Source organism: Ranitomeya imitator, chromosome 2, assembly GCF_032444005.1.
Source record: "Ranitomeya imitator isolate aRanImi1 chromosome 2, aRanImi1.pri, whole genome shotgun sequence".
NCBI lineage: Eukaryota > Metazoa > Chordata > Amphibia > Anura > Dendrobatidae > Ranitomeya > Ranitomeya imitator.
Window position 1 is genome coordinate 840044438 of NC_091283.1, and position 1153433 is coordinate 841197870.

General features: G+C 44.6%; 4 protein-coding genes and 1 pseudogene across 7 annotated transcripts; 3 read left to right on the plus strand and 2 right to left on the minus strand.

Moving 5' to 3' along the window:
* Nucleotides 1–15617: 15617 nt before the first annotated feature.
* SORCS1 (sortilin related VPS10 domain containing receptor 1) lies at nucleotides 15618–826293 on the minus strand. 4 transcript variants are annotated; one of them, XM_069754247.1, is made up of 27 exons: nucleotides 825333–826293; nucleotides 568958–569025; nucleotides 438581–438680; nucleotides 332418–332576; nucleotides 331723–331796; nucleotides 308955–309019; nucleotides 289934–290052; nucleotides 274256–274345; nucleotides 236895–237074; nucleotides 229535–229681; nucleotides 215140–215242; nucleotides 201386–201462; nucleotides 200441–200532; nucleotides 195320–195427; nucleotides 193866–193983; nucleotides 183982–184112; nucleotides 148855–148968; nucleotides 145982–146153; nucleotides 117031–117217; nucleotides 79348–79481; nucleotides 76582–76705; nucleotides 70437–70549; nucleotides 65972–66103; nucleotides 44305–44404; nucleotides 36579–36684; nucleotides 36333–36496; nucleotides 15618–19045 (listed from the first exon to the last, which is right to left on the minus strand). In XM_069754247.1, the coding sequence occupies exons 1-27, from the start codon at nucleotides 826167–826169 to the stop codon at nucleotides 18795–18797; spliced, it is 4065 nt and encodes a 1354-aa protein (XP_069610348.1). In that variant the 5' UTR covers nucleotides 826170–826293; the 3' UTR covers nucleotides 15618–18794. The 4 variants fall into 4 exon arrangements, with proteins under 4 accessions (XP_069610348.1, XP_069610349.1, XP_069610351.1 ...); XM_069754248.1 differs by having other exon boundaries at nucleotides 15618–19049; XM_069754250.1 differs by lacking the exon at nucleotides 36333–36496 and having other exon boundaries at nucleotides 15618–19049.
* Nucleotides 826294–829101: 2808 nt separating this feature from the next.
* Nucleotides 829102–829554, plus strand: LOC138666876 (octapeptide-repeat protein T2-like). Its single transcript, XM_069755055.1, has one exon. It carries the CDS (start codon nucleotides 829102–829104, stop codon nucleotides 829552–829554), a length of 453 nt encoding a protein of 150 aa, XP_069611156.1.
* Nucleotides 829555–831835: 2281 nt separating this feature from the next.
* On the plus strand, nucleotides 831836–832297 carry LOC138666877 (octapeptide-repeat protein T2-like). The gene has a single exon (XM_069755056.1). It carries the CDS (start codon nucleotides 831836–831838, stop codon nucleotides 832295–832297), a length of 462 nt encoding a protein of 153 aa, XP_069611157.1.
* A 1047-nt stretch (nucleotides 832298–833344) lies between these two features.
* Nucleotides 833345–833803, plus strand: LOC138666878 (octapeptide-repeat protein T2-like). The gene has a single exon (XM_069755057.1). It carries the CDS (start codon nucleotides 833345–833347, stop codon nucleotides 833801–833803), a length of 459 nt encoding a protein of 152 aa, XP_069611158.1.
* A 101979-nt stretch (nucleotides 833804–935782) lies between these two features.
* On the minus strand, nucleotides 935783–935877 carry LOC138668302 (U6 spliceosomal RNA; annotated as a pseudogene).
* Nucleotides 935878–1153433: the final 217556 nt, after the last annotated feature.

Consider the following 1153433-nt stretch of genomic DNA (forward strand, 5'->3'; position numbering starts at 1 on the left):
ATTATACTACATGTATGAATATAGACTGTGCATTATACTACATGGATGACTGTGGGCTGTGAATTATACTTTATGGAGGACCATGGGTTGAGCTTTATACTTCAACTATGGGGCCCCATGACTTCTATGTAAGCCCCTGCGGGACAGGATGATGGTCATATAAACCAAGATGGAGGGCATATACATTTGTATGAAAAAGTTTGGGCACCCCTATTAATCTTAAGCTTAATGTTTTATAAAAATTGTTCTTTTGCAACAGCTATTTCAGTTTCATATAACTAATAACTGTTGGACACAGTAATGTTTCTGCCTTGAAATGAGGTTTATTGTACTAACAGAAAATGTGCAATCTGCATTCAAACAAAATTTGACAGGTGCATAAGTATGGGCACCCCACCAGAAAAGTGACAGTTCCAGGTCAGTTAAGGTTGATGGTCGCAGAGCATGGACAACCCCCTTCAAATGATCCCACAGATGTTCAATGATATTCAGGTCTGGAGACTGGGATGGCCATTCCAGAACAGTGTAATTGTTCCTCTGCATGAATGCCTGAGTAGATTTGGAGCCGTGTTTTGGATCATTGTCTTGCTGAAAGATCCATCCCCTGCGTAACTTCAACTTTGTCACTGATTCATGAACATTATTGTCAAGAATCTGCTGATACTGAGAGGAATCCATGCGCTTCTCAACTTTAACAAGATTCCCAGTGCCGGCATTGGCCACACAGCCCCAAAGCATGATGGAACCTCCACCAAATTTTACTGTGGGTAGCAAGTGTTTTTCTTGGAATGCTGTGTTTTTTGGCCGCCATGCATAACGCCTTTTTGTATGACCAAGCAACTCAATCTTGGTTTCATCAGTCCACAGGACCTTCTTCCAAAAAGAAATTGGCTTCTCCAAATGTGCTTTTGCATACCTCAGCCGACTCTGTTTGTGGCGTGCTTGCAGAAACGGCTTCTTTCGCATCACTCTCCCACACAGCTTCTCCTTGTGCAAAGTGCGTTGTATAGTTGACAGATGCACAGTGACACCATCTGCAGCAAGTTGATGCTGCCGCTCTCTGGAGGTGGTCTGAGGATTGTCCTTGACTGATCTCACCATTCTTCTTCTCTGCCTCTCTGATGTTTTTCTTGGCCTGCCACTTCTGGCCTTAACAAGAACTGTACCTGTGTTCTTCCATTGCCTTACTATGTTCCTCACAGTGGAAATTGACAGGTTAAATCTCTGAGACAGCTTTTTGTATCCTTCCCCTGAACAACTATGTTGAATAATCTTTGTTTTCAGATCATTAGACAGTTGTTTTGAGGAGCCCATGATGCCACTCTTCAGAGGAGATTCAAACAGGAGAACAACCTGCAAGTGGCCACTTTAAGTAGCTTTTCTCATGATTGCATATACCTGGCTATGAAGTTCAAAGCTCAATGAGGTTAGAAAACCAAAAAAAAGTGCTTTAGTAAGTCAGTAAAAAGTAGGTAGGAGTATTTAAAACAAGAAAATGATAAGGGTGCCCATACTTATGCACCTGTCAAATTTTGTTTGAATGCAGATTGCACATTTTCTGTTAGTACAATAAACCTAATTTCAAGGCAGAAACATTACTGTGTCCAACAGTTATTAGATATATGAAACTGAAATAGCTGTTGCAAAAAAACCAACAATTTTTATAAAACATTAAGCTTAAGATTAATAGGGGTGCCCAAACTTTTTCATATAACTGTATACGTATAAATACTGTATATATATATATGGCACAGGTTCAGCATAACAATCAGCGTTACAAATCACTGGAAATGTTATTGTGCAATGTTCATATAAAAAGAATAAGAGAACTAAAGTAGAGAATCAGATTCTCTGCCGCTCGTGCTGCCATAAGACCACCTTCTCAGGGTATAGGGGTATAAGGCTCTGGCATATAGCAAACGTGGTGGAGGATCTTTTAAGCAAGAAGCCAATATGTACTTATTAATTCTGAAAGACAAAGAAAGTTTGTGCAGTGGCCATAACAATAGCTGTAGCCACATGCCGTCCATTAAAGAGTCGGGAACTGTGCACACATTATGTAACCAATAGAATCAATGTATTTATTCACAGTATCCAATAGGGACGAGGTCTGATAAGATCTAAGAGTGTAAATGTATAAAGGGGAAGGAGTCCTTTGGTCTCTGAGCATTTCTTGAAGTGTAGGAAAAGTGTTCGTGCTCCCGGACTTAGTGAGCGTTATCTTCCTAAGCATCCTGTCTGGTGAGTGATATTCCAGAAAAGAGCAAAAAGAAAACAAAACTCTGAGTGCTGCGTCGCGTCCATAGGTGGCCGAGCACAGATCTCTGGGAGCGTCAGTCTGCGGGTTTGTGGGTCATGAATCTGGACAGGAGATTTAAGCAGAGCAGCCAATAATTTATCTTGTGTCGTTTGTTATTTGCTTGATAGAGTCTCACATCTTTAACGGCTGTCACTGCCGCTAATTGGACTTGGCAATAATTAATCAAGCCGTCGGATTAATTACTTTTAGTGGCAGTCAATTATTTTTTGTATCATAATATACTAAATGCATGGCAGGATGGAAGGAAGGAAGGAAGGGAGGGAGGGACAGCCAGGAGCTACCAGCATTAAGACTAGAGACGAGACTGCACATTTAAGCCAAGGTCATGTTTTAGATGACTTTGCTTGTGCCTGTAGCCTCCTCCCAACCCGTCCTGATTTAGTGTTCCCCTTTGGATTTCCCGATGTTTGTCTCAGCTTTGATTTTGACCTGATTTCGTCTCTTGCTTCTGATACTTCGGCTTCTTACTGGTATTGACCCCCTGGCTCCCCTCTGACTCTGTATTTTGTGTTCTCCCTTTGTATTGCGTTACTCTCTAGGTTTTGACCTGGCTTGTTTGACTTCTCTGCTGCCACCTGGTGGTAGCCTCGCTGCAGCGCTGCAGGCCTGTTCTGGCAGACTTCCTTTCCTCCCTCCACCCTATTGCCATCTAGTGGAGCTTGCACCACCCAGTATAACCGCAGCATGACAATAGAATGGTGAAACATTAGAAACAGCAAGACAATCACAATCACAGATCGTGGCAGTAAGTGTTTCATATCCTTACAGCACTCCCGCAGGAGAAATTTAGTATTGCAACGTTAACATGGAAGTCAACGGTTTGTAGTGTCCTCCAGGGAGGGAGCCACTCGCTGCTCTGTTAAGTAGAGAGGATTTCCTGAAAGATATTTAAGCTATGTTTTTCTAAGCCTCACATCCCCTTTAAGATGAGAACGGCACAGGTAGTAAGACTGTTCTAACCCAAGCCTTAAACTCACATTACAAACCTCTGCTTTTTAAGCTGCTCCTTTTTTCCGAGATACTCTACAATGTAATTAACTTGGGCTTAATTAAATAATTGATTTCAAAAGCATTTCCAACATCAATTATGTGATTAAAACCAGGTTAATTCGCTAGAATAGATTTGTGATAAAAGGCGAAATAATAGGAAAGTTACATGTACCTGGAGCTGAAGTCTGCGCAGATAGGGAGCGTTACCGGAATCTCATGGTCGTACACACATCGACCTCTTCGCACTGCGGCCAGGTTTCATTTTTAGATTTTTTTTCCCTCTTCTTTATTTAGCAGCCATAACTTGTGAATTTTTCCGTTGACAAAGTCATCAGAGCTTATTTTTGTGTGGGATGAGTTGACGTTCTGCAGGACACCATTCATTTTACTATAAAGTATTGAAAATGGGGGGAAAAAATAATTCTTCTCCTGCTTTTTCAGTTTTCTTTTAGCAGCAAGGAGTGTACCTGGCAACATGAGTGGCAATACCAATAATCAATTTTTACTTATTATTAGTTTTGAAACTTTTCAGAACTTTGGAAGAAAAATTTGATTTATGTTGCCATTTCTGAGATGGAACTTTTCTTTAATTACTATTATTTTTATTATTACTATTATTATCATTAATATTATTAATCAAGCTCTGTAAAGGCTTCTTCTTTGTGGGGCAAATGCATACTGTAGTTTTTATTCTCAACACTTTGGGGTATACTGTATTTTTTTGTCATTATCGCTTCTTATTACATCTTTATTGAATTTATTAAGGTGTGTTGATTAAAGACAGTTACATCAAACCTTTGTTCCTCAAAGGATAGTTCAGGGTTTTTTTTTGTCTCTATGGGGAAATGGGGTTGAATTAAGATTTGAAATTCGATATACAGGAGCTTCTCAGAAAATTAGAATATCATAAAAAAGTGAATTGAATTAAGTTCTTTAATACAAAAAGTGAAAGTCATATATTCTATAGAGTCATTACACACAGTGATCTATTTCACGTGTTTATTTCTGTTAATGTTGATGATTATGGCTTACAGCCAATGAAAACACAAAAGTCATTAGCAAACGTAGGTTCCTCGGTTATACCCATGTGAATCCCTATGTTATACCCATGTGGGTTCCTAGGTCATAACCATGTGAGTCCCTATGTTATACCCATGTGTGTCTCTAGGTTATACCCATGTTAATCTATGTTATACCCATGGAATTCCCCTAGGTTATGCCCATGTGAGTCCCTACATTATACCCATGTGAGTCCTTACATTATACCCATGTGAGTCCCTACATTATACCCATGGGAGTCCCCCCATTATACCCATGGGAGTCCCCACATTATACCCATGGGAGTCCCCACATTATACCCATGTGAGTCCCTACATTACACCCATGTGAGTCCCTACATTACACCCATGTGAGTCCCCACATTATACCCATGTGTGTCTCTAGGTTATACCCATGTTAATCCCTATGTTATACCCATGGAATTCCCCTAGGTTATGCCCATGTGAGTCCCTACATTATACCCATGTGAGTCCCTACATTATAGCCATGGGAGTCCCTACATTATACCCCTATGAGTCCCTACATTATACCCATGTGAGTCCCTACATTACACCCATGTGAGTCCCCACATTATACCCATGAGTCCCTACATTATACCCATGTGAGTCCCTACATTACATCCATGTGAGTCCCCACATTATACCCATGGGAGTCAATACATTATACCCATGTGAGTCCCTTACATTATACCCATGAGTCCCCACATTATACCCATGCGAGTCCTTACATTATACCCACGTGAGTCCCTACATTACACCCACGCGAGTCCCTACATTATACCCACGTGAGTCCCTACATTATACTCACGTGAGTCCCTACATTATACCCACGTGAGTCCCTACATTATATCCACGTGAGTCCTTATATTATACCCACGTGAGTCCCTACATTATACCCATGTTAGTCCCTACATTATACTCACGTGAGTCCCTACATTATACCCATGTGAGTCCCTACATTACACCCACGCGAGTCCCTACATTACGCCCACGCGAGTCCCTACATTACACCCACGCGAGTCCCTACATTACACCCACGCGAGTCCCTACATTATACCCACGCGAGTCCCTACATTATACTCACGCGAGTCCCTACATTATACCCACGTGAGTCCCTACATTATACCCACGCGACTCCCTACATTATACCCACGTGAGTCCCTACATTATACCCATGTTAGTCCCTACATTATACTCACGTGAGTCCCTACATTATACCCATGTGAGTCCCTACATTACACCCATGCGAGTCCCTACATTACACCCACGCGAGTCCCTACATTATACTCATGTTAGTCCCTACATTATACTCACGTGAGTCCCTACATTATACCCATGTGAGTCCCTACATTACACCCATGTGAGTCCCTACATTACACCCATGCGAGTCCCTACATTACACCCACGTGAGTCCCTACATTACACCCATGCGAGTCCCTACATTATACCCACGCGAGTCCCTACATTATACCCACGTGAGTCCCTACATTATACCCACGTGAGTCCCTACATTATATCCACGTGAGTCCTTACATTATACCCACGTGAGTCCCTACATTATACCCATGTTAGTCCCTACATTATACTCACATGAGTCCCTACATTATACCCATGTGAGTCCCTACATTATACCCATGTGAGTCCCTACATTATACCCACGTGAGTCGCTACATTATACCCACGTGAGTCCCTACATTATACATTATATATGGAAGCTCTGGGAAGCAGATTTACCCTCCACACCTTTAGTCAGGTGTGGAGATTTTGTAAACTCTGTGTGGATTGTTTGTAGTTTTTATACTGACCGCACAGTATCCTTTCCTGTCCTATTTATCAAGCTAGACTGGCCTCCTATGCTAAAATCTGATTTCATCTCTGCGTATGTTATTTTCCCCTCCTCTCACCGTCAATATTTGTGGGGGGCTATCTTTCCTTTGGGGATTTCCTCTGAGGGAAGATAGGTTTCCTGTTTCCATCTTTAGGGGAAGTTAGATCTTAGGCTGTGCCGAGGGGTCTAGGGAGCGTCAGGTACCCCCCACGGCTATTTCTAGTTGCGCTGCTAGGTTCAGGGTCTGCGGTCAGTACAGATACCACCTCCTTCAGAGCTTGTCTCATGTTGTTCCTAAACCACCAGATCATAACAGTACAAGTGGCCAAAAATGAATTAAATGTATCTCAAAAGAAGGAAAAGAAAGTTCTGAACCATTTTTTTTCTGTGCTCTGGTTTGCCTCTTATTTCCTCTTGATATCTGGGTTGTGCAGGATATATGCTCTGGCATGGATGCTCAGGGCTTGTTTTCTCGTGTGGATCAACTGGCTGCAAGAGTACAGAGTATCCAGGACTATGTTGTCCAGACTCCGGCTTTAGAGCCCAGAATTCCTACTCCGGATTTGTTCTTTGGGGACAGATCCAAGTTTTTGAACTTTAAAAATAACTGCAAATTGTTTTTTGCTTTGAAACCCCGTTCTTCAGGTGATCCCATTCAGCAGGTGAAAATCATCATATCCGTGCTGCGTGGTGATCCGCAAGACTGGGCTTTTTCTCTTGAAACAGGGAATCCAGCATTATTGAATGTAGACGCATTTTTTCAAGCACTCGGATTATTATATGACGAACCTAACTCTGTAGAGCATGCTGAGAAAACACTGTTGGCCCTGTGTCAAGGTCAGGAAGCAGCAGAGTTATACTGCCAGAAATTTAGAAAATGGTCTGTGCTCACTAAATGGAATGAAGAGGCTCTGGCTGCTATTTTCAGAAAAGGTCTTTCTGAAACCCTTAAAGATGTTATGGTGGGCTTTCCTACGCCTGCCGGTTTGAGCGGATCTATGTCTCTAGCCATTCAGATTGATCGACGTCTGCGCGAGCGCAAAGCTGTGCACCATATGGCAGTATCCTCTGAGCATAGTCCTGAACCTATGCAATGTGATAGGATTTTGACTAGAATAGAACGGCAGGAATTCAGACGTCAGAATAGGCTGTGTTTTTACTGTGGTGATTCTGCTCATGTTATCTCTGATTGCCCTAAGCGTACTAAGAGAGTTGCTAGGTCTGTTACCATTAGTACTATACAGCCTAAATTTCTCTTATCTGTGACCCTGATTTGCTCATTGTCGTCCTTTTCTGTCATGGCATTTGTTGGTTCAGGCGCTGCCCTGAACTTAATGCACTTAGAATTCGCCAAGCGCTGTGGTTTTTCCTTGCAGCCTTTGCAGAGCCCTATTCCTTTGAGGGGCATTGATGCTACACCCTTGGCCATGGATAAACCTCAGTACTGGACACAGATGACTATGTACATGGCTCCTGCACATCAGGAAGATTGCCGTTTTCTGGTGTTGCATAACCTGCATGATGTTGTTGTGCTGGGATTTCCATGGTTACAGGAACATAATCCGGTGCTGGATTGGAAAACTATGTCTGTGACTAGAAGACACAAAAGAGAATAGTAAAACCAAAAACAGTCAGTTTGAAAAAATGTTGCAGTAATCCGCAAGTGCTAGTAAAAGATGTAAAAAACAGGGTATTTGGTTGATACGTTTTTTGCAAAAAATGTATACTAAGCTGCACGGTATACCCTTATCAGAGCAGTCCTAACTAATGTATGCAATCCCTATCTGATGTATTTAAAAACCTGATCATCTGTATATAACCTGTGTGAACAGGGTTCAGAGAGGAAAAATCCATGTGTGCATACAGGGTAGAACAGCTTTTGTGCAGATAGCCCAAGAGGAGTGGTGGAACTCCCCAGTCTTGTAGACACAAGAGAACAATTATGGAAACAGGAACACATGGGCTACTTGCACAGTCTATATTCATCCATAATTGTTCTCTTGTGTCTACAAGACTGGGGAGTTCCACCACTCCTCTTGGGCTATCTGCACAAAAGCTGTTCTACCCTGTATGCACACATGGATTTTTCCTCTCTGAACCCTGTTCACACAGGTTATATACAGATGATCAGGTTTTTAAATACATCAGATAGGGATTGCATACATTAGTTAGGACTGCTCTGATAAGGGTATACCGTGAAGATTGGTAGAGCAGCTTAGTATACATTTTTTGCAAAAAACGTATCAACCAAATACCCTGTTTTTTACATCTTTTACTAGCACTTGCGGATTACTGCAACATTTTTTCAAACTGAGTGTTTTTGGTTTTACTATTCTCTTTTGTGTCTTCAGGTTTCTTGGTGGTGTGTGAACATGATCATACAGACTTGTTCACTGTGCAAGTAGCCCATGTGTTCCTGTTTCCTATGTCTGTGACTAGTTGGGGTTGTCAAGGGGTACATAGTGACGTTCCTTTGATGTCAATTTCCTCTTCCCCCTCTTCTGAGGTCCCTGAGTTTTTGTCGGATTTCCAGGATGTATTTGATGAGCCCAAGTCCAGTTCCCTTCCTCCACATAGGGACTGTGATTGTGCTATTAACTTGATTCCTGGTTGTAAGTTCCCTAAGGGCCGACTTTTCAATCTGTCAGTGCCAGAGCATGCCGCCATGCGGAGTTATGTTAAGGAGTCTTTGGAGAAGGGGCATATTCGTCCCTCTTCGTCACCATTGGGAGCGGGTTTCTTTTTTGTTGCTAAGAAGGATGGCTCCTTGAGACCCTGTATTGATTATCGTCTTCTTAATAAGATCACGGTCAAATTCCAATACCCCTTGCCTTTGCTTACTGATTTGTTTGCTCAGATTAAGGGGGCTAGTTGGTTTACTAAGATTGACCTCCGAGGGGCATATAATCTTGTTCGTATTAAACAGGGTGACGAATGGAAAACTGCATTCATTTAATACGCCTGAAGGCCATTTTGAATACCTTGTGATGCCATTTGGGCTCTCTAATGCTCCATCTGTGTTCCAGTCTTTCATGCATGATATTTTCCGCAATTATCTTGATAAATTCATGGTCGTATATTTGGATGATATTTTTTCCAATGATTGGGAGTCTCATGTGAAGCAGGTCAGGATGGTGTTCCAGATCCTTCGTGATAATGCTTTATTTGTGAAGGGGTCTAAGTGCCTATTCGGAGTTCAGAAGGTCTCTTTTTTGGGTTTTGTTTTTTCTCCCTCGTCTATAGAAATGGATCCTGTTAAGGTTCAAGCTATTCATGACTGGATCCAACCCACATCTGTGAAGGGTCTTCAAAAATTTTTGGGCTTTGCTAATTTCTATCGCCGTTTCATTGCCAACTTTTCCAGTGTGGTTAAGCCCCTTACTGATTTGACGAAGAAGGGCGCTGATGTGACGAATTGGTCCTCTGAGGCTGTTGAGGCCTTTCAAGAGCTTAAACGCCGATTTACTTCTGCCCCTGTGTTGCGTCAACTGGATGTTTCTCTTCCTTTTCAGGTTGAGGTCGACGCTTCTGAGATTGGGGCAGGGGCCGTCTTGTCTCAGACGGAGTCTGATGGTTCTTTGATGAAACCGTGTGCTTTTTTTTCCAGAAAGTTTTCGCCTGCGGAACGCAATTATGATGTCGGCAATCGGGAGTTGTTGGCTATGAAGTGGGCGTTTGAGGAGTGGCGACACTGGCTTGAGGGAGCTAAACACCGTGTTGTGGTCCTGACCGATCATAAGAATCTGATTTACCTCGAGTCGGCCAAGCGGCTGAATCCTAGACAGGCTCGATGGTCCCTGTTTTTCTCCCATTTTGATTTTGTGGTCTCGTATCTTCCGGGATCTAAGAATGTTAAGGCTGATGCCCTCTCCAGGAGTTTTTCGCCTGATTCTCCTGGAGTCCTTGAGCCGGTTGGCATTCTTAAGGAGGGGGTGATTCTTTCTGCTATCTCCCCTGATTTGCGCCGGGTGCTTCAGGAATTTCAGGCTGATAGACCTTACCGCTGTCCTGTGGGGAAGCTGTTTGTTCCTGATAGATGGACAAGTAAGGTAATTTCTGAGGTTCATTGTTCAGTGTTGGCTGGTCATCCTGGGATTTTTGGTACCAGAGATTTGGTTGCTAGGTCCTTTTGGTGGCCTTCCTTGTCTCGCGATGTGCGTGCTTTTGTGCAGTCCTGTGGGACTTGCGCCCGGGCCAAGCCTTGCTGTTCCCGCGCTAGTGGGTTGCTTTTGCCTTTGCCGGTCCCTGAGAGGCCCTGGATGCATATTTCCATGGATATTATTTCGGATCTTCCTGTTTCCCAGAAGATGTCTGTTATCTGGGTTGTTTGTGACCGCTTCTCTAAAATGGTCCATTTGGTACCTTTGCCTAAGTTGCCTTCCTCCTCAGATCTGGTTCCATTGTTTTTTCAGCATGTGGTTCCTTTGCATGGCATTCCGGAGAATATTGTGTCTGACAGAGGTTCCCAGTTTGTTTCGAGGTTTTGGCGGTCCTTTTGTGCTAGGATGGGTATTAATTTGTCTTTTTCTTCAGCGTTTCATCCTCAGACTAATGGCCAAACTGAGCGAACTAATCAGACCTTGGAGACCTATTTGAGATGCTTTGTGTCTGCTGATCAGGATGATTGGGTGTCTTTCTTGCCGTTGGCCGAGTTTGCCCTTAATAATCGGGCTAGTTCGGCTACTTTGGTTTCACCTTTCTTTTGTAATTTTGGTTTTCATCCTCGTTTTTCTTCTGGGCAGGTTGAGCCTTCTGATTGTCCTGGTGTGGATTCTGTGGTGGACAGGCTGCAGCAGATTTGGACTCATGTGGTGGACAATTTGACGTTGTCTCAGGAAAGGGCTCAACGTTTTGCTAACCGCCGTCGGCGTGTTGGTCCCCGGCTTCGTGTGGGGGATTTGGTTTGGTTGTCTTCTCGTCATGTTCCTATGAAGGTTTCTTCTCCTAAGTTTAAGCCTCGGTTTATTGGTCCTTATAAAATTTCTGAAATTATTAATCCGGTCTCTTTTCGTTTGGCTCTTCCAGCCTCTTTTGCCATTCATAATGTTTTCCATAGATCTTTGTTGCGGAGATATGTGGTGCCCGTTGTTCCCTCGGTTGATCCTCCTGCCCCGGTGTTGGTTGAGGGAGAGTTGGAATATGAGGTTGAGAAGATTTTGGATTCTCGTTTTTTGAGGCGGAGGCTCCAGTATCTTGTCAAGTGGAAGGGTTATGGCCAGGAGGATAATTCTTGGGTTGTTGCCTCCGATGTCCATGCTACCGATTTGGTTCATGCTTTTCACTTGGCTCGTCCTGATCGGCCTGGGGGCTCTGGTGAGGGTTCGGTGACCCCTCCTCAAGGGGGGGGGGTACTGTTGTGAATTCCGTTCTTGGGCTCCCTCCGGTGGTTGTAAATGGCACTTTTGTGAATTCTGCCCTTGGGCTCCCTCTGGTGGTTTTGAGTGGAACTGCCGCTTCTTGGGTTTAGCTTAAGCAGCTGCTTTCACTAATCGTCTCTCCTGCCTCTGCTATTTAACCTGGCTCTAGTCTTCAGCCTATGCCTCTTGTCAATGTTCTCTGGCTGGATTCACATCTCTGCTTGGATTCTCCTGGTTTCCTGACAAGTTCTGCAAAGATAAGTTCTGGCTTTGCTCATTTCAGTCCACATGTTGTGGACTTATTGTTCTGTGCATTCTATTTTAGTCCAGCTTGTCAGTATGGATTACTTCTGTTAGCTGGAAGCTCTGGGAAGCAGTTTTACCCTCCACACCTTTAGTCAGGTGTGGAGATTTTGTAAACTTTGTGTGGATTGTTTTGTAGTTTTTATACTGACCGCACAGTATCCTTTCCTGTCCTATCTATCAAGCTAGACTGGCCTCTTATGCTAAAATCTGATTTCATCTCTGCGTATGTTATTTTCCCCTCCTCTCACCGTCAATATTTGTGGGGGGCTATCTTTCCTTTGGGGATTTTCTCTGAGGCAAGATAGGTTTCCTGTTTCCATCTTTAGGGGAAGTTAGATCTTAGGCTGTGCCGAGGGGTCTAGGGAGCGTCAGGTACCCCCCACGGCTATTTCTAGTTGCGCTGCTAGGTTCAGGGTCTGCGGTCAGTACAGATACCACCTCCTTCAGAGCTTGTCTCATGTTGTTCCTAAACCACCAGATCATTACACAGGGGCCGGTTGTCACGTTTGATGAGGAAATACATTGTATTATTTTACCCCAAATAAAAGCTGGATACCCTGCCTTCTGATTCCATCACACTTCTAATTTCAGGTAAGGAAGGTCTAGAAATTGTCCTCTTCTCCATTTCTTTCCCATTCCTTGTAAAATCCTGAAAGGAATCTAGCACTACAAGCTGCATGATATTGCAACAGGCTGTCCAGGAAATATACCTTTAAAAAGTGGCAAGAATTCCAGGCAAGTGGGGAGGAATCTGCTGGGCTGCTCTCTTCGGCATCTTATTGTTTGGCTTGGTCTCTTTTTCAGCTCTCTTTTTATTTTCATATAAAGATGTCCTGTAAGTCATCCTGTAAGTCAAACTGGGAGGAGAGAAATGTAAGGAAACCATCCTGGGAATTCCTCTGTATTCACAACTACACTGCTCAGCACTGCACTGTAATATCATCCATGCAGCTGTTGCTTTCCAGTAAGTGTTTTTTTCTCACCCCAAGGCTGTATTCACAGCTACACTGCTCAGTACTGCAGTATACTAGCCTCTATGCTGCTACTTTCTAGTAAATGTTTTATCTCACCCCTAGCTGGATTCACAGCTACATTGCTTAGGATTGCTGAAAAACGGCCTCCATGACGTTGCTTCTTCTGCAAAAAGGTGAGCTGGTAAAACATGCATTTCCTGGAGTGATCACTATTTGCAAAGAAAGCTCAGGGAATCCAGATCTGTCAATCACAAGTGAGGTAGGCGGGCTAATGCAAAGCCAATAAGCGGAACAGTGCACGGAGCCTCTTGGCCATGCCCAGAGTGCACTTAGCATAATAATTAGCATATTTGCGTTTCTGCAGTATGGAGTTAGAGCAATAAAGCTATTTTTTTAGGGTTAATTTTCCCATACAAGACTAAGTGCTTAGTTTATACTGTCAGTTCAGGCTAACACCGTCCCTTTACAAATTCCAATCACTTTTATACAAAATAAAGGAAAAAAAATACATTAAGAAAACCTGATAAACTCCATGTAACACATTTTCTGCTCCTTGAGCTTTTCATAGAACGACGAGTATAAACCACTCGGCGCCAATTACATCGTTATTACATATATTCCAACCATTATCGCTTCATAATTGAAGCTGCTGCAATAAACGCTGTAAATGGAACTCATTGTAATTAATCCAAAGATCCCATCTCCAGAAATGTCTCAAAATCATAATGTACCAGAAAAAAAAACAATAGGAAGGAAGATGAAAGGGAGAAAACATTTCTTCCGCTGAGGTCTCCACATCTCTCATCTTGGAGGATGTTCACACTAGAATGCAGAGCTCAGATACTTATTGTAGATTGCTATCCCAGCAGACGCTGGTCCACCTGTCATCCTTGTGTCTATCCCCCATGGATTCTGGGCAGAATCCACAATGAAATGGCTTCAGTGAGCAACATCTCTTGTTGATATATGTTTCTAATCTGCGATGGAAAAATCTGTGGCCATGTAAGAGTATACGGCAGAGGAAGATACAACGGTGATATATAGATATGCACAGAACAATAAGGAGAAGTTACTTTCTGGTTCCAATGAGTCCGCAGTTAGAGAGAAGTTCTGGTAAGAGAAGGATGTCGGTCACATTACTCGGGTGTGTTGGTAATAGGAAGATTGCTGAGATACCGAGCCCTGAAAGTAAATTCACTGGAAAAAGAAGTGGTAGAGACATGGCAAGAAGATCATGGAGACTGAGCGGTGAGACTGCTGTAGTCAGTACGGCAGAAATGTGAGCTGTGGGGCTGAAGAGGTAACGTGTGAACTGGTCCTGGAAGCATAGGAAGAACACTACTGTCATGATCCAGTCCAGGTTTTGAGCCCTGTCTGCCCTTTCCCGGTCTGATCATGGCAAGAGTTAACTTTGCCTGGCCTCGTTTTGGGTTTAGGTATGCTATGTCTTCCTGCTTCGTCCTGCAGATGATGTCAGTTATATTTTGTGCCTGCGGCATGAGTATCTGACTCTGGTAGTACCCTGATTTGTCCTGCTGTGTTTTCCGACTTCTCACCGTGACTGTTCCTTCCTCCTTGCCCGTCCCATCTTAGTGTTTCCCCTTGTTTTTGGATTTTCCGGCGTTTGACTCGGCCTTGACATTGACCTGACTTTGCCTCTTGCTTCTGGTGCTGTTGCTTTGAACTGCTTTTGACCCTCTGGCTCTCCTCTGACTCTGTGTTTGTTTTTTCCCTTTGTACCGCATGACGGTTTAGTCTAGGTTTTGACTCGGCTTGTTTGACTATTCTGCTGCCACCTGGTGGTAGCCTCACTGCAGGTCTGCTCTTGCAGACGTGCTGTCCTCCCTCCACTCTATTGCCATCTAGTGGAGCTTGCAGCTACCTGCATAGCTGCAGAGTGACAACAACTACGTTGAGCAGTTCAAGGCACGGGTACTACTGCAGAACTGGGCTAAAGAGAGGCATAAATAAGATAATATGGAAATGAAAAGTTCAAGTTATTTGTGTTGTGTATCTGCAACAAAATCTACAATGTGGGAATTCGCCCTAAATCTACAACTGCACCATGGTTGTTGTAATGCAGCAATTTTACTGCAGCTCATGGGAGATCACACATCACCTTATAGCCCCAGATGAGAAACATTTAACAGGAGAGAAAACTAATTTTTATATAATGAAATTATTTTCTATCCCGATGCTCCTTTTACATGTTGTCCTGCTGCGTGAGAGACTCTGGAGCGAGCCACCGGCCGCTTATCTCCACGACTGACACCCAAACTGCACAATTAGGATCTTCTGTTACAAATGTAGAGATGAAGGGATGAAGGTGAGAAAATGGCATCAGTGCGATCGCTGCCGGTACAAGAGGCAGTCGGAGGATGGGAAATCAAGTAACAGATTAGGAAGATCAATTATTTCAGCATTCCGGAGAAGATCCTGGGGGCGATTCTGTGAATAAACACAATAACATTTATTAGGACGCTCCATGTGGACACAATATTGTATCACTTAAAGGGGCGTGTGGTCTCCCTCACTTCAAATTTGATGGAAACCAGACTGATCGATGGTGATCATAATGATCGCGCTGATCACATCTCCCACGCAATATGAGCGAGAAGCATAAATATTCAAAGCCATGTAGAAATCGGCAGAATTTTGAGTTCAGCTCTGGATGTGAATGGATTGTACATAATATGATGCTATTTTCCATCAGTAATTAATTTATTCATTTTACAAACTAGAATATTTGATATAATTCTGGACCAACAAATGAGCGGAATCGTATAATAAAGGTTTTGTAGACTTTATTTATAAAGGATTATATACAAGTTTCGTCCGTCCTCTAAACAAAGATCACCAGATAAGTTGGACATTATGTAACGATTCTTCCCTGTGAAAGGATAAAGAACAATCCAAGGTTCATGGTTCAAAGACGAACTATCATTTCATATAAAAGGATGTCCGAGAATAATTTATATAGGATACATAGGAATTATAGTGTGACCGGATGGACGGCTCTGAAGTATTCTTCACTGTCATCAAGAGGTTGTAGTCGCCGACTCTCCACTGATATAACAATAGATGACAAGAACTTCCTGCACCAAATAAAATAAAAAATAAAATAAAAAAATAAAAAGTACTTCTAGTTTTGTGCATAACTTTTGGGTGATGCAATGTTTAGGAGCGATGTCGATTGATTGGAAAGAACTGAAGTAAAATACAATACATATCGTTAAAAAGAATGATAGTTCTCCTTTAATCGCCCTTATTTACATAATCGTCTAGTTAAATTACAGCAAAGTTTATTCAATGGTAAGTTTTAAAAAAAATATTCAAAGAGCATTTACCCCAAAAATTAAAAAAAAGAAAGAAAAAAAGTCACATGTAAATGTAAATCCCTGATGTCGTCCTCTTCGGTCAGCTGGAAAAATTGGGTAACGGCTGCAAACATGGCTGCCACTACAGCGCTCCTGGGATTTATCACTCGCTGATTCCAGACTCCTAGCGGAGGATCTGCCCAATGTAGAGATTCACTGGAAAACACAATTCTGCCGCAGTGATACAGTGTAGCGGACTGTCGAGAAAATGGTGAACCGGACGGCACAATTTGATCTATAGCACCTCTCTTCCAATTACTTTGGTTAGGTACTAAGCGGGTGCCAGGACTTATTGCTTTCCCGCCTGTCCGATGATTCATTTTCTGGATTTTATTAGATAAAACTTTTTTGCCAATTGTTAAGAGTTTGGCATCCGGAAGTAGGCGATTCTCTAGCTGCAGAGCACCGCATCGGAAATGTTTTTCTACAATAAACCAGGACATTTGAGGACACATCCATCATTGCTCAATCTCCACCCTCCGTGCTTATTCTCCACCCTCATTGCTGAATCTCCACCCTCATTGCTCAATCTCCACCCGCCATACTGATTCTCCAGCCTCCGTGCTGATTCTCCACCCTCCGTGCTGATTCTCCACCCTCCGTGCTGATTCTCCACCCTCTCTGCTCAATCTCCACCCTCTGTGCTGATGCTCCACCCTCACTGCACAGGCTCCACCCTCACTGTTGATTCTCCACCCTCCATGCTGATTCTCCACCCTCATTGCACAATCTCCACCCTCTGTGCTGATGCTCCACCCTCACTGCACAGGCTCCACCCTCACTGTTGATTCTCCACCCTCCATGCTGATTCTCCACCCTCATTGCACAATATCCACCCTCTGTGCAGATTCTCCACCCTCACTGCACAGGCTCCACCCTCCATGCCGATTCTCCACCCTCCATGCTGATTCTCCACCCTCACTGCTGATTCTCCACTCTGATTCTCCACCCTCACTGCACCGGGTCCACCTTCCATGCTGATTCTCCTCCCTCCATGCTGATTCTCCTCCCTCCATGCTGATTTTCCATCCTCACTGCTGATTCTCCACTCTGATTCTCCACCCTCACTGCACCGGGTCCACCCTTCATGCTGATTCTCCTCCCTCCATGCTGATTCTCCTCCCTCCATGCTGATTCTCCTCCCTCCATGCTGATTCTCCACCCTCCATGCTGATTTTCCACCCTCCGTGCTGATTCTCCTCCCTCCATGCTGATTCTCCACTCTGATTCTCCACCCTCACTGCACCGGGTCCACCCTCCATGCTGATTCTCCTCCCTCCATGCTGATTCTCCTCCCTCCATGCTGATTCTCCTCCCTCCATGCTGATTCTCCACCCTCCATGCTGATTTTCCACCCTCCGTGCTGATTCTCCTCCCTCCATGCTGATTCTCCACCCTCCATGCTGATTTTCCCTCCTCACTGCTGATTCTCCACTCTGATTCTCCACCCTCACTGCACCGGGTCCACCCTCCATGCTGATTCTCCTCCCTCCATGCTGATTCTCCACCCTCCGTGCTGATTCTCCTCCCTCCATGCTGATTCTCCACCCTCCATGCTGATTTTCCGTCCTCACTGCTGATTCTCCACTCTGATTCTCCACCCTCACTGCACCGGGTCCACCCTCCATGCTGATTCTCCTCCCTCCATGCTGATTCTCCACCCTCCGTGCTGATTCTCCACCCTCTGCGCTGATTCTCCACCCTCATTGCACAATCTGAGCCCTCAAGATTTATTTTCTGCCCTCCATGCTTATGCGTTTTCCCTCCATGTCAGGAGGTCTCCCTTTTTTTACATTATCTTCACGGATTTTCCTGACTAATTCCCAGAGATAAATTCAACTAGACCGAAAACAGGAGAAAGTTGTTGGTACAGTTGCTATGAGTTCAGTCTGCGGTACAGTGGATGTAGTCCACCGGGTAGTCCGATAAGCCACGGCTGAGAGACTGTGATGTAGCAGAGCTGGGTATGTGGTGCACAGGTACAACCCTGCAGGGCAGAGCATAGCCGGTGTACAAATCTGTTACAGATGTAGCAACCACTAACTTGATGGCTTCCACGATACATTAATACCAAGGCGCGGCTTGTGTGGCATGGCCCTCTTCATTCACTTTAATGTCCCACAACATTGTAACTGATACTAATGCCCGCGTGGCAGGGATTTCATTATTGTGCCCTATCTCCCTACTGTCTGGAAATGGCAGATGAGAAGCCCCTGCAGGAGTTGCAATGATGGCAAAATAGTCGTCCCCCAGCTTTTGCAGAATGTCTCATTACAAAAGAAGACAACTTAAAGGAATTGTCCAAAACATGGAACAGCGCCGCTCTGCATCATAGGTCATGTCTGGTATTGCAACTCATCCAATTCAAGTAACAAGTGATGAGCTGCAATGCCAGACACAACCCTGACAGTCCTGGACAGCCCCTTTAAGGATTTGCATTTACCTTTTAGTTATTATTTTAGGGGGGGGGGGAAATGCTCTTTTAACCCGTTCACTGCTTAAAGACAGGTGATATTTTTGCAAGTCCTCTCGATCAGCGAAAGGGTTAAAGCATGCAAATATCTGGTGTACGTCAGTTCATTGATCATGTACAAACACGAGTGAGTTTAAAAGAGGGTAGATGTGTCCCACAGTTCGTAGCCTTTACACGAGGTGACGACTCGTCCTCTTCATCGGCGATAAAGCTAAAAACCTCAGATTTATTCAGAATTTGGGAGCAGTCCGATCCCAGGTGGGCTTCTGTCCTTCCTTCTTTCTCGCCCTCCTTTCTTCCTTCACACGTTAACATAAGTCGGGTTTTCGTTTGTGCTTTGATTTTCAGCAGCCATTGAAATACTTCCTGGGAGGAATGGAAAGAAAATGTTACACATCTCATTTTTTTTTATTTTTGCAAAACGTTGCAAGAAAACAATGAACTTGGATTTCATATATCTGGAACGTTATTACTGCCGACACTGGAAACAGACATGAGGACCACAAGGAGGTGACACCAAAGACCACACGGAGAGAACAAGTTGTAGGACGGGGAGAGGCTTCCATCTAACACATCATTACTTATCTCGCTGCAACAATTTGTCAGGTCAGACGTTTGGTTAGTGGCTATGGAGACCTTTATGTAGCGGTAATGTCATCGTGTTCTCATTTTCTTGGGTCAAGGAGGAACTTTGGCAGGAAGATAAGTTTCCTTCCAGGTTGCCATCAAGGTCAGGAAAATGGATACTTATACTTACCAAGAAGTTTGCTCCAGTTTGTCTGTCTTTTTGGAAATGGAGCTGAAGTTGTGGCTCATACGTGCCACCATTTTAATGAAAGCGAGGCTGTGTCACCCACTTCTTGGAGGAGTCTTGAAGGCTCAAGTTAAACTCCTCATCAAAACATATACCGGAACATAGATCCAAACCCAAAAACCCTCTCAGCAATGATCACTGCCTGCTCAAAGCAAGAGACCGGGACCATGAACCCGAGATACAAATTAGCCTAGGAGAGGTGCCTACTTTATCTCTCAATGTCTGAGCCTTTGTTGAGTTTTGCAACATGGCTAGAGATAGCGGTTAAGCCCGAAATTCATATACATGTGACATGAGCTGCTTTGGGGTCTTTGCCCTTCATCAGAGTCGAGTTTAGCTGACTGATTGCAATGCCTGTGATGCAACATGGTAAAGTACTGGTTCTACTTAACCCTAATCCTGGTTCTTCATATTGGTTCTCCTTAACCCTAACCCTGGTTCTTCATATTGGTTCTCTTTAACCCTAATCCTGGTTCTCCATATTGGTTCTCCTTAAGCATAACCCTGGTTCTCCATACTGGTTCTCCTTAACCCTAACCCTGGTTCTCCATATTCGTTCTCCTTAACCCTACTTCTCCATACTGGTTCTACCTAAACCTTACCCTGGTTCTCCATACTGGTTCTCCTTAACCCTAACCCTGGTTCTCCATATTGGTTCTCCTTAACCCTAACCCTGGTTCTCCATATTGGTTCTCCTTAACTCTAACCCTGGTTCTCCATACTGGTTCTCCTTAACCCTAACCCTGGTTCTCCATACTGGTTCTACTTAAACCTTACCCTAACCCTGGTTCTTTATACTGGTTCTCCTTAACCCTAACCCTGGTTCTCCATATTCGTTCTCCTTAACCCTAACCCTAGTTCTCCATACTGGTTCTACTTAAATCTTACTGTAACCCTGGTTCTTTATACTAGTTTTCCTTAACCTTAACCCTGGTTCTCCATATTGGTTCTGCTTAACCCTAACCCTGGTTCTCCATATTCGTTCTCCTTAACCCTAACCCTAGTTCTCCATACTGGTTCTACTTAAATCTTACCCTAACCCTGGTTCTTTATACTGGTTCTCCTTAACCCTAACCCTGGTTCTCCATATTGGTTGTTCTTAACCCTAACCCTGGATCTCCATACTGGTTATTATTATTATTATTATTATTTATTATTATAGCGCCATTTATTCCATGGCGCTTTACATGTGAGGAGGGGTATACATAATAAAACAAGTACAATAATCTTGAAAAATACAAGTCACAACTGGTACAGGAGGATGGGTGAGGATACAGTAGGTGAGGGTAGAGCTGCCCGTGGTTCTCCTTAACCCTAACCCTGGTTCTCCATATTCATTCTCCTTAACCCTAACCCTAGTTCTCCATACTGGTTCTACTTAAACCTTACCCTAAGTCTGGTTATTTATACTGGTTCTCCTTAACCCTAACCCTGGTTCTCCATATTGGTTCTCCTTAACCCTAACCTTGGATCTCCATACTGGTTCTCCTTAACCCTAACCCTGGTTCTCCATATTCGTTCTCCTTAACCCTAACCCTAGTTCTCCATACTGGTTCTACTTAAACCTTACCCTAACTCTGGTTCTTTATACTGGTTCTCCTTAACCTTAACCCTGGTTCTCCATATTGGTTCTTCTTAACCCTAACCCTGGTTCTCCATACTGGTCCTCCTTAACCCTAACTCTAACCCTAAGGAGTTCCCTGAGCATATGACATTGTTGACCTATCCTATGGATATTCATTAACTACTTTAAGAACAACTAGAACTTGCCCCATGTTACCTCAGATCAGTCGGGATTCGACTAATGACGCCCCCACCGATCAGCTGCTTGCAGCTCTAGGGGCAGCCAGATGTAAATACTCAAGGAAGCCGCACTTCGTAGCTCTTTTCATTGTGCAGTGCTCGATACTGCAGAAATGAGAATACCCATCACGGCCACCTTAGGGCTTGTTCACATGTTGCATTTTTTCCACGTGTTTTTTTTTACCATGAAAAGTGAATGAGATTTCTCAAGTGTCATGCGCATGCTGCTTATTTTTTCCTTGCAGACTGGAAGAATTTTAAATATCTGCAGCATGTCAACTCTTTGTTTCTGCAAAGTTCTTAAAACAATCAAATAAAAGAGAAAAAAATAAAAACATTAAAAACTCATGAAAAATCCCTCATACAATAGCTTATGTAGCATTTTTCATGCCAAGCAACATACTTTGGTGAAAAAAAAGTCTGCTACGGATCTTAAAGAAACCCTCCTCCTCCTCCTATCAATTTTATTCTCTTAATATATTGCATTCTTCATATTATACAGCACTGTGTACTAAGTTACAATTCCTCATTTTGCCTTTCTACCCAGATAATTCTTCTCTTTTCCATTAGGTCTATGACATCACGTGATTAAAAACTGACTAGCTGAATTCTTCTAAGCTCTATGTAGAAACAGGAGGTCAATTATCCCTGCATGAGTCATGAATCGCTGCAAATGTTCCTGGCAGGGAGAGGAGGGAGCAGATGGGTCAGGAGGTGAAGCGAGGAATGATAAATGCAGGGACACAAAACTTCCTGTTTCTACATAAAGCAGAGGAAAGAGAAGAATTAGCTGGGAAGAAAGGCAAAATGAGCAATTGTAATTGCACAGTGCTAAATAAAATTATGATTGCAATATATTAAGAGGATAAAACTTTGATAGGAGGAAGACGAAGATGAGGAGGAGGACGAGTGCTTCTTTAATGTTTGCACATACCCACAGGAATCTCATTCACTTAGCTGGCACTAGGAGATCCTTGAGGCTTTGTGACAAATCTATGCAAAAAATGTGACAAAAAGGTAACGTGTGGACACAGTCTGAGTCTTCCTGTGAATTCTGTGGCTGGCTGCGTCCAAAAATATCTGATCCATCACATAATAATAATAACCCATACAATTAAAAACCACCAGATTTTCATTGAGCATCAAGTTTAGTATTGCGATAATCATACCGACTTGAGGAATCACGTTATCAGCGCATTGTTATTGTACAATGAAAACTCGCACAAAACAAAACTCAAGACTACGACACATTTGCAGAATTTTTCACACCATTTCACTGCACTTGGATTTTTTTTCTATTTTCCAAGACGTTATACAGAAAAGTAAATGGAGTTATTCTGAACAACTCTTATCACAAAAGTCTAAGCCTCTGTATGATGCAAAAATAAAAAAAACTATTACTCTTGGAAAAAGAGGAAATAATAAAAATGCAAAAAGACCCGGTCATGAAGGGGTTTATATCCTAGCAGATAATGCACCACCAATCCATTGATTAATGTTAGATCAGATCTACTTGTTACTCATCTGTCCCGGCTCCAGTGCCGGGCCTTGCTCTCTTCTAGTCTGGTATTAATCTGGTAACCCAACAAGCATCTCTAACATCATCATCATCCAAAGTCTTTTACGGATGCCTCACATATCCATAAATGCCTGAGTATTCACAATAATAGAACACTTTTCTACCACATTATTTTGCAGGATTTAACCTCAGCTCCCTCCAGACTTTGCTCCATCCCGATGTCTAATTGTCCTTCCTACAACTTTCTTCTTTTTTCCAGCATTCTACATTCTGCCCAGTGAATCCTGTGGCAAGATTGACCTGATTGCATATAAGTCTCTGCTTATTCTGTGGTTAACCATGTCCATGCTGGAAGTACTTGATTGCATATACAAGTTTATAATAATCCAGTTGTTAACCATTTCCAAGCTGTAAATTCTTCATTGTGTATAACCCTGTGGTTGACCATCTCCCTACTGCAAGTTCCTGATTGCCTATATACTTCTCTAACAACCCAGTGGTTAACCATTCTTGTACTGAAAGTTCCTGATTGATTTTAAATGTCTATATTAATCCAGTGGTTAACCATTCTTGTACTGCAAGATCCTGATTGTCTATATACTTCTCTAACAACTCAGTGGTTAACCATTCTTGTACTGCAAGTTCCTGATTGCCTATATACTTCTCTAACAACCCAGTGGTTAACCATTTTTGTACTGAAAGTTCCTGATTGATTTTAAATGTCTATAATAACCCAGTGGTTAACCATTCTTGTACTGAAAGTAACTGATTGATTTTAAATGTCTATAATAACCCAGTGGTTAACTATTTGACTACTGCAAGTTCTTGATTCCCTTTATATGTCTCTAATAACTCAGTGGTCTCCCTGACGCAAGTCAATGGTTACATATATATGATTCTAGGAAACCTGTGGTTAACTGTTTCCCTGCTACAAGTTCCTGTATGTAACTTCCCTCCAGCTGCATGTACTGCTTCCTGCGTTGCTTGCCATCCTGAATACCCTGCTATCCTGGTCCTTACTGATTCATGTGAAGTCTGTTTCCAGTGCATCACCGAGTCTGGAACTACTATATTACACGGAGTGGAGGCCTCTTCCATATTATCTGGGGTGGAGACCTCTCATATGATGAAAGCTTGGATAAGTTGGGCTAGTTTAGTTTAGAAATAAGGCGTCTCAGAGGAGATCTGTGGTCAGTACAGAGAACGGAACACGAGTTATTCCTTCCAAGGACCATACTGAGGACCAGGGAACACTCATTACGAGTGGAAGAAAGGTGATTCCGGCAGCCATACAGGAAAGGGTTCTTTACAGTTAGAGCCATCAGACTGTGGAATGGCGACCACAGGAGGAAGTAATGGCCGACACTAGAACGGCCTTTGTACAAGTGCTGGATGATTTCCTCATTACACATAACATTATGGGTTATAGGTAGACTAGTGATAAAAAGTACAATTGGTGGAGAAAGGTTGAACGTGATGGACCGGGGGCTTTTTTAACCTATGTAACTATGTAGCCTTCAAACAAGTAGTTACAATGCTAAGGACTTGGTCTTCAGACGTGGCGGTGGTATGGTTCTTCTTCTTCCTTGTTATCGAGGAGGTGGAGGATTTCAGTGCAGTAATTATCGTCTTTCCGATCTTGTGCGGCGCGAGGTTTTCCGCCGTTACACTACAGCGAGGTACGGACTGTTCTGTTAATCGCACGAGTACTTGGCATGGCTGCCGTTCCCCTCCGCGCTCCTTCTCTTGGTTTATGGCCAACTCTTTCCCCGTGTGAGGTAATTGCCTTCTTCTCACCACTCCATACTAATTATCCAAGAAGTGGAGCAGGATCTGCGCTACTTGAGTTTTTGATGCATAATTCTGGGCAGATATTTTACATTTTGGGTGTTTGAATGAGCATAAAACCAGGAGATTATCGCAGCGGGGGGGTTTGGCTCACCGTTAGGTAGTTGTAATACTCAAAAATTCTCTTTCTTTATAACATACACTGTGCTATTGGCTGTTAAAGGGAATTTCTCATTAGTTTTTTGCCACCTGAACTGGGAACAGCATCATGTACAGGCCGATATCCTGATTCCAGCGATGTGTCACTTACTCGGCTGCTTGCTGTAGTTTTCATAAAATCACTGTTTTTCAGCAGGAGATCATCATAAGAGGATTAGTAAACCTGCTTCTAGGTAATCCAGCTCCGCCCCACCACTGATTGGCTGCTTTTTGCCTATGCACAGTGTACGCAGAAAGTTGCCAATCAGCTGTATGGGTGGGGTTATACACAGCTCAGCAATCAGAGGCTACATCTGCAGCAGAGAAAACAGTGATTGTATCACAACTACGGCAAACAGCCCAGTAAGTGACACATCGCCAGAATCAGGGTCTCTGCACCTATATTATGGTGCTCTCAAATTTGTGGGGAGCAAAAGCCTGCTGACAGATTCCCTTTAGGGTAACTTCACACTGGGTGTTTTTGCTGCTTTTTTTCTGCAGAAAAACCTGATTTCTTGGCAGGAAAGAAGCTGCGGCAAAAACGCAGGTTTAGGTGAGCTTTTGGTGCGGATCTGCAAAAAGCTGAAAGAAGTGATATGCTCTATGTCCAAAAAAAGCAGCAAAGCACAAAATCCTGATGAAGCAAAAAAACAATGAGTGTGCATGAGATTTCTGAAATCTCATAGGCTTTTCTGGTGCTGAAGAAAGGAGCTGAAAATTAGCATAAAAAAAAAAAACAGCAAAAAAGCCCAGTGTGAACATAGCCTTAAATATTTTCTTGAACTGTGATATCAAGAGTACATTAGGTAGATGGATAATCATGAGAGCGATAAATAGATAATAGATAAAGCAAAGATAATAAACAGATAGATAATAGATAGATTATAGATAAATAGATAATAGATATACAGATAATATATAATAGATAGATAACAGATAGATAGTAGATAGATAATAGTTAGATAATAGAGAGACAGATAATAGATAGAGAGATGGATAATAGATAATAGATAGATAATGGAGAGACAGATAGATAATAAATAATATACAGACAATAGATAGATAAACAGATATGTGATAAAATACAGACATCTAGAAAAAATTTTATTGTAAGATCCGTCACACTATGAAACTCCAATGTCATCACTTTGATGCTTGAGGTTTTATAATAATAACTCCCTATCTATTATTTAAGTGACGGCTGCTGCCAATCACTCCTCTTAGTTCTGACATGTCTATGGACAGCACATGGCGGCTAAGGACGGAGGACCTACACCGGTAAGGAGCACAGGACTGGCAGCGCTGGATCGGGAGTGGATTGGAGTGATATCTTCCTACATTCCCTACTTCCATTTGGCCCATGACCATCATCTTTCAAGCTCACAGAAAAATGCAAGATGTAATGTTCTTTGGTTTTGTCACTAAAAAACAATCTCCATTTTGAATCTTTATGTTTGAATTGACGTTAACACAGAGTGTGCTTGTTACAGGAGTAGAAGATCCATCCACTGCTTCTGTCCTTGGTAAAAATTCAAAACCTACAAAAATGAGTCGGTGCCCAGTAGCGAGCATGGGATGCGCACAGTCTTCCCATCAGACGCCTTCGTCTTCTATCAGAGGTCGATGGCTTCTGGCCATTGTCAGGTCACGCACTCTTCCTGCGATGAGCCGCCTCTCCTGCCTTCCTTTTGTAGTCTATTTTACTTGCCTTCCTATTAAAGAGTCCTTTAATCTCAGCCTCATAAAATTCAGAAGGAATGAGTCTCACATTTGCATTTGGCTGCTTCAGCTGCTGTCCGTGGTGCTGATCCTCTAATTTCTTGCTGAAAAGGCTTAAAAAGGGTTTAAAATGTGCCACGCAGAGAACATTGTAACTTTGAAACGGTGAGAATATTACATTTTATATCAATCCAAGGCGTTAACATTGTCAAAAATGTGGACATCATAAAGGACAAATAGCAGCAGCCAGACTGAGATCAGCGTAATATTCAGCAAAAAAAGATCAAGATCTAAGAAGCCGTACAGTATCTACAACTGTATATGGCCTGTATCACACGATTCAGAGAAGCAACACACACTGCATTACTTATATTATACTGAACACGAGTCTTCTTCTATATATGAGTTACATTTCATACTATACTCCAGAGCTGCACTCACTATTCTGCTGGTACACAAAGTACATACATTACATTACTGATCCTGAGTTACATCCTGTATTATACTCCAGAGCTGCACTCACTATTCTGCTGGTGCAGTCACTGTGTACATACATTACATTACTGATCCTGAGTTACATCCTGTATTATACCCCAGAGCTGCACTCACTATTCTGCTGGTGCAGTCACTGTGTACATACATTACATTACTGATCCTGAGTTACATCCTGTATTATACCCCAGAGCTGCACTCACTATTCTGCTGGTGCAGTCACTGTGTACATACATTACATTACTGATCCTGAGTTACATCCTGTATTATACCCCAGAGCTGCACTCACTATTCTGCTGGTGCAGTCACTGTGTACATACATTACATTACTGATCCTGAGTTACCTCCTGTATTATACTCCAGATCTGCACTCACTATTCTGCTGGTGCAGTCACTATGTACATACATTACATTACTGATCCTGAGTTACCTCTTGTATTATACTCCAGAGCTGCACTCACTATTCTGCTGCTGCAGTCACTGTGTACATACATTACATTACTGATCCTGAGTTACATCCTGTATTATACCCCAGAGCTGCACTCACTGTTCTGCTGGTGCATTCACTGCATACATACATTACATTACTGATCCTGAGTTACACCCTGTATTATGCTCCAGAACTGCACTCACTATTCTGCTGATGCAGTCACTGTGTACATACTTTACATTACTGATCCTGAGTTACACCCTGTATTATGCTCCAGAGCTGCACTCACTATTCTGCTGGTGCATTCACTGCATAAATACATTACATTACTGATCCTGAGTTACACCCTGTATTATGCTCCAGAGCTGCACTCACTATTCTGCTGGTGCATTCACTGCATAAATACATTACATTACTGATCCTGAGTTACACCCTGTATTATGCTCCAGAGCTGCACTCACTATTCTGCTGATGCAGTCACTGTGTACATACTTTACATTACTGATCCTGAGTTACACCCTGTATTATGCTCCAGAGCTGCACTCACTATTCTGCTGGTGCATTCACTGCATACATACATTACATTACTGATCCTGACTTACACCCTGTATTATGCTCCGGAGCTGCACTCACTATTCTGCTGGTGGAGTCACTGCGTACATACATTACATTACTGATCCTGAGTTACATCCTGTATTATACCCCAGAGCTGCACTCACTATTCTGCTGGTGCAGTCACCGTGTACATACATTACATTACTGATCCTGAGTTACATCCTGTATTATACCCCGGAGCTGCACTCACTATTCTGCTGGTGCAGTCATTGTGTACATACATTACTGATCCTGAGTTACATCCTGTATTATACCCCAGAGCTGCACTCACTATTCTGCTGGTGCAGTCACTGTGTACATACATTACATTACTGATCCTGAGTTACATCATGTATTATACCCCAGAGCTGCGCTCACTATTCTGCTGCTGCAGTCACTGTGTACATACATTACATTACTGATCCTGAGCTACATCCTGTATTATACTCCAGAGCTGCACTCACTATCCTGCTGGTGCAGTCACTGTGTACATACCTTACTGATCCTGAGCTACATCCTGTATTATACTCCAGAGCTGCACTCACTATTCTGCTGGTGCAGTCACTGTGTACATACATTACATTACTGATCCTGAGTTACATCCTGTATTATACCCCAGAGCTGCACTCACTATTCTGCTGGTGCAGTCACTGTGTACATACATTACATTACTGATCCTGAGTTACATCCTGTATTATACTCCAGAGCTGCACTCACTATTCTGCTGGTGCAGTCACTATGTACATACATTACATTACTGATCCTGAGTTACATCCTGTATTATACTCCAGAGCTGCACTCACTATTCTGCTGGTGCAGTCACTGTGTACATAAATTACATTACTGATCCTGAGTTACATCCTGTATTATACTCCAGAGCTGCACTCACTATTCTGCTGGTGCAGTCACTGTGTACATACATTACATTACTGATCCTGAGTTACATCCTGTATTATACTCCAGAGCTGCACTCACTATTCTGCTGATGCAGTCACTGTGTACATACTTTACATTACTGATCCTGAGTTACACCCTGTATTATGCTCCAGAGCTGCACTCACTATTCTGCTGGTGCATTCACTGCATAAATACATTACATTACTGATCCTGAGTTACACCCTGTATTATGCTCCAGAGCTGCACTCACTATTCTGCTGGTGCATTCACTGCATAAATACATTACATTACTGATCCTGAGTTACACCCTGTATTATGCTCCAGAGCTGCACTCACTATTCTGCTGATGCAGTCACTGTGTACATACTTTACATTACTGATCCTGAGTTACACCCTGTATTATGCTCCAGAGCTGCACTCACTATTCTGCTGGTGCATTCACTGCATACATACATTACATTACTGATCCTGACTTACACCCTGTATTATGCTCCGGAGCTGCACTCACTATTCTGCTGGTGGAGTCACTGCGTACATACATTACATTACTGATCCTGAGTTACATCCTGTATTATACCCCAGAGCTGCACTCACTATTCTGCTGGTGCAGTCACCGTGTACATACATTACATTACTGATCCTGAGTTACATCCTGTATTATACCCCGGAGCTGCACTCACTATTCTGCTGGTGCAGTCATTGTGTACATACATTACTGATCCTGAGTTACATCCTGTATTATACCCCAGAGCTGCACTCACTATTCTGCTGGTGCAGTCACTGTGTACATACATTACATTACTGATCCTGAGTTACATCATGTATTATACCCCAGAGCTGCGCTCACTATTCTGCTGCTGCAGTCACTGTGTACATACATTACATTACTGATCCTGAGCTACATCCTGTATTATACTCCAGAGCTGCACTCACTATCCTGCTGGTGCAGTCACTGTGTACATACCTTACTGATCCTGAGCTACATCCTGTATTATACTCCAGAGCTGCACTCACTATTCTGCTGGTGCAGTCACTGTGTACATACATTACATTACTGATCCTGAGTTACATCCTGTATTATACCCCAGAGCTGCACTCACTATTCTGCTGGTGCAGTCACTGTGTACATACATTACATTACTGATCCTGAGTTACATCCTGTATTATACTCCAGAGCTGCACTCACTATTCTGCTGGTGCAGTCACTATGTACATACATTACATTACTGATCCTGAGTTACATCCTGTATTATACTCCAGAGCTGCACTCACTATTCTGCTGGTGCAGTCACTGTGTACATAAATTACATTACTGATCCTGAGTTACATCCTGTATTATACTCCAGAGCTGCACTCACTATTCTGCTGGTGCAGTCACTGTGTACATACATTACATTACTGATCCTGAGTTACATCCTGTATTATACTCCAGAGCTGCACTCACTATTCTGCTGGTGCAGTCACTGTGTACATAAATTACATTACTGATCCTGAGTTACATCCTGTATTATACTCCAGAGCTGCACTCACTATTCTGCTGGTGCAGTCACTGTGTACATACATTACATTACTGATCCTGAGTTACATCCTGTATTATACTCCAGAGCTGCACTCACTATTCTGCTGGTGCAGTCACTGTGTACATACATTACATTACTGATCCTGAGTTACATCCTGTATTATACCCCAGAGCTGCACTCACTATTCTGCTGGTGCAGTCACTGTGTACATACATTACATTACTGATCCTGAGTTACATCCTGTATTTTACTCCAGAGCTGCACTCACTATTCTGCTGGTGCAGTCACTGTGTACATACATTACATTACTGATCCTGAGTTACATCCTGTATTATACACCAGAGCTGCACTCACTATTCTGCTGGTGGAGTCAGAACAAACCTCAGGTAGTATTATGGACACTTAATTTTACAGCAGTGAATTATGTTGCATAGTTATTAACCCCTTTACCCCAAGGGTGGTTTGCACGTTATGGACTGGGCCAATTTTTACAATTCTGACCACTGTCCCTTTATGAGGTTATAACTCTAGAACGCTTCAACGGATCCCAGTGATTCTGACATTGTTTTCTCGAGACATATTGTACTTCATGATAGTGGTAAAAGTTCTTTGATATTACCTGCGTTTATTTGTGAAAAAAACGGAAATTTGGGGAAATTTTGAAAATTTTTGCAATTTTCCAACTTTGAATTTTTATGCAATTAAATCACAGAGATATGTCACACAAAATACTTAATAAGTAACATTTCCCACATGTCTACTTTACATCAGCACAATTTTGGAACCAAAAATTTTTTTTGTTAGGGAGTTATAAGGGTTAAAAGTTAACCAGCAATTTCTCATTTTTACAACATCATTTTTTTTTAGGGACCACATCTCATTTGAAGTCATTTTGAGGGGTCTATATGACAGAAAATACCCAAGTGTGACACCATTCTAAAAACTGCACCCCTCAAGGTGCTCAAAACCACATTCAAGAAGTTTATTAACCCTTCAGGTGTTTCACAGGAATTTTTGGAATGTTTAAATAAAAATGAACATTTAACTTTTTTTCACAAAAAATTTACTTCAGCTCCAATTTGTTTTATTTTACCAAGGGTAACAGGAGAAAATGGACCCCAAACGTTGTTGTATAATAGTACGCCGATACCCGACATGTGGGGGTAAACCACTGTTTGGGCGCATGACGGAGCTCGGAAGCGAAGGAGCGCCATTTGACTTTTCTATGCAAAATTGACTGGAATTGAGGTGGGACGCCATGTTGCGTTTGGAGAGCCACTGATGTGCCTAAACATTGAAACCCCCCACAAGTGACAACATTTTGGAAAGTAGACCCCCTAAGGAACTTATCTAGAGGTGTAGTGAGCACTTTGACCCACCACGTGCTTCACAGAAGTTTATAATGCAGAACCATAAAAATAAAAAATCATTTTTTTTTCACAAAAATTATCTTTTCGCCCCCAATTTTTTATTTTCCCAAGGGTAAGAGAAGAAATTGGACCCCAAAAGTTGTTGTACAATTTGTCCTGAGTACGCTGATACCCCATATGTGGGGGTAAACGACTGTTTGGGCACATGGGAGAGCTCGGAAGGGAAGGAGCGCCGTTTGACTTTACAATGCAAAATTGACAGGAATTGAGATGGGACGCCATGTTGCGTTTGGAGAGCCACTGATGTGCCTAAACATTGAAACCCCCCACAAGTGACACCATTTTGGAAAGTAGACCCCCTAAGGAACTTATCTAGATGTGTGGTGAGCACTTTGACCCACCAAGGGCTTCACAGAAGTTTATAATGCAGAGCCGTAAAAATAAAACAAAAATTTTTTCCCACAAAAATTATTTTTTAGCCCCCAGTTTTGTATTTTCCCAAGGGTAACAGGAGAAATTGGACCCCAAAAGTTGTTGTCCAATTTGTCCTGAGTGCGCTGATACCCCATATGTGGGGGGAACCACCGTTTGGGCACATGGAAGGGCTCGGAAGGGAAGGAGCGCCATTTGGAATGCAGACTTAGATGGAATGGTCTGCAGGCGTCACATTGCATTTGCAGAGCCTCTAATGTACCTAAACAGTAGAAACCCCCACAAGTGACACCATTTTGTAAAGTAGACCCCCTAAGGAACTCATCTAGATATGATGTGAGAGCTTTGAACCCCCAAGTGTTTCACTACAGTTTATAACGCAGAGCCGCGCAAATAAAACAATTTTTTTTTCCACAAAAATTATTTTTTAGCCCCCAGTTTTGTATTTTTCCAAGGGTAACAGGAGAAATTGGAACCTAAATATTGTTGCCCAATTTGTCCTGAGTACGCTGATACCTGATATGTGGGGGGGAACCACCGTTTGAGTGCATGGCAGAGCTCGGAAGGGAAGGAGCATCATTTGGAATGCAGACTTAGATGGATTGATCTGCAGGCATCACGTTGCATTTGCAGAGCCCCTAATGTACCTAAACAGTAGAAACCCCCCACAAGTGACCCCATATTGGAAACTAGACCCCCCAAGGAACTTATCTAGATGTGTTGTGAGAACTTTGAACCCCCAAGTGTTTCACTACAGTTTATATCGCAGAGCCGTGAAAATAAAAAATCCTTTTTTTTCCCACAAAAATTATTTTTTAGCCCCCAGTTTTGTATTTTCCCAAGGGTAACAGGAGAAATTGGACCCCAAAAGTTGTTGTCCAATTTGTCCTGAGTACACTGATACCCCATATGTTGGGGTAAACCCCTGTTTGGGCACACGGGAGAGCTCGGCAGGGAAGGAGCACTGTTTTACTTTTTCAACGCAGAATTTGCTGGAATTGAGATCGGACGCCATGTCGCGTTTGGAGAGCCCCTGATGTGCCTAAACAGTGGAAACCCCCCAATTATACCTGAAACCCTAATCTAAACACACCCCTAACCCTAATCCCAATGGTAACCCTAACCACACCTCTAACCCAGACACACCCCTAACCCTAATCCCAACCCTAATCCCAACCGTAAATGTAATCCAAACCCTAACCCTAACTTTAGCCCCAACCCTAACTGTAGCCTTAACCCTAGCCCCAACCCTATCCCTAACCCTAACCCTAGCCCCAACCCTAACCCTACCCCTAACCATAACCCTAGCCCTAACCCTAGCCCCAACCCTAGCCCCAACCCTAGCCCTAGCCCTAACCCTAGCCCTAACCCTAGCCCTAACCCTAACCCTAATGGGAGAATGGAAATAAATACATTTTTTACATTTTTTTATTTTTCCCTAACTAAGGGGGTGATGAAAGGGGGGTTTGATTTACTTTTATAGCGGGTTTTTTAGCGGATTTTTATGATTGGCAGCCGTCACACACTAAAAGACGCTTTTTGAGAGCTATAATTTTTCCATATTTTGGTCCACAGAGTCATGTGAGGTCTTGTTTTTTGCTTTTTATTCCAATTTTTGTGAGGCGGAATGACCAAAAACCAGCTATTCATGAATTTCTTTTGGTGGAGGCGTTTATACCGTTCCGCCTTTGGTAAAATTGATAAAGCAGTTTTATTCTTCGGGTCAGTACGATTACAGCAACACCTCATTTATATCATTTTTTATGTTTTGGCGCTTTTATACGATAAAAAATATTTTATAGAAAAAATAATTATTTTGCATCGCTTTATTCTCAGGACTATAACTTTTTTATTTTTTTGCTGATGATGCTGTATGGTGGCTCGTTTTTTGCGGGACAAGATGACGTTTTCAGCGGAACCATGGTTATTTATATCTGTCTTTTTGATCGCGCGTTATTCCACTTTTTGTTTGGTGGTATGATAATAAAGCGTTTTTTGCCTCGTTTTTTTTTTTCTTACGGTGTTTACTGAAGGGGTTAACTAGTGATATAGTTTTATAGGTGGGGTCGTTACAGACGCGGCGATACTAAATATGTGTACTTTTATTGTTTGTTTTTTTTTTAATTTAGATAAAGAAATGAATTTATGGGAATAATATATATTTTTTTTTTCATTATTTAGGAATTTTTTTTTTTTTTTTTACACATTTGGAAAAAATTTTTTTTACTTTTTTACTTTGTCCCAGGGGGGGACATCACAGATCGGTGATCTGACAGTTTGCACAGCACTCTGTCAGATCACCGATCTGACTTGCAGCACTGCAGGCTTCACAGTGCCTGCTCTGAGCAGGCTCTGTGAAACCACCTCCCTCCCTGCAGGACCCGGATGCCGCGGCCATCTTGGATCCGGGCCTGGTGCAGGGAGGGAGGTGAGCAGACCCTCACAGCATCGCGATCACATTGCGTTGCTGCATGGGTCTCAGGGAAGCCCGTAGGGAGCTCCCTCCCTGCGCGACGCTTCCCTGTACCGCCGGCACACCGCGATCATGTTAATGATCCGTGACCGCTCCTGGCACATAGTGCCGGATGTCAGCTGCGATAGGCAGCTGACACCCGGCCGTGATCGGCCACGCTCCCCCGTGAGCGCGGCCGATCGCGCTGGACGTACTGTTCCGTCCTTGGGAAGTAGGGCCCACCCCACATGGACGGAATAGTACGTCCATTGGCAGAAAGGGGTTAAATACCTAACCCAATTGTTTACAATGTAACTCCATCTCTTGTCTTATAAGATGTATGTGCCCTTTCAGACTTGTTTGTATTTTTAGCTCTTTTACTCTTTGCTATTAATAATGTAAATTTATCTAGCACTGAAGTATGAGGATCTGGAGAATCGGAGAAGAAGAATCCATTTTTGCAATGTGTTTGTCTTTACCAATTTCTTGCCTGTTATCCGATACTTTTGCTTGGACTTTTTTTTTGTTACTTTGTATATTTCTATCCCCTGATGATATAATGCAGGAGATGGTGTTATAGGAGACGTGTGATTTATGAGGTTACATCAGGGCCGGACTGGCCATCTGGCAATTATGACAAATGCCAGAAGGGCCTGTCTGGTCATGGGCTGCCTTGTCTGCTACGTTACTAACAGAATCGGTGTTCTCAAGACTCTCATACTATTCAGAGTTGTGATGGAGAGCAAAGTCGCTGACTCTGTCACTTACCCCAGCAGCCGCGGGTGTCATTAGAAATATTGGTCTTGTAGTAAATCTTCCTTTCCTCCATCCAGGGTAATATTAGTAGTGATATATCCCATCTGGTTCATGGGGACGGGGACAACATGGACCTGTGTGATTTCAAATGCCAGGACTGAATTTCAGCCCCAGTCCGTACCTGGGTTTCATGGATACATTCATGTATCTATAAGATCTAATGTGATCCCACGTGATCCAGTCTGATCCCCATCCTCGTCATGTGGGGTCTTCTCTCCTGGCGTCCTGCGCAGCAGGCACAGTTTTGACCTATATGAACAGAGCCTTATACATATTGTGATTTATTATCTGTTTTTCCTCCTGATCATTTTATTATTAACGTTCCCCTTATTCTGCTCTGAAATTGCTTTCTAGCTCAAAATCCAATCTTCGTCTTGCACAGAAAGTACAAAAGGCAAAACCAGGTATTTTAGCTCCAAGTATTGAAAGGGAATGTGGAATGAACCTTTATTAAGGCCTTTCATGTAGCCGGCGCCGGCACCTCCCGCTGCTGATTCTGTTTAATGTGATTCATTAATTAATTCAGGATCAGTAGTGACTGCTGGAATTATGGCCATCAGCCCCGGTTAGGAGTTCATCTCCTTCTTCAGGTGCACCCAGCAGTGGAGGTGCTGGGAGGATCAATCACCCGCACTTCTCAGGGTTAGTTACGGAAGACAGGGATACGACAGAAGGAATAAGTAATAAAGATGACACAATGTATCAGAGCGGAAGGAAGGGTTATACAGAGTGTTCGGTCATTCAGACAGGCAAGACTGGTCACTTGGGTTCCCGTACAGCCAGTGAGGACTAGCTACTTATTTACCTATGGGCTGTGTTTCCAACTTGCCCTCTAACAGCTGCTCAGGGCCCATCGGCTGAGAGTGAGGGTCATTAGGTGACAAGCTCTCGTTTTGACTGCCTGGACTGACCATCTCTCGCTCTTTCTCATTCTGCATCTGTGCATATACATTAATTCCAGGAATTTTCCTAAAAACATTAACAGAGACGTCATTGCTTTGGGCGGCCCATTGTTGTAAACACCGCTGACGAGGAACAGGACTGGGGTTACCTTTTAAATTTATAGATGACGAAGACAGCAAGTCCGACGAAGACCACCGACAAGAGCATCAGCATGGCGGAGCCGCTGTGACTCGGAGTCAGGTCCACCAAGGGAGCTGGAAAGATCAAAGGAGCGGAGATTATGAATCTAGTGAGTGGAACACAGAACTGAGACACATCGCAAACTGTCCACAAAGTGTTGAGGTTCTCGAAACCATCAGATCACAAAAGTTCAGGTCCTAGACATTCAGTCATCAAGTGTCCCTAAGTAAGTCATTATTTGAGGAGAGGACACCAGGGGGGACACCTTCTGCTGAAAATAACAGCTGGGCTTAACTAGGAGAACCTTGGAAACATGACCATTTGGAGACTTCATGAAAGACAACTGATCTGGATTATTATTTTTGGTTTCCTCCAGGTCATTGGATTCTCTGATGACGCTTTATCATTTCGTTTAAGATGTCTTCAATGACTCTATGGAAGTTACTTTTCCAGGGATCTATACATGCACATTACAGATTTATAGAAAGCAATGTTACAGAATCCATAGAGGTCGGTGGGTCCATATGGTATCTCCATAATAAGAGATGTACTGTCTTTTGGAGTTTCAAATTACGCCGTTAGTATAAAACACTAAAGAACTCACCTAGATGTAAAAAAAAAAAGAAGCGAAAATGTAAAAGGTTATTATCACTACATGGTGAATAAGTGATAACTAGCTGGTCGATGGGGGTCCAACCACCAGAAGGGTCCCTTATACTAATCTCAAGTAGGAGGCTTGGAAATTACCATGAGAATGAAGCTGTGGCCAAGCATCCATCTGCACTCCATCCATTGTCCATGTGATTGCCGGAGATAGTGAAGTGCAGTATTCGGCCACCTCAGGGAGTCCCTTCGGCAATAAATGGAGCAATGGTGGGCACACTGAGCACTTCAGAGCCCCGCCCTCAAGATCAGTTACGCTCCCAGCAATTATCTAGTTATCATTTATCCTTTGGACAGAAATAACTCAGATATAACGGAGTTCTCTGAGAATTTACATTGATGGCTTATATTTTGGATGTACCACCAATAATTGTCGAAAGTGCAACTGTTGACCACTACATCGGTTGAGGAATCTCTCCATTATTACTATTCAACTAATGTGGAGAGAACTGCACCACTGGGGACCACCACTGTCCAGAAAACACTTAGATGGGGACAACATTTTTAAACAGGACTGTGGTTCCTGCCTTGTCAGGACTAGCGATTAGATTGGTGACATACCATGGATGCGATTATTCCAAGCGTCACCCATATAGGAGGCCAACGGTATAGACAAGCCAGGTCAGACATCTTACAATCGAACATTGATAGTCTATCCTAGCTCAGGAGAACTCCTTTAGATGTGGAAAATTGGCACAAGTCATCAGTTTTTGATCATTAATGATCTATCCTCCAGAACCTACTATGATCAGTGCTCAGTAAGGGACTGTCCATGGTCCTGCTGCCTCAGTAGTGGTGTCGGAGGAAAGTGCCCCATTAATAACACATAATGGTGCATGAAGTCAAAGGGATTGTCTCACCTTCTTTTCTTCAGGGCTCCACCACTCATGGCCAAAGGCTTCCTGCTCTGCAGGGGATTGTGCATTCCTTATGATTGACAGCTCTGACCAGTTGTGTCGCTGGTCCAGACTGCTAATGGAGGCAGCATTGCAGGTGCATAATGGGAGAAGAACATAGCCCCTGGCTCCCTGGAGCTGGTCACTTCTGCTCCACAGCGACTCTGCAGGTTTTAAATCAGAGCTTTCTAGCCGAACAAGCTCTCAGCTAGGTAACTGGCTACTCTGAGACGCCAGGGTGGCTGGTAACCTAGTCAACGAGATGTACACTATGGAATTAAAAATCTTTCCATTCTCGAGAACATACAAGATGTTTAATAAGAAATTGCTAAATTGATAGTTTTTCCCAGAACTTTGCAATTTTAACCTCACAAGAACTCGAGACAAGCCCGTTAAAAAGTCTGAGAACCCAATTAAAAGTGGAAAATTGACCAGATCTCTGAAAACCAGTCACACGAATGTTTTGTCCTCGGTGGAAACTATTGTTGGAAGTGAGAATGATGAAGAGGAGTTCATTAATTAAACTTCAGAAACATTTACCTGCCGACTAATAGATCCCACAGTAGCCCGAGGAAAACTCAATTGGCATGTAGAGCACATGTGCAAGCAGGGCGAGCGGAACATCTGCTCAGCAGCTAATGGGATGCAAAAACACGAATTGCTATTCCCTAGGATCTTATTAAGAAGGGAGCTTGTAGCACAGAAGCAGCTACACACGGAGGACCTTCTTATCAGCATCCGTCCTTCTTCAGAGACGACGTCCCTGGGCAATACTCCTCTTATTTGTAGACTCCACCACATCTGTTATACCATCAAGGAGCCCTCATCTGATCAAAGGCAGCACAGTCGTAGTAAATAACGCCGAGGCGTTGACATATCTGACATGGATCAGGATAATATTCGCTTACAGATGAGGAATCAGAAGTTCCCCGCTCGCTCCGGTTACGAGGAGAAGTGGACGGAGGTTTGGCTGGTGTCGGATCCATGGATGGTCCTGCTTTCCAACATGTCCACATTCTTAGGTGGGAATCAATGGCTGAGGCCCGATATGTAGGTATCCGTAACGGTATCTCAGGGAGATAGCACTGTAGTGAGGGAGGTGCACTGTATGGTGGCATCTCTAGCTTCCACTTTGGGGGAACCATGGATGGCACCCTAGTGGCCCAATGAGAAGACCTGCGGCAGGCACTCTCTCTGCTGGGCAACTAATACTGCCGGCAGATATCTGACGAGGACAGTGAGAATCTGAGGCAGAGATACAGTATTACGTATTCATACTGACATAGGCACTCTAAGTGGTGACGCCCCCTACTGGTAAGTCAGACTAAAAGTGCCCATACACTTTAGATAGTCGTTAAAAGGGTATTCCCTTCTCCAAGATCCTATCCCAATATGTAGTAGGTGTTGATAACAATATTGGAAAATACCTCAAATTAGAAATGTGGTATAGTTCTTCTGATAAGCTATGCTGCTTACCACATGTGCAGGGCATTGCAGTAGCTTAGGTATCCATAGTTATGACCACTCATATAGTGACAGTTATCTGATAGTGGTCATAACCATGGATACCTAAGCTACTGCAATGCCCTGCACATGGGGTAAGCGACATAGCTTATCAGAAGTACTATACTACATTTTTAATTGGAGGTATTTTTTTCTAATTTTCATCCGCGTGCGATCCGTATTCATACAACTACTTTAGACATTGTTTATGATCACATGCAGTTTCCTGGGTTTATAATAGAAATTCATCCGTAAAAAAATCGAATGCCACTTGAACAGCCCTACTGAATAAGACGGAGCAGTGCGTTGTCCGTGTGCTACGTGATCAAAAATCAGATAACACACGGACGATTTAAAAGCTCGTCTGCATGAGCCCTAAGGCGACGTTCACACATCCGTCTGAGTGTTAAATTCCAAGAAAAACCAGACCAATTTTGCATTTTTTTTCAGCTGCGGTTTTTGTCTCTTTTTCATATATCATGTTAAAAATAAAACTATTTTGTTTTGGAAACTTCTTGATACTTAGCTTTGATAAAGTCATGTGCGGATTATGTGAGCTTTCATTTTTTTTATTTTTTTTTTTATTATTATTTTTTCTGCTGTGGAAAACCATTTTTATCTGTGGAATTTCCTCATCACGTTCAATTCTCTGGGTAAAATCTGCAATAAAAGATATTTACTGCAAAAGAAATTGACATGTTGCAGATTTCAAAATCTTACCACACTTCAGTTTCAGTAAAGTTAAAAAAAACAGCACATTAGGCTGAGATTTCTATAAGTCCCAAACATCAAATGCTCACCTGAGGAACCGAGCCTAAAATGTAAGGGGCCGCTAGAAGATGATTGTCAGGGGAGGTAAGGACCTGGCATGTCTACTATATGTCTACTATCAGACTGCTGATGCTTTTGTCGTCTCTCGTACAGAACACAATAATTATTGTGACTGACAAAGACATGAACAGTCTATAATTTTAAGGGTCGGTTAATTTTAATATTGAGAGACAGAATATCAAAAATAAAATCCAGAAAATCGCATTGTATAAATTATATAAATTTATTAGCATTTAGCAGGGAGAAATAAGTATTTGATCCCCTACCAACCATTAAGAGTTCTGGCTCCTACAGACCAGTTAGACGCTCCTAATCAACTCGTTACCTACATTATAGACAGCTGTCTTACATAGTCACCTTTATAAAAGACTCCTGTCCACAGACTCAATCAGTCAGACTCTAACCTCTACAACATGGGCAAGACCAAAGAGCTTTCTAAGGATGTCAGGGACAAGATCATAGACCTGCAGAAAGGCTGCAAAACCATAAGTTAGACGCTGGGTGAGAAGGAGACAACTGTTGGTGCAATAGTAAGAAAACATAAGAAATACAAAATGACTGTCAATCGACATCGATCTGGGGCACCCTGCAAAATCTCTCCTCATGGGGTATCCGTGATCATGAGGAAGGTGAGAGATCAGCCTAAAACTACACGGGGGGGAAATTGTTAATGATCTCAAGGCAGCTGGGACCACAGTCACCAAGAAAACCATTGGTAACACATTATGCCGTAAAGGTCTAAAATCCTGCAGTTCCCGCAAGGTCCCCTGCTCAAGAAGGCGCATGTGCAGCCTGTCTGAAGTTTGCCAATCAACACCTGGATGATTCTGTGAGTGATTGGGAGAAGGTGCTGTGGTCAGATGAGACAAAAAATGAGGTTTTTGGCATTAACTCAACTCGCCGTGTTTGGAGGAAGATAAATGCTGCCTATGACCTAAGGAACACCATCCCCACTGTCAAGCATGGAGGTGGACACATTATGTTTTGGGGGTGTTTCTCCGCTAAAGGCACAGGACTACTTCACCGCATCAATGGGAGAATCAATGGAGCCATGTACCGTAAAATCCTGAGTGACAACCTCCTTCCCTCCAACAGAACATTAAAAATGGGTCGTGGCTGAGTCTTCCAGCAAGACAATGACCTAAAACATACACCCAAGGCAACAAAGGAGTGGCTCAAAAAGAAGAACATTAAGGTCATGGAGTGGCCTAGTGTAACGCCGCTGGGTTTATACCTTGTTTCTTCGGCGTTACTTTTGCATGTCTCTGCTTTAACCCTTGCTCCTCTCCCCCTAATGTGCAGGGATACTGTAGTCTGTTACCTGTATGGACGCTGCTCAGTTCCCTGCCACCGCTGCGTAGCTGTACATGTGCTCTGATGTCTTTGCCCTGCTGCATGGCCACTCGCATGTGCGTTCCCTGGCTGCCGCTGTGGGAGCTAGCCACGGCTTGCGAGGTCCTCTGCAGCTGGTGCATGACTTTCCACATGTGTCCAGGCTAGCAGCCGCTGCCAGGTGCCCTAGGCCACAGTTCCTGTGCAGACTGTGCTGTAATAGTTTCTGTTTGTGCTTAGGGTGCGCGCGGCCACATCTACCCTGCTTTTATCAGGGTTTGAGTGTGCACCTGTGTTGCTTCGTCAGCCTATTGCTGAGGGGCAGCTTCTATATAAACTCCCCCCTTCCTGCTGGGCGTGGCCAGAGCATTGCATTGTGTTTCTGTGTCTTGCTGAGTGAGTTAGGTATCCAGCTCCCGTTCTGTCTGCAGTCTGTTCTGGGAGAGCTGATACCTGTCTACCGCCTGCTCTGGGGGCAGAATACCCAGATTCATTTGTATCTTGTTTTTTCTGCCAGTTCTGGGGGCAGAGAACCCAGATCCACCTATCCTGGAGGCTGCATACCCAGTATCTGACCCCATCTGAACTGTGTTCTTTGTGTTATGTTCCTGAAGCCCTTTTGTGTCTGACACCCCGAGCTGTGGAAGGAGCAGTGGGTGACACTCTGGAAATTGGGAAGTGGATGGCACTCTGGGAGGGGGCAGTGCATGACATTCTAAGAAGGAGCATTGGATGGCACAATGTGAGGGGGCAGTGGGTGGCACAATGTGAGGGGGCAGTGGGTGGCACAATGTGAGGGGGCAGTGGATGGCACAATGTGAGGGGGCAGTGGGTGGCACAATGTGAGGGGGCAGTGGATGGCACAATGTGAGGGGGCAGTGGATGGCACAATGTGAGGGGGGTAGTGGATGGCACAATGAGAGGGGGGCAGTGGATGGCACTTTGGGAGGGGGCAGTGGATGGCACAATGTGAGGGGGGCAGTGGATGGCACAATGTGAGGGGGCAGTGGGTGGCACAATGTGAGGGGGCAGTGGGTGGCACAATGTGAGGGGGCAGTGGATGGCACAATGTGAGGGGGCAGTGGATGGCACAATGTGAGGGGGGCAGTGGATGGCACAATGTGAGGGGGCAGTGGATGGCACAATGTGAGGGGAGCAGTGGATGGCACAATGTGAGGGGGGTAGTGGATGGCACAATGTGAGGGGGCAGTGGATGGCACAATGTGAGGGGGCAGTGGGTGGCACAATGTGAGGGGGCAGTGGATGGCACAATGTGAGGGGGCAGTGGGTGGCACAATGTGAGGGGGCAGTGGATGTCACAATGTGAGGGGGCAGTGGATGGCACAATGTGAGGGGGGCAGTGGATGGCACAATGTGAGGGGGCAGTGGATGGCACAATGTGAGGGGGCAGTGGGTGGCACAATGTGAGGGGGCAGTGGGTGGCACAATGTGAGGGGGCAGTGGGTGGCACAATGTGAGGGGGCAGTGCATGACATTCTAAGAAGGAGCATTGGATGGCACAATGTGAGGGGGCAGTGGGTGGCACAATGTGAGGGGGCAGTGGGTGGCACAATGTGAGGGGGCAGTGGATGGCACAATGTGAGGGGGCAGTGGATGGCACAATGTGAGGGGGGCAGTGGATGGCACAATGTGAGGGGGCAGTGGATGGCACAATGTGAGGGGAGCAGTGGATGGCACAATGTGAGGGGGGTAGTGGATGGCACAATGTGAGGGGGCAGTGGATGGCACAATGTGAGGGGGGTAGTGGATGGCACAATGAGAGGGGGGCAGTGGATGGCACTTTGGGAGGGGGCAGTGGATGGCACAATGTGAAGGGGTTCCCGCAGCATGGCGGACGGCATTGTGTATTGCCATTAAACACACATGAAAGCAGAGATCTAAGCACCGAGGCTTCGCTGCAGACCGAGGATTTCCATGGGGAGACGCACGCTGCTTTCAATGTTAGGAAAACATTTCTCATGGTCCTACTTGTCCTTGGCCAGAATATCTTCAGACATGTAGACAAATTATATGTACAATGGAAACCCCTGTGATTGAGGCCGGCACAGATAGTGCTGCCTCCCTGTCTCTTCCTCTAAATGATGCGAGTACAGAAATCGTTATTAACGTGCCTCCCTAAAAATAATATCGGCACAGATAGTAATATAAAACATGGAGGCGATAGTGTCCGGGAGTCCTGGACACGTTAGGAGAGCTGGCAAGTTATGTTACCAGTTATATTCACCTATGTACATGATCATACCACAACATGAGAGCCAGAAATAAATGAATAAATAAATATAATATAAATATTAATAAAAGTGATCTATCACTATGCAGTCGGCCATAATAGCTCATTACACAATATGGAGATACGTAAATGATAAGATAATATAATTACATTTTATTCCTCACGTAATAATAATAATCTTTATGATTAAAAGCTTCTTCTCGACACTTTCCTGTTACCTGCTGTTAGATGAGCGGCATGAACCATAACGCGGACTCCAGGCTTCAGCTCGAAATGAACCATCTCTTGATTGAGCTTGCTGATGAAAACATCACAGATCTATGAAAATATTATAATAAGATCCGATGAGACCGGAAGGTAAAACTCCTTTTTCTTCCAGGAAATTGAATATGCAATTTTTAGTTTAAAAAAACTATTGACCTTTAGAAACATTGTCCAACTTTTTTTTTTTCCTTTACTGCATAGTCCAATATTATTTTCCCTATACATACTATTTGTCATATTATATCTGTCCTAAAAGCAGGGGATTCTATAAATAATGAGGATAAAATAAAACGATATGTAGAAATAAATTAATGATAACCTCCTGCCTCCACTAGGGGGAGCTTGGGAGCCTACAGCATACAGTATCCTGTATAACCAGTATCTAGCAAGCTTCTGAGCTCCCTCTAGTGGTGGCAGCAGGTTAGACAGAATTGTATCAATTACCTTTTTCTTCTATGCAGGAGCTTTGGCGCTTTGTATCAGAGAAACAGAGACCGAACACTAAACAGAATTTTGGACTCTTTTAAGCTACTAATTTTATTTTTCAATACACTTGAGGTTTATTGGCAAATCGAGTCAGGACTCAGGACCAATCAAGTGGGGAAGATTATCAACTGTAATAATTTTATTATGTGATGAAAATGAGAAAAAATACAAAATATGTTTCAAAATGGAAAAAATAAGAGACTTAGGAGCCTTACCTGTGTATATATAGTTTATAGTATTACTATCCTGCCTATATAGGACTCCAGCAGTACAACAGAAGTCACATATGCCTAAGTGACAGTGAAATGACTCTGCTCAACCTGTCACAGTCTATACAGTAAAGCTTACAAGTGAGCAGAAGAGCGTAATCCACTGGAGAAGCCGACCTCGATAAAACCTTTGACCTCCTGAATAAACAGATTAAAGGAAATACAATGGGAACCTTGACCTGCGCGTTCCTGCAGGTTGCGGGGTTTGCAGAACATCTGTCTAACATGAAGCAGAGTTGTTCTATGCCATCCGAGGATTACGATGTTCTGCAAATGGCATGAAATGTTAAATGTGATTATGCAAACTCACAAGCATGATTTTATTTATCTTGTGTGAGACAAATCCATCCATCTGCTTGAACAGATCCATGGGGAATTGGAGGAAGAACGACGGCGGTTTCAGCTTCTCATTTTCTTTTACATATTTTTTCGAAAATTCAGTAAAATAAATTGCGGAGAAAAGTGCAAATCCAAGTAACTAGGAAAGTATGTAAAATATGAAAAAAAGCTAAGAAAAGATAGAGACTTTGCTAATATCCCTTTCCTGCACATCACAAAGGCTCTGTGCCCCCTGTATTCAGTGTCGCGGTAACGTTTCCACATTGTAGCAGCTAAAGGATAAAGCCAAGACACGTAACATGATGGCTGCCAACCCCTAGAAATGGAGACGGCGTAAATTCATCAGGGGGATTACGTACTTACTGTGAGACACAGCATATGGGCATTGTGGAGGGGGTATACGGGCATTGTGGAGGGGGTATACGGGCATTGTGGAGGGGGTATACGGGCATTGTGGAGGGGAGTATATGGGCATTGTGGAGGGGTATATGGGCATTGTGGAGGAGGTTATACGGGCATTGTGGAGGGGGTATACGGGCATTGTGGAGGGGGGTATACGGGCATTGTGGAGGGGGTATACGGGCATTGTGGAGGGGGTATACGGGCATTGTGGAGGAGGGTATACGGGCATTGTGGAGGGGGTATATGGGCATTGTGAAGGGGTATACGGGCATTGTGGAGGGGGTATATGGGCATTGTGGAGGGGGTATACGGGCATTGTGGAGGGGGGTATATGGCATTGTGGAGGGGGGTATATGGGCATTGTGGAGGGGGTATACGGGCATTGTGGAGGGGGTATACGGGCATTGTGGAGGGGGTATACGGGCACTGTACAGGGGGTATACGGGCATTGTGGAGGGGGTATACAAGCATTGTGGATGGGGTATACGGGCATTGTGGAGGGGGTATACAGGCATTGTGGAGGGGGTATATGGGCATTGTGGAGGGGGTATACGGGCATTGTGGAGGGGGTATACGGGCATTGTGGAGGGGGTATACGGGCATTGTGGAGGGGGTATACGAGCATTGTGGAAGGGGTGTATGGGCATTGTGGAGGGGGTATATGGGCATTCTGGAGGGGGTATACGGGCATTGTGGAGGGGATATACGGGCATTGTGGAGGGGGTATACGGGCATTGTGGAGTGGGGTATACGGGCATTGTGGAGGGGGTGTATGGGCATTGTGGAGGAGGGTATATGGCATTGTGGAGGGGGTATACGGGCATTGTGGAGGGGGTATATGGCATTGTGGAGGGGGGTATACGGGCATTGTGGAGGGGGTATATGGCATTGTGGAGGGGGTATACGGGCATTGTGGAGGGGGTATACGGGCATTGTGGAGGAGGGTATACGGGCATTGTGGAGGGGGTATACGGGCATTGTGGAGGATGGTATACGGGCATTGTGGAGGGGGTATACGGGCATTGTGGAGGGGGTATACGGGCATTGTGGAGGAGGATATACGGGCATTGTGGAGGGGGTATATGGGCATTGTGAAGGGGTATACGGGCATTGTGGAGGGGGTATACGGGCATTGTGGAGGGGGTATACGGGCATTGTGGAGGGGGGTATATGGCATTGTGGAGGGGGGTATATGGGCATTGTGGAGGAGGTATACGGGCATTGTGGAGGGGGGTATATGGCATTGTGGAGGGGGGTATATGGGCATTGTGGAGGGGGTATACGGGCATTGTGGAGGGGGTATACGGGCATTGTGGAGGGGGTATACGGGCACTGTACAGGGGGTATACGGGCATTGTGGAGGGGGTATACAAGCATTGTGGATGGGGTATACGGGCATTGTGGAGGGGGTATACAGGCATTGTGGAGGGGGTATATGGGCATTGTGGAGGGGGTATACGGGCATTGTGGAGGGGGTATACGGGCATTGTGGAGGGGGTATACGGGCATTGTGGAAGGGGTGTATGGGCATTGTGGAGGGGGTATATGGGCATTCTGGAGGGGGTATATGGGCATTGTGGAGGGGATATACGGGCATTGTGGAGGGGGTATACGGGCATTGTGGAGGGGGTATACGGGCATTGTGGAGGGGGGTATATGGCATTGTGGAGGGGGGTATATGGGCATTGTGGAGGAGGTATACGGGCATTGTGGAGGAGGTATACGGGCATTGTGGAGGGGGTATATGGGCATTGTGGAGGGGGGTATATGGCATTGTGGAGGGGGGTATATGGGCATTGTGGAGGGGGGTATATGGCATTGTGGAGGGGGGTATATGGGCATTGTGGAGGGGGGTATATGGCATTGTGGAGGAGGTATACGGGCATTGTGGAGGGGGGTATATGGCATTGTGGAGGGGGGTATATGGGCATTGTGGAGGGGGTATATGGGCATTGTACAGGGGGTATACGGGAATTGTACAGGGGGTATACAGGCATTGTGGAGGGGGTATATGGGCATTGTGGAGGGGGGTATACGGGCATTGTGGAGCGGGGTATATGGGCATTGTGGATGGGGTATATGGGCATTGTGGAGGGGGTATATGGGCATTCTGGAGGGGGTATACAGGCATTGTGGAGCGGGTATACGGGCATTGTGGAGTGGGGTATACGGGCATTGTGGAGGGGGTGTATGGGCATTGTGGAGGAGGGTATACAGGCATTGTGGAGGGGGTATATGGGCATTGTGGAGGGGGGTATACGGGCATTGTGGAGCGGGGTATATGGGCATTGTGGAGGAGGGTATACGGGCATTGTGGAGGGGTATACGGGCATTGTGGAGGGGGGTATACGGGCATTGCGGAGGGGATATATGGGCATTCTGGAGGGGTATATGGGCATTCTGGAGGGGGTATATGGGCATTGTGGAGGGGGGTATACGGGCATTGTGGAGGGGGGTATACGGGCATTGTGTAGGGGTTATACGGGCATTGTGGGGGTATATGGGTATTGTGGAGGGGGTATACGGGTATTGTGGAGAAGGGTATTGTGCAGGGGGGGTGATGGTGTGATATGCTATGTGGGTATCATCTATGTGTATATTTCTATTTTACTTGTTTTCATGGTGTTCTCTTGTAGAAGGAGTTATTTGCTAATTGATGAATGGCTGTTGCTGCCATCTGATATCAGCCCCCACAGCACTGTATTGTTTGCTAATATGCCAATGACATGTTGACCTAGCTTGTAGAAACAATGAGCCCCTGAGACCTTCCCCCTCCTGACCTGTGAATGAGGAGGGGGACTTGTAAATATCAGGGAGGTGACACACAGATCAGATCCTGTGTGGAATTATGATGTGTTCACAGCATCTCAGAGAGAAAGAAGAGTATATGGACTATGCTATCCTCTGTCTGCTGGATTGTTGGACTTTTATCTTGTTACTGAACTGCATTCATGTTCTGGACTATCTTATCCTTTGTGTGGTGGATCGTATATGGACCTTTTGTATTTTTGCCTAAATAAAGGTCTTCGAATTGTTTACTATACTCTAGCTGTGTTGATTGTGTGATACCGGAGAAGGACCCAGTGACAGGGGGTATATGGGCATTGTGGAGGGGTATACGGGCATTGTGGGAGTATACTGGTGTTGTGGAGGGGGTATACGGGCATTGTGGAGGGGGGTATATGGGTATTGTGGAGGGGGGTATACGGCATTGTGGAGGGGTATGTGGGCACTGTAGAGGGGGGGTCTCACATTATGAACCGACCCCTATGAGCCCCATTGATGAGCAGCGGCTCCATCCTCATGTTGACCCCATGTTCCATCCAATGATACATTTGTTCTGTTGATATAATCAGAGGCCGACTGAGTGTTCCCCCGTCGGTTCTTTACCAGAGATCTCATGAATCGCTTTGCCTTTTACATTGGAGGGGTTCTCTGCCAGGTGGACCCCTAGGAATATTGTGGTTAGCAGCAATGAGGATGGGAGTGGGGAGCCAGCATTGAGTTTTTCTGATACCTCATTATTTAAGAGAACTAAACCAATTAAAAGGTTATCAACTTGGGACAAAAAAATTGTCTTCAAAACTGCAGAATGACTGCAGTCCCTCTTCCCCACAGGGGGCAGTATTACAGGACTGCTGGGGAGGACACTTGTGCTTAGACTGGTGGTATGTCCGTGTAACGACTTAACGAGCTTAAAAAATGACATACGATTTTGAAAACTAGAAATGCAAATTCCCCTAAAGCAAAGTGTATTACCCAGCAGGGGACACCATGAGAAGGGTACTGTGGAGGTAAGGAGACAATGACATGTGCTCCATCCTGGGGCATGACGGGACAGACAAAATAACAGAATTTACTCTGGTGTCAGGTCTTGCCTTCCAGTGAGAAGATTCTGTCATTTGTCTGTCCGTCTATTCCTTGGGGGCAAATTGCATTTCCAGTCTATGTAACTACTAGTGATGAGCAACTTTACTCGTTGCTCGGGTTTTCCCAAGCATGCTCGGGTGGTCTCCGAGTCTTTTGCCGTGCTCGGAGATTTCGCTTTTGTCCACGCAGCTGCCAGCCAGCCTGAATACATGTGGGGGTTGCCTGGTCGTTAGGGAATCCCCACATGTATTCAGGCTATCTAGCAGCCTAAATCATGCAGCTGCATCAACAAAAACTAAATCTCTGAGCACTCACAAATACTCGGAGACCACCCGAGCATGCTTAGGAAAACCCGAGCAACGAGTATACTTGCTCATGACTAGTCACTACAACTCCATTCTGTGGCACTGCATCTCCAGTCTATCTCACAACATCTCCAGTCTATAGTACTACATCTCCAGTCTATGGCACTACATCTCCAGTCTATGGCAGTACATCTCCAGTCTATCTCACAACATCTCCAGTCTATAGTACTACATCTCCAGTCTATAATACTACATCTCCAGTCTATGGCACTACATCTCCAGTCTATGGTACTACATCTCCAGTCTATGGCACTACATCTCCAGTCTATGGCACTACATCTCCAGTCTATGGCACCACATCTCCAGTCTATGGCACTACATCTCCAGTCTATAGCACTACATCTCCAGTCTATAGCACTGCATCTCCAGTCTACGGTACTGCAATCTCCAGTCTATAGCACTGCATCTCCAGTCTATATCACTACATCTCCAGTCTATAGCACTACATCTCCAGTCTATAGCACTGCATCTCCAGTCTACGGTACTGCAATCTCCAGTCTATAGCACTGCATCTCCAGTCTATAGCACTGCATCTCCAGTCTATATCACTACATCTCCAGTCTATAGCACTGCATCTCCAGTCTATATCACTACATCTCCAGTCTATAGCACTACATCTCCAGTCTATGGCACTACATCTCCAGTCTATGGCACTACATCTCCAGTCTATGGCACTACATCTCCAGTCTATAGCACTACATCTCCAGTCTATAGCACTGCATCTCCAGTCTACGGTACTGCAATCTCCAGTCTATAGCACTGCATCTCCAGTCTATATCACTACATCTCCAGTCTATAGCACTACATCTCCAGTCTATGGCACTACATCTCCAGTCTATGGCACTACATCTCCAGTCTATGGCAGTACATCTCCAGTCTATGGCACTACATCTCCAGTCTATGGCACTACATCTCCAGTCTATAGCACTGCATCTCCAGTCTATAGCACTGCATCTCCAGTCTATATCACTACATCTCCAGTCTATAGCACTACATCTCCAGTCTATGGCACCACATCTCCAGTCTATGGCACCACATCTCCAGTCTATGGCACCACATCTCCAGTCTATGGCACTACATCTCCTCCAGTCTATGGCACTACATCTCCTCCAGTCTATGGCACTACATCTCCAGTCTATAGTACTACATCTCCAGTCTATGGCACTACATCTCCAGTCTATAGCACTACATCTCCAGTCTATGGCACTACATCTCCAGTCTATGGCACTACATCTCCAGTCTATAGCACTACATCTCCAGTCTATAGCACTACATCTCCAGTCTATGGCACTACATCTCCAGTCTATGGCACTACATCTCCAGTCTACAGCACTACATCTCCAGTCTATGGCACTACATCTCCAGTCTACCAGTCTATAGCACTACATCTCCAGTCTATAGCACTACATCTCCAGTCTATGGCACTACATCTCCAGTCTATGGCACTACATCTCCAGTCTACCAGTCTATAGCACTACATCTCCAGTCTATAGCACTACATCTCCAGTCTATAGCACTACATCTCCAGTCTATGGCACTACATCTCCAGTCTATGGCACTACATCTCCAGTCTACCAGTCTATAGCACTACATCTCCAGTCTATAGCACTACATCTCCAGTCTATGGCACTACATCTCCAGTCTATGGCACTACATCTCCAGTCTACCAGTCTATAGCACTACATCTCCAGTCTATAGCACTACATCTCCAGTCTATAGCACTACATCTCCAGTCTATAGCACTACATCTCCAGTCTATGGCACTACATCTCCAGTCTACCAGTCTATAGCACTACATCTCCAGTCTATAGCACTACATCTCCAGTCTATGGCACTACATCTCCAGTCTATGGCACTACATCTCCAGTCTACCAGTCTATAGCACTACATCTCCAGTCTATAGCACTACATCTCCAGTCTATAGCACTACATCTCCAGTCTATGGCACTACATCTCCAGTCTATGGCACTACATCTCCAGTCTACCAGTCTATAGCACTACATCTCCAGTCTATAGCACTACATCTCCAGTCTATGGCACTACATCTCCAGTCTATGGCACTACATCTCCAGTCTACCAGTCTATAGCACTACATCTCCAGTCTATAGCACTACATCTCCAGTCTATAGCACTACATCTCCAGTCTATAGCACTACATCTCCAGTCTATAGCACTACATCTCCAGTCTATAGCACTACATCTCCAGTCTATAGCACTACATCTCCAGTCTATAGCACTACATCTTCAGTCTATAGCACTACATCTTCAGTCCACATTGCTCTGGCTACCAGCACGTCAGCCGCATTGCCAGTTCTTGTCCGACCTCAATAGCCTCTGGCTGTGTTTCCTCATGTCCAGATGGAAGGCGCTTATATTTCCTATCCTCTTGGGGGTTATTGAGGTCATCTAGAGATGTGTCCATGCGTCCAAGGTGAAAGAGCGATGAGTGATGTCTAGATAATGTACGAGAACTATTTTTTTTGTAAGGGGCAGAAAGAGGTGTGGGTTGAGATCCAGGATGGGGTGTATTTTTTTGACTGTATTGATAAAAAAAAATACATTGAAAGAGCTTTTGTTTTCTGAAGATAAAAAGTTTTTATTTCCTGACATGTCTCGTAATCCTAATTTTCTTTTTGGTTTTCCACCCAGTGAACATTTTATAGGAACCATTAAGCAGAAAAAAAAACTTGAACTTTGGATCTTCTCTAACAGTTGAAGTCCTATAGAAATAATTAGCGCTCGGGACTATTTTTGGTTCCACCGCTAACTCTTCTTCATCTTCAGAATTAAATGTGTTGTCAGGAGAAGGAATAATCCTGTAATGGGGCTCATTTTTCATGAGTCATTTTTCACCAAGGACAAGAAATGAATAGAAACATCTAATTAGCCAGAAAGATTAATATTCCTGTGATTAGTGATAGACACTTAAGAGTTTGATTTAGGTCAGTGGTTGCAGCGGAGTCAACTTACGGAAGCCAACTCAGCATTTAAACCTTCGGTGATTTTTGCAGAACGGGCCCAGAGAGACCCTAATCCACGGTCCCGCACCTGACTCACTAGTGCATTTGGATTTTCTTATTAAGCAGGATCTAGGTCGAAGATATTAAAAGCAGCATAACAAATTAGATAATGTTTTATTGCAGAGGTGGAACGTGTCCAATTTCGGGAGTAATTATTTCAGAGCTCGGAGAAACCATCCAAGATTTGTCCTTCATCGCAAAAACCTATTTCGAGGGGAAAAGAGTTTCTTGCGCTGCATTTTTCACATATAGAAAAGGTAAATTTGCTGCTTTACAGAGTGATTAGTACGGGTTGTAGCTATTGGGGAAAGTCGCACCCGAATCCTATAGGCCAAGGAAGCTCAAAGGTCCCCAATCCATAGAAGACATACCTCCTAATCTGCTATGGATGGTTTCCCATGGGGTTAAAGGCTCGTATGTCTGCTGTATTATGTAGCATCAGAGCAACGGACAGACCCCTGATAATGGCACTTGGAGAATATGGATTCATATTAGAGCACATAACAACATTCCCGAAAAGTCACCAAATCCTTGGGAAAATCAGTCATTAAAGGGAACCTGTCATGTGAAAAATGGTATCTGATCTGCAGGCAGGATGTTATAGGGCAGGAGGAGACGAATGTTACGCCAAGCCATGGCCCACATGGATTTGTGGACCCACTGTCCCTCAGGGCCAGACCTGCCCAGGAAGGGACATAACTAAGCAGCTACCTTGGTGTTCACTGGAGCCTCTAGTGGTGAGGCCAGGCTTGTGCAGCAGGTAGCCGCCAGGTACAACTCATGGGCAGAGCCCGATACTGCAGCTGCTGTCCTCAGGGGTCACGTACACTGACACTGATCAGGGCTAGTTCAGACACGCCGGTCTAAGATACTGGATCAGTGTTAAGCCACTCATGATCCAGGAAATAGTGTTCATGCACTGGCCGCACTGGGACCAAGGGATTTTGGGAACAGCACCTGGCGCACTAGGACCAGGGGACAATGTTTAGGCACTGACCACTCCAGGGTCCAGGCACTAGTCGTTCCGGGACCAGGTGACGAGGACCAGGCACTGGACGCTCAGGGACCATGGGACGAGGTTAAGGCAATGGCTGCTCCAGAACCGGAGCACAAGGTTCAGGAACTGACCACTCATGGACCAGGGGACAGAGTCCAAGCAGTGGCCACTCTGGGACGAGGGGATGAGGTTCAGGCATGGCTGCTCCGGGACCAGAGGACGAGGTTCAGGCACTGGCCGCTCAGGGACCAGGGGACAGAGTCCAAGCAGTGGCCACTCTGGGACTAGGGGATGAGGTTCAGGCATGGCCGCTCCGGGACCAGAGGACGAGGTTCAGACATTGGTCGCTCTGGGAGCAGGGGATGAAGTTCAGGCACTGGTTGTTCCAGGAGCAAAGGACAAGGTTCAGGCACTGGTCACTCTGAGACCAGGGGATGAGGTTCAGGCACTAGCTGCTCTGGGACCAGGGGACGAAGTTCAGGTCCTGGCTTCTCCAGGACCAGGGGACATGGTTGAGGCACTGGCCACACCAGGACTAAGATATGGGTTTCAGGCACTGGCCACTCCGGGACCAGGGACAATGATACAGGACTGACCACATCAGGACCAGGGGACTACAGATACAGGACTGGCCACACTAGGACGATCAGATTGATCAACACTTTCTGGGAAAATTTTCAGTAAAACTTGCATTTTATTCATTGAATTCCCTGTTGCTTGTAGGTATACGAGTCCAGTGATTGACAGTTTTCTCTTTATGACGGCATGCACAGGTAGCTGTCAGTCACTAGAAGGACCGCCCACTGGACTCATACATACAAACACCAGGGATTTCAGGGAATAAATAACAACTTATGCTGAATATTTCCACTAAACTCGTACATCACTCTGCTCAGCGTCTCTTCTATATCGTGATGTCCACAAATCAGACTGCATGTGCAATGACACAGGAAGGTCTCTTCTGCCCTGGAATGAATGGACCGGCAGTCCGGCTACATGAGAGCAGCTATAGGGGGCACAGAGTTTGCAGTCATCTGATCTGGAGCCTAAAGGTCCCTTAGGATTAGGAGCAACACATTACCACTTTGCTCCAAAACATGGAATGTGATCACATGAGAATTTTGGTCAGGCAGAAGGTTTTTTTTTTAGGAATCCATTGTAAGAAAAACTCAGAGTGCAAATAAATGTGAGGGGTCTCAGATAGAGCAGGAGCACTTGTACTTCTACAATATTATATTATTAGTGCACAGATCTGTTATATGACAGCATCCACAAATTCTGCAGCACTAAAGAGATGACTGAGTGGAGCCGATGCCCAGACAACACATTTGAGTATTTTCTGTCTCTGTTTCCTCCCTCGCTATCTGTTCTCTCTTTATGACAACTGAGACTTGGGGATCACATAAGGAAAAGACTTCTCTCGGAATATAATATTCAAGCTGGAGCCAGGAGGGACCGTCCTCCTCGCGAATGTCTGGAGTTCAGAATTGCATTTTACCAAAGCGATAAGATGCTGGAAAATAATCACTGCCGCGTTGATGTCTGAGCCGATCGTCCTGGGAATTCAGACAATTCATTCTGGAGGAACCGAGGTGCGGAGGCAGTGTGATCGTATGGGGGCTACTCCTGCAGAATGCACTGGGCGATAAGATGCTAATTTCTAGATTATACTGAGAGTTGAAAGGGTTGTGCAGTTTGTGTTAGGTATAGCTGTATGGTTGCATTGAAATGAATAGGACATGTAGCAAAGCCTGATAGGCTAGGGTTAAATCGTAGCGCTGCAGGTCTTGGTTAGATGCACCTGACTAGCTTTGACTAAGAACCAGGGCCTGTGTTCACTAGAGGTTTGTCGGTCTGCTGGATGTTGAGCAGAGTCGAGTGTGCTGCTGGTGAGTGACCAGCCAAAATGTGAGCTATAGCTAGGAGAGAGACGTGCCAGAGTCTCTCTGAATGGAGACTGCATGGGTCAGCTAGGAAAGCTGAGCAGTCTGTGTGTTGGAGCTGCAGAGAACTGTGGGGAAGCTGCAGCCTGTTCAGTGTGAATTGTGCCTGGAGTTGAACACTTTTGATTGGACTGGCAATGGAACTCAGGCTGTAGGTGATACCGAGATATGGTGGGATTATAACTCTTATTTGAATAAAGTTTGATCGAAGAGAAAGTACTGTAATCTGTTCGGGTGAGCCTGCACTGACATACATGCGCCTGCTTAATGAACCGTTTATTTGCTATTATACTTTTGTGCCCAGAAGAGGTTGCTTTCGGTTTGGAGTTTTATGAAGGTAATAAAACTGCACCTGTTTGGACCTATCCACATTGCATTTCTGAACACTAAATAATGCCTACTTGAAAGCATGAATCCCTACAGATGATACTCAGCTCTATAGGCGGCGCGCAGGGAACCAGAGCAAAGGAGGCGGCAGAGCTCAAGCTTCAGAAGCAACTGCAGTGGCCTGTGTAGAATAACTACTGCCAAGTCCCGAGAGGCCCAAAATGTCCTTATAAAAATGTTTAATTATGGCACTACCTCAGTTAAAATTCATTGATAACATTCTTTCATTCTGCATCAGAATATATTGGAGGGTCATAGAAGGATAGCGGAGTCTGGAGGAGGAAAAAGGGGTCTGGAGGAGGCGTGTGGAGGAGGAGATAGGGGTCTGGAGGAGGGGTGTGGAGGAGGACAGAGAGGTCTAGAGAAGGTGAGAGCAGCCTGGAGGAGGACAGAGGGGTCTAGAGAAGGATACAGGGATCAGGGATCAAGAGAAGGACAAAGGAATCTGGAGAAGGAGAAAGGGGTCTGGAGCAGGCATGTTGAGGAGGGGGAAAGGGGTCTGGAGGAGGGGTGTTAAGGAGGACAGAAGGGTCTGGAGGAGGACAGAGGGGTTTAGAGAAGGACAGAGGGGTCTGGAGGCAACAGAAGAGTCTGGAAAATGACAGAGGAGTCTGGAGGAGGACAGACAAGTTTAAAATAAGACAGATGGGTCTAGGGAAAGACAGAGGGATCTAGAGAAGGACAGAGGGGTATGGAGGCAACAGAGGATTCTGGAAGATGACAGAGGAGTCTGGGGGAGGACAGATGAGTCTGGAAGAGAACAGAGTGGTCTGGAAGAGGACAGAGGAGTCTGGAAGAGGACAGAAGGGTCTAGAAGAGGACAGAAGGGTCTAGAAGAGGACAGAGGGGTCTAGAAAAGGACAGAAGGGTCTAGGGAAGGAAGGAACAGTCTGGAGGAGGACAAACTGTTCTGGAAGACAGAAGGGTTTAGAGGAAATAGAAGTCTCGAAGAATACAGATGGGCCAGAAGGAGGACAGAGGGGTTTAGAGGAGGACAGAGGAGTCTGGAAGAGGACAGAGGGGTCTAGTGAAGGACAGATGGATATGTAGGAGGATTGAGGGGTCTAGAGAAGGACTGGAGGAGATCAGAGGAGTCTGGAGGAGGAGTTTGGAGGAGAACAGAGCCGTCTGGAGAGGACAGAGCCGTCTAGTGAAGAATATAGGAGTCTGAAAAGGGATAGAGGAATGTGGAGGATGATTGAAGAGTCTGGAGGAGACAGAGGGGTCTGGAAGAAGAGAGAGGTGTCTAGAGAGGACAGAACTGGCTAGAGAGTACAGAGAAGTCCCGAGGGGAATAGAGGAGGTAAGCGCCCAATATCTAGTGTCTGGAGGGTTGACATTTTTCTTTAAAATCAGCAGGTTTAGCTGACATTTATGCAATGTGTGTTGGCACCTTAAGAATTATAAATTACTGTTGCCAGTTCCGTAAAAAACATTTCCGTGATAAGATCCGGTGTCCATAATGCCCGAGAAGAAGGACTTTATGCCAGTGAACACCTGTGCTTCATTTCCAGGAATTCGCCTCTTTGTTGTGCACCGATGGCCATTCATATCTGTGGAGTTAGCACCGTTCCCCCGGCACATCCATCAGAGAACATGGCACCTCAGTCCTAGTCATCACGAAAATGCAAGCTAGGTTTTGATCTTCCAGTGAAAGGTCTTATCAATTATTTCTCAAGACCTAATTTAAAATACAGTCGAGGCTGAGATCTTAGTTAAGGAGGATGGCGTTCGCTGCAGGTAAGGAGGATGACAGCAGCAAGTCAGCAACTAAGGGATCATAAAACCTTCTGTTACACGAAGAACAAGAGACATCAGGAACTAAGGTGACCGACCCAAGTCATCACAGCTCCACATAAGGGACGCGTAATCATGAAGCTTTAACAACAAGACCTTATGGAAGGCGACACTGATGGTGTCAGATGGAATATCTCAATTTGGAATATTATATTGACATGTCAGCTGTTTTTTTTTTCAAAGGAATGAAGGTTAGACTTCTAATTTACATTCTTGAGGTTATACACATCAAAAAAGGGACATCAAATAATGTCTCCGAGGAAGCAGTCACTAACGAGAGCAACATATCCGGAGAAGAGCAGCACAAGATGAACAACTTTGCAGAAAAATAATGAAATAGAATTCAGATTTTCTATGGGATATCATACTACAAAATGCCGGGCATTGATTGCAAACAAGTTATGTTATTTTGCTCACCCAATAAAGAAATTTTCCTATCAAATTCTGTCAAGACCATGGTGCAAAATGAGTACACCCCAATGGAAGTCTTAGGAGCAAAACTGAAACTTAGACTACAAAATTCTAACAAGTATTCAGCCACTGGTAAGTCTAATTAATCATTACACCAGTGTTCAGTAGATGGGTGACTAAAAAAGGGTGATACTTAGCAAAGAAAACCCATTCACTTTTCATGTTGTCAGCAATGGCACCACATGGAAGAGAAATGTCACAAAACCTCAGAAAGATAATAATTTCTTTACACCAGAAAGGTGAAGGCCACAAGAAGATCAGCAAAGCTTTTCTCATCAATCTGGAGCAAAAGTGATACAAAAATGTAACAAAGATTGAGCTGCAGTATATCATAGAGTTGTCCAGTAACCATGGAAGTAACCTCCTAAGCAGGAGCGTCTACTGATGAGAAGGGGGGAGAAAATCCACATGTAAGGCTGGTTTCACACTTGCGTTTCAAAACGCATGCGTTTAAAAAAAAAACGCATGGTGAAAAAACGCATGTAAACGCGTACAAACGCTGCGTTTTTTTGACGCATGCGTTTTTGCATGTGGTGAAAAAAACGCGGCGTTTTGACGCGTTTACATGCGTTTTTTCATGCGTTTGCGTTTTTTAAACGCATGCTGAGAAATGTGTGACAGCTGCCAATCATCAAAATAAAGTAAAAAACCCACTATAAACAGAAATAGTTAGGGGTAGGGTTAGGGGTAGGGATCATAACCCTAAAGGGATCCTAACCCTAACCTTAAGCCTAAAGGGATCCTAACCCCAACCCTAAAGGGAATAGGGTTAGGGGTAGGGTTAGGATCCCTTTAGGGTTAGGGTTAGGGTTAGGATCCTTAAGGGTTAGGGTTAGGGGTAGGGTTAGGATCCCTTTAGGGTTAAGGTTAGGGGTAGGGTTGGGGGTAGGGATAGGGTTAGGGATAGGGTTAAGATCCCTTTAGGGTTAGGGATAGGGTTAGGGTTAGGATACGTTTAGGGTTAGGGTTAGGATCCCTTTATCACCTTTATGGTGGGGGGTGGCATATCAGTGTGTTTTCTGTTTTTTTTAAAATAAAAACGCATGCGTTTTTAACGCAAACAAACGCATGTGCTTAAAAACGCATGCGTTTACATAGACATCAATAGGTTTTTTTGCCGCGAAAAAACGCATGCTTTTTTTGCGGCAAAAAAAAGCCGCAAAAATTACTACAAGTTGCATTTCTGCAAATGAACGCATGCAGAAAAAAAACGCATGCGTTTATAAACGTGACCAAACGCGTATACAAAAAAAGCATGCGTTTTTAATGTTAAAGATAGGGAAAAAAACGCTGCAGATGAAAACGCAAGTGTGAAACCAGCCTAAGTATCCTGTAGTTATCTACAAAGGTACAAAGGTGACCCGGAGACACAATCCAGTGCGCACTGCAGAGGAACGGCAGCATGGGGGTCATCCACATAGGAAGCTGCTCCTAATGCTCATGGATAAAAAAGACGCCTATAATGTGTCAGGGCCCAAGCTGAAAATAAGAAGATACTGGGACCCTGTATTCTGGAGGGATGGTGTCAAAAAGGTGAGGACTACAAAGAAAACTGCCTGGTGCCTCCAGTGAGACCTGGTGGTAGCAGTCTCCTTATGTGGTGGCTCATGAACTGCTGGTGTCGGGGCCGACATGTCATTGACGGGATCATGAAGTCACATATGTGCTGCTCTATAGTGACAGAAGGAGCCGCCATCACTCCGGTCCTCGGTAGACAGCACTTTTCCAACATGACAATAATACAAAACTCACATCTATTGCATCTCCGAAGAACAGGTGACAATGACTCAGTGGGCAAGTGTCTCCTGACCTGACAACCACACACCTATGGGGAGCTCTGGAGAGACAAGTTGTCACCACTCTCCGTCCAGCATCCAAGACCTAAAAGACTCTTCTTAAATAATGATAAATGGTAGATGTTGTAACATGTCGCCAACTTGTTAATTCCACTTCTAGAATAGAATCTTGGTGCCGTCGTTACAAATCATGGAGGTCATACAAAATACTAGATGTATGACTTTTTGGTGAGGGGTGCACTCTTTTTGCCATAAACAATTTCAGGAAAACTGAAGAAAAGTAATAAAAGTTATATTACTGCCCTCACTGCCATGTTAGGGGTTGAATAAATGTTCGATAAAACCCAGTCTGGCCAAAATTGTGGAAATTGTTCTTCCAGTGGTTGCACAGAGGACTGCAGCTTCTGGAGGGTTTTTCTAGTCCTTAGAGCAGTGTGATCGTCCTGAACATTTTCAGACAAAGCCACAGGATATTCATGAGTCTATGATATATTTAGGTCCCATATGTAGGACATTGTGTGCCCATCGCAGCGTAAGCGCACTCACCAATTTTAAGAGCTCTCATACCAATGAATGGAGAGAACCGCGCATGCGGAGTCACCACTGTGTCCAGGAGGCACCTGATAAGGCTCTTGAGATACGGACCTACTATTCTACATTTATGGCACAGCCTATGGACCGTGACATACCATGAAGCTTATGGCACAACATGCAAATTCTCCATCAGGGACCTCAACTACTGTATTATTATTGGTCTTCTCAAATATGCCGGGAGACCTCTTATTCCCGAGAAAGGCTCCAAAATCTGCCCCGACAATAGTCCTGCCTGTGGATGAGGGTGAGGGAGCTGAAACATTAACTGCTCTGCCCTTCTCCTGCAGGTACAGATGTGACCTCTATCACCTACACAGATGGCGCTACTCAATAATCGTGCACCTGTGCCAGCACTTTCAGCCATGACCGTATATCGCCTACACAGATGGCGCTACTCAATAATCGTGCACCGGTGATGGCACTATCAGCCATGACTGTATATTGCCTACACAGATGGCGCTACTCAATAATCGTGCACCGGTGCCAGCACTTTCAGCCATGACTGTATATTGCCTACACAGATGGCGCTACTTGATAATCGTGCACCAGTGCCAGCACTTTCAGCCATGACTGTATATTGCCTACACAGATGGCACTACTCGATAATCGTGCACCGGTGATGGCACTATCAGCTATGACTGTATATTGCCTACACAGATGGCGCTACTCAATAATCGTGCACCTGTGCCAGCACTTTCAGCCATGACTGTATATTGCCTGCACAGATGGCACTACTCGATAATCGTGCACCGGTGATGGCACTATCAGCTATGACTGTATATTGCCTACACAGATGGCGCTACTCGATAATCGTGCACCTGTGCCAGCACTTTCAGCCATGACTGTATATTGCCTACACAGATGGCGCTACTCAATAATCGTGCACCACTGCCAGCACTATCAGCCATGACTGTATATTGCCTACACAGATGGCACTACTCAATAATCGTGCACCTGTGCCAGCACTTTTAGCCATGACTGTATATTGCCTACACAGATGGCGCTACTTGATAATCGTGCACCACTGCCAGCACTTTCAGCCATGACTGTATATTGCCTACACAGATGGCGCTACTTGATAATCGTGCACCGGTGATGGCACTATCAGCCATGACTGTATATTGCCTGCACAGATGGCGCTACTCAATAATCGTGCACCGGTGCCAGCACTTTCAGCCATGACTGTATATTGCCTACACAGATGGCGCTACTTGATAATCGTGCACCAGTGCCAGCACTTTCAGCCATGACTGTATATTGCCTACACAGATGGCACTACTCGATAATCGTGCACCGGTGATGGCACTATCAGCCATGACTGTATATTGCCTGCACAGATGGCGCTACTCAATAATCGTGCACCGGTGCCAGCACTTCCAGCCATGACTGTATATTGCCTACACAGGTGGCGCTACTCAATAATCGTGCACCGGTGCCAGCACTTTCGGCCATGACGGTATATTGACTACACAGTAGGTGCTACTCGATAATCATGGACCGGTGCCAGCACTTTTAGCCATGCCTGTATATTGCCTAGATGGCGCTACTCGATAATCGTGCATCGGTGGCAGCACTTTCGGCCATGACGGTATATTGACTACACAGTAGGTGCTACTCGATAATCGTGCACTGGTGCCGGTACTTTCAGCCATGACTGTATATTGCCCACACAGATGGTGCTACTCGATAATCATGGACCGGTGCTGACACTTTCAGCCATGACTTTATATCGCCTACACAGATGGCGCTACTCGATAATCGTGCACCGGTGACGGCACTTTCAGCCATGACTGTATATTGCCTACACAGATGGTGCTACTCGATAATCGTGCACTGGTGCCGGGACTTTCAGCCATGATTGTATATTGCCCACACAGATGGCGCTACTCGATAATCGTGCATTGGTGCCGGTACTTTCGGCCATGACGGTATATTGCCCACACAGATGGCGCTACTCGATAATCGTGCATTGGTGCCGGTACTTTCGGCCATGACGGTATATTGCCCACACAGATGGCGCTACTCGATAATCGTGCATTGGTGCCGGTACTTTCAGCCATGACGGTATATTGCCCACACAGATGGCGCTACTCGATAATCGTGCACCGGTGCCGATACTTTCAGCCATGACGGTATATTGCCCACACAGATGGCGCTACTCGATAATCGTGCATTGGTGTCGGTACTTTCGGCCATGACGGTATATTGCCCACACAGATGGCGCTACTCGATAATCGTGCATTGGTGCCGGTACTTTCGGCCATGACGGTATATTGCCCACACAGATGGCATTACCTGATAATCGTGCATTGGTGCCGGCACTTGTGGCCAGGGCTGTATATTTCCCACACAGATGGCGTTACTCGATAATCGTGCACCGGTGATGGCACTATCAGCCATGACTGTATATTGCCTACACAGATGGCACTACTCAATAATCGTGCACCTGTGCCAGCACTTTCAGCCATGACTGTATATTGCCTACACAGATGGCGCTACTTGATAATCGTGCACCACTGCCAGCACTTTCAGCCATGACTGTATATTGCCTACACAGATGGCGCTACTTGATAATCGTGCACCGGTGATGGCACTATCAGCCATGACTGTATATTGCCTACACAGATGGCACTACTCGATAATCGTGCACCGGTGAAGGCACTATCAGCCATGACTGTATATTGCCTGCACAGATGGCGCTACTCGATAATCGTGCACCTGTGCCAGCACTTTCAGCCATGACTGTATATTGCCTACACAGATGGCGCTACTTGATAATCGTGCACCAGTGCCAGCACTTTCAGCCATGACTGTATATTGCCTACACAGATGGCACTACTCGATAATCGTGCACCGGTGATGGCACTATCAGCCATGACTGTATATTGCCTGCACAGATGGCGCTACTCAATAATCGTGCACCGGTGCCAGCACTTTCAGCCATGACGGTATATTGCCCACACAGATGGCGCTACTCGATAATCGTGCACCGGTGCCGATACTTTCAGCCATGACGGTATATTGCCCACACAGATGGCGCTACTCGATAATCGTGCATTGGTGCCGGTACTTTCGGCCATGACGGTATATTGCCCACACAGATGGCGCTACTCGATAATCGTGCACCGGTGCCAATACTTTCAGCCATGACGGTATATTGCCCACACAGATGGCGCTACTCGATAATCGTGCATTGGTGCCGGTACTTTCGGCCATGACGGTATATTGCCCACACAGATGGCGCTACTCGATAATCGTGCATTGGTGCCGGTACTTTCGGCCATGATGGTATATTGCCCACACAGATGGCATTACCTGATAATCGTGCATTGGTGCCGGCACTTGTGGCCAGGGCTGTATATTTCCCACACAGATGGCGTTACTCGATAATCGTGCACCGGTGATGGCACTATCAGCCATGACTGTATATTGCCTACACAGATGGCACTACTCAATAATCGTGCACCTGTGCCAGCACTTTCAGCCATGACTGTATATTGCCTACACAGATGGCGCTACTTGATAATCGTGCACCACTGCCAGCACTTTCAGCCATGACTGTATATTGCCTACACAGATGGCGCTACTTGATAATCGTGCACCGGTGATGGCACTATCAGCCATGACTGTATATTGCCTACACAGATGGCACTACTCGATAATCGTGCACCGGTGAAGGCACTATCAGCCATGACTGTATATTGCCTGCACAGATGGCGCTACTCGATAATCGTGCACCTGTGCCAGCACTTTCAGCCATGACTGTATATTGCCTACACAGATGGCGCTACTTGATAATCGTGCACCAGTGCCAGCACTTTCAGCCATGACTGTATATTGCCTACACAGATGGCACTACTCGATAATCGTGCACCGGTGATGGCACTATCAGCCATGACTGTATATTGCCTGCACAGATGGCGCTACTCAATAATCGTGCACCGGTGCCAGCACTTTCAGCCATGACGGTATATTGCCCACACAGATGGCGCTACTCGATAATCGTGCACCGGTGCCGATACTTTCAGCCATGACGGTATATTGCCCACACAGATGGCGCTACTCGATAATCGTGCATTGGTGCCGGTACTTTCGGCCATGACGGTATATTGCCCACACAGATGGCGCTACTCGATAATCGTGCACCGGTGCCAATACTTTCAGCCATGACGGTATATTGCCCACACAGATGGCGCTACTCGATAATCGTGCATTGGTGCCGGTACTTTCGGCCATGACGGTATATTGCCCACACAGATGGCGCTACTCGATAATCGTGCATTGGTGCCGGTACTTTCGGCCATGATGGTATATTGCCCACACAGATGGCATTACCTGATAATCGTGCATTGGTGCCGGCACTTGTGGCCAGGGCTGTATATTTCCCACACAGATGGCGTTACTCGATAATCGTGCACCGGTGCCAGCACTTTCGGCCATGACTGTATTTTGCCTACACAAATGGCGCTACTCAATAATCGTGCATTGGTGCCAGCACTTTTGGCCAGGACTGTATATCGCCTACACAGAGAGCGCTACTCCGTCATCGTGCACCGGTGCCTGCAGTTCTTGGAGAGTGGGCGTTCATCATGAAAAGTAAATGCAAAGGCACAAACATAGTAGAGAGCGGGGTGACAAATACAAATCAATGTTCCTTGGGCAGATTCCAGGGCAATCAATACCTTTCTCCAGGTGAATGGACGCCCTAGACTCTCCACCACGATGACGTGACTATGAGCCAATAAATGATCCGTAGGATGAAACCAGTGAAGACAAGAAACAGTTCTGCAACAAGGTCAGCTCTGCTGCATCCTTCTACTGCGCTGTCTGTTCTCGGGGGTAATCTAAAGCTTCTCAGCCTAATTCTCCAGGACATGTCTATTACCTGGGATAGATCTTCTGTTTTCTTCTTATTCTCCTCGGTGCCATCCTGATAGGGGAGAATGAAGAGCTCGGCGGATGTTGGGAGTCCGGGGAGAACCGCCACTAAGATCTGTCTGCTGCTCACGCCCGTGGCCTGTGTGGACACATAACAGGTTTAGCCTCAAATAATCCAGACATGGAAAAATAACTGGGGAAAACACTTATGACAGCTTGTGGATGGTGCAGAGGTGCACCGCACTATTCCATGAAGACCCCCTCCCATACACCTGCATGCCCGGGTTGTTGGCTGGACATGGCACCTGATCTTTGCTGGACTTCATCTTAAATGTTAGCTTGGGGTCCTGGAGCACTGACTCATGCATTGTAACTTGGGTTCTCCACTTAGGTCATCAATGTCCAATAATGGGGGTCTGACCACTGTGACCCCCAATGGACTGCACTTGCAAAACATTGTCACTTTGCCTCCAGATGGCTCCACATGATCCCAGTAGTTGGACCCCCACCATGCAGGCATTTACCTAGCCATTTTTTTTATTAGGAAAGCTGATAGACTTGAGAATTAAGCCCCAAAAAACAAGAAGCTGATTCTTAATTTATCTTTCTAACAGTTGCAGTTCTGCTTTTCTGATACAGAAGCATTCCTTCCACACAGGCAGAAATTTACATGATAAAATTCTGACTGCCTTCAACTACCACTAGGGGGAGCTCTGATGGATGGGAGACGTCTACCGTAAGCTCTTGAGCTCCCCCTAGTGGTGGCTACAAGCAGCCAGGACTTTATCATTAATCTCTATTTCTAAAATGAGGATTTGGGACCTTGTATGAGATAAAAATAAAATTCTAAAGAATCTGAAAATGTAAAAAGAAATTATTTTGGACATGTTCAAATGAAGTAATTCATTAATTAAAAATAAAAAGTTATTTATATTTATTAATAAATTAATTAATTGTTAATTATAGAACATGGGGGGGGAGGGCTATGGGGGTGGGGTAACGATGTTGAAGTCCAGGAGGACTGTAAAGTGAAACTACTTTATGAAACTTTTAGGACTTGCCAGTTTTCATCTACATCTATAGCAAGAAATAAAATCCAAAATAGGTTTGGAATTTTTGTGTTTCTTTTTTACTTTATTTTACTGTTTGATAGACTTCTTTACTTATAGATGAGGATTATATACAGAAGCTTCTTGAATATAATGTATCTGCTGCAGTAAAAAAAATACAGTACATATACAAAAAATAAATACATACTGTACATATACAAAAAAATAAATACATACTGTATATATACAAAAAATAAATACATACTGTATATATACAAAAAATACATACTGTATATATACAAAAAATAAATACATATTGTATATATACAAAAAATAAATACATACTGTATATATACAAAAAATAAATACATACTGTATATATACAAAAAAATAAATACATACTGTATATATACAAAAAATAAATACATACTGTATATATACAAAAAATACATACTGTATATATACAAAAAATAAATACATATTGTATATATACAAAAAATAAATACATACTGTATATATACAAAAAATACATACTGTATATATACAAAAAATAAATACTGTATATATACAAAAAATAAATACATACTGTATATATACAAAAAATAAATACGTACTGTATATATACAAAAAATAAATACGTACTGTATATATACAAAAAATACATACTGTACATATAGTATAAATACATACTATATATACAAAAAATAAATACATACTATATATATATATACAAAAAATAAATACATACTGTATATATACAAAAAATAAATACATAGTGACATTTTTTTTTCTGAAAGGTCTTCGATATGTGACAGAGTAGTGATTTGGGGGCTGAGCGTTTCCTGCTTTTTCTGCTGTCCAGTCTGACCTGGAGGATAACAGAGAGCACTAGAGAGCACGGTACAGCACATTTCTCCAGGTGGAGGCAGTGAAGAATCAGCAGCCTCCTGACTGTGCGCCATGTGCTGTCCTTCACTGGTATAATTACAGCCAGGATCCAGGTTCAGACACAGCTGGCAGCGCCGCGCTGCGCCGCGCCGTGCGGAGAGCCTGGCCCCCGAGGAGCCTCGCTGGGGCAGGAGCCGGGCGCTCGCTGCAGAGCTTGCCTGGCACTGCTTGATTTATTGCCATTGCTAGCTCGGCTGAGCACCCGGCCGCCTCCGGGCATCGCTGCAGAACAGGCTCCGTAGCTCCCGGCTCTGCGGCTGGTGACTCCATGGCTCTTTAGTAATTGCAAGAAAATTGAAGAAAAACTCAGCACTGAGAAAGCGACATTCTGCTCCAGAAACTAATCCCATAAGTGTTTAATAATGTAGAAAAGAACAACAAAAACATTGTAAAAAGTGCAAATCAGCGGGTGACAGATGGACGGTGGCAGGAAGGGACGGCGGAGTCACTGGGACGCTGGAAGGGACCGAACATCGGAACGTCCCCCGTGACCGGAGGTTTGTTGTCAATCCAAACAGCAAACTGGTCAGAAAAAAAAAGAAAAATATGTAAAGAGAAGCGAAACCCAAACCGTCCGGAACCAAGAGACATGTAATGTGCGGCTGTAACCGGCGGACAGCAAAAGAGGGGCGACCTGATCCCTGGAGGAGCCGTAAGGCTGTGTCACCAGGGGCCACCGAGGGCCACGTGTCATCATCTATCCTTATTTCCATCTATCCATCCATCATCTACCTCGTCTTTCTATCTATCTAATATCTATCTATTTATCTATCTATCTATCTATCTATTTATTTATCTATTATCTATCTATCTATATATTATATATTTATTATATGTTTATATATTATCTATTATCTATCATCTATATATTATCTATTATCTATCTATTATCTATATATTTATTATATGTTTATATATTATCTATTATCTATCATCTATGTATTATCTATCTATTATCTATATATCTATTATCTATCTATTATCTATTATTTATCTATCATCTGTTTATATATTATCTATTATCTATCTACTATCTATTATCTATCTATATAGTATCTATCTATTTATTTATTATCTGCTTATATATTATCTATCATCTATCTATTATCTATCTACTATCTATTATCTATATAGTATCTATCTATTTATTTATTATCTGCTTATATATTATCTATCATCTATCTATTATCTATCTATCTATCATCTATCTATCTATCATTTATCTATCTATCTATTATCTATCTATCTATCTATTATCTATCTATCTATATATTATCTATTATCTATCTATCTATCTATTATCAATGATCTATCTATCTATCTATCTATCATCTATTATCTATATGTTATCTATCTATCTATCTGTCTATCTATTATCTATCTATCTATCTATATATTATCTATTATCTATCTATCATCTATTATCTATATATTATCTATCTATATATTATCTATCTATATATTATCTATCTATATGTTATCTATTATCTATATATTATCTATTATCTATCTATCATCTATTATCTATCTATTATCTATCTATTATCTATCTATATATTATCTATTATCTATCTATCATCTATTATCTATCTATTATCTATCTATCTATCTGTCTATATATTATCTATCTATATGTTATCTATTATCTATCTCATGCAGCAGATTTTTCTGAAAATTGCTTCTGTTCCTGTTTTAGATAAATGGAATAGATATAGAATTATCCATAACAAATTCTGCAGCGAATCTGCAATGTGTGAACTCATCCTAAGAAAACCCAAAATTATTCAACATATCATCCAACACATGTATTTTTTATTTAGTTTCCTAGTTGTTCAGTAATTTCCTTTTAATTATCTTTGATCAGTAATATTTTCCATTTTATCACGCTCCGGTCTCTCAGACTCTGGATCGCTGGATGCCGGATTAGGTTCACATTGCATTCAAAATGGACTACGTTATACCGCAGCATAACGCGGTGTAAGGTAGTCCGTTAACGCCGCCATTGAATGCAATGGCAAACGCATCGCTAGCGCACGCCTACAATGGGCGTGCGCTAGCGATGTGCCGTCATTTGAGTGACGGACCCAAGATGCGGGCTGCAGCGTTTCCGGGTCCGTCACTGCTAGCGCAGATGGAGCTAGCAGATGCTCTATCTGCGCTAGCGCGATGTAGCGCAGGCACTTGCGCTATCAGCAGCCCGTTAGCGTATGTGCTGAACGGGCTGCTGCTAACGCAATGTGAACCTATAGGCACTGATCTGCATTCATGTATAGACACATCGCCTTTCTTACCGTTTTGTTTGCAATGTTTGTACCGCCAGGTGGGACACTTTCATGATCCGCATCGCCATCTGGAGGCCTGAGGTCTGCTCCAGCTCCCCAGACCGGACCCCTGCCTGCTCTGCCTGTACGGGGGGCGCTGTACCTACAGGGCATAAACCCAGGGGGTGACGGAGCAAATGACGGTGGCACTTACATACATGAGCGCTCTCTTAATCACACGGCTGATGTCTCGCCTCCACTCCGGAATGTCGGGGTTAAAATCATCAAGGTTCGGTGAAAACGACAATCGCAGAGACTGAAACTGCTCTGTAATCAGTGAATGGTAAGGGTTAATAGTGCTGACGAGAGGAAGCATGGGAAAATGTGCGAAATATTCTGGACTGTGGGTGAATAAATGCTCTGAAACAACAGAAAGAGATAACACAAGAAATACAGCGACCACAATCTGCTCCGACCTCATCCCCTCTCATAAAGGGGGAAAAACGAAGGAGGAAGGGAAGTAAGGAAGGGATGAAGGGACAAAGGAAGGAATGGAGGAAGGGAAGAAGGAAAGGGAAGGAAGCAGGTAGGTAGTCAAGGCAGGAACAAAGGAAGGAAAAGAAGGGAGGTAGGGAGGAAGGAAGGGAAAGGAAAAGAAAGGGAAGGGAATGAAGAAAGAAAGAAAGAAAGAAAGAAAGAAAGAAAGAAAGAAAGAAAGAAAGAAAGAAAGAAAGAAAGAAAGAAAGAAAGAAAGAAAGAAAGAAAGAAAGGAAATGAAGGATAGAAGAGAAAGGAAAGGAAGGAAAGAAGGAAAAGGAAAGGAAAGAAAAAAGGAAGGAATAGAAGGAAAAAGGGAAGGTAAGGAAAGCACACAAGCAAAGAAAGAAGTGAAGGGAAGGAAAGGAAACAAAGAAGAAAGGAAAGGTAGGAAGGCAGGGAGAGGGGGAGGAAGGAATGGAAAGGAAGAAAAAAGGAAAGAAGGGAGGGGAAAAGGACAGGGAAGGTAAGGAAAGGAAATAAGGAAGGAAAAAGTAGGAATGGAAGGAATGGAGAGAGGAAGGAAGGAAGGAAGGAAGGAAGGAAGGAAGGAAGGAAGGGAGGAAAGAAGGAAGGAAGGAAGGAAAGGAAACAAGGAAGGAATGAAGGGAAAAGGAAATAGAAATATGCAAGGAAAGAAGGAAAGAAGTTAGGGAAGGAGGAAAGAAGGGAGGGAGGAATGAAGGATGGATGGAAGGGAGGGAGGAATAGAAAAGAAAGGAAATAAAGGGAAACGAAGATGAAAGGAATGAAGGAAAATAAAGAAAAAAATAAAAGGAAAGGAGGGAGGGAAAAAGTAGGGACGGTAAGGAAAGCATGAAAGCAAAGAGGGAACGAAGGTAGGGAGGAAGAAAGGTACTAAAAAAGGAAATAAGGAAGGAAAGGAAGTAAGGAAAGGAGAGGACGAAAGGAATGAAAAGGAAAAGAAAGGAAAGGAAGGAATGGAAAGAAAAAAGGAAGGAAGGAAAGGGATAGGAAGGAAGAAAAAAATGGAAGGAATGGAGGTAAAGGGAAAGGGAAGTTAATGAAAGCATGAAAGTAAAGGATGAAGGACAAATACAAACAAATCAGCAATATACAGCATCTATGTACTTTGGCATCCTTCTCTGGTTTTATCTTGTCAGCTCTTGCACTGATTTCGGATCACTGCTAGAATTATATCAAGAATTTTATATGTATGAAAGAAATAAAGAAGGAAGGAAGGAAGGAAAAGGAAACGAAAGGGAAGGGAAAAGGAAAGGAGAGAAAAAAGGAAAGGAAGGACAGGGAAGAAAAATAGAAAGAAAGAAAAAAATAAAAGCATGAAAGCAAAGAAGGAAGGAAGGAACAATACAAACAAATCAGCAATATACAGCATGTATGCACGTTGACATCCTTTGGTTTTGTCTCATCAGCTCTTATACTGCTTTCAGATCACTGCTAGAATTATATCAAGAACTTTATATGAAATAAAGGAGGAAGGAAAGAGACAATTCTGCACTGATCCGACAGCTTCCCGTGCAGCTACAGTCATTTTGCGGATCCACAGATCGCCGAGGCTTTGGGCTTTGGATTCATCTCGACATAATGTGAACCCAACTTTAAAAAAGTGAATTATTTTCTGGCTGTAAATGGAGATTTGACATGAAACAAGAAATTTCATCCCCAACTCTCCCGCTCTGTGGTATTATTCTTTGCAGGTGGATAATTACCCAATTAGTCAGGCAAATAAGGTAAATTGTAGATGCAGTCAGTCACATTTAATGGAAAGTTGGTTTATAAAATTAGCATCTTCCGGGAATGTGCACGGAGGTTACTACAATTATTATTATTAAGGAGGTAATGTTGGGTAATGTTGGGTTTAAGTGAACAGACAAACAAAGAGGAGCAGATGGAGCGCTGTGGTTGTTTTGGAAGCAGGTGGCGGATACTGGTACAGTTAATGGAAGGTAGTGGTTAATTTCAGGATATATGCTGTAATTACCCTTTAAAAAACTTGTTACATTTCATAATAGCGTTATGAAAAATAAGTGCGACTGGAGAAGGAAAAAAGAAGAAAAGTTACAACATGAGTAAATGTCCATCTTTTGCCATCATATCACTTTTAGTTCAGAAATGTTGTAGCATTTCTGTATCTCTTATCAGTCACAGCTTTGTTTTCTGATACAGAGCACCAAATCCCCTTCACTGATAAAGAACTAAATGATAAAATACTGTCTATCTGCTTCTACCACTAGGGGGAGCTCAGGTGCAAACTGCATACATTGCTATTACTGAGTGCAGTTTATAAACAGTAAGTTGTGAGCTCCCTCTAGTGGCGGCTGCAGGCAGACATAATTGTGTGTCAATCTGCTGGTGCAGGAAATTTGGAACGTTGTACAAAAAATAGTTTTATAACAACCAAAACTGCACTAAAATAGTGTTCAAGACTGGACAATGCTTAAATCTTTATTTTCTTTACATATTTTTTAATCTGTGAAGTAAAAAAAAAAAGAAAATATAGACTGGAAAGATGAAGACATATGCATGAGGAGAAGAAAATGAAGGTGACGTTGAAGGGAAGAGAAAGAAGAGTGGGTAGTGGAGAAAAAAAGAATACAGAAAACAGATAATAGGAAATCAAAGAAGGAAGGAGATGGGAAAATAAATTAATAAGGAAGAAAAAAGGTAGAAGGAGAAAAGGAAGAAGGAAAAGATGAATTGATAGATGGAGAAGCAAGGTAAAACTATTGGGAAGCAGAGGAAAAGGAGAAGTGAAAGACAAAAAATGAGAATAAGGAAAGGAGAAAGTGGGAGAAGATAAAGAAGAGAGAACAAAACAAAAAAAGTTTAAAGTAAAGAAGAAGATGTAAAAGACGCAAAAAGAAGTTGAAAAAGGAATGAGATAATGAAGAAGCACAAGTTGAGAAAAATGAGAAGAGAAAGAGGAAAGGAATAAAGGGTAAGAAGAAAAAAAGATAAGGAATGGGGACAAGAGGAAGTCAAGGAAAAGAAGCAAAAGAAGAGGAATGGGAGAAGGAAGAAGAATGAGCAAAAGAAAGGAAATAGAAGTGAAAAGGGAAATGAGAAATGAAGAATGAAAAAATAGAAACAGAAAAAAAGGATAAGAAAACAGAAGAGGAAAAAGAAGTGGAGGAAGAAGAAGAAATGAGAAAAGAAGGAGAAAAGGAAGATGTAAACTACGAAGATAAAGTAGAGGAGTAAGAAGTAAGAGATAAAAGAGAAGAGAAAGAGGATGTAGCATAAGAAGAAAATAAATAAGAAGATGAAGAGATAGAAGGTAAAGAAGTGAAAGAAGAGAAATAAGGAGAAAATAAGGAATAATATGAATGATTAATATAACAGGAAGAGGAGTAAGAAGAAGAAGAAAAAATGAGAGAAAGGAGAAGAAGTGAAAACAGAAGAGGATGTAGAGGCAAAGGAGGAAAATGGAGAAAAGGAAGAGAAAAAATGGAGAAGAAGGAGAAAGTAGGAGTAGAAAAAGTTATGGGCGAATGAAGGATGAGAAAACGAAAAAGGAAGAGGAGAAAATAAGAGGCAGAAGATGAATACTGATTCTAAAGTAATGATCACAGCCGAGGATCACTGATTATTACAGGGACTTGTGCAGACCGGAGTCCTGGGATGGGACAGGCCGAGGAGACGAAATGTCAAATTATGTACTAAATGGTAAAACACTGGAAGAAATGAGACGTGAGTGTGTGGACGACAAACTCCACTGTGGTGCCCAGTGCCAGGCAGCTGCTGCCGAGGCAAATACAATAATGGGTGCATTAAAGGAGGAAGACGCTCATGACAAGAGCACAGTGTTGTCTCTGCAGAGGTCACTCGTGCGGCCACATGTAGATCCTGGGTTTGGTGCTTGGCTCCAGTGAAGGACAGAGCAGAACTAAAGCGGGTGAAGAAGAGCGACCAAGGAGACTAAGGGAAGGAATGACTGCAGGAGACCTGATATTAAAGGGAACCTGTCACCCCCAAAATCGAAGATGAGCTAAGCCCACCGGCATCAGGGGGCTTATCTACAGCATTCTGTACGAGCAGTGATACTATGGATTCTTTACTGTAAAAGCAGTGAGACTATGGATTCTTTACTGTACGAGCAGTGAGACTATGGATTCTTTACTGTACGAGCAGTGAGACTATAGATTCTTTACTGTACAAGCAGTGAGACTATAAATTCTTTACTGTAAGAGCAGTGAGACTATGGATGCTTTACTGTACGAGCAGTGAGACTATGGATTATTTACTGTACAAGCAGTGAGACTATAAATTCTTTACTGTAAGAGCAGTGAGACTATGGATGCTTTACTGTATGAGCAGTGAGACTATGGATTATTTACTGTAAAAGCAGTGAGACTATGGATTCTTCACAGTGCAAGCAGTGAGAGTATGGATTCTTTACTGTGTGAGCAGTGAGAATATGGATTCTTTACTGCACGAGCAGTGAGACTATGGATTCTTTACTGTACGAGCAGTAAGACTATGGATTCTTTACTGTATGAGCAGTGAGACTATGGATTCTTTACTGTACGAGCAGTGAGACTATGGATTCTTTACTGTAAGAGCAGTGAAAATATGGATTATTTACTGTACGAGCAGTGAGACTATGGATTCTTTACTGTACGAGCAGTGAGACTATGGATTTTTTACTGTACGAGCAGTGAGACTATGGATTCTTTACTGCACAAGCAGTGAGACTATAGATTCTTTACTGCACGAGCAGTGAGACTATAGATTCTTTACTGTACGAGCAGTGAGACTATGGATTATTTACTGTACGAGCAGTGAGACTATGGATTCTTTACTGTACGAGCAGTGAGACTATGGATTCTTTACTGTGTGAGCAGTGAGACTATGGATTCTTTACTATACGAGCAGTGAGACTATGGATTATTTACTTTAAAAGCAGTTAGACTATGGATTCTTTACTGTGTGAGCAGTGAGACAATGGATTCTTTACTGTACTAACAGTGAGACTATGGATTCTTTACTGTGCGAGCAGTGAGACTATGGATTCTTTAATGTCTGAGCAGTGAGACTATGGAATCTTTACTTTATTAGCATTAAGAGTATTAATTCTTTACTGTGCGAGCAGTGTGATTATGGAATCTTTACTGTCTGAGCAGTCAGACTATGAATTATTTACTGTGTGAGCAGTGAGACTATGGATTCTTTACTATACGAGCAGTGAGACTATGGATTATTTACTTTAAAAGCAGTTAGACTATGGATTCTTTACTGTGTGAGCAGTGAGACTATGGATTCTTTACTGTGTGAGCAGTGAGACAATGGATTCTTTACTGTACTAACAGTGAGACTATGGATTCTTTACTGTACGAGCAGTGAGACTATGGATTCTTTACTGTAAGAGCAGTGAAAATATGTATTATTTACTGTACGAGCAGTGAGACTATGGATTCTTTACTGTACGAGCAGTGACTATGGATTCTTTACTGTACGAGCAGTGAGACTATGGATTCTTTACTGTCTGAGCAGTGAGACAATGGAATCTCTACTTTATTAGCATTAAGACTATCCATTCTGTGTACGAGAATTCCATAATCTCACTGCTTGCACAGTAAAGAATCCATAGTCTCACTGCTTGCAAAAATGACATATTGACATTGCAGGTTGTGGGATGCTGATCCAGGGAATTTTGTTGTTTGTGTAGTCGGGAAGGAATTTCCCCACTAATATGGGGCAACTAGCATCTGCCCCATGGGGTTTTAGTTTACCCCTGAAGCCAGATGTTAGGTTATAGGTTGAACGCCATCGATATGTATGTTAACACTGGAAGCTTTGCTCATCTCTTGTCCATGGGGCGAGCCGACAGCAGCACTTACCGTACACCGCTATGGTCTTCGTGTCCTGCAGGATGCTGCTCCCTGCAGACACCTGCACCGTGATACTGTTCATTCCTTCCACGGCAAAGGTGAAGGAGATGCTCCTGTCCAGAGTGATGAGCGGCTGCGGGAGGGAAGAAGAGGAGAAGCTGAGCTACCGGCAGCGGACGTGTCAGAAGTGAGGAGGACATTGTCCTGCAGCGGCTCGGAGGATCGCCTGCAGCGGCTCGGAGGATCGCCTGCAGCGGCTCGGAGGATCGCCTGCAGCGGCTCGGAGGATCGCCTGCAGCGGCTCGGAGGATCGCCTGCAGCGGCTCGGAGGATCGCCTGCAGGGACGTCTGCTCTTATCTTCCATAAAAACATTGGACTGAGGGGAAGAAGTGATGTTGCAGACTTGTCTTTTTGGCAGAGTCCGTCCTGGGCCTGTTTGTTGGAGGGAGGATTTGCCGCTCGTCATGGCAGAGATAACGAGCAGCCGGATCCATCTCCAGAAAATAAAGGATCGCAATCTGGGACCTCACAGAAATGAAAAATGTGGAAATATTTAGAGATATTTTTTGCAATTTTACTTTTTAATCCTAATCAGTTTTAGTTTGAGCATTTGCCTCCCCGGGGTTCAGAGCGGAGCAATGAGGGCAAGAGGATGAAAGCAGAGAGTAGAGGACGGCAAAAAGCCAAAGCTCTCTGACGAAAACTGTATGAAAAACTGATGAAAAATGGAGAAAATAAATATTAGTAAATGTCAGTTTTACTCCTCTCCTGATCAGAGGTGATTGAGGTCCTGATGCCCAGAACAAAATGTCTCTGGGGAAGATTTATTATCCTGGTCCCAATTATAGACAGAATAAAGCTGGATGAGACGCGCGGTGGTGCGGCCCGTGATACATTCACTGCAGCGCCACAGACGGGCGGACGCCTCTCCTTCCATCACCTCCCGATGTCTGACGTCACAGCACCGTGCTGCGCCAAATAACAGCGGCCATGTACAATCTGCACAGGTGCATCATTTACCACTGGTCTCAGCCGCTGACCTTTATAAAAACATTTTACGAAACTTTCTAATAGGACACAAAAAAGTGTCGAAAATATGCAATAAATCTGATAAAAAACACATAAATAATATAAATACAGATAATACAGATAAATGGTTAACAGATAATAGATATATTATAGATAATAGATAGATAATAGATATATTATAGATAATAGATAGATAATAGATAGATAATAGATAATAGATATATTATAGGTAATATATAGATGATAGATAACAGATAGATAATAGAAAGATAGATAGATAGATAATAGATAGATAATAAATAGATAGATAGATAGATAGATAGATAATAGATAGATAGATGATAGATAATAGATAGATAGATGATAGATAGATAGATAATAGATAGATAGATGATAGATAGATAGATAGATAGATAGATAGATAGATAGATAGATAGATAGATAGATAGATAATAGATAGATGATAGATAGATGATAGATAGATAATAGATAGATAGATAATAGATAGATAATAGATAATAGATAGATAATAGATAGATAGATGATAGATAGATAATAGATAGATAATAGATAGATAGATAGATGATAGATAATAGATAGATAATAGATAGATAGATAATAGATAATAGATAGATGATAGATAGATAATAAATAGATAATATAGATAATAGATAACAGATAGATAGATAATAGATAGATGATAGATAGATAATAGATAATAGATAGATAATAGATAACAGATAGATAGTAGACAGATAGATAGATAATAGATGATGGATAATAAATAGATAGATAGATAGATAGATAGATAGATAGATAATAGATAGATGATAGATAGATAAATAGATAGATAATATGTAGATAGTAGACAGATAGATAGATAGATAATAGATGATGGATAATAAATAGATAGATAATAGATAGATAATAGATAGATAATAGATAGATAATAGATAGATAATAGATAGATAATAGATAGATAGATGATAGATAGATAATAGATAATAGATAGATGATAGATAGATAATAGAAAGATAATATAGATAATAGATAACAGATAGATAGATAATAGATGATGGATAATAAATAGATAGATAGATAGATAATAGATAGATAATAGATAGATAATAGATAGATAAATAGATAGATAATATGTAGATAGTAGACAGATAGATAGATAGATAGATAATAGATAGATAATAGATAGATAGATAATAGATAGATAGATAGATAGATAGATAGATAGATAATAGATAGATAATAGATAGATAATAGATAGATAATAGATAGATAGATAATAGATAGATAGATAAATAGATAGATAGATAGATAGATAGATAGATAATAGATAGATAATAGATAGATAGATAATAGATAGATAGATAATAGATAGATAGATAGATAGATAATAGATAGATAATAGATAGATAATAGATAGATAGATAATAGATAGATAGATAGATAGTCAATAGATAGATAGATAGATAGATAGATAATAGATAGATAATAGATAGATAGATAATAGATAGATAGATAGATAGATAGATAGATAATAGATAGATGATAGATAGATAATAGATAGATAATAGATAGATAGATAATAGATAGATAGATAATAGACTAATGTGAGAATTGCGGTTATTGGATGGGGCTAACGATGACATTAGCCGTTAGATCATTAGTCTTATCTTTTATCGGTTTGATACTTTTATTGTAATTCTATGACACCAGACCGCTGCCGTCACCTCGCTGTTATTTCCCAGCCACCAGACGTAGCTGAGGGTCCCCACGTTATTTGGCCACAGAACCACCGAAGCGTTCACCTCCTTGTTCTTTGTGGTGACAAAAGGTAACATCAGGTGTATGTGCTCCAGGGGAGCTGTGGAGAAAAGAAAGATATCGCATTCATCAAAGTGATCTGGACATGATTAAAAGGAAAGAGATCTCAGCTGAGGAGGAGAAGAGGGAAAGCAACGAATCTGCAGAAATAGGGAATGTGCAACACCACAAAATAACCCAGGGTGAAGCAATGCTGCCCTCTGCTGACAGTCTGGGACACTGCAGCCGCCAATCAGTGTGACTGTGTGTAGTGGGGCTGATGTGGTCATTTAATCCAATGTATAAAGTGATCCTGGTGAACCGAACATCCCGTGTGACCATCCATCAGTGCTTTATACACATCTGTGCTGATAACATGGAGTGACAGCACAATATATCAGAGCTAGGCTGAGAATGAAGGGGTTAATGGTAGAAAAGCAGGGGTAGAGCTGATCATAGGGGGTGGCATGAGGACAGGGTTACCCCTACTAGGGTTAAGGCCAGAATCAGGTTTAGGGCTTGTTACAAGTTTTATTGTTCAGGACAAAGACTGTGGATTTTTTAGTTGATGGATGGTTCATATTTTTGGGCACAATTATGTGGAAGGTGGAGAGGTTGGACTAGGATTATGGTTATGTCGGGGTCTAAGATTCGGATCATATGTCAGGATGAAGGTTAGGATTGGGGTCACGGTACAGAACCACTGGATACAATGTGACAATTAGTGACACGTTGTCTCTTTACGTCAATACATTGTAACAACATGAAAACATGCGAGGGCAGCACCACGAGGATACGGGCACTCCCTGGGGGCACTAAGGACACCTGGGACCACCTAAAGGCTCAGTGTAGGGACCCTGAATCGGCTGCTGTGCCTCTGACACTGGCGGATAGACATTTAATATAGTTCTAATATGAAGAGCATGAGACTGTGCCCAGATGAGAGGCGACATATAGCACCCAAAAAATAATGCCACATAGTGCACACATCATCCACTGAAAAAGTGCTGTCAATATAGTTAATACCATCAGTGACAAGGAAAAACATGGGTCCAAACATTTACTTATGTATAGTGTTCAAATGAATGGTGCCACACAATGCCCAAAAGACTAGTCCTATACAGAGTCCATATGAATGATGCCACACATCCAGTCCATATGAATGATGCCACACATCCAGTCCACATGAATGATGCCACACACCCAGTCCATATGAATGATGCCACACATCCAGTCCACATGAATGATGCCACACACCCAGTCCATATGAATGATGCCACACATCCAGTCCACATGAATGATGCCACACATCCAGTCCATATGAATGATGCCACACATCCAGTCCATATGAATGATGCCACACATCCAGTCCACATGAATGATGCCACACACCCAGTCCATATGAATGATGCCACACATCCAGTCCACATGAATGATGCCACACATCCAGTCCATATGAATGATGCCACACATCCAGTCCATATGAATGATGACACACATCCGGGCCATATGAATGATGCCACACATCCAGTCCATATGAATGATGCCACACATTCGGTCCATATGAATGATGCCACACATCCAGTCCATATGAATGATGCCACACATCCAGTCCACATGAATGATGCCACACATACGGTCCATATGAATGATGCCACACATACAGTCCATATGAATGATGCCACACACCCAGTCCACATGAATGATGCCACACATCCAGTCCACATGAATGATGCCACACACCCAGTCCATATGAATGATGCCACACATCCAGTCCACATGAATGATGCCACACATACGGTCCATATGAATGATGCCACACATCCAGTCCATATGAATGATGCCATACATCCGGTCCATATGAATGATGCCACACATCCGGTCCATATGAATGATGCCACACATCCAGTCCATATGAATGATGCCACACATACGGTCCATATGAATGATGCCACACATCCAGTCCATATGAATGATGCCACACATCCAGTCTATATGAATGATGCCATACATCCGGTCCATATGAATGATGCCACACATCCAGTCCACATGAATGATGCCACACATACGGTCCATATGAATGATGCCACACATACAGTCCATATGAATGATGCCACACATTCGGTCCATATGAATGATGCCACACATACGGTCCATATGAATGATGCCACACATCCAGTCCATATGAATGATGCCACACATCCGGTCCATATGAATGATGCCATACATCCGGTCCATATGAATGATGCCACACATCCAGTCCACATGAATGATGCCACACATACGGTCCATATGAATGATGCCACACATACAGTCCATATGAATGATGCCACACATTCGGTCCATATGAATGATGCCACACATCTAGTCCAAATGAATGATGCCACACATCCAGTCCACATGAATGATGCCACACATCCAGTCCATATGAATGATGCCACACATCCGGTCCATATAAATGATGCCACACATCCAGTCCATATGAATGATGCCACTTATCCAGTCCACATGAATGATGCCACACATACGGTCCATATGAATGTTGCCACACATACAGTCCATATGAATGATGCCACACATCCGGTCCATATAAATGATGCCACACATCCGGTCCATATAAATGATGCCACACATCCAGTCCATATGAATGATGCCACACATCCGGTCCATATGAATGATGCCACACATCCATCCATACGAATGATGCCACACATCCAGGCCACATGAATGATGCCACACATACGGTCCATATGAATGATGCCACACATCCATCCATACGAATGATGCCACACATCCATCCATATGAATGACACACATACGGTCCATATGAATGATGCCACACATCCGGTCCATATGAATGATGCCACACATCCGGTCCACATGAATGATGCCACACATCCAGTCTATATGAATGATGCCACACATCCAGTCCATATGAATGATGCCACACATCCAGGTCATATGAATGATGCTACACATCCAGTCCATATGAATGATGCCACACATCCGGTCCATATGAATGATGCCACACATCCAGTCCATATGAAAGATGCCACACATCCAGGCCATATGAATGATGCCACACATCCAGTCCATATGAATGATGCCACACATCCGGTCCATATGAATGATGACACACATCCAGGTCATATGAATAATGCCACACATCCAGTCCATATGAATGATGCCACACATCCGGTCCATATGAATGATGCCACACATCCAGTCCATATGAAAGATGCCACACATCCAGGCCATATGAATGATGCCACACATCCAGTCCATATGAATGATGCCACACATCCGGTCCATATGAATGATGCCACACATCCAGTCCATATGAAAGATGCCACACATCCAGGCCATATGAATGATGCCACACATCCAGGTCATATGAATGATGCCACACATCCGGTCCATATGAATGATGACACACATCCAGGTCATATGAATGATGACACACATCCAGTCCATATGAATGATGCCACACATCCGGTCCATATGAATGATGCCACACATCCAGTCCATATGAATGATGCCACACATCCAGTCCACATGAATGATGCCACACATACGGTCCATATGAATGATGCCACACATACAGTCCATATGAATGATGCCACACATCCGGTCCATATGAATGATGCCATACATCCGGTCCATATGAATGATGCCACACATCCAGTCCACATGAATGATGCCACACATCCAGTCCATATGAATGATGCCACACATCCAGTCCATATGAATGATGCCACACATCCGGTCCATATGAATGATGCCACACATCCAGTCCATATGAATGATGCCACACATCCGGTCCATATGAATGATGCCACACATCCAGTCCACATGAATGATGCCACACATCCAGTCCACATGAATGATGCCACACAACCGGTCCATATGAATGATGCCACACATCCATCCATATAAATGATGCCACACATCCAGTCCATATGAATGATGCCACACATCCGGTCCATATGAATGATGCCACACATCCGGTCCATATGAATGATGCCACACATCCAGTCCATATGAATGATGCCACACATCCAGTCCACATGAATGATGCCACACATACGGTCCATATGAATGATGCCACACTTACAGTCCATATGAATGATGCCACACATCCGTTCCATATGAATGATGCCACACATCCAGTCCATATGAATGATGCCACACACCCGGTCCATATGAATGATGCCACACATCCAGGCCATATGAATGATGCCGCACATCCAGTCCATATGAATGATGCCACACACCCGGTCCATATGAATGATGCCACACATCCGGTCCATATGAATGATGCCACACATCCGTCCATATGAATGATGCCACACATCCAGGCCACATGAATGATACCACACATCCATCCATATGAATGATGCCACATATCCAGTCCATATGAATGATACCACACATCCGGTCCATATGAATGATGCCACACACCCGGTCCATATGAATGATGCCACACATCCGTCCATATGAATGATGCCACACATCCAGGCCATATGAATGATGCCGCACATCCAGTCCATATGAATGATGCCACACACCCGGTCCATATGAATGATGCCACACATCCGGTCCATATGAATGATGCCACACATCCGTCCATATGAATGATGCCACACATCCAGGCCACATGAATGATACCACACATCCATCCATATGAATGATGCCACACATCCAGGCCATATGAATGATGCCACACATCCGGTCCATATGAATGATGCCACACATCCGGTCCACATGAATGATGCCACACACCCAGTCCATATGAATGATGCCACACATCCGGTTCATATGAATGATGCCACACATCCGGTCAATATGAATGATGCCACACATCCAGTCCATATGAATGATGCCACACATCCGGTCCATATGAATGATGACACACATCCAGGTCATATGAATGATGCCACACATCCAGTCCATATGAATGATGCCACACATCCGGTCCATATGAAAGATGCCACACATCCGGTCCACATGAATGATGCCACACACCCAGTCCATATGAATGATGCCACACATCCGTCCATATGAATGATGCCAGGTTTCTGCTAATAACCAAGAAAAATTATCTTTCACAATTGGTGCAGAATCCAACCAGAGGGGCAGCACTTTTAGACCTAATACTATCTAATAGACCTGACAGAATAACAAATCTGCAGGTGGTTGGGCATTTAGGAAATAGCGACCACAATATTGTTCAGTTTCACCTGTCTTTCACTAGGGGGACTTGTCAGGGAGTCACAAAAACACTGAACTTTAGGAAGGCAAAGTTTGAACAGCTTAGAGATGCCCTTAATCTGGTAGACTGGGACAATATCCTCAGAAATGAGAATACAGATAATAAATGGGAAATGTTTAAGAACATCCTAAATAGGCAGTGTAAGCGGTTTATACCTTGTGGGAATAAAAGGACTAGAAATAGGAAAAACCCAATGTGGCTAAACAAAGAAGTAAGACAGGCAATTAACAGTAAAAAGAAAGCATTTGCACTATTAAAGCAGGATGGCACCATTGAAGCTCTAAAAAACTATAGGGAGAAAAATACTTTATCTAAAAAACGAATTAAAGCTGCCAAAAAGGAAACAGAGAAGCACATTGCTAAGGAGAGTAAAACTAATCCCAAACTGTTCTTCAACTATATCAATAGTAAAAGAATAAAAACTGAAAATGTAGGCCCCTTAAAAAATAGTGAGGAAAGAATGGTTGTAGATGACGAGGAAAAAGCTAACATATTAAACACCTTCTTCTCCACGGTATTCACGGTGGAAAATGAAATGCTAGGTGAAATCCCAAGAAACAATGAAAACCCTATATTAAGGGTCACCAATCTAACCCAAGAAGAGGTGCGAAACCGGCTAAATAAGATTAAAATAGATAAATCTCCGGGTCCGGATGGCATACACCCACGAGTACTAAGAGAACTAAGTAATGTAATAGATAAACCATTATTTCTTATTTTTAGTGACTCTATAGCAACAGGGTCTGTTCCGCAGGACTGGCGCATAGCAAATGTGGTGCCAATATTCAAAAAGGGCTCTAAAAGTGAACCTGGAAATTATAGGCCAGTAAGTCTAACCTCTATTGTTGGTAAAATATTTGAAGGGTTTCTGAGGGATGTTATTCTGGATTATCTCAATGAGAATAACTGTGTAACTCCATATCAGCATGGGTTTATGAGAAATCGCTCCTGTCAAACCAATCTAATCAGTTTTTATGAAGAGGTAAGCTATAGGCTGGACCACGGTGAGTCATTGGACGTGGTATATCTCGATTTTTCCAAAGCGTTTGATACCGTGCCGCACAAGAGGTTGGTACACAAAATGAGAATGCTTGGTCTGGGGGAAAATGTGTGTAAATGGGTTAGTAACTGGCTTAGTGATAGAAAGCAGAGGGTGGTTATAAATGGTATAGTCTCTAACTGGGTCGCTGTGACCAGTGGGGTACCGCAGGGGTCAGTATTGGGACCTGTTCTCTTCAACATATTCATTAATGATCTGGTAGAAGGTTTACACAGTAAAATATCGATATTTGCAGATGATACAAAACTATGTAAAGCAGTTAATACAAGAGAAGATAGTATTCTGCTACAGATGGATCTGGATAAGTTGGAAACTTGGGCTGAAAGGTGGCAGATGAGGTTTAACAATGATAAATGTAAGGTTATACACATGGGAAGAGGGAATCAATATCACCATTACACACTGAACGGGAAACCACTGGGTAAATCTGACAGGGAGAAGGACTTGGGGATCCTAGTTAATGATAAACTTACCTGGAGCAGCCAGTGCCAGGCAGCAGCTGCCAAGGCAAACAGGATCATGGGGTGCATTAAAAGAGGTCTGGATACACATGATGAGAGCATTATACTGCCTCTGTACAAATCCCTAGTTAGACCGCACATGGAGTACTGTGTCCAGTTTTGGGCACCGGTGCTCAGGAAGGATATAATGGAACTAGAGAGAGTACAAAGGAGGGCAACAAAATTAATAAAGGGGATGGGAGAACTACAATACCCAGATAGATTAGCGAAATTAGGATTATTTAGTCTAGAAAAAAGACGACTGAGGGGCGATCTAATAACCATTTATAAGTATATAAGGGGACAATACAAATATCTAGCTGAGGATCTGTTTATACCAAGGAAGGTGACGGGCACAAGGGGGCATTCTTTGCGTCTGGAGGAGAGAAGGTTTTTCCACCAACATAGAAGAGGATTCTTTACTGTTAGGGCAGTGAGAATCTGGAATTGCTTGCCTGAGGAGGTGGTGATGGCGAACTCAGTCGAGGGGTTCAAGAGAGGCCTGGATGTCTTCCTGGAGCAGAACAATATTGTATCATACAATTATTAGGTTCTGTAGAAGGACGTAGATCTGGGGATTTATTATGATGGAATATAGGCTGAACTGGATGGACAAATGTCTTTTTTCGGCCTTACTAACTATGTTACTATGTTACTATGTTACTATGCCAAACATCCAGTCCATATGAATGATGCCACACATCCGGTCCATATGAATGATGCCACACATCCGGTCCATATGAATGATGCCACACATCCAGTCCATATGAATGATGCCACACATCCAGTCCATATGAATGATGCCACATATCCAGGCCATATGAATGTTGCCACACATCCGGTCCATATGAATGATGCCACACATCCGGTCCATATGAATGATGCCACACATCCGGTCCATATGAATGATGCCACACATCCCGGGCATATGAATGATGCCACACATCCAATCCATATGAATGATGCCACACATCCGGTCCACATAAATGATGCCACACATCCAGTCCATATGAATGATGCCACACATCCAGTCCATATGAATGATGCCACAAGTCCAGTCTATATGAATGATGCCACACATCCAGTCCATATGAATGATGCCACACATCCAGTCCATATGAATGATGCCACACATCCAGTCCATATGAATGATGCCACACATCCATCCATATGAATGATGCCACACATCCAGTCCAGATGAATGATGCCACACATCCAGGCCATATGAATGATGCCACACATCCATCCATATGAATGATGCCACACATCCAGTCCATATGAATGGTGCCACACATCCAGTCCATATGAATGATGTCACACATCCATCCATATGAATGATGCCACACATCCAGTCCATATGAATGGTGCCACACATCCAGTCTATATGAATGATGCCACACATCCGGTCCATATGAATGATGCCACACATCCGGTCCATATGAATGATGCCACACATCCAGTCCATATGAATGAAGCCACACATCCAGGGCATATGAATGATGCCACACATCCAGTCCATATGAATGATGCCACACATCCAGTCTATATGAATGATGCCACACATCCAGTCCATATGAATGATGCCACATATCCAGTCCATATGAATGATGCCACACATCCAGGGCATGTGAATGATGCCAAACATCCAGGGCATATGAATGATGCCACACATCCGGTCCATATGAATGATGCCACACATCCAGTCCATATGAATGATGCCACACATCCAGTCCATATGAATGATGCCACACATCCAGTCCATATGAATGATGCCACACATCCAGTCCATTTGAATGATGCCACACATCCGGTCCATATGAATGATGCCACACATCCGGTCCATATGAATGATGCCACACATCCGGTCCACATGAATAATGCCACACATCCAGTCCATATGAATGATGCCACACATCCAGGGCATATGAATGATGCCACACATCCAGTCCATATGAATGATGCCACACATCCATCCATATGAATGATGCCACACATCCAGTCCATATGAATGATGCCACACATCCAGTCCACATGAATGATGCCACACATCCAAGGCATATGAATGATGCCACACATCCAGGCCATATGAATGATGCCACACATCCGGTCCACATGAATAATGCCACACATCCAGTCCATATGAATGATGCCACACATCCAGGGCATATGAATGATGCCACACATCCAGTCCATATGAATGATGCCACACATCCATCCATATGAATGATGCCACACATCCAGTCCATATGAATGATGCCACACATCCAGTCCACATGAATGATGCCACACATCCAGTCCATATGAATGATGCCACACTTCCATCCATATGAATGATGCCACACATCCAGTCCATACGAATGATGCCACACATCCAGTCCATATGAATGATGTCACACATCCAGTCCATATGAATGATGCCACACATCCAGTCCATACGAATGATGCCACACATCCAGTCCATATGAATGATGCCACACATCCATCCATATGTATGATGCCACACATCCGGTCCACATGAATAATGCCACACATCCAGTCCATATGAATGATGCCACACATCCAAGGCATATGAATGATGCCACACATCCGGTCCACATGAATAATGCCACACATCCAGTCCATATGAATGATGCCACACATCCATCCATATGAATGATGCCACACATCCATCCATATGAATGATGCCACACATCCAGTCCATACGAATGATGCCACACATCCAGTCCATATGAATGATGTCACACATCCAGTCCATATGAATGATGCCACACATCCAGTCCATAAGAATGATGCCACACATCCAGTCCATATGAATGATGCCACACATCCATCCATATGTATGATGCCACACATCCAGTCCATATGAATGGTGCCACACATCCAGTCCATATGAATGATGCCACACATCCAGTCCATATGAATGATGCCACACATCCAGTCCATACGAATGATGCCACACATCCAGTCCATATGAATGATGCCACACATCCATCCATATGTATGATGCCACACATCCAGTCCATATGAATGGTGCCACACATCCAGTCCATATGAATGATGCCACACATCCAGTCCATATGAATGATGCCACACATCCAGTCCATATGTATGATGCCACACATCCAGTCCATATGAATGGTGCCACACATCCGGTCCATATGAATGATGCCACACATCCATCCATATGAATGATGCCACACATCCAGTCCATATGAATGATGCCACACATCCAGTCCATATGTATGATGCCACACATCCGGTCCATATGAATGATGCCACACATCCAGTCCATATGAATGATGCCACACATCCAGTCCATATGTATGATGCCACACATCCAGTCCATATGTATGATGCCACACATCCAGTCCATATGAATGATGCCACACATTTATCCATATGAATGATGCCACACATCCATCCATATGAATGGTGCCACACATCCAGTCCATATGAATGATGCCACACATCCGTCCATATGAATGATGCCACACATCCTGTCCATATGAATGATGCCACACATCCAGTCCATATGAATGGTGCCACACATCCTGTCCATATGAATGATGCCACACATCCAGTCCATATGTATGATGCCACACATCCAGTCCATATGAATGATGCCACACATCCAGTCCATATGAATGATGCCACACATCCAGTCCATATGTATGATGCCACACATCCAGTCCATATGTATGATGCCACACATCCAGTCCATATGAATGATGCCACACATTTATCCATATGAATGATGCCACACATCCATCCATATGAATGGTGCCACACATCCAGTCCATATGAATGATGCCACACATCCGTCCATATGAATGATGCCACACATCCAGTCCATATGAATGATGCCACACATCCATCCATATGAATGATGCCACACATCCAGTCCATATGAATGGTGCCACACATCCAGTCCATATGAATGATGCCACACATCCAGTCCATATGAATGATGCCACACATCCAGTCCATATGAATGATGCCACACATCCAGGGCATATGAATGATGCCACACATCCAGTCTATATGAATGATGCCACACATCCAGTCCATATGAATGATGCCACACATCCGGTCCATATGAATGATGCCACACATCCAGGGCATGTGAATGATGCCAAACATCCGGTCCATATGAATGATGCCACACATCCAGGGCATATGAATGATGCCACACATCCAGTCCATATGAATGATGCCACACATCCAGTCCTTATGAATGATGCCACATATCCAGTCCATATGAATGATGCCACACATCCATGGCATGTGAATGATGCCACACATCCAGGGCATATGAATGATGCCACACATCCAGTCCATTTGAATGATGCCAAACATCCAGGGCATATGAATGATGCCACACATCCAGGGCATATGAATGATGCCACACATCCGGTCCACATGAATGATGCCACACATCCAGGGCATATGAATGATGCCACACATCCGGTCCATATGAATGATGCCACACATCCAGTCCATATGGATGATGCCACACATCCAGTCCATATGAATGATGCCACACATCCAGTCCATATGAATGATGCCACACATCCAGTCCATTTAAATGATGCCACACATCCGGTCCATATGAATGATGCCACACATCCGGTCCATATGAATGATGCCACACATCCGGTCCACATGAATAATGCCACACATCCAGTCCATATGAATGATGCCACACATCCAGGGCATATGAATGATGCCACACATCCAGTCCATTTGAATGATGCCAAACATCCAGGGCATATGAATGATGCCACACATCCAGGGCATATGAATGATACCACACATCCAGTCCACATGAATGATGCCACACATCCAGGGCATATGAATGATGCCACACATCCGGTCCATATGAATGATGCCACACATCCAGTCCATATGGATGATGCCACACATCCAGTCCATATGAATGATGCCACACATCCAGTCCATATGAATGATGCCACACATCCAGTCCATTTAAATGATGCCACACATCCGGTCCATATGAATGATGCCACACATCCGGTCCATATGAATGATGCCACACATCCGGTCCACATGAATAATGCCACACATCCAGTCCATATGAATGATGCCACACATCCAGGGCATATGAATGATGCCACACATCCAGTCTATATGAATGAAACCACACATCCAGGCCACATGAATAATGCCACACATCCAGTCCATATGAATGATGCCACACATCCAGTCTATATGAATGATGCCACACATCCGGTCCACATGAATGATGCCACACATCCGGTCCATATGAATGATGCCACACATCCGGTCCATATGAATGATGCCACACATCCAGTCCATATGAATGATGCCACACAACCGGTCCACATGAATGATGCCACACATCCGGTCCATATGAATGATGCCACACATCCAGGGCATATGAATGATGCCACACATCCAGGGCATATGAATGATGCCACACATCCGGTCCATATGAATGATGCCACACATCCAGTCCATATGAATGATGCCACACATCCAGGCCATATGAATGATGCCACACATCCAGTCCACATGAATGATGCCACACATCCAGGGCATATGAATGATCCCACACATCCAGGGCATATGAATGATGCCACACATCCGGTCCATAAAAATGATGACACACATCCAGTCCATATGAATGATGCCACACATCCAGTCCATATGAATGATGCCACACATCCAGTCCATATGAATGATGCCACACATCCGGTCCATATCAATTATGCCACACATCCGGTCCATATGAATGATGCACACATCCGGTCCACATGAATAATGCCACACATCCAATCCATATGAATGATGCCACACATCCAGGGCATATGAATGATGCCACACATCCAGTCTATATGAATGATACCACACATCCGGTCCACATGAATGATGCCACACATCCAGTCCATATGAATGATGCCACACATCCGGTCCACATGAATGATGCCACACATCCGGTCCATATGAATGATGCCACACATCCGGTCCACATGAATGATGCCACACATCCAGTCCATATGAATGATGCTACACATCCGGTCCACATGAATGATGCCACACATCCGGTCCATATGAATGATGCCACACATCCGGTCCACATGAATAATGCCACACATACAGTCCATATGAATGATGCCACACATCCAGTCCATATGAATGATGCCACACATCCAGGGCATATGAATGATGCCACACATCCAGTCCATATGAATGATGCCACACATCCGGTCCATATCAATTATGCCACACATCCGGTCCACATGAATAATGCCACACATCCAGTCCATATGAATGATGCCACACATCCAGGGCATATGAATGATGCCACACATCCAGTCTATATGAATGATACCACACATCCAGTCCATATGAATGATGCCACACATCCGGTCCACATGAATGATGCCACACATCCGGTCCATATGAATGATACCACACATCCAGGGCATATGAATGATGCCACACATCCAGTCTATATGAATGATGCCACACATCCAGTCCATATGAATGATGCCACACATCCAGGGCATATGAATGATGCCACACATCCAGTCTATATGAATGATGCCTCACATCCAGTCCATATGAATGATGCCACACATCCAGTCTATATGAATGATGCCACACATCCAGTCTATATGAATGATGCCACACATCCAGTCTACATGAATGATACCACACATCCAGGGCATATGAATGATGCCACACATCCAGGCCACATGAATAATGCCACACATCCGGTCCACATGAATGATGCCACACATCCAGTCTATATGAATGATGCCACACATCCAGTCTACATGAATGATGCCACACATCCAGGCCACATGAATAATGCCACACATCCGGTCCACATGAATGATGCCACACATCCAGTCCATATGAATGATGCCACACATCCAGTCCATATGAATGATGCCACACATCCGGTCCACATGAATAATGCCACACATCCGGTCCACATGAATGATGCCACACATCCAGTCCATATGAATGATGCCACACATCCGGTCCATATGAATGGTGCCACACATCCAGGCCATAAGAATGATGCCACACATCCAGGCCATATGAATGATGCCACACATCCAGGCCATATGAATGATGCCACACATCCAGGCCATATGAATGATGCCACACATCCATTCCATATGAATGATGCCACACATCCAGGCCATAAGAATGATGCCACACATCCGGTCCATATGAATGATGCCACACATCCTGTCCATATGAATGATGCCACACATCCAGGCCATATGAATGATGCCACACATCCAGGCCATATGAATGATGCCACACATCCAGTCCATATGAATGATGCCACACATCCAGTCCATATGAATGATGCCACACATCCAGTCCATAAGAATGATGCCACACATCCAGGCCATATGAATGATGCCACACATCCAGTCCATATGAATGATGACACACATCCGGTCCATATGAATGATGCCACACATCCGGTCCACATGAATGATGCCACACATCCAGGGCATATGAATGATGCCACACATCCGGTCCATATGAATGATGCCACACATCCAGTCCATATGAATGATGCCACAGATCCAGGCCATATGAATGATACCACACATCCAGTCCACATGAATGATGCCACACATCCAGGGCATATGAATGATGCCACACATCCGGTCCATATGAATGATGCCACACATCCAGTCTATATGAATGATGCCACACATCCAGTCCATATGAATGATGCCACACATCCGGTCCACATGAATGATGCCACACATCCAGTCTATATGAATGATGCCACACATCCAGTCCATATGAATGACGTCACACATCCGTCTATATGAATGATGCCACACATCCGGTCCATATGAATGATGCCACACATCCAGTCCATATGAATGATGCCACACATCCAGTCTATATGAATGATGCCACACATCCAGTCCATATGAATGACGTCACACATCCGTCTATATGAATGATGCCACACATCCAGGCCATATGAATGATGCCACACATCCAGTCTATATGAATGATGACACATATCCAGTCCACATGAATGATGCCACACATCCAGTCCATATGAATGATGCCCCAGATCGAGTCCATATGAATGATGCCACACATCCAGTCCATATGAATGATGCCACACATCCAGTCCATATGAATGATGCCACACATCCAGTCCATATGAGTGATGCCACACATCCAGTCCATATGAATGATGCCACACATCCATCCATATGAATGATGCCACACATCCAGTCCACATGAATGATGCCACACATCCAGTCCATATGAATGACGTCACACATCCGTCTATATGAATGATGCCACACATCCAGGCCATATGAATGATGCCACACATCCAGTCTATATGAATGATGACACATATCCAGTCCACATGAATGATGCCACACATCCGGTCCATATGAATGATGCCCCAGATCGAGTCCATACGAATGATGCCACACATCCAGTCCATATGAATGATGCCACACATCCAGTCCATATGAATGATGCCACACATCCAGTCCATATGAGTGATGCCACACATCCAGTCCATATGAATGATGCCACACATCCATCCATATGAATGATGCCACACATCCAGTCCATATGAATGATGCCACACATCCATCCATATGAATGATGCCACACATCCAGTCCATATGAATGACGTCACACATCCGTCTATATGAATGATGCCACACATCCAGGCCATATGAATGATGCCACACATCCAGTCTATATGAATGATGACACATATCCAGTCCAAATGAATGATGCCACACATCCGGTCCATATGAATCATGCCACACATCCAGGTCATATGAATGATGCCACACATCCATCCATATGAATGATGCCACAGATCCAGTCTATATGAATGATGCCACACATCCAGTCCATATGAATGATGCCACACATCCATCTATATGAATGATGCCACACATCCGTCTATATGAATGATGCCACACATCCAGGCCATATGAATGATGCCACACATCCGTCTATATGAATGATGCCACACATCCATCCATATGAATGATGCCACACATTCAGTCCATAAGAATGATGCCACACATCCAGTCTATATGAATGATGCCACACATCCAGTCCATATGAATGATGCCACACATCCAGTCCATATGAATGATGCCACACATCCGGTCCATATGAATGATGCCACACATCCAGGCCACATGAATGATGCCACAAATCCAGTCCATATGAATGATGCCACACATCCAGTCCACATGAATGATGCCACACATCCGGTCCATATGAATGATGCCACACATCCAGTCCATATGAATGATGCCACACATCCAGTCCACATGAATGATGCCACACATCCGGTCCATATGAATGATGCCACACATCCAGTCCACATGAATGATGCCACACACCCAGTCCACATGAATGATGCCACAAATCCGGTCCATATGAATGATGCCACACATCCAGGCCACATGAATGATGCCACACATCCAGTCCATATGAATGATGCCACACTTCCAGTCCACATGAATGATGCCACACATCCATCCATATGAATGATGCCACACATCCAGTCCATATGAATGATGCCACACATCCAGTCCACATGAATGATGCCACACATACTGTCTATATGAATGATGCCACACATCCAATCCATATGAATGATGCCACACATCCAGTCCATATGAATGATGCCACACATCCAGTCCATATGAATGATGCCACACATCCAATCCATATGAATGATGCCACACATCCAGTCCATATGAATGATGCCACACATGCAGTCCACATGAATGATGCCACACATCCGGTCCATATCAATGATGCCACACATCCAGTCCACATGAATGATGCCGCACATCTGGTCCTTATGAATGATGCCACACATCCAGTCCATATGAATGATGCCACACATCCAGTCCATATGAATGATGCCACACATCCATCCATATGAATGATGCCACACTTCCAGTCCCCATGAATGATGCCACACATCCATCCATATGAATGATGCCACACATCCGGTCCATATCAATGATGCCACACATCCAGTCCACATGAATGATGCCGCACATCTGGTCCTTATGAATGATGCCACACATCCAGTCCACATGAATGATGCCACACATCCAGTCCACATGAATGATGCCGCACATCTGGTGCTTATGAATGATGCCACACATCCAGTCCATATGAATGATGCCACACATCCAGTCCACATGAATGATGCCGCACATCTGGTCCTTATGAATGATGCCACACATCCAGTCCATATGAATGATGCCACACATCCATCCATATGAATGATGCCACACTTCCAGTCCACATGAATGATGCCACACATCCATCCATATGAATGATGCCACACTTCCAGTCCACATGAATGATGCCACACATCCAGTCCACATGAATGATGCCACACATCCGGTCCATATGAATGATGCCACACATCCAGTCCATATGAATGATGCCACACATCCAGTCCACATGAATGATGCCACACATCCTTTCCATATGAATGATGCCACACATCCAGACCATATGAATGATGCCACACATCCAGTCCATATGAATGATGCCACACATCCATCCATATGAATGATGCCACACTTCCAGTCCACATGAATGATGCCACACATCCAGGCCATATGAATGATGCCACACATCCAGTCCACATGAATCATGCCACACATCCATCCATATGAATGATGCCACACACCCAGTCCATATGAATGATGCCACACATCCAGGCCATATGAATGATGCCACACATCCAGGCCATTTGAATGATGCCACACATCCGGTCCATATGTATGATGCCACACACCCAGTCCATATGAGTGATGCCACACATCCAATCTATATGAATGATGCCACACATCCAGTCTATATGAATGATGCCACACATCCAATCTATATGAATTATGCCACACATCCAGTCTATATGAATGATGCCACACATCCAGTCCATATGAATGATGCCACACATCCAGTCCATATGAATGATGCCACACATCCAGGCCATATGAATGATGCCATACATCCGGTCCATATGAATGATGCCACACATCCATCCATATGAATGATGCCACACATCCAGTCCATATGAATGATGCCACACTTCCAGTCCACATGAATGATGCCACACATCCAGTCCATATGAATGATGCCACACATCCGTCCATATGAATGATGTCACACATCCGGTCCATGTGAATGATGCCACACATCCAGGCCATATGAATGATGCCACAGATCAGGTCTATATGAATGATGCCACACATAATGTCCATATGAATGATGCCACACATCCAGGCCATATGATGGATGCCACACATCCAGTCCATATGAATGATGCCACACATCCGGTCCATATGAATGATGCCACAGATCAGGTCTATATGAATGATGCCACATCCAGTCCACATGAATGATGCCACACATCCAGGCCATATGAATGATGCCACACATCCAGGCCATATGAATGATGCCACACATCCAGTCCATATGAATGATGCCACACATCCAGGCCATATGAATGATGCCACACATCCAGTCCACATGAATCATGCCACACATCCATCCATATGAATGATGCCACACATCCAGTCCATATGAATGATGCCACACATCCGGTCCATATGTATGATGCCACACATCCAGGCCATATGAATGATGCCACACATCCAGTCCACATGAATCATGCCACACATCCAGTCCATTTGAATGATGCCACACATCCAGTCCATATGAATGATGCCACACATCCGGTCCATATGAATGATGCCACACATCCAGTCCATATGAAAGATGCCACACATTCAGGCCATATGAATGATGCCACACATCCGGTCCATATGAATGATGCCACACATCCGGTCCATATGTATGATGCCACACACCCAGTCCATATGAGTGATGCCACACATCGAGTCCATATGAATGATGCCACACATCCAATCTATATGATGCCACACATCCGGTCTATATGAATGATGCCACACATCCAGGCCATATGAATGATGCCATACATCCAGGGCATATGAATGATGCCACACATCCGGTCCATATGAATGATGCCACACATCCGGTCCATATGAATGAAGCCACACATCCGGTCCATATGTATGATGCCACACACCCAGTCCATATGAATGATGCCACACATCCAGTCCATATGAATGATGCCACACTTCCAGTCCTTATGAATGATGCCACACATCCAGTCCATATGAATGATGCCACACATCCAGTCCTTATGAATGATGCCACACATCCAGTCCATATGAATGATGCCACACATCCAGTCTATATGAATGATGCCACACATCCAGTCCATATGAATGATGCCACACATCCAGTCCATATGAATGATGCCACACATCCAGTCCATATGAATGATGCCACACATCCAGTCTATATGAATGATGCCACACATAATGTCCATATGAATGATGCCACACATCCGTCTATATGAATGATGCCACACATCCAGGCCATATGATGGATGCCACACATCCAGTCCATATGAATGATGCCACACATCCGGTCCATATGAATGATGCCACAGATCAGGTCTATATGAATGATGCCACATCCAGTCCACATGAATGATGCCACACATCCAGTCTATATGAATGATGCCACACATCCAGTCCATATGAATGATGCCACACATCCAGTCCATATGAATGATGCCACACATCCAGTCCATATGAATGATGCCACACATCCAGTCTATATGAATGATGCCACACATAATGTCCATATGAATGATGCCACACATCCGTCTATATGAATGATGCCACACATCCAGGCCATATGATGGATGCCACACATCCAGTCCATATGAATGATGCCACACATCCGGTCCATATGAATGATGCCACAGATCAGGTCTATATGAATGATGCCACATCCAGTCCACATGAATGATGCCACACATCCAGGCCATATGAATGATGCCACACATCCAGGCCATATGAATGATGCCACACATCCAGTCCATATGAATGATGCCACACATCCAGGCCATATGAATGATGCCACACATCCAGTCCACATGAATCATGCCACACATCCATCCATATGAATGATGCCACACATCCAGTCCATATGAATGATGCCACACATCCGGTCCATATGTATGATGCCACACATCCAGGCCATATGAATGATGCCACACATCCAGTCCACATGAATCATGCCACACATCCAGTCCATTTGAATGATGCCACACATCCAGTCCATATGAATGATGCCACACATCCGGTCCATATGAATGATGCCACACATCCAGTCCATATGAAAGATGCCACACATTCAGGCCATATGAATGATGCCACACATCCGGTCCATATGAATGATGCCACACATCCGGTCCATATGTATGATGCCACACACCCAGTCCATATGAGTGATGCCACACATCGAGTCCATATGAATGATGCCACACATCCAATCTATATGATGCCACACATCCGGTCTATATGAATGATGCCACACATCCAGGCCATATGAATGATGCCATACATCCAGGGCATATGAATGATGCCACACATCCGGTCCATATGAATGATGCCACACATCCGGTCCATATGAATGAAGCCACACATCCGGTCCATATGTATGATGCCACACACCCAGTCCATATGAATGATGCCACACATCCAGTCCATATGAATGATGCCACACTTCCAGTCCTTATGAATGATGCCACACATCCAGTCCATATGAATGATGCCACACATCCAGTCCTTATGAATGATGCCACACATCCAGTCCATATGAATGATGCCACACATCCAGTCCATATGAATGATGCCACACATCCAGTCTATATGAATGATGCCACACATCCAGTCCATATGAATGATGCCACACATCCAGTCCATATGAATGATGCCACACATCCAGTCCATATGAATGATGCCACACATCCAGTCCATATGAATGATGCCACACATCCGATCCATATGAATGATGCCACACATCCAGTCCATATGAATGATGCCACACATCCAGTCCATATGAATGATGCCACACATCCAGTCCATATGAATGATGCCACACATCCAGTCTATATGAATGATGCCACACATCCAGTCCATATGAATGATGCCACACATCCAGTCCATATGAATGATGCCACACATCCGGTCCATATGAATGATGCCACACATCCAGTCCATATGAATGATGCCACACATCCAGTCTATATGAATGATGCCACACATCCAGTCCATATGAATGATGCCACACATCCAGTCCATATGAATGATGCCACACATCCAGTCCATATGAATGATGCCACACATCCAGTCCATATGAATGATGCCACACATCCAGTCCATATGAATGATGCCACACATCCAGTCCATATGAATGATGCCACACATCCAGTCTATATGAATGATGCCACACATCCAGTCCATATGAATGATGCCACACATCCAGTCTATATGAATGATGCCACACATCCAGTCCATATGAATGATGCCACACATCCAGTCCATATGAATGATGCCACACATCCAGTCCATATGAATGATGCCACACATCCAGTCCATATGAATGATGCCACACATCCAGTCTATATGAATGATGCCACACATCCAGTCCATATGAATGATGCCACACATCCAGTCCATATGAATGATGCCACACATCCAGTCTATATGAATGATGCCACACATCCAGTCCATATGAATGATGCCACACATCCAGTCCATATGAATGATGCCACACATCCAGTCCATATGAATGATGCCACACATCCAGTCCATATGAATGATGCCACACATCCAGTCCATATGAATGATGCCACACATCCAGTCTATATGAATGATGCCACACATCCAGTCCATATGAATGATGCCACACATCCAGTCCATATGAATGATGCCACACATCCAGTCGATATGAATGATGCCACACATCTAGTCCATATGAAAGATGCCACACATCCAGTCCACATGAATCATGCCACACATCCAGTCCATTTGAATGATGCCACACATCCAGTCCATATGAATGATGCCAAACATCCGTCCATATGAATGATGCCACACATCCAGTCCATATGAATGATGCCACACATCCAGTCCATATGAATGATGCCACACATACAGTCCATATGAATGATGCCACACATCCAGTCCATATGAATGATGCCACACATCCAGTCCATATGAATGATGCCACACATCCAGTCCATATGAATGATGCCACACATCCAGTCCATATGAATGATGCCACACATACAGCAAATAACGTTGCCCATTTAGCAAAAAAAACATGTGTGAAAATATTGGACACATATACAGTTACTATATTGAGGTGCAGCTGAAGAACTTGTGAGTAAAATGTTTGACTTTTTGAAAAAGTTGCAATTGATGAATCAGCGCACTGCGGCAAACTGAACAAACCCCACACAAATAGATTGAAGAAAATAACTAAATAAAAGAAATGTAAAACCACAAAATCTCCAAAAATTCAGGCACAAAAGCAATAATGTATTGGGCTCATAGTCTCTGGTCAGGTCACCTCAATGTCTGGTGTCAGTAGGTGCCACCACCAGGACCTGCAGCTGTAAACTCCCATAGAAGTGAACGGAGAGAGTTTCCATGGTCAGAAACCTCTCTGTTATCAGCGGTGCCACACAGGACCCCCCGACTGTACCATGGTGGGATCCGCATCTATCAGACATTGATGCCGTAGGATGAGGATGCTACAATATTCTGCCAATCTAATATGTGGGGCTGTGCCATCAGATGGGCATTAGGGGACGCTACTCACCTGGGCCGGGGATGGCCGATATTGGGGATTTACTGTCTTTATGGCACAGTTCATACTCGCAAAAATGGACATCACAGAGGATCAGTCGGCACTTCGGACCCTCCAATATGTCAGACGGGGCATCTGCTAACAATGACTTACTGCACCTGCCGGAGAGTGACTGGCAGCCATTGCTATCATCAGGGAGAATGAATGGAGATTTGTGACGCTGTCAGTAAATTTACTTAATGCCGCTGTCAGATCTGTGATTGCTAATCAAAAGCTGAACCAGCGAAAAAGAAAAAGTCACCGCAGTGAACATTTATAAAACTCAGAAAAGCATGGTGCATCAGGGTATTAAAGGATGAACGGCAGAGACCCCGCAGTGAGCAGCAGAGACCCCTACAGTGCTCCGATTAACACAGCCAAGCACACAAAGCGCTCAGTGCAAGAACATGAGCACGAGATGAATTATTCATTCAACAGTAGGTGGCGCTGCCTCGCTCCGAATAAAAGCCTCAGTGCGGAATATGGTGAGATCTGAGGGAGAGGCACAACTTATACCATAACAACACCGGAGGTGCCCGGGTTATACCAGCTGTACATATATAATTATATACAGGAGATGCCCAGGTTATACCAGCTGTACACATATAATTATATACAGGGGATGGCCAGGTTATACCAGCTGTACATATATAATTATATACAGGAGATGCCCAGGTTATAGCAGCTGTACATATACAATTATATACAGGAGATGCCCAGGTTATACCAGCTGTACATATATAATTATATACAGAAGATGCCCAGGTGATATCAGCTGTACATATATAATTATATACAGGAGATGCCCAGGTTATACCAGCTGTACATATATAATTATATACAGGAGATGCCCAGGTTATACCAGCTGTACACATATAATTATATACAGGGGATGGCCAGGTTATACCAGCTGTACATATATAATTATATACAGGAGATGCCCAGGTTATAGCAGCTGTACATATACAATTATATACAGGAGATGCCCAGGTTATACCAGCTGTACATATATAATTATATACAGGAGATACCCGGGTTATACCAGCTGCACATATATAATTATATACAGGAGATGCCCAGGTTATACCAGCTGTACATATATAATTATATACAGGAGATGCCCAGGTTATACCGGCTGTACATATATAATTATATACAGGAGATGCCCAGGTGATATCAGCTGTACATATATCATTATATACAGGAAATGCCCAGGTTATACCAGCTGTACATATATAATTATATACAGGAGATGCCCAGGTGATATCAGCTGTACATATATCATTATATACAGGAAATGCCCAGGTTATACCAGCTGTACATATATAATTATATACAGGAGATGCCCAGGTTATACCAGCTGTATATATATATAATTATATACAGGAGATGCCCAGGTTATACCAGCTGTACATATATAATTATATACAGGAGATGCCCAGGTTATAGCAGCTGTACATATACAATTATATACAGGAGATACCCAGGTTATACCAGCTGTACATATATAATTATATACAGGAGATACCCAGGTTATACCAGCTGTACATATACAATTATATACAGGAGATGCCCAGGTTATACCAGCTGTACATATATAATTATATACAGGAAATGCCCAGGTTATACCAGCTGTACATATATAATTATATACAGGAGATGCCAAGGTTATACCAGCTGTACATATATCATTATATACAGGAAATGCCCAGGTTATACCGGCTGTACATATATAATTATATACAGGAGATGCCCAGGTTATACCAGCTGTACATATATAATTATATACAGGAGATGCCAAGGTTATACCAGCTGTACATATATAATTATATACAGGAAATGCCCAGGTTATACCAGCTGTACATATATAATTATATACAGGAGATGCCCAGGTTATACCAGCTGTACATATATAATTATATACAGGAAATGCCCAGGTTACACCAGCTGTACATATAGAATTATATACAGGAGATGCCAAAGTTATACCAGCTGTACATATATAATTATATACAGGAGATGCCCAGGTTATACCAGCTGTACATATACAATTATATACAGGATATGCCAAGGTTATACCAGCTGTACATATATAATTATATACAGGAGATGCCCAGGTTATACCAGCTGTACATATACAATTATATACAGGAGATGCCCAGGTTATACCAGCTGTACATATATAATTATATACAGGAAATGCCCAGGTTATACCAGCTGTACATATATAATTATATACAGGAAATGCCCAGGTTATACCAGCTGTACATATATAATTATATACAGGAGATACCCAGGTTATACCAGCTGTACATATATAATTATATACAGGAGATGCCCAGGTTATACCAGCTGTACATATACAATTATATACAGGAGATGCCCAGGTTATACCAGCTGTACATATATAATTATATACAGGAGATACCCAGGTTATACCAGCTGTACATATATAATTATATACAGGAGATGCCCAGGTTATACCAGCTGTACATATATAATTATATACAGGAGATGCCCAGGTTATACCGGCTGTACATATATAATTATATACAGGAGATACCCAGGTTACATCAGCTGTACATATATAATTATATACAGGAGATACCCAGGTTATACCAGCTGTACATATATAATTATATACAGGAGATGCCCAGGTTATACCAGCTGTACATATATAATTATATACAGGAGATGCCCAGGTTATACCGGCTGTACATATATAATTATATACAGGAGATACCCAGGTTACACCAGCTGTACATATATAATTATATACAGGAGATACCCAGGTTATACCAGCTGTACATATATAATTATATACAGGAGATGCCCAGGTTATACCAGCTGTACATATATAATTATATACAGGAGATACCCAGGTTATACCAGCTGTACATAAATAATTATATACAGGAGATGCTCAGGTTATACCGGCTGTACATATATAATTATATACAGGAGATGCCTAGGTTATACCAGCTGTACATATACAATTATATACAGAAGATGCCCAGGTTATACCAGCTGTACATATATAATTATATACAGGAGATGCCCAGGTTATACCAGCTGTACATATACAATTATATACAGGAGATGCCCAGGTTATACCAGCTGTACATATATAATTATATACAGGAGATGCCCAGGTTATACCGGCTGTACATATATAATTATATACAGGAGATACACAGGTTATACCGGCTGTACGTATATAATTATATACAGGAGATGCCCAGGTTATACCGGCTGTACATATATAATTATATACAGGAGATGCCCAGGTTATACCAGCTGTACATATATAATTATATACAGGAGATTCCCAGGTTATACCAGCTGTACATATATAATTATATACAGGAGATGCCCAGGTTATACCAGCTGTACATATACAATTATATACAGGAGATGCCCAGGTTATACCAGCTGTACATATATAATTATATACAGGAGATGCCCAGGTTATACCAGCTGTACATATATAATTATACACAGGAGATACCCAGGTTATACCGGCTGTACATATATAATTATATACAGGAGATGCCCAGGTTATACCGGCTGTACATATATAATTATATACAGGAGGTGCCCGGATTATACCAGCTGTACATATATAATTATATACAGGAGATGAACAGGTTATACCAGCTGTACATATATAATTATATACATTAGATGCCCAGGTTATACCAGCTGTACATATCTAATTATATACAGGAGATGCCCGGGTTATACCAGCTGTACATATATAATTATATACAGGAGATACCCAGGTTATACCGGCTGTACGTATATAATTATATACAGGAGATGCCCAGGTTATACCGGCTGTACATATATAATTATATACAGGAGATGCCCAGGTTATACCAGCTGTACATATATAATTATATACAGGAGATTCCCAGGTTATACCAGCTGTACATATATAATTATATACAGGAGATGCCCAGGTTATACCAGCTGTACATATACAATTATATACAGGAGATGCCCAGGTTATACCAGCTGTACATATATAATTATATACAGGAGATGCCCAGGTTATACCAGCTGTACATATATAATTATACACATGAGATACCCAGGTTATACCGGCTGTACGTATATAATTATATACAGGAGATGCCCAGGTTATACCGGCTGTACATATATAATTATATACAAGAGGTGCCCGGATTATACCAGCTGTACATATATAATTATATACAGGAGATGAACAGGTTATACCAGCTGTACATATATAATAATATACATTAGATGCCCAGGTTATACCAGCTGTACATATCTAATTATATACAGGAGATGCCCGGGTTATACCAGCTGTACATATATAATTATATACAGGAGATACCCAGGTTATACCGGCTGTACGTATATAATTATATACAGGAGATGCCCAGGTTATACCGGCTGTACATATATAATTATATACAGGAGATGCCCAGGTTATACCAGCTGTACACATATAATTATATACAGGAGATGCCCGGGTTATACCGGCTGTACATATATAATTATATACAGGAGATGCCCAGGTTATACCAGCTGTACATATATAATTATATACAGGAGATACCCAGGTTATACCGGCTGCACGTATATAATTATATACAGGAGATGCCCAGGTTATACCGGCTGTACATATATAATTATATACAGGAGATGCCCAGGTTATACCAGCTGTACGTATATAATTATATACAGGAGATACCCAGGTTATACCAGCTGTACATATCTAATTATATACAGGAGATGCCCGGGTTATACCAGCTGTACATATATAATTATATACAGGAGATACCCAGGTTATACCGGCTGTACGTATATAACTATATATACAGGAGATGCCCAGGTTATACCGGCTGTACATATATAATTATATACAGGAGATGCCCAGGTTATACCAGCTGTACACATATAATTATATACAGGAGATGCCCGGGTTATACCGGCTGTACATATATAATTATATACAGGAGATGCCCAGGTTATACCAGCTGTACATATATAATTATATACAGGAGATACCCAGGTTATACCGGCTGTACGTATATAATTATATACAGGAGATGCCCAGGTTATACCGGCTGTACATATATAATTATATTCAGGAGATGCCCAGGTTATACCAGCTGTACACATATAATTATATACAGGAGATGTCCGGGTTATACCGGCTGTACATATACAATTATATACAGGAGATGCCCAGGTTATACCAGCTGTACATATATAATTATATACAGGAGATGCCCAGGTTATACCAGCTGTACATATATAATTATACACAGGAGATACCCAGGTTATACCGGCTGTACGTATATAATTATATACAGGAGATGCCCAGGTTATACCGGCTGTACATATATAATTATATACAGGAGGTGCCCGGATTATACCAGCTGTACATATATAATTATATACAGGAGATGAACAGGTTATACCAGCTGTACATATATAATTATATACATTAGATGCCCAGGTTATACCAGCTGTACATATCTAATTATATACAGGAGATGCCCGGGTTATACCAGCTGTACATATATAATTATATACAGGAGATACTCAGGTTATACCGGCTGTACGTATATAATTATATACAGGAGATGCCCAGGTTATACCGGCTGTACATATATAATTATATACAGGAGATGCCCAGGTTATACCAGCTGTACATATATAATTATATACAGGAGATGTCCAGGTTATACCAGCTGTACATATATAATTATATACAGGAGATGCCCAGGTTATACCAGCTGTACATATACAATTATATACAGGAGATGCCCAGGTTATACCAGCTGTACATATATAATTATATACAGGAGATGCCCAGGTTATACCAGCTGTACATATATAATTATACACAGGAGATACCCAGGTTATACCGGCTGTACGTATATAATTATATACAGGAGATGCCCAGGTTATACCGGCTGTACATATATAATTATATACAGGAGGTGCCCGGATTATACCAGCTGTACATATATAATTATATACAGGAGATGAACAGGTTATACCAGCTGTACATATATAATTATATACATTAGATGCCCAGGTTATACCAGCTGTACATATCTAATTATATACAGGAGATGCCCGGGTTATACCAGCTGTACATATATAATTATATACAGGAGATACCCAGGTTATACCGGCTGTACGTATATAATGATATACAGGAGATGCCCAGGTTATACCGGCTGTACATATATAATTATATACAGGAGATGTCCAGGTTATACCAGCTGTACACATATAATTATATACAGGAGATGCCCGGGTTATACCGGCTGTACATATATAATTATATACAGGAGATGCCCAGGTTATACCAGCTGTACATATATAATTATATACAGGAGATGCCCAGGTTATACCGGCTGTACATATACAGTGGGGCAAAAAAGTATTTAGTCAGTCAGCAATAGTGCAAGTTCCACCACTTAAAAAGATGAGAGGCGTCTGTAATTTACATCATAGGTAGACCTCAACTATGGGAGACAAACTGAGAAAAAAAAATCCAGAAAATCACATTGTGTTATTTTAACATTTTATTTGCATATTATGGTGGAAAATAAGTATTTGGTCAGAAACAAAATTTCATCTCAATACTTTGTAATATATCCTTTGTTGGCAATGACAGAGGTCAAACGTTTTCTGTAAGTCTTCACAAGGTTGCTACACACTGTTGTTGGTATGTTGGCCCATTCCTCCATGCAGATCTCCTCTAGAGCAGTGATGTTTTTGGCTTTTCGCTTGGCAACACGGACTTTCAACTCCCTCCAAAGGTTTTCTATAGGGTTGAGATCTGGAGACTGGCTAGGCCACTCCAGGACCTTGAAATGCTTCTTACGAAGCCACTCCTTCGTTGCCCTGGCGGTGTGCTTTGGATCATTGTCATGTTGAAAGACCCAGCCACGTTTCATCTTCAATGCCCTTGCTGATGGAAGGAGGTTTGCACTCAAAATCTCACGATACATGGCCCCATTCATTCTTTCATGTACCCGGATCAGTCGTCCTGGCCCCTTTGCAGAGAAACAGCCCCAAAGCATGATGTTTCCACCACCATGCTTTACAGTGGGTATGGTGTTTGATGGATGCAACTCAGTATTCTTTTTCCTCCAAACACGACAAGTTGTGTTTCTACCAAACAGTTCCAGTTTGGTTTCATCAGACCATAGGACATTCTCCCAAAACTCCTCTGGATCATCCAAATGCTCTCTAGCAAACTTCAGACGGGCCCGGACATGTACTGGCTTAAGCAGTGGGACACGTCTGGCACTGCAGGATCTGAGTCCATGGTGGCGTAGTGTGTTACTTATGGTAGGCCTTGTTACATTGGTCCCAGCTCTCTGCAGTTCATTCACTAGGTCCCCCCGCGTGGTTCTGGGATTTTTGCTCACCGTTCTTGTGATCATTCTGACCCCACGGGGTGGGATTTTGTGTGGAGCCGCAGATCGAGGGAGATTATCAGTGGTCTTGTATGTCTTCCATTTTCTAATTATTGCTCCCACTGTTGATTTCTTCACTCCAAGCTGGTTGGCTATTGCAGATTCAGTCTTCCCAGCCTGGTGCAGGGCTACAATTTTGTTTCTGGTGTCCTTTGACAGCTCTTTGGTCTTCACCATAGTGGAGTTTGGAGTCAGACTGTTTGAGGGTGTGCACAGGTGTCTTTTTATACTGATAACAAGTTTAAACAGGTGCCATTACTACAGGTAATGAGTGGAGGAAAGAGGAGACTCTTAAAGAAGAAGTTACAGGTCTGTGAGAGCCAGAAATCTTGATTGTTTGTTTCTGACCAAATACTTATTTTCCACCATAATATGCAAAAAAAATGATAAAAAAACAGACAATGTGATTTTCTGGATTTTTTTTTCTCAGTTTGTCTCCCATAGTTGAGGTCTACCTATGATGTAAATTACAGACGCCTCTCATCTTTTTAAGTGGTGGAACTTGCACTATTGCTGACTGACTAAATACTTTTTTGCCCCACTGTATAATTATATACAGGAGATGCCCAGGTTATACCAGCTGTACGTATATAATTATATACAGGAGATGCCCAGGTTATACCAGCTGTACATATCTAATTATATACAGGAGATACCCAGGTTATACCGGCTGCACATATATAATTATATACAGGAGATACCCGGGTTATACCGGCTGTACATATATAATTATATACAGGAGATGCCCAGGTTATACCAGCTGTACATATATAATTATATACAGGAGATACCCAGGTTATACCGGCTGCACGTATATAATTATATACAGGAGATGCCCAGGTTATACCGGCTGTACATATATAATTATATACAGGAGATGCCCAGGTTATACCAGCTGTACGTATATAATTATATACAGGAGATGCCCAGGTTATACCAGCTGTACATATCTAATTATATACAGGAGATGCCCGGGTTATACCAGCTGTACATATATAATTATATACAGGAGATGCCCGGGTTATACCGGCTGTACGTATATAATTATATACAGGAGATGCCCAGGTTATACCAGCTGTACATATATAATTATATACAGGAGATACCCAGGTTATACCGGCTGTACGTATATAATTATATACAGGAGATGCCCAGGTTATACCGGCTGTACATATATAATTATATTCAGGAGATGCCCAGGTTATACCAGCTGCACACATATAATTATATACAGGAGATGTCCGGGTTATACCGGCTGTACATATACAATTATATACAGGAGATGCCCAGGTTATACCAGCTGTACATATATAATTATATACAGGAGATGCCCAGGTTATACCAGCTGTACATATATAATTATACACAGGAGATACCCAGGTTATACCGGCTGTACGTATATAATTATATACAGGAGATGCCCAGGTTATACCGGCTGTACATATATAATTATATACAGGAGGTGCCCGGATTATACCAGCTGTACATATATAATTATATACAGGAGATGAACAGGTTATACCAGCTGTACATATATAATTATATACATTAGATGCCCAGGTTATACCAGCTGTACATATCTAATTATACACAGGAGATGCCCGGGTTATACCAGCTGTACATATATAATTATATACAGGAGATACCCAGGTTATACCGGCTGTACGTATATAATTATATACAGGAGATGCCCAGGTTATACCGGCTGTACATATATAATTATATACAGGAGATGCCCAGGTTATACCAGCTGTACATATATAATTATATACAGGAGATTCCCAGGTTATACCAGCTGTACATATATAATTATATACAGGAGATGCCCAGGTTATACCAGCTGTACATATACAATTATATACAGGAGATGCCCAGGTTATACCAGCTGTACATATATAATTATATACAGGAGATGCCCAGGTTATACCAGCTGTACATATATAATTATACACAGGAGATACCCAGGTTATACCGGCTGTACGTATATAATTATATACAGGAGATGCCCAGGTTATACCGGCTGTACATATATAATTATATACAGGAGGTGCCCGGATTATACCAGCTGTACATATATAATTATATACAGGAGATGAACGGGTTATACCAGCTGTACATATATAATTATATACATTAGATGCCCAGGTTATACCAGCTGTACATATCTAATTATATACAGGAGATGCCCGGGTTATACCAGCTGTACATATATAATTATATACAGGAGATACCCAGGTTATACCGGCTGTACGTATATAATTATATACAGGAGATGCCCAGGTTATACCGGCTGTACATATATAATTATATACAGGAGATGCCCAGGTTATACCAGCTGTACACATATAATTATATACAGGAGATGCCCGGGTTATACCGGCTGTACATATATAATTATATACAGAAGATGCCCAGGTTATACCAGCTGTACATATATAATTATATACAGGAGATACCCAGGTTATACCGGCTGCACTTATATAATTATATACAGGAGATGCCCAGTTTATACCGGCTGTACATATATAATTATATACAGGAGATGCCCAGGTTATACCAGCTGTACGTATATAATTATATACAGGAGATGCCCAGGTTATACCAGCTGTACATATCTAATTATATACAGGAGATGCCCGGGTTATACCAGCTGTACATACGGTATATAATTACATACTGGAGATGCCCGGGTTATACCAGCTGTACATATATAATTATATACAGGAGATGCCCAGGTTATACCTGCTGTACATATATAATTATATCCAGGAGATGCCCGGGTTATACCAGCTGTACATATATAATTATATACAGGAGATGCCCAGGTTATACCAGCTGTACATATATAATTATATACAGGAGATGCCCGGGTTATACCAGCTGTACATATATGATTATATACAGGAGATGCCCAGGTTATACTAGCTGTAAATATATATAATATAATTAATATAATATAATTTAATATAATTATATATTAATATAATTATACCAGCTGTACATATATAATTATATACAGGAGATGCCCAGGTTATACCAGCTGTACATATATAATTATATACAGGAGATGCCCAGGTTATGCCAGCTGTACATATATAATTACATACAGGAGATGCCCAGGTTATACCAGCTGTACATATATTATTATATACAGGAGATGCCCTGGTTATATCAGCTGTACACATATAATTATATACAGGAGATGCCCAGGTTCTGGAGCAGAACAATATTGTATCATACAATTATTAGGTTCTGTAGAAGGACGTAGATCTGGGGATTTATTATGATGGAATATAGGCTGAACTGGATGGACAAATGTCTTTTTTCGGCCTTACTAACTATGTTACTATGTTACTAGGTTATACCAGCTGTACATAAATAATTATATACAGGAGATGCCCAGGTTATACCAGCTGTACATATATTATTATATTCAGGAGATGCCCTGGTTATATCAGCTGTACATATATAATTATATACAGGAGATGCCCAGGTTATACCAGCTGCGCATATATTATTATATACAGGAGATGCCCAGGTTATACAGGCTGTACATATATAATTATATACAGGAGATGCCCAGGTTATACCAGCTGTACATACGGTATATAATTACATACTGGAGATGCCCGGGTTATACCAGCTGTACATATATAATTATATACAGGAGATGCCCAGGTTATACCAGCTGTACATATCTAATTATATACAGGAGATGCCCGGGTTATACCAGCTGTACATATATAATTATATACAGGAGATACCCAGGTTATACCGGCTGTACGTATATAATTATATACAGGAGATGCCCAGGTTATACCGGCTGTACATATATAATTATATACAGGAGATGCCCAGGTTATACCAGCTGTACACATATAATTATATACAGGAGATGCCCGGGTTATACCGGCTGTACATATATAATTATATACAGGAGATGCCCAGGTTATACCAGCTGTACATATATAATTATATACAGGAGATACCCAGGTTATACCGGCTGTACGTATATAATTATATACAGGAGATGCCCAGGTTATACCGGCTGTACATATATAATTATATTCAGGAGATGCCCAGGTTATACCAGCTGTACACATATAATTATATACAGGAGATGTCCGGGTTATACCGGCTGTACATATATAATTATATACCGGAGATGCCCAGGCTATACCAGCTGTACATATATAATTATAAACAGGAGATGCCCAGGTTATACCAGCTGTACATATATAATTATATACAGGAGATGCCCAGGTTATACCAGCTGTACATATATAATTATATACAGGAGATGCCCAGGTTATGCCAGCTGTACATATATAATTATATACAGGAGATGCCCAGGTTATACCAGCTGTACATATATTATTATATACAGGAGATGCCCTGGTTATATCAGCTGTACACATATAATTATATACAGGAGATGCCCAGGTTATACCAGCTGTACATAAATAATTATATACAGGAGATGCCCAGGTTATACCAGCTGTACATATATTATTATATACAGGAGATGCCCTGGTTATATCAGCTGTACATATATAATTATATACAGGAGATGCCCAGGTTATACCAGCTGCGCATATATTATTATATACAGGAGATGCCCAGGTTATACAGGCTGTACATATATAATTATATACAGGAGATGCCCAGGTTATACCAGCTGTACATACGGTATATAATTACATACTGGAGATGCCCGGGTTATACCAGCTGTACATATATAATTATATACAGGAGATGCCCAGGTTATACCGGCTGTACATATATAATTATATCCAGGAGATGCCCGGGTTATACCAGCTGTACATATATAATTATATACAGGAGATGCCCAGGTTATACCAGCTGTACATATATAATTATATACAGGAGATGCCCGGGTTATACCAGCTGTACATATATGATTATATACAGGAGATGCCCAGGTTATACTAGCTGTAAATATATAATTATATCCAGGAGATGCCCGGGTTATACCAGCTGTACATATATAATTATATACATGAGACGCCCAGGTTATACCGGCTGTACATAGATAATTATATACAGGAGATGCCCAGGTTATACCAGCTGTACATATATAATTATATACAGGAGATGTCCAGGTTATACCAGCTGTACATATATAATTATATACAGGAGATGCCCAGGTTATACCAGCTGTACATATATAATTATATACAGGAGATACCCAGGTTAAACCGGCTGTACATATATAATTATATACAGGAGATGCCCGGGTTATACCAGCTGTACATATATAATTATATACAGGAGATGCCCAGGTTATACCAGCTGTACATTTATAATTATATACATGAGACGCCCAGGTTATACCAGCTGTACATATATAATTATATACAGGAGATGCCCAGGTTATACCAGCTGTACATATATAATTATATACAGGAGATGCCCAGGTTATACCGGCTATACATATATAATTATATACAGGAGATGTCCAGGTTATACCAGCTGTACATATATAATTATATACAGGAGATGTCCAGGTTATACCAGCTGTACATATATAATTATATACAGGAGATGCCCAGGTTATACCGGCTGTACATATATAATTATATACAGGAGATGTCCAGGTTATACCAGCTGTACATATATAATTATATACAGGAGATGCCCGGGTTATACCAGCTGTACATATATAATTATATACAGGAGATGCCCAGGTTATACCAGCTGTACATATATAATTATATACATGAGACGCCCAGGTTATACCAGCTGTACATATATAATTATATACAGGAGATGCCCAGGTTATACCAGCTGTACATATATAATTATATACAGGAGATGCCCAGGTTATACCGGCTATACATATATAATTATATACAGGAGATGTCCAGGTTATACCAGCTGTACATATATAATTATATACAGGAGATGCCCAGGTTATACCAGCTGTACATATATAATTATATACAGGAGATGCCCAGGTTATACCGGCTATACATATATAATTATATACAGGAGATGTCCAGGTTATACCAGCTGTACATATATAATTATATACAGGAGATGTCCAGGTTATACCAGCTGTACATATATAATTATATACAGGAGATGCCCAGGTTATACCAGCTGTACATATATAATTATATACAGGAGATGCCCAGGTTATACCAGCTGTACATATATAATTATATACAGAAGATGCCCAGGTTATACCAGCTGAACATATATAATTATATACAGGAGATACCCAGGTTATACCAGCTGTACATATATAATTATATACAGGAGATGCCCAGGTTATACCAGCTGTACATATATAATTATATACAGGAGATGCCCAGGTTATACCAGCTGTACATTTATAATTATATACAGGAGATGCCCAGGTTATACCAGCTGTACATATATAATTATATACAGGATATACCCAGGTTATACTGGCTGTACATATATAATTATATACAGGAGATGCCCAGGTTATACCGGCTGTACATATATAATTATATACAGGAGATACCCAGGTTATAGCAGCTGTACATATATAATTATATACAGGAGATACCCAGGTTATACCGGCTGTACATACATAATTATATACAGGAGATACCCAGGTTATACCAGCTGTAGTAGACCAGCCTAGGTTATTCCAGCATGCTCTATTTCACTACATACCTCCAGATCGTTACCTTACAGCAGGGGTGAGGATCCTCAGGTCCATGGGCTGTGTACGTCCCTTACTGGCCTTTTTCCAGGGACCGTGGTACTTGAGCCGGTGGCTGTATTTTGGTGGCCGCCGGCCCATTAGTCTCCTCTTGCTCTATGACTATTGTGCTCGGAGACTCGTGTAATGAAACCTTTTGGTCCTGACACCAGGTCCAGTGTCAGGACTTTGTGGGTGGAATTATGGTGCCGTCTGTACGGCGTCTGCAGGACGGGAGAAATATCCAAATGGCCTTTGGGAGGACATCGCTTCCCCCCCCCTGTCTTACAGTGTATCCACGCGTCATATCATCACTATGTAATATTCCAAACACTCGTGTCCTGTAATATGAAAGCACTCCTCACCCCCTATAACTTGTACCCTTGTCCTCGTTAGTGTAATGATCTCTTCTCTTAACTTTTTGGACCACTTCTGGAAAACCTAAGACTGAGTCCACGTCCCCTGAGGCTTAGGCTGAGATTCCTGACTATCCACTATCACATGGACAGCAGGTCATAACAGCCAGAGGGGCTTCACTAGGCGCTAAGACCCTGGTGATGAAGAATCCTGAGACAGCTGGATTCAGACAAGTGGCATTTTGTGCTCAGGTCACCACTGCTTGTATTCGCCATGTTCGGCTTCGTATACGGTTCTTGTTTGATTGGTTTGTTGCAAACAGCAGAACATTTCTACATTTTGCAAACAACAGCGAATTTAGAATGGAGTCAGTACTTCTGATTGCTCCCGTCCATCACTGAGCACTTACCTGTTATATGCAGATAAAGCACAGAACTCTCCGAGCCCAGGTGGTTGTCTACTTGCACCAGGACTCTGAAGATGCCCACGCTCTGATAGATATGCTTCACCCCGTCTTCTGTGGCACTGAGGTTGGCATAGGAAGCCGCTATGCCATCACCAAAGTCTACCTGGATGTTAGTTCTCTGGATGTCTCCCTAAAAACAGAGAAAGGATTAAGAAAGAAGACAAGAGGCGACGGTGGTCTTCTCAAAGAGAATGCAATCCGCAATTTTTGTGCACATGTTGCGTTTTTTTTCCACGAAAAAAACGCATGCGGATTTCCTGCAGAAAAAGTCTGGTTTTCTTCAGGAAATTTCTGCAAAGAATCCGGACGTGTGCACATAGCCTTAATGTTGATCTCTTACACATGTTTTTCAGCAAGAATTATTTTTTTCCTCTTGGGAGCATCAACTTATAGGCGCTGGCACTTGATGAGATTTGCTGCTATTTTTTGGTATTCCCATCCACTATATTAACTGTGGACCTTTTGCTTTACACCGGTGTAATTCAACCATCCACTTTGTCCTTTAATGTGATTTCTGCAATTTTTTTTGTGTTAAAAATATATTTTGTGAACAAACTTTTGACATTTTTTTATCTGGGAAAATGTTTACTCTTTTTTCTTCTTTGCGTATTTACTTTCGAAAATTGTTGGATTAAATTTTCACGCACCATGTGACTTCGCCTACAGTGAGCAGAGCACCTCATTTACATGTGGACAAAAGAAAGTTTTTATGGTAAATCTCTATTTCTGGCCACTTTCCATTACTCCTACCCTTCTTCTTTATTTCTGGCACCCCCCTATGACTCCCACCCCTCTTCTTTATTTCTGGCCACTTAACTGTGACACCCATCCCTCTTGTTTCCAGCCACGCACCTATGACTCCCATCCCTCTTCTTTGTTTCCGTCCATCCCCTATGACTCCCATCCCTCTTCTTTATTTCCGTCCATCCCCTATGACTCCCACCCCTCTTCTTTATTTCCGTCCATCCCCTATGACTCCCACCCCTCTTCTTTATTTCTGTCCATCCCCTATGACTCCCACCCCTCTTCTTTATTTCCGTCCATCCCCTATGACTCCCATCCCTCTTCTTTAATTCCGTCCATCCCCTATGACTCCCACCCCTCTTCTTTATTTCTGTCCATCCCCTATGACTCCCATCCCTCTTCTTTATTTCCGTCCATCCCCTATGACTCCCATCCCTCTTCTTTAATTCTGTCCATCCCCTATGACTCCCATCCCTCTTCTTTATTTCTGTCCATCCCCTATGACTCCCATCCCTCTTCTTTATTTCTGTCCATCCCCTATGATTCCCATGCCTCTTCTTTATTTCCGCCCATCCCCTATCACTCCCACCCCTCTTCTTTATTTCCGTCCATCCCCTATGACTCCCATCCCTCTTCTTTGTTTCCGTCCATCCCCTATGACTCCCATCCCTCTTCTTTATTTCCGTCCATCCCCTATGACTCCCACCCCTCTTCTTTATTTCCGTCCATCCCCTATGACTCCCACCCCTCTTCTTTATTTCTGTCCATCCCCTATGACTCCCATCCCTGTTCTTTATTTCGGTCCATCCCCTATGACTCCCATCCCTCTTCTTTGTTTCCGTCCATCCCCTATGACTCCCATCCCTCTTCTTTATTTCCGTCCATCCCCTATGACTCCCACCCCTCTTCTTTATTTCCGTCCATCCCCTATGACTCCCACCCCTCTTCTTTATTTCTGTCCATCCCCTATGACTCCCACGCCTCTTCTTTATTTCCGCCCATCCCCTATGACCCCACCCCTCTTCTTTATTTCCGTCCATCCCCTATGACTCCCACCCCTCTTCTTTATTTCCGTCCATCCCCTATGACTCCCACCCCTCTTCTTTATTTCTGTCCATCCCCTATGACTCCCATCCCTCTTCTTTATTTCCGTCCATCCCCTATGACTCCCATCCCTCTTCTTTAATTCCGTCCATCCCCTATGACTCCCATCCCTCTTCTTTGTTTCCGTCCATCCCCTATGACTCCCATCCCTCTTCTTTATTTCTGTCCATCCCCTATGACTCCCATGCCTCTTCTTTATTTCCGCCCATCCCCTATGACTCCCACCCCTCTTCTTTATTTCCGTCCATCCCCTATGACTCCCACCCCTCTTCTTTATTTCTGTCCATCCCCTATGACTCCCACCCCTCTTCTTTATTTCCGTCCATCCCCTATGACTCCCACCCCTCTTCTTTGTTTCCGTCCATCCCCTATGACTCCCACCCCTCTTCTTTATTTCTGTCCATCCCCTATGACTCCCATCCCTCTTCTTTATTTCCGTCCATCCCCTATGACTCCCATCCCTCTTCTTTGTTTCCGTCCATCCCCTATGACTCCCACCCCTCTTCTTTATTTCCGTCCATCCCCTATGACTCCCACCCCTCTTCTTTATTTCCGTCCATCCCCTATGACTCCCACCCCTCTTCTTTATTTACATCCATCCCCTATGACTCCCATCCCTCTTCTTTATTTCCGTCCATCCCCTATGACTCCCATCCCTCTTCTTTAATTCCGTCCATCCCCTATGACTCCCATCCCTCTTCTTTGTTTCCGTCCATCCCCTATGACTCCCATCCCTCTTCTTTATTTCTGTCCATCCCCTATGACTCCCACGCCTCTTCTTTATTTCCGCCCATCCCCTATGACTCCCACCCCTCTTCTTTATTTCCGTCCATCCCCTATGACTCCCACCCCTCTTCTTTATTTCCGTCCATCCCCTATGACTCCCACCCCTCTTCTTTATTTCCGTCCATCCCCTATGACTCCCACCCCTCTTCTTTGTTTCCGTCCATCCCCTATGACTCCCACCCCTCTTCTTTATTTCTGTCCATCCCCTATGACTCCCATCCCTCTTCTTTATTTCCGTCCATCCCCTATGACTCCCATCCCTCTTCTTTATTTCCGTCCATCCCCTATGACTCCCATCCCTCTTCTTTGTTTCCGTCCATCCCCTATGACTCCCATCCCTCTTCTTTATTTCTGTCCATCCCCTATGACTCCCATCCCTCTTCTTTATTTCCGTCCATCCCTTATGACTCCCACCCCTCTTCTTTATTTCCGTCCATCCCCTATGACTCCCACCCCTCTTCTTTATTTCTGTCCATCCCCTATGACTCCCACCCCTCTTCTTTATTTCCGTCCATCCCCTATGACTCCCATCCCTCTTCTTTATTTCCGTCCATCCCCTATGACTCCCACCCCTCTTCTTTATTTCCGTCCATCCCCTATAACTTCCACCCCTCTTCTTTATTTCCGTCCATCCCCTTATGACTCTCACCCTTCTTCTTTATTTCCGTCCATCCTCTTATGACTCCCACCCCTCTTCTTTATTTCCGTCCATCCCCTTATGACTCCCACCCCTCTTCTTTATTTCCGTCCATCCCCTATAACTCCCACCCCTCTTCTTTATTTCCGTCCATCCCCTTATGACTCTCACCCCTCTTCTTTATTTCCATCCATCCCCTATAACTCCCACCCCTCTTCTTTATTTCCGCCCAGCCCCTTATGACTCACACCCCTCTCATTTATTTCCGTCCATCCCCTATGACTCCCTCCCCTCTTCTTTATTTCCGTCCATCCCCTTATGACTCCCACCCCTCTTCTTTATTTCCGTCCATCCCCTTATGACTCCCACCCCTCTTCTTTATTTCCGTCCATCCCCTTATGACTCCCACCCCTCTTCTTTATTTCCGTCCATCCACTTATGACTCCCACCCCTCTTATTTATTTCTGGCCACCCCCCATGACTTCCACCCCTCTTCTTTATTTCTGGACACTCCCATGATTCCCACCACCCTTCTTTATTTCCAGCCACCCGCCTATGACTCCCACCCCTCTTCTTTATTTCTGGCCACTTAACTGTGACTCCCATGCCTCTTGTTTCCAGCCACCCACCTATGACTCCCATCCCTCTTCTTTGTTTCCGTCCATCCCCTATGACTCCCACCCCTCTTCTTTATTTCCGTCCATCCCCTATGACTCCCACCCCTCTTCTTTATTTCCGTCCATCCCCTTATGACTCCCACCCCTCTTCTTTATTTCCGTCCATCTCCTTATGACTCCCACCCCTCTTCTTTATTTCCGTCCATCTCCTTATGACTCCCACCCCTCTTCTTTATTTCCGTCCATCCTTTATGACTCCCACCCCTCTTCTTTATTTCCGTCCATCCCCCTATGACTCCCACCCCTCTTCTTTATTTCCGTCCATCTCCTTATGACTCCCACCCCTCTTCTTTATTTCCGTCCATCCCCTTATGACTCCCACCCCTCTTCTTTATTTCCGTCCATCCCCTTATGACTCCCACCCCTCTTCTTTATTTCCGTCCATCCACTTATGACTCCCACCCCTCTTATTTATTTCTGGCCACCCCCCATGACTTCCACCCCTCTTCTTTATTTCTGGACACTCCCATGATTCCCACCACCCTTCTTTATTTCCAGCCACCCGCCTATGACTCCCACCCCTCTTCTTTATTTCTGGCCACTTAACTGTGACTCCCATGCCTCTTGTTTCCAGCCACCCACCTATGACTCCCATCCCTCTTCTTTGTTTCCGTCCATCCCCTATGACTCCCACCCCTCTTCTTTATTTCCGTCCATCCCCTATGACTCCCACCCCTCTTCTTTATTTCCGTCCATCCCCTTATGACTCCCACCCCTCTTCTTTATTTCCGTCCATCTCCTTATGACTCCCACCCCTCTTCTTTATTTCCGTCCATCTCCTTATGACTCCCACCCCTCTTCTTTATTTCCGTCCATCCTTTATGACTCCCACCCCTCTTCTTTATTTCCGTCCATCCCCCTATGACTCCCACCCCTCTTCTTTATTTCCGTCCATCTCCTTATGACTCCCACCCCTCTTCTTTATTTCCGTCCATCCCTTATGACTCCCACCCCTCTTCTTTATTTCCGTCCATCCCCCTATGACTCCCACCCCTCTTATTTATTTCTGGCCACCCCCCCCCCATGACTTCCATCCCTTTTCTTTATTTCCGGACACTCCCCATGACTCAAAAATTCACAGAAAAAAAATGGATATAAATACTGGAGTGAAACTAAATAAACAATTCACAGAAATAACCCAAAAATATCTAAAATACCTTTATTACATCAATATTAAAAACTAGTGAGCACAAAACCATCACCAAGAGTATACATAATGTATATTAGAAAAAAACCCAGGGAGGCGCCTATCTCTCGTCAGCTCCCTACCTAACAGCGGAGGTTGGCACCCTAAACCTGTGCAATGGCGCCCCCACTCACCCCCCATGACTCCCACCCCTCTTCTTTATTTCAGTTCACTCCCTATTAATCCCACCGCTCTTCTTTATTTCCGCTCACCCCCCATGACTTCCATCCCTCTTCTTTATTTCCGTTCACTCCCTATGACTCCCACCCCACTTCTTTATTTCCGCTCACCCCAATGACTCCCACCCCTCTTCTTTATTTCCGCTCACCCCCCATGACTCCCACCCCTCTTCTTTATTTCCGGCCACCCCCCTATGACTCCCATTCCTCTTTTTTATTTCCGGCCATCCCCCATGACACCTACCCCTCTACTTTTTTTCTGGCCACCCCCCTATGACTCCTATCCATCTTTTTTAATTTCCGGCCATCCCCCATGACACCTACCCCTCTACTTTTTTTCTGGCTACCCCCCTATGACTCCTATCCATCTTTTTTTATTTCCGGCCACTCTCCTATGACTCCAACCCCCTTTTTTTTTTCCGGCCACCCTCCATGACTCCCACCCATCTTTTTTATTTCCAGCCACTGCTTTATGACTCCCACCCCTCTTCATTATTTCCGTGTACCCAGGATACAGTTTTGCACAGACACGTTGTCACGCCTGGACCCAGCTTTGTTAATGTTGCAGCAATGCAGAGAGACATTTTATATGTTTGCAGCAGAAATAATAAAGGATTTCTGTGCATGAATGTCAATGTGAAATAAGAAGTTCCCGCTTTTATTATTGGTTATGCACACGAGTTGCCAAGAATAAAACTGACTATTCTTCCCCCTGCGCCGCTCATATTAATTGGAGAGCAGATATGGGAAAAAAGAAATCTTTATTGATCATAAAAATTATGGATTTCTTCTCCGGGAACATCATTGATTATTGCAGCACCTGAAATATCTGTGAAAAAGCCAAATCATATTTTCGGAACTAACCTTTATGTTTCTTTAGTCTTAAAAGAGCCGAATCTTAAAATCCTGAAAGGTCAGAAAACGTTCATAGCGGGGAGTAAAATCCATGTAATATTCCATGAACCGGGGAGTAAAATCCATGTAATATTCCATGAACCGGGGAGTAAAATCTATGTAATATTCCATGAACCGGGGAGTAAAATCCGTGTAATATTCCATGAACCGGGGAGTAAAATCTATGTAATATTCCATGAACTGGGGAGTAAAATCTATGTAATATTCCATGAACCGGGGAGTAAAATCCATGTAATATTCCATGAACCGGGGAGTAAAATCCATGTAATATTCCATGAACCGGGGAGTAAAATCCGTGTAATATTCCATGAACTGGGGAGTAAAATCTATGTAATATTCCAAGAACCGGACACGAGACCATGAGATACTGCAATAGTGTTCCCTGAAAATCCCCGCAGCACACAGAAATCCCAGCTACACACCGACAATCCCCGCTACACACTGACAATAACCTGCTACACACAGGCAATCTTCTTTATTTCTGGCTACCCCCCATGACTCCCACCCCTCTTCTTTATTTCTGGTCACCCCCCTATGACTCCCACCCCTCTTCTTTATTTCTGGTCACCCCCCTATGACTCCCACCCCTATTCTTTATTTCTGGTCACCCCCCTATGACTCCCACCCCTCTTCTTTATTTCTGGTCACCCCCCTATGACTCCCACCCCTATTCTTTATTTTTGGACACCCCGGTATGACTCCCACCACTCTTTTTTATTTCCAGCCACTCCCCTATGAGTCCCACCCCTTTTCTTTATTTCCGGCCACCCCCCCTATGATTCCCACCCCATTTCTTTATTTTTGGCCACCCCTGTATGACTCCCACCAGTCTTCTTTATTTCCAGTCACCCTGTATGACTCCCACCCCTCTACTTTATTTCCGGCCATCCCTCTTTGACTCCCACACCTCTTCTTTATTTCCCGCCACCCCCATGACTCCCACCGCTCTTATTTATTTCCGGCCACCCCCTATAACTCCCACCCCTCTATGACTCCCACCCATCTTCTTTATTTCTGGCCTCCCCCTATGACTTCCACCCGAGCTGCAAACTGACAATCCCCAGTACACACAAACAATCTCCGCTACATCGACAATCCCCACTACACACAGACAATCCCTGCTACACAGCGACAATGCCCGCTACACACCGACATCCCCGCTACACACCGACATCCCCGCTACACACCGACAATCCCCGCTACACAGCGACAATGCCCGCTACACACCGATATCCCCGCTACTACACACCGACAATCCCCGCTACACAATGACAATCTCCACTACTTACCGACAATCCTTGCTACACACCGACCATCCCCGCTACACAGAGACACACAACAATCCCCTTACACAACAACAATCCCTGTTACACACCGATAATCCCTGCAATACACCGACAAACCCCACTACACACTGACAATCCACGCTACACACTGACAATCCTTGCTACACACTGACATTCTCGGCTGCATACAGAAAATCTCCACTACACATCGACCATCCCTGCTACACACTGACAATCCCCATTGCACACAAACAATTCCCGCTACATACAATCCCCGCTACGTACAGACAATCTCCGCTACACATCGACAATCCCCGCTACATTCAGACAATCCCCGCTACACACCAACAATCCCTGCTTCACACCAACAATCCCCGCTACACACCGACAATCCCTGCTTCACACCAACAATCCCCGCTACACACCGACAACCTCCAGTACACACCGACAATCCCTGCTACACATCGACAATCCCTGCTTCACACCAACAATCCCCGCTACATTCAGACAATCCCCGCTACACACCAACAATCCCTGCTTCACACCAACAATCCCCGCTACACACCGACAACCTCCAGTACACACCGACAATCCCTGCTACACATCGACAATCCCTGCTTCACACCAACAAGTCCCGCTACATTCAGACAATCCCCGCTACACACCGACAATCCCCGCTACACACCGACAATCCCTGCTTCACACCAACAATCCCCGCTACACACCGACAATCCCTGCTACACACCGACAATCCCTGCTTCACACCAACAATCCCCGCTACATTCAGACAATCCCCGCTACACACCGACAATCCCTGCTACACACCGACAATCCCTGCTTCACACCAACAATCCCCGCTACATTCAGACAATCCCCGCTACACACCGACAATCCCCGCTACACACCGACAATCCCTGCTTCACACCAACAATCCCCGCTACACACCGACAACCTCCAGTACACACCGACAATCCCTGCTACGTATCGACAATCCCTGCTTCACACCAACAATCCCCGCTACATTCAGACAATCCCCGCTACACACCAACAATCCCCGCTACACACCGACAATCCCCGCTACACATCGACAATCCCTGCTTCACACCAACAATCCCCGCTACACATCGACAATCCCTGCTTCACACCAACAATCCCAGCTACATACAGACAATCCCCGCTACACACCAACAATCCCCGCTACACACCGACAACCTCCAGTACACACTGACAATCCCTGCTACACCAACAATCCCAGTTACAGACCGACAATTCCAGTTACAGACTGACAATCCCCGCTACACACCGACAACCTACCGGTACACATCGACAACCTACCGGTACACATCGACAATCCCTGCTACACACACACAATCCCTGCTACACACAGGCAATCTTCTTTATTTCTGGCTACCCCCCTATGACTCCCACCTTTCTTCTTTATTTCCGTCCATCCCCCCATGACTCGCACCGCTCTTATTTATTTCTGGCCACCCCCTATGACTTCCACCCCCCTATGACTCCCACCCATCTTCTTTATTTCCGGTCACCCCCCTATGACTCCCACGACTCTTCTTTCTTTCCAGCCACCACCCTATGACTCCCACCACTCTTATTTACTTCCAGCCACTCCCCTATGATTCCCACCCCTCTTCTTTATTTCCGGCCATCCCCAATGACTCCCACCCCTCTTATTTATTTACAACCACACCCTATGACTCCCACCCCTCTTTGACTCCCACCTTTCTTCTTTATTTCCGTCCATCCCCCCATGACTCGCACCGCTCTTATTTATTTCTGGCCACCCCCTATGACTTCCACCCCCCTATGACTCCCACCCATCTTTTTTATTTCTGGCCTCCCCCCTATGACTTCCACCTGAGCCGCAAACAGAAAATCCCCACTACACACAGACAATGCCCGCTACACACGTCAATCTCAGCTACACACTGACTATCTCCGCTACACAGAGACAGTCCCCCTTACACAACAACAATCCCCGTTACACACCGAAAATCCCTGCAATACACCGACAAACCCCGCTACACACTGACAATCCCCATTGCACACAAACAATTCCTGCTGCATACAGACAATCGCCACTACACACCGACAGTAATGGGAGACACTCATCACAATATAACGCTGTCCGAGTGTCAGCATCATTATCCTGTACCCTGAGTGTCAGCGTCATTATCCTGTACCCCGAGTGTCACTGTCATTATCCTGTACCCCGAGTGTCAGTGTCATTATCCTGTACCCCGAGTGTCAGTGTCATTATCCTGTACCCCCAGTGTCAGCGTCATTATCCTGTACCCCGAGTGTCACTGTCATTATCCTGTACCCCGAGTGTCAGTGTCATTATCCTGTACCCCGAGTGTCAGTGTCATTATCCTGTACCCCGAGTGTCAGCATCATTATCCTGTACCCCGAGTGTCAGTGTCATTATCCTGTACCCCGAGTGTCAGTGTCATTATCCTGTACCACCAGTGTCAGTGTCATTATCCTGTACCTCCAGTGTCAGTGTCATTATCCTGTACCTCCAGTGTCAGTGTCATTATCCTGTACCCCCAGTGTCAGTGTCATTATCCTGTACCCCCAGTGTCAGCGTCATTATCCTGTACCCCAGTGTCAGCATCATTATCCTGTACCCCAGTGTCAGCATCATTATCCTGTACCCCGAGTGTCAGTGTCATTATCCTGTACCCCCAGTGTCAGCATCATTATCCTGTACCCCGAGTGTCAGTGTCATTATCCTGTATCCCGAGTGTCAGTGTCATTATCCTGTACCCCGAGTGTCAGTGTCATTATCCTGTACCTCCAGTGTCAGCATCATTATCCTGTACCCCGAGTGTCAGCATCATTATCCTGTACCCCCAGTGTCAGCATCATTATCCTGTACCCCAGTGTCAGCATCATTATCCTGTACCCCGAGTGTCAGTGTCATTATCCTGTACCCCGAGTGTCAGCATCATTATCCTGTACCCCGAGTGTCAGCATCATTATCCTGTACCCTCAGTGTCAGCATCATTATCCTGTACCCCCAGTGTCAGCATCATTATCCTGTACCCCCAGTGTCAGCATCATTATCCTGTACCCCAGTGTCAGTGTCATTATCCTGTACCCCGAGTGTCAGTGTCATTATCCTGTACCCCCAGTGTCAGCATCATTATCCTGTACCCCCAGTGTCAGCATCATTATCCTGTACCCCCAGTGTCAGCATCATTATCCTGTACCCCCAGTGTCAGCGTCATTATCCTGTACCCCCAGTGTCAGCATCATTATCCTGTACCCCGAGTGTCAGTGTCATTATTCTGTACCCCGAGTGTCAGCGTCATTATCCTGTACCCCCAGTGTCAGCGTCATTATCCTGTACCCCCAGTGTCAGTGTCATTATCCTGTACCCCCAGTGTCAGCATCATTATCCTGTACCCCGAGTGTCAGTGTCATTATCCTGTACCCCGAGTGTCAGTGTCATTATCCTGTACCCCAGTGTCAGTGTCATTATCCTGTACCCAGAGTGTCATTATCCTGTACCCCCAGTGTCAGTGTCATTATCCTGTACCCCCAGTGTCAGTGTCATTATCCTGTTCCCCAGTGTCAGCATCATTATCCTGTACCCCAGTGTCAGCATCATTATCCTGTACCCCGAGTGTCAGCGTCATTATCCTGTACCCCGAGTGTCAGCGTCATTATCCTGTACCCCCAGTGTCAGTGTCATTATCCTGTACCCCAGTGTCAGTGTCATTATCCTGTACCCCCAGTGTCAGTGTCATTATCCTGTACCCCGAGTGTCAGCGTCATTATCCTGTACCCCCAGTGTCAGTGTCATTATCCTGTACCCCAGTGTCAGCATCATTATCCTGTACCCCAGTGTCAGCATCATTATCCTGTACCCCGAGTGTCAGCGTCATTATCCTGTACCCCGAGTGTCAGTGTCATTATCCTGTACCCCAGTGTCAGCATCATTATCCTGTACCCCGAGTGTCAGTGTCATTATCCTGTACCCCGAGTGTCAGTGTCATTATCCTGTACCCCGAGTGTCAGTGTCATTATCCTGTACCCCGAGTGTCAGTGTCATTATCCTGTACCCCGAGTGTCAGTGTCATTATCCTGTACCCCGAGTGTCAGTGTCATTATCCTGTACCCCGAGTGTCAGCGTCATTATCCTGTACCCCGAGTGTCAGTGTCATTATCCTGTACCCCAGTGTCAGCATCATTATCCTGTACCCCGAGTGTCAGTGTCATTATCCTGTACCCCGAGTGTCAGTGTCATTATCCTGTACCCCAGTGTCAGTGTCATTATCCTGTACCCCGAGTGTCAGTGTCATTATCCTGTACCCCAGTGTCAGTGTCATTATCCTGTACCCCGAGTGTCAGTGTCATTATCCTGTACCCCGAGTGTCAGTGTCATTATCCTGTACCCCGAGTGTCAGTGTCATTATCCTGTACCCCGAGTGTCAGCGTCATTATCCTGTACCCCCAGTGTCAGTGTCATTATCCTGTACCCCAGTGTCAGCATCATTATCCTGTACCCCGAGTGTCAGTGTCATTATCCTGTACCCCGAGTGTCAGTGTCATTATCCTGTACCCCGAGTGTCAGCGTCATTATCCTGTACCCCCAGTGTCAGTGTCATTATCCTGTACCCCAGTGTCAGCATCATTATCCTGTACCCCGAGTGTCAGTGTCATTATCCTGTACCCCCAGTGTCAGTGTCATTATCCTGTACCCCGAGTGTCAGTGTCATTATCCTGTACCCCGAGTGTCAGTGTCATTATCCTGTACCCCGAGTGTCAGTGTCATTATCCTGTACCCCGAGTGTCAGCGTCATTATCCTGTACCCCCAGTGTCAGTGTCATTATCCTGTACCCCAGTGTCAGTGTCATTATCCTGTACCCCGAGTGTCAGTGTCATTATCCTGTACCCCCAGTGTCAGCATCATTATCCTGTACCCCAGTGTCAGCATCATTATCCTGTACCCCGAGTGTCAGTGTCATTATCCTGTACCCCCAGTGTCAGTGTCATTATCCTGTACCCCGAGTGTCAGCGTCATTATCCTATACCCCAGTGTCAGTGTCATTATCCTGTACCCCAGTGTCAGTGTCATTATCCTGTACCCCAGTGTCAGTGTCATTATCCTGTACCCCGAGTGTCAGCGTCATTATCCTGTACCCCCAGTGTCAGTGTCATTATCCTGTACCCCGAGTGTCAGCATCATTATCCTGTACCCCGAGTGTCAGCATCATTATCCTGTACCCCGAGTGTCAGCGTCATTATCCTGTACCCCAGTGTCAGTGTCATTATCCTGTACCCCGAGTGTCAGTGTCATTATCCTGTACCCCAGTGTCAGTGTCATTATCCTGTACCCCAGTGTCAGTGTCATTATCCTGTACCCCAGTGTCAGTGTCATTATCCTGTACCCCGAGTGTCAGCGTCATTATCCTGTACCCCCAGTGTCAGTGTCATTATCCTGTACCCCGAGTGTCAGCATCATTATCCTGTACCCCGAGTGTCAGCATCATTATCCTGTACCCCTAGTATCGGTGTCATTATCCTGTACCCCCAGTGTCAGCATCATTATCCTGTACCCCAGTGTCAGCATCATTATCCTGTACCCCAGTGTCAGTGTCATTATCCTGTACCCCAGTGTCAGTGTCATTATCCTGTACCCCGAGTGTCAGCGTCATTATCCTGTACCCCAGTGTCAGTGTCATTATCCTGTACCCCAGTGTCAGTGTCATTATCCTGTACCCCGAGTGTCAGCGTCATTATCCTGTACCCCGAGTGTCAGCATCATTATCCTGTACCCCGAGTGTCAGCATCATTATCCTGTACCCCAGTGTCAGCATCATTATCCTGTACCCCAGTGTCAGCATCATTATCCTGTACCCCAGTGTCAGCATCATTATCCTGTACCCCGAGAGTCAGTGTCATTATTCTGTACCCCGAGTGTCAGTGTCATTATCCTGTACCCCGAGTGTCAGTGTCATTATCCTGTACCCCGAGAGTCAGTGTCATTATCCTGTACCCCCAGTGTCAGTATCATCATCCTGTACCCCGAGTGTCAGCATCATTATCCTGTACCCCAGTGTCAGCATCATTATCCTGTACCCCAGTGTCAGCATCATTATCCTGTACCCCGAGTGTCAGTGTCATTATCCTGTACCCCGAGTGTCAGTGTCATTATCCTGTACCCCGAGTGTCAGTGTCATTATCCTGTACCCCAAGTGTCAGTGTCATTATCCTGTACCCCCAGTGTCAGCGTCATTATCCTGTACCCCCAGTGTCAGTGTCATTATCCTGTACCCTGAGTGTCATTATCCTGTACCCCCAGTGTCTGTGTCATTATCCTGTACCCCGAGTGTCAGTGTCATTATCCTGTACCCCCAGTGTCAGCGTCATTATCCTGTACCCCCAGTGTCAGCGTCATTATCCTGTACCCCCAGTGTCAGCGTCATTATCCTGTACCCCCAGTGTCAGCGTCATTATCCTGTACCCCCAGTGTCAGCGTCATTATCCTGTACCCCCAGTGTCAGTGCCATTATCCTGTACCCCGAGTGTCTGTGTCATTATCCTGTACCCCGAGTGTCAGCGTCATTATCCTGTACCCCGAGTGTCAGTGCCATTATCCTGTACCCCGAGTGTCTGTGTCATTATCCTGTACCCCGAGTGTCAGTGTCATTATCCTGTACCCCAAGTGTCAGCGTCATTATCCTGTACCCCGAGTGTCAGTGTCATTATCCTGTACCCCGAGTGTCAGTGTCATTATCCTGTACCCCGAGTGTCAGTGTCATTATTCTGTACCCCGAGTGTCAGTGTCATTATCCTGTACCCCCAGTGTCAGTGTCATTATCCTGTACCCCGAGTGTCAGTGTCATTATCCTGTACCCCGAGTGTCAGTGTCATTATCCTGTACCCCGAGTGTCAGTGTCATTATCCTGTACCCCGAGTGTCAGTGTCATTATCCTGTACCCCGAGTGTCAGTGTCAGTATCCTGTACCCCGAGTGTCAGTGTCATTATCCTGTACCCCGAGTGTCAGCGACATTATCCTGTATCCCGAGTGTCAGTGTCAGTGTCATTATCCTGTACCCCGAGTGTCAGTGCCATTATCCTGTACCCCGAGTGTCAGTGTCATTATCCTGTACCCCAGTGTCAGTGTCATCACCCTGTACCCCGAGTGTCAGTGTCATTATCCTATACCCCGAGTGTCAGTGTCATTATCCTGTACCCCAGTGTCAGTGTCATCACCCTGTACCCCGAGTGTCAGTGTCGTCACCCTGTACCCCGAGTGTCAGTGTCATTATCCTATACCCCGAGTGTCAGTGTCATTATCCTGTACCCCGAGTGTCAGCGTCATTATCCTGTACCCCGAGTGTCAGTGTCATTATCCTGTACCCCGAGTGTCAGCGTCATTATCCTGTACCACGAGTGTCAGCGTCATTATCCTGTACCCCCAGTGTCAGTGTCATTATCCTGTACCCCGAGTGTCAGTGTCATTATCCTGTACCCCGAGTGTCAGTGTCATTATCCTGTACCCCGAGTGTCAGCGTCATTATCCTGTACCCCGAGTGTCAGTGTCATTATCCTGTACCCCGAGTGTCAGCATCATCATCCTGTACCCCGAGTGTCAGTGTCATTATCCTGTACCCCCAGTGTCAGTGTCATTATCCTGTACCCCCAGTGTCAGTGTCATTATCCTGTACCCCGAGTGTCAGTGTCATTATCCTGTACCCCGAGTGTCAGTGTCATTATCCTGTACCCCGAGTGTCATTATCCTGTACCCCGAGTGTCAGTGTCATTATCCTGTACCCCGAGTGTCAGTGTCATTATCCTGTACCCCGAGTGTCAGTGTCATTATCCTGTACCCCGAGTGTCAGTGTCATTATCCTGTACCGTCAGTGTCATTATCCTGTACCCCCAGGGTCAGTGTCATTATCCTGTACCCCGAGTGTCAGTGTCATTATCCTGTACCCCGAGTGTCAGTGTCATTATCCTGTACCGTCAGTGTCATTATCCTGTACCCCCAGGGTCAGTGCCATTATCCTGTACCCCGAGTGTCAGTGTCATTATCCTGTACCCCGAGTGTCAGTGTCATTATCCTGTACCGTCAGTGTCATTATCCTGTACCCCCAGGGTCAGTGCCATTATCCTGTACCCCGAGTGTCAGTGTCATTATCCTGTACCCCGAGTGTCAGTGTCATTATCCTGTACCGTCAGTGTCATTATCCTGTACCCCCAGGGTCAGTGCCATTATCCTGTACCCCGAGTGTCAGTGTAATTATCCTGTACCCCGAGTGTCAGTGTCATTATCCTGTACCGTCAGTGTCATTATCCTGTACCCCCAGGGTCAGTGCCATTATCCTGTACCCCGAGTGTCAGTGTCATTATCCTGTACCCCGAGTGTCAGTGTCATTATCCTGTACCGTCAGTGTCATTATCCTGTACCCCGAGTGTCAGTGTCATTATCCTGTACCCCGAGTGTCAGTGTCATTATCCTGTACCCCCAGTGTCAGCGTCATTATCCTGTACCCCGAGTGTCAGTGTCATTATCCTTTACCCCGAGTGTCAGTGTCATTATCCCGTACCCCCAGTGTCAGTGTCATTATCCTGTACCCCCAGTGTCAGTGTCATTATCCTGTACCCCGAGTGTCAGTGTCATTATCCTGTACCCCCAGTGTCAGTGTCATTATCCTGTACCCCGAGTGTCAGCTGTTATGATGAAAGGTAATTCAGTACCACAATGGACATAGAGGTCAGCGCACATACAGTGACCTGACAATAACCCAAAAATAAAGAACGAGCTCTGAGACGTGGGAACTCTGTTGACCGCAATCCCTAATCCTCTCCAACCACACTAGAGGCAGCCGTGGATTGCGCCTAACGCTCCTTATGCAACTCGGCACAGCCTGAGAAACTAGCTAACCTGAAGATAGAAAAATAGCCTACCTTGCCTCAGAGAAATACCCCAAAGGAAAAGGCAGCCCCCCACATATAATGACTGGGAGTTAAGATGAAAAGACAAACGTAGAGATGAAATAGATTTAGCAAAGTGAGGCCCGACTTTCTGAACAGAGCGAGGATAGGAAAGATAACTTTGCGGTCAACACAAAACCCTACAAAAACCACGCAAAGGGGCAAAAAGACCCTCCGTACCGAACTAACGGCACGGAGGTACACCCTCTGCGTCCCAGAGCTTCCAGCAAGCAGGTAGAAACAAATATACAAGCTGGACAGAAAAAAACAGCAAACAAAATAGCAAAGTGGAACTTAGCTACGCAGAGCAGCAGGCCACAGGAACGATCCAGGAGGAAACAGGTCCAATACTAGAACATTGACTGGAGGCCAGGATCAAAGCACTAGGTGGAGTTAAATAGAGCAGCACCTAACGACTTCCCCACATCACCTGAGGAAGGAAACTCAGAAGCCGCAGTACCACTTTCCTCCACCAACGGAAGCTCACAGAGAGAATCAGCCGAAGTACCACTTGTGACCACAGGAGGGAGCTCTGCCACAGAATTCACAACAGTACCCCCCCCTTGAGGAGGGGTCACCGAACCCTCACCAGAGCTCCCATGACGACCAGGATGAGCCATATGAAAGGCACGAACAAGATCGGGAGCATGGACATCAGAGGCAAAGACCCAGGAATTATCTTCCTGAGCATAACCCTTCCACTTAACCAGATACTGGAGTTTCCGCCTTGAAACACGAGAATCCAAAATCTTCTCCACAATATACTCCAACTCCCCCTCCACCAAAACCGGGGCAGGAGGATCAACAGATGGAACCATAGGTGCCACGTATCTCCGCAACAATGACCTATGGAATACGTTATGTATGGAAAAAGAATCTGGAAGGGTCAGACGAAAAGACACAGGATTAAGAACCTCAGAAATCGTATACGGACGAATAAAACGAGGTTTAAACTTAGGAGAGGAAACCTTCATAGGAATATGACGAGAAGATAACCAAACCAAGTCCCCAACCCGAAGTCGGGGACCCACACAGCGTCTGCGATTAGCGAAACGTTGAGCCTTCTCCTGGGACAAAGTCAAATTGTCCACTACATGAGTCCAAATCTGCTGCAACCTGTCCACCACAGTATCCAGACCAGGACAGTCCGAAGACTCAACCTGTCCTGAAGAGAAACGAGGATGGAACCCAGAATTGCAGAAAAACGGCGAAACCAAGGTAGCCGAGCTGGCCCGATTATTAAGGGCGAACTCAGCCAAAGGCAAAAAGGACACCCAGTCATCCTGATCAGCAGAAACAAAGCATCTCAGATATGTTTCCAAGGTCTGATTGGTTCGTTCGGTCTGGCCATTAGTCTGAAGATGGAAAGCCGAGGAAAAAGACAAGTCAATGCCCATCCTACCACAAAAGGCTCGCCAAAACCTCGAAACAAACTGGGAACCTCTGTCAGAAACGATATTCTCTGGAATGCCATGTAAACGAACCACATGCTGGAAAAACAATGGCACCAAATCAGAGGAAGAAGGCAATTTAGACAAGGGTACCAAATGGACCATCTTAGAGAAGCGATCACAGACCACCCAAATGACTGACATCTTTTGAGAGACGGGAAGATCTGAAATAAAATCCATAGAGATATGTGTCCAAGGCCTCTTCGGGACCGGCAAGGGCAAAAGGAACCCACTGGCACGAGAACAGCAGGGCTTAGCCCGAGCACAAATCCCACAGGACTGCACAAAAGTACGCACATCCCGCGACGGAGATGGCCACCAAAAGGATCTAGCCACTAACTCTCTGGTACCAAAGATTCCAGGATGACCAGCCAACACCGAACAATGAACCTCAGAGATAACTCTACTCGTCCATTTATCAGGGACAAACAGTTTCTCCGCTGGGCAACGATCAGGTTTATTAGCCTGAAATTTCTGCAGCACCCGCCGCAAATCAGGGGAGATGGCAGACACAATTACTCCCTCTTTGAGGATACCCGCCGGCTCAGATACACCCGGAGAATCGGGCACAAAACTCCTAGACAGAGCATCCGCCTTCACATTTTTAGAACCCGGACGGTATGAAATCACAAAGTCAAAACGGGCAAAAAACAACGACCAACGAGCTTGTCTAGGATTCAACCGCTTAGCAGACTCGAGATAAGTCAAGTTCTTATGATCAGTCAAGACCACCACGCGATGCTTAGCTCCTTCAAGCCAATGACGCCACTCCTTGAATGCCCACTTCATGGCCAGAAACTCTAGATTGCCCACATCATAATTTCGCTCAGCAGGCGAAAACTTCCTGGAAAAGAAGACGCATGGTTTCATCACCGAGCAATCAGAACTTCTCTGCGACAAAACAGCCCCTGCTCCAATCTCAGAAGCATCAACCTCGACCTGGAACGGAAGCGAAACATCTGGTTGATACAACACAGGGGCAGAAGAAAAACGACGCTTCAACTCTTGAAAAGCTTCCACAGCAGCAGAAGACCAATTGACCACATCAGCACCTTTCTTGGTCAAATCGGTCAATGGTTTAGCAATACTAGAAAAATTGCAGATGAAGCGACGATAAAAATTAGCAAAGCCCAGGAACTTTTGCAGACTTTTCAGAGATGTCGGCTGAGTCCAATTATGGATGGCTTGGACCTTAACAGGGTCCATCTCGATAGTAGAAGGGGAAAAGATGAACCCCAAAAATGAAACCTTCTGAACACCAAAGAGACACTTTGATCCCTTCACAAACAAAGAATTAGCACGCAGGACCTGGAACACCATTCTGACCTGCTTCACATGAGACTCCCAATAATCCGAGAAGATCAAAATGTCATCCAAGTACACAATCAGGAATTTATCCAGGTACTCTCGGAAGATGTCATGCATAAAGGACTGAAACACTGATGGAGCATTGGCAAGTCCGAATGGCATTACTAGATACTCAAAATGGCCCTCGGGCGTATTAAATGCAGTTTTCCACTCATCGCCTCGCTTAATACGCACAAGATTATACGCACCACGAAGATCTATCTTGGTGAACCAACTAGCCCCCTTAATCCGAGCAAACAAATCAGATAACAATGGAAAGGGGTACTGAAATTTAACCGTGATCTTATTTAGAAGGCGGTAATCTATACAAGGTCTCAGTGAACCATCCTTCTTGGCTACAAAAAAGAACCCTGCTCCTAATGGCGACGATGACGGGCGAATATGCCCCTTCTCCAAAGACTCCTTCACGTAACTCCGCATAGCGGCGTGCTCAGGCACGGATAAATTAAACAGTCGACCTTTTGGGAATTTACTACCAGGAATCAAATCGATAGCACAATCACAATCCCTATGCAGAGGTAGGGTATCGGACTTGGGCTCATCAAATACATCCCGGTAATCAGACAAGAACTCAGGAACCTCAGAAGGGGTGGATGACGAAATAGTCAGAAATGGGACATCACCATGTACCCCTGACAACCCCAGCTGGATACCGACATGGAATTCCAATCCAATACTGGATTATGGGTTTGTAGCCATGGCAACCCCAACACGACCACATCATGCAGATTATGCAACACCAGAAAGCGAATAACCTCCTGATGTGCAGGAGCCATGCACATGGTCAGCTGGGTCCAGTACTGAGGCTTATTCTTGGCCAAAGGCGTAGCATCAATTCCTCTCAATGGAATAGGACACTGCAAGGGCTCCAAGAAAAACCCACAACGCCTAGCATACTCCAAGTCCATCAAATTCAGAGCAGCGCCTGAGTCCACAAATGCCATGACAGAATACGATGACAAAGAGCAGATCAAGGTAACGGACAGAAGAAATTTTGACTGTACCGTACCAATGGTGGCAGACCTAGCGAACCGCTTAGTGCGCTTAGGACAATCGGAGATAGCATGAGTGGAATCACCACAGTAGAAACACAGCCCATACAGACGTCTGTGTTCTTGCCGTTCAACTCTGGTCAAAGTCCTATCGCACTGCATAGGCTCAGGTTTAAGCTCAGGTAATACCGCCAAATGGTGCACAGATTTACGCTCGCGCAAGCGTCGACCGATCTGAATGGTCAAAGACATAGACTCATTCAGACCAGCAGGCATAGGAAATCCCACCATGACATCCTTAAGGGCTTCAGAGAGACCTCTTCTGAAAATAGCTGCGAGCGCACCTTCATTCCACTGAGTGAGTACGGACCACTTTCTAAATTTCTGAAAATATACCTCTATTTCATCCTGACCCTGACACAGAGCCAGCAAATTCTTCTCTGCCTGATCCACAGAACTAGGCTCATCGTACAGCAATCCGAGCGCCAGGAAAAACGCATCGATATTACTTAATGCAGGATCTCCTGATGCAAGAGAAAATGCCCAGTCCTGAGGGTCGCCACGTAAAAAAGAAATAACGATCCTAACTTGTTGAACTGGGTCACCAGAGGAGCGAGGTTTCAAAGCCAGAAATAGTTTACAATTATTTTTGAAACTCAGAAATTTAGTTCTATCTCCAAAAAACAAATCAGGAATAGGAATTCTCGGTTCTAACATAGAATTCTGAACCACAAAGTCTTGAATACTTTGTACTCTTGCCGTGAGCTGATCCACACATGAAGACAGACCTTTAATGTCCATTACTACACCTGTGTCCTGAACCACCTATGTCTAGGGGAAAAAAAAGGAAAAACACAGTGCAGAGAAAAAAAAATGGTCTCAGAACTTCTTTTTTCCCTCTATTGAGAATCATTAGTACTTTGGGCCTCCAGTACTGTAATGAAAGGTAATTCAGTACCACAATGGACATAGAGGTCAGCGCACATACAGTGACCTGACAATAACCCAAAAATAAAGAACGAGCTCTGAGACGTGGGAACTCTGCTGACCGCAATCCCTAATCCTCTCCAACCACACTAGAGGCAGCCGTGGATTGCGCCTAACGCTCCCTATGCAACTCGGCACAGCCTGAGAAACTAGCTAGCCTGAAGATAGAAAATAAGCCTACCTTGCCTCAGAGAAATACCCCAAAGGAAAAGGCAGCCCCCACATATAATGACTGTGAGTTAAGATGAAAAGACAAACGTAGAGATGAAATAGATTTAGCAAAGTGAGGCCCGACTTTCTGAACAGAGCGAGGATAGGAAAGATAACTTTGCGGTCAACACAAAACCCTACAAAAACCACGCAAAGGGGCAAAAAGACCCTCCGTACCGAACTAACGGCACGGAGGTACACCCTCTGCGTCCCAGAGCTTCCAGCAAGCAGGTAGAAACAAATATACAAGCTGGACAGAAAAAAACAGCAAACAAAATAGCAAAGTGGAACTTAGCTATGCAGAGCAGCAGGCCACAGGAACGATCCAGGAGGAAACAGGTCCAATACTAGAACATTGACTGGAGGCCAGGATCAAAGCACTAGGTGGAGTTAAATAGAGCAGCACCTAACGACTTCCCCACATCACCTGAGGAAGGAAACTCAGAAGCCGCAGTACCACTTTCCTCCACCAACGGAAGCTCACAGAGAGAATCAGCCGAAGTACCACTTGTGACCACAGGAGGGAGCTCTGCCACAGAATTCACAACAGTCAGCGTCATTATCCTGTACCCCGAGTGTCAGCGTCATTATCCTGTATCCCGAGTGTCAGTGTCAGTATCCTGTACCCCGAGTGTCAGTGTCATTATCCTGCACCCCGAGTGTCAGTGTCATTATCCTGCACCCCGAGTGTCAGTGTCGTTATCCTGTACCCCGAGTGTCAGTGTCGTTATCCTGCACCCCGAGTGTCAGTGTCGTTATCCTGTACCCCGAGTGTCAGTGTCGTTATCCTGCACCCCGAGTGTCAGTGTCATTATCCTGTACCCCGAGTGTCAGTGTCATTATCCTGTACCCCTAATGTCAGTGTCATTATCCTGTACCCCGAGTGTCAGTGTCATTATCCTGTACCCCGAGTGTCAGTGTCATTATCCTGTACCCCGAGTGTCAGTGTCATTATCCTGTACCCCTAATGTCAGTGTCATTATCCTGTACCCCGAGTGTCAGTGTCATTATCCTGTACCCCAGTTTCAGTGTCATCACCCTGTACCCCGAGTGTCAGTGTCATTATCCTGTACCCCGAGTGTCAGTGTCATTATCCTGTACCCCAGTGTCAGTGTCATCACCCTGTACCCCGAGTGTCAGTGTCATTATCCTGTACCCCAGTGTCAGTGTCATCACCCTGTACCCCGAGTGTCAGTGTCATTATCATGTACCCCGAATGTCAGTGTCATTATCCTGTACCCCGAGTGTCAGTGTCATTATCCTGTACCCCGAGAGTCAGTGTCAATATCCTGTACCCCGAGTGTCAGTGTCATTATCCTGTACCCCAGTGTCAGTGTCATTATCCTGTACCCCGAGTGTCGGTGTCATCACCCTGTACCCCGAGTGTCAGTGTCATTATCCTGTACCCCAAGTGTCAGTGTCATTATCCTGTACCCCCAGTGTCAGTGTCATTATCCTATACCCCCAGTGTCAGTGTCATTATCCTGTACCCCGAGTGTCAGTGTCATTATCCTGCACCCTGAGTGTCAGTGTCATTACCCTGTACCCCCAGTGTCAGTGTCATTATCCTGTACCCCGAGTGTCAGTGTCATTATCCTGTACTCCGAGTGTCAGTGTCATTATCCTGTACCCCGAGTGTCAGTGTCATTATCCTGTACCCCCAGTGTCAGTGTCATTATCCTGTACCCCTAGTATCGGTGTCATTATCCTGTACCCCCAGTGTCAGTGTCATTATCCTGTACCCCTAGTATCGGTGTCATTATCCTGTACCCCCAGTGTCAGTGTCATTATCCTGTACCCCGAGTGTCAGTGCCATTATCCTGTACCCCGAGTGTCAGTGTCATTATCCTGTACCCCGAGTGTCAGTGTCATTATCCTGTACTCCGAGTGTCAGTGTCATTATCCTGTACCCCGAGTGTCGGTGTCATTATCCTGTACCCCTAGTATCGGTGTCATTATCCTGTACCCCCAGTGTCAGTGTCATTATCCTGTACCCCTAGTATCAGTGTCATTATCCTGTACCCCCAGTGTCAGTGTCATTATCCTGTACCCCGAGTGTCAGTGCCATTATCCTGTACCCCGAGTGTCAGTGTCATTATCCTGTACCCCGAGTGTCAGTGTCATTATCCTGTACTCCGAGTGTCAGTGTCATTATCCTGTACCCCGAGTGTCAGTGTCATTATCCTGTACCCCGAGTGTCACTGTCATTATCCTGTACCCCGAGTGTCAGTGTCATTATCCTGTACCCCGAGTGTCTGTGTCATTATCCTGTACCCCGAGTGTCAGTGTCATTATCCTGTACCCCGAGTGTCACTGTCATTATCCTGTACCCCCAGTGTCAGTGTCATTATCCTGTACCCCGAGTGTCTGTGTCATTATCCTGTACCCCGAGTGTCAGTGTCATTATCCTGTACTCCGAGTGTCAGTGTCATTATCCTGTACCCCGAGTGTCAGTGTCATTATCCTGTACCCCGAGTGTCAGTGTCATTATCCTGTACCCCGAGTGTCTGTGTCATTATCCTGTACCCCCAGTGTCAGTGTCATTATCCTGTACCCCGAGTGTCAGTGTCATTATCCTGTACCCCGAGTGTCAGTGTCATTATCCTGTACCCCGAGTGTCAGCGTCATTATCCTGTACCCCGAGTGTCAGCGTCATTATCCTGTACCCCGAGTGTCGGTGTCATTATCCTGTACCCCGAGTGTGTGTCATTATCCTGTACCCCCAGTGTCAGTGTCATTATCCTGTACCCCGAGTGTCAGTGTCATTATCCTGTACCCCGAGTGTCAGTGTCATTATCCTGTACCCCGAGTGTCAGTGTCATTATCCTGTACCCCGAGTGTCAGTGTCATTATCCTGTACCCCCAGTGTCAGTGTCATTATCCTGTACCCCCAGTGTGTGTCATTATCCTGTACCCCGAGTGTCAGCGTCATTATCCTGTACCCCGAGTGTCAGTGTCATTATCCTGTACCCCCAGTGTCGGTGTCATTATCCTGTACCCCGAGTGTGTGTCATTATCCTGTACCCCCAGTGTGTGTCATTATCCTGTACCCCGAGTGTCAGTGTCATTATCCTGTACCCCGAGTGTGTGTCATTATCCTGTACCCCGAGTGTCAGCGTCATTATCCTGTACCCCCAGTGTCGGTGTCATTATCCTGTACCCCGAGTGTGTGTCATTATCCTGTACCCCGAGTGTCAGTGTCATTATCCTGTACCCCGAGTGTCAGTGTCATTATCCTGTACCCCCAGTGTCAGTGTCATTATCCTGTACCCCCAGTGTGTGTCATTATCCTGTACCCCGAGTGTCAGCGTCATTATCCTGTACCCCGAGTGTCAGTGTCATTATCCTGTACCCCCAGTGTCGGTGTCATTATCCTGTACCCCGAGTGTGTGTCATTATCCTGTACCCCCAGTGTGTGTCATTATCCTGTACCCCGAGTGTCAGTGTCATTATCCTGTACCCCGAGTGTGTGTCATTATCCTGTACCCCGAGTGTCAGCGTCATTATCCTGTACCCCCAGTGTCGGTGTCATTATCCTGTACCCCGAGTGTGTGTCATTATCCTGTACCCCGAGTGTCAGCGTCATTATCCTGTACCCCGAGTGTCAGCGTCATTATCCTGTACCCCGAGTGTCGGTGTCATTATCCTGTACCCCCAGTGTCAGTGTCATTATCCTGTACCCCGAGTGTCAGTGTCATTATCCTGTACCCCGAGTGTCAGTGTCATTATCCTGTACCCCGAGTGTCAGTGTCATTATCCTGTACCCCGAGTGTCAGTGTCATTATCCTGTACCCCGAGTGTCAGTGTCATTATCCTGTACCCCCAGTGTCAGTGTCATTATCCTGTACCCCCAGTGTGTGTCATTATCCTGTACCCCGAGTGTCAGCGTCATTATCCTGTACCCCGAGTGTCAGTGTCATTATCCTGTACCCCCAGTGTCGGTGTCATTATCCTGTACCCCGAGTGTGTGTCATTATCCTGTACCCCCAGTGTGTGTCATTATCCTGTACCCCGAGTGTCAGTGTCATTATCCTGTACCCCGAGTGTGTGTCATTATCCTGTACCCCGAGTGTCAGCGTCATTATCCTGTACCCCCAGTGTCGGTGTCATTATCCTGTACCCCGAGTGTGTGTCATTATCCTGTACCCCGAGTGTCAGCGTCATTATCCTGTACCCCGAGTGTCAGTGTCATTATCCTGTACCCCGAGTGTCAGTGTCATTATCCTGTACCCCGAGTGTCAGTGTCATTATCCTGTACCCCCAGTGTCAGTGTCATTATCCTGTACCCCCAGTGTCAGTGTCATTATCCTGTACCCCGAGTGTCAGTGTCATTATCCTGTACCCCGAGTGTCAGTGTCATTATCCTGTACCCCGAGTGTCAGTGTCATTATCCTGTACCCCGAGTGTCAGTGTCATTATCCTGTACCCCGAGTGTCAGCGTCATTATCCTGTACCCCGAGTGTCAGTGTCATTATCCTGTACCCCGAGTGTCAGTGTCATTATCCTGTACCCCCAGTGTGTGTCATTATCCTGTACCCCGAGTGTCAGCGTCATTATCCTGTACCCCGAGTGTCAGTGTCATTATCCTGTACCCCGAGTGTCAGTGTCATTATCCTGTACCCCGAGTGTCAGTGTCATTATCCTGTACCCCCAGTGTCGGTGTCATTATCCTGTACCCCGAGTGTGTGTCATTATCCTGTACCCCCAGTGTGTGTCATTATCCTGTACCCCGAGTGTCAGTGTCATTATCCTGTACCCCGAGTGTGTGTCATTATCCTGTACCCCGAGTGTCAGCGTCATTATCCTGTACCCCCAGTGTCGGTGTCATTATCCTGTACCCCGAGTGTGTGTCATTATCCTGTACCCCGAGTGTCAGCGTCATTATCCTGTACCCCGAGTGTCAGTGTCATTATCCTGTACCCCGAGTGTCAGTGTCATTATCCTGTACCCCGAGTGTCAGTGTCATTATCCTGTACCCCCAGTGTCAGTGTCATTATCCTGTACCCCCAGTGTCAGTGTCATTATCCTGTACCCCGAGTGTCAGTGTCATTATCCTGTACCCCGAGTGTCAGTGTCATTATCCTGTACCCCGAGTGTCAGTGTCATTATCCTGTACCCCGAGTGTCAGTGTCATTATCCTGTACCCCGAGTGTCAGCGTCATTATCCTGTACCCCGAGTGTCAGTGTCATTATCCTGTACCCCGAGTGTCAGTGTCATTATCCTGTACCCCCAGTGTGTGTCATTATCCTGTACCCCGAGTGTCAGCGTCATTATCCTGTACCCCGAGTGTCAGTGTCATTATCCTGTACCCCGAGTGTCAGTGTCATTATCCTGTACCCCCAGTGTCAGTGTCATTATCCTGTACCCCCAGTGTCAGTGTCATTATCCTGTACCCCCAGTGTCAGTGTCTTTATCCTGTACCCCGAGTGTCAGTGTCATTATCCTGTACCCCGAGTGTCAGTGTCATTATCCTGTACCCCGAGTGTCAGTGTCATTATCCTGTACCCCGAGTGTCAGCGTCATTATCCTGTATCCCGAGTGTCAGTGTCATTATCCTGTACTCCGAGTGTCAGTGTCATTATCCTGTACCCCGAGTGTCAGTGTCATTATCCTGTACCCCGAGTGTCAGTGTCATTATCCTGTACCCCGAGTGTTAGCGTCATTATCCTGTATCCCGAGTGTCAGTGTCATTATCCTGTACCCCGAGTGTCAGTGTCATTATCCTGTATCCCGAGTGTCAGTGTCATTATCCTGTACCCCGAGTGTCAGTGTCATTATCCTGTACCCCGAGTGTCAGTGTCATTTTCCTGTACCCCGAGTGTCAGTGTCATTATCCTGTACCCCCAGTGTCAGTGTCATTATCCTGTACCCCAGTGTCAGTGTCATTATCCTGTACCCCGAGTGTCAGTGTCATTATCCTGTACCCCGAGTGTCAGTGTCATTTTCCTGTACCCCGAGTGTCAGTGTCATTATCCTGTACCCCGAGTGTTAGCGTCATTATCCTGTATCCCGAGTGTCAGTGTCATTATCCTGTACCCCGAGTGTCAGTGTCATTATCCTGTATCCCGAGTGTCAGTGTCATTATCCTGTACCCCGAGTATCAGTGTCATTACTCTGTACCCCGAGTGTCAGTATCATTATCCTGTACCCCGAGTATCAGTGTCATTACTCTGTACCCCAAGTATCAGTGTCATCATCCATTACCCCAAGTGTCACTGTTTAAAGGGAATATGTCAGCAGATTTTTAATATATAGTTTAACAGAAGCATGATGTAGGGGCGGAGACACTGATTCCAGCAATGTGTAACTTACTGGGCTGCTTGCTGTAGTTTTGATTCCAGTTTTATTTTCAGCTCTCTGAATGCTGAGCTGTGTATAACCCTGTCCATACCCCTGATTGGCAGCTTTCATTGTACACTGTGTATAGGCAGAAAGCTGCAGTTGTTGTGGGAGGGACTGGAGAATTATACAAAGCAGTTCACTATGAGGCACGTGATACCTAGTCCTGGAGTGATAATCTCCTGCTGATAAAACACTGATTTTATTGAAGCTGCAACAAATAACCCAGTAAGCAAAACCATGCTGGGATCAGAGTCTCAGCTCCCACATCATGGTGGCATTATAGAAAAAACCTGCTGGCAGATGCCCTCTAATATCAGGAATATTCAGCCATTCTGACATGGATTTTTACAGTAAGTACATCTGCCCCGTCAGGTCTAAGAGATCTTTCTGATAATGTATACAGCAACCGAATCTGCAGCTGGCCTGCATATTTCCACCTTATGTGTCTTAATTTTCTCTTTTGGACTCTGCGGACTCAGCGCTCCTTACACAAATATTAATCTGTTTCTGTATTCCCATTAATCTTCATTCCCTCCGCCAGATAATTGGATATCTCAGACTACTATTTCTCGGTACAGTAATTGGTCATTGATTAGTGAGTCTGGCGGCATAAATAACAGCTGTGAGGACCATGAAGCCCCCTCTCGGCACAGCACGGACCGCCACGCTCAGCGCCTTATTTCACTTGTCTCATGCAATTCTGGATCCATCCATTTTTATATTGCCGATGACCACGATGATAAACTGCTGTAAATGAACTCTCCGTCATCGGCCGGTAATGGTTAATAATTGCAGGGACCCTGGCATTATTAAACTGTAATCAGTAGAACGCTGCGAAAAATGCAAAGCATCCTGGGAAATCAGCTGCAGAATAAAATCTCTACCTCCATGAATCCCAATTAAAGGGGCACTACGCTCAAACCTTGCCCCATAGACTCGTCTAATATTAAAACGGATGTGTATGAGGCGCAGTACCAGAGACAGCCACACGGACATGAGTGGCGCTGTTGTGGTGGAGACATGCAGTATACTCAGCAGTGTACATGTGAATCCATACCTCCTCCAACTGCAGTACAAATGTGACATTGTGTCCTTGTTCTGCAGTCAGCTTCCCGTCCATCGTAGTGACTCGGAGACCGTGCGGAGCTTTCCCCGGACACTGCTGAGGTTTGGCCGTGTACTGTTCTCTTACACCGTCCGTGCAGTTGTTGGACACAACCTTTCTATAACTGAGATATTATATGTATAAATTCCATGCAGAACGACACAAGAGGAAAACATACCGTACGGAACGATACGTGAAGAAACTCACAATACATTTCCATCTATTGGGCAGAGAAGAAGACTCTCTACAATGTCCCAAACATGTAGAAATCTTTTATTTATAGAGGAGATTTTTCTGGAGAAATTCTGGAGAAATTAAGACACATTGCAATCTGACTACAGAATCCGACTACTCAGAGTTTGTTTGTAGTCTGTTACCATGGATACAGAATCAGCAGCTACTGCAAAGTTGTTACATTTACTATTTTGGACACATTGGGCTTAGTACACAGACCTCAGTAATGTTTATTTTTACTCTAGGACGCTAATGTGCACCCTAAATAGCTGCATGACGTGTAGAATAGGGGCTGCGTGTCTGCACAATGTAATGATTCTATACCGTGCACATCTAAACACAGCCGGAGATACAATAGCTGACCAATGAGATTGCAGAGGGTGTACTCGCGCCCATCCGATAAGGACGATACGTCATAAATACCTAAAGGTCTCCATATACATTAGACAAAGTCTGGCCGTACCTGCTAATATCAGAGGGGTCGGCCGACAGTCTAATGTGTATGAAGACCCCTTGGTTTGGATTTTCATTCCTGCCATTTTGTTCTTTAGGAGATAAGCTGCTGTCAGAGCCCACTATTCCCTTAGATGAACGTTCTACCGAGCCCAAAGTTCATATGTGTGGTGATGTTGGAAGAAATAGCTGACGACCGATTGATTGCTTGTCCATCAGCATTGTATCCTATATGTACAGTTGTGCTCAAAAGTTTACATACCCCGGCAGAATTTTTGCTCTCTTGGCCTTTTTTTCAGAGAATATAATAACACCAAAACTTTTCCTCCACTCATGGTCAGTGGTTGGGTGAAGCCATTTATTGTCAGACTACTGTGTTTTCTCTTTTTAAATCATAATGACAACTCAAAACATCCAAATGACCCTGGTCAAAAGTTCACATTCCCTGGTGATTTTGGCCTGGTAACATGCACAGAAGTTGACACACATGGGTTTCAATGGCTACTAAAGGTAACATCCTCACCTGTGACCTGTCTGCTTGTAATCAGTGTGTGTGCATAAAAGCTGAGTGAGTTTCTGGGACCCAGACAGACTCGTGCATCTTTCATCCAGCCACTGACGTTTCTGGATTGTGAGTCATGGGGAAAGCAAAAGAATTGTCAACGGATCTACAGGAAAAGGTAGTTGAACTGTATAAAACAGGAAAGGAATACAAAAATATTTCCGAGGAATTGATAATGCCAGTCAGCAGCGATCAAACTGTGATTAACAAATGGAAAATCAGGGGCTCTGTAAAAAGAAAATCACTGTCAGGTAGAACAACAAAAATGTCCTCCACAACGGCCAGGAAAATTGTTCGGGATGCGAAGGAAAACCCACAAATAACATCAACTGAAACACAGGACTCTCTGAAAACTAGAGGTGTGGCTGTTTTAAGATGCACAATAAGGAGGCACTTGAAGAAAAATGGGCTGCATGGTCGAATCACCAGAAGAAAGCCATTACTGCGCAATTGCTACAAAGTATCTCACCTACAAATGACCAAAACAGCACAGAGACAAGCCTCAAAACTTCTGGTACAAGGTAATTTGGAGTGATGAGACCAAAATTGAACTTTTTGGCCACAACCATAAATGTTACATTTGGAGAGAGGTCAGCAAGGTCTATGACGAAAGAAACACCATTCCTACTGTAAAGCACAGAGGTAGATCGCTGATATTTTGGGGATGTGTGAGCTACAAAGGCACAGGAAACTTGGTCAAAGTTGAAGGAAAGATGAATGCAGCACGTTATCAGCAAATACTGGAGGCAAATTTTCCATCATCAGTGCGGAAGTTGCGCATGGGACGTACTTGGAGGTTCCAACATGACAATGATCCAAAACACAAGGCCAAGTCGACTTGTCATTTGCTACAGCAGAACAAAGTGAAGGTTCTGGAGTGGCCATCTCAGTCTCCTGACCTCAATATCATTGAGCCACTCTGGGGAGATCTCAAGCGCGCAGTTCATGCTAGACAGCCCAGGAATTTACAGGAACTGGAGGCTTTTTGCCAAAAAGAGTGGGCAGGTTTACCATCTGAGAAAATAAAGAACCTCATCCACAACTACCACAAAAGACTTCAAGCTGTCATAGATGTTAGAGGGGGCAATACACGGTATTAAGAAGTGAGGTATGTGAACTTTTGATCAGGGTCATTTGGATGATTTTGGTTGTCATTATGATTTAAGAAGAGAAAACACAGTAGTTTAGCAATAAATGGCTTCACCCAACCACTAATCATGAGTGGAGAAAAAGGTTTGGTGTTATCATTTATTTTCTCTGAAAAAAGGCCAAGAAAGCAAAAATTCTGCCGGGTATGTAAACTTTTGAGCACAACTGTACTTGGCCAAAATGGCATTTAATAACTTATAAATATCAATAAAACAGAAACCACCAGAGTTATCAGTGATTACAGAGCTCCTGGGTAGGTTTACATGAATATAAAACATTAATGATAACAATCACCAGAGTCTGAAGGGTTAAGGTATTTCTGCTAAATTAATTATCCATAAACTTTAAAAAAAAGAAAAAAAAAGGAAACAATACCCCACACATTGAATATATCTGGGATCAGGTGTATGTGGAGCGTGTCACCTACCCGGTGCTGTTCAGGTAACTTTGCCCCAGGCTGCAATCTTTGGACAAGGATGAAGGGTTGTACCAAAACGCAGGCAGGCACTGACCGTTGCTGTGTCGCTCGTAGCCATAATCACTAAGGGGAGAGCGGAGATCATTAGGGCAAAATGATGATTAATAATAAGCCAATTTTAACTTTTATTGATTTTATAATATTAATCATTTTCTTTCATTTTTATGATATTCGTACTGCACATTCCCAGGGTGATCTCTTTAATTGATAAGTCTGGATTGATGTGCATCAATTTAATCCGTTTTCTAGTTTCATGTCAATGAAGCTTAATCTCTGTATAAATGAAAAAGTTCTGCAACTTTCCAATGGTAACTGTTCTGTTTGATGAATCCTGTCATAAATCACACTCTGTGAGTATCTCCAGGCTCTTTATTCACATCATGTCTCAACCTCCATTACATGAATTCCGAGTACAACAACATCCAACAAGTTCCAAACAAAGAATATAGAACACACATAAAAGTAGTGAGACCCCTAGAGGCCACATGAACATATAACATATTGCTACATCCTTTCTCTTTTAACTAGAGGAACAATAAAAGATACTAAACTAATGTATACTATGACAAAGTTAGAAATTAACCTAGTAGGTCCAGTTAGATATAATCTTTGAGGTGCGCCGGCTTTTTGCTAATTCTGCCAGCTCTGGTAATATAAGATGTGTCACTTTCTACATCTGGTACATCTGGTAGTTCTTCTGATATTGTCTGTCTCTGGCCAGAGTCCTCACCCTGATGGTCAGCTGTCACTGTTGGTGCCTGACTTGTACTTGCTGCCTCGTTGTCTTGGGTGTCTGGATAATGTTCAAAAGGCCATGAATCATCTCTTTCTTGTGTTTTCCTCAAATATCTTCGATTCCTCCTTAGTCTTCTTCCGTCGTCTGTTAGAATTTCGTAAGACCGAGGTCCCAGATTCTGGACAACCTTTGCCTTTTGCCAGTGTTTGTCAAATGTGGTGCTTGGCTGCAGCCGAATGTTGTCATTTCTCTGGAGCTCCGGCAGATCCTTTGCAGATTTATTGTAATAGAAAGCTTGCCTAGCTTGATTCTTCTGTAATTTAGCTTCGATGTTTCCCAGCAGCTTTGGCTCTAACAGATGACTCGCAGTTGGTACTAGTGTCTTTGTACGCCTACTCATGAGCCTCTGTGCCGGACTGCTGTCTAGGCCTTGGGTGGGTGTGTTTCTATGATCCAGTATAGACAGATATACATCAGCACCCGCCTGGTTTGCTTTCTGCATGAGTCTTTTGGCCGTTTTTACTGCTGACTCTGCTTTCCCATTACTCTGAGGATATCTTGGAGAAGACGTCTGGTGTTCAAATTCCCATTTCTTACTGAAAGTTTTGAATTCTTCCGACGTAAACTGCCGCATTGTCAGAGAAAACGATATCTGGAATGCCATACCTGGCAAAATGGGCCTTGAGTTTTTTAATCACTGTTCTCGCCCTCGTGTCCTGCACCAAATCAACCTCCCAGAAGTTAGAGAAATAGTCCACTGTAATCAGGTATTCTTTGTCATTCCATGTGAACAAGTCTGTTCCTATTTTTGACCAAGGCCTATGTGGAATTTCATGAGGTTGCAATGTCTCCTTTGGTTGCTTATCATTGCAGGATGCACATATTTCACATTGTGCTATGTAATTTTTTATGTGGTCATTCATTCCTGGCCAATAAACTGATTCTCGTGCACGACGTAGGCATCCTTCCATGCCTAAGTGAGAAGAGTGCACTGTCTTCAATATGCCTCTTCTGAGAACTTCAGGTATAACAGCCCTGTCTCCTTTAAAGATGATTCCTTGCTGCACTGACAATTCATCTCTTATGTGGAAGAATGGTGAGACTTCCCTCGGAGCATGCTGCTTGTATTTTGGCCAGCCCTGCAGGATGACAGTCTTTAAACTCTGGAGACTTTTATCCTTCTCTGTACAAGTCTGGATTTGCTTGACCTTTTCTTGTGACACTGCAAGGTAGTTACACATATTGATGGTTTCAATGTCTTCCTCCTCATCATTTGTGATAAGCTCTGCTTAGCGTATCTGCAATCAGTAAGTCTCTTCCTGGACAGTACCCAATGTCAACATCATATTTCTGAAGTCGCAACAGCATGAATGGAAAAACAAAGTGTAAGATATTAGTATTCTGGCAGTAATCTGGCTCTGCTCTCTGCTGAGAAGTGGACACCATTGTATCCAGTGTAGACAATGCTCTGTGAGCTCAGACATTGTAACAATCAAGAGACTCGTGCAGGAGCAGCTGCTGTGTTCACTGTGGTGTGCAACATTTCAGGCACCTTTAATCCCATAAAGTGGGATGTGTGTGTATGTGTGCATGTGTGTGTGTTCTGTATGTATGTGCGTGTGTGCATGTGTGTGTGTGTATGTGTGTGTATGAATGTGTGTCTGCATGTGTGTATGTATGTGTGCATGTGTGTGTTCTGTATGTATGCGCGTGTGTGCATGTGTGTGTGTCTGTATGTGTGTGAATGAATGTGTGTCTGCATGTGTGTATGTATGTGTGCATGTGTGTGTGTTCTGTATGTATGCGTGTGTGTGCATGTGTGTGTGTGTCTGTATGTCTGTATGTGTGTGTATGGATGTGTGTCTGCATGTGTGTGTGTTCTGTATGTATGCGTGTGTGTGCATGTGTGTGTGTCTGTATGTCTGTCTGTATGTGTCTATGGATGTGTGTCTGCAAGTGTGTGTGTATATGTGCGTGTGTTCTGTATGTATGTGTGTGTGTGCATGTGTGTGTGTCTGTATGTCTGTATGTGTGTGTATCGATGTGTCTGCATGTGTGTGTATGTGTGTGTGTATTTGTGTGTGTATGTATGTGTGCGTATTTGTGTGTACATGCATGTATGTACGGTATATTTGTGTGTGTATGTATGTGTGTGTATGTGTTCTGTATGTATGCGTGTGTGTGCATGTGTGTGTGCGTCTGTATGTGTGTATGGATGTGTGTCTGCAAGTGTGTGTGTATGTGTGTGTATCTGTGTGTGTTCTGTATGTATGCGTGTGTGTGCATGTGTGTGTCTGTATGTCTGTATGTGTGTGTATGGATGTGTCTGCATGTGTGTGTGTATGTGTGTGTGCATGTGTATTTGTGTGTGTATGTATGTGTGCGTATTTGTGTGTACACGCATGTATGTACGGTATATGTGTGTGTATGTATGTGTGTGTATGTGTGCATGTGTGTGTTCTGTATGTATGCGTGTGTGTGCATGTGTGTGTGCATGTGTATTTGTGTGTGTATGTATGTGTGTGTATTTGTGTGCATGTGCATGTATGTACGGTATATGTGTGTGTATGTATGTGTGTGTATGTGTGCATGTGTGTGTGTTCTGTATTGTATGCGTGTGTGTGCATGTGTGTGTGTGTGTATTTGTGTGCATATGCATGTATGTACGGTATATGTGTGTTTCCTCAGGAGCCGACCACTTGCTCCTCCAATATCGTCCACATGTATAGAGAGAAGGACTAGCACTCCAGTACAGGATGGTTAGTAGGACTTTATTGAGCCTTAGTAATATTCTAAATGCAAATATAAACGCTGCAAACAAAAATGATGTCATAAACCATAGTTCGGAGTTAGTCAACGTTTCGTATGAATGACCCTTCATCAGGCTCTCACATGGGGTAACTGGATCAAACAAGAGGTAAGAACCAGGTGCCCCCATTAGAAAACCGTATGATATAGAGAGTTTCTGCATTTTTTATTCACTGACAGTAAAAGATGGTGGAAACAGCTGAGTAACTAAATATTGTAGAACTATATACTCGTACCTTTATGCAGGATGTAAGTATAGTGGGTGCAGGGCTTGCTGTCGCACCCTGGAACCTAATGGGGGCTTTAAAGATCTCATTGGTCCATATGGAAACCCCAATACTTTTAAGACCTATGATTACTGGGGGCGCTGGGTGAGACATGACATTAGGGCCCATGAGCTTCAGGTTACACACTGACTTGATACAAAATATTAACCTAATGCTTTGGGACCCAACTTCCCCGGATAACTCCATGACTGTTCCAAAGCCCATTTTGCTTGCACTCCATTACCCCCGACCTGTGAGCTACACTCCGCTCATCCGGCTATTATTCTTCCCCAACTATTATCTACTAATAATGGCTTTCTTTCTCCATTTCCCATCTCCTTTACTTCCGATCCCTGTTTTGAATTCTGTAGTCAAGCTCCCTCCTGTGGTCATGAGTGGTACTTCGGCTGGTTCTGTCTATGAGCTTCCTCTGGTGGATGTGAGTGCTACTGCGGCTTCTGAGTTTCCTTCCTCAGGTGATGAGGTTAAGTCGTTAGATGCTGCTCTATTTAACTCCACCTAGTTCTTTGTTCCTGGCCTCCAGTCAATGTTCCAGTATTGGTCTTGCTTTCTCCTGGATCGTTCTTGTGGCCTGTCTGCCCTGCATAAGCTAAGTTTTGCTTGTGTTACTTTTGTTTGCTATATTTTCTGTCCAGCTTGCTTTATTGGTTTTTCTTGCTTGCTGGAAGCTCTGAGACGCAGAGGGAGCACCTCCGTACCGTTAGTCGGTGCGGAGGGTCTTTTTGCCCCACTGCGTGGTTGTTTGTAGGTTTTTGTGTTGACCGCAAAGCTATCTTTCCTATCCTCGGTCTGTTCAGTAAGTCGGGCCTCACTTTGCTAAAATCTATTTCATCTCTGTGTTTGTATTTTCATCTTAACTCACAGTCATTATATGTGGGGGGCTGCCTTTTCCTTTGAGGAATTTCTCTGAGGCAAGGTAGGCTTATTTTTCTATCTTCAGGGCTAGTTAGTTTCTCAGGCTGTGCCGAGTTGCATAGGGAGCGTTAGGCGCAATCCACGGCTACCTCTAGTGTGGTATGATAGGATTAGGGATTGCGGTAAGCAGAGTTCCCACGTCTCAGAGCTCGTCCTATGTTAGTAACTATCAGGTCACTTTGTGTGCTCTTAACCACTAGGTCCATTGTGGTTCTGAATCACCTGTTCATAGCAGTACTGGAGGCCCAAAATACTAATGCTTCTCAATAGAGGGAAAAGAGAAGTTCTGAGACCATTTTTTTTTCTTTGCACTGTGTTTTGTCTTTTTTTCCCCATTTACATCAGGGTGGTTCAGAACACAGGTGTAGACATGGACATTCAAGGTCTGTCCTCTTTGATGGATAATCTCGCTATAAGTGTTCAGAACATTCAAGATTTAGTGGTTCAGAATCCTATGTTAGAACCTAAAATTCCTATTCCTGAGTTATTTTCTGGAAATAGAGCTAAGTTTCTGAATTTCAAAAATAATTGTAAACTATTTCTGGCTTTGAAACCCCGTTCCTCTGGTGACCCAGTTCAACAAGTAAAGATCATTATTTCTTTATTACGTGGCGACCCTCAAGACTGGGCATTTTCCCTTGCGCCAGGAGATCCTGCATTATGTGATATTGATGCGTTTTTTCTGGTGCTCGGGTTGCTTTATGATGAACCTAATTCAGTGGATCAGGCAGAGAAAATCTTGCTGGCTCTGTGTCAGGGTGAGGATGAGGTAGAGATATATTGTCAGCAATTTAGGAAGTGGTCTGTGCTCACTCAATGGAATGAATGTGCTCTGGCAGTAATTTTCAGAAAGGGTGTCTCTGAAGCCCTTAAGGATGTCATGGTGGGATTTCCTATGCCTGCTGGTCTGAATGAGTCTATGTCTTTGGCCATTCAGATCGATCGACGCTTACGTGAGCGTAAAACTGTGAACCATTTGGCGGTATTATCTGAGCATAAACCTGAGCCTATGCAATGCAATAGGACTTTGACCAGAGCCGAACGGCAAGAACACAGACGACGGAATGGGCTGTGTTTTTACTGTGGTGATTCCACTCATGCTATCTCCGATTGTCCTAAGCGCACTAAGCGTTTTGCTAGGTCTGCCACCATTGGTACGGTACAGTCGAAATTTCTTTTGTCCGTTACTTTGATCTGCTCTTTGTCATCCTATTCTGTCATGGCATTTGTGGATTCAGGCGCTGCCCTGAATTTGATGGACTTGGAGTATGCTAGGCGTTGTGGGTTTTTCTTGGAGCCCTTGCAGTATCCTATTCCATTGAGAGGAATTGATGCTACGCCTTTGGCCAAGAATAAGCCTCAGTACTGGACCCAGCTGACCATGTGCATGGCTCCTGCGCATCAGGAGGATATTCGCTTTTTGGTGTTGCATAATCTGCATGATGTGGTCGTGTTGGGGTTGCCATGGCTACAGGTCCATAATCCAGTATTGGATTGGAAATCCATGTCTGTGTCCAGCTGGGGTTGTCAGGGGGTACATGGTGATGTCCCATTTCTGACTATTTCGTCATCCACCCCTTCTGAGGTTCCAGAGTTCTTGTCGGATTACCGGGATGTATTTGATGAGCCCAAGTCCAGTGCCCTACCTCCTCATAGGGATTGTGATTGTGCTATCAATTTGATTCCTGGTAGTAAGTTTCCTAAAGGTCGACTGATTAATTTGTCTGTGCCTGAGCACGCCGCTATGCGGAGTTACGTAAAGGAATCCTTGGAGAAGGGTCATATTCGCCCGTCGTCGTCGCCATTGGGAGCAGGGTTCTTTTTTGTGGCCAAGAAGGATGGTTCGCTGAGACCTTGTATTGATTACCGCCTTCTAAATAAAATCACGGTCAAATTTCAGTACCCCTTGCCGCTGCTGTCTGATTTGTTTGCTCGGATTAAGGGGGCTAGTTGGTTCACCAAGATAGATCTTCGTGGTGCGTATAATCTTGTGCGCATTAAACAGGGCGATGAATGGAAAACAGCATTTAATACGCCCGAGGGCCATTTTGAGTACCTGGTTATGCCATTCGGGCTTTCTAATGCTCCATCAGTGTTTCAGTCCTTTATGCATGACATCTTCCGAGAGTACCTGGATAAATTCCTGATTGTATACTTGGATGATATTTTGGTCTTCTCGGATGATTGGGAGTCTCACGTGAAGCAGGTCAGAATGGTGTTCCAGGTCCTGCGTGCGAATTCTTTGTTTGTGAAGGGGTCAAAGTGTCTCTTTGGTGTTCAGAAGGTTTCATTTTTGGGTTTCATTTTTTCCCCTTCTACTATCGAGATGGACCCTGTTAAAGTTTAGGCCATTTATGATTGGACTCAGCCGACATCTCTGAAGAGTCTGCAAAAGTTCCTGGGCTTTGCTAATTTTTATCGTCGCTTCATCAATAATTTTTCTAGTATTGCTAAACTGTTGACTGATTTAACCAAGAAGGGTGCTGATGTGGTCAATTGGTCTTCTGCTGCTGTGGAAGCTTTTCAGGAGTTGAAGCGTCGTTTTTCTTCTGCCCCTGTGTTGTCTCAACCAGATGTTTCGCTCCCGTTCCAGGTCGAGGTTGATGCTTCTGAGATTGGAGCAGGGGCTGTTTTGTCGCAAAGAAGTTCTGATTGCTCGGTGATGAAACCATGCGCCTTCTTTTCCAGGAAGTTTTCGCCTGCTGAGCGTAATTATGATGTTGGCAATCGAGAGTTGCTGGCCATGAAGTGGGCATTCGAGGAGTGGCGTCATTGGCTTGAAGGAGCTAAGCATCGCGTGGTGGTCTTGACTGATCACAAGAACTTGACTTATCTCGAGTCTGCCAAACGGTTGAATCCTAGACAGGCTCGTTGGTCGCTGTTTTTCTCCCGTTTTGACTTTGTGGTTTCGTACCTTCCGGGCTCTAAAAATGTGAAGGCGGATGCCCTGTCTAGGAGTTTTGTGCCCGACTCTCCGGGTTTGCCTGAGCCGGCGGGTATTCTCAAAGAGGGGGTAATTTTGTCTGCCATCTCCCCTGATTTGCGGCGGGTGCTGCAAAAATTTCAGGCTAATAGACCTGACCGTTGCCCAGCGGAGAAACTGTTTGTCCCTGATAGGTGGACGAATAAAGTTATCTCTGAGGTTCATTGTTCGGTGTTGGCTGGTCATCCTGGAATCTTTGGTACCAGAGATTTGGTGGCTAGATCCTTTTGGTGGCCGTCTCTGTCGCGGGATGTGCGTTCGTTTGTGCAGTCCTGTGGGATTTGTGCTCGGGCTAAGCCCTGCTGTTCTCGTGCCAGTGGGTTGCTTTTGCCCTTGCCAGTCCCAAAGAGGCCCTGGACACATATCTCTATGGATTTTATTTCGGATCTCCCCGTCTCTCAAAAAATGTCGGTCATTTGGGTTGTTTGTGATCGCTTCTCGAAGATGGTCCATTTGGTACCCTTGTCTAAATTGCCTTCCTCCTCTGATTTGGTACCATTGTTCTTCCAGCATGTGGTTCGTTTACATGGCATTCCGGAGAACATCGTTTCTGACAGAGGTTCCCAGTTTGTTTCGAGGTTTTGGCGAGCCTTTTGTGCTAGGATGGGCATTGATTTGTCTTTTTCCTCGGCTTTCCATCCTCAGACAAATGGCCAGACTGAACGAACCAATCAGACCTTGGAAACATATCTGAGATGTTTTGTTTCTGCCGATCAGGATGATTGGGTGTCTTTTTTGCCATTGGCTGAGTTCGCCCTTAATAATCGGGCCAGCTCGGCTACTTTGGTTTCGCCGTTTTTCTGCAATTCTGGTTTCCATCCTCGTTTCTCTTCAGGGCAGGTTGAGTCTTCTGACTGTCCTGGTGTGGGTACTGTGGTGGATAGGTTGCAGCAGATTTGGACTCATGTGGTGGACAATTTGACATTGTCTCAGGAGAAGGCTCAACGTTTCGCTAACCACAGGCGCTGTGTGGGTCCCCGACTTTGTGTTGGGGATCTGGTTTGGTTATCTTCTCGTTATATTCCTATGAAAGTTTCCTCTCCTAAGTTTAAGCCTCGTTTCATTGGTCCGTATAGGATTTCTGAGGTTCTTAATCCTGTGTCTTTTCGTTTGACCCTTCCAGCTTCTTTTTCCATCCATAACGTATTTCATAGGTCATTGTTGCGGAGATACGTGGCACCTGTGGTTCCATCCGTTGATCCTCCTGCCCCGGTTTTGGTTGAGGGGGAGTTGGAGTATATAGTGGAGAAGATTTTGGATTCTCGTATTTCGAGACGGAAACTTCAGTACCTGGTTAAGTGGAAGGGTTATGGTCAGGAAGATAATTCCTGGGTCTTTGCCTCTGATGTTCATGCTGCCGATCTTGTTCGTGCCTTTCATTTGGCTCATCCTGGTCGGCCTGGGGGCTCTGGTGAGGGTTCGGTGACCCCTCCCCAAGGGGGGGTACTGTTGTGAATTCTGTGGTCAAGCTCCCTCCTGTGGTCATGAGTGGTACTTCGGCTGGTTCTGTCTATGAGCTTCCGCTGGTGGATGTGAGTGGGGCTGCAGCTTCTGAGTTTCCTTCCTCAGGTGATGAGGTTAAGTCGTTAGATGCTGCTCTATTTAACTCCACCTAGTTCTTTGTTCCTTGCCTCCAGTCAATGTTCCAGTATTGGTCTTGCTTTCTCCTGGATCGTTCTTGTGGCCTGTCTGCCCTGCATAAGTTTTGCTTGTGTTACTTTTGTTTGCTATATTTTCTGTCCAGCTTGCTATATTGGTTTTTCTTGCTTGCTGGAAGCTCTGAGACGCAGAGGGAGCACCTCCGTACCGTTAGTCAGTGCGGAGGGTCTTTTTGCCCCTCTGCGTGGTTGTTTGTAGGTTTTTGTGTTGACCGCAAAGCTATCTTTCCTATCCTCGGTCTGTTCAGTAAGTCGGGCCTCACTTTGCTAAAATCTATTTCATCTCTGTGTTTGTATTTTCATCTTAACTCACAGTCATTATATGTGGGGGGCTGCCTTTTCCTTTGGGGAATTTCTCTGAGGCAAGGTAGGCTTATTTTTCTATCTTCAGTGCTAGTTAGTTTCTCAGGCTGTGCCGAGTTGCATAGGGAGCGTTAGGCGCAATCCACGGCTACCTCTAGTGTGGTATGATAGGATTAGGGATTGCGGTCAGCAGAGTTCCCACGTCTCAGAGCTCGTCCTATGTTAGTAACTATCAGGTCACTTTGTGTGCTCTTAACCACTAGGTCCATTGTGGTTCTGAATCACCTGTTCATAACAGATCCCTATCCTCCTAAACATTGTTCAGGGAATCACCTACCAAATTATGATCCAATCTAATCAAACCCATGGGGAAATGAAGGCCTGAGTTCATTGTGCAATCCCCTTTCTTCTTTCCCAGTAGATCACTGGGACCCGACCAGTAGAGTATTTTCAATTATATTCTCTCAGTAATGGGGAACTAGTACATGGAAAAACAGAGAAGACTGAAGTTGGAGCCATTCTGTTAATGTCAGTAAATTGGAAATGCTGGAGAGGAACCGGCTCATCTGTAGGAAGAGACAAAGACCTAGCTTTGAGAACATAAGGACACGCCATTATTCGGGTCCTCCTCAAAACACTGTTGCCTTCTAGTCAGTCCTGTGATCCCTGTGGCTCAATGAGTCGCATTACACTACAGCCAGATCTGTACTGGAGGCTTCCGAATATCTAAATGTGGGATCAAGTTAAACATGTAGAGGTTTCCTCCTATCAGGATCACCCCGGGTTGGGTGTTAGTGCTGACCTCCACTGTCTCCTCCAATCATGATCACCCCGGGTTGGGAGTTAGCGCTGACCTCCACTGTCTCCTCCAATCAAGACCGCCCCGAGTTGGGTGTTAGCGCTGACCTCCACTGTCTCCTCCAATCAGGATCACCCCGGGTTGGGTGTTACCACTGACCTCCACTGTCTCCTCCAATCAGGATCACCCCGGGTTGGGTGTTAGCGCTGCCATCCGCTGTCTCCTCCAATCAAGACCACCTCGAGTTGGGTGTTAGCACTGCCTTCCGCTGTCTCCTCCAATCAAGACCACCTCGAGTTGGGTGTTAGCGCGGCCTTCCGCTGTCTCCTCCAATCAAGACCACCTCGAGTTGGGTGTTAGCGCTGCCCTCCGGTGTCTCCTCCAATCAAGACCGCCACGAGTTGGGTGTTAGCGCTGCCTTCCGCTGTCTCCTCCAATCAAGACCGCCCCAAGTTGGGTGTTAGCGCTGCCTTCCGCTGTCTCCTCCAATCTAGACCGCCTCAAGTTGGGTGTTAGCACTTACCTCCACTGTCTCTGCTGTCTCCTCCAATCAGGACCGCCCCGAGTTGGGTGTTAGCACTGACCTCCGCTGTCTCTGCTGTCTCCTCCAATCAGGATCACCCCGGGTTGGGTGTTAGCGCTGACCTCCGCTGCCTCCTCCAATCACGATCACCACGGGATGGGTTTTAAATTGACCTCTGCTGTCTCCTCCAATCAGGATCACCACAGGTTGGGTTTTAGAGCTGACCTCCGCTGTTTCCTCCAATCATGATCACCCCGGGTTGGGTGTTAGAGCTGACCTCCGCTGCCTCCTCCAATCACGATCACCACGGGATGGGTTTTAAGTTGACCTCCGCTGTCTCCTCCAATCAGGATCACCACAGGTTGGGTTTTAGAGCTTACCTCCACTGGCTCCTCCAATCACGATCACCCTGGGTTGGGTGTTAGAGCTGACCTCCGCTGTCTCCTCCAATCATGATCACCCCGGGTTGGGTGTTAGAGCTGACCTCCGCTGCCTCCTCCAATCACGATCACCACGGGATGGGTTTTAAGTTGACCTCCGCTGTCTCCTCCAATCAGGATCACCACAGGTTGGGTTTTAGAGCTGACCTCCGCTGTCTCCTCCAATCATGATCACCACAGGTTGGGTTTTAGAGCTGACCTCCGCTGCCTCCTCCAATCACGATCACCACGGGATGGGTTTTAGAGCTGACCTCCACTGGCTCCTCCAATCATGATCACCCCAGGTTGGGTGTTGGAGCTGACCTCCGTTGTCTCCTCCAATCATGATCACCACAGGTTGGGTGTTAGAGCTGACCTCCGTTGTCTCCTCCAATCATGATCACCACAGGTTGGGTGTTAGAGCTGACCTCCGTTGTCTCCTCCATTCATGATCACCACAGGTTGGGTGTTAGAGCTGACCTCCGTTGTCTCCTCCAATCATGATCACCACAGGTTGGGTTTTAGAGCTGACCTCCGCTGTCTCCTCCAATCACGATCAACCCGGGTTGGATGTTAGAGCTGCCCTCCGCTTATGGATCCCAGCGTCGGAGTTTTATATATAACTTATATATAAACTTTAAGATTCAATCTTCTGACCAAACTTGCACAAAAGTTTTTCTAGTGTGCCTTGAAGTTGTGAGGCCGAGTGAATCCGAGCGTTCAGCTCCGCAGTCGGATAATAGCATTTATCGACAAATTACTAAGGCAGGAATCTCGCGCTCAGTAACACGGTGCCCGGGGGGCTTAATAATCTCATTGTAAAAGCGCTTTTTACTAGGAAGCGTCTGCGGACCGCTGGAGGGATCCTAACATAATATTTTATTTCTTAAATTACATTCAGCACCAGAGAGCGGCGCATTCAGGATGACTCTAATTCAGCATTGATTAGATCGACTGCAGATGATGGAGAAACAATGGAACGGAAGCGACTTATGCTAAACGTCGCCTCTTCATATTTCACTTTGCCAGACTCATCTTCAAAGGAAATGTGTCACCGAAAATGAATTATTGCTCAAATATGAATTTTGTGTTAAATTCATTTTTAGAAAATTTTACCAACATTTTATGCTCCAATCAGAAAATTTATATAAAAAAATAAATTTGGAAATCTTGCATTCTCACATTGGACACTGGGGCTTATTCTAAACTCAAACTTCATGGTGTTTCAGGAAATCCACAGATATATTAGTATCAAAAGACTCAATCCCAGCCTGGCTGGAGATCGAATCATCTTTGAACCTGGATAGAGCCCCTAGAGAATTGATCCTAAACCAGCTTATGAACATAAGAAATTCCAGTAATAAATCCCACCCAATTTTTATTGCAATAAGTAATGCATGGTCCAAATTTGCTAGGTCCAAAAGAAGAACTGAAAGATTCGAGTCTCTGAAAAATCTGGCCATCTCTTATATATTTGAGTTGCATAACAAAATGGTCAATCCCAAATGGTCCGACTACAAAATCACAAAACTTTCCCATATATTTGACGGAGAAAATTTTGTTCCTTTTAATTCTCTCAAAAACACTTACAATGTCCCCTCGGCTATGTTTTGCGAGTACATGATCATCAAGGATCACTGTCAGAAATTCGTATCAAAAAAGCCCAGTTTCTCTGAAGCGGCTATAAATCTGATTTGTAACCCCGACCACAATATTTTCTGGAGCTACATATATATCTATAGCTGGTTCAACCATGACTCAGACTTCGCGAAATCTCCTTCCATGCTGAAATGGGAGCAAGACCTCCAGACAATAATTGACCCAGATGAATGGGAAAGTGCTTTGGTCCACTCATACTCAGCTTCCATCTCCATGTCATTACAAGAGTCCTATTTCAAACTAGTCACGCGCTGGTACCTCACCCCAGCAAGACTGTCCATGATAGGGGGTCACACCTCTCCAGATTGCTGGAGAGCGTGCGGAAACAGGGGCAATCTGCTCCATATCTTCTGGAGCTGTCCCAAAATTAAATCTCTTTGGTCTAAAATCTCTGGTTTGATTGGAGTACTTCTGAATAAAATTTTCATCCTGACCCCTCAGATGGCATTGCTCTCTGTAGGATTAAGTGACACACACTTTCCTCTCAAAGCGTTGGTCATTCATATCCTTTTGGTCACCAAAAATGCCATTGCATACAATTGGAAAAAGCCTAAACCTCCATCATTCCAAGAGATCAAAGATCGTATTGACCTCCATAGAGCATACGAGCAAAAATTCGCCCTAAATAATGACAGCCTCAAAAAAATGCTCAAAAAAATGGGCTCGTTGGGAAGAAGTTTTCCCGTAGCAATTTTCAGTTGAAATTAGCACAAAGTGAACCGGACTTTGGTTTAACGTGTCTGTAATTCAAGACTGTTCAGTGAGTCCACCCCTCTTTCATGAGCGAATGTATTATAATTATAATTATTCACCTTCCAAACGCTGTTTTATCATTTGACAAATATCAAATTGTCGCTTACTTCAAGTGTCTTCTCTGCCCTTTTTCTTCCCATGTTCTCCCCCCCCTCCTTCCAGCCTCCCTCCACCCCCCTTTCCCTCTCCCCGCATCCCCGCTTTTCCCCTTTCCATTCCTGCCCAGTTAATTGTTAAAATCCAATAAAGATTATTTGGGAAAAAAAAAAAAGACTCAATCAGACCCCATGTAATGTACTAAAGAATCTAAGAACATATGTAAAGGTACAAGAGGAGGAGGAGGTGAGCTGTGACATCACCTATTGTGAATGGTGGATCCTGTGTTATCTACTGTATATAGAGGTGTTATCAGTCATTGTACAGGAGGAGAAGGTGAGCTGTGACATCACCTATTGTGAATGGTGAATCCTGTGTTATCTACTGTATATAGAGGAGTTATCAGTCATTGTACAGGAGAAGGTGAGCTGTGACATCACCTATTGTGAATGGTGAATCCTGTGTTATCTACTGTATATAGAAGTGTTATCAGTCATTGTACAGGAGGAGGAAGTGAGCTGTGACATCACCTATTGTGAATGGTGGATCCTGTGTTATCTACTGTATATAGAGGTGTTATCAGTCATTGTACAGGAGGAGGAGGTGAGCTGTGACATCACCTATTGTGAATGGTGGATTCTGTGTTATCTACTGTATATAGAGGTGTTATCAGTCATTGTACAGGAGGAGGAGGAGGTGAGCTGTGACATCACCTATTGTGAATGGTGGATCCCGTATCATCAGCTGTATATAGAGGTGTTATCAGTCATAGTATAATAGGGGGAGGAGGTGAGCTGTGACATTACCTATTGTGAGTGGTGGATCCTGTGTTATCTACTGTATATAGAAGTGTTATCAGTCATTGTACAGGAGGAGGAGGTGAGCTGTGACATCACCTAATGTGAATGATGGATCCTGTGTTATCTACTGTATATAGAGGTGTTATCAGTCATTGTACAGGAGGAGGAGGAGGTGAGCTGTGACATCACCTATTGTGAATGGTGGATCCTATGTTATGTGCTGTATATAGAGGTGTTATCAGTCATTGTACAGGAGGAGGAGGTGAGCTGTGCCATCCCCTATTGTGAATGGTGGATCCTGTGTTATCTACTGTATATAGAGGTGTTATCAGTCATTGTACAGGAGAAGGAGATGAGCTGTGACATCACCTATTGTGAATGGTGGATCCTGTGTTATCTGCTGTATATAGAGGTGTTATCAGTCATTGTACAGGAGGAGGAGGAGGTGGTGAGCTGTGACATCACCTATTGTGAATGGTGGATCCCGTATTATCAGCTGTATATGGAGGTGTTATCAGTCATAGTATAATAGGGGGAGGAGGTGAGCTGTGACATTACCTATTGTGAGTGGTGGATCCTGTGTTATCTACTGTATATAGAAGTGTTATCAGTCATTGTACAGGAGGAGGAAGTGAGCTGTGACATCACCTATTGTGAATGGTGGATCCTGTGTTATCAACTGTATATAGAGGTGTTATCAGTCATTGTACAGGAGGAGGAGGAGGTGAGCTGTGACATCACCTATTGTGAGTGGTGGATCCTGTGTTATCTACTGTATATAGAGGTGTTATCAGTCATTGTACAGGAGGAGGTGAGCTGTGACATCACCTATTGTGAATGGTGGATCCTGTGTTATCTACTGTATATAGAGGTGTTATCAGTCATTGTACAGGAGGAGGAGGAGGTGAGCTGTGACATCACCTATTGTGAATGGTGGATCCTGTGTTATCTACTGTATATAGGGGTGTTATCAGTCATAGTATAATAGGGGAAGGAGGTGAGCTGTGACATTACCTATTGTGAGTGGTGGATCCTGTGTTATCTACTGTATATAGAGGTGTTATCAGTCATTGTACAGGAGGAGGTGAGCTGTGACATCACCTATTGTGAATGGTGGATCCTGTGTTATCTACTGTAGATAGAGGTGTTATCAGTCATTGTACAGGAGGAGGAGGAGGTGAGCTGTGACATCACCTATTGTGAATGGTGGATCCTGTGCTATCTACTGTATATAGAGGTGTTATCAGTCATTGTACAGGAGAAGGAGATGAGCTGTGACATCACCTATTGTGAATGGTGGATCCCGTATTATCAGCTGTATATAGAGGTGTTATCAGTCATAGTATAATAGGGGGAGGAGGTGAGCTGTGACATTACCTATTGTGAGTGGTGGATCCTGTGTTATCTACTGTATATAGAAGTGTTATCAGTCATTGTACAGGAGGAGGAAGTGAGCTGTGACATCACCTATTGTGAATGGTGGATCCTGTGTTATCAACTGTATATAGAGGTGTTATCAGTCATTGTACAGGAAGAGGAGGAGGTGAGCTGTGACATCACCTATTGTGAGTGGTGGATCCTGTGTTATCTACTGTATATAGAGGTGTTATCAGTCATTGTACAGGAGGAGGTGAGCTGTGACATCACCTATTGTGAATGGTGGATCCTGTGTTATCTACTGTATATAGAGGTGTTATCAGTCATTGTACAGGAGGAGGAGGAGGTGAGCTGTGACATCACCTATTGTGAATGGTGGATCCTGTGTTATCTACTGTATATAGGGGTGTTATCAGTCATAGTATAATAGGGGGAGGAGGTGAGCTGTGACATTACCTATTGTGAGTGGTGGATCCTGTGTTATCTACTGTATATAGAGGTGTTATCAGTCATTGTACAGGAGGAGGTGAGCTGTGACATCACCTATTGTGAATGGTGGATCCTGTGTTATCTACTGTAGATAGAGGTGTTATCAGTCATTGTACAGGAGGAGGAGGAGGTGAGCTGTGACATCACCTATTGTGAATGGTGGATCCTGTGCTATCTACTGTATATAGAGGTGTTATCAGTCATTGTACAGGAGAAGGAGATGAGCTGTGACATCACCTATTGTGAATGGTGGATCCCGTATTATCAGCTGTATATAGAGGTGTTATCAGTCATAGTATAATAGGGGGAGGAGGTGAGCTGTGACACTACCTATTGTGAGTGGTGGATCCTGTGTTATCTACTGTATATAGAAGTGTAATCAGTCATTGTACAGGAGGAGGAAGTGAGCTGTGACATCACCTATTGTGAATGGTGGATCCTGTGTTATCTACTGTATATAGAGGTGTTATCAGTCATTGTACAGGAGGAGGTGAGCTGTGATATCACCTATTGTGAATGGAAGATCCTGTGTTATCTACTGTATATAGAGGTGCTATCAGTCATTGTACAGGAGGAGGTGAGCTGTGACATCCCTTATTGTGAATGGTGGATCCTGTGTTACCTACTGTATATAGAGGTGTTATCAGTCATTGTACAGGAGAAGGAGGAGAGCTGTGACGTCTCCTATTGTGAATGGTGGATCCTGTGTTATCTACTGTATATAGAGGTGTTATCAGTCATTGTACAGGAGGGGGAGGAGGTGAGCTGTGATATCACCTATTGTGAATGGTGGATTTTTTGTTATCTACTGTATATAGAGGTGTCATCAGTCATTGTACAGTAGGAGGAGGTGAGCTGTGACATCACCTATTGTGAATTTTGGGTCCTGTGTTATCTACTGTATATAGAGGTGTTATCAGTCATTGTACAGGAGGGGGAGGAGGCGAGCTGTGACATCACCTATTGTGAATGGTGGATTATTTGTTATCTACTGTATATAGAGGTGTTATCAGTCATTGTACAGTAGGAGGTGGTGAGCTTTGACATCACCTATTGTGAATGCTGGATCCTGTGTTACCTACTGTATATAGAGGTATTTTCAGTCATTGTACAGGAGGAGGTGAGCTGTGACATCCCCTATTGTGAATGGTGGATCCTGTGTTATCTTCTGTATATAGAGGTGTTATCAGTCATTGTACAGGAGGAGGTGGTGAGCTGTGACATCACCTATTGTGAATTGTGGATCCTGTGTTACCTACTGTATATAGAGGTGTTATCAGTCATTGTACAGGAGGAGGAGGTGAGCTGTGATATCACCTATTATGAATGGTGGATCCTGTTATCTACTGTATATAGAGGTGTTATCAATCATTGTACAGGAGGAGGAGGTGAGCTGTGACATCTCCTATTGTGAATGGTGGATCCTGTTATCTACCATACATAGAGGTGTTATCAGTCATTGTACAGGAGGAGCAGCATCAAGAGGAGCATCGTGTGACATCAAGAGGAGCATCGTGTGACATCAAGAGGAGCATCGTGTGACATCAAGAGGAGCATCTTGTGACATCAAGAGGAGCATCGTGTCACATCAAGAGGAGCATCGTGTGACATCAAGAGGAGCATCGTGTGACATCAAGAGGAGCATCGTGTGACATCAAGAGGAGCATCGTGTGACATCAAGAGGAGCATCGTGTGACATCAAGAGGAACATCATGTGACATCAAGAGGAGCATCGTGTGACATCAAGAGGAGGATCATGTGACATCAAGAGAAGCATCAAGAGGAGCATCATGTGACATCAAGAGAAGCATCAAGAGGAGCATCGTGTGACATCAGGATGAGCATAGTGTGACATCAAGAGGAGCATCATGTGACATCAAGAGAAGCATCGTGTGACATCAAGAGGAGCATCGTGTGACATCAAGAGGAGCATCATGTAACATCAAGAGAAGCATTGTGTGACATCAGGATGAGCATCGTGTGACATCACGAGCAGCATCGTGTGTGTTATGACCTGGTGGTCAGGACAATAATGGACCTGGTGGTTAAGAGCACACGGAATGACCTGATAGTTACTGATAATAAAGGACGAGCTCTGGGACGTGGGAACTCTGCTGACCGCAATCCCTAATCCTATCAAACACACTAGAAATAGCCGTGGATTGCGCCTAACGCTCCCTATGCAACTCGGCACAGCCTAAGGAACTAGCTAGCCCTGAAGATAGAAAAATAAAGCCTACCTTGCCTCAGAGAAATTCCCCAAAGGAAAAGGCAGCCCCCCACATATAATGACTGTGAGTAAAGATGAAAATACAAACACAGAGATGAAATAGATTTAGCAAAGTGAGGCCCGACTTACTGAACAGACCGAGGATAGGAAAGGTTACTTTGCGGTCAGCACAAAAACCTACAAAAAGACCACGCAGAGGGCGCAAAAAGACCCTCCGCACCGACTCACGGTGCGGAGCCGCTCCCTCTGCGTCCCAGAGCTTCCAGCAAGCAAGACAACAATAAAAATAGCAAGCTGGACAGAAAAATAGCAAACCAAAGAAATACAAGCAGGAACTTAGCTTCTGCTGGGAAGACAGGTCACAAGAACGATCCAGGAGTGAACTAGACCAATACTGGAACATTGACAGGTGGCATGGAGCAAATATCTAAGTGGAGTTAAATAGAGCAGCCAGCTAACGAATTAACCTCATCACCTGTGAAACTCAGAAACACCCACCAGAGGAAGTCCATGGACAGAACCAGCCGAAGTACCATTCATGACCACAGGAGGGAGCCCGACAACAGAATTCACAACACGTGTGACATCAAAAGGGAACATCGTATGACATCAAGAGGAGCATCGTGTGACATCAAGAGGAGCATCATGTGACATCAAGAAAAGCTGTTTTGCCGCGACCAATCAGCGTCTTGGATTTCCATGACAGACAGAGGCCGCAACCAATGAATATCCGTGACAGAAGGACAGACAGACAGAAAGACGGAAGTGACCCTTAGACAATGTTATAGTAGATAGCAAAGTTATACTTTACCCTGCAGAGCATATAGCATTATATTATTGACCATTAAGCAGTTCTTTATTATTACTGTTTTTATTGTGTCAATATCGGTGTTTTTGTACATTAAACATATTGCAGTTTATTAGCTCTTTTAATTGCATTTATATTGGCCGCTTGTATACTTATTATATTGCCTTACTCCTTGCTAGTTCTCATTATTGCACCTTATATTTTCATACATTATTGCACTTTATTCAATTTTTGCACATTTCGTGCATATTTATCTACGTCTTTATATAAATTGCTACATATACTCATATTTTTCAAGGTTTATATCCCTTTACATTTTGCTGGTGTTTCCAAGTCTGGAATCTATATAATGTATATAATGTTATATATATATAGGTATTTGTATGTCTGGATGTCAGCATTGGGAATGTTTTAGGATTGTATCTGATTTTCTGGACGTTTCATCCTAATAAACATATCTTTTTACATGTACACATCGCTTAGGTCTTGCTTTTCTTTCTTTTTTTCTCTTTGGTCAGATGTCTTTACTGATGTGGCACCCTCATTATATATTACACACAACCTGGCTGTGGTAGTGGAGCACCCCTGTGGGCAGTGGGTACTCAGTATCGAGTCCTTCGGTTCTCAAGGGGATGTCACGGTGGCTGACCCGGTCCGTGGCCCTGGGGGGGTCCGGTGAAAAAGGGGAAAGGTCTTTAAAGGGATATGTTTGTGACGCCACCTGTGGTATTCGGTCAGGGTGACCGACGCTGCTTAGGTATCCGCTGGGGTGATGTTATGGCAGCTAGTTGGTATACCTTCCCACAGGTGAAGTGTGTCCCCAGGGCTTCCGAGAGTATAGATGGTGGATGGTGAGAGGGGCAGTGAAGAACGAGGACACAAGGTTGCAGTCTCTTTACCTTTACTGAAGACTTCAGCATCCACAGTCCAGAGCACCAGATCACAGGGCAGGCAGAGTCCGGCCGGTATGGAGGCAAATCCAGATTTACACATGAGCCCGTGCCTTCAGGATTTACACATGAGCCCGTGCCTTCAGGATTTACACATGAGCCCGTGCCTTCAGGATTTACACATGAGCCCGTGCCTTCAGGATTTACACATGTGCCCGTGCCTTCAGGATTTACACATGTGCCCGTGCCTTCAGGATTTACACATGAGCCCGTGCCTTCAGGATTTACACATGAGCCCGTGCCTTCAGGATTTACACATGAGCCCGTGCCTTCAGGATTTACACATGTGCCCGTGCCTTCAGGATTTACACATGAGCCCGTGCCTTCAGGATTTACACATGAGCCCGTGCCTTCAGGATTTACACATGAGCCCGTGCCTTCAGGATTTACACATGAGCCCGTGCCTTCAGGATTTACACATGAGCCCGTGCCTTCAGGATTTACACATGAGCCCGTGCCTTCAGGATTTACACATGTGCCCGTGCCTTCAGGATTTACACATGTGCCCGTGCCTTCAGGATTTACACATGTGCCCGTGCCTTCAGGATTTACACATGTTCCGGTGCCTTCAGGATTTACACATGAGCCCGTGCCTTCAGGATTTACACATGTGCCCGTGCCTTCAGGATTTACACATGAGCCCGTGCCTTCAGGATTTACACATGTGCCCGTGCCTTCAGGATTTACATATGTGCCCATGCCTTCAGGATTTACACATGAGCCCGTGCCTTCAGGATTTACACATGAGCTTGTGCCTTCAGGATTTACACATGTGCCCGTGCCTTCAGGATTTACATATGTGCCCGTGCCTTCAGGATTTACACAAGATCCCGTGCCTTCAGGATTTACACATGTGCCTGTGCCTTCAGGATTTACACATGTGCCTGTGGCTTCAGGATTTACACATGTGCCCGTGCCTTCAGGATTTACACATGTGCCCGTGCCTTCAGGATTTACACATGTGCCCGTGTGTTGTGAATTCTGTGGTCAAGCTCCCTCCTGTGGTGATGAGTGGTACTTCGGCTGGTTCTGTCCATGAGCTTCCTTTGGTGGATGTGAGTGGGGCTGCGGCTTCTGAGTTTCCTTCCTTAGGTGACAAGGTTAAGTCGTTAGGTGCTGCTCTATTTAACTCCACCTAGTTCTTTGTTCCTGGCCTCCAGTCAATGTTCCAGTATTGGTCTTGCTCTCTCCTGGATCGTTCTTGTGGCCTATCTGCCCTGCATAAGCTAAGTTCTGCTTGTGTTACTTTTGTTTGCTATTTTTTCTGTCCAGCTTGCTATATTGGTTTGTCTTGCTTGCTGGAAGCTCTGGGACTCAGAGGGAGCACCTCCGTACCGTTAGTCGGTGCGGAGGGTCTTTTTGCGCCTTCTGCGTGGTTGTTTGTAGGTTTTTGTGCTAACCGCAAAGCTATCTTTACTATCCTCAGTCTGTTCAGTAAGTCGGGCCTCACTTTGCTAAAATCTATTTCATCTCTGTGTTTGTATTTTCATCTTTACTCACAGTCATTATATGTGGGGGGCTGCCTTTTCCTTTGGAGAATTTCTCTGAGGCAAGGTAGGCTTATTTTTCTATCTTCAGGGCTAGCTAGTTTCTCAGGCTGTGCCCGAGGCGCCTAGGTCTGGTCAGGAGCGCTCCACGGCTACCTCTAGTGTGGTGTGATAGGATTAGGGATTGCGGTCAGCAGAGTTCTCATGTCTCAGAGCTCGTCCTATGTTATTAGTAACTATCAGGTCACTTTGTGTGCTCTTAACCACCAGGTCCATTGTGGTTCTGAATCACCAGTTCATAACAGTACTGGAGGCCCAAAGTACTAATGCTTCTCAATAGAGGGAAAAGAGAAGTTCTGAGACCATTTTTTTTTCTCTACACTGTGTTTTGTCTTTCTTTTCCCCTAGACATTTGGGTGGTTCAGGACACAGGTGTAGTGATGGACATTAAAGGTCTGTCTTCTTGTGTGGATCATCCCACTGCAAGAGTACAAAATATTCAAGACTTTGTGGTTCAGAATTCTATGTTAGAAGCTAGAATTCCTATTCCTGATTTGTTTTCTGGAGATAGAGCTAAGTTTCTGAGTTTTAAAAATAATTGTAAACTATTTCTGGCTTTGAAACCCCGCTCCTCTGGTGACCCAGTTCAACAAGTTAAGATCATTATTTCTTTATTACGTGGCGACCCTCAAGACTGGGCATTTTCCCTTGCGCCAGGAGATCCTGCATTATGTAATATTGATGCGTTTTTTCTGGCGCTCGGATTGCTTTATGATGAACCTAATTCAGTGGATCAGGCAGAGAAAAATTTGCTGGCTCTGTGTCAGGGTCAGGATGAGGTAGAGATATATTGTCAGAAGTTTAGGAAGTGGTCTGTGCTCACTCAATGGAATGAATGTGCGCTGGCAGCAATTTTCAGAAAGTGTCTCTCTGAAGCCTTAAGGATGTCATGGTGGGATTTCCTATGCCTGCTGGTCTGAATGAGTCTATGTCTTTGGCCATTCAGATCGATTGACGCTTACGTGAGCGTAAAACTGTGCACCATTTGGCGGTATTATCTGAACATAAACCTGAGCCTATGCAATGTGATAGGACTTTGACCAGAGCTGAACGGCAAGAACACAGACGTCGGAATGGGCTGTGTTTTTACTGTGGTGATTCCACTCATGCTATTTCCGATTGTCCTAAGCGCACTAAGCGGTTCGCTAGGTCTGCCACCATTGGTACGGTACAGTCGAAATTTCTTTTGTCCGTTACTTTGATCTGCTCTTTGTCGTCCTATTCTGTCATGGCATTTGTGGATTCAGGCGCTGCCCTGAATTTGATGGACTTGGAGTTTGCTAGGCGCTGTGGGCTTTTCTTGGAGCCCTTGCAGTATCCTATTCCACTGAGAGGAATTGATGCTACGCCTTTGGCCAAGAATAAGCCTCAGTACTGGACCCAACTGACCATGTGCATGGCTCCTGTGCACCAGGAGGATATTCGCTTTTTGGTGTTGCATAATCTGCATGATGTGGTCGTGTTGGGGTTGCCATGGCTACAAGTCCATAACCCAGTATTGGATTGGAAATCTATGTCTGTGTCCAGCTGGGGTTGTCAGGGGGTGCATGGTGATGTTCCATTTCTGTCTGTTTCGTCATCCACCCCTTCTGAGGTCCCAGAGTTCTTGTCGGATTACCGGGATGTATTTGATGAGCCCAAGTCCAGTGCCCTACCTCCGCATAGGGATTGCGATTGTGCTATAGATTTGATTCCTGGTAGTAAGTTTCCTAAAGGTCGACTGTTTAATTTGTCTGTGCCTGAGCACGCCGCTATGCGGAGTTACGTAAAGGAATCCTTGGAGAAGGGTCATATTCGCCTGTCGTCGTCACCATTGGGAGCAGGGTTCTTTTTTGTGGCCAAGAAGGATGGTTCGCTGAGACCTTGTATTGATTACCGCCTTCTAAATAAAATCACGGTCAAATTTCAGTACCCCTTGCCGCTGCTGTCTGATTTGTTTGCTCGGATTAAGGGGGCTAGTTGGTTCACCAAGATAGATCTTCGTGGTGCGTATAATCTTGTGCGTATTAAACAGGGCGATGAATGGAAAACAGCATTTAATACGCCCGAGGGCCATTTTGAGTACCTGGTTATGCCATTTGGGCTTTCCAATGCTCCATCAGTATTTCAGTCCTTTATGCATGACATCTTCCGAGAGTACCTGGATAAATTCCTGATTGTATACTTGGATGATATTTTGGTCTTCTCGGATGATTGGGAGTCTCACGTGAAGCAGGTTAGAATGGTGTTCCAGATCCTGCGTGCTAATTCTTTGTTTGTGAAGGGGTCAAAGTGTCTCTTTGGTGTTCAGAAGGTTTTATTTTTGGGTTTCATTTTTTCCCCTACTACTATCTAGATGGACCCTGTTAAAGTTCAGGCCATTTATGAGTGGACTCAGCCAACATCTCTGAAGAGTCTGCAAAAGTTCCTGGGCTTTGCTAATTTTTATCGTCCCTTCATCAATAATTTTTCTAGTATTGCTAAACCGGTGACTGATTTAACCAAGAAGGGTGCTGATGTGGTCAATTGGTCTTCTGCTGCTGTGGAAGCTTTTCAGGAGTTGAAGCGTCGTTTTTCTTCTGCCCCTGTGTTGTGCCAGCCAGATGTTTCGCTCCCGTTCCTGGTCGAGGTTGATGCTTCTGAGATTGGAGCAGGGGCTGTTTTGACGCAAAGAAGTTCTGATGGCTCGGTGATGAAACCATGTGCCTTCTTTTCCAGGAAGTTTTTGCCTGCTGAGCGTAATTATGATGTTGGCAATCGAGAGTTGTTGGCCATGAAGTGGGCATTCGAGGAGTGGCGTCATTGGCTTGAAGGAGCTAAGCATCGCGTGGTGGTCTTGACTGATCACAAGAACTTGACTTATCTCGAGTCTGCCAAACGGTTGAATCCTAGACAGGCTCGTTGGTCGCTGTTTTTCTCCCGTTTTGACTTTGTGGTTTCGTACCTTCCGGGCTCTAAGAATGTGAAGGCGGATGCCCTTTCTAGGAGTTTTGTGCCCGACTCTCCGGGTTTGCCTGAGCCGGCGGGTATTCTCAAAGAGGGGGTAATTTTGTCTGCCATCTCCCCTGATTTGCGGCGGGTGCTGCAAAAATTTCAGGCTAATAGACCTGACCGTTGCCCAGTGGAGAAACTGTTTGTCCCTGATAAATGGACGAGTAGAGTTATCTCTGAGGTTCATTGTTCGGTGTTGGCTGGTCATCCTGGAATCTTTGGTACCAGAGATTTGGTGGCTAGATCCTTTTGGTGGCCATCTCTGTCGCGGGATGTGCGTTCGTTTGTGCAGTCCTGTGGGATTTGTGCTCGGGCTAAGCCCTGCTGTTCTCGTGCCAGTGGGTTGCTTTTGCCCTTGCCGGTCCCGAAGAGGCCCTGGACACATATCTCTATGGATTTTATTTCGGATCTCCCCGTCTCTCAAAAGATGTTGGTCATTTGGGTGGTTTGTGATCGCATCTCTAAGATGGTCCATTTGGTACCCTTGTCTAAATTGCCTTCCTCCTCTGATTTGGTGCCATTGTTTTTCCAACATGTGGTTCGTTTACATGGCATTCCGTGAACATCGTTTCTGACAGAGGTTCCCAGTTTGTTTCGAGGTTTTGGCGAGCCTTTTGTGCTAGGATGGGCATTGATTTGTCTTTTTCCTCGGCTTTCCATCCTCAGACAAATGGCCAAACTGAACGAACCAATCAGACCTTGGAAACATATCTGAGATGTTTTGTTTCTGCTGATCAGGATGATTGGGTGTCCTTTTTGCCTTTGGCTGAGTTCGCCCTTAATAATCGGGCCAGCTCGGCTACTTTGGTTTCGCCGTTTTTCTGCAATTCTGGTTTCCATCCTCGTTTCTCTTCAGGGCAGGTTGAGTCTTCGGACTGTCCTGGTGTGGATACTGTGGTGGATAGGTTGCAGCAGATTTGGACTCATGTAGTGGATAATTTGACATTGTCCCAGGAGAAGGCTCAACGTTTCGCTAATCGCAGGCGCTGTGTGGGTCCCCGACTTCGTGTTGGGGATTTGGTTTGGTTGTCGTCTCGTTATATTCCTATGAAAGTTTCCTCTCCTAAGTTTAAGCCTCGTTTCATTGGTCCGTATAGGATTTCTGAGGTTCTTAATCCTGTGTCTTTTCGTTTGACCCTTCCAGCTTCTTTTTCCATCCATAATGTATTCCATAGGTCATTGTTGCGGAGATACGTGGCACCTGTGGTTCCATCCGTTGATCCTCCTGCCCCGGTTTTGGTTGAGGGGGAGTTGGAGTATATAGTGGAGAAGATTTTGGATTCTCGTATTTCGAGACGGAAACTCCAGTACCTGGTTAAGTGGAAGGGTTATGGTCAGGAAGATAATTCCTGGGTCTTTGCGTCTGATGTTCATGCTGCCGATCTGGTTCGTGCCTTTCATTTGGCTCATCCTGGTCGGCCTGGGGGCTCTGGTGAGGGTTCGGTGACCCCTCCTCAAGGGGGGGGGTACTGTTGTGAATTCTTTGGTCAAGCTCCCTCCTGTGGTCATGAGTGGTACTTCGCCTGGTTCTGTCCATGAGCTTCCTTTGGTGGATGTGAGTGGGGCTGCGGCTTCTGATTTTCCTTCCTCAGGTGACGAGGTTAAGTCGTTAGGTGCTGCTCTATTTAACTCCACCTAGTTCTTTGTTCCTGGCCTCCAGTCAATGTTCCAGTATTGGTCTTGCTCTCTCCTGGATCGTTCTTGTGGCCTATCTGCCCTGCATAAGCTAAGTTCTGCTTGTGTTACTTTTGTTTGCTATTTTTTCTGTCCAGCTTGCTATATTGGTTTGTCTTGCTTGCTGGAAGCTCTGGGACGCAGAGGGAGCACCTCCGTACCATTAGTCGGTGCGGAGGGTCTTTTTGCGCCCTCTGCGTGGTTGTTTGTAGGTTTTTGTGCTGACCGCAAAGCTATCTTTACTATCCTCGGTCTGTTCAGTAAGTCGGGCCTCACTTTGCTAAAATCTATTTCATCTCTGTGTTTGTATTTTCATCTTTACTCACAGTCATTATATGTGGGGGGCTGCCTTTTCCTTTGGGGAATTTCTCTGAGGCAAGGTAGGCTTATTTTTCTATCTTCAGGGCTAGCTAGTTTCTCAGGCTGTGCCCGAGGCGCCTAGGTCTGGTCAGGAGCGCTCCATGGCTACCTCTAGTGTGGTGTGATAGGATTAGGGATTGCGGTCAGCAGAGTTCCCACGTCTCAGAGCTCGTCCTATGTTATTAGTAACTATCAGGTCACTTTGTGTGCTCTTAACCACCAGGTCCATTGTGGTTCTGAATCACCAGTTCATAACACCCGTGCCTTCAGGATTTACACATGTGCCCGCGCCTTCAGGATTTACACATGAGCCCGTTCCTTCAGGATTTACACATGTGCCTGTGCCTTCAGGATTTACACATGTGCCTGTGCCTTCAGGATTTACACATGTGCCGGTGCCTTCAGGATTTACACATGAGCCCGTGCCTTCAGGATTTACACATGTGCCCATTCCTTCAGGATTTACACATGTGCCTGTGGCTTCAGGATTTACACATGTGCCGGTGCCTTCAGGATTTACACATGAGCCCGTGCCTTCTGGATTTACACATGTGCCCGTTCCTTCAGGATTTACACATGTGCCTGTGGCTTCAGGATTTACACATGTGCCCGTGCCTTCAGGATTTACACATGTGCCCGTGCCTTCAGGATTTACACATGTGCCCGTGCCTTCAGAATTTACACATGTGCCCGTGCCTTCAGGATTTACACATGTGCCCGTGCCTTCAGGATTTACACATGTGCCCGTGCCTTCAGGATTTACACATGTGCCGGTGCCTTCAGGATTTACACATGTGCCTGTGCCTTCAGGATTTACACATGTGCCTGTGCCTTCAGGATTTACACATGTGCCCATTCCTTCAGGATTTACACATGTGCCTGTGGCTTCAGGATTTACACATGTGCCAGTGCCTTCAGGATTTACACATGAGCCCGTGCCTTCTGGATTTACACATGTGCCCGTTCCTTCAGGATTTACACATGTGCCTGTGGCTTCAGGATTTACACATGTGCCCGTGCCTTCAGGATTTACACATGTGCCCGTGCCTTCAGGATTTACACATGTGCCCGTGCCTTCAGAATTTACACATGTGCCCGTGCCTTCAGGATTTACACATGTGCCCGTGCCTTCAGGATTTACACATGTGCCCGTGCCTTCAGGATTTACACATGTGCCGGTGCCTTCAGGATTTACACATGTGCCTGTGCCTTCAGGATTTACACATGTGCCGGTGCCTTCAGGATTTACACATGAGCCCGTGCCTTCAGGATTTACACATGTGCCCGTTCCTTCAGGATTTACACATGTGCCCATGTCTTCAGGTGTAGAGTTTGACTCCATCAATCAGTTTTTGGTATTGGTGAGCCTCTTCCCTGAGCAGACTGCATTCTGAAGAGTTAAGACTATACAATACATACCCCCCATACATCTGAGCGGCGCCCTCCATGCTTCCAGTCCAGTTCCTCTTCTTTAAGGATGACATCTCCTGACGCACGGGCGAGATGCTCCGCGCTGAAACAAGTCTCTTCTTTCTTGTAACGAATGCCCTGAACGTCCATCACTTTATTGCTGCATCTGGTACTTGGTCTGGATGAGATCTCCGCTCTACGGCTTGATTTAGGGGGATTTATCAGAGCAGATAGAAATAGGAGATGGCCAGACATGGCGTCATTGTGGGATTTATAGACACTTTTGGAGCTCGTGTTCTTGGTTTACTCTTCCTGCAGAGATTTATACCGCAGCGTTATATGTGGAGCATAGTCAGAGACTGGCCCGACGGATGGGACCGAGACTCTGGGGCCATTCATCTCCAGAATCGAACAGTCTGTATCCCGACATATATCACACACAAATCCTCTGTCTCCAGCTTCTCCACTTGGATGATGGATTCTTCTTAATCGTGCGTATCCTGTAGCACCACCAATAGGTAAATGAAGGTACAGCAGTTGGTTTATTCTCAATGAAGGATTACGGACTTCGGTAGTCAGTGACTGGGACAGATTTTCCTCCCATCCAAGAGTTTGAAAAGGGGCAAAATTAGACGAGGCTCCAATGGTCTCCACCGCCCCACTTTGTTTGGCATGGCACCACTATGTTGGCAGTGCACTATATTGCATTATTATGTCTGTCACTGAATACATCGTACTTTCAAGTATTTTCAGTTTATCACTAATAAATAGACACTAATGACGGTATTATGTATAGGCTTTGTATATCAGTAGTATTTGAGCACTGTATGAGACCTTTACTTAGTCACAGTATCAAACTTTTTTATATAACCATTATATGGAAGTATTATGAGGGCACTGCATAGCGGCATTATATAGTCATTGTGAAGAAACCAGATTGTATCTTAATTACCCAGAAAGCTACCTTTTTGCAAACCAATAAGAACTGACTTTTCATTTGTATATTGGCTTGTGCATTTAAGTGTTTATGTCTGGTGGTTCAAGAAGACAGACTTGCAAACTGATATCATTTAACATACAGTGTAAGTCTGTAATAGTGACTTGTACATAGTGTGTGTTTATCTTTGTTTATTGATGTGTGCTGATATGCTAATTGTGCATTGAACTCCAGAACTAGCTTGGTGACTTCTAAAGCAGAGAAGGAAAGACTGTGCAAATAGATTGAATGGTCAAGTAGTACTATGTAATCTCATCACATCACCATTGTTTGCTATATATAAATGTTGAACTAAAGGACACTGGGTAATTCTAAAAATAGCTTACATGCCTTGGGTATAAAAAGAATGAGAGATCACATCATGGGGGAGACTGAAGTACACAGAGCTACCAGCCAGACATTCTGCAAACCACCCAACAGACAAGAGAAAGGACTGCAGCCAATTCATCATGGCACCATCACGAGGGACACTTATCTATGATTCTATAGGAAAAAACCTAGGGGTTTTCGGCTCTGGTTGGAAGGACACTGATCTGATCCAGTGACCATCTCTGAAACATGGATATGTTTGGAGAAAGCCAGGTTTGGGACCCGCTGGTCGCCTGGTTCCATGGAGATGGTCAGATAAGCCAGGGGGTGACTCTCTTGTCAACTGGCTTTGGACCTTGTATGGACTCTATAGACAGTTCTTGGTCATCGCCCTATGCTTGTCGTTACCTCTTCTCTGTGCGTTCATCCACAGATGGAGTATCGACCCTGGGAGCTCTGACATCTTGTCAACTAGCTTTGGACCTTGTATGGACTCTATGGACAGTTCTTGGTCATCGCCCTATGCTTGTCGTTACCTCTTCTCTGTGCGTTCATCCACAGATGGAGTATCGACCCTGGGAGCTCTGACATCGTGTCAACTAGCTTTGGACCTTGTATGGACTCTATGGACAGTTCTTGGTCATCTCCCTATGCTTGTCGTTACCTCTTCTCTGTGCGTTCATCCACAGATGGAGTATCGACCCTGGGAGCTCTGACATCGTGTCAACTAGCTTTGGACCTTGTATGGACTCTATGGACAGTTCTTGGTCATCTCCCTATGCTTGTCGTTACCTCTTCTCTGTGCGTTCATCCACAGATGGAGTAGCGACCCTGGGAGCTCTGACATCGTGTCAACTAGCTTTGGACCTTGTATGGACTCTATGGACAGTTCTTGGTCATCTCCCTATGCTTGTCGCTGCCCCTTCTCTGTGCGTTCATCCACAGGTGGAGTAGCGACCCTGGGAGCTCTGACATCATGTCATACTGGAAATACGTGGCAGTGATATTTTATATGCGCCCATGTAATCAAGAAATTGCAGCCATGTTGGGATTGTTCTGTATGCTATTGTGTGCTGTGGTTCAATAAAGTATTGCCACACTGTTTTACCTTAACCCTGTGTTGTCTGTGTAGTGTATTGCCCACTGGGAGATAGAGCGGGTGTTCAGTGGTATGAGCCGTGGTCCATGCAGTCTTGCTAAAGACAGCCGGGCCAGCAGACAAGAGCACTCACTGACCCAGTTTCTCCGTTACAGTCATTATAAGAAGTAGCATGTGTGAACTGTACAGTATGACTTTGGGCATTACTTAGCTGTAGAATGTGGACAACACATGGTAATCGTATGTAGAAATTGTATAGTAACAGTATTATATGTGAGCACTTTGTGGTGCTACCATATAGTCACTGTATAGCAGTATTATGTCTATAATGTATGGTACTATTATTGTATATTAGTAGTAACATAGTAACATAGTAACATAGTTAGTAAGGCCGAAAAAAGACATTTGTCCATCCAGTTCAGCCTATATTCCATCATAATAAATACCCAGATCTACGTCCTTCTACAGAACCTAATAATTGTATGATACAATATTGTTCTGCTCCAGGAAGACATCCAGGCCTCTCTTGAACCCCTCGACTGAGTTCGCCATCACCACCTCCTCAGGCAAGCAATTCCAGATTCTCACTGCCCTAACAGTAAAGAATCCTCTTCTATGTTGGTGGAAAAACCTTCTCTCCTCCAGACGCAAAGAATGCCCCCTTGTGCCCGTCACCTTCCTTGGTATAAACAGATCCTCAGCGAGATATTTGTATTGTCCCCTTATATACTTATACATGGTTATTAGATCGCCCCTCAGTCGTCTTTTTTCTAGACTAAATAATCCTAATTTCGCTAATCTATCTGGGTATTGTAGTTCTCCCATCCCCTTTATTAATTTTGTTGCCCTCCTTTGTACTCTCTCTAGTTCCATTATATCCTTCCTGAGCACCGGTGCCCAAAACTGGACACAGTACTCCATGTGCGGTCTAACTAGGGATTTGTACAGAGGCAGTATAATGCTCTCATCATGTGTATCCAGACCTCTTTTAATGCACCCCATGATCCTGTTTGCCTTGGCAGCTGCTGCCTGGCACTGGCTGCTCCAGGTAAGTTTATCATTAACTAGGATCCCCAAGTCCTTCTCCCTGTCAGATTTACCCAGTGGTTTCCCGTTCAGTGTGTAATGGTGACATTGATTCCTTCTTCCCATGTGTATAACCTTACATTTATCATTGTTAAACCTCATCTGCCACCTTTCAGCCCAAGTTTCCAACTTATCCAGATCCATCTGTAGCAGAATACTATCTTCTCTTGTATTAACTGCTTTACATAGTTTTGTATCATCTGCAAATATCGATATTTTACTGTGTAAACCTTCTACCAGATCATTAATGAATATGTTGAAGAGAACAGGTCCCAATACTGACCCCTGCGGTACCCCACTGGTCACAGCGACCCAGTTAGAGACTATACCATTTATAACCACCCTCTGCTTTCTATCACTAAGCCAGTTACTAACCCATTTACACACATTTTCCCCCAGACCAAGCATTCTCATTTTGTGTACCAACCTCTTGTGCGGCACGGTATCAAACGCTTTGGAAAAATCGAGATATACCACGTCCAATGACTCACCGTGGTCCAGCCTATAGCTTACCTCTTCATAAAAACTGATTAGATTGGTTTGACAGGAGCGATTTCTCATAAACCCATGCTGATATGGAGTTAAACAGTTATTCTCATTGAGATAATCCAGAATAACATCCCTCAGAAACCCTTCAAATATTTTACCAACAATAGAGGTTAGACTTACTGGCCTATAATTTCCAGGTTCACTTTTAGAGCCCTTTTTGAATATTGGCACCACATTTGCTATGCGCCAATCCTGCGGAACAGACCCTGTCGCTATAGAGTCCCTAAAAATAAGAAATAATGGTTTATCTATTACATTACTTAGTTCTCTTAGTACTCGTGGGTGTATGCCATCCGGACCCGGAGATTTATCTATTTTAATCTTATTTAGCCGATTTCGCACCTCTTCTTGGGTTAGATTGGTGACCCTTAATATAGGGTTTTCATTGTTTCTTGGGATTTCACCTAGCATTTCATTTTCCACCGTGAATACCGTGGAGAAGAAGGTGTTTAATATGTTAGCTTTTTCCTCGTCATCTACAACCATTCTTTCCTCACTATTTTTTAAGGGGCCTACATTTTCAGTTTTTATTCTTTTACTATTGATATAGTTGAAGAACAGTTTGGGATTAGTTTTACTCTCCTTAGCAATGTGCTTCTCTGTTTCCTTTTTGGCAGCTTTAATTAGTTTTTTGGATAAAGTATTTTTCTCCCTATAGTTTTTTAGAGCTTCAATGGTGCCATCCTGCTTTAGTAGTGCAAATGCTTTCTTTTTACTGTTAATTGCCTGTCTTACTTCTTTGTTTAGCCACATTGGGTTTTTCCTATTTCTAGTCCTTTTATTCCCACAAGGTATAAACTGCTTACACTGCCTATTTAGGATGTTCTTAAACATTTCCCATTTATTATCTGTATTCTCATTTCTGAGGATATTGTCCCAGTCTACCAGATTAAGGGCATCTCTAAGCTGTTCAAACTTTGCCTTCCTAAAGTTCAATGTTTTTGTGACTCCCTGACAAGTCCCCCTAGTGAAAGACAGGTGAAACTGCACAATATTGTGGTCGCTATTTCCTAGATGCCCGACCACCTGCAGATTTGTTATTCTGTCAGGTCTATTAGATAGTATTAGGTCTAAAAGTGCTGCTCCTCTGGTTGGATTCTGCACCAATTGTGAAAGATAATTTTTCTTGGTTATTAGCAGAAACCTGTTGCCTTTATGGGTTTCACAGGTTTCTGTTTCCCAGTTAATATCCGGGTAGTTAAAGTCCCCCATAACCAGGACCTCATTATGGGTTGCAGCTTCATCTATCTGCTTTAGAAGTAGACTTTCCATGCTTTCTGTTATATTTGGGGGTTTGTAACAGACCCCAATGAGAATTTTGTTACCATTTTTCCCTCCATGAATTTCAACCCATATGGACTCGACATCCTCATTCCCTTCGCTAATATCCTCCCTTAAAGTGGACTTTAGACAAGACTTTACATAGAGACAAACCCCTCCTCCTCTCCGATTTTTACGATCCTTTCTAAACAGACTGTAACCCTGTAAGTTAACTGCCCAGTCATAGCTTTCATCTAACCATGTCTCGGTTATTCCCACTATGTCAAAGTTACCTGTAGATATTTCTGCTTCTAGTTCTTCCATCTTGTTTGTCAGGCTTCTGGCGTTTGCGAGCATGCAGTTTAGAGGATTTTGTTTTGTTCCAATCTCCTCGCTGTGGATTGTTTTAGAAATGTTCTTACCTCCCTTCTGAGTATGTTTTCCTGGGTCGTCTTTGTTCGAGTCTAATGTTTTTCTTCCCGTCCCCTCTTCTTCTAGTTTAACGCCCTCCTGATGAGTGTAGCGAGTCTTCTGGCGAATGTGTGTTTCCCAGGTTTGTTGAGGTGTAGTCCATCTCTGGCGAGGAGTCCATCATACCAGTAATTCACACCGTGGTCCAGGAATCCAAATCCTTGTTGTCTGCACCATCGTCTTAGCCAGTAGGTGGGCGCATTATGAGACTTTTGTGTAGTCACTATATAGAACCTTTATATGTAACCACTATATGGAAGTATTATGTGGTCACATTATGGTACTAGTGTGTATGCATTGTATATATAACATTATGGGAGCACCATATGGCACTACTAAAAAAGCACTGTATAGAAGTAGGCAGTATATGGTACTAGTATGTAGGCATTGCATAAAAATATTAGGGGAGCAGTATAATACTTTGTATAACGGTAGTATGTTGGCACTATATTGTAATAGTTTGTATATATTGTACTATAGGAGCACTATACTTCTATGTAGACACGCTATAGCAGTAGTATCCAGACAATAAATGGCGCAGCGTAGCAGCATCATTTAGATACAGTATAACACTATTATTTATGGTGGATTCTACACTTTCATCAGTAAATGATGAGTTTTTAGAAGTAAATGTGAGAAATAATATTTTCTGTTGGCTCAGTGGTTGACGTTTTTGTCCTGCGGTGCTGCGGTTGTGTGTCTCGTCTTCCCCCGGTGTTGTCTACTCTCCCCATCTTCTGTGTCTACTCACCATTCGAAGTCAGCCTCAGTGCAGACACAGGGCTCGGATGACATGGCCCCGGCGTATCTCCCCTGCATGCATTTCCTTTCTGATCTTCGTTTCATGTAGGTTCTCTTAGCTCCCATGATACAGGCCTCGCCCTGGAGGAGGAAAAATAATGTCAGATTGGAAAAGCGCCACCTCATGATTTCACACATGCTGTATCGTTCCGCCATGTTGCTAAGTTAGGATGACCACATCTTAACTCTATAAATAATAGATATAATCACTAAAGCCATTATCAGGCCAACATGATAAATGCTGGCCTGTATTTGTACTTAAAGGGGTTGTAAAATATTGGAACAACATGGCTGCTTTCTTCCAAAAACAGCGCCACAGTTGTCCACAGGTTGTGAGTGGTATTGCAATTTATGCTCAGACTTAAGCTGCAATACCAGACACAACCTGTGGATAGAAGTGGCGCTAGTGTTATTATAGAAGAAAAACACAATTCAGAGATTAAATGAAGCTGGTTTATGTACAATGACAATATTACTAAACTCGTCAGAGGGCTGAAAGAAAGAATTTAATGCACTTTATAGATGTTATTAAAGCATGAAACTAGAGGGCGCTATTGCTTCCCTAAAATGGCCTGTGGAAGAGCACGAGAATATCCTCCAAGACCCTTCATCACCTCTTGTAGCCGTACAGTGGAGCAATGATGGGGGTCACATTATAAATGTACTATCCAGACACCTAGGACTAGTCCTATTTCTCAAGAGTCTGGTAGGAGGGGCTTACTTCTTTTTGGCCAGGTATGAACATTTCTTTATTGTGACTTGACCAGTTTAGTTGGTTGCCTTGAGCAGAGTTGTAGATCAGTTTTCTTTTACCCAGGGGAAAGGTTTAGTTTTGGGCAAACTCCCCCGGGAGACCCCACAACTACACCCCCAACCATAAGAGCTTAGCAGCATACTGTGCAGTCTGGGAATGCAGCCGTGAGCGTCTTCTGATGGACAGATGATGTCCTTGTTTTTAAGTTCCCCCATTCATTAGACGAGTTAATCAGATGGAGTGTGATTGATTGCAGCAATGGGGGCTGCGTTGTGCATACACTGACAGTAAATCACGCGGGCAGCCACTGATCAGGACGCCATCGTTCACCGATTTTACCAGCCGTGCAATAATGGACTTCAGCTTGGCGCAATAATTCTTGCAGGATCTGAATTGCCACCCGCCTCAAATTTCCTCCTCGTCCTTCCCAGCAGGAATTTGTCTTTGAAATTACCGTGATCTTTGTGCAGGACTGATTTACGCCCCATAATCTCCTCCCCGAAAAGCCGCAATATCCGCAGACTCCTCTCACTTGTTTGGACTTTTAAAAACTGTAAATAACTTTCAACTTTTTTTTTTTTTTTTTTTTAATAGTTGAGGTTAACGAGACAGGCGATCCGGTGCACCGCCGAGGCCCCGGTGAGTTAGACACAATTTTACATGTAAAAGTTTCCCATTAAAAAATCTTCAAAATGTGACATGAATCCACTTTGTTATTTATAAGACGCGGCTCCAATCCATCAATGCCAGCCGGTACAATATTCGCTCTGACGCTAGCCTCTGGCAGCTGACAACTCGAAATCAAACGCTGACAAGTCCTGCTCCTCTTCAGCGTGTTCATGTCAGCAATTGCTAGAGCGAACACGAGGCAAAAATAGGACGCGAGGGAGAAGAGAAATCATCATCTCCCGGCTTCCATGAAGAGATACAAAATACAATAATCAGAGCGAATGTTGGGAGCCTAAAATCCGCCGCCATCAACAGCATCGACGAGGCCACAACAAACTTTTAAAACTTTTTCCACTGACCGTAAAGATAGAACGTCACTAAGCGTAATCAAAGGGAACCCAACTGGTTTACATGTCGACGACGGGGATACAGTCTAGTATCTGTATAACTCAGCTATGAAAGTGCTTAAAATTAGTCTTATTTTTTTTTTTGTTTTTGCAATTTTTTTCCTCTTGTTAAAGCTTTTATAGAGCCATAAAGGATGATCATTTGGGCGCTCGTTGTACTGGTTACAATCATGGGACATAAAATGAAATGAAGGTAAAAAAAAAAACCAGTGCATGCTGGATTTTATCGTATGCGGGAAGTTGAGAATTGGTGCAGGGCAATAATAATGATGGGTTTAACATTTGGGAAGATAAAAGTGAATGACGGCTGTCCCAAGAAAGCTCAAAACGGTGCGTAAAAGTGCCGGAATGGCTTTGTTCATGTAATTTATGCAACTACTTGAGGGTAGTCTTGTTGTTTTTGTTATTTCTTTATCACAATAATCCAAAATAACTTTTGTTGTCAAAAGTGCAATGACATCGATGAAGTCCAGATGAACTACATTAAAGTCAATTGGATACATTGAGGTTCAATGGTGTCCTTTAGAAGGTGGATTTGGCATCAATACCATGATGCAACTTATGTTCTTGTGTATTAATATAAACGAAAATGCCCCATGTGTAAGGCTGGTTTCACATTTGCGTTTAAAAAAGCAGCGTTTTAAACGCAATCTCATTTGGTGAAAAAACGCATTTAAACGCGTTTAAACACTGCATTTTTAGACGCATGCGTTTTTGCATGTTTTAATACAAACGCGGCGTTTTGACGCGTTTACATGCGTTTTTTCCTGCATTTGCGTTTTTGAAATGCATGATGAGAAGTGTGTGGCAGCTGCCAATCATCAAAATCAACAAGAAAACCCACTATAAACAGAAATAGCAAGGGTTAGGGTTAGGATCCCTAGTAACCCTAGGGATCCTAGCCCTAAACCTAACCCTATCCCTAACCCTAACCCTAAGGGATCCTAACCCTAACCCTAGGGATCCTAACCCTAACCCTATCCCTAACCCTAAGGGATCGTAACCCTAACCCTAACGGATCCTAACCCTAACGGATCCTAACCCTAACCCTAACGGACCCTAACCCTATCCCTAACCCTAAGGGATCCTAACCCTAACCCTAACGGATCTTAACCCTAACCCTAAGGGATCCTAACCCTAACCCTATCCCTAACCCTAAGGGATCCTAACCCTAACCCTAACGGATCCTAACCCTAACCCTAAGGGATCCTACCCCTAACCCTAGGGTTAGGGGTAGGATCCCTTAGGGTTAGGGTTAGGATCCCTTATGGTTAGGGTTAGGGTTTTTTGTGGCAAAAAACGTATTGCTGTCTATGTAAATGCATGCGTTTTAGTAGAAAAACACAAGAATACACACTGATAAGCCAACCCCCAACCCTAACCCTAACCATAAGGGATCCTAACCCTAACGGATCCTAACCCTAACCCTAAGGGATCCTAACCCTGAGCTGCTGTGTGAAATGCTAAGCCATGTGAAGAATGTTGTTATTAGCACAGTTTTGAAGAGCCACTTGAAGTTTACTGTGTTTTGTTGGTTTTTTATACGATATTTTTGGAAATATCTGAGTTAGCAGAGTTTCATACAATTAGGTTCCCATTTCATTTTTAACGACATGAACATGATCTGCCCGTTTGCGAACCACTAACTCAATAGCATCGGATAAACATTAGAATCCATTGTACTCAACATGAACACTACGGTAAATAAAAGTAAACATGACCTTGGTAATTACTGGGGATGAGCGAACCCGTGAATTATTATTATTATTATACATTTTTATAGCGCCATTTATTCCATGGCGCTTTACATGTGAATACGGGGCAAATATAGACAAATACATTAAACATGAGCAAAAAACAAGGCACACGGGTACATAAGGAGGGAGGACCCTGCCTGCGAGGGCTCACAGTCTGCAGGGGATGGGTGAGGATACACTAGGAGAGGGTAGGGCAGGTTGTGCGGCGGTTCAGTAGGTTGAGGATCACTGCAGGCTGTAAGCTTGTCGGAAGAGGTGAGTCTTCGGGTTCTTTTTGAAGGTTTCTATGGTAGGCGAGAGTCTGATGTCATGGGGTAGAGATTTCCAGAGTATGGGGGAAGCACGGGAGAAGTCTTGGATGCGGTTTTGGGAGGAAAGGACGAGAGGGGAGTAGAGAAGGAGATCTTGTGAGGACCGGAGGTCGCGTGTAGGTAGGTACCGGGAGACCATGTCACAGATGTATGGAGGAGATAGGTTGTGGATGGCTTTGTATGCAATTGTGAGGGTTTTGAACTGGAGTCTCTGGGCGATAGGAAGCCAGTGAACGGCTTGGCATAGGGGAGAGGCTGGGGAATAACGGGGAGACAGGTAGATTAGTCGGTCAGCAGAGTGTAGGATGGATTGGAGTGGTGCCAGAGTGCTAGAGGGGAATCCAGAGAGTAGGAGGTTGCAGTAGTCAAGGCGGGAAATGATAAGGGCATGCACTAGTGTTTTTGTGGTATCGCAGTCAAGGACTGCATGGATCCGGGAGATATTTTTGAGTTTGAGACGGCAGGAGAAGGCAAGGACTTGGATATGTGGCTTGAAAGAGAGGGCAGAGTCGAGGATCACCCCGAGGCACCGGGCGTGTGGGACTGGGGAAAGTGAGCAGCCATTGACATTGATGGAGGGGTAGAGTGAGATGGGGGAAAGCTGATGAATTCTGTTTTGTCCATGTTCAGTTTTAGAAAGCGAGCAGAAAAGAAGGCTGAAATAGCGGACAGTGTGGGATTTTGGTGAGTAAGGAGGTGAGGTCAGGTCCGGATAGGTAGATCTGGGTGTCATTGGCGTAGAGATGATATTGTAAACCGTGGGATTCTATGAGCTGTCCCAGGCCGAAGGTGTAGATGGAGAAGAGTAGGGGTCCTAGAACAGAGCCTTGAGGAACACCGACAGACAGGGGTCGAGGTGAGGAGGTGGTGTGTGAGTGGGAGACACTGAATGTTCGGTCTGTCAGATATGACGAGGTCCAGGATAGGGCCAAGTCTGTGATGCCAAGAGATGAGCCATTGATCAGCATGAGTGATGGATACAGGGCATAAAGAGTTACCACACGGAGCTGCTGTGTTAAATGCTGAGTCTTGGGCAGTGAAATATTAGTATTAGAATATCTGTCAAGTACCAATTGAAGTTTACAAAGACCTAGATAGCAATCTAGCAAGTAAAGAGGTGAGCAACACTTGCCAATTGGTGTGCCACCCCAGATAATTATTTGGGGCTACATAGGAGCCTGTAACCAGCTCTTTTCTGCATAACTTTTATTAACTTCTTTTTAAGACAGAATCATCATTTTTTTATTATTACTAATTATTAATTATATTTTACTTATTTAAAAAATTTTTTAAACACTGGAATCAATCATCTTTTTCTCCACTTTTGCCCTTCACCGTGCAAAAATGAATAATTTGGAGGCTTTAGTCGATGAGTTAATATAATTTTGGAGATACAGAATATGTTTGTTTGCTTCCTACTTTTACATAATATTAATTCATTTATTGGGCGACACTACAAGAGCTATAACTTTTTTTTATGTTCCCGTCGATCTTGCTATATGAGGGTTTGATTTTTACAGGATGCATCATATTTTTTTTATGGAATTATTTTTTGATTACATATAGATTATTGTGTAAATTTTATTTTATATCTGGGGAAAACAATGCAATTCAGAAGTTTTTTGCATTTTTATGTCATTGGTGATTTGGCTTTATTTTATTGGTCTTTTTTACTGTTACAAATGCAGCAGTTCTGTATCTGAGCATTATTCTATGACTTACAAAATAAAAACACTTTTTTGTGGGGGGGTTTTCACAAATTTATTCATAAGGGGCTGATATGCCATGGATTTTTCTAATAATACATGTAATACGCGTTATCTATTTTAATACAGTAGTGACATCGTGGAGACCGCAGCGTGAGCTGATGGACTGTGGATTTGATATCCGCAACATGTCAATTTACGTCATGGATTTCCATTGCCAATTTTTACCCTTTACAATATAAAAAGCACAAGCTGCAATGAATCCACAGAATTTAGTGAAGTAACTCCTCAGCAGACAAGTATCGTGCGCATATTCTCGAATTGTTTTTTTTTTTTTGTTCGTTTTTTAATGTTATCAAATTCTAAGTTTTATCAAACTTTATTTCTTAATTTCACATTGTAACTATGTGATTGTTTCCATAATGGTTTGGTATACTAAGAAAATAAGTAAAAAATAACCTTATAAGAACAAGTGCTTCTCACAAAATTAGAATGTGGTCAAAAAGTGAATTTATTTCAGTTCTTCAATACAAAAAGTGAATCTCCTATATTCTATAGAGACATTACACACAGAGTGATCTATTTCACGTGTTTATTTCTGTTATTGTTGATGATTATGGCTTACAGCCAATGAAAACCCAAAAGTCATTATCTCAGTAAATTAGAATACTTTATAACACCAGCTTGAGAAATGATTTTAACATCCGAAATGTTGTCCTACTGAAATGTATGTTCAGTAAATGCCCTCAATACTTGGTCGGAGCTCATTTTGCATCAATTACTGCATCAATGCAGCGTGGCATGGAGGCGATCAGCCTGTGGCCCTGCTGAGGGGTTATGGAAGCCCAGGTTGCTTTGATAGCAGCCTTCAGCTCATCTGCATTGTTGGGTCTGGTGTCTCATCTTCCTCTTGACAATATTCCATAGATTCTCTATGGGGTTAAGGTCAGGTGACTTTGCTGCCAATCAAGCCCAGTGATACTGTTGTTTTTACACCAGGTATTAGTACTTTTGGCAGTGTGGACAGGGGCCAAGTCCTGCTGGAGAATGACATTTCCATCTTCAAAAAGCTTGTCAGCAGAGGGAAGCATGAAGTGTTGTAAATTTTCCTGGTAGACGGCTGCGCTGACTTTGGTCTTGATAAAACCCAGTGGACTTACATCAGCAGATGACATGGCTCCCAAACCATCCCTGATTGTGGAGACTTCACACTAGACCTCCAGCAGCTTGGATTGTGGCCTCCACTCTTCCTCCAGACTCTGGGACTTTGATTTCCAAATGAAATGCTGAATTTACTTTCCTCTGAACACAACACCATGGACCCCTGACAACAGTCCAGTTCTTGTTCTCCTTGGCCCAGGTAAGACGCTTCTGGCGTTGTCTATTGGTCATGAGTGGTTGACACAAGGAATGTGACACTTGTAGCCCGTGTCCTGGACACGTCTGTGTGTGGTGAAGCAATGACTCCAGCAGCAGTCCGCTCCTTGAAAATCTCCCATACATTTTTGAATGGCCTTTTCTTAAGAATCCTTTCCAGGCTGCGGTTATCCCGGTTGCTTGTGCACCTTTTTCTTCCACACTTTTTCCTTCCACTCAACTTTCCATTAATATTCTTGGATGCAGCACTGTGTGAACAGCCGGCTTATTTACCAATGACCTTTTGTGGCTTCCCCTCCTTGTGGAGTGTGTCAGTGACTGACTTCTGGACATCTGTCAGGTCAGCAGTCTTCTCCATGATTGTGGAGCTACTGAAACAGACTAAGGGACCTTTATAAACACTTAGGAGCCTTTACAGGTGTTTTTTGTTAATTATTCTAATTTACTGAGATAATGCCTTTTGGGCTTTCATTGGCTGTAAGCCATAATCATCAACATTAACAGAAATAAAGATTTGCATTAGATCATACCAAAGTTCACCATCCAACCTGACGGAACTGGAGAAGATCTGCAAGGAAGAATGGCCGAGGATCCCCAAATCCAGGGGTGAAAAATTTGTTGCATCAATCCCATGAAGACTCATGGCTGTACTAGCTCAAAAGCTGCTTCTACTCAATACTGAAGAAAGGGTCTGAAGACTTATGACCATGTGATATTTCAGTTTTTCTTTTCTAATAAATTTGCAAAAATGTTTACATTTCTATTTTTTTTCCGTCAAGATGGGGGCAGAGTGAATGTTAATGAGAAAAAAAATGAACCTTTTTGAATTTATCAAATGGTTGCAATGAAACAAAGAGTGAAAAATGTGAAGGGGTCTGAATACTTTCCATACCCACTGTATATACATATGTATATTGTTTTGCATTATTTTTTGCATGGGCATCCATATGTAATGGATGGAAGTCAAATGGCAACCATCCGAGGTATCTGGAGAGAGTGACCATAAACTTTCCAGCTGCAAAATGCATGGCCTACTGTATATTAACATGTTGGCCGGGGTCATCATCCTGGAAAATCCCTTTAGGAGAACTGTTCTCCTAAGGATTCCTCCATAAACATACATGCTCATCTCAGTCGAGCATGCATGTCTTCTCATTGGCTGTGAATGGCGTTTTTTTATTTCTTTGTCATCCCACAGACCCATTACAAGGAATATCCCCATACCATGTGAATTGGGGAATAAACTGTCGGGATCAGAGTTTTCTCTGATCCTCACTTCACGGGGTGGCTGTCAATCACAGCTCACGATCACATTCCAGCAGGGATCACTTCTCCATTACCAGTTCCGTACATTAGCTGGTTTACTTTCCGCAGCCACAGTCCTATGGGATCTTTTGCTAACCCCCGTAACTACACCTGAAGGCCCTAATCGGAGTGGTTTAATCTTCTGCCTCCTCCGGGAGTCCTCCTGTAGGGTTAGTATTTCTCATCATGACACTATTGCTTTATTCTCCTGGATTCCTTCTCTTCGGCGACGCTTCTACCTCCCCGGAGGATCGGTAGAGACTCCGGCACCATTAATGCAGGTAGTTAGTGGTCGAGGAGAGAGAATGGGAGATTATTAGACTATTACACTATTAGAATGCTGAAGATTCAACTCATGGAGGCAGCGAGAGATGAAACTGTTTTAAGACACTAAAATCACAATTATTGTGCTTTCCAGACTATAAATCACAGTTTCGGGGAAAAAATATCATCAAAATTAATAATTTACAGTCACATTGTCTGTTCTTCCTTCCCGGCACTGATCTGAATGATCACTGAAGGGCAGGAGAGGAAGCTGAAGATGAAGGGCACTTTGCGTAGAGATTCCCAGCATGCTGGAACCTGGGACATTAAGAAGCCCCCTAGGTATAAACAATGCATTTACTCTGGACCACAAATAATAACTTCTTAACACACCCAATCTTAAAAAAAAATTCCTTAAAATATCCAAAATCATTATCAATAAGCCTCTTTAACACGTACCCACAAGGGAAGATTATAGACGCCTTCCAAACTTGACCCTAGACCACCAGATATAATCCTCTACCGTTATGTTAGATCATTCAGAAATAAACATTGACTTTCATCTCCTCGACAGGACCACCATGTATTAACTTTATCTTCAACCAAGGACCACTAGAGAAAACTTATATATCCACTCTTCCACCAAAGACCACCATGAAGCTAAACTCTACCACAAATGGTACCAAAGAGGCCGATAGTTAGGACACTTGTCTCAATAGAAAAAAAAACACTGGGGGAATAAGATGGTTGATAGCTCTTGATCCCATTCCCAAACCCCTAGGAATGCCGCAGCTAATCAAGGCAGTAATGTCATATGGCAGCCGTCAGATGAATGGTCCCCGTGTAATACAAAGTTGTCTCGAGGCCCCCCATAACTGAAGTCGTTTCTGCATTTAGCTCAAAAATAGGGGTCCTGAACCTTTTTTTTTTCGCTGTTGATTCTTCTTTGTATATATCTTCTTACTTGTTTAATAGAACAAGTTTTACATCACTATCTTATGTTTTATTACTCACCTTATTGTCTATAACTATTATCCCCTTCCCATAAATTGTTAAACAAATCCCCCCAATAAAAAGAATATTGTTGAAAAATAGGGGTCCTGGGCAGAGAATTCTCCAGGACCATGAACTGGGGTTGTCCTTATCAGGCAACACCTTTAACTCCTCCAAGTTTAGACGGAGGATCGTTTGGCCCCAACTCAGGCACCAGGGCCCGGTGTGACCGCCACCTCCGCACCGCCTATGGCTACACCCATATATCAGGTCCATAAGGATTGTCCATACCTGACTGTGGAGTTGCCAGGGAAGATAATCTTCAGGGTTACAACGTCTGTCGAATATTGACTTGTAGTCCACTTTTACAAGCTGCCACTCCGACCGGTGACCAAAATGCCCAAAGACTCTGCGGAAATTGGAAAATAAAAGTATCCAATATACAATGTAAAGCTGGAGAAATATTGACAGAGGAGACAATGTGTTCTTTCTCATCGTGATACATTCACTAATCCTACTAAAATAGGATGATGGGTGATGTAAGGAACGAGTGACAGGAACAGAAATACTGGAGCTAAAAAGAGGAAAGAGCGAAAACGCATCAAAAAGTGTAAAGCACATAAAACATATCTCAGCTTAAAGGGAAACTCTCACTAGGACAAACCTATAGATATTGACATGATCAAATCTTCCTAAAGGGCGGCTACATTTGCACTTCTATTTTATAAACCATTGGTTGTGGCTTTTTTGTTCTTATTTGAAAATTACCTACAAACTCAATTCCCAAAATGTTGGGCCGTTGTGTAAAGAAAGGAAGAACGCAACGATCGGGAAATCTTTTACATTTTACTCACACAGAACAAAGGACAAAGGTTGAACCTTGGACATTTTTCCATTTCATTTAAAAATATAAAAAATTTTTTAGAAAGAGAGATCATGAGCATCCAGTATTGACTGTCGGCTTTTTTCCCATCGTGCACATGGATTTCTCCAGAATCGCTGAATCGTTTGATGATATTATGTCTTGTAGATGGTGGAATATTCATAATCTTTGCAATTTTATGTTGATGAACATTTTTCTGAAAATGTTGCACAATTTTTTTTTTAGACATGCCCCCTTTTTATGTGGAAATATAGAATCATTAATAAAAATCGGGCCCCTTTTTTTGATCCAGGTTACAACCACCGTAACAGTCAGAAAATTATATATTCTTTTAATGTTTATAAACAATTTTTATTTTTCATTTTATTTATACTTGTTTCCACGTAAAAATCAATAGATAATGTAGTTTTCATACTGGCCACTAGAGGACACACACTAGACTGTTTCCTGCTATCTCTAGGCCACTTGCTAACTTTGCTGTGTATCTTGTGGCAGAATGCGCAGAGTTACTTCACTATCGTTAGATGCTAATGACTGGTCTGGTGAAATGCTGGAGATTTATATAAGTCCAGATAACTACACTTAGAATACATCCACACATCAGGCTCTGTACGCTGCTCTCTTCTCATTTCCAGGTGTTTGGAGGGCACTGTGTTCCGGTTATTACTAGAGACTACAATAGTTTATGGACACTTTACTGCCCATTAAATCACTGCAGCTGCCGTGGAACTCACAGTCTGTGCAGATAATACAGAAAGGATCTATGTGCGCTCAACATGGAGATTAAAAAAAAAAAAAAAAAAAGCAGTGATAATATGAAAATAAAATTTAAAAAAAAATCTACTTGAAATTCTAAACATACGTCATAATTAATGTCTCTTCTCCCGGTTCTCCCAGAACTCCATCCACAAACAGAGGATTGGATGTGAAGGTATATTTACTCCAGGATCTACCTTCATCAAAACTTAGCCTGAAAGAGGAAAAAAAAGAAGCAAAATCATTAATCTAATACATCGGTTTAAGGTTTCAAAGGAAACATGGCGTTCCGTCATCAAAATAGATATTTCTGGATAAGCGCTAAACACGAAAGTGGTAAAAAAAAAACTTGGTGATATCCAATGTTTTTTGCATTTTGAAAAGTAGTGTTCAACTTCCAGGACAGAGTATAAGTAATACGAAGGAAGTAATATATCACAATGTAACATAATAACCAGATAATAACCAGATATAAAGTATGTACAGTGACATGTAAACGTTTGGGCACCCCTGGTCAAAATTACTGTTTTAATGAACAGTTAAGGAAGTTACAAATTAAACAATTTATTTGCATTGAAGGAAATTATATATACACTGCTCAAAAAAATAAAGGGAACACTAAAATCCCACATCCTAGATCTCTCTGAATGAAATATTCCAGTTGCAAATTTTTATTCATTGCATAGTGGAATGGGTTCAGAACAATAAAACATAACAAATGAATATCCCATGGAGCTCTGGATTTGGAATGATACTCAAAATCAAAGTGGAAAATCAAATTACAGGCTGATCCAACTTCAGTGCCTCATGACAAGGAAAAGATGCTCAGCAGTGTGTGTGGCCTCCACGTGCCTGTATGACCTCCCTACTGTACAACGCCTGGGCATGCTCCTGATGAGGCGGCAGATGGTCTCCTAAGGGATTGTCTCCCAGACATGCACTAAAGCTTCCGCCAACTCCTGGACAGTCTGTGGTGTAACATGACATTGGTGGATGGGGCGAGACATGATGTCCCAGATGTGTTCAATCGGATTCAGGTCTGGAGAACGGGCGGCCAGTCCATAGCTTCAATGCCTTCATCTTGGAGGAACTGCTGACACGCTCCAGCCACATGAGGTCTGGCATTGTCCTGCATTAGGAGGAACCCAGGGCCAACCGCACCAGCATATGGTCTCACAAGGGGTCTGAGGATCTCATCTCGGTACCTAATGGTAGTCATGCTAACTCTGGCGAGCACATGGAGGGCTGTGCGGCCCTCCAAAGAAATGCCACCCCACACCATTACTGACCCACTGCCAAACCGGTCATGCTGAAGGATGTTGCAGGACCTAAATTAGTCTGCTAGGGTTATGGCTTATTCATGGACCTACACACTAGGTAGGTGGTTTTAATGATATGGCTAACTAACATGTTGCACTACGGTGTGTCCTTAAGTGGAAAGCACTTGCGGCCCACGGATGTTGTGGAGGTAAAACACTCAGACACCTGTTTTTTACCTTAAAACTCATATCTACCTGCATGTTGCTTAATAAACAGAGCAGCTACTGGGTACTCAGGATGTAGATGTCCCTCCGTACACTATCTGACAACTCAAGACTATCCGGTAGTTAATCGGGATCAATGGACCAGGACACCAAAGTGATCTGGCGACTTTATGGATGACAATCCCATCCTTGCGGTTTCTACTGATTCCTCAGCTCCACATGGAGAAGTTGCAGATGGTATAACTGTTCAAATCTTGGACTGGGAAGCATCCACCTGTCCCACTGCCCCAAGTGACCTTCTATATTCTCCCTCTTCCCATCTCTCCAGTTGTGTTTCTTCCTCCTTCCAACTTTCCAGCAGTGGCTCCTCCACCAGTTCTCTAGCCATGTCAGCTCAGTAGGCTTGGTAACTGTGAAAGCCAACCAGCCACGAGACCTTCAGTATCTTCAAGTATTCATCCGCACTTTCTTGTCTGTTCTCTGGCTCCTCAGCAATCCATGAAAATCTAGAATCTCTGGAGCAGCTCTGCTTTCTTGCACCATTTTTTTCAGCATTTTTCTACAATCCCTCGATCTTTTTGCTCTTCCAATCCACATCTTGAACAAAGTTTCACCACAATCATGACCAAGTGTCACTTTCTTCCCCCAATGTGCTTCCTTCTGTCCTCCTCTGCCTGCTCTATGACAAGTCTTCCCTACCTTCAAGCATCCTCTGCTTCCTCTACAATATTTGCACTTTTTGGGACTCTCCCCTTGGAGGGCCGGATGCGGATCCTGGTCCTCAGGTCAGGCCGACCATCTGGTTGTAACTGACGGTTGTTTCTTGGAGCTGCTATTGGACACCCAGGACAGAATTGAGCCTCCATCTACTATCTACAGACTTTGTACTACCTGGTGGAAATACCAATGTAGGAGAATGGACCTGCCGAAGCGCTGGCATGTGGCACTCATTGGGAAGCCCCCTAGTCCACCCCAAACTCATGTTTTACAGGAGGACAAATACATTGTATATCTCATCTGTTGCTAACCATGCCAGACCGGTATGTACACAACAGTCGCGAATATTGCTTTTTTACAATGACTACATCAACCCAGTAGAGAAATGAGTGCACCCTCCCCTTAATCTCACCATGACTCTGTCCTCTTTTAGTAAGTGAGTCACATACTTTGTAAAGAAGTTTCTCGTTCATCACTGTTAAAGATGCTTCTTCCTACAAAAAGTTAGGAGCCTCCGAGAGAAATGATTGATGAAAGGCACGGAAGGATTTTATTGGAGAAGTTGACTGTTGACCTACTCTAAAAGTGACGGCTTCTTGAGTTTTGTGCCAACACGTTCAGAAAATTCTCCTGGTGTCAAACATGAAAAAAAAGCAAAAACTACATCAAGCGGCAAGTCCTTGCCTTATTATGTGCATATAATGGATGAGGTATTTGATTAGATTACGTGGTGCGTACAAGAACCCTGGAGGCTTCTCTCGTCTCCCTACGAGATCTGTATTGCTTTTCTTTTATGCCAGAAATAAAAAAAAACTAACAAGGTTTCTTTCCAAACATAAGGTAGTCGAGGAACTCGGCACAAAGAGGAGCGGGCGGAAGAAGATGAGAGCTCCTACCAGAACTTTTCTGCATGGTTTGATTGACAATTTTGTGTTGAATGCTTAACCGAAAAGAAAGGAAACGGATGATGGAGTCTTACGCCTCCTAACTAATTAAAAGTTTAACTTGCACCTGCCACTTGCAGACAATGGACCTGCTGCACCACGTTCTGCAGTGCGGACTTCTCCATTTCTACAGGTCACATCTGCCGACAAGAATTCAATAGCACATGGCATATCTATGGGCGTCTGAGTCATGTGCCGGCAAAAGTCCCAACAAGTCACTCTGCCTTGGTCACAGTATTTAGAAACAGGACGACGCAAGAAAAATTAATCTTTGCCCTGGGCGAAGGAAAGACTAAGTATAACTTTGATTATAAAGGCTTCGGTTGCTTTCCTCTTCCAGTTCCAATGTTGGGTCGTGGCCCCATCTGTTGGCCCTGTCCAATAGTCAATAAGATGCCGAGTTTTCTGCCGCTCCAGCTTCTACAAAGCCTCCTGTGCTCTGCCATAGCCCTCCTGGATCAGGCAGCGGCTCCACTCTTATTAGTCCCATGTGTGAGGCACTGACCGGTGTTACAGGTAGCGGTCGCTGTATGTTCTCTCCAGGATGCGCACGGAGGCGTATTGAGGCCTTGGCGGTGCATTGTCACAAGTAGGGGTCGCTGTGTGTTCCCCCCCAGGATGTGCACAGAGGCGTATGGACACCATGAGAGTGCATTGCAGGCACAGGCGTAGCTGTGATTGCAATGCAGACTAAAAATAAGTGTCAGTCTTGGGCATGTTAGTGTCCAAGGCAGGGTTGGGAAAACCTGCTCAGGGGTTTTTGTATTTTGAAACAGACTGCAGGATGGTAGTCGTGCAGTCCGTTTCATGCCAGGCCTGGGATTTCCATATGACTGAAGGCCACAGATCCCAGTTAAAATCCTTGCAGTATAGGGCTTGGATGTGTCAGGGTCAGAGTCAGTATCAGTCTGGTGTATGATAGGGGGCAGAGCAGTTGGCTCTGCAGAGTTCCTGTGTGAAGCAACACAGGCAAGAGGAGCCAAGCAGCCAGGGAAGCTGAGACATCGGGCACCACATCATGCACAGCGGATTAGCTGGCCACGGTAAGGGTACCGTCACACAGTGCAATTTTGATCGCTACGACGGCACGATTTGTGACGTTCGAGCGATATAGTTACGATATCGCAGTGTCTGACACGCTCCTGCGATCAGGGACCCCGCTGAGAATCGTACGTCGTAGCAGATCGTTTGAAACTTTCTTTTGTCGTCTAGTGTCCCGCTGTGGCGGCATGATCGCATGGTGTAACATATATCGTATACGATGTGCGCATAGTAACCAACGGCTTCTACATCGCACATACGTCATGAAATTATCGCTCCAGCGTCGTAGATTGCAAAGTGTGACAGCAGTCTACGACGCTGGAGCGATATTGTTACGACGCTGGAGCGTCACGGATCGTACCGTCGTAGCGATGAAAATTGCACTGTGTGACGGTACCCTAACTGGTAAGAGGAGGACTGGCATGTTTAGTGACTGTAAATCTATCAGTACAATACTAAACAATCCTGATCTGTAGGTAACAAATTTAGATGTGAATGCAGTAAAAGTTTAAGAATAAATGTTGAGTACAAACAGTGAATCTTAAAGCAGAGATTAATGCAGTTCTGGAAACGATAAGATATTGTGCAAAGTATCCAGGTTGGATGAAGGAAAGTCAGGCAAAGTATTTGGAAAGGAGCAGAATTTAAAATTTTAAAATGGTGGTTTATTTACTTATGTAGAACAGAAGAGATGAATCTCATTATGACATGCACTCAAAACTTCCACCAGTTCAGTATTGTATATGACGATCCTGCAAATGGAACTTCTGCAAACTTTTATGAAAATGAGTATATTGCATTGTGGTAACTCGATAACCCTCTAAACGGAATATTGCTCAGCAAAACTCTGAGGGGTATTGCAAATAGTGCTATCGGAGACGCAGCTTTGGAAGTGATCGGAGCCGCAATGTAACTGAATATCAATGCAAGATACATAACTTGCAGTATTTGTAAAATAGGTCATGTTGTATGCAGATCGGTGTCTGGCAGCGGAGTTACTCATCATTATTTTGACATTAGATTTCCCACATTTCTCCTTACCAGAGATGGCGGATGGGGAGAGAGGTGTGCTTCATGGCCACCAGAACTCCTCCTTGATCCAGGTACAAGACACTGTGCTCCTCTTCAAAGATCTAAATGATACAATAAGTTTCAAAACGAGTAAACAGAGGAGATACATTGTAGCAGACAGCGTCGATATCAAACAGTTCATGTTCTCTGCACAGTTCAAAGAGGCGCAGCGCGAGGCTTCACCGCTCATGTGATCTGCAGACGCTCAGAAGACTATCAGGTGGAATCTGGGAGAAGCCGCAGGCAAAAAAGTGGAAAAATAAGAAAAGCATTTATGACAAATCAGTGCACAATCCTCTGCTGAGGACCCTAAGTAATTGAGATGAAAAATGGAAGAGTATTTATCTATCTATCAATTATCTATCATCTATCTATCTATCATCTATCTATCTATCTATCTATCTATCTATCTATCTATCTATCTATCTATCTATCTATCTATCTATCATCTATTATCTATCTATTATCTATCTATCAATTATCTACCCATCTATCATTCATCTATCTATCTATCTATCTATCTATCTATCTATCTATCTATCTATCTATCTATCTATCTATCTATCTATCTATCTATCTATCTATCTCCACCTTTCCTAGAATTTATTTGTGATTTCCCCACTAACAGTTTCGGATTGTCACATCTTTGTCCTCATTGTGTTGGGATTCTATATCTTTGGTTATCTTATATTATGCACAGATGCCCCGCAGTGCCGAACCCCTTCCCTGGAATTCCCCGACTGCACATCAGCTATGTCTTCATTAGGTTTAGTTTTCCGCCAGCCCTGCATTATTCTGCGGCTTCCGTCTGGAGATGGTGACAGCCATCACTTGCCCTACGGAGTTCTTGTCATTCACCGGGTCAGCACAGGAGAACTGTTAGTTACAGACAACATATGTCACAATTATATTTACCTGTCTCCACGTATTGCCGGCATCCGAGGAAATAAACATGCTGACATCACTCTCGGTTAACTCTGATCCAATGTTCCCTGGAGAGACAAGACATGAAGATTTTAGGAGATGGGGCGGTGTGTGACAAAGTGAGGCCCACAACATCAGACACAACTATATTATCCCATGGTAAATCTGAATATGTGGATAGAAAATATATAGATTATAGGATAACTCTAAAAACAGTGCAAATAGATACTGAGCCTGTCAGAAATAAAACACAGATTATTTGTATAACTATTAATACCCACCCACCACATATAAATTCAGCATACAGATCGAATCCCTGTACAGGGAGCTCCCCCTAGTGGTGGCTGCAGACAGGATCTTATCATGTATCTCTGTATACAGGGAGCTCCCCCTAGTGGTGGCTGCAGACAGGATCTTATCATGCATCTCTGTATACAGGGAGCTCCCCCTAGTGGTGGCTGCAGACAGGATCTTATCATGTACCTCTGTATACAGGGAGCTCCCCCTAGTGGTGACTGCAGACAGAATCTTATCATGTATCTCTGTATACAGGGAGCTCCCCCTAGTGGTGGCTGCAGACAGGATCTTATCATGTACCTCTGTATACAGGGAGCTCCCCCTAGTGGTGGCTGCAGACAGGATCTTATCATGTATCTCTGTATACAGGGAGCTCCCCCTAGTGGTGGCTGCAGACAGAATCTTATCATGTGTCTCTGTATACAGGGAGCTCCCCCTAGTGGTGGCTGCAGACAGGATCTTATCATGTACCTCTGTATACAGGGAGCTCCCCCTAGTGGTGTCTGCAGACAGAATCTTATCATGTATCTCTGTATACAGGGAGCTCCCCCTAGTGGTGGCTGCAGACAGGATCTTATCATGTATCTCTGTATACAGGGAGCTCCCCCTAGTGGTGAATGCAGACAGGATCTTATCATGTATCTCTGTATACAGGGAGCTCCCCCTAGTCGTGGCTGCAGACAGGATCTTATCATGTATCTCTGTATACAGGGAGCTCCCCCTAGTGGTGGCTGCAGACAGGATCTTATCATGTATCTCTGTATACAGGGACCTCCCCCTAGTGGTGACTGCAGACAGAATCTTATCATGTATCTCTGTATACAGGGAGCTCCCCTTAGTGGTGACTGCAGACAGAATCTTATCATGTCTCTCTGTATACAGGGAGCTCCCCCTAGTGGTGTCTGCAGACAGAATCTTATCATGTATCTCTGTATACAGGGAGCTCCCCCTAGTGGTGACTGCAGACAGGATCTTATCATGTATCTCTGTATACAGGGAGCTCCCCCTAGTGGTGGCTGCAGACAGGATATTATCATGTATCTCTGTATACAGAGAGCTCCCCCTAGTGGTGGCTGCAGAAAGGATCTTATCATGTATCTCTGTATACAGGGAGCTCCCCCTAGTGGTGGCTGCAGACAGGATCTTATCATGTATCTCTGTACACAGGAAGCTCCCCCTAGTGGTGACTGCAGACAGGATCTTATCATGTATCTCTGTATACAGAGAGCTCCCCCTAGTGGTGGCTGCAGAAAGGATCTTATCATGTATCTCTGTATACAGGGAGCTCCCCCTAGTGGTGGCTGCAGACAGGATATTATCATGTATCTCTGTATACAGGGAGCTCCCCCTAGTGGTGACTGCAGACAGGATCTTATCATGTATCTCTGTATACAGAGAGCTCCCCCTAGTGGTGGCTGCAGAAAGGATCTTATCATGTATCTCTGTATACAGGGAGCTCCCCCTAGTGGTGGCTGCAGAAAGGATCTTATCATGTATCTCTGTATACAGGGAGCTCCCCCTAGTGGTGGCTGCAGAAAGGATCTTATCATGTATCTCTGTATACAGGGAGCTCCCCCAAGTGGTGACTGCAGACAGGATCTTATCATGTATCTCTGTATACAGAGAGCTCCCCCTAGTGGTGGCTGCAGAAAGGATCTTATCATGTATCTCTGTATACAGGGAGCTCCCCCTAGTGGTGGCTGCAGACAGGATCTTATCATGTATCTCTGTACAGGGAGCTTCCCCTAGTGGTGGCTGCAGACAGGATCTTATCATGTATCTCTGTATACAGGGAGCTCCCCCTAGTGGTGGCTGCAGACAGGATCTTATCATGTATCTCTGTATACAGGGAGCTCCCCCTAGTGGTGACTGCAGACAGGATCTTATCATGTATCTCTGTATACAGGGAGCTCCCCCTAGTGGAGGCTGCAGACAGGATCTTATCATGTATCTCTGTATACAGGGAGCTCCCCCTAGTGGTGGCTGCAGACAGGATCTTATCATGTATCTCTGTATACAGGAAGATCCCCCTAGTGGTGACTGCAGACAGGATCTTATCATGTATCTCTGTATACAGGGAGCTCCCCCTAGTGGTGACTGCAGACAGGATATTATCATGTATCTCTGTATACAGGGAGCTCCCCCTAGTGGAGGCTGCAGACAGGATCTTATCATGTATCTCTGTATACAGGGAGCTCCCCCTAGTGGTGGCTGCAGACAGGATCTTATCATGTATCTCTGTATACAGGGAGCTCCCCCTAGTGGTGACTGCAGACAGGATCTTATCATGTATCTCTGTATACAGGGAGCTCCCCCTAGTGGTGACTGCAGACAGGATCTTACCATGTATCTCTGTATACAGGGAGCTCCCCCTAGTGGTGGCTGCAGACAGGATCTTATCATGTATCTCTGAATACAGGGAGCTCCCCCTAGTGGTGGCTGCAGACAGAATCTTATCATGTATCTCTGTATACAGGGAGCTCCCTCTAGTGGTGGCTGCAGACAGGATCTTATCATGTATCTCTGTATACAGGGAGATCCCCTTAGTGGTGGCTGCAGACAGAATCTTATCATGTATCTCTGTATACAGGGAGCTCCCTCTAGTGGTGGCTGCAGACAGGATCTTATCATGTATCTCTGTATACAGGGAGCTCCCCCTAGTGGTTACTGCAGACAGGATCTTATCATGTATCTCTGTCTACAGGAAGCTCCCCCTAGTGGTGGCTGCAGACAGGATATTATCATGCATCTCTGTCTACAGGGAGCTCCCCCTAGTGGTGGCTGCAGAAAGGATCTTATCATGTATCTCTGTATACAGGGAGCTCCCTCTAGTGGTGGCTGCAGACAGGATCTTATCATGTATCTCTGTATACAGGGAGCTCCCCCTAGTGGTTACTGCAGACAGGATCTTATCATGTATCTCTTTCTACAGGAAGCTCCCCCTAGTGGTGGCTGCAGAGAGGATATTATCATGTATCTCTGTATACAGGGAGCTCCCCCTAGTGGTGGCTGCAGACAGGATATTATCATGTATCTCTGTATACAGGGAGCTCCCCCTAGTGGTGACTGCAGACAGGATCTTATCATGTATCTCTGTATACAGAGAGCTCCCCCTAGTGGTTACTGCAGACAGGATCTTATCATGTATCTCTGTCTACAGGAAGCTCCCCCTAGTGGTGGCTGCAGACAGGATATTATCATGTATCTCTGAATACAGGGAGCTCCCCCTAGTGGTGGCTGCAGACAGAATCTTATCATGTATCTCTGTATACAGGGAGCTCCCTCTAGTGGTGGCTGCAGACAGGATCTTATCATGTATCTCTGTATACAGGGAGATCCCCTTAGTGGTGGCTGCAGACAGAATCTTATCATGTATCTCTGTATACAGGGAGCTCCCTCTAGTGGTGGCTGCAGACAGGATCTTATCATGTATCTCTGTATACAGGGAGCTCCCCCTAGTGGTTACTGCAGACAGGATCTTATCATGTATCTCTGTCTACAGGAAGCTCCCCCTAGTGGTGGCTGCAGACAGGATATTATCATGCATCTCTGTCTACAGGGAGCTCCCCCTAGTGGTGGCTGCAGAAAGGATCTTATCATGTATCTCTGTATACAGGGAGCTCCCTCTAGTGGTGGCTGCAGACAGGATCTTATCATGTATCTCTGTATACAGGGAGCTCCCCCTAGTGGTTACTGCAGACAGGATCTTATCATGTATCTCTTTCTACAGGAAGCTCCCCCTAGTGGTGGCTGCAGAGAGGATATTATCATGTATCTCTGTATACAGGGAGCTCCCCCTAGTGGTGGATGCAGACAGGATATTATCATGTATCTCTGTATACAGGGAGCTCCCCCTAGTGGTGACTGCAGACAGGATCTTATCATGTATCTCTGTATACAGAGAGCTCCCCCTAGTGGTTACTGCAGACAGGATCTTATCATGTATCTCTGTCTACAGGAAGCTCCCCCTAGTGGTGGCTGCAGACAGGATATTATCATGTATCTCTGTATACAAGGAGCTCCCCCTAGTGGTGGCTGCAGACAGGATATTATCATGTATCTCTGTATACAGGGAGCTCCCCCTAGTGGCGACTGCAGACAGGATCTTATCATGTATCTCTGTATACAGGGAGCTCCCCCTAGTGGTGACTGCAGACAGGATCTTATCATGTATCTCTGTAGACAGGGAGCTCCCCCTAGTGGTGGCTGCAGAAAGGATCTTATCATGTATCTCTGTATACAGGGAGCTCCCCCTAGTGGTGACTGCAGACAGGATCTTATCATGTATCTCTGTAGACAGGGAGCTCCCCCTAGTGGTGGCTGCAGAAAGGATCTTATCATGTATCTCTGTATACAGGGAGCTCCCCCTAGTGGTGGCTGCAGAAAGGATCTTATCATGTATCTCTGTATACAGGGAGCTCCCCCTAGTGGTGGCTGCAGACAGGATCTTATCATGTATCTCTGTATACAGGGAGCTCCCCTTAGTGGTGGCTGCAGACAGGATCTTATCATGTATCTCTGTATACAGGGAGCTCCCCCTAGTGGTGACTGCAGACAGGATCTTATCATGTATCTCTGTATACAGAGAGCTCCCCCTAGTGGTGGCTGCAGAAAGGATCTTATCATGTATCTCTGTATACAGGGAACTCCCCCTAGTGGTGGCTGCAGACAGGATCTTATCATGTATCTCTGTATACAGGGAGCTTCCCTTAGTGGTGGCTGCAGACAGGATATTATCATGTATCTCTGTATACAGGGAGCTGCCCCTAGTGGTGACTGCAGACAGGATCTTATCATGTATCTCTGTATACAGGGAGCTCCCCCTAGTGGTGACTGCAGACAGGATCTTATCATGTATCTCTGTATACAGGGAGCTCCCCCTAGTGGAGGCTGCAGACAGGATCTTATCATGTATCTCTGTATACAGGGAGCTCCCCCTAGTGGTGGCTGCAGACAGGATCTTATCATGTATCTCTGTATACAGGGAGCTCCCCCTAGAGGTGGCTGCAGACAGGATCTTATCATGTATCTCTGTATACAGGGAGCTCCCCCTAGTGGTGACTGCAGACAGGATCTTACCAAGTATCTCTGTATACAGGGAGCTCCCCCTAGTGGTGGCTGCAGACAGGATCTTATCATGCATCTCTGTTTAGAGGGAGCTTCCCCTAGTGGTGGCTGCAGACAGGATCTTATCATGTATCTCTATATACAGGGAGCTCCCCCTAGTGGTGGCTGCAGACAGGATCTTATCATGTATCTCTGTATACAGGGAGCTCCCCCTAGTGGTGACTGCAGACAGAATCTTATCATGTATCACTGCATACAGGGAGCTCCCCCTAGTGGTGACTGCAGACAGGATCTTATCATGTATCTCTGTATACAGGGAGCTCCCCCTAGTGGTGGCTGCAGACAGGATCTTATCATGTATCTCTGTATACAGGGAGCTCCCTCCAGTGGTGGCTGCAGACAGGATCTTATCATGTATCTCTGTATACAGGGAGCTCCCCCTAGTGGTGACTGCAGACAGGATCTTATCATGTATCTCTGTATACAGGGAGCTCCCCCTAGTGGTGGCTGCAGACAGGATCTTATCATGCATCTCTGTATACAGGGAGCTCCCCCTAGTGGTGGCTGCAGACAGAATCTTATCATGTATCTCTATATACAGGGAGCTCCCCCTAGTGGTGGCTGCAGACAGGATCTTATCATGTATCTCTGTATACAGGGAGCTCCCCCTAGTGGAGGCTGCAGACAGGATCTTATCATGTATCTCTGTATACAGGGAGCTCCCCCTAGTGGTGGCTGCAGACAGGATCTTATCATGTATCTCTGTATACAGGGAGCGCCCCCTAGTGGTGGCAGTAGACAGGATCTTATCATGTATCTCTGTATACAGGGAGCTCCCCCTAGTGGTGGCTGCAGACAGAATCTTATCATGTATCTATGTCTACAGGGAGCTCCCCCTAGTGGTGGCCGCAGACAGGATCTTATCATGTATCTCTGTATACAGGGAGCTCCCCCTAGTGGTGACTGCAGACAGAATCTTATCATGTATCTCTGTATACAGGGAGCTCCCCCTAGTGGTGGCTGCAGACAGAATCTTATCATGTATCTATGTCTACAGGGAGCTCCCCCTAGTGGAGACTGCAGACAGAATCTTATCATGTATCTCTGAATACAGGGAGCTCCCCCTAGTGGTGGCTGCAGACAGAATCTTATCATGTCTCTCTGTATACAGGGAGCTGCCCCTAGTGGTGGCTGCAGACAGAATCTTATCATGTATCTCTGTATACAGGGTGCTCCCCCTAGTGGTGGCTGCAGACATGATCTTATCATATATCTCTGTATACAGGGAGCTCCCCCTAGTGGTGGCTGCAGACATGATCTTATCATATATCTCTGTATACAGGGAGCTCCCCCTAGTGGTGACTGCAGACTGGATCTTATGTCTCTCTGTATACAGGGAGCTCCCCCTAGTGGTGACTACAGACAGAATCTTATCATGTATCTCTGTATACAGGGAGCTCCCCCTAGTGGTGGCTGCAGTCAGGATCTTATCATGTATCTCTGTATACATTGAGCTCCCCCTAGTGGTGGCTGCAGACAGGATCTTATCATGTATCTCTGTATACAGGGAGCTCCCCCTAGTGGTGGCTGCAGACAGGATCTTATCATGTATCTCTGTATACAGGGAGCTCCCCCTAGTGGTGGCTGCAGACAGAATCTTATCATGTATCTCTGTATACAGGGAGCTCCCCCTAGTGGTGGCTGCAGTCAGGATCTTATCATGTATCTCTGTATACATTGAGCTCCCCCTAGTGGTGGCTGCAGACAGGATCTTATCATGTATCTCTGTATACAGGGAGCTCCCCCTAGTGGTGGCTGCAGACAGGATCTTATCATGTATCTCTGTATACAGGGAGCTCCCCCTAGTGGTGGCTGCAGACAGAATCTTATCATCTATCTCTGTATACAGGGAGCTCCCCCTAGTGGTGGCTGCAGACAGGATCTTATCATGTATCTCTGTATACAGGGATCTCCCCTAGTGGTGGCTGCAGACAGGATCTTATCATGTATCTCTGTATACAGGGAGCTCCCCCTAGTGGTGGCTGCAGACAGAATCTTATCATGTATCTCTGTATACAGGGAGCTCCCCCTAGTGGTGGCTGCAGGCAGGATCTTATCATGTATCTGTGTATACAGGGAGCTCCCCCTAGTGGTGAATGCAGACAGAATCTTATCATGTATCTCTGTATACAGGGAGCTCCCCCTAGTGGTGAATGCAGACAGAATCTTATCATGTATCTCTGTATACAGGGAGCTCCCCCTAGTGGTGGCTGCAGACAGGATCTTATCATGTATCTCTGTATACAGGGAGCTCCCCCTAGTGGTGGCTGCAGACAGGATCTTATCATGTATCTCTGTATACAGGGAGCTCCGCCTAGTGGTGACTACAGACAGAATCTTATCATGTATCTCTGTATACAGGGAGCTCCCCCTAGTGGTGGCTGCAGTCAGGATCTTATCATGTATCTCTGTATACATTGAGCTCCCCCTAGTGGTGGCTGCAGACAGGATCTTATCATGTATCTCTGTATACAGGGAGCTCCCCCTAGTGGTGGCTGCAGACAGGATCTTATCATGTATCTCTGTATACAGGGAGCTCCCCCTAGTGGTGGCTGCATACAGGATCTTATCATGTATCTCTGTATACAGGGAGCTCCCCCTAGTGGTGACTGCAGACAGAGTCTTATCATGTATCTCTGTATACAGGGAGCTCCCCCTAGTGGTGACTGCAGACAGGATCTTATCATGTATCTCTGTGTACAGGGAGCTTCCCCTAGTGGTGACTGCAGACATGATCTTATGTATCTCTGTATACAGGAAGCTCCCCCTAGTGGTGGCTGCAGACAGGATCTTATCATGTATCTCTGTATACAGGGAGCTCCCCCTAGTGGTGGCTGCATACAGGATCTTATCATGTATCTCTGTATACAGGGAGCTCCCCCTAGTGGTGGCTGCATACAGGATCTTATCATGTATCTCTGTATACAGGGATCTCCTCTTAGTGGTGGCTGCAGACAGGATCTTATCATGTATCTCTGTATACAGGGAGCTCCCCCTAGTGGTGGCTGCAGGCAGAATGTTATCATGTATCTCTGTATGCAGGGAACTCCCCCTAGTGGTGGTTGCAGACAGGATCGTATCATGTATCTCTGTATACAGGGAGCTCCCCCTAGTGGTGGCTGCAGACAGATTCTTATCAGGCATCTCTATATACAGGGAGCTCCCCCTAGTGGTGACTGCAGACAGGATCTTATCATGTATCTCTGTATACAGGGAGCTCCCCCTAGTGGTGACTGCAGACAGGATCTTATCATGTATCTCTATATACAGGTAGCTCCCCCTAGTGGTGACTGCAGACAGGATCTTATCAGGCATCTCTATATACAGGTAGCTCCCCCTAGTGGTGACTGCAGACAGGATCTTATCATGTATCTCTGTATACAGGGAGCTCCCCCTAGTGGTGACTGCAGACAGGATCTTATCATGTATCTCTATATACAGGTAGCTCCCCCTAGTGGTGGTTGCAGACAGGATCGTATCATGTATCTCTGTATACAGGGAGCTCCCCCTAGTGGTGGCTGCAGACAGAATCTTATCAGGCATCTCTATATACAGGTAGCTCCCCCTAGTGGTGACTGCAGGCAGGATCTTATCATGTATCTCTGTATACAGGGAGCTCCCCTAGTGGTGGCTGTAGGCAGAATCTTATCATGTATCTCTGTATACAGGGAGCTCCCCCTAGTGCTGACTGAAGACAGGATCTTATCATGTATCTCTGTATACAGGGAGCTCCCCCTAGTGGTGACTGCAGGCAGAATCTTATCATGCATCTCTGTATACAGGGAGCTCCCCCTAGTGGTGACTGCAGGCAGAATCTTATCATGTATCTCTCTATACAGGGAGCTCCCCCTAGTGGTGGCTGCAGGCAGAATCTTATCATGTATCTCTGTATACAGGGAGCTCCCCCTAGTGGTGGCTGCAGACAGGATCTTATCATGTATCTCTGTATACAGGGAGCTCCCCCTAGTGGTGGCTGCAGACAGGATCTTATCATGTATCTCTGTATACAGGGAGCTCCCCCTAGTGGTGGCTACAGACAGGATCTTATCATGTATCTCTGTATACAGGGAGCTCCCCCTAGTGGTGACTGCAGACAGGATCTTATCATGTATCTTTATACAGGGAGCTCCCCCTAGTGGTGACTGCAGACAGAATCTTATCATGTATCTCTGTATACATGGAGCTCCCCCTAGTGGTGACTGCAGACAGGATCTTATCATGTATCTCTGTATACAGGGAGCTCCCCCTAGTGGTGGCTGCAGACAGGATCTTATCATGTATCTCTGTATACAGGGAGCTCCCCCTAGTGGTGGCTGCAGACAGGATCTTATCATGTATCTCTGTATACAGGGAGCTCCCCCTAGTGGTGGCTGCAGACAGGATCTTATCATGTATCTCTGTATACAGGGAGCTCCCCCTAGTGGTGGCTGCAGGCAGAATCTTATCATGTATCTCTGTATACAGGGAGCTCCCCCTAGTGGTGGCTGCAGACAGGATCTTATCATGTATCTCTGTATACAGGGAGCTCCCCCTAGTGGTGGCTGCAGACAGGATCTTATCATGTATCTCTGTATACAGGGAGCTCCCCCTAGTGGTGGCTACAGACAGGATCTTATCATGTATCTCTGTATACAGGGAGCTCCCCCTAGTGGTGACTGCAGACAGGATCTTATCATGTATCTTTATACAGGGAGCTCCCCCTAGTGGTGACTGCAGACAGAATCTTATCATGTATCTCTGTATACATGGAGCTCCCCCTAGTGGTGACTGCAGACAGGATCTTATCATGTATCTCTGTATACAGGGAGCTCCCCCTAGTGCTGACTGAAGACAGGATCTTATCATGTATCTCTGTATACAGGGAGCTCCCCCTAGTGGTGACTGCAGGCAGAATCTTATCATGTATCTCTGTATACAGGGAGCTCCCCCTAGTGGTGACTGCAGGCAGAATCTTATCATGTATCTCTCTATACAGGGAGCTCCCCCTAGTGGTGGCTGCAGGCAGAATCTTATCATGTATCTCTGTATACAGGGAGCTCCCCCTAGTGGTGGCTGCAGACAGGATCTTATCATGTATCTCTGTATACAGGGAGCTCCCCCTAGTGGTGGCTGCAGACAGGATCTTATCATGTATCTCTGTATACAGGGAGCTCCCCCTAGTGGTGGCTGCAGACAGGATCTTATCATGTATCTCTGTATACAGGGAGCTCCCCCTAGTGGTGGCTGCAGACAGGATCTTATCATGTATCTCTGTATACAGGGAGCTCCCCCTAGTGGTGGCTGCAGGCAGAATCTTATCATGTATCTCTGTATACAGGGAGCTCCCCCTAGTGGTGGCTGCAGACAGGATCTTATCATGTATCTCTGTATACAGGGAGCTCCCCCTAGTGGTGGCTGCAGACAGGATCTTATCATGTATCTCTGTATACAGGGAGCTCCCCCTAGTGGTGACTGCAGACAGGATCTTATCATGTATCTCTGTATACAGGGAGCTCCCCCTAGTGCTGACTGAAGACAGGATCTTATCATGTATCTCTGTATACAGGGAGCTCCCCCTAGTGGTGACTGCAGGCAGAATCTTATCATGTATCTCTGTATACAGGGAGCTCCCCCTAGTGGTGACTGCAGGCAGAATCTTATCATGTATCTCTCTATACAGGGAGCTCCCCCTAGTGGTGGCTGCAGGCAGAATCTTATCATGTATCTCTGTATACAGGGAGCTCCCCCTAGTGGTGGCTGCAGACAGGATCTTATCATGTATCTCTGTATACAGGGAGCTCCCCCTAGTGGTGGCTGCAGACAGGATCTTATCATGTATCTCTGTATACAGGGAGCTCCCCCTAGTGGTGGCTACAGACAGGATCTTATCATGTATCTCTGTATACAGGGAGCTCCCCCTAGTGGTGACTGCAGACAGGATCTTATCATGTATCTTTATACAGGGAGCTCCCCCTAGTGGTGACTGCAGACAGAATCTTATCATGTATCTCTGTAAACATGGAGCTCCCCCTAGTGGTGACTGCAGACAGGATCTTATCATGTATCTCTGTATACAGGGAGCTCCCCCTAGTGGTGGCTGCAGACAGGATCTTATCATGTATCTCTGTATACAGGGAGCTCCCCCTAGTGGTGGCTGTAGACAGGATCTTATCATGTATCTCTGTATACAGGGAGCTCCCCCTAGTGGTGGCTGCAGACAGGATCTTATCATGTATCTCTGTATACAGGGAGCTCCCCCTAGTGGTGGCTGCAGGCAGAATCTTATCATGTATCTCTGTATACAGGGAGCTCCCCCTAGTGGTGGCTGCAGACAGGATCTTATCATGTATCTCTGTATACAGGGAGCTCCCCCTAGTGGTGGCTGCAGACAGGATCTTATCATGTATCTCTGTATACAGGGAGCTCCCCCTAGTGGTGGCTACAGACAGGATCTTATCATGTATCTCTGTATACAGGGAGCTCCCCCTAGTGGTGACTGCAGACAGGATCTTATCATGTATCTTTATACAGGGAGCTCCCCCTAGTGGTGACTGCAGACAGAATCTTATCATGTATCTCTGTATACATGGAGCTCCCCCTAGTGGTGACTGCAGACAGGATCTTATCATGTATCTCTGTATACAGGGAGCTCCCCCTAGTGGTGGCTGCAGACAGGATCTTATCATGTATCTCTGTATACAGGGAGCTCCCCCTAGTGGTGGCTGCAGACAGGATCTTATCATGTATCTCTGTATACAGGGAGCTCCCCCTAGTGGTGGCTGCAGACAGAATCTTATCATGTATCTCTGTATACAGGGAGCTCCTCCTAGTGGTGGCTGCAGACAGGATCTTATCATGTATCTCTGTATACATGGAGCTCCCCCTAGTGGTGGCTGCAGACAGGATCTTATCATGTATCTCTGTATACAAGGAGCTCCCCCTAGTGGTGGCTGCAGACAGGATCTTATCATGTATCTCTCTATACAGGGAGCTCCCCCTAGTGGTGGCTGCAGACAGGATCTTATCATGTATCTCTGTATACAGGGAGCTCCCCCTAGTGGTGGCTGCAGACAGGATCTTATCATGTATCTCTGTATACAGGGAGCTCCCCCTAGTGGTGGCTGCAGACAGGATCTTATCATGTATCTCTGTATACAGGAAGCTCCCCCTAGTGGTGGCTGCAGACAGGATCTTATCATGTATCTCTCTATACAGGGAGCTCCCCCTAGTGGTGGCTGTAGATAGTTGTTTATTTTGTGCTTCTATTTCTGTGTGAAAGGATGTAGGCATCATCAACGCTATCAGCACCCAGAATGATATTATAATGCACAAAATATGTCAAGTGGTTTCCACCTAATATCTGCAGTCCTCTAAGGGTAATTTATTTTTTATTTATTTTATTTAATTTACTCTTTTATATGGCGCCATTAATTCCACAGAGCTTTACAGACATTATTGTAATCATAATTAACCTACTAGCACCCAAGACAAAGATTTATAATGGATATGAATTATATGTGTGTACAGTATATTTCTCACCTGTCTTGCTACACTGTTAACCCATTACGTGCCACTGATGCTATTTCCCTCACCCTTTTTTGGCCAGGTCAGGTGAAGAAATGGAACCTCAATATTCTCAATATTCAGGAAGTTTCTCATCCTTGCAGATTGCTACATTCTAAGCGAGCTCTGCTTAATCACTAACCTCTGCAATGCATCCACCAAATTGTGCTCCTAAAAATCCTGCTCGGCTCTGCTGTTCCATGCTGCCTGTCTACACACTCTGTTCTGCTGTATTTAGGTGCCTGTCTCATAACTCGGCTCTGCTGTTCCATGCTGCCTGTCCACACACTCTGTTCTGCTGTATTTAGGTGCCTGTCTCATAACTCGTCTCTGCTGTTCCATGCTGCCTGTCCACACACTCTGTTCTGCTGTATTTAGGTGCCTGTCTCATAACTCGGCTCTGCTGTTCCATGCTGCCTGTCCACACACTCTGTTCTGCTGTATTTAGGTGCCTGTCTCATAACTCGTCTCTGCTGTTCCATGCTGCCTGTCCACACACTCTGTTCTGCTGTATTTAGGTGCCTGTCTCATAACTCGGCTCTGCTGTTCCATGCTGCCTGTCCACACACTCTGTTCTGCTGTATTTAGGTGCCTGTCTCTTAACTCGGCTCTGCTGTTCCAAGACTTAGCGCCTCCTCCTCACCGGCTGAATTACAATTTATCGGGATAAGAGGTTCATTTGTGCGTGGAGTGAAATGATTGAAACAAGGCAGCAGGTTTATGAACTGCGCCCAATGCAAACTCAGCTCTGCTGCAGTTTCTTCCTATGTGACAAGTACCTGAAGCCACGATGATGCCTGGCGCGGTATCTCGGCTGGCGATGTTGCCCGTGGTGTAGGGATTCTCGGACACCTTCAGGTGTAGATGTAAAGAACAATATGGCTGAAAAGAAGCAAAACGCAGAATATCAGACATGAAAATGAGCAATCCTGGACAAGGGTCATGCATAGATGTGGCCACTAGGTGGCGCTCCTATAGTTGACATATACTGCCATCTAGGAACAATGATATCAGCCGCACAGATTTCCATTTTTAATCACATGATACATAAGACTTGTCTTGTATCACATGTAAGAATACTCATAACTCCCAACATTTACAAGCTCTCTGATATCACCGATGAGTGGAATCATATCGTTTTATGCAGAAATCATTGAGACTTAGAACTATGTGGTAAGAACACAAACACAAGTGATGCCATAATGACAAAGTATCACTGCGCAGAAAAAAACCCGCCATAGCGGTAACTTGTGCCGCACAGATCCTATCACTGCCTCCTCGGCACAGCACCATCTAGTGGCCTGAAATATTAATGTCTTGTAATGACAGATTAATCACTTCTATTACTGTGCACTGTGTTGCGGCATTATTTTATACTTACTTTGTGATACTAAGAAAAAGACATTATTAGGTGGGCTAGGTTTATAGTGATGGAAAGGGGGTCTGCCTATGGCACCAGTGTTTGCTTATGCAGAAGAGAGGAGCGATCCATAGATTGTGTGCGGGATGGCAGGTTAGCTCCAGTATGACAAATAAGAGAGTGCTGCCTAACATCCAGCTGCCTGCATTGTATATAGACAGTGGGGGTCTACAGAAGGGATACGAGGGGGCGCTGTGCCACGGGTCAGCTGCAGGGACATGGAATGGGAGGGGACGCTGTGCCACGGGTCAGCTGCAAAAACATGTAATGAGAGGGGAGCTGTGCCACGGATCAGCAGCAGGGATATGTAATGGGAGGGGGTGCTGTGCCACGGGTCAGCTGCAAAGACATGTAATGGGAGGAGGCGCTGTGCCACGGGTCAGCTGCAGGGACATGTAATGGGAGAGGGCGCTGTGCCACGGGTCAGCTGCAGGGACATGTAATGGGAGGGGGCGCTGTGCCACGGGTCAGCTGCAGGGACATGTAATGGGAGAGGGCGCTGTGCCACGGGTCAGCTGCAGGGACATGTAATGGGAGGGGGCGCTGTGCCACGGGTCAGCTGCAGGGACATGTAATGGGAGGGGGCGCTGTCCCACGGGTCAGCTGCAGGGACATGTAATGGGAGGGGGCCCTGTGCCACGGGTCAGCTGCAGGGACATGTAATGGGAGGGGACGCTGTGCCACGGGTCAGCTGCAGGGACATGTAATGGGAGGGGGCGCTGTGCCACAGGTCAGCTGCAGGGACATGTAATGGGAGGGGGCGCTATGCCACGGGTCAGCTGCAGGGACATGTAATGGGAGGGGGCGCTGTGCCACGGGTCAGCTGCAGGGACATGTAATGGGAGGGGGCGCTGTGCCACGGGTCAGCTGCAGGGACATGTAATGGGAGGGGGCGCTGTGCCACGGGTCAGCTGCAGGGACATGTAATGGGAGGGGGCACTGTGCCACAGGTCAGCTGCAGGGACATGTAATGGGAGGGGGCGCTGTGCCACGGGTCAGCTGCAGGGACATGTAATGGGAGGGGGCGCTGTGCCACGGGTCAGCTGCAGGGACATGTAATGGGAGGGGGCGCTGTGCCACGGGTCAGCTGCAGGGACATGTAATGGGAGGGGGCGCTGTGCCACGGGTCAGCTGCAGGGACATGTAATGGGAGGAGGCGCTGTGCCACGGGTCAGCTGCAGGGACATGTAATGGGAGAGGGCGCTGTGCCACGGGTCAGCTGCAGGGACATGTAATGGGAGGGGGCGCTGTGCCACGGGTCAGCTGCAGGGACATGTAATGGGAGAGGGCGCTGTGCCACGGGTCAGCTGCAGGGACATGTAATGGGAGGGGGCGCTGTGCCACAGGTCAGCTGCAGGGACATTTAATGGGAGGGGGCGCTGTGCCACGGGTCAGCTGCAGGGACATGTAATGGGAGGGGGCGCTGTGCCACGGGTCAGCTGCAGGGACATGTAATGGGAGAGGGCGCTGTGCCACGGGTCAGCTGCAGGGACATGTAATGGGAGGGGGCGCTGTGCCACGGGTCAGCTGCAGGGACATGTAATGGGAGGGGGCGCTGTGCCACGGGTCAGCTGCAGGGACATGTAATGAGAGGGCGCGCTGTGCCACGGGTCAGCTGCAGGGACATGTAATGGGAGGGAGCGCTGTGCCACGGGTCAGCTGCAGGAACATGTAATGGGAGGGGGCGCTGTGCCACGGGTCAGCTGCAGGGACATGTAATGGGAGGGGGCGCTGTGCCACGGGTCAGCTGTAGGGACATGAAATGAGAGGGGGCGCTGTGCCACAGGTCAGCTGCAGGAAAATGTAATGGGAGGGGGCGCTGTGCCACGGGTCAGCTGCAGGACATGTAATGGGAGGAGGCGCTGTGCCACGGGTCAGCTGCAGGGACATGTAATGGGAGAGGGAGCTGTGCCACGGGTCAGCTGCAGGGACATGTAATGGGAGAGGGCGCTGTGCCACGGGTCAGCTGCAGGGACATGTAATGGGAGAGGGCGCTGTGCCACGGGTCAGCTGCAGGGACATGTAATGGGAGGGGGCGCTGTGCCACGGGTCAGCTGCAGGGACATGTAATGGGAGGGGGTGCTGTGCCACGGGTCAGCTGCAGGGACATGAAATGAGAGGGGGCGCTGTGCCACAGGTCAGCTGCAGGAAAATGTAATGGGAGAGGGAGCTGTGCCACGGGTCAGCTGCAGGGACATGTAATGGGAGAGGGCGCTGTGCCACGGGTCAGCTGCAGGGACATGTAATGGGAGAGGGCGCTGTGCCACGGGTCAGCTGCAGGGACATGTAATGGGAGGGGGCGCTGTGCCACGGGTCAGCTGCAAGGACATGTAATGGGAGGAGGCGCTGTGCCACGGGTCAGCTGCAAGGACATGTAATGGGAGGAGGCGCTGTGCCACGGGTCAGCTGCAGGGACATGTAATGGGAGAGGGCGCTGTGCCACGGGTCAGCTGCAGGGACATGTAATGGGAGAGGGTGCTGTGCCACGGGTCAGCTGCAGGGACATGTAATGGGAGGGGGCACTGTGCCACGGGTCAGCTGCAGGGACATGTAATGGGAGAGGGCGCTGTGCCACGGGTCAGCTGCAGGGACATGTAATGGGAGGGGGCGCTGTGCCACGGGTCAGCTGCAGGGACATGTAATGGGAGAGGGCGCTGTGCCACGGGTCAGCTGCAGGGACATGTAATGGGAGGGGGCGCTGTGCCACGGGTCAGCTGCAGGGACATGTAATGGGAGGGGGCGCTGTGCCACGGGTCAGCTGCAGGGACATGTAATGGGAGGGGGCGCTGTGCCACGGGTCAGCTGCAGGGACATGTAATGGGAGGTGGCGCTGTGCCACGGGTCAGCTGCAGGGACATGTAATGGGAGGGGGCGCTGTGCCACGGGTCAGCTGCAGGGACATGTAATGAGAGGGTGCGCTGTGCCACGGGTCAGCTGCAGGGACATGTAATGGGAGGGAGCGCTGTGCCACGGGTCAGCTGCAGGAACATGTAATGGGAGGGGGCGCTGTGCCACGGGTCAGCTGCAGGGACATGTAATGGGAGGGGGCGCTGTGCCACGGGTCAGCTGCAGGGACATGAAATTAGAGGGGGCGCTGTGCCACAGGTCAGCTGCAGGAAAATGTAATGGGAGGGGGCGCTGTGCCCGGGTCAGCTGCAGGGACATGTAATGGGAGGAGGCGCTGTGCCACGGGTCAGCTGCAGGGACATGTAATGGGAGAGGGAGCTGTGCCACGGGTCAACTGCAGGGACATGTAATGGGAGGGGGCGCTGTGCCACGGGTCAGCTGCAGGGACATGTAATGGGAGAGGGCGCTGTGCCACGGGTCAGCTGCAGGGACATGTAATGGGAGGGGGCGCTGTGCCACGGGTCAGCTGCAGGGACATGTAATGGGAGGAGGCGCTGTGCCACGGGTCAGCTGCAGGGACATGTAATGGGAGAGGGCGCTGTGCCACGGGTCAGCTGCAGGGACATGTAATGGGAGAGGGCGCTGTGCCACGGGTCAGCTGCAGGGACATGTAATGGGAGGGGGCGCTGTGCCACGGGTCAGCTGCAGGGACATGTAATGGGAGAGGGCGCTGTGCCACGGGTCAGCTGCAGGGACATGTAATGGGAGGGGGCGCTGTGCCACGGGTCAGCTGCAGGGACATGTAATGGGAGAGGGCGCTGTGCCACGGGTCAGCTGCAGGGACATGTAATGGGAGGGGGCGCTGTGCCACGGGTCAGCTGCAGGGACATGTAATGGGAGGGGGCACTGTGCCACGGGTCAGCTGCAGGGACATGTAATGGGAGGGGGCGCTGTGCCACGGGTCAGCTGCAGGGACATGTAATGGGAGGGGGCGCTGTGCCACGGGTCAGCTGCAGGGACATGTAATGGGAGGGGGCGCTGTGCCACGGGTCAGCTGCAGGGACATGTAATGGGAGGGGGCGCTGTGCCACGGGTCAGCTGCAGGGACATGTAATGGGAGGGGGCGCTGTGCCACGGGTCAGCTGCAGGGACATGTAATGGGAGGGGGCGCTGTGCCACGGGTCAGCTGCAGGGACATGTAATGGGAGGGGGCGCTGTGCCACGGGTCAGCTGCAGGGACATGTAATGGGAGGGGGCGCTGTGCCACGGGTCAGCTGCAGGGACACGTAATGGGAGGGGGCGCTGTGCTACAGGTCAGCTGCAGGCACATGTAATGGGAGGGGGTGCTGTGCTACGGGTCAGCTGCAGGGACATGTAATGGGAGGGGGCGCTGTGCCACAGGTCAGCTGCAGGGACATGTAATGGGAGGGGGCACTGTGCCACGGGTCAGGTGCAGGGACATGTAATGGGAGGGGGCGCTGTGCCACAGGTTAGCTGCAGGGACATGTAATGGGAGAGGGCGCTGTGCCACGTGTCAGCTGCAGGGACATGTAATGGGAAAGGGCGCTGTGCCACGGGTCAGCTGCAGGGACATGTAATGGGAGGGGGCGCTGTGCCACGGGTCAGCTGCAGATACATGTAATGGGAGGAGGCGCTGTGCCACGGGTCAGCTGCAGGGACATGTAATGGGAGAGGGCACTGTGCCACGGGTCAGCTGCAGGGACATGTAATGGGAGGGGGCGCTGTGCCACGGGTCAGCTGCAGGGACATGTAATGGGAGAGGGCGCTGTGCCACGGGTCAGCTGCAGGGACATGTAATGGGAGGGGGCGCTGTGCCACGGGTCAGCTGCAGGGACATGTAATGGGAGGGGGCGCTGTGCCACGGGTCAGCTGCAGGGACATGTAATGGGAGGGGGCGCTGTGCCACGGGTCAGCTGCAGGGACATGTAATGGGAGGGGGCGCTGTGCCACGGGTCAGCTGCAGGGACATGTAATGGGAGGGGGCGCTGTGCCACGGGTCAGCTGCAGGGACATGTAATGGGAGGGGGCGCTGTGCCACGGGTCAGCTGCAGGGACATGTAATGGGAGGGGGCGCTGTGCCACGGGTCAGCTGCAGGGACATGTAATGGGAGGGGGCGCTGTGCCACGGGTCAGCTGCAGGGACATGTAATGGGAGGGGGCGCTGTGCCACGGGTCAGCTGCAGGGACATGTAATGGGAGGGGGCGCTGTGCCACGGGTCAGCTGCAGGGACATGTAATGGGAGGGGGCGCTGTGCCACGGGTCAGCTGCAGGGACATGAAATGGGAGGGGGCGCTGTGCCACGGGTCAGCTGCAGCGACATGTAATTGGAGGGGGTGCTGTGCCACGGGTCAACTGCAGGGACATGTAATGGGAGGGGGCACTGTGCCATGGGTCAGCTGCAGGGACATGTAATTGGAGGGGGTGCTGTGCCACGGGTCAGCTGCAGGGACATGAAATGGGAGGGGGCGCTGTGCCACGGGTCAGCTGCAGGGACATGTAATGGGAGGGGGCGCTGTGCCACGGGTCAGCTGCAGGGACATGTAATTGGAGGGGGTGCTGTGCCACGGGTCAGCTGCATGGACATGTAATGGGAGGGGGTGCTGTGCCACGGGTCAGCTGCAGGGACATGTAATGGCAAGAGGCGCTGTGCCACGGGTCAGCTGCAGGGACATGTAATGAGAGGGGGCGCTGTGCCACGGGTCAGCTGCAGGGACATGTAATGGGAGGGGGTGCTGTGCCACGGGTCAGCTGCAGGGACATGTAATGAGAGGGGGCGCTGTGCCACGGGTCAGCTGCAGGGACATGTAATGGGAGGGGGCGCTGTGCAACGGGTCAGCTGCAGGGACATGTAATGGGAGGGGGCGCTGTGCCACGGGTCAGCTGCAGGGACATATAATGGGAGTGGGCGCTGTGACATGGGTCAGCTGCAGGGACATGTAATTGGAGGGGGTGCTGTGCCACGGGTCAGCTGCAGGGACATGTAATGGGAGGGGGCGCTGTGCCACGGGTCAGCTGCAGGGACATGTAATGGGAGGGGGTACTGTGCCATGGGTCAGCTGCAGGGACATGTAATGGGAGGGGGCGCTGTGCCACGGGTCAGCTGCAGGGACATGTAATGGGAGGGGGCGCTGTGCCACGGGTCAGCTGCAGGGACATGTAATGGGAGGGGGTACTGTGCCATGGGTCAGCTGCAGGGACATGTAATGGGAGGGCGCGCTGTGCCACGGGTCAGCTGCAGGGACATGTAATGGGAGGGGGTGCTGTGCCACGGGTCAGCTGCAGGGATATGTAATGGGAGGGGGTGCTGTGCCACGGGTCAACTGCAGGGACATGTAATGGGAGGGGGCGCTGTGCCACGGGTCAGCTGCAGAGACATGTAATGGGAGGGGGCGCTGTGCCACGGGTCAGCTGCAGGGACATGTAATGGGAGGAGGCGCTGTGCCACGGGTCAGCTGCAGGGACATGTAATGGGAGGGGGCGCTGTGCCACGGGTCAGCTGCAGGGACATGTAATGGGAGGGGGCGCTGTGCCCGTGCATCGTCTGTGCTTATTGTCGCAGTATTTTGCTCTATATTCCAGTTTTGCATTTCCAGACTCGGCCTTTGCTTTTGCTGTTCCTATATAATGAGACAATTTCTAAATTATCTACAGTGATTTTTTTTTCGATGTTTTTTCTCGGCTTTGTGTATATTTACTATTAAGCAGAAAGTCGTTTTTGAAGCCGTTTCTGCTTTTTGTTATTATTTTCCCAGTGGGACGTTACCTTTATAACTTGGATTTCATTTTCATCATTAAACTAAAAATAGTAAAACAGTATTACCAGCACAGCCATCATAACGGCTTATTAAAGCGCCGGCATCATCTGCAGCTCCCCTGCGCCATCTGGTGGCCATGTGTGAAACAACATAATTCATAGAAAAAAAGGAAAATTCATCACATCATACGGAAATTATCTAAAACATGTTATTTTTTATTGGAAATCCATTAAAACATGAAAGGACACATGGAACGCATGGGAAAAAAAGATGCTTTTATGGGGAAAGTGCCCTTACTCGTTTTGAAATTCTTTGAGAAGAGAGGAGGTGACCTGTGACATCACCTATTGTGAATGGTTGATCCTGTGTTATCTAGTGTATATAGAGGTGCCATCAGTCATTGTACAGGAGGAGGAGGTGAGCTGTGATATCACCTATTGTGAATGATGGATCCTGTGTTATCTGCTGTATATAGAGGTGTTATCATTGTACAGGAGGAGGTGAGCTGTGACATCACCTATTGTGAATGGTGGATCCTGTGTTATCTACTGTATATAGAGGTGCTATCAGTCATTGTACAGGAGGAGGAGGAGGTGAGCTGTGACATCACCTATTGTGAATGGTGGATCCTGTGTTATCTACTGTATATAGAGGTGCTATCAGTCATTTTACAGGAGGAGGAGGTGAGCTGTGACATCACCTATTGTGAATGGTGGATTCTGTGTTATCTATTGTATACAGAGATGCTATCAGTCATTGTACAGGAGGAGGAGGAGAGCTGTGACATCACCTATTGTGAATGCTGGATCCTGTGTTATCTACTGTATATAGAGGTGCTATCAGTCATTGTACAGGAGGAGGAGGAGGTGAGCTGTGACATAACCTATTGTGAATGGTGGATTCTGTGTTATCTACTGTATATAGAGGTGCTATCAGTCATTGTACAGGAGGAGGAGGAGGTGAGCTGTGACATCACCTATTGTGAATGGTGGATCCTGTGTTATCTACTGTATATAGAGGTGCTATCAGTCATTTTACAGGAGGAGGAGGAGAGCTGTGACATCACCTATTGTGAATGGTGGATCCTGTGTTATCTACTGTATATAGAGGTGCTATCAGTCATTGTACAGGAGGAGGAGGAGGTGAGCTGTGACATCACCTATTGTGAATGGTGGATCCTGTGTTATCTACTGTATATAGAGGTGCTATCAGTCATTTTACAGGAGGAGGAGGTGAGCTGTGACATCACCTATTGTGAATGGTGGATTCTGTGTTATCTATTGTATACAGAGATGCTATCAGTCATTGTACAGGAGGAGGAGGAGAGCTGTGACATCACCTATTGTGAATGCTGGATCCTGTGTTATCTACTGTATATAGAGGTGCTATCAGTCATTGTACAGGAGGAGGAGGAGGTGAGCTGTGACATAACCTATTGTGAATGGTGGATTCTGTGTTATCTACTGTATATAGAGGTGCTATCAGTCATTGTACAGGAGGAGGAGGAGGTGAGCTGTGACATCACCTATTGTGAATGGTGGATCCTGTGTTATCTACTGTATATAGAGGTGCTATCAGTCATTTTACAGGAGGAGGAGGAGAGCTGTGACATCACCTATTGTGAATGGTGGATCCTGTGTTATCTACTGTATATAGAGGTGCTATCAGTCATTGTACAGGAGGAGGAGGAGGTGAGCTGTGACATCACCTATTGTGAATGGTGGATCCTGTGTTATCTACTGTATATAGAGGTGCTATCAGTCATTTTACAGGAGGAGGAGGTGAGCTGTGACATCACCTATTGTGAATGGTGGATTCTGTGTTATCTATTGTATACAGAGATGCTATCAGTCATTGTACAGGAGGAGGAGGAGAGCTGTGACATCACCTATTGTGAATGCTGGATCCTGTGTTATCTACTGTATATAGAGGTGCTATCAGTCATTGTACAGGAGGAGGAGGAGGTGAGCTGTGACATAACCTATTGTGAATGGTGGATTCTGTGTTATCTACTGTATATAGAAGTGCTATCAGTCATTGTACAGGAGGAGGAGGAGAGCTGTGACATCACCTATTGTGAATGGTGGATCCTGTGTTATCTACTGTATATAGAGGTGATATCAGTCATTGTACAGGAGGAGGAGGAGAGCTGTGACATCACCTATTGTGAATGGTGGATCCTGTGTTATCTACTGTATATAGAGGAGTTATCAGTCATTGTACAGGAGGAGGAGGTGAGCTGTGACATCACCTATTGTGAATGGTGGATTCTGTGTTATCTACTGTATACAGAGGTGCTATCAGTCATTGTACAGGAGGAGGAGGAGAGCTGTGACATCACCTATTGTGAATGGTGGATCCTGTGTTATCTACTGTATATAGAGGTGCTATCAGTCATTGTACAGGAGAAGGAGGTGAGCTGTGACATAACCTATTGTGAATGGTGGATTCTGTGTTATCTACTGTATATAGAAGTGCTATCAGTCATTGTACAGGAGGAGGAGGAGAGCTGTGACATCACCTATTGTGAATGGTGGATCCTGTGTTATCTACTGTATATAGAGGTGCTATCAGTCATTGTACAGGAGGAGGAGGCGAGCTGTGACATCACCTATTGTGAATGGTGGATTCTGTGTTATCTACTGTATATAGAAGTGCTATCAGTCATTGTACAGGAGGAGGAGGAGAGCTGTGACATCACCTATTGTGAATGGTGGATTCTGTGTTATCTACTGTATACAGAGGTGCTATCAGTCATTGTACAGGAGGAGGAGGAGAGCTGTGACATCACCTATTGTGAATGGTGGATCCTGTGTTATCTACTGTATATAGAGGTGCTATCAGTCATTGTACAGGAGGAGGAGGCGAGCTGTGACATCACCTATTGTGAATGGTGGATTCTGTGTTATCTACTGTATATAGAAGTGCTATCAGTCATTGTGCAGGAGGAGGAGGAGGTGAGCTGTGACATAACCTATTGTGAATGGTGGATTCTGTGTTATCTACTGTATATAGAAGTGCTATCAGTCATTGTACAGGAGGAGGAGGAGAGCTGTGACATCACCTATTGTGAATGGTGGATCCTGTGTTATCTACTGTATATAGAGGTGATATCAGTCATTGTACAGGAGGAGGAGGAGAGCTGTGACATCACCTATTGTGAATGGTGGATCCTGTGTTATCTACTGTATATAGAGGAGTTATCAGTCATTGTACAGGAGGAGGAGGTGAGCTGTGACATCACCTATTGTGAATGGTGGATTCTGTGTTATCTACTGTATACAGAGGTGCTATCAGTCATTGTACAGGAGCAGGAGGAGAGCTGTGACATCACCTATTGTGAATGGTGGATCCTGTGTTATCTACTGTATATAGAGGTGCTATCAGTCATTGTACAGGAGAAGGAGGTGAGCTGTGACATAACCTATTGTGAATGGTGGATTCTGTGTTATCTACTGTATATAGAAGTGCTATCAGTCATTGTACAGGAGGAGGAGGAGAGCTGTGACATCACCTATTGTGAATGGTGGATCCTGTGTTATCTACTGTATATAGAGGTGCTATCAGTCATTGTACAGGAGGAGGAGGCGAGCTGTGACATCACCTATTGTGAATGGTGGATTCTGTGTTATCTACTGTATATAGAAGTGCTATCAGTCATTGTACAGGAGGAGGAGGAGAGCTGTGACATCACCTATTGTGAATGGTGGATTCTGTGTTATCTACTGTATACAGAGGTGCTATCAGTCATTGTACAGGAGGAGGAGGAGAGCTGTGACATCACCTATTGTGAATGGTGGACCCTGTGTTATCTACTGTATATAGAGGAGTTATCAGTCATTGTACAGGAGGAGGAGGTGAGCTGTGACATCACCTATTGTGAATGGTGGATTCTGTGTTATCTACTGTATATAGAGGAGTTATCAGTCATTGTACAGGAGGAGGAGGTGAGCTGTGACATCACCTATTGTGAATGGTGGATCCTGTGTTATCTACTGTATATAGAGGTGTTATCAGTCATTGTACAGGAGGAGGAGGTGAGCTGTGACATCACCTATTGTGAATGGTGGATTCTGTGTTATCTACTGTATATAGAGGAGTTATCAGTCATTGTACAGGAGGAGGAGGTGAGCTGTGACATCACCTATTGTGAATGGTGGATCCTGTGTTATCTACTGTATATAGAGGAGTTATCAGTCATTGTACAGGAGGAGGAGGTGAGCTGTGACATCACCTATTGTGAATGGTGGATCCTGTGTTATCTACTGTATATAGAGGTGTTATCAGTCATTGTACAGGAGGAGGAGGAGAGCTGTGACATCACCTATTGTGAATGGTGGACCCTGTGTTATCTACTGTATATAGAGGAGTTATCAGTCATTGTACAGGAGGAGGAGGTGAGCTGTGACATCACCTATTGTGAATGGTGGATTCTGTGTTATCTACTGTATATAGAGGAGTTATCAGTCATTGTACAGGAGGAGGAGGTGAGCTGTGACATCACCTATTGTGAATGGTGGATCCTGTGTTATCTACTGTATATAGAGGAGTTATCAGTCATTGTACAGGAGGAGGAGGTGAGCTGTGACATCACCTATTGTGAATGGTGGATTCTGTGTTATCTACTGTATATAGAGGAGTTATCAGTCATTGTACAGGAGGAGGAGGTGAGCTGTGACATCACCTATTGTGAATGGTGGATCCTGTGTTATCTACTGTATATAGAGGTGTTATCAGTCATTGTACAGGAGGAGGAGGTGAGCTGTGACATCACCTATTGTGAATGGTGGATCCTGTGTTATCTACTGTATATAGAGGTGTTATCAGTCATTGTACAGGAGGAGGAGGTGAGCTGTGACATCCCTTATTGTGAATTGTGGGTCCTGTGCGACCTGGTGGAGGCAGACAGAATTGTGTGATTTATTTTATGCCTATGCAGGAGATATGGATTTGTGCATCAGATAAACAGAGTTCAGATCATTATAATGAAATAATAATAAGACATTTCTTAGCGCAGAATTTTGGACCTAAAAAGTCACAGTGATAAAAAATGGAGATGAATTGTAAAGATAATCCCTAGAATTACCATCCAGACCTGTAACAGCACAACACTCCACCTCTCAGTTTGATAAGTTATTTGTAAAGATACTGGTAATTTGTGCAGAATACATCATTTGTAAATGCCTCATTAGTCTGCAGACAGACAGATAATTAGCAAACGACAGCAGAAGTTTTACAGAAGGAGTCATTTTGGTTTTTGGAGACATTTATAGCGCGGGGGAAAGGGGCAAATGTCTGCCAGCGTGTACGGATCTCTGCCATTACATCACCCGCAATCATACGCTGATGCCAATCTCCTCATTAGTGGCTTGTCATGAATAAACATCATGGCACAGTACAGTGGCGCTATATGGAGGTATTATATCATTATGACATGTTATGTCATCCATTGGCATATGGTGTATTATAAGGCAACTATGTAGGCTTCTTATAGTGGTCTCACGTGGCCACTTTATGTGCTATTATATCAGTGCTATAATGTACAACTATGTCAGCATCTTATAGCAGTTCTATAAGGATAAGTTGTGACTGGTATTGTAGAATTATGTTTACTTCTAGATCCTGCAACCGCATGACGTCACAGGGTACAGAAAGCACAAGAGACGCCCAGGATGCCGGCCGAGGAGGCAGAACACAGAAGAAGAGAAGGATTTATGTGAATACTATATGGTGGTGTTTATAAGACCTCTTACAGTACAGACCAAAAGTTTGGACACACCTTCTCATTTACAGATTCTCCTGTATTTTCATGACTATGAAAATTGTACATTCACACTGAAGGCATCAAAACTATGAATTAACACATGTGGAATTATAGACTTAACAAAAAAGTGTGAAACAACTGAAAATATGTCTTATATTCTAGGTTCTTCAAAGTAGCCATCTTTTGCTTTGATGACTGCTTTGCACACTCTTGGCATTCTCTTGATGAGCTTCAAGAGGTAGTCACCGGGAATGGTTTTCACTTCACAGGTGTGCCCTGTCAGGTCTAATAAGTGGGATTTCATGCCTTATAAATGGGTTTTGTTAAGTCTACAATTCCACATGTGTTAATTCATAGTTTTGATGCCTTCAGTGTGAATGTACAATTTTCATAGTCATGAAAATACAGAAAAATCTTTAAATGAGAAGGTGTGTCCAAACTTTTGGTCTGTACTGTATATGGGCACCAAATGGCGGCATTATGTAGGTACTCTATTGTACTGTTATGTAAGCATCTAATAACGGTCGTATATGGGCACTATATGGTGGTATTAGGAAGCCATCTAATGTGGGCAGTACATGGTGGTATTACGTAGGCAATGTGCTGGCATAATTATGTAAGCATCAAAAAGCAGTCTTATAGGAGCACTCGATGGCGGCATTATGTAGGCAATGTATTGTACTATTAGGTAAGCGTCTAATAGCAGTGTTATATGGGCACTATATGTTGGTATTAGGTATGTATCTAAGGTCAGCAATGCATGGCGGCATTATGTATGCACTGTATTCTATTTTGTAAGTGTCCAATAGCAGTATTATGTGGGCACTATATGGTGGTGTTATGTAGGCACTGTATTGTACTATTAGGTTAGTGTCTAATGCAAGTGTTATATGGGCACTATATTGTGCTATTATGTAGGCACTGTATTGTACTATTATATAAGAGTCTAATAGCAGTCATATATGGGCATTATATGGTGGCATTATGTAGGCACTGTATTGTACTATTAGGTAAGTGTCTATTAGTAGTGTTATATGGGCACTATATGGTGGTATTATGTAGGCACTGTATTGTACTATTATATAAGTATCTAATAGCAGTCGTATATGGGCACTATGTGGTGGTATTACATAAGTGTTGTATTTTACAGTTATGTAAGCATCTTATGTAGTCACCATTATTTACAGTAGATGTAAATTGACATAAATAAATTGTAGATTGACATCTGAAAGCAGTGCCATCTGGGCACCATATAACGGTATTACTTAAGCTCTATAATTTGAGATTTATTTTATTTCAATTTGTGTTTCATGCACAATTAGGCAAATGATTATGTTTGCTTCTGCCGTGATCCTGTAACACTCACCAGCAGGCAGTTGACGGGGTTTCCTCGCAGATCAGCGTCCGGTGCCTGCAGCAGGTGCCAGTCTCTCCCTTTATTGTACGTGATGAAAGTCTTTACCTGGCTGTCAGTCTTCTTGTTTGCCAGGAACATCCCCTTTATCCCTGCTACCTAGGAAAAATTGACGCAGCTGAAAAACAGATCAATCTGAGACAGGCTTTTAAGCTCGTCAGGCCGGTGGGGAGGCTGCTCTGGAGCTGGAAGAATTGGTCGGATGTCAATATAGCAGCAGAGTGTGGAAGCGATGAATGCCAGAGGACGAGAAGGAAGGTTCATGCTGCCTACAGACACGCAGACTGCTCACCGTGTAATGTACGATTTTATCAGGATAACATTCATCTATTTGTTTTTTGTTTTTTTTTGCAATATTTGTAAACATTTTATCAAAATCCGACACATGATAAATACTGCACGACAGTGCACAAGGGCTGAACTACTGATACAAATCCACACAACACAGTGTACTGCCATACAGGCTCTGCAGGGTGCCGTCTGTGCGGAGACCTCATCCATGCAGGTACTGCTGTTTTCTGCACAGAGACCTCATCCATGCAGGTACTGCTGTTTTCTGCACAGATACCTCATCCATGCAGGTACTGCTGTTTTCTGCACAGAGACCTCATCCATGCAGGTACTGCTATTTTCTGCACAGAGACCTCATCCATGCAGGTACTGCTGTTTTCTGCACAGAGACCTCATCCATGCAGGTACTGCTGTTTTCTGCACAGATACCTCATCCATGCAGGTACTGCTGTTTTCTGCACAGAGACCTCATCCATGCAGGTACTGCTGTTTTCTGCACAGAGACCTCATCCATGCAGGTACTGCTATTTTCTGCACAGAGACCTCATCCATGCAGGTACTGCTGTTTTCTGCACAGAGACCTCATCCATGCAGGTACTGCTGTTTTCTGCACAGATACCTCATCCATACAGGTACTGCTGTTTTCTGCACAGAGACCTCATCCATGCAGGTACTGCTGTTTTCTGCACAGAGACCTCATCCATGCAGGTACTGCTGTTTTCTGCACAGAGACCTCATCCATGCAGGTACTGCTGTTTTCTGCACAGAGACCTCATCCATACAGGTACTGCTGTTTTCTGCACAGAGACCTCATCCATGCAGATACTGCTGTTTTCTGCACAGAGACCTCATCCATGCAGGTACTGCTGTTTTCTGCACAGATACCTCATCCATGCAGGTACTGCTGTTTTCTGCACAGAGACCTCATCCATGCAGGTACTGCTGTTTTCTGCACAGAGACCTCATCCATGCAGATACTGCTGTTTTCTGCACAGAGACCTCATCCATGCAGGTACTGCTGTTTTCTGCACAGAGACCTCATCCATGCAGATACTGCTGTTTTCTGCACAGAGACCTCATCCATGCAGGTACTGCTGTTTTCTGCACAGATACCTCATCCATGCAGGTACTGCTGTTTTCTGCACAGAGACCTCATCCATGCAGGTACTGCTGTTTTCTGCACAGAGACCTCATCCATGCAGATACTGCTGTTTTCTGCACAGAGACCTCATCCATGCAGGTACTGCTGTTTTCTGCACAGAGACCTCATCCATGCAGGTACTGCTGTTTTCTGCACAGATACCTCATCCATGCAGGTACTGCTGTTTTCTGCACAGATACCTCATCCATGCAGGTACTGCTGTTTTCTGCACAGATACCTCATCCATGCAGGTACTGCTGTTTTCTGCACAGAGACCTCATCCATGCAGGTACTGCTGTTTTCTGCACAGATACCTCATCCATACAGGTACTGCTGTTTTCTGCACAGAGACCTCATCCATGCAGGTACTGCTGTTTTCTGCACAGAGACCTCATCCATGCAGGTACTGCTGTTTTCTGCACAGATACCTCATCCATACAGGTACTGCTGTTTTCTGCACAGATACCTCATCCATGCAGGTACTGCGGTTTTCTGCACAGATACCTCATCCATGCAGGTACTGCTGTTTTCTGCACAGAGACCTCATCCATGCAGATACTGCTGTTTTCTGCACAGAGACCTCATCCATGCAGGTACTGCTGTTTTCTGCACAGATACCTCATCCATGCAGGTACTGCTGTTTTCTGCACAGATACCTCATCCATGCAGGTACTGCTGTTTTCTGCACAGATACCTCATCCATGCAGGTACTGCTGTTTTCTGCACAGATACCTCATCCATGCAGGTACTGCTGTTTTCTGCACAGAGACCTCATCCATGCAGGTACTGCTGTTTTCTGCACAGATACCTCATCCATACAGGTACTGCTGTTTTCTGCACAGAGACCTCATCCATGCAGGTACTGCTGTTTTCTGCACAGAGACCTCATCCATGCAGGTACTGCTGTTTTCTGCACAGATACCTCATCCATGCAGGTACTGCTGTTTTCTGCACAGAGACCTCATCCATGCAGGTACTGCTGTTTTCTGCACAAAGACCTCATCCATGCAGGTGCTGCTGTTTTCTGCACAGAGACCTCATCCATACAGGTACTGCTGTTTTCTGCACAGAGACCTCATCCATGCAGGTACTGCTGTTTTCTGCACAGAGACCTCATCCATGCAGGTACTGCTGTTTTCTGCACAAAGACCTCATACATGCAGGTGCTGCTGTTTTCTGCACAGAGACCTCATCCATGCAGGTACTGCTGTTTTCTGCACAGAGACCTCATCCATGCAGGTACTGCTGTTTTCTGCACAAAGACCTCATCCATGCAGGTGCTGCTGTTTTCTGCACAGAGACCTCATCCATACAGGTACTGCTGTTTTCTGCACAGAGACCTCATCCATGCAGGTACTGCTGTTTTCTGCACAGATACCTCATCCATGCAGGTACTGCTGTTTTCTACACAGAGACCTCATCCATGCAGATACTGCTGTTTTCTGCACAGAGACCTCATCCATGCAGATACTGCTGTTTTCTACACAGAGACCTCATCCATGCAGGTACTGCTGTTTTCTGCACAGAGACCTCATCCATGCAGGTACTGCTGTTTTACAACCCCTTATATCCAGAGTACAACGGAGCATGACACACTGCTCAAAACATCGCTGTTATACGGCCATGTGCATGAGCGCTGAAGCCACTAAACATGTACGATGCCAGACTAGGCACAAACAGGGACCCAGACTAACAGGATCATTAGGATCAGATAGGCACCTACTGTGCATAAAAAGGTCTATCCCCTTGGGGAAGCTACAAAATTAAGAAGCGAAACGTACGTTGGGGGCTCTGTTTGATCCCTTTCGGTGCCATCTACCCCATCTAGTATTTACTGGTAAGCGCTGTGTGACATATATTTATTTGAGATCACTTGGTCTTATTACTTTTGCACTTTATGAATTATAAATAAAGATTATTATTATTATTATTATTAATAAACACTTCCCACTATACTTGCACTGTATGATGGGGTGACTGGCACCGGTGATCTTACACATCATCCTTTCTTATTATCACGTTGTGTTTTATATTAAATTTTTACTGTGATATGTTAATAATAAAATACTCTTTTTAACCAGAATAATCCTATCCTCTCCGGTTTTTTTTTTTTCATAAAAAGTTCCTTAATAGCATTACTAATTACCACAGAATTGGCTGTCGTGTGCACATGAGGAATAACATTATTTGCAGCCATTATATAACTTGTATCCTGCATTTTCAACACTTCCTCCTCTGCAGGCTCAATAATTGATTTTCAGTTGCCTCTAAGCTAGTGGATACAATTTAGCAACATTGATGTCTCCCATACACAGCACACAAAGACTCAAAAGGATTCCTACTCTCCTTTCTCTACAAAACACATGAAGCAGCAGCAGCATGGAGGGCATTATGTAGTGGTAATGAGAAGTGTTTCTGTGAATCCACCTTTGGAGTTATATAAACACTTACTAGAAAGAAGCAGCAGCATGTAGCACATTATACAGCAGTAGGGAGAAATGTAGCTGTGAAGCCAGCTCTGGGGTGAGATGAACACTCACTAGAAAGCAGCATCGTGGAGAACAGTATATATCATTACTGAACAGTACAGCTGTGAATCCAGCTCTGAGGTGAGATAAAATCCCTACTAGAAAAAAAACATCAGCATGGAGGACATTATACAGCAGTTACTAGAAATGTATCCAAATATGGGGTTAGATGAGCACTAATGAGAAAGCAGCATAGAGAACATTATATATCAGTACTGGATAATACAGCTGTGAGTCCAACACAGAAAACACTTACAAAAAAGCTGCAGCACTTGTGACAAAGTCGTGCAGGTGAAACGCACGTTGAAGCTTCCGATACACTCCCTTGTGTGCTCCTGTGCTGCCAAACATCATGTCTCAAGGGAATTTCCTTTTATAATAATGCGGCATTACTGGGATCTGTGTATTACTTGGTGGGTTGAGGTGGTGCGATGATCTGATCTTTGAGGACCTGCACCAGTCTATAATGTATGACCCCCCTGTCTATCGGTTATTATACTAAGTGTGCATACTCTGTATATATTTATACTATATTTATACTGAGCCCTATTGATCTGCAGACACAATGTCCTATTATCTACTGTTTATATACTCATAGTAATAAACTTCAGTTATTTATTTCAAGCAGTAGATTTCATCATTATATTTACACATACGGGTTATTAGGATTTCCCCCTAGAATTTTCAGTAGAGCCTTGTATCTTTCAGGAACATCTGGACTTTTCCATTCTTTCCCCCTTTTTTCTCGTACTTCTCTTCCTAGTCCATGTTATTACCCTTTGGTATATTATCATCATGTTTATATTAATAAAACACTTTCATTCTTTCTAAACACTCCTTACTCTTTCTGGGTTTCCCTTTTTCTGTCCGATTGGTTACATATTTTTATCTATTAGTATCTCACTATCTATTGATTGCATCGGATCAGAACTCCCCTTTTTGGTTATATATTTGTGTTAGAATGCTTGTGTTTCTCTTTCTTTCTCGCTTTGCTCCTTCCCCTCTTTTCTTTTTTTTGCCTCATGTGAATGTAAGTTTGGAGATCGTATCCTTCAAATAACAGCAGAAAAATAAGGTCAGACATCCATCTCCTGGGAACTTTGTCCCAGTCAAAAGTTCTGAAAAATCTGTTCCTGCAGTGATTTTCCTTCTTCTTATTGGAACGTGCACATCGTAGATTCAGACTGAAAGCAGCAAAACCGTAAAGGAACGCGTGAGGAAAGAATGAGTTCAGAAATACATATGTAACAAGCCAGAATGTGTGTTCTACATTAGATTCCTCACGTTTCTCCTCATTTACTCTGATGATGCCTTTACACCTCCTGGGCTGATCTCTGACGTCTCATCAGGTCGTCACCTGGAATGGCTTACAACAAACATATAGGAGATTCCAGAGGTGCAGAGCACTTGTTGGCTGCTTTGCCTTCACTTTGCGTCCTACTAATGCCAAACCATCACAACTGGGTTGAGGTTGGTGATAGTGGAGGCCATGTCATCTGACACAGCCTCTGTCCCTTTTCTTCCAGGTCACAATGTCCATACATAGTTTGCATGAGTTTTGGATCATTGCCCTTCTGCAAAATAAATGATGGTCCCGTTACGTACAGACCAGATGGGATGGTGATCGCTATATAACGCTGTGGTAGTCATGCTCGAAAAGTGCCTTAAATTTGGAAAAATCACTTTCACCAGTAGAGTCCCACCACCAGCACGCCTTCCCTTCACGCTTCACGGTGGGCATCACACATGTAGAAACAATCTTCTCACCTTTTAAGGAGATGGCAGTTGGTACAAGAAAAGTTTAACTCCTCAAACTACAGTACAGATTCCACTGACTTTTGAGTCTAGTCCTTGTGTTGGTTGGCCCAAACATGGCTCTTCTTATTTACAGTTCTCAGTAGTGGCTTCTTTGTAGCAATTCTACTCTAAAAGCATCTACTCCCAGTGTGCTCTTGACAGTTGATGTTGAGTTGTGTCTACTACTTGATGTCTGATCATCATTTATGGGGATGTAATCTGAGGAGCTGTTAATTTGCTTTTCCACAGCTGGCAACTTTGATGAACTTATCCTCTGCAGCAGAGGTAATTCTTCGTCTTTCTTTCCTTAAGCAGTACTCGTGAGAGCTAGTTTAACCATAGTGTTTGATTTTTTTTCATGACAGCACTTGAGGATGCGTTCAAGCCTCTAGCAATTTTATCGGATCGATTGACCTACATGTCTTTAAGTAATGATGGACCATGGTTTTGACTTACTTAGTTGAGTGGTTCTTGCCATATTCTGGGTTAGAACAATTGTGGAATAGGGTTCGGTACTGTATGGAGCTATGTACCAACACTAACTTTGCAAATCACACCTGGTGGCTGCAAACAATTTTCTGAAGGCAAATTATTCGATAAACGACCACTTGAGGTATAACTGCTCTGTAGAAGATAATTTCAGTTGAAAAATGATGGAGGAGGTGAGATAATGCCAAGGGGGGTGGTCAGCTGTCATCAGGGTAGGAAGAGGGTTAGCCTAAAATGTAACACATATTCTGGTTTGTTTCACAGGTGTATCTTTCAGTCTTCTTTTAACAGGTGTTGCTTCCTTCTTTCGTGGTTTTGCTACCTTCAGCCTGAATCTACCTATACTGTGAGGCAGTGAGGGAAATTTATATTGGAGGGATGGTTTCTGTCCCCCAGGACGCGCATAGAAGTGTATTGAGGCCTCTGGAGTACATTGCAGTCACAGGCATAGCTATGATTGCAGTCCAAAATAAAAGTAAGTTTGGACTTGGTCAAGCTATTTGACCAAGGCAGATTTCAGAAAACCCTGCATGGGCTTTTGTTTTTGGAGTGAACTACAGGATAGTAGTGAGGCGGATCACTTCGTCCAGCTGCATCTTACCAGTGGATCATGACCACAGATTCCATTAAAAAGCTGCAGCAAAGGGTTGGGTGTGTCATTGTTTTGTTTGCGAGCTGCAGAGGAGGTGACTCTGGGACATACAGCTTGTGTGAAGCTAACACAGAGCCAAGGGAAGCAAAATACCTGGCGCTCCCTTAGCGTTACACGGTGCTGCAGTCGCCCACGGTAACAGGTTTCGGAGACAGACTGCTTTGACGCCCCGGCTGCGATCAGGAGGATACCGTTTGCCTTTAATTTGTGAGTTTTGGAAAATAAACACATTTGCGTTGAACTTTACTGGGTCACTGCCTCATTATTGCACGGTGTGAACACCTTCACACTACAATACATATTCTAACAGTGAACAGGGGTGTCCTCTTATTTTAAGGTCTCCATCTCTACCTGTGGAATTTTCCAATCAATTCCAAAACAAGGGAGACTTATCTATGAGCCACGGTGACATACCTCATAGAGGTCGATCATGACATTTCCCTCCGGACCCTTGATGCTCTTCACATTTTCCAGAGCGAGCGTGAAGAAAATCCCCCGAGTGTCGGAGATGTAGAGGTTATACGTCTCGTTTTGGTTCCATTCTTGAATAGCAACAAACACTTGGTTTTCATCAGTGCTGATCACGTGCATGTCCTGTGGAGAGAGGCTGGCGGTATTAATATAAGCTGCGTATTATAAGCTGGGATCGTTCTCAGTAATGAACAATTGGAGTGAAGTTTATTAAACTGTTGATTAAAGAAATACTCCGGAAACATCTGATACATTGTATCTTCCCCAATGGCAAAACAATGGGAGAATGGAGGGGTGAAATTACAGTATGTCTGTGGAGTCTGGTATTTGATGTGTGATGCAGCATTGAGACTTATGATCCCTTCACATTCTCATCAGTGACAGAACATTCATGGGGCCAAGACAATAACAGAGAGCACAATCAGCAAAAGAGTAACCTTTCCAAGGGGAGGCTGAATCAGCGAGGTGTATTCATCAATTTCCCACCCACCAGAAGGAGGGAAACAACTATGACAGTAACAGATTGTAAAGATAAAAAAAGACACCAAGAATGTTACATAAGATCCAGGAATGAATCTACGCAGCCATGTAATAACGTAACACAAAGAAGGGGATGGAACATACTACTTTATTCTTCACACTATATAAAAGAATATAACTACTATAATACTGCTCCTATATACAAGAATATTACTACTATAATACTGCCCCTATGTACAAGAATATAACTACTATAATACTGCCCCTATGTACAAGAATATAACTACTATAATACTGCCCCTATGTACAAGAATATAACTACTATAATACTGTTCCTATGTACAACAATATAACTACTATAATATTGCTCCTATGTACAAGAATATAACTACTATAATACTGCTCCCTATGTACAAGAATATAACTACTATAATACTGCTCCTATGTACAAAAATATAACTACTATAATACTGCCCCTATGTACAAGAATATAACTACTATAATACTGCCCCTATGTACAAAAATATAACTACTATAATACTGCCCCTATGTACAAGAATATAACTACTATAATACTGCCCCTATGTACAAGAATATAACTACTATAATACTGCTCCTATGTACAAAAATATAACTACTATAATACTGCCCCTATGTACAAGAATATAACTACTATAATACTGCCCCTATGTACAAAAATATAACTACTATAATACTGCCCCTATGTACAAGAATATAACTACTATAATACTGCCCCTATGTACAAGAATATAACTACTATAATACTGCTCCTATGTACAAGAATATAACTACTATAATACTGCTCCTATATACAAGAATATTACTACTATAATACTGCTCCTATGTACAAGAATATAACTACTATAATACTGCCCCTATGTACAAGAATATAACTACTATAATACTGTTCCTATGTACAACAATATAACTACTATAATACTGCCCCTATGTACAAGAATATAACTACTATAATACTGTTCCTATGTACAAAAATATAACTACTATAATACTGCCCCTATGTACAAGAATATAACTACTATAATACTGCCCCTATGTACAAAAATATAACTACTATAATACTGCCCCTATGTACAAGAATATAACTACTATAATACTGCCCCTATGTACAAGAATATAACTACTATAATACTGCCCCTATGTACAAGAATATAACTACTATAATACTGCTCCTATGTACAAGAATATAACTACTATAATACTGCTCCTATATACAAGAATATTACTACTATAATACTGCTCCTATGTACAAGAATATAACTACTATAATACTGCCCCTATGTACAAGAATATAACTACTATAATACTGTCCCCATGTACAAGAATATAACTACTATAATACTGTTCCTATGTACAGGAATATAACTACTATAATATTGCTCCTATGTACAAGAATATAACTACTATAATACTGTCCCCATGTACAAGAATATAACTACTATAATACTGCCCCTATGTACAAGAATATAACTACTATAATACTGCTCCTATGTACAAGAGTATAACTACTATAATACTGCCCCCTATGTACAAGAATATAACTACTATAATACTGCCCCCTATGTACAAGAATATAACTACTATAATACTGTCCCCATGTACAAGAATATAACTACTATAATACTGTTCCTATGTACAAGAATATAACTACTATAATACTGCTCCTATGTACAAGAATATAACTACTATAATACTGTCCCCATGTACAAGAATATAACTGGTCAACAGCATTTTTGGTGCCAAAGATATTTCATCGAATTTAGGGTAACTTTGCGGTGCTGATTCTGAATATGTCATCAGTTTTGCCAGATTGGCTCAAGTTTTTGAGATTTTTCGTAAAATGTGTAAAAAAAAGACGTAATTTGCTACACGCGCATTAACTTTATTGATATTGTCATGAATACAATAAATTTAACAAAGTAAATGTTGATTTTAGTTTATTTTAACTAGTTTTAGAAAGTAATCTTCAAAAATGAACAAGACATGAAAGATAGGAGACATTTAATCGCTGGAAAAGCGCTTTTTATATGATTTTCTTCTATGTGAGCTATTTGGGCAGTCACGCTGTAGATTCCAGCAGTAATCAGCCATCATATGTCTGTCCCATCTGCCTTGGTACCTTTCCTCCATCACCATAATATCCTGATGAAATCTCTCCCCTTGTTCTTCGCTAAAATCTCCAAGGTTTTCTGGAAATCTGTCCAAGTGACTGTGAAGATAATGCAATTTAATGCTCAGGTGTACACCCAGATTTCTAAATCTCAATAGCATGTTTTGTACCAGTTCTTCATAATTGTCTGCCTTTTGATTTCCCAAGAAGTTCTTCACTACCAACACAAAACTACACCATGCAGCAGCTTCAATGTCATTCATTTCCTTAGGAAAATTTGAATCTTTAATGAGTTTCCGAATTTGAGGACCATCAAAGATTCCTGCCTTCAGTTTTTCGCTACTAAGACCAGGGAAAGATCTGCAGATGTACATGAAGCAATTACCATCTTTGTCTAATGCCTTGACGAACTGCTTCATTAATCCTAACTTTATGTGAAGTGGTGGTAGAATGATTTTTTCCCTGTCCACCAAAGGTTCGTTCACTATGTTTGATGCTCCTACTGTCAAGGTGTCCCTTGAAGGCCAATTCAGTTTCTCCCAGTGCTGATGTTTTGCTCTACTATCCCACATGCAGATGAAGCAAGGATACTTTGTGTATCCACTTTGCTGTCCAAGTAAAAAGTTGACCATTTTTAAATCAACACATATCAGCCACGAATGTTCATGGTAGCACAGTTTCTCCAAGACCATTTTGACATTTTTGTATTGTTCTGCAAGTTTAGTTGAGTGAGCTACTGGAAGAGATGCACACTGATTGCCATTGTTCAACAAAACACATTTCAAACTCCTTTTAGAACTATCTATGAAAAGCCTCCAGTCTTCAGGACGATATACTTGTAAACCCATTTGCAGCATCAGGCCAGGAATATCCTTACAATATACAAGTAGGTCATCTTCACAGAAAAATTGAAGAAGTGCTTCTTCTCTGGTCCGGTAAGATGTAATTTTAGTTCCAGGCGTCAGACAATTTTTTTCACTTAGCCTTGAAGCTAAAAGTTCGGATGCACTTTTTGAGAGGTTGAGGTCTCTTATTAGATCGTTGAGCTCTCCTTGGGTAAATTGCGTAGGTGTTCTGAAACTTCCTTCATATTCTAGTTCACTTCCAGAACTGATGTTTAGCTCCATACCCTGCATTTCATCATCATCAGGTGGGGGAAGGTCAGGTAACATGGTAAACACAGGTACAGGCACATCTTCACAATGAGGGACAGGCCTTCTTGCAGATTCCATGTTAGGATACTCCCATTTTCGTTTCTTATGCTTATTGAATCCTTGCACTTGCACTGCACAGAAATAACAGTCATCATGATGATTTTTTTGCTCTCTCCACACTATTGGAACACCAAATTTGAAGCTTTTTCTTTGTCCTTTGCTCCATTTTCGTAATAATTCGATACATGCTTTGCACACTATATGTGGTGCCCAAAACTTGTCTTGGTCCCCAAGCATAACCCCAAAATAGGCAAAATACACTTTTTTTTACGAAGTCTGTTATGTTTCTTCTATGTTTTGGCAGTGTGTATTCACCACAAATGTAACAGAATGAGTCTGGATCGTTAAGACAACTTCTTCTTGATGAGTTCATGCTTTTCACTGGAAAACAGACAACAACATAAAGTTAGTGCAAAAATCAAGCTATGAACAAACTTTTAGAACACTAATTAACACAAAACTATATTGAGAACTGCTCAGTTCAAGTACTAATCCAAAGAAATTAATGAGATGATGCGTCGCATTTACCAACAAGTGCTATAAATAAGATACCAAAAATCTCAAAAACTTGAGCCAATCTGGCAAAACTGATAGCATATTCAGAATCAGCACCCCAAAAATACCCCAAATTCATTAAAATATTTTGGACACCAGAAAAAAAAATTTTTTTTGTTGACCTAATACATCTCCTATGTACAAGAATATAACTACTATAATACTGCCCCTATGTACAAGAATATAACTACTATAATACTGCTCCTATGTACAAGAATATAGCTACTATAATACTGCCCCCTATGTACAAGAATATTACTACTATAATACTGCCCCTATGTACAAGAATATAACTACTATAATACTGCCCCTATGTACAAGAATATAACTACTATAATACTGCCCCTATTGTTGTGAATTCTGTTGTCAAGCTCCCTCCTGTGGTCGTGAATGGTACTTCGGCGAGTTCCGTCTATGGGCTCCCTCTGGTGGCTATGAGTGAAGCTGCGGCTTCTGAGGTTCCTTACACAGGTGACATGGTTTATCCTTTAGTTGGCTCTGCTATTTAACTCCTCTCAGATCGTTACTCCAGGCCTGCTGGCAATGTTTTTGCATTTGTTCAGTTCGCTCCTGGATCTCTCTGGTGACCTGCCTTCTCCTGCAGAAGCTAAGTTCCTGATAGTCATTATTTGTTCACAGTTTTCTTGTCCAGCTGGTTATCATGATTTTGTCTTGCTAGGTGGAAGCTCTGGGATGCAGTGTGGCCCCTTCCGCACCGTGAGTCGGTGCGGAGGTCTTTTTGCACACTCTGCGTGGTCTTTTGTAGGTTTTTGTGCTGATCGCAAAGTTACCTTTCCTATCCTCTGTCTATTTGGTTAGTCTGGCCTCCCTTTGCTGAAACCTGTTTCATTTCTACGTTTGTGACTTTCATCTTTACTCACAGTCAACATACAGTTAGGGCCAGAAATATTTGGACAGTGGCACAAGTTTTGTTATTTTAGCTGTTTACAAAAACATGTTCAGAAATACAATTATATATATAATATGGGCTGAAAGTGCACACTCCCAGCTGCAATATGATAGTTTCCACATCCAAATCGGAGAAAGGGTTTAGGAATCATAGCTCTGTAATGCATAGCGTCCTCTTTTTCAAGGGACCAAAAGTAATTGGACAATGGACTCTAAGGGCTGCAATTAACTCTGAAGGCGTCTCCCTCGTTAACCTGTAATCAATGAAGTAGTTAAAAGGTCAGGGGTGGATTCCAGGTGTGTGGTTTTGCATTTGGAAGCTGTTGCTGTGAGCAGACAACATGCGGTCAAAGGAACTCTCAATTGAGGTGAAGCAGAACATCCTGAGGCTGAAAAAAAAGAAAAAATCCATCAGAGAGATAGCAGACATGCTTGGAGTAGCAAAATCAACAGTTGGGTACATTCTGAGAAAAAAGGAATTGACTGGTGAGCTAGGGAACTCAAAAAGGCCTGGGCGTCCACGGATGACAACAGTGGTGGATGATCGCCGCATACTTAATTTGGTGAAGAAGAACCCGTTCACAACATCAACTGAAGTCCAGAACACTCTCAGTGAAGTAGGTGTATCTGTCTCTAAGTCAACAGTAAAGAGAAGACTCCATGACAGTAAATACAAAGGGTTCACATCTAGATGCAAACCATTCATCAATACCAAAAATAGACAGAAAAACACCTCAAGAAGCCAGCTCAGTTCTGGAAAAGTATTCTATGGACAGATGAGACAAAGATCAACCTGTACCAGAATGATGGGAAGAAGAAAGGGAACGGCACATGATCCAAGGCACACCACATCCTCTGTAAAACATGGTGGAGGCAATGTGATGGCATGGGCATGCATGGCTTTCAATGGCACTGGGTCACTTGTGTTTATTGATGACATAAGAGCAGACAAGAGTAGCCGGATGAATTCTGAAGTGTACCGGGATATACTTTCAGCCCAGATTCAGCCAAATGCTGCAAAGTTGATTGGATGGCGCTTCATAGTACAGATGGACAATGACCCCAAGCATACAGCCAAAGCTACCCAGGAGTTCATGAGTGCCAAAAAGTGGAACATTCTGCAATGGCCAAGTCAATCTCCAGATCTAAACCCAATTGAGCATGCATTTCACTTGCTCAAATCCAGACTTAAGACGGAAAGACCCACAAACAAGCAAGACCTGAAGGCTGCGGCTGTAAAGACCTGGCAAAGCATTAAGAAGGAGGAAACCCAGCGTTTGGTGATGTCCATGGGTTCCAGACTTAAGGCAGTGATTGCCTCCAAAGGATTTGCAACAAAATATTGAAAATAAAAATATTTTGTTTGGGTTATGTTTATTTGTCCAATTACTTTTGACCTCCTAAAATGTGGAGTGTTTGTAAAGAAATGTGTACAATTCCTACATTTTCTATCAGATATTTTTGTTCAACCCTTCAAATTAAACGTTACAATCTGCACTTGAATTCTGTTGTAGAGGTTTCATTTCAAATCCAATGTGGTGGCATGCAGAGCCCAACTCGCGAAAATTGTGTCACTGTCCAAATATTTCTGGCCCTAACTGTATGTGAGGGGCTTCCTTTACCTTTGGGGAATTTCTCTGAGGCAAGGTAGGCTTTATTTTCCTTCTCTAGGGCTAGATAGCCCTTAGGCTGTGACGAGGCGCCTAGGTCTGGTCAGGAGCGCTCCACGGCTATTTCTAGTGTGTGTGATAGGATTAGGGCTTGCGGTCAGCAGAGCTCCCATATCCCAGAGTTCATCCTGTATGTGGTTTAACTATCAGGTCATTCCGGGTGCTCCTAACCACCAGGTCATAACACCCTACAGTCATGGCCAAAAGTATTAACACCCCTGCAATTCTGTCAGATAATACTCAGTTTCTTCCTGAAAATTATTGCAATCACAAATTCTTTGGTATTATTATCTTCATTTAATTTGTCTTAAATGAAAAAACACAAAAGAGAATGAAGCAAAAAGCAAAACATTGATCATTTCACACAAAACTCCAAAAATGGGCCAGACAAAAGTATTGGCACCCTCAGCCTAATACTTGGTTGCACAACCTTTAGCCAAAATAACTGCGACCAACCGCTTCCGGTAACCATCAATGAGTTTCTTACAATGCTCTGCTGGAATTTTAGACCATTCTTCTTTGGCAAACTGCTCCAGGTCCCTGATATTTGAAGGCTGCCTTCTCCAAACTGCCATTTTTAGATCTCTCCACAGTTGTTCCATGGGATTCAGGTCTGGACTCATTGCTGGCCAACTTAGAAGTCTCCAGTGCTTTCTCTCAAACCATTTTCTAGTGCTTTTTGAAGTGTGTTTTGGGTCATTGTCCTGCTGGTAGACCCATGACCTCTGAGGGAGACCCAGCTTTCTCACACTGGGCCCTACATTATGCTGCAAAATTTGTTGGTAGTCTTCAGACTTCATAATGCCATGCACACGGTCAAGCAGTCCAGTGCCAGAGGCAGCAAAGCAACCCCAAAACATGAGGGAACCTCCCCCATGTTTGACTGTAGGGACCGTGTTCTTTTCTTTGAATGCCTCTTTTTTTCTCCTGTAAACTCTATGTTGATGCCTTTGCCCAAAAAGCTCTACTTTTGTCTCATCTGACCAGAGAACATTCTTCCAAAACGTTTTAGGCTTTTTCAGGTAAGTTTTGGTAATTTAGCCTGGCTTTTTTATGTCTCGGGGTAAGAAGTGGGGACTTCCCGGGTCTCCTACCATACAGTCCCTTTTCATTCAGACGCCGACGGATAGTACGGGTTGACACTGTTGTACCCTCGGACTGCAGGGCAGCTTGAACTTGTTTGGATGTTAGTCGAGGTTCTTTATCCAACATCCGCACAATCTTGCGTTGAAATCTCTTGTCAATTCTTCTTTTCCGTCCACATCTAGGGAGGTTAGCCACAGTGCCATGGGCTTTACACTTCTTGATGACACTGCGCACGGTAGACACAGGAACATTCAGGTCTTTGGAGATGGACTTGTAGCCTTGAGATTGCTCATGCTTCCTCACAATTTGGTTTCTCAAGTCCTCAGACAGTTCTTTGGTCTTCTTTCTTTTCTCCATGCTCAATGTGGTACACACAAGGACACAGGACAGAGGTTGAGTCAACTTTAATCCATGTCAACTGGCTGCAAGTGTGATTTAGTTATTGCCAACACCTGTTAGGTGCCACAGGTAAGTTACAGGTGCTGTTAATTACACAAATTAGAGAAGCATCACATGATTTTTCGAATGGTGCCAATACTTTTGTCAACCCCCTTTTTATGTTTGGTGTGGAATTATATCCAATTTGGCTTTAAGACAATTCTTTTTGTGTTTTTTCATTTAAGACAAATTAAATAAAGATAATAATACCAAAGAATTTGTGTTTGCAATAATTTTCAGGAAGAACCTGAGTATTATCTGACAGAATTGCAGGGGTGTTAATACTTTTGGCCATGACTGTATATACAAGAATACAACTACTATAATACTGCCCCTATGTACAAGACTATAACTACTATAATACTGCCCCTATGTACAAGAATATAACTCCTATAATACTGCCTCCTATGTACAAGAATATAACTACTATAATACTGCTCCTATGTACAAGAATATAACTACTATAATACTGCTCCTATGTACAAGAATATAACTACTATAATACTGCCTCTATGTACAAGAATATAACTACTATAATACTGCTCCCTATGTACAAGAATATAACTACTATAATACTGCTCCTATGAACAGGAATATAACTACTATAATACTGCTCCTATGTACAAGAATATAACTACTATAATACTGCCCCTATGTACAAGAATATAACTACTATAATACTGCTCCTATATACAAGAATATAACTACTATAATACTGCCCCTATGTGCAGGAATATAACTACTATAATACTGCCTCTATGTACAAGAATATAACTACTATAATACTGCCCCTATGTACAAGAATATAACTACTATAATACTGCTCCTATGTACAAGAATATAACTACTATAACACTGCTCCTATGTACAAGAATATAACTACTATAATACTGCTCCCTATGTACAAGAATATAACTACTATAATACTGCCCCTATGTACAAGAATATAACTACTATAATACTGCTACTATGTACAAGAATATAACTACTATAATACTGCTCCTATGTACAAGAATATAACTACTATAACACTGCTCCTATGTACAAGAATATAACTACTATAATACTGCTACTATGTACAAGAATATAACTACTATAATACTGCTCCTATGTACAAGAATATAACTACTATAATACTGCCTCTATGTACAAGAATATAACTACTATAATACTGCTCCTATGTACAAGAATATAACTACTATAATACTGTCCCTATGTACAAGAATATAACTACTATAATACTGCCCCTATGTACTAGAATATAACTACTATAATACTGCCCTATGTACAAGAATATAACTACTATAATACTGCCCCCTATGTACAAGAATATAACTACTATAATACTGCCCCTATGTACTAGAATATAACTACTATAATACTGCTCCTATGTACAAGAATATAACTACTATAATACTGCTCCTATGTACAAGAATATAACTACTATAATACTGCCTCTATGTACAAGAATATAACTACTATAATACTGCTCCTATGTACAAGAATATAACTACTATAATACTGTCCCTATGTACAAGAATATAACTACTATAATACTGCCCCTATGTACTAGAATATAACTACTATAATACTGCCCTATGTACAAGAATATAACTACTATAATACTGCCCCCTATGTACAAGAATATAACTACTATAATACTGCCCCTATGTACAAGAATATAACTACTATAATACTGCCCTATGTACAAGAATATAACTACTATAATACTGCCCCCTATGTACAAGAATATAACTACTATAATACTGCCCCTATGTACAAGAATATAACTACTATAATACTGCCCCTATGTACTAGAATATAACTACTATAATACTGCCCCTATGTACAAGAATATAACTACTATATTACTGCCCCTATGTACTAGAATATAACTACTATAATACTGTCCCTATGTACAAGAATATAACTACTATAATACTGCCCCTATGTACTAGAATATAACTACTATAATACTGCCCCTATGTACAAGAATATAACTACTATATTACTGCCCCTATGTACTAGAATATAACTACTATAATACTGCCCCTATGTACAAGAATATAACTACTATATTACTGCCCCTATGTACTAGAATATAACTACTATAATACTGTCCCTATGTACAAGAATATAACTACTATAATACTGCCCCTATGTACTAGAATATAACTACTATAATACTGCCCCTATGTACTAGAATATAACTACTATAATACTGCCCCTATGTACTAGAATATAACTACTATATTACTGCCCCTATGTACTAGAATATAACTACTATAATACTGTCCCTATGTACAAGAATATAACTACTATAATACTGCCCCTATGTACTAGAATATAACTACCATAATACTGCCCCTATGTACTAGAATATAACTACTATAATACTGCCCCTATGTACTAGAATATAACTACTATAATACTGCCCCTATGTACTAGAATATAACTACTATAATACTGCCCCTATGTACTAGAATATAACTACTATAATACTGCTCCTATGTACAAGAATATAACTACTATAATACTGCCCCTATGTACTAGAATATAACTACCATAATACTGCCCCTATGTACTAGAATATAACTACTATAATACTGCCCCTATGTACTAGAATATAACTACTATAATACTGCCCCTATGTACTAGAATATAACTACTATACCATTTTTACATTCTGATCTACATTTGTGACACACTCAGCCTTCGCTAGGTCAATCTTTTTATAGTGTAATTAAGACTGATAACTTGTGATTTCCTCGGTAAAGTTACTTTGGAGAAGTCACAACTCTTGTGGGTGACTGGCAGTCCTATAGCAGATAAATAGGACACCCCGGTTACTGAGGGGGTAGTGTGTGGACGGCTTCTTTTATATCACTTATATGCCCTAAATGCTGATATTGATCCATCCGTCAAGTTCAGTTTTGTTGTATTTGCCATCCATCTCCTATTATGGAAGCGCCTTACAGTATATAGTGAGCAAAGTGCGGATTTCTTGTGTTCTGACCATTTCTATGCCGAACCCTATTTCTTTATAACCAGTGATCATAGCTCTGACTTGGCAGCAGGTTAACGGTTCGCGGATGTGTGAAGTCTAAATGAGCCGCCAGTCATTTTAATCGGTTGGGAAATTAATGAGCTGGTGGGTGAGACCTAAGTTTCTTGATGAAATGTTTGGTAAGAAGGAATTCAGAGGCGCTGACCCCCATAATCATAGTCCGGGTCAGAGGGCAATGGAGGGAAGCTTTCTATTCCTCGCCTTGATGAAAGCGCGAACGGTAATTTGAAGTCGCCACGGTCCATGTTATCTTCGTTTTAATCCATAGGAAAAGGTCTCACATTTATCAAAGTCTCAACTTCAAAAACTAAATCAGCTTTTGTCTCGGCGTGTTATTTACTATGAGGATGACTTGAAAGGGGAAAAGGCGAAGCAGAAGGCTTGTAAAATATTTCTGGAATTAGTTTTTGGTGTAATTTGAAAAAAGTTAATCACTTTTATAAAACTGGAAATAATTGCAAAAATGTTAAAATAATAATCAATGGTTTATAGGGAAATCCATAAAGCCGAGCAAGGTCACAAATAAGACCCTGTGTGGATGATGGTGCATTAGCGAACACCCATGAAACCCAAGGCTAAAAATCTTAGGGGAAAGAACCGGATGGTTCACGGGTGGACAAAGTTCTATACATAGGTATTTCTTACTGTTTTCTGGTGAATCCCAAGTAGTTTTATGAAATGCCCCAATCAGTTCTTTGCATGTGCCCCATGCGTCCTACTCTGGGTTACGCTGGTGGATTCGATTGTAGAATAGACGAGCAGTCTTGATGTTCACTCGATACTTACCGTCCCAGTTAGAATTTCTTCTGTGGCCACCAATAACATTTTCACGGATATTAACCAAAAATGATCCAAAAATGTACGCAAATATTAAGACCAATTGGATTAGTGCAGGACAGAGAATACTCCCTGACTTACGATTGTGGACACGAGGCGACCTTTACAGATTGGCGAAGCCAATAAATAAGACATTGGAACCCCAATGCATTTTACCAATGCATTATAAGTAGGCCAATTTATATGGTGATTGATTGGGAAATTTCACAGGAAGGTGTAACACTTTAGAGGGAGGAGGAATGAACAAAAATGTGGCATACCGTATATTGAGAAAAAAATGCCATGTTTTTATGAAACGTCAGATGCAACGAAGCTTAAACTTGGAGGATAATGGGTTATGGGGAAAAAAAAAATTACCCATTGACTTTGCATTGGGTTTCGTGTTTCGGTCGATCCCCGACTTTTCGCCATAATCGGCCGATTTCACTCGACTCGACTTTTGAGATAGTCGGGTTTCGCGAAACCCAACTCGACCCTAAAAAAGTAAAAGTCGCTCAACCCTAGTCCACATTGGTTCCACTCATGTTGGCTAAGAAAGGAGAAACCCAGACTAGAGCGCCATGTAGTGACCCAAACTAGCAAACTGAAGAGTAGAGGAACCTCATGCAGTTTGGTGAATCTTAAATTGCAGGGTAAGAGTTTGGCAAAGACCCCAAGAACTTACGGACCCAACCTGCCTTGTTTCAATTGCTCAGGGTCATGCATTTCTGATGCACATTAAGCCTCTTGATACCACATGGCCATCTTTAAAATGCTACAGCCAACTAAGTATTGGTGCTGACTCCAGTCTCCCCGTCTTCTAATGGTTTGCAAACATCATCAAGCTGGTTCTAAAAACAGGACCTCAATGTCCTACCAGATTCTGAGCAATGTGAAATACCAAAATGTCAACTGGCAATATCAAAAATATCATAAGGTATTTGTGGATGGGTCCTATACGGTCTGAAGATAAGCTTATACCGATGTACCCATTACAAAGATACATTGTATCCATTCATATTGGATCTACTATAAATGCATGAAATCGCCTGCCACAATTTTTGGAAAGTGCCGACGGTGCCAGAGGAGAAGACCCTCGGGGGTCAATGAGTTGGAGTAGGGGCAGTGAATCACAAGGTAGGTGTTTGCTACTGAGGGTTTTAATTAAAGTAAAAAAAGGGGAAGAAACACCTTTAAATTATCCTATAATACCCCTGAGCTCAGATAACCGCCATGTATCCAGTAACGTGCGGCTGATCGGTGGCTCCTTATGAAGAGCAATTGCGAGGCAAAAAACCAAACTGTTGCACTATGATAATAAAGACAAGAATGAGACGAACAAAGAATATTAAGGGTATGTGCACACGATGCGGATTTTGCCGCGGATTTTCCCGCCGCGGATTTGGAAAATCCGCAGTGCAAAACCGCTGCGGTTTTCACTGCGGATTTGTGTGCAGTTTCTTCTGCGGATTCCTCTGCGGGTTTTCAACTGCACTTTCCTATTGGTGCAAGTTGCAATCCGCTGCGGAATCCGCAGAAAGTGACATGCTCCTTCTTTTTTTCCGCAGGGAATCCGCGCGGATTTTTCTGCACCATGTGCACTGCGGATTTTGTTTTCCATAGGGTTACATTGTACTGTACACCGCATGGAAAACTGCTGCGGATCCGCAGCAAAATTCGCATCGTGTGCACAAAGCCTAAAAGGCAGCAACATGTTTCCAAATTGATCTGATTTGTATGGGGAGCGGCACAGGGAAAGAGCCTAATCGAACTGTACCCAAGTGCCGAATGTTTCATCCAGTAAATATCCAGGATCGGTGGGGGTTATTAATGGCATCTAATTACGGGTCCTAACACAATGAAGACTTTTGGGGTTCACACAGTGGCTTTGATGATTAGTTTATGAATTAAACATTTCTTTTTAAACTGAAGCTTGTAAAACAAAACAAGCACAAACCACATCACCTTCTGGGCGACCGGATTCATTATTTAGCAGCTTTAAAGCAAATCTTTCAGCAGTTTCTTTTCCCCGTTAAGTCAGAATATTAAGTGAGCAATTATGTTTCATTTCCATTTAATTTGCATTTAAGATTACAAAGAGACTCGAGGTTCAGCGGTTTTTATTGCCAAGCATGGAAAATAAAGCAAAAGATCAGGTATTAAAATTATTTGTAGCCAGTGCTGGTGCGTATTTATAGGGGCCGCAGAGAGAGCGTCCCCCTATATAGCAAAACATCTGTGGATTCCAAGAAGTCCCTACATTTAAGGAGTTTGTCCAGATTTAAACAAAAGGCAACAGAAGAGAACTTTACATAATATAAATTAAAGGTAAAAAATAAATTAACAACCCTCCCAGTACATACCCCTGCAGTCCCAGCACTAATGCTCCTGTAGTTCTCACCAGTTCTGAATACTTTCTTGTAGCAAAGTCGTTACTGCATTCACTTGACCGCTGCAGCCAATCACTAGCCTCATTGGTCAAATTCTGGACATGCTAGCACCACCACTGAGGTCACTGCATGCATTATATGTATATATGATCAATACAGGGAAAAAAACAGACCATTGGAGACCTCCGGAGTAATATTGATGGGGATTGAACGGGAAAATATTGGTTATTTTTTTAAAAAACTTTAACTTTTCTGAAGTTAGTCCAATCTTTCTAATAATTCAGTTATCTGAAACCTCAATTCTTGGTGATTACAAAGGAGCTGTCAGCAGCGGATCTTGATGCACTCGTGGCGCTCATACTCCAGACTGAATAAATCAAGATATTTTGTAAATATTATAATTTTTTCATCAATTGCTTACCATTACCATATCTATTCATCCAGTGATTACCAATATTCCATGACCTTCTTTCTTGGTGTTCCATTTACAATGTTGTGGAGTATATTAAGAAGGCAATTAACACAGATTTTTGAATGCTAGCATTAAAGAACTTAAAATAATATTCAGTAGTGAACATACAGGTGCTTCCCACAAAATTAGAATATCATCCAAAAGTGAATTTATTTCAGTTCTTCAATACAAAAAGTGAATCTCGTATATTCTATAGAGACATTACACACAGAGTGATCTACAGTATTTCATGTGTTTATTTGTGTTAATGTTGATGATTATGGCTTACAGCCAATGAAAACCCAAAAGCCATTATCTCAGTAAATTAGAATACTTTATAACACCAGCTTGAAAAATGATTTTAAAATCCGTAATGTTGGCCTCCTGAAATGTCTGTTCAGTAAATGCACTCAGTACTTGGTCGGGTCCTTCTGCATCAATTACTGCATCAATGCGGCGTGGCATGGAGGCGATCAGCCTGTGGCACTGCTGAGGGGTTATGGAAGCCCAGGTTGCTTTGATAGCGGCCTTCAGCTCGTCTGCATTGTTGGGTCTGGTGTCTCTCATCTTCCTCTTGACAATACTCCATAGATTTTCTATGGGGTTAAGGTCAGGGGAGTTTGCTGCCAATCACGCACAGTGATTCTTGGTAGACGTCTGCACTGACTTTGGTCTTGATAAAACACAGTGGACCTACACCAGCAGATGACATGGCTCCCCAAACCATCACTGATGGTGGAGACTTCACACTAGACCTCCAGCAGCTCGGATTGTGGCCTCCACTCTTCCTCCAGACTCTGGGACCTGGATTTCCAAATGAAATGCAAAATTTACTTTCATCTGAAAACACCTTGGACCCCTGACAACAGTCCGGTTCTTCTTCTCCTTGGCCCAGTTAAGACGCTTCTGGCATTGTCTATTGGTGATGAGTGGCCGGACACAAGGAATGTGACACTTGTAGCCCATGTCCTGGAGACGTCTGTGTGTGGTGGCTCTGGAAGCAATGACTCCAGCAGCAGTCCGCTCCTTGTGAATCTCCCCCACATTACTGAATGGCCTTTTCTTAACAATCCTTTCAAGGCTGCGGTTATCCCGGTTGCTTGTGCACCTTTTTCTTCCACACTTTTTCCTTCCACTCCACTTTCCATTAATATTCTTGGATACAGCACTCTGTGAACAGCCGGCTTTTTTACCAATGACCTTTTGTGGCTTATCCTCCTCGTGGAGTGTGTCAATGACGCCTTCTGGACATCTGTCAGGTCAGCAGTCTTCCCCATGATTGTGGAGCTACTGAAACAGACTAAGGGACCTTTAATAAACACTTAGGAGCCTTTGCAGGTGTTTTATGTTAATTTTCTGAGATAATGACTTTTGGGTCTTCATCGGCTGCAAGCCATAATCATCAACATTAAAAGAAATAAACACATGAAATAGATCACTGTGTGTAATGACTCTATAGAATATATGAGGTTCACTTTTTGTATTCAAGAACTGAAATAAATTCACTTTTTGATGAATATTCTAATTTTGTGAGAAGCATCTTACTTCAAAACTAGGGCACCTTAAAGTGCCTCTAATACACAACGTTTACTGCCAGTCCAGTTGTCCTTTCATCTCTGACCATGTTCTGTGGGTCTTGGGAGTGGAAAAGATATTGTAGCGTTTCACCCACTACGTGTCTTGGGGGACACTCGCTTGGCAGCAGAATAATCATAGACAGGCACGTTTTTTTCAGATAAACAGTCCATGTGGTTTATTATATTCTCAGCATAAACCACTGTAGGCCATGTTACATATCACAGACCTCACATAGTCCTTTAGTTCATCATATATGGCTTTACAAATCCTTCAGTGGTCACACTGGTATCTCTCCAGTCACCGGGTGACTGCACAGTTCAGCAACTGTCCTATGTTAGCGCACACAGTTCTTTTCCCTATACCAGGGGTTACCTCTTAGGAGCTCCTACTCCACAGGTTGACTCCACGTCAGTCCAAGGTCCACAACATGGACCGTCCAGGTCGATGGTCTCACAGTGCTTGCAGGACGACTCCACTCCCAGGAGCCTCCAACACTGACCGTCCAGGTCGACGGTCTCACAGTGCTTCCAGGACGACTCCACTACCAGGAGCCTCCAACACTGACCGTCCAGGTCGACGGTCTCTCAGTGCTTCCAGGACGACTCCACTCACAGGAGCCTCCAACACTGACCATCCAGGTCGACGGTCTCTCAGTGCTTCCAGGACGACTCCACTCCCAGGAGCCTCCAACACTGACTGTCCAGGTCGACGGTCTCACAGTGCTTCCAGGACGACACCACTCCCAGGAGCCTCCAACACTGACCGTCCAGGTCGACGGTCTCTCAGAGCTTCCAGGACGACTCCACTCCCAGGAGCCTCCAACACTGACCGTCCAGGTCGACGGTCTCACAGTGCTTCCAGGACGACTCCACTCCCAGGAGCCTCCAACACTGACCGTCCAGGTCGACGGTCTCTCAGAGCTTCCAGGACGACTCCACTCCCAGGAGCCTCCAACACTGACCGTCCAGGTCGACGGTCTCACAGTGCTTCCAGGACGACTCCACTACCAGGAGCCTCCAACACTGACCGTCCAGGTCGACGGTCTCACAGTGCTTCCAGGACGACTCCACTCACAGGAGCCTCCAACACTGACCGTCCAGGTCGACGGTCTCTCAGTGCTTCCAGGACGACTCCACTCCCAGGAGCCTCCAACACTGACCGTCCAGGTCGACGGTCTCACAGTGCTTCCAGGACGACTCCACTCACAGGAGCCTCCAACACTGACCGTCCAGGTCGACGGTCTCTCAGTGCTTCCAGGACGACTCCACTCCCAGGAGCCTCCAACACTGACTGTCCAGGTCGACGGTCTCACAGTGCTTCCAGGACGACTCCACTCCCAGGAGCCTCCAACACTGACCGTCCAGGTCGACGGTCTCTCAGAGCTTCCAGGACGACTCCACTCCCAGGAGCCTCCAACACTGACCGTCCAGGTCGACGGTCTCACAGTGCTTCCAGGACGACTCCACTACCAGGAGCCTCCAACACTGACCGTCCAGGTCGACGGTCTCACAGTGCTTCCAGGACGACTCCACTCACAGGAGCCTCCAACACTGACCGTCCAGGTCGACGGTCTCTCAGTGCTTCCAGGACGACTCCACTCCCAGGAGCCTCCAACACTGACTGTCCAGGTCGATGGTCTCACAGTGCTTCCAGGACGACTCCACTCCCAGGAGCCTCCAACACTGACCGTCCAGGTCGACGGTCTCTCAGAGCTTCCAGGACGACTCCACTCCCAGGAGCCTCCAACACTGACCGTCCAGGTCGACGGTCTCACAGTGCTTCCAGGACGACTCCACTCCCAGGAGCCTCCAACACTGACCGTCCAGGTCGACGGTCTCACAGTGCTTCCAGGACGACTCCACTCCCAGGAGCCTCCAACACTGACCGTCCAGGTCGACGGTCTCACAGTGCTTCCAGGACGACTCCACTACCAGGAGCCTCCAACACTGACCGTCCAGGTCGACGGTCTCACAGTGCTTCCAGGACGACTCCACTCACAGGAGCCTCCAACACTGACCGTCCAGGTCGACGGTCTCTCAGTGCTTCCAGAACGACTCCACTCCCAGGAGCCTCCAACACTGACTGTCCAGGTCGACGGTCTCACAGTGCTTCCAGGACGACTCCACTCCCAGGAGCCTCCAACACTGACCGTCCAGGTCGACGGTCTCACAGTGCTTCCAGGACGACTCCACTCACAGGAGCCTCCAACACTGACCGTCCAGGTCGACGGTCTCTCAGTGCTTCCAGGACGACTCCACTCCCAGGAGCCTCCAACACTGACTGTCCAGGTCGACGGTCTCACAGTGCTTCCAGGACGACTCCACTCCCAGGAGCCTCCAACACTGACCGTCCAGGTCGACGGTCTCACAGTGCTTCCAGGACGACTCCACTCCCAGGAGCCTCCAACACTGACCGTCCAGGTCGACGGTCTCTCAGAGCTTCCAGGACGACTCCACTCCCAGGAGCCTCCAACACTGACCGTCCAGGTCAACGGTCTCACAGTGCTTCCAGGACGACTCCACTACCAGGAGCCTCCAACACTGACCGTCCAGGTCGACGGTCTCACAGTGCTTCCAGGACGACTCCACTCACAGGAGCCTCCAACACTGACCGTCCAGGTCGACGGTCTCTCAGTGCTTCCAGGACGACTCCACTCCCAGGAGCCTCCAACACTGACTGTCCAGGTCGATGGTCTCACAGTGCTTCCAGGACGACTCCACTACCAGGAGCCTCCAACACTGACCGTCCAGGTCGACGGTCTCTCAGAGCTTCCAGGACGACTCCACTCCCAGGAGCCTCCAACACTGACCGTCCAGGTCGACGGTCTCACAGTGCTTCCAGGACGACTCCACTCCCAGGAGCCTCCAACACTGACCATCCAGGTCGACGGTCTCACAGTGCTTCCAGGACGACTCCACTCCCAGGAGCCTCCAACACTGACCGTCCAGGTCGACGGTCTCTCAGTGCTTCCAGGACGACTCCACTCCCAGGAGCCTCCAACACTGACCGTCCAGGTCGACGGTCTCTCAGTGCTTCCAGGACGACTCCACTCCCAGGAGCCTCCAACACTGACCGTGCAGGACCTACAGCACACAGGCTAATCAGTGCCAAATCCCAATCATGTGCTATTCAGAAAATCCCAGGATTTTCCAACACGGGCTTCCAGGTCCTTGCACTTGGACCATTCAGATCCAAACACAGGAACCATGTGACCCACACCCTGGTCACATTACACACCTGTAACCACTCCCCTGGGTGGGAGTGTGGGTGTGTGTGGCTAGTCTGGTCCTCCCATCTCTCATGACTAGCCCTGCCAATCTCCCATTAGAACTTACACATTAACATGTGGGACTACAGGTCCCAGACCACAACATAACTTAAGACTGACAGTGCAGAGTATCCTCTTCTGCGACACACATACTGGCCATCTACAATTCTGCCGGACTTTGTCTCATCACAACCATGCCTCCAAGTGCATCTTGAAGCGCACACGCAGCGCCCCCTGGCTGTAACATTGGTCACTGCACCACAATATGTTCTGAACTTTTGAAATAATCTTAAAAACCTATTCAAATTTGCTAAACAGAGGGGCACAACTTGTCTACCCGAGATGCTAATTTCTAAAAAAATGTCCATGTTTCCAGCAGCAAATCCAGGGCCAAAGTTGTGAAGTGTTCTCGATTCAAAAGTTAATGCTGTGACTTTTCAAAAGTTAGATTTTTTTTACATTTGGTTGCTATCTTTACGAGCAGGTTTTATCTAGGTTCTGGATTTGGTATACCCCTCTCCTTCCTATAGGGACAGCAGTACTACAATTGCAAATTTAGGGCATTGATACAGCCCATGCATTGGGGTCTTCAAGATTCCATAGTTCATGCAAGTTCGGCTGAAACATTGTATCGATATTTGATTTATAAGCAAACACTAATGAGTTCTTTAATTTTAGCCTTGTTTTCCCTGTGACCTATTTCTTTTCGCGTCCTCCGCTTCTTCCGCAATCAATGTTTGTCTCTTGTGTTACAATTTATTTCTGACTGTAAGGCGAGCGCCGGCGTGACTTCAGTGGAGACAGATTAAAGAGAATTGTCGGTAGATGCTGCGACTTCATTTACAGCCGATCCTCTCCTCCTCTAATAGGATGAAACAGCTTTAGACAACTTTCTTCCGACACCGAATTCTTTTGTCTTATTAAATTCTTTCAAGAAAAATATCTGAAGAGCATCAAAAGATTTATCAGAAGAGTGAAAAAAAAGAAAACAAGAATCTTACAAATTCCACCACATACATAGAAATCCTGCCTTTCATATATTACATATTCCTTAAAGGGAAACGAACAGTATTTAATCAGAGAATCTGTATAATGTCTCCAAAAAGAAAGTTTACGAAATTCAAAGCAGGATTAACAAAGTGACAGATATGAATGTAATTCCATCACCCCTCCCCCATGTGAGTCCTAACAGCTTATCTCTCACAGTCCTATATGGCGCTGAGCACCAACTTTTGGATGTTTTAATTTAAGGTTGTTTGTCTTGTGACAATTAAAGAAATAAAGAAATAATTAAAAAATTATTCAATATTAATTTCCGTCTTATAATTACAAAGACTTTGCACTTTTATTATTATATAAACAGGTGGATGTGGTATAAAAGTAATGACTTGTAGAACTAATGGACAGTATTATATTAGTTATATTCTTGTACATAAGGAGCAGTATTATAGTAGTTATATTCTTGTACATAGCGGCAGTATTATAGTAGTTATATTCTTGTATATAGGAGCAGTATTATAGTAGTTATATTCTTGTACATAGGGACAGTATTATAGTAGTTATATTCTTGTACATAGGAGCAGTATTATAGTAGTTATATTCTTGTACATAGGGCAGTATTATAGTAGTTATATTCTTGTACATAGGGCAGTATTATAGTAGTTATATTCTTGTACATAGGGACAGTATTATAGTAGTTATATTCTTGTATATAGGAGCAGTATTATAGTAGTTATATTCTTGTACATAGGGCAGTATTATAGTAGTTATATTCTTGTACATAGGGACAGTATTATAGTAGTCATATTCTTGTACATAGGGGCAGTGTTATAGTAGTTATATTCTTGTACATAGGGGCAGTGTTATAGTAGTTATATTCTTGTACATAGGAGCAGTATTATAGTAGTTATATTCTTGTACATAGGAGCAGTATTATAGTAGTTATATTCTTGTACATAGGAGCAGTATTATAGTAGTTATATTCTTGTACATAGGAGCAGTATTATAGTAGTTATATTCTTGTACATAGAGGCAGTATTATAGTAGTTATATTCTTGTACATAGAGGCAGTATTATAGTAGTTATATTCTTGTACATAGAGGCAGTATTATAGTAGTTATATTCTTGTACATAGGAGCAGTATTATAGTAGTTATATTCTTGTACATAGGAGCAGTATTATAGTAGTTATATTCTTGTACATAGAGGCAGTATTATAGTAGTTATATTCTTGTACATAGGGCAGTATTATAGTAGTTATATTCTTGTACATAGAGGCAGTATTATAGTAGTTATATTCTTGTACATAGGAGCAGTATTATAGTAGTTATATTCTTGTACATAGGAGCAGTATTATAGTAGTTATATTCTTGTACATAGGAGCAGTATTATAGTAGTTATATTCTTGTACATAGGGGCAGTATTATAGTAGTTATATTCTTGTACATAGGAGCAGTATTATAGTAGTTATATTCTTGTACATAGTGGCAGTATTATAGTAGTTATATTCTTGTACATAGGAGCAGTATTATAGTAGTTATATTCTTGTATATAGGAGCAGTATTATAGTAGTTATATTCTTGTACATAGGGACAGTATTATAGTAGTTATATTCTTGTACATAGGGGCAGTATTATAGTAGTTATATTCTTGTACATAGTGGCAGTATTATAGTAGTTATATTCTTGTACATAGGGGGCAGTATTATAATAGTTATATTCTTGTACATAGGAGCAGTATTATAGTAGTTATATTCTTGTACATAGGAGCAGTATTATAGTAGTTATATTCTTGTACATAGGGGGCAGTATTATAGTAGTTATATTCTTGTACATAGGGGCAGTATTATAGTAGTTATATTCTTGTGCATAGGGGCAGTATTATAGTAGTTATATTCCTGTGCATAGGAGCAGTATTATAGTAGTCATATTCTTGTACATAGCAGGCAGTATTATAGTAGTCATATTCTTGTACATAGGGGCAGTATTATAGTAGTTATATTCTTGTGCATAGGGGCAGTATTATAGTAGTTATATTCCTGTACATAGGAGCAGTATTATAGTAGTCATATTCTTGTACATAGGGGGCAGTATTATAGTAGTCATATTCTTGTACATAGGGGCAGTATTATAGTAGTTATATTCTTGTGCATAGGGGTAGTATTATAGTAGTTATATTCCTGTACATAGGAGCAGTATTATAGTAGTCATATTCTTGTACATAGGGGGCAGTATTATAGTAGTTATATTCTTGTACATAGGAGCAGTATTATAGTAGTTATATTCTTGTACATAGGAGCAGTATTATAGTCGTTATATTCTTGTACATAGGAGCAGTATTATAGTCGTTATATTCTTGTACATAGGAGCAGTATTATAGTAGTTATATTCTTGTACATAGGAGCAGTATTATAGTCGTTATATTCTTGTACATAGGAGCAGTATTATAGTAGTTAGATTCTTGTACATAGGGGCAGTATTATAGTAGTCATATTCTTGTACATAGGGGCAGTATTATACAGTAGTAGTCATATTCTTTTTCTTGCAGTCGCTCTTCCTTTCTGCTCTTCTCTTCGCTGCCCATTCATTCAGATACAGGACTGAAGTATCTCAGCTGTTCACAGTCGGTTCTCTGCATTCAGCTCCTGGTATCTCAGCTTCCTGCAGACGTCTCCTTATCCACTGAAGGATGTAAATGAAATAGTTGCGGGTCTTCTCCTTAAAGGTGGAAATGTTATTATTACCTGTTAGATTTGCATGGAGTTGATTATAAATGATTACTGGCGGTTTCTATTAATGCGCAGTCACATTGCGGAGGGCGGCACATCACTCAGCGGGAACGGGGATAATAATGTAACCTTATGGTAATCTGTTTATAGATTAAGGAGACATCAATCACGAGCCATTTCCTGTACGAGCAGAACTCATTTTCTTGACAACGCATGTAAATGTCAGCAACGCAATTAAATTTGTTTTTGGCTGCGCTCTCTCACATCTCCCATGTATCAAGCCCAGCTGAAAACCGCGAGAACGACGCATCCGGCCGCTCATTATGAGACCTGGTTTATTTTAAGAGATGAAAAAAAGACTTTTTTTTTTCTCGTTATTTTGGAGCAATTAACTTCTCTTGCTGCCGCGTTTCACTGCTGGCAGAGTCTGAGCGCTGTACAATGGGGGAAATGCAGCGAATAACCCCCTCATTGCACGCAGCACCTGACAATGGGAACTCCTACATCCAGGGTTATTGTTTACTGCATTTATTATTGTTCGTTCACTTTAAGCAGTGCAGAGTGTTTAAGTAGACGAGTTTGTTAACCATTTTGGATATTGTAAACCGATTACTATATAAGGCCGGTTTCACACGTCAGTGGCTCCGGTAGGTGTAGTGACAGATTTCTCACGTACCGGAGACACTGACACACGTAGACTCATTCAAATGTATGGGTCTATGCACACCTCTCCGTGTTTTCACAGATCGTGTGTCCGTGTTGACACGGAGACATGTCCGCTTTTTTCCGGCAGCACGGTCCGCTAAGGGACCCGCACACGTGCACACGGAGAACAGTGTGCACTGTCCTCCGTGTGCATGCAGGAGAAACAGCGCTAGAGTTAAGCACTGTCCCCTGCGTGTGGTGCTGAAGCCGACATTCATCTCTTCTGTCCTGCTCGGCTGAAAGCAGCGCTTGCAGGAGAGAAGGGATGAAAAATCAAGTTTTTTTTTGCTAAAAATAAAGTTTGGGGTCAAACCTCCTCCGTATGGGAGGTGGAGCCGCATATTCATCACTGTAATGAGCGGTACCACACGACCACTCACACAGGACAAGCTGCCGGCGCTGAGAGGAGGCATCGGTGGTAGGCGGGAGATGACCCCAAACTTTATTTTTAACAAAAAAAAACTTGATTTTTCATCCCTTCTCTGCTGCAAGCGCTGCTTTCAGCCGAGCAGGACAGAAAAGATGAATGCCGGCTTCAGCACCACACGCAGGGGACAGCGCTGTCTCTCCTGCACGGTCCGTGTGGTCCTCAGGCGGCACACGGGCGGCACACAGCTGCCGCACGTGTGCCACACTGATGTGCCACGTGAGCACACGGACACGCGGACACGGATAACTCCGGTACCGATTTCTCTGGTACCGGAATTATCTGGATGTGTGAGACTGGCCTAAAAGCTACCTGCAAAGGTCTCCAGTAACACAGATTGTTTAAGGAGAGTAGTTTTCTGACCAAAAAGGTCAGGGTTCCCAGCAGCACAGAGTATTTAAGACGACATGCCCTTTAATCTTGGGGATGGGATGGAAGTAATCCTTCTTTCATGTGATGATAATACAGGAGTAAGCAGAGAACTCTCGTGACACCTACCGGAAGTAGCCGTCCTAACGGTACGTCCCCACGATGAGTTTTTGGTGAGTTTTTTACACTGCGTATTTTTGAAAAAAATGCAAGAAAATCAACAACATCAAAAGCTCATGGTGGGAACATAGCCGAAAAGTCACTTTCTATCCATTAATGAGCCTTGTCACATGACTTTATATAAAAACCAAACCAGAAGCTTAAATAGCAGAAATATGTCCCAGGGTTTTGTTCCTCCTCAGCACAAAGCATGAGATCTGATATGGATGCAAGAAGGGCCTCTGATTGGAGTGTAAGGGCTAACGTTGCTCCTTGTGGGGACTGACATTCCTGATTTGCCAGTGTAAGGAGACTTATAGGCCATGCAATGCATCTCTGGGAAATTAAACATTAAAACTAACTCTTTAGAAAGAAATAAAACTTGAACTCTAGTGCCATCTATTGGAAGCAGTAATATGCATATTTTATTTCCCAGGAGAGCATTGCATGTCCTATACGTCTCCTTACACTGGCATATCACTCTCCACAAGGATAAATGCGACTCCTTGGACCCCAGTCAGAGGTCTTTCGTGCAGCCAAATAAGATATCATGCTTTGCACTGAAGAGGAGCATCACCCCAAAACATGCGTCTACAAATTAAGATTCTGGTCCGGCTTTAATCTTAAGTTTTGACACAGCTTTTTTATTAAGTTTGTCAGAAAGCATTTTCTATTCTGCTTTAAGTCTACAAATAATCTTCACTGTTAAACTCTTTGACAATTAAATTAGATTATTCTTAAATATTCATGGCACTATTTATAGTAGTAAGAACTTAATTTTTCTAATAGAAATCCAAACTTTCTGCATAGACATAAACAGTAAAACTATACAATTCTGGTTACCTGCTGCCACCACTAGGGGGCGCTCCAGAGCTTACTGCATACTGAGTACTGCAGACAGCTCCCTCTAGTGGTGGCTACTTGCAGACAGGATTACATTACTGTATTCCATTCTAAACCTGGTCATAAACCAGAGATTTTCTGTTGAGAATTCCTTTAGTTGACCTAGAAAGACTCGGTATTAGCTGCACACTTTTCATTATTTTATATATCCTATGATATTTTAGTTCATCCTTAATGTTGTAGTTTTTAGCCTTGTCGATCCCATTTATGACGGCGCTCACATACCCCCATGCTTACTTTATATGTACATCTCCTGTTCCCCGAACCCGCAAGATGAAATACAATTAAAGTAAATATATCAATATATTTTGTATCGGTAAATGTTGGCGCCAATCCCAGAACATTAGCGAGATTATACAAACACTCGGAGAGAGATGTAGTGAAATTCAGGTGCTCGGATTCTACAAGGAGCAGAAATGAGCAAATAATTGTGTTGTCTATAAATTCACAAGTATCAAGCTGTGATTCTCAAAAGAAATGGGAGAAGAAGATGGTGTTACTTCCCGGACGATTACTAGGAAAAAGGAGATGACCGGCTATGGGAATCTGCACAAGTGCAAGGTCTCAAGACAAATTCATTACTGAATTCTGAGCGGTCCAAAAACGGAAAACACATAAAAATAATAATATTAATAATGGTTCAAAGTTGCATTTCTATATTTATATATATACAGTACAGACCAAAAGTTTGGACATACCTTCTCATTTAAAGATTTTTCTGTATTTCCCTGACTATGAAAATTGTACATTCACACTGAAGGCATCAAACTATGAATTATCACATGTGGAATTATATACTTAACAAAAAAGTGTGAAACAACTAAAATTATGTCTTATATTCTAGGTTCTTCAAAGTAGCCACCTTTTGCTTTGATGACTGCTTTGCACACTCTTGGCATTCTCTTGATGAGCTTCAAGAGGTAGTCACCGGGAATGGTCTTCCAACAATCTTGAAGGAGTTCCCAGAGATGCTTAGCTCTTGTTGGCCCTTTTGCCTTCACTCTGCGGTCCAGCTCACCCCAAACCATCTCGATTGGGTTCAGGTCTGGTGACTGGAGGCCAGGTCATCTGGTGTAGCCCCCCATCACTCTCCTTCTTGGTCAAATAGCCCTTACACAGCCTGGAGGTGTTTGGGGTCATTGTCCTGTTGAAAAATAAATGATGGTCCAACTAAACGCAAACCGGATGGAATAGCATGCCGCTTCAAGATGCTGTGGTAGCCATGCTGGTTCAGTATGCCTTCAATTTTGAATAAATCCCCAACAGTGTCACCAGCAAAGCCCCCCCACACCTCCTCCTCCATGCTTCACGGTGGGAACCAGGCATGTAGAGTCCATCCGTTCACCTTTTCTGCATCGCACAAAGACACGGTGGTTGGAACCGAAGATCTCAAATTTGGACTCATCAGACCAAAGCACAGATTTCCACTGGTCTAATGTCCATTCCTTGTGGTCTTTAGCCCAAACAAGTCTCTTCTGCTTGTTGCCTGTCCTTAACAGTGGTTTCCTAGCAGCTATTTTACCATGAAGGCCTGCTGCACAAAGTCTCCTCTTAACAGTTGTTGTAGAGATGTGTCTGCTGCTAGAACTCTGTGTGGCATTGACCTGGTCTCTAATCTGAGCTGCTGTTAACCTGCGATTTCTGAGGCTGGTGACTCGGATAAACTTATCCTCAGAAGCAGAGGTGACTCTTGGTCTTCCTTTCCTGGGGCTGTCCTCATGTGAGCCAGTTTCTTTGTAGCGCTTGATGGTTTTTGCCACTGCACTTAGGGACACTTTCAAAGTTTGCCCAATTTTTCAGACTGGCTGACCTTCATTTCTTAAAGTAATGATGGCCACTCATTTTTCTTTACTTAGCTGCTTTTTTCTTGCCATAATACAAATTCTAACAGTCTATTCAGTAGGACCATCAGCTGTGTATTCACCAGACTTCTGCACAACACAACTGATGCTCCCAACCCCATTTATGAGGCAAGAAATCTCACTTATTAAACCTGACAGGGCACACCTGTGAAGTGAAAACCATTCCCGGTGACTACCTCTTGAAGCTCATCAAGAGAATGCCAAGAGTGTGCAAAGCAGTCATCAAAGCAAAAGGTGGCTACTTTGAAGAACCTAGAATATAAGACATAATTTCAGTTGTATCACACTTTTTTGTTAAGTATATAATTCCACATGTGTTAATTCTTAGTTTTGATGCCTTCAGTGTGAATGTACAATTTTCATAGTCATGAAAATACAGAAAAATCTTTAAATGAGAAGGTGTGTCCAAACTTTTGGTCTGTACTGTATATACAGTGGCATGTAGGAGTTTGGGCACCTCTAGACAAAACCACTTCTATTGTGAACAGTTAAGCAAGTTAAAGATGAAATGATCTCTAAAAGGGTTAAAGTTAAAATGACACATTTCCTTTGTATTTTAGGCAAACATATATATCCTCATTTTTTACATTTTAAAATTACAAAAAGAAAAATGGGGTGATGCAAAAGTATGGGCACCCTTGGAGATTTGTGTGCTCAGATAACATGACCAAAGTTTCAAACCTTAATTAGCCTGTTAGGGTTCTGGCTTTTTCACCGTCATCATTAGGAAAGGCCAGGTGATGCAAATTTTCCAACTTTCTAAAAACCAAGCCTCCTCTGTTGTGAATTCTGTGGCTGAGTTCACTTCTGTGGTCACAAGTGGTATTGCAGTCTCTGGGCTTCCTCCCTCAGGTGTTTTGGTGAGCTCGTTGGCTGCCTTGCTATTTAGCTCCACCTGAGTCTGTCTTCCTTGCTCCTTGTCAATGTTCCAGTGTTGGATCTGAGCTACTGCATCTTTCCTTGGGCCTGCTGCTCTGCTAGATAAGTGCTTCTAGTTTGTTTTCTGTTTTTTCTGTCCAGCTTGTTATTATCTTTTGCTGGAAGCTCTGAGAAGCAAAGGAGTGCACCGCCGTGCTGTTAGTTCGGCACGGTGGGTCTTTTTGCCCCTTTGCGTGGTTTTCGTTTTAGGGTTTTTGTAGACTGCATAGTTCTCTTTGCTATCCTCGCTCTGTCTAGAATATCGGGCCTCACTTTGCTGAATCTATTTCATTCCTACGTTTGTCTTTTCGTCTTGCTAACAGTCATTATATGTGGGGGGCTGCCTATTCCTTTGGGGTATTTCTCTGAGGTAAGTCAGGCTTGTATTTCTATCTTCAGGCTAGTCAGCTCCTCAGGCAGTGCCGAGTTGCATAGGTAGTGATAGGCGCAATCCACTGCTGCTTATAGTTGTGTGAGGATAGATCAGGTACTGCAGTCTACAGAGATTCCACGTCTCAGAGCTCGTCCTATTGTTTTTGGTTATTGCCAGATCTCTGTATGTGCGCTGATTACTGCACGCTGTGTTGCCTGATTGCCAGCCAGAACAGTACAAGGAGCCAAACCAATGATTCCCAATAGAGGGAAAAAAAGAAATCCTGACAGCATTTTTTTTTCTTAGCTCTGTCTTCAGTCTTTTTTTTCCCCTAGACATTAGAGTGCTTCAGGACACAGCTGTGGACATGGATATTCAGGCTCTGTGCTCCTCAATGGATAATCTCGTTGTAAATGTACAAAAGATTCAAGATACTATTGATCAGAAATCGATGCTAGAACCAAGAATTCCGATTCCTGATTTGTTTTTTGGTGACAGAACTAAGTTCCTGAGCTTCAGAAATAATTGTAAGCTATTTTTGGCCTTGAAACCTCATTCTTCTGGTAATCCTATTCAACAGGTTTTGATTATTATTTCTTTTTTGCGCGGCGACCCACAGGACTGGGCGTTTTCTCTTGCACCAGGAGATTCTGCATTGAGTAATGTTGATGCATTTTTCCAGGCGCTGGGATTGCTTTACGATGAGCCTAATTCAGTGGATCAGGCTGAGAAAAATCTGCTGGCTTTATGCCAGGGTCAGGATGATGTAGAAGTATATTGTCAGAAATTTAGGAAGTGGTCAGTACTCACTCTGTGGAATGAATCTGCACTAGCGGCTTTGTTCAGAAAGGGTCTCTCTGAAGCTCTTAAGGATGTAATGGTGGGATTTCCTATGCCTGCTGGTTTGAATGAGTCTATGTCCTTGGCCATTCAGATCGGTCGTCGCTTGCGCGAGCGTAAATCTGTGCACCATCTGGCGGTATTGTCTGAGAGTAAACCTGAGCCTATGCAGTGCGACAGGACTATGACTAAAGTAGAACGGCAAGAACACAGACGTCTGAACAGACTGTGTTTCTATTGTGGTGATTCTACTCATGCTATTTCTAATTGTCCTAAACGCACTAGGCGGTTCGATAGCTCTGCCGTTATTGGTACTGTACAGTCCAAATTCCTTTTGTCCATTACCTTAATGTGCTCTTTGTCATCGTATTCTGTCATGGCGTTTGTGGATTCAGGCGCTGCCCTGAATCTGATGGATTTGGATTATGCTAAACGTTGTGGATTTTTCTTGGAGCCTTTGCGGTGTCCTATTCCGTTGAGAGGAATTGATGCTACACCTATGGCAAAGAATAAGCCTCAGTACTGGGCCCAGCTGACCATGTGCATTGCTCCTGCACATCAGGAAGTTATTCGCTTTCTGGTACTGCATAATTTGCATGATGTGGTCGTGTTGGGGTTGCCATGGCTACAAACCCATAATCCAGTATTGGATTGGAACTCTATGTCGGTAACCAGCTGGGGTTGTCAGGGAGTACATGGTGATGTTCCATTTTTGTCTATTTCGTCATCCATTCCTTCTGACATCCCAGAGTTCTTGTCGGACTTTCAGGATGTATTTGAAGAGTCCAAGTCTGATGCCCTACCTCCGCATAGGAATTGTGATTGTGCTATCGATTTGATTCCTGGTAGTAAATTCCCTAAGGGTCGTTTATTTAATTTGTCCGTACCTGAACACACCGCTATGCGCAGTTATGTGAATGAGTCCCTGGAGAAGGGACATATTCGCCCATCGTCGTCACCATTGGGAGCAGGGTTCTTTTTTGTAGCCAAGAAGGATGGTTCGCTAAGACCGTGTATTGATTACCGCCTTCTTAATAAGATCACTGTTAAGTTTCAGTATCCCTTGCCATTGATTTCTGACTTGTTTGCTCGGATTAAGGGGGCTAGTTGGTTTACTAAGATTGATCTTCGTGGTGCGTATAATCTGGTGAGAATCAGGCAGGGAGATGAATGGAAAACGGCATTCAATACGCCCGAGGGTCATTTTGAGTATCTGGTGATGCCGTTCGGACTTGCCAATGCTCCATCTGTTTTTCAGTCTTTTATGCATGACATTTTCCGTGAGTATCTGGATAAATTCTTGATTGTTTACTTGGATGACATTTTGATCTTCTCAGATGATTGGGAGTCTCATGTGAAGCAAGTCAGAATGGTTTTCCAGGTACTGCGTGCTAATTCCTTGTTCGTGAAGGGATCAAAGTGTCTCTTCGGTGTGCAGAAAGTTTCATTTTTGGGGTTCATCTTTTCCCCTTCTACTATCGAGATGGATCCGGTTAAGGTTCAGGCCATCCAGGATTGGACTCAGCCGACATCTCTAAAAAGTCTGCAGAAATTCCTGGGCTTTGCTAATTTTTATCGTCGCTTCATCTGTAATTTTTCTAGCATTGCCAGACCATTGACCGATTTGACCAAGAAGGGTGCTGATTTGGTTAATTGGTCTTCTGCTGCCGTGGAAGCTTTTCAGGAGTTGAAGCGTCGTTTTTGCTGTGCCCCTGTGTTGTGTCAACCTGATGTTTCTCTTCCGTTCCAGATCGAGGTTGATGCTTCTGAGATTGGTGCAGGGGCGGTTTTGTCACAGAGAGGTTCTGGTTGCTCATTGTTCAAACCATGTGCTTTCTTTTCCAGGAAATTTTCTGCTGCTGAGCGTAATTATGATGTGGGCAACCGAGAGTTGCTGGCCATGAAGTGGGCATTCGAGGAGTGGCGTCATTGGCTTGAGGGTGCTAAGCATCGCGTGGTGGTTTTGACTGATCATAAGAACCTTACTTATCTTGAGTCTGCCAAGCGCTTGAATCCTAGACAGGCCCGTTGGTCGTTATTTTTTGCTCGTTTTGATTTTGTGATTTCATACCTTCCGGGCTCTAAAAATGTGAAGGCGGATGCTCTGTCTAGGAGTTTTGTGCCCGACTCTCCGGGGTTATCTGAGCCGGCGAGTATCCTCAAGGAAGGAGTCATTGTGTCTGCCATCTCCCCTGATTTGCGGAGAGTGTTGCAGAAATTTCAGGCTAATAAACCTGATCGTTGTCCGGCCGAGAAACTGTTCGTCCCTGATAGGTGGACTAGTAAAGTTATCTCTGAACTTCATTGTTCGGTGCTGGCCGGTCATCCAGGAATCTTTGGTACCAGGGAGTTGGTTGCTAGATCCTTCTGGTGGCCATCTCTGTCGCGGGATGTGCGTGCTTTTGTGCAGTCCTGTGGAATTTGTGCTAGGGCTAAGCCCTGCTGTTCACGTGCCAGTGGGTTGCTTTTGCCCTTGCCGGTCCCGAAGAGGCCTTGGACACATATTTCGATGGATTTCATTTCTGACCTTCCCGTTTCTCAAAAAATGTCGGTCATTTGGGTGGTCTGTGATCGCTTTTCTAAAATGGTCCATCTGGTGCCCTTGGTTAAATTGCCTTCCTCCTCTGATTTGGTGCCTTTGTTCTTCCAGCATGTGGTTCGTTTACATGGCATTCCTGAGAATATTGTTTCTGACAGAGGTTCCCAGTTTGTCTCGAGGTTCTGGCGAGCCTTTTGTGGTAGGATGGGTATTGACCTGTCTTTCTCCTCGGCCTTCCATCCTCAGACTAATGGCCAGACCGAACGAACCAATCAGACCTTGGAAACATATCTGAGATGTTTTGTTTCCGCTGACCAGGATGATTGGGTGTCATTTTTGCCGTTGGCTGAGTTCGCCCTTAATAATCGGGCCAGCTCGGCTACCTTGGTCTCTCCATTTTTCTGCAATTCTGGGTTCCATCCTCGTTTCTCTTCAGGACAGGTTGAGTCTTCGGACTGTCCTGGTGTGGATTCTGTGGTGGACAGGTTGCAGCAGATCTGGTGTGGGACCCCGACTTCGTGTTGGGGATCTGGTTTGGTTATCTTCTCGTCATATTCCTATGAAGGTTTCCTCTCCTAAATTTAAACCTCGTTTTATTGGTCCGTATAGGATTTCTGAGATTCTCAATCCGGTGTCTTTTCGTCTGATCCTCCCAGACTCCTTTTCCATACATAATGTATTCCATAGGTCGTTGTTGAGGAGATACGTGGCACCTATGGTTCCATCTGTGGAGCCTCCTGCCCCTGTTTTGGTGGAGGGGGAATTGGAGTATATTGTGGAGAAGATTTTGGATTCTCGTGTCTCTAGACGGAAACTCCAGTATCTGGTCAAATGGAAGGGTTATGCTCAGGAAGATAATTCCTGGGTTTTTGCCTCTGATGTCCATGCCCCAGATCTTGTTCGTGCCTTTCATGTGGCTCATCCTGGTCGGCCTGGGGGTTCTGGTGAGGGTTCGGTGACCCCTCCTCAAGGGGGGGGTACTGTTGTGAATTCTGTGGCTGAATTCACTTCTGTGGTCACAAGTGGTATTGCAGTCTCTGGGCTTCCTCCCTCAGGTGTTTTGGTGAGCTCGTTGGCTGCCTTGCTATTTAGCTCCACCTGAGTCTGTCTTCCTTGCTCCTTGTCAATGTTCCAGTGTTGGATCTGAGCTACTGCATCTTTCCTTGGGCCTGCTGCTCTGCTAGATAAGTGCTTCTAGTTTGTTTTCTGTTTTTTCTGTCCAGCTTGCTATTAACTTTTGCTGGAAGCTCTGAGAAGCAAAGGAGTGCACCGCCGTGCTGTTAGTTCGGCACGGTGGGTCTTTTTGCCCCTTTGCGTGGTTTTCGTTTTAGGGTTTTTGTAGACTGCATAGTTCTCTTTGCTATCCTCGCTCTGTCTAGAATATCGGGCCTCACTTTGCTGAATCTATTTCATTCCTACGTTTGTCTTTTCATCTTGCTAACAGTCATTATATGTGGGGGGCTGCCTATTCCTTTGGGGTATTTCTCTGAGGTAAGTCAGGCTTGTATTTCTATCTTCAGGCTAGTCAGCTCCTCAGGCAGTGTCGAGTTGCATAGGTAGTGATAGGCGCAATCCACTGCTGCTTATAGTTGTGTGAGGATAGATCAGGTACTGCAGTCTACAGAGATTCCACGTCTCAGAGCTCGTCCTATTGTTTTTGGTTATTGCCAGATCTCTGTATGTGCGCTGATTACTGCACGCTGTGTTGCCTGATTGCCAGCCAGAACACTCCTCTATCCTTGTGCCAAAAAATAGCAACCATGGGTTCTTCTAAGCAGCTGCCTAGCACCCTGAAGATTAAAATGGTGGAGGCCCACAAAGCAGGAGAAGAAGAGAGCAAAGCATTTTCAAGTTTCCCTTTTATCAGTTCGAAATGTAATTAAGAACTGGCGGTTACCAGGAACAGTAGAGGTCAAGACAAAGTGTGGAAGACCAAGCAAAATTTCAGTGAGAGCTGCTCGTAGGATTGCTAGAGAGGCAAATCAGAACCTCCACTTGATTTCAAAAGATCTTCAGAAAGATCTAGCAGACTCTGTAGTTGTGGTACATTATTCTACTATTCAGAGACACCTGCACAAATATGGCCTTCACAGAAGAGTCATCAGAAGAAAACCTCTCCTGCGTCTTCACCATAAAATTCAGCATCAGAGCTATCCAAAATAACATGTAAGCAAGTTTGATGCAATTTGGAAACAAGTCCTGTGGACCAATGAGGTTAAAATAGAACTCTTTGACTATAATGATCAAGGTATGTGTGGAGATAAAAGGGCACAGAATTTCAGGATAATAACATCTCGACAACCATTAAGTTGGGTATGGATCAATCATGCTTTGGGGTTGTTTTTAAGCCAATGGCATGTGGAAAATTTTACGGGTAGAAGGAAGAATGGATTCAATGAAATTTCAACAAATTCTTGATGCAAACATATCACCATCTGTAAAACGTTGAAGGTGAAAAGAGGAAGAGGATGGCCTCTACAAATGGATAATGATCCTAAACACACATCACAATCCACAATAGACGACCTCAAAAGGCGCAAGCTGAAGATTTTACAATGACCCTCACAGTCCTCTGACCTGAACATCATTGGAAATCTGCAGATATACCTCAAAATAGCAGAGGAAGCAAGACGCCCCAGAAATCTCACAGAACTGGAGGAATTCTCCAAGGAAGAATGGATGAAAATCCTTCAAACAAGAATTGAAAGACTCTTGTCTGGCTACTGATACTTGCTAAAAGGGAAAAGGGGGTACTAACAATGCAGGGTGTCCAAACTTTGTACTGGTCCATTTTCCTTTCTGCAATTTAAGAAATAAAAAATATGACAATAAAATATATAGATATATATATATATATATATATTTATTATTTTTATTTTTTTTGCCAAAAATACAAAGGAAATGTGTCATCTGTAACTTTAGCCCTTTTACAGGTAATTTCATCTTCAACTTGCTTAACTTTTCACAATAAGTTATTCTGACCAGGGGTGCACAAACTTTTACATGCCACTGTATTATTGTATAATATAACTTACTGTATGATTCTGAGCCTCTTGGGTATATAATTATATATATTAATATTATATGTGTTGCAACATTGTTTCTGAATTCTCCTGATTAAGAACTACCAAAGAAAAGACTGAGAAACAAAGAAAAAGAAGTAGAGGAGGAGAACTTTACAGATGAAGAGGTCATTCAGATACTGTTGTAATCATGGCAATAAGTTTATGGGCACTACCTGAGACCTTTATCTGTGGCCAATGACTTACATGCATGTTATGTGACCGTTCGGAAAGTACGAATATCCATTGTTATAGAGAGGCGCCTCCACCAGTGATAGCTAATCAGGGGTGGTCGCCCTGCTGGCTCCACCTCCGAGGACCTATTTATTGGGAAAATCTTAACTATGGACAATGTTGGTGCAAAATAAACAAATAACGTAAGTAGCCATTACTGAAATAATTGTAGGACATGTACTTTGTGTAGCGCCTACTGGCAGCTTCATCTCTGCAAATGTTTTATATCTGTATGAAATATAATAGTGCGTATGTTGTTCTGGAATTTGGGGTTGCTTCATTTTTGGCATCTGTGTCTAATATGGTGGGGCCAGTCCACATGACAACCCACATGATAGCTAGATGTCCCCTATGTGTAAGCAATGAAAATGTATCCTTCTAGTATGTCCATTCATTGCAATGGAGGACGCAACCCGGCAGAAAACAGCAGAATATGCAAAATATAAGATGTGAAGATAACACGGTGAGTTGGGAATTTCCTACCTACAAACGTCTTGTAGAATAATCGCACGCCTCGATCCCTGGAGGAAAAGGCTTTAGAAAAATAGATGAATCTGAAAATATTTTACTATGATGTTTAGTGATAAATGATGCAGACACAGATGCAGGTTCTGCTTCTGATAAATGACAGAACAAGGAGGTCACACGGAGCGGCGAGCCGCGACCCGGCAGGTGCGAGGCGGTGGAAATGAGATTATTACATGTGATTCATCCCCGCAGGTGCTGTGGGTAAAATCATATAACCTTATTATAGATGAAGATGAAAAACTCGCCTATACATAAGTAATGTCATGCCTCCATCACGTGGTACAGTAAGAACAATTGTAAGGGGCCCCCTAGAATAAATCACAGTGTGAGGGCCCTCCTTGTACTACGTCATACCATGACCACCACCTCTGGAAAGAAGAATTAAATAAACAATGCTCAGGCTTTCAATCAATATCTATTAATAAAGAGTGGTGGCTTCAACAATAACAGATAATCAGGGGTGGTCCATCTGCTGGCTCCGCCCCCGAGGAGCTAGTCAGTATAGAACTCTTTAAAATGGAAAGACTTTGCACCAAATAAACAATTAATTTAAGCAGTCATTATTGAAATGATAGAAGGAAACTGTACCTTGGGTAATGCGTATTTTGGCAGCTTCATTTGTGCAAATGGTTCTCGTCTGTAAGATACATAATAATGTGGACGTCCTCCGGAAGTGAGCTGCAAATTAGAGCGAGACACAGTGTAAGAATGAGGCTTTACATAGACAAATGTCCTGCTTGATTGATGCAGTATGTAAGAGTAGCAGTTTAGTGACAAACTCGGCTCTGCTACATCTGTATCACTAAGAAACAGTCACATCAGTAAATGTCATCGACCCGAATTGGAGGTCACAGAAGACGGCAGATAATCTTGGGCTTCATGTACCTTGGAGAAGTAGTTCATGGCGATCTCAGTCTCCAATAAACCAGGTCACCGGCTCTGCTAGACCGGCAGGTTTGAGGATTACTCAGAATTACCGTAGATTAGCAGCCAGTAAGAGGTGAGCGACATAGAACCATTAGATTAGACAGCAATATATTCCCACAATCTCTAAATCGGGAGATTACGGGATTATCTCTATCCGGTAATTATTTAAAAGATGCTTGAACTCCCAGCGGGAAGACGTAGCAATATCAACCTACGAAACTGGGCCGTGTATTTTAAGGATCTTTTCCTGTAAATCATCACCGGAGACTTGAGAATTACAACAACAGTGATATTTAGGAACAGAAGTTTGTGTGAACGGCATCAGGTTCCAGAATTAGGCACTTTTACACGCTTGTTTTTTGTGTCTGCATGGGTCCGTTTTTTCAGGACCGCGAATACAGACAAGCGCACACCCATTATATTCGATGGTGGGGCCCACATGTCAGGTTTTTAACATGCACCATGGACAAAATGTGTGCTGCACACGTGCACACTAATGACATATGGATGACAACCGTGTGTCATCAGCGAGACACGCAGCGGCGTCTGAGAAGAAGCGGTACAGTTCACGCTCTTCACTGTTCACCGCCCAAGAAATAAGCCCGTTAAGTCTGGCAATTAGCCTCCACTCTTCCCACTTGCCCAGGTGCGATGGCAAGTGCGGTAATAGGGTGCGTTGGCAAGTGCGTTAATGGGGTTGGGGTTAATGTCAGCCGACATCAAGCCCAGAGGTTAGTAATGGAGAGGTGTCTATAAGACTTCCCCGTTACTAACCCCATAGTCATATTGTAAAAAATACTCATCCAGAATAAAGTCCTTTAATTGAAATAAACACACTCTAACCCTCAATTTCACATTTATTACTGTAAAAATGAAATAATAAAAAAACCATATTCCTCACCTGTCCAACAACAATCCATTTGTCCCACACAGAACTCCATCCCTGCTGCATTTGGTTTACATGGCTGACCAGTGGCATGATGGGACCATTCAGCCATGAACCCAGTAGACACTGAGATGAGTTTGGGACGCAGCTTCAATAATGAGCGATAACGTCATAGAGGTTACCGCCGGTCACTGCCAGCTGTTCCCACGCTCAGTTCAGTGTGAGACGGCTGATGAACTGCGGTGACCTTCATGACGTCACTACTAGCACTTTGAGAAAATTCTCATTGAGGTCACCACAGTTCATCAGGCCGCTCACAATGAGCTGTCTGTGGGAACCGCAGCTTCAGTGACCTGCGGTAACATCAATGATGTCACCCAGGTCACTATAGCTGCGCTCAGACGCTCCGTGTCTCCTGCATGTCAGGCTGAATCATGTCACCATTCAGCAAAGTATCCAGATGAAGCAGAGGTGGATTACGGCATGGGACAGATGGATTACCGTCGGACATGTGAGGAATATGGTGTTTTTTTTATTTTTAATTTATACTGTAATAAATGGGAAAAAGAGGGTAGGAGTATTTATTTATTTCAAATAAAGAATTTTATTCTTGCTGCGTATCTACTTTAAAACCTACTATGGAGTTAGTAACGGGGGCATCTTATAGATGCCTCTCCATTAATAACTACTGGGCTTGATGTCAGCTGACACTGCAAAGCTGACATCAACCGCAACTCTATTACCACACTTACTATTGCCACAGGACAAGTGGGGAAAGAGGAGGCCAAGCACCAAAATTGGCATATCTTATGAATGTGGCGCTATTTTTGTGGTGGCTAAGAGCTGATGTTTTTAGTCTGGGAGGGGGCCAATAACCCTAGCCCCTTTCCAGGCTATTAATACCAGTCGGCAGCTGTCTGTTTAGTCTTTGCTGGTTTTTAATTATCCTGGGGACCCTACGTCATTTTTTTTTGTGTCTCTCCTATAATAACCAGTAAAGGCTAAACAAACAGCTATGAGCTGATATTGAGACCCTGGGAAGATTTATGGCTATTGGCCCTTTTCCCAAAATATTAACAAGAGCCCCCGGCTGTCTGCTTTCCCTCTGCTGTTTCAAAAAATTATGTGTGAGCCTACAATTTTTTTTTTTAGTAGTATTTATTTTATACATGATGTACACAGCAGGTGTTGAATACGACTCCTATCATTGTCACCTTGTCCAGGCGACAATCATGAGAGCTGCCTTCAGCATCCGGCACCTGGGAGCAGCTAACTGTATTGCTTTTCCAAGATGCCGGCATATGTCTCGCAGGACACGGACACAAAAGGCAAATGGATACACGGATGTCACATACGTACCGTACATATGAATGACACGGACCGCAGATCTCACCAGTACTGGTTTTTACAGAGCAGGAATCACCAGGACGTATGAAGGGGCCTAAAGCTGCATACAGAAGTAGCAGAGCCGAGTTTGTTTTTGATATGTTTCCTTTGGCGATGTAATGGAATTATCCACAGCACCCATTACAATATGTTCTATATCGCCTCCTATAAACACTACGGCTGATTCATCATTGTCTCTTCCCCTGTTTTTTGTGTTTTTTTTAACTTTTTTTTTGCACCAAATTTATTATTATTTTACTTGCGCCTTTTTTGAAGTCTAACTTATAACTGTTCGCCTGTTTTCTTATTTTTATTTACTCCTCGTGGGCAGAGTCAAGCAATTCCAGATATTTTTGCCTGATTCAATAATGACTTTTTTAAAAGTTGCAAAACTTGGCGCAACTTCACTGCAGTTCCTTCTGGTGTTTTTTTAGTACGTTTTGGTGCAATGTTTGTGACTTTTGGAGTCAAAAATTGCAAAAACAGTTTAAAGACAGAAAGAAAGACCATTTTTTGACTTTGTGCTAATTTCCTGAAAATGTGTCTGCAAAAATGGCAACTAATAGCACAGAAGAAAAAGTAAAGTGATTTCAGAAAACGCCAGTGATGAATCGGTGCTGTAGCACAGATCATTTCATAGCGCCTGGGGCAAGCGCTACATCTGCAGTGCCCCACAATCAGCACCTATTGCTACTGGGGGCAGAGGTGGTGGTCACTAAGAGCCAACTCATATGGCGGGGCCACCCTGAAGCGACTGCCACCCTTAAATATATTGACATATTATATATCGTGATATCATCCAACCTTGCAGAAGAGCCGAAGCCTTGGCTTCCCTGCTATAACACTGCTTGCTCAGTACGCCACAGGACAGTTTAGGCAAATGGCCTACAGAAGGATAGGGTAACACACAAGACAACAACACTCCGGCACAAGTATCGCAATGATATCACCGAGCCATGCTGCCTGCGCTGGGATGCTGGCGGTGCATGGTCACTGCGTCTGTGAACAGTGATGTTTTGAAAGAGTCTGTGTACAAAAGAGTGCTGCCGAATGGGGCTGTGTATAGAGGAGAAATTAACTACCGGATGGGGCTGCATATGAAGGGGGTGAAGGAGTGGTGGAGTGCAGAATGTGGCAGTGTATAGGGGAACAAAATACTGTAGGAAGAAGTTGTATACAGAGGAAAGGAATTATAAATGAAAGAAGTTATGTGATGCATAATGAGGCTGTATATAAAGTAGAGCAGAGATGAAGGAAGGAGCTGTATATAGAGGGGTTGATGATGCACTGCAGGATGGGGCTGCATGTATAAGGATTAATATATTGCACAATGAGGATATATAAACATGATAGAAGGGAACTATTCCTGGATGGAACTGTTTATAGAGGCAAGAAGTAATGTACTGTAGGATGGGGCTGTACATAGAGGAGAGGAGTGATGTACTGTAGGATGGGGCTGTATATAGAGGAGAGAAGTGATGTACTGTATGATGGGGCTGTATATAGAGGAGAGAAGTGATGCACTGTATGATGGGGCTATACATAGAGGAGAGGAGTGATGCACTGTATGATGGGCTGTACATAGAGGAGAGGAGTGATGCACTGTATGATGGGGCTATACATAGAGGAGAGGAGTGATGCACTGTATGATGGGCTGTACATAGAGGAGAGGAGTGATGCACTGTATGATGGGGCTGTATATAGAGGAGAGGAGTAATGCACTGTATGATGGGGCTATACATAGAGGAGAGAAGTGATGCACTGTATGATGGGCTGTACATAGAGTAGAGGAGTGATGCACTGTATGATGGGGCTATACATAGAGGAGAGGAGTGATGCACTGTATGATGGGGCTATACATAGAGGAGAGGAGTGATGCACTGTATGATGGGGCTATACATAGAGTAGAGGAGTGATGCACTGTATGATGGGGCTATACATAGAGGAGAGGAGTGATGTACTGTATGATGGGCTGTACATAGAGGAGAGGAGTGATGCACTGTATGATGGGCTGTACAAAGAATAGAGGAGTAATGTTCTGTACGATGGGGCTGTATATAGAGAAGAGTAATATACTGTATGATGGGGCTATACATAGAGGAGAGGAGTGATGTACTGTATGATGGGGCTATACATAGAGGAGAGAAGTGATGCACTGTATGATGGGCTGTACATAGAGGAGAGGAGTGATGTACTGTATGATGGGGCTGTACATAGAGGAGAGGAGTGATGCACTGTATGATGGGCTGTACATAGAGTAGAGGAGTGATGCACTGTATGATGGGGCTATACATAGAGGAGAGAAGTGATGCACTGTATGATGGGCTGTACATAGAGTAGCGGAGTGATGCACTGTATGATGGGGCTATACATAGAGGAGAGAAGTGATGCACTGTATGATGGGCTGTACATAGAGTAGAGGAGTGATGCACTGTATGATGGGGCTATACATAGAGGAGAGGAGTGATGCACTGTATGATGGGGCTATACATAGAGGAGAGAAGTGATGTACTGTATGATGGGGCTGTACATAGAGTAGCGGAGTGATGCACTGTATGATGGGGCTATACATAGAGGAGAGAAGTGATGTACTGTATGATGGGGCTATACATAGAGGAGAGAAGTGATGTACTGTATGATGGGGCTATACATAGAGGAGAGAAGTGATGCACTGTATGATGGGCTGTACATAGAGTAGAGGAGTGATGCACTGTATGATGGGGCTGTATATAGAGGAGAGAAGTGATGTACTGTATGATGGGGCTATACATAGAGGAGAGGAGTGATGCACTGTATGATGGGGCTGTATATAGAGGAGAGACGTGATGCACTGTAAGATGGGCTGTACAAAGAGTAGATGAGTAATGTTCTGTAGGATGGGGCTGTATATAGAAAAGAGTAATGTACTGTATGATGGGGCTATATATAGAGGAGAGATGTGATGTACTGTATGATGGGGCTATACATAGAGGAGAGGAGTGATGTACTGTATGATGGGCTGTACATAGAGTAGAGGAGTGATGTACTGTATGATGGGCTGTACATAGAGGAGAGAAGTGATGTACTGTATGATGGGCTGTACATAGAGGAGAGAAGTGATGTACTGTATGATGGGCTGTACATAGAGGAGAGAAGTGATGTACTGTATGATGGGCTGTTCATAGAGTAGAGGAGTGATGCACTGTATGATGGGGCTGTATATAGAGGAGAGAAGTGATGCACTGTATGATGGGCTGTACATAGAGTAGAAGAGAGATGTACTGTAGGATGGGGTTGTATATAGAGGAGAGACATGATGTACTGTAGGATGGGGCTGTACATAGAGTAGAGGAGTAATGTTCTGTAGGATGGGGCTGTATATAGAGAAGAGTAATGTACTGTATGATGGGGCTGTATATAGAGGAGAGACGTTATGTACTGTATGATGGGGCTGTATATACAGGAGAGAAGTGATGTACTGTAGAATGGCGCGGTATATAGAGAGGAGTGATATAGTGTAAGATGGGTATGTATATAGAGGAGAGAAGTGATGTACTGTATGATGGGCTGTACATAGAGGAGAGAAGTGATGCACTGTATGATGGGGCTGTACATAGAGTAGAGGAGTGATGTACTGTAGGATGGGGCTGTATTGAGGAGAAAAGTGATGTACTCTACGATAGGGCTGTATATAGAGGAGAGGAGTGATGTACTGAAGGATGGGACTGTATTTAGGAGAGGAGTGGTTTACTGTAGGATGGGGCTGTATATAGAGAGGAAAGAGTACTGTAAGATGGGGCTGTATATACAGAAGGTTATTTACTATAGGAGAAAGGAGTGATGTACTGAAGGGTGGGGCAGTATATAGAGGAGACTAGTGATGTACTATAGGATGGGGATGTATATATAGCAGAGAAGTGATGTACTGCAAGATGGGAAAGTATATAGATGAAAGGAGTGATGTACGGTAGGATGGGGCAGTATAAGGAGGGGCTGTGAGGAGTTATATATTGCAGAATGGGACTATATATAGAAGAAAGGAGAACTTATAAAACTGAACATACAGTAGAGGAGCAATGTACTGCAGGTAGGGTGAGGTAAATAATGGGGAAATAAGTATTTGACAGCAGGTGTGTAGGTATAGAGGGTGTTTAGGGGGCAGGAACCTGGGTCCACAGACCCCCTGCTGCATTCACAAGTATTATGAATGCACACGGTTGATGGGGTCCACTTGCAGAAGAGTTGGGAGATCTCTGGCTCCCCCGCTCGTCCATGAAGGATGTGATGTTAGGAGAAGAGCACAGTCACTTGCAGCTAGTTAGTGAATATTGATGGCTAATGGTTCAATCTTCAGGACTTTCCACAAGCCAGAAGAAAAATAGTGTTCCTTCATATAAAGCTGTAGGAAGTGCAAGATTCGTCTTGTTGAAAAGCTGTAAGCCTAGCAGAGCTGTGCGCACTGGACGGATCGTGCGCCTCTGTATTAATGTGCTCATACATATGTATGCTGCTTATTTTCTGTAGTAAAGCAGTTAGCGGTTCACGAGAGACGACTTGTTTAAGGGCATTTGTACTTCGCTTAGTCCTGACACCTGTCTCCACGCTTGCTGCATGTCTTTATTAATATGTTGTCTTGCTGAAAACGTTGAGTCCTTTATATCTATTTATTGCGCTGCACATATTATGTGAAAATGAAAAAGACGTTCCATTAACTGGGTTAGTTAGAAATATTTAACTGTTTGGCTTCTGCAGCTTATATGTATTACAAGATTGCAAGCTGCTCAATGCTGTTCAGTGTCAACCGCAAAAATCTCCTGAACATAATCTAAGCTCAATCCTGATCATAACAGATCAAATAATCTAATACCCCAGGTTCCTGGTTGGTACAGTGGCATTGCTTTCCTCATGGGGAGGTGATGACATGCTTGGAAGCAAGGAAGGATCCCTTTATCAGGTGTTCATACACATACAACATGTTCTCACTCCAGGCCAGAAGGGGGAGCTCTGATCCAGTTTGTGGGTGGCTCCCCTATATACTGTATATTCTGGCTGGAGGGAAAGTAGTCGATGAGTGAGAGAGGAGTCTGTCAGAAGGACAGAGCAGAGTGGAGGCAGACGGAAAGGAAAGTAAGGAGGAGTGGGGCTGTGCAGCCACGTGAGGTGCTGCAGCTCCTGCAAAGGGAAAGAGTGGAAGAAGTTGTATGGAACAAGTTGTTGGTGGCTCACCTATATATATTCTGGCTGGAGGGAAAGTAGTCGATGAGTGAGAGAGGAGTCTGTCAGAGGGACAGAACAGAGTGGAGTCAGACGGAAAGTAAAGTAAGGAGGAGTGGGGCTGTGCAGCCACGTGAGGTGCTGCAGCTCCTGCAAAGGGAAAGAGTGGAAGAAGTTGTATGGAACAAGTTGTTGGTGGCTCACCTATATATATTCTGGCTGGAGGGAAAGTAGTCGATGAGTGAGAGAGGAGTCTGTCAGAGGGACAGAACAGAGTGGAGGTAGACAGATAGGAAAGCAAGGAGGAGTGGGGCTGTGCAGCCACGTGAGGTGCTGCAGCTCCTGCAAAGGGAAAGAGTGGAAGAAGTTGTATGGAACAAGTTGTTGGTGGCTCACCTATATATATTCTGGCTGGAGGGAAAGTAGTCGATGAGTGAGAGAGGAGTCTGTCAGAGGGACAGAACAGAGTGGAGTCAGACGGAAAGTAAAGTAAGGAGGAGTGGGGCTGTGCAGCCACGTGAGGTGCTGCAGCTCCTGCAAAGGGAAAGAGTGGAAGAAGTTGTATGGAACAAGTTGTTGGTGGCTCACCTATATATATTCTGGCTGGAGGGAAAGTAGTCGATGAGTGAGAGAGGAGTCTGTCAGAGGGACAGAACAGAGTGGAGGTAGACGGATAGGAAAGTAAGGAGGAGTGGGGCTGTGCAGCCACGTGAGGTGCTGCAGCTCCTACAAAGGGAAAGAGTGGAAGAAGTTGTATGGAACAAGTTGTTAGTGGCTCCCCTATATATATTTTGGCTGGAGGGAAAGTAGTCGATGAGTGAGAGAGAAGTCTGTCAGAGGGACAGAGCACAGTGGAGGCAGACAAAAAGGAAAGTAAGGAGGAGTGGGGATGTGCATCCATTTGAGGTGCTGCAGCTCCTGCAAAGGGAAAGAATGGAACAAGTTGTAGAGAGCGTGAAGGAGGAAAAGAAGCAAAGGAGAATAATGAGCCGGAGAGGAGATGTGACTGGGCTTCCTCCATGCTGAAGCACAGATACCGGTAGCTGGAAGACCGAGGTTGTGGGAATAACTTCATGCTCCACAGCAGAAACCGGCAGACAGCTGGACTTTACGTCACCTGTCCACCATAAACACCACAGTAATGCATAGAGCCCGGGTCGTGATTGAGATCCTGTAAAAAGGCTTGAGTTACCTGTCATGCAGGTTAGTATCCTACCTAAAGGGGGACAGAGAGAAAGTGAGGACCTTGTGAGAGGTTTAAGGCAGCAAGGGACTACAACACAGTGCAGAGAGGAAGGCTTCCAACCCCACCTAGCTAGAGGGATTTCTGAATCTTTTGTGTTCTGGGAAGAGGTTAAGAAAAAATAATGAATCCTAGTCACCTGTCCTAGGCTCACCCCTCACCTGTCCTGCAGCTTCCTGTCCGATCCTCTAGTCTTCACATCTTCCAGCTTTTATGGGATGCAGCGAACACCGATGCATGTGCCGAGCTCAATGTGACCACGTGAGGTCCAGTCAGAGCCAAAAGATCCAAATACAGAGGAGGACAAAAGATCTGAAAACTGGAGGCTGGAGGATCCTACCTCAAGACCAGAGCAGATAAGGACAGGTGAGTATCATCCTTCACTATCTAATAACCCCTCCACAGTCCCCTAATTATTATGCTTTAGGGTATGGAGAGACATTGAAGCCTCTTTTGGGGGGCACTCTGAACTTGCAATGAATTGATTCATGACGAGTCAAACTTTATAGATGATTCGGATGAATTGAATTCAAAACAATTTTTTTCTCATCTCTAGTTGTAATTAACTTAGGAAGACAAATGGTTAAATATTAATTATAAAAACAATTAGAGAAATGAAAGAATATGCAAAGAAATGTTGACATCTAAGAATGCAGGAAACGTGGAGACAGATGTCAGGACCGAGATTAGCACCAATTCCCTGAAACAAGTCATCTCTAGTGAACCGCTAACTGCTGCTGTACAGGAAACAAGCCGCATACAGATGTATCAGCCATTAGCGCGGAGAAGCTCGCTCTGGCCAGTGGACGCAGGAAATACAGCTCACAAAAGTAATGCAACACAGAAGATGGGGTGAAGAGGAGCGCAGCCTGCAATGGGGATGACCACGTAGATTACTGTAAGAGTTCAGCAATAGGAGGAGCAGATGCTGCAGTGAATTCAGGGACATGGTGCTGATTTCTGGGTTGGTGGTCCCAGTGAGTAGCGAGGGGGAAACACATGGAAAGTCGTCTCCGGTGCCAAACTCTATGGATGTCGTCTAGTGATGAGCGAACGTGCTCTTATCCGATCATGCTCGAGTGTTATCCGAGTATCTGGGCGCGCTCGTATATTATGTTTGAGTCCCTGCGGCTGCATGATTTGCGGCTGTTAGACACAACACGTGGGGATTCCCTAACAAACAGGCATTTCCCCGCATGTGTTCAGGCTGTCTAATAGCCGAGAGACATGCAGCCACGGGAACTTGAATATAATATACGAGCACGTCGAAGAAAACACCCAATCATGATCGGATAAGACGTTATCCCGTTCGCCCATCACTAGTTTGTCTTCCCGTCTCGTAAACTAGATGTGTAAAGAAGCCAGTAGCTGTATAAGGAAGAAGGCCGGGCTGCGGGTGCCGACAGAGCACCAGGTCCCGACAGAGCACCAGGTCCGGAACTGCCTGGGCCGCGCCCATTGTAGCAGGGGGGAAAGAAATTGAAGATGGAGGGGACACATGACCTGCGGAGAGGGGGCATGGTAAGAGTAGCAAGGACCAGGAGCTATGCGCGGGAAGACAGAGGGAGATCCCGCCGGGGAGAATTTAGAGGGCAGACCTGTGGCATGCTGCGGGGAGAATTAGTCCGCGAGGCAGTGAGAGGACACGAGTGCAGAGAAGACCGAGCATGGAATTGTTGTGTGAAACTCCCGTTTGCAGAGCACGTTGAGCAGGAGGTTGTTGTGCGAGACTCCCGATTGCAGAGCACGTTGAGTGAAAGATTGCTGTGCGAGGCTCCCGATTGCAGAGCACGCTGAGCGGGAGGTTGTTGTGTGAGACTTCTGATTGCAGAGCATGTTGAGCGGGAGGTTGTTGTGCGAGACTCCTGATTGCAGAGCACGCTGAGCTGGAGGTTGTTGTGCGAGACTCCCGATTGCAAAGCACGTTGAGTGGAAGATTGTTGTGCGAGGCTCCCGATTGCAGAGCACGCTGAGCGGGAGGTTGTTGTGCGAGACTTTTGATTGCAGAGCACGTTAAGCGGGAGGTTGTTGTGCGAGACTCCCAAATGCAGAGCACGCTGATCTGGAGGTTGTTGTGTGAGACTCCCGATTGCAGAGCACGTTGAGCGGGAGGTTATTGTGCGAGACTCCCGATTGCAAAGCACGTTGAGCGGGAGGTTGTTGTGCGAGACTCCCGATTGCAGAGCACGTTGAGCGGGAGGTTGTTGTGCGAGACTCCCGATTGCACAGCACACTGAGCGGGAGGTTGCTGTGCGAGACTCCCGATTGCAGAGCACATTGAGCGGGAGGTTGTTGTGCGAGACTCCCGATTGCACAGCACGCTGAGCGGGAGGTTGCTGTGCGAGACTCCCGATTGCAGAGCACGTTGAGTGGAAGATTGTTGTGCGAGGCTCCCGATTGCAGAGCACGTTGAGCGGGAGGTTGTTGTGCGAGGCTCCCGATTGCAGAGCACGTTGAGCGGGAGGTTATTGTGCGAGACTCCCGATTGCAGAGCACGTTGAGTGGAAGATTGTTGTGCGAGACTCCCGATTGCAGAGCACGTTGAGTGAAAGATTGTTGTGCGAGGCTCCCGATTGCAGAGCACGCTGAGTGGGAGTTTGTTGTGCGAGACTCCCGATTGCAGAGCACGTTGAGCGGGAGGTTGTTGTGCGAGACTCCCAATTGCAGAGCACGCTGAGCGGGAGGTTGTTGTGCGAGACTTCTGATTGCAGAGCACGTTGAGCGGGAGGTTGTTGTGTGAGACTCCCGATTGCAGAGCACGCTGAGCGGGAGGTTGTTGTGCGGGACTCCCGATTGCAGAGCACATTGAGCGGGAGGTTGTTGTGCGAGACTCCCGATTGCAGAGCACGTTGAGTGGGAGGTTGTTGTGCGAGACTCCCGATCGCAGATCACATTGAGCGGGAGGTTGTTGTGCGAGACTCCCGATTGCAGAGCATGTTGAGCGGGAGTTTGATGTGCGAGACTCCCGATTGCAGAGCACGCTGAGCAGGAGGTTGTTGTGCGAGACTCCCGATTGCAGAGCACGCTGAGCGGGAGGTTGTTGTGCGAGACTCCCGATTGCAGAGCACGCTGAGCGGGAGGTTGTTGTGCGAAACTCCCGATTGCAGAGCACGTTGAGTGGAAGATTGTTGTGCGAGGCTCCCGATTGCAGAGCACGCTGAGCGGGATTTTGTTGTGCGAGACTCCCGATTGCAGAGGACGTTGAGCGGGAGGTTGTTGTGCGAGAATCCCGATTGCAGAGTACGCTGAGCGGGAGGTTGTTGTGCGAGACTCCAGACTGCAGAGCACGTTGAGTGGAAGATTGTTGTGCGAGGTTCCTGACCACAGAGTGCACTGAACAGGTGATTGTTGTGAGAAGCTCCTGGTGGCAGAGAAGTGTGATGGGCTAGGGGCTCAACGGGCCGGACCGGTGACCACCCGTTGCGGCCAAAAGAGGAAAGACTAATCTTTTAGGTGGGAAAGCCTAAAGATTTCAGTACCAGCTTTGACACCTGAACACATGACAAGCGTCAGATTCACGATAAGTGGAACAGAAATACTCAAACTGTCGCCTTAAGTTACTCAGTTCTTCTGTGATTCTAGCCTAAATCTGATTTACCCCACTGTTGCTCCCTTTGAGGAGATTCCTTCCTGTAATCATTAAATCAAACCTGTGTTAGCCCTTGCTCTGTGTATCTGTCTCGCTGCATCCCATTTCCTGCATTACAGCTGCTTCGTCATCTTGGTTTGCCGTCAACAGTTCGGATGCAAAAAGCAGAAGTGGAGATGAGTTTGTCATCAGTTGTTGTGTTCTGCATAGTGATTGCCAGGTTTGGCCGAGAAGGCAGAGCCCTCAGTATAATGTAAAGATCTTTGTCATTGATGCAGAGCAAAGCAGCCGATAACAAAATCCCCTCGACTGTTGTGCTCTGCATAGGCAACAACCAAGATGACAGAGGCTGAAGAGCTACTAGGGTTAGGGTTAGGGTGAACTTTAATAGCCAGGGTAATAAAAATACACAGATGTAATAGAAATATACAAATGTAACCATGTTTAGCTCATTTTTTATAAAATATTAATGAATCAGGCAGGGTGCAAACTGGCGTGCGCCTCACCACAAATCTTACTCCAATCGGTAATGCCACCACTCATCCTGGTTTTGAAGAGCTGGGGTCGCCACGCCTCATCACACCCCGTTTCATCAAGGCTCTGTACACTTTGACAGAGTTGGGCAAAAATGGCATGAAAACGGCAAAAGTTGCAACATTTGTGCATAGTTTTGATGAATAGGAGCCATTGATTATAAATGTTGTCATTAATAGATAACACAAAGTGACCTAATATTGATGCCTTCAAGCTATTTAAAGCCTCGTACATCTGTTCACTGAGACTTTAGGAAAGAAACACCATGAAAACTCAGGAATGAATGGTTTCTGATGGATCCAATCATTCCGCAGCCAAAACATTCTCCAGCGTGAAGCAAACAATTAAGCTCAGGGGATACAATTAGTAGAGAAGAGATAAGCATATTGCTCATTTACTGCAAGAAAACCTAATTACTTGGTGTAGGCGATATTGAGAAACCAAGTCATGGATCAAGCCTGAGAACCCTTCAGTGAATTATCACACTGCCGAGGATCCAGGTCGGTGCATGATCAGGCGGCATTCAGCCAGATAGGCCATACGCCAATCATGTGTCTACAGACGGCAAGACAAAGGGACGGAGCCCACTGCGGCTGCTTGGGAAAGACTTGGGAAGAGCAGCCAGAAAGCTGCAAGTGGCCTGTAGTGGATACATAAGCAATGGAGGCAATCTGCAGGAATTAGATACAAATGGGTAATGAATTGTAAAATAAAATAGTGCAAAACAATAGGAAGTAATCTCCGAGCTGAAAGATCAATATGGCTCAACAGGGCACATCCGGATCAGGTGCCTAAGAAAATGATATTGCTGGATTAATGGATTAATGCTAATAGAATTCCCCGGAATTCAGATTTGTTACAAATTCTTGTGAAATTCTAAACAAATTTAGTTTGTTTACAATCGATTCGCTTGATACATTCCTGAGCTAAGAAGTAAAGCTGATACTACAGAGTTGTGTTTCCCTCCCATAAGACAATGGAGGAGGAGTTTCAGGATTTTAGACAATGTTGTCCTTTGTGTTACCAATGTGGCCCCAAGACTGTAAAATGCTACAGAGTGAACCCATATTATGTGACTGTTTCACCACAATATCGTCTTCATCACTCATTACTTCCCTTGTGCACCACAGATCTGTATGTCTTAGTCTCACACATCCAGATAATTCCGGTACCGGAAAAATCGGTACCGGAATTATCCGTGTTCGTGAGTCCGTTTGCTCCCATGGTACATCAGTGTGGCACACGCACGGCACACGTGTGCCGCCCGTGTGCCGACTGGGTACCACACGGAGCGTGCAGGAGACTGCGCTAGAGATAAGCGCTGTCTCCTGCATCTGGTGCTGAAGCGGCCATTCATATCTTCTCTCCAGCAGCGTTCGCTGGAAAGAAGATATGAAAAACCCTTTTTTTTTTTGTCCCCGTGTTTAAAATAAAGATCCCTGTCGCCACCCCCTCCCACCCCCTGTGCGCCCCCCCGCTGTTAATAAAATACTCACTTGGCTCCCTCGCAGCGTCCTCTCCTGGCCGCACCTTGCACAGGGGGTGGGAGGGGTTTGGGGACAGGGATCTTTATTTTAAACACGAGGACAAAAAAAAAAAGGATATTTCATATCTTCTTTCCAGCGAATGCTGCTGGAGAGAAGATATGAATGGCCGCTTCAGCACCACGTGGGGGGGACAGCGCTTACAGTAGCGTTGTCTCCTGCACGGCACACGGACAGCACCTCGGTCAGCCACAGGCATTGTTCACTTTCACACCTTGGTTTGCCAATGTTTACTTTTTTACACATCACCATTGTAATTAAACTGTACTAATCCAAACTGCCATCTCCGGTGACCCAGATAAGAAAGTTAACCTGCAAAAATCACAAAAATAAATGGGTGTCATGTGACTCACTAAACTATGAGTAAGTATTGTAACGAGTGCCCGTGATTTTAAGTATTTTGGCCAAAAAAAAAAAAAAATTGACAGATTTGTGTGTCATGGCTATGGTTGGGTCATGCTGCAGTTGGACAAGGATTCGAGAAATCTTTAAAAGTCCAAGCTTACCATTGCGTAGTGCTGGGATGACCATGCCATCTACGTAAAGCCTCCATGACTACATTCTGCGGTAAAACCGCCGTATTGTGCGGCACCGGACTAATTGTGCGGTGCATCGATGGCTGGAGCAGTTTTTGGAAGCTGGGATTTATTTTAGCTTTGTCTTATCGGGGCTCTGTTCTGTTCATCTGGATTGACCATTGGGGTCTCCTGTAATCTACAGATCCACCTTCTCTCCCGATGCAGGATGAGGTTCCTCAGCCCATTTCTCGAGTCTTATACCGAACCTCTGCCGATACTGAGGAGCTTCTGAATATTTCCACAAGCCCAACACAAACTATAAATCACTCGTAAGAAAATATGACTTTTTGCTCAAATAATAAGGCGAGTTTTCAATATTTTGAGAGATCTTTTGTAGCTTATATGAAGAAGGAGACATCCTGTAGGGAAGGCTGGTATTGACTTACCTGGACAAAGACATATTCATCTTGGACGATGAGGGAGTTGGTGTCAATGTATCCTGCGAAGGGTTTCATCCTCACCGTCTCCGAGCAATTGTTCATCTTACAGACGATGTACTGAGCATCTGAAATCCAGAACAAGAGTCAATCGAACACCACATTTCTTTGCCGTCATTACGTTTTGTTGCAATCAAAGCATTTTACTGCTGCTGAAAATGAGTTAAATTGTCAAACACATCACCGTGATAGACGAATTCAGAGTACAGAAGCGCGTTCCGCACGTAAGAGTCTATACCGTCGCCCCCCCAGAATATACATCCTGCCTCGTACAGTCAATCCTGGCACAAGGTATCATTCAGACGCTATTATTATCCCTGCTGGAAGAATTATCAATACCGCTCGCTGAGTGTCATCGAGTTCTGAAAGAATTTAGAACTAGATAAAAAATAAAGTTGTGAAATTGTTACAAGATTTACAGAAAAAACAAGAATAAAAAAATAAAATAAATGAAAAGTATCTGTGCCGTAGAAACACCCTAGAGACCCATAGAGGTCTCCATGATGAAAGATGGACAACCTGCCAGTTTGTGGAAGACCACCTAATGTGTCTCTCACCTGAAGGCAGATGTCAGGGGAAAGAAGGAAGAGTTGGGTACGTTGGATTTCACATGTCGATTATCTTTTTATTTTTTTTAAGGGAGGTGTCTTCGACCGATATATTTCCTTTTCCAGCCATTGTTCTTGTGAATGGGGGCTAAGGAGGAATAATTTGCAGCTAAGGCTACTTTCACACTAGCGTTAACTGCAATCCGTCACAATGCGTCGTTTTGCAGAAAAAAACGCATCCTGCAAAAGTGCTTGCAGGATGCATTTTTTCCCCATAGACTTGTATTGACGACGCATTGCGACGGATTGCCACACTTGCGTTGTGCTTTGGCGGACCGTCGGGAGCAAAAAACGCTACATGTAACGTTTGTTGCCTCTGACGGACCGCCCCCACCTCCCCGCACCTCACAATGGGGCAGCGGATGCGCCGGAGAAATGCATCCGCTGCCTCAGTTGTGCAGTGCGTTAAACGCTAGCGTCGGAATCTCTGCCCGACGCATTGCGACGGGGAGATTCCGACGCTAGTGTGAAAGAAGCCTAAGCGAGCATTAGGCAGACAGCTACTTTATATAAGGTCTAGGACTCCTCCGTTACAATTTACTCCAGAAATTCTTTTGACTGCTGGTTCTTCATTAACATAGTAACATAGTTAGTAAGGCCGAAAAAAGACATTTGTCCATCCAGTTCAGCCTATATTCCATCATAATAAATCCCCAGATCTACGTCCTTCTACAGAACCTAATAATTGTATGATACAATATTGTTCTGCTCCAGGAAGACATCCAGGCCTCTCTTGAACCCCTCGACTGAGTTCGCCATCACCACCTCCTCAGGCAAGCAATTCCAGATTCTCACTGCCCTAACAGTAAAGAATCCTCTTCTATGTTGGTGGAAAAACCTTCTCTCCTCCAGACGCAAAGAATGCCCCCTTGTGCCCGTCACCTTCCTTGGTATAAACAGATCCTCAGCGAGATATTTGTATTGTCCCCTTATATACTTATACATGGTTATTAGATCGCCCCTCAGTCGTCTTTTTTCTAGACTAAATAATCCTAATTTCGCTAATCTATCTGGGTATTGTAGTTCTCCCATCCCCTTTATTAATTTTGTTGCCCTCCTTTGTACTCTCTCTAGTTCCATTATATCCTTCCTGAGCACCGGTGCCCAAAACTGGACACAGTACTCCATGTGCGGTCTAACTAGGGATTTGTACAGAGGCAGTATAATGCTCTCATCATGTGTATCCAGACCTCTTTTAATGCACCCCATGATCCTGTTTGCCTTGGCAGCTGCTGCCTGGCACTGGCTGCTCCAGGTAAGTTTATCATTAACTAGGATCCCCAAGTCCTTCTCCCTGTCAGATTTACCCAGTGGTTTCCCGTTCAGTGTGTAATGGTGATATTGATTCCCTCTTCCCATGTGTATAACCTTACATTTATCATTGATAAACCTCATCTGCCACCTTTCAGCCCAAGTTTCCAACTTATCCAGATCCATCTGTAGCAGGATACTATCTTCTCTTGTATTAACTGCTTTACATAGTTTTGTATCATCTGCAAATATCGATATTTTACTGTGTAAACCTTTTACCAGATCATTAATGAATATGTTGAAGAGAACAGGTCCCAATACCGACCCCTGCGGTACCCCACTGGTCACAGCGACCCAGTTAGAGACTATACCATTTATAACCACCCTCTGCTTTCTATCACTAAGCCAGTTACTAACCCATTTACACACATGTTCCCCCAGACCAAGCATTCTCATTTTGTGTACCAACCTCTTGTGCGGCACGGTATCAAACGCTTTGGAAAAATCGAGATATACCACGTCCAATGACTCACCGTGGTCCAGCCTATAGCTTACCTCTTCATAAAAACTGATTAGATTGGTTTGACAGGAGCGATTTCTCATAAACCCATGCTGATATGGAGTTAAACAGTTATTCTCATTGAGATAATCCAGAATAACATCCCTCAGAAACCCTTCAAATATTTTACCAACAATAGAGGTTAGACTTACTGGCCTATAATTTCCAGGTTCACTTTTAGAGCCCTTTTTGAATATTGGCACCACATTTGCTATGCGCCAGTCCTGCGGAACAGACCCTGTCGCTATAGAGTCATTGTATCATGGGATGACTGGTTTCATACTAGTCAGACCTCTGTGTTATTACTATATCTTCTGGCATCTCCACATTCCCACTTTCTGGCTATTTCTCTAACTTTGCACGTCCACACAGTCTCTATTAGTTCCCTTCATGACCCCAATACTCTCAGAACTACTGTACACCCTACATTCTGCTGTTACCGTGTCTTCATTACATAGAAACAGCAAACTACAACCCTTATTGCAGGACTAAAACAACTATCTTTTATAAAAAAAACTTATTTTACTTATATTATTAGAGAGTTAGAGTTAATAATGAGGAGTAATAGTAGGTCACCACTTCTGGATCCTCATCTACTGGTCAAACTGAGCATGTCTCATTCTGGAGAACCAAGCACATCACCCAGACTCCTCATTCCAGTGCTAGATTCACAGTTACGCTTCTCAGTATCGATGCATAATTTCTTTCATGTTGCTTTCTAGTAAGTGTTTTATCTCATTGTAGATCTTGATTCCCAGTTTTGCTGCTCAACTCTGATGTATACATTCCTACAAGTTGCTTTCTAGTAAATGTTTTACCTCAGTAGAGTACCAGAATCACAGTTACACTTCTCAGTACTACTGTATAATTTCCTTAATGTTGCTTTCTAGTAAGAATTTTATATTTTTGGAGTACTAGATTCACAGTTACACTGCTCAGTACTACTGTATAATTTACTTCAAGTTGCTTCCTAGTAAGTATTTTATCTCACTGAAGTACTAGATTCACAGTTACACTGCTCAGCAATGATGTATAATTTCCTCCATGTTACTTTCTAGTAAGAGCTTTATCTTATTAGAATACTGGATTCACAGTTACACTTCTCAGTACTGCTGTATAATTTCCTTCATGTTGCTTTCTAGTAAGTGTTTAACTCATTAGATTACTAGGTTCACAGTTACACTTCCCAGCACTGATGTATCATTTCCTTCTTGTTGCTTTCTAGTACTTTTTTTTAATCTCATTAGAGTACTAGATTCACAGCTATAGTGCTCAGTACTGATGTATAATTTAGTCAATGTTGCTTCCTAGTAAGTATTTTATCTCACTGAAGTACTAGATTCACAGTTACACTGCTCAGCAATGATGTTTAATTTCCTCCATCTTACTTTCTAGTAAGTGCTTTATCTCATTAGAATACTGGATTCACAGTTACACTGCTCAGTACTGCTGTATAATTTCCTTCATGTTGCTTTCTAGTAAGTGTTTTAACTCATTAGATTACTAGGTTCACAGTTACACTGCCCAGCACTGATGTATAATTTCCTTCTTGTTGCTTTCTAGTATGTTTTTTTTTTATCTCATTAGATTACTAGATTCACAGCTATAGTGCTCAGTACTGATGTATAATTTAGTCCATGTTGCTTTCTAGTAAGTATTTTATCTCATTGGAGCACTGGATTCACAGTTACACTGCTCAGTACTGCTGTATAATACCCCCATACTGCTAATGTTCTGAACATGAGCTACATAGAAATATGAGAGCAGGAATCCCTCAAGTCTGTGTATGCTGGGGGACAGTATCTCAGGCTAAGCTGAAAATTAGAGACAGGGCCTGCAGGGAGGGAGGGAGTGGTGAAAAACACAGGATACAAGTTGCACTTCAAGATATCAAGCAGAGGACTCAAGGAATGAATCAAACGGTAAAACAGCTACTACAAGAATTCCCCGCACACTCCCTTCCATCAACAGAACAATGGGCATTCTCTGCACAAAGGAGCCATCATTGCAGGCGAATTGGCGCTCAGTTGTCCTGCAGTTCAGGTGCCAAACGCTCCTTAAAGAACTAAATCTGGGATCAGCTCCGGAGACAGATGGAGAGATTCAAGCCACGACCTCCCAGCTAGGGATGCAGACAAGACAAATGTTCTAGCATCTGCTGCAGACAGACCCGCTAACACCTCGGTGTCCGCAGACAGCTTGCTTCGTCTCCGGCAGAAAACACAAGGCTCGATTCCTCGCAGCTCCACAACCAAATCACTAGACACAAATGTTACTAGAAATTCTGCACTTTATAGTCGCGGTAATGGAGAGATAAGACCACGAACCCAAAGCCAACTGGAAGAGGAAATCTAGGGTCTAATCTGACTTTGGAATCCACGATAATCCCAAACCTGGGGAAAGTAACTTCATTATTTGTATCAAAGATTCGATTGATGGAGGAAAAGATGACCCAAAATGATGCGGACTTCCCTCGGTTCAGGCGACACAATGTTTTCGCTCTTGGGTTCAACTCTGCGCAGAGTGAATGGAAAAGGTTTTGTGGCAGGTGATCGTCATCATTGATTACCCTTCATGTCTGTTAGTTTGTGAATATAGTGGGTCCAAAATGTGTAAAAGATCAGTAGGTAAAAGAAGCGGATGCATTGTGGGCGAGCTCGGAACGGCTTGATGCCAAAGTTGCAACAGTTGCAGATTTTAGAAACTTCCCAATGGAGATCTCTCGACAGCTGGGGATGAGGCGAGCTCTACTGACACTGCCCAATCCGGATTCTTCTGATCACACATATCGGACAGTCTGGTTGTTAGCTACAAAAACTTATCTGCAATATGTTTGCAGACAAACTAAAAGTGAAAAAAAAGGAAAGTTGAAGAAATTCCACGGGGTGGTAGATCAGAAATAGGGTTAGATCATCAGGTTAGTTCGATGTAAGCCACTACACAGTGATAGGAGAAATGCATGGTGTGGTGTGACACAGAAGAATTTCCAGCACCTATAGTGCTGGTAGAATTACGATAAAGAGGAACTACCCACCCTGGATGGCACATTACAGAGAATGAGTATCTGGACAGTTCAGATTGGCAGGTGAACATAAATGCAGTTTCAACTTGTTATGGAGGACGGCGAGGTCATGCTTTTCTGCAAGGTTTTGAAAGGACACCTATTACATAATTTACATTTGTCCCTTGTAAATTAGGCTATAAGGTGCATTCAAAAAGAAGTTTCTGTGTTTTAAGGTGTTGCACAGAGGCGATTTCAAAATTGCAACTTAATAATCTCCATTAGAGTAAAGAGCACTGAGCTGCAATACCACACTAAACCTGCAGACAGGGGTGGCGCTATATTTTGGATAAAATAGATCTGTTTTTCTAATCCTGTAAAACCCCTTTAAATCTGATGTCATCGGCTCCTTATCCTGTGGACTGATGTCATCTTAGATGAATAGCAGGCTGATGAACCTTTCTCGTTGCCATCAGTAATGATGGAAGTTGACATCAGTGTACATTGCATGAGCAAGAACTCGGAATATACAATAATAACCTTAGCTTCAAAAATGTCATCAGCATGAAAATGTCACGACAAATTAAGACCTTTCTACAATTCCAGTCATCTATTACTTCGGCTGCTAAACTCAGATTAAACATTGTGAAGACCTAACTATTTTTCATGAGATTTGCTCATTCTATTTGCTATAAGTAATGACCTTAGATAACGAGTCGTATGATTATAAAAAAAAAAGGCAAAAAGATCATTGAGGTTTAGGGGTATGTTGGGGCAGACAACAGCTGCAGGCTTATGCGGGGGACGGCAGATGGCACGGTGTTAACAGCAGTCGTTTCCCTACACTGTACTGTTTGACCGCTCTGCTAGTTTGGTTCGTCGATTCTTTCCTGTAGTTCAACGGTGCAATTAAGACCATCGATAACAGGGCAAACCTGTGAGAAATAACGCTAAAATGATGACTGTCAAAAAATGCTTCTCTGATCAATCAGAAGATGAACAGTGTCCGATAATAATTTGTAAAGTTAAGGCGAAAATGTATCTGAAGTTCCACAGCTGAGGACACGTTACTTTCGGAGGTTGTTTGGCGATTCCTAATTTGTCTTCCTTAAAGTCCCAACAAAGCTAAAAGCAAAATAAATGTAGTTACTGTAATTGAATTTCCAGATTTTGCTAAAAATAACCTCCAAATTGGTCCATTTGGCTGAGTAGTAGGTGGGAATTATGAGTTTTGTTTGGCTTCTCCTATCCTCTCCCAGCATTTTCTTCTGGTGGGACCTATGGATTTCATGAACAAAAGTTCATGCACCCATGAAAAGCAATTCAAGATGGATCATAATTGGCTCCGTGATTGTACTCAGAGTGGTAATAAATGGTTGCCCATACTATTGGAAGGGTGTTACAAGTGGGGTATCACAAGGCTCTGTGCTGGCTCCAGTGTTGTTCAACATTTTTATAAATGATCTAGATAAGGGAACTGAAGGTAAACTAATAAAATTTGCAGACGATGCAAAGATAGAAGGGATAAATAACACTAATGAAGACAGAGAAAGAATTCATAAGGATCTAATGAGCAGCGACTAATAGAATGGTATTTAACAGGGAAAAATGCAAGATTCTACATCTGGTCAAGAAAAGTGAAAATTATCTCTACAGAATGGGAGGAATAGAACTAAGCAACAGCACATGTGAAAGAGACTTGGGTATACTAATAGATCACAGATGCACATGAGTCAACAGTGTGATGCAGCAGCAAAAAAGGCAAACACAGTTCTAGGATGTATTAAGAGAAGCATAAAGTCTAGATCACGTGAAGTCATTATCCCTCTGTACTTCTCCTTGGTCAGGCCTCATCGGGAATACTGTGTCTAGTTCTGGGCACATTCTAAAAAAGACATTGAAAAACTGGAGCAAGTTCAGAGAAGAGCTACCAGGATGGTGAGTGGACTGCAAAGTATGTCCTACGAGGAACGGTTAAAGGATCTGGGAATGTTTAGCTTGCAAAAAAGAAGACTAAGATTAGACTTAATAGCTGTCTACAAATATCTGAAGGGCTGTCACAGTGTAGAGGGATCATCATTATTCTCATTTGCACATGCAAACACGAGAAGTAATGGGATGAAACTAAAAGGGAGAAGATACAGATTAGATATTAGAAAAGACTTTTTGACAGTGAGGGCGATCAATGAGTGGAACAGGCTGCCACGAGAGGTGGAGAGTTCTCCTTCAATGGAAGTCTTCACACAGAGGCTGGACAGACATCGGTTTGAAATGGTTCAGTGAATCCTGCATTGAGCAGGTTGGACATGATGAACCTTGAGGTCTCTTCCAACTCTAACATTCTAGGATTCTTTGGAGACTGCAAAATCTCCAAATGACTAAGTCCGCTGGTGAACACAAACAGAAAAGGTGCCCTGTACAAGAACAGTATATGGGCCCTTTGTAGTCCAACAGCTCATCATAATAATCAATCCCATCCTGCTTTGGATGTAGCAGTGGCCCCCTTTATTCCTGGGCCCCTATGTGGCTGCACCGGTTGCACCAATGAATTGGTCTCCATTCCTGACCATGACATTTATTAATCTGGTGAACGAACTAAAATCAAAAATTGGCAAACTTCCGTAGACCCATAAAGTGTCCAGCTCCGGGTTGTAAAAGAAGTAACTTAATTTATGAACGACTTTTCCAAATTGTGAAATAAGAGCCAGTTTCAGCCCCCGGAGATCAATAATGTTCATTGTGGCTATGGATAGTGAAGAACGGTGGAAACTAATTGAGACAATTGATTTGAAAAAACAAATATCCAAACTTTTAATAACTTTTTTTCAATTAATTCCGTATTACACCTTTCTATTGACTTTAGTTTATTTAAAGTGCATTTTTTTTGCTATTTCGAGCTTCACTCAGCACAGCATCATCACCAGCTCCGCGCCATCTGTTTCCGAGACTTACATTGTCTGTCTGAAACAAAAAAAGTGACCGAGAAAAGGGAAAAAAAATTATTTAATAGAAAAAAGTGACAAAACTTTCCCCAGTAACTTTCCTCGTGATGTGACATTTGCAAACATGCTAAGATCTTCATCCAGGTAATTGACGTGGAAATGACAGCGATCATGTATATTAACCAAATCAGTCAATTTCCAGGGGAGATGAAACAAAACGACTTGTGTCATGGAGGAACCTGCGAGTGAGCGAGACAAGATACGACAATTCAGTGTGGCAGTGGCTGGCATCTCGACACTGCTGCCTATGAGCGCTAATTGTCTGTAGGTGTCTGCTGATTCCTTACCCCGGCTGCCCCTCCATCCTTGCCTCATTTGCAGCCATCGGCAAAGAAGGAACGGTAGACAGCAGAATCATAATCATTTTATGAGATGCTGAGGCACCCGAGATACATTCACTTATCCCTTTGCTTCATTTATTACAGTTGAGCCTCATTAGTGTCAGTTTCGGTGTTCCATAACTGAAGGCATTTCCACAGTTAAATCCAATTAGATGTGGCTCACGTGGGTCAGGAGGTGAGAGCAGGAACTTTCCAACTTTCTTCCATCATCTCCAACTAGGTATCATAATTCCCATATTCCATAGATTTTAGGACCATTGAGGTACCGGATTATTATATTTTTGCTCAACGTTACATCCAAGTCATATCTTGGTATTTCGACAGGTCAAGGTTTGCCATGAAGTGTTATCAATCAAGACAGAAGGTAACAAGAAGATGCCCCTGTTCGGCATTGATGATAACATGTCAGAGTTGGCACATCAGTGATCGTTGCTACATTAGCCCGATCCTGGTAGAAGATGCCCTGGATCCACCACTGAGTTACCATGACCCTTCTGTTGTGCAGCCACCAAGGGAATCAAGCGATGAATTGTAAGATTGGTTCTTCAGTGGGAGTACGGTCATTTTGTTGCATAGGGGTTTCTGAGTCATAAAGTGCTGAACTATTGTCCTCATATACAGTACAAATATAGTAGACACCAACTTGTCTCCTGCGTCTTGTCTGCATGGAACTGTAATTAGTAAAAATCACTGGACGGATTTATCGATGATTGTGTTTGAGTTGAATTTCCTGAAATTTGCGGTTTCAAGTGAATTCAAACATTTTGGCATTTGATTCACAAATCTTCGCCAACACTATTTCCCATACTGTTGAAGCATCAGACCATGGGGAAATGTAATTTAGCATTGCTGCACGGCGTCACCACAATGCTCTGAAGCTCTTACATCAAGTAAGGTGACATTATCACACCTGGTACAGTGGTGGTCAATACCGGGGCCATCACAGATCAGCGTTCTCAGTGGATCATAGTTTGTACAGCAGAGTCATTTTCCATCTACAGAGTTACTGGGCAAGTCTATATCTCCTCTAGAGTGTAAGCTCTTATGGTCAGAGGGTTCCTCTCTCTCCTGTAGAGTGTAAGCTCTTATGGTCAGAGGGTTCCTCTCTCTCCTGTAGAGTGTAAGCTATTATGGTCAGTGGGGTCCTCTCTCTCCTGTAGAGTGTAAGCTCTTATGGTCAGAGGGTTCCTCTCTCTCCTGTAGAGTGTAAGCTATTATGGTCAGTGGGGTCCTCTCTCTCCTGTAGAGTGTAAGCTCTTATGGTCAGTGAGGTCCTCTCTCTCCTGTAGAGTGTAAGCTCTTATGGTCAGTGGGGTCCTCTCTCTCCTGTAGAGTGTAAGCTCTAATGGTCAGTGAGGTCCTCTCTCTCCTGTAGAGTGTAAGCTCTTATGGTCAGTGGGGTCCTCTTTCTCCTGTAGAGTGTAAGCTCTTATGGTCAGTGAGGTCCTCTCTCTCCTGCAGAGTGTAAGGTCTTATGGTCAGCGGAGTACTCTCTCTCCTGTAGAGTGTAAGCTCTTATGGTCAGTGGGGTCCTCTCTCTCCTGTAGAGTGTAAGCTCTTATGGTCAGTGGGGTCCTCTCTCTCCTGTAGAGTGTAAGCTCTTATGGTCAGTGGGGTCCTCTCTCTCCTGTAGAGTGTAAGCTCTTATGGTCAGTGGGGTCCTCTCTCTCCTGTAGAGTGTAAGCTCTTATGGTCAGTGGGGTCCTCTCTCTCCTGTAGAGTGTAAGCTCTTATGGTCAGCGGGGTCCTCTCTCTCCAGTAGAGTGTAAGCTCTTATGGTCAGTGGGGTCCTCTCTCTCCTGTAGAGTGTAAGCTCTTATGGTCAGTGGGGTCCTCTCTCTCCTGTAGAGTGTAAGCTCTTATGGTCAGTGGGGTCCTCTCTCTCCTGTAGAGTGTAAGCTCTTATGGTCAGTGGGGTCCTCTCTCTCTCCTGTAGAGTGTAAGCTCTTATGGTCAGTGAGGTCCTCTCTCTCCTGTAGAGTGTAAGTTCTTATGGTCAGTGAGGTCCTCTCTCTCCTGTAGAGTGTAAGCTCTTATGGTCAGTGAGGTCCTCTCTCTCTTGTAGAGTGTAAGCTCTTATGGTCAGTGAGGTCCTCTCTCTCCTGTAGAGTGTAAGCTCTTATGGTCAGTGGGGTCCTCTCTCTCCTGTAGAGTGTAAGCTCTTATGGTCAGTGGGGTCCTCTTTCTCCTGTAGAGTGTAAGCTCTTATGGTCAGTGGGGTCTTCTCTCTCCTGTAGAGTGTAAGCTCTTATGGTCAGCGGGGTCCTCTCTCTCCTGTAGAGTGTAAGCTCTTATAGTCAGTGGGGTCCTCTCTCTCCTGTAGAGTGTAAGCTCTTATGGTCAGTGGGGTCCTCTCTCTCCTGTAGAGTGTAAGCTCTTATGGTCAGTGGAGTCCTCTCTCTCCTGTAGAGTGTAAGCTCTTATGGTCGGTGGGGTCCTCTCTCTCCTGTAGAGTGTAAGCTCTTATGGTCAGTGGGGTCCTCTCTCTCTCGTAGAGTGTAAGCTCTTATGGTCAGAGGGGTCCTCTCTCTCTCCTGTAGAGTGTAAGCTCTTATGGTCAGCGGGGTCCTCTCTCTCCTGTAGAGTGTAAGCTCTTATGGTCAGCGGGGTCCTCTCTCTCCTGTAGAGTGTAAGCTCTTATGGTCAGTGGGGTCCTCTCTCTCTTGTAGAGTGTAAGCTCTTATGGTCAGAGGGGTCCTCTCTCTCTCCTGTAGAGTGTAAGCTCTTATGGTCAGTGGGGTCCTCTCTCTCTCTTGTAGAGTGTAAGCTCTTATGGTCAGAGGGGTCCTCTCTCTCTCCTGTAGAGTGTAAGCTCTTATGGTCAGCGGGGTCCTCTCTCTCCTGTAGAGTGTAAGCTCTTATGGTCAGCGAGGTCCTCTCTCTCCTGTAGAGTGTAAGCTCTTATGGTCAGTGGGGTCCTCTCTCTCCTGTAGAGTGTAAGCTCTTATGGTCAGTGGGGTCCTCTCTCTCCTGTAGAGTGTAAGCTCTTATGGTCGGTGGGATCCTCTCTCTCCTGTAGAGTGTAAGCTCTTATGGTCAGTGGGGTCCTCTCTCTCTCGTAGAGTGTAAGCTCTTATGGTCAGAGGGGTCCTCTCTCTCTCCTGTAGAGTGTAAGCTCTTATGGTCAGCGGGGTCCTCTCTCTCCTGTAGAGTGTAAGCTCTTATGGTCAGCGGGGTCCTCTCTCTCCTGTAGAGTGTAAGCTCTTATGGTCAGTGGGGTCCTCTCTCTCTTGTAGAGTGTAAGCTCTTATGGTCAGAGGGGTCCTCTCTCTCTCCTGTAGAGTGTAAGCTCTTATGGTCAGTGGGGTCCTCTCTCTCCTGTAGAGTGTAAGCTCTTATGGTCAGTGGGGTCCTCTCTCTCTCCTGTAGAGTGTAAGCTCTTATGGTCAGAGGGGTCCTCTCTCTCTCCTGTAGAGTGTAAGCTCTTATGGTCAGTGAGGTCCTCTCTCTCTTGTAGAGTGTAAGCTCTTATGGTCAGCGGGGTTCTCGCTCTCCTGCAGAGTGTAAGCTCTTATGGTCAGTGGGGTCCTCTCTCTTCTGTAGAGTGTAAGCTCTTATTATCAGTGGGGTCCTCTCTCTCCTGTAGAGTGTAAGCTCTTATGGTCAGTGGGGTCCTCTCTCTCCTGTAGAGTGTAAGCTCTTATGGTCAGTGGGGTCCTCTCTCTCCTGTAGAGTGTAAGCTCTTATGGTCAGTGGGGTCCTCTCTCTCTCTCCTGTAGAGTGTAAGCTCTTATGGTCAGTGGGGTCCTCTCTCTCTCCTGTAGAGTGTAAGCTCTTATGGTCGGTGGGATCCTCTCTCTCCTGTAGAGTGTAAGCTCTTATGGTCAGTGGGGTCCTCTCTCTCCTGTAGAGTGTAAGCTCTTATGGTCAGAGGGGTCCTCTCTCTCTCCTGTAGAGTGTAAGCTCTTATGGTCAGCGGGGTCCTCTCTCTCCTGTAGAGTGTAAGCTCTTATGGTCAGTGGGGTCCTCTCTCTCCTGTAGAGTGTAAGCTCTTATGGTCAGTGGGGTCCTCTCTCTCTTGTAGAGTGTAAGCTCTTATGGTCAGTGGGGTCCTCTCTCTCTCCTGTAGAGTGTAAGCTCTTATGGTCAGCGGGGTCCTCTCTCTCTTGTAGAGTGTAAGCTCTTATGGTCAGTGGGGTCCGCTCTCTCCTGTAGAGTGTAAGTTCTTATGGTCAGTGGGGTCCTCTCTCTCTCCTGTAGAGTGTAAGCTCTTATGGTCAGTGGGGCCCTCTCTCTCTTGTAGAGTGTAAGCTCTTATGGTCAGTGGGGTCCTCTCTCTCTCCTGTAGAGTGTAAGCTCTTATGGTCAGTGGGGTCCTCTCTCTCTTGTAGAGTGTAAGCTCTTATGGTCAGTGGGGTCCTCTCTCTCTCCTGTAGAGTGTAAGCTCTTATGGTCAGCGGGGTCCTCTCTCTCTTGTAGAGTGTAAGCTCTTATGGTCAGCGGGGTCCTCTCTCTCCTGTACAGTGTAAGCTCTTGTGGTCAGCGGGGTCCTCTCTCTCCTGTACAGTGTAAGCTCTTATGATTAGCGGCGTCCTCTTCCTCTCTCCTCTCCACATGTGTACTATACGAGCAATTCGAGACAGCACATTCGAGATTCAAAAGATCCGCTCATCTCCAATGATAAAGCTTTACGTTACAAAGAACAAGTGACCGTTTGGGAACCTTGTCCGACCTTTCTGCACCCAGGACTTCAGATGAAGTAGATGAAACTTCTTGTGGTTTTCTTTTACATCTTCTCTGCAAAAATTAAATTTACCGGTGATCAGCTGGTGGACGACATTAATGACCACACATTTTTCCAGTAATGGCCACTTATGGGTCACTAAGAGCTAGACTTTATGACATCTCCTCGTTTTGTAAGGCATTATTTCTTCAATAAGACATATTTGTAAAGTTTGCACTAATGGGAGAACATCTTGACTTTTCCCTCTTGATTCTAAAGCATCACCCTCCAAATACGCTGTGACTTGTTGATGTCCTTCTGATTTAGAAGGATTGATCTAAATTCTCTATGGTTGGAAGCTCGTTTCATCCTCCTTCTTCCTCCTCTTCACTGGTGGTGATTCCTCTGCACAAAATTTATTCTTTGACTTATTAATTTAAAGGATTTGGTAAATTCCTCCTTCCTGATTCGTTCCAGATACTTTACACCTGAGGATGTTCTTCTTCTTTTCTATTTTATTTGATACAATCCTAGACATATTGTCGGGAGACACACCTCATTGGAAGAAGGAAGGGGATGAGGAAGACCGCCAAGAAAATTAATGTAGACGATCAATGGAACCATGAAGACGAAATTCAAGGTGGAAAATATTCCGTGAACTAATGTGCCATAATGTAACAATCTGCTAGATTTCCATATTGGAGGATGACATTTTACTTTCATCCTGAGCCTCCTGTGTCAGAAAGAGGATTTTATAGCTGTATAACCCCGTGATTTTTGGGCTAGGGTTACATAGTGATACCTGGTCATATGTAAATCACTTTAAAAGAGTTTAAAGGGAATCTATCACCTAATCTAAGAGAAACAGAGACCCTGATTCCAGCTATGTATCACTTACTGGGGTGCTTGCTGTAGTTTTATCAGCAGGAGATTATTACTAGATACTGTTCCAAACTGTTCTTCAACTATATCAATAGTAAAAGAATAAAAACTGAAAATGTAGGCCCCTTAAAAAATAGTGCACAAAGAATGGTTGTAGATGACGAGGAAAAAGCTAACATATTAAACACCTTCTTCTCCACGGTATTCACGGTGGAAAATGAAATGCTAGGTGAAATCCCAAGAAACAATGAAAACCCTATATTACAGGTCACCAATCTAACCCAAGAAGAGGTGCGAAACCGGCTAAATAAGATTAAAATAGATAAATCTCCGGGTCCGGATGGCATACACCCACGAGTTCTAAGAGAACTAAGTAATGTAATAGATAAACCATTATTTCTTATTTTTAGGGACTCTATAGCGACAGGGTCTGTTCCGCAGGATTGGCGCATAGCAAATGTGGTGCCAATATTCAAAAAGGGCTCTAAAAGTGAACCTGGAAATTATAGGCCAGTAAGTCTAACCTCTATTGTTGGTAAAATATTTGAAGGGTTTCTGAGGGATGTTATTCTGGATTATCTCAATGAGAATAACTGTTTAACTCCATATCAGCATGGGTTTATGAGAAATCGCTCCTGTCAAACCAATCTAATCAGTTTTTATGAAGAAGTAAGCTATAGGCTGGACCACGGTGAGTCATTGGACGTGGTATATCTCGATTTTTCCAAAGCGTTTGATACCGTGCCGCACAAGAGGTTGGTACACAAAATGAGAATGCTTGGTCTGGGGGAAAATGTGTGTAAATGGGTTAGTAACTGGCTTAGTGATAGAAAGCAGAGGGTGGTTATAAATGGTATAGTCTCTAACTGGGTCGCTGTGACCAGTGGGGACCGCAGGGGTCAGTATTGGGACCTGTTCTCTTCAACATATTCATTAATGATCTGGTAGAAGGTTTACACAGTAAAATATCGATATTTGCAGATGATACAAAACTATGTAAAGCAGTTAATACAAGAGAAGATAGTATTCTGCTACAGATGGATCTGGATAAGTTGGAAACTTGGGCTGAAAGGTGGCAGATGAGGTTTAACAATGATAAATGTAAGGTTATACACATGGGAAGAGGGAATCAATATCACCATTACACACTGAACGGGAAACCACTGGGTAAATCTGACAGGGAGAAGGACTTGGGGATCCTAGTTAATGATAAACTTACCTGGAGCAGCCAGTGCCAGGCAGCAGCTGCCAAGGCAAACAGGATCATGGGGTGCATTAAAAGAGGTCTGGATTCACATGATGAGAGCATTATACTGCCTCTGTACAAATCCCTAGTTAGACCGCACATGGAGTACTGTGTCCAGTTTTGGGCACCGGTGCTCAGGAAGGATATAATGGAACTAGAGAGAGTACAAAGGAGGGCAACAAAATTAATAAAGGGGATGGGAGAACTACAATACCCAGATAGATTAGCGAAATTAGGATTATTTAGTCTAGAAAAAAGACGACTGAGGGGCGATCTAATAACCATGTATAAGTATATAAGGGGACAATACAAATATCTCGCTGAGGATCTGTTTATACCAAGGAAGGTGACGGGCACAAGGGGGCATTCTTTGCGTCTGGAGGAGAGAAGGTTTTTCCACCAACATAGAAGAGGATTCTTTACTGTTAGGGCAGTGAGAATCTGGAATTGCTTGCCTGAGGAGGTGGTGATGGCGAACTCAGTCGAGGGGTTCAAGAGAGGCCTGGATGTCTTCCTGCAGCAGAACAATATTGTATCATACAATTAGGTTCTGTAGAAGGACGTAGATCTGGGAATTTATTATGATGGAATATAGGCTGAACTGGATGGACAAATGTCTTTTTTCGGCCTTACTAACTATGTTACTATGTTACTATGTTAGATGACTGGTAAACCTGCTGCCAGGTAGTCCAACCACGCCCCGTTGGAAACAGGGTCTCTGCTTCTATATCAGATGGGGTAGCAAATACCTGCTGAAAGATTCCCTTTAATCTGTTTGACAACTTTAAAACATTTGCAAAAGTATGAGTTGATGAGATTTTTATGGAATGGTTGAAAGGATGCACATGACCTAGATTTTTATAAGTAAACATTGAGTAACCTGAATTGCAAATTGGAACAACAGTGATTTCACAATCCTAAGCCTTTTAAGGTCGGCTCAGGCAGTTACATGCCACCTGACATGAATGTGTCACCTCCTCCTGGGAGATCTGGGGTTAGGAGGTCATTATATTTTGTCAATCGCAGATCTTCCATTTAATCTCTGTGTTTTGTTCCTCATATTAAATGGACTTAATTTCCTTTGGCGACTATTTCTATGCCGGTTGTAGAAATGCAGCTCCATCTCACAGCTGCTCCTAATCTGCTCATTTTCTCCCTTCTATAAAACCTGGCCAGACCTTCTCATCCCTACCTGGGAAAGTTTACTTCCTGGCTTGCTGAAGTTGGAGAACTCAGTAGCTGCTGGACATTGATGCATGCTGTCTTCATTATCCTATTCCCATTTGGTTAGTAACTGCCTATCCTTCCCTATATTCCTCTATACCCTAGGTGAGAGTTTTTTGTATGTAAGTTGCTTTTTCTTATCCCCATTTTTTTTTTTGCGTGTTTATATACTAACATATCTGTCCCAAGTCTCCTGGGGGAGGACAGCTTAGGGCATATCAGGAGTATAGTAAGGTCAGAGACTCGGGCTTCTCTACCATCAAGAGTACCCCCGGGACAGGGATAGTTAAGGTCCTAGTTTCTAGGGACAGTTTGAGGTCCCACAGCGTGACACCATCACAGTATTCAGGTAGTAAGTATACATTTCTACCATGTACCTGCACTCATATGAGGGTTAGTAGTACGATGGATAGTAGTATGATAGTAGTATGAGGGACAGTAGTATGATAGTAGTTTGATGGTTAGTTGTGCGAAGGTTAGTTGGATTGGCAGATTGAGTCTTAGTAGAGCAAGAGTTACTAGTATGAGGGTTAGCAGTATGAGAGATAGTCGTATGAGGGTTAGTATTATAAAAGACAGTAGTATGATGGATAATAGTATGAGATATCATTGTCACAAGTGTGTCAGGTCCCTCTGGAAGAGCTGGAATGAGTTGTCATGTCGGGTAATGAATCGCAGATCTACTTTAGGTATGTCTGATTTGTGTCCCATATTAAATGGATTTAGTGTCCTCTGGTGCTGAAGACGTTAATGACCCTTTCTATGCTGGTCAGAAACATGCAGCTCCATTTCAGCTGCTTCTGATCTGGTCATTACTTCTTCCTATAAAAACTGTTCAAACCACTTGTCCCTGCAGGTGAAAGATTTGTCTTCCTGTGCAGTGTGCTAAAGCTAAGCAGTTGGAGTAGAGTTGTTGTAGTAGTGTTCTGTGGTTTGCTGTAGTATTTGTGTGTTTATCTGCTGGTCCCTGTTCCCATTTAATTTATTTTGCCCTGTCCCTATCCCTATCCTCCTCCCAATTGTTGGCTAGTGGTTTTGTATGATAGAGGTTTTCTGTTATCCCTGTTTTGTCTTTTTTACCTTATAATTCTGTCCCATGCCTCATGGGGTGCGGGGAGGGGACAGATCAGGGTTTAACAGGAGCATTGTAAAGTCGGAGACTCGAGCCTCTCTACCTTCAAGAGTACCCACGGGATAGGGATAGTTAGGGTCCTAGTTCCAAGGACAGTGGAGGCCCCACTTCCTTACCAAAGACCATCACAGCATGACAATAGTAGTATTACAGAGTAGTAGGAGGGTTAGTAGTAGGAGGGCTAGTAGTAGGAGGGTTAGTAGTAGGAGGGTTAGTAGTAGGAGGGTTAGTAGTATGAGAGTTAGTAGTAGGATAGTTAGTAGTATGAGAGTTAGTAGGAGGGTTAGTAGTATGAGAGTTAGTGGTAGGAGGGTTAGTGGTATAAGAGTTAGTAGTAGGAGGATTTATAGTAGGAGGGTTAGTAGTATGAGAGTTAGTAGTAGGAGGGTTTATAGTAGGAGGGTTAGTAGTAGGAGGGTTAGTAGTATGAGGGCTAGTAGGAGGGTTAGAAGTAGGAGGGCTAGTAGTAAGAGGGCTAGTAGGAGGATTAGTAGTATGAGGGCTAGTAGGAGGGTTAGTAGTATGAGGGCTAGTAGTAAGAGGGTTAATAGTAAGAGGGCTAGTAGTAAGAGGGCTAGTAGTAAGAGGGCTAGTAGGAGGGTTAGTAGTATGAGGGCTAGTAGTAAGAGGGCTAGTAGGAGGGTTAGTAGTAGGAGGGTTAGTAGTATGAGGGCTAGTAGGAGGGTTAGTAGTAGGAGGGCTAGTACTAGGAGGGTTAGCAGTAGGAGGGTTAGTAGTAAGAGGGCTAGTAGTAAGAGGGCTAGTAGGAGGGTTAGTAGTAGGAGGGCTAGTAGTAGGAGGGTTAGTAGTAGGAGGGCTAGTAGTAGGAGGGTTAGTAGTAAGAGGGTTAGTAGTAAGAGGGCTAGTAGTAAGAGGGCTAGTAGTATGAGGGCTAGTAGGAGGGTTAGTAGTATGAGGGCTAGTAGTAAGAGGGCTAGTAGTAGGAGGGTTAGTAGTATGAGGGCTAGTAGTATAAGGGGTAATATGGTTAGTGGGTTATGCAGAATACCGAAAAGCCATATGCCGCACATGTAATAGTGTTTAATACCGTTGACACTTACGTCCTTCTGGAGTCTTAGTCTCTAGGTGGACAAGGTCAGCGTCTCTGTTAGACACCGTCACAGTCCTAAAGGCACAAAAGAAAAACAAAGAAAAGTCACAGATTAAAAAACAACAATCACAGCCCCATGCCCATACATGCTGTATACGACTTTCTCCCATGGTGGCCTTCTATAGCAAGAGGCGTTGTATCTTCCGTTACTGAGCACAGACGGCTCCTCTCTCCCCGCACCCATATAACCCTTCAGACTTGTATTACTTGTCATTTATCCGCAATTACATTGTTTTATTGTATCACAATTCTCTGATATTGCCTGATAATATGAGTGTCAATCTTCTAACCTCTTCGGCGCAGTTCACACATTCCACCGCTTCCGCTCTTCTCTCTGCAGCTAATTCCGCACTTTGATGAGTTTTTCTTTCCCCCCCAGTACTGGGCACACAATTTACATCTTGATTCTTACATCTTATGACCCAATTCTCCCCTCCCCCACGTCTGTAAATCTGCACTTAGTCTGTGAGTTGCAAGTTCTTTAAAAATGCAGTTGTGGCAGTTCTGCGCGGTGCGGCGGAGCATCGAGCTCTGTTCTTTCTCAGGCTCGGTCCCCACTGAGGTTGAAGATACACAATAAATAATAAGGAACTCGTCAGACTCACATGCCCATTGTTGATCACAAAAGACAAGATTACGGATGTATTTCAGGATCCGAATAGAACGACTTCTCTTGGCAGCGGGAAGATCCCTGGAGTGCCTCACCAGCCGGCATTTTCATCTGACTAGTGGAAACCATTCGAACGACTGGAGCCAAATCTAAACCCGCAGCTTGTATTATATACAGCATCTCTGTTCATTCATTATACAGCCCTCCGCAGGCTCGCTAAATCTCATTAACCCCCGCGCACCCACACTCTATTAAAAGGCTCGTCCGGATCTTAAAGAAGTTTTACGGAACTTTTTTTTTTTTTTTTTTTTGCACAAAGCACCTTTTATTTCACTTTTATACAACTTTTTAAGTAAACTTTCACATCCGGCGATTGGTGACCTCATTTATTCATTTCCTAACACCATAGATCACATTCTATGCATCCGATATATGATCTTTCATTGTTTCTTACATAACCAGAAACACTTGGGCTACTTGCACAATAAACAAGTCTGTAGGAACCTGTTCACACACCACCAAGAAACTTGAAGACACAAAAGAGCACAGAGAGGTCAAAAATACTCTGTTGTAAGAAAAAAAAATTACAGTAATAAGCAAGTGCTAGTCAAAAGATGGAAAAAACAGGGTATTTAGTTGATACGTTTTTTTGCAAAAGCTGCTCCACCAATCGTCAAGGTATACCCATATAGAGCAGTCCTAACTAATGTATATACCATAATCCCTATCTGATGTATTTAAAAACCTGATCATCTGTATAGTACCTGTATAAGCAGGGTTCAGGGTCCCTCTCTGAACCCTGCTTATACAGGTACTATACAGATGATCAGGTTTTTAAATACATCAGATAGGGATTATATACATTAGGTAGGACTGCTCTATATGGGTATACCTTGACGATTGGTGGAGCAGCTTAGTATACATTTTTTTTTGCAAAAAAAAGTATCAACTAAATACCCTGTTTTTTCCATCTTTTGACTAGCACTTGCTTATTACTGTGATTTTTTTTACAACAGAGTATTTTTGACCTCACTGTGCTCCATTGTTTCTTACATGTCAGTACTGACGTAAGGGTCTTATAGCGCATGCGCTGTATGAACTGACCGTGTGTGCAGCCATAGATATGCCATATACAGACCCAATAATGTCACAAATGCACATGTACAGGGTCGAGAATGTGTAGAGAGAAGGTAATCACCTGAATTTTAGTAGTACGGGGCGAGCAATGCTGGCGCTCAAGGGTGGAATGAGCAATGGTAGAGTGGTCCAAGGTCACAAGAGCCGTGTGAGCTGCGATACTGCAGGTCTGACAATAATGAGCGGCACATGTGCTGGAGATGATAAAAGCAGCACTGAAGGGATTGGCGTAAATTGGGATAAATTGGCTCTCAGGATCACCTTCTTCGGGTTAGTTGATTCGCGCACTAAGAACTCAGTGAGTTATCATTCGAAACCAGTTTATTCTTCCCACAAACAAATTCACCAATTTCACATCATGGTGCAAAATACGTCGTGAAAGAACTTAGCTCTCCAAGTAAAAAAACAATGCCGTCCAAAAATGTGCAAAGCCATTTTCACGTTTCAGTCCAACACTCGGACCTTCACCAGAATGGTTGCAGATTGCTACAGGATAGGTAAGTATGATGGAGGCGCTTGGCCGCTGATGGCGTGGCTCTCGAGCCATGGTCGTCACATGCCCCATGGCGTCTCCTTCATATTTACCTATCTCTCAGCAATCTGCAACCAATCTGATGAAGGTCTGAGTGTTGGACCGAAATGTGAATATTGCTTTGCACATTTTTCGATTGCGCGCATAAACTCTTGTCCTTTTACCGGCATACCTTGCAGTGCAGAGTTCTTTGACATTGCTATATTATGCTTCAGATGTAGCAGAGCAAAGACCGTCGTGGGACAAATGCATTATCTTCTCTGCGGAAAGGTGAGGAATATTGTTGTTTATTATTTTAATTCTGTTACAGGAGACTATGGCTTCACTGGAATGGACGATGACATGAATATGGTTACATTTAGATGCGTTAAAGGAGTCTGTGTCTTTCTTTCAATTAAAGTACATTATTCGGGGTATGTGTTTTTTTGCCATATAACTATAGGATTAGTAATGGATTGGTGTGTTACAGACGTCTCTCCAGTACTAAGCCTCGGCCTTGAGGTCACAAAGGTGACGTTTTGCGGCCCCTACTGCTACCGGAAACACTGACGGCTGAAAGAGCCCTTAGTGAACACGATCATTTACCAAACATTGGCCGACTTTTAGGGAAAAAGCTTGGGAATCCAGACACGAATCATAATGTGCAACATTTGTGCCGAATTTGACATTGGTGAACGTTTTTCGAACCCATTCGCTTATCTCTAAACATGAGTCCCATCTACTTTTTCGTCGTGTCCTGCAATGGTGCCACACTAATTACATCTACTTTTCATGATGTCCTGTATGGGTGCCACATGCGTCCCATATACTTTAACATGGTGTCCTGTATGGGTGCCACATGCGTCCCATATACTTTTACATGGTGTCCTGTATGGGTGCCACATGCGTCCCATATACTTTTACATGGTGTCCTGTATGGGTGCCACATGAGCCCCATCTACTTTTACATGGTCTCCTGTATGGGTGCCACATGAGTCTCATCTACTTTTACATGGTGTCCGGTATGGGTGCCACATGAGCCCCATCTACTTTTACATGGTGTCCTGTATGGGTGCCACATGAGCCCCATCTACTTTTACATGGTCTCCTGTATGGGTGCCACATGAGTCTCATCTACTTTTACATGGTGTCCGGTATGGGTGCCACATGAGCCCCATCTACTTTTACATGGTGTCCTGTATGGGTGCCACATGAGCCCCATCTACTTTTACATGGTGTCCTGTATGGGTGCCACATGTGTCCCATATACTTTTACATGGTGTTCTGTATGGGTGCCACATGCGTCCCATATACTTTTACATGATGTCCTGTATGGGTGCCACATGAGCCCCATCTACTTTTACATGGTGTCCTGTATGGGTGCCACATGAGTCCCATCTACTTTACATGGTGTCCTGTATGGGTGCCACATGCGTCCCATATACTTTTACATGGTGTCCTGTATGGGTGCCACATGAGCCCCATCTACTTTTACATGGTGTCCTGTATGGGTGCCACATGAGCCCCATCTACTTTTACATGGTGTCCGGTATGGGTGCCACATGAGCCCCATCTACTTTTACATGGTGTCCTGTATGGGTGCCACATGTGTCCCATATACTTTTACATGGTGTCCTGTATGGGTGCCACATGCATCCCATATACTTTTACATGGTGTCCTGTATGGGTGCCACATGCGTCCCATATACTTTTACATGGTGTCCTGTATGGGTGCCACATGCGTCCCATATACTTTTACATGGTGTCGTGTATGGGTGCCACATGCGTCCCATATACTTTTACATGGTGTCCTGTATGGGTGCCACATGAGCCCCATATACTTTTTCATGGTGTCCTGTATGGGTGCCACATGCATCCCATATACTTTTACATGGTGTCCTGTATGGGTGCCACATGTGTCCCATATACTTTTACATGGTGTCCTGTATGGGTGCCACATGAGCCCCATATACTTTTTCATGGTGTCCTGTATGGGTGCCACATGCATCCCATATACTTTTACATGGTGTCCTGTATGGGTGCCACATGCATCCCATATACTTTTACATGGTGTCCTGTATGGGTGCCACATGCGTCCCATATACTTTTACATGGTGTCCTGTATGGGTGCCACATGTGTCCCATATACTTTTACATGGTGTCCTGTATGGGTGCCACATGCGTCCCATCTACTTTTTCATGGTGTCCTGTATGGGTGCCACATGCGTCCCATATACTTTTACATGGTGTCCTGTATGGGTGCCACATGCGTCCCATCTACTTTTTCATGGTGTCCTGTATGGGTGCCACATGCGTCCCATATACTTTTACATGGTGTCCTGTATGGGTGCCACATGCGTCCCATCTACTTTTTCATGGTGTCCTGTATGGGTGCCACATGCGTCCCATATACTTTTACATGGTGTCCTGTATGGGTGCCACATGCGTCCCATCTACTTTTTCATGGTGTCCTGTATGGGTGCCACATGCGTCCCATATACTTTTACATGGTGTCCTGTATGGGTGCCACATGCGTCCCATCTACTTTTTCATGGTGTCCTGTATGGGTGCCACATGCGTCCCATATACTTTTACATGGTGTCCTGTATGGGTGCCACATGAGCCCCATCTACTTTTTCATGGTGTCCTGTATGGGTGCCACATGCGTCCCATATACTTTTACATGGTGTCCTGTATGGGTGCCACATGCGTCCCATATACTTTTACATGGTGTCCTGTATGGGTGCCACATGTGTCCCATATACTTTTACATGGTGTCCTGTATGGGTGCCACATGCATCCCATATACTTTTACATGGTGTCCTGTATGGGTGCCACATGCATCCCATATACTTTTACATGGTGTCCTGTATGGGTGCCACATGCGTCCCATATACTTTTGCATGGTGTCCTGTATGGGTGCCACATGAGCCCCATCTACTTTTACATGGTGTCCTGTATGGGTGCCACATGCGTCCCATATACTTTTACATGGTGTCCTGTATGGGTGCCACATGTGTCCCATCTACTTTTACATGGTGTCCTGTATGGGTGCCACATGCATCCCATATACTTTTACATGGTGTCCTGTATGGGTGCCACATGCGTCCCATATACTTTTGCATGGTGTCCTGTATGGGTGCCACATGCGTCCCATATACTTTTACATGGTGTCCTGTATGGGTGCCACATGCGTCCCATCTACTTTTACATGGTGTCCTGTATGGGTGCCACATGCGTCCCATATACTTTTACATGGTGTCCTGTATGGGTGCCACATGCATCCCATATACTTTTGCATGGTGTCCTGTATGGGTGCCACATGAGCCCCATCTACTTTTACATGGTGTCCTGTATGGGTGCCACATGCGTCCCATATACTTTTACATGGTGTCCTGTATGGGTGCCACATGCATCCCATATACTTTTGCATGGTGTCCTGTATGGGTGCCACATGCATCCCATATACTTTTACATGGTGTCCTGTATGGGTGCCACATGTGTCCCATATACTTTTGCATGGTGTCCTGTATGGGTGCCACATGCATCCCATATACTTTTACATGGTGTCCTGTATGGGTGCCACATGCGTCCCATATACTTTTATATGGTGTCCTGTATGGGTGCCACATGCGTCCCATCTACTTTTACATGGTTTCCTGCATGGGTGCCACATGAGACCCGTCTATTTTTCCGTGGTATTGCGTGGTATGGGTGCCACAAGAGGTCAATGTGCTTTTCTATGGTGTATACACGGATATAGAAACCTACTACTGTAACATTGCGTTGCTGTTCTTTTTGCTTATCGGGAGCCGTAGTACGGTCGTGTGGATGAGGATCTAGTAACGGGGTGCCAATACTATTGCAACATGCACTTTACCAATCACTTGAAATAAACAAAAAAGTTATAATGAACATAAAAGCGAAATAAAAACACAATCATCTTCACTGCGTTCCCCATCTCTTTCCATGTGGGCACATCTGTCTGCATTGCACGTCCATAAATCAGATTACGGTGTGATTAATATTACAGCCCGGAGGAGATGTCGCACAACAAGCAGAGGAGCAGAGACAGAAATCCGAGCCGGGAGCTCCCGGAACAAGCGGGTCCAGATCTGCACCAGACGAAGGCCTCGTCTCCTGGGTATTGGGAGAGTGTGAGGCGCGAGTTGTGTGTGTGACGCTATTTGGCGAGTGCAGACAGAGCCGCAGATGCTTCTCTCCTCCGTACACTAATCCAGCTGGCTCTGGCACTGCACAGCTGGGCAGCGCCAACTCCTATCCCCAGGAGACATGGGCTGGTGCTGATTCATCTGGATGCTGAAAGCCGTTCACTTTATTCTTACAAAATGCTAAAAGGTCAGTCGGAAAATTGCAGAAAATTAACATTTCTACTTGAGATGCAGCTAATTCGTCTGAAATTTGGGGGAAGAAAGGACAAAATTGGTCGACGTTCAGTTCATAGCTAAAGTCAGTAGACGACAGTGGGGTCAATCTACCCTACATTGGGCTTGAGAGTCTTTCTACAGATCACTAACGGCCACCTAATCCCCGTGGCCCTGACATCTGCCAGTGGCAACCCTACTTTATACTGAGGAGCCCCAATCTGATGGTATATAGATGGGGGGCTCATGGTTTGACCGAAAGACCAAGTTCTCTTTCCAATGGTTGGACATCGACTTACAGGGGTCAGTCAGCAGGCGGCACGGCACCTTTCAATTATTTGGCAGTGGTCACACCATTCCCTAACTATTGCCTGCGCCTTCTCTTCCAAGTTACAATGTATCACCGCCTGCGCCTTCTCTTCCAAGTTACAATGTATCACCGCCTGCGCCTTCTCTTCCAAGTTACAATGTATCACCGCCTGCGCCTTCTCTTCCAAGTTACAATGTATCACCGCCTGCGCCTTCTCTTGCAAGTTACAATGTATCACCGCCTGCGCCTTCTCTTCCAAGTTACAATGTATCACCGCCTGCGCCTTCTCTTGCAAGTTACAATGTATCACCGCCTGCGCCTTCTCTTCCAAGTTACAATGTATCACCGCTTTGCCTGATAATTTGCAACAATTGCTGGAGACACCAGATCATCCGATCCCCTCAACCGCTTGTGCCATGAGTGTCACCGAGACTCGGGGAGGTCAAAGTCTCCCTTCACGACTGCAACATTTTTGCGCAAGTTACAAAATATCATTGTTTACTTTTGAAATACAATTAAAAAATTACAGACTGATTTAACAAAAAAAAGTTTCTGCACCCGTGTCCATAAGATTACACTTCCTGGCGCAGCAGTCTGTCAGTGTCACCATGGAGTTTTAGCATTGTTTTACTTAATTAAGAGAACAAAAATGTAGCTAATGTCCCTATGATAACACTTCCCGCTACAGTGCCGTATACATTATATCATCGGATTTCTGGGTCTGAAATACTTCCAATTAAAATATAGCATTTGTCTCAATCACAGAGAAAAAAATGTGGTCGAATTAATTGCAATCAGATACAATGTCTCTAAAAAAGAGCTAAACTGCCTGAGATCAGGAAGTGTTGTCATGGGGATATTTGTACAAACTTCCTTTTCTAACTTCTATAAGGAAGGAAGATATTTTGCTGCTTCATAGATATTCGAGGGATCGATGAGGCTTTGTGGATGATATGATAAGGATGTTTTATAGATCTTGGGTTTGTTACTCATTGCTTTATTTTACATTATGTGGGACTACAAGTCTCAGAATGTTTTTCCTATGTCTGTGGGCTGACAGAAACTGTCACCATTAATATTAAAGTAGAAGAGTTGAGTAGAGTAGAGTATAAGAGTTGAGCAAATCCTTGGCAGCAGTCCCATCCCCCATTTCAGCACCGTGGACAGCGCTGTCAAGAACCACAAAGGTGGCCAGAAATCCCATCATGTTATTCATTTCTTGGACTTTCTTATGAATGACATTAAGTGGCGCAGGAATCCTCCACGACAGTGAAGACGTTGCAGGACCCAGGCCGGGTAATTGCAGCAGACACACTACCTAACATGTGTCATTAATAAGACATTCGCTATTATCTCCGCTGCAGATTCTGCACTTCGCTTAGAACAAGTGTCTCCCACAGAGAAAATCACGAGCAGAGAAGCAGATTTGTGTTTGATTGCGGCACTAAGTACGGGAATATTCAAATAGAACAACAGGGGGAGGAGGGCGCCACAATACAATGCAAAAAATTACAAAAATCGCTTTCAAATAGAAAGTCGTTTCATTGCTGGAAAAATAATTTACTTGACTGAAGAGAAAGAATTCTTTGGGTTTGAGCCGCAAGAGGTTTTGTGGATGAAAAGATCAGAAACTGCGTGTTTGTAAATTATTTATAATGGAAAAATCAGGAAATGTTACAGATGTGGTAGTACAGTGGTGGAGAATACAGCGGAGGTTGTTACTGAGATAGATGGCTGTACAGTGGAGGTTGTTACAGCGGAGGTTAATACAGAGGAGGTTGTTATAGTGGAGGTTGCTACAGCAGAGGTTGTTACATCAGAGGTTACTACAGCGGAGGTTGATACAGAGGAGGTTGTTATAGCGAAGGTTGTTACATCAGAGGTTGTTATATCAGAGGTTACTACAGCGGAGTTGATACAGAGGAGGTTGTTATAGCGGAGGTTGTTACAGCGAGGTTAATACAGAGGAGGTTGTTACAGCGGAGGTTGATACAGAGGAGGTTGTTATAGCAGAGGTTGTTACAGCGAGGTTAATACAGAGGAGGTTGTTATAGTGGAGGTTGTTACAGCAGAGGTTGTTACATCAGAGGTTAATACAGAGGAGGTTAATACAGAGGAGGTTGTTATAGTGGAGGTTGCTACAGCAAAGGTTGTTTCATCAGAGGTTACTACAGCGGAGGTTGATACAGAGGAGGTTGTTATAGCAGAGGTTGTTACAGCGAGGTTAATACAGAGGAGGTTGTTATAGTGGAGGTTGTTACAGCGGAGGTTGTTACAGTGGAGGTTAATACAGAGGAGGTTATTATAGTGGAGGTTGTTACAGCAGGGGTTGTTACATCAGAGGTTACTACAGTGAGGTTAATACAGAGGAGGTTGTTATAGTGGAGGTTGTTACAGCGGAGGTTAATACAGAGGAGGTTGTTACATCAGAGGTTACTACAGCGGAGGTTGATACAGAGGAGGTTGTTATAGCAGAGGTTGTTACAGCGAGGTTAATACAGAGGAGGTTGTTATAGTGGAGGTTGTTACAGCAGAGGTTGTTACATCAGAGGTTACTACAGCGGAGTTGATACAGAGGAAGTTGTTATAGCGGAGGTTGTGACAGCAGAGGTTGTTACAGCGGAGGTTAATGCAGAGGAGGTTGTTATAGTGGAGGTTGTTACAGCAGAGATTGTTACATCAGAGGTTACTACAGTAGAGGTTGTTACAGGGGAGTTTGTTACAGCGTAGGTTACTACAGAGAAGTTTGTTACTGAGACGTTTGTATTGTGGAAGTTGTTACAGAAGTGGCTATTATAGCAGAGGTCATTATAGTGCAAGTTGCTACAGCTGAGATTGTTACTGAGATGGCTGTACAGTGAAGGTTATTATTGCAGAGGTTGTTACAGCAAAGGCTGTTACAGCCGAGGTTGTTACAGTGAAGGTTACTGCAGTGGAGGTTATTATAGAGAAGGTTGTTACAGCAGGGTTGGTACATTGGAGGTTATTACAACAAAGGTTGTTACAGTGAAGGTTGTTACATTGCAAGTTGTTACAATGAAGGTTAGTACAGCAGAGGTTGCTACAGAGGAGGTTGTTACAGCAGGAGTTGGTACATTGGAGGTGGTTACAACAGAAGTCGTTACAGCAGAGGTTGTTACATCGCAGGTTGTTACAGCAGAGGTTGTTACAGCAGAAGTTACTACAGAGGAGGTTGTTACTGAAATGGTTTTACAATGAATGTTATTATAGCAGAGGTCATTATAGCGGAGGTTGTTACAGCTGAGATTGCTACTGAGATGGTTGTACTGTGAAAGTTATTATTGCAGAGGTTTTTACAGCAGAGTTTGTTACAGTGGAGTTTGTTATGGTAGAGGATAATTAACAAAATCCTTTTATTCCACTCTGCAGTCACCATTGTTTTGTGTGTCCTCTTTCGTGTGGGACTGCTGCACTTATCATTTCCTGGTCAGTCCTATAATCATGTTTTGAAGTATAGTGCAGTCTTAGCAGGGCAGTGCCTGGGAGTCTTCTGCAGTCTCAGCAGGGCAGTACCTGGGAATCTTCGTGCAGTCTCAGTGGGGCAGTGCCTGGGAATCTTCTTGCAGTCTCAGCAGGGCAGTGCCTGGGAATCTTCGTGCAGTCTCAGCAGGGCAGTGCCTAGGAATCTTCGTGCAGTCAGTCTCAGCGAGGCAATGCCTGGGAATCTTTGTGCAGTCTCAGCAGGGCAGTGCCTGGGAATCTTCATGCAGTCTCAGCAGGGCAGTACCTGGGAATCTTCGTGCAGTCAGTCTCAGCGGGGCAATGCCTGGGAATCTTCGTGCAGTCTCAGCGGGGCAGTGCCTGGGAATCTTCGTGCAGTCTCAGCAGGGCAGTGCCTGGGAATCTTCTTGCAGTCTCAGCAGGGCAGTGCCTGGGAATCTTCGTGCAGTCTCAGCAGGGCAGGGCCTGGGAATCTTCATGCAGTCTCAGTAGGGCAGTGCCTGGGAATCTTCGTGCAGTCTCAGCAGGGCAGTGCCTGGGAATCTTCTTGCAGTCTCAGCAGGGCAGTGCCTGGGAATCTTCTTGCAGTCTCAGCAGGGCAGTGCCTGGGAATCTTCGTGCAGTCTCAGCAGGGCAGTGCCTGGGAATCTTCTTGCAGTCTCAGCAGGGCAGTGCCTGGGAATCTTCTTGCAGTCTCAGCAGGGCAGTGCCTGGGAATCTTCGTGCAGTCTCAGCTGGGCAATGCCTGGGAATCTTTGTGCAGTCTGAGCAGGGCAGTGCCTGGGAATCTTCTTGCAGTCACAGCAGGGCAGTGCCTGGGAGTCTTCGTGCAGTCTCAGCGGGGCAATGCCTGGGAATCTTTGTGCAGTCTCAGCAGGGCAGTGCCTGGGAATCTTCATGCAGTCTCAGCAGGGCAGTGCCTGGGAATCTTCGTGCAGTCTCAGCGGGGCAATGCCTGGGAATCTTTGTGCCGTCTCAGCAGGGCAGTGCCTAGGAATCTTTGTGCAGTCTCAGCGGGGCAGTGCCTGGGAGACATTATGCAGTCTCAGTGGGGCAGTGCCTGGGAGTCTTTGTGCAGTCTCAGCAGGGCAGTGCCTGGGAGACGTCATGCAGTTTCAGCGGGGCAGTGCCTGGGAGTCTTTGTGCAGTCTCAACAGGGCAGTGCTTGGAAGTCTTTGTGCAGTCTCAGCGGGGCAGTGCCTGGAAGTCTTCGTGCAGTATCAGCGCGGCAGTGCTTGGGAGTCTTCCTGCAGTCTCAACGGGGCAGTGCCTGGGAGTCTTCGTGCAGTATCAGTGGGGCAGTGCCTGTGAGTCTTCGTGCAGTCTCAGTGGGGCAGTGCCTGGGAGTCTTCCTGCAGTCTCAGCGGGGCAGTGCCTGGGAGTCTTCGTGCAGTCTCAGTGGGGCAGTGCATGGAAGTCTTCGTGCAGTATCAGTGGGGCAGTGCCTGGGAGTCTTCCTGCAGTCTCAGTGGGGCAGTGCCCGGGAGACTTCGTGCATTCTCAGCGGGGCAGTGCCTGGGAATCTCCGTGCAGTCTCAGTGGGGCAGTGCCTGGGAGTCTTCGTGCAGTATCAGTGGGGCAGTGCCTGGAAGTCTTCCTGCAGTCTCAGCGGGGCAGTGCCTGGGAGACTTTGTGCATTCTCAGCGGGGCAGTGCATGGAAGTCTTCGTGCAGTCTCAGATGAGCAGTGCCTGGGAGTCTTCGTGCAGTCTCAGTGGGGCAGTGCCTGGGAATCTCCGTGCAGTCTCAGTGGGGCAGTGCCTGGGAATCTCCGTGCAGTCTCAGTGGGGCAGTGCCTGGGAGTCTTCGTGCAGTCTCAGCGGGGCAGTGCCTGGGAGACTTCGTGCATTCTCAGCGGGGCAGTGCATGGAAGTCTTCGTGCAGTCTCAGATGAGCAGTGCCTGGAAGTCTTCGTGCAGTATCAGCGGGGCAGTGCATGGAAGTCTTTGTGCAATCTTAGCGGGGCAGTGCCTGGGAGTCTTCCTGCAGTCTCAGTGGGGCAGTGCCTGGGAGTCTTCGTGCAGTCTCAGTGGGGCAGTGCCTGGGAGTCTTCGTGCAGTCTCAGCGGGGCAGTGCCTGGGAGTCTTCATGCAGTCTCAGCGGGGCAGTGCCTGGGAGACTTCGTGCATTCTCAGCGGGGCAGTGCATGGAAGTCTTTGTGCAATCTTAGCGGGGCAGTGCCTGGGAATCTTCCTGCAGTCTCAGTTGGGCAGTGGCTGGTGAATGTGGTACAGTGGAGACATCTTAGCATTTTGGTGACTCATGGAGGTGGCTTAGTGTAGCACTTTTAGTAATGCAGGGGGATAGATTTCAGTAGTGCGGAGCCTCGTGTATCAGGGCCTATTGTTGGCTAGTACAGTGCATTAGCCTTACTAAGGCAGTGCCTGGTGGTTGCAGAATCTTAGTAGGGCAGTACCTCGTGGTCTTGGCACATTTGCTCCAGCATTTAGGGTTGGTGTTTCATTTATTTTACCTTCACACTATAGTATGGATATCAGAAAAAACAATGGTCTACCAGTTTCCGAACAAACAGCGCCACTCCTGTTCCTGTGGCTGCACCTGGTATTGCAGCTCTGGCCCATTCCTGTAAAGAGCAGATGAGTTTTTCTTATCTCATATAACCCTTTTAAAGTTTATTTTCTACTTTCTACATAATACGGAAATCAACCTGCAGAGAGAAACCAAAACTGCAGAAGCCGCCATCATTTAGGCAGTGCCTGACACTATCTACAGAGGTAATATCCCATAAAAATAAGCGGAATGAGAACATGTTTTGCTAGGTACCTACAGCGGGATGACTGGATGAGCAGAAATACTTTAGCAAACATTATCTTGTCAAAATACAGCCATTACGTCTCTCCACTCCGCACATGATAATGGCTTTGTAATTCAATTATAGCTGCTATTTGTATTGAGGGATTTATCTTCTGCAAATATCTGCATTGGTGCGAATCTGCGACCATAAATCTTCAGCGCCGAACGAGATTATTCCGCTGAACGTTCCAGTTAGTAGCCGCACTCTTCTGTCATAATGTATAAGGAGCGGCTCGGGGTAATCGAACCATCCTACAAATGAAGGGAACTGACAGAATGGCTACGAGGCCCGAGCTCCGGGGAGCTTGCAAGTTTTAAGAGAAAAACATTTTCCGCATTTGGAAAGTTTTAGAAGAGCCATTATAGGGTTGTTTCAGCAGATGAATGGCCCTACGGCGTCCCAGCACAATATTCTTAGTTGTGAGGTGTATAAGTTCATATAAGCCATAGCAGAGCGGAGGATGTGGCGGCATTATCGGGCACGATAAGAAGATGCTGAGCTGAGATGCTTAGGCAAGATCATTTGAAATCAAAGACTAATGTGATTCTATCACAACAGATCCAGAGATTCGAAACAAGCCATAAAACCTGTACTAATAATGCTGCACCAGAAGCTGAGAGGCGCTGAGGATGTGGCGTCCACCGGACACTTGGAAAAGTGCTGTGCGCACCCAGCAGGTATCATATATAGGACCACCAAGGTACCTGAGAGGCGCTGAGGATGCGGCGTCCATCAGATGATCGGCCAGGTATTGTGTGCACCCAGCAGGTATCATACATAAGACCATCAAGGTACCTGAGAGGCGCTGAGGATGCGGCGTCCATCGGATGCTCGGCCAGGTATTGTGCGCACCCAGCAGGTATCATATATAAGACCATAAAGGTACCTGAGAGGCGCTGAGGATGCGGCGTCCATCGGATGCTTGGCCAAGTATTGTGCGCACCCAGCAGGTATCATATATAAGACCACCAAGGTAACTAAGAGGCACTGAGGATGCGGCGTCCATCGGATGCTCGGCCAGGTATTGTGCGCACCCAGCAGGTATCATATATAAGACCACCAAGGTACCTGAGAGACGCTGAGGATGTGGCGTCCATCGGATGCTCGGCCAGGTATTGTGCACACCCAGCAGGTATCATACATAAGACCATCAAGGTACCTGAGAGGCGCTGAGGATGCGGCGTCCATCGGATGCTCGGCCAGGTATTGTGCGCACCCAGCAGGTATCATATATAAGACCACCAAGGTAACTAAGAGGCACTGAGGATGCGGCGTCCATCGGATGCTCGGCCAGGTATTGTGCACCCAGCAGGTATCATATATAAGACCACCAAGGTACCGGAGAGGCGCTGAGGATGTGGCGTCCATCGGATGCTCGGCCAGGTATTGTGCGCACCCAGCAGGTATCATATATAAGACCATCAAGGTACCTGAGAGGCGCTGAGGATGCGGCGTCCATCGGATGCTTGGCCAAGTATTGTGCGCACCCAGCAGGTATCATATATAAGACCATCAAGGTACCTGAGAGACGCTGAGGATGTGGCGTCCATCGGATGCTCGGTCAGGTATTGTGCATACCCAGCAGGTATCATATATAAGACCACCAAGGTACCTGAGAGGCGCTGAGGATGTGGCGTCCATCGGATGCTCGGCCAGGTATTGTGCACCCAGCAGGTATCATATATAAGACCATCAAGGTACCTGAGAGGCGCTGAGGATGCGGCGTCCATCGGATGCTTGGCCAAGTATTGTGCGCACCCAGCAGGTATCATATATAAGACCATCAAGGTACCTGAGAGGCGCTGAGGATGTGGCGTCCATCGGATGCTCGGTCAGGTATTGTGCATACCCAGCAGGTATCATATATAAGACCACCAAGGTACCTGAGAGGCGCTGAGGATGTGGCGTCCATCGGATGCTCGGCCAGGTATTGTGCACCCAGCAGGTATCATATATAAGACCATCAAGGTACCTGAGAGGCGCTGAGGATGCGGCGTCCATCGGATGCTCGGCCAGGTATTGTGCACCCAGCAGGTATCATATATAAGACCACCAAGGTACCTGAGAGACGCTGAGGATGCGTCGTCCATCGGATGCTTGGCCAGGTATTGTGCGCACCCAGCAGGTATCATATATAAGACCACCAAGGTACCTGAGAGGCGCTGAGGATGCGTCGTCCATCGGATGCTCAGCCAGGTATTGTGCGCACCCAACAGGTATCATATATAAGACCACCAAGGTACCTGAGAGGCGCTGAGGATGCGGCGTCCATCGGATGCTTGGCCAAGTATTGTGCGCACCCAGCAGGTATCATATATAGGACCACCAAGGTACCTGAGAGGCGCTGAGGATGTGGCGTCCATCGGATGCTCGGCCAGGTATTGTGCACACCCAGCAGGTATCATATATAAGACCACCAAGGTAACTAAGAGGCACTGAGGATGCGGCGTCCATCGGATGCTCGGCCAGGTATTGTGCACACCCAGCAGGTATCATACATAAGACCACCAAGGTACCTGAGAGGCGCTGAGGATGCGTCGTCCATCGGATGCTCGGCCAAGTATTGTGCGCACCCAGCAGGTATCATATATAAGACCACCAAGGTACCTGAGAGGCGCTGAGGATGCGGCGTCCATCGGATGCTCGGCCAGGTATTGTGTGCACCCAGCAGGTATCATATATAAAACCACCAAGGTACCTGAGAGGCGCTGAGGATGCGGCGTCCATCGGATGCTCGGCCAGGTATTGTGCGCACCCAGCAGGTATCATATATAAGACCACCAAGGTACCTGAGAGGCGCTGAGGATGCGGCGTCCATCGGATGCTCGGCCAGGTATTATGCGCACCCAGCAGGTATCATATATAAAACCACCAAGGTACCTGAGAGGCGCTGAGGATGCGGCGTCCATCGGATGCTCGGCCAGGTATTGTGCGCACCCAGCAGGTATCATATATAAGACCACCAAGGTACCTGAGAGGCGCTGAGGATGCGGCGTCCATCGGATGCTCGGCCAGGTATTGTGCACCCAGCAGGTATCATACATAAGACCATAAAGGTACCTGAGAGGCGCTGAGGATGCGGCGTCTATCGGATGCTCGGCCAGGTATTGTCCGCACCCAGCAGGTATCATACATAAGACCATAAAGGTACCTGAGAGGCGCTGAGGATGCGTCGTCTATCGGATGCTCGGCCAGGTATTGTGCACCCAGCAGGTATCATATATAAGACCACCAAGGTACCTGAGAGGCGCTGAGGATGTGGCGTCCATCGGATGCTCGGCCAGGTATTGTGCACCCAGCAGGTATCATATATAAGACCATCAAGGTACCTGAGAGGCGCTGAGGATGCGGCGTCCATCGGATGCTCGGCCAGGTATTGTGCGCACCCAGCAGGTATCATATATAAGACCACCAAGGTACCTGAGAGGCGCTGAGGATGCGGCGTCCATCGGATGCTCGGCCAGGTATTATGCGCACCCAGCAGGTATCATATATAAAACCACCAAGGTACCTGAGAGGCGCTGAGGATGCGGCGTCCATCGGATGCTCGGCCAGGTATTGTGCGCACCCAGCAGGTATCATATATAAGACCACCAAGGTACCTGAGAGGCGCTGAGGATGCGGCGTCCATCGGATGCTCGGCCAGGTATTGTGCACCCAGCAGGTATCATATATAAGACCATAAAGGTACCTGAGAGGCGCTGAGGATGCGGCGTCTATCGGATGCTCGGCCAGGTATTGTCCGCACCCAGCAGGTATCATACATAAGACCATAAAGGTACCTGAGAGGCGCTGAGGATGCGTCGTCTATCGGATGCTCGGCCAGGTATTGTGCGCACCCAGCAGGTATCGTATATAAGACCACCAAGGTACCTAAGAGGCGCTGAGGATGCGTCGTCTATCGGATGCTCGGCCAGGTATTGTGCACCCAGCAGGTATCATACATAAGACCACCAAGGCATATGAGAGGCGCTGAGGATGCGACGTTTATCGGATGCTCGGCCAGGTATTGTGCGCACCCAGCTTGTATCATATATAAGACCACCAAGGTACCTGAGAGGCGCTGAGGATGCGGCGTCCATCGGATGCTCGGCCAGGTATTGTGCGCACCCAGCAGGTATCATATATAAGACCACCAAGGTACCTGAGAGGCGCTGAGGATGCGGCGTCCATCGGATGCTCGGCCAGGTATTGTGCACACCCAGCAGGTATCATACATAAGACCACCAAGGTACCTGAGAGGCGCTGAGGATGCGTCGTCCATCGGATGCTCGGCCAGGTATTGTGCACCCAGCAGGTATCATATATAAGACCACCAAGGTACCTGAGAGGCGCTGAGGATGCGTCGTCCATCGGATGCTCGGCCAGGTATTGTGCACACCCAGCAGGTATCATATATAAGACCACAAAGGTACCTGAGAGGCGCTGAGGATGCGGCGTCCATCGGATGCTCGGCCAGGTATTGTCCGCACCCAGCAGGTATCATATATAAGACCACAAAGGTACCTGAGAGGCGCTGAGGATGCGTCGTCCATCGGATGCTCGGCCAGGTATTGTCCGCACCCAGCAGGTATCATATATAAGACCACAAAGGTACCTGAGAGGCGCTGAGGATGCGGCGTCCATCGGATGCTCGGCCAGGTATTGTCCGCACCCAGCAGGTATCATATATAAGACCACAAAGGTACCTGAGAGGCGCTGAGGATGCGTCGTCCATCGGATGCTCGGCCAGGTATTGTGCACCCAGCAGGTATCATATATAAAACCACCAAGGTACCTGAGAGGCGCTGAGGATGCGGCGTCCATCAGATGCTCGGCCAGGTATTGTGCACACCCAGCAGGTATCATATATAAGACCACAAAGGTACCTGAGAGGCGCTGAGGATGCGTTGTCCATCGGATGCTCGGCCAGGTATTGTGCGCACCCAGCAGGTATCATATATAAGACCACCAAGGTACCTGAGAGGCGCTGAGGAGGCGGCGTCCATCGGATGCCCGGCCAGGTATTGTGCACACCCAGCAGGTATCATACATAAGACCACCAAGGTACCTGAGAGGCGCTGAGGATGTGGCGTCCATCGGATGCTCGGCCAGGTATTGTGCGCACCCAGCAGGTATCATACATAAGACCACCAAGGTACCTGAGAGGCGCTGAGGATGCGGCGTCCATCGGATACTCGGCCAGGTATTGTGCGCACCCAGCAGGTATCATATATAAGACCACCAAGGTACCTGAGAGGCGCTGAGGATGCGGCGTCCATCGGATGCTCGGCCAGGTATTGTGCGCACCCAGCAGGTATCATACATAAGACCACCAAGGTACCTGAGATGCGCTGAGGATGCGGCGTCCATCGGATGCTCGGCCAGGTATTGTGCGCACCCAGCAGGTATCATACATAAGACCACCAAGGTACCTGAGATGCGCTGAGGATGTGGCGTCCATCGGATGCTCGGCCAGGTATTGTGCACACCCAGCAGGTATCATATATAAGACCTGCACAATATCCAAGAAGCGCTGATGTTATAGCACCAGTCAGAAGCTTGGTCATGTACTATGCACCCCCAGCAGGTTTTGCACACATTTCCTTTTCGTATTAAGAACATTGGTGTCCAATACTGGCCAGGTAGCTGAATGATGTCCATCAGACACTTGTCAGAACGTTTTATGCCCAATGATTTCCAGGTAGCTGAGAGACCCTGCTGTGGCACGCATCGGGTGCATGATGGGGCAGCGTGCATGCCCAGAAGGTAGTGTGAGCAGTGCCTATTGGGTAGTTGGGAGATGCTGGTGATGTGGCCCATCAGATGTTTGACCAGGTGGTGTGCACACCCAGCACGTTTCATGCACAATAGTTGCTGGACAGCTGAAAGGTGCTGGCGATGGGGCACCTGATGGACACTTGGGTCAGGTATCATTCATTTAACTTATGGGAGGGTGAAGTAGGAACTCATCAGTTGCTTGGGAGGGCAGCATGCATGTTCACCACGTATCATGCACAATACCTGCCAGCTATGAGGTAGCAAAGAGGTGCTGGAGATGTGCTGCTACTTGGATGGTTGTCCAGGTATCTCACACCTCTCCTCATTAGGACAGGGCACATATGTGACACCTACTCATCATGCCCAATACCCGACAAAGCGTCAGTCAGCTGCATCTCTCAGCTCTCGGGGTAGCAATGGAAGGTGTTGGACATCCCCTTTTCGAGACATGGGTGGTCTTGACTCCTACATCCAGGTGCTGTGGGCTGTCTTTGTTGGTAAGATTTCTTCTGAGCAGCTCTTTACCATTATCTTCCATAAAGCTGCTTTCTGGGGTGTGGTCATCTGTAGGCTCTGGCCGTTTCCTACGTTAGTTCTCCTCGGCAGTCAATCACGATGAAAGAACCATCTGATAATTAACAACAGTCCCAAATTTGGCAGGAGGGTCATGTTTTTTGCCATCAATCCCGGCAATGTCCTGATCCAAGAATGTTCATGTCTGGTCTTGTTTGTTTCTGGGGAGGGATTGAAGGGAAACAGTTGACCGTTCTGATTTTACAGACAGTGATGTTGGTAAGTGACCCGCTCTATCCCTCTCCGTATCCAGCTACGTGCTGTAACGAACCTTCACATATTTATCAAGACGTTGTGAGCAACAGAGGAGGTTGTTGACTTATTGTAAATCCTGAACAAAACTTTGTCAGAATCCAGAAGCAAGGTCTTCTCGCCTGATACTCGTAGTCCGACCTCCTGATTTTGATCCCTTGCTCGTCTTCCGATTTCAGCTCTGTCTTATGTTATGATCTCTCAGACGCTGACCGTTCTACCAGTGATCGTTTGGTTCTTTGCTCCTTACTCTTCCATTACCACAGACTATTCTAGCAGTGTTCCCACCACAATCAGTGACTACTCTGTGGACCACGACTTGGGAATCCGACCCGTGAAGTCTTGACGCTTTTCCTGAGTTAAAGGTGGAAACTCATTTCTGCACTTCAACTTCCCGTCTTGCAGGACTCTTAAATTCTGTCCCACCCAGTAGATCTGGAGCCAAAAAAACTTGTTGGTGCGAGGCCATGTAACCACCGAGATATGTCACCGGACATAATGTCATCAGAGTGCGCCTGATATTGTGCCAACCCAATGGGGTCTGAAAGTAGAGGAGCTGCAACCGTGGGCAGGAGATGGATGCTGGAAAGGGCAGGAGCGAGCAAGGCCAAGTCCGACCACGGCTGAATATGTCCACCGCAGACCTGCAGGACTGGGAGACAGATTTACCACAGACAATATTATACCGGCCAACATGACGGCTACAGCACCCATCGGTGACAGGATAGCCCTCCGGTTATTACAGGAGAAGGCCAGCGCTATGAAGATAACACAACACATCGAGGAGCACTATGCTATTAACGTGGAGCGGCCGCCATCATGACGGCTCATTTTACATTGCGGAAATTTTCTGCTACATTTCCTACAAAACGTATCACAATTTGCTCAGGATTCCAGGTGCGGAATTCTCTCAGTCAATTATGTCTGTTTTTGGGGAAGGTTTGGCTAAAAAAAAAAATCTGAAACATGGCTGCTAAACAAAAAACTTAGAAAACTCTTCTTAGTCATTTGTATTGTACATCCGCTTTGCTGATCACATGTTCAGACTTTTGAACATTTTTTTGCTGCTACAGGTTCTAAAAATGCCCGGTGTAAAAAAAAAACGAGAAAAAAAAAAAAAAAAAAAAAAAACATGCAGGTTCTAAAAAATGCCTGGTGGAAAAAAAAAACAAAAAAAAAACATGCAGGTTCTAAAAAATGACTGAATCAAAAAAAAAAAAAAAAATGCAGGTTACCCTGCGGAAGTTTCTTCTGATAGAATCCACTCCAAACTATTTATTGACTAAAAAAATGCTGCACAAAAAACAACAATTTAGGAACAAAAAAAAAAACTCTTCAAAATTCTTCACAGACACTTCAAGAAACAAAATACTCCCCAAAGAAAAAAAACACATTTCCTGAAGCTGTTTCCATTTAATAACTCATCGTTTTTGACAGCCTCAAAGTACTCAGTGTGAACATAACCTTTGAAAAACTTTAAAAAAACTAAAAAAACTTCCAGAAAATGTCTGTAAAAAATGCTCTACAAATTTACTGGAAAAACATTGAAAAAAAAAAAGTGCTCAGGAATTAGCCAAAAACACTAAAAAAAATGCTTCCAAGGATTAAAGCATTTTCTGCTTGAAGAAAAGACATTTTCGACCATCAGAAAATGGATGCAGTGTGAATACAGCCTAACAGTCCTCTGAGCTACAACTTCAGCTCTGCTACGTCCGCACCTCGCTACATCTTATGTCTGCTGCATCCAATATCTGTGACCTCTATACCCGATCGATCCCGGGTCACGGATTACACAGATGAAACGTTTCCTGGCCTCCCGGGAGTCGCAGCGATCCCTCACATTGATATTCTCACGCCGTTCCAATTACCGTAAATTGATACTATTTTTTTATTTTATTTTTTCCGACAGATCATTTACATTTCTTCATGGAGAGAATACGCCTTTCTCTTCTCCATATAATTACAATCTCGCCATCGAGCGCAGGGGCGAAACCTTAGTTCAATTTTCTAAAACTTCCCCCCCATATAATAACAATAAAACGTTACATTTGTATCCTTTTCTGGCTACAATGTATACACATAGAACGTCAGTAATAAGCACGTTCCCATTCGGCGGCACCATGCTCACTCTCACTGGCGGCGTACATTAATTAGGGGCTGCCCACGCCGCTCGTCACTGGGGGGCCACGCGTTCTAGTAAACACTGATATGAATAGTCTGCGTTTCTGGCTTTTATATTGGATTAATAATCTAAAAGCCTTTTCCAAACACTAAATGGATTCCCTGTAGTCACATAATGAGACGTAACCCTGCAGATCCGCAGCTCAAGACTAGAAAACCATATGTTATGCAGGAGGAGTCTGGGGAAATTTACCCCAAATTTATTACTACCTTAGATTGGAAAATTGTCTGTGGGGCCCAGTGCAATTATTACCTGATGAATTGGGTAATTAGAACTTTACAGGGAATGTCCACCTTATAGCATCATTTCTTTTTTTTTTTTACGTTATATAATCAAATGCAGATATTTTAATGGTACAGAGCTCCAAATCTTCTGCATGAAAGTAAATGATAAAATTCATGCAGCCGCCACTAGAGGGAGCTCACTGCATACAGATTTATCATTGAGTTCGATGTGTAGGTTGTATGCAGAAAGCTACTGAGCTCCCCCTAGTGGCGGCTGTAGGAAGACATTATTTCTTCTTTTTCTTTATGTCTTTTTAGTAGATTTTGTAGCTAAAATTGGCCCCAGAAAAAAAAAATAAAGTGTTGAAAATGTTAACATGTAATTTAAAGTGACATTATCAGCAATGACTACCATTTACATCTATGAGTGTATCTGGAATACAGAGACCAGGAGACCCAACCAAAGCAAAGCTAAAATTCCATATATCAAGATCTTACCAATAAAATCGATTTGGCGCCACCGATTCACTTAGAAGCAGCCAACGTCTTCCAAACTCTGATGAGCTGTACAACTGGGGGGAGAAAAAGAGGAAAAAAAGTCATAATTAGCCAATTATGGCCGACAAGTCTCACCGCAGCAGAGGACGTCTCTGCTCAACACTGAGAAGGGGTTCAGGACAGTCCTCCTAGACTGGAAAATCCCAAAATGATGATCAGCAGATGATCACCTGGTGTCCCGCAGAGAAAACGCTCAGAGATCACATGTGATCGCTAGTGGATCCCTGCCAATAAGTGTTCCACAGCGCCACCACAGGGGAAATGAAGCATTACACGATATCTTACCTCCATTCACATCCTCACATTTGACACAGCAGCCGCTGGTAAACTTGTCCTCACTTGTATGGACAGACGATCGCTGCACATCTGTGGATCTGTGCGCTGAAATACTCTGTGCTGCTGTGTTCCCTGCCACTTGTACATTGTAACTATAACTCTGACTCATTCCTGTCCTGAATTACTCTGTGACTCCGGGGTCCTTACTCCTTCAGCTACTTAACCGGATCTCCCACAAAATCGAAGCGCTGATTTCCTGAAATACTCTGTGCTTCGGCAAACTTTGACCCTTTCAACGCATAACTCTCAATGGGACATCATTGAAGGTTTCTTTTGCTTTCAGTCTTGGACTCCATTACCTTCTGGTCTTGGCTGTAGGCTAGGATCCAGTCCTCCTGCTTGGGATGAAACAGCAGGCTCTGGATGTAGAAGTTGAGTCTGTATTTCTGATAGGTGGCCCCTTCATCCGAGCTGATCATTAGGCTGCTCTCAATCTCTGGGTCAGTCAGGAGCATGATCTGCAGAAAGGAAGAAGAAGAAGATGGCGTATACAACATTGTGAGTGTTTTTCAATGGTCTGATACACAATAATTTAATGTATACAGCTCCAATGCAGCTTTATGTGTTTTCCTGGCAACAGACTACGCCAAACCCTACGTAGTCCAATACCGCAGACATGCGTCCTTCAGTCTGTCGCTGGCGTTCAGAAAGTTATTGTGTAGACACATAGGTCTGCATAGGAGCTGTATACACAAAACGGAAGGAGATTTCCTAATATTTTCCATGTTTAGTTTGATTGTAAATTTTTCCACTTCTATAGTTATTTTTTTCGAGCCAGTACCCTCATTGTAAAGCGCTGATACAATGTTTCTATCCCTTCTCCAAAGACCTAGCGACACAATAACTAATTTATAGCGACTGTTCCCAACATTAAAATTCTAATCAGAGCCGAGCGAGAATTACGGGATAATCTGGCGCTGCATTATTTATGGCATTGTGCTCCGCGGTTTGCCTTTTTGTATTGTGTAAAGAATAGAAAAAGTAATAAAAGAGAATTAGCCTCCAAGTCCAATTCAGATTGCGCATATTAATGAAATCTCACCCATTTCTGCTCCGTCGGGGTATGCACGACTTAATTTGGCGATAATGTGCGCCGTCGCTTTAAATTTTTTTGTGGTCATCGTCATTTTAACGACCGGGTGAGTTCATTGCTGCTAACGACAATGTAACCTGTCCCAAGACGCTCGCTAGAAAAGTGTGCAGCAAATAAAGCCTGGAGGGAAAGTGAGAAGTCAATAGCGGATATGTTAATGGCTGCACGCAGCAGTCGCCCAGGACTAATCAGGCAATTAATTATCGTATACAGGGGGCAAAGCAACCAGAAAAGACGCGAATGGAACCATTCACAGCCAAATCGGGCTTGGAGAACTAAAAGTCCCAGCGTGTTCCTAGAAAAGCTGGGTGACACACAAGGATGACTAATGCAATGAAAGAGTGCTATGCCGGGGGCCCCGGACCCCCATCACTGACCCAAGATGGGGAAACGTGCTATGGGTGTCGCTGTCTTTACATCTGTAATGTCGGGGGGGCGGCCATTGTACCCGTGTGTTCAAGCAGAAGAGTTTAGGTTGTGCTCATATAAACAAGTGCATCACTGGTTAATGCCTATTGACAGTGGCATCTAAGGGGTTACACGGAGAGAGGTGGCACGTCTAATAGTAAATCGCCCCCCTCCACTTCCTACAACCAGGGCGGTGGTAGCGGGAGGGCAGACGGGGCAATTGCCCAGAGTCTCCGCTCCCCCTCTGGGCTCCGGTGTCCACAGCATTACATTGATGATGCATCTAGTCCACAATGGTGAGAAAGTCAAGTGACCATGATGTCACCACAGGTCTTGTACGCTGTGGGGCTTCAGAACCTTTGGTGGCATCATGATCATGTGTCCGAGATGTCACCAAAAGCCCCGTACCGTGTGGGAGTTTAGAAGAACTAAAGAAAAGGTGAGTATTCTATTGTGTGTGTACTGTGAGGCTGTGGCCTCTGATACAGCTAGGGGGCGCTGTTTGTTCTCCCCAGAATGTGCGTGCAGACGGATGAAGTCAATAGGTGTGCATGAGAGTCACGGATCTCCGGTCCGGGTTTTCCAGGTGGCTGAAGGCCAAAGGTTTGTGTGTGTTTAAAAGCCCTGCAGTAAGGGGTATGGGTGTGTCAGGCCGTGTCAGGTGTCTGGCCAGGTGTGCGAGGGGCACGTCAGTGTCAGTCTGGTGTGTGCTGGTCTGCAGAGTGCATGGAGGCCAGCAGAGCCAGCACCCAGGGCAGCTGAATAGCCCGGCACCCGCAGCGTACACAGAGATGCAAGTTGTCCATGGTACTGGTCTCGGATGTGGACAGTCCTGTGCCCAGAGGTGGATATCCTGTGCCCGTAGGAGTCGGATGTGGATAGTCCTGTGCTCGGAGGTGGATGTCCTGTACCCGAAAGAGGACTAGCATGTGTAACGATTGCAAACAGGTGGATATGGTGCCCGGCTGCTATCCGGAGGATATCCTGAACTGTGTACGACTGTGTGAGTAATGAGTCTGTAAGAGACTGTGATACAGTGATGCAGGACACCCACGAGAACTAGTCAGAGGAGGGCTGGCGTGAGTAGTGTCTGCAACGTATGAGGCTGTGTGTACGGAGACGTATAGAGACTGTGAGATGGCGTGCGGTCGCCCAGGGAAACTGGACAAGGGAAGTCTGGCCTGTTTAGGGACCGCAAATCTGAAGCCATGTGATATGTATTACATTGAACTGGTGTAAACTGATCACTGAGGTTGTATGCATTTATGTGAAGTGGACTTTGATGCTGTGAAGAAACACATTAGAAGAGACTTTTTGTGTTTGAATTTGTGGGTCACTGCTTCTTCACTGCATACGATGCTACTGCAGCTTTACAGTACGTATGTGTATATGTATATATAAAGTATGTGCTCTGTGTACAGATGCGTCTGTATGTATGTGCTGTGTGTATAGATGCGTCTTTATGTATGTGCTTATTCTATGCATGCACCTGTATGTATGTGCTCTGTATACACGTATCTGTATGTATGTGCTCTGTGTATGCATGCATCTATGAATGTGCTCTGTGTATCTGTGTATGCATATCTGTATGTATGTGCTCTGTATACACGTATCTGTATGTATGTGCTCTGTGTATGCATGCATCTATGAATGTGCTCTGTGTATCTGTGTATGCATATCTGTATGTATGTGCTCAGTGTTTGCATGCATCTGCTCTGTGTATACATCTATGTGTGTATACATGTGTGTGTCCTATATGCCAAGAGTGTGCAAAGCAGCTATCAAAGTAAAAGGTGGCTACTTTGAAGAACCTAGAATATAAGACATATTTTCAGATGTTTCACACTTTTTTGTTAAGTATATAATCCCACATGTGTTAATTCATAGTTTTGATGCCTTCAGTGTGAATGTACAATTTTCATAGTCATGAAAATACAGAAAAATCTTTAAATGAGAAGGTGTGTCCAAGCGTTTGGTCTGTACTTTATATGTGTCACATACGGCGTGTGTGTAAAATCCACATTTATAAATGTTGTCAGTGAGAACAAGAGTTCAGACGACTTCAGTATTGTCGATCCCGCTCATTTAACCGTCTGAACTCCGTGAACGTAGATGCAACTGAAATGTTTCTGTGTGACGGTGCAATGAGTGAGCATTTAAGCCCCACGTTAAACTTCTGTCCAGGGCTCCACTTTGTTTAAACCCGGCCCTGCGTGCAACTCAACTGCAGGAGAGTCAAGGCGCTGTGATAGTAGCCAACCTAGCGCCTAACAATGCCCCTATGGCTGCCATGTTGGTCTTAAAGGAAAAAAATAGCGGCCCTTTTATTCATCCATCTCCCAAAAACTGCAATTAAAAGGGAACAAAAAATTGATCTCAAATTAGTGAAAATAAAGTTCTGACTCTCGGCATATGGAGACAGAGGTATACATTTATTTATTCATTTTTCTTAAAGAATTGATTTTATTGAAAAAAAAATAAGGAAACTGAAATTTCTTTTTTCCGTGATCGGACCGACCAGTAACAGAAACGCGTCACTTATCCTGTAGGGTCAACGCTGTAAAACAGCAAAACCTAAAGAACACTCTCTAAATAAAAAAAGTTAATGAAAGTTTTTCTCTAAGTGATACATACCCAAAAATGGCGCCTTCAAAAAACACAACCTTTCCCCCCAAATAGGGCGAATAAATATAAGCATCGGTGATGCCACGTCCTGTCCCTCATGAGACTACAGAAGTCGCCACCATTTCATCTTTAATATCAAGAAGAGATCAGACACGAACATGCTGAGACTTGTAGTCGCCGCAGCTGCTCACAGCACTGTGTCTCATGGCTGCTCGGCTTGGTGCGGCCTCCATAGAGGTCAATGTTATTTGATCTTCCACATCAAAGAGCGAAAAACCAAGGACAGGAGGACGTGCGGACGTCTACAGAGACACTGATGACAGCGGCAGAGGAATAGTGAGCGGGAGGGAGGAAGGAGAACGCCAATGTCTGCGTCTGCGACCACGTATCTATCGCTCAGAGCTTTACACGTTGTGGGTATAAAGTCCTCTCTGCTTTATAAATCCACTTGTAATGACGATCCTTGATAATAACCGAAACACAAAGTGTCCCCCTACTGAGACCCCAGCGATTAGCTCTCATCTGTAGAGAAATTTGGCGGTGTCTCATTTCCAAACAGCACTCCTACAGGGGAAGTTAGGTATAACACTGTGGTGCCCATGAGGAATGAGTAAATCGAACCTTAACAAAATTTTGCAATTTGATTTGCTCATTTGCTCAAGCAAAAAAGAGGACGATTTTGCTTAAATCTTTTTTTTAGGGCGAAAATCGGTTTTACAAATCAAAATAAAAAATATTTGAAGGCCCATCCTTCACCCACACCTGGACCTCCGCTGGCTCGTTTCCTTTCCCAATCTCTTCTCTTCCATTTTTACCCTTCAGCACCTCCAGCATTTACTAAGCCTCAAGTGGTGCCATGACGTTGCATGGGAGAACGAGCCATGACATTGCGTGAGACCTAATGAGCACAGTGCGCTCTGAAGAGTGAAAAAGACTGAAAACAGAAGGGAGATCAGAAAGAATCCAGTGGAGAAGGACTGGGGGGAGCTGTATGGACAAGTAGATCAGCAGAAAGTTGTTTTTTTTTTTACTTAATTTTTTTTTATCGCTTTATTTATTATGCTCTTGGCTCTGGAGAGACCTCTCAGGGTGTGTAATAAATGTTTTTTTTACCAGCAATTCCACTGACGTAGAATAAAATCAAAGTAAATTGAATTTCTTGGCTGCATTCGAGCAAATCCAACCAATAGAGTTTCAGCAGATCCTCTCCTCTCTAGTGCTCATACATATGAATGGGTCATCCGTGCAGTACAGGACAAGTGCTCCCGATTCAGGACAAGCTCTCTTGATACAATACAAGTGCTCACGATACAGGGAAAGTCCCCCCGATACAGGGCAAGTCCTCCCGATACAGGGCAAGTCCTCCCGATACAGGACAAGTCCTCTCGATACAGGACAAGTCCTCTCGATACAGGACAAGTCCTCTCGATACAGGACAAGTCCTCCCGATACAGGACAAGTGCTCCCGATACAGGACAAGTCCTCCCGATATAGGGCAAGTCCTCCCGATACAGGACAAGTCCTCCCGATACAGGGCAAGTCCTCTCGATACAGGACAAGTCCTCTCGATACAGGACAAGTCCTCTCGATACAGGACAAGTCCTCCCGATACAGGACAAGTGCTCCCGATACAGGACAAGTCCTCCCGATACAGGGCAAGTCCTCCCGATACAGGGCAAGTCCTCCCGATACAGGGCAAGTCCTCTCGATACAGGACAAGTCCTCTCGATACAGGACAAGTCCTCTCGATACAGGACAAGTCCTCCCGATACAGGGCAAGTCCTCTCGATACAGGGCAAGTCCTCTCGATACAGGACAAGTCCTCTCGATACAGGACAAGTCCTCCCGATACAGGACAAGTCCTCTCGATACAGGACAAGTCCTCTCGATACAGGACAAGTCCTCCCGATACAGGACAAGTGCTCCCGATACAGGACAAGTGCTCCTGATACAGGACAAGTCCTCTCGATACAGGACAAGTCCTCTCGATACAGGACAAGTCCTCCCGATACAGGACAAGTCCTCCCGATACAGGACAAGTGCTCCTGATACAGGACTAGTACTCCCGATACAAGACAAGCGTTCCCGATACAAGACAAGTGCTCTCGATACAGGACAAGTGCTCCTGATACAGGTCAAGTCATCCCGATATAGGACAAGTTCCCCTGATACAGGACACATCTTCCCAATAAAGGACAAGTCCTCCCGGTACAGGACAAGTCTTTGTAACCACTCTCTGCTCTGGATAAGAAAGCAAGATCCTGAACAGATGACCCAACTCAATAAACTCAGAATTAACTCCGGTGAAATATACCTAATCCAGATCTTTCACTTCCTCTATTTCACAGGCGTCAAGCAAAAACCTCTATAAATGTATACACAGGGATGGGCCAAAGGTTGTTATTTCCCTAAATGATCCTCGCTGGGTACGCTATTCCGCTGCTTCTCAATGCACCACCATGAAGCACATCTGAGTCCCGGCCATAAACCAGAAGAAAGCGACTCGTCTGAGTGCATTAAAACCGCCGTTCATTATGTGCTGGGCATCCCATGCCTCGCAGGTTACATTGTCTGTATACACACAGGGCTTCATTAAAACTTTCAAGAGCTTTTTAGCAGGGTGATAAAAATACCTTTTAGCCGGAGTACTGTAGCATGACAAGCGTGGCGGCCAGGACTGCTGAGAAGAGCTGCCAACGCTCAACCGATGAGCACCACAATAAACAAGAAATTGGAAGTCAAGATGATGTACAGTGCGGAGTCCGGGAATGAACACAGCTGTAAACCCGTTGTTACATCGTCACGCTTCATTCTACACGAGGAAGTCAGCTCTGACAAGGCAGCCAGCGGTCCTCGGAGGCGGAAAATGATCAATGGAATGACGAAGAACTGTTATGAATATCTCATCCCATAATACCAGATTTTCTAACTACAAATATGCATCCAAAGCTGGGTAGCTTATTTCGTTTTGACCGCCAAATCAATAATCTTGGACTGCCTAGCTTCATAGCGGTACATGTGGCCACTAGAATTGTCGATAATTTGCATGCAGTGCCACGCCCCCGAGGAGCTGCTCTATACAGAATTTGAAAGAGCCATCAACTAGTGTGTGGAAAGACCCTTACAGGCAGGAGCAGAGAAGAGCATCACATCTGCCTCCTGCACTTATATTTTATCTTATAGGGCAAACTGGTCAGTGGATCAATCATAGGATGGGTTTGAAGGCCAATCTAAGGTCCAAACGTCTCATCTAACTTCCAGTGTGCAGCACTTTACCATAAAACCTTGTGCCATATTCAGACTGATTAGTGCTCTGACCCAGCTATCTATGGACTATAGTCTCCTTACTTAACCCCTGGATGACCATTCTGATTTCATCTTGGACTACTATATATGGTAAAAGGGGCAATTTTGATTTGGACCTGTTGGAACCACATCACATATAACGGCTGACTTGAGAGCATTCACCTAAAACCAGTTTTGGCAGATTGACTCATCTCTAGATCTGTTTCTTTCCTAGTTTGTTACTCTCAATTTCTGACCCTGGAAAGTCTTTTTTTTTTCCCGCAGCTCTCTCCACCAGTCAGCGCCTATTCTGGAAACCTCTGGAGTGAAGTCCAGATCCCCGTAGAGGAAAGACTTTGCTAAGCAGACTGCTCTGTGCAATTGCCGACTGCAGAAGGCTGATTTTATCAGTCTAGCCCTGTTTTTGGTGGTCTCTGGGTGGGTCAATTATATGGTATGTAATGACTCCCCCCATATTCGGGGGGCGCTACACCTGCATCTATTATGAAGCAACTATGGCTGCTTTGTTTACAGACATCATCACTGTCCCCATTGGGCTCACAATCTATATTTCTTATCAGTATGTCTTTAGGTGCTATCACATTGCATTCCTGCACCCCGTTTAGTATATCGTATGCGCCGATGGGTGTATAATTTTCGAATGTGTACGTCTACTGAAGTCGGACACTCAGACATAGTAGCTTGGGTCCGAGTGTCCTCCTCCAGAATGCACGTTTGCTCTTCCGGCACTATTGTAGTCTATGGGCAGTCGGTTCATAGGTCCGAATCCCATTTTGCAGATGGTTCAGACATAAGCCCTGACGAGACCACCGTACGGGTGCCAGAACGGAAGCACCCACTGAAACACAGGGAGAAAATACAAACTCCTTGCAGACTATGTCCTTAGTGGGATTTTAGCCCAGTACCCCAGCGCTGCAAGGCTACATGCTAACCATGGAGCCACCATGCTACCCACTGAACTGCCGTGCTAACCATTGAGACAAAGTTCTAACCACTGAGCTACAGTGAGTCAACATGCAAACCAGTGAGCCACCATGATAACCAGTGAGCCACCATGATAACTAGTGAGCCATCATGCTAACCATTCAGCCACCAGGCTAACCATTGACTCAGTGAGCCACCATGCTAACCAGTGATCCATTGTGCTAACCAGTCAGCCTCCAGGCTAACCAGTGACTCAGTGAGCCACCATGCTAACCAGTGATCCATTGTGCTAACCAGTCAGCCTCCAGGCTAACCAGTGACTCAGTGAGTCACCATGCTAACCAGTGAGCCACCATAATAACCAGTGATTAACCGTGCTAACCAGTCATCCACCAGGTTAACCAGTGATCCATCGCGCTAACCAGTCATCCACCAGGCTAACCAGTGAGTCAGTGAGCCACCATGCTAACCAGTGAGCCACCATAATAACCAGTGATCCATTGTGCTAACCAGTCAGCCTCCAGGCTAACCAGTGACTCAGTGAGCCACCATGCTAACCAGTGATCCATTGTGCTAACCAGTCAGCCACCAGGCTAACCAGTGACTGTGAGCCACCGTGCTAACCAGTAAGTCACCATGCTAACCATTTAGCCACCAGGTTAACCAGTGACTGAGTGAGCCACCGTGCTAACCACTGAGCCACCATGCTTATGATCCAATTGGCCTTTGCACACATATAGATTATTTGATGTAACTTGTCTACACCCTTGCTGTGTGTAAAGTGGGGCTCTGTGTCAGTGGCCTTCATGCTGAGACAGGTTGACCCCCAGGGCGGACCACCCTCCCCTACGTTGACCCTTTATAAACCGACACATATTACTGCACATTCTGTGGCAGCTCGGAGCCAGGACTGTAATACACCAGCTCTTGACTATAAATGTTATGCAGGGAGCATTTCTATCCTTCCAGGGCCGTCCATGTCGTGTACACACTGCGGCTATCCTGGCATGCACGCTATGTGCCATTGATTAATCGCTTTTCGTAGCAAGTCAATAAATTCGACACAGACCCCTGAAACCCAACTGCAGGCGGCAATTCATCATCCGCTTCAGGAAGAGGAAGGAACTTTATTTGTTTTGCCTCTTTTTGATAAACGAGCACAGAACTCAATTTATGTATCCAGTGCGCCCGTCCTACCACATGGGGCCGCCTGGCTGCCATATTAGAGACTTGTGCCTAACAGCAGCGCCCGCACCTCCACCTCACTCACACCGGGCACTAGATTAATGCAATGTAATTGTAATCACAACAATATGGCAATGACAGGGACCATTCAGTATAACACCGACATGTCCTAGCAGGGATTATACGGTCATTGCTTCTACTGATAAGACAACTCTTTTTTATGGAGCTGTGTTTCCACCAATATATATTTACCAATCACAGCCTGTTGCTATAATCTTCCAGCTGTACAGCCTTCCTATGGGGCCCCATAGCGTCTGCGTAGTGGCATGTCACTGACTGGGGGTCCCTGAGGGTGTGGGAGCCCTAGGCAGCTGCCTAGTCTGCTTGCCCCTAACACCGGCCCTAACACAACCTGCTCCTATCATCTCTCCAGCAGTGATTCCTTTCTGGGACTACAAAAGGAATACTGATCCATTTCTTCTGGTTATCACCCCCTTACCATTCAAACCCTGTGACTATCCTCTCCCCACTGAACAGACTTACAGGGGTATTTAGGAAAATGTCTTTGAGTTATCACGTTTTTAATAAGCTCAGCCTGTTGTCATCATTTTTCTCACTTTACAGTCTTCCACAGGGTGAATTACATGAGCTTTTTTTCATGTTATAATTCCTCTTACAAATATCAGCCTTTTACTGTAATACAGCTGTGCTCAAAAGTTTACATACCCCGGCAGAATTTTTGCTTTCTTGACCATTTTTCAAAGAATATCAATAACACCAAAACTTTTCCTCCACTCATGGTCAGTGGTTGGGTGAAGCCATTTATTTTCAGACTACTGTGTTTTCTCATTTTAAATCATAATGACAACCGAAAACATCCAAATGACCCTGATCAAAAGTTTACATACCCTGGTGATTTTGGCCTGATAACATGCACAGAAGTTGACACAAATGGGTTTGAATGGCTACTAAAGGTAACATCCTCACCTGTGACCTGTTTGCTTGTAATCAGTGTGTGTGCATAAAAGCTGAATGAGTTTCTAGGATCCAGACAGACTCTTGCATCTTTCATCCAGCCACTGACGTTTCTGGATTGTGAGTCATGGGGAAAGCAAAAGAATTGTCCACAGATCTACGGGAAAAGGTAGTTGAACTGCATAAAACAGGAAAGGGATACAAAAAGATATCCAAGGAATTGATGTTGCCAGTCAGCAGCGTTCACACTGTGATTAACAAATGGAAAATCAGGGGCTCTGTAAAAACAAAACGAAGGTCAGGTAGACCAAAAATAAATGTCATCCACAAGTGCCAGGAAAATTGTTCGAGATGCAAAGAAAAACCCACAAATAACATCAGCTGAAATACAGGACTCTAGCGGTGTGGCTGTTTCAAGATGCACAATAAGAAGGCACTTTTCACAAGAACATGACCGCGTATCGCCAAAACTGGGTCTTCTCCGTACCCCATCTTCCTAACTCCCCCCGTACCCAGTACACCATTCTCCCCTCCTCCTGTTAAACATTAAATTAACACACAACACGTAAATTTCTTTGGATAATTTGGCCACAGCGGCCATTTTATTAAAACAAACAATAACATGAATAACAACATATATACCATATGTAAAAAACCTTGAGGGGAGGGTTCTTGGGGGTAATAAATCTGGCTCAAAAATAGGCATAAAGCCACCACCAAAACTTGAAAAACCAAACACTTCTTTACCCTCAGCCGTAACCACCAGCTCAAGGGCACCATGTAACCCATTTCGGGCAAACCAAACCCCAAAGCTCCCGAGGTAAACTCCCCGTCCAGAGCCCGTAAACAAAAGCCAGATCAACCCCGTAAAACGTCATCACCACCTCCAAGAACCCCACCCCCCGCCACACACGAACAGCCCTGACCACCTCAGGCTCTTGAGTGCCCCACCACCAAAGCTCTTTCAACTCCTTCCTGTAGCCCAAGCGCCCATAAGTCCATACCAACATCATTAAGGTGCACTCCATCATCCCTCCAATAATTGCCAACCCCAGCCTCCAGCTCCAAATGTCTCACGGCAATACCCCCGTTCCGAGACACAAAACCCGCCACCGCCCTATTCAGTTTTACCCGGGCTCTATTAATCCCTTTATGGGAACGTGCATCCCGCCACTTACGCCGTGGCACAATGTCCGACCAAACCGTCAGAACACCAGGGAAAGATACCCACAACCTTAGAAAATCAAAACGTATGTCTCTAATCAATTCCCTCACTGGCCTCATACCCAAATCATTTCCTCCAAGGTGAACCACCAAAATGTCCGGGGGGCGATCAAGTCTGGCGGCATTGGAAACTTCCGCCAACATCCTCCGCCATAACATACCCCGAAAGCCCAACCATCTAATAACAACCGAATCCCGTGCAAAGCCTAATTGCCTACCATTTGGCCTGGCATCCGCCCGAAGCGCACCTCAGTGAACAAATGAATGTCCGATAATCCAGGCCAGGAGGGAGGATCGACCTGAAAAAATATAACAATGATTAACACCATAACATATCTCGAAACCATCACCCCCAGACTTAATGCCTAACATAAGACAGATAACGATTCGAGCTCCATCTGCATATTCTCTTAATCACATCCGCGCCCAAGCCCAGATCATCAGCCTCGGACGCAGCACCAATTCGAAACGAGTGCGACCCGAAATTCCTCGGGTCAACACCCAGCGATCCCAAACCCTTCTTCAATAGAGCCGTAAATTGGAAGCGTGACAAGAATTCCCCGTTCTGGTGTCGTAACAAAGGGCCTGCCCTCAGCGGCCACAGACGCCAATAAGACTCCAAACAGTGCTGCGGGCACATCCCGCTACCTCCAACTCTTCCCAGCACCACCCGCCTACCCTTACCGAGCTGATCAGTCTTAGAACGCCTGATCCAAAAAACAATGCCCCCTGCCCAAAAGTCAACATCTTCCGCTAACAGACCACCCGCCTTATCTTCATTCGGGGAAACCAGCTCCCCCAAGCGCAAAGCCCCAAAGAACGCTAGAGAAAAAGCTAACCGAAACAATAAAACCTCCAACTGAGAACTACAAATACCGCCCAAAGCCTCCCCGAGCCGTTCCAGCATCCCAAAAGAAATCGGCCTGCGTTTATCAAAAGACACATTGCCTTTCCTGAAACCCTTCAACGCCTGTCTTATCAAAAAATCTTTTGTCACGTCAGCTGAACCTTGCAAACGAAAACCAAAGGCCAGACCCGCAATAACTTTATTTAACCTCGGCACAGACCATCCCCATTCAGCCGCCTTACCCATCAATGCCAGCAAAGCCATAGTCCTATCGCCGTCAGGCTCAACTGGGCCGCCAACCAACCTTCCCACATCTCCCATGCCGCTTCATAATCCGACCACGTCCGGCTCGACAATGAGGCCTGTATCAAACGACCTCCCCGTCCGCAACAATCTGCCACAGATGCGAAGGACATCCCGCTCCTGTAGGTTCCGAATCTGGCGCCAGTTCCCGGAATCGATCCCACTGCAAACGAGATAAAGCATCGGCTATAGTGTTTTAGACACCTGGAACGTGCACCGCCGAAATCCACGAATTCAATTCCAAACACCTCAACACCAATTCCCTAACCAACCTGATTATGGGGGGAGAAGAAGAAGATAAACTGTTGATAACTGACACGACACTCAAGTTATCGCAATGAAAGCGTACCCGGCGATCCTTAAAAATGTCGCCCCAAATAAACGCTGCCACCACAATTGGGAACAACTCCAACAATGCCAAATTTTTGGTAAGCCCGTTTTGCCGCCACTCTTCCGGCCACACTCCGACACTCCATTTGCCTCCGCAGTAGGCCCCATAACCGGCTCCCCCTGCTGCGTCCGTATAAATTTCACATTCGAAGGCGTTCAAATCCTCCTGCTGAATCAATGCCCTGCCATTATAATTCTCCAAGAAACGCTGCCAAACCAATAGATCATCCCTGTGCTCCCTGCTCAGGCGTATGAAATGATGAGCTGCACGGACACCCGCCGTAGCCCTGGACAACCTTCGGCAGAAAATCCGGCCCATGGGCATGATACTGCACGCAAAATTCAGGCGACCTAGCAACGACTGCAACTCCTGCAAAGTCACTTTCCTCAACTTTCCGATTCTGGACACCTCCTGCTTCAGCAACAACAATTTGTCATCGGGCAACCTGCACTCCATCTTACTAGAATCAATAAGAATCCCGAGAAAACTTAAAACCGTACATGGGCCCTTTGTTTTCTCCTGCGCCAAAGGGACCCCGAAATGCCCGGCCACCCATTCCATGGTGGCCAATAAATTGCCGCACACCGCAGAGTCCGGGGGACCCACAAACAAAAAAATCATCCAAGTAATGAATGACCGAAGGAACATCAGAAACGTCTCTAACAACCCATTCCAGAAAAGTACTGAAAGTTTCAAACAACGAGCAAGAAATCGAACAGCCCATCAGCAAACACCTATCCAAATAAAAATCTCCATTCCAAAAGCAACCTAGCAACGGAATGCTCTCCGGATGCATCGGCAGAAGCCGAAAGGCAGACTCGATGTCTGTCTTTGCCATCAAGGCCCCGGCTCCGTACATACGAACCCATTCCACTGCCGCATCGAACGACGTGTACACAACCGAGCATAATTCCTCCGCAATGCCATCGTTAACAGAACAACCTTTTGGGTACGACAGATGCTGAATTAAACGAAACTTATTCGGCTCCTTCTTGGGCACCACCCCCAACGGAGAAACGATCACACCTTCCATAGGCAGCGAACCAAACGGGCCCGCCATTCTCCCCAACTCCACCTCTTTTGCTAACTTACTCGAAACAACATCCGCATGCAAACTTGCTGACCTCAGATTTTTTGTAGAAAAGGGGACCGCATGATTCGGGTGAGGAATCCTAAAACCTTCAGCAAAACCATCCCTAATAATCACCGCCTTCGACCGGTCCGGGTATCTACTTAGATAAGGGGCCATCTTTTGAAGCCTCACCAGCGTCAACCCCATGACCGCTACCCACCCCCGGCTTTCCCCTTGCTTTTCTGAAACATTTTGAAGCCCCGTGTGAGGCTCCGCTACAATGGGAGCATACGTGCTTGAACCTACAGGTATTGCCATACTTGCATTGGCCGTTATTGAACTGCCAGCACATGCCCGTTCTTTCTTTTGCCCCCTGTGACCCTTGTCCTCCTCCAGCCCCTTGTCCTGACTGCTGACTACTACCCCCCCCCGCCCCCTTGAAAGGACAGCCCGTACCGCACAGGGGCCATCACCTTCAGCCACAATCCAATATCCTTTTGATCCCATTTTATCTCGGGCCTCACCGCCTTCCGCTGCCTAAATTGTTCATCGTACCGCAGCCAAGCCTGGCCCCCATACGTACGATGTGCCTCCCCAATAGAATCAAAATCACAGAAAAGACCCGAGCAATTCTCCGGGAATTTTTCTCCTATCACACTGGCCAAGATAGCAAAAGCCTGCTGCCAATTTACAAACGTTTGCGGAATCAGGCGCCAACGCCTTTTTTCTTCCTCCTCCTTTTTGCTATCATCTTTCTTCCCTTTGTCTAAATTAAATTTTTCCAAAGGGAGGAGGGAGAAAATCTCCACAAATTCGTCCTTCCAAATCTTCTCCTTCACCTCCTTCTTTAGATGGGCACCGAGGGGACCCTCAAAGCACACATAAACTTCCCCTTTTGCCCGATCGTCCAACTTTACCTCATCCTTCTTACCCGTCTCTGTTTGAACCGACACTGACACCCCAGCTGCCTGAGCCGACGCAGCCGCCCCAGACCCCACTAAAACACCAGGGACCCCTCCCCTGGCTGTGTTACCAGAATCTACCAACCAAGCCCCAGCGGGTGACCCTCCCACACTGCTTGCTGCCCTCGCATCCAAACTCCTCAAAATGTGCGACATACCCGCCAAGAACTCTCTAACGCCAGGAAAACCTGAACCGGCCTCCCCTACCCCCTCCACTAACCCCGCCGAACCCGGCACCGAAATAGGAATAGACATATACTCACGAGGCTGCGCAGGTGCTGTGTCCCCACCAGCCGTGTCTCCGGAATCCCGCTGCTCGCCATCGTCTGGATGCTCGCTCCCAGATCCGGGGTCGTCACTGCCGCTGAGGTGCCCCAGGCCCGCGCCCCTGGCCTCCACGTCACCAGGGGGGACCGAGACTGGCAAAACACTCCTGTCGCTGGACCTACTGGCGGATCTTGACCTGACGGCTGTTTGTAGTCCCCTTCGGCCTCCTGGCATACTGGACCGACCGGCACCCGCCCCACGACCACCGCGTCCCGGGCCCAGCTGAACCGCCGATGCCAGCCTGCCCGTCGCCCTGCGCTGCCGTCCGGTGCCTCTGCCAGGCCCACCTGGGGGAGGTGAGCCCACTGCTGCAACCGCTGCTCTGGAACACCCCATCACCGCTGGCGTCGCTGGACTCCTGGCTCCTCCTGTCGCTGCTGCTGCCGCTGCCCGCGCTGTGGTCCGGCTGCTCCTGGCGCCGCTAGAGGGCGCCGACCTTCCCCTGGTTCCTGGACTAGGCCGCACTTCCGGTGCGGCCATCACCGCTGGCGTCTCTGGACTCCTGGCTCCTCCTGTCGCTGCTGCCGCCGCTGTCCGCACTGTGGTCCGGCTGCTCCTGGCGCCGCTAGAGGGCGCCGCACTTCCACTCGACCCCGGACTAGGCCGCACTTCCGGTGCGGCCCTGGCTTCCGTTGCGGCCCTGGCCTCGGGCCGCGCCTGACTGTTCCCCGCTCCAGTCCGCCGACTCGCGCCGGCAGAGCCGCCGGGTGGATTCTTACCGGAGGGGGGAGCGGGCGGGATGGTCGCGCCGCGTCCCGCAGCCCCCGCAGGGTCCCCGGAGGGGCTCCGCGGCCTGCGCCTGCCGTGCGGTGCAATTTCGGGGGACAACCTTTCTGGGGGCCGTGTCCTCCTGGTCCTACTGCCCCGGCTCCCGCAGTCGCCCAGCAGCCTGGTGAGCTGCTCCTCCAGCCATCCATCGCTCCTGGACCTGGATTCCCTGCGCAGCTGCTCCACAAGGCTGTCTATGGAGGCCATGGTGAGTAGCTGTACAAGTCTTCTCTCCTCTTGATTCACCGCACAAGTGATCCTTCCCGCACTTATTCCAGCCCCCGCCTCCTTCTTCCACAGAAAACACCCCCTACTCAAAATTCCCACCAATCCCCTTACGATCCCTGTTTTTATTCAAACAAACTCCAAACCCCCTTCTCGGCCACGCAGTCATGTGGGGGCTTCCATCAAGCTGCGCCCATTACAGCCCCCCCTCTTTTGGTGAGAGGTCAACAAAGCTTATGATGAAAGGAACACCATTTCTACTGTAAAGCAAAGAGGTGGATCGTTCATGCTTTGGGGATGTGTGAGCTACAAAAGAACAGGAAACTTGGTCAAGGTTGAAGGAAAGATGAATGCAGCACGTTATCAGCAAATACTGGAGGCAAATTTGCATTCATCAGCCGGAAGCTGCGCATGGGATGTACTTGGACGATCCAACATGACAACAATCCAAAACACAAGGCCAAGTCAACCTGTCATTGGCTACAGCAGAACAAAGTGAAGGTTCTGGAGTGGCCATCTCAGTCTCCTGACCTCAATATCATTGAGCCACTCTGGGGAGATCTCAAGCGCGCAGTTCATGCTAGACAGCGCAGGAATTTACAGGAACTGGAGGCTTTTTGCGAAGACGAGTGGGCAGCTTTATCATATGAGAAAATAAAGAACCTCATCCACAACTACCAAGACTTCAAGCTGTCATTGACTTTAGAGGGGGCAACACCCGGTATTAAGAAATGGGGTATGTGAACTTTTGCTCAGGGTCATTTGGATGATTTTGGTTGTCATTATGATTTAAAAAGATAAAACACAGTAGTTTAGCAATAAATGGCTTCACCCAACCGCTAACCAAGAGTGGAGAAAAAGGTTTGGTGTTATCACTTATCACTCATATTCTCTGAAAAATGGCCAAGAAGAACAAAAATTCCTCCAGGGTATGTAAACTGTATCTTACTATATAGAGCCCTTCACTGACCCCAGTAGTGGATTCAGGAGCTTTTCTTCATGTTATCATCCCACTCACTAATGACAGTCCTTTACTGTTACTTCTATTCCTGTAGAGCCTGCCAGTAACTCTAGGGATAGATTCAGGAACTTTACTTTATACTATCACCCTCCTTTCCAATGACTCCGTGTTAATGTCAGCCTCCAGTGACTCCAGGGGAGAAGACAAGAACTTTTCTTCATGTTATCATCCTTTTTACTTTTGGTTATTGGCTTTCCCAGTGAATTGCCTTCTAATGACCCCACGATGGACACTAAAGATACTTTTCACCATGTTATCATCCCACTTACTAATGATAGTCCTTTACTCTTACTTATGTTCCTATAGATCCTTCCAGTATCTCCAGGGATCTATACAGGAACTTTACTTTATGCTATCACCCTCTTTTCCAATAACTGCATGTTAGTGTCATCTCTACCATTCCTGTACAGCCTCCTGTGACTCCATTAAGTAGTGTGAGGGGAAAGAATTGGTATAATCTTTGGCGATGAACCATATTTTAAAGAGGTGTTATATATTACAGCTTCTGCAGGAAAAATACTGAGAGACAGAAGTCAGAAATCGGCATCTCTCCTGTAGCTGCTGCTCTCTGCGGCCTCTATAGCCCTGATGGATGTGATCGCTCTATGTTGGTTGCTGAAGAAAGCAACTAAACAAGGACAATAGGGAATTGCTATTTATGCAAATCATTCATATACAAGTGAAGTTACAAACGCAGCAGAGATAAAACTCCTTTTTGTAAATCTTTCCCGCTCCACATAGTATCGTCTTCGCATTCATTTTTCACTGCAGCGTTCTCGCTGGAGAAGGTTCTCTATGGGATGACAAGAGCTTCGGCCCCGCAGTTCTTTCTCTATTTGTCGCCGTCCCTCCTAAACCAGTGATAACTCACTCTGCCACCGCACACGTCAGTCTGAGCAATGTCTCAGGGCATAGAAAACAGTGAGCAGCCGACTACCCAGAATCTACCGTACATGCGGCTGATTCTTTATTGTTACACTGTTACAAGAAAACTGATAAAATAACAAGAGGGTGATGGAAAAGATGTCACAACGTCTAAAGAAAAAGTATAGATAAATCTTCAGATAATGTAGTAGAAGTCACCTGCAGTCCTATGTAACACCACAGATAACAATCTGAGTACTAGTGATGAGCGAGTATACTCGTTGCTTGGGTTTTCCAGAGCATGCTCGGGTGACCTCCGAGTATTTGACTGCTCGGAGATGTAGTTTTCAATGATTTATAGCTACTAGTCTGCTTGATTACATGTGGGGATTCCCTAGCAACCTGGCAACCCCCACATGTATTCAGCCTGGCTAGTAGCTGTAAATCATTGAAAACTACATCTCCGAGCAGTCATAAATACTCGGAGGTCACCCGAGCGTGCTCAGGTAAACCCGAGCAACGAGTACACTCGCTCATCACTAATGAGTACAGATAATTGTTACGCATAGTGTAGGAAACACTAAGTGCAACATGAAGGGATGAGGGGAAGGGAACCCCTAGGGAAGGGGTAAGCGGAGACCCCTAGGCAGATCGAAAGTCACCCTGTCTGCCCTAAACGTCCCTATATAGGTTCTGCACCTATCGCCGATCAGGAACCAAATCCCTGCCTTACCCTGGCGATAATCCCTACTTAGGGAATGACGGGGTGAGCACTAGCCGATCCCCACTATCAATGCAACACCAAAGAGGAAGATAGCCGACTGCTATAGCTCCAAACGTCAACAGGGGGAAATGGAAATAGTACCGGCAACTCCCAGCAGCAGGAGTAAAACATCCCAGGTCCAAGTGTGTCAGTTAGAGCCAAAGAAAGGTTGCCACTGGGTCATAGAGTCAGAAGGGTTAAGAAGGTGTCTGCAAAGCCAAACGCAGAGACATTCTGCAGCCAGATGCAGTGCGACTGTCTGCAGCTTCTGACATAACCGTGAAAATAATGTAGTAAAAGTCACCTGCAGTCCTATGTAACACCACAGATAACACAGTGATAACAATCTGAGTACAGGCAATGCAGTAGATGCCACCCGCAGTCCTATGTAACCCACAGCTCATAGAATCCTAGAATGTTAGAGTTGTAAGGGACCTCCAGGGTCTTCGCGTCCAACCCCCAGCTCAATGTAGGAGTCACTAAACCATCTCAGACAGATGTATGAAAGGAGAAACAAGAACGTTCAGGTATAGCAAGGTAAAAATATATCTTTTATTGATAGTTCAAAGATATCCAGAGCTCTGACCAGAATGCTTTGGAGATCAAGAGAGAAAGAAGTCAAAGGATTAAAGCACAGTCTAGAATATGTGTCAGGATCTTTATACCATGTGTCTTACCACATGACCATAAAAGGTCCTTACTGCTGTATTCTCACATTCCCCTTGAGAAAGCGGTGCATTAGACAGGCGAAACGTGCGTCGGGGTCATCCACACCGGGTCGGCGGTCCTTCAATCTCTGCCCATGGTAAGTTTTTGTCCCTCCTTTGGCTCCACTTTGGACTAAATTACCCAACATTTGTCCTGTGAGGGCCGAGCTTACCATTCTTATATACAATTGCACTGGCACTTTATACTATATACCTTTCTATGCAGTTGCAATTGCTGGTTCCCTGGTTTCTGTTTCTTCCCCGCATATGTTTTATTGTAAACAATTTTGGTGGTGATTTGTGGTACATACGTTTTACTTTGAACTATCAATGAAAGAGATATTTTAACTTGCTATACCTGAAATCTCTTGTTTCTCCTTTCATATATGTATTTTGGAGTGGGTATCTTTTCTGCCTTCTTTGGATGGGCTACTTATAGCCCTATTAGATGACAATAATATGTCACTGAGGTTTTTGTGTCTATCATCTCAGACAGATGTCTGTCCAGCCTCTGTGTGAAGACTTCCATTGAAGGAGAACTCACCACCTCTCGTGGCCGCCTGTTCCACTCATTGATCACCCTCACTGTCAAAAAGTTTTTTCTACTATCTAATCTGTATCTTCTCCCTTTCAGTTTCATCCCATTGCTACTCGTGTTCCATGTGTAAATGAGAATAATGATGATCCCTCTACACTGTGACAGCCCCTCAGATATTTGTAGACGGCTATTAAGTCTCCTCTTAGCCTTCTTTTTTGCAGCTAAACATTCCCAGATCCTTTAACCGTTCCTCGAAAGACATACTTTGCAGTCCACTCACCATCCTCATCACGCTTTTCCAGTTTTTCAATGTCTTTTTTAATATGTAGTTCCCAGAACTGGACCCAGTATTCCAGATGAGGCCTGACCAAGGAGGAGTAGAGGTTATAATTACTCCACGTGATCAAGACTCTATGCTTCTCTTAATACATCCTAGAATGGTGTTTGCCTTCTTTGCTGCTGCATCACACGGTTGACTCATGTGCAGTCTGTGATCTATTAGTATAACCAAGTCTTTAGACATTATTACTGGAAGTGTCCAAGGATGGATGACATTATAGCAGGAAGGGGCCCAGGATCGGGAAAATTGTTATAGGATGGGGGGGCATTATTACAGGAAGGGGCTCAGTACAGGGACAATTATTCAGGAAGGTGTCATGAGGGGGACATTATTACTGTACGGGGCCAATGCAAATGTTTTTATAGGCTCCAAAAAGCTACAAGGGCTCTAACATCTGACCAACATGCAGGCAGGGGCTCAGTTAAAAATGTTGCACCATGGCCCATCAATGTCTAGTTACACAACTGGTAGATGTCGCCTGCAGTCCTATGTACGACAGTGATAACGCTGAGTACAGATAATGTAGTAGATATCAACTGCAGTCCTATGTAATGTTACATATAACACAGATGAAGGACCTGGGTTTTGTTTGCCTTTCACCTCCTTGCAAAACACATTGATAGGGAATTTACATTGTGAGCCCCAACTGGGACAGCGATGACTAGAGTTGAGCGACCTTGACCTTTTTAGAGTCGAGCCGGGTTTTGCGAAACCCGACTATGTCCAAAGTCGGGTCGAGTGAAATCGGCCGATTATGACGTAAAGTCGGGATCGACCGAAACACGAAACCCAATGCAAGTCAATGGGGCAGCATAGTCGGCAGTGAGTGGGGGCCAGGAAAACACCTAGAGTGGCCATTTTAATGTCAAAACCATCCATTCTTCTTAATGAAGCTTGTCAAGCGTAATTTACCTTATAATAATTGGAAGGCATTTGAAATTGGGGGTCATTTGGCTAAAGTTGTGGGGGGTAGGGCTGGTTCAAGTAATTAGTGGGCCCAGGAAATCTGGACCACGTCACGGCAGTGGAGCAGGGAGAGGTAAGTATTTCAACTTTGCAAGTGCTGTGAACCTGAGCAAGCAGGGGGGGCCCACTCGTTGGCATTGGCACTGGCACAGGGCCCCTCAAAGTACAGCGGTGTGTTTGCACGGCGGGGGCGCCTCCCACCGGCAGCAACACTTTTGCGTACTATGAGAGGCCCTGTGCCAGTGACGTCGCCAACTAGTATTCCTCCCCCCACCTGATGAAGGAACCTGCACTTTCATCTGCACCTTCCTCTTTGTCCCCGTGTAAGGTGGTATGGTATGCGGGAAGAGCAACCTGACTTTCAGCAGGGTCACAATGTTGTTGTGTAGCGTGCACGGGGAATGTTGCGTTATGGGTCAATGTACCAGCAGACTCATCTATCACTGGCTGGGCAATGGGCACGATGAAGTGGAAACACAGATATAGGCCCAAAGAAGAAAGTGGGCTAAATGCAGTTCAAAATTGGTAACACAGGAATAACCAGGGGGCATTGCAGTGGAGGACAACTGGAATGAGAGGCTGACACAGAGAGTAGGGCCAAATCAGTAAGTAGTCGAAATGCAGTTCAAAATTGGCAACCGTAGTAAACAGGCGGCACAGCTTTGTTCAGTGGAGGAGAACAGCAAGGAGTGGCAGACACCGATAGTAGGCCCCAAACCAACTAGTACGCCAAATGCAGTTGTTCCATTTAACCACAATTTAATGAGAGCCTGAAGATAGAAGCTCAGGAAAGGCAACCTGGGGAACACCTTGGAGTGTAACACACCATCTCTCTCCACCCCATACCCATTTTGTATGGCCTAATGCAGTGTACTTTTCTACAACTACTAAACGAGAGTCGGAAGACCGAAGCAATGGCAAGGAAACCTGGGGAACACCTTAGAGTGTAACACACCCTCTCTCTACACCCCATACCCAATTTGAAGGCCTAATGCAGTGTAGTTTCCAAGAACTACTAAACGAGAGCCGGAAGATCGAAGCTCAGGAAAGGCAACCTGGGGAACACCTTGGAGTGTAACACACCCTCTCGCTACACCCCATACCCAATTTGAAGGCCTAATGCAGCGTAGTTTCCAACAACTACTAAACGAGAGCCGGAAGATCGAAGCTCAGGAAAGGCAACCTGGGGAACACCTTGGAGTGGAACACACCATCTCTCTACACCCCATACCCAATTTGAAGGCCTAATGCAGAGTAGTTTCCAAGAACTACTAAACGAGAGCCGGAATATCGCAGCTCAGGAAAGGCAACCTGGGGAACACCTTGGAGTGTAACACACCCTCTCTCTACACCCCATACCCAATTTGAAGGCCTAATGCAGTGTAGTTTCCAAGAACTACTAAACGAGAGCCGGAAGATCGAAGCTCAGGAAAGGCAACCTGGGGAACACCTTGGAGTGTAACACAACGTCTCTCTACACGACGGAAGGGCTGATTCTTAGGAAGGAAGGCTGTTGGAAATAAGCATTGCGCGTCCGAGGGTGATTATATTCTTATTAGGTATATACTCACCCTCGGACGCGCCCTGCTTCTTTATTTGGAATGAATGTTTATTTGCAATGTGGTGTTGACTTTCTCTATTATTTTGGTAATTAATGATTTTATTATTTTCATTATTTTGCATCTTCTCGGCAATAATATAAAGAAGACGCGACAGGACAACACTCGGTGGATGCCATATGTGTGTTTTCAATTTAAAAAAACTTTCAGTTAACTACTTGCAGGAGAAAGTAATTGTAGCTGGTGGCCATTTTTAGTACTGTACCAGATTAGAGTTGTGTGTTTGTTTTTAATGTTAAAATGTCTGCATTTGATATCTCACCAGTATTTTCTTTTTTATAAGCAAAATACTTATTTTTATATTTTCTGATGTTGGTTCCAGGGGTACACGGCCAGCAGTGCCCTGGTCAGTGTAGTAGTAGTTGAAAGAATGGACCGCAGACAGGCATCGAAGGCCTAAAATAATAACACATGGCTGTAGGCAATTTTAAATTGGTTCCAGGGGTACACGGACAGCAGTGGTGTGGTCAGTGGAGGCCTAGTGGAAGGAGTGACCGCAGACAGGCATCGAAGGCCTAAAATAATAACACATGGCTGTAGGCAATTTTAAATTGGTTCCAGGGGTACACGGGCAGCAGTGACCTGGTCAGTGTAGTAGTAGTTGAAAGAATGGACCGCAGACAGGCATCGAAGGCCTAAAATAAAAAAATTGGGCTGGCTGTAGGCAATTTTAAATTGGTTCCAGGGGTACACGGGCAGCAGTGGTGTGGTCAGTGGAGGCCTAGTGGAAGGAGTGACCGCAGACAGGCATCGAAGGCCTAAAATAATAACACATGGCTGTAGGCAATTTTAAATTGGTTCCAGGGGTACACGGGCAGCAGTGACCTGGTCAGTGTAGTAGTAGTTGAAAAAATGGACCGCAGACAGGCATCGAATGCCTAAAATAATAACACATGGCTGTAGGCAATTTTAAATTGGTTACAGGGGTACACGGACAGCAGTGACCTGGTCAGTGTAGTAGTAGTTGAAAGAATGGACCGCAGACAGGCATCGAAGGCCTAAAATAAAAAAATTGGGCTGGCTGTAGGCAATTTTAAATTGGTTCCAGGGGTACACGGACAGCAGTGGTGTGGTCAGTGGAGGCCTAGTGGAAGGAGTGACCGCAGACAGGCATCGAAGGCCTAAAATAATAACACATGGCTGTAGGCAATTTTAAATTGGTTCCAGGGGTACACGGACAGCAGTGGTGTGGTCAGTGGAGGCCTAGTGGAAGGAGTGACCGCAGACAGGCATCGAAGGCCTAAAATAATAACACATGGCTGTAGGCAATTTTAAATTGGTTCCAGGGGTACACGGACAGCAGTGACCTGGTCAGTGTAGTAGTAGTTGAAAGAATGGACCGCAGACAGGCATCGAAGGCCTAAAATAAAAAAATTGGGCTGGCTGTAGGCAATTTTAAATTGGTTCCAGGGGTACACGGGCAGCAGTGGTGTGGTCAGTGGAGGCCTAGTGGAAGGAGTGACCGCAGACAGGCATCGAAGGCCTAAAATAATAACACATGGCTGTAGGCAATTTTAAATTGGTTCCAGGGGTACACGGACAGCAGTGGTGTGGTCAGTGGAGGCCTAGTGGAAGGAGTGACCGCAGACAGGCATCGAAGGCCTAAAATAATAACACATGGCTGTAGGCAATTTTAAATTGGTTCCAGGGGTACACGGACAGCAGTGACCTGGTCAGTGTAGTAGTAGTTGAAAGAATGGACCGCAGACAGGCATCGAAGGCCTAAAATAAAAAAATTGGGCTGGCTGTAGGCAATTTTAAATTGGTTCCAGGGGTACACGGACAGCAGTGGTGTGGTCAGTGGAGGCCTAGTGGAAGGAGTGACCGCAGACAGGCATCGAAGGCCTAAAATAATAACACATGGCTGTAGGCAATTTTAAATTGGTTCCAGGGGTACACGGACAGCAGTGGTGTGGTCAGTGGAGGCCTAGTGGAAGGAGTGACCGCAGACAGGCATCGAAGGCCTAAAATAATAACACATGGCTGTAGGCAATTTTAAATTGGTTCCAGGGGTACACGGACAGCAGTGGTGTGGTCAGTGGAGGCCTAGTGGAAGGAGTGACCGCAGACAGGCATCGAAGGCCTAAAATAATAACACATGGCTGTAGGCAATTTTAAATTGGTTCCAGGGGTACACGGGCAGCAGTGACCTGGTCAGTGTAGTAGTAGTTGAAAAAATGGACCGCAGACAGGCATCGAATGCCTAAAATAATAACACATGGCTGTAGGCAATTTTAAATTGGTTCCAGGGGTACACGGGCAGCAGTGACCTGGTCAGTGTAGTAGTAGTTGAAAGAATGGACCGCAGACAGGCATCGAAGGCCTAAAATAAAAAAATTGGGCTGGCTGTAGGCAATTTTAAATTGGTTCCAGGGGTACACGGACAGCAGTGGTGTGGTCAGTGGAGGCCTAGTGGAAGGAGTGACCGCAGACAGGCATCGAAGGCCTAAAATAATAACACATGGCTGTAGGCAATTTTAAATTGGTTCCAGGGGTACACGGACAGCAGTGGTGTGGTCAGTGGAGGCCTAGTGGAAGGAGTGACCGCAGACAGGCATCGAAGGCCTAAAATAATAACACATGGCTGTAGGCAATTTTAAATTGGTTCCAGGGGTACACGGACAGCAGTGGTGTGGTCAGTGGAGGCCTAGTGGAAGGAGTGACCGCAGACAGGCATCGAAGGCCTAAAATAATAACACATGGCTGTAGGCAATTTTAAATTGGTTCCAGGGGTACACGGGCAGCAGTGACCTGGTCAGTGTAGTAGTAGTTGAAAGAATGGACCGCAGACAGGCATCGAAGGCCTAAAATAAAAAAATTGGGCTGGCTGTAGGCAATTTTAAATTGGTTCCAGGGGTACACGGGCAGCAGTGGTGTGGTCAGTGGAGGCCTAGTGGAAGGAGTGACCGCAGACAGGCATCGAAGGCCTAAAATAATAACACATGGCTGTAGGCAATTTTAAATTGGTTCCAGGGGTACACGGGCAGCAGTGACCTGGTCAGTGTAGTAGTAGTTGAAAAAATGGACCGCAGACAGGCATCGAATGCCTAAAATAATAACACATGGCTGTAGGCAATTTTAAATTGGTTACAGGGGTACACGGACAGCAGTGACCTGGTCAGTGTAGTAGTAGTTGAAAGAATGGACCGCAGACAGGCATCGAAGGCCTAAAATAAAAAAATTGGGCTGGCTGTAGGCAATTTTAAATTGGTTCCAGGGGTACACGGACAGCAGTGGTGTGGTCAGTGGAGGCCTAGTGGAAGGAGTGACCGCAGACAGGCATCGAAGGCCTAAAATAATAACACATGGCTGTAGGCAATTTTAAATTGGTTCCAGGGGTACACGGACAGCAGTGACCTGGTCAGTGTAGTAGTAGTTGAAAGAATGGACCGCAGACAGGCATCGAAGGCCTAAAATAAAAAAATTGGGCTGGCTGTAGGCAATTTTAAATTGGTTCCAGGGGTACACGGGCAGCAGTGACCTGGTCAGTGTAGTAGTAGTTGAAAGAATGGACCGCAGACAGGCTTAGAAGGCCTAACATAACAAACTTGGGCTGGCTGTAGGCACTTTTAAATTGGTTCCAGGGGTACACGGGCAGCAGTGGTCTGGTCAGTGGAAGTCTAGTGGAAGGAGTGACCGCAGACAGGCTTCCAAGGCCTAACATAACAAACTTGGGCTGGCTGTAGGCACTTTTAAATTGGTTCCAGGGGTACACGGGCAGCAGTGGTCTGGTCAGTGGAAGTCTAGTGGAAGGAGTGACCGCAGACAGGCTTCCAAGGCCTAACATAACAAACTTGGGCTGGCTGTAGGCACTTTTAAATTGGTTCCAGGGGTACACGGGCAGCAGTGGTCTGGTCAGTGGAAGTCTAGTGGAAGGAGTGACCGCAGACAGGCTTCCAAGGCCTAACATAACAAACTTGGGCTGGCTGTAGGCACTTTTAAATTGGTTCCAGGGGTACACGGGCAGCAGTGGTCTGGTCAGTGGAAGTCTAGTGGAAGGAGTGACCGCAGACAGGCTTCCAAGGCCTAACATAACAAACTTGGGCTGGCTGTAGGCACTTTTAAATTGGTTCCAGGGGTACACGGGCAGCAGTGGTCTGGTCAGTGGAAGTCTAGTGGAAGGAGTGACCGCAGACAGGCTTCGAAGGCCTAACATAACAAAATTGGGCTGGCTGTAGGCACTTTAAATTGGTTCCAGGGGTACATGGGCAGCAGTGTATGGTCAGTGGAAGTCTAGTGGAAGGAGTGACGGCAGACAGTCTTCGAAGGCCTAACATAACAAAATTGGGCTGACTGTAGGCACTTTTAAATTGGTTCCAGGGTAACACGGCCAGCAGTGGCCTGGTCAGTGTAGTAGTTGTAGAAAGAAGGGACCGCAGACAGGCTTCGAAGGCCTAACATAACAAAAATGTCAAAACAATGGTATTGTCAGTGCCAGGCATTGAAGGATGTCAGCGGCTAGACTACACATTGGTGAAGCTGTGAGAGATAATTTTGCTAGTGGTAGAGCACTGTTTGAGCTGGGGGGGGGAACTGTCTTGTGGCCGGCGGTACAGGCACAGGGCCCCTCATATTACAACGGTGTGTCTGACGTTGGGTGCGCACCACCACCGCCAGAGACACTTTATTGTACTATGAGGGACCCAGTGGCAGTGCCGTCGACCAAAAGCGGCCACACCCACCTCTTCAGACAAACAGCACTCTCAAGGGTCCAAGCGCAAAGTGGCGATAGCACGGCCCCGTGTGGGGAGTTTGGCCATTTCGTGAGGTGGAAACATGTCGTATGCTGGACAATCAGGTGAAGAAAATTACGAGATTGGAAAAGTCATTCAGAATAGTCCACAGGCAAGACCTTTTCATAGGAAAGCTAGGTGTCAGCCGGGCAGGGTGGGGCAAAAGATTTTGAAATCCAGTTGTGGTTCATTTTAATGAAGGTTAGATCATCTACATTTTGGGTAGCCAGACGAGTCCTTTTTTCTGTTAGTATTGAACCTGCAGCACTGAATACTCTTTCTGATAGGACACTAGCTGCCGGGCAAGCAAGCTCCTGCAATGCATATTCTGCCAATTCTGGCCAGGTGTCTAATTTGGATGCCCAGTAATCAAATGGGAATGACGGTTGAGGGAGAACGTCGATAAGGGATGAAAAATAGTTTGTAACCATACTGGACAAATGTTGTCTCCTGTCACTTTGAATTGATGCTGCAGTACCTGTCCTGTCTGCGGTCATAGAAAAATCACTCCACAACCTGGTCAGAAAACCCCTCTGTCCAACGCCACTTCTGATTTCTGCCCCTCTAACACCTCTGGTCTGCTGGCCCCTGGAGCTCGTGTGAGAACGATCACGGGCGCTGTGTGCAGGGAATGCCAGAAGCAAACGGTCAACAAGAGTTGATTGTTTTGTTGCTAATATTAGTTCCAAGTTCTCATGTGGCATAATATTTTGCAATTTGCCTTTATAGCGAGGATCAAGGAGGCAGGCCAACCAGTAATCGTCATCGTTCATCATTTTTGTAATGCGTGTGTCCCTTTTGAGGATACGCAAGGCATAATCCGCCATGTGGGCCAAAGTTCCCGTTGTCAAATCTGCGGTTGTGCTTGGTTGAGGGGCAGTTGCAGGCAAATCTACGTCACTTGTGTCCCTCAAAAAACCAGAACCCGGCCTTGCCACGCCACCAATTTCCCGTGCCCCCGGGAAAGCTTCCTCATTAAAAATATACTCATCCCCATCATCCTCCTCATCCTCCACCTCCTCTTCGCCCGGTACCTCGTCATGTACACTGCCCTGACCAGACAATCGCTGACTGTCATCAAGGCTTTCCTCTTCCTCTGGTGCAGACGCCTGATCCTTTATGTGCGTCAAACTTTGCATCAGCAGACGCATTAGGGGGATGCTCATGCTTATTATGGCGTTGTCTGCACTAACCAGCCGTGTGCATTCCTCAAAACACTGAAGGACTTGACACATGTCTTGAATCTTCGACCACTGCACACCTGACAACTCCATGTCTGCCATCCTACTGCCTGCCCGTGTATGTGTATCCTCCCACAAAAACATAACAGCCCGCCTCTGTTCGCACAGTCTCTGAAGCATGTGCAGTGTTGAGTTCCACCTTGTTGCAACGTCTATGATTAGGCGATGCTGGGGAAGGTTCAAAGAACGCTGATAGGTCTGCATACGGCTGGAGTGTACAGGCGAACGGCGGATATGTGCGCAAAGTCCACGCACTTTGAGGAGCAGGTCGGATAACCCCGGATAACTTTTCAGGAAGCACTGCACCACCAGGTTTAAGGTGTGAGCCAGGCAAGGAATGTGTTTCAGTTGGGAAAGGGAGATGGCAGCCATGAAATTCCTTCCGTTATCACTCACTACCTTGCCTGCCTCAAGATCTACAGTGCCCAGCCACGACTGCGTTTCTTGCTGCAAGAACTCGGACAGAACTTCCGCGGTGTGTCTATTGTCGCCCAAACACTTCATAGCCAATACAGCCTGCTGACGTATGCCAGTAGCTGCCCCATAATGGGAGACCTGGTGTGCAACAGTGGCAGGTGCGGATGGAGTGTTTGTGCGACTGCGGTCTGTGGACGAGCTCTTGCTTCTGCAGGAGGACGAGGAGGAGGAGGAGGAGGGGGTGCGAACGGCTACAGACAACTGTTTACTAGACCGTGGGCTAGGCAGAACTGTCCCAAACTTGCTGTCCCCTGTGGACCCTGAATCCACCACATTTACCCAGTGTGCCGTGATGGACACGTAACGTCCCTGGCCATGCCTACTGGTCCATGCATCTGTTGTCAGGTGCACCTTTGTGCTCACAGATTGCCTGAGTGCATGGACGATGCGCTCTTTAACATGCTGGTGGAGGGCTGGGATGGCTTTTCTGGAAAAAAAGTGTCGACTGGGTAGCTCGTAGCGTGGTACAGCGTAGTCCATCAGGTCTTTGAAAGCTTCGCTTTCAACTAACCGGTAGGGCATCATCTCTAACGAGATTAGTCTAGCTATGTGGGCGTTCAAACCCTGTGTACGCGGATGCGAGGCTAAGTATTTCCTTTTTCTAACCATAGTCTCATGTAGGGTGAGCTGGACTGGAGAGCTGGAGATCGTGGAACTAGCGGGGGTGCCGGTGGACATGGCAGACTGAGAGACGGTGGGAGATGGTATTGTTGCCGCCGGTGCCCTAGATGCAGTGTTTCCTACTACGAAACTGGTGATTCCCTGACCCTGACTGCTTTGGCCTGGCAAAGATACCTGCACAGATACAGCAGGTGGTGCGCTAAATGGTGGTCCTACACTGCCGGAAGGGATGTTGCGTTGATGACTAGCTTCATTGGCCGAGGGTGCAACAACCTTAAGGGACGTTTGGTAGTTAGTCCAAGCTTTCAAATGCATGGTGGTTAAATGTCTATGCATGCAACTAGTATTGAGACTTTTCAGATTCTGACCTCTGCTTAAGGAAGTAGAACATTTTTGACAGATGACTTTGCGCTGATCAATTGGATGTTGTTTAAAAAAATGCCAGACTGCACTCTTTCTAGCATCGGATACCTTTTCAGGCATTGCAGACTGAGCTTTAACCGGATGGCCACGCTGTCCTCCACCAGGTTTTGGCTTTGCCACGCGTTTTGGGCAAGATACGGGCCCGGCAGATGGAACCTGTGGCGATGTTGATGCCTGCTGCGGCCCCTCCTCCTCCTCTGCTTCAGAACTGCTGCCGCCTGCACCCTGTTCCCCCAATGGCTGCCAATCGGGGTCAAGAACTGGGTCATCTAATAACTCTTCTTGTACCTCCTGCGCAACTTCGTCTGTGTCACCGTGTCGTTCGGTGGTATAGCGTTCGTGATGGGGCAACATAGTCTCATCAGGGTCTGATTCTTGATCAGCACCCTGCGAGGGCAATGTTGTGGTCTGAGTCAAAGGACCAGCATAGTAGTCTGGCTGTGGCTGTGCGTCAGTGCACTCCATGTCAGATTCAATTTGTAATGGGCATGGACTGTTAACTGCTTCACTTTCTAAGCCAGGGACGGTATGTGTAAAGAGCTCCATGGAGTAACCCGTTGTGTCGCCTGCTGCATTCTTCTCTGTTGTTGTTTTTGCTGAAGAGGACAAGGAAGTGACTTGTCCCTGACCGTGAACATCCACTAACGACGCGCTGCTTTTACTTTTACCAGTTTCACGAGATGAGGCAAAAGAGCTAGAGGCTGAGTCAGCAAGATAAGCCAAAACTTGCTCTTGCTGCTCCGGCTTTAAAAGCGGTTTTCCTAATCCCAGAAAAGGGAGCGTTCGAGGCCTTGTGTAGCCGGACGACGAACCTGGCTCCACAGCTCCAGACTTAGGTGCAATATTTTTTCCCCCACGACCACCTGATGCTCCACCACTACCACTACCCTCATTACCAGCTGACAATGAACGCCCCCGGCCACGACCTCTTCCACTAGACTTCCTCATTGTTTTAAAAACGTAACCAAACTAACGTTATTTGTTGCAGTCACACAACTTACACGGTGAGCTATAACTTCAGTATGATTTAGCTACCCCTTTACAGGTTGGTGAGACCACAGCGAAAATCAGGCCCAATGTTACACACTCTTTTTTTGGTGGCTGCAAATTAGAGAGATGCCCCACACGCAGGACTGTCACTGAAGCACAAATGTTAATATTAATGTCACACTATTATTTTTTTTTTATTTTTATTTTTTTCAGGAACACTTTAGAAACCCCCCAAAAAAAAAAAAATAGATTTTTGCAGGGAGAATTTAGAAAACAAATGTAACAAACTATATGCTTTCTATGGGCCACTGAGTGAGAGATGACGCACACAGGAATCAGGAGTGGCACACAAGCCCAGAGGCCAATATTTTTCTACCAATGATTGATGGAGTTATTTTCTCTGGTAGATTTTGGAACCCAAATCAAGGAAAAAAAATGTAGGCTTTCTATGGACCACAATTGGAGAGAGAGAGAGAGAGAGAGAGAGAGAGAGAGAGAGAGAGAGAGAGAGACATGGCACACCCAGGAGTCAAGACTGGCACACAAGCAGAAAGGCCAATATTAATCTCCCACTGTTTTTTTTGGTTGTTTTTTTTTTTTTTTTTTTCAGGGAGACTTTAGAAAAAAAAATAATAAAAAAAATATGATTTTATCAGGAAGAATTTAGAAACCAAATAAAATAAAATGATTTTTTCAGGGAGAATTTATAAAACAAATAAAACCAAAAATAGGCGTTCTATGGCCCACTGACTGAGAGATGACGCACCCAGGAGTCAAGACTGGCACACAAGCAGAAAGGCCAATATTAATCTCCCACTGTTTTTTTTGGTTGTTTTTTTTTTTTTTTTTTCAGGGAGACTTTAGAAAAAAAAATAATAAAAAAAATATGATTTTATCAGGAAGAATTTAGAAACCAAATAAAATAAAATGATTTTTTCAGGGAGAATTTATAAAACAAATAAAACCAAAAATAGGCGTTCTATGGCCCACTGACTGAGAGATGACGCACCCAGGAGTCAAGACTGGCACACAAGCAGAAAGGCCAATATTAATCTCCCACTGTTTTTTTTTTTTTTTTTCAGGGAGACTTTAGAAAAAAAAATAATAAAAAAAATATGATTTTATCAGGAAGAATTTAGAAACCAAATAAAATAAAATGATTTTTTCAGGGAGAATTTAGAAAACAAATAAAACCAAAAATAGGCGTTCTATGGCCCACTGACTGAGAGATGACGCACACAGGAGTCAGGAGTGGCACACAAACCCAGAGGCCAATATTTTTCTACCAATGATTGATGTAGTTATTTTCTCTGGTAGATTTTAGAACCCAAATCAAGGAAAAAAAATATAGGCTTTCTATGGACCACAATTGGAGAGAGAGAGAGAGAGAGAGAGAGAGAGAGAGAGATGGCACACCCAGGAGTCAAGACTGGCACACAAGCAGAAAGGCCAATATTAATCTCCCACTGTTTTTTTGGTTGTTTTTTTTTTTTTTTTTTCAGGGAGACTTTAGAAATAAAAATAATAAAAAAAATATGATTTTATCAGGAAGAATTTAGAAACCAAATAAAATAAAATGATTTTTTCAGGGAGAATTTAGAAAACAAATAAAACCAAAAATATGCGTTCTATGGCCCACTGACTGAGAGAGAGAGAGAGATGGAACGCTTAGTACTGGCACACAAGCCCAAAGGGCAATATTAATCTCCCTTTTTTTTTCCAGGGAGAATTTCTGAAACCCAAAAAAAAAATAAAATAGGCTTTCTATGGCCCACTATTTGTGAGAGAGATGGGACGCTCAGGACTGGCACAGATGGCACGCTCAGGACTGGCACAGAAGCCCAGAGGCCAATATTAATCTCCCTTTTTTTCTGGGAGAATTTATAAAACCAAAAAAATATTTAAATAGGCTTTCTATGGCCCACTATTTGTGAGAGAGATGGCACGCTCAGGACTGGCACAGATGGCACGCTCACAACTGGCACACAAGCCCAGAGGCCAATATTAATCTCCCTTTTTTCAGGGAGAATTTCTAAAACCCAAAAAAAAAATAAAATAGGCTTTCTATGGCCCACTATTTGTGAGAGAGATGGGACGCTCAGGACTGGCACAGATGGCACGCTCAGGACTGGCACAGAAGCCCAGAGGCCAATATTAATCTCCCTTTTTTTCTGGGAGAATTTATAAAACCAAAAAAATATTTAAATAGGCTTTCTATGGCCCACTATTTGTGAGAGAGATGGCACGCTCAGGACTGGCACAGATGGCACGCTCACAACTGGCACACAAGCCCAGAGGCCAATATTAATCTCCCTTTTTTCAGGGAAAATTGATAAAACAAAAAAAAAAATTAAATAGGCTTTCTATGGCCCACTATTTGTGAGAGAGATGGCACGCTCAGGGCTGGCTGGCACAGATGGCACGCTCAGGACTGGCACACAAGCCCAGAGGCCAATATTAATCTCCCTTTTTTTCTGGGAGAATTTATAAAACCAAAAAAATATTTAAATAGGCTTTCTATGGCCCACTATTTGTGAGAGAGATGGCACGCTCAGGACTGGCACAGATGGCACGCTCAGGACTGGCACACAAGCCCAGAGGCCAATATTAATCTCCCTTTTTTCAGGGAAAATTGATAAAACAAAAAAAAAAATTAAATAGGCTTTCTATGGCCCACTATTTGTGAGAGAGATGGCACGCTCAGGGCTGGCTGGCACAGATGGCACGCTCAGGACTGGCACACAAGCCCAGAGGCCAATATTAATCTCCCTTTTTTTCTGGGAGAATTTATAAAACCAAAAAAATATTTAAATAGGCTTTCTATGGCCCACTATTTGTGAGAGAGATGGCACGCTCAGGACTGGCACAGATGGCACGCTCACAACTGGCACACAAGCCCAGAGGCCAATATTAATCTCCCTTTTTTCAGGGAAAATTTATAAAACAAAAAAAAAAATTAAATAGGCTTTCTATGGCCCACTATTTGTGAGAGAGATGGCACGCTCAGGGCTGGCACAGATGGCACGCTCAGGACTGGCACACAAGCCCAGAGGCCAATATTAATCTCCCTTTTTTTCAGGGAGAATTTATAAAACCAAAAAAAAAAATAAATAGGCTTTCTATGGCCCACTATTTGTGAGAGAGATGGCACACTCAGGACTGGCACACAAGCCCAAAGGCCAATATTAATCTCCCACTGTATTTTTATCAGGGAGAATTTATACACCCCACAAAAAAAAATACAGAAAAATGAAAAGGCTTTCTATGGCCCACTATGTGAGAGAGATGGCACACACAGGGATGGCACTCTAGCAGAAATGCCAAATTGCCAATCTTAATCTCCCACCAAAAAAAAAAAAAAAAAAAAAACAGGGAATGTCCTACAATTACTATCTCCCTGCCTGCAGTAATCTCAGCCAGGTATGGCAGGCAGCTACTATCTCCCTGCCTGCAGTAATCTCAGCCAGGTATGGCAGGCAGCAATAAGGAGTGGACTGATGCACAAATGAAATAAAAAGTGTGGACAAACAAAAAAGATAGCTGTGCAGAAAGGAAGGAACAAGAGGATTTGTGCTTTGAAAAAAGCAGTTGGTTTGCACAGCGGCGTACACACAGCAATGCAGCTATCAGGGAGCCTTCTAGGGCAGCCCAATGAGCTACAGCGCTGAGGGGAAAAAAAAAAAAAAAAAAACTTCCACTGTCCCTGCACACCGAGGGTGGTGTTGGACAGTGCAAATCGCTGCAGCACAAGCGGTTTTGTGGTTAATGGACCCTGCCTAACGCTATCCCTGCTTCTGACAAAGCGGCAGCAACCTCTCCCTAAGCTCAGATCAGCAGCAGTAAGATGGCGGTCGGCGGGAACGCCTCTTTATAGCCCCTGTGACGTCGCAGACAGCAAGCCAATCACTGCAATGCCCTTCTCTAAGATGGTGGGGACCAGGACCTATGTCATCACGCTGCCCACACTCTGCGTTTACCTTCATTGGCTGAGAAATGGCGCTTTTCGCGTCATTGAAACGCGACTTTGGCGCGAAAGTCGCGTACCGCATGGCCGACCCCGCACAGGGGTCGGATCGGGTTTCATGAAACCCCGACTTAGCCAAAAGTCGGCGACTTTTGAAAATGTTCGACCCGTTTCGCTCAACCCTAGCGATGACGTCTATAAAGCTGAGAATTCATGGCGCTATATATGTGAGTAAACTAAATAATCAGAAAGAGGATCACGTTCTGACTCTGCAGCACCATGGATTTGTTTTGCAGCTTGTCATTACCCACCGGGGTGAGGGTGAGATTCTCTGAGCTGCCATAACTCCTGATCTCTGCACCACACACAACCTATACACGAGATTAACATTTCATCTCAACCCCCAGCGAGCGCCACAATCGATCAATCCTGTAACAACATTTATGAGATATTATTGGAGATCAATTACCGATCAAATGTGGGTTACTGATTTTTATATTTTGTCTGTTTCTCTTAGACAGGAGCATTGGGTGATATTGAGAGACATTCCTTTAATCCATCATCCTGTCGTTCAGCACTCGTAATTAGCTAATCTTTTCAAAATCAAATTCAATAGCTTTGACAAATTTTGCCAAGAAATTCAATTTACAGCAAATAGATTTGCTTTGAATAAAACAAATTGTCCAAATTCTCCAATTGCCTTGAAAAACACGTGTACGTCCGATTGAATGGCAGCATCAAAATAGCCGCACTGATCACACAACATGCAGCAGCTGCCAGCTACCCATCTCCTCCGAAACCTGCCACACAGACACAGCGACTCCACTGCCTCACAGATACAGTGACTCTCCTGCCTCGCGGACACAGTGACTCTCCTGCCTCAGAGATACAGTGACTCTCCCGCCTCAGAGATACAGTCACTCTCCTGCCTCACCGGCACAGTGACTCTCCTGCTATATAGACACAGTGACTCTCCTGCCTTATAGACATAGTAACTCTCCTGCCTCACAGACACAGTGACTCTCCTGCCTGACAGGTTCAATGACTCTCCCGCCTCACAGACACAGTGACTCTCCTGCCTCATAACACAGTGACTCTCCACCTCACAGACACAGTGAGTCTCCTACCTCATAACACAGTGACTCTCCTGCCTCACAGATACAGTGACTCTCCTGCCTCATAACACAGTGACTCTCCACCTCACAGACAGTGAGTCTCCTGCATCATAACACAGTGACTCTCCTGCCTCACAGATACAGTGACTCTCCTGCCTCATAACACAGTGACTCTCCACCTCACAGACAGTGAGTCTCCTGCATCATAACACAGTGACTCTCCTGCCTCACAGATACAGTGACTCTCCTGCCTCATAACACAGTGACTCTCCACCTCACAGACACAGTGAGTCTCCTGCCTCATAACACAGTGACTCTCCAGCCTCACAGACATAGTGACTCTCTTGCCTCACTGACACAGTGAATCTTCTGCCTCAGAGATACAGGGACTCTCCTGTCTCACCGACACAGTGACTCTCTTGCCTCACCGACTCAGTGATTCTCTTGCCTCACAATACAGTGACTCTCCTGCCTCACAGACACAGTGACTCTCCTTACATCACAGATATAGTGAATCTCCTGCCTCACAGATACAGTGACTCTCTTGCCTCACAGACAGTGACTCTCTTGCCTCACAGACACAATGACTCTCCTGCCTCACAGACACAGTGACTCTCCTGCCTGACAGATACAGTGAATCTCCTGCCTCAGAGAGACAGTGACTCTCCTGCCTGACAGATACGGAGACTCTCCTGCCTCACAGATACAGTGAATCTCATGCCTCACAGATACAGTGAATCTCCTGCCTCACAGATACAGTGACTCTCTTGCCTCACAGACAGTGACTCTCTTGCCTCACAGACACAATGACTCTCCTGCCTCACAGACAGTGACTCTCTTGCCTCACAGACAGTGACTCTCTTGCCTCACAGACACAATGACTCTCCTGCCTCACAGACACAGTGACTCTCCTGCCTGACAGATACAGTGAATCTCATGCCTCACAGATACAGTGAATCTCCTGCCTCACAGATACAGTGACTCTCTTGCCTCACTGACACAGTGAATCTTCTGCCTCAGAGATAGTCACTCTCCTGTCTCACCAACACAGTGACTCTCTTGCCGCACAGATTCAGTGACTCTCCTGCCTAACAGACACAGTGACTCTGCTGCCTCCCAGATACAGTGAATCTCCTGCCTCACAGATACAGTGACTCTCCTGCCTCACAGACAGTGACTCTCCTGCCTCACAGACACAATGACTCTCCTGCCTCACAGACAGTCACTCTCCTGCCTCACAGACACAGTGACTCTCCTGCCTCACAGATACAGTGACTCCCCTGCCTCACAGACACAGTGACTCTCCTGCCTCACAGACACGGTGACTCTCTTGCCTCACAGGTACAGTGACTCTCCTGCCTCACAGATACAGTGACTCTCCTGCCTGACAGATACAGTGACTCTCCTGCCTCACAGACACAGTGACTCTCCTGCCTCACAGATACTGTGAATCTCCTGCCTCAAACACAGTGACTCTCCTGCCTCACAGACACTGTGAATTTTCTTCCTCACAGACACTGTGAATCTCCTGCCTCACAGACACAGTGACTCTCCTGCATTACAGATACAGTGACTCTCCTTTCTCACAGATAGAGAAACTCTCCTGCCTCACAGATACAATGACTCTCCTGCCTCACCGACACAGCGACTTCCCTGCCTCACCGACACACACTACCTGTACAGTTTCTTCAGTGTTTTATGGCTTTTCTCACTATGGATAAACTGTGAGATATGACGTCCCCTACTATCATGTTCGAGCCAAAGGGCTGCTGCATTCCCAGCCTCTGCTTTTATACAGGCTATGATAGTCTCTCCTGATCGGCTGTGCAGGAGTATGTCATGTGATGGCTGCAAGTCATTATGGGTAAGCCCGCACAGCTGTTCCAGAGGTCATGTCAGCCTTCTCTGACTCAGGCAATCTCCTGCAATGTGTGAAATGGCGGTGAATATATTGGGCAATATGCACAAAGTGAAACTCTTAATTTTGAAATTTGCTGTTTTTATCTCTTATTGTAGAACATCTTCTTGTAATTTTCTCCAATATCTAGAATTTGTTAGGTCAATCTGGTAACCCAGAGCCTGTCATGTAATTTTCTTGTAGATAGCTATTATAATTAGTGATGAGCGAATATACTCGTTACTCGAGATTTCCTGAGCACGCTCGGGTGACCTCCGAGTATTTTTTTAGTGCTCGGAGATTTAGTTTTCATCACCTCAGCTAAATGATTTACATCTGTTAGCCAACTTGATTACATGTGGGGATTCCCTAGCAACCAGGCAACCCCCACATGTACTCAGGCTGGCTAGTAGCTGTAAATCATTCAGCTGCGGTGAGGAAAACTAAAACTCCGAGCACTAAAAAATACTAGGAGGACACCCGAGCGTACTCGAGAAATCTCGAGTAACGAGAATATTCGCTCATCACTAATTATAACTCAATGACAGTAATCGGCAAATAAACGTTCAACATTATATAATTCCATCAATAGAGATTTATGGACTCGGTGACACTAAATATGTTTTGTTTGTTTATTTACTTTGGTTGGGTAAAAAAGAAGATGTTTCAAACTTATTTTTCTTTAGATTTTTAAAAACAAATTTTCTATTGTATTGTATTCCCGTATGGGAATAAACATACTAGAAATAGGAGGAAACCAATATGGCTAAATAGAGCTGTAAGGGGCGCAATAAGTGACAAAAAGAAAGCATTTAGAGAATTAAAGGAAGTAGGTAGTGAGGAGGCATTAAATAAATACAGAAAATTAAATAAATTCTGTAAAAAGCAAATCAAGGCAGCAAAGATTGAGACAGAGAGACTCATTGCCAGAGAGAGTAAAAATAATCCTAAAATATTCTTTAACTACATAAATAGTAAGAAACTAAAAAATGATAGTGTTGGCCCCCTTAAAAATAGTCTGGGTGAGATGGTGGATGAGGATGAGGAAAAAGCCAATATGCTAAATGACTTTTTTTCATCAGTATTTACACAAGAAAATCCCATGGCAGACAAAATGTCTAGTGATAAAAATTCCCAATTAAATGTCACCTGCTTAACCCAGCAGGAAGTGCGGCGGCGTCTAAAAATCACTAAAATTGACAAATCTCCGGGCCCGGATGGGATACACCCTCGAGTACTGCAGGAATTAAGTACAGTCATTGATAGACCATTATTTTTAATCTTTAAAGACTCCATAATAACAGGGTCTGTGCCACAGGACTGGCGTATAGCAAATGTGGTGCCAATATTCAAAAAGGGGACAAAAACTGAACTCGGAAATTATAGGCCAGTAAGCTTAACCTCTACTGTGGGTAAAATACTGGAGGGCATTCTAAGGGATGCTATACTGGAGTATCTGAAGAGGAATAACCTCATGACCCAGTATCAGCACGGGTTTACTAGGGACCGTTCATGTCAGACTAATTTGATCAGTTTCTATGAAGAGGTAAGTTCCAGATTGGACCAAGGGAACCCAGTGGATGTAGTGTATATGGACTTTTCAAAAGCTTTTGATACGGTGCCACACAAAAGGTTGATACATAAAATGAGAATAATGGGGATAGGGGAAAATATGTGCAAGTGGGTTGAGAGCTGGCTCAGGGATAGGAAACAAAGGGTGGTTATTAATGGAGCACACTCGGACTGGGTAGCGGTTAGCAGTGGGGTACCACAGGGGTCAGTATTGAGCCCTCTTCTTTTTAACATATTTATTAATGACCTTGTAGGGGGCATTCAGAGTAGAATTTCAATATTTGCAGATGACACTAAACTCTGCAGGGTAATCAATACAGAGGAGGACAATTTTATATTACAGGATGATTTATGTAAACTAGAAGCTTGGGCTGATAAATGGCAAATGAGCTTTAATGGGGATAAATGTAAGGTCATGCACTTGGGTAGAAGTAATAAGATGTATAATTATGTGCTTAATTCTAAAACTCTGGGCAAAACCGTCAATGAAAAAGACCTGGGTGTATGGGTGGATGACAAACTCATATTCAGTGGCCAGTGTCAGGCAGCTGCTACAAAGGCAAATAAAATAATGGGATGCATTAAAAGAGGCATAGATGCTCATGAGGAGAACATAATTTTACCTCTATACAAGTCACTAGTTCGACCACACTTAGAATACTGTGCACAGTTCTGGTCTCCGGTGTTTAAGAAAGACATAGCTGAACTGGAGCGGGTGCAGAGAAGAGCGACCAAGGTTATTAGAGGACTGGGGGGTCTGCAATACCAAGATAGGTTATTACACTTGGGGCTATTTAGTTTGGAAAAACGAAGACTAAGGGGTGATCTTATTTTAATGTATAAATATATGAGGGGACAGTACAAAGACCTTTCTGATGATCTTTTTAATCATAGACCTGAAACAGGGACAAGGGGGCATCCTCTGCGGTTGGAGGAAAAAAGGTTTAAGCATAATAACAGACGCGGATTCTTTACTGTAAGAGCAGTGAGACTATGGAACTCTCTGCCGTATGATGTTGTAATGAGTGATTCATTACTTAAATTTAAGAGGGGACTGGATACCTTTCTGGAAAAGTATAATGTTACAGGGTATATACACTAGATTCCTTGATAGGACGTTGATCCAGGGAACTAGTCTGATTGCCGTATGTGGAGTCGGGAAGGAATTTTTTTCCCCAATGTGGAGCTTACTCTTTGCACATGGGTTTTTTTTTGCCTTCCTCTGGATCAACATGTTAGGTTAGGCTATGGGTTGAACTAGATGGACATATAGTCTTCCTTCAACCTTAATAACTATGTAACTATGTAACTATGTAACTATTAGATTTGGCTATTTTTTGTCATGGTGTGAAAATCCAATAATGGGAAAGACGACAAGGGGCTCCTGAACTTTGCCATCATTTGAGTGACGCAGTCAGAGACTGACAATGACGTCTAGATGATTAAAAGGAAGAGATCAGAACTAGCTCCGGTCACTGCAGGTGGAGGCAGCTGTACCCTGTGTAACACAGCTGGCACCCACACTGGATAGAAAAGGATCAGATATGATTGTGAGATAAGCAATTGGCAGCATGCTTATGAAATAGTTGTTCTTACTCCAGTTCCGGCGAATCCTGACAGCTTTTTTGAAAAGTGGGCAAAGCTTAGGCAGCATATGACATGGCTGAGTGCGCCTACCAGATTCAACCTACTTTACACCACATACAGTGGGGCAAAAAAGTATTTAGTCAGTCAGCAATAGTGCAAGTTCCACCACTTAAAAAGATGAGAGGCATCTGTAATTTACATCATAGGTAGACCTCAACTATGGGAGACAAACTGAGAAAAAAAAATCCAGAAAATCACATTGTCTGTTTTTTTAACATTTTATTTGCATATTATGGTGGAAAATAAGTATTTGGTCAGAAACAAAATTTCATCTCAATACTTTGTAATATATCCTTTGTTGGCAATGACAGAGGTCAAACGTTTTCTGTAAGTCTTCACAAGGTTGCCACACACTGTTGTTGGTATGTTGGCCCATTCCTCCATGCAGATCTCCTCTAGAGCAGTGATGTTTTTGGCTTTTCGCTTGGCAACACGGACTTTCAACTCCCTCCAAAGGTTTTCTATAGGGTTGAGATCTGGAGACTGGCTAGGCCACTCCAGGACCTTGAAATGCTTCTTACGAAGCCACTCCTTCGTTGCCCTGGCGGTGTGCTTTGGATCATTGTCATGTTGAAAGACCCAGCCACGTTTCATCTTCAATGCCCTTGCTGATGGAAGGAGGTTTGCACTCAAAATCTCACAATACATGGCCCCATTCATTCTTTCATGTACCCGGATCAGTCGTCCTGGCCCCTTTGCAGAGAAACAGCCCCAAAGCATGATGTTTCCACCACCATGCTTTACAGTAGGTATGGTGTTTGATGGATGCAACTCCGTATTATTTTTCCTCCAAACACGACAAGTTGTGTTTCTACCAAACAGTTCAAGTTTGGTTTCATCAGACCATAGGACATTCTCCCAAAACTCCTCTGGATCATCCAAATGCTCTCTAGCAAACTTCAGACGGGCCCGGACATGTACTGGCTTAAGCAGTGGGACACGTCTGGCACTGCAGGATCTGAGTCCATGGTGGCGTAGTGTGTTACTTATGGTAGGCCTTGTTACATTGGTCCCAGCTCTCTGCAGTTCATTCACTAGGTCCCCCCGCGTGGTTCTGGGATTTTTGCTCACCGTTCTTGTGATCATTCTGACCCCACGGGGTGGGATTTTGCGTGGAGCCCAAGATCGAGGGAGATTATCAGTGGTCTTGTATGTCTTCCATTTTCTAATTATTGCTCCCGCTGTTGATTTCTGCACTCCAAGCTGGTTGGCTATTGCAGATTCAGTCTTCCCAGCCTGGTGCAGGGCTACAATTTTGTTTCTGGTGTCCTTTGACAGCTCTTTGGTCTTCACCATAGTGGAGTTTGGAGTCAGACTGTTTGAGGGTGTGCACAGGTGTCTTTTTATACTGATAACAAGTTTAAACAGGTGCCATTACTACAGGTAATGAGTGGAGGAAAGAGGAGACTCTTAAAGAAGAAGTTACAGGTCTGTGAGAGCCAGAAATCTGGATTGTTTGTTTCTGACCAAATACTTATTTTCCACCATAATATGCAAACAAAATGATAAAAAAACAGACAATGTGATTTTCTGGATTTTTTTTTCTCAGTTTGTCTCCCATAGTTGAGGTCTACCTATGATGTCCTTAGCAGCCCCTGCAATCACATGGCATGGGTGGGGGCGCTGGGAGAGAGTGACCATGCCATTTAAAGGCTGCTGTCAGTTATTGGTGGCAGAATCTAAATGGTTATTTATTTGCAATTATTGGAAATTATTTGTGAAAAGCAACGGGAATCCACAGTTTTTTTTAATATTATTTATTTAAATAATTAACCACTCTATTTTTGATAACCAGCTAAGATAAACCTGAGGGCTGCAGCCCCAGATGTCAGCTTTACCTACGCAGGTTATTAAGAAGAGATGGGACTCCACATATATTTTTTATATTTATTTTTTATTTATTTTTTTAAACGGTGCACCGGCCAATCGCAGGCATGCCAACACTTGATATGGCTGTGCTGGGGCCGCAAGTGCCCACACAGGAAAACTTTGTTGATTGGCTACTCTTTAGGCCGGTTTCACACGTCAGTGGCTCCGGTATGTGAGGTGACAGTTTCCTCACGTACCGGAGACACTGACTCACGTAGACACATTGAAATCAATGTGTCTCTGCACATGTCAGCGTGTTTTCACGGACCGTGTGTCTGTGTGCAAAACACGGAGACATGTCAGTGTTCGTGGGAGCGCACGGATGACACGGACCCATTAAAGTCAATGGGTCCGTGTAAAACACGTACCGCACATGGACGCTGTCCTTGTGCAGTCCGTGTGCCGGGCAGGAGACAGCGCTACAGTAAGCGCTGTCCCCCCAGCGTGGTGCTGACGCCGCCATTCCCTATGGGAGGTGGAGCCGCATATTCATGACTGTAATCGGCGGCCCCACGTGACCGCTCATACAGGAGAAGGTGCGGCGAGGACAGGACGCTGCGAGGGAGCCGGGTGAGTATTTTATTAACAGCGGGGGGAGGGGGGGGACAGGGATCTTTATTTTAAACAAGGAAAAAAAAGGGTTTTTCATATCTTCTCTCCAGCGAACGCTGCTGGAGAGAAGATATGAATGGCGGCTTCAGCACCACGTGGTGGGGACAGTGCTTACAGTAGCGCTGTCTCCTGCACGGACACGGATAATTCCGGTACCGATTTTTCCGGTACTGGAATTATCTGGACGTGTGAGACTGGCCTTAGCCTTTCAACAAGCTTTGTTTGGGTTGCAGAACCTGAACAATAACACAGACTTTCAAAAGAAGTCCGTGCGTGCGCGGACCCTGAACTTTACCATTTGAGTTTGCCCATCTTTATCCGTCACGGGTTGTTAAGGGGTTAATGAATTTGGTGCATCTTACTCCAGCACACGCTTTATCCAGACTGGCATTTTAAGCACCAGTCTTGATGAATCAGGGCTATAGAGGGCCCACCTGACCCCCGAAAACTAGTAATAGAAACCCCCTCATACTGTATAGGAGAAAATGAATATATATACGGTACTTATTTCCCCAGGAATACCAGTATCAATTTGCAGGTCGGCGGCTGGATAGAAATGGTTAATTCATGCACCCCCATTAATGGAGTCATCTCTGGTGCCGTCCTTGTTCCGAGGCAATAGATACAATGGCGGCTCCGTACATGTCACGGATAAGGCTCCGTATTGTATTTCATCTAAATGGATATTAGCTCTTTTGACAAACTGCCTCCACGCGGGGAAATAAATGCAATTAAGTCTCGGAGGAATTCACTGAGCATTGCATAATCCATAGCGGGGTGTGACGGCCGCCTGATTTATTTTTAATTGCGCGCCGTTGCATTTTCCTTCAATTACCGTCTTATTTATCTGACGCTGATATTTAAGCTGCTTTTTTTTATACCGTTTTATAGGAACGCCGGTTGCAGAACTACAAATCAATGGGAAATGGAGATTCACCGCTCTCCGCTGCGATGTTTCTAGTTAATAGGGTTTACCGAGCGCGACCAGTAGCATCGAGTCCGGCGTGGCCATTACCCACGGCCGGGGTTATTAAGTAAGTCCCGTCACGGATCCGACTCTGCGCTGCTTTCTGTGTTATCCTGGAGGTCAGATGGAGAAAGTCATAAGACAGAAAAAAGAACATTAATATTCTTCTTTGTTGCTTGCGACTTTAGACAGCTGCTTAAAGGGACGGTCTGCGCTCATTATGCCGTAATATTAAAGTATCGGCTATTTCTGCTAACTGTTCAGTATAAGCTGTCGTGCATGTGTACATGAGGGATAACACTATTTTTTGGCCGCTTTATGACTCGTGTCCTCAATTTTCACCAGTGTCTATCCCCCCCACCTTGAATTCTATCTCTAATTTTCAGTTGCCTCTGAGCTTCTGGGTGGAAACTAGATGATGTCCCGAATAGACAGCACATGCAGACATTTGAGATCCTGTTTTCTTGTCTCTAGCACATATTCAGAAGCAGCAGCATATCGGACATTATACAGCAGCACTAAGCAGTGTGGATGTGAATCCAGCCCTTGGGTGAGATAAGATACAATGCATCTATATCCTTTTATTTCCATCACCCAGTATTTTTATTATTTACAATTCTCACACAATCATTAGTGAATAAAAGAATGATGATCGAATTCAGCTGAATACACAGAGCGTTGCATTAAACACGGGACTGGGAACCCACCTGCTGCGCCTCAACCCTCTTCTGACAAGCAGAGTACTATGGTTCTATCTTTTATACCAGGGTGTGAAAGGAGCAGTATGGAAGGCATGATATAACAGTACCGAACAGTTTAACTATGGAGCCAGGGATAGAGTGAGATTAAACACTTACTAGAAAGCGGGAGTAGAAGGAAAAATCACATTCCTCATCCCTTACTTCTTCACTTTGTCAGGAAAGTTAAAACATCAGGGTGCGGGGGTGAACGGAATGCATGGAGGACAACAGCTGTTTGTCCCCAAACAGCGCCTCAACAGCGCAAGGACCCAGGATGTCTGGCTCTCATACGATCCATTACTAACTAGAAACCATGAGTATGGAGGACATTATATGGCAATATTGAGCAGTGAAGCAGTGAAGGCAGCTCTGGGTTGAGATAAAACACTTACCATACACAGCAGTATTTAGCAGGATTCAGTTGTTGCCTTTATCTATTGCGTATGTATTTAAATATTGAATTAAGATAGTAAGATTTGTATTACACCATAAGTAATTGACATTAATCTTCATCGCTCTGATTCTTACAGTGACATGTCATCATTTAATCTAATCCTTTATAGGAAGTGATTAATGCTTTATTTGGGCTTTTTAGGAGTAATAATATCCTCTATGTTGCTACTTCAAAGTAACTAATCTTATCTCCAGTGCAGGACTCACAGTTACGTTGCTCAGTACTTCTGTGTAATCTCCTCTAGTCACTTAGAGCTGGAGTCACAGTTACAATTCTCAGTGCTGCTATAAAATGCTGTATGAGAATTTTAACCCTGCCCAGCACAAAAAAAGAGCTGGAGTCACAGTTACAATTCTCAGTGCTGCTATAAAATGCTGTTTGAGAATTTTAACCCTGCCCAGCACAACAAAAAAAAACAAAAAAAAAACAAGGTCACTTGAAGCTAAACCCCAAACAATCAATGTTAATTTTCAGAGGAACCACTTTAGGGAAAATATTTATTTTATTTTTTGCTGATGATAAAATTCTCGCTCAACTGGCGGAACTTTGATCTAACGGAGAGCTGAAATATAAATCAGACTAAAGAAAACTACATCACTGTCTAATGCCACGGTCACAACTATATTTATTCACTGCGATTTTCAAGAAGATTTACATTTTTTTATGGCAAAGTGCAACGCCAAGCTTTGAGATTCAGCGTCGGAGTCAAGGTGTCAGCAGAGGCAGCTGTCCCAGGATCTGCAGCCAGGGATCAGTCACCAGCAATTCAGATACAGTCATCAGCAATTCCTTCTGCTGATGTTGGGTCTGGATCAGCGCTTTGTCTACTGGTCTTCTGGGGACTTCGATATTCCGTAATCTTCTGCAGCAAGAATATTCATTGGCTATAAGACTGGCGTTCTTGGAACGGTGTTTACTCTGAAATACTTCACAAAATCCTTGTAAATCAAGATATCTGAAGACAACGGCGTGCATCAAACTGACACTTAGAGTAGGTGGTTAGAAGCAAAACTGTCACACAATGTTTCTTCAGCAAAGACGAGGCGCAAAAACAATGTATTTTCTGCGTGTTACGAGACGGAAAAAATGATAGGTTTTAAATGTTGATCCACAGAAGACGGAATTGTGTTATTCCCAATAGTGCTTCTGAAATGTGGCAAAAATGTATTTAAAAGAAGGATAAACTTTTAGAAACTTTATAAAGTTCAGTGAAAAGTTGCAAGAGCAGCACCAACCTGACAAACTAAACCTGAGCAATAATCAATAATAGATCAAGGGTAAACGTATAGAATGCATGATATGTCTATTCCCATCCTAAGTAGTAGATTCCTAATTTTTAAATGAAAAAAGCTTTCCTGTTTATTTTGTGACATCTTACTGTACAAAGTGCTGTATGTGCAGCATGGACAAGCAGGGGAACACAGGGCTGCTTTACTATACAGAACCTACTAAAATAGTGACCATATACACATAATAATATACCTACTATTTTGTTCTTTTACTCACTTTCTAGCGCCATAAACTCTAAAGAAGTTTACAGACAACATCACTATCCCCATTGGGGCTCACAATGTAGATTACCTATCAGTATGTCTTTGGAGCACAGGGAATAAATAAATAAAACCACAGGAAACCAACAGAACATAGGGACATTTTGCAGATGTTAAGCTTGGTGGAATATGAATGCAGGACCGCAGCGCTGCAAAGTTACAGTGCTAACCACTGAGCCAATAGTATAATACTGCTACTACGTACAATAATAAAACTACTATAATACTGCTCCTATGTACAAGAATATAACTACTATAATACTGCTCCTATGTAGAAGAATATAACTACTATAATACTTCTCCTATGTACAAGAATATAACTACTATAATACTGCCCCTATGTACAAGAATATCAATACTATAATACTGCCCCTATGTACAAGAATATAACTACTATAATACTGCTCCTATGTACAGGAATATAACTACTATAATACTGCCCCTATGTACAAGAATATAACTACTATAATACTGCCCCTATGTACAAGAATATAACTACTATAATTCTGCCCCTATGTACAAGAATATAACTACTATAATACTGCTCCTATGTACAAGAATATAACTACTATAATACTGCCCCTATGTACAAGAATATAACTACTATAATACTGCTCCTATGTACAAGAATATAACTACTATAATACTGCTCCTATGTACAAGAATATAACTACTATAATACTGCCCCTATGTACAAGAATATAACTACTATAATACTGCTCCTATGTACAAGAATATAACTACTATAATACTACTCCTATGTAGAAGAATATAACTACTATAATACTGCCCCCTATGTACAAGAATATAACTACTATAATACTGTCCTTATGTACAATAATATCAATACTATAATACTGCCTCCTATGTAGAAGAATATAACTACTTTAATACTGCCCCTATGTACAGGAATATAACTATTATAATACTGCTCCTATATACAAGAATATAACTACTATAATACTGCCCCTACGTACAAGAATATAACTACTATAATACTGCTCCTTGATACAAGAATATAACTACTATAATACTGCCCCTATGTACAAGAATATAACTACTATAATACTGCCCCTACGTACAAGAATATAACTACTATAATACTGCTCCCATGTACAAGAATATAACTACTATAATACTGCTCCTATGTACAGGAATATAACTACTATAATACTGCCCCTATGTACAAGAATATAACTACTATAATACTGCCCCTATGTACAAGAATATAACTACTATAATTCTGCCCCTATGTACAAGAATATAACTACGATAATACTGCTCCTATGTACAAGAATATAACTACTATAATACTGCCCCTATGTACAAGAATATAACTACTATAATACTGCTCCTATGTACAAGAATATAACTACTATAATACTGCTCCTATGTACAAGAATATAACTACTATAATACTGCCCCTATGTACAAGAATATAACTACTATAATACTGCTCCTATGTACAGGAATATAACTACTATAATACTGCCCCTATGTACAAGAATATAACTACTATAATACTGCTCCTATGTACAAGAATATAACTACTATAATACTACTCCTATGTAGAAGAATATAACTACTATAATACTGCCCCCTATGTACAAGAATATAACTACTATAATACTGTCCTTATGTACAATAATATCAATACTATAATACTGCCTCCTATGTAGAAGAATATAACTACTTTAATACTGCCCCTATGTACAGGAATATAACTATTATAATACTGCTCCTATATACAAGAATATAACTACTATAATACTGCCCCTACGTACAAGAATATAACTACTATAATACTGCTCCTTGATACAAGAATATAACTACTATAATACTGCCCCTATGTACAAGAATATAACTACTATAATACTGCCCCTACGTACAAGAATATAACTACTATAATACTGCTCCCATGTACAAGAATATAACTACTATAATACTGCTCCTAGATACAAGAATATAACTACTATAATACTGCCCCTATGTACAAGAATATAACTACTATAATACTGCCCCTACGTACAAGAATATAACTACTATAATACTGCTCCTATGTACAAGAATATAACTACTATAATACTGCCCCTATATACAAGAATATAACTACTATAATACTGCCCCTATATACAAGAATATAACTACTATAATACTGCCCCCTAGGTACAAGAATATAACTACTATAATACTGTCCTTATGTACAATAATATCAATACTATAATACTGCCTCCTATGTAGAAGAATATAACTACTTTAATACTGCCCCTATGTACAGGAATATAACTATTATAATACTGCTCCTATATACAAGAATATAACTACTATAATACTGCCCCTACGTACAAGAATATAACTACTATAATACTGCCCCCTAGGTACAAGAATATAATTACTATAATACTGCCCCTATGTACAAGAATATAACTACTATAATACTGCTCCATAGTACAAGAGTATAACTACTATAATACTGCCCCTATGTACAAGAATATAACTACTATAATACTGCTCCCTATGTACAAGAATATAACTACTATAATACTGCTCCTATGTACAAGAATATAACTACTATAATACTGCCCCCTAGGTACAAGAATATAACTACTATAATACTGCCCCTATGTACAAGAATATAACTACTATAATACTGCCCCTATGTACAAGAATATAACTACTATAATACTGCTCCCTATGTACAAGAATATAACTACTATAATACTGCCCCTATGTACAAGAATATCACTACTATAATACTGCCCCTATGTACAAGAATATAACTACTATAATACTGCTCCATAGTACAAGAGTATAACTACTATAATACTGCCCCTATGTACAAGAATATAACTACTATAATACTGCTCCCTATGTACAAGAATATAACTACTATAATACTGCTCCTATGTACAAGAATATAACTACTATAATACTGCCCCCTATGTACAAGAATATAACTACTATAATACTGTCCTTATGTACAATAATATCAATACTATAATACTGCCTCCTATGTAGAAGAATATAACTACTTTAATACTGCCCCTATGTACAGGAATATAACTACTATAATACTGCCCCTACGTACAAGAATATAACTACTATAATACTGCTCCTAGATACAAGAATATAACTACTATAATACTGCCCCTATGTACAAGAATATAACTACTATAATACTGCCCCTACGTACAAGAATATAACTACTATAATACTGCTCCCATGTACAAGAATATAACTACTATAATACTGCTCCTAGATACAAGAATATAACTACTATAATACTGCCCCTATGTACAAGAATATAACTACTATAATACTGCCCCTACGTACAAGAATATAACTACTATAATACTGCTCCTATGTACAAGAATATAACTACTATAATACTGCCCCTATATACAAGAATATAACTACTATAATACTGCCCCTATATACAAGAATATAACTACTATAATACTGCCCCCTAGGTACAAGAATATAACTACTATAATACTGCCCCTATATACAAGAATATAACTACTATAATACTGCCCCCTAGGTACAAGAATATAACTACTATAATACTGCCCCTATGTACAAGAATATAACTACTATAATACTGCTCCATAGTACAAGAGTATAACTACTATAATACTGCCCCTATGTACAAGAATATAACTACTATAATACTGCTCCCTATGTACAAGAATATAACTACTATAATACTGCTCCTATGTACAAGAATATAACTACTATAATACTGCTCCTATGTACAAGAATATAACTACTATAATACTGCTCCTATGTACAAGAATATAACTACTATAATACTGCCCCTATGTACAAGAATATAACTACTATAATACTGCCCCCTAGGTACAAGAATATAACTACTATAATACTGCCCCTATGTACAAGAATATCACTACTATAATACTGCCCCTATGTACAAGAATATAACTACTATAATACTGCCCCTATGTACAAGAATATAACTACTATAATACTGCTCCCTATGTACAAGAATATAACTACTATAATACTGCCCCTATGTACAAGAATATCACTACTATAATACTGCCCCTATGTACAAGAATATAACTACTATAATACTGCCCCTATGTACAAGAATATAACTACTATAATACTGCTCCCTATGTACAAGAATATAACTACTATAATACTGCTCCTATGTACAAGAATATAACTACTATAATACTGCTCCTATGTACAAGAATATAACTACTATAATACTGCTCCTATGTACAAGAATATAACTACTATAATACTGCTCCTATGTACAAGAATATAACTACTATAATACTGCTCCTATGTACAAGAATATAACTACTATAATACTGCCCCTATGTACAAGAATATAACTACTATAATACTGCCCCTATGTACAAGAATGTAACTACTATAATACTGCCCCCTAGGTACAAGAATATAACTACTATAATACTGCCCCTATGTACAAGAATGTAACTACTATAATACTGCCCCCTAGGTACAAGAATATAACTACTATAATACTGCCCCTATGTACAAGAATGTAACTACTATAATACTGCCCCTATGTACAAGAATATAACTACTATAATACTGCTCCCTAGGTACAAGAATATAACTACTATAATACTGCCCCTATGTACAAGAATGTAACTACTATAATACTGCTCCCTAGGTACAAGAATATAACTACTATAATACTGCCCCTATGTACAAGAATATAACTACTATAATACTGCTCCTAGATACAAGAATATAACTACTATAATACTGCCCCTATGTACAAGAATATAACTACTATAATACTGCCCCTACGTACAAGAATATAACTACTATAATACTCCCCTATGTACAAGAATATAACTACTATAATACTGTCACTATGTACAAGAATATAACTACTATAATACTGCTCCTATGTACAAGAATATAACTACTATAATACTGCTCCTATGTACAAGAATATAACTACTATAATACTGCTCCTATGTACAAGAATATAACTACTATAATACTGCCCCTATGTACAAGAATATAACTACTATAATACTGCTCCTATGTACAAGAATATAACTACTATAATACTGCCCCTATGTACAAGAATATAACTACTATAATACTGCTCCTAGATACAAGAATATAACTACTATAATACTGCCCCTATGTACAAGAATATAACTACTATAATACTGCCCCTATGTACAAGAATATAACTACTATAATACTCCCCTATGTACAAGAATATAACTACTATAATACTCTCACTATGTACAAGAATATAACTACTATAATACTGCTCCTATGTACAAGAATATAACTACTATAATACTGCTCCTATGTACAAGAATATAACTACTATAATACTGCCCCTATGTACAAGAATATAACTACTATAATACTGCTCCTATGTACAAGAATATAACTACTATAATACTGCCCCTATGTACAAGAATATAACTACTATAATACTGCCCCTATGTACAAGAATATAACTACTATAATACTGCCCCTATGTACAAGAATATAACTACTATAATACTGCCCCTATGTACAAGAATATAACTACTATAATACTGCCCCTATATACAAGAATATAACTACTATAATACTGCCCCCTAGGTACAAGAATATAACTACTATAATACTGCCCCTATGTACAAGAATATAACTACTATAATACTGCTCCTATGTACAAGAATATAACTACTATAATACTGCTCCCTATGTACAAGAATATAACTACTATAATACTCCCCTATGTACAAGAATATAACTACCGTACTATAATACTGCTCCTATGTACAAGAATATAACTACTATAATACTGCCCCTATGTACAAGAATATAACTACTATAATACTGCTCCTATGTACAAAAATATAACTACTATAATACTGCTCCTATGTATAAGAATATAACTACTATAATACTGTCTCGTATGGATTTTTACATATACATTTCTATTATAATTTGTGGAAACTTTATGTGATCATTTATATATATTAGTGTAGATGTAGGAGAATTGATCGCACAAGGATGTCAAAACGGGCGCACTAATTGCACAGGGATGAAAATCAGATGACAATTAGAAAGAAATTGTCTGAGTTTTCTTACGCGCATGTCTGCAGCATGGAATTCTCTAAAATATATAATATTCCAGCTTTACCAAATAATGGCCAGGACTTAGGACGGCTCAATTGATGAAAAACAAGGACTGTATTTCAAATGCGATAAAAGGAGAAAAGGCATCAAAGTGTCGTGTGAAATGATGGGAAAGGAAATATTTATATTGTAACCAAAATGCATTTTCCAAAACTGCCCCAGAATTGTCCTTTATTTCACATGAGGGACAGGTAAGAGTCACATTCATTGCACAGAAGGTCTGGGCTCGTTCCGGGAACTCGGTGACACTAATGTTCAGCCTCTTGTCTACCGGCCCCGACAGGAGACCCGCACGTCTACCAGCTGTCATCTCTCATTGTTGTCACCGCTGCCCGGCAGATCCGCAGCACAAGTGCCCGCCGCAGATGGTGGATGGCGCTGGCGACTGAACATTGTTGGGAAGAGGAAATTAGGAAGAGATTTTTTTTTTTCTTGTTCTTTCTTTATACATTTTTAAAATGTTTCAAGTTTAAAACAAATTAAAGATACAAAATAGATATTTCATTTATTTATTTTTATTAGTTATTTTTGATATTATTACTACCCAAGTCAGATGACTGATTGCATGTATATCTGCATCGATGTGAGTTCAGCCCTGGGATCGGGGATCTTTCCTTATCCACCAATTAGAGTCCGTGTCCATTTTCCATGGAAGTTTAAACAATAGAAGATTCATCCTGATTGGTTGTTTTAGTAAAAAAAAAAAACACTTTTATATTCAAGATGAAGCTTTTTTTTATGTGAGATGTTTCATCTTTTACGTTCTATTTTGCAAGTTTTTTCTCCCTTTATCCGAAAGGTTTTACTGTATCCAAAAACTAAAACTCACGTGTAACAAATTACGTTAATCATTTTTAAGCGATCTCCAATCATCTATTAAAGGCCGGACGCGCTGAGATTTCTGCACGTGGCATCATATTCCAGATTTAAATACATCAAGTCGTTTTCAATTTTTTCCCCCCATTTTTTTCATCATTTACATAATTAACTTGTATTGATAAAATTCTGTTGATCCTGTGATTTCCATAGCTCCTTGACGTTTCCATCTTATTGCTACAAGTTCATTGTTGGGGAGTGTAGCACTGGTCTTCTCAAAAGTGACCCGGCTCGGAAGCGACTGGATACCCTGCACCCATCATAGTTACACCCCATGGAATTTGCCGTTTTAATAGACATTTTTGGTCAAAGTGACACCTACAGACCTATGGTCAGACAGGGACCGATGGATGATATTATACATAATGAGCCACTCAATGGGACATGAGCCCTGGATCCCCCCGATTTTGCAGCTACCCTTTGGATCATGGGCTATCTTGAGTACAAGTCGAATATTTCCCAAACTACCTGTCCTAAAGCCCGACACACTGTCTGTATAAGTTCGGTGTAAGTAGTCGCCCTATCGTTTGGCTCCATCATGACTGACCCCATTGACTATGGGAGTATCCTGAGCGGAACCTCACATCTGGAGAAACAAGGATCGGCCATTCTGGAGGTCACCATGGCTAATCCTTAATCCCCGGAGATCATCGGTGGTGGGAACGGCTTATTCCTCCCTCCATCGGTAAACACGTGTAGCTCAGACAAGCTCAGTCCTCATGGGGGTCCGGGAGGAAGCGTTGTTGGCCGGAAGCTCGTTCCACCGACAGGCACTGGAGTGTAGGGGCAGCCGGCCATCAGTAAATGATGAAGAACGCCCTCGTTCCGGTCTGTAATACCTCCGGTTGTTTCCTGTTATCTCCTGCTTTATAGAAGACAATTCCTAAACTTAGTAAATGGAAGGTTATAAAAACCCCATTAAACTCATCTCGCACTAAACACTCCATATATTTCTGCCAGGGAGACACAAGTTTCATGGCTTCCAGATAACTGTGGACAAATTAGGAGCCATAATTCAGGCGGAATGGCCGTTTCCTCAGCCGTCACGCGTGCCGCTCCACTGCAGCTCTTGCTGAGCAGATATAGATGGCAGAATTTAGGGCTTACATGATTTCCCTTTGTAGAACAGATGAGCTCTGCTGCGCCATCGAGGGCATTATGGCCCAGTAATGTGGCCCAGTAAACCTTCTTTATTTGTATCTCCATTTTGTTTTACGTAAATTACATTTAGAAATCACATTGACATTATATCCAAAATTACAATCCAACATGTCATTTCATGGGTGAAATCCAAGGATGTCCCTCGGTTTAATTGCAAAATCAGATCCTTGGATGTGATCTCTGCTGGGCTAGAGTAGTAGTATGGTTAATGACTTCATACATCCCTGGTGGTCTAGAGTAGTAGTGAGGTTGATAACCGTATACATCCCTGGTGGTCTAGAGTAGTAGTGGGGTTGATAACCGTATACATCCCTGGTGGTCTAGAGAAGTAGTGGGGTTAATGACCGCATACATCTCTGGTGGTCTACAGTAGTAGTGAGGTTGATAACCGTACACATCCCTGGTGGTCTAGAGTAGTAGTATGGTTAATGACTTCATACATCCATGGTGGTCTAGAGTAGTAGTGGGGTTAATGACCGCATACATCTCTGGTGGTCTAGAGTAGTAGTATGGTTAATGACTTCATACATCCCTGGTGGTCTAGAGTAGTAGTATGGTTAATGACTGCATACATCCATGGACCGGTGGTCTAGAGTAGTAGTGGGGTTGATAACCGTATACATCTCTGGTGGTCTAGAACAGTAGTGGGGTTAATGACTGTATACATCCCTGGTGGTCTAGAGTAATAGTGGGGTTGATAACCGTACACATCCCTGGTGGTCTAGAGTAATAGTGGGGTTGATAACCGTATACATCCCTGGTGGTCTAGAGTAATAGTGAGGTTGATAACCGTACACATCCCTGGTGGTCTAGAACAGTAGTGGGGTTAATGACCGTATACATCCCTGGTGGTCTAGAACAGTAGTGGGGTTAATGACCGTATACATCCCTGGTGGTCTAGAACAGTAGTGGGGTTAATGACCGTATACATCCCTGGTGGTCTAGAACAGTAGTGGGGTTAATGACCGTATACATCCCTGGTGGTCTAGAACAGTAGTGGGGTTAATGACCGTATACATCCCTGGTGGTCTAGAGTAGTAGTGGGGTTAATGACTGCATAAATCCCTGGTTGTCTAGAGTAATAGTGAGGTTGATAACCGTGCACATCCCTGGTGGTCTAGAGTAATAGTGGGGGTTAATGACCGCATACATCCATGGTGGTCTAGAACAGTAGTGGGGTTAATGACTGTATACATCCCTGGTGGTCTAGAGTAGTAGTGGGGTTAATGACTGCATACATCTCTGGTGGTCTACAGTAGTAGTATGGTTAATGACTGCATACATCCCTGGTGGTCTAGAGTCGAATTTCATTGTAGTGACTCACAATACAATGAGCAGCCATTCAGGGGTCTTTATTGTCTTCCGAGTCCCTACACTCAAATTATAAGCAATTCACTGAAAAGGAAATAAATCCAAACATATCGCAGAAAATCGTCACCCGGTCACAATAGCCAGATCTTTCTGTGATGTGTTTGGAGTTTTCTCCTATTAGTGAATTGCTGTTGATCTTAGTGTAGGGTCTCGCTGGGCAATAAGGATCGGGAACGTTGGTTGTGATCTTGTATTATTCATCTTTGTAGGATAGAGGCGAGTCTTGTAGTGGAAGTGGGGTGAGTTGGGGTCTCTGTCCCTGTGGGTGTCTGTCCCTGTGGGTGTCAGTCCCTGTGGGTGTCTGTCCCTGTGTGGGGTCTGTCCCTGTGTGGGGTCTGTCCCTGTGTGGTGTCTGTCCCTGTGTGGTGTCTGTCCCTGTGGGGTGTCTGTCCCTGTGTGGGGTCTGTCCCTGTGGGGTGTCTGTCTCTGTGGGGTGTCTGTCCCTGTGGGGTGTCTGTCCCTGTGTGGGGTCTGTCCCTGTGTGGTGTCTGTCCCTGTGGTGTTTGTCCCTGTGATGTCTGTCCCTGTGGGGTGTCTGTCCCTGTGGGGTGTCTGTCCCTGTGGGGTGTCTGTCCCTGTGTGGGGTCTGTCCCTGTGGGGTGTCTGTCCCTGTGGGGTGTCTGTCCCTGTGGGGTGTCTGTCCCTGTGGGGTGTCTGTCCCTGTGGGGTGTCTGTCCCTGTGGGGTGTCTGTCCCTGTGTGGTGTCTGTCCCTGTGGGGTGTCTGTCCCTGTGTGGTGTCAGTCCCTGTGGGGTGTCTGTCCCTGTGGGGTGTCTGTCCCTGTGGGGTGTCTGTCCCTGTGTGGTGTCTGTCCCTGTGGGGTGTCTGTCCCTGTGGGGTGTCTGTCCCTGTGGGGTGTCTGTCCCTGTGTGGTGTCTGTCCCTGTGGTGTTTGTCCCTGTGATGTCTGTCCCTGTGGGGTGTCTGTCCCTGTGGGGTGTCTGTCCCTGTGGGGTGTCTGTCCCTGTGTGGGGTCTGTCCCTGTGGGGTGTCTGTCCCTGTGGGGTGTCTGTCCCTGTGGGGTGTCTGTCCCTGTGGGGTGTCTGTCCCTGTGGGGTGTCTGTCCCTGTGGGGTGTCTGTCCCTGTGTGGTGTCTGTCCCTGTGGGGTGTCTGTCCCTGTGTGGTGTCAGTCCCTGTGGGGTGTCTGTCCCTGTGGGGTGTCTGTCCCTGTGTGGTGTCTGTCCCTGTGGGGTGTCTGTCCCTGTGGGGTGTCTGTCCCTGTGGGGTGTCTGTCCCTGTGGGGTGTCTGTCCCTGTGGGGTGTCTGTCCCTGTGTGGTGTCAGTCCCTGTGGGGTGTCTGTCCCTGTGGGGTGTCTGTCCCTGTGGGGTGTCTGTCCCTGTGTGGTGTCAGTCCCTGTGGGGTGTCTGTCCCTGTGGGGTGTCTGTCCCTGTGGGGTGTCTGTCCCTGTGGGGTGTCTGTCCCTGTGGGGTGTCAGTCCCTGTGGGGTGTCTGTCTCTGTGGGGTGTCTGTCCCTGTGGGGTGTCTGTCCCTGTGGGGTGTCTGTCCCTGTGTGGTGTCAGTCCCTGTGGGGTGTCTGTCCCTGTGGGGTCTGTCCCTGTGGGGTGTCTGTCCCTGGGATGTCTGTCCCTGTGGGGTGTCTGTCCCTGTGGTGTCTGTCCCTGTGGGGTGTCTGTCCCTGTGTGGGGTCTGTCCCTGTGGGGTGTTTGTCCCTGTGATGTCTGTCCCTGTGGGGTGTCTGTCCCTGTGTGGTGTCTGTCCCTGTGTGGTGTCTGTCCCTGTGGGGTGTTTGTCCCTGTGGGGTGTCTGTCCCTGTGGGGTGTTTGTCCCTGTGATGTCTGTCCCTGTGGGGTGTCTGTCCCTGTGGGGTGTCTGTCCCTGTGGGGTGTCTCTCCCTGAGGGGTGTCTGTCCCTGTGGGGTGTCTGTCCCTCTGGGGTGTTTGTGGAGCGCCCCCAGACACAGGGCCACGAGTTCTCGGTACCGGGCCTCTCTGATTCGGTTCTGAGGCTGTCACGGTGGCTAGACCCGGTCCGCGACCCTGCTAAGGGGCGTCCAATAAAGGTGGTACAGTCTATCAGGGATTCGTGACGCCACCTGTGGTGTTCGGTCAGAGCGACCGACGCTGCTGTGGGATCCGCTGGGGTGATGGAATGGCAGCTGGATGGTATACCTTCCCACAGGTGAAGTATGTCCCCAGGGCTTCCCAGTAAGGTGGATGGTGATGGTGTGAGGTGCAGACAATAACGAGGACACAGGGTTGCAGTCTCTTTACCTCTTTACTGAAGACTTCAGGATCCTCAATCCAGGGCACGTTTAACAGGGCTGTCTGAGACCGGTTGGTCCGATGGGCACATCCAGAGTTCCCTTTGCAGGTGGAAATCTGTTATGAACTGGTGATTCAGAACCACAATGGACCTGGTGGTTACGAGCACAGAAAATGACCTGATAGTTGCTAATCACATAGGACGAGCTCTGAGACGTGGGAACTCTGCTGACCGCAATCCCTAATCCTATCACACCACACTAGAGGTAGCCGTGGAGCGCTCCTGACCAGACCCAGGCGCTCGGGCACAGCCTGAGAAACTAGCTAGCCCTGAAGATAGAAAAATAAGCCTACCTTGCCTCAGAGAAATTCCCCAAAGGAAAAGGCAGCCCCCCACATATAATGACTGTGAGTAAAGATGAAAATACAAACACAAAGATGAAATAGATTTTAGCAAAGTGAGGCCCGACTTACTGAATAGACCGAGGATAGGAAAGATAGCTTTGCGGTCAGCACAAAAACCTACAAACAACCACGCAGAGGGCGCAAAAAGACCCTCCGCACCGACTAACGGTACGGAGGTGCTTCCTCTGCGTCCCAGAGCTTCCAGCAAGCAAGACAAACCAATATAGCAAGCTGGACAGAAAAAATAGCAAACAAAAGTAACACAAGCAGAACTTAGCTTATGCAGAGCAGACAGGCCACAAGAACGATCCAGGAGAGAGCAAGACCAATACTGGAACATTGACTGGAGGCTAGGAACAAAGAACTAGGTGGAGTTAAATAGAGCAGCACCTAACGACTTAACCTCGTCACCTGAGGAAGGAAACTCAGAAGCCGCAGCCCCACTCACATCCACCAAAGGAAGCTCATAGACAGAACCAGCCGAAGTACCGCTCATGACCACAGGAGGGAGCTTGACCACAGAATTCACAACAGTACCCCCCCCCCTTGAGGAGGGGTCACCGAACCCTCACCAGAGCCCCCAGGCCGACCAGGATGAGCCAAATGAAAGGCACGAACCAGATCGGCAGCATGAACATCAGAGGCAAAGACCCAGGAATTATCTTCCTGACCATAACCCTTCCACCTAACCAGGTACTGGAGTTTCCGTCTCGAAATACGAGAATCCAAAATCTTCTCCACTATATACTCCAACTCCCCCTCAACCAAGACCGGGGCAGGAGGATCAACGGATGGAACTACAGGTGCCACGTATCTCCGCAACAATGACCTATGGAATACATTATGGATAGAGAAAGAAGATGGAAGGGTCAAACGAAAAGACACAGGATTAAGAACCTCAGAAATCCTATACGGACCAATGAAACGAGGCTTAAACTTAGGAGAGGAAACTTTCATAGGAATATAACGAGACGACAACCAAACCAAATCCCCAACACGAAGTCGGGGACCCACACAGCGCCTGCGGTTAGCGAAACGTTGAGCCTTCTCCTGGGACAATGTCAAATTGTCCACTACATGAGTCCAAATCTGCTGCAACCTATCCACCACAGTATCCACACCAGGACAGTCCGAAGACTCAACCTGCCCTGAAGAGAAACGAGGATGGAAACCAGAATTGCAGAAAAACGGCGAAACCAAAGTAGCCGAGCTGGCCCGATTATTAAGGGCGAACTCAGCCAATGGCAAAAAGGACACCCAGTCATCCTGATCAGCAGAAACAAAGCATCTCAGATATGTTTCCAAGGTCTGATTGGTTCGTTCAGTTTGGCCATTTGTCTGAGGATGGAAAGCCGAGGAAAAAGACAAATCAATGCCCATCCTAGCACAAAAGGCTCGCCAAAACCTCGAAACAAACTGGGAACCTCTGTCAGAAACGATGTTCTCCGGAATGCCATGTAAACGAACCACATGCTGGAAAAACAATGGCACCAAATCAGAGGAGGAGGGCAATTTAGACAAGGGTACCAAATGGACCATCTTAGAGAAGCGATCACAAACCACCCAAATGACCGACATCTTTTGAGAGATGGGGAGATCCGAAATAAAATCCATAGAGATATGTGTCCAGGGCCTCTTCGGGACTGGCAAGGGCAAAAGCAACCCACTGGCATGAGAACAGCAGGGCTTAGCCCGAGCACAAATCCCACAGGACTGCACAAACGAACGCACATCCCGCGACAGAGACGGCCACCAAAAGGATCTAGCCACGAAATCTCTGGTACCAAAGATTCCAGGATGACCAGCCAACACCGAACAATGAACCTCAGAGATAACTCTACTCGTCCATTTATCAGGGACAAACAGTTTCTCCGTTGGGCAATGGTCAGGTCTATTAGCCTGAAATTTTTGCAGCACCCGCCGCAAATCAGGGGAGATGGCAGACAAAATTACCCCCTCTTTGAGAATACCCACCGGCTCAGGCAAACCCGGAGAGTCGGGCACAAAACTCCCAGACAGGGCATCCGCCTTCACATTTTTAGAGCCCGGAAGGTACGAAACCACAAAGTCAAAACGGGAGAAAAACAGCGACCAACGAGCCTGTCTAGGATTCAACCGTTTGGCAGACTCGAGATAAGTCAAGTTCTTGTGATCAGTCAAGACCACCACGCGATGCTTAGCTCCTTCAAGCCAATGACGCCACTCCTCGAATGCCCACTTCATGGCCAGCAACTCTCGATTGCCAACATCATAATTACGCTCAGCAGGCGAAAACTTCCTGGAAAAGAAGGCACATGGTTTCATCACCGAGCTATCAGAACTTCTTTGCGACAAAACAGCCCTTGCTCCAATCTCAGAAGCATCAACCTCGACCTGGAACGGGAGCGAAACATCTGGCTGGCACAACACAGGGGCAGAAGAAAAACGACGCTTGAACTCCTGAAAAGGTTCCACAGCAGCAGAAGACCAATTGACCTCATCAGCACCCTTCTTGGTTAAATCAGTCAACGGTTTAGCAATACTAGAAAAATTATTGATGAAGCGACGATAAAAATTAGCAAAGCCCAGGAACTTTTGCAGACTCTTCAGAGATGTCGGCTGAGTCCAATCATAAATGGCCTGAACTTTAACAGGGTCCATCTCGATAGTAGAAGGGGAAAAAATGAAACCCAAAAATGAAACCTTCTGAACACCTAAGAGACACTTTGACCCCTTCACAAACAAAGAATTCGCACGCAGGACCTGGAACACCCTTCTAACCTGCTTCACGTGCGACTCCCAATCATCCGAGAAGACCAAAATATCATCCAAGTACACAATCAGGAATTTATCCAGGTACTCTCGGAAGATGTCATGCATAAAGGACTGAAACACTGATGGAGCATTAGAAAGCCCGAATGGCATAACCAGGTACTCAAAATGGCCCTCGGGCGTATTAAATGCTGTTTTCCATTCATCGCCCTGTTTAATACGCACAAGATTATACGCACCACGAAGATCTATCTTGGTGAACCAACTAGCCCCCTTAATCCGAGCAAACAAATCAGACAGCAGCGGCAAGGGGTACTGAAATTTGACTGTGATTTTATTTAGAAGGCGGTAATCAATACAAGGTCTCAATGAACCATCCTTCTTGGCCACAAAAAAGAACCCTGCCCCCAATGGCGACGACGACGGGCGAATATGACCCTTCTCCAAGGATTCCTTTACGTAACTCCGCATAGCGGCGTGCTCAGGTACAGACAAATTAAACAGTCGACCTTTAGGAAACTTACTACCAGGAATCAAATCGATAGCACAATCGCAATCCCTATGCGGAGGTAGGGCACTGGACTTGGGCTCATCAAATACATCCCGGTAATCCGACAAGAACTCTGGGACCTCAGAAGGGGTGGATGATGAAATAGACAGAAATGGAACATCACCATGTACCCCCTGACAACCCCAGCTGGACACAGACATAGATTTCCAATTCAATACTGGGTTATGGACTTGTAGCCATGGCAACCCCAACACGACCACATCATGCAGATTCTGCAACACCAAAAAGCGAATATCCTCCTGATGTGCAGGAGCCATGCACATGGTCAGTTGGGTCCAATACTGAGGCTTATTCTTGGCCAAAGGCGTAGCATCAATTCCTCTCAATGGAATAGGATGCTGCAAGGGCTCCAAGAAAAACCCACAGCGCCTAGCAAACTCCAAGTCCATCAAATTCAGGGCAGCGCCTGAATCCACAAATGCCATGACAGAATAGGATGACAAAGAGCAGATCAAAGTAACGGACAAAAGAAATTTCGACTGTACCGTACCAATGGTGGCAGACCTAGCGAACCGCTTAGTGCGCTTAGGACAATCGGAGATAGCATGAGTGGAATCACCACAGTAAAAACACAGCCCATTCAGACGTCTGTGTTCTTGCCGTTCAGCTCTGGTCAAAGTCCTATTACATTGCATAGGCTTAGGTTTATGCTCAGATAATACCGCCAAATGGTGCACAGTTTTACGCTCACGTAAGCGTCGATCGATCTGAATGGCCAAAGACATAGACTCATTCAGACCAGCAGGCATAGAAAATCCCACCATGACATCCTTAAGGGCTTCAGAGAGACCCTTTCTGAAAATTGCTGCCAGAGCACATTCATTCCATTGAGTGAGCACAGACCACTTCCAAAACTTCTGACAATATATCTCTACCTCATCCTGACCCTGACACAGAGCCAGCAAGATTTTCTCTGCCTGATCCACTGAATTAGGTTCATCATAAAGCAACCCGAGCGCCAGAAAAAACGCATCAATATCACATAATGCAGGATCTCCTGGCGCAAGGGAAAATGCCCAGTCTTGAGGGTCGCCACGTAATAAAGAAATAATGATCTTTACTTGTTGAACTGGGTCACCAGAGGAGCAGGGTTTCAAGGCCAGAAATAGTTTACAATTATTTTTGAAATTCAGAAACTTAGCTCTATCTCCAGAAAATAACTCAGGAATAGGAATTTTAGGTTCTAACATAGGATTCTGAACCACTAAATCTTGAATGTTCTGTACACTTATAGTGAGATTATCCATCAAAGAGGACAGACCTTGAATGTCCATGTCTACACCTGTGTTCTGAACCACCCTGATGTAAAGGGGAAAAGAAAGACAAAACACAGTGCAAAGAAAAAAAAAATGGTCTCAGAACTTCTCTTTTCCCTCTATTGAGAAGCATTAGTACTTTGGGCCTCCAGTACTGTTATGAACTGGTGATTCAGAACCACAATGGACCTGGTGGTTACGAGCACAGAAAATGACCTGATAGTTGCTAATCACATAGGATGAGCTCTGAGACGTGGGAACTCTGCTGACCGCAATCCCTAATCCTATCACACCACACTAGAGGTAGCCGTGGAGCGCTCCTGACCAGACCTAGGCGCCTCGGGCACAGCCTGAGAAACTAGCTAGCCCTGAAGATAGAAAAATAAGCCTACCTTGCCTCAGAGAAATTCCCCAAAGGAAAAGGCAGCCCCCCACATATAATGACTGTGAGTAAAGATGAAAATACAAACACAAAGATGAAATAGATTTTAGCAAAGTGAGGCCCGACTTACTGAATAGACCGAGGATAGGAAAGATAGCTTTGCGGTCAGCACAAAAACCTACAAACAACCACTCAGAAGGCGCAAAAAGACCCTCCGCACCGACTAACGGTACGGAGGTGCTTCCTCTGCGTCCCAGAGCTTCCAGCAAGCAAGACAAACCAATATAGCAAGCTGGACAGAAAAAATAGCAAACAAAAGTAACATAAGCAGAACTTAGCTTATGCAGGGCAGACAGGCCACAAGAACGATCCAGGAGAAAGCAAGACCAATACTGGAACATTGACTGGAGGCTAGGAACAAAGAACTAGGTGGAGTTAAATAGAGCAGCACCTAACGACTTAACCTCGTCACCTGAGGAAGGAAACTCAGAAGCCGCAGCCCCACTCACATCCACCAAAGGAAGCTCATGGACAGAACCAGCCGAAGTACCACTCATGACCACAGGAGGGAGCTTGACCACAGAATTCACAACAGATATCGTTGCCTACCACTAGCGCCTGTGTTGTAGTCCTATCCTGCTGAGCATTCGGAATAGTCCTCACAACTGCTGTTCTCGTTCGTTCGTTCTTTCTAATTCTCTCTCGCTTGTTCCAGATGTTACTAGTTTCTCGTCCCCCAGGTATGTTATGGCTAGGACAAACCCGTATGACGGGAAGGCTCGGAGCTCTTCTGGGACCCTAGAGACGCCCCTCTCCATGCGTTGCCCCCTATGTCTTCGTAGGAAATTTAAGGTAGACAGCCAACCTATAATTAACTGTCCTGCGGAGTTTGAAGTAAGGCATAGAGTCAGTTACTTCCGCGGTGTTCCGGACACCGGCTACGCGCCTCAGTAGGATGATGCCTCGGTCTCACGGCACGACTCCTACTGGCTCTCCTCTGTGCTTGATCTCGTTTCTCACTGTTTCCCTTCTTGTCTCTTTCTTGGGATACCGCCGCAGGGTGTGCAGGCGCGGTTCCGTTACGTTCTGTTCTGTTTGCTACGCACCTGCCAGGTTCCCATGCCTGACAGAGACCCCCCTGTGTCTTCTCCCTGCAACACCCCCTGCCACGGGATTTTGCCTGAATCCAACACAGTCAGCTTCTGACTAACTTCCTATCCAACCCCTTGTTTTACCAGTGTGAGGAGTAGCCCAATAAATAAAGCCTTTTTCTCCCCCTAGTGGCCGGAGTGTGAAGTGTAATGTGTGCTGGTGATACCTGGTCAGGAGAACTCCTTTAGTGCCATCAGACGTACCATCACTCCCCTTAGTGGCAGAGTGTCATACTGCAACGACCAGATCTCTGGGGCGCCGCATTTGTCCCTGTGTGGTGTCTGTCCCTGTGGTGTCTGCCCGTGGGGTGTCTGCCCCTGAGGGGTGTCTGTCCCTGAGGGGTGTCTGTCCCTGTGGGGTGTCTGTCCCTAAGGGGTGTACTCATATAAAGCTGGGCAGCGGCCTGATACAATAGTATCAGTGTATCATAGCGTTCAGCATTGTTACATTATACAGTGATAGTAAATATCAGATACAATAATAGCGGGACGCGGGGAATCACTGGAGGTTTCAGATTCGTCCCTCAGTCGTTACCCTACTAACATCGTGTTAATCAGTATAATCAGACATTGACGCGGTTCATCCCGGAGCCCCCGGCGCGGCGGAGCGGAGTCATCCACCGTTCCATTAGGAGACGTCATTTCTGGCTCATTAGCTTTTCAGGCAGCCAACAACTTACAGACATCGCCCTCCTCAGTAATGTCACTTCCACTAAACCCTCCAGCCGTAAACCTGCTGCTGTGCCGGGCCTCGCTAGGGGAGAGGGTAAGTACTCGCCTCCATTAATCCATGTACTGCTACAGACATGGTGATGAAAAATCGCATATTAACAAGCTGCCAAGGGTCCCCGCAGATAATGGGGTTCATATAGATAAGGCACTGAATAGGGGGGATCCAGGCTCGGTTCCCACAATGAGATTTTGGTGAGTTTTTTACACTGCTTATATAAAAACATGCAAGTAACTTATTTTACTTATTGGTTACAGAAAATCAGCAACATGAAAAACTCACCAAAAGCTCATGGTAGGAACGAGGAACAGCCTCAAAGAGGGGCTCCTATACTGTTCTTGCACAGGAGCCCTTTCCTGTCTGGGACTGCCACTGACAGGGGTCCACTACTGCCCATGGCCTCCCCTGATAATGGAAGCTAGAGATGAACAGATCGATCCGCAGAGGACTGAGTTTGAGTCAATTTTCCTTTTTATGTTGATGCATTAGAGATATAAATACGAGAGTAAAAAAGTATCCAACCCCAAATTTTTAGTTAGTTTATTATGGTGTTTTGCTGTCCTTTTGTTTTAGTATATTAATTACATCCATCTATGATCACTATGGGGGGGACTTTTTGGCAATATTTCCAAATGTCGCAAAGTCGACACTGCTCATCCCTAGAAAATTACCATACACACAGTGCGGCATGATGGAGGCAGCTCTGTGCTCTGGGGCTCTTTTTTGAAGCTGGAACTTGGGCTTTAATCAAGGGGAAGGAATTATGAACGGGTCAAATATCAGTTAATTTTGCATCAAAACCTTCCGGCCTCTGCTAAAAAGCAGAACAAAAGGGAACAAATGATGTAATCAGATCCTGGAACTTACTGAGAAGTGCTTCCAAGATATTCCAGTGCCCCTGACAGACGACGTTCGCCCCTAATGCCGCGCGGTTGGAGTGTCGTCTCTGTGACGCAGAGATATAAATCTCCCATACACAGAACATTAAGGTTTTCTAGAAAAATCAAAACCTGCAGCAACTTTAGATATAAATGTATATCACTTGTATTGGCCCTTTTGCCCTGATCTTTCGGTACGGGGTCCATGTTGCAGCAGCTTTGGACCTGTGGTGACACATGTGATGTGCTGGGATTTGTAGTTCTAGATCAGGCATGTTGTGAAAGCAGAGGTGTAATAGTGGCAGACCACGCAGCCAGCATGGGCTTGGGCCTGACATTGGTATTGTCGGTGTTTTTCCAGTGGGATAACCCGTATTAGTTTATACCAATTAGCTATACCCCACTTACTACCCCTTAACATAAAACGATGACACCATAAATTCTTTGGATAATTACGGCCACAGCAGACTTTATTTAAGCAAAACATACAATGATAAAACACAAAATACCATATTTAACCCGCTGGGAGGAGTCCGTGAAGCTCTCAAAATCTGGTGAACACCAAACATAAAATGTGAACATAAAATATAACATTAATTACTCCCCACTGGGCCGGGAGCACCACAACCACGAGGGTCCATTGTTCACTTCAACTACCTGGGAATCTAACAATCCCTTGCTGCAAATCCCCCCAAAAAATTCACCAGATCCAGAACCATATTATAATTCCAAATAGAGGAATTCATATCCCAGTGGATCCCCCAGATCAATTTATATCCAACTTCAAGGATCCCCACAACCTAAAAAGAGCCACCATGACCCGATAATTCCCTTAAAATCCGCACCAAAACATACCAAATAGGCACAAAGGGCGAGCGGGCGGGACTGATCTTGACCCCTGTGAGCGGGACTGGAGGGGCCCCTCCCATGACCCCCGCACAGTACCACCCCACTAACTGATGCCCCCCACCCCCTCCAACCCAGGCCTTCGCCCATGCCGTGAGGGGATCGGCTCTGTCTGGTTGCAGAGTTATAGGGGGCATTAGGCTCTGTTTGCATTCAGTCTTTTTACTGAGTTTTTGGAGCATAAAATCCAACATTTTGAGGAGGATTTTGGAGAGTTGCTGGAGACTCAGTGTGATCACACCTTTAGGAATAAAATCAGAGCCCCCACTGGTGACCCGGTGACACATCCACTTTGTGCTTTCTCTGGTGTATCAGAATATGACATGATTCTGTGTAACCATTGAACTAGCCGGTATTTCTGCTGCTAACCGCGGGCAGCCGCCTCTATGGACAGGATCCCTCGGAGAATCGTGCACATGAGATGTCTATGGACAGGATCCCTCAGAGCATCGTACACATGAGCCGTCTATGGACAGGATCCCTCGGAGCAACGTGCACATGAGATGTCTATGGACAGGATCCCTCGGAGCATCGTACACATGAGCCGTCTATGGACAGGATCCCTCGGAGCATCATGCACATGAGCCGTCTATGAACAGGATCCCTCTGAGCATCGTGCACATGAGCTGCCTAGGGACAGGATCCCTCTGAGCATGGTATACATGAGCTGCCTATGGACAGGATCCCTCTGAGAATCGTACACATGAGCCGTCTATGGACAGGATCCCTCAAAGCATCATGCACATAAGCCGTCTATGGACAGGATCCCTCAGAGCATCATGCACATGAGCCTTCTATGGAAGGATCCCTTTGAGCATCGTGCACATGAGCCGTCTATGGACAGGATCCCTCTGAGCATCGTGCACATGAGCCATCTATGGACAGGATCCCTCGGAGCATTGTGCACATAAGCCGTCTATGGACAGGATCCCTCGGGGCATCGTGCACATGAGCCGTCTATGGACAGGATCCCTCTGAGCATCATGCAGATAAGCCATATATGGACAGGATCCATCGGACGATCGTGCACATAAGCCGTCTATGGACAGGATCCCTTTGAGCATCGTGCACATGAGCCGTCTATGGACAGGATCCCTCTGAGCATCGTGCACATGAGCCGTCTATGGACAGGATCCCTTTGAGCATCGTGCACATGAGCCGTCTATGGACAGGATCCCTCTGAGCATCGTGCACATAAGCCGTCTATGGACAGGATCCCTTTGAGCATCGTGCACATGAGCCGTCTATGGACAGGATCCCTCTGAGCACCGTGCACATGAGCCGTCTATGGACAGGATCCCTCTGAGCATCGTACACATAAGCCGTCTATGGACAGGATCCCTCTGAGCATCGTGCACATGAGCCGTCTATGAACAAGATCCCTTGGAGCATCGTGCATATGAGCCATCTATGGACAGGATCCCTTTGAGCATCGTACACATGAGCCGCCTATGGACAAGATCCCTTGGAGCATCGTGCATATGAGCCATCTAAGGACAGGATCCCTTGGAGCGTCGTGCACATGAGCCGTCTATGGACAGGATCCCTCGGGGCATCGTGCAGATAAGCCGTCTATGGACAGGATCCCTCTGAGCATCGTACACATGAGCCGTCTATGGACAGGATCCCTCTGAGCATCGTACACATGAGCCGTCTATGGACAGGATTCCTTGGAGTATCGTGCATATGAGCTGTCTAAGGTCAGGATTAGTGATGAGTGAGTATACTCGTTGCTCGGGTTTTCCAGAGCACACTCGGGTGATCTCTGAGTATTTGTTACTGTTCGGAGATTTAGTTTTCATTGCGGCAGCTGAATGATTTACAGCTGCTAGCCAGGCTGAGTATATTTGGCGGTTGTCTGGTTGGTAGGGAATCCCCACATGTAATCAAGCAGGCTAAGAGCTGTAAATCATTCAGCTGCCGCGATGAAAACCAAATCTCCGAACAGTAACAAATACTCGGAGATCACCCGAGCATGCTCGGAAAAACCAAAGCAACGAGTACACTCACTCATCACTAGTCAGGATCCCTCTGAGCATTGTGCACATGAGCCGTCTATGGACAGGATCCCTCGGATTATCGCGCACATGAGCCATCTATGGACAGGATCCCTCTGAGCATCGTGCACATGAGCCGTCTATGGACATGATCCCTCGAAGCATCGTGCACTTGGTCCATTTATGGACAGGATCCCTCGGATCATCGTGCACATGAGCCATCTATTAACAAGATCCCTCTGAGCATCATGCACATGAGCCATCTATGAACAGGATCCTTCGGATCATCGTGCACATGAGCCGTCTATGGACAGGATCCATCTGAGCATCGTGCACATGAGCTGTCTATGGACAGGATCCCTCTGAGCATCATGCACATGAGCCGTCTATGGACATGATCCCTCGAAGCATCGTGCACTTGGGCCATCTATGGACAGGATCCCTCGGATCATCGTGCACATGAGCCGTCTATTAACAAGATCCCTCTGAGCATCATGCAAATGAGCCTTCTATGGACAGGATCCCTTTGAGCATCGTGCACATGAGCCGTCTATGGACAGGATCCCTCTGAGCATCATGCACATGAGCCGTCTATGGACAGGATCCCTTTGAGCATCGTGCACATGAGCCGTCTATGGACAGGATCCCTCTGAGCATCATGCACATGAGCCGTCTATGGACAGGATCCCTTTGAGCATCGTGCACATGAGCCGTCTATGGACAGGATCCCTCTGAGCATCATGCACATGAGCCGTCTATGGACAGGATCCCTCTGAGCATCATGCAAATGAGCCTTCTATGGACAGGATCCCTTTGAGCATCGTGCACACGAGCCGTCTATGGACAGGATCCCTCTGAGCATCATGCACATGAGCCGTCTATGGACAGGATCCCTTTGAGCATCGTGCACATGAGCCGTCTATGGACAGGATCCCTCTGAGCATCATGCACATGAGCCGTCTATGAACAGGATCCCTTTGAGCATCGTGCACATGAGCTGTCTATGGACAGGATCCCTCTGAGCATCATGCACATGAGCCGTCTATGGACAGGATCCCTTTGAGCATCGTGCACATGAGCCGTCTATGGACAGGATCCCTCGGATCATCGTGCACATGAGCCGTCTATTAACAAGATCCCTCTGAGCATCATGCAAATGAGCCTTCTATGGACAGGATCCCTTTGAGCATCGTGCACATGAGCCGTCTATGGACTGGATCCCTCAAAGCATCGTGCAAATGAGCCTTTTATGGACAGGATCCCTTGAAGAATAGTGCAAATTAGCCTTCTTAGACAGGATCCCTCTGAGCATCGTGCAAATGAGCCTTTTATGGACAGGATCCCTCGAAGAATAGTGCAAATTAGCCTTCTTAGACAGGATCCCTCTGAGCATCGTGTACATGAGCCATCTATGGACAGGATCCCTCGGATCATCGTGCACATGAGCCGTCTATGGACAGGATCCCTCGGATCATTGTGCACATGAGCCTTCTATGGACAGGATCCCTCTGAGCATCGTGCACATGAGCCGTCTATGGACAGGATCCCTCGGAGCATCGTGCACATGAGCCTTCCATGGACAGGATCCCTAAGCATCGTGCACATGAGCCGTCTATGGACAGGATCCCTCACAGCATCGTGCACATGAGCCGTCTATGGACAGGATCCCTCTGAGCATCGTGTACATGAGCCTTCTTTGGACAGGATCCCTTGGATCATCGTGCACATGAGCAGTCTAAGGACAGGATCCCTCAGAGCATCGTGCACATGAGCCTTCTTTGGACAGGATCCCTTGGATCATCGTGCACATGAGCCGTCTATGGACAGGATCCCTCAGATCATCGTGCACATGAGCCGTCTATGGACAGGATCCCTCACAGCATCGTGCACATGAGCCGTCTATGGACAGGATCCCTCTGAGCATCGTGTACATGAGCCATCTATGGACAGGATCCCTCAGATCATCGTGCACATGAGCAGTCTATGGACAGGATACCTCAGAGCATCGTGCACATGAGCCTTCTTTGGACAGGATCCCTTGGATCATCGTGCACATGAGCCGTCTATGGACTAGATCCCTCAGATCATCGTGCACATGAGCCATCTATGGACAGGATCCCTCAGAGCATTGTGCACATGAGCCTTCTAAGGACAGGATCCCTCGAAGCATCGTGCACATGAGCCGTCTATGGCAGGATCCCTCGGATCACCGTGCACATGAGCCTTCTTTGGACAGGATCCCTTGGATCATCGTGCACATAAGCCGTCTATGGACAGGATCCCTCAGCATCGTGCACACGAGCCGTCTATAGACAGGATCCCTCAGAGCATTGTGCACATGAGCCTTCTATGGACAGGATCCCTGAGCATCGTGCACATGAGCCGTCTATGGCAGGATCCCTCGGATCACCGTGCACATGAGCCTTCTTTGGACAGGATCCCTTGGATCATCGTGCACACGAGCCGTCTATGGACAGGATCCCTCAGATCATTGTGCACACGAGCCGTCTATGGACAGGATCCCTCAGATCATCGTGCACATGAGCCGTCTATGGACAGGATCCCTGAGCATCGTGCACATGAGCCGTCTATGGCAGGATCCCTCGGATCATCGTGCACATGAGCCTTCTATGGACAGGATCTGTTAGGAGTCGAGTTTCCTCTGCTGCACAGGGGGAATCTCGATCCGTGTCTGCTGCGGTCTCCCATTCGGTATCGGCCGCAGTGGGCTCTGCTCAGCGGAGACGTCGCTCCCAGCGTCTCGCTGGGGCTGATTCGGTGCATAGGGTCACTACTGCTTTTCTGGCTTTCCTATGGTACCCTGCACTGATCTGCGGCGAGGGAGCCTCTCTGGGACTAAGTCCATGTTTACTCACACTGAGCATGCCCAGGGCAGGGTCTCCCATTGGAGGTCGAGGGCCACATGTTCGGTCACATGCTCAGGTGCTGCAGTACATTCCATTGGTCCTTCTGGAAGGTCCTGAAAGGGCAAAACATGCTCAGGTACTGCAGCACTTTCCATTGGTCCTTCTGGAAGGTCCTGAAAGGGCAAAAACTTCAGAAGCAGCTTCCTGTGCTGCAACTATATAAACTGCGCATGACCGCACGGCCATGCGCTAGTATTGTCTAAACTTATGTGCTTTGCGCCAGTGTGGTCACATGTGTGTGTGTTCAGGGACCCGGATGAAATAAGCCCCTAGAATGCTGGCACCTCCGGCGAGGAGATTGAGTCTGAGTGTATTCAGGGACCCGGCTGAAATAAGCCCCTAGAATGCTGGCTCCTCCGGCGAGGAGTTTTGTGTATTTGTGTGACCACTGACTGCTCTCTGTTTGGGCAGTTAGCCTGTGCCTCTGTGGAGTCTAACAGGGCACAGTGCTTCTCTTTCACGGCTACTCAGTGAATTAACTGAGTTAGTCTATACCGCCATATAGCTCCGCCGTTTGCTAGCAGCAGGTACTCCTGCACGGTGGACCCCGGGCTGCGAACGCACCAATATCAATAAACATCTCTATTTACTCAGTGCGTTCCGCTAGCCCTAACAGGATCCCTCAGAGCATTGTGCACATGAGCCTTCTATGGACAGGATCCCTGAGCATCGTGCACATGAGCCGTCTATGGCAGGATCCCTCGGATCACCGTGCACATGAGCCTTCTTTGGACAGGATCCCTCAGATCATCGTGCACATGAGCCGTCTATGGACAGGATCCCTGATCATCGTGCACATGAGCCTTCTATGGACAGGATCCCTCGGATCATCGTGCACATGAGCCGTCTATGGACAGGATCCCTGAGCATCGTGCACATGAGACATCTATGGACAGGATCCCTCGGATCATCGTGCACATGAGCCGTCTATGGACAGGATCCCTGAGCATCGTGCACATGAGCTGTCTATGGACAGGATCCCTCGGATCATCGTGCACATGAGCCTTCTATGGACAGGATCCCTGAGCATCGTGCACATGAGCTGTCTAAAGAGAGGATCTCTGAGCATCGTGCACATGAGCCTTCTATGGACAGGATCCCTGAGCATCGTGCACATGAGCTGTCTATAGAGAGGATCTCTGAGCATCGTGCACATGAGCCGTCTATGGCAGGATCCCTCGGATCATCGTGCACATGAGCCTTCTATGGACATGATCCCTCAGATCATCTTGCACATGAGCCGTCTATAGAGAGGATCTCTGAGCATCGTGCACATGAGCATCGCCTGTGAGAGGGGAACGTATGACGCCTCTTCTCTACCTGCACCCCCCATATATTTTCTAACAGAATGGAGCGTTATTATTATGTGCAGTGGAGCGATATAAGCGGCTCCCTGACATTTATAATCTCCCTGCAGACATTTAAGTCAATTCCTTCTAAAGACGTCTTTGCTCTTCCAACGTTGATCTTTGACTTTTGGCCCCAATTATATCAGTAATCTGCTGCGGACCACCACCGCCGTCCTCGTTAATTGGAGGGGAAGTTTTTACCAGGAGAAGGGAAAGTTCCACGAGTCCACGACTCACAAGCCGGGATGATAATATTAATATTCAGATGGGAGAATTTGCGGTATTTGCTTTGGGCTCGGGGTGGCTGGAGAAGGCGCGCCGCCGTGTATGAGGCCGCTGCATTAGCGCTAATACGTGGCGTGGAGCTGCATGCAATCACTTCATTTTCCTAGATGAATCGTCCTGACAACAGGGGGACTAAACGCCGGCATGAATCCAGGGGTCCGGCTGCCGCTGCCCACCTCTGAATGGTCCCATGGGGGAGGGGAGGAAGCGCACAGCCCAATGTCAGACGTACGCCCCCTGTGTACTGCTCAGCGCCCCAACACTCAGGCTTCTATTCCGCACAATTAACAGTTTTTGGCATTTTTGCTTATATATGACCAGATACAAAAGTATCGATTTTGGGCAGTTTACTTTTCTGTGACTTCTCGACACTCTTCGTGCTCTGCCCTGTCCTCGCTGACTAATGACACGAGTAGATCAGCACAATCCTGTCCTGAAATACTCTGCACAGCTGGGTCCACGAAGCATCTGCAAACTCATCCAGAGGAAACTGACGATTTATCATCCATGGGTCCATAGAACATTTTTTACAGAAACTGCATTTGATCTTGGATTTGTTTATGAATATATTGTATCCGTGAACAAGGCTTTATACTTGGACGGTAACTCGTATCTGATCCGCGATGAGTCTGATCCAGAATCCGGGGGTCATTGGCGCTCACTGCGATTATTTGTGTAGAATTCTCACAGTCACTCGCCTCCGTCCGTCTGATGTCGGTGTCACACACGGACGTTTAATATGTTCATCTGATCGAGACGTGCTGCTCGGTCTCTAACGTGGTGCAACAGTATTGTGCTGAAACACTCTGCGCTGCTGGGGGCTTCAGTTATTAAACTCAAAGGCTGGTTTCACACTTGCGTTTTGATCTGCAGCGTTTTAAACGCAAACGCATTTGGTACAAAAACGCGTTTAAACGCTGCGTTTTTTAGGCGCATGCGTTTTTGCATGTTTTAAGGCAAACGCGGCGCTTTGACGCATTTACAAGCGTTTTTTCCTGCGTTTGCGTTTTTGAAACGCATGATGATAAGTGTGTGACAGCTGCCAATCATCAAAATCAACTAGAAAACCCACTATAAACAGAAATACCTAGGGTTAGGGTTAGGGTTAGGATCCCTAGTAACCCTAGGGATCATAACCCTAACCCTAACACAAACTCTAACACAAACTCTAACCCTAACCCAAACTCTAACCCTAACCCTAACACAAACTCTAACACAATTTCTAACACAAACTCTAACCCTAACCCTAACACAAACCCTAACACAAACTCTAACACAAATTCTAACACAAACTCTAACCCTAACCCAAACTCTAACCCTAACCCTAACACAAACTCTAACACAAACTCTAACACAAACTCTAACCCTAACCCTAACCCAAACTCTAACCCTAACTCTAACACAAACTCTAACACAAACTCTAACCCTAACCCTAAAACACAAACTCTAACCCTAACCCAAACTCTAACCCTAACCCTAACACAAACTCTAACACAAACTCTAACACAAACTCTAACACAAACTCTAACACAAACTCTAACCCTAACCCTAAAACACAAACTCTAACCCTAACCCTAAAACACTAACCTTAACCCAAACTCTAACCCTAACCCTAAAACACAAACTCTAACCCTAACCCAAACCCTAACCCTAAAACACAAACTCTAACCCTAACCCAAACTCTAACCCTAACCCTAACCCTAAAACACAAACTCTAACCCTAACCCAAACTCTAACCCTAACCCTAAAACACAAACTCTAACCCTAACCCTAAAACACAAACTCTAACCCTAACCCTAAAACACTAACCCTAACCCAAACTCTAACCCTAACCCTAAAACACAAACTCTAACCCTAACCCAAACCCTAACCCTAAAACACAAACTCTAACCCTAACCCAAACTCTAACCCTAACCCTAAAACACAAAGTCTAACCCTAACCCAAACTCTAACCCTAACACAAACTCTAACAAACTCTAACACAAACTCTAACCCTAACCCTAAAACACAAACTCTAACCCTAACACAAACTCTAACCCTAACCCTAGGGATCCTAACCCTAACCCAAACTCTAACCCTAACCCTAAAACACAAACTCTAACCCTAACCCAAACCCTAACCCTAAAACACAAACTCTAACCCTAACCCTAACCCAAACTCTAACCCTAACCCAAACTCTAACCCTAACACAAACTCTAACCCTAACACAAACTCTAACCCTAACCCTAAAACACAAACTCTAACCCTAACCCAAACTCTAACCCTAACCCTAACACAAACTCTTAACAAACTCTAACACAAACTCTAACCCTAACCCTAAAACACAAACTCTAACCCTAACCCAAACTCTAACCCTAACCCTAACACAAACTCTAACACAAACTCTAACACAAACCCTAACCCTAACCCAAACTCTAACCCTAACCCAAACTCTAACAAACTCTAACACAAACTCTAACCCTAACCCTAAAACACAAACTCTAACCCAAACCCTAACCCTAAAACACAAACTCTAACCCTAACCCAAACTCTAACCCTAACCCTAAAACACAAACTCTAACCCTAACCCAAACTCTAACCCTAACCCTAACACAAACTCTAACAAACTCTAACCCAAACTCTAACCCTAACCCTAAAACACAAACTCTAACAAAACCAGGGATTCAAGCTTCAGGAGGCTAATTTGCATATTCCAGGTGCCTTCTGGGAGAAGCGAAGTCTCCCTAAGCTAGAAGATCGTTGGGTACAGCCGGGACCAGCTGCTTCGAAAGCATCACCAAACCAGGGATTCAAGCTTCAGGAGGCTAATTTGCATATTCCAGGTGCCTTCTGGGAGAAGCGAAGTCTCCCTAAGCTAGAAGATCGTTGGGTACAGCCGGGACCAGCTGCTTCGAAAGCATCACCAAACCAGGGATTCAAGCTTCAGGAGGCTAATTTGCATATTCCAGGTGCCTTCTGGGAGAAGCGAAGTCTCCCTAAGCTAGAAGATCGTTGGGTACAGCCGGGACCAGCTGCTTCGAAAGCATCACCAAACCAGGGATTCAAGCTTCAGGAGGCTAATTTGCATATTCCAGGTGCCTTCTGGGAGAAGCGAAGTCTCCCTAAGCTAGAAGATCGTTGGGTACAGCCGGGACCAGCTGCTTCGAAAGCATCACCAAACCAGGGATTCAAGCTTCAGGAGGCTAATTTGCATATTCCAGGTGCCTTCTGGGAGAAGCGAAGTCTCCCTAAGCTAGAAGATCGTTGGGTACAGCCGGGACCAGCTGCTTCGAAAGCATCACCAAACCAGGGATTCAAGCTTCAGGAGGCTAATTTGCATATTCCAGGTGCCTTCTGGGAGAAGCGAAGTCTCCCTAAGCTAGAAGATCGTTGGGTACAGCCGGGACCAGCTGCTTCGAAAGCATCACCAAACCAGGGATTCAAGCTTCAGGAGGCTAATTTGCATATTCCAGGTGCCTTCTGGGAGAAGCGAAGTCTCCCTAAGCTAGAAGATCGTTGGGTACAGCCGGGACCAGCTGCTTCGAAAGCATCACCAAATTTTTGCCTGTAGGACATTATTGCAAGAGAGCTTGGCTGAGTAGATTACACAAGAAGGAAAACACACAGCAAGTCAGCAGGATCTAGGAGCAACATGGCAGATGTGACAACCTACATGGTGAGCTGCAGCATGTGCTACATGTTCACAGATCGACCAGAAGAAGAATCCAATTTCACCTGTCAGAAGTGTAGACTAGTGGCCCTTTTAGAAGAAAAGGTGCGGGGTCTGGAAGAAAGAATAGCAACTTTGAAACTCATCAAAGAGAATGAAGACTTTCTAGACAGAACAGAAGCATCTCTACTGGTCACAGAAGGTGAAAAAAGTGTCAGAGAACCTCCAAAAGCAGATGAGTGGAAGCATGTGACCAAAAGAAGCAAGAAGACCATGGAGAAATCACCAACCACACAACTGAAGAACCGATATCAAATCTTTGTAGAGGATGAAGATGGCACACCTAAGAATGAAGCAATACCAGCAAGCAAAAAAGAAAAGGGCACACAGCAACAAGTGACAGCAAAAAGTACAGCCAAGAAGCAACGAAGAGTGGTGGTGGTGGGAGACTCACTACTGAGAGGCACAGAAGCAACCATCTGCAGACCGGACATAACTGCAAGAGAAGTATGCTGCCTTCCAGGTGCGATGATCAAGGATGTGACCGATAGGATACCAAAGCTCTTCAGCTCCAAGGACGTCCACCCATTTCTTCTGATACATGTTGGCACCAATGACACGGCAAGGAAGGACCTACCGACAATCTGCAAGGACTTTGAAGAGTTGGGGAAGAAAGTAAAGGAACTGGATGCACAGGTAGTTTTTTCTTCTATCCTTCCAGTAGACGGGCATGGCACCAGGAGATGGAACAGGATCCTTGATGCAAACAACTGGCTAAGACGATGGTGCAGACAACAAGGATTTGGATTCCTGGACCACGGTGTGAATTACTGGTATGATGGACTCCTCGCCAGAGACGGACTACACCTCAACAAACCTGGGAAACACACATTCGCCAGAAGACTCGCTACACTCATCAGGAGGGCGTTAAACTAGAAGAAGAGGGGACGGGAAGAAAAACATTAGACTCGAACAAAGACGACCCAGGAAAACATATTCAGAAGGGAGGTAAGAACATTTCTAAAACAATCCACAGTGAGGAGATTGGAACAAAACAAAATCCTCTAAACTGCATGCTCGCAAACGCCAGAAGCCTGACAAACAAGATGGAAGAACTAGAAGCAGAAATATCTACAGGTAACTTTGACATAGTGGGAATAACCGAGACATGGTTAGATGAAAGCTATGACTGGGCAGTTAACTTACAGGGTTACAGTCTGTTTAGAAAGGATCGTAAAAATCGTAGAGGAGGAGGGGTTTGTCTCTATGTAAAGTCTTGTCTAAAGTCCACTTTAAGGGAGGATATTAGCGAAGGGAATGAGGATGTCGAGTCCATATGGGTTGAAATTCATGGAGGGAAAAATGGTAACAAAATTCTCATTGGGGTCTGTTACAAACCCCCAAATATAACAGAAAGCATGGAAAGTCTACTTCTAAAGCAGATAGATGAAGCTGCAACCCATAATGAGGTCCTGGTTATGGGGGACTTTAACTACCCGGATATTAACTGGGAAACAGAAACCTGTGAAACCCATAAAGGCAACAGGTTTCTGCTAATAACCAAGAAAAATTATCTTTCACAATTGGTGCAGAATCCAACCAGAGGAGCAGCACTTTTAGACCTAATACTATCTAATAGACCTGACAGAATAACAAATCTGCAGGTGGTTGGGCATTTAGGAAATAGCGACCACAATATTGTGCAGTTTCACCTGTCTTTCACTAGGGGGACTTGTCAGGGAGTCACAAAAACATTGAACTTTAGGAAGGCAAAGTTTGACCAGCTTAGAGATGCCCTTAATCTGGTAGACTGGGACAATATCCTCAGAAATGAGAATACAGATAATAAATGGGAAATGTTTAAGAACATCCTAAATAGGCAGTGTAAGCGGTTTATACCTTGTGGGAATAAAAGGACTAGAAATAGGAAAAACCCAATGTGGCTAAACAAAGAAGTAAGACAGGCAATTAACAGTAAAAAGAAAGCATTTGCACTACTAAAGCAGGATGGCACCATTGAAGCTCTAAAAAACTATAGGGAGAAAAATACTTTATCTAAAAAACTAATTAAAGCTGCCAAAAAGGAAACAGAGAAGCACATTGCTAAGGAGAGTAAAACTAATCCCAAACTGTTCTTCAACTATATCAATAGTAAAAGAATAAAAACTGAAAATGTAGGCCCCTTAAAAAATAGTGAGGAAAGAATGGTTGTAGATGACGAGGAAAAAGCTAACATATTAAACACCTTCTTCTCCACGGTATTCACGGTGGAAAATGAAATGCTAGGTGAAATCCCAAGAAACAATGAAAACCCTATATTAAGGGTCACCAATCTAACCCAAGAAGAGGTGCGAAACCGGCTAAATAAGATTAAAATAGATAAATCTCCGGGTCCGGATGGCATACACCCACGAGTACTAAGAGAACTAAGTAATGTAATAGATAAACCATTATTTCTTATTTTTAGTGACTCTATAGCGACAGGGTCTGTTCCGCAGGACTGGCGCATAGCAAATGTGGTGCCAATATTCAAAAAGGGCTCTAAAAGTGAACCTGGAAATTATAGGCCAGTAAGTCTAACCTCTATTGTTGGTAAAATATTTGAAGGGTTTCTGAGGGATGTTATTCTGGATTATCTCAATGAGAATAACTGTTTAACTCCATATCAGCATGGGTTTATGAGAAATCGCTCCTGTCAAACCAATCTAATCAGTTTTTATGAAGAGGTAAGCTATAGGCTGGACCACGGTGAGTCATTGGACGTGGTATATCTCGATTTTTCCAAAGCGTTTGATACCGTGCCGCACAAGAGGTTGGTACACAAAATGAGAATGCTTGGTCTGGGGGAAAATGTGTGTAAATGGGTTAGTAACTGGCTTAGTGATAGAAAGCAGAGGGTGGTTATAAATGGTATAGTCTCTAACTGGGTCGCTGTGACCAGTGGGGTACCGCAGGGGTCAGTATTGGGACCTGTTCTCTTCAACATATTCATTAATGATCTGGTAGAAGGTTTACACAGTAAAATATCGATATTTGCAGATGATACAAAACTATGTAAAGCAGTTAATACAAGAGAAGATAGTATTCTGCTACAGATGGATCTGGATAAGTTGGAAACTTGGGCTGAAAGGTGGCAGATGAGGTTTAACAATGATAAATGTAAGGTTATACACATGGGAAGAGGGAATCAATATCACCATTACACACTGAACGGGAAACCACTGGGTAAATCTGACAGGGAGAAGGACTTGGGGATCCTAGTTAATGATAAACTTACCTGGAGCAGCCAGTGCCAGGCAGCAGCTGCCAAGGCAAACAGGATCATGGGGTGCATTAAAAGAGGTCTGGATACACATGATGAGAGCATTATACTGCCTCTGTACAAATCCCTAGTTAGACCGCACATGGAGTACTGTGTCCAGTTTTGGGCACCGGTGCTCAGGAAGGATATAATGGAACTAGAGAGAGTACAAAGGAGGGCAACAAAATTAATAAAGGGGATGGGAGAACTACAATACCCAGATAGATTAGCGAAATTAGGATTATTTAGTCTAGAAAAAAGACGACTGAGGGGCGATCTAATAACCATGTATAAGTATATAAGGGGACAATACAAATATCTCGCTGAGGATCTGTTTATACCAAGGAAGGTGACGGGCACAAGGGGGCATTCTTTGCGTCTGGAGGAGAGAAGGTTTTTCCACCAACACAGAAGAGGATTCTTTACTGTTAGGGCAGTGAGAATCTGGAATTGCTTGCCTGAGGAGGTGGTGATGGCGAACTCAGTCGAGGGGTTCAAGAGAGGCCTGGATGTCTTCCTGGAGCAGAACAATATTGTATCATACAATTATTAGGTTCTGTAGAAGGACGTAGATCTGGGTATTTATTATGATGGAATATAGGCTGAACTGGATGGACAAATGTCTTTTTTCGGCCTTACTAACTATGTTACTATGTTACTATGTAACCCTAACCCAAACTCTAACCCTAACCCTAACCCTAAAACACAAACTCTAACCCTAACCCAAACTCTAACCCTAACCCGAAAACACAAACTCTAACCCTAACCCAAACTCTAACAAAAACTCTAACCCTAACACAAACTCTAACAAACTCTAACACAAACTCTAACCCTAACCCTAAAACACAAACTCTAACCCTAACCCAAACTCTAACCCTAACCCAAACTCTAACCCTAACACAAACTCTAACCCTAACACAAACTCTAACAAACTCTAACACAAACTCTAACCCTAACCCTAAAACACAAACTCTAACCCTAACCCAAACTCTAACCCTAACACAAACTCTAACAAACTCTAACACAAACTCTAACCCTAACCCTAAAACACAAACTCTAACCCTAACCGAAACTCTAACCCTAACACAAACTCTAACACAAACTCTAACACAAACCCTAACCCTAACCCAAACTCTAACCCTAACCCAAACTCTAACAAACTCTAACACAAACTCTAACCCTAACCCTAAAACACAAACTCTAACCCTAACCCAAACTCTAACCCTAACCCTAACTCTAACCCTAACCCTAAAACACAAACTCTAACCCTAACCCAAACTCTAACCCTAACCCTAACACAAACTCAAACAAACTCTAACCCAAACTCTAACCCTAACCCTAAAACACAAACTCTAACCCTAACCCAAACCCTAACCCTAAAACACAAACTCTAACCCTAACCCTAACCCAAACTCTAACCCTAACCCAAACTCTAACCCTAACACAAACTCTAACCCTAACACAAACTCTAACCCTAACCCTAAAACACAAACTCTAACCCTAACCCAAACTCTAACCCTAACCCTAACACAAACTCTTAACAAACTCTAACACAAACTCTAACCCTAACCCTAAAACACAAACTCTAACCCTAACCCAAACTCTAACCCTAACCCTAACACAAACTCTAACACAAACTCTAACACAAACCCTAACCCTAACCCAAACTCTAACCCTAACCCAAACTCTAACAAACTCTAACACAAACTCTAACCCTAACCCTAAAACACAAACTCTAACCCAAACCCTAACCCTAAAACACAAACTCTAACCCTAACCCAAACTCTAACCCTAACCCTAAAACACAAACTCTAACCCTAACCCAAACTCTAACCCTAACCCTAACCCTAAAACACAAACTCTAACCCTAACCCAAACTCTAACCCTAACCCTAAAACACAAACTCTAACCCTAACCCAAACTCTAACAAAAACTCTAACCCTAACACAAACTCTAACAAACTCTAACACAAACTCTAACCCTAACCCTAAAACACAAACTCTAACCCTAACCCAAACTCTAACCCTAACCCAAACTCTAACCCTAACACAAACTCTAACCCTAACACAAACTCTAACAAACTCTAACACAAACTCTAACCCTAACCCTAAAACACAAACTCTAACCCTAACCCAAACTCTAACCCTAACACAAACTCTAACAAACTCTAACACAAACTCTAACCCTAACCCTAAAACACAAACTCTAACCCTAACCGAAACTCTAACCCTAACACAAACTCTAACACAAACTCTAACACAAACCCTAACCCTAACCCAAACTCTAACCCTAACCCAAACTCTAACAAACTCTAACACAAACTCTAACCCTAACCCTAAAACACAAACTCTAACCCTAACCCAAACTCTAACCCTAACCCTAACTCTAACCCTAACCCTAAAACACAAACTCTAACCCTAACCCAAACTCTAACCCTAACCCTAACACAAACTCAAACAAACTCTAACCCAAACTCTAACCCTAACCCTAAAACACAAACTCTAACCCTAACCCAAACTCTAACCCTAAAACACAAACTCTAACCCTAACCCAAACTCTAACAAAAACTCTAACCCTAACCCTAACACAAACTCTAACAAACTCTAACACAAACTCTAACCCTAACCCTAAAACACAAACTCTAACCCTAACACAAACTCTAACCCTAACCCAAACTCTAACCATAACCCTAGGGATCCTAACCCTAACCGAAACTCTAACCCTAACACAAACTCTAACACAAACTCTAACACAAACCCTAACCCTAACCCAAACTCTAACCCTAACCCAAACTCTAACAAACTCTAACACAAACTCTAACCCTAACCCTAAAACACAAACTCTAACCCTAACCCAAACTCTAACCCTAACTCTAACCCTAACCCTAAAACACAAACTCTAACCCTAACACAAACTCTAACCCTAACCCTAACACAAACTCAAACAAACTCTAACCCAAACTCTAACCCTAACCCTAAAACACAAACTCTAACCCTAACCCAAACTCTAACCCTAAAACACAAACTCTAACCCTAACCCAAACTCTAACAAAAACTCTAACCCTAACCCTAACACAAACTTTAACAAACTCTAACACAAACTCTAACCCTAACCCTAAAACACAAACTCTAACCCTAACACAAACTCTAACCCTAACCCAAACTCTAACCATAACCCTAGGGATCCTAACCCTAACCCTAACCCAAACTCTAACCCTAACCCTAAAACACAAACTAACCCTAACCCTAAAACACAAACTCTGACCCTAAACCTAACCCAAACTCTAACCCTAACCCAAACTCTAACCCTAACACAAACTCTAACACTAACACAAACTCTAACCCTAACCCTAAAACACAAACTCTGACCCTAACCCAAACTCTAACCCTAAACCTAACACAAACTCTAACACAAACTCTAACACAAACCCTAACCCTAACCCAAACTCTAACCCTAACCCAAACTCTAACAAAATCTAACACAAACTCTAACCCTAACCCTAAAACACAAACTCTAACCCTAACCCAAACTCTAACCCTAACCCTAACCCTAAAACACAAACTCTAACCCTAACCCAAACTCTAACCCTAACCCTAAAACACAAACTCTAACCCTAACCCAAACTCTAACCCTAACACAAACTCTAACCCAAACTCTAACCCTAAAACACAAACTCTAACCCTAAAACACAAACTCTAACCCTAACCCAAACTCTAACCCTAACCCTAACACAAACTCTAACTAACCCTTAGGGTTAGGGTTAGGATCCCTAGGGTTAGGGTTAGAGTTAGGGTTTGGGGGTGGCTTATCAGTGTGTATTCTTGTGTTTTTCTATAAAAACACATACGTTTAAAAACGCATGCGTTTACATAGACATCAATACGTTTTTTGCCGCAAAAAAATGCATACTAAAAAGTAGTAACCATAAGAAAAAAAGAGTTACAATTCCCAACTGCAAATCAAATAAATGATAACATCATTGCTTAGATTACCTGTTCAGTCATTTTGGATTTTATTGTGTGTTTCTATATTTATGTATTATGTGGTAATAAAGTTTTGTACTTTTTTCTAAATCAGTTTATCCTTTTGATATTTGTTATCATTTATTTGATTTGCAGTTGGGAATTGTAACTCTTTTTTTATTATGGTTACTGCATTGCTCTTTAGAGTTTTCCCCTAATATGGTCCTTACATATTATCAGTTCTGGTATATGTATATTAAATTACTACATGTTGCATTTCTGCAATACAACGCATGCAAAGAAAAAACGCATGCAAAGAAAAAACGCATGCGTTGCAAAAAAAAGCATGCGTTTTTAATGTTAAGTATAGGGAAAAAAACGCATGCGTTTTTTTGCATTTTTTAGCGCAAAAATGCAAAAAAAAAACACAAATGTGAAACCAGCCTTAGTCTGTGACCTCCCACCAGAATAGTGCACCTCTCCCCTGAAATACTCTGTGCTGCTAGAAACACCTTTTCAATCACTTCTTAACTCTGTCTAAATTAACACAATCCCTCCCTGAAATACTCTGTGCTGATGAGAATCTGTCTTACTCAGTATGTATTTTACTCGCTCATATAGCGCCATCACATACCACAGCTTTACAGGAAACCCTCACAAATACTGGGAGAACATGCTATCTCCTTGTAGATGTTGTCTTTGGTGGGATTTAAAGCCAGGACCACAGTGCTGCAAAGAAACAGTGCTAACCACTGAGCCACAACACAGTGCTAACCAGTGAGCCACTGTACAGTGCTGACCACTGAGCCACCATACAGTGCTAATTACTGAGCCACTGTACAGTGATAATCACTGAGTCACTAACCACTGCTAATCAGAGCCACTGTACAATGCTAACCATTGAGCCATCGTACGGTGCTACCCACTGAGCCACTGTAGAGTGCACATCACTGAGCCACTGTACAGTGCTAATTACTGAACCACCGTACAATGTTAACCATCGATCCACTGTACACTCTAACCACTGAGCCCTGTACAGTTATAACTACTGAGCCACTGTACAGAATTTACCACTGAGCCACTGTACAGAGCTAACCACTGAGTCGCTGTAGTGTTAACCATTTAGCCACTGTACAGTGCTAAGTTAACCACTGAGCCACAATACACTGCTTACCACTTAGCCATTGTACAGTGCTAACCAATGAGTCACCAATGAGTCACTATGTAGTGCTATCCACTGAGCCACCTTGCTTCAATTATTTAACTATTAAGATGCATTTGCACTGAAAGATTATAGAGCAAACCGCTCGTTCATTGGGTGAAATGATCTTTTCTGCAGCACAAAAGAACATCGTTCTCGGCAGCACATTGTCCTGCATAAATGAAACTTGCACTGCTGAGAACTACAGCAGTCTGTGCACACCCTGCAGAAATACTCTGTGCTGCTGCAGACCCTGCTCCTCCGTAGCTTTCAGTCTCTGACATCTTTGTCCCTTAGACTTCCAGGGGTAAGAAATAATAATCAATAATGAATATCTATGGATATCTCTATTAACCCCTTCATCTCTACAGACCACCAACGACCCTAGATATTAACTCCTAAGCCACTCCAGACCACCAGGGATTCTAAAGGAAGAATACCACAAAGGCCTAAGCCTTCCCAAGCAAAAATATGTGACAATTGGGAAAGTAAGTGTGGTCAGGGGTGTGGGGGGAAGGGGATAATTTGCTTCCTCTTCATCTTTCAGGATCCATTTGCGCCGCTTTGCCTTTGTGCCAGGTTCATAAAACAATGTTTCTTTGTTAGGACCCCCAGCGAATTAACTGCAATATGCGGAGGAATTTGGGTTGATTTTCCTGCAGCGCTCCCGCAGGGGGAATGAAGTATTACAGCATTTTCGGTTTATTGCATGAACCTGCCGGGTCCTCCAGAGAGATGGAGGTGGTGGTCTTTATGAGAGGGGCTCATCCCTGGTCTGTGGATACTCCACACCAATATGTATTATGGTCTGTATGGTTCCCATTGTCTTTTGTCCCTTATTCATCTGAATTAGTTCCACATCACATGTGCGGAAAGTAGCAGAGCGCATGATGATCGCTTAGGTAATTGTTTTACAACTTTCCCATCCTCCGCTCGCGATGACTTTGTATCGTTCTCTCTGTATTTTCGGAAGATTGGAAGTCACGGTGCCGCAGAATAATTTTCCATCTCTATGGATATAAGCAAAACACTCGGAGGGGAAGAGTAAGTTAAGCCCGGCTGATGGGATGCGGAAAGCGACGTAATCTCGGCATGAACGCAATCTGTCAACATTTGCAGAAACCGCGCGGTTAAGAAATGGGACTTAAACCTCACAGATACAACGTTGCTTTAATTAACCTTCAATGCGTCCGGCTCTTATAGATCCGATTCCTGCGAGATCGGAGCCCGGGCCGGGTAACGAATGCATTACCGCTCGCTTTTGTTGACTTAATTATCTTCATACTAACATTTGTCCAAGACGTTTGAACCAATATATTATATTCCAGCACCTGCAGATAAGGAATATAACATCCCGAGCGTTCTCTTCTCTGAACGCATTTTGCACAAAGAAATAATAAAAGTAATTATTTACATAAAGTAAAATACTACAATAATGAGCAAAAATAAACAACAAATCTGTTCCAGACACCGTGCCCTTATTACAGCACTATAGCAACCTGGCTGTCATATTTTACCGTAAAAGATACTGTAAGGGGGTGAATGGGTTCTTGGTCCTGTTCACACGAAGCGTTACAGCAATAACATGTTGTGGAGGCCAAGTCTGAGCTCTGTTACATGACTTATCATTCTGTATAGCTTATAGCATAGATGTGGCGTGACATGGACAATTTTGGAGAAAAAAATGATTTTGTGATAATCTGTTGGAAGATGTTTCTGCTACAATTGTCTCTATGTGGCCACCCAGTGGCTGTGGTGGGAATTGCAGCCTGCCACAGATTTTGTTAGAATGTATTGAATTTTGTGAGAAATTGGAGTCCAGAAATATTAGAATTTGTTTTTTTTTTTCCATTTTACTGCTAAGAGCTTGGTTATTTTATCACGAGGAACAACTGAAAGGGTGGCACGGAAAGCTGAGCTCTCCTGATCTGTCTTAAAGCTTCCTGAAAAGAGAAGGTTATGATTTAAAATGAGCAAATTTCCACAAGATTGTTCCAGGCAGATTTATTCACATCAGAGAACAACTTTGACTTTGTCCAATGACCGTGTCCTGATCCTGTAGCTCCCCGCTTGTTTCTGGTCTTTGATCTTCTATCCGGGATCTTCCAGCTCTGACTAGTCCTCGCGGCCCGGTCCCGTGTGGAGGGGAGAGGCACGTCCACCTGTGTGTCACCCCCCGTATAACCACATCATGAAGACTTGTTGGTGCCAGAAGACCAACGACACAAAGTGTGCAGAGGACTGGGCACGGAGCCGCAGAATAATTCGGATTTATTAGAATAGAATCTTGAGTTTTTGGAAATTTTTATCGAATTAGATTTGTAACAAAACAATTTCCTCACCTCTCATCATGACACAATGCAGACTTGTAATGTGTCTTTATTGCACAATCTTCATAAAAATATTACATATCAAAAAACTTTCTTTTAAACACGTATCACAAAATGAGTACATTTCAGATGGTTTTACCCATCTGTAGAGAGGTTTAGCAGAAAAAGAGAATATAGAATCACATCACTAAAGACCATGAAGCAATATACAAATATTATAGATGGCTCCCAACCGTATATCTATCCAGCCCATCCATGGGTATCAAATGCTGATATCATAGGGATGAAAGTGCATGTGTGCCAATCCGAAAGAAACTCACTCATAATATATAGTTATCAGGATGTGGTGAAACGCGCGTCGAGGTGCAGTCATTTCTGGATCACACTGAGGACACCATGACTGCAGGTACAATACGGATAATCGGACTATCTTATGGGACTAATATATGGATATAGGTTATAGGGTGGGGTGCAATGATCGTTGTTACTGATAACTATATATTATGAGTGAGTTTCTTTTGGATTGGCACATATGCACTTTCATCCCTATGATATCAGCATTTGATACCAATGGATGGGCTGGATAGATATACGGTCGGGAGCCATCTACTATAGTATTTGTATATGGCTACATGGCCTTTAGTTATGTGATTCTATATTCTCTTTTTCTGCTAAACCTCTCTACAGATGGGTAAAACCATCTGAAATGTACTCATTTTGTGAGAAAAAGATTATAAGAAAGTTTTTTGATATGTAATATTTTTATGAAGATTGGGCAATAAAGATTGTTATACTGGTAATTGCTCCTTCAGTTATTTCTCTATTGGTATATATCTATTGTTGAAGGTATACCCATTTGAATAGTATATATATATCTTGTCTCTTCTTTCTTATTGCCTTCCTGTATATCAATAAGGAGAAGCAAATTTCCAACAGGCTTACCTAGTCCACTTCCCTTCAAACCTTCTTCAATCCATTGGGTTGTATTTGACTCTTTTTTCGCCACATATTAATTATATAATATTACATATTATAACTAAGTAATTACAGTGAATATAAAAAGTCAATAAACATTGATGAAGGACGACAGCAACATTAAAGGAGCTGCAGGAATTTATGGCCAGTTCTGGTTGCGTTCTGCATGTGACAAAAATCTCCCATATCCTTCTTGTATTTGGCTTGTGGGGTCAGGGGACAAGATGGAAGCCTTTTCTTATGAACAAGCACATCAAAGCACGGCCATGTTTTGCCAAAACTTCCATCAACTCTGCCAAAATCATTGAGGGGAACACGTATTGTCAGATGAGATTGAGGGAAAACGTTTTGGCAATATTTCCAAATGTCACAAAGTTGGGCTTGGAACTTGGGCTTTAATCAAGGGGAAGGAATTATGAACAGGCCAAATATCAGTTAATTTTGCATCAAAACCTTCCGGCCTGTGCTAAAAAGCTAAAGATGAGGAGGAATGTAACCACTTAGTGCGACAAGGACCCTAGTCTATAAACTTTAAAAGATGAAAATCCCTTTAAGGGAAAGTGACACCACCCTTACCTTTCAACAGCATGGAGATCACCTTTCTCTGCCAGCAAGATCCCTTTAAATGTTCTGAAACCTCCTCAGTCTCAGAAAATCCATCTAATGTAAAGCTGCATATAGTGGAGGGAGAGGAGGGGGATGCAGCTGCAGATTATCACTCAGAACTGCATGGGAGGGGGCAACGGTCACACTACCCAAACTTAAAGCGATTGGGAGAGAAACAGGACATTTATACATATCAGAGAACAAAAAACAAACTTCAGTTTACACATATTGTTCAATTTCTGGTTACATCACATCCACAAAGAACCTGCGGCGGCAAATGAGTGGATTTCCCTTTGTAGACAATGTTCCAACTTTGCAACGATTATTGCAACAGCACAAAACAACGATAAAGTCACTTTGCCTGAATCCTTGATCATTTCTCCACCGTTTTGTGTATGCAGCTTCAGTGCAGGCTTATGAGTAAATCTTTTTAAGTATTCCGTGATTTTTTTTTCATTAGAAGGGTCCCTTGAAACTCCTGTGATCACAGGGTGTGCGCTGCCGGGACGCCTCAGGGAATATTTGATTTTCAGCCTTAGGTAAAGTTATGTAAGTGCTTTGTGCAGCCTCATTGAGTGCAGCCCGGCGGCCATTCATCTGTGTCATTTCATTTAAAGCGAGATCAATCTATTCGCTTCCATCGCTCAAATGAATTTCTATGTCCCATTAGCTGCACCAGTAAATTGATCGTCTTCCATCAGGTGTGAGAGGAGCGTAGACTATGGGAGACACGGCCGCCGCCGAAGGTTTTACCCCATTAACTCAGATGGGAATTATGGTGTGATGTCGCTGCGCAGCGCAACATCAGGGGCCATTAACTGAGAGAAGCATAGTATTGGGGGCTTCATATTGTGGAGGATCGAGCTCCCCGGATAATCCACATTATATTACAACCTGATGCTTCTATTCATTGTGTAGGGGAGACCAGGGGGGCAAGGGACAGCCAAAAATGGCCGACTGTCCTGTAGCAGCCAAGAAATGGAAACAAAGGGCAGCTCTCACCCAGGAGCACCCAGCAAAGTGAATGGACACTGTGCAATAACTAATATCCCCTGTGGGGGCGCTGCAGAGAAGATGAAGGTTTCTCCATAGGTTACAGTTTATCACAGATGATCCCACTGGAAAATCTTTGGCTCCTGGATAAGCAAATTGTATTCTAACTAGCAGATATTGTCCAGGGAGGGAAGGAAGGAAGGAAGGAAGGAAGGAAGGAAAAAGGGAAAGAAAGAAAAAAGGTAATGAGGAAAGAAAAAAGGGAGGGAGGAAGCTGGTAAGATAAAGAAGGAATGAGGAAGGGAACAAGGAAGGAAAAGAAGGAAGGAAGGAAGGAAAAAAGGAGGGAGAGGAAGGAAGCAAAAGGAGGAAGGAAGTTGGTAAGATAAGAAAGGAATGAGGAAGGGAGGAAGGAAGAAAAAAAGGAAGGAAGGAAAAGAAGGAACGAAGAAAAGGAAAGGAGGAAGAGGAGGACAGTAGCAAAATGAGGAAGGAAAGAAAAGGAGGAAGACGAGGAAGGATGGAAGCAAGGAAGGAAAGGAGGAAGATAAGAAAGGAATGAGGAAGGGAGGCAGGAAGGAAGAAAGGAAGGAATCAAAAAGAAGAAGAGGAAGGAAAAGAAGGAAGAAAAAAAGGAAGGAAGGAAAAGGAGGAAGGAAGCAAAAGGAGGAAGGAAGGAAAATGAGGAAGAAGAGGGAGGCAGAAGAGAGAGGAAGATGAGGAAGGAACAGAAGGAAGAAAGAAAGAAAGAGAAAGAAAGAAAGAAAGAAAGAAAGAAAATGGAGGCAGAAAGGAAGGAAGCAAAAGTAGGAAGGGAGAAAAAGAAGGAAGAAGAGGAAGGAAGGAAAAGGAGGAAGAAGAGGAAGCAAAGAAGGACGGAAGGAGAAGCACTAAGAAGAAGGAAGGAAAGAAAGGGAGGAAGAAGTAAAAACAAAGAAGGAAGGAAATAAAAGGGAGGGAGAAGTAAAAACAAAGAAGGAAGGGAAATGGAGGAGCAAGTAAAAACAAAGATGGAAGGAAAGAAAAGAAGGAAGAAGTGGAAGGAAGGGTGGAAGTAAAGAGGAGAATGAAGAACGAGGGAAGGGTAGAAGTAAATGGAAGAGATGGGAAAGACAGGGAGGGATGGAAGGGGAGTGAAGATGGGTAGGTGATTCTCCAGCTCATGTAGCTCTGTACTTCCTTCTCTTGATGTCTGTTTTGGGATATGCAGTTTGGGGCCAGAATACATTTGTTACGGCAGCGACCGCAGAAGTGGCCGATGACGACGTGGGCGAGCGTCCCAAAAAGGAACGCAATGTGGACCCACTGGACCACATAGAGTAACCTGGACCTACCCAGACTAGGGAAGGGCAGCGAGCAGGGTCTGTGGCAGCTGAGCATGTGAACAAGATGTCGATATGCAGAACTAGACTACACCGCACAACTACACGTATGAAGAAGCAAAGTTTACTTAAATGAAAGCACAGTACATAACATTGATGTCAGGATCCCGATTCCACACGACTAGGACGGGTACACGTCTCAGACGTCAGATGATGGCAGGAGTCATCATGGGTTGATGCAGTCCAGGATCATCTGGCACGGGCTTCCTAGAGCGGCCTCTCTCTCAGGCCACAGGCGTAGCACAGGCTCAGCAGGAGAGCATCAGACACCGATCCCAGAACGACATCATCACTGGGTGAACCTCAGGCTATCAGGACACAGGCAGGCTATCAGGACACAGGCAGGAGATCGGACACTAGATAGACATCTGGGCCGCTGGCGTGGCAGCCCAGGTCATCGGCTGGGACACTGGCGTGGCAACCCAGGGAATCAGGACATCGGACACAGGAAGGACATCAGGACAAAAGCAGGACATCAGGTCATAGGCAGGACACAGGCAGGACATCAGGAACATAACACAAAGGATTCAGTTCAGCCAAGATCAGGATCTGGGTATTCTGCCCCCAGAACAGGCGGAATCTCGGTACTCTGCCCCCAGAACAGGGGAAAAAACAAGACACAAACGAATCTGGGTACTCTGCCCCCAGAGTAGTCGGGATCTGGGTATTCTGCCCCCAGAACAGGCGGTAGACAGGTATCAGCTCTCCCAGAACAGACTGCAGACAGAACGGGAGCTGGATACCTCACTAGGCAAGACACAGAAACACAATGCAATGCTCTGGCCCCGCCCAGCAGTAAAGAGGGAGTTTATATAGAAGCTGCCCCTCAGCGATAGGCTGACGAAGCAACACAGGTGCACACTCAAACCCTGATAAAAGCAGGGTAGATGTGGCCGCGCGCACCCTAAGCACAAACAGAAACCATTACAGCACAGTCTGCACAGGAACCGTGGCTAGGGCACCTGGCAGCGACTGCTAGCCTGGACACATGTGGAAAGTCATGCACCAGCTGCAGAGGACCTCGCAAGCCGTGGCTAGCTCCCACAGCGGCAGCCAGGGAACGCACATGCGAGTGGCCATGCGGCAGGGCAAAGACATCAGAGCACATGTACAGCTACGCAGCGGTGGCAGGGAACTGAGCAGCGTCCATACAGGTAACAGACTACAGTATCCCTGCACATTAGGGGGAGAGGAGCAAGGGTTAAAGCAGAGACATGCAAAAGTAACGCCGAAGAAACAAGGTGTAAACCCAGCAGCGTTATAACATTTTGGGGTCCTATTTTTTATTCAGGATTTAGCTAAGGTCGGAATTAATGTAGAGGTCTTATGAGTGTGTCTGAGGGGCTGATGGAAGGATATGTACATAACTAGTGCATTCGAATGTGGTGTAATTTATACTTGGCCAATTGTAGCTCCCAGTACGATGCCCCCAGTGCGATGCCCCCAGTGCGATGCCCCCAGTGCGATGCTCCCAGTGCGATGCCCCCAGTGCGATGCCCCCAGTGCGATGCTCCCAGTGTGATGCCCCCAGTGCGATGCCCCCAGTGCGATGCTCCCAGTGCGATGCCACTTGTGCGATGCCCCCAGTGCGATGCCCCCAGTGCGATGCCACTTGTGCGATGCCCCCAGTGCGATGCCCCCAGTGCGATGCCCCCAGTGCGATGCTCCCAGTGCAATGCCCCCAGTGCGATGCTCCCAGTGTGATGCCCCCAGTGCGATGCCCCCAGTGCGATGCCACTTGTGCGATGCCCCCAGTGCGATGCCCCAGTGCGATGCTCCCAGTGCGATGCCCCCAGTGCGATGCTCCCAGTGCGATGCCCCCAGTGCGATGCCCCCAGTGCGATGCTCCCAGTGCGATGCTCCCAGTGCGATGCCCCCAGTGTGATGCCCCAAGTGCGATACCCCCAGTGCGATACCCCCAGTGTGATGCCCCCAGTGCGATGCCCCCAGTGCGATGCCACTTGTGTGATGCCCCCAGTGCGATACCCCAGTGCGATGCTCCCAGTGTGATGCCCCCAGTGTGATGCCCCCAGTGCGATGCCACTTGTGCGATGCCCCCAGTGTGATGCCCCCAGTGCGATGCCCCCAGTGCGATGCCCCCAGTGCGATGCCCCCAGCGCTGGCTCTACTGTCTGTTATGTGCCTTTATGTTGAGGTTTCTATCATTGATTTAGGTATTCTTGTCCTAAAAAGATGTGTGACCTTGTTCTAGATTATAATGGAAGGAAGTGCAGATGTTTTTATTTTTCGTTACAGACCCAGGACTAACAATTGCTGTCAGAGTTGTGGAAGGACTGAGTGACAGCAATAAAGTCTCCTGTTTGGTTTCTTTCTACAAGATTTACTGCTTAGATATTCTGATCTCAGGAAGAGGCAGATCCAGGGACTCCAGGAAGGATTATATACTGACAAGGCAAGTTTAACTCCTTGATGCAGAGTAGTTTTAAGAAGAGGAGAAAACAACGTCTTCATGAACGTTTGCGGCTATTTTGCGGTAAGAACGTCCTTTCTTTTTCCCTCCGGGTTCTTCCTATTGGTCGGAGATTTTAGGTTTGTAGTAGCCTTGACTATAATGACCTGATTATGTCATATCCCAAATAAATCTGAAAAGTTGGGCAATGGTTGGGGGTCTTAGCCCATCCTGAAAGCATTATTTGGGGCATCACACCAATCTTCACACGTCCTCATAACCTAGGAATTTACTAATTTATACGAGTCCTATTTTGACATCGTCAGCAGTTGACGTCGATGTGTCGGTCACAAGAGGCGAATGTCAGCGACCTCATGTATTGCCCGTGCCGACACACTGACGACAGCTACCGGCTACAGAAGAGCACGCCGCACATCGTGGGAGCAGAGGACGGTGAGAAGAAGAATTGTTTAAGTATTTGTATTTTTTGAAAAACAGAACAGACATTACACCAGGATAGGGGACATTATACCAGGAAGGGGCTCAGGATGGAGGACATTACACCAGGATAGGTGACATTATACCAGGAAGGGGCTCAGGATGGAGGACATTACACCAGGATAGGGGACATTATACCAGGAAGGGGCACAGAATAGGGACATTATACCAGGAAGGGGCTCAGGATGGAGGACATTATACCAGGATAGGGGACATTATACCAGGAAGGGGCTCAGGATGGAAGACATTACACCAGGAAGGAGCCCAGTATGGAAGACATTACACCAGGATAGGGGACATTATACCAGGAAGGAGCCCAGGATGGAAGACATTATACCAGGATAGGGGACATTATACCAGGAAGGGGCTCAGGATGGAAGACATTACACCAGGAAGGAGCCCAGTATGGAAGACATTACACCAGGATAGGGGACATTATACCAGGAAGGAGCCCAGGATGGAAGACATTATACCAGGATAGGGGACATTATACCAGGAAGAAGCCCAGGATGACCAATCCCGCGTCGCTGATTGGTCGCGGCCCGAGTCCGCGACCAATCAGCGACGGGCACAGTCCAGCTGCGAATTGGCCCCTCCCTCCTCCCTTACAGTCAGTGCCCCCTCCCTACTCCCCCCCCAGTCAGCGCCCACATAGCTTTAACCGGACTGCCTTACACTGCGGCATAACGCGGTGTAAGGCAGTCCGTTAACGCTGCCATTAACCCTCTGTGTGACCAACTTTTTACTATTGATACTGCCTATGCAGCATCAATAGTAAAAACATATGTTAAAAAAAATTTAAAAAAATCATTATATACCCACCCTCCGACGTCCCCCCGATCCAGCCCAGGCCTTTCCTGCTCCTCGCACGCCGCTTCGGTCCCCAGAATGCATTGCGGCAATGACCGGAGATGAGGTAGCAGTCTGCTACATCATCACATGTTATTGCCGCTTGGGACCGGAGCGGCGCGCGAGGAGCGGGAAAGGCCTGAGCTGGATCGGGGGGACGTCAGAGGGTGAGTATATAACTATTTTTTATTTAATTCTTTTTTTTAACAGGGATATGGTGCCACAATGCTATATACTGCGTGGGCTGTGTTATATACTACGTGAGCTGTGTTATATACTACGTGGGCAGTGTTATATACTGCGTGGGCTGTGTTATATACTACATCGGCTGTGCAATATAATACGTGGCTGAGCCATATACTACGTGGGCTGTGTAATATACTACATGGCTGTGTAATATACTGCGTGGGCTGTGCTATATACTGCGTGGGCTCTGTTATTTACTGCGTTGGCTCTGCAATATACTACGTGGCTGTGCTATATACTACATGGGCTGTGCTATATACTACGTGGACTGTGCAATATACTACGTGGCTGTGCTATATACTACATGGGCTGTGCTATATACTACGTGGACTGTGCAATATACTACGTGGCTGTGCTATATACTACATGGCTGTGCTATATACTACGTGGGACTAGTTGGGCTGTCTTATATACTGCATGGGCTGTGTTATATACTACGTTGCTGTGCTATATACTACGTGAGCTGTGTAATATACTACGTGGCTGTGTAATATACTGCGTGGGCTGTGCAATATACTACGTGGCTGTGCAATATACTACATGACTGGGCAATATATTACGTCACTGGGCAATATACTACGTCACTGGGCAATATACTACGTGGCTGAGCAATATACCACGTGGCTGGGCAATATACTACGTGGCTGGGCAATATACTACGTGGTTGGGCAATATACTACGTGGCTGTGCAATATACTACGTGGCTGTGCAATATACTACGTAGCTGTGCTATATACTATGTGGCTGTGCTATATACTACGTGGCTGTACAATATACTATGTGGGCTCTCTTATATACTATGTGGCTGTGTTATACACTTCGTGGGCTGTGTTATACACTACGTGGGCTGTGTTATATACTGCGTGGGCTGTTATATACTACGTGGGCTGTGTAATATACTACATGGCTGTGTAATATACTGCGTGGGCTGTGCAATATACTATGTGGCTGTGCTATATACTACGTGGCTGTGCAATATAATACGTTGGCTGTGCAATATACTACGTGGGCTGTGCAATATACTACGTGGCTGTGCAATATAATACGTGGGCTGTGCAATATACTACGTGGGCTGTGCAATATACTACGCGGCTGTGCAATATACTACGTGGCTGTGCAATATACTATGTGGACTGTGCAATATACTACGTGGGCTGTGCTACATACTACGTTGGCAGTGTTATACACTATGTGGGCTGTGTTATATACTGTGTGGGCTGTTACATACTACGTGGCTGTGTTATATACTAAGTGGCTGTGCTATATACTACGTGGCTGTGCTATAAACTACGTGGCTGGGCAATATACTACGTGGTTGTGCAATATACTACGTGGGCTGTGCAATATACTATGTGGGCTGTGCTACATACTACGTTAGCTGTGTTATACACTACGTGGGCTGTGCTATATTCTGTGTGGGCTGTGTTACATACTACGTGGCTGTGTTATATGCTATGTGGGCTGTTAGATACTACGTGAGCTGTGTTATATACTGCGTGGCTGTGCTATTTACTACGTGGCTGTGCTATATACTACGTGGCTGTGCTATAAACTACGTGGCCTGCCGCGAACAATCAGCGACAGGCGCACTCCGGCCGCAAATTGGCGCAGTATTTAAACCACGCTTCGCTAATTGGTCGCGCCCGGCCGGCCGAATTCTGTGTATTCATTGTATTATTCTAAAATCTTCATAAATAAACTACATACATATTCTAGAATACCCGATGCGTTAGAATCAGGCCACCATCTAGTGTCTTTATAAGATCTAGAATGCTGCATCTGACCAACATGGAGGTGGCACTCTAGTTACGCCACTGGCTCGGCCATTGCAAGGTTGACCAACGCATCAGAGCCTATCAGGTGGAACGACCTTGGGATGCTAAAGACCCTTTAAGTTTACACAGTGCAATAAAATCCACAGTAAATGGTAAGCGAGCCACCGAGCGCTGCGCCATCGCCACCTGTGAACAAGCCACGTCATTCCCCGTGTGTCATTAGTATTTGTGGTGCCACTTAATCCAATAATTCCAAGAATAACGAGATTCTGCTTAACATTCACCGTTTACAAAAAAAAAACAAATCTCTCCTCCCCCCTCCATTGTGATGATCTGACCTTTGGGTCTGAGGATCAGCCGCGCTCGGCGCTAATGGGCGATCGCCCGGCGTGATTGGATTATTGCAGGATGTAACATTTGTGGGACGCTCGCTCTCCTGTCCTCCTGCATTTTGAAGTGAAGTTTGGAATTTCACTGTCAAGCGGCATTTTAGAGACGACCTTTATAGGTCCATTCATCTGCACATCGGAGAGACGCCGAGCGAAAACAATGGCGCTACGTGGTCATCCCGCCGCGCCGACACATCTCTGGGCTTAATTGTCCTTGTCCGCCTGCAATGAGGCTGAAAATGATGATTTACAGAGAAGAAAAGTGTCGTCCGCGGCTCCAGCGTCACTAAATGTACAGACACGCTGACATTTCTGCATTAAAGGTTACGGAGCGCAAAGAGAAAAAAAACGGAGCGACATTTCACAGCAGAATGCCACGTAAAACATAAACTTACTTTGCTTTACTTATTTACTACCCAGATACATCTCACATTTTACTCTAGTCACAACCAAAGCTGTTATTAGATTTTTATTCCCTATGAAGACACTAATTTATCTGAATTTTTGAGTGACATTCATCGGTTAATGTTACGGAAAATGTTGAGTTACTTTGCTTCACTTATTTACTACTCTCCAGACACATCTTACTCTATGCTCTAGTCACATCCAGAGCTGCAATTCAACATTTTTTTTATGAAGTAAACACTAATTTATCTGGATTTTTCAGTGACTCTTCACAGGTTAATTTTACATAGAATGTTCAGTTACTTTTATCTACTCTGTATTTACTCTCCAGACACATCTTACCCTATGCTCTGGTCACATCAAGAGCTGCATTATAAAAAAAATTCTTATGGAAGCTCTACTTTATTTGCATCTTTGAGCCACACTCCACAACATTAGCAACATTAACCTACATTACACAGAATGTTCCGTTACTTTTACTTCACTTATTAACTGCTACATCTGGCACATCTTATCCTACGCTCTAGCCACATCTAAAGCTGCATTCAGATTTTTTTTTATTAAGAAAACACTAGTTTATCCGCATGTCTGAACAACATTCACAAGTTAATCTTAGGTAAAATGTTGAGTTACTTTCCTTCATTTAAACTATCCAGATACATCTTACCCTATGCTCTAGTCACATCCAAAGCTGCAATGTACATTTTTTTTCTGAAGAAAACACTAGTTTATCTAAATTTATGAACAACATTCACAGGTTAATGTTCACTTACTTTGACGTCACTTATTTGCTACCCAAATACGTCTTACCCTATGCTCTAGTCACATCCAAAGCTGCATTCAGAAATTTTTATTAAGACATTTTTGTTTACATTCACAGGTTGATGGCTACCGACACGTTTTGATACTTCTCAGACACTTCGCTTCACTTATTTACTCTCCAGAAACAAAGTATTTTAACCCCTTCAGATGGATTTATATCGTTGGACGTTACAGATCTGCGGAAGGTAAGGATATTGTTGGTTTATTATTTTTTTTTGTTACAGAACGAGGGTCTTCAGTGATTGGATTGAGCGTAGAATAAAATATTACAACAACCTTTGTTTTTATTTCATTAAAATAATTTTTAATAATGTGTTTGTGTTTTTTTAACCCTTTACTAGTATTGGATTAATAATGGATAGGTGTCAGAATTGACGCCTCTCTATTATTAATCTGGCTTAATGTCACCTTACAATAGCAAGGTGGCATTAACCCTTCATTACCCCATATCCCACCGCTACACGGGAATGGGAAGAGAGTGGCCAAGTGCCAGAATAGGTGCATCTTCCAGATGTGCCTGTTCTGGGGTGGCTGGGGGCAGGTGTTTTTAGCCGGGGGGGGGGGGGCAATAACCGTGGACCCTCTCCAGGCTATTAATATCTGCCCTCAGTCACTGGCTTTACTACTCTGGCGGAGAAAATTGTGCGGGAGCCCACGCCAATTTTTTCTGCCATTTAACCCTTTAATTTAATAGCTAGAAAGGCCAAATTTTGCATATACACACTACTGACATTAGTAGTGTGGAATATGCAAAAAAAGGTGATATGAGATGGTTTACTGTATGTAAACCAGGTCTCATATCATGTCGGGTTTAGGAAGGAGAAAGCAAAAGCCGGCAATTGAATTACTGGCTTTAAGGGTATGTGCACACGATGCAGATTTAGTGCAGAACTGCACTGTGATTTACAGTACAATGTAAATCAATGTGAAAAAAAAAAAGCTGTGCACATGGTGCAGAAAAATCTGTGCAGAAACGCTGCAGATTTCAAAGAAGTGCATGTCACTTCTTTTGTGCAGTTCTGCAGCGTTTCTGCACCCTCCATAATAGAAATCTGCAGGTGCGTGTTTGATGCGTTTTTTGTGCAGATTTGTGCACAAAAAACACATCAAAAACGCACCTGCAGATTCTGCCAGGAGATGCAGATTTAGTGCAGAACTGCAGCAGATTTTTCTGCACCAAATCTGCATCGTGTGCACACAGCCTAAAGCTATCTAGCGCTGTATGAAGTAATAATATATATACATATATGTGTCTACTGACATATATATATATATATATAGACAATATATATGTTTTTTTTGTTTTTTTTTACGCATGGATCCCTTGTATAGCCGTATGTCGGTTTTGCAAGCCTGCGAGAAAAACACGCAGTACGGATGACATACGGATTACATACGGAGGATGCCATGCGCAAAACACGCTGACACACCCTGCCTACGGAGGAGCTACGGACCACTATTTTGGGGACTTTTCAGCGTATTACGGCCGTAATATACGGACCGTATTGTCTTACGCTGAGTGTGACGCCGGCCTGATTTTGCTGCACTTTGATGCCTGATATGTTATTTTTCCTTAATGGGGTCTCCAGGAGCAGCAGTACCAGGTACAGTGGCCCTTATGGAGAAGCCGCTGTGCCAGTGCAAGAAATCAGGACCCGCTGTACCATACTCTTTGACTTACTCATTATTGGCCTATCCCAAATAAACTTGCCAGACTCTATAATGATATTTTTTTAAGGCAAGGACTGGATAATGGCTGGATGAGGTCTTTAGGCAAAATCCATTATCGGGTTCTTGCTCCTTGTCCACTAAATAGGAGACGGAATCGAGAGGTAGATAAATAGTAGAAGGATATCCAATATATAGAGATCAGTTATGTGATAGATACCTAGATTCCAGATCTCCGATCCCCTAATTGCCGATAAAGTTTCTCTTAATTTGAATCTAACAGGTGGATACAATTGTATCTAAATGGATAAATATTGACAGTATGAACAGACAGATATTGGCCGGATATTGTCCTATGTATCATGGTGACAGATATGTGTTTTTCTCTTGCGGACCGATACGTGGAGAATTTACGGAGATGCGTTTTCGCTCTTTACACCCGGAGGCAGACGTTCGCTGTCAGATGTTCTCATCTTTATAATAAATGTCGCTCTTTATATTTCCTCCCTGTTGATTGACTCTGCAGCTTCAGATGCTTCTGCTTTAATTTATTTGCTTTTAGTGCCCTTTTATACTGTTGGCTTTTTCTTCGCTGGAGGACACAATGTTCAGCAATAAAAGGTAAAGCTGATTTTTCCTTTTTTTTTTTGGGCGAAGTGCACGTTTGTGATGGAGGTCATTCCACAGAGATGAAAGATGTCGGCTTTGAATGGTGGCGACATTTTATCCTTGAAGCCCCGACACCAGGAATACCTCCCCATTACCGGTAAGAAAGGTCGGCAGCACCAGTAAGGTTGTTATCGTGGTTGAGGGTCTTGTGGGGTCGCGTGATCACCGGGATTTGGCGGCAAAGAAAGATAAAGATTATTGCTACATTTCTTTGGCCATTCTAGAGGTAAATTAAAGTTGCACCTGCACCAGCTTTAATTGTCATAACCAGATCACAAAGAAGGATTTTGGGAGCTTCCAAGTCTAAACTTTTTGTGGTGATCACATTTTCATAAGAAAATGCAAAAAAAATTCCTCAAAAGTTAGGGAAGACTTCACATGGATACATGACTGTGGGAGGAACCCCTATGGATTCCATATGATCCAGCTGTACCCCGAATCCCCATTGTAAGTGGTCATATATTATTACAATCTGCACATTGTTAGCTAAAGTAACTTGAAATGTTCCAATCCCAAAAATCATTTCACATTTAGTAAAAAAAAAAAATAATAATAAAAATCACCACTGAAATGTGGTCACATTTTTGGGGAAATTGGGAGTCCCCGATATATTAATATGATGAAAAAAAAAGTAATATTCTTATTTTTTTTTTTAGTTAGACACTATCTGTGAGTTGTCAGACACGGGAAGGGGGTTCTGCTCGTTAATGGGGGCAACACTTTACATGCCTGCTAATGCTATGCCACCACTCATAGGAGAAGGATAATCTAAACACCTCTGCAGGTGCCATGGCGGAGATGTCTCTGGTTTAAAATTCATGGGGATCAAAAAAGTTTACAAACCCTAATTGCGGGGGGGAGGGGGGAAGATAACAAACGTAAATTACTCAATAGAGAGGCATTTTGGATTTTTATGTTGGAAACTAGATCCCCTAAGGGGTTAAATTTGAGACAGGATCTAATTCTTCAATAGCTATCTTTTTTAACAAATATAGGATTTTATTGTTATTTATTTTATTATTTTTATTTTGTGTGTTATATATTGTGTGAAGACCTGTTTTTTTTTTGTTTGTTTTTTTTTTGGGGGGGTCTTTGTTTGCTTTCACACAGAAAATATCTGTCTTTTGGCATATTACAGTTCTTATACGAGTCATTTTGATATTAGACATCATGGCGTTCCCCTCATTTATAGCGGAATCCCACCACCTGGACCTTTGATCCCTAATATCTGGCCACTGTGGATACACTATGGGCGTCATTTCATCAATTTTCTTTACTGCTTCTATTGCTGTTTAAAGAGTTGTTCTTGTGACTGTTTTTCAGAAGTCCTCGGGGATTCCTGATTGCTGAGGCTGGGTGCTCCCGATTGCTGAGGCTGGGTGCTCCCGATTGCTGAGGCTGGGTGCTCCTGATTCACAAACCATACTGGGACCACCAATATTGTCACACCGCTGCCCAAAATGTGCGTTGTCCAATGTTGCAAGCAAATCCAGGCAACTTCATAGGATTACTTACAAAAACTGTGTATGCAATGCACGCCTTGGTGAGGAGACCGTCCACCACTGCCAGACTTCAAAAGTGGCCGGTAACTTAGACAACGGGAAGAAAACTTTAGAATTGAAAATCCACTTTGTTTTTTGAGAAAGGAAAGAACTTTTAATAAGCGGTAAATTGCAAGGTTGCTTTTATTACACTATTACAAGCACTCTGCAATTTTACCCATTTATGACGATGAGAAAACTCCTTTAAAGTCAATTCTTACACGAGCCGAAATCTGGACTGACAGTGGCAGCTACTCTACTGGTTAGTTTCCATTTACATTCCTAGGCGTGGATTCGTTATATTGTTTTTTTGCTAGAAAATTAGCATAAAACAACTTGAGTTGTTTCTAATTTTTCCTCCAAATTAAGGAAATGCAATAATTTTGCAACTTTTGCTACTTTTACACCAGACTCTCGGCCAGCGCCATCACTTTTGAAAAGATTGCAAAAATTGTGCGAGGTAAGGTGTGAACAATCAAAGGAGAAAATTGATACAAAAGTGGCAAAATTAAGACGGGACAGGAACAACATTTCTGGTGGTGGCACATGGCATTTTAAAGAATTTGGCACTTCTTACTCCAGCAGACCCTTCATTAATACGCTTAACTAATCGAGGGCTTAGATTTTTGATACAGTATAACAAAGTCTTTATATGTAAACTAAATATCACAAAACATGAAAATCCGAGGTAGTAACAATCAGAAGTGGAGTGTAACTCTAAGGTAGAGCGAGGCTCGGATCATCTAACTAATGTTAAGGAAACTGCAAGAAGAATAAAAGAAGAAACAAAGTAACATTTTCATCAAAAGGAAAACCTAAAGGGCCATTTTCCCGGTAATAGAGTGTCAGAGTAAATGCGTAAACCTCCGGAAACATCTATTTATGGCACCGCTTCCGAAACCTTAACGAGCCGCTCCATCAGCGGTGGCTGGGCGCAGGGAGAATTACTTCCACCTCCATTTGTTTTTTCTACAGCCTGTTTTTTTCCCTGCAGTCATAAGGTTTGTGTCAACAGTAATAGACTCTGTGAGCAGAGAAGGTTATTCAAGCAAAGTCACCCTAAATAACGGGATGTTTAAGGGATATTCTCACCTTACGCTTGTTTGTAGGGCAGACATAAAGATAGCTCAAAATGGTCTTTAATCCGACTTTATCATTCAACTTCTCATAAGTCGTCCCGTAGTCTGTCGACCTGAAACCAAAAGCGCAAGGAAATTAAACACCAGCGAAAATGTTACCGAAAATGTGTTCAAGGAGCTGAGAAATCAGAAAACATAATTGACTTGCACATTATTCTATAGATGAAAAACTCAGAATATAAAACATTACACGAGATTATATTCACACTGCGGTCAATAGGAAGACATATTACAGCAGTTATATTCTTGTACATAGGAGCGGTATTACAGCAGTTATATTATTGTACATAGGAGCAGTATTACAGCAGTTATATTATTGTACATAGGAGCAGTATTATAGTAGTTATATTCTTGTACATAGGAGCAGTATTATAGTAGGGGGAAGTGTTACGAAATGCGCGTCGGGGTAAAGGAGCGGACTCTCTGACACCATTCCCTGTGTAAGTCATATCTTTTGCCCATCTCCTTTCGGCTGATATTTGTCCAGTGTTGTATTGCGGGTACATTCTTTGTGAGTGGTGACATTCAGTATGTATACCAAGCAATGGTAATGATTATTTGTGCCTCTCTCCATGGTACGGGCAATTCTCTGGATATCCATTAAGAACTGCTTCCTGTTGGGGAGCTTGATATGGACTCTTTTGGTATACGGCCGTTGATGTGTGGGTTATTTTTGGATAATGCACACACATGTAGGGTTTTGTGATGTCATGTATATTTATCCGCTCCTATACATTGGAAGTTTTTGCATCTTAGTATTATATATCTAAAGTTATCTTGTGAATTATTAATAAAATTTATTTTAAGAAATATAGAACCGTTAGACATTGTGTTTTTTCCTTGTTGCGTTTTATGGCAATTTAGGATTTTTTTGGATTACAGTTGATATTGTCACACAATGACATTATAAGGATCATATTATTGATTATAGTTATAGTCTTGTATATAGGGGCAGTATTATAGTAGTTATATTCTTGTACATAGGGGCAGTATTATAGTAGTTATATTCTTGTATATAGGGGCAGTATTATAGTAGTTATATTGTTGTATATAGGAGGCAGTATTATAGTAGTTATATTCTTGTACATAGGAGCAGTATTATAGTAGTTATATTCTTGTACTTAGGGGCAGTATTATATTAGTTATATTCTTGTACATAGGAGCAGTATTATAGTGTATTATAGTATTATGGTGCTCCCATCCTGCGCCCCCATTCTGACATGTGCTGCACCCATCCTGCGCCTCCATTCTGACATGTGCTGCACCCATCCTGCGCCTCCATTCTGTCACTGGCTGCTCCCATCCTGCGCCCCCGTTCTGTCATGTGCTGCTTCCATCATGCACCCCCAGTTCTGTCATGTGCTGCTCCCATCCTGCGCCCCCGTTCTGTTATGTGCTGCTTCCATCCTGCACCCCCGTTCTGTCATGTGCTACTGCCATTCTGTGCCACCGTTCTGTCATGTGCTGCTCCCATCCTGCACCCCCGTTCTGTCATGTGCTGCTTCCATCCTTCCCCCCCCCCCGTTCTATCATGTGCTGCTTCCATCCTGCACCCCCGTTCTGTCATGTGCTGCTGCCATCCTGCGCCCCCGTTCTGTCATGTGCTGCTCCCATCCTGCGCCCCTGTTCTGTCATGTGCTGCTTCCATCCTGCACCCCCGTTCTGTCATGTGCTGCTGCCATCCTGTACCCCTGTTCTGTCATGTGCTGCTGCCATCCTGCGCCCCCGTTCTGTCATGTGCTGCTCCCATCCTGCGCCCCCGTTCTGTCATGTGCTGCTTCCATCCTGCACCCCCGTTCTGTCATGTGCTGCTGCCATCCTGCACCCCCGTTCTGTCATGTGCTGCTCCATCCTGCGTCCCCGTTCTGTCATGTGCTGCTTCCATCCTGCACCCCCGTTCTGTCATGTGCTGCTCCCATCCTGCGCCCCCGTTCTGTCATGTGCTGCTTCCATCCTGCACCCCCGTTCTGTCATGTGCTGCTCCCATCCTGCGCCCCCATTGTCATGTGCTGCTGCCATCCTGCGCCCCCATTCTGACATGTGCTGCTCCCATCCTGCACCCCCGTTCTGTCATGTGCTGCTGCCATCCTGCGCCCCCGTTCTGTCATGTGCTGCTCCCATCCTGCGCCCCCGTTCTGTCATGTGCTCCTTCCATCCTGCACCCCCGTTCTGTCATGTGCTGCTGCCATCCTGCACCCCCGTTCTGTCATGTGCTGCTGCCATCCTGCGCCCCCGTTCTGTCATGTGCTGCTCCCATCCTGCGCCCCCGTTCTGTCATGTGCTGCTTCCATCCTGCACCCCCGTTCTGTCATGTGCTGCTGCCATCCTGCACCCCCATTCTGTCATGTGCTGCTCCCATCCTGCGCCCCCATTGTCATGTGCTGCTGCCATCCTGCGCCCCCGTTCTGTCATGTGATGCTTCCATCCTGCACCCCCGTTCTGTCATGTGCTGCTGCCATCCTGCACCCCCGTTCTGTCATGTGCTGCCCTATTCTGTCATGTGCTGCTCCCATCCTGCTCCCCCATTCTGTCATGTGCTGCTCCCATCCATATGCCCCATACGCTGCTCCATAAAGGTTTATGACCCCCATCAGGTGGCATAAGTAACAAATAGCTGTGGCATGAAGTGCCACAGCCTCATGGCACAGCAATTTGTTACTTACGCTACCTGATTCTTTTCCGGCGCCATTGTCTTGCTCCTCCTGGTGCCGGAATCGGCGCCTGCGCAGTCCGCGCTTTCCAGCGCCATTTTCTTGAAGACACACTGCTGTACAAGACTGCAGTATTATAGTAGTTATATTCTTGTACATAGGAGCAGTATTATAGTAGTTATATTCTTGTACATAGGGGCAGTATTATAGTAGTTATATTCTTGTACATAGGGGCAGTATTATAGTAGTTATATTCTTGTACTTAGGGGCAGTATTATATTAGTTATATTCTTGTACATAGGAGCAGTGTTATAGTATTTATAATCTTGTACATAGGAGCAGTATTATAGTAGTTATATTCTTGTACTTAGGGGCAGTATTATATTAGTTATATTCTTGTACATAGAAGCAGTATTATAGTGTATTATAGTATTATGGTGCTCCCATCCTGCGCCCCCATTGTCATGTGCTGCTGCAATCCTGCGCCTCCATTCTGACATGTGCTGCTCCCATCCTGCACCCCCGTTCTGTCATGTGCTGCTGCCATCCTGCGCCCCCGTTCTGTCATGTGCTGCTCCCATCCTGCGCCCCCGTTCTGTCATGTGCTGCTTCCATCCTGCACCCCCGTTCTGTCATGTGCTGCTGCCATCCTGCACCCCCGTTCTGTCATGTGCTGCTGCCATCCTGCGCCCCCGATCTGTCATGTGCTGCTCCCATCCTGCGCCCCCGTTCTGTCATGTGCTGCTTCCATCCTGCACCCCCGTTCTGTCATGTGCTGCTGACATCCTGCACCCCCGTTCTGTCATGTGCTGCTCCCATCCTGCGCCCCCATTGTCATGTGCTGCTGCCATCCTGCGCCCCCGTTCTGTCATGTGATGCTTCCATCCTGCACCCCCGTTCTGTCATGTGCTGCTGCCATCCTGCACCCCCGTTCTGTCATGTGCTGCCCTATTCTGTCATGTGCTGCTCCCATCCTGCTCCCCCATTCTGTCATGTGCTGCTCCCATCCATATGCCCCATACGCTGCTCCATAAAGGTTTATGACCCCCATCAGGTGGCATAAGTAACAAATAGCTGTGGCATGAAGTGCCACAGCCTCATGGCACAGCAATTTGTTACTTACGCTACCTGATTCTTTTCCGGCGCCATTGTCTTGCTCCTCCTGGTGCCGGAATCGGCGCCTGCGCAGTCCGCGCTTTCCGGCGCCATTTTCTTGAAGACACACTGCTGTACAAGACTGCAGTATTATAGTAGTTATATTCTTGTACATAGGAGCAGTATTATAGTAGTTATATTCTTGTACATAGGGGCAGTATTATAGTAGTTATATTCTTGTACATAGGGGCAGTATTATAGTAGTTATATTCTTGTACTTAGGGGCAGTATTATATTAGTTATATTCTTGTACATAGGAGCAGTGTTATAGTAGTTATATTCTTGTACATAGGAGCAGTATTATAGTAGTTATATTCTTGTACTTAGGGGCAGTATTATATTAGTTATATTCTTGTACATAGGAGCAGTATTATAGTGTATTATAGTATTATGGTGCTCCCATCCTGCGCCCCCATTCTGACATGTGCTGCACCCATCCTGCGCCTCCATTCTGACATGTGCTGCACCCATCCTGCGCCTCCATTCTGTCACTGGCTGCTCCCATCCTGCGCCCCCGTTCTGTCATGTGCTGCTTCCATCATGCACCCCCAGTTCTGTCATGTGCTGCTCCTATCCTGCGCCCCCGTTCTGTTATGTGCTGCTTCCATCCTGCACCCCCGTTCTGTCATGTGCTACTGCCATTCTGTGCCACCGTTCTGTCATGTGCTGCTCCCATCCTGCACCCCCGTTCTGTCATGTGCTGCTTCCATCCTTCCCCCCCGTTCTATCATGTGCTGCTTCCATCCTGCACCCCCGTTCTGTCATGTGCTGCTGCCATCCTGCGCCCCCGTTCTGTCATGTGCTGCTCCCATCCTGCGCCCCCGTTCTGTCATGTGCTGCTTCCATCCTGCACCCCCGTTCTGTCATGTGCTGCTGCCATCCTGTACCCCCGTTCTGTCATGTGCTGCTGCCATCCTGCGCCCCCGTTCTGTCATGTGCTGCTCCCATCCTGCGCCCCCGTTCTGTCATGTGCTGCTTCCATCCTGCACCCCCGTTCTGTCATGTGCTGCTGCCATCCTGCACCCCCGTTCTGTCATGTGCTGCTCCATCCTGCGTCCCCGTTCTGTCATGTGCTGCTTCCATCCTGCACCCCCGTTCTGTCATGTGCTGCTCCCATCCTGCGCCCCCGTTCTGTCATGTGCTGCTTCCATCCTGCACCCCCGTTCTGTCATGTGCTGCTCCCATCCTGCGCCCCCATTGTCATGTGCTGCTGCCATCCTGCGCCCCCATTCTGACATGTGCTGCTCCCATCCTGCACCCCCGTTCTGTCATGTGCTGCTGCCATCCTGCGCCCCCGTTCTGTCATGTGCTACTCCCATCCTGCGCTCCCGTTCTGTCATGTTCTGCTTCCATCCTGCACCCCCGTTCTGTCATGTGCTGCTGCCATCCTGCACCCCCGTTCTGTAATGTGCTGCTGCCATCCTGCGCCCCCGTTCTGTCATGTGCTGCTCCCATCCTGCGCCCCCGTTCTGTCATGTGCTGCTTCCATCCTGCACCCCCGTTCTGTCATGTGCTGCTGCCATCCTGCACCCCCGTTCTGTCATGTGCTGCTCCCATCCTGCGCCCCCATTGTCATGTGCTGCTGCCATCCTGCGCCCCCGTTCTGTCATGTGATGCTTCCATCCTGCACCCCCGTTCTGTCATGTGCTGCTGCCATCCTGCACCCCCGTTCTGTCATGTGCTACCCTATTCTGTCATGTGCTGCTCCCATCCTGCTCCCCCATTCTGTCATGTGCTGCTCCCATCCATATGCCCCATACGCTGCTCCATAAAGGTTTATGACCCCCATCAGGTGGCATAAGTAACAAATAGCTGTGGCATGAAGTGCCACAGCCTCATGGCACAGCAATTTGTTACTTACGCTACCTGATTCTTTTCCGGCGCCATTGTCTTGCTCCTCCTGGTGCCGGAATCGGCGCCTGCGCAGTCTGCGCTTTCCGGCGCCATTTTCTTGAAGACACACTGCTGTACAAGACTGCAGTATTATAGTAGTTATATTCTTGTACATAGGAGCAGTATTATAGTAGTTATATTGTTGTTCATAGGGGCAGTATTATAGTAGTTATATTCTTGTACATAGGGGCAGTATTATAGTAGTTATATTCTTGTACTTAGGGGCAGTATTATATTAGTTATATTCTTGTACATAGGAGCAGTGTTATAGTAGTTATATTCTTGTACATAGGAGCAGTATTATAGTAGTTATATTCTTGTACTTAGGGGCAGTATTATATTAGTTATATTCTTGTACATAGGAGCAGTGTTATAGTAGTTATATTCTTGTACATAGGAGCAGTATTATAGTAGTTATATTGTTGTACTTAGGGGCAGTGTTATAGTAGTTATATTCTTGTACATAGGAGCAGTGTTATAGTAGTTATATTCTTGTACTTAGGGGCAGTGTTATAGTAGTTATATTCTTGTACATAGGAGCAGTGTTATAGTAGTTATATTCTTGTACATAGGAGCAGTATTATAGTAGTTATATTCTTGTACTTAGGGGCAGTGTTATAGTAGTTATATTCTTGTACATAGGAGCAGTGTTATAGTAGTTATATTCTTGTACATAGGAGCATTATTATAGTCATTATATTCTTGTACATAGGGGGCAGTATTATAGTAGTTATATTCTTGTACATAGGAGCAGTATTATAGTAGTTATATTCTTGTACATAGGAGCAGTATTATAGTAGTTATATTCTTGTACTTAGGGGCAGTGTTATAGTAGTTATATTCTTGTACATAGGAGCAGTATTATAGTAGTTATATTCTTGTACTTAGGGGCAGTGTTATAGTAGTTATATTCTTGTACATAGGGGCAGTATTATAGTAGTTATATTCTTGTACATAGGGGCGGTATTATAGTAGTTATATTCTTGTACTTAGGGGCAGTGTTATAGTAGTTAAATTCTTGTACATAGGAGCAGTATTATAGTAGTTATATTCTTGTACATAGGGGCAGTATTATAGTAGTTATATTCTTGTACATAGGAGTAGTATTATAGTAGTTATATTCTTGTACATAGGGGCAGTATTATAGTAGTTATATTCTTGTACATAGGGGCAGTATTATAGTAGTTATATTCTTGTACATAGGGGCGGTATTATAGTAGTTATATTCTTGTACTTAGGGGCAGTGTTATAGTAGTTATATTCTTGTACATAGGAGCAGTATTATAGTAGTTATATTCTTGTACATAGGGGCAGTATTATAGTAGTTATATTCTTGTACATAGGAGCAGTATTATAGTAGTTATATTCTTGTACATAGGAGGCAGTATTATAGTAGTTATATTCTTGTACATAGGAGGCAGTATTATAGTAGTTATATTCTTGTACATAGGAGGCAGTATTATAGTAGTTATATTCTTGAACATAGGGGCAGTATTATCAATATATATAATTGTTTAAGGGGTACTTCCGTCTGTCTGTCTGTCTGTAACGGAAATCCCACGACGGGCACAGTCCGGCCGAGAATTAGTCCCTCCTTACTTCCGTCCAGTCAGTGCCCGCTGCCCGCTGCATACTCCCCTCCAGTCAGCTTTTCACAAAAAGTAGCAAACATTACTGGTGTACGTGAAATGACTCGACGGTAGGACTGTCGTTACATTTGGAACAAATTTTGTGATTTTGGTGGCAAAAGGTGAATCAAATGAAAGTCTAGAAAACCTTAAACTACCGCCACGGTGACGAACTTGAAAAAAAAAAAGTCAAATGGCGAACTCTCATAAAATAAACTTCGGAAAAGGCGCAAATAGAAAGATTAATTAAAAAAGGCACAAAACATCAAAAACTGTACAAAAAAAACAGTAATCAATCGGGTCCAGAAACAAGTTCACTTTTATGGCCCTGTATATAACTTATCGATGTTCTCACAACTTCCTAACAGCTTTATCCAAATTTCCTCGCTAAGTCCGACGTGTATAACTCGAGCGTATAATTCAAAGCCTGAAAGAATCCGACCGTATTAAGCGTGGAAGGTATTAGCGAGAGCCCAAAAACACAAACTTTTATTAGAAAATCATTAATGGGAATTCTTTTGTGAATAAAATCTTCTATTAATGCCAGAGCGGAAACCTCGCCGAGGCTAACCTTCCGGATACCGCTGGCATATGTAACATTACAGCCGCCAGAGACACAATTTTATCAAATGTTTGTAAGACCCGCCGGTATTTAAATTACTTCATTATGAGACGCTGACAGCTCTTACTATTCCTGGTGTAAATGACATTTCTAAGACGGTAATCTTACTTGTTCTGCTCAGGCAAAATCATGGAATCCTATTAATTTCTCCTCTCCTTCCCCCTCCCCCCCCCCCCCGCAGTATACGGAAAAAATTCAGAGGTGATTTTTTTTTTTCAGTAACCTGTTCAACGTTGTTTCTGCGTGAGATCTTCAGAATGTTGATTAGAAATCACCATGATCGAGTCATTGGGCTCAAAGTGAACGGAATATTTTCGGCTGTGAAGAACCTAAATCAGGAGGAGGAGAGGATTGGAGGAGTGGGAGGGTGGAGGTGTTCGGAAGTCAAAGTATTGTAAAAGTATTGCAACTTTTTATTTTTTTTAAACACTTGTCAATCACCTAAACAACCATAGGGCTCATTCAGACATAAGTTTTTAACATACGTGTGATGCCCTTGTTTTTCACGGATTGAACTTGTACCTACGATCGTCTTTGGGGCTCTTCATGTGTCAGTGATTTATTGCAGCGGTGCTTGCAAAATTGTCCGATATTGGATTAAATTTGGCAATGAATGTTTATGGATCAATGAAAACATCAGATGCCCCTCGGATGACATCCATTTGCTGTTCCTTTTTCGCTCACTGATAGAAGGTGTAAGGTTTTTTTTCTTCTCATTTGTGAAAAAAAACTGATCAAACTCTGATAAAACTCACTGATGACATTTGATCTCAGCAGGGCTTTCTCGCAGGTCTCAGTTCTTCCCGGCCTCCGGTAATGACACTTTCTTAAAAAAAATGATAATTTTATGTATGGCTCTGAGGACTATTCTGTAGATACTTGTTAATGTGTGCACTTACCCGTGGGCCTTATTCACACATTATGTGAAAAATTGTACTGTGACGACATAGCATTTTATCTTAATTAACCAGACGTCTATTTTCAATAAACCATGAGGAATAGACTGTTATCTATATGTTGACTTTTGAATTTATGGATTTCTTTCTGGTTGGTCAAGAAAATACAGACTTTTGTTTATACAAGCCTGTAATATTGACTTTTAAGTTGACATTTGATGTAATATATTGTACTGTTATCTTGGTTGACTAGAGTCGCAGGATAATTGAACAATTATGTTTGCTGATATGTTGATTAGTATTACACATTGTCCATGTCAGCTAGCTTGTTGACTTGCAAAACAGAGGAGGAAAAACTATGCAAATAGATTAAATAACTAAACAATGCAAGTTGATATCATCACCATTCTTTAACTTTACCTCTGGATGCTGGTTTGAAGGACAGTTGTTAACTATAAAAAGAGGATATATATGCACCTCTGTAAGAGATACCTCCATATACAGATATACATCTAGACATCCAAACATCAAAAGAACCAGAGGCTCTTTACAAGACAGCAGCCAAGACATCATGGCTCCATCACGAGGGACACAGATTTGACATTCTACAGGATGTCAGCTTAGGGGACCATGGACCCAGCTGAAAGAAGACTGATCTGCTCCAGCAGATCATTGCTGAACCATGGATACATTTAGGGCAGTTGGGATTTGGACCCACCAGTCACCTGAATCCCATGTATACGTTTATGAAACCAAGGAATGGGACAAACCAATTACCTGAGCCCCATGTATACGTTTGTGAAAGCAAGGATTGGGACCCACCAGTCACCTGGCTCCAAGGAGATGTTCGGAGAAGCCAAGTTGTGACCCTCCGGTCAACTGGCCTTGTACCTCAATGGACTGTCGTCTTTCTAAGCTTCTCATTACCTCCTCTCTGTGTGTGTGCCACATGTGGGGTAGTCCACCCTGAAAGCTCTGAAGTCACAGCTGCTCATATCCTGGTGTGTGAGCGGAAGGGTGAGACTCTGTAATGTGCACCTTCTTGGGTGTTTGCGGGGACTGTACTGTGTGTTATTTGCCTGATTTTGTGGTTCAATAAAGTACTGCCACACTGTTCCACCCTCACCCTGTGTTGTCTGAGTAGTATTATGCCCACAGGGAAAGGAGAGCGGGCGTTTGATGGGACGATCCTTGATGCATGCGGTTTCAGTTAGTGGACTAATGCATCCGCTGACCCCTGTGTCTCCACAGATGCCAGTGACATTAGTGGTTTGGATCAGTGTTTGGTCCTAGTGTCAGTTTTTACCATCAGTCGTCAGTGTTTTTAACGGATGGCTAAATAAATGACAAAGCTTCTTCTGTCCTTTGCAATGTTAAATATGGACAGCACAAACTTGTATGTGCACTATTAATCTGTGATACTGGAGATAAATAGACACAGACACACTGCCCATGAAAAAACAGACATGAGGATAGCACCATAGATTATAATGGGTACATGTTGCAGCCATTAAAAATACAGATAGAACATGTACGTGCACGACGGACATTGAAATAAGGCCTTAAGTGGAGTGGATACAATGCTCTGTGAGCTAAACACAGCCGCAGCTGCTTCGAGGTGGGGTGGATACAATGCTCTGTGAGCTAAACACAGCCGCAGCTGCTTCGAGGTGGAGTGAATACAATGCTCTGTGAGCTAAACACAGCCGCAGCTGCTTCGAGGTGGAGTGGATACAATGCTCTGTGAGCTAAACACAGCCGCAGCTGCTTCGAGGTGGAGTGGATACAATGCTCTGTGAGCTAAACACAGCAGCAGCTGTTTCAAGGTGGAGTGAATACAATGCTCTGTGAGCTAAACACAGCCGCAGCTGCTTCGAGGTGGAGTGGATACAATGCTCTGTGAGCTAAACACAGCAGCAGCTGTTTCAAGGTGGAGTGAATACAATGCTCTGTGAGCTAAACACAGCCGCAGCTGTTTCAAGGTGGAGTGGATACAATGCTTTGTGAGCTAAACACAGCAGCAGATATTTGAAGGTGGAGTGGATACAATGCTCTGTGAGCTAAACACAGCCGCAGCTGCTTCGAGGTGAAGTGGATACAATGCTCTGTGAGCTAAACACAGCAGCAGATATTTCAAGGTGGAGTGGATACAATGCTCTGTGAGCTAAACACAGCCACAGCTGCTTCGAGGTAGAGTGGATACAATGCTCTGTGAGCTAAACAAAGCAGTAGATGTTTCAAGGTGGAGTGGATACAATGCTCTGTGAGCTAAACACAGCAGCAGCTGTTTCAAGGTGGAGTGGATACAATGCTCTGTGAGCTAAACACAGCAGCAGATATTTCGAGGTGGAGTGAATACAATGCTCTGTGAGCTAAACACAGCCGCAGCTGCTTCGAAGTGGAGTGGATGCAATGCTCTGTGAGCTAAACACAGCAGCAGCTTCTTCAATGTCTCTGCTAGTTTGATACAATGTATCAAACCTAGAACATACTGAAAACACAGATAAATGAACTGTGTTCCAAGAAGTGTCACAAAAATATATTTAAAACAAACTCACTTTATTTACAAGATAGTTAAAATACAAACACAAACATGAACAGACAATAAGGTGCCTCCATACAACCAACAAAAATAAATGCGGTCAGCATCAGCAGGACACTTTTCATTTTTAAAGCAGGAGTAGGGGTGTGGTTGGGTCTGAAATTGTCAGGTCATACATATAGTTCATTGCAATATTCCCACTGCATATGCACCAATCACGAGAAACAATTATAGGGTGCTACTTATCACTTGTGTACTACAATTCTCTAAGTACTAATTAGGGTTTAGCTTAAAGCCAATACCAAACAGCACCCTCCACTGTTTGTACTCTAATGAAAGCAACATTTACACAATCCCGGCATATTTAGTGGTATACCCTGTGCCCCACACATAGTACCTGTTCCGTGTCTCTCCCAATGTGCTCAGCCAAATGGCGTGCTGTGCCCGCAAGCCCCGACGCGCGTTTCGCGTGCTGCTTCTTCCTGGGGGTGTATCAAACCTGTATATGTATGAAACCTGCCTGAACATTGTAGACACTTGATACAGACGTATCCGCTCCTCAGTAAGAGCAGGACCATATACGCAAAGGTTACACCTTATCTGACAGAAGATCTTGAAAATGTAGAACAATTGAATATGATGGATATTAGAACATTGTAGAAGTTTCTGTCTTTAAAGTGATTTTCATTTGCATAAAACCAGAAAACTCCTTTCTTAAGCCCTGATTAGTTCTGATTAGTCCTGATTAGTCCTGAGCATCTGTAATCTGGATGGATCGTATCATCGGCTCTTTGGGAAGATTTCCTGCTTCTCCGAACGCTGAGAACATTCCCTTCCTCTATTGTTCGGGGTTTATTAATATTTTATTACCTGAACTATCAGAATATTTTCAACTGTCACAAAAATAGGTCACACAGCAATACACAGAAGTATTATCCAAGAAACAAGCATGGAGACAGATTCGGCCAGGCTGGGAGTTGTAGTGATCCGATAGCGGGGGGAGCCGCAGGGTACAGACCATTGATATCATCCAAGATTATTAATTTGCTTTGTGATTAATCGGTCTAAATGAATCTGTGACTCAGGTGCAGTCTATACATTGTGAAGCGATTTGAACCACCTATTTATGAGACTTTTGCACAGTTCATGTCTCTCAGATCAATACCATATTTCGCTCTGCCCCACCTGTGCACAGATGAATGCCGATTCCAGTATTTGCAGAGCCGCTCAGCCCAATCATTCATCGAAGACAATTTATGGCTAAATCACATTTTATAAAGTCCTGCAACCAAACGTATATGTCCATCAGCCTCATACTGGATGATGCCCCCTGCGGGATGTTCTGCCGGTGCCCCCTATATAGTGTATGGCATCTATAAACTGTGGTGTCCAGCGATACGGACCACCATACGGGATGGTGCCCAGATAACAGTGCTATATGTTGGCCAAATGCAATTAATGCAATGATTATTTAAACATTAATTAATGCCGGATATTGTAAATATCAACATACAGAGCCCGAATGTAACAACCGTACGTTTCCAAATCTATTATACCAAAATATCCTGCCCATGTAATACCAATATAGAGCCGATAATAATACCAATACACAGTGTCCACAAATTACCACTATACAGAGCTCACATAATGCTGATACATAGTGTCCATATAATGTACACTGTCCACATGATACTAACACAGGCGCCAAATATCTGCCCAAACAATCCGAGTACTCAGTGCCTAAAGATACCAAGATACATTGCTCCATACCAGGGGCGGACGTATCACTGGAGCAACCTGGGGTGGTCGGGGGGCCGCAATCAGCCCCGAAGCAGGTACTATTGTGCATTATAAGCAGCTATTGGACTTTAAAGGGTCCATATATTGTTCTTGATAACATTTTTTATTAGCGTTGCTAATGCACTACGGGTTCTATATTATTTCATATTATCATCAATTATATTTGGAACATTACAGTTTTCTTTTTGTATGTGCACATTTAGAGGTGCAGGCTGGGACGGACGATTGTATAAGTGCTATACTATTAGGCTGGGACAGTTGGCAGTTATATAAATGTAATATTCTTATATCTGTGCATGTCATTTTCAATTTGTGGATCATTGCTCCGCTCTCTACTTGTACCCTGGGCCTTTACAATGACGCGTTATTTAGACCCGCTTTCATGGTCTGCGCAGGCGCGGTCATAGCTGCCGCCCTTGCCATGCTACACTTATTACACGCATGTGTGTGATCAATCATTGTGCTGTCCCACGCTTGTGCAATTTATTTCTGGATTGCTGCTTGCAAGCACTAAGGCTACGTTCACATTAGCGTTGTGCGCCGCTGCGTCGGCGACGCAACGCACAACGCACGCAAAAACGCACCAAAACGCACGCAAAAACGCTGCGTTTTGCGACGCATGCGTCGTTTTTTGCCGAAATTTGGACGCAAGAAAAATGCAACTTGTTGCGTTTTCTTGGTCCGACGCTTGCGGCAAAAAAAACGCATGCGTCGCACAACGCAACAAACAAAAACGCATGCGTCCCCCATGTTAAATATAGGGGCGCATGACGCATGCGTCGCCGCTGTGTCGCCCGACGCAAACTAGCATAACGCTAGTGTGAACATAGCCTAAGCCACTCGATACCCGGGTCAGACCGCAGGGCTTGCACATACGTTGCACTCATTATTGGTGTCTTGCCTTTACTTCCGATGTGTGGACGCGCATATGTGATTTATCCCATATACACGCTATATAAAGTGCCGCCTCCCGAGGCTGATATCAATCCAGGTAATTTATGAACATATTTCTATGACTTTACAGGCCATAGCCATTTGCATTGTTGCCCCTGATGAAGCCGCATCTTTAGTGGCGAAACACGTGGGGTGTTCCTCATCTGTCTCCTTCATATGCCTTACCCTCTACATGCTTACATCACTTATTTATTTGTGCCAGCAGTACAAACATCTTACCTTTAATACATTGCTTAGTATTATTTGTCATCTATAGCATCTACTTCTATATGCTGTCTTTAATAAGCATTATTAGCTCTTTTCATTTCAGCTTTCTATAATATTTCAGGGTGTGGCCTTATCTCATGTAACAATGGACCTTATTATAGGCTCTGGGGAACTGACTGTAGTCATTAGAGTTATATCTATGTCTCTATTGTGTCTTGCTTTATGTTTATTATACATACAGTGGCGTGAAAAAGTGTTCGCCCCCTTCCTGATTTCCAGTTCCTTTGCGTGATTGTCACACATAAATGTTTCACATCACCAAACAAATGTAAATATTAGACAAAGATAACACAAGTAACACAAAGTGAAGTTTTGTAAATGAAGGTCTTTATTATTAAGGGAAAAAGAAATCCAAACCTACTGGCCCTTGTGTGAAAAAGTGATTGTACCCCCTTAAACCATAAATTAACTGTGGGTTATCACATCTTTGGGAAGCTGAGTTCATATTCCCTAGCCAAATCCAGGCCGGATTGCTGCCACACCTGTTCTCCATCAAGAAATCACTTAAAGGGAACCTGTCACCCCGTTTTTTGAGATTGAGCTATAAATACTGTTAAATAGGGCCTGCGCTGTGCGTTACTATAGTGTATGTAGTGTACCCTGATTCCCCATGTATGCTGAGAAATACATTACCAAAGTCGCCGTTTTCGCCTGTCAATCAGGCTGGCCTGGTCAGGTGGGCGTGTTCACAGCGCTCTTTTCTTCCCCAGCTTTCCGTTGGTGGCGTAGTGGTGTGCGCATGTCCAGAGTTCTGACTTCCCTGCGCCCACGTGAAGACACAGCGCGCGATCTGCGCTGTAATCCCTTGCATCGGTGGGGGCGGCCATCTTCCTGGGGCCGCGCGTGCGCAGATGGAGTGTTCTGCTGCACGGGGCTTCAGGAAAATGGCCGCGGGATGCCGCGCGTGCGCATTAGAGATCGCGGCGGCCATTTTCCCAAAGCCGAGATGCAAACTCGGCTTTGGGAAAATGGCCGCCGCGATCTCTAATGCGCACGCGCGGCATCCCGCGGCCATTTTCCTGAAGCCCCGTGCAGCAGAGCACTCCATCTGCGCACGCGCGGCCCCAGGAAGATGGCCGCCCCCACCGATGCAAGGGATTACAGCGCAGATCGCGCGCTGTGTCTTCACGTGGGCGCAGGGAAGTCGGAACTCTGGACATGCGCACACCACTACGCCACCAACGGAAAGCTGGGGAAGAAAAGAGCGCTGTGAACACGCCCACCTGACCAGACCAGCCTGATTGACAGGCGAAAACGGCGACTTTGGTAATGTATTTCTCAGCATACATGGGGAATCAGGGTACACTACATACACTATAGTAACGCACAGCGCAGGCCCTATTTAACAGTATTTATAGCTCAATCTCAAAAAACGGGGGTGACAGGTTCCCTTTAAATAGGACCTGCCTGACAAAGTGAAGTAGACCAAAAGCTCCTCAAAAGCTAGTCACCAAAGAAAGTAATTGAGATCTGTCAGTCTGGAAAAGGTTATAAAGCAATGTCTAAAGCTTTGGGACTCCAGCGAACCACAATAAGAGACATTATTCACACATGTCAAAAACATGGAACAGTGGTGAACCTCCCCAGGAGTGTCTGGACAACCAAAATTACACCAAGAGCGCAGGGAAGACTCATCCAAGAGGTCACAAAAGACCCCACAACATCCAAAGAACTGCAGGCCTCATTTGCCTCAGTTAAGGTCAGCGTTCACGACTCAACCAAAAGAAAGAGACTGGGCAAAAATTGCATGCATGGCAGAGTTCCAAGACGAAAACAACTGCTGAGCAATAAAAACATAAGGGCTCAACTCGGTCTTGCCAGAAAACTGGACTGACGAGACAAAAGTTAGTGTATGGTGTATGTCCCATTACATTTGGTGTAGAAGTAACACAGCCTTTCAGAAAAGGAACATCATACCAACAGTAAAATATAGCGGTAGTAGTGTGATGGTCTGGGGCTGTTTTGCTGCTTCAGGACCTGGAAGACTTGTTGTGATAAATGCAACCATGAATTCTGCTGTCTACCAAAAAATCCTGAACGAGAATGCCCGGCCATCTGTTCGTGACCTCAAGCTGAAGCGCACTTGGGTTATGCAGCAGGACAATGATCCAAAACACACCAGCAAGTCCACCTCTGGATGGCTTAAGGAAAACAAAATTAATACTTTGGAGTGGCCTAGTCAAAGTCCTGACCTTAATCGGATTGAGATGCTGTGGTATGACCATAAAAAGATGGTTCATGCTCGGAAACCCTCCAATGTGGCTGAATTACAACAATTCTGCAAAGGTGAGTGGCCAAAATTCCTCCGGTGAGTTGTAATAGACTCATTGGCAGTTATCACAAATGTTGATTGCAGTTATTGCTGCTAAGGGCGGACCAACCAGTTATTAGGCTTAGGGGGCAATCACTTTTTCACACAGGGCCCTTTAGGTTTGGATTTCTTTTTCCCTTAATAATAAAGACCTTCATTTATAAAGTGCATTTTGTGATTACTTGTGTTATCTTTGTCTAATATTTATATTTGTTTGGTGATCGGAAACATGTAAGTGTAACAAACATGCAAAAGAATAGGAAATCAGGTAGGGGGTGAACACTTTTTCACACAACTGTATATACCGTATCTGCGTAAAGTGTTTAATGACAAACTCGGCTGTGTTACATCTTTACCAAACTACAGCAGAAGCTGTCTACCCCATAAACTAAAAGCTCTAAGGACTCTAAAGGCTCGTGTGACCCCCCCTCCTCATCAGTGCATCGTTACATTGTGTCAGGATCCAGCTCTGCTGCAGTCACCTTTCCCACTGCCGACAGCAGCAGTTTTACTACTGGAAACAAATTAACTGTCAGCGGCTTAAAATGAGGGATAATCCGGTGCTGCAGCCTCGCACCCCGTACCTGTGGCATTTCAGGATCTTCAGATGAATAATTCAGCAGAACGTCGTTTCATCGCTTTTTCATATCAATGGAAGCAGAGAACTCTGCGCCGCCGTGCACCCGTGCGAAAGAGATGTATTTATCACCGCACATCTGGGGATCTCGCCACCATAAAATAACCGATTTATACTGTATCCACAATAACAGTGAGATCTGGTCATTTGCTCCTCTGACGTTTGACCTCAGGTCACGTGTCGTGGAGGGAGCAGCGAAGGTGGCGCAATATGTGACCGTGGACTTAAGGGCTGCATGGAAACTCATCACGTGAGATTAAAGGACACCTCTGTACACGTCCAGTAATCTGGAAATCCTGATAATCTGCCATGTAATGTCACTGATAAGCGGATAGGGGTGAAGGTAAGAGGTCTGGTGTCAGCGGTCACATAAAGGCACCGCACAGGAGGAAACGACTCCGGGGAAGCAACTACAGAACTGAGACTTTACTGGGCGGTTACAGAGTCGGTAGCTCACGCTGGTCATCACTCAGCTCCCCCCATATTCCTGTTTGAGTGCAAAAGTAACTCTGTGTACGTCCGATGTAGTACCCCAGGGGGTTGTAGTTATGGGATGCTTGTATAGCGTGAAAGTGCAGAGCGCTGAGTGCCTAGGATGGGTAAGACTGCGCGTGTCGGGAAGCATCAGTGCACTGCCAGTGTGCAGGAGAGAATACAGGCCTCTGCTTTCCACCAATTGGGGTTAGTTGCTGAAGGTTGTACAATGGGGAAAGCGTTAGTACACTCCCAGTGTGCTAGAAGATATAGAAGATATATAGGACTCTGTTTCCCACCAGCTAGGGTCAATTGCCTTGCATGTCGGGAAGCATCAGTGCACTGCTAGTGTGCAAGAGAGAATACAGGCCTCTGTTTCCCACGAGTGGGGGTCAGTTGCTGAGGGTTGTATAATGGGGGAAGCGTCAGTACACTCCCAGTGTGCCAAAGGATATTTAGGCCTCTGTTTCCCACCAGCTAGGGTCAATTGCCTTGCATGTTTGGAAGAATAAGTAGACTCCCAGTGTGCCAGAGACCTCTGTTTCCCACTAGTGGGGGTCAGTTGCAGAGGACTGTGCATATGGTAAAGCATCATTACACTCCAGTGAGCCAGAGGGTATAAAGGCCCCTGTTTACCACCAGTTGGGGTCAGTTGCTTCGCATGTGTGGGGAAGCATCAGTAGACTCCCAGTGTGCCTGAAGGTTTATAGACCTCTGTCTCCCACCAAGCTGGGGTCAGTTGCAGAGACTGGTAGCTCAATAATCGCGGAAGGAAAGGAGAACAAGGCTAGGTTTAAATAGGGCGTTCAATCAGGATGGAGCCAATCAGAAACTCAGAGTGGTGCCCAACAAAAACTCTGGGTGGAGACATCAGCAACAACATAGGAACAAGTATTTGGGTTAGCAGGGAACTGTCCAGCGAGCTGAATAGCTCAGGGGGAAGAGCTGCCGCCTGGCGCACAGGAGCTGCTGGGTTTGAATACTGACACTGCGACGTGTAGGTGATGGACTTATGTAAGAGCAGTGTGCTGCCTTAGGCTACATCACTGGAGGACAGACTGGCCACCATTGAGTGGAGAATGATTGTCACCCTATGAGCTTGATGAAAGGTGAAGGAGTCCCACAAAAGTTGTCAAGTGCCTGAAGAACGGTGGCAGAAGCTGTGACTGAGGGAGACTGTACAGAGGATTGCTGGAGGACAGGATGGCAAGCAAGGGAGTGGGAGCGCTGAGCCCACAACCTTAAAAGAAGTGCGTGAAACCTCAAGAAATAGAAAAGTGTGATGAAGGGACAAAGTGTGGGGACGGAATAGAGGGCACAGGGGTAGTTTCTCTATATGTTAAATTCCTGGAGGAGCAAAATTTAAAGAGGAAAAAAAGTGCTGAATTTTTATTTTCATTTTGCGCCCCTAAGTGGCATTGGTATTGCCAAAGATCCAGGGCAGTGCACATGACCCACACTTCTGGCTTAATGTTCCCAAATTTATGGAGAGGGACACTTGGAGAAGAGGACTCCATTGCTTGGATTAGGTGAGTTTCTAATAAGTCTAGACACAAAGGGGTTGTCCAGTGAAAGCAAGTTCTGGATAAAGCATGACTTAATCATACCTCGTAGAGGGAACAAGAGCTCGCAGTCCGACTCCCCATCTGACCCCTGTTCGGCTACAACTTTACCCCACTGTGAACAGGTGATTGAAGTGGGTTATCTGATGGAGAGCAGACACAAATCTGTGCAGGAGGCTGGGAGCTGTGATTTTATTCATCATGTAGATATAACTCTTCCTGTCTTTAATTACAGACGGATGGGACCGCACTGGATTCCAGTGATGAATATTGGAGCTTTTGTGAGTAGTGAAGGTCCTGTGGAAGACATTTTTTATGGCGTGGTGACGAAGTGGCGAACATAACGCCATTTACTGTGTGGCTGCCAGAAAAATTGGAGCCCAGCGCTCGGCAGCCTCATACAGAATGAATGTAGCCTGTGCGGTGCCGCTCCATTCTGATGGAGATATGGAGATAAAAGTCCTGCAGATCCCACTGGTTGGCCTCCAATAATCCAGAAGGCATCACCTTACCTGTGGATAGATAATAACTTCTCACCAGACAATTCTTTACATTGCAGGGTGTGAAATGGAGCTGGCATTATTACTTTTGAAGGGGGGACACTAATAAATTATGAAGGAGAGCTAAGTAATCAATAAAAAACTCTAATCAAGGAACTCAAAGGAGATGATGGATTATGGGCACAATACTCGCCTTGCCTGGGCGCTGGCATCCCATCCTACACTATATAGACTTCATCCTCTTCTTGAGGAGCCATCGGGAGGACATCTTGGAAAGTTCTAGACCTGTAGTGGAGCCACCAAGTACTGGACTGTCGGACAAGCTCCCGAGTAACCAGCGTAGGCGATGCTACATGATGGAACATTTGGATTCTTGGACCATAAAGTGTCGGAAGGAGTGAATTTTGCTTCTGCAATATCTTAAGATTTGTACAGAGTGTAAAGTAAAGGGTTAAGGCGTAAAACAAACCGATTCTTCTGCTCCCCTCTCCCCAGGCTCTCACGTTGAGGATATAAGGCACCTTATCCTTCTCCATCTCTTTTTTTTCTCCCTTTTCTCAGATTTATGAGCCCCATTATGTCCAATTTCAATTTTCATTAATACTAACTGCTGCTGATGCGCATTTAAGTGAATTTAATCGCGTCTTACGGACAGCGCCGGCTCGAGACGCCGCCTCACTCAGAGCTCTGCAGAAAATGTCATCTTCTAACATTTCACTCTGCAATTCATCCCGGCCCAATTTACTCCGTCTCATCTTAAGTAGAGCAATTCTGTAGTCTTAAGTCTTGGAAGGATGAGAGCGGAGTCTGTACCGTCGTGAGAGACTCATTCCGCCTCCGCTCGGAGTATTTTAATATCGTCTTTCAGGCGGATGTCAAGAGAAGTGATCGAACCTTTCTAACATTTCATCTGTTTCAATTTTTTTGACATCTTGAAAGGAGAGAAAATGAGCAAAAATTAGGTTAATTAAAGGAATATTGCACACGTGCGTCCTACGCTCTGCCGCGCTCTTTTCATGTATTTACGTAAGAAGCATGTTGGGCTTCAGGGTATACAAAAAGGGGAATTAAAAGGGGGATTTTATAGGAAGGATCCTGCTTGGAGTCACTTTAAAGAAATGTTCATGTCTTCGAGAAAAGGGACAAGTAGCAACAAACTGGCAAAGCGGAAGGGCAACGTGAAGACCCTGGGCTGGACCCCAAGGCAAAATCTGTGATAGACCACCCCCCTATCATGTGCAATAATGATACGTATAGGAAAATGAACGGTGTTTCCAAACGCGAAGAAAATATAGTGTTCTTTATTCTTGCAAATCCATGAATAATGGCAGCATACAGAACAAAGCGGCAACACTCGCCGGTCCAGGTGTGGTCTGAATCCTTTATTTAGAAAATACGAAAAGACACCGTCATCTTCACGGCTCGGGACAACAAGCAGGGAAGGAGGTGAGCAGGATGTGACGACGGCCGTTTCGCGCCGACAATAGCGCTTCCACGGGTCTCCATCCCAATCCATGAATAAAATGTTTGTGAATACGGATCGATTGACTTAGTAAAATAGACGTATTTCTGGCGACTCTTATCGCCCTCAGTCATGGTCTTAATATACCGAGATCCTCACGTAATGGAGCGGAATTGGAGCCGGCACATGGCGGTGTTCACACACGTGTTTATAATTCCTGCCGTAGTCCGGCTCCCGCTTAACAGAAAGCAAAAGAAATGATTGCAAATGGGAAATCTGGACGACTCTGTGATGATTACACTGGATTCTCTTCAAGGTTTCTCTTTAAATTGAAATAAGTAGAAATATTCGGTATCTTAGATCCGGTTGTGGAGCATTTGCTGCTCTGCGGCTCCGGCAGAACCATGTAAATTTCATTAAATCCCAGCTGTTCTTCTGCCTCGCGCTGCTTTTACATTTCCTATCCGGTAAGCAGAGGACGATCGGAGACATAAAAACTTGATTTACGGTTCCCAATGAATCTCCTCGCCTCCGCTATCTCCGAGTCTGGTTTTTCATGCTGGGTTAAAAGGTGGCAAAAAACAGAAAAGCAGAGATGCGTCAAGCATCAGTAATAGACCCGTGTTGTATGTGGTCAGGAGCAATGCACGGCTCGTGTCATCTGTATCGTCACCGGAGGCGTCGGGGGAAGCGCAACCACAGAAATGTCACCAGGACACGTCATCACGGCCCATGACCCCACCGCGTCACCCACCGACACCAACATATTGGATGTGCGCCCAAACTTGCCATTTTAGAAGTATGATGCATTGCATTACTGAGCAACGATTGGCAAGTTTTCTCCTTTTTCCGCTGCTCAAGACAGTTTTCTAATAAGTCAATGGAGCCTAGTAGCAAAGTCACCTGGGGCCAAAATTATTCTAGAAATTGGCAAAAATTAGAGCTCAAATCTATGACAGCACATGATTAGCGTAACTTTGAGTTTCTGGTATATGGACTGCCAAAGAGGGACGCCAAGTCTATGAACTCAATGTGAGACCCCCGCAGCAAAGTCCAGATCCCTGTGTGAGGGTGCATGATGAAAACCAGGGAACTCCTTGGTCTCCGATGTTTATACAACACTATTGTCAGCGTAGCTTCATAACATACAGTGGGGGAAATAAGTATTTGACCCCTTGCTGATTTTGTAAGTTTGCCCTCTGACAAAGACATGAACGGTCTATAATTTTAAGGGTAGGTTCATTTTAACATTGAGAGATATAATATCAAAAATAACATCCAGAATATCACATTGCATAAATTATATAACTTTATTTGCATTTTGCAGTGAGAAATAAGTATTTGATCCCCTACCAACTATTAAGAGTTCTGGCTCCTACAGACCAGTTAGACTCCTAATCAACTCGATACCTGCATTAAAGACAGCTGTCTTCCATAGTCACCTTTATAAAAGACTCCTGTCCACAGACTCAATTAATCAGTCAGACTCTAACAAGGTCCCCCAGCTCAATAAGGCAGATGTGCAGCCTGTCTGAAGTTTGCCAGTGAACACCTGGATGATTCTGTGAGTGATTAGGAGAAGGTGCTGTGGTCAGATGAGACCAAAATTGAGCTCTTTGGCATTAACTCAACTCGCCGTGTTTGGAGGAAGTGAAATGACTCAAAGAACACCATCCCCACTGTCAAGCATGGAGGTGGAAATATTATGTTTTGGGGGTGTTTCTCTGCTAAGGGCACAGGACTACTTCACCGCATCACTGGGAGAATGGATGGAGCCATGTAACATAAAGTCCTGAGTGACAACCTCCTTCCCTTCGCCAGGACATTAAAATTGGGTCGTGGCTGGGTCTTCCAGCACGACAATGACCCAAAACATACAGCAAACGCAACAAAGGAGTGGCTCAAAAAGAAGCACATTAAGGTCATGGAGTGGCCTAGCCAGTCTCCAGACCTTAATCCCATAGAAAACTTATGGAAGGAGTTGAAGCTCCGAGTTGCCAAGTGACAGCCTCAAAATCTTCATGATTTAGAGATGATCTGCAAAGAGGAGTGGAGCAAAATTCCTCCTGACATGTGTGCAAACCTCATCATCAACTACAACAAACGTCTGACTGCTGGGCTTGCCAACAAGGGTTTTGCCATCAAGTGTTAAGTCTTGTTTGCCAGAGAGATCAAATACTTATTTCTCACTGAAAAGTGCAAATAAATTTATATACTTTATACAGTGTGATTTTCTGGATTTTATTTTTGATATTCTATCTCTCAATATTAAAACGAACCTACCCTTAAAATTATAGACTGTTCATGTCTTTGTCAGTGGGCAAACTTACAAGATCAGCAAGGGATCAAATACTTCCCTCATTGTACATCTGTGGAATTTTTTACAAACTCAGATCTGATACATCACTGCTAGCTCAGCTATTGGATTTAGTTACAAAACTAACTCTGCTACTTACTGTGCCAGCTCTGCTACATCGCTGCTAGATCTGCTATTGGATTTCATTACAAAACCAGCTGTGTTACATCACGGTTCCAGCTCTGTTATATCACTGTTAGCACCACTATTGGATTTCATTACAAAACCAACTCTGCCACATCACTGTTCCTTCTCTCATACATAAATGCTAGCACTGCTATTGGATTTGAAAACAGAACCAGTTCTGCTACATCACTGTTTCAGCTTTGTAATATCACTGGTAGCACTGCTATTGGTTTTTATTATAAAATCAGCTCTACTACATCACTGTTACATCACTGCTAGGGGATTTCATTACAAAACCAGCTCTGCTACATCATTGACCCAGCTCTGCTATTAGAATTCAATACAAAACCTGCTCTGCGACATCACTGCGTAGGGCTCTGCTATTAGACTTCTTTATTGACCCAGCTTTGCTAAATCGCCATGTCAGCCCAACTCTGCGACATGATTATGAGTGGTTATGACCATGTGCATACAATCTCTGACCGCTGTGTACAGGGCGGACACAGAGAGGAGAGCGCACCTGTGTAACACCAGTATCTGGGCCGTTTGTCCAGAAACGTGTCTATGACTATGAGCTGCTTGCTACTTTGGAGGTGGAAGTGGCCCCCTTACCTCTTGGGCCCCTGTGCGGCTGCATAAGTTGCACTCATGGTTTGTCCGCCCATGCGTCCCCTTCAGAAGCAGAATCATTAGACCTCCAGTGGAGCATGGCGGCAGACACTAGAAGTAGACCATGGCCTCCACCTTCACTTTCCTGTCTTCTAGTTTTTCCTGGAGGCAGGATTGTCAGTCTTCCAGCGCACAATGTGTGTCCGCCTGGCAATGGCCATGTTCCACTTTCTTGCTGAAAAACAACCAACTCTGGAGCTAATAGTCGCCTCCCTGCCGTTTCTAAACCACAAGCGTCCCTGTGTTCTCCCTTAATTATTTTTCTTCTGTCAGCTCCGAATGCTGCACAGCAATAATTAAACAACAGGAAAAGTCTGCAACAACTTGAAATAATTAGCCTTGATTCTACTGTTTGCTTTTTTTCGGGGCTGACTTGCTCAGCGGGACCCTGAGAAATAAAAGGTAGCGCAACTTCTCCAGGCGGCAGCATGACAAATGCGTTTATAATCACATTTTAATTACAATGATATTCGCGGCACAAACGAGCGCTGATGTATTCCCTGCACTTAATAGCACAGAGTATAGTGAGGAACGCTTTGTATTTATAACTCCGGAGCTCCAAGGCAAAATGTGAAACAGGACCCCACATACCAAGCGCTATTTACAATACTGGGGTCTTATCATGTGACAGTGGATGTTACCTCTGTACCCTAATAATTATGCCCCTAACCAACATTGTGTAATACACAGGATGCAGCCGGTCCGTTCACAACAAGCGACTCTGAGGGGTCCTTCTGTATGGACAAATTGTTCATGGGGTGACCCTGATTGAAAGACCCCACAAGATGAATTGATCTTTGGGAAATCCTATCATTTATTTTTATGTTCCTTTAACTGTATAACCAATGTATGTACTTAAATCTTGTATGATACCTTTTAACTTCTTATAGTGATCTGGCTTTTCTGTAAGCCGCACCATAGAAGCTTAACTTTTACCCAAAATATACATTTTTGTGAGAGTGGGAGGTATACACAGGAACAAAAATGAGTTCATTGAGAGATGGGAAAGAGTTCAACTTCACAAGGGTAAACCACACAACTTCCAACCTGCAGCTGCACAGGCAAGAAACACCCGGTGGGCTCTGAACTTGCAGTTTCACAAGCAGGAAACACCATCTAAGCTCTGAACCTACAGGTCTAAAAGCATAAAACACCCACTCAGCTTTGGTGTTTTATGCCTATGGAGCTGTAGGTTCTGACTTTAGTGGGTGTTTCATATCTATGGAGCTGTGCTTTCTGAAGATACTGAGTGTTTCCTGCTTGTGGGGCTGCAAGTTCAGAGCTCAGTGGGTGTTTCTTGTTTGTAGGATTGTAGGTTATGATGAATGTAATTGGTGTTTTCTGCCTGTGGAGCTGTAGGATCAATTACGTTCACAACCTGCAATTCCACAAATAGAAAACAAACACTGAGCTCTGAAATTGAAGCTCCACAAGCAGAAAACACTCAGTAAGCACAAAACCTACTGCAAGAAATACCAATGTCATGGACAAGAAATACCAACTGAGCTCTGAACCTACAGCTCCATAGACAGAAATCACCCACCAGACTAACAACTTGCAACTTCACAAGCAGGAAACACCCACTGAGCTCTGAACCTGCAGCTCAATAAGTAGATAGCACTGACTAAAGTCACAACCTGCAGCTTTTCAGGCAGAAAACACCCAGTAAGCCTAGAACTTACAGCTTCACAGGTAGAAACATCCAGTAAACTCCTCACAATCTGCATCTACTTAATCAGGAAATATCCACTAATGTCAGAACTTGGAGCTCTACAAACAGGTAAGCCACAGATAGAACAAGATAACATAGAAATCATCCTCCAACATAGAACTGTCTGATGAGCTCCGTGAACACAGTGTCAGGACTCAAACCCGGCAGCTCTTCCCTCTGAGCTATTTAGCTTGTTGGAGAGTTCCTTGCTAAACCAGATACTAGTACCTGTGTTGTCCCTGATGGTCTCCACCCCGAATTCCTGATTGAGCACCTTGCAAGAATATTGAGCTCCCAGCCTTTAGTCTATCTTCTTTTCACCTGCTGCTTATCCTCAAGATTCTACTGCTGCTTCATGTACCGACCTCTGGCTATATCCTGACTACGATTCCTGCTTATCTTCCCAACTATACTGCTGCTCCGTGTACCGATCCATGGCTATATCCTGACTATGATTCCTGGTTATCCTCCAACCTATACTGCTTCACCGTGTACCGACCTCTGGATATTCCTGACTACGATTCCTGCTTATCTTCCCAACTATACTGCTGCTCCGTGTACTGACCTCTGGCTATATTCTGACTAGATTACCTGCTTATCCTCCTAACTATACTGCTGCTCCGTGTACCGACCTCTGGCTATATCCTGACTATGATTCCTGTTTATCCTCCAACCTATACTGCTTCACCGTGTACCGACCTCTGGATATTCCTGACTACAATTCTTGCTTATCTTCCCAACTACACTGCTGCTCCGTGTACTGACCTCTGGCTATATTCTGACTAGATTGCCTGCTTATCCTCCTAACTATACTGCTGCTCCATGTACCGACCTCTGGCTATATCCTGACTATGATTCCTGTTTATCCTCCAACCTATACTGCTTCACCGTGTACCAACCTCTGGATATTCCTGACTACGTTACCTGCTTATCCTCCCAACTATACTGCTGCTCTGTGTACCGACCTCTGGCTATTCCTGACTACGATCCTCCTTATCCTCCCAACTATACTGCTGTTCCGTGTACCGACCTCTGGCTATATCCTGACTGTGATTCCTGTTTATCCTCCAACTTATACTGTTTCACCGTGTACCGACCTCTGGATATTCCTAACTACGTTACCTGCTTATCCTCCTAACTATACTGCTTCACCATGTACCGACCTCTGGCTATTCCTGACTACGTTACCTGCTTATCCTCCCAACTATACTGCTGCTCCGTGTACCGACCTCTGGCTATTTCTGACTACGATTCCTGCTTATCCTCCCAACTATACTGCTGCTCTGTGTACCGACCTCTGGCTATTTCTGACTACGATTCCTGCTTATCCTCCCAACTATACTGCTGCTCCGTGTACCGACCTCTGGTTATTCCTGACTACGTTACCTGCTTATCCTCCCAACTATACTGCCGCTCCGTGTACCGACCTCTGGCTATTTCTGACTAAGATTCCTGCTTATCCTCCAACCTATACTGCTTCACCGTGTACCGACCTCTGGCTATTCCTGACTATGTTACCTGCTTATCCTCCCAACTACACTGCTGCTCCGTGTACCGACCTCTGGCTATTCCTGACTACGTTACCTGCTTATCTTCCCAACTATACTGCTGCTCCGTGTACCGACCTCTGGCTATTCCTGACTACGATTCCTGCTTATCCTCCCAACTATACTGCTTCACCGTGTACCGACCTCTGGCTATTCCTGACTACGATTCCTGCTTATCCTCCCAACTATACTGCTGCTCCGTGTACCGACCTCTGGTTATTCCTGACTACGTTACCTGCTTATCCTCCCAACTATACTGCCGCTCCGTGTACCGACCTCTGGCTATTCCTGACTACGATTCCTGCTTATCCTCCCAACTATACTGCTTCACCGTGTACCGACCTCTGGCTATTCCTGACTATGTTACCTGCTTATCCTCCCTGCTGCTCCGTGTACCGACCTCTGGCTATTCCTGACTATGTTCCCTGCTTATCTTCCATACTATACTGCTGCTCAGTGTACCAACCTATGGCTATTTCTGACTGCGCAACCCGCTTATCCTCCCGACTATACTGCGGCTCCGTGTACCGACCTCTGGCTATTTCTGGCTACGTTACCTGCTTATCTAAATGCAATGTTTTGCCTTGCTGCCCAATAAGGTCACAGTGAACCTTATATCGGAGGGTCCTCAGAACTCTTTTCCTGACCTTGATGCACATAATTTACTTAAGAAGTCATTGTGGACCTGACAATTAGACTGTTGCCTCCACAACCACATATTCGAATAATAGATATATTTATATACAGATTTTAATTTTAATTTTTCAAGGTAATCAAAGTTGACACGTTCTTAGTTACCCCCCACGTGAACACCTCGTCGTCCTCCCCACCATCTCCAGGGACGGGCAGCACACTATTGCTTTGACTCTGGATATTTCTGACAGCTTTGGAGTTCTGGTTTCTGAAACTGTTTCATTTATAAATCTTTAAGAAGTACAAGAACATGTAAGACGTGCGCTGATCTACAGCACAGATTCTTTCGCTCTGTGAGGCCCTACACCCCCTGCATTATTTTATAGCGTTTACAGTTCGGCAGTCGCCCTGTAAAGCTGTCAGTGTAAGGCAGGTCGGAACGGATCTGCTCAGTGATCATTTTACAGAAAAAGTGCACTTTTCTCAACTTTCTATAAATCACCCCCAACTTATCTGCATCGGCCATTGGAGTCCAAAGTTCATTCCTTTCCAGGATTCTACCACTGCCCCTGGAGTCTGGTATTGTCTGCTGTATCTATTATCTATCATTTATTATCTATTATATATCTATTATCTATATATTATATATCTATTATATATCATTTATTATCTAATTATTATCTATCATCTGTCTATTACACTGTTACATCATCAGCACTGCAGCTAATCAGTGTGATAGATATATGATAGATAATAGTTAGATAATAAATGATATATAATAGATATATAATATATAGATAATAGATATATAATAGATAAATTATATACTATACTATATATATAATATATACTCGAGTATAAGCTGAGATTTTCAGCCCACTTTTTTGGGCTGAAAGTGACCCTCTCGGCTTATACTCGAGTCATTGTCAGCGGGGGAGGGGGAGCAGCGTGGTGACATACTCACCTGCTCCTGGCGCTGTCCCTGCATGTCCCATGGTCTCCGGTGGCATCTTCCTGCGTTCAGCGGTCACGTGGTACGTGGGACGCATATTCATTACTGTAATGAGCGGTACGTGACCGCTGAACACAGAAAGATGCCGCCGGCTCCCGGAGACCATCTGACAGTGAGACGCTGCCAGGGACCGTGCCGGGAGCAGGTGACTATATCGGGGGAGGTGAGCATTGCGCAATAGTCACCTTCCTCGTTCCACCGCTGCGCGCTGCTCTGTCTTCCATCCTCTGCATTTACTGTTCAGGTCAGAGGGCGCGATGACGCGATTAGTGTGCGCTGCCTTCTGCCTGAACAGTCAGTGCAAAGGATGGAAGACAGAGCGGCGCATGGAACGAGGAAGGTGACTATCGCAAGAGCCGGGGGCCTGAGCGAAGATAGGCGAGTATGTGATTTTTTTTTTATTTTAACAGCAGCAACAGCATATGGGGCAAATGTGTGGAGCATCTTATAGGGCCACAATGTATAGAGCATCGTATGGGGCCACAATGTATAGAGCATTGTATGGGGCCACAATGTATGGAGCATCTTATGGGGCCATAATGTATGGAGCATCGTATGGGGCCACAATGTATGGAGCTTCGTATGGGGCCACAATGTATGGAGCTTCGTATGGGGCCACAATGTATGGAGCAACTTATAGGGCAACAATGTATGGAGCTTCGTATGGGGCCACAATGTATGGAGCATCGTATGGGGCCACAATGTATGGAGCTTCGTATGGGGCCACAATGTATGGAGCAACTTATAGGGCCACTATGTATGGAGCTTCGTATGGGGCCACAATGTATGGAGCTTCGTATGGGGCCACAATGTATGGAGCATCGTATGGGGCCACAATGTATGGAGCATCGTATGGGGCCACAATGTATGGAGCATCTTATGGGGCCACAATGTATGGAGCATCGTATGGGGAATAATGTGTGGAGCATCTTACGGGGCTATCAACCTTTATGCAGCATTGTATGGGGCAAATGTTTCTATGGAGCATCTCATGGGGCCATTATTAACCTTTGTGCAGCATTATATGGGGCATATTTTAATATGGAGCATTATATGGGGCGTATTTTATATGGAGCATCTTATGGGGCCATCATTAACCTTTTATGCAGCATTATATGGGGCATATTTTAATATGGAGCATCTTATGGGGCCCATCATGAACTGTATGGAGCATTATATGGGGCTCCTGATTCAATATGGATATTCAAAAACACTTAACCTACTGATGTCTCAATTAATTTTACTTTTATTGGTATCTATTTTTATTTTTGACATTTACCGGTGTCAAGGTAAAAATATATTTTCTTTATACTCTTTTGTACTTTTATATATTCTTATGCTGCGAAACAATAAGTTTTTCCTTCATGCTTGCTAATGCATATGTAATTGTATTTAAGATGGCTGCCAGTATTCACCTTTGCCTTAGTTTTTGTTCTTGCCAAGAATCTACTTTCGTTTCTGAAGCTAAAGTATCGTTTCTGGAGAAATGGAAACTTAAAGTGACGTGGAGGAAGGAGGATCCATCATAGGACGTCAGACCAACCAGAAGGACTGAATGCTAGATACATTGCTTAAACCCCACCTAACCCCGCCCTCTGCACACCTTCCCCCAATAGATCATATAATGTTGTGTATTAGGAAATAAACCAGTTGCTGTGACGTTCCCACTACGTGTGGAAGTACGAGCATGCAATGAGTTTGAACCAGCATTTTGTCTGACTCATCCTTCACTCCGGTTCCAATGCTCTTAATCTGATTTGGAATGACTGGTGGATGAAGGGTATTGTCGTGACGACCCCGACAATTTGGCGCAACCAACGTGGGGCGTGGCCAGCGATCCGAGACCCCCTGGACCCATGCCTGGACGTCCGTGGACGACACCCGTAGTGGCTGACCTCGAGGACTGATCACCCTCTAAACACGGTAAGTGGAGATCACATACTATGTATGTGTCACACTTGCTAGTGTTTCAGCCGTTATTGGTTAGTCTGTGGTCTCCTTGGGTCCGAGGAGTGACCGGTCGAGTGGTGAGACCGAGCGCGATCCCGTGCCACGCTTCGAACCAGCAACTGAGAGACGTCACATTCTGCGCGTCCTCGTGTACACCACACCTCCTCCACCGGTCATTGTACTCCATTCAACCACCCTACCCATGACTGTTGCCTAGTAGTGATAGAGTGAAAGATTGAGAAGTTTGTGGATTGGAGGCGGCTTTGAGAAAGGGACAGGAGACGCAGCCTCTGTGATATTGTACCAACTAGGTAATTAAGACGTCTCGAGAGGGGACCACCTGTTTTTCTGTGGAGGGCTCTCACTAGGAGACCACCTCCCGACTGTTTAGAATATCGTGACAGGGTAGACTGTTAATCACTGGTGTTCAGGTTAGGGAAAAATATTGAGCGCGAGGCTCTTTATTCATAGCACGTCGAACGAGAAGCTCCGTGTTAAGGACACGTGTTGTTACCGCTCTCAGCGATCCTGGGCTGCAGCAGGGCGTAGTATTCTGTGAGTCATGTTGCGTCTCTTGAAGCAGAAGAAGTCCGTGCCCCATAAGCTAGATGAGGATGCTGTGGAAGTCAAGACAATAGTAGAGTCACGGGAGGGCAAGAAGGCAGTCAAGAATGTTGAGAGGTTGTACAAGCATGTAGGATTGCCCTCGTCAGGGAGATTGCAGCCGTCTACATGGCACCATCTCATAGAGAACAAAAAGGGCATATTGAAAGATAAAGGACTGTTAGAACAAGCGCAAGCTCATCTGCGAGTTGCGCGAGGTTTAACCCCTTCAAGACCCAGCCTATTTTGACCTTAAAGACCTTGCCGTTTTTTGCAATTCTGACCAGTGTCCCTTTATGAGGTAATAACTCAGGAACGCTTCAACGGATCCTAGCGGTTCTGAGATTGTTTTTTCGTGACATATTGGGCTTCATGTTAGTGGTAAATTTAGGTCAATAAATTCTGCATTTATTTGTGATAAACACGGAAATTTGGCGAAAATTTTGAAAATTTCGCAATTTTCACATTTTGAATTTTTATTCTGTTAAACCAGAGAGATATGTGACACAAAATAGTTAATAAATAACATTTCCCACATGTTTACTTTACATCAGCACAATTTTGGAAACAAAATTTTTTTTTGTTAGGAAGTTATAAGGGTTAAAATTTGACCAGCGATTTGTCATTTTTACAACGAAATTTACAAAACCATTTTTTTTAGGGACCACCTCACATTTGAAGTCAGTTTGAGGGGTCTATATGGCTGAAAATACCCAAAAGTGACACCATTCTAAAAACTGCACCCCTCAAGGTACTCAAAACCACATTCAAGAAGTTTATTAACCCTTCAGGTGCTTCACAGCAGCAGAAGCAACATGGAAGGAAAAAATGAACATTTAACTTTTTAGTCACAAAAATTATCTTTTAGCAACAATTTTTTTATTTTCCCAATGGTAAAAGGAGAAACTGAACCACGAAAGTTGTTGTCCAATTTGTCCTGAGTACGCTGATACCTCATATGTGGGGGTAAACCACTGTTTGGGCGCACGGCAGGGCTTGGAAGGGAAGGAGCGCCATTTGACTTTTTGAATCAAAAATTGGCTCCACTCTTTAGCGGACACCATGTCACGTTTGGAGAGCCCCCGTGTGCCTAAAAATTGGAGCTCCCCCACAAGTGACCCCATTTTGGAAACTAGACGCCCCAAGGAACTTATCTAGATGCATAGTGAGCACTTTGAACCCCCAGGTGCTTCACAAATTGATCCGTAAAAATGAAAAAGTACTTTTTTTTCACAAAAAAATTCTTTTAGCCTCAATTTTTTCATTTTCACATGGGCAACAGGATAAAATGGATCCTAAAATGTGTTGGGCAATTTCTCCTGAGTACACCAATACCTCACATGTGGGGGTAAACCACTGTTTGGGCACATGGTAAGGCTCGGAAGGGAAGGAGCGCCATTTGACTTTTTGAATGAAAAATTATTTCCATCGTTAGCGGACACCATGTCGCGTTTGGATAGCTCCTGTGTGCCTAAACATTGGAGCTCCCCCACAAGTGACCCCATTTTGGAAACTAGACCCCCCAAGGAACTTATCTAGATGCATATTGAGCACTTTAAACCCCCAGGTGCTTCACAGAAGTTTATAACGCAGAGCCATGAAAATAAAAAATAATTTTTCTTTCCTCAAAAATGATTTTTTAGCCTGGAATTTCCTATTTTGCCAAGGATAATGGGAGAAATTGGACCCCAAATATTGTTGTCCAGTTTGTCCTGAGTACGCTGATACCCCATATGTGGGGGTAAACCACTGTTTGGGCGCACGGCAGGGCTCGGAAGGGATGGCACGCCATTTGGCTTTTTAAATGGAAAATTAGCTCCAATCATTAGCGGACACCATGTCACGTTTGGAGAGCCCCTGTGTGCTTAAACATTGGAGATCCCCCAGAAATGACACCATTTTGGAAACTAGACCCCCAAAGGAACTAATCTAGATGTGTGGTGAGGACTTTGAACCCCCAAGTGCTTCACAGAAGTTTATAACGCAGAGCCATGAAAATAAAAAAAAAAATTATTTTCTCAAAAATGATCTTTTAGCCTGCAATTTTTTATTTTCCCAAGGGTAACAGGAGAAATTTGACCCCAAAAGTTGTTGTCCAGTTTCTCCTGAGTACGCTGATACCCCATATGTGGGGGTAAATCACTGTTTGGGCACATGCCGGGGCTCGGAAGTGAAGTAGTGACGTTTTGAAATGCAGACTTTGATGGAATGCTCTGTGGGCGTCACGTTGCGTTTGCAGAGCCCCTGATGTGGCTTAACAGTAGAAACCCCCCACAAGTGACCCCATTTTGGAAACTAGACCCCCAAAGGAACTTATCTAGATGTGTGGTGAGCACTTTGAACCCCCAAGTGCTTCATAGAAGTTTATAATGCAGAGCCGTGAAAATAATAAATACGTTTTCTTTCCTCAAAAATAATTATTTAGCCCAGAATTTTTTAATTTTCCCAAGGGTAACAGGAGAAATTTGACCCCAAAAGTTGTTGTCCAGTTTCTCCTGAGTACGGTGATACCCCATATGTGGGGGTAAACTACTGTTTGGGCACATGCCGGGGCTTGGAATTGAAGTAGTGACGTTTTGAAATGCAGACTTTGATGGAATGCTCTGCGGGCGTCACGTTGCGTTTGCAGAGCCCCTGATGTGCCTAAACAGTAGAAACCCCCCACAAGTGACCCCATTTTGGAAACTAGACCCTGAAAGGAACTTATCTAGATGTGTGGTGAGCACTTTGAACCCCCAAGTGCTTCATAGAAGTTTATAATGCAGAGCCGTGAAAATAATAAATATGTTTTCTTTCCTCAAAAATAATTATTTAGCCCAGAATTTTTTATTTTCCCAAGGGTTACAGGAGAAATTGGACCCCAAAAGTTGTTGTCCAGTTTCTCCTGAGTACGCTGATACCCCATATGTGGGGGTAAACCACTGTTTGGGCACACGTCGGGGCTCAGAAGGGAAGTAGTGACTTTTGAAATGCAGACTTTGATGGAATGGTCTGCGGGTGTCACGTTGCGTTTGCAGAGCCCCTGGTGTGCCTAAACAGTAGAGACCCCCCACAAGTGACCCCATTTTAGAAACTAGACCCCCCAAGGAACTTATCTAGATATGTGGTGAGCACTTTGAACCCCCAAGTGCTTCACAGACGTTTACAACGCAGAGCCGTGAAAATAAAAAATCATTTTTCTTTCCTCAAAAATTATGTTTTAGCAAGCATTTTTTTAGATTCACAAGGGTAACAGGAGAAATTGGACCCCAGTAATTGTTGCGCAGTTTGTCCTGAGTATGCTGGTACCCCATATGTGGGGGTAAACCACTGTTTGGGCACACGTCAGGGCTCGGAAGTGAGGGAGCACCATTTGACTTTTTGAATACGAGATTGGCTGGAATCAATGGTGGCGCCATGTTGCGTTTGGAGACCCCTGATGTGCCTAAACAGTGGTAACCCCTCAATTCTAACTCCAACACTAACCCCAACACACCCCTAACCCTAATCCCAACTGTAGCCATAATCCTAATCACAACCCTAACCCCAACACACCCCTAACCACAACACTAACCCCAACACACCCCTAACCCTAACCACAACCCTAATTCCAACCCTAACCCTAAGGCTATGTGCCCACGTTGCGGATTCGTGTGAGATATTTCCGCACCATTTTTGAAAAATCTGCGGGTAAAAGGCACTGTGTTTTACCTGCGGATTTTCCGCGGATTTCCAGTGTTTTTTGTGCGGATTTCACCTGCGGATTCCTATTGAGGAACAGGTGTAAAACGCTGCGGAATCCGCACAAAGAATTGACATGCTGCGGAAAATACAACGCAGCGTTCCCGCGCGGTATTTTCCGCACCATGGGCACAGCGGATTTGGTTTTTCATATGTTTACATGGTACTGTAAACGTGATGGAAAACTGCTACGAATCCTCAGCCAAATCCGCACCATGTGCACATAGCCTAATTCTAAAGGTATGTGCACACGCTGCGGATCCGCAGCAGTTTCCCATGAGTGTACAGTTCAATGTAAACCTATGGGAAACAAAAATCGCTGCACACATGCTGCGGAAAAACTGCACGGAAACGCAGCGGTTTACATTCCGCAGCATGTCACTTCTTTGTGCGGATTCCGCAGCGGTTTTACAACTGCTCCAATAGAAAATCGCAATTGTAAAACCGCAGTGAAATGCGCAGAAAAAAACGCGGTAAATCCGCCATAAATCCGCAGCGGTTTAGCACTGCGGATTTATCAAATCCGCAGCGGAAAAATCCGCAGAGGACCAGAATACGTGTGCACATTCCTAACCCTAACCCTAGCCCTAACCCTAGCCCTAACCCTAACCCTAGCCCTAACCTTAACCCTAACCCTACCCCTAACCCTAACCCTACCCCTAACCCTAACCCTATTCTAACATTAGTGGAAAAAAAAAAATTCTTTATTTTTTTATTGTCCCTATGGGGGTGACAAAGGGGGGGGGGGGTCATTTATTATTTTTTTTATTTTGATCACTGAGATAGATTATATCTCAGTGATCAAAATGCACTTTGGAACGAATCTGCCGGCCGGCAGATTCGGCGGGCGCACTGCGCATGCGCCCGCCATTTTGGAAGATGGCGGCGCCCGGGAGAAGACGGACGGGACCACGGCTGGATCGGTAAGTATGATAGGGTGGGGGGGAGCACGGGGGGGGGGATCGGAGCACGGGGGGGGGAATCGGAGCGCGGGAGGGGTGGAACGGAGCGCGGGGGGCGTGGAACGGAGCACGGGGGGGCTGGAATGGAGCACGGGGGGGTTGAACGGAGCACGGGGGGGGGTGGATCGGAGTGCAGGGGGGGTGATTGGAGCACGGGGGGGTGATTGGAGCACGGGGGGAGCGGACACGAGCACGGGGGGGAGCGGAGCACTGGACGGAGGGGAGCCGGAGCAGTGTACCGGCCAGATCGGGGGGGGTGGGGGGGCGATCGGAGGGGTGGGGTGGGGGCACACTAGTATTTCCAGCCATGGCCGATGATATTTCAGCATCGGCCATGGCTGGATTGTAATATTTCACCCGTTATAATGGGTGAAATATTACAAATCGCTCTGATTGGCAGTTTCACTTTCAACAGCCAATCAGAGCGATCGTAGCCACGAGGGGGTGAAGCCACCCCCCCTGGGCTAAACTACCACTCCCCCTGTCCCTGCAGATCGGGTGAAATGGGAGTTAACCCTTTCACCCGATCTGCAGGGACGCGATCTTTCCATGACGCCGCATAGGCGTCATGGGTCGGAATGGCACCGACTTTCATGACGCCTACGTGGCGTCAAAGGTCGGGAAGGGGTTAAAGAACGAGGAATGGAAAAAGGTTGATGGAGAGGAAAGATGAAAGGATGCAGAGCCCGTGTTTGGTTATAAAATACCTCAATCATTAGTTTTTCTAGGGTGTTCTGGCATATGAGTTGTGTGAAAGTTTTGTAGAAATTAATTAAGTCTGAGAACTGCTGTATTTCGTTACTCTGTGTGGTTTTCCGAGACACCCGATGGGAGGGGTCAAACAGCTGCGCTGTGCCTTTCTTCTTTTGTGTTGAGGAATGCTGTGATGTTCTTATCTGTTCCGTGTTTCTGGTATGGAGGGGGTCGAGTCGCTGCATCCTCTCCTTGTGTAGTAAGAATTATTGTAAGTTTAAAGTAAAATATGGTGTTTTGTTTTAGATTGATACGTTGAAAAAAAAAAAAAGGGAAAATTGTCTATTGCTATGACAAAAACTGGATGTTTGTAGTGCAGGAAGGAACTGAGAAAGTGACTGAGATTAATGTGTTGGGAAAGCAAACAATAAGAAATTTGGTACAGGGGGGCTCCCTGTTAGGTAATATGGTCCCTCCCGACTGTAAGCTCTGTGCCCCTTAACCCCAAGGCACTAATATATCCTAGACTGCCGAGAAGTTCTATGGGCGTCTTATGGTAGTGTTTAAAGATCTGGGGTTTTCACTGTATAATAAAGCCCATTTACACGTTTTTGTGGTAGCTTTGATGTCCGAGTTTTAAATCTGAATTGAAAGAGGTAATAATGTCAGTTAGACCTGACATCGAGAATTCCACTCCGGACGATGCATTAAAAGTAGTACAAAGTTTTCAGAAGAACTTAACCCATTCTGTATCAGCAGCTGCAGCGATCTCTGCTCGCTCTGTAGCCCCCACCGCTCTCAGCCCCTCTCCTCCCCCCACAGCTGCAAGGACACAGCTCGCAGCTCCATTCCTTATCAGTGGCCCAAGCAGAAGATTTCAGCTCCAGCCCCCCTCCCTTACACAAATCCAGTCTCATATTCCAATATCCATTTTAACCCTGTGTCTGGAAATCTCTCTTGCCATGTTAATTCTCAGACCAAGACAAGACAGATGGACTTGTAAACATTGCGGTCAGACAAACCCAGACTAGAGAAATACTTGTATAATCTGGGCTGCAACCCAACCTAAGTGAATTACGCTGAATCCTGTCCAGACAAGATCACATGTAGTGATATAAGAAGCTGACACAGGATTGTGGTTAGTGGGTAGTGGGGACATTGACTTTTGGGAGTAAGCTGACAGTAATCCTTTTTTGAAGGAGCTGTAGACCAGCATGTCATGTCACCCCCAACCGGTCATCTAGTCACCCCCCACCACCAGAGAACCAACCACATCAGGTAGTGTAAGACAGATACAGGAGTATTATCCCTGGAAGCCCTCTGACTAGCTAGCTACGCTAAAATAATTGGCTGACCCTTTGAACAAACCTTTCCCATTTTACAGACAAAGACAATATGATGGACGTATAAGTGCACCTAAGCAGACCTAGAGAGTTGGTGAGCCAAGATGCTGGTCAAATGGTATTTACGTTATATAACCCCTATGCAGATGAATATAATGAGATGTGTATCTTACACGCCCTTTCCCGATCAGTTTGCAAAAAAAAAAATAAATAAATAAATAGGGGGGATAGTGTGTTTAACCCTGTCAGTTAGAATATCCCTATGTCACGCTGCTTCAGTATGTGGGTAATTTTTTTGTTTTTTGTTGTGTGCACAGACAGAGCAGGAAGCCATTGTTGCCACTGTTAGTTTTCGTAAGTATCTGGCAGATCTGAACTGTCGGGTTTCGGCCTCGAAACTTGGGTTCTGCCTTGGTCAAGTGATATTTTTGGGTCACTGTCTCCTTCAGGGTGCCAGACACCTCACAGAAGAAAGAAAAATAGCCGTCAGCTCCCTTCCATTTCCAAAAGATGAGACTGAACTCCAGCGTTTTCTTGGACTATGTATTTATTGTTGTTAGTGGATACCGGACGCATCCCGCATAATGCAACCTCTCTACAAGGTCCTGAAAGACTGTTCAAGATATGGTGATGATTTTGGCAGATTCCACACCGGATACACTGTTACTACGGAAGATACTGTAGTGCACGCAGCTGCACTCCCTCCCTCCCTGTCAGGACAAGAAGCAGAACTTCACGCTCTGTCTACTACATGTGTTCTGGCCAAAGACAGGCGGGCTAATATATATACGGACTCACAGTATGCATTTGGTATTGCTCATGGTTTCGGAGCCCTATGGGCCAATCGAGGATTTGTTACTACTGTCGGGACTCAGTGAAGAATGCTGAAGCTGTTAAAGCCCTCATGGACTCAATCGAATTACCTACTCAGGTGGCCATTATCAAAGTTAAGGAGCACGGTCCTAGTAATAGTCCACAGACTGTTGGTAACGCCTTTGCGGATATGCAAGCAAAAGCCGCTGCTCTCCTACCCGTTGAACAGACCATACCAGCTATGGTGACCACACGCTCTCAGCGTAAACAGTTACAAGAAACACTGACTCTACAGGAACCTGATGATCTACGACAGACTGAGGTTTTCTGCCGGACCCCGCAAGACCGCTTAATGACGATGCAGAGAATGTCTCCAAAGGAAGAAGTGAAGCAGTGGAAAGCTGATGGAGCACGTATGGACAATGGTCGCTGGAAAAAGGACCAACTTGTGTGTCTCCTTAAGCGGATGTACCCTGCTATTGCCACGTGGGCGCATGGGCCCACACATCGAGGTATCTGTCAGACCTGCAATCCCGGTCAACTTCAACGTGTACCCCCGAAGCACCTTGCTAAGCCCGACTATCCTTTCCAAAGGCTCCAGGTGGACCTCATCACGTTACCTAAGTCTGGAAGGTATGAATATTGTCTGGTGGTTATCGATATGTTCTCCAGTTGGCCAGAAGTATTCCCCGTTACCAACGTGACTGCAAAGATCACAGCAAAGAAACTGGTGATGGAAGTTATATGCATATATGGTGTTCCAGAAGTTGTTGAAAGTGACCAAGACCCGGACTTTTCTTCTCATGTGTATCAGGAGGTTCTGACAATGCTTGGATCCACTGTAGCCCTCCATACTCTCCACAATCCAGTGGGAAAGTTAAGAGGCTGAACGGCACACTGAGGGGACAATTGACCAAAATGATGCAGGAGACTACGGCTCCATGGCCAGGGCTCTTACATATTCGTACTACCCCTATTGCAAAACATGGCCTGTCCCCTAATGAGATATTGTTTGGTGCTAGGTTCTCAGTTGTAAATTTTCACTCTCAGTAGTTGTCAGAAGAGACTGACTGTGCTGTTCAATATGTTATTCAGCTTAGTAAAAATGTTGCTAACACCCATGTTTAGTTTCTTCTTCCCTTCCAGATTTAGCAGAAACCGATATTGGTTATAATTTGAAGCCTGGTGGTTTTATGGTCGTGAAAAGCTATGTCAGAAGACACGGACTAGAACCCCTGTATGACGGTCCCTACCAAGTCCTCCTCATTACTCCTATCTCAGTAAAGCTGGAAGGAAGGCCGACGTGGATCAACGTATCGCACTGCAAGCTGGTCAAACAGACTAATAGCAAATAAGGGGACATAATGTTTTAGTTTTTCGTATTTCCATATAATAATATTGGTAACCGAATGGGACAGTCTAAATTCCCCAATATCCTTGAATAATAAGTTTGTACAATATCATGAAAGATTAGTAGTACAGATGAGGTATAGCCAATAAAATTGTCAGTTATACAAATGTGGGATAAATTGGTTAGGGCCACAGATTATCCAGATGATCAAATTTGGGATATATTGGATATACTTAATACTACTGCCTGTGTTATGAATCTGTTGAAGGGTTTAAAGCCCACTGATTGCTCAGATTATGTCCCACTAATTCATGAAGCACCTAAACTAAAGGTCCCAGGAGGCATAACCGTATTAGCTGATAATTATACCTGCTATAATACCCACGACACTACAGGTACACCAGTAGGGGTCTTCGAGACAGGTTTCTGCAAAGAGAACAGTTCCCTAGATACTGACTTGCTAGCTAATCATACACAGTATATGTACGATAATTATTGGTTATGTGGAGATGGAAAGATCCATCCTAGGTTGCCTAATGCCTGGACAGGTCAATGTACCCTTGTTAAATTAGCTATGCAGTTTAAGATTTTACCTTGGGATCCAGAGACACCTGATGAATATACCAGAAAGAGAAGTCTCGATCAGCTCCACATGAGTTATGAAGAAGATCCATTGGTATATGTCGATGGCATTGGAGTGCCAAGGGGGGTGCCTGACCAATTTAAAGCCCAGAACCAGATCTATGCTAGCTTTGTTTCTTTAATCCCACAGGTGCAGATTAATAAAAATGTTGTTTGGATCAAATATATATATATATATATATATATATATATATATATATATACTGTATATATATATATATATATATATATATATTACAGTGAACAAAGGTTTGTCAATTTTATCTGTGATGCTTTCCAAGGTATAGTAGAGGAATTGGGCCCTAACACTAGAATGACCCTTCAAAACCGACTAGCCCTTGATATGATCTTAGCTAAGAAAGGAGGAGTCTGTGGGATGGTGGGAGAGGAATTTTGTACCTATATCCCTCAGAACTCTGGGGTAAATGGAAAGACCATGATAGCTGTTAAAAAGATAAATGGGTTAGCAGCAGAATTAAAAACTAATGCTGGAGTAGACACATCTTTCTTTTCCGGTTGGTTGGGTGGGCTCAAAGGATTCCTCCAACAAGCTTGCCTGGTACTGATTGCCCTTCTTGTAGTTGGATCGATAATCCTCTGTTGTGTTATTCCCCTGTATAAAAAAGTTATCACTGAGGCAACTCCGACTGGCACCTTCCTCAACCAAGAAGACCCACTAGAGTGCGATGGCACTGATCCAGGGGAGATCCGTAAGCATGTCCCCCTCAAGAAGTTAGACAATACCCACTACTCTCAGATGAAGCTAAGAGATTTAGTTTAGGGACAGTACGAGAACTCCATGTGAAGCTAGTGAAGGGTTCAGCTGCCTGGAGGCCTCTCATAAGGGGAGAGCTTCTGAGGTGTCTGGATGAAGAAATCCACCTCCCCTTTCCCCATCACATGGACAGTCTCAAAGAAACTTTCTTTTTAGGGAAAAACTTAGTGTTTAGAGGGGATTGTCAAGGTAAAAATATATTTTCTTTATACTCTTTTGTACTTTTATATATTCTTATGCTGCGAAACAATAAGTTTTTCCTTCATGCTTGCTAATGCATATGTAATTGTATTTAAGATGGCTGCCAGTATTCACCTTTGCCTTAGTTTTTGTTCTTGCCAAGAATCTACTTTCGTTTCTGAAGCTAAAGTATCGTTTCTGGAGAAATGGAAACTTAAAGTGACGTGGAGGAGGGAGGATCCATCATAGGACGTCAGACCAACCAGAAGGACTGAATACTAGATATATTGCTTAAACCCCGCCTAACCCCGCCCTCTGCACACCTTCCCCCAATAGATCATATAATGTTGTGTATTAGGAAATAAACCAGTTGCTGTGACGTTCCCACTACGTGTGGAAGTACGAGCATGCAATGAGTTTGAACCAGCATTTTGTCTGACTCATCCTTCACTCCGGTACCAATGCTCTTAATCTGATTTGGAATGACTGGTGGATGAAGGGTATTGTCGTGACGACCCCGACACCGGTAGCTGCTGCATTTTCCACCCTAGGCTTATACTCGAGTCAATAAGTTTTCTGAGTTTTTTGTGGCAAAATTAGGGGGGGTCAGCTTATACTCGGGTCAGCTTATACTCGAGTATATACGATAATATATAGATAATATATATCTATTAGATAAATAATAGATAGATAATAGATAAACAATACATAGATAATAGATAGATAATAGATAGATATAATAGACAATGGATTGATAGATAACAGATAGATAAATAATAGATAGATGACAGAGAGTAATAGATAGTTAGGCTTGAAGAAGGCTCACACACAGAGCTGAAATGTCGCACAAATGGGCCATTAAACCAGCTTTTTTGCACTAAATTTATGGTGTGCTGCTTCCTTATTTTTTTACTGTACTATAAGGACTGATATGTACCTATGAAGTTCTGCACCAAACTTTTTGCCATTTTTTCAGTTGCTGTTCTTTATCTTGTTTTTCCTAGATAGATAGATAGATAGATAGATTGATAATAGATAGATAAATAGATAGATAGATAGATAGATAGTAGTAAAAAACGGAAGGCAGCACTCCAAAAAGTAGTTTCAAAATAAGGTGGACTTTATTAGGTCCACATGGCGTGACGAGGTTTCGGCTAAAAGCCTTTTTCAAGCCTTGAAAAAGGCTTATAGCCGAAATGTCGCCACGCCTTGTGGACCTAATAAAGTCCACCTTATTTTGAAACTACTTTTTGGAGTGCTGCCTTCCGTTTTTTACTACTACTGTATATGTTGGCAAGTATGGATTGATTGCTGGGAGGCTTTGCACCCATTTAACTTTTAGTGGTGCTCCATTTTTTCTAACTAGATAAATAGATAATAGATAGATAGATGGATAGATAGATAGATAGATAATAGATAGATATATAGATATGTGATGGGGTGATATGCTATGTGGGTATCATTTTTGTGTATATTTATATTTTACTTATTTTCATGGTGTTCTCTTGTAGGATGAGTTATTATTTGACATCTGATATTCTCCCCACAGTACTCTACTGTTATTTCTCCACAGGGTCATTGAATAATGTTGTTTGTTAATATGCTAATGACATGTTGACGTAATCTTGTTGAAACAATGAGCCCCTGAGACCTTCCCCCTCCTGACCTGTGAATGAGGAGAGGGACTTGTAAATATCAGGGAGGTGAGACACAGATCAGTCCTGTGTGGAATGATGATGTGAACACAGCACCTCAGAGAAAAAGAAGAGTATATAGACTATGCTATCCTCTGTCTGCTGGATTGTTGGACGTTTATCCTGTTACTGAACTGCATTCGTGTTCTGGACTATCTTATCCTTTGTGTGGTGGATCGTATATGGACCTTTCGTATTTTTGCCTAAATAAAGGTCTTGGGATTGTTCACTCTTTGCTGGCTCTGTTGATTGTGTGATACCGGAGTAGGACCCCGTGTCAAGATAATAGATAGATAGATAGATAGATAGATAGATAGATAGATAATAGAGAGATAGACAGATAATAGATACATAATAGATACTGTACATAATAGATAGATAGACAGATAGTTAATAGATAGATAGATAATAGATAGACAGATAATAGATAGATAGATAATAGATAGACAGATAATAGATATATAGATAGATAGATAGATAGATAGAATAGATAGATAGATAGAATAGATAGATAGATAGATAGATAGATAAATAGATAGACAGATAATAGATAGATATAATAGATAGACAGATAATAGATAGATGATAGATAGATAGATAGATAGATAGATAGATAGATAGATAGAATAGATAGATAATAGATAGATAGATAGACAGATAATAGATAGATATAATAGATAGACAGATAATAGATAGATGATAGATAGATAGATAGATAGATAGATAGATAGATAATAATAGACAGATAATAGATAGATAGATATAATACATAGATAATATACAGATAGATAGATAGATAATATATAATAGATAGATAGATAATTGATAATATATAGATAGACATAGACTGATTGACAGATTCCATCTGTATTTTTACTACTTATATAAAATATACAGCTTCAGCCATAAAATAATTCTCGCGATCTGACTAATGGGCATGACGCTAAACCTGGGAAGATTCATTCTCTTCTGACACAGAATTTCCTTCCAAAGACAATACATGATCTCCGCCAGATTCCGCTCCGCCAGATTCATTGGCATTATATATATACATATATATATATATCACTGGGAAAATGTGACTGATTTACGTCGCTGAGTCTAAAATTTTGTTTTACAACTTTGTTCTTTCTGCTTAAAGCCTGACAAGTTGAAGCCATGTATTTTTTTCTTTTTCTGCTTACTTGTAGCAAAGTAAACAGGCTGTGATTAATGGCGCTGTCACCTGGCGGCTGGCACTCTGTCCTTCCCTTCAATGTCTGATACTCCGGATCCTCGCTATCTGCGCGCCGCAGCGTTTTGCTTATTCAATGGGCATTTGACAGATTTAATTAACTTTAAGAGAGCTGGATTGTAATCTAATCATTAGTGATCCGTCCTGGTCGCTCCACATCACTCTCCAGACGCTTGATGTCAATGACAAGTGCACAAACAGCTCAACTCCGTCTGGGGTAGGATGGATGGGAACTTTACAGGGGCCTTCCACACTTCTGGAAAGAAAAAGTTCTCTAAACTTTCTAATCAGCTTTTTCTGACAATTTCGGCCCATTTTTCAGATCTGTTTGTTGCCAGGAAAGGAGAGAACCCTGCACAATTGTATCCAGTGCAGCCAATGCTCTGTGGGCCAAACAGATCTCTGCTACTTTGCAACAATGTATCTTTTTCGAGTCTAGGAATTTGAGCTCAGAGTCAAGACTGATTGTATCCATTTTCTCACCGGGTTCTACTTCGCTTGATGTCAATTAATAGGAACACACGTTTACATTCAAGGCAGAAAATAGTTTTCTCTGTAGACTTTAATACATAGTATTGCATTTTTAATGAGAAGTGAATTATTTAATTTCTTAAATAAAGGCCATTAGTAGTTGTGGGGTCCGGTCCAATCAGATGATTGAAGGGGTCCTCTGCACTTGACTCTGAACCCCACATAGTGGCCATAAATGGTACTGCAACGCTCTCGCATTCACATATAGCCAGCATTATTAACTACTTCAGTACCAAATGATTAACCCTCCTTTATTCATTTTTTTTGTGTGACTGCATATAGAAAGCCATGACTATTTAGTTTTTGCTTTGTATGTTTTTGAAGGATTTTTTTGCTCCCCCCAGTAATTTTTACGTTTTTTTTTTTTTTTTTGCCTGATTGCCGATAGGGTGACCGAGAAAACCAGATGCCATGGCTGCTATTAACCATGGTTTCTAAAGGGTTAATGTAGCAATGCCGCCCTGCTAGATCTTGACTGTCAGTTCTGCTGTACAGTGTAGAGTGATTTATTGCCATCTGATATAAAGTAATTCATGCTGAAGAAATTCAATCTGTTTTATATTAGGTAGTGCCCAAAAGTTGTGCTAAAAAAAATAGGATGAGTGACAAAGTGCAGAAAACGTTCGCCCCCACCCTCTGCCTACTTTACATCATATGTCTGCATGGCTGAGACGCTCCTCTTATAACACTTCAGTACAGTTATCTTTCTCTGAACTGTAGGGTTACTGGCCCTTTAAGGACAATGTCCTTCCATTCCTTTACATGTTGTAAATTTTGTCCTAAAAACGCCCTCTCCATGATAAATCCCCGGCATCGTCTGACGGCTATGGCTCCGGATTTCCACGCGATGTTCACATTCTTTATGGCGCCATGAAGTTGAGCTCGGCTAATTGAAGTTTAAGCACTAATTACACAAACCAGCGCATTCTTAATGAGAAGGTAATGATTTCATATCATATTCCATTCATGTTTTTATGGCCATGGAGTAATATTGATAAATATAAAAATTCACTAAATTCACCAGCAGGTCCCCAGTAGGTATATGGTAAAACATCATGGGTCCAAAGGAGCAAATGCCCAGAAGGTCCTGGACATCAATGTAAAATTTGCACCACAGCCTAAGTTACCATGTACAAATTACAGCCCAAATTACCATGTACAAGTTACATGGACGAGCGGCCTCCCGCCTGCTGCCTCTGCACCCCTTATTGCTGATACTAATTACCCCTTTTGTTACGGAAATTAAAGCCAATCACAAAAATGACAACATGGCCAAAATTCTTGCCGCCAACTCTTTCCTCTATTGGGAAATATGGAGGGAACGCAGAAGTTGCAGGAACTGTGTCATCCACAAAATAATTTTTTTTGTATTATTTTTCGTATTATGACATTCTAGTGTTTTGTGACATCACACGACCTGGTGACATCACTTCTCATCACTTAGTACTCACAAGCAGGAACTGTCCAGCTTTAAGGTTCTCCATATGCTCCAGTAAATATGTGACACTTAGTAAATCTCCTAACGCGCTAGTAATAAGTTATTATATAAAGACATGCAGTGTGTGAATTAAGTATTGAACACGTCACCAATTTTCTAAGTAAATCTATTTCTAAAGGTGCTATTGACATGAAATTCTCACCAGATGCAGGCAACAACCCACCCAATCCACGCCGGCAAAGAAATCACCATAGATGTCCATAAATCATGTGTAATAATGAGAAATGGTACAGGGAAAAAATATTGAACACATGAAGAAAGAGTGGAAGAAAAAAGATCTGGAATGTCCTGACACCGGTTGAGATATATCAGTAATTAGAAAGCAATCCTGCCAGTTAGTGGTAAATTATATCAGCTAGTTCAATTGATGGCCTTTAAAAGGGTGTCTCATTACCAAGGTGTCACACAAGAAACATCTTGTCTGAAGACCTTCGCAACCTTATTGTTGCAAAACATACTGATTGACAGAAAAGTAAAAGCAAATAGACTACTGTAGGGTATGATGTAAAAGTGGCTTGCTAAGGGTGCAGTGTTGAAAAAAGGTCATGTCCAAGGAGTGATGTGAAAATATGATGTTATAATAGAAAGGGTCTTTAGGGCTTTTTGTCAAATTAGCAGATACCAAGGATGCTGAGGGACCAAGTCCTGCTCCTCTGAGGTGCCACCATATTCCTCCACATTCAAGGATAGAGTATTTTTACTTTTCTTCTGTTTGCAGTGTTACTTTAACAGGATAGAACTCTGCATATATGTATCACCCGACTTCCTGCCAAATATAAGGTCAGATTAGAAAAAAAGAAATAAGATCAGGTGTCACAGATTTACAGCCTGGGGGGTCAGGCTGATCCCACCACTGTTACCACTTTGTCACAGATGACACTGGAGAAATCACACAGATCCCACCACTGCCAACTCCGCTGCCTCCAATCATTAAGACAATTACGTAATTGACTGACGAGTGATGGATGCGGCCGCAGCTTCTTCCACTACTAGGCCGGTTATTGGGGAACTCACAGCGAGCATATATTTAATCCAGAAAGATAGGCATGGTTTATAAAAAAATGTACAAGATGATAGAGAATCGGAACAAAACAACACGATATATACAACTCTATAAAATAAAAAGGAATAACGAAAGAAACTTACAAACTGTGGTCACAGAAATGGCTCAGAGCTTAGTGAAGGGAGGCTCTTCGATTGAGAAAATGGACAGAACCTCCACAGGGAACTATGTTCTTCCAAGGGCTGACAATGATCCAAACCCAGATGCTGCTTTTTATCAGCTCTAAGTTATACCCACACACCTCCCCTTGATGACCGCATGTGGGGGTGGATTGTGGAACGTTCTCAGCCCTTCAGGATTTTATGAGATCCCCAACTTACAAGATATCTTCACCTCTGAAGGTCCCAGGCATTAGATACTGAAATAATAGTTTCTATTGTGATTTTACCTTTATATAGAGACCAAATATGACCTGGTTCTCATCATCTTTTGAAACCGATATTAAGTTGGAGGGTTTCTAATGACCCTACGCTGATGTGAGTGAATGTGTTACATCCGTCCCTTTGCTACGACGCCAAAAATCTATATTCCATAAATATCGGATCAATACAAACCCAGATATTCCTATCTGCACCCCTCAGATGCAGTATCTGCGAAAGATGCACAGTTACCTCTGTGCAAACAGATCTCATTTTGATATCTGGCTCCCAGAAAAGATATTTCCTGTTTAATTACCTAAACACTGCAGGGGATCACTGCTTCAAAGGAGCTTGAATCTTGCGCTTCCTATATTTTAATTGTTTTTTTCCTTCTTCCCCATATGTTGAATGTGAGGTCCTGCTGCCAATAGGTGCTTGAATTGTAAGCTCTTCTCCCTTCTCTGGAGATGTCTTATGGATTTTATTTTTTTCTATGACAATAGATACACCTTAGGGTGTCAATATCAAGAATAACAATGGCTTTTTGTTCCGAGCTTCTTGTGTTCTCTTCCCCAAATCTAGGAGAGGAGGATGCCATTACACTTGGTCATGTTCCCCTCTACTTTGGTTGGTCCCTGATTGGCAATTTGCCACAAAAGAAGGAACAAGTAAAAAAAAATGAACTGAGTTATTTCCTCTTCTGAACTTTAGAAAGAAATTCTACTGCATCCATTGAAAATGATCCGTACAGCAGGCAGCTTGATTTGGGTCCAGTTCTGTTGCCTCCTTTACGGTGAGTCGTGTGATGAGATTAAACTGTAAAGCGCTGCGGAATATGTTGGCTCTATATAAATAAAGATTATTATTATTATTACCATTATGAGAGACCTTTTATAGGTTAATTCTGCTCATAGTCTTATCTATTGGAGGGGCACCAGACCTAGAGACCCTGCTGGCTCTTCTGAAGACTCCAGGATTCTAGAAGGCACGTGGCCAGTGTGTCCCTGGAGCTCTGATGTTGCCTCCTCTTCTATCCCACAAGTACTGGATGACTTGGTGACTTATTTCTGATTTTTTTTTTCATAGGCGGGAAGACCATGGTAATACAATTACTACTATGGCTATGAGTCCGCTCTCGAGGTAATTACATCTAATTACCCGACAACCTGCTGCCGGTGGGTTAATGAGAGGCCGGACGGAGGAGGTGACCGTTATATATTACTGATGACTTAATAACCGGCTCTGAGACCCCCCCCAACATCAGCCACAATCATCTATTAAACACGAAGGAGTCTGACAATAGTCAATTATAGGGAATGGCTTCTATAAAAAACCCACAGAGCTGCGGCTACCGTCTAATAAGTGTGCGGAAGACGAGAGCCGAGAGTGCGGATAAGCGACGGCAGGGGAATAATCTGAAGAAGAAAAAAAGAGAGTCTCAGATGTTTCTGTGAAGACGCAGAATAAACTGGATTACTTACCGGTAATGCTCTTTTATAGAACCCACGACAGCACCCACTGAGAGAGGGGATCAGGAACCCTACAGAGAGATAAAAGGTGCGCCCCCCCTCGCTCCTCAGTTGTATTACAGAGAATGGGAGGAACCGCCACCAAGTTTTAGTCAATAGGCTCCATAATAAAGAATATATACATATCTACACTTTACATTATGTACAGTCTACAATATATAATTAACCTTCCACCCTAGGAGTACCACGTGCAATTATAATAAGGGAGGGAAGTGAGTGGCTGCTCAATAGAAAGATTTCTTGTGACGTATGAAATTTAGTAGCCACTTTGGGCAGATAGGATGGATCTGTTTTTAAGACTTTTCTGTCTGGAAAAATTGTCAAAAAAAGGAGGATCAATTGATAAAGCTTGGAGGTCACTCACTCTCCTAGCCGACATTAAAGCCACTAGTAATATGGTTTTCAAAGATATATATTTTGTTGAGGCTAAAGAGAGCGGCTCGAATGGGCTTTCTGTGCATCCAGAACTTAATTTAAATCCCAAGGTGGGACCTGTGGTACATGGACTTGGTCTGAACGCTGGCATGCAGATATAAAATGAGACACCCCTTTATTACCTGCAGCGTCATGATTATATAGGGCCCCCAGAGCAGAAATTTGAACTTTTAGGGTGTTGACTGAAAGCCCTAATTCACGTCCATTTTGTAGAAATTCTATTATCGGAGATATAGGCACTTCAGTAGCTAGATCTGCTGTATGAAACTCTAATCATTTTTTCCAGACTTTAGTATAGATCTTTGTTGTAGATACTTTCCTACTTCTTAAGAGGATATTAATTAAACCATCAGAGAATCCTCTTAAGTTTTAATAGTTGCCTCTCAAATTCCATGCCCTCAGGTTCAGACCCTTGACCTGAGGGTGGTGGAAAGGGGCTTGTGAGAGTAGGTCTCTGATCTCCATGGATCGGAGACAGACATTGCTTTTAGCCATGAGAACCATGGTCTCTTGGGCCAAAACGGAGCTATTAAAATTACTCTTGCTCCTTCTTCCCTTGTTTTCCTGTTGACTATTGGTAAAAGATTGAAAGGCATAGGCTAGATGGAATGTCCATGGAATTTGCAGGGTGTCGAATATGTCCGAATTGTCCTGCCTGTGCAACTAAGCAAAGTTTTTGACCTGTCTGTTGTGTCTCGAGGCGAACAAGTCTATTTGAGGTATTCCCCATCTGGTAGTTATCATCCTGAAAATTTGCCTGCTGAGCACCCATTCCCCTTGGTGCAGGGTGTGGCGGCTGAGAAAACTGGGAATTGTCTATGCCCCTGATGTGTACGGCTGACAGGGACAAAAGATGTTTCTCGGCCAGATCCAGAATGTCTGCTGTAATGGACATGAGAGTGTTCGACCGCTTACGTCCTTGATGGTTTAGGTAAGTTACTGAGGTGGTGTTGTCAGACTGAATTCTTGTGTGGGATCCTTGTAGCTGCGGAAGAAAATTAAATATGGCATAATATATAGCCTTTAATTTTCTCACATTTGAAGAGCCATCAGTCTCTGCTCTAGACCACCAGCCCTGTACTACTCTGTCCCTTAAGTGTGCCCCCAACCAAAGAGACAAAGGGACTAGCATCCGTGGTAATTATGTTTGAAGGGACAACAACCTAAGGAACCCCCCCCCAAGAGATTAACCAGGTCTAACCACCATTTCAGAGAATGGACTACATCCGAAGGCAGGGATAGTGTACCTTCCAGATGCCAAATTTTTGTAACTTCCTGGTATGAAGCTGGGCCAACTGTACTGTGGGAATACAAGAGGTTAACGGGCCCAGTAAGGACATACTTTTCCTTAAGGACATACTACGTTTGCTAACTGCCATACCCACTTTATTAATTGTAGATGACTTTTTTGTATCAGGAAGCAGACATTTTTGGTTTACTGAGTCCAGAAGAAGCCCTAGGAACATCTGGTAGGTCCGAGGGTGTAGTCTGGATTTTTCCCAGTTGATCAACCAACCTAGCGTTTGTAAGGAAGAAACAATTTCTCCTAGTCTCTGTTCTTATTGGAGGGGGAATTCCCTACTATGAGGAGTGTTGTGAATTCTGTGGCTGAATTCACTTCTGTGGTCACAAGTGGTACTGCAGCTTCTGAGCTTCCTCCCTCAGGTGTTCTTGTGAGTTCGTTGGCTGCTTTGTTATTTAACTCCACCTGATTCTGTCTTCCTTGCTCCTTGTCAATGTTCCAGTGTTGGATCTGAGCTTCTGGATCTTTCCTGTGGCCTGCTGCTCTGCTTAGATTAGTGCTTCTTTGCTTTTGTTGCTATTTTTTCTGTCCAGCTTGTCAATTCGTTTTGCTGGAAGCTCTGAGACGCAAAGGGTGTACCGCCGTGCCGTTAGTTCGGCACGGTGGGTCTTTTTGCCCCCTTTGCGTGGTTTTTTGCTTTAGGGTTTTTTGTAGACTGCAAAGTTCTCTTTGCTATCCTCGCTCTATCTAGAATATCGGGCCTCACTTTGCTGAATCTGTTTCATCCCTACGTTTGTCTTTTCATCTTGCTAACAGTCATTATATGTGGGGGGCTGCCTTTTCCTTTGGGGTATTTCTCTGAGGCAAGTCAGGCTTGTTTTTCTATCTTCAGGCTAGTCAGCTCCTCAGGCTGTGCCGAGTTGCATAGGTAGTGTCAGGCGCAATCCACAGCTGCCTTTAGTTGTGTTTAGGATAGGTTCAGGTATTGCGGTCTACAGAGATTCCACATAGTAGAACAAAACCGTGTGCACTACTGTGAGTATGGTGCTTAGGTAGGTTCCCACACCTTAGTGTAATAAACAAGAAACCTAGCACTCAACTGGATGCTCAAAGTGAAGGATTTATTTGTAGTACCAGGTAAACGTTTCGGTCCAACACTCGGACCTTCATCAGTAACTACACGTGAAAATTATAAAATAAATAAATAACCATAACCAAAGTAAATACATAAACAAACAAAGTATATACATAACATGGGGAAGTTTAGAACAACAGCATCAATATCATAAGTACAGGTCTGTGGATATGCTGGCAAAATCACCAGAGAGAACCATGTTGAATATAGTGGTACTATCATGTTCCATATGCTAGAGTAGAAAAGTATACAGGGAGATAAAAAGGGAAATAAAACCGTGTGACACGTACCGTACTGCGCTATAAGAGAGGTCAAAGAGACCCAGGTGTATAGGCACTCGTGCCGAGCAGCGTCTATGGGGTCACAATAGATAATGTAAGAGAGTGCTCTATGGGTGACGTGCAAAGGTATCGAAATATATGTCATACCTAATATTAAAGCTCCGTGGAGGAATCTATATAAGACCAGAAACTGGGAACAAAAGAGGGAGGGGTAAGTACAGCGAAGTGAGCCCCTTATGGGACTTTGTGAAAAATTGTGGTTCTCCGCTGGTGAGGTGAGTTTACCTGTTCCGGGAGGATGGAGCTGTGCCATGGACTAGACGCGGTATCCACCGCTGGTCTAGTTGAATGGAGAAGAAGACCGCTATAAGAAGGTAAGGGGAGGGGCTCGTAGGCCAATAGGAGGACGTGCGGCGAAACCGGAAGTGCGTCATGTTGCTATGGTGACGCGGCGGCGCTGAGGAGCAGCGCTGTATGTGAGAGCCACCATACAGGGTCCGGCGGAAATAGCGATCGGTGTAATAGTCCAGAGGGAACAAAGGCATAGGAAAGAAGGTTCCGCCCTAACGGTGAAGTCACTGAGATCCACAGATGGGGGGGCGGTGCCTAGAAGGAGAACCAGTGATGGGTGGAGGATCTCCATAGTGTCTGTACAGAGGCCGTGAGCCGGAGTAGCAGAGTGAACAATGAAAACATATTCCAGTGCGCTTAGATCGGTGACATGGAGGGCCTCAATACAGCCGGTTCTAATAATAAAGAAGAAGGAGAGATAATAATTAATAACATGACATAACATGCACACCCATTATTATTCTTACATCAAAATGCGCATAATAGCCCGATTTGGTGTGAGTTTTGGGACAAGGAATAAGACATTTAGGATAAAAATGTAGCCAACGGATTATATAGAGGTGGAGACACAGGATGGTGTCCATTACTTTACCCATATGTAACAAGTGTGAGCCTGTCCAAGGGGGAGAGGAAATTACATTATTTCACAGAAATGATGCCAAATCATATTCTCTATTGAGACCCAATGGATGAAGGGTCTCCAACGTGTGGATCCAGAAGGCCTCCCTTCGCTTTAGCCTGGCCACTCGGTCCCCACCCCGTCTGTTTGCGGAGATGTGCTCAATCACTTGAAACTGTAGCTGTGACACACTGTGACCCAAATTACTGAAATGTGACGGAATTGGTAATAGAAGATTCTTGCAGCGGATTGTGGATTTATGTTTTGAGATGCGATCGCGTATAGATTGCGTGGTTTCTCCCACGTAGAGAAGACCACAGGGGCATTTGATGAGGTATATGACCCATGAAGAGGCACACGTGAAGTACCCTGGGACACGAAATGTTTTGCCAGAACGGGGATGGTGAAAGGAAGAGCCCTTGAGGACATTGTGACACTGCGCGCAGTTGAGGCATGGAAAGGTCCCCGTACGGGGATTCTGTAAAAATTGTTGGCGGGATGATGCTTTACAAGACCCTACGTCTGCTCTCACAAGAGAATCTTTGAGATTTGATGGGCGTCTGAAGCTGGGGAGGAAAGGTTTTTGAAATTCTGGTACCTGGGGATAGGCTTTAGATAGTAGATGCCAGTTTTGACGGATAGACCTATGCAGGATATATGCGAATGGATGATATGTGTGTATGAATGGGATTCTATTGGTAGCTCTGTTTAAACGTAAAGGAGAAGGTACGACAGCCTGTTGTAGGACAGATAACGGGTAGCCCCGTTCCGAAAATTTGGTGGACATTTCTTGGAGACGAACAGGCCTTACATTTACGTCTGACACTATTTTGGACACTCGCTGAAACTGGGACTTGGGAACCGATTTTTTTGTAGCGGGAGGGTGGAAACTAGTGAAATGTAACAGGCTATTCCGATCAGTGCTCTTTGTGTACAAGTCGGTAGAAATGGAGCCGTCTGACTGGAGGATGACCATGGTGTCCAGGAAGTTGATCCGGGTGTGGTCGTGGGACATAGTAAAAGAGATGCCCGGCCAGGCTGTGTTGAGCCAGTCAAAAAAGGAGGCGAGGGCTTCCAACGTGCCCCCCCATATGCAGAAAACGTCGTCGATATAGCGTTTCCATAGGATAACGTTCTGACGGAATAGGGAATGAGCATATATATGGCTCTCCTCGAAGTCGGCCAAATAGCAATTAGCATACGGGGGCGCTACGTTGGAGCCCATCGCGGTACCACGGATCTGTAAGAAAAAGTCATCCTGAAACATGAAGAAGTTACGGGTCAGGATGATGGTTAGTAGCTCGACGCACAAATTGATTTGATCAGGCAAGAATGCGGATCTAGTGAGAAGCTTATGAACCGAGTTGATACCCTCTATGTGAGGAATGGACGTGTACAGGTCTTTCACGTCCATGGTGACCAGAATAGATCCTGGGGGGATGGGCCCCAGGTCCTTGAGGATTTTCAGGAAAGACCCTGTGTCCAGGATGTAGGATTTGGCTAGTCGTGTAAGAGGGGTTAGAATTTTCTCAAGGTATACTGCCAGTGGGGAGAGAATGGAGTCTGTAGAGGCGACTATCGGTCTTCCCGGTGGTTTTTCCAGGTTTTTATGAATTTTGGGGATGGTATAGAATACTGGAGTTATGGGATGTGAGTTGGTGAGAAAAGTACATGTTTTAGCGTCAAGTACCCCTAGCTCAGTGTATTTGAGAAGGGTATCTGAGATTAATTGCCGAGTGACAGATGTGGGGTCCCGTGGCAACTTCGTGTAGATGGTAGGATTATCCAGTTGTCGTCTAATCTCAAGGAGGTAATCTGATTTATTCATGATAACCAGGGCACCCCCTTTGTCCGCCGGTTTAATGATCAAGTTTTTGTCATTTTGTAGGCCATGTAAGGCCTGACGTTCTGTATTAGAGAGGTTGGGGGAAAAATGCAGTCTACCCCTTCTAATGTCCTCACGGAGTGACTTAAAAGTATCCTGTACGAAGCCTATGAATGATTCCATAGCATGTGAACCGTGTGGGGGTCTAAAATGGCTCTTAGTGTATAGACCCAAACTACGGGAGGAGAGAGTATGGTCCAATGTAGTGGGTGTAGGTGTAGTGGGGGCCGGCTCGGGGGAGGTAGCGAAGAAGGCCTTAAGTCTGAGCGATCGAAAAAACCGTTGTAGGTCCATTTCTAAATCAAAGGTATGACACTGGTATGAGGGGCAGAAGGATAGTCCTTTTTGTAGGACCTTGTACTCAGCTACCCCGAGTAGTCTGTCCGAAATGTTTATTACCAGTGGGTTAGTACCTGGGATCTCGTTATCCTCACATGCTCTGGATCCTTTCTTATGTCTGTGGCCCCGCCTCGTGGTCTTCTTCGAGGATGGCGTTGTTGTTGGCCTAAAAAACGTGGTGGAAGGGTGACAGAGGTACCTTGTTCCTGCTCTGAGCCCGACGTGGAATAGTCCAAGGAGGTGCGAGGAGCCTGACGGGATGGAGCGCGTCGAGTGGAGAAGCTGTCGTGCCATCTGTATACCTGTTGGCGTTCGTAGTCTTCAGTGTCTCTATTAAATTTGATGCGCTTCCTCTCCTCCGTCTCGCGGCGGTGTTTCTCAATGTTTTTAGATATTTGGTCTCTCAGGGCCGTGAGTTCCTCTGGAGGACCCGATGTAGATAGTTGCGCCTCGATAGTCTTGATTGCCTCAGAACTTGCTGTAATCGCTTTCTGTAGATGCTCGATAGTAAGGGTAATAATATCAAAAGAACATTTATTTAGGATATGTTCGTACTTAGTGCAATATTCAGGACAATCTCGGAATAATGTGGGACGCAGTGGGACCCGCAGACCCCTGGGAATCCGTTGTGCTCTAATATACTCGGTAAGTGTGGCACAGTGGAGTTCAATATTGGTAAAGTGCCGGAGCTCCCGTTCCAAGTCTCTCCCTCTAACCTCCCTAGGTGGGATTTTGAGGAAATCACTGTTAAACGTGGAACGTGCCAAAATATTCGTGGTCTCTTCTGCGTTATAGGAAAATGTAGACATGACCTGACAGTGTGCTACACGTATGGGGAACAACGTAGTAGAACAAAACCGTGTGCACTACTGTGAGTATGGTGCTTAGGTAGGTTCCCACACCTTAGTGTAATAAACAAGAAACCTAGCACTCAACTGGATGCTCAAAGTGAAGGATTTATTTGTAGTACCAGGTAAACGTTTCGGTCCAACACTCGGACCTTCATCAGTAACTACACGTGAAAATTATAAAATAAATAAATAACCATAACCAAAGTAAATACATAAACAAACAAAGTATATACATAACATGGGGAAGTTTAGAACAACAGCATCAATATTGATGCTGTTGTTCTAAACTTCCCCATGTTATGTATATACTTTGTTTGTTTATGTATTTACTTTGGTTATGGTTATTTATTTATTTTATAATTTTCACGTGTAGTTACTGATGAAGGTCCGAGTGTTGGACCGAAACGTTTACCTGGTGCTACAAATAAATCCTTCACTTTGAGCATCCAGTTCACGGCCACAAAGTATATACATAACATGGGGAAGTTTAGAACAACAGCATCAATATTGATGCTGTTGTTCTAAACTTCCCCATGTTATGTATATACTTTGTTTGTTTATGTATTTACTTTGGTTATGGTTATTTATTTATTTTATAATTTTCACGTGTAGTTACTGATGAAGGTCCGAGTGTTGGACCGAAACGTTTACCTGGTACTACAAATAAATCCTTCACTTTGAGCATCCAGTTGAGTGCTAGGTTTCTTGTTTATTACACTAAGGTGTGGGAACCTACCTAAGCACCATACTCACAGTAGTGCACACGGTTTTGTTCTACTACGTTGTTCCCCATACGTGTAGCACACTGTCAGGTCATGTCTACATTTTCCTATAACGCAGAAGAGACCACGAATATTTTGGCACGTTCCACGTTTAACAGTGATTTCCTCAAAATCCCACCTAGGGAGGTTAGAGGGAGAGACTTGGAACGGGAGCTCCGGCACTTTACCAATATTGAACTCCACTGTGCCACACTTACCGAGTATATTAGAGCACAACGGATTCCCAGGGGTCTGCGGGTCCCACTGCGTCCCACATTATTCCGAGATTGTCCTGAATATTGCACTAAGTACGAACATATCCTAAATAAATGTTCTTTTGATATTATTACCCTTACTATCGAGCATCTACAGAAAGCGATTACAGCAAGTTCTGAGGCAATCAAGACTATCGAGGCGCAACTATCTACATCGGGTCCTCCAGAGGAACTCACGGCCCTGAGAGACCAAATATCTAAAAACATTGAGAAACACCGCCGCGAGACGGAGGAGAGGAAGCGCATCAAATTTAATAGAGACACTGAAGACTACGAACGCCAACAGGTATACAGATGGCACGACAGCTTCTCCACTCGACGCGCTCCATCCCGTCAGGCTCCTCGCACCTCCTTGGACTATTCCACGTCGGGCTCAGAGCAGGAACAAGGTACCTCTGTCACCCTTCCACCACGTTTTTTAGGCCAACAACAACGCCATCCTCGAAGAAGACCACGAGGCGGGGCCACAGACATAAGAAAGGATCCAGAGCATGTGAGGATAACGAGATCCCAGGTACTAACCCACTGGTAATAAACATTTCGGACAGACTACTCGGGGTAGCTGAGTACAAGGTCCTACATAAAGGACTATCCTTCTGCCCCTCATACCAGTGTCATACCTTTGATTTAGAAATGGACCTACAACGGTTTTTTCGATCGCTCAGACTTAAGGCCTTCTTCGCTACCTCCCCCGAGCCGGCCCCCACTACACCTACACCCACTACATTGGACCATACTCTCTCCTCCCGTAGTTTGGGTCTATACACTAAGAGCCATTTTAGACCCCCACACGGTTCACATGCTATGGAATCATTCATAGGCTTCGTACAGGATACTTTTAAGTCACTCCGTGAGGACATTAGAAGGGGTAGACTGCATTTTTCCCCCAACCTCTCTAATACAGAACGTTAGGCCTTACATGGCCTACAAAATGACAAAAACTTGATCATTAAACCGGCGGACAAAGGGGGTGCCCTGGTTATCATGAATAAATCAGATTACCTCCTTGAGATTAGACGACAACTGGATAATCCTACCATCTACACGAAGTTGCCACGGGACCCCACATCTGTCACTCGGCAATTAATCTCAGATACCCTTCTCAAATACACTGAGCTAGGGGTACTTGACGCTAAAACATGTACTTTTCTCACCAACTCACATCCCATAACTCCAGTATTCTATACCATCCCCAAAATTCATAAAAACCTGGAAAAACCACCGGGAAGACCGATAGTCGCCTCTACAGACTCCATTCTCTCCCCACTGGCAGTATACCTTGAGAAAATTCTAACCCCTCTTACACGACTAGCCAAATCCTACATCCTGGACACAGGGTCTTTCCTGAAAATCCTCAAGGACCTGGGGCCCATCCCCCCAGGATCTATTCTGGTCACCATGGACGTGAAAGACCTGTACACGTCCATTCCTCACATAGAGGGTATCAACTCGGTTCATAAGCTTCTCACTAGATCCGCATTCTTGCCTGATCAAATCAATTTGTGCGTCGAGCTACTAACCATCATCCTGACCCGTAACTTCTTCATGTTTCAGGATGACTTTTTCTTACAGATCCGTGGTACCGCGATGGGCTCCAACGTAGCGCCCCCGTATGCTAATTGCTATATGGCCGACTTCGAGGAGAGCCATATATATGCTCATTCCCTATTCCGTCAGAACGTTATCCTATGGAAACGCTATATCGACGACGTTTTCTGCATATGGGGGGGCACGTTGGAAGCCCTCGCCTCCTTTTTTGACTGGCTCAACACAGCCTGGCCGGGCATCTCTTTTACTATGTCCCACGACCACACCCGGATCAACTTCCTGGACACCATGGTCATCCTCCAGTCAGACGGCTCCATTTCTACCGACTTGTACACAAAGAGCACTGATCGGAATAGCCTGTTACATTTCACTAGTTTCCACCCTCCCGCTACAAAAAAATCGGTTCCCAAGTCCCAGTTTCAGCGAGTGTCCAAAATAGTGTCAGACGTAAATGTAAGGCCTGTTCGTCTCCAAGAAATGTCCACCAAATTTTCGGAACGGGGCTACCCGTTATCTGTCCTACAACAGGCTGTCGTACCTTCTCCTTTACGTTTAAACAGAGCTACCAATAGAATCCCATTCATACACACATATCATCCATTCGCATATATCCTGCATAGGTCTATCCGTCAAAACTGGCATCTACTATCTAAAGCCTATCCCCAGGTACCAGAATTTCAAAAACCTTTCCTCCCCAGCTTCAGACGCCCATCAAATCTCAAAGATTCTCTTGTGAGAGCAGACGTAGGGTCTTGTAAAGCATCATCCCGCCAACAATTTTTACAGAATCCCCGTACGGGGACCTTTCCATGCCTCAACTGCGCGCAGTGTCACAATGTCCTCAAGGGCTCTTCCTTTCACCATCCCCGTTCTGGCAAAACATTTCGTGTCCCAGGGTACTTCACGTGTGCCTCTTCATGGGTCATATACCTCATCAAATGCCCCTGTGGTCTTCTCTACGTGGGAGAAACCACGCAATCTATACGCGATCGCATCTCAAAACATAAATCCACAATCCGCTGCAAGAATCTTCTATTACCAATTCCGTCACATTTCAGTAATTTGGGTCACAGTGTGTCACAGCTACAGTTTCAAGTGATTGAGCACATCTCCGCAAACAGACGGGGTGGGGACCGAGTGGCCAGGCTAAAGCGAAGGGAGGCCTTCTGGATCCACACGTTGGAGACCCTTCATCCATTGGGTCTCAATAGAGAATATGATTTGGCATCATTTCTGTGAAATAATGTAATTTCCTCTCCCCCTTGGACAGGCTCACACTTGTTACATATGGGTAAAGTAATGGACACCATCCTGTGTCTCCACCTCTATATAATCCGTTGGCTACATTTTTATCCTAAATGTCTTATTCCTTGTCCCAAAACTCACACCAAATCGGGCTATTATGCGCATTTTGATGTAAGAATAATAATGGGTGTGCATGTTATGTCATGTTATTAATTATTATCTCTCCTTCTTCTTTATTATTAGAACCGGCTGTATTGAGGCCCTCAATGTCACCGATCTAAGCGCACTGGAATATGTTTTCATTGTTCACTCTGCTACTCCGGCTCACGGCCTCTGTACAGACACTATGGAGATCCTCCACCCATCACTGGTTCTCCTTCTAGGCACCGCCCCCCCATCTGTGGATCTCAGTGACTTCACCGTTAGGGCGGAACCTTCTTTCCTATGCCTTTGTTCCCTCTGGACTATTACACCGATCGCTATTTCCGCCGGACCCTGTATGGTGGCTCTCACATACAGCGCTGCTCCTCAGCGCCGCCGCGTCACCATAGCAACATGACGCACTTCCGGTTTCGCCGCACGTCCTCCTATTGGCCTACGAGCCCCTCCCCTTACCTTCTTATAGCGGTCTTCTTCTCCATTCAACTAGACCAGCGGTGGATACCGCGTCTAGTCCATGGCACAGCTCCATCCTCCCGGAACAGGTAAACTCACCTCACCAGCGGAGAACCACAATTTTTCACAAAGTCCCATAAGGGGCTCACTTCGCTGTACTTACCCCTCCCTCTTTTGTTCCCAGTTTCTGGTCTTATATAGATTCCTCCACGGAGCTTTAATATTAGGTATGACATATATTTCGATACCTTTGCACGTCACCCATAGAGCACTCTCTTACATTATCTATTGTGACCCCATAGACGCTGCTCGGCACGAGTGCCTATACACCTGGGTCTCTTTGACCTCTCTTATAGCGCAGTACGGTACGTGTCACATGGTTTTATTTCCCTTTTTATCTCCCTGTATACTTTTCTACTCTAGCATATGGAACATGATAGTACCACTATATTCAACATGGTTCTCTCTGGTGATTTTGCCAGCATATCCACAGACCTGTACTTATGATATTGATGCTGTTGTTCTAAACTTCCCCATGTTATGTATATACTTTGTTTGTTTATGTATTTACTTTGGTTATGGTTATTTATTTATTTTATAATTTTCACGTGTAGTTACTGATGAAGGTCCGAGTGTTGGACCGAAACGTTTACCTGGTACTACAAATAAATCCTTCACTTTGAGCATCCAGTTGAGTGCTAGGTTTCTTGTTTATTACACTAAGGTGTGGGAACCTACCTAAGCACCATACTCACAGTAGTGCACACGGTTTTGTTCTACTACGTTGTTCCCCATACGTGTAGCACACTGTCAGGTCATGTCTACATTTTCCTATAACGCAGAAGAGACCACGAATATTTTGGCACGTTCCACGTTTAACAGTGATTTCCTCAAAATCCCACCTAGGGAGGTTAGAGGGAGAGACTTGGAACGGGAGCTCCGGCACTTTACCAATATTGAACTCCACTGTGCCACACTTACCGAGTATATTAGAGCACAACGGATTCCCAGGGGTCTGCGGGTCCCACTGCGTCCCACATTATTCCGAGATTGTCCTGAATATTGCACTAAGTACGAACATATCCTAAATAAATGTTCTTTTGATATTATTACCCTTACTATCGAGCATCTACAGAAAGCGATTACAGCAAGTTCTGAGGCAATCAAGACTATCGAGGCGCAACTATCTACATCGGGTCCTCCAGAGGAACTCACGGCCCTGAGAGACCAAATATCTAAAAACATTGAGAAACACCGCCGCGAGACGGAGGAGAGGAAGCGCATCAAATTTAATAGAGACACTGAAGACTACGAACGCCAACAGGTATACAGATGGCACGACAGCTTCTCCACTCGACGCGCTCCATCCCGTCAGGCTCCTCGCACCTCCTTGGACTATTCCACGTCGGGCTCAGAGCAGGAACAAGGTACCTCTGTCACCCTTCCACCACGTTTTTTAGGCCAACAACAACGCCATCCTCGAAGAAGACCACGAGGCGGGGCCACAGACATAAGAAAGGATCCAGAGCATGTGAGGATAACGAGATCCCAGGTACTAACCCACTGGTAATAAACATTTCGGACAGACTACTCGGGGTAGCTGAGTACAAGGTCCTACAAAAAGGACTATCCTTCTGCCCCTCATACCAGTGTCATACCTTTGATTTAGAAATGGACCTACAACGGTTTTTTCGATCGCTCAGACTTAAGGCCTTCTTCGCTACCTCCCCCGAGCCGGCCCCCACTACACCTACACCCACTACATTGGACCATACTCTCTCCTCCCGTAGTTTGGGTCTATACACTAAGAGCCATTTTAGACCCCCACACGGTTCACATGCTATGGAATCATTCATAGGCTTCGTACAGGATACTTTTAAGTCACTCCGTGAGGACATTAGAAGGGGTAGACTGCATTTTTCCCCCAACCTCTCTAATACAGAACGTCAGGCCTTACATGGCCTACAAAATGACAAAAACTTGATCATTAAACCGGCGGACAAAGGGGGTGCCCTGGTTATCATGAATAAATCAGATTACCTCCTTGAGATTAGACGACAACTGGATAATCCTACCATCTACACGAAGTTGCCACGGGACCCCACATCTGTCACTCGGCAATTAATCTCAGATACCCTTCTCAAATACACTGAGCTAGGGGTACTTGACGCTAAAACATGTACTTTTCTCACCAACTCACATCCCATAACTCCAGTATTCTATACCATCCCCAAAATTCATAAAAACCTGGAAAAACCACCGGGAAGACCGATAGTCGCCTCTACAGACTCCATTCTCTCCCCACTGGCAGTATACCTTGAGAAAATTCTAACCCCTCTTACACGACTAGCCAAATCCTACATCCTGGACACAGGGTCTTTCCTGAAAATCCTCAAGGACCTGGGGCCCATCCCCCCAGGATCTATTCTGGTCACCATGGACGTGAAAGACCTGTACACGTCCATTCCTCACATAGAGGGTATCAACTCGGTTCATAAGCTTCTCACTAGATCCGCATTCTTGCCTGATCAAATCAATTTGTGCGTCGAGCTACTAACCATCATCCTGACCCGTAACTTCTTCATGTTTCAGGATGACTTTTTCTTACAGATCCGTGGTACCGCGATGGGCTCCAACGTAGCGCCCCCGTATGCTAATTGCTATATGGCCGACTTCGAGGAGAGCCATATATATGCTCATTCCCTATTCCGTCAGAACGTTATCCTATGGAAACGCTATATCGACGACGTTTTCTGCATATGGGGGGGCACGTTGGAAGCCCTCGCCTCCTTTTTTGACTGGCTCAACACAGCCTGGCCGGGCATCTCTTTTACTATGTCCCACGACCACACCCGGATCAACTTCCTGGACACCATGGTCATCCTCCAGTCAGACGGCTCCATTTCTACCGACTTGTACACAAAGAGCACTGATCGGAATAGCCTGTTACATTTCACTAGTTTCCACCCTCCCGCTACAAAAAAATCGGTTCCCAAGTCCCAGTTTCAGCGAGTGTCCAAAATAGTGTCAGACGTAAATGTAAGGCCTGTTCGTCTCCAAGAAATGTCCACCAAATTTTCGGAACGGGGCTACCCGTTATCTGTCCTACAACAGGCTGTCGTACCTTCTCCTTTACGTTTAAACAGAGCTACCAATAGAATCCCATTCATACACACATATCATCCATTCGCATATATCCTGCATAGGTCTATCCGTCAAAACTGGCATCTACTATCTAAAGCCTATCCCCAGGTACCAGAATTTCAAAAACCTTTCCTCCCCAGCTTCAGACGCCCATCAAATCTCAAAGATTCTCTTGTGAGAGCAGACGTAGGGTCTTGTAAAGCATCATCCCGCCAACAATTTTTACAGAATCCCCGTACGGGGACCTTTCCATGCCTCAACTGCGCGCAGTGTCACAATGTCCTCAAGGGCTCTTCCTTTCACCATCCCCGTTCTGGCAAAACATTTCGTGTCCCAGGGTACTTCACGTGTGCCTCTTCATGGGTCATATACCTCATCAAATGCCCCTGTGGTCTTCTCTACGTGGGAGAAACCACGCAATCTATACGCGATCGCATCTCAAAACATAAATCCACAATCCGCTGCAAGAATCTTCTATTACCAATTCCGTCACATTTCAGTAATTTGGGTCACAGTGTGTCACAGCTACAGTTTCAAGTGATTGAGCACATCTCCGCAAACAGACGGGGTGGGGACCGAGTGGCCAGGCTAAAGCGAAGGGAGGCCTTCTGGATCCACACGTTGGAGACCCTTCATCCATTGGGTCTCAATAGAGAATATGATTTGGCATCATTTCTGTGAAATAATGTAATTTCCTCTCCCCCTTGGACAGGCTCACACTTGTTACATATGGGTAAAGTAATGGACACCATCCTGTGTCTCCACCTCTATATAATCCGTTGGCTACATTTTTATCCTAAATGTCTTATTCCTTGTCCCAAAACTCACACCAAATCGGGCTATTATGCGCATTTTGATGTAAGAATAATAATGGGTGTGCATGTTATGTCATGTTATTAATTATTATCTCTCCTTCTTCTTTATTATTAGAACCGGCTGTATTGAGGCCCTCCATGTCACCGATCTAAGCGCACTGGAATATGTTTTCATTGTTCACTCTGCTACTCCGGCTCACGGCCTCTGTACAGACACTATGGAGATCCTCCACCCATCACTGGTTCTCCTTCTAGGCACCGCCCCCCCATCTGTGGATCTCAGTGACTTCACCGTTAGGGCGGAACCTTCTTTCCTATGCCTTTGTTCCCTCTGGACTATTACACCGATCGCTATTTCCGCCGGACCCTGTATGGTGGCTCTCACATACAGCGCTGCTCCTCAGCGCCGCCGCGTCACCATAGCAACATGACGCACTTCCGGTTTCGCCGCACGTCCTCCTATTGGCCTACGAGCCCCTCCCCTTACCTTCTTATAGCGGTCTTCTTCTCCATTCAACTAGACCAGCGGTGGATACCGCGTCTAGTCCATGGCACAGCTCCATCCTCCCGGAACAGGTAAACTCACCTCACCAGCGGAGAACCACAATTTTTCACAAAGTCCCATAAGGGGCTCACTTCGCTGTACTTACCCCTCCCTCTTTTGTTCCCAGTTTCTGGTCTTATATAGATTCCTCCACGGAGCTTTAATATTAGGTATGACATATATTTCGATACCTTTGCACGTCACCCATAGAGCACTCTCTTACATTATCTATTGTGACCCCATAGACGCTGCTCGGCACGAGTGCCTATACACCTGGGTCTCTTTGACCTCTCTTATAGCGCAGTACGGTACGTGTCACATGGTTTTATTTCCCTTTTTATCTCCCTGTATACTTTTCTACTCTAGCATATGGAACATGATAGTACCACTATATTCAACATGGTTCTCTCTGGTGATTTTGCCAGCATATCCACAGACCTGTACTTATGATATTGATGCTGTTGTTCTAAACTTCCCCATGTTATGTATATACTTTGTTTGTTTATGTATTTACTTTGGTTATGGTTATTTATTTATTTTATAATTTTCACGTGTAGTTACTGATGAAGGTCCGAGTGTTGGACCGAAACGTTTACCTGGTACTACAAATAAATCCTTCACTTTGAGCATCCAGTTGAGTGCTAGGTTTCTTGTTTATTACAGAGATTCCACGTCTCAGAGCTCGTTCTATTGTTTTTGGGTTATTGTCAGATCACTGTATGCGCTCTGATTGCTGGCACACTGTGTCACTGGATTGCCATCATAACAGAGGAGGTCATCCAAGTAAATAATGTCCAGTGCCTTGTTTTGGGCTGTCAGGTGGTCTTCGTATAGGAAACTCTTACACTAAATACAGGATTTCATAGATGGGACATGAGAGTTTGTATAGTAAGCATAGAAGATCCTGGTATCCTCTGTATCAGGCTGAGTAGATACAAAACGCTCCACTATATTCACCAGCATGGTTGATGAAATAACATTCTTTGATGCTGCTACATTAAACTAACCACTGTTTTCAGGGCTAATTCAAATAGGTTATATTCTCTAATAATACTGCTCTTATCTGCAATTCATGTAGGGTGAGGTGAGGCAGTAGGTATAGTATATGAATTATTGCCTAAGGATTATTGCCTTATAAATTGTAAGCCTTGCTGCTGTTGTTTTCCATGCACTCATTGACCGATTCATGTTTTTTACGGTCTTCTGTATTCAGAAATTCATCAAAGTTCGCAAAATTAAATGTGTGCCTTCGCAGTTTCTCTTTTACATCCGTATGTGAGAGGTAGTGTTGGGAGACTTTATACTACAGAAGCTGGAGTTACCACTTCTGAACTCTCCAGTGCCTTGTTTCTATCTATTTCTAGATGGTTCTTGAAGTATGTTTGGGGTCACTGTCCTGCTAGAAGTCCCATGACCTACTACAATGCAAACCCAGCTTTCTGGTACTACATTAAGTCCCAAAATCCTTTGGGAATCTTCACATTTCAAAGCACCCAGGGCCACAGACAGCAAAACAACCCCAAAATGTCAAATGAAGTAATGTCTTTAACCCGTAAATAAGACATTACTTCCAACATCAATTTGGTAAAAATGCGGGGTGCCATAGACAAACCGAAGGACATTGCTTTGAATTGTAGATGACAGATATGACCCCCCATTGTAACTACTACCCGGAGAAATTGTTGGTGTGAAATATGTATGGGAAGATGGTAATACGCATCTTTAAGATCTAATACAGGCATATAACAACCGGGAAATAAAACTTTTATGGCCGAACGTATAGATTTCATCTTAAAGGTTTTAGATTTTAAAAAGGTATTTAGCTTTCTTAGATTAATTATGGTTCTAAATGAACCATCAGGTTTAGGAATTAGAAATAAGGGAGAGTAAAACCCTTTCCCTCTTTGATGTGCCGGAACCTCTATTAACACCTGTTTAGCTAAAAGGGTTTTAATTTCCACTTCTAACGTTTCCTGTTGAACTTGAGATTTTAAGGAAGTCAATAGGAAGGAGTCCGGGGGGGGGTCTCTGGACAAAGTCTAAGGTTAGGCCAGATGTTACGATGTTAATGGTCCAGGGGTTAACTGTTATCTCAATCCATTGATGGCAGAAATAAAGCAATCTGCCCCCACTGGTAAAACGGAATTAGCGGAATCTATCTGCCGGTTTGAAGGGACGTCTGTTAAAGAGGTTCCCTTGTGCCTGAAATCTTTATTGTTCCACCGGTCCTTATAGTCCTTTTTCCTTCCAAATGCCGGTTTCCTGGATGCTCTTCTGTAGGAGAGAATGAACAGATCAGGGACCCCTTTTTTCCTCTCACCTGCTTTAGTCCGGATGTCATCTAATACTGTCCCAAACAGGTACTCTCCCTGACAGGGTATACCACAGAGCTTAGATCTGGATTGGGCATCACCTTTCCCATTCTTCAACCATAATGCTCTGCGGGCTGTATTGGTTAAACTCGCTGTTCTGGCTGCTAAGCGGAGAGAGTCTATAGAAGCGTCAGATAGAAAAGCCGCTGCCCCTTTAATTAAGGGTATAGTGGAACATAGCTTGTCCCTAGATATGCCATTTTTTAATATTTCGATCAAGCTGGTCCAGCCAAACATGCATAGAACTCCCCGTACATGTGGCTGAAATTGCAACGCTGCTATGCAAGATTCCCAGGATCTCTTCAAAATTACATCAGATTTACGATCCATCGGATCAGACAGTGTTCCAGCATCATCCACCGGCATGGAGGACTGACGCGAGGTAGAGGCAACAGCTGCATCAACCTTGGGTACTTTAGCCCAGGAGGCTAAATCCTCATCGTCAAACGGGTACCGTCTTTTTTGAAGCTGAGGGCACAAAACCTCTTTGCCCCTGTTTGCTCCACTCTTTTTTCACTAGATCTTTAATCGTATTGGATTACCGGAAAAACTCATGCCTTCCGCTGGGAAAGATCCGCGAACATGACCTCCTGAGGAGTTTGGGGTTCTTTAGATTCCAATATTCCCATCGTGTCCCTTACTGACTTGAATAAGTTGATAATACCGTATGTTACGTGTTACGGAACCACTCAGCACCCAGAATATGTTGTGCAGTTATATGTATGTATAATAGGTTCCATGTGAGATGCATCAGCCCACAGGCTGCGCCCCTGGGCAGAGGGGACACGATATTCCCCTTTTGTCCACCCCCCACCTTAGTAATTCCCACAGTAAATATCGGCAGGCTCAGGCCACCTGCGGCTATTGTAATGTATGTCTGGCCTGCCGCTTTTCTATTGGCCTGCCCTCTGTATCTGTGTTATATATTCTGTGTCCTGTGAATAAAGTGTTGTCAGACTGGAAATATGTGGAGAAGCAGTGATCTTTTATTTGCGCCCATGTAACCAAGCAATTCCAACCAGCATCCTTCATTCAGACTCCAACCAAAGCAGAGTGGACCTCCTGAAACACGGGGTGGTACTGAAATAGGTACCCCAGCTTGGTAGACCCCGTTACACCGTAAGTTGGAAAACATACATAGTCATCGTCTTCTGAGGACACAGACTCCTGTGAAACATCCGAATTAATTGCACCACTCTCGGAAGAGGATTTCACTCTGGGAGAGGCTATTTTTTTTTTTGCTGGACTTCCTCTCTAACTTACTACCAGAACCTCCCAGGGACTGTAGCTCTTCCCGGATTATTAAGCGTATGTCCTCCATCTTAACCGAACCCTCCTCCTGTAGGGTATTACTAATACAAAATTGACACAATCTTTTGACATATGTGTCTGGGAGGGGTTCAGAATATAGAGCACATTGCATGTGCTTGGTCTTTCCGCTTTTCTTAGTTTATGAATATATAAACATAAACAGGCGACCATCAGCTTAGATAAAACTGAACAAACACTCACCCCAGTGAATTGTCAGCAAAAAAATAAATAAATACCGGCGGTAGACATGACGGTTTGGTCTGGGGTGTGGAGCGAGCCGACTTCCTTTCTTTCACCATCTTATCCGTGGAATCCCTCTGCTTTGAGTGTCCACTTCCACCTTTCTTGTTATTGTCACGGGTGGGCAACATTAGCTCCTCCAGTGGGCGCGAGCCATGATCACTAGGAGATGACATGGTAGCGCACACACACCCATTTCCCAGATTGTGCTTTATATAGTACCAGCTATTAGAGGCAGGACATTTTTTTTTTTACCTTAACTCCCGGAGATGTCACTTCCGGGCGCTCAACGCTGCTCCCAGCCTCACACATCAGCCTCCAGAATTGCGGCGCTGGAGATCACGTCACAGACATAGAGAGAGACCTGCCTCCACCACATCGCCCCCGGAAGTATATTCTGAAGATGGGCGTGCTGTGGTATGTCCGTACTCATAGAAAATGCCACATCTGGGTGTGAACAGTGACCAAGTAGGTGGAGGATTTAGGAAAAAATGCTCCTTTAAAATCCTAGGACAGGAGATAGCGGGTATTCTGCTCAAAGATCTTCTCCTGGAGAAGAAGGTTTAACATTCCGAAACGTATCGAGATTAAAGAGCGCACTGTCAACATCTTCGCTTGATTCCGACCCCCCTACTGATTTCGCCCCAGCACTGCAGAACACCCGCTCTCTCCTTTCCTACATTACTATGTTGGATTTACCGACCAGAGGGGCTGCAGCAGCTGGAACCTGATTTATTACCATATCAAAGTTGAGTCTCGCAGATCCCCGACAGCTGAGCGGAGCTGCCATTCCATCGTCACATCATTTTGGATAACACCCTATTGCGCTTTTCTCGTCCCCTGGTTTTTATCTTTAAATTAAACTTTTAGGCAATTTTCCCAAGTGCTACTTTTTTTCCTATTGTGTTTTATTTTTTGCAGCTGTCAGTACGAAAGCCCACAATAGCAATCGGCTCTGATTATTGAGTTTTTGCTACATTTTCCCCCTTTTTTATGCGGTTTTAGTGCACAGTTGACGCGGCGTGTTCTTGATACATTGTTAGTGTATAAATGCTGGGATTCTGCCCTTAAAAAAAAATAATGCACAGAGCAACATCATCTTGGAACGCACAGTGGGCAGGAGTCTTCGTGAAATCACTTGCACTTTGCTTGAACTGTTATGTAGCGGATTTTCTGCACAAAAAAGCGAGAAATCTCAGCACAAGCGAAGGAACGCTCCGCATTCACAGGGAGTACAGAAAAATGAATGTTTTGGACTGTAGACAGTCAACCTAAAAACCCTTAGTCAAATAACCTAAAACTGTCTGTAACGGGGATAGAGCAATGGAAAAATGACTCCAGCCTCCAACACAATCATGACTCTGCTTATGGCACCCATAGATTTCCGTAGAAGAATCATTGAACAACTTTATAAACTTTCTGTCCATCATTTTTATTTAAAGGAATCCTGTCTCCTTGGAAAACATTAAATCCTGAGAATTTAGGGTTCAACTGCAGGTTTCCAGCTTTACAATGCTATCCGGCCATATTACTCAAAGTGCAGCTGCTGGTATAACGTGAACTTTCTTCTTCCTGGGAGCCGCCGGCTTTCAGTCATGGGTGCCTTGCAAGGAGCAACTACAAGTATCAGTCAGCAGATCTGTGCAAAGAGAGCTGTCAATCAAAGTGCTGGATTATGGTTACGGCTACTGCTCATAGTATAGCGGGCAGTGCAACTGTAGCCGTTGCGTGTGCGACTCCATGACTGAAAGCCGGCGGCTCGCGGGAATAAATAACATCATTTTCTCCCAGTAGTCGCACTTTTCGTACAGCAGTGGGCAGAATTATAACAATATTATGAGATTAATAACCCAGTAGCCGAAGGTATATAATGGTTCCCTTTAAACCCAAATTCTGGTCATGTGTCCTCCCATCTGCCAGATGGAAAAAGAGAAGCCAGCGGGGAAAAATCTATATTATATTTAATGGTCTCATTTAATTCCGCATAGCAAAAGCTGGTTTATCGAAAAATAATCCATTTGTTCCATGGCGTAGCCGTATTGGCTGGAGTCCCCAGCTCTGTGCGTTGATTATCAGGACTGGACCGTAATGAGTTTTCCCCGGAGTTATCTATGGCGCCTCGTCACTCAGCGCCGTGTCCTTCAATATTTGACCATTAGACTGAGACTCTCCGCTCTCCTCTCTCATCGCGCTTTGGATCAGACAATCTAATCTCGCTACTTTACTTTGGTTTGCAGCAAATTCCATTATTGCCGAGAGTGTTAAATGTCAATGATATGGGTATCTTACACATTAGCGAGCCGTCCTCCAGCCAGAACAATGTGCGAAAGGGAATACGTCACACTTGTAATTTCGAGTTGCTTTTTAAATCTTAAAACGGAAAATCAATGTATTCTTTGGGGAAGCATAATCTGTAAATTAGTGATGCTGACTTTATGGGAGGGCTCCGTAAGGAGCGTCGCTGCACTTAATTTCTGCAAAAAAGATGAATTGTTTCAATATTACTTGGCAAGTGTGGAGATGGGGGAGCTCCGAGACGTCTCATATACTCAAGAAGGCGTCAAGTGCCGGCGATGACATCTTCTGTCTTTGAGTTGTTCGATATACATTTTACTTAGGTAATGAAAATGAACGACATTTGCCGAAAAGCGCCAAAAACGAGCTGTAAAAAGAGAAGTGTGAAGCTAGAAAATGGGGGGCTCCTTAATCACGGTAGCAGAGAATACAAGGGTACAGTCTCCAGTCAACAGACACATAAATACATCACATAATCACAAATAAAAAGCAACTTAAAGAAAGAAATACATAGGTGGAGATACAAAGCGTCCAGATAAATTGTATCAAACTATGGACAGAAGAATATTGCCATTCACTCACAAGTAAATAGTGACATACAGCCACGAGATAAGTAGTGCCATAGGTTGCAATATATTTCCCAGATAAATAATCCCAAAAAAGACACCAGATAAGTGTGTCATACATTGCCCAGATAAATAGTGATAGACAGTCACCAGATAAGCAGTGAAATATATTTCCCAGATAAATAGTCCCATACAGACACCAGACAAGTGTGTCATACATTGCCCAGATAAATAGTGATAGACAGTCACCAGATAAGCAGTGAAATATATTTCCCAGATAAATAGTCCCATACAGACACCAGATAAGTGTGTCATACATTGTCCAGATAAATAGTGATAGACAGTCACCAGATAAGCAGTGAAATATATTTCCCAGATAAATAGTCCCATACAGACACCAGATAAGTGTCATACATTGCTCAGATAAATATTACCATACAGTTAGAAAATATTAAGTAACATGCAGTCCAATAACGAGATAACTAGTGCCATACAGTCCAAATACCAGATAACTAGTGTCAGACAATAACCAGATAAGTCCATCATACATTGCCAAGATAAACAGTATCACACAGGTCTATAAATTATTATTGCCAAACTATGCCCAGATATGTAATCCCCCACAGACATCAGATAAGAAGTGCAATTCATGACTCAGATAAATAGTGCCACACAATTATTACATACAGGAGCTTCTCACAAAATTAGAATATCATCAAAAAGTGAATTTATTTCAGTTCTTCAATACAAAAAGTGAATCTCCTATATTCTATAGAGTCATTACACACAGAGTGATCTATTTCACATGTTTATTTCTGTTAATGTCGATGATTATGGCTTACAGCCAATGAAAACCCAAAAGTCATTATCTCAGTAAACTAGAATAACTAACAAAAAACACCTGTAAAGGCTCCTAAGTGATTATAGAGGTCCCTTAGTCTGTGTCAGTAGCTCCACAATCATGGGGAAGACTGCTGACCTGACAGATGTCCAGAAGGCGTCACTGACACACTCCACAAGGAGGGGAAGCCACAAAAGGTCATTGGTAAAGAAGCCGCTATTCACAGAGCGTTGTATCCAAGAATATTAATGGAAAGCTGAGTGGAAGGAAAAAGTGTGGTAGAAAAAGGTGCACAAGCAACCGGGATAACCACAGCCTTAGAAGGATTGGTAACCCCTCAACCCCCAGAGCTTTTATCGATTTTGATGTTTCGTTTATTGCTCCCCTCCTTCTCAGAGCCATAACTTTTTGTATTTTTCTGTCAATATGGCCATGCGAGGGCTTTTTATTTGCAGGACGAGTTGTACTTTTGAACGACACCATTGGTTTTTTGCATATTTTGTACTAGAAAATGGGAAAAAAATTCCAAGTGTGCTGAAATTGCAAAAAAAAAAAATCACATACTTGTTTTTTGTTTGGCTTTATTACTAGGTTCACTAAATGCTAAAACTGACCTGCCAATATGATTCTCCAGGCCATTACGAGTTCATAGACACCAATCATGTCTGGGTTCTTTTTTTACCTAAGTGTTGAAAAAAAATTCCAAACTTTGTTTAAAAAAAAATGGCGCCATTTTCCAATATCCATAGCGTTTCCATTTTCATGATCTCGGGGTCGGGTGAGGGCTTATTCTTTTGCATGGCGAGCTGACGTTTTTAATGATACCATTTCGGTGCAGATACAATCTTTTGATCGCCCGTTATTTCATTGTCGCGGCGACCAGAAAAACGTACTCTATGTAGCAGAGCCACTCGGGTTACGGCAGCTTCTAGTCTCCCATGGAGATTATTGAATCATATCAAAAATTTTAAAAAAAGAAGTTTTTAAAAATATAAAAAAAGTATAAAAGTTCAAATCACCCCCCATTCGCCCCATTCAAATTAAAACAATAATTTTTTATATAATTTATACGATGTGATTTTCTGGATTTTATTTTGGATATTCCATCTCTCAATGTTCATATTATAGACTGTTCATGTCTTTGTCAGTGGGCAAACTTGCAAAATCAGCAAGGGATCAAATACTTATTTCCCTCACTGTATTTTAGTTTTCAACTTTGCAATTTTCAGTCCCAGCTTCTGTTTGTCTTCTTTGGGTGATGGGGGTGTCGTGATTTTGGCATTATGTGATCACTGGATTTTGTGGATCCCTCTCGCAGCTCTGCAGATCTATGGGAAGCGTCTGCACTTGCATCAGGCTGAATCTTCTGTGTATGAGGAATAATAAATGAGGTCCATTCATGTGTAATTGCCCGTTCCAATGGCTCATTTTCTCGGATTTGTGCCGATGTAGATGAAATGAAGCATTGATATATTATTTAGACAAACTCCTGTGAGCGGCAGAAGTTACGTTAATCTGACACTGATTATTCCGGGGTGAATACCCGCGTCCATCGCGCCCCATACTGAAGATTAACCCGGGCACTGCCCATAACTGCTATCAATGAGTGGTACTAAGCGATGGGTCGGGACCCCGTCCACGGCCCACCATGAGCGTCTCCGGAGCGGAAACAACACTGTAAGACATCAAAAGTTACGAGAGGTGGGAGGAAGAGGAACCTGCTCAGTTTTGGGGACGTTCCAGTGAGCGTCAGCAACTTTACTCAATTAGTCAGCGAATAAGAAACGTTTAGCGCAAAGACCCAGAGAAAAAAGGCCGCAAATTATGTGTTCAATAAAACACTTCACCCAAGCGGAAATTTCACGGAAGAGCGAATCTAATGATGAAATTAATATCACGCCTTTGTAGCTCGCAGCGCTAATTAATTACAGTGGTGAGCAAATCACAGCGAGAACACCACGATGCCTTACAGTAGAGCAAACACAGCCGATGTACAGGACGATCAGACAAAATATTATTACTGAGAGCTATCAATAGGAATAATGGAGGGAAAGCCCGAGAGGTTTAACCCCTGCACCACTGCAGGATGAGAAGTCTGCAGCCCCCTATAACAGCCGTCTGCAGCCCCCTATAACAGCAGTCTGGATGTGCAGTCTGGAGCCCCCCTATAACAGCCGTCTGGATGTGCAGTCTGGAGCCCCCCTACAACAGCCGTCTGCAGCCCCCTATAACAGCAGTCTGGATGTGTAGTGTGGAGCCCCCCTATAACAGTAGTCTGGAGCCTCCCCTATAACAGTAGTCTGGAGCCCCCTATAACAGCCGTCTGGATGTGCAGTCTGGAGCCCCCCTATAACAGCCGTCTGCAGCCCCCTATAACAGCAGTCTGGATGTGTAGTGTGGAGCCCCCCTATAACAGTAGTCTGGAGCCTCCCCTATAACAGTAGTCTGGAGCCCCCTATAACAGTAGTCTGGAGCCCCCTATAACAGTAGTCTGGATCCCCCTATAACAGCAGTCTGGAGCCCCCTATAACAGTAGTCTGGAGCCCCCTATAACAGCAGTCTGGAGCCTCCTATAACAGCAGTCTGGAGCTCCCTATAACAGCAGTCTGGAGCCCCCTATAACAGCAGTCTGGAACCCCCTATAACAGCAGTCTGGAGCCCCCTATAACAGTAGTCTGGAGCCCCCTATAACAGTAGTCTGGAGCCCCCTATAACAGCAGTCTGGAGCCTCCCATAACAGCAGTCTGGAGCCCCCTATAACAGCAGTCTGGCGCCCCCTATAACAGCAGTCTGGAGCCCCCTATAACAGCAGTCTGGAGCCCCCTATAACAGCAGTCTGGAGCCCCCTATAACAGCAGTCTGGAGCCTCCTATAACAGCAGTCTGGAGTCTCCTATAACAGTAGTCTGGAGCCCCCTATAACAGTAGTCTGGAGCCCCCTATAACAGCAGTCTGGAGCCCCCTATAACAGTAGTCTGGAGCCCCCTATAACAGCAGTCTGGAGCCCCCTATAACAGCAGTCTGGAGCCCCCTATAACAGTAGTCTGGAGCCCCCTATAACAGCAGTCTGGAGCCCCCCTATAACAACAGTCTGGGGCCTCCTATAACAGCAGTCTGGAGCCCCCTATAACAGTAGTCTGGAGCCCCCTATAACAGCAGTCTGGAGCCCCCTATAACAGTAGTCTGGAGCCCCCTATAACAGTAGTCTGGAGCCCCCTATAACAGTAGTCTGGAGCCCCCTATAACAGTATTCTGGAGCCCCCTATAACAGCAGTCTGGAGCCCCCCTATAACAACAGTCTGGGGCCTCCTATAACAGCAGTCTGGAGCCCCCTATAACAGTAGTCTGGAGCCCCCTATAACAGCAGTCTGGAGCCCCCTATAACAGAAGTCTGGAGCCCCCTATAACAGCAGTCTGGAGCCACCTATAACAGTAGTCTGGGGCCCCCTATAACAGCAGTCTGGAGCCCCCTATAACAGCAGTCTGGAGCCCCCTATAACAGTAGTCTGGATCCCCTTATACCAGCAGTCTGGAGCTTCCTATAACAGTAGTCTGGAGCCCCCTATAACAGTAGTCTGGAGCCCCCCTATAACAGCAGTCTGGAGCCCCCTATAACAGTAGTCTGGAGCCCCCTATAACAGCTGTCTGGAGCCCCCTATAACAGCAGTCTGGAGCCCCCTATAACAGTAGTCTGGAGCCCCCTATAACAGTAGTCTGGAGCCCCCTATAACAGTAGTCTGGAGCCCCCTATAACAGCAGTCTGGAGCCCCCTATAACAGTAGTCTGGAGCCCCCCCTATAACAGTAGTCTGGAGCCCCCTATAGCAGTAGTCTGGAGCCCCCCTATAGCAGTAGTCTGGAGCCCCCCTATAGCAGTAGTCTGGAGCCCCCTATAGCAGTAGTCTGGAGCCCCCTATAACAGTAGTCTGGAGCCCCCTATAACAGTAGTCTGGAGCCCCCCTATAACAGCAGTCTGGGGCCCCCCTATAACAGTAGTCTAGAGCCCCCTATAGCAGTAGTCTGGAGCCCCCTATAGCAGTAGTCTGGAGCCCCCCTATAGCAGTAGTCTGGAGCCCCCTATAGCAGTAGTCTGGAGCCCCCTATAACAGTAGTCTGGAGCCCCCTATAACAGCAGTCTGGGGCCCCCCTATAACAGTAGTCTAGAGCCCCCTATAGCAGTAGTCTGGAGCCCCCTATAGCAGTAGTCTGGAGCCCCCCTATAGCAGTAGTCTGGAGCCCCCTATAGCAGTAGTCTGGAGCCCCCTATAACAGTAGTCTGGAGCCCCCCTATAACAGTAGTCTGGAGCCCCCTATAGCAGTAGTCTGGAGCCCCCCTATAACAGTAGTCTGGAGCCCCCCTATAACAGCCGTCTGGAGCCCCCTATAGCAGCAGTCTGGAGCCCCCTATAACAGCAGTCTGGAGCCCCCTATAAAAGCAGTCTGGAGCCCCCTATAGCAGCAGTCTGGAGCCCCCTATAACAGCAGTCTGGAGCCCCGTATAACAGTAGTCTGGAGCCCCCCTATAGCAGTAGTCTGGAGCCCCCTATAGCAGTAGTCTGGAGCCCCCCTATAGCAGTAGTCTGGAGCCCCCCTAAAACAGCAGTCTGGAGCCCCCCTATAACAGTAGTCTGGAGCCCCCTATAACAGTAGTCTGGAGCCCCCCTATAACAGTAGTCTGGAGCCCCCTATAAGAGTAGTCTGGAGCCCCCCTATAACAGTAGTCTGGAGCCCCCTAAAACAGCAGTCTGGAGCCCCCCTATAACAGTAGTCTGGAGCCCCCTATAACAGTAGTCTGGAGCCCCCCTATAACAGTAGTCTGGAGCCCCCTATAACAGTAGTCTGGAGCCCCCCTATAACAGCAGTCTGGAGCCTCCTATAGCAGCAGTCTGGAGCCTCCTATAACAGTAGTCTGGAGCCCCCTATAACAGCAGTCTGGAGCCCGCTATAAGAGCAGTCTGGAGCACCCTATAACAGCAGTCTGGAGCCCCCTATAACAGCAGTCTGGAGCCCCCTATAACAGCAGTCTGGAGCCCGCTATAATAGCAGTCTGGAGCCCCCTATAACAGCAGTCTGGAGCCCCCTATAACAGCAGTCTGGAGCCCGCTATAACAGCAGTCTGGAGCCCCCTATAACAGCAGTCTGGAGCCCCGTATAACAGCAGTCTGAAGCCCCCTATAACAGCAGTCTGGAGCCTCCTATAACAGCAGTCTGGAGCCCCGTATAACAGCAGTCTGGAGCCCCGTATAACAGTAGTCTGAAGCCCCCTATAACAGCAGTCTGAAGCCCCCTATAACAGCAGTCTGGAGCCTCCTATAACAGTAGTCTGGAGCCCCCCTATAACAGCAGTCTGGAGCCCCCTATAACAGCAGTCTGGAGCCCCCTATAACAGCAGTCTGGAGCCCCCTATAACAGCAGTCTGGAGCCCCCTATAACAGCAGTCTGGAGCCCCCTATAACAGCAGTCTGGAGCCCCCTATAACAGTAGTCTGGAGCCCCCTATAACAGCAGTCTGGAGCCCCCTATAACAGCAGTCTGGAGCCCCCTATAACAGCAGTCTGGAGCCTCCTATAACAGCAGTCTGGAGCCTCCTATAACAGCAGTCTGAAGCCCCCTATAACAGCAGTCTGGAGCCCCCCTATAACAGCAGTCTGAAGCCCCCTATAACAGCAGTCTGGAGCCCCCTATAACAGCAGTCTGAAGCCCCCTATAACAGCAGTCTGAAGCCCCCTATAACAGCAGTCTGGAGCCCCCCTATAACAGCAGTCTGGAGCCCCCTATAACAGCAGTCTGGAGCCCCCTATAACAGCAGTCTGGAGCCCCCTATAACAGCAGTCTGGAGCCCCCTATAACAGCAGTCTGGAGCCCCCTATAACAGCAGTCTGGAGCCCGCTATAACAGCAGTCTGGAGCCCCCTATAACAGCAGTCTGGAGCCCCCTATAACAGCAGTCTGAAGCCCCCTATAACAGCAGTCTGAAGCCCCCTATAACAGCAGTCTGAAGCCCCCTATAACAGCAGTCTGAAGCCCCCTATAACAGCAGTCTGGAGCCTCCTATAACAGTAGTCTGGAGCCCCCCTATAACAGCAGTCTGGAGCCCCCTAAAACAGCAGTCTGGAGCCCCCTATAACAGCAGTCTGGAGCCCCCTATAACAGCAGTCTGGAGCCCCCTATAACAGCAGTCTGGAGCCCCCTATAACAGCAGTCTGGAGCCCCCTATAACAGCAGTCTGGAGCCTCCTATAACAGTAGTCTGGAGCCCCCCTATAACAGCAGTCTGGAGCCCCCTATAACAGCAGTCTGGAGCCCCCTATAACAGCAGTCTGGAGCCCCCTATAACAGCAGTCTGGAGCCCCCTATAACAGCAGTCTGGAGCCCCCTATAACAGCAGTCTGGAGCCCCCTATAACAGCAGTCTGGAGCCTCCTATAACAGCAGTCTGGAGCCTCCTATAACAGTAGTCTGGAGCCCCCTATAACAGCAGTCTGGAGCCCCCTATAACAGCAGTCTGGAGCCCCCTATAACAGCAGTCTGGAGCCCCCTATAACAGCAGTCTGGAGCCCCCTATAACAGCAGTCTGGAGCCCCCTATAACAGCAGTCTGAAGCCCCCCTATAACAGCAGTCTGGAGCCCCCTATAACAGTAGTCTGAAGCCCCCTATAACAGCAGTCTGGAGCCCCCTATAACAGCAGTCTGGAGCCTCCTATAACAGCAGTCTGGAGCCCCCTATAACAGCAGTCTGGAGCCCCCTATAACAGCAGTCTGGAGCCCCCTATAACAGCAGTCTGGAGCCTCCTATAACAGCAGTCTGGAGTCCCCTATAACAGCAGTCTGAAGCCCCCTATAACAGCAGTCTGGAGCCCCCTATAGCAGCAGTCTGGAGTCCCCTATAACAGCAGTCTGGAGCCCCCTATAACAGCAGTCTGGAGCCCCCTATAACAGCAGTCTGGAGCCCCCTATAACAGCAGTCTGGAGCCCCCTATAACAGCAGTCTGGAGCCTCCTATAACAGCAGTCTGGAGCCCCCTATAACAGCAGTCTGGAGCCTCCTATAACAGTAGTCTGGAGCCCCCTATAACAGCAGTCTGGAGCCCCCTATAACAGCAGTCTGGAGCCTCCTATAACAGCAGTCTGAAGCCCCCTATAACAGCAGTCTGGAGCCCCCTATAACAGCAGTCTGGAGCCCCCTATAACAGCAGTCTGGAGCCCCCTATAACAGCAGTCTGGAGCCCCCTATAACAGCAGTCTGGAGCCCCCTATAACAGCAGTCTGGAGCCCCCTATAACAGCAGTCTGGAGCCTCCTATAACAGCAGTCTGGAGCCCCCTATAACAGCAGTCTGAAGCCCCCTATAACAGCAGTCTGGAGCCCCCTATAACAGCAGTCTGGAGCCCCCTATAACAGCAGTCTGGAGCCCCCTATAACAGCAGTCTGGAGCCCCCTATAACAGCAGTCTGGAGCCCCCTATAACAGCAGTCTGGAGCCTCCTATAACAGCAGTCTGGAGCCCCCTATAACAGCAGTCTGGATCCTCCTATAACAGTAGTCTGAAGCCCCCTATAACAGCAGTCTGGAGCCCCCTATAACAGCAGTCTGGAGCCCCCTATAACAGCAGTCTGGAGCCCCCCTATAACAGTAGTCTGAAGCCCCCTATAACAGCAGTCTGGAGCCTCCTATAACAGTAGTCTGGAGCCCCCTATAACAGCAGTCTGGAGCCCCCTATAACAGCAGTCTGGAGCCTCCTATAACAGCAGTCTGAAGCCCCCTATAACAGCAGTCTGGAGCCCCCTATAACAGTAGTCTGAAGCCCCCTATAACAGCAGTCTGGAGCCTCCTATAACAGTAGTCTGGAGCCCCCTATAACAGCAGTCTGGAGCCCCCTATAACAGCAGTCTGGAGCCTCCTATAACAGCAGTCTGAAGCCCCCTATAACAGCAGTCTGGAGCCCCCTATAACAGTAGTCTGGAGCCCCCTATAACAGCAGTCTGGAGCCCCCCTATAACAGCAGTCTGAAGCCCCCTATAACAGCAGTCTGAAGCCCCCTATAACAGCAGTCTGGAGTCCCCTATAACAGAAGTCTGAAGCCCCCTATAACAGCAGTCTGAAGCCCCCTATAACAGCAGTCTGGAGCCCCCTATAGCAGCAGTCTGGAGCCCCCTATAGCAGTAGTCTGGAGCCCCCCTATAGCAGTAGTCTGGAGCCCCCCTATAACAGCAGTCTGAAGCCCCCTATAACAGCAGTCTGGAGCCCCCTATAACAGCAGTCTGGAGCCCCGTATAACAGCAGTCTGAAGCCCCCTATAACAGCAGTCTGAAGCCCCCTATAACAGCAGTCTGGAGTCCCCTATAACAGCAGTCTGAAGCCCCCTATAACAGCAGTCTGAAGCCCCCTATAACAGCAGTCTGGAGCCCCCTATAGCAGCAGTCTGGAGCCCCCTATAACAGCAGTCTGAAGCCCCCTATAACAGCAGTCTGAAGCCCCCTATAACAGCAGTCTGGAGCCCCCTATAACAGCAGTCTGAAGCCCCCTATAACAGCAGTCTGAAGCCCCCTATAACAGCAGTCTGGAGCCCCCTATAACAGCAGTCTGAAGCCCCCTATAACAGCAGTCTGAAGCCCCCCTATAACAGCAGTCTGAAGCCCCCTATAACAGCAGTCTGAAGCCCCCTATAACAGCAGTCTGGAGCCCCCTATAGCAGCAGTCTGGAGCCCCCTATAGCAGTAGTCTGGAGCCCCCCTATAGCAGTAGTCTGGAGCCCCCCTATAACAGCAGTCTGAAGCCCCCTATAACAGCAGTCTGGAGCCCCCTATAACAGCAGTCTGGAGCCCCGTATAACAGCAGTCTGAAGCCCCCTATAACAGCAGTCTGAAGCCCCCTATAACAGCAGTCTGGAGTCCCCTATAACAGCAGTCTGAAGCCCCCTATAAAAGCAGTCTGAAGCCCCCTATAACAGCAGTCTGGAGCCCCCTATAGCAGCAGTCTGGAGCCCCCTATAACAGCAGTCTGAAGCCCCCTATAACAGCAGTCTGAAGCCCCCTATAACAGCAGTCTGGAGCCCCCTATAACAGCAGTCTGAAGCCCCCTATAACAGCAGTCTGAAGCCCCCTATAACAGCAGTCTGGAGCCCCCTATAACAGCAGTCTGAAGCCCCCTATAACAGCAGTCTGAAGCCCCCCTATAACAGCAGTCTGAAGCCCCCTATAACAGCAGTCTGAAGCCCCCTATAACAGCAGTCTGGAGCCCCCTATAGCAGCAGTCTGGAGCCCCCTATAGCAGTAGTCTGGAGCCCCCCTATAGCAGTAGTCTGGAGCCCCCCTATAACAGCAGTCTGAAGCCCCCTATAACAGCAGTCTGGAGCCCCCTATAACAGCAGTCTGGAGCCCCGTATAACAGCAGTCTGAAGCCCCCTATAACAGCAGTCTGAAGCCCCCTATAACAGCAGTCTGGAGTCCCCTATAACAGCAGTCTGAAGCCCCCTATAACAGCAGTCTGAAGCCCCCTATAACAGCAGTCTGGAGCCCCCTATAGCAGCAGTCTGGAGCCCCCTATAGCAGTAGTCTGGAGCCCCCCTATAGCAGTAGTCTGGAGCCCCCCTATAACAGCAGTCTGAAGCCCCCTATAACAGCAGTCTGAAGCCCCCTATAACAGCAGTCTGAAGCCCCCTATAACAGCAGTCTGAAGCCCCCTATAACAGCAGTCTGGAGCCCCCTATAACAGCAGTCTGAAGCCCCCTATAACAGCAGTCTGAAGCCCCCTATAACAGCAGTCTGGAGCCCCCTATAACAGCAGTCTGGAGCCCCCTATAACAGCAGTCTGAAGCCCCCTATAACAGCAGTCTGGAGCCCCCTATAGCAGCAGTCTGGAGTCCCCTATAACAGCAGTCTGGAGCCCCCTATAACAGCAGTCTGAAGCCCCCTATAACAGCAGTCTGGAGCCCCCCTATAACAGCAGTCTGAAGCCCCCTATAACAGCAGTCTGGAGCCCCCTATAGCAGCAGTCTGAAGCCCCCTATAACAGCAGTCTGAAGCCCCCTATAACAGCAGTCTGAAGCCCCCTATAACAGCAGTCTGGAGCCCCCTATAACAGCAGTCTGAAGCCCCCTATAACAGCAGTCTGGAGCCCCCTATAACAGCAGTCTGAATCCCCCTATAACAGCAGTCTGGAGCCCCCTATAACAGCAGTCTGAAGCCCCCTATAACAGCAGTCTGGAGCCCCCTATAGCAGCAGTCTGGAGCCCCCTATAACAGCAGTCTGGAGCCCCCTATAACAGCAGTCTGAAGCCCCCTATAACAGCAGTCTGGAGCCCCCCTATAACAGCAGTCTGAAGCCCCCTATAACAGCAGTCTGGAGCCCCCTATAGCAGCAGTCTGAAGCCCCCTATAACAGCAGTCTGGAGCCTCCTATAACAGCAGTCTGGAGCCCCCTATAACAGCAGTCTGGAGCCCCCTATAACAGCAGTCTGGAGCCCCCTATAACAGCAGTCTGGAGCCCCCTATAACAGCAGTCTGGAGCCCGCTATAACAGTAGTCTGAAGCCCCCTATAACAGCAGTCTGAAGCCCCCTATAACAGCAGTCTGAAGCCCCCTATAGCAGCAGTCTGGAGCCCCCTATAACAGCAGTCTGGAGCCCCCTATAACAGCAGTCTGGAGCCTCCTATAACAGCAGTCTGGAGCCTCCTATAACAGCAGTCTGGAGCCCCCTATAACAGCAGTCTGAAGCCCCCTATAACAGCAGTCTGGAGCCCCCTATAACAGCAGTCTGGAGCCCCCTATAACAGCAGTCTGGAGCCCCCTATAACAGCAGTCTGGAGCCCCCTATAGCAGCAGTTCGGATGTTTCCCACTGTGTCCTCCAGTTGTGTTGCTCATGACGGGCTCATATACAGTGGGTACGGAAAGTATTCAGACCCCTTAAAATGTTTCACTCTTTGTTTCATTGCAGCCATTTGGTAAATTGTAAAAAGTTCGTTTTTTTTCTCATTAATGTTCACTCTGCCCCATCCTGACTGATAGCGTTCACCATCCAACCTGACGGAACTGGAGAGGATCTGCAAGGAGGAATGGCCGAGGATCCCCAAATCCAGGGGTGGAACACTTGTTCCATCATTCCCAAGAAGACTCATGGCTGTACGAGCTCAGAAGGGGCTTCTCCTCAATACTGAGCAAAGGGGCTGGAGACTTATGACCATGGGAGATTTCAGATTTTCTTTTTTAATAAATTTGCAAAAATTCCTACATTCCTGTTTTTTCCAGTCAGGATGGGTGCAGAGTAAACATTAATGAGAAAAAATGAACTTTATAGAATTTACTGAATGGCTGCAATGAAGCAAAGAGTGAAAAATGTAAAGGGGTCTGAATACTTTCCGTACCCAGTGTATGTATATATATATATATACACACACATATATACGGTCACTCACAGCTCTTCCCAATAGTATAATGGAATTGTCACATGTAGACAAGATTATTACGATCTCACTTTTATAACTTCAGTGCCCGCTGCGGTAGGAGGCTGAGATGCACAAACATTCTTCTTCACTGACAAGCCGTCATCTGACTGGATGTTCTTATTTTCTGCTTGGTGACACATCAGAGAACACTTCACGCTTCACACTGTGCCATTAATGCTTTGTATGGCAGAAAACTCTGCACGGTTGTGCTACCGATTCCTGCCACTAGTTGGAGCTTTAGGACATCTGCTGGAAAATCCTTTGATCGTTGACTTTTGGAACAGCACACCAAGTGGTGAGGCGGAGTACTGCAAGTAAAACTAAAAAAACGTGGACTTAAAAGTGTTTCTTTTTTTTATCTTTTATTTAATATGTATATTTTTCTTTTTTATTATTATTGTATCTCTTATTTAAACATTGTTTCACATGCAATGTAACGAATCTCCATATGTTCCTATTGTTCAGGGGTCTGGAGACCGCCACGACTTGGCTGGAAAATCTTACTTTCCTTGATATTCCATCGTTTTTCTCTCCCTCTTAGCGTATGGCAGGTTCACCCTGTCTTGATGTCACGGTGACTAATTTTTTGAGGCTTAATTGCCTTCCGCATAGACAGGCAAGGGGTTAATGAGCTTCTCTGCTGTCTGAACACTTCCAATCAGCCGCCATTAATGAGCTGACTAACGGAACCTGACCTGAACCTTCACGTCGTCGGTGCGGCAGAGAAGTGTCCGTGAAGAGCTGGAATACAGGACGGTTAGAAAAGCCCAGAGAGACCCAAAACCCTGCAGAAGGTCCCGGCCCACAGCTCAGGTCGCTGCTGCTATTTCTGTAAGTGCAGGGGCACAACGCTCCCAAAATCTGATTAATAAAGGGCGGACACTTATAATAAGAAGATCATTGATTGATACAAAGTAACTTCTGAAAAGCTTTTGCAAAAATTAATCTGAAAAGAAGTGGGAGGTGAAGAGATTTTTCCTTTTATTTCTTATCTCAGATAACACATTACGAGTTGTTATGGGCGAAACCTACATTTGTCTTTGTATACTCTGCATTGTGTAAGCCCCTGAAGGAGCTCTCGCCATTATGTCCTGCTCTTCATTGTCTCCATGGCATCCTAGTGGCTGAGCCTGGTACTACAGCTCACACCGTTCATTGTGCTGATTGGCGGACTTTCCAAGTATTGGACACCTAGAATTAATTACTGATGGTGAGAAACGGATCCTTGGTAGTGATGAGCGAATGGGCTCAGACAAGATGCATGCTAGGGTGCTAACCGATTGACATCGGCGTGATCGTAAAATATGCTCCAGTTCCCGCGACTGTATCTCTCTCGGCTGTTCAACAGCCACAACACATGCAGGGATTGCCTAACAGACAGGAAATCTCTGTGTTGCAGCTGTCGAACAGCCACGAAACATGCAGCCTCGGGGACTCAAACATATTTTTCGAGCATGCTCAGATAACACCTTATCCGAGCACGTTCCCTCATCACTTATCCTTGCGTATCACACTGAGTAAAGTGAGATGAAAAGTCAAGCATAACCTCTCATTTATCACCAGTGACCCCCACAAGTAAGTGTTGACTTTAGTACTTGGATCCCCATTTCATGGTCTTCGCATAGTGACTGTTGGGCACAAAAGAATAGTCAGGAGTAAGTTAAAAATCCAAGGGACAAAATGGAAGGCAAAGACCAAAACTGGGTTAAACACAATCCGAAAAAATAGCGGATAGGAGCAGCGTCCAGGATCAGGGAATGATAACATCCCCATACACATTAGATGCAGGTCAGACAAACCTGCCAGTTTCAATTATTTGGCGGCACTACTGTACCTTTAATTAGTAAAACACAGCTGTTATTAGCGTCCCACTCTTCAATAATAACAAAATAACTTTGCTAGTTCTGCCCCAGTCTACACAGCAAAGTAGACAGTCACTCAATAAAATAAATGGTTATAATGAAACCTGATGGCAATACAATATGTCACGCTGCAGCACTGCACGTAAATGCAAACTCCACTAGATGGGAGTGGAGAGAGTGCTGAAGTCCTGCTCTGAGCAGACCAGCAGAACTGCAGCGAGGCTACCACCAGGTGGCAGCAGAATAGTCAGACAAGCCGGGTCGATACCAGACAGTAGCGCAGTATCAAGGGGAATCAAAAACACAGAGTCAGAGGAGTGCCAACAGGTCAGTACCGGCCCATAGCAGAGGTACCAAAGGGAAGAGACAGAATCAGGTCAGAGCCAAAGCAGATTCAACTACTGGGGAATCCAAACACAGGGACACACAGAGTCGGGGCGGGGAGAGAGGAATGAATAGACACGGGCAAAGACGGATAAATCAGGGTTTCACCAGAGCCAGCTACACATGCAGTAGGCAGAAAATATAACTGGCAGTGCCTGCAGGATGCAGCACAGGGAAATAGCAGACCCGACACCAGAACGAGGAAGCGAAATTTAACCCCTGACATGACCAGACTGGGAAAGGAGAGACAAGACCCAAAACCTGGCCTGGATCATGACACAATCCTTTACTGGTCAAAATTCTCTTTAATATGGTGCAATACACAGACACCACAGGGAACATTGGGTGCCTATTATAGTTCCATACTCTCAGGCCATGCCGGTGCTTATTCGGTGCTTCGGTGAAGCTAAGCCACAGTTCGGGCTTTACAGGAAACCGTGATTTTAACTATAAAAGTGCAGTGCTGGAGTACTGCAGTAAACGTTACCAGAAAACAAACTATCAAAAGAAAATGGATAAAAAAATTAAAATATAAAGAGAAAAAAAAAAATAATTAATTAACAAAATTTTAAAAAATTCAAAAGTAAATCATTAAGTTTTGCTTATCAATAAATAAAATAAACAAAATAATATCTGGTATAGTAACCGTAAAAGTGCAATCTATCAAATTATTTAACCTAGAAGGCTAATGCCATAAAAAAAAAAAAAAAGATAACGTTCAACAAGAAATACAATTCAAAGTTGTACCCCAAAATGGTGCAACTAAAGCAATGGTAAAAATGGTAACAAGCAAAGGTCAGCAATCAAAAAAAAACAAGCCCCTATTGCTGCACTGACAGAAACATTTTTTAAAAAAAAGTAAAAAAGTTACAAAGTTTTTTCCAGCAACATTTTTCAAGAATTTTAAATTTTTTTTAAGCAACAATAAAAGAAAAAAATAGTACATAACAGACAGAACAAATGGTGGGAAAAAAAATTTGGGTCTTAGAAGAAGAGGAATAAAAGATGAAAGTGCAAAAAAACAAAAAATTACCTTCAGGGAGTTAAATGCATTTTGGGAAACAAAAGTAACTTTTTTTTATTATTTTTGTGCTGGGATTTTCCGTAGTTCTGATACAAAGTCTCCCAACCTCTGTTTATATCAGCTATTCTCTTTCACGCTCGCCCAGAACACGTACGTACCCTTTGGGATTAGGAAATAAAAAGTTCACACATAAAACGTCATTAGAACAATCTATTTGAAGTGTGACTTGGAACCGAGATCATTCCTCTGATAAAATATGCAGAAATCTCCTGAACCCATGAAAAAAAATACAGATGGAGGAGAACGTTTGAAATGTAATTCTGCTTATCGGGTAAAAGCCACTAAAAAAAAAAAATAGAAATTCAATGAAGTTTTTAGCAAAGTGCTCGAAAAAAAAATAAAATAAAGAGAAAACACGCTGTGAGTGGATACGGTATAATGACGCACGGGGCAGATCATCGCAGTATACAGAGAGTTCTGTAATTGGGTGCTGACAGTGTAGAAAAGTCACTGCTGAAACATAAACCCCAGGTTTATAGGCTCACGTTTAAGAACTCTGCAGGTGACAAGCAAAATGTTATTTCTCCCAGGGCAGAGATTTTAATATTTGGTTGCAACATTTTTTTTTTTTTACATTACCGGCCGAGAATTTCTTATGTAAAGAAAAAAAAAATGAATATAAAGGAATTAGATAAAATGATAAATGTAACAATAATGTCAAAAATGAAACAATAAAAATCATCATCAGTTTTTTTCGTTTTTTTATTCTTTTTGTCAGACACTTGATAGAGATTCTTTTTTTTTCAATAAAAATTGCTACAACCTTTGCTTTTCAACAAATGCAATTTTGGCATTCAAATTGCTAAGGAGATTGGATTAATCAGGGCTGGGACCCCTCCAGGGCGGTGACAAGGGTTAGGCAGACTAGACACCTGCCTAATCCACCTTTGAGTAGGCAAAATTGCCTAATTATATATATATATATATATATACATATATATATATATATATATATATATATATATATATATATATATATATATTCTATTTTCTTAATGGGCCCATTTTGGTCCTTAAAGGGGTTGTACACTACATCTTTTTTAAAGAAAGTAGTACCACTTATAAAGTAAAGATACCATATACTCATGTCACACACAGGTCTGGGTCTTCCAGGGCTCACATGACATTATTATGCTACGAGAGCCCTGCAGCCATTCAGTGGTCACTATTAGGCTTCTGTGTTCTCACTTCTTCCACATGTTTGTGGTTCATTTAAAGGAGAGTGCAGCAGTCCTGTGATTGGCTGCAGGGCTAACTTGACATAATATCAAGCGAGTACTGGAGACCCACCACCGACATCACTAGAATGATACTAGTACTGGAGTTGGGTATATGATATTTTTATTTTGCATAGGAGACTTCTTCAATTAAAACAAGTTTCTCCAGGACAATGCCTTTAAATTAGAAAATGCAGTCCCTGTGACCCAGCGTACATTTACTTTGCTGGCTTCTTATTTTGGCAGGGGAGGTTATGAGACCACTGCAGCCAATCAGCAAATTTTATTGGTCTCCTAGCTCTTTCTTCCAGCTCAGATGGAAAGTTACTGCTGCAGCCAATCAGTGGCCACTGATTGGCTGCAGTGGTCATTCCAGAAGAGGAAGAAAGGAAATCAATTGGGGACATGCAAAGGAATGACACAGATCCAGTAGGTGAGTTTTTTTTTTTGTATTTTAGGACCACCATGGACCCACATGTAAAATAAATTATAGTAGTGGACAACCCCTTTAAATTCTTGGATGTCACAGTGGCTGACGATTTTCTGGGTTTTATGGGTTTCGTGCTGCATTTCCGATATAATAGAGACGATTGTCCTCTGTGCTGGGGCCAGGGGTCTTTAGACTTGGACAATATGAAGGCTTGTCCTGACCTCCTCCTCCTCCTCCCCCCTAGTAGAGGTCTGATCTGCCGCGATGGCTGCGAGGGTCTTTTTACTACAAGATTCTTTCGTCAATGTCTTACTTTTCAGGCTTCATCTTCTCCCATTAAATGATCAAAGTCTATCTGCTGATCCCGGGCGCTGGATATCAATGGCTGGTTATAGTTCTGGAGCGAGACGGATACCCTCCGGCTCTAATTGTCTTCACGTGAGAATTTTACCAAGTTACCGATTGCTGAATAAAGAACTTTACCGGGAACTTTGCTGCCGACAACAGAAATGCGTCAAGCTTGGAGAAGTTCTCGAAAACTTTCCAAAGAAGAATCTGCAACTAGAAGCAGATTACTGATAAAGGAAAGCGAGAAATAAGGAGATTTCCATGAATAATGAGGATAAGTCCAGGATAAGCATTGACCGAATATTGGGCATTTCCTTAAAACTGGTCTAGTAGATCCATAGCCTTCAAGAAAGCTCCGAATGGGTAAGAGGAGCACTACAACATCACGTCACCCTCTACTAACATGGAGAAGTCACCAACAGATTGCAGCGTTTACATGTTTTGTGTTACATGTAGCTATTAAAGAATCTTTAGCAATTTTTTTTTTCATATTAACATTCTTATTAAAGTATACAGTGACTGACAACACCACTATGTACAGTAGATCAGAAAGTAAAGGGAGTTGGAGGACAAATTCCACGCTGCCGACAGAATTGAGACGTATACCCCAGCATGGTGCAGTAAGGTGGGGGTTTATTTCAACGCGTTTCGAAGTATATAAGGTTGAGGTTTAACAATGATAAATGTAAGGTTATACACATGGGAAGAAGGAATCAATATCACCATTACACACTGAACGGGAAACCACTGGGTAAATCTGACAGGGAGAAGGACTTGGGGATCCTAGTTAATGATAAACTTACCTGGAGCAGCCAGTGCCAGGCAGCAGCTGCCAAGGCAAACAGGATCATGGGGTGCATTAAAAGAGGTCTGGATACACATGATGAGAGCATTATACTGCCTCTGTACAAATCCCTAGTTAGACCGCACATGGAGTACTGTGTCCAGTTTTGGGCACCGGTGCTCAGGAAGGATATTATGGAACTAGAGAGAGTATAAAGGAGGGCAACAAAATTAATAAAGGGGATGGGAGAACTACAATACCCAGATAGATTAGCAAAATTAGGATTATTTAGTCTAGAAAAAAGACGACTGAGGGGCGATCTAATAACCATGTATAAGTATATAAGGGGACAATACAAATATCTCGCTGAGGATCTGTTTATACCAAGGAAGGTGACGGGCACAAGGGGGCATTCTTTGCGTCTGGAGGAGAGAAGGTTTTTCCACCAACATAGAAGAGGATTCTTTACTGTTAGGGCGGTGAGAATCTGGAATTGCTTGCCTGAGGAGGTGGTGATGGCGAACTCAGTCGAGGGGTTCAAGAGAGGCCTGGATGTCTTCCTGGAGCAGAGCAATATTGTATCATACAATTATTAGGTTCTGTAGAAGGACGTAGATCTGGGGATTTATTGTGATGGAATATAGGCTGAACTGGATGGACAAATGTCTTTTTTCGGCCTTACTAACTATGTTACTATGTTACTATGTTCTTCAGGAGAAAACCACATGGAAGCCACAGTAAACCATTCACTTTACTGGATGTCGGGATTATTGTGTGGGGTTGATATCATGGTAAATTTTGTAGCAACGTAAAAAAAAGTTCAGGATGGCTTCCCGATGGACACATCTGTGAATCTCGTATGATGCCTTATTATATTGTGGTCATATATTGTCCATAGGTGCCACAAGTCTGTTATCCCTATGCACAGCACAGCCACCAGGGGGAGCTGAGGAGCTGGTCGCAGACTGTTTGCATACAGTAAAGCAAGGGTTAATCTAATTCATCCTTCAGGAGTTGAGATGCTGTCGGCGGCCATTTCTGTCGTCATCCATCTCGGCTGAACTCTTTACAACTTGATCTATATTTCCCATAAATTTGAGGGTGGAGGCAGAGTCGCCTGAACAGTAATGAAGACATTTCAGGTAGTTTAGAATCATGAGTGTAATTAAACCTCGGCGCGCATATTAATGACTGCAATCCATTGTACTGACCTTGTATGAACAGAGCCGGAGCGGCTGCGTTTATCACGGACGCGGGTGTTAAATGACTAACGACGCAGTTAAATCACTCTTTGCGTTTTTACTCCACACGTCATTTACAGTTTTTGTAGCTTTATTTCTCTTCCGGTAACGGATCATTTACAGACGAGCTTTCAGAGACTCTTTGTCAGGTTGAGCGTCGGCTAATCGACCCGATGAGTCTCCGCAAACAGGTTGTCTGTAACATCGAGTGAAAAAAATGCAAATGTCTCAAAAACGTACAATCTAAAGCTGCAGAAATCAACGTTTCAGTTATTAGAACGGCAAATTGAAAAATCACAAGAAATGAATAGAGACTGCAAAAAAGTTGAGCGTCTTACGAGGACATCAATGGCTGCCAGCAGTGAGAGGTGCCAAGAAGTCGGCCAAGTAATCTTATACCTGACTACGTAGATTGTCAGGATTTATTTCTGCTTATTTATATATCACTATCATACTCCATACTCTCTGGCCCCATTGGGGCTCACAATCCAAATTCCTCATCAGTATGTGGGAGGAAAACGGAGAACTCGGAGGAAACCCAGAAAACTCCTTGAAGATGTTGCTTTTCATCGCGGGACTCCAAGACCACAGTGCTAACCACTGAGCCATCCCCTTTAAGTTCTTTCCTCTCCGTTCATTTTCTTCCAGAACACAATTAGGGCAACATCCAGTGATGTAGCTACTGTGGGTGCAAATGTAACAGACACATTGGGATCTAGTGCCCTCACAAATAGTGCCCTAACCTCTGAATATTACCAAAAACAGTCCACCAGCCAGAAAGTACAGTGCCTTGTGAAAGTATTCGTCCCCCTGGAACTTTTCATCCTTTTCCCACATATCATGCTTCAAACATAAAGATACCAAATGTCAATTTTTGGTGAAGAATCAACAAGAAGTGGAACACAATTGTGAAGTTGAACGAAATTTATTCGTTATTTTAAATTTTTGTGGAAATTCAAAAACTGAAAAGTGGGGCGTGCAATATTATTTGGCCCCTTTACATTCAATGCAGCAAACTCCGTCCAGAAGTTCATTGTGGATCTCTGAATGATCCAGTGTTGTCCTAAATGCCTAATGATGATAAATATAATCCACCTGTGTGTGATCAAGTCTCCGTATAAATGCACCTGCCCTGTGATAGTCTCAGGGTTCTGTCTGAAGCACAGAGAGCATCATGAAGATCAAGGAACACAACCGGCAGGTCCGTGATACTGTTGTGGAGAAGTTTAAAGCCGGACTTGGATACAAAATGATTTCCAAAACTTTAAACATCCCAAGGAGCACTGTGCAAGCGATCATATTGAAATGGAAGCAGTATCATACCACTGCAAATCTACCAAGACCCGGCCGTCCCTCTAAACTTTCATTTCACACAAGGAGAAGACTGATCAGAGATGCAGCCAAGAGGCCCATGATCACTCTGGATGATCTGCAGAGATCTACAGCCGAGGTGGGACAGTCTGTCCATAGGACAACAATCAGTCGTACACTGCACAAATCTGCCCTTTATGGAAGAGTGGCAATAAGAAAGCCATTTCTCAAAGATATCAATAAAAAGTGTTGTTTAAAGTTTGCAACAAGCCACCTGGGAGACACCAAACATGTGGAAGAAGGTGCTCTGGTCAGATGAAACCAAAATCGAACTTTTTGGCAACAATGCCAAACGATATGTTTGGTGTAAAGGGCAACACAGCTCATCACCCTGAACACACCATCCCCACTGTCAAACATGGTGGTGGCAGCATCATGGTTTGGGCCTGCTTTTCTTCAGCAGGGACAGGGAAGATGGTTAAAATTGATGGGAAGATGGATGGAGCCAAATACAGGACCATTCTTGAAGAAAACCTGGTGGAGTCTGAAAAAGACCTGAGACTGGGATGGGGATTTGTCTTCCAACAAGACAATGATCCCAAACATAAAGCAAAATCTACAATGGAATGGTTCACAAATAAACGTATCCAGGTGTTAGAATGGCCAAGTCACAGTCCAGACCTCAATCCAATCGAGAATCTGTGGAAAGAGCTGAAAACTGCTGTTCACAAACGATCTCCATCAAACCTCACTGAGCTCGAGCTGTTTGCCAAGGAAGAACGGGCAAGAATTTCAGTCTCTCCATGTACAAAACTGATAGAGACAAACCCCAAGCGACTTGTAATCACAGCAAAAGGTGGAGCAACAAAGTATTAAGTTATAGGGGCCGAATAATATTGCACATCCCAGTTTTCAGTTTTTGAATTTCCACAAAAATGTAAAATAACCAATAAATTTCGTTCAACTTCACAATTGTGTTCCACTTGTTGATTCTTCACCAATAATTTACATTTGTATCTTTATGTTTGAAGCCTGATATGTGGGAAAAGGTTGGAAAGTTTCAGAGGACCGAATACTTTCGCAAGGCACTGTATCTGAATATAGAGTGCTCAACAAGAGTGTGTCTACAGTGCCCCAACCAAAGAGTGCCCTCACATATAGTGCCTAAACCAGAGACTGCCCTCACATATAGAGCCCAAGCTTCAGAGAATTGCAATAAACAGGACCACAGCGAGAAACTATGAAGTGCTCTAACTAGTGTGTGCCTCCGGATACAGTACCATAACAATAATAATAATAATCTTTATCTATATAGCGCCAACATATTCCGCAGCGCTTTACAGTTTAACAGTATCAAACACAACAGTCATAAGTAACAACGTTAACAATACAATAATTAAAGCAACACAAGCCGCCCCTGCTCGTGAGAGCTTACAATCTACAATGAGGAGGGGGAGATGCAAAATACATGGGGGGGAATTTACAATGATGTATTTACAATGAGGGTCCGGCCATCTTCAGGGGTGGGGGATAGATGGAGATAGTGAATGGGCTACACACAAACAAACATAAAATGACTTAGTGAACGTGATAGGCCGCTCTGAACAAATGTGTTTTGAGCGAGCGCCTAAAACTATGCAAATTGTGGATGGTCCTAATATCTTGGGGTAGAGCATTCCAGAGGATTGGCGCAGCACGGGAGAAGTCTTGGAGTCGGGAGTGGGAGGTACGGATTAGTGCAGAGGTTAATCGAAAGTCATTTGCAGAGCGCAGAGGTAGGTTAGGCTGATAGACAGAAATGAGGGAGGAGATGTAAGGGGGGCCGCACTGTGGAGAGCTTTGTGGGTGAGTACAGTACTTTGAATTGTATCCTGTAATGAATGGGTAGCCAGTGTAACAACTGGCGAAGAGCGGACGCGTCCGAGTAACGATTAGCCAGATGGACGACCCTGGCTGCTGCATTAAGGATGGACTGGAGAGGGGAAAGTCGAGTGAGGGGGAGGCCAATTAATAGAGCGTTACAGTAGTCCAGGCGGGAGTGGATCAGGGCGACAGTGAGGGTTTTAGCTGTCTCCATGGTGAGAAAAGGGCGGATTCTAGAGATGTTCTTTAGGTGTAAGCGGCACGATCGGGCAAGAGATTGTATATGGGAGGTGAAGGAGAGATCGGAGTCAAACATAACACCCAGACAGCGCGCCTGCTGCCGGGGTGTTATTATTGTGCCACTCACGGAGAGGAAAATGTCAGATTTAGGGAGGTTAGTAGATGGTGGGAGCAGAAGAAGTTCAGTTTTGGAGAGGTTGAGTTTCAGATAGAGAGCGGACATGATGTTGGAGACTGCGGACAGACAGTCAGTGGTGTTCTGTAGTACAGCGGGGGTAAGGTCAGGGGATGACGTATATAGTTGTGTGTCGTCGGCATAAAGATGGTACTGAAAGCCAAATCTGCTGATGATGCCATAACCAGAGAGAGACACCAAATCCAGTGCCGCAGAGTCTTATCATTCTCAGTTCTGCAGGCAGAAGATGGTCACTTTCTCTAACTTCATCTGCCTCTGGTGGAATCACAGTGAGACAGTTGTGCCCTTGTTCACAGCACCTATGTAACCTATGTGTTTCTATGGTAACAGACTACAAACAAAGCCTGTGTAGTCAGGACCTCCCGTGGTCATGTGTTATGTCGCTCCATCCTTTTCTTACAGATGGTAGAATAGGAGGCACCCGACTGCAGGTGCTGGCTATAGTCTCTAACCATTGAGACACATCAGTCTGCACAGGAGCTGCATACACAGAACGGCTGGACGTTAGGAAACAAAACTACTTGCAAAGTTGCTACATTTTCTATTTTAGCTGCACAGAGTTCAGTTACTAACATGCACCTGCCCAGATAAGTCGTCACGCTCGAGCAAGCGAAGAAAGAAGCCATTATGCCGGTTCCAGCTCTAAGCTGCGCGCTCGCCCTTTAATATTGATAAGAAAAGCCGGCGCACGCTTGCTCACATGCGTGTCTTCTGATTATAAACTGGAGGAAAACAGATACATTTTTAATGGGAAATTATAAAGTCATTTTTTTCCCCTTTCACAGGCGGAAAGTAACGACAAAGCTTGCACTTTTGATTTATTGAATAATTACCCCGCTTTCTGCGCAGCCCGTATTATCCAGTAGTTACAGCAGCGAATATTGATAATATTAATCAGCATTAAAATGCGCAGGACTCATTTACATATTTGCTTTAAGATGTTAAAGGAATGAATGGGTGATTTACATGGCAGGTTCATTAGCTCCCGGAACTGTGCAACTGAAACTCGTTATACTCGTGTTGTTAAAGCTTAAAAATCTGCATCCTCATTAGCAAATGATGCCCATAAACGAGACACCAGACCCTGCACCAACTTACTGGAGACTTTGAACATGGGCAAGAAAAACATTGAAAAAAAAAAATAAAAAATCCGAACTTGGGTATTAAGTAAATAGTCATTAAAGGACCAGTAAACCTTTAATGCAAGTCACGCTCGTACAAAAGAGCCGCTAATGATATCTACACAGGGAGAGTATGGAAAAGTTCTCACTGTGGGGGGAAGGAAATGTCTCATTACATCCAGACAACTTACAGGCAATTAGTCCAGTTAATGAGTGTTGCAAAAAACATTGCCCTAGTCCAAGATGGGCAATGGCCTAAACAAACGGAGAAGTCATGATGCCCTCGTAGGGTTCATTATTATTATGCCTTGTTTGTATAGCGCCATCATATATCACAGAGCATTACAGACACTGTCCCCATTGGGGCTCACAATCTAAGGCCTCTTTCACATGTCTGTGTTTCCGATACATATGGTGACAGTTTTCACACATACCATAGACACTTACACACGTAGACCAATTTAAGGTAATGGTCTGTGCATGGACAATGTGTCCGTGGGTAAAATACGCTGTCATGTCTGTTTATTAACAGCAGCACGGGCCACAAAATGTCCCACACAAGTGCACACAGAGATGTCATGCATATGACATGTACCAGTGCCTGAGAAGCAGCAGTACAGTAAGCGCTGTTCCCCGGCATTGGGTGCTGAAGACGGCTCTCATCATTCTCGCCTGTTCTGCCAGTGATCGGCGTGAGCAGTGGACAATGGTGAGGGTTACATTAAACCGATAACAGCAACAGCTGACGGGACTATTACTCCCATCAGCCTACACCTCCTGCCACTAATAACAGTGAGAGCAGATGAAGGCTGATGGGAGTATGCATCACCCGCCTCCTGCGCTCTAAATAAATAAATAAATATCCGTCATGGGTTCCCCTGTATTTTCTATAACCAGGCAGGCAAAACTGACAGCTTGGGGCTGCAAGCCTCGGCTGTCAGATTTAGCAAGGCTGGTGATCAAGAAAAGAGGGGTCTCCATGCTGTTTTTTTAAATTATTTAAATAATTTAAAAAAACAGTGAGGTTCCCCCCATTTTTGACAACCAGCCAAGCTAAAGCAGACAGCTGGGGGCTGGTATTCTCAGGCTGGTAAATGGGAAACCCCATGCCATTATTTTGTATTTATTTAAATAATTTAAAAGAAATCGTGCGGACCCCTCTATTCTTGATAATCAGTCTTGTTGAAGCTGACAGCTGAGGGTTGCAGCCCACTGCTGTCAGTTTTGTCTGGCTGGTTATAGAAAATACAGGGGAACCAACGATGGATTATTTATTTATAACGCAGGCGGTGGGTGATGAATACATCAGCTGACTGCTGTCACTGGTATTAGCAGCAGCAGGAGGACACTGACAGGAGTAATAGTCCCATCAGCTGCCGCCTGCTGTCGCTGTTATCAGTTGAATACAACATCATTCTCTCCTGCTCGCGCTGATCGCCTGCAGAGCAGGGGAGAATGATGACAGCGTCTTCAGCACCCAGCCCCGGGGAACAGCGCTGACTGTACTGCTGCTTCTCAGGCACCGGTGTGTGTGGTACTGATGCTGCACACGGGCAACACACGATTGCAAATGTGTGCTGCAAGTATTACACACACGGACACTGATATCTCCGGTATCGTTTTTTCATGTAAAACAGGCCTAAGTTCCCTATCAGTATGTCTTTAAAGTTTGGGAAGAAATCAACACAAACAATGGGATAACATGCAAACTCCTTCCAGATGTCGTTCATGGTGGAATTTGAACCCAGGACCCCAGCGCTGTGAAGCTACATGTAGCGCTGACCACTGTGTCACCATCCTGCTCAAGCCAAGCGTCCCTACTAAATGATAAACCCATGATGGCGAAACCTTGTCTATCATCCAATAACCGGGGCACATACACCAGTCTGGTATCTGGGAACGTTTACAGGCAGCCACCTTCATGCGGTTCGTCACCTTGGATAAAACTTAGGAAAAGGTGAATATAAGACAAGTGGAGGATGTATTGGGGAGGGGGAAACAGAAAGAAGAGGTTTGTGTGCAAAAACAGCATGTGGGCCCTTTACGGTCCAATAGTTCATCATAGTGTGCCCCTCTATGTGCTCCTTTGGAGGTAGAAGAGGCCCCCGATGCGGCTGCACAAGTTACTCCAATAGTTTATCCATGTACTGGAGGTTAATTGATTTTTCATCCTCTTGTAGCTTTACACCTGCCTCATTATATGGAAATGAATGGAAACACTAATTGCGAATTCATAGCTTTCATAGGTCTTGTCTTTGGTTGTAAAGTCCAGTGAAATAATTGGGGAGAGGTTGTACTACTTGTTGACACTTTGCACGTTTTCTGTCAATTCTTAATTATAGAAGAAGTGCCTAAGCAAACACAGAAGATGTCACGCCATGATGACCATAGGAGCAATGTACACATGGTCAGCAATGGAGAGAAAAGAAGAGAAATGTCCACTGATACTGGTCTGCTGGTTGGGTTGGCCAACATCCGGTCTGCTGGTTGGGTTGGCCAACATCCGGTCTGCTGGTTGGGTTGGCCAACATCCGGTCTGCTGGTTGGGTTGGTCAACATCCGGTCTGCTGGTTGGGTTGGCCAACATCCGGTCTGCTGGTTGGTTTGGCCAACATCCGGTCTGCTGGTTGGGTTGGCCAACATCCGGTCTGCTGGTTGGGTTGGCCAACATCCGGTCTGCTGGTTGGGTTGGCCAACATCTGGTCTGCTGGTTGGGTTGGCCAACATCCGGTCTGCTGGTTGGGTTGGCCAACATCCGGTCTGCTGGTTGGGTTGGCCAACATCCGGTCTCCTCTTTGGCCGACAATAGAAGTAACTTCCTATCCCAGCTGGAAACTTCCTTCCCAAAATGAACTCAAGAAAAGTTTTATCTCTTGTAAAAGTTTTGCTAAGTTTGTTTTCACCCCTCGCTCAGACTAATCTCTGCTCGGATATCTCTCCAACGTTCTCCTGGCTTTTCAGAGTAATTCATATTGTATTTTAAGCTTCCAGTTCCTTTAATGTCTTTCCTACAAATCTATATATTGATCTTAAAGAAAGACCCCGCATGTGGTGGAGATATGAGATTCTGCACTTCCTAAAGTTAACTTTGACTAGATTTCCTCAGCTTATGTAAAATCCTCTGGGCTGTTTCTCGGCTCTGTGGGGTCATCTTCTCCTCTTCTTTTGTGACCTCTCGGGCTTACATTTATCCTCAGCCATGTAACCTTTCAGAATTCATCTTTGTAAATCTTCTGTGTCTTTCAACACATTTTCTCTTTTTACAAATTGCTGTTTAAGATGTGTAAATGTCTCTGCCGGCTGATCTAATTTTCTATCTTCTGCCCATTCAGGCTCGGAAGCTTTAATCCTCTGCAGAGGCAGATTGTGATGTCAAAGAGTACGATAGCTAAATGCATAACAGCAGGTAGGAGACGTGCCACCGGCTCATCTCCCCGGTGGTGAGGCTCCAGAGTTATGGCTGACAAAACCGAGAAAGAACACCGAAGAAAACAGAAGTTCTGAAAACACAGTCGTAGACTTAGTCCTCCCCTAAAAGACACATCGCCAACTCCAGAAGCTAAAATGTATAGCCTAGAAGAGTCCATGAATTGTTCATGTGTTACTATTAATGTGGATGAAGTACCCCATTATATGATCAGGACCATGTTGTGCAAGTCTTTGGTTGGCATTCTCATCTGATTTTTGGGAACATCTTGGGAAAGAACCAACTGAGCTGCACAATTTCACCTATTGCACCCTCAGTCTCCTATTTTACCATGATCATGGTGCACATCTTGCTCCACATGCCTTTATCTGGTCTGATGATTAATAACCAGGAAAATGTCCACCTGGAGGAGAATCAGACCAAAGGGAAGGTACAGATTAAAAAGCATCAGACCTTCCAATGAGGAGTTAAACAAAGAGAAACCGATGTGTCGTTGTGCAATGATCAGGCATGGTCAACAAGTAGAGCAAGGTGGATACAATGCTCGGGGTAAAACAACTATACTACATAGATCTTAGGATCTAACAACACCAATCACAGATATGTTTTTTCCTCTAAATGCTAACATTTTAAGTGTTTATTTAAAATTGCATAACAACAACTTCTTGTGATGTAGAGTCTGTGCTGCTCTTATACATAGCCGGCTGCACGGCTTCTTCAGATGTAGATGTAGCAGCAGATCTCTCCTGACTCCCATCAGCTCAGGGCTGACACCATCTATCTAATGAAGAGAATGTCGGCTCTTACTCTTCTACCTCTCGGTCCTCATAGTGTTTCAGATAGTTGCAGAAAAAGAAAAGCAGATAACATAGCAGAGGACATTGTATCAGAGTGTGGAGAGGATGGAGAGCGCGCACAGTCTAACATTCAGGGACAGGAATAGGGGATAGGTGTCTGTAGTGGGGAGAGCAGATCACCGGAGCTGATGTATCAGAATCTGCAGATGTTGTGCTACTATGTGTCAGATGGAGAAGACAGTATCACTGAGGCATCACACCTCTCAGATTCACTGTTTATTAATAAAGCGGGAAACTTCCTGCAACATTGTAACCATTGTAATATCCATTACATCAATAGGGTTGCAGTAGGAAAAACATCCACTTAGGAATAAAAATGTCTGAGCTAATGACTAGTGGCAGCGCGGAAGCAAAACAAGCAGCATTTTCCTACTATAGTTTGGTTCTTAACATGATTGAAAATGCTGGAAACTTGAAGAGACCACAGAACCGCGTGAAACCTACGAATATATCGATTTGGTGTCAGTGAATGAGAACGCTCGTGGTGAGGAGTGGATACAATTGTATCCAGATATGTCAGGGCTTCTTAATATTGTTTTATTGTGTGGTCACTCACTACTCAGCAGTGGTCACTGTCTGTACAAACACAATTGCAAATTACCAAAAACATGTTAGGACATGTTAGGTTAGGATATGGGTTGAACTAGATGGACTAAAGGTACCGTCACACTAGACGATATCGCTAGCGATCCGTGACGTTGCAGCGTCCTCGCTAGCGATATCGTCCAGTGTGACAGGCAGCAGCGATCAGGACCCTGCTGGGAGATCGCTGGTCGGGGAAGAAAGTCCAGAACTTTATTTCGTCGCTGGACTCCCCGTAGACATCGCTGAATCGGCGTGTGTGACACCGATTCAGCGATGTCTTCGCTGGTAACCAGGGTAAACATCGGGTAACTAAGCGCAGGGCCGCGCTTAGTAACCCGATGTTTACCCTGGTTACCATCCTAAAAGTAAAAAAACAAACACTACATACTTACCTACCGCTGTCTGTCCTCCAGCGCTGTGCTCTGCACTCCTCCTGTACTGGTTGTGAGCGTCGGTCAGCCGGAAAGCAGAGCGGTGACGTCACCGCTCTGCTTTCTGGCTGCCCGGCGCTCACAGCCAGACCAGAGAAGCAGAGCGCCGAGGACAGACGGCTGTAGGTAAGTATGTAGCGTTTGTTTTTTTACTTTTTAGGATGGTAACCAGGGTAAACATCGGGTTACTAAGCGCGGCCCTGCGCTTAGTTACCCGATGTTTACCCTGGTTACCGGGAACCTCGGGATCGTTGGTCGCTGGAGAGCGGTCTGTGTGACAGCTCTCCAGCGACCAAACAGCGACGCTGCAGCGATCCGGATACCTTTATAGTCTTCCTTCTGTAAATACTATGTAAAATGTAACTTAAAAATGTGTCGAAGAACAAGAGGAGAACAAGCAATTGAAAGATCCATGTAGCAAATCAACAGTTATGAAATTAATGTATTATATTGGGAAGAATCATGTCCTAATATGTGAAACTGTGCATCAAAAAATACTCTCCTGGCAAAAACTAAGCCAACTGATAAGTTATGAAAACATAGTCTAGTAATCCACCACCTTTACAAATCACTGCCATAAATGTGTGATATCATTGGACGGTCTAGTTTAAGTTTACACTGCCTAAAAGATAGACAAAAAATGATAAATCTCCCAAAATGTTGCAAATTAGAGAAGATATTTATGCAACTGCTGCCAATGAGTCGATTTTAAAAATATCTTGAGGGATTTATGTATAAAGTCGGCTAAAAAGGTGTAGAACATTAACCGTTAATGAGCATCATTCTTCTAAAACAAGGAAAAGTCTTCAGATGGACAGACAGATATAAGATTGATAGAAAACGTGTAGATATCAGAGGGAAAAATGATAGCTAGCTAGCTAGATAGATAGATAATAGATAAATAATAGATAGCTAATAGATAGATTATATAATTGATAAATAGATAGATAATAGATAATATATAGATAATATATAATAGATAAATAATATATAGATAATAGATAGACAGATAATATATAGATAATAGATAGATATGATCGACCAAACAAGTCAAACTCTAACTGTTTCACCACCCCAACCACTCCATATACCAGACCTCTGCCCAGGTACGGACTGGGGATGAAATTCAGCCCTGGCATTTGAGATCACACAGGCCCATGGTGTCTCTGTCCCCAATAACTAGATTGGATATATTACTAATATTACCCTGGATGGAGGAAAGGAAGAATTACTACAAGACCAATATTTCTAATTATACCCACGGCATGCTGAGGTAAGTGACGGAGTGACCGGCTTTGTGCTCCGTCACAACTGTTAATAGTATGGGTGTCTTGAGAACATTGATTCTGTTAACAAAGTAGCAGACAAGGCAGCCCATAACCAGACCGGCCCTTCTAGCATTTGCCAGAATTGCCAAATGGCCAGTCCGGCCCTGCCTCTGCCCTTCCCTAATAACCTCCCTCTCCAACATCACTGAAGGAGAGCTTACTCACCTCCTTCCCAAATCACACCTCACCACCTGTGCACTTGACCCCATCCCTTCCCACCTGCTCCCCAACCTCACTAACATGCTCATTCCAGCCCTAACCCATCTCTTCAACCTATCGCTTCTTCCGGTACCTTCCGCTCTGCCTTTAAACATGCCACCATCACACCCATCCTCAAAAAAATCTAACCTTGACCCAAATGTAATTCCCAGCTACCACCCCATATCACTGCTCCCGTTTGCTTCAAAACTCCTTGAGCAGCATGTCCATGCTCAACTTTCTTCCCACCTCTCATCTAACTCTCTCCTTGACATCCTCCAATCTGGCTTCCGCCCCACCACTCCACCGAAACTGCTCTAACCAAATATTACTAATGACTTACTTACAGCCAAAGCTAACCGACAGTTCTCCATCCTCCTCCTCCTCGACCTGTCCTCTGCCTTAGACACAGTTGACCACTGCCTACTGCTACAGACTCTTTCTTCCCTTGGCATCAAACACCTTGCCCTGTCCTGGATTGCTTCATACCATTTTGACCGCACATTTAGCGTTTCCAACTCCCACACCACCTCCTCATCCCGCTCCCTCTGTTGGAGTCCCTCAAGGCTCTGTCCTGGGGCCCCTACTCTTTTCCATCTATACCCATGGCCTAGGACAGCTCATAAAGTCCCATGGCTTCCAGTACCACCTGTATGCGGACGACACTCAGATCTACCTCTCTGGCCCAGATGTCACCTCTCTGCTGTCCAGAATCCCGGAGTGTCTGTCAACCATATCCTCCTTCTTCACCTCTCGCTTCCTAAAACTCAATGTAGACAAAACTGAACTCATCATCTTTCCCCCATCTCACGTATCCCCCCTACCTGACCTATCTATTATGGTAAATGGCATCACGCTCTCTCCCGCACCTGAAATCCGCTGCCTCGGGGTAACTCTCAACTCTGTCCTGTCCTTCAAACCGCACGTTCAACTCTTGCCACCTCCTGTCGCCTCCAACTCAAAAATATTGCCAGAATCCGTCCCTTCCTCAGCCCTCAATCTACTAAAACTCTTGTGCATGCCCTCATTATCTCCCGCCTGGACTACTGCAACACCCTCCTCTGTGGCCTCCCCGCTAACACCCTTGCACCACTCCAGTCTGTGCTCAACTCTGCCGCCCGGCTAATCCACCTCTCTCCTCGCTACTCCCCTGCAAATCCCTCCACTGGCTCCCAATTCCCCAATGAATCCAGTTCAAACTACTAACACTGACCTACAAAGCCATCCACAACCTGTCCCCTCCCTATATCTCTGAACTAATCTCCCGATATCTTCCCTCACGTAATCTCCGGTCCTCCCAAGACCTCCTTCTCTCCTCTACACTTATCCGCTCCTCACCCAACCGCCTCCAAGACTTCTCCCGAATATCCCCCATCCACTGGAATTCTTTGCCCCAAAACGTCCGACTATCCACCACCCTCGGCTCCTTCGGACGGAACCTGAAAACCCATCTCTTCAAGAAAGCCTACAGCCTGCAATAACCATTCTGCCTCCTCACCACTACCGGAGCTACCGCCTCACCACCTGAGCTAAAAGATAGATAGATAGATAATAAATAATAGATAATAGATAGATTGATAATAGATAGATAATTAATAAATAGATAGATAACAGATAGATAGCTAATAGATAGATACAGTAATAGATAATAGATAAATAATAGATAGATACATATTAGATAGATAACAGATAGATAATAGATAGACTTTTCCTAGTTCTTTAGAGAATTACCAGCTCAGCCCGTGACTCTGACCTCTGTTTTGCTGTTCGGCATCCATATTTGAGCCGCTGTGAAGTTCTCAGACAGTAGAACTATAGATGGATTCCATTAGAGTTATCAGCGTGGCATTTCATGTACTATAACCTTCAGCTAATCTTACTTATGCAATAAAGACGCAATCTTCGCTAACCTTCCTTTCTTCGTCCTAAAGCCGACTATATGTGAGATATTCCAGTAATAAAGCTGCAGCCGATAATCCCTGACTTATAGCAGATACTCTTTCTTTCAGATTCACTCTCAAAACAGAATAATTTGGCGCTGCTAGAGATTGTAGAGAATTAGTATATATGTATCTGTAACGTAAAACGAATCTCACCAGTCAGGAGAAACACAAGTGCAACTGAAGCGTAAAAATAATATTATACACAGGAGATGCCCAGGTTATACCAGCTGTACATATATAATTATATACAAGAGATGCCCAGGTTATACCAGCTGTACATATATAATTATATACAGGAGATGCCCAGGTTATACCAGCTGTACATAAATAATTATATACAGGAGATGCCCAGGTTATACCGGCTGTACATATATAATTATACACAGGAGATGCCCAGGTTATACCAGCTGTACATATATAATTGTATACAGGAGATGCCCAGGTTATACCGGCTGTACATATATAATTATACACAGGAGATGCCCAGGTTATACCAGCTGTACATATATAATTATAAACAGGAGATACCCGGGTTATACCAGCTGCACATATATAATTATATACAGGAGATGCCCAGGTTATACCAGCTGTGCATATATAATTATATACAGGAGATACCCAGGTTATACCAGCTGTACATATATAATTATATACAGGAGATACCCGGGTTATAGCAGCTGTACGTATATAATTATATACAGGAGATAGCCAGGTTATACCAGCTGTACATATATAATTATATACAGAAGATGCCCAGGTTATACCGGCTGTACATATATAATTATATACAGAAGATGCCCAGGTTATACCGGCTGTACATATATAATTATATACAGGAGATGCCCAGGTTATACCGGCTATACATATATAATTATATACAGGAGATACCCAGGTTATACCAGCTGTACATATATAATTATATACAGGAAATGCCCAGGTTATACCAGCTGTACATATATAATTATATACAGGAGATGCCCAGGTTATACCAGCTGTACATATATAATTAAATACAGGAGATGCCCAGGTTATACCAGCTGTACATATATAATTATATACAGGAGATGCCCAGGTTATACCAGCTGTACATATATAATTATATACAGGAGATACCCAGGTTATACCAGCTGTACATATATAATTATATACAGGAGATGTCCAGGTTATACCAGCTGTACATATATAATTATATACAGGAGATGCCCAGGTTATACCAGCTGTACATATATAATTATATACAGGAGATACCCAGGTTATACCAGCTGTACATATATAATTATATACAGGAGATGCCCAGGTTATACCAGCTGTACATATATAATTATATACAGGAGATACCCAGGTTATACCAGCTGTACATATATAATTATATACAGGAAATGCTCAGGTTATACCAGCTGTGCATATATAATTATATACAGGAGATGCCCAGGTTATACCAGCTGTACATATATAATTATATACAGGAGATGTCCAGGTTATACTAGCTGTACATATATAATTATATACAGGAGATGCCCAGGTTATACCAGCTGTACATATATAATTATATACAGGAGATACCCAGGTTATACCAGCTGTACATATATAATTATATACAGGAGATGCCCAGGTTATACCAGCTGTACATATATAATTATATACAGGAGATGCCCAGGTTATACCAGCTGTACATATATAATTATATACAGGAGATGCCCGGGTTATTCCAGCAGACTTGATCCATTCCTTTCATATACAATGTATCTGTAGACTCAGTGGATGGTTACATTTCCTCCTCTGTATTCGGCTCCTTTCTTTCCCGGCTGTTTCCTCTGATCAGGATCACTCGCCCTCCGCTCTATTTATATTTCATGAACAGAATAGCAGGAGATTCCCGGTGACCGGAGTTTGGTTCAGAGTTTTACTGCCGGATGTTGAACAAATATTGCAGAGCAAACTGCACCAAATCCATCAGCGACATAAACCTAATTACACAGCGGGTGCAGATTTACCAGAGACGAATCTTATCTGAATCTATTTGGGAAATGGAAAATTGACATTTGGGCAAGAAATTTGATTTTAGTCAATAAAATGGAATAAAATTGGATTATTGTTTTATAATAACTCATCATCAATTCTGCTGGAAACAAAGGAATGAACTTTTCATGGATTCCTTAGGGAATATTTATGATGTCGCTGTCAGTGCTGGAACGTGGGTTACACATATAGTTTGTGACCCCCATCATTAAAGGGAACCTGTCACCCCGTTTTTTGAGATTGAGCTATAAATACTGTTAAATAGGGCCTGCGCTGTGCGTTACTATAGTGTATGTAGTGTACCCTGATTCCCCATGTATGCTGAGAAATACATTACCAAAGTCGCCGTTTTCGCCTGTCAATCAGGCTGGTCTGGTCAGGTGGGCGTGTTCACAGCGCTCTTTTCTTCCCCAGCTTTCCGTTGGTGGCGTAGTGGTGTGCGCATGTCCAGAGTTCCGACTTCCCTGCGCCCACGTGAAGACACAGCGCGCGATCTGCGCTGTAATCCCTTGCATCGGTGGGGGCGGCCATCTTCCTGGGGCCGCGCGTGCGCAGATGGAGTGCTCTGCTGCACGGGGCTTCAGGAAAATGGCCGCGGGATGCCGCGCGTGCGCATTAGAGATCGCGGCAGCCATTTTCCCAAAGCCGAGTTCGGGAAGGCTTTGGGAAAATGGCCGCCGCGATCTCTAATGCGCACGCGCGGCATCCCGCGGCCATTTTCCTGAAGCCCCGTGCAGCAGAGCACTCCATCTGCGCACGCGCGGCCCCAGGAAGATGGCCGCCCCCACCGATGCAAGGGATTACAGCGCAGATCGCGCGCTGTGTCTTCACGTGGGCGCAGGGAAGTCGGAACTCTGGACATGCGCACACCACTACGCCACCAACGGAAAGCTGGGGAAGAAAAGAGCGCTGTGAACACGCCCACCTGACCAGACCAGCCTGATTGACAGGCGAAAACGGCGACTTTGGTAATGTATTTCTCAGCATACATGGGGAATCAGGGTACACTACATACACTATAGTAACGCACAGCGCAGGCCCTATTTAACAGTATTTATAGCTCAATCTCAAAAAACGGGGTGACAGGTTCCCTTTAACCATCAGCTCTCTCTGAGTTCCTTCCACTAGTCCGACATTGAATCCCTTATTCCATAAACATGTTTTGTATTTTAAGAAAATACTGATAATTATAATTTTCTCTTTACAGCTCTAGTGTTTTTGTTGCAATTTGAACATCTACTATATAAGTGTCTAAGGGTCACTTCCGTCTTTCTGTCTGTCTGTCACAGAAATCCCAAGCCGCTGTGCTCTATACTATGTGGCTGTGTTATATACTGCATGGGCAGTGTTATATACTAAGTCTCTGGGCTATATACTACGTGGCTGTGCAATATATTACGTGGCTGGGCAATATATTATGTGGCTGGGCAATATACTACGTGTCTGTGCCATTTATTACGTGGGCTGTGCTATATGCTATGTGGCTGTGCTATATACTACGTGGCTGGGCAATATACTACGTGTCTGTGCTATTTACTACATGGGCTGTGCTATATGCTATGTGCCTGTGCTATATACTACGTGGCTGGGCAATATACTATGTGGCTGGGCAATATACTACGTGTCTGTGCTATTTATTACGTGAGCTGTGCTATATACTATGTGGCTGTGCAATATACTACGTGGCTGTGCTATATACTTCGTGGCTGGGCAATATACTACGTGTTTGTGCAATATACTACGTGGGCTGGGCAATATACTACGTGTTTGTACAATATACTACGTGGGCTGAGTAATATACTACGTGGGCTGTGTTATATACTACATGGGCTGTGTTATATGCTACTTGGCTGTGCTATATTTCTCTGCTGTATCTGTGCATCATGACTCGTGCTATGTGTTAAAGAGGGGGCCCACTGAGACTCTTTCGCCCAGGGCCCTCAAAAACCTGGAGTCGGCCCTGGCTTCAATGATTGGTCACGCCCGGCCGCGAACAATCAGCGACAGTCGCAGTCCGCCTGCGAATTGACGCAGAATTTGAACCACGCTTTGCTAATTGGTCGCGCCTGGCCGGCCGAATCCTGTGTATAAATTGCATTATTCTGAAAACTTCATAAATAAACTACATACATATTCTAGAATACCGGATGCGTTAGAATCGGGCCAACATCTAGTAACGTTAATAAAATTACAATTTATACATTGATGTATATTTTGATTTTCCTTTCCATTTTTTTTTTTTTTTTTTTTTTACTATTATATTACCCTAGAAATAAACATAATGCTTATTCTAGCTCTGGCCCTATCCCTAGAACTAAGGCACTCCGCTTGCTACATTCCTGGTCACTGCTTAGATTATTCTAATTAGGATCCCAAAAATATTGATGCAAAACTGATCCTGCGTCCTTTTTGGTGCAGCGTCTAATCCTCACGTGTTTTCTCTGTCTATGATTTATATTTAGCAGGGAGCAGGGTAACGCCATCGTGTGCCATAGAGATTAGGTTGGGAGTTGCTAAATCTGTAGCGATCTGATCACTGCTGGGTAGAGAAGATGAAAACAGCCGTAATTCACATTCAGCAGATTTGCTCAAATTTGGCAAGGAAATTTGACTCATATTGAATTAATGGACTGTGCCCTGATTAATTATGCCCTGCTGTTCCCCAAATAAATGGATGAGCCATGAAGGGGGTTGATAAAACAATAATGCTTTACTCACTTGTGCCCTCATCTGTTCCTATGGGCGCAGCTGCGCACCGGTTCTTCACTTGCTCCATAAGCTCCAGAACTGGAGGCTTGACCCTCATCATGACATCACCCCACCGGCCCCAAAAGCTGGTCGGGCACATTATGAGGGTCCCAAGATCTAGTGGCAAGGAGTAATGGAGGACTCTGGATCTCAATTCTAGCTATGGTTAGGACCTCCAGCGATCACTCATTTATCCCTTTTTCTGTCTATAGGTGATAAATGTTGACTGTAGGAACACCCATTTTTATGTAATGTCCTAGATAATTCCGGGTTGTTAGAGGGTCTTCTATTTAGGTTCATCATCTCTTGGCCATTGTGGGGAGCAGTTATAAAGAGAACCTCTCTACCCGGAGGACCTGTCCTGACCTGCATTACAGACACAGCTTACTGATGTGATTGGCATCATGTAGTACTTCAATTCCCCTGTGGGGGAGCTGCAGGAAAATTGAACTAGATTTCCCAATGGATAAGAAATCATCTCTGGGGATCCAAGCAATGAGGAATCTTTGTGATCTGCTGCTGTTCTAAAAAGTAGTAATTGTCAAAAGTAGAGACCTCCTACTCCCCATTATAAGGAAAACAAATTATGAGCGCAGTGATTACTTAAAGGGCCAATTAGAGAGGAGTGAATTGATTATAAATAAATAGATTTTTCTGGGATATTCCAAGAAATGTTGATTTCTGGTGAATCTCAAATTTTTGGTAATCAATTCGCTCGAACTGTTTTTGACTGGAAAAAGGTTAAAATAAAACAAAAACTTTCTGTTCATCTTCTCATCTCCTGTTCTGCCGCCTCTGCTGCCACCACAGGTCCTCGACCCTCCTCAGGTCCTCAACCCTCCACAGGTCCTCGACCCTCCTCAGGTCCTCGACCCTCCTTAGGTCCTCAACCCTCCTCAGGTCCTCGACCCTCCTCAGGTCCTCAACCCTCAACAGGTCCTCAACCCTCCACCGGTCCTCGATCCTCTTGAGATCCTCGACCCTCCACAGGTCCTCAACCCTCCACAGGTCCTCAACCCTTTACAAGTCCTCGATCCTACACAGGTCCTCGACCCTGCACAGGTCCTCAACCCTCCACAAGTCCTCGACCCTCCACAGGTCCTCAACCCTCCACAGGTCCTCGACCCTCCTCAGGTCCTCGATCCTCCTCAGGTCCTCAACCCTCAACAGGTCCTCAACCCTCCACCGGTCCTCGATCCTCTTTAGGTCCTCGACCCTCCACAGGTCCTCAACCCTCCACAGGTCCACAACCCTCCACAAGTCCTCGATCCAACACAGGTCCTAGACCCTGCACAGGTCCTCGACCCTCCTCAGGTCCTCGATCCTACACAGGTCCTCGACCCTGCACAGGTCCTCGACCCTCCTCAGGTCCTCGACCCTCCACAGGTCCTCGACCCTCCACAGTTCCTTGACCCTCCTCAGGTCCTCGACCCTCCACAGGTCCTCGACCCTCCACAGGTCCTCGACCCTCCTCAGGTCCTCGATCCTACACAGGTCCTCGACCCTCCTCAGGTCCTCGATCCTACACAGGTCCTCGACCCTGCACATGTCCTCGACCCTCCTCAGGTCTTCGACCCTACACAGGTCCTCGACCCTCCACAGGTCCTTGATCCTCCGCTCCGGGATTCTCTTTTTCCTCCTACAAGATTAGGAAGATGGCGCAGGAGATGGACAAGCGATGGAGGCAGCATGAGAACAGGTGAAGGGCAGTGAGTAGAAAGAGATATTACTTAATATTTTAACCCCTTCCACACGACCATTTGGGCAAAATTTATTCAGATCAAATCTTCATATATGTTGTCTGACTTTGATCACATTTAGGGACATTCACTCATCTCAGATCAAGGTCGTGTCCCATAATAAATCGGGGGATCTGACATTACAGGATAAGAGGGGTCCTGTCAGTCAGGATTAGAAACTTCCCCTCTCACTAGTCCTTAATGGACGAGGTGCTAATTGTGCTCCTATGGGCACTGCCCCCGGCCCCCCATCACACCCGTCTCCATTATACCCCATGTATGAGCTGTAATCTGCCGATACGACTTCTTACAAGACTCGTCTTCAGCTCCGACGTCTGAGGTTCACCCTCGACAGCTGCACTGAGTAGATTTACACTCTCACGGATTATTTTCTCTGCCTTAAAAAGCGGCAGATTTAATTACAGGCTCTCATTATCCGCCAGGTACTGGTGATTAGAGTTGAGCGACCTTGACCGTTTTAGAGTCGAGCCGGGTTTTGCGAAACCCGACTATGTCCAAAGTCGGGTCGAGTGAAATCGGCCGATTATGACGTAAAGTCGGGATCGACCGAAACACGAAACCCAATGCAAGTCAATGGGGCAGCATAGTCGGCAGTGAGTGGGGGCCAGGAAAACACCTAGAGTGCCCATTTTAATGTCAAAACCATCCATTCTTCTTAATGAAGCTTGTCAAGCGTAATTTACCTTATAATAATTGGAAGGCATTTGAAATTGGGGGTCATTTGGCTAAAGTTGTGGGGGGTAGGGCTGGTTCAAGTAATTAGTGGGCCCAGGAAATCTGGACCACGTCACGGCAGTGGAGCAGGGAGAGGTAAGTATTTCAACTTTGCAAGTGCTGTGAACCTGAGCAAGCAGGGGGGGCCCACTCGTTGGCATTGGCACTGGCACAGGGCCCCTCAAAGTACAGCGGTGTGTTTGCACGGCGGGGGCGCCTCCCACCGGCAGCAACACTTTTGCGTACTATGAGAGGCCCTGTGCCAGTGACGTCGCCAACTAGTATTCCTCCCCCCACCTGATGAAGGAACCTGCACTTTCATCTGCACCTTCCTCTTTGTCCCCGTGTAAGGTGGTATGGTATGCGGGAAGAGCAACCTGACTTTCAGCAGGGTCACAATGTTGTTGTGTAGCGTGCACGGGGAATGTTGCGTTATGGGTCAATGTACCAGCAGACTCATCTATCACTGGCTGGGCAATGGGCACGATGAAGTGGAAACACAGATATAGGCCCAAAGAAGAAAGTGGGCTAAATGCAGTTCAAAATTGGTAACACAGGAATAACCAGGGGGCATTGCAGTGGAGGACAACTGGAATGAGAGGCTGACACAGAGAGTAGGGCCAAATCAGTAAGTAGTCGAAATGCAGTTCAAAATTGGCAACCGTAGTAAACAGGCGGCACAGCTTTGTTCAGTGGAGGAGAACAGCAAGGAGTGGCAGACACCGATAGTAGGCCCCAAACCAACTAGTACGCCAAATGCAGTTGTTCCATTTAACCACAATTTAATGAGAGCCTGAAGATAGAAGCTCAGGAAAGGCAACCTGGGGAACACCTTGGAGTGTAACACACCATCTCTCTCCACCCCATACCCATTTTGTATGGCCTAATGCAGTGTACTTTTCTACAACTACTAAACGAGAGTCGGAAGACCGAAGCAATGGCAAGGAAACCTGGGGAACACCTTAGAGTGTAACACACCCTCTCTCTACACCCCATACCCAATTTGAAGGTCTAATGCAGTGTAGTTTCCAAGAACTACTAAACGAGAGCCGGAAGATCGAAGCTCAGGAAAGGCAACCTGGGGAACACCTTGGAGTGTAACACACCCTCTCGCTACACCCCATACCCAATTTGAAGGCCTAATGCAGCGTAGTTTCCAACAACTACTAAACGAGAGCCGGAAGATCGAAGCTCAGGAAAGGCAACCTGGGGAACACCTTGGAGTGTAACAAACCCTCTCTCTACACCCCATACCCAATTTGTAGGCCTAATGCAGCGTAGTTTCCGACAACTACTAAACGAGAGCATGAAGATCGAAGCTCAGGAAAGGCAACCTGGGGAACACCTTGGAGTGTAACACACCCTCTCTCTACACCCCATACCCAATTTGTAGGCCTAATGCAGCGTAGTTTCCGACAACTACTAAACGAGAGCCGGAATATCGAAGCTCAGGAAAGGCAACCTGGGGAACACCTTGGAGTGTAACACACCCTCTCTCTACACCCCATACCCAATTTGAAGGCCTAATGCAGTGTAGTTTCCAAGAACTACTAAACGAGAGCCGGAAGATCGAAGCTCAGGAAAGGCAACCTGGGGAACACCTTGGAGTGGAACACACCATCTCTCTACACCCCATACCCAATTTGAAGGCCTAATGCAGCGTAGTTTCCAACAACTACTAAACGAGAGCCGGTAGATCGAAGCTCAGGAAAGGCAACCTGGGGAACACCTTGGAGTGTAACACAACGTCTCTCTACACCACGGAAGGGATGATTCTTAGGAAGGAAGGCTGTTGGAAATAAGCATTGCGCGTCCGAGGGTGATTAGATTCTTATTAGGTATATACTCACCCTCGGACGCGCCCTGCTTCTTTATTTGGAATGAATGTTTATTTGCAATGTGGTGTTGACTTTCTCTATTATTTTGGTAATTAATGATTTTATTATTTTCATTATTTTGCATCTTCTCGGCAATAATATAAAGAAGACGCGACAGGACAACACTCGGTGGATGCCATATGTGTGTTTTCAATTTAAAAAAACTTTCAGTTAACTACTTGCAGGAGAAAGTAATTGTAGCTGGTGGCCATTTTTAGTACTGTACCAGATTTTAGTTGTGTGTTTGTTTTTAATGTTAAAATGTCTGCATTTGATATCTCACCAGTATTTTCTTTTTTATAAGCAAAATACTTATTTTTATATTTTCTGATGTTGGTTCCAGGGGTACACGGCCAGCAGTGCCCTGGTCAGTGTAGTAGTAGTTGAAAGAATGGACCGCAGACAGGCATCGAAGGCCTAAAATAAAAACACATGGCTGTAGGCAATTTTAAATTGGTTCCAGGGGTACACGGACAGCAGTGGTGTGGTCAGTGGAGGCCTAGTGGAAGGAGTGACCGCAGACAGGCATCGAAGGCCTAAAATAATAACACATGGCTGTAGGCAATTTTAAATTGGTTCCAGGGGTAGACGGGCAGCAGTGACCTGGTCAGTGTAGTAGTAGTTGAAAGAATGGACCGCAGACAGGCATCGAAGGCCTAAAATAAAAAAATTGGGCTGGCTGTAGGCAATTTTAAATTGGTTCCAGGGGTACACGGACAGCAGTGGTGTGGTCAGTGGAGGCCTAGTGGAAGGAGTGACCGCAGACAGGCATCGAAGGCCTAAAATAATAACACATGGCTGTAGGCAATTTTAAATTGGTTCCAGGGGTACACGGACAGCAGTGGTGTGGTCAGTGGAGGCCTAGTGGAAGGAGTGACCGCAGACAGGCATCGAAGGCCTAAAATAATAACACATGGCTGTAGGCAATTTTAAATTGGTTCCAGGGGTAGACGGGCAGCAGTGACCTGGTCAGTGTAGTAGTAGTTGAAAGAATGGACCGCAGACAGGCATCGAAGGCCTAAAATAAAAAAATTGGGCTGGCTGTAGGCAATTTTAAATTGGTTCCAGGGGTACACGGGCAGCAGTGACCTGGTCAGTGTAGTAGTAGTTGAAAGAATGGACCGCAGACAGGCATCGAAGGCCTAAAATAAAAAAATTGGGCTGGCTGTAGGCAATTTTAAATTGGTTCCAGGGGTACACGGGCAGCAGTGGTCTGGTCAGTGGAAGTCTAGTGGAAGGAGTGACCGCAGACAGGCTTCCAAGGCCTAACATAACAAACTTGGGCTGGCTGTAGGCACTTTTAAATTGGTTCCAGGGGTACACGGGCAGCAGTGACCTGGTCAGTGTAGTTGTAGTTGAAAGAATGGACCGCAGACAGGCATCGAAGGCCTAAAATAAAAAAATTGGGCTGGCTGTAGGCAATTTTAAATTGGTTCCAGGGGTACACGGGCAGCAGTGGTGTGGTCAGTGGAGGCCTAGTGGAAGGAGTGACCGCAGACAGGCATCGAAGGCCTAAAATAATAACACATGGCTGTAGGCAATTTTAAATTGGTTCCAGGGGTACACGGACAGCAGTGGTGTGGTCAGTGGAGGCCTAGTGGAAGGAGTGACCGCAGACAGGCATCGAAGGCCTAAAATAATAACACATGGCTGTAGGCAATTTTAAATTGGTTCCAGGGGTACACGGACAGCAGTGGTGTGGTCAGTGGAGGCCTAGTGGAAGGAGTGACCGCAGACAGGCATCGAAGGCCTAAAATAATAACACATGGCTGTAGGCAATTTTAAATTGGTTCCAGGGGTAGACGGGCAGCAGTGACCTGGTCAGTGTAGTAGTAGTTGAAAGAATGGACCGCAGACAGGCATCGAAGGCCTAAAATAAAAAAATTGGGCTGGCTGTAGGCAATTTTAAATTGGTTCCAGGGGTACACGGGCAGCAGTGACCTGGTCAGTGTAGTAGTAGTTGAAAGAATGGACCGCAGACAGGCATCGAAGGCCTAAAATAAAAAAATTGGGCTGGCTGTAGGCAATTTTAAATTGGTTCCAGGGGTACACGGGCAGCAGTGGTGTGGTCAGTGGAGGCCTAGTGGAAGGAGTGACCGCAGACAGGCATCGAAGGCCTAAAATAATAACACATGGCTGTAGGCAATTTTAAATTGGTTCCAGGGGTACACGGGCAGCAGTGACCTGGTCAGTGTAGTAGTAGTTGAAAGAATGGACCGCAGACAGGCATCGAAGGCCTAAAATAAAAAAATTGGGCTGGCTGTAGGCAATTTTAAATTGGTTCCAGGGGTACACGGACAGCAGTGGTGTGGTCAGTGGAGGCCTAGTGGAAGGAGTGACCGCAGACAGGCATCGAAGGCCTAAAATAATAACACATGGCTGTAGGCAATTTTAAATTGGTTCCAGGGGTACACGGACAGCAGTGGTGTGGTCAGTGGAGGCCTAGTGGAAGGAGTGACCGCAGACAGGCTTCCAAGGCCTAACATAACAAACTTGGGCTGGCTGTAGGCACTTTTAAATTGGTTCCAGGGGTACACGGGCAGCAGTGGTCTGGTCAGTGGAAGTCTAGTGGAAGGAGTGACCGCAGACAGGCTTCCAAGGCCTAACATAACAAACTTGGGCTGGCTGTAGGCACTTTTAAATTGGTTCCAGGGGTACACGGGCAGCAGTGACCTGGTCAGTGTAGTAGTAGTTGAAAGAATGGACCGCAGACAGGCTTCGAAGGCCTAATATAACAAACTTGGGCTGGCTGTAGGCACTTTTAAATTGGTTCCAGGGGTACACGGGCAGCAGTGGTCTGGTCAGTGGAAGTCTAGTGGAAGGAGTGACCGCAGACAGGCTTCCAAGGCCTAACATAACAAACTTGGGCTGGCTGTAGGCACTTTTAAATTGGTTCCAGGGGTACACGGGCAGCAGTGGTCTGGTCAGTGGAAGTCTAGTGGAAGGAGTGACCGCAGACAGGCTTCCAAGGCCTAACATAACAAACTTGGGCTGGCTGTAGGCACTTTTAAATTGGTTCCAGGGGTACACGGGCAGCAGTGACCTGGTCAGTGTAGTAGTAGTTGAAAGAATGGACCGCAGACAGGCTTCGAAGGCCTAACATAACAAACTTGGGCTGGCTGTAGGCACTTTTAAATTGGTTCCAGGGGTACACGGGCAGCAGTGGTCTGGTCAGTGGAAGTCTAGTGGAAGGAGTGACCGCAGACAGGCTTCCAAGGCCTAACATAACAAACTTGGGCTGGCTGTAGGCACTTTTAAATTGGTTCCAGGGGTACACGGGCAGCAGTGGTCTGGTCAGTGGAAGTCTAGTGGAAGGAGTGACCGCAGACAGGCTTCCAAGGCCTAACATAACAAACTTGGGCTGGCTGTAGGCACTTTTAAATTGGTTCCAGGGGTACACGGGCAGCAGTGGTCTGGTCAGTGGAAGTCTAGTGGAAGGAGTGACCGCAGACAGGCTTCGAAGGCCTAACATAACAAAATTGGGCTGGCTGTAGGCACTTTAAATTGGTTCCAGGGGTACATGGGCAGCAGTGTATGGTCAGTGGAAGTCTAGTGGAAGGAGTGACGGCAGACAGTCTTCGAAGGCCTAACATAACAAAATTGGGCTGACTGTAGGCACTTTTAAATTGGTTCCAGGGTAACACGGCCAGCAGTGGCCTGGTCAGTGTAGTAGTTGTAGAAAGAAGGGACCGCAGACAGGCTTCGAAGGCCTAACATAACAAAAATGTCAAAACAATGGTATTGTCAGTGCCAGGCATTGAAGGATGTCAGCGCCTAGACTACACATTGGTGAAGCTGTGAGAGATAATTTTGCTAGTGGTAGAGCACTGTTTGAGCTGGGGGGGGGAACTGTCTTGTGGCCGGCGTTACAGGCACAGGGCCCCTCATATTACAACGGTGTGTCTGACGTTGGGTGCGCACCACCACCGCCAGAGACACTTTATTGTACTATGAGGGACCCAGTGGCAGTGCCGTCGACCAAAAGCGGCCACACCCACCTCTTCAGACAAACAGCACTCTCAAGGGTCCAAGCGCAAAGTGGCGATAGCACGGCCCCGTGTGGGGAGTTTGGCCATTTCGTGAGGTGGAAACATGTCGTATGCTGGACAATCAGGTGAAGAAAATTACGAGATTGGAAAAGTCATTCAGAATAGTCCACAGGCAAGACCTTTTCATAGGAAAGCTAGGTGTCAGCCGGGCAGGGTGGGGCAAAAGATTTTGAAATCCAGTTGTGGTTCATTTTAATGAAGGTTAGATCATCTACATTTTGGGTAGCCAGACGAGTCCTTTTTTCTGTTAGTATTGAACCTGCAGCACTGAATACTCTTTCTGATAGGACACTAGCTGCCGGGCAAGCAAGCTCCTGCAATGCATATTCTGCCAATTCTGGCCAGGTGTCTAATTTGGATGCCCAGTAATCAAATGGGAATGACGGTTGAGGGAGAACGTCGATAAGGGATGAAAAATAGTTTGTAACCATACTGGACAAATGTTGTCTCCTGTCACTTTGAATTGATGCTGCAGTACCTGTCCTGTCTGCGGTCATAGAAAAATCACTCCACAACCTGGTCAGAAAACCCCTCTGGCCAACGCCACTTCTGATTTCTGCCCCTCTAACACCTCTGGTCTGCTGGCCCCTGGAGCTCGTGTGAGAACGATCACGGGCGCTGTGTGCAGGGAATGCCAGAAGCAAACGGTCAACAAGAGTTGATTGTTTTGTTGCTAATATTAGTTCCAAGTTCTCATGTGGCATAATATTTTGCAATTTGCCTTTATAGCGAGGATCAAGGAGGCAGGCCAACCAGTAATCGTCATCGTTCATCATTTTTGTAATGCGTGTGTCCCTTTTGAGGATACGCAAGGCATAATCCGCCATGTGGGCCAAAGTTCCCGTTGTCAAATCTGCGGTTGTGCTTGGTTGAGGGGCAGTTGCAGGCAAATCTACGTCACTTGTGTCCCTCAAAAAACCAGAACCCGGCCTTGCCACGCCACCAATTTCCCGTGCCCCCGGGAAAGCTTCCTCATTAAAAATATACTCATCCCCATCATCCTCCTCATCCTCCACCTCCTCTTCGCCCGGTACCTCGTCATGTACACTGCCCTGACCAGACAATCGCTGACTGTCATCAAGGCTTTCCTCTTCCTCTGGTGCAGACGCCTGATCCTTTATGTGCGTCAAACTTTGCATCAGCAGACGCATTAGGGGGATGCTCATGCTTATTATGGCGTTGTCTGCACTAACCAGCCGTGTGCATTCCTCAAAACACTGAAGGACTTGACACATGTCTTGAATCTTCGACCACTGCACACCTGACAACTCCATGTCTGCCATCCTACTGCCTGCCCGTGTATGTGTATCCTCCCACAAAAACATAACAGCCCGCCTCTGTTCGCACAGTCTCTGAAGCATGTGCAGTGTTGAGTTCCACCTTGTTGCAACGTCTATGATTAGGCGATGCTGGGGAAGGTTCAAAGAACGCTGATAGGTCTGCATACGGCTGGAGTGTACAGGCGAACGGCGGATATGTGCGCAAAGTCCACGCACTTTGAGGAGCAGGTCGGATAACCCCGGATAACTTTTCAGGAAGCACTGCACCACCAGGTTTAAGGTGTGAGCCAGGCAAGGAATGTGTTTCAGTTGGGAAAGGGAGATGGCAGCCATGAAATTCCTTCCGTTATCACTCACTACCTTGCCTGCCTCAAGATCTACAGTGCCCAGCCACGACTGCGTTTCTTGCTGCAAGAACTCGGACAGAACTTCCGCGGTGTGTCTATTGTCGCCCAAACACTTCATAGCCAATACAGCCTGCTGACGTATGCCAGTAGCTGCCCCATAATGGGAGACCTGGTGTGCAACAGTGGCAGGTGCGGATGGAGTGTTTGTGCGACTGCGGTCTGTGGACGAGCTCTTGCTTCTGCAGGAGGACGAGGAGGAGGAGGAGGAGGAGGAGGAGGGGGTGCGAACGGCTACAGACAACTGTTTACTAGACCGTGGGCTAGGCAGAACTGTCCCAAACTTGCTGTCCCCTGTGGACCCTGAATCCACCACATTTACCCAGTGTGCCGTGATGGACACGTAACGTCCCTGGCCATGCCTACTGGTCCATGCATCTGTTGTCAGGTGCACCTTTGTGCTCACAGATTGCCTGAGTGCATGGACGATGCGCTCTTTAACATGCTGGTGGAGGGCTGGGATGGCTTTTCTGGAAAAAAAGTGTCGACTGGGTAGCTCGTAGCGTGGTACAGCGTAGTCCATCAGGTCTTTGAAAGCTTCGCTTTCAACTAACCGGTAGGGCATCATCTCTAACGAGATTAGTCTAGCTATGTGGGCGTTCAAACCCTGTGTACGCGGATGCGAGGCTAAGTATTTCCTTTTTCTAACCATAGTCTCATGTAGGGTGAGCTGGACTGGAGAGCTGGAGATCGTGGAACTAGCGGGGGTGCTGGTGGACATGGCAGACTGAGAGACGGTGGGAGATGGTATTGTTGCCGCCGGTGCCCTAGATGCAGTGTTTCCTACTACGAAACTGGTGATTCCCTGACCCTGACTGCTTTGGCCTGGCAAAGATACCTGCACAGATACAGCAGGTGGTGCGCTAAATGGTGGTCCTACACTGCCGGAAGGGATGTTGCGTTGATGACTAGCTTCATTGGCCGAGGGTGCAACAACCTTAAGGGACGTTTGGTAGTTAGTCCAAGCTTTCAAATGCATGGTGGTTAAATGTCTATGCATGCAACTAGTATTGAGACTTTTCAGATTCTGACCTCTGCTTAAGGAAGTAGAACATTTTTGACAGATGACTTTGCGCTGATCAATTGGATGTTGTTTAAAAAAATGCCAGACTGCACTCTTTCTAGCATCGGATACCTTTTCAGGCATTGCAGACTGAGCTTTAACCGGATGGCCACGCTGTCCTCCACCAGGTTTTGGCTTTGCCACGCGTTTTGGGCAAGATACGGGCCCGGCAGATGGAACCTGTGGCGATGTTGATGCCTGCTGCGGCCCCTCCTCCTCCTCTGCTTCAGAACTGCTGCCGCCTGCACCCTGTTCCCCCAATGGCTGCCAATCGGGGTCAAGAACTGGGTCATCTAATAACTCTTCTTGTACCTCCTGCGCAACTTCGTCTGTGTCACCGTGTCGTTCGGTGGTATAGCGTTCGTGATGGGGCAACATAGTCTCATCAGGGTCTGATTCTTGATCAGCACCCTGCGAGGGCAATGTTGTGGTCTGAGTCAAAGGACCAGCATAGTAGTCTGGCTGTGGCTGTGCGTCAGTGCACTCCATGTCAGATTCAACTTGTAATGGGCATGGACTGTTAACTGCTTCACTTTCTAAGCCAGGGACGGTATGTGTAAAGAGCTCCATGGAGTAACCCGTTGTGTCGCCTGCTGCATTCTTCTCTGTTGTTGTTTTTGCTGAAGAGGACAAGGAAGTGACTTGTCCCTGACCGTGAACATCCACTAACGACGCGCTGCTTTTACTTTTACCAGTTTCACGAGATGAGGCAAAAGAGCTAGAGGCTGAGTCAGCAAGATAAGCCAAAACTTGCTCTTGCTGCTCCGGCTTTAAAAGCGGTTTTCCTAATCCCAGAAAAGGGAGCGTTCGAGGCCTTGTGTAGCCGGACGACGAACCTGGCTCCACAGCTCCAGACTTAGGTGCAATATTTTTTCCCCCACGACCACCTGATGCTCCACCACTACCACTACCCTCATTACCAGCTGACAATGAACGCCCCCGGCCACGACCTCTTCCACTAGACTTCCTCATTGTTTTAAAAACGTAACCAAACTAACGTTATTTGTTGCAGTCACACAACTTACACGGTGAGCTATAACTTCAGTATGATTTAGCTACCCCTTTACAGGTTGGTGAGACCACAGCGAAAATCAGGCCCAATGTTACACACTCTTTTTTTGGTGGCTGCAAATTAGAGAGATGCCCCACACGCAGGACTGTCACTGAAGCACAAATGTTAATATTAATGTCACACTATTATTTTTTTTTTATTTTTATTTTTTTCAGGAACACTTTAGAAACCCCCCCCCAAAAAAAAAAAAGATTTTTGCAGGGAGAATTTAGAAAACAAATGTAACAAACTATATGCTTTCTATGGGCCACTGAGTGAGAGATGACGCACACAGGAATCAGGAGTGGCACACAAGCCCAGAGGCCAATATTTTTCTACCAATGATTGATGGAGTTATTTTCTCTGGTAGATTTTGGAACCCAAATCAAGGAAAAAAAATGTAGGCTTTCTATGGACCACAATTGGAGAGAGAGAGAGAGAGAGAGATGGCACACCCAGGAGTCAAGACTGGCACACAAGCAGAAAGGCCAATATTAATCTCCCACTGTTTTTTTTTTTTTTTTTTTTTTTTTTTTTTTTTCAGGGAGACTTTAGAAAAAAAAATAATAAAAAAAATATGATTTTATCAGGAAGAATTTAGAAACCAAATAAAATAAAATGATTTTTTCAGGGAGAATTTATAAAACAAATAAAAACAAAAATAGGCGTTCTATGGCCCACTGACTGAGAGATGACGCACACAGGAGTCAGGAGTGGCACACAAACCCAGAGGCCAATATTTTTCTACCAATGATTGATGTAGTTATTTTCTCTGGTAGATTTTAGAACCCAAATCAAGGAAAAAAAATATAGGCTTTCTATGGACCACAATTGGAGAGAGAGAGAGAGAGAGAGAGAGAGAGAGAGAAAGAGAGAGATGGCACACCCAGGAGTCAAGACTGGCACACAAGCAGAAAGGCCAATATTAATCTCCCACTGTTTTTTTTGGTTGTTTTTTTTTTTTTTTTTTCAGGGAGACTTTAGAAAAAAAAATAATAAAAAAAATATGATTTTATCAGGAAGAATTTAGAAACCAAATAAAATAAAATGATTTTTTCAGGGAGAATTTATAAAACAAATAAAACCAAAAATAGGCGTTCTATGGCCCACTGACTGAGAGATGACGCACCCAGGAGTCAAGACTGGCACACAAGCAGAAAGGCCAATATTAATCTCCCACTGTTTTTTTTTTTTTTTTTCAGGGAGACTTTAGAAAAAAAAATAATAAAAAAAATGTGATTTTATCAGGAAGAATTTAGAAACCAAATAAAATAAAATGATTTTTTCAGGGAGAATTTAGAAAACAAATAAAACCAAAAATAGGCGTTCTATGGCCCACTGACTGAGAGATGACGCACCCAGGAGTCAAGACTGGCACACAAGCAGAAAGGCCAATATAAATCTCCCACTGTTTTTTTTTTTTTTTTTCAGGGAGACTTTAGAAAAAAAAATAATAAAAAAAATGTGATTTTATCAGGAAGAATTTAGAAACCAAATAAAATAAAATGATTTTTTCAGGGAGAATTTAGAAAACAAATAAAACCAAAAATAGGCGTTCTATGGCCCACTGACTGAGAGATGACGCACCCAGGAGTCAAGACTGGCACACAAGCAGAAAGGCCAATATTAATCTCCCACTGTTTTTTTTTTTTTTTTTCAGGGAGACTTTAGAAAAAAAAATAATAAAAAAAATGTGATTTTATCAGGAAGAATTTAGAAACCAAATAAAATAAAATGATTTTTTCAGGGAGAATTTAGAAAACAAATAAAACCAAAAATAGGCGTTCTATGGCCCACTGACTGAGAGATGACGCACCCAGGAGTCAAGACTGGCACACAAGCAGAAAGGCCAATATTAATCTCCCACTGTTTTTTTTTTTTTTTTTCAGGGAGACTTTAGAAAAAAAAATAATAAAAAAAATGTGATTTTATCAGGAAGAATTTAGAAACCAAATAAAATAAAATGATTTTTTCAGGGAGAATTTAGAAAACAAATAAAACCAAAAATAGGCGTTCTATGGCCCACTGACTGAGAGATGACGCACCCAGGAGTCAAGACTGGCACACAAGCAGAAAGGCCAATATTAATCTCCCACTGTTTTTTTTTTTTTTTTCAGGGAGACTTTAGAAAAAAAAATAATAAAAAAAATATGATTTTATCAGGAAGAATTTAGAAACCAAATAAAATAAAATGATTTTTTCAGGGAGAATTTATAAAACAAATAAAAACAAAAATAGGCGTTCTATGGCCCACTGACTGAGAGATGACGCACACAGGAGTCAGGAGTGGCACACAAACCCAGAGGCCAATATTTTTCTACCAATGATTGATGTAGTTATTTTCTCTGGTAGATTTTAGAACCCAAATCAAGGAAAAAAAATATAGGCTTTCTATGGACCACAATTGGAGAGAGAGAGAGAGAGAGAGAGAGAGAGAGAGAGAGAGATGGCACACCCAGGAGTCAAGACTGGCACACAAGCAGAAAGGCCAATATTAATCTCCCACTGTTTTTTTTTTTTTTTTTCAGGGAGACTTTAGAAAAAAAAATAATAAAAAAAAAAAGATTTTATCAGGAAGAATTTAGAAACCAAATAAAATAAAATGATTTTTTCAGGGAGAATTTATAAAACAAATAAAACCAAAAATAGGCGTTCTATGGCCCACTGACTGAGAGAGAGAGAGAGAGAGATGGAACGCTTAGTACTGGCACACAAGCCCAAAGGGCAATATTAATCTCCCTTTTTTTTTCCAGGGAGAATTTCTAAAACCCAAAAAAAAAATAAAATAGGCTTTCTATGGCCCACTATTTGTGAGAGAGATGGGACGCTCAGGACTGGCACAGATGGCACGCTCAGGACTGGCACAGAAGCCCAGAGGCCAATATTAATCTCCCTTTTTTTCTGGGAGAATTTATAAAACCAAAAAAATATTTAAATAGGCTTTCTATGGCCCACTATTTGTGAGAGAGATGGCACGCTCAGGACTGGCACAGATGGCACGCTCACAACTGGCACACAAGCCCAGAGGCCAATATTAATCTCCCTTTTTTCAGGGAAAATTTATAAAACAAAAAAAAAAAATAAATAGGCTTTCTATGGCCCACTATTTGTGAGAGAGATGGCACGCTCAGGGCTGGCACAGATGGCACGCTCAGGACTGGCACACAAGCCCAGAGGCCAATATTAATCTCCCTTTTTTTCAGGGAGAATTTATAAAACCCCCAAAAAAAATAAAATAGGCTTTCTATGGCCCACTATTTGTGAGAGAGATGGGACGCTCAGGACTGGCACAGATGGCACGCTCAGGACTGGCACAGAAGCCCAGAGGCCAATATTAATCTCCCTTTTTTTCTGGGAGAATTTATAAAACCAAAAAAAAATTTAAATAGGCTTTCTATGGCCCACTATTTGTGAGAGAGATGGCACGCTCAGGACTGGCACAGATGGCACGCTCACAACTGGCACACAAGCCCAGAGGCCAATATTAATCTCCCTTTTTTCAGGGAAAATTTATAAAACAAAAAAAAAATTAAATAGGCTTTCTATGGCCCACTATTTGTGAGAGAGATGGCACGCTCAGGGCTGGCACAGATGGCACGCTCAGGACTGGCACACAAGCCCAGAGGCCAATATTAATCTCCCTTTTTTCAGGGAGAATTTATAAAACCAAAAAAAAAAAAAAATAGGCTTTCTATGGCCCACTATTTGTGAGAGAGATGGCACGCTCAGGGCTGGCACAGATGGCACGCTCAGGACTGGCACACAAGCCCAGAGGCCAATATTAATCTCCCTTTTTTTCAGGGAGAATTTATAAAACCCCAAAAAAAATAAAATAGGCTTTCTATGGCCCACTATTTGTGAGAGAGATGGCACACTCAGGACTGGCACACAAGCCCAAAGGCCAATATTAATCTCCCACTGTATTTTTATCAGGGAGAATTTATACACCCCACAAAAAAAAATACAGAAAAATGAAAAGGCTTTCTATGGCCCACTATGTGAGAGAGATGGCACACACAGGGATGGCACTCTAGCAGAAATGCCAAATTGCCAATCTTAATCTCCCACCAAAAAAAAAAAAAAAAAAAAAACAGGGAATGTCCTACAATTACTATCTCCCTGCCTGCAGTAATCTCAGCCAGGTATGGCAGGCAGCTACTATCTCCCTGCCTGCAGTAATCTCAGCCAGGTATGGCAGGCAGCAATAAGGAGTGGACTGATGCACAAATGAAATAAAAAGTGTGGACAAACAAAAAAGATAGCTGTGCAGAAAGGAAGGAACAAGAGGATTTGTGCTTTGAAAAAAGCAGTTGGTTTGCACAGCGGCGTACACACAGCAATGCAGCTATCAGGGAGCCTTCTAGGGCAGCCCAATGAGCTACAGCGCTGAGGGGAAAAAAAAAAAAAAAAAAACTTCCACTGTCCCTGCACACCGAGGGTGGTGTTGGACAGTGCAAATCGCTGCAGCACAAGCGGTTTTGTGGTTAATGGACCCTGCCTAACGCTATCCCTGCTTCTGACAAAGCGGCAGCAACCTCTCCCTAAGCTCAGATCAGCAGCAGTAAGATGGCGGTCGGCGGGAACGCCTCTTTATAGCCCCTGTGACGTCGCAGACAGCAAGCCAATCACTGCAATGCCCTTCTCTAAGATGGTGGGGACCAGGACCTATGTCATCACGCTGCCCACACTCTGCGTTTACCTTCATTGGCTGAGAAATGGCGCTTTTCGCGTCATTGAAACGCGACTTTGGCGCGAAAGTCGCGTACCGCATGGCCGACCCCGCACAGGGGTCGGATCGGGTTTCATGAAACCCCGACTTAGCCAAAAGTCGGCGACTTTTGAAAATGTTCGACCCGTTTCGCTCAACCCTACTGGTGATGTAATTACCTCCTGATAACATATCCTGCTATATATAGGACTGCGCGGGATATCGGTCACCTAAGTGTCATTAGTACTTCCAGCATCGCGGAGAACGGATCGTCAGCAATATCTACAGCCACGCTTTATGAGACTGTGCAAATTAGTTAATGCAGCGCTAGTTGTATGGAGCCATCCCCAGGACTGGATGAAAGACTGTGGAGTCGCCGGAAAATTAATTAATGGAAGAGAACAAGAAAGGAAAGAAATATAGTCCAAAATTGAAAAATAATGCCGCCATACAATGCACAAATAATAGTACCGTGTACTGTACACATATTAATCCTATAGACTAAACACCTAATGCCACTGCATGACATTATACTAAAACCACAGTTATCATAACTAAATAGTACCGCCACATGTACATGATACCACTGTATATCAGCAGTATCATTTCCATATAATAGTATTATTGCATGTCCGTATTTTACCAAAGCTACAGCCTTCATGTAGGTGACATATGCAATGTGCACTGATCCTGACAGCGTCTGTTTGATTAGGCGCTGAGAATCCTAAAAGAGCAGATGCAAGGCAATATCGGGAAATTGGTATAGGTCGACTCACACAAGCATGTTCTTGAAAAGAGAAAAACAAAGGCACTCACCAGTCTTCCAAAAGATTCCTTTATTGACACCAACTCCAGATAAAATTCATGGCCAGGGGGAGAGGGAGCCGAAACTCGTGTGAGCAGAGGGGGACGACGGCCGTTTCGCGCTGTGCCTGCGCTTTTACGGGTCAATCTGTGCTCAGGTTAGACAGCGGAAATAGTGTACCGGCCCTGACACCTCCCACTACCAAAACCCTCCCACAAATCACGAAATACACCAAATATAAAAAGCACATTTAAAAACACAAAGTGGGAGGGTTTTGGTAGTGGGAGGTGTCAGGGCCGGTACACTATTTCCGCTGTCTAACCTGAGCACAGATTGACCCGTAGAAGCGCAGGCAGAGCGCGAAACGGCCGTCGTCCCCCTCTGCTCACACGAGCTTCGGCTCCCTCTCCCCCGGCCATGAATTTTATCTGGAGTTGGTGTCAATAAAGGAATCTTTTTGAAGACTGGTGAGTGCCTTCGTTTTTCTCTTTTCAAGAATTTGCGGACAATAGACTTATTTCTGAAGAGCACCCGAAGTCCCATGTTATTACGGTTTTTGGAGAGTGACATCTAGTAACACATTTGTTACCACCCGAAGTTGGTCTAATTGGGACCCGAGTGTTGGGGACAGTGCCGCTCATTTCTCTACTTTCACACAAGCATGTGATAGCTTTTTAAAAAAATTATGCCTCATTTTGGTTGGGATTTCTCAAGAAATTTCTTCAAGAAGAAGAGATTTCTTCAAGAAAAAATCCTTTAAACCTGTAAGAGTTCTTTTATTACTTAAACTATTGGTGTGACTGTATAGGCCAAGGAACAAGAATAAAAATGATATACGTCTTGTAGCAATCTGATGTGCCAGTGCTGAGAAATCAAGCTTTGAATGTGCAAGTAGTATTTGAGCTCCTCGTGGGCGTGTCAGTGAATGGCCACACCCAAGCCATAGCACTTCCTGGTTAATTTGCATGTTGCTTTAAAGCTTAATTTCTCAGCACTGGCACATCGGATTTCTACCAATGAAGTGTCATTTTTGTTGTTATTCCCAGAACTATACAGCCACGGCACTAAAATCAGTCTCATGGGTTTCCCTTAAAATCTACATTCAATAGGCCCCATGGCTTATTAGTGGGGTATCTATGTAACTTTTTGCCACTATAAAGGAAAGGCAGAAGATTTCGAGCTGTGTTTCAGGAATTTAGAGCTAGGTGTCCTATGAAGATAAAGATACTCCTATAACATTGATGAGAACTTTTGTATGAAATGCCGTCAAGTCGCTACAAACTAACGAAAGGAAATGAAACGAGATCAGCGTTTCCTGTAATGACATCTCTGGTTATGAAAGATCTCGTTGCTGGGTGAACCCATTGAAAATATGAGAAAAGGCAATGAGTATAGCCTGGGGACATCTGTCATGGGAAATCCCACCTGTCCAATTACTCCGAGTATAAAGACCTCCAAATCCATGTTTAAGTATCTCAGCAATTAGAAGCGGGGCGTATGCACGTACCTCCACAGAGAGCTCTCCGTGATGCTTCCCAGGTTGTAATCGTACAGCTTTGTCAGAATTAGTATCACCTGCAGGCGAGAAGGAGACAGAGAGGGAAAGACAATCTCAGTTTAGTCTGAAACAATTACCGTCTGGTAAAAGCAAAATGGAGCGTTCGCATTTGTTATAATGGGCGAGTAATACAAATGAACAGGACTTGTAAAGCTAACAGAGAGCGACGGGGAGGTTCGCAGGCGCTAAGTCACACGGAGCCGGCGCTGCGCCTCTGCCGGGCAACTGTCAACGTGGAGGTGTCAGATACCGAGCACGAATCATGCAAAGTCTCCAAAAGCCGGGAGCGAACGCAAGAACGCAGCGGCATTATGGGTAGAGAATCGAAATAATATGCAAAATGGATGGATTTCATGAATACCAAAAATGATCAGTAAAGTAACAATGGCTATTTATTCAAGTGAATCGCTTTGAGGCAAAATGCTTTGTATCCAAATGTGCCCAAAAAATAATATTCTCTAAAATCTGAATTTTGATTTAATTGGTGTGAATGAAGTAAAATGGCGGCCGGCGGTCACCTGATTTGGTCCAATCACTAGTGTGGTTTCCACTGCACCATCTCCGGCGCCTCCTGCGCCATGACACACGTCCCGTCACATCAGCGCAGAGGACGCCAAAGATGGCTCAGCGAAGACCAGGCGAGAAGGGGGCCACACCGGACAATCATTAGCATTATTTATCCTTTACATATGATTATTACGCTCTGACGTCTGAATGTAGCCGCCTCCTCGAGTAGAGGTGCAAGAGAGGTGGTGGGATTGACCTGACCCTTCTAGAAATGATCTGTAGCTGAAGTTCACCCTCTGCTCCAATATTCCTGCCTTTCCTTGTGTGGAATAGTGTGCAGTATCAGAGGCAGTGCATTGTATAGCAGACAGAGCTTTCTATGAGATCCCTGGGCCAGAGAGAAAACAGGAAGGTAAGTAGGAAGGTAGATATGCGAAAGAAGGGCAAGGAAAGAGGGGAGTAAGAAAGGAAGGATAGAAAGAAAGAAAAAGAGAGAAAGAAAGAAGGAAAGAAAAAGGTAGGAATGTGAAGGAAGGCCAAGGAAAGAGGGGAGTACAAAAGGAAGGATAGAAAGGAAGGAAGGAAGGAAGAAAGAAAGAAAGAAAGAAAGAAAGAAAGAAAGAAAGAAAGAAAGAAAGAAAGAAAGAAAGAAAGAAAGAAAGAAAGAAAGAAAGAAAGAAAGAAAGAAGGTAGGAATGTGAAGGAAGGCCAAGGAAAGAGGGGAGTATGAAAGGAAGGTACCATGGAATGAAGGAAAAAGAAATAAAGAAAGGAAGGAAGGAAGGGAAGAAAGAAGAAAGAATGAAGGAAAAAGAAGGGAGGAAGAAAGAGGAAGGAGGAAAATAAAGGAGTAAGGAAGGAAGAAAAAATGGAAAATGACAGAAGGGATGAAAGAAGGGAAAGGAAGGAAGAAAGAAAGAAAAGAAAGAAAGAAAGAAAGAAAGAAAGAAAGAAAGAAAGAAAGAAAGAAGGTAGGAATGTGAAGGAAGGCCAAGGAAAGAGGGGAGTAAGAAAGGAAGGATAGAAAGAAAGAAAGAAAGAAAGAAAGAAAGAAAGAAAGAAAGAAAGAAAGAAAGAAAGAAAGAAAGAAAGAAAGAAAGAAAGAAATTAAAAAGTAGGAATGTGAAGGAAGGCCAAGGAAAGCGGGGAGTATAAAAGGAAGGTACCATGGAATGAAGGAAATAGAAATAAAGAAAGGAAGGAAGGAAGGCAAGAAAGAAGAAAGAATGAAGGAAAAAGAAGGGAGGAAAAAAGAGGAAGGAGGAAAATAAAGGAGTAAGGAAGGAAGAAAAAATGGAAAATGACAGAAGGGACGAAGGAACCTAGGAAGGAAGCAGAAAAGGAAAAGGAGCTGGTAAAATGAAGGAAGGAATGAAGGTAGTAAGGAAGGAAAAAAGAAAGAAGGAAGGAGGAAATGAAAGAAAGAGAGAGGGAGGAAAGAAGAAAAGAAACTATTAGAAAAATTGAAGACTAAATGGAAGGAAAGAGTGAAGAAATATTAAGAAAACAAATTGGGAAGGCAAGTGGAGAAGGTGGTGGAGGCCATTGTCATATTCTGCTCCCATCCTGAGGTCACTCTGCAGACGCTGATACTGAGGAGATTTGTTTTGCTGCTGGAGATTTTACCAAACTTGAAGAATTGTTCACATCTTATTTCTCTATATTTCGGCAGAGACTCGGCTGTTCCTCTACAGATCGGCCGCCTCAGTCTTTTGTCTGGATTTCCTCCTCCTCCATTTATAAGGACCTGCTGACATTACACAAGGACCTGAGTGAGGACCGCACCTGCCAGCAGCTCCTCAGCCACTTTACTGGTATAAAATACTTTGACAAAAGGAATTTCCCGCTAACGGCCCCTCAATGTCGGAGGTGAATACAGACCTGATTAGTGGCGGGTTTAACACTGATTTTCCTGCATTGAACATTCAGGTGAAATGAATGATAAAAACTTCCCATTGTGACCGATTTAAGGGACATTGTGGAAATTTTACACATGAAAAGAGTCTAATTCTCCATTGTGTGAAACAGACATTTGTCACATTTCCTAGAAATACTCAGGTCTAGCGGGAAGCAGCAGCGTCACATCAGATACATATATTACTACAGATATCGTCACTGGTACAAATCAACAGAAACTGTTACTTTACCACAAAGCTGGTATTCTTCAGGGATCATTAATAAACTACGCATCTGTCACATAATAGGGGCCGCAAAATGAGCAATTCTCCCTGGTCCTGGAGCCAGAAGCAACCCATCCCCCACTGGTAGGGCACCACACAACCCATCCCCCACTGGTAGGGCACCACACAACCCATCCCCCCACTGGTAGGGCACCACACAACCCATCCCCCCACTGGTAGGGCACCACACAACCCATCCCCCCACTGGTAGGGCACCACACAACCCATCCCCCACTGGTAGGGCACCACACAACCCATCCCCCCACTGGTAGGGCACCACACAACCCATCCCCCCACTGGTAGGGCACCACACAACCCATCCCCCACTGGTAGGGCACCACACAACCCATCCCCCCACTGGTAGGGCACCACACAACCCATCCCCCCACTGGTAGGGCACCACACAACCCATCCCCCACTGGTAGGGCACCACACAACCCATCCCCCCACTGGTAGGGCACCACACAACCCATCCCCCACTGGTAGGGCACCACACAACCCATCCCCCCACTGGTAGGGCACCACACAACCCATCCCCCCACTGGTAGGGCACCACACAACCCATCCCCCCACTGGTAGGGCACCACACAACCCATCCCCCACTGGTAGGGCACCACACAACCCATCCCCCCACTGGTAGGGCACCACACAACCCATCCCCCCACTGGTAGGGCACCACACAACCCATCCCCCACTGGTAGGGCACCACACAACCCATCCCCCCACTGGTAGGGCACCACACAACCCATCCCCCCACTGGTAGGGCACCACACAACCCATCCCCCACTGGTAGGGCACCACACAACCCATCCCCCCACTGATAGGGCACCACACAACCCATCCCCCCACTGGTAGGGCACCACACAACACATCCCCCACTGGTAGGGCACCACACAACCCATCCCCCCACTGGTAGGGCACCACACAACTCCTCCCCCACTAGTAGGGCACCACACAACCCATCCCCCCACTGGTAGGGCACCACACAACCCATCCCCCACTGGTAGGGCACCACACAACCCATCCCCCACTGGTAGGGCACCACACAACCCATCCCCCCACTGGTAGGGCACCACACAACCCATCCCCCCACTGGTAGGGCACCACACAACCCATCCCCCCACTGGTAGGGCACCACACAACCCATCCCCCCACTGGTAGGGCACCACACAACCCATCCCCCACTGGTAGGGCACCACACAACCCATCCCCCCACTGGTAGGGCACCACACAACCCATCCCCCCACTGGTAGGGCACCACACAACCCATCCCCCACTGGTAGGGCACCACACAACCCATCCCCCCACTGGTAGGGCACCACACAACCCATCCCCCCACTGGTAGGGCACCACACAACACATCCCCCACTGGTAGGGCACCACACAACCCATCCCCCCACTGGTAGGGCACCACACAACTCCTCCCCCACTAGTAGGGCACCACACAACCCATCCCCCCACTGGTAGGGCACCACACAACCCATCCCCCACTGGTAGGGCACCACACAACCCATCCCCCACTGGTAGGGCACCACACAACCCATCCCCCCACTGGTAGGGCACCACACAACCCATCCCCCCACTGGTAGGGCACCACACAACCCACCACCCCACTGGTAGGGCACCACGCAACCCATCCCCACTGGTAGGGCACCACACAACCCATCCCCCACTGGTTGGGCACCACACAACCCATCCCCCACTGGTAGGGCACCACACAACCCATCCCCCCACTGGTAGGGCACCACACAACCCATCCCCCACTGGTAGGGCACCACACAACCCATCCCCCACTGGTTGGGCACCACACAACCCATCCCCCACTGGTAGGGCACCACACAACCCATCCCCCACTGGTAGGGCACCACACAACCCATCCCCCACTGGTAGGGCACCACACATCTGTCACTTGCTCATTACCCATTGCACCTTAAGACTACAGAGAAGCAAATAAATAAAAGATAGAAAAAGCATATTTCATCCATGTGTTAGCAGCTATATCCACCAATAATACATACAATCCACACAGCGGCCATTCTCCTCCGTTTACTTTTACTCATTATAAGTTGATGATATTTATTATCTCTATGATATTTCGGATGAGATGTGAAGCAGCACCAGTAAAATCAGACAGCGTGATCTATGTCTTGTGTACTCAGGATCTCCGCAACACGGCGCCGGAGCCAGGAATAAATAATCCATTGGATTTGGCTCAAACTTCCTTATTTTTTACATTTTGACAGCAGGGCAATAAAAGAGAGAAGACGGTGCAGTGTACGTGCTCCATGGATGGTAACCGAAACAGCACTGCGCCGAACTGTCAGAGGGTTCAGGCATGTAGAGGTGTCGCTAGGAACGGTTCCGTCCTTATATATTAGACTATATAAACTATTATCTATCTATTATCTATCATCTATCTATGTATCTATTATCTATACAACTATCTATCTATCATCTATCTATTATCTATTATCTATACAACTATTTATCTATCATCTATCTATTATCTATCTATCTATTATCTATCTATCTATCATCTATCTATCCATCCATCTATCATCTATCTATCTATCTATCTTCTATCTATTATCTATCTATCATCTATCTATCATCTATCTATTATCTATCTATCTATTATCTATCTATCTATCTATCTATCATCTATCTATCCATCCATCTATCATCTATCTATCATCTATCTATCTATCTATCTATCTATCTATCTATCTTCTATCTATTATCTATCTATCATCTATCTATCATCTATCTATTATCTATCTATCTATCTATCTATCATCTATCTATCTATCTATCTATCTATTATCTATCTATTATCTATCTATCTATCATCTATCTATCTATCTATCTATCTATCTATCTATCATCTATCTATCTATCTATCTATCTATCTATCTATCTATCTATCATCTATCTATCTATCATCTATCTATCTATCTATCTATCATCTATCTATCATCTATCTATCTATCTATCATCTATCTATCTATCTATCTATCTATCTATCTATCATCTATCTATCTATCTATCTATCTATCTATCTATTATCTATCTATCATCTACCTATGTATTATCTATCTATTATCTGTCTATTATCTATCTATCATCTATCTATTATCTATACAAGTATCTATCTATCTATTATCTATCTATCTATCTATCTTTCTATCATCTATCCACATATCTATTATCTATCTATCATCTACCTATGTATTATCTATCTATTATCTGTCTATTATCTATCTATCATCTATCTATTATCTATACAAGTATCTATCTATCTATCTATCTATTATCTATCTATCTATCTATCTATCTATCTATCTATCATCTATCTATTATCTATACAAGTATCTATCTATCTATCTATCTATCTATCTATCTATCTATCTATCTATCTATCTATCATCTATCCACATATCTATTATCTATCTATCATCTACCTATGTATTATCTATCTATTATCTGTCTATTATCTATCTATCATCTATCTATTATCTATACAAGTATCTATCTATCTATTATCTATCTATCTATCTATCTATCTATCTATCTATCTATCATCTATCTATCTATCTATCTATCTATCTATCTATCTATCTATCTATCTATCTATCTGTAGGGTTGCAGGTGATGCTGGAGCTCCGGGTTCTTCCTGTGGATGGACATTTGAGCTCAGGACACAATTATAATCTATGATTCTTTGGCAACTATGGAGTCATTGATTTATTAACAGGGTGAGAGTCTGTATTTCCGCATTGTGTACATCCATCATCTCATCCCCTGGTGTTGTGCTCGATGCCCGGGCACCGTGTGCCAGCCTCGTGCCAGACGCAGCCCATTAGCAGCTTGACTTTACAATCTTGGCGGCTGGAGATCAGGTCTTTGCTCTACAGATTTATCATCTGCTGATGAATTATAATCCTGGTGCTGATTTAAAAATTCTCAGAGTCCAAGGGAAGAAAGAACCGGCCCAGGACAGAATCAGAACCAAGATAAACTGTTCCAAAAAAAAAAAAGGGATCAGTTCTATACCACATCCTAGATATCTCTGAATGAAATTTTCCAGATACAAATCGTTATTCGTTGCACAGTGGAATGTGTTGCGAATAATAAAACATAAAAATGATCAATGTAAATTAAAATTAATATCCCATGGAGGTCTGGAGTTGGAATGATACTGAACATCAAAGTGGAAAAAATTACAGGCTGATCCAACTTCAGTGGAAATTCCACAAGACAAGGAAATGATGCTCAGTAGTGTGTGTGGCCTCCACGTGCCTGTATGATCTCCCTACAACGGCCGGGCATGCTCCTGATAAGGCGGCGGATGGTCTCCTGAGGGATCTCCTCCCAGACCTGGACTAAAGCATCCGCCAACTCCTGGACAGTCTGTGGTGCAACGTGACGTTGGTGGATGGTGCGAGACATGATGTCCCAGATGTGTTCAATCGGATTCAGGTCTGGGGAACGGGCGGCCAGTCCATAGCTTCAATGCCTTCATCTTGCAGGAACTGCTGACACACTCCAGCCACATGAGGTCTGGCATTGTCCTACATTAGGAGGAACCCAGGGCCAACCGCATCAGAATATGGTCTCACAAGGGGTCTGAGGATCTCATCTCGGTACCTAATGGCAGTCAGGCTACCTCTGACGAGCACATGGAGGGCTGTGCGGCCCTCCAAAGAAATGCCACCCCACACCATTACTGACCCACTGCCAAACCGGTCATGCTGAAGGATGTTGCAGGCAGCAGATCGCTCTCCACGGCATCTGCAGACTCTGTCACGTCTGTCACATGTGCTCAGTGTGAACCTGCTTTCATCTGTGAAGAGCACAGGGCGCCAGTGGTGAATTTGCCAATCCTGGTGTTCTGTGGTGAATGCCAAGCGTCCTGCACGGTGTTAGGCTGTGAGCACAACCCCCATCTGTGGACATCGGGCACTCAGACCATCCTCATGGAGTCGGTTTCTGACAGTTTGTGCAGACACATGCACATTTGTGGCCTGCTGGAGGTCATTTTGCAGGGCTCTGGCAGTGTTCCTCCTGTTCCTCCTTACACAAAGGTAGAGGTAGCGGTACTGCTGCTGGGTTGTTGCCCCTTTACGGCCCCCTCCACATCTCCTGGTGTACTGGCCTGTCTCCTGGTATCTGCCCAATGTTCTGGACACTACGCTGACAGACACAGCAAACTTTCTTGCCACAGCTCGCATTGTTGTGCCATCCTGGATGAGCTGCACTACCTGAGCCACTTGTGTGTGTTGTAGACACCGCCTCATGTGACTTTACACTACCTCTAGGGTGAGAGCAATGACAAAATGCAAAAGTGACCAAAACAACAGCCAAAAAGGATAAGAGCAGAGAAATGGTCTGTGGTCACCCCCTGCTGAACCGCTCCTATATATTGGTAGTCTTGCTAATTGCCGATCATTTCTACCTGGTGTTGCTTTATAAGTGGACAGGTTGATTTCACAGGAGTGATTGACTTGAACTTACATTGTGTTATTTAAGTGTTCCCTTTATTTTAGTGAGCAGTGTATAAAGGACGGGGAGAGTCCGGCTGAGATTCAGCAGGCAGAATCACACATGCTGAGATACACTAAATCATCAGACAGTATAATGTATGATAGACATAAATACAGCTGCCAAGAAGACAGTATCACACATGATTGGCTTAGATACATCAGCTCAGCATATAGAGTTACAGCAGGTGGGACAGTCCAGGTGACGACATCAAACATCATAGGCTTAGATACAGAGGTCATTAAAACAGTATCCTATGTGACTGGCTTAGCTACAGCAAATTGAGCAAACAATATTATACCTGGCTTAGATACAGCAGTCCAGGAGACAGTATCATACGAGGTAGGCTTAGCTATGGAAGCCAAAGTGACTCAGATGTGAAAGTCGAAAAAAAGGTATCACACATGATATGATCACCTTAGATACAGTAACTCAAAAGTCAGTATCCCACGTAATAGAATTAGATACATGAGCTGAGCAGATAGTGTCACACATATGATTAGATACAGGATCTCAGCTGACAGTATCAAACATGCCAGTATTAGATACAGCAGTTGAGCAGACAGTATCACATAGGATAAGATTAGATTCACATTCCGGTAGACAGTATCACATATCACAAGCTTAGATACAGCAGCTCAGCAGATGACACAGGTTAGGATTAGATACACGGCTCAGCAGTCAGTATGATATATCCCAAGCTTAGATACACAGCTCAGTAGACAGTATCACACAGGATAGGATTAGATACACTGCTCAGCAGACAGTATCACACAGGATAGGATTAGATACACAGCTCCGCAGACAGTATCACACAGGACAGGATTAGATACACAGCTCCGCAGACAGTATCACACAGGACAGGATTAGATACACAGCTCCGCAGTCAGTATCTTACATGACAGGCTTAGATACAGCAGCTCAGCAGACAGTATCACACATGACAGGCTTAGATACAGCAGCTCAGCAGACAGTATCACACATAATAGGCTTAGATACAGCAGCTCAGAAGACAGTATCACACATGACAGGTTTAGATACAGCAGCTCAGAAGACAGTATCACATATGATAGGCTTAGATACAGCAGCTCAGAAGACAGTATCACACATGACAGGCTTAGATACAGCAGCTCAGCAGACAGTATCACACATGACAGGCTTAGATACAGCAGCTCAGAAGACAGTATCACATATGATAGGCTTAGATACAGCAGCTCAGAAGACAGTATCACACATGACAGGCTTAGATACAGCAGCTCAGCAGACAGTATCACACATGATAGGCTTAGATACACAGCTCAGTAGACAGTATCACACAGGACAGGATTAGATACACAGCTCCGCAGTCAGTATCATACATGACAGGCATAGATACAGCAGCTCAGCAGACAGTATCACACATGATAGGCTTAGATACACAGTCAGATGTGATCCCTTTTCAGCCTGTGGGGTACCATGCGGCAGAGCTCAGGTTATGGCCGAGTGATACATTATACCCCGGAGCTTTTATATGAGGTGGGATTTCTGCGACCCTGGCCCCCGCGTCCTCCTGTGACCACATAAAATCCTTCACTAACGCAGGACCCATCGTTTATTCCAGGACTTTTATATTGTAAAAACCAATTGCTGCTCTGAAAGCGAAGTGTACGGCGTCATAAATCAGGTCCCAGCCCCGTCCACAGGTAGCGCCTGACAGGATGATAGAATCGAGAGCACGACCGCCAAACCGGTACAGCAGAGATAAGAGTGCGGGCGCTGAGTTATGGAGCAAGGTCTGCACAGGATCCTACAGGGGCCGCGACCAGGACTGATACATTGTGGAAGCCTCAAACTGATACAATTGTATCCACGTCTCATAGAGCAGGACGAGCCGTGCAGCGGGGCCGCCGGCCATGTCCATAGGAAAACGCAAAGTATCTCAGCAAGCTTTTTCACGCAGGACCCTGGAGGTTTGGATTTCTTTTTCCCTTAATAATAAAGACCTTCATTTATAAATTGCATTTTGTGATTTCTTGCGTTATCTCTGTCTAATATTTACATTTGTTTGGTGATCGGAAAGATTTAAATGACAAACAAGCAAAAAATAGGAAATCAGGAATATGTACCCCAAGATGGTATAAACAAAAGTCGTCACTTTGGCGAACAAACAACAAGCCCTGAATTGGCTCCACTTACAGAAAAATAAAGTTACAAATGACAGAAGATTTTGACACAAAACTTTTTTTATTTTTAAAAGTTCTGATTTTTCTTAACCACCAAAAGCTTTATAAATGTAGTATCGCCACAATCGTACGGACCTGAGTAATTATATCGTCAGGTTGTTCTTACTTCATAGTGAATGTCATAAACATTACACCTAAAAACCATTGGCGGAATTGTGTAGTTTTATATATATATATATATATATATATATATATATATATATATATTTATATTTATTTGCATTTGGGAGTCTTGTTCCCATTTTTCCAATCGATGGTAAGGTGAAATAAACGGAGTTAAAAGTTAAAAATGAAAATGCAAAAAAGACAAAAATTTAAAATGAGACCGCACCTTAAAGTGTTAAAGTTCTGCACACCTGTACCCTATAACTAATGCAGGTGGTCCCCTTTGACTAAGTGCCCCCCATTCTATGTGCTGCTGCAAAGGAATGAAGGCGACGTCTGCCGAATTCTCAGTCCAAGAGGTCAGACGTCACTTATACGGTGGAGCAGGTAAGGAGACAATGGTGGGCAATGGTGAGGAGAGGAGCTCACTGGACACCCCTGAGTATTTACCCCGCCCCCGAGGGACTGGTCCATAATAATGACATTACACTCCTGCTCCGTTATCTTACAATGCAATCACACAGCAGATATCCATTCATTACCCACTCAGAGACCCCCATACGGAGAGACGTAGGTGGCGGGCACATGGGTGCCTTTAAGAAGCAGACGATTGGGATACACTCCGATTTGCTCTGTTTCCCACTCTCTCGTTCTGGTATCAGCCTCGTTAAAGCATCTGTGGACCGTAACATTAATGATCCAATCGGCGGAGATTAATGGCGGGTAACTGATTGTCTTCCCCTCCTGTGAGCCCCTGTCAAAAAAAAAATGGGACCATGGTGGTAAGATTTGGAGATGAGGACGGAGCTGAGTAAACTCAATCCCATATGGACCCTGAAGTCTCAGACGTTGTGCTGCTGATGAAGAAACGACCCAATTAAACACAACTCTACGGTATTTAAGGGATTAGTAAGAAAAAAAGTTCCGGTAAGACAATTCTTCCAAAAACTTTCATGAAATGCGTGCGGCGTGGAAGATGGAACTATGTACTGGAGATGATGGATATAAGCAGCCGGGATCCAATTAATAATTATTTGACCCTAAGACAAGATGTGAATCCTTCCCACAACCTGAAGGTGCACAGACGTCTGCTGGAGAATCCTCCCTGTCTATAATCCGGTAACCCCTTGTAGATTGTTGGCTACAGCAGATTTCGGCAGACATTTGGCACCTCGTTTACATGGCAGCCATTCTGCAATGGTCACTGTCATTTCAGCACCTTTTATATCAATTCATTGTATATCCCATAAAGCATAACACGTTTTGTAATACATTCTATCAATATCTAATCAATCTTACTCACTTGTTCCTCTCCCGCCTCCCAAACTCATCACCTGCTAAAACCTGTCAGCTCACTATGGGATCGAATGCCTACAAAAGTCTATAGAGAGAGTAAGAGTCAGAGACAAACCCAAACAGCGGCGATACTTTCTAGTAATTGTGTATCTCACCCGCAGAGCTGGATTCACAGCTACAATGCTCAGTAGTGATGATTATCGTCCTGGATTAGTAAGAGAACCAAAAATAATCACATTCCTCGGACTTTATAAGGCAAATTGGGAAATGTTTGTTAAACTGTTTAATGACATCAAAACTGTGTGATTATAAGGCCGGCCATAACTATGAGATAAAAGTCATCTACCCCCAGCCCTATGAAATCACTGGAGTCGTCAGAGATATATTATGGATAAAGCATAGGAAAATATAAAATCCTCCTTGCAGAGTGAAAATATAATGCTGGCAATAGAGATAGGACATTACTCTACTATTAGTGATGGGACATGTCATTTCTTGTGACAATGAGAGTGTCAAAGCCGAGTGCATTAATGATGAACTACTGTCACCAGATTGCGGCTGTCAGAGACATAAGGAGGCAAAAAAGAGCAATCATTATAGAGCCATTTTATTACTGCCACCAGGTACACACTGCTGAAAAGTAAGCGCTACCGATTGATCTTCTATATTTCACACCTTTCATGAAATATTCTCTTTTTGCTTTCTCAGGGAGAACAGAGAGGGTTAACGAGCCAATATATGAGAGCGAGAGTTTGCGTCTGTGTCAGAGCGATGGTTGATGTGGGTTTAAATTTGATGTTTCCAAACCAGCGGAAGAGAAAAGCGAAGAAGGAGCAAGTCTGAGATCAGAAAACATCCGAAGTACGTGCTCAGAGCGCTCAACCACCTCACTGCGAACCCCAGCAAGAAGAAACATGCAGAAGGAAAAACACAGCAAATGAGACACGTCAAATCCGCGGAAGAAAGAACAAGCGGGAGACATGGACTGTATCTACTGTACTTACTACAAAAATACTGGTGTAGATATACAAGGCAAATTCACTATATATAATGAGTGCGCTACTATGTACAAGAATATAACTACTATAATACTGCCCCTATGTACAGGAATATAACTACTATAATATTGCCCCTATGTACAAGAATATAAATACTATAATATTGCCCCTATGTACAAGAATATAAATACTATAATACTGCTCCTATATGCAAGAATATAACTACTATAATACTGCCCCTATGTACAGGAATATGACTAATATAATACTGCCCCTATGTTCAAGAATATAACTACTATAATACTGCCCCTATGTACAGGAATATAACTACTATAATACTGCCCCTATGTACAAGAATATAACTACTATAATACTGCTGCTATGTACAAGAATATAACTACTATAATACTACCCCTATGTACAAGAATATATCTACTATAATACTGCCTCTATGTACACGAATATAACTACTATAATACTGCCCCTATATACAAGAATATAACTACTATAATACTGCTCCAATGTAGTAGAATATAACTACCATAATACTGCTCCTATGTGCAAGGATATAACTACTATAATACTGCCCCTATGTACAAGAATATAACTACTATAATACTGCCCCTATGTACAAGAATATAACTACTATAATACTGCCCCTATGTAGAAGAATATAACTACTATAATACTGCTCCTATGTACAAGAATATAACTACTATAATACTGCTCCTCTGTACAAGAATATAACTACTATAATACTGCCCCCTATGTACAAGAATATAACTACTATAATACTGCTCCCTATCTACAAGAATATAACTACTATAATACTGCTCCTATGTACAAAAATATAACTACTATAATACTGCCCCTATGTAGAAGAATATAACTACTATAATACTGCCCCTATGTACAAGAATATAACTACTATAATACTGCTCCCTATATACAAGAATATAACTACTATAATACTGCTCCTATGTACAAGAATATAACTACTATAATACTGCCCCCTATATACAAGAATATAACTACTATAATACTGCTCCTATGTACAAGAATATAACTACTATAATATTGCTGCTATGTACCAGAATATAACTACTATAATACTGCCCCTATGTACAAGAATATAACTACTATAATACTGCTCCCTATATACAAGAATATAACTACTATAATACTGCCCCCTATGTACCAGAATATAACTACTATAATACTGCCCCTATGTACAAGAATATAACTACTATAATACTGCTCCCTATATACAAGAATATAACTACTATAATACTGCCCCCTATGTACCAGAATATAACTACTATAATACTGCCCCTATGTACAAGAATATAACTACTATAATACTGCTCCCTATATACAAGAATATAACTACTATAATACTGCTCCTATGTACAAGAATATAACTACTATAATATTGCTGCTATGTACAAGAATATAACTACTATAATACTGCTCCCTATATACAAGAATATAACTGCTATAATACTGCTCCTATGTACAAGAATATAACTATTATAATACTGCCCCTATGTACAAGACTATAACTACTATACAGGTCCTTCTCAAAAAATTAGCATATAGTGTTAAATTTCATTATTTACCATAATGTAATGACTAAAATTAAACTTTCATATATTATAGATTCATTATCCACCAACTGAAATTTGTCAGGTCTTTTATTGTTTTAATACTGATGATTTTGGCATACAACTCCTGATAACCCAAAAAACCTGTCTCAATAAATTAGCATATCAAGAAAAGGTTCTCTAAACGACCTATTACCCTAATCTTCTGAATCAACTAATTAACTCTAAACACATGCAAAAGATACCTGAGGCTTTTATAAACTCCCTGCCTGGTTCATTACTCAAAACCCCCATCATGGGTAAGACTAGCGACCTGACAGATGTCAAGAAGGCCATCATTGACACCCTCAAGCAAGAGGGTAAGACCCAGAAAGAAATGTCTCAACAAATAGGCTGTTCCCAGAGTGCTGTATCAAGGCACCTCAATGGTAAGTCTGTTGGAAGGAAACAATGTGGCAGAAAACGCTGTACAACGAGAAGAGGAGACCGGACCCTGAGGAAGATTGTGGAGAAGGACCGATTCCAGACCTTGGGGAACCTGAGGAAGCAGTGGACTGAGTCTGGTGTGGAAACATCCAGAGCCACCGTGCACAGGCGTGTGCAGGAAATGGGCTACAGGTGCCGCATTCCCCAGGTAAAGCCACTTTTGAACCATAAACAGCGGCAGAGGCGCCTGACCTGGGCTACAGAGAAGCAGCACTGGACTGTTGCTAAGTGGTCCCAAGTACTTTTTTCTGATGAAAGCAAATTTTGCATGTCATTCGGAAATCAAGGTGCCAGAGTCTGGAGGAAGACTGGGGAGAAGGAAATGCCAAAATGCCTGAAGTCCAGTGTCAAGTACCCACAGTCAGTGACGGTGTGGGGTGCCATGTCAGCTGCTGGTGTTGGTCCACTGTGTTTCATCAAGGGCAGGGTCAATGCAGCTAGCTATCAGGAGATTTTGGAGCACTTCATGCTTCCATCGGCTGAAATGCTTTATGGAGATGAAGATTTCATTTTTCAGCACGACCTGGCACCTGCTCACAGTGCCAAAACCACTGGTAAATGGTTTACTGACCATGGTATTACTGTGCTCAATTGGCCTGCCAACTCTCCTGACCTGAACCCCATAGAGAATCTGTGGGATATTGTGAAGAGAAAGTTGAGAGACGCAAGACCCAACACTCTGGATGAGCTTAAGGCCGCTATTGAAGCATCCTGGGCCTCCATAACATCTCAGCAGTGTCACAGGCTGATTGCCTCCATGCCACGCCGCATTGAAGCAGTCATTTCTGCCACAGGATTCCCGACCAAGTATTGAGTGCATAACTGAACATTATTATTTGATGGTTTTTTTTTTTTGTTATTAAAAAACACTTTTATTTGATTGGATGGGTGAAGTATGCTAATTTATTGAGACAGGTTTTTGGGTTATCAGGAGTTGTATGCCAAAATCATCAGTATTAAAACAATAAAAGACCTGACAAATTTCAGTTGGTGGATAATGAATCTATAATATATGAAAGTTTTATTGTAATCATTACATTATGGTAAATAATGAAATTTAACACTATATGCTATTTTTTTGAGAAGGACCTGTAATACTGCTCCAATGTAGTAGAATATAACTACCATAATACTGCTCCTATGTGCAAGGATATAACTACTATAATACTGCCCCTATGTACAAGAATATAACTACTATAATACTGCCCTATGTACAAGACTATAACTACTATAATACTGCTCCAATGTAGTAGAATATAACTACTATAATACTGCCCCTATGTACAAGAATATAACTACTATAATACTGCCCCTATGTACAAGAATATAACTACTATAATACTGCCCCTATGTACAAGAATATAACTACTGTAATACTGCCCCTATGTACAAGAATATAACTACTATAATACTGCCCTATGTACAAGACTATAACTACTATAATACTGCTCCAATGTAGTAGAATATAACTACCATAATACTGCCCCTACGTACAAGAATATAACTACTATAATACTGCCCCTATGTACAAGAATATAACTACTATAATACTGCCCCTATGTACAAGAATATAACTACTATAATACTGCCCCTATGTACAAGAATATAACTACTATAATACTGCTCCAATGTAGTAGAATATAACTACCATAATACTGCTCCTATGTGCAAGGATATAACTACTATAATACTGCCCGTATGTACAAGAATATAACTACTATAATACTGCCCCTATGTACAAGAATATAACTACTATAATACTGACCATATGTACAAGAATATAACTACTATAATACTGCCCCTATGTACAAGACTATAACTACTATAATACTGCTCCAATGTACTAGAATATAACTACCATAATACTGCTCTTATATACAAGAATATAACTACTATAATACTGCCCCTATGTACAAGAATATAACTACTATAATACTGCCCCTATATACAAGAATAAAACTACTATAATACTGCCACTATGTACAAGAATATAACTACTATAATACTGCTCCTATGTACAAGAATATAACTACTATAATACTTCCCCTATGTACAAGAATATAACTACTATAATACTGCCCCTATGTACAAGAATATAACTACTATAATACTGCTCCTATGTACAAGAATATAACTACTATAATACTTCCCCTATGTACAAGAATATAACTACTATAATACTGCCCCTATGTACAAGAATATAACTACTATAATACTGCTACTATGTACAAGAATATAACTACTATAATGCTGCTCCTATGTACAAGACTATAACTACAATAATACTGCTCCTATGTACAAGAATATAACTACTATAATACTGCTCCTATGTACAAGAATATAACTACTATAATACTGTTCCTATGTACAAGAATATAACTACTATAATACTGCCCCTATGTACAAGAATATAACTACTATAATACTGCCCCTATGTACAACAATGTAACTACTATAATACCGCTCCCTATGTACAGGAATATAACTATTATAATACTGCCCCCTATGTACAAGAATATAACTACTATAATACTGCCCCTATGTACAAGAATATAACTACTATAGTGCTGCTCCTATGTACAAGACTATAACTACTATAATACTGCTCCTATGTACAAGAATATAACTACATTAATACTGCCCCTATGTACAAGAATATAACTACTATAATACTGCCCCTATGTACAAGAATATAACTACTATAATACTGCCCCTATGTACAAGAATATAACTACTATAATACTGCCCCTATGTACAAGAATATAACTACTATAATACTGTCCCTATGTACAAGAATATAACTACTATAATCCTGCCCCTATGTACAAGAATATAACTACTATAATACTGCTCCTATGTACAAGAATATAACTGCTATAATATTGCTCCTATGTACAAGAATATAACTACTATAACACTGCCCCTATGTACAAGAATATAACTACTATAATCCTGCCCCTATGTACAAGAATATAACTACCATAATACTGCTCCTATGTACAAGAATATAACTACCATAATACTGCTCCTATGTGCATGGATATAACTACTATAATACTGCCCCTATGTACAAGAATATAACTACTATAATACTGCTCCTATGTACAAGAATATAACTGCTATAATATTGCTCCTATGTACAAGAATATAACTACTATAACACTGCTCCTATGTACAAGAATATAACTACTATAATACTGCCCCTATGTACAAGAATATAACTACTATAGTGCTGCTCCTATGTACAAGACTATAACTACTATAATACTGCTCCTATGTACAAGAATATAACTACTATAATATTGCCCCTATGTACAAGAATATAACTACTATAATACTGCCCCTATGTGCAAGAATATAACTACTATAATACTGCCCCTATGTACAAGAATATAACTACTATAATACTGTCCCTATGTACAAGAATATAACTACTATAATCCTGCCCCTATGTACAAGAATATAACTACTATAATACTGCTCCTATGTACAAGAATATAACTGCTATAATATTGCTCCTATGTACAAGAATATAACTACTATAACACTGCTCCTATGTACAAGAATATAACTACTATAATACTGCCCCTATGTACAAGACTATAACTACTATAATACTGCTCCAATGTAGTAGAATATAACTACCATAATACTGCTCCTATGTGCAAGGATATAACTACTATAATACTGCCCCTATGTACAAGAATATAACTACTATAATACTGCCCCTATGTACAAGAATATAACTACTATAATACTGACCATATGTACAAGAATATAACTACTATAATACTGCCCCTATATACTAGAATATAACTAATATAATACTGCCCCTATATACAAGAATAAAACTACTATAATACTGCCCCTATGTACAAGAATATAACTACTATAATACTGCTCCTATGTACAAGAATATAACTACTATAATACATCCCCTATGTACAAGAATATAACTACTATAATACTGCCCCTATGTACAAGAATATAACTACTATAATACTGCTACTATGTACAAGAATATAACTACTATAATGCTGCTCCTATGTACAAGACTATAACTACTATAATACTGCTCCTATGTACAAGAATATAACTACTATAATACTGCTCCTATGTACAAGAATATAACTACTATAATACTGTTCCTATGTACAAGAATATAACTACTATAATACTGCCCCTATGTACAAGAATATAACTACTATAATACTGCCCCTATGTACAACAATGTAACTACTATAATACCGCTCCCTATGTACAGGAATATAACTACTATAATACTGCCCCCTATGTACAAGAATATAACTACTATAATACTGCCCCTATGTACAAGAATATAACTACTATAGTGCTGCTCCTATGTACAAGACTATAACTACTATTATACTGCTCCTATGTACAAGAATATAACTACTATAATACTGCCCCTATGTACAAGAATATAACTACTATAATACTGCCCCTATGTACAAGAATATAACTACTATAATACTGCCCCTATGTACAAGAATATAACTACTATAATACTGCCCCTATGTACAAGAATATAACTACTATAATACTGTCCCTATGTACAAGAATATAACTACTATAATCCTGCCCCTATGTACAAGAATATAACTACTATAATACTGCTCCTATTTACAAGAATATAACTGCTATAATATTGCTCCTATGTACAAGAATATAACTACTATAACACTGCTCCTATGTACAAGAATATAACTTCTATAATACTGCCCCTATGTACAAGAATATAACTACCATAATACTGCTCCTATGTACAAGAATATAACTACCATAATACTGCTCCTATGTACAAGAATATAACTACTATAATACTGCCCCATGTACAAGAATATAACTACTATAATACTGCCCCTATGTACAAGAATATAACTACTATAATACTGCCCCTATGTACAAGAATATAACTACTATAATACCGCTCACTATGTACAGGAATATAACTACTATAATACCGCCTCCTATGTACAAGAATATAACTACTATAATACTTCCCCTATGTACAAGAATATAACTACTATAATACTGCCCCTATGTACAAGAATATCACTACTATAATACTGCTCCTATGTACAAGAATATCACTACTATAATACTATCCCTATGTACAAGAATATAACTACTATAATACTGCTCCTATGTAGAAGAATATTACTACTATAATACTGCTCCTATGTACAAGAATATAACTACTATAATACTGCTCCTATGTACAAGAATATAACTACTATAATACTGCCCCTATGTACAAGAATATAACTACTATAATACTGCCCCTATGTACAAGAATATAACTACTATAATACTGCTCCTATGTACAAGAATATCACTACTATAACACTGCTCCTATGTACAAGAATATAACTACTATAATACTATCCCTATGTACAAGAATATAACTACTATAATACTGCTCCTATGTAGAAGAATATCACTACTATAACACTGCTCCTATGTACAAGAATATAACTACTATAATACTGCTCCTATGTACAAGAATATAACTACTATAATACTGCTCCTATGTACAAGAATATAACTGCTATAATACTGCTCCTATGTACAAGAATATAACTACTATAACACTGCTCCTATGTACAAGAATATAACTACTATAATACTGCCCCTATGTACAAGAATATAACTACCATAATACTGCTCCTATGTACAAGAATATAACTACCATAATACTGCTCCTATGTACAAGAATATAACTGCTATAATACTGCCCTCTACATATAATAATATAACTACTATAATGCTGCTCTTATGTACAAGACTATAACTACTATAATACTGCTCCTATGTTCAAGAATATAACTACTATAACACTGCTCCTATGTTCAAGAATATAACTACTATAATACTGCCCCATGTACAAGAATATAACTACTATAATACTGCCCCTATGTACAAGAATATAACTACTATAATACTGCCCCTATGTACAAGAATATAACTACTATAATACTGCCCCTATGTACAAGAATATAACTACTATAATACCGCTCACTATGTACAGGAATATAACTACTATAATACCGCCTCCTATGTACAAGAATATAACTACTATAATACTTCCCCTATGTACAAGAATATAACTACTATAATACTGCCCCTATGTACCAAAATATAACTACTATAATACTGCTCCTATGTACAAGAATATCACTACTATAATACTGCTCCTATGTAGAAGAATATTACTACTATAATACTGCTCCTATGTACAAGAATATAACTACTATAATACTAACCCTATGTACAAGAATATAACTACTATAATACTATCCCTATGTACAAGAATATAACTACTATAATACTGCTCCTATGTAGAAGAATATCACTACTATAACACTGCTCCTATGTACAAGAATATAACTACTATAATACTGCCCCTGTGTACAATAATATAACTACTATAATACTGCCCCCTATGTACAAGAATATAACTACTATAATACTGCTCCTATGTACAAGAATATAACTACTATAATACTGCCCCTATGTACAAGAATATAACTACTATAATACTGCCCCCTATGTACAAGAATATAACTACTATAATACTGCTCCTATGTACAAGAATATAACTACTATAATACTTCCCCTATGTACAGGAATATAACTACTATAATACTGCCCCCTACATACAATAATATAACTACTACTATCATAGCAGCCTATGTACATTCAGCAGCTCGGAGAAAACTGAAGAATAGAGGTAGAGTCAGGCGAGGGGGAAACTGATGAAAATGCAGAATTCAAGTCATCTAACAGCCAGACATAGTGTTATTCCTCACGTACACACAGGACTGCTCATTCTGAAAAGTCTCCTGAATGTATAGTTATCCTATAAGAAAATTAAACTAAGAAGAAACAGCAGATACAATAAAAATAAAAGATGTAAAAAAAAAAAGACACATTGTGAAAGAGAATTGGTGCTCCAGAACACAACAGCTGTAATGACGGAACAGCAGTGGTCAGGTCCGCAGAGCAGCAGTGGTCGGGTCCGCAGAGCAGCAGTGGTCGGGTCCGCAGAGAAGCAGTGGTCAGGTCCGCAGAGCAGCAGTGGTCGGGTCCGCAGAGAAGCAGTGGTCAGGTCCGCAGAGCAGCAGCGGTCGGGTCCGCAGAGCAGCAGTGGTCGGGTCCGCAGAGAAGCAGTGGTCAGGTCCGCAGAGCAGCAGCGGTCAGGTCCGCAGAGCAGCAGTGGTCAGGTCCGCAGAGCAGCAGTGGTCGGATCCGTAGAGCAGCAGCGGTCAGGTCCGCAGAGCAGCAGTGGTCAGGTCGGAAAGAGCAGCAGCGGTCAGGTCCGCAGAGCAGCAGTGGTCAGGTCCGCAGAGCAGCAGTGGTCAGGTCCGCAGAACAGCAGTGGTCGGGTCCGCAGAGCAGCAGTGGTCGGGTCCGCAGAGAAGCAGTGGTCAGGTCCGCAGAGCAGCAGTGGTCGGGTCCGCAGAGAAGCAGTGGTCAGGTCCGCAGAGCAGCAGCGGTCAGGTCCGCAGAGCAGCAGTGGTCGGGTCCGCAGAGAAGCAGTGGTCCGGTCCGCAGAGCAGCAGCGGTCAGGTCCGCAGAGCAGCAGTGGTCAGGTCCGCAGAGCAGCAGTGGTCAGGTCCGCAGAGCAGCAGTGGTCGGGTCCGTAGAGCAGCAGCGGTCAGGTCCGCAGAGCAGCAGCGGTCAGGTCCGCAGAGCAGCAGCGGTCAGGTCCGCAGAGCAGCAGTGGTCAGGTCCGCAGAGCAGCAGTGGTCAGGTCCGCAGAGCAGCAGCGGTCCGGTCCGCAGAGCAGCAGTGGTCAGGTCCGCAGAGCAGCAGTGGTCGGGTCCGTAGAGCAGCAGCCGTCAGGTCCGCAGAGCAGCAGTGGTCAGGTCCGCAGAGCAGCAGCGGTCAGGTCCGCAGAGCAGCAGTGGTCAGGTCCGCAGAGAGGCAGTGGTCGGGTCCGCAGAGCAGCAGTGGTCAGGTCCGCAGAGCAGCAGTGGTCAGGTCCGCAGAGAGGCAGTGGTCGGGTCCGCAGAGCAGCAGTGGTCAGGTCCGCAGAGCAGCAGCGGTCCGGTCCGCAGAGCAGCAGCGGTCAGGTCCGCAGAGCAGCAGTGGTCAGGTCCGCAGAGAGGCAGTGGTCGGGTCCGCAGAGCAGCAGTGGTCAGGTCCGCAGAGCAGCAGTGGTCAGGTCCGCAGAGCAGCAGCGGTCAGGTCCGCAGAGAGGCAGTGGTCGGGTCCGCAGAGCAGCAGTGGTCAGGTCCGCAGAGAGGCAGTGGTCAGGTCCGCAGAGCAGCAGTGGTCGGGTCCGCAGAGCAGCAGCGGTCCGGTCCGCAGAGCAGCAGCGGTCAGGTCCGCAGAGAGGCAGTGGTCGGGTCCGCAGAGCAGAAGCGGTCCGGTCCGCAGAGCAGCAGTGGTCAGGTCCGCAGAGCAGCAGCGGTCAGGTCCGCAGAGCAGCAGTGGTCAGGTCCGCAGAGCAGCAGCGGTCAGGTCCGCAGAGCAGCAGTGGTCAGGTCCGCAGAGCAGCAGTGGTCAGGTCCGCAGAGAGGCAGTGGTCGGGTCCGCAGAGCAGCAGCGGTCCAGTCCGCAGGGCAGCAGTGGTCAGGTCCGCAGAGCAGCAGCGGTCAGGTCCGCAGAGCAGCAGTGGTCAGGTCCGCAGAGCAGCAGTGGTCAGGTCCGCAGAGCAGCAGTGGTCAGGTCCGCAGAGCAGCAGCGGTCAGGTCCGCAGAGAGGCAGTGGTCAGGTCCGCAGAGCAGCAGTGGTCAGGTCCGCAGAGCAGCAGCGGTCAGGTCCGCAGAGCGGCAGTGGTCAGGTCCGCAGAGCAGCAGTGGTCGGGTCCGCAGAGCAGCAGTGGTCAGGTCCGCAGAGCAGCAGTGGTCAGGTCCGCAGAGCAGCAGTGGTCAGGTCCGCAGAGCATCGCCTGACATCCTCCACACTTGTTACTCAGCCGTTCTGCATCAGTCACCAGTGACTGGGGACTAATTGGGGGTTGGGGAAAGGTCATGTTTTATAGTGTTTTTTTATATGTTGTAATTTGTAGGATTTGGATGTCGCACATTATCGATAATTGAAAGCTGGAACACAGCAGTTAGGAGCCTTCTGCAGGAGCTCGCGGTCCCATGTGGCCGGGGGGCTTGTATCATTCCTCTATGACTGGCTGAACTTTGAAGGGAAAAGGTTTCATTGTTTACAGTGCTGAGCTCAGGTGGTCACTTCATGTAACTCCATAACAAGAGGCCGGGGAATTCTGCGCACAACACGGGAATGGGATTTATGCTTTTGTTTATTTTTTGCCTTTTTTATGTGTCTGGGTTTTTTTTAATGTGTAGAGAAATAAATCTAACAATCAGAGATGAGCAAATATGTTTGGAAAACAATTGCCAAACATAAATTCGGCACAAATATGGTACATATGGTACTTAAAATTGGCAAAAATTGGTAACATTCGGTAAAAGATAGAATAAAATTACATACAGTAAATGCATACAGAATAGGTAGATATACAGATGTCAGTGACAAGTACAATTAGTACACCGTGTAAGCAGCTTACTGTACATGTATTTAGATAAAAGATTAATTTTCGGAAAAAAATGGAGTGGGCTCCCGCACAATTTTTGTAACCAGCAGAGGGAAAGCCGATGGCTGGGGCAGATATTTATAGCTTGGGAAGGGGGTAATACCCATGGAGATTCCCAAGCTATAAATATCAGCTCACAGCTGGATAATTAGCCGTTACTGGCTATTTAAAATGACGTAGGGTCCCCCTATAATTAATAACCAGCAAAGGCTATGGAGACAGCTTAGGAAGGGGCCATGGATATTAGCCCTCAAGGCTAAAAACATCAGCTCTCAGCCGCCCCAGAAAAGGCGCATCTCTAAGATGCGTCAATTCCTTTAATAAATCTTAATTAAACCATACTTACGACCTCGCCCATTCCCCCGATGACCTCCTCATCTGCAAAAGAGGTAAAAGAAGCAAACAACAGTATTCCTCACCTTTCTGCAGAGAGGCTGCTAATCCATTTGTCCCACGACGGGTTCAGCTCTGCTACATCTAGGCGGCAGGCTGCATGGATGCATGTGACGACCATACAGCCTGTCATCCAGGAGACACCACATGCTCAGTGTCTGCCTGTGAACTGCTATTACCTGTCTGAGGGCACCGCGAGCGTGAGAAAGTTCTCCTGATAGCGGTGCCGTCTGACAGGTTCTGCGATTTCACAGCCAATGAACTCAAGTCACCTTCATGACATCAGCGTGAGAGCAGTGGGAAAATGTTATCACCATAAACAGCGGAAAAGCAAAGTGCAAACCTGTAATAGGGGCCATGATGTCTGACGTCAAACACCCAGGGGATGAGCATCATCATTCAAGGACTTGTATGTGTGAAGGCTTCCCCTGTCTGACGTCACTAATTACACTGATTACTGACGCCGCTGATCTCTATCACTTATCACACTGGTTACTGACGCCGCTGATCTCCATCACTTATCACACTGGTTACTGACACCGCTGATCTCCATCACTTATCACACTGGTTACTGACACCGCTGATCTCTATCACTTATCACACTGATTACTGACGCCGCTGATCTCCATCACTTATCACACTGGTTACTGACGCCGCTGATCTCCATCACTTATCACACTGGTTACTGACACCGCTGATCTCTAGCACTTATCACACTGGTTACTGACGCCGCTGATCTCCATCACTTATCACACTGGTTACTGACGCCGCTGATCTCCATCACTTATCACACTGGTTACTGACGCCGCTATCACACTGGTTACTGACACCGCTGATCTCTAGCACTTATCACACTGGTTACTGACGCCGCTGATCTCCATCACTTATCACACTGGTTACTGACGCCGCTATCACACTGGTTACTGACACCGCTGATCTCTAGCACTTATCACACTGGTTACTGACACCGCTGATCTCTATCACTTATCACACTGATTACTGACGCCGCTGATCTTCATCACTTATCACACTGGTTACTGACGCCGCTGATCTCCATCACTTATCACACTGATTACTGACGCCGCTGATCTCCATCACTTATCACACTGGTTACTGACACCGCTGATCTCTAGCACTTATCACACTGGTTACTGACACCGCTGATCTCTATCACTAATCACACTGATTACTGATGCCGCTGATCTCCATCACTTATCACACTGGTTACTGACACCGCTGATCTCTAGCACTTATCACACTGGTTACTGACGCCGCTGATCTCCATCACTTATCACACTGGTTACTGACGCCGCTGATCTTCATCACTTATCACACTGGTTACTGACGCCGCTGATCTCCATCACTTATCACACTGGTTACTGACGCCGCTATCACACTGGTTACTGACACCGCTGATCTCTAGCACTTATCACACTGGTTACTGACGCCGCTGATCTCCATCACTTATCACACTGGTTACTGACGCCGCTATCACACTGGTTACTGACACCGCTGATCTCTAGCACTTATCACACTGGTTACTGACACCGCTGATCTCTATCACTTATCACACTGATTACTGACGCCGCTGATCTTCATCACTTATCACACTGGTTACTGACGCCGCTGATCTCCATCACTTATCACACTGATTACTGACGCCGCTGATCTCCATCACTTATCACACTGGTTACTGACACCGCTGATCTCTAGCACTTATCACACTGGTTACTGACACCGCTGATCTCTATCACTAATCACACTGATTACTGATGCCGCTGATCTCCATCACTTATCACACTGGTTACTGACACCGCTGATCTCTAGCACTTATCACACTGGTTACTGACACCGCTGATCTCTAGCACTTATCACACTGGTTACTGACGCCGCTGATCTCCATCACTTATCACACTGGTTACTGACACCGCTGATCTCTAGCACTTATCACACTGGTTACTGACGCCGCTGATCTCTAGCACTTATCACACTGGTTACTGACGCCGCTGATCCCTATCACTTATCACACTGGTTACTGACACCGCTGATCCCTATCACTTATCATACTGATTACTGACGCCGCTTATCCCTATCACTTATCACACTGATTACTGACGCCGCTGATCCCTATCACTTATCACACTGATTACTGACGCCGCTGATCCCTATCACTTATCACACTGGTTATTGACACCGCTGATCCCTATCACTTATCACACTGATTACTGACGCCGCTGATCCCTATCACTTATCACACTGATTACTGACGCCGCTGATCCCTATCACTTATCACACTGATTACTGACGCCGCTGATCCCTATCACTTATCACACTGATTACTGACGCCGCTGATCCCTATCACTTATCACACTGGTTACTGACGCCGCTGATCTCCATCACTTATCACACTGGTTACTGACGCCGCTGATCTCCATCACTTATCACACTGGTTACTGACACCGCTGATCTCTAGCACTTATCACACTGGTTACTGACACCGCTGATCTCTATCACTTATCACACTGATTACTGACGCCGCTGATCTTCATCACTTATCACACTGGTTACTGACGCCGCTGATCTCCATCACTTATCACACTGGTTACTGACACCGCTGATCTCTAGCACTTATCACACTGGTTACTGACACCGCTGATCTCTATCACTAATCACACTGATTACTGACGCCGCTGATCTCCATCACTTATCACACTGGTTACTGACACCGCTGATCTCTAGCACTTATCACACTGGTTACTGACACTGCTGATCTCTATCACTTATCACACTGATTACTGACGCCGCTGATCTTCATCACTTATCACACTGATTACTGACGCCACTGATCTCCATCACTTATCACACTGGTTACTGACACCGCTGATCTCTAGCACTTATCACACTGGTTACTGACGCCGCTGATCCCTATCACTTATCACACTGGTTACTGACACCGCTGATCCCTATCACTTATCACACTGATTACTGACGCCGCTTATCCCTATCACTTATCACACTGATTACTGACGCCGCTTATCCCTATCACTTATCACACTGATTACTGACGCCGCTGATCCCTATCACTTACCACACTGATTACTGACGCCGCTGATCCCTATCACTTATCACACTGATTACTGACGCCGCTGATTCCTATCACTTATCACACTGATTACTGACGCCGCTGATCCCTATCACTTATCACACTGGTTACTGACACCGCTGATCTCTATCACTTATCACACTGGTTACTGACGCCGCTGATCTCTATCACTTATCACACTGGTTACTGACACAACGCTGATCTCCATCACTTATCACACTGGTTACTGACACCGCTGATCTCTATCACTTATCACACTGATTACTGACACCGCTGATCTCCATCACTTATCACACTGGTTACTGACACCGCTGATCTCTATCACTTATCACACTGATTACTGACGCCGCTGATCCCTATCACTTACCACACTGATTACTGACGCCGCTTATCCCTATCACTTATCACACTGATTACTGACACCGCTGATCCCTATCACTTATCACACTGGTTACTGACACCGCTGATCTCTATCACTTATCACACTGGTTACTGACGCCGCTTATCCCTATCACTTATCACACTGATTACTGACACCGCTGATCCCTATCACTTATCACACTGGTTACTGACGCCGCTGATCTCTATCACTTATCACACTGGTTACTGACACCGCTGATCTCTATCACTTATCACACTGGTTACTGACGCCACTGATCTCCATCACTTATCACACTGGTTACTGACACCGCTGATCTCTATCACTTATCACACTGATTACTGACACCGCTGATCTCTATCACTTATCACACTGGTTACTGACGCCGCTTATCCCTATCACTTACCACACTGATTACTGATACCGCTGATCTCTATCACTTATCACACTGATTACTGACGCCGCTTATCCCTATCACTTATCAGACTGATTACTGACACCGCTGATCCCTATCACTTATCACACTGGTTACTGACACCGCTGATCTCTATCACTTATCACACTGGTTACTGACGCCGCTGATCTCTATCACTTATCACACTGGTTACTGACACCGCTGATCTCTATCACTTATCACACTGATTACTGACACCGCTGATCTCTATCACTTATCACACTGGTTACTGACACCGCTGATCTCTATCACTTATCACACTGATTACTGACACCGCTGATCTCTATCACTTATCACACTGGTTACTGACGCCGCTTATCCCTATCACTTACCACACTGATTACTGATACCGCTGATCTCTATCACTTATCACACTGATTACTGACGCCGCTTATCCCTATCACTTATCACACTGATTACTGACACCGCTGATCCCTATCACTTATCACACTGATTACTGACGCCGCTTATCCCTATCACTTATCACACTGATTACTGACACCGCTGATCTCTATCACTTATCACACTGATTACTGACACCGCTGATCTCTATCACTTATCACACTGATTACTGACGCCGCTGATCCCTATCACTTATCACACTGATTACTGACGCCGCTGATCTCTATCACTTATCACACTGATTACTGACGCCGCTGATCCCTATCACTTATCACACTGATTACTGACGCCGCTGATCCCTATCACTTATCACACTGATTACTGACACCGCTGATCTCTATCACTTATCACACTGGTTACTGACACCGCTGATCTCTATCACTTATCACACTGATTACTGACGCCGCTGATCCCTATCACTTATCACACTGATTACTGACGCCGCTGATCTCTATCACTTATCACACTGGTTACTGACACCGCTGATCTCCATAACTCTGTAATATTGGTTCTTTTGCTCTTGCACAATGATATTCAGGACGTCTATACCTTGACATTTGGTGGAGCAGCTTAGTATACATTTTTTGCAAAAAAACGTATCAACCAAATACCCTGTTTTTTACATCTTTTTACTAGCACTTGCGGATTACTGTGATTGTTTTGCACCGCAGTGTTTTTGGTTTTACTGTGCTCTTTTGTGTCGATATTCAGGACTCTAATGGCAGTCTAGTCTAGAAAGTTCATCAGTGTCATCTTTTGAACTGCTCAAGTTCTTCGCTCGGGCCCTGTCCTCACACTATCAACTCTCATCCTCACTTTTTACAACTCTTCACTTTTGTTTGGAAGACATTTTCCGAGCTGCTCCTATTATGTGCGGAGCTCATTATCTGAGTCCATTAGACGAGCAAACAACAAGTCTCAGGTCCTCTCCTCCTCAGCGTCCATTACTGGATACAGTGCTGTGCAAAAGTTGTAGGCAGGTGCAAAAACTATGCTGCGATGTAAGAAGTATTTGTAAGATTTCAGCAGATGAACAAAAGAGAAATGTAAATCCTATCAATACCTGGTGACAGCCCATCTCCTCTATCATCAGTATCTGGAGACCGCCCATCACCTCCATCATCAGTATCTGGTGACCGCCCATCACCTCCATCATCAGTATCTGTTGACCGCCCGTCACCTCCATCATCAGTATCTGGAGACCGCCCGTCACCTCCATCATCAGTATCTGGTGACCGCTCATCTCCTCCATCATCAGTATCTGGTGACCGACCATCTCCTCTATCATCAGTATCTGGTGACCGCTCATCTCCTCCATCATCAGTATCTGGTGACCGCTCATCACCTCCATCATCAGTATCTGGTGACCGCTCATCTCCTCCATCATCAGTATCTGGTGACCGCTCATCTCCTCCATCATCAGTATCTGGTGACCGACCATCTCCTCTATCATCAGTATCTGGTGACCGCCCATCGCCTCCATCATCAGTATCTGGTGACCGCCCATCACCTCCATCATCAGTATCTGGTGACCGCTCATCTCCTCCATCATCAGTATCTGGTGATCGCTCATCTCCTCCATCATCAGTATCTGGTGATCGCCCGTCACCTCCATCATCAGTATCTGGTAATCACCCGTCCCCTCCATCATCAGTATCTGGTGACAGCCAGTCGCCTCCATCATCAGTATCTGGAGACCGCCCGTCACCTCCATCATCAGTATCTGGTGACCGCCCGTCACCTCCATCATCAGTATCTGGTGACCGCCCATCACCTCCATCATCAGTATCTGGTGACCGCCCGTCACCTCCATCATCAGTATCTGGTGACTGCCCGTCACCTCCATCATCGGTATCTGGTGACCATGCAGCACCCCAGAGTCCTGGTTCGTTGCAGGAATGTTGTTCTTCCACCAGGGGGAGTGATGTCACGTCTGAAGGCAATGAAGGAGATCTGCTGTCCAGCTATCACAGCCACACACACACTTCACACACTAGTCCACCAGGGGGAGCTAAGGGTTCTATTTATTAGGCCACTCCTCACATTAGGGTAAAACTGGGGGGTTGGTGAGGAAGTCAGAATCAGAACGAGAAGTCTGAGGAGGGTTCCTGGCTGGGGACCGATGAGGAAAGGTCTCCCGGTTGAGCTGGCTGGGGTGATCCCTGGTCAGATCCAGGCTGAAGTCTGAGGAGGGAGAAGGACACGGAGCTGCGTCTGCAACCCATGCGGCTGCATCCTAAGAAAGGACAAGAAAGGAATTGTGCTGTAGTGAGTGAGAAAAGAAGTTATAGCAACAGGAGTGAAACATCAGTGGGAGACCAGCGAGAAGCAGGCTGCCTCCACCTGAAGCACAGATCCGGTAACCAGAATACCGAGGGAGTAAAGAGCTCTATGCCGTTACTTCAGAGACTGGCAGGGCAGTTAATTCCAAGTTGGCTGTCCGACCTTTATACCTAAGAAGACACAGTAGCAACTTGTGGGGGTCGGGGCGTCTCTAGGGTCCCTATAAACAAGCCTCAGGCTATCAGTCATACGGGTTTTGTCCTATCCGACCACGGGGAACAGTGAGAGGAGTAATAACAGTGAGGACCTTATGGTAGCTTATGCAAGTAGGGCTCTACTGGGTTACTGTGTGCAAGGGGAAGGCTATTGAATTCCTCCTGGACAAGGGGACTCTGGATTTGCCTTCAGACCGGCCAGACTCTGCCTGCCCTGTGGTCCCTACTCTGGACTGTGGATGCTGAAGCCTTCAGTAAAAGGTAAAGAGACTGCAACTTTGTGTCCTCGTTATTCACTGCGCCTTGCACCGGCCACCAACTTCACTTTGGGAAGCCCTGGGGGTACACTTCACCTGTGGGAAGGTATACCACCTAGCTGCCATAACATCACCTGGTGACCGCCCGTCGCCTCCATCATCAGTATCTGGTGACCGCCCATCACCTCCATCATCAGTATCTGGAGACCGCCCGTCACCTCCATCATCAGTATCTGGTGACCGCCCATCACCTCCATCATCAGTATCTGGAGACCGCCCGTCACTTCCATCATCAGTATCTGGTGATCGCCCGTCACCTCCATCATCAGTATCTGGTAATCACCCGTCCCCTCCATCATCAGTATCTGGTGACAGCCCGTCGCCTCCATCATCAGTATCTGGAGACCGCCCGTCACCTCCAGCATCAGTATCTGGTGACCGCCCGTCACCTCCAGCATCAGTATCTGGTGACTGCCCGTCACCTCCATCATCAGTATCTGGAGACCGCCCGTCACCTCCAGCATCAGTATCTGGTGACCGCCCATCTCCTCCATCATCAGTATCTGGAGACCGCCCGTCACCTCCATCATCAGTATCTGGTAATCACCCGTCCCCTCCATCATCAGTATCTGGTGACCGCCCATCACCTCCATCATCAGTATCTGGTAATCACCCGTCCCCTCCATCATCAGCATCTGGTGACCGCCCGTCGCCTCCATCATCAGTATCTGGAGACCGCCCGTCACCTCCAGCATCAGTATCTGGTAATCACCCGTCCCCTCCATCATCAGCATCTGGTGACCGCCCGTCGCCTCCATCATCAGCATCTGGTGACCGCCCGTCGCCTCCATCATCAGTATCTGGTGATCGCCCGTCACCTCCATCATCAGTATCTGGTAATCACCCGTCCCCTCCATCATCAGCATCTGGTGACCGCCCGTCGCCTCCATCATCAGTATCTGGAGACCGCCCGTCACCTCCAGCATCAGTATCTGGTGACCGCCCGTCACCTCCAGCATCAGTATCTGGTGACCGCCCGTCACCTCCAGCATCAGTATCTGGTGACCGCTCATCTTCTCCATCATCAGTATCTGGTGACCGCCCGTCACCTCCATCATTAGTATCTGGAGACCGCCCGTCACCTCCAGCATCAGTATCTGGTGACCGCCCATCACCTCCAGCATCAGTATCTGGTGACCGCCCGTCACCTCCAGCATTAGTATCTAGTGACTGCCCGTTGCCTCCATCATCAATATCTGGAGACCGCCTATCGCCTGATGATGGAGGCGATGGGCAGTCACCAGATACTAGCGATGGAGGTGACGGGCGGTCACCAGATACTGATGATGGAGGCGATGGGCAGTCACCAGATACTGATGACGGAGGTGACGGGCGGTCACCAGATACTGATGGGATTTACATTTCTCATTGGTTCATTCTCTTTGCATTTTATTAATTCATAAAAATAAACTATTCTCACTTCTACTTTTGAAAGCATTCCAATATTGCAGCTTTTTTCACACCTGCCTAGAACTTTTTCACAGTACTTTGCGCTTCTTCACTTCAGCTGAGAGTCTGATTTTTGACGCGGCTTCACTTGGATCCGTTCCGCACCGGCCGCTCAGAGCTGAAGTGTATTCCACTGATATAATAATAGTAATATCTCCCCCGAGACGCTCACCAATCAATAATACAACATTGCGCTGACAGTGATGAGATTGCTGTGATTGACAGCTCGGAACCTGATTCTTCGGTCTGTAGTTTTATTGTTATTCGCCTCGAGCTCTAAGAAACTGGATTGATTCTCAGAATAAGAAGAGGGAAGAAGTTTATATAGAAGAAATATATGAAATAACTGAACCTGTAGCTCTTGGTGCATCCAATATAGGTAACATCACATAAGGATCAGAACAGCATCCTGCGGTATACATAGTGCACATCATCAGGAGGCCCTGACATTTCTATGCTCACTCTCATTTCTGCAAAATTTGCATTAATCTCAGTACAAATACAGTCCTAATATATCTAATCAGAGATATCGGCTTCCTCCTCCACTTATAATCTTCTGCTCGCCCCTTCTACCTCCTGGACTCATCCATCCCTCTAAAAAACTGCCACAATTAATTCATGTTACTCACTGAGAGCTCAGATTACAGCTACCAAATGAAACTATGGGGAAGCAAAGTGAGAATGTCAGAGTGTCATTAGTACACCTTGGCAGTTCTAGGGATTTCCAATACATGTTTCTTTCACACCTGAGCTGGACTCACAACTAAACTGCTTAGTACTGTCGTACGATATCCTCCATATTGTTTCCACTTCCTAGTAAATGTTTATATCATTCCAGTACCTGATTCACAGATCGCCTGGACAGTAATTTGGTATGTTCTTCTAAATGTTGCTATTTTATATTACATGTTTTATCTTAAACTGGGGCTGGATTCACAGCAACATTGCTCAGTGCAACTGCATAATGTCCTCCATGCTGCTGCTTTCTAGTAAGTGTTTATCTTCTCCCCAGCATAGACTTACACAGGATCATCAGTAAGAAAGAGCAAGTAACTGCGCAGCCTTGCCCTTCCAAACACCGGAGGATCATTTATGGCAGGCCATACAGTGTGGCCAAACAGGAGCCTGAGAGGTAAAGGGGCCACTCTACCTCCAAAAGATGAGCTCTTCAACTGCAAACAGCCTATGTATTGCTCTTTTAAAGGGGTCCTCTTTTGTCTGTGCCCGCGAGTGATTTAAGGGGTCTACTTCCCTACTTAAAGGATCCCAAAGTTGCAGCAGGAGTCAGCCTCGCGTGAAGGTCACATATCCCTAGGATCTATTGCTTATAGGATCGTTCACAATCACTTACTAGATGATCTCCATGCATAGATGGAGGACAACCCTCAGAATCAGTCCCACCACGAGGAGACCCTCTTACATAAAACTTTAATCTGACTTTCCAAGACTCCCAATAGCAGCTGATCTCTTGTCTTGATGGCATCTGGGTCACATCTAATGCATCTTTCGACCAAAAATGTGTAATTGATGAGTTTTATTATTTTTGGACTCTCCATCTGGTGCGACATTTTATGTACTGACAGACATATTTCCGGTGGCAGAATCCCATCTCCGGCCTATTCTGCTGATATAGAATTGTCTAGATTGGATACAATTGTGTCACACCCAGGTTATCCACCATATCTCATATTGCTGATATAGCAACACCCATCCGCAGCCTCCAGTTACCACGTGCCTCTCATTGGTGCAAGCCTTCCGTCCTCGATCTCTGATCGTAGGGTCTGGAGACCCTTCTACATCTGTCCTGAGAAGTCTGAGAGCGGCAGCTGAGACCCTTGGTGACCAGCGAGGGTCCATGCTGATGGAGCGTGCAGTGGGTACGTGACTCGGCAGCGGGGGAAGCCGTTGTTCTATCACTTCAGAACCCATAGATTATTTCCTGATGGATTACTGGGACATATAACAGAAACGACTCCACAATTTACATAAACAGAGATTTGTATCTATTTGTTTCTGTGTTTATAGAAATGTATCACATTATTTATCATAATAACATAATAACCTAACCAGTATAATGAGGGCAGGGTCGGACTGGCCCACTGGAGAACCGGAGGATTCTCCGGTGGGCCCAGGCGCTGACACCTGCTGGTATATTGCCTAGGGCCCCCACTGCTCCAGGGGACCCCCAGCCAGTGGCATGTCGCTAATAGCAGCACACCCAGCTGGTATGGGGCCACTGAGTCAAGGGGGGCCCTCCCGAAGCCAGAGAGCAGCAGCTGGAGACAGGAGCCTGTCCTCGCTGCTAAAGAAAACTGAATATTCACGCTTCCCCCTATGGGCGTGGAGAGGAGTGAATACCATTTCACTTTAATAGCGGGCAGCATTAGCCGCACGCTGAGGCTAACACTGCCCACCGGTGCTGCTGAATCGGGGCCCCAGAGGTGGGCCCCTAAAGGGCAGCGAACCCTGACTGCGATCCCTGCAGCTTGGAACCGGGGCGGAGCTGCAGGGATCTGACGCCGTCCTCCTTCCTTCCCGCCTGCCCGGAACTTCCTGTCTGACTCAGCGCGGCTGGATGATGTCATCAGTCAGCGTGGCTGTTTCAGAGAGGAAGCTACCGGGATGTGCTGCGGCTGCTGGGAACGTGTGCAGAGGTGAATGACTGATATTAAAAATCAACAAATCCATTTGAAAATGGCGCCCGCTATCGATGTATATAGAGGTGATCCAATAGCTGCTACTGCGCATGCGCCGGCAGCGCCATCTGCTGGAGAAAAAAAAATGTCCTCCTCCAAGATTTTTTTTTTTATATCAGGATAACCTCAACCATGACAGGTATGTGAACATATAATTTTCATTATGTAAACTAAGGGGCAGATCACTGAGGGATCGGTGACCTATCAGCAGTCTGCAATATGAATATTTAATCAGAGCACCACATGAAGACCCCCACAGGCTGCCCCGAAGCACGAGCATATCATTAATGCAAAACTCAAAATAAAGATTAAACAACAACCACAAGACGGATTTCATCACCAGGTATCATTGTAATCAGTATAACGACGCCGACCTGACACTGTCTGTAGTTACTGTGCACAATCCTGCTGACAGGTTCCCGTTAAACATGGATGACCCATGAATGGTGATGGGTGTATCTATAGGGAGTGTAGAAGTAACAAGGATATGTCTCTTGCCATAAATACATGTTTTTTTACCTGGTGTAAACACCGCTCTTCTCCTAGTTCTTCATTTTCCTCTGTTCCTCTGCCTCATCATCCCTGAGATATAGTCCTATCTTCTCTATATATAAATCTATTCTTCTTAGCCATAGCAGTGTTATAAATAGGACATGGTAAGTGGGGTCCTTCAAATCGAACGTTGCCTACTAAAAGCTTACACATTGGAATGAGATGTCCTCCATGTATGAGGGGGTCCCTGGACCAGTTAGTAGAAGACCTATCTCCATTTACGCGGGGTCCCTGGACCATTTATGCGGGGGGGGGGGGGGGGAGGGAGTCCCTAGACCAGTCAGTGGAAGACCTATCTCCATTTATGCGGGGATCTCTAGACCATTCAGTAGAAGACCTATCTCCATTTAGGCGGGGGTCCCTGGACGATTCAATAGAAGAACTATCTCCATATATGCAGTGGTCCCTAGACCAGTCAGTATAAGACCGATCTCTATTTATGCGGTGATCCTTAGAACAGTCAGTAGAAGACTTATCTCGATTTATGTGGGGGTTCCTGGACCAGTCAGTAGAAGATCTATCTTCATTTATGTGGTCCCTAGACCAGTCAGTATAAAACCTATCTCTATTTGTGTGGCGGTCCCTAGACCAGTCAGTAGAAGACTTATCTCGTTTTATGCAGGGGATCCCTGGACCAGTCAGTAGAAGACCTATCTCCATTTATGCGGCGGTCCCTAGACCAGTCAGTAGAAGACTTATCTCGTTTTATGCAGGGGATCCCTGGACCAGTCAGTAGAAGACCTATCTCCATTTCTGCGGTGGTCCCTGGACCAGTCAGTATAAGACCCATCTCCATTTATGCGGCAGTCCCTAGACTAGTCAGTAGAAGACCTATCTTCATTTATGTGGGGGTCCCTAGACCAGTCAATAGAAGACATATCTCCATTTATGCAGGGTTCATAGATCAATCAGGAGAAGATGTATCTCCATTTATGCAGGGTCCTTAGACCAGTCAGTAGAAGATGTATCTCCATTTATGTGGGGGTCCCTAGACCAGTCAGTAGAAGATGTATCTCCATTTATGTGGGGGCCCTAGACCAGTCAGTAGAAGACGTATCTCCATTTATGCGGCGGTCCCTAGACCAGTCAGTAGAAGACCCATCTCCATTTATGCAGCGGTCCCTAGACCAGACAGTAGAAGACCTATCTTCATTTATGTGGGGGTCCCTAGACAAGTCAGTAGAAGATGTATCTCCATTTATGTGGGGGCCCTAGACCAGACAGTAGAAGACCTATCTTCATTTATGTGGGGGTCCCTAGACCAGTCAGTAGAAGATGTATCTCCATTTATGTGGGGGCCCTAGACCAGTCAGTAGAAGACGTATCTCCATTTATGCGGCGGTCCCTAGACCAGTCTGTAGAAGACCTATCTCGATTTATGCAGGGGTCCCTGGACCAGTCAGTAGAAGACGTATCTCCATTTATGCAGGGTCCATAGACCAGTCAGTAGAAGACCTATCTCCACTTATGCAGGGTCCATAGACCAGTCAGTAGAAGACGTATCTCCATTTATGCAGGGTCCCTAGACCAGTCAGTAGAAGACGTATCTCCATTTATGCAGGGTCCCTAGACCAGTCAGTAGAAGACCTATCTCCACTTATGCAGGGTCCATAGACCAGTCAGTAGAAGACGTATCTCCATTTATGCAGGGTCCATAGACCAGTCAGTAGAAGACGTATCTCCATTTATGCAGGGTCCCTAGACCAGTCAGTAGAAGACCTATCTCCATTTATGCAGGGTCCATAGACCAGTCAGGAGAAGATGTATCTCCATTTATGCAGGGTCCATAGACCAGTCAGTAGAAGACCTATCTCCACTTATGCAGGGTCCATAGACCAGTCAGTAGAAGACCTATCTCCATTTATGCAGGGTCCATAGACCAGTCAGGAGAAGATGTATCTCCATTTATGCAGGGTCCCTAGACCAGTCAGTAGAAGACCTATCTCCACTTATGCAGGGTCCATAGACCAGTCAGTAGAAGACCTATCTCCATTTATGCAGGGTCCATAGACCAGTCAGGAGAAGATGTATCTCCATTTATGCAGGGTCCATAGACCAGTCAGGAGAAGATGTATCTCCATTTATGCAGGGTCCATAGACCAGTCAGTAGAAGACCTATCTCCACTTATGCAGGGTCCATAGACCAGTCAGTAGAAGACGTATCTCCATTTATGCAGGGTCCATAGACCAGTCAGTAGAAGACGTATCTCCATTTATGCAGGGTCCCTAGACCAGTCAGTAGAAGACCTATCTCCACTTATGCAGGGTCCATAGACCAGTCAGTAGAAGACCTATCTCCATTTATGCAGGGTCCATAGACCAGTCAGTAGAAGACCTATCTCCACTTATGCAGGGTCCATAGACCAGTCAGTAGAAGACCTATCTCCACTTATGCAGGGTCCATAGACCAGTCAGTAGAAGACCTATCTCCATTTATGCAGGGTCCATAGACCAGTCAGGAGAAGACCTATCAATGTAAATGTTCAATTAATAGGAATGAATTTTGAAAATGCTTTATTAGTATTGAGGACTTCTTAAAATAAGATTTTGACTCTCAGCAGATGACGAAACAAAAACAAGAAAAAGATCTGCTGATCATTTGTTCTGCCTTCTGCGAATTGTTTATTGCAGGAGACGAGGGGTCTCATATATTAGGAGGGGATTCCTCGGCTTCACAGACAGAAGGCTTTGTTCAGAGGCTGCTGATAATTACTGGCTGTTATCCTGCGCCTGCTGCTCGCTTCTTGGGAATGTGCTGGGATTTCCCGCTGTGAGAGGGGATGTTCCAGTGAATATCATTAATCTTTCATCAATGGAAAGGAAAAATATTAATATGTATAAATAAATGTTTTAAATGCTTCTCACAGGGTCGCATTTATGGCATCCGCTCATCAGCAGAAAGTACATAGCGGGGTTATTAACACACATTCAGGCTGTGGAAGCACCACGCTGTTGTTTCTTTAGTGTAAGGAGACAATATGGAGCAGGAAGGGTGAGGACCATCAGGATTTTTATTCTAATGCATTAAAGGGGTTGTCCACCCCTGGTGAAATCTTTGGTAAGCACTGCAGTTTACCAGATCCTAATGGTGTGTAATACACACACCGCTAAGATTCAGCTGTTTGCTGGTTCCAATGGTCGTCCTCTGACCACAAGTATTCAACTTGCACAATTCCTCATGACGCAAATTGGCAAGATCAAACAAATCCTAAAGTTGTTTTCATTGTACACTGTTTGGATTTGGGAAATGCTCCCGAAGATTTCTCCCCTCACCAGGTGTGGACAACCTTTAAACCTTCCAGAACTTCACTGAAAGTCTCAGATAAGGTTCTCATGTTACAACATTTTTCTGAAGTCCAATATTAGTGAATTAATTTGGAAATTTCCACCTACTAATCCGTGAAAATTTCCACCTCCTTTCCTTCAGAATTGGAGACCTCATAGTTTGGGAATCACAGGGTTTATTCCTGATAGATCCTTATTTAAAGAAATCCGTCCAGGACTTAGATATTGCTCAGCTATCCTAAGGATAGGTCATTAGTATCAGATTAGTGGAAGTCTGCCACCTGCGGATGAGGGCACACCAAAGCTTCCTACACTGTGAAGTGGTCGGTGTTGGGTACGGCAGCACTGCTCCTCTTAAAGTGAATGGCAGCTGATCTGCAGGACCAGAGAACGGACACCTAAGTATGGAGCTTCTTACACCGTGCACTTTTGGCACCAGTGGGATCTGGTATCTAGTAATGACTGAACCTGTTAACATTTGATTCTGCATTTTTGCTCACATTTGGCCACAATATTGGATTTGTGTCCAATATATTCATGGCACATGGACTGAGCCTCAATGTAGAATCTTCTTCTACTATCGCTGTGCTACACCAGCTGCAGACCTGTCACCCACCGATTTTACCTCCCATGGATTCTAATTCCACAAGCGCCTTAAACTCCAACTCCATTTTTCTCTTTACAATGAGTCTCAATATTGTCTGAGGTCTCTACGACCCCCAAATCATCATGAATGTAAGCTCAAATAATTTATACTCACCTTACCTCGACCCTCATGGGTCCAAGACGCAGCCTCTCTCCACTCAGATCCGTGCTATGCTCTTTTCCACACTCTCCTCTGGTCCGTGCTCTGCTTTGGCCTGCACTGTGCTCTGGCCGTGCTCACCTCTGGTGCACTCTACTCTGGTCCATACTCTGTTCTGGTCCCTGCTCTCCTCTGGCCTCACTCTGCTCTTGTGCGTGCTCTCTTCTGGCCCACGCTGTGCTCTGGCCATGCTCTCCTCTGGTCCGTGCTCTCCTCTGGCCCGTGCTCTGCTCTGGTCCCTGCTCTCCTCTGGCCTCACTCTGCTCTGGTCCATGCTCTTTTCTGGCCCACGCTTTGCTCTGGCCACGCTCTCCTCTTGTCCATGCTCTCCTCTGGCCCACGCTCTCCTCTGGTGCGTGCTCAGCTCTGGTCCATGCTCTTCTCTGGCCCATGCTCTGCTCTGGTCCGTGCTCTCCTCTGGTCCATGCTCTTCTCCGGTCCGTGATCTTCTCTGGTCCGTGCTCTCATCTGGTGCATTCTCTGCTCTGGTCCATGCTGTCCTCTGGCCCACGCTCTCCTCTGGTCCGTGCTCTGCTCTGGTCCGTGCTCTGCTCTGGTCCATGCTCTTCTCTGGCCCATGCTCTCCTCTGGTCCGTGCTCTCCTCTGGTCCGTGCTCTGCTCTGGTCCGTGCTCTCCTTTGGCCCATGCTCTGCTCTGGTCCGTGCTCTCCTCTGGTCCGTGCTCTCCTCTGGTCCGTGCTCTCCTCTGGCAGTGCTCTCCTCTGGTCCATGCTCTCCTCTGGTGCGTGCTCTGCTCTGGTCCGTGCTCTCTTCTGGTGCGTGCTCTGCTCTGGTCCATGCTGTCCTCTGGCCCACGCTCTCCTCTGGTCCGTGCTCTGCTCTGGTCCATGCTCTGCTCTGTTCCATGCTCTCTACTCTGGTCCGTGCTCTGCTCTGGTCCATGCTCTCCTCTGGCCCACGCTCTCCTCTGGTCCATGCTCTGCTCTGGTCCGTGCTCTCTACTCTGGTCCGTGCTCTGCTCTGGTCCATGATCTCCTCTGGCCCACGCTCTCCTCTGGTCCATGCTCTGCTCTGGTCCATGCGCTCTCCTCTGGCCTCACTCTGCTCTGGTCCCTGCTCTCCTCTGGCCATGCTCTCCTCTTGTCCATGCTCTCTTCTGGCCCACGCTCTCCTCTAGTCCGTGATCTGCTCTGGTCCTCGCTTTGCTCTGGTCCATGCTCTCCTCTGGTGCGTGCTCTGCTCTGGTCCATGCTCTTCTCTGGCCCATGCTCTGCTCTGGTCCATGCTCTCCTCTGGTCTGTGCTCTTCTCTGGTCTGTACTCTCATCTGGTGCATTCTCTCCTCTGGTCCGTGCTCTCCTCTGGTCCGTGCTCTCCTCTGGTCCATGCTCTCCTCTGGTGCCTGCTCTGCTCTGGTCCATGCTCTGCTCTGGTGCCTGCTCTCCTCTGGCCTCACTCTGCTCTGGTCCCTGCTCTCCTCTGGCCACGCTCTCCTCTTGTCCATGCTCTCCTCTGGCCCACGCTCTCCTCTGGTCCGTGCTCTGCTCTGGTCCATGCTCTTCTCTGGCCCATGCTCTGCTCTGGTCCATGCTCTCCTCTGGTCCGTGCTCTTCTCTGGTCCGTGATCTCCTCTGGCCCATGCTCTGCTCTGGTCCGTGCTCTCCTCTGGTCCATGCTCTCCTCTGGTCCGTGCTCTCCTCTGGTCCATGCTCTCCTCTGGTCCGTGCTCTCCTCTGGTCCGTGCTCTCCTCTGGTCCATGCTCTCCTCTGGTCCGTGCTCTCCTCTGGTCCGTGCTCTCCTCTGGTCCGTGCTCTCCTCTGGTCCATGCTCTCCTCTGGTCCATGCTCTCCTCTGGTCCGTGCTCTCCTCTGGTCCGTGCTCTCCTCTGGTCCGTGCTCTCCTCTGGTCCGTGCTCTCCTCTGGTCCATGCTCTCCTCTGGTGCGTGCTCTGCTCTGGTCCATGCTCTCCTCTGGTGCGTGCTCTGCTCTGGTCCATGCTCTTCTCTGGCCCATGCTCTGCTCTGGTCCGTGCTCTCCTCTGGTCTGTGCTCTGCTCTGGTCCGTGCTCTCATCTGGTACATTCTCTCCTCTGGTCCGTGCTCTCCTCTGGTCTGTGCTCTCCTCTGGCCCATGCTCTGCTCTGGTCCATGCTCTCCTCTGGCCCATGCTCTGCTCTGGTCCATGCTCTCCTCTGGCCCATGCTCTGCTCTGGTCCATGCTCTCCTCTGGCCCATGCTCTGCTCTGGTCCATGCCCTCCTCTGGCCTGTGCTCTCATATGGTCCGCACTCTGCTCTGGTTTGTGCTCTGCTCTGGTCTGCGCTCTCCTCTGGTCTGCGCTCTGCTTGGGTCTGCGTTCTCATCTGGTTCGTGTTCTGTTCTGGCCTCTCCTCTGGTCTGTGCTCTCCTCTGGTCCCTGTTCTGCTCCGCGCTTTGCTCTGGTCCATGCTCTGCTCTGGTCTGCGCTTTCCTTTGGTCTGCGCTCTGCTCTAGTCCACACCCTCCTCTGATCCGCGCCCTGTTTTAGCCAGCACTCTTCTCTGGTCAGTGCTCTGCTCTGGTCTGCGCTCTGCTCTGGTCTGCGCCCTCCTCTGGTCCGTGCTCTGTTCTGGCCAGTGCTCTCTTCTGGTCTGCGCTCTGCACTGGTTTGTGCTCTGCTCTGATTCGCGCTCTCCTCTGGTCTGCACTCTACACTGGTTTATGCTCTGCTCTGGTTTGCGCTCTGCTCTCGTCCTCGCTCTGCTCTGGTCTGTGCTCTGCACTGGTTTGTGCTCTGCTCTGGTCCGCGCCCTCCTCTGGTCCGTGCTCTGTTCTGGCCAGCGCCCTCCTCTGGTCTGCGCTCTGCACTGGTTTGTGCTCTGCTCTGATTCGCGTTCTCCTCTGGTCTGTGCTCTGCACTGGTTTGTGCTCTGCTCTGGTCCTCGCTCTGCTCTGGTCTGTGCTCTGCACTGGTTTGTGCTCTGCTCTGGTCCACGCCCTCCTCTGGTCTGTGCTCTGTTCTGGCCAGCGTTCTCCTCTGGTTTGTGCTCAGCACTGGTTTGTGCTCTGCTCTGATACGTGCTCTACTCTGGTCCGTACTCAGGTACTCTGTTCTGGCCAGGCCAGCGCTTTCCTCTGGTTTGTGCTCTGCTCTGATACGTGCTCTAGTCTGGTCTGCGCTCTGCACTGGTTTGTGCTCTGCTCTGATACGTGCTCTACTCTGGTCTGCGCTCTGCTCTGATCTTCTGGCACCTTTTGCCCCTATCCTGATTATATCACCAAATTACATGGCGTTTCCCTGCGACATCATGACTTGTGCTGCCTTGTCATGACAGAAGATGACAGAAGACATAAGCCGAACATGGACCGGAGCAGGGTAGGGCTGCCCGGCTGTACAGGTGAGGGCCAGGATGAGGTCAGTATAATGTTTTTTTGCATTTTCTTTATTCCCTTCCAGGCCCTTTAGAGTCCATCGACATCTTAGCCGGCTACCAATTTGCTGGATTTAAGAGAACAATTATGGAAACAGGAACACATAGTAGCCCATGTGTTCCTGTTTCCATAATTGTTCTCTTGTGTCTACAAGACTAGGGAGTTCCACCACTCCTCTTGGGCTATCTGCACAAAAGCTGTTCTACTCTGTATGCACACATGGATTTTTCCTCTCTGAACCCTGTTCACACAGGTAATATACAGATGATCAGGTTTTTAAATACATCAGATAGGGATTGCATACATTAGTTAGGACTGCTCTGATATGGGTATACCTTGATGTTTGGTAGAGCAGCTTAGTATACATTTTTTGCAAAAAACGTATCAACCAAATACCCTGTTTTTTACATCTTTTACTAGCACTTGCGGATTACTGCAATTTTTTTCAAACTGAGTGTTTTTGGTTTTACTATTCTCTTTTGTGTCTTTTGGATTTAAGAGAAGCAAAACAACCAAAATTCAGTTTTTCCAAATCCAAACATTTTGGCAAATTCTCAATGACTTCGATTACTTTACTGGTAACATATAATTTCTAGTGGTCGGGGGTGTCTTACTATTTCATAAATATCTTAGTCCTGGTTTAATGAAGGTAGATTTCGATTGGATTTCCCCTTTAAATTTGTGAGTGATCTGATTTATTGGTGCTGACGTTTACATGACCGTGCCTTAAAGTGTTGGCCAATTTCGGAGCCCACTTTTACAACAGAAATCTGCTCTCTGGGCACAGACTTAATGATGCGCTTGTGCTTAATCACACCGGTCTACCTAAAGAAGCTGTGCTGCAGTGGAAAGAATGGAGTATATGCCAAGCAGCAGAATAATGAACCAGAAAGGACGTTTCAGACTACCAAAGACACCAACAGACAATGCAGCCCAGCTGGAGTCACTGATCGAGGCTGGAAATCATCCTGTAAATAGCGGGCAAACAATTCCCAAAGTCAATGACTTGCCACAAAGTCTTGATCGGCTCCGGCACAGTTCGCTTCAAATCTATAGCACTTATTGTAAGGTTGGATAAAGCTGAATGTTTCATTGAATCTGTGGAGAATTTGCACCTTATATATTAATCCCATCCATCCACAGTCATACGTTTGAGTTTACATTTAGTCCCGTCTCCATTAATGCACACGAGCGTCTCTGCCGGATGCCAGGAATGTAAATGACGTCCAGAGGGGCCGGTCATGTATAAGTGCTGAACGTTACCAGCGCATCTACATATAAAGCTACCTGTCGTCCGTCACTGGATTTAAAGATCAAGTGTCAAGGATGCAGCTCGTCTCTGCAAATTAGCAGCGGCGCGGTGCGGAGGGGATAATTCTGCTAAACGTATCAGAGTCTTTATTCAGCGAACTCGTAGTACCAGACACCACACAATTACTGACTGGCATCTCACAAGGATTAGACGCTCCGCTTACATTCAGGCACGTCTACCGTTTTCAAAGTCCGACAAATGTACAGTACAAAAAGGATGCAAAAATAACAAAATGGTGGAACATCAGGATACAAGCAAAACCACTTGGTGCCCTGTTAAATAGTATTATAGACCACCCATATAAATAGTGTGTACCGCAACCAGAAAAAGGAAGTTTATAATATCTAGATTAATAATGTCCAGATACAGAACATATACCGTGTCCAGATAAATATTGTGATAGCATCCAGATAAATAAACTGTACATGATACAGATAAATAATGTCCAGATTAATATTCTACAAGTGTTCAGATAAATAGTGTACAAGTGTCCAGATAAATAATGTCCAGATAAAGAACATATACAGCGTCCAGATAAATAGTGTGATAGCGTCCAGATAAATAAACTGTACAGGATACAGATAAATAATGTCCAGATTAATATTATACAAGTGTCCAGATAAATAGTGTACAAGTGTCCAGATAAATAATGTCCAGATAAAGAATATATACAGCGTCCAGATAAATAGTGTGATAGCGTCCAGATAAATAAACTGTACATGATACAGATAAATAATGTCCAGATTAATATTCTACAAGAGTCCAGATAATAGTCTACAAGTGTCCAGATAAATAATGTCCAGATAAAGAACATATACAGCATCCAGATACGTAGTGTAATAGTGTCCCGATAAATGAACTGTACAGGATACAGATAAATAATGTCCAGATTAATATTCTACAAGTGTCCAGATAATAGTCTACAAGTGTCCAGATAAATAATGTCCAGATAAAGTATATATACAGCGTCCAGATAGTGTGATAGCGTCCAGATAAATAAACTGTATAGGATACAGATAAATAATGTCCAGATTAATATTATACAAGTGTCCAGATAAATAGTGTACAAGTGTCCAGATAAATAATGTCCAGCTAAAGAATATATACAGCGTCCAGATAGTGTGATAGCGTCCAGATAAATAAACTGTACAGGATACAGATAAATAATGTCCAGATTAATATTATACAAGTGTCCAGATAAATAGTGTACAAGTGTCCAGATAAATAATGTCCAGATAAAGAATATATACAGCGTCCAGATAAATAGTGTGATAGCGTCCAGATAAATAAACTGTACATGATACAGATAAATAATGTCCAGATTAATATTCTACAAGTGTCCAGATAATAGTCTACAAGTGTCCAGATAAATAATGTCCAGATAAAGAACATATACAGCATCCAGATAAGTAGTGTAATAGTGTCCCGATAAATGAACTGTACAGGATACAGATAAATAATGTCCAGATTAATATTCTACAAGTGTCCAGATAATAGTCTACAAGTGTCCAGATAAATAATGTCCAGATAAAGTATATATACAGCGTCCAGATAGTGTGATAGCGTCCAGATAAATAAACTGTATAGGATACAGATAAATAATGTCCAGATTAATATTATACAAGTGTCCAGATAAATAGTGTACAAGTGTCCAGATAAATAATGTCCAGATAAAGAATATATACAGCGTCCAGATAAATAGTGTGATAGCGTCCAGATAAATAAACTGTACATGATACAGATAAATAATGTCCAGATTAATATTCTACAAGTGTCCAGATAATAGTCTACAAGTGTCCAGATAAATAATGTTCAGATAAAAACATATACAGCATCCAGATAAGTAGTGTAATAGTGTCCCGATAAATGAACTGTACAGGATCCAGATAAATAATGTCCAGATAAATATTCTATAAATGTCCAGAAAAATAATATCCATTTTAATAATGTCCAGATTAATAATATTGAAATAAATAATGTCTAGATGAATATTGTATGTGTCCAGATTAATAAAGTCAAGATAAATAATGTATAGGTAAATAGTGTATATGTGTCCAGATCATGTATACCACATCCAGATACGTGATGTCCAGATAAATAGTGTATATAGTATCCTGATAAATGTCCAAATACATAGTTTACAACTGTCCAGATAAATAGTGTCCAGATACAGTATATAGTGTATGTAGTATCCAGATAAATGATGTATATAACATGCAGATAAGTGAGGTCCAGATAAATAATGTATGCAACATTGTGAAAAATAACACATGTAGCATTCAGCTAAATGATATTCAAATATATAGTGTCCAGATAGCATATATAGCATCCAGGTAATTCATGTATTTGTATTTAAAGTCTAGTTGCTGTAACTAATGTATATTGTGTTCAGATACATGATGAGGTATATAACATCCAGATCAATAATGTTCAGATAAATAATGATTCAAGACGTATATAACACCCAGATAATGTCCAGATAAATTATATGTATGTTGCATTCAGATATACAGGTTCAGATTTATCAAACAATTTTCCTCCTCATTCCAAAGTAAAACAACTTGAAATGTTGCAACATTTGTGTGAATTTGCAAAGCAAAGAAAAAAGGTGGTTTCCAGCGATGAATAGCTCAATTTCAAAGGGAGACTAAAAAACCTTAACTTTTAATTATTCCAATAAAATCATATAACCAGTGTAGGCAACAGTACAGATAGTCCACATAAATGAAATCGACGCGTTTCAGCAGCAAGCCTTAATCATGGTGTCTCCGTGCAGATGATTCCTACGAACAAGGTGCACAGCAATTCGGTGAGCTCACTTTCCTTTTTCCCTCTCCTTATTTTTATGTTGTGAATTTTTCCATTCTTACACCAGTCCTATCCAAGGAAGAGAAACGGTAAGCTGTGGTGAGGTCCAAAAATGATCAAGACTGAGAGAGATGCCCTTGTAACTGCCATACGGGGTGGTGGATGGATCTAGAGACCAAGACGGAGCCTATGAAACTGAGGAACCTGATGGGATTACCAGAGCGAGAGCGACTGAGAGTGAAGTCGGTGGATGCACAGAATCAGGGGAACAACTTTTAGCCCAAGTCAAGTTCAGTTCTGAGTCCAGAGAGAGTAAAAGTCGTCCTTGGGTTAGGACAGAAGAAGCAGAGGTGACGACAAAGACCATGCACATTCTAGGTCTACGGTTCCTGCAACATCAAAGAAGGCTGATTTTCCCTAAGAGACTGTGGAGTTAGTCAGCCACTTATTGGTCTGGGGTCGCTATTTAAAAATGCCGAAACGCATCATCTCCATTATTCAGTTTGTGGTTCTACTGTTCCACATTGGATCTCTTCACATTCAGTCACATTTGCTAAGTTTTTGGAATGAAAATTCTCTACCATCTTCCTCAGAAGCTCAAAAGTCCTAAAAAAGTTGGATTTTTTTGCTCGAAAAACTAAGCAAAAAAAAATTGACATGAACACACCCAAAAGAGTTTTGCTCACACAGTTTTTTTGAGGAGTTTTTTTGTGGAACTCCGTCTGAAATATCACTTAAAGGCTCTTGAGACTCTATTCATTTTTAAAACCATTTTACTGTTCTTATTTTCAGTCTTTTGAGCATTTTTTTTCCGCTTCTGATTTTAAAAAATCCCTGGAGAAAAAAGTGCACGTCACTGCTTTGAAAGGTTTCCTGATTGAATCCACTCCAGACTAGGTGGTGTCCAAAAAGGACCGTAACAAACGCGCCAGGAAAAATCTGTCAAAAAATGAAACACTCCTCCAAAAACTCCACAGATAAGGAGCGATTCCTGAAGAGGTTTCCACTAGAAAGCTTGTGAGTGGCAGCCAGGGGTGTAGTCATGGCCCTCACAGGTGTTTGTTTTAGTGAGCCCTGACCACCTGCATCACATATATACAGTCCCGCTGTCTCACTTGCCTGGTTCACCAAAGCCTCCTTTAGACACAGAGACGCTCCTTCCTTTGATCTGGCACCACATAAAGAGACAGAGTCCAATTCCAACTTTAAACTTAGAACTTTACTCGTTTTCAATCGCAGCACGTCCACAGCAGTTACAGCATCCACACAGTTCACATCCTTCGCTTTCCCTGTGCTCTTCCCTATGTCCTTCAGTTGGTACCCGGGTTGTACCGTGTCAACCGGTACTGCAGCATCCTCCCTGTTCAACTTCACTACAATCAGGATTCCCCTGTCCGTTTCGTACCAGACATGAGGGCATCTGCCCATGTAGAAAGCTGCCACATCTTGGAGCGCCCTGCTCACTTATTCTGCTGCACTTCTGGCCCACTGGCCCTGGATGGCTGGGCTCTTTGCTTATAACATTATGGAGCTGACTGCCCTGACTGGGCTCTATGGCCCCTACTGACTATGGACAGGAAAACCCTCTATCTTATCCATGGTTGCCTGCTTCCTATGTAAACTATATACACTGTTGTACCCCATCTAGCGTCCACCTAGAGGTACTGTACTTTCCCTATCTACACAACATATAAATTATATGTACATAGCAGCATCAGGAACATTATATACAACAATAAATATACAGTTTAACGGCATTATAAGGCAACAATATACATACAGTTAACCAGGACGTGTTTGGGGCACAAGACCGTTTTTATGACCCCCTTACAAGCTCCTCGCTTTTTGCTGCCTCTGTGTGTACAGAGACTAACAGGTAAATGTATATTAAGAGTTTTTGGCCCCATCACCTCCGCTATGGAGACCCTCGCACCTGCAGAGTGCAGCCATTCCCGCACTTCTGGGATTGTCTCCGGCTCATCACACGATGCTGGTGTCAGGAGATCAAGGTGATCATGAAGTATTTATGGTGAGTAAACTATAAAACTCAGGGACGGATTAAATCAATCTCTGAATAAAACGTGGGGCAGAATGGGTTATTCACAGCCATCGGGGTGGAAACCACATAAATAATTGTCATCTGCGTGCTCAGGGTCCGCGTGTAATTATCCGCCCGTAATAACAGTGCATTATTCAGGAGGAAGATCTGATAAATAAGAGCAAGAAGCTTCTCGAAGCGAAATGTCAGCGAAGCTCCGGGATATTTCCACGACTCGCTGTGAAATGTCGCAAATGTATCTTTTCACTAATTGTCACTATTTGCTACTATGAACTTTGCTTTACGTCCTTTAACCTAACCCTATTCCCAAAAAATCAAGTTATCCCCATCTGTTGGGTGAAGAATAGTTTGCTAATTTCTGGGACCTCTTGTCATCCTGAGATTGGGGCTCTGCAGCCCCGTCTAGAATGTAGCAGGGATGCACATGCTCGGCCTCGGCTCCATTCATTGTCTATCGGACTGCTGAGTACAACACATGGTTATTTCCAGCAGTCTCACAGATTATGAATGGATTGGAGGCCAAGAATGCACACTTTGGCTTCATTCAATGTCTATGGGACTGCTGAGTACAACACATGGGTATTTCCAGCAGTCTCACAGATTATGAATGGATTGGAGGCCAAGAATGCACACCTCGGCTCCATTCATTGTCTATGGGACTGCTGAGTACAACGCATGGGTATTTCCAGCAGTCTCATAGATTATGAATGGATCGGAGGCCAAGAATGCACAGCTCTGCTCCATTCATTGTCTATGGGATTGCTGAGTACAACACAAGGGTGTTTTTCCGTTCCAGACCGCCGATACTCGAATCAACTACTAGAAGCTCCTATGCAATGACTGACACAACCATGAAGCACTTTGGTCCCCCGGGGGCAAGATTGCCTTCGAAAGGATATTTGGCACCATCAACCTGACGTGACGTTTAACTTATGCAAACAAAGGAACACCTAGGGTGGGAGGGTGGTTGAACCTGCTCCGGATTTCAGATGACGAGAGAGACCGGAAGCCAGGTTGCTGCACGTTTATAAGGAAGGGGAGGGTCCCATACTGGGAAGGGGAAGCACACCAGGCACACACACACACACACACACACGTCACTGCAAGGAAGGGATTTGACACTTCAACAGTTTAATTATTTTTTCTGTGCTTTTGACAATGCGGATTGACAGTCTTGACAATAAGAAGGTTAAATTAAAGGGATTCACCAGCACAGACATATTTTAATGTAAAAGGATCAGAGTGGCTTAAATAATAATAATAAGTGATTCTCCCGATCACCGATCCACCGCTGATCCTTTTCTGACTCTTACCAGGTCCACCGCTGATCCTTTTCTCTCTTCTTCCTGTTTGTGTCTAAGCACACAGGAAATGCCAGGAAGCGGTCAGTCAGCCAATCACAGACTGCACCAATGTCCCGCCTCAGACCAGGATTGGCTGAACAGGCATTTGTTATGTCCTGAGACGGAACAAGGAACAAGAAACGACACAGGTATCACGTCTTTTATTTTTATAAACCGATCAGATGAAATACAAATGTTGCTGTCGGGTTTCCAGTTAACCCATTATTACCCCTCAGGAAAGGCGTACACAACCTCGTGATGACAAACTTCAAGGAGACAGATATGATTGCAAACATGGCCGAGTCCGACAAATACATTTTTACAAAAGGAGAATTATGCAGGGATTGTTTTTTTTTTTTTTTGTCTGTTACCATGAGGATGCCAAGATTTGCTACATATAAATGATAGGACATTTTTAATCAAAGTTGTTTTATTTTTATTTTAGATGCATTAACACAATCAAAAGAATAGCTGCAGAAGAACAGAAGAAAAATCATATAAAAAAATGGAATTAAAATCTTGGAGGAATATTACTTGCAATCCCTTTCGCGACCACACGGTGCGCTGTGACATAGGAGATCAGTTACAGGCATTGACTGCTGTTCTATACAGCACCCCCAGTGGCAAAAACATTTAAGGCAGAAATTCACTTTTTTTTTTCCCTTGCAAAGAAACATATTTACTCTTGAGTTCTGAGCACCTTTCCTCTGTACATCGCGCAGAAATGTGGAGCCCGACCTCGTCTCTGCGCAGTCGCTTCCTATTATCCCTCTCGTGCTCTTTGCCAGGTAGGCTGCGGTAATTGAAGGATTACTTCTCGGGGTAGGTGATTAAGGAGTTACTTTCTACCCTGGGGAGAAGCTAATAGCCGCGATTTTCAGCAATCATATCTTTATGATGAAATTCCCGGGAAATGCCGAGTGTCGCCTCCCCGGCTGGACGCCTCTCAGCTCATATTACAGGGTCACATCCCTCAGCGTGCACCCCGGTGACAATACAAAAGTCGGGGGTCACGTTTCTACAGATGGGGTCATCCCGAGGCTCGGAACATCTCATTCATGGAGCGGACACCGGCAGAATCTCCGTCCTTCGCTCTTTTCTTATAAAAGGAGCTTCCATAAAGGCTGCTAATGCGCAACGCGACCGCGCAGTCAACGCGACCGCGCAGAGTCAAGGCCGCACGCAAATGAGTCATCAGAAAGATATAAATAATGAGATTTCACCGGTGTGACACACTCAGGGACGCTGGGCTTCTATTTTTGGACAAAGTTCAAGGATGCCACCCGAGTTGTCAGATTCTGATTTACACGTGATGAGGTGTCGCCTTCAAAGAAAACGTCTCACATTTCTGAATTTCTGATCCACGATAATAAGAAGAACAACAGAGGGATTTCTCTGTCCGCCAAGGCTCATCGTAAACCCAACCGTCCTCCACGATGGCGCCGCCATGACTCCGACAGCAGCGTCCAGCGACATGGGGTCTGTGCCGACCCTCCGAGAGACATCTTACCCAACTAACAGGAGATTTCCTATAGCTTTGTTGAGTAGATCAAATGGATCAGAGGGATCAACGCCTCGCTGCAAAACCCGACAACAATGACGACTTAGAATTTGACATTATAACTAGAAGGAGCAGGTCAGGAACAAGTGGCTCCCGGTGGGCGCAGTCCGGGCAGGTAGAGAGCGGAGTCTCCGTGCACCCACATAGAGAGGCCAGACCGGAGGAGATAGGCGGCTACTCGTGCCATAAGGGCTTGTTTACACACTGCAGTTTTCTGTGCTTTTTATCAGCGTATGAAACACTGCACTTCACAAGAAAAGTGAATGAGATTTCTGAAATCCCATACGCATCCTTGTGAATTTTCTCCATGAGTGTTTTTTTTTTTTTTTTCAAATCCACAGCATGACAATTTTTTCTTAGAATTTGCAGTTGTTCACCCATTCAAAAAACTGGGCAAAAAATGCATGTAATGTTCATCAAAAACGCATGTAAAGTACATCAAAAACGGATGTAAAATACATCAAAAGCATTGTAAAAAAACAACCTTTTTTTTTCTGGCATTATTCTTGTTCTTGGTGCAGAAAAATCTGCTGCAAATGCTCCATGTGTGCACACAGCCTAAGACGTGGGCTTCAAGCATCCCCAAGATTTGATCTTGAGATTGGAATTAACCATCTGACTCCTGTGAAGAAAGAGGAAACAAATCAGCACTTCAGTTATTTGCTCTTGTACAGGAAGTTCCTGCTGAGATGGTTGAAGCGCAGCGCCTCCCCGTGATGAGATGTATGAGCCGTACTGAAGTGGAACCATCACGTCTAAATGCCTCTTGGAGTCAAAGTAAAGCTTGTCTGGACGTTACAAGCTTGTCTCCGCGCAGGAGGGTCGCATCATCAACCCGACCAAGACCCTTCATCATCAGGTGGCTCATCATCAACATGATACAATGTAACAAGCTCTGCCTGGGCATTTGCAAAACTTAGGGGATTGATTATCTTAGTTTCCATTTTGCAATTTTTAACCACTATTATCAATGGTCACCGATTAGCAGATTTCATAGGTGCAGTTCTTTTTTTATAGGACTATAAAATTCACATCCTATCCTTAGTTTACAACCATACCACCGACCGAAGGGGCAGTGGATACAAACTAAGGTCATCTTCATTGTTCCATCATCTTCATTGTTCTTTTATCTTCATTGTTTTGTTATCTTCATTGTTCCGTCATCTTCATGGTTCCGTCATCTTCATGGTTCCGTCATCTTCATGGTTCCGTTATCTTCATTGTTTTGTTATCTTCATTGTTCCGTCATCTTCATGGTTCCATCATCTTCATGGTTCCTTCATCTTCATTGTTCCGTCATCTTCATTGTTCCATCATCTTCATTGTTCCGTCATCTTCATTGTTCCGTCATCTTCATTGTTCCATCATTTTCATTGTTCCGTCATCTTCATTGTTCCGTAATTTTCATTGTTCTGTCATCTTCATTCTTCTGTCATCTTCATTGTTCCATCATCTTCATTGTTCCGTCATCTTCATTGTTCCGTCATCTTCATTGTTCCGTCATCTTCATTGTTCCGTCATCTTCATTGTTCTGTTATCTTCATTGTTCCGTTTTCATTGTTCCGTCATCTTCATGGTTCCATCATATTCATGGTTCCGTCATCTTCATTGTTCCTTCATCTTCATTGTTCCGTCATCTTCATTGTTCCGTCATCTTCATTGTTCCGTCATTTTCATTGTTCCGTCATCTTCATTCTTCTGTCATCATCATTGTTCCATCATCTTCATTGTTCCTTCATCTTCTTTGTTCCATCATCTTCATTGTTCTGTCATCTTCTTTGTTCTGTCATCTGCATTGTTCCGTCATCTTCATTCTTCTGTCATCATCATTGTTCTGTCATCTGCATTGTTCCGTCATCTTCTTTGTTCCGTCATCTTCTTTGTTCCGTCATCTTCATTGTTCTGTCATCTGCATTGTTCCGTCATTTTCTATGTTCCATCATCTTCTTTGTTCCGTCATCTTCATTGTTCCGTCATCTTCATTGTTCACCTTTGGTAATGGCTGTGTCTAGGGTTAGAGCTCATGCCCAAATGGGATTCAAGCAATGAAGATGAGGGGGAACTCACTGGGTGGCCATTGCCCCCCCCAATCTTCTAATTGGTGGGGGTGATAAGTGTCAGAAATTACGGTTAGGAGATGTCACGGATGGAGTTTTTCTTTAAAAGGGTTCTCAAGACTAAAAAATTTTATGGCCATCCTTAATTTTCAACTTTTGGGAGCTGCACCGTCCATCAGTTTCATTCTCTATCAGGCACAGCGCCATACGTTTGATAGTGGCAGGTCCTGGTATTACAGCTTAGTCTCATACACTAGAATGGGAATGAGCTGTAATACCAGTAACAGCCACTAGTAAAAGCATGGCGCTATACCTGTCTATATTTTTGTATTAGTAAAGATTGATTATATAATCAATGACTTTAATACAAAACGTAATGTGGTGTTTTAATGAATATTCCAAGACACTCGCTGGCCCCATTTAATCAGTTGATCTGTGGTGGAGCTGAAAGGATGGAACTAAGCATATGTGTTCAGTCAGTGTCACATTCATTGCTAAAGTGCAATCATCAAAAGAAAACTTTGCAGATTAGAAATCATTTTCATCTAGGTGATAATTATAAGAACTTGAGTAATGACAAAAACTCCCCTAAGAGCTCCATTACAGAGACTTACAATAATCAGCCGCACAATTCTCCGCTTTTTTTCTGCAGCCCCGTACGGCAGGAGCGACAGCTCCGGGTAAACAAGATGAATTATTTGACTAAGTATTATCAAAGTTTAAGTGCCATTAGTCTTTCATATTGTACAAAGTCGGAGAAGGGAGCTTGTAATTTCTCTTCATTCAACCTTCAAAGTAAAATCAATTAGTCATCAGTTCTAAATATTTCATAAATCAGATTTTATTTCTGTGTTTTTTTTTTGTACTGGAGCCCAGTCTGTCAGGTTTTCCAATCTGCAAAAAAAAAAAAAAATCTGTGCATAAATGGCCGTGTTTACAATCAATCCCGCGCCAAGATAATCAGTTTATTGGCTCCGCCAGTATGTGACCTGCAGAGATAATATTCGGAGAGTCAGCAGAATAGCCCAGCGGGATAATAATGCTGGTAAAGCACTTAGCGTAGCACTGCAGAAAGGACAGACAGAAAGTCCTGCCCTCTGTCCCCAACCGGTGCCCTCCGTACGCGGGGTCAGGGGTCCGTGCACGAGTCTTTTTGGAAGCGCTATACAGTCACCTCTGTAACGGGTCAATAACTAGATTTTTGGCCGGCATGAGAACATCATTTCTAAAATGATCCTAAAGGGGCATTATGAGGGCATGTCCTACTAGTAGGATATATCATCACTTTATCATCAACGAGGGTTCAGCTTCCGGGAGTCTAAATGAACTGGGAAATCAAGGTATCACCCCCCTTTCTCTTCCAAAAATCAGACCTGCACTGATCATACAATGAAGGCATATCCCAGCAAGTTTAGATACTGGTGGAAGGGATTCATGAAGTGTTAATGGTTTGCAGTCTACAGGTGCAATATACTTGCTTTGGACCGTTTTCTGGCATCCCAACCCATGCTACCCCACAGGTGGACCTCACCTTTTTGTAACTGCTAAGTCATGTCCACCCGTGACTTCTATCTCCACCATTACTGATCGGAAGCTCTTCATCACCTGACTACTTGTTCACTTCACCCAAACACATTCCAACCTCATCTCCATAATTAATAATGTGTTTGTTGCAACCCAAACCCATTTTTTAACCTTTCACTAAACACTCAAGTAACAACATGTCCACCCTGAACTCTCCTTCTACCTCTGTTCCACCATATATCATCATTCTACTGAAACATCCTCTCCAGGGTTAGGCAGGGATTAGGCATCCTGCTCGGCGATAGGCGCAGAACCTATATAGGGAGGATAGGGCAGAGAGGGTGACATTAGATCTGCCTGGGGTCTCCACTTCCCCCTTCCCTAGTGTTGGGTTCCTTTCCTCTTATCCCTTCGTGTTGCACTCAAGTAACAACATGTCCACCCTGAACTCTCCTTCCACCTCTGTTCCACCATATATCATCATTCTACTGAAACATCCTCTCCAGGATTAGGCAGGGATTAGGCATCCTGCTCGGCGATAGGCGCAGAACCTATATAGGGACGATAGGGCAGACAGGGTGACGTTAGATCTGCCTGGGGTCTCCACTTCCCCCTTCCCTAGTGTTGGGTTCCTTTCCTCTTATCCCTTCGTGTTGCACTTAGCCTTTCCTACAATGTGCATGACACTGCATTTCCCAATTATCAAGGGCACTTGGACAATCCCTACTTATTAGAAGGATCCTCTGACAATAAGCAAATCATTTAGTGTCCCCCTACTCTGACCTCCATAAATCAGCTACAATCTGTGATGGAATGCGACAGAGAGTGTTCAATTCCTCTGCAGCGCCACCACAGGAGAGATTAAGTATAACACAATGTCCATAGAAATCAGTGGGTTCCCGGTGTATTGCAGGACAGGACAGGTCCTCCAGAGCAAGAGATGCTCTTTATCACCAATTGAGCTTTCCGTCTGCAGATCTCTTTAATTACTTCTAGTAGTAAGAAGGGTAAATGAGAATAAAATATGTTTTGTGATTGGATTTATTTCAATTGTTTTCTATAACATGAGAATATTGGTGTGTGACTACGGCCGTCGCAGGAATTTCTCACCCTTCGGCCCCCGGTGGGATAATTGATGTCGTCAGACTAAATCCTTCATATTCCCGCACGAGACGTTACTGAGCATCTTGTGTTTTGAATCTCGGATTTCAATCCATGAAGGGGCGTTTGTTAAGTGACGGCTCCTCGTTCCGTATTTCCATACAGTGTAAGACATTATCTGGGAGAACATAAGGCGATGTAGGCAGCTCGGCATTCATACAAAATGTTATTCAACACCCACATGGCTCATGATTACCGCGACTGTAAGAGGCTTAATCCTTCCCCACTGGAAGTCACGCTGACACCGGGAACAGCGAGGGGCTCCAATCATAGCATATTAGAAACATAATTAATGGCATCAGTTATAGTTGGAGGACAGGGCTCTGGGTTCCCGTATCTCCACGGTAGCTGCCATTCATCTCCTTTATCATTCCCGATTTTCACCCTATGGGATCCCATTCCCAGTACAAATACATGAAGAGTATCAGCGCTGCAGTGCAGAGCGCCGTCACCTCCGAGCTGAAGGCTGTCACTGGTGAAGCCTTAGGAGACACAAGTAAGACGTTACAATCAACCTCTTACTACTGGTGAAACCATGGGACCTCCATGCTACATACGAGAATAGCAGAACCGAATGTGAATACTCAATTTTGTGGATATTTACAGGGGGTGTAAGAGAGTGCCAAGTCAGTGTCAGGAGACATATAGACCAAGGCATGCTCCTCTGTGAATTGAGATGACTGGATCTCTAGTGCCACCGTATGCTGCTTGGCACCCTCCACAAGGAGAACCGTTCCACCTTGCATTTCCTACCCGATGTCTCTTACCCAGCTAAATCAGCTCTCTTGCTTTGCACTGATGAGCGGCAGACACTCAGGAACATGTGTTTGAAAATGGAGTGTCTGCTTTGTTTTCTTATCCTAAGGCATGTATCTAAGCTCAATAATGGGTTAATATTAAATTTCCAGATTGCTACTATAGTGGCAATAGGTGGCACTAGAGTTCCAGGACTCTTTCTCTCAGAAGAGACAATTTAAATATTTAAATTCACAGAGGAGCATTACATGGCCTATAAGTCTCCTTATCCCAGCTTGACACTCTACAAAGAGACCCCTTGTTACCCCTTGGATCACCTATCAGAGGTCTCTCATCCAACCAAATAAGATCTCCTGATTTGCACTGATGAGCAGCAAACACCCAGAAACACACTGACTGCAAATGGAGTGCCTGGTTTGGCTTCTGTAGTGATGCTTTAGAGTGTCTCTGTAGTGATGCTTTAGAGTGTCTCTGCAGTGATGCTTTAGAGTGTCTCTGTAGTGATGCTTTAGAGTGTCTCTGCTGTGATGCTTTAGAGTGTCTCTGCTGTGATGCTTTAGAGTGTCTCTGCAGTGATGCTTTAGAGTGTCTCTGTAGTGATGCTTTAGAGTGTCTCTGCAGTGATGCTTTAGAGTGTTTCTGTAGTGATGCTTTAGAGTGTTTCTGTAGTGATGCTTTAGAGTGTCTCTGCAGTGATGCTTTAGAGTGTCTCTGTAGTGATGCTTTAGAGTGTCTCTGCTGTGATGCTTTAGAGTGTCTCTGCTGTGATGCTTTAGAGTGTCTCAGCAGTGATGCTTTAGAGTGTCTCTGTAGTGATGCTTTAGAGTGTCTCTGTAGTGATGCTTTAGAGTGTCTCTGCAGTGATGCTTTAGAGTGTCTCTGCAGTGATGCTTTAGAGTGTCTCTGCAGTGATGCTTTAGAGTGTCTCTGCAGTGATGCTTTAGAGTGTCTCTGCAGTGATGCTTTAGAGTGTCTCTGCTGTGATGCTTTAGAGTGTCTCTGTAGTGATGCTTTAGAGTGTCTCTGTAGTGATGCTTTAGAGTGTTTCTGTACTGATGCTTTAGAGTGTCTCTGTAGTGATGCTTTAGAGTGTCTCTGTAGTGATGCTTTAGAGTGTCTCTGTAGTGATGCTTTAGAGTGTCTCTGTAGTGATGCTTTAGAGTGTCTCTGTAGTGATGCTTTAGAGTGTCTCTGCTGTGATGCTTTAGAGTGTCTCAGCAGTGATGCTTTAGAGTGTCTCTGCAGTGATGCTTTAGAGTGTCTCTGTAGTGATGCTTTAGAGTGTCTCTGTAGTGATGCTTTAGAGTGTCTCTGTAGTGATGCTTTAGAGTGTCTCTGCTGTGATGCTTTAGAGTGTCTCTGCAGTGATGCTTTAGAGTGTCTCTGCAGTGATGCTTTAGAGTGTCTCTGTAGTGATGCTTTAGAGTGTCTCTGCTGTGATGATTTAGAGTGTCTCTGCTGTGATGCTTTAGGGTGTCTCTGTAGTGATGCTTTAGGGTGTCTCTGCTGTGATGCTTTAGGGTGTCTCTGTAGTGATGCTTTAGAGTGTCTCTGCTGTGATGCTTTAGAGTGTCTCAGCAGTGATGCTTTAGAGTGTCTCTGTAGTGATGCTTTAGAGTGTCTCTGTAGTGATGCTTTAGAGTGTCTCTGTAGTGATGCTTTAGAGTGTCTCTGTAGTGATGCTTTAGAGTGTCTCTGTAGTGATGCTTTAGAGTGTCTCTGCTGTGATGCTTTAGAGTGTCTCAGCAGTGATGCTTTAGAGTGTCTCTGTAGTGATGCTTTAGAGTGTCTCTGCTGTGATGCTTTAGAGTGTCTCTGCAGTGATGCTTTAGAGTGTTTCTGTAGTGATGCTTTAGAGTGTCTCTGTAGTGATGCTTTAGAGTGTCTCTGCTGTGATGCTTTAGAGTGTCTCTGTAGTGATGCTTTAGAGTGTCTCTGTAGTGATGCTTTAGAGTGTCTCTGTAGTGATGCTTTAGAGTGTCTCTGTAGTGATGCTTTAGAGTGTCTCTGCAGTGATGCTTTAGAGTGTTTCTGTAGTGATGCTTTAGAGTGTCTCTGTAGTGATGCTTTAGAGTGTCTCTGTAGTGATGCTTTAGAGTGTTTCTGTAGTGATGCTTTAGAGTGTCTCTGCTGTGATGCTTTAGAGTGTCTCTGCAGTGATGCTTTAGAGTGTCTCTGCTGTGATGCTTTAGAGTGTCTCTGCTGTGATGCTTTAGAGTGTCTCAGCAGTGATGCTTTAGAGTGTCTCTGTAGTGATGCTTTAGAGTGTCTCTGCAGTGATGCTTTAGAGTGTTTCTGTAGTGATGCTTTAGAGTGTCTCTGCAGTGATGCTTTAGAGTGTCTCTGTAGTGATGCTTTAGAGTGTCTCTGCTGTGATGCTTTAGAGTGTCTCTGCTGTGATGCTTTAGAGTGTCTCAGCAGTGATGCTTTAGAGTGTCTCTGTAGTGATGCTTTAGAGTGTCTCTGTAGTGATGCTTTAGAGTGTCTCTGCAGTGATGCTTTAGAGTGTCTCTGCAGTGATGCTTTAGAGTGTCTCTGTAGTGATGCTTTAGAGTGTCTCTGCAGTGATGCTTTAGAGTGTCTCTGCAGTGATGCTTTAGAGTGTCTCTGCAGTGATGCTTTAGAGTGTCTCTGTAGTGATGCTTTAGAGTGTCTCAGCAGTGATGCTTTAGAGTGTCTCTGCAGTGATGCTTTAGAGTGTCTCTGTAGTGATGCTTTAGAGTGTCTCTGTAGTGATGCTTTAGAGTGTTTCTGTACTGATGCTTTAGAGTGTCTCTGCAGTGATGCTTTAGAGTGTCTCTGCAGTGATGCTTTAGAGTGTCTCTGCAGTGATGCTTTAGAGTGTCTCTGTAGTGATGCTTTAGAGTGTCTCAGCAGTGATGCTTTAGAGTGTCTCTGCAGTGATGCTTTAGAGTGTCTCTGTAGTGATGCTTTAGAGTGTCTCTGTAGTGATGCTTTAGAGTGTCTCTGTAGTGATGCTTTAGAGTGTCTCTGTAGTGATGCTTTAGAGTGTCTCTGTAGTGATGCTTTAGAGTGTCTCTGCTGTGATGCTTTAGAGTGTCTCAGCAGTGATGCTTTAGAGTGTCTCTGCAGTGATGCTTTAGAGTGTCTCTGTAGTGATGCTTTAGAGTGTCTCTGTAGTGATGCTTTAGAGTGTCTCTGTAGTGATGCTTTAGAGTGTCTCTGCTGTGATGCTTTAGAGTGTCTCTGCAGTGATGCTTTAGAGTGTCTCTGCAGTGATGCTTTAGAGTGTCTCTGTAGTGATGCTTTAGAGTGTCTCTGCTGTGATGATTTAGAGTGTCTCTGTAGTGATGCTTTAGAGTGTCTCTGCTGTGATGCTTTAGGGTGTCTCTGTAGTGATGCTTTAGAGTGTCTCTGCTGTGATGCTTTAGGGTGTCTCTGTAGTGATGCTTTAGAGTGTCTCTGCTGTGATGCTTTAGAGTGTCTCAGCAGTGATGCTTTAGAGTGTCTCTGTAGTGATGCTTTAGAGTGTCTCTGTAGTGATGCTTTAGAGTGTCTCTGTAGTGATGCTTTAGAGTGTCTCTGTAGTGATGCTTTAGAGTGTCTCTGTAGTGATGCTTTAGAGTGTCTCTGCTGTGATGCTTTAGAGTGTCTCAGCAGTGATGCTTTAGAGTGTCTCTGTAGTGATGCTTTAGAGTGTCTCTGCTGTGATGCTTTAGAGTGTCTCTGCAGTGATGCTTTAGAGTGTTTCTGTAGTGATGCTTTAGAGTGTCTCTGTAGTGATGCTTTAGAGTGTCTCTGCTGTGATGCTTTAGAGTGTCTCTGTAGTGATGCTTTAGAGTGTCTCTGTAGTGATGCTTTAGAGTGTCTCTGTAGTGATGCTTTAGAGTGTCTCTGTAGTGATGCTTTAGAGTGTCTCTGCAGTGATGCTTTAGAGTGTTTCTGTAGTGATGCTTTAGAGTGTCTCTGTAGTGATGCTTCAGAGTGTCTCTGTAGTGATGCTTTAGAGTGTCTCTGTAGTGATGCTTTAGAGTGTCTCTGCTGTGATGCTTTAGAGTGTCTCTGTAGTGATGCTTTAGAGTGTCTCTGCTGTGATGCTTTAGAGTGTCTCTGTAGTGATGCTTTAGAGTGTCTCTGCAGTGATGCTTTAGAGTGTCTCTGCTGTGATGCTTTAGAGTGTCTCTGCTGTGATGCTTTAGAGTGTCTCTGCTGTGATGCTTTAGGGTGTCTCTGTAGTGATGCTTTAGAGTGTCTCTGCTGTGATGCTTTAGAGTGTCTCTGTAGTGATGCTTTAGAGTGTCTCTGTAGTGATGCTTTAGAGTGTCTCTGTAGTGATGCTTTAGAGTGTCTCTGCTGTGATGCTTTAGAGTGTCTCTGCTGTGATGCTTTAGAGTGTCTCTGTAGTGATGCTTTAGAGTGTCTCTGCTGTGATGCTTTAGAGTGTCTCTGTAGTGATGCTTTAGAGTGTCTCTGTAGTGATGCTTTAGAGTGTCTCTGTAGTGATGCTTTAGAGTGTCTCTGCAGTGATGCTTTAGAGTGTTTCTGTAGTGATGCTTTAGAGTGTCTCTGCAGTGATGCTTTAGAGTGTCTCTGTAGTGATGCTTTAGAGTGTCTCTGTAGTGATGCTTTAGAGTGTCTCTGTAGTGATGCTTTAGAGTGTCTCTGTAGTGATGCTTTAGAGTGTCTCTGCTGTGATGCTTTAGAGTGTCTCTGTAGTGATGCTTTAGAGTGTCTCTGCAGTGATGCTTTAGAGTGTCTCTGTAGTGATGCTTTAGAGTGTCTCTGCAGTGATGCTTTAGAGTGTCTCTGTAGTGATGCTTTAGAGTGTCTCTGTAGTGATGCTTTAGAGTGTCTCTGTAGTGATGCTTTAGAGTGTCTCTGTAGTGATGCTTTAGAGTGTCTCTGCTGTGATGCTTTAGAGTGTCTCTGTAGTGATGCTTTAGAGTGTCTCTGCAGTGATGCTTTAGAGTGTCTCTGCAGTGATGCTTTAGAGTGTCTCTGTAGTGATGCTTTAGAGTGTCTCTGCAGTGATGCTTTAGAGTGTTTCTGTAGTGACGCTTTAGAGGCTGAATTTACTCTGTAACTGGGGATAATATAGCATCCGAAGTTACAGGGAAAATCATTAATAACAAAAAAATCTATGTAAATATTGATATACAACCCACCCAAAATAAATAAAATCAATTAAAAAATAAAGTAAACAAAATTTTGAAAATTAAAAAAAGAAAGCTGTGGTCATAGCGAACTGCTGTTTCTAGACATGCCAACATCGAAAAGAACATGTATCCTATACACAAAAACAATTGCTACAAAAAGATAACGCAATATAAAATGCATTTTAATATCCCTTTGTGGTCATAAAAAAATGTCCTTTTCTTTCTAATAAAAAAATAAAAAATAAAAAAAATTGTATATTTCAAAATGGGGATGTTGTTCTAAATGTTACATTAGCACCCATGGATGAAATAATAACTTAGGAGAGAGAAGCTTTGGGATATTGATGTGACTGTTGAAAAGCCGACACAAAGAGGTGGGTCCCATTTTGATTTGTCTGGAGGCCTTTTCCCCAGGAGCATCTTCCTATCACACAGCTTCCTGATGGACACGTATAATGATCGGAGCCCCCACCCCAGCAGCTGTTCGCCCCAAGATTGGCAGTTTGACTTCTGCATGACCAGATATTGTCTGTTAGACTGTTACAATGCATTAACCAAACTAACATTGATGCCAAAATCACAAATTGCTCCAATGTATAGAAAGCTTTGATGTATTTTCCCCTCATGGGAGGGACTTAATGGTCACATGACTGTGCCTCAGCCAATGAGCTTTTGTGTAGGAGGAAGTAGCTAATAAGCTAGAAATATGGTGGAATTAATATATTTAATGGGCTTAAAACCTCCTAAAAAGACTATGCCAGAGATGATTTTTCTATTTTTCAGATTTCTGCAGGAGTTTATGGATACTTCTACCACTAAGGTCATAAATGATGGTAACAAGGCGGCGATATCAAGATTGAACCTTTATTCTCATAGACTTTAGATATTTTCAGCGCAAGCACAATAGTGGTAAAGAACGCCATTGTCTGATCTACAGAGCGAGTGCTTACATAAGAGGCTTATACCAGGCTGTACACGGAGATAATTGCTATAGGATTATATTATTAAGGTTATTCTACAGAAATGCTAAGAACATTCCTTACATAGTCAGTAACATGAAAAACTAAAGTGTACGACACAAGGCCCAAGAAGAATGAAGCATCTGACCCCAGAGCTGACCCCAGGGGTGTCCATCCAGGGGGGCTCCACTTATCACCTGAGGCTCATGGCCAACAATTGTAGTTCTACATTATTTAGTAATTGTATAGCTCTGTCCAAACTGGAGGACCCCCAATGATAATTATTAAGGGACCTCCGGTTTGTCAGTGCTCCTTTAATTGTGGCTGACCTCTACACTCTTTAAAGGTCCAATGTGATTTCCAATATATTCACTTGTTATGGAATGACAGCGGCCCTGTACCCCACAGTGGTCAATTTTTCATCCCATCCCCTTCCATATTACACATCGATAACAGAGTAGACATAAAAATGAAAGCTTGGTAAATTTCCCTTTAAAGGAGCCACAATTGGATTTGATCATAGAATTCTAGAATTCTAGAATGTTAAGAGTTAGAAGAGACCTCCAGGGTCCTCGTGTCCAACCCCCGGCTCAATGCAGGAGTCACTAACCCATCTCAGACAGACGTCTGTCCAGCCTCTGTGTGAAGACTTCCATTGAAGGAGAACTCACCACCACCCATTGGTGACCCTCATTGTCAAAAAGCTGTTTCTAATCTCTAATCTGTATATTTTCCCTTTCCTCTCTTGATGTCCATTACAGGCACATTTTGATCGGCACTTTACAGTGAAGCAATCGTCAAGCGCTTTCGTCAAGCGCTTTGTGTTACATCTGCACAGTCCACGCTGAGGGTCCGAACACAACGCAGGACTCCCCCGATGTATCTACCGAGACCCTTCAGAAGGAATGAAGACTGTGGGATCATTGTCCTTGTAAGGAGCATCAGATACAATTTGTTACATTGTCATAATAACTAAATAGTTTGCAAATTTGCAGGAGAAGCATAAAGCGTAACAAGTACTGAGGGTCATGATGCACCCGGCTCTTCAGCGGAAGTTTGGGAAAGTTTGGACAACTTCTTATTTTGCAGATTTCCCCCTCTTCCAAGCTGATCACAGGGAGTCTCGGCATTCTTCCTTCTTACTCTTTTCTCTCTCCAACAATGTAAATGTTTGCACCAATTCGATGAGACCCTTCCGAACACCCATTGTTCCAATAAACGGATCCTCTATTATGAGATAACCAGAAAAATAAATGGCGGGAGGTTGTACAAGAGGGGACTCAGCTTCTTGCTTTTTTCCTGTCTTGGGCATTGTTTCTTTGCATCCAACATATTGTCTTTAGAATGATTTTTCGGCTGCTGTCCTCCGACTCTTTTGCTTTTCCCTTCTTTTGTATTGGACTGCGGTTTCTTTAAACCGCCTGGGGCAACGATTCCGAGAATCCATCCTCCACCTCCATGTGTTGGACACTTTCTATGCCTTGCCGGACAAGGGACATGGCTTTGCAGCAAGGGGGACGACTTTGTGGACAAGGTAGACGGTCTACAAGGCAACACTTTCCTTCAAAAAACGCTCCAAGATTTTGGCTCAGACTTCAGGCACAAGGTGAGCCAACGAATAGGTGGTGCTGTCGAAAGTTGCCCTAGTCGGACTAAAGATGAAACTTACTGAAAAAAATAGCAACACTGTCTTAGCCTAAGTTTATGCTTTCTAAATATAAGCCAGTTTTCATAAATTTACCCCACAGGCACCTCTCAACATGGAAACCTGCCCTCTCATTCTTACCTTATTCAGTATAACCGGTTGCAAAAAGGCCATATATGATGATATGCAGGGTTGGACTGGCCCACCAGAGAACTGGAGAATCCTCCGGTGGGCCCTAGCTTCTCCTTCAGGAGAGTTCACAGTGGAAACATTGCAGTTGCTATGGGTTTCTTCAGTGGGTGAGAAAGTTGGGTCCACAGAATCAAATCTTCTGGTGGGCCCAATGTCCTTCAGTCTGACACTGACGATATGGGACATAAATGTGTGACCGGAGATGAGGGAATCGATCGGTTATCAATCCAGCAAAATGTCGGCCGGCTGTTCAGAAGAAAGCATGGAGCTGCAGCAGGACAGGTGAGGGGCAAGTATAGGACAGGGGAAGTCATTGATTATTAACCCCTTCTAGCACTGCAGCTGTGAGTCTCTGAAGTTGATTCATCTCCTATAAAGTCTTGGCGTGTCCCATTGAAGTCTATAAAAGCTGAGAGAGCGGCCACCATGGACCATGAGACAGATGCCCTCAAGGTTGGTTTGCACTGATGCCAGCCCATAGTTGGTCACCGTCACTGTACCAGGAGAATTAACAGTATGGACGTCAGGGTCTGTACGGACGGAGAACAGAAGCCCCTGGGTGACATCCTGCCCTGAGCCTGCGTCGCCCATAGTCCTGATTATTACACACATACAGAGCGCTGCCCGTGGACGTCACCGGGGACTTTATGGCGTATTGGGGCCGGAGCTCGTATTCTAAGATCCTTTTTTTATAATTGCTATTATTTTCGAGGACAAGGCTGAATTCACTAAAAAAATATAAGGGAACATCTGCCGGCTCCGAACTTCCAGCGATTCTGCTCCATCTGCAAATTGACTGCAGGTTTATGAGCTGTCAGCACTCTGCACCGAGCGGTGAATTATGTAAAGGAGTCTGCGAGAAGCGTAAAACCCTCGTTTGACTCTCTTACTATTAAATAATGCTCTTTTACTTTACTTTTCAAGGTCTTTAAAAATAAATGTCCGCATTTATCTAAAAAACGCTATTTTACGTTCGCCGCCGCCGCTTCGCTGATATTTCACACCGAAGACAAGAAATCGGAGGCAGATTTAAGGTTCAATCCTGAGAAGGGAACTCGCTCTATTCTCCAGACTGGGAAAGCTTTATTGATCTGGGGTCGCCCACGATCACCGGGAGGAGGAGGAGGAGAGCCGTGATCGATCGAGGGGCTGGCGTCACAAGCAAAACAGAAGTGGCCGGACAATGGCAACAAACGCAACTTCACTTTAAAAAAAAAAAAAGGGCTTACTCCAGGCACCAAGTCACTTTATTCTGTGTGTTGTTTCAACCCAAATCCTCAGAAATAGCCTTGACGGATCTCTTCTGGGTGGTGCATATATTATACCAGCAAAAGTAACAAGAAAAACAGCACTCACCCGATCTTTCTTTCAAGATGTGGTTTTAATCCATAAAATTGGTTACATTGATATTTGCGGAGGTGCAGGTGTCAGGTGCCGGTCCGGCAGGTCTCACTTTTCACGGAAAAACTCCCCTGACTCCTGCACTTCCACAAATACCAAAGTAACCAATTTTATGGATTGAAACCACATCCTGAAAGAAGGATCGGGTGCGTGATGTTTTTCTTGTTACTTTTGCCGATAAAACACAACTTTACAACAGCCCTCTCTCATTTTTAGCTTTCACTGTTATGCACCTGTCACAATTCACACCATGACTGTCACCCCTACGTCACAGATCGGGGTGACTTTAGGCCAACAGACGGCTATCACATGTGCAGGGGGCTTATGTTTGTTATCCCTCCACTGCTACAATGTGATGAAATAACACACACAAGGCTTTTGACCTCTTAGTTTACTGGAGGGCCTTATTTTAGTTATCCCACTGCTCTGCAATATAACCCGAACTGCAGGGATTTATGTATATCCCGCTTTACAGTTCCACTTGAAAACTTGCCGCTCTCTGGCGCCCCCTTACCCTCAGGTCAGATTAGGCACTGCACCTAGGGTAATTAGTCGCCAGAAAGGCTGCCTGCTATGTACTGGCTATTGGGCATGCTGCAGCGAGGCGATATACTGTAACTACTCCCACTCAGGCAGGAACAATAATTATCAACGCCGCTGTCACTAGAACGACACCCAAATACCCAGAACAAGGTATGCTGCCACCAGCTTCGATTAACGGGTCCGAAGCTAACCCAAAACAGTAGTGTAATTCCCTTCAGAAGACTTAGGATACGTTTTAGAGCAGGAGAACGAAAACTAGTAATTTAAATATTTTACTCCGAAAGATTAGGCAGTGTTTATAAAAATATTACAAGGATGTTACAATAAGAGACAATTGAAAATATGTACAAAGGTAATTATAAAATAACAGGGATTAAATGAGAAGATAACACTTACATGTGTTCAGATCATTTCAGGCAAAACCAGGCTAGTGGGTGGAGCTCCAAATATCTCAGTTCCTCAGGGCTGGCAGTAAGAGCTCCTCAGGTAAGACTGAAGGCCGGGTTAAGTGGAGTCACTTATACCTGCAGCCTGGTGACATCACTAAAGGGGTTGAGTTAACATCGTCCTCCCCTCCCCTCAGCTGTACAGTTTTCTCCAACAATTCTTATAATTCTTGTATTTTCGTTCCCGAACATGTCAGAATCACAGCACCCCCCTCATTCATCTTCTTTTACAATTGGCTTTCTGTTGGTACCAAATTTGGGCTAGTTGGCACACACAGTTCCGGAGAAATCCATACTTTGTACCTGTTGGAATTAGAGGCTCGCGCTTACAGTGTTTGGCAGATCTACCGATGGAAGTTAGCAATATGTACTTATTATTTTCCTAGCCCAAATCGGTGGCCCAATATCTTATTATAACAAAACAAAGAACTGCATGTCTGAAGAGAGCTATCAGACCAGTTTTAGCTGGTCCAATTGTCTATTGCAGCTACGGCAGTCGTATAAATTCTTGTGGTGGGAGGGAATGAGTAAGTTGCCCAGAATCTGGAATTTGCAGCTAGAAGCAATAAAACCTCTTCTACACACATTTCAGCAAGCAGAAATACAGACAAGGGGGGTTTAAGCCCACAGCATGGGAGCTATCAGGCAAAGCTACAAAATCATTACATTTCATACAATATCGTGACAGCACCATCATTGATCAAAAGTCAATGACAATATGTGACCCCATGAAGGTGGACGCCGATGGTCTAGACGTGGGACACGGGATGGTCAGTCTCTCAAGGCACTCACTATCTAAGTAATACTGTAGCTTGCGTCCTGTCCTGCCTTTTTGCCCTGCTTTGCTCGACAGCGCCATTCTCCTCCTCTGATCCAACTCATGTTCTAGATCCACCACCTTTCTCCAGTTGCCTCAATCACCAACTATGCAAGGTGGCAGAATAACCCACACGTGTACTAAAGAGTGATCGATGACCTGGACACCCGCCATCATGGTCTGCAATCAGAGCAAAACATGCAGGGCATTACGGCGGCTCAGTGGTTAGCACTGTATGGTGGCTCATTGATTAGCACAGCAGCCTTGCAGCGCTGGGGTCCTGGGTACAAATCCCACCAAGGACAACATCTGCAAGGAGTTTGTATGTTCTCCCCGTGTTTGCATGGGTTTCCTCCGGTTGTAGATTGTGAGCCCTATCGGGGACAGTGATGATGATGACGATAAAGCACGGTGGAATTAATGGCGCTATATAAGCAAGTAAATAAAGAAGACAAGGCTGATTGCTGGGGGTCCAAACACCAATCCTGAGAATGGGGCCATTGTGCAGCCGCTGCTCCATCCCATTTAGCAACGTTCTAAAACCACTTTTGGAAAACTTTAAATAGTGAATGTCCTTTTAGTAGCAGAAAGAACACCCTCATTATCAGGACCATGCACCCGATATCAGAGCCATGAACTACATCTAGAGCTATGGCGGAGGCACAGCAGCTGGCATTAGGAGGTAGAGATGTGTCCTCCCATACCTGTGCTCCTGGCTAGAGAAGAGAACATCAATCGGGAGCTAATCCGATTCTTCATGTGTTTCCCGGCACTCCCTCCCGGTGCAGAGCACGGCATCAAATCAGGCGAGGGACGAGCCCGGACAGGAGAGTGATTTGTGATCCTTAGAGACCTCAGAGCACAATAATCAACTTTTGGGGGCACTTTTGATTTGGACTGAATTTAACCAGACCCGATTGGTCCTGTGCAAAATTAATTTCTCTGGTCCTGACTTAACATATCCCGAGATTTAAAAAAAATAATCCTGATTTTGTGATACTCTGCCGGGAGACGTTTATGCCGTATGTGGCCACCTTGTGGACAATAATAGATCATTATGACTGGTATATAATCCACGTATCTATACAACCTGTGGGCACATTATGGCCGGCACTGAGGAATATCACATATCCACTGGCGATAACTCCCTAGTCGGGGGGATTGGACCTCGGCCACCTCTCTGATATTGTAGGACGGACCCAACAGCTTGCAATCCCTCTAAGAGCCTTTTCCAGGTGGTGGATGTCTCTGTATGACCCCGGCGTTCTCCATCACGCGGCAGGGCTCTTATTCTAGGACATTCTGTAAATTGCTATGAATTACACGGAGACGTCAATATTCTTGTTAAAGAGTCGATAGTGTTTGTAATTAAAGGGCAAAGGTTGGAGCGGGCGGGGGGGACGCAGGACGGCAGCAGGCGGAGATGCCCTTATGTCAGCAGAGCTTAGCGTCATTTATCTGGATGATCGCTCACAATCTTCCGCAGATTGGCTTACATGGGTATGGACGGTCGGGGTAACGCCATTTATTATGAGGTTTCTACTATAAGGGGCGGATGATGGAAATGTCTAACAGTCAAATACATTTCATTTATAGCAACAGCGAATATGAATCACAGAGCAATTATCACCGGCGAAACCATATTATATACCGTACCTATCTATTATCTATACATTATCTATTATCTGTAATCTATCAGAGGAATCTGGAGAAGGACAGAAAAGACTGGAGTAAGGAGAACAGAGGAGTGTGGAGGAGGACAGAGGAGTGCGGAGGAGGGCAGAGGAGTCTGGAGGAGGAGGACAGAGGAATCTGGAGAAGGACAGAAAAGACTGGAGGAAGGAGAACAGAGGAGTGTGGAGGAGGACAGAGGAGTGTGGAGGAGGGCAGAGGAGTGTGGAGGAGGACAGAGGAGTGCGGAGGAGGGCAGAGGAGTCTGGAGGAGGAGGACAGAGGAGTCTGGAGAAGGACAGAAAAGACTGGAGGAAGGAGGACAGAGGAGTGTGGAGGAGGACAGAGGAGTGTGGAGGAGGGCAGAGGAGTCTGGAGGAGGAGGACAGAGGAGTCTGGAGAAGAAGGACAGAGGAGTGTGGAGGACAGAGGAGTCTGGAGGAGGAGGACAGAGGAGTCTGGAGGAGGAGGACAGAGGAGTCTGGAGAAGAAGGACAGAGGAGTCTGAAGCAAGAGTAAAGAGGGGTCTGGAGGAGGAATACACAAGAGTCTGGAGGAGGACAGAAGATTCTGGAGGAGGAGAGAGGAGTCTGGAGGAGGACAGAGGGGTCTGGAGGAGGACAGAGGAGTGTGGAGGAGGAGGACAGAGTAGTCTGGAGAAGGACAGAGGGGTCTGGAGAAAGGAGGACTGAGGGTCTGGAGGAAGAGAACACAAGCATCTGGAGGAGGAGGTCAGAGGAGTCTGGAGAAGGACAGAGGAGTCTGAAGCAGGAGTAAAGAGGTGTCTGGAGGAGGAATACACAAGAGTCTGGAGGAGGAGGACAGACGATTCTGGAGGATGAGAGAGGAGTCTGGAGGAGGACAGAGGGGTCTGGAGAAAAGAGGACAGAGGGGTCTGGAGAAAGGAGGACAGAGGGGTCTGGAGAAAAGAGGACTGAGGGGTCTGGAGGAAGAGAACACAAGCGTCTGGAGGAGGAGGTCAGAGGAGTCTGGAGAAGGACAGAGGAGTCTGAAGCAGGAGTAAAGAGGTGTCTGGAGGAGGAATACACAAGAGTCTGGAGGAGGAGGACAGAAGATTCTGGAGGATGAGAGAGGAGTCCAGAGGAGGACAGAGGGGTCTGGAGAAAAGAGGACAGAGGGGTCTGGAGAAAGGAGGACAGAGGGGTCTGGAGAAAAGAGGACTGAGGGGTCTGGAGGAAGAGAACACAAGCGTCTGGAGGAGGAGGACTGAGGGGTCTGGCAGGAACGCTTGGCAGAGGACATAAGGAACGCCTGTTTAAAGAAAGTCCTTTGATGCCATGATAAGCAGTGCTACAACTGAAAAAGAAAGTTTTGTGGTGACTTTGGCTCAAAAGTGTTATTTCCATCTCCTAAAGGAACAGACTATTGCTGCTCCCAATTCTCTTGAATGGAGGTGGGCAGCGGCTCCCATACTTAGCGAGGGCCAGGACAATGCCCCCTATGGGCAAAGAGAGTAACGAGGAAACGGTTCTGAATCAGGACTATGCTCCCTTCGTTCTCCGGATGGGTGGGGGCCAATGGAGACCACAATTAATTATAAGATGATGAAATATTCCGATTAGAATCCTGCACCTTCCGGCTCTGCTACATCTGCACACTCCCTCTCACCTGCAGCTATGGCTCTACCTTAGGTACAGTATATGTAGGATTTCTGATAAATGCAGCGGCTCCTGTTCTCCACATCTGGTGAATAAACCCAACAAAACCTCAAACTTCTGTTCTTACAGGAAAAAAAAAAAAAAACAGAGAAGAAAAAAAATCAATTGCGCCGAACAATTATGAGATCTCTTAACATAAAGTGCAGCCTCCTGCCTTCCCTTTCTCTCGGCAAATGGCAGCGTGACATTCATCTGAGCGGCATCTGTCCTTCCAGATGATTTCATCCCAGTTCTCCGCTACTTTGTTTCCTACTAAAATGGAATTTAAATTGCGCGACTCATTTCATCCAAAACTGTTCATTAAACGCGGATCCTGAAAACAGGCAACGGCCTGACGCGTCTTCCATCTCCACAGACGCACACGCGTGAGTGCGGGTGGATGGGCGAGCATCGAGGACAATCCTCAGTGCATAAAACCTTATCATTAAAATCACCCAGATGTCAATCATACCCATCCAAGTGCGCCCCTCTGCCCCCGCTATCAGCAGGAGGCCGCACAAAACTTCTTTCTGCCGCCATTTGTCCAATTACCCTATTGCCGGTTCGGTTAGTTTCAAAACCTCCTCATCATCGGAAATGTAACAAATTATTCAGCGCATGTAATACATTTACGTCTTCTGCAATTGAATTGTATCAATTTCTATCCGAGTGTTTCCTACAACACGTGGCATCGTATCGTCATGACCTGTATAGGTGGGGAGTATACGGACTAAATAAATCGGCGAATAAGCAGAAAATGTATTTATATATTTCCCATTATCAGTGTACGTATCTTCAGGTGACCGTTCAGAATAATCTATTGTGTGTCTATGGAAAATAACACTATTTCTCATCTTTGTACGACTCGTATCTTGCACCAGAATTTATCACCAGTTTTTTTTTCCTTTTACCAGGCTCTAGCTCTAATTTTTAGTTGCTTTTTTAACATGTGAGGATAAGCTAACTGCTATGATGCATGCCATAAAACTGCACTGACGAGGGGCAGTACCCCCGAAACACAGTGTCTGTAAATTGAGATTCCGGTTTGGCTTTTATCCTAAGTCATGTGACAAAGCTCGTTAAAGGGTCGACATTGACTTGTAGGATTTCTACCTTCCTATAGGTGGCACTAGAGTTCTAGTTCTCTTCCTCTCTGAAGAGACAATTTGCATAAAACTGCACACACACACACACACACAGATGTTCAAAAGCAGCAACAGTACATTAGAGTAGAACAGAGTAGCTGTGAATCCAGCTCTGGAGTGAAATAAAGCACTTGCTAGAAATCAACTGAATGGAGGACATTAATACATCAGTACTGAGCAGTGTAGTGTAGCTGTGCATCCAGCACTGGGGTGAGATAAAACTCTTAGTAGAATGATGCTGCCAGGAATTATGTAGTAATACCGAGCAGTGAAACTGCAAATCCACCACTGGGGTAATATAAAACACCTACTAGGATGCAGTAGCGTGGAGGATATTATATAGCAGTCCTGAACAGTGCAGCTATAGATCCAGTTCTAGGTGAGACAAACACTAGAATGATGCAGCGTGGAAGATGTTATATAGCAGTACTGAACTGTGCAGGTATAAATCAAGCTGTTGGTGAGACAAACACTAGAATGATGCAGCTTGCAGGGCATTATAAGGCATCACTGAGCAGTGCAGTTTTGAATCCAACTCTAGCGTTACAAAACACTTACTAGCATGAAGCTGCAAGGAGCACATTATACAGCAATACTGAGCAGTGAAACTGTGAATCCACCACTGAAATATTATAAAACATCTAGAATGCAGCAGTATGGAGTATGTTATATATTGCATCTTTTAATATAGCAGTACCACACAGTGCTGCTAAAGATCGAGCTATAGGTAAGATAAACACTGGAATTATGTAGAGCATTATAAAATTACACTGAGCAGTGCAGCTGTGAATCCAGCTCCAGAGTGAGATAAAACACTTACTAGAATGAAGCGACAAGGAAGACATTATACAACAAAACTGAGCAGTGAAACTGTGAAAACACCATTTGGGGTAATATAAAATGCCTACTAAAATGCAGCACCACGGAGGATGTTATATAGCACTACTGAACAGTGAAGCTCTAAATCCAGCTCTAGTTGAGACAAGCATTAGAATGATGCAGCACAGAGGATGTAATATAGCAGTACTAAACACTGTAGCCATAAATCCAGCTCTTTGTTAGACAAACACTAGAATGATGGAGAATGCAGAACATTATAAAGAAGCACTGAGCAGTACAGCTGTGAATCCAGCTCTGACATGAGATAAAACATTTACTAAATCAGATGCATGGAGAATATGTAGCAGAAATGAACGCTATAGACTCCTGTGATATATTTATTAGATGAATGTGTATATGCCATAGATGACTAACATTGCAATACCACTTTTAAACAGATGATACAGAATAAGACAAACATGGCAGCTTTCTTCTAGTAACAGCGTCACACCTGTGTCCTGGTGTACGAAGAGACATGCGGTGCTGTATTTTGGAAGAACGCAGCCAATATTTTTCTAAAACCCTTTTAACATGAACTCATCAATCTCAGTAATTACAACATTTCCATCTGGAGTTAGAAAACAACGGCAGTGAACATTGCAGAACGTGCACATCAGGCAGGAATGATGATCGGCCTTATCAATCGCCGCCGCTTTATTATTACCTATAACCGCATTATTTTCCAGCTGATTGTAATGCAATTGTCGCACAAGACGTCACATAATCGGGGTCATCTTCGATGGGGACGGGACCCCTTTCATGTGCACAATGCCCCCCTCCCCCCCGCCTGGCGCACAGATGTTATCTTTGCTGACGATGATACAATTTCGCTCCTGATATTCGGAGGTCGCTTTGTGCTCATTGATGGATTAATGCAATTTTAGACAATTTATCTCCCACCCAATTTATCATCAGTTACCAAGAAAGACGCCCGATGCAAGAACTGACGGGAATATTAAGGACTCAAACCAGTCTCCTCTAACCAGTGGACTTCTCGGAGTAACTCTTCATCCACCATACTGTTCTAATCGCTGCTTCAATTTTGCAGAACCTGAAATTTAATTGGCTATGCCCCGGTGCTCGGTGCCCCCTGGGTGTGACCAAGGGGTTCGGTGCTCTGTCCCACCCACTTGGCTTTACATGTCCCTCCCCCCTTACTGGTGATTGACAGCACTGGCTGCCTGAGCTTTCTCTGCAGGCAGTGCATACTACAGGCAGGAAAGCGCTGTCAATCAACAGCGAGGAGGGCGGAGCATGCAAAGCCAATGGGCAGAACGGTGCACTGAGCCTCTTGATGACACTCAGGGGGCACTGAACACCCCATTTAGTTTCTGCAAAATGGAAGCCGTAAAGGTGTATTTTATACAGACTCATATATATATATATATATATATATATATATAGATATATATATACTGTATACATCTCACTGCGAATCTATAGCCCATATAAAATCACGCCGTGCACCCTGCCTAGTGGCCGCTCTCGGTACTGCAGCTCAGCTCCCATTTCTGTCAATGATGGGGGGAATATTAGAATCAAATCTAACTTATATGGCAGAAATAAAAATCAGCAATAAAAATAAGGTTTAATTATTGGCCATTAAATGATTAACATGAAAAGACCAGTCTTAAGGGGAATCAATGCTCCGACACGATGCGTTTTGCATTTACACTACCGAAGATGGAGAATTAGAATTGTTCTCCTCTGTCTACGGCCTCCTTCATTGTTCTTCCGAAAATAATCTCTTACATTTTTTTTTTTTTTAATAGAAAAGAATATGGAATATATTTTAGAACCTAAATGGAAGTATTTTTGCTTAAAAAAACTGCAGGAGGGTTTGATAGATGAACTTGTCTTCTTCATCCTCTATGTATCACGGTACATAGACCTCCGATTAGACTGCAGAATGAGTTACCTAAGAATCTGTCAGTGAGCGTCTTACGTCTTCTCCTTACATGAGCTGAGACCTGTGACATCTACAGGGTATGTCTATACCGTGTCTGCACATGGACACAGTGAAATTGTTTTTATCCCTTACTGACCGGGCCAAATGTTTCAAATTATTATTATTATTATTATTTATTTATATAGGACCATAAATTCCATGGTGCTGTACATGAGAAAGGGGTTACGTACAGATTTATAGGTATCGTTTACAGTAAACAAATTTACAATGAGAGGGGAGAGGACCCTGTCCTTGCGGACTTACATTCTATGTGACATGTATCACTTTATGTGGCAATAACTGTGGAATGTTTCATTATATTCCAGTGATTTTGAGATTGTTTTTTGTGACACATTACACCTTACGTCCATGATAAATTTAGGATGATATGTTTGCATTTATTTATAAAAAATATCAGAAATTTGACAATTTCTAAAAAATAGCAATTTTTGCATTTTGAATGATCCCTTTTCTACCAGATATTCATACCACTTTAAATAGTTAATAAATTACATTTCCCTCATCTCTGCTTTACATCATCTGTAAAATGTTCTTATATATTTTTTTAGGATTTTAGAGGTTTTAAAATTGTGATTTTTCATTTTTCCAAGGAAGTTTACGAAACTTATCTTTTGAGGACCTATTCAGTTTTTTTTAAGTGACTTTGGGGAACCTATATATTAGAAAAAACAAACAAAAGTGATACCATTTTAAAAAAAAAGCACCTCTCAACACATGATGTGAGATATTTTGTTAACTCTTCAGGTGCTTTTTAGGAATTGATGGAATTAGGCATGACTGGAAAGAAAAAGACTATTTTTACCACCTGACCGCTCAATCGTGACCTCAGAGTGCCGATAGGGTTAAAGTGGGAGCCCCAACACTCTGTTAACCATCTAGATGCCGTAGTCACCATTGACAGCAGCATCTAAAGGGTTAAGCGGCCATGGTCGGTGCCAACACTGATCGTGGCCTATGCAGCAGGGTGTCGGGGGAGGTTATTCTCTTATATCTCAGGTTTGGTGGTCATTAACGGGTTAAGGGCAAGGTCATACATAAAGTCACTGGTGCAATCCTGCTTTGGGAGTGAAGAGCGGAGGGTTGCTCCCTACATTTAGGGCAGAACAGACCACTAATACCCCCGTTGTTGGACTTCATTCCCTTTTTTTCCTTTGTTGAAGAGGAAAGCTCGGAATTAGTGCCCACCACAATGATGAAGGAGAATGAAGGCCAACATGCACCACATTGTAGCCACAGAGGCCGTCTACCTAATAGTCGTACATTTGGTTAATAAAAAAACGTGTTAAACGGTTAATACTTGATACATTTCTATTCCAGATAGAAGGTCGGTGAATAAACAACTTCAAGGTGAGTCTTAGAATTTCTCACGTCTCATAGCGTGACCCCAGAATCTCCGCCACCGACACTCTCAAGCATCTTTCATCCCATTATAAAAGTCAATGGATGGCCTTTGTTCCTGGCTAATATAATGCTGAAGGTGAACTGACTCACTGGCCATTGATTGCTCTTTGAGTTTTATCAAGATATTGGCTATTCTGAGGCCCTTTTAAGAACAAGGCGCTAGCGTTTGACATACACAGCAGAAGTTTAAGCCGCCAACAGAAAGCTGCAACCGGAAAGGTCAAGGAGATGCGTTTAACCTTTTCAGCGAGCAATTAAATAGTTTTTGGGCATGATTTCAACTTGTGTGTTTGTTTGCAGCCGCACTCTTGAGAGTTGTGTTTGCTTCCTTTATGTAGCCGTCTGGGTTTGGTCTTCGGTCTGTCAAGCGGTGTCATGCTTAGTTGTGTATAGAATTCGCGATGTGACAAATTGACTTTTCAGAGGTCATTGTTTCACCTCAAATAGAAGAGATTTAGAATAAGAAACTTCCCAGAAATGGATTGAGGGACTTATTTATTAATGAAAGCTACCTGCCTTATATTGTGCTCCAGGCGAGGACTAAGTCATGCACAACACGTCCGGACATTGCACTATTTGAGGAACAAACTCAAGGTCAACTACTATGTTATGAAGCAAAACCAGAGAATTTGATTAATCCATTGGATTCTATTGGCCAACATCATCAATCAAAGAAAAAAACAAGACATGAGTGCCATGGTTGGCATCTACCTACCAAGAGAGATGAGTGCCATGCATGATACCAACAACCAAATTAAAACTGGACATGAGTGCCATGGTTGGCATCTACATACCAAGAGAGATGCGTGCCATGCGTGATACCAACGACCAAATGAAAACTAGACATGAGTGCCATGGTTGGCATCTACCTACCAAGAGAGATGGATGCCATGGATGATACCAACAACCAAATTAAAACTGGACATGAGTGCCATGGTTGGCATCTACCTACCAAGAGAGATGGATGCCATGGATGATACCAACAACCAAATTAAAACTGGACATGAGTGCCATGGTTGGCATCTACCTACCAAGAGAGATGGATGCCATGGATGATACCAGCATCCAAAGGAAAAACTAGACATGAGTGCCATGGTTGGCATCTACCTAACAAGAGAGATGAGTGCCATGGATGATACCAACAGCCAAATGAAAACTAGACATGAGTGCCATGGTTCGCATCTACCTAACAAGAGAGATGGATGCCATGGATGATAGCAACAACCAAATTAAAACTGGACATGAGTGCCATGGTTGGCATCTACCTACCAAGCGAGATGGGTGCCATGGATGATACCAACAACCAAATTAAAACTGGACATGAGTGCCATGGTTGGCATCTACCTACCAAGAGAGATGGATGCCATGAATGATACCAACAGCCAAATGAAAACTAGACATGACTGACATGGTTGGCATCTACCTACCAAGAGAGATGGGTGCCATGGATGATACCAACATGCAAAGGAAAAACTAGACAAGAGTGCCATGGTTGACATCTACCTAACAAAAGAGATGGCTGCCATGGATGATACCAACAGCCAAATGAAAACTAGACATCAGTGCCATGGTTGGCATCTACCTAACAAGAGAGATGGGTGACATGGATGATACCAACATGCAAAGGAAAAACTAGACAAGAGTGCCATGGTTGACATCTACTTAACAAAAGAGATGAGTGCCATGGATGATACCAACAGCCAAATGAAAAATTAGACATGAGTGCCATGGTTGGCATTCACCTACCAAGAGAGATGGGTGCCATGGATGATACCAACAGTCAAATGAAAAATTAGACATTAGTGACATGGTTGGCATTCACCTACCAAGAGAGATGGGTGCCATGGTTGATACCAACAGTCAAATGAAAAATTAGACATTAGTGACATGGTTGGCACCTACCTATTAAGAGAGATGGGTGACATGGATGATACCAACAGCTAACGGAAAAACTGGACATGAGTATGGCACTTGTCACCTAAGTATCAAGTGAAATGGCTGATACTGTGAGACACGAAAGCAAAACAAAAAAAAAACAGAACATAAGTGCCATAGTTGGCACCTACCTACCAAAAGAGATGAGTGCTATGGATTATGTCAACAGCCAAAGGAAAAACTAGACATGAGTACTGTCCGGGGATACGATGATAGAATGCGGTGAGACAACCACAGCTTCACCTTCCTATTAGCAGTTCTGGATTTCTTTGCTCTGGCGCTGCCTGGGTTAAATTGCTTATTTGGACTACTGTAGTTCTGTGTCTTGGGTTGTGTGTTGTGTCAACTGTTCTGTGATTATTCCCAGCAAGTATAAGAACCCTCCTTCTTGCTTGAGACCTGGCCAGTGATAATGTCACGTGGCGACAAGGGACTGTGTGCACCTACCTGCTCCCTTGAACTAGGGGTGCCTTATGCTATCCCTGTCCCTGAATTACCCCGAATGGTGGAGATGCCAGGGTCTCATACCTTGCTATGCTCCTATCTTACCCTTATCTGTTCCCTCCCACACCCAGGGTGGTGTGAGGCCAAAGTGAATAGGATTAGACTCACCAGACAGACAGGGGTAAAAAGGCAGGGATAAAAGAAAACTACAATCATATAAATACACTCACAAAACAACAGAGTAGGAAACAGGGGAGGAACAGGAAGGAATAACCCAAATAGGTGAGTATAAGGATAAACATGCAAAACAATACCACTCAGCAATCTACTGAAAAACTCTCCAGCTTCCAAACACTGAATTCTCTCCTTGAACTCCAAACCAGGGAGTGGTAACTATCACTGGCAAGGTCAGAAGCAAGTCGGAGGGTTCTTATACCTGCTAGGAGAAACAAACTCAGAACTGCTGATACCATCCAAGACAGAGAACTCCAGGAGTCCATCTAAGCTATTTAACCCTTGCAGCAACAGAGCAAAGAAAGCCTGAACTGCTAATGGGATGGGGAATCCGTTCTATCTACTGCAGGTGTATGTGTCACGAGTAGTGTTGAGCGATACCGTCCGATACTTGAAAGTATCGGTATCGGATAGTATCGGCCGATACCCGAAAAATATCGGATATCGCCGATACCGATATCCGATACCAATACAAGTCAATGGGACATCAAGTATCGGAATGTATCCTCATGGATCCCAGGGTCTGAAGGAGAGGAAACTCTCCTTCAGGCCCTGGGATCCATATTAAAGTGTAAAATAAAGAATTAAAATAAAAAATATTGTTATATTCACCTCTCCGGCGGCCCCTGGACATCAGCGGGAGGATCCGGCGTCCGGCACGGCTTCTTTCTTCAAAATGCGCGCCTTCAGGACCTGTGGAATGACGTCCCGGCTTCTGATTGGTCGCGTGCCGCCCATGTGACCGCCACGCGACCAATCAGAAGCCGCGACGTCATTCCTCAGGTCCTAGAAGGCGCTCATTCTAGGACTTTAGCTGAGGAATGACGTCGCGGCTTCTGATTGGTCGCGTGGCGGTCACATGGGCGGCACGCGACCAATCAGAAGCCGGGACGTCATTCCACAGGTCCTGAAGGCGCGCATTTTGAAGAAAGAAGCCGTGCCGGACGCCGGATCCTCCCGCTGATGTCCAGGGGCCGCCGGAGAGGTGAATATAACAATATTTTTTATTTTAATTCTTTATTTTACACTTCCGATACCGATACCCGATATCACAAAAATATCGGATCTCGGTATCGGAATTCCGATACCGCAAGTATCGGCCGATACCCGATACTTGCGGTATCGGAATGCTCAACACTAGTCACGAGACACTGCGATTGTCTGACTCCACTCTGTCGCAAAACAGGACATGACTGCCATGGTTTACTCATAAGTATCTAGTGAAACCGCTGCCATGGCTGATACCATGACACAAGAACACAAAAAGACTGGACAAGATTGCCATGGTTGACTAAAAATTACCCCGTAGATGATACCATCAGCAAGAAGAAAAACTGAACATGAGTGGCATGGTGGGTATTAACTTACTTACCAAGAGGAATGGGTGCCATGGATGATACCAACAGACAAAAGGAAAAATTAGACATGAGTGATATGGTTGGTATTTACATGCCAAGAGAGAATGGTACCATTGATGACACGAATAACCAAAGAAAAAACTAGACATAATTGCCATGGTTTATACCTAACAAGAAAGCAAGAAAAACTGGACGTGAGTGCCATGGTGGACACCTAAGTATCAAATAAGGTGAGTGCTATGATTAATATGATCATCCAAAGGAAAAAAACGGGCATGAGTGTCATGGTTGCCATCTGAGTACCAAGTAACATGAGTGGCATGTATTAACGAAAGGAAAAATTGAACATGAGTGGTGCCATGGTTGACCACCATGGCACCATTGAAGCTCTAAAAAACTATAGGGAGAAAAATACTTTATCTAAAAAACTAATTAAAGCTGCCAAAAAGGAAACAGAGAAGCACATTGCTAAGGAGAGTAAAACTAATCCCAAACTGTTCTTCAACTATATCAATAGTAAAAGAATAAAAACTGAAAATGTAGGCCCCTTAAAAAATAGTGAGGAAAGAATGGTTGTAGATGACGAGGAAAAAGCTAACATATTAAACACCTTCTTCTCCACGGTATTCACGGTGGAAAATGAAATGCTAGGTGAAATCCCAAGAAACAATGAAAACCCTATATTAAGGGTCACCAATCTAACCCAAGAAGAGGTGCGAAACCGGCTAAATAAGATTAAAATAGATAAATCTCCGGGTCCGGATGGCATACACCCACGAGTACTAAGAGAACTAAGTAATGTAATAGATAAACCATTATTTCTTATTTTTAGTGACTCTATAGCGACAGGGTCTGTTCCGCAGGACTGGCGCATAGCAAATGTGGTGCCAATATTCAAAAAGGGCTCTAAAAGTGAACCTGGAAATTATAGGCCAGTAAGTCTAACCTCTATTGTTGGTAAAATATTTGAAGGGTTTCTGAGGGATGTTATTCTGGATTATCTCAATGAGAATAACTGTTTAACTCCATATCAGCATGGGTTTATGAGAAATCGCTCCTGTCAAACCAATCTAATCAGTTTTTATAAAGAGGTAAGCTATAGGCTGGACCACGGTGAGTCATTGGACGTGGTATATCTCGATTTTTCCAAAGCGTTTGATACCGTGCCGCACAAGAGGTTGGTACACAAAATGAGAATGCTTGGTCTGGGGGAAAATGTGTGTAAATGGGTTAGTAACTGGCTTAGTGATAGAAAGCAGAGGGTGGTTATAAATGGTATAGTCTCTAACTGGGCCGCTGTGACCAGTGGGGTACCGCAGGGGTCAGTATTGGGACCTGTTCTCTTCAACATATTCATTAACGATCTGGTAGAAGGTTTACACAGTAAAATATCGATATTTGCAGATGATACAAAACTATGTAAAGCAGTTAATACAAGAGAAGATAGTATTCTGCTACAGATGGATCTGGATAAGTTGGAAACTTGGGCTGAAAGGTGGCAGATGAGGTTTAACAATGATAAATGTAAGGTTATACACATGGGAAGAGGGAATCAATATCACCATTACACACTGAATGGGAAACCACTGGGTAAATCTGACAGGGAGAAGGACTTGGGGATCCTAGTTAATGATAAACTTACCTGGAGCAGCCAGTGCCAGGCAGCAGCTGCCAAGGCAAACAGGATCATGGGGTGCATTAAAAGAGGTCTGGATACACATGATGAGAGCATTATACTGCCTCTGTACAAATCCCTAGTTAGACCGCACATGGAGTACTGTGTCCAGTTTTGGGCACCGGTGCTCAGGAAGGATATAATGGAACTAGAGAGAGTACAAAGGAGTGCAACAAAATTAATAAAGGGGATGGGAGAACTACAATACCCAGATAGATTAGCGAAATTAGGATTATTTAGTCTAGAAAAAAGACGACTGAGGGGTGATCTAATAACCATGTATAAGTATATAAGGGGACAATACAAATATCTCGCTGAGGATCTGTTTATACCAAGGAAGGTGACGGGCACAAGGGGGCATTCTTTGCGTCTGGAGGAGAGAAGGTTTTTCCACCAACATAGAAGAGGATTCTTTACTGTTAGGGCAGTGAGAATCTGGAATTGCTTGCCTGAGGAGGTGGTGATGGCAAACTCAGTCGAGGGGTTCAAGAGAGGCCTGGATGTCTTCCTGGAGCAGAACAATATTGTATCATACAATTATTAGGTTCTGTAAAAGGATGTAAATCTGGGGATTTATTATGATGGAATATAGGCTGAACTCGATGGACAAATGTCTTTTTTCGGCCTTACTAACTATGTTACTATGTTACTATGTTACTATGACACCTAAGTAACAAGGAAGAGAGGTGCCATGGATGATGTCATCAACCCGAAGAAAAAGTGGACATGAGTGCCATGGCTGACACCAAAGTAACAAGGAAGATAGGCGCCATGGATGATGTCATCAACCAGAAGAAAAAGTGCACATGAGTGCCATAGCTGACACCTAAGTAACAAGGAAGATAGGCACCATGGATGATGTCATCAACCCAATGAAAAAGTGGACATGAGTGCCATGGCTGACACCTAAGTAACAAGGAAGATAGGCACCATGGATGATGTCATTAACCCGAAGAAAAAGTGCACATGAGTGCCATAGCTGACACCTAAGTAACAAGGAAGATAGGCGCCATGGATGATGTCATCAACCAGAAGAAAAAGTGCACATGAGTGCCATAGCTGACACCTAAGTAACAAGGAAGATAGGCACCATGGATGATGTCATCAACCCAATGAAAAAGTGGACATGAGTGCCATGGCTGACACCTAAGTAACAAGGAAGATAGGCACCATGGATGATGTCATCAACCCAATGAAAAAGTGCACATGAGTGCCATAGCTGACACCTAAGTAACAAGGAAGATAGGCGCCATGGATGATGTCATTAACCAGAAGAGTGGACATGAGTGACATGGCTTACACCTAAGTACCACATGAGATATTTGCTGCCACGGAAGAAAGGAAAAATGAGAAATGAGTTTTATGTTCTCTGCATTTTTGTCCTGGATGACAACTAATACCAAAATTATGTGATTGCCATGGGTGATAAAATGAGGAAAGATTGAGACTAGAAACTGAACATAAGTGCCATAATTGACACGTAAGTACAATGTTAGACGGTGCCCTGAGTAATCAGATCATTAGTGCCGTGATGTGACAGCCAAGTGCCATGAGAGACGAGTGTAAAAATGATGTTAATAAGAGAACTAGAAGAAAACTTTAGAGCTCTTACAGCTGCATGTATAAAAAAGCATCTACCAAAGGAAAAACTGGACAGGAGTGTCATGATTATCATCTAAAGTATCAAGTCTGATGAGTGCCATGGCGGATATCATCTAACAAAGCAAAAACTGATTGACATCGTAGTACAAGGTAAGATATTGCCATCAGCACAAGGAAAAAACTGGACCTGAAAGCCACAGATGGCATCTAAGTATCTAGTCAGAGGAGTGCCATGGCTCATACCGTAAACCAAGGGTAACACTGACGATTAGTCATCTAACGTTAGATATTGCCATGGCTGATACCACGAGGCTGAAGCTGAGTGCCATGGTTGACATCTAACGTTAGATATTGCCATGGCTGATACCACGAGGCTGAAGCTGAGTGCCATGGTTGACATCTAACGTTAGATATTGCCATGGCTGATACCACAAGGCTGAAGAATAGTGCCACAGTTGACATCTAATGTTAGATATTGCCATGGCTGATACCATGAGGCTGAAGATTAGTGCCACAGTTGACATCTAACGTTAGATATTGCCATGGCTGATACCATGAGGCTGAAGAATTGTGCCACGGTTGACATCTAATGTTAGATATTGCCATGGCTGATACCATGAGGCTGAAGACTAGTGCCACAGTTGACATCTAATGTTAGATATTGCCATGGCTGATACCATGAGGCTGAAGAATTGTGCCACGGTTGACATCTAATGTTAGATATTGCCATGGCTGATACCATGAGGATGAAGAATTGTGCCACGGTTGACATCTAACGTTAGATATTGCCATGGCTGATACCATGAGGATGAAGAATTGTGCCACGGTTGACATCTAACGTTAGATATTGCCATGGCTGATACCATGGGGATGAAGAATTGTGCCACGGTTGACATCTAACATTAGATATTGCCATGGCTGATACCACGAGGATGAAGAATTGTGCCACGGTTGACATCTAATGTTAGATATTGTCATGGCTGATACCACGAGGCTGAAGATGAGTGCCATGATTTACACCTCGTCACTAGAGTTGAGCGACCTTGACCTTTTTAGAGTCGAGCCGGGTTTCGCGAAACCCGACTATCTCAAAAGTCGGGTCGAGTGAAATCGGCCGATTATGACGTAAAGTCGGGATCGACCGAAACACGAAACCCAATGCAAGTCAATGGGGCAGCATAGTCGGCAGTGAGTGGGGGCCAGGAAAACACCTAGAGTGCCCATTTTAATGTCAAAACCATCCATTCTTCTTAATGAAGCTTGTCAAGCGTAATTTACCTTATAATAATTGTAAGGCATTTGAAATTGGGGGTCATTTGGCTAAAGTTGTGGGGGGTAGGGCTGGTTCAAGTAATTAGTGGGCCCAGGAAATCTGGACCACGTCACGGCAGTGGAGCAGGGAGAGGTAAGTATTTCAACTTTGCAAGTGCTGTGAACCTGAGCAAGCAGGGGGGGCCCACTCGTTGGCATTGGCACTGGCACAGGGCCCCTCAAAGTACAGCGGTGTGTTTGCACGGCGGGGGCGCCTCCCACCGGCAGCAACACTTTTGCGTACTATGAGAGGCCCTGTGCCAGTGACGTCGCCAACTAGTATTCCTCCCCCCACCTGATGAAGGAACCTGCACTTTCATCTGCACCTTCCTCTTTGTCCCCGTGTAAGGTGGTATGGTATGCGGGAAGAGCAACCTGACTTTCAGCAGGGTCACAATGTTGTTGTGTAGCGTGCACGGGGAATGTTGCGTTATGGGTCAATGTACCAGCAGACTCATCTATCACTGGCTGGGCAATGGGCAGGATGAGGAGGAAACACAGATATAGGCCCAAAGAAAAAAGTTGGCTAAATGCAGTTCAAAATTGGTAACACAGGAATAACCAGTGGGCATTGCAGTGGAGGACAACTGGAATGAGAGGCTGACACAGAGAGTAGGCCCAAATCAGTAAGTAGTCGAAATGCAGTTCAAAATTGGCAACCGTAGTAAACAGGCGGCACAGCTTTGTTCAGTGGAGGAGAACAGCAAGGAGTGGCAGACACCGATAGTAGGCCCCAACCCAGCTAGTAGGCCAAATGCAGTCTAACATTAACAACTACTTAACGAGCGCCTGAAAACGGAATTTCAGGACAGGAAACCAGGAGAACAGCAAGGAGTGGCAGACACCGATAGTAGGCCCCAAACCAACTAGTACGCCAAATGCAGTTGTTCCGTTTAACCACAATTTAATGAGAGCCTGAAGATAGAAGTTCAGGAAAGGCAACCTGGAGAAAACCTTGGAGTGGAACACACCATCTCTCTACACCCCATACCCAATTTGTAGGCCTAATGCAGTGTAGTTTCCAAGAACTACTAAACGAGAGCCGGAAGATCGAAGCTCAGGAAAGGCAACCTGGAGAACACCTTGGAGTGGAACACACCATCTCTCTACACCCCATACCCAATTTGTCGGCCTAATGCAGTGTAGTTTCCAACAACTACTAAACGAGAGCCGGAAGATCGAAGCTCAGGAAAGGCAACCTGGAGAACACCTTGGAGTGGAACACACCATCTCTCTACACCCCATACCCAATTTGTAGGCCTAATGCAGCGTAGTTTCCAACAACTACTAAACGAGAGCCGGAAGATCGAAGCTCAGGAAAGGCAACCTGGAGAACACCTTGGAGTGGAACACACCATCTCTCTACACCCCATACCCAATTTGTAGGCCTAATGCAGCGTAGTTTCCAACAACTACTAAACGAGAGCCGGAAGATCGAAGCTCAGGAAAGGCAACCTGGAGAACACCTTGGAGTGGAACACACCATCTCTCTACACCCCATACCCAATTTGTAGGCCTAATGCAGTGTAGTTTCCAAGAACTACTAAACGAGAGCCGGAAGATCGAAGCTCAGGAAAGGCAACCTGGAGAACACCTTGGAGTGGAACACACCATCTCTCTACACCCCATACCCAATTTGTAGGCCTAATGCAGCGTAGTTTCCAACAACTACTAAACGAGAGCCGGAAGAGCGAAGCTCAGGAAAGGCAACCTGGAGAACACCTTGGAGTGGAACACACCATCTCTCTACACCCCATACCCAATTTGTAGGCCTAATGCAGTGTAGTTTCCAAGAACTACTAAACGAGAGCCGGAAGATCGAAGCTCAGGAAAGGCAACCTGGAGAACACCTTGGAGTGGAACACACCATCTCTCTACACCCCATACCCAATTTGTAGGCCTAATGCAGCGTAGTTTCCAACAACTACTAAACGAGAGCATGAAGATCGAAGCATTGGCGAGGAAACCTGGGGAACACCTTGGAGTGGAACACACCATCTCTCTACACCCCATACCCAATTTGTAGGCCTAATGCAGCGTAGTTTCCAACAACTACTAAACGAGAGCCGGAAGATCGAAGCTCAGGAAAGGCAACCTGGAGAACACCTTGGAGTGGAACACACCATCTCTCTACACCCCATACCCAATTTGTAGGCCTAATGCAGTGTAGTTTCCAAGAACTACTAAACGAGAGCCGGAAGATCGAAGCTCAGGAAAGGCAACCTGGAGAACACCTTGGAGTGGAACACACCATCTCTCTACACCCCATACCCAATTTGAAGGCCTAATGCAGCGTAGTTTCCAACAACTACTAAACGAGAGCCGGAAGATCGAAACTCAGGAAAGGCAACCTGGAGAACACCTTGGAGTGGAACACACCATCTCTCTACACCCCATACCCAATTTGTAGGCCTAATGCAGTGTAGTTTCCAAGAACTACTAAACGAGAGCCGGAAGATCGAAGCTCAGGAAAGGCAACCTGGAGAACACCTTGGAGTGGAACACACCATCTCTCTACACCCCATACCCAATTTGTAGGCCTAATGCAGCGTAGTTTCCAACAACTACTAAACGAGAGCATGAAGATCGAAGCATTGGCGAGGAAACCTGGGGAACACCTTGGAGTGGAACACACCATCTCTCTACACCCCATACCCAATTTGTAGGCCTAATGCAGCGTAGTTTCCAACAACTACTAAACGAGAGCCGGAAGATCGAAGCTCAGGAAAGGCAACCTGGAGAACACCTTGGAGTGGAACACACCATCTCTCTACACCCCATACCCAATTTGTAGGCCTAATGCAGTGTAGTTTCCAACAACTACTAAACGAGAGCCGGAAGATCGAAGCTCAGGAAAGGCAACCTGGGGAACACCTTGGAGTGTAACACACCATCTCTCTCCACCCGATACCCATTTTGTAGGCCTAATGCAGTGTAGTTTTCTACAACTACTAAACGAGAGTCGGAAGACCGAAGCAATGGCAAGGAAACCTGGGGAACACCTTGGAGTGTAACACACCATCTCTCTCCACCCCATACCCAATTTGTAGGCCTAATGCAGCCTACTTTCCGACAACTACTAAACGAGAGCATGAAGATCGAAGCTCAGGAAAGGCAACCTGGGGAACACCTTGGAGTGTAACAAACCCTCTCTCTACACCACGGAAGGGCTGATTCTTAGGAAGGAAGGCTGTCGGAAAGAAGCAGGGCGCGTCCGAGGGTGATTATATTCTTATTAGGTATATACTCACCCTCGGACGCGCCCTGCTTCTTTATTTGTAATGAATGTTTATTTGCAATGTGGTTTTGACTTACTCTATTTTTTTGGTAAATAATGATTTTATTATTTTCATTGTTTTGCATCTTCTTGGCAATAATATAAAGAAGACGCGACAGGACAACACTCGGTGGATGCCATATCTGTGTTTTAAATTGAAAAAAACTTTCAGTTAACTACTTGCAGGAGAAAGTTATTGTAGCTGGTGGCCATTTTTAGTACTGTACCAGATTTTTGTTGTATGTGTTTGTTTTTAATGTTAAAATGTCTGCATTTGATATCTCTCCAGTATTTTCTTTTTTATAAGCAAAATACTTATTTTTATATTTTCTGATGTTGGTTCAAGGGGTACACGGGCAGCAGTAGACAGGTCAGTGGAGGCCTAGTGGAAGGAGGGACCGCAGACAGGCTTCGAAGCCCTAACATAATAAATTGGGCTGGCTGTAGGCAATTTAAAATTGGTTCCAGGGGAACACGGGCAGCAGTAGACAGGTCAGTGGAGGCCTAGTGGAAGGAGGGACCGCAGACAGGCTTGGAAGCCCTAACATAATAAATTGGGCTGGCTGTAGGCAATTTAAAATTGGTTCCAGGGGAACACGGGCAGCAGTAGACAGGTCAGTGGAGGCCTAGTGGAAGGAGGGACCGCAGACAGGCTTCGAAGCCCTAACATAATAAATTGGGCTGGCTGTAGGCAATTTAAAATTGGTTCCAGGGGAACACGGGCAGCAGTAGACAGGTCAGTGGAGGCCTAGTGGAAGGAGGGACCGCAGACAGGCTTCGAAGCCCTAACATAATAAATTGGGCTGGCTGTAGGCAATTTAAAATTGGTTCCAGGGGAACACGGGCGGCAGTAGACAGGTCAGTGGAGGCCTAGTGGAAGGAGGGACCGCAGACAGGCTTCGAAGCCCTAACATAATCAATTGGGCTGGCTGTAGGCAATTTAAAATTGGTTCCAGGGGAACACGGGCAGCAGTAGACAGGTCAGTGGAGGCCTAGTGGAAGGAGGGACCGCAGACAGGCTTCGAAGGCCTAACATAAGAAAAATGTCAATACAATGGTATTGACAGTGCCAGGCATTGAAGGATGTCAGCGCATAGACTAAACATTGGTGGAGCTGTGAGATAATTTTGCAAGTGGTAGAGCACTGTTTGACCTGGGGGGGGGACTGTCTTCTAGCCGGCGGTACAGGCCCAGGGCCCCTCATATTACAACGGTGTGTCTGACGTTGGGTGCGCACCACCACTGTCAGACACTTTATTGTACTATGAGGGACCTAGTGGCAGTGCCGTCGACCAAAAGCGGGCACACCCACCTCTTCAGACAAACAGTACTCTCACGGGTGCTGGCGCCAAGTGGCGATACCACGGCCCCGTTTGGGGACTTTGGCCATTTAGGGAGGTATTAACATGTCGGATGCTGGACAATCAGGTGCTGCAAATTACGAGATTGGAAAAGTCGTTCAGAATAGTCCACAGGCAAGACCTTTACATAGGAAAGCTAGGTGTCAGCCGGGCAAGGTGGGGCAAAAGATTTCGAAATCCAGTTGTGGTTCATTTTAATGAAGGTTAGATCATCTACATTTTGGGTAGCCAGACGAGTCCTTTTTTCTGTTAGTATTGAACCTGCAGCACTGAATACTCTTTCTGATAGGACACTAGCTGCCGGGCAAGCAAGCTCCTGCAATGCATATTCTGCCAATTCTGGCCAGGTGTCTAATTTTGATGCCCAGTAATCAAATGGGAATGACAGTTGAGGGAGAACATCGATAAGGGATGAAAAATAGTTTGTAACCATACTGGACAAATGTTGTCTCCTGTCACTTTGAATTGATGCTGCAGTACCTGTCCTGTCTGCGGTCATAGCAAAATCACTCCACAACCTGGTCAGAAAACATAGTAACATAACATAGTAACATAGTTAGTAAGGCCGAAAAAAGACATTTGTCCATCCAGTTCAGCCTATATTCCATCATAATAAATCCCCAGATCTACGTCCTTCTACAGAACCTAATAATTGTATGATACAATATTGTTCTGCTCCAGGAAGACATCCAGGCCTCTCTTGAACCCCTCGACTGAGTTCGCCATCACCACCTCCTCAGGCAAGCAATTCCAGATTCTCACTGCCCTAACAGTAAAGAATCCTCTTCTATGTTGGTGGAAAAACCTTCTCTCCTCCAGACGCAAAGAATGCCCCCTTGTGCCCGTCACCTTCCTTGGTATAAACAGATCCTCAGCGAGATATTTGTATTGTCCCCTTATATACTTATACATGGTTATTAGATCGCCCCTCAGTCGTCTTTTTTCTAGACTAAATAATCCTAATTTCGCTAATCTATCTGGGTATTGTAGTTCTCCCATCCCCTTTATTAATTTTGTTGCCCTCCTTTGTACTCTCTCTAGTTCCATTATATCCTTCCTGAGCACCGGTGCCCAAAACTGGACACAGTACTCCATGTGCGGTCTAACTAGGGATTTGTACAGAGGCAGTATAATGCTCTCATCATGTGTATCCAGACCTCTTTTAATGCACCCCATGATCCTGTTTGCCTTGGCAGCTGCTGCCTGGCACTGGCTGCTCCAGGTAAGTTTATCATTAACTAGGATCCCCAAGTCCTTCTCCCTGTCAGATTTACCCAGTGGTTTCCCATTCAGTGTGTAATGGTGATATTGATTCCCTCTTCCCATGTGTATAACCTTACATTTATCATTGTTAAACCTCATCTGCCACCTTTCAGCCCAAGTTAAAACCCCTCTGGCCAACGCCACTTCTGATTTCTGCCCCTCTAACTCCTCTGGTCTGCTGGTCCCTGGAGCTCGTGTGAGAACGATCACAGGCGCTGTGTGCAGGGAATGCCAGAAGCAAACGGTCAACAAGAGTTGATTGTTTGGTTGCTAATATTAGTTCCAAGTTCTCATGTGGCATTATATTTTGCAATTTGCCATTATAGCGAGGATCAAGGAGGCAGGCCAACCAGTAATCGTCATCGTTCATCATTTTAGTTATGCGTGTGTCCCTTTTGAGGATACGTAAGGCATAATCCGCCATGTGGGCCAAAGTTCCAGTTCTCAAATCTCCGGTTGTGCTTGGTGGAGGGGCAGTTTCAGGCAAATCCACGTCACTTGTGTCCCTCCAAAAACCAGAACCCGGCCTTGCCGCCCCACCAATTTCCAGTGGCCCCGGAAAAGCTTCCTCATTACAAATATAATCATCCCCATCATCCTCCTCGTCCTCCTCCTCCTCTTCGCCCGCTAACTCGTCCTGTACACTGCCCTGGCCAGACAATGGCTGACTGTCATCAAGGCTTTCCTCTTCCTCAGCTGCAGACGCCTGATCCTTTATGTTCGTCAAACTTTGCATCAGCAGACGCATTAGGGGGATGCTCATGCTTATTATGGCGTTGTCTGCACTAACCAGCCGTGTGCATTCCTCAAAACACTGAAGGACTTGACACATGTCTTGAATCTTTGACCACTGCACACCTGACAACTCCATGTCTGCCATCCTACTGCCTGCCCGTGTATGTGTATCCTCCCACAAAAACATAACAGCCCGCCTCTGTTCGCACAGTCTCTGAAGCATGTGCAGTGTTGAGTTCCACCTTGTTGCAACGTCTATGATTAGGCGATGCTGGGGAAGGTTCAAAGAACGCTGATAGGTCTGCATACGGCTGGAGTGTACGGGCGAACGGCGGATATGTGAGCAAAGTCCACGCACTTTGAGGAGCAGGTCGGATAACCCCGGATAACTTTTCAGGAAGCACTGCACCACCAGGTTTAAGGTGTGAGCCAGGCAAGGAATGTGTTTCAGTTGGGAAAGGGAGATGGCAGCCATGAAATTCCTTCCGTTATCACTCACTACCTTGCCTGCCTCAAGATCTACAGTGCCCAGCCACGACTGCGTTTCTTTCTGCAAGAACTCGGACAGAACTTCCGCGGTGTGTCTGTTGTCGCCCAAACACTTCATAGCCAATACAGCCTGCTGACGTTTGCCAGTAGCTGCCCCATAATGGAAGACCTGGTGTGCAACAGTGGCAGCTGCGGATGGAGTGGTTGTGCGACTGCGGTCTGTGGACGAGCTCTCGCTTCTGCAGGAGTACGAAGAGGAGGAGGAGGGGGTGCGAACGGCTACAGCCAACTGTTTCCTAGACCGTGGGCTAGGCAGAACTGTCCCAAACTTGCTGTCCCCTGTGGACCCTGCATCCACCACATTTACCCAGTGTGCCGTGATGGACACGTAACGTCCCTGGCCATGCCTACTGGTCCATGCATCTGTTGTCAGGTGCACCTTTGTGCTCACAGATTGCCTGAGTGCATGGACGATGCGCTCTTTAACATGCTGGTGGAGGGCTGGGATGGCTTTTCTGGAAAAAAAGTGTCGACTGGGTAGCTCGTAGCGTGGTACAGCGTAGTCCATCAGGGCTTTGAAAGCTTCGCTTTCAACTAACCGGTAGGGCATCATCTCTAACGAGATTAGTCTAGCTATGTGGGCGTTCAAACCCTGTGTACGCGGATGCGAGGCTAAGTACTTCCTTTTTCTAACCATAGTCTCATGTAGGGTGAGCTGGACTGGAGAGCTGGAGATCGTGGAACTAGCGGGGGTGCCGGTGGACATGGCAGACTGAGAGACGGTGGGAGATGGTATTGTTGCCGCCGGTGTCCTAGATGCAGTGTTTCCTACTACGAAACTGGTGATTCCCTGATCCTGACTGCTTTGGCCTGGCAAAGAAACCTGCACAGATACTGCAGGTGGTGCGGAAAATGGTGGCCCTACACTGCCGGAAGGGATGTTGCGTTGCTGACTAGCTTCATTGGCCGAGGGTGCTACAACCTTAAGGGACATTTGGTAGTTAGTCCAGGCTTGCAAATGCATGGTGGTTAAATGTCTATGCATACAACTTGTATTGAGACTTTTCAGATTCTGTCCTCTGCTTAAGGTAGTTGAACATTTTTGACAGATGACTTTGCGCTGATCAATTGGATGTTGTTTAAAAACATGCCAGACTGCACTCTTTCTAGCATCGGATACCTTTTCAGGCATTGCAGACTGAGCTTTAACCGGATGGCCACGCTGTCCTCCAACAGGTTTTGGCTTTGCCACGCGTTTTGGGCAAGATACGGGCCCGGCAGATGGAACCTGTTGCGATGTTGATGCCTGCTGCTGCCCCTCCTCCTCCGCTTCAGAACTGCTGCCGCCTGCACCCCGTTCCCCCAATGGCTGCCAATCGGGGTCAAGAACTGGGTCATCTATTACCTCTTCTTGTAGCTCGTGTGCAACTTCGTCTGTGTCACCGTGTCGGTCGGTGGTATAGCGTTCGTGATGGGGCAACATAGTCTCATCAGGGTCTGATTCTTGATCAGCACCCTGCGATGGCAATGTTGTGGTCTGAGTCAAAGGACCAGGATAGTAGCCTGGCTGTGGCTGTGCATCAGTGCACTCCATGTCAGATTCAACTTGTAATGGGCATGGACTGTTAACTGCTTCACTTTCTAAGCCAGGGACGGTATGTGTAAAGAGCTCCATGGAGTAACCCGTTGTGTCGCCTGCTGCATTCTTCTCTGTTGTTGTTTTTGCTGAAGAGGACAAGGAAGCGACTTGTCCCTGACCGTGAACATCCACTAACGACGCGCTGCTTTTACATTTACCAGTTTCACGAGAGGAGGCAAAAGAGCTAGAGGCTGAGTCAGCAAGATAAGCCAAAACTTGCTCTTGCTGCTCCGGCTTTAAAAGCGGTTTTCCTACTCCCAGAAAAGGGAGCGTTCGAGGCCTTGTGTAGCCAGACGACGAACCTGGCTCCACAGCTCCAGACTTAGGTGCAATATTTTTTTTCCCACGACCAGCTGATGCTCCACCACTACCACTACCCTCATTACCAGCTGACAATGAACGCCCCCGGCCACGACCTCTTCCACCAGACTTCCTCATTGTTTTAAAAACGTAAACAAACTAACGGTATTTGTTGCTGTCACACAAATTACACGGTGAGCTATAACTTCAGTATGATTTAGCTACCCCTTTACAGGTGAGTGAGACCACAACGAAAATCAGGCACAATGTTACACACTCTGTTGTTGGTGGCAACAAATGAGAGAGATGCCACACACGCAGGACTGTCACTGAAGCACAAATGTAAATATTAATCTCCCACTGATTTGATTTTTTTTTTTTTTTCAGGGAGACTTTAGGAAAAAAAAAATAGAATAAAATGATTTTTTCAGGAATAATTTAGAAACCAAATAAAATAAAATGATTTTTTCAGGGAGAATTTAGAAAACAAATAAAACAAAAAAAGGCTTTCTATGGCCCACTGAGTGAGAGATGACGCACACAGGAGTCAGGAGTGGCACACAAGCCCAGAGGCCAATATTTATCTCCCACTGATTGATGTAGTGATTTTTTCAGGTAGATTTTGGAACCCAAATCAAGCAAAAAAAATAATAGGCTTTCTATGGCCCACAATTGGAGAGAGAGAGAGAGAGATGGCACACCCAGGAGTCAAGACTGGCACACAAGCAGAAAGGGCAATATTAATCTCCCACTGATTTGATTTTTTTTTTCTCAGGGAGACTTTAGGAAAAAAACTAATAGAATAAAATGATTTTTTCAGGAAGAATTTAGAAACCAAATAAAATAAAATGATTTTTTCAGGGAGAATTTAGAAAACAAATAAAACAAAAAAAGGCTTTCTATTGCCCACTGAGTGAGAGATGACGCACACAGGAGTCAGGAGTGGCACACAAGCCCAGAGGCCAATATTTATCTCCCACTGATTGATGTAGTAAATTTTTTCAGGTAGATTTTGGAACCCAAATCAAGCTAAAAAAATAATAGGCTTTCTATGGCCCACAATTGGAGAGAGAGAGAGAGAGATGGCACACCCAGGAGTCAAGATTGGCACACAAGCAGAAAGGGCAATATTAATCTCCCACTGATTTGTTTTTTGTTTTTTTTCAGGGAGACTTTAGGAAAAAAAAATAATAGAATAAAATGATTTTTTCAGGAAGAATTTAGAAACCAAATAAAATAAAATGATTTTTTCAGGGAGAATTTAGAAAACAAATAAAACAAAAAAAGGCTTTCTATGGCCCACTGAGTGAGAGATGACGCACACAGGAGTCAGGAGTGGCACACAAGCCCAGAGGCCAATATTTATCTCCCACTGATTGATGTAGTGATTTTTTCAGGTAGATTTTGGAACCCAAATCAAGCAAAAAAAATAATAGGCTTTCTATGGCCCACAATTGGAGAGAGAGAGAGAGAGATGGCACACCCAGGAGTCAAGACTGGCACACAAGCAGAAAGGGCAATATTAATCTCCCACTGATTTGATTTTTTTTTTTCTCAGGGAGACTTTAGGAAAAAAACTAATAGAATAAAATGATTTTTTCAGGAAGAATTTAGAAACCAAATAAAATAAAATGATTTTTTCAGGGAGAATTTAGAAAACAAATAAAACAAAAAAAGGCTTTCTATGGCCCACTGAGTGAGAGATGACGCACACAGGAGTCAGGAGTGGCACACAAGCCCAGAGGCCAATATTTATCTCCCACTGATTGATGTAGTGATTTTTTCAGGTAGATTTTGGAACCCAAATCAAGCTAAAAAAATAATAGGCTTTCTATGGCCCACAATTGGAGAGAGAGAGAGAGATGGCACACCCAGGAGTCAAGATTGGCACACAAGCAGAAAGGGCAATATTAATCTCCCACTGATTTGTTTTTTGTTTTTTTTCAGGGAGACTTTAGGAAAAAAAAATAATAGAATAAAATGATTTTTTCAGGAAGAATTTAGAAACCAAATAAAATAAAATGATTTTTTCAGGGAGAATTTAGAAAACAAATAAAACAAAAAAAGGCTTTCTATGGCCCACTGAGTGAGAGATGACGCACACAGGAGTCAGGAGTGGCACACAAGCCCAGAGGCCAATATTTATCTCCCACTGATTGATGTAGTGATTTTTTCAGGTAGATTTTGGAACCCAAATCAAGCTAAAAAAATAATAGGCTTTCTATGGCCCACAATTGGAGAGAGAGAGAGAGATGGCACACCCAGGAGTCAAGACTGGCACACAAGCAGAAAGGGCAATATTAATCTCCCACTGATTTGTTTTTTGTTTTTTTTTCAGGGAGACTTTAGGAAAAAAAAATAATAGAATAAAATGATTTTTTCAGGAAGAATTTAGAAACCAAATAAAATAAAATGATTTTTTCAGGGAGAATTTAGAAAACAAATAAAACAAAAAAAGGCTTTCTATGGCCCACTGAATGAGAGATGACGCACACAGGAGTCAGGAGTGGCACACAAGCCCAGAGGCCAATATTTATCTCCCACTGATTGATGTAGTGATTTTTTCAGGTAGATTTTGGAACCCAAATCAAGCTAAAAAAATAATAGGCTTTCTATGGCTCACAATTGGAGAGAGAGAGAGAGATGGCACACCCAGGAGTCAAGATTGGCACAAAAGCAGAAAGGGCAATATTAATCTCCCACTGATTTTTTTTTTTTTTTTTTTTCAGGGAGACTTTAGGAAAAAAAACTAATAGAATAAAATGATTTTTTCAGGAAGAATTTAGAAACCAAATAAAATAAAATGATTTTTTCAGGGAGAATTTAGAAAACAAATAAAACAAAAAAAGGCTTTCTATGGCCCACTGAGTGAGAGATGACGCACACAGGAGTCAGGAGTGGCACACAAGCCCAGAGGCCAATATTTATCTCCCACTGATTGATGTAGTGATTTTTTCAGGTAGATTTTGGAACCCAAATCAAGCTAAAAAAATAATAGGCTTTCTATGGCCCACAATTGGAGAGAGAGAGAGAGATGGCACACCCAGGAGTCAAGACTGGCACACAAGCAGAAAGGGCAATATTAATCTCCCACTGATTTTTTTTTGTTTTTTTTTCAGGGAGACTTTAGGAAAAAAAAATAATAGAATAAAATGATTTTTTCAGGAAGAATTTAGAAACCAAATAAAATAAAATGATTTTTTCAGGGAGAATTTAGAAAACAAATAAAACAAAAAAAGGCTTTCTATGGCCCACTGAGTGAGAGATGACGCACACAGGAGTCAGGAGTGGCACACAAGCCCAGAGGCCAATATTTATCTCCCACTGATTGATGTAGTGATTTTTTCAGGTAGATTTTGGAACCCAAATCAAGCTAAAAAAATAATAGGCTTTCTATGGCCCACAATTGGAGAGAGAGAGAGAGATGGCACACCCAGGAGTCAAGATTGGCACACAAGCAGAAAGGGCAATATTAATCTCCCACTGATTTTTTTTTTTTTTTTTTTCAGGGAGACTTTAGGAAAAAAAACTAATAGAATAAAATGATTTTTTCAGGAAGAATTTAGAAACCAAATAAAATAAAATGATTTTTTCAGGGAGAATTTAGAAAACAAATAAAACAAAAAAAGGCTTTCTATGGCCCACTGAGTGAGAGATGACGCACACAGGAGTCAGGAGTGGCACACAAGCCCAGAGGCCAATATTTATCTCCCACTGATTGATGTAGTGATTTTTTCAGGTAGATTTTGGAACCCAAATCAAGCTAAAAAAATAATAGGCTTTCTATGGCCCACAATTGGAGAGAGAGAGAGAGATGGCACACCCAGGAGTCAAGACTGGCACACAAGCAGAAAGGGCAATATTAATCTCCCACTGATTTGTTTTTTGTTTTTTTTTTCAGGGAGACTTTAGGAAAAAAAAATAATAGAATAAAATGATTTTTTCAGGAAGAATTTAGAAACCAAATAAAATAAAATGATTTTTTCAGGGAGAATTTAGAAAACAAATAAAACAAAAAAAGGCTTTCTATGGCCCACTGAGTGAGAGATGACGCACACAGGAGTCAGGAGTGGCACACAAGCCCAGAGGCCAATATTTATCTCCCACTGATTGATGTAGTGATTTTTTCAGGTAGATTTTGGAACCCAAATCAAGCTAAAAAAATAATAGGCTTTCTATGGCCCACAATTGGAGAGAGAGAGAGAGATGGCACACCCAGGAGTCAAGACTGGCACACAAGCAGAAAGGGCAATATTAATCTCCCACTGATTTGTTTTTTTTTTTTTTTTCAGGGAGACTTTAGGAAAAAAAAATAATAGAATAAAATGATTTTTTCAGGAAGAATTTAGAAACCAAATAAAATAAAATGATTTTTTCAGGGAGAATTTAGAAAACACATAAAACAAAAAAAGGCTTTCTATGGCCCACTGAGTGAGAGATGACGCACACAGGAGTCAGGAGTGGCACACAAGCCCAGAGGCCAATATTTATCTCCCACTGATTGATGTAGTGATTTTTTCAGGTAGATTTTGGAACCCAAATCAAGCTAAAAAAATAATAGGCTTTCTATGGCCCACAATTGGAGAGAGAGAGAGAGATGGCACACCCAGGAGTCAAGACTGGCACACAAGCAGAAAGGGCAATATTAATCTCCCACTGATTTGTTTTTTTTTTTTTTTTCAGGGAGACTTTAGGAAAAAAAAATAATAGAATAAAATGATTTTTTCAGGAAGAATTTAGAAACCAAATAAAATAAAATGATTTTTTCAGGGAGAATTTAGAAAACACATAAAACAAAAAAAGGCTTTCTATGGCCCACTGAGTGAGAGATGACGCACACAGGAGTCAGGAGTGGCACACAAGCCCAGGGGCCAATATTTATCTCCCACTTTTTTTTTTTGTTCCAGGGAAAATTTATAAACCCAATAAAAAAAATAATAAATAGGCTTTCTATGGCCCACTATCTGAGAGAGAGAGAGAGATGGCACGCTTAGGACTGGCACACAAGCCCAAAGGCCAATATTAATCTCCCTTTTTTTTTTCAGGGAGAATTTATAAAACCAAAAAAAAAAAAATAAATAGGCTTTCTATGGCCCACTGAGTGAGAGATGGCACACACAGGAGTCAGGAGTGGCACACAAGCCCTGAGGCCAATATTTTTCTCCCACTGATTGATGTAGTGATTTTTTCAGGTAGATTTTATAACCCAAATCAAGCAAAAAAATAAATAGGCTTTCTATGGCCCACTATCTGAGAGAGAGAGAGAGATGGCACGCTTAGGACTGGCACACAAGCCCAAAGGCCAATATTAATCTCCCTTTTTTTTTTCAGGGAGAATTTATAAAACCAAAAAAAAAAAAATAAATAGGCTTTCTATGGCCCACTGAGTGAGAGATGGCACACACAGGAGTCAGGAGTGGCACACAAGCCCTGAGGCCAATATTTTTCTCCCACTGATTGATGTAGTGATTTTTTCAGGTAGATTTTATAACCCAAATCAAGCAAAAAAATAAATAGGCTTTCTATGGCCCACTGAGTGAGAGATGACACAGACAGGGATGGCACTCTAGCAGAAATGCCAATCTTAATCTCCCACAAAAAAAAAAAAGAACTGTCCTTCAATTACTGTCTCCCTGCAGTAATCTCAGCCAGGTATGGCAGGCAGCAATAAGGAGTGGACTGATGCACAAATTAAATAAAAAGTGTGGACAAACCAAAAAGATAGCTGTGCAGAAAGGAAGGAACAAGAGGATTTGTGCTTTGAAAAAAGCAGTTGGTTTGCACAGCGGCGTACACACAGCAATGCAGCTATCAGGGAGCCTTCTAGGGCAGCCCAATGAGCTACAGCGCTGAGAAAAAAAAAGAAAAATGTAGCTTCCACTGTCCCTGCACACCGAAGGTGGTGTTGGGCAGTGGAAATCGCTACAGCACAAGCGGTTTGGTGGTTAATGGACCCTGCCTAACGCTATCCCTGCTTCTGACGAAGCGGCAGCAACCTCTCCCTAGGCTCAGATCAGCAGCAGTAACATGGCGGTCGGCGGGAACGCCCCTTTATAGCCCCTGTGACGCCGCAGACAGCAAGCCAATCACTGCAATGCCCTTCTCTAAGATGGTGGGGACCAGGACCTATGTCATCACGCTGCCCACACTCTGCGTTTACCTTCATTGGCTGAGAAATGGCGCTTTTCGCGTCATTGAAACGCGACTTTGGCGCGAAAGTCGCGTACCGCATGGCCGACCCCGCACAGGGGTCGGATCGGGTTTCATGAAACCCAACTTTGCCAAAAGTCGGCGACTTTTGAAAATGAACGACCCGTTTCGCTCAACCCTACTCGTCACCACGTTAGATGAGGCCATCAGTGATGACAACATCCAGATGAACGACTGGAAACGTTGCCTTGGTTGATAAAACAACGTTAAGTGTTGCGTTTTGGCCGTCAATTCAGTATGGTTTTTTTTTTTACTCTGGAGGAAAGCACAGCAGACATTTTTAGTTGGCCATTGCCCAAGGAATGATATACCAGGTAATGTAAGTATTCATTATGATGAATCCATGTGCCCCTGAATGCCTGGTGGCGGCATAGATTGGAGTCATCCTCCTGACACATGCCGCACATACTAGCCTTGAATGCAGTCTGCATAGACAATATACAGTAATTATAATAAGTGCCCGTCCCCAGCAGTCCTCCTCCTCCTCCTCCTCCAGACGGAGGTCTCATGTTATTGAGCCGCCGAGCGCTGAGAAAATCAAATAAACAAGAGTCAGTGGGATGATTGCGTCCCATCTGATGAGAGCGGGACACGTAGTCACCTTGATTTGATCAGATTGTCTCATCCCATGAACGGCATCGAGCAGATGATTGCCCGGGACTCGTCTCCATATTACAATGGGAAGCTTTGCAATTCTAATGCGTCCTTTGTTTGCCATCCGCAGCCTACACAAACCCATAGTTTACATGGTAAATATCTATCTGATCTCGAATCGCTGCGGCGAAAGCGGCAACGACAACCTCACATTAATGTAGGTCATTAACATTCAAGTTACAATGTGACTCAAAGGAGAAAATAAAAAACACTGTTTCTGGTTTTTCCTTATATTTGCAACCTCTTCTGTGTTACATTGTCTACATTATAAAAACATGGCTGCTTTCTTCCAGGAATAGCGCCACCCCTGTCCATAGCTTGTGTAGGGTATTGTTTCTGACGCAGCCATGTTTTCCTGATTTTGGACAGTCTATTTCCCTTTTTTTTTAGCATATCACCTATTGGAGGCGCACGGTCACTAAATGACTAAACTTTTCCAGAGAATTATATATCCTGGGACCAAATTTACTATATATAATGCAAGGTCATAACTTATAGGGGTTTTTTTTTTCCAAATCTGGGACCTCCACTATTGCAGAGAATTAGGCGCTTTGCGTACAGAAAGATGTTGGCCATGCTTACATAGGTAACTAAATACCCCAATATCTCCCGATTAGAGATTGATTCTGGTCAAATCGTTTTTTCAATGAACTTTCCCCAAAAATTCAAATTTTAGTTAATTCAATTTTGGGGGGAAATTACATTTGCATTTCCAGCAAAGAAATGATAGATGTAATTTTGATGGATTCTGAGAGTCGGAATTTTGCCTCCATTAATCACCAAGTCTTCCGATTACCAAATCATTTGATTCCTCCTCTTCTGTCTTCTCGTCTTTCCATTTTTTTCTGGCAGTCATTGTCATTGCCCCATGTAGTCACACGTCATTGACATTAATGATATGTGACCGCCAGGGATCAAGTCAACGGCAGCTCTGAAGAGAGACAGCCCTGAAGTGGCTGGAAGGAGAAGAAAGATGAAGAGCAGTCCATCGAAGGACCAGGTGGAGATGGGACAGGTATAATAAAGACTGAAAAGAGGGCCCCTTTTTTAACCCCTTATCTGTCAAATTTACTTGACGCAAATCAAACCATCCCTTGAATTGAATGAATCTGCCTGAATCAAGTGTTCAGAGATAAACTCAACTCTACTAATAATGCTGATATAATAATCACTTGGTGGGGAAATCTATGGATACATAGAGCATGATCATCTCCCAACAGAGTATCACAAAACCAGGTGGGTGTTATTTTTTCTAAAAATGGCGATTTGTGGAACGAAAATAAAAGGTAAATAAGGACACATCTTTATGTATCAAGCTACATCCTAAACTCATCAGTGGCTCTTTTTAAGACACAAATTAACCTACAGGCATCTGTAGGGAGACCAATTCTGAAAAGGGACAAGGTGGTTTTTCATGAGAGCTCCTTCAGATGTCCGTGACCATCGGTCCAATCTAGCAATGAGCTTACAGGTCGTGTGGACAGTTTGCGTGTTGTGATCCGAGATCAGACCAATGATAACAGATGTCTGAAAGAGCCCTATTAGTGGGTAAGAATAATTTTATAGTCATCCTAGAGAAGACAAAGCGAGGGATGACAAGCACAAGTCTTACTGCCCTACAACCAGCCGCCATTGAAGTCCAATCTCACAGAATGCCGATACATTATGTCTTTCATCCTGTTATCCTCAAAGAGGGCAAAGTTGTTTTACTTCTTCTTTTTCCACCTCGCCGACATGAGGAAGCCCCCTCCGAGCAGAGTTCAACAGCAGCTGCAGAACAAGCTGTTTACACGGATTCAACTGGATCAAAAAGATCTGCAATTTTCTCATTAACCTTTGAAGAAGCCGTCAATAAAATGTTTTTCCTATTTCCAGCAGCAAATTACAAAGTCCCACACAGAAGCTGTGACTGACAGGTACATGACGAGAACACTTCTCCAATTAATTAAGAATCGAGAGAACACGGGAGGGAATAAAGAAGATTATACTTGGCACGCACCTCTGGCTAAAAATGAAAACTTGCCTGAGCTCCTGTATCATTATATGAAGTCTCATCGTCTAAGCTCGGAGAAATAAGTCCCAAACTTCCTTTCTCCTCAGTATCTGGGACAGGAAGCTGCTCTATGACGTGTAGGATTGTTGGCCATGTTGGCTTCTCTTCTTTGGTCATCCAGTCTTCCAGAAGGTTTGTTCCTAGCAGTCAATCACAGCAAGAGAATCTTCCCACTAAGGTTGGACTCTCGTACCTGGAGCCATCGGTGCGAATGGTTCAAAAGGGACAACTGCTAGATTTGGGAACTGGCACATCTTCAATTTTAAGAGTTGAATATCATTTAGGAAAACTTCTTTTTCATAGGTGGAGAACCAAGAATAAGGACTTTACCCAACTGCTGAAACAAGGGGCAGAAATGCTCGATGGAGAGTTGAGCCCCTTGGACTGTTCTTTGGTTTTCGGAGAATTAGAGGCTTTATGAATTTGCCTGTTAGTCCCATGCTGCTTTCGAAAGACTAATATTGGAGAAACAGAAAAAGTTGGCTGTTTTTTGTTAAACAGCGCCACATCTATCCACAGGTTATGTGTGGCACTGCAGCTTAGCCCTATCAATCTAATGGTGCTAAGCTGTAATAACAAACACAAGCTGTGGTCGGGCACGGCGTTGTTTCTGGACATGACCTAATTGGAGGAGGGGGTAATAGTGCAGTTCTGTTCCTAGGTCCCATATATTAGAGGGGATCCCCATGCATTGTGTACAGTGAGTATGTATGTATGGATGCCATATATCAGCTAGATCGAAGAACAGTCAGAAGGAGAATCTTTCACTCCAGAGGACAAGACACATCAGTAAAATACACAAAGAACCCTTTGATTTCAATGGGAGCTGTGAAAATGCTTTCTTTGTCCTGTGGAGGCGCTACAGAGAAATTGTACAATATTCCCATAAAGGAAACACTGATCAGCTGCTTGGCTGCTGACCCTTTAAATTACAGGGGATGTCCACTATGGAGAAGTGAGATAAGTGTTTAGAGCTGTTTTTTGTTTATTAAATCTCCTAACTAATTGCAGATTGCCCAGCAAATTAAAAATGTCCGTCTGGTCCGCACACAACTCTGCAAGTACTGTATAAATATTCACAGAAAGTCAGCAGCTGCTTGGAGATCATGTAACAGAAGGGGCGTTGGGCCACTGGCAGAGATGGCTGGACTCTCCATACAGAAGGCAGACATTACTGAAGCCGTCTCTGCCTTCCTAACTGCTGTATACACAGAGCTGAATGAGTCCTGTACATTCATCTCAGGGAGCAAGAAAAGGGCTTCCTCCTCCTGTACAACAATCGTGTGATTGCCGAGAGCTGGCAGCAGGAGATGATGGGGAAGGAATGAAGAATGGAAGGGAAGGAAAGGGAAAGAAAGGGAGGGAAAGAGGAGGAAAGGGAAGGAATGAAGGATGGAAAGGGAGGGAGGGAAGGAATGAGGAATGGAACGGGAGGGAGGGAAGGAATGAAGGATGGAAGGGAAGGAAAGGGAAAGGAAGGGAAGGAAATAGGAGGAAAGGGAAGGAATGAAGGATGGAAAGGGAGGGAGGGAAGGAATGAGGAATGGAACGGGAGGGAGGGAAGGAATGAAGGATGGAAGGGAAGGAAAGGGAAAGGAAGGAAAGAGGAGGAAAGGGAAGGAATGAAGGATGGAAAGGGAGGGAGGGAAGGAATGAGGAATAGAACGGGAGGGAGGGAAGGAATGAAGGATGGAAGGGAAGGAAAGGGAAAGGAAGGAAAGAGGAGGAAAGGGAAGGAATGAAGGATGGAAAGGGAGGGAGGGAAGGAATGAGGAATGGAACGGGAGGGAGGGAAGGAATGAAGGATGGAAGGGAAGGAAAGGGAAAGGAAGGAAAGAGGAGGAAAGGGAAGGAATGAAGGATGGAAAGGGAGGGAGGGAAGGAATGAGGAATGGAACGGGAAGGAGGGAAGGAATGAAGGATGGAAGGGAAGGAAAGGGAAAGGAAGGGAAGGAAAGAGGAGGAAAGGGAAGGAATGAAGGATGGAAAGGGAGGGAGGGAAGGAATGAAAGGATGGAAGGGAAGGAAAGGGAAAGAAGGGAAGGAAAGAGGAGGAAAGGGAAAGGAAGGGAAGGAAAGAGGAAAGGGAAGGAATGAAGGATGGAAAGGGAGGGAGGGAAGGAATGAGGAATGGAACTGGAGGGAGGGAAGGAATGAAGGATGGAAGGGAAGGATAGGGAAAGGAAGGGAAGGAAAGAGGAGGAAAGGGAAGGAATGAAGGATGGAAAGGGAGGGAGGGAAGGAATGAAGAATGGAACGGGAGGGAGGGAGGCAAGGAATGAAGGATGGAACAGGAGGGAGGGAGAGTAGGAATGAAGGATGGAACGAGAGGGAGGGAGGCAAGGAATGAAGGATGGAACAGGAGGGAAGGCATGAAGGATGGAAGGGAAAGGAAGGGAAGGAAAGAGGAGGAAAGGGAAGGAATGAAGGATGGAAAGGGAGGGAGGGAAGAAATAAGGAACGGAACGGGAGGGAAGAAATGAAGAATGGAACAGGAGGGAGGGGGAGAAGAAATGAAGGTTGGAACAGGAGGGAGGGAGAGAAGGAATGAAGGATGGAAGGGAAGGGAAAGGAAGGGAAGGAAAGAAGAGGAAAGGGAAGGAATGAAGGACGAAAAGGGAGGGAGGGAAGGAATGTGGAATGGAACGGGAGGGAGGGAAGGAATGAAGGATGGAACAGGAGGGAGGGAAGGAATGAAGGATGGAACGAGAGGGAGGGAAAGAATGAAAGGATGGAACAGGAGGGGAAGTGAAAGGAAATGGAAAGGAAGTGAACTAATGAAGGATGGAACAGGAGGGAGGGAAGGAATGAAAGGATGGAAGAGAAGGGGAAGGGAATGGAATGGAAAGAAAGAGAAGGAATGAAAGGATGGAACAGGAGGGGGAGGAAAGGAGGAAAGGGAAGGAAGCTAAAGTCATCCCCTCTGTTGTTTCTAGTCCATTTGCTGGTGAAATATAAACATATATAGTATACTTAAAAGGAATTTTAATGAACGGTGAACACAATTTAAAAGTATATATTGAAGACACTTTGCACTGTATAAATAGAAACATATTATCTTTAAATAAAACCAGACACTTTTATCCTTTAAAAGGTAAGACCCAAGTATTGAAAAAAGAGGCAAACGTTATTTGAAAAAAACAAGCTAGAAAAAACTTTAGCACTCCTAAAAACAGATATGCAAAAAATGTGCCTGGACATGAGCTGGTTAAAATAATGTAATTTAAAATGAAATGATAAATTCCACCACGAAGTCCCCAGGAAGTTATAAACTCGGACAGAACGCCGTTCTAAATACATAAAAGTAGGTTAGAGAGTTTTTTCCATTAAGTTTTCTGGCGGTCATCCTGTATCAATTATTTACAGAGAAGTAATGATTAATTAATCATCCCTCTATTGTATATGGAGAAGGGAGTCAGGCACAAAGCCACGTCAGCCAAAACGTATGGAACGAGCGCCACTGCCTCCCGCTCTGCCGTAAATTAGACACAATGCAGAAGAATTTTTTTGTAAAGTCCAAAAATTAAAGAAAAAAAAACACATTACTCGTATGGCCCCATTTCATCATTTGCGGGAGATTTTAACTTTTAAGTCACATTTCTTTTTTTGTCTTGTGGTACTCGTTTCCGTCTTTTTTCTGCTAAAATCTTTAATATTGTGCACATGCGTCAGAAGTTTTGCACAGAATCAAAAGCGTTCCATTTTTTGTCTTTATGACAGTAATCCGCAAAAAAAGATCAATTTTGGCAAAAAGGTGCAAAAGTTGAGCCAAAACAACTGGTGAACATAAAATCACTCCAAGGGGTAAACTAGATTACATTTGGTCCCTGTTTTGACACTTCTTAAAAGATTTGCAATTGATGATGATGAATGATGATGATGATGATGATGAAGAAGTATAAAATATCTTGAAAAACCACATTGAAAACTAACTACCGTAAATAACAACTTTGAAAAAGGTGCAAATTGTTTGATTAAATTGTCACAAATCAAAAAGTCATTCAATTTGAGGTACTGCTATTAAAAAAAAAAACTTGGCCGAAGTGCAAAGATGAACATCTTAATGACCGGATGTTTTTTTTTTTCGTTTTGCACTTTTGTTTTTTCCTCCCCTTCTTCCAAGGGTTGTAACTTTTTTTCCAGTCTCTTGCTTATTGAGGACGAGTTTGAATGACTTTTGAATGACACAATGCATTTTATCATGTAATGTACTGGAAAGTGGGAAAAAAATCCAAGTGTATAAATAATAGCAAAAAAAAACAACAAAAGTCCGCAATTGTTTTTTTTTAATTTACGGTGTTAATTCAATGGTAATAATGACCCGCCAATATGATTCTCCAGCTCAGTACGAGCACGGAGATATCAAACTTACATAGGTTTTGGTTTACTTAAGAGGTGAAAAAAATTTCAGAACCTGTAAACAAAACTCTTTGTGACTCCATCGTCCGAGAGACGTAATGTTTTCAATTTTAGGGAAACATGCGCTTTGCGAAGGTTTATTTTTTGCGCCCTGTGCTGACATCACTTTGGGACTTGAACCTGCTATGGCCTGGCTTTCACAGGAGTACGATCATGACCGCCAACCGCTCAGCACCCCATGATCACACCAATGGTGGGCGCATAGAACGGCGCTCCTTAAACCTGCGCAATGTAAAACCAACTGTCACAGACTAACACAGGCATTGCAAAGATTAACAGCGACGGGTGGAGGTCCGCTCCTCCGAAGGCTGTTAGAGGCCGATGATGGCTGATTATCACAGCCATCATCTGCCGGCAAAGTTGCAGGCTCAGCTTCCATCCTGTATGGGAAGACTCTGACCAAGGTGCTAATTTTGTAGTAAGCAGCAGGGTCTAGTTAGTGCGTTCAGGAAATTAATTTGGACCATAAGAACTTTTCCTGTCTTTTAGATGCAGTACCAGACGCAGCCACATAGGCATGGATGGTGCTATGGAGTCTCAGCTTCCCAAAAAGTGTCGTGGCCTCTAGAGTTCTCCTTACCCTTTAGAAGACTTATCAAATGAAGTTTTCGTGCGTATCTTCATAAGCAGAGACTCAGTGGTCAGGAGGTCCACATACACATTAATTTGATCCCAAATAGTTTGATTGACACTGCACTCAATTTGTTGGGTTTTTAATGGGGAGCACGATATAAGCTGCTAGTAGGCGCCTCTTATCTTCCATGATGGAGGGTTGACGATACCCATGTTTGACCCCAAGGTCTCGGTACACAATAGATGGTCGTCCGGACCAGTCAAACTTTGAGGTTCCGACAAAATGGATCAGAAGAGTATGGGGGGGACGTTTAGTTCGTGACCGCACTTTGCCTATCTGAAGGGTAAGCCAATGTTATATTCGATGGACAAAACACTGCAAAATGCAAAAACCTTTTCCGTGAATTTTATCTTCTCCCTTTGGATTGAAGAAGCCGAAACTTTGCCGAGCTGCCTAAATCATCCAACAATAACCCGGAAAAAAAACCCGCCTTCCGTAACAGCACATAAGGCTAAGCCGAGCCTTGGTGGGATCTACCTATGATAGCCGTACGGTCGTCAGTGCCGCCTGCTATGTGCGTTTAATGCTTCTGTAAAGGAGACATTAATTTAAACAAGTGTCGGTGTGAATAGCGAAGTCATCCACCGCAACGTAATGTCTGCAGCAGCGCCTCTCGTTATGCTTTATGGCATGGCGGATGGTTGTCACTCTTCTTCTCTCCAGCTATCGAGCAGCCGGGAGAGGAGATTGAAGACAATCTTGGTGGAATTTTATTGCGCATTTCACTGGATCAATGATGTGTAAAGTTATTGATTGAAAATGTGTGCGGCTGCTGAGCGCCATGGCCGCCATAAATGTCACAGTCTCCTCCGCTCCTCACCTTCCATGCAGCTTCTTTAACCACAGTTACCGTTAGTCATCCACAAAGCATTAATTATCTGCCCCTTCCCCTCATAGGGGTCATTTACATTGACCTCGGTCCTCCACTTCTTCATCAGCACTCACTCCTGGGATCTGATTTTAACATATGGGTCACAATGGGCAAAGCAAAAAGGCACAATGTATGGAGGGTCCTGAGAAGACCCCGAAGAGAGGTGAAAAAATATTCAGAAGTAATTGCATTAAACTAAATGTAAATTGGCTTGGGTATGATCGGCAAAAGAAAGTAAGAAGTGAACTGCTCCTTTATACGGGGAAGGAAGTAATTGCAAACTTTATTATTGAAGATGTCGAGGCATGTGATATCAACTCAGGTGACATTTACAATAAGATGATGTTTGTTATATCAGGAGTTACACTATTTCTGGACATTATGTAACTAGCATCCTGCATTTTTTCACCATTTTTCTACTCCTCGGGATCCATCTCTAATTTCTAGTTTCCTCTGAGCTAGTGAGTCGAAAATAGCTGCTATGGGTTTTCCCATACTCCGCACACATTCTTGCTTTCTTATCACCATGTAACACTGTTTAGATTCAGAAGCAGCATGTATTATATTATCCAGCAGTACTGACCAGTGCAGCTTTTAATCCAGATCTGGAGAACGATATAACACTTACTAGAAAGTAGCAGATGTATGGATAACATAATATATAGTACTGGGCAATGATGCTGTTAATCCAGCTCTGGAGTGAGATATAACATTCAATAGAAAGCAGTAGCATGGAGGACATCATAAAGTAGTACAGAGCTGTGTAGCTGTGAATCAAGCTCTGTGGAGAGAAATAACACTTACTAAAAAGCAACAAGAGCATGAATGAATCCGTAAAGCAGTACTGAGCAGTGTTGCAGAGACTCCACCTATGGGATGAGAAAAAAAACACTTTCTAGAATCAGCAGCACTTTTCTCTCCCTCCCTTCCCCTTCTTTCATTCTTCCTCTCTTTAGACCTTTACACAAAGACAGAACTAGCCTGGGTCTATATTTGTTGAAGAGGTCAGTGTGCGGTCTATATGCTTAATGCTTCGCTGTAATTGGGATGGGGGTCTGCATTTGTTTTAGGAAATCTGATCCCGCTCTCTACTTTTTAGGGTGTTATTTGGGGTCTGCATTTATTAAGGGGGATCTGTGTGTGTATTAAGGGAATCTGGTCTGTGTATAAAAGTCTGTGTACTTATTTGGGGGGTTGGATTATATTTAGGGAGTCTGTTATTTAGGTTATCTGTATTGGTCTGTATGTTGGTCTGGTACTTACATGTATACAGTTAGGTACAGAAATATTTGGACAGTGGCACAAGTTTTGGCATTTTAGCCATTTACAAAAACATATTCAAGATATCATTATATAATCAATATGCTTTAAGGGGATTGACATCCTAAATCGACTGAAGGTTTATCTAAAAAGCTCTTTAATAGACTGCATAGGCTTTTCACTCATTAATCCATCATCAATTAACTGGTAAAAGGTCTGGGGCTGTTTCCTGGTGTGGCATTTGCATTTGGAAGCTGTTGCTGTGAACCCAAAACATGCAGTCAAAGCAGCTCTCAATGGAAGAGAAACGGACCATTATTAGGCTGAAAATATAAAAAGAAATCCATCAGAGAGATAGCAGAAATGTTAGGAGTAGCCAAATTAACAGTGAGGTACATTCTGCAAAAAAAGAGCACACTAGTGAGATTGGGAAAACAAAAGGCCTGAATGTCCATGGAAGACAACAGTGGTGTATCTAAAAAAGCCGCCCAGTTCTGGAAAAGCAAAATTATGATCAGCCTGTCCCAGGATGATGAAGAAGAAAGTCTGGAGAAGGCTTGGAGTGGCTCCTAATCCTCGGCACATTCTCTGTAACACATGGTGGAGGCAGTGTGATGGTGCGGGCATGCATGACTGCCAATGGCACTGAGTCTCTAGTGGTTATTGAGGATGTGACTGAAGACAGAAGCAGCTGGATGAATCCTGTGTGTACAGGGCGAGACTTTCTACTCAGTTTCAATCAAATGCAGTGAGGTTGATTGGATGACGCTTCACAGGAGAGATGGACAATGGCCCAAAACATCCTGCGAAACCAAAGAAGAGGAATATTCTGCAAAGGCCGAGTCATCATCAGATCTCTCCCCTTTGTGTCGCATTTCACAGGCTGAAGACAAAACTTAAGGCAGAAAAAGCCAAAAACAAGCGAGAACTGAAGTCACTGCAGTAAAGGCGGCAAAGCCTCACACCGGAGTCCAGTGATGGTGATGACCATGGCCTCCAGACTTCATCCTGTCATTGCGGCAAAGCCTCACACCGGAGGAGACCAGCGATGGTGACATCCATGGCCTCCAGACTGCAGGCCGTCATTGCTACAAAGCCTCACACCGGAGGAGACCAGTGATGGTGACGTCCATGGCCTCCAGACTCAGGCCGTCATTGCTACAAAGCCTCACCCAGGAGGAGACCAGCGATGGTGACGTCCATGACCTCCAGACTGCAGGCCGTCATTGCTGCAAAGCCTCACACCGGAGGAGACCAGTGATGGTGACGTCCATGGCCTCCAGACTCAGGCCGTCATTGCTACAAAGCCTCACCCAGGAGGAGACCAGCGATGGTGACGTCCATGACCTCCAGACTGCAGGCCGTCATTGCTACAAAGTCTCATACCGGAGACCAGTGATGGTGACGTCCATGGCCTCCAGACTTCAGGCCGTCATTGCTACAAAGCCTCACACCAGAGGAGACCAGCGATGGCGACGTCCATGGCCTCCAGACTGCAGGCCCTCATTGCTACACAGCCTCACAAAGGAGGAGACCAAAGATGGTGGCATCCATGGCCTCCAGAGTTCAGGCCATCATAGCTGTAAAAGATTCTATATAAACAGTTAAAAATTACCATTTTATTTATGGAAAACTTAATTTGTGCAATTACTTTTGAGCCTCTGAAATGAGGAGACTTTGTAGAAAAATTCCTAAACTTTTCAGCCTGCAGAGCTGAAATCACGAGGATTCGTCACTGGCCAAATATTTTTGGACCTACCCATCTATATACTATACATAAAGGGCATGTATTGGTTTTAGAAATCTAGTGCTGTCTGGTCTGGGGTTGGTATCTATTAAAGGGGTCTTGGTGTGTATTTAGGGGATCGAATCTGGGTGTGTACTTAGGATCTTTGGTCTAGAGAATGTGTTTGTTTAGGAGTTTGATTTTGGATGTCTATTCTGCATTTATTAGTGTGAAGTGGGACACCATTGCAAATTTCAATTTCTATCCAAAACTGCTTTCAAAATTCTTCCGCTGCCCTTAGAAAAATGTGTTAACCCATTGACAGACATGTGACCTTAAAAACTGAGCTCTGTCACTTGAGGCGATGATCTCTGGTAAAATAGAACAGGCAGAATTCTGAGTGCAGCTCTGCATGTAGAATAGAAAGCATAACTTTAGTTCAGAAAAGCAAGGAATTAGCAAAAAGCCATGTAACATTTTCGGCAGAATATTACTGGGAAGTATCGGAAATTGCTCTTTCGAGATTTCCTTTATTTTCTTAATATTCGGCGCCTGTGTCTTTGGGCCACTCATTGTCTCCTGCAGTAGAATTAAGCTTCAAGCTTTTAAGGGCGCAGATATCTAGGTCGCTATTGTTTTATTATGCGGCAGAATGGATCCGCGTGGCGGTTATTATCCAAGGAAGACGTTAAACATTGCAAGGAGTCATTATTGAGGACGATAAAACAATTACATTTGACGCGAATGTAGACGGATGAGGAGACTTAATTCAATAACGTGACTCATATGCGGTCCTGGGTAACAACAAATGTCCACATCCAAATATATGAAACATAAAGATTAAGAAATGGTATAACATAGGGATCGCCTCACAGCAGCGCTTTATTAGGACATTCCTGGCTCCAAAATTATTAACTCAGCCAGCCGGGAGCGAAATACTCTGCAGAGAATACACAAAACTTGTATCAAAGTCCATGTAAATGTTTTATTAAGTTCTATTACAAATCCATGATACATTATAATAACTGTGACCAAATATAAACACCTCTCATCAAAAACGGAAATAACTTCTTGTATACAGTGATATGAAGAGTGCAGGTATAACCTGGGCATCTCCTGTATATAATTATATATGTACAGCTGGTATAACAGGGGCATCTGCTGTATATAATTATAGCTGTATAGCTGGTATAACCGGGGCATCTGTTGTATATAATTATAGCTGTACAGCTGGTATAACCTGGGTGTCATGAACCAGAGTTGTTTGGTAATCCCTGGTTCTTTTCTTTATCTATATCCCACTTCCCAGTTTCGGTTTGGAATTTGCAGCTCTCTGGGGCCCCCCTTTACCCTCAGGTCAGACAGGGAACTGCATCTAGGATAATTAGTCGCCAGAAAGGCTGCCTGCTATGTACTGGCTATTGGGTAAACACTTCAGTGAGGGTGATATAATTATTCCCAGCCTCAGCCAAGCAATACACTTAAAAAACCCGTTTCGTCGCTGTCAGCTTTACCCAACAAGCTCAGTACAGTCTGCTGTCACGAGCTCCTATTCCTTAATTAATAACGGGTCAGGAGCCAACCCAATTAGTAGCATAATTTACTTCAGAGGACGTGAAAGTACGTTTTAGAGCAAGGAGAAACGAAGCTAGTAATTTTATATATTTTACTCCAAAAGGAAGGCAGTGTTTACAAAAGTATCAAAAGGTATTATAAAAATGAAACAATTATGTATATACAGAAAATTACAAAATAAAAAGGGATTAAAGGAAGAATAACACTTAAAGTTGCTTCATATCATGGCTGACCATGCGGCTGGGGGAAGGGGAGCATATATCCCGAAGCATCAGGCAGATTTGCAGAGCCTCTCTCTTAGCTGACTAACTGGACAAAGACTAGAGCAAAATGAGGTCTCACTATCTTATACTTGTGCCCAAAACCAAGGCACTCCCCCTGTGGTAACCTCACTGGGAGGCTGAATACTCCCCTTTCTTAAAGATATGAAAGACCATCTCTAGACATATCTCGCTGTATGAACCTCGAAGAAGAACGACACAAATTCTTATTATGCTCAGAATGACATGGGGGTTCATTTAAGTATAAACACAAAGTGGATACCTGACCTGCTTACGGAAAAATCCATTCCTAGGATTTCATTGGGCCTGGATCCTAGAGATTTCAGTGGGTTATAGATCTCTCGGTGGACATTTGGAATATGTAACTTTTTATATCTCTATCACCACTTGGGGATGAATTATTCATCTTGAATAACTCTCACACAAACCAGAAAGCGCATGGCTGCAAACAAAAGAACTGGTTTCCTGCTCGCTCCCGCATTCTTGAGGGGGGGGGGGAACAGAATCACACACTGGAGTTTAATGTTACAGCTGTATTGTCAGCAGGGAGAAGGAGCTGGGGGGGGTGAAAAGCCCACAGCGTGTGTCTGTACCTAATGGATATAGTAGAGCTGTGTATATTCATGACACCTCCCCCTTTTGGATTGCGCTACAGAGGCAGGACCTCTCGGTACTCCTCCAAGCGCACCTCGGCAGGTTCGCCCTGGCAGGACAACCCGTCCGCATTGACATGCTTGCTGCCCACCTTGTGTTTGACTGTAAAGTCATACTGCTGGAGGGCAAGGCTCCAGCGCAGAAACCTTCCACTGGTACCAGACAGAGATTGTAGCCAGCGCAGAGGGTTGTGGTTGGTCACCACAGTGATGGTGCAACCGTACAGGTATGGTTGAAAACATTACAGGGCCCAGACCATGGCCAGGCACTCCTTCTCGATGGTGGAATAGGCCACTTCCCTTGGCAGATGCTTCCGGCTCAGGTACAACACGAGGGGGCTCTTGGTTCCCTGAGTCGACCAGGCTGAGCACAGCACCGAGGCCGAGGTGGTGTCGATCTGTACCGGGAATGGATGACTGCTGTTGACAGCTTTTAGCACCGGAGAACTGCTCAGGGCTGTTTTCAAAGTCCGGAAAGCCACCTCACAGCTGTCTGTACAGTAGACTGTTTGGGGTAGCCTCTTCCTCGTGAGGTTCATCAAGGGTTTTGCCGGACTACTATAGTGCTGTACGAAGCGCCTATAGTACCCTGCAGTACCCAGGAAGTACATCAACTGTTTTTTGGTCCTGGGCTGGGTCAGGATGCGATCACGTCCACTTTCCCAGGTTATGGCCTCATGGAGACCCTGCCTACCAGGTAGTGGACCTCACTCATGCCCATCTGGCACTTTCCCGGCTTGATGGTCAGGTCTGCTTGGTGAATTTGCCTGAGCACCTCCTGTAGATGCTGCAGGTGTTCCTCCTAGGAGGAACTGAAGACGGCAATGTTATCAAAGTACGCCACTGCATACTTCGCCAGTCCCTGAAGCAGGTGGTTGACCAACCGCTGGAAAGTGGCGGGGGCATTCTTCATGCCGAATGGCATGACCTTGGACTTGTACAGTCCGAAGGGTGTGATAAAGGCTGACTTCTCCTGCACCTCGGGGCTCAGGGGAATCTGCCAGTATCTCCGACTCAAATCTATAATGGACAGATATTCTGCGCCAGCTAACTGCTCAAACAGCTCCTCAATGCCCGGCATTGGGTGCGAGTCAGAGGCTGTGATGGCATTGAGCCCCCTGTAGTCCACGCAGAATGGGGTGGTCCAATCCTTCTTTGGCATGAGGCCTACAGGTGAGGCCCACGTGCTTTTGGATTGTTGAATCACCACCAGCTGTAACATCTCATTGATCTCCTGTCGCATTACCTGCTGCACCTCGTCAGAGATCCGATAAGGTGTTTGACATAGTGGGGCATGATTCCCGGTGTCCACCTCGGTGGACCACTAACTCAGTCCTTCCAGATCGGTTGGAGAACACTGCCCGGAAGGGTTACAGCCTGGTCCGCAGCTGCGACCGCTGGGGTTCAGTTAGTAAAGCACTTACATCCACGTCCTCGGTGGACCCACCGGCTTTGACTTGGGCCAGCATGTCCATGAGGGTGTCTTCCTCCCCGTCTTCGGGCAGGTTGCAGACCGGTAGGACGCAGGTGTCACGTGTTATGGACCTGGTGGTTAGGAGCACCCGGCACGACCTGATAGTTAAACTCACACAGGACAAGCTCTGGGATGTGGCCGCAGGCCCTAATCCTATCACAACAACTAGAAATAGCCGTGGAGCGTTCCTGACACTCCCTAGACGCCTCTTCACAGCCTAAGAGCTAGCTAGCCCTAGAGATAGAAAATAAAGCCTACCTTGCCTCAGAGAAATTCCCCAAAGGAAAAGGCAGCCCCCCACATATATTGACTGTGAGTAAAGATGAAAGTCACAAACGCAGAAATGAAACAGGTTTCAGCAAAGGGAGGCCAGACTTACTAAACAGACAGAGGATAGGAAAGGTATCTTTGCGGTCAGCACAAAAAACTACAAAAGACCACGCAGAGTGTGCAAAAAGACCTCCGCACCGACTAACGGTGCGGAGATGCCACTCTGCATCCCAGAGCTTCCAGCTAGCAAGACAAAATCATGATAACCAGCTGGACAAGGAAACAATGAACAAATAATAACTATCAGGAACTTAGCTTCTGCTGGAGAAGACAGGTCACCAGAAAGATCCAAGAGCGAACTGAACCAATGCAGGAACATTGACAGCTGGCATGGAGTAACGATCTGAGTGGAGTTAAATAGAGCAGCCAACCAAAGGATAAACCACGTCACCTGTGTAAGGAACCTCAGAAGCAGCAGCTTCACTCACAGCCACCAGAGGGAGTCCATGGACAGAACTCGCCGAAGTACCATTCACGACCACAGGAGGGAGTTCGACAACAGAATTCACAACAGTCACGCTCGTGATGAGCCTTCATCATGCTGACTTGAAAGGCCTTTCGCCTACCCCGAGCGTGGTCAAGCGTGACCCCGTAGTTGACTGGGTCGAGCTGTTGGTGGACGACGTACGGGCCTTTCCAGGCTGCCTGAAGCTTATCCTTTGGTACGGGGACCAGCAACCACACCTTTTGACCCACCTGGTAGGTCTGCTCCCAGGCATTCTTGTCATACCAGTGCTTCTGATCAACCTGGGCCTGCGCCATGTTGTCATGCACCAACTGCGTCAAGGTCTGGATTTTGTCACCGAAACACATGACACTCCACTATGGACACTTCAAAAGGGTTGGGCTCTTCTTCCCAGGATTCCCTTACCAACTCAAGGGGTCCCCGGACTCACCTGCCGTACAGGAGCTCGAAGGGGGAGAACCCCGTCGATTCCTGCAGAACCTCTCGGTAAGCGAATAGCAGGTGTGGGAGGTACTGCTCCCAGTCACGTCCTTGGGTCTCATCCATCATGCGTAGCATCTGTTTGAGGGTACCGATGAAGTGCTCACACAAGCTGTACAGCTGGTATAACCTGGGTTTCTCCAGTATATAATTATATATGTACAGCTGGTATAACCTGGGCATCTCCTGTATATAATTATATATGGACAGCCTGTAAAACCTGGACATCTCCTGTATATAATTATATATGTAAAGCTGGTATAGCCTGGGCATCTTCTGCATATAATTATATATGTACAGCTGGTATAACCTGGGCATCTCCTATAATAAATTATATATGTACAGCCGGTATAACCTGGGTATCGCCTGTGTATAATTATATATGTACAGCCGGTATAACCTGGGCATCTCCTGTGTATAATTATATATATACATCTTGTATAACCTGGGTATCTCCTGTATATAACTATAATACTATATGTACAGCTGCTATAACCTGGGCATCTTCTCTATAATTACATAATAATGTTAGCGTTGATGAATTTGTGACCTTATTTTTTACTTTACATTCTGAACTCCTTTTAGTCTTCAATGTTTAGCTGATAACATTGTCAGTAATCTTCCAATGATACATAAGATTTTGTGACAGATCGGGGATGACCACATCCATTTTTCATATTCATCTTTAAGTTAATGATAAAATTGTGCTCTGCATGAAGCTCTTGTCGTCTCTGAGTGCTGAATCCATGTGAATCGACCCAAAATAATCCTGTGCCCTGCATCACTGCACCACACTGACATCTTATTAATGGTGGACAAAGGAAACTATGTCTCCATTATCACGGCTCCAGCCAAGAAAACAAATTCTTATCATTGCTAAATAACTATTGTTCAACAAAGTCTCTCAAAGTAAGTTTGTATTCATATAATGTGTCGCGGATAACAGCCGTGGGAATCGCGCAGATCCTACCGCTGCTACCAATACATCCGGGGACGCAACTCTGCTACATGTAATCGTCAGATACAACCTTCCAAGACTGACGAAAGACTAAAACACAATCTCTGATTTTTGTTAGAACAGGGTTACACCAACATACCTCCCCTTGGTGAGTACATATGGGGGCTGGTTGTGGGATGTGCTATGTCTTTTAAAAGTTAGTGAGATCCACCAACATTCAGGATATCTTCACCCCTGGAGGTCCCAGGCTGGAGATATTGTTGTCATGTTTCCTGTCTATTGAGATGAAACATGGCATGGATAGCATCATCCATCTGAAGATATTAAGTTGTAGGCATTTTACTGGCCTTTGAGTGCTGTGAATGAATGCATTATGTTGTCCCTTCAGTATGATGCCGAAAAATTTATCTCTTCTAAATATCGGATCACTGCAAACCCCAATATTCATCACATACCAGTGGATCCAGAAAGTATGAGACCAGTCCTTTTAACAGAGGAAGCTCTTGCCTGGGAAGTGTACTTCTCCACCACTGAATATACGAATCATTTGAGTCTTGTTCTTCCAGCAGATTCCCTGTTTAATTCCCCTGTCACTGCAGGAGGTCATACTTCAATGGAGGATGAAGCGTCAGCTCTCTCACTTCCCCAGTTATAATTAATCCCATATGTGAGGGTGATATATCCCCTGCCTGAACAGGTCTTTATGGATTTTAATTTATTTCTCTATAACATCATATATAATCCATCTTGTTCAATGTCATATTGGAAATGGTATATATAGTAGAGTTTACTGTATGTATAGTACCAACTTTAGTACAGGAGAACTTATGTTCTTGTACGTAACAACAGTATTATAGTAGTTACAGTGTCTTGCAAAAGTATTCGGCCCCCTGGAACTTTTTAACCTTTTCCAACATATCATGCATCAAACATAAAGATACCAAATGTAAATTTTTGGTGAAGAATCAACACCAAGTGGAACACAATTGTGAAGTGGAACAAAATTTATTGGTTATTTTAAATTTTTGTGGAAATTCAAAAACTGAAAAGTGGGGCGTGCAATATTATTCGTCCCCTTTACTTTCAGTGCAGCAAACTCCCTCCAGAAGTTCATTGTGGATCTCTGAATGATCCAATGTTGTCCTAAAGACCTAATGATGATAAATATAATCCACCTGTGTGTGATCAAGTCTCCATATAAATGCACCTGCTCTGTGATAGTCTCAGGGTTCTGTCTGAAGCACAGAGAGCATCATGAAGACCAAGGAACACAACAGGCAGGTCCGTGATACTGTTGTGGAGAAGTTTAAAGCCGGATTTGGATACAAAATGATTTCCAAAACTTTAAACATTCCAAGGAGCACTGTGCAAGCGATCATATTGAAATGGAAGGAGTATCATACCACTGCAAATCTACCAAGACCCGGCCGTCCCTCTAAACTTTCATCTCAAACAAGGAGAAGACTGATCAGAGATGCAGCCAAGAGGCCCATGATCACTCTGGATGAACTGCAGAGATCTACAGCTCAGGTGGGACAGTCTGTCCATAGGACAACAATCAGTCGTACACTGCACAAATCTGGCCTTTATGGAAGAGTAGCAAGAAGAAAGCCATTTCTCAAAGAGATCCATAAAAAGTGTTGTGTAAAGTTTGCAACAAGCCACCTGGGAGACACCAAACATGTGGAAGAAGGTGCTCTGGTCAGATGAAACCAAAATCAAACTGTTTGGCAACAATGCGAAACAATATGTTTGTTGTACAGGCAACACAGCTCATCACCCTGAACACACCATCCCCACTGTCAAACATGGTGGTGGCAGCATCATGGTTTGGGCCTGCTTTTCTTCAGCAGGAACAGGGAAGATGGTTAAAATTGAAGGGAAGATGGATGGAGACAAATACAGGACCATTCTTGAAGAAAACCTGGTGGAGTCTGCAAAAGACCTGAGACTGGGTTGGAGATTTGTCTTCCAACAAGACAATGATCCCAAACATAAAGCAAAATCTACAATGGAATGGTTCACAAATAAACGTATCTAGGTGTTAGAATGGCCAAGTCAGAGTCCAGACCTCAATCCAATGGAGAATCTGTGGAAAGAGCTGAAAACTGCTGTTCACAAACGATCTCCATCATCCTCACTGAGCTCGAGCTGTTTGCCAAGGAAGAACGGGCGAGAATTTCAGTCTCTGGATGTACAAAACTGATAGAGACAAACCCCAAGCGACTTGTAATCACAGCAAAAGGGGCGCAACACAGTATTAAGTTACAGGGGACGAATAATATTGCACGCCCCACTTTTCAATTTTTGAATTTCCACAAAAATGTAAAATAACCAATAAATATCATTCAACTTCACAATTGTGTTCCACTTGTTGTTGATTCTTCACCAATAATTTACATTTGTATCTTTATGTTTGAAGCATCATATGTGGGAAAAGGTTGGAAAGTTTCAGGGAGCCGAATACTATCGCAAGGCACTGTATATTCTTGTACATAGTGAACAGTATTATATTAGTTATATTCTTGTACATAGGGGCAGTATTATAGTAGTTATATTCTTGTACATAGGAGCAGTATTATTGTAGTTATATTCTTGTACATAGGGGCAGTATTATAGAAGTTATATTCTTGTACATAGGAACAGTATTATAGTAGTTATATTCTTGTATATAGGAGCAGTATTATTTTAGTTATATTCTTGTACATAGGGGCAGTATTATAGTAGTTATATTCTTGTACATAGGAGCAGTATTATTGTAGTTATATTCTTGTACATAGGAGCAGTATTATAGTAGTTATATTCTTGTACATGGGAGCAGTATTATAGTAGTTATATTCTTGTACATAGGGGCAGTATTATAGTAGTTATATTCTTGTACATAGGGGCAGTATTATAGTAGTTATATTCTTGTACATAGGGGCAGTATTATAGTAGTTATATTCTTGTACATAGTGACAGTATTATAGTAGTTATATTCTTGTACATAGTGACAGTATTATAGTAGTTATATTCTTGTACATAGGGGCAGTATTATAGTATTTATATTCTTGTACATAGGGGGCAGTATTATAGTAGTTATATTCTGGTACATAGGAGCAGTATTATAGAAGTTATATTCTTGTACATAGGAGCAGTATTATAGTAGTTATATTCTTGTACATGGGAGCAGTATTATAGTAGTTATATTCTTGTACATAGGGGCAGTATTATAGTAGTTATATTCTTGTACATAGGGGCAGTATTATAGTAGTTATATTCTTGTACATAGGAGCAGTATTATAGAAGTTATATTCTTGTACATAGGAGCAGTATTATTGTAGTTATATTCTTGTACATAGGAGCAGTATTATAGTAGTTATATTCTTGTACATAGGGGCAGTATTATAGTAGTTATATTCTTGTACATAGGGGCAGTATTATAGTAGTTATATTCTTGTACATAGTGACAGTATTATAGTAGTTATATTCTTGTACATAGGAGCAGTATTATAGAAGTTATATTCTTGTACATAGGAGCAGTATTATAGTAGTTATATTCTTGTACATAGGAGCAGTATTATAGTAGTTTATATTCTTGTACATAGGGGCAGTATTATAGTAGTTATATTCCTGTATATAGGGGGCAGTATTATAGTAGTTATATTCTTGTACATAGGGACAGTATTATAGTAGTTATATTCTTGTACATAGGGGCAGTATTATAGTAGTTATATTCTTGTACATAGGGGCAGTATTATAGTAGTTATATTCTTGGACATAGGGGCAGTATTATAGTAGTTATATTCTTGTACATAAGAGCAGTATTATAGTAGTTATATTCTTGTACATAGGGGCAGTATTATAGTAGTTATATTCTTGTACATAGGGGGCAGTATTATAGTAGTTATATTCTTGCACATAGGAGCAGTATTATAGTAGTTATATTCTTGCACATAGGAGCAGTATTATAGTAGTTATATTCTTGTACATAGGGGCAGTATTATAGGAGTTATATTCTTGTACATAGGAGCAGTATTATAGTAGTTATATTCTTGCACATAGGAGCAGTATTATAGTAGTTATATTCTTGCACATAGGAGCAGTATTATAGTAGTTATATTCTTGCACATAGGAGCAGTATTATAGTAGTTTATATTCTTGTACATAGGGGCAGTATTATAGTAGTTATATTCTTGCACATAGGAGCAGTATTATAGTAGTTATATTCTTGCACATAGGAGCAGTATTATAGTAGTTATATTCTTGTACATAGGGGCAGTATTATAGTAGTTATATTCTTGTACATAGGGAGCAGTATTATAGTAGTTATATTCTTGCACATAGGAGCAGTATTATAGTAGTTATATTCTTGTACATAGGGGCAGTATTATAGTAGTTATATTCTTGCACATAGGAGCAGTATTATAGTAGTTATATTCTTGTACATAGGGAGCAGTATTATAGTAGTTATATTCTTGTACATAGGGAGCAGTATTATAGTAGTTATATTCTTGCACATAGGAGCAGTATTATAGTAGTTATATTCTTGTACATAGGGGCAGTATTATAGTAGTTATATTCTTGTACATAGGGGGCAGTATTATAGTAGTTTATATTCTTGTACATAGGAGCAGTATTATAGTAGTTATATTCTTGTACATGGGGGCAGTATTATAGTAGCTATATTCTTCTACATAGGAGCAGTATTATAGTAGTTATATTCTTGTACATAGGGGCAGTATTATAGTAGTTATATTCTTCTACTTAGTATTCAGTAATATGGTTATTATAGTAGGCAGTATCCTTTTAGCTATATCATTGTATATGCAATAGGAGATTGTCTTGTAAAAGTCTATTTTTGTGTTTAGGGACAGTCTTATAGTAGTTTTTCTTCAGTGAAAGCACCATACAATATTCAGAATCCTCTGTCTTCGATAATCTCCATGAATTTTCTCATGACAATTCTCTAATTTGATCCTCCTTCTGTACGAGACAGTATTAGAGATCAGCGATCTATGTGACACCTGCTGCTGGATGTTGATATGTAAATTATATTAAGCTTAAATGAAAATAATAATATCTTATAATGAATTCCCCTTTTTCATTCACAGCACAAAGTGTCGCATCTATCAACCTGACGATCTGACCTGAATAAATGAGCAGCCAGACACGGGAATAAATATGATAACGCTTGTGTTTCTTGTCCAGTCTCAGAGGAGCTGTGTACCAGACATCGCCTCATGCAGATTTTCATTTTGTGTTTACCTATAAAGAATCCCCGAATCTAAAACTTTCTTTTTTAAAAATGTATAATGAGTCCTTTCCTGCAAGCACTCACTCAAATATATATTTTAATATTTTAAGCATAAATATTATATTACATTACAAATGGATTTGGTTATATATCCTCTAAAATGTGTATCTATATTGATTGATTTATTGATATTGTGATAGGGATCTGCACTGTTTTTTTCATACAGAGTTTCAAATTTCCATTATATTAGTTTTTTTTTTATATCGTTCTGACTCCCTACAGCCACCACTAGAGGGAGCTCACTGTAAACTGTGATCATAAACAGTATGCAGTTAGCTCTTGTGCTCCCCCTAGTGGTGATAGAAAGCAATCAGATTTCTATCAGTAAACTTCATTTTTATAGAGAGGATTCAGAACTCTATTTTTAGAGGACTTATGTCTTGTAGTAATGGAAATATATTTATGCCAACCATCAGCATAAAACTAGTGTTTAAATCAGAATTGTAAACTAATACATTAATCATTACATAATTTTTAGGCATTTCCTGTACAGGGCCTTACAATTCACCTCTAATGTACAGTAAATATTGCTGCTGAGCTGAATATATAAGTTTCGGTCCAGCTCCAGGACATGCTTCTATTTAGCGTCTATTTAGAGATGTTAAAAAGTGTTAAAGCAGAATACAGCTGTAAAAATCCAGTGCTGACACTGCTGGAACGGCGCTGGAGGAGAGTATAGGCTTTTTTAATTTTATCTGGACCAAACATAGATCAAGACGAGGTTGTCCTAGCAGTGGACAACCCCTTTAACAGTTTAAGATTAATTCTCTGCCTAAATTTAACCCCTTCACGACATGCGCCGTACATCTACTGCGCATGCCGTGAATCCCCCTTTGATGTGGGCTCCGGCGATGAGCTATTAACCTGTTAAATGCCGCTGTCAAACACAGACAGCGGCATTTAACTACCGCATCCGGCCGGGCGGCCGGATATGACGTCATCGCCGACCCCCGTCACATGATCGGGGGTCGGCGATGCATCAGGAAGGTAACCATAGAGGTCCTTGAGACCTCTATGGTTACTGATGCAGGTCTGCTGTGAGCGCCCTCCTGTGGTCGGCGCTCACAGCACACCTGCATTTCTGCTACATAGCAGCGATCTGATGATCCCATGGAGGCTATTGAAGCATGGCACAAGTAAAAAAAAATGTTTTTAAAAATATGAAAAAAATATAAAAAATATAAAAGTTTAAATCACCCCCCTTTCGCCCCATCCTAAATAAAACAATAAAAAAGAAACCAAACCTACACGTATTTGGTATCGCCGTGTTCAAAATCGCCCGATCTATCAATTAAAAAAAAGCATTAACCTGATCGCTAAACGGCGTAGCGAGAAAAAAATCCGAAACGCCAGAATTACGTTTTTTTGGTCGCCGCGACATTGCATTAAAATGCAATAACGGGCGATCTGCGCAAAAATGGTATCATTAAAAACATCAGCTCGGCACGCAAAAAATAAGCCCTCACCCGACCCCAGATCACGAAAAATGGAGACGCTACGTGTATCGGAAAATGGCCCTTTTTTTTTTTTTTTTTTTAGCAAAGTTTGGAATTTTTTTTCACCACTTAGATAAAAAATAACCTAGTCATGTTAGGTGTCTATGAACTCGTAATGACCTAGAGAATCATAATGGCAGGTCAGTTTTAGCATTTAGTGAACCTAGCAAAAAAGCCAAACAAAAAACAAGTGTAGGATTGCACTTTTTTTTGCAATTTCACCGCACTTGGAATTTTTTTCCCGTTTTCTAGTAAAAGACATGGTAAAACCAATGGTGTCGTTCAAAAGTACAACTTGTCCCGCAAAAAATAAGCCCTCACATGACCATATTGACGGAAAAATAAAAAAGTTATGGCTCTGGGAACGAGGGAAGCGAAAAACGAACACGCAAAAATGAAAAAGGGCCGCGACTTGAAGGGGTTAATCTGATATGGCTGTGGGTAAATAAAGGGTACATTTTCTTCACTGCTGAGCTGTCACACACTATCTGTAATGTTTATTTAGTGTTTTAGTCTCTCTCTACCTCTATTGATAAGCTGTGAGCTCATTTTCCACATTCACCAAATAATGGCTGCTGCATTCCCTGCCCCGGCTTTTATTGAGACTATAAAAGTCACTTTTGATTGGCTATGCTATTCCATGTGATGTGATAGCTGAAAGGCATTATGGAGTAGCCCAACTGGCCATGCACAAGGTCCTGTCATCCTTCTCTAGCTGATACAAACGTGTAAAATGAAGATGATCATTTTAGTCAATTTTAACTAATTGAATCGCAAATTGCTGCATTTTGACGGGTTCAGCAAATTTCTCAAAAATGCAACGCAAGTTTAATTTGCTCGTCTCCTGGTATTGGATTTTTCCAATGTCAATGAAGGTGACAAATCTACGTAGGTAATTGGAAAGATGGATGATAATCTCTGTAGAGAAGATGCAAGGCGCAAAATTGGGCAGTACGGCAGGAAGAGTAGTGAATGTTCATAGTGGAGAGGTGTCTCCTCACCAGTTCGTCTGGTCCGTACTTAGACACTACACTAGTACGGGTGTGTGGTAGGAGTGCCACAATCCTCCAGTTCTCAGTCAATAAGGTCCATCAAATTTGAGCAACATAAAATCAGTAAAATGCGCTGCCAGCAGAGTCCGGGTAAAGTAAGATGCATCAGATATTTGTTCCAGGAGAACAATAAGTTTCCTTCATCATCCTGTAATTAATATTTGATTCAATGCAGGTTGCCACTGAAAAGTTCTATCATCCTGGATGGTGTTAGCCCTGGAAGGATGTTTGCCATGGATGTAGAGATAATGTCCTCCTGGAGGGTACAAGGAAGAGGTTATTTATTGGTGCTGGCCTCAAATCCGAGGGAGGTTACAGCTGTATTAGTGATAAAGACCACGTCTGTGATAAAGTGAAGCTGTAGTAGTAAGGGTCCAGGTTCCTAAGTATTACGGTTTGGCAAAGCATGGTTTTGGCACAGGGTCTAACGAATTAGGAGTAAAGCTCGTAGAGACACCGTTTGGGTGGAGCGAGAGAAGCTTGTGAGGTTAAGGTCTGGACAAATAAGAATAAAGAGAGAAGGGACTGGATGAACTAGGAGCCAAACAGATACGAATAGGAGTTCAGGATGAAGAATGGTGGACTGGAGCAGGTTAGGGCCATTGGGACCCTTGGTTGTGGACACTTGGGACCCTTGTAGGCAGAGTTGTGTCAGAGAAGCAGGGATGGAGGATGGGATGCAAAAATGGGGATTTATAGGACAGGACCTGGACCAAGCGAAGACAGACCACTCAAGATAGAGCAGATGATTGACAGTTAAAGGCCCGTGTGACGTGAGACGACCATTAGGGAGACCCAGGACCTGGTATAGACGGTTAAACCATTCTTCACAGTTTGATCAGCGACTGTTGCACCTTGTGTGTATTGATGCCACCAAGATTCAGTGAATGACTAGTAGTCGCAATGTTCTGCAGTGGTGCTCACAATGTTTGCGAGGAACCACTCACGGGGCGTACACCCACGCCGTGCAATTATTTCCAACTGTTGCGATGTTACAGCTCCCAGCACGGCCCGGCCGCCCGCTGAGCCGCAGTTTGGAGCCCACCGACCTAAGCGATGTTACACTGGGATCTAACACAAGCGAGAGCCTCCGGGGAAACGTTCTTACTCCTGAGCAACACTTTCATTCTTGAAGGCAATCCCATGCTCCTCGCTTTCCCAGATGATGAAGCTGTCTCTGTTGGTCGTACAATCTCCTCCATAATGAAGGCATCTTTATCTTTGTGTGCTAATTCCTCCTGACACTCCAAACACCCATATATCTAATTATGAGCCCGCGGGAACCTCATTTCATTGTAATTTAGTCACAGATTCATTGCACCAGAATCCTCAATTATTGCATTTTGCAAGAAGTAAGAATGAGGCGACTTCATAAATAAACGAAAGCTTATAGCCGCTCATACAGAAGACGTGGGCAAATGGAAATAAGAGATACAAGATGTTAAGGAAAAGATTACATAGAATCCAAAACAACCTGGCAACAACTTCTTCCTATTTTTTCTCCATCGTTAAATAATGCGACTAAATATTAATTTCCAACGGTTTGGAATAATAGTTCTATACAGGGCTGAGAAATATCATGAATATTACAAGTCACTGCCACTTTCTCCATAATGGTGCTATACTCTGTCTCACAATCTGCAATAATAGTGCTGCAGTGTTCACCTGAAACAACCATGTAATAATAGTGCTAAACAGTTGCCAATTGTGCTCTTTTCTTTAGACATCTACTGTAGTTGCCAGATAATAGCAGAGTGTAATCCCTAAAGGGTAAAAAGTGCCCAACTAACAGTTTACCGCATTGTAAAATAATACCGCCAAACAGCTTCCAATGACAACGCCATGAGCAGATGAAATAAAGGTGTCACATAATACTTCTGAAATATCAGTGTACAGAGGTTACAACGCACAAAGAATAATGCCGCATACATCCTACATACTGTATCTTGGAGGATTATAAAAGTTTTCCCAACTTAGCAAATAATATTGCAGCATGCAAATTTCTCAACGCATGTAATAATGACATGCTAATCTCTGGGGGGGGGGTTCAACTGCTCGGTCCCCACTGACCCCAAAAGTCAGGATTGTATGTTTAATCTGTCACTGCTCCATTTGTTGCCTATGGAAATGTAGTAGATAGCGGAACCTGGACAGAGCATTTCAGTACCCCATTCTTAGGATCAGTAAGGAGATCACCAGTCCAACCCCCAGAAACAGCAAGTTATTTTACCAATCCTGCGAATAGAGTATTCATTTCTGAGATTAACCCCTTTCGGTACTGGAAAGGTTGAGCTTGGGTGTCTTACTTGGTACTCCAGTAAGGGATAGAGCTAAAAGTTCAAGAGAAACTCCACATTTTTTTTAAATTTAATTATTCTCCTGGCATTTCAAAGTTGCAATACACTTCATTCACTTATTTTATTCCTTTTCTACCAATGACCATGCTGTAGTGGTGCTCATGCTCCTTTATAGGCTGCTTTCAGATGCTGCTCGGCAAGATCTATACATTGCATACCATTAATCTTTGTACAAGCATTCTCCCTGTCTCAACATGGGGGATGGGAGCTGAGAAGCTCAGACAGGGAATGTCCCATACACAGACAAGTGTACAGCAGAGCTGTCAAACCGCATTCCTCAAGAGCTGCAGACAGGTCATGTTTTCAGGATTTCCTTGTACTGCACAGGTGATAATTTAATCACCTACACACATAATGATTACAGCACCTTGTGCAAAGCTAAGGAAATCTGGAAAACACGCATGGTTTGCGGCCCTCGAGGAATGCAGTTTGACACCCCTGGTGTACAGATTTTACTGAGTAGCAGATGAAAGCAGCTTCTAAAGGAGCTCAAACTGGATAATGAAACAGTACAGCAACATAGTGTTTAAGAGAGAAGGAAGCAAAATAGTAACATCCTAACTTTGCACTTAGAGAATAATTAAATAATAAAAAAAAAAGTTTTACATAGCTTGATACACCAGCATGATAAGTAATCTACAAAAAAAAACACCTACCCAACTGTGACTGCTACATCTGCATCTCTTTAAGGAGATTTCCAGAACTACTTCAGAAGAACCCATGGGATCAGCACGGTGAAGGCTCCTTCACACGCCCTTCAGACCTCCACTTTTGGTCAGATCCCATTTGTGATTAGTATATGCAGAGTATAATAATTTATTGAGGTCATCCAATTCCTTTGAAGAATTTTGCACCCATTACCACCTTCACAATGAACGCAGACACTCTTCTCTCTCCAAGCCTCTCATCGTGGTGCTCCCCAAGGTCAGATTTGATGAAGCCACAATCATTCTCTCTCCTCGCCGCTTATCATTGCCAATCTTTCATTGATTTTTTTTTTTCCTTTAATACACCGAGTTCTCAATTACCTTTAATTACCGGGCTATCCACAGTTTTAATTAAATATAGGTGAATGCTCCCATTAACAGTTATTACCTTCAGTCGCCACTTACCCAGAATCTGGAAGTATAAGGAAGTGTATGGTAAGCTCATATCTCATCCGGATCACTTCCACTTTCCGAAAGATTAATGGCCCAAGAGCTGACAATCTAATTGCCCCCGCTGATGAACCTTTCATCATTCTTTTTCATTGCCTTTATTGAAAATTGGGAGAGTGAGAAAACCTTTCCTTTTTTTTTTTTTCAGGTTGACAGTAATAATTCAATCGGAAGAACTCCGGCAAGTGAAGTTTATGGTTTATTTAACACCTTCCAGGAATATCAAAAATAATACAGCGAATAGGGAGGAAGGCAGAAAGCAGGAGCGCCCCTAATCACCGCCATCCATCCGCTCCGAAAATGATTTAGGGTATGTGCACACGTCAGGATTTTTTCCTGGCAAAATCCTGAGAATTCTGCCAGAAATCCGCGTGCTTTTTTCGCGCGGATTTCTCGCGGAATTTGCGCGTTTTTTTGCGCGGAATTTTTGCGGATTTTTTGCGTTTTTTTGTTTTATTTTCCGGAATGTCCTTTTTGATAGGAAATCCGCAGAAAATCCGGAAAAAGATAAAGCATGTCCGGATTTTTTGCGGTATGCGTCTTTTTTGCGGAAAAAACGCTAACGTATGCACAAAAAATGCGAAATGCATTTTAAAAGATAGGATGCATAATGTTAGCGTTTTTTTTACTGGATTTATAGCGTTTTTATGGCGAAATTCCGCAAAAAAAAACGCTAAAAATCCTGACGTGTGCACATACCCTAAAGGAGTGAAGTTGGGTCTCGGGGGCAAGACTAAGTCTAGGTTTGGGTGGGAAATGAAGGAAGGTTTCTGATAGAGCAGAGGAAGCCTCAGCTTCTCAAATCTATAAGTATCAATGGGTAGACCATTTAGAGGAAGGAAAAATGGAAAAATATTTCCGCATTTTTTTATTTTTATTTTTAGAAAAAATCCAGTATTCATCAAACCAGTGGAGAAAGGTTTCTGGTAGGGGAGGAATCAGATGCCTCCGAGCCAGAGAGTGGTCTGGAAGTAGGAAGAGTAGACCATTAGTGGTGTATGATGTGAACATTAAAATTAAAGGGATTGTCCAGGATTATAAGAAAAACTTGACTTCTTCAGTCCAAGAAGCAAAAAAAAAAGAGTAGGGAGAAACCTACAGAGTATATACGGTATACCCATAAAATAAATATTATGGATTAAAACATAAACAATTACAGACTATAATATTATATTATATTAAAATATCTATTTATTTCAGTTCTTCAACACAAAAAGTGAGCACACGTGAGGGCATATGATTTATTTAGTTACGTAAACCTGTGCATGTATTCGCCACCTGTATATGGTAGTGTCTCTTTGTATCACCGCTGTCGGTCTGTAACTGTTTTAATCAATAACATTTTTTATATGGGTTTATGTACTCTAGGTTTTTTCTCTACTTTTTTTTGCTTGCGATATCATGTGAGTTGTGCCCTTTACTTGCCTTTTTTTTTTATATGGGTCCACGGATATTAATTCTTTATTCCAGGACCAATTCTACTCCTGCCCATTTGGTTATGTATAGCTTTTACAGCTCGGCTCTATTTACGTGAATGGGGCTGTGTTACAATGTCTCACGCAAACCTGTTGATAAGTTTGGCCATTTCTTTTGAACAGCGTCTTGTAGGGATTTTACTCTTTGGCAGCATGTATTGTTCACACAGGCAGCAAGGTCTCTTGTGAAAAACAGGAGGTTTTATTGAAGATCATAAAACTTCTACATAAAACAAAACAGACAGCCTTTCTCCTGCATAAAGGCGGAAATAAAGAAAAACAGTCCACACAGCAATACGGGCTCACCCCTCCAGGAAAAATGAACAGCCATGACTGGCTAGCACACACAAGTCTTTCCAACTCTCCGCACAGACCCTAAGGGTATGTGTCCACGTGCAGTAAACGCTGCGTGTTTGACGCTGTATAGGGACGCAGCGTCAGACACGCAGCGTCCAGATGTTACAGCATAGTGGAGGGGATTTAATGAAATCCCGTCTCCACTATGCATGGTAACACGCACGCGGCGGCCCTGCGACTCCGGACATGCTGCGCGTCTTTTCAGATCGCAGCATGTCCGTATATCTTGCGGCGACGCTCCGTCGCCGCAAGATATAGCACAGGGCCCTATGGTGGGGAGCGATGATCCCGGATGTGTGTGTGTGAACACATCCGGCATCATCGCGTCCCAGAAAGGGGGCGGGGCTTACCGCAGAGCGGCTAAGCCGCTCCGACGATACCGCCGGCCATCCTGAACGTGGACACGCAGCCTTAGGGTATGTGTCCACGTTCAGGATTGCATCAGGATTTGGTCAGGATTTTATGTCAGTATTTGTAGCCAAAACCAGGAGTGGGTGATAAATACAGAAGTGGAGCAGATGTTTCTATTTTACTTTTCCTCTAATTGTTCCACTCCTGGTTTTGGCTACAAATACTGACATAAAATCCTGACCAAATCCTGATGCAATCCTGAACGTGGACACATACCCTTACTGATGTGGCTCAGCTGCCTTAACTAGCCCCACCAAAATGTGGAAAGGAATTAAGGGAGTGGTCAGACCCATCCCGTAGTTCTGGCCGCTCCTAAATCCCGGACCCAAAATTCTGAACCCATTACAAATGCTCTCCGCAACTTATTGTCATGGGAGCCTTCTTTCAGAGTTTCACATCACTGCGGTTAATCACCTTGGTGACACATATCTCCCATCCAGGACCTTTCCAGCAGCATCCAGGACCTTTCCAGCAGCATCCAGGACCTTTCCAGCAGCCGCCTTACACCCTTTAAGTTTGCTATTCACCATATCTACTATCGTGCTACTGAGGTTTTCCTCCTGCTCGTAGATCAGACCAATCTCTGGTTGGCAGGTGTCCCGAAGAACACCCATGGCCATGAAGTTCTGGAGCCATTTCTAGACCAGTCCCATTGCAGTTGGCTATACATGGCAATTACACACCCAGTATATATATATATATATATATATATATATATATATATACACTGGGTGTGTAATTGCCATGTATATATATATATTAATTACCATTGATCATACTCTTCTTCTACAGAAAAGAAGACAACTCCTCCTTTTACGGTGCGCACAGGGGTAGTCAACCCTCATCAGTCTGCTCCGGTAGTATGGAGCCGTTTTACTCTCCTTATGTCCATAGGTTAGAGAGATGGGAAGATCAATATTATATCATGTAAGGTTTATTTTGTAATAGCTATTGCAACATTACATTCATTTTGCACATAAGAGGTTGTAGACCCTAATAGATTCTGAGGTTACCCCTCTGCCTCGGGCTGCATCTGTTTGTCACAAGTCAATGTCATTTTTTGTAATTACGTTCATTAACCTGGAAGATCCGGTGTGGGAGGACGCTGGTCGTTATCATGGGATACTATCAATTTATGGCTGTAATTTCCTACTCCTGGAAAGCAAATTTGACACAACTACGCTTAACGTTATTGTATTTCATTATATGATCTCTCATTTGGGTTTTTATTAAAAAATTGGGAATAAATATCATTACCCTGTAGGGAAAACATGTTCCTTGACCCTTTAAGAATGCAGCGCTATGGTAGTTATGAGTTGAGTTCAGCTACTATAAGCCAGTTATTTAGAATAAATGTATTATACTATTTGTTTTTTTTTTCTAGAAATGTATCACAACCACTTCCTAAGCCCCATACACTTTGGAAAAATTGAAAGACCTAGAGAAAAAAAGGTAAAAGTAGTACAATTTTTGCACAACTTTCGCTTGTGCCAAATTTTGCAACTTAAACATTTTTCTATGAAGTGTATTTGCAGCAGAGCTTTTTTTTTTTTTTTTTTTTTATAGAAAAACAGCTCACTTGCCACTAAAAGATATTTGAAATGATTTTTGCACTGTTGCTCCAAGTAACTGTTATCTGAAAGCCACTGCAATAAATAAAAAAATATAAATACCTACATTTACAAAAAATATGTCAATTTCAGAGAAAAAAACAGCCCTCCATAGTGTCGGCCACTAGCCATCTCTCTTGTGTCTAACTTGCTCTATAATCTTTATCAAAAGAGATGTTGGAATGGAAAACAGGAAGTGGGTGTGTGCCTGTGTTTCTACAGGAAGTGGGTGTCTGTGTCTCTACAGGAAGTGGGAGGGTGTCTGTGTCTCTACAGGAAGTGGGTGTGTGCCTGTGTTTCTACAGGAAGTGGGTGTCTGTGTCTCTACAGGAAGTGGGAGGGTGTCTGTGTCTCTACAGGAAGTGGGTGTCTGTGTCTCTACAGGAAGTGGGTGTGTCTGTGTCTCTACAGGAAGTGGGTGTCTGTGTCTCTACAGGAAGTGGGAGGGTGTCTGTGTCTCTACAGGAAGTGGGTGTCTGTGTCTCTACAGGAAGTGGGTGTCTGTGTCTCTACAGGAAGTGGGAGGGTGTCTGTGTCTCTACAGGAAGTGGATGCCTGTGTCTCTACAGGAAGTGGGTGTGTCTGTGTCTCTACAGGAAGTGGGTGTCTGTGTCTCTACAGGAAGTGGGAGGGTGTCTGTGTCTCTACAGGAAGTGGGTGTCTGTGTCTCTACAGGAAGTGGGTGTGTGTCTGTGTCTCTACAGGAAGTGGATGCCTGTGTCTCTATCGGAAGTGGGTGTGTCTGTGTCTCTACAGGAAGTGGGAGGGTGCCTGTGTTTCTACAGGAAGTGGGTGTCTGTGTCTCTACAGGAAGTGGGGTGTGTCTGTGTCTCTACAGGAAGTGGATGCCTGTGTCTCTACAGGAAGTGGGTATGTCTGTGTCTCTACAGGAAGTGGGAGAGTGCCTGTGTTTCTACAGGAAGTGGGTGTCTGTGGCTCTACAGGAAATGGGAGGGTGTCTGTGTCTCTACAGGAAGTGGATGCCTGTGTCTCTACAGGAAGTGGGTGTGTCTGTGTCTCTACAGGAAGTGGGAGGGTGTCTGTGTCTCTACAGGAAGTGGGAGGGTGTCTGTATCTACAGGAAGTGGGAGGGTGTCTGTGTCTCTACAGGAAGTGGGAGGGTGTCTGTGCCTCTACTGGAAGTGGGGGCATGTCTGTGTTTCTACAGGAAGTGGGAGGGTGTCTGTTTCTCTACAGGAAGTGAGTGTGTGTCTGTGTCTCTACAGGAAGTGGGAGGATGTCTGTTTCTCTACAGGAAGTGGGTGTGTGTCTGTGTCTCTACAGGAAGTGGGAGGATGTCTGTGCCTCTACAGAAAGTGGGAGGGTCTCTGTGCCTCCACAGAAAGTGGGTGTGTGTCTGTGTCTCTACAGGAAGTGGGAGGGTGTCTGTGCCTCTACTGGAAGTGGGGGCATGTCTGTGTCGCTACAGGAAGTGGGGTGTGTCTGTGTCTCTACAGGAAGTAGCAGCGTGTCTGTGTCTCTACAGGAAGTGGGAGGGTGTCTGTGTCTCTACAGGAAGTGGGAGTGTGTCTGTGCCTCTACTGGAAGTGGGGGCATGTCTGTGTCTCTACAGGAAGTGGGGGAGTGTCTGTGTTTCTACAGGAAGTAGCACCGTGTCTGTGTCTCTACAGGAAGTGGGAGGGTGTCTGTGTCTCTACAGGAAATGGGGACATGTCCGTATCTTTACAGGAAGTGAGAGGGTGTATGTCTCTACAGAAAGTGGGTGTGTGTCTGTGTCTCTACAGGAAGTGGGAGGGTGTCTGTGTCTCTACAGGAAGTGGGGGCATGTCTGTTTCTCTACAGGAACTGAGGGCGTGTCTGTATCTCTATAGGAAGTAGGAGCATGTCTGTGTCTCTAGAGGAAGTGGGAGCGTGTCTGTATCTGTACATGAAGTATGATAGTGTCTGTGTCTCTACAGGAAGTGGGGGCACATCTGTGTCTCTACAGGAAGTTGGAGCGTGTCTGTATCTATAAAGGAAGTAGGATAGTGTCTGTGTCTCTACAGGTAGAGGGGGTATATCTGTGTCTCTACAGGAAATGGGGGGTGTCTGTGTCTCTACAGGAAGTGGGAGGGTGTCTGTGTCTCTACAGGAAGTGGGGTGTGTGTCTGTGTCTCTACAGGAAGTGGGATAGTGTCTGTATCTCTACAGGAAGTGGGGTGTGTCTGTGTCTCTACAGGAAGTGGAGAAGAATATATCCGGATCAGATTCTAAACAAATGAGATAGTACATGAACCAAAAGTTGTTTTGACTCGTTGCACAGCATGAGTGCTGCAAGCCTCTGCTGTAATTTGTGTTATGTGATATGACAGGGCATTTATGCAGTAAATTAGAAGAGAATCCTGTGTGAAAAAATGACAGGATGATAAAAAAAATGGATGTTCACTTTAAGGGAACAAATGAGTCTTACTGTTTCTCCTACATGTGCATTATGTATGATGATGATGACCCCGTCACCTCTGCCCCTGGTAGTGAGCTTGTGAAATGAGAGGGTGTGCACATGAGCAACAGCCGCGCATCACAGGGACCGCAGGGCTCATTATAGCGGCTTCCATAAGACCTTGCTGCCACCTTCCCTTACAGAATCTTGTTTTTCTGTGACAGTAAAATGCTTAATTGCTAAAAAAAAATAACACAACATTGTTCAACGACTTAATTGGTAGAAAAATAACAAAAGACCCTGATGTGTGCATGAGTCAGAACATGAGCGGCACTGACAGGTTCCCAGTGCTAAACTGAGCCGTGCGCTCCCAGTTAACATTTTCACATTTAGAAAGAGAACAATCATCTTTTTACAGTATTTTCTGTTACAAACACAGTTTACATAAATGAAAAAAAAAGCTTCAATTGTATTCACTTCTATTCTGGGAAAACAGAAAAGTCACCCTCCGTACAAGCAATGTTTAGATATATTTGGAAATGATGCTTAAAGGGGAATGACTGTTTAGATTTTTTCCTTAGCACAGAGGATTTAGAACTTTTAGATAATCACCTCCGGCCACTAGGGGTCAACCTTCTGTTTATTTTTCTGTCAACTGCCTGTTGTCCAGTGTAATCCGTTTATAGCTGCGGAGACTATGAGACAGATTACAGGAAGTGGGGGTGTGGTTTAGTTTATCTGCAGGAAGTGGGGGCGGAGCTTTCTCTCTACAGGAAGTGGGGGCGGGGTTTAGTTTTTTAAGGGCGGGGATTTGTGTCCCTCTACAGGAACTGGGGCGGGGATTCCACCATTTACAGGAAGTCATGATGGGTCTTTACTTCTCTACAGGAAATTGAAGGGTCTGCATATCAGCAGAAAGTGGGTGACGGTCTTTTTCTTTATGGGAAGATCAGATAGGTCTTTTTTTTACGGACAAGTCTTTGTCTCTCTAGAGAAATGGGGGGCAAGTGTCAACTCTGCTACCAATCTCCTGTTGGTAATATGGCATGTAGGCAGTAGGCAGCCTTTCAGCTGAGGCAAGCTTGGAATGGGAAATAAAGTTCCAGATCCTATTGGGCTGACAGAATGCTGATGAAGAGGAACCATGCATCAACACTTCCTTCAGAACATAAGAATTGAGACACATCCTGGACATAATACACTAGTATGTACATTAGTAGGAGCTATATCTTGTTATCGATGATGAGACCAGCAAGACCTTGCTTTTTAAGGCTTTTGTCTGGAGGAACAGGTTGACTTTGAAAAATTGGCGAGTTTGACACAACACGAGTTACTCTGACGGTTATTTTCCAATGTATATCATCTTACCCCAGTGATCAGCTGTAATCGTTGAAGGCAACAAGTGGTTAATTTCCCTACAGCGACACCACAGGTGAAATGGAGTATTGCACAGTGCCTGCAGAAATCAATGGTCTGTCTGTGTAATGGGTATCTGTCCTCTTGTAAAGCCAATGAGATCCATCACTAAGAGGGTCTTGAACTGGATGCCCCCTTTTATTTTCTTAATTTTTTGTTAGGATGATTAAATGAGTAGTCAACAACATAAAGCCCCTCAAAAAAACCTCTAAGTTTTTCTGTTCACACATATGGCGTTCACACCTTCTCCGTACAGGGTTCTTCACTCTAGTGGTGATGTCCAGGCACTTTCCATGGCATCTCTAACATCAGGTATGTAGGACACATCCTGGCCTGGAGTTCTGCATCTCTGGAAAGGCTTCACTGTCAATGTCCGACCCATGGATGAGGCACCTTATAGGATCTAAGACGTCAGATATCACTCCAGAGATCTGGTGGAGTCACTGCCTTGACCCATGTATTATTAGTAGCTATGCCCCTGAGGGCTAGATCACCTGCCCTTTTAAAACCTTTCCAACACCACTGCCTACATGTAAGTCACGGAAATACTTGTCCAAAACCCCATTTTCTCCCCTTTGCTCCAGCAGATTTTTCTCACAATCTCGTTTTAATTATCCAGAAAGTTTGAAGCTCTCTGAGCGGCAGGAGGAAAGCTGCCAGCTCGCTTCTCCAACCCAAGCTCTGTGCTTCAAATTCCGGTCATATCTAAAGTGCAATTACTCCGGCGATCTCAATCTAATCTGGGCAGAACAATATGGCACGGCTGTCAATCTGCGGGCGGCTCAGGGGAACACGCAGGTTCATATCTACCCTCAGCATTTTTCTCTTTACTGCTTATTTTTCACTGTTACCTCGATGTATCCAAACATTTCCCAAATACCATGTCATTGTTATTCCGCTTACACCACACATTATTGACATCAAAAGACAAGTCACTTTTTCTTGTATTCATCTTGGCAGGTGCTGCTTTATGTTTTGTTATTGTTTTGTGGTATAATGTTTATACAATGGCGGACCTCCTGTGCCCCCTTCTGTCAAAACTTTAAACCCAGAAAAAACAAATATGTAGCGATAAATCTTCATTCCATAAAGTAGAATTCCATCATCTGGATAAAACCAGGAATGCGCCCAAGGGACTGGTGGTTTAGAGTGGGCAGACAGAACTGCTGGTTTACACCGGACCCAAGGAACTGGTGGTTACGAGTGGGCCCAAAGAACTGGTGGTTTGGAGTGGGCTAAAAAAACTGATGGTTTGGAGTGAACCCAAATAACTGGGGGCTTCTACGGGGACCAATAAGCTGGTAGTTTAGACTGGGTCCAAAGAACTGGTTGTTTACACTGGGCCCAAATAACTAGTGGTTACGAGTGGGCCCAAAAAACTGATGGTTTGGAGTGAACCCAAATAACTGGGGTTTTCTACGGGGACCAATAAGCTGGTAGTTTAGACTGGGTCCAAAGAACTGGTTGTTTACACTGGGCCCAAATAACTAGTGGTTACGAGTGGGCCCAAAAAACTGATGGTTTGGAGTGAACCCAAATAACTGGGGTTTTCTACGGGGACCAGTAAGCTGGTTGTTTACACTGGGCCCAAAGAACTGGTGATTTAGACTGGAACCAAGAAACTGGTGGTTTAGAGTGAGCCCAAATAACCGGTGGTTTAGACGGGGACCAAGAATCTGATACTTTACACTGGGCACAAAGAACTGGTCATTTATGCTGGACCCAAGGAACTAGTCGTTTACACTGGGCCCAGGAAATTGGTGGTTTAAACTGGGCATAAAAAACTGCTGGTCTAGGCTTGGCCCAAATAGCCAGTAGTTTAGACGGGGCCCAGGAAACTGGTAGTTTAAACTGGGCCCAAAGAACTGGTGGTCTAGTCTGTGCCAAAAAAAACTTGTGGCTTAGTTGGGGCCCAAGGAACTGGTGGTCTACACTGGGCCTAAGAAACTTGAAGTTTAAACTTGGTCCAAGGGACTAGTGGTTTAGAATGGACTCACGGGACTGGTGGTTTACACTGGTTCCAAGGAAATGGTGGTTTAGGCTGTGAATAAGGGAAGCAGTTCACTTGCCAACAAGACAGAAAAATAATGCAAAATCAAGAAGCTTTTATTGGGGTGGGGATCAAGTATTCTGTAGATAAAAGTTGATACAGTGTATGAATGTCGCATCTCTTTTTGGACCTGCTCCAGAGACATCTCCTTCATTGGCCAGGTGCCTCCATGTTCACTCTACGGCCGGCCATGGTGAGGGTGGAGATGTCTTGTCCATTACCTCTGGGCGGTAAAGTCACTATTCAATGCTAATCGGTGTGTGCTGTTCATCAGCTCAGCAGGTATAATCAGTTCCCGACTATGATAGCAACACATCTTACTTAAGCTTCCAGGGTAATGCTGGGAGTTGCCTGATATTGTCTGGATTGTTTGGACTACTCCCTGGAATTATGATATTACTTGCTGCTTTAATTCAGTTTGTGACTGACTATGTCTGCCTCTGTGATCGCTCCTGGATCCTGACTTCATCCTGTCTCACCACGTTTTGATTGATCTCCCGGGATCCAATTCTGGCTATTTCCCCTGGTTGCTGTTTTGTCTTCTCATCATGTCCCCGGTTCTGTTCCTTTTCTTACTGACCGAGCTCGTCCAGTTATCTCTACATCAGATTCGCCCCTCCAGACAGCTACTGCTCTGTGAACACAACCCAGGGGACCCCGCTAGATGTGCAGATCCTTGTCCAGACCCCTGTTAAAGAGTGAAGTCCAGGGTTCCTCTGGAACCTTCTAGACGGAGAAGCTAGCACCAAGTCTGCCCAAGATAGCCTTTTTGAGCTTATGGCCTCTGCAAGACTTAAAAGAATAATAGGATCATAAAACTTTTACCATATACAAAAAGTAAGACAGCAACACATGAGAGATTTGATCAGATTTCTGAAGCACAAAGATGTCAAAAGTGTCCTGGTTTTGCTTTTGTTTTATCCTCACTTCTGCCCTGAGTATTCCATTTTTTATTTTCTTTTTAAATCTGACCAACGGCCTTTTTTTGTGATATTTTTTATATTATTTACTAAGGAGGCGTGGCTCATAGGGTAATTATGCAGAGGAGCTAAAGACACGCCCCCAGGGAACCTTGAGAGCCACGCCCACTTATTAAAAGCTATACAAATTGTGCTAAATGAAAAGTCCCCATATCTCTGGAATTTATGGTGAAATAAAAAATAAAAAGCAAAATACTCAGGGGAGCAAAGGGAGTGAAACTAGACCAAAAATTGCTTCCTTTTTCAATGATGACAGGTCCTCTTTAAATGCTCACCCGGCCTCTTGATCTATCGGTGAATCCAGCTCGATTTCATTTGCTTATTTATTATCATCGATAATATTTCGGACTCTATAACATGTATTTATGCATTCGGCATCTTTAGATAAATTTTGAAAAATTCTCCCTATTCCGCCGACTGCTTTTCAAGATTCCCCCACCCTCCGCTCTGGGAACGTGAACCGTCTCTTATCCTGACGCCGCTGAATCTCAAAGACTCTGAGACGCTGGTTTTCAACTTCACCTGTCGGCTGGGTGGTTGAGCTTTCCCACTTAAGTCTATTCTTTCTCATAAGAAGTCTTAGAAGGCCGCCTACCCATTAATAAAGAATGCAGGGCGCCTGTTACAAGCCAGCACTGCGTAATTGGTCCACCTACCTCCGACACTTCCGTAGGGGTCAACCTTCCCAGCTCTTGATCTAATCACTCTCAGCTGACTGCCACATTATATTTCTGTCTGCCTTCCAAGATGTGAACCATATTCTATCAATCCTGTGTAGTTTATGCCGTGAAATGTCTCCGTTTTCTGGGACAGACTTGCAATTTCCAGTGGGCTTCCACAGTCGTGCATGGAGAAGGTCCCTGGTTTTTACCCTTTACCCTCTGTGCAGGAATATGGACCCCTGTAGATTGCATCAGCAGAGAAGTCGCTGACCGGTGGAGCGAGCGAAGAAGAAGAATTAAGTGGAGCCATGAGCAGAACCAGAGGATAGATGGACTAGAAAAAAACAAAAAGTTCAAGAGAAAATTCCGAGCAAAATAATTTCAGAATCCCCCAAAAAAGATTGCAAAATGATAAGGAATGCAAAGGATCAAATAGTCCAAGGTCCATACTAGATCAGGAGAGAAGTCAAACAATCGCTGGGGCAGACATCACTGGTCCGTCCAATAAAAAGTGCAACAAAGTATCAATGGATATAATAACTGGCACATAACTGCCGTATTTAATAGGAAGTTCAAATATTATTCCAGGCTCGAGCAATCAGTTAAAAACCTCCATCGACTGAACTGCGCATGCGCGACTTGTATCTCTGCCAGCACCAGGGAAGAGAGAAGCATCGCAGGAGAGTGGGCATACATGTGTCATCCAGGACATCCATCATAAAGGAATATTATGCAAATAAAAGCATTTTTATTGCATATCTAAACCCCATCCCTGGTCGCACATTCACATTCGTCATTTTCGAACAAGAGAAAATCTTGTTCTGCAAAATTCTCAAGGCTAAGACTGTACAATTAATTCCCAAACGCACAATTCGTGCAAATGGCATGAAGCAAGTAGAGGAACCAGCAGATTCCTCGGGGACACGGCCAGATTTCAATTCATTGTATCCACAAAATGTCAAAAATCTAGTTTACAACTTTCTTCTCTGGGAAATAAGTTGAACAAGAAATGGAAAATTGCATTGAACTTCTTGTATAATGGCTGATATCTACAGCCGGTGAATGAGGCCGGTGTCGGGCACAGAATCAGCATCTATTGCAAACAGGAATCCCAATAGTTTAGCCCTTTGGAAGATAAAAAGCCTTTTCAAGTCTGAAAACCTTGATTAAAGGATTCTCAGATGTGTTATGGAGCGAGCAGATGGAAAGTGCATGTACCGCGGCTTCTAGATGGATCCGCACCTTTCATACCAGATACAGTCAATCATTTAGTTCTATTCTCCGCGGCATTAGGGATTATTGATCAAACCAATATTAGCCCGACATCTGGTGAAATCATCGAGGAGCCTATGAATAAGTCAAGTACCCCGCTGGCACCGAGCGTACGACCTGCATCTAATCTCAAGCAATGTGTCACTTAGGAGGCACAAAGGACTTGGGGACAGAATAAACCATTTCTCAGGTCTCAAGATCATGTCTGACAGCACTAGAGATCCAAGGAGCGAAAAAGATCACAAGGCTCTTCGTAAAAATCGCTTGATCAAATGAGGTCTCCATTTTGTATGTAAGCCAGGGAAGGACACATAGTCGGTGGCTGCTCCTTACTTGGTCAGTGCGGTTGTAATGCCGCTGCGATCAATCACATGTAGACATGTGACAAATGGAAGCCTCGTGGTCCTTTCAATTTGAGGAACGTCAAATTTCCTGTCAATATTTGGAGCAGTTGGAGATTTTTGCATCTTCATAGATTTCTCCATCACTAGTGGTCACCAGAACCAGTAGCCTGTCTGTCCTCGTATCACCTTGACCAGTGCAGTCACTGCCCATTAGGGATAATATACCAATCCCCTAAATGTGGGAACTTCCTGGATGACTTGAGATTTCCAATAGGATTGTGAAAAACGGGTTTTAGGAACCAGTGATGGAAGACGATGAAGGCAGTGAATAAAGAACTGTCTCGTCTACTCAATGATAAAGGGTCTCTCTGGTATTCCGCCACTTCCCAGTCCATGGTAGGATGGCGTGTCCCCTATATCACTGTGCTGACCGGCCTCCAGTGATCTGTGGTTTATAGCATTGTGCGACCTACATAACTCCATCCAGTTCCTGGTTATAGAGGAAAAGAACTGGGCTACGGGTAAAAGGGATGGTAGGATTGTCTTTATTCCTCACTGTAATACAGGGAATAATTGGACCTGACTTATTCTCTAAGTGAAGCGTTCAGCACAAAGGTCACTGTGGATTGGTGCATAGGATGACAGGAGAGACTGTACGTAGGGCAGTAGATCGGACCCTACCTGCTAGAAAGCTGAAAAAATATGAATGAAAAACCCATTTAAGACTCAATAAAATGCATCTCTAATGTTGCCTCAAAACTCTTGGTTATCTGCATTACATTCACTAGTTTATGTTCCTTATTCCTTATTTGTTCCTAGTTCCAAAAATGTAATGGAGCCCTGTTCTCTTCATGGGAAGAGCTTTCCTGCCCTGTTCTCTTCATAGGAGGGGTCTAACTGCCCTGTTCTCTTCATAGGAGGGGTCTAACTGCCCTGTTCTCTTCATAGGAGGGGTCTAACTGCCCTGTTCTCTTCATAGGTGGGGTCTAACTACCCTGTTCTCTTCATAGGTGGAGTCTAACTACCCTGTTCTCTTCATGGGTGGAGTCTAACTACCCTGTTCTCTTCATAGGTGGAGTCTAACTACCCTGTTCTCTTCATGGGTGGAGTCTAACTGCCCTGTTCTCTTCCTGGGTGGAATCTAACTACCCTGTTCTCTTCATAGGTGGAGTCTAACTACCCTGTTCTCTTCATAGGTGGAGTCTAACTACCCTGTTCTCTTCATGGGTGGAGTCTAACTGCCCTGTTCTCTTCATGGGTGGAATCTAACTACCCTGTTCTCTTCATAGGTGGAGTCTAACTACCCTGTTCTCTTCATAGGTGGAGTCTAACTACCCTGTTCTCTTCATGGGTGGAGTCTAACTGCCCTGTTCTCTTCATGGGTGGAGTCTAACCGCCCTGTTCTCTTCATGGGTGGAGTCTAACTACCCTGTTCTCTTCATAGGTGGAGTATAACTACCCTGTTCTCTTCATAGGTGGAGTCTAACTACCCTGTTCTCTTCATAGGTGGAGTCTAACTACCCTGTTCTCTTCATGGGTGGAGTCTAACTGCCCTGTTCTCTTCATGGGTGGAATCTAACTACCCTGTTCTCTTCATAGGTGGAGTCTAACTACCCTGTTCTCTTCATAGGTGGAGTCTAACTACCCTGTTCTCTTCATGGGTGGAGTCTAACTGCCCTGTTCTCTTCATGGGTGGAGTCTAACCGCCCTGTTCTCTTCATAGGTGGAGTCTAACCACCCTGTTCTCTTCATGGGTGGAGTCTAACCACCCTGTTCTCTTCATAGGTGGAGTCTAACCGCCCTATTCTCCTCATGGGTGGAGTCTAACAACCCTGTTCTCTTCATGGGTGGATTCTAACAACTCTTTTCTCTTTATAGGTGGAGTCTAACTTCCCTGTTCTCTTCATTGGTAGACTCTAACCACCCAGTTCTCTTCATGGGCGGAGTCTAACCGCCCTGTTCACTTCATGGGCGGAGTCTAACCGCCCTGTTCACTTCATGGGCGGAGTCTAACCACCCTGTTCTCTTCATGGGTATGGTTAATCTTTCTTTCCCGGTTCTCTGGAAAATTGTCTGATTTATTTATAGTAACCATGACAGTCAGGTCTGTCGATTATACAAATTAATGCCATTTGATGGATGCAGGCAGGAGGACACCATGTGAAGCAGACGGTTTGTAGACTTAGTTACGGAGATGAGCGTTGTAAACTTGCAGAACATATAAAGGTCAAGTAGCTGGTAATGAAGCAAAAGAACAGTATGGAGCTATCTTCCTAGGTAAGAGTTAGAAATGGACAATTATCAATATCCGGTCATTTCTATAATGAAAAAAACATCAACATAGAAAATTTATATCTCCTGGTCGACTGGAGGAGTCAGATAAAAATTTATAAGGAAGGAAATGTGAAGGACAGAACCACCATTTTATATTTGCATATGTAGTATATATTAGATTTGTACATTATTTATAGATTTATGCATTTAATATTTACATATTTGCTTTTTTTAAGCATCATCCCCAAATAACAGAGACCAAAGTCAGGATTAACAGTTGATTGTTGAAATATAATGAATACAGATTTGGCTTCTATGGCTGATATTTGTGAACATCATGGAGCAATATTAAAGGTTGAAGGACACCCAGCATCAGGATAGAAAGAAAGAATCAATCAACTCATGAAGATATCACCGACGCTGCAGAGAAAACTGTCAGAAAGTTTTAAACGGTCACTATTCTTTCAACAAACTATCAATAATAAAAATCTTTGTAACATATCCTACCTTTTTCTCTGATTTACCTTCCCTTGCCTCTTGTAAAATTATCCACTTTAATCAAGCCAGACAGCTATCTCACTGAGGGATCTTATTACAACATCCCTTTAAAACTTATAGAGGGGAGGAGGAACAAGTAAAATCAAAGAGAGAGATAAAAACACACAGATTAAGTGTTTATCGCTCCCCAGCGTTGAACTCACAGCTACACAGCTTAGTACTGCTGCATAACATCCTACATGCTCTAGTATGTGTATTATCTCACCACTAGGTTCACTCTGCTCAATACTTCTGCGAAAAGGCCTCCATACTGCTATGTTTTATCATATATGCCTCTGTTGCTTTCTAATAAATGTTTCATCTCAGTTTCAAGCTTTATTCAAAGCTGCACTACATAGTACTTCTGTATAATGTCTTATGTGCTCAGGATGTTTTCTATTAAGTGTATTATCTCACTGTAAAGTTAGATTCACAGATGCTCTGCTCACTACTTCTGTGAAATGGCCTCCATGCTACTGTATAATATCACGTAAGCCCGTTTTGATTACTATTAAATATCTCATCTCACTCTAAAGCTTTATTAACAGCTACACTGCTGAGTACTTCTGTATAATGCCCTGCATGCTCATTCTGATTTCTAGGAAGTGTTTTGTTTAATCATAGAGCTGGATTCACAAATACATACCTAATATGTGACATAGAGACAGGAGTACAATAATTCTTTATGTATGTGTGCGCTATGAGGATTATCCCGTGTCGGCGGCAATACTGAGCGCAAGCATGTGATATCCATATACCAAGCTACATTGCAATTAGTGGTGCTCAATTCACTGAAATCTAGTCGAAATGTGGCCAAGAGCGCGCACATCACATACTTGTGGCCAAATCACTGCTCAGTCTCGGTGTCGACACTAGAGAATACTCACAGCGTGTTGCGAGTACCGTGAGGTTTCACAAGTCTGCAGTCACATACATTGACTGCAGACTTTCGCGAAAATCCTGGACAACCCCTTTAAGTTTTTGTGAAACTCATATAGAAGCATTTTGAGACCTTAACAGCTCTTTACAGCCATTGGCCGCAACTAGACTTAACCCTATGACCTCCAAGTTGCAGGGAACCATTGTTCACCAGTGTCTCACCATAGTACATAAATATTGTAGAACATCCCACCAAAAAAATAAAATTATAAAACATTCTAAAAAAATACATGATTTATATTCATATTTATCTTTGCCAAGAGAGTAGAGAGCTGATTCTCAAAAGACAAAAAAAAAGTGAAGTTTAGAGAAGGCTGGGGCTCCGGGGCCCGAAATATTTCATAGCTGGTGTCAAAAACTCGGGTTTAAAACTGTTCTGTGGTTGAAAGTGACAGAAAAGCGAAGAAAAGGCTGTAAATACAATGAAAGGCTGCGGCTCGCTGCTGTAAGGCGGAAAGAAAGATCCTTGTGAAGCCGAGGAGAGCGGTTTGAAGTCTGGCGCACACAGAACATAATTATTTTACATATTCTGGATACGATTGTGAAGCGAACAAGGTTGCTGAGGAAGTCACACTGCGCTACTGACAAGGACCGGTGGTATCGTGCCGACATCAAATCTATTCCGCCATCTATAGAAAGTGCCGTCCGGATACGGAGGCGCCATCACTGGAGGTGACGACGATAATACCGTATACACTAGTCAGCGGTCGACGCTGATTGACGCTGATTGAAATCGCAACTTTAATCTGCTGCAAATCTTTACGCGGAGACAACCCTCCGGACACTGCAGAAAATATACCGCAATACTCTTCACCTTTGATCATCAGAACTATGAGAAAATATAAAGAATTCTTCCAACTTTTCACTCTCCGTCTCATAAACTTAAAGCAGATCTGTCTGGCTGTAAATGCTGCCAGTGCAAAAACGCAGTCAATGGCCAACTATGCCGCTCTGACAGGCATAGTTCCACATAGTTTCTTTTTTTTAACAAAAGCGTCACTATGGCTGGTTTCACGTTTGCGGTTGTGTCCGCAAACGTTTCTGACACATACATCCGCATGCATCTTGATTTCATATCTTTAACATTGTAAACGCAGGTGCATGCGTTTGCATGCGTTCGCCCGCGTTTGCTTACGCATGCGTATTTTCACGGTGTGCGGCTGGGCGCGGCTGACGCACCATGTTAGAATTTTTGTGGCGGCAAATTTCCGCCGCCATACGCATGCTGACGCTTGCGGAAGGAGTGAATCAATCATTACAGCCTATGGGAACGCATAGGAACGCAAGGACATGCATTCGCTTGCGTTTGCACAAGGGTCTAAATACAGAAATCACATGAGACTCGACATTTGCCATGGCTTGTGCCAAGGAAATTGTCCTTGAAATTTTTTTTCCTTTCAAATGCATGCGCATAAGCAACGCAAACACATGCAAAAATGCATGCAAATGCGTGCAAACGTAAGTTGATGCAGATAAAAAATGTAGCGTTATGATGCGTTTGCCGATGCTGTGGACTCAACCACAAATGTGAACCTAGCCTATCTGAGATCTTGTTTTCCTTTGGGACGAATTATAGTTTTAGTTTTTTCAATTGCCATTTTGACAAACACACATTATCTTTTAACTTAATTTTTTTGGTGGGGGGGTAATTTCCCCCCGAAAATATATTTCCGATCACCATAAATAATCTGCTCACTGCATTGTATGGGCTGTAAATTAATAAATACAGGGATACCAAATATGTCCATTTTATTTACTGGCGTGGGACATTTATTTATAAAAAGTGTATAAAAAAATTTGATTATTGTATTTGATTTTAATTATTTCTATAGGAAAAAAAAGTGACTTTATTTTACCCACAATGTACAAGGATATAGAAATGTATTGGCATGTAGAGATGTATCTCTATGTACCAGCAAAATATGCCTGTAATTGAGAAGAATACTATTTAGATTTTTAGGTAGAGAAAATCCTCTTACACTTTACAGTGCAGGCTGTGGCTCATACCTGAAGATGTTACCTTCTATGTCAGGGCTTCTGTATATGAATCCCAGGGAAGACATTTCAAGAAAAGCAAATACTGTATAATCATCCACCAAGCAGCCTCCGCCAGTCATCACTCCTCTTCCTATTCCTCACTAATGCGTCGCCATCATTAACCAATGTTCAAATGGGATCTGTCAATTTTACAGCTCTCGGAAATGACTTGGGCTGAACTACATGGTAATCGGCCTGGAAAGGTCAGAACATCCCGAACATGGAAGTCACGGTGGAGGAGAGGCGCAATGTGATCTGTATTGGTGTTATTACGTTACTGCGGCCGGGGCGCTCGTTTTGGACAAAATTCATAGCTGAAAGCTAAAGACAGGGAAGATATTTCTTGATTTTATTGATGTTGCATATCATAGCTAATATTTCACGGTTTTGTTATTTTTATTTCCGAATATCTAAAAAAGTTTATAAATCAAAAACAGGAAAATCAAAGGCAGCAGTAAGAAAAAGAATCCATTATCCACCCAAGAACATTCACCATATGGGGGGACGCTTTCTCATACACTTCCCTCACCCCCCAAGTGAATAAACTCCGGCCCCTCTCTCCTGGTGTGTAACATTTCACCCCTTGCCCCCAATGTATAAAATCCGGCTGTTTTCTATAGTGTATTATCTTCCCCCGGTGTATAACATCCGGCCCCTTACCCCGATGTATAACCTCCGGCCTGATCCCGGTGTATAACATCCGACCCATTACCCCGATGTAGAACCTCCGGCCTCATCCCAATGTATTACATCTGGACCCTTGCCCTTGGTGTAAAACATCTGGTCCCTCACCCCCATGTATTACATTAAGCCCCTCAACCCTTGGTGTATAATCTCTGGCCCCCACACCCCGATGTATAACATTCAGCCCTTGGAATAAAACATTTGGTCTCTCACCCCGGTGCAGTACATCCTGCCCTTTGCCCTTCGTGTATAACCTTCAGCCCGTCACCCACAGTGTGTAAGATCCGGCCCCTCACCCCGGTGTATAACCTCTGGCCCCTCACCCCGGTGTATAACATCCAGCCCATCACCCCGGTGCATAACCTCTGGCCCCTCACCCCGGTGTATAACCTCTGGCCCCTCACCCCGGTGTATAACCTCTGGCCCCTCACCCTTGGTGTATAACCTCTGGCCCCTCATCCCGGTGTATAACCTCTGGCCCTTCACCCCGGTGTATAACTTCTGGCCCCTCACCCCAGTGCATAACCTCTGGCCCCTCGCCCCGGTGTATAACCTCTGGCCCCTCGCCCTTGGAGTATAACCTCTGGCCCCTCACCCCGGTGTATAACCTCTGGCCCCTCACCCTGGTGCATAACCTCTGGCCCCTCGCCCTTGGTGTATAACCTCTGGCCCCTCGCCCCGCTGTATAACCTCTGGCCCCTCGCCCTTGGTGTATAACCTCTGGCCCCTCACCCCGGTGCATAACCTCTGGCCCCTCGCCCTTGGTGTATAACCTCTGGCCCCTCGCCCCGGTGTATAACCTCTGGCCCCTCACCCCGGTGTATAACCTATGGCCCCTCGCCCTTGGTAACCTCTGGCCCCTTGCCCTTGGTGTATAACCTCTGGCCCCTCACCCTAGGTGTATAACCTCTGACCCCTCACCCCGGTGTATAACCTCTGGCCCCTCGCCCTTGGTGTATAACCTCTGGCCCCTTACCCTTAGTGTATAACCTCTGGCCCCTCGCCCTTGTGTATAACCTTTGGCCCCTCGCCCCGGTGTATAACCTCTGGCCCCTCGCCCTTGGTGTATAACCTCTGGCCCCTCACCCCGGTGTATAACCTCTGGCCCCTCACCCCGGTGTATAACCTCTGGCCCCTCGCCCCGGTGTATAACCTCTGGCCCCTCGCCCTTGGTGTATAACCTCTGGCCCTTCACCCCGGTGTATAACCTCTGGCCCCTCACCCCGGTGTATAACCTCTGGCCCCTCACCCCGATGTATAACCTCTGGCCTCTCGCCCTTGGTGTATAACCTCTGGTGTTATGATCTGGTGGCCTAGGAGCAGCATGAGACGTACTCTGGAGAAGGTGGTACCTGTACTGACCGCAAACCCTGAACTTAGCACCGCAACTAGAAGTAGCCGTGGGGAGTACCTAACACTCCCTAGACCCCTCGAGACAGCCTAAGAACTAACTTCCCCTAAAGACAGAAACGGGAAAACTATCTTGCCTCAGAGAAAATCCCCAAAGGATAGACAGCCCCCCACAAATATTGACTGTGAGAGGAGAGGGAAATAACATACGCAGACATGAAATCAGGATTTAGCATAGGAGGCCATTCTAGCTAAAAAGAAAGAATAGGACAGAGTACTATGCGGTCAGTATTAAAACACTAGAAAATATCCACCACAGAAAATACAAATCTCCACATCTGACTAAAAACATGGAGGGTATATCTGCATCTCCAGAGACACAGCTTGGCTGCAAAAAATCCTTCACAGACAAAGCTGGACAAGACAAAACATGAAAATGCACAGAACTATAAGGTCCACAGCAGGTGGACAGCAAAAACCAAGCCAGAACTTATCTTTGTTGAAAAGAACAGCAAACAGGAGAGACCAGGTATGGATGTGAATCCTCCAAACACAATGGACAACTGGCACTGACTAAAGGATAAAGCAGGACTAAGTAGCCCAGCCCAAATTGCAAAAAGTGGATACACCTGATAAATGCTGCGATCCAAAGACAGCAGCACTACCACTCATAACCACCGGAGGGAGCCCAAGAGCAGAATTCACAACACTCTGGCCCCTCGCCCCGGTGTATAACCTCTGGCCCCTCGCCCATGGTGTATAACCTCTGGCCCCTCACCCCGGTGTATAACCTCTGGCCCCTCGCCCTTGGTGTATAACCTCTGGCACCTCGCCCTTGGGGTATAACCTCTGGCCCCTCGCCCCGGTGTATAACCTCTGGCCCCTCACCCTTGGTGTATAACCTCTGGCACCTCGCCCTTGGTGTATAACCTCTGGCCCCTCGCCCCGGTGTATAACCTCTGGCCCCTCACCCTTGGTGTATAACCTCTGGCCCCTCGCCCTTGGTGTATAACCTCTGGCCCCTCGCCCCGGTATATAACCTCTGGCCCCTCGCCCTTGGTGTATAACCTCTGGCCCCTCGCCCCGGTGTATAACCTCTGGCCCCTCACCCTTAGTGTATAACCTCTGGCCCCTCACCCTGGTGTATAACCTCTGGCCCCTCACCCTGGTGTATAACCTCTGGCCCCTCATCCCGGTGTATGACCTCTGGCCCCTGGCCCTTGGTGTATAACCTCTGGCCCCTCACCCCGGTGTATGACCTCTGGCCCCTGGCCCTTGGTGTATAACCTCTGGCCCCTCGCCCTTGGTGTATAACCTCTGGCCCCTCGCCCCGGTGTATAACCTCTGGCCCCTCGCCCTTGGTGTATAACCTCTGGCCTCTCGCCCCGGTGTATAACCTCTGGCCCCTCGCCCCGGTGTATAACCTCTGGCCTCTCGCCCCGGTGTATAACCTCTGGCCCCTCACCCCGGTGTATAACCTCTGGCCCCTCGCCCCGGTGTATAACCTCTGGCCCCTCGCCCTTGGTGTATAACCTCTGGCCCCTCACCCCGGTGTATAACCTCTGACCCCTCACCCCTGTGTATAACCTCTGGCCCCTCGCCCTTGGTGTATAACCTCTGGCCCCTCGCCCTTGGTGTATAACCTCTGGCCCCCATGCCGTTACTACCATATGACAGAGCAGCAACATCAGGGTCCGATCTCACAAATGTTCCCGGATGAAGGGGCAAAAAAATTACAATTCACAACACGCCATGATGGGATGTGATTGTCAATGAATGCTGGGAGTTGTAGTTTCACACCTGGAGTGCTAAAGGTTTCTTACCCCGTTCATAGGTGAAACTAACAAACAACTCCCCCTATACAGCGAGTTCTGGCATTTCAGGACTCTGGACAGCGGACGGCACAGGCTCTCTCTGGATACTTTCCTCTGGTTTAATCCTTTTTTGCTAAAAAATCATTTCTGCTATTGGGATTCATTAAACATCTTGCCCTTCTGTTGCCTCTAGTGCCGCACTGTCTATTGCTGGCTGCAGAAGGAGTTAACTGGGAATCTGTCAGTGAGATTGTTCTGATGATCTGAAGGGAGAATTTTTATCTCTATTTTCTGAGCTCCTGGCAGCAGATTTATGTATCAGAGCGGAATGTGCCGGGAAGCGAAGAGCCCATAAAAGCCAAATTGTGCAAGATTTCTACAGTGTGTGTGCGCTGGGTGGATCCTCGAGTCTGCAGTCCGGATATTTCAGGACCCCAGGCAGTGGTTCTGGACTATTAGGGTCTGTGCACATGTTCAGTATTTGCACCATTTCTGCATCTCTTGGCAGGAAAAACTCAGCGGCACAATTGTGCGTCTTTACTGCTCTCTTTTCATGCTTTTTTTTTGGTGCAGATTTTAGTATTGGTGAAATCAGCAGCAAAAACACTGAAAGAATTGATGTTGAATATGTAAATCTGCACCAAATCTGCAGGTCACTAATAAGCAGCGTGTGCACGAGGCTTCAGGACCCTCATACACTTCATCAGGAAAGCCTTCAGGTTTTGTGACAAATCTGCACTGAAAAAAACACAGCAAAAACGCACCGTGTGCACACAGCCTTAGGGTATGTTCACACGTTCAGGATTTCCATCCTTTTTTTATCAGGACAGTTTTTTTTAAAAAACTGCAGCTCTTGGCAGAAAACGCAGGTCCTTTTTTTGGTCCTTTTTTTGTCCTTTTTTGATGCGTTTTTTGATGCGTTTTTTTATCCTTTTTTTATGCAGTTTTCTATGCAGAGACTGTGTGTTTCCTAGGAAGCTTTTTAGGGCTAAAATGGCTGAAAATACCCTAACCCTACCCCTAACCCTAACCCTACCCCTAACCCTACCCCTAACCCTACCCCTAACCCTAACCCTAACCCTACCCCTAACCCTACCCCTAACCCTAACCCTAACCCTACCCCTAACCCTAACCCTAACCCTACCCCTAACCCTACCCCTACCCCTATTCTAACCTTAGTGAAAAAAAAAAAAATTCTTAATTTTTTTATTGTCCCTACCAATGGGGGTGACAAAGTGGGGGGGGTGTCATTTACTATTTTTTTATTTTGATCACTGAGATAGGTTATATCTCAGTGATCAAAATGCACTTTGGAGCGAATCTGCCGGCCGGCAGATTCGGCGGGCGCACTGCGCATGCGCCCGCCATTTTGCAAGATGGCGGCGCCCAGGGAGAAGACGGCCGGACGGACACCGGGACACCGGGTAAGTATAAGGGGGGGAGATTAGGGCACGGGGGGGGGGGGCATCGGAGCACTGGGGGGGGGCATCGGAGCACGGGGGGGGGCATCGGAGCACGGGGGGGCGGGATCGGAGCACGGGGGGGCAGCCACACTCCGCCCACGCACTTCCGCCCGCTCCCCCGCACTTCCTGCTGCAGCGGTTCTGCACATCAAATCGCAGTAAAACCCGCAGATATATTTTTGATCTGCGGGTTTTACTGCGATTTTGACCTCACAATGGAGGTCTATGGGTGCAGAACCGCTGCGGTTCAGGAAAAAGAAGTGACATGCTCCTTCTTTTTTGCCGCAGCTATTCTGCGCGGCTTTTTAAACGAAATTACGGATCATGTGCACAGCGGTCACTGTTTTCCATAGGGTTACATTGTTATGTACCCTGCATGGAAAACAGCTGCGGAACCGCAGCGGCAAAACTGCTGCGGTTCCGCAGTAAAAAACGCACTGTGTGAACATGGCCTTACTGCTGGCTAAACTCACACTCTTACTGGTGTTTTAAAAGTTTTATGGGGTCATTTGATGATGGGTTTTGGGGTCCCCCACCTCCCGACTTCCTGCTTCTCGGGGGAGGGGAGCGATCTGATGCAACCCTGATGATTGACAGTTCGGACCAGCAGCATTATTGAGCTGCAGAAACAAAGGAGCGTAAGGTGACTAAGGATACTTTCACACTAGCGTCGGTACGGGGCCGTCACCATGCGTCGGCCTGACGTACCGATGCAAACTGCGAAAAAAAAGAACAACGTGGGCAGCGGATGCAGTTTTACAACGCATCTGCTGCCCCATTGTAAGGTCCGGGGAGGAGGGGGCGGAGTTTCGGCTGCGCATGCGCGGTCGGAAATGGTGGACTCGACGCACCAAAAAACGTTACATGAAACTTTTTTTGTGCCGACGGTCCGCCAAAACACGACCATAAGTCGCAATGCGTCGCTAATGAAAGTCTACGGAGAAAAAACGCATCCTGAGGGCAACTTTGCAGGATGCGTTTTTACTCCAAAACGACGCATTGTGACGGACTTCAAAAAAACGCTAGTGTGAAAGTAGCCTAAATGAGCTGGAGTCTGCCAGCGCCATAGCAAAGAGCTTCTCAGCCTAGGATGCCGGCCACTGCTGATAGATTTCAGAGGTGGTCGGTACCAAGGCGATGAAAAGCACTGAATAAAGGTAAAAATGTATCCAAACAGGATGTTTTACAAGAAGTAAATTGCAACTTTCCTTGTCTGTACAATGTTACCGCTTTAAGTAGACGGAGCTATATTACAGAAGAGAGTGCAGCAGCACAGAGTATTTCAGCAGTCTCTGGGTCCACGCCTGTGACAGCCCACCCATGTCATCTGAAGTCAAGGCCATTGGGGATTTTCTTTTTTCCTGTCTGTTGGTGCCGTAAATTCTCCCTGAAATCCAAACGAGCAGGATTTATATCGGGCGTGCTGGTTTTCTATGTCCCGGCCATGGTTCTGGGCTCTCTGCCTCTGGGCTGGGGTTTGGATTGACTGATCGTACACTGGGGTCTGCGCGGCTCTATAATGCTGGGGACAAACGTCCTGCGCATTTGTTGTAAAATCCTTTAATGAAACGACGTATCAGTCCGAGAAGGTTCCAATAAGAGCGCGGCAAAAGCAACCAGCGGACGAGCTCCCGATCCCAACACTGCGGCCACTCCATCGGGGTCTTATCGATCCCCCCCGCATAGGGGGTTTAACCCCTGCATTCCCAAGAGTCATAGTGCGGCTTTTACACATGCACACGTGTGTAGCACCATGAATCCGCACAGGATGAGCGGCAGTGACCAGCATGGTGGAATGAGGGGTTAATCTCCATCAATAAGGGAAAGCGAACAGGAAATGGTCAACTGTGAGCAAAGACCGACCCGATAAAAAACAAGAGCAGGAAATATCGAAAGTCTTTTGAAATCTTGGGACGTCTTAGAACAGTTCTTCCATATATTATTCTGATTTATTCATGATCATACATTATCCGAATAATCAGGATATTATGTAGAATAAATATAGAAGCAGAAATATAAAATCTCCCAGATATCCATCAATACAATTTATTAAGGGTATAAAATCTAATTCCCATCAGAGTTCTCTTACATTCACCGCACACAAATCAATACATCTCCAGTTACCAAATATTAGCATAAAGAACATTTCCACTATTGCAAAAAAATCCACTGCTTAGTATAAAAGCTTTAAAGATACAGACACAAACATAACACAATTCTATCATCTTACAACCTCCACTAGGGGGAGCCCATTGTATAAAGTGATATATAATAAGATTCTGTCTGCAGCCGCCACTAGGGGGAGCTCCCTGTATACAGAGATTCATGATAAGATCCTGTCTGCAGTCACCACTAGGGGGAGCTCCCTGTATACAGAGATTCATGATAAGATCCTGTCTGCAGCCACCACTAGGGGGAGCTCCCTGTATACAGAGATTCATGATAAGATCCTGTCTGCAGTCACCACTAGGGGGAGCTCCCTGTATACAAAGATACATGATAAGATCCTGTCTGCAGCCACCACTAGGGGGAGCTCCCTGTATACAGAGATACATGATAAGATCCTGTCTGCAGTCACCACTAGGGGGAGCTCCCTGTATACAGAGATATATGATAAGATCCTGTCTGCAGTCACCACTAGGGGGAGCTCCCTGTATACAGAGATACATGATAAGATCCTGTCTGCAGTCACCACTAGGGGGAGCTCCCTGTATACAGAGATACATGATAAGATCCTGTCTGCAGTCACCACTAGGGAGAGCTCCCTGTATACAGAGATACATGATAAGATTCTGTCTGCAGGCACCACTAGGGGGAGCTCCCTGTATACAGAGATACATGATAAGATCCTGTCTGCAGTCTCCACTAGGGAGAGCTCCCTGTATACAGAGATACATGATAAGATTCTGTCTGCAGCCACCACTAGGGGGAGCTCCCTGTATACAGAGATACATGATAAGATCCTGTCTGCAGCCACCACTAGGGGGAGCTCCCTGTATACAGAGATACATGATAAGATCCTGTCTGCAGTTACCACTAGGGGGAGCCCCCTGTATACAGAGATACATGATAAGATCCTGTCTGCAGCCACCACTAGGGGGAGCTCCCTGTATACAGAGATACATGATAAGATCCTGTCTGCAGTCACCACTAGGGGGAGCTCCCTGTATACAGAGATATATGATAAGATCCTGTCTGCAGTCACCACTAGGGGGAGCTCCCTGTATACAGAGATACATGATAAGATCCTGTCTGCAGTCACCACTAGGGAGAGCTCCCTGTATACAGAGATACATGATAAGATTCTGTCTGCAGGCACCACTAGGGGGAGCTCCCTGTATACAGAGATACATGATAAGATCCTGTCTGCAGTCACCACTAGGGGGAGCTCCCTGTATACAGAGATACATGATAAGATTCTGTCTGCAGCCACCACTAGGGGGAGCTCCCTGTATACAGAGATACGTGATAAGATCCTGTCTGCAGCCACCACTAGGGGGAGCTCCCTGTATACAGAGATACATGATAAGATCCTGTCTGCAGCCACCACTAGGGGGAGCTCCCTGTATACAGAGATACATGATAAGATCCTGTCTGCAGCCACCACTAGGGGGAGCTCCCTGTATACAGAGATACATGATAAGATCCTGTCTGCAGTTACCACTAGGGGGAGCCCCCTGTATACATAGATACATGATAAGATCCTGTCTGCAGCCACCACTAGGGGGAGCCCCCTGTATACAGAGATACATGATAAGATTCTGTCTGCAGTTACCACTAGGGGGAGCTCCCTGTATACAGAGATACATGATAAGATCCTGTCTGCAGTCACCATTAGGGGGAGCTCCCTGTAGACAGAGATACATGATAAGATCCTGCCTGCAGCCACCACTAGGGGGAGCCCACTGTATAAAGTGATATATAATAAGATTCTGTCTGCAGCCACCACTAGGGGGAGCTCCCTGTATACAGAGATACATGATAAGATCATGTCTGCAGTCACCACTAGGGGGAGCTCCCTGTCTACAGAGATACATGATAAGATCCTGTCTGCAGTCACCACTAGGGGGAGTTCCCTGTATACAGAGATACATGATAAGATTCTGTCTGCAGCCACCACTAGGGGGAGCTCCCTGTAGACAGAGATACATGATAAGATTCTGTCTGCAGCCACCACTAGGGGGAGCTCCCTGTATACAGATATACATAAGATCCTGTCTGCAGCCACCACTAGGGGGAGCTCCCTGTATACAGAGATACATGATAAGATCCTGTCTGCAGCCACCACTAGGGGGAGCTCCCTGTATAAAGTGATATATTGTCATGCAGCTGCAGTGCAGTACAGCGCAACCTTCACCAGGGGAAGTTTTATAGGGACGCGAGACTGCACACACTGAGCAGCTGAACAGATGCCACCTAGTGGCAAGAGAGTAGTCAGAAAAGCAGGGCACAAGATAACACGTCAGTACAAAAAGGATTTAAATAGAAAGGATAGTCAGGACGTAGCAAGAGATCAGTAAACCAGGGCGAGCAAGATATGGTACAATAGGGACAAATCAAGACAGAGTCAATAGCCAGGCCAGCAGGTCAGAATCAGAGAATCAAGCAGAACAGACAAACGCAGGGAAAAGGCGGACAAAGGGGGAGAAAAGACACAGGACAAGTCAGGGTTCACAGCAGGACAAACTAAGGGTTTCCAGAGTCATGTTCACAAACCAAAGACAGAACTATAACTGACACTGCCAGCAAGATTCATGGGAGCTAAATAGCAAACCTGAACCCAGAATGAGGCAGAGCAAAGTTAACCCTTGACATGATCCGTCCAAAAAAGGGCAGACGCTAATAAACCCTGGAACGGATCATGACATATATAATAAGATTCTGTCTGCAGTCACCACTAGGGAAAGCTCCCTGTATTCAAAGATACATGATAAGATTCTGTCTGCAGCCACCACTAGGGGGAGCTCCCTGTATACAGAGATACATGATAAGATCCTGTCTGTAGCCACCACTAGGGGAAGCTCCCTGTACACAGAGATACATGATAAGATTCTGTCTGCAGCCACCACTAGGGAGAGCAACCGGTATACAGAGATACATGATAAGATCCTGTCTGTAGTCACCTATATGGGGAGCTCCCTTTATACAGGGATAGATGATAAGATCCTGTCTGCAGCCACCACTAGGGGGAGCTCCCTGTATACAGAGATACATGATAAGATCCTGTCTGCAGCCACCACTAGGGGGAGCTCCCTGTATACAGAGATACATGATAAGATCCTGTCTGCAGCCACCACTAGGGGGAGCTCCCTGTATACAGAGATACATGATAAGATCCTGTCTGCAGCCACCACTAGGGGGAGCTCCCTGTATACAGAGATACATGATAAGATCCTGTCTACAGCCACCACTAGGGGGAGCTCCTTGTATATAGAGATACATGATAAGATTCTGTCTGCAGCCACCACTAGGAGGAGCGCCCTGTATACAGAGATACATGATAAGATTCTGTCTGCAGCCACCACTAAGGGGAGCTCCCTGTATACAGAGATACATGATAAGATCCTGTCTGTAGCCACCACTAGGGGAAGCTCCCTGTACACAGAGATACATGATAAGATTCTGCCTGTAGTCACCTATATGGGGAGCTCCCTTTATACAGAGATAGATGATAAGACCCTGTCTGCAGCCACCACTGGGGGGAGCTCCCTGTATACAGAGATACATGATAAGATCCTGTCTGCAGCCACCACTAGGGGGAGCTCCCTGTATACAGAGATACATGATAAGATTCTGTCTGCAGCCACCACTAGGGGGAGCTCCTTGTATACAGAGATACATGATAAGATCCTGTCTGCAGCCACCACTAGAAGGAGCTCCCTGTATACAGAGATACATGATAAGATCCTGTCTGTAGCCACCACTAGGGGAAGCTCCCTGTATACAGAGATACATGATAAGATCCTGTCTGCAGCCACCACTAGGGGGAGCTCCCTGTATACAGAGATACATGATAAGATCCTGTCTGCAGCCACCACTAGGGAGAGCAACCGGTATACAGAGATACATGATAAGAGCCTGTCTGTAGTCACCTATATGGGGAGCTCCCTTTATACAGAGATAGATGATAAGATCCTGTCTGCAGCCACCACTAGGGGGAGCTCCCTGTATACAGAGATACATGATAAGATCCTGTCTGCAGCCACCACTAGGGGGAGCTCCCTTTATACAGAGATAGATGATAAGATCCTGTCTGCAGCCACCACTAGGGGGAGCTCCCTGTATACAGAGATACATGATAAGATCCTGTCTGCAGCCTCCACTAGGGGGAGCTCCCTGTATACAGAGATACATGATAAGATCCTGTCTGCAGCCACCACTAGAGGGAGCTCCCTGTATACAGAGATACATGATAAGATTCTGTCTGCATCCACCACTAGGGAGAGCAACCGGTATACAGAGATACATGATAAGATCCTGTCTGTAGTCACCTATATGGGGAGCTCCCTTTATACAGAGATAGATGATAAGATCCTGTCTGCAGCCACCACTGGGGGGAGCTCCCTGTATACAGAGATACATGATAAGATCCTGTCTGCAGCCACCACTAGGGGGAGCTCCCTGTATACAGAGATACATGATAAGATCCTGTCTGCAGCCACCACTAGAGGGAGCTCCCTGTATACAGAGATACATGATAAGATTCTGTCTGCAGCCACCACTAGGGAGAGCAACCGGTATACAGAGATACATGATAAGATCCTGTCTGTAGTCACCTATATGGGGAGCTCCCTTTATACAGAGATAGATGATAAGATCCTGTCTGCAGCCACCACTAGGGGGAGCTCCCTGTATACAGAGATACATGATAAGATCCTGTCTGCAGCCAACACTAGGGGGAGCTCCCTGTATACAGAGATACATGATAAGATCCTGTCTGCAGCCACCACTAGGGGGAGCTCCCTGTATACAGAGATACATGATAAGATCCTGTCTGTAGCCACCACTAGGGGGAGCTCCTTGTATATGGAGATACATGATAAGATTCTGTCTGCAGCCACCACTAGGAGGAGCTCCCTGTATACAGAGATACATGATAAGATTCTGTCTGCAGCCACCACTAAGGGGAGCTCCCTGTATACAGAGGTACATGATAAGATCATGTCTGCAGCCAAAACTAGGGGGAGCTCCCTTTATGCAGGGGTACATGATAAGCTCCTATCTGCAGCCACCACTAGGGGGAGCTCCCTGTATATAGAGATACATGATAAGATTCTGTCTGCAGCCACCACTAGGGGGAGCTCCCTGTATACAGAGATACATGATAAGATCCTGTCTGCAGCCACCACTAGGGGGAGCTCCCTGTATACAAAGATACATGATAAGATCCTGTCTGCAGCCACCACTAGAGGGAGCTCCCTGTATACAGAGATACATGATAAGATTCTGTCTGCAGCCACCACTAGAGGGAGCTCCCTGTATACAGAGATACATGATAAGATTCTGTCTGCACTCACCACTAGGGGGAGCTCCCTGTATACAGAGATACATGATAAGATCCTGTCTGCACTCACCACTAGGGGGAGCTCCCTGTATACAGAGATACATGATAAGATCCTGTCTGCAGCCACCACTAGGGGGAGCTCCCTGTATACAGAGATACATGATAAGATCCTGTCTGCAGCCACCACTAGAGGGAGCTCCCTGTATACAGAGATACATGATAAGATTCTGTCTGCAGCCACCACTAGGGAGAGCAACCGGTATACAGAGATACATGATAAGATCCTGTCTGTAGTCACCTATATGGGGAGCTCCCTTTATACAGAGATAGATGATAAGATCCTGTCTGCAGCCACCACTAGGGGGAGCTCCCTGTATACAGAGATACATGATAAGATCCTGTCTGCAGCCACCACTAGGGGGAGCTCCCTGTATACAGAGATACATGATAAGATCCTGTCTGCAGCCACCACTAGGGGGAGCTCCTTGTATATAGAGATACATGATAAGATCCTGTCTGCAGTCTCCACTAGGGGGAGCTCCTTGTATATAGAGATACATGATAAGATTCTGTCTGCAGCCACCACTAGGAGGAGCTCCCTGTATACAGAGATACATGATAAGATTCTGTCTGCAGCCACCACTAGGGGGAGCTCCCTGTATACAGAGGTACATGATAAGATCCTGTCTGCAGCCAAAACTAGGGGGAGCTCCCTTTATGCAGGGGTACATGATAAGATCCTATCTGCAGCCACCACTAGGGGGAGCTCCCTGTATATAGAGATACATGATAAGATTCTGTCTGCAGCCACCACTAGGGGGAGCTCCCTGTATACAGAGATACATGATAAGATCCTTTCTGCAGCCACCACTAGGGGGAGCTCCCTGTATACAGAGATACATGATAAGATACTGTCTGCAGCCACCACTAGGGGGAGCTCCCTGTATACAGAGATACATGATAAGATCCTGCGGCAGTCACCACTAGGGGGGAGCTCCCTGTATATAGAGATACGTGATAAGATTCTGTCTGTAGTCACCACTAGGGGGAGCTCCCTGTATACAGAGATACGTGATAAGATTCTGTCTGCAGCCACCACTAGGGGGAGCTCCCTGTATACAGAGATACATGATAAGATCCTGTCTGCAGCCACCACTAGGGGGAGCTCCCTGTATACAGAGATACATGATAAGATCCTGTCTGCAGACACCACTAGGGGGAGCTCCCTATATACAGAGATACATGATAAGATCCTGTCTGCAGTCACCACTAGGGGGAGCTCCCTGTATACAGAGATACATAATAAGATTCTGTCTGCAGCCACCACTAGGAGGAGCTCCCTGTATACAGAGATACATGATAAGATACTGTCTGCAGCCACCACTAGGGGGAGCTCCCTGTATACAGAGATACATGATAAGATCCTGTCTGTAGCCACCACTAGGGGGAGCTCCCTGTATACAGAGATACATGATAAGATCCTGTCTGCAGTCACCACTAGGGGGAGCTCCCTGTATACAGAGATACATGATAAGATCCTGTCTGCAGTCACCACTAGGGGGAGCTCCCTGTATACAGAGATACATGATAAGATCCTGTCTGCAGCCACCACTAGGGGGAGCTCCCTGTATATAGAGATACATGATAAGATCTTGTCTGCAGTCACCACTAGGGGGAGCTCCCTGTATACAGATTATACATTCACCTCCATAATAATACAGTAAGCTCTTCAAAGGCCTCTAGTGAAGTTATTCGGCTGATTGCATTCTCTAGTTTGTGTCAGATATACACGTAGTCCTGCTTTGCTCACCAAGTGTAACAGTTTTCATTCTGTGGGCAGCACTGGTGAAGGAGCACACGTCTGTATGGCAGAAACACAGTCCATCTGCAGAGTCTAGTATGGTTGCACCCTCTTTTATCTGCTGTCCAGCTGGAGTAATTAGCTCTCTACTGTGGCCAGTGGCAGTGGGACATAATGATACCCTATCAAATCTCCCAGCTTCTTTTTGGGAGTTGCCAGTTATATTTTTACTAGCTCTGGTTAACTTCTGTCATTCAGCTTTTGTTTAGTCTGTTTTATTCTCGTTATGACCTCGGTCCATTTACTGATGATTCTTCTGACTTTGGATTTTGTCCTTTATCTTCCCTTTTGGTATTGAACGAAAAACCTGACTGTTCCTGCCAACCTGCTCCTCCGGCCAGCGCCATCCAGGGTTAGATCCACTTTACAATTTATAGAAATAAAGGCATTGATTTACCAAGAGAGGATTTGTACCCGATTTTGAAGAATAGTGCACTGGAGGAAGATGCACCAAAGCGGGAATGACAGCAATGTTTTTTCTCAAGCTCCTCTCATTTACAAAAAGTTACAAACGTTTTGGGGCAATTATGAGTCATGCAAAAGTTTTGCGTCATTTTAAGCTGTTTCCACTGGAAAAATACTGATTGATGAATTTGGGTCTGAGTCTGATGCTCTGCTCTTCCTCCATGCTTTACTCTGCAGCTTATCCGTTTCTGTATAGTTGCTGCAAATGAGCAAAAACTCAGCAGGAAGTCAACAAATTAAACATGATTTCACTACAACAAGTGGAGAACATTGTGACCTAAATGTAGCTCTTAAGAGAAAGTAGATCATTAGGAGATGGTTGATAACAGGAGTCTGATGGGAGGAGCCATACATAGAGGGAAGGGGCTCCGGCGGACTTAATGATGTGCCTGTTATAATCATGGAGTTGACCTTCCACCAGCCCTGAGGACCCCCAACCCCAGACCCTGCAGAACCGCGTTGCAGGATTCATTCTGAGAGGGGTCACAGCTCCGCTAATGTAAGATTGCAAGCCAAACAAGAAGCAAGTTTGCGATGCCATCCATCATTTCTGCATCCCATTATCAGTTGTGGGGCGAGCGCGGGGCGAGCGCGGGGCGATCAATAACGCGGCACAGATGTGCGGCCATTCCACCAGGACGCTTATGTCAGGCAGTAAAATGTAAATGTGACGGCTCTCAGGGGAGGCGGCTGCAGGTGCCGCTCAGCCTCCTTCTAAATTAAACCCGATGATTTAGATTTTATAAACTTCAAGCTTTTCCCAGAATCGGCGCAGCCACGTGACCGTCACGGAGGCCGGGGCAGTAAATGCCGCTGATGTCCCAGGTCAGAGAGTAACTCATCCCCCATGAGGGCTCTAACCGCAGGACCATCCGTCATCCAGTTGTCATCTCTCCCGAGTGTCCATTATTATTTTTTGGGGACCCTGCTCTTCCACTTTCTATCTTCTTTCAATCTATGACCTTCCACGGGATTAGCAGATTCCTCTCCTGAAATACTCTGTGCTGCTTCACTTTGACCATATGACGGAACCTTTCCAGCCTTTGGTAGAATGTGAGGCGCCTGCAGCGACGTTCTCTTTCCGTAATCGGGATTACAGCAGCCGGGTTCTCGCGGAGTGCAGCGTGAGAACCGGCAGTGGCTGCTGCTCCAGTCTATGGAGCTGTGTCCTCTGAACGGGGCTCCATACACTGGAAGAAGAAGACAGGGATCGTGGTGGGACCTCCATATTATTGATTATGCAGGACCCCCGTGGAATCCTTTCTTTCGTATTGAATGGGTAGTAGAGGGTAATTGACGAGGGGCGCTTTTTACCATTAATGGACTTTTCTGTGTGTGTGTTTATTTCTTTTGACTAAGGGGTAAGTAATTGTCCTGTAGATGCCTCTCCATTACTAACCCCTGTGCTTGATGTCAGCAGACATTAAATAGCAGAAATCAGCCCCGAGACCATTACCCTGGTTTCCACCGCACTAGGGAGATCGGGAAGAGCCAGAGTTGTCACATCTAATGGATGGGCCATTTCTGGGGCCCAAAAAAAATGATGTGTGGTCCCCTTATTTTTAATAACTAATTAAGAGAAAGCAGACAGCTGTGAGCTGGTGTTATTAGTCTGAGAAGGGGCCAATATCCATGGACCTTCCCAGCCTATTATTATCAGCCCTCCCCCAACTTTCTGCTTAACCTTTGCTGGTTATTAAAAATGAGAGGGATTGCACGTCATTTTTTTTTTTTTTTTTGGGGGGAGGGGGGGGGGGTCCCTGCATTTTCATAACCAGAAAAGGCTAAGCAGACCTGGGAAGGTCCATGAATATTGGCCCATTCAAAGCATAATAAGACCAGCTCACAGCTGTCTGCTTTCCCTTAGCTGGTTATTAAAAATTAAGGGGACTGCATGTCATTTTCTTAGGGAGGGTCTCCTCCTTTTAATAACCAGTAAGGCCGGCTTCACACTCAGCGTATGAAAATACGGTCCGTATATTACGGCCGTAATACGCTGAAATGTCCCGAAAATAGTGGTCCGTAGCTCCTCCATAGGCAGGGTGTGTCAGCGTTTTTTGCGCATGGCATCCTCCGTATGTAATCCGTATGGCATCCGTACTGCGTGGTTTTCTCGCAGGCTTGCAAAACCAACATACCGCTATAGAAATGATCCATGTGTCCCAAAAAGAAAAAAAAATATATATATACTGTCTCTATATATATATATATATATATATATGTCATTAGACACATATATGTATATATATTAATATTTTTTCCAGCGCTATACAGCTTGAAAGCCGGTAATTCAATTACCGGCTTTTCTCTCTAACAGCGCTGCGTATTTCTCGCAAGTCACACTGCTTGTCCGTGTGAAATCCGTATTTTTCACGCTTCCATAGACTTTCATTGGCGTATTTCTTACGCAGTACGGTGACAAACGCAGCATGCTGCGATTTTGTACGGCCGTAGAAAGCCGTATAATACTGATCAGTAAAATACGGCAGATAGGAGCAGGGGCATAGAGAATAATTGTGCCGTATTTTTTGCGAGTTTTACGGACGTAGTTTCTGCGCTCTTACGTCTGTAAAACTCGCAAGTGTGAAGCCGGCCTAAAGGCTGAGCAGGTAGGTGTGAGTTGATATTAATAGGCTGGGAAGGTTCATGGATTTTGGCCCATTCCCAGCATAATAAGACCAGCTCACCGCTGTCTGCTTTCCCTTAGCTGGTTATTAAAAATAAAGGAGATTCCATGTAGTTTTTTAATTATTTATGATCTAAATACAAGTACAGAGAACTACACATGCAAACATTGATTATATATACATATATCATGGGCATATTTCTATCCATTCTATTCTGACAGTTTGGGCTGTGAATCTACTGTATTTGGCTGATGAAATGTCGGGTTTCCTTTGAGATGTGTGCCGTGTGACTTTTTTCTCGCACCCATTGACTTGCATTTGTGAGTATTGCACGCCAGTGTGAGCGAGCCCTCATCGTGATAGTAACATCATTGGTTTGGATGATAAAAGTGAAAAATATCATTCTTAAATGATTTCTTTCGTTTTTTCTCACTTATTTAGCGCCATTAATAATTCCACAGCGCCTGTTAGACAATGCTAATAATCCTACCTGGGATTATAATGGTGCAGATGCCTCTTGCCGCGCCCTGGCCCGGTGTTATTCCCCTCCCCCGGTGACTGAGGCCCCCTGAACAGACGCCAAGCTCATTTATTTCTGCACATGCTGCTAAAAACTTCTGCTGGAGAATTATTTTTGTATTTATTTTTTGATCAAGGAGAATAAAATCGCTGAAATCATCATTTTTCCTCCATTTCCATAATGACTGCAGCGGTGGAGGCCGAGCCTGAAAAATGGAAGTTTGATAGGAGGACTGTCAATGTTTAGGAGATTCGTCTACAATTCTACCTTGGAATAAATGTCTTGGAATTTTTATTTTAATTTGTAATATATGAGAATATAAATAAGATGTGAAGAATTGTGATAAAATATAATGTAATGGGTCCAGTAACTTTACAAGTTATCTCCTCCACTCCATTTTACAGGCTGCTTTATACACGAGTCACATCCAAAGCTGCACAGAAAAATCGCATTATTGGAATGGAATCGTCCAATGAGCTCCCACAATGCACTGCATCTTACAGTGGTGCTTGAAAGTTTGTGCACCCTTCAGAATTTTACATATTTCTGCATAAATTTGACCTAATACTACATCGTGTTTAAAAGAAAAGTCCTAAAGCAATAAAAAATATGAGATTTTGTAATGTTTTTAAGTGAGGAAAATTATCCAATATCACATGTCTGTGAGTGGCAAAAGTATGTGAACCTTTTAGATTGGCACATAATTTAAAGGTGAAATTAAAGCCGGAGTGGACAACCTGTTACATTTATGGTAAATAGCAGAGATGTGTCAAAGTCTGATCTTATCAATACATTTGTGGATGTGTATCAATGCAAAAACAAAGGAGATTTCTGAGAACCTCAGAAGAAGCGTTCTCGATGCTCATCAGGCTGGAATACGTTAGAAAAAACTTCATCAATCTAGTCAGGCAGATTGTGTACAAGTGAAGACCATTATTATCCTCCCCAAGAAGTCAACCAACAACAATCACTCCAACAGCAAGTCATGTAATAGTCTGCAAAGCAACAAAGAGACCCAAGGAAATCTCTGAGCAACTAAAGGCCTGTTAATGTTTGTGAGTCCACCATTAGGATGTCACTGAACAACAGTGTGCATGGCAGGATTGTAAGGAAGAAGACACTGCTCTCCAAGAAGAATATTGCGGCCTGTCTGCAGTTTCCTAAAGTTTCCATGGACAAGACCGAAGGCTTTTAGAAAAATATTTGGTGGATGAATGAGACTAAAGCCACGTTCACACATTCGGTATTTGGTTAGTATTTTACATCAGTATTTGTAAGCTACCAGAAATGTACTGCACATGTCTTCTGGAATAACTTATGTCAATAAAGTTGCATTACTTTTCATGAATTTGACGGCAGGTGCGACTACGTATCTATTATCTATCTATTATCTATCTATTATCTATCTATCTATTATCTATCTATTATCTATCTATCTATCTATTATTTATCTATCTATCTATTATCTATCTATCATCTATCTATCTATCTATTATTTATCTATCTATCTATTATCTATCTATCTATTATCTATCTATTATCTATCTATGTATCTATTATCTATCTATCTATTATCTATCTATCTATCTATCTATTATCTATCTATCTATTATCTATCTATCATCTATCTATCTATCTATCTATTATCTATCTATGTATCTATTTATTATCTATCTATCTATTATCTATCTATCTATTATCTATTATCTATCTATCTATCTATTATCTATCTATCTATCTATCTATCTATCTATTATCTATCTATCTATCTATTATCTATCTATCATCTATCTATCTATCTATTATTTATCTATCTATTATCTATCTATCTATTATCTATCTATTATCTATGTATCTATTATCTATCTATTATCTATCTATTATCTATCTATCTGTCTATCTATTATCTATCTATCTATTATCTATTATCTATGTATCTATTATCTATCTATCTACAGTATCTATCTATCTATTATCTATCTATCTATCTATCTATCTATTATCTATCTATTATTTATCTATCTATCTATTATCTATCTATTATCTATGTATCTATTATCTATCTATCTATCTATCTATCTATCTATTATCTATCTATTATCTATGTATCTATTATCTATCTATCTACAGTATCTATCTATCTATCTATCTATTATCTATCTATCTATCTATTATCTATCTATTATCTATCTATCTATTATCTATCTATCTATCTATCTATCATCTATCTATCTATTATCTATCTATCTATCTATCTATCTATCTATCTATTGTCTATCTATCTATCTATCTATCTATCTATCTATCTATCTCTCTATTATCTATCTATCTATCTATCTATCTATCTCTCTATTATCTATCTATCTATTATCTATCTATCTATCTCTCTATTATCTAGCTATCTATTATCTATCATCTATCTATCAATCTATTATCTATCTAGAGAATTCAGACTACAAGTCTTGGCCTTTCGGTTGAACGTCTCTGTGTCCAGACAGAACCCAGCAGCTCTTTCTCCCCTCCTCGCAGCAGGAAGTCTCATGTAAAGAGCCGGTGTCCTCCATTCACCCAGCCAGTTGTGCGGACTCACAGTCTCAGTCCCTCTCTATCTGACATATGAGCCGCTCATCGTCTCCCACATGAAACAAAAAGCAGAATCCAGCTCTATAAATGCTACATTGTTGCTATTGTCAGATAATGTGTCAGTTTCCTGATGATTCGATATTTCGCACATTTTCCCGGCTTTGTCTGGGGGTCGCACAGGATTCAGCACTGACGGCGTCTGACTTTCCTATCATTTGCGTGTCTCCATGACTCTCGCTCACACATAAAGCTGCGTAATCTCTGTAGATGGATTACTGTGACTTATAAAGAATCTCCGGTCCGGGCCGCTCCATCCATCAGTCTGAATATTGCAGTAATGGAGCTTCCATCTTTCTGACACAAAACATTTGCAGGATGTGAGTGAGTTATCAGCTCCGGGGACCTGGGCGCTTTCTGGTATCACGGACCAGGCAGAGGGATCAGATCATCATATTTTCTCTATCACTTCTTGGGTTTTATTCCTTTCGTTGCGGCTCAGAGTTTGCAATAAACAAGTCTACGGGAGGCGATAAGGCGCAGCGGCGATATATCCCCATAAACGCGCAGATATACGAGCTGAAACAATCGCTACTTGAACAAATGCCTTATAAACCACCCGCCTGTATTTATACCACTTGCTGTTTCATCAGACTCTTTCTGGGGAAGGAATCATTACTCAAAATGGGGCGAAACGGGAGCAAAGCCTTCTGGGAAGTAGATCAAAGAAGCCTTACGGTGGAAACAAATGACGGCTCGATATAAGGTACAAACGCAGCATTTCGCTTCATTTATTGTCACTGTACTGACCTTGGGAGCAAAAAAAAGAGGAAATAATACTGAAGATTACTAAGCAAATTATTACAGGATGTGCATGAAAGTAATGAGGAAAATGCACCAATTATTTATTTATTTTAGAAAAGTGCAGTTTATGGTGCAAATTATCAACAGCGGCCATCAGATGGTGCAAAGAAAAGCTTCCGACTTGGCACCACTTACTTTACCACATGCACCATGCCGCTTTCTCGTAAATTTTTATCACAACCCAGTGCTGGATTCACAACTACATTGCTCAGTATGCTGCTGCTAATTTCTAGTACTTTTTTTTTATCTCAACCAGAGATGGATTCACAGCTACTGTGCTCAGTACTGAAGTAAAAAATATTTCCACTGCATTCACAAGCTCAGAAACAACAAATAATTGAAGATAGAGTCAACAGAGGGGAAAAATGCAGGACACAAGTAACATAACGGGCCAAAATTATTCCTCATGTCCACACATGACAGCTAATACTGAACAGTGATCTCAAGTGACTTTATGCAGTGTATAGAATTATGGAAAGACTAAAAAGTGAGTATAAATGATGATGAAACCAATGCAGCATCTACGCAGCCTCCATGAGTTTTGGATGCTTAGCAGTAGGCATTGTCCTCCACTACAGAGGATTTCCTCTTTACTATACTTCTCCTTTGTCTGTAGATCTTCGAGATGAACAGTTGTTGCAAAGCGCAGCAGTGTGAAGCCTCGCAGCCACGATACCGTACCGCACAAAGACAAAAGCCTTGGACAAACGCGTTTCACTCACGACATCTCAAGATTAGAAGAGGCGGCTGTAACTCCGGGTTCAGTCTCAGCAGGGCAGGTGATACATTCAGGGAAGATGCTTTCATACTTGACATCTTAAGAATCGAAGAAAATAAAAGTCTACAATGTATTTTTACGTTATAAATGTCAGGTTCTAGTCACATGACTGGCGGTTTTTGTGCCGCCACCATCCCGCCGGGCATTTATAGATGTCAACCTTAACTAGAGGTGAGAAATGATTAATGATTCTGCAAATCTGCTCCAAAGGTTTGTAAAAATAGTGAGAAGAACCTCAGTGATCGTACGTAGTCCGGGGATAAGAACCAATAGGTGCATGCAGATTGGCCCATGGTCTACATGTAGGCAACCTGGAGACTCCTGGTCAATGCCGCTAGAAGAGGTAGCGTAAAAGCCCAAAGTGCGTAGTGCGCCTGGAGTAGCGACATGGCGGGAAAAACACTTACTTAGTTCTCTCATAGCTCAAAGCGAGTTTCCACAGTCAGACGGGCGGTCCATTGGGCGCAGGGTCCGGTAGCTCCCTGGCTTTCCACCAATAACCTCTATACACCCCTTTGATGCGGGGCTCCTGAGTTGCATCTTGCTACTGCCAGAGGAACACGCTGAGGCCGAGGAATAAAACTTACAGACCAAAGTGGCCACAGGGAACTAAAACGAACAAAATTGGATCAAAACGCGTCGGGTAAAGCCAAGTTGGAGTCCAGGAGATCAAAAAAAAATGAAAGATGTCGGGCAATTCAAGGGTCAAACCAGTTGGGGCTTCCAGAGTCGATCTAGTTCCTTATATTTCTGAAACCTAATTCCACTTTTGGAGGAACCAAACTGCAACTCTGAGCTCCAGCAGTTGTGTTGGCGGCAGCTGATGCAAATCCCAGAGTAGATCCCTGATCCTCTACTGATGTCACATCGGCCATCCTTGCCCCCAAGGCTCCATTTGTAGAATTTCCAAGATCTTCTGAGCCACAAGTGCCTTTTTGGTTGATTATTGTAAGTTACACAATGTACAGTATATACATATAGTACACAGCTCTGTACATCTCTCTTCTCTCCTGTTACGTATCACTGGGTGGGGTGGATCCTAGAAGCCCCGTGTTTGGATAAGAAGTGCTTGAGCAACAGGGACACATGGCGTCGGTGCAGCAGAATGGTTGATTGGGGGTGAAGTGGTGTCTATAAAATAGTGGGCTGCAGAGGAGATGCTGAACTGGTGTAACAGAACTGGACCAGCAGTGACTGATTGAGCATAATTGGAACAGCGAAAACCGATGTAGCAGAGCTGGAAAAGTGATGACAGGTATAAACAAGCTGAAACACTGTAAGACTGCTGCAGTAGAGCTGGTATGTAGGATACTGATGTAGCAGAGCTAGTATGATGGATACTGATGTAGCAGAGCTGATACAGAGAATGCTGATGTAGCAGGGATGGTTCAGCGAATACTGATGTAGCAGAGCTGGTACGGAGGATACTGATGTAGCAGAGCTGGTACAGAGTATGCTGATGTAGCAGAGCTGATACAGAGAATGCTGATGTAGCAGGGATGGTACAGAGAATACTGATGTAGCAGAGCTGGTACCTAGTATGCTGATGTAGCAAAGCTGGTATGGAGGATACTGATGTAGGCGAGCTGGTACAGAGAATGCTGGTGCAGCAGAGCCGGAACAGAAGATACTGATGTAGGTGAGCTTGTACAGAGGATACTGATGTAGTAGGGCTGATACAGAGAATGTTGATGTAGCAGAGCTGGTACCTAGTATGCTGATGTATCAAAGCTGGCATGAAGGATACTGATGTACCAGAGCTAGTACAGAGGATAGTGATGTAGCAGAGCTGGTACAGAGAATGCTGATGCAGGAGAGCTGGTATGGAGGATAATGATGTAGCAGAGCTGGTGTGGAGAATGCTGATGCAGCAGAGCTGTTATGGAGGATAATGATGTAGCAGAGCTGGTATGGAGGATACTGATGTAGCAAAGCTGGTACAGAGAATACTAATGTAGCAGAGCTGGTACCTAGTATGCTGATGTAGCAAAGCTGGTATGGAGGATACTGATGTAGCCGGGCTGGTACAGAGGATACTGATGTAGCAGAGCTAGTACAGAGTATAATGATGCAGCAGAGCTAGTATGGAGGATACTGATGTAGCAGAGCTAGTACAGAGTATAATGATGCAGCAGAGCTGGTATGCAGAATGCTGATGTAGCAGAGCTGGTACAGAGTACGCTGATGTAGCAGAGCTGATGCAAAGCATACTGATGTAGCACAGTTGTGTTTGAAGTGTTGCCTGATGACCGGAGTAGCAGTGTTGTGGTTGTCGCAGCAGCTGATGTAGCAGAGCTGGAACAACGATGAATGGAACAGCAGAGTAATGGCATGAAATCCCAGCTCAGGGTAGAAGCAGAATTCTGGGTCCTATATCCGGGTGAGATAATATTATATTTGTCTGATGCAATAATTACCACTGTGTATTCCTATGGTGTGGAGGGATCATTGGGTGCAGATGTCATACAGAGCTGTACGGCCTCGGTGCACGGACACACGGGTAACATTGGGCTCCAATATACGGAGGTCGACTTCTCTCGAAGCAATATGTCCTCATGCAGGATCTCTATAGACTGAGCAGGCCGAAGACAAACCTCTGTATGAAACCTGTATGAGGGTCTGTTACGTGTCTGGTGCGGAGACTTCAGCACCATTTCTGCATCTCCTGGCAGGAAAAAGCTGCATATAATAGACAGGTTTTTGATGCGTTTTTGTGCAGATTTTTCCCCCTCATTAGTGAAATCTGCACCAAATCTGCAAGTCACAAATAAGCAGCGTGTGCACGGGGCGTCAGGATCCTCATTCACTTTGCTGCATCAGGAAAGACTTCAGGTTTTGTAACAAATCTGAGCAGATCAAACGTGCGACAAATCTGCGGCGTGTGCACAGGCCCTAAATCCGTAGCCGTGCAGCAGCGTCTCACAGACCTCTACGGCCGCCCTTATCCCTCCATACGAGTCCGACCTGCCGCATAGCCCTGAGCATGCGCTGAATCCGCACGCATCTACCACAAGTCCAGCGCGGATTGTATCGATGGGCTATTGATGCCGTCTGCATCGCCTCCGGTCAGGAACTCGTTCTTCCGCTTTCAGCCCAGATCAGGGAAATATTTCACTTTCTGTTTATTCGGCTCTAAAAGTCAAAGGCAACGGGATGAAAACAAGTAATTTGTGATAAATGGAATAATCAGATGCAAATGTAATAATGGTGATTGAGGAGAGTAACCGCGCACTTAACAGCATTAGAGCCGCCGTTCACGCGGCACACAAGTGCACAATCCCCATTATCCGGATATTAATACAGCCGGCGGGATGAATACTTTATGAGCCGTGATTCAGTCGGGAGGTCTGGTCACCTTATGTTATAATCACGGAGCGCCGGCTCCGAACATCCTCCACTTATCCGTCATCTCAATGAAAAGTGAGAAAAACAGTAATAAAACGAGACTTGTGCTCGGTGATTTCCAGCCGGCGACCAGCGAGGAGCGCGGGGTAAAGCTGGGTGTTCACACCCTTCTACAAATATTACTTCTGCCTCCTGCTCATTGCCGCCTTGTGATTTCTGCAACATCTACACTTAGTCAATGCAATTCCAGGAAGCCGTCAACACCTCCGAAATATGAGAAAAGATAAAATCCTACGCAACCACGACCGGGCTCTAAAATATGCACCACAAATAAAAATAACCGCAACGCCGCTGCCTCCATCGCTATTCTCACTGTCAGGACAAGGGAACGTTTAATGGAACCCAACATGGACCCAATCAGAAGCCAATGGTCGTCGTCCGGATCGGTAACATCTCAGAATCCCCGTCTGGTACTCCATGTGGCCAACGTGAACAAAGACTTGGACTTCATAGTGGGTTTCCATTGGATCCTTGGTCTCATCTGGATACAGAGCCAAGATCCAGGCCGGGTGAGCACCGGACAGAACCCGTGAGGTCCACGGAGGTGTCCGATAACTACATGAAAGATTTGTCCCCTTCTTAGCCATTTCTCCCCAATCCACAGGAAAGACGATAAGTTGCTGATCCCTGAAGGCCATCACACACATCAGACTCATGTCGGCCAATATCGATGGGTTCATCTGACAGTCTAATATGTATGGAGGCACCGGTCCCCTGATGGTAGGGAAATATGTCGATTGCGCATGTCCAACTTTGGGCTGCCGATTGCATTGTTCTCCTGGAGATTACCCGGCAGCCAACATGTCAGCTGGTGACTTTCTTATAGACAACATAGGAATATTCAATCTGTAAATGGGAGGGTAAGGCTGGTTTCACATTTGCGTTTTTTGCCGCTGCGTTTGTAACGCATATAAACGCATGTGCAGCGCCCCAGAGATCTGGTCGTTGCAGTATGACACTCTGCCGCTAAGGGGAGTGATGGTACGTCTGATGGCACTAAAGGAGTTCTGACCAGGTATCACAAACACACATGACACTTCACACTCCGGCCACCAGGGGGAGTGGTTCTATCTAGTAGGCCACTCTTCACACTCTGGTAAAACGGGGGGTTGGACAGGAAGTTAGTCAGAAAGAGCCCGAGAGAGTTGGAGAGAGGACCTGTCAGGGGTTGGATCCTGACAGCGGTCTAGAAAGAGAACAGATCGTTACGGAGCCGCGTCTGCACTACCTTGCGGCGGTATTCTAGTAAGGACGCGAAGCGAAGTTGATTGTGGAGAAGTGAGAAGCGGGATCACAGTGTAAAGGAGATAAAGCCAGTAGGAGTCGTGCCGTGAGACCGAGGCAACATCCTTCTGAGGCGCATAGCGGTGGCCGGAGCACCGAGAAAGTAAGAGACTTTACGCATTACTTCAACACAGCAGGACAGTTAATTATAGGTTGTCTGTCTCACCTAAATCACCTAAGCAGACAAGGGAGGCAACTGTGGGAGAGGGGCGTCTCTAGGGTCCCAGAATAACTCCAGGCCTTCCCGTCATACGGGTGCGTCCTAACCATATCATCTGGAGGACGAAGAGAGAGAGAAAGAACAACGAACACAGACACGACAGTTGTGAGGACTATCCCGAATGCTCAGCAGGGAAGAACTACAACACACAGCCGCTAGTGGTAGGCACTGATTTCCACCTGCAAAGAAAACTCTGGATGTGCCTTCGGACCGGCCGGTCTCAGACAGCCCTGTTAGCAGTGCTCTGGATTGAGGATCCCGAAGTCTTCAGTAAAAGGTAAAGAGACTGCAACCCTGTGTCCTCGTTATTCATCGCGCCTCGCACCACGCATCACACCATCACCTTTCATTGGGCGCCCCTTAGCAGGGTCACGGACCGGGTCTAGCCACCGTGACGACCCGAACTCAGAGACTGAAGAGCCCGGTATCGAAAGCTCGTGGCCCTGTGTCTGGGGGCGCTCCACATGCGTCGTGTTTTCCTATATTTAACATTAAAAACGCATGCGTTTTTTCGATGCTTGCGTCTTGGCGCGGAAATGCAACATGTAGTAATTTCTAGAGGCGTTTTTTTGCCACAAAAAAACGCATGCGTTCGATTGCGTCAAAAAAATGTATTGCTGTCTATGTAAACGCATGAGTTTTTAAGCACATGCGTTTGGTTGTGTTTTTGAACGCATGCGTTTCAATAGAGAAAAACAAGTCTAGACACTGATAAGCCACTCCCCACCATCAAGGTGATAAAGGGATCCAAACCCTAACCCTAGCCCTAACCCTAACCCTAGCCCTAGCCCTAACCCTAACCCTAACCCTAGCCCTAACCCTAACCCTAGCCCTAGCCCTAACCCTAGCCCTAACCCTAGCCCTAACCCTAGCCCTAACCCTAATGGGAAAAATGGAAATAAATACATGTTTTTAATTTTTCCCTAACTAAGGAGTTGATGAAGGGGGTTTGATTTCTATTTATAAGGGGTTTTCTAGTGGATTTTTATGATTGGCAGCCGCCACACACTGAAAGACGCTTTTTATTCAAAAAAATATTTTTTGCGTTACCACATTTTGAGAGCTGCAATTTTTCCATATTTTGGTCCACAGAGTCATGTGAGGTCTGTGAGTTGACATTTTTATTGGTAACATTTTCTGGCACGTGACATTTTTGATTGCTTTTTATTCCGATTTTTGTGAAGCAGAATGAACAAAAACCAGCTTGTGAAATTTCTCATCATGCGTACCAAAAGCGCAAACGCAGGAAAAAACACATGTAAACGCATACAAACGCGGCGTTTTTTTAACCGCATGCGACAACGCATGTGTCTAAAAAACGCAGTGTTTGTACGTGTTTACATGCGTTTTTTTCACCACTTGCGGATGCGTTTTAAACGCTGCGGATTTAAACGCAAATGTGAAACCAGCCTAAGGTGAGATGACTGCTTGCTGAACGATCAGTCAAAGTATTATTCAGCCAACAACCATCTAATGTGTATTGTCGGCATAAGAGTCCAACTAGTGGGACCCCCACTTATCCTGAGAACAGGGAAAGGGGTGGTTGTCATGCTCCCATCATTGACTGTAGGACTGGCCCCGGCTATCTCAGGCAGCCCCACAGACAATGAATGGAGAGGTGGCGTGCATGCTTCACACCTGCTTTATTATAACATGGCTTTACTCTACTGTAAAGTTCAGGGTTCATACCAGACACCTAGTATCCAGTGGTGAACTCCAAGCACAGACTTCTCCGTGTCGAATGCTTAATAAAGCTTGTTGAAAGACTGCAGCGCAGGTAATCAACAAACCTTTAGGCTGTGGGCACTTCAGCAGCCAAAATAGTCATGACAAGGGTTGGCATGGCTGTGATTGGCCGGCGCCACCCATAACCCAGCATGTATAACCACCACATCACAGGGGGCACTGCCATTGTGCTCTGACCAGCAAAGGGACAGGACCCTGCTTGAGTGAGGGACAGTGTAAAACAAATAAATATTTTAATAAAATGATTTGAGGTCCCACATATTTTTAATAATTACTGTAACCAAGGGAAAGCAGACAGCTGTGAGCTGGTGTTATTATGCTGGGAAGAGCCCAATATCCATGGACCTTTCCAGCCTATTAATATTAGCCCCTAGTTGTGTGCTTTGTCTTTGCTGGTTATTAGAATGGGTTGACCCTAAAAAAAATGATGTGGCGTCCCCCCTATTTTTAGTAACCAGCTAAGGCACAGCAGACAGCTAGGGGCTGATATTACTAGGCTGGGAAGGGACATGGATATTGGCCCCTTCCCAACATAATAAGACAAGCCCTCAGGTACCCCAGAAATGGTGCATCCATTAGATGCGCCAATTGTGGCGCTTAGCCTCGGCTCTCCCCGATTGCCCTGGTGCGGTGACAATTGGGGTAATAGTTTTTGGGGTTCATGTCAGCTGTGTAATGTCAGCTGGCATCAAGTTCAGCGGTTAGTAATAGGGAGGTGTTTATCGGACATCCTCCTTACTAACCCTGTATTTAAAAATAAAAAGAAACACACACACAAGGAAAAAAGTGTATTCCCCAACATATTCCCTGGTTTATCTGTTTATTATTATTAAAAAATTATTCCAGCAGCTCCAACGTAATCTATTGTGGTTCCTACGCTGTCTAGCGATTCTCTCGTGCAACCTATGGTGTGTAGCTCTCAGAACGACGATCCACAGATTGCAGGAGTACAGTGTTCATTTTAGGACATGATCATATATCAAAGTCAAACATCAGAAATAAAATGAACACTGTACAGGAGAGAATCGCGAGACGTCATGGGAATCACAATAGATTACATTGGAGCACCAAAATTCAGGTGCCCATTGACTTCAATGGGGTTCTGGTCATATTCTGGTCCAGTTCTGGTACCCAAATAAATTTTGGACTAAATTTTGTCCGAATCTGACAAACCCGAACATCCATGGGTCTACTTATCCCTAATCACACGCACTTCCAAAAATAAGGAAATGTGAAAGATTCCCCTCTGGTGTAATTTTAAGCTTGTGAGCCCCAATGCAAAAGTGTCAACGGGGCCCCCAATTATTGCAAGTCTTTGATAGTAATGATCTTTTCATATGGGCCAATGGGACCTTTTTGGCACTATGACCCGGGAGTGACGGCATCCCCTGCACCCATTGCAGTTATGGCCCTAATCTGGGGTCCTGGTGCAGCTGAGGCCCCTGGTGCCCACATAGGCCTCTGGAGGATGTAAATGGCCATGATACAACCTCTACGACAAACATGTATTGGTGATTCCTGCTACTGTTTGCACCTTTCCAGTACATTAATATTCTGTGACCACACGAACAAACAGATGACGGCATGAATAATAAAGTCCAAAAGCAATATGAACGGTTTTTGCATTACAGAAATAGCAAAAGAAAACAGAACTCTGCGCAAAAGGACAAAATAAAGTAATGACAACAATGTATCAAATAACAACGGAGGAAAATACATAAAGTTACAAAAATATTTTTGGACAAAAATATAGTAAGAAGATAAAAATCAGCGCAGTCCTTGGGGGCGAGCTGGTGTGACAGTGAAGGGTTAACCCGGCGGGCAGCTCAGAAGTGGCCCACACTGCAGGGAGGCCATTGCGCCACTCACATCGCGGTTATCATAAGTAATAAACAGCAATTATCCTTGTGTGCAGTCCTGCAATCTGCAAGGCGCAGAATGACCTCAGTGTTTTCTAACAACCGACGGAAATGTTAAGGGTCCCCCGCTGTGAGGGGAAACAATAGACAAGGCTCCTGGGGGCCGACGCGCCACTCCAGGGGTGGGGGGGACGCAAGGGGCAATTTCTGCAGCTACAATGAGGCTAGAGAGATGTAAAAAGGTCAACGGGCCTGGCGCATCAATCGTGATGAATAATGCATGAGGCCTCAGACCCGGGCATTTTATTTCCCTTCCTCGCATAGATTGTATAGGAAGAGAATGCGCTAACAGGTCTTGCTTTAAGAAAAAAATACATTCTTTACATTTTTTTAAAGAAACAGAAGCATTATCGTAATTAATCAAAGTGTTTGGAAACACAAACCCCCCCCCAAAAAAAAATGGAAAAGTAAGGAAAATTCTAGAAACAAAAAATTATCTTAGCGTTCAGCAAAGTTCATTTTTTGTTGAGCATTGAGCGATATTGCATCACTCCTATGGGGGGCGCCGCAAAAATATTAAATACTTCAAGGCCGGCGTCACACTCAGCGTAGGGAAATACGGTCCGTATTTTACAGGCGTAATACGCAGAAATGATCCCAAAACAGTGATCTGTATGTCATCCGTAGGCAGGGTGGGGCTGCGTATTTTGCGCATGGCATCCTCCGTATGTAATCCGTATGGCATCCGTACTGCGAGATTTTCTCGCAGACTTGCAAAATGGACATAGAATGGATCCATGGGCTCAAATATTCGTGAAAACATATATACAGTCGGCTTCAATTGCCTTCCCAAACCCGACATGATATGAGACATGGATTACATACAGTAAACCATCTCATATCCCTTCTTTTTTTTACATATTCCACATTACTAATGTTCCAAGTGTCTGTGTGCAAAATTTGGGGTCTCTAGCTGTTAAAATAAAGGGTTAAATCGCAGAAAAAAATGGTGTGGGCTCCCGCGCAATTTTCTCCGCCAGAGTAGTAAAGCCAGTGACTGAGGGCAGATATTAATAGCCTGGAGAGGGTCCACGGTTATTGGCCCCCCCCTGGCTAAAAATACCTGCCCCCAGCCACCCCAGAAAAGGCACATCTGGAAGATGCGCCTATTCTGGCACTTGGCCACTCTCTTCCCATTCCCGTGTAGCGGTGGGATATGGGGTAATGAAGGGTTAATGTCACCTTGCTATTGTAAGGTGACATTAAGCCAGATTAATAATGGAGAGGCGTCAATAAGACGCCTATCCATTATTAATCCAATAGTAGTAAATGGTTATTAAAACACACACATTAGGAAAAAGGTATTTTATTGAAATATAAAGAAGACACAGGGTGTTGTAATAGTTTATTATACTCTTAATCCAAATGACGACCCTCATTCAGAAAAGAACTCTAGCGTGGGAATTTTTCTGAATATTTTCTCACGCTAGAGTTCATATGAGTTTATACCAGCAGGGGGTGCAGCACCGTGAGTCTATGATGCTAGTTCCCCTGCTTTCAATTACAGATTTTACAGTAAGGAGCAACAGCTGCATTAGCAGAGCTCCTGGCTGTAAAATTTTTTAACCCCTTGAAATGGATTTACAGCGTGGGATGTCACTGAGCGCTGTAAAGGTATGGGATATTGTTTTTTTTTTCTTTTACAGAATGAGGGTTGTCATTTGGATTGAGCTTATAATGACCTATTACAACACCCTGTGTCTTTATTTCAATAAAATACTTTATTCCTAATGTGTGTGTTTTATTAACCCTTTAATATTATTGGATTAATAATAGATAGGTGTCATAATTGACGCCTCTCCATTATTAATCTGGTTTAATTTCACCTTACAATAGCAAGGTGACATTAACCCTTCATTACCCCATATCCCACCGCTACCCGGGAATGGGAAGAGAGTGGCCAAGTGCCAGAATAGGCGCATCTTCCAGATGTGCCTTTTCTGGGGCGGCTGGGGGCAGATGTTTTTAGCCAGGGGGGTCCAATATCCATGGACCCTCTCTAAGCTATTAATATCTGCCCTCAGTCACTGGCTTTACTATTCTGGTGGAGAAAATTGCGCAGGAGCCCACGCCATTTTTTCCCGTGAATTAACCCTTTATGTTTACAGCTAGAGCCACAAAATTTTGCACACACACTCTACTAACATTAGTAGTGAGGAATATGTAATAAGAGAAGGGATATGAAATTGTTTACTGTATGTAACCATGTCTCATATCCTGTTGGTTTGATAAGGAGATAGGAAAAGCCGGCAACTGAATTACTGGCTTTTCTGCTATCTAGCGCTGTATGAAATATATATATATACAGTATATATATATATATATATATATATATATGTGTCTCACTGACATATATATATACCCCTATACCATGTGTAGACATTTATTCTACCTATTCTATTCTAACCGGTCAGTGTGATTTTACTGTACACCGCACTGAATTGCCGGCTTTTCTATAGAACACCGCTGCGTATTTCTCGCAAGTCACACTGCTGGTCCGTGTGTAATCCGTATTTTTCTTGCCCCCATAGACTTTCATTGGCGGATTTTTTTTCGCAATACACTGACAGAGCATGCTGCGATTTTCTCAGCCCGTAAAATACGGCAGAGAAATATACGGCAGATAGGAGCTGCCCCATAGAGAATCATTGGTCCGTGTGCAATGCGTAGTTTTTGCGCCTCTCATACGTCCGTAAAACTCGCTAGTGTGACGGCGGCCCAAGAGTTTCCAGCAACTGAAGAAAGTCTAGAGATGATCAAAAAGATTTGCAGCTCCCTGGGGCAGCAGCGGTGACATCAGAAGTCTGTGGTCACTGGGCAGAGCCCTGCTGGCTTCCTCCTACCTGCCGGAATATCCTGGTTAATAAGCACAATGACAACGACGTCACCAGAGATTCCCGCAGGTGAGAGGAGGTTTGCAGGCAGCGGCATAACTAGAGTCTGATGGGTCCCAGTGCAAAATCTGAATCTAGGCCCCATTAAAGCATTCTAAATCTTATAAAGACATACATGCTACCCCCCACCACTTATAATGTAATAATGTCCCCCATCCTATACTAATGTCACCCATCCTGAATCCTTCCTGGTATAATGCCCTTTATCCTGTGCCCTTCCAGTAATAATATCCCCAATCCTGGTATCATGGCGCCTATTCTGCATTCCATCTTGCTATAATGTTCCCCTTCTTGATCCCCTGCCTGATATAATGGGTTCCATCCTGAGCCCCTTTCTGTAATGATGTCCCTATCCTGATCTCTTATTGTATAATTTCCATATCCTGGCTCCTTCCAGTAATAATGTCCCCATCCTGGGCCACTTGCAGTAATAATCTCTGCCACCCTGGGCTTCTTTCAGCAACAATGTCCCCATGTTGGTTCCCTTCTAGTAATGTACGTCCCCCATGCTGGGTCCCTGCTTATAATAATGTCCCTCACCCTGGGCCTGTTCCAGATATAATGTCCCCCATCCTAGTATAATGATGCCATCCTGGCCTCTTTCAATAAATGTCCCCCTTTTTGGAGCCCTTCTAGTAATAATGTCCCCATCCAGGGCCCCTTCCTATAATGATTTTCCCCACCCTGGGCTCCTTCCAGTAATATATTTCCCCATCCTGGGCCCCTTCCAGTAATAATCCCTGCCACGCTAGGCCCCTTCCAATAATAATGTCCCCCATCCTGGTGTAATGCCCCACCCTGGGCCTTTTCCAGTAATAATGTTCCCATCCTGGTATAATTGTCCTCATCCTAAACCCTTCCAATAATAAATGTCCCCCTTTCCGGGCCCCTTCTTGTAATAATGTCCCCCCACCCTGGGCTCCTTCCAGTAATATATTTCCCCACCCTGGGCCCCTTCCTCGTATAATGTCCCCCAGCCTGAGCCCCTTCCTGGTATAATGTCCCCCACCCTGGACCCCTTCCTGGTATAATGTCCCCCACCCTGGGCCCCTTCCTGGTATAATGTCCCACCCTGGACCCCTTCCTGGTATAATGTCCCCCACCTTGGACCCCTTCCTGGTATAATGTCCCCCACCCTGGGCCCCTTCCTTGTATAATGTCCCCCACCCTGGGCGCCTTCCTGGTATATTTCCCCACCCTGGGCCCCTTCCTGGTATAATGTCCCCCACCCTGGACCCCTTCCTGGTATAATGTCCCCGACCCTGGGCCCCTTCCTGGTATATTTCCCCACCCTGGGCCCCTTCCTGGTACAATGGGTCCATCCTGCAGTAATGTTCTCTGTTCTGCCACTGCTCTCGATTCTTCTCGCTTTCCCGCGCTCCCATGACACCCGGCGTCCTCGCCTACACCCAGCACAGAGGCCGGTGTGCCTGCTATGGGCGACGCACGACGTCGCTGCTATGCGCTGCCTGTGACAGGCTCCCCGTCGTCAGCTGACGGCCTCTGATTGGCTGGCAGCGTACATTGTGGCGCAGGAAGCTGGCGGGTCTCCGAGCTGCGATGTTTTTCTGCCACCTGTCTGGGGTCCTGCAAATCATTGTGATCATTTCTATCTAAAGTACAAAAAGTTTTCTCATTTTCTCATTTTCTCATTTTTTGACTTTAAGGTGAAGTTCTCGTCAAGTGTTCCATCTTAATCTCCAATCCTCTCATGTCAGATTTCAGCTCTTGAATGACACTTGGAACCGTCTTGAAGGTAATCAGTCTCCGTAATCTCAAGTCGGATAATACTGGTCATTTCAAGATGGATTTCTAGAAAGTAAAAAAATCTCTCAATCATCTAGATCCCTGTAATGGAAATATGAGTTACCTCTCATGGAGAACGCGGGCGACTCCATGCCTGGAATCAGAAGCAATGAAGTAATTACCGAGGCTCCTATAAAAATAATGTCAGCAAGTGTCTGCATCGCCCTCGCTGTGCAATCTATCCATGTGCAGAGCAGAATGAATCTCTTTCTAGAACACTCTGGAAATATTTCTGGTACATTCGGCTATGATATCAATGATTTCTGCCGAATTACAAACATAAAGGGTTAATGCCAAGATTCTCCTAATCATAGAGATAGATGGAAACTTGCTGATTGCTCAGACCCTCCACAATCCTGAGAATGCATTCACTGTCTATGGGACTGGCGTCTACCACTCGGACATCCCCTGCAATCCCATAGACAATGAATGGAGAGGCGTGCGCTTGCAAGTATTCATTGCTCTGTTTTGGGTCCCAGGAGTTGGACGTCACCATATTTTGTGATGCATTTAGCAATTTATTAGATACTAGATGGTGGCCCGATTCTAACGCATCGGGTATTCTAGAATATGTATTTATGTATATAGCAGCCACATAGTATATAGCACAGGCCACATAGTATATAGGAGCCATGTAGTATATAGCAGACAAATACTACGTGGCCTGTGCTATATACTATGTGGCTGCTATATACATACATTTTGTAGAATACCCGATGCGTTAATACAGGCCACACAATATATAATGGTGGCCATGCAGTATATAACACAGCCACATACTATAAAACACAGCCCACGTACTATATAACACAGCCACGTACTATAAAACACAGCCTATGCAGTATATAGCAGCCACACAGTATATAACACAGGCAACGTAATATATAGCACAGCCCACGCAGTATATTGCAGCCACGTAGTATATAACACTGCCCACACAGTATATAGCAGCAACATAGTATATAGCACAGCCCACGCAGTACATAGCACAGCCCACATAGTTCACTGCCTATGTAGTATGTAGCAGCCACACGGTCTCTAACATAGCCCACGTAGTATACAGCAGTGTGGGCACCATATCCCTGTTAAAAAAATAATTAAAATAAAAAATATACGGAAGATGGCGGCAGGCATGAGTGGCTCGGCGGACTACGGAAGGTGAGAATAAGGTTTTTTTTTAAATTATTTTTAACATTAGATTTATTACTATTGATGCTGCATAGGGAGCATCAATAGTAAAAAGTTGGGGACACACAGGGTTAATAGCAGCGTTAACGGAGTCCGTTACCGCCGGCATTAACCCTGTGTGAGCGGTGACTGGAGGGGAGTATGCGGGCGTCGGGCACTGACTGCGGGGAGTAAGGAGCGGCCATTTTCTTCCGGACTGTGCCCGTCACTGATTGGTCGTGGCTGTTTTGCCACGACCAATCAGCGACTTGGATTTCCATGACAGACAGAGGCCGCAACCAATGAATATCCGTAACAGAAAGAAGGAAAGACAGAAAGACGGAAGTGACCCTTAGACAATTATATAGTAGAAGTGATAACTTTTGGGAATGACCCTTTTACTTGATCTGACCGTATTTTTGGGGTCCCATTCTGTTAAAGTGACTTCCAATAGTGTCGGCATAAGGAACCTTGGAAAATGATCTGGACGCCCCGATATTTAACTCTATAGAGACCGGCTCGTCCACGTTGTAATCTTCTGCCCTTATCACACACCGGTAATGGCGCTAAGTCCGACCATACACCCTACATTACTGTCGACCAAGTGCTGATTTACTCAATCATTCGTATTCTCAATGAGAAGAGGGAAAGTAATCCGCTGCCAGACCCCAATGATGGTGGCTGACCTGCTGGAGGACTGGACATGTCAAAACGCAAGATGCCCTATTCTTCTCTGCTCTTATATCTGCCATCAGGTAGAGTTCCGAGGCCTCCGTACACATTACATGGTCGGCTGCTTCAGAAAAAATCTGTGGTTTTAGCCGACAGTCATCCCATGTCCATGGCCCAAAAACCTAACAGCCTATCTATCAAACAAGGAAATTGAGTTTCCCGTTCTTCAGGTTCCCTATAATGCGACTGGAAAATCGCCAAGACTTGATGAACTCGTTTGTCTTGGAAAACATATGGAGAATCTTTCACAACATGATTCTTGACAGTCACCTCTCTCTCCGTTGACAAGTCTTCAACCATAGGGAGCATGGACATGGCCGTACGACTTTCATGGAAGTTCTGGGCCTCTACTGAGCCCTCGTGTTCCTCTGATTTCATACTGAGCCATATAGATGGAGGGTTGATCCACTGGACTCCATATGAGAGGAAGAATAATAAATATCTATATATATAATTGTCTAAGGGTTTTTCCGTCTGTCTGTCTTTCTGTCTGTCTGTCTGTCTGTCCTGGAAATCCTGCGTCCCTGATTGGTCGAGGCCGCCAGGCCTCGACCAATCAGCGACGGGCAAAGCGACGATTATGTCATAAAGGACGTAGACTTCCCGCGTCTCTGATTGGTCGAGGCCGCCAGGCCTCGACCAATCAGCAACGGGCACAGCGACGATGATGTCATAATGGTTGCCATGGCGACGATGATGTCATAAAGGTTGCCTCGACCAATCAGCGACGGGCACAGTATGGCGACGATGATGTCATAGAGGCTGCCTTGGCCAATCAGCGACGGGCACAGTCTGCCGCGAATTCGCCTCGACCAATCAGCGATGTGCACAGTATCGACGTAGATGTCATAATGGTTGCCATGGCGACGATGATGTCATGAAGGTTGCCTCAACCAATCAGCGACGGGCACAGTCTGCCGCGAATTCTGGAATCATCATTGTCCATATACTACGGGGACATGCATATTCTAGAATACCCAATGCGTTCGAATCGGGCCACAATCTAGTCTATATATATAATTGTCTAAGGGTTTTTCCGTCTGTCTTTCTGTCTGTCTGTCTGTCCTGGAAATCCCGCGTCTCTGATTGGTCGAGGCCACCAGGCCTCGACCAATCAGCGACCGGCACAGCGACAATGATGTCATAAAGGACGTAGACATCCCGCGTCTCTGATTGGTCGAGGCCGCCAGGCACAGCGACGATGTCATAAAGGATGCAGAAATCCCACGTTTCTGATTCAGCGACGGGCACAGTATCGACGTAGATGTCATAATGGTTGCCATGGCGACGATGATGTCATAAAGGTTGCCTCGACCAATCAGCGACGGGCACAGTCTGCCGCGAATTCTGGAATCATCATTGTCCATATACTACGGGGACATGCATATTCTAGAATACCCGATGCGTTAGAATCGGGCCACAATCTAGTATATATATATTTGTCAGCATCAAAGATTAGAAAAAAAGTGCAAAAATAACGTTTTGGACTCACAAAGACAACAATTGGTGACCTGCATGGGAGCCTTCTTCAAAAATTGTAAAATATCCATTGTGTCGGCTGATGCACGGTGACTAGTGATGATCAAACACTGAAATGCTTGAGTGCTCGGTACTCAAATTGAGCAGATAAGACGCTCAGTCAAGCTCAACTCGAGTACTGAGTATAATGGAAGTGAATGGGAAAGTACAGAATTTTTCCGAAGGATTCCTAGTTTGTGGAGTAGAGAGCAGCTCGAGCAGGACCGAGCACGCTCATCCATCACTAAGTGTCACTCCGTGAATGTGGAATAATAGATGTGCACCTACACTGACCATGAGGCTAGGAGTCCCAAGATATACTTGTCCCAAGAATACCCCTGATGGTGGAAATGCCTGAGTCTTGTTCCTTCCTATGCTCCTAAGTAGCACTAGTCTGTACAGTGTATGGGGGGAATACATAACAATACTCTCTCAGCGAAATACACAGAGGAATATAAAGTGTACAGCCTGAGAGGTAACAAAGTAATAGAAAGAAATCTAGGGGAAAAGGAAAGGGTTAACCAATCACCACTTACAACAACTTTAAAAATCACCACTAATAACCAGGACTTGTCCAACTCTCCTGACCAGGATGGAGAACTAATGCTGGCATTACCTGATCCGTGGAGACAGCGTAAGAATGGAAATAGCAACACGACTGGTTCTCCTGCGGCATGTGGCCACAGGCTAGGGGTACAGCAAAGATTTAACTCCTTCTAACCTGCCCATAGCTGCATTTCTAGAAGTCGACACCCGAGTCATTCTGTGCTGACCATAGCTACGGAAGGTAAAATGAGGAACAGCATCAAATCCAGGTGGAAAAATTGGAAAAATTTTTATTCCGCCATCATACAACGCTTCGACCAGTGATGGTCTTTATCAAGTATACCTTTTTTTTTTTCTTGGACCAAAGCTAGGGAGTCACGAGGAGGAGTACAGGAATCTGTGGAGTCCACAGACCCTGACGCCGCCATGACAGTTGGAGATGTTTGGGAAGACCTCCTGGTGACGCTAATGGTGACACATTATAAGTCTAGTATGTCATTTTTGCAAATTGTTCTTTTTTTCCTTGTTGATGTTTTTTTGTCTGATGGGGGCAGCCAGACTTTCTGACCGCGCTTCCTACAAATAGTATTTGAGCCCTTTCTGTTTGCGCTGCCTCACATTGCAAACCTCCATAAAGATGGGAGTTTAGGACTCCATGCACTGCCCTATGGGCTCCTACAAGGAGCAGAACAGCTCCCCAGCTCTCCAGGGGTCTTTTGTTTATCTATTACTTATTTGTGTGACCTCTTAAAGGGATGATCCAGGTGATAAAAAAAAAAAATTCTTAAAATCCTCAGACTAGTTAGAACGCCAACCTGCAGGTTCGAATCTGGGTCTTCTGGGTTTCCTTGTCCCATCCACAATATTATAAATAGCCAAAAACGTGTTTACGGACAATAACTGGCCACAATGTGGTTTAGCTGAGAAAGCATCAGGTGCATTGAGGATGGGACCATGAGACCAGCGGAGAATTGGTTATCTCTGGGACCTGAAGGGGATCGCTGCCGGAACTGAATATTGATTATTATTTGTAACCAGTTTGAGGATTTTTTGCTAAAAATACTGATCCCTTGGGACATCCCTTTAAGAACGACAGCTTCTTCATCCTGAGACGCGCCCGACACCCAGTCACTTTACTTTGCCCCATATCTTGGCGTCTTAACAGAAAGTGTTTATCCCAAAAGTACAGCGACTGGATTTTGCGATAAAATGGGCTCCTTGGCAGCTCCAAAGTAACACAAGCTAATTATCTCACCGCGCGCTGCCAAATTAAATTAGTCTTATCAAAAATGATTTAATTTGATATGAAAAAAATGAGCAAAATATTTAATTTGCTTACTAAACACAGGGAAACAACACATTTCCAAACAAATAGGCCTCTGTGAAACCGCGAGACGCCTGATGAATGCGATGTTCAGCGTCTCAGGAAGACGAAGGCGAATGATTGAGCAAAACAATCTCTGCAGATTAGGAAGAGGAGAAATGAGAACGTTCAGCTGCCGAGAATGAGGACAAATCCGGAGATGATGATGTAATGATGACATCATGATGACATCACAACACTATGAGCCACGTGCCGCATCAGACGGGCGTTATACAGATATTTCTGCTCTAATAAGGGAGGAGGATCGTAGGTGAAGCAGTAAGGATGGGTGCACATAGACTTTTTGGAGGAGAAACTCCAAGTTTTGTGCTTTTGACGAGGATCTGAAATGTTTCCTCCAAAAAACTCCTCCAAAAAAGTAAGCGTGCACATAAGAGTGTTCATCAGTGGGACTGTTTTTCTAGACCTGGCTTCCTAAAAATAATTTTGCAATGTGAGAAGTTATGGAAGCCGCTGTCCGGCAGTGCGGCATCTAAGGAGCTTGGAGGAAAGGTAAACCCAGATGAGATCCAATTTCCCATCCTTGTAAGCAATGACAACCTAGGACATACAGGATGAAACTTTCCCCGCTGCTCTTAAAACGTTGCAAAGGAGCACGGTTCCAGTCTTTGCCACTTCTGCATCTTTCCCACCAGCAAAATGGGTCATTGTGAACTACAGCGTGACGCATTTACTGTAACGTCTGTCAGAAATGTGATGTAAAATGCAGCTGAAATCTGCACCTGCCCATGGCCGAAATGTTACATTCTGGTGCATGGACAGCACGAAGGACGCGACAAACTTAAAATGTAATTAAATTGACTAGAGATGAGAACATCTATTTTAATGCGATGACCGTGTAATCTCTCACCCGAGAGAATTGGGCCGATAATGCTGATCACACTCTGATTGGACTCTGATGAGCGTTGGATCAGAGTGTTATTGTAACAAGGTGGCACGGGGTGGTAGTCGTGGGTGAGTTTACTGAGTCGCAGCCAGTGAACAAACCAGCACCTTACACATGAAAAGGCAGGTGACGTCCCAGTCCTGCGGTACAGTCAGTTACCTTCGGCACACGTTCACTTCTGTTGCAGGGGACGAGGTCTCAGAACACACCACAAGCCAAAGTTCTGTTCCAATGGCAAAACTTTACTGAACACAGTGAAAACAAGACAATGCTTCCTGTACTTTCCCTGCGACTTCAGCAGGCTGCATGACACCAGCTCCTGTCCTGGTCCCGAACCCTGTATTTCTCGCGGGGTCGAGCCACTGCCCGTCCACGCTAGGGCAGCCTTTATCCCCGTGTCTGAGGAATCCTTTGTCCTTGCTATGGTGCATGTCCTGCCCTGGGCAAGCCTGCCCGATCTCTGCTCTCCGAGCAGGACGTCCTTTCTCTAAGTGCAGAGGCTTTGCACCATCCCTCTTTCAATTCCTCCCAGCAGTTTAACTCATTCTGTCCCTAAACTAAATATATACAAGTACATGCACATTTAGGATACAACATATGACATTACTAAATGACTACATTCAGATGTCGTCCGAGTGCAGCCGGTGATTTCCATGCACTCATTGACTTGCATGGTCAGACTGTGTCATAGTAAAAAATCTTACATGTGCACGGCCCCATTGCATAACATCGTGACCAGTGGTATCTGTCAAAACAACAGATTGCACTCATCTCCGCACAAGCCCTATAAATAACCAATTTGCTGCACATTTCGCCCAAAAAATTGTATTCACCAAAATTCAAATTTTTTGGAGATTCTCTTCATGCAAATCCAATAACGTAGGCGGGAGTCCGGTCGGTTGACCATCATTGTGCTGGATAGTAAAAGACTGGCAAGGGCTAAGTAAAATAATAAACATTATAGTCACCCAGCCTGGCCCCCATGTAATGACTGCGCCTCAAGCAACATCATGATGGGGCAGAACCTATTCAGTTCCAGAGACGCCAACAATGCAGGATTACGGTTGAGGACTGAAGACCGAGCCGGAGTTGGGATGCACGGAGGGACAGGTGAGTGGTGAGTTGAGCATAATTTGGGGCTTTGGAGAGACCCTCAGAAAATATTATGATACATTTGATTTGCAGTGAGTAAATTTGATGCAAATCAAAATTCCGGGTGGAACTTGTGTCAATTCTTAGAATTAAAATATCATCTCATTACGAATTGTGGCAGTTCAACTCACTCAGTGGTACACAGAGGTAGAAAACAGGAACACTGTCTCTTTAAATCTTCTGTTGGTTTATTATATAATAATAATAATAATTTTTATTTATATAGCGCCAACATATTCCGCAGCGCTTTACAAATTATAATTATATGGACGGCATAAACCAACATGAAAGGAAAAGTAAACACAACCCTTCAGGCAAAACAGGAAAACAAAGAGAAACAAAATGCTGTACACAGTCCATACATTTGCAGGTAGCATCCCACTCTAGGTTCAGACTTCCCTCCTCAGGACAAAACCACTGGAGATCCTCTCTCCAGCTCTACTGAACAAAGACTGCCTCTGGAGCCCAGCTATTTAAGCCCCAGACCACTCCCTGGGGTGGAGATAAGGTGGACATCCTCCCACCCACTCTATGGTTGTCCATAAAAAAACCAGCCCATTAAGTAAATTAGCTGTTAACCCCTCGCATCACTTAGTGTGCTGGAGGAAACTCTCTGGGTTTCACATCACTGATGCCATCAAGCACAGTGTAACATATGTCCCCTCCAGAACTTTACCAGTGACTTTGTCACAGAATATTGTCACATTTTATTCCATTTTACGTCTGTACATTTTTAATACAATCCTGCCATAACCTCAGTCTGCAGCAATGAGCGGTAGTGCACATCTCGGCCATGGGTGAAGGGGCAGACAGTTCTTATCTCAGTGACTTCCTATAGTCTGGGTAAATCTGACAGGGAGAAGGACTTGGGGATCCTAGTTAATGATAAACTTACCTGGAGCAGCCAGTGCCAGGCAGCAGCTGCCAAGGCAAACAGGATCATGGGGTGCATTAAAAGAGGTCTGGATACACATGATGAGAGCATTATACTGCCTCTGTACAAATCCCTAGTTAGACCGCACATGGAGTACTGTGTCCAGTTTTGGGCACCGGTGCTCATGAAGGATATAATGGAACTAGAGAGAGTACAAAGGAGGGCAACAAAATTAATAAAGGGGATGGGAGAACTACAATACCCAGATAGATTAGCAAAATTAGGATTATTTAGTCTAGAAAAAAGACGACTGAGGGGCGATCTAATAACCATGTATAAGTATATAAGGGGACAATACAAATATCTCGCTGAGGATCTGTTTATACCAAGGAAGGTGACGGGCACAAGGGGGCATTCTTTGCGTCTGGAGGAGAGAAGGTTTTTCCACCAACATAGAAGAGGATTCTTTACTGTTAGGGCAGTGAGAATCTGGAATTGCTTGCCTGAGGAGGTGGTGATGGCGAACTCAGTCGAGGGGTTCAAGAGAGGCCTGGATGTCTTCCTGGAGCAGAACAATATTGTATCATACAATTATTAGGTTCTGTAGAAGGACGTAGATCTGGGGATTTATTATGATGGAATATAGGCTGAACTGGATGGACAAATGTCTTTTTTCGGCCTTACTAACTATGTTACTATGTTACTATGTTACTATAACTCGGGCATGTTGAGTAACTTCTCGTTCCTAGCAGACTGTGTCATTCGCCCCGGGTGAAGCTGAAAACAGGGAAGACGAGACTTTGTTTGAAAGTTTATATTTCCAATCTTCTTTCTTTTTTCCCCCTAGACTGAAGCAGCGAGAGATCGGAGTGACTTTGGCTGATTTACATATAATGGGGCTACTTGTGAGCTGATAAACTTTGACACTTGTGTATTGGATGCGCAAAAATATTTAGACGTCTACCCGGCTGCCAAGGGCAATAACTTAGGCACAGATTTGCATTAGGTTTCAGAAAGATCTTTCAATATCCATGGATATGGAAGCACGAATTGCATCATTTAACTCCTTAGGACACTATATCCTGAAAGTATGTAGCTTACAGTTCGTCCATAGGAAACATCTAGCTTCCTGTCTTGGTCCAGCAGCTCTGGAGAGCCCAATTTGAAGGAAGCTATGATTTTGTAAGGGATAAAATCCAAGCAAATTTGGGGAAAAGGGGCTGAGTTTAAGTAAGTCTAAGGCCGGCTTCACACTTGCGAGTTTTACGGACGTAAGAGCGCAGAAACTACGTCCGTAAAACTCGCAAAAAATACGGCACAATTATTCTCTATGCCTCTGCTCCTATCTGCCGTATTTTACTGATCAGTATTATACGGCTTTCTACGGCCGTACAAAATCGCAGCATGCTGCGTTTGTCACCGTACTGCGCAAGAAATACGCCAATGAAAGTCTATGGAAGCGTGAAAAATACGGATTACACACGGACAAGCAGTGTGACTTGCGAGAAATACGCAGCGCTGTTAGAGAGAAAAACCGGCAATTCAGTGCGGTGTACAGTAAAATCACACTGACAGCTTACAGTAGAATAGGTAGAATAAATGTGTACACATAGAATAGGTATATATATATATATATATATATATATGTCAGTAGACACATATATGTATATATATTAATATTTTTTCCAGCGCTATACAGCTTGAAAGCCGGTAATTCAATTACCGGCTTTTTCCTTCTCCTTCCTAAAACCCGACATGATTTGAGACCTGGTTTACATACAGTAAACCATGTCTTCTCTCCATTTTTTTTGCAGATTCCACACTACTAATGTCAGTAGAGTGTATCTGCAAAATTTGGCCGTTCTAGCTCTTAAAATAAAGGGTTAAATGGCGGAAAAAATTGGCGTGGGCTCCCGCGCAATTTTCTCCGCCAGAGTAGTAAAGCCAGTGACTGAGGGCAGATATTAATAGCCTGGAGAGGGTCCACGGTTATTGGCCCCCCCCTGGCTAAAAACACCTGCCCCCAGCCACCCCAGAACAGGCACATCTGGAAGATGCGCCTATTCTGGCACTTGGCCACTCTCTTCCCATTCCCGTGTAGCGGTGGGATATGGGGTAATGAAGGGTTAATGCCACCTTGCTATTGTAAGGTGACATTAAGCCTAATTAATAATGGAGAGGCGTCAATTATGACACCTATCCATTATTAATCCAATTGTAGTGAAGGGTTAAATAAAACACAAACACATTATTTAAAATTATTTTAATGAAATAAAAACAATGGTTGTTGCAGTATTTTATTCAACGCCCAATCCAGTCACTGAAGACCCTCGTTCTGTGAGTAAAAAAACATAATAAACCAACAATATACTTACCCTCCGCAGATCTGTAACGTCCAACGATGTAAATCCTTCTGAAGGGGTTAAAACATTTTGCAGCAGGGAGCTGTGCTAATGCAGGCTGCTCCTCCTCCTGCAAAACCCCAGGGAATGAGGCTAAAAATAGATCAATGATCTATATTTAGCTTCATTTGCGGTGAGGCGCCCTCTGCTGGCTGTTCATAGATCGTGGGAAATTACCTAGAAAGCTCCCTGGATTTACATCGTTGGACGTTACAGATCTGCGGAGGGTAAGTATATTGTTGGTTTATTATGTTTTTTTACTCACAGAACGAGGGTCTTCAGTGACTGGATTGGGCGTTGAATAAAATACTGCAACAACCATTGTTTTTATTTCATTAAAATAATTTTAAATAATGTGTTTGTGTTTTATTTAACCCTTCACTACAATTGGATTAATAATGGATAGGTGTCATAATTGACGCCTCTCCATTATTAATTAGGCTTAATGTCACCTTACAATAGCAAGGTGGCATTAACCCTTCATTACCCCATATCCCACCGCTACACGGGAATGGGAAGAGAGTGGCCAAGTGCCAGAATAGGCGCATCTTCCAGATGTGCCTTTTCTGGGGTGGCTGGGGGCAGGTGTTTTTAGCCAGGGGGGGGCCAATAACAATGGACCCTCTCCAGGCTATTAATATCTGCCCTCAGTCACTGGCTTTACTACTCTGGCGGAGAAAATTGCGCGGGAGCCCACGCCAATTTTTTCCGCCATTTAACCCTTTATTTCAAGAGCTAGAACGGCCAAATTTTGCAGATACACACTACTGACATTAGTAGTGTGGAATCTGCAAAAAAAATGGAGAGAAGACATGGTTTACTGTATGTAAACCATGTCTCAAATCATGTCGGCTTTTAGGAAGGAGAAAGAAAAAGCCGGTAATTGAAGTACCGGCTTTCAAGCTGTATAGCGCTGGAATAAATATTAATATATATACATATATGTGTCTAATGACATATATATATATATATATATATATATAGACAGTATATATATATATTTTTTTCTATTTGGGACACATGGATCATTTCTATAGCGGTATGTTGGTTTTGCAAGCCTGCGAGAAAACCACGCAGTACGGATGCCATACGGATTACATACGGAGGATGCCATGCGCAAAAAACGCTGACACACCCTGCCTACGGAGGAGCTACGGACCACTATTTTCGGGACATTTCAGCGTATTACGGCCGTAATATACGGACCGTATTTTCATACGCTGAGTGTGAAGCCGGCCTTATACAAAGTGGTCAGTTCTGTTTAGTTTAGAGGGTTCTTCTTTGCCCAGGTGAGGATGTCCCAAGTGGAACTTAAACATCTCTGTCCAATAGGAATGTTGGTAGAGCTCGGGGGTCACACACGGGGCCATTGCTCCACTCAGATCCAGAGATCCTACTCAGAATTAAAGGGGGCCCCAACATGCACCAAATTATCACCTATGAGTATGGACAGGTGATACCTTACATTTACAGTACAACTAGAATAAATTATTTTGCTTCCAATTTCAGAAAAAATGTGTGCACAATTGCAGTTCTTTGCTATTTACTTTGCTCAAATTCAGCAAAAATAATGGCTAGATGGCTGCTATTTTACGCAATCCTAAAGAGTCACCCATTCCGCACCTTCCTCAAGCAGTTCCCTTTTCAGTCCTCACAGGGACAGTCTGGTTTTAGTCTTAGCTGGTCTTCGGCCTGCTTCACAGGTCCAGCCTTGTCTTCAGTCTTAGCTGGTCTTCAGTCTCCTTCACAGGCCCAGTCTTGTCTTCAGTCTTAGCTGGTCTTCAGTGTTCTTCACAGGTCCAGTCTTGTCTTCAGTCTTAGCTGGTCTTCAGTCTTCTTCACAGGTCCAGTCTGGTCTTCAGTCTTAGCTGGTCTTCAATCTTCTTCACAGGTCCAGTCTGGTCTTCAGTCTTAGCTGCTCTTTAGTCTTCTTCACAGGTCCAGTCTGGTCTTCAGTCTTAGCTGGTCTTCAGTCTTCTTCACAAGTCCAGTCTGGTTTTCAGTCTCAGCTGCTCTTTAGTCTTCTTCACAGGTCCAGTCTGGTCTTCAGTCTTAGCTGGTCTTCGGTCTGCTTCACAGGTCCAGTCTTGTCTTCAGTCTTAGCTGGTTTTCAGTCTTCTTCACAGGTCCAGTCTGGTCTTCAGTCTTAGCTGGTCTTCAGTCTTCTTCACAGGTCCAGTCTGGTCTTCAGTCTTCTTCACAGGTCCAGTGTGGTCTTCAGTCTTAGCTGTCTTTGGTCGCCTTCACAGATCTTTTCTGGTCTTCAGTCTTAGCTGCTCTTTAGTCTTCTTCACAGGTCCAGTCTGGTCTTCAGTCTCAGTTGGTCTTTGGTCTGCTTCACAGGTTCAGCCTGGTCTTCGGCACTAACTTATTCGGCTCTTACCTTCTTGGCACAACTTCCCATCTAGTACTCACAGTTTCGGTCAAGTCTTCAGTCTGATTTTCGGCACTGACTCTCTCATCCCTCACCTTTCCCAATCAGTTTCCTCCTTGGTCCTCACAGGTCCAGTCTGGTCTTCAGTCACAGTTGGTCTTTGGTCTTCTTCACAGGTCCAGTCTTGTCTTCAGTCTTAGCTGCTCTTCAGTCTTCTTCATGGGTCCTGTCTGGTCTTCAGTCTCAGCAAGTCTTCGGTCTTCTTCATGGGTCTAGTCACGTCTTTGGAACTGACTCATCCTGCTCATACCTTCACTGCACAACTTCCTGTCTAGTCCTCACAGTTCCAGTCCAGTTCTCAGTCTTTTTAACAAGTCACATTCAGTATTCAGAACCTCTAGTGCTTACTGCACTCCGCGATGTCATGAAGACACATACAGTTTTTCGACTGGACCAGAACTTTGAAGACAGGGCAAGAAGTTGTGTGGGAAAGGTGAGAGCCGGGTAAGTATTTTTTCTAAAGTTTTTTTTTAACTTATGCTCATCGTGTTCTTGAGTCTGGAGAGATCTCAGAGTACAATAACATACATTTGCTTTACATTGAATACATTTGATGTGAATGAAATTTACTGCACAAGATCAAGATCTGTGAAATCTAATTTTTTCCAATTTCTTTAAAATTTAAAAGTGTAACCTCAAGATTGGAAGTTATCTCCTATCCACAATACAGGAGATAACTTCACAATCTCTGGGGATCTGACTGATGGGTCTCCCACTGATCTGGGGGTAGTAAGAGTCCTGTGTGAATGGAGCGGAGGGCGATTCTGCACCGATGCTTAATTCATTCTTCAAGGGACCACCGGATATAGACCTGTATAGCGCTAGGCTGATCTTCTTCACTCCCGTAAGAATGAACTGAGCAAAGGTATGCATGATAGACCACCGCTCTATTCACAGGGGGCTCAAGTTATCAGGATCTAAACACTGGGACCCCCAATAATTAGGAAGTTATTTGCTATCTCATGTATAGAGAGAAGTTCTAAACTTGAGAATTTGCACACCTTCAAGTGCAATCCCCATAAAGCATTTTTTATCTTTATGTTCATGTTTTGGACATTTCCAAAAACATATTGTTCTAAACTTAGCTTCATTCCAATAGAAAATTACAGATTTGACATAATGCTATCACGTTCCTCTCGGCTGTATCAGTTAGGATACAAGCAGCCTCCTACACCCGGCCCAGATCCCATAATGACAGTAATGCGCTCGTCCTCGTGCGGTGACATTGAGCTTGTTGTCTGGTGTCCTCGCCATCACTTCTGATTTATCAATGCACTTGTGTGATGTCTGGAGAACACAAAGACCAAAACGAACCGAGCGGCTTTATTCCTGTGTTCTACTAATCTATGGCTCCCCATAAAACATAAATTATTATTATTTCCAGAAATTCTGCCTCCCGTCCTCTTAAGTGGCTCATTCATATCCTACAGGGAATCATTTACGCAGCGGCCGCCTCCGAGCCAAGTAAAACACTTTCAAAGTTAGCAGAAATAAAAAAAAAGAAAAAAAAAGTTCCATAAAGACTGCATATTTCGCCGTGCATCTGTCATCCTACCATTATGCCATCAGCCCTCATAATACCGAGGTTAAAATATTCTACAGGAACAGCGGATTTGATGGCCGCCAGGCACATTGCTAAGTCAGGAACGATGGCTTTAAAAACACATTACTTAAAGATGCTGCAAAGTCATCATATACAATGGCCCTGACGCCTTGACGCCCGCACTTCAGTGGCACTTTGGAAATCATCAGACGGACGGAAAAGACTTCAAGAAATCGCACCCGACATCGACTTCCGTTTTCTCCTTAATGCATTTGATGAACAAATGCACAAAATGGAAATTCTGAAAACAATTCCGCCGTGGTTACAATGTAACAACTTAACAAATTGTATCAAAGTGAGAATCAAAATGCTGAAAATAAGGGGAAGTAGTCATCAGACAGGATCCCAAAACATGAGAACGAGCTGGTAACAAGGAGATCTCACTAGGTTCCAACGATGTCCGCCATGGATGAAGCCATGAGGCGTCTTCCAAATCTCACCCATTTATGGAGTAGTGATCAGATGAGCGTCCACTGGGGCATGGAAGGAGTGAACTTCATTGTTTCCAATATCTCCAGTACTGTAGTGTGAGTTCACTCATGGTCCTGACATTAGAACCGGAGATTAGTGACACGACTGTTACAATAAAACGCATTTATAACAAATCGATTAGACTATGAGATCAATGACCCAAAAGACAATAAGAATATGGATAGAAACCACAGCTATTCTCACTGTCCATGGGGTCCATGACCACACATTTTGAGTAATATATTATAAATAGGTATTTTTGGAACAATCCTACATCTAACGTCACCCAGTTGCAGCAGCAGGACCCCGTTGGTCGTCACATCTCCAGACACTGGTTGTGTGAGGTTGCCATATTACAATCTATATCTTCTTGGGGTAATGTTGAAGATTCCTTCTACTCCACAGGTCTACACGGTGATGCTCCCCATGGCAGTCTAACTAAAAGTGGCTCTGACCTCTCCACTTTCCTTGTGTTTGGGTACATGCATTGCTTGGCTCTGGTTCTTGCTTACTATTGTGACTTTAATCCCAACTTTGCTAAGTCTTCTCCATTTCATTCTTGATCCTTGGATTTGGCATTTCTTATTCTACTTCTCGTATGAACTCTTGTCCTATTATCCGATTACATCTTCGTTGCATCTCAATTGCTTCCCTGATGGCGACCCCAGCTACGTTCCCTACTCTCCTCCAGTTTCTTCTCCATTTCTACCACCAACCAATGACTGGGAGAATCCAAACCTCATGTGATGTAGGTTTTGGTGACGATTCCTTTGACTACAGACCCAAGTCTTCCTAATATCAAACTGATGGAGTTTTAGAGGACCCATTTCTCTGGTGACAACTCCTTCCAGTTAACACTAGGACTACCGGACTGGTGACCCCCCCTAGACCTACTGAATGGAGTCATTTTGACCCCTGGCTTGTTTTCGTTTATTTTTAGAGTTTCTTGCTCCTGGTATTGTTGTAACTTTAATATATAGAATGTATAGAATGTATATATAATGTATAGAATGCAAAATAGCAAGAATATCGTCACGCTCTAGCGCAGTTCTTCTAGCCATATGAGCAATTAGAAAAACTGCAGGCCGTATTCTGCACAAATTATGTAGTCCACTCGAGAGTTCACTGGTTCACTGACGGACGTCCTGTATACGTTTATTCTTAACATACGAGTAAATGAAAACTAAAAGAAATAATAACATTCAGTGACAAAGACTTGCATAACATAGTAGGGAGTGAAAAAGGACTCCTTTTGGTAAGTAAAGGTACATTTTGAAAAAAAGGTACTCTATTTTTTTCCCAAAATTATTTATTGTCACAAAATCTTTTTTTTGCATCCTAAATGAGTAAAAGTCGCAAAGGCTCAAGACGGAATTCGGAAAAATGTAGTCACAGAAGAAAAAGAAAAATTGCGAGGAGTCAAAATGACTCCATTGGTAGTTTTAGTGTTAAATGATTTTTTTTTTCTATGGGGAAAAGTGAGCATAAGGTTGGACGTCTCCAGAACTTATGTGCCATAGTCCTCCATGCTTCTGCAGCTAAGAGAAGGTGCTCCACACAGGGTCCCACAAATTCTCACATGCGTCAGAAGGAGCGATCTAGAAGCCCTTTCTGTCCAAGATCCTTTCCTATGGAGTTAGTTATTACAGTCAATAAGTAAAGGGATTAATTATTACTTATTTTGGGGTATCCAATTGCCAGGACTCCCAACAATCATGGGCACCACTTGAATGGAGCATTTCTTTCACTTTTTTTTGTGATGGCCAAAAAAAAAAGAAACGAGAATTTTGCTCCATTCAGAAGGAACTGTGCCGGGCAACGTTCTTGAGATAAATGAGGTCCCGGGGGTCGGACCACCAGCAATCACTAAGTTATCCCATATTCTAGAGATAGATGATTTTCAGTAATGACGATGCCCCTTTTATGAGTGATCTCTCGTGAGGGAAGTGGGACAAGCTAAACAATATTAGATCCTATAAGTCAAGTGTTTTGAAAAATGTTAATAAGAACCAAGACAGATCATTTATCTTTTGATTCGCGGCTCCTCGTGCCCCAGATTTCCACATTTCATATATAACACTTTCCAAACACCTAAATTAAGAGGATTGATAGTCGCAGCTGTCCACATTCTGACTTAACTCCTCCAACTTTCCTCTCATTCCCAATCTAGGACAGCTGCGGGCCGCTCCAAACCCGTCTGTGTCCTTCTATCCTCTGGTTTCTGGAACATACTCAGTGAGATTTTTATAATTAAAGAAATGAAACTAAGCTGGAGATGGAGCTCAGTTATCTAGGAACGCACCGTCCCGAGCAAATCAATTTAATTAAAAAGACTTCTTCAAACGATGAGATTTTTTTTTTTTTTTTGAAAAAAAGGAAAAATAATAATTTCAGGGCTGGAGAAAGAGAAAATGAAGCAGCAGAAAACTTCCAAAAACACCCCAGGGTATGTTCACGGTTACAGGATGTGCCTATGGCAAAACTGACATGCACTCACACGAGGACCCGCGGCAAAAATCTGAGGCCGACTCTGATATTTCTGCTGCGGATGTGCAGTAAATGAGATCTGCACAAGAATTAGCCCCATTGTCATTCATTCTTCTAGCAAATTTCTGCAGAACAGATACAAATCAGCATGGATTCTTCTCTGGAGCGTGCGGCAGATTTGATGAGGATTTTCGTGCTGAATTCGTGCCTAAAGCCTTGATCAATCCTGAATGTGTGAACAGAGTCTAAAAAGTGTTTACTGACTATCACATACCTTCCTTTCTTATGTTAAAAGATGATACGATTTTCATCAAATTGTCATTGGACGTGGTATATCTCGATTTTTCCAAAGCGTTTGATACCGTGCCGCACAAGAGGTTGGTACACAAAATGAGAATGCTTGGTCTGGGGGAAAATGTGTGTAAATGGGTTAGTAACTGGCTTAGTGATAGAAAGCAGAGGGTGGTTATAAATGGTATAGTCTCTAACTGGGTCGCTGTGACCAGTGGGGTACCGCAGGGGTCAGTATTGGGACCTGTTCTCTTCAACATATTCATTAATGATCTGGTAGAAGGTTTACACAGTAAAATATCGATATTTGCAGATGATACAAAACTATGTAAAGCAGTTAATACAAGAGAAGATAGTATTCTGCTACAGATGGATCTGGATAAGTTGGAAACTTGGGCTGAAAGGTGGCAGATGAGGTTTAACAATGATAAATGTAAGGTTATACACATGGGAAGAAGGAATCGATATCACCATTACACATTGAACGGGAAACCACTGGGTAAATCTGACAGGGAGAAGGACTTGGGGATCCTAGTTAATGATAAACTTACCTGGAGCAGCCAGTGCCAGGCAGCAGCTGCCAAGGCAAACAGGATCATGGGGTGCATTAAAAGAGGTCTGGATTCACATGATGAGAGCATTATACTGCCTCTGTACAAATCCCTAGTTAGACCGCACATGGAGTACTGTGTCCAGTTTTGGGCACCGGTGCTCAGGAAGGATATAATGGAACTAGAGAGAGTACAAAGGAGGGCAACAAAATTAATAAAGGGGATGGGAGAACTACAATACCCAGATAGATTAGCGAAATTAGGATTATTTAGTCTAGAAAAAAGACGACTGAGGGGCGATCTAATAACCATGTATAAGTATATAAGGGGACAATACAAATATCTCGCTGAGGATCTGTTTATACCAAGGAAGGTGACGGGCACAAGGGGGCATTCTTTGCGTCTGGAGGAGAGAAGGTTTTTCCACCAACATAGAAGAGGATTCTTTACTGTTAGGGCAGTGAGAATCTGGAATTGCTTGCCTGAGGAGGTGGTGATGGCGAACTCAGTCGAGGGGTTCAAGAGAGGCCTGGATGTCTTCCTGGAGCAGAACAATATTGTATCATACAATTATTAGGTTCTGTAGAAGGACGTAGATCTGGGGATTTATTATGATGGAATATAGGCTGAACTGGATGGACAAATGTCTTTTTTCGGCCTTACTAACTATGTTACTATGTTACTATGTAATCCTTCCAATTTGCGCAGCACTTGAAGTCCGTGCTCCATCATAAATGCATATTTAACCCTTGAAAGTTTAAGGAAAAGTTGAATCTTGCAACGCACCCCATGGAAATGTGTGACCCCCTCTGCTCCCCATCCCATCAATACCATGATCTCCATCTCTCTGAGATATATGGAAACAAGGAACTTTCTGGAATTGCTGATTTCAGGATGGTTTTGGCAGGACCTGAGATGTGCTGACTGCTTCTGGACGATCGCCCCTTTTTCGGCAAGAGTTCGTCAGCATGTTCAAAACACATAAAAAGGTGTTTTATTAGTTTTTAGCAAAACTTAATTTATAGAAAACTTTTGCCATGTACAGTAGCTGAGAGAAGCCAAGTACCAAGAGTAATAATAAAAGAATAATTCTTTATTAGATACTATTAAAAACAGACCAAAAATGAGAGACGGCATCCCCAGCAATTGAGAAATATAGTAATGTATCTCTCAAAAAATGTGCACTAATAGAGGAATGTCATAAGAACTCATGTCATCAAAGGGGAAACAATTAATATAGTCCCTATGGTAATATAGGAGCACATCAAGAAGTATCCAACATAATATGAGAATGAATACAATAATATTGGAGTGCATCAAGAAGTATCACACATACAGTCATGGCCAAAAGTATTAACACCCCTGCAATTCTGTCAGATAATACTCAGTTTCTTCCTGAAAATGATTGCAAACACAAATATATTTGGTATTATCATCTTCATTTAATTTGTCTTAAATGAAAAAATACAAAAAGAATTGTCCTAAAGCCAAATTGGATACAATTCCACACCAAACATAAAAAAGGGGGTGGACAAAAGTATTGGCACTGTTCGAAAAATCATGTCATGCTTCTCTAATTTGTGTAATTAACAGCACCTGTAACTTACCTGTGGCACCTAACAGGTGTTGGCAATAACTAAATCACACTTGCAGCCAGTTGACATGGATTAAAGTTGACTCAACCTCTGTCCTGTGTCCTTGTGTGTACCACATTGAGCATGGAGAAAATAAAGAAGACCAAAGAACTGTCTGAGGACTTGGGAAACCAAATTGTGAGGAAGCATGAGCAATCTCAAGGCTACAAGTCCATCTTAAAAGACCTGAATGTTCCTGTGTGTACCGTGCGCAGTGTCATCAAGAAGTGTAAAGCCCATGGCACTGTGGCTAACCTCCCTACATGTGGACGGAAAAGAAAAACTGACAAGAGATTTCAACGCAAGATTGTGCGGATGTTGAATAAAGAACCTCGACTAACATCCAAACAAGTTCAAGCTGCCCTGCAGTCCGAGGGTAGAACAGTGTCAACCCGTACTATCCGTCGGCGTCTGAATGAAAAGGGACTGTATGGTAGGAGACCCAGGAAGACCCCACTTCTTACCCCGAGACATAAAAAGCCAGGCTGGAGTTTGCTAAAACTTACCTGAAAAAGCCTAAAACGTTTTGGAAGAATGTTCTCTGGTCAGATGAGACAAAAGTAGAGCTTTTTGGGCAAAGGCATCAACATACAGTTTACAGGAGAAAAAAAAAAGGCATTCAAAGAAAAGAACACGGTCCCTACAGTCAAACATGGCGGAGGTTCCCTGATTTTTTTTGGTTGCTTTGCTGCCTCTGGCACTGGACTGCTTGACCGTGTGCATGGCATTATGAAGTCTGAAGACTACCAACAAATTTTGCAGCATAATGTAGGGCCCAGTGTGAGAAAGCTGGGTCTCCCTCAGAGGTCATGGGTCTTCCAGCAGGACAATGACCCAAACCACACTTCAAAAAGCACTAGAAAATGGTTTGAGAGAAAGCACTGGAGACTTCTAAGGTGGCCAGCAATGAGTCCAGACCTGAATCCCATAGAACACCTGTGGAGAGATCTAAAAATGGTAGTTTGGAGAAGGCAGCCTTCAAATATCAGGGACCTGGAGCAGTTTGCCAAGGAAGAATGGTATAAAATTCCAGCAGAGCATTGTAAGAAACTCATTGATGGTTACCGGAAGCGGTTGGTTGCAGTTATTTTGGCTAAAGGTTGTGCAACCAAGTATTAGGCTGAGGGTGCCACTTTTGTCTGGCCCACTTTTGGAGTTTTGTGTGAAATGTTTTGCTTTTTGCTTCATTATCTTTTGTTTTTTCATTTAAGAAAAATTAAATGAAGATGATAATACCAAATAATTTGTGTTTGCAATCATTTTCAGGAAGAAAATGAGTATTATCTGACAGAATTGCAGGGGTGTCAATACTTTTGGCCATGAGTGTAGTATGAGAATGAATACAATAATATTGGAGTAGATCAAGAAGTATCCCACATACCGTAATATGGGAATGAATACATGTGCACATTTCCTTAAGCAGGAAACAGAGTAACAAAAGGAGTAGAACAAAGAAAGTATAAATGCCAAAGCTGTGAGATCTTGTGTTTATACTTTCTTTGTTCTACTCCTTTTGTTACTCTGTTTCCTGCTTTAGGAAATGTGCACATGTATTCATTCCCATATTACGGTATGTGGGATACTTCTTGATCTACTCCAATATTATTGTATTCATTCTCAAAGTGGAGGGCCATTGTCTCTCTAAAGGAAGTGGGGGCCATTGTCTCTTTACAGGAAATGAGGGGGGGTCATTGTCTCTATACAGGAAGTTATAGAGGGCCATTGTCTCCACAGGAAGTGAGGGAGGGCCATTGTCTCTCTACAGAAAGTGGGGGACCATTGTCTCTCTACTGGAAGGGATGAAGGGCCTTTGTCTTCATCGGAAGTGATGAAGGGCTATTGTCTCTACAGTAAGTGAGACAGGGCCATTGTCTCTCTATAGGAATGAGATAGGGCCATTGTCTCTTTACAGGAAGTTATAGAAGGCCATTGTCTCTCTACAGAAAGTGGAGGAACATTGTCTCTCTACAGGAAGTGATGAAGGTTCTTTGTCTCCATAGGAAGTGATGAAGTGCCATTGTTTCCATAGGAAGTGATGAAGGGCCATTGTTTCCACAGGAAGTGAAGGAGGGCCATTGTCTCTCTACAGAAAGTGGAGGGCCATTGTCTCTCTTCAGGAATGAGATAGGGCCATTGTTTTCATGGGATGTGAGGGAGGGTCATTGTCTCTCTACAGAAAGTGGAGGGCCATTGTCTCTCTTCAGGAATGAGATAGGGTCATTGTCTCCACAGGAAGTGAGGGAGGACCATTGTCTCTCTACAGCAAGTGAGGGAGGGCCATTGTCTCAGCAGGAAGTGAGGGAGGGCCATTGTTTATCTACAGGAAGTGATGTGAGGGCCACTGTCTCTACAGAAAGTGAGGGAGGGTCATAGTCTTGATACAGGAAGTGATAGAGGGCCATTGTCTCTCTACAGGAAGTGATGAATGGCCATTGTCTCTACAGGAAGTGATGAATGGCCATTGTCTCTACAGGAAGTGATGAATGGCCATTGTCTCCACAGAAAGTGAGGGAGGGGCTTTGTGTGTCTCTACAGAAAGTGATGAATGGCCATTGTCTCTACAGGAAGTGATGGAGGGCCATTGTCTCTACAGGAAGTGATGAATGGCCATTGTCTCTACAGGAAGTGATGAATGGCCATTGTTTCTACAGGAAGAGATGAATGGCCATTGTCTCTACAGGAAGTGATGAATGGCCATTGTCTCTACAGGAAGTGATGGAGGGCCATTGTCTCTACAGGAAGTGATGAATGGACATTGTCTCTACAGGAAGTGATGAATGGCCATTGTCTCTACAAGAAGTGATGAATGGCCATTGTCTCTACAGGAAGTGATGAATGGCCACTGTCTCTACAGGAAGTGATGAATGGCCATTGTCTCTACAGGAAGTGATGAATGGCCATTGTCTCTACAGGAAGAGATGAATGGCCATTGTCTCTACAGGAAGTGATGAATGGCCATTGTCTCTACAGGAAGTGATGAATGGCCATTGTCTCTACAGGAAGAGATGAATGGCCATTGTCTCTACAAGAAGTGATGAATGGCCATTGTCTCTACAGGAAGTGATGAATGGCCACTGTCTCTACAGGAAGAGATGAATGGCCATTGTCTCTACAAGAAGTGATGAATGGCCATTGTCTCTACAGGAAGTGATGAATGGCCACTGTCTCTACAGGAAGTGATGAATGGCCATTGTCTCTACAGGAAGTGATGAATGGCCATTGTCTCTACAGGAAGAGATGAATGGCCATTGTCTCTACAGGAAGTGATGAAGGGCCATTGTCTCTACAGGAAGTGATGAATGGCCATTGTCTCTACAGAAAGTGAGGGAGGGTCATTGTCTCTACAGAAAGTGAGGGAGGGCCATTGTCTCTCTATAGGAAGTGAGGGAAGATCTTTGTCTCTCTCCATAGAAAGTGAGGGAGGACCATTATCTCTCTACAGGAACTGAGAGTGGATCTTTGTCAGACACTAACCCAGGAGCAAAAAGACAACCTTCATACATGGAGATCTGTGAGGCTTTGACTTCAGAGTAAACAATACATTGGCCATTGACACGTGTAATACATGCTGGAATGCTGCCTGGATTCAGAGTTCCCATTGAGTTGCAGGACCTGTATAGCATCTAAACGCCTAAACAGGTGGAAAAAACTGAGAACCGCATGAGGCAGTCCCAGTGACACCCAGGCGAGGCTGAATTCAGATGATCCACCCTGCGCTCACACCTCTTATCTAGCATTACTTATGAGAACCATCGCCATCTCCTGCTTTACCACCGATCTGCTGATCCAGGCTTCGTCATCTGTTCTTTGCTGATTTGCAGATATACAGATTACTAATTAAACCTTCACAGCAAAATTGGAGCCAGTATTAGTTCTGGATGGGTAAGGTCTCAGTACAACGTTTAGGTAATGGCGCCTGAAAACTCCTGTAGGCAGCATCTTTTGTTTTAGATGGCATTGACTTGTCGGGGGAGGATGGGTCAGCGGTGCTTCACTAGTGATGTTGTCTACTTAAGGGTGCGACCCCATTGGATATAAACTAAAAAAAAATCTGCAACAAAACTTTTTCTTTTTCTTTTTTACCTGAAAAACTGTTTTCCATTGAGCCTCCTTTAATCGATGGTCCCTCACTTAGTTGATCTCTCTCCCCACCCACGAAGTGCGGTATGTTTCTTTCTCTAGAAGACCTGGCAAATCCACGCACAGTCAGGTGCAATATGACTTTTGATGTCTCCTCTAGGCTTTGTACTGGAATTTCTAAGACTGGTTTCCAAATGATTAGAGCTAAATAAGCAAATATTCTTCTTTATCCACTTATGAGCCACTTCTTATCCTCCTCCGGCCTCATTCAGAATAAGGCTCACTGAGAGATCAGATTGCAGCTGCCTTTTGGTTCTCCTGCACTGATTATTATGCTCCACTTGTTATTATTGACAGCTTTATCTAGTGGACACTGTGTCTGGTTTGTATAGATACTGATATAGACCAGTTTATTGTGGGTTTTACTGGCCGTAAGGTTTGTTATCGATACACACAATAACTAGACTCTTATTATTATTCCCAGGATATCAAGTTGTATAACCAGACCTTTCTCTCCTATGTCACATGGACCAATTATTTTTTCATTGTATGTGTTTTTATGATGCCTTATTAATCAATAAAGGCAATAGATTTTTTTTGCATAAGTAGTTGTATGGTCTCCTTTGCAGCTTTTTAATAGTTTTTTTTTATTTCCCCCCTTCCTCTGTTTCAGAGCTGGAATCACACATACACTGCTCAGCAATTATATATTACCCTCCATGCTGCTTTTTATCTAGTAAGTGTTTTATCTCACCCCTGAACAGAACTAGTATCTACACTCATCAGTATTGTGTACTATGTATAATGTCCTCCATGCTTCTGCTTTCTATTAAGTGTTTTATATCAACCCAGTGCTGGATTCACAGTTAGAGCTCTGCAATGCTTTTTAATGCCTTCCATGCTAGCAAGTGTTTATCTCACCTCATTGCTAGGTTCACAGTTACACTGCTCAGTACCAATGTAGAATGTCCTCCATGCTACAGCTGCTTTTTAGCAAGTGTTTATCTCACCTCATTGCTGGGAATACAGTTGCACTACTCAGTACCAATGTAAAATGCCTTCCATATTACAACTGCTTTCTAGTACGAGTGTTTATCTCACCTCGTTGCTGGGAATACAGTTACACTACTCAGTACCAATGTAAAATGTCTTCCATATTACAGCTGCTTTCTAGTACGAGTGTTTATCTCACATCGTTGCTGGGTACACAGTTAAATTCTCAATACCAACGAATAATGTCCTTCATGTAGCTGCTTTCTAGTAAGTATTTACCTCACCTTATTGCTAAGTTCACAGCTACACTGCTCAGTACCAATACAGAATGTCCCCCATGCTAGAGCTACTTTCTTGTAAATGTTTATAGCACCCAAGTGCTGGATCAGAGCAAAACTTCTCAGTATCACTTTATAATGTTTTCCATTCAGCTGCGTTCTAGTTAATGTTTATCTCACCTCAGTGCTGGATTCACAGCAACACTGCACTTTATAACATCCTCTGTGATCATATGGCATTTGAACATGTGTTTTATAGATGCAGGAGATCACGAGTCCCTCATGTGTTTGTGCTTTGTATGGGAGACATCATAGCAGATAGTCTCCACCTACGAACGCAGAGACAACTGAAGATCAGAGATAAATCCTGCAGAGGGAAAGTCTAGTAAAATGCAAGATATAAGTAATATAATGGCCAGAAATAGCATTACTCGTCATGTACAAACGACTGCTTATTCTGAACAGTCAATCAACAGCCCTCAATCTTTTTATACTTCCAAGATCCCTGAAAACTCCATGAAAATCTACTTTGAGGCCTTTTGATTAGAACTCGAAGAGGTGAAAGGTTTTTGCAATGCTCTAGTTTAATGGTTTTTTAACTTGTATTTTTCTGGCTCTTTGGAAACTATAACTCTCAACATGCACAGGTAGCAAATATGTTTCCTCAACATGAAGCTTTCCAGCTGTTGTCATTTGCTACCCATATCATGTCTCGACAGCCGAAGGCAGAGACACGGAGTCTTCCAGCAGCCACAGGGCGATCACCATTGTCGGAATGAAAATGTCCTTAGTGGTAAATCTCACTGGAGACGTCGTCACTCCGGTCTACTGAGACTCAAGGATGGAAATCCAATCCAACCCCATCAATAAAACTCAATAATTTACAATCTTAGTCATCATCAATTATAATCTTGACTCTAATGGAGAATTTCAAGAACCAAAATAGAAAAATCATCCCCAAGTCTTGGACTTCCTATCTGCTGACCTCCAGAGATTGAGGTGGTCCGAGCCATCAAGTGGTCTCCGTCTAATTACAGGACAGTCGCTCGATTAACCCTCCTTGATGGACTCGTCCTGAGAAATTGCCCGGATTCCATCTGTAGGAAGGGATCTGTAAACAGGGGGTGACCTTGTAGGGATAATGTGATTATGGTGTAGGCTTTCCAGAACATGAATTAATTGGATAGTGTTCAATGATCTCAATGTCTGCCAACACCGAGAAACAATCAGTTTACTTCTTCATATAATTATGAATAATGAATAATAAAGCTGAGAACGGAGAATTCGTACGGATCTCAGCGAGACGCAGGATCTGCCATTGACCTGGAAAAAAAGACGCCAATAGATGATACGATATCTGCAGTAATTCTACAATGGAAACATTGTATAAAATGTAACAACAGGTCGCTCCATCATACACACGACGTATCTCTCCACCATCCCTCACTTTGCTACATTACAACTAGTTGTTACAAATTCTTATTTTTTAGAATAGCCGAGCTTCTGTCCATCATCTCCAGCGTCTGCGGACACAAGCTCTGGTATCTACAAGCCCCATGATGATTCCACCATTAAAGTATCAGAATTGCTTCTATCTCCAGCTATAGATTCACAAATCATCCCAATATGATGGAGAGACAGATCTAAGGAAAATGCCGGCGAAGGTGTAGGCCGTGCATTGTGCAGCAGCGTGCCGCATGTCACGGGCGGTCTGTAGTCTCCAGCCCCCTGCATGGCGGAGCAGACGGGACGTCATAAGCAGGACCCCCTCTAATCTTTCCTTCCTACTTGCTGACAGTATCCACCTACAGGACCACATGAATTATTATTATTATTTATTATTATAGCACCATTTATTCAAGGGGGCTTTACATGTGAGGAGGGGTATACATAATAAAAACATCACAATAATTCCCTTCTATTCTCCAACGAGGTTTTATATTTTTAATAAATCATTTCTGTTTTCCTCCAGGTAATAATATCTTCTTTTATAAATCCCTACGGTGAAGGTATTAATGGGGTTCCCAAATTCCCATGTGCTCCCCACCCCCTCACTGTTTCCCCTTGAGCTTCTGCACGTTCCTGGCACTGCGTCCATAGCATCCATCAGTATTTTATGCTTCCCTTATATTTCGGTTCTTGCACCATGTGTATAATATACACCACCACTGCCCGCGCCGACCATCTGCCGCACTTGGCTGACCTTCTCTTCCAGGATTCGCCTGCTCTCAGTGTTTCAGGCAGTTTTAGCATTACATTTCCGCAGCCTCCAATAATCCTTCCAGACAATAATCCAATGGAAGAAACAAAACCAGATTGTCCAAAAACCGTGATATTTACAGGACAGATGTGCCGCCACCTGGTGCACAAAATCGTGTAATCAGCCGGTGACGTTACCTGGAGCTCTGTAATGATCGTCATGTAAACCACACACTGGATTACGTTCTGTATCGTTCTTCCATCCCCTTTCCACAAAGTATTCCACCCCGCACTGTACAAAACACCTCTTACAATATCTAATTATAAGCGCCACACACTGTGGTATCCTAATATCTAATTAGAAGCGCCACACACTGTGGTATCCTAATAATAATGCCATCACCAAGTACCTTTTCCATATGATACATTGTTTAAAAAAAAACATGACCAAAGTAGCAATGCCACAAATAAATGGCAACATACACTTACTAAATAATACCGTCATACAGTGGCCAAATAACATAATTATACCATCGCCTGGAAAACATTGATATACAGTACTGTACACAATGTGCAGTACAAGATGTAAGTAGCACTGTGACACTATGCCTAAGAAAATACCAACATGTATCATAAATAATGTCGCCATACAGTGCCAAAACAACAATTGCATGAATAACTTCTATTCAGTGGTGTTTATGCTATTCACTGTAAAATAACACTGTACAGAGGAAAAATGTAGTGCTGCCAAACTATGCATTAGCAAATACCAACACACCCTTCCAAATGAATATCACAATATAGTGGTCAAAAACACATTCGTTCCAACAGCTAAATAACAATGATGTACAGTGCCGCCATCACCATTCACTGCAAAACAATATATCACACAGGACCTAAGTACCTTACAACTGCCATAGAGTCTGTAAGTAAATGCCAACACACACGTCCTAAATAATGCTGCCAACAGTGACCAAAAGCATATTAATACCGTTACCTAATACCACTATATAATGCTGCCACACCTTTCATTGCAAAACTATATACTTTACATGAGCTATGAAGCATCGATAAGTAGTAAACACCAACACATAGTTCTGAACATAAAACCGTCATACAGTGTGCAAATTATATATTCATTACATTACTACTCTATGTAGTGTTACAATCACCAGACACTGTAAAATAATATATACAGCAAAGAAACGATTGTATTGCTGTAATGTGCGGCTGGACAGAAGGACAGAGGGGTCAGATGTGACGGCACCCTGGTGGCACCTGCACTCAGACCCGCGCAGTATGTGGCCGGCCGCCATGTCCTGTGAACTACTGCATAATTGACTGGACGGATCTGCTGCAAACTTATTAAATGCCCTGGAATATAATAGTTTTCATTATTTAAAGATGAGCTCGGTCATGAAGGAAGCCTCGTGCCAAGACGCCGGAGAGCTGCACTGGCTGCAGCGTGCGGCTCTGACCGGCTCCTCCAGGAACAATATCCCATAATTCCATTAGGCCACTGCTACTTATTCCATTAAGTGTTTATTTAATGATATGATTGTATTTTATCTCACAGACGTGTAAAATCTTCACCGCAGTCTCAGCGACGCAAAAACACGTTTATAGGAAAGTGACTCGGAAATTCCAGCTGATGCAGAAAAGGTGACAACTACTGGGCCGAAATATGCAGATTATGGACTGAGCAGGTGTCATGGCGGAGGGACATTCAAAACAGCAGAACTTCATTGGTGCGAAGAGAGGACGATGATGTCATAAAGTCAATACATCAAGATACATCAATCTCCAGCAGATGATGAATAAAAACGTCTGGAATCATCTATCACTCATAGTCATGGGGAAGATCAAGAACATCCTACATACAGAAACTGTGATGTATGTACAAACACACGTATACTGTATCTATACACTGTGCACACAATATATATATACTGCAAATGTTTATACACTCTGCACACAAATCCAGTAACACTCACTGCAAATATATCTACAGTACAGACCAAAAGTTTGGACACACCTTCTCATTTAAAGATTGTTCTGTGTTTTCATGACTATGAAAATTGTAAAATCACACTGAAGGCATCAAAACTATGAATTAACACATGTGGAATTATATACTTAACAAAAAAGTGTGAAAAAACTGAAATTATGTCTTATATTCTAGGTTCTTCAAAGAAGCCACCTTTTACTTTGATGACTGCTTTGCACACTCTTGGCATTCTCTTAATGAGCTTCAAGAAGTAGTCACCGGGAATGGTTTTCACTTCACAGGTGTGCCCTGTCAGGTTTAATATGTGGGATTTCTTGCCTTATAAATGGTGTTGGGACCATCAGTTGTGTTGTGCAGAAGTCTGGTGGATACACAGCTGATAGTCCTACTGAACAGACTGTTAGAATTTGTATTATGGCAAGAAAAATAGAGCTAAGTAAAGAAAAACGAGTGGCCATCATTACTTTAAGAAATGAAGGTCAGTCAGTCCGAAAAATTGGGAAAACTTTGAAAGTGTCCCCAAGTGCAGTGGCAAAAATCATCAAGCGCTACAAAGAAACTGGCTCACATGAGGACCGCCCCAGGAAAGGAAGACCAAGAGTCACCTCTGCTTCTGAGGATAAGTTTATCTGAGTCACCAGCCTCAGAAATCGCAGGTTAACAGCAGCTCAGATTAGAGACCAGGTCAATGCCACACAGAGTTCTAGCAGCAGACACATCTCTACAACAACTGTTAAGAGGAGACTTTGTGCAGCAGGCCTTCATGGTAAAATAGCTGCTAGGAAACCACTGCTAAGGACAGGCAACAAGCAGAAGAGACTTGTTTGGGCTAAAGAACGCAAGGAATGGACATTAGACCAGTGGAAATCTGTGCTTTGGTCTGATGAGTCCAAATTTGAGATCTTTGGTTCCAACCACCGTGTCTTTGTGCGACACAGAAAAGGTGAACGGATGGACTCTACATGCCTGGTTCCCACTGTGAAGCATGGAGGAGGAGGTGTGATGGTGTGGGGGGGCTTTGCTGGTGACACTGTTGGGGATTTATTCAAAATTGAAGACATACTGAACCAGCATGGCTACCACAGCATCTTGCAGCGGCATGCTATTCCATCCGGTTTGCGTTTAGTTGGACCATCATTTATTTTTCAACAGGACAATTACCCCAAACACCTCCAGGCTGTGTAAGGGCTATTTGACCAAGAAGGAGAGTGATGGGGGCTACGCCAGATGACCTGGCCTCCAGTCACCAGACCTGAACCCAATCGAGATGGTTTGGGGTGAGCTGGACCGCAGAGTGAAGGCAAAAGGGCCAACAAGTGCTAAGCATCTCTGGGAACTCCTTCAAGATTGTTGGAAGACCATTCCCGGTGACTACCTCTTGAAGCTCATCAAGAGAATGCCAAGAGTGTGCAAAGCAGTAATCAAAGCAAAAGGTGGCTACTTTGAAGAACCCAGAATATAAGACATATTTTCAGTTGTTTCACACTTTTTTGTTAAGTATATAATTCCACATGTGTTAATTCATAGTTTTGATGCCTTCAGTGTGAATGTACAATTATCATAGTCATGAAAATACAGAGAGATCTTTAAATGAGAAGGTGTGTCCAAACTTTTGGTCTGTACTGTATATATATATATATATATATATATATATATATATATATATATATACATACCGTATATACTCCAGTATAAGCCGACCCTCGAAATTTTGCCACAAAAAACTGGGAAAACGTAATGACTCGAGTATAAGCCTAGGATGGGAAATGCAGCAGCTACCGGTTAATGTCAAAAGTAAAAATAGATAACAATAAAAGTAAAATTAATTGAGACATCAGTAGGTTAAGTGTTTTTGAATATCCATATTGAATCAGGAGCCCCATATAATGCTCCATAAAGTTTATGATGGCCCAATAACATGCTCCATATTAAAATATGCCCCATATAATCCTGCATAAAGGTTAATAATGGCCCCATAAGATGCTCCATAGACATATTTGCCCAATATAATGCTGCACAAATGCGGATTATGGCCCCATAAGATGCTCCATACAGACACTTGCCCCATATAGTGCTGCACAAACGTTATGGCCCCATATAGTGCTGCACAAACATTATGGCCCCATATAGTGCTGCACAAACGTTATGGCCCCATATAGTGCTGCACAAACATTATGGCCCCATATAGTGCTGCACAAACGTTATGGCCCCATATAGTGCTGCACAAACGTTATGGCCCCATATAGTGCTGCACAAACGTTATGGCCCCATATAGTGCTGCACAAACGTTATGGCCCCATATAGTGCTACACAAACGTTATGGCCCCATATAGTGCTGCACAAACGTTATGGCCCCATATAGTGCTGCACAAACGTTATGGCCTCATATAGTGCTGCACAAAAGTTATGGCCCCATATAGTGCTGCACAAACGTTATGGCCCCATATAGTGCTGCACAAACGTTATGGCCCCATATAGTGCTGCACAAGAGTTATGGCCTCATATAGTGCTGCACAAACGTTATGGCCCCATATAGTGCTGCACAAACGTTATGGCCCCATATAGTGCTGCACAAAAGTTATGGCCCCATACAGTGCTGCACAAACGTTATGGCCTCATATAGTGCTGCACAAACGTTATGGCCTCATATAGTGCTGCACAAACGTTATGGCCCCATACAGTGCTGCACAAACGTTATGGCCCCATATAGTGCTGCACAAACGTTATGACCCCATATAGTGCTGCACAAACGTTATGGCCCCATATAGTGCTACACAAACGTTATGGCCCCATATAGTGCTGCACAAACGTTATGGCCCCATATAGTGCTGCACAATAGTTATGGCCCCATATAGTGCTGCACAAACGTTATGGCCCCATATAGTGCTACACAAACGTTATGGCCCCATATAGTGCTGCACAAACGTTATGGCCCCATATAGTGCTGCACAATAGTTATGGCCCCATACAGTGGTGCACAAACGTTATGGCCCCATATAGTGCTGCACAAACGTTATGGCCCCATATAATGCTGCACAAACGTTATGGCCTCATATAGTGCTGCACAAAAGTTATGGCCCCATACAGTGCTGCACAAAAGTTATGGCCCCATACAGTGCTGCACAAACGTTATGGCCCCATATAGTGCTGCACAAACGTTATGGCCCCATATAGTGCTGCACAAAAGTTATGGCCGCATACAGTGCTGCACAAACATTCTGGCCCCCTATAGTGCTGCACAAATGTTATGGCCCCATATAGTGCTACACAAACGTTATGGCCCCATATAGTGCTGCACAAAAGTTATGGCCCCATACAGTGCTGCACAAACGTTATGGCCCCATACAGTGCTGCACAAACGTTATGGCCCCATATAGTGCTGCACAAATGTTATGGCCCCATATAGTGCTGCACAAATGTTATGGCCCCTTATAGTGCTGCACAAATGTTATGGCCCCATAGATGGTCCATACAGACACTTGCCCCATTTGCTGCGATAAAAAATAAATAAATCACATACTCGTCCCGCCGCCGCTCAGGCCACCGGCACTTTCAATAGTTACCTGCTCCTCGTTCCGGCGCCACTCCATGTTCAGCACTGGCGTTCAGGCTGAGGGCGCGCACTAACCACGTCACTGCACCCTCTGACCTGAGCATCACTGCTGAAGACAGAGCGACGCCTCAACGAGGAAAGGTGACTATCGCGCAGCGCAGCGCTCCCCACCCCATATACTCACCTGGTCCTGGTGCGGTGCAGTCCCTGCGTCCCCAACGCCGCAGCTTCTTCCTGTAGTGAGCGTCACCGTTAACGCTCATTACAGTAATGAATATGCGGCTCCACCTCTATGGGAGGTGGAGCCGCATATTCATTACTGTAATGAACGGTACCATGTGACCGCTCAGTACAGGAAGAATCTGCTGCTGCCGGCGCCGGGGAAGCAGGGACCTGCAGGGACCGCGCCAGGAGTAGGTGAGTATAATTTCACAGTCCCCGCTCCCCCTCACCTGCCGACCCCTGCGTATGACTCGAGTATAAGCCGAGAGGGGGACTTTCAGCCCAAAAAATGGGCTGAAAATCTCGGCTTATACTCGAGTATATACGGTATATATATATATGTATATATTGCACACACATATATACAGTGTATAATGTGTGCACTAATCCAGTGCTTTCCAACCTCAAATAATGCAAAGAAAACAAGTTCATAATCATTTAGAAACAACAATACTAATGTTTTAACTCAGGAAGAGTTCAGAAATCAATATTTTGTGGAATAACCATGATTTTTAATCCCAGCTGTCATGCATCTTGGCAGCTTTCCACCAGTCTCTCACACTGCTTTTGGGTGACCTTATGCCACTCCTGGTACAATAATGTCAGCAGTTCTTCTTTGATGGCTTGTGACTATCCATCTTCCTCTTGATTACATTCCAGAGGTTTTCAGTTGGGTTCAGGTCTGAAGATTGGGCTGCCAATGACAGGGTTTTCATGTGGTGGTCTCTTAATTTTTGCCAGAGCTGTATAGTGGGTGAAATAAGTATTGAACACATGAAGAAAGAGAGGAGCAAAAAGCCCTGGGGAGTCCTGACACCAGCTAAAATCTATCAGTGATTAGAAAGCAATCCTGCCACTTACTGACAAATAATACCAACTGGTTCACAACACGTCTCATTACCAAGGGGCCACACAAGAACCATCTCCTGATGAAGAAAACCAGTGAGTTTTCTCAAGACCTTCGCAACCTTATTGTTGCAAAACATACTGACGGCATTGGTTACAGAAGTATTTCTAAACTACTGAAGGTTCCAGTTAGTACTGCTGATGGCCATAATCAGGAAGCGGAAAGAACATGATTTCAACATAAACCAGCAATGACCAGGTGTTCCCCACAAGATTTCACAAAGAGGAGTAAAAATAATTATCAGAAGAATTGTCGAAGAGCCAAGGAAACCTGCAGAAAGACCTGGAATCAGCAGGTACAATTGTTTCAGAGAAAACTATAAGTAATGCACTCAACCTCCATGGCCATATTCACGCTCACCACTCAACCTATATGTCCGGAATTATTGTTTACCACACAACCTCCATGGCCGTATTCACGCTCACCACACAACCTCCATGGCCTGTATGCACGCTCACCGTGCAACCGCTATGGCCTGGATGCACCCTCACCACACAAGAGTCCATTGCTGAACAAAAAGTTTGCTGAATAACATTTAGACAAGTCTGAAATACTGGGAGAACATAGTCTGGTCAGATGAGACCAAAATTGAACTATTTGGATGCCATAATAGACTCCATGTTTGGAGGCCAAAAGGCACTGCATATCATCCCAAAAACACCATACCAGCAGGGAAGTTTGGAGGTGAAACCATCATGGTGTTGGGCTGTTTTTCAGTATACAGAACTGGCAAATGTCATTTGATTGAAGGAAGAATGAATGGACAAATGTACATAAACATTCCAGATAAAAATCTGCTGTCATCTACCAGGATGATTAAGATGTAATGATGGTGGACATTTCAGCTAACACCCAAACACACAAACAATGGCCGAGCCGATCACCGGACCTGAATCCAAGAGAAAACGTATTAAAGGAACTAAAGCTCAGAGATCATAGAAGGAGACCATGAAAGTTCAGGATGTGGAGTGTGGAAGAATGGACTATAATCACACCTGAGCAATGTCTGTGACTAGTTTCTCCATACAGGAGGCGTCTTGAAACTTCATCACCAACAAAGGCTTTTGTACAAAGTATTAAATACATTTCAGTAATGTGCTCAATACTTTATCCCTGTGACATTTCTCATTATTACACATAGTTTATGGACATCTATGGCGTTTTCTTTGCCTGTGTGGATTAGATGGGTTATTACCGACATCACGGGAGAATTTCATGTCAGTAGCACCTTTAGAAAAAAGATTTACTTAGAAAATTGGAGTCGTGTTCAATACTTATTTCCCCCACTGTATCTTTGAATGGTGTATATACAGTACTGTAAAAATGTATAGGCAGATGTGGAAAAAAGGCTGCACAGTAAAAAGCTTCCAAAAATAGAAATGTTATTTTTTTCTAATCATTTAACCAAATACAAAGTGACTGAACAAAAGAGAAATGTTAATCCCATCTTCTAAGTTCTTGCACACAGTCCAGGATTTTGTATGATTATAGTCAGGTTATTAGTATCCAATTATACCAGATAGGTGACAATGATCATTAATATCAAATGTAGCTTGAAACACTGTCATATTAAGGGCCGGCCACCTTCAGGGACATTATTGTATTACTAGATGGTGGCCCGATTCTAACGCATCGGGTATTCTAGAATATGTATGTCCACGTAGTATATTGCCCAGCCACGTAGTATATTGCCCAGTCACGTAGTATATTGCCCAGCCACGTAGTATATTGCCCAGCCACGTAGTATATTGTCCAGCCACGTAGTATATTGCCCAGCCACGTAGTATATTGCCCAGCCACGTAGTATATTGTCCAGCCACGTAGTATATTGCCCAGCGACGTAGTATATTGCCCAGCCACGTAGTATATTGCCCAGCCACGTAGTATATTGCCCAGCCACGTAGATTGCTCAGCCACGTAGTATATTGCCCAGCCACGTAGTATATTGCCCAGCCACGTAGTATATTGCCCAGTGACGTAGTATATTGTCCAGCCACGTAGTATATTGCCCAGCCACGTAGTATATTGCCCAGCCACGTAGTATATTGCCCAGCCACGTAGATTGCTCAGCCACATAGTATATTGCCCAGCCACGTAGATTGCTCAGCCACATAGTATATTGCCCAGCCACGTAGTATATTGCCCTGCCACGTAGTATATTGCCCAGCCACATAGTATATTGCCCAGTCACGTAGTATATTGCCCAGCCACGTAGCATATTGCCCAGCCACGTAGATTGCTCAGCCACGTAGTATATTGCCCAGTGACGTAGTATATTGCCCAGTTACGTAGTATATTGCCCAGCCATGTAGTATATTGCCCAGCCACGTAGATTGCTCAGCCACGTAGTATATTGCCCAGCCACGTAGTATATTGCCCAGCCACGTAGATTGCTCAGCCACGTAGTATATTGCCCAGCCACGTAGTATATTGCCCAGCCACGTAGTATATTGCCCAGCCACGTAGTATATTGCCCAGCCACCTAGTATATTGCCCAGCCATGTAGTATATTGCCCAGCCACATAGTATATTGCCCAATCACGTAGTATATTGCCCAGCCACGTAGTATATTGCCCAGCCACGTAGATTGCTCAGCCACGTAGTATATTGCCCAGTGACGTAGTATATTGCCCAGTTACGTAGTATATTGCCCAGCCACGTAGCATTTTGTCCAGTGACGTAGTATATTGCCCAATAACGTAGTATATTGCCTACAGCACAGAGCCACGTAGCATATTGCACAGCCCATGTAGTATATTGCCCAGCTATGTAGTATATTGCCCAGCCATGTATGACACAGGTTAAAAAAATAAACACATACTCACCTTCCGCAGGCGCGTTGTAGCACTGTCGCCTCTGTGGGGTGCAGGTGGCATCTTCCGGTCCGAGGGTGTGCTGACGTCGCGGTCACGTGACCGTGTCGCGGTCACATGACCGTGACGTCACGGCAGGTCCTTCTGCCAGACCATCCGTGCGACTGGAGTGTGCCGGTTGCATCGCGAGGAGCGGGAAAGGCGGCGTAGGTGAGTATATAATAATTTATTTTTTTAATTATTTTTAACATTCGATGTTTTTACTATTGATGCTGCATAGGCTGCATCAATAGTAAAAAAACGTGGTCACAAAGGGTTAATAGCAGCGGTAACGGACTGCATTACACCGCGGTCCGTTACCGCTGCCATTAACCCTGTGTGAGCGGTGAGTGGAGGGGATTATGGAGCGGGCGCCGGGCAGTGAGTGCAGGGGGGTAGGGGAGGGACTAATCGGACTGTGCCCGTCGCTGATTGGTCGCGGCAGCCATGACAGGCAGCTGCCGAGACCAATCAGCGAAAGAATAACCGTTACAGAAGGACAGACAGACAGAGGGAAGTGACCGTTAGACAATCTACTATATAAAGCTGTATGTGTGTGTGTGTGTATGTCCGGGATTGGCATCTGCACCGTCGCAGCTACAGCCACAAAATTTTGCACAGTCACACGTCTGGACCCTGAGAGCGTCATAGGCTATGTTGTGAGGTGAAATTTTAACCCTGCGCTTTCCAATTCACCAAACTATTTTTCCCCTATCTACATAATGGGGAAAAGTGAAAGGAAAAGTGTTGGAGGCAAATTGACAGCTGCCAGATGTGAACAAGGGGGAATTAAAGAGTAAGAGCGATGGCGCCAAAGAGTATATACCGATCAGTTGCTAAGGTGGGGCCCCGACATGAGATACTCACCACACATGGGGATATGAACACACACACAACATGCGCCACACACTACCACATGCTTGAACACATATACCACCCTCAGCACACATTTCACCACACATACACCAACCTCGCCACATAAAAGTCGAAACACAAAAGTCGCCACTCAAAACTCACCACGCGCAAAACTCGCCACATGCAAAAACTAGGCTGAAAAACAGAAAGAACAAGAGACATACCAAAGACTGGGGATCACCCTTAATATAAGGTTATAAATGCGAAAAAGACATTTAATTAATTTATTTATTTATTCTTGAAGTCTAAACAACATATACCACATAGAAAATAGATACATAAAAACATGAGTATTAAAAACACTTGTGTTAAAGACCACCCCAAAAAAAGAGAGGCAGAAAGAAATAAAGACCCCTAGGACCCCGAACAATGGGTCTTGTACACTTAACAAATATAGCATCGTGCAATTAGATAATAATGCAGCACATAATTATAGGACATGATAACAAATACTGGTAACGCTGGTGTGGAGAAAGAAAATGTTCCATCCACAAAGCATAAACAGGCCGACACACCAAATGCCTAATAATTCACAGTAATATTAGCACCATATACACTAGCATAGAAAATCCACAAAAAATAATAAGTAGACACTGTATAACCAGCCAAACTTGTATAATAGCTTATCTAGTACCTTAACATTGGCAAGACAATATTATGCCCAGAGATAGGACTATAATGTCCAGCAACCAGAAAACACACATAAGCACCACAGACCAATAACCGTGGTGAAAATGGTGTATGAGACCAAAACCCACTGCTAGATAGATATGTACTATATTTGGCACCGAAAGGTGCAGAAGTATTAAGATCGCAGTATACGAAAAGGTATAAGCAAACTGTAAGAATGGTAACAAAAGCTTATACACAAAGACAGGCCAATACAACGACCATAGAAGACACCAGATATTTAGGCGGTACAGGTCCGTGATATAATAGTAAAAATCACAAAAAAACACACGGCTGTCGGAGTTTCTGCGGCATTAGGTATAGTATTTAAGCTCGTACTGGAGTCTAATAGCTCATACCATTTTTTACCCCTGATGAAGCCACGGCTGTGGCGACACGCGTCGGGTTCCTAACCCCCCTCGGACTCCTCTCTGGGTTTTGTGTACCTATTGTTTGGACATGTGTCATGGGACCTGGAGCGTAAATATATAGGCAGGCAGTGTTCATCATCTATCGTGGGCCTGCTGCCACGCTCATTATGGTCATGTATCCACCTCTGCTCCATATATTTGTGCTGCAGTTTGCAGCTGTATCTTTTTGCTACTGAGGTACTATTTATTATTTATTATTATTATATATATATTTTTTTCTATTTTGTTCCATTTGTATTCTTTTTTAGTATCTCATTTGCATGGTTGGCTTTGGTGGCTACATGTACCTATTCCCACTGCGATCTTAATACTTCTGCACCTTTCGGTGCCAGATATAGTACATATCTATCTAGCAGTGGGTTTTGGTCTCATACACCATTTTCACCACGGTTATTGGTCTGTGGTGCTTATGTGTGTTTTCTGGTTGCTGGACATTATAGTCCTATCTCTGGGCATAATATTGTCTTGCCAATGTTAAGGTACTAGATAAGCTATTATACAAGTTTGGCTGGTTATACAGTGTCTACTTATTATTTTTTGTGGATTTTCTATGCTAGTGTATATGGTGCTAATATTACTGTGAATTATTAGGCATTTGGTGTGTCGGCCTGTTTATGCTTTGTGGATGGAACATTTTCTTTCTCCACACCAGCGTTACCAGTATTTGTTATCATGTCCTATAATTATGTGCTGCATTATTATCTAATTGCACGATGCTATATTTGTTAAGTGTACAAGACCCATTGTTCGGGGTCCTAGGGGTCTTTATTTCTTTCTGCCTCTCTTTTTTTGGGGTGGTCTTTAACACAAGTGTTCTTAATACTCATGTTTTTATGTATCTATTTTCTATGTGGTATATGTTGTTTAGACTTCAAGAATAAATAAATAAATTAATTAAATGTCTTTTTCGCATTTATAACCTTATATTAAGGGTGATCCCCAGTCTTTGGTATGTCTCTTGTTCTTTCTGTTTTTCATATTACTTCTTGGCATACTTCTGGGTAGATCCCCTTGTAGTATATTCAGTCTTGTTATTATTGATGGTGCCCTCCTTTGTTGTTTGATCCATGCAAAAACTAGGCTCACGCAAAACTCGCCACAAGTGCAAAACTCACCTCATGGAAAACTCGCCACACGCAAAACTTGCACACGCGGAAAAATTGCCACATGCACAAAATTTGCAACACATGCAAAAGTTGCCTCACACAAAACTTGCACATACTCAAAACGCACCACACATAAAACTCTCCATGTGCAAAACTCGCCATGCGCAAAACTTGCTGCACACAACTTGCTACACTAACCTGTCACATGCAACTCGACACACAAAAAGTTGCTACACGCATGTTGCCACACAAAACTCATCTCACAAAAGTCGCTACATGCATGTCGCCACACGCAACTCAACACACACAACTTGACACATGAAACTCGCCCTAAAACACACACAAGTCTGGTATTATCCTTCAAAAATAAAAATCTGATTAATAAGCAGACAAACTACAACAAATGTACCATATAGGAAATACGGCAGCTGTCAGTCACATGACCTATCTATTATGTGTATGTGTGAGCTAATTTATACTGCCAGGGGGAGGGCTTCCTGTTGGCTGGGGATTTATCAGGCTGCCAATTTAGCTTACAAATACTGAGGTAAAAATACTGAGCAAATAACGTGTGAACGAGGTCTAATACAGGAGATCACACAGGTATATACTATATAGAGGAGGAGATGACACACAGGTATATACTATATACAGGAGAGATGACACACAGGTATATACTATATAGAGGAGGAGATGACATACAGGTACATACTATATACAGGAGGAGATGACATACAGGTATATACTATATACAGGAGGAGATGACACACAGGTATATACTATATACAGGAGCAGATTACCTACAGGTATATACTATATACAGGAGGAGATGACATACAGGTATATGCTATATATAGAAGATGACATACAGGTATATACTATATACAGGAGGAGATGACACACAGATATATATATATATATACAGGGGAGATGACACACAGGTATATACTATATACAGGAGGAGATGACATACAGGTATATACTATATATAGAAGGAGATGACATACAGGTATATACTATATATAGGAAGAGAGGACATACAGGTATATACTATATATAGGAGGAGATGACATACAGGTATTTACTATATATAGGAGGAGATGACATACAGGTATATACTATATACAGGGGAGATGACACACAGCAGGTATATACTATATACAGGGGAGATGACATACAGGTATATACTATATACAGGAGATGACATACAGGTGTATACTATATATAAGGGAGATGACAAACATGTATATACTGAGGTGAAAATGAGAGGTGTGAGGTGAAAATGAAAAGGTGTGAGTGCAAAATGAGAGGAGTGAGGGAAAATAGTGGAGTGATCGGAAAATGACAGATGTGTGGTCGAAATGACAAGTGTTAGGCGGGAATGAGGGAGAAAATGAGAGGTGTGAGGAAGAAAATGAGAGGTGTGAGGGAGAAAATGAGAGATGTGAGGGGGAAAATTAAAGATGTGATTGGGAAAATGAGAGGAGTGATGGGAAAATAAGAGAAGTGACGTGCTATAACTAACCACAGATATTTACTATGCCCAGGCAACGCCGGGCTCTTCAGCTAGTTATGTATATAGATGCCTATAGTTTGGACTACAAGTCATTTTTGAAGTTATAATAATAATCTCTTTATTTATATAGCGCCAACATATTCCGCAGTGCTTTACAGTTTGCACACATTATCATCGCTGTCCCCGTTGGGGCTCACAATCTACATTCCCTATCAGTATGTTTTGGAATGTAGGAAGATACTGGAGAGCCCAGAGGAAAATAACGCAAACACGGGAAGAACATACAAACTCCTTGCAGATGTTTTCCTTGGTGGGATTTGAACCCTGGACTCCACTGAGCCACCGTGCTAAAGTTGGGTTTAATTAAAAATGTTGCATTCCTTTCATTCTATAGCTTCTGTGTTGCACCATAGAAGAAGGTGTTCTGGTCAGATGAAAGCAAAGGACAACTTTTTTAGCTAAATGCAAAACACTATGTGTGATAGAAAACTTACACTGTACATCACTCTAAAAACACCATCCCCACCGTCACACATGGTGGTAGTAGAAACATACTGTAGGAGGCTTTTTTTTTAGCTGGGACAGGGAAGCTAGTCAGAGTGGATTGGAAGATGCACGGAGCTAAATACACGGCAATCCTGGAGGAAAATCTGTTATAGGTTGTAAAAGACTTGAGACTGGGGTGTAGGTTCACCTTCCAGCAGGACAATAACCCTAAATATCCTGCCAGTGCTACAATGGAGGGTTTAGATCAGATCATATTCCTGTGTGTAAATCGCCCAGTCACATTCCAAACTGAAATCCCAGAGAATTTCACAAATCCCAGACAAGATGTGAAAATTGCTGATCACAGACGTCTCCATCCAATCTCACTGAGCGAGAGCGAGGGGCAAAGAACAAGGGGCAAAATGTCACATCTAGATGTGCAAATCTGGAGAGACAAACTCCAAAAGACTGCAGCAGGAACTACAAAGAAAGGTGGTCCTACAAAGTACTGACTCGGGGGGCTTATTACAAATGCACCTCACAATGTTCAGATTTACATTTTTAAAATTGAAAGTATCATTTCCTTTACACATCACAAATACTTGCTACTTTGTGTCGGTGTCACATAAAATCCCAATAAAATACATATAAGTTTGAGAGATTAACACAAGAAAAAACATGGAAAAGTTCAGGGGGTATGAAGACTTTTTCAATGCACTACACATATACTGTATCCTGCAGTAACACTGCGTACAATGCTACAAATGTCTCTGCCACCAGTAAAAGAATAATTAAAGCGACATTTATCACTGGCTCCATCACAAGGAAGGAGGGGCGGTGTGGAGCATCCGGTGAGCAGGAGTTGTCCCTGGGGATGGATGGACCTTGTGCTCCTGGGCTGGATGCTGTGTATTGTGGAGGAGCAGACACTGATCCATGGTGGTCTATATGGTGACATCTATCTATGAGACCCCAGAACACCTGACTGCTCATGGGCGGGCGCTGGATCTGTAGCTCGTGGGCGGATGCTGGGTCTGTAGCTCGTGGGCGGATGCTGGGTCTGTAGCTCGTGGGCTGACGCTGGATCTGTAGCTCATGGGCAGACGCTGGATCTGTAGCTCGTGGGCTGACGCTGGATCTGTAGCTCGTGGGCGGATGCTGGGTCTGTAGCTCGTGGGCGGATGCTGGATCTGTAGCTCATGGGCGGACGCTGGATCTGTAGCTCGTGGGCGGATGCTGGGTCTGTAGCTCGTGGGTGGATGCTGGGTCTGTAGCTCGTGGGTGGATGCTGGGTGTCTGCAGCTCGTGGGCGGACGCTGGATCTGTAGCTTGTAGGTGGACGCTGGATCTGTGCTCATGAGTAAATGCTGGATCTGTAGCTCATGGGCGGATGCTGGATCTGTAGCTCGTGGGCGGATGCTGGATCTGTAGCTCATGAGTGGATGCTGGATCTGTAGCTCGTGGGCGGACGCTGGATCTGTAGCTCGTGGGCGGATGCTGGATCTGTAGCTTGTTTGCGTATGCTGGAACTGTAGCTCGTGGGCGGACGCTGGATCTGTAGCTTGTGGGCGGATGCTGGATCTGTAGCTCGTGGGCGGATACTGGATCTGTAGCTCCTGGGCTGACGCTGGTTCTGTAGCTCGTGGGCGGATGCTGGGTCTGTAGCTCGAGGGTGGCTGCTGGGTCTGTAGCTCATGGGTGGACGCTGGATCTGCAGCTCGTGGGCGGACACTGGAACTGTAGCTCGTGGGCGGACTGTTGTGAATTCTGTTGTCGAACTCCCTCCTGTGGTCGTGAATGGTACTTCGGCGAGTTCTGTCTATGGGCTCCCTCTGGTGGCTGTGAGTGAAGCTGATGCTTCTGAGGTTCCTTACACAGGTGACGTGGTTTATCCTTTGGTTGACTGCTCTATTTAACTCCTCTCAGATCGTTACTCCATGCCAGCTGTCAATGTTTTTGCATTGGTTCAGTTCGCTCCTGGATCTCTCTGGTGACCTGCCTTCTCCTGCAGAAGCTAAGTTCCTGATAGTCATTATTTGTTCACGGTTTTCTTGTCCAGCTGGTTATCATGATTTTGTCTTGCTAGCTGGAAGCTCTGGGATGCAGAGTGGCCCCTCCACACCCTGAGTCTGTGCGTAGGTCTTTTTTGCACACTCTGCGTGGTCTTTTGTAGGTTTTTGTGCTGATCGCAAAGTTACCTTTCCTATCCTCTGTCTATTTAGTAAGTCTGGCCTCCCTTTGCTGAAACCTGTTTCATTTCTGCGTTTGTGACTTTCATCTTTACTCACAGTCAATATATGTGGGGGGCTTCCTTTACCTTTGGGGAATTTCTCTGAGGCAAGGTAGGCTTTATTTTCTTTCTCTAGGGCTAGATAGTTCTTAGGCTGTGACGAGGCGCCTAGGTCTGGTCAGGAGCGCTCCACGGCTATTTTTAGTGTGTGTGATAGGATTAGGGCTTGCGGTCAGCAGAGCTCCCACATCCCAGAGCTCGTCCTGTATGAGGTTTACCGATCAGGTCATTCCGGGTGCTCCTAACCACCAGGTCATAACAGTACAGCTGGACCAAAGTATTAATGCATCTCAATAGAGGGATAAGAGAACTTCTGAGACCATTTTGTTTCTTTGCACTGTGTTTTGTCTTTCTTTTCCCCTAGACCTTTGGGTGGTTCAGGACACAGGTGTAGATATGGACATTCAAGGTCTGTCCTCTTGTATGGATCATCTCTCTGCAAGGGTACAAAACATTCAAGATTTTGTGGTTCAGAATCCTATGTTAGAGCCTAAAATTCCTATTCCTGACTTATTTTCTGGGGATAGATCTAGGTTCTTGAATTTCAAAAATAATTGTAAACTGTTTCTAGCTTTGAAACCCCGCTCCTCTGGTGACCCCGTTCAACAGGTAAAAATCATTATTTCTTTGTTGCGTGGTGACCCTCAAGACTGGGCATTTTCCCTTGCGCCAGGAGATCAGGCATTGCGTGATGTTGATGCGTTTTTTCTGGCGCTTGGATTGCTTTATGATGAACCAAATTCAGTGGATCAGGCAGAGAAAATCTTGCTGGCTTTGTGTCAGGGTCAGGATAAAGCGGAGGTGTACTGTCAGAAGTTTAGAAAGTGGTCTGTGCTTACTCAGTGGAATGAATGTGCCCTGGCGGCAATTTTCAGAAAGGGTCTTTCTGAAGCCCTTAAGGATGCCATGGTGGGATTTCCCACGCCTGCTGGTCTGAATGAGTCTATGTCTTTGACCATTCAGATCGATCGGCGCATGTGTGAGCGCAAAGCTGTTCACCTTCTGGCGGTATTCTCTGAGCATAGGCCTGAGCCTATGCAGTGTGATAGGACTTTGACCAGTCCCACATCCCAGAGCTCGTCCTGTATGAGGTTTAACTATCAGGTCATTCCGGGTGCTCCTAACCACCAGGTCATAACAGCGGACGCTGGATTTGTAGCTCATGATTGGATGCTGGATCTGTAGCTCGTGGGCGGATGCTGGATCTGTAGCTCGTGGGCGGATGCTGGATCTGTAGCTCGTGGGCGGACGCTGGATCTGTAGCTCATGAGTGGATGCTGGATCTGTAGCTCGTGGGAGGATGCTGGACCTGTAGCTCGTGGGCGGATGCTGGATCTGTAGCTCATGAGTGGATGCTGGATTTGTAGCTCGTGGGCGGATGCTGGGTCTGTAGCTCGTGGGCGGACGCTGGATCTGCAGCTCGTGGGCAGACACTGGATCTGTAGCTCATGGGCGGATGCTGGATCTGTAGCTCATGAGTGGATGCTGGATCTGTAGCTCATGGGCAATTGCTGGATCTGTAGCTCGTGGGCGGATGCTTGATCTGTAGCTCGTGGGCGAACGCTGGATCTGTAGCTCATGGGCGAATGCTGGATCCTTACCTTGTGGGCGGATGCTGGATCTGTAGCTCGTGGGCGGACGCTGGATCTGTAGCTCGTGGGCGGACGCTGGGTCTGTAGCTCGTGGGCGGATGCAGGATCTGTAGCATGTTTGCAGATGCTGGATCTGTAGCTTGTGGGCGGATGCAGGATCTGTAGCTCATGGGCGGACGCTGGATTTGTAGCTCGTGGGCGGATGCTGGATCTGTAGCTCGTGGGCGGATGCTGGATCTATAGCTCGTGGGCGGATGCTGGATCTGTAGCTCGTGGGCGGATGCTGGATCTGTAGCTCGTGGGCTGACGCTGGATCTGTAGCTCGTGGGCGGATGCTGGATCTGTAGCTTGTGAGCGGACGCTGGATCTGTAGCTTGTGGGCGGATGCTGGATCTGTAGCTTGTGGGCGGATGCTGGATCTGTAGCTCATGGGCTGACGCTGGATCTGTAGCTCATGGGCGGACGCTGGATTTGTAGCTCGTGGGCGGATGCTGGATCTGTAGCTCGTGGGCTGACGCTGGATCTGTAGCTCGTGGGCGGATGCTGGATCTGTAGCTTGTGAGCGGACGCTGGATCTGTAGCTTGTGGGCGGACGCTGGATCTGTAGCTTGTGGGCGGATGCTGGATCTGTAGCTCATGGGCTGACGCTGGATCTGTAGCTTGTGAGCGGACGCTGGATCTGTAGCTTGTGGGCGGACGCTGGATCTGTAGCTCGTGGGCGGATGCAGGATCTGTAGCATGTTTGCAGATGCTGGATCTGTAGCTTGTGGGCGGATGCAGGATCTGTAGCTCATGGGCGGACGCTGGATTTGTAGCTCGTGGGCGGATGCTGGATCTGTAGCTCGTGGGCGGATGCTGGATCTGTAGCTCGTGGGCGGATGCTGGATCTGTAGCTCGTGGGCGGATGCTGGATCTGTAGCTCGTGGGCTGACGCTGGATCTGTAGCTCGTGGGCGGATGCTGGATCTGTAGCTTGTGAGCGGACGCTGGATCTGTAGCTTGTGGGCGGACGCTGGATCTGTAGCTTGCGGGCGGATGCTGGATCTGTAGCTCATGGGCGGACGCTGGATCTGTAGCTCATGGGCGGACGCTGGGTCTGTAGCTCGTGGGCGGACGCTGGATCTGTAGCTTGTGGGCGGACGCTGGATCTGTAGCTTGTGGGCGGATGCTGGATCTGTAGCTCATGGGCTGACGCTGGATCTGTAGCTCATGGGCGGACGCTGGATTTGTAGCTCGTGGGCGGATGCTGGATCTGTAGCTTGTGGGCGGACGCTGGATCTGTAGCTTGTGGGCGGATGCTGGATCTGTAGCTCATGGGCTGACGCTGGATCTGTAGCTCGTGGGCGGACGCTGGATCTGTAGCTTGTGGGCGGACGCTGGATCTGTAGCTTGTGGGCGGACGCTGGATCTGTAGCTTGTGGGCGGACGCTGGATCACTTGTGTTGTGATTGCTCCATCATATTGTGGCGTTTCCCGCCTTGGATTGTGCTCCTGCTCCATTTCACATACTTAATAATGAGGGCTCTTTGCACTTTTTAGGGAAAGTTAATTGTTTATGCTCCATAAACTTTTATTCTTTGTTTTTGTAAGAATTCACACAGCAGCTTTTGATGATTGACAGCTCGGTCCGCGGCTTTGTGGTGCCCTGGTCCCAACCGTACGCTCTCCAATGCTGTAGCTTCAGAGGAGCGCAGAGGTGGAGAACCTGGCCGAATCTAGCCAATCAACCTGTAAAGCTAAAAGCTTGCAAGTGCAGCTGCTTTCCTAGGAAACTGGTCACCTCTGGAAGACTGCAGAGGTGGCTGGTAACGTAGGCAACAATGAGAGAACTGCAGCATGAAAAATCCCAAGAACAGAAAGGATATATAATAAGAGGTACTTTGCAAAGTTCCTCATTTTTAGAAGCATTTTGTAATTTCACCTGATACAACCGCTTATTCTACACATGCTACACCTGACACTCTCAACTCTGCTACATCTGTCACTCTTCATCTGATAATCTCACGTTACTACCATACATCTGCTACACATGAGGCAGCTCTGCTACATCTGGTAATCTCTGTCCATCTACATTGTACTCTCAGTGCTACTATATCCTACAGCTCTCAGTTTTACTACATCAGGCACTCTCAGGTCTGCTACATCCCAAGCTCCCAGCTCTGCTACACCTGATAGTACTGTTCTGCTACCTCAGGCACCAACTTAGTCCTGTTATATTTGACCCTCTCAGAGCTTCAATACGTAACACACTCTCAGCTTTGCGATTTCTGACAATCTCAGCTCTGCTGCATCAAACACTCTGCTCTGCCACATCCTGCACTGTTCTGCTACCCCTGGTAACCTCGGCTCTGCTATACTGAACCTCCTCAGCACCTTCTGTATCTCCGCTGCATTGTATGTGAATATCCCTGACACTCAGCTCACTACATCTGACACGCTCAGCTCTGCTACATCACCATATTATTCCACAGCAGAGCACACACAGGCGTGCTGCTGCAATAATTGATGATTTCACCGATTTACATGTTAGTGATGAAATGTTTCTCTACATGTGTCCTGTACCCGCGTGTTTCATATGTATGAGCAGCGTGTTATTCTGCAGCACATGAATAATTCCTTGATAATCTCATCGTGATGGAGAAACTGGAAATACAACAGATATGCACACGGGCGGTAATGCAATGGCTGCAGTCACTCCGGTGACGGACACATGATAGCCATATAATAACGCTACACAGATATTCTTATTTAATTGTACCGCCCCCTTCTGGCCGCAGACGGTAATGTAAAATTATGGAAACTGGGATAATTATATGAATATGTGTTCATAGTTATATCAAAGTGTGTGACGCAATTTTTGCAAAATTGCAGCAAAATGCAAATCATGAATAGTTTCAAAGGATGAAAAAGAGGAATAATGGATTTTATGGGATGATCTGCAGTAATACACCCACCTCACGGGCAGGGCGAGACTATTTCTGATAGAAAGCGGTCATATTCTACTAGTCTCATACAACCCCTTTAAATGGCAAATCAGGCTTCTTCCACTCACACTCACACTTGAGCTTTTTGGTTTTGTTTCTTGTAAAGTATCATAATTTTGTAAGGAGAAATCAGCTGACAATGTGCCGGCTACAAAGTAACCAGTCTGAACAAGCAGAGCTGCAGTGTAAAGCATATGGGAAAGACATTAAAGCAACAAGGGCCTTTAAAATGAGACACAATGTGGGTTTTACCATCTCAGACTCCAATGAAAGACAATGAAGCAAAGTAGATTTAGATGTCAGGAGAATGAATTTCAGACTAAACAAGGGGGAGCATTTAACCTCAGGCTTGAATAGATAATGTTCTAGGCTAGAGTTGCTGAGCTGCACTATAAAGCATGGTGGACAGAGACAGAGCGACAGACGGCAACTACACTAATGATCAAAGACATGATCACACTCCACTACATGGAGAAGCTGATGGAGCAGAGCTGCAGCGTAAAGTATGATGGACGTGGAAGCCAATTTCCAGAGCTCAAAGGACAAGAAAATGTATAAACCTTCAGATCCATCATATAAAGAGGTGGAAACAAAGTATCTAATAACTGCAGCTCACTGTGCGGTGTGATGAAAATGTGATGAAGAAATAACGTCATATAGAATCTGTCCCCTAAACAGAAGTGACAAAAATAAGTGGAATTGGAAAATCCACCGAGGAAAATGTAACAGAAGAAGATCGCAGGTCGACGATGGTAAGATGGCTCCTATATAATGTATACAGTGACCGGGCACGGATAGATAGATAGATAGATAGATAGATAGATAGATAGATAGATAGATAGATAGATAGATAGATAGATAGATAGATAATAGATAGATAGATGATAGATAATAGATAGATAGATAGATAGATAGATAGATAGATAGATAGATAGATAGATAGATAGATAGATAGATAATAGATAGATAGATAGATAGATAGATAGATAGATAATAGATAGATGATAGATTGATAATAGATAGATAGATAGATAGATAGATAGATAGATAGATAGATAGATAGATAGATAGATTGATTGATAATAGATAGATAGATAGATAATAGATAGATGATAGATAGATAATAGATAGATAGATGATAGATAGATGATAGATAGATAGATAGATAGATAGATAATAGATAGATGATATATAGATAATAGATAGATGATAGATTGATAATAGATAGATAGATAGATAGATAGATAGATAGATAGATAATAGAGATAGATTGATAATAGATAGATAGATAGATAGATAGATAATAGATAGATGATAGATAGATGATAGATAGATAGATGATAGATAGATGATAGATAGAATAGATAGATAGATAGATAGATGATAGATGATAGATAGATAGATAGATAGATAGATAGATAGATAGATAGATAATAGATAGATAGATAATAGATAGATGATAGATTGATAATAGATAGATAGATAGATAGATAGATAGATAGATAGATAGATAATAGATAGATAGATTGATAATAGATAGATAGATAGATAGATAGATAGATAGATAGATAGATAGATAGATAGATAGATAGATAATAGATAGATGATAGATAGATAATAGATAGATAATAGATAGATGATAGATAGATAATAGATAGATAGATGATAGATGATAGATAGAATAGATAGATAGATAGATAGATAGATAGATAGATAGATAGATAGATAGATAGATAGATGATAGATAGATAGATAGATAGATAGATAATAGATAGATGATAGATTGATAGATAGATAGATAGATAGATGATAGATAGAATAGATAGATAGATAATAGATAGATGATAGATAGATAGATGATAGATAGAATAGATAGATAGATAGATAGATAGATAGATAGATAGATAATAGATAGATGATAGATAGATGATAGATAGAATAGATAGATAGATAGATAGATAGATAGATAGATAGATAGATAGATAGATAGATTGATAGATGATAGATAGATAGATAGATAGATAGATAGATGATAGATAGATGATAGATAGAATAGATAGATAGATAGATAGATGATAGATAGATAGATAATAGATAGATAGATAGATAGATAGATAGATGATAGATAGATAGATAGATAGATAGATAGATAGATAATAGATAGATAGATAGATAATAGATAGATAGATAGATGATAGATAGATAGATAGATAGATAGATAGATAGATAGATAGATAGATAGATAGATAGATAGATGATAGATGATAGATAGATAGATGATAGATAGATGATAGATAGATAGATGATTGATAGATAATAGATAACAGATATATGAGACAGATGGATAATAGATAGATGATAGATAGATGATAGATAGAATAGATAGATAGATAGATAGATAGATAGATTGATAGATGATAGATAGATAGATAGATGATAGATAGATGATAGATAGAATAGATAGATAGATAGATAGATAGATAATAGATAGATAGATAATAGATAGATAGATAGATAGATAGATGATAGATAGATAGATAGATAGATAGATAGATAGATAGATAGATAGATAGATAGATAATAGATAGATAGATAATAGATAGATAGATAGATGATAGATAGATAGATAGATAGATAGATAGATAGATAGATAGATAGATAGATAGATAGATAGATGATAGATGATAGATAGATAGATGATAGATAGATGATAGATAATTGATAGATAATAGATAACAGATATATGAGACAGATGGATAATAGATAGATATGACATAGATTAGATACATGTCCCACAGACAGTTCTAGATGAATTCCTCCTGCGTTGTATGGAGTTGTGGCCCCCGACCTCCTGGGCCCCTGTGATGTTGCCCCCCAGGATTTCTATCTTCTCCCTGCTGACTGTCCACAGAGCAGAGATTAGGGATAGAAGTCATCATTGTGTTTCCCGCTCCCACTAGTTTTCAGCTCTTATTCTCAGAATCAGACATCAATTTGTGTGAAAACATGAAATCAAGCATCAAACCTACACGTCAGCAACCACAAGTCCCAGCATGTCTGCCTGTCTTGTTAACCGGAATATTCTGCTCCCCACACTGGAGTCGGTTAGGGCAGGGTCAGTGTGGATGAAGACCCCCGGCCTCCAGCAGACCCCAGATCAGTGGATGCAGGACTGTCCCTGACAGTGAGTGACCCCGACTGTCCAGGGCCCTGACTATATGACGCGGTAGCTCTAGCACTAGCATGTCATGCTGGCACTTGTAGTCCCATAGTACAGAGTACACCAGGTCGCAGGGTCGCCGGCTCAGGTGCTGAAGCCACAACATACAAGAACAGAGGCCACTGAGCGGACCCCTGGAGAGGACCCCGATACTCTGACAGTATCAGTCCAGTGTTACAGATACAATATATATTGTGGTTCAAGTCTGCAGTTAACCCTTACATCTCAGTCACCAGACATGATAGACCCCCTCGGTATCTCGCAGTAAGGTGGGCAGCTGCAGTGTGGGGTCCTGTGCATTCATTGCAGCCGCAGTCCACTCTCCATGTTCGGTCCTCTATGGACACGATGACACTTTGTAAGAACAGAAGCATAAAACCTGTTCAGGGACATTTACCTGGTGCAGCAGCAGCCAGGTATTATACAAGGAGGACATCACACAGGACATAGGGTCAGCAGTGTCAGGGGGTCAGCAGCGTCAGGGGGTCAGCAGCGTCAGGGGGTCAGCAGCGTCAGGGGCTCAGCAGCGTCAGGGGGTCAGCAGCGTCAGGGGGTCAGCAGCGCCAGGGGGTCAGCAGCGTCAGGGGGTCAGCAGCGTCAGGGGCTCAGCAGCGTCAGGGGGTCAGCAGCGTCAGGGGGTCAGCAGCGTCAGGGGGTCAGCAGTGTCAGGGGGTCAGCACGACTCTGTGTTGTATTAGATAAAATGTTTCATCATCATAATAATAAACATTAAGAAAAGTCAAAGTGAGAGCAGGAAATATTCTCACTGTTCCCACCATGAGGCCCCGACACCCAGATTATATACAATGATAGAAGATTACAAAGACCGTACACTACAGCAGATGGGGGGCTCGGGCTCCCCTAAAAAGATGATTCACTGAGGATAATACTGCACTCCACTGTGCAGGGCACTAGACATAGGAGCCCCCACTGACAGCAGGGGGTTATGTCACAGACTGGGGGGCACAAGCAATGAAGCAGCCTCTGGAGAGAAGACTGGAGAGGTAAGAGGAAAGGAGGAAGAAGAAAAGGAAGAAGGAGAGGAGGAACTGCAGGGATGAAAATAAAGAAGAGAAGAAGAAGAGGAAAAAGAAGACGAGCAGGAAGAAGAGGAAGAAGAAGAAAAAGAAAAAGAAGAACAAGGGGAAGAAGAAGAAGAAGAAGAAGAAGAAGAAGAAGAAGAAGAAGAAGAAGAAGAAGAAGAAGAAGAACAGTAGGAAGAAGAGGAAGAATAATAATAAGTAGAAACAGAAGAAGAAGAAAGAGAAGAAACAATACAAAAAGGTAAAGAAGAAGAAGAAGGGAAGGAGGAAGAAACAGAGGAAGAAGATAAAGAAAAAAGAAGAGGAAAATTGCTGAAAATTGGACACAAGATTACAAATAAATGAAGGAGAGGAAAAGAAAGAAGAAGGAAAGTAGAATGTGAAAAAAGAAAGTGAAATAGAAGAAAAAGGAAAAGATGAAGGGAGAAGGAAAGAAGTGGACAGAGAACAATATATAAAGGAGGATAGGGAGAAGAAGTGAAAGTAGGGAAAAAAGGAAAAAAAAAGTGGTAAAAGAAGAAGCCGATGTCTGATTTTGCCTCCACACTGTAAAGCGCTGAGGACACAGCAGAGGAGCGGACACTGGGGGAACATTGGTCAGATACAAGAAGAGGAAGACATTCAGAGGATGCGACAATCCCCAGTGCGACCCAGGACATCCAGGAGAATCAGCAGAAGCCCCCGGGAGCTCAGACACACCCAGGGGCCACAGTCCCACTCAGGGCCACCGTCCCACCCAGGGATATAGTACATATCTATCTAGCAGTGGGTTTTGGTCTCATACACCATTTTCACCACGGTTATTGGTCTGTGGTGCTTATGTGTGTTTTCTGGTTGCTGGACATTATAGTCCTATCTCTGGGCATAATATTGTCTTGCCAATGTTAAGGTACTAGATAAGCTATTATACAAGTTTGGCTGGTTATACAGTGTCTACTTATTATTTTTTGTGGATTTTCTATGCTAGTGTATATGGTGCTAATATTACTGTGAATTATTAGGCATTTGGTGTGTCGGCCTGTTTATGCTTTGTGGATGGAACATTTTCTTTCTCCACACCAGCGTTACCAGTATTTGTTATCATGTCCTATAATTATGTGCTGCATTATTATCTAATTGCACGATGCTATATTTGTTAAGTGTACAAGACCCATTGTTCGGGGTCCTAGGGGTCTTTATTTCTTTCTGCCTCTCTTTTTTTGGGGTGGTCTTTAACACAAGTGTTCTTAATACTCATGTTTTTATGTATCTATTTTCTATGTGGTATATGTTGTTTAGACTTCAAGAATAAATAAATAAATTAATTAAATGTCTTTTTCGCATTTATAACCTTATATTAAGGGTGATCCCCAGTCTTTGGTATGTCTCTTGTTCTTTCTGTTTTTCATATTACTTCTTGGCATACTTCTGGGTAGATCCCCTTGTAGTATATTCAGTCTTGTTATTATTGATGGTGCCCTCCTTTGTTGTTTGATCCATGCAAAAACTAGGCTCACGCAAAACTCGCCACAAGTGCAAAACTCACCTCATGGAAAACTCGCCACACGCAAAACTTGCACACGCGGAAAAATTGCCACATGCACAAAATTTGCAACACATGCAAAAGTTGCCTCACACAAAACTTGCACATACTCAAAACGCACCACACATAAAACTCTCCATGTGCAAAACTCGCCATGCGCAAAACTTGCTGCACACAACTTGCTACACTAACCTGTCACATGCAACTCGACACACAAAAAGTTGCTACACGCATGTTGCCACACAAAACTCATCTCACAAAAGTCGCTACATGCATGTCGCCACACGCAACTCAACACACACAACTTGACACATGAAACTCGCCCTAAAACACACACAAGTCTGGTATTATCCTTCAAAAATAAAAATCTGATTAATAAGCAGACAAACTACAACAAATGTACCATATAGGAAATACGGCAGCTGTCAGTCACATGACCTATCTATTATGTGTATGTGTGAGCTAATTTATACTGCCAGGGGGAGGGCTTCCTGTTGGCTGGGGATTTATCAGGCTGCCAATTTAGCTTACAAATACTGAGGTAAAAATACTGAGAAAATAACGTGTGAACGAGGTCTAATACAGGAGATCACACAGGTATATACTATATAGAGGAGGAGATGACACACAGGTATATACTATATACAGGAGAGATGACACACAGGTATATACTATATAGAGGAGGAGATGACATACAGGTACATACTATATACAGGAGGAGATGACATACAGGTATATACTATATACAGGAGGAGATGACACACAGGTATATACTATATACAGGAGCAGATTACCTACAGGTATATACTATATACAGGAGGAGATGACATACAGGTATATGCTATATATAGAAGATGACATACAGGTATATACTATATACAGGAGGAGATGACACACAGATATATATATATATATACAGGGGAGATGACACACAGGTATATACTATATACAGGAGGAGATGACATACAGGTATATACTATATATAGAAGGAGATGACATACAGGTATATACTATATATAGGAAGAGAGGACATACAGGTATATACTATATATAGGAGGAGATGACATACAGGTATTTACTATATATAGGAGGAGATGACATACAGGTATATACTATATACAGGGGAGATGACACACAGCAGGTATATACTATATACAGGGGAGATGACATACAGGTATATACTATATACAGGAGATGACATACAGGTGTATACTATATATAAGGGAGATGACAAACATGTATATACTGAGGTGAAAATGAGAGGTGTGAGGTGAAAATGAAAAGGTGTGAGTGCAAAATGAGAGGAGTGAGGGAAAATAGTGGAGTGATCGGAAAATGACAGATGTGTGGTCGAAATGACAAGTGTTAGGCGGGAATGAGGGAGAAAATGAGAGGTGTGAGGAAGAAAATGAGAGGTGTGAGGGAGAAAATGAGAGATGTGAGGGGGAAAATTAAAGATGTGATTGGGAAAATGAGAGGAGTGATGGGAAAATAAGAGAAGTGACGTGCTATAACTAACCACAGATATTTACTATGCCCAGGCAACGCCGGGCTCTTCAGCTAGTTATGTATATAGATGCCTATAGTTTGGACTACAAGTCATTTTTGAAGTTATAATAATAATCTCTTTATTTATATAGCGCCAACATATTCCGCAGTGCTTTACAGTTTGCACACATTATCATCGCTGTCCCCGTTGGGGCTCACAATCTACATTCCCTATCAGTATGTTTTGGAATGTAGGAAGATACTGGAGAGCCCAGAGGAAAATAACGCAAACACGGGAAGAACATACAAACTCCTTGCAGATGTTTTCCTTGGTGGGATTTGAACCCTGGACTCCACTGAGCCACCGTGCTAAAGTTGGGTTTAATTAAAAATGTTGCATTCCTTTCATTCTATAGCTTCTGTGTTGCACCATAGAAGAAGGTGTTCTGGTCAGATGAAAGCAAAGGACAACTTTTTTAGCTAAATGCAAAACACTATGTGTGATAGAAAACTTACACTGTACATCACTCTAAAAACACCATCCCCACCGTCACACATGGTGGTAGTAGAAACATACTGTAGGAGGCTTTTTTTTTAGCTGGGACAGGGAAGCTAGTCAGAGTGGATTGGAAGATGCACGGAGCTAAATACACGGCAATCCTGGAGGAAAATCTGTTATAGGTTGTAAAAGACTTGAGACTGGGGTGTAGGTTCACCTTCCAGCAGGACAATAACCCTAAATATCCTGCCAGTGCTACAATGGAGGGTTTAGATCAGATCATATTCCTGTGTGTAAATCGCCCAGTCACATTCCAAACTGAAATCCCAGAGAATTTCACAAATCCCAGACAAGATGTGAAAATTGCTGATCACAGACGTCTCCATCCAATCTCACTGAGCGAGAGCGAGGGGCAAAGAACAAGGGGCAAAATGTCACATCTAGATGTGCAAATCTGGAGAGACAAACTCCAAAAGACTGCAGCAGGAACTACAAAGAAAGGTGGTCCTACAAAGTACTGACTCGGGGGGCTTATTACAAATGCACCTCACAATGTTCAGATTTACATTTTTAAAATTGAAAGTATCATTTCCTTTACACATCACAAATACTTGCTACTTTGTGTCGGTGTCACATAAAATCCCAATAAAATACATATAAGTTTGAGAGATTAACACAAGAAAAAACATGGAAAAGTTCAGGGGGTATGAAGACTTTTTCAATGCACTACACATATACTGTATCCTGCAGTAACACTGCGTACAATGCTACAAATGTCTCTGCCACCAGTAAAAGAATAATTAAAGCGACATTTATCACTGGCTCCATCACAAGGAAGGAGGGGCGGTGTGGAGCATCCGGTGAGCAGGAGTTGTCCCTGGGGATGGATGGACCTTGTGCTCCTGGGCTGGATGCTGTGTATTGTGGAGGAGCAGACACTGATCCATGGTGGTCTATATGGTGACATCTATCTATGAGACCCCAGAACACCTGACTGCTCATGGGCGGGCGCTGGATCTGTAGCTCGTGGGCGGATGCTGGGTCTGTAGCTCGTGGGCGGATGCTGGGTCTGTAGCTCGTGGGCTGACGCTGGATCTGTAGCTCATGGGCAGACGCTGGATCTGTAGCTCGTGGGCTGACGCTGGATCTGTAGCTCGTGGGCGGATGCTGGGTCTGTAGCTCGTGGGCGGATGCTGGATCTGTAGCTCATGGGCGGACGCTGGATCTGTAGCTCGTGGGCGGATGCTGGGTCTGTAGCTCGTGGGTGGATGCTGGGTCTGTAGCTCGTGGGTGGATGCTGGGTGTCTGCAGCTCGTGGGCGGACGCTGGATCTGTAGCTTGTAGGTGGACGCTGGATCTGTGCTCATGAGTAAATGCTGGATCTGTAGCTCATGGGCGGATGCTGGATCTGTAGCTCGTGGGCGGATGCTGGATCTGTAGCTCATGAGTGGATGCTGGATCTGTAGCTCGTGGGCGGACGCTGGATCTGTAGCTCGTGGGCGGATGCTGGATCTGTAGCTTGTTTGCGTATGCTGGAACTGTAGCTCGTGGGCGGACGCTGGATCTGTAGCTTGTGGGCGGATGCTGGATCTGTAGCTCGTGGGCGGATACTGGATCTGTAGCTCCTGGGCTGACGCTGGTTCTGTAGCTCGTGGGCGGATGCTGGGTCTGTAGCTCGAGGGTGGCTGCTGGGTCTGTAGCTCATGGGTGGACGCTGGATCTGCAGCTCGTGGGCGGACACTGGAACTGTAGCTCGTGGGCGGACTGTTGTGAATTCTGTTGTCGAACTCCCTCCTGTGGTCGTGAATGGTACTTCGGCGAGTTCTGTCTATGGGCTCCCTCTGGTGGCTGTGAGTGAAGCTGATGCTTCTGAGGTTCCTTACACAGGTGACGTGGTTTATCCTTTGGTTGACTGCTCTATTTAACTCCTCTCAGATCGTTACTCCATGCCAGCTGTCAATGTTTTTGCATTGGTTCAGTTCGCTCCTGGATCTCTCTGGTGACCTGCCTTCTCCTGCAGAAGCTAAGTTCCTGATAGTCATTATTTGTTCACGGTTTTCTTGTCCAGCTGGTTATCATGATTTTGTCTTGCTAGCTGGAAGCTCTGGGATGCAGAGTGGCCCCTCCACACCCTGAGTCTGTGCGTAGGTCTTTTTTGCACACTCTGCGTGGTCTTTTGTAGGTTTTTGTGCTGATCGCAAAGTTACCTTTCCTATCCTCTGTCTATTTAGTAAGTCTGGCCTCCCTTTGCTGAAACCTGTTTCATTTCTGCGTTTGTGACTTTCATCTTTACTCACAGTCAATATATGTGGGGGGCTTCCTTTACCTTTGGGGAATTTCTCTGAGGCAAGGTAGGCTTTATTTTCTTTCTCTAGGGCTAGATAGTTCTTAGGCTGTGACGAGGCGCCTAGGTCTGGTCAGGAGCGCTCCACGGCTATTTTTAGTGTGTGTGATAGGATTAGGGCTTGCGGTCAGCAGAGCTCCCACATCCCAGAGCTCGTCCTGTATGAGGTTTACCGATCAGGTCATTCCGGGTGCTCCTAACCACCAGGTCATAACAGTACAGCTGGACCAAAGTATTAATGCATCTCAATAGAGGGATAAGAGAACTTCTGAGACCATTTTGTTTTCTTTGCACTGTGTTTTGTCTTTCTTTTCCCCTAGACCTTTGGGTGGTTCAGGACACAGGTGTAGATATGGACATTCAAGGTCTGTCCTCTTGTATGGATCATCTCTCTGCAAGGGTACAAAACATTCAAGATTTTGTGGTTCAGAATCCTATGTTAGAGCCTAAAATTCCTATTCCTGACTTATTTTCTGGGGATAGATCTAGGTTCTTGAATTTCAAAAATAATTGTAAACTGTTTCTAGCTTTGAAACCCCGCTCCTCTGGTGACCCCGTTCAACAGGTAAAAATCATTATTTCTTTGTTGCGTGGTGACCCTCAAGACTGGGCATTTTCCCTTGCGCCAGGAGATCAGGCATTGCGTGATGTTGATGCGTTTTTTCTGGCGCTTGGATTGCTTTATGATGAACCAAATTCAGTGGATCAGGCAGAGAAAATCTTGCTGGCTTTGTGTCAGGGTCAGGATAAAGCGGAGGTGTACTGTCAGAAGTTTAGAAAGTGGTCTGTGCTTACTCAGTGGAATGAATGTGCCCTGGCGGCAATTTTCAGAAAGGGTCTTTCTGAAGCCCTTAAGGATGCCATGGTGGGATTTCCCACGCCTGCTGGTCTGAATGAGTCTATGTCTTTGACCATTCAGATCGATCGGCGCATGTGTGAGCGCAAAGCTGTTCACCTTCTGGCGGTATTCTCTGAGCATAGGCCTGAGCCTATGCAGTGTGATAGGACTTTGACCAGTCCCACATCCCAGAGCTCGTCCTGTATGAGGTTTAACTATCAGGTCATTCCGGGTGCTCCTAACCACCAGGTCATAACAGCGGACGCTGGATTTGTAGCTCATGATTGGATGCTGGATCTGTAGCTCGTGGGCGGATGCTGGATCTGTAGCTCGTGGGCGGATGCTGGATCTGTAGCTCGTGGGCGGACGCTGGATCTGTAGCTCATGAGTGGATGCTGGATCTGTAGCTCGTGGGAGGATGCTGGACCTGTAGCTCGTGGGCGGATGCTGGATCTGTAGCTCATGAGTGGATGCTGGATTTGTAGCTCGTGGGCGGATGCTGGGTCTGTAGCTCGTGGGCGGACGCTGGATCTGCAGCTCGTGGGCAGACACTGGATCTGTAGCTCATGGGCGGATGCTGGATCTGTAGCTCATGAGTGGATGCTGGATCTGTAGCTCATGGGCAATTGCTGGATCTGTAGCTCGTGGGCGGATGCTTGATCTGTAGCTCGTGGGCGAACGCTGGATCTGTAGCTCATGGGCGAATGCTGGATCCTTACCTTGTGGGCGGATGCTGGATCTGTAGCTCGTGGGCGGACGCTGGATCTGTAGCTCGTGGGCGGACGCTGGGTCTGTAGCTCGTGGGCGGATGCAGGATCTGTAGCATGTTTGCAGATGCTGGATCTGTAGCTTGTGGGCGGATGCAGGATCTGTAGCTCATGGGCGGACGCTGGATTTGTAGCTCGTGGGCGGATGCTGGATCTGTAGCTCGTGGGCGGATGCTGGATCTATAGCTCGTGGGCGGATGCTGGATCTGTAGCTCGTGGGCGGATGCTGGATCTGTAGCTCGTGGGCTGACGCTGGATCTGTAGCTCGTGGGCGGATGCTGGATCTGTAGCTTGTGAGCGGACGCTGGATCTGTAGCTTGTGGGCGGATGCTGGATCTGTAGCTTGTGGGCGGATGCTGGATCTGTAGCTCATGGGCTGACGCTGGATCTGTAGCTCATGGGCGGACGCTGGATTTGTAGCTCGTGGGCGGATGCTGGATCTGTAGCTCGTGGGCTGACGCTGGATCTGTAGCTCGTGGGCGGATGCTGGATCTGTAGCTTGTGAGCGGACGCTGGATCTGTAGCTTGTGGGCGGACGCTGGATCTGTAGCTTGTGGGCGGATGCTGGATCTGTAGCTCATGGGCTGACGCTGGATCTGTAGCTTGTGAGCGGACGCTGGATCTGTAGCTTGTGGGCGGACGCTGGATCTGTAGCTCGTGGGCGGATGCAGGATCTGTAGCATGTTTGCAGATGCTGGATCTGTAGCTTGTGGGCGGATGCAGGATCTGTAGCTCATGGGCGGACGCTGGATTTGTAGCTCGTGGGCGGATGCTGGATCTGTAGCTCGTGGGCGGATGCTGGATCTGTAGCTCGTGGGCGGATGCTGGATCTGTAGCTCGTGGGCGGATGCTGGATCTGTAGCTCGTGGGCTGACGCTGGATCTGTAGCTCGTGGGCGGATGCTGGATCTGTAGCTTGTGAGCGGACGCTGGATCTGTAGCTTGTGGGCGGACGCTGGATCTGTAGCTTGCGGGCGGATGCTGGATCTGTAGCTCATGGGCGGACGCTGGATCTGTAGCTCATGGGCGGACGCTGGGTCTGTAGCTCGTGGGCGGACGCTGGATCTGTAGCTTGTGGGCGGACGCTGGATCTGTAGCTTGTGGGCGGATGCTGGATCTGTAGCTCATGGGCTGACGCTGGATCTGTAGCTCATGGGCGGACGCTGGATTTGTAGCTCGTGGGCGGATGCTGGATCTGTAGCTTGTGGGCGGACGCTGGATCTGTAGCTTGTGGGCGGATGCTGGATCTGTAGCTCATGGGCTGACGCTGGATCTGTAGCTCGTGGGCGGACGCTGGATCTGTAGCTTGTGGGCGGACGCTGGATCTGTAGCTTGTGGGCGGACGCTGGATCTGTAGCTTGTGGGCGGACGCTGGATCACTTGTGTTGTGATTGCTCCATCATATTGTGGCGTTTCCCGCCTTGGATTGTGCTCCTGCTCCATTTCACATACTTAATAATGAGGGCTCTTTGCACTTTTTAGGGAAAGTTAATTGTTTATGCTCCATAAACTTTTATTCTTTGTTTTTGTAAGAATTCACACAGCAGCTTTTGATGATTGACAGCTCGGTCCGCGGCTTTGTGGTGCCCTGGTCCCAACCGTACGCTCTCCAATGCTGTAGCTTCAGAGGAGCGCAGAGGTGGAGAACCTGGCCGAATCTAGCCAATCAACCTGTAAAGCTAAAAGCTTGCAAGTGCAGCTGCTTTCCTAGGAAACTGGTCACCTCTGGAAGACTGCAGAGGTGGCTGGTAACGTAGGCAACAATGAGAGAACTGCAGCATGAAAAATCCCAAGAACAGAAAGGATATATAATAAGAGGTACTTTGCAAAGTTCCTCATTTTTATAAGCATTTTGTAATTTCACCTGATACAACCGCTTATTCTACACATGCTACACCTGACACTCTCAACTCTGCTACATCTGTCACTCTTCATCTGATAATCTCACGTTACTACCATACATCTGCTACACATGAGGCAGCTCTGCTACATCTGGTAATCTCTGTCCATCTACATTGTACTCTCAGTGCTACTATATCCTACAGCTCTCAGTTTTACTACATCAGGCACTCTCAGGTCTGCTACATCCCAAGCTCCCAGCTCTGCTACACCTGATAGTACTGTTCTGCTACCTCAGGCACCAACTTAGTCCTGTTATATTTGACCCTCTCAGAGCTTCAATACGTAACACACTCTCAGCTTTGCGATTTCTGACAATCTCAGCTCTGCTGCATCAAACACTCTGCTCTGCCACATCCTGCACTGTTCTGCTACCCCTGGTAACCTCGGCTCTGCTATACTGAACCTCCTCAGCACCTTCTGTATCTCCGCTGCATTGTATGTGAATATCCCTGACACTCAGCTCACTACATCTGACACGCTCAGCTCTGCTACATCACCATATTATTCCACAGCAGAGCACACACAGGCGTGCTGCTGCAATAATTGATGATTTCACCGATTTACATGTTAGTGATGAAATGTTTCTCTACATGTGTCCTGTACCCGCGTGTTTCATATGTATGAGCAGCGTGTTATTCTGCAGCACATGAATAATTCCTTGATAATCTCATCGTGATGGAGAAACTGGAAATACAACAGATATGCACACGGGCGGTAATGCAATGGCTGCAGTCACTCCGGTGACGGACACATGATAGCCATATAATAACGCTACACAGATATTCTTATTTAATTGTACCGCCCCCTTCTGGCCGCAGACGGTAATGTAAAATTATGGAAACTGGGATAATTATATGAATATGTGTTCATAGTTATATCAAAGTGTGTGACGCAATTTTTGCAAAATTGCAGCAAAATGCAAATCATGAATAGTTTCAAAGGATGAAAAAGAGGAATAATGGATTTTATGGGATGATCTGCAGTAATACACCCACCTCACGGGCAGGGCGAGACTATTTCTGATAGAAAGCGGTCATATTCTACTAGTCTCATACAACCCCTTTAAATGGCAAATCAGGCTTCTTCCACTCACACTCACACTTGAGCTTTTTGGTTTTGTTTCTTGTAAAGTATCATAATTTTGTAAGGAGAAATCAGCTGACAATGTGCCGGCTACAAAGTAACCAGTCTGAACAAGCAGAGCTGCAGTGTAAAGCATATGGGAAAGACATTAAAGCAACAAGGGCCTTTAAAATGAGACACAATGTGGGTTTTACCATCTCAGACTCCAATGAAAGACAATGAAGCAAAGTAGATTTAGATGTCAGGAGAATGAATTTCAGACTAAACAAGGGGGAGCATTTAACCTCAGGCTTGAATAGATAATGTTCTAGGCTAGAGTTGCTGAGCTGCACTATAAAGCATGGTGGACAGAGACAGAGCGACAGACGGCAACTACACTAATGATCAAAGACATGATCACACTCCACTACATGGAGAAGCTGATGGAGCAGAGCTGCAGCGTAAAGTATGATGGACGTGGAAGCCAATTTCCAGAGCTCAAAGGACAAGAAAATGTATAAACCTTCAGATCCATCATATAAAGAGGTGGAAACAAAGTATCTAATAACTGCAGCTCACTGTGCGGTGTGATGAAAATGTGATGAAGAAATAACGCCATATAGAATCTGTCCCCTAAACAGAAGTGACAAAAATAAGTGGAATTGGAAAATCTCTCCTCTGTAATCCGACAGGAGAGGAATGAATGCGAATTACAAAATCCACCGAGGAAAATGTAACAGAAGAAGATCGCAGGTCGACGATGGTAAGATGGCTCCTATATAATGTATACAGTGACCGGGCACGGATAGATAGATAGATAGATAGATAGATAGATAGATAGATAGATAGATAGATAGATAGATAGATAGATAGATAGATAGATAGATAGATAGATAATAGATAGATAGATGATAGATAATAGATAGATAGATAGATAGATAGATAGATAGATAGATAGATAGATAGATAATAGATAGATAGATAGATAGATAGATAGATAATAGATAGATGATAGATTGATAATAGATAGATAGATAGATAGATAGATAGATAGATAGATAGATAGATAGATAGATAGATAGATAGATAGATTGATTGATAATAGATAGATAGATAGATAATAGATAGATGATAGATAGATAATAGATAGATAGATGATAGATAGATGATAGATAGATAGATAGATAGATAGATAGATAGATAATAGATAGATGATATATAGATAATAGATAGATGATAGATTGATAATAGATAGATGATAGATTGATAATAGATAGATAGATAGATAGATAGATAGATAGATAGATAGATAGATAGATAGATAGATAGATAGATAATAGAGATAGATTGATAATAGATAGATAGATAGATAGATAATAGATAGATGATAGATAGATGATAGATAGATAGATGATAGATAGATGATAGATAGAATAGATAGATAGATAGATAGATAGATAGATAGATGATAGATGATAGATAGATAGATAGATAGATAGATAGATAGATAGATAGATAGATAGATAGATAGATAATAGATAGATAGATAATAGATAGATGATAGATTGATAATAGATAGATAGATAGATAGATAGATAGATAATAGATAGATAGATTGATAATAGATAGATAGATAGATAGATAGATAGATAGATAGATAATAGATAGATGATAGATAGATAATAGATAGATAATAGATAGATGATAGATAGATAATAGATAGATAGATGATAGATGATAGATAGAATAGATAGATAGATAGATAGATAGATAGATAGATAGATAGATGATAGATAGATAGATAGATAGATAGATAGATAATAGATAGATGATAGATTGATAGATAGATAGATAGATAGATAGATGATAGATAGAATAGATAGATAGATAATAGATAGATGATAGATAGATAGATGATAGATAGAATAGATAGATAGATAGATAGATAGATAGATAGATAGATAATAGATAGATGATAGATAGATGATAGATAGAATATATAGATAGATAGATAGATAGATAGATAGATAGATAGATAGATAGATAGATAGATTGATAGATGATAGATAGATAGATAGATAGATGATAGATAGATGATAGATAGAATAGATAGATAGATAGATAGATGATAGATAGATAGATAATAGATAGATAGATAGATAGATAGATAGATGATAGATAGATAGATAGATAGATAGATAATAGATAGATAGATAGATAATAGATAGATAGATGATAGATAGATAGATAGATAGATAGATAGATAGATAGATAGATAGATAGATAGATAGATAGATAGATAGATGATAGATGATAGATGGATAGATGATAGATAGATGATAGATAGATAGATGATTGATAGATAATAGATAACAGATATATGAGACAGATGGATAATAGATAGATGATAGATAGATGATAGATAGAATAGATAGATAGATAGATAGATAGATTGATAGATGATAGATAGATAGATAGATGATAGATAGATGATAGATAGAATAGATAGATAGATAGATAGATAGATAGATAGATAATAGATAGATAGATAATAGATAGATAGATAGATAGATAGATGATAGATAGATAGATAGATAGATAGATAGATAGATAGATAGATAGATAGATAGATAATAGATAGATAGATAATAGATAGATAGATAGATGATAGATAGATAGATAGATAGATAGATAGATAGATAGATAGATAGATAGATAGATAGATAGATAGATAGATAGATGATAGATGATAGATAGATAGATGATAGATAGATGATAGATAATTGATAGATAATAGATAACAGATATATGAGACAGATGGATAATAGATAGATATGACATAGATTAGATACATGTCCCACAGACAGTTCTAGATGAATTCCTCCTGCGTTGTATGGAGTTGTGGCCCCCGACCTCCTGGGCCCCTGTGATGTTGCCCCCCAGGATTTCTATCTTCTCCCTGCTGACTGTCCACAGAGCAGAGATTAGGGATAGAAGTCATCATTGTGTTTCCCGCTCCCACTAGTTTTCAGCTCTTATTCTCAGAATCAGACATCAATTTGTGTGAAAACATGAAATCAAGCATCAAACCTACACGTCAGCAACCACAAGTCCCAGCATGTCTGCCTGTCTTGTTAACCGGAATATTCTGCTCCCCACACTGGAGTCGGTTAGGGCAGGGTCAGTGTGGATGAAGACCCCCGGCCTCCAGCAGACCCCAGATCAGTGGATGCAGGACTGTCCCTGACAGTGAGTGACCCCGACTGTCCAGGGCCCTGACTATATGACGCGGTAGCTCTAGCACTAGCATGTCATGCTGGCACTTGTAGTCCCATAGTACAGAGTACACCAGGTCGCAGGGTCGCCGGCTCAGGTGCTGAAGCCACAACATACAAGAACAGAGGCCACTGAGCGGACCCCTGGAGAGGACCCCGATACTCTGACAGTATCAGTCCAGTGTTACAGATACAATATATATTGTGGTTCAAGTCTGCAGTTAACCCTTACATCTCAGTCACCAGACATGATAGACCCCCTCGGTATCTCGCAGTAAGGTGGGCAGCTGCAGTGTGGGGTCCTGTGCATTCATTGCAGCCGCAGTCCACTCTCCATGTTCGGTCCTCTATGGACACGATGACACTTTGTAAGAACAGAAGCATAAAACCTGTTCAGGGACATTTACCTGGTGCAGCAGCAGCCAGGTATTATACAAGGAGGACATCACACAGGACATAGGGTCAGCAGCGTCAGGGGGTCAGCAGCGTCAGGGGGTCAGCAGCGTCAGGGGGTCAGCAGCGTCAGGGGGTCAGCAGCGTCAGGGGGTCAGCAGCGTCAGGGGCTCAGCAGCGTCAGGGGGTCAGCAGCGTCAGGGGGTCAGCAGCGTCAGGGGGTCAGCAGCGCCAGGGGGTCAGCAGCGTCAGGGGGTCAGCAGCGTCAGGGGGTCAGCAGCGCCAGGGGGTCAGCAGCGTCAGGGGGTCAGCAGCGTCAGGGGCTCAGCAGCGTCAGGGGGTCAGCAGCGTCAGGGGGTCAGCAGCGTCAGGGGGTCAGCAGTGTCAGGGGGTCAGCACGACTCTGTGTTGTATTAGATAAAATGTTTCATCATCATAATAATAAACATTAAGAAAAGTCAAAGTGAGAGCAGGAAATATTCTCACTGTTCCCACCATGAGGCCCCGACACCCAGATTATATACAATGATAGAAGATTACAAAGACCGTACACTACAGCAGATGGGGGGCTCGGGCTCCCCTAAAAAGATGATTCACTGAGGATAATACTGCACTCCACTGTGCAGGGCACTAGACATAGGAGCCCCCACTGACAGCAGGGGGTTATGTCACAGACTGGGGGGCACAAGCAATGAAGCAGCCTCTGGAGAGAAGACTGGAGAGGTAAGAGGAAAGGAGGAAGAAGAAAAGGAAGAAGGAGAGGAGGAACTGCAGGGATGAAAATAAAGAAGAGAAGAAGAAGAGGAAAAAGAAGACGAGCAGGAAGAAGAGGAAGAAGAAGAAAAAGAAAAAGAAGAACAAGGGGAAGAAGAAGAAGAAGAAGAAGAAGAAGAAGAAGAAGAAGAAGAAGAAGAACAGTAGGAAGAAGAGGAAGAATAATAATAAGTAGAAACAGAAGAAGAAGAAAGAGAAGAAACAATACAAAAAGGTAAAGAAGAAGAAGAAGGGAAGGAGGAAGAAACAGAGGAAGAAGATAAAGAAAAAAGAAGAGGAAAATTGCTGAAAATTGGACACAAGATTACAAATAAATGAAGGAGAGGAAAAGAAAGAAGAAGGAAAGTAGAATGTGAAAAAAGAAAGTGAAATAGAAGAAAAAGGAAAAGATGAAGGGAGAAGGAAAGAAGTGGACAGAGAACAATATATAAAGGAGGATAGGGAGAAGAAGTGAAAGTAGGGAAAAAAGGAAAAAAAAAGTGGTAAAAGAAGAAGCCGATGTCTGATTTTGCCTCCACACTGTAAAGCGCTGAGGACACAGCAGAGGAGCGGACACTGGGGGAACATTGGTCAGATACAAGAAGAGGAAGACATTCAGAGGATGCGACAATCCCCAGTGCGACCCAGGACATCCAGGAGAATCAGCAGAAGCCCCCGGGAGCTCAGACACACCCAGGGGCCACAGTCCCACTCAGGGCCACCGTCCCACCCAGGGGCCACAGTCCCACCCAGGGGCCACAGTCCCTCCCGGGGGCCACCGTCCCACCCAGGGGCCACAGTCCCACTCAGGGCCACCGTCCCACCCAGGGGCCACAGTCCCACCCAGGGGCCACCGTCCCTCCCAGGGGCCACCGTCCCACCCAGGGGCCACCGTCCCTCCCAGGGGCCACCGTCCCACCCGGGGGCCACCGTCCCACCCGGGGGCCACAGTCCCACCCAGGGGCCACAGTCCCTCCCGGGGGCCACCGTCCCACCCAGGGGCCACCGTCCCTCCCAGGGGCCACCGTCCCACCCAGGGGCCACCGTCCCACCCGGGGGCCACCGTCCCTCCCGGGGGCCACCGTCCCTCCCGGGGGCCACCGTCCCACCCCGGGGCCACCGTCCCACCCGGGGGCCACCGTCCCTCCCAGGGGCCACCGTCCCACCCGGGGGCCACAGTCCCTCCCGGGGGCCACCGTCCCACCCAGGGGCCACCGTCCCTCCCAGGGGCCACCGTCCCACCCAGGGGCCACCGTCCCTCCCAGGGGCCACCGTCCCACCCGGGGGCCACCGTCCCACCCGGGGGCCACCGTCCCTCCCAGGGGCCACCGTCCCACCCGGGGGCCACCGTCCCTCCCGGGGGCCACCGTCCCACCCGGGGGCCACCGTCCCTCCCGGGGGCCACCGTCCCACCCAGGGGCCACAGTCCCACCCGGGGGCCACAGTCCCACCCGGGGGCCACAGTCCCACCCGGGGGCCACAGTCCCACCCGGGGGCCACCGTCCCTCCCGGGGGCCACCGTCCCACCCGGGGGCCACAGTCCCACCCAGGGGCCACAGTCCCACCCTGGGGCCACCGTCCCTCCCTGGGGCCACCGTCCCTCCCTGGGGCCACCGTCCCTCCCTGGGGCCACCGTCCCTCCCTGGGGCCACCGTCCCACCCGGGGCCACCGTCCCACCCAGGGGCCACCGTCCCACCCGGGGGCCACCGTCCCACCCGGGGGCCACCGTCCCACCCGGGGGCCACCGTCCCACCCGGGGGCCACCGTCCCTCCCGGGGGCCACCGTCCCTCCCAGGGCCCCGGCACTCACGCTGCTGTTGTGTCCGGACCAGTGCACCATGGCTTGGTTGTGAGCGGAGTCTCCGGTCAGGGCGAACGTCGTGCTGCTTAACTTCAGCTCCTCCACCCGAAAGCGGCTCCCCCGGTCCGGGTCCGCAGGCTGTGCTCGGGCCGCCCGGTGCCCCTCGGCTCCTCTGGCCCGTCTCCCTGCCCTGCCGGGCACCTCCTGGGGGTCTCTGGCACTGAGCCCACCTGGCACCGGCTGCTGTGCCGGGATTGCTGCACCTGTGAGGGGGTCGGCGGCCATCGCTCCGCTCCAGCTGTCACCTCCAGCAGTCTGAGCCCCTCCAGATTGTTCAGTGTTCATCGTGTCACCGGTGTGTGACCCCCAATACTGCCCCTCACCCACAGGCTGCCCGGAGCTCTCAGTGTCCCCAGTCTGCCCAGTCAGGGCTTTCTCTGCCCCCACATGGCCCCCTTGCCCCCCATTCTTCTCTTCATTGGCCACTTCACCGTCCTGATTAATCCACAAGTCCAGGGTCCTGGCCCCGACCCCCTGCACCCGGTCCCCAGCCCCTCCATAGCCGCCAGTCTGGTCCCGGGCAGCAGCCCAATATCTGCCGGGCCCCCCTGTGTCCGTCCTGCTCCAGGCTCCGGGCCCCGTCTGACCACTCACCGCCACAGTCCCTGGCCGGTCCCCGGGCGCCCCGGCCAGCCCCCTCCAGTGCCCGGCACCTGTGCCCCGCAGGCGGACGTGGGGGTGACAGGAGGAGCAGCTCAGGTCTCCTTTGCCCTCTTTTGCCATCCTTAGGATCGTGGTCAGGAGGAGCAGCAGCCCCCAGGCCGGGAGACCCCCCAGACCTCCCATGCCAGCAGCTCCCAGAGGCGCCCCCTCACTCCAACTCCATAGAAGTTTCTCCGCTCTCAGTCTGGATGGAGGAACAAGGAGCTTCGTGCAGAGCTGATGGTGTCGCTGGGGTTTTGATGAAGGATCTGGCAGACAGGGGTGGAGCTGGATGGAGGGAGAGAGGGAGGAAGGAGAGCAGAGGATGGAGAGAGGAGGAGGAAGAGAGGAGCAGAGGATGGAGAGAGGAGCAGAGGATGGAGAGAGGAAGAAGAGGAAAGATGGAGAGAGGAGCAGAGGATGGAGAGCAGAGGAAGGAGAGGAGGAGGAAGAGAGGAGCAGAGGAAGGAGAGAGGAGCAGAGGATGGAGAGCAGAGGATGGAGAGCAGAGGAAGAGAGGAGCAGAGGATGGAGAGCAGAGGAAGGAGAGAGGAGGAGGAAGAGAGGAGCAGAGGATGGAGAGAGGAAGAAGAGGAAAGATGGAGAGAGGAGCAGAGGATGGAGAGCAGAGGAAGGAGAGGAGGAGGAAGAGAGGAGCAGAGGAAGGAGAGAGGAGCAGAGGATGGAGAGCAGAGGAAGGAGAGCAGAGGAAGGAGAGAGGAGGAGGAAGAGAGGAGCAGAGGATGGAGAGAGGAGCAGAGGATGGAGAGAGGAGCAGAGGATGGAGAGAGGAAGAAGAGGAAAGATGGAGAGAGGAGCAGAGGATGGAGAGCAGAGGAAGGAGAGGAGGAGGAAGAGAGGAGCAGAGGAAGGAGAGAGGAGCAGAGGAAGGAGAGGAGGAGGAAGAGAGGAGCAGAGGAAGGAGAGAGGAGCAGAGGATGGAGAGCAGAGGATGGAGAGCAGAGGAAGGAGAGAGGAGGAGGAAGAGAGGAGCAGAGGATGGAGAGAGGAGCAGAGGATGGAGAGAGGAAGAAGAGGAAAGATGGAGAGAGGAGCAGAGGATGGAGAGCAGAGGAAGGAGAGCAGAGGAAGAGAGGAGCAGAGGATGGAGAGCAGAGGATGGAGAGCAGAGGAAGAGAGGAGCAGAGGATGGAGAGCAGAGGAAGGAGAGAGGAGGAGGAAGAGAGGAGCAGAGGATGGAGAGCAGAGGAAGGAGAGAGGAGCAGAGGATGGAGAGCAGAGGAAGGAGAGAGGAGGAGGAAGAGAGGAGGAGGAAGAGAGGAGCAGAGGATGGAGAGCAGAGGAAGGAGAGAGGAGGAGGAAGAGAGGAGCAGAGGATGGAGAGCAGAGGAAGGAGAGAGGAGCAGAGGATGGAGAGCAGAGGAAGGAGAGAGGAGGAGGAAGAGAGGAGGAGGAAGAGAGGAGCAGAGGATGGAGAGAGGAAGAAGAGGAAAGATGGAGAGAGGAGCAGAGGATGGAGAGCAGAGGAAGGAGAGGAGGAGGAAGAGAGGAGCAGAGGAAGGAGAGAGGAGCAGAGGATGGAGAGCAGAGGAAGGAGAGAGGAGAAGAGGATGGAGAGCAGAGGAAGGAGAGAGGAGCAGAGGATGGAGAGCAGAGGAAGGAGAGAGGAGGAAGAGAGGAGCAGAGGATGAGGAGAGGATGGAGAGCAGAGGAAGGAGAGAGGAGCAGAGGATGGAGAGCAGAGGAAGGAGAGAGGAGGAGGAAGAGAGGAGCAGAGGATGGAGAGCAGAGGAAGAAGAGAGGAGCAGAGGATGGAGAGCAGAGGAAGGAGAGAGGAGGAAGAGAGGAGCAGAGGATGGAGAGAGGAGGAGAGGATGGAGAGCAGAGGAAGGAGAGAGGAGCAGAGGATGGAGAGCAGAGGAAGGAGAGAGGTGGAGGAAGAGAGGAGCAGAGGATGGAGAGCAGAGGAAGAAGAGAGGAGCAGAGGATGGAGAGCAGAGGAAGGAGAGAGGAGGAAGAGAGGAGCAGAGGATGGAGAGAGGAGGAGAGGATGGAGAGCAGAGGAAGGAGAGGAGGAGGAAGAGAGGAGCAGAGGAAGGGGAGAGGAGGAGGAAGAGAGGAGCAGAGGATGGGGAGAGGAGGAGGAAGAGAGGAGCAGAGGAAGGAGAGAGGAGCAGAGGATGGAGAGAGGAGGATGAAGAGAGGAGCAGAGGATGGAGAGCAGAGGAAGGAGAGCAGAGGATGGAGAGCAGAGGATGGAGAGAGGAGCAGAGGATGGAGAGCAGAGGAAGGAGAGAGGAGGAGGAAGAGAGGAGCAGAGGATGGAGAGCAGAGGAAGAAGAGAGGAGCAGAGGATGGAGAGCAGAGGAAGGAGAGGAGGAGGAAGAGAGGAGCAGAGGAAGGAGAGAGGAGGAGGAAGAGAGGAGCAGAGGATGGAGAGCAGAGGATGGAGAGGAGGAGGAAGAGAGCAGAGGAAGGAGAGAGGAGCAGAGGATGGAGAGCAGAGGAAGGAGAGAGGAGCAGAGGATGGAGAGCAGAGGAAGGAGAGGAGGAGGAATAGAGCAGAGGAAGGAGAGAGGAGCAGAGGATGGAGAGCAGAGGAAGGAGAGGAGGAGGACGAGAGGAGCAGAGGATGGAGAGCAGAGGAAGGAGAGAGGAGCTGAGGATGGAGAGCAGAGGAAGGAGAGGAGGAGGAAGAGAGCAGAGGAAGGAGAGAGGAGCAGAGGATGGAGAGCAGAGGAAGGAGAGGAGGAGGAGGAAGAGAGGAGCAGAGGATGGAGAGCAGAGGAAGGAGAGAGGAGGACGACGAGAGGAGCAGAGGATGGAGAGCAGAGGAAGGAGAGAGGAGCAGAGGATGGAGAGCAGAGGAAGGAGAGGAGGAGGAAGAGAGCAGAGGAAGGAGAGAGGAGCAGAGGATGGAGAGCAGAGGAAGGAGAGGAGGAGGAGGGAGAGAGGAGCAGAGGAAGGAGAGAGGAGGAAGGAGAGAGGAGCAGAGGATGGAGAGCAGAGGAAGGAGAGAGGAGGAGGACGAGAGGAGCAGAGGCAGGAGAGAGGAAGAAAAGAGGAGGAAGAAGAGCAGAGGTGGAAGAGAGGAGCAGAGGAAGGAGAGAGGAGGATGAAGAGAGGAGCAGAGGAAGGAGAGAGGAAGAAGAGCAAAGGATCCAGAGCAGAGGAAGGAGAGAGGAGCAGAGGATGGAGAGCAGAGGAGGAAGAGAGGAGCAGAGGATGGAGAGAGGAAGAAGAGCAAAGGATGGAGAGCAGAGGAAGGAGAGAGGAGCAGAGGATGGAGAGCCGAGGAAGGAGAGAGGAAGAAGAGCAAAGGATGGAGAGCAGAGGAAGGAGAGAGGAGCAGAAGATGGAGAGCAGAGGAAGCAGAGGGGAAGAAGAGCAAAGAATGGAGAGCAAAGGAAGGAGAGAGGAGCAGAGGATGGAGAGCAGAGGAAGGAGAGAGGAAGAAGAAGAGCAAATAATGGAGAGCAGAGGAAGAAGAGAGGGGCAGAGGATGAAGAGCAGAGGAAGGAGAGAGAAGGAAGAAGAGCAGAGGAGGAAGAGAGGAGCAGAGGATTGAGAGCAGAGGAAGGAGAGGGGAGGAAGAAGAGCAGAAGAGGAAGAGAGGAGCAGAGGAAGGAGAGAGGAAGAAGAAGAGCAAAGGATGGAGAGCAGAGGAGGAAGAGAGGAGCAGAGGATGGAGAGAGGAGCAGAAGATGGAGAGAGGAAAAGCAGAGGAGGACGAGAGGAGCAGAGGAAGGAGAGAGGAAGAAGAGAGGAGGAAGAAGAGCAGAGGTGGAAGAGAGGAGCAGAGGAAGGAGAGAGGAGGAGGAAGAGAGGAGCAGAGGAAGGAGAGAGGAAGAAGAGCAAAGGATCCAGAGCAGAGGAAGGAGAGAGGAGCAGAGGATGGAGAGCAGAGGAGGAAGAGAGGAGCAGAGGATGGAGAGAGGAAGAAGAGCAAAGGATGGAGAGCAGAGGAAGAAGAGAGGAGCAGAGGATGGAGAGCCGAGGAAGGAGAGAGGAAGAAGAGCAAAGGATGGAGAGCAGAGGAAGGAGAGAGGAGCAGAGGATGGAGAGCAGAGGAAGGAGAGAGGAAGAAGAGCAAAGGATGGAGAGCAGAGGAAGGAGAGAGGAGCAGAGGATGGAGAGCAGAGGAAGGAGAGAGGAGCAGAGGATGGAGAGCAGAGGAAGGAGAGAGGAAGAAGAGAGGAGGAAGAAGAGCAGAGGAGGAATGGAGGAGCAGAGGAAGTAGAGAGGAAGAAGAGCAGAGGAAGGAGAGAGGAGCAGAGGATGGAGAGCAGAGCAAGGAGAGAAGAGCAGAGGATGGAGGAGGAGGAGGAAGAGCAGAGGAGGAAGAAAGGAGCAGGGGAAGGAGAGAGGAAGTAGAGCAAAGGATGGAGAGCAGATGAAGGAGAGAGGAGCAGAGGATGGAGAGCAGAGGAAGGAGAGGAAGGAGAGAGGAAGAAGAGCAAGGGATGGAGAGCAGAGGATGGAGAGAGGAGCAGAGGATGGAGAGCAGAGGAAGGAGAGAGGAAGACGAGCAAAGAATGGAGAGCAGAGGAAGAAAAGAGGGGCAGAGGAAGGAGAGAGGAGGAAGAGAGGAGCAGAGGATGGAGAGCAGAGGAAGGAGAGAGGAGGAAGAAGAGCAGAAGAGGAATAGAGGAACAGAGGAAGAAGATAGGAAGAAGAAAGGAGGAAGAAGAGCCGAGGAGGAAGAGAGGAGCCGAGGATGGAGAGAGGAAGAAGAAGAGCAAAGTATGGAGAGCAGAGGAAGGAGAGAGGAGCACAGGATGGAGAGCAGAGAAAGGAGAGAGGAGGAAGAAGAGCAGAGAAGGAAGAGATGAGCAGAGTATTGAGAGCGGAGGAAGAAGAGCAGAGGAAGAGAGGAGCAGAGGATGTAGAGTGGAGGAAGAAGAAAAGAGGAGGAAGAGAGGAGCAGAGGAAGGAAAGAGGAGGTAGAAGAGCAGAGGATGTAGAGAGGAGCAGAGGGTGGAGAGAGGAGGAAGAAGAGCAGAGGAAGGAGAGATAAACAGAGGATGGAGAACAGAGGAAGAATAGCAAAGGAGGAGGATAGGAGCAGAGTCAGGAAAGAGGAGGAAGAAGAGCAGCGGAGGTAGAGAGGAGCGGAGGAAGGAGAGAGGAGCAGAGGATGGAGAGCAGAGGAAGGAGAGAGGAGGAAGAAGAGCAGAAGAGGAAGATAGGAGCAGAGGAAGGAGAGAGGAAGAAGAAGAGCAAAGGATGGAGAGCAGAGGAAGGAGAGAGGAGCAGAAGATGGAGAGAGGGGGAGGAAGAGAGGAGCAGAGGAGGGAGAGAGGTAGAAGAGAGGAGGGTGAAGAGCAGAGGAGGAAGAGAGGAGCAGAGGAAGGGGAGAGGAGGAAGAAGAGAGGAGGAAGAGAGGAGCAGAGGATTGAGAGAGGAGGATGGAGAGCAGAGGAAGGAGAGAGGAAGAAGAAGTGCAGGGGATGGAGATAGGAAGAAGAGAGAGCAGAAGAAGAGCAGGGGAGGAAGAGGGGAGCAGAGGAAGGAGAGATGAAGAATAAGAGCAAAGGATGGAGAGCAGAGGAAGGAGAGAAGAGCAGAGGATGGAGAGAGGAGGAGGAAGAGAGGAGCAGAGCATGGAGAGAGGAGGAAGAAGAGCAGAGGAGAAAGAGAGGAGCAGAGGAAGGAAAGAGGAGGAAGAAGAGCAGAGGACGTAGAGAGGAGCAGAGGATGGCGAGAGGAGGAATAAGAGCAGAGGAAGGAGAGAGAAGCAGAGGATGGAGAACAGAGGAAGAGCAGAGGAGGAGGAGAGGAGCAAAGTCAGGAAAGAGGAGGAAGAAATGCAGAGGAGGTAGAGAGGAGCAGAGGAAGAAGAGCAAATGATGGAGAGCAGAGGAAGGAGAGGGGAGCAGAGGAAGGAGAGGGAGAAAGGAACGCAAAGGAAGGAGAGGAGTAGAGGATGGAGAGCAGAGGAAGGAGAGAGGAGGAAGACGAGCAGAGGAGGAAGAGGGGAGCAGAGGAAGGAGAGACGAAGAAGAAGAGCAAAGGATGGAGAGCAGAGGAAGGAGAGAGGAGCAGAGGATGGAGAGCAGAGAAAGGAGAGAGGAGCAGAGGATGGAGATAGTAGGAAGAAGAGCAGAGGAGAAAGAGAGGAGCTGAGGAAGGAGAGAGGGGGAAGAAGAGCAGAGGATGGAGAACAGAAGGAGGAGAGAGGAGCAGAGGATGGAGAGAGTAGGAAGAAGAGCAGAGGATGGAGAGAGAAGCAGAGGATGGAGAACAGAGGAAGAGCAGAGGAGGAGAGGAGCAAAGTCAGGAAAGAGGAGGAAGAAATGCAGAGGAGGTAGAGAGGAGCAGAGGAAGGAGAGAGGAAGAAGAGCAAAGGATGGAGAGAAGAGGAAGGAGAGGGAGGAAGGAACGCAAAGGAAGGAGAGGAGTAGAGGATGGAGAGTAGTGGAAGTAGAGAAGAGGAAGAAGAGCAGAGGAGGAAGAGGGGAGCAGAGGAAGGAGAGACGAAGAAGAAGAGCAAAGGATGGAGAGCAGAGGAAGGAGAGAGGAGCAGGGGATGGAGAGAGGAGGAGGAAGAGAGGAGCAGAGGATGGAGAGAGGAGGAAGAAGAGCAAAGAAGGAAGAGATGAGCAGAGTATGAAGAGCGGAGGAAGAAGAGCAGAGAAAGAGAGGAGCAGAGGATGTAGAGTGGAGGAAGAAGAACAGAGGAGGAAGAGAGGAGCAGAGGAAGGAAAGAGGAGGTAGAAGAGCAGAGGATGTAGAGAGGAGCAGAGGGTGGAGAGAGGAGGAAGAAAAGCAGAGGAAGGAGAGAGAAACAGAGGATGGAGAACAGAGGAAGAATAGCAAAGGAGGAGGAGAGGAGCAAAGTCAGGAAAGAGGAGGAAGAAGAGCAGCGGAGGTAGAGAGGAGCAGAGGAAGGAGAGAGGAAGAAGAGCAAAGGATGGAGAGCAGAGGAAGGAGAGAGGAGCAGAGGAAGGAGAGAGGGAGGAAGGAGCACAAAGGAAGGAGAAGAGCAGAGGAAGGAGAGAGGAGGAAGAAGAGCAGAGGAGGAAGAGAGGAGCAGAGGAAGGAGAGAGGAAGAGCAAAGGATGGAGAACAGAGGAAGGAGAGAGGAGCAGAGGATGGAGATAGGAGGAAGAAGAGCAGAGAAGGAAGAGAGCAGCAGAGGATGGAGAGAGGAGGAAGAAGAGCAGAGGAAGGAGAGAGAAGCAGATGATGGAGAGCAAAGGAAAAAGAGCAGAGGAGCACAGAAAGGAGAGAGGAGGAAGAAGAGCAGAGGATGGAGAGCAGAGAAAGGAGAGAAGAGCAGAGAATGGAGATAGTAGGAAGAAGAGCAGAGCAGAAAGAGAGGAGCTGAGGAAGGAGAGGGGGAAGAAGAGCAGAGGATGGAGAACAGAAGGAGGAGAGAGGAGCAGAGGATGGAGAGAGTAGGAAGAAGAGCAGAGGATGGAGAGCAGAAGAAGGAGAGAGGAGCAGAGGATGGAGAGAGTATGAAGAAAAGCAGAGGAGGAAGAGAGGAGCAGAGGAAGGAGAGAGTAGAAAGGAGAGAAGAGCAGAGGAGGAAGGGAGGAGCAGAGGAAGTAGAGAAGAGGAAGAAGAACAGAGGAGGAAGAGAGGAGCAGAGGAAGGAGAGGAGGAATGAGAGAAGAGGAAGATATGAGCAGAGGGAGGAGAGAGGAGGAAGAAGTGCAGAGGATGGAGAGCAGATGAGGAAGAAGAGCAGAGGAAGGAGAGCAGAGGAAGGAGAGCAGAAGATGGATAAAGGAGCAGAGGAAGGAGAGAGGAGGAAGAAGTGCAGAGGATGGAAAGCAGAGGAAGGGGAGAGGAGGAAGAAGAGCAGATAATGGAGGGCAGAGGAAGGTGAGAGGAGGTAGAAGAGCAGAGGAGGAAGGAGAGAGGAGGAAGAAGAGCAGAGGAAGGAGAGCAGAAGATGGAGAGAGGACCAGAGAAAGGAGAGAGGAGCAGTGCATATGGGGAGACAAAGTTATGCTGAAAACTGAGGCAATGAGAAAGAGACTGCAGAGTTCAGAGATTGAGCAGAGCCACATGGCTTAACCCATTCTCACCCACTGAGGGCAGCAACACAGAGGTTAAACACACCTCCACAGTATTAACTGTATCTGAGTCAAAGATGTCTGCAGTTAACACAGATGTAGTAGAGCTGAATTTGTCATATAGCTGTTTGTGAGCTGCGATGCGACAATTGAGGAAATGTTATATTTATATGCTCAGCTCAGATAACACAGATAACAACACATGAATTGTGTTGAATTACTCAGCTCTGCTACATCTGACAGACACAGATTTGCTACATCTGAAAGACCCAGCTCTTCTACATCTAAAAGACCCAGCTCTGCTACATGTGACAGACCCAGCTCTGCTACATCTAAAAGACCCAGCTCTGCTACATGTAACAGACCCAGCTCTGCTACATGTGACAGACCCAGCTCTGCTACATGTGACAGACCCAGCTCTGCTACATGTGACAGACCCAGCTCTGCTACATGTGACAGACCCAGCTCTGCTACATGTGACAGACCCAGCTTTGCTACATTTCACAGACTCAACCCTGCTACATCTGATATACAGTAGCTCTGTTACATCTGTCAGACCCAGCTCTGCTACATATAAAAGATTCAGCTCTGCTACATCTGACAGACAGAGATCTGCTACATCTGATAGATCCAGTTGTGTTACATCTGACAGACCCAGCTTCTCTGCAGTGATATTCTCAGCTCTTCTACATCTACCAGAACCTACCCTGTTACTGTATGTCTGACAACATATCAGTGCTGCATCTGACAACCTCCACTCATCTACTTCTGGCATGCTTAGCAGTGTCCCCTCTTCTACATATGGTAAGCTGAGACTAAGGCATCTGGCAACCTCCTCTCTGATATAAAGTGATTAATCTAAATACTTTGGTATGCAGCAGATTTTTACTACAACTTTCTGTCTGCTCTGCTGCATCTGACAACCTCTATACATCTGACAAAGTCAACTCTACTACATTGAAAAGCTCAACTCTGTTAGGTTAGACAAACTCAGCACTGGTACACCTGACAGATCCGCTGTTCCATCTAGCAATAACACTGTTTCTGGCCATTAAGTGACTTATATCCTCAATCGGTCTCCAGTTTCCCTCCTGCAGGTTCTGCATCTTAATTTGCAAGTGACTCTGAGCTGGCAGGTGCAGATGAGCTGCCACGATGTCTCCCGTACACAGCACACAGACACAAGGGATTTGTGCTCCCATCTCTATGTAGTAACCGCAGAAGCAGAAGCAACGAGTAGGAAATTATACAGCAGTACTGAGCAACGTAACTGTGAATCCAGCTCTTGGTAGAGGTAAAAGACTAGTTAGAAAGCTCAGCACAATCTTTCTATTTCTCCGTTTGCCTATTTCTCACTCCTCCTCCCCACTCCCCTCTGCATAAGGCATAATGGGAGGTATACCCTGACATCTTACAGTCAGTCAAAAGGCTCCAAATGTCGCCAAACCAGGTGGGCGAATAAAATCCCCTTTTTTCTCTTTAGTTTTGGAGCGCTGCCTGCTTCTATAATACTATATCTGATTCTTGTGTGGAGGCCTTGCACCTTTCATTTGATTAACATTACACAGGTCTGCAAAAAAAAAATTTTCAAGCGCCATTTTGGTTATTCCACGTAATCTTTATGTTTTTTAAGTGCGCTGAATCCGAGAATAACCTCCGTTTTGTCATAGGACATCACGTTTTCTGACAAGTTAAGTAACTATGGGAATGGAGGAAATGCACTTTCAAACTCATCAGGCCACCTAAAGCTTGAGATGCTTTCAGCATTCGTCCAACGATTTTTTTGCAGTCAGGGTCTTGTATATCTTCAATGCATTGATGTGAATTAATTAATAGTAATTTTGATTTTCAAAACCCTAAGATAAAAAAAATACCAAAAATTTAGAAAAAATATACTAAATTTATCCATTTTCAGCACACCAAAATACATGGAAATTAGATGAAAATAATCAAACAGCTTTATAGTCACAGACCTGCGTAATTGGTGCTGATCCAGTATTTTCTATTCTAGATAGATGAGATAATAGATAGATAGATAATAGATAGATAGATAGATAATAGATTATAGATAGATAGATAGATAGATAGATAGATAGATAGATAGATAGATAGATAATAGATAGATAGATAGATGATAGATAGATAGATGAGATAATAGATAGATAGATAATAGATAGATAGATAGATAGATAATAGATTATAGATAGATAGATAGATAATAGATAGATAGATAGATAGATAATAGATAGATAGATAGACAGATAATAGATTATAGATAGATAGATAGATAATAGATAGATAGACAGATAATAGATAGATAATAGATCATAGATAGATAGATGATAGATAATAGATAGCTAATAGATAGATAATACTGTAGATAGATAATAGATAGATGATAAATAGATAATATATAGATGACAGATAATAGATAGATAGATAATAGATCATAGATAGATAGATGATAGATAGATAGGTAATATATAGATAGATAGATGATATATAGATAGATAGACAATAGATAATAGATAGATAATAGATAGATGATAGATAATAGATAGATAATAGATAAATGATAGATAATACATAATAGATAGATATATAATAGATAGATAATAGATAGATAATAGATAGATAATAGATAATAGATAGATAGATAATAGATAGATGATAGATGATAGATAATAGATAGATAATAGATAGATAATAGATAGATGATAGATAGATGATAGATATACAATAGATAATAGATAGATAATAGATAGAAGATAGATAATAGATAGATGATAGATAATAGATAGATAATAGATAGATAGATGATAGATAGAAGATAGATAATAGATAGATGATAGATAATAGATAGATGATAGATAGATAATAGATAGATGATAGATAATAGATAGGTAACATATAGGTAACTAGATCTGGCTCTTTCTTAACCCCTGCTTGCCCTGCTGCCAGTGACGCCCGTCCTCCATGTTGGCAGCGCTGTACCCGCATGGCACTGGTGGCGGTGCAGTCGTAGTGAAGACAAGATGTAATTTTGCTCGTCTGTGACTTTTTTCTTTGGCTAAATGTCAGGCGGGAGGTTGGCAAAGTTCTCCAGCAGCAGCCGCCATGCCTGCAGCGCCCAGCTGCCCGCACATCTCCGCACACAGCTGTCTATCATGCGGTGAAATCATGCATTCAGACGATATCCTCAGCCGTCGCGGCCAGGGTGACCCCTCCTCACATAGCGCTCCACCATCTCTGCTCACAACATGCAGATCATACATTGAGGACAGCTGCACCCATCATCCACCATCCTCAGATACCATTCCTACTGAGGCAGGCTCCCGTAATCACATAGCGTTCTAGTACCGCTCCTCCTGCCGCCTGACCAGTGGTGATCAGTTGTGGCCCCTCATGGATCACTTCCAATTGTCCATTTTCTTTCTTTTCTTTTTCTATCACATACCCCTCCATTGACTTCCATACGGAACAACAAAGCGGTGCAGCCTGACACAGATTTGTTGCCACAACTACAGGGTCCTCAACTACAAGGAGACATCTATGTCAGCAGGGTCTTCTCATGTGGCGAAGGGGCTATGGATAATTTGCACCAATTGCATGTAAGGTGCAATGGACATTAGATGGACACTAAAAACAGGGTCAAGTCATAGAGGAGCCTGAACAGACCAATCTAAAATGTCCTTCCTTCCTTTTTACAATGAAAGGATTCATGGACTCTTTTGTTAAAATATGAACGAGCAGCAAACTGGTCCGAGCTATGAATTTGTGAGCTGTTAAAATGATCTCAAGATAAAATGCTTCCACTTATGATCCTAGTGGAAGCAAGAAAGTAGTATGTATAAAAATGTTCATAGATACATGATAACATCCTGTCTGCAGCCACCACTAGGGGGAGCTCCCTGTATACAGAGATGCATGATAAGATCCTGTCTGCAGCCACCACTAGGGGGAGCTCCCTGTATACAGAGATACATGATAAGATCCTGTCTGCAGCCACCACTAGGGGGAGCTCCCTGTATACAGAGATACATGATAAGATCCTGTCTGCAGCCACCACTAGGGGGAGCTCCCTGTATACAGAGATACATGATAACATCCTGTCTGCAGCCACCACTAGGGGGAGCTCCCTGTATACAGAGATACATGATAAGATCCTGTCTGCAGCCACCACTAGGGGGAGCTCCCTGTATACAGAGATACATGATAAGATCTTGTCTGCAGCCACCACTAGGGGGAGCTCCCTGTATACAGAGATACATGATAAGATCCTGTCTGCAGCCACCACTAGGGGGAGCTCCCTGTATACAGAGATACATGATAACATCCTGTCTGCAGCCACCACTAGGGGGAGCTCCCTGTATACAGAGATACATGATAAGATTCAGTCTGCAGTCTCCACTAGGGGGAGCTCCCTGTATACAGAGATACATGATAAGATCCTGTCTGCAGCCACCACTAGGGGGAGCTCCCTGTATACAGAGATACATGATAAGATCCTGTCTGCAGCCACCACTAGGGGGAGCTCCCTGTATACAGAGATACATGATAAGATCCTGTCTGCAGCCACCACTAGGGGGAGCTCCCTGTATACAGAGATACATGATAACATCCTGTCTGCAGCCACCACTAGGGGGAGCTCCCTGTATACAGAGATACATGATAAGATCCTGTCTGCAGCCACCACTAGGGGGAGCTCCCTGTATACAGAGATACATGATAAGATTCAGTCTGCAGTCTCCACTAGGGGGAGCTCCCTGTATACAGAGATACATGATAAGATCTTGTCTGCAGCCATCACTAGTGGGAGCTCCCTGTATACAGAGATACATGATAACATCCTGTCTGCAGTCACCACTAGGGGGAGCTCCCTGTATACAGAGATACATGATAAGATCCTGTCTGCAGCCACCACTAGGGGGAGCTCCCTGTATACAGAGATACATGATAAGATCCTATCTGCAGCCACCACTAGGGGGAGCTCCCTGTATACAGAGATACATGATAAGGTTCTGTCTGCAGCCACTACTAGGGGGAGCTCCCTGTATACAGAAATACATGATAAGATCCTGTCTGCAGTCACCACTAGGGGGAGCTCCCTGTATACAGAGATACATGATAAGATCCTGTCTGCAGCCACCACTAGGGGGAGCTCCGTGCATACAGAGATACATGATACGATCCTGTCTGCAGCCACCACTAGGGGGAGCTCCCTGTATACAGAGATACATGATAAGGTTCTGTCTGCAGCCACCACTAGGGGGAGCTCCCTGTATACAGAAATACATGATAAGATCCTGTCTGCAGTCACCACTAGGGGGAGCTCCCTGTTTACAGAGATACATGATAAGATCCTGTCTGCAGCCACAGCTAGGTGGAGCTCCCTGTATACAGAGATACATGATAAGATTCAGTCTACAGTCTCCACTAGGGGGAGCTCCCTGTATACAGAGATACATGAGATCCTGTCTGCAGCCACCACTAGGGGGAGCTCCCTGTATACAGAGATACATAATAAGATTCAGTCTGCAGCCACCACTAGGGTGAGCTCCCTGTATACAGAGATACATGATAAGATCCTGTCTGCAGTCACCACTAGGGGGAGCTCCCTGTATACAGAGATACATGAGATCCTGTCTGCAGCCACCACTAAGGGGAGCTCCCTGTATACAGATACATGATAAGATCCTGCCTGCAGCCACCACTAGGGGGAGCTCCCTGTATACAGAGATACATGATAAGATCCTGTCTGCAACCACCACTAGGGCGAGCTCCCTGTATGCAGAGATACATGATAAGATCCTGTCTGCAGCCACCACTAGGGGGAGCTCCCTGTATACAGAGATACATGATAAGATCGTGTTTGCAGTCACCACTAGGGGGAGCTCCCTGTATATAGAGATACATGATAAGATCCTGTCTGCAGTCACCACTAGGGGGAGCTCCCTGTATACAGAGATACATGATAAGATCCTGTCTGCAGTCACCACTAGGGGGAGCTCCCTGTATATAGAGATACATGATAAGATCCTGTCTGCAGTCACCGCTAGGGGGAGCTCCCTGTATACAGAGATACATGATAAGATCCTGTCTGCAGCCACCACTTGGGGGAGCTCCCTGTATATAGAGATACATGATAAGATCCTGTCTGCAGCCACCACTAGGGGGAGCTCCCTGTATACAGAGATACATGATAAGATCCTGTCTGCAGTCACCACTAAGGGAGCTCCCTGTATACAGAGATACATGATAAGATCCTGTCTGCAGCTACCACTAGCAGGAGCTCCCTGTATACAAATATATATGATAAGATCCTGGCTGCAGCTACCACTAGGGGGAGCTCCCTGTATACAGAGATACATGATAAGATCCTGTCTGCAGTCACCACTAGGGGGAGCTCCCTGTATACAGAGATACATGATAAGATCCTGTCTGCAGCCACCACTAGGGGGAGCTCCCTGTATACAGAGATACATGATAAGATCCTGTCTGCAGTCACCACTAGGGGGAGCTCCCTGTATACAGAGATACATGAGATCCTGTCTGCAGCCACCACTAGGGGGAGCTCCCTGTATACAGAGATGCATGATAAGATCCTGCCTGCAGCCACCACTAGGGGGAGCTCCCTGTATACAGAGATACATGATAAGATCCTGTCTGCAACCACCACTAGGGGGAGCTCCCTGTATGCAGAGATACATGATAAGATCCTGTCTGCAGCCACCACTAGGGGGAGCTCCCTGTATACAGAGATACATGATAAGATCGTGTTTGCAGTCACCACTAGGGGGAGCTCCCTGTATATAGAGATACATGATAAGATCCTGTCTGCAGTCACCACTAGGGGGAGCTCCCTGTATATAGAGATACATGATAAGATCCTGTCTGCAGTCACCGCTAGGGGGAGCTCCCTGTATACAGAGATACATGATAAGATCCTGTCTGCAGCCACCACTTGGGGGAGCTCCCTGTATATAGAGATACATGATAAGATCCTGTCTGCAGCCACCACTAGGGGGAGCTCCCTGTATACAGAGATACATGATAAGATCCTGTCTGCAGTCACCACTAGGGGGAGCTCCCTGTATATAGAGATACATGATAAGATCCTGTCTGCAGTCACCGCTAGGGGGAGCTCCCTGTATACAGAGATACATGACAAGATCCTGTCTGCAGCCACCACTTGGGGGAGCTCCCTGTATATAGAGATACATGATAAGATCCTGTCTGCAGCCACCACTAGGGGGAGCTCCCTGTATATTGAGATATATGATAAGATGCTGTCTGCAGTCACCAATAGGGGGAGCTCCCTGTATACAGAGATACATGATAAGATCCTGTTTGCAGCCACCACTAGGGGGAGCTCCCTGTATACAGCAATACATGATAAGATCCTGTCTGCAGCCACCACTAGGGGGAGCTCCCTGTATACAGAGATACATGATAAGATCCTGTCTGCAGCCACCACTAGGGGGAGCTCCCTGTATACAGAGATACATGATAAGATCCTGTCTGCAGCCACCACTAGGGGGAGCTCCATGTATACACTGATACATGATAAGATCCTGTCTGCAGCCACCACTAGGGGGAGCTCCCTGTATACGGAGATACATGATAAGATCCTGTCTGCAGCCACCACTAGGGGAGCTCCCTGTATACGGAGATACATGATAAGATCCTGTCTGCAGCCACCACTAGGGGGAGCTCCCTGTATACAGAGATACATGATAAGATCCTGTCTGCAGCCACCACTAGGGGGAGCTCCCTGTATACAGAGATACATGATAAGATCCTGTCTGCAGCCACCACTAGGGGGAGCTCCCTGTATACAGAGATACATGATAAGATCCTGTCTGCAGCCACCACTAGGGGGAGCTCCCTGTATACAGAGATACATGATAAGATCCTGTCTGCAGCCACCACTAGGGGGAGCTCCCTGTATACAGAGATACATGATAAGATCCTGCCTGCAGCCACCACTAGGGGGAGCTCCCTGTATATGGAGATACATGATAAGATCCTGTCTGCAGCCACCACTAGGGGGAGCTCCCTGTATACAGAGATACATGATAAGATCCTGTCTGCAGCCACCACTAGGGGGAGCTCCCTGTATACAGAGATACATGATAAGATCCTGTCTGCAGCCACCACTAGGGGGAGCTCCCTGTATACAGAGATACATGATAAGATCCTGTCTGCAGCCACCACTAGGAGGAGCTCCCTGTATACAGAGATACATGATAAGATCCTGTCTGCAGTCACCAATCGGGGGAGCTCCCTGTATACAGAGATACATGATAAGATCCTGTCTGCAGTCACCACTAGGGGGAGCTCCCTGTATACAGAGATACATGATAAGATCCTGTCTGCAGCCACCACTAGGGGGAGCTCCCTGTATACAGAGATACATGATAAGATCCTGTCTGCAGTCACCACTAGGGGGAGCTCCCTGTATACAGAGATACATGAGATCCTGTCTGCAGCCACCACTAGGGGGAGCTCCCTGTATACAGAGATGCATGATAAGATCCTGCCTGCAGCCACCACTAGGGGGAGCTCCCTGTATACAGAGATACATGATAAGATCCTGTCTGCAACCACCACTAGGGGGAGCTCCCTGTATGCAGAGATACATGATAAGATCCTGTCTGCAGCCACCACTAGGGGGAGCTCCCTGTATACAGAGATACATGATAAGATCGTGTTTGCAGTCACCACTAGGGGGAGCTCCCTGTATATAGAGATACATGATAAAATCCTGTCTGCAGTCACCACTAGGGGGAGCTCCCTGTATACAGAGATACATGATAAGATCCTGTCTGCAGTCACCACTAGGGGGAGCTCCCTGTATATAGAGATACATGATAAGATCCTGTCTGCAGTCACCGCTAGGGGGAGCTCCCTGTATACAGAGATACATGATAAGATCCTGTCTGCAGCCACCACTTGGGGGAGCTCCCTGTATATAGAGATACATGATAAGATCCTGTCTGCAGCCACCACTAGGGGGAGCTCCCTGTATACAGAGATACATGATAAGATCCTGTCTGCAGCCACCACTAGGGGGAGCTCCCTGTATACAGCAATACATGATAAGATCCTGTCTGCAGCCACCACTAGGGGGAGCTCCCTGTATACAGAGATACATGATAAGATCCTGTCTGCAGCCACCACTAGGGGGAGCTCCCTGTATACAGAGATACATGATAAGATCCTGTCTGCAGCCACCACTAGGGGGAGCTCCCTGTATACACTGATACATGATAAGATCCTGTCTGCAGCCACCACTAGGGGGAGCTCCCTGTATACGGAGATACATGATAAGATCCTGTCTGCAGCCACCACTAGGGGGAGCTCCCTGTATACGGAGATACATGATAAGATCCTGTCTGCAGCCACCACTAGGGGGAGCTCCCTGTATACAGAGATACATGATAAGATCCTGTCTGCAGCCACCACTAGGGGGAGCTCCCTGTATACAGAGATACATGATAAGATCCTGTCTGCAGCCACCACTAGGGGGAGCTCCCTGTATACAGAGATACATGATAAGATCCTGTCTGCAGCCACCACTAGGGGGAGCTCCCTGTATACAGAGATACATGATAAGATCCTGTCTGCAGCCACCACTAGGGGGAGCTCCTTGTATACAGAGATACATGATAAGATCCTGTCTGCAGCCACCACTAGGGGGAGCTCCCTGTATATGGAGATACATGATAAGATCCTGTCTGCAGCCACCACTAGGGGGAGCTCCCTGTATACAGAGATACATGATAAGATCCTGTCTGCAGCCACCACTAGGGGGAGCTCCCTGTATACAGAGATACATGATAAGATCCTGTCTGCAGCCACCACTAGGGGAAGCTCCCTGTATACAGAGATACATGATAAGATCCTGTCTGCAGCCACCACTAGGGGGAGCTCCCTGTATACAGAGATACATGATAAGATCCTGTCTGCAGTCACCAATAGGGGGAGCTCCCTGTATACAGAGATACATGATAAGATCCTGTCTGCAGTCACCACTAGGGGGAGCTCCCTGTATAAAGAGATACATGATAAGATCATGTCTGCAGTCACCACCAGGGGGAGCTCCCTGTATACAGAGATACACGATAAGATCCTGTCTGCAGCCACCACTAGGGGGAGCTCCCTGTATACAGAGATACACGATAAGATCCTGTCTGCAGCCACCACTAGGGGGAGCTCCCTGTATACAGAGATACATGATAAGATACTGCCTGCAGCCACCACTAGGGGGAGCTCCCTGTATACAGAGATACATGATAAGATCCTGTCTGCAGTCACCACTAGGGGAGCTCCCTGTATACAGAGATACATGATAAGATCCTGTCTGCAGCCACCACTAGGGGGAGCTCCCTGTATACAGAGATACATGATAAGATCCTGTCTGCAGCCACCACTAGGGGGAGCTCCCTGCATACAGAGATACATGATAAGATCCCGTCTGCAGCCACCACTAGGGGGAGCTCCCTGTATACAGAGATACATGATAAGATCCTGTCTGCAGCCACCACTAGGGGGAGCTCCCTGTATACAGAGATACATGATAAGATCCTGTCTGCAGCCACCACTAGGGGGAGCTCCCTGTATACAGAGATACATGATAAGATCCTGTCTGCAGCCACCACTAGGGGGAGCTCCCTGTATACAGAGATACATGATAAGATCCTGTCTGCAGCCACCACTAGGGGGAGCTCCTTGTATACAGAGATACATGATAAGATCCTGTCTGCAGTCACCAATAGGGGGAGCTCCCTGTATACAGAGATACATGATAAGATCCTGTCTGCAGTCACCACTAGGGGGAGCTCCCTGTATAAAGAGATACATGATAAGATCATGTCTGCAGTCACCACCAGGGGGAGCTCCCTGTATACAGAGATACATGATAAGATCCTGTCTGCAGCCACCACTAGGGGGAGCTCCCTGTATACAGAGATACATGATAAGATCCTGCCTGCAGCCACCACTAGGGGGAGCTCCCTGTATATGGAGATACATGATAAGATCCTGTCTGCAGCCACCACTAGGGGGAGCTCCCTGTATACAGAGATACATGATAAGATCCTGTCTGCAGCCACCACTAGGGGGAGCTCCCTGTATACAGAGATACATGATAAGATCCTGTCTGCAGCCACCACTAGGGGGAGCTCCCTGTATACAGAGATACATGATAAGATCCTGTCTGCAGCCACCACTAGGGGGAGCTCCCTGTATACAGTGATACATGATAAGATCCTGTCTGCAGTCACCAATCGGGGGAGCTCCCTGTATACAGAGATACATGATAAGATCCTGTCTGCAGTCACCACTAGGGGGAGCTCCCTGTATACAGCAATACATGATAAGATCCTGTCTGCAGCCACCACTAGGGGGAGCTCCCTGTATACAGAGATACATGATAAGATCCTGTCTGCAGCCACCACTAGGGGGAGCTCCCTGTATACAGAGATACATGATAAGATCCTGTCTGCAGCCACCACTAGGGGGAGCTCCCTGTATACGGAGATACATGATAAGATCCTGTCTGCAGCCACCACTAGGGGGAGCTCCCTGTATACGGAGATACATGATAAGATCCTGTCTGCAGCCACCACTAGGGGGAGCTCCCTGTATACGGAGATACATGATAAGATCCTGTCTGCAGCCACCACTAGGGGGAGCTCCCTGTATACAGAGATACATGATAAGATCCTGTCTGCAGCCACCACTAGGGGGAGCTCCCTGTATACAGAGATACATGATAAGATCCTGTCTGCAGCCACCACTAGGGGGAGCTCCCTGTATACAGAGATACATGATAAGATCCTGTCTGCAGCCACCACTAGGGGGAGCTCCCTGTATACAGAGATACATGATAAGATCCTGTCTGCAGCCACCACTAGGGGGAGCTCCCTGTATACAGAGATACATGATAAGATCCTGTCTGCAGCCACCACTAGGGGGAGCTCCCTGTATATGGAGATACATGATAAGATCCTGTCTGCAGCCACCACTAGGGGGAGCTCCCTGTATACAGAGATACATGATAAGATCCTGTCTGCAGCCACCACTAGGGGGAGCTCCCTGTATACAGAGATACATGATAAGATCCTGTCTGCAGCCACCACTAGGGGAAGCTCCCTGTATACAGAGATACATGATAAGATCCTGTCTGCAGCCACCACTAGGGGGAGCTCCCTGTATACAGAGATACATGATAAGATCCTGTCTGCAGTCACCAATAGGGGGAGCTCCCTGTATACAGAGATACATGATAAGATCCTGTCTGCAGTCACCACTAGGGGGAGCTCCCTGTATAAAGAGATACATGATAAGATCATGTCTGCAGTCACCACCAGGGGGAGCTCCCTGTATACAGAGATACACGATAAGATCCTGTCTGCAGTCACCACTAGGGGGAGCTCCCTGTATACAGAGATACACGATAAGATCCTGTCTGCAGCCACCACTAGGGGGAGCTCCCTGTATACAGAGATACATGATAAGATACTGCCTGCAGCCACCACTAGGGGGAGCTCCCTGTATACAGAGATACATGATAAGATCCTGTCTGCAGTCACCACTAGGGGAGCTCCCTGTATACAGAGATACATGATAAGATCCTGTCTGCAGTCACCACTAGGGGGAGCTCCCTGTATACGGAGATACATGATAAGATCCTGTCTGCAGCCACCACTAGGGGGAGCTCCCTGTATACAGAGATACATGATAAGATCCTGTCTGCAGCCACCACTAGGGGGAGCTCCCTGCATACAGAGATACATGATAAGATCCCGTCTGCAGCCACCACTAGGGGGAGCTCCCTGTATACAGAGATACATGATAAGATCCTGTCTGCAGCCACCACTAGGGGGAGCTCCCTGTATACAGAGATACATGATAAGATCCTGTCTGCAGCCACCACTAGGGGGAGCTCCCTGTATACAGAGATACATGATAAGATCCTGTCTGCAGCCACCACTAGGGGGAGCTCCCTGTATACAGAGATACATGATAAGATCCTGTCTGCAGCCACCACTAGGGGGAGCTCCCTGTATACAGAGATACATGATAAGATCCTGTCTGCAGTCACCAATAGGGGGAGCTCCCTGTATACAGAGATACATGATAAGATCCTGTCTGCAGTCACCACTAGGGGGAGCTCCCTGTATAAAGAGATACATGATAAGATCATGTCTGCAGTCACCACCAGGGGGAGCTCCCTGTATACAGAGATACATGATAAGATCCTGTCTGCAGCCACCACTAGGGGGAGCTCCCTGTATACAGAGATACATGATAAGATCCTGTCTGCAGTCACCACTAGGGGGAGCTCCCTGTATACAGTGATACATGATAAGATCGTGTCTGCAGTCAATGATAGGTGTGTAAATTGATTTTCTTGTATTCTCCCTTTTTCTTACACATTGGATTTTGCTATATTCCACACCCTGTGGCTCCCCAGTTGTTATTAATCTAGGGCCTGAGGCCGTCATGGAATCCTGGGAGTTGTGGTTTTGTTTGTGCACTTCTACTTTATAGTGATGTGACGATTTCTTCTAGATATTAGTGCCTCCATACACCATGGTGCACTGTGTCTGCTGTCTGATACGTTGTAGCACAATCTCAGACGAGTTACATTGTTTTGTGACTTATAACAAAACACAAATTGTAACTTTCCAGCTATTTCTAAGCTTCTATGAGGTAGAGAGTGAGGGTTGTAATCCCGCCATGTGCATGAGCCCTAAAACGTACAAGTCGATATTTGCCATATGGCTTAATAATAATAATAATAATAATAATAATAATCTTTATTTTTATATAATAATAATAATGGCTTGTATGTGCATGTGTCTGGCGTTGGCCCTTGCCCCCAGCAGACCTCCATGTTTCCCCCGTGCACAGCTCTGGTGTGATGCACATGGCGGCTGTGATCAGGGAGCGCCGGCTGCCTCTCCGTTGTCCGCGGTGTCGCAGTACACGCTGACAGCCATCACCCCCGACTCCCACCAGCACGCAGGATGTCAGATCATGACCCGCGCTGCTCAGTATTCTGAGCATTCATAGAGCATGGAAAGGGTAATGATCGGGCAATGATCGCCCCCTCCGCTTTTGGCACCAGTTACTCTGCTGGGAGATCAATCAGATTTAGTCTTTACTTGGTTGATTCCTCGGAATTGTGTTTTCTGTCAGTTCTTGGTCGTTGGGATCAGAAGAGGAAAAAAAGAGGAAAAAATGGGGAAAAATATTCTAAACTTTCTATTGTTTTGTACTTAACATTTCAGAAAAAAAGTTGAGCGTGCTTCACATTACACAGTATGGGGTTTCATTTAGTGCACAGCATTTCTGTGATGCCATGGTGCGTGAACAAACATTTTTGTCATTTGGATTCCATATTAGTCTGAGAAAAAGAGCCCCTATGTGCATCCACATAGAAGTCTATGGGACCCATATATTGAGGTTGTAGGGTGCCATGGGACATCAATGCACATAATGGAAATATATATTACTACGTGCCAAGCAAAAGGCTAAAAAGTGTATTGTTGGGGAGTAAAAACTAAGATGCCATAGTGTGACGTGAGGCACTGATTGATACAGCCTGCTGAACCCTGTAATGACCTGTATCCACCAAGCTCTGTGTCTCATCTCTGACCTGTATCCATCAAACACTGCGCCTCAACTCTGACCTCTATCCATCATCCACTGTGCCTCAACTCTGACCTGTATCCATCAACCACTGTGCCTCAACTCTGATCTGTATCCATCATCCACTGTGCCTCATCTCTGACCTGTATCCATCATCCACTGTGTGTCAACTCTGACCTGTATCCATCATCCACTGAGCCTCAACTCAGACCTGTATGCATCATCCACTGTGTGTCAACTCTGACCTGTATCCATCATCCACTGTGTGTCAACTCTGACCTGTATCCATCATCCACTGTGCCTCAACTCTGACCTGTATCCATCATCCACTGTGCCTCAACTCGGATCTGTATCCATCATCCACTGCGCCTCAACACTGACCTGTATCCATCATCCACTGTGCCTCATCTCTGACCTGTATCCATCATCCACTGTGTGTCAACTCTGACCTGTATCCATCATCCACTGAGCCTCAACTCAGACCTGTATGCATCATCCACTGTGTGTCAACTCTGACCTGTATCCATCATCCACTGTGTGTCAACTCTGACCTGTATCCATCATCCACTGTGCCTCAACTCTGATCTGTATCCATCATCCACTGTGCCTCAACTCTGACCTGTATCCATCATCCACTGTGCCTCAACTCTGATCTGTATCCATCAACCACTGAGCCTCAACTCTGACCTGTATCCATCAACCACTGTGCCTCAACTCTGACCTGTATCCATCAACCACTGAGCCTCAACTCTGACCTGTATCCATCATCCACTGTGCCTCAACTCTGACCTGTATCCATCAACCACTGAGCCTCAACTCTGAACTGTGTCCATCATCCACTGTGCCTCAACTCTGATCTGTATCCATCAACCACTGTGCCTCAACTCTGATCTGTATCCATCATCCACTGTGCCTCAACTCTGACCTGTATCCATCAACCACTGTGCCTCAACTCTGATCTGTATCCATCATCCACTGTGCCTCAACTCTGACCTGTATCCATCATCCACTGTGCCTCAACTCTGATCTGTATCCATCATCTACTGTGCCTCAACACAGACCTGTATCCATCAACCACTGTGCCTCAACTCTGATCTGTATCCATCATCCACTGTGCCTCAACTCTGATCTGTATCCATCAACCACTGTGCCTCAACTCTGACCTGTATCCATCATCCACTGTGCCTCAACTCTGACCTGTATCCATCAACCACTGTGCCTCAACTCTGATCTGTATCCATCATCCACTGTGCCTCATCTCTGACCTGTATCCATCAACCACTGTGCCTCAACTCTGATCTGTATCCGTCATCCACTGTGCCTCAACTCTGATCTGTATCCATCATCCACTGTGCCTCAACACAGACCTGTATCCATCAACCACTGTGCCTGAACTCTGATCTGTATCCATCATCCACTGTGCCTCAACTCTGACCTGTATCCATCAACCACTGAGCCTCAACTCTGACCTGTATCCATCAACCACTGTGCCTCAACTCTGGTCTGTATCCATCAACCACTGTGCCTCATCTCTGACCTGTATCCATCATCCTCTGTGCCTCAACTCTGATCTGTATCCATCAACCACTGTGCCTCAACTCTGATCTGTATCCATCATCCACTGTGCCTCAACTCTGACCTGTATCCATCATCCACTGTGCCTCAACTCTGACCTGTATCCATCATCCTCTGTGCCTCAACTCTGATCTGTATCCATCAACCACTGTGCCTCAACTCTGATCTGTATCCATCATCCACTGTGCCTCAACACAGACCTGTATCCATCAACCACTGTGCCTGAACTCTGATCTGTATCCATCATCCACTGTGCCTCAACTCTGACCTGTATCCATCAACCACTGAGCCTCAACTCTGGTCTGTATCCATCAACCACTGTGCCTCATCTCTGACCTGTATCCATCATCCTCTGTGCCTCAACTCTGATCTGTATCCATCAACCACTGTGCCTCAACTCTGATCTGTATCCATCATCCACTGTGCCTCAACTCTGACCTGTATCCATCATCCACTGTGCCTCAACTCTGACCTGTATCCATCATCCTCTGTGCCTCAACTCTGATCTGTATCCATCAACCACTGTGCCTCAACTCTGATCTGTATCCATCATCCACTGTGCCTCAACTCTGACCTGTATCCATCATCCTCTGTGCCTCAACTCTGATCTGTATCCATCAACCACTGTGCCTCAACTCTGATCTGTATCCATCATCCACTGTGCCTCAACTCTGACCTGTATCCATCAACCACTGTGCCTCAAATCTGATCTGTATCCATCATCCACTGTGCCTTAACTCTGATCTGTATCCATCAACCACTGTGCCTCAACTCTGATCTGTATCCATCATCCACTGTGCCTCAACTCTGACCTGTATCCATCAACCACTGTGCCTCAACTCTGATCTGTATCCATCATCCACTGTGCCTCAACTCTGATCTGTATCCATCAACCACTGTGCCTCAACTCTGATCTGTATCCATCATCCACTGTGCCTCAACTCTGACCTGTATCCATCAACCACTGTGCCTCAACTCTGATCTGTATTCATCATCCACTGTGCCTCAACTCTGACCTGTATCCGTCATCCACTGTGCCTCAACTCTGATCTGTATCCATCATCCACTGTGCCTCAACACAGACCTGTACCCATCAACCACTGTGCCTCAACTCTGATCTGTATCCATCATCCACTGTGCCTCAACTCTGATCTGTATCCATCAACCACTGTGCCTCAACTCTGACCTGTATCCATCAACCACTGTGCCTCAACTCTGATCTGTATCCATCATCCACTGTGCCTCATCTCTGACCTGTATCCATCAACCACTGTGCCTCAACTCTGATCTGTATCCATCATCCACTGTGCCTCAACTCTGACCTGGATCCATCAACCACTGTGCCTCAACTCTGATCTGTATCCATCATCCACTGTGCCTCAACACAGACCTGTATCCATCAACCACTGTGCCTGAACTCTGATCTGTATCCATCATCCACTGTGCCTCAACTCTGACCTGTATCCATCAACCACTGAGCCTCAACTCTGACCAGTATCCATCAACCACTGTGCCTCAACTCTGATCTGTATCCATCAACCACTGTGCCTCATCTCTGACCTGTATGCATCATCCACTAAGCCTCAACACAGACCTGTATCTATCAACCACTGTGCCTCAACTCTGATCTGTATCCATCATCCACTGTGCCTCAACTCTGACCTGGCTGTATCCATCAACCACTGTGCCTCAACTCTGATCTGTATCCATCATCTACTGTGCCTCAACTCTGACCTGTATCCATCAACCACTGTGCCTCAACTCTGATCTGTATCCATCATCCACTGTGCCTCAACACAGACCTGTATCCATCAACCACTGTGCCTCAACTCTGATCTGTATCCATCAACCACTGAGCCTCAACTCTGACCTGTATCCATCAACCACTGTGCCTCAACTCTGATCTGTATCCATCAACCACTGTGCCTCATCTCTGACCTTTATGCATCATCCACTGAGCCTCAACACAGACCTGTATCTATCAACCACTGTGCCTCAACTCTGATCTGTATCCATCATCCACTGTGCCTCAACTCTGACCTGGCTTTATCCATCATCCACTGTGCCTCAACTCTGACCTGTATCCATCAACCACTGTGCCTCAACTCTGATCTGTATCCATCATCCACTGAGCCTCAACTCTGATCTGTATCCATCATCCACTGTGCCTCAACTCTGATCTGTATGTTCTGCGTCTTAAAGCAGTTGTCCAGCCCTGTGAAAATGTATACAAAGCACTGCTGCTTTCCAAAGCCTAACAGCGTGTAATCTGCTTACTGTGAGGATTCATCTGTGCTTACCAATCCAAGCGATCATCACCTGACTGCAAACATAATTTTCACACTTGCGGTCACATGCAATCCAGCTTCTTATCCACTTCTCTCAATAAAATGAGCAGAGCAGAATCCTAACAATGGGTGAACTACACACTGTTTGGACTCCTCATGTTGCAATGCTCACGTAACATTTTCACTGGGTTGGACAACTCCTTAATCTCTGATGTGTGACGACCAAGCTCTGCGCTCCAACTCTGATATATGACCACACGATTGTTTTCTTCATCTCTGCTATGCGCAACTGCCTTGTTGTGCGACTCCTCGGTGATGTGGAACCACCAAGCTGGGTAACTTCTATGTGGAATGAACAGATTCTGGGTTCTAACTCTAATTTACATATCTGGTCTTTGTTCATGACACCTTAACACCCCTTTGACTATCATAATTTTTGGGGAGCATATTGTGTCTATGCTGTGGCAAAAATACATATGTGACGTTCCCTTTGAATGAAATCATCTTGATTCCCTAAAGTTATTAATTAGTGCAGCAATAAACCTCGTGACCTAAAAAACATTCCAGCAGTCCCTTCCTTGTACTCCTCTTTTTCTTGATCCTCCTTCTGACTATTCTCCGTTGGGCTGTAAGACCATTTACTGCAGCAGGAGCCTCTCCCCTCATAGTTTGACCATGGTAAAGAGATACAATTACCCCTGTGTTCTCCGCAGGATTCCTGACAACCAGTGAGGGCAGCATTCACTCGGCTTTACTGTTGTATTATTCATTGTAAAAGATGGCAGATCTCCTGGAATTTTAGTGGCAGTGAATAAAGTATTCATGTTCTTCACTGAAAAGCACATTTCACAGAGGCCGAGGTGGCGTTCCTCACCGGGACACGTTGTCTCAGATGTGGTTGGAAATATTGTCCTGCATTTAATAAGACTCACATTTCATACCCGTGCCTGAATCCCGGCCAAACTGCGAGGCTTTTACTCCAGTTTTACCAGCTGATGTGCATGGAGAATTCTAGCATACATAATGTTTCCAATGGCCGAGCGTTACTGCAGAGTAACATGAGCCGAAATAAATGTGGCGCTATTGGGGGGATTCATCATCCTCTAAGTTTTCAGGTGTCAAAAAGTTACAAAACTGTCAGACAACGAATTTGCGAAAACTTTTATGCCCTTTTGTGTCGATCCCAACACTTGATCACTCATCTTAAAAAAAGAGTTTGGGGCATTACAAGAAGTTTGCTAACAAAAAATGTGAACCAGAAAACTTGTATAAATTGTATAACGTCTGCACCAGCTCAGACCTGGCGTACACGTCATTTTCTGACTCACGGACAGCCCAGAGTTGCCTCTAGGTAACTGGTGCCGATTAATAACTTTAGCCCAATTTTCTCCAGCTGACTTTTAACTTAAAACTAGCGGATGTGAATTTCCCCCTGTAGTGCAGCGGGGTTGGTGCAGTGTGGCAGACAGGCAGTGACCTAAGAAAAGTTAAAAAGCAAAGTCTCTTTTTAATGGTCAGCGTACTCACGAACAGAACAAAGCAAACAGGATCCTCCGGATCGCAGCCGGGAAACAGGATAGTCCGTTACCCGGGACTTGTTACCGTGGGTGAGTGCCCCACCGCGTATGCTGAGGGGTGCCAGGCCTTTTGGCTCAGCTTAGGTCCTGTGTTGCTTCACACAGGTGGAGCTCTGCAGAGCCTTATGCTCTTCACGCTTGCCAGACCATAGTGACACACCAAACCCTTTCCTGCAGGGTTTTTTATTCAAGGAACCTGTGGCCTTAGGCTGAGAAGGAAACGGACCACCCCACTACCATCCTGTAGTCTGTTTCAAAAAATAAATAAGCCCAGAACAGAGTTTCCTAAATCTGGCTTGGACAAATAGCTAGCCCAAGACCAACACTCTCTTTTTTTCTGCATTGCAATCACAGCTATGCCTGTGACTGCAATGCACTCTCACGGCTTTCATATGCTTTTTTGCACATCCTGGGGGACACATAGCGACCCTCGCATGTAACACCGGTCACTGCCTCAAACCCCTCATTACCTAGCAGCAGCATGGACGTCCATAGATGACCACAAGGTTTTTGCAATGTCAGATAACATTTCTAAAAGGCTTGTTTGCCCCTCTAATCAATAGTGGCTGATTGTTGAGGATTTTGTAAAGCCAAAACTACAGTATGCAGTTAGCCAAACATACAGGTGCCAGCTAGACCGGTGCATGGCTAGGAACTGCAGCTGCCCTAGCCCAAAATATGGCGACCTCCCATCTATGAAGTCCATGTGGCTTATTAGACCACACTGTATGGACCGAGACAAGCTCCTTAATGGGGTCCTAGGAATGATATTGACCAGCTAAGGTAGGGTGCCCCCTCTATGCCATGGGCAGTGCTAACCAGAGTGGGCAACCATCTATAAACTCACCAGAATTTGTACATACAGAAAACTTTTATCCATCATCACTAGCAATATACATATATTTAGATGCATCCATGACTATTTTTCAACCTTTTTGATCCAGCGTTGATAGCTACATCTTCCTTCTCTATGTCTGAGTCCAACAGCTCTTTAGCGAGTCAGGGTGCCATGGCAACCTGATACCCTCCTGCGGCGTCTTCCCCCCAGGCCACTTAGCTTGGCTCAGGTGCCGATCACTGCCTGAGAAAATCAGATATCGCTGGCATCCATGCCACTATTATGGAGTTCATCTTTTTACAACTCTGCTACATCAGTGTACCAGCTCCGTGAGATTGGACACTGCTGCAAACTCAGATCTGCTATACCACAGAGCCAGCTTTGCTTTATCCATGTTTCCAGCTCTGCAATATAAGAATGTGCTGCAAAATAAGCTCTGCTACATCGCTGAGTCAACTCTCCTATATCATTGTGCCAACTCTGCTATAGTGAAGAGTCTACAACCTGAGCTCTGTTGCATCACTGAGTCAAATCTGCTATATCCCAAGACCAGCTCTGCCTTTGCATCTCCTGTGCTACTCAGCTCTACTATACCAGTACCTCAGCACTAAATCACTCTCACATCTCACATCTGCTACTCCTGCCGCTGCTCCAGAACTGCTTGATCAGCTCCTGATGGGTCCGGTTCCGCTCCTATGGTTGCAATTGTACAACAAATTCCATCGTTCTAACTAGACCGCCATGCTGCCCCAACGCCATCTGTCCATGTCACATAGCAGCTATTCTATTGGACCAGGGCTTGGAGAAACCATCTTTCCAGGTGAGATAACAGATGACTTCTGAGGCCCAGAGGAGTTGGCCACCCAGCCCTGGCAGCTATGGTGGGATGTTTTCTATGGTATGCACTGACTTTCCCCAGCTCTCCCTGGCTCCTGAATGTCTCTGTATATTGCATTGATTTTCTATGGTATGCACTGACTTTCCCCAGCTCTCCCTGGCTCCTGAATGTCTCTGTATATTGCATTGAGTTTTCTATGCTTTCCCTGGATCTGAGTGTCTTGGTGCAGCACATATAATTCTTTTTTAGTACGCTTTCTCACCTATCATCTTCTTTCCATGACCTGTTTCATGTCTCTCATTATGTTATTCTGGTATCTCTTTGAGTGGTCAGCCCAACCCCATCCCTCTCTTTATGACCTCTGCCTAAGGGCTCCTTGCGTAAAATACGGCCGAGTCTCGCAGGTTATAACCCGGCTCTGCCGCCGGCGTTTAGGAGCGGAGCGTGCGGCTCCATGTATGGCCGTACGGCCGCACGCTCCGCTCTGGAGTGCCGGCGGCAGAGCCGGGTTTTAACCTGCGAGACTCAGCCGTATATCACGCAAGTAAGAAGGAGCCCTTACTCTGTACATCTGGTCTCCCATACCCACCCACCTCCTCATTCACACCTGATTGCCCTTAATTGGGGATATATTCACATGCAGGAGTCTGCTACAGACTCAGTCTGCTGCATTCATCTTTTAACTTCCATCTTTTTAATTATGATTCTGAATTAGACTGAATTGGACTGGAATTGACTGGAAGGTAACAGAATACCAACGACAACAATGTTTCTGTTTCTTTTCTCTTTTACTCCCATACTACTTTCCTTCTTACAATCTCCTGCAATCCCTCCACCTAGTAAGGAAATAGTCATTTCTTCCTCCATCCTCCCCAGCCACCTCACCTCCTCCACAGAACTGTTCCTCCACATACAATCCTTTTTATCCAGACACACACGGCCACATCATGTCCTATCCTGCTCCCACCTTCTAACGCTCTGTCTGCTACTCCTCATCTCTGGTGACATATCCCCAAATCCCGGCCCTCCCCTACTCATCCCCACACTCGTTTCTAACCCCCTGCCATGATCCTCCGCACGTTTTCCCAACCACGACAACCTCATACCCATTCATCCAGCCCCCACTCCCCCGGTCCCCCTACCTGGAGCACTATGGAACGCACGCTCCATCTGCAACAAACTGACATTTATCCATGACCTCTTTATCAATAACAAACTCTCCTTCCTCGGCCTCACTGAAACCTGGCTCACCCCCCCTGACTCGGCCTCTCCAGCTGCGCTCTCCTATGGCGGATTCCACTTCTCTCACACCCCTCGCTCCACCAACAAACGTGGTGGAGGAGTTGGCTTGCTCCTGGCCGACACCTGCTCCTTCACTCCAATCCCGCTACCACCCTCCGCTACTCTTCCCTCGTTTGAGGTGCACTCTGTACGCATCTACTCCCCCTCCAATCTCCAGCTGGCTGTCATCTACCGCCCCCCAGAACTAGCCATCTCCACCTTTCCTAACCACTTCACCACCTGGCTACTTCATTTGCTCTCAGCCGACATCCCCACTATCATCATGGGTGACTTCAATATCCCCATTGACACTTCCACCTCAGCTGCCTCTAAACGTTTATTGCTCACTGCCTCCTTTGGCCTCACTCAATGGTCCTCTGAGGCCACTCACAAAGATGGCCATGCGCTGGACCTCATCTTCACCCCTCTGCTCCCTTACTAATCTCACTAACTCACCCCTCCCCCTGTCTGACCACAACCTACTGACATTCTCTTCTCTCTCCCCTCCTAGTGTGCAACCCCCACTCCACAAACTCACTCACCCTCGCAGAAATCTCAAACATTTGAACTTACACTCACTCTCTGAGTCCCTTCTCCCTCTTACAGACATAGCTTCCTTCCATGACACAGATGCTGCTGTCATTTTTTATAATCCACTATAACAGCAACACTCAATTCGGCCGCCCCCCTCATGCATAGCAAAACTCGTACATTCAACAGGCAGCCCTGGCTGACCAGCCTGGCCAAAGAACTGACACAGGCTTCCAGGATCGCTGAGTGGAGATGGAAGCGATCCCGCTCTGCCGACCACTTCACTGCATACAATCAGTCCCTCGCCAGCTTCAAGTCCACGCTCACTGCCGCAAAACAAACTTACTTCTCATCTCTCATATCCTCCCTGTCCCACAACCCTAAACAGCTTTTCAACACTTTCAATTCTCTACTCTGTCCCCCTGCACTCCCTCCCTCCCCTCTCATTTCTGCTGAAGACTTTGCCTCTTTCTTTAAACAGAAGATCGATACGATCAGAGAAAGCTTCGGCCCACAGCGGCCACTGCCCTTCTTAGCTGCTCAACCCTACTCCTCAAAAACCAGCTTCTCCACCATGACAGAAGATCAGCTCTCCACCCTCCTGTCAGGATAACACCTCACCACCTGCACGCTCGACCCGCTCCCATCCCACCTCATCCCTAACCTTTCCATGGTCTTCATCCCAACCCTAACGCACCTCTTCAACCTCTCACTCACAACAGGTGTCTTCCCCTCATCCTTCAAGCATGCCAAGATCACACCTATCCTCAAAAAGCCCTCCCTCGACCCATCCTCTGTGTCTAGCTATCGCCCAATATCTCTTCTCCCCTATGCCTCTAAATTACTGGAGCAACATGTCCATCTTGAACTGTCCTCCCATCTCTCTTCTTGCTCCCTCTTTGATCGGTTACAATCTGGCTTCCGTCCCCATCACTCAACTGAAACTGCCCTAACTAAAGTCACCAATGACCTACTAACTGCCAGGAGCAAGCGACACTACTCTGTCCCTCTCCTGGACCTGTCCTCTGCCTTCGACACTGTGGACCACTCCCTCCTGTTACAGATTCTCTCATCTCTTGGCATCACAGACTTGGCCCTATCCTGGATCTCGTCATGTCTGACAGACCGAACATTCAGTGCCTCCCTCCCCCACACCACCTCCTCACCTCGCCCCTTGTCAGTCGGTGTTCCTCAAGGCTCTGTTCTAGGACCCCTACTCTTCTCCATCTACACTTTCGGCCTGAGACAGCTCATAGAATCCCACGGTATGCAGTATCATCTCTACGCTGATGACACGCAGATCTACCTATCCGGACCTGACCTCACCTCCTTGCTTACCAAAATCCCGCTCTGTCTGTCTGCTATTTCAGCCTTCTTTTCTGCTCGCTCTACAACTGAACATGGACAAAACAGAATTCATCATCTTTCCCCATCTCACTCTACCCCTCCACCAGACCTCTCCATTAATGTCAATGGCTGCTCACTTTCCCCAGTCCCACACGCCCGGTGTCTCGGGGTGATGCTCGACTCTGCCGTCTCTTTCAAGCCACATATCCAAGCCCTTGCCTCCTCCTGCTGTCTAAAACTCAAAAATATATCCGCGCATTCCTTGACCGCGACACCACAAAAACGCTAGTGCATGCCCTTATCTCCCGCCTTGACTACTGCAACCTCCTACTCTCTGGACTCCCCTCTAGCACTCTGGCACCACTCCAATCCATCCTACACTCTGGTGCCCGACTAATCTACCTGTCTCCCCGCTATTCCCCAGCCCCTTCACTGGCTTCCTATCGCCCAGAGACTCCAGTTCAAAACCCTCACAATGACATACAAAGCCATCCACAACCTATCTCCTCCATACATCTGTGACATGGACTCCCGGGACCTACCTACACGCAACCTCCGATCCTCTCAAGACCTCCTTCTCTACTCCCCTCTCATTTCTTCTTCCCACAACCGCATCCAAGACTTCTCCCGTGCTTCCCCCATACTCTGGAACTCTCTACCCAACACATCTGACTCTCGCCTATCATAGAAACCTTCAAAAAGAACCTGAAGACTCACCTCTTCCGACAAGCCTACAGCCTGCAGTGATCCTCAACCTACTGAACCGCTGCACGACCAGCTCTACCCTCTCCTAGGGTATCCTCACCCATCCCCTGCAGACTGTGAGCTCTCGCGGGCAGGGTCCTCCCTTCTTATGTACCTGTGTGCCTTGTTTTTTGCTCATGTTTAATGTATTTGTCTATATTTGCCCCGTATTCACATGTAAAGCGCCATGGACTAAATGGCGCTATAAAAATGTATAATAATAAAAAATTGTTGGCTGTGCTCCCACCGATGATCTTGCGGACAGATTGGCAATGCCCTTAGGATCACCTAGATATATAAATCTACTACGTCCAGATGTCAAAGTTTCCTTCCTCAGGACCTTGGCGTGTCTTTACATCTAGGTGTGGGAAAAGGTTAATCTGCTGGACAGAAGCAGATAAAATCCTGATCTGAAGAGCTAACCATCTAAGGGATAAGTACACAGGGACTGGTAGAGAGCAAAACGTAGCTTCATGGATTGAGGCGATGGTTTAGAAGGTAGAATCTCTGCCAAGTTATTGTCCTCGTTCTTCATACATTTTCCTAATTTTTGCCTGAATGTCTCATAATTATCTCTTCCTTCTCTCCCGAGGTCTCCAGACAGTGAAATGTATTCATTGAAGATGACAATAAGACAGTTTTTGGCCTCTGATCTGCAGATATTCAATCCCATTGTTTGATAATATCAGACAGAGCCGTCTCATGACTCCATAATCCTCCTCCATATGGATGAGTCTTCAGTCCCCTGGATGTAATCCATCTTGAATGGGACCATTTAAGAATCCAGAGTCTTGAGATCACAAGAAGCCAAAATAAAAAAAATCTGTGTTCTTAGATTGCTCAAGGAGAAAAAATGACAGAAGTCATTACGAGCCTCTACGGAAAGTACTGGAGGATGTTATGCCGACTTTCTGTTCAGAGAAATTCCTTCCTTCTTCTGTATGAGGGACCCAGAGTCATGGCTAGATGTTCGTTAACAGTTTGCTGCCATACCTCTTATTTATATACCTCGGCCAAGAACCCTCCCAGAGTCTCCAGGAATTATTGGGAGACTTTCCAAACTCCCCGGAGAGTTGGCAAATCTTCTAGACACCACTGAAGCCTCCACACACCTTACACAATTCTTTTTTTCACATAGAGCTTTGCTGTCTGTTGCGCACATTCAAGGCTTGGTCCACACTGCGTCTGTGGCGTCCGTTAGACGGACTATGTTACACCGTGGCATAACGCGGTGCAACGAAGCCTGTTAATGCCGCCATTAAGTCCTATGAAGGATGCATCGCTAGCGCACGCCCACAATGGGTGTGCGCTAGCGATGTGCCGTCATTGCCTTTCCGGGTCCGATAGAGCATTTACTAGCTATGCGCTAGCGTGATGGAATGTCGGCACTTGCATTAACGCAGCCCGTTAACGCATGTGTTGAATGGGCTGTTGTTAATGCAATGAGAACTTAGCCTTACAGTAATAATGCAGCACGGACAGATGACATCGATGCCTCAAAGTGAATTCATTGGCGCAACGAAGGCTGCAGGAATGTCAAACTAAAACACACAGAGGCACACATGAAAAACTAAGTTGTAGGCACCCCAGTATATAGTCCTCCATACAGAATAATGGGCCCACGTAGTCCTCGTACAGTATAATGGGCACCACATAATCCTCATACAGTATAATGGGAACCACATAGTCCTCCATATAGTATAATGGCCACCACATAGTCCACATACAGTACAATGGTCACCACATAGTCCTCTATACAGTATAATGGTCACCATAAAGTCCTTCATACAGAATAATGGACCCCACATAATCCTCCATGCAGTATAATGGGTACCATAAAGTCCTCCATACAGAATAATGGACACCACATAGTCCTCCATACAATATAATGGGCACCACATAGTCATCCATACAGTAAAATGGGTCACATATAGTCCTCATACAAAATAATGGGCCTCACATAATCCTCCATACAGTATAACGGGCATCACATAGTCCTCCATACAGTATAATGGCCACCACATAGTCCACATACAGTACAATAGTCACCACATAGTCCTCCATACAAAATAATGGGCCCCACATAATCCTCCATATAATATAATCGGCAACACATAGTCGTTCATAAAGAATAATGGGCCCCACATAATCCTCCATACAGTATAATGTCTCCCACATTGTCTTCCATACAGAATAATGGGCCCCACATAATCCTCCGTACAGTATAATCGGCAACATATAGTCCTTCATAAAGAATAATGGGCCCCACATAATCCTCCATACAGTATAATGTCTCCCACATAGTCTTCCATACAGTAAAATGAGCCTCACATAGTCCCCCATACAATATAATGAACCTCACATAGTCCTCCATACAGAATAATGGGCCCCAAAAAATTTAGTGACAAATGAAAGCTTGGTATGTCAGGAGGCACACTGTTGTAATGTAGCAGAGCGCAGCGACTTAGCAGAGCTGGGAATGTCAGGATATACACTGTAGCAACATAGCTGAACCCTATGATGTTGCAGATCTAAGAATGTCAGGAGTTACAGTGTGGCAATGTATCAGAGCTGGGTGATGTAGCACAGCATGATATATCATTAGGCACACCAAAGAAATGTATCAGAGTCCAGTGATGTAGCAGAGCTGGGTGTGACAGAATGCATACTATGGCAGAGCCAGTATTTGGGTGGACGCCAACTACCTGAATACTAAGGTGATGGTGAGCTGCCCCCTGAGCTGGCTGATAAGGTGCCTGCCTGGTTGCCATGGCGACCTGGAACATTGATGAACACAGAGCCGGTGGTAAGATGATGAAGCAGAGCCTGGTGCCGGATGTAAGAGCAGTAACAGCTGGATGAATATACTCTGGATTAACAGACAGTTATACAAAAGCAATTAAAAGTGATAATAAAAAGTCTCCTAATACCTAAATTTAAGAACAGTCTGATTATTTTATCGCTGTGTGCAGAAAACAAGGGAAGGATCTCCAGAAATGATCTGATGCCTCAAGTAAAGACCTTCACAGTTCTGCAATGTTTCAATATTATGGAGCTGTAATTTAATTATATTTTACCAAAACATCCCCCGTCCCCTTCACCGTGAAATCCTTAAAATGGACCCCAGGAAACAAGCAACAGAAAAGAATCCATAGTGAATTGTTACAACTATTGTTTCTTTTTTATTCTTTTCAGCAAAAGTCTGGGGAAGTTCAGTCAGAAAAAAGTATAATGGGGAAGATGAGGGACATGTGCTACTCAAAAAGGTCAAAACCCGGATGACCAGCTCTGCCGCCGCTGTAATGGTGGCAATGTGGGATGTCCCCGAGCTTTCCCAGAAGAAGACGCTGAAGAAAAAGCCTAATCGAAAACCCACCAAAGTGGGAGAAAAGGTTGAATAATGGAAATATGGATATTTTTTTTTTGCCTTTTAAATTAGGGATCAGGAGGAATAAGGATCCGGGGTTCACCCCGTAACGAGAAGAAGCTCATTCTTAGAATACGCTGTTTGTGCATTGTGGGGTCTGTATTAGGGCTTCTGGTAGGAGGTCTGTATTTCTTCAGGGGGCCTGTTCTTAGGGTATCTTGGGTCTGTACACTCCCTGACAGAAGTTATGTCGCTTATCCATGTTATGTAAATAAAAGCTTATAACCTGATGTTAAATTCATCCATTGGTTGTATAAATTATTCTTTTGAAAGCTGAAACCCTACAAAACGTGATTTAGGTTAAGAAAATAAATTGGCATCAATGCAGAACTATTGATCAGTTAATGGACACAGAATGGTCAGATTTTGGCAAGACAAAAGTTTTGTCCCTGGTCATACAATGCACCCAATCCTAGTTTACATCCTCACCTGTGCTCAGCAAATGATTGGTTAATTAGTGTGTGCATAAAAAGAAACCCAGCACCCCAGACCTTCACTTGAACTGCAACTTGAGCTCTGACAACATGCCAAAAATCCACCCTGCGACCAAAGCCTGGATTATCAAGAGGCTGAAGACCAGATCCACTGCAGAGGTGGCTGGCACCTTTAATGTGTCTCAGCGTCAAGTACAAAGAATTAAAAAAAGATTTGAAGAGACTGGAGATGTATTTGACAAGCCCAGGTCCGGCAGACCCCGCAAGACTACTGCTCAGGAGGAACGTTTGTTGGTTAGAAAATCCAAAGCAAGCTCCTCTTCCACTGCAGCAGAGCTCCAACAGGCCTGGTCACCTCAAGTCCCTGTGTCATCTAGAATAGTTTGTAGGATACGGTCTCGAAATGGCCTCCATGGTCGAATCAGTGCCCAGAAGCCAGCACTAAACAAAAGGCGAATAAAAAACCGTGTGGCATTTGCAAAGTCCCAGAGCTGCTAAACAGATGGATTCTGGAAAAGTGGCAGAAGGTGGATTTCTCTGATGAATCCTCAGTAGAATTACACCACAGCCGCCGCAAATACTGCAGGAGACCTACTGGAGCCCGTATGGATCCAAAATACACCCAGAAAACAGTTACATTTGGTGGTGGAAAGATCATGGTCTGGGGTTACATTCAGTATGGGGAAGTGTGAAACATTTGCAAGGTGGAAGACAACATCAATAGCCTAAAATATCATGAAGTATTAGCTACCTCTTATATTCCAAATCATAAAAGGGGTCAAATTCTGCAGCAGGACGGTGCTCCATCTCATCCATCCATCTCTACAACAAAGTTCCTGCAGGCAAAAAAGATCAAGGTGCTCAAGGACTGGCCAGCCCGGTCACCAGACATGAAAATCATTGAGCTTGTTTGGGGTAGGATGAAAGAGGAAGCTTGGAAGACAAAACCAAGAATCTAGATGAACTCTGGGAGGCATGGAAGACTGCATTCTGTGCTATTCCTGATGACTTCATTAATACATTGTATGAATCATGTATGCAGTCCTCCAAGCTCATGGAAGTCACACAAAATATTAAATATGACTCTAATAGCACCACAACTTCATTCACCAATGTTATGCAACATATATTTGTATTTTAAGTTAATTATTTGTTTGAATATCACATTACTTTCTGTGGGCGACAAAACTTTTGTCTTGCCAAAATCTGACCATTCTGTGTCCATTAACTGATCAATATTTCTGCATTGATGCCAATTTATTTTCTTAACCTAAACCACATTTCGGAGGGTTTCAGCTTTTTTAGGCAGCCTTGGTCTGTACTTAGGGGGCTGACTTGGGGTCTTTTTTGTGCATTGTCTTTGAGAAGTTTGTGATTTCCATTTCTTTAGGGGTTTAGTCTGGACTCTTGATTTATGGGACCTGGGGTCTGTTGTTAGGGGGCCTGGTCTAGGCTGCATATGTAGGGGTCGTGGTCTGGGGTCTGCAGTTGTTAACTGGTCTGGGCTGGAGTCTGGATTATGAGAGTACGGACTGTGGGGTCTGCATTTTTCAGGAATTTGTGGCTTGCATTTGGTCAGGACTGGGTTTTGTATATGAGGGGTCTGTGTTTTGGGGCTTAGGTCTGGGGTTTCTGTTGGGTTAGGGGTACAGGTCTGGGGTCTTTAGTCCTGATCGGTTCTTATGAAGGGGCCATGTCCCTTATTTGTGATTCAGACCCATGGATTGTGCAGGCGTCCTGTGTGAGATACAATGTTGCACAAACACAAATCTTTGGATTCTTTCTCATGTTCCGTCTAACAGATGGTAAATATGAACGAAGGCAACGAATTTACAAAATGTCACCATGTATAGCGCAGACTTCTTCTCCAAGATCCCATCTAACCACCTCTGGGGACATTTTTTTTTAAATACATGTATTTGTCCCAAAAATCATTTTTTGCAATTGGTTTTCAATAAAAATGTTGCGCCGTCTTGCTTTTACAAGCTCTTTGTTTTGCTGAACATTCAACTTTGGGACGATCTGTGGTCATAATTCAGCTCAGAAATGGATATAAAAAAAGTTAGAAACTTTCCCATCAGAATGAGCTCGCTGACAGATTCTCAGTTCACTCTTTCTGCAGACAAGAATAAACAAGGCAACATAGCGGCAATAGAAGACGATTTTTGCAATAATTTTAAAGAAACCCAATGGCAAAGATAATTCTTAGCCAAAAATACATTTAAAAAAAAAATTTGTTCACGAAAGTGGGGAAATCCGGAACGACCCTTCCTGCGGATCTGACTGTGATGTGCAGGGTTAAGGACTGCAGATAAGAAGCCATGATGTAAACGGCGCGGTTTGTCTCTCCGAATCCCCCCTGGAACCAATTACAACTTCTTTGGCCACCAATCAAGGTAATTATGTAGCGTCTTCTGCAATGGAGGCAAAAAATGTCAGGAAGGGACGAGCCGAACCGCGAGGAGGAATGAGTCTCGGGTTCGCTGTTAATTTTCCTTTACGGGCTACAGGGGAGCGGATCAGCGTGAGTTTGTGGACGGCGCTCGCTACATCGGATTCTTGGGTCGCGCTGTCAGCCCTGATTTATACCTTTATCCTTAAAGGGACAATTTATTCTGCTGATATTAGAAGGCTGTGATATATACGGCAGGCGGGCGGCAGCGGCTCCATCCACCGAGTGCGGCAGCGGCAACGCTCGCAGCACTGTCATAATCACCTCCTGCCGGAGCCGGGGCTTCTCGCCATCGTCATCTATCACGGCAAAACAAGGATCAATAATGCAGATTCCAGCATACGCCGCCTGCCGGAGCAAAGACAGAGACCCCCGCCGTGGCCACGGAATAAAAGCTGCACTGATGTCACCCGCCAAATAGTCTAATATCTAATTCATTCATCACCGGACCCCATTATACACCGAAAAGAGTAAAAAAAGATCCGTCAACAGCAGCTCGATAATGATTTCCAGAAAAAAAAAAAAGATATATGTGAAGAGCAGCTTGCTGATGGTTTCCACACCAACAAGTTAAGGACGAGAACAAGAATGTAACACATCTGCTTGGTCATTTTTGCGTCGTCCAAGCAAATTAATGGGGAGATAAACACGCACGGCCTCCTCTCCATCCATTTCCAGCTAAAGGATGGGACCTGCATCTATCAGATCTTTATGGCACGCCCCTTTAAGAGGTCATCAGACTAATGATCCTAAAAAGAAAAATACAGTAATAATTGCAGATCCGTCAACAGCAGTTTATTGTTTGTTTCCCCAGAGCAAAGATACTAAATAAATCATTGAATAGTAAAGTAATACATTTAAGAATGAAAAATATCAGTAGCAGCTTCCTGATGGTTTCCCTGGAACTAATTTCCACACGGTAGAGACTAGGCAATACATTTAAGAATGAAAAATATCAGTAGCAGCTTCCTGATGGTTTCCCTGGAACTAATTTCCACACGGTAGAGACTAGGCAATACATTTAAGAATGAAAAATATCAGTAGCAGCTTCCTGATGGTTTCCCTGGAACTAATTTCCACACGGTAGAGACTAAGTAATACATTTAAGAATGAAAAATGTCAGTAGCAGCTTCCTGATGGTTTCCTTTACTTGAACTAAGAATGTGATGTGAAGATCAGTAATGTAATGAGGATCTCCGATAAAGATCCTATAAAAATGATCTTTTTGATGAATTTCTAGAAAACTAAAATGATGAGAAATTCAGATCTGTCAACATCAGCTTGTTGATGGTTTCCAGAGAGTAATTTTACACAATTTTAAGCTGACAAAGAGACGAGGGCATTGAAAATAGAGTGAAGCTATTATAGAAAACATTGAATTTTATAACTGATTTATTTTCCATGCTGCTCCCTTAAAATTATCAATAGTGTTGAGAGACTAGCTGCAACTTTTCAAAAAAAACCTTTTACTCTTTATATATCTTCACGAATCAGTAGATTGATGGGACTAACGCCTAGCCAATAATCTAAAAAACACAGCGACACCTTCGTACTTATGGCCGTGCCTGGAACTGCAACTTAGATTGTTGATATTCCTGGAAAACATGGCGGCTTTTTTTCTAGAAACAGCGCCACTCTCGTCTCTAGGTCATGTTTGGTATTACAGCTTAGTTCCATGACATTGGATGAGAATGAGGTGCAATACCAGACACAACCTGTGGACGAGTGCGGCATTATTTCTGGAATAAAACTGTAATATTTATAGTGTCTCTTTTATAGAAAACTATCCCAGTTATGAAAAAAACTGAAAAAATCAAACAGCGCCACCTAATGGTAGTAACTTGAAGAAAATATATTCCAATTGGCCTCTATGCCGGGTTAATGTATAATTTGCACTCTCCCTTTAAATGTCCATTCTTCCGCTCCGGAGGACGCCCTGCGCTCGTAGACGTGACCCCTAAACTGTTTTTTCTCCCCGTCCTGATTTAATAAAGCTGCTGTTTCAGATGTAAATATGGATGTTTTAATGTGTTTCTGCCGCCAGTCCACGCGCCGGTAATCAGCCTGTTCCATCAGACTTTCGTGTGGCTGAGGGATTATTAAATTTGGTCTGATGAATAGAAATGACATTGTAACCACAGTATCATCTCGTTTCATCATTTCATGGCTCCGTTTATTGCGCGAGGCGGAGTCTCCGCTTGTCGCCTTGTGTTCCCATTCTGCAGCTAATGTTCCTTATAATACATTGATTCTAGGAGCGCTGAGACTTTATTCTTAAAGGGGCAGCACCGCTATAACTAGGCGTGCGTTGTCTGTGCGATCCATCTGTGATCACAGCAGCAGAAGTTTCCAACTCCTGCCTCAGCTCTCCCGACCCCCAATTGTATGTTTGTCGCACTTCTTTTGGCTTTTTTTTACGCGTGCGCTTCTTGCGTGCACGCCTCGATTGTATTTCTCGCTGCTCCATTTTTTTGCGCACTTTTATTTCCAGCACTTACGAGTGTCGCAGGGCTCTGGTCAGTATGGCCGATGATCACCGTCCGCTCCAGGGGACGCTGTCTTTTGCTAGAAGTAGAGCAGCGGATGTCGCAGAGTTAGTGACGTCCGATTTTGTTAAAGGAAAAATATTATAGTAGTTAGTACAGAGGAGCTTCGTAGGAAGGGCGGCAGCGCGTTAGGGGAGCGGACATTGTCGCAGTGCTAGTGACGGACATTTTTCTTTTGCACAAAAAACTAGTTAGCGTCCAGCAGCTTCTTAGCGAGCGCATTAGTGCAGTGAACACCGCTGTAATTGTTTTATACAATTTTATTTTTTACTTCTACTGATTTTTCTTTTCATTTTGTTCCTCTGTTTCTTCTTAATTTTTCCTTTTTACCTTTTTTCTGTTTTTATCTATTTTTGCTCTGCTTGATTTTCTCTACGTCTTTCTTCTGTACTTTTTTCTCTACTTTTTTCATTACTTTTTTGTTTACTTCTTTTCTCGCTACTTCTTTTTTATACTTTTTTCCTCTATTTTTTCTCTACTTTTTTCTCTACCTTTTTTCTCTACTTTTTTCCTCTACTTTTTTCTCTATTTTTTTCTTCTATTTTTTCTCTACTTCTTTTTTATACTTTTTTCCTCTACTTTTCCTCTACCTTTTTCCTCTACTTCTTTTCTCTCTACTTCTTTTTTATACTTTTTTCCTCTTTTTTTACTTTATTTTTTTCAATACTTTTTTCTCAGTTTTTTCTCTACCTTTTTTCTCTACTTTTTTCCTCTACTTTTTTCTTCTATTTTTTTCTCTACTATTTTTCTCTAATTCTTTTCCTCTACTTCTTTTTTTCTCTTCTTTTTTCCTCTTCTTTTTTCCTCCATTTTTTTCACTACTTTTTTCTCTACCTTTTTTTCTACTTTTTTGCTGTACTTTTTTATTCTACTTTTTTCCTCTACGTTTTTTCTTCTATTATTTTCTCTACTTTTTTCTCTACTTTTTTTCTCTACTTTTTTCTCTACTTTTTTTCTCTACTTTTATTCCTTACTTTTTTTAAAAAACTTTTATAATAAATAAGCTTCCCCAGACTGGTGTTCATAGATTGGGACCCGGTCCTTTTTTCTGCCCTTATTCACACAATGAGGTCAACTCTGACACATGGTAAGACAGTGTAGGACCGTCCCAATCAGGGCACCTTGACGACGGTGGGATGGCTTTTATGCTATTTTTGATCAAAAACAGTATTACAAAGAACCCTGAGTTATTTGGATGCACTTTTTCTTTTTACTTATTTAGTTAGAGCAGGTTTTTGATCATTTTGTTTCTTGTAGGTTTCGTGCGCTTTATGGCCAATGTGAAAATGCGTTTAAGTGCTGCATGTATACCAACTCAAACCAAGCTCAATTTTTGTATTTTTGCATTTTGTGCAAGCCAGGGTGTGGCCTCCTTTTTCTGAGCTGGCGGAGGATGGGGAGGAAAGAAGAGGAAGTAAATAATAGAAGAAACTGGGAAAAGTGTAAGACGAGAAAAGAATGAAGAGTAGGCACATAGCTGAGGCCGAGCCCTGATAACAACTGTCATAGAGCATCTCACTCGGCTTGACACAGAGGTAGGAATAGAACGCTGTCTCTTTAAGAACATGCTTAGTTTATTAAAGCATCATAAACCAAGCTGGAAAATAAACACGGCCCTCTGGGCAAAACAGCAGATCAACAAAAAAAAAAAAAATGCTGTACACAGTCCATACGTGTGAGGAGAGCTGCACGCTCTGCAGCACCACAGGTTCAGTCTTTCCTCCTCAGGACACAAAACACTGGTGAGTCCTCTCTCCAACCCGGCTGAACAATGGCTGCCTCTGGAGCCCAGCTATTTAAACCCCAGACCATGTGACTCCTCCCCCATGTGACTGATCACATGACTGTGACATCACTCAGGTCCTGTCACCACACAGCATTGCCAGCTCTGCTGGTGGAGATAAGGCGGACAACCTCCCACCCTCTCTATGTATTAAGTGTAGTGACACATATCTCCCCTCCAGTACTTTACCAGTGACCCTGTCACACAACACATAGCATTATCCTCCTCCACCATCTGTACAGGGAGCACAATGCAGTCAGGGGGTAACGTGCTCCTGGAATCACCAAACCCAGACTCCTCCATCAGTCACAGAAAAGTGCAATCCATCACTGCACAGAACACGTCTCCTCCAGAGTTCAGTGGTGGCGGCTTTACACCACTCCATTCGACGCTTGTGCTTGGTGACGTACGGCTGCATGCAGCTACTCAGCCATGAAGCTTCCAGCAGGGGGGCAGGGTTTGTGCTGATGTTATACCAGAGGAGGTCTGTTATGGGGTCAGTAGAGCGGTGGAGACTTTCCTCCCCTCTGCTCCTCAGCACTCGGCCCCCCGCTCTGTAACATTGCGGGGTCTCCACTTTGTGGCTGAGTGGCTGCAGTTCATTCCACTTCCATGGACCATCTTGTTACCCCGGTGGCTCCTGGTGCAGAGTGACGCTTCTTGTCCCTTGTAAAAGGGCCACCACTGAATCTGACGTCCCCGGGACCTGGAGCTTTCACCACTGAGCACAATCCTGGTGCCTGAACCTCTAGGGGGGGAGCTGTGACAGATCGGAGGCTACTCTGTAGAGGTTTTATTTCTGGTGACCTGTGCGTTACATTACATGGGCACTCTATGCATGTAATTAAAGGTTCTGTACAGGGCGCCAAGGGTTGTTGGTGGATCTCAGTGGTCTTACTCCAAGTCTACCTATGAAACCATCCAACCTATAACCAGGCCCTCCAGTCTAGACCCCATATAACCCTTGAATAATCCACAGCGCGATCATCCTAAATACGAGCTGAGGTCAATAAGATAGAACAGATCTGACTTTCTCCAACCGGAGGTGGTCTCCAGGAACAGTCGCCTCGCTGCCCTCCCTCCGCACTGAGTAATCTTGGCTTGGCGGAGTAAAGCCTTCACCGGACGGGCGAGCGCTCCTGGACAATCACCACTCTGCCAACTGCACAGCTTGGACCTGAAGCTGCGCCCCCATCATTAATTAGGGCTCCGGGGACGACACAGGTGGGACAAAGTGCGGACGAGGCGAGTGAGCAGAACCCGATCCAAGAATTCAGAGAAGAGCAGTGTCAGGAACGTGAGCCGGTGCCCGGAGCCGCTGCCAAGCCATGTTGTTTTAATACATATTTTAACAAGACAGAATTACTGCACAGCAAGCGATTTATAATGCAGCGCGAAGAGCCGCGCACAAATACACCCAGGACTGACAAATCAGGAGGCCAACGTGTGGCCCGGCTGTGAACCTGTGCCGCCGAGTATTCAGGGCAACCGCTTAACTTACTATTCCCTAACTGGGCTTTCTGGACTATCAGGTGCTGAATTAATGGAATTGTACACACTAATTACGGTAGAGGAATCACTTGATTAGAAAGGAGTCAGGTGGCCGCGGGATAAGTTCCAGCATTCAACTGCCCCAAAAACCAGATGAGACCTTAGAATAAATGTGAAGGAGCCGTATTATAGTTCCATCTCAAGTTCTAATGTCTCATCTTATACACACTAAACTCATGTTTGCTTTTGCAGCTGCTGCTTGACATTGATTTGATTGGAAACTTGAGCGGATTTCCAATTATTGCTTGATGCAGATTTATTCAATTCAGTCACCAGATTAAATTTGGAGTAGAAAATGCCCCGAAAAGACATTTATTAGGTTCCGACATCAAACAGAGCAAAGGGGATAAAATATGACAAAACATTTTACTCCCCAGTCCTCCTCCAACACTCACACCGACGCCGCTCCCCGATCCCCGCACATCGGGCTTTAGAGAGTCAAAAGATCCGAAGAACAGACAGAGGCGGCAGTGTAAAGAATGGCGGCCTAGGACAGGAGGACATATCGCGATTCATTATTCACACCCCTTTCTATCACACATTTTGCAGGATTCTGGAGAATCAATCACCTGCACTTACAAAATCCAACAGAATCCAAAGTTTTGTGGGAATTCGTAACAAAGTTGATTCGTCAGAATAAAAAACTAAAGAAACCTCTCAAGACTTATTAATCCCTGTGGGAAATTTTTATATAAACTGTAGTAATATTTTCTCAAGCAAAAACTAACTTCAAAAGATCCGGCGCATAGTAAATCTGCGCACATCAATGCTAAAGGGAATTTGCAACTATTTGGATAAATGGTTATTAACGGCACAAAGATCACAACAATGCGGCCGCTCACTAACACTGCGACATGCATAGGTGACGCCAGCTAGAAAGTTATGTAATTAGTTACTTTCTCCCAAGTGTCAATAATTAATGAATATATGGCAATTGCTGCATTGAATGGACTTATTTATACATGAATTATTATGGAAGGCTGCAAATAATATATTTATTTACCAATTAATTAAAGCGTATCTGATGTTTCAAGTAACTTTCCAGGATGATCAAGTATGCACAAGAGAAATAACTTTTTTTCTGGATATTATGTGACTGATATTCTGCATTTTCAACAGTTTCCTCTTCTTATTTTCTGAATGACTTTGTTTAAGGATACCTTTAAAGTTCTAGTAATTTTCTGTATTTACTGACTTTGGTGTCTTGAAGTGATGATGAAGTGTCGCAAACACTTTCTGAGGGCCGGTTATTCCACAAGATAACAAGGTGACCTGTCCATTGGAATCCAATCAAGGTGATCCCCTGATGAAGCTGCTTGAGCGAAACCAAGAGGGTGTAAAGGTTGTTTCACCTGTTTCTTTACTCTTTGTTTTTATCTGTATTACTTTGTGGTTTTGCTGCCTTTAGTCTGAATCTATAATGTGCACATTCCAATAAGAGCAGGAAAAAAACTTTTTAAGAGCGGGGGTCTCCAGACTTTTAACCGTAACTGTATATTTCAATCTTGTATTTTACATGTTCTATCCACTCCAGCTTAAAGCTTCTACTTTACAGTTTATGATGCTGACATTTGGCTTCATCCTATTATTAAAGAACGGGCTCGGGATGACCCCAAGTCTAATATCTTGTAGAGCTGATTGCAACTTACAGACCTGCACAAATTGCCCAGATTCTGATAGAACAGATAATAACTGGCCGCCGCTCGGATGAAAAATATATTTTTCTTTTTTTTTTTTGTAAATTCACTGTAGCCAAACTTTGAGTGAAACTTCTAATCATCTCCAGGCGTGCACAAATATTTATGGGTTTCCACAACGAACCTTTAAGTGAAGAATTACAATAAGCTGCCTTCTAAATATTTTATTCCTGGGAAATGTTCGACCGCGAAGACGTGGGTTTAATATTCAGCAAGGCAAGACGGGAGGCGAGAGATGTTGACTTTATCTTGAAGCAATTTTACAAATTAGGCCGGCGAAAATAAATCAAATAACGGAGCCACTTACAGAATACAAGAGGATTGTACGGACCCAGCAGCAAGCTCTAATTAAAATTCACGCTCTTACTGCGAGTATCCATTACTCAAAATATTATACTTGTGCAGGGACAGATCCCCTCAAAGATAGACCTGGGGCTATACGTGTTGTCTGATTCCACAGCGTCCTGTGGTTACCTGGTCGTCTCATATATGACTACACAGGGTCCTGTATTATACACAGCGCGTCTATGGTAAAGATGGTAGAAAATCAATAATGAGCAAATGGTAATATATCGGCAAATAATCTCATCCAAAGATGAAACTTTGTTAGATTTCTACTGTAAACCTATGTATGAGCAATATAAAGATTATAACTACTGTAATACTATAACTATGCACAAAAATATAACTACTGTAATACTACAGCTATGCACAACAATATAACTACTATAATACTGCCCCTATATACAAGAATATAACTACTATAATACTGCCCCTATGTACAAGAATATAACTACTATAATACTGCCCCTATGTACAAGAATATAACTACAATAATACTGCTCATATATACAACAATATAACTACTATAATACTGCCCCCTATGTACAAGAATATAACTACTATAATACTGCTCCTATGTACAAGAATATAACTACTATAATACTGCCCCCTATGTACAAGAATATAACTACTATAATACTGCCCCTATGTACAAGAATATAACTACTATAATACTGCTCCTATGTACAAGAATATAACTGCTATAATACTGCCCCTATGTACAAGAATATAACTATTATAATACTGCTCCTATGTACAAGAATATAACTACTATAATACTGCTCCTACGTACAAGAATATAACTACTATAATACTGCTCCTATGTACAAGAATATAAACTACTATAATACTGCTCCTATGTACAAGAATATAACTACTATAATACTGCTCCTATGTACAAGAATATAACTACTATAATACTGCCCCTATGTACAAGAATATAACTACTATAATACTGCTCATATGTACAAGAATATAACTACTATAATACTGCTCCTATGTACAAGAATATAACTACTATAATACTGCTCCCTATGTGCAGGAATATAACTACTATAATACTGCTCATATGTACAAGAATATAACTACTATAATACTGCCCCTATGTACAAGAATATAACTACTATAATACTGCTCCTATGTACAAGAATATAACTACTATAATACTGCTCCCTATGTACAAGAATATAACTACTATAATACTGCTCCCTATGTGCAGGAATATAACTACTATAATACTGCTCATATGTACAAGAATATAACTACTATAATACTGCTCCTATGCACAACAATATAACTACTATAATACTGCCCCTATGTACAAGAATATAACTACTATAATACTGCCCCTATGTACAAGAATATAACTACTATAATACTGCCCCTATGTACAAGAATATAACTACTATAATACTGCTCCTATGTACAAGAATATAAACTACTATAATACTGCTCCTATGTACAATAATGTAACTACTATAATACTGCTCCTATGTACAAGAATATAAACTACTATAATACTGCCCCTATGTACAAGAATATAACTACTATAATACTGCTCCCATGTACAAGAATATAACTACTATAATACTGCTCCTATGTACAAGAATATAAACTACTATAATACTGCTCCTATGTACAAGAATGTAACTACTATAATACTGCTCCTATGTACAAGAATATAAACTACTATAATACTGCCCCTATGTACAAGAATATAACTACTATAATACTGCTCCCATGTACAAGAATATAACTACTATAATACTGCCCCTATGTACAAGAATATAACTACTATAATACTGCTCCTATGTACAAGAATATAAACTACTATAATACTGCTCCTATGTACAAGAATATAACTACTATAATACTGCTCCTATGTACAAGAATATAACTACTATAGTACTGCCCCTATGTACAAGAATATAACTACTATAATACTGCTCCTATGTACAAGAATATAAACTACTATAATACTGCTCCTATGCACAACAATATAACTACTATAATACTGCCCCTATGTACAAGAATATAACTACTATAATACTGCCCCTATGTACAAGAATATAACTACTATAATACTGCTCCCATGTACAAGACTATAACTACTATAATACTGCTCCTATGTACAAGAATATAACTACTATAATACTGCCCCTATGTACAAGAATATAACTACTATAATACTGCCTCTATGTACAAGAATATAACTACTATAATACTGCCTCTATGTACAAGAATATAACTACTATAATAATGCCCCTATGTGCAAGAATATAACTACTATAATACTGCTCCTATGTACAAGAATATAACTACTATAATACTGTCCCTATGTACAAGAATATAACTACTATAATACTGCCTCTATATGCAAGAATATAACTACTATAATACTGCCGCTTTGTACAAGAATATAACTACTATAATACTGCCTCTATGTACAAGAATATAACTACTATAATACTGCTCCTAAGTACAAGAATATAACTACTATAATACTGCTCCTATGTACAAGAATATAACTACTATAATACTGTCCCTATGTACAAGAATATAACTACTATAATACTGCTCCTATGTGCAAGAATATAACTACTATAATACTGCCCCCTATGTACAAGAATATAACTACTATAATACTGCTCCTATATACAAGAATATAACTACTATAATACTGCCCCTATGTACAAGAATATAACTACTATAATACTGCCCCTATGTACAAGAATATAACTACTATAATACTGCCCCTATGTACAAGAATATGACTACTATAATACTGTCCCTATGTACAAGAATATAACTACTATAATACTGTCCCTATGTACAAGAATATAACTACTATAATACTGCTCCTATGTACAAGAATATAACTACTATAATACTGCCCCTGTGTACAAGAATATAACTACTATAATACTGCCCCTATGTACAAGAATATAACTACTATAATACTGTCCCTATGTACAAGAATATAACTACTATAATACTGCTCCTATGTACAAGAATATAACTACTATAATACTGTCCTTATGTACAAGAATATAACTACTATAATACTGCTCCTATGTACAAGAATATAACTACTATAATACTGCCCCTATGTACAAGAATATAACTACTATAATACTGCTCCTATGTACAAGAATATAACTACTATAATACTGCTCCTATGTACAAGAATATAACTACTATAATACTGCCGCTTTGTACAAGAATATAACTACTATAATACTGCCTCTATGTACAAGAATATAACTACTATAATACTGCTCCTAAGTACAAGAATATAACTACTATAATACTGCTCCTAAGTACAAGAATATAACTACTATAATACTGCCCCTATGTACAAGAATATAACTGCTATAATACTGCCCCTATGTGCAAGAATATAACTACTATAATACTGCCCAATGTAAAAGAATATAACTACTATAATACTGCTCCTATGTACAAGAATATAACTACTATAATACTGCTCCTATGTACAAGAATATATCTACTATAATACTGCTCCTATGTACAAGAATATAACTACTATAATACTGCCCCTATGTACAAGAATATAACTACTATAATACTGCCCCTATGTACAAGAAAATATCTACTACAATACTGCCTCTATCATAGAAAACATTAATATTCATAAGTTATCTCCAGAAGGTGAGAGATCTGACAATCCAAACCCCTTTTGGAAATAAAATCTCACAATAGATTATAGGGGGGAGAAAGGAAAACTTACGTATTGCTAGGAACTGAGGAAAACTTAGAATTCCCACATGAATCAGACTCCCTTGAATACCCAGGTGATTAAAACAGGATATCATTTGTGGGAAACAGACATATAGTCTAAGATTGGCAGATTTAAGAAGCAGGGGCTCTTTTGTCACAAGGTACCTCTTGCTCCCATCAAAAGACGGAAAGGGTCCAGCCATGGTTTCTCCATTGTCTAGATAGGACTATTGGGTTCTTTATCCATCTCATATTTACGAAAATCATTCTGGGAAAGCATCTTGTGGACAGATAAGACCAAGATAGATCTTTTTGATAAAGCACATCATTCTATTGTCTACTGAATGTGGAATGAGGTCTACGAAGATAAGAACACAGTACCTACAGTGAAATATGGTGGAGGTTCAAAGATCTTTTGGTGTTGTTTTGCTGTTTCTTACACTGGTGCCATGACTGTGTGCAAGGCATCATGAAATGTGAAGATTACCAAAGGATCGCAATGTTGTGTCCACTGTCAGAAGTGTGGGTTTGTGTCATGTCCAGAAGGACAATGACCCCAAACTTACTTCAAGAAGCCCCTAGAAATGGATGGAAACAAAGTGCTGGAGAGTTCTGAAGGGTCAGCAATGAGTTTGGATCTAACTCTCTGTGGAGAGATCATAAAATTGCTGTTGGGAGAAGACGTCTTCACGTATGAGAGACCTGGAGAAGTTTGTAAGAAGAGTCGTCCAAAATTCCGTTTGAGAGGTGTAAGAAGCTTGTGGATGGTTATAGGAAGCGATTTATTGCAGATATTGATTCCAAAAGGTGCAACTAAATATAAATTTGAGGGCGCCGACATTTTTGTCCAACCCATTTTTGGAGTTTTGTGTGATATTATGTCCAATTGCTTTTTTTTCTCTGTTTTTTTTTTGTGGTGTTCCGATACACACAAAGGAGCTAAACATGTGTATAACAAATCATGTGTAATTGCAATATTTTGTCTAGGGGAGAAATACTTCATTTTCTGGAGAAATTTCAGGGGCGCCAACACTTTCGCTTATGACTGTATGACTGAAATGACTTCTTCCTTTGCTCGTCGTTTTGCTGCTCGTTATTTTTGCTTCCCATTTTCCCTCTGTGGCTTTTTTCTCGGCTCTAAATCCATTTCTGCAGCTGCACGGTCTTGTGACCGTCGCTCAGCACGAGCCAGTGGACAACCAGGGGGCAATATTACCATGTAGAGAGGGTTTGATGAATGCTTTTCACCTGCCGCTCATTACGTGTATAATTAAGCACCGCCAGTCAGTGCGAGCGCGGATATTGAGCAGCTAATGGCTGCTGTGATGGGTAAGAGCTCGCGCTGGATGCTTGTGAGCGGTGAAGGGCACAGAAGGGGACGTAGGAGAGTAAAATCCCATTATAGCCGTGTGAAGTCTCAGTTATCAATAACAACCATTCCTCCTCTGTCTCTTTATTGGCGGCGAGGAGTTTAGTATTATACACAGTAGCCGGGAGGAAAAGTTCCATCTTCGACACTTACACCCTCTGTGTCTGCGGAATCCCCCCTCCTGATGCCAGGAATTCCTGCGGACAAGGAGCGGTCTGTGCGGAGAGTGGGACGACGGACCACAACACTGACTGTGGACTCGCTCCTTTCTCATAGTTTTAGATTCTATATTAGAATGTTTTGTACAATAAAAAAAATCAAGAAGTTACTTAATCCTGAAAAAAAATAAACTTGCAATAGGCAGAGATAACAGAAGTGTTACTAATGTAAATTCACCAGCTTTCCTGAATTTTTCTATAAGTTTAATTCAATAATCGTAAGTACCCCAATTTCCCAGGAAAGCTGTCTGCAACACTCTAAGGTATCCTAGGACTGCAGAGTTCACTTTTCAATAGACTCACAGCCTTAGTAATGTCCAAATGTCCTCACTGTGATAGTGGATGGTAGGTCTTCTTTACTGCTGTGCTGTCACACACTATCGGTAATGTTTATTCAATGCCTTTTGGCTTTTTCTCCTTATCTCTGCTGCTGAACTCTGACATTTTCTAACTATCCAGATTCACTACACAATGGCTGCTGCATCCCCTGCCTTTGCTATTATACAGGCTATGATTGTCCAGCTCAATTGGCTGTGCAGTGCCCTGTGGTGTGATAGCTGCTAAGCATTATGGGTCACACCTGAGGTCATGTGAGCCTTCTCTGACTTCTGTAAAATGGAGTTGAGCATTTTTCAAGAATTCAACATTAATTCGATTTGCTCATCACTAGTAATTGCAGATTTTAGGGTCAATGCATCGACCCCCTTGAATGGCCACCATTAGGGTTGAGCGAAACGGGTCGTTCATTTTCAAAAGTCGCCGACTTTTGGCAAAGTCGGGTTTCATGAAACCTGATCCGACCCCTGTGCGGGGTCGGCCATGCGGTACGCGACTTTCGCGCCAAAGTCGTGTTTCAATGACGCGAAAAGCGCCATTTCTCAGCCAATGAAGGTAAACGCAGAGTGTGGGCAGCGTGATGACATAGGTCCTGGTCCCCACCATCTTAGAGAAGGGCATTGCAGTGATTGGCTTGCTGTCTGCGGCGTCACAGGAGCTATAAAGGGGCGTTCCCGCCGACCGCCATGTTACTGCTGCTGATCTGAGCTTAGGGAGAGGTTGCTGCCGCTTCGTCAGAAGCAGGGATAGCGTTAGGCAGGGTCCATTAACCACCAAACCGCTTGTGCTGTAGCGATTTCCACTGCCCAACACCACCTTCGGTGTGCAGGGACAGTGGAAGCTACATTTTTTTTTTTTCCCCCCTCAGCGCTGTAGCTCATTGGGCTGCCCTAGAAGGCTCCCTGATATCTGCATTGCTGTGTGTACGCCGCTGTGCAAACCAACTGCTTTTTTCAAAGCACAAATCCTCTTGTTCCTTCCTTTCTGCACAGCTATCTTTTTTGTTTGTCCACACTTTTTATTTAATTTGTGCATCAGTCCACTCCTTATTGCTGCCTGCCATACCTGGCTGAGATTACTGCAGGGAGATAGTAATTGAAGGACAGTTCCTTTTTTTTTTTGTGGGAGATTAAGATTGGCATTTCTGCTAGAGTGCCATCCCTGTGTGTGTCATCTCTCACTCAGTGGGCCATAGAAAGCCTATTTATTTTTTTGCTTGATTTGGGTTCTAAATTCTACCTGAAAAAATCAATAAATCAATCAGTGGGAGATTAATATTGGCCTTTGGGCTTGTGTGCCAGTCCTAAGCGTGCCATCTCTCTCTCTCAGATAGTGGGCCATAGAAAGCCTATTTATTATTTTTTTTATTGGGTTTATAAATTTTCCCTGGAACAAAAAAAAAAAAGTGGGAGATTAATATTGGCCTCTGGGCTTGTGTGCCACTCCTGAGCGTGCCATCTCTCTCACAAATAGTGGGCCATAGAAAGCCTATTTATTTTTTTGCTTGATTTTGGTTCTAAAATCTACCTGAAAAAATCACTACATCAATCAGTGGGAGAAAAATATTGGCCTCAGGGCTTGTGTGCCACTCCTGACTCCTGTGTGCATCATCACTCACTCAGTGGGCCATAGAAAGCCCTTTTTTTTTTTTTTGCTTTATTTGGGTTCTAAATTCTACCTGAAAAAATCAATAAATCAATCAGTGGGAGATTAATATTGGCCTTTGGGCTTGTGTGCCAGTCCTAAGCGTGCCATCTCTCTCTCTCAGATAGTGGGCCATAGAAAGCCTATTTATTATTTTTTTTATTGGGTTTATAAATTTTCCCTGGAACAAAAAAAAAAAAAGTGGGAGATTAATATTGGCCTCTGGGCTTGTGTGCCAGTCCTGAGCGTGCCATCTCTCTCACAAATAGTGGGCCATAGAAAGCCTATTTATTTTTTTGCTTGATTTGGGTTCCAAAATCTACCTGAAAAAATCACTACATCAATCAGTGGGAGAAAAATATTGGCCTCAGGGCTTGTGTGCCACTCCTGACTCCTGTGTGCGTCATCTCTCACTCAGTGGGCCATAGAAAGCCTTTTTTTGTTTTATTTGTTTTCTAAATTCTCCCTGAAAAAATCATTTTATTTTATTTGGTTTCTAAATTCTTCCTGAAAAAATCATTTTATTCTATTATTTTTTTTCCTAAAGTCTCCCTGAAAAAAAAAAAAAAACAAATCAGTGGGAGATTAATATTGCCCTTTCTGCTTGTGTGCCAGTCTTGACTCCTGGGTGTGCCATCTCTCTCTCTCTCTCTCTCTCCAATTGTGGGCCATAGAAAGCCTATTATTTTTTTAGCTTGATTTGGGTTCCAAAATCTACCTGCAAAAATCACTACATCAATCAGTGGGAGATAAATATTGGCCTCTGGGCTTGTGTGCCACTCCTGACTCCTGTGTGCGTCATCTCTCACTCAGTGGGCCATAGCAAGCCTTTTTTTGTTTTATTTGTTTTCTAAATTCTCCCTGAAAAAATCATTTTATTTTATTTGGTTTCTAAATTCTTCCTGAAAAAATCATTTTATTCTATTATTTTTTTTCCTAAAGTCTCCCTGAAAAAAAAAACAAAAAAACAAATCAGTGGGAGATTAATATTGCCCTTTCTGCTTGTGTGCCAGTCTTGACTCCTGGGTGTGCCATCTCTCTCTCTCTCTCTCCAATTGTGGGCCATAGAAAGCCTATTTATTTTTTTGCTTGATTTGGGTTCCAAAATCTACCTGAAAAAATCACTAAATCAATCAGTGGGAGAAAAATATTGGCCTCTGGGCTTGTGTGCCACTCCTGACTCCTGTGTGCGTCATCTCTCACTCAGTGGGCCATGGAAAGCCTATTTTTTGTTTTATTTGTTTTCTAAATTCTCCCTGAAAAAATCATTTTATTTTATTTGGTTTCTAAATTCTTCCTGAAAAAATCATTTTTTTTATTATTATTTTTTTTCTAAAGTCTCTCAGAAAAAAAAAAAAATCAAATCAGTGGGAGATTAATATTGCCCTTTCTGCTTGTGTGCCAGTCTTGACTCCTGGGTGTGCCATCTCTCTCTCTCTCTCTCCAATTGTGGGCCATAGAAAGCCTATTTATTTTTTTGCTTGATTTGGGTTCCAAAATCTACCTGAAAAAATCACTAAATCAATCAGTGGGAGATAAATATTGGCCTCTGGGCTTGTGTGCCACTCCTGACTCCTGTGTGCGTCATCTCTCACTCAGTGGGCCATAGAAAGCCTTTTTTTGTTTTATTTGTTTTCTAAATTCTCCCTGAAAAAATCATTTTATTTTATTTGGTTTCTAAATTCTTCCTGAAAAAATCATTTTATTCTATTATTTTTTTTTCCTAAAGTCTCCCTGAAAAAAAAAAAAAATCAAATCAGTGGGAGATTAATATTTACATTTGTGCTTCAGTGACAGTCCTGCGTGTGTGGCATCTCTCTCATTTGTTGCCACCAACAACAGAGTGTGTAACATTGTGCCTGATTTTCGTTGTGGTCTCACTCACCTGTAAAGGGGTAGCTAAATCATACTGAAGTTATAGCTCACCGTGTAAGTTGTGTGACAGCAACAAATACCGTTAGTTTGGTTACGTTTTTAAAACAATGAGGAAGTCTGGTGGAAAAGGTCGTGGCCGGGGGCGTTCATTGTCAGCTGGTAATGAGGGTAGTGGTAGTGGTGGAGCATCAGCTGGTCGTGGGAAAAAAAATATTGCACCTAAGTCTGGAGCTGTGGAGCCAGGTTCGTCGTCTGGCTACACAAGGCCTCGAACGCTCCCTTTTCTGGGAGTAGGAAAACCGCTTTTAAAGCCGGAGCAGCAAGAGCAAGTTTTGGCTTATCTTGCTGACTCAGCCTCTAGCTCTTTTGCCTCCTCTCGTGAAACTGGTAAATGTCAAAGCAGCGCGTCGTTAGTGGATGTTCACGGTCAGGGACAAGTCGCTTCCTTGTCGTCTTCAGCAAAAACAACAACAGAGAAGAATGCAGCAGGCGACACAATGGGTTACTCCATGGAGCTCTTTACACATACCGTCCCTGGCTTAGAAAGTGAAGCAGTTAACAGTCCATGCCCATTACAAGTTGAATCTGACATGGAGTGCACTGATGCACAGCCACAGCCAGACTACTATGCTGGTCCTTTGACTCAGACCACAACATTGCCCTTGCAGGGTAATGATCAAGAATCAGACCCTGATGAGACTATGTTGCCCCATCACGAACGCTATACCACCGACCGACACGGTGACACAGACGAAGTTGCACACGAGCTACAAGAAGAGGTAATAGATGACCCAGTTCTTGACCCCGATTGGCAGCCATTGGGGGAACAGGGTGCAGGCGGCAGCAGTTCTGAAGCGGAGGAGGAGGGGCCGCAGCAGGCATCAACATCGCAACAGGTTCCATCTGCCGGGCCCGTATCTTGCCCAAAACGCGTGGCAAAGCCAAAACCTGTTGGAGGACAGCGTGGCCATCCGGTTAAAGCTCAGTCTGCAATGCCTGAAAAGGTATCCGATGCTAGAAAGAGTGCAGTCTGGCATTTTTTTAAACAATATCCAATTGATCAGCGCAAAGTCATCTGTCAAAAATGTTCAACTACCTTAAGCAGAGGACAGAATCTGAAAAGTCTCAATACAAGTTGCATGCATAGACATTTAACCACCATGCATTTGCAAGCCTGGACTAACTACCAAACGTCCCTTAAGGTTGTAGCACCCTCGGCCAATGAAGCTAGTCAGCAACGCAACATCCCTTCCGGCAGTGTAGGGCCACCATTTTCCGCACCACCTGCAGTATCTGTGCAGGTTTCTTTGCCAGGCCAAAGCAGTCAGGGTCAGGGAATCACCAGTTTCGTAGTAGGAAACACTGCATCTAGGGCACCGGCGGCAACAATACCATCTCCCACCGTCTCTCAGTCTGCCATGTCCACCGGCACCCCCGCTAGTTCCACGATCTCCAGCTCTCCAGTCCAGCTCACCCTACATGAGACTATGGTTAGAAAAAGGAAGTACTTAGCCTGGCATACGCGTACACAGGGTTTGAACGCCCACATAGCTAGACTAATCTCGTTAGAGATGATGCCCTACCGGTTAGTTGAAAGCGAAGCCTTCGAAGCCCTGATGGACTATGCTGTACCACGCTACGAGCTACCCAGTCGACACTTTTTTTCCAGAAAAGCCATCCCAGCCCTCCACCAGCATGTTAAAGAGCGCATCGTCCATGCACTCAGGCAATCTGTGAGCACAAAGGTGCACCTGACAACAGATGCATGGACCAGTAGGCACGGCCAGGGACGTTACGTGTCCATCACGGCACACTGGGTGAATGTTGTGGATGCAGGGTCCACAGGGGACAGCAAGTTTGGGACAGTTCTGCCTAGCCCACGGTCTAGGAAACAGTTGGCTGTAGCCGTTCGCACCCCCTCCTCCTCCTCTTCGTCCTCCTGCAGAAGCGAGAGCTTGTCCACAGACCGCAGTCGCACAACCACTCCATCCGCAGCTGCCACTGTTGCACACCAGGTCTCCCATTATGGGGCAGCTACTGGCAAACGTCAGCAGGCTGTATTGGCTATGAAGTGTTTGGGCGACAACAGACACACCGCGGAAGTTCTGTCCGAGTTCTTGCAGAAAGAAACGCAGTCGTGGCTGGGCACTGTAGATCTTGAGGCAGGCAAGGTAGTGAGTGATAACGGAAGGAATTTTATGGCTGCCATCTCCCTTTCCCAACTGAAACACATTTCTTGCCTGGCTCACACCTTAAACCTGGTGGTGCAGTGCTTCCTGAAAAGTTATCCGGGGTTATCCGACCTGCTCCTCAAAGTGCGTGGACTTTGCTCACATATCCGCCGTTCGCCCGTACACTCCACCCGTATGCAGACCTATCAGCGTTCTTTGAACCTTCCCCAGCATCGCCTAATCATAGACGTTGCAACAAGGTGGAACTCAACACTGCACATGCTTCAGAGACTGTGTGAACAGAGGCGGGCTGTTATGTTTTTGTGGGAGGATACACATACACGGGCAGGCAGTAGGATGGCAGACATGGAGTTGTCAGGTGTGCAGTGGTCGAAGATTCAAGACATGTGTCAAGTCCTTCAGTGTTTTGAGGAATGCACACGGCTGGTTAGTGCAGACAACGCCATAATAAGCATGAGCATCCCCCTAATGCGTCTGCTGATGCAAAGTTTGACGCACATAAAGGATCAGGCGTCTGCAGCTGAGGAAGAGGAAAGCCTTGATGACAGTCAGCCATTGTCTGGCCAGGGCAGTGTACAGGACGAGTTAGCGGGCGAAGAGGAGGAGGAGGATGATGGGGATGATTATATTTTTAATGAGGAAGCTTTTCCGGGGCCACTGGAAATTGGTGGCGCGGCAAGGCCGGGTTCTGGTTTTTGGAGGGACACAAGTGACGTGGATTTGCCTGAAACTGCCCCTCAACCAAGCACAACCGCAGATTTGAGAACTGGAACTTTGGCCCACATGGCAGATTATGCCTTACGTATCCTCAAAAGGGACACACGCATAACTAAAATGATGAACGATGACGATTACTGGTTGGCCTGCCTCCTTGATCCTCGCTATAAAGGCAAATTGCAAAATATTATGCCACATGAGAACTTGGAACTAATATTAGCAACCAAACAATCAACTCTTGTTGACCGTTTGCTTCTGGCATTCCCTGCACACAGCGCCCGTGATCGTTCTCACACGAGCTGCAGGGGTCAGCAGACCAGAGGAGTTAAAGGGGCAGAAATCAGAAGTGGCGTTGGCCAGAGGGGTTTTCTGACCAGGTTGTGGAGTGATTTTGCTATGACCGCAGACAGGACAGGTACTGCAGCATCAATTCAAAGTGACAGGAGACAACATTTGTCCAGTATGGTTACAAACTATTTTTCATCCCTTATCGATGTTCTCCCTCAACCGTCATTCCCATTTGATTACTGGGCATCAAAATTAGACACCTGGCCAGAATTGGCAGAATATGCATTGCAGGAGCTTGCTTGCCCGGCAGCTAGTGTCCTATCAGAAAGAGTATTCAGTGCTGCAGGTTCAATACTAACAGAAAAAAGGACTCGTCTGGCTACCCAAAATGTAGATGATCTAGCCTTCATTAAAATGAACCACAACTGGATTTCGAAATCTTTTGCCCCACCTTGCCCGGCCGACACCTAGCTTTCCTATGAAAAGGTCTTGCCTGTGGACTATTCTGAATGCCTTTTCCAATCTCGTAATTTTCTGCACCTGATTGTCCAGCATACGACATGTTTACACCTCACTAAATGGCCAAACTCCCCACACGGGGCCGTGGTATCGACACTTGGCGACAGCACCCGTGAGAGTGCTGTTTGTCTGAAGAGGTGGGTGTGCCCGCTTTTGGTCGACGGCACTGCCACTGGGTTCCTCCTAGTACAATAAAGTGTCTCTGGCGGTGGTGGTGCGCACCCAACGTCAGACACACCATTGTAATATGAGGGGCCCTGGGCCTGTACCGCCGGCCACAAGACAGTTCCCCTCCCCCAGCTCAAACAGTGCTCTACCACTTGCAAAATTATCTCACAGCTCCACCAATGTTTAGTCTATGCGCTGACATCCTTCAATGCCTGCCACTGACAATACCATTGTGTTGACATTTTTGTTATGTTAGGCCTTCGAAGCCTGTCTGCGGTCACTCCTTCCACTAGGCCTCCACTGACCACACCACTGCTGCCCGTGTACCCCTGGAACCAATTTAAAATTGCCTACAGCCATGTGTTATTATTTTAGGCCTTCGATGCCTGTCTGCGGTCACTCCTTACAATATGCCTCCACTGACCACACCACTGCTGCCCGTGTACCCCTGGAACCAATTTAAAATTGCCTACAGCCAGCCCAATTTTTTTATTTTAGGCCTTCGATGCCTGTCTGCGGTCACTCCTTCCACTAGGCCTCGACTGACCACACCACTGCTGCCCGTGTACCCCTGGAACCAATTTAAAATTGCCTACAGCCATGTGTTATTATTTTAGGCCTTCGATGCCTGTCTGCGGTCACTCCTTACAATATGCCTCCACTGACCACACCACTGCTGCCCGTGTACCCCTGGAACCAATTTAAAATTGCCTACAGCCAGCCCAATTTTTTTATTCTAGGCCTTCGATGCCTGTCTGCGGTCCATTCTTTCCACTACTACTACACTGACCACACCACTGCTGCCCGTGTACCCCTGGAACCAATTTAAAATTGCCTACAGCCATGTGTTATTATTTTAGGCCTTCGATGCCTGTCTGCGGTGACTCCTTCCACTAGGCCTCCACTGACCACACCACTGCTGCCCGTGTACCCCTGGAACCAACATCAGAAAATATAAAAATAAGTATTTTGCTTATAAAAAAGAAAATACTGGAGAGATATCAAATGCAGACATTTTAACATTAAAAACAAACACATACAACAAAAATCTGGTACAGTACTAAAAATGGCCACCAGCTACAATAACTTTCTCCTGCAAGTAGTTAACTGAAAGTTTTTTTTCAATTTAAAACACAGATATGGCATCCACCGAGTGTTGTCCTGTCGCGTCTTCTTTATATTATTGCCAAGAAGATGCAAAACAATGAAAATAATAAAATCATTATTTACCAAAAAAATTGAGTAAGTCAATTCTTCTCCTTCTTCTCCACGGTATTCACGGTGGAAAATGAAATGCTGGGTGAAATCCCAAGAAACAATGAAAACCCTATATTAAGGGTCACCAATCTAACCCAAGAAGAGGTGCGAAACCGGCTAAATAAGATTAAAATAGATAAATCTCCGGGTCCGGATGGCATACACCCACGAGTACTAAGGGAACTAAGTAATGTAATAGATAAACCATTATTTCTTATTTTTAGGGACTCTATAGCGACAGGGTCTGTTCCGCAGGATTGGTGCATAGCAAATGTGGTGCCAATATTCAAAAAGGGCTCTAAAAGTGAACCTGGAAATTATAGGCCAGTAAGTCTAACCTCTATTGTTGGTAAAATATTTGAAGGGTTTCTGAGGGATGTTATTCTGGATTATCTCAATGAGAATAACTGTTTAACTCCATATCAGCATGGGTTTATGAGAAATCGCTCCTGTCAAACCAATCTAATCAGTTTTTATGAAGAGGTAAGCTATAGGCTGGACCACGGTGAGTCATTGGACGTGGTATATCTCGATTTTTCCAAAGCGTTTGATACCGTGCCGCACAAGAGGTTGGTACACAAAATGAGAATGCTTGGTCTGGGGGAAAATGTGTGTAAATGGGTTAGTAACTGGCTTAGTGATAGAAAGCAGAGGGTGGTTATAAATGGTATAGTCTCTAACTGGGTCGCTGTGACCAGTGGGGTACCGCAGGGGTCAGTATTGGGACCTGTTCTCTTCAACATATTCATTAATGATCTGGTAGAAGGTTTACACAGTAAAATATCGATATTTGCAGATGATACAAAACTATGTAAAGCAGTTAATACAAGAGAAGATAGTATTCTGCTACAGATGGATCTGGATAAGTTGGAAACTTGGGCTGAAAGGTGGCAGATGAGGTTTAACAATGATAAATGTAAGGTTATACACATAGAAAGAAGGAATCCATGTCACCATTACACACTGAATGGGAAACCACTGGGTAAATCTGACAGGGAGAAGGACTTGGGGATCCTAGTTAATGATAAACTTACCTGGAGCAGCCAGTGCCAGGCAGCAGCTGCCAAGGCAAACAGGATAATGGGGTGCATTAAAAGAGGTCTGGATACACATGATGAGAGCATTATACTGCCTCTGTACAAATCCCTAGTTAGACCGCACATGGAGTACTGTATCCAGTTTTGGGCACCGGTGCTCAGGAAGGATATAATGGAACTAGAGAGAGTACAAAGGAGGGCAACAAAATTAATAAAGGGGATGGGAGAACTACAATACCCAGATAGATTAGCGAAATTAGGATTATTTAGTCTAGAAAAAAGACGACTGAGGGGTGATCTAATAACCATGTATAAGTATATAAGGGGACAATACAAATATCTCGCTGAGGATCTGTTTATACCAAGGAAGGTGACGGGCACAAGGGGGCATTCTTTGCGTCTGGAGGAGAGAAGGTTTTTCCACCAACATAGAAGAGGATTATTTACTGTTAGGGCAGTGAGAATCTGGAATTGCTTGCCTGAGGAGGTGGTGATGGCGAACTCAGTCGAGGGGTTCAAGAGAGGCCTGGATGTCTTCCTGGAGCAGAACAATATTGTATCATACAATTAGGTTCTGCAGAAGGACGTAGATCTGGGGATTTATTATGATGGAATATAGGCTGAACTGGATGGACAAATGTCTTTTTTCGGCCTTACTAACTATGTTACTATGTTAAAACCACATTGCAAATAAACATTCATTACAAATAAAGAAGCAGGGCGCGTCCGAGGGTGAGTATATACCTAATAAGAATATAATCACCCTCGGACGCGCCCTGCTTCTTTCCGACAGCCTTCCTTCCTAAGAATCAGCCCTTCCGTGGTGTAGAGAGAGGGTTTGTTACACTCCAAGGTGTTCCCCAGGTTGCCTTTCCTGAGCTTCGATCTTCATGCTCTCGTTTAGTAGTTGTCGGAAAGTAGGCTGCATTAGGCCTACAAATTGGGTATGGGGTGGAGAGAGATGGTGTGTTACACTCCAAGGTGTTCCCCAGGTTGCCTTTCCTGAGCTTCGATCTTCCGGCTCTCGTTTAGTAGTTGTTGGTAACTACACTGCATTAGGCCTACAAATTGGGTATGGGGTGTAGAGAGATGGTGTGTTCCACTCCAAGGTGTTCTCCAGGTTGCCTTTCCTGAGCTTCGATCTTCCGGCTCTCGTTTAGTAGTTCTTGGAAACTACACTGCATTAGGCCTACAAATTGGGTATGGGGTGTAGAGAGATGGTGTGTTCCACTCCAAGGTGTTCTCCAGGTTGCCTTTCCTGAGCTTCGATCTTCCGGCTCTCGTTTAGTAGTTCTTGGAAACTACACTGCATTAGGCCTACAAATTGGGTATGGGGTGTAGAGAGATGGTGTGTTCCACTCCAAGGTGTTCTCCAGGTTGCCTTTCCTGAGCTTCGATCTTCCGGCTCTCGTTTAGTAGTTGTTGGAAACTACGCTGCATTAGGCCTACAAATTGGGTATGGGGTGTAGAGAGATGGTGTGTTCCACTCCAAGGTGTTCCCCAGGTTTCCTCGCCAATGCTTCGATCTTCATGCTCTCGTTTAGTAGTTGTTGGAAACTACGCTGCATTAGGCCTACAAATTGGGTATGGGGTGTAGAGAGATGGTGTGTTCCACTCCAAGGTGTTCTCCAGGTTGCCTTTCCTGAGCTTCGATCTTCCGTCTCTCGTTTAGTAGTTCTTGGAAACTACACTGCATTAGGCCTACAAATTGGGTATGGGGTGTAGAGAGATGGTGTATTCCACTCCAAGGTGTTCTCCAGGTTGCCTTTCCTGAGCTTCGATCTTCCGGCTCTCGTTTAGTAGTTCTTGGAAACTACGCTGCATTAGGCCTACAAATTGGGTATGGGGTGTAGAGAGATGGTGTGTTCCACTCCAAGGTGTTCCCCAGGTTTCCTCGCCAATGCTTCGATCTTCATGCTCTCGTTTAGTAGCTGTTGGAAACTACGCTGCATTAGGCCTACAAATTGGGTATGGGGTGTAGAGAGATGGTGTGTTCCACTCCAAGGTGTTCTCCAGGTTGACTTTCCTGAGCTTCGATCTTCCGGCTCTCGTTTAGTAGTTGTTGGAAACTACGCTGCATTAGGCCTACAAATTGGGTATGGGGTGTAGAGAGATGGTGTGTTCCACTCCAAGGTGTTCTCCAGGTTGCCTTTCCTGAGCTTCGATCTTCCGGCTCTCGTTTAGTAGTTCTTGGAAACTACACTGCATTAGGCCTACAAATTGGGTATGGGGTGTAGAGAGATGGTGTGTTCCACTCCAAGGTGTTCTCCAGGTTGCCTTTCCTGAGCTTCGATCTTCCGGCTCTCGTTTAGTAGTTCTTGGAAACTACGCTGCATTAGGCCTACAAATTGGGTATGGGGTGTAGAGAGATGGTGTGTTCCACTCCAAGGTGTTCCCCAGGTTTCCTCGCCAATGCTTCGATCTTCATGCTCTCGTTTACTAGTTGTTGGAAACTACGCTGCATTAGGCCTACAAATTGGGTATGGGGTGTAGAGAGATGGTGTGTTCCACTCCAAGGTGTTCTCCAGTTGCCTTTCCTGAGCTTCGATCTTCCGGCTCTCGTTTAGTAGTTCTTGGAAACTACACTGCATTAGGCCTACAAATTGGGTATGGGGTGTAGAGAGATGGTGTGTTCCACTCCAAGGTGTTCTCCAGGTTGCCTTTCCTGAGCTTCGATCTTCCGGCTCTCGTTTAGTAGTTGTTGGAAACTACGCTGCATTAGGCCTACAAATTGGGTATGGGGTGTAGAGAGATGGTGTGTTCCACTCCAAGGTGTTCCCCAGGTTTCCTCGCCAATGCTTCGATCTTCATGCTCTCGTTTAGTAGTTGTTGGAAACTACGCTGCATTAGGCCTACAAATTGGGTATGGGGTGTAGAGAGATGGTGTGTTCCACTCCAAGGTGTTCTCCAGGTTGCCTTTCCTGAGCTTCGATCTTCCGGCTCTCGTTTAGTAGTTCTTGGAAACTACACTGCATTAGGCCTACAAATTGGGTATGGGGTGTAGAGAGATGGTGTGTTCCACTCCAAGGTGTTCTCCAGGTTGCCTTTCCTGAGCTTCGATCTTCCGGCTCTCGTTTAGTAGTTCTTGGAAACTACGCTGCATTAGGCCTACAAATTGGGTATGGGGTGTAGAGAGATGGTGTGTTCCACTCCAAGGTGTTCCCCAGGTTTCCTCGCCAATGCTTCGATCTTCATGCTCTCGTTTAGTAGCTGTTGGAAACTACGCTGCATTAGGCCTACAAATTGGGTATGGGGTGTAGAGAGATGGTGTGTTCCACTCCAAGGTGTTCTCCAGGTTGACTTTCCTGAGCTTCGATCTTCCGGCTCTCGTTTAGTAGTTGTTGGAAACTACGCTGCATTAGGCCTACAAATTGGGTATGGGGTGTAGAGAGATGGTGTGTTACTCTCCAAGGTGTTCTCCAGGTTGCCTTTCCTGAGCTTCGATCTTCCGGCTCTCGTTTAGTAGTTCTTGGAAACTACACTGCATTAGTCCTACAAATTGGGTATGGGGTGTAGAGAGATGGTGTGTTCCACTCCAAGGTGTTCTCCAGGTTGCCTTTCCTGAGCTTCGATCTTCCGGCTCTCGTTTAGTAGTTCTTGGAAACTACGCTGCATTAGGCCTACAAATTGGGTATGGGGTGTAGAGAGATGGTGTGTTCCACTCCAAGGTGTTCCCCAGGTTTCCTCGCCAATGCTTCGATCTTCATGCTCTCGTTTAGTAGCTGTTGGAAACTACGCTGCATTAGGCCTACAAATTGGGTATGGGGTGTAGAGAGATGGTGTGTTCCACTCCAAGGTGTTCTCCAGGTTGACTTTCCTGAGCTTCGATCTTCCGGCTCTCGTTTAGTAGTTGTTGGAAACTACGCTGCATTAGGCCTAAAAAATGGGTATCGGGAGGAGAGAGATGGTGTGTTACTCTCCAAGGTGTTCCCCAGGTTGCCTTTCCTGAGCTTCGATCTTCCGGCTCTCGTTTAGTAGTTGTTGGAAACTACGCTGCATTAGGCCTACAAATTGGGTATGGGGTGTAGAGAGATGGTGTGTTCCACTCCAAGGTGTTCCCCAGGTTTCCTCGCCAATGCTTCGATCTTCATGCTCTCGTTTAGTAGTTGTTGGAAACTACGCTGCATTATGCCTACAAATTGGGTATGGGGTGTAGAGAGATGGTATGTTCCACTCCAAGGTGTTCTCCAGGTTGCCTTTCCTGAGCTTCGATCTTCCGGCTCTCGTTTAGTAGTTCTTGGAAACTACACTGCATTAGGCCTACAAATTGGGTATGGGGTGTAGAGAGATGGTGTGTTCCACTCCAAGGTGTTCTCCAGGTTGCCTTTCCTGAGCTTCGATCTTCCGGCTCTCGTTTAGTAGTTGTTGGAAACTACGCTGCATTAGGCCTACAAATTGGGTATGGGGTGTAGAGAGATGGTGTGTTCCACTCCAAGGTGTTCTCCAGGTTGCCTTTCCTGAGCTTCGATCTTCCGGCTCTCGTTTAGTAGTTCTTGGAAACTACACTGCATTAGGCCTACAAATTGGGTATGGGGTGTAGAGAGATGGTGTGTTCTACTCCAAGGTGTTCTCCAGGTTGCCTTTCCTGAGCTTCGATCTTCCGGCTCTCGTTTAGTAGTTGTTGGAAACTACGCTGCATTAGGCCTACAAATTGGGTATGGGGTGTAGAGAGATGGTGTGTTCCACTCCAAGGTGTTCCCCAGGTTTCCTCGCCAATGCTTCGATCTTCATGCTCTCGTTTAGTAGTTGTTGGAAACTACGCTGCATTAGGCCTACAAATTGGGTATGGGGTGTAGAGAGATGGTGTGTTCCACTCCAAGGTGTTCCCCAGGTTTCCTCGCCAATGCTTCGATCTTCATGCTCTCGTTTAGTAGCTGTTGGAAACTACGCTGCATTAGGCCTACAAATTGGGTATGGGGTGTAGAGAGATGGTGTGTTCCACTCCAAGGTGTTCTCCAGGTTGCCTTTCCTGAGCTTCGATCTTCCGGCTCTCGTTTAGTAGTTCTTGGAAACTACACTGCATTAGGCCTACAAATTGGGTATGGGGTGTAGAGAGATGGTGTGTTCCACTCCAAGGTGTTCTCCAGGTTGCCTTTCCTGAACTTCTATCTTCAGGCTCTCATTAAATTGTGGTTAAACGGAACAACTGCATTTGGCGTACTAGTTGGTTTGGGGCCTACTATCGGTGTCTGCCACTCCTTGCTGTTCTCCTGGTTTCCTGTCCTGAAATTCCGTTTTCAGGCGCTCGTTAAGTAGTTGTTAATGTTAGACTGCATTTGGCCTACTAGTTGGGTTGGGGCCTACTATCGGTGTCTGCCACTCCTTGCTGTTCTCCTCCACTGAACAAAGCTGTGCCGCCTGTTTACTACGGTTGCCAATTTTGAACTGCATTTCGACTACTTACTGATTTGGGCCTACTCTCTGTGTCAGCCTCTCATTCCAGTTGTCCTCCACTGCAATGCCCCCTGGTTATTCCTGTGTTACCAATTTTGAACTGCATTTAGCCAACTTTATTCTTTGGGCCTATATCTGTGTTTCCTCCTCATCCTGCCCATTGCCCAGCCAGTGATAGATGAGTCTGCTGGTACATTGACCCATAACGCAACATTCCCCGTGCACGCTACACAACAACATTGTGACCCTGCTGAAAGTCAGGTTGCTCTTCCCGCATACCATACCACCTTACACGGGGACAAAGAGGAAGGTGCAGATGAAAGTGCAGGTTCCTTCATCAGGTGGGGGGAGGAATACTAGTTGGCGACGTCACTGGCACAGGGCCTCTCATAGTACGCAAAAGTGTTGCTGCCGGTGGGAGGCGCCCCCGCCGTGCAAACACACCGCTGTACTTTGAGGGGCCCTGTGCCAGTGCCAATGCCAACGAGTGGGCCCCCCCTGCTTGCTCAGTTTCTCAGCACTTGCAAAGTTGAAATACTTAACTCTCCCTGCTCCACTGCCGTGACGTGGTCCAGATTTCCTGGGCCCACTAATTACTTGAACCAGCCCTACCCACCATAACTTTAGCCAAATGACCCCCAATTTCAAATGCCTTCCAATTATTATAAGGTAAATTACGCTTGACAAGCTTCATTAAGAAGAATGGATGGTTTTGACATTAAAATGGGCACTCTAGGTGTTTTCCTGGCCCCCACTCACTGCCGACTATGCTGCCCCATTGACTTGCATTGGGTTTCGTGTTTCGGTCGATCCCGACTTTACGTCATAATCGGCCGATTTCACTCGACCCGACTTTTGAGATAGTCGGGTTTCGCGAAACCCGGCTTGACTCTAAAAAGGTCAAGGTCGCTCAACTCTAGCCACCATCACTGGTGTGTCAGTACCTATGCTGGTGTATAACGTTTTACCGTCCTGTATACTGAAGAGCCCGATGCCTAAGTGTCAGCACACTAGGCTCCTCAGGTCACGGCATGGCGTCCCTGTACGGCACGAGATGCTTGGTGGGAAGATCTCCACACTGTGGCCGATAGTTCTGGACACTATAGTGCAGCGGGGTTGGTGCAGTGTGACATATAGGCACGGACCACAGCAAGTTCATCATAAACAGGTGGCTTTATTGTCAGACTCACATAACAGGAGTTATATACTCCGATCGCAGCCGGGTTTCCACAAGTACAGTCCATGTTCAAACCCTGTTGCCGTGTTTCTTGGGTGCATCAGCTGCCTTGATGTCACTGGCTCTGTGTTGGCTCCACACAGACCAGGGTTGCACAGAGCCTCCTGCTCTGCAGCTTGCAAACTCCAAACCTGACACACCCAAGGCAAAACTGAGAGATTTAAATGGAATCGTGGCCATAGCTACTTCCAAAACCCAGAGTGGAGAGAGGGATTCGCCCCACTACCAAACCTGCAAATCCCTCTAACAATAAAAGTCCTTGATGGGTTTTCCTAAAAATCTGACTGGGTCACTACTTGGACCCAATCATTTCTTTCTTTTATTTTGCGTTGTGACTCACAGGCGTCCTGCGGTGAACTCAAGGCACTTCAGAGGGTTTAGTAAGACTCCGTCCACATTCTGGGGGACACACATCAACCCTCACATATGATCCCCCCTCACTGCCTCACAACACGTTTTGGGCTCATACTATAGGCTCATAGAATATCAAGTTTGCTGCATGTTCCCACTCCTTCACAAAATATGGTTAAGCGCTTCAAGGAATCACAAAATTAAATGAATAATTAACAACATTCTAAGGATTTTTTAATGTTTCCAATTTGTATCAAATTTATTCTATGAAAATCAGATTTTCCCCCTGAGTAAAGAGAATGAGCCCAAATCACGTATTAGGAGATTCGCTCAACATTAATTAATACAACATTGATACAAATTATCACAATCCTTAACAAGCTGCAAAACTCATCGCGACCCCTGGGTGGCCACATATAGAAATGTCTGCTGACAGAGTATCACAAGTTCATGTTGTTTCCTTCTTCTTTTCCTCCCATGATTTGTTGAGTCAAGAGCGTCGAGAAGGAAGGATACATCTGCAAAACTGATCTTAACGGGACCCCACGTCCATGACCCAAAGGGGAGATATTCGTGCAACTTTTTCAAGGGCCTCTGATCTTTCTCAGCGCCTGCGCACTGCAGTACTTTGCTCTGCCCTCAACAGGGAATATAGGTACGCCTGCGCCGGAGCCGCAGCATGAAGACCCAAAGAGGACGTCATCTGATGAAGATGGGAGGCGCCGGACCCGGACCAACAGCGGGACCGCCCCTGGGTGAGTATAATCTAACGTCTTTTTCTCATCTTTTAGGATACATCGGGGGCTTATCTACAGCATTCCAGAATGCTGTAGATAAGCCCCTGATGCCGGTGGGCTTATCTCACCCGCGATTTTGGGGGTGACAGGTTCCCTTTAAACTTATTTTTTTTTAAATGTCATCGTTGGTTTTGCCACCATAGAATGTTTGTTTTTTGTCTTCACAGCTTCAGTTCTTGAGAATTTCTCCTTCTCCCTTTCACACCCCCTTCAGCTACTAATACTTTTACTAGTAATAATGGATTTTTATAGTTTTACAGATGAGAATTTGTCCTATTTTGGTACATTACATTGAAAGATCTGGAGTTAATCTGTTTAATAGGGATTTGGTGAAAAAGTCTAAGAAATTGGAATCTCCTTAGAACCTCTAGTAATAGCGATGAGGTCTAGGAATGTTAGGGGACATAGGAGGTGATATCCTTTGCTTGCACAGTTACTTGTGTTCTGATATTTAACTACATGGATAAAGTATAACTCACATTGTCATCATTTTCAGCCTTTCTGAGATCCGGTTACAGGGTCTGGTCTGGAGGAAATAACGGAAAACTGACACAATGTGGCCACATAAAGAACTATTGGGAAGTAGCACATAGATTGAGCTAAAGCCTCCAAACACATTAAACAACTGTTGGACAAATTATCATTTGACATTTACTGTATCTCTCCCGATTTCCCATATACAGGAGCACGGGACTCAGCCGACACCTCCTTTGTTCATTATCAGAAAGCCACCGCCTCCACTGCCAACTCCAAACTCTTCTGTACTCCTCTAGACTTGTCTGTCTTCCTAAAGACACTTCTGTGCTCCTATAAACTACTCTGTCCCCACTAGACTACTCTGTCCTCCATTAGAGTCCTCTGCCCCTCCAATCTCTTCCGTCCTTCACTGGACTACTCTGTCCTCCTTTTCCTCCAGACTAATCTGGCCTACTGCAGACCTATATGTATCCCCTTAAGACTTCTCTGTCCCCTGCAGACTCATCTGTAGAGTTTGCCACACTTTTCTGTTCCCTCAAGACTCTTCTATCCTCATCAAGACTCTTTTTTTCCTCTGTAATCAGACTCTTATTTCCTCCTCTGGTCTGTTCTGTCCTTGTTACAGCACAGTTGCAGGATATTCCTTGGCTAGGGGCTCCTTCCCTATTCCTAAAGCTAGGGGTGTTCTAGTTATCCTTGCTCCCCGGATTACTTCTCATGGTGAAGACACCAGGGTCACATGCATTGCTGAGCTCCTATACAAGCCCTTATCTGTTACCTCCTCTAGCCAGGGAAGAGGGGAGTAGTAGTGTATAAGCGTACTAACAAGGGAAGATGGACAAATATGCAATCTCCAATGACAGAGTGGAACACCGGGAAATAACGGATGGAAAAATCAAACTTGGAGAGATGAGCATATGCATACAGACAAATTACCAAGCCCCGTTCTCTAGAATAACACTCCAAATGCCTCTTCAAACAACCAACACCTCCAAATTCAGAACCAGGCAGTGTGAAACTAACACTGCCAATCCCTGATTGCCAAAGATGAGTATGTATAGCAGAGGGGAGTGGCCAACACTGAACAGCTGAGATTATCAAACCAGGAAAGCTCAAAAATCTACAACTAAACAGATTAACCCTTTCACTGCTAGCAGAAACCTGCACTGTTAGTATGATGGTGAAATGCTTCAAATTAGCACAAGAGTAAGTAAAATCATACACAGTGGTCTTCTGGCCCTTCTCTGTTGTGGAAAGTCCATGCCAATCGTCTACCAGCTTCTCGGTCCTTTTGCAGACTCCTCTGTCCATACCAGACTCCCCCATGAGTACCATGGATATCCACTTATTATTCTGTGCTGGAGCAGCAGATATTATTGGCAGTGGTCAATGATACATTACAAGGCAATGCCTCCAAATACCAAGTAGTCCAAAGCATTATGTCATCAAACACACTGTGGGGCAAAAAATGTTAAATACAAGAAAGTTTAATAAACAAGAGTCCATATTGTATTTTTTTTTATAAACGAGTTGACCTGAAAGCCTTATTCACACATTCATATTTATTTTGTCTCAGTTGAAATCTGTTTTTTATCTATTTGTGCCCTATATGTCATCTCATACACTAACTAGACCAGAAGTAGGTGCTGTCAAACACTATCTGTAATGATATTTCAGTATTTTATGGCTTTCTCCCCCACTATGGCTAGGCTTAGCTGTGACCTTCCTCCCTGTCCAGATTCACCCTTAAATAGCTGCTGCATTCCTTGCCTCAGCTTTTATACTGGTTATCATAGTCCCTTCTGATTTGCTGTACCGTTCCGTGTAATATGATAGCCAATAGCTTCATGGAATTATAGGGGAGCCCATAAAGCCATGACTGAGCTCATGTGAGCCTGCTATGATTGATGCAATGTTCTACTTTGTGTTAAATAATGGTGGGTATTTTTGCATTTGTGCAAAGTGTTTACATTTATCTGTTCCAGAAAATTTTCTCAAAATTCAACTTCAATTTGATCTAAAGAATTTGTGCATCATTTGTTATTCTCATTATTAAAAATTATCAGCTAGTCAAAAGATACTTGCTAATTAGTGGGACCCCCAATAATGCCGAGAACTGAGCTCTGAGATTCCCTGCTACAATGAAACGATGGCTATCCCTGCACAAAAGGCATCCATTTATTCTGGAAAAATCTAAGCAATGGACAGTGAATGTAGAGGTGGTGCTGTGACACCCCAGGTTCCTGGTTGTTACAGTGGCATTGCTCTCCTTACAGAAGCGAGGGAGGACCTTCTCTATCAGGTACACACAAGCATACAACATGATGTTCACACTCTAGGCCAGAAGGGGGAGCTCTGATCCAGCTCGTGGGTGGCTCACCTATATATATTCTGGTCTGGAGGGAAAGTCAGACAGTGAGTGCCAGACAGCAGACTGGAGCAGTGTGAGGCAGAGAAGGAAGCAGAGGGGCCGTGCAGCCAAGAGGGTGCTGCAGCTCCTGGAGAAAGATGAATGGATTCTAGTGAGCATGTAGGAGAATTGAAGCGCAGGAGAGTGAGAACTGGGGAGAATAGCTGTGACTGAGCTACCTCCTTGCAAAGCGCAGACACCGGTAGCTGGAAGACTGAGGTTGTGAGAAATGCCAAAACTCACAGCAGAAAACGGCAGGACAGCTGGACTTCATGTCTCCTGTCCACCCTAATACCCAGGAGACACAGTGACACATAGAGCCTGGGTCATGATAGAGATCCTGTAAAAAGGCTCGAGTCACCTGTCATACGGGTTAGTATCCCACCTTTAAGGAGGACAGAGAGAACCTTAAAAGAAGCCACAGGCAGCAAGGGACAACAATACCACAGTGCTAGTAGGAAGCTTCTAACTCCACCTAGTAAAGGGAACTCTGAACTCGCTTCCAAGCCGGCCGGACCCTGCCTGCCCGGTGATCTGGTGCCCTGGACTGCGGCTGCCTGAAGTCTTCAGTAAACCAGGTAAAAAGACTGCAAACCTGTGTCCTCCGTTTCTTATTGCATCACTCACCATCTCCATCTGCACAGCGGGAGCCCTAACTTCACATGTGGGAAGGTATACCATCTTAGCTGTCATAACATCACCCAGAGGACCCCTTTAAGCAGCGTCAGTCCCCTCTGACCGAATACCACAGGAGGCGTCACGAACAAACTTTATTCATAAAACCCCTTTAAAGACTTCCCCTTTAACATGTACAGCACCATGGAATTAATGGTGTTATATAAATAAATAATAATTATAAATAATAATAATGGGCACCCAGGGCCACGGACTGGGTCGCCGCCGCCGTGACAGATCCCCTTAAGTACCGGACCCGGTACTGAGTACCCCACGGCCCTGGCGGGCGTTCCAGTGTAGTTGTGTAGTTGACAGGGACATCTCAGTACCCTCTCCATTGGATTGTTAGATGTCCCATTTATCAGACTCCAACCAATCCTCCAATTATCATTTCTCCTTTGCATAGATAATAACTTTTACTGATGGGAAAACCCCTTTACATTAGCGACTTGGGTCGCCATTCAGTTAGGCGTCCAACAATCGCAGCAGCATTGCAACAAAATGCAACTGAATGGGGTTTTATATTTTGTCCTGCAAAGTTCAGCTATCGCAACAAGTGATTTGCAAAAAATTCCATGCGGTTCCTACTTTTTGCGACCTGCTTGTTGCAGTCCTGGTGCCTCGTGTGCTGCCTCTTTTTGCTTGCAGTGTATTGCGATGTGGCCCATCGTACAATTGCGTTGAGTTGCAAATACACCGTTACCATCTGCGTTGGTAGAGAAAATAAAATGGATGGGACCCCGAAGGCGGAATACATTTTCCCAATTGTTTTCTTGCAGATACTATGGTGCACTATACAGGTGCTTCTCACAAAATAAGAATGTCATAAAAAAATGGATACATTTCAGTTCTTCGATGCAAAGAGTGAAAAAGTGACATTATGCTTCCTTTGTGGGGCACCAGGATGTGAGAACTCTACAGCTCGTCTACCACCCTGGCCGCCTTACAACTTCATCAGCAGTCCACTCCTTGTGAATCTCCCCCACATTACTGAATGGCCTTTTCTTAACAATCCTTTCCAGGCTGCGGTTATCCCGGTTACTTGTGCACCTTTCTCTACCACACTTTTTCCTTCCACTTCACTTTCCATTAATATTCTTGGATACAGCACTCTGTGATCAGCCGGCTTCTTTACCAATGACCTTTTGTGGCTTCCCCTCCTTGTGGACTGTGTCAGTGACGCCTTCTGGACATCTGTCAGGTCAGCAGTCTTCCCCATGATTGTGGAGCTACAGAAGCTGACTAAGAAACCTTTATAAACGCTTAGAAGCCTTTACAGGTGTTTTACGTTAATTATTCTAATTTACTGAGATAATGACTATTGGGATTTCATTTGCTGTAAGCCATAATCATCAACATTAAAAGAAATAAACACATGAAATAGATCACTCTGTGTGTAATGATTCTATAGAATATAGGAGATTCACTTTTTGTATTGAAGAACGGAAAAAAAATTAACTTTTTGATGATATTCTAATGTTGTGGGATGCACCTGTATATACTGTATATATATAAATATATATACTCCATGTAGCTGTCATATCTCTATATGGCGGCTGCAGAGTCCATGAGAAGCTTCGGTCTCTCGGATCCGCTGCCTCGGACATAGAAGTGTGTTCCCGGCCGCCGGAGGTTCTGATGTTAATAGTCTCTTTCTCGGGTCCTCTAAATAAATAAAGACATTACTCATTGTTGGGACAGCTCAGTGATTTGACGCTCAGGGGCTTCTGATGTGCAGGTACTGAGGCGGCCATCATTACAGGCATCTGGAGGTGCGCGGCCATCGTGCAGCTTTATTAGGTTATAATGGGCGCCAGGGACGGCGTCGCGCCCTCCTCCTCCCGGGTGCTGCCTAATTATCCAGATATCACCATATTATAGGCCGAGCAGCGGGACTGACAGGCGAGCATAGCCAGGGCTGCCCGCTTCTTGTCGTTATTCCTCATGCTGCCGGGTAATTGTGTTAAAAAAAAATACTGATTACTTTAATGGGCTCTTACGTGTTGGGACTTTCAAGTTCCCGCCTGATAGATTGGGTAGTTGAAAAGATTGACATCCATCATTTTATCTATATATAGAAGTTTCCGCAGACCGCCCGCAGCTACTGGAAATAGCTCTGATTACCGGGAAGCCCACTGCGGAGGCACGGCTGCGGGCAGGGGTCTCGGCGACCTTGGTCAGGCGCAGTCAGGGGCCGCGTCTCCGTGCCGGTCGCTTTCATAGTCAATGTGTGACCCAGTGTGGGGAAAGAAGATTAAAGCCTGAGCTGCCCTGACATTTCCAGGCAGAGCTGTCATAGAGTCGCAGATGCTCGGCGTCAGAAATGAAATGGGAAAATCATAAACCCCCAATGCATAAATATAGGACCTGGGGGTCTCCAGACTACAACTCCCAGCATTCTCATACTGCTTCAGTAGGATCCTACTGCCTTCAAGGGATTATTCAATACTATTGATTACCTGTCCCTAGGATAAGTCATCAGTATTAGATCAGTGAGGTTCCGACACCCAGCACCCCCGACAATCCGCAACCCCGACAATCCGCATCCCCGACAATCCGCACCCCCGACAATCCGCACCCCCGACAATCCGCACCCCCGACAATCCGCATCCCCGACAATCCGCACCCCCGACAATCTGCATCCCCAACAATCCGCACCCCCGACAATCTGCAGTTTTCTGATCCAGGAGTAGCCAGATGTGAACAGTGTAAAAGTCAGAACAGCGCCGCACACAGAGTAGTGGCCATTCATGGTACTGCAGGTCAGATCATATTCTCCTCAACAGGAGCTCAGCTGCAGTACCAGGTATAGCCACTACTCTGTGTATGGCGCTGTTCTATGCTGGCTCCATACACTCTATGCATCCTTCAGCAGAAACAGCTGCCCGCAGCTGAATATCGGACCCCCTGACCTACAGAAAAGTCATCAATATGTACGTTTTAGACAACCCCTTTATGTATATTTTGCAGTCATGGTTTTTTTTTCTACTGCATTAAAAATAAATGCGGAAATAAAGTGATAATGATCATTTAAAACCTTTCAATGTTTAATGTATTCAGCTTCTATGCAGCAGGATTGTGTTTCCATGGCCACGCCATAAACTCTACTCAGATTTTAGTCTGGAGGAATACCACTTATAAATGGTATTCAGACTGCCTGCAGCCACCACTAGAGGGAGCTCTGGAGCTCACTGTATACTGATTACACATAGGACTTTGTATTAGTCCAGTATGCAGGAGTCTGAGCTCCCTCTAGTGGTGGATGCAGGCAGGTGCTTTGTTATCTGTTTTATGTATGTCTATACAGGGGATTTGGAGACCCGCAACAGAAAAACTGGGCTTCAACCATTATAAGAGATATTGAGATATTAATCAGCAAGTAAAATTTACATGGTATTAAACAGTTTTATCTCCTTGCGTAACTGCAATGAGAATGAAGAAGAGGTGGAGCAGTGGGACACATGCATTAATGCCTCTCCAATTCCTCCTTAGTTGGTGCCATCTAGTGGAATAAACTATAAAGACCAGGATCATTGTGCGTTTGAGAGGGACAATAGTAAGGGGGTCTATGAATGCGCTATCCATAGCAGTTTTTTCTGCACCATAGACCTTGATCAAACAGATATATGGTGAACCTGCAGCCACCACTAGAGGGAGCTGTATTACAGTGTTATTAAGAAGTTCTATGTATACAATAAGCTCCAGAGCTCCCTCTAGTGGTGGCTGCAGTCAGTCAGATTTTTTTCTTTTAATTCTATTTAGAATTAGTTTTCCTAGAGACTGAAAATGAAACCTGTGCAGTCTGATACAAGGTAGTAGTTTGCAGTCTGCAAACAAGGAGACAGTTTTGCTGTATAGTGACTGTATACACAAAACTGTAAAAGGTTTTAAGTAGTGACCGTCGTTTTAATTTTTATTACATAAATCAATAGTAAATGTGAAAATAAATAACTTTGCGATATATCTTATCAGAAAATGTAACTTCTTTCCCTGTCGGAATAGATCAGTCATTATCAAAATCCTCAATTCTGATGTAAATTCTTAATACATAAAGAAAGTAATGGAAAGTTGGCCTTCATTTAATATGGATTCAGTGAAGACCAACTTTCCATTACTTTCTTTATGTATTCAATATTAATTCATCAGAAAAAATAACAACAACTTGCCACTAGATCAAAATTGTCCATTTTTCCTTTTATTTTATTCTTCCGACTTCCCTGAGAATTCTATTTTGTTTGTTTTTTTTTATTTCCCCGTACAGTTCCAGAGAAATCATCTATTTTATTGAAGGCTAATTTTATTGTTGCTCCAGGTGGGCGTTGCTCACTGGCTAAATATGCAAAGCATGCTAAGGACACGCCCAAGAGGATCGTGTGAGCCACACCTCCTTAGTAAAGACCATAAAAAATTATCATTAATAAAAAGACTCATATTTCTGAAACTATATGGTGGATTTAAAAAAAAAGCCATTCTCAAGGTAGCTGCATAAATATAATAGCAGCAAAAATTGGACACTTTTAACCCGGTGATGGGTCTGCTTTAGAAGAGTTGTACATTGTCTTTCTAGTCACCACCAATGATCAGCTGCAGCCAGATGTAGACAATGAACAGAGTGAAGCAGAACAGCTCCGTTCACTGTGTAGTGGCCATTCCCAGGTACTGCATCTCAGCTCCTATTAAAGTGAACGGAGATGAGCAACAGACCCCAGTTTTGGCCACTACTCAGGATCGGGGGCCATAATATTCTGTTATATACATTGTTTTTTACGTCTGGCTGGAAAGGAGCTAGGAACAACTGATTTGTGACAGCACCAGGTGCCGGACCCTCAACGACCTGACACTGATGACCAGCAATGAAGACTCATGCAAATGTCCATGGATTTTGGTTTGATATCAAACCGCAATACATGGACTGGCTGAGCATCTCCTGACTCGAGCCTACAGCCTCATAGTGGCATGGGTTTATCGTGACAGAGAGGAGCCAGAAGACCGCAGCGTCTGATTTCTCGTACTTCTGTACTGTTTAGAATCACTTCACCTTCATATTAAACAGTTCAGGTTTCTTTTAGCAATGCAGGGGTTATTCTGCTCAGTTGAGAGCTCCTGGAGGCTTTCCTGTATTAAGGCTCTCAGCTGTGCACTGTTAGTCACTCTCGTCTCCTATATAATCTGGGCCCTGGCTAGCACTCATTGTCAGACATAGCTTATGCTGCATGGCTGGAGGAGGTTGTTGGTGGTTGTTATTTGAGAAGGTGTTTGGTGGATTTATCTGAGACTGTTGCTAGGTGTTGAGTGTGTGATAATTCCCCTTTCTTCTCCTACTTTAGTTTTTCCCCATTCTCCACTCCCCAACGTTTTCCTCTGTTGTATGTGTGAGTATATTTGTATGATTGCTATTTTTCGCGATCCCTGTTCAGATTACCTTGTTAGTCTGGTTGGTGTATTATGGTACACTACTACTCCCCTCTTCCCTGAGTGGTAAAAGGTACAGACTATGGGCTCTTTTCCATTTGCGAGAAACACGTCCGTGTCTCACATGTGAAAACCAAGCTCTGGCGCCGGCACTTGGGAGCGGAGCGTGCAGCTCCATTTGTTGCTATGCGGCCACACGCTCCGCTCCCAAGTGCCGGCGCCAGAGCTTGGTTTTCACATGCGAGACACGGACGTGTTTCTCGGAAGTGGAAAGGAGCCCTTAGGGCGGATACAGGAGCTAATGCAAGGTATGTGGCCCCGGCATCTTCACCATCAGAAGTAATCCTGGGAACAGGGTGAACTAGGACGCATCTAGCATTAGTCACTTGGAAGGAGCCCCTGGTCTTGGGGACACCTGACAACAGAATCATGACATATAGAAATATAACAAGCTGCAACACAGTCTGTGCTCGGACCGATTTGCTCCTGTTAAGTGTTTTGTGGTTTTGCATAAATTTGTGCACAGCATAAATCTTTTTATTTCTCCTTCTATGTTTTTATTAACATCCATACGCCCGTAGCCCACGTCAGGCTTTCCATTGTGAAATCCATCAGCTGCACAATGCGCCAATTACTGTAAAAGAAAAGAGGTCATAAATTCTGCAAAAATCAACTCTCCATTTACCACAATGTCCGTGTAACTTCCCTCCCTGCCATTTGTGAGTAACGTGAACGCCGCAGGGGCCTCGCCCGCTATTTTACTCAGCAAGAAAAGAACAGAGATTTGCAAAAAAAAAATAAAAATTGGTAATTATTTACCACTTAATGCACAACGTTTCCAAAAAGTCATTTTCGAACCCGTCCTTATTTTTGGTGGCTTTCAACAGAAAACCCTGGCGAGATCGGCCAGCGGTTGCCTTTAAGGTAAAAATAGTAAAACGAGAGACAAAAGTGAAGAGCGGTCACTGGGCCGAGGTCGGCGTGGGCTCACTTTCTAGCTAATTGCCATATAAAATCTGGATTTATGGCCGATGACCTAGATTTAGCGGGTAATTACAGAATGCACTTTTACGAGTTCCTGTTTGGACGCGTCGGGTCGTAGATCACTTTAGCTCATTAGATAATCCTCGCCGCTGCATTTTTAATACAAAAATTAAGCATTCAACAAATTAATGCCGGATAGAAACTGCATAGATAAAAACTCGTATTCTGGAGAGACGCGCCCTATAATAAAAACGCCGTAAAGCGGAAGGTTATATTTATTTCTGGCTCTGATGAACCTGGCAAATGTGTCATTAAAGGCAACATTACTATGGTTTAAAGCCCAAAATCAGCACATCTAAGTCCCTCCCCCCAAAAAACATAAGAACACCCTCAAAATAACCGATTTCGAGGGGAATTTCCTAAAGCTCATTCCATTTTATTTTTTGGGATTGAGTAATATCGTTGTTGAGCAAAATCAGGCAAATATGAAAAGTTACAGAGAGAGCCCATATCCCTGGGCCGAAAGGCCTCGCATGAATGTCACCTTCCCCACCGGTATCTCAGGGAAGCCATGAACTGGCATCAATGGAGAGCGCCACAATAAGGACCTCTGTGTCTCATAGCGGGGTCCGGGTCCCAGACATTGGGTAGAAATCCTACAAAGCTTCTTCAGGAGATTCCACCAATGTAGATCTTGGTCACTTTTCAATAAGGATTGGGAATCTCAGCTTACTATTGGTTAAAGGGGATGAGCGGAGCCAGGGTTCAGGTTCTCTCTCTCCTCTCTCTTCTCTCTCTCTCTCTCCTCTCCCCTGTCTCTTCGCTATCTCCTCTCTCTCCACCCTCCTCTATCTCTCACCTCTCTCCTCTCTCTCCCTCTCTCTCCTATCTCTCTCCTCTCTCTCCTCTCTATCAATTCAATTCAATTCAAATGAGCTTTATTGGCAGGACTAAGTACATGTTAGCATTGCCAAAGCATATGGTAAAAATACAGGGGTGGGGGAGGGGGGGATATAGAGGTCCAGGGAATATCAAATTCCTTTTAGAGGATAGGGGATGTTTCCAGGGTGGGGTATAGGAGTCCATGACATATCAGGCTCTTTAGTCGGGGGATAGGGACTTGTCCAGTGTCTCACCTATCTCCACTCTCCTCTCTCTCTCCCTCTCTCTCCTCTCTCTCTCCTCTCTCTCCCTCTCTCTCCTATCTCTCTCTCTCCTCTCTCTCCTCTCTATCTCACCTATCTCCACTCTCCTCTCTCTCTCTCCTCTATCTCTCTCTCTCTCCTCTCTCTCTCATCTCTCTCCTCTCTCTCTCTCTCCTCTCTCTCTCCATCTCACCTATCTCCCCTCTCCTCTATCTCTCTCTCCTCTCTCTTTCATCTCTCTCCTCTCTCTCTCTCCTCTCTCTCCCTCTCTCTCCTATCTCTCTCTCTCCTCTCTCTCCTCTCTATCTCACCTATCTCCCCTCTCCTCTATCTATCTCTCTCCTCTCTCTCTCCTCTCTCTCTCATCTCTCTCCTCTCTCTCCTATCTCTCTCTCTCCTCTATCTCCTCTCTCTCCTCTCTCTCACCTATCTCCCCTCTCCTCTATCTCTCTCTCCTCTCTCTCCCCCCTGCTCTCTCTCTCTCCTCTCCCCTATCTCTCCTCTCAAATTCAAATGAGCTTTATTGGCAGGACTAAGTACATGTTAGCATTTCCAAAGCATATGGTAAAAATACTGGGGTGGGGGAGGGCGGCATATAGAGGTTCAGGGAATATCAAATTCCTTTTAGAAGATAGGGGATGTTTCCAGAGTGGGGTACAGGAGTCCATGACATTTCAGGCTCTTTAGTCGGGGGATGGGGATATGTCCAGTGTTGGGGTACGGGAGTCCATGACATATCAGGCTCCTCTTAGTCTGTGGCAGGCACTGACATATTCCGCTGCTACGGCCACTGCACTTTCCTCTTCCCCCAGTATTATCGGCAGTTTCTCTTCCTCCTCCTTGGAGGTGAAGTCTGGGAGGAGATCAGACAGTCTCGTGAAGTGAGTGTCCCTCACTGCGGAGTATTTGGGGCACCTCAGCAGGAAGTGGGCCTCATCCTCCACGGCCTCCTGGGGGCGCTGCTGGCAGAGTCTGCCTCATCCTCCACGGCCTCCTGGGGGCACTGCTGGCAGAGTCTGCCTCATCCTCCACGGCCTCCTGGGGGCGCTGCTGGCAGAGTCTGCTCTCTCGGGGCTTGTAGTTCTGTCGGTGCCGCCCGGATTCGATGAGTAGGCTGTGGGCGCTCAGTCTGTACCGGCTCAGGATCTCTCGATCTTTGGGGTTTTCTAGTTTCTCTAGATATGGGGCCAGTTTGTACTCCCTCTGTAGATTCCGGTATATTGTCAGTTTCTGGGATTTGTTTATGTCGTTCCTCCAGATGCTGAGATATTCCTCTTTGACTTTGTGTACCATTTTCTGGATTTCACCTTTTGTCAGGCCATGGAGGTTGATGGCTTGGTCAGACTGGCTTTGGGTACTTTTCCTTGGGAGGCTTCCTGAGGCTTCCTGGTGTAGGAAGGCTTTGTGATGGTAGGAGCTGGGACTGCTACTTTGTAGATGAGCCTTGAATGACAGCGCCTTCTTCTTTATTGCGATGTGTAGTGGGAATCTGCCCAGCTCTGCTCGGCAGGCGCTATTTGATGTGCTCCGATGGACTTGGAGAAGATGCTTGCAGAACTCTAGGTGGAATATTTCTGTCGGCCCAGAGTCCCACTTTGACCAGTTTCCTCTCTATCTCCCCTCTCTCCCCTCTCCTATCTCTCTCCTCTCCCTCTCTCCTCTATCTCTCTCCTCTCTCTCTCCTCTCTATCTCCCCTCTCATCTCTCTCTCCTCTCTCTCTCCTCTCTATCTCCCCTCTCATCTCTCTCTCCTCTATCTCTCTCTTCTCTCTCTCTCCCCTATCTCTCTCCTCTCTATCTCTCTCTCCCCTATCTCTCTCCTCTGTCTCTCCTATCTCCTCTCTCTCTCCTCTCCTATCTCTCTCTCCTCTCCCTCTCTCCCCCTATCTCACCTCTCTCTCTCCCCTATCTCACCTCTCTCCCATATCTCTCTCCTCTCTCTCTCCCCTATCTCTCTCCTCTCTATCTCCCCTCTCTCCCCTCTCCTCTCTATCTCTCTCTCCCCTATCTCTCTCTCCTCTATCTCTCTCCTCTCTATCTCCCCTCTCATCTCTCTCTCCTCTCTATCTCTCTCTCCCCTATCTCTCTCCTCTGTCTCTGCTATCTCTCTCCTCTCTCTCCTATCTCCTCTCTCTCTCCTCTCCCTCTCTCCCCCTATCTCACCTCTCTCTCTCCCCTATCTCACCTCTCTCCCATATCTCTCCCCTCACTCTCTCCTCTCTCTCTCTCTCCTCTATCTCTCTCCTCTCTCTCTCCTCTCTATCTCCCCTCTCCTCTCTTTCTCTCCTCTCTATTTCCCCTCTCTCTCCTCTCTCTCTCCCCTATCTCTCTCCTCTCTATCTCCCCTCTCCTCTATCTCTCTCCTCTATCTCTATCTCTCTCCTCTCTCTCTCCCCCCTATCTCTCTCTCCCCTCACTCTCTCCTCTCTCTCTCTCTACTCTCTTCTTCTCTCTCTTTCTCTCCTCTCTATCTCTCTCCTCTCTCTCTCTCCCCCTATCTCTCCTCTCTGTCTCCCCTCTCTCACCTCTCCTTTCTCTCTCCTCTCTATCTCACCTCTCTCCCCTCACTCTCTCCTCTCTCTCTCTCCCCTCACTCTCTCCTCTGTCTCTCCTCTCTATCTCCTCTCTCTCACCTCTCCTTTCTCTCTCCTCTCTATCTCACCTCTCTCCCCTCACTCTCTCCTCTGTCTCTCTTCTCTCTCTACTCTCTTCTCCTCTCTCTCCTATCTCCTCTCTCTCTCCTCTCCTATCTCTCTCTCCTCTCTCTCCTCTCCCTCTCTCCCCCTATCTCACCTCTCTCTCTCCCCTATCTCACCTCTCTCCCATATCTCTCTCCTCTCTCTCTCCCCTATCTCTCTCCTCTCTATCTCCCCTCTCTCCCCTCTCCTCTCTATCTCCCCTCTCCTCTATCTCTCTCCTCTATCTCTATCTCTCTCCTCTCTCTCCCCCCCTATCTCTCTCCCCTATCTCTCCTCTCTGTCTCCCCTCTCTCACCTCTCCTTTCTCTCTCCTCTCTCTCTCTCCCCTCACTCTCTCCTCTGTCTCTCCTCTCTATCTCCTCTTTCTCACCTCTCCTTTCTCTCTCCTCTCTATCTCACCTCTCTCCCCTCACTCTCTCCTCTGTCTCTCTTCTCTCTCTACTCTCTTCTCCTCTCTCTTTCTCTCCTCTCCGGACTCCTAAACTGTAAAACGGACTCCAGGAGAAGTCAGTGTTCGGAGTTCAGCACCGAACACTAGGTGTCCACTACGAACCGCTCATCTCTACTGGTTAGCTCTACCAATCTCCAGAGAAAGAAGAAAATGCTGCTGAGACATGACCGGCATGGTGGTCTCAGCAGCATTTTAATGTGAACTAATAAAGTTTTTACATTTTATTCCTGGAGCTGGATCCACATCTTCTTTCTCTACACGACGACCAGTGTTGTAACAGCAACACTTTGTTTCCGTGCTCGGACTGATACTTACCACATCGCACAGATGAACTAAGGGTGAGCTGAAATATACCTTTTTTCTGTGCTCAGCTCTACCAATCTCCCCATCTTGGAATCCTCCAGCCAGACCAGATGTCTTGGTTACATTAATGGGATGGATCACTTCCATTAACCCTTGTGTAGCTCTGGAGTCCTCTTCTCTGAGAATGGAGAACAGTTGAGTTATCCAGTAACAAACGGGACCCCTGCCCTTATTTCTGCCATGTCCAGCCTGACCAAGCCTACAGATTGTCCTCTTCATTAAAGTCGCAGGGTTGATGGAGATTGTCAATGCAGTGACCCCTCAGTCCTTAGATGCAGCCATAGGGAGGTGTTTCTACCTCTTCTTATCTGGATAGAATGTGCCAAGTAGCCTTTCTTGATATCCCTGTTCTTCAAGGAGATTTGGGAACTGGAGGTGAGTATTGCATTTAGCACCCCTAACCATGAGAATGGTTACTATCACTGGTGTAATTACTAGTGATGAGCGAACGTGCTGGGATAAGGTGTTATGTGAGCATGCTCATGTGCTAATAGAGTATCTTCGCAGTGCTCTAATAATATGTTTGTGTCTTTGCGGCTGCATGTCTCGTGGCTGTTCGACATCTGCAACTCCTGCAGGGATTGTCTGTTTGTTAGGCAATCCCTGCAAGCGTTGCGGCTGTTAAATAGTCCCAAGACAGGCAGCTGCGGGGACTTGTACATATTATTCCTGCACTGCAAAGATACTCTATTAGCACATGAGCATGCTCACATAACACCTTATCCCAGCACGTTCGCTCATCACTAGTAATTACAGAAGAAGAGGTCCTCAATGTGGTGGAGTTCCATGGGCTTCTGCCACTAAAAGGCACCATTTGTAATTCCCTTTTGCCCTCCTCCAGTCTTAAAGTGTACCTTTCATCCCAGGTAACTTTTCAAAATAAGCTATCATGCATGTACAGTTATATGAAAAAGTTTGGGCACCCCTATTAATCTTAAGCTTAATGTTTTATAAAAATTGTTTTTTTTGCAACAGCTATTTCAGTTTCATATATCTAATAACTGTTGGACACAGTAATGTTTCTGCCTTGAAATGAGGTTTATTGTACTAACAAAAAATGTGCAATCTGCATTCAAACAAAATTTGACAGGTGCATAAGTATGGGCACCCTTATCATTTTCTTCTTTTAAATACTCCTACCTACTTTTTACTGACTTACTAAAGCACTTTTTCTTGGTTTTCTAACCTCATTGAGCTTTGAACTTCATATCCAGGTGTATGCAATCATGAGAAAAGCTACTTAAAGTGGCCACTTGCAGTTTGTTCTCCTGTTTGAATCTCCTCTGAAGAGTGGCGTCATGGGCTCCTCAAAACAACTGTCTAATGATCTGAAAACAAAGATTATTCAACATAGTTGTTCAGGGGAAGGATTCAAAAAGCTGTCTCAGAGATCTAACCTGTCAATTTCCACTGTGAGGAAGATAGTAAGGAAATGGAAGAACACAGGTACAGTTCTTGTTAAGGCCAGAAGTGGCAGGCCAAGAAAAACATCAGGAAGGCAGAGAAGAAGAATGGTGAGATCAGTCAAGGACAATCCTCAGACACCTCCAGAGAGCTGCAGCATCAACTTGCTGCAGATGGTGTCACTGTGCATCGGTCAACTATACAACGCACTTTGCACAAGGAGAAGCTGTGTGGGAGAGTGATGCGAAAGAAGCCGTTTCTGCAAGCACGCCACAAGCAGAGTCGGCTGAGGGATGCAAAAGCACATTTGGAGAAGCCAATTTCTTTTTGGAAGAAGGTCCTGTGGACTGATGAAACCAAGATTGAATTGTTTGGTCATACAAAAAGGCGTTATGCATGGCGGCCAAAAAACACAGCATTCCAAGAAAAACACTTGCTACCCACAGTAAAATTTGGTGGAGGTTCCATCATGCTTTGGGGCTGTGTGGCCAATGCCGGCACCGGGAATCTTGTTAAAGTTGAGGGACGCATGGATTCCTCTCAGTATCAGCAGATTCTTGACAATAATGTTCATGAATCGGTGACAAAGTTGAAGTTACGCTGGGGATGGATCTTTCAGCAAGACAATGATCCAAAACACCGCTCCAAATCTACTCAGGCATTCATGCAGAGGAACAATTACACTGTTCTGGAATGGCCATCCCAGTCCCCAGACCTGAATATCATTGAACATCTGTGGGATCATTTGAAGAGGGCTGTCCATGCTCGGCGACCATCAAACTTAACTGAACTGGAATTGTTTTGTAAAGAGGAATGGTCAAAAATACCTTCATCCAGGAACTCATTAAAAGCTACAGGAAGCGACCAGAGGCTGTTATTTTTGCAAAAGGAGGATCTACTAAAAATTAATATATATCCCAATAAAAGGGGAAGTAACAAACCAAGCAAATAAAATATAGAAAATTTTAATTCAATATAATTAAAAGACAAGAATACAATTCATATGTAAATGTATACAAAACAAGGGGAAACACGGCAGAATGGACCCAATGCAATCCATGAAGTAAAATACATATACGGGGATAAATCCCTAAGTACATAGACACCAGCAGGCTCTGTATTACAAAACATGAATGACCACAAATACAATATAACAATAGTTCATATATAAGTCCTATCATATAGTGTGTGTAGTCACCAAAAAACACATATATATGTGGGCAGTAGATAGAGAAAATTGTGTCCTGGTAAAGACTACTGTAGTATAATGGATAAAGAATTATATGGTAAATCCAATAACAGTACCAGTGTACAGGAAAGGTTATATAGAACAATATCGATGATCAAGTATCCACATAGGACCAGGAAAAAGTGTCAGTGTCCAAGTAAAGACCACTATAATGGACAGGGGGTTATATGGTATATATAAGAACGGTACTAGTGTACAAGAGAAGTTATATAGAACAATATCAATGATCCGGTATCCACATAGGATCAGGATAAAGTGTCAGTGCATAGTGCAAATAACGCATATAAGTCCATATAGGAGCCATACTGAGACATTCATGAATAAGGTGTCAGCGCTGCATGCATACCTGCTGGGGGGAGGATTGCCGTGGGACAGGATAACTGGAGGTACACCCTGGACATTGTTTGGTCTAGTATTTTGGGTATAAAAATTAATATAGGAAAGAAATATATCTTGGTACCGTGTTAGCCAGTAGATAGAGAAATATTTAGAATTGAGAGTCCTCAGTGGTTGATACCTTTTAATGGCGAACTGAAAAGATGGTAACAAATTGCAGCTTTCAAGACTACATAGGTCTCATTCGTATGTAGTCTCGAAAGCTGCAATTTGTTACCGTCTTTTCAGTTCGCCATTAAAAGGTATCAACCACTGAGGTCTCTCAATTCTAAATATTTTTCTAAAAATTAATGTAACTTTTCTGGTGGGGTGCCCATACTTATGCACCTGTCAAATTTTGTTTGAATGCAGATTGCACATTTTCTGTTAGTACAATAAACCTCATTTCAAGGCAGAAACATTACTGTGTCCAACAGTTATTAGATATATGAAACTGAAATAGCTGTTGCAAAAAAACAATTTTTATAAAACATTAAGCTTAAGATTAATAGGGGTGCCCAAACTTTTTCATATAACTGTATATGAGGAATAACATGATTTCTGGCTATCATATGACTTGTATTTTGCATTTTCACCATTTTTACCCTCCGCAGGCTCTATATCTCATTTTTCAGTTGTCTCTGAGCTACTGGATAAAAACTAGCTGCTATAATGTCTCCAATCCACAGCATGAACAGACATGAGGGATTCCTGCTCCCATTTCTCTATGTATCACATGTTCAGTGGTAGCAGCAGAATTAATGACATCATTCATCAGTACTGAGCAGTGTAGCTGCACACCCATCAAAAGGGGTAAGATAAAAACTTACTAGAGAGCAATAAAATCGATCTATGTTTATCTTTTATCCGCTTCTCCTCCTCCTCCCCTCTCAATAGACTCTGATAGGCAATTGTAATCTGATCCCTCAGTGAAAAAGATGGAATGTAGCAATATTTCTACATGGGTGATAAGTTGAAGAGGCTAGGTGGGTTGGGTGTGGGAGAAGTGGCTCATAAGTGAAGAAAGTAGGAGAATTCTTTAGTAAGAAATACTACAGATTTTTTTTTTTTTACATTTTCTTATACTAGCTTTTTTTAAATAACAGCAACAATTTTGCATGGATCTGGCACTAACGCCTCAATTTGTAACAAATTCCCACAACACAGCCCTCGTCTTCATCAGCATCTTATTTTACTTGCTGTACGAACAATGCAATAAATATGAAATATGTTTTTTTTAAATATCCAGTTAAAAATTTAAAAAAAGTTTTTTTTCCTTGTGGTAGTATAAATCCAGAAGACATAGGCATGTGATTGCTATACCAGCGCGCGCTGCACGGTGAGGCCGGCTTCACACTTGCGAGTTTTACGGACGTAAGAGCGCAGAAACTACGTCCGTAAAACTCGCAAAAAATACGGCACAATTATTCTCTATGCCCCTGCTCCTATCTGCCGTATTTTACTGATCAGTATTATACGGCTTTCTACGGCCGTACAAAATCGCAGCATGCTGCGTTTGTCACCGTACTGCGCAAGAAATACGCCAATGAAAGTCTATGGAAGCGTGAAAAATACGGATTTCACACGGACAAGCAGTGTGACTTGCGAGAAATACGCAGCGCTGTTAGAGAGAAAAGCCGGTAATTCAGTGCAGTGTACAGTAAAATCACACTGACAGGTTACAGTAGAATAGGTAGAATAAATGTGTACACATAGAATAGGTATATATATATATATATATATATATATATATATATATATATGTCAGTGAGACACATATATGTATATATATTACTATTTATTCCAGCGCTATACAGCTTGAAAGCCGGTAATTCAATTACCGGCTTTTTCTTTCTCCTTCCTAAAACCCGACATGATTTGAGACCTGGTTTACATACAGTAAACCATGTCTTCTCTCCATTTTTTTTGCATATTACACACTAGTAATGTTAGTAATGTATGTGCAAAATTTGGCCGTTCTAGCTCTTAAAATAAAGGGTTAAATGGCGGAAAAAATTGGCGTGGGCTCCCGCGCAATTTTCTCCGCCAGAGTAGTAAAGCCAGTGACTGAGGGCAGATATTAATAGCCTGGAGAGGGTCCATGGTTATTGGCCCCCCCCTGGCTAAAAATATCTGCCCCCAGCCACCCCAGAAAAGGCACATCTGGAAGATGCGCCTATTCTGGCACTTGGCCACTCTCTTCCCATTCCCGTGTAGCGGTGGGATATGGGGTAATGAAGGGTTAATGCCACCTTGCTATTGTAAGGTGACATTAAGCCTGATTAATAATGGAGAGGCGTCAATTATGACACCTATCCATTATTAATCCAATTGAATGAAAGGGTTAAATAAAACACAAACACATTATTTAAAATTATTTTAATGAAATAAAAACAATGGTTGTTGGAGTATTTTATTCTACGCCCAATCCAATCACTGAAGACCCTCGTTCTGTGAAAGAAAAAACATAATAAACCAACAATATACTTACCCTCCGCAGATCTGTAACGTCCAACGATGTAAATCCTTCTGAAGGGGTTAAAACATTTTGCAGCAAGGAGCTTTGCTAATGCAGGCTGCTCCTCGCTGCAAAACCCCGGGGAATGAGTCTAAATATAGATCAATGAGCTATATTTAGCTTCATTTGCAGTGAGGCGCCCTCTGCTGGATGTTCATAGATCGTGGGAAATTTCCTAGAAAGCTCCCAGGCTTTCTAGGCAAGTTCCCACGATCTATAAACAGCCAGCAGAGGGCGCCTCACCGCAAATGAAGCTAAATATAATAATAATCTTTATTTTTATATAGCGCTAACATATTCCGCAGCGCTTTACATTTTGCACACATTATCATCACTGTCCCCAATGGGGCTCACAATCTAAATTCCTTATCAGTATGTCTTTGGAATGTGGGAGGAAACCGGAGTGCCCGGAGAAAACCCACGCAAACACGGAGAGAACATACAAACTCTTTGCAGATGTTGTCCTTGGTGGGGTTTGAACCCAGGACTCCAGCGCTGCAAGGCTGCAGTGCTAACCACTACGCCACCGTGCCGCCCTGCTCATTGATCTATATTTAGACTCATTCCCAGGGGTTTTGCAGCGAGGAGCAGCCTGCATTAGCAAAGCTCCTTGCTGCAAAATGTTTTAACCCCTTCAGAAGGATTTACATCGTTGGACGTTACAGATCTGCGGAGGGTAAGTATATTGTTGGTTTATTATGTTTTTTCTTTCACAGAACGAGGGTCTTCAGTGATTGGATTGGGCGTAGAATAAAATACTCCAACAACCATTGTTTTTATTTCATTAAAATAATTTTTAATAATGTGTTTGTGTTTTATTTAACCCTTTACTAGTATTGGATTAATAATGGATAGGTGTCATAATTGATGCCTCTCCATTATTAATTAGGCTTAATGTCACCTTACAATAGCAAGGTGGCATTAACCCTTCATTACCCCATATCCCACCGCTACACGGGAATGGGAAGAGAGTGGCCAAGTGCCAGAATAGGCGCATCTTCCAGATGCGCCTTTTCTGGGGTGGCTGGGGGCAGATATTTTTAGCCAGGGGGGGCCAATAACCGTGGACCCTCTCCAGGCTATTAATATCTGCCCTCAGTCACTGGCTTTACTACTCTGGCGGAGAAAATTGCGCGGGAGCCCACGCCAATTTTTTCCGCCATTTAACCCTTTATTTTAAGAGCTAGAACGGCCAAATTTTGCAGATACACACTACTGACATTAGTAGTGTGGAATCTGCAAAAAAAATGGAGAGAAGACATGGTTTACTGTATGTAAACCATGTCTCAAATCATGTCGGGTTTTAAGAAGGAGAAAGAAAAAGCCGGTAATTGAATTACCGGCTTTCAAGCTGTATAGCGCTGGAATAAATATTAATATATATACATATATGTGTCTAATGACATATATATATATATATATATATATATATATATATATATATAGACAGTATATATATATATTTTTTTCTTTTTGGGACACATGGATCATTTCTATAGCGGTATGTTGGTTTTGCAAGCCTGCGAGAAAACCACGCAGTATGGATGCCATACGGATTACATACGGAGGATGCCATGCGCAAAAAACGCTGACACACCCTGCCTACGGAGGAGCTACGGACCACTATTTTCGGGACATTTCAGCGTATTACGGCCGTAATATACGGACCGTATTTTCATACGCTGAGTGTGAAGCCGGCCTGATACATGTAGAATTTGGGCTTTTTGATGCGCCCGCTCTGAACTCCTCTCTGTTTTCCTGTTGGTTGCAAGGTTTAATACGATCCGGTAAAGTGCGTGTCTCTTCCAGAAAATCTTGTTTTACCCTCCTGCTCTTGGCCCATCTTCCTCTCCGCCTGCACATCTTAAGTCATCGCCGTCCCGGTCCTCTCGGCGTAGATCACAGCACGCACCGCACAGTCCAGGGCTCAATCGCTTTTTTTTTTTTTTAGATTTGATACTCCTGGAGAACGTGTCCGCGCATCCAAACGGCTCCTTGATGAGATGACTCGCACTTTGCCAGATGTGATATTATTCTCTGCTGCATCCATTAACCCCTCACTGACGAGTGTAGGGTGCCCCCCCAAAAAATGATTCCACATTAATGCAAAGTCACTAAAGATTCATGCTACATAGAGACGAATTTTGTGCTCGCCTTGCAGATTAACCGACGCAAAGTATAAAAATTCTCATTAAGCGCCGGCTGCAGCTCATCCCCGTGTTGCAATCCCAATATTTTACACTCCGGAAGGCTGAGATATGGGGCGCTGTTATCTGAGAACATCCACACTGTGATTGCCTCTAATATGGAGGAAGAGAAGATGCTCATTGATACATTTCTGCATTGTTACAATGTTGCACCTAAGCTGCCTGTTTCCAAACCCGTAAGGCTATGTGAAAACATCAGGATTTTCCGCAGAATTTTCCTGAACAAAACCGGACTTTTTCTGCAGGAAATCCGCATGCGTTGTTTGCTCGTTTTTTGTGCGTTTTTTTCCGGAGCTTCCCAATGCATTAAATAGCGGCAAAAACGAGAAAAATCCGCAAAATTAATGAAATGCATCATGTGCACAAAAATTGCAGAATGCATTAAAAATGATGGGATGCTTATGTATGAGTAGGGGCAGCACGGTGGCGCAGTCGTTAGCACTGCAGCCTTGCAGCGCTGGAGTCCTGGGTTCCAATCGCACCTTGGACAACATCTGCAAAGAGTTTGTATGTTCTCCTCATGTTTGCGTGGGTTTCCTCCCACATTCCAAAGACATACTGATAGGGAATTTAGATTGTGAGCCCCAAAGGGGACAGTGATGATAATGTGTGCAAACTGTAAAGCGCTGCGGAATATGTTAGCGCTATATAAAAATAAAGATTATTATTATGTACGCATTCTTTAAGCTTTTTTTTTCCAGCGGAAAACGGCCGAAAAAACACGAAAAAAAGTGAAAAATCCTGAACGTGTGCACATAGCCTAAACCTTTTTCTTGGCACTGCACGCTTTATTACTCGCCATACAAGGAACCTCACAAGGACCTTGTACTGACTCCGCCATGAAGCATATATCCATCCAGTCTAATACAGAAATGAATAGGCAGTGAGAAGGGGAAGGAGGGGGATGCAGCTGCAGCTTCCATGAGGCCAGTCTCACACGTCCAGATAATTCCGGTACCGGAAAAATTGGTTCCGGAATTATCCGTGTCCGTGTGTCCGTGAGCTCACGTAGGCCATCCGTGTGGCACACGTGCGGCAGCCGTGTGCCGACTGGGTACTACACGGACCGTGCAGGAGACAGCGCTAGAGATAAGCGCTGTCCCCTGCATCTGGTGCTGAAGCTGCCATTCATATCTTCTCTCCAGCAGCGTTCGCTGGAGAGAAGATATGAAAAATCCTTTTTTTTTTGTGTTTAAAATAAAGATCCCTGTCCCCACCCCCCTCCCACCCTCTGTGCGCAGAACCCCCCCCCCGCTGTTGCTAAAATACTCACCCGGCTCCCTCGAAGCGTCCTCTCCGTGCCGCACTTTCTCCTGTATGAGCGGTCACATGGTGCCGCCCATTACAGTCATGAATATGCGGCTCCACCCCTACGTGACCGCTCATACAGGAGAAGCTGGCGCTGAGAGGAAGCTGCGAGGGAGCCAGGTGAGTATTTTATTAACAGCAGGCGGGCGCACAGGGGGTGGGAGGGGGTTGGGGACAGGGATCTTTATTTTAAACACGAAAAAAAAAAAAAGGATTTTTCATATCTTCTCTCCAGCGAATGTTGCTGGAGAGAAGATATGAATGGCGGCTTCAGCACCACGTGGGGGGGACAGCGCTTACTGTAGCGCTGTCTCCTGCACAGCACACGGACTGCACACGGACAGCGTCCGTGTGCGGTACGTGTTTTATATGGACCCATTGACTTTCATGGGTCCGTGTGATCCGTGCGCTCCCACGAACACTGACATGTCTCCATGTTTTGCACACGGACACACGGTCCGCGAAAACACGCTGACATGTGCAGAGACACATTGATTTCACTGTGTCTACGTGAGTCAGTGTCTCCGGTACGTGAGGAAACTGTCACCTCACATACCGGAGCCACTGACGTGTGAAACCGTCCTGAAACAGTATGAAGGGCAGAAAGGAGGAGCAGCTGAAGAAGAGGATGTGATTGGATCTGAGCAAAGAAGAGCCAAACCAATCAGCAAGCAAAGAGAGGAATGTGCAGGAAAAAAACACTCAAAACATGCAAAAACATCTGTCTGCGGCATAAATAATAATCATCTACAGCTTCCTAAGATGAGATAGGGAATTGTTATAATGATAAATGCAAGTTTATAAATGCTAGAGAAAAAAATGGCTGCTTTTTTCCGGTAACAGCGCCACACTCGCCCATAGGTTGTGTCTGGTATTGCAGCTCAATTCCATTAACGCCTTGCCATTATAGCTATTTTTAATTTTCATTCTCTTCTTTTTCCAAGAGCCCTATCATTTTTTATTGTATTGTCCCCATAGCCATATGGGAGATTATATGGAACAAATTGTAATTTTGAATGTTCCCATTCACTTTTCAATATAATGTACTGGTGAAAGGGAGAAAAAAAAACTCCAAGTGGTGAAAAAATCCGGTTCTGTCATAGTTTATTGGGTTCTTTTTTACAATGTTCTTTATCCTTTTTTTAATATTATTTTTTATTTTAGTGATTAAAAGTTTAGAACTTCCTAAAAACTTATGCTCACGTTGCAATTGTTGCTATTTATATCTTTTTACTTTTCCAATTGATGGAGCTGGGTGATGTTTGCCTTCATGAGTGGCAAGCAGAGGCATTCATACCACTTTGGGCTATACACAGTATTTTGATGACTTTTTGTTCCAGGTTTTGGGGGATAAAAGGCTAAAAAATAAGATCAATTCAGATGTTTACATTTTTTTCTCATTTTCCATATAGTTATATTTTGATAGATCAGACTTCTACAGATACCAAGTATGGTTTTTTTTTCTTTTTTAGGGTCTTATTTTTTTGTAAATTTGTGTGTGATTCAAACTTTTCTTCTTTTAATCTTCAAATATTTTTTCAAACTTTTTTTTCATTAACTTTCACTTATTTTTTTTGTCCCCAAAGGAGACTTGATCAATGGATCGCTTGTACTATATAATGTAATGCCACAGTATAAATATAGGAAAACTGAGGCTCTCCAAAGAAGCCTAGCTGCATGGCAGTACAAAGATGTCAGCGATGGGGTCCTATAATAAGTCCCTGGTTGGCATGATAACCCAATGGCATCCACCGATTGGCCCCCAAGTGTACAGCAGATCCATTTAAATGCTGCTGTCAGATATTGACTGCAGTATCTAAATGGTTAAACAGCAGCGTTCAGAGCTCAGCTGTGGTTGCTGCTGTTAGAGGCAGCTGTATAACACAGCTGGCACCTATGTATGTGTAAGAAGGGGTTAAAGTGAATGTGTCTGGACTGCAATACCACACACAACCTTTAGACTGGGGTGGCGCTGTTCCTTGGAGAATTCAGATATGTGTGTATAACTTCGCACAACCCTTTTAGTAAAAGAATGAATTCACAAGAAAGCATAACTGAATAAAAAAATGAACTTTTTTTGATTAAAAATAAAATGTAACATCTGACAGGAACAGATTGAACTGTTGACAGAATGAGCCATTTCCTATGACAAAACAAGCGTGAACCAGCGCTCACCTCTGAAATGTCTTGCCTCCGTGCGAGTTTACAGCCAAAACACACAAATATTAATGAAAACGACTGAGAACAGAAGAAAAAACCCTGACTCCATAAAGCGAGCGGTCCGAGCGGCTCGTCCGGGAGCGCCCCCAGGAGGTGTCTGCCAGTGCTTTCCTACCTCCGCCATCACTAGTCACATTGTAGTTATAATTTGATGTCCGCCCCCGGGGACACTTAAAGTTTACCTTTTTTCTACGGCGTCCGCTCCTCCGATAAACGAGATCCGAGCTCATTACATGAGAACACTATGTTATTAATGACTTTTAATATGTTCTACTAATTAGCTCCGGATTCGTTCTATGCGATTTCTCTTTCGCTCGGAGCCGTTTATGAGGCACAAGGTTCATTTCGCTTAGGATTGTTCTGTAGGTGTCAGAATCTGCGCAATGTGAAAAACCTGCAGAAATAGCACAAGCGATGGGCAATAATGGAAGCAGATCGGGCACTTATGGACCTGAACCAAAATGTTTCTCAGAGTTTTCTTTCTTAGTCTGGACCTTGAAGGAGAAGGAACAAAGGTTGGATATTAGTAATATGTGTAGAGGGGAGAACAGTCTGTGAGAGAGGAGCAGTCTGTGAGAAAGGAGAAGTCTGTGAGAGAGGAGAGCAGTCTGTGAGAGAGGAGCAGTCTGTAAGAGGGGAGCAGTCTGTGAGAGAGGGGAGCAGTCTGTGAGAGAGGAGCAGTCTGTAAGAGGGGAGCAGTCTGTGAGAGAGGGGAGCAGTCTGTGAGAGAGGAGCAGTCTGTGAGAGAGGAGAGCAGTCTGTGAGAGAGGAGAGCAGTCTGTGAGAAAGGAGAAGTCTGTGAGAGAGGAGCAGTCTGTGAGAGGGGAGAGCAGTCTGTGAGAGAGGAGCAGTCTGTGAGAAAGGAGAACAGTCTGTGAGAGAGGGGCAGTCTGTGAGAGGGGAGCAGTCTGTGAGAGACGAGAGCAGTCTGTGAGAGAGGGGGGCAGTCTGTGAGAGGAAAGCAGTCTGTAAGAGGGGAGCAGTCTGTGAGAGAGGAGCAGGCTGTGAGAGAGGATAGCAGTCTGTGAAAGGGGAGCAGTCTGTGAGAGAGGGGAGCAGCCTGTGAGAGGGGAGCAGCCTGTGAGAGGGGAGCAGTCTGTGTAGAGAGGGGAGCAGTCTGTGAGAGAGGAGCAGTCTGTGAGAGAGGAGAGCAGTCAGTGAGAGAGAAGCAGTCTGTGAGAGGGGAGCAGTCTGTGAGAGAGGAGCAGTCTGTGAGAGAGGAGCAGTCTGTGAGAGAGGAGCAGTCTGTGAGAGGGGAGAGCAGTCTGTGAGAGAGGAGCAGTCTGTGTAGAGAGGAGAAGTCTGTGAGAAAGGAGAACAGTCTGTGAGAGATGAGCAGTCTGTAAGAAGGGAGCAGTCTGTAAGAAGGGAGCAGTCTGTGAGAGAGGAGCAGTCTGTGAGAGAGGAGCAGTCTGTGAGAGAGGAGAACAGTCTGTGAGAGAGGAGAACAGTCTGTGAGAGAGGAGCAGTCTGTAAGAGGGGAGCAGTCTGTGAGAGAGGAGCAGTCTGTGAGAGGGGAGCAGTCTGTGAGAGAGGAGCAGTCTGTGAGAGAGGAGCAGTCTGTGAGAGGGGAGCAGTCTGTGAGAGAGGAGAATAGTCTGTGTAGAGAGAAGTCTGTGAGAGAGGAGAGCAGTCTGTGAGAGGGAAGCAGTCTGTGAGAGAGGGGAGAAGTCTGTGAGAGGGGAGCAGTCTGTGTAGACAGGGGAGCAGTCTGTGAGAGAGGAGCGGTCTGTGTAGAGAGGGGAGTAGTGTGTGAGAGGGGAGCAGTCTGTGAGAGAGGGGAGCAGTCTGTGAGAGAGGAGCAGTCTGTGAGAGAGAAGAACAGTCTGTGTAGAGAGAAGTCTGTGAGAGAGGAGAGCAGTCTGTGAGAGGGAAGCAGTCTGTGAGAGGGGAGCGGTCTGTGTAGAGGGGAGCAGTGTGTGAGAGGGGAGCAGTGTGTGAGAGTGGAGCAGTGTGTGTGAGAGAGGAGCAGTCTGTGAGAGGGGAGCAGTCTGTGAGAGGGGAGCAGTCTGTGAGAGGGGAGCAGTCTGTGAGAGGGGAGCAGTCTGTGAGAGAGGAGAACAGTCTGTGTAGAGAGAAGTCTGTGAGAGAGGAGAGCAGTCTGTGAGAGGGAAGCAGTCTGTGAGAGAGGGGAGAAGTCTGTGAGAGGGGAGCAGTCTGTGTAGACAGGGGAGCAGTCTGTGAGAGAGGAGCGGTCTGTGTAGAGAGGGGAGTAGTGTGTGAGAGGGGAGCAGTCTGTGAGAGAGGGGAGCAGTCTGTGAGAGAGGAGCAGTCTGTGAGAGAGAACAGTCTGTGTAGAGAGAAGTCTGTGAGAGAGGAGAGCAGTCTGTGAGAGGGGAGCAGTCTGTGAGAGGGGAGCGGTCTGTGTAGAGGGGAGCAGTGTGTGAGAGGGGAGCAGTGTGTGTGAGAGTGGAGCAGTGTGTGTGAGAGGGGAGCAGTGTGTGAGAGAGGAGCAGTCTGTGAGAGGGGAGCAGTGTGTGAGAGGGGAGCAGTCTGTGAGAGGGGAGCAGTCTGTGAGAGGGGAGCAGTCTGTGAGAGGGGAGCAGTCTGTGAGAGAGGGGAGAAGTCTGTGAGAGGGGAGCAGTCTGTGAGAGGTGAGCGGTCTGTGTAGAGGGGAGCAGTGTGTGAGAGGGGAGCAGTGTGTGTGAGAGTGGAGCAGTGTGTGTGAGAGGGGAGCAGTGTGTGAGAGAGAAGCAGTCTGTGAGAGGGGAGCAGTCTGTGAGAGGGGAGCAGTCTGTGTAGAGGGGAGCAGTGTGTGAGAGGGGAGCAGTGGGTGAGAGGGGAGCAGTGTGTGTGAGAAAGGAGCAGTCTGTGAGAGAGGAGCAGTGAGAGGGGAGCAGTGTGTGAGAGGGGAGCAGTGTGTGAGAGGGGAGCAGTGTGTGTGTGAGAGGGGAGCAGTGTGTGAGAGGGGAGCAGTCTGTGAGAGAGGAGCAGTCTGTGAGAGGGGAGCAGTGTGTGAGAGAGGAGCAGTCTGTGAGAGGGGAGCAGTGTGTGAGAGGGGAGCAGTGGGTGAGAGGGGAGCAGTGTGTGTGAGAGAGGAGCAGTCTGTGAGAGAGGAGCAGTGAGAGGGGAGCAGTGTGTGAGAGAGGAGCAGTGTGTGTGAGAGGGGAGCAGTGTGTGAGAGAGGAGCAGTCTGTGAGAGGGGAGCAGTCTGTGAGAGGGGAGCAGTCTGTGAGAGGGGAGCAGTCTGTGAGAGGGGAGCAGTCTGTGAGAGGGGAGCAGTCTGTGAGAGAGGAGAACAGTCTGTGTAGAGAGAAGTCTGTGAGAGAGGAGAGCAGTCTGTGAGAGGGGAGCGGTCTGTGTAGAGGGGAGCAGTGTGTGAGAGAGAGGAGCAGTGAGAGGGGAGCAGTCTGTGAGAGAGGAGCAGTCTGTGAGAGGGGAGCAGTGTGTGAGAGAGGAGCAGTGTGTGAGAGGGGAGCAGTGTGTGAGAGGGGAGCAGTCTGTGTAGAAGGGAGCAGTGTGTGAGAGAGGAGCAGTCTGTGAGAGAGGAGCAGTCTGTGAGAGGGGAGCAGTGTGTGAGAGAGGAGCAGTGTGTGAGAGGGGAGCCGTGTGTGTGAGAGGGGAGCAATGTGTGAGAGGGGAGCAGTGTGTGAGAGGGGAGCAGTCTGTGAGAGGGGAGCAGTCTGTGAGAGGGGAGCAGTGTGTGAGAGGGGAGCAGTGTGTGAGAGGGGAGCAGTGTGTGAGAGGGGAGCAGTCTGTGAGAGGGGAGCAGTCTGTGAGAGGGGAGCAGTGTGTGAGAGGGGACCAGTGTGTGAGAGGGGAGCTGTGTGTGTGAGAGGGGAGCAGTCTGTGAGAGGGGAGCAGTGTGTGAGAGAGGAGCAGTCTGTGAGAGGGGAGCAGTGTGTGAGAGGGGAGCAGTCTGTGAGAGGGGAGCAGTGTGTGAGAGAGGAGCAGTCTGTGAGAGGGGAGCAGTCTGTGTAGATGGGAGCAGTCTGTGTAGAGGGGAGCAGTGTGTGTAGAGAGGGGAGCAGTTTGTGTAGAGGAGAGCAGTCTGTGTAGATGAATCATCCCTATGGGGCCGTGGGGTAATTGGTACTGGGTCCTTCGGTTCACGGGGAGATGTCACGGTGGATGACCCGGTCCGTGGCCCTGGGACATCCGTGTAAAAGGGAAACGTCTTTAAAGGGATAAAGTTTGTGTTCGTGATGCCACCTGTGGTATTTGGTCAGGGTGACCGACGCTGCTTTAAGGGGTCCGCTGGGGTGATGTTATGGAAGCTAGAAGGTATACCTTCCCACAGGTGAAGTGTATCCCCAGGGCTTCCCAGTATGTAGATGGTGGATGGTGAGAGGCGCAGAGAAGAACGAGGACACAAGGTTGCAGTCTCTTTACCTTTACTGAAGACTTCAGCATCCACAGTCCAGAGCACCTGATCACAGGGCAGGCAGAGTCCGGCCGGTTCGGAGGCAAGTCCAGAGTCCCCTTGTCCAGGTGGAAATCAGTAGCCTTCCCTTGCGCTGCAGTGGTGTAGTCCCTTACTGCCATTTGGCTTCACATAAGGGTCTCACAGATGTGGTGTCTCTCTCTCTCTCTCTGTCCCCCGTAAAGGATAGGACAATACCCATATGACTGGTGGCTTGGGGCTGTTTGTAAGGACTCTAGCATGCCCCGGCCTCTGAGGGGTGCCACTGTGCCTCCTTGGTTTAGTTGCGGACAGGTAACCTGCAATTAGCTGTCCTGCCGGTCTCTGAAGTAAAGCATAAAGGTCCTTACTCCCTCGGTGTGCCAGCTACTGGGATTCTGCACCTCAGAAGGAGGCAGCCTGTGCAGGGCTGGTCCCCTTCTGGTATCTACTCCTTTGCTATGACTTCCTTCACGTTCACTGCAATACAGTTCTGTCTTTCTGTCCGTCTGTTTCCTAGGAGCTGCAGCACTTCAGGCCACAGGGCTCCTCTGCTTCCTTTCCCTCTGTCTTTCTGACAGGAACTGAACTCTTTCCCTCCAGATCAGGATGTTCTTATAGGGGAGTTCACCTTAAACAGGCTTAGAGCTCCCCCTTCTGGTCTGGAGTGTGAACATGTTGCATGCATTGTGTTACCTGACAAAGAGTTCTCCTTCATTGCCTCCAAACGTAGGATCACTCTCCTTGAGAGGAAAGCAATACCACTGCGACGACCAGGACCCTGGGGCACCGCATAGAGAGGGGAGCAGTCTGTGAGAGAGGGGAGAGCAGTCTGTGTAGAGAGAAGTCTGTGTAGAGAGGATCAGTCTGTGTAGAGAGGATCAGTCTGTGTAGAGAGGAGCAGTCTGTGTAGAGAGGAGAAGTCTGTGTAGAGAGGAGAAGTCTGTGTAGACAGAAGTCTGTGTAGAGAGGGGAGAAGTCTATGTATAGAGGAGAAGTCTATGTATAGAGGAGAAGTCTGTGTAGAGAGGAGCAGTCTATGTAGAGAGGGGTGCAGTCTGTGTAGAGAGAAGTCTGTGTAGAGAGGAGCAGTCTATGTAGAGAGGGGTGCAGTCTGTGTAGAGAGAAGTCTGTGTAGAGAGGGGAGAAGTCTGTGTAAAGAGGAGCAGTCTGTGTAGAGAGAAGTCTGTGTAGAGACGAGAAGTCTGTGTAGAGGGGAGCAGTCTGTGTAGAGGGGAGCAGTCTGTGTAGAGGGGAGCAGTCTGTGTAGAGAGAAGTCTGTGTAGAGAGGGGAGAAGTCTGTGTAGAGGGGAGCAGTCTGTGTAGAGGGGAGCAGTCTGTGTAGAGAGAAGTCTGTGTAGAGAGGGGAGAAGTCTGTGTAGAGGGGAGCAGTCTGTGTAGAGAGAAGTCTGTGTAGAGACGAGAAGTCTGTGTAGAGGGGAGCAGTCTGTGTAGAAAGGAGCAGTCTGTGTAGAGAGTGTTTTTCCACCTCTAACATTTCTTGTTACATTGCAGTTATAATTTGATGTCCTCCCCCAGGGACACAACGTTTGTCTCATTTTTTTTTAATGAAGTCTGTTCCTCCGATGAACGAGATCTGAACTTATTACACGAGAACACTATGTTTGGGAAAAACAACATTGCTATGTAATCTGACAGCAGCATGAGGTAGGGGCTGAGACCCTGATTTACTGGGTGCAGTAGTGTGATATAATCAGTTTTCTCTGCTGCAGATCTAGCAGAGCTCCGATGCTGGGCGCTGTATAACCCGCACCTCAGCTTTCTGTGTATCAGGTATAGTGACAGAGCTGCCAAACAGTGCCGGAGGTGTGGTTGGACTAGGAGGGATGAGGTCAGTTGCCCTGCAGTGATAATCTCCTGTAGACAAACCCTTGATTGTATGGAAACATCATCATGCTGCTCTCAGATTACATAGCAAAAACCTAAGAACTTCACATGAACTTGAAAACGTACAGAATATACTTACTGTCCATAAGTGCGTACAAATGAGAATGAACAGATCGGTCAGCAGCTGCTTGTTGGTGGTTACCAATTATTAAAGTAACGTGTAAGAAGTAATAATTGCAAAATAAATAATGATACATTAGTAAAAAGTCACTGCACAGCTCTGGATATCGACACACCATAGATCCAATACTAATAGAGAGTGGAGCTCCCCTTTAAAGACTTAACCCCTTCCCGTACTCATAGTATCCTGCTATGATCCGTGCTATGGCAGCCTCATATGTCAGTCTACCTAAAAGTCTGTAATTACTCCACGTACAAACATTAATTTTGTACATCTTACAGTAATCAGCAGAGGTTTAACCAGACCCTAAAATTAGCTCCACTTATTAGACCGAGCAAATGCCAAGGAAACATCACGTCCCTTTCATGTCTCCTCCTGAAAATGTTTCCACAACTCTCCGAAACTGAACCCAAGGATCTGATGATGTTTCTATTATATCAGGGAAGAAGCAGAACTTTACTTAATTGGATCCTTTCAGGATCACCGATCCGCCGTCATAGATCCCTGCAAGATCTTCAGATCTTCTGGTTTTTGGGTTTCGAGACTCACGTCGTAGACCAGATGAGACTTAGTCAGCACCAAAAGATGGGAAGACTGGAAGATCTGAAGACGAGGAGCTGTGACGACAAACCAGTGAGGGGCTAAAGGCGAGTACAATCAATTATTGTTTTTAACCCCTTTTCTGCCCTCCGTTTATTATGTGTTGGGGTCTGGAGAGTCCTTACGTCTTTTCAGGACACTTCGATTGGTCTCGCTCATCTCTAGTCACGATGTAACAGGGCAAATCTCCGTCTATCACCACATCTAGAAGGCAATTACAATCCATCACGCGTTTCAGGTTCAAGTCAGCAGGAAGCGGGTGACACTGTGACGCCCCAGGGTCCTGGTCGTCACAGTGGCACTGCTTTCCTCACAGGGAGAATGATGACATGATTGGAAGCGATGAAGGATTCCTTTTGACAGGTAATCAGCACATACAACACCATTCTGACTCCAGGCCAGAAGGGGGAGCTCTACACCCGACTTTAGGGGGGAGCTGCTCTCTCTGGTCGGGAGGAGGAGTCAGTTGCTAGGCAGTTAGGAAGAGTTAGACAGTTGGTGCCAGACTGGAGCAGTCTGAGGCAGAAGGACGAGTGAGGGGCCATGTAGCCTGAAATGCTGCAGCTCCTAGATAGCGAGATACAGAAGGAAGAACAGCTTGTAGCAAATGTGCCAGAGAGCAAAGCACAGGAGAGTGACAACAAGGGAGAATAGCAGCGACTGGGCTACCTCCCTGACTGAGTGCAGATACTGGTAACCGGAGGACCCAGGTTGTGTCATACTCTAGGAGGCACAGCAGAAACCGGTAGGACAACTAGACTACATGTAACTTGTCCACCCTAACACCCAGGAGACACAGTGACACATAGAGCCCGGGTCGTGATAGAGATCCTGTAAAAAGGCTCGAGTCACCTGTCATACAGGTTTGAGTCCTACCTAAAGGGGGACAGAGAGAACTGAGAGGACCTTGCCAGAAGCCTTAGGCAGTAAGGGACTACAATACCACCATGCTCTGAGGAAGGCTTTTAACTCCACCTGGTCAAAGGGGACTCTGAACTCGCTTCCAAACCGGCCGGACCCTGCCTGTACCTGTGATCTGGTGCCCTGGACTGGGGCTGCCTGTTACCATCAGTAAACCAGGTAATGAGACTGCACAACTGTGTCCTCCGTTCTTTATCGCACCACTCACCATCTTCATGTACTACACCGGGAAGCCCTGGGGACCCAGCTTCACCTGTGGGAAGTTATACCATCCCAGCTGCCATAACATCACCCCAGTGGACCCCTTAAAGCAGCATCGGTCATCCCTGACCGAATATCACAGGTGGCATCACAAACTTTTATTATCTCACAAATCCCTTTAAAGACCTTTCCTTTTACATGGGCGCAAAGGGCCACAGACCAGGTCACCACCACCGTGACACATCCCTTTAAGTACCGGGCCCGGTACTGAGTACCCCACGGCCCTGACGGGCGTTCCAACATGATATCAGTACACGGTGCCATGTTGTACTCTTCAGGATTATTTTCCTGTCCATTTCATGGGGCTTTTCATAATCATCTCCTGGACGTCTGCAACAACGACAGGTGTAAATACAAAGTATATATGATATTATGCAATGTCCTCACCGGCACATGTATCCTGCTTATTACTGGAGCATCCCCGTGTTTCTGCGACCGCTCTGGTGTGTACATCGACGATCACAAGGCGACATGCTGGACACAAAACACTACTGTCCACCACAAAGAACTACCAACTGGCAGGAAGGAGATGGCGGCTGTACTGCTACGATTGCTCTGGTGAATTAGGAGCTCAGCTTTGATGGACGAACAAAGATACTTTTACTGTTAGACAACTCTAATGAACGCAGCCTGATAAGAGCCATCCCTTACAAACCGCACGAGGCCAGCAGGACGGTCATCGTGGCTCAGCCTGTATTATATTGTGTCATCAGATACTATTTTTATTACTTGTATATTATATATATATATATGTATAGATATGTTACAATCAGAGGTTCAAGCTCCCTGGGGGAGGGACAAAATATGCAAAAATATTAAAATACATAATTATCCTTTACAATAAACACCATAAAAAATGAAATGCCAGAACTACAGATTTTAAGTCACAGCACAAAAACAAAATATTCAATAGAAAGTGACCACATGGATGTCGCCAAAATAATACCAGTAAAAACGTAAACCCGCCATACAGACAACAAGCCCTCACCCACAGCTCCACCAATGGTAACATATAAAAAAGTTCCACATTTTGTTCTACAAACCTCAATAAAATGTAACAAAAAAAAGTACAAGTTTGGTATCACCGTAATTGTACGGAAATTAACCAACCAGGTCATTGTCAAGGCTCATTGAGAACATTAAAACTCAAATCCAAAAAGCAATGGGGGAATTGAAGGGGTTTTTTTTTTCAACATTTTATTGCAATTTTCATTTTTTTCCCCTTTTTTCTCTCAAAATTCTTTTTGTTAAGTGATTTTTTTATAGTACAGAGGATAATAAGTCAGGAAAGGAATGAAGGGAAAGGGGTTAGGGAGGAAGAGGAGAGAAGGAAAAGGGAGGGAAATGAAGATCATCTTAACACAACAATTAACACAAAAAGGGCAAAAACAGCATAAAATAAAGTATAGAAATAAACAAATTCTGGCAAAGTAATAAGACTTCATATAAAGAGGCTTTTCCTGCTTGGAGAAAGATTGTGTTCCAAGAAGGGCCCCTTTCCACTTGTGTGAGAAAAAAACGGTCCGATTTACGGACCGAAAAAACTGATGTAACGTCTGCGAGTGCCATGCGAGTGTCATGCGATTTTTTTATCGCAACATCCGTATGACATCCGTATTGCTGTCCGATTTTTACGCACGGGTCTCCTTTGAAAAGCCGGTAATTCAGCGCAGAGTACAGTAAAATCACAGTGACAGGTTAGATTAGAGTAGATATATACACATAGAATAGGTATATATACATATATATATGTCAGGGAGACACCTATATATATATATTTATATTTAATGCAGCGCTAGATAGCTTTAAAGCTGGTAATTCAATTACTGGCTTTTGCTTTCTCCTTCACAAACCCGACATGATATGAGACCTGGTTTACATACAGTAAACCATCTCATATCACCATTTTTTTTGCATATTCCACACTACTAATGTTAGTAGTGTGTATATGCAAAATTTGGGCGTTCTAGCTATTATATTTAAGGGTTAAATGGCGGAAAAAATTGGCGTGGGCTCCCGCACAATTTTCTCCGCCAGAGTAGTAAAGCCAGTGACTGAGGGCAGATATTAATAGCCTGGAGAGGGTCCACGGTTATTGGCCCCCCCCTGGCTAAAAACATCTGCCCCCAGCCACCCCAGAACAGGCACATCTGGAAGATGCGCCTATTCTGGCACTTGGCCACTCTCTTCCCATTCCCGTGTAGCGGTGGGATATGGGGTAATGAAGGGTTAATGGCACCTTGCAATTGTAAGGTGACATTAAGCCTAATTAATAATGGAGAGGCGTCAATTATGACACCTATCCATTATTAATCCAATTGAAAGAAAGGGTTAAAAAAATACAGACACACATTATTAAAAATTATTTTAATGAAATAAAAACAAAGGTTGTTGTAATTTTTTATTTAACGCCAAATCCACTCAGTGAAGACCCTCGTTCTGTGACAAAAAAAAAAAATAAACCAACAATATACTTACCTTCCACAGATCTGTAAAGTCCAACGATGTAAATCCTTCTGAAGGGGTTAAAACATTTTGCAGCCAGGAGCTTTGCTAATGCAATGCTACTCCTCGCTGCAAAACCCCTGGGAATGAGTCTAAATATAGATCAATGAGCTATATTTAGCTTCATTTGCGGTGAGGCGCCCTCTGCTGGCTGTTCATAGATCGTGGGAAATTTCCTAGAAAGCTCCCAGGCTTTCTAGGCAAGTTCCCACGATCTATGAACATCCAGCAGAGGGCGCCTCACCGCAAATGAAGCTAAATATAGCTCATTGATCTATATTTAGACTCATTCCCAGGGGTTTTGCAGCGAGGAGCAGCCTGCATTAGCAAACCTCCTTGCTGCAAAATGTTTTAACCCCTTCAGAAGGATTTACATCGTTGGACGTTACAGATCTGCGGAGGGTAAGTATATTGTTGGTTTATTATGTTTTTTCTTTCACAGAACGAGGGTCTTCAGTGATTGGATTGGGCGTAGAATAAAATACTCCAACAACCATTGTTTTTATTTCATTAAAATAATTTTAAATAATGTGTTTGTGTTTTATTTAACCCTTTCATTCAATTGGATTAATAATGGATAGGTGTCATAATTGACGCCTCTCCATTATTAATTAGGCTTAATGTCACCTTACAATTGCAAGGTGCCATTAACCCTTCATTACCCCATATCCCACCGCTACACGGGAATGGGAAGAGAGTGGCCAAGTGCCAGAATAGGCGCATCTTCCAGATGTGCCTGTTCTGGGGTGGCTGGGGGCAGATGTTTTTAGCCAGGGGGGGCCAATAACCGTGGACCCTCTCCAGGCTATTAATATCTGCCCTCAGTCACTGGCTTTACTACTCTGGCGGAGAAAATTGTGCTGGAGCCCACGCCAATTTTTTCCGCCATTTAACCCTTAAATATAATAGCTAGAACGCCCAAATTTTGCATATACACACTACTAACATTAGTAGTGTAGAATATGCAAAAAAAATGGTGATATGAGATGGTTTACTGTATGTAAACCAGGTCTCATATCATGTCGGGTTTGTGAAGGAGAAAGAAAAAGCCGGTAATTGAATTACCAGCTTTAAAGCTATCTCGCGCTGCATTAAATATAAATATATATATATAGGTGTCTCCGTGACATATATATATGTATATATACCTATTCTACGTGTATATATCTACTCTCATCTAACCTGTCAGTGTGATTTTACTGTACTCTGCGCTGAATTGCCGGCTTTTCTAAGGACACGGGTGCGTAAAAATCGGACAGCACTCGCATGGTGCGAGTGCTGTGCGTTTTTTTTCTCGCACCCATTGACTTGCATTGGCGAGTCTCGTCCGAGAATCTCAGCAATACGCAGCATGCTGCGATTTTTTTCTCAGCCGACACAGATTTTTCTCAGTCCGATTTCGGCTGGGAAAAAAATCGCAAATGGAGTGTCACATATTGATTAACATTGGTCCGAGTGCAATCCGATTTTTTATCGGATTGCACTCGTCCGTTTTCCTCACAAATGGAAAGGGGCCCGAAGAGTTATTCCTTAAAGCGAAGGACATTTCCAAGGAGAGAGAACAATATAAATTATGTCAGAAATAGAGGGAGTATCCTTCGATTTCAACTTTGATGCAATACAAGTTTTTATGACAGAAGAAATGTCTAAAGAAACTTGTCTAATTTTTGGAGGGAGGTCATCAGCTTCCAAAAAAAAGGAGAGAAGATTGGGAAATTTTGACTCATTTATTTTATTCCATTGTAAAGATACATCTTTCGTAAGTATCGAAAGTTTGGGACATTCTCAGAATATGTGAATATTATCACCTCTTTGACCACAATTCTTCCAGCAGAAATCGAACTGATCGGGAAATGCGTGAGAGTAGAACCACCTAGATAACATCCTAAAATAATTTTCATGTAGGTTTGCGCTAATAGAAGATTCTATGTATGTTAGTTCCACCGATTTTTCCCATTAATCTAGGAGGAAATTATTATTTCGATTTTTCTTCCATCTCCACATATAATTCAGTTTTTCAAAAGAGACATCAGAGTTAAAAATTGAGTAGATATTCTTCATATTCCAAATGGAGTTATTCATGGGATTCTCTAGAAGAGTAACACGTTCTCTTGAAAGGGTCGAAGGTAAAGAGAATTTATTTCTAATATACTTTATAGAAAAATATGGAATGCTTCAAGAATTTGCGTGTCATCCTTGCGCAGGGGCCATGCTAATCTTCTCTGTATATGTATAGGAGAGCACTTTTTTTCTCTTTTTTTCATTACGTTAAATGGAAAAATGATTGACGTCATTCAAAACTACAACTTGTCCCATAAAAAAACAGGTTCTCATATGGCGATGGAAGAATAAAAAACTGATGGCTCTGGGAAGAAGGGAGAAAAAACTGAAAGCGCAAAAAAGAAAATACAAATAGACAGATGTTCAGATCTAGCAATCACCGGTACAGAGCTCTGGGCCACAATTCCCCATTTGGAGAGGTTAAGCCATTTTTCTTTTTATTGCTTTGTGCTATTTGGTTTTGTTTTTTTTCTTAATTATTCAAAATGGCACATGAGGTTCATGATTTCTGGCCTCAGATAAAAAAAAAAAATCTCTGGTCCGGACTCATTATTGTTTATTAATTTTTTTTTCTATTTTTACTTTTTCCATTTTTTTTTATTTCCACTTTTTAATGTCTATTTTATATGTGTTTGTCTTCTTTTGTCCTATGTTAGCAATTTTAAACAGGGTTTGGGGTTTCTGGTTATTCAGATGTTTTCTGCTGATTCATCAAAAGCAACTTAAAACAAAATTGACGTATTTTAGCTCAAATGTTCTGCAAGACCCCACCGTTCCCCAGGAGTGGTTTCAGGACCCATTAGGGTACGTGCACACGCTGCGGATTTTGCTGCGGGTCTGCAGCAGTTTACCCCGCGCGTTTACAGTATAATGTAAACCTATGGGAAACAAAATCCTCAGTGCACTTGCTGCGGAAAAAAACGCGCGGAAACGCAGCGGTTTACATTCCGCAGCATGTCAATTCTTTGTGTGGATTCCGCTGTGGGTTTACACCTGCTCCAATAGAAAACTGCAGGTGTAAACCCGCAGCGGAATCCGCAATAGAAACCGTGATAAATCCATAGGAAAAAACGCAGCGGTTTTGCACTGCGGATTTGCTGCGGAAGAATCCACAGCCCTCACAGATACACTTAATCATTTTTAAAAAAATATTTCAAAGTCACATTTCTTCTTTGTGACAAACTCTTCTTTTTTTATTACTCTTTTTTATGAAGAAAAGTCAAATGATCAGTGAAAATCAGACAAAATTTGTGCAAAAAAAAAAATCCAGGCAGGCGTACACAAAATAATTCTATGGGGTGGGGGGGGGGGAAACAAGAGGACATTTGCGCAAAAAATAGTGTGACTTTTTAATAAGTTACTACTGATTAATCATCTGAAACTCCAAGTCTCACCCATAATGGTGAACATAAAAAAAAAAAGGCGAACACAAAGAATAGAAGTTTAGAATGGCGCACATTAATAGAGGAATAAGCTACAGATGAAGAACACGAAAAAGAGGCAAAGTAAGGCTACGCTCACATTTGCGATGCGTCGGGTGCAACCGCGGCAACGCATGCGTTATATTTAATATTTATGCCTATATTTAACATGGGGGCGCCTGGACATGCGTTGTCTTGCGTTTTGTGACGCATGCGTCTTTTTTGGCGCAAGCGTCAGGGCGCAGAGGACGCAGCAAGTTGCATTTTTTTTGCGTCCAAAATCGTCCTAAAATGGACGCATGCGTCACAAAACAATGCATTTTGCATGCGTTGTGCGTTGCGTCGCCGACGCAACACACAACAACGCAAATGTGAACGTAGCCTAAGGCGCAAATGCAACAAAGTATCTTTCCATAGTGTTGTAGCGCACATCGTGCAGGGACATAGTATAGCGGGAGGTCATTTTGCTTTTTTTTTTTAAGTCAATCCTTTTAGTGATATTGAGCTGCAGAAAAATCTCGGTGGAGTCATCGGGGGCCACGATCTAATAGTCTAGATGGGATTTAATGACATTCCATTATGATTCTTAGATTCTTAGAAAGTTCACCATTAATCCATTTCCTCCGCGTTGGCGTTCTGCGGCTGAGAAGAACATACGGCGGTGGTGCGTCCTCCGCGCACACTGTCTGCTAGGATTACAAGGACTCTTGTTGAAATTGTTTTATGCCAAAGCATTAATTAAGTATAAACTAATCAGTTGATTTGCCGGCAGTAGAGACAGATTTCATTCATATTCCAACTCTTCTGGGACTGTGGCTCCTCATTATTCCAGAGAAACACGGACGTGAGCGCCGAGCATTTATCTCGTCTGCACAAGGCGATGTACAAGAGGCCCTAATTAATGAGGGTCCAGGAGAATACCTTCCTCCCAGACATCGGGTCTCCATCCCGCGGGGCTCTAGCAGGCGGACAGTTGGAGTTTTGCACCAGCTGGCGATATAATTATCTGTGCCATTATAATAAATGCTCCGGAACAATATACCGTAATCTAAACTGTACTGCTATACATCTCTGCCGCTGTATCCCATAGGGGGCGCTATCTGCTTTGTAGGGTTAGTGGCCCCAAGAGACGGGGGAATCTGCTAAAGCTTCAAGATACTGTTTCAGTCACAGGTCCAACAACTATTGGGGAAAAGAGGGAGATCCGGACACCTGAAAAACTCTTACCTGAAAAGTTCTGCAGAAATGATTGACTTACATAAAAAAAAAAAAATAAATAGTAATGAAAAAATAATAATAAAAAAATACAAAAGTGAAAATTCATCACACTAAACTATCCTGGACCATCAAGAGTATTAAAAGGGTTAACTAGGAAAATGATGATGACTAGTCACAAGCAAATGTGCTCAGATAAGGTGTCATTCTTCTTCAGTATTCCTGCCCTGTCAACAGGAAGGGAAACTGCAGCTGAATCTCTGGCAGGAGCGGTCAATGACAGGCGGCAGGAGCGGTCAATGACAGGCAGCAGGAGCGGTCAATGACAGGCGGCAGGAGCGGTCAATGCCAGGTGGCAGGAGCGGTCAATGACAGCCGGCAGAAGCGCTCAATGACAGGCAGAAGGCGGCAGGAGCGGTCAATGACAGGCGGCAGGAGCGGTCAATGACAGGCGGCAGGAGAGGTCAATGACAGGCGGCAGGAGCGGTCAATGACAGGAGGCAGGAGCGGTCAATGACAGGCGGAAGGAGCAGTCAATGATAGGCGGCAGGAGCGGTCAATGACAGGCGGCAGGAGCGGTCAATGACAGGCAGAAGGAGCGGTCAATGACAGGCGGCAGGAGCGGTCAATGACAGGAGGAAGGAGCGGTCAATGACAGGAGGAAGGAGCGGTCAATGACAGGCAGCAGGTACAACAAGCAGGGAGTCTCCTCTGTTAGCAACTACATGACGTTTTCAAAGTCCCAGATATTTTCTTTAACCTATAGACACCCTCGACCAGTATGGATAATAGGCATCAATATTAACCCCTTAACCACCCAAGACTGAGTAATAGGAATACTATGTATTACAGATCTAACCACTCTAGTCCACCAACAGTATGATTGTTTTTTATCACTGAGCTATGGTACGTAGTATGGGAGAATAAAGACACAGCAAGCAGTGGAAAACATACAGAAAGGAGAACGTTGACGTCTTTCCTCTAGAACGTTTCTCTGTTAATAAAAGTTTCCAATTTTTTTAAAATAAGTTTTCAATTAGGGAAACTATAAAGGTTGCAATAATATTGGGGACCAAGGAGGACAAACAACAAACTGGAGCACAATATTGAGGGTATGTGCACACGCTGCGGATTTTGCAGCGAATTGGCCGCTGAAGATTCGCAGCAGTTTTCCATGCGGTGTACAGTACCATGTAAACCTATGGAAAACCAAATCCGCAGTGCACATGCTGCGGAAATGTAGCGTTGTTTATTCCGCAGCATATTAATTCATTGTGTGGATGGATTCTGCAGCGGTTGCACCTGCTCCATAATAGGAATCGGAAGGTGAAATCCGCACAAAAAACGCAAAAAAAAGTGGTAAATCCGCGGTAATTCCGCGGTAATTCCGCAGTGCGGATTTACCAAAATCAGTCCCGAAAAATCGGCAGAGCAATCTGCAACGTGTGCACATTGCCTCAATATTCCACAAGTGAGTATGTCAGACTCCTTCAACAACTCCTAACCCTCCTGCCCACATCACAGCCAAAAAAAAACCTATGGGGTATGTTCACATGTTGCGTATTTGCGGTATTTTTTATGCACCAAAAACCACAGAGGTGTCAGGAAAAATGCTACGTGCAATCTACGTTAGTTTGTTGCGCTTTTGCATTGTTTTTATTTGCATTGTCCACGCATTCATTTAATAGGTCAAAAGCAATGTAAAAATGCAGAAAAGAATTGACATGCTGGGTGTTAGCAAAAACGCAGCAGAGCTCAAAATATGTGCAGGAAAGAAAGGCTGCGTGTGCATAAGAGTTCAGAAATGTCATTCTTTACGTCCAACCTGTGAACATACTCGTGTAGGACTGTGCTCATAGTAAAGAGTTATCAGGGAGGAGGGGGATGCAGCTGCAGAATCTCTCTTTTCCAGAGATCTGATCAGTCATCACACTAAGAACAGAGCGACAGAGGGGGAAGGATCCAACATCAGCGCAGCATTTCTCTGCTCTACAGACACAGCTGTGGGGGATGAAAGATCAATTTGGATATTTTGGGCTTTTGTGATGACAAGTTCACTTTAAGAAGAGGAAGAAATGTTTGATGACTCCGGTGAAATGTGCGGTGTGTGGAGCGATATTTACCGCCACGTTCTCTCCTCCATCTATATTTTCGGTGCCGAGCTGCGGTGATCGCAGGATGACGTGACCCGAGTTCTCATCAAACCTTCTTGTCACTTTCTGAGTGAAGTACAAGCTGCTAAAAAGGAAATTCTATTTCCACTTCTCGTTTCTCGTAGCGCCTGTCAATCATGAAAGCAGACGTGACCCGACGCAGCGCCATCGCTCTTCAGCAGATTTCCGCTGATTACCGTGAAGCGGGGGCTTCTCTGTTGGGTTATGGGTATATCCAATCTGACCCCTGTAAGGGGGACAGGGGGGCACAGGGGTCACATACAGCAATTATTAGCCCCCAATGCTTCCGTATTGGCAGAGAAACAGTGGGGGGCACAGAAAACGAAACAAGCTGGGGGGCCCTGACGTCAGCCCTCTGCAACCTACAAAAGAATAACAACTGAATGGATGAAATATTTCTGGGAAACCTCCAAGTCATTTGTATTTGTAGAAATGGGCAACTTTCCTACCAGTCTGAGGAGGGGAAATGGTTTTTAAATTACTGATGGTCTATGGATAGTGTAGGGTTAATAATAACATCCCTGGTGGTCCAAGGCAGTACAAGGGTTACTATTAGCATATCTGGTGGTCCAAGGTAGCAAAAGGGCTAATGAAAACATCCCTAGTGGTCCAAGGTTGTAAAAGGGTTAATTAAAACACCCCTGGTGGTCTAATGTCATAAAAGGGTTCATTAGAGCATCCCTGGTGGTCCAGGGCAGTTAAAGGGTTAATGTTAACATCCCTGGTGGTCTAGGGTAATAAAAGAGTTAATTATAACATTACTGGTGGTCTAACGTAGATAAAAAGGATTAATTATAACATCCATGGTGGACTAATGAAAGAATTTAATGGTCTAATGATCACAGCCCTGTGGTCTAGAATAATAAAATGGTTAGTGATAACATTCCTGGTGGTCTAGGATTGTAATTGTGCTATGAATAACATCCCTGGTGGTCTAGGATACTAAAACGGTTAATTACAACATCCCTGGTGGTCTAGGATACTAAAAGGGTTAATTATAACATCCCTGGTGGTCTAGGATACTAAAAGGGTTAATTATAACATCCCTGGTGGTCTAGGGTAGAAATAGCATTAATTATAACATCCATGGTGGTCTAGGATACTAAAAGGGTTAATTATAACATCCATGGTGGTCTAGGGTACTAAAAGGGTTAATTATAACATCCCTGGTGGTCTAGGATACTAAAAGGGTTAATTATAACATCCATGGTGGTCTAGGATACTAAAAGGGTTAATTATAACATCCATGGTGGTCTAGGATACTAAAAGGGTTAATTATAACATCCATGGTGGTCTAGGGTAGAAAAAGGATTAATTATTACATCCCTGGTGGTCTAGGGTAGTAAGTACTTATGCTGTCATCCCTGTTGGTGTAGGGTAGGATGTTCATTATAACCCCCTGGTGGTCTTGCCTGTACTGAAGGTTTCATGACTTTTTCCTCTGTTATCAGCCAATCTAAGACAGTCAGTGCGAACGATTGATCAAAGACTTTTTGACAGAAAATTGGGGAGATGTCGGGCAAGGCGACACCCGTCCGCAATATTCATGGAGAGTGGTGGTGTTTCTTACTCCAGAAACGTTACTCTAGTCCCTGACCGGAGCAGCATTCCTGCAGTGCCCATCATTAATACTGACACATGCAGCACCAGAATATAATGTGTATATGTCTGACTATGGGCAGGCTCATTATATGCTGCATATGTCCGGGAGGCTGGCGGGCCTATAGGGAATGATAGGGAGCGTGTCCGCGGCCAGTGTGAGCCCCTGTGCACTGACTATAGGGATATTATGGGGACATGTTGGTATCCTGGGACTCTGCAGTGAATCTGTGCAGACACACAGGACTGTGGATGAACATATGGAGCATATCCGATCTAGCCATTGTGCCCTATGGGGGGTGAGGTGGCAGACGCTGCACATTACCGGGCTCGGCCGCAGCATTTATCACTGAGGTTACTTTGCACTGCAGCAGAATATCAGTTGCACGAAAAGTCGTCATTTTCCAGATGTTGCCGATATCCTTCATCTTTGTCCCGGGCGTTGGATACAATGTATCGCATCCAGTCCTGATTTACCTTCTGTAGAATACTTCTACAGAAGTTTCCGATATCAGTTACTTGTCGCAAATGAAGAAATGTTTCTTTTTTCTGTTCTGCAACATTTGTCCTCAGAACATCAGTTTGTCAAGTCTTCATAGTTCACGGTAAAGTGAAGCTCTCTCTATAACAACATGAATAACAGATCCGTCAACAGCAGCTGATTCTGATCTCCAGCAACATTACACTTTATTTTCCACAATTTAATATAGAGAAGTTTGTATCTTTACATCAGAACTTTGTATCAGATCAGACGGTTTTAGTTCCAGGAGACTTAGAGGCTTATCGATCGTCTCCAACCATGCTTGCTTCCAGTGAACATGTTTGGGCTTGCTACATAGATACATACACTGCTCAAGAAAATAAATGGAAGACTTAAACAACACAATGTAACTCCAAGTCAATCACTTCTGTGAAACCAACCTGTCGTGTTATGAAGCAACATCAATCGTGAATCAGTTTCTCCTGCTGTTCTGCAAATGGAACAGACACCAAGTAGAAATGATCGGCAATAAGGAAGACAACCCCTATGAAGGAGAGGTTCTGCAAGGGGTGACCACAGACCATTTCTCTTTTCTCATCCTTTTTCGCTGTTGTTTTGGTCACTTTTCCATTTTATCATTGCTCTCACCCCTAGAGGTACAGTAGCATCAGGCGGTGTCTACAACCCACAGAAGTTGCTCAGGAAGTGCAGTTCATCCAGGATGGCACATCAATGCGAGCTGTGGAAATAAGGTTTGCTGTGTCTGTCAGCACAGTGTCCAGAGTATGGAGCAGCTACTAGGAGACAGGCCAGTACACCAGGAGATGTGGAGGGGGTCGTAGGATGGCAACAACCCTGCAGCAAAACCACTACCTCCTGCTTCGTTCAAGGAGTTACACTAGGAGTAGTGACAAAACCCTGCAAAATGACCTCCAGCAGGCCACTAATATCCATGTGTCTGCACAAACTGTCAGAAAGACTCCATGAGGATGGTATAAGGGACAGACGTCCACAAATGAGTGTTGTGTTCGCAGCCCAACACCGTGCAGCATGATTGGCATTTGCCACAGAACACCAGGATTGGCAAATTCACCACTGGCGCCCTGTGCTCTTCACAGATGAAAGCAGGTTCACACTGAGCACATGTGACAGACGTGACAGAGTCTGGAGATGCCGTGGAGAGCGATCTGCTGCCTGCAACATCCTTCAGCATGACCGGTTTGGCAGTGAGTCAGTAATGGTGTGGGGTGGCATTTCTTTGGAGGGCCGCACAGCCCTCCATGTGCTCGCCAGAGGTAGCCTGACTGCCATTAGGTACCGAGATGAGATCCTCAGACCCCTTGTGAGACCATATTCTGGTGCGGTTGGCCCTGGGTTCCTCCTAATGCAGGACAATGCCAGACCTCATGTGGCTGGAGTGTGTCAGCAGTTCCTGCAAGATGAAGGCATTGAAGCTATGGACTGGCCTGCCCGATCCCCAGACCTGAATCCGATTGAGCACCTCTGGGACATCATGTCTCACTCCATCCACCAACGTCACGGAGCACCACAAACTGTCCAGGAGTTGGCGGATGCTTTAGTCCAGGTCTGGGAGGAAATCCCTCAGGAGACCATCCGCCGACTCATCAGGAGCATGCCCAGGCATTGTATGGAGGTCATACTGGCACATAGAGGCCACACACACTACTGAGCATCATTTCCTTGTCTTGAGGCATTTCCACTGAAGTTGGATCAGCCTGTAATATGATTTTCCACTTTGATTTTGAGTATCATTCCAAATCCAGACCTCCGTGGGATATTAATCAACATTTTTGTTTTATTGTTCTCAACGCATTCCATTATGTAACGAATAAAGATTTCCAACTGAAATATTTAATTCAGTGATATCTTGGATGTGGGATTTTAGTGTTCTCTTTACTTTTTTGAGCAGTGAATATATCTAATGTTTGCCCCTGACAAGTGACTTTGGCCTTTGATTCTGGATATCATTGTCACGTTCTTGTTCCTTTGTATCCTGTGTCCTGTTCCTAGTTCTGTCCATCCCCTGACTTGGACCTGACAACTACCATGGTGCTAATTCATGAATTTGTCTGCCTCTAGTCGGTGACTACTTTGCAAATGATAATGTTGTATAAGGGAAGGTCTACAACTCATTGTGGGGCTTAAATGAGTATTTCAGGCCACGGGATAAGTGATAACTGTTAGATTAGTGGGGTCCTACAACTCGGCCTCCTAAACAAGGAAATCCCCCTGATGGCCCCTAGAGGAGTTTAACACGTGGCTGCGACCACACTCACTTAAGCCGTAAAAGACCATGAGGAATGAGGGGGTTGGGCAGAACTAGAAAGACTTGGCTGCTTCCTCCAAACATAGCGCCACGCGTGTCCACAGGTTGTGTGTGATACTTGAGTGGAGCAGACCTGCAATACCAGATGCAGCCTATGCACTGACGTGGCACTGTTTCTGGAGTAAAACAATCATGTTTTTCCCAGCTCCTGTTGTACTTTGCAGTGAGTTGATGCCTCTTATATCGGCAGAGGCTCCCGCTCTGTAGGGCCGCGACGCTCTTCTGTTCCGTTGACTTATTCACATGTGTACGTTGGCGATTCCTCCGCAGCCTCCTGGGTCACTGAGGCGAAATGCTCTTGAAGTGAAGGGTGTATGAAGAGGACAATATCCGGCACTTTCAGAAAACGTGAAATGTTTAGATGGAAGTTATCATAACCTGCTCCCGGCCACCGGTCAGGATGAAGCACAATCCGAAGTGATGATTACCGGAATTAATGGAATATTCCGAGTATTCTATATTGTTACATTGGTGGGAGACGTCGCCATTATTCACCTCCCAGAAGTCATAACCCAGAGTTCATAGGTGGCATAGAAGTAATTATCCATCCACAAACGATAGAATCCCGCAGCCTCTGTAAGCGCTGACACTGCAGACACGGAATGTATCACATAGAATCTGCAGATCTGCTGTATACATTATACGTATAGATGGAGGCAGCAGGGCTGGATTGTGGAGTCCAACCCCGACGACTACAATGTATCACACGCCTGATGCCGATGATTGCAGCCGCATGTTCATGTTCTTTGTGATCCGTTATATTGATGTGTAATGTATTTATATGTAATGTTTTATTATCGCACTCACACGACGTCTTTATGGAAATGACCACTGTGGACTTTATGCTGTTGTTAATGACAAGATGGATTCATCACTTTATGTGACGGTGTCTGTGATCCACTATTTATAGTCGATCGCCTGCACATTGTGAAGCCTGAGAAAAGTGCCAGGAGGAAATGATACGTGGCTCCTGGATCTGCACTGATAAAGTAATAAAGGCACCTTGTTTTCTCACTCATTGCAGAAGTGCTGCCATTTTCAAGATATTAGGCCGGGGTCACACATAACGTATAAAAACACGGTCCGTTTTTCACGGCCGAGATTCGCAGAAATGTTCCCCAACAGTGATCCGTATGTCATCCGTATGCAACGCGAGGATGTGATTTTTTTCTCAAAAAAGTATCCGTGTGACATCTGGTATGCCAAGATTTTCTCGCCGGCTTGCAAAACGGACATATAATGGATCCATGGGCTCAAATATCCGTGAAAACATATATACAGTCTATATATATATATATATATATATATATATATATATATATATATATATACAGTTAGGGCCAGAAATATTTGGACAGTGACACAAGTTTTGTTATTTTAGCTGTTTACAAAAACATGTTCAGAAATACAATTATATATATAATATGGGCTGAAAGTGCACACTCCCAGCTGCAATATGATAGTTTCCACATCCAAATCGGAGAAAGGGTTTAGGAATCATAGCTCTGTAATGCATAGCGTCCTCTTTTTCAAGGGACCAAAAGTAATTGGACAATGGACTCTAAGGGCTGCAATTAACTCTGAAGGCGTCTCCCTCGTTAACCTGTAATCAATGAAGTAGTTAAAAGGTCAGGGGTGGATTCCAGGTGTGTGGTTTTGCATTTGGAAGCTGTTGCTGTGAGCAGACAACATGCGGTCAAAGGAACTCTCAATTGAGGTGAAGCAGAACATCCTGAGGCTGAAAAAAAAGAAAAAATCCATCAGAGAGATAGCAGACATGCTTGGAGTAGCAAAATCAACAATTGGGTACATTCTGAGAAAAAAGGAATTGACTGGTGAGCTTGGGAACTCAAAAAGGCCTGGGCGTCCACGGATGACAACAGTGGTGGATGATCGCCGCATACTTAATTTGGTGAAGAAGAACCCGTTCACAACATCAACTGAAGTCCAGAACACTCTCAGTGAAGTAGGTGTATCTGTCTCTAAGTCAACAGTAAAGAGAAGACTCCATGACAGTAAATACAAAGGGTTCACATCTAGATGCAAACCATTCATCAATACCAAAAATAGACAGAAAAACACCTCAAGAAGCCAGCTCAGTTCTGGAAAAGTATTCTATGGACAGATGAGACAAAGATCAACCTGTACCAGAATGATGGGAAGAAAAAAGGGAACGGCACATGATCCAAGGCACACCACATCCTCTGTAAAACATGGTGGAGGCAACGTGATGGCATGGGCATGCATGGCTTTCAATGGCACTGGGTCACTTGTGTTTATTGATGACATAAGAGCAGACAAGAGTAGCCGGATGAATTCTGAAGTGTACCGGGATATACTTTCAGCCCAGATTCAGCCAAATGCTGCAAAGTTGATTGGACGGCGCTTCATAGTACAGATGGACAATGACCCCAAGCATACATCCAAAGCTACCCAGGAGTTCATGAGTGCCAAAAAGTGGAACATTCTGCAATGGCCAAGTCAATCTCCAGATCTAAACCCAATTGAGCATGCATTTCACTTGCTCAAATCCAGACTTAAGACGGAAAGACCCACAAACAAGCAAGACCTGAAGGCTGCGGCTGTAAAGGCCTGGCAAAGCATTAAGAAGGAGGAAACCCAGCGTTTGGTGATGTCCATGGGTTCCAGACTTAAGGCAGTGATTGCCTCCAAAGGATTTGCAACAAAATATTGAAAATAAAAATATTTTGTTTGGGTTATGTTTATTTGTCCAATTACTTTTGACCTCCTAAAATGTGGAGTGTTTGTAAAGAAATGTGTACAATTCCTACATTTTCTATCAGATATTTTTGTTCAACCCTTCAAATTAAACGTTACAATCTGCACTTGAATTCTGTTGTAGAGGTTTCATTTCAAATCCAATGTGGTGGCATGCAGAGCCCAACTCGCGAAAATTGTGTCACTGTCCAAATATTTCTGGCCCTAACTGTATATATATAAATATATATATATATATGTCAGTGAGACATATATATATATATATATATATATATATATATATATATATTTATACCGTATATACTCAAGTATAAGCTGAGATTTTCACCCCACTTTTTTGGGCTGAAAGTCCCCCTCTCGGCTTATACTCGTGTCATACCCAAGGGTGGGCGGGGAAGGGGGAGCGGAGCTGTGTAATAATACTCACCTGCTCCTGGCGCGGTTCCTGCACGTCCCTGGTTCTTCGGGCGCTGACAGCTTCTTCCTGCAGTGAGTGGTCACCCCCATAGGGGTGGAGCCGCATATTCATTCACTGTAATGAGCGGTACCATGTGACCGCTCAATACAGGAAGAAGCTGCCGATGCCGGGGACAGACGTGCAGGGACGCACCAGGAACAGGTGAGTATAACTCAGTGCGTGATATTCATCTGCTCCCCGTTCCACCGTTGGCGCCGCTGTGTCTTCCGCGTCCTCTGCAGTGACACTCAGGTCAGAGGGCGTGATGACGCGATTAGTGCGCGCCGCCCTCTGCCTGAGTGTCAGTGCAGAAGACGCAGACGACACAGCGGCGGTCGGCGGTGGAACGGGAAAGGTGAGTATAGCAAGTGCCGGGGGCCTGAGAGGTGAGTATGTGTTTTTTTATTTTTTTAATCGCAGCAACATCATATGGGGCAAATATCTGTATGGAGCATCTTATGGGGCCATAATCCACATTTGTGCAGCATTATATGGGGCGTATTTTAATATGGAGCATCTTATTGGGCCATCATAAACTTTATGGAGCATTATATGGGGCTCCTGATTCAATATGGAGATTCAAAAACACTTAACCTACTGATGTCTCAATTAATTTTACTTTTATTAGTATCTATTTTTATTTTTGGCATTTACCGGTAGCTGCTGCATTTCCCACCCTAGGCTTATACTCGAGTCAATAAGTTTTCCCAGTTTTTTGTGGCAAAATTAGGGGGGTCGGCTTATACTCGGGTCGGCTTATACTCGAGTATGTACGGTATTTATATTTCATACAGAGCTAGATAGCAGAAAAGCCGGTAATTCAATTGTCGGCTTTTGTTAAATCATTACCGAACCCGCCAGGATATACAGATATAGACACATCAAATAGACACAGGATAAAATCCAGGTATTATTTATGGAAAGAAGTGGCTAAAATAGAAAGATACACCCATAAGCTAAAATAAATAAAAATACCAGTCACCACCTGTGTCGAAGCAATATAGTGAAACCACTAAAAGAACAGAAAGAACATGCGCTAAATATGGACTAAAAAAATCGGTAATAAAAATGATGATGGCAGGGAATAATATTAAAAAATAATTTTTATTACTAAATATAGCAACAGCAATAAAAAATAAAGAGATAAAACAACTATGTATATGTATATTTTTAGTAACGAAAAAGAAAATCCAGCTCACCATAGTAACAGTTCAACTCGGAGCACGGAAACGCTGTGTCAAGGCGTGGGGAATCCAAAAAGCAAAAAAAGAATATCCAGCTCAACGAGACAGTGAAAAGTAAAAACTTGGTACTTTATTCACTTCATGTAGAAGCAGAGGATAAAAACATCAGCACAATATATACATAATAATAATATAATATATTATATTACAATATTATTGTGCTGATGTTCTTATCCTCTGCTTCTACATGAAGTGAATAAAGTACCAAGTTTTTACTTTTCACTGTCTCGTTGAGCTGGATGTTCTTTTTTTGCTATATGTATATTTTTACATTCATATGTATATGCACATATCACACACCATATAATTAATGCAATAAAATCAGCACATGGCAGGTCAAAAAATGTGTATATACTCTGGATACCCCAGTGGACCGGATAAAAAGATACATAAAAGTATGAGTACCAAAAAAAGAGAGACCATATGTCAAATAATAATACCAAAAGCAAATTATGTGAGACCAAAAAGATAAAAAAGGTAAAAAAATATATAAAAAAATATAATAAATAAATATATATATGTGCGTATATGAATAAACCATATATAATATAATATATATAAGTGATATGTGTCACATAACAATAAAGGACTTGTGTATAGGCACCTACTATAGGTGCTTAGGAAGAAAGACTTGTGCAATAATTAAATAACAGGCAGCTTATCGTGCATGCCTTGCTGCACCCACACCAAAAGAAGAGTGCTATTTGACCATATGATCCAGTCTATCTGATGTCACTTACTTATAAAGCTGGGGAAAAAATGCTTCCAGGACCGCCAATATGTGGTGATATGTACGCCAACGCGCCTTTCGGACCCAAGAAAAAGTTCCTTCGTCAGATATAGATACAGTAAACCATTGCAGAACAGTTAGATTTGTATTAGTGATGAGCGAACGTGCTCGTCACTATTCGTTACTCGCCTGAGTATCGGGGATTATTCGGCGGTAACTGGTGATGATCTAACTATACTGTATGTCGTTAATCTTCATATATACATAATCACTATATTTATTTAATCCCTATATGTACTTATTAACCTGTGTATGTTAACACATACAAAAGTGTACGCACTCACACTATTCAATCATACTATTCCTTGAATTTTGTAGTTTGCAATAAAATTGCCTTGTATTGCAAGTATTTGCCGTTTTTAAAGCCGTATCTGAACCTTTGTGTTAAAAACATGTCAAATAAAATTGCAAAATTTTCATGTAAATAATTGTGCAAAGAGGGAACCATCATACCATTAAAAAATACGAGTGGTTTTTCCTGGGCGCATCCAGTATGTGGGTTCCAAGGCCTAATGGGGGGCATATGACTATGCAGCAGGGCTGGCCTTGCCGCCAATGTGTAAAACCAAGGAGTATGGAGCACAAAATGCATAATGTGAAGTGGATTTTCAGGGGCCCATCCAGTATGTGGGTTCAAAGGCTTATTGGGGGGCATATGAATTGGTAGCAGGGCAGGCCTTGAATTCAATGCAACACTTTTTCAGGAGTCCCCCCTGGACATCTTATGACAGGGGTATAGTGGTGCGTCGTAATTCTTGGCTGCCCATCCACTCACAGCATAGGCTACAACAGCTTAGGAGACCCACTGTTTAATAATGGCCCTATAAGAAGATTAATGCCGCCTGATGCACCAGTAAAATAGGCTCTGTGACTTAAGAGTCGCTCCTTCGTACATGAAACAAGATGGGTCTGCTTATGTGTCGCCCACCACATGGCCAGCTAGGGGGGTTACATGTTACAGTGACATTTCCCAGTGAATGCATTTGTAGTGGTTGAAAGCAATGTTGAAAAACGCTTCAAAAACGCAGCGTCTGAACTACGCCTAAGTGGGGGAGGAAATTGACGTCCAGCGTCATATATTATGCCACGTGCGGATGCTCCCTGATATATGTAGGACTAACATCTAGAGAGCTTCGGGTGCGTGTTCGTGAACCCGTTAGGGACATCCGCGCGGCGAGTGCGGTGGTCGATGCCTCTGACCTGAAGACGGTCCCCCGTCATTTCAAACAATTTCACAACTGTGACGCCGGGACATTCCAGGTTAGGGGCATCGAGAGTGAACATCTTGGAGCCAGGGGCGGCAATTATAAGAAAATTTTGGCGCAACGTGAGGCTGCTTGGATTGTGCGCCTAGACACCATGACACCTCGGGGACTGAATGAATCCCTTAGTTTCTCCTCTTTTTTACGAGTTTCCTCTGATCACCAGTCTACTTGTTTTCTGCTGAATTTTTTACCTACATTTTTTGGATCATGTGACCTGTTTTTTGGTACTATACCCCGCCGTCCTATTCTAACATCGCCACCTTTTTGTAGGTCTACCGCTTGGATCCTCTTTTTAATGCTGTTTTTATTAATTTGCACTTTTCTTTCTTTTTTTCATTATTCTAGTTTCATCTTATTTACCTTCAAGTCGATTTGATATGTAGCAAGCTGTATTATTTGGAAACCGAACGGACTATATCTACCGCTGGAGGCTGTACTTCCATTCAATTTGTATTCATGTATATGTCATATGTGGATTTTGTGTGCTGTGGCATTTTATGTATTTATGTATACTCTATATTTTTTGGTGTTGTTTTATGCATGGTTAGAATAATTAGCATACATTGTATTATTTAGTAGGATTTTATTCTGCTTGTGCTACACCACCATATATTGTATAGCTGTGATGTTATTTTTCTATTTTGTGCCATGGTTTCAAACTGTTAATCAACAATTGTCTGCATTTTGGTAGGTACCGTTGTGGTAAAAGTACCATCATTTCTTCATAGCGGTGGTGCGCATGCGCTGTGTGGGTCCCTTTCGCGTCTCTCTCCGCCTCTCACTTGCGTCATGGGCCTTTGATCCCGGGTGCGGGTGTGTGGCTTGATGCCCCTTCTGGCGTAGAGCTCAGTACACCACATGCGCATGCGCCAGCTACAAACCTGCTATTGGATCGCTTCCGGCATGTATCGTGTCACATGTTTAATAGCCCGCCCTATTTGAAGGTCCTTGCGCAGCTTAGCGCTACTTCCCCTTGAGAAAGCAAGCATACTGGAAGGCGAAACGCGCGTCGGAGGTGTATGCTAGAGGGTCCGTTCTGGTGCATGCTGTCCTGGTACTTTGCATTGGTAAGCGACGCTTTTCATTGTTACCATACGCTGTTGATATTTCCAAGTAAAACCCGTTTTGGTTTCCTATTCATGTGTTTTTTGTGGCACCGGTAAAAATGGCATAAATCTCGGAAAAAAATGGTTAAGGCTGTGAACTAGGAGTCAGGAATGCTTCCAGGGGCGATCCCCATGAGGTCCCTGTGTCAAGTGAGCAGTGTTTCCATCATTTTCAGACGTTTTTATACCTTAAAAGGACCCCCGGGGGGATCGCGGTAAAAATACTCGGGTCTCCCATAGACTTACATTGGGCTCGTTGTTCTGGCCGAGTACCGAGTATTCCAATTTGCTCGACCCGAGCAACGAGCACCCGAGCATTTTAGTGCTCGCCCACTAATTTTTATATGTCCCTCACTAATAAGGTGAGGTCTACTGGAGGCAATAGATGAATCCCATTTCCAGTTGAGATCCGTGAGCCTTTCCTGCTATACGCTTCTGTGCGAGGTCCCTACTGCCTGAAGCTTGCTGGCAAGGTACCCCTCTTTTTCCCTGTCCTGGGACAGGTACCTGTATGGTGGGCAACTTGAGCCATTTTACAGGGTCTCTATCAGGTGCTGCTGCCTCTTCAGGTGTGGTGTGGGCAAATCACATACAGTTCTTAGCCCTCCGGTTCTGCGTCCTGCAGAGTGACATGACTTCGGGCTCCCCGTGCCTTGTTTCTGCGTTCTGGCTCTGAGGATGCCCGGTCACAGTTCCCCTCTGAGCCCTTTATCTCTCCTCTGATCCACCACATTCAACCTCTTGGGTTATCTTCTGTCCTGGAGCTGCAGCTCAAATCCTGGCTGCACGGCTCCGTAGTCTGCAGTCTGCTCCAGACTTCCTTTCTCCTCAGTGTCTCTCTCCAACTAACCTCTTTGGTCTCCCTGGACCGACTCATTAACTCCTCCTCCAGACCAGGATATCACTATCTGAGGGAAGCTCCCCTGAATCCAGGTCCTGAGCTTCCCCTTCTGGCCTGGATTTGGAATGTGTTGTGTGTGGGTGCCTTACATGATGAAGGAAATTCTCCTTGCCTCCAAGCCTGATATTACCCTCCCCGAAAGGAAGGCAATATCACTGTAACAACCGGCCACCTGGGGTGTTACATTAAGAATAAAGTATTTTAATGAAATAATGAAACACACAGGTTTAATATCTTTATTGCACGCTCAATCCAAGCGAGGCCCTCGTTCTCTTGTAAAAAATTCCAAAATAAAAAACCAACAATATCCCATACCTGTCCTCCATACAGTGAAGTCCCACGCAGTAAATCCATCTCAATGAGTTAAATACTTTACAACCGGGAGCACTGCTAATGCGGCTGCTCCCAGCTGTAAATGACTGGGGAATGAATGAAAAGCTGCCTGTGCAGCCTCCCCGCCTGACTGGACATGAACTCTGTAGTGTGGGAAAATATTCAGAAACTTTCCCACACTACGGAGTTCATATGAGTTCATGCCGCCAGGGGGCGCAGCTTCGGTGAAGGCACCGCTAGTCACCGACCTCCCTTCCCTGCATTTCATTCATTCCCCAGTCGTTTACAGCCGGGAGCAGCTGCATTAGCAGCGCTCCCGGTTGTAAAGTTTTTAACCCTGAGAAAACAACGGATGATAGGAGCTGCCCCATAGATTAACATTGGTCCGAGTGCTATGCGATTTTTTTTATCGCATAGCGCTCGTCCGTATTATACGGTAGTGTGACTCCGGCCTATGTTAAAGAAAAACAAAAATTTGGAGCAACACAAGAATAAGTGCAGATATAGATTCCAGACCAAAGCTTGCAACCCACCAACCTATGATACAAAAAAAAGCAAAAAAAAGAAAGTACCCAGCACTCACTCACATATTCCATGGAAAATCTATCTATTATCTCTCTATCTATCTATTATCTCTCTATCTATCTATTATCTATCTATCTATCTATTATCTCTCTATCTATCTATCTATTATCTATCTATCTATCCATCTATCTATCTATTATCTCTCTATCTATATATTATCTATCTATCTATCTATCTCTCTATCTCTACATTATCTATGTAATATTTATCTATTATCTATCTATTATCTATCTATCTATCTATCTATCTATTATCTATCTATTATCTATTATCTCTCTATCTATTATCTATCTATCTATCTATCTATTATCTATCTATCTATCTATCTATCTATTATCTATCTATGGCAGCACGGTGGCGCAGTGGTTAGCACAGCAGCCTTGCAGCGCTGGGGTCCTGGGTTCTAATCCCACCCAGGACAACATCTGCAAAGAGTTTGTATGTTCTCTCCGTGTTTGCGTGGGTTTCCTCCGGGCACTCCGGTTTCCTCCCACATTCCAAAGACATACTGATAGGGATTCTAGATTGTGAGCCCCATCGGGGACAGTGGTGATAATGTGTGCAAAACTGTAAAGCGCTGCGGAATATGTTAGCGCTATATAAAAATAAAGATTATTATTTATTATTATTATCTATTATCTATATATCCATCTACCCTTCTTATAATTTTCCATGCCCTTTCCACATGGTATGGACGATGTTTGGACGATGATACCGGATTTTTATGGTTAACTATGGAATCTATGAAACTATGAATATTGAAATGTCTCATTATTCATGACCTTTAATAAATAGCATTGGTCGTATATATTTCTATAAAATAAAAAAAGTATTAACCTGTGAAGTGAATCCTGCCCTGTGAGGTCGGAGCGGGGGAGGGGGCGCTGGGATATCTAATCTGCAGAAGTTATTTAGCTGTGACTATCGATATGGCTGCTGCCGTCACCCTGGGCCGGGCGCGGGGGCTGGGAGGATATTAATATGCAGATTTCCAGGCTTTTTTTACTCTTTCTTTTTTTGTCAGCCCCATTCTCCACAGAACAAGAGAAGTAATCATCTCCGCCGCTGCCTTTAATGGCGGCTGATTATGCACGTGCACTTAATAAAGGGGACGATGCTGTTCCAGCTCCGGCCGTTTCCCTGTTAAATTAATAGAGTGGATTTTATTAGAGATACTTAGAGATGAGATTTAGGGATCTGAGGCGGCTCCGTTACTGCAGGACACGGCAGCTCCAGGGATGACAGCGAAATACGTGATCTGTGCCTCCAGCTACATCGGAAATAAAAGGAGAAAAGGGAAATCATTAACCCCTTCATCGTTTTCCATTCTTGCCCTTTTTTTTCATCCCTTTCAACCAAGAGTCATGACTTTATTACTTTCCCATTTACATAGTCAAATGACGGCTTGAAAAATGAGTTTTGAATGATTTGATTATATCTTTTAATGTGCTGAAAATCAGAAGAAAAATTAAAATAGAAGAGGATTCAACTAGTGAAAAAAATAAAAATTGGGGGGTTTCGTGTTACCGCTTTCATTGTGTAGTCAAAAATTTTAGAGACAGAATTCTTCAGGTTTGTGCAACTAATGGTGATACTAAACTTTATTTTTTAATTTAGTGTGTGAATTTTTTTTTTAGACCTTTGTAAAATATATTGTTTTGTTTATGTCGGCGTTTTCTGAGATCTAAAACATTTTTTTATTTTTCCAGCAATGGAGCTGTTTAAAGACCCGTTTCGTTTATTTGCGTGCCGATATGACAATTTTCTTGATACCACTTTGATCAATTTTATTCCAACTATTTAGGGAGATGCAACTATTGAAAAATGGAAATCCTGATGTTTTGATTTTGCATTGCGTTATGGCAGTCCATTAACGCTGCCATTAACCTCTATTATCGGGCACATCGCCAACGCATGCCATAATGGGCATGTGCTAGCGATGTGCCATCTTTCTGCGAGCTGCAGCGTTTCCGTGTCCGTCCCGCCTACGCAGCGCGATCGCATAACGCGATCTTTTTCTGCACTTGCGTTAACGCAGTCCGTTTAACGCATCCGTTGAACGGAATGCAGTAACGCAATGTGAACCCAGCCTTAGCCTATGTGCCCACGTTGCAGAAATGCTGCGGAAATGTCCTCAGCATTTCCGCAACTCCGTGCCGCGGGTAAAACGCATGCGGAATTCGCATGTGTTTTCCCACAAAACACAAACGTTTTGGCAAGCGTTTTTAGCTTGCAGAATGCTCGCGCTTTACAAGCGATTTGAAGCATCGCTCGGAAACGTGATTGACAGGTTGGTCACCATCAACATAATAGAGAGGGTGTTCAAGTAATGCTGCATGAACCGGTATCCGACCAGTATGTGTAAAAGTACAGAGAGGGCTATTAAATGCAAAAAGGGCATGAGAACAGATGATACGAGAATCCAGGTTTTAAAGAAAACAGGAGGAGAACCTAGGACTGATCCTTGAGGAACCTCAACAGTAAGGGGACGAGGAGAGGAGGAGGAACCAGCAAAAGATACAGTGAAGGATCGGTCAGAGAGAGAGGAGGAGAACCAGGAGAGAACGGTGTCCTTGGGACCGATGGAGCAGAGCATAGTGAGGAGGAGCTGATGATCCACAGTGTCGAGTGCTGCGGAGAGATCCAGGAGATCAGCATGGAGTGGTGACCATTAGATTTAGCTGTTAGTAGATCATTATGGGCTTTAGTGAGGGCAGTTTCAGCAGAGTGTAAAGAGCGGAAATCGGTTTGTAGAGGATCAAGGAGAGAGTGATCTGGGAGAAGCAGCCTCCATAACATGTTTCGCCATTGCTGCAGCCTCATACCCCTGAAGAAGCCAGCAATGGTGAAACATATTGGGAAAGCAGCTAGTTATATATTTTAAAAGCACTCAGTCTCTATTGGTACTCACATGCAAAATAGTGATATTGAATAGAATAATATGAAGGTAGTGTCCCAGGATTTATAGATATGATATCCCCATAAATGAGGACAGCCAGGTTAGCCATACTTTAATATGGGAATAATTCCTAAATGAGGAATCAGTACTCAGTGGACCGACCACAGGGTCAGTGCCAATAATTAGAAATCAGTGGCAGTCTATTTAGTCTCATAATAGCTGGCAGATGAAAACTGATTTTTAGAATTTCAATTGAGAGGGAAAGAATCTAACAATATCACAATTTCAAAAAAGGCTTTAAAAAAGTAAATAAATAACAGCTAGGAAAATTATCTAGTAATAACCAATACAGACACAGTGATTTTAAATTGCACAATTTATTAATTTTGGAAATAAAAGATGTATTTTAACATCACAGAATCTTTAGTTAGGGTCTATTTGACTCTCGGCAATCTGTATATTAAGTCATTAAACCCTACGTTGATTGTTAATTGAACAGTTGTGGAACAAACAAAAAACAGCTGACATCAACCCCACAACTATTACCCACTTGCCACTGCACCAGGACAAGTGGGAAGAGCGGAGGCTAAGAGCCAGAATTAGCGCATCTTATGAATGAGCCATTTCTGGGGTGGCTGAGAGCTGAACTTCTTAGTCTGGGAGGGGGCCAATATACATGGCCCATTCCTAGGCTATTAATGTCAGCCCACAGCTGTATGCTTAACTTTTGCTAGTTAGTAAATATAGGGGGTAGTACCAACTAAAGGCTAAGCAAACAGCTGTGAGATTATGTGTGGGGAGGTATCAGGAGATTAGGGCAGAGATGTATGCAGAGGACAGGTTATATACTGGAGATTATGTGTGGGGAGGTATCAGGAGATTAGGGCAGAGATGTATGGAGAGGACAGGTTATATACTGGAGATTATGTGTGGGAGGTATCAGGAGATTAGGGCAGAGATGTATGGGGAGGACAGGTTATATACTGGAGATTATAGGTGGGAGGTATCAGGAGATTAGAACAGAGATGTAGGGAGAGGACAGGTTATATACTGGAGATTATGTGTGGGGAGGTATCAGGAGATTAGGGCAGAGATGTATGGAGAGGACAGGTTATATACTGGAGATTATGTGTGGGGAGGTATCAGGAGATTAGGGCAGAGATGTATGGAGAGGACAGGTTATATACTGGAGATTATGTGTAGGAGGTATCAGGAGATTAGGGCAGAGATGTGTGGGGAGGTATCAGGAGATTAGGGCAGAGATGTATGGAGAGGACAGGTTATATACTGGAGATTATGTGTGGGAGGTATCAGGAGATTAGGGCAGAGATGTATGGAGAGGACTGGTTATATACTGGAGATTATGTGTGGGGAGGTATCAGGAGATTAGGGCAGAGATGTATGGAGAGGACAGGTTATATACTGGAGATTATGTGTGGGGAGGTATCAGGAGATCAGGACAGAGATGTATGTAGAGGACAGAATATATACTGGAGATTATGTGTGGAAGGTATCAGGAGATTAGGACAGAAGTGTATGGAGAGGATAGGTTATATACTGGAGATTATGTGTGGGAGGTATCAGGAGATTAGGGCAGAGATGTATGGAGAGGACTGGTTATATACTGGAGATTATGTGTGGGAGGTATCTGGAGATTAGGACAGGGGTGTATGGAGAGGACAGGTTATATGCTGGAGATTATGGGTAGGAGGTATCAGGAATCAGGAGATTAGGGCAGAGATGTATGGAGAGGACAGCTTATATATTGGAGATTATGTGTAGGAGGTATCAGGAGATTAGGACAGAGATGTATGGAGAGGACAGGTTATATACTGGAGATTATGTGTAGGAGGTATCAGGAGATTAGGACAGGGGTGTATGGAGAGGACAGGATATATGCTGGAGATTATGGGTAGGAGGTATCAGGAATCAGGAGATTAGGGCAGAGATGTATGGAGAGGACAGCTTATATATTGGAGATTATGTGTAGGAGGTATCAGGAGATTAGGACAGAGATGTATGGAGAGGACAGGTTATATACTGGAGATTATGTGTAGGAGGTATCAGGAGATTAGGACAGGGGTGTATGGAGAGGACAGGATATATGCTGGAGATTATGGGTAGGAGGTATCAGGAATCAGGAGATTAGGGCAGAGATGTATGGAGAGGACAGGTTATATACTGGAGATTATGTGTAGGAGGTATCAGGAGATTAGGGCAGAGATGTATGGAGAGGACTGGTTATATACTCCAGATTATGTGTGGGAGGTATCGGGAGATTAGGAATGAGATGTATGGAGGGGACACGTTATATACTGGAGATTATGTTTGGGGAGGTATCAGGAGATTAGGGCAGAGAAGTATGGAGATGACAGGTTATATACTGTAGATTATGTGTGGAGAGATATCAGGAGATTAGAACAGAGATGTATGGAGAGGACAGGTTATATACTGGAGATTATGTGTGGGGAGGTATCAGGAGATTAGGACAGAGATGTATGGAAAGGACAGGTTATATACTGGAGATTATGTGTGGAGAGGTGTCAGGAGATTAGAGCAGAGATGTATGGAGAGGACAGGTTATATACTGGAGATTATGTGTGGATGTGTCAGGAGATTAGGGCAGAGATGTATGGAGAGGACAGGTTATATACTGGAGATTGTGTGTGGGGAGGTATCAGGAGATTAGGGCAGAGATGTATAGAGAGGACAGGTTATACACTGGAGATTATGTGTGGGGAGGTATCGGGAGATTAGGGCAGAGATGTATGGAGAGGACAGGTTATATACTGGAGATTGTGTGTGGGGAGGTATCAGGAGATTAGGGCAGTGATGTATGGAGAGAACAGGTTATATAATGGAGATTATGTGTGTGGAGGTATCAGGAGATTAGGACAGAGATGTATGGAGAGGACAGGTTATATACTGGAGATTATGTGTGGGGAGGTATCAGGAGATTAGGACAGAGATGTATGGAGAGGACAGGTTATATACTGGAGATTATGTGTGGAGAGGTGTCAGGAGATTAGAGCAGAGATGTATGGAGAGGACAGGTTATATACTGGAGATTATGTGTGGATGTATCAGGAGATTAGGGCAGAGATGTATGGAGAGGACAGGTTATATACTGGAGATTGTGTGTGGGGAGGTATCAGGAGATTAGGGCAGAGATGTATGGAGAGGACAGGTTATACACTGGAGATTATGTGTGGGGAGGTATCGGGAGATTAGGGCAGAGATGTATGGAGAGGACAGGTTATATACTGGAGATTGTGTGTGGGGAGGTATCAGGAGATTAGGGCAGAGATGTATGGAGAGGACAGGTTATACACTGGAGATTATGTGTGGGGAGGTATCGGGAGATTAGGGCAGAGATGTATGGAGAGGACAGGTTATATACTGGAGATTGTGTGTGGGGAGGTATCAGGAGATTAGGACAGGGGTGTATGGAGAGGACAGGTTATATACTGGAGATTATGTGTGGGGAGGTATCGGGAGATTAGGGCAGAGATGTATGGAGAGGACTGGTTATATACTGGAGATTGTGTGTGGGGAGGTATCAGGAGATTAGGGCAGTGATGTATGGAGAGGACAGGTTATATAATGGAGATTATGTGTGTGGAGGTATCAGGAGATTAGGGCAGAGATGTATGGACAGGACTGGTTATATAATGAAGATTGTGTGTGGGGAGGTATCAGGAGATTAGGGCAGAGATGTATGGAGTGGATAGGTTATATACTGGAGATTACGGTTGGGGAGATATCAAGAGATTAGAACAGAGATGTATGGAGAGGACAGGTTATATACTGGAGATTATGTGTGGGGAGGTATCAGGAGATTATGGCAGAGATGTATGGACAGGACTGGTTATATAATGAAGATTATGTGTATGGAGGTATCAGGAGATTAGGGCAGAGATGGACAGGACTGGTTATATAATGAAGATTATATGTATGGAGGTATCAGGAGATTAGGGCAGAGATGTATGGACAGGACTGGTTATATACTGGAGATTATGTGTGGGAGGTATCAGGAGATTAGGGCAGAGATGTATGGAGAGGATAGGTTATATACTGGAGATTATGTGTGGGGAGATATCAGGAGATTAGAACAGAGATGTATGGAGAGGACAGGTTATATACTGGAGATTATGTGTGGGGAGGTATCAGGAGATTAGGGCTGAGATATATGGAGAGGACAGGTTATATACTGGAGATTATGTGTGGGGAGGTATCAGGAGATTAGGACAGAGATGTAGGGAGAGGACAGGTTATATACTGGAGATTATGTGTGGGGAGATATCAGGAGATTAGAACAGAGATGTATGGAGAGGATAGGTTATATACTGGAGATTATGTGTGGGGAGGTATCAGGAGATTAGGGCTGAGATATATGGAGAGGACAGGTTATATACTGGAGATTGTGTGGGGAGGTATCAGGAGATTAGGGCAGAGATGTATGGAGAGGACGGGTTATATACTGGAGATTATGTGTGGGGAGATATCAGGAGATTAGGACACATCACACTTTCACTCTTAATGCCCATTAATAATGTAGATGTTCTGGAGTCCTTGGTCCTGGATATATGCAGCGTTGTGTAGTCTTCACATCCAGGATCTTCTGCTGTTACATGAATGATAATGTATTTACTAGTGGAAATAATGGGCGACTTCCATGTGAAGCCTCGAGTCCGTCCCATCCATTAAATGATTGCACACATCCGTCCTCCATTCAAGAGGAAAATGAGATTAACGTCGGTGAACGGCAGATCTCCAATCAACCAGGTATGGAATATGAGTGCAATCAACTATTGAAAATCGCAACTTGGATCCCTGACCTGATTCATCCAGGCACGGAAACATTGACGTAAGAATGTGTTGTTATTGAATTGCACTTATTATGGGATTGCTTTATGTGACCTATTACATTCTCTTTACTAACGTATGTATATAAAATGAGAATGTATCAGAAAATCTTCTGATAATTCATTCTTCATGTCCCCAACCAAGATTACAAGCAGCAAAGAACATGACAGCCGGCGGCCTCGAGGGGAAGGGGGTTGAGAATTTTACAGCAGCACAGAGTATTACAGCAGATTAGTTGGATGATCTTGAGAAGGTTTCTTTGCTCTGTACACATTACCATCTTGATTTACATTAATAACGGATGCCACCCTGTGGTCACGGATGTTATGTACATCTCCCATTGCCCCCACCCCGCTGGGCACCATGATTTATAACAGAGGGGCATATTTGTGCTTGTGCTCTAAAATTTGCAATGGATACTCCTTTACTAAAAGAGATATACATAGTAAAGAGAACAAGGTACCCCAGTGGCACAGAGTATTTGAGGAGAAGAGTGTGCTGAACTCGTGGGAGATTTCTGGAGAGAAGTGTGTTGAGATTGCTGAGTGGCATAATAGAAGTAAGAATGTTTTCCACAGCACAGAGTTTTTCAGATGAGGAGTGTGGAAGGAGTTTTGTGTCAGTCTGAGTCTATGAGGGGTCTGAGCAAAGATTTCTGGAGAGAAGTGTGCTGAGACTGCTGAGAGTGGCATAATAGAAGTAAGAAGGTCTTTCACAGCACAGAGTATTTCAGAAGAGGAGTGTGGTGGGAGTCCTGTGTCAGTTTGGGTCTATGAGGGACCTGAGCAGAGATTTCTGGAGAGAAGTGTGCTGAGACTGCTGAGAGTGGCAAAATAGAAGTAAGAAGGTTTTCCACAGCACAGAGTATTTCAGAAGAGGAGTGTGGAGGGACTGAGTGTGCTGAGATTGCGGAGAGTGGTATAATACAAGTTAGAAGGTCTTTCACAGCACAGAGTATTTCAGAAGAGGAGTGTGGTGGGAGTCCTGTGTCAGTCTGGGTCTGTGAGGGGCCTGAGCAGAGATTTCTGGAGAGAAGTGTGCTGAGACTGCTGAGAGTGGCATATTAGAAGTAATAAGATATTCCACAGCACACAGTATTTCAGAAGAGGCGGGTGGCGGGAGTCCTGTGTCAGTTTGGGTCTATGAGGGGCCTGATTCTGACATGACTGAGTGACTTGTGAGTTGTAACCTCTACCCCTATGGCGCCTTCATGGTGATTTGCAACCACCAAGTCCAATGCCTCTTTGTAACATATAACCATCCGGTGCGGAGTTCATGGACATGCTTTGTGACTGTGCTCGGAAACCTTCACCCATCTCTCACACACGATATGTGGAGTCCACTGTTACTGATTTTGCTCCGGGACCTTTAAGCTAAGCCCCTGGGTGGTAATGTATCAATATTGCCAAATGTAACTCATGGCTGTGAAAAAACAAAGTAAATCAAGCACAGAGTCTGATTGTTCTTATCTCAGTGCCCTGCAAACCACCAGAATTATCGATAAAAGCCGCGGGAGACAGAAATCAGCAAGGTAGATTCCTTCTGTAACTTGTTGTTCTGCAGTAATAGAATTTCTGTCAAAAAATGATTTCTACGGAACAGATAATTGAAACGGCTCAGAATAAAAAAACACAATTGTTAGTATTTTTACATATATTTTACCATAGAAAAATAGCGACATGAGAAGAACAACACTGCAGATCTCATCTGTATCGGGAGCGAGGCATTGTCTCACGGGGATTGCTTTGTAGACTACAGTGAAGTAATTAAAGAACTGTATAAAGAATGAATTGTGAGCTCTTAGGGCCGTGTCTGTGTCTCCTATTAACTATGGAGGATGGAAAGTAACAAAGTGTCATCCGGGTCAAGCACAAGTAGCACAATGCTGAGATTTTACCAAAAAACACATTCAACCAAACAGTACAAGACCTAAAGTATGAAAATGAGATCTAACCCAATACATGGCCTTATTATAAGACCCACAAGGTGACACAACTATTACATCCGACTGGGGATCAATCATTTGTCGTATCAGACAACACCAAGAAAACCAGAAGAAAAATGTCTAGGTCGTGCAATCATTGGTGCATTTACATTTATTTTTTGTCTAATTTTTACCAAATTCTTTTGTTAAGTTGTGCCTACTTTGAAATCTATTTTATACCTATTGTTTTTTCTCTGCTCACTATTATGGGCATGTTTTTTTCAGTAACTCAGACGATACATTTTTTTGTGACTTTTTTTAAAACGATACAATTTTTTTCTCGGAAATGTATCAAATGTATCCCACTCCCTCCCACCACCCCTTACCCCCAGGAATGATTTCTTTATACAGCAGAAACTTTTGTGTAAATGTTGCATTCAACATGTTATTGGAAAATGCAACATTTTGCCTTAAAAAAGGGCAAAAAAAGGAAGGCAAAAATACAGTGTATTTTTGATCTTCCGCGTAATTAATTAACTAGTGTGCACAATTTTGAAGAACTCAAAGCTAAAAACAGCGATGAACATCACAAGATGAACAAGAAAAAGTGGTTTAAAAATGCCAACAAATGATGTATCGGGGGCATAGTCTAATATTCTGCAAAAATGTAAAAAAGGAAAAAGAAACTGAGAATGTAAACCTGTGGAAAAAACAGCTACTTAATGTAAAGTGATAGAAAGTATGTCGGAGAAATGGATAAAGGAAAGGGAGTGAGAGAGATGAGTAACACAGGGAGAGAAAAGCAGAGAGAGGAGAAAGAGAGCAAGACAATGAGAGAAATGTGGAGCGAATGTAAACAGAAAAAGAGAGGAAGACATAGGAAAGGATGGAGATGCATGGAGAGAAGAGGACTGAAACATTGTCACGCTGTGAAGGTCTTCGTTAAGGAAGGGGGGCCTCAAACTCTTTCTGGAATTTGGATCCTAACTATCCCTATCCCATGGGTACTCTTGACGGTAGAGCGGGCAGAGTCTCCGACCTTACAATGCTCCTGTCAAACCCTGATCTGTTCCCTCCCCGCACCCCATGAGGCATGGGACAGAAATGTAAGGTAAACAAGACACAAAGTCAAAACAGGGATAACAGAAAAATTCTATCATACAAAAGCACAAACCAACACTAGGGAGGAGGAGGATAGGGACAGGGAGGAATAAACTAAATGGGAACAGGGACCAGCAGATAAACACACATGTACTACAGCAAACCACAGAACACCACTATAACTACTCTACTCCAAAAACTTAGCTTTAACACATAGCACAGGAAGACAAATCTTTCATTGGCAGGGAAAAGAAGGTCTGACTAGTTTTTATAGGAAATGACCAGATCAGAAGCAGCTGAAATGGAGCTGCATGTTTCTGACCAGCATACAAAAAGGGTTGTTAACCTCGTCAGCACCAGAGGAAACTAAATCTCTAAGGAAATCCTGCAATTCATTACCCAACAGGACTGTCTAATTCCAGGTATTCAAGGGGGACATGACACCCACGTGACAGGTATAGAAGAAAGGCATTGTCACATCATCATAAATGGGAAAAGCAAAGCTTTTTTTATGCAACTTCTTAAAAATCCTCTTTTATCAAGAATGGAAAGATTATTTATTCCGTATCAGCATCATCAGAGGTGGTCAGTTTCCAAGGCAAGGGGAGCACAGTTGCAGACTATTTTCTATACAGCTTGTCGGACCCTCCCTGAAAACCTAGCCAGCAAGTCAACTCCAGTGACCCTGCCCTTCTCCAATGCCACAGAACCAAAGCTGCCTCTGCTAATAGTACAGCTCCGGCCGGCGGCTCAGCCCTGGCGCTAGTCTGAACTGTCAGGTGTCAGAACTCAGGAGTGCACCAGCCCTGGAACACAGCGAGTAAGCAGGGAGTGGTGTGTTCCTGCAGATAGGATCCTGGCACAACCCCATTAGTGACAGGAGACTGAAAAAGAGAGAGAGAGGTAGTATAAATTGTGACAGAGAGAAGTAAAAAAAATACCCAAGTGATCATTGAAGAGATAGAAAGAACAGAGCAATAGAAAGGAGAGTGATCAAGATAGAAAGGGATGAAAAGATCAATTTAAAGGAGTGAAAAAGAGAGTAAAAGAAAGAAAGAGGTGGAAAAGAGTGCGGGAGGGAAGAGCGAGATATAAAAAAGGGTGAGAGGGAGTGTTACAGAACCCTCAGCACCAAGAATATGTTATGCAGTATATATTATGTATAATAGGTTCCATGTGAAATGCATCAGTCCACAGGCTGCGCCCCTGGTCAGAGGAGACAAGATATTCTCCTTCTGACCTCCCCCACCTTTGTAATTCCCACAGTAAATATCAGCAGGCTCCGGCCCCCTGCAGCTATTGTAATGTATGTCTGGCCTGCTTTTTCTATTGGCCTGCGCTGTGTATCTGTGTTATATATTCTGTGTCCTGTGAATAAAGTGTGTTCTTTAGACTGGAAATACGTGGAGAAGCAGTCAGCTTTTATATGCTCTCATGTAATCAAGAAATTCCTGCCAGCGTCCTTCATTCAGAATCTAGCAAAAGCAGAGTGGACCTCCTGAAACACGGGGTGGTACTGAAAGAGGTACTACAGCCCAGTAGACCACGTTACAGAGAGGGATACTGACACATAGGGGGAAGAGAGACCAAAGATCTGAGATTGAGAGAAATATCTAACAGAGGAACATAAAGGAATAAGATGGGACTATGGGATAGAGAAGAGAATGCGAGAGAGTAAAAGAATGAGAAACGGAGACAGCAAGAAAAGGGAGAGAAGGGTGAGGGAGGAGAGAAAAAAAGAAGTGGGGGAAACATATTGTCCAAAAAGCGCCAGTGTATCCATACAATTTACACACCACACCATCCAATTCAACTGGGACATTTTGTCTAAAGTATTGGTATTTCTGTCCCTGGTGGTCTAGGGGGCTACTACTAATACTGCTCTTATTTAACGTGTTATTATTAATATCCCTGATAGTTTAGAATCTAATAAAAACACGATCATGGAGTTTTCTGGTAGTTAATGGGTCTAGTTTGTCTACATCACTTGTGGTCTGGAGGTTACATAGAAGAAGTGGAGACTCCCGGAGAGGTGCATGTGGGAAATCATGATCTGAAATAATAGAAAATGTATCCAAACTGAATTCATTGGAACAGAAGAGACATTGTTTAACCCTTCTAGTAGGAGACAAACATTTGCAGCATAAGCCGCTCGCCTGGTACTTCATTTTAGCTCTTTTTTTAAAATACATTTTGGGTATTATTAGTATATTGGTTTTGTATATTTGAATATTGTTTTTCACCAACTTATTTTTAGTAAATTTAATAATTTTTTAAGTAAATAAACAAAGAAGAAAAATGTTTGTGCAAACAAGTAATTAAATATCCAAGCAAAGTCCGGCCGAACGCAAGCTTGATTCATGCTGAAACGACCCAAGTGAGTTCTAATCTGAAGGATTTTCATAACAAATTGGAATAATTCCTCCTCACAGATTTCTGGCTGCATTAGTGACAATCACGTTCTCTTCCTTGATGAGAGCACAAAGCTCCTTGAACTCCGGAAAACTCCCACGTGCAATTCCCCGTGATGGTGATGGCAAATGAAACACAATCCTACTGCTCACTCCAATGAGATTTGTTAGAATGGTAAGTGCCCTCATTACACTTCATATAAATCCCCTGTGGCTTCTGGACTGAAAAATTCTGTAATTTGGATATTACCAAGCACAACGTTTATTTTACATATCAAAATCTATATAACTTATAAAAGAGACATCAGCACAAGAAGAATGTAAGCTCTGTACTGATACCCGGTATTGAAATGCAGCTACTATTGTCCCTTACACAGTGACTGCACCAGCAGAATAGTGAGTGCAGCTCTGGGGTATAATACAGGAGGTAACTCAGGATCAGTAATGTATGTACACAGTGACTCCACCATCAGAATAGTGAGTGCAGCTCTGGGGTATAATACAGGATGTAACTCAGGATCAGTAATGTAATGTATGTACACAGTGACTGCACCAGCAGAATAGTGAGTGCAGCTCTGGGGTATAATACAGGATGTAACTCAGGATCAGTAATGTAATGTATGTACACAGTGACTGCACCAGCAGAATAGTGAGTGCAGCTCTGAGGTATAATACAGGAGGTAACTCAGGATCAGTAATGTATGTACACAGTGACTGCACCAGCAGAATAGTGAGTGCAGCTCTGGGGTATAATACAGGATGTAACTCAGGATCAGTAATGTATGTACACAGTGACTCCACCATCAGAATAGTGAGTGCAGCTCTGGGGTATAATACAGGATGTAACTCAGGATCAGTAATGTAATGTATGTACACAGTGACTGCACCAGCAGAATAGTGAGTGCAGCTCTGGGGTATAATACAGGAGGTAACTCAGGATCAGTAATGTATGTACACAGTGACTCCACCATCAGAATAGTGAGTGCAGCTCTGGGGTATAATACAGGATGTAACTCAGGATCAGTAATGTAATGTATGTACACAGTGACTGCACCAGCAGAATAGTGAGTGCAGCTCTGGGGTATAATACAGGATGTAACTCAGGATCAGTAATGTAATGTATGTACACAGTGACTGCACCAGCAGAATAGTGAGTGCAGCTCTGAGGTATAATACAGGAGGTAACTCAGGATCAGTAATGTATGTACACAGTGACTGCACCAGCAGAATAGTGAGTGCAGCTCTGGGGTATAATACAGGATGTAACTCAGGATCAGTAATGTAATGTATGTGCACAGTGACTGCACCAGCAGAATAGTGAGTGCAGCTCTGGGGTATAATACAGGAGGTAACTCAGGATCAGTAATGTAATGTATGTACACAGTGACTGCACCAGCAGGATAGTGAGTGCAGCTCTGGGGTATAATACAGGATGTAACTCAGGATCAGTAATGTATGTATGTACACAGTGACTGCACCAGCAGAATAGTGAGTGCAGCTCTGGGGTATAATACAGGATGTAACTCAGGATCAGTAATGTAATGTATGCACACAGTGACTGCACCAGCGGAATAGTGAGTGCAGCTCTGGGGTATAATACAGGATGTAACTCAGGATCAGTAATGTAATGTATGTACACAGTGACTGTACCATTAGAATAGTGAGTGCAGCTCTGGGGAATAATACAGGATGTAACTCAGGATCAGTAATGTAATGTATGTACACAGTGACTGCACCAGCAGAATAGTGAGTGCAGCTCTGGGGAATAATACAGGATGTAACTCAGGATCAGTAATGTAATGTATGTACACAGTGACTGCACCAGCAGAACAGTGAGTGCAGCTCTGGGGTATAATACAGGATGTAACTCAGGATCAGTAATGTAATGTATGTACACAGTGACTGCACCAGCAGAATAGTGAGTGCAGCTCTGGGGGATAATACAGAATGTAACTCAGGATCAGTAATGTAATGTATGTCCACAGTGACTGCACCAGCAGAATAGTGAGTGCAGCTCTGTAGTATAATACAGGATGTAACTCAGGATCAGTAATGTAATGTATGTACACAGTGACTGCACCAGCAGAATAGTGAGTCCAGCTCTGGAGTATAACACAGGATGTAACTCAGGATCAGTAATGTAATGTATGTACACAGTGACTGCACCAGCAGAATAGTGAGTCCAGCTCTGGAGCATAATACAGGATGTAACTCAGGATCAGTAATGTAATGTATGTAGACAGTAATACAACCAGCAGAATAGTGAGTGCAGCTCTGGAGTATAATACAGGATGTAACTCAGGATCAGTAATGTAATGTATGTACACAGTGTCTGCACCAGCAGAATAGTGAGTGCAGCTCTGGGGTATAATTAAGGAGGTAACTCAGGATCAGTAATGTAATGTATGTACACAGTGATTGCACCAGCAAAATAGTGAGTGCAGCTCTGGGGTATAATACAGGATGTAACTCAGGATCAGTAATGTAATGTATGTACACAGTGACTGCACCATCAGAATAGTGAGTGCAGCTCTGGGGTATAATACAGAATGTAACTCAGGATCAGTAATGTAATGTATGTGTACAGTGACTGCACCAGCAGAATAGTGAGTGCAGCTCTGGGGTATAATACAGGATGTAACTCAGGATCAGAAATGTAATGTATGTACACAGTGACTGCACCAGCAGAATAGTGAGTGCAGCTCTGGGGTATAATACAGGATGTAACTCAGGATCAGTAATGTAATGTATGTACACAGTGACTGCACCAGCAGAATAGTGAGTGCAGCTCTGGGGTATAATACAGGATGTAACTCAGGATCAGTAATGTAATGTATGTACACAGTGTCTGCACCAGCAGAATAGTGAGTGCAGCTCTGGGGTATAATTAAGGAGGTAACTCAGGATCAGTAATGTAATGTATGTACACAGTGATTGCACCAGCAAAATAGTGAGTGCAGCTCTGGGGTATAATACAGGATGTAACTCAGGATCAGTAATGTAATGTATGTACACAGTGACTGCACCATCAGAATAGTGAGTGCAGCTCTGGGGTATAATACAGAATGTAACTCAGGATCAGTAATGTAATGTATGTACACAGTGACTGCACCAGCAGAATAGTGAGTGCAGCTCTGGAGTATAATACAGGATGTAACTCAGGATCAGTAATGTAATGTATGTACACAGTGACTGCACCAGCAGAATAGTGAGTGCAGCTCTGGAGTATAATACAGGATGTAACTCAGGATCAGTAATGTAATGTATGTACACAGTGATTGCACCAGCAAAATAGTGAGTGCAGCTCTGGGGTATAATACAGGATGTAACTCAGGATCAGTAATGTAATGTATGTACACAGTGACTGCACCATCAGAATAGTGAGTGCAGCTCTGGGGTATAATACAGGATGTAACTCAGGATCAGTAATGTAATGTATGTACACAGTGACTGCACCAGGAGAATAGTGAGTGCAGCTCTGGAGTATAATACAGGATGTAACTCAGGATCAGTAATGTAATGTATGTACACAGTGACTGCACCAGCAGAATAGTGAGTGCAGCTCTGGGGTATAATACAGGATGTAACTCGGGATCAGTAATGTAATGTATGTACACAGTGACTGCACCAGCAGAACAGTGAGTGCAGCTCTGGAGTATAATGCAGATTGTAACTCAGGATCAGTAATGTAATGTATGTAAACAGTGACTGCACCAGCAGAATAGTGAGTGCAGCTCTGGAGTATAATACAGGATGTAACTCCGGATCAATAATGTAATGTATGCACACAGTGACTGCACCAGCAGAACAGTGAGTGCAGCTCTGGAGTATAATACAGGATGTAACTCAGGATCAGTAATATAATGTATGTGTACAGTGACTGCACCAGCAGAATAGTGAGTGCAGCTCTGGGGTATAATACAGGATGTAACTCAGGATCAGTAATGTAATGTATGTACACAGTGACTGCACCAGCAGAATAGTGAGTGCAGCTCTGGGGTATAATACAGGATGTAACTCAGGATCAGTAATGTAATGTATGTACACAGTGACTGCACCAGCAGAATAGTGAGCGTAGCTCTGGGGTATAATACAGGATGTAACTCAGGATCAGTAATGTAATGTATGTACACAGTGACTGCACCAGCAGAATAGTGAGCGCAGCTCTGGAGTATAATACAGGAGGTAACTCAGGATCAGTAATGTAATGTATGTACACAGTGACTGCACCAGCAGAATAGTGAGTGCAGCTCTGGGGTATAATACAGGATGTAACTCAGGATCAGTAATGTAATGTATGTACACAGTGACTGCACCATCAGAATAGTGAGTGCAGCTCTGGGGTATAATACAGAATGTAACTCAGGATCAGTAATGTAATGTATGTGTACAGTGACTGCACCAGCAGAATAGTGAGTGCAGCTCTGGGGTATAATACAGGATGTAACTCAGGATCAGTAATGTAATGTATGTACACAGTGACTGCACCAGCAGAATAGTGAGTGCAGCTCTGGGGTATAATACAGGATGTAACTCAGGATCAGTAATGTAATGTATGTACACAGTGACTGCACCAGCAGAATAGTGAGTGCAGCTCTGGGGTATAATACAGGATGTAACTCAGGATCAGTAATGTAATGTATGTACACAGTGACTGCACCAGCAGAATAGTGAGTGCAGCTCTGGGGTATAATACAGGAGGTAACTCAGGATCAGTAATGTATGTACACAGTGACTGCACCAGCAGAATAGTGAGTGCAGCTCTGGGGTATAATACAGGATGTAACTCAGGATCAGTAATGTAATGTATGTACACAGTGACTGCACCAGCAGAATAGTGAGTGCAGCTCTGGGGTATAATACAGGAGGTAACTCAGGATCAGTAATGTAATGTATGTACACAGTGACTGCACCAGCAGGATAGTGAGTGCAGCTCTGGGGTATAATACAGGATGTAACTCAGGATCAGTAATGTATGTATGTACACAGTGACTGCACCAGCAGAATAGTGAGTGCAGCTCTGGGGTATAATACAGGATGTAACTCAGGATCAGTAATGTAATGTATGCACACAGTGACTGCACCAGCGGAATAGTGAGTGCAGCTCTGGGGTATAATACAGGATGTAACTCAGGATCAGTAATGTAATGTATGTACACAGTGACTGTACCATTAGAATAGTGAGTGCAGCTCTGGGGAATAATACAGGATGTAACTCAGGATCAGTAATGTAATGTATGTACACAGTGACTGCACCAGCAGAATAGTGAGTGCAGCTCTGGGGAATAATACAGGATGTAACTCAGGATCAGTAATGTAATGTATGTACACAGTGACTGCACCAGCAGAACAGTGAGTGCAGCTCTGGGGTATAATACAGGATGTAACTCAGGATCAGTAATGTAATGTATGTACACAGTGACTGCACCAGCAGAATAGTGAGTGCAGCTCTGGGGGATAATACAGAATGTAACTCAGGATCAGTAATGTAATGTATGTCCACAGTGACTGCACCAGCAGAATAGTGAGTGCAGCTCTGTAGTATAATACAGGATGTAACTCAGGATCAGTAATGTAATGTATGTACACAGTGACTGCACCAGCAGAATAGTGAGTCCAGCTCTGGAGTATAACACAGGATGTAACTCAGGATCAGTAATGTAATGTATGTACACAGTGACTGCACCAGCAGAATAGTGAGTCCAGCTCTGGAGCATAATACAGGATGTAACTCAGGATCAGTAATGTAATGTATGTAGACAGTAACACAACCAGCAGAATAGTGAGTGCAGCTCTGGAGTATAATACAGGATGTAACGCAGGATCAGTAATGTATGTACACAGTGACTGCACCAGCAGAATAGTGAGTGCAGCTCTGGGGTATAATACAGGATGTAACTCAGGATCAGTAATGTAATGTATGTACACAGTGTCTGCACCAGCAGAATAGTGAGTGCAGCTCTGGGGTATAATTAAGGAGGTAACTCAGGATCAGTAATGTAATGTATGTACACAGTGATTGCACCAGCAAAATAGTGAGTGCAGCTCTGGGGTATAATACAGGATGTAACTCAGGATCAGTAATGTAATGTATGTACACAGTGACTGCACCATCAGAATAGTGAGTGCAGCTCTGGGGTATAATACAGAATGTAACTCAGGATCAGTAATGTAATGTATGTGTACAGTGACTGCACCAGCAGAATAGTGAGTGCAGCTCTGGGGTATAATACAGGATGTAACTCAGGATCAGTAATGTAATGTATGTACACAGTGACTGCACCAGCAGAATAGTGAGTGCAGCTCTGGGGTATAATACAGGATGTAACTCAGGATCAGTAATGTAATGTATGTACACAGTGACTGCACCAGCAGAATAGTGAGCGTAGCTCTGGGGTATAATACAGGATGTAACTCAGGATCAGTAATGTAATGTATGTACACAGTGACTGCACCAGCAGAATAGTGAGCGCAGCTCTGGAGTATAATACAGGAGGTAACTCAGGATCAGTAATGTAATGTATGTACACAGTGACTGCACCAGCAGAATAGTGAGTGCAGCTCTGGGGTATAATACAGGATGTAACTCAGGATCAGTAATGTAATGTATGTACACAGTGACTGCACCATCAGAATAGTGAGTGCAGCTCTGGGGTATAATACAGAATGTAACTCAGGATCAGTAATGTAATGTATGTGTACAGTGACTGCACCAGCAGAATAGTGAGTGCAGCTCTGGGGTATAATACAGGATGTAACTCAGGATCAGTAATGTAATGTATGTACACAGTGACTGCACCAGCAGAATAGTGAGTGCAGCTCTGGGGTATAATACAGGATGTAACTCAGGATCAGTAATGTAATGTATGTACACAGTGACTGCACCAGCAGAATAGTGAGTGCAGCTCTGGGGTATAATACAGGATGTAACTCAGGATCAGTAATGTAATGTATGTACACAGTGACTGCACCAGCAGAATAGTGAGTGCAGCTCTGGGGTATAATACAGGAGGTAACTCAGGATCAGTAATGTAATGTATGTACACAGTGACTGCACCAGCAGGATAGTGAGTGCAGCTCTGGGGTATAATACAGGATGTAACTCAGGATCAGTAATGTAATGTATGTACACAGTGACTGCACCATCAGAATAGTGAGTGCAGCTCTGGGGTATAATACAGAATGTAACTCAGGATCAGTAATGTAATGTATGTGTACAGTGACTGCACCAGCAGAATAGTGAGTGCAGCTCTGGGGTATAATACAGGATGTAACTCAGGATCAGTAATGTAATGTATGTACACAGTGACTGCACCAGCAGAATAGTGAGTGCAGCTCTGGGGTATAATACAGGATGTAACTCAGGATCAGTAATGTAATGTATGTACACAGTGACTGCACCAGCAGAATAGTGAGTGCAGCTCTGGGGTATAATACAGGATGTAACTCAGGATCAGTAATGTAATGTATGTACACAGTGACTGCACCAGCAGAATAGTGAGTGCAGCTCTGGGGTATAATACAGGAGGTAACTCAGGATCAGTAATGTAATGTATGTACACAGTGACTGCACCAGCAGGATAGTGAGTGCAGCTCTGGGGTATAATACAGGATGTAACTCAGGATCAGTAATGTATGTATGTACACAGTGACTGCACCAGCAGAATAGTGAGTGCAGCTCTGGGGTATAATACAGGATGTAACTCAGGATCAGTAATGTAATGTATGCACACAGTGACTGCACCAGCGGAATAGTGAGTGCAGCTCTGGGGTATAATACAGGATGTAACTCAGGATCAGTAATGTAATGTATGTACACAGTGACTGTACCATTAGAATAGTGAGTGCAGCTCTGGGGAATAATACAGGATGTAACTCAGGATCAGTAATGTAATGTATGTACACAGTGACTGCACCAGCAGAATAGTGAGTGCAGCTCTGGGGAATAATACAGGATGTAACTCAGGATCAGTAATGTAATGTATGTACACAGTGACTGCACCAGCAGAACAGTGAGTGCAGCTCTGGGGTATAATACAGGATGTAACTCAGGATCAGTAATGTAATGTATGTACACAGTGACTGCACCAGCAGAATAGTGAGTGCAGCTCTGGGGGATAATACAGAATGTAACTCAGGATCAGTAATGTAATGTATGTCCACAGTGACTGCACCAGCAGAATAGTGAGTGCAGCTCTGTAGTATAATACAGGATGTAACTCAGGATCAGTAATGTAATGTATGTACACAGTGACTGCACCAGCAGAATAGTGAGTCCAGCTCTGGAGTATAACACAGGATGTAACTCAGGATCAGTAATGTAATGTATGTACACAGTGACTGCACCAGCAGAATAGTGAGTCCAGCTCTGGAGCATAATACAGGATGTAACTCAGGATCAGTAATGTAATGTATGTAGACAGTAACACAACCAGCAGAATAGTGAGTGCAGCTCTGGAGTATAATACAGGATGTAACGCAGGATCAGTAATGTATGTACACAGTGACTGCACCAGCAGAATAGTGAGTGCAGCTCTGGGGTATAATACAGGATGTAACTCAGGATCAGTAATGTAATGTATGTACACAGTGTCTGCACCAGCAGAATAGTGAGTGCAGCTCTGGGGTATAATTAAGGAGGTAACTCAGGATCAGTAATGTAATGTATGTACACAGTGATTGCACCAGCAAAATAGTGAGTGCAGCTCTGGGGTATAATACAGGATGTAACTCAGGATCAGTAATGTAATGTATGTACACAGTGACTGCACCATCAGAATAGTGAGTGCAGCTCTGGGGTATAATACAGAATGTAACTCAGGATCAGTAATGTAATGTATGTGTACAGTGACTGCACCAGCAGAATAGTGAGTGCAGCTCTGGGGTATAATACAGGATGTAACTCAGGATCAGTAATGTAATGTATGTACACAGTGACTGCACCAGCAGAATAGTGAGTGCAGCTCTGGGGTATAATACAGGATGTAACTCAGGATCAGTAATGTAATGTATGTACACAGTGACTGCACCAGCAGAATAGTGAGCGTAGCTCTGGGGTATAATACAGGATGTAACTCAGGATCAGTAATGTAATGTATGTACACAGTGACTGCACCAGCAGAATAGTGAGCGCAGCTCTGGAGTATAATACAGGAGGTAACTCAGGATCAGTAATGTAATGTATGTACACAGTGACTGCACCAGCAGAATAGTGAGTGCAGCTCTGGGGTATAATACAGGATGTAACTCAGGATCAGTAATGTAATGTATGTACACAGTGACTGCACCATCAGAATAGTGAGTGCAGCTCTGGGGTATAATACAGAATGTAACTCAGGATCAGTAATGTAATGTATGTGTACAGTGACTGCACCAGCAGAATAGTGAGTGCAGCTCTGGGGTATAATACAGGATGTAACTCAGGATCAGTAATGTAATGTATGTACACAGTGACTGCACCAGCAGAATAGTGAGTGCAGCTCTGGGGTATAATACAGGATGTAACTCAGGATCAGTAATGTAATGTATGTACACAGTGACTGCACCAGCAGAATAGTGAGTGCAGCTCTGGGGTATAATACAGGATGTAACTCAGGATCAGTAATGTAATGTATGTACACAGTGACTGCACCAGCAGAATAGTGAGTGCAGCTCTGGGGTATAATACAGGATGTAACTCAGGATCAGTAATGTAATGTATGTACACAGTGACTCCACCAGCAGAATAGTGAGTGCAGCTCTGGGGTATAATACAGGATGTAACTCAGGATCAGTAATGTAATGTATGTACACAGTGACTGCACCAGCAGAATAGTGAGTGCAGCTCTGGGGTATAATACAGGATGTAACTCAGGATCAGTAATGTAATGTATCTACACAGTAACTCCAGTATGTAACTCAGGATGCTAAAGTCTTATAGACTCCCTTACATTAGTGAAAGGAAAAATAGCAATAGTAAGCAGGAAGCAAAAAATTACTTTTTAAATATTTTAAATTGCTTTTGAATTTTTTATCAGCATTTTTGGTATATTAAATTGGATAACTGAGTACAGCGATATCCTATGTTACTTCCATTAAAAGTCCAATTTCAGCAATTTGAGAGTTTAACTATTTTTCACTTCTCAAAAATCTATTTCCAAATGCTAAAAATATTTTTATGAAATATAATTGATTGTAAAGTAAAATGATTCTTAATAAATAAATAAAGTTGAAATATTTTTATATTAAAAGTTTAACATTTCCTTCTTTTTCTGGGACGTGTTTTCTAAATCTGAATTAAGTTCAATATTTCTATTTTAAAACCATTATTTTAGTAATAAATGCAGACAAAAATGCCTAAAATATTCTGAATTAAATGTAAGTCTTCGTTATTGTTTCCGTCAGGATATATTCGGGTTAGTTTTTCTGGAACATGACCTGATTTATTCCTCCTTATTGTGAATAATGAATCATTAGTGATTATCGGAGGAAGCGTTTATCTCAGTCACCTGCTTTAGGCTAAAATCTGTGTAACTCACCGTAATTACTCACTCTGTAGATTTGCTAATCCTTTCCTTTAAGTAAAAATCAAAATTCCCCTTGATTGATATAGTTCTCACTTTCAAAATTCTTTACAGATACTACGTAGGAAAGCGGAATCATACTTTAATGAAAAGTTCTACAATTTTTCAATTAACCTAATCTAGAAATTCCTTAGTTTTTTCAACACTTCTGTTTCATTTCAATGATTGAAAAACTTTATTTGTTTTCTCTTAGGAGATTTTTTAACATTGTGATGATGAAACAAGGCAGAATTCTGACACCTTTACCAGGACAAGCCCTGTAGCTGTGAGACCAGGACAGCGCACCTCTGGGGAAACCTGAGCCGAAACTTTTGCTGTTTTTGGGAAGGATTTAGAAAGACTTTGTTCAGTCTTTGCTCTTAAAACTCTCATGTGCACATAGTCTTAGAGCCTGATAAAAATCCTTTTATGAAAACCTTCCTCTTCCGGCCTCATCTGATCTCGTAAATCACTGAATCCTTGTCTTCATATACAGCTGCAGGCCGGTCACGGGTCACTGTGTCCACAAGCCGACTACTTTATACTCCACTTTTACTCCTACTTGTTACTAACTTACACTGGAGAGAGTAGGAAATGGAAATTATTTTGACCTTCTAATAGGGATGAATGGACACGTGGAAGTTGTGTTTCTGGTACCTGACCCAAACTTTTTTCCAAAGTTCGGTTCAGGTACCAGAACTGTACCCAAACTTGAACCAGAACCCGTACCCCTTTGAAAACAACGGAGACCCAAACTATTGTTCTGGGTAAGAAAACAAAATATTTCCCTCTCTCTGTCCCTGCAACAAACTTCCCCCGGAACTCCGAACATTGCAACACACTTCCCCCGTAATTCTAAACATTGCAACAGACTTCCCCCGGAACTCCGAACATTGCAACAGACTTCTCCCAGAACTCTGAACATTGAAAGAGACTTCCCCCGGAACTTTGAACTTTGCAGCAGACTTACCCTAGAACTCCGAACATTGCAACAGACTTCCCCTGGAACTCTGAACATTGCAATGACATCTCCCAGAACTCTGAACATTGCAAGAGATTCAAGAGATTTCCCCCAGATCTCCGAACATTGCAATGACTTCCCCCGGAACTCCGACCATTGAAACAGACCTCCCCCCGGAATTCCAAACATTGCAATGGACTTACCCTGGAACTCCAAACATTGCAACAGACTTCCCCCAAACTCTGACCATTGAAACAGACTTCCCTGGAACTCCGAACATTGCAACAGACTTCCCCAGGAACTCCGAACATTGAAAGAGACTTCCCCTGGAACTCTGAACATTGCAGCAGACTTACCCCGGACCTCCGAACATTGCAACAGACTTCCCACGGAACTCCAAACATTGCAACAGACTTCCCCCGGAACTCGGAACATTGTAATGACTTATCCCAGAACTCCGAACATTGCAAGAGATCCAAGAGATTTTTCCCGGATCTCCGAACATTGCAATGACTTCACCCGGAACTCTAACCATTTCAACAGACTTCCCTGGAACTCCGAACATTGCAAGAGATTTCCCCCGCAACTCTGACCATTGCAACAGACTTCCCCGGAACTCCGAACATTGCAAGAGATTTCCTCCGGAACTCCAGCATTGCAACAGACTTCCTCCAGAACTCCAAACATTGCAACAGATTTCCCCCGGGAATTCCAAACATTGCAATGGACTTCCCCTGGAACTCCAAACATTGCAGCAGACTTCCCCCGGAACTCCGACTATTGCAACAGACTTCCCCCGGAACTCTGAACATTGAAAGAGACTTTCCCCGGAACTCTGAACATTGCAGCAGATTTACCCCGGAACTCCAAACATTGCAACAGACTTCCCCCGGAACTGCGAACATTATAATGACTTCTCCCAGATCTCCGAACATTGCAAGACATCCAAGAAATTTCTCCTGGATCTCCGAACATTGCAATGACTTCCCCCGGAGCTCCGACCATTGCAACAGACTTCCCCTGGAACTCCGAACATTGCAAGAGACTTCCCCCGAAACTCTGACCATTGCAACAGACTTCCGCCGAAACTCCGAACATTGCAAAAGACTTCCCCGGAACTCCGAACATTGCAAGAGATTAAAGCGATTTCCTCTGGATCTCCGAACATTGCAATGACTTCCCCCGGAACTGCGAACATTGCAAGAGACTTCCCCTGGAACTCTGAACATTGCATCAGACCTCTCCCAGATCTCCAAACATTGTAGAGGACTTCTGGGAGAAGTTCATGTTCAGCGTTAGGATCAGACACGAACTGTCCGTTATGAACGCCAAACTTTTAACTCTACTTTTTAACTCTCCCAGAATTCTTGTGAGTCTCCTCGAAAAGGGAGAGACTCTCAGCTGAGTCAGCAGATCTTCTGAGACCCACCATGACCTCCATGAAACAAGAGATTCCAAAAGTTGTCTTCAATTGGAGAAGCAGAGATGTGTATCTGTCTTCTATACAGTTGCCATCCTAATTCTGTCACTCACAGTAACCACATTTCTTCTACTAGTACTCACCCCCAATTGAGAGAAAGCCCCCTAACACCTCACGCACTCACCCAACCCAACCCCTCGCCTGATGTTTTAAGGCCTTATTCCAAAAAATACAGCCGCACTTACACAATGGAAATCTCCCCACTGGTTTGTCTCTTAGACTGAGTGAAGTAACGCTCCTGTCAGTGTCTTCCCAGTATCCACGTATCGTGAACAACGGAGTGAGGGCCGTAAACTTTAAAGTCTAGTGGATCGCCCACTGCCTGGGAATCTCATCGTGATTTTGGCTCCTGTTGCCCCAAGTCTGAGCCAGGAATGGTCGGGTTACCCAAGATCTCTCCTCCAGTTACTACAGGGCAGCGGGCACCAGGTGAGCCTGACTGTACTGATGAGAACGACCTCAGGGTCATTCTCATTACTGTCATTCAATGATACAATGTCATTACCGATTTGGTGGATCAGAGAATCTTCTCGTCATTCCTTGATCGTATCTCATCATTTCCCAGCATTAATACCCATTATTATTATAACTATATTCATCCCTAAGAGACATTAATGTTCGTAGATGTGTGGGGAGGTCAAAGCGAACCCCTTATGTCATACGACATCAGTGCGATCTGTCAGGCTGACGGGTTCATCTGTACAAGAGGAAAATGTCACAATGACCCAAAAATGATATGTGTGATTGCAAACTACACGGGTGTTTAATGCACGAATTACCTGTATAGTGGGAGGAATAATGGATGTCTTCATGTACTGGATCTAAGGGGACAATACTACATCTATATCTATCTGCACTGCAGTGTATGGAGGAAAGGGTTTATCACTAAATTCCCATTTTCTCATTCCTACTGCCCTTGGTCTATAACCTTCAGCCCCTCACCCCTGGTATATAACCTCCAGCCCCTCACCCCTGGTATATAACCTCCAGCCCCTCACCCCTGGTATATAACCTCCGGCCCCTCACCCCTGGTATATAACCTCCGACCCCTCACCCCTGGTATATAACCTCCAGCCCCTCACCCCTGGTATATAACCTCCGGCCCCTCACCTCTGGTATATAACCTCCGGCCCCTGACCCCTGGTATGTAACCTCCGACCCCTCACCCCTGGTATATAACCTCCAGCCCCTCACCCCTGGTATATAACCTCCGGCCCCTCACCCCTGGTATATAACCTCCGACCCCTCACCCCTGGTATATAACCTCCGGCCCCTCACCCCTGGTATATAACCTCCGACCCCTCACCCCTGGTATATAACCTCCAGCCTCTCACCCCTGGTATATAACCTCCGGCCCCTCACCCCTGGTATATAACCTCCGACCCCTCACCCCTGGTATATAACCTCCAGCCCCTCACCCCTGGTATATAACCTCCGACCCCTCACCCCTGGTATATAACCTCCGGCCCCTCACCCCTGGTATATAACCTCCGGCCCCTCACCCCTGGTATATAACCTCCGACCCCTCACCCCTGGTATATAACCTCCAGCCCCTCACCCCTGGTATATAACCTCCGGCCCCTCACCCCTGGTATATAACCTCCAGCCCCTCACCCCTGGTATATAACCTCCGACCCCTCACCCCTGGTATATAACCTCCGACCCCTCACCCCTGGTATATAACCTCCAGCCCCTCACCCCTGGTATATAACCTCCGGCCCCTCACCCCTGGTATATAACCTCCGACCCCTCACCCCTGGTATATAACCTCCAGCCTCTCACCCCTGGTATACAACCTCCGGCCCCTCACCCCTGGTATATAACCTCCGACCCCTCACCCCTGGTATATAACCTCCAGCCCCTCACCCCTGGTATATAACCTCCGACCCCTCACCCCTGGTATATAACCTCCGGCCCCTCACCCCTGGTATATAACCTCCGGGCCCTCACCCCTGGTATATAACCTCCGACCCCTCACCCCTGGTATATAACCTCCAGCCCCTCACCCCTGGTATATAACCTCCGACCCCTCACCCCTGGTATATAACCTCCAGCCCCTCACCCCTGGTATATAACCTCCGGCCCCTCACCCCTGGTATATAACCTCCGACCCCTCACCCCTGGTATATAACCTCCGGCCCCCCGCCATGCCGTCTGCTGTTACTACCATGTGACAGAGTGGCCGGTGGGGCAGAGCTCCTGATACCAGCGAGGTTCTGTAACAGGAGCCTCCGGGGAACAAGTCCGTCCATGACATTTCTACCTCCTGATTCTTCTCCTATCACCTGTGAGTGATATTATAGAGATGCGGAAGGAACCGCCGAAAATCAGTCACAAAGTGGAGACCCCGTAATGTTACAGATTGGGGGCCGAGTGCTGAGGAGCAGAAAAGTCACCACCGCTCTGCTGACCCCATAATTGCAGAGTGCAGACCTCCTCTGGTATCAGCACAAACACTGCTCCCCCACCGGGGGCTTCATAGTAAAACGGCTGCATGCAGCCGTACATCACCAAGCACAATGCTGGGTGTCGGATGGAGTGGTGTAAAGCCAGGGCCCTAACTACAACCGGGGCAGCCGGGGCACTGCCCTGGGGCCACAACCACCCAAGGGGCCCCAAACTGATGGTAAAAAATTGTATTTTAATATTTTAATTTCTCATAAAATACCCAGCACCTATATTCATGTCAGACAATGTCACCCGGAGGACAGGAGAGACTATCATTTCAATAATTTCCAGGAGCTCTGCCAGCTGTCAATGAATGGAAACCTGCACTGGCCTGGAGAGTCTGATAGCACAAGATTTGTAACAATATGTTAGTCTGGAGATCACAGCGAGTTGGCAAGGCAGGCACAGCGCACGCTGATTGTAACAAACTCTCAGCATCATTGAGATCAACAGATTAACTTTGACAAAGTAATTGATGAATTCGCTTCTCTGAAAGTTAGGAAACTTTTAAGTAGCTGTTTAAAACTGAACAAATTGGTAAAGTTTAAGTAATGTTATGTTTAAGTGAACAAAGTTTAAATATATTCTGTATAAAACTACGTAATCTACTATATAAAGTTGAATGTGTGTGTGTGTGTGTTTATGTCCGGGATTGGCATCTGCACCGTCGCAGCTACAGCCACAAAATTTTGCACAGTCACACGTCTGGACCCCGAGAGCGTCATAGGTTATGTTGTGAGGTGAAATTTTAACCCCGCGCGTTCCAATTCACCAAACAATTTTGCCCCTATCTACATAATGGGGAAAAAGTGAAAGGAAAAGTGTTGGAGGCAAATTGACAGCTGCCAGATGTGAACAAGGGGGACTTAAAGAATGAGAGCGATGGCGCCAAAGAGTATATACCGTACAGTTGCTAAGGTGGGGACCCGACATGAGATACTCACCACACACGGGGATATGAACACACACAAAATGCGCCACACACTACCACGTGCTTGAACACATATACCACCCTCAGCACACATTTCACCACACATACACCAACCTCGCCACATAAAAGTCGAAACACAAAAGTCGCCAGTCAAAACTCGCCACATGCAAAACTAGGCTCACGCAAAACTAGGCTCACGCAAAACTCACCACACGTGCAAAACTCACCTCATGGAAAACTCGCCACACGCAAAACTTGTACACGCGGAAAAATTGCCACATGCACAAAAGTTGCAACACATGCAAAAGTTGCCTCACACAAAACTTGCACATACTCAAAACGCACCACACGTAAAACTCGCCACGCGCAAAACTTGCTGCACACAACTTGCTACACTAACCTGTCACATGCAACTCGACACACAAAAAGTTGCTACACGCATGTCGCCACACAAAACTCATCTCACAAAAGTCGCCACATGCAACTCAACACACACAACTTGACACATGAAACTCGCCCTAAAACACACACAAGTCTGGTATTATCCTTCAAAAATAAAAATCTGATTAATAAGCAGACAAACTACAAGAGCAACAAATGTACCATATAGGAAATACGGCAGCTGTCAGTCACATGACCTGTCTATTATGTGTATGTCTGAGCTAATATATACTGCCAGGGGGAGGGCTTCCTGTTGGCTGGGGATTTATCAGGCTGCCAATTTAGCTTACAAATACTGAGGTAAAAATACTGAGCAAATAACGTGTGAACGCGGTCTAATACAGGAGGAGATGAGATATATACTATATACAGGAGGAGATGACACACAGGTATATACTATATACAGGGGAGATGACACACAGGTATATACTATATACAGGGGAGATGACATACAGATATATACTATATACAGGAGGAGATGACATACAGGTATATACTATATACAGGAGGAGATGGCACACATATATACTATATACAGGGGAGATGACACAGGTATATACTATATACAGGAGGATATGACATACAGGTATATACTATATACAGGAGGAGATGACACACACATATATACTATATACAGGAGGAGATGACACACAGATATATACTATATATAGGAGGAGATGACACACAGGTATATACTATATACAGGGGAGATGACACACATATATACTATATACAGGAGAGGTGACACACACATATATACTTTATACAGGGGAGATGACACACAGGTATATACTATATACAGGAGGAGATGACACACAGGTATATACTATATACAAAGGAGATGACATACAGATATATACTATATACTGGAGGAGATGACATACAGGTATATACTATATACAGGAGGAGATGACACACACATATATACTATATACAGGAGGAGATGACACACAGATATATACTATATATAGGAGGAGATGACACACAGGTATATACTATATACAGGGGAGATGACACACATATATACTACATACAGGAGGAGATGACACACATATATACTATATACAGGGGAGGTAACACACACATATATACTATATACAGGGGAGATGACACACAGGTGTATACTATATACAGGAGGAGATGACACACAGGTATATACTATATACAGGAGGACATGACACACTGGTATATACTATATACAGGAGGAGATGACATACAGGTATATACTATATAAAAAAGGAAATGACACACACATATATACTATATACAGGGGAGATGACACACAGGTATATACTATATACAGGAGGAGATGACACACAGGTATATACTATATACAGGAGGAGATGACATACAGTTACATACTATATACAGGAGGAGATGACACACAGATATATACTATATACAGGAGGAGATGACACACAGGTATATACTATAGACAGGAGGAGATGACACACAGGTATATACTATATACAGGGGAGATGACACACGTATACACTATATACAGGATTAGATGACACACACATATATACTATATACAGGGGAGATGACACACAGGTATATACTATATACAGGAGGAGATAACACACAGGCATATACTATATACAGGAGGAGATGACATACAGGTGCATACTATATACAGGAGGATATGACACACAGATATATACTATATACAGGAGGAGATGACACACAGGTATATTCTATATACAGGAGGAGATGACACACAGGTATATACTATATACAGGGGAGATGACACACATATATACTATATACAGGAGGAGATGACACACATATATACTATATACAGGGGAGGTAACACACACATATATACTATATACAGGGGAGATGACACACAGGTGTATACTATATACAGAGGAGATGACACACAGGTATATACTATATACAGGAGGACATGACACACTGGTATATACTATATACAGGAGGAGATGACATACAGGTATATACTATATAAAAAAGGAAATGACACACACATATATACTATATACAGGGGAGATGACACACAGGTATATACTATATACAGGAGGAGATGACACACAGGTATATACTATAAACAGGAGGAGATGACATACAGTTACATACTATATACAGGAGGAGATGACACACAGATATATACTATATACAGGAGGAGATGACACACAGGTATATACTATATACAGGAGGAGATGACACACAGGTATATACTATATACAGGGGAGATGACACACGTATACACTATATACAGGATTAGATGACACACACATATATACTATATACAGGGGAGATGACACACAGGTATATACTATATACAGGAGGAGATAACACACAGGCATATACTATATACAGGAGGAGATGACATACAGGTGCATACTATATACAGGAGGAGATGACACACAGATATATACTATATACAGGAGGAGATGACACACAGGTATATTCTATATACAGGAGGAGATGACACACAGGTATATACTATATACAGGGGAGATGACACACGTATATGCTATATACAGGAGGAGATGACACACAGATATATACTATATACAGGAGCAGATGACACACAGGTATATACCATATACAGGAGGAGATGACACACAGGTATATACTATATACAGGAGGAGATGACATACAGGTACATACTATGTACAGGAGGAGATGACACACAGGTATATACTATATACAGGAGCAGAGCAGATGACACACAGGTATATACTCTATACAGGAGAAGATGACTTACAGGTATTGTCACAGATCCCTTCTCCGTGGTGTCACTTATTCGTCACGTGCCTGCTCTCACACGTGACTTGGGGTTGTGCATGCAAGGGTTAATCTATCTCCCCACTCTCAGTCCCAGCATTCAACCTCTGTCCTATGCTGTAATGGGAGCATAAATCACACACTGACCCAGGCCACACACCCGCTCATACGCGCTGCCACCACTCATCGAATACACAGGCGATGAGTCCCGGACTAATAATAATACTAATAAAAATATGTCTATCACTCATAAGGCTCACACACCTTTAGGCTATGGATTCTTTTAGAACATTCAAGGTTCAACTTGTAAAAAAGTTTTATACTTTAATAACAAAAGGTTCAATGCTTACAATAAGAAAAAGGTATAAAAATATGATAATAAAAAGACATACAACTTATGCAAAACAGTATAAAATAAAGAGGAGAAACTTACAGAAATTATCTAACTGGTAGTTGCTTCTGCTCCCTGAGGGTAGGACAAATGTAGATTTGATTACATCAGCTTCTCAGGCTGCCCCCATCATGTGAACACAATTCTCTGTCTGCAGCCTAAATTTATAACTTTGATCTGAGGTCAGGTTTCTAGACCGGCCTCCCAGGTTAATATCATAATTGGGGTCTGTTTGATTGGGCCACAGCCGTTCTACTAATGAATATATATTATTTTCCTCTGGAGACACTTGTGATGTGGTTCCCAGGGATAGCTAACCCTCAAGCTGCAATTAACATCTCCCCTCCAAGCACTAGGGGGTGTCAAGCATTCCTTTCTTCTTGGCCTTAGCTAGACCTCCTGGTGGGATATGGAGACAGAATTTCTACAAGTCCCAAGGAAGTAACTATTAACACCTAGGTGCGACATGCCTTCAGGACAGATGTTACATTATCACTAGTCACACATATAACCCTAGACATATGTCCCTACACACATATAGATATACTATACAGTGGGGCAAAAAAGTATTTAGTCAGTCAGCAATAGTGCAAGTTCCACCACTTAAAAAGATGAGAGGCGTCTGTAATTTACATCATAGGTAGACCTCAACTATGGGAGACAAACTGAGAAAAAAAAATCCAGAAAATCACATTGTCTGTTTTTTTTATCATTTTATTTGCATATTATGGTGGAAAATAAGTATTTGGTCAGAAACAAACAATCAAGATTTCTGGCTCTCACAGACCTGTAATTTCTTCTTTAAGAGTCTCCTCTTTCCTCCACTCATTACCTGTAGTAATGGCACCTGTTTAAACTTGTTATCAGTATAAAAAGACACCTGTGCACACCCTCAAACAGTCTGACTCCAAACTCCACTATGGTGAAGACCAAAGAGCTGTCAAAGGACACCAGAAACAAAATTGTAGCCCTGCACCAGGCTGGGAAGACTGAATCTGCAATAGCCAACCAGCTTGGAGTGAAGAAATCAACAGTGGGAGCAATAATTAGAAAATGGAAGACATACAAGACCACTGATAATCTCCCTCGATCTGGGGCTCCACGCAAAATCCCACCCCGTGGGGTCAGAATGATCACAAGAACGGTGAGCAAAAATCCCAGAACCACGCGGGGGGACCTAGTGAATGAACTGCAGAGAGCTGGGACCAATGTAACAAGGCCTACCATAAGTAACACACTATGCCACCATGGACTCAGATCCTGCAGTGCCAGACGTGTCCCACTGCTTAAGCCAGTACATGTCCGGGCCCGTCTGAAGTTTGCTAGAGAGCATTTGGATGATCCAGAGGAGTTTTGGGAGAATGTCCTATGGTCTGATGAAACCAAACTGGAACTGTTTGGTAGAAACACAACTTGTCGTGTTTGGAGGAAAAAGAATACTGAGTTGCATCCATCAAACACCATACCTACTGTAAAGCATGGTGGTGGAAACATCATGCTTTGGGGCTGTTTCTCTGCAAAGGGGCCAGGACGACTGATTCAGGTACATGAAAGAATGAATGGGGCCATGTGTCGTGAGATTTTGAGTGCAAACCTCCTTCCATCAGCAAGGGCATTGAAGATTAAACATGGCTGGGTCTTTCAACATGACAATGATCCAAAGCACACCGCCAGGGCAACGAAGGAGTGGCTTCGTAAGAAGCATTTCAAGGTCCTGGAGTGGCCTAGCCAGTCTCCAGATCTCAACCCTATAGAAAACCTTTGGAGGGAGTTGAAAGTCCGTGTTGCCAAGCGAAAAGCCAAAAACATCACTGCTCTAGAGGAGATCTGCATGGAGGAATGGGCCAACATACCAACAACAGTGTGTGGCAACCTTGTGAAGACTTACAGAAAACGTTTGACCTCTGTCATTGCCAACAAAGGATATATTACAAAGTATTGAGATGAAATTTTGTTTCTGACCAAATACTTATTTTCTACCATAATATGCAAATAAAATGTTAAAAAAACAGACAATGTGATTTTCTGGATTTTTTTTTCTCAGTTTGTCTCCCATAGTTGAGGTCTACCTATGATGTAAATTACAGACGCCTCTCATCTTTTTAAGTGGTGGAACTTGCACTATTGCTGACTGACTAAATACTTTTTTGCCCCACTATATATATATATATATATATATATATATATATACACACATATATGCTAGGTGAAATCCCAAGAAACAATGAAAACCCTATATTAAGGGTCACCAATCTAACCCAAGAAGAGGTGCGAAACCGGCTAAATAAGATTAAAATAGATAAATCTCCGGGTCCGGATGGCATACACCCACGAGTACTAAGAGAACTAAAGGTACTGTCACACTAGACGATATCGCTAGCGATCCGTGACGTTGCAGCGTCCTCGCTAGCGATATCGTCCAGTGTGACAGGCAGCAGCGATCAGGCCCCTGCTGGGAGATCGCTGGTCGGGGAAGAAAGTCCAGAACTTTATTTCGTCGCTGGACTCCCCGTAGACATCGCTGAATCGGCGTGTGTGACACCGATTCAGCGATGTCTTTGCTGGTAACCAGGGTAAACATCGGGTAACTAAGCGCAGGGCCGCGCTTAGTAACCCGATGTTTACCCTGGTTACCATCCTAAAAGTAAAAAAACAAACACTACATACTTACATACAGCCGTCTGTCCTCCAGCGCTGTGCTCTGCTCTCCTCCTGCTCTGGCTGTGAGCGTCGGTCAGCCGGAAAGCAGAGCGGTGACGTCACCGCTCTGCTTTCTGGCTGCCCGGCGCTCACAGCCAGACCAGAGAAGCAGAGCGCCGAGGACAGACAGCGGTAGGTAAGTATGTAGCGTTTGTTTTTTTACTTTTTAGGATGGTAACCAGGTTAAACATCGGGTTACTAAGCGCGGCCCTGCGCTTAGTTACCCGATGTTTACCCTGGTTACTGGGGACCTCGGGATCGTTGGTCGCTGGAGAGCTGTCTGTGTGACAGCTCTCCAGCGACCAAACAGCGACGCTGCAGCGATCCGGATCGTTGTCGGTATCGCTGCAGCGTCGCTAAGTGTGACGGTACCTTAAGTAATGTAATAGATAAACCATTATTTCTTATTTTTAGGGACTCTATAGCGACAGGGTCTGTTTCCGCAGGATTGGCGCATAGCAAATGTGGTGCCAATATTCAAAAAGGGCTCTAAAAGTGAACCTGGAAATTATAGGCCAGTAAGTCTAACCTCTATTGTTGGTAAAATATTTGAAGGGTTTCTGAGGGATGTTATTCTGGATTATCTCAATGAGAATAACTGTTTAACTCCATATCAGCATGGGTTTATGAGAAATCGCTCCTGTCAAACCAATCTAATCAGTTTTTATGAAGAGGTAAGCTATAGGCTGGACCACGGTGAGTCATTGGACGTGGTATATCTCGATTTTTCCAAAGCGTTTGATACCGTGCCGCACAAGAGGTTGGTACACAAAATGAGAATGCTTGGTCTGGGGGAAAATGTGTGTAAATGGGTTAGTAACTGGCTTAGTGATAGAAAGCAGAGGGTGGTTATAAATGGTATAGTCTCTAACTGGGTCGCTGTGACCAGTGGGGTACCGCAGGGGTCAGTATTGGGACCTGTTCTCTTCAACATATTCATTAATGATCTGGTAGAAGGTTTACACAGTAAAATATCGATATTTGCAGATGATACAAAACTATGTAAAGCAGTTAATACAAGAGAAGATAGTATTCTGCTACAGATGGATCTGGATAAGTTGGAAACTTGGGCTGAAAGGTGGCAGATGAGGTTTAACAATGATAAATGTAAGGTTATACACATGGGAAGAGGGAATCAATATCACCATTACACACTGAACGGGAAACCACTGGGTAAATCTGACAGGGAGAAGGACTTGGGGATCCTAGTTAATGATAAACTTACCTGGAGCAGCCAGTGCCAGGCAGCAGCTGCCAAGGCAAACAGGATCATGGGGTGCATTAAAAGAGGTCTGGATACACATGATGAGAGCATTATACTGCCTCTGTACAAATCCCTAGTTAGACCGCACATGGAGTACTGTGTCCAGTTTTGGGCACCGGTGCTCAGGAAGGATATAATGGAACTAGAGAGAGTACAAAGGAGGGCAACAAAATTAATAAAGGGGATGGGAGAACTACAATACCCAGATAGATTAGCGAAATTAGGATTATTTAGTCTAGAAAAAAGACGACTGAGGGGCGATCTAATAACCATGTATAAGTATATAAGGGGACAATACAAATATCTCGCTGAGGATCTGTTTATACCAAGGAAGGTGACGGGCACAAGGGGGCATTCTTTGCGTCTGGAGGAGAGAAGGTTTTTCCACCAACATAGAAGAGGATTCTTTACTGTTAGGGCAGTGAGAATCTGGAATTGCTTGCCTGAGGAGGTGGTGATGGCGAACTCAGTCGAGGGGTTCAAGAGAGGCCTGGATGTCTTCCTGGAGCAGAACAATATTGTATCATACAATTAGGTTCTGTAGAAGGACGTAGATCTGGGGATTTATTATGATGGAATATAGGCTGAACTGGATGGACAAATGTCTTTTTTCGGCCTTACTAACTATGTTACTATGTTACTATATTTCACCACAGGTATATACTATATACAAGAGGAGATGACACACGTGTATACTATATACAGGAGGAGATGACATACAGGTATATACTATATAAAAGAGGAGATGACATACAGGTATATAGTATATACAGAAGAGATGACATACAGGTATATACTATATGCAGGAGGAGATGACATACAGCAGGTATATACTATTTACAGGGGAGATGACATACAGGTTCTACTATATACAGGAGATGACATACAGATGTATACTATATATAAGGGAGATGACAAACATGTATATACTGAGGGGAAAGTGAGAGGTGTGAGGTGAATATGAGGGGTGTGAGGTGAAAATGAAAAGGTGTGAGTGCAAAATGAGAGGAGTGAGTGAAAATAGTGGAGTGATCGGAAAATGACACATGTGCGGTCGAAATGACAAGTGTTAGGGGGGAATGAGAGGAGTGACGGAGAAAATAAGAGGAGTGTGGGGGAAAATGAGAGATGTGAGGGGGAAAATGAGAGGCGAGATGGGAAAATAAGAGAAGTGAGGTGCTATAACTAACCACAGATATTTACTATGCCCAGGCAACGCCGGGCTCTTCAGCTAGTATTTAATAAACATATATATTTGAAAATTGTGCAATATTTTGAATTATTCACCTTATTAATTTTCCAAACATATTCACTGAATATTTAACTTCTAAAACTTGCATCATAAACAAAATCTATTAAAGGTCTTGCAGAACGTGGTGAAGCCTGTGTGTTGTATACAACAATGCGTAGAGGTTCCGCACAACCTCTAGTGATTGAAATGTTGAGGGGCCCCAGTATGAAGTTTTGCCCCGGGGCCCCGAAGTTTATAGTTATAGCACTGTGTAAAGCCGCCACCACTGGACTCTGGAGGAGACGTGTTCTGTGCAGTGATGGATCACACTTCTCTATATGCGTCTGATGGAGGAGTCTGTGTTTGGTGATTCCAGGAGGACATTTCCCCCTGACTGCATTATGCCCCCTCTACAGATGGTGGAGGGGATACTGCCAGGGCCAGACTGGCCATCGGGCTCTTCTGGCAAATGCCAGAAGGGCCGGTGCCAATAGCGGGCCGCTGCACACCGACTCACCCCCCCACCAGCGCCGCCGCATTTAACTATGCCCGCATCTATGACGCCGGTACAGTTGAATGCAATGATGGAGGAGAGAGCGTCTGCTGACGCTCCCTCTCCCATCATTCCCCGCTCTGCCTCTGACACTGCAGGTGCGCACGCACTCACTGTGTGCCAGGCAGTGCAGCGGCAGCCGCCGTGACAGGAGCAGGGAGCACCGCGGTCACAAGGAGAGGTGAGGAGTGTGTTTTTTTACTGGACTATGGGGCCATTCTAGGGGGGAGGAGAGATGTGGGCTCTGCTGTATACTACTATGTGGGCTGTGCTATATACTACTGTGTGGGCTGTGCTGTATACTACTATGTGGGCTGTGCTGTATACTGCTACGTGGGCTGTACTGTATACTGCTATGTGGGCTGTGCTGTATACTACTATGTGGGCTGTGCTGTATACTGCTACGTGGGCTGTGCTGTATACTGCAACGTGGGCTGTGCTGTATACTGCTACATGGGCATGCTGTATACTGCTATGTGGGCTATGCTATATACTGCTACATGGGCTGTGCTGTATACTGCTACGTGGGCTGTGCTGTATACTGCTATGTGAGATGTGCTGTATAGTGCTACGTGGGCTGTGCTGTATACTTTTACGTGGGCTGTGTTGTATACTGCTACGTGGGCTGTGCTGTATACTACTACATGAGTTGTGCTGTATACTACTATGTGAGCTGTGCTGTATACTACTACGTGGGCTGTGCTGTATACTACTGTGTGGGCTGTGCTGTATACTACTGTGTGGGCTGTGCTGTATACTACTGTGTGGGCTGTGATGTATACTACTATGTGGGCTGTGTTATCTGCTATGTGGGTTGTGCTATACACTATGCGGGTTGCGCTATATACTACTGTGTGGGCTGTGCTGTATACTACTACATGGGTTGTGTTATCTGCTATGCGGGTTGTGCTATATACTATGCAGGTTGTGCTATATACTATGCGGGCTTTGCTATATACTATGTGGGGTATATTATATTCTATGAGGGAGGCCATGTTATATACTATGGGGGGTATATAATATTCTATGGGGGAGGCTGTGTTGTATACTATGGGGGGCTGCATTATATTCTATGGGGGCTACATTATATATTATGGGGAGGTGGGCTGTATTATATTCTATGGGGGGCTGTATTAGATTTTATGAGGGATGATTGCGTCATACTCTTTAATGGGGCTGCATTATATTCTGTGGGGAGGTGGGCTGTATTCTATTCTATTCGGGGCTACATTATATTCTATGGGGGGCTGTATTATATTTATATTCTTTGAGGGGTGATTGCATCATACTCTATGAGGGGGCTGCATTAAACTATGAGGGGGCTGCATTATATTCTATGGGGTGGCTGCATTATACTCTGGGGTGGCTGCATTATACTCTGGAGTGGCTGCATTATATTCTGAAGGGTGGTGGCTGCATTATACTATATGTGGGCTGCATTATACTGTATCGAGGACTATGGGGAATACATTATACTATATGAAGGACTATGGGGTGCATTATACTATGGGAAGTGAATTGTACTACATGGATGACTATGGCGGTGCATTATACTATATGGAGCACTATGAGGAGTGTATTATGCTATATGGAGGACTGAGCAGTGTATTTTAATATATGGAGGACTATAGGGAGTGTATTATACTATATGGAGGACTGTGGTGCACATTATAATATTTGGAGGACTATGGGGTGTATTTTATTAAACAAATAAAATGCTGCATATTCAGATTGTTTTTGTTGGAACATGATGCTGTATGGGGATCTGTTAGTGATCGTTCTGTCCCATCATTATTCCTCAGCTGGTGGAAAGAGGTCGGGAAACAAGCGTTGAACAACTTCAGTATTGTCGATCAAACTCATTTAGCGGCCTGAGATCAGCACTTGTAAATACAACCGAAATGCTTTTGTGTGATGTGCAATATGTTAGCATTTGGGGCCCCATTTTAAACTTTGCCTAGGGCCCCACTTTGCCTAAAACCGGCCCTGCCTACAAGTGTACAAAGATATTATGCAGTCACCATGTGACAAGTGGGCCTGTGTAACTTCAAATGCCAGGGCTGAATTTTAGTCCCAGTCCGGCCCTGGATACTGCTATGTGCTGGTATCAGGGGGCGGCCTCGGACCCTCAGCTCCAGTGATGGGAAGTCTTAATCTTTAGCTAAAGACACTGTGGACAATTGTAGCTTCAGCTTTGTGGGAACAGTTTGGGGAAGACCCTTATTTGTCCCCCATGACTGTGTCCAGTACACAAGCTCCATACAGACATGGAGGGGGAACATGAGCGGTCGCACTGAATTTTTACCAGTCAGTGATTGGCTGCAGTGGTCCCATGTCCCTGATTCTAGCAATCATCACATAGGGAAGGAGAGATTGGCTGTAGAACGGACAGATTGATAATGGGCACAGTGAAGGATCTGGGAGGTGAGTATTTCTGATTTTTTAGATTTTTTTCTTATTTACAGCCGCTTTAAGGAAGAGGATGGTCATCACCAAAATGGACGTTGGAGACCATAGAAATCATGAAGACATCAGAGGTGTCACCAGGTGTTTACACCAGACCTGATGGCTATTTTCTCATCAGAACTTGGCCGCGCCGGGTCTTATGTAAACGTCAATCACCCGGGTCGGCACCAACAAAGACAACACCCTAATTATAGGCTGATATTTGTGAAGGTCACAGTAATTGGATTTTCATCTCAGGCTTTTGATTAGCAGCAGTTTGGTAGCTCGGATCCCGGCCGTGTGCCGCGCCTGACTCATTTACATAGGACATAATACAGATACATTACAATATATCCGATCCAGCTGGGAAATGTACGGAATATTGGATGCGGACGCTCCATCAAAAGCATTGGGAATCATCATAGATGAAAAACATTATGACATTTTCTCCGAGACGCATCGTGGGGATCGCTAGAAAGGAACGTGACTTCTAATTACTCTGTATTAAAACCCGATCGGCCAGAAATGTATCGAAGAGCGTAACACTGATTGTTGTAACGCTGTTACTGATCCCCCTGGTGAGACGGCTCCTTTCCTTACATCGGAGGGAGGCGGACGGTGTCCATTACTGGACCTTCTTACAGCTTCTTCTTATTCATTACTTATTCCTAAATCTGACATCCGGGTGGTGTTATTCCAGAAAATAGAGATTATCATGGCCTGTAAATGCTGAGGGTAGTAGTCACAGTGATGTCACAAAATGGTCCAAAAAGTAATGGGAAAACTTCATGCACTGTTGTACATTCATGTAAGGATGTAGCTATAAAAGTACAGAAGTGGCTGCAGCCTGATCCCACTCATCGCACATCAGACCCTCGCCTCCTTACAGCAAATGTGAACAGGTGCCAGCTGCTGTATTATATGTCGTGATGTATGGACACACACAAATCTGTGTGCCAAGTACTTACATCTTATAAGCATAGTCTAGCAAAAGTTCTAATTGGGGGTCGCCCACCCCCCAAAAATCATAATAATTGGTGGGTCACAGACGAACATATTTCACATCTTTGCAGGCCTTACAAATTAATTTTCCTCTTATTGAAGCTCTTGGATTGTCCTTTCATTGTCCCTTTCAAGTGCGATGCTAACAAATCAACAGCCTGATACCCCCACAATGAATTCCTCCACTCGCACGATATGATGACCCCACTGTACTCCCCTTCTCAATCCCATGGCAAATTATGGTGACCCCAACACAGTATGATGCCCTAACTGAGCTCTCCACATAGTCCTCCATACAGTATACTGTAATGAGCTCCACAAAGTCCTCCATACAGTATAATGGGCTCCATATAGTTGTCCATACAGAATTTGTTTCCCCACATAGTCCTTCATGCAGAATAATAGGTCCCACATAGTCCTCAATACAGTATAATGAGCTCCACATAATCCTCCCTACAGTATAATGAGCTCCACATAGTCCTCCATACAGTATAATGGTCCCCATATAGTTCTCCATACAGTATAATGGTCCCCATATAGTCCTCCCTACAGTATAATGAGCTCCAGATAGTCCTCAATACAGTATAATGAGCTCCACATAATCCTCCCTACAGTATAATGAGCTCCACATAGTCCTCCATACAGTATAATTGTCCCCATATAGTTCTCCATACAGTATAATGGTCCCCATATAGTCCTCCCTACAGTATAATGAGCTCCAGATAGTCCTCCATACAGTATAATGAGCTTCACATAGTCCTCTCTACAGTATAATGAGCTCCACATAGTCCTCCATACAGTATAATGAGCTCCACATAGTCCTCTATACAGTATAATTAGCTCCACATAGTCCTCCATACAGTATAATGGGCTCCACATAGTCCTCTATACAGTATAATGGGCTCCATATAGTTGTCCATATAGAATTTGTTTCCCCACATAGTCCTCCATGCAAAATAATAGGTCCCACATAGTTCTCCATACAGTATAATGGGCTGAACATAGTCCTCCATACAGTATAATGAGCTCCACATAATCCTCCCTACAGTATAATGAGCTCCACGTAGTCCTCCATACAGTATAATGAGCTCCACATAGTCCTCTATACAGTATAATGAGCTCCACATAGTCCTCCATACAGTATAATGATCTCCACATAGTCCTCTATACAGTATAATGAGCTCCACATAGTCCTCCCTACAGTATAATGAGCTCCACGTAGTCCTCCATACAGTATAATGGGCTCCATATAGTTGTCCATACAAAATTTTTCTCCCCACATAGCCCTCCATGCATGTTAAATATGCTTATTTTGCACATTTATTTAATCAAGACTTTACCAGGTGCATAACTCTTAAAGAAAAAATGTCATGATATTTTCATAAAAAATGTAGTGGTTTATTGAATTATCCACAGAAAAACCACATTGCAGCAAAACATAAAAATAGATGAAATAGTTACGAACAGATTGTCCGTTTGTAAATATCAGCACTTGTTACTCGTCTTTTCCAAAGTTCTGAATGGTAATAGTCGTCTGTCTGTGTGAAGTCTGAAGTCATCATGGCTACCAGCTGTTCCTTCCTTGTGTGACTTGTCTGACGTCCACGGAGAATGATGGTGAAGGCAGGAGGTGACAGCTCCCACATGACAAGCCCCCCGCACCCTCCTAAGAGACATTATTTATATGTCCCACAGACCATGTGTTACCTCTATATGGTGTTGACTTATGCTCTGAGCTACATATACAGAAATAGCTTTTGTAATGTCAGCGAGAGGCAATGTGCTCAGTACAAAATTGAGAATAAGAATAATTCAATTAATAATTAATATTTAACAATTCCCGCTTTTGAGGGTGACAGACATTGATTGGAACCCTCAAATTAAACATATTAATTAGATCTCCTTTCTTCTTTTCTTCTTCTTTGGCAAAATAATTTAATGTTCATATTAATATATATAATAATAATATTGTTATACGTACTCAATAATATAATGATATGTAAATTCATGTTATGGTAAGCCGTGACAAATATTCATATAAAATATATAATTATACTTCCCTATATATATTTGAAGCATCTCAGGTCTGATCATCATCTGATGTCATCTGGTCTTCATCTTGATGTCTTCTTCTTGGTTCTTTTAAAACAATCTATATTATAATTCTTTTGAAATAGATGATAGCATGTAGATTTTGTAGAGACTGTGTGTCATGTGTCAATCAAAGTCCATAAATTCAAATGTTGATAAGAAAACAAAGTCCATAGATGAAATTTAGCTTTAATATCTGTGCAGTGTCACCTTTAGAGACCTGGACTTACATTGGCTCGCCTTGGAAATCATCTGGAATTCTTCCATATCATTCGCATTGGTCTTGGAACAGGTGTGACGCCTTTGGTCAGCACAGCAAGGGTTACATTGACTCTTCCTTGCTAAACATAGCACCATAACCAGTCCTTAGTGCACTTGACACATGTCAGGGTTGTAGCGTCCTGACAATTACCTGATTGTTCACCAGCTTTCATGGAAGTCTTATAGGTGATAGGAAACCACTGGAACGTAATAACACAGTTCATCTTAGCATCATAGGGTCATCGTCCTCTCCAATTGTGGTTGCCAGTTTAGATACAGTACTCATAGTTGTCAGTGATGGAAGCTGTAGTTGTCAGTGATGACATGAATTGCAATTGACACAGTCTATTATTATTCAGAAATCATAGCATTGTTACCTTGTTGAACTTCTGGATAGCAGCTTTTTCTTCTTGAAACTTTTAAGAATCAATTGAATTTAGAAATATGAAGAGTCTTTATTAACGTAACTTCAGTATCTTGATTGAAGTCTTCATTCCCTATTCTATACCAAATCTGGTAATTTTCCTAACCTATAATATCACAGCATACCATAGCAATCAATAATATCCATATAATTATTATCAAAATATTAATATGGAATTTATATTTGGAAAAATTAAATAATTCATTATTAACCATATTCTTCATGTGATAGGACATTTTTATGTCATAAGTGTAATTTCTTTTTGAACCCATAGATGTCAGTGTGTCTTTTTATGTAACAAGTATTTCCATCTTTATTACTAAAACTTTATTAATAAACTATATTTATTAGACCAATAATATGTAAGAATGTAAAGCCATGAACCAAAATAAGAATATATATATGAAGAAATGAATGAATGAGTGAAATAATTGTTGTATTTAACTCAGAATTGAAACATTTTTCTTATAGCGAAACCTTATGATCATTATATTTAATTAAGCAATATTTTTGTATTAAACATTACTTTATTAAATATTGATTTTTTTTCTTCTTGAGATAAAAAAATAAAAATTCTGAATAAAAATGAAGTAAGAAAAAGTGAAAAATGAAAAATAAAAATGAGAATAAAAATAAAAATAAGGCCTTTATATGCTGATGATAAATGCAGAGGTTATGTCTCAATAACACATTCCCTTTAATATTTCCATTATCTAGATGTTGTCATAACCTTGGATTACCAAAATATTGAAATTATGCAGCTTTGCATATAATACCTTTCATTAGAGAAAAAAAAATGACTTTTATAATACTTAATGTTATTATACCCAATAATACTTTATTAATATTTCTTCTTTATTAAAATGTGTAGAGAAGAGGTATTGATGAAATGCGATGATGTAATCAAGATCAAAAACACATTTCCCCCTTAATATAAAAAAATATTATTTTCTGAAAAAATTAATTTGTAAAAACCAAAATTAAAAATAATTAATTTTATAACTGTCATTTCAGCCTTATGCCATATATTTGTTTGAAGATGTGTACCCATCTATGTAACCATTAAAAAAAAAAACACTGAATATCATAAAATTATCATTTGGAAAAATGTTCTAAATGTAGATATTTTCTTGATAAGCCATATTGATGTGTGATTGCACCTATTCACTATTAACTAAATCAAGTAATAATAATTACTAAAGAAGTATAGAAATAATATTTCATAGAACACCATGAGGCCTCTGTCATACTGTACATACACATTCCACATTATAGTCACTCTTACGTTAACTTCACTCTCAGCAGCTGCTCATACACTCATCTGTCATCTGTCACTCTTAGACTTTGACACACATAGAAGTTCACAATACATATTTCACATACAAAGAATAAGAATACATGTGCATTAACCCAAATTACTGTATCCTAATTATCACTGCGCATTGTAAACTATTAAATTTAATATTTTCAAATTTCTTTGAATATTCCCCAAATACTAACACTATGTTCTAACCTACAGATAGGACTCATAAGAAGTTGAGCATTTGTTCTACAGCTATATTTGGTACAGGGCCTGCAACTGAATCCATTTGACTTGCAAAGGTTGAGGAGCTTCTAAAGCTTCTTCTTACAGCTCTGAATTGAAGCAGGGGTGTGACATGTCATGCCATGCAGTGGAGTAAAACAAATTTTAGATAGTTATGGGAAAAAATGACAGCACACAAAATTTTAGACTGTTAGTTACAGTATGTATTATTCCTTTTAAGAGTTATATATAAAATCATGCAGTTATTATAACTTCCTGTGTAAATAAAGCCATAAATCCATGTAAGAGGTTTTTTTTGTTCAATTCCTGCTTTGAAATGAAAACTCTAAGGAAAAATAAAAGATGAGGGTTAATTTCATATTTATTTAAAACCAAAATAATTGAAATATCTTATACATATGTATATATTTAATATGTATTTAATGTCATTCTAAATATTATTACTGGATTAAATTTTAATTATTTTTCACTATGCATATAAAAATACAGTTAATATAATCTCTACTTGTACAAATATGCTACAATATTTACTGTATACTATATTAATATATATAACTGCAGAATTATATTGTATAAAGTAATTACATATTAATAAATAATACATTGTATAACTTTTCATATCATATAATATGATTACATTTTTAGCAAATTCCTAAGCCAAAATTTATCTCTGTCAATAATTTGTTGAAAAGCTCAATTTAAAATCGTAATTTTTAGATCTTTGAAGAGATAATGGAGTGTCCAGCACTCCAAAATTTATCTCTGTCAATAATTTGTTGAAAAGCTCAATTTAAAATCGTAATTTTTAGATCTTTGAAGAGCTGTGATAATGGAGTGTCCAGATCTGAACCTTCAGCTTTTAACCCTTTCAGTGCAGCTTCAGAGGACTCCTGCATTTTTTTTATAGGGCTTATAACAAATATGTAATTTTCTTCGTACTTCATAGATGTGATTTTGGGAATAACTCAAATTTGGAAATTTTGATTTTGGCTTCTGATAAGATTTAATTATGTCTGTTTTAGTATAATTTGATTTTCTTTCAAAATTCTCATGTTTTCTAGAAAAATCAAGGGATTGCGCACATTCAAATAAAGACTCTTTTTGTGACGCAATAACACCAGATGCAGGATTTAGGAATCCAAATTTGTTTACAAAACAATTTATCATTGATTGTTTATTGAAATTTGTAATGACAGTTTTGTACAACCTTTCAAATATGGACATGAATGTAAAAGTACATTCTTTCCGGCCAATCTTCAATTTTAGAAGAATATCAATATCTGGATAATTTTCTTTTAATCCACATAATATCAAAAATTTTAATCTTTCTACATCAATCATTTCTTCATGGAACTCATCATTCTGCATTTTTAATTAGAACCTTCTGGAAAAAGTTACTGGAAGCCACATTTTAAACAACTGATTTTTCTCCTCATTAGTCAAATCAAACCTATCAGCAAAACTCTCAAATATCTCTGAATTTCTGCACACATGGATTTCGTCATCATGTGCAGGAATGATTTTGCATAGTTTGAAGAAGTTGTTGGGACTCCGAGTCGTCTTATATTTTTAGTGGTCTTTGTACATCTGTCCCTCGTACATCATTTTTGTCAGTTGTCATGTCTCCTACGCTTCCTCCATCTTGTTTTTCATCATGAGACACAAGGTCACCTTGAGTGGCCATTACAGACACGTGTGTCACATCTTGTTCACTCTTTACATTACAGTCAATCTTGGGAACATCATTAGTGTCAACTGGTACTATTTTTACATGGTCATTTTTGGATTTTTCTGACACAAACTTGTGAAATACGTTAACCATATGTAATATATTTTTAATTTGCTCTTTTTCTTTTTTCGTAGATATTAGTTTAGAATCTATCTTTAGATTTGCTATCTTGCATTCTGCAAATAAGCTAAGCCAGAAAATTTGTAAGCTAGATTTGTACAAACTTACAAATTCCATCTGACTTGATTTAGCATACGAATTAATTAAATCCATTTTTCTTACTTTGAAATATCTCAGCTTCTAGTTCTTTTTGTTAAACAACGCTGGGCTCTGGTCATCAGCACGTCTGTTTTCAGCACATCTGTCTTCAGCATGTCTGGCACTTGTAATACTTCTACTACTTGTCAATCCAACTGGCACCTGTTAGTCTCTGTTACTCATAGGTTCTGTGAGATCTTTGTGACTTGAATATTTGCAGTGGAATTCCTGAAAACTTGCACAATTGATGTTTAGCGAAGCTCTTCTGTATTCCCCCATGTGGAAGGTGAAGGAAATCCATGCAAAAATAGCACAAAAAAGCAAAACTGGCTGGCTTAGCCAATGTTAAATATGCTTATTTTGCACATTTATTTAATCAAGACTTTACCAGGTGCGTTACTCTTAAAGAAAAAATGTCATGATATTTTCATAAAAAATGTAGTTGTTTATTGAATTATCCACAGAAAAACCACATTGCAGCAAAACATAAAAATAGATGAAATAGTTACGAACAGATTGTCCATTTGTAAATATCAGCGCTTGTTACTCATCTTTCCCAAAGTTCTGAATGGTAAAAGCTGTCTGTCTGTGTGAAGTCTGAAGTCATCATGGCTACCAGCTGTTCCTTCCTTATGTGACTTGTCTGACGTCCAGGGACGCTGCTACCATTAGGCGATTTGAGCCCTTTGGCTCAGGCGGCAGAAGAGAGAGGGCAGCAGACTCTATAGTAACTGGATTTGCGCTGCTAGGTTTTTTTTTTCTTTTTTTATAAAACTCCGGGGTCAAGTGACCGCCCCCCCTCCACCCTCCCTCCTTACCACCCCCCTCCTCCCTCCCTCCTTCCCGCCCCCCCTCCCTGAAGACGTAATACTCACCTTCCTCCAGCGGTGGCTGCAACTGCGTCTCAGCGCCGGCAGCGCGTCCTGTCTTCAGCGGTCACATGGTACCGCTCATTTAAGGTCATGAATATGCGCATATTCATTACCTTAATTAGCGCTATCATGTGACCGCTGAAGACAGGAAGGAAGACGCTGCAGAAGAGATGCCAGGAAGTTCTGTTCTGTGCCGCGTGGTGAGAGGTGAGTATGACAAGGAAAAAGGATGGAGAGCCATGCACGCAGGGTGGGAGGATAGGGGAGGCATGCACACAGGGGAGAAGTATGGGGGAGCCAAGCACGCAGGGGAGAAGGATGGGGGAGCCAAGCACGCAGGGGAGAAGGATGGGGGAGCCGTGAACGCAGGGGAGAAGGATGGGGGAGCCGTGAACGCAGGGGAGAAGGATGGGGGAGCCGTGAACGCAGGGGAGAAGGATGGGGGAGCCAAGCACGCAGGGGAGAACGATAGGGGAGCCAAGCACGCAGGGCAGAAGGATGGGGGAGCCGTGAACGCAGGAGAGAAGGATGGGGGAGCCGAGCACGCAGGGGAGAAGGATGGGGGAGCCAAGCACGCAGGGGAGAAGGATGGGGGAGCCGTGAATGCAGGAGAGATGGATGGGGAGGGGAGCCGTGAACGCAGGGGAGAAGGATGGGGGAGCCGTGAACGCATGGGAGAAGGATGGGGGAGCCAAGCACACAGGGGAGAAGGATGGGGGAGCCGTGAATGCAGGGGAGAAGGATGGGGAGCCGTGAATGCAGGGGAGAAGGATTGGGGAGCCGTGAACGCAGGGGAGAAGGATGGTGGAGCCGTGAACGCAGGGGAGAAGGATGGGGGAGCCGTGAACGCCGGGGAGAAGGATAGGGGAGCCGTGAACGCAGGGGAGAAGGATGGGGTCGCCGTGAACGCAGGGGAGAAGGATGGGGGAGCCGTGAACGCAGGGGAGAAGGATGGGGGAGCCATGAACGCAGGGGAGAAGGATTGGGGAGCCGTGAACGCAGGGGAGAAGGATGGGGGAGCAATGCACACAGGGTGGGAGGATGGAGTATAAATATGGAGTATAAATACTAGGCCCTATAGGGGGGACACAGTGTGAGAGGACAGTGTGAAGAGGGGGCCGGTATAGAAAGGAGAGGTCAGTGTGAAGAGCATGTACCATAAGAGGGACAGTGTGGGGGTCATATTTTGTGCAGACAATCTAGTGAGGGGCAATTTTTTATTCCGGAGCATTATAATGACACTTGTATCTTTAAGGGCGTCTTGTGGAGACTTTCTGCAAAAGAGCGGAGAAGATGGAAGTCTGCAGAGACGGCTGTGGCTGAGAAAACTCATCATGGGGTCTGGACAAGATGAAGAAAAGAAGGAGAACGGCTCCAGAGACGACATCATCTATAAGGTACCTGGATGTAAATGTTATTTGTGATACTGACTAATTCTCATGTTTTTATTTATGTTAGGAGCTTTAAAGGGGTTGTCCAGGTTTGTAATGAGTCTGCAGTCATTCTTTGTGACTGCAGACTTCTGACTTCTCACAGTGTGAACTGCACGCTGTCAGGATTCTCTCGTGCTGGCGATTTACATACATGCGGTTATGTGCTGACTAGACATGCGTAGCCTCAGTCACTGAAAATGAACTGAGCGAGGCCGGGCACGTCTAGTCGGAATGTGGTCAGAAGTATACAAATCACATGCTTGTGCTGACATGACCGTCCACCGGCAGGGGGAATCCTAGTAGTGTGCAGTGCATGCGTTGTGAGAATTCAGAAGCTGCGATGTCAGGATTCAGCTCTGCAGGTTCCAGTAGTCGTCACATGGACACTTCACTCATATGCGACTTTCATACTTATGGTCCTGTGACAACGAGCTTCTCTTCTGCTTCTCTCAGTTTTTCACTGAACATTGAGAGCATTAGGGAGAGGAGCTCGTGGGTACATGACTGAGTGTGCAAATCGCATATGTCCTTGGTGGAGGGGGGGCACCAAAATGAATTCTTGTCCCTGGTGCCAGAAACCCTAGATACACCTCTGCTGGTATGCTACTGCGAGCGGCGATTACCGGATCCGGTGGAGGGATGTGTGTGCACAGGCAGTGAGGCAGGGACTGTGGGGGGGGGGGGGGCGCCATTTTTCCGTTCGCCTCAGGCAGCAGAGAGGCTAGATTCACCCCTGCTGACGTCCATGGAGAATGATGGTGAAGGCAGGAGGTGACAGCTCCCACGTGACAAGCCCCCCGCACCCTCCTAAGAGACGTTATTTATATGTCCCACAGACCACGTGTTCCCTCTATATGGTGTTGACTTATGCTCTGAGCTACATATACAGAAATAGCTTTTGTAATGTCAGCGAGAGGCAATGTGCTCAGTACAAAAGAATAATTCAATTAATAATTAATATTTAACAATGCAGAATAAGGGGTCCCACATAGGCCTTCATAGAATTAGACACCAGGAAATCTCAAAATTAAGTATACTTCAACTCCAAATACAATGTCACACCAATGCCCCTATTGTATATTACAAAAAAAATGATTTAAGGAGTTTTTTAAACAAAATACAATATTTTATTATATACCAAACAAGGCAAAATTCATTTACAAGCTCCTTTTGCACATGGCAAAAATTGCACCTTATAGTGAGGCCATATATGTCTGCACTTGCAGACTATATCCTGTTTGCCTTAATTAGTGCTCAGGTGATTTGTCCGTATTTTTAGAACACATGTGCCGTCTCCTTACAAAAATTCCCCCCTTTTTTCTATGAACAGCTGAACACAACTGGTGTATTATTATATACAGCACTATTGCATATTATACAATTTTATTAAACCATTTTTGTGGCCTTTTCATCTATATGTAATAACGGTCTATAAATTAATGAATTAATATTTTTTACAATATTCATAAAATGTATTATGTAGATTGTTATTTATGCACGGTACCTGGTTCTATTCCCCTTCAGACCTGCTTGGTTTGTGGTACTCCATTAGCTTGTAAATGAATTTTGCCTTGTTTGGTATATAATAAAATATTGCATTTTGTTTAAAAAAAAACTCCTTACCTCATTTTTGTTTAATATTCAATAAGGGTATTGGTGTGACCGAGTCCTTCATAGAGTATATAATAGACCCCACATGAAAAAAACCGAACTTTTCTCATTACTCGCTGCTCCGGTCTCGGCACCGAGCGCTCTGCATCTCTTCACTGCTCGGCACAGTGGGTGTAAAATAAGGAACATCTTAATCAATAAACACATGGCAAAAGAATCATGGACTGATACAATGTAGTTTGGAGAGTGAAAGGTTACTTTGTGTTCTACCACTTTATTCTACATGGTGTCATGCTGTCAGCAGCAAATATAAGTGAAGTAATGACATCTACAACATCAGGTAACATTACAGACATGCGCATCCTGACACTGAACACGTCACATGCTGTAAATTGCATTTTTTGTGTTGACCTTCGATGAGAAACTCCAGGTGGAAAAACCTCTATTGGAAAGCGAATGAGAGCAGGAGTGGAAATATCCAACTCGGTGCGAATGCAGCAGATCCAGAAAATCACAAGTGATGGCTCTGTAATGGATTGGGACCAGGTCTGCATTGACAATAATGTAATTCAGTGCAGATCTGACCATACTCCATCAGCTCGGAGCGTTCAGCTCTGTGGTGGACACGGTTGACGGGGATTCGTAGATTTCTCCTAGATCGCTATGGGCATTGCATTGATTTGCTGAATTACCCCCTTTAATTCTCGAGCTGCACATCACACTCTCGTCAGCGAGATTTGCCTAAGTGACTCTGATGTAGACAGATTGGTTTACAACATATCCCGAGCATTGAGATGCTACGTTCCCCTTCAGTGACTGAGTAGTAGTACGCACAGATGCAGACAATCATAGAACTGGTCGACCATGTAAGGCTACTTTCACAATGGCTTTTTTGGAATAAGTCGCAATGCGTCGTTTAGGGACGCAGGATGCGTTTTTGCCCCATAGAGTAACATTACCGACGCATTGTGACGTATTGACGCACGTCGCAACCGTCGTGCGATGGTTGCGCCGTGTTGTGGCGGACCGCCGGGAGCAAATAACGTTAAATGTAACGTTTTTTGCTGCCGACGGACCGCTTTTTCCGACCGCGCATGCACGGCCAGAACTCCGCCCCCACCTCCCCGCACCTCACAATGGGGCAGCGGATGCGCTAGAGAAATGCATTCGCTGCACCCGTTGTGCGGAGCATCAAACGCCAGCGTCGGAATCTCGGCCCGACGCACTGCGACGGGCCGAATCCAACGCTAGTGTGAAAGTAGCCTAATATACAGCCTGGAGGAGGGCTGCCCTCTAAAAGGGTTGTCCATTATTATACTTCCCCTTTAAATGTATAACCCTTATATTGAAGCTGGGACCTTTATCCTTATGTGTGGTTATCACTAGGGGGCATTATGCCTTATGCATGGCACTAAGGGGGTATCAGCCGGAGAAGGCTCTAGGGCAATGTTATATCATATGTTGCACTGGGGGAAATCAATTTGTGTGTGGCATTAAAGGAAACCTGACATCAGAAAATCGGCTATTAATCTGACCCTGTATCCAACTAAATGAGGATAAGCTGCTCATGTTGTCATTTTGCCATTATTAGAAGGTAAAAAATAACCTCCTTGTGTGTAGAACAATTACTCTCAGTCATCGGGGGGTACAACATCCTGGCCGAGTCACCGGATCATTCTTGGAAACAAATCCATTCACTATCGATTGATTGCGGCACAATCTGGTGACCTCGGCACAGACATCTCTGAAATCCACCGCAGTATTAGGGTGTGGTAGAGGAAGGAACCTCAGCACCACAAAAGAAACTGAGATGTAGGCCTGACTGCAGAGTCAATTTATTTTGACCTAGCAAGGAGTCAAAAACAGATGTAGTCAATGTTTTGACCGGGAGCGGTCTTTGTCAGGGACATCAGCTGCAGGTGCAGGTAAGTAAAATCTAGTAGAGCAATAACGTAAATCCTAAGATCTCTTTCATGTCAAGAAGGACCTCTGTGGAGCTGGAGCTGGGAATCAGAAAATGCATCAAGAAGGGTGTGAGCCGTGGGCTCCTTCTACATTAGCGTGGGCTCCGAACACCAGTGAGCCAAGGTGTAGTATGTGTGCTATACTAAGTTAAGATTGCACCAAGTGTGACATTAGTATGATCATTATACTGTGTGGTGGTTCTAAGGGATCATCATACTGTGTGTTGGTTCTCATGGGTCATCATACTGTGTGATGGTTCTAAGGGGTTGTCATACTGTGTGGTGGTTCTAAGGGTCATTATACTGTGTGGTGGTTCTCAGGGGTCATCATAATGTATGGTGGTTCTAAGGGGTCATCGTACTGTGTGGTGGTTCTAAGGGGTCATTGTACTATGTGGTGGATCTAAGGGGTCATCTGTTATGTTTGCTAATGACAGGTGTTATGAAGGCAATCCAGAAACACAGTGTGCTTAGCGATCAGAGCGCACACAGTGATCTGACAAATACCCAAAAATACAAGAACGAGCTCTGAGACGTGGAAACTCTGTAGACTGCACACCTGATCCTATCCTAAACAGAACTAAAAGCGGCTGTGGATTGCGCCTAACAACTACCTAGGCAACTCGGCACAGCCTAAGAAACTAGCTAGCCTGAAGATAGAAAAATAGGCCTGACTTGCCCCAGAGAAATTCCCCAAAGGAAAAGGCAGCCCCCCACATATAATGACTGTGAGTAAGATGAAAAGACAAAACGTAGGGATGAAATAGATTCAGCAAAGTGGGGCCCGATATTCTAGGACAGAGCGAGGATAGTAAAGCGAACTTTGCAGTCTACAAAAAACCCTAAAGCAAAACCACGCAAAGGGGGCAAAAAAAAAAACCCACCGTGCCGAACTAACGGCACGGCGGTACACCCTTTGCGTCTCAGAGCTTCCAGCAAAACAAAAGACAAGCTGGACAGAAAAAAAGCAACAAAAAAGCAAAAAGCACTTAGCTATACAGAGCAGCAGGTCACAGGAACAATCAGGAGAAGCTCAGATCCAACACTGAAACATTGACAAGGAGCAAGGATAGCAGCATCAGGCGGAGTTAAGTAATGAAGCAGTTAACGAGCTCACCAGAACACCTGAGGGAGGAAGCTCAGAAGCTGCAGTACCACTTGTGACCACAGGAGTGAATTCAGCCACAGAATTCACAACAGTACCCCCCCCCTTGAGGAGGGGTCACCGAACCCTCACCAGAGCCCCCAGGCCGACCAGGATGAGCCGCATGAAAGGCACGAACAAGATCGGAAGCATGAACATCAGAGGCAAAAACCCAGGAATTATCTTCCTGAGCATAACCCTTCCATTTAACCAGATACTGGAGTTTCCGTCTAGAAACACGAGAATCCAAAATCTTCTCCACAATATACTCCAATTCCCCCTCCAGCAAAACCGGGGCAGGAGGCTCAACAGATGGAACCATAGGTGCCACGTATCTCCGCAACAACGACCTATGGAATACATTATGTATGGAAAAGGAGTCTGGGAGGGTCAAACGAAAAGACACAGGATTGAGAACCTCAGAAATCCTATACGGACCAATAAAACGAGGTTTAAATTTAGGAGAGGAAACCTTCATAGGAATATGACGAGAAGATAACCAAACCAGATCCCCAACACGAAGTCGGGGACCCACACGGCGTCTGCGATTAGCGAAACGTTGAGCCTTCTCCTGGGACAAGGTCAAATTGTCCACTACCTGAGTCCAGATCTGCTGCAACCTATCCACCACAGAATCCACACCAGGACAGTCCGAAGACTCAACCTGTCCTGAAGAGAAACGAGGATGGAACCCAGAATTGCAAAAAAATGGAGAAACCAAGGTAGCCGAGCTGGCCCGATTATTAAGGGCGAACTCAGCCAATGGCAAAAAGGACACCCAATCATCCTGGTCTGCAGAAACAAAACATCTCAGATATGTTTCCAAGGTCTGATTGGTTCGTTCGGTCTGGCCATTAGTCTGAGGATGGAAAGCCGAGGAAAAGGATAGGTCAATGCCCATCCTACCACAAAAGGCTCGCCAGAACCTTGAAACAAACTGGGAACCTCTGTCAGAAACAATATTCTCAGGAATGCCATGCAACCGAACCACATGCTGAAAGAACAAAGGTACCAAATCAGAGGAGGAAGGCAATTTAGCCAAGGGCACCAGATGGACCATTTTAGAAAAGCGATCACAGACCACCCAAATGACTGACATCTTTTGAGAAACGGGAAGGTCAGAAATGAAATCCATCGAAATATGTGTCCAAGGCCTCTTTGGGACCGGCAAGGGCAAAAGCAACCCACTGGCACGAGAACAGCAGGGCTTAGCCCTAGCACAAATCCCACAAGACTGCACAAAAGTACGTACATCCCGTGACAGAGATGGCCACCAGAAGGATCTAGCCACTAATTCTCTGGTACCAAAGATTCCAGGATGACCAGCCAACACCAAACAATGAAGTTCAGAGATAAGTTTATTAGTCCACCTATCAGGGACGAACAGTTTCTCTGCTGGACAACGATCAGGTTTATTCGCCTGAAATTTTTGCAGCACCCGCCGCAAATCAGGGGAGATGGCAGACACAATGACTCCTTCCTTGAGGATACCCGCTGGCTCAGATAAACCCGGAGAGTCGGGCACAAAACTCCTAGACAGAGCATCCGCCTTCACATTTTTAGAGCCCGGAAGGTACGAAATCACAAAGTCGAAGCGGGCAAAAAATAACGACCAACGGGCCTGTCTAGGATTCAAGCGCTTGGCAGACTCGAGATAAGTCAAGTTCTTATGATCAGTCAATACCACCACGCGATGCTTAGCTCCTTCAAGCCAATGACGCCACTCCTCGAATGCCCACTTCATGGCCAGCAACTCTCGATTGCCCACATCATAATTACGCTCAGCGGGCGAAAACTTCCTGGAAAAGAAAGCACATGGTTTCATCACTGAGCAATCAGAACCTCTCTGTGACAAAACCGCCCCTGCTCCAATCTCAGAAGCATCAACCTCGACCTGGAACGGAAGAGAAACATCTGGCTGACACAACACAGGGGCAGAACAAAAACGACGCTTCAACTCCTGAAAAGCTTCCACAGCAGCAGAAGACCAATTAACCAAATCAGCACCCTTCTTGGTCAAATCGGTCAATGGTTTGGCAATGCTAGAAAAATTACAGATGAAGCGACGATAAAAATTAGCAAAGCCCAGGAACTTTTGCAGACTTTTCAGAGATGTCGGCTGAATCCAATCCTGGATGGCTTGGACCTTAACTGGATCCATCTCGATAGTAGAAGGGGAAAAGATGAATCCCAAAAATGAAACTTTCTGCACACCGAAGAGACACTTTGATCCCTTCACAAACAAAGAGTTAGCACGCAGGACCTGAAAAACCATTCTGACCTGCTTCACATGAGACTCCCAATCATCCGAGAAGATCAAAATGTCATCCAAGTAAACAATCAGGAATTTATCCAGATACTCACGGAAGATGTCATGCATAAAAGACTGAAAAACAGATGGAGCATTGGCAAGTCCGAACGGCATCACTAGATACTCAAAATGACCCTCGGGCGTATTGAATGCAGTTTTCCATTCATCTCCTTGCCTGATTCTCACCAGATTATACGCACCACGAAGATCTATCTTAGTGAACCAACTAGCCCCCTTAATCCGAGCAAACAAGTCAGATAACAATGGCAAGGGATACTGAAATTTAACAGTGATCTTATTAAGAAGGCGGTAATCAATACACGGTCTCAGCGAACCATCCTTCTTGGCTACAAAGAAGAACCCTGCTCCCAGTGGTGATGACGATGGGCGAATATGTCCCTTCTCCAGGGATTCCTTCACATAACTGCGCATAGCGGCGTGTTCAGGCACAGATAAATTAAATAATCGACCTTTAGGGAATTTACTACCAGGAATCAAATTGATAGCACAATCACAATCCCTATGCGGAGGTAGAGCATCGGACTTGGGCTCTTCAAATACATCCTGATAATCAGACAAGAACTCTGGGACCTCAGAAGGGGTGGATGACGAAATCGACAAAAATGGAACATCACCATGTACCCCCTGACAACCCCAGCTGGATACCGACATGGAATTCCAATCCAATACTGGATTATGGGTTTGTAGCCATGGCAACCCCAACACGACCACATCATGCAGATTATGCAACACCAGAAAGCGAATAACTTCCTGATGTGCAGGAGCCATGCACATGGTCAGCTGGGCCCAGTATTGAGGTTTATTCTTGGCCAAAGGTGTAGCATCAATTCCTCTCAATGGAATAGGACACCGCAAAGGCTCCAAGAAAAACCCACAACGTTTAGCATAATCCAAATCCATCAGATTCAGGGCAGCGCCCGAATCCACAAACGCCATGACAGAAAACGACGACAAAGAGCATATCAAGGTAATGGACAGAAGGAATTTGGACTGTACAGTACCAATGACGGCAGACCTAGCGGACCGCTTAGTGCGCTTAGGACAATCAGAAATAGCATGAGTGGAATCACCACAGTAGAAACACAGACCATTCAGACGTCTGTATTCCTGCCGTTCAACTCTAGTCATAGTCCTATCGCACTGCATAGGCTCAGGTTTAACCTCAGGCAGTACCGCCAAATGGTGCACAGATTTACGCTCGCGCAAGCGTCGACCGATCTGAATGGCCAAAGACAAAGACTCATTCAAACCAGCAGGCATAGGAAATCCCACCATGACATCCTTAAGAGCCTCAGAGAGACCCTTTCTGAACAAAGCTGCCAGCGCAGATTCATTCCACTGAGTGAGTACTGACCATTTCCTAAATTTCTGACAATATACTTCTATATCATCCTGACCCTGGCACAAAGCCAGCAAATTTTTCTCAGCTTGATCCACTGAATTAGGCTCATCGTACAGCAATCCGAGCGCCAGGAAAAACGCATCGACACTACTCAATGCAGGGTCTCCTGGCGCAAGAGAAAATGCCCAGTCTTGAGGGTCGCCGCGCAAAAAAGAAATAATAATCAAAACCTGTTGAATAGGATTACCAGAAGAATGAGGTTTCAAGGCCAGAAATAGCTTACAATTATTTTTGAAACTTAGAAACTTAGTTCTATCTCCAAAAAACAAATCAGGAATAGGAATTCTTGGTTCTAACATAGATTTCTGATCAATAGTATCTTGAATTTTTTGTACATTTATAACAAGATTATCCATTGAAGAGCACAGACCCTGAATATCCATGTCCACACCTGTGTCCAGAATCACCCAAATGTCTAGGGGAAAAAAAAAAAGTGAACACAGAGCAGAAAAAAAAAAAAAAAAAAAAAAAAATGATGTCAGAACTTTTTCTTTCCCACTATTGAGAATCATTAGTTAGGCTCCTTGTACTGTTATGTTTGCTAATGACAGGTGTTATGAAGGCAATCCAGAAACACAGTGTGCTTAGCGATCAGAGCGCACACAGTGATCTGACAAATACCCAAAAATACAAGAACGAGCTCTGAGACGTGGAAACTCTGTAGACTGCACACCTGATCCTATCCTAAACACAACTAAAAGCGGCTGTGGATTGCGCCTAACAACTACCTAGGCAACTCGGCACAGCCTAAGAAACTAGCTAGCCTGAAGATAGAAAAATAGGCCTGACTTGCCCCAGAGAAATTCCCCAAAGGAAAAGGCAGCCCCCCACATATAATGACTGTGAGTAAGATGAAAAGACAAAACGTAGGGATGAAATAGATTCAGCAAAGTGGGGCCCGATATTCTAGGACAGAGCGAGGATAGTAAAGCGAACTTTGCAGTCTACAAAAAACCCTAAAGCAAAACCACGCAAAGGGGGCAAAAAAAAAACCCACCGTGCCGAACTAACGGCACGGCGGTACACCCTTTGCGTCTCAGAGCTTCCAGCAAAACAAAAGACAAGCTGGACAGAAAAAAAGCAACAAAAAAGCAAAAAGCACTTAGCTATACAGAGCAGCAGGTCACAGGAACAATCAGGAGAAGCTCAGATCCAACACTGAAACATTGACAAGGAGCAAGGATAGCAGCATCAGGCGGAGTTAAGTAATGAAGCAGTTAATGAGGTCACCAGAACACCTGAGGGAGGAAGCTCAGAAGCTGCAGTACCACTTGTGACCACAGGAGTGAATTCAGCCACAGAATTCACAACAGTCATCGTACTGTGTGATGGTTCTAAGGGGTCATCATACTGTGTGATGGTTCTAAGGGGTCATCGTACTGTGTGGCGGTTCTAAGCGGTTGTCATACTGTGTGGTGGTTCTGAGGGTCATTATATTGTGTGGTGATTCTAAGGGGTCATCCTACTGTGGTGGTTCTAAGGGGTCATCATAATGTGTGGTGGTTCTAAGGGGTCATCGTACTGTGTGGTGTTCTAAGGGGTCATCATACTGTGTGGTGGTTCTAAGGGGTCATCGTACTGTGTGGTAGTTCTAAGGGGTCATTATACTGTGTGGTGTTTCTAAGGGATCATCATACTGTGTGTTGGTTCTCATGGGTCATCATACTGTGTGATGGTTCTAAGGGGTTGTCATACTGTGTGGTGGTTCTAAGGGTCATTATACTGTGTGGTGGTTCTCAAGGGTCATCATAATGTATGGTGGTTCTAAGGGGTCATCATACTGTGTGGTGGTTCTAAGGGGTCATCATACTGTGTGGTGGTTGTAAGGGGTCATCATACTGTGTGGTAGTTCTAAGGGGTCATCATACTGTATGGTGGTTCTAAGGGATCATCATACTGTGTGGTGGTTCTAAGGGGTCATCATACTGTGTGGTGGTTTTAAGGGGTCATCGTACTGTGTGGTGGTTCTACGGGGTCATCATACTGTGTGGTGGTTCTAAGGGGTCATCGTACTGTGTGGTGGTTCTATGGGGTCATTATACTGTGTGATAGTTCTAAGGGATCATCATACTGTGTGTTGGGTCTCATGGGTCATCATACTGTGTGATGGTTCTTAGGGGTTGTCATACTGTGTGGTGGTCCTAAAGGTCATTATACTGTGTGGTGATTCTAAGGGGTCATCATACTGTGGTGGTTCTAAGGGGTCATCATACTGTGTGGTGGTTCTAAGGGGTCATCGTACTGTGTGGTGGTTCTAAGGGGTCATCGTACTGTGTGGTGGTTCTAAGGGATCATCATACTGTGTGTTGGTTATCATGGGTCATCATACTGTGTGATGGTTCTAAGGGGTTGTCATACTGTGTGGTGGTTCTAAGGGTCATTATACTGTGTGGTGATTCTAAGGGGTCATCATACTGTGGTGGTTCTAAGGGGTCATCATACTGTGTGGGAGGCTGTAAGTTGTCTCTGCTATCCTGGTGCTGCTTCATCTAATGCTGTTGTGTCAAGGTCCTGATAAATAACTTATCTCACCTATCCTGATGCTGTCAAATGTGCTATTCAGTGTTCCAGTCAGCACATGTGGCTCTGCTACATCCAATGCTTCCTGCTTTGCTTACTCATCTGCTGTCTTAAATAATCAACTATTGTGATCCTCGCTGTTCCATATTCCAGCTGTCAATCTCCACTTCTCTGTATCATCGTCTCTGGTCCATGCTACTCACTCTTAGAGAATTCACCTTGCCATGTGAGCCTATAACACTGACGGACACAGACAGAAGAGGCCATGTGCAAGAACAGTATATGATCCCTTTGCAGTCCAATAGCTCCTCATAATGCACAATTCTACTCCTTTTGTGGGGATGATCTCTTAAGGTGAGACCTTCAGTGATTGCCTGTTCCTGACCTAAATATGAGCTGAGTCCATGCTTAGAGGAAAGAATGTATCGGACACACAGAAGTCAGATATATGCTCCTCTCTCAGCAAAAGCTGGAACACAACTGAACTTTATTAGTAGAACTAAGAGATCATGTAACAGGCAGGAAGTGGGTGCTGCACAACTTCTGAACAGCCAGTATCAGTCTATGATAGGTCCTTGCCAACTCCACTCCATATATGGTCTTCAGTGTCTCCACTTTCTCATTCCAAGGATTCCTTCCAGGATACAGACGCCATTTTGTCACATCATATCTGAACTGGTTTATGTAAGGTTAATAATTGATTTCATTAGTCATTCTCTCCACACTTTTACCTCTTGGGTCCCAGCCTAGCTGCACAGGTTGCACCACTTAAATGTCCGCCCCTGGCCCATATTATATTAAAGGTCTACCATGTTTACAAAAAGACAATTATGACCAATTAGGAATCTCTCCAGATTAAAAATGTGACCTGTGGAAGTTTTCTACTGTTTTGGGAAAACTTTTTTTTCAAGCTTTTGTATGACCATTTACCAATCCAGAATATTTGTATGGTAAAAAACATAATTTTATCTTTCCTGCAACCTTTAACTTTTGCAATCATGTATCTTTCTGATTGACCATTGGGCCGCGTCTTAGTTCCTATTTTTATTTCCTCCCGTTTGCAGTGTTACCGTGGACACTTGTCTGCTGCTTTCACGTTGCAGCTAATGAACCTTTGTTTCCTCCCGCTCCGCAGTCATAACCAACAAACAAATCCTCGACTGTTTGCAGATCATAAACCAAAAAAAACCTAAAAAGACAGCCTGCCATCCAGTCTCCAGCTAATTTATGTCTTCTATTAAAGATGCCCTGCTGATTTTCAATTTGAAAAATAGCTACAATGTTATTGTAGCAATAAACAGCCCCGGCGTCGCCAAGAAAAAAGGAAAATAAAAAAAGTTCTCGGTTTCTCGTGTTCACAAGGAAATGACTGAGTTATGCTTGAGAGGGGATGTCTCATTTACAAAAAAAAAAAAATAAGATTGATGAACGGGAGGAGGAAAATCACAATATCTTTATGGGCTTCTTGGCAGGTGTCGCCCACTTTTTTTCTATAATAAAAAGGAGAATTCATCTTGACTTCATCCTCCAGGTTTTGCTGCGAAAGGTTACACATAAACCAGGACAGAAAGTGGCTGAATAAGCAGATCGGGGCTCCCGTGATAAATGAGAACTATCGCTGCAAACAAATTAGTCTAACAGATGAGATTATGTCCTTATTAATTACAAATAGGAATAAATCGAGCAAATGAGTACCATATTTGGGTTGAGCTGAATTTCTGCTGTGCAAAAATGGGGAAAAAATATAAAAAGTAGAAATCAGAGAATTGATTTGATGTAAAACAGATGTGTCAAATTTTTCGGAATTCAATGAACCAAGAGAATTTACGCAAATTGCAGATGAACAACGATATTTTACACATTACAGAAAAATGCATCCGCCAACGATAGCTCATATGACCTGAAGCGAGAACCGGTGGGCTTCCAAACCTCGCAGGGTATAGTACAGCCAAATATTTAGCAGAAACCCTCGTTTTATACATTAACACGGTAACTCCTCAGTGTGAACATATATACATATAGCCCAGAGGACACTGTGAACATTAACTTTTATTTATATCAATAAAAGCACAAGTTACATCTAACCGAACCGCAAATATCCAGAAAAAAAATCATCAATATGTCAGGATATAACAAATCTCATGGAATAATTTCCATTAATGCAATAAGCTGTCAGCAATTCAATAATTCCTGACAAAAGATGATAGGACTTGAATAACAATATAAAGTGATAGTGCAATAAAGTGATAATTAAAGAACAAAAAAGTGTGGATCTCACCCAATTCATATGCAGACTGTCATCCGGGTCATGTCCATATGGGTAGACGCATACCTCACTCGGCCCTGTTGTTCCCCCTGCATTTGCTCCTGCCTTAATAAGGGCAGTACCCAGTGATGCTCCATATACTTTGCCTGCAGCCACTTTTGGTTCCGCTGCGCAGCACGAGACCCGGTGACTCTGAAGAGCGGAGACATCAGTAACGTCACCGCTCTTCAGATATTCCGGGTCTTGCGCTGAGCTCGGCGACTGTGAAGAGCGGTATTGTTACTACCGTCACCACTCTTCGGAGTCGCTGGGTCTCGCCAGGTCTGAGCTAGTAGTGGGGGTGTCTGATAGACACCTCTCCATTACTTACACCAGGGATTGATAGCAGCTGACATTACGCAGCCGACATCAACCCTAAAAATCATTACACATACCTGAATTAAATGTTCTGGCGGCTGGGAAAAGCAGTAGAATTAGCGCTATTCCCAGGCGCCGGGTGCTAACTACAACTGTCATCATCCTTGCCTCATCTCCCTGCGAAGCATTTCTGCTGTATTTACATGTGCTGATCTCAGGCCACTAAACGAGTGTGATCGACAATAGTGAAGTCGTTCGCTTGTTTCCCGGCCTCTTTACACCAACTGAGAAAGAATGGAAGGGAACAGAACTATCACAATTAGATCAATCCGTCCCCATACAGTATCATGTTATCAGCAGCACATCTACAGTTTACACCGGCGATGTGCTGCTGAGAACAAGGATTTCTGTTCCCACATAAACAATCCAATCCCTCGATGAATAGGCAGCATTTTGCTTGTTTAGTATAATACACCCCATAGTCCTCCATATATTATAATGTGCACCTCAGTCCTCCATATAGTATAATACACTCCTCCATATAGTATAATATACTCCACATAGTCCTTCATGTAGTGTAATACACTCCTCAGTCCTCCATATAGTATAATAGACTCCTCAGTCCTCCATATAGTATAATAGACTCCTCAGTCCTCCATATAGTATAATACACTCCTCAGTCCTCCAGATAGTATAATTCACTCCTCATTCCTCTATATAGTATAATACACACCATAGTTCTCCATATATTATTATGTGCACCTCAGTCCTCCATATAGTATAATACACTCCTCAGTCCTCCATATAGTATAATACACTCCTCCATATACTATAATATACTCCTCATAGTCCTTCATGTAGTGTAATACACTCCTCAGTCCTCCATATTGTATAATAGACTCCTCAGTCCTCCATATAGTATAATACACTCCTCAGTCCTCCATATAGTATAATTCACTCCTCATTCCTCTATATAGTATAATACACGCCATAGTTCTCCATATATTATGTGCACCTCAGTCCTCCATATAGTATAATACACTCCTCAGTCCTCCATATAGTATAATACACTCCTCCATATAGTATAATATACTCCTCATAGTCCTTCATGTAGTGTAATACACTCCTCAGTCCTCCATATAGTATAATAGACTCCTCAGTCCTCCATATAGTATAATACACTCCTCAGTCCTCCATATAGTATAATTCACTCCTCATTCCTCTATATAGTATAATACACGCCATAGTTCTCCATATATTATAATGTGCACCTCAGTCCTCCATATAGTATAATACACTCCTCAGTCCTCCATATAGTATAATACACTCCTCAGTCCTCCATATAGTATAATACACTACTCATAGTCCTCCATATATTAAAATACACTGCTCAGTCCTCCATATAGTATAATACACTCCTCATTCCTCCATATGGTATAATACAATCCTCAGTCCTCCATATAGTATAATTCACTCATCAGTTCTCTATGTAGTATGATATACTCCTCAGTCCTCCAGATAGTAATATACACTCTTCAGTCCTCCATATAGTATAATACACTTGTTCTGTCTCCGCCATCCAATTTGCTACCCCCGATTATTTGCTTGCATAATTGCAGTTTCCTCAGTATACAGTATTGATATATTCATGCCTTTATTCATCTGTGATGCTTTGGCTCCCTCTAGCGGCCAGAGTTATGTTGGCAGTTCAATCTTGTTTTTGTATTATCCATGTCTCATTCTCCTCCTCCTTTGCAATGCATTATGGTAGCTCAGCCTCCATTTCCCTCCATTTTTCCTTTCACTTTCTTCAGTCTGCCTTCAGGAAAGACGCTTCACTTCATCCCCCTTGCGATTGCATTGCCGGTATGTCTTTATGCTTTCCGTAGATATTTCTGCTCCATATTAGCCTAGCCTAGCCTGTTGTACTCCCAGTTTAGTCACTAGCTTTCTAAATGTTATGCATAATGTATATCATGTGTATTATGTATCTGTTCTATACCATGCACTGATTCTATGTATATCATTGTTCACAGTTTCACCGCATCAATATACCACTACGTTTAATAAAGCACAGACTCAACCACAGTCTCCTTATTGGACCCGGTATAGCGGTTTAGCTGACTGTAAAGCTACGTGGGCCTGTCTCATTTAGTGAGGACAGAACAGTGAAACGGCAGCCATCCAGCTAGTGGGATTCAAGTCACCGGCTACTCAGAGACTAAATACAGCTGCAGCAATCTCTGCACAGCCAAGCACTTTCCCAAGACACCATGTCTCACAAATCACATAGGACAAGATCTGTTACTTCCGTCTCCTCAAAGACAACATCCATCAGCAGCGCAGTCGCCATTGCCCGCGCAAATGCTGAAGCCGCCAAAATACGAGCGAGCTTTGCTGACCAAGAGATGCAACTTAAATTAGAAAAAGCACGCCTAGATGACGAAGAGAGAAGGTCACTCTTAGAGAGAGACGAGCAAGAGAGAAGGTCGCGCTTAGAGAGAGACGAGCAAGAGAGAAGGTCGCGCTTAGAGAGAGATGAGCAAGAGAGAAGAATGCAGTTAGAGAGAGCCAACCAAGAGAGAAGAATGCAGTTAGAGAGAGCCGACCAAGAGAGAAGAACGCAGTTAGAGAAGGCACGTGTGGATGCCGCCTTAGAAAGCCTGGCAGCAAAAAGGGAAGCTGCCGCAGCCCTCGCCGAAGCAGAATCGCTAGAAGCCGCGCAAAATCCCAAGCTGCATAGCCAAAGCAGTACGTCGAGTCTGGAGTTTCCACTGCAAGACTCACCACAACGCACATCTCAGTATGTTAATGACCTTCCTGATCCAAACTATAACCCTGAACCAGTACCAAAACCAGAATACGACACCTCCAGCGAAGTGAGCGAGAGTCGTCACGAGGCTCAGGACAGAAACAAACTTGAAAATGTGAGGCAAAACAACTCTGCTAATGACTACCTTGCCCCTCATCAGGTAACCAACGTGGATCACCCTGCTGACACACCGTACATCAAACCGAAGCAATACGATACCGGCTGGCGCCACCATGAGGACACTAACAGGTACGAACGCACCTCACATCACTATCAGGGCGACCCATCACGAGTATACTCTGCTGACAACCGATTCACGACAGAATTTGCCAAGTTCTTCACACGACGTGAACTGGTTGCCAAGGGACTCATGAAATTCACTGACCGAGCTGAAGGTTACAGAGCTTGGAAAGCTTCCTTCCAAAATGTCATTAGAGACTTGGGGCTACAACACAGGGAAGAGATAGACCTGTTAGTCAAATACCTGGGAGAAGAGTCAGTCAAATACGCAGTAAGGATCAGAGACATTAATATAAACCGCCCTGAGACTGGCCTCAAAGAAATCTGCAAAAGGCTGGATGAGTGTTACGGCTCAGCAGAAGTAATAGAAAGAGCCATGTTCAAAAGAATCGATGACTTTCCTAAAATATCTAACAAAGGTCTCCAGAAACTTAGAGAGCTAAGCGACCTGCTAAAGGAAGTCCAAGTTGCCAAATATGAGGACGACCTACAGGGACTTGCATTTCTCGACACAGCCAGAGGTGTTAACCCTATAGTCCAGAAGTTGCCCTACAATCTACAGGAGAGGTGGCTCACACATGGTTTCACGTACAAATACAAACACAGCGTTCCATTCCCTCCCTTCTCCGTTTTTGTAGACTTCATACACCAATAAGCGAGAATTAGAAACGATCCCAGCTTTGACTTTGCAATACCATATGCCACACCATCACCACCTGCAAATCCACGCAGAACATCTGTAGCAGTACACAAGACTTATGTTTCTTCTTCAGATTCTAATTACAGGTCTGCTGGCTGCTCCCAATCAGAGACAAAGGTGCAGGACCCTGACAAGCAGTGCCCACTTCATCAGAAGCCTCATCCTCTCCTGAAATGCAGAGCCTTCAGAGGAAAATCTATGCCAGATCGCAGAAGCTTCCTGAAAGAAAACGGTATCTGCTACAAGTGCTGCTCGTCCACAGCTCATCTCGCCAAGGATTGCAAGGTCAGTGTAAAATGCACAGAATGTGGCACAACAGATCATAACACCGCTCTACACCCCGGCCCAGCTCCATGGAGTACACAAAACACGCCAGCTGACAGTGAGCATGGCGGGGAGGAAAGGAACACTGATACAGCTACGCCAGAGATCACTTCACAATGCACCGAGGTCTGCAAAGGGACAATAGACAGTAGGTCCTGTTCAAAAATATGCCTCGTCAAAGTATACCCGAAGGGCCATAGAGACCAAGCTGTAAGACTGTATGCTATCTTGGATGATCAAAGTAATCGATCCTTGGCTAGATCAACGTTCTTTGACCTATTCAACATCAAAGGGCCAAGCACTCCCTACTCCTTAAAGACGTGTGCAGGTACTGTGACAACAGCAGGCAGGAAAGCTACTGACTACCAGATCGAGTCTTTAGACGGACAATTCTGCCTACCGCTACCTACGATCATCGAATGTAACCAGATCCCAGACAACAGATCTGAAATCCCTACGCCAGATGTAGCAATCCATCACGCTCACTTAAAACAAATAGCACACCTCATACCGGAACTCGACCATCAGGCCCAGATAATTCTGCTGTTGGGGAGAGATATCCTACAGGTTCATAAAGTGAGACGTCATATCAACGGACTCCACAATGCTCCCTATGCCCAAAGGCTAGACCTAGGATGGGTCATAATTGGCAACGTATGCTTGGGACGCATGCACGCCCCATCTTCTGTGACAAGCATGCTGACAAATACATTGGAGAAAGGACGTCCATCTCTGTTTCAACCTTGTAACAATGAGTTCCATGTCAGGGAACTGCCACACAGCATCCAACTACCTGATCATTTAATAGACTTTACTCACGACAGCAGTATAGTGTCGGGAAGCTATGAGGATCAGTTAGGGGGCACAGTCTTCCAGAGAACTAAGCAGGACAACCAAGTGGCAATGTCGGTAGAGGACAAGTTGTTCTTAGAGGTAATGGACAAGGGACTCGTTAAAGATGAGACCAACAGCTGGGTCGCACCTCTTCCCTTCAAAACCCACAGACCACATCTACCGAACAACAGAAATCAGGCATTACAATGTTTCTCCTCTCTCATTCGTAATCTGCCAAAGAAACTAGAGATGAAAGATCACTTTTTCTCCTTCATGTCAAAGATTTTTGAAAACCGTCACGCAGAACTAGCTCCCACTCTCAAAGACTCTGAAGAATGCTGGTTCCTACCCATGTTCGGAGTATACCACCCTAAAAAACCAGGCCAGATCAGAGTCGTGTTTGATTCCAGTGCTAAGTTTAATGATGTCTCCCTGAATGACGTTCTGCTGACAGGACCAGACCTCAATAACAAACTACTGGGTGTACTTATGCGCTTCCGTAAGGAATCCATTGCCTTCATCGCTGACATCCAGCAAATGTTCCATTGTTTCCTTGTGAGAGAGAGAGACAGGAACTTCCTAAGATTCTTCTGGTACAGAGACAATGATCCTACTAAAGAAGTCACAGAGTATCGCATGAGAGTGCACATCTTTGGCAACAGTCCTTCACCTGCAGTCGCCATTTACGGACTCAAAAGGTCAGCTCAGGAAGGAGAAGCAGAATACGGAGCAGATGTCAGACAATTCATAGAAAAGGACTTTTATGTCGACGACTGTCTAAAAGCCATGCCTTCAAATGAGACTGCCATCAGTCTTCTCAGGAGAGCTCAGGACATGCTTGCCTACTCGAACCTTAGGCTTCATAAAATAGCCTCAAACAGCCAAGAACTCATGGAAGCGTTCCCTTCTCAAGACCTATGTCTCAGAGACCTGGACCTGGGGTCAGACCCCGCACCAATGCAACGCAGCCTCGGGCTTCTCTGGAATCTAGAATCAGACACTTTCACCTTTCAGGTCAGCCAGGAAGAAAGGCCTTTCACACGTAGAGGCGTCCTGTCTACCATCAACAGTCTGTACGACCCCTTGGGTTTCGCAGCTCCTGTTACTATACAAGGCAAGGCCCTACTAAGAGACTTAACTAGGGAAACATCTGACTGGGATGCACCTCTGCCACCTGATAAGAGGATCCAGTGGGAAGAGTGGAAGAACTCGTTAGCGGCACTCTCCAACTTGCATATGCCAAGACCATACACCCCTGTGCCATCTACTGAGATACAGAGCCAAAGACTGTACGTATTTGCAGATGCTTCTGTCAAAGCAATTGCCGCTGTTGCCTACTTCAAAACTGTAGACTCCAAATGTCAGTGCCACATTGGTTTCGTCATGGGAAAGGCCAAACTCGCACCACAACCAGAGCACACTATACCCAGGTTAGAGCTTTGTGCCGCAGTCTTAGCCGTTGAGTTAGCAGAGTTCATCGCATCCAAAATGGATATCGACCTGACACAGGCCAAGTTCTACTCAGACAGCAAAGTAGTCCTGGGATATATCCACAACGAAACCAGGCGATTCTACATTTATGTCAATAACAGAGTGCTACGAATCAGGAGATCAGTTCACCCACAGCAGTGGCATTATATACCCACAGACCAGAATCCCGCAGATCATGCAACTAGAGCAGTTGACGCAAGTCGACTAGGAAGCACAACGTGGCTCTCTGGACCAAAACTATTGTACATTGAGGAATGTTTTCCAGACACCTTCGAACTTGTAGGAGAGGACTCAGATGCTGAAATCCGCCCTCAGGTGTCTACACTACATACAATGACCTCTGTTATCCAGCTTGGATCTTGCAGGTTCGACAGATTCTCAAGTTGGAAGTCACTTACTCGAGCCATTACCTGCCTGACACATATAGCTCGCTCATTCATGGCTACCAGAACTTAGAGTTCTCTAGAAATCACATCATCCTCACTGTTCAAAGAGAAACCTACTTTGCAGAAATCCAATGTCTTATCAACAAAGCTCCAATACCAGTGAGCAGCATATTGAGAAAACTCGACCCATTCATCGACAACAGCGGCCTACTGAGAATAGGAGGCCGACTCAAAGAAGCTGAGATGGAGTTTATGGAGAAATTCCCTCTTATACTTCCCGGAAAATGTCATGTTGCCTACCTAATCGTACAACATTACCACAATCTGGTCAAGCACCAAGGAAGACTATTTACAGAAGGAGCAGCGAGGCTCACCCACGAAAGCCTAATCACCTTCATGGCTGAAGCTGCAGCTATAATCAATGCAAGACCCCTGGTTCCAGTTCCTAACGACCCTGAGGAGCCTTTGTTATTGACTCCAGCTACTTTACTTACCCAGAAAACAGGACTGTCCAGTGCCCCTCCAGGAGGATTCGACGCGAAGGACCTCTACAAGCGCCAATGGAGACAGGTACAAAGTCTTGCAAATACTTTCTGGGACAGGTGGCGCAAACAATATTTGTCTACCCTGCAGCCACGGACGAAGTGTCAATCTACTAAACCTAATCTGAACATAGGTGACCTTGTTCTTGTGAAAGACTGTCAGATTCACCGGAACCAGTGGCCACTTGGTCTAGTTACCGCAACGTTCCCGAGCAAGGACAGCAACGTCCGCAAAGTTGAGCTAAGGATGACCAAAGGGAATGAACCTAAGACATTTTCCAGACCGGTATCTGAACTGGTCCTATTGTTGCCTTCGGATGAAAGGAGTAGTGACATCCGTTGATGCCAGACGGGGAGTGTTCTGTCTCCGCCATCCAATTTGCTACCCCCGATTATTTGCTTGCATAATTGCAGTTTCCTCAGTATACAGTATTGATATATTCATGCCTTTATTCATCTGTGATGCTTTGGCTCCCTCTAGCGGTCAGAGTTATGTTGGCAGTTCAATCTTGTTTTTGTATTATCCATGTCTCATTCTCCTCCTCCTTTGCAATGCATTATGGTAGCTCAGCCTCCATTTCCCTCCATTTTTCCTTTCACTTTCTTCAGTCTGCCTTCAGGAAAGACGCTTCACTTCATCCCCCTTGCGATTGCATTGCCGGTATGTCTTTATGCTTTCCGTAGATATTTCTGCTCCATATTAGCCTAGCCTAGCCTGTTGTACTCCCAGTTTAGTCACTAGCTTTCTAAATGTTATGCATAATGTATATCATGTGTATTATGTATCTGTTCTATACCAGGCACTGATTCTATGTATATCATTGTTCACAGTTTCACCGCATCAATATACCACTACGTTTAATAAAGCACAGACTCAACCACAGTCTCCTTATTGGACCCGGTATAGCGGTTTAGCTGAGTGTATAGCTACGTGGGCCTGTCTCATTTAGTGAGGACAGAACAACACTCCCCATTGTTCTCCATATAGTATAATACACTCCTCAGTCCTCCATATAGTATAATGTACTGCCACAGTCCTCCATATAGTATAATACACTCCCCATTGTCCTCCATATAGTATAATACACTCCTCAGTCCTCCATATAGTATAATGTACTGGCACAGTCCTCCATATAGCATAAGACACTCCTCAGTCCTCCAAATAGTATAATACATTCCTCATAGTGCTCCATATAGTATAATGCCCCGCCATTGTCATCCATGTAGTACAATTCACTTCCCATAGTATAATGTACCCCATAGTTCTTCATATAGTATAATGTATTCCCCATAGTCCTCGATACAGTATAATGCAGCCCACATATAGTATAATGATGCCACCCCAGAGTATAATGCAGCCACCCCACAGAATATATTGTAGCCCCCTGAGTATAATGTAACCCCCCAGAGAATATAATGTAGCCCCCTCATATAGTATAATGCAGCCCCTGCGTATATAATATATGGTAGCCCCCTCATAGAGCATAATGCAGCCCCCACAGAATATAATGTAGCCCCTCCATAAAATATAGTACAGCACCCCATAGAATGTAATACAGCCCCCCATAGAATGTAATACAACCCACCTCCCCATAGAATATAATACAGCCCCCATGGAATATAATGTAGCCCCCATAGAATGTAATACAGCCCCTCATAGAATGTAATACAGCCCTCCCCCATAGAATGTAATACAGCCCCCCCCATAGAATGTAATGCAGCACAGCCCCCATAGGATGTAATGCAGCCAGCCCCCATAGAATGTAATGCAGCCAGCCCCCCATAGAATGTAAAGCAGCACAGCCCCCATAGAATGCAATACAGCACAGCCCCCATAGAATCTAATGCAGCCAGCTCCCATAGAATGTAAGGCAGCACAGCCCCCATAGAATGTAATTCCAAAGACATACTGATAGGGAATTTAGATTGTGAGCCCCAACGGGGACTGCAACGATAATGTGTGCAACCTGTAAAACGCTGTGGAATATGTTAGCGCTATATAAAAATAAAGATTATTATTAATACAGCACAGCCCCCATAGAATGTAATGCAGCACAGCCCCCATAGAATGTAATAAATCTCCCCATAGAATGTAATTCAGCCCCCCCAATAGCCCCACAATCCAGTTATCACTCATTGATATATTTAAAAAAAGAAAGAAAAAACACTCTCCCCACCTCTCCTCGTGCCCCACGCTGCTCCCGGCTCTGGTCTCAGCGGCCGCAGTCTGCCCGACACACAGCAGGAGCGCGATGATATGATGTCATCGTGCACCCGCAGTGTCAAAGGCAGAGCGGGGAATGATGGAAGAGGGAGCGACAGCAGGCGCTCTCTCCTCCATCATTACATTCAACTGTACCGGCGTCTATGACGAATGCATATGTTGAATGTGGTGGCACTGGCGGTGGGGAGTCGGCGCTGGCGAGCGGCCCACGACTGTCACCAGCCCTTCTGTTATTTGCCAGAAGTGCCCGATGGTCAGTCCGGCCCTGAGCATCAGAATGAGGTTCCACAGCCTTTGGTGGTCTCAATCCCTTCATTATCTACGAGATCCAGTTATGTAAGTAAAGTAGCGGCTTTTCTTGGTACTGCGGCTAAAAGCAATAAATAGGACTGAGCTGTAATGCTGGATACAGCGGTGATTATATGTTATATAGTCATGTTACACTCCCCTCACTTCTTATAACCTACAAATGTACAAAGATATTATACAGTCACCATGTGACAAGTGGGCTTGTGTAACTTTAAATGCCAGGGCTGAATTTTAGTCCCAGTCCGGCCCTGCAACTAAGGCTATTTCCCCAGAAAGCATCCCTGCTGAGTGCCGAAGCATTTCTTTCTGCGTTAGATGTCACCAGGGGAGTGTACTTGCTACTGGGGAGGCACCAGCAAAAAGGTCAATTTGATCTAACACAAAATAATGAAGAAAGTGTCTCTGTGCTTATAAAGTGCCTATTTATAAAAAATATCAAAGGAGTGAAAACTATCAAAGGAGTGGTGGGCATTCCCATAGGGTACAGATTGATGTCGCCCTATTAACCCCAACTCCTGGTTAATCAGATGCAGAGGGAGAATGATGGGGAGCGGCTTCCTTCCTCCATCATTGTTTTCAACTATATCAGCATCCATGATGCCGATATAGTTAAAAGTGTGATGCCCGGGCATCACAGGCCTAATATAATCACCCTGTGGGCCAGAGTTTGACATGTGTGCACAAGGGGAAGTAAAACTAGGAGAGTCACTAGTAGAGAAGGATCTGTACAATGTCAATCAGCGGCTTCTACAGCCAGCGGGATATGTGGAATATGCAGTTCAGTTCTGGGAATCAGTTCTTAGTAAGGAGGAGGCCCTGGAGCTAGACGGACAATGTACAAAGAAGAACCAAAAAAGTAATGAGTGGCATGGAGGGTCTTAGTTTTGGGGAAAAATTAAAAGGTTTAAATGCATTTAGTTTTGGACATGATTAAGGCAAGGTTCAGATTGCGTTAGTGCAATCCGTTTAGCGCCTAGCGCTAGCGGATTGCGCTAACGCAATGTTTTGTAAAGGGGTCGCGTTAAACGTCCCCGCTCTCGCAGATCTCTGATTTGCGAGAGCGGGGAACGGACCTCGGGTGCGCCTCGGACGCTGCAAGCAGCGTCCGCGGCCCGCCACAAAGCACCGGCACATCGCTAGCGCGTGCCGAAAATGGCACGCGCTAGTGATGCGCGTCCCCATTGCTGTGAATGGGCACGCTAACGGACGCGTTGCACAGTGTTAATTTCGCCGTGCAACGCTGTCCGTTAGCGCGGTCCCATTAACGCAATGGGAACCTAGCTTAACTTCTACAAGAACATAAATGGCCCATACTAAAAATATGTCCAAAAGTTGTTTCTTGTAAATCCCCGCTAAAGACAAGGAGACGCTCCCTCCACCTGGAGAGAAAAGTGGTTCAATCTCCAGAGGAGACAAGACATCTATAAAAGATTATCAAATATTATGCTCATTTGTCCTAGACCTCTTCCTTAACAGTCCTGCTCCTGGTCATCCACTGGCTTCAGATCCTTTTTTAGATCTGACTTCGCTCTTTGGTCTGGATCTTTCGGCGCTGACCGGGAAGAAACAGATCGAAGAGCAAAAGATCTAAGCAAATGGAGAACGAGGTGGGGAGTTGTGGTGAACAAATTCTTCATTCAGTAGTAATTGGTTTGGCGCTGGTTAGACCGGGAGCCTATCCAGCGCTGCAAGGCTGCTGTGCTAACCCCTGCGCCACCGTGCAGTAACACGGATGCAAACCACTTGAACACTCAGATGGCACATCGCTACGTGAGCTGCCGATTAACAGTGGTAACTTGATGAACATGGGATCCAGCCACTGGGGAATAAGGAGGCAGAGTCGGGAGAGGTGAGTAACAGCTTGATAGGTTGGTTCCAGTCTATGGGATCCTCATTTATCAGGATTTTGGGGCCTTGTGACCTTCATTCCCGGTTTTTCAATGACCTTTGATTTCAGTCTCATTTGGATCTCATGTTAAACTTTATTGGCGCAAATTATAAAAATGACCCTGGCGTCTCGTTACCCATAAGCTGCCTGCAGCAGAGAGGCTGTAACTGTCTAACATTGACCATATTTCCATATTTGACACTAGTTCTCGCTCCGCACGACGGAGGCGTCTGATCGCCGATACATTGTTTCTCCCTTGTGTTTGTTTTACGCCTTTTGCGTTAAATTTTGTAGCAGTTTTATGATTCACTCGTCTGTAACTACAGAGGGATGAAGAGGTTTTACTTCCAGAGAGAAATCTACAGATGTTCCCATCAAATGTTATCGCTGGAAGGATCTGTATCCGGATCCAAACACCTGCAGAGTGAAGCGCATCGGCCGTTTCTCAGGTTTGGTAATAGACCAGTGTCTGATGTATTCACAGGTCTGTCGGTGCTATTATGACAGGTCCTCATCCATATGGTGGCACATAAAGCTGAATTGTGCGGCGCGTGTTCTCCCATACCACCAGTCTCTGGGAAGAAGAATTTTATCTCTCTTCCCTGACTCTACATTGCATTTTCCTTCCTAACAACCTTTTTTTTTTTTAATTGAAGTCACCTGTAAATCTGAACTGGCCGGGTCTGCACAAAAGCTGTTCCAGTCAGCATGTCCACATGGACTTTTCTCTCTGCACCCTGTTCACACAGGTAATATACAGATGATCAGGTTTTTAAATACATCAGATAGGGATTGCATACATTAGTTAGGACTGCTCTGATATGGGTATACCTTGATGTTTGGTGCAGCTTAGTATACATTTTTTGCAAAAAACGTATCAACCAAATACCCTGTTTTTCACATCTTTTTACTAGCACTTGCGGATTACTGTGATTTTTTGAAACCGAGTGTTTTTGGTTCTACTATGCTCTTCTGTGTCTTCGGGTCCTGAAGAATAAGAGTCGCCCTCTGGCTCATGGAGTGTCCAATTGGGTCCAGATGAGCATGAAAGTTTCTTCCTGAAGTAATGTGAATCTATTGTGATTATTACTCTGGCTTCTCACTTAGTATACAAAGTCTCATGATGACAGTCAGCCATAATACCCCTAATGGCAGCCAGGAAGCTCCCCTGGCAGACATTGCATTGTCACTGCTCTCTTGTCACCAACAATGTCCCTACTGCACCTCTGTTGTGCACTATGTCGGCTACAGGACACTATTGGATCTATGGCAGCCAGAATGACCAACCTCTTGATAGCCATAGTGCCACGTGCCAGCCACATCACCCTTCTCGAGTGGGGCTCGCTGACGCCATTAGCTAATTCATCTGGATGTCCGTCTGAGGACGCACATTCAGCTGAAATGTATTTCAGCACAGAGACCCACCGGGTCCCTGCACCACAATATATTCAACCGGCCAATCAGGAGCCGGCGGCTGACGGCGTTCAAGTCACTGGCGGTGCTTGGCAGTGACATCACGTGCTACCTGTCGGTTTCATGCTGGTCAGCTGCACAGAAGAGAAGACCACATGTCGTAGGAGGGCGGCTGGGGGAAAAGAATAGCTTATTTAAAAAAAAAATTGAAGAAGCAGAACATGGACATTATTAGTGGAAGAATCTCAGGATGGTGGGCATTATACCAGGATGGGGGACATACATTATTGGACTGAGCCCAGGATGGGGGAAACTATGCCAGGAAGGGGCTCAGAATGGAGGACATTATACCAGGCAATGGAAGCCTTATATCAGGATGAGGGACATTATTACAGGTAGGGGCCAGGATGGGGGGGCATTATTACTCGAATAGGCCCAGGGTGGAGGACATTATTAAAGGAAGGAGCCAGAATGGAGGATGTTATTTACCGGAAGAGGCCAGGATGAATGACATTATACCAGGAAGAGGCCCAGGATGGACTTCATTATACCTGACAGGGACCCTGGATGTGAGACATTATTACAGGAAGGAACCAACATGGAGGACATTATGGAGGAGAATTATTATAGGAAAGGGTCATTATTAGGGACATTATTATAGGATGTGGGGCATTGTTATGGATCGCCTCCAGAGTAGGGCAATGGGGTACTCGGCACAGGTCCTGCGGTTCGGGGGATGTCACGGTGGCTGATTCGGTCCGTGGCCCTCAGGGGTGTCCAGTAAAAGAGTTTATATGGGGGCGAGGTGCAGTAAAGAACGAGGGGACAGGTTTGCAGTCTTTTACCTTGTTTACTGAAGACTTTAGATAGTATCCACAGTCCAGAGTGCCGGATGACAGGGCAGGCAGAGTGCGGCCGGTCCGAAGGCACATCCAGAGTCCCCTTATCCAGGTGGAAATCAGTAGCCTTCCTACTAGCGCCTGGGTGTTGTAGTACCTCCCTGTTGAGCAACTCGGTGAGGTCCTCACAACTCTTGTAGATATTCTATATGTTATTTCTTCCTCTCTGTCGCCCAGATGGTGTGGATAGGACAAACCCGTATGACTGATGGCCTGAGGCTTGTTTATAGGGACCCTAGAGACGCCCCGACCCCACAAGTTGCCACCGTGTCTTCTTAGGTATTAAGGTCGGGCAGCCAACCTGGAATTGACCGTCCTGCCGGTCTCTGGAGCAAGGCTTAGAGACAGTTGCTCCCTCGGTGTTCCTGGCTTCCGGCTCCTGCGCTTCAGAAAGGAGCAGCTTGTTACTGGCTGATCTCCCTCTGGTATTTCTCTCCTGTGCTCTGCTTTCCTGCACACTCTCTGCAGTATGTTCACCTTTTAGTGTCTTTTCCCAGGAGTTGCAGCACATCATGCCAGCAGAGCTCCTCTCCTTCTGACTGCCTGACAGGATCTGAACCCCTTTTCCCTCCAGATCAGGATGTAAGTAGGGGAGCTCACCCTAAATAGGCTTAGAGCTCCCCCTTCTGGTCGGGAGTGTGAACATGTTGCATGTGTGTGATACCTGAATGTGGTTGTCTTTCATTGCCTTCAGACATGACATCACGTCTCCCCTGAAAGGATAATGACATCACTGTGACGACCAGGATACTGGGGCGCCACACTTACATGAGAGGGCAAACACGTGTAGCTTCACAGGATTTAGAACACTACAAGGGCCCATACAAAATAGAGCTGGAGGAAGGTGGAGGCCTAGGTTCAAATTTTGCATTTCACACCACTAGGCCGAAGGTATCTGAGGCAGAAAGGCAAGGAATTGGGGAGGTGAGTACAATAAGGCACATTCAGTTTGCAAGTAAAAATGTCCGGCTAAATTTGAGAAAACTACCAAATCCAAGTTTTTTTGTGAATTCGCTCATCATCATCCCTTGTAGTAACAGCAAGGAAGCTGCAAACCTTCTGGTTCTATGGCCACGGATACAAAAGAAAGTAAAGACCCCCAAGGACAAAGAAGACACTAGGTAAAAGTAAAGAGGCATTTTCCCCCAGGACTGTCCAGACCCTTATTAAGAGTCATGTGTAATGGCCACCACATTATAAGCTAATATGTGCCCCCCCCCATGGCGTCTCTAGCTTGTTAAGCGGTTATTTACTGCCTCGTCCCACTCGCCTCATAGATGGCAGCGCAGTCTAATCATTATCAGTTCATTTCCATTAATATAATTGTAATTAATGTGATAGAACGTTATAATGATTTGTCATCAGTGGAAATATCACCTAAAGCCTCGACCAGGAGCGTTCCTCATAAAGGAGAGTGTATTACAGTGTGTCGTAATGGCGACATGACCTGCGCTGCATCCTGTTCACACCACACTCCATTATCAGCCGTGCCCTCCAGAGACGTGCCAGGACCATTAGCTCCTATTAGTCTCCGGCACTCCCGCTATTCACTCTGATGGGATTCAGGAGCTGAAATCCATAGTGGGCACATATTGTAGGATTCCATACGTTACATACATGAAGCAGAGATCATTGTGTCATGTGCCGGTATATTCCTCCACTGAAGAGCGGTCAGAAGACAAAGAGGAAAGTGTGCCAGCAATACCCAGGCAGAAAGACAAGATGCATATGGCTGACCAGGGCTGGTTCCAGGTTCTCGTGGGCCTCGGGTGAAGGAGTCTTTTGGGGGCCCCTGTAACACATACCACGATTGATGATGCACAGATACGGCAGAGAAATATAGGTACAGTACAATGTCAAAGATGTCACCTCTTACATTACATGAGTGATATCTATTGTAAACTCTATGCAGCGCCCCAGAGTCCTGGTTCATTGCAGTAATGTTATTCTTCCACCAGGGGGAGTGATGTTACGCCTGAAGGCAATGAAGAAGATCTTCTGTCCAGGTATCACAGCCACACACACACTTCACACTCCAGTCCACCAGGGGGAGCAAAGGTTCTATCTATTAGGCCACTCCTCACATTAGGGTAAAACTGGTGGGTTGGTTGGAGAAAGGGAGAGAGAGTTCCTGGCTGGGGACCGACGAGGAAAGGTCTCCAGGTCGAGCTGGCTGGAGTGACCTCCAGTCAGATCCAGACTACGGTCTGAGGAGGTAGAAGGACACAGAGCTGCACCTGCAACCCATGCGGCAGCATCCTAGGAAAGGACACGAAGAGAATTGTGCTGTAGTGAGTGAGAAAAGAAGTCATAGCAACAGGAGTGAAACATCAGTGGGAGACCAGCTAGAAGCAGGCTGCCTCCATCTGAAGCGCAGATCCGGTGGCCGGAATACCGAGGGAGTAAAGAGCTCTATGCCGTTACTTCAGAGACTGGCAGGGCAGTTAATTCCATGTTAGCTGCCCGACCTTAATACCTAAGAAGACACAGTGGCAAATTGTGGGGGCTGGGGCGTCTCTAGGGTCCCTGTAAAAAGCCTCAGGCCATCAGTCATATGGGTTTTGTTCTATCCGACCACGGGGAACAGTGAGAGGAGTAATAACAGTGAGGACCATATTGGAGCTTATGCAAGTAGGGACCTACTGTGTTACCGTGTGCTAGGGGAAGGCTATTGAATTCCTCCTGGATAAGGGGACTCTGGATTTGCCTTCAGACCGGCCGGACTCTGCCTACCCTGTGGTCCCTACCCTGGACTGTGGATGCTGAAGCCTTCAGTTAATTTAAAGAGACTGCAACTTTGTGTCCTCGTTATTCACAGCGCCTTACATCCTCCACCATCATCATCTACACTTCTGGGAAGCCCTGGGGACACACTTCACCTGTGGGAAGGTATACCATCTAGCTGCCATAACATCACCCCAGCGGACCCCTAAGCAGCGTTGGTCATCCTGACCGAATACCACAGGTGGCGTCACGAACTCATTATTTGTGTAGGTGATTAAATTATCACCTGTGCAGTACAAGGAAATCCTGAAAACATGACCTGTTTGCAGCCCTCGAGGAATGCAGTTTGACACCCCTGCTATAAACTGTTGTCCTTTTTATTGGACGCCCCTCAAAGGGCCACGGACCGGGTCCAGCCACCGTGACATCCCCACCGACTACAGAAGGGGCCCGGTACCGAGTACCCCATTGCCCTGACGTGGGGGCACTCCATCTACAATAGCTCAAAACTGGCGAATCCTCGCAGCGCACAGTGCAGGCCCTGGGGGGATCCAAAAGGTTTCATTTTAGACCGGACAGTATAGTCCTCCACACAGTATTATGGGCACCACATAGTTCTCCATACAGTGTTATGGGCACTACATAGTCATCCATACAGTATTATGGGCACCACATAGTCCTCCATACAGTATTATGAGCACCATATAGTCCTCCATACAGTATTATGGGCACCACATAGTACTCCATACAGTATTATGGGCACCACATAGTTCTCCATACAGTATTATGAGCACCATATAGTCCTCCATACAGTATTATGGGCACCACATAGTCCTCCATACAGTATTATGGGTACCACATAGTCCTCTATACAGTATTATGGGCACCACATAGTCCTCCATACAGTATTATGGGCACCACATAGTTCTCCATACAGTATTATGAGCACCACATAGTCCTCCATACAGTATTATTGGCACCACATAGTGCTCCATAAAGTATTATGGGCACCACATAGTTCTCCATACAGTATTATGAGCACCATATAGTCCTCCATACAGTATTATGGGCACCACATAGTCCGCCATACAGTATTATGGGCACCACATAGTCCTCCATACAGTATTATGGGCACCACATAGTCCTCCATACAGTATTATGTGCACCACATAGTCCTCCATACAGTATTATGGGCACCACATAGTCCTCCATACAGTATTATGAGCACCATATAGTCCTCCACACAATATTATGGGCACCACATAGTTCTCCATACAGTGTTATGGGCACTACATAGTCATCCATACAGTATTATAGGCACTACATAGTCATCCATACAGTATTATGAGCACCATATAGTCCTCCATACAGTATTATGGGCACCACATAGTTCTCCATACAGTATTATGAGCACTATATAGTCCGCCATACAGTATTATGGGCACCACATAGTCCGCCATACAGTATTATGTGCACCACATAGTCCTCCATACAGTATTATGGGCACCACATAGTCCTCCATACAGTATTATGTGCACCACATAGTGCTCAATACAGAATAATGAGCCCCATATAATGCTCCATACAGAATTGGCCCCATATAATGCTAGGTCGTCATAAGCACTAAAAGAACAATTATGGAGCTGGAAAATTGGAAAAAGCCGATACTTTAACAAATGGGTGCGACGTGTTCTCCTGTGGATCTTCTCCACTGTCAGCGGAACGTAGTCTTCACCCGCCCTTTATTACGGGACTGTAATCCTTCCAGCCTGACATCACATCTCTGTCTCCTCGGCTTCTTCCTGAGAGAAATTACCAGCGATGTTCTGAAGTCCAGTGACCAGAGCTGAGCCCATCACTCACTGTCAGGTCTAACTGGAGCCTGAAAACGTAAAACCGCCACCTCTGATTTATCCCGTGCACCTCCGGCAATATATCCCCCACCCTCGCCCCATCCTTACAGAGCCGGTACCTGCACAACACAGATTCCCGCAGGATAAGGACCTCTCAGATCCTTTTATTGTAAACCTCAAATCGCCACCCTCATCAATATCCGCTTGGAGAGAAACCTGCGTCGCCGTCGCTCCTTTATGATTTCTCGACTGTTTTATTATATTCTAGAACATCATCCTGAACGGAGATAACACCGGAATATATTACCTGGGCTGTAGACGCTCTGTGGACTGCTATTAGTGAGAGAAGATTATTATTCTGTCTGCCGATAAGGAATTTCTAATTAAATCAGACCCGCGTCACCCTAAACATAGCAGAAAATATGAAATGCAAATGAACGGGGGCACAAACTTAAAAGGACAGCCAGAAAATGTCCACAGGCAAAATCTCCAATGACTCCACGATCTTGACTCTTCCTCTTCTGTCAGATTATTGAGTATTTTTATTTTGCTAAGGAAAAGCCGACGGACGAGCAACATGGCCTCCACTAGGAGCGGTGCGCCGGCTTTTCGAGAGCTATAAGTAGTGACGCACGTCTTCTTGCTGACTTCTTAAACTATAAAAAAAGAGGTCTGACAACCCAGTGGAAAAGATAAAGTGGTCATATTGGTTGTCAGCCAAGCAAAAGTTTCAAAAATGTTACAGGGTAGTTCTTAAAGAACAAGGGCCTGTGCACACGTCGCGGTTTTGCCACATGGACTTTTCACAATAACCTGTCCTGAGTGTACATGAAGAATAACTATTTCTTGACAATATATGGCTTAGATCTTGCACTTTGCACAAGTTTTCTCCTCTACAGCCTCTAGTTCTAATTTTAGTTGCCTCTGAGCTAGTGGGTTGTTACCAGCTGCTGTGATATAAATGATACACAGCACACACAGACATAAGGGATTCCTGCTCTTCAGCCTCTACCTAGCACATGTAAGGAAGCAGCAGCAGCATGGAGGACATTGTACAGCTGTACTGAGCAGTGTAGCTGTGAACCCAGACAGCCTGAAATACGTAAAAATGGCCTATACAGTGTCATTATATGTAAGGAAGCAGCGGCAGCATGGAGGACATTGTACAGCTGTACTGAGCAGTGTAGCTGTGAACCCAGCCAGCCTGAAATACGTAAAAATGGCCTATACAGTGTTATTATATGTAAGGAAGCAGCAGCAGCATGGAGGACATTGTGCAGCTGTACTGAACAGTGTAGCTGTGAACCCAGACAGCCTGAAATACGTAAAAATGGTCTATACAGTGTTATTATATGTAAGGAAGCAGCAGCAGCATGGAGGACATTGTGCAGCTGTACTGAGCAGTGTAGCTGTGAACCCAGCCAGCCTGAAATACGTAAAAATGGCCTATGCAGTGTTATTATATGTAAGGAAGCAGCAGCAGCATGGAGGACATTGTATAGCTGTACTGAGCAGTGTAGCTGTGAACCCAGCAAGCCTGAAATATGTAAAAATGGCCCATACTGTGTTATTATATTTTTTTTCTGCTTCACTCCTGTTCCGCGGCTTGTAGATAAGACACATATGTCTTCACAGGACACAGGGAGTGGTGTGATCTCGGCACTCCCCTTCCTAGGCTACGTGGTCTGAAATGACTTTACAAAACAAGAACTATTGAAGGAGTTATCTACTACCTTGAGGATATTAATGGGAAGGGGGTGGTATAAAAAATTCTTACCATGCAGACCCTCACGTCTTCTCTTTGCTGCTGCCAGTTCCCTTGCTAATTTCTCTGCTTCCTTTCCTGGTAGGGACATCAGTTAACCATTGGAAGTGTTCATCCATCGTTGATTGGCTGCAGCGGTCACATTCTATCTAAGCCAGAAGAAACAGTCTCTTAGTTCTGTCTGCCGGCTTGGACAGAACATGAGCACTGCAGTTGATCAGCGGTCACCAGAAGTTCTCCGCCAGAAGAAGAAGCCAATAGATGGGCAGAGACACCGGCAGAAAACACAGGAGCAGTGGGGGATCTGCTAGATGAGAACTTGTTTTCGGAATGTTTAACACCACCATAAGTAAAGCAGTGGACGACCCCCTTTCATGTCCACAGAAGAAGTCGCCCGCTGATTTGTTGGGCATCTTGACACGTATAGTGCTCTTACTTTTCATTGATCTAGATCTTGTCCTTTGCCGTAACTTGAAGCTCGAGAACCCAATGTAGAATCTCCCCAATTATTGCAAGTCTTTATTAATATTGATATTTTCATATAGGCCAAGGGGACTTTTTGTGCCCCGTAGGCTCCAGGGTCTGGGTGCGATTGCAACCCCTCCACCTATTATAGTTACACCCCTGCCACTACAGTCTTGGTGGCGGAGAGCTATTCTGCATGTTTATTTCCCAAGGATCATTGCACCACATGGAGAATCTGTATCTTCCAAAATGGAAATGCAAATGTGGTCAGTTCTATTAGTATTTTTCATTCACAAATTTGCAGACGAAGAAGGAAATCAGTTCTCCACGCGAGCTGATCTGTGCCCCAGCTAAACAGTGATCGCGCTGCTCCCGGCCTCGTTCTACAGACCCCAAAATTGGAGTATTTCTCGAGCTCGAACAATCAATATGGCAGTAAACGGAGTATTAATACAAGCCGGTCAGACAGGTTTGTTGTTAGTAGGAAGAACAGCTGGCGAGAGGAGACCTAACTGCTCGGCTGACTCCTTATCACACCCGCCGGTCTACTTCTTAACCAATCAGTGCCTCCCTGCAAGACAAGGAGCAGACTCACCATTATAAAGCAATCACGGAGCGCTGCCGGCAGAACCTCCGGACTCAGCTGCGCTGTCTCGTTCTGGAGAGAAGCTTTGCAGAAAATTGAGACAATGGTTTTATGACGTGCCCCGTTGGTATAATTAGCAAACTCAAGGGTGGACGCGCCACCTGTCCAGTAGACAATCCGCCATCACTACGAGTTTCTGGATGGCTGTGACTCACCAAAGAGATTGGCAAAATGTTAAGAGATTTAGCACATTTTTTGGCATTCGATTTTCTACGAGAAAAATGGCGGCCAGGCATCTGTCATTGTGTTGGATACATAAGGGTTGGGAAGTAATTAAAAAACAATTAAATATTATACCCACCTGCACATCATCTGTCCCTGACACATCCGCTCCCAGACGCTGCTCTGCTCACTCCCGGAAGCACCAACCCCAGCTCCGGTCCAGATTTCTGGGTCTAGTAGATGCCAAAAGCCGGAGCCAGTGCCTTAAGGAGTCAATGGAGCATCACCAACGAACCGGGGCGGCAAGGACAGATGAGGTCGGGGTGAGTGTGATATGTTTTTGTTTTTTAACTTCTTCTCTTCTGTTTAATTTTCAGGCAAATTTCTTTGTTGAATTTGCATAAATCTGCTGAATTAGAATTTCGACAGATTGGCTTGGACCAGATGGACTGAAAATGAACCAACTGGATTCAAGTGGATAAAGCTATAACTTTACGGCATCTTTGGACATTTTTCTCTAAATATAAACTCCCTTTTGTTGGGCTCTGTTTACCCCCAAATGTTGGTGCACTTTGTATTATTTTAAGTCCCTCCCATTTTTTTTACAAACCACACCCTTTTGTCAACTGAATTGCAAAGCGCACAATAAGTGATCAAGTTATGTGGAACTCTGGAACGCTTCAATGGATCCCACTAATTCTGAGACTGTTTTCGCTGGACATATTGTGCTTCATGATAGCGATAATATTTCTTCATCAACTTGTGAAAATATTGGAAATTTGGTGAAGATTTGGAAAATGTAAAAATTTTCAAATTTTTAATTCTTATGCCCTGAAACCAAAGACTTTTGTCACACAAAATCGTTAATAACATTTTGCACATGCCTACTTTACATCCGCATTATTTTTTCAACTTTTTTTTTGTTAGGAAGTTAAAAGGTTTAAACGTTGACCAGCGATTTCTCATTTTTACAACAAAATTTGCAAAAATCATTTGTTAGGGACCATCTCACATTTGAAATGATTTTGAGGGGTCCTATATGACAGAAAATACCTAAAAGTGACACCATTCTGAAAACTGAACCCCTCAATGTGCTCAAAAACACATTCATGAAGTTTATTAACTCCCCAGCTGCTTCACATGAATTAATGGAATGTGGAAGGAAAAAATTAACAATTTTTTTTTCACAAAAATTTAAAATTAGCTCCAAATGTCTTATTTTCACAAGAGTAATAGGAGAGAATGAGTGACAAAAATTGATGTGCAATTTTTCTGAGTACGCTGATACCCCACATGTGGGGGAAAACTACTGTTTGGGCGAATGGCATGACTCGGAAGGGAAGCTGCGCCCTTTGACGTTTTGAACGCAAAATTTGCTGGAATCAAAAGCAGACTACATGTCATGTTTGGAGATGCCCTGATGTGCCTAAACAGTAAAAACAAATTATCCCAGTTTAGAAACTGGACAATTCAGGAAACTTCTCTAGATGTGTAGTGAGCACCTTGAACCCCCTGGTGCTTTACAGAAATGTATAACGTAGAGCCGTGAAAATAAAAAATAACCTTTTTTCCACACAAAAATGTTCTATTAGCCCCAATTTTTTATTTATAGAAGAGTAAAGGGAGAAAATGGACCCAAAATTAGTTGGGAAATTTCTGTACGCAGATAAGTCATATGCGGGGGGAAACTACTGTTTGGGTGCATGGCAGGGCTTAGAAGGGAAGCAGGGCCATTTAACATTTTGAAAACAAAAATTGGCTGGAATCATTAGCAGGCGCCATGTCGGGATGATGTTAGCTTAACACCAGGCAGTGATCGCTCGTGTACAGCATCTGTAAGCGCAAAATCACCAGGGCGTACTCAGCACGTCCAAGGTCGCGAAGGGGTTAAGAATAAATGACTCTTTAAAGAGAATTACCTTCTGAAATACTGAGCAATGCCAGGAGCACCAAAGACCAATCCTAACAATCTGATGGGCATCTCTAATCTATGGAACATCGACGTAACCAGAATCCTCCACTTTACCGAAATGTGAGACCAAAACGCTGCTAAGAGTGAAAAAGTAACTAAATTTAATTCCATAAATTAACATCGACATGTTAATTTGCAGATTTGTGATATGTCGTGTCAGAGAAATCTGCTTCTTTCTCCTCTTGTCGTTTACTCCTAGTTCAGGGGGAGAATCTGAATTCAGTGGTTACAGAGTTTCCCATTACTGAAATAGGAGATGACAGTTGGTGCTCATAAAATTCTATGTAGAGGACAATAGAAGGAGCTACAGGCAGACACAGACATTGCACTGTAAGTTCTAGTAAAGGGACACTTACAGTTCTCCATTGAACTTTATCAACACCAATTGTCATCTCCTATATCAGTAAGGGAATGATCTGTATTCATTGAAGATACATTTTACTACAGAATTGAGAATATTGAGAACGAATGATCCATCCTGGAGGACAAAGAAGAGGATTTCTCTGACAAGATATAATACAAAAGTGTCTAAATTTAACGTCTACTATTTATTTCAGGAAAAAAGTTGCAGCCATGATTACTCTTTAAGGTATAAAAACAGTCTGGAAATATTATAGGGCTTCCAAATTGTCCTTCAAATGTACAAAGATCAGTCCATTTCTAATGGTTATTATCACAAACTTAGATCCGTAGTGTCACATGTCCAGATGTTGTTAGTTCAGACGATATTAGGAGTTGTAGTGTCACATTTCCCAGAGATCAGTACATTCAGTTACACTTGTCAGGAGCTACGATACATAACACTTATAACAATCCATGAGAACGTGACAGTTCCATTCAGTCATCAGTAAATCGCAGGATCCGCTGTATCTTCATTTTATTCTTTGTAAGGATTACCTTGTCGAGACTTCTCGGCCGTCATTCATTTCATAGAAAAGTTTTCAATGCACATAATTTCAGAAGAAGATATTTAATAAGAAAAGTAATATCCATTCAAAAGTTCTGGGGTTTCAAATTAAAAAGTCATAGAATCCGAAAGAACATAATTACATCACTGTCAAACACAGAAAGTTCTGCATTGTACGAAGCATCGCTGGCAGAATCGGCTATTACAGTCCTATCAATATCAAGAAAATGTATTCAGCCAGACACTGATCATAAAGAATGATTGAAAGAGGGAAATCCACAAAAATACACAAGGATACCATAACACAGAGCAAAAGATACAATAGTATGACTAATACTGTATGTACAATAATATAACTACTATAATACTGCTCCTATGTACAAGAATATAACTACTATAATACTGCTCCTATGTACAAGAATATAACTACTATAATACTGCTCCTATGTACAAGAATATAACTACTATAATACTGCCCATATGTACAAGAATATAACTACTATAATACTGCTCCTATGTATAAGAATATAACTACTATAATACTGTCCCTGTGTGCAATAATATCACTACTATAACACTGTCCCTATGTACAAGAATATAACTACTATAATACTGCTCCTATGTACAAGAATATAACTACTATAATACTGCTCCCTATGTACAATAATATCACTACTATAATACTGCTCCTATGTGCAAGAATATAACTACTATAATACTGCTCCTATGTGCAAGAATATAACTACTATAATACTGCTCCTATGTACACGAATATAACTACTATAATACTGCTCCTATGTACAAGAATATAACTACTATAATACTGCCCCTATGTACAAGAATATAACTACTATAAAACTGCTCCTATGTACAAGAATATAACTACTATAATACTGCCCCTATGTACAAGAATATAATTACTATAATACTGCTCCTATGTACAAGAATATAACTACTATAAATCTGCGCCTATGTACAAGAATATAACTACTATAATACTGCTCCTATGTACAATAATATAACTACTATAATACTGCTCCTATGTACAATAATATCACTACTATAATACTGCTCCTATGTTCAAGAATATAACTACTATAATACTGCTCCTATGTACAAGAATATAACTACTATAACACTGCTCCTATGTACAAGAATATAACTACTAAAATACTGCCCCTATGTACAAGAATATAACTATTATAATACTGCTCCTATGTACAAGAATATAACTACTATAATACTGCTCCTATGTACAATAATATAACTACTATAATACTGCTCCTATGTACAATAATATCACTACTATAATACTGCTCCTATGTACAAGAATATAACTACTATAATACTGCTCCTATGTACAAGAATATAACTATTATAATACTGCTCCTATGTACAAGAATATAACTACTATAATACTGCCCCCTATATACAAGAATACAACTACTATAATACTACTCCTATGTACAAGAATATAACTACTATAATACTGCTCCTATGTACAAGAATATAACTACTATAATACTGCCCCTATGTACAAGAATATAACTACTATAATACTGCCCCTATGTACAAACATATAATGACTATAAGACTGCCCCTATGTACAAGAATATAATGACTATAATACTGCTCCTATGTACAAGAATATGACTACTATAATACTGCTCCTATGTACAAGAATATAACTACTATAATACTGCCTCTATGTACAAGAATATAACCATTATAATACTGCTCCTATGTACAAGAATATAACTACTATAATACTGCCTCTATGTACAAGAATATAACTATTATAATAATGCTCCTATGTACAAGAATATTACTACTATAATACTGCCCCTATGTACAAGAATATAACTACTATAATACTACTCCTATGTATAAGAATATAACTATTATAAAACTGCTCCTATGTACAAGAATATAACTACTATAATACTGCCTCTATGTACAAGAATATAACAGCTATAATACTGCTCCTATGGACAGGAACATGTAATTTATGGCCAGGAGCTATTTGTATTGTACTCGCTTAATTATCACACTGTTTAGTTACTGTTTTTATCTGGTTTTTCAGTTTTGAATTGATAATTGAATTTAACTTTTCAAAGCTCCAGTAAAACTCTGTTTCATTTCTCATTGGGTTTTGATGAACATTTGGCTGGAGAATCAACATGTTTAATTAGTAAGTGATAAGCCGCAGGTCAGTGATTCATGCGGCTCTGGATGTTTCGCTGCAGGAGGGAGGCTGGTAGCTGAGACTGCGGATTGCAGTGAACTATTATCCATTGCTTCATTTCACATCAACATAAAACCTAACAGATGTAGAGGACCAGAGAGGATTCCTGCCTGACAGATACAAAGCACGAGAACCTGAAACTGGCGGCGCTCGGTCACAGTGCAACCAGCAAGATATTAACTATTAGTCAGGTGGATACTGCATATAACCTGGGCATCTCCAGAACATTATTATTTATGCACAGCTGGTATAACCTGGGCATCTCCTGTATATAATTATATACGTACAGCCGGTATAACCTTGGTATCTCCTGTATATAATTATATATGTACAGCTGGTATAACCTGAGCATTTCCTGTATATAATTATATATGTACAGCTGGTATAACCTGGGCACCTCCTGTATATAATTATATATGTACAGCTGGTACAACCTGGGCATCTCCACAACATTATTATATATGTACAGCTGGTATAACCTGGGCATCTCCAGAACATTATTATATATGTACAGCTGGCATAACCTGGGCATCTCCTGTATATAATTATATCTGTACAGCTGGTATAACCTGGGCATCTTCTGTATATAATTATATGTGTACAGCTGGTATAACCTTGGTATCTCCTGTATATAATTATATATGTACAGCTGGTATAACCTGGGCATCTCCTGTATATAATTATATATGTACAGCTGGCATAACCTGGGCATCTTCTGTATATAATTATATATGTACAGCTGATATAACCTGGGCATCTCCTGTATATAATCATATATGTACAGCTGGTATAATCTGGGTATCTCCTGTATATAATTATATATGTACAGCTGGTATAACCTGGGCATCTTCTGTATATAATTATATATGTACAGCTGATATAACCTGGGCATCTCCTGTATATAATCATATATGTACAGCTGGTATAACCTGGGCATCTCCTGTATATAATTATATATGTACAGCTGTTATAACCTGGGCATCTCCTGTATATAATAATATATGTACAGCTGGTATAACCTGGGCATCTCCTGTATATTATAATATATGTACAGCTGGTATAACCTGGGCATCTCCTGTATATAATTATATATGTACAGCTGGTATAACCTGGGCATCTCTTGTATATAATTATATATGTACAGCTGGTATAACCTGGGCATCTTCTGTATATAATTATATATGTACAGCTGATATAACCTGGGCATCTCCTGTATATAATTATATATGTACAGCTGGTATAACCTGGGCATCTCTTGTATATAATTATATATGTACAGCTGGTATAACCTGGGCATCTTCTGTATATAATTATATATGTACAGCTGATATAACCTGGGTATCTCCTGTATATAATTATATATGTACAGCCGGTATAACCTGGGCATCTCCTGTATATAATTATATATGTACAGCCGGTATAACCTGGGCATCTCCTATATATAATTATAAATGTACAGCTGGTATAACCTGGGCATCTCCTGTATATAATTATATATGTACAGCTGGTATAACCTGGGCATCTCCTGTATATAATTATATATGTACAGCTAGTATAACCTGGGCATCTCCTGTATATAATTATATATGTACAGTTGTTATAACCTTGGTATCTCCTGTATATAATTATATATGTACAGCTGGTATAACCTGGGCATCTCTTGTATATAATTATATATGTACAGCTGGTATAACCTGGGCATCTCCAGTACATAATTATATATGTACAGCTGGTATAACCCGGGCATCTTCTGTATATATTTATATATGCACAGCTGGTATAACCTGGGCATCTTCAGCATATAATTATACAAAGGGGCAAAAAAGTATTTAGTCAGTCAGCAATAGTGCAAGTTCCACCACTTAAAAAGATGAGAGGCGTCTGTAATTTACATCATAGGTAGACCTCAACTATGGGAGACAAACTGAGAAAAAAAAATCCAGAAAATCACATTGTCTGTTTTTTTATCATTTTTTTTGCATATTATGGTGGAAAATAAGTATTTAGTCAGAAACAAACAATCAAGATTTCTGGCTCTCACAGACCTGTAACTTCTTCTTTAAGAGTCTCCTCTTTCCTCCACTCATTACCTGTAGTAATGGCACCTGTTTAAACTTGTTATCAGTATAAAAAGACACCTGTGCACACCCTCAAACAGTCTGACTCCAAACTCCATTATGGTGAAGACCAAAGAGCTGTCAAAGGACACCAGAAACAAAATTGTAGCCCTGCACCAGGCTGGGAAGACTGAATCTGCAATAGCCAACCAGCTTGGAGTGAAGAAATCAACAGTGGGAGCAATAATTAGAAAATGGAAGACATACAAGACCACTGATAATCTCCCTCGATCTGGGGCTCCACGCAAAATCCCACCCCGTGGGGTCAGAATGATCACAAGAACGGTGAGCAAAAATCCCAGAACCACGCGGGGGGACCTAGTGAATGAACTGCAGAGAGCTGGGACCAATGTAACAAGGCCTACCATAAGTAACACACTACGCCCCCATGGACTCAGATCCTGCAGTGCCAGACGTGTCCCACTGCTTAAGCCAGTACATGTCCGGGCCCGTAGAAGTTTGCTAGAGAGCATTTGGATTATCCAGAGGAGTTTTGGGAGAATGTCCTATGGTCTGATGAAACCAAACTGGAACTGTTTGGTAGAAACACAACTTGTCGTGTTTGGAGGAAAAAGAATACTGAGTTGCATCCATCAAACACCATACCTACTGTAAAGCATGGTGGTGGAAACATCATGCTTTGGGGCTGTTTCTCTGCAAAGGGGCCAGGACGACTTATCCGGGTACATGAAAGAATGATGGGGCCATGTATCGTGAGATTTTGAGTGCAAACCTCCTTCCATCAGCAAGGGCATTGAAGATGAAACATGGCTGGGTCTTTCAACATGACAATGATCCAAAGCACACCGCCAGGGCAACGAAGGAGTGGCTTCGTAAGAAGCATTTCAAGGTCCTGGAGTGGCCTAGCCAGTCTCCAGATCTCAACCCTATAGAAAACCTTTGGAGGGAGTTGAAAGTCCGTGTTGCCAAGCGAAAAGCCAAAAACATCACTGCTCTAGAGGAGATCTGCATGGAGGAATGGGCCAACATACCAACAACAGTGTGTGGCAACCTTGTGAAGACTTACAGAAAACGTTTGACCTCTGTCATTGCCAACAAAGGATATATTACAAAGTATTGAGATGAAATTTTGTTTCTGACCAAATACTTATTTTCCACCATAATATGCAAATAAAATGTTAAAAAAACAGACAATGTGATTTTCTGGATTTTTTTTCTCAGTTTGTCTCCCATAGTTGAGGTCTACCTATGATGTAAATTACAGACGCCTCTCATCTTTTTAAGTGGTGGAACTTGCACTATTGCTGACTGACTAAATACTTTTTTGCCCCACTGTATATATGCAGCTGGTATAACCTGGGCATCTCCTGTATATAATTATATATGTACAGCTGGTATAACCTGGGCATCTCCTGTATATAATTATATATGTACAGCTGGTATAACCTGGGCATCTTCTGTATATAATTATATATGTACAGCTGGTATAACCTGGGCATCTCCTGTATATAATTATATATGTACAGCTGGTATAACCTGGGCATCTCCTGTATATAATTATATATATTCAGCTGGTATAACATGGGCATCTCCTGTATATAATTATATATGTACAGCTGGTATAACCTGGGCATCTCCTGTATATAATTATATATGTACAGCTAGTATAACCTGGGCATCTCCTGTATATAACTATATATACAGCTGGTATAACCTGGGCATCTCCTGTATATAATTATATATGTACAGCTGGTATAACCTGGGCATCTTCTGTATATAATTATATATGTACAGCTGGTATAACCTGGGCATCTCCTGTATATAATTATATATGTACAGCTGGTATAACCTGGGCATCTCCTGTATATAATTATATATATTCAGCTGGTATAACATGGGCATCTCCTGTATATAATTATATATGTACAGCTGGTATAACCTGGGCATCTCCTGTATATAACTATATATACAGCTGGTATAACCTGGGCATCTCCTGTATATAATTATATATGTACAGCTAGTATAACCTGGGCATCTCCTGTATATAACTATATATACAGCTGGTATAACCTGGGCATCTCCTGTATATAATTATATATGTACAGCTGGTATAACATGGGCATCTCCTGTATATAATTATATATGTACAGCTGGTATAACCTGGGCATCTCCTGTATATAATTATATATATAGAACGATATACTGTATGTTTGACAAACACTAAGAATATTTGTTTGTTTTTATTTTGTTTTTACACAAATATGAAATGAAATGAAACAAATAAAACTTTTTTTTCCATTGTTTTCTTTCTTTTCCGTGTTCCTCTGGATGAGATTGATACAATGTAATGAAGTGCGGTACCTGCGCAGGACGTGTGCGGATGCTTGGCGTTGTTTGGTGTCACTCCTGCGCAGTGCTCCCCGGGCGGCCACATCTTCTTGCATAACCTTAATTTGAAATGTGTCATATTACTATTGTTAGAGCATGTCTGCAATCACACCACGCCGGCGCAGGCAGAGAGGAGGAGAGGGCCAGATTTCTGCCGCCTGCCAGCTTCTAAAATATATTTTTGGAGAACTAGTTAACTACTTCACTGCCTGTCAAAATTCATTTTTCCAGCATCAGCTTATTATACAGGAGCCGCATGATTTATTTGTGTAACTCAGAGTCGACCATTCCCAATATAATTCACAGCTCTCGCTCATTTCCAGGATTAATTTTTACATAATTCTTATTTATTACCAGGATATTGGGGCCTAATAATGCCGAGTGGGGGTGTAGTATTAGTGTCTTTGTAGTTTGCCCCATATCTTAATATATACTTACCTTGTAATGTCTTTACATCCTGTTCCATCCAGATGTGTCTGGATCCCAGAATTCCAAGCGGCGGAAGTTCACCGACCTCCATATTGGGACACCCAAGTGATGGGTGTCTCAATATGGAAACTGCTGGTGGTACCAGTGTGATAGTATGCAGGTACTGAGTATGTCACCACGGAACAGACAGACCAACAGTTGAGGGGTTTAATAACAGGAATCAGGTTCTCCTCACAGGGAGGAAGCAAGGGAATATAACTAGCAATAAAACAGTGCAAAAATATGGGGGTCAAATAGTGTAACAGAAGCAGGATTTCTTGAGAAAAAGACACTTATCAGTCTGATGAGGACTTGCTTGAAGGGTCGTCTTCTCCAACGTAGGCGCCGAGAAACAGCGGCACTTGTGGTCCATCTGTTGTCCATGGGCTGAGTAGTCTCTAGGAGCCCGCTGCCTGGGGTTTAGGGAGTTAATGTGATATGCACAGGCTCTGAGTCTTTAGCTTTTACAGCACAGCCTATCCCGGGAAAACGATGGTCAGTCTATTATTAAGTCACTCACCAGGAATCAGGGGCTCTGCACTGTTAAGTCTCTCACCAGGAATCAGGGGCTCAGCACTGGTGCCGTGGGTACCAGGGGTCACAGTCTCTGTACTAATACCACGGGTACCAGGGGGTCGCAGTCTCTACACGGGCCAATGTCTCTACACGGGTCTCAAAGCGCCCCTCTCCAGTCGCAGCAGAATCCGCTTTCATGTACTCACAAGATGCAGTCTTTCTGGGCAATCTCCCTGTATTTGTCCTCTGACCGGGAGCTCTCTCTCCTGGAGCGCAGCTGCACCCCGCTCTGACCACTGCTCACGCTGCTCATGCTGCTCTGTTCCCGCTCTCTGCCCAGCTTCTTTCCTGTCCCAGTCTCTAAGTCTGCCCCCTGGGGAACCTGTAGCACAGCTCAATGGTTCCAGGCACAGAGCCGAGAAGGTAACCGCCCCCGGACTCTTCTTGTGCTTCACCTCCTTACACCAGCCTCTTGCACGGTACCACCACCGGAACACCGTCGCACCACACACACACACACACTGTATACGCCGGATGCAGCACACATACACACAAACACACACTGTATATGCCGTAGCACCACACACACACTGTATACACCATATGTAACACACACATGCTGTATACGCCGTACACACCACACACACAGGTAACACCCCAGGAAGTCGGTTGTTGCAGTGGTATTGCCTTCTTCACGGGGAGGATGATGCCATGCCTGGAAGCGAGGAAGATCTCTTTAAGAGGTAACATGTACACACAACACTTTTCTGACTCCAGGCCAAAACGGGGAGCTCTGATCCAGTTTGTGGGTGGCTTCCTTATATATTGTGGCTGGAGGAGAAGTTAGGTGGTCAGTTTGAGAGGAGAGCTGGAGACACGTGGTTCTGCAGCTCCTGACAGAGCAGTCTGTGAGAGACTGTGAGGGGAGAAGTAAAGGAGAGGAAAGATACCGGAGTGGAGCTGCGAGAGGGCTCACTCCTGAATCAGCGCAAGCAACCGGAGGCCGGAATCCCGAGGTTGTGGGGGTAACTGTATGCCCCACAGCAGAAACCGGCGGGCAGGAGATTTCAAGTCACCTGTCCACCATTACATCTGAAGGCAAAGTAGCTGATAGAGCCCGAAGTCACCGCAACCAGGGACACCTGTAAAACGGCTCGAGTTGCCTGCCATACGTATATTGTCCTAATAATAGGACAGAGAGAAAGTGAGGACCTTGTGTGAAGCTTTAGGCAGCAAGGGACTACAACACAGTGTAGTAAGGAAGGCTTCCAACCCCACCTGGCTAGGGGGATTCCTAATCGCTTCCAGGTTGGCCGGACCTCACCATCACCTGTGATCCGTACCCAGGACTGTGGCTGCAAATTACCAATAAAAGGTAAACCTTGAGTCCTCTTCACCATCTATAATCCTTACCAACTACACTGGAGCCCTGGGGACTAAGTACTACCTGTGGGGAACTATACCATCTCTGCTGCAATACTATCATCATCCCCAGAGGACCCCTTTAAGCAGCGTCGGACATCCCTGGCCGAATACCACAGGTGGCATCACGAAAACTACTACCATAGACTTTGCTCCTATATACTTTTCCCCTTTTATTGAATGCCCAGGGCCACGGACCAGGTCACTGCCACCATGACACATCCCTTTAAGAACTGTCCTGGTTCCGAGTACCCCACGGTCCTAGCAGGCGTTCCACACACAAACACACACTGTAAATGCCGTACGCACCATACACACACACAAACAAGCACTGTATATGCTATCTGCACATTCGGCGGATCCCGGCGGCAGATGCGTGACGTGTCTACAGGCAGAGGAAGCCGGTCACATTAAAGGGGTTTTCCCGCGAACAAAAGTTCATTTTAAAAATTGTCTGTGTCTGACCGAGTACGGAGCATAGCACATCTCCTGGGCAGGGGAGGAAGCAAAAGACAAAACTGACATTACAGCAGGGGATCACAGAGGATTCATTTTGTGAGGTAAAATATTTCACTGACTGTTATTAAACAATATCAGTCAATATCACTCAACTGAGACAGCCCTGACCAAAATCACTAACCACCTACTTACAGCCAAAGCTACTGGACAATACTCTGAACTCCTCCTCCTAGACCTGTCCTCTGCTTTCGACACAGTTGACCACTGCCTCCTACTGCAGATCCTCTCCTCCTTTGGCATCAAAGACCTCGCCCTATCCTGGATCGCCTCGTACCTTTCCAACTGCACATTCAGCATCTCCCACTCCCACACTACCTCCTCATCGCACCCTCTCTCTGTTGGAGTCCCCCAAGGCTCTGTTCTAGGACCCCTACTCTTCTCAATCTATACACTCGGCTTGGGACAACTCAAAGTCTCATGGATTCCAGTACCACCTCTATGCTGACGACACTCAGATCTACCTTTCTGGCCCAGACGTCACCTCCCTGCTGTCCAGAATCCCGAAGTGCCTATCAGCCATATCCTCCTTCTTCTCCTCTCGCTTCCTCAAGCTCAATGTGGACAAATCTGAACTCATCATCTTTCCTCCATCTCATAGATCTTCCTTACCTGACCTATCTATCGCAATTAACGACATCATGCTTTCCCCGTACCGGAAGTCCGCTGCCTCGGAGTAACCCTGGACTTGCTCTGTCCTTCAAACCGCACATCCAAGCTCTGTCCACCTCCTGTCGCCTCCAGCTCAAAAATATCTCCAGAATCCGTCCTTTCCTCAACCGTCAATCTACTAAAATGCTTGTGCATGCCCTCATCATCTCCCGCCTTGACTACTGCAACATCCTTTTCTGTGGCCTCCCTGCTAACACCCTTGCACCTCTCCAGTCCATCCTTAACTCTACTGCCTAATCTCTCTCCTCGCTACTCCTCTGCTTCTCCCCTCTGCAAATCTCTTCACTGGCTCCCATTCCCTCAGCGTATCCAGTTCAAATTGCTAATACTGACCTACAAAGCCATCCACAACCTGTCTCCTCCATATATCTCTGAACTAATCTCCCGATATCTTCCCTCACGTAATCTCCGGTCTAATCAAGACCTCCTTCTCTCCTCCACACTTATCCACTCCTCACCCAATCGCCTCCAAGACTTCTCCCGAATATCCCCCATCCTCTGGAATTCTTTGCCCCAACACATCCAACTATCAACCACATTCGGATCTTTCATACGGAACCTGAAAACCCATCTCTTCAGGAAAGCCTACAGCCTGCACTGACCCCTCTGCCTCCTCACCACCACCGGAGCTACCGCCTCACCAACACCGGAGCTCCTGCAACCCTCAACCTAGTGGGTCCTCGCCCCTCTGTATCAGTCCGTCATTGTTAGTTTTGTTTACTGTAAGTGATATCTGTAATTTGTATGTAACCCCTTCTCATGTACAGCACCATGGAATCAATGGTGCTACGTAAACAAATAAATAATAATAATAAAAGTTATAGAGTAACAATTTTTTTTTATTTATGTGGACACAATGTAAATTAAGGCACCTTTGTCATAAATTTTTCCTTGTTAATAAAATGTTACTGTGATGGTGGGATATGGTATGTGGATATCATTTTATTTGTATTAATATTTTACTGATTATCATGGTGTTCTCTTGTAGGATGAGTTATTTGCTAAAAATGTTATCTAATAAGTGTTGTATTGTTTGCAATAACATGAATCACTGCATCAATGGGATAACAAATTTGTAAAACGTTTTTGTATATTAGTGATTTATAAAATTTTGAAGTTTAAAGCAAAAACTTTTTGTTGCCCTTGTCTGTTGGAGCTGTTTTTTTGCATGATGAGCTGTAGTTTTTGGGGTACATACAGGACTATACTTCTAGCCTTCATTATCATATGCCCCCATTGAAGGCAGACTTGCACTAAGACGTATTCTTACCCAAATTTGGAAATTTCAATGCAACTTTCATCACAACAGATATAAAAGCGGCATTTCATGCATCTCTGTTTTAACCACCAAAATCTCGGCCACCGTGATAGATCCCGGAATCTGTACCTGCATTGTGATTGATGTAGATGTGAACAGAGCATTAAATACCAGAAAAACATCTCAGTAATGCTTGGCTCACACTTGCATCAGAGACCCCGTTAAGAAGTTTTGTCATTTTTGCATTTTTTTCCTATTTGCCTCCTGAACAGAAACCAATCACTCCCCATTAAAGTGAATGGGGTCCGTCCGACCACTCTTTGTGTCTGTTGTAAAAGAAATGCATTTTGGGGGGAGTTATTTTTACTCTTTCCTTTAACAGAACAGAAAAACAACATGTTAAATGCTTGTGTGAACCTGAATTAAGCAGTGTATATAAGAGGATCATGAGTGGAAATGACTGTGTGTCCTCTTGGAATAATGGTGGAAGCTACAGCAGGTACATCAGGCTCAGAAGTGGGTGAATGCGGGATACGGTACAGGATTATAAAAGTCTCATTCCGGCCTTCATTTCACCCCCGGCTCGGTATCAGTCATGTACATTCCTCCGTGTAGTCACTTACCGGTTGCCGCCTTCTGCCGTTTCCAGCGCAGCTCCAGTCATCTTCTGCACCTCATGACCTGAGTTGTGACCGACCGGCTCTTAGCATCCTCTGAGCGGACCAGTCACTTATCAATGTAGGTCTATGAGGCTCGGAGAGATAGTGATGGCTGACAATGACTTCTGGGAGGTCACAGCTGCGCCCACAAGACGGCGGAGAGGGATCGGAGCTGCGCTGGAAACAGCAGAGGACGGCGAATGGTAAGTATTTTACCATCAAACAGACAAAGCATTACACAAGTGAATTCTGGCCGCCTGCTGCCACCTGTAGGGGGAGCTCCTTGCATACTGCATTAGTATTGTATTCAATGCATGTGAAGTATGCAGTCAGCTCCTGAGCTCCCCCTAGTGGTGGCTGCAGAAAGGCAGAATTGTATCATTTTTATGCAGAAAGTTGGAACTTTGGCAGCTAAGCAATTATAAAAAATGATTCAGCACCACAATTTTGTACCTAAATGGGTCAAATACTCTTTTTTTTTACTTTTTAAATTAATAGTTTCAGGTTCCTTGGTCATGTCCATTACTTATATATAGTTCTTCCATGGTTTTGTTTTGGAATAAGCAGAATATTACCAGTGCAGGCTTATGTTCTGGATGTTGGTTACGTGATTAATGATCAGTCAATGTTTGCCATTCCAATTAGATTAGTGTCTGTGTCGTGTTGTACTTTTCCCCATGGGAGATCACAGCATGGCGGTTTTTACAGATGGCTCCACGTGAATCTTGGGCATCGCCAGCTATCTGTTCCTAAGATGTAAGTAAGAAGAGATATTCCCGTCCACCTCTGCAAATCAAACACCCGGAATCAGACGGCTCTCTCGCTATTTACCTCCGGCGGCTTTACAAAGAGATGTAAGCGTTCGCCTGCTCCACCCGGCCGCCTTTATTTCACCAACATTCTGCTAAAACGGAAAAACATTACACATAACAATCGTACGTGAGGTCGCACCGCCGAGCAGTGAACTGCACTTTTCAGAGGAAAATTGGGTTTGCTGTAAATATCAGCAGCGCGTTCTTGCTTCTCTCTGTCATTATGTTCTGTTCTCGGGTTGGGCTTGAATTCTTGCAATTTTCGAAAATTGGCTGAAAATTATAATTCTGTCTCTGCTGTAAAGAGGATGCAGAAAGAATCATCTTGTAATCAAACATTTTGCGCGGATTGTGTTGTGTTATAATATTGCTCGTTCTGCGGATGGAGATGGACAAGAATTGCGGGCAGCCATAGATTCACTGATAATTCCGGCCATAGAACCATAATACCGATTTACTGTGGACTCTACATAACCCGAAACAAGTGATGAAACATAACTCGCCTTAAAGAGACCTAAAAAAAACAAAACCGTTATTTTCTGATACTCTGTCTGGAGATGTTTTTCCTCTTTCTGCCTGTATGTCGCCACCTAGTGGTTGTGATGTGACTTGCAGCCATTGCAGGGTTTTGAAGGCATGCCATAACATACTGATATTTTACCATGAGAAATTGGGGTCATTAACTAAATTCAGAAAAAAAGACAAGGGGTAGAAACGTGTGTAGGTTCATATAGAGGACAAAAATAAATCATCTGGCCGATGGAAATCTGCTCCATAAAGTCCATAAAATGGAAAAAGTCTATAGACATCATCTATCTCTAAATGCAGATATTGTGGACATCAAGTGATCATCACCATGGATTATCTAGGGCTGGAGCAGCTACGTGTGACTGATTAAGTCCCATCCATTAAGCATCAAGAATAGTTTTACATACAAAATATTCATATGAACAGTGGCCTAACCAGAGAGTCCAATGGGCCTTCATGCAAATTTTTGACCTGGGCTCCCACCTGCATTTTGGTCAGATGTATGGGCCATTTTAGAGTCCTAGGTCCTATAAAGATATGTGTTCCGCTCCCCATGTAAGAATGTCTCCTGTCCTTGGCCCCATCCTGTAATAATGTCCTCCTTCCTGGGTCCCATCAAGTAATAATGTCTCCTATTCTGACCATTCCTGTAATAATGTACTCAATCCTGGCCCCTTCCAATAATATTGTCCTCCATTCTGGACCCCATCCTGTATTAATGTCCCCCATCCTGGACCCTTCCTATAATAATGTCCCCCATCATGGATCATCCCTGTAACATTGTCTTCCATCCTGGGTTCCATTGTGTAATAATGTCCCCTATCCTGGGCCTTTTCCTGATATATTGTCTCCCAATCTGGGCCCTTTCTTGTAATTATGTCCCTGATCTTGGGCCCCATCCTGGTGTACTTTACGCTTTACAGGTCCCTTCCAGTAATAATGCTCCCTATCCTGGGCCCTTTCCTGTAATAATATTCCCATCCTAAGCCCTTTCCTGTAATATTGTTCCCATCCTGGGCCCTTTTCTGCAATAATGTCCCCATCCTGGGCCCTTTCCTGTAATAATGTTCCCATCCTGGGCCCTTTCCTGTAATATTGTTCCCATCTTGGGCCCTTTTCTGCAATAATGTCCCCATCCTGGGCCCTTTCCTGTAATAATATTCCCATCCTGGGCCCTTTCCTGTAATATTGTTCCCATCCTGGGCCCTTTTCTGCAATAATGTCCCCATCCTGGGCCCTTTCCTGTAATAATGTTCCCATCTTGGCCCCCTTCCTGTAATATTGTTCCCATCCTGGGCCCTTTTCTGCAATAATAATCCCATCCTGGGCCCTTTCCTGTAATAATGTTCCCATCCTGGGCCCTTTCCTGTAATATTGTTCCCATCCTGGGCCCTTTCCTGTAATATTGTTCCCATCCTGGGCCCTTTCGTGTAATAATGTTCCCATCTTGGGCCCCTTCCTGTAATAATGTTCCCATCCTGGGCCCTTTCCTGGAATAATTTTCCCATCCTGGGCCCCTTCCTGTAATAATGTTCCCATTCTGGGCCCTTTCCTGGAATAATTTTCCCATCCTGGGCCCTTTCCTGTAATAATGCTCCCATCCTGGGCCCTTTCCTGCAATAATTTTCCCATTCTGGGCCCCTTTGTGGTGTAATTTCTGCTTTCTAGGTCCCTTCCAGTAATAATGCTTCCTGTAAAAATGGTCCCATTCCTGGCTCATTCCTGTAATATCGTCTTCCATTTTTTGCTCCATCCTGTAATAATGTCTCCTCTCCTGGGCCCCTTCCCGGTGTACCGTGCGTAATGTCCTCCATCCTGGGCCCATTATAGTAATGATGTCCCCCATCCTTAGTCACCATCATACATTTCAGCTGAATATACGTCTGTGGATGCACATTCAGCTAACTTTGGTGCTACTGGGAACTTCAAATGTTACTTATTTCTATATTGTGTTACCAGTCAAAAGTTTGGACACCCCTGACCGTGCAATGGTTTTCCTTGTACTTATTGTAGGTTCAGACTGAAGGCAACAAAATCATTAAGGAAAACATATGGAGACAAGGAGTAAAGAAACACATATGCAACAAACCAAAATATGCTACCCCTTGGAATTTTCACATTCCCCCGTACACTCGGTTATTCTGATGACAGCTTTACCCCAACAAGTGGCCCCTAAGCGAAGAATAAGGAGGGGACATCTGGAAATTTTGCTTCCATCTCCAATATACAAGGATGTCCGGCCATTTACGTAATGTGACACATCCACCTCCTCGGCCGTTGGCCTCCTACGTAATGTGACACATTCACATCCTCGGCCGTTGGCCTCCTACGTAATGTGACACATCCACCTCCTCGGCCGTTGGCCTCCTACGTAATGTGACACATCCACCTCCTCGGCCGTTGGCCTCCTACGTAATGTGACACATTTACATCCTCGGCCGTTGGCCTCCTACGTAATGTGACACATCCACCTCCTCGACCGTTGGCCTCCTACGTAATGTGACACATCCACCTCCTCGACCGTTGGCCTCCTACATAATGTGACACATCCACCTCCTCGACCGTTGGCCTCCTACGTAATGTGACACATCCACCTCCTCGACCGTTGGCCTCCTACGTAATGTGACACATCCACCTCCTCGGCCGTTGGCCTCCTACGTAATGTGACACATCCACCTCCTCGGCCATTGGCCTCCTACGTAATGTGACACATCCACCTCCTCGACCGTTGGCCTCCTACGTAATGTGACACTTCCACCTCCTCGGCCGTTGGCCTCCTACGTAATGTGACACATCCACCTCCTCGGCCGTTGGCCTCCACCTGCTGCAAATTAGGGGTCGGTGGATGTCACGCCTTCGAAGATAAACGCTTGCGAGTCCCTGAACTAATAACATGTTCGTTATTATCCAGAATTTGGTTAGACCAAAACTGAAGGAAACCTCAGAAGACGACATCATTGGGGTCTCCTATGTGATGTCCTAGAGGAAAGCGGACCACTTTCATTGATGGTGATGTACCAGAAGTTTAGGCTGGCCGCGAGAGCCCAGCTTCTACGTTTAGCATTTAGCTCCATCATCCGAGGACACCACCGCTCAAGTTCTGGTCTTCACTGGAGAAGGTCATTTATAGGAAGCGGCTCCTGAAATGTAGCAATATAAAGAACTATATTAGGATGCGGAACGAATCACCTGCCCCAGAAGGAGACAACCTCCGCCCCAGAAGGAGACAACCTCCGCCCCGCCACCGATAAAACGAGCCATCAGTATCCGAGCGCCAACTGTCCTGTAACTTGTTTTCCATCCATTTCCATGAAATCCGAGAGGAAAAACAAGTCGAGATATATAGTAGATATTTACAGCATGAGAAAGAGTGATTAAAAGTCTGCGCTATAGTTTGCTGTGGGTGACGCCAACCCCCGGCTGTAACAAGCATTAAAGATGATGTTTCCATTCCCAGATAAGAAATATATTCTTCAAGTTGCCTCTAGGGAAATTTACCAGCTGCCCAATTATTGCTCAACGTGGCCGAGACTTTTCACAATACCATCAGGGTTCGCTTCATTTGAAATGTTATTTTTCTAAGGAAGAAGAAGGAAAAATATATATATCAGTGTGAGGGGAGGATGCGCCGGACCCACCGGTGAGAGCCGCGATTTACCAATAAACTACGTGTCGCTCTATGCAGATGGAGCAAACAATGTATACAGAGGTAGCGATATATTACAGGAAGGAGAAGAATGGCGCCTTGGGTCCACTGAGTTATGGCACCGCTGATGGGTCTGCAGATATTCATCAGGACGCGGACGGAATTTATAAGTCATTTATCTAAATACATTCACACCGAGTCACGGTTCTGCCACTCAGGGTGCTGTAACTCTATACGGTATTATTAAATGGAAATGCTTCACATTACAACAGCGGCCATCACGTCCTCCCGATCTAAAGGGGAAAACCATCTCCTCAATAATCAATCTCCTCTTACCCAAGATCTGTTCACGAGCTGCCACTCATTGTGCCGACGACTTGTCCTTGTCAGTCACCATTAGATCCTTCTTACTCATATATGTGTCATACAGTCTCCTGAAACCATTCAGTCATTCAGGATGTATCCAACCATTCAACGATCCATCACACAACTTCCTGACACTCACTGTATTATCACATAGTGTCTCATCACTCATCATCATCTCACATTCTGTCTCATCTCATTACCTCTATACCGGTATACAGGGAGCTCCCCCTAGTGGTGGCTGCAGACAGGATCTTATCATGTATCTCTGTATACAGGGAGCTCCCCCTAGTGGTGGCTGCAGACAGAATCTTATCATGTATCTCTGTATACAGGGAGCTCCCCCTAGTGGTGGCTGCAGACAGGATCTTATCATGTATCTCTGTATACAGGGAGCTCCCCCTAGTGGTGGCTGCAGACAGGATCTTATCATGTATCTCTGTATACAGGGAGCTCCCCTTAGTGGTGACTGCAGACAGAATCTTATCATGTATCTCTGTATACAGGGCGCTCCCCCTAGTGGTGGCTGCAGACAGGATCTTATCATGTATCTCTGTATACAGGGAGCTCCCCCTAGTGGTGGCTGCAGACAGGATCTTATCATGTATCTCTGTATACAGGGAGCTCCCCCTAGTGGTGACTGCAGACAGGATCTTATCATGTATCTCTGTATACAGGGAGCTCCCCCTAGTGGTGGCTGCAGACAGGATCTTATCATGTATCTCTGTATACAGGGAGCTCCCCCTAGTGGTGGCTGCAGACAGGATCTTATCATGTATCTCTGTATACAGGGAGCTCCCCCTAGTGGTGGCTGCAGACAGGATCTTATCATGTATCTCTGTATACAGGGAGCTCCCCCTAGTGGTGGCTGCAGACAGGATCTTATCATGTATCTCTGTATACAGGGAGCTCCCCCTAGTGGTGGCTGCAGACAGGATCTTATCATGTATCTCTGTATACAGGGAGCTCCCCCTAGTGGTGACTGCAGACAGGATCTTATCATGTATCTCTGTATACAGGGAGCTCCCCCTAGTGGTGACTGTAGATATAATCTTATCATGAATCTCTGTATACAGGGAGCTCCCCCTAGTGGTGGCTGCAGACAGGATATTATCATGTATCTCTGTATACAGGGCGCTCCCCCTAGTGGTGGCTGCAGACAGGATCTTATCATGTATCTCTGTATACAGGGAGCTCCCCCTAGTGGTGACTGTAGATATAATCTTATCATGTATCTCTGTATACAGGGAGCTCCCCCTAGTGGTGGCTGCAGAAAGAATCTTATCATGTATCTCTGTATACAGGGAGCTCCCCCTAGTGGTGACTGCAGACAGAATCTTATCATGTATCTCTGTATACAGGGAGCTCCCCCTAGTGGTGGCTGCAGGCTGAATCTTATCATGTATCACTGTATACAGGGAGCTCCCCCTAGTGGTGACTGCAGACAGAATCTTATCATGTATCTCTGTATACAGGGAGCTCCCCCTAGTGGTGGCTTCAGACAGAATCTTATCATGTATCTCTGTATACAGGGAGCTCCCCCTAGTGGTGACTGCAGACAGGATCTTATCATGTATTTCTGTATACAGGGAGCTCCCCCTAGTGGTGACTGCAGACAGGATCTTATCATGCATCTCTGTATACAGGGAGCTCCCCCTAGTGGTGGCTGCAGACAGGATCTTATCATGTATCTCTGTATACAGGGAGCTCCCCCTAGTGGTGGCTGCAGACAGGATCTTATCATGTATCTCTGTATACAGAGAGCTCCCCCTAGTGGTGACTGCAGACAGGATCTTATCATGTATCTCTGTATACAGGGAGCTCCCCCTAGTGGTGGCTGCAGACAGGATCTTATCATGTATCTCTGTATACAGGGAGCTCCCCCTAGTGGTGACTGTAGATATAATCTTATCATGTATCTCTGTATACAGGGAGCTCCCCCTAGTGGTGGCTGCAGACAGAATCTTATCATGTATCTCTGTATACAGGGAGCTCCCCCTAGTGGTGGCTGCAGACAGAATCTTATCATGTATCTCTGTATACAGGGAGCTCCCCCTAGTGGTGACTGCAGACAGGATCTTATCATGTATCTCTGTATACAGGGAGCTCCCCCTAGTGGTGGCTGCAGACAGGATATTATCATGTATCTCTGTATACAGGGCGCTCCCCCTAGTGGTGGCTGCAGACAGGATCTTATCATGTATCTCTGTATACAGGGAGCTCCCCCTAGTGGTGACTGTAGATATAATCTTATCATGTATCTCTGTATACAGGGAGCTCCCCCTAGTGGTGGCTGCAGAAAGAATCTTATCATGTATCTCTGTATACAGGGAGCTCCCCCTAGTGGTGACTGCAGACAGAATCTTATCATGTATCTCTGTATACAGGGAGCTCCCCCTAGTGGTGGCTGCAGGCTGAATCTTATCATGTATCACTGTATACAGGGAGCTCCCCCTAGTGGTGACTGCAGACAGAATCTTATCATGTATCGCTATATACAGGGAGCTCCCCCTAGTGGTGGCTTCAGACAGAATCTTATCATGTATCTCTATATACAGGGAGCTCCCCCTAGTGGTGACTGCAGACAGGATCTTATCATGTATTTCTGTATACAGGGAGCTCCCCCTAGTGGTGACTGCAGACAGGATCTTATCATGCATCTCTGTATACAGGGAGCTCCCCCTAGTGGTGGCTGCAGACAGGATCTTATCATGTATCTCTGTATACAGGGAGCTCCCCCTAGTGGTGGCTGCAGACAGGATCTTATCATGTATCTCTGTATACAGAGAGCTCCCCCTAGTGGTGACTGCAGACAGGATCTTATCATGTATCTCTGTATACAGGGAGCTCCCCCTAGTGGTGGCTGCAGACAGGATCTTATCATGTATCTCTGTATACAGGGAGCTCCCCCTAGTGGTGACTGTAGATATAATCTTATCATGTATCTCTGTATACAGGGAGCTCCCCCTAGTGGTGGCTGCAGACAGAATCTTATCATGTATCTCTGTATACAGGGAGCTCCCCCTAGTGGTGGCTGCAGACAGAATCTTATCATGTATCTCTGTATACAGGGAGCTCCCCCTAGTGGTGACTGCAGACAGGATCTTATCATGTATCTCTGTATACAGGGAGCTCCCCCTAGTGGTGACTGCACACAGGATCTTATCATGTATCTCTGTATACAGGGAGCTCCCCCTAGTGGTGACTGCAGACAGGATCTTATCATGTATCTCAGTATACAGGGAGCTCCCCCTAGTGGTGGCTGCAGGCTGAATCTTATCATGTATCTCTGTATACAGGGAGCTCCCCCTAGTGGTGGCTGCAGACAGGATCTTATCATGTATCTCTGTATACAGGGAGCTCCCCCTAATGGTGACTGCAGACAGGATCTTATCATGTATCTCTGTATACAGGGAGCTCCCCCTAGTGGTGACTGCAGACAGGATCTTATCATGTATCTCTGTATACAGGGAGCTCCCCTTAGTGGTGACTGCAGGCTGAATCTTATCATGTATCACTGTATACAGGGAGCTCCCCCTAGTGGTGGCTGCAGACAGGATCTTATCATATATCTCTGTATACAGGGATCTCCCCCTAGTGGTGACTGCAGACAGAATCTTATCATGTATCTCTATATACAGGGAGCTCCCCCTAGTGGTGGCTTCAGACAGAATCTTATCATGTATCTCTGTATACAGGGCGCTCCCCCTAGTGGTGACTGCAGACAGGATCTTATCATGTATTTCTGTATACAGGGAGCTCCCCCTAGTGGTGACTGCAGACAGGATCTTATCATGTATCTCTGTATACAGGGAGCTCCCCCTAGTGGTGACTGCAGACAGAATCTTATCATGTATCTCTGTATACAGAGAGCTCCCCCTAGTGGTGACTGCAGACAGGATCTTATCATGTATCTCTGTATACAGGGAGCTCCCCCTAGTGGTGGCTGCAGACAGGATCTTATCATGTATGTCTGTATACAGGGAGCTCCCCCTAGTGGTGACTGCAGACAGGATCTTATCATGTATCTCTGTATACAGGGATCTCCCCCTAGTGGTGACTGCAGACAGGATCTTATCATGTATCTCTGTATACCGGGAGCTCCCCCTAGTGGTGACTGCAGACAGAACCTTATCATGTGTCTCTGTATACAGGGAGCTCCCCCTAGTGGTGGCTGCAGACAGGATCTTTTCATGTATCTCTGTATACAGGGAGCTCCCCCTAGTGGTGACTGCAGACAGAATCTTATCATGTATCTCTGTATACAGGGAGCTCCCCCTAGTGGTGGCTGCAGACAGGATCTTTTCATGTATCTCTGTATACAGGGAGCTCCCCCTAGTGGTGGCTGCAGACAGAATCTTATCGTGTATCACTGTATACAGGGAGCTCCCCCTAGTGGTGGCTGCAGACAGAATCTTATCGTGTATCTCTGTATACAGGGAGCTCCCCCTAGTGGTGGCTGCAGACAGGATCTTATCATGTATCTCTGTATACAGGGAGCTCCCCCTAGTGGTGGCTGCAGACAGGATCTTATCATGTATCTCTGTATACAGGGAGCTCCCCCTAGTGGTGGCTGCAGACAGGATCTTATCATGTATCTCTGTATACAGGGAGCTCCCCCTAGTGGTTGCTGCAGACAGAATCTTATCATGTATCTCTGTATACCGGGAGCTCCCCCTAGTGGTGGCTGCAGACAGGATCTTATCATGTATCTCTGTATACAGGGAGCTCCCCCTAGTGGTGGCTGCAGACAGAATCTTATCATGTATCTCTGTATACAGGGAACTCCCCCTAGTGGTGGCTGCAGACAGGATCTTATCGTGTATCTCTGTATACAGGGAGCTCCCCCTAGTGGTGGCTGCAGACAGGATCCTATCATGTATCTCTGTATACAGGGAGCTCCCCCTAGTGGTGGCTGCAGACAGGATCTTATCATGTATCTCTGTATACAGGGAGCTCCCCCTAGTGGTGGCTGCAGACAGAATCTTATCATGTATCTCTGTATACAGGGAACTCCCCCTAGTGGTGGCTGCAGACAGGATCTTATCGTGTATCTCTGTATACAGGGAGCTCCCCCTAGTGGTGGCTGCAGACAGGATCCTATCATGTATCTCTGTATACAGGGAGCTCCCCCTAGTGGTGACTGCAGACAAGATCTTATCATGTATCTCTGTATACAGGGAGCTCCCCCTAGTGGTGGCTGCAGACAGAATCTTATCATGTATCTCTGTATACAGGGAGCTCCCCCTAGTGGTGGCTGCAGACAGAATCTTATCGTGTATCTCTGTATACAGGGAGCTCCCCCTAGTGGTGACTGCAGACAGGATCTTATCATGTATCTCTGTATACAGGGAGCTCCCCCTAGTGGTGGCTGCAGACAGGATCTTATCATGTATCTCTGTATACTGGGAGCTCCCCCTAGTGGTGACTGCAGACAGAATCTTATCATGTGTCTCTGTATACAGGGAGCTCCCCCTAGTGGTGACTGCAGACAGAATCTTATCGTGTATCTCTGTATACAGGGAGCTCCCCCTAGTGGTGACTGCAGACAGAATCTTATCATCTATATCTGTATACAGGGAGCTCCCCCTAGTGGTGACTGCAGACAGAATCTTATCATGTATCTCTGTATACAGGGAGCTCCCCCTAGTGGTGGCTGTAGACAGGATCTTATCATGTATCTCTGTATACAGGGAGCTCCCCCTAATGGTGACTGCAGACAGGATCTTATCATGTATATCTGTATACAGGGAGCTCCTCCTTAGCGGTTGCTACAAGTGGATAGAATTATATAATTTATTATGTAAGAATATTAGCACTCAGCTATAAAGTAAATCAAAAAGTCAACAGGGCAGGATATTTATTTCCACAATGGTATATTGCATTAGGCAGAGCTCATCCCTGGATGGTGTGAATATTATGAAGTTGCACACTGCCGTTTTTATAGTTTCTTCGCTTCATTTGAAGGTCAGGATCCTTTCACATGACATAAGTAACGAGCTGCGTCACATTTCTTATCTGAGCCTTTTCAGGACTAGTGTTTGGGAAGGACTTCTGTGGAGACTAATGCACCTTGTTTTGTCACATACGATCCATAATATTAATGTACCAAACCTAGAAACAAATGTAGCGAAGAATTATATCTCGGTAACTGTTTCCAGAGGCCGATATGCAGTAATAGAGTTCTATGGTTAAAACGAATTCCACCTTTTCCAACAAAGGCAGTTCCAGGTCCTTGAGATGAATTATTAAGGTTTGTGTAAAAAGCCCGTCATCACGAAAGTGAGATGAGGGGGAAATGCGGCAGAAATGATAAAAGTTTACCATGGGATCCAAACAGGACTAACTATTACTAACCCTTTAAAAGCGCAGTCTATATTATTGTTATGGGGGCTTTCCATGTTCATGCAAATAAATTGTATTGTCTGTAAAAAACGGAAAAAAAAAGAGTTTTTAGAAGCTATATATCTGAGGGGTCGGCTCCAAAGAGATGAACGGAATCTGTAACAAAGCAATCAAATCATCTAAAGTAGAAAATGAACTGCAGAAGCCAAGAAAAAAACATTACAGAGAAAGTCGGGGAGATGTAAAAGGAGGTAGTATGGAGACCATGGGGGTAAAAGTGTTAGGAGACAATATGAGAAGGGAGCGGAAATGTAAGAGACTATTGAGGGGAACAGTGTGAAGCGATGGGGGGAGAAAAGTGTGAGTGGTCACAGAATAGACTGAGTAGTGTGAGTGGAAACTTGGAAAGCATAGGAAAACAGATTAAAAGCACAGCAATGAGGGGCCAGTATTATGCCAAAGAAGGGGAGTAGGACGAGGGGGTACAGTATGAAGACTATGCCTTATGGGGGGCATTGTGTGAGCAGACAGTTTGAAGAGGGGACCAGTATGGAAAGGAGAGGGCAGTGTGGAGGGCATGTACCATAAGTGATACAAAGTGTAGGTAATATTTTGGGCAGGGAATATAGTGAGGGGCAATTATTTATTCAGGGGCTCAGCGTAAGGCAGATAATTTATTCAGGAGCATTATAATGACACTGCTATTTTTAAGGGTATCGTGTGGGGATGTCCTACAAAAGGCTGGATAAGAGGGATGTCTGCAGGGCTGAGGGGGGCTGTAAAAAATCATCATGGTGTCTGGACAAGATGAAGAAAAAAAAGAATGACTCCATTGACAGAAGATGTCACCTACAAGGTACCTGGATGTAAATGTGTGATGCTGACTAATTCTCATCAGTACTGTGGTTCCCCTATGGTCTGCAGTCTGTCGATGATCATTGTTAAGGACAAACTGGAAGTACAAGATTCAGGTGATACAAATGTATTTGGGTCTGACCTGACATTACATTTGATGTACCATGTGCACATGGTGGTTCTGGTGATGAATTTATGTACTGATGGTGGTCACAGTGGTGTATTCATATACTGATGGTGGTCCTGGTGATATATTTCTGTACTGATGGTCGTTATTGTGATGTATTCCTGTACTGATGGAGGTTTTGATGCTGTGTGGCCCCCCTGAATAATGGTAATGAAGAGTCAGTCACTGGGTATAGACCCTGTCTAAGCAAAGCTGAAAAGGATGAATGCTCTCAAAGCTCTGGGCCCAGATGAGCCACATCCAAGAGTTCTTAGGCTGCTGCTACACGATTACACAAAAGTTCACTAGGTGCCAAGTTATTGGGGTCACATTGTAACCCCAGCAAACAAGTCACAAAATATCTGACATGTATGGACATTTGTGCAATAAAGTGCAGGTGCAGAGTCACCCAGGTAAATTGGCTGAGGATGCCCCTCCTGTGGCGATACACGTAGGGTCCTCACTCTTATATAATGCTTTCCCTTTGAGACGATGTATCTGGGTGAATCTGCACACGGCACTTTATCAAAGTCTTATATTCTGCATAATCTATGGGGTGTCTGTGGAGCGCCCCGTCAGGGCAAGGGGATTCCTGGTACCGGGTCCTGTGTTTGCAAAGGGGGATGTCACGGTGGCTGACCCGGTCCGTGGCCCTGGGACGTCCGTATAAAAGGGAAAGGTCTTTAAAGGGATAAAGTTTATGTTCATGACGCCACCTGTGGTATTTGGTCAGGGTGACCGATGCTGCTTTAAGGGGTCCACTGGGGTGATGTTATGGCATAATTATGGCATGTTATGGTATAGATGGTATATCTTCCCACAGGTGAAGTATATCCCCAGGGCGTCCCGGTGAATAGATGGTGGATGGTGAGTGGCGCAGAGAAGAACGAGGACACAAGGTTGTAGTCTCTTTACCTTTACTGAAGACTTCAGCATCCACAATCCAGGACACCAGACCACAGGGCAGACAGAGTCCAGCCAGTTTGGAGGCAAATCCAGAGTCCCCTTATCCAGGTGGAGAATAAAAGCTTTTCCTCTAGCGCCGTGGTGGTATAGTCCCTTACTGCTTAGCTTCTCATAAGGTCCTCACAAATGTTATCTCTCTCTGTCCCCCGGATTGGATAGGACATACCCATATGACTGGTGACTTGAGGCAGTTTATAGGGACTCTAGCACGCCCCAGCCTCTAAGGTTGTCACCGTGCCTCTTGGTTGTTAGTTCGGACAGGTAACATAGACATCAGCTGTCCTGCCGGCCTCTGATGTAAGCCATAAAGGTCCTTACAACCTTGGTGTTCCGGCTACTGGTCTCAGCGCCTCAGAAGGAGGCAGCCTGCTCGGGCTGGTCCCCCTCTGATATCCTCTCCTGTGCTTCCTCTCTTGCACGCTCGCTGAAAACAATTCGGCCTTCAAATGTCTCTTTCTGGGAGCTGCAGCTCTGAGGGCATGCACATCTCCGTGAACCCTCTCCTCTGATACAAATTCGCTCCTGCCAGGAACTGCTTCCCTGAAGGACTGACTAACTTTTCCTACAGACTACCAGTTATATATACAGTATATACGGGGAGTAATCTAGTAAAAAGGATCAGAAGCTCCCCCTGGTGGCCTGGAGTGTGAAGTGTTGCATGTTTGTGGTACCTGGACGCAGTTATCCTTCCTTGCCTCCAAACGTAGCATCACTCTCCCCGGGAGGAAAGCGACACTACTGCCACGACCAGGACCCTGGGGCACCGCATCTGCACTTGTGTATTGCACCTTTTCCTTTATTCCATACTATGTTACATCACTTTAACATTTATATCTATTTCACATTTCCATTACATTTATTTGGCTTTATTGGATTCATGCCGTCATTTTGGTGTATCCCAATAGCAGTCTTTGGCCGAGGAAACAGGTTTTTGCACAATGGCGCATTCTTACGTGCTATTACTTGTCTTGGTTTTTGTGTTTGCTACATAGTGAAGATTTATATTGTTCGAATTTATGAAGTGCAGCTGCTCTTCTGTAGACGTCTGATCTCTTTTTTGGTTGCCATTACAGTGGGCTTGCAGCTATTACTCCCCAGCCATAAATGTGCGGAGCGGTGTGGGACAGAGGGTTAATAACCCATATAATTATCACCAGCAGACAGTGCTACATCCATGACATAAAACCAACAAGTCAATAACAAGCGCAGACCAATCAGTCTCCTCATCCGGAAACTTTTGTCACTAAAGCCATGGCTGCCTCTCGCAGAGGAACATCCCTCCCCTGCAGCTATAAGAGGGACACGTCTGAGATTTACTAAAGGTACAGGGAACAATCCATCATTTATGGCTTATAAAGTCCACGCCGCTGAGGAGCAGAAGGATCTCGGCTGTTTGTATCTTGTGCCAATTTCCAAAATATACTTTGAGCAATTGAGAAAGTTGGGACATGAAATACGGCCGTTATTAAACTTTTGATGGCTCGAGAAAACAAAAGACGACATAAAACGTGACCCAACGCGATGCAGAGACTGCAGGAAAGAAACAGACTCTACAGAGTGATCTATTTCACGTGTTTATTTCTGTTAATGTTGATGATTATGGCTTACAAAAGTCATTATCTCAGTATATTAGAATAATTAACAAAAAACACCTGCAAAGGCTCCTAAGCGTTTATAAAGGTCCCTTAGTCTGTTTCAGTAGCTCCACAATCATGGGGAAGACTGCTGACCTGACAGGTGTCCAGAAGGCATCATTGACACACTCCACAAGGTGGTATAAAAAATTTAGAACATAGTTAAAAGATGCGGTTTGTGTCACCTTTTCTGAGATCTGTCACTTTTTTCTGTCGTTCCGTTGTTGGAGATGGGTGAGCATTTGGTTTTTCCTTCCGGAGCTGCAGTTTTTATTGGTACTGTGTTGGAGCAAATACTACTTTTTTCATTGCATATTTGGGGAGGAGCAGTGATTGAAAAATTGTAATTACATGTGGTGAAATATGTGTATATATATCTCTATATGTGTGTAGGGACATCTGTCTAGGGTTATATGTGTGACAAGTGATAATGTAACATCTGTCCTGAAGGCCAGTGGTACCTAGGTGTTAATATGTACTTCCTTGGGAAGAGTAGGAATTCTGTCTCCAGATCTCACCAGGGGGTCTAGCTAGAGCCAAGAACAAAGGAACACTTGACACCTCTGAGTGCTTGGAGGGGAGATGCTAATTGCAGCTTGAGGGAAGGTATCCCTGGGAACCATTTCACACGTGTCCCAGAGGAAAAGAATATATATTCATTGGTAGAGCGGCCGTGGCCCAATCAAACAGACCGCAATTATGATATTAACCTGGGAGGCTGGTCTAGAAACCTGACCTCAGACCAAAGTTATAAATTTAGGCTGCAGAGAATTGGGTTCACATGGTGAGGGCAGCCTGAAAAGCTGATGTGTTCCACAACTACATTCACACCCCCCCCCCCTCAGGGAGCAGAAAGCAGACTACAAGTTAGATGATTTCTGTAAGTTTTCTCCTGTTTATTTGATACTGTTTTGCATAAGTTGTATGTCTTTTTATTATCATATTTTATACCTTTTTCTTATTGTAAGCATTGAACCTTTTTCTATTAAAGTATAAACCTTTAATAAGTTGAACCTTGAATGTTCTAAAGAATCCATAGCCTAGAGGTGTGTGAGCCTTATGAGTGATAAACATATTTTTATTAGTTATTTCTGGGACTCATCGCCTGTGTATTCGATGAGTGGTGGCAGCGCATATGAGCGGGTGTGTGGCCTGGGGCGGTGTGTGATTTATGCTCCCCTTACAGCATAGGACAGAGGTTGAATGTTGGATGGAGAGTGGGGAGATAGATTAACCCTTGCAGGCACAACCCCAAGTCACGTGTGAGAGCAGGCACGTGACGAATAAGTGACACCACGGAGCAGCGATCCGTGACATTACACGTCTCTGTTTGCATTATACACTGTAATTCTGTACTGTAGGCGGTATAATGTAGAATTAGTGATCTCCTATGATGTCCAGTCAGAGACCAACATGGCGGCGATAGAAGCGGTCGGACTGTGCTGGAGACAATGGATCTGAACTGTTTAAATGGTTAATCAGAAACCTGGAGGCTCGTTCCAGTCGCTGCTGTTAGAGGCCACCGCTCGCTCTGCATGGTGACTGCTCTATACACCAACACAGTTTTGTGTGCACAGCTACTATTCAGAGTCATGTGTCTCCATAGTTACAGACTACAATCTCGCCCTGTGTAGTCTGAGCCTGTAGTTGCTTCACCCGGTTCTTTCTGCTTCGTCCTGGGAACTGCAGGGTCTCCGCCGGAGATAAGGAGATGTATTAATTAATTAATAGTTGTTGTAGATTTTAATTTGTCACAATTACTTTTTTATCCTTTTTTTTTTAAACATTGAAGCAAAAACAAATGGTTGCAAAAGTCTCCATATCCTTACACTACTACCATGCAATAAAAAACCCAGCGATCTGTGCACGAACGAGTATGCGATTTCCCCATGGCGCGTCCTAGAAACAAATCATTAAATGCAAAACCTTCTCTTGTAGATTTACCGCCCAGCCATAAGGATAACATAAAGGGGCGTAGTGATGGCGCACGATAAAAGTAAGTGTTGTAACGGGAAATATTGGCTTATTACCGATCCCATATAACATGACGATGGCCCCGGTTATGGAACGAGATGATCCCACACCACCGACTCCTCCGATTCTGCAGCTTTTGCGGCCTGCTCCAATCAATCCGAGCACTGAAGGAGCCGCTTTATGTGCCCGGTGCCTCGCACCTCACAGACCGCACACAGGACGACGAAAACTAAACAATAAGGAGATTTACAAAGCAAAGCACATTTCACATATATATATATATATTGTGCGCTCCATATAAAACGTGATCTGTGCACCGGCGCAGCTGTAAACTGCTTTATAGACAGGAAACATTCAGGATATGTCGTCAAGCTTCACTGCAGCGACCGCAGCAACCGTAGCTCAGTGCATAAGAGAAGGGAAAGTGATGAAGAAATGACTTACCTGTTAAATCCCCCACATCCTACTGGACAAATCTGCTTCTTTCTCCACTTATGAGCCACTTCTCCATCTACCTGTCTCCTTATCTCATCGTTCATTTGGAAAGACTACTAAAATCTGTTTGGTTTAAGGCAAAGAGGACTGGCAGCACAAAAAGGGAACAGACTACAGCTGCCCATTGAAGTCTATGGAAAAGTGGAGAAGAAGCGAGTACAGAAAAAGAGGCACAGACTCGCACTGACCCTGTTACTGATTTCTAGTGATTGCTGATTTCAAGTCAACCATGACCATTACTTCCATATAATGTATTCCATGCCGCTGTTTCCTTATGTTTTATCTGATTCTAGAGCTGGATTCACAGCTACACTGCTCAGTACTGATGCACAATGTCCTGCATGGTGCTGCTTTCTAGGAAGTGTTTTATCTAATCCTATTGCTGTAATAACAGGTGTATTGATGCATAATGTCCTCTGTGCTGCTGCTTCTTTTAGTGACTTTAAGGAAACACTCCTGCTTCTCCCATCAAAGTTTTTATCCTCTATATTGCAATCACCATATTACTGTATATAACACTGTGAACTTACAATTGCTCATATTGCCTTTCTACCTAGTTAATTCTCCCTTTTTCTACTCTGTGTAGAAACAGGAAGTCTCTATTCCTGCATTTATCATTCCACTCTTAAATTCCTGACCCAGCTGCTCCCTCCTCCTTCCCCTGCCACTGACTTTTCTCCATAGAGCTTAGAAGGATTTAGCTAGTTTGTTTTTGATCATTTGATGTCATAGACCTAATAGAAAAGAACATAATTAACTGGGTAGAAAGGCAAATAAGCAATTGTAAGTACGCAGAGCATGACTTTTGAGATATATTAAAAGGATTACAATTTTGAATCGAGGGGGAGAAGGAAGAGTATTTCTTTAAATAGCTTTACTTAGAGAATGTGCCTTAGTTACAAACCAGGAGAGGGGTTAACTCTTAACATCCCAGCCACCTCTCTCCAGCACATTGAGTTCTATACAGCCATTATCATCTCACCTCCCTCTACATCTATATCAGTTTCTGAACTGCTGTAATAAATCTTGGAAAATCCCCAATCTGCAGCTTTACATTAGGTCTAATAATCACTGTCTCCCAGCTCGCTGCTCTGTCTGACTGAGACCAGTATTTTTTCAATTACCCTGTTATACCTGCTTGTAAATACGAGGATAACAGTGTCGACTTTTCTAAAAATGCAGTTCTATTCATCAGGATTGTCACTCTATGAGGAGAGCCCACCATGCCAGAGACCAGTAAGTAAACTGGTTGGAAATTGCATTGCTATGAACTTCTAAAGAGACAACTTGTGAATACCCCCTTAATATTTCTCAGTATGACTGTATAATCTCCATGATATTGCTTCTAGTAAGGGTTTTATCTCACCCCAGAGCTGGACTCACAGCTACACTGCTCAGAACTGCTGTATAATGGCCTATATGATGTTGATTGCTCTAGAAAATGTTTTCTCTCAGATGGATTCACAGTAATATTGTTCAGTGCTACGATAATATCTCCCTGAATCTGCTACTAGTAAGTGTTTTATCTCACCCCAGAGCTGAATTCAAGCCTGGACTGTTGAGTCCTGTTGTATAATATCCTCTATGTTGCTGCTATGAGTAAGTGCTGGGTAGAGGAGGACAGGAGAGACAAGAGAACTGGAATCCCTCATCTCTGTGTGTGTGTGGTGTATGGGAGACATCTTATCAGCTGGTCTCCACTCACTAGCTCAGAGACAACTAAAAATTAGAGATGAGAGCCCATAGAGGGTAAAACTGGTGAAATGCAGAATGTAATGGCCAGAAATAGTTTAATTGCCCATCTACACACTGTACAGGTTATTGTGAAGTCACCTGAAATGACGGCGATGATTTGATATTCTAATGAATCAGTATGCAGAGAATTGTATTATTTAACTCTTTGTATGTGCAGGGGATTTGGAGTTTTATATCAGAAAAATGGTTTTGTCTGCGATAGAGATACTGTATATTAGGAAGTGAATCAGCGCTGAATTTGGAATGTATTTAGAAAAAAAATGGAGCTCAGGATATTCAGGAGATTTCTTAATTTATTTGCTCCTTTTTCAGGGAATGTATCTGTAATTGCAGGTTCAGTCTCCGCATTTCGCGCACCTTATGTGACTTCCTCGGCACTCGAGCAGAGTGCACTTTCTGATGTCGGGGGCACTAAGACATCTGTTCTTCACATTTCTGGATCGTAGACTTTCAGACTGTGGCAAATATTGATACGTTGTTTCTACTTTCCTGACATTCCAGTCTCTGTAAAGTGCTGTGATGGATACTCCGCTGCGCAGGAGCGATCTGTGGGTTTCACTTTTGTTACTTTTTTGTTTTTTTGTTTTTCTTTATGGATAGTTTTTGTTAGTGAAGGAGCACAAATCGTGCAGGCAGCTTGTGTGAAGGAGGATGTGACAGGACTGCACAGGGTTCAGAAGTAATAAAAGGGATCTCCGACTACTGGGCATGTAGGCATAATAAAGGAAAGGGTGACAGCGACGCTCGGCTGGACGGCGCTGTCTGGCCATGTCTTATGTGGCTTAGATAGCGGATATATCACATATGGCCACGTGTATCATTCTCTTGTGGATGTGAACTTGTCAAGAACTACTTTGTTTCGGCACGTGAAATCCTCTAATGGGTAAAATACTTTCAAGTAACTTACATGAGAAATATCACTATTTATGGCCATTATAAGACTTGTGTTCTACATTTTTCACTTTTTTTTCCCACCTGAAAGCTCTATTTCTTAATTTGAAATTGACTATGAGCAAGTGGATGGAGACTAGCTCCTATGATGTCCCTCATCCATCACACACAGATTTGACGGAATCCTGCTCTTCGTTCCTTAACCAACAAACAAGACATATGCACAAACAGGAAAATAGGCAGCAGTTGCTAAGCAGTGTAGCTGTGAATCCAGCTCTGTAATAAGGTGAAAGACTAGTTAGAAAGCTCATCACCATCTTTTTGTGTTTTCCTCTGCTTGTTTTCTCACTCTGCTTCTTACTGCTCTTCACCTCTTCTGTCCATAGAGAATAATAAGAGTTGAAAGCAGACATATCTGTGTTGACATTCCTTTGTTTATGAAATGATGTGACTGATGAGTTCAGGTGGCGCAGATGAGAAGTGGCTCATGAAGGGAGAAAGAAGCAGATTTTTCTGATAAGATATATTACAAAGTTTCTTATAGTTGCCCCTTTTTCGTGATTGCTGGGGGGTTGCAGCTGGTGACACAGTTTTTTTTCTCTACACTCACCAGGATAACAGCTTTACTATGGCAACTCCAAACAAGTGCTGAAGTCCAGCAGGTGAAAATCTTCCACGTTGGACAAAAGCTGATGACTTCACAAAATATCAGATTTTTATAATAATAATAATAATAATAATTTTTATTTATATAGCGCCAACATATTCCGCAGCGCTTTACAAATTATAGAGGGGACTTGTACAGACAATAGACATTACAGCATAACAGAAATACAGTTCAAAACAGATACCAGGAGGAGTGAGGGCCCTGCTGCTCGCAAGCTACAAACTATGGGGAAAAGGGGAGACACGAGAGGTGGATGGTAACAATTGCTTTAGTTATTTGGACCAGCTATAGTGTAAGGCTCGGGTGTTCATGTAAAGCTGCATGAACCAGTTAACTGCCTAAGTATGTTGCAGTACAGACACAGAGGGCTAATACTGCATAAAGTGAATGAGAACATGATGCGAGGAACCTTTTTTTTTTTTTTTATTATAAATAGGCCACACAGGGATCGTTAGGTTAATGCATTGAGGCGGTAGGCCAGTCTGAACAAATGAGTTTTTAGGGTACGCTTAAAACTGTGGGGATTGGGGATTAATCGTATTAACCTAGGTAGTGCATTCCAAAGAATCGGCGCAGCACGTGTAAAGTCTTGGAGACGGGAGTGGGAGGTTCTGATTATTGAGGATGCTAACCTGAGGTCATTAGCGGAGCGGAGGGCACGGGTAGGGTGGTAGACTGATACCAGAGAGGAGATGTAGGGTGGTGCTGAGCCATGGAGTGCTTTGTGGATGAGGGTAGTAGTTTTGTACTGGATTCTGGAGTGGATGGGTAGCCAGTGTAATGACTGGCACAGGGTAGAGGCATCGGTGTAACGGTTGGTGAGGAATATGATCCTGGCAGCAGCATTCAGGACAGATTGGAGCAGGAAAAGTTTGGTAAGAGGGAGGCCGATTAGTAGAGAGTTACAATAGTCCAGACGAGAATGAATAAGTGAAACAGTCAGAGTTTTTGCAGAGTCAAAAGTAAGAAAAGGGCGAATTCTAGAAATGTTTTTGAGATGCAGGTAAGAAGAGCGAGCCAGTGATCGGATGTAGGGGGTGAATGAAAGGTCAGAATCAAGGATGACCCCAAGGCAGCGGGCATGTTGCTTTGGAGTAATGGTGGAACCGCACACGGAGATGGCAATGTCAGGCAAAGGTAGGTTAGTAGAGGGAGAGAACACGAGGAGTTCAGTTTTTGACAGGTTCAGTTTCAGATAGAGGGAGGACATGATGTTAGAGACGGCGGTAAGACAATCACTGGTGTTTTCTAAAAAGGTCGGTGTGATATCAGGAGAAGAAGTGTATAATTGGGTGTCGTCAGCATAGAGATGGTACTGGAAACCAAATCTACTGATTGTTTGTCCAATAGGGGCAGTATACAACGAGAAGAGTAGGGGGCCTAGGACTGATCCTTGAGGAACCCCAACAGTAAGGGGAAGGTGAGAGGAGGAGGAACCAGCAAAACATACAGTGAAGGATCGGTCAGAGAGATAGGAGGAGAACCAGGAGAGAACGGTGTCCTTGAGGCCGATGGAGCGGAGCATAGTGAGGAGGAGCTGATGATCCACAGTGTCGAATGCTGCAGAGAGATCCAAGAGAATTAGCATGGAGTAGTGACCATTAGATTTAGCTGTTAGTAGGTCATTAGAGACTTTAGTGAGGGCAGTTTCAGTAGAGTGTAAAGAGCGGAAGCCAGATTGAAGAGGGTCGAGAAGAGAGTTATCTGAGAGATAGCGGGTAAGACGGGAGTGGACCAGGCGTTCGAGGAGTTTAGAGATGAATGGAAGATTAGAGACAGGTCTATAATTAGCGGCACAGTTTTGATCGAGGGATGGTTTTTTAAGTAATGGATGTATGATGGCATGCTTAAATGAGGAGGGAAAAATACCGGAAGTGAGGGAAAGGTTGAATATTTTTGTTAGGTGAGAGGTGACAGTCGGGGAAAGGGACTGGAGGAGATGTGACGGAATGGGGTCACTGGTGCAAGTGGTCGGGCGAGAAGATGCAAGGAGCCTGCTTACTTCTTCTTCTGTAACTGCTTCAAAGTCAGAGAGTGAACTAGATGCAGTGGGGGAGGGAGGACAGTGCATGGTATGAAGAGATTGGGAGATGATTTCCTGTCGAATGTGGTCAATTTTTTCTTTGAAGTAATTGGCCAGATCGTCAGCACGGAGATCCGTGGTTGGGGCCTGCTCTCTTGGGTTGAGTAGGGACTGGAACGTGTCAAAGAGACGTTTAGGGTTATTGGACAGGGAGGTGATGAGGGTGTTGAAGTAGGTTTGTTTGGAGAGGTGAAGGGCAGAATTGTATGTCTTTAGCATGAACTTATAATGGATGAAATCTTCGGGTAGATTAGATTTTCTCCACAGACGTTCTGCGCACCTGGAGCACCGCTGCAGGAAACGTGTTTGCAGCGTGTGCCACGGTTGTTGCCGTCTGTGCCGAGTTGTTTTATGTATAGGAGGAGCAGCTTCATCCAGAGCACTTTGCAGGGTTTCATTGTAATGCTTCAATGCAGAATCAGGACATGAGATGGAGGAGATAGGGGCCAATGAGGACTGCAAGTTCTTCATAAGTTTCTGGGTGTTAATGGCCTGTATGTTTCTATAAGTGTGGAAAGTGGGGGTGACCTGAGCGGGATGGCAGTTCTTGATAGAGAATGAAAGAAGGTTGTGGTCAGAGAGCGGGAGAGGGGAGTTTGTGAAATCATCCACTGAGCAAAGTCGGGAGAAGACCAAGTCAAGGGAGTTTCCATCTTCATGTGTTGGAGAGTTAGTATACTGCGAGAGGCCAAAAGAGGAGGATAGCGATAAAAGGTGAGAAGCAGATGGGGAGAGGGGAGAGGCAATGGGGATGTTGAAATCACCCATGATAAGGGTGGGGGTGTCACAGGAGAGAAAGTGTGGAAGCCAGGTGGCAAAGTGATCCAGGAACTGATGAGAGGGGCCGGGAGGACGATACACCACCGCCACTCGCATGGAGAAGGGGACGTAGAGTCTGACCACATGGACCTCAAAGGAAGGGAAGACAAGTGAGGGTACTTGGGCGATAACTTGGAAAGTACATTTGGGTGAAAGGAGCAGACCAACGCCTCCACCTGCTCTGTTGTCTGATCTTGGGGTATGAGAAAAGCGTAGTCCACCATATGAAAGAGCAGCAGCAGCAGTGGTGTCTGACTGCTGGATCCAGGTTTCAGTAAGAGCCAGGAGATTAAGAGAATTAGAAAGGAAGAAGTCATGGATGAAGGAGAGTTTATTACACACAGAGCGAGAATTCCAAAGGGCACAATTGAAAGAGACAGAAGGCATGCAGGGAATATTAATAAGGTTAGAGGGGTTTCTGGGTGCAGCAATTGGGAGGTTTGACTGGCTATAACATGGGGGACCGGGGTTTGGAGATATGTCTCCAGCGACTAGGAGAAGGAGGATCGAAAGAGTGATCAGATGGTTAAGTGATTTGTGAGAGCGTCTCTTGTGTTGGATGTTGGGACTGAATGGATCTGTGCTGTTAAGCAATGTGATAAGAGCGTGAGTGCTATACATAGGAGAGGCAAGGACAGAGGGGCCGATATGGATGGAGTGTAGAGAGTTAATGCGAGGGCGGTGAATGTGAGTGAATGCAGCAGCCAGGATATAGAATATGCAAATAAATATGGTGAGTATTTGTGTTGTTTCAAGTGAATAGGGAATAGATTTAGATTGTCTTACCTGTCTAACTGCCATGTTATAACTGCCGAGTACTTAGAAAAAAAAGTACTTTGAATAAAAAATACACGAATAACAGTGCACGAATGCACCCCTGCACGAATGCATCCGCAAGCTAAATCTACATTTATAGAAGGCTAGCCCTTAGATCTCTTTTTTTTTTTTTTTGTGTTAAAGCTCGTTAGCAATCAATCTAACTCAGTTGAGACAACAGGACACAATAAATGTAGTGATCAGATAAACAAATGTCCAGGTCTACATGGATCATAAACCGCTTTGAAACAGTTATGTGATCTCTCTGAGTAAGGACATGCAAAAGTGAGTTAAATATCTATAAACACAAACAAAGGCATAATAGGATGACTAACATATATAGATACATGCAGGATTCAATGCCGAAGATCGAATGACTCAGATACCATCCAAGCTGCTTGCTGTCAGGGACTGGAGCAATAGACATGCAGGATATTTCAGCTCAGAGAATGAATGATATGTTTATATGAAATTTGTTAAAAATTCACAATTTCAGAGGAAGATGAATGTTCAGGAGTTTGGACGCTCCCTCTTTATGACAACACTGAACAAATCAATTAATTATACATCATGTGTAACATATGCTATGTGGAAATAACAAAAATTTCACGTGTTTATTTCTGTTAATGTTGATGATTATGGCTTACAGCCAATGAAAATCCAAAAGTCATTATCTCATTAAATTAGAATGCTTCATAACACCAGCTTGAAAAATTATTTAAAAATCTGAAATGTTCCATACTGAAATGTATGTTCGGTAAATGCACTCAATACTTGGTCGGGGCTCCTTTTGCATCAATTACTGCATCAATGCGGCGTGGCATGGAGGCGATCCGCCTGTGGTACTGCTGAGGGGTTATGGAAGCCCAGGTTGCTTTGATAGCAGCCTTCAGCTCGCCTGCATTGTTGGGTCTGGTGTCTCATCTTCCTCTTGACAATACTCCAAACTTGTCTGGTTGGACCTTCTGATAAAGACGTGCGGTGCACTGACCCTACAGTCAGGGGGGGCAGAGCAGAACCCGGGTAATAAGCAGAGAATTCCTGCAGAACACAATGTATCAGTTTTGTTTCTTAGTCATGTGACATATACGGATCAACATCAGGTGATAGGAGAAATTTTAGAAAATGGTTTTAAGCTCCTGATTGGACGGAGTGGCGTGTGCTATTTTACCATTAACCTCTTAATGTCCAGCCTAAGTTAATATATCACTGCTTAATAAATTGTGACTGAGCGTCTAACCATAGAGGATTCTGTATCATTCTCCTCCGCTCCAGATACGTCTCATCTCAGTTTCTGGAATTTGTCTGAAGATACAGAAGAGGCCGCGATTTGTGCAGCTCGTTCCTGACTGTTGGGAGCCGATGCCCATGAGGGAGAGCAGCTGCGCTTCTCCTCTGCCTCCTCCGAAGCTGCTGGGATTTATTCTGCTTCCCAACGTCTCTGTTTCTAATTTATTTGGACTTTTTGATATTCTCTATACAGAATATTTGATGAATGGGGAGTGAACATCGTAAATGAAAACTGTGGGGAAAAGTCAGAGGTTTAACTCTATCATTGCCAATTGTAACTCTCATCCTTATTAAAGGGATCATCTCCTTCGGGCAATCGCTTCTTGTTAGAAAGCTGCTGGACTATAAGCTGTTCACAATGTGAAGCCCCAGAAATGAGCAGAACTTATGGGGAGACCGGGTAGAAGCTGCCCCCTACAGGCTACAATAAGTATTACACCACAAAGTGCCCCTCACATAGAAGCCCCAGCAATGAGCAGAACTTATGGGGAGACAGTGTAGAAGCTGCCCCCTACAGGCTACAATAAGTATTACACCACAAAGTGCCCCTCACATAGAAGCCCCAGCAATGAGCAGAACTTATGGGGAGACAGTGTAGAAGCTGCCCCCTACAGGCTACAATAAGTATTACACCACAAAGTGCCCCTCACATAGAAGCCCCAGAAATGAGCAGAACTTGTGCGGAGACCGGGTAGAAGCTGCCCCCTACAGGCTAAAATAAGAATTACACCACAATGTGCCCCTCACATTGAAGCCCCAGAAATGAGCAGAACTTGTGGGGAGACAGTGTAGAAGCTGCCCCCTACAGGCTAAAATAAGAATTACACCACAATGTGCCCCTCACATAGAAGCCCCAGCAATGAGCAGAACTTGTGGGGAGACCGTGTAGAAGCTGCCCCCTACAGGCTACAATAAGTATTACACCACAAAGTGCCCCTCACATAGAAGCCCCAGCAATGAGCAGAACTTGTGGGGGGGACGTGTAGAAGCTGCCCCCTACAGGCTACAATAAGTATTACACCACAAAGTGCCCCTCACATAGAAGCCCCAGCAATGAGTGGAACTTGTGGGGAGACAGTGTAGAAGCTGCCCCCTACAGGCTACAATAAGTATTACACCACAAAGTGCCCCTCACATAGAAGCCCCAACAATGAGCAGAACTTGTGGGGGGACGTGTAGAAGCTGCCCCCTACAGGCTACAATAAGTATTACACCACAAAGTGCCCCTCACATAGAAGCCCCAGAAATGAGTGGAACTTGTGGGGGGACGTGTAGAAGCTGCCCCCTACAGGCTACAATAAGTATTACACCACAAAGTGCCCCTCACATAGAAGCCCCAACAATGAGCAGAACTTAGAAGCTGCCCCCTACAGGCTACAATAAGTATTACACCACAAAGTGCCCCTCACATAGAAGCCCCAACAATGAGCAGAACTTAGAAGCTGCCCCCTACAGGCTACAATAAGTATTACACCACAATGTGCCCCTCACATAGAAGCCCCAGCAATGAGCAGAACTTGTGGGGGGACGTGTAGAAGCTGCCCCCTACAGGCTACAATAAGTATTACACCACAAAGTGCCCCTCACATAGAAGCCCCAGAAATGAGCAGAACTTGTGGGGGGACGTGTAGAAGCTGCCCCCTACAGGCTAAAATAAGTATTACACCACAAAGTGCCCCTCACATAGAAGCCCCAGCAATGAGTGGAACTTGTGGGGGGACGTGTAGAAGCTGCCCCCTACAGGCTAAAATAAGTATTACACCACAAAGTGCCCCTCACATAGAAGCCCCAGCAATGAGCAGAACTTGTGGGGGGGACGTGTAGAAGCTGCCCCCTACAGGCTACAATAAGTATTACACCACAAAGTGCCCCTCACATAGAAGCCCCAGCAATGAGCAGAACTTGTGGGGAGACAGTGTAGAAGCTGCCCCCTACAGGCTACAATAAGTATTACACCACAAAGTGCCCCTCACATAGAAGCCCCAACAATGAGCAGAACTTGTGGGGAGACAGTGTAGAAGCTGCCCCCTACAGGCTAAAATAAGAATTACACCACAATGTGCCCCTCACATAGAAGCCCCAGCAATGAGCAGAACTTATGGGGAGACAGTGTAGAAGCTGCCCCCTACAGGCTACAATAAGTATTACACCACAAAGTGCCCCTCACATAGAAGCCCCAGAAATGAGCAGAACTTGTGGGGGGACGTGTAGAAGCTGCCCCCTACAGGCTAAAATAAGTATTACACCACAAAGTGCCCCTCACATAGAAGCCCCAGCAATGAGCAGAACTTGTGGGGGGGACGTGTAGAAGCTGCCCCCTACAGGCTACAATAAGTATTACACCACAAAGTGCCCCTCACATAGAAGCCCCAGCAATGAGCAGAACTTGTGGGGAGACAGTGTAGAAGCTGCCCCCTACAGGCTACAATAAGTATTACACCACAAAGTGCCCCTCACATAGAAGCCCCAACAATGAGCAGAACTTGTGGGGAGACAGTGTAGAAGCTGCCCCCTACAGGCTACAATAAGTATTACACCACAAAGTGCCCCTCACATAGAAGCCCCAGCAATGAGCAGAACTTGTGGGGAGACCGGGTAGAAGCTGCCCCCTACAGGCTAAAATAAGTATTACACCACAAAGTGCCCCTCACATAGAAGCCCCAACAATGAGCAGAACTTGTGGGGAGACCGGGTAGAAGCTGCCCCCTACAGGCTACAATAAGTATTACACCACAAAGTGCCCCTCACATAGAAGCCCCAACAATGAGCAGAACTTGTGGGGAGACCGGGTAGAAGCTGCCCCCTACAGGCTACAATAAGTATTACACCACAAAGTGCCCCTCACATAGAAGCCCCAGCAATGAGTGGAACTTGTGGGGAGACGTGTAGAAGCTGCCCCCTACAGGCTACAATAAGTATTACACCACAAAGTGCCCCTCACATAGAAGCCCCAGCAATGAGTGGAACTTGTGGGGAGACGTGTAGAAGCTGCCCCCTACAGGCTACAATAAGTATTACACCACAAAGTGCCCCTCACATAGAAGCCCCAACAATGAGCAGAACTTGTGGGGGGGACGTGTAGAAGCTGCCCCCTACAGGCTACAATAAGTATTACACCACAAAGTGCCCCTCACATAGAAGCCCCAGCAATGAGCAGAACTTGTGGGGGGACGTGTAGAAGCTGCCCCCTACAGGCTACAATAAGTATTACACCACAATGTGCCCCTCACATAGAAGCCCCAGCAATGAGCAGAACTTGTGGGGAGACGTGTAGAAGCTGCCCCCTACAGGCTAAAATAACATAGTAACATAGTAACATAGTAACATAGTTAGTAAGGCCGAAAAAAGACATTTGTCCATCCAGTTCAGCCTATATTCCATCATAATAAATCCCCAGATCTACGTCCTTCTACAGAACCTAATAATTGTATGATACAATATTGTTCTGCTCCAGGAAGACATCCAGGCCTCTCTTGAACCCCTCGACTGAGTTCGCCATCACCACCTCCTCAGGCAAGCAATTCCAGATTCTCACTGCCCTAACAGTAAAGAATCCTCTTCTATGTTGGTGGAAAAACCTTCTCTCCTCCAGACGCAAAGAATGCCCCCTTGTGCCCGTCACCTTCCTTGGTATAAACAGATCCTCAGCGAGATATTTGTATTGTCCCCTTATATACTTATACATGGTTATTAGATCGCCCCTCAGTCGTCTTTTTTCTAGACTAAATAATCCTAATTTCGCTAATCTATCTGGGTATTGTAGTTCTCCCATCCCCTTTATTAATTTTGTTGCCCTCCTTTGTACTCTCTCTAGTTCCATTATATCCTTCCTGAGCACCGGTGCCCAAAACTGGACACAGTACTCCATGTGCGGTCTAACTAGGGATTTGTACAGAGGCAGTATAATGCTCTCATCATGTGTATCCAGACCTCTTTTAATGCACCCCATGATCCTGTTTGCCTTGGCAGCTGCTGCCTGGCACTGGCTGCTCCAGGTAAGTTTATCATTAACTAGGATCCCCAAGTCCTTCTCCCTGTCAGATTTACCCAGTGGTTTCCCGTTCAGTGTGTAATGGTGATATTGATTCCCTCTTCCCATGTGTATAACCTTACATTTATCATTGTTAAACCTCATCTGCCACCTTTCAGCCCAAGTTTCCAACTTATCCAGATCCATCTGTAGCAGAATACTATCTTCTCTTGTATTAACTGCTTTACATAGTTTTGTATCATCTGCAAATATCGATATTTTACTGTGTAAACCTTCTACCAGATCATTAATGAATATGTTGAAGAGAACAGGTCCCAATACTGACCCCTGCGGTACCCCACTGGTCACAGCGACCCAGTTAGAGACTATACCATTTATAACCACCCTCTGCTTTCTATCACTAAGCCAGTTACTAACCCATTTACACACATTTTCCCCCAGACCAAGCATTCTCATTTTGTGTACCAACCTCTTGTGCGGCACGGTATCAAACGCTTTGGAAAAATCGAGATATACCACGTCCAATGACTCACCGTGGTCCAGTCTATAGCTTACCTCTTCATAAAAACTGATTAGATTGGTTTGACAGGAGCGATTTCTCATAAACCCATGCTGATATGGAGTTAAACAGTTATTCTCATTGAGATAATCCAGAATAACATCCCTCAGAAACCCTTCAAATATTTTACCAACAATAGAGGTTAGACTTACTGGCCTATAATTTCCAGGTTCACTTTTAGAGCCCTTTTTGAATATTGGCACCACATTTGCTATGCGCCAATCCTGCGGAACAGACCCTGTCGCTATAGAGTCACTAAAAATAAGAAATAATGGTTTATCTATTACATTACTTAGTTCTCTTAGTACTCGTGGGTGTATGCCATCCGGACCCAGAGATTTATCTATTTTAATCTTATTTAGCCGGTTTCGCACCTCTTCTTGGGTTAGATTGGTGACCCTTAATATAGGGTTTTCATTGTTTCTTGGGATTTCACCTAGCATTTCATTTTCCACCGTGAATACCGTGGAGAAGAAGGTGTTTAATATGTTAGCTTTTTCCTCGTCATCTACAACCATTCTTTCCTCACTATTTTTTAAGGGGCCTACATTTTCAGTTTTTATTCTTTTACTATTGATATAGTTGAAGAACAGTTTGGGATTAGTTTTACTCTCCTTAGCAATGTGCTTCTCTGTTTCCTTTTTGGCAGCTTTAATTAGTTTTTTAGATAAAGTATTTTTCTCCCTATAGTTTTTTAGAGCTTCAATGGTGCCATCCTGCTTTAGTAGTGCAAATGCTTTCTTTTTACTGTTAATTGCCTGTCTTACTTCTTTGTTTAGCCACATTGGGTTTTTCCTATTTCTAGTCCTTTTATTCCCACAAGGTATAAACCGCTTACACTGCCTATTTAGGATGTTCTTAAACATTTCCCATTTATTATCTGTATTCTTATTTCTGAGGATATTGTCCCAGTCTACCAGATTAAGGGCATCTCTAAGCTGTTCAAACTTTGCCTTCCTAAAGTTCAATGTTTTTGTGACTCCCTGACAAGTCCCCCTAGTGAAAGACAGGTGAAACTGCACAATATTGTGGTCGCTATTTCCTAAATGCCCAACCACCTGCAGATTTGTTATTCTGTCAGGTCTATTAGATAGTATTAGGTCTAAAAGTGCTGCTCCTCTGGTTGGATTCTGCACCAATTGTGAAAGATAATTTTTCTTGGTTATTAGCAGTATAAGTATTACACCACAAAGTGCCCCTCACATAGAAGCCCCAGCAATGAGCGGAACTTGTGGGGGGACGTGTAGAAGCTGCCCCCTACAGGCTACAATAAGTATTACACCACAAAGTGCCCCTCACATAGAAGCCCCAGCAATGAGCGGAACTTGTGGGGGGACCGGGTAGAAGCTGCCCCCTACAGGCTAAAATAAGTATTACACCACAATGTGCCCCTCACATAGAAGCCCCAGCAATGAGCAGAACTTGTGGGGAGACGTGTAGAAGCTGCCCCCTACAGGCTACAATAAGTATTACACCACAAAGTGCCCCTCACATAGAAGCCCCAGCAATGAGCGGAACTTGTGGGGAGACCGGGTAGAAGCTGCCCCCTACAGGCTACAATAAGTATTACACCACAAAGTGCCCCTCACATAGAAGCCCCAGCAATGAGCAGAACTTATGGGGAGACAGTGTAGAAGCTGCCCCCTACAGGCTACAATAAGTATTACACCACAAAGTGCCCCTCACATAGAAGCCCCAGCAATGAGCAGAACTTGTGGGGGGACGTGTAGAAGCTGCCCCCTACAGGCTAAAATAAGTATTACACCACAAAGTGCCCCTCACATAGAAGCCCCAGCAATGAGCGGAACTTGTGGGGGGACGTGTAGAAGCTGCCCCCTACAGGCTACAATAAGTATTACACCACAAAGTGCCCCTCACATAGAAGCCCCAGCAATGAGCGGAACTTGTGGGGGGACGTGTAGAAGCTGCCCCCTACAGGCTACAATAAGTATTACACCACAATGTGCCCCTCACATAGAAGCCCCAGCAATGAGCAGAACTTGTGGGGGGACGTGTAGAAGCTGCCCCCTACAGGCTAAAATAAGTATTACACCACAATGTGCCCCTCACATAGAAGCCCCAACAATGAGTGGAACTTGTGGGGAGACGGGTAGAAGCTGCCCCCTACAGGCTAAAATAAGTATTACACCACAAAGTGCCCCTCACATAGAAGCCCCAGCAATGAGCAGAACTTGTGCGGAGACCGTGTAGAAGCTGCCCCCTACAGGCTAAAATAAGTATTACACCACAATGTGCCCCTCACATAGAAGCCCCAGCAATGAGCAGAACTTGTGGGGAGACAGTGTAGAAGCTGCCCCCTACAGGCTACAATAAGTATTACACCACAAAGTGCCCCTCACATAGAAGCCCCAGCAATGAGCAGAACTTGTGGGGAGACCGGGTAGAAGCTGCCCCCTACAGGCTACAATAAGAATTACACCACAAAGTGCCCCTCACATAGAAGCCCCAGCAATGAGCGGAACTTGTGGGGGGACGTGTAGAAGCTGCCCCCTACAGGCTACAATAAGTATTACACCACAAAGTGCCCCTCACATAGAAGCCCCAGCAATGAGCGGAACTTGTGGGGGGACCGGGTAGAAGCTGCCCCCTACAGGCTAAAATAAGTATTACACCACAATGTGCCCCTCACATAGAAGCCCCAGCAATGAGCAGAACTTGTGGGGAGACGTGTAGAAGCTGCCCCCTACAGGCTACAATAAGTATTACACCACAAAGTGCCCCTCACATAGAAGCCCCAGCAATGAGCGGAACTTGTGGGGAGACCGGGTAGAAGCTGCCCCCTACAGGCTACAATAAGTATTACACCACAAAGTGCCCCTCACATAGAAGCCCCAGCAATGAGCAGAACTTGTGGGGGGACGTGTAGAAGCTGCCCCCTACAGGCTACAATAAGTATTACACCACAATGTGCCCCTCACATAGAAGCCCCAGCAATGAGCAGAACTTGTGGGGAGACAGTGTAGAAGCTGCCCCCTACAGGCTACAATAAGTATTACACCACAAAGTGCCCCTCACATAGAAGCCCCAGCAATGAGCAGAACTTGTGGGGGGACGTGTAGAAGCTGCCCCCTACAGGCTACAATAAGTATTACACCACAATGTGCCCCTCACATAGAAGCCCCAGCAATGAGCAGAACTTGTGGGGAGACCGGGTAGAAGCTGCCCCCTACAGGCTACAATAAGTATTACACCACAAAGTGCCCCTCACATAGAAGCCCCAGCAATGAGCAGAACTTATGGGGAGACAGTGTAGAAGCTGCCCCCTACAGGCTACAATAAGTATTACACCACAAAGTGCCCCTCACATAGAAGCCCCAGCAATGAGCAGAACTTGTGGGGGGACGTGTAGAAGCTGCCCCCTACAGGCTAAAATAAGTATTACACCACAAAGTGCCCCTCACATAGAAGCCCCAGCAATGAGCGGAACTTGTGGGGGGACGTGTAGAAGCTGCCCCCTACAGGCTACAATAAGTATTACACCACAAAGTGCCCCTCACATAGAAGCCCCAGCAATGAGCGGAACTTGTGGGGGGACGTGTAGAAGCTGCCCCCTACAGGCTACAATAAGTATTACACCACAAAGTGCCCCTCACATAGAAGCCCCAGCAATGAGCAGAACTTGTGGGGGGGACGTGTAGAAGCTGCCCCCTACAGGCTACAATAAGTATTACACCACAATGTGCCCCTCACATAGAAGCCCCAGCAATGAAGCAATGAGCAGAACTTGTGGGGGGACGTGTAGAAGCTGCCCCCTACAGGCTACAATAAGTATTACACCACAATGTGCCCCTCACATAGAAGCCCCAACAATGAGTGGAACTTGTGGGGAGACGGGTAGAAGCTGCCCCCTACAGGCTACAATAAGTATTACACCACAAAGTGCCCCTCACATAGAAGCCCCAGCAATGAGCAGAACTTGTGGGGGGGACGTGTAGAAGCTGCCCCCTACAGGCTACAATAAGTATTACACCACAAAGTGCCCCTCACATAGAAGCCCCAGCAATGAGCGGAACTTGTGGGGGGACGTGTAGAAGCTGCCCCCTACAGGCTACAATAAGTATTACACCACAAAGTGCCCCTCACATAGAAGCCCCAGCAATGAGCAGAACTTGTGGGGGGGACGTGTAGAAGCTGCCCCCTACAGGCTACAATAAGTATTACACCACAATGTGCCCCTCACATAGAAGCCCCAGCAATGAAGCAATGAGCAGAACTTGTGGGGGGACGTGTAGAAGCTGCCCCCTACAGGCTACAATAAGTATTACACCACAATGTGCCCCTCACATAGAAGCCCCAACAATGAGTGGAACTTGTGGGGAGACGGGTAGAAGCTGCCCCCTACAGGCTAAAATAAGTATTACACCACAAAGTGCCCCTCACATAGAAGCCCCAGCAATGAGCAGAACTTGTGCGGAGACCGTGTAGAAGCTGCCCCCTACAGGCTAAAATAAGTATTACACCACAATGTGCCCCTCACATAGAAGCCCCAGCAATGAGCAGAACTTGTGGGGAGACAGTGTAGAAGCTGCCCCCTACAGGCTACAATAAGTATTACACCACAAAGTGCCCCTCACATAGAAGCCCCAGCAATGAGCAGAACTTGTGGGGAGACCGGGTAGAAGCTGCCCCCTACAGGCTACAATAAGTATTACACCACAAAGTGCCCCTCACATAGAAGCCCCAGCAATGAGCAGAACTTGTGGGGAGACGTGTAGAAGCTGCCCCCTACAGGCTAAAATAAGTATTACACCACAAAGTGCCCCTCACATAGAAGCCCCAGCAATGAGCAGAACTTGTGGGGGGACGTGTAGAAGCTGCCCCCTACAGGCTACAATAAGTATTACACCACAATGTGCCCCTCACATATAAGCCCCAGCAATGAGCAGAACTTGTGGGGGGACGTGTAGAAGCTGCCCCCTACAGGCTACAATAAGTATTACACCACAATGTGCCCCTCACATAGAAGCCCCAGCAATGAGCAGAACTTGTGGGGAGACCGGGTAGAAGCTGCCCCCTACAGGCTAAAATAAGTATTACACCACAAAGTGCCCCTCACATAGAAGCCCCAACAATGAGCAGAACTTGTGGGGAGACGGGTAGAAGCTGCCCCCTACAGGCTACAATAAGTATTACACCACAAAGTGCCCCTCACATAGAAGCCCCAACAATGAGCGGAACTTGTGGGGGGACGTGTAGAAGCTGCCCCCTACAGGCTAAAATAAGTATTACACCACAAAGTGCCCCTCACATAGAAGCCCCAGCAATGAGCGGAACTTGTGGGGGGACGTGTAGAAGCTGCCCCCTACAGGCTACAATAAGTATTACACCACAAAGTGCCCCTCACATAGAAGCCCCAACAATGAGCGGAACTTGTGGGGGGACGTGTAGAAGCTGCCCCCTACAGGCTAAAATAAGTATTACACCACAAAGTGCCCCTCACATAGAAGCCCCAGCAATGAGCGGAACTTGTGGGGGGACGTGTAGAAGCTGCCCCCTACAGGCTACAATAAGTATTACACCACAAAGTGCCCCTCACATAGAAGCCCCAGCAATGAGCAGAACTTGTGGGGAGACAGTGTAGAAGCTGCCCCCTACAGGCTACAATAAGTATTACACCATTCCCATTCATATCTATAGGTTGAAGTGACAATTCTGTAGCCATTGTGTTTTGATGTTCCTCTGTCATTAATCCTGGAAATTGTAAAAAAAATGGACAATTTGGATTGTGCCAGATTGTGCTGTGACCCCATCTCCTCTCACATCAGTGATCCTAACTTTCACCAATTCACTTCCCTAATTATGAGGGATCCTAAAAGTAACCCCTTATATTACCCTTTGTGACCCCTACACTGACCCTCATTTATATAGGAGCGTGCTCAGTAAATAATGACGGTTACATCTGGTTAGAAATCCCCGAGACCAACAAGCGCCCCATGGATGTGGTAAAACCAAAATACACAACAGGAAACTGCTCGGATTATTGTGTTTTTTCGATATATTTTGTAATGTTTTTCTTTTTTATGCTTTTTGGTGCAAATTTGAAGCAGCGTTTTTTGAAGCATTTTGAGTGCAGAAACATTGATATTTTCAAATCCGTTTTTTTCCCAGTTACCTGTACAATCCTATAGGAAAATAATCTGCAGCGTCTTTAGACACCTAATTGGCAGAAGCTTTTATAAGATCACTTCAAAGGGATCTGTTGGCAATTTCTAAACCCTCTTTACCCGCAGATTATCCTGCCCAGGCGCTGCGCTTACAACATCTGAGAAGGTAGCACAGGGGAAGTTCTGTTCACAGGTCTAATAGTTCTAGAATGCTAAGGGCGCGTTCACACATCCGTGCCGATCGTTCTGTGATCGAACCGCAGTGCACGGTCTGGCGGTGGGTTTCCCAACCCGAGGGTGACGGCGTTATAGAAATAAATGAAGCGGTCGCACTGGGGTCGGGAGACCCCGCAACCACACCGTGCACTGCCGTCCGATCTCAGGCCGATGGATGGGAATACAATGTTCCAGCACCGGATCCATTCATTGGAATAGGAACAGAAGTTACATAAAATATCTCCAATTTTCTTCCTTTACAGCTATTTACCATTTTTTTTAACTGGGACAAAAAATAACTTTGTCTCCATAACTTTTGTTGAAAAAATGAATAACAAACATATAAGCTGAAGTCTACAACAAACGTATCACAATGAGCATGACTTAGTCAACAGATAGCAGATACCAGAACACCAGAAATCTGTCCCAAATGGAGCAAAAACAGATACAAAACTGAACACAAAGTGTTGACTTTTCATGATTCCTTGTTTTTTAAATAAAAAAATATGAATCCATTAATAAATGGAAACTTTGTATTCAGTTCTGCATCTGTTTGTAATGGATCCAATTTTTATTTTTCCAAACGTGGATCCTTTATAGACGGATGACAGCTGGAAAAATGAGCTTGTATTACGTATCTGATAAATCGGGCCGTAGAAATTGGGGCCCGGCTCCCGGCTGAGACACAATAACTCTATGAACATCGTTATATCATTGGAAACATTGTCAATAATTACAAGACGATCTAAATATAAAATAATGCAACAAAGTAGATTATTATTATCCAGCGAGAACGAATCCTCAGCGAAGATCTAAAAATGAATATTTCAGAGACGGCAGAGAACAGAGGAGAATCTCATAATGATGAGGAACAATTTCTGCTTAATAGTATTTTACCATGAAATATTCATCATAATTGTTCTGGTACATTTGGTTCTGTAAAGAAAAGTGATTTTTTTTTCTCCTTTCTCTTGAGCAAAATCCTAACGAGCGGCTTATTTACATTTCCTCGGATTCCTTCATGTCCCATTGTCTCATTAGTCAGTCACTTTGTTACTTTCTTGAGGCTGCAGGTCTGTATTCTACCGTGCATGTGCGCGCTCCGAAAATAGACAGGAGTGCCATGCGCTGCCCAAACTGCTGCCATTTCTATGCCAACGAGCTGCCAGCGAGCCGGAGAAAATATAAGTGACAAGGACGATGCCAGCCGGGAAGGAAGGAGACAATAAAAACTCAGACATCGACTCCTGCAACGTTTCCAAAAATCAGAAGCTGCGAAAGTTACCGATAGGAACCAACCTAAAGGAGGTTATCAGGGGAGGAGCGGAATAATCAGGTCACTGCAAGAATATATATTAAAGCAAATGGTGAGAATGAGTTGTGCTGGACAACCCCTTTAAGAGTTACTTTTACTGGAGCAGAGGAGGGAGTTGGGAGAGTAACAGGATGTGACTTTTTTCTTTATTGATACATTGTAACAAATTATAACAATAGAAGACACATTTCAAAATGTTTGCCTTATGAAGGGCTTAGGTCATGTTCACACGTTGCGTTTTTGCTGTGTGTTTTTTTCTGCAGGCAAAACCTGCTCAAAAAGCTGCTGCAAAAAAAAACAGATTTTGCTGCGTTTTTGTTGTCTCTGGTACATGCTGAAAAAGTTTAGTGCCCCCCCCCCCAAAAAAAAAAAACATCATGATGCGACTTCCTTATGGTTCTTGCACCAAAATCGCAGCAAAACCTGATACTTCTGTATTTTGCTGTATTTTTTCACTAACCCATTGTTTCCTATGGGTAAAAAATTTTTTTGAAAGAAGTGACATGCTGCAGTATTCAAAATCAGTCAGGAAAAAGAAAAACAATGTGTGCATGAGATTTCTGAAATCTCCTGTATTTTGTTGAAAAACGCAGCTTAAAACGTGCATTAAAAAAATGCAGCAAAAGGGCAATGTGTGAACATAGCCTTATTCTGGCGTTTTTTCTCTTCTCCATGCTGAACACTGCAGCACTGCTCCTGACGGGATGGATTTAGGGGCGTATCCCCTCCTTACAGAAGAAAAACGGATATATTTGTTTTTATTTCCTCTATTCCTTTGAAGCAAGAACAAATAAAAGTATTTTAATATTTAATGCCTCCGCCACGCCGGCCGGAGCAGACTGAATGGAGTTTACTTAGAAGATCCCATGTAAGGCATACAGATGTCATGTTCAATTATTGAGCGGCTGCGCGGTGCAGACTCCACATGCCGAGGTCCCCAGGAGCCTCATCCTTCACCAACCGGCAGCTTGGCAGCTTCTCCGCTTGGCTTCTGCTATAAGTTTGTAAAACTGCTGCTGTACTAAAGCCCGCTGCACCTGCAGGACTGGGGCGAAGCCCGGGGCCATAATATCATTGAGGACTCGTTATCTAGAATCTGCTACATATTTTCCCGATGGGCTTAATGCTCGGGACCGCACAGTGACCACAAAACATTCCAAGGAAAGAGTGCAGCCATCCGGGTTCACCAGGACAGATCAGCAGAAGAGCAGCAGCAGTGAAAGCATTAGAAAGATTTGGAGCTGCACAACAGTAACGAAGGGCAGGTCGCTCACCATGTGGCAGATCATCACATGGGCTGATGCCCTCAGACCCATGGCGAAACAGCTGAGGGAACTCCCAAGCATTGATAGTTTGAACAGAGAGGATGCTGTGGAACCGTACGAAGCGGTCCGTCCCGGGCACGTGCTGTGTGACAAGGAGGAGAGTACAGGGAAAGAGGAAGGAATGTGTATTGTGGAATCGGTGGTTGATGGATGTGCTGTGAGAACACGAAAGTAAAGTTTTGCCTTTGAAGTTTAAAACGGACTCTGTGTCCTTAAATGGAACCACAGCAGCAGTGGATGTTCAGCCAGACTGAGGGAACCCGGACGGTACAGAAGATGAAGTTGAAGGTATGATGCAGTGGGGACACTTTGTTCATGTAAAGCGACACCAGGGCACGCTAACGTATATGCTCTCGGCCATGACTACGGCCCTGTCTCTGCCCCTCACACAAACTCCTGCGGAGATCCTCCATAAACGGTGTACAAGTGATGAGAAGAAGTGATGGTGGTGACGGGCGGTCAGCAGACACTGATGATGGAGGTGACGGGCGGTCACCAAACACTGATGATGGAGGTGACGGGCGGTCACCAGACAATGATGATGGAAGTGATGAGAGATCACCAGAAACTGATGATGGTGGTGACGGGCGGTCAGCAGATACTAGTGATGGAGGTGATGGGCGGTCACCAGATACTGATGATGGAGGTGACGGGCGGTCACCAGATACTGATGATGGAGGTGACGGGCGGTCACCAGACACTGATGATGGAGGTGACGGGCGGTCACCAGACACTGATGATGGAAGTGATGAGAGATCACCAGATACTGATGATGGAGGAGACGGGCGGTCAGCAGATACTAATGATGGAGGTGATGGGCGGTCACCAGATACTGATGATGGAGGTGACGGGCGGTCACCAGATACTGATGATGGAGGTGACGGGCGGTCACCAGATACTGATGATGGAGGTGACGGGCGGACACCAGATACTGATGATGGAAGTGATGGGCGGTCACCAGATACTGATGATGGAGGTGACGGGCGGTCACCAGACACTGATGATGGAGGTGATGGGTGGTCACCAGACACTGATGATGGAGGTGATGGGCGGTCACCAGATACTGATGATGGAGGGGATGAGCGGTCAACAGGTACTGATGATGGAGGAGATGGGCGGTCACCAGATACTGATGATAGAGGAGATGAGCGGTCACCAGATACTGATGATGGAGGAGATGAGCGGTCACCAGATACTGATGATAGAGGAGATGGGCGGTCACCAGATACTGATGATGGAGGAGATGAGCGGTCAACAGATACTGATGATGGAGGAGATGAGCGGTCACCAGATACTGATGATGGAGGAGATGAGCGGTCACCAGATACTGATTATAGAGGAGATGAGCGGTCACCAGATACTGATGATGGAGGAGATGAGCGGTCACCAGATACTGATGATGGAGGAGATGAGCGGTCACCAGATACTGATGATGGAGGAGATGAGCGGTCACCAGATACTGATGATGGAGCTGACGGGCGGTCACCAGATACTGATGATGGAGGTGATGGGCGGTCACCAGACACTGATGATGGAGGTGATGGGCGGTCACCAGATACTGATGATGGAGGTGATGGGCGGTCAACAGATACTGATGATGGAGGAGATGGGCGGTCACCAGATACTGATGATGGAGGAGATGAGCGGTCAACAGATACTGATGATGGAGGAGATGAGCGGTCACCAGATACTGATGATGGAGGAGATGAGCGGTCACCAGATACTGATTATAGAGGAGATGAGCGGTCACCAGATACTGGTGATGGAGGAGATGAGCGGTCACCAGATACTGATGATGGAGGAGATGAGCGGTCACCAGATACTGATGATGGAGGAGATGAGCGGTCACCAGATACTGATGATGGAGCTGACGGGCGGTCACCAGATACTGATGATGGAGGTGATGGGCGGTCACCAGACACTGATGATGGAGGTGATGGGCGGTCACCAGATACTGATGATGGAGGTGATGGGCGGTCAACAGATACTGATGATGGAGGTGATGAGCGGTCACCAGATACTGATGATAGAGGAGATGAGCGGTCACCAGATACTGATGATGGAAGAGATGAGCGGTCACCAGATACTGATGATGGAGGTGACGGGAGGTCACCAGATACTGATGATGGAGGGGACAGGCGGTCACCAGATACTGATGATGGAGGTGACGGGCGGTCACCAGATACTGATGATGGAAGTGACGGGCGGTCACCAGATACTGATGATGGAGGTGACGGGCGGTCACCAGACACTGATGATGGAGGTGATGGGTGGTCACCAGACACTGATGATGGAGGTGATGGGCGGTCACCAGATACTGATGATGGAAGTGATGAGCGGTCACCAGATACTGATGATGGAGGAGATGAGCGGTCAACAGGTACTGATGATGGAGGAGATGGGCGGTCACCAGATACTGATGATAGAGGAGATGAGCGGTCACCAGATACTGATGATGGAGGAGATGAGCGGTCACCAGATACTGATGATAGAGGAGATGGGCGGTCACCAGATACTGATGATGGAGGTGATGGGCGGTCACCAGACACTGATGATGGAGGTGATGGGCGGTCACCAGATACTGATGATGGAGGTGATGGGCGGTCACCAGATACTGATGATGGAGGTGATGAGCGGTCACCAGATACTGATGATAGAGGAGATGAGCGGTCACCAGATACTGATGATGGAGGAGATGAGCGGTCACCAGATACTGATGATGGAGGTGACGGGCGGTCACCAGATACTGATGATGGAGGTGATGAGCGGTCACCAGATACTGATGATGGAGGTGATGAGCGGTCACCAGATACTGATGATGGAGGTGATGGGCGGTCACCAGATACTGATGATAGAGGAGATGAGCGGTCACCAGATACTGATGATGGAGGAGATGAGCGGTCACCAGATACTGATGATGGAGGAGATGAGCGGTCACCAGATACTGATGATGGAGGAGATGAGCGGTCACCAGATACTGATGATAGAGGAGATGAGCGGTCACCAGATACTGATGATGGAGGAGATGAGCGGTCACCAGATACTGATGATGGAGGAGATGAGCGGTCACCAGATACTGATGATGGAGGTGATGGGCGGTCACCAGACACTGATGATGGAGGTGATAGGCGGTCACCAGATACTGATGATGGAGGTGATGGGCGGTCTCCAGATACTGATGATGGAGGTGATGGACGGTCACCAGATACTAATGATGGAGGTGATGGGCGGTCAACAGATACTGATGATGGAGGCGATGGGCGGTCACCAAATACTGATGATAGAGGAGATGAGCGGTCACCAGATGCTAATGATGGAGGAGATGAGCGGTCACCAGATACTGATGATGGAGGTGGTGGGTGGTCACCAGATACTGATGATGGAGGAGATGAGCGGTCACCAGATACTGATGATAGAGGAGATGAGCGGTCACCAGATACTGATGATGGAGGTGATGGGCGGTCACCAGATACTGATGATGGAGGAGATGAGCGGTCACCAGATACTGATGATGGAGGAGATGAGCGGTCACCAGATACTGATGATGGAGGAGATGAGCGGTCACCAGATACTGATGATGGAGGTGATGGGCGGTCACCAGATACTGATGATGGAGGAGATGAGCGGTCACCAGATACTGATGATGGAGGAGATGAGCGGTCACCAGATACTGATGATGGAGGAGATGAGCGGTCACCAGATACTGATGATGGAGGTGATGGGCGGTCACCAGACACTGATGATGGAGGTGATGGGCGGTCACCAGATACTGATTATGGAGGTGATGGGCGGTCTCCAGATACTGATGATGGAGGTGATGAGCGGTCACCAGATACTGATGATGGAGGAGATGAGCGGTCACCAGATACTGATGATAGAGGAGATGAGCGGTCACCAGATACTGATGATGGAGGAGATGAGCGGTCACCAGATACTGATGATAGAGAAGATGAGCGGTCACCAGATACTGATGATGGAGGAGATGAGCGGTCACCAGATACTGATGATGGAGGTGATGGGCGGTCACCAGACACTGATGATGGAGGTGATGGGCGGTCACCAGATACTGATGATGGAGGTGATGGGCGGTCACCAGATACTGATGATAGAGGAGATGAGCGGTCACCAGATACTGATGATGGAGGAGATGAGCGGTCACCAGACACTGATGATGGAGGTGATGGGCGGTCACCAGATACTGATGATGGAGGTGATGGGCGGTCACCAGATACTGATGATGGAGGTGATGGGCGGTCACCAGATACTGATGATAGAGGAGATGAGCGGTCACCAGATACTGATGATGGAGGAGATGAGCGGTCACCAGACACTGATGATGGAGGTGATGGGCGGTCACCAGACACTGATGATGGAGGTGATGGGCGGTCACCAGATACTGATGATGGAGGTGATGGGCGGTCACCAGATACTGATGATAGAGGAGATGAGCGGTCACCAGATACTGATGATGGAGGTGATGGGCGGTCACCAGACACTGATGATGGAGGTGATGGGTGGTCACCAGATACTGATGATGGAGGTGATGGGCGGTCTCCAGATACTGATGATGGAGGTGATGGACGGTCACCAGATACTAATGATGGAGGTGATGGGCGGTCAACAGATACTGATGATGGAGGCGATGGGCGGTCACCAAATACTGATGATAGAGGAGATGAGCGGTCACCAGATACTGATGATGGAGGAGATGAGCGGTCACCAGATTCAGTGACTTTGGAGTCAGGGAGTTTTCAGGGGAGGAATTACTGAATTGCTGTCTGATTTTTATTAATACTTTGTATTTATTTATATTTTTTTTTATTGAACTGTTCTGTCTGGTGCAATCCCCATTAGGAAATGTGCTCCACGATTGTTAATGCCATCCAGTGCACATCTTGCCACATGTATGCAGTCCTTGAGCAGCCGATCGAGGGTGCATACTGCTGTGCGAGATGTGAGCACGTTGTGCATTTGGAAACCCAGATTCTGACTCTAAATGTGCAGCTGGCAACACTGAGATCCATAGACAACATGGAGAGGAGTCTTCTGCTCACGGAGCAGACGCTCAATGGGACAGATGATGGGGGGGATGGTGGGATGGAGCTGCAGGACAATGAAGTAGCAAGCTGGGTGACAGTTAGGAAGCGGGGTAGAGGGAAGAGTGCCAGGGAGGCTAGTCCTGATCTGGAACACCCCAATAAGTTTGCTAAGTTGGCAGATGAGGGGGGTGCCAGTACAGGGGTAGCACTGCTGCAGCCAGGCATGTCCTCTGAAAGCCGGAGGAGTGACTGCTCCAGTAAGGAGGGAAATAGGAGAGCAGGGCAGGCCAGACAGGTGCTGGTAGTGGGGGACTCAATTATTAGGGGAACAGATAGGGCAATCTGTCACAAAGACAGGGATCGTCGAACGGTGTGCTGCCTACCTGGCGCTCGAGTCCGACATATCGCTGATCGGGTGGACAGATTATTGGGAGGGGCTGGTGAGGACCCAGCGGTCATGGTGCACATTGGCACTAATGACAAAGTTAGAGGTAGGTGGAAGGTCCTTAAAGATGATTTCAGGGAATTAGGCTGCAAGCTGAAAGCAAGGACCTCCAACGTGGTATTTTCCGAAATACTGCCGGTACCACGTGCCACGCCAGAGAGGCAACGGGAGATTAGGGAGGTTAATAAGTGGCTCAAGAATTGGTGTAGGAAAGAGGGGTTTGGGTTCCTGCAGAACTGGGCCGACTTCTCAGTTGGCTACAGGCTCTACGCTAGGGATGGGCTGCACCTCAATGGGGAGGGTGCAGCTGTGCTGGGGGAGAGAATGGCTAGAAGGTTGGAGGAGTGTTTAAACTAGGAATTGGGGGGGAGGGTATTCATTTTATAGGAGGGGAAGATAGTGCAGACAGAGTCCTGGGCACAAATAAGGAAGTTGGGGGTGGCGGTGGCATGGGGGGTGGGGTCAGAACAGTTAATAATTTAAGAAATAGAAGTACAGAGAGGAACATAAAGTGCATGTATACTAATGCCAGAAGCCTCGCCAACAAAATGGACGAATTAGAACTAATGTTGTTGGAGCATAATTATGACATGGTGGGGATATCTGAGACGTGGCTGGATGAGAGCCATAACTGGGGTGTTAACTTGCAGGGCTACAGCCTGTTCAGAAATGACCGTACAGATAAGCGAGGGGGAGGGGTGTGTCTATATGTAAAATCATCCTTAAAACCCATCCTGCGCGATAATATAGGTGAATTTAATGAAAATGTAGAATCCCTGTGGGTGGAGATAAGGGGAGGGGGAAAATTAATAAATTACTGATAGGGGTTTGTTATAAATCTCCAAAAATAATGGAAGCAATGGAGAATATCCTCGTAAAGCAAATAGATGAAGCTGCGACTCAAGGAGAAGTCATTATTATGGGGGACTTCAACTACCCTGAAATAGATTGGGGAACAGAAACCTGCAGTTCCAGCAAAGGTAATCAGTTTTTGACAATTATGAGAGACAATTACCTTTCACAACTGGTTCAGGACCCAACAAGAAGGGGGGCACTGCTAGACCTAATATTAACCAACAGGCCAGACCGCATATCAAATATAAGGGTTGGGGGTTACTTGGGAAATAGCGATCACAAAATAATAAGTTTTCATGTATCCTTTAAAAAGATGTGTAGTAGAGGGGTTACAAGGACACTAAACTTCAGGAGGGCAAATTTCCAACGGATGAGAGAGGATCTTGGTGCAATTAACTGGGACGATATCCTGAGACACAAAAATACACAGAGAAAATGGGATACGTTTATTAGCATCCTGGATAGGACCTGTGCACAGTATATACCGTATGGGAATAAACATACTAGAAATAGGAGGAAACCAATATGGCTAAATAGAGCTGTAAGGGGCGCAATAAGTTATAAAAAGAAAGCATTTAGAGAATTAAAGGAAGTAGGTAGTGAGGAGGCATTAAATAAATACAGAAAATTAGATAAATTCTGTAAAAAGCAAATCAAGGCAGCAAAGATTGAGACAGAGAGACTCATTGCCAGAGAGAGTAAAAATAATCTTAAAATATTCTTTAACTACATAAATAGTAAGAAACTAAAAAATGATAGTGTTGGCCCCCTTAAAAATAGTCTGGGTGAGATGGTGGATGAGGATGAGGAAAAAGCCAATATGCTAAATGACTTTTTTTCATCAGTATTTACACAAGAAAATCCCATGGCAGACAAAATGTCTAGTGATAAAAATTCCCAATTAAATGTCACCTGCTTAACCCAGCAGGAAGTGCGGCGGCGTCTAAAAATCACTAAAATTGACAAATCTCCGGGCCCGGATGGGATACACCCTCGAGTACTGCAGGAATTAAGTACAGTCATTGATAGACCATTATTTTTAATCTTTAAAGACTCCATAATAACAGGGTCTGTGCCACAGGACTGGCGTATAGCAAATGTGGTGCCAATATTCAAAAAGGGAACAAAAACTGAACTCGGAAACTATAGGCCAGTAAGCTTAACCTCTACTGTGGGTAAAATCCTGGAGGGCATTCTAAGGGATGCTATACTGGAGTATCTGAAGAGGAATAACCTCATGACCCAGTATCAGCACGGGTTTACTAGGGACCGTTCATGTCAGACTAATTTGATCAGTTTCTATGAAGAGGTAAGTTCCGGATTGGACCAAGGGAACCCAGTGGATGTAGTGTATATGGACTTTTCAAAAGCTTTTGATACGGTGCCACACAAAAGGTTGATACATAAAATGAGAATAATGGGGATAGGGGAAAATATGTGCAAGTGGGTTGAGAGCTGGCTCAGGGATAGGAAACAAAGGGTGGTTATTAATGGAGCACACTCGGACTGGGTAGCGGTTAGCAGTGGGGTACCACAGGGGTCAGTATTGGGCCCTCTTCTTTTTAACATATTTATTAATGACCTTGTAGGGGGCATTCAGAGTAGAATTTCAATATTTGCAGATGACACTAAACTCTGCAGGGTAATCAATACAGAGGAGGACAATTTTATATTACAGGATGATTTATGTAAACTAGAAGCTTGGGCTGATAAATGGCAAATGAGCTTTAATGGGGATAAATGTAAGGTCATGCACTTGGGTAGAAGTAATAAGATGTATAATTATGTGCTTAATTCTAAAACTCTGGGCAAAACCGTCAATGAAAAAGACCTGGGTGTATGGGTGGATGACAAACTTAAATTCAGTGGCCAGTGTCAGGCAGCTGCTACAAAGGCAAATAAAATAATGGGATGCATTAAAAGAGGCATAGATGCTCATGAGGAGAATATAATTTTACCTCTATACAAGTCACTAGTGCGACCACACTTAGAATACTGTGCACAGTTCTGGTCTCCGGTGTATAAGAATGACATAGCTGAACTAGAGCGGGTGCAGAGAAGAGCGACCAAGGTTATTAGAGGACTGGGGGGTCTGCAATACCAAGATAGGTTATTACACTGGGGGCTATTTAGTTTGGAAAAACGAAGACTAAGGGGTGATCTCATTTTAATGTATAAATATATGAGGGGACAGTACAAAGACCTTTCTGATGATCTTTTTAATCATAGACCTGAAACAGGGACAAGGGGGCATCCTCTGCGGTTGGAGGAAAAAAGGTTTAAGCATAATAACAGACGCGGATTCTTTACTGTAAGAGCAGTGAGACTATGGAACTCTCTGCCGTATGATGTTGTAATGAGTGATTCATTACTTAAATTTAAGAGGGGACTGGATACATTTCTGGAAAAGTATAATGTTACAGGGTATATACACTAGATTCCTTGATAGGGCGTTGATCCAGGGAACTAGTCTGATTGCCGTATGTGGAGTCGGGAAGGAATTTTTTTCCCCAATGTGGAGCTTACTCTTTGCACATGGGTTTTTTTTGCCTTCCTCTGGATCAACATGTTAGGGCATGTTAGGTTAGGCTATGGGTTGAACTAGATGGACATATAGTCTTCCTTCAACCTTAATAACTATGTAACTATGTAATTATGTAACTATGATGATGGAGGAGATGAGCGGTCACCAGATACTGATGATGGAGGAGATGTGCGGTCACCAGATACTGATGATGGAGGTGATGGGCGGTCACCAGACACTGATGATGGAGGTGATGGGCGGTCACCAGATACTGATGATGGAGGCGACAGGCGATCACCAGATACTGATGATGGAGGTGATGAGCGGTCACCAGATACTTATGATGGAGGTGATGGGCGGTCACCAGATACTGATGATGGAGGTGATGGGCGGTCACCAGATACTGATGATGGAGGAGACAGGTGGTCACCAGATACTGATGATGGAGGAGATGAGCGGTCACCAGATACTGATGATGGAGGTGATGGGCGGTCACCAGACACTGATGATGGAGGTGATGGGCGGTCACCAGATACTGATTATGGAGGTGATGGGCGGCCACCAGATACTGATGATGGAGGTGATGGACGGTCACCAGATACTAATGATGGAGGTGATGGCTGGCCACCAGATACTGATGATGGAGGTGATGGACGGTCACCAGATACTAATGATGGAGGTGATGGCTGGCCACCAGATACTGATGATGGAGGTGATGGACGGTCACCAGATACTAATGATGGAGGTGATGGGCGGTCAACAGATACTGATGATGGAGGCGATGGGCTGTCACCAAATAGTGATGGATTTACATTTTTCTTTTCTTTATTCACTTTGCATTTTGTTAATGTTACTGTGCAGAATTTTCTCTACATCTCTCTAAAATGTTTGCATACTACTATATCTCTTTTATAACTATAATTATTAGTTTAACTCATACTCAGCTTTACAAGTGACGACTCTGAATAGGATTCCATGTAGCACATGTTCAGAAGCAGCAGCAGAACCTCATATAGAAGTACTGGGCAGAGGAGATTTTAATCCAGAACTTGGGTGATCTAAAAATGACTGACAAGATTGCAGAAGCAGCATGGACAGCATTTTACAGTAGTAATGAGCAGTGTAGATGTGAAACTATCACAGTGGTGTGATAAAACATTTACTGGAAATCTGCAGAATGGAGGACATATTCGAGTAGAACTTCACAGTGTAGCTGTAAATCCAGCTCTTGTGTGATATAAAAAGTTAATAGACAGAAGCAGAAGCAGGGAGGACACTATAGAGTAGTGTAGCTGTAAATCCTGCTCTGGGGTGAGATAACACTTACTAGAAAGCTACAGCATGAGGTATTATTCCTGCAGCCTGAAGGAAATTATACAGCAGTACAGAGCTGTGTAGGTGTGAATCCATGCACTTACTAGAAAACAGAACCATGGACAACTTTGTACAGTAGTGTTGAGAAGTGAAGCTGTGAATCCAGCACTTACCAGAGAGCAGCAAAATCATAGTCTGTGTATGTTTTTCCCTTTTTCTACTTCTCTCTCACTCAGCATCTCCTCCCAACTTCTTCCATAGACTGGAATAAGCAGCTGTAATTTGATCTGTAAGTGAGTTGGAAAAGATTTGAACAGATTTTAGCAGTTTTCATAATGAATGATGAATTTGGGAGGCAAGTATAGGACAAGAAGTGGCTCACTAGTGGAGAAAGAAGCAGATTTCTCTTATAAGATATATTACAAAGTTTCTTATGTATGCTTGCACTTTTGATTTATGGAAAACTTGGTGAATTTACAATGATCCTTTATCGGTGGATACGGATAGCTCTGTATTCTGATTTATGTTGGCATAGTAACAATGCCCCCCCCCCCCCCCCCCCCTTCATCCTCAGTACAATTCTCACCATCATGTATGGAGCTTCCCACTCATATGCAAACAGCCTTAATGGTCCTGATACAGATTATTGTATCATGATGGAGACCAGCGAGCGCCGCAAAAATGCAACATTCACATTAACACAATCATCCCGACTCCAATGTTTCTTTTATCACTATTTATTCGCCATTATTTTATTTATTTTTGTACTTCATTTTTTTTTCCTCCATTGAAACCCTGGTGAATAAAGGAGAAAATTACATTCTTTTCCTTCGGAAAATATCTCAAGATGTTGACAACTTGTTGCGGGGATTATGGTAATGACGAGCCTCGATTTCCATGCTCCTTTGAGTCATTTGCAAGGTGTAAGACAGGTATAAGAGGAGCAGGGACATGAAAATTAGCCATTACGTTCCGCAGCTGACGTCCTGTCACTTCTGAGACGAGGGCGGGAGGGACAACCTTGTTTAATAAAAAAAAAAAAAAAAATCAGAAAAATAAATAAATAAAAAAAATAGGGATTAACTGCACTTATTCGTCGTCTTTAGGATTCATCTATTTCTAGGAATATTCTAAGATTCCGGAAAGTGATTTTGAACGAAAGTGCAACAAAGTAACCAAATATATATCTAAAGATGAGACTTTAATTCTTTAATTTGGAGATTAGGGCTCAGTCTTTTCCAATAGAATCCATTAACACGAAGCGGGAAACGGAGAGATTAAAGAGAAGCAAATATGTTAAATGTAATAGCAATGATGGAAAACAATCCTTTTATTCCGCCTGACATTTAGTTTGGGCAGACCTATAATTGAAGGCATTGATGTGCTTGTGGCATTTCAAATATATTAATGTTAATAGACATCATAGCAAAAAACAGACGCCCGAAAGTTACAGGAACTGCTCTGAAAGGGACAATGTAGCGAATATTCCTGAACTGTTTTATGTCTGGAATCAGTTTATTTAATGAGGTTTTTTATAAGGTTATTTCCACAATTTAATGTAATCCTCTACCTGTGGGATACAGAATCATTTACTGATTGATGGGGAGCTCCTGCCATCCCCCAAACAGGGTTCTGAACCCTAAAGAAAGCATTCTGCAGACCTCAGCCTTGAGTGGAGTGAAGGTGCTCATGCTCGACCTCTGCTCCATTCATTGTCTATGGGACTGCTGATGATAGCGGAGAACTGTACTTTCTCCAGGATTCCAATAGACAATGAATTTAGGTAGAGGTCGAGCACGTACATCTCCACTTCATCCATGTCTGTGCTTAGTCCTCCACATGGGATCTAAAATTCTGTTCTTGGGATTAATTGGGGATTCCCAGTGGTCGGACATCCAGCGATCACTTTGACTTCTGCAAATTGCCCTTTAAACCTTTCAAAGCCTCATGTGAACTTCTCTCAATTATACATGCAATTGTTTTCTCCAAGCGCAGTATAGGAAAAAAAAAATTGTGATAATGGAGCAAAAAAAAACCATAGTCTAAAAATGTATTCAATGTATTCAATAGCAAAAATATTATAAAAAGGGTAAAAATGCAGGAAGGGCGCTGATCTGTGGAAGTGAATCCAAAATGGAGCTTTTAGAAAAGATGAAGGAACAAGGTCACACTGTCCTGAGGAACACATGGAAAGTTCCTGGAGAAGTTCTCTAAGGCCGGTTTCAGACATCAGTGTCTCCGGTACGTGAGGTGACAGTTTCCTCACGTACCGGAGCCACTGACTCACGTAGACACATAAAAATCAATGCATCTGTGCCAAACACGGAGACATGTCAGTGTTCGTGGGAGCGCACGGATTACACGGACCCATTAAAGTCAATGGGTCCGTGTAAAACACGTACCGCACACGGACGTTGTCCGTGTGCAGTCCGTGTGCCATGAAGGAGACAGTGCTACTGTAAGCGCTGTCCCCCCCACTGGTGCTGAAGCCGCCATTCATATCTTCCCTGCAGCAGCGTTTGCTGTAGAGAAGATATGAATATTAGTGTGTAAAATAAAGATCTATGTGCCCCCCACCCTCCCACCCCCTGTGCACCCCCCTCCCCCCCCCCCCCCGCTGTTCTGAAAATACTCACCCGGCTCCCTCGCTGGCTGTCGCTGCTTCCTGTTCTGGCCGCATCTTCTACTGTATGCGGTCACGTGGGGCCGCCGATTACAGTCATGAATATGCGGCTCCACCTCTCATAGGGGTGGAGCCGCATATTCATTACTGTAAATGAGCAGCCCCACGACACCGCATACAGGAGAAGATGCGGCCAGAACTGGAAGCAGCGACAGCCAGCGAGGGAGCCGGGTGAGTATTTTCAGAACAGCGGGGGGGCGCACAGGGGGTGGGAGGGTGGGGGGGACATGGATCTTTATTTTAAACACAATTATTCATATCTTCTCTACAGCAAACGCTGCTGCAGGGAAGATATGAATCGCGGCTTCAGCACCAGATGCTGGTACGTGTGGTACCCAGTGGGCACACGGGCGGCATACGTGTGCCGCACGTGTGCCACACTGATGTGCCACAGAAACGTAGGGGCACACGGACACGGATAATTCCAGTACCGATTTTTTCCGGTACCGGAATTATCTGGACGTGTGAGACTGGCCTAAGACGAAATACTTTTCATTCCTAAATTACTGTAGAAAGAGAGCAGATACCTAAAGGTGTGACCCAGCTGATTATGTCCCTTTTACGTCCGCTCTGCCTTGGATTAGGAGATGGACAGGGAACAACTCATCTCTAGGTCCTTCGAGACATTATAAAGGTCCCGTTAGGTGTAAAGATGAACTGGAAATTGGTTGAGGGTAACTAGTGGCCTAGGCCAAAATGAAGATGGCAGCGCACAATTATGTGCTCTAAATGTTTGACCAAATCAGAGATTGGTGGGAGAACTCCTGCTAATATCATGTGGGACATCGAGGATGGGGGTCCATTCTGAAAACCCTTATTTGGGACCAACATCGTCAGTCCTGCCTGTGAAGTCATCAATCAATCCATATGATTCTCCATCTTCCCAATTTCAATGATTTTCTGGCTTTTAGATTACAATGGGGTGATCGATTTGCCCTTAAATTTGACCACACATCGGAGTATCTGCTGAACCAGGGGAATTGGGGAATCTTCCAATAGCTGAAGGGGTATTCAGGTGATACAAAGATGGGCTGCTGTCAACCATTGTTTCTCCATTTTTTCTTTATGTGAGATAGGAGAACACTCTACTTGACTTTCTCCAGCAGTCCCATAGAAAATAAATGGAGCAGCGGTCGAGCATGCACATTGCGTACAGTATAACTATATAAGTGATTGTATAGACTCATGTCTACCTGATATTTTTTTCCTAAAGAAAACTTTCTTTTTATTGAAGTTGCACCTTGTCTGATCAGACGACATATGACGGAGCGCGGATCTGTAGGGTCACCAAGTGTAGCTTTACAGGATCCTTACATGTAGGTATGTTGGGTTCATAAATCCTAAATCTTACTACATCAACATCGTCTCCTTTTCTGAAGAAATTCCACGCAAAAAAAAATTATACTTTTGGATACACAAGAAAAAAATTCTATTTCTAGCTCGATAATCCTCTGGAACCTTGGAAGAGAATCATGTAGGTCAAGAACAACTTTACTCTTAAAATACTTTTGGATACATTGTATCATTTTCCATTTCCTGGGTCAGGATAGTAGACGACTTCTTCTGCTGGATGTCGGTTGTTCGGGGAGAGTTCTGGAAATTTCGCGCATTTATTTCTTGGAGGTCAAGGTGTCTGCAGTCTGCTTGGAGGCTCAAGTACTTGTCAGCTTATACTGCTCCCTATTTATATCTTGACATTAAGAGAATTGCTAGCACATTTCTTGAGGGATAAACACTGTTCTTTTTTTTTTTCCCTTTTTGTTTAAGGACGGTGCCTCTTTTAAGGTCAAGGACGTCTCAGGTTGACTTGACAGCACTCGGCGCTGTAGAAGTTTATGGGATTTCTAGACTTTAAAATGATCTGGTTCCATTGGGATTGTCTCCTAAATCCACGTAAATCAGTGAGATCGGGAGCTCCTTGTCTTCAGTACTAAGCTAGATGCGCTGTAAGTCAGCACCTTGTATCAATCGGTGCCTTCTCCAAGAGGAAGGTCAGCTACGGACTGCAGGTAATAATCTCCGTATAATATGCATCACTTTACTGATCTGGAGTGACATTGCGTTATATACTCCAGTCCAGGGGCGTACATGCAAATCATGGGCCCCATAGCAAAAGTCCTAATTCGGACCCCCACCCCCCAAAAAATAGGGGACAGGGGAACAGAAGAGCATATACTACATTTTTGTAGTCCTTGCAAAGTAATTTTGCCCCTTTTTGAAGCATCTTAGCGTTCCCACTATCACTTCAAACACTATAATGACCCCCCCACATAGCCCTCTGGACAGTATAATGGCCCCCCACATAGCCCTCTGGACAGTATAATGGCCCCCATAGCACTCTGGACAGTATAATGGCCCCCCACATAACCCTCTGGACAGTATAATGGCCCCCCACATAGCCCTCTGGACAGTATAATGGCCCCCATAGCACTCTGGACAGTATAATGCCCCCCACATAGCCCTCTGGACAGTATAATGGCCCCCATAGCACTCTGGACAGTATAATGGCCCCCCACATAGCACTCTCAATAGTCTGATGACCCCAATAGCACTCTCAATAGTATGATGACCCCCATAGCACTCTCAATAGTATGATGACCCCCAATAGCACTCTCAATAGTATGATGGCCCCCCAATAGCACTCTCAATAGTGTGATGGCCCCCCAATAGCACTCTCAATAGCATGATGGTCCCCACATAACTCTTAATAGTATGATGGCCCCCCAATAGCACTCTCAATAGTATGAAGGCCCCCCAATAGCACTCTCAATAGCATGATGGTCCCCATAGCACTCTCAATAGTATGATGGCCCCCATAGCACTTTCAATAGCATGATGGCCCCCATAGCACTTTAAATAGTATGATGGCCCCCATAGCACTCTCAATAGTATGATGGCCCCCATAGCACTCTCAATATGATGGCCCCTCAGTAGCACTCTCAATAGTATGATGGCCCCCCATTGCACTCTTAATAGTATGATGGCCCCCATAGCACTTTCAATAGTATGATGACCCCCCAATAGCACTCTCAATAGTATGATGGCCCCCATAGCACTCTCAATAGTATGATGGCCCCCATAGCACTCTCAATAGTATGATGGCCCCCCATAGCACTCTCAATAGTATGATGGCCCCCCAATAGCACTCTCAATATTATGATGGCCCCCATTGCACTCTTAATAGTATGATGCCCCCCATAGCACTATCAATAGTATGATGGCCCCCAATAGCACTCTCAATAGTATGATGCCCCCATAGCACTTTCAATAGTATGATGGCCCCCCAATAGCACTCTCAATAGTATGATGCCCCCCATAGCACTCTCAATAGTATGATGGCCCCCATAACACTCTCAATAGTATGATGGCCCCCATAGCACTCTCAATAGTATGATGCCCCCCATAGCACTATCGATAGTATGATGCCCCCCATAGCACTCTCAATAGTATGATGGCCCCCATAGCACTATCAATAGTATGATGGCCCCCCATAGCACACTCAATAGTATGATGCCCCCCATAGCACTATCAATAGTATTATGACCCCCATAGCACTCTCAATAGTATGATGCCCCCATAGCACTCTCAATAGGATGATGGCCCCCATAGCACTCTCAATAGTATGATGGCCCCCATAGCACTATCAATAGTATGATGGCCCCCATAGCACACTCAATAGTATGATGCCCCCCATAGCACTATCAATAATATGATGGCCCCCCATAGCACTCTCAATAGTATGATGCCCCCATAGCACTCTCAATAGTATGATGCCCCCCATAGCACTCTCAATAGTATGATGCCCCCCATAGCACTCTCAATAGTATGATGGCCCCCATAGCACTATCAATAGTATGATGGCCCCCCATAGCACACTCAATAGTATGATGCCCCCCATAGCACTATCAATAATATGATGGCCCCCCATAGCACTCTCAATAGTATGATGGCCCCCATAGCACTATCAATAGTATGATGGCCCCCCATAGCACACTCAATAGTATGATGCCCCCCATAGCACTATCAATAATATGATGGCCCCCCATAGCACACTCAATAGTATGATGCCCCCCATAGCACTATCAATAGTATTATGACCCCCATAGCACTCTCAATAGTATGATGCCCCCCATAGCACTCTCAATAGTATGATGCCCCCCATAGCACTCTCAATAGTATGATGCCCCCCATAGCACTCTCAATAGTATGATGCCCCCCATAGCACTCTCAATAGTATGATGGCCCCATAGCACTCTCAATAGTTTGATGCCCCCCATATCACTCTCAATAGTATGATGCCCCCCATAGCACTCTCAATAGTATGCTGGCCCCATAAATAATCCTCTACCTGGTATGATGTCCGCCACAAAGTACTTATTGATTTAAAAAAAAAAAAAGTACTCACCTCTCCACCTCACAGTTTCTGTAACGCTCAGCACCGCAGTCGCAATGTAATGACGTCATTTCGCCCGCTGCATGTATTCTACATTTGATTTATTTTCCGGGAGTTTCTGTGACCACATAGCGAGCTCCCGTTTGGACTTGTCTATTTGATTTTTTTGCCTACTACATTTGTTAGCTGTTTTAATGTCTAATTAATAATAATTAATAGAAATGAAAAAAAAATGATTTCAGGAAATAGTTTTAGCAAAACAGGGTCTGCTGGGAGTTGTAGTTGTACAGCTGAAGAGACATAGGTTGTAAATTATAGCTAGAGATCACTAACAAGGGAAAGGAGGTGATAAAGACCACGGTGGTCCTATAAACTGATGCTATGGTTCTGGTGAGATATGGCAGACGTCTGCTGTGAGAGGGAGGAGGGGGATGAAGATACAGTGAACAAATGAGAGAATATAACAAGATTAGCCAATAAACATTATCTGCTGATTCCTCCAGAGTGGGAGCTATTCCTACAGAAATGTCAATGTTATTGCTTATAGAAGGGGCCCAAGCCAAGAGAACCCCACTCCTAAGACGGCTGTAGATGTGTACTAGATCTAGTGCAGAGAGATACGTTTTGCGCATATTTCTATGAATTTCTCTGCTTGCTGAGTGGGCAGCTCTTCCTGGTGTTATGTCAGAGCTGTGCCACGTGCTCGTAGCCAATTAGATATTGCTTTTGCCGTTAAAAATAACAATCCTCTCTACATTTAGAACGGTTGCTGCATTACAGAGGAAAATGAATTGTCTGGAAGAGTCTAGCCATCTCTTTGTTATCAAAATGTAAAGTCATCTCATTATCATTAGAGGGCAGGGTCAGCAGTAATCTCATTATTAGAGGGCCGAGTCAGCAGTCATCTCATTATTAGAGGGCGGGGTCAGCAGTCATCTCATTATTATTAGAGGGCAGGGTCTGCAGTCATCCCATTATTATTAGAGGGCAGGGTCAGCAGTAATTTCATTATCATTAGAGGGTGGGGTCAGCAGCCATCTCATTATTATTAGAGGGCAGGGTAAGCAGTAATTTAATTATCATTAGACGGTGGGGTGAGCAATAATTTCATTATCATTAGAGGGCGGGGTCAGCAGTCATCTCATTATCATTAGAGGGTGGGGTCAGCAGTCATCTCATTATGAGAGGATGGGGTCAGCAGTCATCTCATTATCCTTAGAGGGTGGGGTCAGCAATCATCTCATTATCATTAGAGGGCAGGGTCAGCAGTCATCTCATTATCATTAGAGGGTGGGGTCAGCAGTCATTTCATTATCATTAGATATCAGTGGTTTTAATGGGAAATACCTTATATATAAGACAAATGCTGTCAAAATTGGGTTAATATTTGGTTGACATCCAGGAGATGAAGAGAGACAAGGAGAAACATCAGGCATCTAAAATTTCAACATGCCCAATATTTGTTTTGCAGGGAAGTACAGTAAGCTGCCAGCAGAGATGTCTGCAGAGGCCAAATCTCCAATCCCTTCTCTTCCTGAAAACTTTGTTAGTTTATAAACATTTTTTATCATAAATTTAAATTAATTGCAGCTGCTATAAAGTGCACTCCGTGCTGGAACACCCTCCCGATGATGCTGGTCAGAAGTGTGACCCTCTAATATGACCGCCACTGTAATGGTTAAAACGGAAAAAAATAGTAACATTAAAAAAAATAAAAACATGATTTCCCTTGTACAGACTGGCATCTAATTAATGAGAGTAAAATTACACAAATAATACATTCAGATTCTAATTACAAAACAATTCTCCCTCGAACACTCGGTAATGGAGACGACCGTAATCCTCATCATTGTTTATCTTGACATAAAAGTCATTTACACGCATTGTACGGGACGGTGTGAGTGACGCTGTGTATTCATCTCACATTGTGAGTCTTGTACCATGGAACCAAACTGACAACAATGATGCTGAAATTACACGTGAATTGTTATAAGTTTGCAGAAAAAAAAGGAGGAGAAAAGCAAATAAGCCAACAAGAAAATCAAGGAATTAATCATACGCTGAAAAATAATAATGGAAGGAGAATAATGGAGAGCGAAGCAATTAAATGTGCAATAATTAAACATAATATAAGAGGAATAGAGAAAAAAAAGACCCCAGGGGTTCGAAAAATAGAACTAATATGCTGAGAAGTTTCTTATTGTACTCTACATACTCCAACATTTTTTATATCTGCAAATTGCTTTTTCCAGTATTTCATGCCTTTGTTCCTTATTACAGATTCATAATGTATCTGTAGGCAGGCAAAGTATTTTGGTGCCCTACTTAGATGAAGCCAGTGCCCCCCACCCTAAAGCAAAGGAATGGCTCTGGGACTAACAAGACTCCTAATGCACATCCCCTTCCCCTCAGATGGGTTAGGGAGCAAACTCTGATGACCACTTCCATTGGAATTTTTACCCTTTTCACAAAAAAAGTCATCAAAGCTTAAAAAACTGGTATGACTTAACAGGGAATGTGATTTCAAAGTTAGATAAAGAATTAATCATTTTTTTCTGACCATTTTCACAATACAAGGGAAAAAAATTGTGGTATTCATCCCTGACGTCCTATATTATAAATGTAGAACCCAAGGATAGATATGGAAACTAGTGAAGCGTAACTGTAATCGGGGCCATTCAAATAAAGTGTTCGGCATTTGGTAAATACCATAATAAAAAATATACAGACCCCCATTATAACTAGTGATAAATCTGATGTTTTTTGTGTCTGTCATGCAACAAATACAACTTGCACAAAACTGATAGTGGTTCTGGTTATGTATTCCGATTCTGCTGACATATGCATGCAGTGATGGCTGTTTTCATGTAGTGATGATGATTCTGGTGATATGTTCATTACCATAACCATCATTAGTACATGAATACGAAGCCAAAATTATCATCAGTACAAAACTAGGGCACCAGAGCCATCAAGAGTACATGAATATGGCAGAGAAATATCATCAGTAAATAAATTCATCTCCAGAACCACCATCAGTACATGAATATCACCAGAACCAGCATCAGTACATAAATAATTCACCAGAACCACCATCAGTAAATTAATACATCACCAGAACCCCCATTAGTACATGAATATGTAACCAGAACCACCACAGACTCCCAGTTTATTCACCCCATCTGCCCAGCCCCTCAGTTTATTCTAAATCTGCCCAGCCCCTCAGTTGATTCACCCCATCTGACAGGCCCCTCAGTGTATTCCCCAATCTGCAAAGCCCCTCAGTTTATTCCATCTGCCCAACCCCTCAGTTTATTCCCCCCATCAGCACAGCCCCTCAGTTGACTCACCCAATCTGCACAGCCACAGTTTATTCCCCGACCTGCACAGCCCCTCAATTTATTCCCCCTTCTGCACCGCTTATCAGTTTATTTAGCATCTGCATAGCCCCTCAGCCTATTTCCCCCTGTGCACGGCCCCTCAGATTATTCTCCTCTGCAGAAACCTTCAGTTTATTTCCCCAAATTTGTGCAGACCCTCTTTTTATTCCTCTCATCAACATAGCACCTCACCTCATTTTATTCCCCCCATCAGCACAGCCAATCCCCTCATTGTATGCCCCCCTCACAGTAATATAAGAATATAAAAAAAGCTCATACTCGCATAATCCCGGCATAATCCTGTGACGCAGTGGACGCTGGGCAGTATGATGATGTCACTCCATCGCACTGCCCGACGTCCCCTGAGTGCGCCTTCTCCGAAATGGAGTAGGCCAGAAGTGGCCTGTGTCTTGCAGGAGAGCTCAGTGGAGCGGGAGAGATGACAGCTCCTCTCTTTCTGTCCCAGGCAGTGCACAGAGCTATTGTATTTGTGCTGACAGACGTGAATACAATTTAATGCGGGGATGAGTGACAGCCGGGGTACAGGCAGACACAGGGGTGAGAAGTGTCAGTCACTGACACTACTCTCCTGTGTGTCTGCACCCTGGCCATTACTGAGTGGAATCACTGCGGCCCCAGGAAGATGCTGGGCGACCGCAGACATTCAATCATTTTTTTTTCAAAGTGCGTGGGAGGTGGTACAGGAGGTTGTGCCCTACGATGGTGCTTACACTGCCTGCGCCTCGTTCCAGCCCTGCGGTAAGTTCACTGCAGGGATGCCCTTTATTTAACCTATTTCTTATTGATATAGAGAATGGGAGTGTTAGGCTCACCTGGTGAGGTGGATCCTCCAAGCCCAAATTCCGGGTGGGCAAATGGGCCATGGGCATCGGTGCAGCAGGCAGGTGAGGCATGCAGGAGACAGATAGCAGAGGTACCACGAGTGGACAGGAGACTGAGGGAATGGAAGCTGTAGGCAGCCCAGAGATGTGTTGGAGACCGTAGACAGGTTGAAGATACTGAAGGCCACAGTGAGACAGGAGGAGATTAAGGGACTGGTTTCCACGAGCAGCTATTAGAGGTCCTGAAGACCGTAGACAGCTGAAAGAGGTACTGAAGGCCACAGGCGGACAGAAGACTGAGGGATTGGAAGCCGCAGGCAGTAAAGAGACATCCTGGAGACCGCAGATAGCTTACAGAGGTACTGAGGGACATTAAAGTATTAATTCCAAAACACAGGTGTGTGTAGCAAAGCATGGATCCAAGACAGGTGTGCAATACAGTAGAGACTAATAGTGCCATTCCTATGTTTGCAGATGATAATTTTTTGTACATCATCCTGGTATATGTCCCCCATCCTGGTCTTCATCCAGGTATATGCCCTTCATCCTGGTATATGTCTCTCATCCATCTCTCACCCACACCTCTATATAGAGTAGATAACACAGGGTCCACCATTCACAATAGGTGATGTCACAGCTCACGCTCACCTCCTCCTCCTGTACAATGACTGATAACTCCTCTATATACAGTAGATAACACAGGATCCACCATTCACAATAGGTGATGTCACAGCTCACCTCCTCCTCCTGTACAATGACTGATAATACCTCTATATACAGTAGATAACACAGGATCCACCATTCACAATAGGTGATGTCACAGCTCACCTCCTCCTCCTGTACAATGACTGGTAACACCTCTATATACAGCAGATAACACAGGATCCACCATTCACAATAGGTGATGTCACAGCTCACCTCCTCCTCCTGTACAATGACTGATAACACCTCTATATACAGCAGATAACACAGGATCCACCATTCACAATAGGTGATGTCACAGCTCACCACCTCCTCCTGTACAATGACTGATAACACCTCTATATACAGCAGATAACACAGGATCCACCATTCACAATAGGTGATGTCACAGCTCACCTCCTCCTCCTGTACAATGACTGATAACACCTCTATATACAGCAGATAACACAGGATTCACCATTCACAATACGTGATGTCACAGCTCACCTCCTCCTCCTGTACAATGACTGATAACACCTCTATATACAGTAGATAACACAGGATCCACCATTCACAATAGGTGATGTCACAGCTCACCTCCTCCTCCTGTACAATGACTGATAACACCTCTATATACAGTAGATAACACAGGATCCACCATTCACAATAGGTGATGTCACAGCTCACCTCCTCCTGTGCAGTGACTGATAACACCTCTATATACAGTAGATAACACAGGATCCACCATTCACAATAGGTGATGTCACAGCTCACCTCCTCCTCCTGTACAATGACTGATAACACCTCTATATACAGTACATAGCACAGGATCCACCATTCACAATAGGTGATGTCACAGCTCACCTCCTCCTCCTGTATAGTGAATTATAACACCATTCTTATTTTCCCACTTGTTTTATTTTATAATAATTTATAATATAATTTACACAAAAGATAAAAAGTCAAAGATATTTGTGTAAAGATAAAGATGTGTCCTGGTTTCTTGATGCCAATAACTCACCACCACCGTAAGTGCGACCACTTCTGTAATATGTTGTTCGGTTCTAGACGGCTGACAGCGAGGTGGGATCCCCTGGACGGAGCACCATGACACTAAGAAAGGAAGTGCTGAAAGTGTGTGATGGTGAAGATCAGAAGCATCCTGTATACTTCCCCTGGGAGCGACGCTTCTTAGAGGAACGAAGCCCTGGAGCCAGGATAGGTACAAAGAAGAGCAAGTAAGTGGGAAAGGGACATGGAGAATAATGATGAGCAAGGACTGAAAAGTGAAGCGGCATCTTATTGTAGGGGCAGTGAGTCTGCGGGAGCCACATGAACGCGTTCTTCTTCGCAGAAATAGGTGAGATTTTCAATGGACGAGATGATTTCTGTAAACAATGTAACATAAATAGAAATATAGAGAATCATCGTATGAAGGATGATCCGATCCGATCACCACATGAGGCTGGACGGTGGTTTTCATTTATAGGATAAATTGACTTCTTTTTTTGGAATTGCAGAGGTTTCTAGGCTTAACACCTGTATGGGGGTCTCTGCAGAGACACCGAGATACTCAATGCCCCAGCCTCCGCCGTGCATCGGGGTCGGTGACCGGCTCACAGAACTTCTGGCAGCATGCTTAGGGCGCGCGCGTGTGCACTATCTGTATTTTAAAGAGACAGTGCGCGCACCGAAGCCTGAATCCCATTCTGCCAGTAACCGTTCCGGTGTCCATCCCACCTAAATGAGTGGCTACATAAATATCCTCTATATCCAGTCCTACATTGGGCTCCTAGTCCGTTTACTGTCCTGACCCGTGGGGCCAGCAGCCGCGATGCTGGGATTTGATCTGGCGTATCACCTGGTGTCCACCGGGGCACAAGTATGGTGGGCGCTTAGTTAGGCCTCTCCAGTCTCTGCCCGGTCCGTGGCGCAGTAGGTCTACGATGCCCAAGCGTGACACTATGTTGCCACCACTGACTATCAGAGGTGGACAATTTTCTAGGCAAAAAGCTCAGTTACAAGCTCTGTCTCTGGATCAAGCCAGCTTCAGTCTTCCTGCTCTCCTCCACTGGTGCAGAGATGAGCTGTCCCTGTTATCTGCATTGGAGAGCCTGCAGTGTGACCCAGTGGTTCAACCATGACGTCAGTCCACACTGTCAATCTTCAGGAGCACACTGCCCCCGGCAAGCAGGAGGATAGGAGAAGCGAGAGGTGTGCTCCTAATGGGAGGTCATGAGAATAGCCTTTAATATTTAAAATCTAATGATGTATTCGCTAATGCAGGATACATAAAAGCGGAGCGACATCTTGTAAACTTTCCTGCTCACATTTTACGTAGTTAATTAATTTCAAAGTCCCAACGCCTGAAAAACTGAAATTATGGTAAGTTGCTGCATATACTGTAAGATCATGAAAGCAAAAACACAACCCAACATTGTATCCTTCATTTGTGTCTACCCAGTTATCAACATGGCGGCGGGCTTTATGGTTATGGACATGATCGTATGTAGACCCATAGCATTGAGTAGTCTTCGTGTGCAACAAGGATGGATATAAAAGTGGAGCATGATTTTACGTTAAAGATTAAAGTTTTAAATGGCTTGTTTCTTTAAGAGAATCATTCCATGTGTCATCATAAAGAGAAAATCCTCAGTGAACCACGAAAGACTTAATACAACCTTTTATAAGATGACCATTGTAGTAGAAGCGGTCTGGGGAGGACACATGATCTGGAGGGAATGGAGGGGACAGTGGGTGTGGATGAGATGGATGGTCCAGAGTAGTCTGGAAGAGGACTCCTAACTCTTCCTAGTGTCTAGGAAAAGAAGGATCAAATATATTGAATTTCAGTGACCAAATCTGGAGAGAACAGAGGAGTCTGGAGAAAACAGAAGGGTCTGGAAGAGTAAAGAAGATCTGCTCCAAACAAACAATGTGTGGAGGAGGACGTAGGAGTCTGGTGGTGCACACAGTAGGGGACAGAATAGTTTGGCGGGTACAGAGAAATATGTAGGACACAGGAGGGTCTAGAGAACACATAAGTGTCTAGAGAACATAGAAGGGTCTAGAGAACACAGAAGGGTCTAGAGAACACAGAAGGGTCTAGAGAATATAGAAAGGTCTAGAGAACATAGAAGGGTCTAGAGAATATAGAAGGGTCTAGAGAATATAGAAGGGTCTAGAGACTATAGAAGGGGCTAGAGAATATAGAAGGGTCTAGAGAATATAGAATGGTCTAGAGAATATAGAATGGTCTAGAGAATATAGAAGGGTCTAGAGAACACAGAATGGTCTAGAGAATATAGAAGGGTCTAGAGAATATAGAAGGGTCTAGAGAGCACAGAAGGGTCTAGAGAATATAGAAGGGTCTAGAGAATACAGAATGGTCTAGAGAATATAGAAGGGTCTAGAGAATATAGAAGGGTATAGATAATATAGAAGGGTCTAGAGAATATAGAAGGGTCTAGAGAACACAGAAGGGTATAGAGAATATAGAAGGGTCTAGAGAATATAGAAGGGTCTAGACAGCACAGAAGGGTCTAGAGAATATGGAAGGGTCTAGAGAACACAGAAAAGTCTAGAGAACACAGAAGGGTCTAGAGAACACAGAAGGGTCTATAGAATATAGAAAGGTCTAGAGAACATAGAAGGGTCTAGAGAATATAGAAGGGTCTAGAGAATATAGAAGGGTCTAGAGACTATAGAAGGGGCTAGAGAATATAGAAGGGTCTAGAGAATATAGAATGGTCTAGAGAATATAGAATGGTCTAGAGAATATAGAAGGGTCTAGAGAACACAGAATGGTCTAGAGAATATAGAAGGGTCTAGAGAATATAGAAGGGTCTAGAGAGCACAGAAGGGTCTAGAGAATATAGAAGGGTCTAGAGAATACAGAATGGTCTAGAGAATATAGAAGGGTCTAGAGAACATAGAAGGGTCTAGAGAGCACAGAAGGGTCTAGAGAATATAGAAGGGTCTAGAGAATACAGAAGGGTCTAGAGACTATAGAAGGGGCTAGAGAATATAGAAGGGTCTAGAAAACACAGAAGGGTCTAGAGAATATAGAAGGGTCTAGAGAACACAGAAGGGTCTAGAGAATATAGAAGGGTCTAGAGAACACAGAAGGGTCTAGAGAATATAGAAGGGTCTAGAGAATATAGAAGGGTATAGAGAATATAGAAGGGTCTAGAGAATATAGAAGGGTCTAGAGAACACAGAAGGGTATAGAGAATATAGAAGGGTCTAGAGAATATAGAAGGGTCTAGACAGCACAGAAGGGTCTAGAGAATATGGAAGGGTCTAGAGAACACAGAAGGGTCTAGAGAATATAGAAGGGTCTAGAGAATATAGAAGGGTCTAGAGAATATAGAATGGTCTAGAGAATATAGAAGGGTCTAGAGAATATAGAAGGGTCTAGAGAACACAGAATGGTCTAGAGAATATAGAAGGGTCTAGAGAATATAGAAGGGTCTAGAGAGCACAGAAGGGTCTAGAGAATATAGAAGGGTCTAGAGAATACAGAATGGTCTAGAGAATATAGAAGGGTCTAGAGAATATAGAAGGGTATAGAGAATATAGAAGGGTCTAGAGAATATAGAAGGGTCTAGAGAACACAGAAGGGTATAGAGAATATAGAAGGGTCTAGAGAATATAGAAGGGTCTAGAGAATATAGAAGGGTCTAGAGAATATAGAAGGGTCTAGAGAACACAGAATGGTCTAGAGAATATAGAAGGGTCTAGAGAATATAGAAGGGTCTAGAGAATATAGAAGGGTCTAGAGAACACAGAATGGTCTAGAGAATATAGAAGGGTCTAGAGAATATAGAAGGGTCTAGAGAGCACAGAAGGGTCTAGAGAATATAGAAGGGTCTAGAGAATACAGAAGGGTCTAGAGACTATAGAAGGGGCTAGAGAATATAGAAGGGTCTAGAAAACACAGAAGGGTCTAGAGAATATAGAAGGGTCTAGAGAACACAGAAGGGTCTAGAGAATATAGAAGGGTCTAGAGAACACAGAAGGGTCTAGAGAATATAGAAGGGTCTAGAGAATATAGAAGGGTATAGAGAATATAGAAGGGTCTAGAGAATATAGAAGGGTCTAGAGAACACAGAAGGGTATAGAGAATATAGAAGGGTCTAGAGAATATAGAAGGGTCTAGACAGCACAGAAGGGTCTAGAGAATATGGAAGGGTCTAGAGAACACAGAAGGGTCTAGAGAATATAGAAGGGTCTAGAGAATATAGAAGGGTCTAGAGAATATAGAATGGTCTAGAGAATATAGAAGGGTCTAGAGAATATAGAAGGGTCTAGAGAACACAGAATGGTCTAGAGAATATAGAAGGGTCTAGAGAATATAGAAGGGTCTAGAGAATATAGAAGGGTCTAGAGAACACAGAATGGTCTAGAGAATATAGAAGGGTCTAGAGAATATAGAAGGGTCTAGAGAGCACAGAAGGGTCTAGAGAATATAGAAGGGTCTAGAGAATACAGAATGGTCTAGAGAATATAGAAGGGTCTAGAGAATATAGAAGGGTATAGAGAATATAGAAGGGTCTAGAGAATATAGAAGGGTCTAGAGAACACAGAAGGGTATAGAGAATATAGAAGGGTCTAGAGAATATAGAAGGGTCTAGACAGCACAGAAGGGTCTAGAGAATATGGAAGGGTCTAGAGAACACAGAAGGGTCTAGAGAACACAGAAGGGTCTAGAGAATATAGAAAGGTCTAGAGAACATAGAAGGGTCTAGAGAATATAGAAGGGTCTAGAGAATATAGAAGGGTCTAGAGACTATAGAAGGGGCTAGAGAATATAGAAGGGTCTAGAGAATATAGAATGGTCTAGAGAATATAGAATGGTCTAGAGAATATAGAAGGGTCTAGAGAACACAGAATGGTCTAGAGAATATAGAAGGGTCTAGAGAATATAGAAGGGTCTAGAGAGCACAGAAGGGTCTAGAGAATATAGAAGGGTCTAGAGAATACAGAATGGTCTAGAGAATATAGAAGGGTCTAGAGAACATAGAAGGGTCTAGAGAGCACAGAAGGGTCTAGAGAATATAGAAGGGTCTAGAGAATACAGAAGGGTCTAGAGACTATAGAAGGGGCTAGAGAATATAGAAGGGTCTAGAAAACACAGAAGGGTCTAGAGAATATAGAAGGGTCTAGAGAACACAGAATGGTCTAGAGAATATAGAAGGGTCTAGAGAACACAGAAGGGTCTAGAGAATATAGAAGGGTCTAGAGAATATAGAAGGGTATAGAGAATATAGAAGGGTCTAGAGAATATAGAAGGGTCTAGAGAACACAGAAGGGTATAGAGAATATAGAAGGGTCTAGAGAATATAGAAGGGTCTAGACAGCACAGAAGGGTCTAGAGAATATGGAAGGGTCTAGAGAACACAGATGGGTCTAGAGAATATAGAAGGGTCTAGAGAATATAGAAGGGTCTAGAGAATATAGAATGGTCTAGAGAATATAGAATGGTCTAGAGAATATAGAAGGGTCTAGAGAACACAGAATGGTCTAGAGAATATAGAAGGGTCTAGAGAATATAGAAGGGTCTAGAGAACACAGAAGAGTCTAGAGAATATAGAAGGGTCTAGAGAATATAGAAGGGTCTAGAGTATATAGAAGGGTCTAGAGAATATAGAAGGGTCTAGAGAACATAGAAGGGTCTAGAGAACATAGAAGGGTCTAGAGAACACAGAAGGGTCTAGAGAATATAGAAGGGTCTAGAGAATATAGAAGGGTCTAGAGACTATAGAAGGGGCTAGAGAACATAGAAGGGTCTAGAGAACACAGAAGGGTCTAGAGAATATAGAAGGATCTAGAGAATATAGAAGGGTCTAGAGACTATAGAAGGGGCTAGAGAATATAGAAGGGTCTAGAGAATATAGAATGGTCTAGAGAATATAGAATGGTCTAGAGAATATAGAAGGGTCTAGAGAACACAGAATGGTCTAGAGAATATAGAAGGGTCTAGAGAATATAGAAGGGTCTAGAGAGCACAGAAGGGTCTAGAGAATATAGAAGGGTCTAGAGAATATAGAAGGGTCTAGAGACTATAGAAGGGGCTAGAGAATATAGAAGGGTCTAGAAAACACAGAAGGGTCTAGAGAATATAGAAGGGTCTAGAGAACACAGAAGGGTCTAGAGAATATAGAAGGGTCTAGAGAACACAGAAGGGTCTAGAGAATATAGAAGGGTCTAGAGAATATAGAAGGGTATAGAGAATATAGAAGGGTCTAGAGAATATAGAAGGGTCTAGAGAACACAGAAGGGTATAGAGAATATAGAAGGGTCTAGAGAATATAGAAGGGTCTAGACAGCACAGAAGGGTCTAGAGAATATGGAAGGGTCTAGAGAACACAGAAGGGTCTAGAGAATATAGAAAGGTCTAGAGAATATAGAAGGGTCTAGAGAATATAGAATGGTCTAGAGAATATAGAATGGTCTAGAGAATATAGAAGGGTCTAGAGAACACAGAATGGTCTAGAGAATATAGAAGGGTCTAGAGAATATAGAAGGGTCTAGAGAACACAGAAGGGTCTAGAGAATATAGAAGGGTCTAGAGAATATAGAAGGGTCTAGAGAATATAGAATGGTCTAGAGAATATAGAATGGTCTAGAGAATATAGAAGGGTCTAGAGAACACAGAATGGTCTAGAGAATATAAAAGGGTCTAGAGAATATAGAATGGTCTAGAGAATATAGAATGGTCTAGAGAATATAGAAGGGTCTAGAGAACACAGAATGGTCTAGAGAATATAGAAGGGTCTAGAGAATATAGAAGGGTCTAGAGAACACAGAATGGTCTAGAGAATATAGAAGGGTCTAGAGAATATAGAAGGGTCTAGAGAACACAGAAGGGTCTAGAGAATATAGAAGGGTCTAGAGAATATAGAAGGGTCTAGAGAATATAGAAGGGTCTAGAGAATATAGAAGGGTCTAGAGAATATAGAAGGGTCTAGAGTAGGGTTGAGCAAAACGGGTCGGTAATTTTCAGAAGTCGCCGACTTTTGGCAAGGTCGGGTTTCATGAAACCCGACCCGACCCCTGTGTGGGGTCGGCCATGAGGTCGGCGATCTTCTGAATCTGGTATCGGAATTCCGATACCGAGTTCCGATATGTTTGCAATATCGGAAATCGGTATCGGAATCCATATTTAAGTGTAAAAGAAAGAATTAAAATAAAAAATATTGCTATACTCACCCTCTGACGAGCCCTGGTACTAACCGGCAGTCTTCCTTCCGTAGAATCAGCGCTTGAAAGACCTTCGGTGACGTCGCCGCTTGTGATTGGTCGCACGACGGCCCATGTGACTGCTCACGCGATCAATCACAAGCCACGACATCACCGAAGGTCCTTCAAGCGCTGATTCTTAGGAAGGAAGGCTGCCGGTGAGAACCAGGGCGCGTCAGAGGGTGAGTATAGCAATATTTTTTATTTTAATTCTTTCTTTTACACTTAAATATGGATCCCAGGGCCTGAAGGAGAGTTTCCTCTCCTTCAGACCCTGGGAACCATAGTAACCCATTGCAATGCATTGGGTTTCGGGTTTCGGCCGACCCCGACCCCGACTTTTTTATAGGATTGGCCGATTTCACTCGACCCGACTTTTGAGAAAGTCGGGTTTCGTGAAACCCGACCCGATCCTATAAAAGTAAAGGTCGCTCAACCCTAGTCTAGAGAACATAGAAGGGTCTAGAGAACACAGAAGGGTCTAGAGAATATAGAAGGGTCTAGAGAACATAGAAGGGTATGGTGGACACATAGGGGTCTGGAGGTGTAAGTGGAGTATTGAAGCGACAAAGGGGTTTGAAGGAAACAGAGGAGTCAAGAGGAAGACAGTGGGGAGTGAGGACAGAAGTGTCTGGAAGCGACAGGGGAGAAGAAAGCAGATGGATCTAGAGGACACACAGGCATCTGGAGGATGACAGAGGGGACTGGCAATGAGAGAGGGTGGAAACAAAAGGGTTTAATGGACACATAGCAGTTTGATGGACACAGGAGGATCTTAGAGTATGTAAGGGTCTGGAGGGTAGCACGGCTAGCAGTTTGGTGGTGAACGTTGTGGGGTCTTGAGGCCATGTTTCCAGGTGAGTTATCTCCATACTCTTCTCTGGTTACACGTTACAGGTTTTATATCTGCGGCTGTCACTCAATGTCCTTACTCTTTCTCTATACCAGGCAGATAAGTGGAGATAATTATGTCCTATTGATCAATCTCTGAATCAATCTGCGTCTTGTGATCCTGCAGATCTCGTCATCCCGGGGTGCATGGACATTCGAGTCACCCGGGTCGGGTTTATTTATCGTGCACTAAACCTGAAAGGCACTTAGGCTAAGCGCCGGCCCATTACTGCACTTAGTGGTCATTAGCCATACCCGGACTTCCCATAGCCTTTAATGTACTTCGCACAATAGAAACATTTATAGTTATAGAAATTGGATGAATTTAGATTGAATGGAATGAAGCGGATTAGACGGCCCTGAAAACAATAGAGCGCTCAATGTCAGATCTGTAGGGTCTGTACTAATTTCACGTGAAACGTAAGTGCTGGGACGACGTCAGCGGATGTAATGTATCAGAAAGTCAGTAATAAAGGCCGTAGGACGATGTATTACATATATTGTATATTATTAGTATTTGTAGTATATTATTTCTTAGTATAATGTTTGCATTTTTTTTTAACAAGTTTTAGAAATTAAGGATTAAAAATTCCACATAGGAGACGTCTTTCCAATATTATAGGGAGAGTGAAGCTGATTGGCTGCCGGGTTCACCTGACATGACAACGTCACACAAGCTCGCTGGAGTGGCGCAGCACCAGAGGAGACTGCGGGCAATATAGCAATTAAAAAGGGTTTCTGAGTAGTGGATCATCCCTTTTACTTTCCCTTTTACTCAATGTATATTCAAATAAGTGAAAAAAAAAAACATTTTTCATGATACTTATGAGAAATTAAAGTTTTTACTGAAATTTCCATCCAATGAAATGTTCCCTGTGGTTTCGGACGTCTTGATCTCCTTGTATCGCAGTTTCGGTGTTTTTTGTCTCCTCTCCTGTTGTCCCGTCTTTCACGTTGTATTCAGGTAGAACAATACAGCAGCAGTGCATGCTGGGAAATGAGAGAAAGGACGCTCCAGAAGTAATAGTGCTGGCAAAACACTAATGACATTTTTACCTTATTAGTGGTGGTGATAAGGGCAACTAGGCCATGAACTTCCTTTTTATCTTTTTCCATGCTTTGTCTTAACCCCTTCATGACCAGGGGATTTTTCGTTTTTCCGTGTTCGTTTTTCGCTCCCCTCCTTCCCAGAGCCATAACTTTTTTATTTTTCCGTCAATTTGGCCATGTGAGGGCTTATTTTTTGCGGGACGAGTTGTACTTTTGAACGACATCATTGGTTTTAACATGTCGTGTACTAGAAAACGGGAAAAAAATTCCAAGTGCGGTGAAATTGCAAAAAAAGTGCAATCCCACATTGGTTTTTTGTTTGGCTTTTTTGCTAGGTTCACTAAATGCTAAAAATGACCTGCCATTATGATTCTCCAGGTCATTACAAGTTCATAGACACCAAACATGACTAGGTTATTTTATATCTAAGTGGTGAAAAAAAATTCCAAACTTTGCTAAAAAAAAAAAAAAAAAAATTGCGCCATTTTCCGATACTCGTAGCGTCTCCATTTTTCGTGATCTGGGGTCGGTTGAGGGCTTATTTTTTGCGTGCCGAGATGACGTTTTTAATGATAGCATTTCGGTGCAGATACGTTCTTTTGATCGCCCGTTATTGCATTTTAATGCAATGTCGCGGCGACCAAAAAAACGTAATTCTGGCGTTTCGAGTTTTTTTCCCGCTACGCTGTTTAGCGATCAGGTTAATACTTTTTTTTTATTTGATAGATCGGGCAATTCTGAGCGCGGCGATACCAAATATGCGTAGATTTGATATTTTTTTTATTGATTTATTTTGATTGGGGCGAAAGGGGGGTGATTTAAACTTTTATGTTTTTTTTATTTTTTTCACATTTTTTTAAACTTTTTTTTTTAACTTTTGCCATGCTTCAATAGCCTCCATGAGAGGCTAGAAGCAGGCACAAGCCGATCGGCTCTGCTACATAGCAGCGATCTGCTGATCGCTGCTATGTAGCAGAATTGCACGTGTGCTGTGAGCGCCGACCACAGGGTGGCGCTCACAGCGACGGGCAATCAGTAACCATAGAGGTCTCAAGGACCTCTATGGCTACAATGGAGACGCATCGCCGACCCCCGGACATGTGACGGGGGTCGGCGATGACGTCATTTCCGGCCGCCCGGCCGGAAGCGGTAGTTAAATGCCGCTGTCTGCGTTTGACAGCGGCATTTAACTAGTTAATAGGTGCGGGCAGATCGCGATTCTGCCCGCGCCTATTACGGGCACATGTCAGCTGTTCAAAACAGCTGACATGTCCCGGCTTTGGTGCGGGCTCACCGCGGAGCCCTGCATCAAAGCAGGGGAGCCGGCATCGGACGGTATAGTACGTCCGATGCCGGTAAGGGGTTAAACAACAGGTAAGAGTAATGGGAGAACATATCTAAAGGTAATGATAAAATCCATAATGGTCAAACGAAGGGATCAGTACCAATATCAGATGTGGTATATGATAATTGAAGGGTTAATGTTTGCATCATTGGAGGTACAGGTGGTCTAGTGTAGGGCAAGAATTAACATCGGCTTACCAGGTGGTCTACTGTAGTCAGTATACAAGGTGGCCTGATGTAGAGCGAGAATTAACGTCAGTATACCAGGTGGTCTAGTGTAAGGTAGGAATTAACATCAGTATACCAGGTGGTCTAGTGTAGGGTAAGAATTAACGTCAGTATACCAGGTGGTCTAGTGTAAGGTAGGAATAAACATTAGTATACCAGGTGGTCTAGAGTAAGGTAGGAATTAATGTCAGTATACCAGGTGGTCTAGTGTAAGGTAGGAATTAATGTCAGTATACCAGGTGGTCTAGTGTAAGGTAGGAATTAACATCAGTATACCAGGTGGTCTAGTGTAGGGTAAGAATTAACATCAGTATACCAGGTGGTCTAGTGTAAGGTAGGAATTAACATCAGTATACCAGGTGGTCTAGTGTAAGGTAGGAATTAACGTCAGTATACCAGGTGGTCTAGTGTAGGGTAAGAATTAACATCAGTATACCAGGTGGTCTAGTGTAAGGTAGGAATTAACGTCAGTATACCAGGTGGTCTAGTGTAAGGCAGGAATTAACGTCAGTATACCAGGTGGTCTAGTGTAGGGTAAGAATTAACGTCAGTATACCAGGTGGTCTAGTGTAAGGTAGGAAAAAACATTAGTATACCAGGTGGTCTAGTGTAAGGTAGGAATTAATGTCAGTATACCAGGTGGTCTAGTGTAAGGTAGGAATTAACGTCAGTATACCAGGTGGTCTAGAGTAAGGTAGGAATTAACGTCAGTATACCAGGTGGTCTAGTGTAGGGTAGGAATTAACGTCAGTATACCAGGTGGTCTAGAGTAAGGTAGGAATTAACGTCAGTATACCAGGTGGTCTAGTGTAAGGTAGGAATTAACGTCAGTATACCAGGTGGTCTAGCGTAAGGCAGGAATTAACGTCAGTATACCAGGTGGTCTAGTGTAAGGTAGGAATTAATGTCAGTATACCAGGTGGTCTAGTGTAAGGTAGGAATTAACGTCAGTATACCAGGTGGTCTAGAGTAAGGTAGGAATTAACGTCAGTATACCAGGTGGTCTAGTGTAAGGTAGGAATTAACGTCAGTATACCAGGTGGTCTAGTGTAAGGTAGGAATTAACGTCAGTATACCAGGTGGTCTAGTGTAGGGTAGGAATTAATGTCAGTATACCAGGTGGTCTAGTGTAGGGTAGGAATTAACGTCAGTATACCAGGTGGTCTAGTGTAAGGCAGGAATTAACGTCAATATACCAGGTGGTCTAGTGTAAGGCAGGAATTAACATCAGTATACCAGGTGGTCTAGTGTAAGGCAGGAATTAACGTCAATATACCAGGTGGTCTAGTGTAAGGCAGGAATTAACGTCAATATACCAGGTGGTCTAGTGTAAGGTAGGAATTAACGTCAGTATACCAGGTGGTCTAGTGTAAGGTAGGAATTAACGTCAATATACCAGGTGGTCTAGTGTAAGGTAGGAATTAACGTCAGTATACCAGGTGGTCTAGTGTAAGGCAGGAATTAACATCAGTATACCAGGTGGTCTAGTGTAAGGTAGGAATTAACGTCAGTATACCAGGTGGTCTAGTATAAGGCAGGAATTAACATCAGTATACCAGGTGGTCTAGTGTAAGGTAGGAATTAACGTCAGTATACCAGGTGGTCTAGTGTAAGGTAGGAATTAACGTCAGTATACCAGGTGGTCTAGTGTAAGGTAGGAATTAACGTCAGTATACCAGGTGGTCTAGTGTAAGGTAGGAATTAATGTCAGTATACCAGGTGGTCTAGTGTAAGGCAGGAATTAACGTCAGTATACCAGGTGGTCTAGTGTAAGGTAGGAATTAACGTCAGTATACCAGGTGGTCTAGTGTAAGGCAGGAATTAACGTCAATATACCAGGTGGTCTAGTGTAAGGTAGGAATTAACGTCAATATACCAGGTGGTCTAGTGTAAGGTAGGAATTAACGTCAGTATACCAGGTGGTCTAGTGTAAGGTAGGAATTAACATCAGTATACCAGGTGGTCTAGTGTAAGGTAGGAATTAACGTCAGTATACCAGGTGGTCTAGTGTAAGGTAGGAATTAACATCAGTATACCAGGTGGTCTAGTGTAAGGTAGGAATTAACGTCAGTATACCAGGTGGTCTAGTGTAAGGCAGGAATTAACGTCAATATACCAGGTGGTCTAGTGTAAGGCAGGAATTAACGTCAATATACCAGGTGGTCTAGTGTAAGGTAGGAATTAACGTCAATATACCAGGTGGTCTAGTGTAAGGTAGGAATTAACGTCAGTATACCAGGTGGTCTAGTGTAAGGTAGGAATTAACATCAGTATACCAGGTGGTCTAGTGTAAGGTAGGAATTAACGTCAGTATACCAGGTGGTCTAGTGTAAGGCAGGAATTAACATCAGTATACCAGGTGGTCTAGTGTAAGGCAGGAATTAACGTCAATATACCAGGTGGTCTAGTGTAAGGCAGGAATTAACGTCAATATACCAGGTGGTCTAGTGTAAGGTAGGAATTAACGTCAGTATACCAGGTGGTCTAGTGTAAGGTAGGAATTAACGTCAATATACCAGGTGGTCTAGTGTAAGGTAGGAATTAACGTCAGTATACCAGGTGGTCTAGTGTAAGGCAGGAATTAACATCAGTATACCAGGTGGTCTAGTGTAAGGTAGGAATTAACGTCAGTATACCAGGTGGTCTAGAGTAAGGTAGGAATTAACGTCAGTATACCAGGTGGTCTAGTGTAAGGTAGGAATTAACATCAGTATACCAGGTGGTCTAGTGTAAGGTAGGAATTAACGTCAATATACCAGGTGGTCTAGTGTAAGGTAGGAATTAACATCAATATACCAGGTGGTCTAGTGTAAGGTAGGAATTAACATCAATATACCAGGTGGTCTAGTGTAAGGTAGGAATTAACGTCAGTATACCAGGTGGTCTAGTGTAAGGTAGGAATTAACATCAATATACCAGGTGGTCTAGTGTAAGGTAGGAATTAACATCAGTATACCAGGTGGTCTAGTGTAAGGTAGGAATTAACATCAATATACCAGGTGGTCTAGTGTAAGGTAGGAATTAACATCAATATACCAGGTGGTCTAGTGTAAGGTAGGAATTAACGTCAGTATACCAGGTGGTCTAGTGTAAGGCAGGAATTAACATCAGTATACCAGGTGGTCTAGTGTAAGGTAGGAATTAACGTCAGTATACCAGGTGGTCTAGTGTAAGGTAGGAATTAACATCAATATACCAGGTGGTCTAGTGTAAGGTAGGAATTAACATCAGTATACCAGGTGGTCTAGTGTAAGGTAGGAATTAACATCAGTATACCAGGTGGTCTAGTGTAAGGTAGGAATTAACATCAATATACCAGGTGGTCTAGTGTAAGGTAGGAATTAACATCAATATACCAGGTGGTCTAGTGTAAGGTAGGAATTAACATCAATATACCAGGTGGTCTAGTGTAAGGTAGGAATTAACATCAATATACCAGGTGGTCTAGTGTAAGGTAGGAATTAACATCAATATACCAGGTGGTCTAGTGTAAGGTAGGAATTAACATCAATATACCAGGTGGTCTAGTGTAAGGCAGGAATTAACATCAATATACCAGGTGGTCTAGTGTAAGGTAGGAATTAACATCAATATACCAGGTGGTCTAGTGCAGAGATCCCCAACCACCGGTCCGCGGACCAGGACCGGGCCGTTGAGGTTTTTCAGCCGGTCCGCGGCGCCACTGACAGCTAGCTTCGCGGCCCTGCGCCTGGTCAGAGCACGCGTCTGTGACAGCTCGCAGCTCCCGGCAGAGAACATTATGCAGGACGGGGCGGGGCGTCAGGCGGGTCTTAGTGACGCAGCCCTCCTGCGCAGCATGGTGTGTTCCTGATGGGGTGGGGCGGCAGGCTCTCCTCACTGACACGCCCAGTGGCGTATCTAGGGGGGGGGCAGCCGGGGCATTTGCCCCGGGCGCAGCCGGCAGGGAGGGGCGCAGTCGGGCCGCCTCATTCGGCGGTCCGCAGTGTCTCCCCCGGCGGCTGCATTCTGCCGCCCCCGGTCAGGGAGTCAGCTGTTCTCTGTGCCGACTGTCAAGCTGATAGCCGGCACAGAGAAGCTGCAGAGCGCCGGCTCCCAACGTGTGCAGAGGTGGAGGGGAGCCCCTGCAGGGTGGCTGCGTCGGGCAGGGAGAAATCCCCGCAGCTCCGCTGCCCAGCGATCTGTCTTCCTGCTTCCTCTCACACAGACGCGCCGCTGGATGACGTCATCATTCAGCGGCCGGCTGTGTCAGAGGAAGGCAATGAGATGCTGTGGTAGAGTGCGAGGAGAGGTGAGAGGGGTGTGTGAATGTGTGTGTGAGAATGTGTGTGTGTGAGAATGTGTGTGTGAATGTGTGTGTGTGTGAATGTGTGTGTGAGAATGTGTGTGTGTGAATGTGTGAATCACATTCTCATTATAAATGTCATAATTACATGATAAGTATGCACTAAGCTCCACCCCTCCATAACCCCACCCCCATATGACCAGAGCCCCACCCCTGCCCCACCCCCACCCCCACCCCACCGGGCCATGGAAAACTGGTCTTGCTTAAAGCCGGTCCCTGGTGCAAAAAAGGTTGGGGACCTCTGGTCTAGTGTATGACTCAAATTAATGTCTTTGTTTGTAATACTTTGGGCTGGACATTAGTAGGAGGTCACTATCAGCATTCCTGGTGGTCTGGGTCAGAGAAGGCTTTAGTTTTTTCCCCTGGTGTCTCTAGTTTCCAGCTGTTCCTCCCTCATGTGATCATGTTAGGTGGAGCTAAAGCCGCTGTGGTTTCTTCAATGTGTGGAAATAATCCACTGGAAACATGATGGCAGCCGTGGTGTTACCTGGTGGCCCAGTGGATATTAAAGGGAACCTGTCACCCCCGTTTTTTGAGATTGAGCTATAAATACTGTTAAATAGGGCCTGCGCTGTGTGTTCCTATAGTGTATGTAGTGTACCCCGATTCCCTATGTATGCTGAGAAATAACTTACCAAAGTCGCCGTTTTCGCCTGTCAATCAGGCTGGTCAGGTCGGGAGGGCGTGGTGACATCGCTAGTTCTTCCTCAGCTTTACGTTGGTGGCGTAGTGGCGTAGTGGTGAAGACACAGCGCGCGATCTGCGCTGTCATCCCTTTCGTCGGTGGGGGCGGCCATCTTCCTGGGGCCGCGCGTGCGCAGATGGAGTGCTCTGCTGCACGGGGCTTCAGGAAAATGGCCGCGGGATGCCGCGCGTGCGCATTAGAGATCGCGGCGGCCATTTTCCCAAAGCCGAGATGCAAACTCGGCTTTGGGAAAATGGCCGCCGCGATCTCTAATGCGCACGCGCGGCATCCCGCGGCCATTTTCCTGAAGCCCCGTGCAGCAGAGCACTCGATCTGCGCACGCGCGGCCCCAGGAAGATGGCCGCCCCCACCGATGCAAGGGATTACAGCGCAGATCGCGCGCTGCTTGTTCACCACTACGCCACTACGCCACCAACGTAAAGCTGAGGAAGAACCAGCGATGTCACCACGCCCTCCCGACCTGACCAGCCTGATTGACAGGCGAAAACGGCGACTTTGGTAAGTTATTTCTCAGCATACATAGGGAATCGGGGTACACTACATACACTATAGGAACACACAGCGCAGGCCCTATTTAACAGTATTTATAGCTCAATCTCAAAAAACGGGGTGACAGGTTCCCTTTAAAGCCGACAGCACTAAGGTCGGGTCGACCAGAGGCCACCACTACAAGTATCTTGTATGTTCTCATCCTTGTGGGTTTCCTCCTGGGTTTTTGGCCCCAACGTGTAGACTTTAAGCCCCATCTGGGGCAGTTTCCATGCAGCCTTGCAGAACTAGTAGTTCTATATAAACTGTAGCAAAAAAAGCAGTAAGTGTTCCAAGTCCTTTAGTTGTTACTTTCCTTGTACTTGCAGGTGAAGTTTTATGGTTATTATGTAGTTTGTTTTCAGTGCAATGGATCAAATGCATAAATATGTTTTCGACCTTTACATTTTTTTCAAAGACAGCCCAGAACTGCTCCATCATAACGATCACTCACACCAACCCCTAGCAGCCCCTTTCTGTCCACGGTCCAGGTCCCCCGCCGGTCTCTGGACGTCCTGTTCTGCCTGTGCGGACATGTGACTGCTTCAGCCAATCAGCAGCCTTAAGGGTCACCAATGTGACGGTCACTGGTGCTGCCCATGATTGTCTGCAGCAATCACATTCTCAGCCAGCTGGGAGAGGAAGTGCAGAGACTGGGGGGATCCAAAAGAGGAAGGGTGGGCCGGCGGGGTAACAGTTAGGTATTCTGACTTTATTTAGAGGATCTTGGGCTGTGTTTTTAAAGTCAAATATCCTCTTTAATATATAAAGAAATGATACATGAAGCAAATCCAGACGGACGCAGAAGAAAACGCCGAATCTTACGGATAATTATTATTATTAATCTACGGGGACGGCGAGCCTATAAATGACCTGTCATGAAGGGTTGAGGAAAGATCATTTTCAATGAGTTCTCCAGTGGAAGAAAAACTTGTGGCTCGTGGAGTTTAGTTTTTAGGTTTTCACAGGAGATAACAGACTAATGCGTCCACTAATAGTCCCATCCGGTGGGTGGTCCATGTCAGGGTCCGCAGTCATGGCCGTCCTCAGCAGCAGCCGGCAGACCAGGAAATATCCTGCAATTGTCACATAAGCCATCACACGTCACTGCAGCCATGGATCCGGATCTCCTCTGCGGACGCCGCGTGACACATCGGTGGCTCCAGATCTCCGTATGTCGCTCTATGAATTATTCAGGGCGTTATCCCGGATTCTTGGCTGTTGTCGAAGTTCCTGAGCAATTAGTCGATGTCTTACACAGTCAGTGTTACGTTCAGGCGGAGACAGATCTGCAGGTAGCGTCTCACTGTACACAAGCATTCAATAATGCAGCTCTTTCCCAGCATGGGGCTCCAGTGGTTTGTAGGTTATTTTTTTTTTCCAAAATATGGAAATGAATATAAAGAGAAGAATGAATCAAAAAAGAAAAGTGAGCGTAGACTCTGCGCATCGGGTGTGAACAGCGCGTGGAGCGGCACAGGACGTGAGCAGTGATGGCGGGGTTCAGGGTCCGGAAACGCTGCGGTAATCGCCTTCTGCAACTGTCTATTGACGGAGAACATGAAGAATCCCACTGTCATAGCCATGAGCGAGCGGCAGAAGATGGGATGGAAGGCGAAGAGTGGGAGATTCTGAGGGTGGAATAAATTAGCACCTATCAGCAAGTTAGGTTACAACTTCTAGATCTGTGGGGGTCCAGCGACTGGGACCGGCACTGATGGCCAGAATAGGGCACTTTTAACCCCGGTAGAATGAAGCAGCAGTGGACCTGGCCGACCACCGCTCCTATTCTCCATGGGACTGCTGGAGAAAGCTGACTGTAATGCTCTATCAGCACCAATCAGAATGAATGGTGCACGGCTGATCATTAACACGGCCAATATTGGTCACAACCGATCATATGGACAGCAGATCATGCGCATGGCCAATAATGTTCACGACCGATCATATGGATGGCAGATCATGCGCACGGCCAATCATGTGCTCGGCCGATTATGCGCACGTCCGATCATGTGCACGGCCAATATTGCACATGACCGATCATGTACACCGCCGATCATGTGTATGGCCAATCATGCGCATGGCCGATATTGCTCACGACCGATTATATGGACGGCAGATCATGCGCACGGCCGATCATGCACATGGCCAATAATGCGCCCAGCCGATCATGCACATGGCCAATAATGCTCACGACCGATCATATGGATGGCAGATCATGCACACGGCCGATCATGCACACGGCCGATCATGTGTATGGCCAATCATGCGCATCGCCGATCATGCGCACAGCAGATCATGCGCACGGCTGATCATGCGCCCGTCCTTGCTCTGCTCTGGGGCTTCCGATGCCCGTTGATTCCTTGATGTCATGGTTTACGTCGGACGGTCGGCTGCGGCAATGTGAGGTGAGCAGTTAGATGAGTATTAATATTTTTTTCCCTTTTTTCAGCCATTTACAATTCAGCAAAATGCCATGGAGGAGAATTCAACGAGGCAAATTCCACTCGTTTTCATGGTTATGGTCGGACATCTAATGTTCAGAACAAATGTTTCACATATTACATTTTTTAAAAATATATTTTATTTTCCTTTTTTATGTTGTTTCAGGTTTTATTTATCTTTCATTTTTACTTTTGTTAGTCCCGCTATGATAAATTGTCTGCAGATATGACCAGAGGAGAGTGGTGGCGCTGTTTTAGGGAACAAAGCAATGTTTCTAATCCTGGACCACAACCTTGGAGATGCCTCCTCCAGAGACTGGACCTCACCTGATATCAAGTCCAGACACTTGTCAATGATACGCGTCAGCGGAGAACTCATAATGGAGGTCCCCTATACATCCTATACATAGGCTTCATGTGTTTCTGTTTCCTTGTCATCCTGTTCACACCTCCGAGCTCTGAGCCTCAAGAACAAGAATCATCTGAAGACGTTCTGAAAAGTTGCAAATGGAGCGAGAATGAAAATAGAAAGTTGTGATTTGCAGATGTTTGTACAAGATGTTACATAATCCAGCGCCCAACGTCAATCAGAATATCATCAGCTACATTGTGTATGTATTTATAGAGAGAATGAGACAGAGAGGAAGAAAGAGACAGAGAGAGGACGAGAGGCGAGAGTGCACATTGTACTGTATATATAGAGAGAAAGAGACAGAGAGGAAGAAAGAGACAGAGAGAGAAAGAGACAGAAAGGAAGAAAGAGACAGGGAAAGAGACAGAAAGTAAGAAAGAGACAGGGAAAGAAAGAGACAGAGAGACAGAAACAGAGAGAAAGAAACAGAAAGAAAGAGACAGGACGAGAGGCGAGAGTGCACATTGTACTGTATATATAGAGAGAAAGAGACAGAGAGGAAGAAAGAGACAGAGAGAGAGAAATAGAAAGAAAGAAAGAAAGAAAGAAAGAAAGAAAGAAAGAGTCAGGGAAAGAAAGAGACAGAAAGAAAGAAACAGGGAAAGAAAGAGACAGAGAGAAAGAAGGAGACAGAAAGAAAAAAGAGACAGAGAGAGGACGAGAGCCGAGAGTGCACATTGTACTGTACATAGAGAGAAAGAGACAGAGAGGAAGAAAGAGACAGAGAGACAGAAACAGAGAGAAAGAAACAGAAAGAAAGAGACAGGACGAGAGGCGAGAGTGCACATTGTACTGTATATATAGAGAGAAAGAGACAGAGAGGAAGAAAGAGACAGAGAGAGAAAGAGAAAGAAAGAAGGAAAGAAAGAAAGACAGGGAAAGAAAGAGACAGAAAGAAAGAAACGGAAAGAAAGAGACAGAGAGAAAGAAAGAGACAGAGAGAGGACGAGAGGCGAGAGTGCACATTGTACTGTATATATAGAAAGAAAGAGACAGAGAGGAAGAAAGAGAGAGAGAGACAGAGAGAAAGAAACAGAAAGAAAGAGACAGAGAGATGACGAGAGCCGAGAGTGCACATTGTACTGTATATAGAGAGAAAGAGACAGAGAGGAAGAAACAGAAAGAAAGAGAGGATGAGAGTCGAGAGTGCACATTATACTGTATATTTAGAGAGAGAAAGAGACAGAGAGAAAGAAAGAGACAGAGAGAGAAAGAAATAAAGAAAGAAACAGAGAGAAAGAGACAGGGAGAAAGAAAGAGAGAAAGAGACAGAAAGAGACAGAGAGAGGACGAGAGCCAAGAGTGCACATTGTACTGTATATAGAGAGATACAAGACTATCAGATACATTGTGTATATACTGTATGTACAGGGGGAGAATAAGTATTTGATACTCTGCCAATTTTGCAAGTTTTCCCACCTGCAAAAAATGGAGAGGTCTGTAATTTTTATCACAGGTACACTTCACCTGTGAGAGACAGAATCTAAAAATAAAATCCAGAAAATCACATTGTAGGATTTGTATATAATTTTATTTATTGCATGAAATAAGCTCTAACTAAAGGCAGGAGGTTGTTGGCTGAAATCTCTCGATACAATATGATGCTCCCCAAAGCCCCTATATACAATATGATGCCCCCACAGCTCCCTGTATACAATATGATGGTCGCCACATCCCCCTATATACAATATGATGCCCCCACAGCTCCCTGTATACAATATGATGGTCCCCACATCCCCCTATGTACAGTATGATGCCCCCACAGCTCCCTGTATACAATATGATGGTCCCCACATCCCCCTATGTACAGTATGATGCCCCCACAGCTCCCTGTATACAATATGATGGTCCCCACATCCCCCTATGTACAGTATGATGCCCCCACATCCCCTATATACAATATGATGCTCCCCAAAGCCCCTATATACAATATGATGCTCCCCAAAGCCCCTATATACAATATGATGGCCCCACAGCTCCCTGTATACAATATGATGGTCGCCACATCCCCCTTTGTACAGTATGATGCCCCCACAGCTCCCTGTATGATGTATTATAAGGTACGTTCCTTCACTGCAGATTTTCGGCTGTGGATATGAATGTGGCAGACAGCACTGGGCATTACAGGATTCCGGATGACATTTCACTCAATCTGATGCAAAATGTGGATTCTGCAGCTAATCCGCAACATTTCTGCAATAAAATCAAAGCTGTTCCTTTGCCCTTATCCCAACAATCATGATTATCTCCGGGGCTTTGTGTGAATGGGGCGGCTTGGTGGAAGTGACAGTGCCGGACGACCCCGGGAGCTGCTTTCCCGTCCTTCTAGGAGAGGACTGAGCACTTGTCCCCGGAGCTCCATGTTCTTATAATCCTTCTTCATCACAATCTTGTAAAGTCGTTACTGTATCTGCTCGTTAGTTTCACCTCCCTGGAGAACCTGCCGAGGTGTCACCCCCGGGCCGCGGATCTGCCCTCACTAAGAAATGACTCTGGCCTCAATTAAAAAGATGTCATTTGGGCGGCTTCCCCTGCGCGGCCGGTGTCATCTCTGGATCTCATGGAAGACACTTTGATATCTTGTGCTGTCACCACACCCGGCCCCCGGGAACACTTCTATTTTATTTCTTCTTAGAAGGAGTCGGCGTTCACCTCCTGCAAGCACTTAATAATCTGTGACAAGATCTGGTGGCAGATACTGAGACTGTAGGGTAATACCGCAGTGCTATACCGAGACCGCAGTGTTATACTGAGACCGCAGTGATATACTGAGACCGTAGGGTAATACCGAGACCGCAGTGTTATACTGAGACTGTAGGGTAATACCGCAGTGTTATACCGAGACCGCAGTGTTATACCGAGACCACAGTGTTATACCGAGACCGTAGGGTAATACCGAGACCGCAGTGATATACTGAGACCGCAGTGTTATACCGAGACCGTAGGGTAATACCGAGACCGCAGTGATGTACCGGGGCCACAGTGTTATACCGAGACCGCAGTGTTATACCGAGACCGTAGGGTAATACTGGGACCACAGTGTTATACTGAGACCGTAGGGTAATACAAGGACCGCAGTGTTATACCGAGACCGCAGTGTTATACCGGGACCGCAGTGATATACCGGGACCACAGTGTTATACTGAGACTGTAGGGTAATACCGAGACCGTAGGGTAATACCGAGACCGCAGTGATATACTGAGACCGTAGGGTAATACCGAGACCGTAGGGTAATACCGAGACCGCAGTGATATACTGAGACCGTAGGGTAATACCGAGACCGTAGGGTAATACCGAGACCGCAGTGTTATACCGAGACCGTAGGGTAATACCGAGACCGCAGTATTATACTGAGACCGTAGGGTAATACCGAGACCGCAGTGTTATACTGAGACCGTAGGGTAATACCGAGACCGTAGGGTAATACTGAGACCGCCGTAGGGTAATACCAAGACCGCAGTGTTATACTGAGACCGTAGGGTAATACCGAGACCGTAGGGTAATAACGAGACCGCAGTGATATACTGAGACCGCAGTGATATACGGAGACCGCAGTGATGTACCCGGACCACAGGGTAATACCAAGACCGCAGTGATATACTGAGACCGCAGTGATATACTGAGACCGTAGGGTAATTATTATTATTATACATTTTTATAGCGCCATTTATTCCATGGCGCTTTACATGTGAATACGAGGCAAATATAGACAAATACATTAAACATGAGCAGATAACAGGCACACGGGTACATAAGGAGGGAGGACCCTGCCCGCGAGGGCTCACAGTCTGCAGGGGATGGGTGATGAAACACTAGGAGAGGGTTGAGCAGGTTGCGTGGCGGTTCAGTAACTTCAGGATCACTGCAGGCTGTAGGCTTGTCGGAAGAGATGAGTCTTCAGGTTCCTTTTGAAGGTTTCTATGGTAGGCGAGAGTCTGATGTGTTGGGGTAGAGAGTTGCAGAGTATGGAGGAAGCACGAGAGAAATCTTGGATGCGGTTGTGGGAAGAAGAGATGAGAGGGGAGTAGAGAAGGAGATCTTGAGAGGATCGGAGGTTGCGTGTAGGTAAGTACCGGGAGACCATGTCACAGATCTATGGAGGAGACAGGTTGTGGATGGCTTTGTATGTCAGTGTGAGAGTTTTGAACTGGAGTCTCTGGGCGATAGGAAGCCAGTGAAGGGCTTGACATAGGGGAGAGGCTGGGGAATAGCGGGGAGACAGGTAGATTAGTCGGGCAGCAGAGTGTAGGATGGATTGGAGTGGTGCCAGAGTGCTAGAGGGGAATCCAGAGAGTAGGAGGTTGCAGTACTCGAGGCGGGAGATGATAAGGGCATGCACTAGCGTTTTTGCGGTGTTGCGGTCAAGGAAAGCACGGATCCGGGAAATATTTTTGAGTTTTAGACGGCAGGAGGAGGCAAGGACTTGGATATGTGGCTTGAAAGAGAGGGCAGAGTCGAGGATCACCCCGAGGCACCGGGCGTGTGGGACTGGGGATAGTGAGCAGCCATTGACATTGATGGATAGGTCTGGTGGAGGGGTAGAGTAAGATGGGGGAAAGATGATGAATTCTGTTTTGTCCATGTTCAGTTGTAGAAAGCGAGCAGAAAAGAAGGCTGAAATAGCAGACAGACAGAGCGGGATTTTGGTAAGCAAGGAGGAGAGGTCAGGTCCGGAGAGGTAGATCTGCGTGTCATCGGCGTAGAGATGGTACTGCATACCGTGGGATTCTATGAGCTGTCCCAGGCCGAAAGTGTAGATGGAGAAGAGTAGGGGTCCTAGAACAGAGCCTTGAGGAACACCGACTGACAAGGGGCGAAGTGAGGAGGTGGTGTGGGGGAGGGAGACACTGAATTTTCGGTCTGTCAGATATGACGAGTTCCAGGAAAGGGCCAAGTCTGTGATACCAAGAGATGAGAGAATTTGTAGCAAAAGGGAGTGGTCCACAGTGTCAAAGGCAGAAGACAGGTCCAGGAGAAGGAGGACAGAGTAGTGTCGCTTGCTCCTGGCAGTTAGTAGGTCATTGGTGACTTTAGTTAGGGCAGTTTCAGTTGAGTGATGGGAACGGAAGCCTGATTGTAACCGATCAAAGAGGGAGCAGGAGGAGAGGTGGGAGGACAGTTCAAGATGGACGTGTTGCTCCAGCAATTTGGAGGCATAAGGGAGAAGAGATATCGGGCGATAGCTAGACACAGAGGATGGGTCGAGGGAGGGCTTTTTGAGGATGGGTGTGATCTTGGCATGCTTGAAGGATGAGGGGAAGACATCTGTTGTGAGTGAGAGGTTGAAGAGGTGCGTTAGGGTTGGGATGAAGACCGTGGAAAGGTTAGGGATGAGGTGGGATGGGAGCGGGTCGAGCGTGCAGGTGGTGAGGTGTGATCTTGACAGGAGGGTGGAGAGCTGATCTTCTGTCATGGTGGAGAAGCTGGTTTTGGAGGAGCAGGGTTGAGCAGCTAAGAGGGGCAGTGGGCGCTGTGGGCCAAAGCTTTCTCTGATCGTATCGATCTTCTGTTTAAAGAAAGAGGCGAATACCGGTAATACCGAGACCGCAGTCATGTACCGGGACCACAGTGTTATACTGAGACCGCAGTGTTATACTGAGACTGTAGGGTAATACCGAGACCGCAGTGTTATACTGAGACTGTAGGGTAATACCGAGACCGCAGTGTTATACTGAGACTGTAGGGTAATACCGAGACCGCAGTGATATACTGAGACCGTAGGGTAATACCGAGACCGCAGTGATGTACCGGGACCACAGTGTTATACTGAGACCGCAGTGTTATACTGAGACTGTAGGGTAATACCGGGACCGCAGTGATATACCGGGACCACAGGGTAATACTGAGACCGCAGGGTAATACTGAGACCGCAGTGTTATACTGAGACCACAGGGTAATACTGAGACCGCAGTGTTATACTGAGACCACAGGGTAATACTGAGACCGCAGTGTTTTGCCGGCGTCACACTAGAGAGTTTTATGGACGTATGAGAGGCGCAGAGAATACGCATTGCACACGGACCAATGATTTTCTATGGGGAAGCTCCTATCTGCCGTATTTTACGGATCCGTATTATACGGTCTTGTACGGCCGTAGAAAATCGCAACATGCTGCGTTTGTCAGCGTATTGTGCAAAAAATCTGTCAATGGGGGCGAGAAAAATACGGATTACACACGGACCAACAGTGTGACTTGCGAGAAATACGCAGCGGTGTTCTATAGAAAAGCCGGCAATTCAGTGCGGTGTACAGTTAAATCACACTGACAGGATTGGAATAGAATTGCTAAAATAAATGTCTACACATATGGATCGCCCCCAGACGCAGGGCCACGAGTTCTCGGTACCGGGCCTCTCTGGTTCGGTTCTGAGACTGTCACGGTGGCTAGACCCGGTCCGCGACCCTGCTAAGGGGCGTCCAATAAAGGTGGTACAGTTTGTCAGGGGTTCGTGACGCCACCTGTGGTGGGGACCGACGCTGCTGTGGGGTCCACTGGGGTGATGGAATGGCAGCTGGATGGTATAACTTCCCACAGGTGAAGTGTGTCCCCAGGGCTTCCCAGTAAGGTAGATGGTGATGGTGTGAGGTGCAGTCAATAACGAGGACACAGGGTTGCAGTATCTTTACCTCTTTACTGAAGGCTTCAGGATCCGCAATCCAGAGCACGTTTAACAGTGCTATCAGAGACAGGCCGGTCCGATGGGCACTTCTGTTGTGAATTCTGTTTTCGGGCTCCCTCCTGTGGTCATGAATGGTACTTCGGCTGGTTCTGTCCATGGACTTTCTCTGGTGCCTGTGGGTGTTTCTGAGTTTCCTTCCACAGGTGACGAGGCTAATAATTCGTTAGTGGGCTGCTCTATTTAACTCCACTTGGATCTTTGCCCGATGCCAGCTGTCAATGTTGTAGCATTGGTCTAGTTCGCTCCTGGATCTTTCTGGTTACCTGTTTCCTCCAGCAGAAGCTAAGTTTCGCTTTGCTTTTTTCTTGTTTGCTATTTTTTCTGTCCAGCATGCTTATGTGAATTTTGCCTTACTTGCTGGAAGCTCTGGGACGCAGAGGGGCGCCTCCGCTCCGTTAGTCGGTGCGGAAGGTATTTTTCCCTGCACTCTCTGTGTGGCTTTTTTAGGGTTTTGTGCTGACTGCAAAGTGACCTTTCCTATCTTCTGTCTGTTTAGTAAGTCGGGCCTCTCTTTGCTAAATCTATTTCATCTCTGTGTTTGTGATTTCATCTTACTCACAGTCAATATATGTGGGGGGCTGCCTTTTCCTTTGGGGAATTTTCTCTGAGGCAAGATAGGCTTATTTTTCCTATCTCTAGGGCTAGCTAGTTCTGAGGCTGTGACGAGGCGCCTAGGTCATGATAGGAGCGCTCCACGGCTATTTCTAGTGTGCGTGATAGAATTAGGGATTGCGGTCAGCAGAGGTTCCACTTCCCAGAGCTTGTCCTGTATTAATGTACTATCAGGTCTTTCCTGATGCTCTAACTACCAGGTCCACTATTTGTTCTAACCACCAGATCATAACACACTTCCAGAGTTTCCCTCGCAGGTGGAAATCGTTGCCCACCACTAGCGCCTGTGTGTTGTAGTCCTACCCTGCTGAGCATTCGGAATAGTCCTCACAACTGCTGTTCTCGTTCGTTCGTTCTCTACAGCTCTCTCTCTCGTTAGTTCCAGATGTTACTAGTTTCTCGTCCCCCAGAATGTTTTGGCTAGGACGCACCCGTATGACGGGAAGGCTTGGAGGTCTTCCGGGACCCTAGAGACGCCCCTCTCCCAATGTTGCCCCCTATGTCTTCTTAGGAAATTTAAGGTAGACAGCCAACCTATAATTAACTGTCCTGCGGAGTTTGAAGTAAGGCCTAGAGTCAGTTACTCCCGCGGTGTTCCGGCCACCGGCTACGCGCCTCAGTAAGATGTTGTCTCGGTCTCACGGCACGACTCCTACTGGCTCTCCTTTGTGCTGATCTCGTTTACATTGTTCCACAATATCCTTCCCTTCGTGTCTCTCTCTTAGGATACCGCCGCAAGGTAGTGCAGGCGCAGTTCCATAACGTTCTGTTCTGTTCGCTAGGCACCTGCCAGGTTCCCACGCCTGACAGGGACCCGCCTGTGTCTTCTCCCTGCAACACCCCCTGCCACGGGATGTTGTCTGAATCCAACCCAGTCAGCTTCTGAATAACTTCCTCCCCAACCCCTAGTTTTATGTTGTGAATTCCACTCTTGGGCTCCCTACGGTGGTTGCAAGTGGCACTTTTGTGAGTTCTGCTCTTGGGCTCCCTCCGGTGGTTTCTAGTGGTATGGCTGCTCCTTGGAATTAGCTGTCATCAGCTGCCTCCACTTATCGTCTCTTCTGCTCGGCTATTTAAGTCTGGCTCTATCTTCAGCCAGTGCCACTTGTAAATGGTTCCTGGTTGGATTCACATCTCTTTGGAGTTCCCTGTTATCCTGACCAGTTCAGCTAAGCTAAGTTTTTGCTTGCCCTTTTCTGTCCATAGATTGTGGACTTATCCATTCTGTGCTTTCTATGTTTGTCCAGCTTATCAGTGTGAATTAATTCTGTCTTGCTGGAAGCTCTGGGAGGCAGATTTGCCCTCCACACCTTTAGTCAAGTGTGGAGATTTTTTGTAAACTCTGCGTGGATTTTTGTAGTGTTTTATACTGACCGCACAGTATTCCATCCTGTCCTATCTATTTAGTTCGACTGGCCTCCTGTGCTCATCCTGGTTTCATTCTGTGTATGTCTTTTCCCTCTCCACTCACAGTCATTATTTGTGGGGGGCTAATCTATCCTTTGGGGATTTTCTCTGAGGCAAGATAGCTTTCCTGCTTCTATCTTTAGGGGTAGTTAGCTCTTAGGCTGTGACGAGATGCCTAGGGAGAGTTAGGAGCATTCCACGGCTACTTCTAGTGTTGTGTTGAGCTTAGGCACTGCGGTCAGTACAGTTACCACTTCCTTCAGAGCTCATTCCATGTTGCTCCTAGACCGCCGTATCATAACAGTACAAGTGGCCCAAAAATGAATTAAATGCATCTCAAAAGAAGGAAAAGAAAGTTCTGAACCATTTTTTTTTCTGTGCTCTGGTTTTCCTTTTTTTTTTCCTCTTGATATCTGGGTGGTTCAGGATATATGCTCTGGCATGGATGTTCAGGGTTTGTTTTCTCGTGTGGATCTAGCCATTCAGATTGATCGGCGTCTGCGCGAGCGCAAAGCTGTGCACCATATGGCAGTATCCTCTGAGCAGAGTCCTGAACCTATGCAATGTGATAGGATTTTGACTAGAATAGAACGGCAGGAATTCAGACGTCAGAATAGGCTGTGTTTTTACTGTGGTGATTCGGCTCATGTTTTTTCTGATTGCCCTAAGCGTACTAAGAGAGTCGCTAGGTCTGTTACCATTAGTACTATACAGCCTAAATTTCTCTTATCTGTGACCCTGATTTGCTCATTGTCGTCCTTTTCTGTCATGGCATTTGTGGATTCAGGCGCTGCCCTGAACTTAATGGACTTAGAATACGCCAGGCGCTGTGGTTTTTCCTTGCAGCCTTTGCAGAGCCCTATTCCTTTGAGGGGCATTGATGCTACACCCTTGGCCAAGGATAAACCTCAGTACTGGACACAGATGACTATGTACATGGCTCCTGCACATCAGGAAGATTGCCGTTTTCTGGTGTTGCATAACCTGCATGATGTTGTTGTACTGGGATTTCCATGGTTACAGGAACATAATCCGGTGCTGGATTGGAAAACTATGTCGGTGACTAGTTGGGGTTGTCGAGGAGTACATAGTGACGTTCCTTTGATGTCAATTTCCTCTTCCCCCTCTTCTGAGGTCCCTGAGTTTTTGTCGGATTTCCAGGATGTATTTGATGAGCCCAAGTCCAGTTCCCTTCCTCCACATAGGGACTGTGATTGTGCTATTAACTTGATTGCTGGTTGTAAGTTCCCTAAGGGCCGACTTTTCAATCTGTCTGTGCCAGAGCATGCCGCCATGCAGAGCTATGTTAAGGAATCTTTGGAGAAAGGGCATATTCGGCCCTCTTCGTCACCATTGGGAGCGGGTTTCTTTTTTGTTGCTAAGAAGGATGGCTCCTTGAGACCCTGTATTGATTATCGTCTTCTTAATAAGATCACGGTTAAATTCCAATACCCCTTGCCTCTGCTTACTGATTTGTTTGCTCAGATTAAGGGGGCTAGTTGGTTTACTAAGATTGACCTCCGAGGGGCATATAATCTTGTTCGTATTAAACAGGGTGACGAATGGAAAACTGCATTTAATACGCCCGAAGCCGTTTTGAATACCTTGTGATGCCATTTGGGCTCTCTAATGCTCCATCTGTGTTCCAGTCTTTCATGCATGATATTTTCCGCAATTATCTTGATAAATTCATGGTCATATATTTGGATGATATTTTGATTTTTTCCGATGATTGGGAGTCTCATATGAAGCAGGTCAGGATGGTGTTCCAGATCCTTCGTGATAATGCTTTATTTGTGAAGGGGTCTAAGTGCCTATTCGGAGTTCAGAAGGTCTCTTTTTTGGGTTTTATTTTTTCTCCCTCGTCTATAGAAAAGGATCCTGTTAAGGTCCAAGCTATTCATGACTGGATCCAACCCACATCTGTGAAGGGTCTTCAAAAATGTTTGGGTTTTGCTAATTTCTATCGCCGTTTCATTGCCAACTTTTCCAGTGTGGTTAAGCCCCTTACTGATTTGACGAAGAAAGGCGCTGATGTGACAAATTGGTCCTCTGAGGCTGTTGAGGCCTTTCAGGAGCTTAAACGCCGACTTACTTCTGCCCCTGTGTTGCATCAGCCGGATGTTTCTCTTCCTTTTCAGGTTGAGGTCGACGCTTCTGAGATTGGGGCAGGGGCCGTTTTGTCTCAGATGGAGTCTGATGGTTCTTTGATGAAACCGTGTGCTTTTTTTTTCCAGAAAGTTTTCGCCTGCGGAACGCTATTATGATGTCGGCAATCGGGAGTTGTTGGCTATGAAGTGGGCGTTTGAGGAGTGGCGACATTGGCTTGAGGGAGCTAAACACCGTGTTGTGGTCCTGACCGATCATAAGAATCTGATTTACCTCGAGTCGGCCAAGCGGCTGAATCCTAGACAGGCTCGATGGTCCCTGTTTTTCTCCCGTTTTGATTTTGTGGTCTCGTATCTTCCGGGATCTAAGAATGTTAAGGCTGATGCCCTCTCTAGGAGTTTTTCGACTCATTCTCCTGGAGTCCTTGAGCCGGTTGGCATTCTTAAGGAGGGGGTGATTCTTTCTGCTATCTACCCTGATTTGCGGTGGGTGCTTCAGGAACTTCAGGCTGATAGGCCTGACCGCTGTCCAGTGGGGAAGCTGTTTGTTCCTGATAGACAAGTAAGGTAATTTCTGAGGTTCATTGTTCAGTGTTGGCTGGGCATCCTGGGATTTTTGGTACCAGAGATTTGGTTGCTAGGTCCTTTTGGTGGCCTTCCTTGTTGCGCGATGTGCGTGCTTTTGTGCAGTCCTGTGGGACTTGCGCCCGGGCCAAGCCTTGCTGTTCCCGCGCTAGTGGGTTGCTTTTGCCTTTGCCGGTCCCTGAGAGGCACTGGACGCATATTTCCATGGATTTTATTTCGGATCTTCCTGTTTCCCAGAAGATGTCTGTTATCTGGGTTGTTTGTGACCGGTTCTCTAAAATGGTGCATCTGGTACCTTTGCCTAAGTTGCCTTCCTCCTCAGATCTGGTTCCATTATTTTTTCAGCATGTGGTTCGTTTGCATGGCATTCCGGAGAATATTGTGTCTGACAGAGGTTCTCAGTTTGTCTCTAGATTTTGGCGGGCCTTTTGTGCTAGGATGGGCATTGATTTGTCTTTTTCTTCGGCGTTTCATCCTCAGACTAATGGCCAAACTGAGCGAACTAATCAGACCTTGGAGACCTATTAGAGATGCTTTGTGTCTGCTGATCAGGATGATTGGGTGTCTTTCTTGCCGTTGGCCGAGTTTGCCCTTATTAATCGGGCTAGTTCGGCTACTTTGGTTTCACCTTTCTTTTGTAATTTTGGTTTTCATCCTCGTTTTTCTTCTGGGCAGGTTGAGCCTTCTGATTGTCCTGGGGTTGATTCTGTGGTGGACAGGCTGCAGCAGATTTGGACTCGTGTGGTGGACAATTTGACGTTGTCTCAGGAAAGGGCTCAACGTTTTGCTAACCGCCGTCGGTGTGTTGGTCCCCGGCTTCGTGTGGGGGATTTGGTTTGGTTGTCTTCTTGTCATGTTCCTATGAAGGTTTCATCTCCTAAGTTTAAGCCTCGGTTTATTGGTCCTTATAAAATTTCTGAAATTATTAATCCGGTGTCTTTTCGTTTGGCTCTTCCTGCCTCTTTTGCCATTCATAATGTTTTCCATAGATCTTTGTTGCGGAGATATGTGGTGCCCGTTGTTCCCTCGGTTGACCCTCCTGCCCCGGTGTTGGTTGAGGGAGAGTTGGAATATGAGGTTAAGAAGATTTTGGATTCTCGTTTTTCGAGGCGGAGGCTTCAGTATCTTGTCAAGTGGAAGGGTTATGGCCAGGAGGATAATTCTTGGGTTGTTGCCTCCGATGTCCATGCCACCGATTTGGTTCGTGCTTTTCACTTGGCTCATCCTGATCGGCCTGGGGGCTCTGGTGAGGGTTTGGTGACCCCTCCTCAAGGGGGGGGGGTACTGTTGTGAATTCCGCTCTTGGGCTCCCTCTGGTGTAAATGGTTCCTGGTTGGATTCACATCTCTTTGAATTTCCCTGTTATCCTGACCAGTTCAGCTAAGCTAAGTTTTTGCTTGCCCTTTTCTGTCCATTGGACGTGGTATATCTCGATTTTTCCAAAGCGTTTGATACCGTGCCGCACAAGAGGTTGGTACACAAAATGAGAATGCTTGGTCTGGGGGAAAATGTGTGTAAATGGGTTAGTAACTGGCTTAGTGATAGAAAGCAGAGGGTGGTTATAAATGGTATAGTCTCTAACTGGGTTGCTGTGACCAGTGGGGTACCGCAGGGGTCGGTATTGGGACTTGTTCTCTTCAACATATTCATTAATGATCTGGTAGAAGGTTTACACAGTAAAATATCGATATTTGCAGATGACACAAAACTATGTAAAGCAGTTAATACAAGAGAAGATAGTATTCTGCTACAGATGGATCTGGATAAGTTGGAAACTTGGGCTGAAAGGTGGCAGATGAGGTTTAACAATGATAAATGTAAGGTTATACACATGGGAAGAAGGAATCAATATCACCATTACACACTGAACGGGAAACCACTGGGTAAATCTGACAGGGAGAAGGACTTGGGGATCCTAGTTAATGATAAACTTACCTGGAGCAGCCAGTGCCAGGCAGCAGCTGCCAAGGCAAACAGGATCATGGGGTGCATTAAAAGAGGTCTGGATACACATGATGAGAGCATTATACTGCCTTTGTACAAATCCCTAGTTAGACCGCACATGGAGTACTGTGTCCAGTTTTGGGCACCGGTGCTCAGGAAGGATATAATGGAACTAGAGAGAGTACAAAGGAGGACAACAAAATTAATAAAGGGGATGGGAGAACTACAATACCCAGATAGATTAGCGAAATTAGGATTATTTAGTCTAGAAAAAAGACGACTGAAGGGCGATCTAATAAGCATGTATAAGTATATAAGGGGACAAAACAAATATCTCGCTGAGGATCTGTTTATACCAAGGAAGGTGACGGGCACAAGGGGGCATTCTTTGCGTCTGGAGGAGAGAAGGTTTTTCCACCAACATAGAATAGGATTCTTTACTGTTAGGGCAGTGAGAATCTGGAATTGCTTGCCTGAGGAGGTGGTGATGGCGAACTCAGTCGAGGAGTTCAAGAGAGGCCTGGATGTCTTCCTGGAGCAGAACAATATTGTATCATACAATTATTAGGTTCTGTAGAAGGACGTAGATCTGGGGATTTATTATGACGGAATATAGGCTGAACTGGATGGACAAATTTCTTTTTTCGGCCTCACTAACTATGTTACTATGTTACTATGTATAATTATTGTTGGTCTGCCATGTATTATTTGTATTTTCCTTTATGTCTTTAGCTAAACACCACCATAAATAGAATTGATTGTAATTTTATTTTTTAATTTTATTTCAGATTTCTGGCAACCGGAGAGAGTTAATCATCCCTCCACTTTCAGTACCGGCTTGGAATTTCCACCCTGTCTGGAATAGTTGTGGACACCTGCCAGGCTTTGTGGAATGTTCTCAGGGATGAATTTATACCCCTACCCACGGTGGACATGTGGATGGAAATTGCTGAAAAATTCGGGAGTATGTGTGATTTCCCCAACTGTTTGGGAGCAGTGGATGGAAAGCACATACGCATTATCAAACCAGCCAGAACTGGATCGGAGTTCTTCAACTACAAAAAATATTTTTCTGTAGTGCTCATGGCAATAGCAGATGTGGACTGTCGCTTCATCGCCGTGGACATTGGAGCTTTTGGCCGTGGCAATGACTCCCAGACTTTCAAGAACTCGGATATGGGCCGACGTCTGTATGGCAAAAATTTTACTTTTCCCCAGCCACGACCTCTCCCCAACACTCAAGGCCCACCGATGCCATTTGTTATGGTTGGGGATGAGGCCTTTCAGATGTGTGAAAACCTACTGAAGCCATATTCCAATCGGGACTTGAACCACACTAAAAGGATTTATAACTACAGACTAACCAGGGCCCGAAGAACAGTGGAGTGTACATTTGGGACTCTAGTCTCAAAATGGCGCATTCTTGGGAGAACCATTAATCTAAAAATGGAGACAGTCGATGAGGTGGTCAAAGCCTGTGTGGTTCTCCACCATTACATAATGGCTAAGGAGCGACCCAACATTGAACTGGATGAACCAGTTGCAAACCCATTGCCAGATCACCATCATCACCATCATCACCCGCTGCGGTCAACTGTTGAAGTTGGCCACATGTGGAACCAATTTGCTGCCTATTTTGTTTCTGACATTAGACGTGTGGCATGGCAAGATAATATTTTGCAAAATGTGCTGTTTGGTTTGGGTCCGTACCAGTTATGTTTTAAATGTTACTAATATTTTTTGGTAATAAACAACATGTTTTGATATCTGTACCGAGTCTCATATGTATTTCCTCTAAAAACCACTTAGGTTGCTAGTGATAAGGTAGTTGAGGTCATTACATCCTGATTCTGTTCTGCAGTATCTATTGGATGCAGACTGAAGAGACGATGGAGGTATAATGCAAAGCAGATCTATACTCACCAAGTGATGTGTGAGAAATAATGACTTCATGAGCACAAAACCCAGTCTCATGAATTCACTATTGCCCTTTTCTGTCCATAGATTGTGGACTTATCCATTCTGTGCTTTCTATGTTTGTCCAGCTTATCAGTGTGAATTAATTCTGTCTTGCTGGAAGCTCTGGGAGGCAGATTTGCCCTCCACACCTTTAGTCAGGTGTGGAGATTTTTTGTAAACTCTGCGTGGATTTTTGTAGTGTTTTATACTGACCGCACAGTATTCCATCCTGTCCTATCTATTTAGTTAGACTGGCCTCCTGTTTTCATCCTGGTTTCATTCTGTGTATGTCTTTTCCCTCTCGTTCCATGTTGCTCCTAGACCACCGTATCATAACAGTTTTACCTGTGTGAGGAGTGGCCCAATAAATAAAGCCTTTTTCTCCCCCTAGTGGCCGGCGTGTGAAGTGTAATGTGTGCTGGTGATACCTGGTCGGGAGAATTCCTGCAGTGCCATCAGACGTACTCCCCTTAGTGGCAGAGTGTCATACTGCAATGACCAGATC

Excerpts from the sequence above, each read along its gene's own strand:
- LOC138666876 (XM_069755055.1), top strand. The coding sequence starts at position 829,102 with ATGAAGAGAGGAGCAGAGGAAGGAGAGAGGAAGAAGAGCAAAGGATCC.
- LOC138666878 (XM_069755057.1), top strand. The coding sequence starts at position 833,345 with ATGGAGAACAGAAGGAGGAGAGAGGAGCAGAGGATGGAGAGAGTAGGA.
- SORCS1 (XM_069754247.1), bottom strand. The coding sequence starts at position 826,169 with ATGGGAGGTCTGGGGGGTCTCCCGGCCTGGGGGCTGCTGCTCCTCCTG. Across the intron at positions 569,026-825,332 it reads GGTCCGGACACAACAGCAGC|GTGATACTAATTCTGACAAA; the intron begins GTGAGTGCCGGG and ends TCTCGCCTGCAG. Across the intron at positions 195,428-200,440 it reads CTCCCCATCCGCCATCTCTG|GCTAAGTTTTGATGAAGGTA; the intron begins GTAAGGAGAAAT and ends TTCCTCTTTCAG.
- LOC138666877 (XM_069755056.1), top strand. The coding sequence starts at position 831,836 with ATGGAGAGCAGAGGAAGGAGAGGGGAGCAGAGGAAGGAGAGGGAGAAA.